At 41.6% G+C, this 1,139,647-nt stretch overlaps 7 protein-coding genes and 1 long non-coding RNA gene across 22 annotated transcripts; 5 read left to right on the top strand and 3 right to left on the bottom strand.

The window, feature by feature from the left end:
* The first annotated feature begins 40,901 nt into the window (after positions 1 to 40,901).
* Positions 40,902 to 88,016, top strand: FZD6 (frizzled class receptor 6). 5 transcript variants are annotated; one of them, XM_054017873.1, is made up of 7 exons: positions 40,907 to 41,043; positions 43,582 to 43,971; positions 73,404 to 73,600; positions 78,102 to 79,119; positions 81,665 to 81,813; positions 83,146 to 83,586; positions 84,893 to 88,016. In XM_054017873.1, the coding sequence occupies exons 2-7, from the start codon at positions 43,792 to 43,794 to the stop codon at positions 85,059 to 85,061; spliced, it is 2,154 nt and encodes a 717-aa protein (XP_053873848.1). In that variant the 5' UTR covers positions 40,907 to 41,043; positions 43,582 to 43,791; the 3' UTR covers positions 85,062 to 88,016. The 5 variants fall into 5 exon arrangements, with proteins under 5 accessions (XP_053873852.1, XP_053873848.1, XP_053873850.1 ...); XM_054017875.1 differs by lacking the exon at positions 40,907 to 41,043 and adding an exon at positions 41,070 to 41,137; XM_054017876.1 differs by lacking the exon at positions 40,907 to 41,043 and adding an exon at positions 41,245 to 41,429.
* A 24,130-nt stretch (positions 88,017 to 112,146) lies between these two features.
* CTHRC1 (collagen triple helix repeat containing 1) lies at positions 112,147 to 129,019 on the top strand. The gene is made up of 4 exons (XM_054018392.1): positions 112,147 to 112,427; positions 118,660 to 118,881; positions 123,453 to 123,669; positions 125,175 to 129,019. Exons 1-4 carry the CDS (start codon positions 112,290 to 112,292, stop codon positions 125,315 to 125,317), a joined length of 720 nt encoding a protein of 239 aa, XP_053874367.1. The 5' UTR covers positions 112,147 to 112,289; the 3' UTR covers positions 125,318 to 129,019.
* Positions 129,020 to 129,035: 16 nt separating this feature from the next.
* On the bottom strand, positions 129,036 to 148,227 carry SLC25A32 (solute carrier family 25 member 32). Of its 2 annotated transcripts, none has more exons than XM_054018391.1 (7): positions 147,906 to 148,227; positions 143,684 to 143,834; positions 139,141 to 139,184; positions 137,849 to 138,009; positions 131,983 to 132,096; positions 131,021 to 131,166; positions 129,036 to 130,329 (listed from the first exon to the last, which is right to left on the bottom strand). In XM_054018391.1, the coding sequence occupies exons 1-7, from the start codon at positions 148,081 to 148,083 to the stop codon at positions 130,194 to 130,196; spliced, it is 930 nt and encodes a 309-aa protein (XP_053874366.1). In that variant the 5' UTR covers positions 148,084 to 148,227; the 3' UTR covers positions 129,036 to 130,193. The 2 variants fall into 2 exon arrangements, with proteins under 2 accessions (XP_053874366.1, XP_053874365.1); XM_054018390.1 differs by lacking the exon at positions 139,141 to 139,184 and adding an exon at positions 139,276 to 139,361 and having other exon boundaries at positions 129,039 to 130,329; positions 147,906 to 148,225.
* Positions 148,228 to 148,365: 138 nt separating this feature from the next.
* Positions 148,366 to 191,890, top strand: DCAF13 (DDB1 and CUL4 associated factor 13). Of its 2 annotated transcripts, none has more exons than XM_054019348.1 (11): positions 148,366 to 148,461; positions 153,515 to 153,714; positions 156,929 to 157,036; positions 157,782 to 157,871; positions 159,887 to 160,042; positions 160,761 to 160,838; positions 166,810 to 166,892; positions 173,519 to 173,683; positions 181,463 to 181,598; positions 190,498 to 190,661; positions 191,788 to 191,890. In XM_054019348.1, the coding sequence occupies exons 1-11, from the start codon at positions 148,392 to 148,394 to the stop codon at positions 191,873 to 191,875; spliced, it is 1,338 nt and encodes a 445-aa protein (XP_053875323.1). In that variant the 5' UTR covers positions 148,366 to 148,391; the 3' UTR covers positions 191,876 to 191,890. The 2 variants fall into 2 exon arrangements, with proteins under 2 accessions (XP_053875323.1, XP_053875324.1); XM_054019349.1 differs by lacking the exon at positions 148,366 to 148,461 and adding an exon at positions 148,589 to 148,733.
* A 14,797-nt stretch (positions 191,891 to 206,687) lies between these two features.
* LOC128832055 (uncharacterized) lies at positions 206,688 to 217,964 on the bottom strand. 3 transcript variants are annotated; one of them, XR_008443882.1, is made up of 5 exons: positions 217,398 to 217,964; positions 216,163 to 216,243; positions 215,036 to 215,090; positions 207,716 to 207,798; positions 206,688 to 207,605 (listed from the first exon to the last, which is right to left on the bottom strand). It is a non-coding gene; the product is annotated as an uncharacterized LOC128832055 (long non-coding RNA). The 3 variants fall into 3 exon arrangements; XR_008443880.1 differs by lacking the exon at positions 217,398 to 217,964 and adding an exon at positions 216,505 to 217,046; XR_008443881.1 differs by lacking the exons at positions 215,036 to 215,090; positions 217,398 to 217,964 and adding an exon at positions 216,505 to 217,046.
* Positions 217,965 to 218,087: 123 nt separating this feature from the next.
* On the top strand, positions 218,088 to 1,006,638 carry RIMS2 (regulating synaptic membrane exocytosis 2). 2 transcript variants are annotated; one of them, XM_054018206.1, is made up of 31 exons: positions 218,088 to 218,463; positions 404,203 to 404,413; positions 415,562 to 415,573; positions 463,666 to 463,976; positions 585,015 to 585,940; positions 658,814 to 659,022; positions 670,245 to 670,364; positions 672,699 to 672,798; positions 673,311 to 673,434; positions 679,946 to 679,992; positions 681,240 to 681,352; positions 688,939 to 688,986; positions 700,201 to 700,331; positions 702,889 to 703,060; positions 703,686 to 703,839; positions 714,569 to 714,595; positions 718,263 to 718,331; positions 751,116 to 751,272; positions 755,280 to 755,396; positions 793,969 to 794,148; positions 795,250 to 795,359; positions 796,314 to 796,346; positions 858,972 to 859,007; positions 865,393 to 865,493; positions 890,143 to 890,315; positions 923,971 to 924,212; positions 992,182 to 992,323; positions 993,765 to 993,877; positions 994,901 to 995,002; positions 1,002,252 to 1,002,391; positions 1,003,730 to 1,006,638. In XM_054018206.1, exons 1-31 carry the CDS (start codon positions 218,288 to 218,290, stop codon positions 1,003,946 to 1,003,948), a joined length of 4,815 nt encoding a protein of 1,604 aa, XP_053874181.1. In that variant the 5' UTR covers positions 218,088 to 218,287; the 3' UTR covers positions 1,003,949 to 1,006,638. The 2 variants fall into 2 exon arrangements, with proteins under 2 accessions (XP_053874181.1, XP_053874180.1); XM_054018205.1 differs by lacking the exons at positions 218,088 to 218,463; positions 404,203 to 404,413; positions 415,562 to 415,573; ... (21 more) ...; positions 890,143 to 890,315; positions 923,971 to 924,212 and adding an exon at positions 975,927 to 976,504.
* Positions 1,006,639 to 1,057,340: 50,702 nt separating this feature from the next.
* DCSTAMP (dendrocyte expressed seven transmembrane protein) lies at positions 1,057,341 to 1,084,893 on the top strand. 3 transcript variants are annotated; one of them, XM_054019684.1, is made up of 6 exons: positions 1,057,341 to 1,058,065; positions 1,060,451 to 1,060,562; positions 1,067,271 to 1,067,448; positions 1,071,534 to 1,072,596; positions 1,077,455 to 1,077,784; positions 1,078,520 to 1,084,893. In XM_054019684.1, exons 4-6 carry the CDS (start codon positions 1,071,535 to 1,071,537, stop codon positions 1,078,601 to 1,078,603), a joined length of 1,476 nt encoding a protein of 491 aa, XP_053875659.1. In that variant the 5' UTR covers positions 1,057,341 to 1,058,065; positions 1,060,451 to 1,060,562; positions 1,067,271 to 1,067,448; position 1,071,534; the 3' UTR covers positions 1,078,604 to 1,084,893. The 3 variants fall into 3 exon arrangements, with proteins under 3 accessions (XP_053875659.1, XP_053875661.1, XP_053875660.1); XM_054019686.1 differs by having other exon boundaries at positions 1,067,271 to 1,067,467; XM_054019685.1 differs by lacking the exon at positions 1,057,341 to 1,058,065 and having other exon boundaries at positions 1,060,437 to 1,060,562.
* Positions 1,078,342 to 1,138,510, bottom strand: DPYS (dihydropyrimidinase). Of its 4 annotated transcripts, XR_008443975.1 has the most exons (11): positions 1,137,938 to 1,138,510; positions 1,125,077 to 1,125,235; positions 1,122,028 to 1,122,207; positions 1,120,338 to 1,120,527; positions 1,113,130 to 1,113,286; positions 1,110,034 to 1,110,175; positions 1,107,706 to 1,107,848; positions 1,100,789 to 1,100,996; positions 1,097,158 to 1,097,263; positions 1,085,041 to 1,085,212; positions 1,078,342 to 1,078,527 (listed from the first exon to the last, which is right to left on the bottom strand). XR_008443975.1 is itself a non-coding variant. In XM_054019680.1 (10 exons), exons 1-9 carry the CDS (start codon positions 1,138,196 to 1,138,198, stop codon positions 1,097,186 to 1,097,188), a joined length of 1,518 nt encoding a protein of 505 aa, XP_053875655.1. In that variant the 5' UTR covers positions 1,138,199 to 1,138,510; the 3' UTR covers positions 1,078,342 to 1,078,527; positions 1,097,158 to 1,097,185. The 4 variants fall into 4 exon arrangements, 3 of the variants coding, with proteins under 3 accessions (XP_053875655.1, XP_053875656.1, XP_053875657.1); XM_054019680.1 differs by lacking the exon at positions 1,085,041 to 1,085,212; XM_054019681.1 differs by lacking the exons at positions 1,078,342 to 1,078,527; positions 1,085,041 to 1,085,212; positions 1,137,938 to 1,138,510 and adding an exon at positions 1,137,660 to 1,137,880.
* Positions 1,138,511 to 1,139,647: the final 1,137 nt, after the last annotated feature.

Raw genomic sequence — 1,139,647 nt, 5'->3', positions numbered from 1 at the left:
ATGGTTATTACTTAGAAAGACAACTACTATAAACGCTCAAATGGGGGGGTCTCAGAAATCTTCATTCAGTCCATGTGTGACTTTCAAAGGATATAAGGTAGTAGATTACAGCCCCTAACTGTCCATTCACTTTCTGACAATGTAAGATGAGCTGAACTCTGTGAGATACTTTGTTTTTAACGGCTTTATTTTACACCATCAACATAATATGATAGGATTTTTGTTGACAGGAGGAGAAGAAAAAGCATTCTACTAGATACACTGTTCCTGGTAGGGAAGTTTAAAGTTTCAGATGGAGGAGTTTTGCCTCTGTTCTGAATGCCCAGGATTGGATCCATCTGCCTATATTCTATCATGCAAAAGCAGGATGCATATTTTCTATAGATGAAAGAGTGTGAAAGTCAAACCATTTTACCAACGGTTCATTCAGCAGATTATTCAGCCTATCAAGAAGCTGTGAAAGAAAATAATTTATATCTCGTCTATTAGTCCAGAAGCAGTTTATTTTTGTTTTGGGCATGTATGTAGAAAGCTTTGATAAAGGTAAACTTTCTGCCAGGGTACCAGCACTGGGATGTGCTATTATTAATGTACTTGTAGGTACTGGTAAACTCATGAAAATATTACACATTAGATATAAAATTATTCAAGGTGGGGAGTGCTAGGTTCTGGCCAAAGCTCATTGAAAATTATATCTAGCTTTTTTGTCTTTTTTGTCAGAGGCACATTGGGTTAGTCTGTGTCTAAGGAATTGTGTCTATGTGGTTGTCCCCTTGAATTTTTCATTGCTGTTCTTTAGAAGAGGTACAAAAGCATATTCAGTCAAACGTGTGACAGCAACAGTGGCCAAACTCAGCATGGTTCTGTCACAAGAGAATTGCAGTCCCAGAGCTCATAAAATATGTTTACATATATTACTGCTTAGAAACTGTATCGGGAAGAGAATCCAAATTTGCCCAATCTGTAATTAAAACCACCTTAATGGTTAAAGTGCAACTAGATGCAATGCAAAATTAGGTGTCATTCATAAAGTGCATGGTTCTATATCATTTGAAGGAATTTCAGCAGGTGCATATTGAGAAACCCACTTGAGATGAAGTTGGTGAAAGGCATCAGAATCCTAGTCACTGGAAATAATTGGTTACTGATGACTTCTCAGGAAATGATGGATGCAATGAAGTTTTTGATCTTTGCAAACCTTTAACATTATGGTAAAATTACAGCCAGTCATGTCAGTTTTGACCTCTGAGTGAGCAATTCTCTACATTAGGATAAAAGCTTCTCTTGATTTTGAAGAACTGGTGGTTCTGAGTCCGCTCCAGAAGCTATTCATTTATGAATGGGTCTATTTCTCTGGACCGGGGAGTGACTGGCATATTGTCTATGCATGGGTATAGACCAGGGTAGTGAATAGGCGGACCATGGGCCAAATCCAAACTACCAGATGCTTTTGAATGGACCCTGAAATCTTTGTATTCAATTATCATTATTTGTTTTTTTAAATGATTTTCTCTGGAGTCTGGACCTTGACTATACCTTGACCAAGAAATTTGTACCTTGACAAAAAATAATTGACTATCTCTGGTACAGACAATGTAACATGTGACCTGAGTCTTGCTGTGACTAACACAATCCATATTAGACTCTGGGTGCAGAGGGTGAGGAAGGAAGAGTTGCTATGCTGGCTTCAACAGTGAGGGTTGCAATCCCAGTAATTTCTCCAATGTTTCCCCCACAGGCTCCTCGTCAGCAAATTTTCACACAGACAAGATAATCATTTAGGGTTAGCAATGGCTATCCATGGGTGTAACATGGCTTCCTTGTAGCCACCAAGTTGGAATCCATTGCTCACAAATCACATCAAGGTTTTCACTAGCACAGAACCCAAGACATCTCTCTCCAAACAAGGACCATACCTCTAGACAATGAGCCACTTGTTTGCCACAAAGTAGGCTTTCCTTATTTAATATATGAAGAACCTTTGGTCTGAAAGGCTATAGCTGAGGCTTTGGAATTGCTGTGCCGTGTGTCATCGTGTCTACGATTTTGGAAGGAATTTCCCTTCTGAAGGTGAGACGATGTCTTTGACTGGTGGAGCTACCGTGGCACCAACCTTAGGCCCCCCCAATTCATGAAAGTTCTTTATTTTATATAAACATTTTAGATTAACTGATGTCTTTATTGTGATCTTACGATGCCCTCAAAGGAGGCACGTTTGTATCTAATAATGCTGGAAGAGAAAGATATTTTATTAATATTAATGAGTTCCTTGCAAGCCATTGACTGACATCCTGTCCTGAAAAAGTCCTGTAGGTTGTTTTTGTTTCTTGTGATGTATGTGTGGTACTTCTTCTCCTAGCTGTTTACAAGGGGGAGATAGTAAACTACTCACCTGGCATGGGGACCACACGATAGAGGTAGGGTCCTGCTACACATAACTTGATTGTGGGAGTAGCTTGTTAAAAGCCCCTGAAAGGCTGACTGTCTGCTCCCCAAGGCTGGCTAGCACCCAAGTAAATAGGTAAATAGTAAACTAGTACCATCCAGGGTTTTACTCAATAAATCAGGATAATTTTGAATTTTGAACCTAGGAAGGGATTTCTCACTTACCTCTCTGTAATCCCATGATGGCGCACCTTCATGGGGAATGGAATCCTCATGTGCCTCTGTTCTTGTCACAGACTTCCTGAAGCGCTCCTAAGACTTTAACGTGGAGCCAGCCTGTGGAGTGGGGGAGGGGTGGAGAGAGACGCATTTCCTGCCTTTCAGAGCCTGAGCCCCTTTCCCTGGCCGAGCAGTGGTTTATGGCTGATGATCAGAAGGCACATATCCTATGCTGCTGCTGCCTCAGATCCGGCTAAGCAAGGGTCCTTGGGCTGAAAGGCTATAGCTGAGGCTTTGGAATTGCTGTGCAGTGTGTCATCGTGTCTATGGGGTATTTTGGAAGGAATTTCCCTTCTGAAGGTGAGACGATGTCTTTGACTGGTGGAGGCTCAATTTCTAGTAGGCTGTAGCCTAGGGTGACCCGATTTTATAGGGACAGTCTCGATTTTTGGGTCTTTTTCTTATATAGGCTTCTATTACCCCCCACCCCATCCCGATTTTTCACATTTGCTGTCTGGTCACCCTACTGTAGCCTGAGGCAGGGCTGCACAAGAGGAACAGGTGTCTAAGCAGGCCCAGACATGCTGCAGGGTGGGGGTGGGGCAGTAATCATGATACAGAGCAGAGAGAGAGAGAGTCTGCATAAGAGAAAAGCCTTGATTTTCACCCATGAGTAATGAATGAGGAGAAAATCTGTGCAACAGAAAAGCATATTCAGTCAAACAGCAACGGTGGTTAAACTCAGCTTAGTTCTGTCACATGAGAATTGCAGTCAAAATAACTTTACAAACATTATTGCTTAGAAACTGCTTCGGGAAGAGAATCCAGATTTGACCAGTCTGTAATCGGGACAACCTCAATGGCTAAATTGCAATTACAATTTGAAAAATGATCATGTGACGATGTCACTGGATTTCTGCATTGTGTTTCAATGATTCCACATCAAATTTAAACAGTTTACAGGTAAAAATCTGTTTTCCCTTATTTGTCAATCTATCACACTCAGACCTGGGATTTGAAAGTCAGGCTGAATTTTTCCTAGCACATATATCACTATCAATTATAAAATTTTGCAACCAGAGCTTAGTTAACAATTTTGTTGATAATGTACGAGCTAGAATGTAACTCAGCTCACTCTTCTTGAATGATATTGGTTCTGCAGTGTTAATATGAGTGTAAAATAATAAAAGCTCATTTTTTCAAAAAATAAGCAGATATGCCACTGAATTGGCATAGGAAACAGATATGTTGAGTGGAGAAGACAATGTAGCTGTGTTGGTTGCTTCCCTCAAATGTAGGAGGGCTTCTACTCCAAACTTAAATCTAATAGTCTTCATCCCTTAGTGTGCAAGTCCTGGGACAGAGCTAAAATGGGACTTTTGTTAGTTTATTGCTATTCCTACAGTATCCTGGAGTCCCTGTTAAGCTGACCAAGTTCTTCACTGTGGTGGTGGTAGTGGAGGAGTCATCAAGGCTGATTGTTTTGAGTGACTTCAGCATCCCTACTGATGATGACTTGTTTGGGTTAGTTCAAGATCTCATGAACCAAATCCAACCCCGAATCTCAACTTTAGCAGGTTAGAAGATTGTGGTGGTCTGAATCCGTGTCTAATTACAAGCAACTTGTAAAATCTCTTATGTAGCATATTACAATTCTCATGAATGTAATGGGCAACTTGAAAAGAACCTACAGTATGTGTTTGCTTTCCTAAGCTAGCCGCATTAATTTTAGTGAAATTTGATGCAAAAGTTTTGTTCTTTAATGACTTAGGGTATGTCTACACTACGAGAGTAGTTCGATTTTACTTAAAGCGAATTTGTGGAACCGATATTACAAAGTCGAACGTGTGTATCCACACTAAGGACAGTAATTCGACTTTGTGAGTCCACACTAACGGGGCAAGTGTCGACATTGGAAGTGGTGCACTGTGGGCAGCTATCCCACAGTTCCTGCAGTCCCCGCTGCCCATTGGAATTCTGGGTCAAGCCCCCGATGCCTGCTGGGGCAAAAAATGTGTTGAGGGTGGTTTTGGGTAACTGTCGTCATTCAACCCTCACTCCCGCCCTCCCTCCATGAAAGCGCCGGCGGGCAATCAGTTCGCGCACTTTTCTGGTGATTGACAGCACGGACGCCACAGCACTGCGAGCATGGAGCCCACTGCGATCATCGCTGCAGTTATGGCCATTGTCAACACCTTGCACCTTATCATCCACCTTTTTCAGAGACAGATGCTGAGAAATTGGGCGAGGAGGCTACAGCAGCGTGGTGAGGACATTAAGTCTGAGAGAGGCACAGACCTCTCACAAAGCACGGGACCCCGCGCCGTGAACATCATGGTGGCAATGGGTCATGTTGATGCTGTGGAACGGTGATTCTGGGCCCGGGAAACAAGTACGGACTGGTGGGACCGAATAGTGCTGCAGGTCTGGGATGAATCACAGTGGCTGCGAAACTTTTGCATGCGTAAGGAAACTTTCCTGGAACTTTGTGAGTTGCTGTCCCCTGCCCTGAAGTGCAAGGACACCCGGATGCGAGCAGCCCTGACTGTCCAGAAGCGAGTGGCCATAGCCCTCTGGAAGCTTGCAACGCCAGACAGCTACCGGTCAGTTGCGAACCAATTTGGAGTGGGCAAATCTACCGTGGGGGTTGCTGTGATGCAAGTAGCCAACGCAATCGTTGAGCTACTGCTCTCAAAGGTAGTGACCCTGGGAAACGTGCAGGTGATCATAGATGGCTTCGCTGCAATGGGATTCCCAAACTGCAGTGAGGCTATAGATGGAACTCACATCCCTATCCTGGGACCGGACCACCAGGCCAGCCAGTACATTAACCGAAAGGGCTACTTTTCAATGGTGCTGCAAGCACTGGTAGACCATAGGGGATGTTTTACCAACATCAACGTCGGATGGCCGGGCAAGGTTCATGATGCTCACGTTTTCAGGAACTCTGGTCTGTTTAGACGGCTGCAGGAAGGTATTTACTTCCCAGACCACAAAATAACTGTTGGGGATGCCTATAGTGATCCTCGGAGACCCAGCCTACCCACTAATGCCCTGGCTCATGAAGCCCTATACAGGCGCACTGGACAGTGAAAAAGAACTCTTCAACTACCGGCTGAGCAAGTGCAGAATGGTGGTGTAGTGTGCTTTTGGACATCTGAAGGGGAGATGGAGAAGCTTACTGACTCGCTCTGATCTCAGCGAAACCAATATCCCCATTGTTATTGCAGCTTGCTGTGTGCTCCACAATCTCTGTGAGAGCAAGGGGGAGACGTTTATGGCAGGGTGGGAGGTTGAGGCAAATCGCCTGGTTGCTGATTACGCCCAGCCAGACAGCCGGGTGATTAGAAGAGCCCAGAGGGACGCGCTGTGCATCCGGGAAGCTTTGAAAGCTAGGTTCCAGAGTGAGCAGGGTAACCTGTGACTATTATGTTTGTTTAAACAGAAGCTGAACCTGCCCCCATTTCTTTACCCAGTTAATGTTGACTATCCTCTCCAATTACCAACCCCCTTCCCCCCCCCCCCTTTAAACACACTCTCCTCTAACAGAACATGACGGAAACAGTAATTAACAGAAACATATTTTTTATTAACAACTACACAGTTAGGGGATGAAACTGGGACGGGGGCTTGGGTGAGGTGCTTTTGGAGTGAAGGAAAGGACTTATCAAATCTTTGGGAATGAGAACCTTCTGCTACTTGAGCAGTCTGCAGGGATGGAGTGACTGTTTTCACGGCCCCTGCTGCCCCTCCTTCTTGGGACTTTGGATGGGGGGGGGATGGGACTTTGTGGCGGGGGAGGGCGGTTAGAGATAGAATGCAGCGGAGCTCTGTCCTTCTGCCTCCGGTCCTGCAGAACATCTACAAGGCGCCAGAGCGTGTCCGTTTGCTCCCTCATTAGTCCAAGCAGTGTTTGAGTCGCCTGCTGGTCTTCCTGCCGCCACCTGTCCTCCCGTTCGCTGTGTGATCGCTGGTATTGCGACATGTTCTCCCTCCACTGGGTCTGCTGGGCCGCCTTGGCTTGGGAGCAGCCCATAAGTTCTGAGAACATCTTGTCCCGTGTCCTTTTCTTTCGTCACCTGATCTGCGCCAGCCTCTGGGAGGAGGATGCCGGGGTAGCTCGGGAGACACTCGCAGCTGTGGGATGGGAAAAAGGGAGTGAATTCCTCACAAAGATACAGTTTTGTGAACAATGAATATAGTCTTTCTCTGTGAACAAGACCATGCACAATACCTATCACATGCGCACTCAGTACAAGGTCGAATTTTCGGCCTTCCCATTGAGTGCCTGGGGTCTTGCTGTACAGATCACGCAAGTGGGGCCGGACAACGGAATTCGGCTAGCAGGTGGACATGGTAAGCCGTAGACTTTTGGCTGCTTAAAGCTTAATTTATAGCAGTGCCCTCCTTTCACGTTCCAAGCAATGCTCCTAGCATTGGCCAGTTCCTGCTGCCGGCAATCCGGCCAGCATGAACTCTGCCCCTGTCCCACCCCCCTCGCGGCTGTCCCCGGGAAAGATCCCTGCATGCTGCCCCTGTCCCGCCTCCACCGCGTGGCTGTCAACCGCCGGTTACAGTTATGTAAAGGAACAGGCAATCAGTCCCAATACTAACATTCCCCTAATTCAAAGCAGGTCACCATGAGTGATATCACTCTGATGAGGATTCTGGAGACAGAGAAAGACCGCATGCTGCGTGAATGCCAGCAAACACCAGGGTCGTATGCCGCCCCACACAGCGATCAGATCCAAGACTTCCCGATCAGTCCATGCTGGGGCCCTCTTTCTATTCTGCGATTACATGGTCACCTCTGCTGGAGAGCTCTGCATCGTTGCCAGTGCTGCTGAGCTCGCCACGATGTCCAAACAGGAAATGAGATTCAAACTAGCCAGACAGGAAAAGGAATTCAAATTTTCCCAGGGCTTTTCCTGTGTGGCTGGTGGCTGGTCAGAGCATCCGAGCTCGGACTGCTGTCCAGATTGCAGTGAGCATGCTCAGAAAGACATCCTGACATCCTTACTCAAAGGTATCATTTCGATGAATGAACATTCTCACCAAATCTGTTAATCAAAGGAGGTCTTTTAAATGTTAACTGGGTCAAATTTATAAAAGAAAATGATTGCAGTACAGGGCATTATCCTCTAAGATAAAAGAACTTCCCTTATCTTGCCACAAATACTTCTGGTTTCTCCTGTGATAGGAAGCTTCAAATTTAATTCTCCCAACACCTCTCTTTCACTCTAAGTGCAAGGAATCATGCCACTTAGTTTATTCCCCAATCTGCAGCTATACAGGAGAATCAAATCACATTGGAAAAACATCCCTTCTGAAGAAATTACTTTCCCGTCTTTGGGGTGGGTTTTTATTACTTGCATTAATTCAGGTTTAATTTCCCCTGGAAATTAGCTCAAGTTGGTCTGTGAGTTATAGAACTGCATGATCCAGAGAAAACACGCAGATAGGATTTTCTTCTGCGATTTTACCCAAGCTGCAGATTTACATTTTTCTGAACAGTGAAATAGAGTTGCTCAGAGAAAATTTCAAAACTATAATTTGCAGTAGAATTTGCATCCAGATAATGCAGAAAGAGAGATCTCACAGCTACCAGTATCAAAATTCAGCCCTGCTGTCAGTGGGGTTATGCTCAGTTACATCATTGCTCCATTTAGGCATATGCTTTCTCAACATACTTAGTAATTTCATCACCATTAACACTGCTGATTGGAAGGCACACACCCTTACAGTACTACAAGGCTGAACATTCATAGAAAAGGGAGGAAAGTATGATTGTTTTGTAAGCAATATACAGGTACTAGGGTTAACTTGCATTTTTTAAATTGTTTGACTAAGGTCGCATATAAAATAAGATATGTTGCTATTCCTAGTAACTTTATTTATATATATATATGTTGTGCATGTAGATGTAATGACTTTAATGTGCAGCTACTTTCTGCAGAACATACATGTTTTTGTGACCCTTTTAGTTGTGAGTTCTTAAATCTGAGACACCAGTCTAATACGTTTTAGCTGAAATCTGTTTAACATGCCATATGAAAAGAATGAGATGTATAATTTGTGCACATAAATATTGTTTGAAGAAGGCGGCTTTGTTTTATTTGTAAATAATGAAAAATCTAGTTAAACAGCAATATAAACTAGAATAAAAGGAGCATTTTTGTACTTGCATTTTATTTGCAAATGATTGAGGTTTGAAATTGAATTGGAAAACAAAAATAGACTAATGTATCTTTATATATATATATAAAGATTAGTCTATTTTTGTTTTCAAATTCAATATAAATATTTAATACACATTTGTATACAAATTATATATATAAATATATATAAAATGTGTACAGTAATATTGTTTCTGGCAGATAGATACTCCAGAAGTAGAAGTAATGACTGGGGAGGTACAAATAGTCCCTCCACTCTTATAAAATTGGAATACTCTATTTCAGAGGTTCTCAACTGTGATCCATGGACCACTCACATTAAAATCAGCTAAAATAAATTAAATGTTTTCCTAATAATACTTTTCCACGTAGGCAGTTGCTGTAGTTGCCACAGAGATGCTATGCAGTTGCCAGTGAGAGGGGAAGTGGCTCACAGCATTGGTAGATGGAGGGTGGGAGTCCCTGCGATGGCAAGGAGACCCTTGAGAAAATTGTTATCCATGATATGGCAAAGCTTGAGAAACCCTCTGTGGGTGGGTTCCCCCCGGGGTGCCACCTGGAACTGAGGTACCACTGAGCCCCCTGACGTACCAGCCTGGGCTCTCTTTAACTTGTACTGCTGTGACAAGCTACAGAGCCTTCCAGCCTGCACTTTCCCCAGCATACATACAGGTAGGGACACACCCAGCTGCAGCTACATGCAGGTGCTCTGACCAGCCCCTGCATGGGAAGGCTCCAGCTAGGGTACCTCCCAGCTCCTCAGGCATGCACCCCCTCTGGAATATAAACCCAAAATTATACCATCTTGCACTGCACAGGGTATATATACAACGTTGTATATATACAGGTTGTATATATACAACGTAAACTCATAAAATTCACCCCCTTCCTCAATGTGGAGAAGGATGGGCAACAGTCTTCTGACCCTGAGTTTTGATTCCCACACACTGGTTTAGATGAAGCAAAAACAAGTTTATTAACTATAAAAAATAGAATGTAAATGATTATAAATAATAGCAAATAGATCAAAGCAAATTACCAAACATAAATATAAATATATATATATAGAGAGAGCAAATATAAACAAAAAAATGCAAACTAAACTTAATACACTGAATAGATTGGATATGAATAGCAGATTCTCACCCTAACGGATAATACAAGCAGGCTGCAGATTCTTAAGGGGCAAGCTGCACTTGCTTACAGCTTAGAATCCCCAGATGTTCTATTCACAGGCTAAAATCCCTTTAGCCTGGCTCCAGCACTTCCCCCCATTCAGTCTTTGTTCCTCAGGTGTTTTCAGGAGTCTCTCTGTGTGGAGAGCGAAGAACACCAGATTATGTCCCTCCCCGCCTTATATAGCTTTAGCATATGGTGGGAAGACTTTGTTTCAAAGCTTGGTTTCTAGTTCCCAGACCATCTGTGGAAAATTACTGACATCCCAAGATGGAGTCTAGAGACTTGTGGTCTCATCACATGTCTTTGCAGAGTCCTAGTAGCCATTACTCAGAAGCTTTCTGTAGGCTCCCCAGGCAGGAGATAAGCTTCTTCTAAGGCCTATTGTATTCCTAATGGCCCATTCCCCACCCACTGTCTAGAATGAAAACTTCTCTAGTGGGCATTACCCAAATGTAACTACATTTGAAATACAGATACATAGTCAATATTCATAACTTGAGATAAAAAAGTGATACATGCATACAAATAGGATAATCTTATTCAGCAAATCATAACCTTTCCAATGACATCTCACATGACTTATCTTGCATAAAATACATCATAACTATGTCATAATCATATCATAATAATATCACTATGAAGAATATGGGGTGCAGTGTCACACCCTGTTCTATTTAATTTTCTAGGGAGTTGAAGAATTTTCTAATTACAGAAAAGGTTATTTTATTGCCATATTCTGAATGGCTCTTCCCTGAAATAACAAGTGAATGACTTCATTCCTTTGTGAATGAAAGACTATATTTGACATTAGATTTCCATAACTTTAGTTCTGTGCTATTGATATCTCTTTTGCAGTAGCCTCAATCAGGATCAGGGATCCACTATGCTAGGTGCTGCATAAACACACAGGAAGACACTGTCCTTGTCTCAAAGAGTATATAATTTACTTTGAAACACGATACAACAAGTGAGTGTAGCAAACAGTAGCAGGAAAGTGGGGAAGGAAGAGGATGAGGATAAGATAACGTAGTTGCATAAATTAGCCATCTGTACAATATGATGGTTTCTTGTGCAAGTACCATCACTGAAATCTCAGAGAAAGCCTGTGCAAAAGTTGCTGTGAACAAAGGAACTATAGGCCTCATTAGAAAATGGAAAGAATGTGAGTTCCACTACAGAAAAACAAAATTTACCTTTGTTTGCCGTGTTGGTGCCAAGATATTAGACAGTCAAAGTAAGGTAATATCTGTTATTGGACCAACTTCTGTTCATGGAAGGGACAAGATCTGAGCTACAGAGCTCTTCCTCAAGTCTGGGGAAGGTAACCAGAGTGTGTGAGCTAAATACAAGGTGAAATAGATTGTTAAGCATAAGAGGTTACACATGCGATAGTCGATAGAAGACCACTTAAAATAAAGTGTGTTCTGGGCAATTAAGGTTTAGTAGGCAGCAGGGTGTGTCACAAATTGTTGTAATGAGCCATAAAACCAGTGTCTCTGTTAAGTCCATGATTTTTAGTGTCCAGCAAAGTTATGAATTTAAGTTCCTAGATTTGTCTTTTGAAGATGTTACGCAGGTTTCCTTTGAGGATGAGGACCGAAAGCTCAGATATAGAGTTATCACGTTGTGAAACGTATTTACCTATAGGTGATATGATGGTTTTGTCTTTTACAATTTTTTGTGCACATTTCATCTGAAAGCATAGTGATTGTTTGGTTTCACCCACATAGTTATTATTGGGGCATTTGATGCACAAGACAAGGTACACCACATGTTGTAATACGCATGGATCTTGAAAGGTGTGTTGTGGAGGGGTATTGATCATCATAGCAGCGGAGATAGGTTTTTCATCTGTTGTTCTGGCAGGGTCTGGGGCTGCCTTGAGTTAGCGTGTCCAGGTCTGTGGGGAACTTGCTTTTGATAATGAGTTTGGTGAGGTTGGGGGAAGGGGGGGAGAGGTTTGAAGGTCCAAAATAGGGAGTTCAGGAAAGATTTATTTCAGGATGTGGTCCTCATCAAGCATAAGTTGTAATTGTTTTATGATACCCAAAATGAGTTCCAGTGTGGGATGGTTGGTGACAATTACGGGTATGCAGTCAGGGTTGGCGGGGAGGGGGATGTGTTCTGTATTGAAGCAGGTTCTCCCAGTGGTTAGCCTGATCCATGATATGATCTATTTCTCTGGTGGACTGTCCTTATTTAGTGATGGTGGTTTTAAGTATGTTTAGGTGTGTATCCTGGACTTTCTTTTTGGAGCAAATACTGTGGTATCTAAGTGCCTGGGGTGTAGTTAACCAATTTCTTGTTGTGTCTGGGATGGTTGTTGGATCTGTGGATGTAAGTGTGGTGATCCAGGGGTTTCTTTTATATAGTGGTTTTAGAAGTTTGAGATTGGGGTTGAAGCTGGTCATGGTATCCAGGAAGTTGATGCTGGTGTGAGAGTGTTTTAGAGAGAGTTTGACTGATGGTTGGTTGTTGAATCTGTGGTGAAAATCTCTGAGGGAGCTTTGGTCATCTCTCCAGAGGATGAAAATGTCATTAATGTATCTCAGGTATATCATTGGTTTTGTGGTGTATTTTTCCAAAAAAGTTTCCTCAAGGTGGCCCATGAGGAGGTTGGCATACTGAGAAGCCATCCTAATACCCATGTAGGGTGACCAGATGTCCCAATTTTATAGGGACAGTCCCAATTTTGGGGTCTTTATCTTATATAGATGCCTATTACCCCCCACTCCTGTACCGTTTTTTCACATTTGCTGTCTGGTCACCCTATACCCATGGCTGTTCTGATGGTTTGGGCAACATTTTTGTTATCTGATATGATGCTGTTGTGATTGAGAATGAAATGGATGAGTTTGGCAATGTGTTTGGGATGGATTTCTTAGCATTGCATATTATCCTGTAGGTATTTGAGACAGGCAGCTATGCAGTCATTTTGAGGGATGTTGATGCATAGGGTGGTAACATCCATGGTGACAAAGATGGTGTTCTAGGGGAGTGTTGCGGGGTGACGACTCACCGGCATGGCACCTCCTGCTGGTTGTCCGGAAATTAGCTCTTTTCCAGCTCTGGAGAGCCCTCTGCCGGCTGATGTCCCGCCTGCTGCGGGACCTGTGTCCCTCCCAGACCCCGGTGCCCTTTTCCCAGGGGTTCTGCCCACTGCAATACCCCCTCTGTCTGGGTCTCCCTTCCCAGGGGAACCCCCAACCCCCTATCCCCACCTTGCCTCAGTGGCTACTGCCAGTCACCATCTAGCCCCCGCTCCCTGGGGCAGACTGCAGTCTGTAACCCACTCATCATTAGCAACGGGGGTTGCCAATGAAATACAGAATCAATTCAGCCCGAGGAAATAGTACTGCTGCCGTAGATTTGATGAGAACGTGGTATTGAATTGTTTAACCCTTGCTATAGAAATTACCCCAGAACTCTTGGTGGTGACTCCTACTTTTGTCTCCTTTTAATTAAACTGTGAGTTGTTGAGATTTTTTTCCCCTACTGCCTAAAAGAGTTTCTGTGGCTAAAATATCATCCTCACCTAATTGTCTATGCCTAATGTGTACTTCAACAAGTAGCTTTTTCCTTTTTGATTCATAGCCAAGATGCTGACACAGCAACTGGTTTGTTTCCTGTTGAAAAGAAATAACAGTAGAAATAAATGGCTTTCAGATGTGCCAAAAAATAAAGAATTTGGGGGGCACAGTGAAACCAGCGTTCAGCAGTTGGACACATAGCAGCACATGGGATTTTGAGAACAGAATGTTCTCAATATCTGGGGTTACACTGTGCCCTAAGAGCAGAGGCCTGTGGTGTGGTGGGGAGCAACAGAGGGGGACCCACAGTAGTGGGAGTCCCAGAGGAAGTCTGGTTGAACAGATTCTGTTTGGAATTCCTCTGATGTCTCCCGGGGAGAGCATGGAGCATTGGCAGCTCTGCGCACACTTTAAATGAGCGCAACGTAGAATCATAGAAATGTAGGGCCAGAAGGGAACCTGGTGCCCCTCCACCCCTCTTTGCCCCCTTTAGGGGAGGAAAGCATGGAACATAGGGTTGTCAATTTTGGTTGGAAGTATTCCTGGAGATTTAATCACATGACATAATCTTTAATTAAAGATTAATCTTTAATTCCTGGAAACTCCAGGCCAATCCTGGAGAGTTGGCAACCCTAACGGAACAGCATGTCCGCTCCTCAGATACATTGTAGCTAGCCCCTGCACAAAGGCATAAGAGGGAACATGCTGTGATGGGTTGGATCACAGAAACCCCCTGAGAGCTGCCACCCGATGTGCCAAGACTACCTCTGCTCCTGCTTTCCCTGCCAGCTCAGGACTCCAGCACTCTGTCTTGCTGAGCCAGACACGCCCGTCTGCTCCAACACAGACTCAGGGTCTGAATTACTTGCCCCAGACCTGCAGGTTTACCTGAAGGCAGCTAACAGAAGTGGTCCTGTCTTTAACACTCAGATGCCCAACTGCCAATGGGGTCTAAACCCAAATAAATCTGTTTTACCCTGTATAAAACTTATGCAGGGTAAACTCATAAATTGTTTGCCGTCTATAAGACTGATAGAGAGATATGCACAGTTGTTTGCTCCCCCAGGTATTAAGACATACTCTGAGTTAATTAATAAGTAAAAAGTGATTTTATTAAATACAGAAAGTAGAATTTAAGTGGTTCCAATAGTAACAGACAGAACAAAGTAAGTCACCAAGCAAAATAAAATAAAATGCGCAAATCTATGTCTAATCAAACTGAATACAGATAAGATCCTCACCAGTTCCAGAATGCTCCCTTTTACAGATTAATCTCCTTTTAGCCTGGGTCCAGCAATCACTCACACCCCTTGCACACTGTCCTTTGTTCCAGTTTCTTTCAAGTATCCTGGAGTGTGGAGAGGCTCTCTCTTTAGCCAGCTGGAGACAAAATGGAGGGGTCTCCCAGGGGTTTAAATAGACTTTCTCTTGTGGGTGGAGACCCCTCTCCTCACTCCTATGCAAATTCCAGCTCCAAGATGGAGTTTAGGAGTCACCTGGGCAACTCACATGTCCATGCATGACTCACAGTTTTACAGGTAGCATCGATTATTTACATGCTACCTTGAACGTCTTCAAGTAGACTTCTTATGTGGATTACACAGCCAACATTCATAACATTCATAACTTCGAATACAAAAATGATACATTCATACAAATAGGATTAATACATTCAGTAGATCATAACCTTCACAGAGATATGTTACATGGCATATGTAGCATAAAACACATTCTAAGCATATTTCCATAAAGTCTTATGGGAGGTACCGTCACATATGCCTTCTCCCACACCTTGTGCCCCCATGCAGGCCTATGTGCAGTCTGGCCCGTCCAAAACACTGGAACATAAAAGAACACTCTGTCTTTGGAGACAGTGAATTTAATAATTCACATAATTCAAAATTCCAGTGAGAGGGACTGGCCACTGCAGAAAGACATCTCTGAGGACCTCAGGAGCTAGGGTTCACTGAATGTTACCTGCAAGACATGGTTAAGACTGGCAGAGTCTCAAGGAATTTGCTGGTGAGGTCGATAGACTGGTGTGGCAGGGAGCTGACACATGGTTCAAACCCCAGCAAAATTCACTCTTGCTGAGGCAGAGGGGTAACACAGTGGCTTATGATTCTGGGTGCCCTAGGACTATGTCACAGAAGTGTGGCCACAGCTTTCTATTTTGTACCAATTTCACAGCTTTGTTCACCTCTAAACTTTTTTGTTCAGTGTCATTCTTCACTGTGTCTGTCCAACGCATCCTCAGTCTTCCTCTATTTCTAGTTTCGCTCACTCTGGTATATATTCCAACGTATGGTATTTCTGTTCAGCTGTTTGCTAGCAGTGTAAACAGTTTTTCTTAAGAATGTTACTGACACTTTCTCCGGTTCAATAAAAGCCCATACTACTGAATTCTTGGAAGTTCTTTTATAAATCTAGTGTTGTGATTTTATCCACTGTGCTTCAAATAATATCATCAGTATGCTTGCATGCCTTCAAGAACATGCTCTGGAGTTCTATGAAATATTTAATCTGCAGAACTGATACCAAATGGTAATCTTTATAATCAAACCCTAAATCTCTGACTGCTAGAATCTGGGACTGGATGACAGGGGATGGATCACTCAATAAATTGCCCTGTTCTGTTCACTTTCTCTGAAGCACCTGAACTGCTGGCCACTGTTGGAAGACAGGATAACTGGGCCAAGTGGGCCATTGGTCTGACCCAGTATGGCCATTCTCATGTTCTTAAACTATGTAATAGGTATACATATCTTTGCACTTTCATATCAGACTTTAACTGCCAGAGCTTACAAAAGTAACAAGCACCTGCCACTATTTTTCTATCTAATTATCCCTTTTTAATATGTTAAAGGTATTAATAATAATACTAATAATTAGTAATAAATTAATTAACACCTAACTATTATATAGAGCTTTTCCTCCATAGATATCAAAGTGCGTTACAAAGGTCAGTATCAATTTGAACCTCATCTATAAAGTGACGAAGCAAATTAATCATTTACTTCATCACATCATAAATGACATTCAGGCTGGGTTAAGATGCACGAGCAGAAATCAGTGTAAATTGAGAGCTGACACTAGGACTTTTCCTCAGGCAGCTAAAACAATAATAAAAATCCAGTGTGAATTAGATCTCAGAGCCATTTTTCTCCCTTCCCCCACCCTTTAGCAGCACCAAGCGAGAGCTGAGAATTCATCTCTGTGACCCTGATTCTCATTTACACTACACCACACTGGCAGTGTAAAATGACCTTGAAGTTTTCATAAATTACATTTACTCTAAGGGTCTATGTATTTATTCCTGGTTTTTAGGGCAGATTGGTTTATATAATTTTAGACCATTTAAAAATAAATTACTTTTCTGAGTATTGACAAGTGAAAATAGTCATTTTCTTTACAGGGGCAACATGAATTATTCTCCTGCTGTCCTTATGCAAGTCAATAATCCACAGTCAATCACGCTATTCTAGAATGAATGACGTTATGGTGATCGTCATCCCCACTAAAACAGATTACTGTCTTTTTGCTTTCAAGTTCAGTAACAAATTAAAAATGGCCCTTGGAGTGACACAGCCAGAATGAGGGTAGACATAGATTCTTCTAAATTGGTTTAGATTTGAGAACTCTTTTATGGCACTTGACAATTTCACTCACATAATTCACGTGGAGCAGGAACAAAAGCTTAGCTGAATTATTTTCTGAGCTCCCAGGAGTGTAGAGACCTACTGGATCTGCAAGTGGTCAAAAAAACCAACGACAAAAAAAAAACAGAAAAAATGCAATTGGCAGAGATGCTCAAAGAGGTACTTCTTGCCAAAAGAGGCACAAAGGAGGAGAATGGAAACAGAAAAACAGATATGAATTATGGAAACATTAGTCCTTTGGGCCAAACTCTGTTGTCAGTTATACACAAGTAAATCAATGAAGTCAGTGACGTTACTCCAGATGTACATTATGCTAGTATAAATAAGAGAAGAACTTGGTCTTATTTTTTTAAAAAGCATGCACTGTCTTTTGAAGAATCAGTACAGTAGCATTGTATCAATACAGGCTGTTCAGTGGCTGCTGCACTATGGATAAATTAGTCTAGAACAAAGTGACTATAAAAACATGTAGTACATGTAACATGCCGAAGACAAATTGGTACCACTCTAGTTAAAACCATTCCCTGGTAATCCAGTGTATTCTGCACCCGAACTGTTTTGTCTATCAGAATTTAAGCTTTGTGAGACAGGTAATGTTTCTTCCTCCTATGTTTATACAAGGCTGAGTAATCTGTCAGTGATCTTTATGGACTAACAATCTATTTTCTAACAGTCTGATAGGATATGGCCTCTACCTTTCACAAAACAACTCTGTATGGTCTATTCTTGCTATTGTGATCACTTCACTGGCTTGTCATTGTGGTGTTCGTTGTGGGTTTTTTTCTTAGGGGAATCCTTGTTGTAACCATTGTAACACTGAAAAAAAATCCTCCCTGAGGAGCCCATGCTTCCCCAACTAAACAAGGCAAACACTTTTTCAAAACCAGGCACTGTGTAGCGAGAAAAGGGTTGCTGGGAGTGGCTTGCGCGTCTCAAAATCCAGCTGTCTTCCATACAGTTGGCAGCAGTTCTGCAGCTTATTGAGATTTCCCCTAAAACTGTCTGAATAATAATTACAGTTCTGGAGTCAAGACTAGAGAACTTTTGCAAGAGGGCCTACCAGTGGTGTATTATCACGTAGGCTGACAAGGCCTAGGCCTAGGTCAGCAAATTTGCAGAGGCGGCAAATTTATAATAGCAGCATTTTTGTAATCGCAGCATCAGTGACGCTGCAATTCTACCAATCATAGCGCGTACCGAAACCACCAATGACAGCGCGATGCCATTTAGTAAACATACTTGCAAGAATCCTAAATGTTAATAATATGACTGGAAGGAAGAAATTAAGTGGTTCTCAGTTAAAAAATACTATACAAAAGCAAGAAAGGGAAAATGAAATGATACCAAAAATGTGCAAAATATATTCCTTTGTTGTATCAGTTAGTGCCGACAGTGAGACAGAAAAAATAGTTGAAAGTAGTAGTGAAGTAAAAAGTGAAAATATTGGTGTTGATATTGAAAATATTGATGTTTAATAAGTTCACATGGGGTCGGGGGTGGCAATTATTTCAGGGACTGGGGGCGGCAAAATCATTAATCAGCCACTGGGGCCTACAAACTCTAAGTACTCAAAAAACTTTTCAAGCTGTTAATTGAATGAACTAGTGTGGTTATTCCCTTACTGGTTAAGGAAAAGGTTATTTGTTCAGAAAATTGGAGACTTTGGAAAATAATCCGGGGCTTGTGATAGTGTATACAAACCCCGCACTGGGCCTGAAGGCGTTAAAAGGCAATACTAGGACCAGGTAGCCCAACCCCTCCAGACCTGCTGATTATGCTCCAACTGGAGGAGCAGGTTAAAAACAGCTCAGAAGCCCAGGCAAAGAGTATGGACTGGATGCAGCAGAGTGGCATTCTTCTTCAGGAAGCCAGACAGAAGAGCGAGCCTGAGGGTGTGTTTACACTTAAACTGCTACAGTGATGCAGCTGCAGAACTTCAGTGTAGACACTCACTACAGCGATGGGAGGGGTTCTCCTGCCACTGTAGTCAATCCAACTCCCCGAGAGGTGGTATCTAGGTTGACAGAAGAATTCTTCTGTCAAACTAGCACTGTCTACATTGAGGGCTAGGTCGGCATAGCTCCATCTCATAGAAGTGTGGATTTTTCACACCCCCTGAGAGACAGCTATGTCTATGTAAATTTTCTGTGTAGACCAGCTCTGAGAAGAGGCCCCAGAGTGGGTAAGGCCCTCAGGCAGAGCTTTCTCTGAACACCACCCCTTTGAGAACTTGCAAGTCCGGCAGAACCCTGCTGCGATGGACACATTTGTTGTAAGGTGATTGACTGTTTGGACTATAGAGCCCATGCCCCAAACTGAAGGGATCTATAGGTAGAAAGTAGCCCAGGGAAGCAACTTAGACTCACTGCGGGGAGGAACCTGCTGGGGTCAATTCCCATAGGGTGCTGGGCTGGGACCTGGTGGAGAGGGAGGGCCCAGGTCTCCCTACCACACCATCTTAAAGATCTAAAGCCAGATATGGAAAGCCAAAGATCCCCATCTTAAGCTCAGGAACAAGTACTTCTACTGCTCTGAGAGGCACAGGGCTGGAAGTTGGATGCACTAACCACTAGACCACTGGGTTCTCCAAGCTCCCTATCACAGCAAACTAGATATGTTCACTTTTGGGTATGCAAGTCACAGAAGGTCCTGTATAGCTCCTTGTGGCATTAGTTGACTTACTCAAGCTCCCACTCCGAGCAGGAAGCAGCCTCCAGGCCTGTATAGCTCAGGAGACTATGTGCAGAATTTTCTTCTGCTTTGCACCTTGTGTAGTCATTTACTCTAGTGCAAAGTAGGTGTCAAACACTAATATTCTTATTTGGTATTTACACCTATTTTGCACTTACTTAGCACAGACATAAATAATTGCACAAGGTGCAAAGCAGTGGAGAATTAGACCTTAATCTATTTATTTTAGGCTCTTAGGCCTGGGCTACACTCAAAAGTTAGGTTAATATAAGTCTCCTTGAGTTGACCTAGTTGTCATGTATCTACACTCAAATGTGCCTCTGGCAGCCATAAGCGCCCCATTACAGTGACAGTAACACCACCTCCCCGAATGGCATTGAGCTGAGGTTGACACAGTGCAAGCATAGAACCTGCATGGTCTATGTGCCACAATGCCCAATACTGACTGCTCTGGTCACAATTGTGAACTCCACTGCACAGGGTACACAGAGACCAGAAGTTACTCCTACCTTTGAAAAGCTCACATATTTTTGATTCCCCAGCTTGGTGAGCACACCTAGCTTTCCCTTGTTGTGTGCAACTGCGAAGCGAACCATGCTGATTACACACTCTAGACTCGCTCCTGGCTGGAGTGGACAGGGGATATTGGGTCTCCTGCGCCTGTGAGGAGAAGAGGCTGTGCAAGCACAGCTACAGACCAGCCATAGACATGTGAACAAGTATGAAAAGATTGCACAAGGAATGCAGGTGAAGGGGTATGACAGGGATCAGCAGCAGTGCTGCATGAAAGTGAAAGAACTGTGCCAGGCATACCATAAGGTCAGGGAGGTCAACAATAGATCTGGTGCTGAGCACAGACCCGCCGCTTTTACAACAAGCTGCATATCGTACTTGGCAGAGACCCCATCAGCATACTGCAGAGCACCAAAGATACCTTAAAGGAGCCCGAGACAGGGACTCCTGCCAGGAGCAATGAGGAAGAAGAGGACAGGGGACATATAATGGGAGAGGTCCAACTATACCATGAGTGAAGACTTTTTGAGACTTCACTGCAGTCTAGCCAATCCTGTCAGCCTAGCATGGAGGAGCCCGATGCGGGGGGAGGGGGACCTTGGGTAAGTGTATGAATGGATTTTCCATTACAATGTTTAAATGTACAGATGGTGCCTGACCCCAACTTAGCAGGACACAGGTATCAACTTTTCATTGTTATACTTGTACTAGAAGAGGTAGTGGTACAACAAACAGAGGTAGAGTCGTTATCTGCTTTTCATTCTCCTGTAGAGTGAGGTGAGGAATGGTAGGAGGCAAAGCAGTTTGTTTATGTACAAACATAGGGATGTCCCTTGAAGAGATCTTGAGAGATCTTGATGAATCTTCCATGCAGATACTTGCAATCCTCTCCTGGCAGTTTCTAGGGGTGGCAGCCTTATTACTTCCTCTGTGATAGGCCCCTTTCCTATTCCACTCTGTGATGACCTAGGCAGGCACCATTGCTGTAAACAGCCTAGCAGCATACTGGCTCGAACAGCTTTGCGACACCACCAGCAGCTGTGCTGTGCCTTTGTTACCCTCAGGAGCGAGATATAAGCTAAAATCACCACTTCATATGGAAAATAGTGCCAGTGCTCAGTGCCGTTGCCCTGCACCCGTACCCATGGAAATTAGGAGCTGAAATGTTATTGTTTCATGCAGCGGAACAATTCGCTCCTTATTCCCCCTCCTCCCACTCCCACAGTCCAGTGGTAGCAAACTAGACCAGTCCAGTGTTCATGAAAAGGGAACACAAAGGGAATGAGAAGGGGGGAAAGCGAATCCATTAAAAATATTGAAAAAATATTTGTGGAAAATAATTTTATTATTCACTCAGTTCTAAAAGTTACATTTGGCTGATAAATAATAGCAGATACCCTGAGGGTTTAACTATAGGGTTACCATCTGTCCGTATTTCACCGGACATGTCCGGCTTTTGCGTCTCTAAATAGACGTCCGGGAGGAATTGGTAACAAGGTTAAAATGTCTGGGGTTTTTTTTCTCCCTCGCCTCTCTCCCTCCCTTCCATGCACAGTGCAGCTGCTGATTGGGCGGCTGTGCCGAGTGACCCATTCCCACTGGCCTCCAGCAGCCAGAGCCTTCCCCTGCTCCCCCCTCCCTCTGTCTGCAGCCCTGTGTAACACACAAACCGACCCACTGGGCAGTGTGTTTTGCAAACACGTGGAGCCAGAATGGTAAGGGGAGTCCGGGGGGGGGGGCAGTCAGGGAGTGGGGAATGTTGGATGGGTCCCAGTCCTCCACCTGCCACCCCCCCTTCGCGCTCCCCCCCCCGTGGGCCCCCTCTCCCTGCCTGCCTCTCCCTTGTCTGCTTGTACTGCCAGAGCCAGCAGCAACTGCTGTCTGCTTCCCCCGGGTCCTAGGGCCCCATCCACTAATGGGAAGACAGGCTGCCCTTACCCTGTCCTTCCACCCTAGCCCTGAACCTCTCCAATGCCCCAAACCCTAGGGTTACCATATTTCAGCAAGCAAAAAAGAGGACGGGAGGAGCCCCGCCCTAGCCCCGCCCCTGCCCCTCCCACTTCCCGCCCCCCCAGAACCCCCAACCCTCCCCCCGTTCCTTGTCCCCTGACTGCCCCCTCCTGGGACCCCTGCCCCTAACTGCCCCCCAGGACTCCACTCCCTAGCTAAGCCTCCCTGCCTCTTGTCCCCTGACTGCCCCAACCCTTATCCACACCCCCACCCCCAGACAGACCCCTGGGACTCCCACACCCCATCCAACCACTCCCCACCCCCTGACAGCCCCCCCCAGAACTCCCAACCCATCTAAACCCCTCTGCTCCCTGTCCCCTGACTGCTCCGATCCCTCTCCCCACTCCTGCCCCCTGACAGCCCCCCCAGAACTCCCAGCCCCCCCACCCCCCCGCTCCTTCTCCCCTGACTGCCCCCTCCTGGGACCCCTGCTCCTAACTGCCCTCCAGAACCCCACCCCCTACCTAAGACTCCCTGTTCCTTGTCCCCTAACTGCCCCCTCCTAAGACCCCCCCAACTGCCCCCCAGGACCCTACCCCCTACCTGTACCCTGACTGCCCAAAACTTTCTCCACTCCCCCCAAAAAGCCCTCCCCCCCCCGTTTCTTGACTGCCACCTCCAGAACCTTCCTGCCCCCTGGCCCCCTTACCCTGCTGCTCAGAACAGGGTGTTGGGCTCTGTGCGAGCCGGACACGTGGCTGAGCTCCCCAGCACAACAAAACCCGGTCCCTGGCCCTGCACAACAAAACCCAGTCCCTGGCCCGGACCGGGCTGCAGGGGAGAGCTGCCCTTGTATCAGCACAAAGTGCTCTCGCTCCCGTTTTGCTACGCTGCATGGCAGAAACCGCTCCCAGTTGCAAAAGGGGAGGGCTGCACTTTGTGCTGATACACTTGCTCAGAATGCAGGGCGGATCCGGCTCCTCTACAGCTGCTCCGGAGTCCAGCCCGGGACTTTCCTGCAGCCCTCCCAGCCGCTCGGTCTGCTCTGCCGGGGGAGGGGGGAAATCCCGGACATTGTGAGTGCTTTACAAATTCCCCCCGGATGCTATTTTTAGTACAAAAAGGAGGACATGTCTGGGTAAATCCGGACGAATGGTAACCCTACCAAACCCCTCAGCCCCAGCCCTCATCCCCCCACACCCTAATCCTCTGCTCCTTCCCTGAGCCCTCTCCTGCATCATGAACCCCTCATCCTCAGACCCACAGCCCTCACCCCTTCATCCCCTCCTATCCCCAAACTCCCTCCCAAACCCCCTCCCCCTCCCACACACCCCCTCCTGTCCTCAAACTCCCTCCCAAAGCCTGCACCCCCTCCCTTTGCACCGCCTCCGACCCCCAAACTCCATCCCAGAGCCTGCAACCCTCATCCCCTCCTGCACACCCACCCCCTGCCCCAGCCTGGAGCCTGTACCCAGCACCCAAACTCTATCCCAGAACCTGCACCCTGCACCCCTCCTGCACCCTAATCCCCAGCCCAGAACCTGCACCCCAGACCTCCTCCCCCCACCCAACCCCCCTCCAGAGCCTTAGGCAGGCTGGGGGGATGAGTCCTGGGCACCACCAAAATTTCTACAACCCTGCCACCCATGCGAGTGGATAAGGGTCGGGGCAGTCAGGGACAGGTGGGGTTCTGGGGGGGGCAGTTAGAGTGGGGGGTTCTCAGCTGGGGGCAGTCAGGGGACAAGAAGCAGGGCTGGTTGGAGTTCTAAGGGGGGCAGTCAGGGGGTGGGAAGTGGGAGGGAGTGGATGGGGGTGGGGCGGGAGGGGGCTAGGGCGGGGCTTCCCTCCAGTGTCCTCTTTTTTGATTGTGAAAATATGGTAACCCTACTCAACTACGACTTTTTATTTATCTCACTTGGTCAATAGAAGCACCCTGAGACCATTACTTGATAACTTGTTGGGTATTCTGTGTAGGGTTGAATTATTTGATTAGATCAGTGATATGCTTCAGCTGGTTCAGAAAACATGAACCTTGAATGTACATGCTTTTAAGACCTAATCTAAAATATTTAAAATATTTGGCCCTTCTTGTTTTGATGCAATTCCTTGCTAGTGAAATACCCTTTTTCTGTTCAAAAGCTTCTGAAAACACTCCTGACATAACCTACAGCCTTTTCTTTCACACTTATTATTCATTCTCTTTCATTGGCTTCTGTCTAATAATGCTTCACTTTTTTTTCCTCTGACCCGATTTCTATTCTGAAACTGTTTCTCACCGCACAGATGATTTGGGCTCAACATTATGAACAACTTTTTCTAGAAATTCTTAATCGCAAGTGTTTCTTCTCTATTGTTTTTTTTCCCATAGATTATAAAATAGGAAAACAGTGGAACAATGGTTGATTCTAATCACCAAGGATGAAGAGAGAGAGAGACTTAGAACTGTTAACAGTGATCTGCACTCTCTCCTAGGCAACAGCATACATGGTCAGTAAACACATTTTCCAGATTCTAGCCTGAAGCAGTAAAGTTGATATAAATCTTGGTAGTGCAGCAAAATGTCATCAGCCCAGCAGGTCAGCTGTTATGTGATTGCAGTTACCCTAGGGGTGTCTACTGTGTCTCATTTTTGTATTCTATAACGATCTCCAGAAGAACTGCACCGAAATCCCTACCCGAAAACATGGTTAGTATTCTGTTTGCTGTTTCACGCTTGTCAAGGTCAGGGGTACCCTTCAAATGGTTCAGAAAAAGCAAATGCATTTTTTCAGTTTGTTGCTTGTTGGATATTAAAATCGTAAGAATCAGAGAACTTACGTTGTCATCACCATAAACAGGAAACATAGCTGGAAAAACCACAATGGTAGAAAGTGACTTGCTGCTTGTACCCCCTAGGGTACATTTACACAGTGTTTTGGAGCCTGTAGGAGTGAGCCTTCCAGCCCAGATTGACAGATTTGGCTTAGCATGCTCTAAAAGTAGCTGTGTAGACAGCGCTTTGAACTTGCGGCTGGGCCTCAAGCTCTGAAGGCTGGATAGGGGGTGGGCTTCAGCCAGGGATCAGGATCCAGCCCAAGCTGCAACTTCAAAGCACTGTCTATGCAGCTATTTTAGAGTGCTACTGTGAGCCACGCTAGTCCAAGTCTGTCTGCCCCCCATTTGGGAGACTCATTGCTGCAGGCTCCAAAACACTGTGTAGACATATCTTTAAGGGCTAAAGGCCCGCGCCCAGACAACCCTAGTTACTAAGGATGCATATCGGAATAGGGATCACCTGATTCCCCTATAAAGGGCAGCAAGATTCTGTGGAGGGTAGGAAAGGTTGCATTGCTCAAGTCAACAAAGCAAGCTGTAGAGAGACTGCCAGGAGTAAGAAAGGCTCCTGCTTGAAGCCCTGAGACCAGGGGAGCTTGGGCCTGTGCCCAGCTTAAGGCTGGTGGGAAGCCTTTTGTGTTTATTATTGAACTTCAGGTTCATACACCAGACCCTAAGGAGGGCTACTGGCACTGGACTCATGAAAGCCTGCGTGGAGTTTATTTTTGAATAAGGACTGGGAATGGCTGAGCCATTACAAACATTGAATCTATCTCCCCTTGTAAGTATTCTCACACTTCTTATCAAACTGTCTGTACTGGGCTAGCTTGATTATCACTTCAAAAGTTTTTTTTCTCTTAATGAATTGGCCTCTCAGAGTTGGAAAGACAACTCCCACCTGCTTATGCTCTCTGTATGTGTGTATATATATCTCCTCAATATATGTTCCATTCTATATGCATCCGAAGAAGTGGGCTATAGTCCACGAAAGCTTATGCTCTAATAAATTTGTTAGTCTCTAAGGTGCCACAAGTACTCCTGTTCTTCTTTATTTTAGAAGCATCTTGAAGTGGGAGACTGAGGCAGGCCACTTGCAGAGTGACCTCAGGCCACAAGGGGGCATGCAAGTGATGGCCTGCCTGCTTATATTGATCTATAGGTCCAACCAGATGGATATCATGATCTTTTTTTGCTGAGTTCTGAGAGTCATTGTTAGCACAGCAAATATCTTAACTATGCATAACTTACAATGTTTTTTTTCAAACAAGATGAGACTATTATGCAATGCAAACCAAAAATCCTGTACTTCGATGTTGTATCCTTCCTTTTACTTCCCTGCTTGCAGTATAGTGAATTAATGTTATTCTATTGGGACAGAGAGAGTGGAGAGATGCAAGATACCGATAGAGCTGCCTTTTGTATGTCAGGTACTCTGCTTTGTTCTTTGTTAAGTTCCCTGAACTTGAGAGATCACTGCTGTATTGTTATATCTGATGTAACTTGAGAGATCACTGCAGGGCTGTATTGTTATATCTGATGTAAAAACAAATTATTATTATTTGTATTACCGTCGCACCTAGGAGCCCTGGTCATTAACCAAGACCTCATTGTGCACAGATGTTGTACAAACACAGAACAAAGAGCTGGTCCCTATCCATTAATTCTGTCTGCGTTCAATGTTATCAATATCCTGGAGCTTTGCTGTGGATACTGATTTAGTCTGATTAGTTTAAAATGCTGATTAGTTACTTTAGAAATTCCTTAAGGTCTGCCAAGCTGCAAAACAGAACCAAGACGCTCTGTCAGTTCCTGAGCTTTGAAATGTTGTATCCCTGGTATTTTGATGTTTTGACAAACATACTATTTAAGAAAAGTGTCAGCTTAAAAAAATGGTGAGTGAAATCTGCACAAAGACAGTCTTGCTCAGCAATAAGGGACTAAAAAATAAATATGGGAAAGTGGAATCACCTGTTCACACATAATGCTGGGAGATACAATTTATCCCAAAGTTAATGGATCAACATGGCAAAGAGAACTGTGTACAGATGTACTCCATTAACTCCAGATTTGTTCTCTCTTTTCTTGCCCTTCATCTGTATCCTGTACTGCTCATAATATAATGTTAATGATTGTTTGGTTTGTGTACCTTAGGCACTGTCCATTGGGAATGCACTCATCATACTATATGGGGTAGGTTGGGCTTTAGACTCCATGTTGCAGCCTGGGCTGCAATGTACACTCTGTTATTTTTAGCACGCTAACTCAATTCCCTTTAGTGCAAGGGTTGGCAACCTCTGGCACACAGCTCACCAGGGTAAGCACCCTGGCGGGCCAGGCCAGTTTGTTTATCTGCCGCATCTGCAGGTTCGGCCAATCGTGGCTCCCACTGGCCGCAGCTCGCCGCTCCAGGCCAATGGGGGCGGCGGGAAGCCGCGGCCAGCAAATCCTTCGGCCCGCGCCGCTTCCCACAGTTAAGTGCTCTCCTCTCATCTGACTCTCAGTCTCTTTCTTTCTTCATCCTACCTGATCTCTGTGCTGCTTTTGATACTGTCAACCATTACATTGTTCCCAATCATCTGGGACCATGTGCTGGAGTCTGAGAACTGGGCTTCTTGGTTTTGCTCCCATCCATTAGAGGCCTCTTTTTTGCAGCATGCAGCAGAGAGAAAGGCTAGCCCTCTGGATAGGGAGCTAGCCTTGAGAGACCCGGGTTCTACTCTTCCCCCTTCCCCCCCCCCCCCCATGGACTTCCTGTGTGTCCCTGAGGTCAGAGTTTCAAAGGTTTTTAGGCATCCAAAGATGTAGCTAGGCATCTAGTGGGGTTTACAAAGCACCTAACCTTCTAGGTGCTTTTGAAAATCCCACTAGGTGCCTAAATGCCTTTGAAAGCCTTAGGCCTGGTGTACACTGGGGAGGGGTGTCAATGTAAGATACACAACTTCAGCTATGGGAATACCGTAGCTGAAGTCGACGTATCTTATTCCAACTTACTTCCCGTCCTCACGGCGTGGGATCGACGGCTGCGGCTCCCCCGTCGACTCAACTACCACCGCTCGCTCCGGTGGAGTTCCGGAGTCGACAGGGAGCGTGTTCAGGGATCAATATATCGCATCTCAATGAGACACGATATATCGATCCCCGATAAATCAATCGCTACCCGTCGATACGGCGGGTAGTCTGGACGTACCCTTAGTTCCTCTGTGCCTCGGTGCCCCATCTGTACAGTAAGGATAACAGCACTGCTCTACCTCACCAAGGGGCTGTGTTGTGAGGCGCTCAAATACTACAGTGATGAGGCCACATAAGTACCAGAGGTAGAGTGGGAACTTCTCTATACCATGAAAACAACAAGGAGTCCTGTGGCACCTTAAAGACTAACAGATTTATTTGGGCATAAGCTTTCGTGGGTAAAAAAACCTCACTTCTTCAGATGCATGGAGTGAAAATTACAGATGCAGGCTACCCCCTGATACTCTCTATACCATGCTATCCCTTCCCTGGGTTTTGGCCCCTTCTTTTCACTTATGCCCCTCACATCTTCCTCTTTTCTGAACGTTTTGTTGGCTCAGAAGGCTTAGCTGTATTTCTTCTGAGTCCCCTGCGTTCTCTCTTCAACTGCACCCCGGCAGAGGAATTCCTATTTTAAAGGTTCATCTAAGGACTTCCAGATCCTTAATTTAATTACCAGCCTTTTCTTATTTTAATCACCCTGCCTCTGTTTGTAAACAAAACACTGACTCCCTGCCCCAGGGACATAAGCTGAGAGAAGCACTTCTCTATAGAACTCACATTCCACACTAACGGTGAGCAGTAAAGAGCTCCGCTTGGGAGAACACCTCCTGTATGAAACTCAGGTGGGGGGTGGGTGGGGGTGTGTGCACCTTGCCTAATTCCCCTTATGATGGTTGGACTTGGCAAAGGTGCGGAGTGCCTCCCACCCGCCAGCGGCGCCCTCCCCATCAACTCCTCCTCCCTCCAAGCGCCTCCCGCCTGCTGCACATCAGCTGTTCAGCAGCGTGCAGGAGGCGCTTGGAGGGGGAGGAGTGTGGGCGGGAAGAGGTGAGGCTATGGCGGAAAGAGGCAGGAGGTGGGGCTTTGGGAGAAGGGGTGGAATGGGGTGAGGCCTGGGGCAAAGCAGGGGTTGAGCATTCCTGGGGAAAGGAGGAAGCTGGTGCCTGTGCAGTAGGTAAATTGAGGTGCAGGGAAATGGGGGGCATAATAGAGATTATGTAATATTGCCTTAGCATCCCCCTAGTCAATTTCAGAAGCACAGGGATAAAAATCAGTCAAACCCTATATCCAATGATCAGTAACATATGTATGTATGTTAGATTTTCTCTCTTGCTAAATGCTGTGGCAGACATTACAGCTCTACTACTGCCCAGGAGAATCACACAATCCTGCAGATATTAATCAACATATGAAATATTTGTTAATAGAACACAAAATACTAAGGCATTCTTTTAGGACTACATAACTGTCTTGGGTTTTGCTTTGCTTGTTTCAAATATGTTTCAAGATTTCTCTATGCAATTGACACAAATTCCCAGCAGCTGGATTAAAGTAGTAGAGCTTCTACTCACTATCAGGTCTTGGGAGGGAAATGTTTTATTTATAAACTGAAATGTTTTTGTGGACTATTTTTGTATCCTAGTTAAAGTAAATGGTCTTAACACTGTACTTTCTTCTTGTATTTTCAAAAATGTATTTGGAAAAAAAAAGACAAGCATGATTATATTTTTTTTAGTTTGAAGTCTCACATCAGGATTTACTGGTGACACCTACTGGTTATTTTATAATGCTTGCTGTTTTTAAATGAATAAAATTACGAACAGTGTCTCAACAGTATAACAAAAACATTATGACACATAAATGAATTAGCCAACAATAAAATGTATTTAATTGGTAAATCTGTAATAGCCAAAGTAAATTATTCCAGGTTTTAGTACAGTACATCAGTGGAAAAATACAGTTATGCAATTTTTACTACTGCCTAGGATGAAATTTGATATTATGTAGAAGGCAAACACAAGGTCTATACACCCACTTAAAGCTCACTTAAGTCCTATCTTGAGAACTTTGTGCTGGTCCTTGGAACTAGTGTGACTATTACAGCTCCTCCCCAGTGCATAATAATATATGGAGACATACCTATCTCAAAGAACTGGAATGGACCTTGAAAGGTTTATTGAGTCCAGTCCCCTGCCTTCATTAGCAGGACTAAGTACCAATTTTGCCCCAGATCCCTAAATAGCCCCCTCAATCATTGAACTCACAACCCTGGGTTTAGCAGGCCAATGCTCAAACCCCTGAGCTATCCCTCCCTCCATGTAATGCCCTCTGTTTCACTTAAACTCTCTGTAGCATAAATTGTTTTAGTATAAGTGTGTGAGGCAATGTACAACAATATTACACTGGCTGAAACATTACACTAATTTAAAACAACAACAACAAGGAGTCCTTGTGGCACCTTAGAGACTAACAAATTTATTTGGGCATAAGCTTTCGTGGGCTAGAATCCACTTCATCAGATGGATGAAGTAAAAAATACAGGAGCAGGTATAAATACATGAAAGGATGGGGGTTGCTTTACCAAGTGTGAGGTCAGTCTAATGAGATAAATCAATTAACAGCAGGATACCAAAGATGGAAAAATAACTTTTGAAGTGGTAAGAGGGTGGCCCATTACAGACAGTTGACAAGAAGGTGTGAGTAACAGTAGGGAGAAATTAGTATTGGGGAAATTAAGTTTAGGTTTTGTAATGACCCAACCACTCCCAGTCTTTATTCAGGCCTAATCTGATGGTATCCCATTTGCAAATTAATTCCAGTTCTGCAGTTTCACGTTGGAGTCTGTTTTTGAAGATTTTTTTGTTGAAGAATTGCCACTTTGAGGTCTGTTATTGAGTGACCAGAGAGATCGAAATGTTCTTCTACTGGTTTTTGAATGTTATGATTCCTGATGTCAGATTTGTGTCCATATATTCTTTTGCGTAAAGACTGTCCGGTTTGGCCAATGTACATGGCAGAGAGGCATTGCTGGCATATGATGGCATATATCACATTGGTAGATGTGCAGGTGAATGAGCCCCAGATGGTGTGGCTGATGTAGTTAGGTCCTATTCAGCAAAGCACTTAAGCACATTAAATTTCAGTACATACTTAAAGTCACTACAGAAAGAAGATGAGATTACTCACATGCTTAGCTTAGCCTAAAATAGCTAGAACCCAAACCTCTTAGATCATGATTCTGAGAATCTTGACTCCTTTGTTAATAGTTTTCTAAATTATTAGGTTTTGGTGAAATTAAATATAATAACCTGACAGAACAATGGTTTATGGTCTGATCTTTCTGGTAGACGATTATGCTATATGAAACACAAGAATCCTGGTTAAAAAAAACTACATGTTCTTGCCTTAGACCATAAAAAGAGTTAATTATATATAAAAATTCACCTGAGAAGGTAATGAGGGAAGCCATTACAAGTATGTACAAGTACAGTATGTGTATAGGCAAAAATAACGAGTAGTACCTGTGGCACCTTAGAGACAAGTACTCCTCGTTGTTTTTGCTGATACAGACTAACACGGCTACCATTGTGATATGTGTATAAGTACACTAAAAAAGAGGATTTTAAATTACTCTGACAATTGCCATTGAAAACATTACTAAGGACTAGATCCTGCAACTGGATCTTCACAAGTGAACCACTGTGTCCACCTGGAGCCCCATTGATTTCAGTGGGGCTCTGCATGGGTTTAATGAATTTCAGGATCAGGGCCTAAATTGGGGTGCTTCACTACAATATTGAGAGGATGGGGGTGTTAAATGATTGAAACAATTGGCCAGTTAAATATTGAAGACACTATAAATAATGGAAATAGTGATGACATGAGCACAAAAAGAGGGCATGACACTGCAGAAAGTAGGTGTGATGTTGCACTCCATATGATTTTATAAAAATATGCTAATGAGTGTGAATATAATGTAACTGGAATATACTTCATGCAAAAGGTCACTTGTAAGGTATCATTACAAAGCTTATAATCTACTGAGTGTGGTCATCCTATTTGTACAAATGTATCATTCTTGAATCTAAAGCTAGAAATATGAAATATAACTCTGAGGTCCTATGGTAATTATGCAAAATGTGGGCCATTAATGGTGGTTTGGAATCTTGATGGCTCCTATCAACTAGGACAATTGACTGTAAATGGCTCTGTTTACTTGCAAGCCTTCCTGTGAGTCAGGTCAGGAAGAATGAAGGCTTGGCAGGTCTCGCAGGACATGTGAACATGTCACGTGGTACTGGAATCCATCTTAAATCTGGTGCTTTTCCATATAGAAGGAAGGGTGGGAACCCAGAGAGACAAAAGGTTCCTGCCTTGTGCCAAAGCTATACAAGGGTGTGGAACAGAACAAAGGAGGCTGCAGTCATGAGAAATCACCTAGCTACCACCTGAGCTGGAACAAGGACTGTACCAGGGGAAAGGATTGGGCCCAGACTAGAAAGGAGTCTAGTCTGTGAAAAAAGCTTATTGGAACATCTCTGAGGGTGAGATTTACCTGTATTCAGTCTCTTAAATGTATTAGGCTTAGACTTGCGTGTTCTGTTTTATTTTGCTGGTAACTTACTTTGTTCTGTCTGTTATTACTTGGAACTACTTAAATCCTACTTTTTATACTTAATAAAATCACTTTTGCTTATTAATTAACACAGAGTAAGCAATTAATACCAGGGGGAGCAAAAAGCTGTGCATATACAGAGCGGACAATTCATGAGTTTACCCTGTATAAGCTTTATACAGAGTAAAACAGATTTATTTGGGGTTTGGATCCCATTGGGAATTGGGTGTTTGCGTGCTAGAGACAGGAGCACTTTTTAAGCTGTTTTCAGTTAAGCCTGCAGCTTTGGGGGACGTGGTTCTGACCTGGGTCTGTGTTTGCAGCAGGCAAGCGTGTCTGGCTCAACAAGACAGGATTCTGAAGTCCCAACCTGGCAGGGAAAACAGGCTCAGAGGTAGTCTCAGCACATCAGATTGCAGTTCCAAGGGGGTTTCTGTAATCGAACCTGTCACAGTAGGGTTATAGCAACTTTACAACATCTAAATGTAGCAGTGCCAACTCACTGCCACAGTGCCTCCTGCTGGTCGTGCTGGGAATTAGCTCTCTTGGACCACCAGGGCGCCTTTTACTAGCAGTGTCTCACTCACCCTTATTTTCACTTCCTCCATCGTCTTGACCATCTGGACCCTTGTCATTCCCAGACTACGGTGTCCTCTTCAGGACATGGCCCTCTGGCTCTGCCCCAGCCCACTGTCTCCCTGCTTTTGAGAGACAAGCGGTCCTCAGTCCTTCCACTTGCCTGAGCAGCCAACTGCAGTCTCTAGTCTAGCCTCTGGCTTTAGGGCCAAACTGCAGTCTGGATTTAGGCCACTCTCCTCACTGCCAAGTAGGGATAAAGGGGGGAGGCAGGCCTGCCCGCTACCCTGGGTCCTGGCCCAGGGACCCTATAACTGGCAGTCACTTACTACCCATCCTCCTATTCCTGCTGCCTACTTTCCCTGGGCCACTTCCCCTGTAGCTCTAGCACCTTCCCTGCCCTTGCTTCAGGGCCTCAGTCTGGCCATGGTCAGCCAAGAGCTCCCCGATTGCTCCACTACCCTTCCTTCCCCCTTTCCCTCCAGGGAAAGACTGCCTTTTGCTCTGCCGAGCAGTCCTTTATATATGGGCTACTCCAGCAAGCCTTCTCCTGATTGACTCTCCCAATGAGCCCTTTCCTGACTGGCGGGGTTCTGTGCAGCCTCTCCAAGGCTGCCTTACCCTTCTGCTTGTGTGGGGCAGTCGCCCCACCTCACTAACTCATTCACACATTCCCAAGAAGCAACACTAGGACATCAGTCATAATATAAAAAAGTACTATAAATATTAGTCTGAAATAATTTATTAAAAATTATATAGACATTTCAAGATAATATACTCGTGATATAGTGACGTGAAGAATATGCTTCCTTATTCATACTGACAATAGCAACTAAGTTATGTATCACTACATATAAATACTATAGTATAGCCAGTGATGGCAGAGATGCTTAATGATGATGAACAACTTGCCTAACATTTTCCAATATAAGACCCTGTTTTCAGTTGTTTAGAACTTTACCAAACATTTTGGCTGAATTTTTCCATGCCTCAGGCTGATATTTTTTTTTTTAATTTTTAGCCAAAAAAAAAAAAAAGATCAGGTGTTTAGAGAATGAAAGTATGGGAAAATATGTCATTTTATCCATGTTAAAAAATATGTACATCTGTTTCATTGGGAAGCTCTAGCACCTCCATTCTTTGGAGAAGATACTTGACATTTGGCAAGGGGACGCTGTACTGTCAGGGATGTGCCTGCATTGGTTCCCATGAAAATCTACCCACATTCAGTCAAGGTATAAGCATCTGAAAACTGGAGTTTGCATATTCTTAGAAGAGGCCAGTTAGAGTTTTGCAGCTAAATTCTCCTAAGATTCCAATGACACTGAGTATGCTTCATCCCCACACAGGTTCTGTGTGCTGGCCAGACTAAGCATGTGCTATGCCCATAAAATGATTGAGCATCCTCCATCATGGGGTGACAGGGGCTGAGCAAGACCTGCAATTGTTTCTCCTGGCAGCCAGGCATCAGAAAAGAGAGCAGGGAGACTCTCTCTCACTGACCCCACTACTGGAGCCTAGGCAGCAGGAGGCTGTTGGAATCCAGGAGGAGAAGGATGCACCCTTCCTGGAATGCAAAGGGGTAAGGATCTTGGGGGGGCAGGGAAGAGAAGATTGGGATAAGAGCTGGTAGGGGAGAAGAACTGGGACAGAGACAAGGCAAAGAGGACAGGAGTAGAAGAGCACAGAGGTGGATGGGTCCGCAAACATTAGGCACACTCCTTGCTAGAACCTGGAATTGAACGCAGGATTGTTCAGTCTTTACATTTGTGACCGGAGGCCCAGGGGTAGGGTGACCAGACAGCAAGTGTCAAAAATCGGAATGGGGGTGGGGGGTAACAGGAGCCTATATTAGAAAAAGACCCCAAAATCGGGACTGTCCCTATAAAATCGGGACATCTGGTCACCCTACCCAGGGGGAGCCAGCTGACATCACTCAATTAGGGTGAACTGCAAAGAATAGAGCAGACAATCCCCAAAGCTGGTGGATATTTCAATACTTAGATTTACCAAGCCAGCACTAAACAGCTTCTATTATACCTTACTGGTTATTCAGAAGTCCAAAACACAGTTCCCTTAAAGTAACCCAGCCTCAGCCTTCACCCAGATACCCAAGTCAAGAATGATGAAGATTACTGAAAATCTTTTTCATCATATAAAAGAAAAGGTTCTCCCAGGTTAATTAATATTTCAGATCTTACCCAAATATATGCTTACAGTCAGTCATTAACTAAACCAAAATGTATTAAAAAAAAAAAAAGAGAGAGAGTATGGTTAAAAGATCAATATACATACAGACATGAGTCAATCTTAGGATTCAGATTCATAGCAGAGATAGTAAGCTTTGTAGTTGCAAAGAGTTCTTTTAGAATTTAGTCCATAGGTTATAGTCCAGTGTTTATCTTCAGGGCGGTCTGGTCAGAACTGGGATCTCAGTCCTGATGCCTTAGGTTTCCCCTGCATGAAACCTCAAGCAGATCTGAGATGACAGGATCAGGACCCAAGGATCTTTTATACAATTTCAAACCTTCTTTGACAAGTTGGAGTCCCTTGGCTTACAATAGGTTATCAAGTCGACTTTGAAGTAGGTCCATCACCGGTACTTAGCTACACGAATTAACATAAGGCAATTGTCTGTTTTTCCACCATTCATAGATATACATTTTGAAGAAAGATGAATACAGCCACATCCTTGTTTATAGTTCATTTAAATGTTATGATGTTCTTTTGATCTCTGAATTAACAGAATACAGCATAGACAGGGACTGTTGATTACATTGTAAACTACTACAAATATATATGTAAATATATAAAATCACAAACATTATCTCCCCATATGTCTTTAAGGGTTGAATCTGAGTCATTTATCCTGCAGGATGTTTAATCCTTTCTGGCCAGGCGTCACAACATTCCTCTGTTGTCATCTATAGAATCCACTATCAAACTTGAATCTCGGATATCTCTAGTGGCTGGTCCACTGAGGATAACAAACTATTACTGCTGTCAGTTATTTTGTTAGCTCAAATGGCAAAGGTGTGTGCTGTTAAACCTAAATATTCCAACCCTGCTAATGGATATCAATATGGCTGCACATGATGGAATTTGTTCTAGTTTGATTTAAAAAAACAAACACCGTAGGATATTACACACAGAAAAGTTACATTAAAAGAATGTTACAGTTACAAATCCCAGCACTAAAAGTTAGGCCAGGTCTACACTATCAACGTATATCGGTATAAATACGTCACTTAGGAGTGTGAAAAATCCACATTCCTGAGTGACACAGTTATACCAACCTAACCCCACTGTAGACAGTGCTGTCTTCTCTCGTCGACATAGCTACTGCCTCTCATGGAGGTGGATTATCTATGTCAATGGGAGAAATGTCTTCAAGGAAGTGCTCCAGCAGTGCAGCTGCATCGCTCCAGCATTTTAAGTGTACACCTGCCTTCAGGAAATGCCAAAATTAAGGTTGCCTGTACAACCTTAATTTGGTCCCTTTGCGTATATGTATTATGATAATCATTAATTTCATGATTACATACTCTTTTTTCTACAGGAGCCCTGCCTCTTTCAGTGTACAGAATGGACAGTGCTCAGGAAATGAGTCAGGGTTGTATAGGGAATGAGGCTGTTGTTTGTAGGGCCCTAGCCTCATTTGTTTCAGAACCTGAAAGGTGTGTAGTGGTGAAGCAGGAGACTGCAGGAAGGTAAGAAATGGTCTCATGCTTTAGACACTTGAAAGTAAATCTTGAGAACTGGATTCTGTCCCTGCCCTTGCCAGAGTTCCTCTGTGATACTGGGAAAATCACTTAACTCACTGAACTTTTCATGGGTGGCCACTGACTGTGTTACACATTTCTGTGTTCAACTTGGCACACCTGGGCTTGGTTTGCAGAAGTGTTGTATGCTCACAACTGCAACTTAATTCAATGGGATAAGAACATAAGAACAGCCATACTGGATCAGACCAAAGGTCTATTTAGCCCAGTATCCTTTCTTCTGAGAGTGGCCAATGCCAGGTGCCCCAGAGGGAATGAACAGAACAGGTAATCATTGGATTACAGAACAGAGGTTAGGGACACCATCTCATAGGAAACCCACCTGGGACCTGCTGTGGCCAGGGGAGGGGCACCCGGCCCCAACCTAGCCCGGCCTCCAACGGCCAGGGCAGCCCCCTGGCCTCAACTATGCTCCGGCCCAGACCTGCCACAACCAGGGCACCCCTACGTGGTGCGGGCCGGACCCGGCCAGGGCAGTGCGGTGTAGCCCAGACCCAGATGCGGCTGGAGCAGCGAAGCCTGGACCCAGCCAGGAAGCACAGTGTGGCCTGGGCAGTCCTGCCTGAACCCAGCTGTGGTGGCCCACCTGAACCTGTCGCAGGGTACCCCTCCCTGAACCCAGCCCGTCCCAAAGCTGCTGCAGCCAGGGGAGAGGCGCCTATCCCCCCCAAGCCCAGGTGCTGCTGTGGGGAGAGAGAGCTGCAGGGAATCCTCTCTTCCCACTGTAGCCCCAGAGCACCCTCCTGCACCCCAAGTCCCTCATCCCTGGGCCCACACCTCCAGCTGGAGTACTCATACCCCTGCACTCCAACCCTCTGCCCAAGCCCTGAGCCCCCTCCCACACTCCAAACCACTCAGCCCGACCCCCACATTAATTAATTAATGGAGATATCCTATCTCCTAGAACTGGAAGGGACCATGAAAGGTCATTGAGTCAAGTCAAGTCCAGCCCCCTGCCTTCACTAGCAGGACCAAGTACTGATTTTGCCCCAGATCCCTAAGTGGCCCCCTCAAGGATTGAACTCACAACCCTGGGTTTAGCAGACCAATGCTCAAACCACTGAGCTATCTCCCCCCCGGTGTGTCACACATCACCTCCATATTGGTGCACATAACAAAATTCATTCTGCACATGGGTGCGAAAAATTAGAAGGAACACTGCCCTCCACCTGCATTTAGGCACCTAAATCCCAGAGAGGGGTAGGGTTTAGGACACACACCTGTCATCACCATCTGCTATTAGTTAGCTTAGGTAGCTCATTGCCTAGCATGCTGGCTTTTGTGAATCTTGTTCTCAGGTGCCTATCTCTTGCCATGTATTGGGAGCCTAGGTGCCTAACTCAGGCTTTGTTCATTTCAGTGATTTTCTGGATGTCTAAGTCCCTTTGTGGATCCAGGCTAATATCTAAGGCTCTGATCCTGCAAAGACTTATGCACATACTTAATTTTACGTGCTGAGAGTAAACTCATGCACTGGAATGGGACTACTCATGGTGCATAAAGTTAAACGTGTGCATAAGACTTTGCAGGACTGGAGTCTAATTCAGCTTTAAAATTGTATACATGGTCTTTCATATTGTAAGTTGTTTGGGGCAGGGACACACTTCTCTAACATTTCATTGCATATACCAGGGGTAGGCAACCTATGGCACATGTGCCAAAGGTGACACACAAGCTGATTTTCAGTGGCACTCACACTGCCTGGATCCTGGCTACTGGTCCGGGGGCTCTGCACTTTAATTTTAAATGAAGCTTCTTAAACATTTTAAAAACCGTATTTACTTTACATACAACAATAGTTTAGTTATGTTGCCGGCACAGAATGCCCGAGGACAGCAACAGCGGGGTTCGTTGCCTGGTGTGCTTCGCGCCAATAAACACACCAGGGGTGGAGAAACAAAGTTCATTTGGGATCCCAAAGCAGTGCAAGGAGACTGGCAAGTCTCAAATCAAGCACACTAACACGAACAGTTTTTCTTCTTTTATACATTTTGCAGTTAAGCCTCACTCCCCCCCTTCTACCCCTCCCTTCCCCCCCTTCTACCCCTCCCTTCCCTGGTAACAGTTATCAAGCAAATAATGATTACATTTAAGCAGTTAAGTCATTCTTGGCAGCTATAAGCCTAGCTTGTTAGTAACTTCTTTAAACCGTTATCTTGTCCTTTTTCCTTTCAGCCAGAAACATGCAGGCCTCATTATTACCGCTTGATACCGGTGTGAGCAGGGGGTTGCACACAGATAACTGGTTGCTTACATATTCCAATTGCACCTGGCTTTTGAGGTTGATTAGAGTTTAAACATGGAAGAAGTTTGGTTCATATAGGCCTAGTGCAGGAAGGCTTCATTGACACTTAGTGGCCTTCCACCCTCCCGAGTTACCTAGTATGCCTAGTGACACCAACAGTTATATATCATAGATTTATAGAAAGAGACCTTCTAAAAACATTAAAATGTATTACTGGCACGCGAAACCTTAAATCAGATTTCAGAGTAACAGCCGTGTTAGTCTGTATCCGCAAAAAGAAGAACAGGAGTACTTGTGGCACCTTAGAGACTAACAAATTTATTAGAGCATAAGCTTTCGTGGACTACAGCCCACTTCTTCGGATGCATATGCATCTATATGCATCCGAAGAAGTGGGCTGTAGTCCACGAAAGCTTATGCTCTAATAAATTTGTTAGTCTCTAAGGTGCCACAAGTACTTAAATCAGAGTGAATAAATGAAGACTTGGCACAGCACTTTTGAAAGGTTGCTGACCCCTGGCATATACTGTTCCAGGACACAGAGTTGCACATGCAGTATATGGGCAAATAATTCTTTTTTCCATTTTCATATAGGCATGAAAAACCTTCTGAGGGAGAGAACACTTTGCAGTTAGGAAATTTCCTGTACTCATGTGACACTTAAAAATTATTTTACATGTGTTCAGTGCAGTATCCTGAACTGACTCACAAAAGACTGACATGACATGAGCACCTAGGGTGACCAGACAGCAAGTGTGAAAATCAGGACGGGGATGGGGGGGTAATAGGTGCCTATATAAAACAAAACCCCAAATATCGGAACTGTCCCTATAAAATCGGGACATTTGGTCACCCTATGAGCACCTTTTCTTTTTCTCAGTTAGCAGCATCACACTCCACTTGGTAATGATCTTCTTTCAAGCCCCTTTATTTGATGTCTTAATGCAATTTCGGTATGCAAACGAAGCAAGCTTCACAAAACATTTGTAAGGTATTTTTATCCCCATTTTACAAATGCAACAAGTGGTTATGTGATTTGCCCAAAGCCATGCAAAGGATCAGTGTCACGCGAGGAAATGGAACCCAGGATCCTGATTTCCAATATTAGGGTTTATTGCCCCGAAAAAGTTGCACTGGTATAATTTAGTGGGCAATTAAACCAGTACAAAAGATTGTTGCCATGCTTAGTTCAGTTAAAGCGTGGCTCATTTCTGGGTAGCCTAGGGGCAGGTTTAACTGAACTACAGGGCAGTAAGCCATCCTCACACCCGATTGCAGTGTTCACATGGGAGCCTGCACCAGTTCAACAATTATAGGTTTAAACCATCCCTGTGCATCGCTGGTTCCCAGGTATCCAGGCCCAGTACGGGCCCCCTCCTTCCCAATGCCCCGCCTTGGGGATGAGGTGGGCCTGCCTGGCGCTGACGGGCAGCGGCTCGCGACAGGCCCTATCGCAAACAACTGGGAGGTGGGCGGGGCGGGCCGCCTCGCGGCTGGCTGTGCGTGCCGCGTGCCGGTGCGGGCACCGCCCCCTCACTCTCCTGCCCGCCGGCTTTCAAATATCGCGCGATTCGGCAGCCAGGTGTTGAGACGCCACGTCCTGTTGGTGCTTCGCAGGAATCGCAGCCGGAGCGGAGCGGCCATTGGAGCGGGAAGGAGGAGCCGTCGCCGCCTTTCTCCCGCCCCGCGTGGCTGAGGTGAAGAACGGGCGTCTGCACCCTTAAGGGCTGAGCCGCCCAGCCGCGCCGCTTGTTTCCCGGGGCGGGGGCAGCAGGGAGGGTGCGAGGACGGGTATGTATCGGGGAGGGTGGCCCCTCCCCCGCAACGCTGCGTCACGCCTCCCGAGCGCGAGCGGTGGTGACGGGGTGGGGCCCGGGGGAGGCCGCCTGAGGGGCCTGGGATCCCCGAACCGCTTGGGGGGGTTGTGCCGTGTCTCCGGGCGGAGCCGTGTCCATGCCGGCCGGGGCAGCCTGAAGCGGGGACATGGAGCAAGTTCCTTGGCCCCGCCCCAGGCGCCGCTTCCCAGGGAGGGGCTGGAAACCAAGTGCCGGCGCCGGGCGGAGGCCGCGGCTGTAGCTCCGGGGTAAGGCGGGAGCTGAGCTGTGCCGCGCCGCAGCGAGCCGATCGCGGGGGGGTTACACTCGGCTAGTCCCGGCGGCCAGGCCCGGGAGAAGCGCGGAGCGGTGAGAGTGGAGAGCCCGCGCCGGGACGCCTGTCTGCTGAACCTATTCCCCGCTGTAACCTAAGCGGCTGCGTGAGGTGGGGGACATTCATTCCTCGCCTGGGAAGCCCCCTGGCCTGCTTAGCCATTGGACAGGTACCGGGTGTGAGTGAAGCTTCATCTGCCGCCTGACCTCCCCACTCAGCTAACATTGATGGCTGTCGACCTCCGATTTAGCAAACCTGACCCATTGTGAAAGATTAAAAAAACCTCATAGTGTTGACAAAAGAAAGGGAGACAAACACTTTTTGTCAGGGATGATTTAGCAGCTTGATTTAGTCCTGCCACAGCATTGGGGCTGGACTTGATGACTTCTTGAGGTCCATCTTCCAGCCAGGGGTGGCAGGATTGTAGAAATTTTGGTGGTGCCCAGAACCTGCTCCCCTCCCTCCCCCCAACTCTGCCCTCCACCTGCCTAAGGCTCTGGGAGGGAGTTTGGGTGGGAGAAGGAGGTCTCGGGTATGGGCCCTAGGCTGGGGAGGGGTGCAGGCTATGGGTGGGAGTTTGGATGCAGAAGGGGTGAGAGGTTAGGCTTGGGGAGGGTGTTTGGGTGGGGGAGGGGTCTGGGGTTCAGGCTCTGGGATGGAGTTTGGGTGCAGGCTCTGGGAGGTTGTGCACAGGACTGGGGTGCAGGCTCTGGGAAGGAGTTTGGGGGCAGAAGAGGTGTGTGGGAAGGGGTGGGGGTGCAGCCTCTGAGACTGAGTTTGGGTGCAGACTCTGAGGAGGGGGTATAGGAGGGGGTGATGGGTGCAGGCTCTGGGAGGGAGTTTGGGGATGGGAGGGGGTGCAGGGGTGAGGGCTGGGGATGAGGGGTTTGGGGTGTGGGAGGGGCTAGGGCAGAGGGTAAGGGTGCAGGGGGTTGAAGGCTCTGTCTGGGGATGAGGGGTTTGGGGTATTGGTGAGGCTCTGGACTAGGGCAGAGGGTTGGGGTGCAGGGAGGTAAGGGGGTGTGGGCTCTGGGGTGGGGCATGGCTGGGGATGAGTTTGGGGTGCAGGCAGGCTGCCCTGGGGCTGGGGCAGGAGAGGACTCCCCCCAGCCTTCTCCCTGCCGGCAGCAGCGAGCTCTGGGGGAGGGGCCCCCTCTCCTCTGCCCATAGCACACTCACCCTGCACCATCGTCACTGCACGTGCTCCTAGGGCCCCTCTCAGGTCCAGGAAGCCCCCTCGCCTCCCCTGTGGTGGATGCCGGGGGGGGGGGGGGGGGGGGGGAGGAGGCTTCCATCACATGTGCGCCTCCTCCCCTGCTGCTGCCCCTCACTGTAGTCTCACTGGGGGTGGGGGATGGGGCTGCCCCTTGCCCAGCGTGGGGCAGAGCGGTGACTGTGGGTGGGGGGTGTGCTGTGCTGGTGTAGGTAGGGTGACCAGACAGCAAGTGTGAAAAATCGGGATGGGGTGGGGGGGGGTAATAGGAGCCTATATAAGGAAAAGACCCAAAAATCGGGATTGTCCCTATAAAATCGGGACATCTGGTCACTTTAGGTGTAGGGATCTGCCAGAAAAGGGAAGGGTCCAAGGCAGAAGGGCAGGGTAAGGGCAGTCTGCCCTGCCAGTAGTGGATGGGGGGCACTAGGACCCTGTGGGAACAGTTGATGCCCAGAGCTGGCTGAGGCAGAGCAGAGTGGGGGGGGGGGGGTGAGAAAGGGGGGTAGCAAGTGGGGGCTGGGGGACACTTGGGGGAGGTTGGGGGGCGGGTGGCAGGCAGAGGAGAGACTCGGCCCCAATATTGGTGGAGCTGGGCCCCTGGACCCTGAATATTGTTGGATCCTGGGCACCACAGGCCCATACAACTCGCTGCCCCTGCTTCTAGCCCTACATTTCTGTGATTTGGTGGCGTTACTCCTCATTTACACCAGTATCAAGTGAGAGGAGAGTGAGGCCTGGGAAAAGTTGTCTTTTCATTTTACAGATTTATAGAAACCTGTTTTCTCCGCTGGAAAGTCTGCTGTTTAATGTCATTTACTGGCCTTTGTACAGATAGTTACAGCTGAGGTGCTATGTCTTTTTGTTTTTACAGTTCACAAATAAGGAGAGAGATTTTTCAAGGAATCAGGATTGTACAGAATGGGAAAGTCCCATGAGAAGCAAGGAGCTTGATCAGTTTTTCAGTGCTCTTCATCTTTTCTTCTTCCAGAAGAAGATGGACAAAGATTGATTTCCTTATGAAAAAACAATCTCTGTAACCACTGACCAAAACTATGTGCTAAAATCAGAAATCTTGACAAAAATGGGAATATTTGTGTTTTTTGTGATTTACAGTTTAATCTTAACCCTGATACAAGGGCACAGTCTGTTCACCTGTGAACCAATTACTGTTTCCAGGTGTACAGGAATGACATACAATATGACATTTTTTCCAAATATGATGGGACATTATGACCAGAACACTGCTGCTGGCCAAATGAAGGTAAGTTGCCCCTCCCTGTTTTGTAATATTTGTTGCATTCGAGTAATATAACTGGGAGCAATTGGAAAGGAATGATTTGTAAACAGATAAATCTTTCTGCCATCCTGTAATGCTTGGAAGGGAAGGTAGGTAATGTAAAACAACTAACTGCCCATTTGAACACCTAGGAAGTGCTTCTCCACCCTCTTGCAGACTCCTGGATGTGCAGATAGGGTGTATGACAGCTGTAGGCTGTCTCTTGCAGACCATTGCAAGCCTCTATGTAGAAGGTGTGCAAGGAAGGGTGCCTGAGGAAGGCATGGGCATGCCAGTAGGAGACAATAGCACATATTACTGTGGCTGTTCTGGGCCTCTCTGGGTTGCACAGCCAGGGTTGTCAGAACTTAGAGCAACTCGCTGAAATACCTAAATCATGTCCAGTGGCAAGTAGAACCTTGATCAGCCCAGAATCCAAAGGGTATAAAAGTGGCTTGAAGTTGCTTTTCCCACCCCTCCCAAGAAGCTGCTCTATGTGCTCTGCATCAAGGAAACTGAGCACATAGTCTCATCCTACTTCCCATTGTTTGTTTCCTGATGTGTCCTGACTGAACTTTATATTAAAAAAACAAAACAAAACAAAAAACTTGCATCTGTTTTGAGAGTTGATGAAAAGAAGCACTTCGTATACCCAAATAAATTTTCTGAAAACTTATAACACACTTAGTTTTTCTGGGAGCTTGCCATCTGCAGAAAAACAGTTGATAGTAGCAGGAAAGTTCTTGTTGAGAGACTTGTAAAACAAGTTTCAAACCTGTTTTAATAATGGCTTAACGGGAGGGAAAAACCCTCCTAATACAGGGCTTGAAATACTTACCAGACATGTACTTGCCAGAGGCTAATGCAAAAGATGAAGGTGGCAGAGGGGGCACAAGGAAAAACTCAAGCACTTTTATCAGGGGCTGAGGACCCGATAATGGATGCTACCAGCAGGCAGGCTGAGGGATTGAGTAACTGAAGCAATAAGGTGGGAAGAAAAAGCTCCTTTGTTTTTTCCAGTAAATTTGAGACCATGACCATCCTCCAGCTTCTGGTCAGTTTCACTGCTAGGTTGAGCCTTTTGTCAGTTCCACTGCTGCCCAATCATGTCAATTCCTTACTGGTGCTAGGCTCTGGAGCTTTTCTCTGATGAAGACGCTATAATGGATGCTGGAAGAAGGATAGAGCAGCAGAGTCCCAGTTCCTCAACAGCTGCCAATAGTTCTGCATGGCAGCAGTGAAACTGACCAGAGTTGTTTAAGGTTAATTCTGCTGCTGCTTGGGGGCAGTTCTGTATAGTGGCAGAGGCCTTGGAGTTGTGCATAAGTTAATGCTTGAATGGTTATCTTTGCAACCATAAGAGGTAGAAACCAATTATTTTTAAATTAAAGCTTGAATTCTGCAGGAACTTGTCTTTGTCCCCACCACCACCACCACTTCCATGAAAACGATCCTGTTTGCACCATTTTGTTTTCTCTCATTGCTTTTGGCCTTGTGGAGGCCTCCACGCAGGGTCCTGCTTCGGAATAATGAATGGGGACTTGGCAGGCCAGTGGGGAGAAATGGGGTGGTCCAAGGGTGCATATCTTTCTCTTTCTGGCTTTGTGAAAAATCTGTGGTACAGATGATAGAGCCACAGGCTATATTACCTTATCTATATAGCCCCCCTTGACCTTTTCCATGGCCATCTAGAGGGGGAGAGGAAGTTTCTTGTATAGTTTCACTGGAGCTGGGGAGGTGTGCGGGGGGCAGGGGGGGGCAAAGCTAGTGCTGAGGCACAGGGCCTTTGCACAGGTGGCTCTACCTTCCCCTTTGTCTTATCCACTCCTTTGACAGGGTGGTGTGGGGTATATTCCATGGTGGTATTCTTTCTTTCTTCAGACCTTTCTCCCAAAAGAGAAGATGTGAAGGTGCTCTGCCTTAGTTCACCATCTGTGAATGGGCATGCCACTTCCCTACTTTGCAACAGAGTTGTATGGCTAAGTTCATTAATATATGTGAGGAGTTTGTATACTGTGACGGGTGACATAGCAAAGCCTAGTAATAAACTGATACAGAATTGGGCCCTAAAGATTTCCCCTCCCCCTTCTTAAATCACTATGAAAACAGACTAAACTGTTCTTTCAAAAGTTTACAACTGAACATTGACTTAATACAGCTTTGAAACTTCACTATGCAGAAGAAAATGCTGTTTTCCCTTTATTTTTTTAGTAGTTTGTTTAACACTGTACTGCACTGTATTTGTGTGTGGGTGGGTGGGGGGGGGCGTGTTTGTGACTGTGCTGCTGCTTGATTGTGTACTTTGGTTCCAAATGAGGTGTGTGATTGACTGGTCAGTTCATAACACTGGTGTTCATAATTCTGAGGGGCTACTGTAAAGCTCATAATCCAAAAACAAATGCACAGTATTCTGTGGTTAGCGTCACAAGTGATACCACTTTTCAGGTGGCCACCAGCAATAGGAACAATCTAGGAAAAAAGAATGAAGGCCGCACTTAGAGGATAGGGTACTCTATCCTGAGAAGCAGTGACTCTGAAAAGAATGTAGCGGTCATGGTGGATAATCAGCTGAATGTGAGCTCCCAATGCTAATGGGTTTCTTGGGATGTATAAACAGGATAAGATCAGGGCGGTTATCTCTGTCTGGTGCTTGTGCAACTGCTATTGGAATACTGTGATTACATCTGGTGCCCACTATTCAAGAGAGATGTTGAAAAATTGTAGAGGGTTTAGAGGAGAGCCTCAAGAATGGTTACAGGATTGGAAAACATGCCAGATAGAATTCCTTGAATTTTTCACTGTGTGGCTTATATTAACAAAGGGAAGGTTAAGGGGTGACTTGATCACAAGTTATAAATGCCTTTGTGAGGATCAGAAATTTTGATAATGGGTCTTCTATCTAGCAGACAAAGGTATAACAAGATCCAGTGGTTGAAGGCTGAAAGTTGAAGCTAGACAAATTCAGACTAGAAATAAGGTAAATTTTAAACAGTGAGAATAACCAGTGGAACAGCTTACCTAGGATTGTGGTAGATTCTCAATCACTGGTAATTTTAAAATCAAGATTGGGTGCTTTTCTGAAAGAGATGCTCTAGTTCAAACACAAATTAATTCAGGGAAGTCCTCTGGCCTGTGTTATGCAGGAGGTCAGGCTAGCTCATAATAGCCTTACAGTCTAAGAATAGGAAGCCCAGAAATATCAATTGTAATTATTTTTCAAAAAACATGGATTTTATTTTTCATTTTTCCTTACAAATTTTTGGATTATTGGACTTCTCTCAGGCTATTTTGGTCTTATTTCTTAATTTAGGTTTGTTGAAACAACTGAAGTTGTTTCAGCTCAGACTCAGAGAAAACAATAAGTCACCATCTGACAAAAATGTTTTATGCTGTGTGGTATTATAGCTATGTTGTTCCCAGGATATTAGAGAAGCAAGGCAGGTGAGGTAATGGAGCAACTTCTGTTGGTGAGAGAGATAAGCTTTCTAGCTTACACAGAGCTCCTTTTCACGTCTGGGAATTGTATTTAGCTGTGACTGAGTACAGCATGGAACAAAAAAGGCTCCAGAAGCGATCCCAGCAATTATAGGCTAGTAAGACTAATGTCAGTACTGAACAAACTAGTTGAAACTATAATAAAGAACAAAATTGTCAGACACATAGATGAACGTGATTTTTGGGGAGGAGTCAGTGTGGCTTTTGCAAAGGGAAATCATGCCTCACCCATCTAATAGAATTCTTTGAGGGGGGTCAACAAGAATGTCCACATGGATGATCCAGATTTTCAGAAAGCCTTTGACAAGGTCCCTCACCAAAGGCTCTTAAGCAAAGTAAGCAGTCAAGGAATAAGAGGGAAGGGAAGGTCCTCTCCTGGATCAGTAACTGGTTAAGACCCAGGAAACAAAGAAGTAAATGGTCACTTTTAGAATGGAGAGAGGTAAATAGTTGTGGCCCGCAGGGGTCTGTGCTGGGACCAGTACTGTTCAACGTACTCATAAATGATCTGGAAAAAGGGATAAACAGGCGGCAAAATCTGCAGATGACACAAAACTACTCACGATAGTTACGTCCACTGCAGACCACGAAGAGTTAAAAAAAGGATCTCACAAAACCGGGCGAGTGGGTAACAAAGTGGCAGATGAAATTCAATGTTGATGAATGCAAAGTAATGCATATATAAAATTATGGGGGTCTAAATTAGCTGTTACCACTCAAGAAAGATCTTGGAGTCAATGTGGATAGTTCTCTGAAAACCTCCACTCAATGTGCAGCGGCAGTCAAAGAAGCTAACAGTGTTGGGAATCATTAAGAAAAGGGGTAGATAATAAGTAAGGCTAGGATTTAGTCACTGGTATTTTTAGTAAGTCATGGACAGGTGATGGGCAATAAACAAAAATTTACATCCCATGGCCTGTCCACGACATTTACTAAAAATATCGGTGATTAAATCTTGGGGGGGAGAGGGGGGCAGATCTGGTCACCCCCTCTCAAAAAAGATATATTGGAATTATAAAAGGGCAACAAAAATGATTAGGGGGTACGGAACAGCTTCCATATGAGGAAAGATTAATAAGACTGGGACTTTTCAGAGTGGAAAAGAGATGACTAAAGGGGGATATGATAGAGGTCTATAAAATCAAGAGTGGTGTGGAGAAAGTAAATAAGGAAGTGTTTGTTATTCCTCATAACACAAGAACCGGGGTCACCCAATGAAATAAATAAGCAGCAGGTTTAAAACAAACAAAAGGAAGAACTTCTTCACACAATGTACAATCAACCTGTGGAACTCTTTGCCATAGGATGTTGTGAAGGCCAAGCCACTTACAGGGTTCAAAAAGAACTAGATAAATGCTTGGAGGATAGGTTCATCAGTAGCTATTAGCCAGGATGGGCAGTAATGATGTCCCTAGTTTGTTTGTGAGAAGCCAGGAATGGGTGACAGGGATTGGATCACTTGATTACTTGTTCTGTTCATTCCTTCTGATGTATCTGGCATTGGCTACTGTTGGAAGACAGGATACTGGGCTAGACGAATCTTTGGTCTGACTAGGTATGGCTGTTCTGATGACTTGTCAACAGGGAAAGTGTCCATAATAGCTATAGCAGAATACATTATACAGCCAGAATAAACTATTATGAAGATGGAATAAACTACTTTACTACAGCTATGATGGTCAATTTCCCTGTGTAGACAAGCCCTAAATCTTTAGTTTTCCCAGGTCACCTGATTACTGGCAATAGCCTGCACAATTTTTCAGCCTTCATAGTATATGCATCCTTAAGATATCTATAAATTTTATTTCTAGTCTTTACTTGTTAAGTTGAGATATATGTAAATCAATCCTTCCTGCTAATCCATCACTTTTGTTTTTCTTTTTTGAACTCCCTTCACTTTGTCAGTGTCTATGTGCTGATAGTCTGAAATTGTGAACATTACTTTTAGAGAGACAAAGTAGGTGAGGTAATATCTTTTGTTGGACTAACTTCTGTTGGTGGGAGAGACAAGCTTTCCATCTTAAACAGAGCTGTTCTTCAGGTGTGGGCAATGTACTCAGTGCCACAGCTAAATAAAAGATGGAACAGATTGTTTAGAACAAGTAAACACATTTCAAAGGACCATTCAGGGTGAAGTGGTCTGCTTCCCCCCCCTATGATTTGAAAGGATTAAGGGGGGGAGGGAGCTAGGAAGGAGGGTTAAGTGGGTCATAAATTGTTGTAATAAGCAATAAATCCAGTGTCTCTATTCAGTCCATGATTTTTAGTATATATTGCAAAGTTATAAATTTAAGCTCTTAGGCTCATCTTTCAAAAGTGTTGTGCAGGTTTTCTTTGAGGAGGAGAACAGAGGTCAGCTATAGAGTGGTGGCTTTGTGAAAAATGTTCACCCACAGGTGATTTGGTGTCTTAACAAAAGAGAAGCTTAAATTTAATAACTGCTAGATACTGAAAATCATGGACAATAGATGCACTGGATTTATTGCTTACTATAGCAATCTGTATAACCCACTTCTTTTTCCACCCCGCCCCTTCCCCTTCTCCTTGAATGGTCCATTGAAATGTGTTAATTACTTATGCTAAAACAGCAACTTAAGAACGGCCATACTGGGTCAGACAAGTCCATCCAGCCCAGTATTCTATCTTCTGACAGTGGCCAATGCCAGGTGCATCAGAGGGAATGAACAGAATAGGTGATCATTGTGATCCATCCCCTGTTGCCCATTCCCAGCTTCTGGAAAACAGAGGCTAGGAACACCATCATGTGTGTTGGCTAGTAGCCATTGATGGGTCTATCCTCCACGAATTCATCTAATTCCTTTTTGAACCCTGTTATAGTCTTCTCTGGCAAAGAGTTCCACAAGTTGACTGTGTGTGTGAAGAAGTCGTTCCTTTTGTTGGTTTTAAACCTGCTGCTTATTCATTTCATTGGGTGACCCCTGGTTCTTGTGTTATGAGGAGTAACTAACACTTACTTACTTACTTTCTCCCCACCAGTCATGATTTTATAGACCTCTATCATATTCCCCCCCCCTTAGTCATCTTTTTTCTAAGCTGAAAAGTCCCAATCTTATTAATCTCCTCATATGGAAGCTGTTCCATACCCTTAATCATTTGTGTTGCCCTTTTCTGTACCTTTTATCAATTCCAATATAGTCCTTAGGCTCAATATCAGGAAAACTTCCCGGCTGTAAGATTCATTAGATTTTAATAGTTTTATAGAAGGAAATGATGTAAGGCCATTTCCAAAGTATTTTAAAATTAGACTATAGGATATTTTCTACTGTTTTGTATAGAGACCAGTCCTGCTTAGGAATGGAAAAAATGATCTAATCTTGTATTTTCCATTTCTAAATTCTGAGGCAGGTGTTCATGTGTCTGTTATCTATGCTTACAGTGGAGAACTAAATGAATCTAGCTACAGCAGCAGGAAAAAATAAGTTAACAGGCACTTTAATTCTTCTAGGATGTACCAAAAATAATATCACTTAAATTATTGAAGCCCAGGTAGAAAATAAAATAAGCACAACACTTCTGTACCAAAAAACACTTCTGTATTTTTCCCCTTCTGTAAAGAGAAATTAAATTGATTCAGTATTGACATAATAGATTATAAAATGAAGAAAACAGTGGAGTTGGGAGAAATAAATCTTTCATGATTAGTTCAACATTAAACAACAAACCCATGCAACTGGTAAACATTGACATCTGTTTTTAAATTACCGTATATCTTCAGCACATGGAAGGGGTTGGTAGGAGAAAGGAAATGCAGTGGCTACAAATAGGGAGTGTCAGGAAATCTGTAAGATGTGTGTTTCAGAATATTAACACACTGAAATGTGGATAGATATTCTTTAAAATTTTAAGTGAAAAATTATCTGGAAGAAGACAAAGGAGATCATGGACTAAAATAGAAATTTTGAAGATTATCTTAAAGAACAATATAGCATAGTGCTCACAAATAATAGTGGCACACCGCTGATGTAAGATGCTTATATAAATTCTTTCATGTACTTGTAATTTAAGACATTAATGTAATAAGGTGAAGCTTCACCAGAAGGTGAGAAAAAAAATTGAATTATAAATATAAAACTGACACATACTATCCAAATTATCCTACATGCGTCTAATAAGGCTAGCTTCAAGACTGGACTGCTTGCTATTTGAATGGCAAAGTGGTTTACTTTCTCCAGGGAGAAGTTGTTGGCTGTATCTCCTTAGAATCACTCTGAAAGTTCAGGAGATGAGCAAATATCTGTACAAGCACTAGCATGAAAGGTAGTTAGTTTATTTTTCTCTTTAGTGTAGAGTTTTATAATGTATTTTTCATTTAACAGCAGTGCAGGTAGAAGATGGGAAATTGTTAGGAAGCATTTATTTGCATGATGTGATAGGTCTGCTGACTTTTGCTGGCCCTTTAGATGGTGGTTTCAGGTGTATTTGTTTTAACCATTATGCAGAAGTGCATAAGGGATAACTTCATTTGTGTACAGTACATAGTGAAGATTAATCCACCAGTTTTGGTGTTAGTAGTGGTAAGCATGTCAGTAGGAAAAGTACTATGCCTTTATTTAACCTCAGGTCAGTATGGCTATTCATGTACTTGAAGTTAAGCATGTATGGAGCAGAAGGAAACGATCCCATAGTTGAGACCCTCCTTCCAGATGATGTCATGGTATCCTTTTGTAATGAGGATACCTCTGTGAGGGAGGGATCTCCAGTTATTAGGAAGAGACAGGTAATAGTAGTGGGGGATTCAATTATTAGGAACTTAAATAGCTAGGTTTGCAATGAACGGGAGAACCGCATGGTGTCTTGCCTGATGGGTGCAAAGGTTGCAGATCTCTTGAGACATCTAGACAGACTTATGTGTAGTACTGAGGAGGAGCCAGTGGTCATGGTACATGAAGGTACCAATGGCATAGGGAAGGATAGGAGAGGTGTCCTGAAGGTCAAATTTAGGCCGCTAGGTAAGAGATTGAAGTCCAGGACCTCCATGGTAGCATTCTCTGAAATGCTTCCAGTTCCATGTACAGGGCCAGTAAGACAGGCAAAACTGCAGGGTCTGAATGCGTGGATGAGCTGATGTAGGGAGGAGGGGTTTAGATGTATTAGGAACTAGGAATCTTTTGGGAAAGGGGGAGCCTATACAGAAAAGATGGGCTCCACCTAAACCAAAATGCAACCAGATTGCTGGCATCTAAAAACAGTTTTTAAAGTAAGGGCTGTGGGAAAGCTGACCGGTGCGGAGTAATATGTGTTTTGGACCGAGACATCCCTTTTGGGGTGGGAGGGAGATCTATTCATGGAGATTCTATATGTCCTAGTAAGAAGATGATAAAATATGGATAGGATCTGATGAGAAACAGTTAAATGAAAAAAAGTCTCAATTACATCGCATAATGGCAGATGGCTAAAAAGTGATTTTTTTAAGTGCTTAGATACAAATGCTAGAAGTCTAAACACTAAGATGGGTGAACTTGAGTGCCTCATATTAAATGAGACTATTGATATAATAGGCATCACAGAAAATTGGTAGAATGAGGATAATGGGACACAGTAATACCACAGTTCAAAATATATCTGAAGGAGAGAATAGGTCATACTGGTGAGGGAGTGGCACTAATGTGAAAGGAAAGCATAGAGTCAAATGAAGTAAAAATCTTAAATGAACAAAACTGTACCATAGAATCTCCAGGGATAGTAATTCCGTGCTTCAATAATAATATAGCAGTAGCGATATACTACTGACCACCTGACCAGGATGGTGATAGTGACTGTGAAATGCTTAGGGAAATTAGAGAGGCTATAAAAATAAACTCCAATAATAATGGGGGATTTCAACTATCCCCATATTAACTGGGTACATGTTGCTGCGGGACGGGATGTGAAGATAAAGTTTCTTGACATCTTAAATGACTGCTTCTTGGACCAGCTAGTCCTGGAACACACAAAAGGAGAAGCAAATCTAGATGTAGTCCAAGTAGAGCTTGGGATCTGGTCCATGAGGTGAATATAGCTGAACCACTAACATAGTAAAATTTAACATCCGTGTGCGGGGGTGGAAAACATGAAAGTAGCCCACCATGTAGTATTTAATTTCAGAACGGGGAACTAAACAAAAATGAGGACGTTAGTTAAACAGAAATTAAAAGATACAGTGCCAAAAGGGAAATCCCTACAAACTGCATGGAAACTTTTTAAAGACACCATATTAGAGGGAGTGTTCCCGCAGCAGTGCTTTGAAGTTTCCAGTGTAGACATACCCTATATGAATTCTTTGCATTGGTCTTCACTGCTGAGGATATGAGGGAGATTCCTAAAACTGAGCCATTCTTTCTAAGTCACAAATCTGAGGAACTGTCCCAGATTGAGGTGTCCTTAGAGGGGGTTTAGGAATAAATTGATAAATAAAACAGCAATGAATCACCATGACCAGATGTTATTCAACCAAGAGTTCTGAAGGAACTCAAATGTGAATTGCAGAACTACTAACTGTGGTATGTAACCTGTTATTTAAATATCCGCTTCTGTACCAGATGACTGAAGGAGAGCTAATGTGACACCAATTCTTAAAAAGGGCTCCAGAGGTGATCCCGGCAATTGCAACCTAATTAAGCCTAATTTCATTATCAGGCAAGTCGATTGAAACTATAGTAAAGAACAAAATTATCAGACCCATAGATAAACACTATTTGTTGGCAAAAGTCAACATAGTTTTTGTAAAAGGAAATCATGCCTCACCCATCCAATAGAATTCTTTGAGGGGGTCAGCAAGCATGTGGACAAAGGGAATCCAGTGCATATAGTATACTTAGATTTTTCAGAAAGCTTTGACAAGGTCCCTCACGAAAGGCTCTTAAGCAAAGTAAGCTGTCATGGGATAAGTGGGAAGGTCCTCTTCTGGATCAGTAGCTGGCTAAAAGATACACAAACAAAGGGTAGGAATAAATGGTCAGTTTTCAGAATGGTGACCCCCCAGAGGTCTGTACTTGGACCAGTACTGTTCAATATACTCATAAATGATCTGGGAAAAGGGGTAAACAGCAAGGTGGTGAAACTTGCAGATGATACAAAACTACTCACAATAGTTAAATCCACTGCAGACCACAAAGAGTTAAAAAGGGATCTCACAAAACTGGGTGACTGGGGAACAGAATGGCAGATGAAATTCAGTGTTGATAAATGCAAAGTAATGCATGTTGGAAAACATCCCAATTATGCATATAAAATGATGGGGTCTGAATTGGGTGTTACCACTCAAGAAAGAGATCTTGGAGTCGTGTATAGTTCTCTGAAAACATCCACTCAATGTACAGTGGCAGTCAAAAAAGCAAACAGAATGTTGGGTATCATTAGGAAAAGGATAGATAACAGAGAAAATATATTGCCTCTATAAAAAGTCATGGTATGCCCACATCTTGAAAATTGCATGCAGATCTAGTGGGGCCCGCTCAAAAAAGATATCAGAATTGGAAAAGGGCAACAAATTATTAGGGGTATGGAATAGCTTCCATACGAGGAGAGATTAATAAGACTGGGACTTCTCAGCTTAGAAAAGAGATGACTAAGGGGGGATATGATAGAGGTCTATAAAATCATGACTGGTGTGCAGAAGGTAAATAAGGAAGTGGTGTTTACTCCTTCTCATAACAAGAACTAAGGGTCACCAAATGAAATTCATAGGCAGCAGGTTTCAAACAAACAAAAAGGACGACTTTTCCACAGGTTGACTATGTGCTGTGACATTCTTTGTTACAGATCTTGTGAAAGCCAAGACTATAACAGGGTTAAAAAAAGAACTAGGTATGTACATGGAAGATGTGTCCATCAATGGCTATTAGCCAGGATTGGCAGGGAAGCAAAACCATGCTCTGAAATGTCCTTAGCCTCTGTGTACCAGAAGCTGGGAATGGATGACAGGAGATAGATCACTTGATTACCTGTTCTGTTCATTCCCTCTGGGGCACCTGGCCTTGGCTGCTGGCGGAAGACAGGATACTGGGCTAGATGGACCATTGGTTTGACCCAGTATGACCATTCTTATGTAAGCCTTTGCAGGATCAGGACCTAATACAATATGAAAGTTTAATATATAATTGCAAACATTAAATCACAATCCTAAGCATCTTAAATATGATAAAGAAATAGTAATAAAGCCTACAAGTGACATATGACAACTTCAGGCAGAGGAAATAGCTCAGTATTTATGTATGAGGCAGGAGACTTTCAAAGTTGTAAGTCAAATTCAATCTCAAGATTTTTTTGTGTGGGGTTAATTTAGCATAATTACTGTTTGTTTTCTTAATTTCTTACAACAGCTTTTTGAAAGATTCTTTTTTTTCCAGCATTTGAATGCTGAGCTACATTGCTTATATCTGATTACATTATCCAACTCTTCTTTCCAGAAGAACTAGTAAAATGGTAGCTCTTGAGACACAGAATACCGTTCACGTTTTTAGATGTTGAAACAGTTGGATGTTTCTAAAACTTGATAAGAATCAATTTTAATATATATTTTCACACTGTCTGGAGTGACTCACAACTGTGAGTGCCTACCTCTGGGCAGACTGAAATGTTTTTATTCACACACTGGCCACTTGCTTTGCGATTAGCATTCTCAGTTACAGTCCTTTTAAGCATTTCACAAGATTTCTTTGAGTAATTTATTTACCGGGTTATATACATATGCAAATGCTTGTAATAACAAACAATGTATTTCACTAGTTTTTTATTAATTGAACACCTCAATACAGTCTCTTACTAGCACACACTTTAATCTAGGATTATCTAATTACAGGAGTATACATAATATCAATGTAGTTATAGGGGTATGTAATGTAATAGACAGCTGGTTACAGATAAGTACAATAATATTAGCATCTCTTTTGATCTCTATTAGCATACGAGTGAATTAATTTGAATATATACTAATACGCTTAACACGTCTTCGATATTCACAAATAAGTGAATTGGCCTATGGCTCTGGCCTGAGCTAGCCTGTCAGTGTCACACACATAGTTATCAAATAACTGAAACTAAACAATACAGTTTTCCTTAACTAATGGATGATCTAATGGGCCAAATTCATCCCTGCATTTAGGTAATTGGTTTTACTTCTGAGATAATTTGGTTTATTGTGTTTTCCAAGCACGTAGAATCATAGGACCAGAAGGGACCTTGAAAGGTTATCTAGTCCAGTCCCCTGCACTCATGGCAGGATTAAATATTACCATCCCTGACAGGCATTTGTCTAATCTGCTCATAAAAAATCTCTGATGGAGATTCAACAACCTCCATAGGCAATTTATTCCAGTGCTTAAACTTCCTAACAGTCAGGTGGTTTTCTTAATGTCCAACCTAAACTGCTCTTGCTGTAATTTACGCCCACTGCTCCTTATCCTATCCTCCGAGGTTAAGGAGAACAATTTTTTTCCCTCCTTTGTGTATCAACCTTTTATGTACATCTCTACCCCAATATAATGCTGTCCTTGGGAGCCAAAAAATCTTACCGCGTTATAGGTGAAACCGCGTTATATTGAACTTGCTTTGATCCACCGGAGTGTGCAGCACTGCTTTACCCTTTTATGTCCGAATTTGTGTTATATCGGGTTGCGTTATATTGGAGTAGAGGTGTACTTGAAAACTATCATAATGTCCCCTCTCAGTCATCTCTTCTCCCAACTTGTGAGTAACTTCACTAACATCTAACCGGTGAAGTGAAAGTTATTCTTTAAACAAATGTAGTAGAATTAAAAAACATAAAGTGAATAATAAATTGCACTCCTCTGGTTAGTCTCTTGAACTATGCTGGCACTGTACTTATGGTGTTTTTTGGAGTAATCTTTCTAGTGGTTTGTAAAGTCTGCCTAGCTCCTCTCATCCTCTTCCCCCAAACCCCAGCCACTCCTGTTTGTTTGAAATGTTGATCTTTAATGTGGGGTGGGGGGAGACAGAGGAGGTCTGTGTATTAGGAACATATCCAAATCTAGATAAGGCTTGCATTCCTTTAGAAACTGATGTGTCTTGGTGGTCTTATTCAGCTTTTTTTAATGGAAGTCAAAAGTATAAATTCAGATTAGTTTATACTAATTCTGATTTTAAAAATGTAAACCATTTTGTATATGAGGGTCGTGAGAGATTGTAAAATCAAGACTTCTAGCTCCATAGTTCACTTTAGGTATAGCACTGAAATATTATAAGAGTTGTTGGAAAGGAAAGTACAGCACCAGAAAACAGAAGCTTTTAAATTAATATTCATTAATACAACTGAAAATGAGCCACATTAAACAGAAGAATGGTAGACTGAGAGCACTTGTACATTGGAAACACACATATACGCATCCCATCTTTAAAAGACCAACTAAAGTTTTATTTCTCTGAAACAGGTTGTGATTTTTTGCAACATATCTGTTAGTTACTAAAAGTGTTTAGTTCCTGCTTGACTGTAGAGGTAAATACTTTTATCCTTCAACACTGAACATTTAGGCTAAATCTGCAGATCTCAAACTTTTCAGAGTTTCTGAGTTTGAGCAGCTGCCCTCTGGCAGGGTGTTTGGATAGAAGAAAGATGGGACTGTCAGAAAATAACAGCTGTTGTAAAGTTCTGAGGAAAGGACTTGGTTTCCTGCCTCAGTCCCCTTCATCTTTTTAAGGTTTAATTATTGTGATAGAATATAGATTAAATATAACTATTAAATTATTTTAGAAATCTTGGTATACTTAACTGTGCTTGTATTTTAAAATGAGGATTGGAATCAGTAAGGTGTTTCCTTGCCTTTCTGTTTCTTAGGATTGGGGTGTGTCTAGAATCATAGAAGTTTAATTACTATGTGTGTGTGTCTATATAGCAAAAATTCCCAGCCAGTCATGTTAAAATGCAATTTTAGACATATCTTGTGTGGGGAAAATTCTGATCTCACAAACTATTTAAAAATACCCATGTGAAAGATCTGAACAGTTTTTTCCTATAATTTAATTGACATAAGTAGCACTATCTTTCTTTCAAGCAAAAACTTTTACATAATTTTTGTCAAAACGTAAGGACACACACAGATTCACAAGGGGGCTTAAACACTTAACTGTCACGTTAGATACTGAAGTTTAACATTTAGGTGCTATTGGCATGCACAAAATCACTGGTGAGATGCTGCCTACCCTTTTAGGTGCCTACGTTTCCACTGTTAAAGTCCCCCAGTTGCCTATATTTCTGTCCTGGGACATGCACACAGCCTAAGTCCTGACAGCACCAAGCAGCTCAGGGCCTAGCTCTCACCTAAGCCCCAGTGAAAGTTCCCTTACCTATCTTGCCTGCAGGGTCTGAGCTGGTGGCTGTGCTAAAAGTCTGCCTAAGAGCATGGCCACCAAATTAGGCCCCTTTTACTCAATAACCCAGTGGCTAGAGCAGTCACCTAGGCTTTGGTGTTCAAATCCCCAATTTGCCTGTTTTGGAGCAGGGACTTGAACTCAGGTCTCCCCACTCCCCATAGGTGAGTGGCCTAACCAATGAGTGTCTCAGTGAAGCCATTCTGCTTTATATAAATAAGTATTCATTGGGCCAGAGAGAGTGAGAATGACTCTCTAGCCTCTGTGGTTAGTACACTCTCCTGGGAGACCCAGGTTCCAGTCCCTGCTCCCATGGATATTTAAGTATTTTATACAAAGTGGAACAGCTTCAACAGGAGAGACACAACTCTTCCCTCCCCACCCACAACTACCCTATAGCCCAGGGCACTCACTTGGGAGTAGGGGAGACCTGACTTCAGTTCCCTGCTCCAAATCAGGTAGACTGGGGAATTGAACGGGGGTCTCCCACATCTTGAGTGAGTGCTCTAACTACTCGGCTGTTGGGGGCAGGCCTCTTTCTCCTCACTCCCCCCCCCCCCCCCCCCTTGAGAAAGGGCTGACCTGGCTTTGGCACCTAACTCCAGGAATGGGTTTATGTCTGGAATCCTGAATGGAGATAGGCACTAACTCCAGGCCAAAGGCAAGTGCATAATTGCCTTTGAGGGATGGGACTTAGGCCACACTCATCTCATTGGCATTTCCTACTGGCTTGTTTAGATGGTTCTCAATTCAGCTTGCTGATGTCTGTGAATTTCTTTTTTGGCACCTAGCTTTCCCCATGCATTGTGAGGGGAGCCCGAGCCCCTAACTTGCTGCTGTGAATTCCTCTATGTGCATAACTCTCAGCATTGCAGCGTCCAAGTACCCTTTTTGAATCTAGCCCCAAATGTGGTTTTTGTAATTCAGTGGTGCACTCTGATGTAATAACAGGACTTAACGCATGTATTTTAAGTTTTCAAAATCTTACACAAACAATTAGAGAAAATATACTTAACACAAGAACAGGTCTTCTGCTTTTTCTGCTATCACTATAATGTAAACTCTCATCCCAGAAGCACTGGTATTATAGAATTACCTTGGATTCAAATGTACAACAGTTGGTGGATCCTATATATATGTAAAGACAGCAGTCATCATACAGTCAGTCTCCCAAATAAAACCAAACCAAAAATGTTTTCTGTTTTTTCCATTGTTCTTTCCACTTGTACCTCTAGTTGTGTAACTTATATATACAGATTAATCATCTAACAGGGGCATTCTGTATAGTTTTACTCTGGTCAGTGCACTTGCGAAACTAAGAATTCAGTTTTAGGCCCCAAACTTGCAAACTGGTCCTTATTGATGCAGAGATCCTCTTGCAGGGTAGGGGTCTACGTTTGTCTATGGAAGGTAGCTAAACTGCATTAAAATGGTTTAAACATAAGTTCAGTGAGTTGCAAAAAATTTTGTTTGAAGGAGCCATGTGTGCAATGTACATTTGCATCTTGAAATCCAGAAATTGTGAATTTTAAGTTGTCAAACAAAAGGAACTGTGTACCAAAGCTTCTCAAAACAGATAATGGTTTTGCTTTCTCAAACCTCCAAATTTATTTTCTGTCATTCCTTGTCAAATCATAAACAATTCACTTAGGGCAGGATGTTTGCTGCTTTGAGATCCTTCTATTGCCATTTCAAAAGTAGGTGTCAGTCTTAATGCTTGAGGTACAGGATCTGAAGTAAGTAGGCCTCTACTCCATAGGTGAACAGTCTATAGTCAGGTCTCTGTGGATAGGTCTACACAGCATTTTGGAGTGAGTCTCCCAGTCCTGGTTGACAGATGTGGGTTAGCGGGATTTGCACTAGCACTCTAAAAAATAGTTGTATAGATAGCACTTTGAAGTTGCAGCTTGGACTGGATCTCCGGCTCTGAAGCTTGGGGCGGGCTTCAGAGCCCAAACTCCAGCCTAAGCCACAACTTCAAAGCACTATCTGTTTAGCTATTTTTTAGAGTGCTAGTGTGACCCCACTAGCCTGAATCTGTTGACCCATGCTGGGAGGCTTGCTTCAAAATATTGTGTAACCTACCCTGTAAGATCTGTAAATATTTTGCTAATTAGTGGACACCAAGTTTCCTTATTATTAAGTAGGCAGTCATGCTGGGGTGTTACATCTTCCAAATAGGTTGGTCTCAGTTAGTGCTTCATTTTTTTTTTTTTTTTTTTTTTTTTTAAACTTGATTGTTAAGTAAGGGTAGCTAGAAAGGTCTTATTCAGTGCTTCTGAGTTAGAAAAATGTACTTTTAGGTTAGATAATATTTTCATTTAAGGGGACGGAGTATGAGAAATTTTTAATTAGCAGAATGATAAAGTAGCCATTTATTTTGATAATCTAAATTGTTAACTCTGAAACCTAACATTGAAAACTTCTGTGCCAACTTTATTTTTTCTAAAAGTCATGAAATAATTAACATAGTCCCTCATCTCTCTGATCAGCAATGGGAGTTGTCTGCAGCGTAACTTGATTTCCAGCTCTCTAATTGGATTCTTTTAAAGTTACTTCGTAGTTTGGGTAAAATTCACTATATATCTCCAGAAAATAGGCTATTAAATTCCTATACTTTTATCAATACCAGTTAGGTTATTCTCTTTGTATGAACCAAAATAAGAGTCAAATAATCTTTGTTATGCAAATTGCATTGTGGCTGTGATATGCTTTGTGTGTAGTCTTTCTAGATTGATCAGAGTTTCTGGAGACTTGTAGCTAACCTAGCCAATTTTACTTTGACATGACAGACTCTTAATTAACCTAAGGTCCATGTTCTCTCATGAGGTGTGTGTGTTTTTTGTTTTTTTTCTAGAGTGGGTCGGAAATTCCTTGAATTTCAACTCTTGTGATTTCTGGGCTTCATTTTGTTGGGTGGGTCAAAGACCGGCTTCAGCGTTTTTATCTCTGTACTTGATCGGTGATGGGATTCAGCCTCCTAAACCAGAGGATCTTCTAGTTATATATATATGGGGTTCAGTACTTCCCACCAATGCCTGATTTCTCCCCCTCGCCGCCCCCCCCCAACACACACCTCTTCATACCCTTTCCTCATTTGGGCAGCAGTGAAGGTGAGGGTATAAGTGTTAGGGTGTGTATGTGACAAGTAGGCCCCTTGGGAACGGGTCGCATGTTCTTTGCAAACAACTCTTGTCTCAGACCTGACAAACTCACTATGCTACACACCTCTTGTAGGGTATTTAGCTGTAAGGGGTAACATGTACGGTATCTATTGAAAGCTCATAACTTATCAAGACTCATAATCATTACAAGATGTATGAATGAGTAATATTTAAGAAATAATGTAACTATATTAAAGGTATGCTTTATGGACTTGGAGTAAAAGTTAGTCACCTGGGGATAATGTCTTGGTGATGGCCCATTCAAGCAGGACCAAGTTGTCATCCCTCGGTTAGCTTCCCCTCCGTTTTCTAGCTTTGCTCCATCCCACGACTATCAATGGAAAACCATCAGACACAACTGCAAATAACTGAAACCACTTCCAGGCAAAAAAGGAACATTGATTGCCAGCTCTCTAACTGGATTCTTGCTCTATCTATGAATAAAGACAAAAGACTGTTTTAGTAAACAAGGTGGGTTGAGGCACTCTGTATCCATTCACTGAGGAAATATCTTATGGGGCAGGGGTATTTTCATAATAGTTTGGATCTTGGTTCCTGTGAAGCCAGCAAGCTCTATAACAGACTGAACTTTGGGGGAAAACCTACTTTATTAGATAGAAAAGGAAACTATTAATAAGTGTAGGTCCTAGTTTGTATTTTATTTTTGTTTTGTATTATCATTTTGTTTCTATCAGTGTCTTGTTGAATCTCTATTCTTAAATAAACCTTCATTAATTTTATTACAAGCACTGTGTTATGTAGGAGTGGTGATTTAAGGTAAAACTAGTAAAATGGGGTACACTGCTCCTTTGGAGACAGAGGATCTGGAATTTATGTGAATAACCAGGGTCATGGGCTGGATATCACAGGGAAATGCTTCAAAGGAACTGAGGGCTGGGGTGCATCTATTGTTGGGCACCTACGCAAAGATAGGGCTGGCATAGCCAGAGGAGAGTGCTTGAGTGGCTAACAGGCTGATGGTGTTAGGGAGCTGACAGCCACCATGGGCAAGGCTACCTCTTGCTAGAGTCAGGAGGTAATAAGGCGACTCACAGTTCTGGGTACCCCAAAGATCGTGACAGGTGGAGTAGAGTTTATCATTGGGTGCAGCTGTTCCTCTACTTGCTGCCTCAGAATTCCTGGGAAGGACTATCCGCACACAGCTCTGTTGGATAAGCTTTCATTGAATACTAATGAACATGTCTGTGTGTGGTGGGGGGCAGAAGGGAAGCATGCTGGTGAAGCCAGAGCTCCTCTTTTCCCCCAAGCCTCATCCTGTGCCATCCCACCAGGATACACCTGTATACTCCGAGGCAGATGGAAGATTAATGGCTCTTCAGTGTATTAGGACGGTAAGGTTAACTACTACTACTTCTGTAAGAGCCCACAAGTGATGAGATTTCTTTGGATAACAGCAGTATTGATATTTTCAAAATGTGTGTGCTCCATAGCAAAAGAAATTCAGTAATTCAATTATTAGAGTCCTGTGAAATTCTTTTTATTTATTTCTCTGGAATTTTGTGTTCGAATATAAGAATGGCCACACTGGGTCAGACCACTGGTCCATCTAGCCCAGTATCCTGTCATCTGACAGTGCCCAGTGCCAAATGCTTCAGGGGGAATGAAGAGAACAAGGTAACTTTTTGAGTTATCCAATCTCTATTGTCCAGTCTTAGCTTCTGCGAGTTGGCGGTTTAGGGACACCCAGAACATGGGGTTGCTACTAACCATTTTGGCTAATAGCCATTGGTGGACCAATCTTCCATGAACTTACCTAATTCTTTTTTGAGACCCATTATAAGTCTGGCCTTCAAAACATCCATGGCAGTGAGTTCACACACTGCCGTCAAGCTGTGGAAGATGTACTTCTTCTTGTTTTGTTTTAAACCTGATGCCTGTTAATTTCACTGGGTGACCCCTGGTTCTTGTATGCAAAGGGGTCAATGACACTTTCACTTTCTTCACACCAATTTGAGGACTTCAGTGACTCAGTCAGAGGTTATGGGTCTATTGCAGGAGTGGGTGGGTGAGGTTCTGTGGCATGCAATGTGTAGAAGGTAAGGCAAATCAGTGGTTTTCAGACTTTGTTTTGGTGACCCTTTTCACACAGCAAGCCTCAGAATGTGACCCCTCCACCTTATAAATTAAAAACAGGAGGGGGAGGGTTAAGTTAATTTAATGGAGGCTCGGGGCTGTCAACCCCTTGGAGCTGACCGCTCGTGACCCACATATAACCACCTTATGACCCCCTGAGAGTCATGACTCCCAGTTTGAGAACCCTGGACTAGATCATGATAGTCCCGTCTGGCCTTATAGTCTGAGTCTGAGACTGGATCATCTCTGTCCGCATGCTTGTTGAATTCCAATAGAATAGTGAGGCTTGATTTCCCTTTACAAAAGCGGTGTTGATTCTTCCTCAACATATCATGTTCAGCTATGTCTGATTCTGTTCTTTACTATATTTTTCAACCAATTTGCCTGGTGTTGAAGTTAGGCTTACCAGTCTGTAATTGCCAGGATTGACTCTGGAGCCTCTTTTTTTTTTTTTTTTTAAATTGGTGTTATATTAGCTACTCTCCAGTCATTTGATACAGAGGGTGATTTAAGCAATAGGTTAATACCACAGTTAATAGTTCTGCAATTTCATATTTGAGTATTATTTTGTCCCCTGGGCAGGGGCAGGTGAGGTTGGGTCCTGTCTCAAGGGGGTGGGAGGCTCGGCTGGAGAGCTAGCTTACTCTCTAGAGCAAGCCCATTCCATGCTCATCCCACATGGCTCCTGTTTGGTGGAACTGGGTCTGGCACCCCACTCTGGGCATTGTGACCTGGCGCATGGGGCTGCAGTACTACACAGGTTTGGCCTGGCCACCCCTCCGTCATGATAAGCCTGGGGCAGCTAGGCCAAATTTGAATGAGTTGTGCTACAACCCTTTGCATCAGGTCGCAATGCCAGTCACTGAGATTTGGCCTGGTCAGACGTAAGTGGCACTCTGACCTGGTGTTCCAGAGTGGTTTTGTTTTGTTGTTTTATACATTGTTGTTTTATGTTGTTTGCTATTTGCAAAAAGCATAGAGCTCTACCAGCTATATCCATTTATTATAGTATGGATATAAATATATGAAGGACATAGCACCTGAACCCTGAGTTAGCTTTATCATCAGCTAGTTGAGGTTTGCCCTCCCACTGGAACAATTTATAAGGTTGTGATGGGTCACTGGAAATTTTTGAATGGCGATTGGATGTTTTTCTAAAAGATGATGTGCTCTAATACAACTGTAGCCATTGGACTTGAAGCAGGAATTAATTCAGGGAAGTTCTATGGGCTGTGTTATGTAGGAGGTCAGATTAGATGATCATAGTAGTCCCGTCGAGCCTTAAAATCTGTATCTGGGGTATATAATATTATTTGAAGGTCTACAGTGTATTTTTATTTTTGTCTCACATTTATGCTCTGTATAATCTACATGGAGAGAGCTATATATAACTGAAAGTTTTGCACAAAGATTTCAGATCTGTAGTGCTTAGAATAGAAGCATTTTGTTATGATGGTTTTGAATTGTAAGTGACATCTATAATTTAGGTTCAGACCTCAAAATGCAGTGTGGTGTGTTTTTGTTGTTGTTTGTAAGCCATTTGGGAAAGCTGAGATTTTAAATCACTGTACTTAAGTTTTTCACAGCAGCTACTTTTATTAAGATTTAAATGATGATTTCATATTTATTTATACTGTTTCTAAACTTTGTGACCATTTATAAAAAAATATATATATATTTTTAACTTGGAAGAAGTATAATAGGGAGGGCATCTTTACAACAATTAAATTATTTTAAAACTCCTACTCTTACTACTCTGTGAAAAATAACTGTAACAGGCTAAAGCATAGAGGAAATATAAAGAAAAACGTGTGTGTGTGTGTGTGTGTGTGTGTGTGTGTGTGATCAGAGGCACAAGGCAGTTAAATGGCCAGCTCCTGTTGGCCTTCAATAGGAGTTAAGCAGCTAACTGCCCTTTTGTGGCTTTGAAAATATTTTCCCAGGTGCTTTTGCTCCCTTCTGGTTGGAATTCTGAGTAATGAAAGAGATGGGGATTCGAATGGAATTGTTAAGTCATAGCTACAGTAATGGTAGTCATAGGTAGGGTTGCCAGACGTCCGGTTTTCGACTGGAACGCCTGGTCGAAAAGGAACCCAGGAGGCAGCATGCAGAGTCTCCCTGGCCACCCATGTGCCATGGGGCTGAAGGAATCTAGCAGCCGCTTCCTGGGAGCCGCAGAAAGCATGGCTGGGACCTTGATCCCCGTCCCGCACCCCAATCCCCTGCCCCAGCTGGAGTCCTCTCCCGCACTCAAACTTCGTCCCAGAACCCATACCCCCTCAACACCCAGACCTAGCCCTGAGCCCTATCCTGCACCCCAAATCCCTCATTCCTAGCCCTACCCCAGAGCCTGTAGCCCCAGCCAGAGTCCTCACCCCCCCTGCACTCAACCCCCAGCCCAGAACCCCTCATTTCTTGCCCCACCTGGAGCCCACACCCAGAGCCCATACCTGCACCCCAAACCACTCATCCATGGCCCCACCCCAGAGCCTGCACCTCCAGCCAGAGCCCTCACCCCCCTCCTTCACCCCAACCCCCTGCCACAGCCCGGTAAAAGTGAATGAGGGTGGGGGAGAGCGAGCAACGGAGGGAGGGGGGGATGGAGCGAAAAGGGGCGGGACCTTGGGGAAGGGGCAGGAAAGGAGTGTTCGGTTTTGTGCAGTTAGAAAGTTGGCAACCCTAGTCATAGGTTACAGGACCAAAAGGGACCGCTATAATAATGCTGTCTGACCTCCTATTTAACACAAGCCAGAGCACTTCCCTGCATTAACTCTTGTTTGAACTAGAGCATATATTTTACATTTTGAGACCTGTCAGACAGTTTTTAATCCATTTAATTTCATGATAATTTGTATCATTCTAATTTTTAATCAAAAAGTTGTGCTGTACCCATTCAAATACCTTACAGACCCATTGTGCTAGGCGCTGTACAGACAGCGAACAAAAAGACAGTCCTTGCCCCCAAAGAACTTACAATCTCAGTATAAGACCCAGAGACAACAGGGATACAGCCAGCTCAACAGGAAAATACAAGGAAACAATGGGTATATCTACACTTCGATCTGGGGGTGTGATTCCCAGCTCAGCTGCTACCCAGGGTTTTTCAGAACCCACAGCAGTGGTAACTGTTTCACTCCAGGCAGTGTCAGGAATAAATCAATGGGAACACAGCAATTCCGTCTGATAAAAGATTAATGCAAGTAAGCGTGCTCTATCTAATACTGCAATTTATTAGATTTAAACACAGACAAAAAAAATAGGTTTAGAACATCCCAAATATTTACCTAAAATCTGGAACAGTATTGAGTAATTAATAGCAGGCTCACAGGGACCAGTTGCTCACCTGCTAGGGAGAAAAGGCGCCAGGAAAAAAAATCTCTTAAGATGGCTTCAGAGAACTGCTCCAAAGTACACTGCATTAGCTTGTCTTGTATAACTAACTTGTACAAAATTCATAGGTCATAGTGACCCCTACTCAGTCAGCACTTTTCCTAACTTTCAATAAACTACTTATTAACAAACATTCCTAACATCATAAACTTCTATATCAAAGGTGCCCAAATCCAAGATTTTCATCCACCAAGGTTTTCAGTCTCAGTTGTTGACTTTTCTTTCCCCTCCTCCCATTCTAATTAGCAGAAACTGCCAGTTAGTTTTGACCTTGCTTCTAAAAGCCTGCTTTCAATTTAACCCTTAACTATGTGGTGTTCTATTTATTAATTCATGGTGGCTGAATGCCCATATTATGATTGCAGTTAGCTTGATAAAATCTTGGGGTACAAATACCCCTCAAATCCTGGGCAACACAAGTAAACATACTCATGCTAGCTCTCATTGAGCGAGTGCATTAAAAATGGAATGTAGCCACAGCTGCATGAGCTGCAGGATGAGCTAGTCAACTCGAGTACATGCCCATTTGAGACCCTAGGCATGTACTCAGGATGGCTAGCCTGTGCCACTGCTGATACTGCCACAGCTAGCTTCATGCTATTTTTAGCATGCTAGCTTCTCCAGGCATGAGAGACATCATGGGAGGTGCTTGTTTGAAAATTTATCAAGTGGGCAAAGGAGGCTAACATGATGGACTGATGGAAGACAAGAGTCAACCTTTCTGTACTGAATGAGAGATGAAGGCAGGGTGGGAATAGGCTGTGAAGGACTTTGAAGATTAACAAAAATAGTTTGTTTGATACGATAGAGAAGAGGGAGCCAGTGGACTGATGTAAAGAGAGGGTTCAAGACACGGTCAAAGCTATGCATAGGAAAATGATTTTTGCAATAGTATTCTGAATGGATCTCAGCAGGGCCAGATTGCATTTGTCAGGACCAGAGAAAATACTGTGGTGGTCAAGATGTGAGATGATGGCTGGGCAAGAGCTTTAGCTGTGTGGGTGGATAGGGGAAATTTTATGTTAGAGATATTACATCAACACTGTTACCTTTATCAACCAAACTTGTAACCTCATGGAAAAAAAGATACTGGGTTAGTTTGACAGGATCTGTTTTCCATAAACCCATATTCCATGACTTTCTGGGACGTCCATGACTTCTGCAGTTGCAGCAGCGGTCCTAGGGGTGGCCCTGGAGCAGCTGTCCCGAAGCAGTGGTATTCTAAGGCTCCCTTTCCCCCCACAAGCAGCTAAGACTTAGTCAAGGGTATTTATAGTAAAAGTCATGGAGGGGTCACAGGCCATGAATTTTTGTTTATTGCCTGTGACCTGTTCATGACTTCTACTAAAAATATCCATGACTAAATCTTAACCTTCGTAATTCTCAATAGATCAAAGAACTGGTTGAAATAAGAATACAAGGAGAGAATGAGGACTCATACAGAACCCCTGGGATGGCAGGGAAGAAATAATGGACCCTGAAATGGGGGCCCACACAAAACCCCTACTTATGGGGTGGGGGGAATGAGGGGCCCAGGCATGGGTGGGAAGGGGGAGATACAGAGCCTTGGCATGGGAGGGGGCTATAGTGACACCCTGGCGTGTAGCATAGGAGCAAATGGGGGACTGTCATATGCCATAGGTCTCAAGCCCAGGCCTGTGGGTGTACCGAGCCAGGAATCATATTCTCTGCACCACCAAGCTACAAGGGCAGGTAAGCAAACTGTAGCTGATAACCTGCAAACGGGCTGCACTGGTTGATTCAGTGGGATCAACTGACTAGCAGCAGACTGCTGATTGGACACCTCTTAGCGTAAAGATCCTTATTCCTGCTATGCTTGTTGTCAGAGCAAGTAGTTGCTAGGCCTACTGCTGCCCAGATCCCTGACACCAAGTTCCTTTCTCCTTGCCTGGTTCCTGTTTGTTTCCTGTTTCCTTTCCCTAACTCCAGTTACTGACTTCAGTTTGACCCTTGGCATGACTCCTGACCACGACCCTGACTCTCCTTGAGGCTCTGACCACTGGATCAGACTGCTCACATTACAAGCCCTGACAGGGACATGCAAACAGCCTCTGGCATGTTGCAGGGGGTGGAATGGGAGGGCACTTAGAGCCCCTGACAAGGTGGAGAATGGTACTTACTAAGGTAAGTACTGCCCTTCCAGAGCCCACACCCCGCATCCTGCCGTAAGTGCAGGGGATTGGACTAGATGACCTCTCAAAGTCCCTTCAAGTCCTATGATTCTATGTTTCTATCCTTTCCTGCACTCCAACCCCCTGCCCCAGGTCGGAACCTCCCTCCAGGAGCTTGCACTCCAATCCCTCAGTCTGAGTCTGGAACCCCCTCCTGCACTCCAAACCCCTCATCCCTGACCACACCCCCAGCTGGAGCCCTCACTCCCTCCCGACTCCAACCCCGTGCCCCTGTTGGGAACCTCCTCCCGCATCCTGAACCTCCTTTCTGGCTCCACCCCGGAGCCCACACCCCAGCTGGAGCTGGATGGGAAATGATTTTTCTCTGTCCCTTGTAGTGGGACAAAATTGAGACCTTTTGAAGTTTTTGACAAAATTAAGAGAAACTCCAGAAAATCCATTAGCCTGGTGGTTAGGGTACTCCCTAGGACGTGGGAGAAACTGATCTGGAGCAGGGACTTGAACCTGGGTCTCCAGCATTCCACCAGGCTATTGGATATTCTGGGGTTTTTGCTTGCTGCACATTATACAAGAGTTGTGCCTGCCTCCTCAGCAGAAAGTGCTCAAGTCTTAGGGTTCCAACAGAAGACAATTGCAAAGACAGGTGGTCAAGTGCACATACTTTCATAAAGCATTACTTTCTGTAATGGAATCCGCAGATGAAGCGCACAGCCAGACTGTTCCATGGCATAGTGCCAACTTAACATTTTTTATTTTTAATGAGGGGCTTTTCTGTTTTTATCTTCCCCATCCCAAACACACCTCTAAATTTTATTACTTATGTATCATGAAGATTGTTGGACATGTAGTTTTGTGAGGAAAAAAATGTATTTATTTTCTCTTAAATAGCATGTCCACCAATCCCATTCTTCCTCAGGGGATCTTTACTGTTGAACGTTAAAGCATCTTGGTTTGAAAAACAGCTTGTTAATGTTCGTTTCCATTGCAGAATCAAAAATTGACTTCTCCCTCTCCCAATCACTGACTGACAGCTTTAGAATTGTTTCTAGCTGCCAGAAGGTATAATAAGGATTGGGAGACATATCCATTAATTGGAAAGAAACAGCTGGGTAACAGTTTTTCCTTTCTGTCCCATTTGCTTATACCATACATTCTGCGCCACTGTGAGAACTCCTCATATTCATCCGATTTATCTACAGATTTTCATATGGGTCATATATTATTTCAACTTTCCTGCTATACATATTTGACTACTAGTTGGAGCCATAACTTAGTACAAATATTACCTGCATCTTGGAGGGTGTTTTGTTTTGTTTTTTTACGGTAACAAAAAAAGAGACCCATTTAATCAAGTTTCAGAGTAGCAGCCGTGTTAGTCTGTATCCGCAAAAAGAACAGGAGTACTTGTGGCACCTTAGAGACTAACAAATTTATTAGAGCATAAGCTTTCCGAAGAAGCATAAGCATATGCATCCGAAGAAGTGGGCTGTAGTCCACGAAAGCTTATGCTCTAATAAATTTGTTAGTCTCTAAGGTGCCACAAGTACTCCTGTTCCATTTAATCAAGTAGCTGTCCTAGTTTAGGAATATTACTTGGTATATATTGTCAATATAATGGCAAATAGACCCTCAAAATTAGCAGTAACTAGTGGATGGGACTGCAGTCTAAGTTAAACCATGTTTTTACCTAGTAATCAATTTGGTATAACATAAATAACAAGTTATTTTTTCCTCTAGTAGGCCCGCCTGCCTGAAAACAGTGCATTAAGCTATTACTAAAGTTGTATTTAATTTTACGCTAGTAGTTGCTAGGTAAAAGTGGTTACCAGTAATTCAATGTCTTACTTTATGTAGTGAAGATATAAACTCGGAACCTTTGACAGAGGAATGCTGGCCTGTTTTTGAGTTTTGGAATATATTTATATAGAAAATCAATGTTACTTAATTACATTAATCATAACAAATCTCAGACATTCAGATCCCATGGTGATGAATGTGATATATCTTTGCCAAGATTTTTAAGTAAATGGGAGCTGCGAGGTTGTCAGCAGTTCTTAAAACCAGGCCACTTATTTAGGTGCCTAACTATGAAATTAGGATCCTAACTTTAGGCACCCATTTTTGAAAATCTTAGGGTACGTCTTCACTTACCGGAGGGTCCGGCAGCAGGCAATCGATGTTCTGGGATCGATTTATCGCGTCTGGTTAAGACGCGATAAATCGATCCCAGATCAATCCCGGAAATGCTCGCCGTCGACGCCGGTACTCCAGCTCGCTGAGAGGAGTACGCAGCATTGACGGGGGAGCCTTCCTGCCGCGTCTGGACCCGCGGTAAGTTCGGACTAAGGTACTTCGAATTCAGCTACGTTTTTAACGTAGCTGAATTTGCGTACCTTAGTCTGAAGTGGGGGCTTAGTGGGGACCAGGCCTTAGTCTTAGAAAACACTTGTAGGTGTATAGTACTATCCTCATTTCACAGATAGGGAAATTGAATTAGAGAGGTTGCCACTGGACTAAGATATCAGAGTAGAGTTACGGTTAGCGATGTTAACAGAATTCAGAAGTCCTTTGTTCCAGTCATTCAGATCACTAGTTACAATCCTTTTTTATAACTGTCAAACAAGTAGTCTTTTTTCATAATATCTTTTCAAATCCACATGAAAGTCAAATGAGACCCATAGTGATTAAAATTATTTGCAGTATTGTTGTAGCCATGTTGGTTCCAGGATATGAGAGACACCAAGTAGGTGAGGTAATATATTTTATTAGGCCAACTTCTGTTGGTGGAAGGGATAAGCTTTCAAGCTACACATACCTTTTCCATACCTGAAGAAGAGCTAACGAGAGTGTCTGAGCTAAAATACAAGGTTGGACAGATTGTTAAACACAAGAGGCTCACACATTCTGTAGGAGACCACTTAAAACGAAATGGACAATTAAGGGTTAGCAGGCTGTAGGGCAGGAGTAGTCAATAGGTGGACTGTGGGCCAAATCCAGACTGCCAAAGGCTTTTAACTGGACTGTGCAACTCTGGGGGGGGGGCCATGGGCAGTTAGTGCAGGGGAGAGGGGTTAGTGTGGGTAGAGAAGTGACTGGCAGTGTTCTTGAGCTTGGGAGAGCTGGGGCTGCAGGGTAAGGTGGAGGAGCCTGCACCAACACTCACCCTGCTGCTGCCACCTCCACCACCCTTTGGCCACCACCGCCTGCGACTGAGGAGCAGGAGTGAAGGCGCTTGACTACCTGCCCCACAGGGGCCACAGCGTGCTCAAGTGGCCAGAAGGCACAACTGCAGCTCAGTCCTGCCTGCAGTTTAGCCCAACTGTGGCAACCGTGCTTTGTGTGCCCCTGGTCAAAGAGGGTGCCATTTAGGGAGGGCAGGGGGTGCACCTGCCCCCCCCCCCCGTTTCATGTCACCCCCTGGGTGGTCGGGACTCCCACTGCCCCAGAAGGTGCCTGGGACAGACATGTAATTCCCTAAATGGAGCCCAGGGCTGACAGCGGGAGCCCCGGCAGGCAGCCAGGGCTGACACATATCTCTGGGTGTGGGGGGGTGCCCCCCATCCACCTTCCCTAAAGGGAGCGCTGCCAGGCTGGAGCTCTTCCCACTGGAGTCCGGACCTTGACTATACCTTGAGCAAGAAATTTGGACCTTCACAAAAAATATTTGACTACCCCTGCTGTAAGGTGTGTTACAAATCCATAAAACCAGTGTCTCTGTTAAGTCCATGGTTTTTAAATTTGCTGATCTGTTTCTTTTAAAAATTACTAATCAAAATCATTCTTTTTTTTTGTAAAGCCTTTTCTTCCTCTTGTGAATCTCCACTGTTCTCCAGATGTCCACACATTTCTGTGTAAAGCATTTGTGCCTGCCTGCGTGAAGCAAATTCATGTGATTCACCCTTGTCGAAGACTTTGTGAGAGAGTGTACTCCGACTGTAAACAGTTGATAGACACTTTTGGGATCACCTGGCCGGAGGAACTGGAATGTAACAGGTGTAGTATCTTTTAATCTGACAGGCAATGAAGGTGACATTTTCAAACACTCCAGATTTGACCCACAGCTGAACTTGAAAGTCTGAGACCGAGAATGTGTTAATATCTGCTTCAGAGTAGTCCCCACACCAGTGGGGATCCTGAGAGGTTACATGAGCAAGAGAGAAATTTCTCTTCAAGACACTTTATTAAACTGATCTCCTGGATTTTCTGTTAGTAATTTTGTCTCAGTACAAAATGCTTAAAACATATTTGTCTGCTTCCTTATCTGTAAAATGGGATAATAGTACTTACCTACTTCACAGAGGTTTTATGAAGAATTATAGAGTTTAAGGTCAGAAGGGACCACCATATCATCTAATGTGACCTCCTTACTCCTGAGGGAATTCTGCACCAAAAAAAAATTAAAAATTCTGCACACTATTCTAAAATTCAGTAAAATTCTGCAAATTGTATTTGTCAATAAATGTGGAGGCTGCAACATGGCAGTGGGGAGCACAGGCCACTGGCTACATGGAGGTGGAAGATCACCCTGCAGCTCCTCCCCCAGGACACCGACTCAGCAGTGAGGCAGCACCTGACCCTGACACAACGCAAGGGCCAGTTCTGTCCCAGAAACACCACAGGGCCATGCCTCTCCACCCAGACTCACCAGGTGTGGGGCAGGCAGGTTCAGCCTGGCCAATCCAAATGTGGAGGGGCTTAGTGTGGGGGGGATCCAGGTGTGGGTTGAGAGAGTTCTGTGTGGGGCAGTTTGTGTGCGGTCAGCTCTGGGGGAGTCCAAGTTTGGGGGGATTGGATGCACAGGGGCTTGTTGGGGAGCGGGGGGTGGGGTTCCAAGTTCAGAAGTAATGGAACTCTGCAGAGGGGTCCAGGTGAAGGTAGTTGAAGTTCAGCGGGGGGGAGGGGGTGTCTGGATGTGGGGGGATGGGGCTCAGCGGGGGGGGTCAGGTGTAGGGGGCTCAGTGGGGGGGGGGTCTGGGTGCTGGGGGAGTGGGGCTTGGTGGGATGGGAGTTTGAGTGTGAGGGGTGGTCCAGGTGCAGGAGGATGGTGGTTTTGAGTGCAGGGGACTCAGCGAGGGGTGGTCTGGGAGCAGGGGTGGGGATCTGGATGCAGGGGGTGAGGCTTGGAAGGGTGGGAATTCGGATGTGTGGGGGGTGAGGCTCGACAGGGGTCTGTGTATGGGGGGATCCAGATGCACAGGTTGTGGGCAGTGGGAGTAGCTCCCCATACCGTGACCTCTACTCACACAGCTGAGGAGCAACGTGGCAGGAAACAGGGTGTGTGTAAGGAGTTTCCTGCAGCTGGGGGAGGTTTTTGGAGGTGAGTTTGACCCGGCTCTGGCTGCTCCTTGCAGGGGAAGAAGTGGTCCCATCCTCTCCCAGCCCAGCTGGGACTAGCAACTGGACCCAGCACAGGGTAGGAGTCACCAGCTGGGGCATACCCAGCCCCACCCCCTGCAGTGATTTACCTTTTCGCCAGCTGCTCTGGGTGCCTGAAATGACGCACCCACTCTGCTGGAGAGGGGCATGTGACCACTCTTGCAGTTTCCCTTTGCTTCCCTGTTATAAAGTAATTTTTCTGCAGGGAAGCAAATCTATTGGGGACATGAATTCTGCGCACACGCAGTGGTGCGGAATTCCCCAGGCTTAACCTCCTGTATATCCCAGGAGACAGACACACAAACCCCGACAACCGAAATTAGACCGAAGTATTACAGCCCCCAAAGTACTATGAAATATAAATCACTCTGTCTATACATCCTTAAGTACCGAAGGCTTTTATTTTAATCTTAACCACTTAGCTGAACAAATTAAACCTCCCATTACTTTATCTATGCTGCATGCCAATATTCAGTATTTCACAAAAATCTTATCTTTGTTTCTTTTAGCCCCCAGAGGGATAATCATAAATTCATAGATTTTGAGGGCCTGAAGGGATCATTATTATAATTTAGTCTGAACTCCTGCATGATACAGGAAATTGAACCTCACCCAGTAATTTCTGTTGGCAACTATAGCATTTGTTTTTGAAAGGTATCTAGTTTTGATTTAAGACTTCAAGTGATTGAGAATGCACCACATCCTTAGGTAAGATGTTCCAATGGTTAATTACTCTTACTGTTAGAAATAAAATATGCACCTAATTTAAGTCTGAATTATCTAGATTCAGTTTCCAGTCATTGGATCGTTATGCCTTTTTCTACTAGATTAAAGGGCCATCTACTATCAGAAATCTCTTCCCCATTTAGGCACTTGTAGATCATAAGTCATCTCTTTACTGTGCATAGCCACAGGGAAGAGAGTCTGTGATAGTAGGGACCCAAGGGCAGGGGACAGGTTGAGCAGTAGCATGGAAAAACGGTATGGAGGCCCATGGGATATTCAGGCTCTGCAGCATTTCAGACTCTCACCCCTGCCCCTCTGCAGAGCTATAAACCTCTCTCAGAATTGTTCTGTAGAATTCGCCATCTTAGAATCTTATTCAGAGATTCAGTATATTTTCTAAATTATATTTTAAAATCAAATACTCAGTTTTTTCCAGGAACCATTGCATCTCTAAATTATTCTACTACTGACAATAGTAACTTAAAGTTAATACTTTCTACTGCTCATATGCGAAGTGAGATGGTTCTTAACCCATTCTGTCCAGCTCTTAACACAGAGTCCAAAGCACAAAAAAGACCCTTGGAGTCAGCAGTAACTGGCACTCTTGTTGTCAGCCTCAGAAAGGCCAAAGACTGAATGAGCCTAGAGAGACAGGCACTAATGAGAACCCTAAGATAGACACTCCTGACTCCTTAGAGATGACTCCTGCAGAAAAAGGATAAAGCAAATTGGTATGTTGGCGAGATAAGCTTGTACTGGTGCAGTGCATGATGTTCCTGCTGTATGGTTAAAAAGGACTTCAGTCTCTAGAATTCTCAGACCAATCTAATTTGTCCAAAAGAACCTTTATTAATGGTGGTGATGAAACAAAGAGTCCAAGCTGAGTTTGTCCATCTGGCATTTAGGGGGGAAAAAACCTTTCTACTTTTAAACTGAGCACATTTCTTATGGAAATCACTGAGAAATCATGATCATGGAACTCCACCATGCCATTTTTACAGAGGCACTCTTAATCTAATCTCACTCTCATGGATAAATTGTGGAACTCAGACTCATTGGTGAGTAGTTGCACACATGAGTAGACCCATTCTGAATAAGTGTGTTCCTACTCGAGTAAAGATTGCATAATCTAGCCATAAAATAAGTCCCTCACCTGCTAATGCAGAAATGGTCATTATAAAACAGATTATTTTGTCCAATCAAATTCTAAATGTCACAAGCTATATTTAAATTAACTTTAAAAAAAGTTAGAGGAAAAATTAATTACAATTGTGTTCAACTTTTATACTAGCTCTCCTTTTATTTTTCCTGTTTCTTTCAGTTAGGTAATTTCCAGTAGTGTATTATGAATATCAAAGTCCTTATCAGTTCTATGATACAGTCCTCACCATTTGACTGCTTCTGTAAATATTTTCCCCCTGAGGTAAAGTGTTATCAGCTGATATAAAACCAAGCAGATCCATTAGTGAAGGCAGAGTTAATGTTAAAAAGGTCATCTCTCCATTTCTAATAATGAGTCTTTCCCTTTTTGAATGGATTTACTCTGCTATTATGAGACTTCTACAGAATGTTCTAAATTCCCACTAGCCTGAATTGTTTATCCCTTCTTTGATCTCATAGTCTTGATCTCTTGATTTCAAATTAATTGGCACAGGAAGGGGCCTTACAGAGCTGAGAACAAGAGCAGGAAGAAGTGTGGAGCCACTGGGTACCATGGGAAGAAAGCTTTCTGAGAGTAGGTGATTTGAAACACAATCAAACCACTATTGTCAGCAGTTAAACATTGGGCTGGTCCAATAAAAGCAATGATATTTCCATCTCTATATCCCAGATGTTCAACATTCCACTCCTATATTCGGATTGGAACTTGTGAATCTCAAACAACAATTTGTCAACCAGATATAAAAATCTATGATGGGTGTTTTTCACGCATTTACATATATATAATTTTGATGTGGAATAAGACCAGTAAAGAAACAACTGCAAAATGTCTTTTTTTTTTTTTTTTTTTAATTTAATTTAAGAATCTGAAGTGTTTCATAACCAGGACCGGCTCTAGGCACCAGCAAACCAAGCACGTGCTTGGGGTGGCACAATTCCAGGGGCAGCCCTGTTCATAACCAACTGAATACAAAACCAAGGTTTTGTAAAGAATAGTTAGCTTGTGTTCAACTGTTCTTCTAAACTTAACATTAAAGATTTTATTTAACTCTGCTAAAAGTTTTTTCTAAATGCCACCTGATTTTGTTCTCATAAGCTAAGTTTTGGATCATGTATAAAAATATATTACTCAAACAGTTTTTTTCACCCTTAAGAAGAATAGCAGTAAAATAAGGGAACGCCTGATAATGGAAGAGTATTAATGTACATGCACTTTTCTTAATCTGTGTAGACTGGAGGATTGTGATGAAACTGCTCCTGTCACTGCTGCTGTAACCACAAAGGTCCATGGAACACAGAAGACCCCAGGGCAGGCTCGAAGGGACTATGGATTTTGGTGTCCACGGCATCTGCAGACTTCCAATGGACAAGGCTACAAGTTTTTGGGAATTGATCAGTGTGCACCGCCATGTCCCAATATGTACTTCAAAAATTATGAGCTGGATGTTGCCAAAAGCTTCATTGGAATAGTTTCAATTTTTTGCCTTTGTGCTACTCTGTTCACATTCTTGACTTTTCTGATTGATGTTAAAAGGTTCAGATACCCAGAGAGGCCAATCATATATTATTCAGTCTGTTACAGTATAGTGTCTCTGATGTACTTCATTGGCTTTTTGCTGGGAAATAGAACTGCTTGTAACAAGGCAGATGAAAAGTTAGAAATTGGTGAAACAGTTGTTCTTGGCTCTCAAAACAAAGCCTGCACTGTCCTTTTTATGGTTTTGTATTTTTTCACTGTGGCAGGAACGATATGGTGGGTGATTCTTACGATCACTTGGTTCCTAGCAGCAGGAAGAAAATGGAGCTGTGAAGCTATTGAACAAAAGGCAATGTGGTTCCATGCAGTTGCATGGGGCATACCTGGTTTTCTCACCATTATGCTTCTTGCAATGAACAAAGTTGAAGGGGACAATATCAGTGGAGTTTGCTTTGTTGGTCTCTATGACCTGGATGCATCTCGATACTTTGTCCTTTTGCCTTTGAGCTTTTGTGTTTTTGTTGGTCTCTCTCTCCTTTTAGCTGGAATTATTTCTTTAAATCATGTGCGGCAAGTCATACAGCATGATGGCAGAAACCAAGAGAAGCTAAAGAAATTTATGATTCGAATTGGAGTCTTTAGTGGCTTATACCTGGTACCACTGGTGGCACTTCTTGGATGTTATGTTTATGAGCAGATGTATAGGAGAATCTGGGAGACCACTTGGGTCTTTGACCATTGTGATCAGTACCATATTCCCTGTCCTTACCAGGTAAGGAGTTATGTTTCATTCATATTGTAATGTTAACATAAAAAAGGCACTGAAATGCATTATGATATTTGTAACAACATTTAGTGGGTAGACTGTAGGTAAAGAGAGCCAATGAAATGCACGCAATATAAAATTCATAGACCAGTTAAATATTTTCAACATAAATATTGGTTCAGTCAATTTATTTAATCTCTAGCTAATCAGGTTGATGGCACTTAGCACTTTAAACTCATTACTCTAAAAAGATTTTAATTTTTAAGTTATTTGAACTTAATCATAAAAAATTGTTCATGGTTCAAACTTTCTACATAATAGGCAGCTATTCCTAAAACTACTGCCCCAAATTTTCTAATTTAGGTGCCTAAAGTTACTCCTCATTTCTGAAAATGAGGCTGCCTTGAAATATGTATCTAAATATGGATTTAAGCAACTAATTTTAGCCATTCAAATTAGAACATTTTGGTCAGAGCCACATTTGATTAAAATCAGTTTTGTCTTTTCTTAAGTTGTACAAGTACAAAATACTGAGCTTTTCACTCTTTATTTCTCACAACTATGACTACATATGTCCAAGTTGATTTTTGGTAATGTGGACTTAAGTTTTAGAAATGTTAAAAATATATATCTTAAATTGCTGAGATGTTCAAGTTTAAAATTTGACTTTTGATTTAAAAATTGTCTTCAGAAAGACTTTAATATGCATACCAACTGCACATGTGAAGTACTCTCTATGGATTACATTCTGTTTCTAATGCATAAAATTCTGTCATGTCAAGTAATTTTGGGTTTATGCCTCTATTTATGAGCTGGTGTTTAAGAAGGAAATATCAGTAAGAGAATTGTTAGTTTTTCATGTCACGTTACAAACTTCAGTTGCCTTGCATCTCACCATTAATGTTTATACTGCAATGAGCTACCATAAAAACAAGGAAAATAAACACAATTCTTAGAACGTTAGGGCTTGGTCCTGCAAGTTTCTGAGTACCCTCTACTCTTCTTGAAGTCAATGAGAGTTGAGTACAGCCCCGCATAGGACTGGGTCTTTAATACTTATTCTTGCTCCCATTTAAAGTCAGTGACAAAATATCCACTGTCTTCAGTGGATAAAGCATTGAGCCCCTTGTCAACTTAAATCCTCTAAAGTAAGGAAGTTCAGAGCTGAGGTATCTATTCCTTCTTTAACAAGTTTGCCTTGCAATGCTTAAATATAGCAGCACAGTAATAAGAAATTAATGACATAATTATATCAAGGATTATTTAGCTTATTGGAGAGAGTAAATAGCAACAGAACAAACATATGCAATCAAATATTATACCAAGAAATATACAATTGGATCTGTTCCTTTGTGTTGTACTTGTTGTTTTCCAGTGACAAAAACCTATTAACTACAGAATGGCTTCTCTTTTTACCCTGATTAGTTCAAAATAAAACCAAAAGCTTCAGCTTCAACAATTACGGGTACCTAACTAACAAAAAGAGTGACTAGTGCTTTGAAGGCTAGGATACAGAGACAAGTGGATTAATCAAGAAAACAAATTACATTTGGGGCCTGGGAGAGGAAGTTAAATAACCACTTAATGAGTTAAATGTCTCAACTGTGACCCTGTTCTGCACATAGGTGGATTAATGTTGCAATAAACAGCAGAAAACGCTGGTATACTGTCAGGGGTAAAAGTAACTTAAGGGACTTACCAGTACACACGGCAAGGGTCCTGAGCAAGGGTGGGGGGCCTCAACCGGAAAGGGCGGGGCCTCCAGTGGAAGGGGCGGGGGCCTTTAAATCACTGGCCCTTTTAAATCGCCACCACTACCCCGGTGCTCTGGCAGCAATTTAAAGGGCCCGGGGCTCCGGCTGTGGTAGCAGCGACCGGGAGCCCCGGGCCCTTTAAATCACTGCCGGAGCCCCATTGTAGTGGTAGCTGCGACGGCTGGGAGCCCCAGGGCTCCAGCGGTGATTTAAAGGGCCAGGGGCTCCAGACGTGGCCAGGAGCCCAGGGCCCTTTTAGATTGCTGGCCTGGGGAAGCTGCTCCCTGCTGGTACAGTTGGCTGTGTACCTTCTCTTGCCGGTATGCCGGACTGAACTGGACTGGCTTACTTTCACCTCTGTATACCGTCCTGAGGCTCTCTGAAGATCCTGCTTCATGTAATTAACTCTAACTCATCCACTCCATCATCTCTTCTGTATCCAGAGGAAGCTCCCAAATATGCAGTGTGTCGCTGGAGAAACTGCTTAATAATACAGTTCCCCCCCTCCAAATAATCTTTTCTTCCAGTTTTTAAAAAATTCTCCCCTTATGCCTCACCTCCTGTCCACATCTTCAACTACATCTCCATATGCAAAGATTAACCAGATCTGACTCGACTGTGCATGTTTTAGTTCAGTCCATAGTGTGTCTGAATGCAGTATAGCATAGCTGGTGTAAAATAGAAAGTACTTCAGTATGCTCTTGTACGTGGTTTCTGTTCATTTTCTGCACTTTGTCAAGAGTCCAAGTGTCTGTGTCTGTGTGTGCATTTGTTTATTAAACTTTGTTATCTTCCAGGCAAAGGCATTAGCTAGACCAGAAATATTTTTGTTTCTGATGAAGTACCTGATGACGTTAATTGTTGGCATCTCTCCAGTATTCTGGGTGGGAAGTAAAAAGACCTGTTCTGAATGGGCCAGTTTCTTCAACAGAAATCGCAAGAGAGAGTAAGAGCAACTCTTTGTATGTGGTACTGATACATTTATTTTAAGCTTATTTGTAACATGTGTCCCTTTAAATATATGTCTGGTGATATAGAAAAAATATTGTTGTTTACTCTCTCAGGGCCCAATCCTGCAGTTGGACATAGGTAAAATTCCCACTGGAATCAATTCAAGTTTTATCTGTGCAATTACTACATGATTGGGCCCTAATAAGGTAGAAAATATACTTCCCTACTGATTTGGTCCTTTAAATTGAGCAAAAGGGATTTTGCTGCTTTTAACACTGACTAACATGGCTGTAACTTTCAGTTAAGTCAGGGAAGACCGCATGGCCTATCAACTCTGACTCCTTTCATTTTCCAGGTCTGCTGCTTACATCATTTGCACTAATGCTTTAACCGTATCTTGCAGTCATAGTCCCTCCACCATTTTTCTTAGTAGCCTACTCTGTTGCCCTAATTCTCTTACTATTTCTAATGTCCTATCTTAATTTTTTCTTCTATTGTTTCAGACCACTGTGTCGTCTTCTACCCCCTTTTGCACAAGAGTAATTCCATTCCTTTATTTAAACTTACCTAGAGTTCTCTTTTGTAGGAGGTGCATGGGCCATATCTTTTTCAATATAAGCAGACTATAAGTTCAGGTCTCATCCCTTGTAATTATTGTATCCTTTTCTTTTCCCCTGATTTATTTTTCTTTAGATTTCCTATATTCTTCCTAAACTGTGGATGTATTTTTATAACTCTTTATTTCCTTGGACTTGCCCAGCCCACATTACTTTGGTTTTCTTTAGCTCCTTTTATTTGAAGTCTGCATTCCTGGATGGTGAGCTTATAGCTTCCTTTCCATCTCCCTACTTTTCCATTTCCTGTATAAGTCTTTCTTATGTTTCAGCTGTAAACGACTTTCAGCTAAGTGATTAAAAAAATGTTGCCCATTTTATACTATTTACCTTTTTACACTTTTAACAAAGTTTGCTTAAGGAAAACTTAATTTGGTGACGTAGCTACCTATGAGCTAATCATGCTCTCCTTTTTCATATGGTTAATCTCATTCAAGTTATTGGAACTATTTGCAAGAATGAGGCATGTAGGATTTTGCTCTATTTCTGTAAATTTAATTGCTCCACATATATAATTACTTAATAGCCACAGCCCCCAGATTTCTTCCCAATCGTCAGAGGTTATCATTTCCTCGGTATTGGTTAACATTAGAGCCAGGTTTGTTACATTAGAGACACCCCCTTTGTTACTTCCGTCACATTTTGGAAAAAGAAGCAATCTTCCGCTGAGTCTAAATGATTTTTGAACTAGTCATATGCTTTTTGTTTTTCAGTCCAATCAGTGAGAGTCGAAGAGTGTTGCAAGAATCATGTGAATTTTTCTTGAAGCACAATTCTAAAGTTAAACATAAAAAGAAGCACTACAAATCCAGGTCACACAAACTGAAGGTTATTTCTAAGTCTATGGGAACTAGTACAGGTGCTACAACAAATCATGAAACTTCTGCAGTGGCTATTACTAACCCTGATTACTTAAGCCAAGAGAACTTCACAGAAATTAAAACCCCTCGAGAAACAGCTGAGAAAGAGATGGAGGCAGATGGAACATCCACCCAGAAAGTGGAGGAGGGGGAGAATACTGGTGGTGAACATGTCCTACAAATATTATCTACTTCTAAACTGGCTATGGAACAGGTGGAAAAGAGCAGCAAGGCAGACAACACAGTTGATATGATTAGCTTATCTGAGAGTATGAAAAGAATGTGTGAAGGAAGGTAAGATTGTTATTTTTTATCTAATTTTGGACTTCAGTTTTCTGGTTTATGTTCGTACTACCAATACTGTGGTATATTTTTGTGTCCTTTTCCTAAGACAGATTGTCCAATAACTAACAATACCTGCAAGGAAAAAGTAATTCTTATAAACTACTTTCCACATGACCATGCAGATGATGTGTTTCTATATGAGGATATATGACTTGGGGATTTTTTCTAGCAGAGCTTTGAAATACTAGAGCTATTATCTTGGGATAGGATGTGCCTTATATTTAGGGCCCCACCAATTTCACGGCCATGAAAAACATGTCACAGACCGTGAACTAAGCCCTTCCCCTTGAAATCTGATCTCCCCCGTGCTGCTGGAAGCACCCCAGCCAGGGGCTCCAAGCTGCGAGTTCCAGCAGGGCTGGGGAGGAACAAGACTTGTCCTTCCCCTGCACAGCCGCTCTCGGGGGGGTGATCAGACCGACCGGCAGCAAGGGGAGGCACTCGGAGGAAGCTCTCGGACTGGGTAGTAGCCCCGGAGGTTCCTGCAGCCAGAGGAGACTTGTGGAGGTTGGTCTGATCCCCCACTGAGAGCGACTATGCAGGGGAAGGACAAGTCCTGTCCCTTTTCAGCCTGGCCGGGACTCACAGCTAGGAGTCTCTCTGGCTGGGACACTCCCAGCAGCAAGGGGGAGATTGGACCCACCTCCACCTTTTGGAAGACTCCTGTGGCTGCAGGAAGCTCTGTGGCTGCTGAAGGCAGCGCAGAAGTGAGGGTGGCAATCCTATGACCCCCCCCTACAACAGCTTTGTGACCTCCCACAATCCCCTTTTGGGTCGGGACCCTCATGGTTTCAACACTGTGAAATTTAAACATCTGAAAATGTGAAATTTACCAAATTTCAAATCCTATCGCCATGAAATTGACCAGAATGGACCATGAATTTGGTAGAGCCCTACTTATATTGCTGAATAGTGACCTCTAAGACAAAGAAAGGAACAGCACTGAAAGGCTTTGAAAAGCGTTCCCTATCCAGTGCTTGCCAAGATGTCTGTGCAAGCTGTGCCATACAGCTTCTTTGGATGGGTGGCTGGTATAAAAAACATTAGTGATGACCATCTGGACTCAGGAACACAAAGGCCTATTAAATGGCTAAGGAAAGAGTATTCAGAACTGTATTAATGTCTTTTAAAAGGAGTGTTGTAAGTCCAATGTATATTACCATTTTGTTGCTAAATGTGTTTGTGTTTCAGTCTAAAACATTATAAGCTTAAAATTGTTTCAGTGTGTTTTGTTTTTGTTTTTAATTACATACAGGGTATCTCCTAAAAGTGATTTTACTGAAACTCATCCACTACAAGTCAGTCATTCACAGCTACCCAGTGTTTCACAACCAGGCAGTACCAGCGGCTCCATATCAATGCTTGTCCACTCGGCTTCAGACACTAGAAAAGATCAGGATTCTGGAAACAGTTCAAATCCTTGAAAGATTAGAATTTCCATATGAATGATTTCAGTTTATGAAACTGTTATGGGTTTGTATTACACTGGAGATTACTGATGCTTTGTGCCTTGTAAAAATACCACATACATATCCCTTGTTTTGCACTTAAAAGTTACACTACATAATGGGGAGGTCTAGCAATAACCACTGTATTTAACCTCATAAGAGAGTACTGGAAACTGAAGTTCTAATAGCACTCAACTGGGCAGGTCAGCAGTAATTTAAGAGAAAAAGAAATGAGAGAAATAAATCTTTTTCTTTTTCAATACATGAACATGCTGTTAAATGACAGCAAAAATAATTGATGGAAGACAGTTGCGTTATTTTGAAGCATAAACATTTAATTTGCTTCACTGGTGTCTTTCAGTCTTCCTATTAACATTTCTTTTTCTTTTTAAAGTAACTGCATCTTAAACAGCTGTGTCATTTAAAATAATTAGAAGTTACACAAATCTATGGATATCTTTAATGTGTAAATGTCTCATGATGTACTAATCTTAGCACTGTATTATGGTTGTTTCTACACTGAATCTGAAAAGGATTCTGGAATTATAGTGATTTATTTTGTAGTTAAAAATGAATCTTGTAAATAACTTATTTTTATAAACTCAACATTAAGAACTACTGTTTTGTTTGTTGCACAACTCTGATAACTAAGGTGCTTCCTTCTAGTACCAATAAGATCAACAATATTGTGCTAAGATGACCTGATTTCCTTCTGAGCAATAGTCACTACAGGATAATATAACCTCCACATCTAGAGCAAGATTGTGTCTGATCCTTCCACAGATGAGAAAGGAGAGACACCTTTACTTTTGCACACCTACTGTTACCCCAAAAACAGACCCAGGGTACCCACTGAATAGCTCATCTATTCTCCCATTCCCGGGTTTACCAGAGGTTCCTTTCAAGGTAACCTACTTACCTATTAATCTATTTCTGCAAGGTAAAAAGTGGGCCTGCCCTAGAGGAGCTACTTGGGTTCACCAGGTTCTCTTCAAGAGACTCCCCTGAATAGGTTAGACCTGTTATTTCTGGGAGGACATGGATACAGCCTTCCATTATAACTGATTGACACACAGGCAATACTTTTTCTAAAACAAAGTATTTTTTATTTATCCTAAATTATATTCCCTGATTCAATCATTACTCTTGGGGGAATTCTGCGCCACTCTGCATGTGCAGAATTTATGTCCTCTGCAGATTTCTTTGTTTCCCCTCAGAAAAATGACTTTCTGACTGGTAAGCAAAGGGAAGCCACAAAAGCAGTCATGCAGCCCTCCCAGCAGTATGTTTCTGGTGCCCTGGGCAGCTGGCAGAGAGGTAAATCACTGTGGGGTGGGGGCAGGACTGGGGAAGACACGGTCATGGCTCCTACCCTGCTAGGCCTGGCTGGGCTGGGGAGGACAGGACTTCCTCTTCCCCTGCAAGGCATCCAGTGCTGGATCAGACTGACCCCCAGATTTCAGTTTGCATGAGCACATTCCAATTGTCAGTTTATTAACCTCAATATTGTGGTCTGCTGTTGCCACTCTATTTCCCTGCCAATTTAGTTAATCATACCTAATCTCGCCGCCGCCGCCCTATTTTCAGCTAATCGTGGCAAAATGATGCCCACCCAGGGCTGTGCTGAGAAAACAGAATAGAGTAGTTCAAAAATCTCTTATCACTACACAAGGGCTGAGCTAAGGGATAGTAGGAGTGGGAGAGATTTGTGTCAGTATCAGTGCAAAGAGATGGGGCAGAGAAGCGGCAGAGATATAACCCTGCCTAACATTTTCACTGACTGTTCTCCTCAAAAAGATGCAGCCTTTGTGCATTCCATACAGGAATGGTGCATGAGGTGTGCAGCTCCACTTCAGAAAGGATACTTCCCAGATCTTCTGCTAGAGTGGTGTTTCACTCACCCCCAGTGAGGAGGCACAACAAAGCTCTAAGTATACAAGGACGTCATGTTCTGAAGCTCATTTTTCTAAAAATCCAATGTTAAAGATTCTCTGTAGAGAAGTATGATCTTGCAGAAAAAGCAACTTTTGAATATTAACATGCAAATTCATCAGATGAGGTTTTCACTTAAAACCGGACAATAATGCATTTTCCACGTGCCATAATTTTTTTCCCCATGCTTTAATGGTCTGTTTGTGTGTGTGTGTATATGTATATGTGTATATGTATATGTGTATATAAATACCACATTTTCTTTAGATTTTTTTTGGTATTAGGGCCCAATTCCCCCACTCCGAGTAGTCCTTACTACCGGAGGTAGTCCCGTTGTTTTCAATGGGACAATGCACATGAGTAAGATGACTGGTGTGGATAAGGGTTGCAGGACAGGGCCCTTTGGGTGAAATTCTGTCTCCAATGAAGTCAATGGGAGTTTTGCTGTTTCAGTGGAGCCAGGATTTCACTTTCCATCTGTAACACTAATGTTGATACATTCTATAGGGCTCTTCTGCATTTTGCCTTATTGGTAACAGGAGGGCTCTTAGTGTGACATATCCACTCTGATAATGTACAGTGAGGCTGTTACATTCCACTTTGAACAGCTTTTTGGGGGGTGGTTTGAACATTCAAGCAAAATCACATAATACTCATTGAATAAGAAATTGTAGTTCTGATAAACCAAAGTTACTTGTTTTATCCAACGTATATTGAAATTTGAATGTGTTTGTTGTCTTCTGCATTTTATAATTTGTAATTTATTGCCTTAAATAAGGGATGTTCTTTTTTAGTGTTCCCTTTTTATTTTTAGCGCACAATATTCTTGCTGCTGAGATAGAGAATGAGAAAAATATGAAATATCCTCTGTGAAGAAACACACTAAATATTCTTTATTCTCTTGTTCTCCTGTTTGTAAACTGAAAACTTGATATATATTTTTAATAGTTTTGTTTTTACTATCTTTGTTAGTAATAAAATATTATATTGTTCAATAAGGGCTTCTGAGTTGATTTTATTGTTAATACTTAGTTCTCATAAATTGGCTTTATTTCCCCTATTGTCATAGTATCTGAGCACCTCACAGTCCCTAATGTTTGTCCTTACAACTCTTCTGTGAGATAGAGAAGTACTATTATCCCCATTTTGTAGGTGGGGAAATGAGGCATAGAGAAACAAAGTGACTTGCCCAAGTTAACTGTAAATGTGTGGCGGAGCAGAGTTTATCCTAACCACTGGACCATTCTTCCTCTCTCTGGTCCAAATCAAAGGCTTCCTTTAGAGTACAGTAAATATGTCCTTACATAGGGTCATTTCGGTGTAGTGTTCTCTCCGTGCACAAGTACATGTCAGTAGTTTGACTTGAGGAGATTTTTTCTTTTAATACTCATTTAAAAAATTAGAAAAAGGAGTACAAGAGCACTAAAAAGTTGAGTACAATAAGTACTTTGGATTTGTATTACACTGCATTTTCAAAGCACTGTACAAATGTTAACGAATTAATAGTCACACCCTTTTGAGGTATTGTATGTATTCTTACTTTCTGTGTCTGATTCTCCATCTGTAAAATAAGTGACTTGCTCAAGATAGAATCTCAGCAAGTCAATAGTAGAGCCATATTTTAGGTTCCCCCTCCCCCCCATGACACAACCAATTGAACATGAGCTCCTAGTGCAATGCTGTAGCTAAGGTGACGAACATGATCCTTGGATATATAATCAGGAGAATATCAAATAGCGGTAAGGAGGTAGTATTACGGCATCAGTGAGACTATTACTGGAATACTGTGTCCATGTCTGGTGTCCACGCCTCAAAAAGGATGTTGAAAAATTGGAAAGGCTTCAGAAAAAAGCTACAAGAATGATTCAAGGTCCGGAAAACCTACCTCACTGTGAAAGGTTCCCTCCCAGCACACAGCCCCTAGCTATTCCCCTGCCTGTACCCCGAGCTCCTCCCCTGCTTACACACAGCTCCTAGCTACCCCTTCCCTGCACCCTGAGCAGTTTTCAAACTTGGAGCTGAGCACCCCCTACTTTAATTTATAATTTTTGGTTGTGCCCGCACCCCCCCCTCCCCCCCGCAACCCAGACAAGCTGGGTGGACTGCTGAGGTTAGTCAGGGGGTAGAGGTGGTGGTCCCTCGCCAGGGCCCACCATGCAGATTTGACCCCGCAAAATAAAAGTCAAACTACACCTATGGAGCCACCCTTCCCCATCTGGCAACCTCCAGGGCTAAAACCCCAAGCACCCCCGCCCCACACACACACTGGGTCCTGGAGTTTTTCTAGCACATTGTGGGTGGGGTGATGGGGCTCAGAAAGAAAAAGGTTGAGAACCCTTTGCCTATATTAGGTAGGTCACACTAGATTGGGGTGGGCAAACTATGGCCCCTGGGACACATCTGGCCCTCGAGCTCCCACTGGGAGCGGGTCTGGGGCTTGCCCTGTTCCCGCACTCCAGCCGGGGAGCAGGATTGGGGGTCACTCCGCATGAGCCGCAGCTACCAGAAGCAGCGGCATGTCCCCCTCCAATTCCTACATTTAGGGGCAGCCAGGGGGCTCCATGCGCTGCCTCCGCAGCTCCCATTGGCTGGGTTCTGGGGCTAATGGGAGCTGCAAGGGCGGCACCTGTGGATGGGGCAGCATGCAGAACCGCCTGGCCATGCCTCTGCGTAGGAGCCAGAGGAGCGACATGCCGCTGCTTCCGGGAGCTGCTTGAGGTAAGCGCTGCCCGGAGCCTGCACCCCGACCCCTCCCATGCCCCAACCCCCTACCCCAGCCCTGATTTCCCCTCTCATCCTCTGAACCCCTCAGTCCCTGCCCAAAGCACCCTCCTGCACCCGAAATCCCTCATCCCCAGAGACCACACCTCCAACCAGAGCCCTCACCCCCTCTTGCACCCCAACCCCAATTTCAGGAGCATTCATGGCCTGCCATACAATTTCCAGACCCACATATGGCCCTCAGGCCAAAAAGTTTGCCCACCCCTGGACTAGATGATGATAATCCATCTGGTTTTATAATCTGCAAGCCCCCTGCAATACATCATGATGCCACTCTCTATTTTTTTAAATTTATGCAAAGTGAATCTCCATGATAGAGCACTTTAAAAGTGCATTACAATTAGCTCCCAGGTCACATATGAAATAAATAAGGCCAAGACTTAAAAAACAGAATAGTGTAATAAATCTTGTGTGATATAACCTGTCTGCTAAATTAGCAGTCCTTCAATTAGTTTTGCAACAATGTATTTTCCATATAATCTATTTTACTTTCCTTTTTTATTTATCTTTTTAGAGAGTTTTGGGATGCAGTTTACCAAAAAGTTGCAATACAAAATAATGCTGTAGGATATATAAACTAACTGGAAATCATCTAGTTTTGGAGCTAACTTAGTGGTGAAATGTAAAAAGTAAACCAACAAATGGCAAAAAATAAATTAAATAGTTTAATTCTCCACTTTGTAATACTTTTAAGGTGATATTAGTAAATTTGGTAAAAAAAACAATTGCATATGATTTGTAGTTTTATACTATCCTTTTAAATTTACAAGGAGCTTGACCATTTGGAAAGCACTCCTGGGCTGAGTGGGAAGAGACAGTTGAGACATCATTGCGTGTTTTTAGTTTGAAATTTGGTCAGTTGCTTCACAGGGAAATGCAGGTCCTTCCTCTTTCATAGCCACCGAACTCACCAGTGCTTCATAGGCAGCCAGGCCACCTTTTAGTAGAGTAAGAAACTAAATCAGGAATTGTTTAAATGTTCCCAATTCAACTTCTTAAGTAAAACTAAAAAAGCAAACCTAGCTTTCTACAAAGCACTGAAGACTTCAGGAGCTGAATGGAATGAGGAATCATATTTCTCTTTGAAGTTTGACCACCCACTCTCACCAGACCATTTCATAAAGCCACACATCTGTTGACCGGCACTAGTTGCTGTGCTCAATAGTGCTTTGAAGGTGTCAAGCTGCTTTTTGTTTGGCTGTGTTTATTAGTAAAAATCTTTGCCAATATTAGCCTCTGGTATTAGCAAAAACTTAGAGGACTGGCACCAAAGGTGATTCATGGTTTAGAATCTCACAGGATAAAATATTCCTTTCTGCTGTAGCTGTTTTTGCATTTATGCTTGCTTTCTTGTTTCCCCTTCATCACATTCACCCTCTTTCTTATTTTTTCAGATAGAATAAAAGACTCATTATACAAGCCTTGAACTTTTTTAGTCTAAACATAACTGTATTTAAAAATCAAAGAAGTTCTGCTACCTACACCTCCCCTTAATGTGCTGCCTGCTTTGTATGTCTGGAAGCTGTATTAGGAGTTACTTTTTGATTCAAAACTATAGAAAAATGAAACCTAAATCACATTAGTAAATGTAGGAGCAATTTTCTGCACACCACAAATGCTTCAGTGTATTGACAGAGTTTATTCTCTATGAGTAACTGGAGCATTAATCATGTTTAAAATATTATAAATTGGAATATTGAATTTTTTGGCAATGACAATTGAATCAGAATACTTCACTACATTTTCTCTCTGCAGTTCAACTTTGTTCAAGAAACAAACCTAAAAACCAGCATGCCTATAAAAAAGGAATGCATGTAATAAGAGGGCAACAGTTTTGATTTGCCCGGTGTACCCCAAGTTTCACCTTACTTAAAAACTACTTGCTTACAAAATCAGACATAAAAATACAAAAGTGTCACAGCACACTATTGCTGAAAAAATGCTTACTTTCTCATTTTTACCATACAATTATAAAAAAATAAATTAGAATATAACTATTGTACTTACACTTCAGTGTGATACTTGAGCCTGTTGTTTACTTGTGAGCCTTGTCTGAAGCAAGAGCCCCAGGCGGCAGGGCTGAAGCCCCACTGCCCAGAGCTGAAGCATGAAATTAGCTTCTCAGGGCCCCCTGTGGCATGGGGCCCCTGGCAGTTTCCCTGCTTGCCATCCCCTAATGCGGCCTTGCACTTGTGACCCCCTAAACCCGTCCTGTGACTCCCCTGCGGTCACAACACCCAGGTTGAGAAAAACTGATCTAGATGAGTTGAGTACCCGCTGGAGGCCCTGTGTGTAATCCCAGGGGTACATGTGTCCCTGGTCGAGAACTATTGCCGTAGATAACCAATTTCTTGGTGTGTTTGGGGTGATTACTGGCTCTGAAGATAGGTGTGGAGTAAATCACCTTGCAAGGGCTATTTGTACTTGCAAAGCATTTGCGGAATATTCCTGGGAACCACTGAAAGGGAACCTGAGGTGAGCATGCCTGTTGCTGGGGAGCCACCCTGTCACAGCATCCTCTACTGGACCTCAGGTGACTAAACAAGTTCATTCATTGGTTCTGGTTCACAATGGGTACACTTGCTTCTATAATCCCCTCCCTGGGTCCCATGGATTGGTTTGCAACTCTTGATTTTCAGGATGTGTACTTCCATATTTCCATCCTTCTGTCCAAGGAAAAACCTAAGATTCATAGTGAAAAGCACTCGTTAGCCATTCAGACTGTTACCCTTTGGCCTTTCTACAGTTCCAAGAGAATTCACCAAGTCATAGACAACTTGTGCCTCCCCGTACTGGGGGGCACAATCTAAAGGGGAGGACACGTGACTGCCCAATGTGTCTCCTCCCCCATCCTGCGCTCAGCCCAGGGCCTCTGCACTCTCCCCGCTCTACATTATTTGCAAGGGGGGGGCCCTCTGTCCTCCTCCCACTGCTCTCCCCCCCTCTCAGCTTGTTTGGCCGCTGCCCCTGGCAGCCGGGCCTGGGCGGGGAGCAGGATGGAACTGAAGCTGGCCGCTCTCAGTCCTTACTTCCACTCAATCAATAGAGTTCTCTGGAGCACTTTGAGATGCGAGGTCAGCAAGTGCACACCTTCCTTGCAACAGATTTGACACCATGAGTTATATTGGCGCTATAGACTCATCCAATTACATCAGTGAAGGTCTCTCTGTCTCAGTGTGTTGGGTCATATGGGCTCTTGCACTTATGTGATGCCACGTGCCAGATTGCATCTTCTTCCTTCCCAAGGCTGGCTGAAGTCAGTCAATGAGCCAAACAAAGCATGGATTTGCCAGTAATTGTTCCCAGGAATGTCCTTTCATCACTACTCTGGTGGAATGATCCTCAGAATGTCTGTTGGGGGTGATGTTTGCCTCTGCAATTCCCACAAACATCCTGGTGACAGATGCCTACAGAGGGCTGGGGAGCACATCTGGCTCACCTGCAGACCCAGGTCCCTGATGGAATCCCAACTACATATAGACATACCAGAAGTCAGAAACATTAATCTAGCTCGCAGGGCATTTTAACCTCTGATTCAGGGCACCACTGTCCAAGTTTTGACAGACAAAACTTAGATAATTTTTTCACATCTTTGCTCATAGAGCTGAGAAGCGATGCACTACATAAACAGACAAGGAGAAACAAGATCATCCCCTTTCAGAAGTGGGCCCCGCCGCATCATAGACCTCTTTGCAACCAATGTAAACAACAAATGTCACATTTTTTGCTCCATGGAAGGAATGAGTCTGAGTTTTTTTCAGATGCATTTCTGATTTGTTGAGACAGGAATCTGCTCTTCTTGTTTCTCCTAATCCCTAGAGTACTCAGGAAAATAAGACTGGCATGGTGTGACGGGGTGCGACTCACTACTCTGGCACCTCCTTCTGGTCATCCCAGGCATCAGCACTTCTAGCCAATGCACCCTCTTCAGTTGGTGCCTCACCCGCTGTCACTTCTGCTCCTGGACCGGTGTCACTCCAAGAGCCACGGCGTCCTCTTCAGGACACAGCTCTCCGGCTGTGCAACACACTGTGCTCCCCGCTTCCGGGGGACAGTACTGCAGTCCAACTGTCCAGTCACTTCCTCAGTGGTGACTCGGGGGGGGACGATGACCCAGTCCTGCCCACTACTCCAAGTCCCGGCCCAGGGACCCATGGCAGCCATGCACTGTGTCCCCTCCAACCTCTCAATCTACTTCTTTGGGCCACTTCCCCGCAGCTCCAGCATCATCTCTGCCCTTATCTCAGGGCCTCAGCATGCCAGCAGTCAGCCAGGAGCTCGCTGTCACTCCCCTGATCCTGCCCAGCACTGCTCTGTCCAAGGTGCTAACTTTCTTCCTCCTGCAAGGCAGCTAGTTCTACCTCCTCAAGCTCCAGGGAGCAACCTGCTCTGCCCTGCAGCTCTTCTTATATGGGCTTCCCTGGCCCTGATTGGCTGCTTCTCACAGCCCTTCTCCTATTGGCTGCTTTCCGTGAAGCTTCCCCAGGGCTCCAGTGTGGGGCGGACACCCCATCACACATGGACACAACAACCTTGGTATTCAGACATGGTACAGCTATCAGGTCAATCACAATTCAAGCTACTGGTTACTCCAGACATCACATCACAGGACCAAGGTCTAATTCTACACCCTGGGTCCAGTGTTTCTACATCTCACAGCTTGGACACTAGCGGGTTGAGCCTGGAGGATAGCTGTTGCTCTGAAGAGGTGCAGAACATTCTCATTGAGAGCTGAAACAATCAACAAGGTTTATTTACAAAGCCACATGGAAACAATTTTCAATACGGACTTCTGTGATCTTAACAGTATTCCAGTGCTAGAGGGCAAGGGGCTCCCTGTTATCTAGGAGTGAAATTCAGCTGACCAAACCAGTCCAGTGTACCCCAACTCACTAATGTCATAATCTATATCCAATAGGTGTTATGTAAGGTATCACTGGAAAACTAATAACACGTGGATCATTTATATTCTTACATGGTGTATGCACAGTAAAACCCATAGGACTGTACAGTTGTGCTGGAAATATGGGACTAAGGCTATGTCTACACTGCGCACTTTACAATGGCACAGCTGTGCCGCTGCAGCTGCGCCATTGTAAGGCGCTCTGTGTAACCACTCTTTATCACTGGGAGAGAGCTCTCCTAGTGACAAAATAAAACCACCTCCAATGACGGGTGGTAGCTTCATCGCTAGAATTGTTGTCCACACTGGCATTTTTCATTGTTAAAACTTGTGTTGTTCAGGGTTATTTTTTCACACCCCTGAGCAACAGAAGTTTTAAGATGAAAGTGCCAGTGTAGACATGGCCTGAAATGTGTTTGAACCAGACAAGTCTGGTAAACAGGCTTTTCCCAGACAAAGGAAAGACTGACACCTCCATCCAGGTGAAATCAAAGTCAATTTGTTATTCATTTGCATATCAGAGGTTGCAGGAACAGATCAATTTGCACTGTAGCAGTCATCAGGGTGGAGGAAGCAGCACAGAGCCTTATTCTCCAGACCTCCTGGCTCCTTTACTCAGCATTTCAAAGGTGCACTGACCTATGAAAGAGAGGGGCAAAGAACCTCTGGATTATCCTTCATTTTAGGAGACAAAAGAGTCAGGCAATTTGATCACTGTGATGGATCCTGGCCAGTAAGAGCTGGAAAGGCAACTGTGGGTGAAAGAAATCCTCTTGAACAAAGACTCTTTTAGATGTGTGTTTTTACGTTTTTGCTTGTAGCCATTTTTACTTTTTTCCCTTTTACTTGGTATCACTAGCTCCAAGTTCTTTTGTAATAAACTCATTTTGCTTTCATTATAAATCATCAGTGCTGTGTAATCTTGGGCAGCTGGTGACCCAGCCATTGGGGGAGGCTAGCTCCTGGCCCCTCCTCTTGTGCCAGAGGCCCCACCCATCTCCCTCTGTTCCCCCCCGCCCCGCAGGAGCCCAGAGCACCCCTAGTGCAGCACCTGGTCCCAGCACAGCACTCCCAGCCCCAGTGTGCTGGGTGACCAGCCCCAGAGTGCCGGGCAGCGCCGTCCCCAACCCTGGAGCACTAGGTGGCATGGCACCAGCACCAGCTGCCTTGAGTCCCTGTGGGAGGCAGGACAGCCAGCCTGGGCCAGGGCAGACTCAGCACAGGAAACTGCTGGGACACTGTTGGGGTCAGAGCTCTGGCCTAAAACATCACAGCCACAAGACACCCAGGGTTACAAAGCACATGGTGACCTAACCCCTTACTGGCCTACGTGAACCCCAAAACATCACAGCTTCTCACCCTGTGGACACATCTATTTCTATCATCCCATCCTACAGTAACCAAAATTTTGAAGGGGCTAATGCCTTATTTTCTGCCATATAAGAATTTTTATCCTTCTTGGGACTTAAGCATAGTCTTATCTCTGATGGAACCTCTGTTTGAATCCATGCCCTCATGTTCTGTGTATCATTTGTCTATTAAGACAGCATTTTTTATCTATTCAGCTACTACCTCTACTCTCAGAATGAGAAAAATCCAAGCACTGATGGCAGGACTATTTATGCAACCTTCCATAAGTAGTTACTTTTCACCCTCATCTTAAACTTCTGCCTGAAGTGGTCTCAGACTTTCACTTAAATCAGTGTATTCACTTACCTGTGTTCTTTCCAAGACCTCACTCGTCCTCTGCAGAGGCTAAACTCCACACTTTGGATGATTGAATAGCAATCTTGTAGTGCCTCAATAGGACAAAAACATTTTATAAATCACCAAAACTATTTGTATCTTTTGCTAATAAATCCAACACAAAAACTCTCAAAATGGGTGTCAGACTGCCTTAGCGTATCATCTGCCAGCATCTGGCCAACCTCTCCCCAGACATCTATTGATGAATTGGGGGGAAAGACCTCAGGACCAGACTGTATTTGTGTAACCCATGCCTGCTTGGTATGGCACTCTGTCCTTCTCTAGTGGCACCTAGCCCAGATAGGGATTGTTGAGTCTGCTACAGCATTGGCTAAATACCATGTGACTTTTAGCTCATGCAATAGAGGCTTATGCACTAAGCTTCAGAAGTCCCAGGTTCAATCCCGCCTGCTGACAACTGGGGTCTATTGGTATTAGATTTGCATGAACACACCTACTCTGCTTAGATGATCAGCAGACAGGCCTGCTTTTTGGAAGTGATCAATTTCAGCTGTTTTGGGTTAAAATCTACTTTAGGTTGAATGCAGGGGTAGTGAAATGTTGTTATCCTTATTGTATAACTAACGGGTAGCAGAATTATACTTAATATGCCCTATTGTGGAGGGAGTCACTTGCTTGGGGGGAGTAGTGATGTCAACTCCAAAAGTGGGGACTGACTGAGATGCCTTGTTTCTGCTCAGTGAACATAAGCTGAAATCACTGATGAGCAGGTCTAAGGGTACGTCTACACTTACCTCCGGGTCCGGCGGCAGGCAATCGATGTTCTGGGATCGATTTATCGCGTCTGGTCTAGATGCGATAAATCGATCCCGGATCGATCCCAGAAGTGCTCACTGTCGACGCCGGTACTCCAGCTCGGCGAGAGGAGTACGCGGCATCGATGGGGGAGCCTCCCTGCCGCGTCTTGACCCGCGATAAGTTCGGACTAAGGTACTTCGAATTCAGCTACGTTATTAATGTAGCTGAATTTGCGTACCTTAGTCCGAAGTGGGGGGTTAGTGTGGACCAGGCCTAAGGGGCTGAACCTTAGCTGTTGGTGTGGGGACAGTGCTGCAGTGAAGGAGAATGGAACAGCAGTGATGTTCCCCATTCCTTGGTAAAATCACTAAGAACTGAAGTCATTGAAAACTAGGCTAAGTGGGGGAACCTCAGCATACAGCATTGCATCAAGAGGAAGAGACAACAGGGAGTAGCAGCAGTAAAAGCCACAGTGTCAGCAGCAAGCAGTGGCAGAGATAACAGCTAGGGCAGTAAACAGCAAAGACGGTAGCAACAAACAGCAGCAGTGGTGAGCAGCAGCAACTGGCAGTAGAGACGGCTGTGGCAGTGGTGAGCAGCAGCAGCTGCATTGCACAAGTCCTTGTGCTGATTCTTAGGGTACCCAGGCCTGTTAGTCATCTTGTTACCTCCTGCCTCCAGCAAGTGGTAGCCAGGTATCAGCTCCCTCACACCACCAGCCTTTTGGCCATTCAAGCACTCTCCTCTGGGCTCTGACAGTCCTAAATGTACCTTGCAGGTCCCTGAGTCCCTTAGAACCATTGCCCTGTGATATCCAGCCCCTGACACTGGCTATTCCTAGCAATTTTCTGCTCACAAAGGTACAGTGTACCCCAGTTTACCAGATTTATCTTAAATCACTGCTCCTTTAAACCACACAGCACTTGTGAGCATTTATAATAAAATAAAAATAGGTTTATTTAAGAAAGAATAAAGATTTAATAAAAAATGAGAGATGGGCGAAACAAATGGTTCCAATACAAAACAAAGTCATAAAATGTGCACATGGGTCTAGATGTATTAATACGTTTCCTTTCCTATCTAATAAAGTAGACACACACCCCACCCCCAGTCAGTGGCGGATTAATAATTTTGCCGCCCCTACGCCGGGAAATAATTGCCGCCCTGGCCCCGCCCCAACACCGCCCTTTTTCCGCCCCAACTCCGCTCCCATTCCAACCCCCTCCCCAAAGTCCCCGCCCCAACTCCGCCCCCTCCCTTCCCCTATTGGATCCCTTCCCCAAATCCCCGCCCCCTGCCTCTTCCCCCAGTGTGCGGCGTTCCCCCTCCTCCCCCCTCCCTCCCAGCTGTTTCGCGGGCAAGCGCTGGGAGGGGAGAGAAACAGGACGCGGCGACGTGCTTGCAGAGGAGGCAAAGGTGAGCTGGTGCAGGGGGGGTGGGGCGCGGAGGGGAGCTTCCACCCCTGCAAATTTGCCACCCTAGGCCTAGGCCTTGTCGGCCTAGGCAATAATACAGCACTGCCCCCAGTCCCAAATTCAGTCTATTGCAGAGTTTGCTGGTTTCACAAAAATCAGGATCCAAATGTTCCTGAAAATATGTCACTCCACCAGGGGTTTCCTTATTAAAAGGGTGCAAAGTGCTTCTCCTTCCTCTTTGTTGTGCTGAAAACAGCCTTTTGTGTCTACTCACACACAAGACAAACTCCTGCCTTGTTGTAAAGTTCCTTTTTTACCTTTACAGAGGTTTCAATCATTAAACTGGGAAACCATCAGAGGCAACTGCAAAGTCTTACTACTTAGCAAGGCTAAACAATTGAGCCTTGCATTGCATCACTGGCCAAACAGGGCAGGCTGACAAATCCCCCTTGCCCGAACGGGTCATCACCCAGACACATTGTCACCTGGCAACTAATTTCTACTCCCCATCCCTAAAGTGTATTTCAGTATAAATACATTATTTCATAAATATTATCTATACATACATCTTGCAATGATTATGAATTTTAACAAGCTATGAGCTTTCTGTAGATACCTTACATGTTACTCCTTATGGATAAATACCCTGCAAGACATGTGCTTGGATTAGTGAGTTTGTCAGGTCTGAAGCAAGAGATGTTCTCAAAAGCCAGGCGCCCCTTTGCCAGGAGCCCGCTGTGTCAGATTCTCCCTTCAGGGATTTGAGGTGAACCCACATAAACGCACCCTGAATTCTGTGACTTTGCTGTCTTTGAACAACCGAGTACAGTGCAGTGGAGGGCAACATGAACTGACACATTTTGTAAAACCATTACATCTGCCTTCAGAACTAGTTTTAGAGTCAAGTCTTAAAAGATTACATGTCTTACAAAGAACTACTATACATACTACACCCCTAAATGGCGAGCTGTGCCAGGAATCAACCTCTTTCAGTCAACAAACATCTAACACAGTTTAACCCTGCCAGTAGAAGTAATCAACAGAGAAACAGTTTTCTAGTGTCCTTTAAAATACTATTACATGTGTTTTATTCAAATCAAGTGCACACATGAAATGTATTTAATTAAAATTTCAAATATAGCTATTGAAAAGAAAGTTTTTATCAATGAAGAGCACAGTCATTTTCTTATATTGTTCTGAGGCTCTTTGTAAGAAAATTAAATATATTTCCTAGCCTGTGGTAAGTTTTAGTTCCTAGAAAACTCATATTTTGGCTTTCTACTACTGAAGTACAGACTGTTCTTTCTTTCTTGAATCAGACACACAGGCTGCACAGTACTATTTGAAATACCCAACTGTCTTCTCTGATCGCAACCTTTAAAAAAAACCAAACTAACTTTTAGGGTCGGAAGAGACCTCAGGGAGATCTAGTCAAACCCCCTGCTCAAAGCAGGACCACCCCCAACTAAATCATCCCAGCCAGGACTTTGTCAAGCCAGGCCTTAAAAACCTCTAAGGATGGAGATTCCACCACTCGCCTAAGTAACTCATTCCAGTGCTTCACCACCCTCCTAGTGAAATAGATTTCCCTAATATTCAACCTAGACCTCCCTCACTGCAACTTGAGACCATTGCTCCTTGCTCTGTCATCTGCCACCACTGAGAACAGTCTAGCTCCATCCTCTTTGGAACCCCCCTTCAGATAGTTGAAGGCTGCTATCAAATTCCCCCCATTCTTCTCTTCTGCAGACTAAATAAGCCCAATTCCCTCAGCCTCTCCTCATAAGTCACATGCCCCAGCCTCCTAATCATTTTCGTTGCCCTCCACTGGACTCTCTCCAATTTGTGCACATCCTTTCTGTAGTGGGGGGCCCAAAACTGGACGCAATACTCCAGATATGGCCTCACCAATGCCGAATAGAGGGGAATAATCACTTCCTTCGATCTGCTGGCAATGCTCCTACTAATACAGCCCAAAATGCTGTTAGCCTTCTTGGCAACCTGGGCACATTGTGACTCATATCCAGCTTCTCGTCCACTGTAATTGCCAGGTCCTTTTCTGCAGAACTGCCGCTTAGTCAGTCAGTCCCCAGCCTGTAACAGTGAATGGGATTCTTCTGTCCTAAGTGCAGGACTCTGCACTTGTCCTTGTTGAACCTCATCAGATTTCTTTTGGCCCGATCCTCCAATTTGTCTAGGTCACTCTGGACCCTATCCCTACCCTCCAGTGTATTTACCGCTCCCCCCAACTTAGTGTCATCTGCAAACTTGCTGAGGGTGTGTCAGGACTGAGATCCCTACTTTGAACTTTAGGGTACAAATGTAGGGGCCTGCATAAAAACTTCTAAGCTTAATTACCAGCTTAGCTCTGGTTCGGCTGCCACCATTTTCAATGGATTCCCTCCCTGGGAAACCGTGAAAAACCTTCACCAAATCCCTGGTGAAAACAAATCCAACCCCTTGGATTTAAAACAAGGGGAAATTAACCATTCCCCTCCTTCCTCCCACCAACTCCTGGTGAATCAAGATCCAAAACCCCTTTGGATCTAAAACAAGGAAAAAATCAATCAGGTTCTTAAAAAGAAGGTTTTTAATTAAAGAAAAAGGTAAAAATCATCTCTGTAAAATCAGTATGGAAATCAACCTTACAGGGTAATCAAACTTAAAGAGCTCAGAGGACTCCCCTCTAGTCTCAGGTTCAAAGTACAGCAAACAAAGAGAAACACTCTAGTAAAAGGTACATTTACAAGTTGAGAAAACAAAGGAAAACTAACACGCCTTGCCTGGCTATTTACTTACAAGTTTGAAATAGGAGAGGCTTGTTTAGAAAGATGTGGAGAACCTGGATTGATGTCTGGTCCCTCTCATTCCCGGAGAACGAACACACTCCCAAACAAAGAACACAAACAAAAGCCTTCCCCCCCCAAGATTTGAAAGTATCTTGTCCCCTTATTGGTCCTTTAGGTCAGATGCCAGCCAGGTTACCTGAGCTTCTTAACCCTTTACAGGGAAAAGGATTTTGGAGTCTCTGGCCAGGAGGGATTTATAGTACTGTACACAGGACAGCTATTACCCTTCCCTTTATAGTTATGACACGCCCCCCAAATCACAGATAGTGTTGGATGTTCGGTTCCACACTGGCTGTGATTTCTTCCTGGAGTTCTAGGAGAAAACAGAGTTAATAAGACACATGTACCTTTAGACATACTACTGATTATATAAAAACTAACAATATGTTTCATTCCAAGAACAATTGTTAATCAGTTAACTCTGGGAAACTTTCCCGGGAGAGTGCATCAGCCACTTTGTTAGAAGCTCCCGAAATGTGTTGTATTTCAAAATCAAAATCTTGGAGAGCTAAACTCCACCGAAGAAGTTTTTTGTTATTTCCCTTGGCGGTATGAAGCCACTGTAGCGCAGCATGGTCTGTTTGTAGTTGGAAACGCCGTCCCCAAACATATGGGCGTAGCTTTTCCAGCGCGTACACAATGGCATAGCATTCCTTTTCGCTGATTGACCAATGGCTTTCCCTCTCAGACAGTTTCTTACTGAGAAATACGACAGGATGGAATTCTTGATCCGGTCCTTCCTGCATTAAAACTGCTCCCACGCCTCGCTCGGACGCATCTGTGGTTACTTGGAACGGTTTGTCAAAGTCTGGGGCCCTTAGCACAGGGTCAGACATGAGTGTTGCCTTAAGCTGGTTAAAGGCCTTTTGACACTCATCAGTCCACTGAACTGCATTTGGCTGTTTCTTTCTGGTTAGGTCTGTCAGCGGGGCGGCGATTTGGCTGTAGTGGGGTACAAATCGCCTATAATATCCAGCCAAGCCTAAGAAGGATTGGACCTGTTTCTTAGACTTTGGAACCGGCCACTTTTGGATAGCATCCACTTTGGCCTGTATGGGATTTATAGTTCCTTGACCCACCTGGTGCCCCAGGTAAGTCTCTCTGTTTTGGCCTATTTGACACTTTTTAGCCTTAACAGTTAGCCCTGCCTGCTGGATGCGCTCGAAAACTTTTTCCAGGTGCTCCATGTGCTCTGCCCATGAATCAGAAAAAATGGCCACATCGTCGAGGTAGGCAACTGCAGATTCTCCCAATCCTGCTAGGAGACCATCTACAAGTCTTTGGAAGGTGGCGGGTGCATTTCGCAACCCGAAAGGGAGTACATTGAATTCATACATCCCTGCCTGGGTGACGAAGGCTGACCTTTCCTTAGCGGGTTCATCTAGTGGTACTTGCCAGTACCCCTTGGTTAAGTCCAAAGTAGAGATGAATTGGGCATGTCCCAATTTCTCCAATAGCTCATCTGTGCGTGGCATTGGATAGTTGTCAGGACGAGTTACAGCATTTAGCTTACGGTAGTCCACGCAAAAGCGTATTTCCCCATCTGGTTTGGGAACTAGAACCACTGGAGATGCCCATGCACTCTTAGAGGGGCGGATTATACCCATCTGTAGCATGTCCTGGATCTCCCTTTGTATAGCAGCTTTGGCATGAGGTGACTCCCGGTAGGGTGGGGTTCTAATAGGGTGAGCATTACCTGTGTCAATGGAGTGGTATGCCCGTTCGGTCCATCCTGGAGTGGCTGAGAAAATTGGTGCAAAGCTTGTGCACAGCTCCTTGATCTGCTGTCGCTGCAGACGTCCAAGGGTCATGGAGAGGTTCACCTCTTCCACGCCACCATCCTTTTTTCCTTCGTAGTAGACACCTTCAGGCCACTCCGCGTCATCTGTTTCCTGGGCAGTAAACTGGCAAACGTTTAATTCTCTGGAATAAAAGGGCTTAAGAGAATTAACATGGTATACCTTAGGCTTTATGTTGGAGGTGGGGGAGGCTATGAGATAGTTAACAGCTCCTAGGCGCTCCTGGACCGTGAATGGTCCTTCCCACGATGCTTCCATTTTATGGGCCTGGATTGCCTTTAAGACCATGACTTGGTCTCCTACTTTGAAGGACCGTTCTCTGGAATGCTTATCATACCAGGCCTTTTGCTCTTCCTGAGCATCCTTTAGGTTTTCTTTAGCAAGGGCCAAAGAATGTCGGAGGGTGTTTTGTAGGTTGCTTACAAAGTCTAGAATGTTTGTTCCTGGAGAAGGCGTAAACCCCTCCCATTGCTGCTTCACCAACTGTAATGGCCCCTTAACCTCACGGCCATACACAAGTTCAAATGGTGAAAACCCTAAACTGGGATGTGGTACAGCCCTGTAGGCAAAAAGCAACTGCTGCAACACGAGGTCCCAATCATTGGAGTGTTCATTTACAAATTTACGTATCATGGCCCCCAAAGTTCCATTAAACCTCTCCACCAGGCCATTCGTTTCATGGTGGTAAGGGGTGGCAACCAAGTGATTCACCCCATGAGCTTCCCACAGGTTTTCCATGGTTCCTGCCAGGAAGTTAGTTCCCGAATCTGTAAGGATGTCGGAGGGCCAACCTACCCTGGCAAAAATGTCTGTTAATGCCTGGCACACACTTTTAGCCCTGGTGTTGCTTAAGGGTACTGCTTCCGGCCATCGGGTAGCAAAATCCATGAAAGTCAGTACGTACTGCTTTCCTCTGGGTGTCTTCTTTGGGAAAGGACCCAGAATATCCACAGCTACGCGCTGAAATGGGACCTCAATTATGGGTAGTGGCTGGAGAGGGGCTTTAACCTGGTCTTGGGGTTTTCCCACTCGTTGGCACACCTCACAAGACCGGACATAATTAGCAACGTCCTTGCCCATTCCCTCCCAGTGGAAGGACTTCCCCAACCGGTCCTTGGTTCTGTTCACCCCAGAATGGCCACTGGGATGATCATGGGCTAAGCTCAAGAGCTTTACCCGATACTTAGTGGGAACTACCAACTGTCTTTGAGGATGCCAGTCTTCCTGGTGCCCACCAGAAAGAGTCTCCTTGTATAAAAGTCCTTGTTCTACAACAAACCGGGATCGGTTAGAAGAGCTGAGAGGCGGTGGGGTGCTCCGCGCCGCCGCCCAAGCTTTCTGAAGGCTGTCATCTGCTTCCTGCTCGGCCTGGAACTGTTCCCTTGATGCTGGAGACATCAGTTCCTCCTTGGACTGTGGACTGGGGCTTGGTCCCTCTGGAAGCGATGCAGGTGCTGGGGCTGTTTCCATTGACTGTGAACCGCTGTCCGCTGGTGCACTATGTGGTATCTCAGGCTCTGGCTGAGCCTCTTGGGTAGGCTTATCTGCTGCTTCTGCCAGTTCAGGCTCGCTGGTGCCCTCTGGCGTTGGAGTTGTAGACGGGTTTGCAAGCGCTGGACTCAGGGCTGGCAATGGTTCTGGTGCTGGTTGCGTTGCCAGTTCCGGTTCTGGGACTGGCTTTGGCTGGGTCTCTGGGATTGGATCCACTACGGCTGTTGCAGTCGTTGGCAGAGGATCCAGTTCCACCACCTTTGTCTGGGTCTCCGGTAACACAGACGGGGCCCTGGTGGACGGCTCAGGAACAGGGATGGGGGTGAAAGCTTGCTTAGCCTGGCTGCGGGTGACTATTCCCACCCTCTTGGCTACCTTCACATGGTTGGCCAAATCTTCCCCCAGCAGCATGGGAATGGGATAATTGTCATAGACTGCAAAAGTCCACATTCCTGACCAGCCCTTGTACTGGACATGCAACGTGGCTGTAGGCAAGGTTACAGATTGTGACACGAAGGGTTGAATTGTCACTGTAGCCTCTGGGTTGATGAGTTTGGGGTCCACTAGGGATTGGTGGATAGTTGATACTTGAGCCCCAGTGTCCCTCCAGGCGGTAACCTTCTTTCCGCCCACTCTCAAGGTTTCCCTTCGCTCCGAGGGTATGAGAGAGGCATCTGGGTTTGGGGATCTTTGGTGTGATTGGGGTGTAATGAACTGTAATCGGTTAGGGTTCTTGGGGCAGTGAGCCTTTATATGTCCCAGTTCATTACATTTAAAACATCGCCCTGCTAAGGTATCACCGGGGCGATGTTGGTTGGTGGAGACTGGTGTGGTGGGGTGAGAAGGCGTCTGGGGTTTCCCTTGAGATGTGGGTGGGGCCTTGGGTTGTCCCCGGTGGTAAGGTTTTGTTTCGGCTTGCCCCTTCTGATATTCGCTCCAACTGCTACTAGTTTTTTTCTTTTCTGCCACCTCCACCCATTGGGCTCCAATCTCCCCCGCCTCAGTTACAGTTTTGGGCTTCCTATCTAGGATGTACCTTTCTATTTCCTCAGGAACACCCTCTAAAAACTGCTCCATTTTTACTAGGGAAAGCAGATCTTCCAGAGATTTAACATTTGCTCCTGATACCCAGGCATCACAATTTTTGTCAATGTGGTAGGCATGACGGGTAAATGACACATCCGGTTTCCACTTTAGGGCTCTGAACCGCCGACGGGCATGCTCGGGTGTTAGCCCCATTCTGAGTCTGGCCTTGTTTTTAAAAAGTTCATAACTGTTCATGTGTTCCTTAGGCATTTCAGCCGCCACCTCTGCTAAGGGTCCACTGAGCTGCGGCCTCAGCTCTACCATGTACTGGTCTATAGCGATGCTGTATCCAAGGCAGGCCCTTTCAAAATTTTCTAAGAAGGCCTCAGTATCATCGCCTGCCTTGTAGGTGGGGAATCTTCTGGGATGGGAAGTGGTACCTGGAGGGGGGTTGTTAGCATTGGCTGGTGCATCCTGCTTAGCCTTTGCTACTTCCAGTTCATGCTTCCTTTCTTTTTCTCTCTCCTCCATCTCTTTTTCTTTCATCTTCATCTCTTTTTCTTTCAGCTCCATCTCTCTCTTGTGGGCCTCCTCTTTGGCTTTTTCTTCTCTTTCTCTCTGCTCTGTCTCGAGTTTTGTTAATTGAAGCAGTCTCTGATGTTTTCTTTCATTTTCTTCTGCTTCTAGTTTGGCCAGTTCTATTTTGTTAGCTACTTCTTTGGTAGTCATTTTCCTGTTTTCTTGTGCTGGGTCACCCCCTTTGCAGTTGACAAACTGGGAAGCTCTCAGCTCTGGCTGCTGCAGAGTTAACAGTAACTTTCTAACTAGCTACTCCGGAGGATGTAAAAAGAAAAAAAAACAATTCAGCTTGTAAATACCTTTTACCAGTCATTTGCTAATTGAACCCTTCTCTTAACAAAGGACCTGTAAAAAAAACTTAACACCTCTGCCTTCAGGCAAGGAGAGATAAGATATGCATCTATCTACTTCTAGCTCGGCTTTCCAAGCAGCTAGAAGGAAAAAAAATCTCACTGGCTTTTTGGGTATAAAATGATCCCACCGCTATTCACCATGTCAGGACTGAGATCCCTACTTTGAACTTTAGGGTACAAATGTAGGGGCCTGCATAAAAACTTCTAAGCTTAATTACCAGCTTAGCTCTGGTTCGGCTGCCACCATTTTCAATGGATTCCCTCCCTGGGAAACCGTGAAAAACCTTCACCAAATCCCTGGTGAAAACAAATCCAACCCCTTGGATTTAAAACAAGGGGAAATTAACCATTCCCCTCCTTCCTCCCACCAACTCCTGGTGAATCAAGATCCAAAACCCCTTTGGATCTAAAACAAGGAAAAAATCAATCAGGTTCTTAAAAAGAAGGTTTTTAATTAAAGAAAAAGGTAAAAATCATCTCTGTAAAATCAGTATGGAAATCAACCTTACAGGGTAATCAAACTTAAAGAGCTCAGAGGACTCCCCTCTAGTCTCAGGTTCAAAGTACAGCAAACAAAGAGAAACACTCTAGTAAAAGGTACATTTACAAGTTGAGAAAACAAAGGAAAACTAACACGCCTTGCCTGGCTATTTACTTACAAGTTTGAAATAGGAGAGGCTTGTTTAGAAAGATGTGGAGAACCTGGATTGATGTCTGGTCCCTCTCATTCCCGGAGAACGAACACACTCCCAAACAAAGAACACAAACAAAAGCCTCCCCCCCCCCAAGATTTGAAAGTATCTTGTCCCCTTATTGGTCCTTTAGGTCAGATGCCAGCCAGGTTACCTGAGCTTCTTAACCCTTTACAGGGAAAAGGATTTTGGAGTCTCTGGCCAGGAGGGATTTATAGTACTGTACACAGGACAGCTATTACCCTTCCCTTTATAGTTATGACAGGGTGCAATCCATCCCATCATCCAGATCATTAATGAAGATGTTGAACAAAACCAGCCCCTACCTTCTGCCTCAACCAGAAATTATGGGCTTGATGCAGAAATCACTTGGTGAAATTCTGTGGGTTGTGATATGAAAGAGGTCATCCTAGAATGATGATAGAATAGTTCTCTTTGGCCTTAAAATCTATCTATATTACTTGATTGAATTTCATGCCATCTAACTATTACAGCTAAACCTGCATAATGATGACTGTCCTCAGATATGCAAATAGAGAGCATAGACTGTCAGAGAATAGGGTTCAGACTGGATTAGGTTTGGGACTATGTCTACCTTAATTTCTTCCAGATGGCAACCCAGAATGGCAGACAAAAGAGTACTGGGGATTTTACAACAGGCATACTTATTGGAACTTGCAGCATCTCCTACACTATTCCTCGCTGACTCACTTTTCTCGCTCAATGCTCAAAAACATCCAATGTTCATTAAATAAATAGAGTGCATGCTATAACTAGTGGAAACAGTCAATTCCTTCATTATAAAAAAGTTCTCGGGGGTGTCCTCATAGTAAGGAAAATTTTCTGTAAGAGTTAGTGGTTTTAGATCTCAAGGGTCTCAAAAATAGATGAGGATAACACAGTTCACAATGGAAACATTTACTTCAACCATGGATGCAAATATTATTAAGCATTATTTAATGCCATAAATGTACATAACTGGTCCAAGTAAGTAGTAGTCTCAAGTCATTACTATCTGTTAGCTGTTGTTTGGCCATTGTGAGGTGAGTTGGAAGTTTCAGTCCACTTCCCAGTGGACCCTACATCACAAAATCACCACCCCATTTGGCACTGATTGCACGTGGACTGCCATATGAGGTCTAGCTTTGTTTCTTCACCGGAGCCTCTGACAAGTTGATGCTTCCTGGAGACATTTCAGCCAGCAAGGAGCCTGGGAGAATGTCTGAGTCTCTCTCTCTCTCTCTCTCTGTGTGATGGTTGTTCTTGCATGAAAATAAAGCACACAGACTCCCAGAAGCAATGTCCAAACACAGCCGGCACTGAGTATCTAAATGAATTTCAACTGGTAGGATAAACCAGGTAGAGGGTAGCCATGAGGGGAAATGCCTACCCCCAACATACTAAATCCATTTTGGCAGACTGGGTGGAGGAGACTTATTGATCCAATTGTTGGAAAGGCACTGCAACAACATATTGTTGAGTACGTAAGGCTTGACAAGGCACAAAACATGTCAATGGCTATCTACTGCAGCTAATGAAATTCCCAGTCTTTGCGACCTTTTGTGCCACTAGTCTTTGACTTCAGCAGCTGAGAGAGCGAGATGCAATGGTCTTTTCACTTAAAAAGCCTTGCACACAGGCATTCACACATATGAATACAAAATAGTAATGTGAAATATTCAAGAATATTTCATCCTTGTGGAAACTTTACCTCTATAATCCTACTCAGGCTGATGTCTGCATGGGTTATCTCTCAAGTAACTGTCTGACTCTTCCAGTCCTAATCAGTGGCAACAAATAACATAATTTATTTTGGATTGATTTTATTTCTAATATGACTTCATAATAAACTATTATTTTAATTAATGCAGTGTGAGATGAATTATATTGGTTGTAGTTCTTAGTATTGTGGCATTTCCTTGAGTACAAGATCAAAAGTACTCAGTGAGAGGTAATATAATGTTATTTCATAAAGGTCTAATTTTCTTCTGCTGGGAAAAAAGATTTTGTGTCCTCTATGCTCCACACCTGTTAAAATGAAATAGATCCTGTCATCTAAACATTTATATTTAGATAGTATTTTCAAAAGTAATGATACTCATGCCACATTATGCCTCTGCTGGGAATCTTTGCTGTAGCTAAAATAGCATCATTCTGCCTTCTGTAGAATTGTTCTGAGAGTTCCTGGATAAACAGCTCCTTAACCAGAAAGATACTAACTGTAAAACAGGGCCACAAAGGTTTAAAAGGAGGGTTATAATAGTGGGATCTCTAGGGTTGTCAGACAAATGATAGAATAATGAATGAGATATGAAACGTATAAAGCATCTTCCAAATATAGGCCTACGTGGCAATTTTCTGGATTAATCTATTTTCTGCATGGCAGCCATATTGATTCACAGGACAGTAACAATTCCATAAATCTATTTTTAAAATGGTGTCTAAATATGAATTTGCATAAGATTGTTGACAGTAGCTTTGGTAGATCATTCCTATTTTCAGAATTAGTTCATGAATACCATTGTATGTTTTAATTGAGTGGCACAAACAAGGGTGGCAGAGCCTTAGCAAATATGGGAGGGCCAGGGGCCTCCACCCCCACCCCTCCTCTTCTGCCCCTGGGTTTTCAGAACAGTGGTAACTTAACTATTTCACTCCAGACGGTATCAGGAATAAATCAATAGGAACACAGCAATTCTGTCTGATTAAGGATTAAATTCAAGTAAGCGTGCTTTGTCTAATACTGCAGTTTCTTAGATTTAAGCCCACACAGACATAAGCAATAGGTTTAGAACATCCCAGATAATAATCTAACATCTGGAACGGTACTGAGTAATTAACAGCAGGTTTGCAGTGGCCAGTTGCTCACCCGCCGGGGAACAAAGGTGCCAGGAAAAATGTCTTTCAAAATGGCTTCAGAAGACTGCTTCAAAGCAGCCCAGTCATGGCGAGTGGCGGGGGAGGGCAGGGGGACCCTGCTGCAGCCCAGCTGAGGGGGGCGGCAGGAGCCACTGCAGCTGCCCAGTCACCAGGGCAGGGATTGGACCTTGCAGCAGCCCAGCCGCCCCGCTTCCCATTTCATCAGGGATATTTTTAATAAAAATCATGGACAGGTCACGGGCTTCAGTGAATTTTTGTTTATTGCCTGTGACCTGTCCATGATTTTTACTGAAAATATCTGTGACAAGATCTAAGCCTTAGTTACAATGACCAGTACTGAATTATTACTTTTCCTAACTTTCAATAAACTTCTAGTATCAGAGGAGCCCAGACTCAAGGTTTTCCAACCACCAAGGTTTTTAGTTTCACTTGTTTATTCGTCTGTCCCCTCCTCCCATTCTGATTAGCAGAAGCTATTAACTAGTTTTGACCTTGCTTCTGAAAGCCTGTCTTTAAATTAACCCTCAACTATGTGGTGTTTTATTTCATTACTACATGGTGGCTGAATGCACATAATATGGCTGCAATTCACTTAATTACATTCTGAAATATACACACCCCTTACATCCAGGGCAACACCCCCCGGCCAAGCCAGAAGCCAGAGCAGGCCAGGAGCTGCGGACCTTCCATCTGCCTGGTGTGGGGAGGGTCAAGAGCAGTGCCTGACCCATGTCCCTGCCCCACCGGCCCCCTGCCCAGGGCAGGTGGAGGGTCCACAGTGCAGCCCCACACCTGCCCGTGTGGCTCTCACCATGGCCGCACTATGGCCCCCCAGCCGGAGTTGGGTCCAGGTAAGAGCTCTGCATGGGTAGCTGTGGGGAGCTGCAGACCCTCCTGCCCTAGGCGGGAGAAGGGAAGCCCATGGGGTGTGGACACGGGCTGGGGGGCTGATCTCAACCACAGCCTGTCAGTGGCACAGGCAGTACAGTTATATGTTGCCAGTGCTATGGGTCAGGGGCACAGGCGGTACAGTTGACTCTAGGAAGTGGGGCTGCATGGCACAGTTGTATGCTGCCAGTGCTAAGGGTCAGGGGCACAGGCGGTACAGTTGACTCCAGCGAGGGGGGCTGCATGGCACAGGCGGTACAGTTGTATGTTGCCAGTGCTATGGGTCAGTGGCACAGGCGGTACAGTTGTATGTTGCCAGTGCTATGGGTCAGGGGCACAGGCAGTACAGTTGACTCCAGGAAGTGGGGCTGCATGGCACAGTTGTATGTTGCCAGCGCTAAGGGTCAGGGGCACAGGCGGTACAGATGTATGTTGCCAGCGCTAAGGGTCAGGGGCACAGGCGGTACAGTTGTATGTTGCCAGTGCTACGGGTCAGGGGCACAGGCGGTACAGTTGTATGTTGCCAGTGCTACGGGTCAGGGGCACAGGCGGTACAGTTGTATGTTGCCAGCGCTACGGGTCAGGGGCACAGGCGGCACAGTTGTATGTTGCCAGTGCTACGGGTCAGGGGCACAGGCGGCACAGTTGTATGTTGCCAGTGCTACGGGTCAGGGGCACAGGCGGTACAGTTGTATGTTGCCAGCGCTAAGGGTCAGGGGCACAGGCGGCACAGTTGTATGTTGCCAGTGCTACGGGTCAGGGGCACAGGCGGCACAGTTGTATGTTGCCAGTGCTACGGGTCAGGGGCACACAGCCCCAGCACACTTACCCAGTGAGTGCCGGCTGCGGGGTGCCTGAGGCTGGCGTGGGAGTGTCGGGCAATGCGGGGGCGGGAAGCCCCGGCGGGCCTGTGGCTGTGGCCGGACGGCTCAGGCTGGGAGTTGCTGCCGTGTTACAGGATGGAAATTCCTGGCGTCCCCAGGGAGGGAGCTCAGGCTCGGGGCTGTGAAAGGCTCATTTATCCAGCGCGCTGCAGACACTGACTCATCCCCCCCTCTCGCTAGCTCCGCTCCCAGCCAGCCCGGCCCCGCGCCCCCGGCTGCCCCGCACCATGAGCTCTCCGCCCGCCGCTGCCGCCGCCGCCTCGCTGCTCCTGGTCGCGCTGCTGCTGGTTGCCCCGCCGCTCGGGGAGTCCGAGAGCCCGAAGGGGAAGCACAAGGCGCTGCGCCAGAGGGAGGTGGTGGATGTGGTGAGTCTGCCCGCGCCGCACGCGGCTCGGAAATAGGGGATGGGAATGGAGGGGTCTGGAGCAGCGGGAGACTCTGGAGCAAGGGGTCGGGAGAGAGGGACAGAGCAGAGGGGGCTGGGGAGGGGCTGTAGTGGGGCTAGGAGTAGATGATGGGGCAAAGCGGGCCTGGAGAGGGGTTAGGAGGGCTGGAGTGGGGGCCTGGGGACAGAGGGGTCTGATGTGGGGGGAGCTGGTGGACAAGGTTGGGAGTGATGTTGTGGATTTGAGGTGACAGTAACAAGTGAGGAACTGCTGGGGAATCTTCCCTGCTCCTTTTTCGTTCAAAGAGTTGGAACCACCCAATCCTCTCCTTTGCTTTATCCCAGGAAGAGGCTAGTGCAGCTCTAGGGGCCAGTCTCTGCAACGTGTCTATTGTTGGGAGAACAGCTCCTTTCTGCCAGCCAGGACAGTTCCCCTTTCCCAAAACCAGTTGTAACTTGAAGATCTGACCATAGTCCCAGTTATGCTGGGTCATTTTTGCAGGAAGGATGAGTAATTTGATTTAGCTTCTTTTCTACATTTTATTGCTCACTAATTGTGATGATTCAGGGAAATGTTTAGAATGGATTTGTCTTCATGGAAGCTATTTTTTTCCAGATGCAGATTGTGTTCCTCAGATTTTTACATAGCAGAGTCGGGAGTCTGTGGTTAAAGTAATACATACCCTTCTCTCCAGTCATGTCCGCATGAGGAAGCAAGGCCAAGTTAATGTGGCTGGATTGTTTCAATAAAAAAGAGTGGACTGTGAACTGCTATCCTTCCTTATTAAGACATCACCTATGCAAAACGGAAATTTTTAAGCCCTGATTAACTAAATTACAATAGTAAATAAAGGACAAGATAAAGAAAAAAGGTTACATTTAAACTAAAGAGCCACAAGCACTGAACAACTCTCATTTTATTAAATCCCACTTTCCCATGTGTAAACAAATTCACGCTGGTGCTTATACATGGCACATTTCTGGATGCTGTTTCATTGCAACTACAAATGCACTGAAGGCTTTATAGAGCCATAGAAAACAAATGGCATGGGTTTTTCTTCCCTCCAGACAAAGGTAAGTCTTTGCAGGGATCCCACACTTGTATTCACTAACAACTATATTTTTTTAGGATGGAGAGGATGCTGCTGTTTTTGGTATGTAGATGGCATTGTCAGCAGATGTACCTAGATCATACCCTTCAAATGTACTTCAGTTTGAGGGCTATCACTAGTTTCAGTCCTAAACCCACCTGTGTTACACACTGCTTTGGTGCCATCTCACTTTCATTGTTGGACATTTTTTATATAAAAAATAAGGACTAATGAATCTGAGATTATGGGAAATTAAAGGAGTGAATCCCACATCTTAAGTTTTCTGTATGAACAAATATTTTTGTGTTCCTCATCTTGAGTATTTGCCTGGCACTGCATCCTGCTTTTCAGCCTTGGCTGGCTGAGATCTATAACTCAGATAAATTGGTGGAAGCTAAGGAAACATACTTAAGTAGATGTATACTAACTGTGTCAGATAAAATAACTTTGACACAGACTCCTTCAAAAATAGAACCAAAAACATGACAAGGGGCCACCTTGCTTCAACAGACACAACATTGTCATTTTACAACAATATGCTCATTCCACTTCAAAAGCAGTATACCATATGTGAAAATAATTGATCTGGTGAGTACAGATCGGTTTGGCTGAAGAGGAGACCAAAGCCCATGTAATTATTTTGCATATGTGAGTTTCTAGGTCTGCAAAAGTTTAAAGCACCCTCTCTGGAAATATTCAAAATTTCTTTAATGTTAGATCAGTTTGGAGCACCTTCTTTTTGGCTAGCTCTGCCCCCTGGTGGAATCTAAAACCAAAATGTCCAAGTCAGGCATGCGTCTGACGAAGTGGGTATTCATCCACGAAAGCTTATGCTCCAATACATCTGTTAGTTTTAAAGGTGCCACAGGACTCTCTGTTGCTTTTTACAGGTCAGTTAAAGTGGTGGTTCTCAACCAGGGGTACATATACCCCTGTGGGTAAGCAGAGGTCTTCCAGGGGGTACATCAACTCATCTAGATATTTGCCTAGATTTACAACAGGCTACATAAAAAGCACTAGCGAAGTCAGCATAAACTAAAATTTCATACAGACAATGACTTGTTTATACTGCTCTATATCATTGGTTTTCAAACTTTTTTTCTGGCGACCCAGGAGCGGGGGATGAGGGGTTTGAGGTGTGGGAGGGGCTCAGGGCTGGGGCAGAGAGTTGGGGTGCGGGGGTGAGGGGTGCGGGGGTGAGGGCTGTGGGGTGAGGCCAGGAATGAGGGGTTTAGCATGTAGGAGGGGGCTCAGGGCTGGGGCAGGGGGTTGGAGTGCGGGAGGGGGTTAGGGCTCGGCTGGGGATGCAGGCTCTGGGGTGGGGCCGGGGATGAGGGGTTTGGGGTTTGGAAGGGGGCTCCGGGTTGGGGCAGGGGATTGGGGCATGGGGTTGGGGCATGGGTTTACCTCCAGTGGCTCCAAGTTAATGATGCAGCCAGGGTGCAGAGGCAGGCTTCCCGCCTGTCCTGGCACCATGGACCGCGCTGTGCCCCGGAAGCGGCCAGCAGCACGTCTGGTTCCTAGGCAGAGGCAAAATGTATCAAATGAATTGGTACAAGCAGTACTGTAAGAAATTAAGATGTCTTCACATAACTGTGTCTTGCTTATTAGTTTTGTAGGGGCCTCTGAGACCAGACTAATATTCAATGGGCCTTTTAAAAGATCTGTTCCTTGATCAAATGTTTCACTGGCATGTTCTTATTACTGCATTTGCCAACAGTGCATCTTTTTGAATATTGAAGGAAATGTCAAAAGTTCATTATTCTGGATCTCAATTTACTTCCTTTGCAGGACTTTCCATTTTATGTATTTATTATTTGGTCTCCACTGCCCATTGGAATTCTGGTTTAAGCTCCAGGTGCCTGATGGGGCAAAAACATTGTTGGTTTTTGGGTGGTTTTGGGTACATGTCGTCTGTTGCCCCTCCCTCTGTGAAAGCAATGGCAGACAATCGTTTTGCGCCTTTTTTCCTGGGTTACCCATGCAGATGCCATACCACAGCAAGCCTGGAGTCCACTGCAGTTGTGGGCAAGTCTACTGTGGGGGCTGCTGTGATCCAAGTAGCCAATGCAATCACTGATGTTCTGTTATCAAAGGTAGTGACTGGGAAATGTGCGGGCCTTTTTAGATTTTAGGTGCATATTCCTGTCCTTTGTCACTGGTGAAGAAGTCTTGCAGTTGTACATTCCAGTCTGGTCGGTGCTGTAATACCCCATAGCACTTCTGTGGTTGACATATGTAACAGCTCCAGGGCTCTTGTTCTTTTGCCTTGGCCAAGGTACGTTGCCCTACCAGGATCTCAAGCATTCGATGCAGAAGCACCTGCAGCAGTTGGCATCGCTACACAGCAGCAACTGCTTGCCTTCACAGCAGACGGTGCAATAGGACTGTACCCGTCCTCGTCGGACATGTAGCTTGGTTGGGGGTTCTGAGAACGTCTTCCCTGCCCAGCTCCTAGCAACCTCCAGGGTATGGTGTATGGTTCCACCACTTCCCCTGCAACTCTGCTCTCCTGCAATTCTGCTCTCCTGCTCCCCAGCAATGAGCTCGGGGGATCCGTTCTGGTCCTCTGGGTGCCTTCGCAGCAGACGGTGCAGTAGGACTGGTACCCGTCCTCGTCAGACATGTAGCTTGGCAGGGGTTCTGGGAATGTCTTCCCTGCCTAGCTCCTAGCAAACTCCAAGGCATGGTGTACGGCTCCACCATTTCCCATGGCTCCCATAACTCATGAAGCCTGGACAGTAGTAAAGAGCAGTTCAACTATAGGCTGAGTAAGTGCAGAATGGTGGTAGAATGTGCCTTTGGATGTTGTCAGAGAAAAACAGAGTTCTCACTCTCAGGTTGGGTGCAACAAGTCAGATATTTTATTTTCTCTAGCAATTGCATGGAGGGAAAGAGCAAAACAGATCTCTTTCCAGGTAAACAATTACAACAAGCATTTATACCTTTTGTTACACACAATAATGGATGACAGCTGCATTTTGTTTATACATATGTCCTCCTGATATCTTATTTTCCTCAACAATTTAGACTATAGTCTACATTCTATACTTATCTAGCAGAAGGTCACAACAACTTCTCATACAGTTCTTTCCCACTCGCCTCACACAATCCTTGCTTCTACAGATCTCGCATTATTAGGGTTACAGCTAGCCTGATTCTTGCTCACACAAGGGGACTGTTTGAATATGAAATCCCCTTCAAATCGCTGTCAGTTCTTTCTCTACTTCCACAATGTTTAAAAGCTCACTGGTGCTGTTTGTCAGACTTCAGCGCAATCAACATTCCCATTGTTATTGCTGCTTGCTGTGTGCTCCATAATATCTGTGAGAGTAAGGGGGAGACGTTTATGGCGGGGTGGGAGGTTGAGGCAAATCGCCTGGCATCCGATTTTGAGCAGCCAGACACCAGGTCGATTAGAAGAGCACAGCAAGAGAGTTGTACATCAGCGAGGCTTTGAAAACCAGTTTCATAAGTGGCCAGGCTTCGGTGTGGCAGTTGTGTGTTTCTCCTTGATGCAAACCCGCCTTCTTTGTTGATTTTAATTCCCTGTAAGCCAACCACCCTCCCCCGCTTCAAAATAAAGTAACTATTGTTTTGAAACCATGCATTCTTTCTTTATTAATTAAAAAAAAATGCGATAATGGACAAGGTAGCCTGGGTGGAGTGGGGGAGGAGGGAAGGACAAGGCCACATTGCTTAGTGTAGCCACACTAAAAATCAAACTGTTTGAATGACAGCCTTCTGTTGCTTGGGCATCCTCTGGAGTGGAGTGGCTGGGTGCCTGGAGCCTTCCTGCCCTGCCCCGCCCCTCCCCTCCCCCACATTCTTGGGCATCTGGGTGAGGAGGATATGGAACATGGGGAGGAGGGTATGCGGTTATACAGTGGAGGCAGCAGGGATTTGTGCTCTTGTTGGCTTTCCTGCAGCTCCAACAGATGTTTCATCATGTCTGTTTGCTCCCCCAGCAGACACTTCATCATGTCTGTTTGCTCCCCCATTAGCCTCAGCATCGCGTCCTGCCTCCGCTCTTCACGCTCACTTAATTCTTTCCTGGCCTCTGCCACTGAATGCCTCCATGCATTAAGCTGTGCCCTATCAATGCAGGAGGACTGCATGAGCTCTGAAAACATGTAATCACAAATGCGTTGGTTTTGCCTTCTAATCTGTGATAACCTCAGGGACGGAGATGATAGGGAGAGCATAGAAACATTCTACACTCTACGATTCTGGGGGGACTGCATGGTCACCTGACCAAACAGGAAATTAAATTCAAAAGTTCCCGGGGCTTTTCCTGTGTACCTAGCTAGTGCATTGGAGTTCAAAGTGCTGTCCAGAGCGGTCACAATGGAGCACTCTGGGATAGCTTCTTCTAGGTCTTCTTCTCCTGGCTTTGTCTGCACCCCCCAAATTGTCTCCTCCCTGGAGCTTACGTGGGTGAGGGACAGGTGGAACTGCCTGGGGTCCAGCCTACACAGCTCTGGGTCCAAAGAATAGTTTGGGGATTGAAGGCAGAGAAGAGATAGCCCCATCTGAGTTTCATCTTCCTCTCTCCCAAATGTTATGTTTACACTATTAAATATCATAGTCTAGTTGTTTAAAATGTAGTGAGACCAGATGTCCCAATTTTATAGACAGTCCTGATTTTTGTGTCTTTTTTTTAATATAGGTTCCTATTACCCCCCACCCCTTGTCCCGATTTTTCACACTTGCTGTCTAGTCACCCTATTCAAATGTGAAAGCAAAATGTACCATCATGGTCTGAGGCCAACAATTGACCATATTAATATTGGAATCTGGGGAAACTTTTTTTGGAAGGTAGGGGATATTGTACACTTTTCCATGCAGTTTTGTAGTTAACATAAATGAATATTTTCTTAATGAAACTACTGTCCTGCATCTTTCTTTGATACCCCAATAACAGCAAACTCAGCTGCCAGTTTTAACATATTCATTTAATTTTCAGTATTTGAGAGAATGTGATTTCTTGCCATTCTTTCCTCACTAATAGAGGAATTTTCATGGCCTTCTATAACAGACTCCTATCTTGTACAAAGTAAGCAAAACTATTTTTAAGCCTTAGAATCAATAAGCAAAGTGAAAAAAGTTTGTGTTTTTCAGTACAATGGAATGTGTTTACAAGGACCTGGTGGTGTTCCTGGACGAGATGGAAACCCTGGCATCAATGGAATTCCTGGGACACCTGGAATCCCTGGTCGGGATGGGTTGAAAGGAGAAAAAGGAGAATGTATGCGAGAAAGTATTGAGGAGTCTTGGACACCCAACTTCAAACAGTGTTCATGGAGTGCGCTGAATTATGGCATAGATCTTGGGAAAATTGCAGTAAGTAAGCACCTGTGATGTTGCAGTCTGATGTTAAAGCAACACCACAGCAGACATTGATGGAAACATTCTTCAACATTCAAGGTTGATCCCATCTAGAGTTTTAGTTCAGGCTCATTTCTAGTATGTGTAATAACTGACTGGACATTCCAGGTGGCTTATTTCAGTAATAAAGCTGCAGGTGAGAGCTGGGTTGTTCTAGGTACATACAGCAGACCTGTATTCAGTTTTCCCTTTTGAAGCAGTAGAACTGGAAGCCAAGGTATTTGCTGAATGGATTACAGAGGTAACTGGCTAACCTACTGGTGAGACTTGTGCAGCATTGACAAGTCCTAACCAGTTCAACAAAAATACTGTGATCCTTAGTGCAGGCCTCTGAGTATGAGATTTTAAAATAAGAAAAAAAAAAAAAACAAGACATTAATAGGTATGGAAGATGACCAGAAAGAAGAAAAAAAATTCCCAACTCCATAGTAACTATACAATCAAGCCTGAGATTGGTAGGCCTACTTTGTTTTAGTAGTACAGTTGCAGTCACAGTGTGAGAACTAATTCAATAGATACAATAAATATCTAATTTCTATTTACTTTGGAACTGCCCCTTAGTGGGCCCAATCAGCAAGTTATTCAGCATTGGGTAGGTGGAGGGGCACACTTAAAAATTCAGCTGAAAATGTTTTCTACTAAATTGTATACACTGTCAATATTGAATCTTTCAGTTTTCACAAAAACAGTGTCTTGTGACTGCTAAATCCAGGGAGCCTAAATGATGAAGAGAGAAATCATAAAATTATATTATGTAGGCTTTCAGGTTTCAAACACATCCCTTGTTTCCTTGCATCAGAGTATTGCAATAGGATGGACTGATTTTAAGTCACCAGTTTTAATCATGATTTTAACCAGCATGCAGAAAACCTTGATTTCAATAATTGATTTGAATCTTGATTTGCATTTATACTTTTGAGTTATTTTTCTAAAGAAAAGTTATTTCTCATTAGTGGGTAACCGTTCAAACATGTTGATTGACAACTAAAGGTAGCATTTACATGAAATTTGACACTTCTTTATGCTAACCTCATCTATCTATATTTATTTAAGAAATTATACTGCATAATTTACATTTATTAAAATTTTTAATTTTTTTATGTCAGAAAATAATGAAGTGTGTATTTATTTACTAGGTGATTGTGGGTTTGTTTTACTTGTGATTTATTTTAAGCTTGACTTGAATGGAAATGGGACTTCAAGTCAAAATACATACACACAGCTTTTTAATTTTATTAGTTAAATAAAACTAAAATGTGGAGGATACATAAGGAAAAAAATTTATCAAAACATGATTTGCATTTAAAACTGAGTTATTAAACAAAAGAAATAGCTGTAGTTGTTGAAAGGAAAGGAAGCAGTGAGAGCAAAAAGGCATCCTTTAAAAAGAGAAATCCTAATGAGGAAAATAGAAAAGAGCATAAACTCTGGCAAATGAAGTATAAAAATATAATTAGAAAGACCAAAAAAGAATTTGAAGAACAGCTAGCCAAAGACTTCAAAAGTAATAGCAATTTTTTTTTAACATCAGAAGCAGAAAGTCTGCTAAACAACCAGTGGGGCCACTGGACGATCAAGATGCTAAAGGAACACTCAAAGACAATAAGGCCATTGCGGATAAACTAAATGAATTCTTTGCATCGGTCTTCACTGTTGAGGATGTGAGGGAGATTCCAAAACCTGAGACATTCTTTTTGGGTGACAGATCTGAGGAACTGTCCCAAATTGAGGTGTCATTAGAGAAGGTTTTTGAACAAATTGATAAATTAAACAGTAATAAGTCTCCAGGACCTGATGGTATTCAACCAAGAGTTCTAAAGGAATTCAAATGTGAAATTGCAGGACTACTAAGTATTATCTGTAACCTATCATTTAAATCAGCTTCTGTACCAAATGAGTGGAGAATAATTAATGTGACACCAATTTTTAAAAAGGGCTCCAGAGGTGACCCTGGCAACTATAGATCAGTAAGCCTCACTTCAGTACCGGGCAAATTGGTTGAAACTATTGTAAAGAACAAAATTGTCAGACACATAGATGAACATAATTTGTTGGGAAAATAGTCAACATGGTTTTTGTACAGGGAAACCATGCCTACCAATCTACTAGAATTTTTTGAGGGGGGTCAACAAGCATGCGGACAAAGGACAGCCAGTGGATATAGTGTATTTAGATTTTCAAAAAGATTTTGACAAGGTCCCTCACCAAAGGCTCTTAAGCAAAATAAGCAGTCATGGGATAAGAGGGAAGGTTCTTGCATGGATTGGTAACTGGTTAAAAGATAGAAAACAAAGGGTAGGAATAAATGGTCAGTTTTCAGAATGGAGAGAGGTAAATAGTGATGTCTCCCAGGGATCTGTACGAGGCCCAGTCCTATTTAACATACGGACGCTCCCCAACTTACGCAAGCGTTCCGGAATGCCTTGCATAACTCGAATTTTGCGTAAGTCGGGAACGTATACCCAACCATTACGCAAAAAAACCAACCCCCCCCCCCCAACTTTCTAGCTTATGGAACTTTTTCTGCAAGTGCAGATTTGCATAAATCGGGTTTGCGTAACCCGCAGAGCGTCTCTTTTCATAAACAATCTGGAAAAAGAGGTAAACAGTGAGGTGGCAAAATTTGCAGATGATACAAAACTACTCAAGATAGTTAAGTCCCAGTCAGACTGCAAACAGCTACAAAAGGATCTCACAAAACTGGGTGACTGGGCAACAAAATGGTAGATGAAATTTAATGTTGATAAATGCAAAGTAATGCACATTGGAAAACATAATCCTAACTATACATACACAGTGATGGGGTCTAAATTGGCTGTTACCACTCAAGAAAGAGATCTTGGGAGTAATTGTGGATAGTTCTCTGAAATCATCCACTCAATGTGCAGCGGCAGTCAAAAAAGTGAACAAAATGTTGGGAATCATCAAGAAAGGGATAGATAATAAGACAGAAAATATCATATTGCCTCTATATAAATCCATGGTACGCCCACACCTTGAATACTGTGTACAGATGTGGTCACCCCATCTCAAAAAAGATATATTGGAATTGGAAAAGGTTCAGAAAAGGGCAACAAAAATTATTAGGGGTATAGAACAGCTTCTGTATGAGGAGAGATTAATAAGACGGGGACTTTTCAGCTTGGAAAAGAGGCAACTAAGGGGGGATATGATAGAGGTCTATACAATCATGAGTGGTATAGAGAAAGTAAATAATGAAGTGTTATTTACTCCTTCTCATTATACAAGAACAAGGGGCCACCAAATGAAATTAATAGGTAGCAGGTTTAAAACAAGCACAAGAAAGTATTTTTTCATGCAACGCACTGTCAGCCTCTGGAACTCCTTGCCAGAGGATGTTGTGAAGGCCAATACTATAACAAGATTCAAAAGGGAGCTAGATAGATTCATGGAAGATAGGTCCATCAATGGCTATTAGCCAGGATGGGCAGGAATAGTGTCCCTAGCCTCTGTTTGCCACAAGCTGGGATGGGTGACAGGGCATGGATCACTTGATGATAACCTGTTCATTCACTTTGGGGCACCTGGCATTGGCCACTGTCAGAGGACAGGATCCTGGGCTTCATAGACTTTTGGTCTGACCCAGTATGGCTGTTCTTATGTAAATGAAGTGATTGTTTCTGGTCACCTCCTTCAAGATTTTAGAACTAGGAGATCTCATCCTCTCACACCTAGATTTTATTCCTAGATTGGAAAAGGAAAACAGGTTCCTGCTTTTTCAACTTCCAATCAGTTTCTTAACTTTGAATGAACAAGTCATTGAACTAGTTGAATAAACTGTAATGAAGAAAAAATTCTCTCTGCACCTGCAGAAGAGGCTACTGTTGTCACAGGCTGGTTTAACACCTCAGCAAACTAATGTCCATGTGCAGAGGCAGTGGTTTGATGTTCTTTAAAACTTAGGTAGCAAATATGTAGAACTTAATATTAAAATCACTTTAAAATATTTAATAAATAGTTAATGAAGGCTTTAACATAACTTGTCAGAATTTTAAATAATTATTTTAAAAAGCAAATATTTAAATTTTGGAAAATCTAGTTTAAAGAACTAATCCCTATTAAAACTTTTTTTAAAAACTAATTTATCCGCCTTGTACAGCATCAAGATAATCCTGTATCTTTTCATCAACCTTTTCTGGCTAACATTTTGTGTTGAGTATGGACTGGTTTGAGAGAGCTGGTAACACTATCCTTACCTGCAAGGAAGGAGAATGTGGGGAAAGAAAGAAGAAAGGAAAACTCCAAAGATATTTAGATACCTAACTTGACTGCATACATGGTCTCATATTAAAATATAGGAGCTCAACATTCCCCTATCCTCTGGGGGTGTTTGAAACACAGATCAGTGTTTTGGGGCATTGACTTACTTGTCAGGTGCTGTTTTTTTAATAAAAGGAGCAGGGAAATGAAGGGGGAGAACAGAGAAGGTGATTAATGTATTCTCAAAAGAATTAGTGAAGTGCGTTCAAAAGCCACAGCCAACAATTCATTCTTATTTTCCTTAGGAATGTACATTCACAAAGATGCGCTCTAACAGTGCTCTAAGGGTTCTCTTCAGTGGATCACTTCGACTCAAATGCAAAAATGCATGCTGCCAGCGGTGGTATTTTACATTTAATGGAGCCGAATGCTCTGGGCCACTTCCTATTGAAGCCATAATTTATTTAGACCAAGGAAGCCCAGAGCTGAATTCAACTATTAATATACATCGCACTTCTTCAGGTATGTATGTCAAAGCCATGTGCTTAGGAATGGAGTTCAAGATAAGGATGCAGTTAATAAGTAACACGGGGCACCTCATAAGGACCTCCATTTAGAAGTCTAGGGTCCATAAAGGGGAGGCAAAGAAGGACAGTTGATGATTTTTCCCACCTTTGTCAGAATTCAGTATCAGTATTAAAAATACAGTAACTGCAGTTTTTCTTGTGGATTTGGGTTTACTGCCATTCCATTTTTACGGGTTTTACTAGCTTTAGTCATACTTTACATAAATTCAAGAAGTTAGAGATGAAGAGACTTACCTTATCCAGTCCAACCCACTGAGCTTCAATAGGATTCTATTAAACAACTACTGCTCCTTCAAATTAGGATAAAAATGGCATGTGTGACACTCTGCCCAACTGCAGTATAACTAAATAGCTCTAGTGCTTTGGTGAAACTGGAATACCACCTTTTAAGTTGGCAATGTATGTATTGGACCTGTATTGTCTTTTGTGCAGTTACGTGCATCAGGTATGGAATTGCATGCTATATTCTTGGGAAGACAGACTAATTTCTGCTGGAGCTTCCAACACAAACCCATCTTTACCAGTGAGGCCTATCACGTTAAAAGCTAAAACCAAATCATATTCAGGAATAGTTAGTTATCCACATCTTATATGATGTCCTCTTCTAAGAAAGGGGAAAATCACAACAGTTCTTGTTCAGTATCAAAGATGATGATATGGGGAAAATGGGAGTAACAACTAAAATATACCTACGCCATATGTCCCCTTAATACCTTGAATTATAAACATATACTGAGAGAAATTTTATATAAAACAAAAGGCTTGCAACATCTAACTTACCAGATGTTGTAGCATAGAGAATATTCACCACAGCACAGCAGAATAGGCTAGAAGATTTCACAGGAGAACAACTGCTGCTTGTAAGAGGCCCAAAGTTATGGGAAGTTAGCAGCTCAGCTTTTTGTCTATGACAGAAGGTCTCTGACTCTCTCTCTCTCCTCCCCGAGGTAATATTTCGCTACAGTAACAAGAAAATCCATAAAAACCTCACTGTGTGGTCATAGTAGGCCTTTCCATGAAGTATCAGAATGGGTTTGTTACCACTGTATTCATGTCTCCCATTAGCATTGCCACTACAATGGAGACCGTTGAAAAAGTGAACAGAAATAAGGAACTGTGTATGGTTAAAAACTAGCTCTATAGATCATAACATTACTTTAAAAACTTTGTATAATGGTTTAAAAAACATTTGGCTGCAGATAGTTCCTACCGAGGCTATGGTACTCTGGAAGACAATGTTCCCCCCCCAGCCCCCCCAAAGATTTAAACAGTAGCAACATAGTAACCCTAACTAATGGCATTTCTATACAGAGTTGTACTGAACTGCTGTTCTTTGGCATGTTAACTATACAAGTCAGGATATGTGGGGGGGGGGGGGGGAAAATCAGTGAAATAAGTGATACTGATTATTTGAAATAAGATATGTTTGTCTTTAAACAGTGGAAGGACTGTGTGAAGGAATCAGCGCTGGGTTGGTGGATGTTGCTATCTGGGTTGGTACTTGTGCAGATTACCCAAGAGGTGATGCTTCTACAGGATGGAATTCAGTCTCTCGGATCATCATCGAAGAGCTGCCGAAATAGAAGTTTTTTCTAAACCTCCTTATAACCCATCGTTCCCAAGCCCCCTATCAATTTTTTATACACATTTTGTACAATTAACTTTGAAATTGAATATTTCTGTAGAGCTTTGTAAGCATTTGGCCAGAATACACAAACTTGCTTACAAGCACCCTAGTTGAATTTTTCCAGCTGAACTGTTTAACATGTAGGCACATCACTGTTGAGCACACCTGGCAAGTTCTACAATATAATTTTAGAACAAATATTAGAAACAAGTTTGTCCAGTTGTTTTATTATAATTTGGACCGAATATTTATCACCTTTGTAAAAACTATACATTAAATCTTTTTATATTGGTAAAATAAATAAGACCTTTTACAAAAAGCGGCAAAAATCCAGGCTATTTTATTGTCAGCAAAATGCAAAGGGTTTTACTTTTTACATGACTATTATGAAACAGGTGGATTAGAGTAGCTTGACAGACATGAAAGTAATATCTGTGGAGAAAATACTATACTTTATTCTTCATTTTAGATTCCAAGAGCATTACTTAAAAGTATCAAGTCATATTATACAAACCTGATTGTACTACTGTAGCACCGAATTATTCAATTTTACTATAGTTCTGATTCAACTCCCATTGATGTGCGTGAGAGTTGGATCCATGCCAATAAGAAGCAGAAAATATCTCATTTTAAAAGATTAAGTTTTCAGCATACCATTTTGGCTTTTCCCCCACTAAGTTAAATAACTCATTAAGAGGTTCTCCACACCCAATTTATGGTTAGTATGAAAGTCAGTTAATACTGAAGAAGACTAATAAGCGTGAATATATTGGACAATTTTACTACAACAAATGTTGATTTACTTTAATAATTAAGGTATTTCATTTTCCCAACAAACTAGTTTATTTCATAGTCTTCTTAGCCAGTCACCACTTATCACTTTGGTGCTAAGATAATTATAAATCAGCAACACAAAAGCATTAAGTGTGTTACATTAATAGGAATGGAAAAAATAAATATTTAAGGGTAGGCTCAAATGCCTCATGCTGTATGGCCTTCAGAATAGTTTGCAAGTCTTAGAAGCAATCACAGTATGAAGGTAATGTGTTCAGTCTCCTAAGACTAGATAAAGAAAATGATTATGTTGATCATTCAGCATTTCTCATAGCTAACTGTAGCATTCTAAGTATTCACTCCAAAATGCAGCTGTCAAGTGACAGTACCCACAAAAGTGGGACCCTTTTAAATTTTTACAACTTAAAAAAAATGTTAAGTGGTTAGGAAGAATTCAAATTTTGCACTGAAGACACAATCCAAAGGAAAAGTCACAAAAGCATGTATAACATGTGAAAGTGTAATGACTAGTTTTCCCTAGAATTAAAAAGAAAAAAACCTGTACAGCTTAGATTCAGGTTTTAATCTTTTTTTTTATTAATTATTATTATTATTATTAAAGAAATACTTTGGTCAGCCAGGTTCTGAAGAGAAGATGCAATACATATTCTTTAAGATTGTCACTGCATTTCCCTCTCAAATTTCTACCTCCATTTTGCAGTGAATTGGTACACCTCTACCTTGACAGAACGCTGTCCTTGGGAGCCAAAAAAATCTTACCGCGTTATATCGAACTTGCTTTGATCCACCGGAGTGTGCAGCCCCGCTCCCCCGGAGCACTGCTTTACCGCATTATATCCAAATTAGTGTTATATCAGGGTAGAGGTGTACCATATAAACTAACCTGAAACTAGGAGGCTGTCAGGCTCTTCTACCTGGAAATAATATCAGATCAGTGTTGCTGCTGAGGTCCAGCAAGCTATACAGCGGATATATCTCCCTAGAACTTCATTCATTGCCACTGTTTTCATGGGCTTTCAGAGAATATTCTCCTCTTCGAGTGGTTAGCAATGCCCCATTGAATTAGTCCTACATATTATGTACTTGGTTTTTTTTTTTGTTAAATAAAAACCTCAAAAGGCACATGAAGTTAACAACTGCATTATACAGAGATGTTAAGCTTCGTAATTCACATGATGGCCTTTGAGTAAGTTCAGTTATCATTCAAGTACAAATGAAATGTAAATATAAAAAATGCCTATATAATAAAGAAGGCCAGCTAACAGAACCCTAACAGTATCCCATTTCTGCTGAATGCCAGCAATTTCATAATTTAGACATTTATGTTCTCAGGTCTGTGTGTGTGAGTGGGAGTAGGAATGGATTATCTATTATTTGTATTACTGTAGCACATGGGAGCTCTAGTCACAGACCTGGACCACACAATGCTGTGAAAACATAGAACAAAGATAGTCCCTGCCCCAAGAAGCTTAGTTAGTAAAGACTTAAACATGCAGTAAAGATTACCCAAGAAGGCAGTAAGATCAATCAATTGAAAAACATTCCTCTCAATATCAAGCTACTCTTCAGATGGTTGAATTAAGAATGCTCAACATTTTAACTTTTGCAATGTCCTAAATTCCAGAATCATAAAATTACTCACTCCAGGCTCACTCCAAATTACTTCTTATGTACAAAGAACTTGCCATAGGTTAGGTTAGCATGCTATGAAAGGATGAGCTTTTGGAATAATCAATTTCCTAAGCAATAAAGAAGGTAAACCAGTTGCCGGGCTCCAAGTTATTTAACTTACAGGTTGAATAATTCTTGTATTTACATTTATTAACTCCTGCCTCTCATTCGATACTTTATACAAAACAATTGAATGCTGTTACAAACATGGATATTTGCAAAGAACGCATTTTCCTGATGCAGAATTAAGAATAACTAAAGTCTGCTAACTCTGAAAAACATGTACCCTGGATCCTGACCCCTGGGATGCCACTGCTGTTTCAAATGTTCTTCTCCCATGCACAGTGCTTATGGTGGAAGACTACATATGTGGTGTCAAGTAATACTCTGAATAAAAAGAACAAGGAGCACTTGTGGCACCTTAGAGACTAACAAATGTATTTAGGCATAAGTTTTGTAAGCAAAAACTCACTTCACCAAATGCATGGAGTGGAAAATACGGTAGGTGTACACACACACACACACACACACACACTTTCTCTCACTCCCCGCCCCCCCCAGGAACAAAGCCCGTTGCCAACTCAGTCCATATCTATTCAAGGGACACCATCATAGGACCTAATCACATCAGCCACACCATCAGGGGCTTGTTCACCTGCACATCTACCAATGTGATATATGCCATCATGTGCCAGCAATGCCCCTCTGCCATGTACATTGGCCAAATCGGACAGTCTCTACACAAAAGAATAAATGGACACAAATCAGACATCAAGAATTATAACATTCAAAAACCAGTTGGAGAACACTTCAGCCTCTCTGGACACTCAATTACAGACCTAAAAGTCGCAATTCTTCAACAAAAAAACTTCAAAACCAGACTCCAACGAGAAACTGCAGAACTGGAATTAATTTGCAAACTGGACATCATTAAATTAGGCTTGAATAAAGACTGGGAGTGGATGGGTCATTACACAAACTAAAAACTATTTCCCCATACTAATTTTTCTCCCCTACTGTTACTCACACCTTCTTGTCAACTGTTTGAAATGGGCCATCCGGATTATCACTACAAAAGTTTTTTTCTCCTGCTGATAATAGCCCACCTTCATTGATTTGTCTCGTTCGAGTTGGTATGGCAACTCCCATCTTTTCATGTCCTCTGTATGTATGTGTACACACACACACACACACACACACACACACACGCTGTATTTTCCACTCTATGCATCTGATGAAGTGGGTTTTTACCCACGAAAGCTTATGCCCAAATAAATTAGTCTCTACGGTTCCACAAGTATTCCTCATTCTTTTTGCTGATCTAGACTAATACGGCTACCACTCTGAAACTCTAAATAAATAAGACCAACATTTTGAAATAGCCATCTTTAAAATAAGACTTTGAAAACTGCTGTTATTTACAAAAACTAGTGCAAAAGCACCAAGCTATTTGTTAAACATGTCTATGTGTCTGAACATGTCCTTTTACTTCAATGTAAACTCAACCTGGTGTTTACATGTAATCTCTGTAACTAAGTGAGAGAATTTGTCTTTCCCTTTAAGAGGAAAAAAGCGGAGAAGTGGCCAGTGACACATTAACTGCTGATTTAGGTCTGATGCTGCAAAAATTTTGCAAGATGCCTTGGACATTATACTAAAACTGGAGGTTTATCAGATTTTAATATAATGGGCTGGGTGAAAGCCCTTCTTCTCACTGTCTCCAGCCACACTGTACCTTAAAGGTACTCTAAATGTTTGTGCTGTCCCCGCCCCAGCAGTCTCCTCCAGTGAGTCAGGGATTTCACTGCACACACACTGCAATCAGGACATTTGTAATTCTGAAACCTGACAAATTACACATGGATGGGATTTAGAAAACTCCAGACCACCATGAGGACAAACGTGTACACAGTTCTGTGGGGAGACCGCCAAAGAGAGGCCCTGTGTTTGATAGATCTGGAACCTATCACAACTTTTGATGTCCTCACAACCCCACTCAATTAACCCTGGACATCATCAGGTTCTTGCTCTTGTATAGGAAAAGATGATTTAGAGAGATCAGTTAATCGGACAAAGCTGTTGCAAGTCTGCCTTTATTCAGTCACTGTGCTGTTTTAAGTTTGGGATGGGAACAGCTGTTTCAGGCAGAGGCTGCTGATTCACAGAAAAGAGGGGGAAAAGAGGGGTCAGGAGAGCTCCAATAGAAGAGAAGGCAGTTTAGGTTTTCTGATCCCCAAATCCTTGCATTGATTACTGGAGCAGTTCACAATCTCAAGCTAGACAGTTGTACAATATTTTTCTCAGATTACAAATTTCAAAAAATAAAGGACAGTAAACTCCTTTGGATGCAAACTCCTAGCTTTAATTTAATGATTCTCTTTTCTAAAATTAAGCAAAAAATTAGATACATTTTCATACACTACAAAGGTGATACAGCAGGCAGGAGTCACTCTGATCACATTGGGGATGATTCCTTTGTAAAATCCATGAACTCCTTCTTTCCTTTGGGGAGGAAAAAAGGGCATTTTTAAGCACATTTGAATGAAAAAAAAATCACTGAGACAAACAAACGTGGAAGCCCACAATGTCTCTCCCCACCCCCAATATACAGTGTTACACCTCTCCCATGTCTTCAAATTCTAGCACCTGTGCAACCGCACTGACTACAAAGAGTTTGTACAGATTTAAGTAAGTTCAGGTCTACACTACAGATCTACAGCAGTATAATTACGTCACCCAAGGATTCGAAAGTGCCACACCCCTGAGCAATGTAGTTATACTGATCTAACCCTCTGTGTAGAAACCGCTATGTCAATGGGAGACCTTCTCCCATAGACATAGGTACCGCCTCTCGGGGAGGTGGATTAACTACACTGAGAGGAGAAGCCCTCCCAATAGCGTGTTAACGTCTTCACTCAAGTGCTGCAATGGCACACCAGTGCAGCTGTGCCAATGTAGTGCTGTACGTGAAGATAAGCTCTAAGTAAATAACTGTTGAGCAGGTGATGCACAAGGAGGAACAGAATCCAATTCACATTTGGCCCTGCAGAACCAACACAGCCAACAGAAAAAAACAGTAATAAAAATGTGTCACTGAAGTTAACAGCCACAACACTGACTACACACCAGGAGCAGATCTGTTGATTAAGGTGATGTCATTTTCAGAATTGCATTTTTACTTCTCTATGCCTACCTCCACGTCCTGCGAATAACATCAACCATTCCAGAGTACCTATTGTGTTGATCCTGAAGACGAGCTCGCACTACTTGATATGGGTATGTTGCTGACACAGCAAATATTTTGGATAGTGCTGCCATGGTAATGTATTCTAAAGCAGTCTAAAATTATAAGAAAGTTACCAATGTTAGTTTAAGTCAAATTACAAATAACTAAATAAAATGCTGGGAACTATCAAACTGCTTTTTAAAGCACGAACAGAGCAGTACTCTAGATTTTTTTCCTATAAGAAGGGAATACAAGTTTCAGTAAGTGCTGATGTTCATTACACATTAATACTGGCATTAGAGGTACTTATTTTGGTGTAAAAACTGATTATACTGATGTTCTCATTTATACCACAAGTTCAATAGCATACTGAAGTAATATCCTAAAAAGTATATTATAAATTATTTTTTTGGTACAGTTACTTTTTTATTTGTTTATATTTGTAGAACTACAAACATTCTCCCAAAATATCAGAGGGGTAGCCGTGTTAGTCTGGATCTGTAAAAAGCGAGAAAGAGTTCTGTGGCACCTTATAGACTAACAGACATATTGGAGCATAAGTTTTCGTGGATGAATACCCACTTCGTCAGACGCAACAAAAGTTAATTTAAAAACAAAACAAACAAGATTTCCCAAGTTCTCAAATGAAAAGTGGATTTCCCCAACATGTAAAAACAGTGCTAATTGGCTGGTGATGAGGTAATTTGTACTAAAAGTTGAAAGTGAAAAAACTGAGTATTTTCCTTATTTTTCCTGTGTGATCTGTCAAAAGTGAATATAACATTAACAGCTAATAAAACTGGTAGTTTGTGGCAATTGCACAACAGTACAGTCTCATCTGATCTGTGTTCTAGACATTTCTAGACAGATCTGGTTTCCAAATACTCACATACTATAAAAGATAAATGTTTCCATTTAAGGCAAATTACCAATTTTGTATCCAATAGTCTGTTTCTATGTTTATTGTATCTCAATTTCAGATCTTCATATGCCATGAACTGAAGTGCTCCATGTGAAGTTCCAAACAGACCAGGCACAAATCCCTAAAACATTTTTATAAAAAAAAAAAAAAAAAGGTTAATCTGTAATCCTTGAACGCTAGACAACCTGCTTGCATCTTCTTATTCCAACATACGCTCTGCACTGCCCTCCCAATACACACAACTCAGACATTTATACTGTTGTAAAACCTAAAGGCTACAACCAGGTTCAGCCCTGTTGTGCTACACACCGTAAAAACACATCTATCTAAACGTCAGCCCCTGCCACAAAGAGTTTACAGCAGTAAACACCCCCCGCCCTCCTTGCCATAAGGGGGTGAAACTTATCTGGGCCAGCCAGGGCCAAAGATTGTTTCCCAGAAGTGTTGCTGCCCTGTTGTCAGGCAACCCTCTCTTAAGCAGAGAGGAGGCTGGAGGGAGGGAACTAAACCAGCAGCCCCAGATGTCCTGACAGAGAGGACCTTTGATTGGTTCTCTACCCTAGGGGTCTGGGAGAGAGAAAATGGTTCTGTATCCCTCAGGGGTGACAGTTTAGATAGAAAAGGTGGGTGAGGCAATATCTTTTATTGCACCAACCTGTGTTGGGGGGAGGGGAGGGGGAGAGAAACAAGCTTTCCAGCTATATAGAGTTTTTCTAAATAAAATTAAATTAAAAATATTACCTCACCCACCTTGTGTCTCTAACATCCTGGGACCAGCACGGCTAAAACCACTGCAAATAGCTGAGAAAGATACAAAGAGGAGGTAGCCCCTCCTTTGAGGTGACAGAGGAAAGGGTCGAGAGAGATGGTGGCAAAAAGAGCACCAGAGAGGAAGGGCGCAGCCAGCTCCCCTCACAGATTGACTTTTATTCAATTTTCCCAATCCTCAGTTGGGAAACTCCATCAAACTGGGTTCCCACAGGGCCTGCTATGCCACTGTGAGGGCAGTGACTGCCTGACAGACAGTTCAGCTGGCTGCCACAGCCAACAACCTGATCACTAACAGTTACCTCACCCAGGAGGAAAAGCAGAAAGCTCATATCTAAGATTGTTACCCCAGGAGAGAAGGATTCAAATCATCCTTTGGAGCTGAAAAGCTATTTCCAAGATTCAAATTGCTGTGTGGATCATTGGACCCCTCAGACAAGACACCAGGCCACAGTGCCTGCAATATCTACAAGTGCACCACTGACAGGTACCTGGACGTGGGACTGACACTTTAGAGCAGTGGTTCTCAAACTTTTGTACTGGTGATCCCTTTCACATAGCAAGCCCCTGAGTGCGACCCCTGCCCTTATAAATTAAAAACACTTCTTAGTATATTTAACACCATTATAAATGCTGGAGGCAAAGTGAGGTTTGGGGTGGAGGCTGACAGCTCGCGACCCTCCATGTAATAACCTCGTGTCCCCCTGAGGGGTCCGGACCCCCAGTTTGAGAACCCCTGTGTTAGAGGGCTGACATAACTAGAGTCAGGGAGACTTTGTGGGTGATTGTGTTAAGTGACCAAAAGAGAAATAAAAAGAGGTTTATGGCATCTTCTACAGATGGCTGTGTGTATACTTTAAAAATCTATCCATGTTCATATATATTTATTTATGGTATCTTGTTCTTGACTTTTTTTGTGTTTATAATTTCTATTGTTTATATAAAGTTTATTGGAGCTGTTTGGTAATTTGAGAATTATGTATTTATTTATGAATGGAGTATGGTATCCAGTTAGGATGGATTACCCATTATTTCCCCAGGAGGCACCGCCGATGGAGTAGCAGTTTGAATAATCCAGATCTCCAGTGCAGGGAGTCATGAGTTCAACACGGAGACCCACAATGGGAGAATGATTCTGGATCTCAAGAGGTCAAGCACACCCCACCCCTCCTGAGTGTGTACCCTCTGAGGTGCTTGGGGGGTGCAGAGCAGGGAGAAGTCATGTCTTTTAAACTATGCTACAAGTGGACAAGACAAATAATTGGCCAGGGGAGACAAGGTAACAAATCCAACAGAATGGGTTCAAGTTCTTAGCCAGTTAGTAGCAGTGATCACTACTTGCCAGTCACCTACCTGCTATTAGGTTGCGTTCTTGTGAATACAGCACAGAACGGCTGGCCCTTTAAGGGAAGCTGGGCCCAGCAATTCTTCAAGTTTTATCAGTAGTGATTTTATATTATTTATATGTTGCTGATGAAAATGCTGAATAACTTCGGGCCTACCACCAATCCCTGTGGAACCCCATTAGAAATACCCCTATATTCAACAATTCCTCATGGACTACTTTTTGAGAGCCATCAGTTATCCACTTCTTAATCCATTTAATGTGAATTCTATAGAGACTATATAATGCTATTTTTTTTTCAATGAGAATGTTGTGTGGTACTACGTATATTATATCTAAGCAGTTACCTTTAATCAACCAAACTTGTAATCTCAAAGATGAAGAATATCAGGCTTGACAGGACCTATTTTCCCTAAAAACATGTTGACTAGCATTAATTATATTCCCATTTTTTACTACTTTATCAGCTGAATCCAATATCAGCTTTTCCATTATTCTGCCAGATATTGATGTCAGGCTAACCAGTCTATTATTACCCAGGTTATCCTATTTGCCCTTTTTTGAATATTGGCACAATATTAGCACTCTTCCAGTCCTCTGGAATTTCCCTGATATTCAAGGTTTACTGAAAAAAGAACATCAGTGGGCCAGATTTCCTTAGCCAATTCTCTTAGGACTCTTACATCAACAGGCCTGGATAACTTGCACTCAAACATATTTATCACTAGCAGATGTTGTTTAACATCCTTCTTCATTACTAATGGACTGGAAAGTATTATCATTGTCATGTGATATGAGATCATCATCCTGCTTCTTTCCAAATACAGAACAGAAATATTTATTGAACACTTCTTCCTTTTCTCCATCATCATTAACAATTATACCATTTCAAGTGTCTATACCATTGCTAGGATTTTGTTCCTAATATAATTAAAAATGTCTTCTTATTGTCCCTAGCCCTGCCAACCATGGATTTTTCCTTTGTATTCTTTGGAATCAATGAATTACAAATTATGAAGTGCAGAAAATTGAGAAGGGAAGCTATCTATTCCCTCCTTCTCCAATTGTTACATTTTGCTTTTTTATTTCTAATTGCTGCTGTCACTTCACCACTGAACGGGGATGAACTTGAAGGATGCAGGTTTGAAGGCACCAAGGCCACAGGAGGAGACTGCAGTAGCCAAGGCATGAAACTTAAAAAAAATCTCTGCTATAGTCCCTTTCAAGATATGTTTACATATCCTCTTGACAAAGGATTTATTGTTAATCAGCAGCTTTAATCTAAGGAAAAAACCAAAATGGGCTATACAGCTGACATGCTAACTCAAGTGATTTTATCGTGAGTTTCACAATATTTGGTGTTTTTCTTAAAATCCCAGCGCCTGAGGTCTTGTGATTATGAGAGACTCTGTTTTTATTTTTTAATTTAAGTTTTTATCCCTAATGGTTATGGAGAAAAGCTAGAGAACATAAACCTTGAAGTCTCAGAGTCAAATAAAGAGAACCCAAAAATTAGTATATTTTAAATCTCATTATTTTTAAGCCAATCTCATGATATTTTTTGGGCCTAAATCATGATTTGGCATGCTTAGGCCTGGGGTTACTGTGCTGGCTCTTTTAAGACCTGGCAAGACCAGCCTACTGTTTACTGGGCCTCAACCCTTTCAAATAAGGGAATTCTGGCAGATGAAGTCTCCAGGAGGCAATGATGGGCAGGGCATATTATGTGACAGCTAGGCTATAAACAGAGAGCTGTTCTTGCCTCAGTTTGGCAGAGCCTCTCTCTCTGATCTCTTCACCAAAGGAACAACCTAGTGGATGGACTAGAGAAACAGGAAGGTGAATGGAACAGAACTCTAGAGTCAAGCATCTGAAGGAAAAGGCCTGAGGTAATACAGTAAGGGTGCAGGCTTGAGTACTGGGCACTTGTGTTTATTTTGGGACAGAAAGCTGGGTTGAATTAAGCCTCTTTTACCCTGTATCAACAGAGTGACAATGGACTGGGCCTGGGGAGGATCAAGAAAAAAAAAACTGCTTAGTTCAGGGAAGGCAAGTTATTGAGGAACCCTGTATCAACAGGACAAATGAATGACCAACCCCAGGCAGGTCTGAAAATTGTGGCTGCAAGGTCATCCGTACAAGAGGCTAAAGAGAAAGCTGTTTCAGGGAGTGCAAAAGAAACTGTTCAGTTCAGGGAGGGCAACCCTGCATCAGTGGGCTGTGAAAGAGATGCATTTTGCTTTTGGGATAACTAGAGTCCAGACAGGAGAACTCTTTACTGTGGTTTGGCTGGAGGGCTAGATTCCAAGTCACTCATCCACCATTCCCAAAGCTTCAAACATGGCACACAGAGGGGGAAGCAGCAGGGAAAGTCACTCTGTGCTTTTTTTTTTTTAAGAAATTAAAGCCTGAAGTACTCTATAGTAGAATATAACAGGCTGAGACAGTCCTAATCTCAAGCAAAAAGTTGCTTGATGTGGATAGTTATGTGGGTAACCTTCTTTAGATAACAGCTATTATAGGCTCTTTCAAAGGAAGAGCTTCGCTTGGATCCCTACTCTTGCAGGTAAGGTTAGCACTAGAGAGAAGCATCGAGGGCCAAAACACATACCAAACACATGGAAAATCTGAAAAGCACCCCAATGGAACAGAATTTAAGAAGTCCTAACAGATGCAAGAAATTAGAAATGATCTACATGGAACAGAACAAATATTTATCCAGGCACACCAAGGAATCCCAGAAACTTCAGGTTAAGGAGTAAGAGAAATATTTTGTTTCAGAGTTTTCAGAACTTGGCATTCATTGGTACCTGCTATAACAATCTCAGAGTACTGGGATCAGGTTTCCCTCAGCAAATAAGGGAGATGAACATTCAGTAACCTATCCTTAATTGCTAAGAGACAGCAAGCCTGTTCCTCCACATTAGTTGGATCAGAAGAACCAGAGTTCTTCACGTCTCCAAGGTATTGATGACTGTCCTAATGTCATGGCCTGAAGGAAGGGAGGCAGAATGAAGTTCAAATCAAGCTGTTATTTTGTTTCCCTAAATAAATTCTCACATGGAAAGAATAAAAGCCACATTTGCAGTTGTAGCTAGTTGTTGTAGCCAAATTTAAAATCCTACAAAATGTGTGGATCCAGAGCTGAAGATGACACATTACAGGCCTAAATGCCTGGAAATGGGATGTGGGAGGTGACTGCAGCATTGTCCATAGTAATGGAGGGAAGATTAATAACTCTGTTTCAGGCATACTGCATTTAAGACGATGGTTGGACATCATGAAATGTCAGAAAGACAGGCAGAGAGATGGGACTGGATGAAGGAACAGTTTGATCAATATCAGGATCAATTTGCCCTAGAAATTATGCCCTGTTGCTGCCACCTCTCTCCTCCAACAACTAGAAGAGAATACTACAGAGGACAAATTCATGATTATTAAACAAAAGCAGTTCTTGATTCAACTTTTCTATTTTAGCCATAGTATTCCTCTCAGAGTTTCAGCCTACAATGCTTTTGTCCATGTACCTCATAGTCTCCCCTCTTCCAGTTTCACTACTGTTTATCCTTCTGCAACCTTTACTTACCATTATAAGCCTTTTTTGCTGCAATCCTCTAGTGTGGTAGAAATAGGCTTATGAGACGATGAAAGGTAGCTTTTATAGTAACATGTAACAACTTTCCAATTCCACAAGAGCCACAGTGCTATTACACCCACGATAAATTCCAGAATTCTTATCCATTATGTCAAATTATATTACCTTGTATAAGCCACGTATACCCTCCAGCTTGTATATCTTTATAAGAGCATCAAACATTCCTTTGTACTGGCGCTTTGATGAATCAATGCCAGCATCATACTGTAACACAAGCCGCGTCTTCGTTACCCATATTGGGTTTGTGATACAGAGGGTCATAACTCCTAAGAACAGATGGAAGTTAGGGTAATATTATCAATGCCACGCTGAAAGTTTGTACCATTTTGTTCAATTCAGTACAACAAACAAACACACACCCATCCTACAAGAATACTAAACAAGAAAAATGTGGGCATTCCATTCTTTTCCTCTTAACTTTGAGACCGAATCCTACTGCAACAGTTCTGCTGAACAGAGGGTGGGAGGGGAAACTGGTATAATTTGGGGAGTCTGTGCAGAAGTGCATGCTGCAGACCACAGGACTCCCTGTGTATCCTTATCCACTGGCCCCAATGTAATCTCCTCCTTTACTCCACCATGGTCCAAATGGTGGAATCTGGACATAAGAAGCTAGTTTTATTTTATATGTGCTTTAATAATCTCAATTTAGCCTTATGGTATACAAAATTTCAAAATTAAACAAGAGTAAACAGAAATAAAGTGTCCATGTAATGAACGACCTAACTCTGTCAGAATGATTAACCTGATGTAGCTTTACAGATTACTTTAAGTCATAGGACTGTGAAGTAATGACAAACTGATACAATTTAATGTGTAGTACTGCAACAAGAAATCCTCCAAAACTCCAAGATTACCATCTATATCAGAGAAATGTATACAAGAACACAAGAACATTAGAAATTATTTAGATTAAAAATTGCAGAGATCAGATATTTGTATTTTGTAGGTAAGATATTTTGAGCATTGGATTGGACCTGTAGTGTCAATCAGATCTGGAATTCAGATCCATTTAATATTTCTGGAATTCAGATCCATTTAATTCTTTAAGTATTAAATGGATCTGAATTCCAGATCTGATTGACACTACAGGTCCAATCCAATGCTCATTAAAGCCAATCAAGTCATTGCACTGACTCAATGGGTGCCTGATTGGGTCCTATATCTGCTTTTGTGTGTCTTGTAAGTACTCAAAATTAACATTAATACATTATATTACAAGGATGTGTTTAATAAATTTTGGCCTTTTATTGCACAGCTGCATATAGGTTATGCACTAGAATTTGTATAAAATATTAAGAAAAGAGGGTAATGCAGCCATAAAACATTTTAGTGGCTGCTATTTGTGAATAAAAATGTAAAACACAGCTGTCCAACCAAACAATATTAATTATTACTTTGTCCATGAATGCAGCTGGACTGAAACACTTGCACTTGCCATCTGGAAGAAAAAGAAACATTGACAGACAAAGGCAAAAACAGCATATGGACAGGCTGAAGGTAAACATTAATCTCGTTAGCATTTTCCTCACCGGCCTCAGCAGCTGACACTAGGTGCTCCGTTGCACCAAGACTTTCTAGCTTTCTTTCCTCCTTATAGGCTTTGATGGCATTATAGCTGGAAGAGGTAAAACATTTAGATAGAAGAAATACAGATCATTTAGGAAAAGGTTTTTAAAGATTAGATATTACTTTATGCACCATTGCCCTTAGAGAGCACATAGAGTCAGAGATTAACCTGTCTCAGTCAAATGCAATACAAGTTGCTGAATTGTAGCTTTAGGCTATTTAAATATCTTTTACAACAGAACCCTTTAAAGTGCCAGACTATTCCTAGATGACAACAATGGGACTGCACCCTGTAACTTTTATCTGAACTGAAAAATTAGTGTGTGTGAGATGTTTGTAAGACAAAAGACTGCCTCTTCATAAAACCTAGGCAGTAGGTATTTATTTTCTAGCACTACATTATATCAGTCTTTATCTACTGGATTGACCTCATGTACGCTGGTCTGCATTCTGGATTTTGAATGAACTTTCACTGGGAGGTGAACAAGTGGAAGTCAAAAGAGAATAAGCTCTAGATAATCAGTAGAATAGTCAAAAGAGAATAAGCTCTAGATAATCAGTAGAATAGTTTTGCACAAATAACTGTCCTCTACTTTGTTTGAATCAACAGGAAATCAGTTTGCCATTTGATAGTTAATGAACAAATTTAAGACACTTTACATTGAAGAAAAGGCCCCAAAGAGCAAAAAACCATCAGCTCACAAAAAATTCTAAGAAGCTGACTTGTACACATTGATTTCTTTATGCATGTCTTAAATGCTTTCAGCTTCAGCAGACTAAATAATTTAAAGTGCCTATTTAATTCCTAATATCTGTCCAAGTTTAGGTTCTTATTTTCTATTTAGCATAAATTATTTCAGGTTCTAGAAAAAAGATTCATGATACTTGACAATAAGAACTGCCATTCTGGGTCAGACCATGGTCCATCTTTCCTAGTATCCTGTCCCCAGTGGTGGCCTGTACCAGAGCTTCAGGGGGAAAAGTACAGAATAGGGCAATTACAGAGTGATCCACTCCATCCTCAAAAAGAATAGGAGTACTTGTGGCACCTTAGAGACTAACAAATTTATTTGAGCATAAGCTTTTGTGGGCTACAGCCCACTTCTTCGGATGCATAGAATGGAACATATATATTGAGGAGATAAATATATACACATACAGAGAGCATGAAAAGGTGGGAGTTGTCTTACCAACTCTGAGAGGCCAATTAAGTAAGAGGGGGAAAAAAAACTTTTGAAGTAATAATCAAGATAGCCCAGTACAGACAGTTTGATAAGAAGTGTGAGAATACTTACATGGGGAGATAGATTCAATGTTTGTAATGGCTCAGCCATTCCCAGTCTCTATTCAAGCCTAAGTTGATTGTATCTAGTTTGCATATCAATTCAAGCTCAGCAGATTCCTGATGTCAGATACATTGGCCAAACCGGACAGTCTCTACGCAAAAGAATTAATGGACACAAATCTGACATCAGGAATCATAACATTCAAAAACCAGTAGGAGAACACTTTAACCTGTCTGGTCATTTAATGACAGACCTGCGGGTGGCAATTTTGCAACAGAAAAGCTTCAAAAACAGACTCCAACAAGAAACTGCTGAGCTTGAATTGATATGCAAACTAGATACAATCAACTTAGGCTTGAACAGAGACTGGGAATGGCTGAGCCATTACAAACATTGAATCTATCTCCCCATGTAAGTATTCTCACACTTCTTATCAAACTGTCTATACTGGGCTATCTTGATTATTACTTCAAAAGTTTTTTTTCCCCCTCTTACTTAATTGGCCTCTCAGAGTTGGTAAGACAACTCCCACCTTTTCATGCTCTCTGTATGTGAATATATAATATTGTGGATATATATATACACATATACATATATATATATATACACTCAATATATGTTCCATTCTATGCATCCGAAGAAGTGGGTTGTAACCCACGAAAGCTTATACTCAAATAAATTTGTTAGTCTCTAAAGTGCCACAAGTACTCCTGTTCTTTTTGCGGATACAGACTAACACGGCTGCTACTCTGAAACCACTCCATCCTGTTCTCCACTCTCGGTTTCTGATGGTCACAGGTTAAGGGTTACCCCGAGCATGGGGTTTCATCCCTGACCATCTTGGTTAACAGTCACTGATGGACCAATTCTCCATGAACCAATCCAGTTCTTTTTTGAACCTAGTTATACTTTTGGCTATCACAACATCCCATGGCAATAAATTCCACAGATTAATAGCACATTGTGTGAAAAGTACTTCCTCATTTGTATTAAACCTGTTGTTTTTCAATTTCATAGGTGACCCCTGGTTTTTGGATAGTGTGAAAGGGTTTCATTTTTCTATTTACTTTCTCCACACCATTCATGATTTTATAGACCTCTCTCATATCCCTCCTTAGACGTCTCCTTTCCAAGCTGGACAGCCCCAATCTGTTTGGTCTCTCCTCATATGGAAGCCATTCCATACCCCTGATTATCTTTGTTGTTCTTCTCTGAACCTTTTCCAGTTCCACTATAACCTTTTTGAGAGGAGGCAAACAGAACTGGACACAGTATCCCAGGTGTGGGCACATCATGGATTTATAAAGTGGTATTATATCTTTTGCCTTATTTTCTATCCCCTTCCTAAGAGTTCCTAACATACGGAGAGACTTTTAGATTGCTACTGCGCATAGAGTGGAAGTTTTCAGAGAACTATCCATGGTTACTCCAAGATCTTACTTAATTTGCCATTTTGTTACCCAGTTTTGTGAGATTCCTCTGTAACTCCTCAAAGTCTGCTTTAGACTGAACTATCTTGAATAATTTTGTATCATCAGCAAACTTTGCCGCTTCACGGTTCACTCCTGTAGCGGGGTGGTCACCTGGCTCCCGCCTTAAAGGGCACGATACAGTAACAGTTTTCAAATAATGTTAAGCGCCATTATAAAGAGAACAGTGATCAATTGTTCTCCATATTCACTGACGGTAGGACAAGTAGTAATCAGCTTAAGCTATAGCAAGGGAGATTTAGGTTAGATGTTAGGAATTAAGAAAAACTTTCTAACTATAAGGAAATTAAATATTAGAATAGGTTACTACGGGAATTTATGGAATCCCTGTCATGGAAAGATTTTAAGAACAGGTTAGACAAACAACTATTAGGCATAGTCTAGATATACTTGCTCCTGCCTCAGTGTGGAGGGATGGACTACATGATCTTGAGGACCCTTCTAGACCTACACGATTATGTTTTCTATGTTTGCTGACAAAATTTTAAAGAAAGTCGAACCAATGATCTGGTCAAAGTCACTGGCTAAGTACCTGGAACCAGAGTTTGCTGCAGTGATAAACCAGATATTGACAGCAGTACCCTCTTCTGCAGGTGCAGAGACAATATTTTTCATTTTAGTCTATTCAAATAGTTCAATGACTAGTTCAGTCAAAGTTAAGAATCTGATTGGAAGTTGGAAAAACAAAAAACAAAAAACCCCAGGAAAACTTGTTTCCCCTCTTCCAATCCATGAATAAAAATGGGGTGTGAGGATAAGATCTACTAGTTCTAAAATCTTGAAGGACACGGTGACCAGAAATAATCGTGTCATTTCCTTAATAAAGCAATAAGTTTTAAAACATGTTTTGATCATCTTTTTCTTGTGTATCCAGTACATTTAAGGTAGTTTTATTTAACTAATAAAAACTATTTTAAAATGCTGTTTTTGTGTACTTTTACTTGAATTTCAATTTCCATTCAAATACTTAGAAAAGATGCATATAAAAATTAATAATCTAATAAAGAAAATGTATAATTCACAATTTTCTAATAAAAAAATCTAAGAAACCCAGGACTCTGAATGTGTTTTACAGTAAATAATTGCTTAAGTAAGTGTATAGACATAGTGCTTCTCCTGGTTAGCAAAAACTACCCCATTTCATGTCAAGGTTTATCTAGTTGCAAATCAACATTTTTGAATGGTTATATATCAACCAATGAGAATGAACCTTTCTTTAGGAAAATAACTAAAGTACAAACGCAAGACAACATTAAAAATGATTACATTAAATCCGAGTCTCCTGCTTGTAAAATAAATCGTGAATACAGTTGGTTAAAGGATGATTAAAACTGATTTAAATCAATCCACCCTGGTTCCAATCCAGTACTCTATTTACTAGGCCACGCTACCCTCCTAGGTATGCACTATATTTTACAAAAGTTACAGGTCCCTGTCCTAAACTGCTTACAGTCTAAATAACACTTAAAATAGCAAGTGATGACAAAGGGAAACATTTATATTTATGAACCCTCACCATCTCCCCCAAATCAAAGTGCAACCTACATTCAAGGATCACTTTGCATAGAATATTAATATTCTACAGATCCACTTACAAGAAAAAGTAGAGTCCCCAGGAGGCACCTGCACCCCAAATGTTTGGAGTTACCCCTTTGTACAGGCCACGTAGTCCTTCATGCTTCCAGACAGTGGTCAAACAGTGTAGAATACCATTGTATTTTGGTCTCAATTCCAACCCGTCACTCACTATTTAAAAAAGAGATTACATTGAAAAAAAAAAAATCATTCCATAAAGAGTGAAAGCGAGCTGTATAAAAACTACAAAGCAAATAACTTTTTCTCTAGGCTGAACAGGGAAATGTGCAGTATTAAAGAAAGTTGTAGTGAACCTGCTGGTATAGCTTTGCAAAAAGTTTATGAATGGAGGTTTTGTTCGTAACTCTGAAATGTTCATAATTGTGAACAAAACATTATGGTGGTTCTTTCAAAGGTCTACAACTGAACATTGACTTAATACAGCTTTGCAACTTAGTATGCAGAAGAAAAATGCTGCTTTTGACTATCTGAATTTAAATGAAACAAGCACAGAAACAGTTTCCTTATCTTGTCAAATCTTTTTTTAAACTTTCCCTTTATATTTTTAGCATGTAATAAACTACTGCACTGTATTTACTTTCTCTCTCCCCCTCCCCCCGCCCGCTGCTGCCTGATTGCATACCTCTGGTTCCAAATGAGGTGTGTGGTTGACTGATCAGTTCGTAACTCTGGTGTTTGTAACTCTGAGGTTCTACTGTAGCTGTATTCCAAAGGTGAATGTGAGTTAGGGTTAGGGGAACTTTACAATGGATTGATGCAGTTGTCCTGCAGACCTCCTATAGTCAACAGGATGGAAGCGCCTCTCACTTAGAAGGTAACTCTGCTGCAGTGTACCTTAGATGAGTAGCATCCTTGACTTAAAGCATTTTGTCAGTTTTACAGAGGATGGTGTTTGTCTTCTTTTCTTAATGGCCCTAAGAGTTTTATGCTACATCTAACCTATAATCTGAGATTTTTGTGGTCCTCTACGAATACTATTTCCACCCCCCAGAAGATTTTGGTTCCTTGGAATTTTTATTATGACTTTAGTAAGAAATCCCCCATTTAAAATGTATCATCCATGTTTGAAGTATGATTTTCAACAGGTCATGATCCGGTGAATTCAAAATCAGTTTTTACCAGAACAATCAAAGGCTATTTCTATGCTAAATTCTAATTTTTTCTCTGCCACTCCTCACTAGCTGGGCTGCATTGCATTTTTTTTTTAATTGGAAAAGTGTATCCTTGGCCCTTTTCTATTCATCAGCTGAACTGTTTTTGCCCAAACTTTCAAAGATATTCACCTTCAGAAAAGATAGAAGTATGGAGAGTTTTAGCCTGATAGATTTCAGATGGAACAGAAATGTTTGTGTAGCCTTGACTATAGCCACTATAGCAGTTGCTACTGCTCTTACTATAATGTGACTATACAATTGATGGCTACAGTATTTGCGACACCAGTAATTTACCCCAAAAGTAGGAACCAGAGGTGGGTTTTAGAATGACCTAAACTTCAAACTAAAGCAAACTTTCCCAAGACTGTGTCACAACTAGAAAATCATCTCAAAGTTTTGCAACCAGAGTGGCTTCCTGGCCTGCTTATGCAGAGGAATTATGCCCCCCATCAGAAATGGTAGTTTGGTAACTAAAACACAGACAGCATTTTCTGTTTCCATCCTCTGACTCGCCTCATGTACATAATATGTTCTGACAAAGACCAAGTTTGAAAAAAGAAATGGCTCAGCAGGACCTCAAAACAACAGGGAAGTCATAGCCTGGAACATACATTAGGATGGTCAGTGAAGTTGTTGTTTACCCAGATAACCTTAATCTCAGGTTATCAGTTTAATTTCACTTTAATGTCTTCTGAACCACCCTAATTAAACCTAGTTAGATCTTTGGGGTGTAGGAGCTCCTACCCTAAACCTGTTTTTAAACTTTCACTTTAATTAATAGTTTAGGTTTTTTTAATCACTATCCTAATTTCTCAGTCCCTAATTCCACTTCCTGGTTGAAGGCAGAGGCTGGAGACTCTTCTGGGTTCAACCCTGGCTCAGGGAGAAGGAAGAGATAGCTCAGTGGTTTGAGCATTGGCCTGCTAAACCCAGGGTTGTGAGTTCAATCCTTGAGGGGGCCATTGAGGGGGAGGGAAAATCTGTCAGGGACAGTACTTGGTCCTGCCTAGTGAAGGCAGAGGACTGGACTCAATGATCTTTCAAGGTCCCTTCCAGTTGTATGAGATAGGTATATCTCCATATATATATATATTTTTTTTTTTATTAGGTAAATGAAAACTTAGTTCCATTCCATCTACACTGTTTCAGTGAGAATCCATCTTGGTGGGGTGGACACATATATAGCATCAGAGTTCCAACCAATAATTCAGGGGGACAGCTCAAAACCCACTGGTTGACTGGTGATGTTGTGGGTCTTAAACCCACCATCTGTGGCCACAAGCAGCAGGAATCACATGGAGCACTGGAGTTTTTATCATTGGATGAGGCCTTGGTGCAGAAAAAAACCTGAGACATCAGCATGCTCCCACCACCTATTATTTCTGGGAATCAGAAAAGAGCATGTGAAGAGCCCATTCCGGTGAGGGAAGGAGTCCAAGTCTCAGTGGTTTGGGATACAGACTTTTGTCCAGTCACACCATAAAGCTCTTGAGAAACAGACAGCATCCAAAGCTTGAGAAATCACAAATACAATCTAAAATGGAACGATCAAAGCCCAAGAACAAAGATGGAATGCAAAAAACTTACAGGGGTCTGTGGCAGTTAGGAATAACAGCTGGGCTGAGGTATAGAGAAGTTTAGCTAACTATCACTGCCAAACGAAGGCAAAAATGTGATATTAGATGTCAGGGAAAGTAAGACTTAGAACGGTGGAAGGAGACAAGATTTAGAGGAAGTGACACTGTCCTGTTAAAAAAATATCTTGTGTTACCAGCCCTTTAAGGCTACTGAAACTAGTTTATTTTTCACCACCTATGCTATCTAGTTCTAATGTATCAATGAGATATTCATAATAAAAAGAAATCTAGTCAATTTTGCTTCTACTTAATCAGTTGCATTTTCCAGTGTCCATATGCTAGGCACAATGCTCCTTCTGTAACTGTAAGAAAAAGTATTTAAATACACACCAAAAAAGTACAATTCCACTTGAATCTTTAAATGTTACAGAAAACATATTTTGTAAAACTCTTCAAAAATTCACATTTAATTTTGGAGGCTAAATTACCCACAAATCCATTTAAAATAAATGTAAAGAAATGAGTCAGTTATTTAACCTATATATAAACTGATGTGATAAAACAGAGGCTTCAAAAGAACAACTCATCAGCGACATCAACAGTAGCTCATCTGGAAGAGGATGACACCCTTCTCTGCAGAAAATCTGCAATTCCAACTTCATTCTTTGCTGACCAGCACCACAGCCTATAACAATGGGGCTAAATTAAATACTCTTTTGCCTCAACTATTTAATTGATTGGATCTAAAGACAATAAAACTGCCCAGTTATGTATCATGGGAAAGTCAATGTAACGCATATGGAATTTAATATTGGATATCAAATCCAAACAAGATAACCGAATACTTGTTATAATGGTGTATTAAGGTTAAGTGTATTTTGATGGGTGCTTAGATCCAGTCAGTGTAACAAGATAGCAGTGGTTCTTAAACTTTTGTACTGGTGAACCATTTCACATAGCAAGCCTCTGACTGCAACCCCTTTTATAAATTAAAAACACTTTTTAATATATTTAACACCATTATAAATACTAGAATCAAAGCAAGGTTTGGGGAGGGGGCTGACAGCTCGCGACCCTCCATGTAATAACGCAGTGACCCCCAGAGAATCCCTGAGTTAAAGTTTAGTGTCATTTAGTATTGTGCTGAATCGTGCTTATAATAGATTCTCAATCCCAAGCTTTGCTGTCATTGCAGCCCTCTCCCCCATCCCCTCAATCTTGTCTTGAGATGTGGCTGGTTTTCGACACCCGCAGGCGCCGGTGAAGGAGAGCGGGCACGCACTATGCCCCTTCGCAGCTAGCTAAAACACTCCAGCAGTATGGCTAATCTATGCTCTGAAGCAAAGGTGGGAAGAAGCAGATCGGAAGCCAGGCTGCGCTACAAATTGTGCCTCAGTTTCCCCAGTGGGAGTGGCTCCCGCAGGCGTGGGGTCCGCCCAGGGAGGGTGCCCCCTCTACAGGGAACGGAGGGAGAAGGGGGCCCGCCTCACCTGCGAAGCGGATCTTCACCAGGTCCAGCGGATGCAGCACCAGGGTAGAGACAACACCGCCGCTCAGACCCGCCACGAGGTTCTCGTACCGCACGTGTCTGAACAGGGGCCGCAAGGGCGGGGCCGGCGGGGACTCCACCGCGCACACCGGCCCCCGCGCGCCCGGAGCCGCACTCATCCGCACTCGGCCACCGCGCCGGCAGCCCCGCGACAGAAACACAGGGCGTGGGCGGGCGAGCCCGCGGCGCTGGCCAAGCTCCCTCAATGGTGGGTGGAGCCGGGCCACACACGTGGGCAAGGGCGAGACACGAAGACCTTTGCCCCAGGTCCTACGTAGGGATTGGGGAGGGTGTCACGTGAGCCCCACGTTAGCTCTTCCGGTCGTTGGTGTAGCTAATGATCGCTGACTTGACCCGGAAGTGTGCCGGGCTGGTTCCGGTCTGTGCAGCAGTGAGGAGCGGAGCGCGGCGGGGCGGCGGCGGCAGGATGCGGGTGAAGGTGCTGATCCGGAACCCGGATGATTACATCCGCGAGACCAAGCAGGATCTCCAGCGCGGTGAGCGCGCGGGCAGGCGGTTGGTTGGTTGGTTGGGGGTGAATCTTCGGTCCGCGCGATGGACCGGTGCTTGAGGTGATCCTGGCGCTGAGCCCCGTTCCCTGGGGCCCGCCTTGTGCTGGGCCACCCGCCAGTGAAGGGGGAGCATGGGTCTGGCAGGCTGGGCTAGGAGAGGGTCTGACCTGCCAGCCCCTTGGACTGGGCCGCGTGTGTGTACAGCGCCTAGCATAACAGCGTCCGGGTCCCGGACATGGCGCCGTCCCAGGCTACAAGTAAGTAACGATAACACTAGGGGGTGTAGCGCCAAACCGACCTCCCTTCCCCCCTCCTATGCCACGACCCCCTGCTGGTTTCGGCAGCAGCCCGGCCTCCATTCAGTGCCCGGCTGGACTGTGCTTTGGCATCGGGGGTCATGTTCTAGTACAGGGATTGGCAACCTTTCAGAAGTGGTGTGCTGAGTCTTTATTCACTCTAATTTAAGGTTTCGCGTGCCAGTAATACATTTTAACTTTTTTAGAAGGTCTCTGTCTATAATATATAACTAAACTATTATTGAATGTAAAGTAAATAAGGTTTTAAAAATGTTTAAGAAGCCTCATTTAAAATTAAATTAAAATGCAGAGCCCCCCGGACCAGTGGCCAGGATCTGGGCAGTGTGAGTGCCACTGCAAATCAGCTCGCGTGCCGCCTTTGGCATGCATGCCATAGGTTGCCTACCCCTGGGCTAGTGTAAGTGATGGTGCCATGTTCATTGTGCACTTCCAAGTGCCTCAATGCCTGAGGATGTTTGTGCGCTTCTGTGGTTCTCCTTGTTGTCCTGTGTGAGCATTTCACACACTAATGAATTTACCATCTCAACCCCTGAGTGAGACAGGGAGATATTATTATGCAGGCTTTACAGATTATTAAATGACACTCAGGCTTTGGCTACACTAGCGCTGTACAGCGCTGCAACTTGCTGTGCTCAGAGGTGTGAAAAAACACCCCCCTGAGTACAGCGCTGTAAAGCGCTAGTGTAATCAGTGCCTGCAGCACTGCACACTCGCTCGCAGCGCTGCAAGCTAGTCCCTTCTGAGAGGTGGAATACGTACCGCGCTGTGAGAGCTCTCTTGCAGTGCTGGCGGCGCGACTACACTCGCGCTTCACAGCGCTGATGCGGCAGCACTGTGAAGTCCCGAATGTAGCCAAGCCCCCAGGGAGATTAAAGCCAACACCTACAGAAGTGTCTGCTGATTTTGGATATCTCAGTAACTTGATGCCCGAGGCACCTATGGCCTGATATACTGAAATGCTTAGCACCTGCCGTTCCTATTGACTTCAGTCAGAGTTGAGAATGAACATCAGATTCTTGATGTTTCAGATTGGATACTTAGAAATTGAGGAACATAAAATTAGTGTTCTCCTCTGCGAAGTCTGGTTTAAGTAATTTCCTTACCATGGCATAGAAAGTCTGTGTCAAAGCCTGGATTAGAAACTAGTTCTACTGGGTCCTGCCCAAGTGCTTTCACCAGAACACACTACATTCCCTTTCTGCAGTCTGTGCCACTATCCGTCATTCAACTTACTCCCAACAAGAACTCATTCACCACTGAAACTGTGCTCTGAATGAGTCAGGGGTCTTATGGAAAAAATAGTTGTGATCATGGTATCATAATGCTAGTGAATAAGGTATCAGAATTAAGAATATGTATGCTAGCTTAACTTTGACATTTCTGAACAGCTGAATGCTTCACTTTGCAGCCTCAATATTCTTTTAGTGTAGGGATATATTTTTCTATGAAATTTCTTAGGCTGAGTTTCCATCTTGTGCATTTATTTTTTTAGACAGGTGTATTATGGTCTGCATTACACAATAAGAAAAGGACTGCCTCTTTCTATATAAGGACATACCCCAATAATGTATTGGGAATGCAGGGTTCTGTTTCGGACTCTGGATATGGATCATGATCTCGATGAGGTATTCAATAGGCGGACCACAGGCCGAATCTGGACCACCAGATGTTTTGAATGGACCCTGAAATCTTTTCACTTACTTATTATTATTTATTATTATTTTTCTCTGGAGTCTGGACCTTGACTATACCTTGACCAAGAAATTTGGACCTTGACAAAAAATAATTGGCTACCCTGAGGTTAGAGGAAGGGTCTGGGAGTTATAACTCCAGCCTGCTACTTATTTTTCAGTGATGTTTTGCCCTTATGCAGCGCTTGTTCGTCTGTGGATCCAATGGCATCTAGTAAAGATGGGTGTGTCAGAATATTACCATATTACAGACAGTCGTGTCCTGGTCAGATTTGACACATTCTTTTTGAGAGATGCTGTGAACATGGTCTAATGTAGGGGTTCTAAACCTTTTTATTTCTGAGGCCCTGCCAACATGCTATAAAAACTCCATGGCCCACCTGTGCCCCCACAACTGGTTTTCTGCATGTAATACTCCTGGGGGAATTCTTCACCACTGTGCATACGCAAAATTTGTCCCCCCCCCCCCCTGGTTTTTTTTTGCTTCCCTGCAGAAAAATGACTTTCTGATGAGGAAGCAAAGGCAAGCTACAAGAGCGGTCATGCAACCCTCCCCAGCAGTATTATTTCAGGTGCCCAGGGCAGCTGACAGAGAGGTAAATCACGGTGGGGCAGCGGGCAGGACTGGGGAAGAACCAGCTGGTGGCTCCTACCCAGCACCAGGCTCAGTTGCTAGTTCCAGCTGGGCTGAGGAGGATCGGACTTCCTTTTCCCCTGCATGGCACACGGGGCTGTGTCAGACCTACCCCCAATTTCTCCCCCGGCTGTAGGAAGCTCTGCAAATTCCCCCCACCCCCACGCTTCCTGCACCCATCGCTCCTCAGCTGCAGGGGGAGGGATCACTGTACAAGGAGCTGCTCCTCTATCCGCCCAACCCCCATGCATCCAGACCCTCCTGCCAAGCCTAACCCCCCCCCCCCACACACACACCCAGAGCCCCCCTGATGAGCCCCACTTCCACTGCACCTGGACCACCCTGACAAGCCACCTGTACCTGGATCCACACCCTACTGATCCCTGACCAGCTGCACCTGGACCCCCTGCAGAGTCCCATTATTGTTGCACCCAGAAGCCCCCAACAAACCCCTGTGCATTCAGATCCCCCTCCCCTGACCTAGCTCCCCCACTGAGTTGCCCACACACAGATTGCCCCCACACAGAACCCTCTCAACCCATACCTAGATTTCCCCCCACACTAAGCCCTTTCACACTTGGATCCTGCCTTGCTGAGCCTGCCTGCCCGCACCTGGCACAGAGGGGCAGGAACCTGAGGTGTTTCTGGGGCAGGTCCGGTTCTTATACTGTGTCGGGGTTAGGTGTAGCCTCACTGTTGAGTCAGTGTCCCAGGGGAAGCTGCACAGTGATCTCCCACCTCTGTGCAGCCAGTGACCTGTGCTCCCTAATTCCATGTTGGAGCCTCTGCATTTATTTGACAAAATTTGCAGAATTTTAAAATATGGTGTGCAGAATTCTTATTTTTTTGGCACAGAATGCCCTCAGGAGTAATATAAAAGCCAGGGCTCACATTAAGGGGTAGCAAGGAGGGCAGTTGCCCAGAACCCCACACCACAGGATGCCATGTGAAGCTAAGTTGCTCAGGCTTCTGCTTCAGCCCTGGGTGGCGGGGCTCAGGGCCCCAGGGCTTTTTGCCCTGGGCCCCAGTGAGTCTAATACTGGTCCTGCTTGGCAGCCCCCAGAAATCTGCTCGTGGACCCCCCAAGGGTCCCTGGATCCCTGGTTGAAAACTGCTGGTCTAGTGGATGAGATTTGGGTCTTCCACTTTGTATTCTATTTGTATGCTTTCCCCAGCTTTGTCAGATATGAATGTATGCAAACTCTTTGCCCTCAGTTATCTCATTTGTATAATAGGGTAAAGGAGAAACGGTAGGTCTCATAATGTAGGGATATGGTACCTTGCTTAGTAATAAGTGTTACGAAATGCAGGGAAATATTGCTCTTCATTGGAAGAGGTGGGGGTAGAACTCATGATCTCCTACCTCCATTAGACCAGAGGCTATTTTGGTTGTGCTGAAGAAGAGGTCTCATAGGCTATGTCTACACTACCGCTGTAAGTCGACCTATGCTACGCACCTCCAGCTATACGTTAAGTCAAGTTACCATGGGGTCTACACTGCGGGGGGTTGATGGGAGAAACCCTGCCATCGACTTACCTTACTCTTCTTTTTGGGGGTAGAGTACAGGGGTCAACTGGAAAGCGATCTCCTGTTGATCTGGCAGGTCTTCACTAGACCCACTAAATTGACCGCCCATGGATCAATCTCAAAGTGTCGATCCCGGCTGTAGTGTAGCCATAGCCATAGATATTTAGAACCACAACTCTAGCCCTTTAAAGGGCTAGAGTTATGGTGGTGTGTGTGTGTGTGTGTGTATATAGCTACACATTATATGTGTGTATATTAACAACACATAACATTTAGTTCTTGCTGCTGATAGCATGAAAATTATTAATCCCTTATTCTTGTGGTTTTCAGTCCTTTCCTTCCCTTCCCACCCACAACAGCCTGGAAGAAACAAAATAATTACAAAATATCCTTGTCCATTGACATTCTCAATACTGGCTTTGTTTTTGGTTCTTTGAGCAGGTAATGTCTCTTGACAGGCAAGAGCCTTTTAACTTTCAGTTCCTAGCGTGCTCACATGACTAGCATAAATCCAATGTTTAGTTAAATTATGGGCATTTTAATTTCAGCTCTTTTTGAAATATAAGACAAATGTTGATAGCTAAAGTCTAATCTAAAAGTAAAATTTTTTAAAAAGTACTTGACACTGTCCTTTTAACGTCTTAATTTAAAAAAAGCTAGAAGGACTAACTCTGAACTTAAACATTTCAGTAGCAGGTGATCCCACAGATCACTTTGCAGTTATCAACGTGACAGAAATTCCAGTGTTGCAGGAAAATGTATTGTTTCCAGAATGGTAGGGAAACCCAAAGGAGAATTTATCTTAATTCAACCTAACTTGCACCACAGAGGATGTCATGGGTTCTTACGATTATCCATCTTATTCCAGTTCCAAGAAACTATGATCCTGCATTGCATCCATTTGAGGTTCCACGAGAGTATATGCGAGCCCTGAATGCAACAAAATTAGAACGCGTGTTTGCAAAACCTTTTCTTGCTTCGCTGGATGGTCACAGGGATGGAGTTAATTGTATGGCTAAGCATCCACAGAGTTTATCTACAGTACTTTCTGGGGCTTGTGATGGAGAGGTAAGTGAATTTGCAAAAAAAAAAAAAAAAAAAAATTTTTTTTTTTTTGTATTTTGTACATAAGAATGGCCATACTGTGTCAGACCAGTGGTCCATCTAGCCCAGTATCCTGACTTCCAACCATGGCCTGTGCCAGATGCTTCAGAAGAATGTACAGAACAGGGCATTAAAGAATGATCCATCCCCTGTTGTTTAGTCCCAGCTTCGGTCAGTCAGAAGTTTAGGGATACCCAGAGCATGGGGTTTCCTCCCTGACCATTCTGGCTAATACCCATTGATGGACCTGGCATGAACTTATCTAATTCTTTTTTGAACCTACTTATATCTTTGGCCCTCACAACATCTTCTGGCAACAAGTCCCACATGTTGACTGTGTGTTGTATGAAGAAGTACTTTTGTTTGTTTTAAACCTGTTTAATTGAGTGACCCCTGGTTCTTGTGTTATGTGAAAGAGTGAATAACACTTCCTTACTCACTTACTCCACACCAGATGTGATTTTGTAGACTTCTACCATATCCTGCCTAAGTCGTCTCTTTTCTAAACTGAACAGTCCCAGTCTTTTTAATCTCTCCTCATTTGGAAGCTGTTCCATACCCCTAATCGTTTTTGTGCCCCTTTCTCTACCTTTTCTATTTCTAATATATTTCTTTTGAGATGGGGCAACCAGAACTGCACATCATGTTCCAGGTGTGGGCATACCATGAATTTATATAAGGCATTATGATATTTACTGTCTTATCTGTCCCTTTCCTACTGGTTCCTAACATTCTGTTAACTTTTTTCACTGTCTCTGCACATTGAGTGGATGTTTAGAGAACAGTCAACAATGACTGCAAGATCTTTTTTTGAGCGGTAACTGCTAATTTAGACCCCATCATTTTGTATGAATAGCTGGAATTATATTTTCCAATGTGTATTACTTTGCATTTATCAACATTGAATTTCATTTGCCGTTTTGTTGCCCAGTCACCCAGTTTTGTGAGATCCTTTTATAGCTCTTCGCAGTCTACTTGGGACTTAACTATCTTGAGTAGTTTTGTATCATCTGCAAATTTTGCCACCTCACAGTTTACCCCTTTTTCCAGATCATTTATGAATATATTGAACAATACTGGTCCCAGTCCAGATCCTTGGGGGACCCTGCTTTTTACCTCTCTCCACTGTGAAAACTGACCATTTATTCCCACCCTTTGTTCCCAATCTTTTAAACAATTATTGATCCATGAGAGGATCTTCCCGCATATCTCATGACTGCTTTCTTTGCTTCAGAGCCTTTGGCGAGGGACCTTGTCAAAATCTTTTTGAAAGTCCAAGTACACTGTATCGATTGGATCATCCTTGTCCACATGTTAGTTGACCTCCTTGGAAAATTCTAATTGATTGAGACATGATTTCCCTTTACAAAAGCTGTTGACTCTTCCCCAACATATTGTTTGTCTGTGAGTCTGATTATTCTGTTCTTTACTATAGATTCAGTCACTTTGCCTGGTAATGAAGTTAGGTTTACTGGCCTGTAATTGCTAGGGTAGCCTCTGGAGCCTTGTTTAAAAAATTGACATTACATTCGCTATCCTCCCGTCAACTGGTACAGAGGCTGATTTAAGTGATAGGTTATATGCCACAGTTAGCTCTGCAATTTCATATTTGAGTTCCTTCAGAACTCTTGGCTGAATTCAAAAAGGCCTCTATTTTCAAATCTGTGGAATTGTCCCACACCTGAGCCATTCTTTTTAGGGGAGTCCTCTGCAGTGAAGAACAATATAAATAATTCATTTTGCTTCTCCATAATGCCCTTGTCTTCCTTGAGTGCTCCTTTAGCACCTTTTTTGTCCAGCTGCCCCCACTGATTGTGCGGCAGACTTCCTGCTGCTGATCTACTTAACATTTTTTTGCTGTTAGCGTTTGTGTCATTTGCTAGTTGCTCTTCAATTTCTTTTTTGGCCTGCCTAATTATACTTTTACACTTGACTTGCCAGAGTTTCTTTCAGTTTTCCCTGGTAGAATTTGACTTCTGTATTTTTGTCCTTTGCCTTTGTTCACAGCTGTCATTTTTAAGCTTCTGCATAGAGCAGGCAATCTATCCATTACTGTTAGTGTAGCACAAATCTTAAATATGACTGTCTACTCTTATTTGCTACCTTTAACAATACAAAAATATTGTGATAATTAGAAACAATTATAGAATAAACACCTCATTTTCTCCCCCACTTTGTGCACAGTGTTGTAATTGTTTCCTTTGACAGTCATTCATTTCCCACTATTTGTGGGTTTTAGAATTTTAGAAAAAAGGGAGGGAAATGAATTGGAACCATGGGAATAAATGTATAGGAAACATTTTGGAACTCAACATTGTAGAATGGAAGAGGTCTTGGGCATTAACACAAAATAAAATATATAAAACCCAAGTACATTTTTATTATTCATTTTAGTTGGATTCTGAAAAAGCCTGAAACAGAAATATTTATTAGAGATAAATAGATATTGGAGATGTAATCAGAAAATGCTGACTTAATATGTTCACTATGAAACTGTACAAGTGCAAAAGAATTGTTTCCCAATAAGCCTTGAAAGAACATTGAAATGAAATGAAATTTTTGCATTGGATCCAAAGATTATTCTCTTGGATTTCTCTTTTTATAAGATGTCTCTACTTTTTCTCAGAAACCGAAATTTTCTGCATATTCTCTTCTTTTGTATAATTTTATGTATCTGAAGGCAGTGGAAACAGTACCTGAATTCCAGAAGTTACAATTACTATGATGAAGTGTGGCTATATAAGGAGCTAGATCATGGGTGGCTCACAGTGAAACTTCTAGAAACTTGTTTGTGGACTGTGAGATATAATTACATGAACTCTTGGATAGGAACAATGCTATACAATAATTCCTTTCACTGCACTTTCTATGGTCCCTATCCTGCAAGGAGGTCTACTCATGTGGAGCAGCTTCCAGTATTGGGTTTGTAAAATCAAATTTGTGCTAGTGGTGACACTCACTTCAATAAATAATTTTTTAAAAAATATTAAGGAAATGTGTAAACCCACAAAAAATAGACACGGATATTCAGGGTAAGGTTTGTTTCGAACTCATTGGAATGCATTTTCTAAAACTAGCTAGATTTCAGACTGCTGGTGTCCATTTGACATGACTTTTTATGACATCTTACAGCTAGAAAACTACTAAATGGAAAAATGTTTTGGTATGCTTTTAACAGGTTAAAATTTGGAACTTGACCAAGCGAGAATGCATCCGTACTTTACAAGCGCATGAGGGCTTTGTACGAGGGATATGTACTCGCTTTTGTGGTACCTCTTTCTTCACCGTAAGTATAATATTGGTATGAAGTATAGAGTGTACTTCCACCATTGGTTTTCTAATTGGAAACTTATTGTAATCATTTGGTGAGCTTCTCTATGGTAGAATGTTTAAAATGTCAGTAGTATTTAGGAATAATGTCCAGTGAACTCCATTTATATTGCACACCTAGCCTTTTCTGTTTCTGAACAAAAATGTTTGGTGCTACAATGCATTTGTTAACCAAGACTAGCAATTTTCTGGTGTTCTCCATTAAAGGCAACTCAATTAATATGAGTGTGTTATTTTACCTACTGGTTTTGATGGTAAACTGTAACTGAAAGATGCCAATAGTTACTATGATTCAAGATGGCTTCAGTTGAGTAACTAAAGTCAAAGTTCTGTCAGTAAAATATCCTTTCGTTGTCCCTTTATATCAAGTATAATGGGTTCAAGTGCACATAAACTGTGATAAAATATCAGTGTTTGGTGTTCAAATGAAAACAGGACTAACATCTAACAGTGAAAAGAATGAAGTATGGAGAACAGAATGAGTTGATGGGTCCTCTTGTTAACAAAAATCTTGCACGTCCATCTACTGACAATGGAACGTGTATCCACTGCTTTGAAGTAGACACTAGATAAGTGTCATGAGGAGGGGAAAAATGGTTCGGGTAGTTGCATAACATAGGAGCTTGAATTGTGTAAATAGAATAAATGTGTGTTTAAATACTGAAAGAGCTAGCTGTATACATTTTCTCCAATACTTCTAGGTTGGTGATGATAAAACTGTAAAGCACTGGAAAATGGATGGCCCGGGATATGGGGGAGAAGAAGAACCACTGCATACAATTCTTGGAAAGGTATAAAAACTTAGTTTTGGTTTCACACTTCTATTTTTCTGTTACTACTTAGATTACTTAAGCATCGACTAGTGGGGTGGAAGCTGATTGATTGTGGGTCTGAGATTTACATTTCTGCATTTTCTCCTGGGAATGTTTTGTGTTTTTCAAAGACTCAAAAAGGAATAGCAATTTTTTTAAAGTACATCAGAAGCAGGAAGCCTGCTAAACAACCAGTGGGGCCATTGGATGATCGAGGTGCTAAAGTAGCACTCAAGGACGATAATGCCATTATGGAGAAACTAAATGAATTCTTTGTATCAGTCTTCATGGCTGAACATGTAAGGGAGATTCCCAAACCTGAGCCATTTTTTTTAGGTGATAGATCTGAGGAACTGTCCCAGATTGAGGTATCATTAGAGGAGGTTTTGGGACAAATTAATAAATTAAACAGCAATTAGGGGTATGGAACGGCTTCCATATGAGGAGAGATTAATAAAACTGGGACTTTTCAGCTTGGAAAAGAGACGGCTAAGGGGAGACATGATTGAGGTCTATAAAGTCATGACTGGTGTAGAGAAAGTAGATAAGGAAGTGTTATTTACTACTTCTCACAAGAACTAGGGGTCACCAAATGAAATTAATAGGCAACAGGTTTAAAACAAATAAAAGGAGTATTTCTTCACCCAACACACAGTCAACCTGTGGAACTCCTTGCCAGAGGATGTTGTGAAGGTCAAGACCATAACAGAGTTCAAAAAAGAACTAGATAAACTCATGGAGGATAGGTCCATTCTGTTTCCCAGAAGCTGGGAATGAGCGATGGGATGGATCACTTGATGATTACATGTTCTCTTCATTCCCTATGGGGTACCTGGAACTGGCCACTGTCGGAAGACAGGATACTGGGCTAGGTGGACCTTTGGTCTGACCAAGTAGGGCTGTTCTTATGTATGTGTGAACGGGAGTTAGGTTGGAGGCGACTCTTGAGTTATACCTCTAGGTAATATTGCTGTGAAGACCAGCCCTTAAAGTGCTCCATCTGTTTGGCTTATCAAAAAGATTGAGAGATTACCTGAATACAGTGTACCTTCATGGGGAGAAAATACTGGTACTAAAGGGCTCTTTATTCCAACAGAGAAAGGCATAGCAAGAACCAGTGGGTGTAAACTGAAGCCAGAGAAATTCAAATTAGGACAGATTTTTAACTGTGAAGGTGGTTAACCATTAGAACAAACTATCTATGCAAGTGGTGGATTCTCCATCTCTTGATGTCATCTTATTGACTGGATGCCTTTCTGGAAGATAGTCTTAGTCAAATACAAGTTATTCTTTAGTTAGATGGAAGTTATTGGGCTCAATATTGGGTTAACTGGGTGAAATTATCATAGGTCATTATACAAGAGATCAGACTACATGATGACGGTTGCTTCTGGCCTGCGAGATGTGATAGTGGTTTTGTTTTAAGTAACTTTAAAAAAAAAAAAAAAAAAAAAAAAAGGCTGTTTTTTATGGCATCCTCCACCACAGTGCACATGTTTTGGTGGGTTTTCTTTGTATGTGAGCTAGAGAGAGATTTTTAAAATGAATTATGGGTACAGCCATAAGGAAAATTGCTAACAAGATTCAGCTATACACTTTTGTGTAACATATGGGACCTATTTGACTGCCTCTGGAAATACATTAAACTTTTTAAAGTTGGTTTTGTGTGTTTGTGTAGGTTATATTACCACACTTTTTAATATGTTGTATTTCAAATTAAAATGTTCAGTCAAACTGGTTTCAAACTGTCTGAGTGACCATTTAATACAGGTTTCACTATAAATATAATCAATGAAAGTTTACAAAGAAGAACTTGCAAATAGAAAATGAAAGGCTACAATATTCTTAAAATAGCTAAATGTGAAAGACTACAACATGTTAACTGTTCAGCAGGGGTTGACGATTTGGTCATCAGTAATTTAAATAATAAAATTAACAACTTGAAAAACTTGTTGAGTTGATCATTCCTGTAACTAATTTTTTTGCCTTTAAAGACAGTGTACACAGGAATTGATCACCACTGGAAGGAAGCTGTATTTGCAACTTGTGGGCATCAAGTAGACATCTGGGATGAACAAAGGACCAGTCCCATATGCTCTTTGACATGGGGTGTTGATAGCATCAGCAGTGTTAAATTTAATCCAATTGAGGTAATGTTTTCATTATACATACTATATATCAATATTTTATTTGGTCAGTACGAGGACTAAATCATATTAACATTCAGAGATTCATATTCAACTGTTTGTTGCAACTATAAATTTCCAAAACAGTACTTTTAACACCTGTTATATAGCCACTTTTTTTTTTTTTTAATTTTTTAATTTTAAGTGGTGATGTTGCTTCAGTAGGTAATACTAAAGATAGTCTTCTGTATACATACTAAATCAATGATCAACATCGTGTTGAGGGGAATTTTGGATGTACTGTCCTTTAGATTAGCTGGTGAATATGTGAGAGAATTACCATTTCACAAGTGGGGAAAAATGGATTGGTTCTGATTTCTGTTTGGCGAAAACAAAACTGTTTCTGAGAAAAGCCCTCACATTGACTGTTCGGCTGTACATAAAGAACAGCGAACCCATTTACTAATGGTTAAAGCAAACAGAACACATTTAACACCAAAATTTTGTTTTGTCAAAGGAGATTCAAGATCATGTTCCTGTTCTGTGATTGCTTTTCTTCAAACGGTTTTCTTAAAATTTTAAGAGTCAGATATTAGAAAAAAGTGGCTCTGTCTGTACTTAAATTAGCAAAATAGCAGTTGCTTAAATATTTAGTGTAAAATATATACTCAGTGTCCTATCTTTTTTGTTTTCATAACTTTAGAAGGTGATACCTGATATAATGGCATGATTATTTTTTTAGACGTATCTTTTAGGAAGCTGTGCTTCAGACAGAAATATTGTGCTGTATGACATGAGGCAATCAACTCCATTAAAGAAGGTAACTTTTTGTTTTCTTGCTGTTTTAATGATTTGTACATAAAATGTTGATCTCAGTTTGTGTAATACAGCAACACTTAAGTAGCTTGTTCGCATGGAGAGGCCCCAGACAGTTTAAAGTTAGTCCCTGACATAGTAAGCGTTGGGGATTTTGGACCAAGTGGGAGTTCTGTGAATGTCACCTCTTTAATTTAACCTAATCTGGGGTGTAAATTTTTGTGATTTAAGCCATGCAAAGGGGTTAAAAAGGGCCCTCTTTCCATTTCAAATTGGCTGTCATACTCTCTCTGTCTGTCAGACTGGACGTCAGAGTCTTAAAGCTTGTCTACAGTACCTACCGGATTGGCGGGCAGCAATCAATCCAGCGGGGGTCAATTTGTCGCGTCTAGTACAAATGCGATAAATTGACCACTGAATGCTCTCCCGTCGACTCCAGTACTCCACCAGAATGAGAAGAGCAAGCAGAGTCAATGGGAGAGCATCAGCTGCCGACTTACTGCAGTGAAGACACCGCAGTAAGTAGATCTAAGTACGTCGACTTCAGCTATGCTATTGCATAGCTGAAGTTCTGTATCTTAGATTGACCCCGCCCGGTATGGTAGACAAGCCCTTAGTTGTGTTCATTTAATGTAGTGCTCCAACACATGTGATGTTTTTTTCTTGCCAGAGGGGGAGGCAAAGTAATTTTTTTAACTCTTAAAAGATTTTCACTCAAAAAAGGAGATCTGTGCTGAAAAATTGAGCTTACACGTATTTACAAATGGAAATGACAAGTTTTTTCTTGAGCTTGCTTGAGTTAAATGGTGTGATCGATACATTTCTAGTTAAAACTGAATAAATACTTTGTCAAATAACATTTATATTTATATAAATTATTTTATACACAACAGGTGAGTTGTCACTTGCCTTTACAAAAACATTTTAGGCTAGGGGTCGGCAACCTTTCAGAAGTGGTGTGCTGAGTCTTCATTTATTCACTCTAATTTAAGGTTTCGTGTGCCAGTAATACATTTTAACGTTTTTAGAGGCTCTCTTTCTATAAGTCTATAATATATAACTAAACTATTGTTGTATGTAAAATAAATAAGGTTTTTAAAATGTTTAAGAAGTTTCATTTAAAATTAAATTAAAATGCAGAGCCCCCCCGGATCGGTGGCCAGGACCCCGGCAGTGTCAGTGTCACTGAAAATCAGCTCGCGTGCCAGAGGTTGCCTACCCCTGTTTTAGGCAAACCATTAAATGTAAGATAATTCACAGTTGAGTATTTATGAACAGATAATGTGGTTATTGGGTTCAAGGACTGACTCAGCTTGATGACATTTTTGCTTCTATGGGAGCGCAGTGTTCCGGCTCTTTGTTATGCACTGAGTGTCCCTATGGTATATTATGCAGTCTGTCCCCACAAAAAAAAAATTTGTCGTTGATGTGAGTGGGAGCCTTGTGTGGGGAAACAAGGACAGAATGGTCAGTAGATCCTCAGTGATAATCCAAAATAATGTGCCTAGAAAGTCCTAACAGAACTGTATATCTGCTCTTTGATTTAAAATAAATTAATCAATTTAAAAAAATCCTGACAGCAACATAGGTCTCTTGTAAGAGAATGGAACTACTTCAAGATTTTTAGTATGTAAGAAAGTGCTTTCAGTAGGAGGCAATTATAGCTCTACATTCACTCTATTCCAAGCCATCATTATTGTTTATTTTTCATACTTAAAATAAGTTTAGTCCTGGTAGTATTACTAAGTATTACTCATGTAACTGAGTGAGTGAGCTGGATTCTTCTCTGTTTCACGTATCAACAGAACTGTTGTTAAAGCTCCAGTTCCACAACCAAATTCTGGCCTCCTCTTTTTCTGAAGACAATGGAGTTGCACTTCTATCTAGTTGAGGGCAGAATTTGGCCCACAAAATCTCTCATTGGTGATGATGTGCTAGCCATAACATACAGATAAATATGATAATTGACAGGCTCCCTTTAAACCGCATGGAAGTCTAAGTTAGGAATGTAGGCTGTGTGGAGATGTAGAAATTCCCATTCAATAACTTTCTTGCTGTTGTATGCCCTTCTCCTATACTGGTGATCTGTTGTTCGTTGGGTTACTGCCGTGCAGTCTTGTGAAGAGGCCCAAGGGGACCTTTGTTTAATTAAACATTAATATATAGATAGTCTAACCTCCAGTGGAAACAGAGAGCTATGCTATGAATTGCCACAGTCCATCTTGGGGGTGGGGGGAGAGAGACAGATAGCTCAGTGGTTTGAGCATTGGCCTGCTAAACCCAGGCTTGTGAGTTCAATCCTTGAGGGGGCCATTTAGGGAGCTGGGGCAAACATCTGTCTGGGGATTGATTGGTCCTGCTTTGAGCAGCAGATTGGACTAGATGACCTCCTGAGGTCCCTTCCAACCCTGATATTCTATGATAAGAGCTCTGTGTGGCTTAACTATTTTAGCAATAGTAAGTGTAAAACTATGATCGGAGGTAAAATTAAAAAAAACTCCACCACAAAACCCTGACTTGCAGATGAGAAGCTTTAAAGCAATTATGATGAGGTGCTGTTTTCTTATAGAAAAGCAGTTTTTTAAAAAAAGGAATTAAAAACTAGAAGCACTGCTGCTGAAGAAAGATAAATGGTACACTGATGATTCAATGCAAGAATATCTGGAAGTCTTTGAAAATGATTTATTTTTAAGAGAAATAATCAGTAGAAAAATCTGTGCTATGTTTAAAACAAAGTGGCTGTGAATGGGTGAACTCCTGGCCTGATTATCAGATAAAGATGCCAGATTTATCACTTAATTAGAACTGAACTGTCAATCACACCGTTATTAAATAACGTTTCTGCGATATTTATAAAAGCCTATGTGCAATCACCCTAATCTCAGACCTTCACATAGCTAATGACTTCCTAAAAAAGAGCAGAGATCTTTTTCCTTACAGATGTACTAGCTTTAATTTAGGGGATGAGATACCATGGCAGTGTTCAGGAGGGAACGGCAGCTGTACAAAATAAAGCCCTTTGTTTTTTTTCTATCTAGTGCAAAATGTCCTATTTAAGTGTGTACATTAATTTTGACAATTCTTGATATATACATTACCATTACTTTCTCCACTTGCCTTCCATTCCACAACTGTTATCTGTGGCACATATTTTAATGCAAACCTTTATAAATATAAAAAAATAATTCTATAAACTCCATAGATTCTGTACCAAAGATAAACATAAAAATATTTAGCCAACAGAATTGAAAAGATATTTATTATGGGCAAACCGTTAGATGGCAAAACTTGCAGATGACCCCATTATTTAGGATAGTCAAGGCCCTTAAAGACTGAAAAACTTCATAGGGATTTAACAAATTTGGATAAATGGGCAGCATTATGGCAGATGCAATTCCAAGTTGACTAATGCAAGGTAATGTATACTGGAAAGTATTACTTGAACTACACATGAATATTGCTGGGCTCTAAATGAACTGTGACCACTTGCGGGGGAATAGCCCTAAGGGTCATTACAGACAGCTTGAGGAAAACATTTGCTCAATATGTGATCGTTAATTTAATGAAAAAAAAATGCAAACAGTGTTATGGGATAGAAAACAACACTGAAAGTATTAATGCTATTATATAAATCAGTGGAACACCTATTTGGAATACTCTGATCAGTTCTGGTCCCCCGCATCTGAAAACATATATGGCACAAGCAGAACGTATTCAAAGATGGTGATGAAAAAGACTACAGGCATGGAAACTTCCATGTGAAAAGATTGGGACCATTTTAAATGTGTAAAAAATGAGTGGTGTAGAGAAGGTAGAAAGGGTAAATGGGAGCACCCATAATTCAAGAACAGGAAGACATTCAGTGAAATTAAAAAGTAACCAACTTAAAACTGTAAAAAGGCAATCATTCTTCTAGAATCTGTGGGATTCACTGCCATAAGAAATCATTGAAGCAAAGAGTTTAGGATTAAAAATTCCCCTATATTTGAACTGCCCAGAGGAGCAAAATGGTGTTACCCACTGTTTGCTATACTAATAAAAGCCTTAGCTGATCATATAGGCCAAAATCTCCATACATACTAAAGTGGGAGAGATTAGTAAAATCTCACTATATATGGACAATGTGTGTTTGTGTTGCTTTTAATCTACAGGTCTCCTTATTGACTCTTCACACAGGAAACCTCTAGCAAGTGTTCATGGTTTAAAAATAAACAAACAAAGCCAGTGTTAAACTTGTCCCAGTAAAGAGTTTTCCTCATTAAATGTCTGGACATTTCTATAATTAAAAATAGAGATCATGAGATGGTCTCTGTTAAAAATTTAAAAGTTGCTGTAGTGGCTGTGTAAAAAATCACATCCACAGTAACTCAAATCTCTTCAAGCCCCAGACTGATTTTTACAACTGCTGTCAGGCATAATATTAGATATGGTAACATTATTTGTTCAGTTGGTGTTTTTACTTGAAAAATGTAGAATGATGCCATGTATGAAACAGTGGACTCAAGATATACTACACATTCAGTTGGAAAAGAACTATTATGAAACCAGAGGCAAAGGCATAGACTTTGAGCAAATCTGGCTTCTTTTGAAAGGGAGTTATCCATACTAAGACCTAAATCAAAACCAACAAATGCTTAGCCACTTCTGATTTACCAATAATACCAAATAATTACTTTTTTACTAACATTTAGGATATTGATCATATATGTAATAAAATGTTGGCTATAAATTTATTTTTGTGGCTTTGGTGTAAGCCATGCAGTATTCACTTACTGTTAACTAGTTAAAAAGACCCTGAAATTTTCATCTGCCTATAATAAGCTGAGAGAGAGTTGAGTAGAATAAAGATTAAATACAAAAGTGTGGCTAGGATTAGAGTTGACCCACTGAGTTGTGGACATTCTGTTTGAATTGCTCACTTATTAATAACTTCTGTGTAGTTATCCATCTAATATGTGGCAGGAAGAATGTGTGCAAATAACTCTCTTGATATGGTGGTTGGAAGCTCCTCCAAGCCGCATTAGAGACCAGAGCTAACTCTGTTACTAGATCACTTTTTTTTCTCCTCCCCCAACAATTACCCAGCTGTCTTTACACTTGCAGGACTCCACTTCAGGGTGGGAGAATAGAACATATGGCTTCCCAATACTTTTCTTCTAACTGGCTATCAGCAAAATGTGTGGGTTGTCTTACGAGGGTAGTTGTCAGCTCCATCTCTACTATTTTAAGACGAAGCTGGTCTCTTCTGTGGTCATCTGGTTTTCACAAGCTCAGGATGCAAAATTTCTGACTCATGAATCAACTTACTGCCAGTGGTATAGGTCCCATTTCTACTTAGTATATCTATGGTATTATACTAACTGCACCCACCAAAAACTACTAGGCCCTTCTCAAAGCAGACAAGATATCATCTTGGCCTGAGGAATTAATGAACAATAATTTCTGATATAGTAAGAAGATAACAGCTGGGGTGGGGAGTAGTTGCAGAAAGGAGGGGCAGTATTAATTTTATGTGATTACTTAGCAAAGACTAATCCATTTCATCATCCATCAAAGATGTCTTTTAAAGAAATAAATATATTGAATAGATAATAGATTTGAAAGGTTCCTGTTGGTATTATGGAAGAAGTGGGCCTACAGAGGAAATTTAAAAGTAGCTTGGTGGACCAGCTCAGGAATGGTATTGACATAAAGCCCCTGTTACATGACATGTCTCTACAGAGAACTTAATTGCAGCATAATCTGAAGGAAAGACCTCATAATTTGGGACAGGAAGTCCTGAGTCCTAATCCTTGCACTGCTACTGAAATGCTCTGTGGCCTTGGGTATGTCACTTCACCCTTCTGCCTCAGTTTCTGCATCTGTAGAATGGAGTTGTTTACCTGCTTCCCAGAGGTGTTGGGAGATTTAGTGTGTGTGGAGAATGGCCACTATTTATTACTTATAACAATGTAGTAACATGTAACTTTCTTCAGGTTATCTTGGACATGAGGACAAATACACTCTGTTGGAACCCCATGGAAGCTTTTATTTTCACTTCAGCAAATGAGGACCACAAGTAAGCATGATCTCACTTTTTGGTGATCCCTGTTGGTTTATTTACCTAAATCTTATTTTTATAAAATCTCTTCACATTTTATGTTTGAGTCACTTAAGTAAATGACTAATTAGAGAATCATAGGTTTGTTGGATATAAAACTTGTATTAAGTAGCATACCACTCTTTCCACATGAATCAATAGCTGGAATTAATACATTGTCTTTTACTAAAAATTAGCCACCATTTTGTTCTCTAAGGGCCTGGTGAAGCAGTCCTTATTTGGCCCTAAAGTCAATGAGTGTTGAAAGACTGCACGATTTGTCCCCTACCTTTGCAAGACCAAAAGATAGTGCTACTAAGGAGGGCTGTAGTACTACGTACCCACCAGCTATGGTTGTACTCCCAACTTGCTTTCTCAAACTAAATCCGCTGTCATATATTTACAAGGTCCGTCTGTCCTTGATATGCCTGTGTAACTTATCTGCACTGAAAGTTATGCATGATCATCAAAATCAGAGTAACTATTTCTGTAGGAGGAGGAAATGGGAATATAAGATGACAGCTCTTCGGTCACCATTTTAGCACAGAATAAGAAAAAGTGAATTGATATAAGTGTAACCTACAGTGGCACTTGGAAATTAAACACCATTGATCCAGCCACCAGTGCAACGAAAGTGCTTATTTACTTGCCAGCTATCATGAGTCCTGGCATAGTGTGCTAATCAGCTATTTTGGCATGAACATTTCTATTTAAAAAAAAAAAAAAAAAAGCCTCTTGCTTTCTCTCCCCCCCCCCCCCCCCAAAAAAAAAAAGGTTTTAATACTTATCCTTTGCTAGCTCTTCCTGTCTCCTAAAGCACTTTCTTTTTTTTTTCTTTTTTTTTTGGATGGCATTGGCCACTTGAACAATCAACCTAATGTTGGAAAAAAGCCTTCTCTCTCTCTAATGGTGTTTAAACCCAGAAGCACTCAAGATGCACTTCATACCTTTCTTTTCAAGGAGCCAGTGGTCCAAAAACAGAGATCACCGCTTTCTTCTAGAATACATTAATATAGTGACTCTTCTTGAGGATACTCTTCCAAAGAACTGGTAACTGGCTGTGTTCTTGAAAAGGGGCATACATTGGATGCTCTGTTTAATCCTTATTGGCGTGATGGGAAAAGTAAGGCCTCCTAAGCAGTTTAGTACAACTCATAGCTTGTAGCACCACTGAAGTTGGCAACCACTATTAATTCCTCTAATTTGTGTTTAAAAAAAATACAGTGGGTAACAGTACTTGCGTACTGTTGTATATCTTCAACACATTGTACAAGCATTAGTTAATTAAATGGTGGAGTAGCAGATGCAAGTGGAAGAATTCAGAAGGAAAAAGTATGTAGGAAAAAAGACTATGCATCAAATTAATTCCAGCTATCTATCCATCTATGGTGAAGAGGGTGAAGATCATAGCTTAATATTAGCCACAATAAATGTTCTGTATCAGTGTCTATAAAGCACCCTTGAATGCTGGCACTATGCACATTAATAATCCAGTTAGTTGTTACAGATTGATATGTCAGTGTCAGATTCTCTCTCAGTGAAGAGTTCTGTCTTTTTTATATTTGAAAGAGCATTTTTAGGGCATGGGTACAAAGTTAATTTAGATTAAGGTAGGGTGTGAATTTAAAATACAGTAGCTATTCCAGAATAACTGTATGTGTAGACAAGCCCTTACTAATTTCTCAAAACCCATTTAGATAGGACTTGAAAAAATCTACTTGCCCACTCTTTTGGGGAGCTTTCCCTGGTGACTGGGGAGGCATAAGCCAACTTCTGTATCAGTGAAGATGCCTTTTTAAAGTTCCACTCCTGCTATCTTTTTCAAGCAGCAACAGGATGAAATTAACAAAACTTCATTTTTAGTGATACTATTCAGATCCTTGCAGTGCAGCAATTTACTGCTGTTTGTTTGTATTAAAGTAGTATTCGGAGTGAGCAAAATGATGGACACAAATTTAGGAAGACAGTCCCTGCTGCACTCTACTTACAATCAAGAAAAGCTCTGTATAAACGTTATGTGTGGGGAGGAGAGGCCAGGTGGTGTGGTGTTCCAGGATCCATCTTTTTTTATTTTTTAAACCACATACTAATTATCCTTTCCTCAGCTCTAGCAAGTCATTACTGTCTGATGTCTTGTAGATGACATGGTTGAAAGTGGTCTTGAGTAGGGGTATTTGAATTGGGAGTCTGGGCCTTGTGAGCCCACTCAAGGGCATTCCATATGTAAAGGGTGAAGTGGAAGAAAGCAGAAGACAGTTGTGGTGAGGCACATAAATGAGGGATGATTATGGAGGGATCATTGGCAGAGCAAAAGATGTGTGTAGCAGGCGGAAGTGATCAAAGAAGGGGAAGGCTTTAAAGATGGATTTGAACTTGATGCAGTTACAAAGGGGGAGCCAGTGAATGTATTAAAAGGGAAGAGTGGCAACATTGACAGAGTAATGGGTAAGGCGGGTGACCTCAGTAGCAGCTGCATTTTGTGTGGACTGGAGGAGGTGTCATGTGGGTATTGAGTTGGCTAGAATAGTCCAGATGGGAAGTATTGCAGGCTTAGATGAGAAGTTTAGCTATATGGGCAGAAAGGAAAAACTGGATCTAAAAAAGGTTAGGTAGGAAGAAACATCAAGATGTGGCCACAACCTGTATACATGAGGCAAGGACAAGGGAAAGGCCTGATGGCCCTAGAGTCTTTCCCCTCTGGTATGTCACTGCATGATTGGGAATGGAAGTAAAGATAACCTAACATGGACGCAAGTGAACTTAACATCTAGACATCCAGGAAGGATGCTGGAGAGGCAGACTGAGGTGAGGCACTGGCTGGAGGAAGATTAGTGAATCCTTGGCAAAAAGAAGATATTTGAAACTGTGAATTTGATGAGATCACTTGAAGAAAGAGTGCAGAGAGAAAAGGAGCTAAGGACAGAGCCCTAAGATCCCTTCACAGAGCTGGGGAGCAGGATGCACCAAATAAAAACTAAATAAATAAAAATTAAAAAATTTAAGACTTCACCAAAGGAGATGCTGAAGGAAATGTATAGAGGTAGGAGAAGACTATGGAGAAGATGATACTATGGAAGCCAGTGTAGGACTAGATTTTGAGGAGGAGAACATATGATTGACAGTATCAAAAGTAGAGGTGAGGGGGGAGAATAGGCACAGAGGTTTGTGGTGAAAAGGTCATTTGAGTCCTTGTTTGCAGTGATGATGTAGCCGTGTTGGTCCCAAGATACAAGAGAGACAAAGTGGATGAGATAATCTGTTATTGAACCAACTTCTGTTGGTGAAAGAGACAAGCTTTCAAGCTACACAGAGCTCTTCAGATCTGGGAAAGGTACTCACAATGTCACAGCTAATACAAGGTGAAACAGATTGTTTAGTATAAGTATCAGAGGGGTAGCCATGTTAGTCTGGATCTGTAAAAAGTGACAGTCCTGTGGCACCTTATAGACTAACAGACGTATTGGAGCGTATTCACCCTCGAAAGCTTATGCGCCAATTGTCTGTTAGTCTATAAAGTGCCACAGGACTCTGTCGCTTTTTAGTATAAGTAGTTAACAGGTATTCTAAGGGATCATTCAAAGTGAAGTGGCCCATTAACACTCCTGCAGTAATAGGACAAAGAAGGGTGGTTATAGGGTTACAGATTTTAGTAATAAGCCATAATTCTAGTGTCTTTATTAATGGGCCACTTCACTTTGAATTGGCCCTTAGAATATGTGGTAACTACTTCAGCTAAACAGTCTGTTCCACCTTGTATTTAGCTGTGACACTCTGAGGCCTCATTTACACTACAGAGTTAGACTGACACAAGGCAATATATGCTGACCTAACTATGAAAGTGTCTACACTAAAATTTTTCTCCTTCCGATGTAACTCAACGCCGACTTAATAACTTCACCTCCACAAGAGCTGCAGAGTCAATACCGATGCAGTTTCAGTGCATACACTGCATTGCTTACGTCGACTGTTACTGGCTTTCAGAAGACATCCCATAGTGCTACACGCTGACAGTACAATTGGTACAAGTGCTCCTGGTGAGGACTGTCACCACTGACGCAAGGAACATAGTGTGGATACGAAAAAGCAACTTAATTACTGTGGTGGCTGTATGCCTATGTAACTTACGTCAACGTAATTTTGTAGTGTAGACATAGCCTGAGTATCTTTCCCAGACCTGAAGAAGAGCTCTATAGAAGCTGGAAAGCTTATCTCTCTCACCAATGGAAGTTGGTCCAATAAAAGATATTGCCTCGGCCGCTTTGTCTGACTAATTAGAGACCTTGTCAGACCTGCCAGCATTGCAAAAACAAAAATAATAGGAGGCAAATTTATGTAAATCTGCATGTTCATACGTTTGCATAGATATACTTTAGATCAGGGGTCTCAAACTCAAATGACCACAAGGGCCACATGAGGACTAGTGCATCGGCCTGAGGGCCACCTCACTAACACCCTCCCTCGCTGGCCCCAGCCCCGGCCCCACTCCACCCCTTTCATGAAGTCCCCCCCTGCCCCATCTCTTCTCCCCCTCCCCCGAGCGTGCTCCTCCCCCCTCCCTCCTGGAAAGTGCTAAGCATTATACAGAACATACAGATCACTGCTGCTCCTACAAGAAGTCATTTCCAAGCGGTTTTAATAAAATATATACACTCAGTAATGCACCTCACTCAAAGGACAAAACATGCACTTAGTTAGATTTACTTCTGTTAAAGCTCCCCCCACTGCACTGGGCTGCACCACCACTCCACCAGTGCTCTGCCTCTTCCAGGGGTGGCAGGTTTGTAGAAATTTTGGTGGTGCCCAGAACCTGCCCCCTCCCCCCCCCCCAACTCCACCCCCACCTGCCTAAGGCTCTGGGAGGGAGTTTGGGTGGGGGTCTGGGGTGCAGGCTCTGGGATGGAGTTTGGGTGCTGGGTGCAGGCTCCGGGCTGGGGCAGGGGTGGAGTTTGGGGTTAGGAGGGGGTGCAGAGGTGAGGCCGGGGGACACTCGGGGGAGGTGTGTGGGGGTGGCAGGCGGGGCCGGGGGAGAGACCTGGCCCCAAACATTGGGGAGCAGGGAGCTTAGCTGCCACATAAAATAACTCGGGGGGGGGGGGAGCAGTTTGGCTGTGACCGGAAGTAACTTGGGGGGCACGGGGAGCTTGGCGGGCCGCAGGGAAGAGCTCTGCGGGCCGCGTGTTTGAGACCCCTGCTTTAGATACAGGGAAGGAAAGAGACAGGTTGCCCCAGGGAGAAACCCCAGTGCTTTTCCTTTTTCTCTTTGCCAAAGCACATCATTCTTCTTTTCCCTCAAAGACCATTTCATTCTTCAAATACACTCCTCACTGTCACTAATAATGAACTTACGTTTGAAAAATTCTTCTCCCATAAATAATTTTATTCTTTATGAAAAGATAATCTCAATCCAATTTTATTTTTAACTAACAGGCCCAAAAGCCAGGGATTTTATTTTAAAAAACAATCCACACTCCCCCTCTGTTAAATTTTTATTTTATAATTTATATTTTTAAAGACACTTTACGACATGCACATCCCCAATCAGTGCAATACTAAATGGCTTTCCCTCATATTTTTGTAAGCCTATGGTGGCCGCACAGAAAATTTTTTCCCACCACCCTGCTTTGAGGGCAGGGGGACCAGCACTAGGAACCAGAATAAAAGCTGCAAAGTCAGTATCTGCTCCACATGCTGGGGTCCCAGGCTGTCCCTTAGCATCTGCAGCCATTCTAATCTTCCTGCATTCTGCAGGAGATTGGTTCCTTTCCCCATTCTCCAAGCAGGCAAGGATTTCCCTGTAGGCTCCTACTGGGAAAACCTGTGGAGTTGGCTGGCCTGCCTTCAGTGAAGCTGCTACTACGTTGATGGGACAACTTCTACTGTTGGCATAGTTAATCCATCTCTGCTAGAGGCGGTAACTATGTTGATGGGAGAAGCCCTCCTATTGACACAGCGCTGTCTACACCAGGAGTTAGGTTCAGGGATTTGGATTTTTCACACCCCTGAGTGACTTAGTTATACTGATGTAAGTTTATAGTGTAGACCTGACTTTAATGAGGGCAGTGTAGCAGAAAAGAAAGGGTGGCAGGCAGGGCACAGGGTGTGCCAAATGGAGTGTGAGAAACACTCAACAGTTGTAGATGGTACATTTGAGTCTGGAGGTGGGCGGAGTGAAGGAGGATGATGTGGTAGTTTATGAAGCAGGTTGAGCCAGAGATCCAAAAACAGGCTTAGGGAGAAGTAGAGTAATGGAGACCCACTTTTCCTGTAGGAACAGGAAGGAGTCCTAATTCCAGCAATACAGCTAAACCTACCAGCTAGTATGTGTTCTGTGCCTTTTTTCAAGTACTACGTTTCTTTTCATGCTTTATTAGCAGTTGTCTGACTTGAAATAAACAGTTGTAGGGCCTAGGATCTAAAAGCTGAGCTTTGTGGGTGCATATAATCACGTACTTCAAAGAAATGTATGGCGATATGACATGCATTTGATAATTCAGTTCATTTGAAAATTGGTATCTGAAAAGCACTAATCTTTTTCACATAAGTGTTTATATGAGATGGTATTTAAAGCATGGTGCCTTCTTTTAAATAGCACATTTCTTTTACAGCTTGTATACGTTTGACATGCGCTTTCTTGAGTCGCCTGTAATGATTCACATAGATCATGTGTCTGCAGTTCTTGATGTGGATTACTCCCCCACTGGGAAAGAATTTGTATCTGCCAGCTTTGATAAATCTATTCGCATTTTTCCTGTAGACAAAGGTCGCAGCAGGTCAGTGATTTTTTTTTTTTTTTTTTTCAAATCTATTTCTTGGGTCTTTTCCCCCAAAAAGATGCTTAGCTCTCTCATTAACCTATATAATCAATAGATTTCTATTGCATGCCTATAGGGTCTCATCATATGAATGAATGTAAATACTAAATCACTGTCTAAATTTTTATTAAATATATTAGAGTGAAACTCCTATTTAATTAGCAATGAATTTTGTGTTTAGTTTTGAGTGAAAATTATAAGTGGAATCCATGGATGAAATTTCTCTAGCCTGTTAAATCATTTGTTTTTCTCCTCTTACTGATATTTCTGGTACTAAGATGCCAAGGACAGAAGTAGTCTAAGTGACCGTTTCATATAGAACAGGGGATAGATACACTTTGTTTCATGATGTGATGTCCTTTGAGAAGGCAGGCGAATGTTACTTCTGTGTCAAGCAATATATCTTGTTGCAAACACACCTTTGATTTCTCCTGTCACCTCAGACCACTCTTGACACTATTGCTTTCCAAATATGTCTTACATTGAATATCAGTTCTGAATGATTATTCCTAGATGTATTAGATTGCATTTGTTCAGGCAGAATCTCATTTTATTTTCTGCCTTTATTTCTGATCTGTGTAGGTCCCTTTGTATATCTTTGTCATCACTGATGTGTGCAACACCTACAGTTTTGTAGCATTTGCCTTTTTATTGGCTGCCTTTTTTCTCCTCCTTTGAATGATTACATACAACAGAATGGAAAAGGTTCCTGTGGAAGCATTCTGGACACTTCTCCCATCTAATTAATTTCCACTGATTATCTTTTTGTTCATGCTTCTCTAACTGGGTTTTTATCCATGTAACAGTGTTTATATCCAACATAGTTTGAATTATTTTTTTCATGCAAGATTTCATAAGCATATTAAGTACTACACTATAGTTTAGATCTCATTGACTGTGCACTCCCTTAATTATTTGTTTTCAATTTGATCAAAATCAAAAAAAGTTATCAGGTTTGTCTGACATTATTTGTTCTCCATAAACCTGTACTGTTTGTGTCTGGTTCCATTATTCTCTACTGTTTTATGTTCTTCCAGTTTTTTATTCTTGCTGCTTTATTTTACTTAGAGAAGACTTGCCAAATAGCATTTGCAAGAATTGCTCTTTCCTTTTCTCAAAAATAGTTGCCAGCGGTTTAAGTTTATTAATAATTTCCTCTACGATGTTGGAATGCATATTAACCAGACCGGCTGATTCTGTGGGGTCAATTTTATTATTGACAGCTTCCTTAGCGTACTCTCCAAACTGTTCATGTGCCCCTTTGTCTTATTAAAGGCCAACTTTTTTTTCCTCAGAGTCCTTGATAATTGATCTACAAAACTTTAGTTTTCCTTCTGTCCTGGAATTGTGTTGCAGATACCCACTATAGTTCCTTGACTATTTTTTATTTTTGTATTGCTAAACAAAGTGGTAGCTGTTTCTCTTATGTCGATCAGATAACTATTTTAATTGTGTTCTTTTGTAAATATTTTTGATCCATAGAAAGGGAAAAGAGGTAGAATTGTGTAGCACTGAAGGGGGGAGAGGGAAAGTATAAGTGCAAACTACCAAGAAGCTTGCCAAAAGAAGTCTGAGCTGATGGTATCCACTTGTGTATCCAAAAGTATTTGTGTTGTGTGTGTGTGTCCCTGGTGCACTAGTAGCTCTGAGAACTGAACAACTTGACTTAAGTACATCTTTAAACCAGGACCACAAGCTTGTCACAATTAATTCAGAAGACTTCATTCACAGGCAGGTGGGTTAGGAACTTTTTCTTTCAAATTTAAGCTTTCCTTAAAAACAAAGTTGAAACTGTAGGGAAGACCTAAACCTGATTATTCCTACTTCGGGTATGAAGGGAACTTGCCTTTTTGGGTATGTCTATAGTGCAAGTGAAGGTGTGGTTGTAGCATGAGCAGGCATACCTGTGCTGGCTTTAATTTAGTGAGCACAGGTAACAGTGACAGGGTAGATGTGGTGGTACGGGCTTCAGCACAGCTAGATGCCTCAGTACAAGCCCGCCAGGGCGCCTGTGTACATACTCTCGTTGCTAGCCCATGCTGAAGCCTGTGCCTCCACATCTACGCTATACCGGTAGTTACCTGTGCTAGCTAAATTAAAACTAGCAATAGATTGTCTACCCATCACACTTTCACTTGTAGTGTAGACATATCTTAAGTGGGGAGGGGGAGCCTTTGTGGAAGACCTTACATGTTATGAGGAAGCAGTAAACACTCTTGCTGGTTTTCCAAAGTTCAGCCTTGAAGACATATGCCTTCAAAGGTACACACACCTCCCATTGTACACAGATATGAAAAGGCAGAATTTATGGCCAGATTCTAAGGACATGGTTACACTTGCAGATGTAGAGCGCTGCGAGTTAAACTAGCCCTCGGAGACCGCAGCAGGGCAAGCGCTGCAGTGTGTTCACACTGTCACCTGCAAGCGCAGTGGTGTGGCCACATTTGCGGCCCTTGCAGCGGCATTGGGAGCGGTGCATTATGAGCAGCTATCCCACAGAGCACCTTTTCCCATTCTGGCGCTGTGACTTGTGGGAAGGGGGTGGGGGGTGTAGGGTATTCTGTGTCCTGTCCCAATGCCCCATGATGCATCACTTCGCATCCCAGTAATCCCTGTGCTTTCGTCCACATTTGGTGCTATCTTTCAACATTTTTTGTACTGCGCGCTCTGTCTTCCCTTTCAGTCTGTGGGAATGGAACCTGAACTTGTGAGGAATATGCTGATGGGTCTCGTCAGCATGTCATGAATTGCAGTTGAGTTACTCCTTAAGCTACAAAGTGACAGTGAGGAGTCCGATGATGATGTCTACTTGCGAAATGCATACAAAACGAGATTGCTTGTGGCATTCATGGACATGCTCACCACAGTGAAACGTTGCTTTTGGGCTCGGGAAACAAGCACTGAGTGGTGGGATCATATTGTCATACAAGTCTGGGATGACGGGCAGTGGCTGCAGAACTTTCGGATGAGGAAAGCTTCTTTCAATTGAGAGCTGCCCTGCTGGTGGAGAAGAAGGTGGCTATTGTAATCTGGAAGCTGGCAACTCCAGACAGCTACCGATCAGTCGCTAACCAGTTTGGAGTGGGAAAGTTGACCTTTGGAATCGTCTTGATGCAAGTTTGCAGGGCCATTAATTGCATCCTGCTCAGAAGAACCGTGACTCTGGACAACGTGCATGACATTGTGGCTGGCTTTGCACAAATGGGTTTCCCTAACTGCAGAAGGGTGATAGATGGGACACGCATTCCAATTCTGGCACCAGACCACCTAGCCTCCGAGTACGTAAATCGGAAGGGGTATTTCTCTATGGTTCTTCAGGCGCTTGTGGATCACCGTGGGCATTTCATTGACATTAATGCAGGCTGGTCTGGAAAGGTGCATGACGCATGCATCTTTCGGAACACAGGCCTGCTCAGGAAGCTGCAAGCAAGGACTTTCCTCCAGACCAGAAGATCACCGTAGGGGAAGTCGAAATGCCCATTGTGATCTTTGGAGACCCCGCTTACCCTTTAATGCTGTGGCTCATAAAACCCTACACAGGGAGCCTTGACAGCAGCAAGGAGCGGTTCAACAATAGGCTGAGTCGGTGCAGAATTACTGTTGAGTGTGCTTTTGGCCATCTAAGGGCTGCTGGAGCTGTTTGTATGGGAAGCTGGACCTGGCCGATGACAACATCCCCACGGTTATAGCCACATGCTGTACCCTCCATAACATTTGTGCAAGGAAGGGTGAAAGCTTCATTCAGGCATGGACCTCAGAGGTTCAACACCTTGAAGCTGAATTTGAACAGCCAGAGACCAGGGCTATTAGAGGGGCCCAGCGCAGGGCTGCAAGGATTAGGGATGCCTTGAGGGAGCAATTTGATGCTGAAAGCCACCAGTAATGTTTGGTGCCCTGCACAGGAGTGAAGTGCAGTGGTTCCAGTGCTAGTAGGCATCTGTGTTTGCTACGTATGATGCAGTGACTTGTGGTGCCTGTTGCTTTCCTGGGCTATGGTATCTTTTACTTAATGCAATGAAGAATGTTTTCAAAGTCAAAAAATTCATTTATTGAAAAGAAACACAGCTGCATGGGAAACAGAAAAGGCATGAGACATCTGTGCTGTGTAGGAGGAGGGAAAGGGGCGGGGTAGGGAACTGGACAATCAGAGTTTTGTGTATGTCCTGTTATCATATTCAGCCTTCCTGTCTGGAGAGCCGTGCAATGAGTGCTGCACTTCAGGCTGGCTAAAATGCTTAGTGATGGGGGTTCCATGCAGTGGGTAAGGGTCATAGTTTGCAGGGCTCGGTGGTGAAGCTACAGGTGTTGGAGGCAGCTGGTGGCAATAAGAACCTGGATGTTGGGGAAAGTAGGTTGGTGGTGACATGAGGGCACAAGGGAAAAAGTTTTGGGAAAAAGCTCGCAGTGGGGGGTGGGCACAGATCTGCTCCGTCTGCATTGCTACGAGCGCCTGTATTGAGTCCGCTTGGTGCTCCATGATTCTTAGCAGCCGCTCCGTGCTTTGGTGCTGGTGATCCACATTCTGCTGTTGGAGCCTCCTTTCAGTCTCCCACCACTGCTGCACTTTTTGATTTTTCAGTAAGGGACTGCTGCATAACTTCGTGCAGCCGGTCCTCTTTGGTTCTTCACAGATGTTTCCTGATTCTTTGGAGTCTTTCGGCCGTTGATAACAAGGACGGCTGGGATCTCAAGGTTGCATCTGTAAAGCCAAAATGCAACGCTTAACAGAGGCAGCGTTGTTCACACCAGATAGAGCAATGATTTGGCTATACTTGAAGACAAGTATGGTGTACACAATAGCAGAAATTGCCCATCCCAAAGCGCACATGACCCACAGGAGCCCCAAAATGGTGAGTAAGCACAGGGACAAGGGGGGGCTGATTGTTTCATTGCCGTACTGTCCTCCGGGGTTCTGTGCCTTGGGGAGAGCCAACAGCTGCAGGGGGCCCCTATACTGAACACTGTCCCCACATTTTCCGCAGGATGAGTTCATCCTGGAAGATATCTCACTGCTGAGGGTGACCTGGGAAGCAAGGGAGGGTCATCTACTACAATGCGGCATGCAGCTTGCCTGTGTGCAGCAATGGTCCCCCCACCCCTCGCGGCACAGTGGCACGGACACATTAGCCTGGCTGGGACAAGGACCACGGTGGCTCTCCCAATAAACCTGCGCAAGCGCGTTGCACACGTTCTGGATGAGGTATTCGAGGAGATTACCGAGGCCGATTACCACAATGTGATAAACCACATCAATGCACTATTCTGCATCTAGGCATGCATGCCTAACCCTCTTCTCCCAAAGAGCCCGCACTGAAAAAATTCCTTCCCGGAAAAAAAAAACCGCTTACCGGGAACCTGCTCTTCTGTTTGTCCTCCACCAAGTACTGGCCGCTGCGACTGGCTACCTTCCTCCTGGCTCAAGAAGAGCTCCTGGCTGCATGGCTCCAGGGATTCCGGGGTGTCTCCATCAGGCCCACCACCATCACTCCCGTTTTCCTCCTCCTCTTTCTCCCCCTCCCCCCCACCCACATCGGCTCTGAAGTGTCCATGGTGGTGCTCGGAGTGGAGGTGGGGTTAACCCCAAGTATTGCATCCAGCTCTTTTTAGAATTGGCAGGTGGCGGGGGGAGCACCCGAGCGGCCGTTTGCGTTGTGGGCTTTGCGGTAGGCACTCCGCAGCTCCTTCACTTTAATCCTGCACTGCCCGGCGTCCCGGTCATGGCCCCTTTCCATCATGTCCTTTGATACCTTCCCGAAGGTATCGTAATTCCTACGGCTGGAGCGCAGCTGGGACTGTACAGCTTCCTCCCCCAAACACTGATGAGGTCCAGCAACTGGCCATTGCTCCATGCTGGGGCTCGCTTGGCACGTGGAGGCATGGTCACCTGGAAAGATTCACTGATCGCACTCCACACCACGCCGGGCCGAGCAAACAGGAAGGGGATTTTTAAAATTCCTGGGGAATGTAAAGGATCGGTCACATGGTTGGTTACCTGCGGCCAGGGCAGTAGAGTTTGAACTGATGACCAGAGTGGCTAGAACAGGCATTGTGGGATACTGCTGAATAATTCTGGAGGCCATTCACAGCGCATTGGGCGGCCACACTAGCGCCGCAGCGCTGCAGTGGCAGTGCTGCACTCACTATTCCTCTCAGAGAGGTGGAGTACATGCAGCGCTGCAACCACGGAGATACAGTGCTGCAAATGCCTTGCCAGTGTGGACGGGGAGTGAGTTACAGCGCTGGGGGTGGCTTTACAGCGCTGCAACTCGCAAGTGTAGCCAAGGCCTTGGTCTTATTTAGTTTAGCCCAGTGGATTAAGCTAAACAGGAGGGGGAAAAAAGGCACTTTTCCTTTGGAATAAGAGTGTGCACAAATGGAATTGGTCAGGAATAGCTATTGTGCTTTTAAATCATACCCTAACTTAGTCTGAATTAATTTTCAAGTGTACATAAGCCTTTATTTTGCCAACTCTAAAATAGCAATAATGATACTTGGCCACCACTGTAATGTATTTTGGGCCTGATCTAAAGTCCACTGAGGTCATTCGGCCCTCCCATGTTTGTGTAAAAGGCACTATACATGCTGATTATCTGTTAAAACTATTTTCTATCTGGTTTATTGATCTAATATAGATTTAAATAATACAAAAATTAAAGTTTAAAGGTTAAAACATGAAGTTTGATTAAACTAAAAATGTTCTAAACTTTAGAACATTGGTAAATATGTAAGACATGGTAAATGTTTGTTTAATTATTTATGTAGCTGAAACCAAGTTATTGCTTTATGTGAATGTTATTGATCCACTTGTTCGCTTGGTAAATATTGAATGAAATCCAAATAGGAGTTTGTTTTAAATAGTGATTTAAATATAACATTTAGAAGCATTCACTCATAATTTAGCTGAAAAAATCTATAGTTTGTTGAATACAAAAATGAAGCATTTCTGAAGGTCAGTGCAAATTTATTTTTCAAATATTGTTAGCATTGTTGAACAAAAGGTTGATCTGTTATCTGTCTACAGAAAGTATTAGTTATTGGTTTAAAAGCAACATTACAGTTCTAAATCCTTCACCTGTTTGTCACTCCCCAGTGTGTGCTGAAACAATTTTATTTTAAGCTGTTTTCTCATATGGTTTGCAAATTCCTCATTGACTGACAAAGGAGGAGGCTATTTTTCTGGGGGTAAAGGAGGAAAATTGCAGTGAATAGTAACTGACACATCTCCAAATTAATATTAATACTCTTAGGTTTCAAACATCTTCTCACTCATTCACAGTATTGGTGCCAGACAGACTAAGTTTAGCTCTACAATTCCCATATCTGTAATGCTTACTCAGGACATTATTACTAATAAATATTGTGAGTGAAATTTATAAAGAAATAGCTGTCTAGGATTTGTAGTTTAGTGTATGTCTGTATGACTGACTTTGGTAATCTGAGAGCAATTCTTCTGCTAGTTAGATGCTATGGAAAAGATGAGGGTTTTTTTTGTTTTTGTTTTAAGTCTTATCTAGACAATGTTTTGTCAGTATATTCTAGGCAGAATTTAATTGGAGAACTTGCCATGTATCAGTTTGGAGACTATTCCCTTGTAAACAAAACCATTTTAATCAGTTATGGTTATTGCAGAACAAATATTCAGACTTTAAGGTGAGAACGTCCTGATATTTGAAAGGTAGCAATGATCAGGAAGGTAACTATAACACATTTTCTAATGTTTCTTTTGGCTTCTTTTAGAGAGGTATATCATACAAAGCGAATGCAGCATGTCATCACTGTCAAGTGGACCTCTGACAACAAGTATATTCTGTGTGGCTCAGATGAGATGAACATTCGTCTGTGGAAAGCTAATGCTTCTGAAAAACTGGGCGTGGTAAGATTTTGTGCTAGCTTCACCAGTTATCTCAAGACAGATTAAGAAATGAAACAGTATTTTTTCAAAATTAAAAATAAACTTCTAAAAATTCAGAACTTTCTAAAAGGAAAGCTTAATTGAATTTTTCTTTTGAAAAATGAGATAATATGCAAATCGGCATACTCGGTATGGGCACATATTTCACTCATTGCAACCTTTACTGCTCCCTCCATTGTTTATATTATTAGAATCATGCATTTTTGCCCTGTAAAGTATTTTTGTCGTATTTTATTGAAGTATACTATTCAGCTTGTACCAGTCTGAACAGGATTTGAGCCTTTCACATCTATGATGCAGGTATGAATTCAGCCCTGAGCAGTAGTGACAAAAGACCAAATTCTGTGTGTCTCTCTCCAACAGAAGTTGGTCCAATAAAAGATATTACCTGACCCACCTTGTCTCGTTAATATCATGGAGCCAGCATGGCTACAACAACACTGCATACACGTTCTGACATGACCTATGTCCATTAGAGTGCAGTGTCATTATTTGCCAAAAACTGGTCTGTGATCTGTGTGAAATAAGTTGGTGCTATTTTTTATAGTTTATAGTGGGATAGATCCTTATATACTGAACAACTTACTCTGGTGTAACTGAATATCTGTCTAGTTAGTCTATGCAAAACCTTAATAAAGATGTATGTAATTCTGTTCAGTGTAATAAACTAATCTGTTTTAAGTGTGACTTAAAACTGATTTAAGCATGTCTGTTAGGGGTTTATACCAGCATAACTAGACAGACTTTTTATTTACCTCAGTGCAAGTTGTATAATACAGTAAAGGGCAAAATCTGATATCACGGTCGATGCTAATTTGTACATTCCTGAGTAGACTTAGTAAGAAGATCAAGGTTTGAATGGGCATGGAGAGTGAAATTGCCCTCTCCCTCTCTTGGGAATGGTCTACACTGTGGGGGGGGGATCGATCTAAGATACGCAACTTCAGCTACATGAATAGCATAGCTGAAGTTGAAATATCTTAGATCGATTTACCTCGGGTCCTCACGGCGCGGGATTGACGGCCGCGGCTCCCCCGTTGACTCCGCTACCGCCTCGCGCTCTGGTGGAGTTCCGGAGTCAACAGGGAGCGCGTTCGGGGAATCGATTTATCGCGTCTCGTCTAGATGCGATAAATCGATCCCCGATAGATTGATTACTACCTGCCAATCCAGCGGGTAGTGAAGATGTACCCTTGGAATAGTCCCTTCAGGTCCTGGTGGAGGCATATTACTACTGTAGTTGGGAGATTCTTGCACTGCTACTGCTTATTCTATATCAGTCTGCAGAGCTGTCAGTCTGATATTTTTCACAGTAATGCATTTTTCATTTGTAAAAGCCAGGAAGGGAGGAATCTTAAACTATAATCTGACCGGCAAAATATATGTAGCCTATAAACATTTATATAGTAACAAATTATCATTGAAATTAAATTTCTGTAAAATGTTGATTGGCCACTTTCTTTATTCAGGCTGCTGCAGTAGTCACTTTGGTCTGCGTTTTGGCTGTATTTATAGGGATTTTTATATGTAGAAGTCCACATAAGCATCTTTTGTAAGTATCAGACAAAAACACCTCTAGTTGTAGAGACTATGTGACATCCACCGTGTACTTCTCTGTTGCTGCTGATTTAGTGTGGAAGGGGCTCAGCTACTGCAGTGATGGACAGCAGTATAACACGCTAAAAATAATTTGTTTATCCCACTGGTTGCTCATCATATACAATACAGATGCACCCTCTCATATCTGGCATCACAGTATGAGCCAGAACTCCATCTGCTTAATTCATCGTCTGTATACTGACTGAGAAAAGCACTATATCTACCTTCTCCATTCCCACATATGGCTCTAAAACAGGTGCCGCCCAGAAACAGGTTTGATGTGCACCTTTACTCTGCACACTCTCACACAGTGGACACAGATGAGTTGCTAAAGCAGTGATACTCAACCCTTCCAGACTACTGTACCCCTTTCAGGAGTCTGCTTTGTCTTGCATACCCCAAGTTTCACCTAACTTAAAAATTTGGGCTTTGGCTTCAGCCCCGTGTCACTGGGCTTGGGCTTTCTGCCCTGGGCCCCAGTGGGTCTAACGCTGGACCTGGCGACCCCATTAAAACGAACTTTCCCACAGTTTGAGAACAGTTTATAGAATAGTATAGGCAAATCATAGTCTGTATGAAATATTAGTTTGTACTGAATTCACTAATGCTTTTTATGTAGCCTGTAGTAAAACCAGGCAAATATCTAGATGGGTTACTGTACCCCCGGAACACATCTGCATAGCCCTGGGGGTACACGTACCCCTGGTTGAGAACTACTGATCTAGAGCCTACTGATATACATATAGAATGACTAACATTTGATAGGAATGATGATGTGGTATTTTTGTTGCAGAATGTAGAATATTCCATTATCCCTGTTAGGTGGACAGAGGCAGAATACATGATCTGGAGTTAGGTTGTTTTGCAGAATCTTTAGGTTCAGCTTCCTGGAGTTTCATTTTATTAACTACTGGTGGGAATGGATTACATTCTAAGAACTGCTGCTTTGAGTTTAGTAGGATGGGTACTTGGTTTTTGGAAATTATGGACAAAGGCAGCATACCTTTTGCATGTAATGAACACTGCTACTTAACGCTAAGTACAGTAAAAGCTGTGTTATCCAGCACTTTACCAACTGGAAAGCTTTATAAACCGGCATTTCTAATTTTCATTGGAAGTCCGGTTGGTGCGGGGCCATCAGGCTCCCTACTTGGCTCCGTGTGGCTCCCCGGAAGCAGAGACATGTCCCTGCTGCTTCTAGAGGGAAGAACGGCCATGAGGGGTTCGGAGTGTGGGAGGGGGTGCAGGGCATGGGCTCTGAGGGAGTTTGGGTGTGGGAGGAGGTAGGGGGTTGGGCATGGGAGGGGGCTCGGTGTGCCAAATCCGGGCAGTGCTCACCTCAGGCGGCTCCCCGCAAGTGGCGACGTGTCTCTGCTGTCTCCTAGGCGGAGGTGCTGCCCCTGCCCCAAGCGCTGGCTCCACAGCTCTTATTGGCCAGGAACCGGAACACCGCACTCCCTCCCATGCCCCAGCCCTCTCCCACATCCCAGCCCTGGGCCCCCCTCCACACCCAAACTCCCTCCCTCTTAGTTAACTGAAAAATTTAACTTACCGGCACCCTCCATTCCCCCAACATGCCGGTTAGCAAAGCTTTTACTGTATTCTGAACTATTTGAAAATAGTTAAGTTGTAAGCTTGGTATACAGTCTGCCATTTTCTATACCATTTGTATTATTTAATTTGAGGATGCTACATTGATTACTATTTTATAATTTGTATCACTGTAGTGTTCAACAGATCTAATTATGGTCTAGCTACTTTGTGCTGGGTGCTGTACAAACATGTAGTATGAATGCCTGGTTGAATTAATATATCCCAATAACAGGATATGTGGGGTTTGAAACCCCTGCTAGAAGTTGATATGTCTGAATAATTCAAAAGTGAATGACAGAATATAAAGATATGCATATCTTTATATAATAACTAGGGTCCTACCAAATTCACGGCCATGAAAAACACATCGCGGACTGTGAAATCTGGTGTTTTGTGTGCTTTTACCCTATACTATACAGATTTCACAGGGGAGACCAGTGTTTCTCAAATTGGGGTCCTGACCCAAAAGGGAGTTGCAGGGGGTCACAACGTTATTTTAGAGGGCTCGTAGTATTGCCACCCTTACTTCTGCACTCCCTTCAGAGCTCAGCGGCCAGAGAGCAGCTGCTGTTGGCCGAGCGCCCAGCTCTGAAGGCAGTGCCCTGCCAGCAGCAGCACAGAAGTAAGGGTGGCAATACCATACCATGTCATCCCTACTTCTGCCCTGCTGCCTTCAGAGCTGGGCGGCCGGAGAGTGTCAGCAGCTGACGGGGTGCCCAGTCCTGCAGGCAGCAGTGCAGAAGGGTGGCAATACAATACCATCCCATCCCATCCTTACTTTTGCAGTGCCGCTGGCAGCGGCACTGCCTTCAGAGCTGAATTAAGGTTAGCTGTACCACAACCTCCCCTACAATAATCTTGTGACCCCCAACTCCTTTTTGGGTCAGGACCCCTACAATTACAACACTGTGAAATTTCAGATTTAAATAGCTGAAATCATGAAATTTATTATTTTAAAAATCTTATGACCCTGAAATTGACCAAAATGGAGGATGAATTTGGTAGGGCCCTAATAATACCATAAAGTGGACACACAACTAATTGGAAACACAGTACTCAAAGAGCAATTATCAATGGTTCACTGTCAAACTGGGAGGATGTATCTCGTGCCACATTCCCCCCCACCTTCCCCCAAGGGTCTGTCCTGGGTGTAGTATGCTTCAATATTTGCATTAATGACTTCTATAATGGACTGGAGAGTATGCTTATAAAATTTGTAAATGACACCAAGCTGGGAAGGTTTGCAAGCACTCTGGAAGATGGGATTAGAATTTCAAAACAACCTTGAAAAATTGGAGAATTAGCCTGAAATCAACAAGATGACATTAATTAAAGACAAGCTAAAGTACTACACTTAGGAGGGGAAATCAAATGCTCGTGTACAAAATGAGGAATAAGTGGCTAAGCAATAGTATTGCAGAAAAGGATCTAGCAGTTATAGTGTATCAAAAATTGAATAAGTCATCAGTGTGATGCAGTAGCAAAAAGGGCTAGTATTCTGTGGTATATTAACAGAGTCATATGCAAGACACGGGAGATAATTGTTCCGCCCTACTTGGCAGTGGTGAGACCTCAGCTGGAGTAGTGTGTCCAGTTCTGGGCACCATACTTTAAGAAAGATGTGGACAAACTGGAGTCCAGAGGAAAGCAACAAAAATGATAAAAGGTTTAAAAAAAACCCACCTATGAGGAAAAATTTAAAAAGGGGCATATTTAATCTTGAGATAAAAAGATTGAGGGGGAACCTGCTATTCCTTTTCAGATATGTTAAGGGCTTTTATAAAGAGGTCACTGATTGTTCTCCATTGTTCACTGAAAATAGGACAAGAAGTAATGGGCTTAATCTGAAGCCAGAGAGATATAAGTTAGATATTAGGGGAAAACTTTCTAACTATAAAGATAATTAAGTACTGGAATAATTACAGTACCAAGTAATGATGGAATCCCCATCATTGGAGGTTAGACACCTGCCAGGGATGGTCTAGGTTTACTTGGTCCTGCCTCAGTGCAGGAGGCTAGACTGGATGACCTGTCAAAGTCTCTTCCAGCTCTATGTTTCTATGATTGTATAAGAGCATACTTCTGGCGGAAATTTTCAAAAGTGCCTAAATGTCTTAAAAAGTATAAATCCCATTGACTTTCAGTGGGACTTAGGAATCTGAGTCACTTAAACACTTTTGAAAATGTTTCCCCCTTTATCCTAGTGTATTATGTGTATACAAGTCAGAGAGATGAAGTTAAATTCTGAAATGGAATGTGGAGTGTGGATCAGGCCTGAGAATGACTAGAGGCATGAAAAAACTCTCATATAAAGAAAAATGGGAAAGGTTGGGATTGTTTACCTTAGAAAGGAGAAAAATAAGAGGGGATATAAGGAATGGTACAGAGAAGTTAGATTGGGAGCTCCTCTTCTTGTCTCGTAACACAAGCACAATGGGATCCTCAGTGAAACGGAAAGGAGGTCAGTTTATAACCAGTAAAAGGAAATAGTCTTTCACACAACATGCAGTTAGGCTGTGGAACTCAATTCTGTAAAAAATGTCAGAGTATTTGTAATAAATACTGGGGGTGTTTGGGCGGCACTATTTTCTTAGGTGGAGGGTTTGATTGAATGATGCATACAAATAGTATTGCATTTCTAATAGATCAGCACCTTGTAAAATGAGGTAATTTGTTGAATTAAGATTTACTTATGCTGGGGAGGCCTGGGTCATCATGATGTTTTATTATTGCTAATAGCAATTTAAGTTTATTTTTTTTTGTAATTAGAGAATTCTTCTTTGGCTTGTGCATAGTCTTTTACTTTCCATTCAGGCGCAGTAGAAATTAGACTAAAAGTGCGCTGCTTATTTTGTATCTTGTGACTGATGAATGTTTGTCTGACTGGAAAGTTGTACTTGCAGCACTGTGGCTGCCAAGTATTCATCAGTTCTGACATGCATGTTTCCTTTGTTTTGTTAATGCATTTGGCATTGCTCTCATTATGCAAAATCAGTGAAACATCAAAGTCTCTGCAGGAGCCAGAGGCATACCATGTCTACACTCCACTGACAATTAAATCTACATGATTCTGTGTAAGGATTGGAGTTAAACTAAAACTAGTTGTTGAGCCACAGGAGAGATTGGCCTTTTAAATACAATTTTAGCACTTTGACACATCAAAATAGAAGTTAAACTCTCTTCAGTAACTACATAAAAATACATTTTAAAATAGGACTTTGTAGCATAAAAAAACATTCACCGTGGGCACCATAAAAACTACAACTTACAATTCAGGTACTTTAGAGTCCTATTAACGTATAATCTGGAGTACCTCAAGTGACTTTTAATGCATACATACCTTAGTCTTGTAGAGGTCTAGGAATTTAAAAGGGGACTGCCTTTAGTTTGATTTGGAGGAAACGAGCATTTAAAGTGAAAAGTGGAAAAGGCAGCATTGATGGACTAAAACAAGTAAGTCTCCTCTAAATATATCTTGGAAAAGGTCTGGTTTTTTTGAATTGTAGAAAACAGGATACACTGAACCTACACTGAGGCTTTGAAGATCTTTGCTAAACTTGGAATTGTTAAGACATTTGGTAACTTCTGATTCAGCAACCCATACATGATGAATCCTTAATAGGATTACTCACGGAAGTAAAAGCTGCAGAACTCTCCGATAGCTGGTGCTGTTCCCTTTCCTATAAAAGTAAGGAATAGACAGAAAACGGAGCAGGAGACTGACCAATTAAAATGTTTTTTAGTAAGGAGTGGTTTGTATTCCTGTAAGTTTAAAAGTAAAACATTAGTGTGAGGAGAAACTCTAAGCCTGATGGCACTTACGGTTGCTGTTTACTGTTGCTATCCTATAAGAGATATGGAAAAAGCAAAAGCTTTTGATTTAAGGATTGCGTGAGAGTTAAAGGAAAGTGCATTTACAGCCTCTTGTATCTTGATCTAGCAAACCACATTAGCAAGAGAACATTGAGATTTTTCTAAATAGATGTGTGCTCTCAATCTACAGTATCATAAATTTCCATTCTGTGACATAAGGCGAACACATAGGCAGTTCTGGGTAATATGTGTGACATGGCATTGGTTTAGGAGTGATTTCTAGAGCTTGTGATGAAATGCGAATGTGACTTATCCTCTTAGCAGCTAAAACTTTGTATTGCTGTTTAACAACTCTGTGTGAATTTACTCTGTTATTGAATTGTCCTCTGACAGAAGGAAAACATGTTGCTAAATTGTAAATAAGCTTTACATAGAAGCATTATCCATATGCATGTTTACTCCCTTAGACCCCTCTTCCTGCAGGGCAGAAATCCCTGGTCCCACCACCCCACCGCAGGGCAAAAGCTCCGAGCTTCAGTCTTGTAGGTGAAGAATGGGGTGGTGTATGGGGGGGCTCCAGGAGCGGCACTTAACCATAAAAGAGCCACTAAAGAACTAGTGAAATGAGTCAAATTGAAAGCTGAGCAATAGAAGCTATCTACACTATCCTTATTTTTCTAAAATTTCCCACTGGTGTAGCAGCAGTTGAAATATTTAGGGAGGAAAAAGTACTTCCTAAAAATGAGAAGGGTTTTTAGTCAAACTGTTTTTTGGAGGGAGGGCAGAGAACACGGAAGGCACAACATGTGGGAGAACAGAGGACATAAAACTTTTATTTACTTCCAGCAAAACCAGAGAAGGCCAAATGCTTGAGTTCTAAATAAGCTGTGTGTTTAAAAGCATACACACAGAACAACCACTTACCAACCTTCCTTGTACAACATAAGCAATAAAAGGGCACAAACCCCATTTAACAAACACCCTTTTTGCAGGTCATCTGTAAGGTGATGGGATAGTCCATTTCTAATAAGTGCCAAAAAAAAAAAAAAAGCTGTTAACAGCATTTTGGTTATATTTTTAAAATAGACACAATGCAAAAAATTAAAGTGCTCATAGTAATTTTAATGCACTTGTATTACCTTAGCATCATAGAGAGTACAGGCATCAATTCAACTGCTTAATGAGAAATAAAAATTACTCCATATGTGCAATATGGGCAAGTTTAAACCTACAGTTCTCATGTGCACATTGCAGTTCCCAATGGACTAATTCCATTAAAGTGGATGAAGATGTTGGGTAAGGTTGGAGCATGCCCCCAACCCAGTGAAGATAACATTCCTGCTGTAAGGAGAGGCTATAGTTAGACACTTAACAGCATCTCTAGTTACATTAGATAAGTACTGAAAAGGCTGTGAATTTTTTGTTTCATAGGAAAAGCTCATCACTAGCTGGGAGTTAGGAATATTTTTTCCCTGTTTGCTGTTATATGCTCCACATTCTCCCCTATGTTGAAGGCAATTCCTTTGCTCTGCAAGATACTGGCAGGTCACCAGTTTCCATTCCCTCTCCCTTCTCTGTGACATAATAAAGTCTGCTCTTAGAAAAATGAACGTGCGTTGTAACTTTTGTGAAACTTAAAATTATGGTACTATATTCTGCATTTGAGCAGTGGGGTGACAAAATGTAATACTTTAAAAAAATGTTTACTAGTCTTAAAGTCTCTGCTTTTAGGTTTATAACGCATAGAGAGAAATGGCCAGAAGAAACCACTGAAGCTGTCTAAACTTGTTTGCTTTTAGAGAAGTTCATGTAGTTGCAACCAATGCTGTTTATAACATGCTTGTGTCTTCTGTAGCTTGTACCACGAGAGAGAGCAGCTATGAATTACAACCAAAAGTTGAAGGAGAAGTTCCAACACCACCCTCAGATCAAACGCATAGCTCGTCACCGTCACCTGCCCAAAGCCATCTACAGCCAGGCCAAGGAACTGCGCATCATGCAAGAAGCTCGTCGGCGGAAGTACGACTCTTTATTTGTTTTCATTTTGTCCTAGTAAAACATATTCTGTCCCATTGCTGTGGCACCAATGCATGAGGCCTCTAACAAGGAAACAGCTCTTATGAATGACTGGTATAGTCATTGGTCAAGTGAATAAATCAATTATTAGACTGGTTGTTTTGGACTCTGTGGAGTGGTAAGTGCAGACCAAGCTGCCAGGAGTAGCAAGAACTAGTTTCCTTCCCAGGTCCTCTGAAAGGGTGGGAAAGGACATAAGGTTATAAGGAGAGGCAACACCCCCTCTCAGCCTTATGTGTAGTCATATCAGAGGGATTAGTCTTGGTGTGGATGGATGAAAGTCTTCTGGCTCCTTGTTGGTGCTAGGCCTCAAGATCAGTGAGAGTTTTTCAGTTCCCTGGGACATCTCTACAGGTCCCTGGGAGCAGAAAGGGATGGGGAGCTGAAAGCATCTGTGCATGGCTGGTGCCATGGTATTGAAAGAGGAGAAGTTGGCTGGCACATGCATGGAGAGGAAATGGGAAGTGGTGGGGCTGAATGTGTTTGTTACACTCTGGCTTGGCCACGCTTCTCAGCTGATAGACCCCTATAAATATCTGCTCCCTGCAGATAATCCTATTTACAATTAAAAATAAATAAATAAAGCTGTGCATGCTCTAGAAAGAAGATTCTTAAAAATGTGAAAAGAAGAATAGGAGTACTTGTGGCACCTTAGAGACTAACAAATTTATTAGAGCATAAGCTTTCGTGGACTACAGCCCACTTTGGGCTGTAGTCCACGAAAGCTTATGCTCTAATAAATTTGTTAGTCTCTAAGGTGCCACAAGTACTCCTATTCTTCTTTTTGCGGATACAGACTAACACGGCTGTTACTCTGAAACTTAAAAATGTGAACTTTTCTAAATTTGCAGTTTAAAGGATTTTCAGATGGCCAGTATTCCTTTTTAAAGGGAAAAATTTCATAAATTTCAGCCACCTAAATTGATTTGGACTCTGAAGACATTAATTTTTAGGAGCAGTGGAACACTTGCTGTAGTACTCTAAGCAAGAAGCTAGTATTTCTGAACTTGAACACACCTACTGCTGACATTCTCAATCTCACTTTTCTCTTTCTTCTGTCTGTTTCCAGGGAACTGAATCGCCGTAAACACAGCAAGCCGGGATCCTCACCATTTGTGTCAGAAAAGAAGAAGCATATTGTGGCTGTAGTAAAATAACTTTTTGCTGGCTTATAGCATTGTTTGTAATCTTTTATTTAAATAATTAGCTACACTGTACAAAAGTTAGAGGATCTGCTGCAGACCCTGCCACAAGTGGTGCGGCTCACTTTTCTTCTTTGTATATCCCCCTTCATTTCTCAGGTCATCATCCAGTTTGGGAGGTCAGAAAAATTGGCGCCTTTAAAGTCCTATAATCAAACTTGCAGCTGGTGTAAACTGATCTACCCCATATATCCCAGTGGAACTTCATTTGTAATACAAGCAGAACATTTGACTGTGGGGGTGGTACATCAGTGTATCAGCCCTTTCCCCTGCCACCTTCCCTACCAGAAAAAGGGTGAACTTGCTGTGAATTCCCGAGTGTAGCCAAGGCCTTCGATTAGAAGGGATTCAACAGCATTCTTTGACCAACGTAAATAACAGGACTTTATTGGTTTTTCCTGTGTACCCAGTCAAAACCTTCAAGGCCTGTTGTATCCTGATAATATTAAGAGTTGTTGAATAAATGTCTTTACTTCTCAACTTAATTAAAACCTCTTACACTGAATAATTTTATCTCTCTCATCTAGGTCTTAGAAAACCTTGAAATTTCCCTTCATGTGAGATATGTTGTAAACCTTTTGTTTAAGATTGCATAAAATCCCCCCACTCTGATAACATACCTTTTATCCCAAAGTTCTTTAATTTGTATGCGGGTATCACTTCACCCCCAGCAGTGAAATGGAAGTGGCTTCCTATTGAAATGACAGAGTAATTTAGTTGGGCAGATTGTAATTATCCACGCTGGAATTCAACAAGGCTACTTGGTCTAATACCTCTGTCCTTGCAGAAATTTTGAGATATTTAATGACCATAAATATTCAGAGCTTTAGTCTCGTGTCTTCGTTAAAAACATGGTGTTAAGGAGCACTGTGCTGCTGGAGATGCTTCCTTTTGGGTGAGTATTAACTGAGGCCCTAATCACTTTTGACTATTAAAAATTCTGGGTAAAATTTTCAAAAGCACACAAGTCCCATTTTCAGCTGTGACTTAAACTCTTAAATATCATTGACTTTCAATGAGGCTTAGGCGCCTAAGTGCCTCATGGTCAGATTTTTACAGATAGTGAGGTGTCTAAAGATACAGAAAGGTGTCTAGAGCAGTGGTGCCCAAACTTCTCCTCTTGCATTCCCCCCTTACCAGTAATTGAACGTTTGCGCCCCCTCTCCCCCATTACTGCCTTCTTGGCTCAGCAGAGAAGCTTGGGCTGAAGGCAGAAATGGGGGCTGAACTGGGGTGGGGGCAGAGCTAGGGATAGAGCGGGGGCTGGGAGCAGAACGTGGAGTGGGGCTGGGGGCGGAAAAGGGGGTGGAGTGTGGCTGGGGCCAGAGCTGGGTTGGGGGAAGAGCAGGGGGGAAAGTGAAGCTGTGGCTGGGGCTGAAGCTAGACTGGGGGCTGGGTGGCACTCCCTCCCCACCCCACATGGGAGCTGGGTGGCATTCCTTCCCCATCTCCTCATGGGGACTGGCCTGGGTTCTGCCATGTACCCCCCTGTGTGTTCCTCTGTGCCCCCCAGTTTGGGGACCACTGGTCCAGAGGGATTTTCAAAAGCAGATAGCTATCAAATGCCCATTAATTTCAATAGAAGTTAGGAGCTAAGCGCTTTTGAAAATTCCACAAAATGCCTGTCACTTTTTAAAATGGGACTGTAGGCACTTTTGAAAACTCTATGCCTTCATGACACTTTTTACTGAAAGTCAGAGGAGTTAGCCTTCAGATCCTGCTCAAACCCCAGTTTGCATGGTAATATTTTGTTCTCCTTATACTTCCCCTTTACTTACTTTACTACTGCTTTGCCCATATAGTTATTGGTCATATGAAGATAAAAAGCAGTTGTTAAGAAATGTCTGACTGGATGATACAGAGATTACTGTTTTTATTCTCAGGACAAAGTAAAGATAGTCTTTCAAAGCAAGGCTGCAATCTCTATAGAGTAACTTCCACATCATGACTTCTACAAACATCAAATTAAGGGGGAGCTGGTAGCAACCCCCATATTGGGCTGCTGAACACTTTCCATTATAAAAGTTTTTGCAGCCTTTTCTGAGAAGGTCTAACCTGCCTGTTCATTATGACAGTCTTTAATTATACAATCACATACTGTTTTGCCCCTTGCAGAACTTCTACCTTATTTGTTGCATAGGTTGGATACTGAAGGTAACAGAATCAAGGTTGTATGGGCAACTTAAAAGCTAGGAAATGCCAGATTTGGAGGGCTGTACTTTGAAACTTAAATAGCATTGTTAAAGTTTTTAAATGTACTATACATACAGTCACTGCACTACCAGTATCTGTCATTTGGTGGCTACTTCTGGGGATAAAAATCCTATGTGAATGTGTTGTTACATGAACATTGTATATGGGACTTCTAGTCTTGAGTCCATTCAGAAGAATGTCACAGAATTAGTCTATTAATCGATTTGAGTTAAATTGCAGACGTTAGCCTTTTGGAAACAACCAGGACAAATTCTTTTTGTTTCTGTATGATTTGGGGAAATATCAATCAGGGCATTTATATTACTGTAGTTCATGCTAGCTGTCTAATATATCTGATAAAACTAATATCCACGTACATATCTAGTAGCCTTGTCAATTTGCACTTTGTGACAGTCTCAAGCTGCAGTTGTTGGTTGTGTATGCCAGACCATGAGTCCACTGGCTTGCTCTTTTTTCCTTTGGGGAGAGTATGCGTTACCTTATCCTGGGCAGAGGTCCCCAATTCTCACTAAGGGCCAAATTGCAGATCAGCAAACATGGCAGTGTGGGGGTATAAGAGGTCACATGCTCTGCTGGCTACCCACATCACAGGGTTCAGGGCAGCAAGGAAGCAGGCTCTGCAGAGTGATGGACAGGTGGGTGGGAGTGACAGGATACAGTTTGGGCTATCCTGGCCTGTGTGCCTGGGAGTATACTCTGTGGTGTAAACCCAATGCAATTTACTCCTTCTCCAGAGCCATGGGGGAACGGTAAGGGAGGTTGTGACTCAGTAACAATAGGCTGGCATTGCATAAGGCAAAGCCATGGTTGATCCAAGAGCAACTTGTCTACACAGCCAGTATATATAAACCTGTTTTTGCAAGAGGTATCAACCGTCTTGATTTCTGTTTCACTTGTAACTTCAAAGCATCCCATGGCCCTTTGATGCAAGGGCAATTTAGGGTACTTCTGAATCTACACAGCCCATGAGCCTGTGTAGAGGCAGTGAGCCTCCCAATTCAGGTCATCAGACTTGGGATTGTTCAGCTTGCACTAGTGCTCTAAAAATAGCTGTATAGACAGTGCTTTGAAGTTGCAGCTCAGGTTGGAGCTCGGCCTCTGAAGCCGAGGCAGGAGGGGGCGTTTCAGAGCCCGAGCTCTAGCCTGAGTCAAAGCACCATCTATCAAGCTATTTTTAGAGTGCTAGTGCAAGCCCTGCAACCCCAAATCTGACGACTGGGGCTGGGAGGCTCGCTGCAACAGGTTGTGAAGACATATCCATAGACTTATGGTATGATGGGGGAGTTGTATTTTGGCTGGTTGTAACTTAGGCTATTTAGAGGTCCTCTTACAGCTACTAACTATAACAGGTTTTTATTCAGCTCCGTGGTGGAGGCTTGTGTGTTTAGATCTCTGTCCAGGCTTCTAGTCCAACTGTTCAGTTGTGTGGTTCATTATGGAGCTATCACTAACCATTTTTTTTATCAGGTGTGGTAATACAGGTCCTCTTCTAGATTAAAAGTTAAAATAACTCCTCTGAAATTCCGGCAAAGTTACTATAGACCCCATTGTGCTAGGCACTGTACAAACAGAACAAAAAGGCAGTTCCTGCCCAAAGAGTTTATAACAGAAGTGTCGAATAGTTTCTCTCCACCAAAACCACAACTTATAACAGAGGTAGATTTTGTCATTGGCTCATGCATGATGTCGTTTTTAAAAGACGAGAAAAATAAAATATTTATGGAACTGTTTGAAAACAACATGAGATTCTCTATCATGGAAGCTGATAGAAGAAAAAAGCCAGTATATTCTATTGCTGCCTGTCAACTAATTATTTCAGAGTTTGATCCTATGCTCATTGAAGTCAGTGGCAAAGCTTTCATTGATTTTAATGGAGCAGGATCAGGGTCTCAATGACTCAAGCAGAGGGACTGGGATGGTGTTTTGTTCAGTGCATTTTTACTTAGTTGGATTCTTCCTACACAATTTTCAAACTAGAGGAATAAGGATGTTGGGTTTTGGCTATTTATTAACTTGGCCAGTTCACCTCACTCCTTTAACAATCTGATGACCCTTTCTTCCTACATATCAAAACTTTAAAAACTATATCTACCCCCAAGAGCAAAGGCTTAAAAAAATGGTACTTCTAAGAAGTGTTCTTAAAATCCAGTTTGTCACCAGACACCTGAAATGTGGTCTGTTTTTACAAGTGGAAAAATTGTGGCAAAGATTGTGTTTTGGAGTCTTGAACTCTAGTTTAATTCAGTTAAATCCAGGATGCATATCTAGTATTTTATCTTGAGCACCACTGACATCATCCTTTTTAGAAAGCTCCAGGGCTGCAACTTTTTATATCATCACAGCTATTCTGATAGAATGTTATCTGGCAGCTTATTTTCAGTACCTTGCTCAGTGGTACAAAGGTCATCTTACGCTAATGTTCCGATAGAAATGGAGAATATTAAACTAGTGGCTGTTTATTCTGAGAAGGACTTGGCTTTGTTCACCAATTATTCTTTTATGCATAATTCCTTTAGAAGATATTCCAGAAATTAAAAAATGACTTTTTTCCAGTCATGGCCACTTATATGAAAATTTACACTAGCTAAAGGAGATATGTAGGAATTTATAGAATTTACAACTTAAGAAAATAGAAACTGTGTGCATGCATATAAACTCTCTCTATATATAGTATGTATACATATGAGCTTAAATATTTTTGTATTTTATTTGAACTAAAAGAAAATGCTGATATCCTGTTTCCAGGATTTTGCTTACATGATATTATAATGCTTATAAATAGGCAGAATGGCAGAAGATGTGGTGAAGGGGAAGTAGACAAATATTGGCTATGGCAAACATAGATCTTGGCTGAATCCTACTTAGAAAGGGCAATCTTCCCTACACTGTTTCAACAGGGAAATGAATGTAAATAGTTCTTTATTAAAGGAACTGTGATGAGGGCTTTGCAAACAAGTTAGATCCACATCATCATGCACACACTTCCAGCTGTCTTCAAATTTTATACCTATCTTATCCTAGTCAGATTAAATAAACCTTACACATTTAAAATATGCTGATTTTTGAAATATTTTTTAAAATTTAAACCAAATAAGAGATTTTTTCACTGGATGCATGTGTTATGATGATCTGCATTTCCGGAACCAAATAAATTGCTACAGAAGACTCTGAAAATATCATAAATCAGTGGAAGTCAAGATAAAGTAAACCACATTCCTAGAGTTTTTGCCAGTGTCCCGATGTGAATGGTTATTTATTTATTTTATTTGAAGATATTTCATTTGCACACTTAAAACAATATTAAATCAGAGAGGCAAATCCACTGGATCAGAGCTCAGGAACTAATATTCAAATATTCAATTTTAAAATTATTTTTGTAGAGCTATTGCTTAATATGATGAAGGCTTGGATGTGAGTTTCTGTCGAATTGGCTTATGATGAAAGTCTGTTTAATTTAGATTGCTGAATAATTAGTATCAGTTATGCTGCTTAGAAGTGGTTCGAGCTTGAATTGGATGATACAGTAATTACGTAAGAAAGATAGGTGGAGTTATCTAAACTAGATGTATTTTGTGTGGTGAAATGATCTCTAGATTTTGTACAATACACATACATCATGCATGTATATGCATCCCTTTTGATAGTGTGTGTAGTATGTGTAATAAAAGGGAAGGGATGAAAGAACTGATTGATGGAAGTGGAAGTGGAACAATTCAATTATTCTTTAGCAAATGCCCACACTGGGACTACAGAGCATCTTCACAACCTGATTACTTTGTCATTTCACATATTTGATTGATTTACAAAACATTAATATGTATGAACACAATGTAAAATTAATGATCGTGTATTTATATTTTTAATTGAAAGCATTAGCCAGAAAGACTAAGCATATTCTACCCATATAATGCATCCTATTTAGGTTGTATAGGAACTTAATAACACAAGAATATTGATTGACTTCATACAGACCAACATAGCCTGGATCCAGTGGTAGAATTAATCCTTGACATGGAGGAAGTGATTCACAGGGTAAATTTAAAATATTTTATCCTCAACATAGATCTGGGTTTGGAAATAACATATCTGTTTAGAGAAGCCTTTAAATATACTTGTAGCCTCATGTGGGGACACAATTTTAAAGGCTTTTTCATTACATAACTATCTAGAGATATCTATTATTTAATTTGGCTGTACAGCCAAACACAGTTGTTTTGGGAAGTATTAATAATAATAATAATATCAAGGGAATAAAAGTTGAGTGAGAAGGAATGTAAAGATTTGATGAGTGGCTAATACTGGGATAGGGAGGTTCAAAAGACAGTAAATGCCATTCTATATCTAATAAGATTAATGAAACCCCACCTGAAGTTTGACATATTTTAAAAGGCTGTTTCCAGGCACATTGTGTAGACTGAGATTTAGAAATTCCTCTCCCGGCCTTTCTGTATCCCGGGAGGAAGCTTCTAGAGGAAAAAGGACTCAGCGTCTTTTGTGAGAAGGACAGGAGTGAGACAGGGCATATAGAATAATAGGGCAAAAAGCAGAGGCCATGCTGGTGATGGGGAAAGGAAAAGAAAGGCATAGATGAAGTGACCCAGGTTAGAATGGCCCAATGGAGCGGGTAAATTGCCTGAGACAATTCAAAGCCTGTACTAGCTACAAAGTCAGAGTGTGTGTTTGACATCTTTGTAAATAATTATTGGGGTCACCACAGCCAACAACTTGTATTGGAGGTTCTGAAATTGTGCTCCGTGGACTAATTGCTGAGAAGGTGCAAAAAGCTGGTTACATGATGTTGGCATCTCCACTTGTTTCCAGCTGCTAAATTGTATTGAAGACTGTTAAAAGTACATTTTCCTAGAATTATTTTTCCATGTAAGCAGTTGTTAGCTGTGTTTGCCCCAGTTATCTTATGTAATTGTGAATGGAAAGAGGGTGGTCAGTGTAATTGTGAGTGGGAGAGGAATTGATTCTTTATAAAGATGTGATCTACACTTTTTTTATTATTTATTATTATTATTTAAAGTGTAGGAAACCCTGAGCATAGTGGATTCTGATAAATTTCACTCTGCCCTGACAGTGTCAAGCCAACAACTTTTATAATTCCATTTGGAAGCTATTGCTTTTGTCCATCATTACAAACTCCCCAAAAATTTTCCAAAAGGAAATAAATTAGGTTTTGTAAGGAGGGAGTGGAAGTTTTCAGTGATGACAGTTTGTGGGAAGTCTGAAGACAAGCACAATATAAGGTTAAAACAAGTTGTCAAGGCAATTGAGGCTGCTGGACTGAAATTAATAGACATGTATGCAAGAACAAACTCAGCTATGGATCTTGGCCATAAGGCTGTACAGAGGAAATACACAGAAATCTAGAAAAAGTCAAAGCCATAGTTCAAGTGCTACCCACTAAAAATATATCTGAACTGATGTTCAGCAGTATGATAAAAATTTTGGTGGAAATTCATACTTACCCTGTCTTCACCGTGCCAGCTCTTTATGAACAATTTAAAACAGAAGATGTTGAGCACTCACACAAGCTCTCATTGACTTAACAAAAGCTACAGGTTCTCAGCACCTTAGAAATTCAGGCTGCCTGTGTGGATCTGGGATAGGGCACAGAAATACATTTTGTAGCTATAAACAATCTGTTATAGATCCGCATCAGACTCTGGTTTAAATGCCAGAGATTGTTCACAGCGCGTAGGGGCAGTACAGAACTTACGGCCCAAGGGGAAGGAGGGTTAAAGTGGCTTCATGATAACTTATGTTCCCCCAACCCTGGGTTGCTCTGAGGGCTGGAGAAACCCCCCTCCAGCATAACTATACACCAAAATAGCTTTACCTATATAGAGATACTAACAAACCCTCCTAGTGTAGACAAAGTTTATACCAACAAAAGCACTTTTTTGGTGGTATCCCTCAATCTACACTAGGGCTTTTCCCAATATAAAAATGTTGGTTAAAAACAAAAATCACACCCCTAACTGAGATTATTATACCAGCAAACGTTTTAAGTGTTGACCTGGCCAGGACAGCCTTGGGCAGCCCTATAGGCTGTAGTGCTGCACAGAGTCCCCTCAGCACTGTATACTGTGCTCTACCCATGGCACACCCTTCAAACCCCCAGTTCTGTCCCTGGCATGCACCCTACTCCAGGGCTTGTGAGGGGGTGTTTGGCATGTAATCATACACGTCTTCCATGTAATAATAATGTCTTCCACATTGCCTGCTCCTTTTAAGAAAACTAAAGAGACCAGTGAAGATCTCATCTTATATTTACAGGTTTCAGAGTAGCAGCCGTGTTAGTCTGTATCCGCAAAAAGAACAGGAGTACTTGTGGCACCTTAGAGACTAACAAATTTATTAGAGCATAAGCTTTCGTGGACTACAGCCCACTTCATCCGAAGAAGTGGGCTGTAGTCCACGAAAGCTTATGCTCTAATAAATTTGTTAGTCTCTAAGGTGCCACCAAGTACTCCTGTTCTTTTTATCTTATATTTAGGAATCCTGTTGGTTACCCAGATTCTCCAGAAGTTTAAGATGATATCAAAACACAGATGGGTGCCATTTGAAATGGCCTCCCAGCCTCATTAAGAAAACTGATTTTAAAAAGTCATTATTGCTGATGGACAACTACGGGCTCTGTCAGGGTTTATATGACATGGTTGACCCATATATTTATTAGGGGTGTCTCATCCTTCTGACCTCTGATTTCTTTTGAAGGAGCAGGGGACTCTGAAGGTGAAAGTCTCATTACATATGGCAATCCTACTGTAGTTAATACTACAGTTCTTGTACGGTGACATATTGAAAGGACACGTAAGATGTCAGGAACTTACAAAATCCTGGTGGTGAGCATAAACGTTGATGTGGTGTCACAGTGTGAGGCAGAATGACAAGAAGAACATAACTGAAAGAAAAAAGTATGTACTAGCTTTGCTGAGGGTAACCACCTCAGTAGTCACTAGAGTAAGACCAGTTCACCTTCTTATGGGTTGACAGAGCAAAATGTCAATGTAAGTGGTAAATATTCATCCTAAGTAGTTCTACTTAAAGAATGCGAAGTTTAAAGATGCCAGATCTAAGAGCTTTCTTATTCAATTGTCGTAATGCTGCCTAAAGCTTACACCAGGAGATCCAATCTGGTAAAAGCTGGTATATTTTGACATGTGATGTTGACGGTTTGTGTTTTAATGGTTATAAAGCTTTAACTTTTTGAATTTCAACATCTACTGTTATTAAATAATTATTGGCTGTCCCCATAATTTCCTGCAGCTCTGAAAATTTAGATTAAAATATATAAAAAATAAAATCCATTTTATTTTGCAACTCTGAAAATTTATGGAGATAAAAATAAAAAATGCTTAAAAATAACCAGGGATATTATCGATGGAAATTATAACAAAAATAAAGCCCAGATTCTGCCAAGCCCTATTTATATAGATGAAGGGTGGGAGAAAATGTATGGTTTGGGGTACTTTTTAGTTAAATCTTTAGCAAGAAGTCAGGCAACAGGAGGGGTTTGGGTAGGTTCTAGACAGCTCTGTAGTAAAACACACAGAGACAAAGAGAGAGAATAGTTTAAGGGATAATATAGTGTTTTTTTTTTTATTCTGGCAAAGTTCCTTGTTCCGTGCCTGCAGAGGAGACTGGAATCCAAAGTGGCAGATACACTTCTTTGAAATGCATAAGAAGAAGTGGGGTTTTTTTACCCACGAAAGCTTATGCCCAAATAAATCTGTTAGTCTTTAAGGTGCCCCTGGACTCCTTGTTTTTGTGGATACAGACTAACACGGCTACTCCACTGATTCTTTGAAATGATGTATTGTCAGGTAGGCCAAAATTGTTACCAAGCAATCCCATGACCTGCCCTCTTCATTATTTACTGCTCCCACAATTTTTATCATCAGCAAACTTTAACAGTGATGACTTTGTTTTCTTCCAAGTCATTGATAAAAATGTAGACTAGTATAGGACTAAGAATTGACCTCTGCAGGATCCCACTTGAAACACACCTGTTTAATGATGATTTCCCATTTACAATTACATTTTGAGACATCTTAGCCAGTTTTTAATCCATGTAATGTGTGGAATGTTGATTTTGTATCTTTCCAGTTTCTTAATCAAAATGTCATGTGGTACCAAGTCAAAGGCTTTACAGAAATCTAAGTATATTACATCAATGCTATTAACTTTATCAACGAAACAGCTCATCTCATTTTTTTTTAAGTTGAGTTATGTTGATGAGGCCTGTTTTCCATTAAATCTATGTTGACTGGCATTAATTGTTTCCTTCTTTTAATTCATTATTTAATTGAGTCCTGTATCAGCCATTCCATTTGGCCAGGATTAATGTTAGGGGGAGGGATAGCTCAGTGGTTTGAGCATTGGCCTGCTAAACCCAGGGTTGAGAGTTCAATCCTTAAGGGGGTCATTTAGGGATTTGGGGCAAAAATCTATCTAGGGATTTGTCTTGCTTTGAGCAGGGGGTTGGACTAGATGACCTCCTGAGGTTCCTTCCAACCCTGCCATTCTATGATAGGTCTATAATTACCTGGGTAATCCTATTTATTTTTAATTTAAATATTGGCAAAACATTAGCTTTCTTCCAGTCTTCTGTGTTCCAAGACTTATTGAAAATCAACATTATTGCTCCTTGGCCAACTCTTAAAACTCCTGGATGAAAGTTATCTGGATCTGCTGATTTAAAAATGTCTAACTTTAGCAACTGCTGTTTAACATCCTCTTGACTGTTGGAAAGGAAAGTGTTTTGTCGTCATCATCATCATATGATATGACTACATTATCAGGCTTTTTCCCAATAGGACAGAAATATTTATAGAACATTTCTGCTTTTTCAGCATTATTACTGACAATTCTGCCATAAAATATTCTCTGGTGGAACATTCCCCTAAGAAATGATGATCTTTGAGCTCTGAAATGAATGATTCCTGCATATTCTACCATGTGTTTGGTTTGTCTATACACTTTCAGCTCCTTCTGGGTAATTATTTCTAATTGAGACTGGGGTTACTGGTCTGCAAGTCTACACCAAAGGGAGTCTGGTATCTGTAGTGCCTGGGAAAGGCATCATGGGAAACAATATCTGGCATCTAAAATGCTGGAGGATCAGAGGAGAGGAGAGCCTTATAGGTGGAGGGGTGATTACCAGAGTGCAGCAGGGGTTTTGTAGGCGGGCACTGAGGTGGCCAAAAGGCAGAGGTTTGGTATTGTAGGGAGATGGGAGTATCAAGTCACAGAGGAGGAGGGAAGGAGCATACCAGCAGTTTTCCTCCCTAATTTTGAGCAGTGATGACAGGAAAAATCAGTACAAATTTTCCTATTGCCATCTAAGGTAAAATAATTGGGGGGGGGGAAAATCTGTTTGTTTATTTCGAAAGGGGTATGATCCAGCATTTAAGGCTGATGGTGAAAAGATTCAGTGGTTCAGCTGGAAAACTAAAGGTGTCGTATTTATAGACCAGCTATTTCAGGAATAGAGCCTGTGTTCTTTTGCATCACTTAAGGCAAAATGTAACCTTGGCAAAGAAAACCACTGACAATATTTGCAGTTGCGTCATTCTCAATAGAGAATTTTAAATCGGGAAATATGAGAACATTCCTGATAAGCCAGTGCTTTTAAATAATCCTAGTTGTTATGGCTGTCCATAAGAATCCAGCTGCTTCAATACAAATATCCTGAGCAGTAAATGTTCACTATCCAAAATTAAAGAAGCATGGAGTAGGTAATTGGATTAGGATATTTATGTCAAATTGTGGAATAAATTTAATACAATTGTTGGGGAAAGTCTAAGTGTGACTTCAAACTAAGGTTTAGTCAAGATTGTTTTTCTTTCAGGAATGAAAAGAGTAAAAAGCAGAACTCTGGCCCAATGACAATTTTTAGAATTATGAAGCAGCATATGCTAATTTGCTGCATCAAGCATATGACTTTTTTTTGTTTTTGCAGCTTTATTTTATCCCCTTTATGCAAACTGTATGTTAGACATGCAATTTTACTGAGCTCCATGTGCAGCAGACATATCCTCATAATGAAGATGGGGCTGGGTCAAAATGTAATGGGATAGAGATACCAACAAACTCAGATATCATGGTAATAGGCATGGCATAAAACCCAGACAGAATAGATTAGAAATAGTCTTCACTAAATGCAGTATAAGAGAGTTTTTGAAAAAAGGTTTCTGCTAAAATTTTACTTAATAACCAAGAAATTGATACCCAATTTGGAAAGCGTTAACGTCCTACTAGAATGCTAAAATAACTAGTTAAATCTTTTATTGAGAGAGCACCACTAGAAAGAAATTGCAAATCATTCAAGCTCTCATTTTTTACTATATACAAAACCCCAGAACTAAGTTGGTTATTTTAGCTCCTCCTATTATTTGCTCAGATATCTAATATAAAAAGGGGTTCTAAACTCCTAGTCTGTCTTCATTTGGTTTAATTCATATAGGAAGCAACTTTTGTCGCTTGCCGTGTAGACTTTTTAAATGTTGTTTTACTTTGCAAACTTTTTTTTAATACATTCTCTGTACTCTATTGAAGTAAAAGAAAATTCTGACTATGAAATAAATCTCTACAATTCTTACAGCTGCAGGATGTGTGATTACTAATTTTGTAAATTGGAACTTTTTGGTATCCCAACTGGTCCTTCAAGAAGTTCCTAAAGATTTTCAGTTACAACAATAAAGTCAACCACAAACACATGAAACAGAATAAATATCAGGCTATTATGCATAATGTGGCTATAACAAGAAGTTGCAGTGATGTCAAAAACCACAGGAGTAAAATTCAAATGGTTTATTTGTACAGTTACTAGAAACTCTCAATGGAAGTCTAGGCCCATAAACCAAATTTGCCTGTTTGCTTATTTTCTATATATGGATTTGAGTCACGGATTTATGCCCTGTACAGTTTTCCATTGCTTCTCCAGTCATGTCGCTTTCTCCAGCCTCTCCATGTTCTTTTTCATTGTCTAACACCCTTCTCTCCTGTACACCATACCCTTTCCATTCTATTGTTACTCTTGTCCTCCACTGCCTTCCTTTTGTATTGCTGCCCTGGCCAGGCCATTGCCTTCCCCTTTCTGCTTTTTGCTGGTGTTGTAACTGTCTACTTACTACTGGCCCTAAAGCAAACTCAATGTCTTGGGTGCAGCCCTTTTAATCAGGAGATTGATTCCAACATGGGAGAGGGCCAGATAGGGAATGGCAATTGTGGGACGGGCTAAGTTAGGAGAGGGTAGCTAGGGAGAGAGGTTGACATGAATATTATTATTATTCATTATTACTGAAGAAAGCATAGTAACAACTGCTGAACCCCCTTGAGGAGGCAACAAACACAGAAAATTAAGGCAGAAATGTAATAGGAAGCCTAAATAAATGCTTGAAAGAGCAGTATGAGTGCAGTGAAGACAAGAAAGGGGTAGGGAGAACAAAAGAGGAAACCAACCCAAAGAGGGAGAAAGTGAAAGCAAACAAAGAAGCCATGTGAAAATGTGAGTCCTTGGTTATGCCCTCTCACTGCATAGGAGTTTGACTCCCTCATTGATCTGTGTTTAATTTAAACACAAAAATATAAACTATTTCTTTTTCTCCAGTGGATGGTTTATCTTTAAGTAATCTGTTCTCATGAGTTAACTGATTCTGGGGATGACAATACATTTACTAAGGAATTTAAGATTATGGTTTGGGATTTTGGGGTCACAGCCATGATTAACATATGGTACTCCAGGTCATCCAGTCTTAGTTTTAAGTGGCTTAACATTTTGTTTGAGACATTACAGATTGGGCAGGAAAAAGCTAATGGAATGTAGATTCTTCTTTGAGTGATTGTCCACCCTTGGGGGCTCAGCACATGAGATTGGATTATTTTTGAATAGCAGTATCCATTGTGGTTGCAGCTGCACCCCTCAAGTCCTCCAAGCCACCGAAGCTGAGGGCATAAAGGGCAAAATGGCCTCAGCTGCCACTTAATTTCTTCTCACCACCCATGGGAAAAGATGGAACACCAGCAGTATTTGTGTTCTTTTGTGACACAGCTACTACTTCTAGTTCATTTTGTTTTGGGATCTTTGGTCCTAGTTTATTTTTATTTTTAGTATTAGTTATTGTTTTTTTTGCCTGTTGGCTTAAAATAAATTGTAATGTTGCTGCCTCGGGTGGGACACAACTGAGAGTATCAATTCAGGACAAATTGCTTAGAGCAGGGCAGTTACAGCCCAAGACTGGTTTTCCTTTACCATTAAGGCACACCAAACCAGCTAAACAGAGAGGTCTTTGGTTTCACCCCACTAGCTAACCATAAGTTGTACAAGCAATTCTCTTAGACACTCCAGTTTCCCAGTATCACCTCCAGTACCACTCATTATGGGGACGAATGGTTATGAAAACCAATATCCCAGTAAAAGAAAAAAGGATCTCTCGATCCCAAAGGACCAAGCCCCAGACCCAGCTCAATATACAACTCAGATCTTACCCACAAATCATGCTGTTGCCAATCCTTTAGAATCTAAAATTTAAAGGTTTATTCATAAAAGAAAGAAATATAGATGTGAGCTAAAATTAGTTAAATGGAATCAATTACACACAGTAATGGCAAAGTTCTTGGTTCAGGCTTGTAACGGTGATGGAATAAACTACAGGTTCAAATGTACTCCAGAGACTTGGCGTACATCCACAGCTGGGATGGGTCATTCAGTCCTTTATTCAGAGCTTCAGTTTGTAGTAAAGTTCCTCCACGGGTCAGAAGCAAGATTGAAGACAAGATGGAGGAGATGCAGCAGTCTTTTATAGTCTCTTGCCATGTGGCCTCTGTTTTCTTTGTTCTAAAGACAAGCTATCTAGTACATGGCATGGAAAAACCTTAGAGTTCTGGCCATAGGCATGTCCCTACATTCCTTGCTGAGTCACAAGATATATCTGCCTTCTCTCAATGGGTCAGTTGTATAGCTAATGGTCCTTAATGGGTCATCAAGCAAGCTAGGCAGTGCTGATGCCAAATTGTGTGCGGTGTCACCCAGAAACATAGCACAAGTTTGAAATACAGACAGTATAAAGCCAATACTTATAACTTTAAATACAAAAATGATACATGCATACAGATAGTATAATCATAACCAGCAAACCATAACCTTGTCATAGACACCCCACTTGACCTCCCCTGTACAAGATTTGGTGCCACTATATGACCTTGGTTGCAACAATGGTCTATATGGTCACAGTTCGTGTCAATAATGTCACATAAACACAAACCTTTTAAGGGGTATGTGTAGTGAGACACTCCTTCACCCCCATCCAGGGGGTACTCCTCCATCATGGTGCACTCTATCCGGCTTTAAGAACTGCTCATTTGATTGTGCCATGCCTGTTAATGATGGCCACTCCCAATGTCTCATCTGCCTAGGAGTAGGACACATAGCAGAGTGTTGCTTTCCATGTTGCTCATTCTGCAAAAGAACCATCAAGAACAGAGAGCTAAAATTATTCCTGCTGTAAAGAACCATAAAGCTCCAGTTCCCGCCCCCTAGAAACCTGGAAAGGATCAGCCTCATCTCACCTCAACACCAGCCAGCTGCGTTTCCTCCTCTACCTCTCCAGTGGTCTCTTCCTATAGACCACATTCCTCAACGGTTTCTGTGCCTTCAGAAAGGGGGAGAAAAGAGTGGTGTTCCAATCAAGAATCCAGGTGCAGAGCACTTACTGTTACCCAAACCCTGAGTAAAAAAACTCAAGACTTCTCCTCACACTACAACAACTAAGACCTCTGGCTCTGAATCACTTCCCGGTACCTTGGCACTGAAGAGCAAATTGACTGACTCTTTCTTTGTCCCACAGAGGTCATTCTGCCCTTGGGTACTAACTGTTACAAAGCACTCCAGCACCATCTGTGGCACCAAGACCCTTGGTTCCCAATGTTATGCTCACAGCATACTCACAGAGAAGTTAGATTAAAAACCTTAATACTCTTTCTGGAAGGTGACACTGGGCTAAATAGCAGTGGCCATCAATGAGGGTCTCCTCCAGCCTGCTAAGGTGTTCTGCCACACTCCTGTTTCTATTTCAACCACTACAAAGAGAGGGGATAGAAAGTACCAGATCCCAAGGAGGGGCTTGAATATTTCTATCAGCACCTGACTGTGAGAAGATTCCAAAGAGGCTAGTTCTTTTCAGCCATAACCATAAGGTCTATGCCAACTACCAAGCCTTGCCCCTGGAGTATGATTTTTTTTATTTTGGCATAGAATATCCAGCATGATGGATAAATGACTGAAAAAAACACTAAGGAATAAAAGACATTTATGGCAGAGAGCCCTTGACAGCTCTGACGTGGAGGCACAGACTATGGCATGTACTATTGCCATAAGATGTTTTTCCTGGTACCAGGCATCTGGGAGCCCACACGAGGTCAAAACAATCATAGAAAACCAGTTTGGAGAAAACCAAGCTATTCAACACCACCACCACCACCACTTCACGGTCTCCAGGACATTAAAGCCACTCTTCTATCCCTGGATCTGTACATCCCCACAATGCAGAGAAACTAATAGTCATACTATAAGCACAAGCTTCAACCTCAGTACTACCTCCAAACAGTGCTCTTCTAAGCCTCCAAGAAAAAAAACGCTGAGGTACCACAGACATTGACCATCTGCTCCCTCCTTGCCTGCCCCATAGTATGGACTGTCTTCCAAGAACCAGTTTTGACATGCGTTTCAAGAGCCTGGGAGAACCTCCTATGGATCCTCTTTCTTTTACACCCCCTCCTTTGGAATCACCTTTGGGAATCACCTTTGAATAATCTCAGACTAGTGGATCTTTGAGATAGTAAGCAAGGGGTGTATCCCCTGTGGTTTCAGTCTTCATCTACTGCCTCCCTCCTTTTCCTGTCCCTTTCTATGGAACCCTTTCATAAGAGACCATTTTGGAACAAATGAACTTCCTAATACAACATGGAGCTGTGGTAAAAGTACCCTTGAAGTTTAGAGGAAGGGGCTTCTTTTTCCTGCCACTTTCTAGTTCCAATGAATAAAGGGGCTGGAGACCCATCCTTGATCTTTGACATCTCGATGTGTCCCTCTGTCTTTTCAAATTTGGTTTGCTCAGCCTAGCCTCCTTCTGCTTCCCAGGATCTTTTATACTGGTTCACAGCTCCCAACCTTCAAGATGTGTACTTGCATATTTCCATTCACAGGGTATGTCTACACAGCGACTAGACACCTGCGGCTGGCCAGTGCTAGTCAACTCGGGCTTGTGCAGCTCAGGCTGTGGGGCTGTTTCATTGCTGTGTAGACTTACGGGCTCAGCCTAGAGCCTGGGCTCTAGGACCCTGCGGGGTATCAAGGTCCCAGAACTTGGGATTCAGCCTGAGCCCAGAAGTCTACACAGCAATGAAACAGCCCCACAGCCTGAGTAGGCTGGCATGGCCAGCTGCAGATTTTACTTTGCTGTGTATATGAACCCACAAAGAGTCCTCAGAGTCATACTTTTCAGTCTTTTGACGGTTCCTTGAGTCTTCCAAAGATTCTAGCCTTAGTGGATGCCCATCCATGCAGGATGGAATACAAGTATACCCTGTCCAGATGATTGACTCGTTTGGAGGAAACCCCACAGAAAGCCACTGACTCAATTCACAAATTCTTAATCTCTTCACTTTCCTGGGACTCGGGGTCAACAGTGACATTATTGCTTTAGATCATTAATGTTTCCTTAGCAAGAGGTTGCCAGTTTCACTGAAACAAGGTGGTGTTAGGAGAAACCATTTTTGTTGGTGTGATCTTGCTAATTTTCAACCTGTCCCAACCTTTCATTGTTGGGCACAGTGATTGTAAAACTTGTAGCAAAGCAGCACTGTTACCTATAATCTTCAAATTTCCTTTATCTTTTTAGTCAATTTTTAGGCCTGGCTGTTGTGCAGAGACGATGTTGGTCTGTGTGGACGAATATCTAAAGATAGACAAAAATCAGATTTCTTTTATATCTGTCATGGGCCTGTAATACCATTGACAACAGAAGTCTGTGAAGGATGGGTCCTGGTGAAATCCACAACTGTCACTGTTAAAATGCCAACAATTATAATTGCTAGTTTATTAGTTGTTAACCACCAACAACATGCTGATCACTGTTTGAAACAGTAAAAAAGACAGTCCCTACTTAAAAGAGCATATAGTCTAAAAGACAAAGAGAAGATAATGCACACTGGCAGAACCAGAGAAAGGAGGTAGAGAGAAATTTCTTTCTTTCTTCATCTCTAATGTAATATTAGGTCAGAAAGAGCGATTGATGTGGGCGAGTATTAAGGCATCTGAGATACTACAGTAATTTTGCAGACACTAAGGGTCAGGGGAATCTTATCCCCATTGTACCTGTGAGCATCTGAATCACATCACTACAGCAGCCTATGGGGGCCTACGGTTTACAAACGGATGGAACCAACTACACACACAACGTGTTTTGTGGGCCAGTAGGTTTTGGCCCACAACAGGTTTTGTGGGCCAGAATAGATCTGCTGGCCATGCCCCAGACTTCAAAGCCTATGTACATTCCACTTTTTTCTTGTGGTAAACCATGAAACTTGCAATGAATATCTTCTCTGTTGTACACAGGGAGCTGTAGATTCTGACTGCAATGTGTCCTATTTAGGCCCCCTACCACATCAGACTTTTAACCTCCTTTGTAAGATTCTGCTTAAAGAATTGTGGGCCTTATAGCTATTCCAATATACTTATGTGGGTTTTATAAGTATTAGTACAGTTACTCATTTTCTTTCCATCTCAAGGAAAACTGATTTTGAAAGCATGACCCCTATTTTATGTAAGATGCAAAAAGTACAAGGCAGGCTTTGAAAGTACAAGGCAGGCTGGCATTCTGTCTAATGTAATCTCTCAATGATAGATACTTCAGTCTCATTAAAACTGAAGGAACTCTCTTCACCTCTAATGAAACGAAGTTCACTTAAACTTTTTTTTAAGGTGCAAGTTGCAATCACAAAGCTGGAAACTGATATTTTATCATCCCTTTCCCCAACTTCCCAAAACAACCATGTGTATAGGACTTCACTTCTTGCACAGATATAAATAATGTATTCAAGTTACTTTTTATTCAACCCCTGTACAATCAGAAAAAGCTGGAAGAAAAGGCAAACTCTTAAATCTTTCAACTATCAAAATGAATAATTAGATATTAATTTTTTAACAATCCACAAATTTCTCCCATTATCTTTTATGAGAATCTAATTAACAGCATACAGTAAAAATGTTTTGACATCTCATCTGTACTTATTAACTTTCTTATAATGAATGCAGATGTTTCAATGGAAATAGTATTAAAATATAACCATACAGTGAGATCTTGTGTGAGTCTTTCCATTACTATCTGGCAGGACACTCTTCTGGAGAGAAGTGACTGTAGTATTACCATGCATTTGCTGACTCTAATTTCATCTAATGCAATTTTCCCCTTAGCATAGTAAAATGCCAGATTTGATTAATGCTGGTCTTTATAAACTTTCACGCTGCACTTGTATATTTGATTTTAATCTGAGGTATGTCAGTGAGCACCACAGGGACCATCTTCAGTAAAAGGTACCAGAAAGTGTCAGATGAGTGCTAATGATCTCAGTGCACAAGGAAAAAAATGTTGTCCAATTAGATATTAGCCTTTATAATTCTAGTGGCTCTGCATTTGGAATATAAAATGAACTTGTATAAGATACTGGCTCCTTTCCTCATGGTACACCATGGTAAAATTGTAATGCAGAATTTTATTTGTTTAAATACAATGGAGTTGATTGTTCTCTTCACAGATCTGCTTGTGGTAGCAGTTTAGCAGTGTTTCCATCTCTCACTCTACCTATCATCTGAATTAAATGAGGTTCATGAAAGATTTTTGTGGCTACTTGGCAGATGTGGAGCCCAGGCAGAAATGAAATTTCTATCTAGAAATTTACTTACAAAAAGCTTTTATGACTATCTCTCTCAGGCATATTTTCATTCCAAAGGAAACCATATGCCAGTTCCAAGAGAGCTAACCTTACTTGAAAACCTTAGATGCTTTAATCAGAATTGGTTGTGGGGTTTGAAAAATGTCTACTCTCACTCACCCACAGGTAAATACTTTAACACTTGGATACATAAATTAGGCACCAACACAACCCCCATATTAGGTGCCTAAATAACTGATTTTCACAGATGCTGAGGTTCCATAGTTCCCACTGACTTCATTGGTAGCTGTGGATACTGAACACCTTACCAACTCTGCCCTGGAGTGATACCAGGATAAAGGAAAACATCTAATATGTCTTTCAAAATCAGTTTAATCTAATCTGGGACTACAAACATTAAATTACCTTAATCATAATCCACAAATATAATATGGCTATTACATGCTGCCACTACAGGGCAGAGATAAGGTTGTTTGGGTGCCCTAACTGTGCATTCATTGATTTGGGTACAATTATAACATGCATTTGATGTATATTATCCTAGTTTACTGATGTGTATTCTCATCCTTAATGTCATTTTTGTCTAGAAATTCACTAATGATCTGGAAATAGGGTTGAACAGTTAAATAGCAAAAATTTTTGATGATGCAAAATTACTTAGGTTAGTAAAGTCTAGGGATGACTGCAGGAAACTTTAGAAAGACCTACCAAAGCTTGATAAGTGGGCAATGCAATGGCAGATGAAATATAGGGCTTGTCTACATGGTGAATTAGTGTGTGGCAAGCCAGCGTGTGAATCTATAGCACACCAGCTTGCTGCATGCTATCTCACTGTGTACCCTGCTAAAGCACAGTGAAAGTCCCAGATTGCAGCTTAGCTCACTGCACTTTTTAAGCAGGTGCACTGTAGACTTATACCCTCGTTGCCAAGCACTAATTTGCCATGTAAAATACAAAAGATTTTGTGGTTTATGTAAAAGAGAAATTTAGTTTCCATACCTGTAATTTTTATGTCTTGTAATGGATGGCACTCGATACCAACTTTTGCCCACTAAACTTGATATTGGTAAGACTTTCTCATTCTATTACAACAAAGGCTGTTTTAAATTATTAGTTTTTAATTCTCCATTGAGTTCAGACTGACTCTGCTGACGTACTGCAGCAACACACTCTGACTCAAGGAAATGAGTTCCATAAGCTAAAGGTAGAAAATATGAGTAAGTCTCTGATTCTGCAAAAACTTACACACTTTCTTAACTTTAAGCATATGAGCAGTCACATTGAGTTCAAGGGGACTATTTGTACTTAAACTTAAGCATGTGCATAAATCTTGCAGGATTGGGGCATGATACTGTTGATAGAATTAACAACATTTAAAGTACAACATACATCATTTAATTATTCCAGACCTCTATTAAAGGAGGTTTGTGAGAGTTTTCAAAATTAAGTGCTGCTATTTCACTGGGAGCTCCTCTTGTGCAGCAATCTTGAAGAAACTGGAGAAAGCAACTTGACATTGTAGGAGAAGGATGAGACCAGAAAACTTGGATTAATAACCCCAAGAGTATATAAGAGTATACCTTTAGGCAACTGGGATTTATGGAGGTCACCCAAAAGAAACTGGAGGATGTATCTGACAACAGTCAGTTGGAGTGAAATTAGGCTGAGGGCTCTGCAGCAGGAGAACAAGTCTAACAGAACATTGGAAGAGAAGGATTAAAAACGGGGAATCTGATTTTCAGAAGTGCTGAGCACCCACAAATCCAGCTGAAGTAAATAGGAGCTGCAGGTGCTCCGGACCTCTGGAAATCATGCTCAGCATTTTTGAAACGTCACTAGTGAGAGAATTACTAATTAATGTTTCTTGAAAATGAGTTCCATAGCTGATAAGACCCAGTATTGATATTTTGTTTGTTTGTTTAATTATGGATTGCTATTGCTGGAGTTACTCTAGACTATGTGGTAAGAAGTTTGCTTCAAGTACATTTTCAACAGTAAGTCATCCATCTAATGTAGATATCAATAACAGCACTAGAGAAAATTATATGCAAGATGACATGGACATAAATAGGTAATGTTTCCCTTTAATTGCAGGAAAATTAGCATAATGATGGCTAGATCTGTTGAGAGAAAGAGAAGGTAGATTTTTTGAGATCTATGGAGCATAGAAAAGTCAAGTGGAACCATTTCTTCAATGAGTCATAGAATATTTTCTGCTCTGGATCTTGCTTTTCACTTACAAATTAAATACCTGGATAAGGCTCTGAAGGTGTGTGTGATTTTGGCTCCTATTCTCAGATTTATTTATAATTATAACTTTATTGACAGAGGATATGGAAGGAAGAGGGGAAATCTGATATTTTAAACTAAGGTTGAGAATACATATTAGTAATTTAAGAGTAAAAAAATCATAGGCATATTGACATTTTCAAAACCAATCATAAATTTAGAAAATTCAGAGTTAAGATTACACTTAAAATAAAATTAAACATGTTAATGTATGTAATGCACACAAACAACCTTAACTCTGCCCTATAGTGATGTCATCCTCTAATAACAGCTATGATTAAGGCAATTTTAGTGTTTGTGGTCCCAGATTAGATTAAATTGATTTTTATAAACTTTTTTTTCCATATCCCTTCCACCTTGTGATATTAGCAGTTACTGACACAGCTTCATGACCTGGCAGAGTGGAGAGAGTTGTCATAGAATGGGGTTCTGCTAATTTTTCTGATTGTTTTTAGAGAGTGATGAGTGATTACTTCTCCTTCCCGAATGCTAACTTGGGGAATCCCACAGGGACCAGTCCTGTTGATTCTTCTGTTCAACATCTGTTATCCCATAAGTAGAGATCATGAGATGATATGGGCTATAACATATTCCCTATGCTCATGACACCTAGCTCTACATTTTCTCTCTTTTGACCCAGAAACTTACCCAGTGTCTGGCAAAAACTGGACACTGCATGAAAGCCATTTGGTTGGAGTCCAATCTGGCAAGACAAAGGTAATGTTCATTGGCAGATGAAAGTGCTTTGAGGACCTGGTGAAAGCTATAGTTGTTCTATCATTTGACTGCATCTGCTCAACTGGTGTCAAAATGGTTCACAGTCAAGCGGGGTCTTACCAGACTCCTCACTATTCCTATATATACAAGTCACATCAGGTAACAGAATATCCTTCTTTCACCTACAGCTGACAAATAGACTTACTAGGTGAAATTCAAGGCACTGGTTATCTTTTATACAGTTATACTTGAATGGTTTAGGCATATGGTACTGAAAGGACTGCTCCACCATATCTAGCCTACCATTGGTCTGTGTTCCTCCAGCACACTAGAAATTATTGTCCCAAAGACTTGACACTTTCGAGTGCTGGTGGCAGAGTGGTTTTGATATTGAGGCTGTTCCTTAGAATTCATGTCTTTTGGAAACACAATTAAGGATAAATCTGGCCACTTTTAGAAAGAGGCATCACTTTGCTTAGGCTTTTCAATATGGTTAAATCTTTGTTTCCTAGCCCAGTTGAAAGGGTGCTGGCAGCAGTAGAGTATGCTATTTGGTCTCTTACTGGGAATTTGAATCTCTCAGTTTAAGTTTCCTAATATGTTGATGGACACCAAATAAAGTGTGTAGTAATAATAAAGCTGACTAGAAATATCTTCTATTACACATCATGTAAAAGAATGTCAGGTGACTATCTTAATGTATTTTTAATAAATGTATTGAAAACCAATAGATTTGGTCTAAATGTGGTTCTCTAAATCTGCATCCAGATATGTTGTTTGTCGTTTATTTTTGCTAAATGGCATTTTTTGGCACCCATTGGTTCTTTTCCCAGGTGTGATTGCTTCCTATAGAAATTGGGGGTGGGGGATGAGTATGTGAGCTTTGAGAGGCTTTCTCCAGTGCAACCTGGTCCCTATTGTAGAAGAAAGATTCAGTTGTGCATGAAAACTTCCTCCTCCTTTCCCTTTCTTTTCCATTGTAATGCGCCATTGAGTTTCTGCTTTGGAGGCTCAAAAGAACCCCAACCCCAACACATACACTTCCGGGCAAATCTTACCCTGTGCAGCTGGGGAATGATGCTCCAGTTAAGAGTCTGTGACGGGTAATAGTAGTTTAGGTAAACGGAGATAAAGAGCCGCTGATGGAGAAAGCAAAGTAATTAAAAGGAACAAGGGAAAGAAATAAACTGAAAAGTAGTCAGAATAAAAGTACTATATTAAAGAAAGTGAAGCAAGAAAGACAGGAAATTCATTAGAGTAAATTAGGTAAGAGACAGAAAATAGACGTTAGATATATTAATTGAAGGAGAGTATTAAGATAATAGAGTAGAAAAGAAAACTCAGAGGAATTACATTATTCAAAGAGTATATGTTTATTGTTTCGTTTCTTTAGGACTCACCGTTGCTGTTGTCTTTTCAGTAGGTTAATCCGCTTCCAGACAAACATCGGTAAGGTACATGGCTATGTGCAAATTTGACTTTTCTTTCTCTGTGACCCGAGTTTGGATTGTGGTTGGGTGGTATTTTATTCGCTGTCTCCTACACTTTGTGTTGGATCTAAGTGGTGGGGCCCTGTACTGTCATCAGCTTCCAAAGGAGAAAAGTTGAGTCAAGAAGAACCTGAGCCCTCTCCCCAAGGCCTGAGCTCTCCAGCCGTTAGCAGCTGGGATGCTGCACCGGCCGTTCCAGAACCCCTCACTCAGGTCAGGGCAGAGCTCAGCTCAGATGCTTTTAATAATTGTACTGCTGTGACTCTTTTCCGGTTATGGGTTATGTGCCTGGGTGTGAATAAAGATAGGGGCGTGCACCGCTTTCCCCTGCTTACATCCAGCGGTGCACTGTACCCGGTTAGCTCCCACCCCCTTTGTACCTTTGCTCCATCGCGCTTTCTGCTCCAGTTCGCCTCCACGCACATCCCCATCTCCTCCTTCCCCAGGGGCTGCTGTATCTCACGCCACCTCCTTTCCCAGCCACTTCGCCCTCTCGTAACCCCCTTCTCCCTAATCCGATTTCTCTGGCTGCCTTTTCCACTCTCACTCTCTGCTCTCCTCTCCCCCTGCCCCTAGCTCCTCTCCACCCCCGCCTCTCGGGAGAGCCCCGGCAGCGGCTGCTGGGCCCAGTCTCTCTCCGCCCCCTCTCTCGGTGCGTCCGCCCCTTGAGCAGCTGGGCTCGGTCCTCCCAGCGCGTCCGCGGCGCTTGGCTCCTCCTTGTCCTTCCTCGCGTGATTTTTATCGCATCCATTTTTGTGCATTTATAAATAAATAACAATAATAATAATAAACCTTCTCCCCACCTCCTCGCTGGGCGTCGGTCGCCCGCGGGAAGCGGAGCCCCGTAACCCCGTGGCAGGAAGAAGCGTCGCTCCGGGCCAGGCGGGGGGCAGGTGTACGGGAGCGAGAGCACTTTGTGCTGATACACCGGCAGGAGGACGCGGAGCTCCCTCCTGTGACTCCGGCTCTCAGCGCGGCGATGGGTTAGGCGGGTTGTATCCAGCAGCCGAGCGCGGCGGCGGCGAGGCCCGCGCAGGAGCACCTGCAGCAGGAGGCGGCGGCGGCCGCCAGCGGCGCCCCACACACAGCCCCCGCCATGGACCTCGGCGTGGAGTTATGAGCCGGCTACAGCTGCCGGCGGCTGGGGCTCGCGTGCACCCTGAGGAGTTTGCCCGCGCTCTGCGCTTTTGGGCGGCAGGGCTCCTGTCACACACACCCCGCTTCGTCCCCTGCAACCGGCCTCCTGCCCCTGGCGTCCCTGCGGCCCCTGGTTTCCGGGCTCGGACTCTCCCTCTGGCGCCGGGGTTAGCGTAATCTGGCCTCGCTCCTTCTCCTGGGGTCAGTCCCGTTCCCCCGCTCTCTGTCTGGCCACCCCCTCGCTGCCCAACCCCTCAGGTCTCCGCCCGTTCCGCTGCCCCCCTCCCAAAGTCCCTGTTCATTCCGCTTCGGCCCCCTTCCCGCGCGTCACTCCCCCCCCCCCCCCGCGGCTCCCCTCACGAGTGGGCAGAGTGTGTGTGAGGCCGGGCTTCCCCGGTCAGCCCCCTCCCCGGGGCGCTGTTGATTCATCAGGCTGCCCATTGATCCGCGTGCATTGACTTGTATGTCTCGCTCCCCGCGCCGGCGGCTGCTGCTCCTGCCGCTGCCGCCCGAGCGAGCCCCGTGTCTCCCGTCGCGTGGCTGAGCTCCACCAAACATGTCGGCTCCTGTCGGGCCGCGGGGCGGCCCTGCTCCTCCTCAGCCTCCTCCACCTCAGGCCCCGCAGTCGGAGATGCCCGACCTCAGCCACCTCACGGAGGAAGAGCGGAAGATCATCCTGGCCGTCATGGAGCGGCAGAAGAAGGAGGAAGAGAAGGAGCAGTCCGTGCTCAAGTAAGGGCAGCCCCCTCCTTTCCTACCCGCTCAGGGCCGCAGAGAGGGCCGGGGTGGCGGTCTCGACCCCAGCCCCGGAGGTGTTACGGGGACTGGGCGCTTCATTCTGTCGGGGCTCTAGCTGCTGTGGGGAGGGGGGATGCTGATGGGGGTGTGGAGGTGAAGCCGCTCGGCTGTGGTATTTGCTCCATGTCCCCGGTGCTTTGCCCTCTCCCCCCCCCCGCTCTCTGGGGACAGGGGGAGGCGGCTGGCATCGGGCAGAGACTGGGGCTAGGCGCCCAACATGGCCGCACAGGTGCTGCTGTTCTAACCCGGCGTGTGCAAGGAAAAGGGTCTAGGCAGCGGGGGAGCTGCCGGAGCGCGGGTGGGAGGCCGCGGGCTCGTTCCTGGCTGCGAGCCGGGCTGTGAGCGTGTGGCGGGGCCCTGGTGCCGCTCGCCCCCACACCCTGGGCCGGAGATGTGTGGCCGGGGCCTAGGCTCTAACTGTGTCCAAGTGGGTTTGCAAGAGCCGCCATCTTCCTCCACCAGCGTCGCCCGCCCCCGCTCCGCGCCTCTTTCCTAGCTGAGAAAACGTCTCCGTGGGGTGGGGACTAAGCCCCTGGCACCTATGGTTCCCTAGCACCCTGTCCCGCTAACCACACGCCGGGCGGGGCCTGCCCGCTGCCAGCGGCCGGGACGCTGAGGAGGGTAGCACGTTTCCACAGCGGCTCTGTAACTTCAGCACCAGGGAGCTGTCCAGACTGGGTGGGCGTTTATGGCCCTGTTGTCGTTCCCTGTCTCTCCATCGCCTCCCTTCCGTCTGCAGACGGGTCCAGCTCTCAGCGGTTGTCAGGGATGGGGGGAGACTTGTCTCGGAAGGCTCTACATTTTAATGCATTTCTGTTTCTTAGAAGTGCAGCGGGAAGTGAAGGGTGCTAAGGGAATGCAAACTTTTTCTTGTGATCTTCGGTTATTTTTACCTATTTAAAGCACCTGGGGAGGCATTCAGATCTATTGCTTGCAGGTTAATGTGAAGATACTGGGTTTGTAATCTGAATCCGTACGGTTGTCCCATATGTCTACTTACCAAACACATGTAAACACTCATGAAAACTGCTTCCCTATCTGGTGAAAACACTAAATTCACCTCTAATGATTTAGAAGTATAAAATCACACTACTCTATACAATATTATGTGTGGAAATATGAAAAAGCCAGAAAAGAGGTGACATAATATTTTTCACAGTATCAGTGGTTAATGCAAAAAAGAGAGAACTGGATGATTTAGCACTGTCTCTTGATCATTGTGGTTTTCAACTGTTCCTTCAAAATTTAGCTAAAAGCTATCTCTGGGCCTTGATGCTTGGTTGGAAGTGTGTGTGTTCCAGTCATTGTTTCATTAGCAATATGTTAGTGGAAATTTAAACTATGGTTATTCTTTAAATAACAGTTATTGAAGGCAAAAGAGTGCTCCACTTCTTAAATCCTTTTCAATGTGTCTCTGCTTTAAAAATGCTTTAACATGTCAACATTTTGAAGAACACCAGTGTGAATTATACACTGGAAATCAAATTACATATCTAATTTGTCATTCTAATTCTAAATAATAAAATTTATTCAGAGTATTAAATAGCTGACATTTTAATATTATAAATTATTATAATACTATTGTGGCACCCACATTTTAAAGTACTTAAACTATTTGTTACATTTCTGAATAATATGGAGAATTAAAATAAAAAGTGTACATTTTTAACTCAAAAGTTTTGTGTGTTTAAAAACATTAACAAGAGATGAAATTACAAGTTATTAATCAGAGATATAGCTTCAATATATGAGAGTAGCATTAAAGATTAACAAATATTGCTGGCAACTTTGTTTTGGATTCTATAATATTTGTGATTTTAAAAATTACATTTACTGTAAGAAAGTAAGACTATCACTGATTTTTATAGTGAAAAATCATGTATAATTTTAAAATCTAAACATATGCTATGTGTGTTTTAAATGTGCTTGTGACCTATATGCATGAGGAGTCATATAATTTTTTATATTATAGGCAGGGTAATTTCCCAGTAATTTAAGAAAGGGAGAGGCTCCAACTAACATCAGTTTTTTTAAGTGTAAGGATTATAAGTGTAAACTGATTTTCTATTTTTTGTAAATTTGAGTTTGCTCTGTTATTAACTGAGAACATACTCAGAACAGAAGGAAGTTTGTGGGGGAAAGGAATGCATGCAGTTGCAAAATAAAGTAAGGTGATACCACACCCTCCATTAGAACATTGAGAGAAGCTATATGCATTCTATGAGGCTTAGTTTATCATTGATTTCACACTCAAACCTCCTATTGATGGAGCTATGTCAATTTATAACAGCTTAAGAGCTGACCCACTGTCTTCTCATTAAGGAGTGTCATTGCTGTAATTTCAGCTTTTCACTTGACACAGTGTGTGGATGGTGTGGTGGAGGCTGAGAATTGTGTGTAAGGTGTTGGAAAGACTATATGCCAAAATATGTATGTACAGGATGGACTGAAACAACTATCTTATAGAAGTATTGTTGTCAATGGGAGTTAATAATAATTTACAAGACCTTGAGAAGTGATATGGTTTCAGGTAAACAACTTATCAGTGTTATTTTCTAAAGACATTTTATTTACTTTATTTAATGTGAAATATGCACTTGATAGTTTCAAAGCACTGTTTGTTCTAAAAATGTTCTCTTTTTCTATATTTACTAGAAAAAATACCATACAAAAACTTGTTCTGCTCTCTTAAGTAAATATTTTGCAATTTAACCTTCTTGACAGGTATGTTCCCCAATTTCTAAAAGAAAACAAGAACATTAATACAACATATACATTTAATTATTCTTATTGTTATGATGCAGATAGAGCTAAATTCTGCACTCCTTATTCAAGCAAAATTTCCATTGAAGGCAAACTTCTTTTAAAGTGAAATGGACTTTTGTCTGAGTAAGAATCACAGGCTGTATCATTCCATTTCATGAAAACATGGGTGGATAAAATTATGCTGGAAAGTCTGAGCTGACACTTGGAGAGGTCTTGTGATAACATTCTTATTAGAGAATCTAGGGGGTAAGGATGGATTTCCTGTAAACTTTGGGGACACTTATGATGACTGAATGTCAGTATGAGGGGCTAGCCCCTCCCTCCACACTCCTGCTTTCTTCTGTTCCATTTTAAGTTATTGCATGGTGCCCATCACTGTGATATTTTAGAACTTTCCAGACATTTCATTAAATAATGTGACTAGTATCTGTCATGTGGACTATTTATTTTTATTCCTCCCTTTTCTATCTCCGGGGGAAATGTGTATGTCTATTAAAATATATCTATATATCTATATCTATATAAATTCCTTCTCTCTACATGCACTAATCTTTTTGGGGGAGTGGAGGTAGATGCTATAGTGTTTGAATCTGCAGGAGTTAATTTTGATAAGGTCAGCATGAACTCCTGCTGAGATTTGTTGGGAGAAGATGACATGTAAAGTGGCTGTTTACCAGATCTGCTCCCTTCTCTGTCTCCTAAATGCACACAGCTGTAGCCATGCAGTGTTTCCCATGGAGGAGGAGGGGTCAGGATACTGTGCTGATTCTATTCTGAGCCTCTCCTCTGGAAGTTTTGGTACTACTGGAATGGGGTTTCTGTTTCTTTCATCCCTGCTTTGTTGAATGTTGATTTGGTTCAGTGTAAGAGTTGCTGCAGCTGGTCCTTAGTTAAGGCTATCATTCTATAGTTGTTTGTTTTTTCCTAAATCAATTAAAGGCCTAAATTTGAGATTCCTCGCTTTTGCTGATTTGTGTTTCAACCTAAAGCTATTTAAACATATATTATTGTAATTTATTTGTGAGGCAATTTATCTTTACTAGAAACTAGAGTAATGTTTTGATATTGGACTGTTATTTTTAATCTGGAAAACTGCACATTTTAAAAATGTTCCTTCCATAGAATTTTTTTTTCTGAGATTTAACAAAAGTATTTGAATTAACAGGCAAAGTAAATGTAGTGTGGTAAAAAGATACAAAGTTATTTAATTTACGTAACAGGACAGAAAAAGATTTTTGAGCAATATTTAATATACATGATATATGTACTCCAGATGCAGTAAATTTTACCTCTACAATTTATACAAGTTCATCCCAATAACTACAAAAATGCAAATGTTTTGAACCTCTGTTGTTGTAGGGACTTTGTGTAGAATTTGCATGATGAGTTTTCGTTTACAATATGTATGTTCTGCATCTTTTTTCTAGTTTTATCCGTGTAAGCTTCCTAACAGTTTTTCAGGTCATGTTGTCTCTATATAAATGAATTTATGATCCCAGTCTTGTGAGGTCCTGAGTGCCCTCCAACTTCCAATGATTTGATTGGCATTGAGGGCACTTTGCAGGATTGGGCCCTATGTTAGAAAAAATGCAAATTAACTTAAGTCTATGTATGAATCTGACTTTTGTGTGGGAGGGCTGGCTTGAGGGGAGTGCTAACTGGGAGGTCTCACAAAGGGTAGTAAGGTGGCAACATTATTGCATAACAGACTTGGGAGTGGTCTTTGAGGTGGATATGTGCTTGTCCAGTTTACCTTCAATGTCACCAGAGGTTGGCAGCTATTTCAGGTGACCAGTCTGTTATGGTCTATAAAAACTAAGATAAAATGCTGTTCTCTGTAAAACCAACAGGAACAGGCTCTGAAAACATGTACATTTCATTGTTTCAGAGACATATTGTAATCCTATTTTATAAATAAACTGAAATTAGGTGTTCATTCACATGGTGCTGAGGGGTGTGGGCATGATTAAGGGTTTGGAGGAGGAAGTAGGTATGGATAGCACAGTGGACAAAGAAGATGATTTTCACAGCTGTGTTTTTTTGATGCAGTGAAGTGACAGCTAGGGATTTCAGAGAAGCGGAGTTCTCAGTAGTCATGAGGAAAGATGATCAAGTGTTTAATGGCAGGAATGAAGTGACTTTGGAGAAGTAAAGGAAAAAATACTTAGGATTTAGCAGTAGTGCTGATGTGGGAGGAGATTGTTGCCTGAGAGTTCTAATCCTGATCTGTCTGTTTGTGGTCTTCAAAGTTACATGAACTATTTGTATGTGTTACTGCTTTATAAAATATGATTAAAGCTTCTCTACCTCACAGGGATGTTATGCAAATTGATTAGTTAGGATTTATACTATTTTTTAAAGATAGAAAACATGAAATGCTCAGTGTTTTGATTTTTGTTGGGGTGTATGCGTATAAAGTGATCATTCTTTGTATGTTTTTTCTGAAGTGCAAATATGGGTATGAGGGATTCAAAATTTGTAAGATTTTGTAAATTTTGAGGGCCCACTGGTCTGAGTAATGCCAGCCCAAAATTCTTGAAAATAAAACAGCTGGTTGCCAAAGGAGCGGAGTGGGGAGACGGATAGAACAAAGATCCTTTGGTCCAAGCATGCATCAAACTTCCTGCCTATTCAAAACCTCAGACTGTGGGGCAGCCAAGGAGGAGGCAGAGGGTTGCCTTTGGAGGAATCTCTGCCTCTTTCTCAGTGGCTCTAAAGATCTTGAGTTGAATGTAACTGAGCACTGCCTAAAATATGGGTGCTGGGATACAGAGCCCTGGAAGGACAGAGTTGCTTTTTCATCCTTTAAAATATGGAGAGCTTTGTCTGTCCCACTGCTGAAGAGGCTTTCCCTCAAATGGGAGGTCCTCAATTATTGCCTGAACCTCCGTTGAAGTTCCAGAAGCCTGAAACCAGGACAACTTTGTCCTGCTTATTTCAGTAGCCATGGTGTGCCCTGCTGTATCATGTGTCCAGTGCAGTCTGCCGAGAAGTTTGAGCAACCAGTTGGCCATAAGCTATTTCAGCAACTCTTGGTGTTCCCTGAGTAACTGATCAACAAAATTAGACAGTTTGTCCCAAATTAAAAACATATATTGAGCAGCACTTGATAATTTGCTGCTTTCATTTGAAAGCTTGCTGAAAAGATCACGTTTTTTGGGACCTTTTTTCCTTGGGGTGACTTTAGTGGACTTTGCTATTTTGTTCTCTCCTGTACTACTTGCACAGCAAGAGAGCCAGATGCAGGATGAGAGTAAGTGTTCAAATCCTTTGCAGGGACTTGACCTGCTGTCTTAGAGGTAGTTGAGATGGAAGCAGGCTCATGCCAGATGAATTTGGCAGGTTCCAGCGTGCCATTGTTTATTGGCATGGCTAATTTCCCGGGTGTTAGTTAATGCAATATGTTTAAGAGCTTGTGGTGGTTTTCTTGAATAGTCTCCAGGGGAATGTCTAAGATTTCTACATGCACTTTAAGTACTTGAAAACGTTATTCATCTGCAAAGATGGATGTAGGTGGATTTGCTGCCTCACCAAAAAAAGATGAGGATATTGCAGATGGGACAGGGTACTCTTTCTCTGGAATATTCTTGTCTACTTTTTTTCTAAAAGATATGCTCTAGAAATTATTTTGGAGAAGTTCTATGGCCTGTCTTATATAGAAGATCAGACTAGATGATCAGAAAGGTCCCTTCTGGCCTTGGAATCTATTAGTGTATTTTTTTGAGGTAGATAATAACCTAGGACTGTAGTCAACATTTCTTATTCAAGCAGTATTCCCATGATTTTATTATGTGTTTTGCTGAATACAGAGTGAAGGATGGAGCGTACAGTTTTGTTTTTGTTTACTTATGCTGTACAACATGTGAATATGGTGAAGATGAATTTAAATGTAGTCTTGAAATAGTGGAAAATAGAAAGTATAGGAAGATATAGGAAGAAGAAACTTGAGTGATGAAGGACATGACACTCTTTTTCTCCTGTCTTTGTTTCTTTTCCTCTCCCCTTGTTTTCTGTTTGATTATTCCACTTGCCTGTGACACCTCTTCCTCCTTTCTGTAAAGTTTCTAGCACCCTTTTGGATGCTGGATAAATAATAATAGTTGTAGGGTTACTTCTTGTCAGTGACTAAGCAGAATGTGTTTGTAGATGAGGGCAGACTCCAAATGGGTAGTAGTGAATAGGAATAGGGAGTTGATTTTATCTCTCTATACAGTGTTGGTGAGACCAGCACTGGAATAATGTGTTCTAATGTTCTAATGTCCACATTTTTAAGCTGAAAAATTGGAGAGGGTACAGAAAAGAACCACAACAATTATTTGGGGGCTGTAGAAAATGCCTTACAGTGAGAGACTTTGAGTTAAATCTGTTCAGTTTATCAAAGAGAAGATTGAGAGGTGCTTGATTAGTGAGTATGTACCTTCACAGGGAGAAAATACCAGGTAGTAAAGGGCTCTTTATTCCAACAGAGAAAGGCATAACAAGAACAAGTGGCTTGAAGCTGGAGCCAGACAAATTCAAATGAGAAATAAGGTACAAATTTGTAATAGTGAGGATGATTAACCATGGAAACAAACTACCAAGGGAAGTGATGGATTCTCCACCCTGTGATATCTTCAGATTAAGACAAGATGTCTTTCTGCAAGTTATGCTTTAGTCAAACACAAGTTATTGGGTTCAATGCAGGGAGAACTGAGTGAAATTTAATGGCCTGTGGTATACAGGAGGTCAGACTACTTGATCTCATGGCCCCTTCTGGCCTTAAACTCTATGAATCTATGAGTAAGATAATTTAAAACCTATGAAAACATTGAAAGCTTGATTTTTGTATTGAAATTAAAGCTTAGTTACAGTATATATTGTAAGTTCTAAATTATACAGAACAAAATTGTCAGTCTAACCTGATTTAAAAAGTGTATTTTCTCCCAAACCACTTTTAAAATATTTGCAGTGAGCATATCCATTTTCTCTTTCCATAATGAGAAGAAAAAAGTAATAAAAGGGTTCTAACTTTGAATTTAAGACAGTGGGATTACTTATGTGTAAAGAAATTCATGTGCATAAACCTTCATTCTGCACTTCAAAGGTAGGCACAAGAGCTCAGTGGCAGTTTTTTTTTTTCAAGCTGGGTGCCAGCATCCTCTTCTGGCATGCTTGAAGTATTACAAAATATTGAGAGCCGAGTCACATAAAGATGGATGTTCCTTGGTGCACTCTTTGTTAGCTCTCCTTTTCTGGAAGGCTGTTTGCCTTTGTCTGTTTTTAGTGTTTTCTTTTGCTTCCAGCTGTTGAAGTGGGGCCCAGGGTTCAAATAAAATGAGCCTTTGCACTAGCTCTGCTCAACATGTGTGCAGCCACTCCCTCATTCATCAGTAGTACTGGTAAAGGCTATTTGAGGAGATTAGAGGTTAATTTTTAAAGCAGAAGCTAGCTTTACACATATATGCTTTTTTCATAGAATCATAGAACATCAGGGTTGGAAGGGACCTTAGGAGATCATCTAGTCCAACCCCCTGCTCAAAGCAGGACTGATCCCCAGACAGATTTTTATCCCAGTTCCCTAAATGGCCCCCTCAAGGATTGAACTCACAACCCTGGGTTTAGTAGACCAATGCTCAAACCACTGAGCTATCCCTCCCCCCAAAAATTAATGGAGATACCCTATCTCCTAGAGCTGGAAGGATCATTGAGTCCAGCTCCCTGCCTTCACTAGCAGGACCAAGTACTGATTTTGCCCCAGATCCCGAAGTGGCCCCCTCAAGGATTGAACTCACAACCCTGGGTTTAGCAGGCCAATGCTCAAACCACTGAGCTATCCCTCCCCCTGATTAAGTTAATCTTAACTTCAAATTAAATCTCACTATTTATCTCTGTTTACCAAGGTTAGCTTATGTCTCCTTTCCAGCATTTAAACAGTCTCATGTTTAACAAGAAAACCTGTTAGCATCTTACATTACAATAGCATTTCAATATTCCATTAAAACTATTACAACAATTTAAATCTAATCTATTGGCAGTGCTTTTGCAAACTCCATCTCTTCTCACCAATGATACACTGAAGTCTTGGTGATGTCATCCTGTTGCAGCAACTGTGCTATACTGGAAGGTTGCTTCTTCTTGATGTTGTGTTGTGGCTTCTTTGTTTGTCTTAGTTGTACTTCTTGCTGCCCTGGCTATTTGTTTGCTTGGAGAGGCGCTGTTTTGAAGATTTGATTAGATGAACAGGCTGAAATGTGAGGGTAAGAGTTAGTGTAAAAGCATAAGATAGCATATAAGCATGATAGTACGTAAGGGTTTAGTAATATGAGAGTATAAGAGTTCAGAGCAATTTATACTATTCTCTTCCCATCGTTTCATTGAAGGTGGAAGACACTTCTCTCAGGGGCTTGGTTGGATTTAAATATCAGCTGCTGTCACCTTACATTGGCTCAACACATTATCTTGGTGGCATCTTCAGCTCATGAACATGCAAACTGCTAATGTCTATGTAACAGGGTTGCAATTATTCTTGAACTTCATGGTTATGTATTGCTTTTGTTTTTGTGGTTGGAAACTCTCAAAACATCATTGTTAGAGTTTTAACTGTTTCTTCTATTCAATCTGTTTGCTGAGATATCCCTTTAATTCCATTAGGGATATCATAGGAGTTGAAATTTTGTTTCAGATGAGTCCAGATACTTACATTGTTATATATACATCTTTCAGCTCTTAAATGAGTTTTTTAGTCTTTAAACTTAAATAGTCATCAAAGAAGTTATTGTCCTTTCTTCTTACCGCCCTCAGAGAGTTTGCTATTGAATTGTTCAAGCGTTGCCAGATAACTAATTCCCTAATTAACATGAATATTTTTATACTCAAATGATTCTTATCTTAGTAATCAGTTACATCATCAAATAATCTGCTATATTTGTACATACAACGTTACATGAATAGTGAGATGTTTTATCAGGGTGGTTATTATATGAAGGCTTGCTTTTAGATACAAAATATTTGCAAATATACATCTCAAAAGAAGCTTATATCATTTTAAGCATTTGAGGGACAACAAAGGTTTTCACCTTTAAGTGGAAACATGAGTTGGAAGTAACTAGTATCTTTTGTAAAACATTTTTCTACCATAAATGTTGTCCTTAACATTTGAAGAATTAAGACTTTAGAGTCTTTATAAAAATAAATCAGTCTCAATTAGAATATTTGTAGAATTCTTTGTGTGGGTGTAAAAATTAAGGTTTTTCTTTGCAAAGAGGAGGGGTGAAGAGGCCCACTTTTATGACTTAGTTTAAAGCTCTGATAACACAGCCTAAGCATCACTTCTTTTTGGAATGTCCTGAATAAAGAGCATCCTCACATTGTTTTACACAACCAGATGTCTTTCTAAATCATCAATATCTTTAGAAGTTTGCATTCTTGAGATAAAGATAATGTCTATATCAAACTGGTGTCTTGTATGAGGGGAAGGTGACCTCTTCTTTGAGAAGACAATCTTGTTTGTTGTTGGCCTTTTGATCAAATGGTTCCTAAACTTGCAACCTACTATTTGTAGTACATTTATAGTTAAAGAATCCTATCAAATATTCTATACAAGGAACAAATCACAATAGCTAACATTTATTTGCATCTTCCAAACATACTTTATTTTAAACTAATATAGACTGATAAAGCAAAATAGAAGTTATAAAGTTGCATCCCAGAGTCTGTAAATACATACGGAGGTAATAAATATGCTTTTATGGTTAAGGAAGTGTAATCTCTGACACTTTTGGAGCCTGTCACTGGTTGACAGGAAGCAGAGATTGTCTAGAAATTCCTTTAATTAACTTGAACATTTTGGGAGGGCGGGCTAGTTCAGTGGTTTGAGCATTGGCCTGCTAAACCTAGGGTTGTGAGTTCAATCCTTAAGGGGGCCATTTCGGGGTCAGGACAAAAATCTATCTGGGGATTGGTCCTGCTTTGAGCAGCAGGTTAGACTAGATGACCTCCTGAGGTCCCTTCTAAACCTGATATTCTATGATTTAATTAAATAAGCAACCAAAAATATAAGCATGTGAACTACCATATTCTCCAAGCATCATGTATATGAAAATAATTGTATATCTTAAAATTCAGTAAAGACAAAGTCAAAATTATAATGACCTAAAATTATAAGAATACGGTAACTCCTCATTTAATGTTGTAGTTCTGTTCCTGAAAAATGCAACTTTAAGTGAAACGATGTTAAATGAATCCAATTTTCCCATAAGATTTAATGTGAATGCGGGGTGGTTAGGTTCCAAGGAAATTTTTTTGGGGCAGACAAAAGGCATTATATACTGTACAGTACTGTACTGTAGTGTGGTTGGGAAGTGCCCCGGCTTACCCCACACAGGCACAGCCTGCTGCAGGCAAGGACACTAGGAAGCACCTTCGCAGTGGCAGCTTCCCTGGAGAAGAACAGGCACCGACTTTGCCGGGAATGCTCCAGGCCTGCCTCTCCCTGTCACTGCTCCACTCCAGGTCCACTTCTTCCCACCCCCACTCCACCTTCTCTCCGGAGCACGCCACATCCCCGCTCCTCCCCCCCCGAAAGTCCTAAGTGCCGCCAAACAGCAGTGGGGGAAGCGCTGGGAGGGAGGAGGAGGAGGCAGAGAAGAGGAACTTGTGCAATCCTCCCTTGTAAAGTTGCTGCTCTTCCACAGAATCTTACAAGCAGTGGACAGCCAAATGATGTTATAAGGAAGCATTGCACAACTTTAAATGAGCATGTTCCCTAATTGAGCAGTGACATAACTTTGAAACAATGTTAAGTGGGAGGATGTTAAGTGAGGAGTTACTGTAAATAATAATTTTAATAACAATTGTGCATCCATACTGATGTTTACCCCCTACATTACTCCTTGGTAGCAGCTGCAGTCAGGGCCCAGAGTTGAGCTCAAAGAGTTTTTGAAAAGTTACAGATTTTCTGTTGCAAGTGGACCTGTTCACTACTTGATACAATATGAAAATAACAAAGTTTTGTTTACAACAATGGAATCCTCAGGCCTAGAGAGCAAACACATTGTCATCACCCAAGGTTGGTCTTTTGCTTTTATATATTCCCATTGATAATCAGGGTGACAAGGAAGATATACCAGGACTGAGCAAAAGTAATAATGGTCTCCCTCCATACTGGCCCTGATTCCCATGGTTCCCCAGATTTCTTCTGATTCCTGTTCACCAACCCTCGTTCCTGCCAATCTTTCAAGACTTGATTCATCAGGGTACTTTCAGAGAATAACAGAGTTCTCGCTTTTTGTTTGGGTACAGCAAGTCGGATACTTTATTTTCTCTCTATCAATTGCATAGAGGGAGAGAGCTAAACAGGTCTCTCAACAGGTAAACAATTACAGCAAGCATTTATACCTTTTGTTACAGACAATAATGAGCAACAGCTGCATTTTGTTTATACATAGGTCATTCTGATATCTTGTTTTGCTCACTAATGTAGACTCTTAGTCTACATTCCATATTATCTACACAAGGTCGCAACAACTTCTCACACAGTTCTTTCTCACTCGCCTCACACATTCCTCGCTTCTACAAATCTCGCGTTATTAGGGTTACAGTTAGCCTGACTCTTGCTAACAAACTGTCATGCATTGCAATCCCCTTCCTGTCAGTTCTTTCTCTGCTTCCACAGTACTTTCACTCACCCAGACCTCCAGCATCTGAGACACACTGCCTAGAACCTGAATGTTCTCCCTTTCTAGACCAGGTCTGTTCCTAATACTAGTATATTTCTTGCTCAAATTCTAAAAACCTTCAATGAATCATGCTTGTAAGGAGATTTGGAGAGTGTGATCCTTCTGATGTGTATAACTATGTCTCTCTACCAGAGAGAACTTGGAATTTCTCCTAGATGACTTCAGTTTGGGTTTGAGTGTGAAGCTTGAGTTGTAAGATCTGAGATCTCCAGTTCCATCTGGATCACCCTGAATATGGACGTTGGATTATAACTAATTCTGAAAGAACTCTTTGCAACTACAGAGCTCACTATCTCTACTATGAATCTGATCTCATAACTGTACTCATGTCTGTATGTATACTGATCTTTTAACCAATACTCTCTCTCTTTTCTTTTTTAATAAATTTTAGTTTAATTAATAAGGACTGACTGGAATCGTGTATTTGGGTAAGATCTGGAATATTCATTAACCTGGGAGGTAATGTGTCCAATCCTTTGGGATTGGTAGAACTTTTTTAGATGATGAATAAGATTTTCAGTAATCCTCATCATATTTAACTTGGGTGTGTGGGTGGATGCCTAAGGCTGGATTGATTTAAGGGAACTGGATAACCAGTAAGGTATTATAAAAGCTGTTTTGTGTTGGCTTGGTGAATCAAAGTATTGGAATATCCACCAGCTTTGGGGATTGTCTACCCCGTTCTTTGCAGTTTGCCCTAATTGAGTAACCTCAGAGTGGCTTCCTGGGACCCCGGTCACAGTTCTGTCTTGCTAAGGAAAGCCTTCTACTCACCATTAGAGAGTGGTGAGTGAATATTTCAAGCCATAGGCTAAAATAATCTGGATGAAGCTAGTTCCATCTCTAGGTTAAATGTTATAAATACAGGAGATAATTTTTCATTTAGATTCCTCCTCCAATAACATTAAGGAAACAGTTTATTGTTAAGATTGTGACACAAGTTTACAATAACCAGCAGTTCAATTAAGACTGTAATTTCTCTCTTTAGCTCACATATTGTCATTCTCTCACCCCTCTCCCATACAATGTGTTAAAGAGATTTCAACTTTGGATGTGAATTTCTTGCTTTTTGTAAGTTGGTCATTGCCTTCACACTACCTTAACATTATTTATGTAGCTATTCTGTATCTATATCACCTATACAAAATCTTTTGACAGTAGTCTGTTTCTGTAAATTTAACATGAATATTGATGAATTGATTCTAATATCTGCAACATCTGAAGGCTGAATTCAGCACTATGAACATTTAGAAAAACTGGTATCTGCAGTCTTGTATGGCACGGAAATCAAATGAATTGTTGCCAAATCAGGCCCTCAGACAGCTTTTTTTTTTTTTAATTCAGTGTGCTTTCATTAATTTGGTTAGTCATTGTGATTATGATTCACTTCATTCTGTGTAACCAACTGCTGCACAGTAAGTGACAGTTGAACTATACATTACCTAACAGTTAGAAAAATAGCATCCTGTCATATTAAGAAAGATGAGAATTACATTCTACTGAACGGTTTCAGAGTAGCAGCCGTGTTAGTCTGTATCCACAAAAAGAACAGGAGTACTTGTGGCACCTTAGAGACTAACAAATTTATTTGAGCATAAGCTTTCGTGGGCTACAGCCCACTTCATTGGATGCATGTTCCAATGAAGTGGGCTGTAGTCCATGAAAGCTTATGCTCAAATAAATTTGTTAGTCTATAAGGTACCACAAGTACTCCTGTTCATTCTACTGAACACTGATATCTTGAACCAACATAAAAATAGTTAATGAACATCCTTATTTTTCTCACGAGTGATGATATAATAGATATGAAAGATAGCTACAAAGAGTCTAAGCTATTCAAGAGTAAAAATTCCCTTTTATTTTTGTGCAGAGAATGATATTTCTTGATTTTGCTTTTGAATATTTTTGTTGCTTTTTTCAATCTTTCATTAGTTGACTTGTAAAATTATGTCGATATCTGCAGGGGCATTGCTAATAATTTGTTTCACATATAATACAAGCTGCAGATTCACAGATCTAAATATACCAGAATAGGAGACATTCTCTCAGCAGTCATATTTTCTAAAGTCTGTCTATCTGGCATTGGAAGAGCATTGTCAGAGAGTAATTCTGTTACTTATCACCTTAAATAGATGTGTCTGAAAATATTAATTGTAAATACATATTAAGGAATGTATGGGGAATCAATGGTTAAGAAGCTTTAAAATAAACCAACCCTCCTCCAGTGTATTTGAAAAAAGCTATATTTTCTGCTAGTATCTATGTATTGCAGATCCCTGTGGAAAGGGATCTGGGGGTCATAGTTGATCACAAGCTAAATATGAGTCAACAGTGCAAAAGAAGCAAACATTATTCTGGGATGTATTAGCAGGAGTATTGTAAGCAAGACACAAAAAGTAATTCTTCGGCTCTACTCCAAACTGATTAGGCCTCAGGTGGAATATTGTGTCCGGTTCTGGGTGCCACATTTCAGGAAAGTTGTGGACAAATTGGAGAAAGTGACAAAAATGATTAAAAGTCTAGAAAACATCTCTGATGAGGGAAGATTGAAAAAATTGGGTTTGCTTAGCCTGGAGAAGAGAAGACTGACAGGGGACATGATAACAATTTTCAAGTACATAAAAGGTTACAAGGAGGAGGGAGAAAAAATATCCCCTCTGAGGATGGGACAAGAAGCAATGGTCTTAAATTGCAGCAAGGGCGGTTTAGGTTGTCCATTAGGAAGAACTTCCTAACTGACAGGTAGTTAAGCACTGGAATAAATTGCCCAGGGAGCTCATAGATATCCATCACTGGAGATTTTTAAGAGCCGGTTAGACAAACACCTGTCAGGAATGGTCTAGATTATATTTAGTCCTGCCTTGAGTGCAGGGGACCAGACTAGAAGACCTGTTGATATCCCTTCCAGGTCTGTGATTCTGTGGTTCTATGATTTTGGCAAAATTATGTCTTCCAGAGTCAAATAAGTGCATGACAGAAAACCTGAGAGGAAAGGGCTGGAAGTTTTATGCCCTGGTACTGGCTTTTCCAACACAAATTTATAGAGAGTGTGCTCTGCAGGCATTCAGCCAAGAAGGGGTATTTCAGGGCAGAGTTCAGAAACAATGATCTAATATGCAGGGCACTACATCCTCTGACACAGCAGTGGCAGTGAGGCCTCTCCTCTGTGCTGATTATTCATGTTACAGACAAAAATAATCAGTATTTATAGATGGGCCTGTGCAGGTGATCATAGCTGAATGGATTATAGAGGAACAATGATAGTTCTTTGGCAGCATATGTTTGTGCCTATTCAGATCTATTTAGACAGGGTGGTGGAATTTGGCTCTTAACTCCATATTGTACTTCTGCATTTATGTTATCCACATAGTTTACTGTAATATGTCTAGGGGTTCTTGTCTAAAACATGCTGTTACTTATATGTCTGAAAAATATTCACAAACACAGATATTCCCTTGTATGAAACAGATCCTAAATTCATACGCATGTTTGCCCAGGAAAAAAATAAAATAAACCCTTTGTCAGATAATTCAATTAATGATTAATAACATTAGGTAAGAGCACTTTCTGTTTAAGAGCTTACATTTGTTCTATATAAACTGGATTTATTATAATTATCACAATTGGAAATGCATTTTTGATTGGTCAGATAAAAATAAATTAATTTAAATACTTAGGCCCTGACCCTGCAAACACTTATGTACATGCTTAACTTTGTGCATATGATTAGTCCTATTGAGTTAAATGGAATCACATGTGTGAAGTTAAGTGCACAAGTGTTTACAGTATCATGGTTGTAGTAATTTATAAACTTCTGTTTATTATTTATATGTAGTCTAAAAGTGTGGTACGCATTTTACAACTCAAAACTGAAGAAAAGAAATGCCATCACTCGTGTTCCAAAGAGCTTTCAATCTTATTATGGAAGTAACAGTCACAGTTTGATAGTTAATGATGAGTAGAGGTTTGCATTTAAAACAGGAATTCAACCTCTTAGTTACAAATGAAGAATACAGTGTATCCTCCTCAAAATTCTTTGCATACAGAATGCATTTAATTAATACAGAATACAGGTTAATTAGTTTGAGTTAAAATTAATTAAACAATGTCTCTTTTAATAAATTGAGTATTGTTAGAACTTTTTTTGTCCCAAATTATCTTAAAAACAGAACACAGACTTGCACACTTCCCATAAAATTACAACACATTGAAAACTTATGCATTAGCTACATTAGAAGAAGTTTTCATAGGATTGTTCATTTTTTTGCCATTCTTTATAACTGAGAGTTTCTCTTTGAACAGAGGCTGAAGAATAATATTCTGTTATAGAGAAATCCATGAAGAACTCCTCTTTCAGAATGGCTGTCTTCTCATATTGCTCTGAATTGGGAATGAGGCTAGTAGATCCTTGGTAAATATGCCAGCTTTTAATACGGTGACCACCTCCGATTGTTCCCATTGGGAGGGCAGCCAAGATTCCCTCATGGAAGATGGTGACACCTGACATTATGAGGGAGAAAAAAATTGAAAATATAAAAGTGCCTTTAAAAATCAGTTTAAACTAAACTGGGATATTTATGCAGTAGTCATAAATGTAAGGTTATTGCATAGTGTCATTATTGTATGGAATTAAGTTTAAGTGGGTGCTTTACTTGTGCATTTCTATACTTTAACATGTTTGGACCTCCTTTAAGTTTAAACTTAATTGTGAACTTCCTGGGTTTGTAATGCTCATTTTGGTGATAATTACAACATCCATTCAGTGTTTTTACCCTTAAGTTATTGATATATATTTCAACCTTAGCTCCAGTCTAATATAGTTTTTATCTGGGAATCTGAGGTGATAATGTAACAAACAAGACGGGTGAAGGCGTTTCAACACTTTGACTCTTTGGATAAAAAAAACTGTATCGGTTAGCATTTATTATTGAACTCTTGCCTATCAGCCTGAGTGTACTTTGCCTTTTAATCCATAATTAACATATTAAGACAATGAAAAGTTAAAAATAAAACAAAAATATTCAAGAGAGAACTTCTATTAAATGTATAATACATGAGATTCATTTTTAAAATTTGCATTGCTTTCTTTTGTTATGGAATAATATTACTTTGCACTTCTAGTGCCTTTATTAGAAAATCTTAAAATGCATCACACACATTAACTAAATCTGATAATTTTTTGTGCTAATAAGTATTACATTCATTTCACAGATGAGGAAACTGAAATACAGAGAGGTAAAGTAATTTGTATTAAAATTGTCTCAGAAGTACAATATGGATAATATAATTTTAGGTTCACTTTTTCAAAACTGGCCTCTAATTTTGAAGGAAGTTTACACAGACAGAGTAGCAGAACCACCAGATTACTTTAGTTACATTATTTTGGATAGACTATATCTATATGGGTAGAGTAAGATGTATGGCATGAGAGAAACCTTTTAATTTCCATTTTCATTTCCTCGTTCTTTTGGCTGATACAGACAAACACGGCTACCACTCTGAAACTTTTCATTTCCCTATCAGGTGTCTGTGTCCTATCTTGCCAGCAAGTTAAAGAAGTATGAATTGGATGAATGGACTATAAGGTGGATAGAAAGCTGGCTAGATTGTTGGACTCAACTGGTAGTGATCAACGGCTCGATGTCTAGTTGGCAGCCAGTATCAAGCAGAGTGCCCCAGGGGTTGATCCTAGGGCTGGTTTTGTTCAACATCTTTATTAATGATCTGGATGATGGGATTAATTGCACCCTCAGCAAGTTTACAGATGACACTAAACTTGGGGGAGAGGTAGATATGCTGGAGGGTAGGGATAGGGTCCAGAATGACCTAGGCAACTTGGAGAATTGGGCCAAAAGAAATCTGATGAGGTTCAACAAGGACAAGTGCAGAGTCCTGCATTTAGGAAGGAAAAATCCCATGCACCACTACAGGTTGGGGACTAACTGGCTAAGCAGCAGTTCTGCAGAAAAGGACCTGGGGATTACAGTGGATGAGAAGCTGGATATGAGTCAGCAGTGTGCCCTTGTTGCTAAGAAGGCCAACGGCGTATTGGGCTGTATTAATAGGAGCATTCCAGCAGCTCGAGGGAAGTGATTATTGCCCTCTATTCGGCACTGGGGAGGCCACACCTGGAGTATTGCGTCCAGTTTTGGTCTCCCCACTTCAAAAGGGTTGTGGACAAATTGGAGAGAGTCCAGCGGAGGGCAATGAAAATGATTGGGGGCAAGGGCACATGACTTACAAGGAGAGGCAGAGGGAACTGGAGTTATTTAGTCTGCAGAAGAGAAGACTGAGGTGGAATTTGATAGCAGCCTTCAGCTACCTGAAGGGGGGTTCCAAAGAGGATGGAGCTCGGCTGTTCTCAGTGGTGACAGATGACAGAACAAGAAGCAATGGACTCAAGTTGCAGTGAGAGGTGTCTAGGTTGGATATTAGGAAACACTGTTTCACTAGGAGGATGGTGAAGTACTGGAATGGGTTACCTAGGGAGGTGGTGGAATGTCCATCCTTAGAGGTTTTTAAGGCCCAGCTTAACAAAGCCGTGGCTGGGATGATTTAGTTGGCGTTGGTCCTGATTTGAGCAGGGGGTTGGACTAAATGACCTCCTGAGGTCCCTTCCAACCCTGATATTCTATGATTCTATGACCTGCCCGTCAACCTGTTTCTCCACTGCCTTGGATCTTGCATAGGCATTTAATATTCTATGATCAACCGCACAGATGCTGTATCCATGCTGCAGATTATTTAGCACAGTGGTTTTGAAACTTTTAGAAGCCATGACCCCTATTGGACCACTAATATTTTCATGATTCCCCCTCCCCCAAGATACAATCACTGATAATAATTAGTCACGCTAGCCTGACTGAGAAAAGCTGAGTCCAGCATTTTCATAGTTGCTTCCAATTTTCAGTGCTCAATTTGAGATACTTGTGGCCTGATTTACAGAGATGCTAAGTAAAGTTGGTAAAAAATTTCATTCAAAATTTGTACAAAATAGCTATTTTAAAACTAAACTTTCACAATTTTTTTTTCAAAATTTCCTGGGTTTTCATCAAAATTTTGAAATTTCTGTTCCCTTCCCCAGCCCCTCTCTCTCATGTCCCCCCCACTACAATAGAGTGAACTGTGTCTAGGGCTTCCCCTCCCCCCACATACTTTTTCTTTATAGTTTTTCCTTTTCCTCTTTTTCTTTTTGCCACTCTATAACTTTTCAAAAGTTTCTCAATTTTGGAAAAGTTACAGAATGACAAAAAGGAAAAAGGAAGCTCTGTTACTTTTCAAAAGTTGGAGTAATTTTGAAAAGTTAGAGTGGCAAAAGTAAAAATGGAAACCTCCCGCCCCCAATAAACAAACCAAACAATCCCAACAAAACCACAAACCCAGGGAAAACGTGTGAGAGGGAAAAAGCTTTGGGCATAATTAATTTTATTGACTCAATGGCAAAATGGGAAAGATAGGGGGAAAATGAAAAGTCTAAAATTTAAAACTTTTCATAGAAATGATGTGAAAAATTAAAAGAAAATTGTTTTGTTTTGAGTCCTGTGAAACAGAAACAACTTATTTTTTCCATATTTTGACCATATCTAGAGCTGAGGACTTGCATCTCCCATTGACTTAAGTCTGGACGTGTGGGTGCTTAGCACCTCTGAAAAATCAAACCCAGGGCATTTAAACTTGGTCACCCCAAATTAGAAGCAACTTGAAAAATTTTGGTCTGGGTGCAGCATGGTGTAGGGTTCTGTGAAGCTTTTAGGGCAATTGAATGGTCTCTTTCATGCCGTGCCTCCTATGTAATGTCATGTATTTTCACCTTTTTCCTTACTCATAGTTTATCCAACATGCTGCTGCTAAAGTTGTTGTCATTCCTAAAGTTCAAATTGTGTTGCCATCCTCTCCACCTTTGAATCTGACTTTTTTTCTTCTTACTTCAAAAATTCAGGCTTCTCTAATATCTGTCTGTAGGATTCTCATTCCTGGGTATTGGCTTCCACGTTGGGGTAGGTGGAACTTCCCAAGGTTTTTTGTTCCATTGGGCAGTGATACCAGATTAGAATATGTTGACTTGCCACTCTCTAAGCTTAACCATTGCTCTTGGAATCTTTCAATCAGTTTCTTCTTGACTATGGTCCGTAAATGAAGTGTCTTCAGGAGCTGCACTTCCCCAGTTGGTGTTCTGGTTCTTCTCATCCATCTAGCCATATAGTCCAAAAGTATGGAGTTTAACCCCTCCCCCCCTCCAGTCAACTTCCCCTCCAAAGCAATAAACTTTTTCGACAAACAAATTACATTTATGCTACCATCCTGATTTGGAAATCACTGCCCTTTCAAAAAGATCATCATAAGATTTTGTTTTTTAGAGGCATTGATAATTTAGCATCTTCTTTTCTGTAAACTCATTTTAATTTAAAATATCTCATTCTTTTTCATAATGTCAAAATAGGAATATTAACTTCCAGTTCATCACCTAATTCCTTTAACTGAGGTAAAAACAAACAAACCCAAAACAAACAAAAACACACGTACAATGACTTTTTTTAGAAATATGAAATCCAAATCCTTATTGAAGAATTGACTGTTTTTGAAAATTGTAGTATAACAGGTATGTTTCTATAATTAACTATAACAGTCATTTCTTGGGGAACAGCATCTCTCCGCTTTATACATGTGACACCCTGTTCTCATTCTATGTTATGTGTTAATAATTAGTGTGGTGTATATATGCACCTAAATGTTATGTTTATAGTAATGTTACATTTTCTTACATAAAACTCCTAGATTTGTGTGCCTAAATTCTGTAGAAGTCAACAAAATGTAGGGGTTAATTTCTCCCATTTAAAATATGTAGAGGTATTGATGTTCAAATCCCTATGTGTATTTCAGTTGTTAGGAAGAGAAAAAAGTAAGTGTCTTGCTTTGATATGCATCTAGAATGGTGTTTCCTCCTTATCTGTCCTCATGTATGAATACTGTAATCACCTTTGCTTTTGTTTGGCCTTCATACTGACTTCTTTTCCACCACCTGCCTATCTCAAGTCTTTCCAAACTTGTGCTACTGAAATCTTCTTCTACCTCTTTCCCCATTCTTTGAATTCCTCGGTAGACTTGCTGTGCCTTATAACATCTGATTCAATCAACTTGTCTTCACCTACAAATCCAATAATCTTGCCCCAAACCCTGTCTCTGCTCTCACTTCCCTCTACTCCCATCTTGTTCCTCTACATTCATCCATATCTGTTCATCTTACTGTTTCCTCTACATTCTTTTCTCACACTGCTTTGTTCCTCTATTGTGGTGTTTCCTTGTTGTCTTCCGTCAGGTCTCCTATTCCTTCAAATCTCCCCTTAAAACCAACCTATTAAAACAATCCTTTCATCCTTCCTTTTCAAAAATCCCCACAACCTTCCTATCTTGGATTGTTGTTTTATGTTTTGTTTCAATTAGATTGTAATTGTTTGAGCCCATGAAATGTCTTGCTAAAGTTCATAAACACATATTGCACTTTACAGTACTATAATAATGCTTTATAATTATCTCCTACAAAATGAATGGCTCTTTACTGAACAAGTTTTCCTCATGGCAGTGTGAGTAAAATTTTCAAGAATGGCTGACTGTCTTAAGCATTTCTGAAAATTTGATCTTACATGGCATAATAAAATGAGGGTGGGATCTAAACTCCTATTCTATAAGAAAACAGGTTTGCTCAGATGACAGAATATGTGGAGAGGGAGAGTTGCCTGTGAAGCAGATTAAATGCACTGCACTGGAGATTTCCATCTCATTTGCTATGGATTCAAGTACCTGTGATGAGATCTGAGGCATGGGGAATAAAATACATATATCTACGAAAGGTCCAGTGTACAATAGCAATGCATAGAAGTTCTAGTATTTTTTCACAGGTTATGTAAGGATTGAGGGATATGTTTATTGATTGAAATAATGAGGGATCTGGTTTTCTCATAGTAATTCAATTGCTGGTGGATGAAATGACCTTCCAGTTGTTCCTAATTATTAAATGATTTTTATATTAATGTTTTGTAGTGTCCCTTTAATATATACCTATATATTTTAAATAATAGTACATATGAACTTTTTGTTGTAATTTAACCTGCTCTGAATAAAATATTTTAAATGGCTAATTCTGTAAATTACAAACCTTACAGATGGAATTAAAATACCATTTAAAGGTCTTAGGCTGCAAAAATTTAGTATGAATTAATTAAAAAGTATTTTATTATTTAGTATTTGCCTAAGAATCCCAGGCAAGAACCAGGACCTCACTGTAATAGGCACTGTGCAAACATACAATAAAAGGATGTTCCTGCTCCAAAAATTTTACAAAGAAATGGCAATAAATATAATTGGTTTGCTAAAATTATGGACCGTTTTCTTAAGATTCCAATTTTGCAAAGTGATCTGCAGGAGGTGAGGTGGGCACCAAGTATAATTAATAGAAATATTAAAAAAAAAACTATTTACAAAGTATAAGCAATTTAAAAAATATTACCATAAAGCACTAATACATGATGTGTAACAGCATATCATATCATAACAGCTGTATACCTTTTTATTTTTAAACGTTTCTCTAATTTAGTGTGACTTTTCCTTTTCCACTGAGAAACTAGGAGTTGTTTAGCAGCTACTTACAGATGTGAGATTAGTTCTTCAGTTCCTTAAGTGAACATTTTCACTAGGAAGCCTCAATAAGATTACTAAAGATTCAATAATTTTAAATAAATATTCAACAATTTGTAATATTTGGTTAAAAATAGTACCCCAATATTCTTTTATAACTGGATATAACCTCTCTCTATTTATAAAATGATTTCCCCCTACAATTTCTCTAATATCTATCCCCATATAATGTCTAGTTTAAAGATACTGGTACCATGGGAGAATGGGCCAATTAAAATTTGGTTTTGATTTTATTTTTTAAGTTAGAAAAGTTCTTTTAGTAAACAACTTATCAATCCTATGTATTCCATGGCTCTTTAGTCTTCAGAACTCTCTGGGTTAAAGTCTGAATTGTTTGCAGTTGGTTTAATTGATGATAGAAAATACAGTAGAACCCTGTTTTTCTGTGCCTCCATTATCTGGCTCTCTGTATTAACTGAACTGGGTGGGCCTGTGCCTGATGCGCAAGAACTAGGGGTTTGTGTATTCTGTTAAGTAGATAAGAAGGGGGGTATGTTTTCATGCTTTTCCAGGGGGTAGGTGGGGCGTCAGCTAGTTTAAAAGCAACTCTGCATCTTAAAATAAGGGATAGAAAGCTCTTTGCCCATTCTCCTGATTATCCAAATTTTCTTAGTCCTTATACATTTTAACATCATTCTCTGTATTCCTACTGGAGTTTTATCTGAAATGAATAATTTGCCATTTAAATTGTACAGATATTCTAGGTTATTTGAGATGTGAATTCCCAGTTTCCTTTACAGAATTTGCTATCCATTTATATCCAAAGGTTTTCTGGACAGGTGATTTCTCTAAATCTAGCAGATTTATGGGTAGCATTTTAGATTTAACACAACTTATTTTAAAACCAAACATTTTGTCAAAATCCTGAATTTCTTTAGATAATACTTGTAGGGAAATCTTTGGGTTAGATAAAAAATAAATGATATCGTTGGCAAATAAAGCTATTTGATTATGTGTTCCTGCAATTTATTCGCATAATAAATTTCTTGAGCCTGATTCTGATCTAGCTTGACCCTGCCAGCAGGTAGGGGCTCTTGTCGGACAACTACTGCACTGGTGGGGTGCAAAATAAACTTTATTAAGAAAATGCAAAAACAGGGAAAATTCAATAGTGAGGAGTACGGGGTTTGTTAAGGTAGACAATTGGGGAGGGGTTTCTTTTAGTAAATAGGATAGGGGGTTTCAATAGTGGGGTACAATACAGTGGGGTCCAATACAGTTGGTAACCAATTAACACTGAAGCATAAAAGTAACAGGTAGCTAACAGTTCCTATGTAAAGGGTGTGTCACAGCAGCATATAACCAACTAACAGTTATGGGTAAAATGTGTTAAATAACCAACAATTCTAGGTAAAAATATGTCACAGTGGTGTAAATGTAAAACGTGAGGTGTGTTAGAGAGTAAAAGGGTAACCAATGGGGTTTTATGCTAGACTTCAGTAATACAATTGAGGTTTGGCAGCAGCAGGAGTAGGGTGAGCATGTGGGGGAAGGGATTAAAAGAGAGAGAGAGAGAGAGAGAGAAAGGCAGTGGTAGAGGAGTGAGGTTGGGGGGATGGGGGAAGAGGAGCACGTGGTGGAGCAGAGACCAAAGGAAGAGGCGCTGCGGAGGGAGATTTAAACTCAGGGAGACACAGAGAGCAGACAGGCTGCAAGTTTAAACAGCAGAGAGACTGCAACGAGTGACTGGGGAGCTCGGGGGGAGACACGGGCAAGCTCGGGGGGGGCGGTTAGGGCAGCGGGAAGACAGACTTAACCACAATTATACAGAACACAGTAAAATCTTATCTATGATCTAACTTAACCAAGACTACACAAATTAGCAAGTAACAGAACAGAATGCAACAATTTTTTTTAAACCTAACTTACAGAGCACAATACAAACAATTTTTTAAACCTAACTTAACCACAGCTATGCAAAATGAAATTACAACTTATCTAGACTAAGAACCTGACTCTAATAGGTGCACCTTACACTATGCCGCTTCTTTGATCGGGAGGGGGAGCAGTTCCGGGAGTGTCCCGGCACCGGAGATAAGTTGTGAGGCCAAGGCCCCAAAACCCCGGCACCAGAGAGAGTCGGCGCATAAGAAATCATCTTCTACAAGACACTGCTCTCTATCGCCGGTGCCGGTTAAAAAGAACAGGCCGCTGAGGGAACAATCTCCCCACCGGGACTCTACAGGTCGGGCACCGTCCACGAGTGTTACGGGACAACCCGCGCCGCAGACCCATCTGGCCATCCCGTTGACTCCCGCCCCGGAGAGGGCAAGGTCGAGTCCAGAACGGCACAGATCCCCGGATATGATGGAGGAGGTCCGCCTCCCATCGACGCCGGAGGCATTCGAGGCCACATCAGACCTCTTGAGCCTCCCGGTGCCGGCATCGCCGCACCGGTGCAGAGAACCCCCGGCTACTGCCGGGCCCCAGTATCACTTTAAGGGAAAACCGGCGATGCACTCACCGCACTCCCCATGCGGCGCCCCGTTAGTGGCACCGGCGTGAGCACTCCCGCCGGCGACAGTGGGTACCGCTCCTCCGATGTCCTCATATTCAGAGAATTCTGACTCAGAGGCGGACTCCTACCGCTCTAACAGATCAAGGAGCAGACGATCATCCTCGCATAGGAGTGCCCAACCGTACCCACCACAGTGGCATCAACAGCAGGAGTGGCAACCGCCTCCACAGTGGCCGTTTTGGACGCCGTGGGCCTACCATCAGTCAGTGGGTCAGGCGTATGGGCCCTGCTCACGGACCGCTTCCGGTTCCTCAACGTCGGCGGTACCGCCGTTAATGCCACCGCCACCGGCACTGCCGTCTGACAGGAGTGTGCCACAATGCGATACGGCACCCCTTGGTCAAACAACGGCACCGACGGGGACTTTGCTCCCTTCAGCGCAGGCACCGTCTAGCACTCCTCCTGCGTTCGGTGGCGACCCCGGTACCGGCCGCGGTGCCGCATCTTGAGCCCGCACCGGCCCCGCAGCCTGAGTACCGTTTGCCGCAGGCCCTCACAGAGGGAGACGTGGTAGATGAAGGGCAGCTGCATGGGACATCTTCCTCTTCATCTCCAGATGAGGCAGTAGTGGGAACTTCTGCAGCACTGGCTCTAGAGGATAATAGAATCCTCCAACAGCTCCTTACTCGAGCAGCCCAGAGCCTCTCGATACAGACAGAACAGATTGAGGTGGACGTTGATCCCGTAATTGATACCCTGACCCCGTCTGGACCATGTAGGGTAGCCCTACCCCTCATAAAGACCATTGCGGACACAACCCGCACCTTGTGGCAAACCCCAGCCTCATTGGCTCCTACAGCCAAAAAGACAGAGAGGTGGTATTTTGTCCCAACCAAGGGCTATGAATATCTTTATACGCACCCCCCGCTGGACTCCCTAGAGGTGGATGCGGCCAACCAGAGGGAACGACAGGGTTTTCAGGGGGCTACACCGAAAAATAGAGAGGCGAAAAAGTTGGACCTCTTTGGCCGCAAGGTCTATTCAACGGGGGGCCTACAGTTGCATATTGCCAATCAGCAGGCCATAGTGAGCCGGTATGGACACAACACGTGCTCGGCTTTGTCTAGGTTCACGGACCTCCTCCCGCAGGACTCACAAACCGAGTTCTCGGCCCTTGTTGAGGAGGGCAGACTGATTACCCGAGCTTCCCTCCAGGCAGCCTTGGACGCAGTTGATTGGGCCTCACGCACGGTGGCTACTGGTCTGGTCATGAGGCGCGGAGCCTGGCTTCAAGTTTCCGGTCTACCTCACGAAGTCCAACAGACTATCCAGGACTTACCCTTTGAAGGGCCCACACTTTTCTCGGAAAAGACGGATAAACGACTCCATAGCCTAAAGGATTCGCGGACCACCCTCCATTCTTTAGGCCTACACACCCCTGTTACTCAACGTAGGCAGTATAGGCCGCCGCAGGCCCCACGACCGTACCAACCTCAGAATAGAGAGGATGCCTTGTGCAGAAGGCCAAGGATGGGCAGGAGGAGGCAACAACAGCAGCCCTTCAGCCAGTCTTCTACCCAACCAAGGCCTACACAGGGGCCTAGACCACCATTTTGAGGGCTCGGTCGAGGACGACCTACTGGTCAGAACTCTGGATCCTCCCAACCTTACCTTTTCGTCACGTCTGTCCCCCTTCTATCATGCGTGGGCCTGATCACGTCTGATGCTTGGGTGCTTCGCACAGTAAAGGAGGGATATTCTATCCAGTTTTCCTCCCTCCCGCCCCACCAGCCCCCCCCATCCCTCTTCAGGGACCCTTCTCATGAGCAACTTCTATTTCAAGAAGTTCAGTCCCTCCTCACAGCAGAGGCAGTGGAGGAGGTGCCTCGGGAACTACAGGACAAGGGCTTCTATTCTCTATATTTCCTAATACCGAAAGTGAAAGGGTCCTCAGACCTATTCTGGACTTGCGGCGTTTCAACAAGTTTGTCAAGAAGCTCAAGTTCCACATGGTCTCCCTGTCCTCCATCATTCCTTCCATAGATCCAGGAGACTGGTATGCCGCCCTCGACTTAAAGGATGCATACTTCCATATCGCGATAATCCCTCGACACAGGCGTTACCTCAGGTTTCTCAGCGGCAACGTTCATCTACAGTTTACGGTTCTACCCTTCGGTCTGTCAGCAGCCCCAAGGGTCTTCACGAAGTGCATGGCAGTCGTGGCAGCCTTCCTGAGCAGGCAAGGGATCCAGGTATTTCCCTACCTGGACGATTGGCTCATCAAGGGCAGGAACAAGGCACTGGTGGAGGCTCAGGTGGTCTTCATCAGGTACACCTTCCGCTCACTCGGCCTCTTACTCAATGAGGCCAAGTCTATTCTTTCTCCAACACAAAGAATCGAATTCTTAGGAGCAGTTCTGGACTCAACACACGCCAGAGCATATCTCCCAGAGGCCAGATTCCGAACTATATCCAACATCATTCTCGGCCTCCAAAGTTACCCTACCACCACAGTAAGAAGCTGCCTCAAATTACTAGGGCATATGGCAGCATGTACCTACGTCGTGAGACACGCCAGACTCAGACTGCGCCCTCTCCAGTCTTGGTTGGTAGGGGTTTATCGTCCAGTCAGGGACTCCCTAGAATCAGTGGTGACGTTACCTTGGCCGGTGTTGGACTCCCTTCAATGATGGCTCTACTCGCGGGTGGTCTGCGCAGGGGTCCCTTTCCTCGAATCCGAGCCCTCCCTGACCCTGGTAACGGATGCGTCGGATCAGGGATGGGGTGCACATCTGGGCCACCTCAGGACCCAAGGTCTTTGGTCGAGGGAGGATCTTTCACTGCACATCAATGTCAGGGAGTTACGAGCGGTACGCCTCGCATGCATAGCATTCAAGTCCCAGCTGGCAGACAGGTGCGTTTCTGTCCTCACAGACAATACTCCAATGATGTTTTATATCAACAAACAGGGTGGTGCTCACTTCTCTCCCCTTTGCCAGGAGGCCCAGGCATTATGGGACTTCTGCGTACAGAACGTAATTCACCTGATAGCATCCTACCTCCCGGGCACACACAACATGCTCACGGACACCCTCAGCTGCTCGTTCCAGGACCACGAGTGGTCTATCCGCTGGGATGTAGTTCTCTCAATTTTCCGACTCTGGGGTCATCCCCAGGTGGACTTGTTTGCATCCAACGAGAACAGGAAGTGTCATCAATTCTGCTCCCTCATGGGATGCAGTCAGGGGTCCCTATCAGACACTTTTCTCCTCTCTTGGGCAGACGGGCTTCTTTACGCCTTTCCCCCAATTCCCTTGATTCACAAGGTGATCCTCAAGGCCCGCAGAGATCACGCTTGACTCATCCTGATAGCTCCTGCGTGGCCGCGCCAGCATTGGTACGCGTCTCTCCTACTCATGTCTACGAGGGTTCCACTCAGGTTGCCCCTGCTACCGGACTTGATCACGCAGGATCACAGTCGCCTCCTTCACCCGAACCTGGAGTCACTCCACCTTACAGCTTGGATGCTCCATGGCTAAACCCACTGGAGTTACGATGCTCCCATCAGGTCAGACAGGTCCTGTTGGGCAGCAGGAAGCCCTCGACAAGGTCTACGTACTTGGCCAAGTGGAAGTGCTTCTCTCTGTGGGCTACACAACGCGGTCAGGCCCCCTTGCTCGCCCTGGTCCCTCTCATCTTGGACTATTTGCTACATCTGAGACACCTGGGACTAACTCTCTCGTCAGTTCGAGTACACCTTGCTGCAATCTCCGCGTTCCACCCTGGAGAAGCGGGGACCTCAGTGTTTGTGAACCCACTCGTTGGACAATTCCTTAAGGGTCTTGACAGATTGTTCCCGCACATCCGTCAACCTGTCCCTGCTTGGGACCTCAATTTGGTCCTGTCTGTCCTCATGGGACCCCCATTCGAGCCGCTGGCTTCTTGCTCGCTGTTATACCTCTCATATAAGGTCACGTTCTTGGTGGCTATCACATCAGCACGGAAAGTATCGGAACTCAGAGCTCTAACTTCTGAGCCTCCATACACCGTCTTCCACAAGGACAAGGTCCAACTCAGGCTGCACCCTGCGTTCCTGCCTAAGGTGGTTTCCCCATTTCACATGGGTCAAGACATTTTTCTCCCTGTGTTTTATCCCAAACTGCACTCCTCGGCTAAGGAGCGCAGGTTGCATTCTCTGGATGTTCGCAAGGACGAGACCCTTCAGGAAGTCGACCCAACTTTTCGTCGCTGTGGCCGACAGTAGGAAGGGGCTCCCGGTCATGTCACAGAGGATCTTGGCTTGGATCAGAACCTGCATCCAGGAGTGCTACAGTCGGGCCAATGTACCAGCCCCACCTATCACGGCCCACTCCACAAGAGTGCAGGCTTCTTCAGCTGCATTCGTGGCCCACATCCCGACACAGGAGATTTGTAGAGCGGCCACCTGGTCCTCAATCCACACCTTTACGGCACACTATGCCATTACGCACCAAGCCAGGGAGGATGCTGCATTTGGCCGCGCAGTCCTCCAGTCTGCAGTGACCTCCGACCCCACCACCTAGACTTGGGCTTGTGAGTCACCTGCTTGGAATGGACATGAACAATCACTCGAAGAAGAAGAAACGGTTACTCACCTTCTCGTAACGGTTGTTCTCGTAACGGTTGTTCTTCGAGATGTGTTGTTCATGTCCATTCCAATACCCACCCTCCTACCCCTCTGTCGGAGTATCGGCAAGAAGGAACTGAGGGGGTGGGGGGGCCAGCTGGCCCCTATATACAGCGCCATGAAGGCGCCATTCCAGGGGGCGCCGGAGCCGACCCTACGGATGCTGCTATGGTAAAATCTTCCGGCTGCTGTGCGTGCAGCGCGCACACACCTGCTTGGAATGGACATGAACAACACATCTCGAAGAACAACCGTTATGAGAAGGTGAGTAACCGTTTCATCCTTTTCCACCGAACTATTGCCCAACTAGTTATTCCCTATTTTGTATTCATGCATTTGATTTTTCCTTTCTAAGTGTAGTACTCTGCACTTTATTGAATTTCATCTTCTTGATTTCAGATCAATTCTCAAATTTATAAGGGTCCTTTTGAATTCTAATCCTGTCCTCCAAAATGCTTGCAAATTCTTGTAGCTTGCAATCTTCTGTAAATTTTATAAGCATACTCTTCATTCCAATATCCAAGTCTTTAATGACAGTATTGAATAGTACTGGATCCAGGACAGATCCCTGTGGCACTCTACTAGATACATCCTCCCAGTTTGACAGTGAGCCATTGATAACTACTCTTTGAATACGGTTCAGTACTGTGTACACAGAACGAAAAAGAAAAGAAACAGTTCCCAACAACTCTCTCATTCTGGTTCTCAACATGTATTGTGCCTAGAATGCCAAAGGAAAAAAGGGAAGAAATAGAATGTTGATATTATTTATTATTATCATCTATTAGTATTATTGTAACGCCTAGATATCCTCGTTATGGACCAGGACCCCATTGTGCAAGGTGCTGTACATACACAATACAAAAAGATGGTCCTTGCCCCAAAGAGCTTACAAAATAAATATAAGCCAAGAGATGGAGACAGGTGGCGATAGACAGAGGAGGAAATACAAGGAAAAAATTAGACAATGTTGGTCAGCATGATAGGTGGTTGTGTCAGCATACCGTTTGTTGTCAAGCAACCTACTGTTGTCAAGTTTTCTGTAGGCATAATGGAAAAGGAGGGTTTGAAGGAGAAAAATGTATTAGTTTTGCGAATGTTCATGGGGAGCTCTTCTCAAGTATGAGGGGAAGCATGGCAGAAAGCATGAAGGTTCTTGTCTGAAAGTTTGACAGGTGGACTGTTCGGAGATAGAAGCCAACATCTTGATAATGAATGAGAGATGACAGGTAGAATGGGGATAGCTCATGAAGGGTGTTGAAAATGAAGAAAAATAGCTTATAGTATCGTAGGACTAGAAGGGATCTCAATAGGTTTTCTAGTCCAGTCCCCTGTACTCAAAGCATGTAACTATTATCTAGACCATCCCTGACAGGTGATTGTTTAACCTACTCTTAAAAACCTTCAGTGCTGGACATTCCACAACCTCCCTAGACAGTTTATTCCAGTGCTTAACTACCCTGACAATCCAACCTAAACCTCCCCTTGCTGCAATTTAAGCCCATTGTTCTTGCCTAGTTAAAAAGAACAATTTTTCTTCCTCCTCCTTGTAACAACCTTTTATGTACTTGAAAACAGTTAAGTCCCCCTCCTTAGTCTTCTCTTCTCCAGGATAAACAAACCCATTTTTTTTTCAATCTTCCCTCATACATCATGTTTTCTAAACCTTTAATCATCTTTGTTGTGCTCCTCTGGACTTTCTCAAATTTGTCCACATCTTTCCTGAAATATGGCACCCAGAACTTGACACAATACTCCAGTTGAGGCCATATTAGTGTGGAGTAAAGCGGAAGAATTACTTCTCATGTCTTGCTTACAACACTCCTGCTACTACACCCCAGAATGATGTTTGCTTTTTTTGCAACAGTGTTACACTATTGACTCATTTAGCTTGTGATCCACTATGACCCCCAGATCTCTTTCCGCAGTACTCCTTTTTTGGCAGACATTTCCCATTTTGTATGTGTGCAATTGAATGTTCCTTCCTAAGTGGAGTACTTTGCATTTTTCCTTATTGAATTTCATCCCATTTACTTCAGACTATTTCTCCAGTTTGTCCAGATCATTTTGAATTTTAACCCTATCCTGCAAAGTACTTTCAACCCCTCCCAGCTTGGTATTGTGTGCAAATTGTATAAGTGTACTTTCTGCCATTATCCAAATAATGGATGAAGATAGTGAACAGAACTGGACACAAGACTGATCCCCGTGGGATCCTACTCAATATCCCTTCCAGCTTGACTGTGAACCACTAATAATTACTCTCTGAGGATGGTTTTCCAACCAGTTAGGCACCCACCTTATAGTAGCTCCATCTAGGTTGTATTTCTCTAGTTTGTTTGTGAGAAGGTCATGTAAGACAGTATCAAAAGCCTTACTAAAGTCAAGATATACCACATCTATTGCTTCCTCTCTATCCACAAGACTTATTACCCTGTCAAAGAAAGCTATTAGGTTGATTTGACAAATTTTGTTCTTGACAAATCCAGGCTGTTACTTATCACCTTATTATCTTCTAGGTATTTGCAAATTGATTGCTTAATTATTTGCTCCATTATCTTTCCGGGCACTGAAGTTAAGCTGACTTGTCTGTAATTCCCCAGTTTGTCCTTATTTCTATTTTTATAGATGGGCACTATATTTGCCCTTTTCCAGTCCTCTGGAATCTCTCCTGTCTTCTATAGCTTTTTGAAGATAATCACTTATGTTTCAGATATCTCCTCAGTTTCTTGAGTATTCTAGAATGTATTTCATCAGGCCTTGTTAACCTGAAGACATCTAACTTGTCTAAATAACTTTGTTTGATGCTAGAGAAGGAGGAGCCAATGGAGAGATGCAAGGAGAGTGATGACATGGTCAATGCAAAATGATATTTGGAGCAGCATTCTGAATGAACATGAGAGGGCAAGATTGCATTTGTTCAGGCCAGAGAGAAGAATATTGCATAACTGAAACATATGATGAGAGTCTGGACAGGAGTTTTTGGTGTGTGGATGGATAGGAACTGTCATATCTTTTGAATCATCCAGATTTAGATGTAGCCTGGATATAAGTACCTAGAAGAGGTCCACATCAAAGATGAAGTCCAGTTTATGGGCCTGAGTTACAGGCAGGTTGCTGGTGTTGCACACGACTGAGAAAGGAAGTAGTAGGGAAAGCTTGAGGATAAGATTAAGAACGCTGCTTTACCCATGTTGAGCTTGAACTAATGGCTAGAAATCCATGAGGAGATGGCAGAGAGGCAGGCTGAGATTTTAATTTGGATAGAAGGAAACAGGTCTGGAATAGAGAAAAACAAAACTGCCAAAAGGCTTAAGTAATATAAAATGTAGTATTACAAAATATTTTTAAATTGCAATCCCCCCAGATTGCACTGCAATAACTGTACGCACACTGCAAAATAAATAAAAATGAAACATCAGTTTCAACAATATCTGCAGTCAAATATATTGTAGGCACAATCTTTTGTGTATTACCTACACTTTTCAGGGGTGGATTTGAAAACTTACTTTTACTTTTCTGTACTTGTATTTCATTGCAAAACATTTCAGTTATTTTAAAAGTTTCTGAAGAGTTAATGCCAGTAATTGGGCTCATCCTTTCCAACAAGAAATTCCTTAGAAATCTGCAGTTTCCACTCCGATTTATATATTGACTTAGAAACCTAATTCTTCCCCACAGTTACATTTCTGATGTGAAAATTACTTAACTGAATTTTCTCATCTCAAAGCAGTTTCAAAAGGAAACATATTCTTCCTTTGGTGTTGCAGGCACATGCCTTCTCCAAACAATTAAGTGTATGTGCCCAAAGAATAAAAAATGGAGACTTCTGGGAACTGTAGTTATAGTTCATGTTTACATAAAAACAAAAGAAACAAAAATCCCCCAAAACAATTCAGTGTGGTAAAGTGTACGTAACAGAGTACAATTTATCCCACTGTATGTATAATCTGACACGTCCATTGGTTTAATAAAACAATTAAATCCAATCAGTCTATCCAGTGACAGATTATTATTCATTCTGTCCCAGGTGTATTGTCTGACAATGGGGTTAGAAAACCTCCAGCCATCTACTAAATCGTACATGTGTAAAAGAGATAAAAGCTTCCATCCAGACTGAACATATGGTTTCAAATGATTTCTGTCCATTCTATCTATCTAGCTATCATCTCTGCAGCTAAAATCACTTGCTGAAATCAACACTTTGTCAGCATGTGAAAATGACAAGTGATTGGACCAGATCCTCAGGTACAGAATCTGATTCATTATCTAAAACCTACAATATTTAAATATTCTTTTCCATTTCTAGTCACACAAGCATTTAATAATGTAGAAATTTCTAGTGGTTGTTTGTACCCGTAACAAATAACCCCCAAGCATCTCATTTGGAATAAGAATCCTATTTTAAACCCTCAGAAAACTAATTAGTTATTCCCAGGCTCACACAAGAATGAAGAGATCAAATTAAACTGGCACCCCCTTCTGCCTCTCCACCTGATTTAAGTTAGATTGTGAGCTCTTTGGGGCAAGGACAGAATCTTTTTATGTCTTCTGTGGGTACTATTCTAGTAGTTGTTTACCTTTCTGATGGTTTAAAATGTAACACTAACTTCCTTTTGTGATTAAAAACTTAGAGGGAACTGCTCTCGTGTGTGTCTGCTCCCATGAATTTTTAAACCACTCAGAGTGAACCGATTCATTGAGAACATAAGAAAAAGCATCAGTAAACGTTACAATTGAATAAAGGAACAGTAAATAAATGTATTCTTAGCACTAACAGCCATTTAAGACTAATATTCTTTCATAGAACAGCAAGTTTTGTAAATCAATGTCTTTAAATAGAATTAGTGCTGATTACCAAGCCAAGACTCATTTGTTTTTTCATGTATCACTGACTAGAATTCAAACAGATTAAGATGAGGAAATATTTTTTCTTTGTTTTTATTTTCAAATGAAAATACTTTTGTCACTGTAGCATAGTTACCAATACTTGAAAATTTTAACCTGGGACAGTTTTCCAAACAAAATTGGTCAGCGGGCCATTTCCTTCTGTCCCCTCTCTTACAGCTTCCTCTTCCCCTCTGGACTGACCTTGATGCTAATTCCTCTCTCCTATTAATAGCAGCTGCTCAGTGGCCCATCCCACAGTCCCTACTGGATGTCCCCTCACTATCAGTAGCATCAGTTCTAGTTCTGCCTCTTCTCTTCTGTTATGAACACCGAGAAGTGGCTGCAGGGGGAGGGAATGGAGTTGGCAGCTGTGTGTGTGTGTGTGTGTGTGTGTGTGTGAGAGAGAGAGAGAGAGATAACCAGGGGCACGAAGGAGATGGCTGCTTAGCTATTGGGAGATAGATAACTTGGCAAAGAAGAAACTTTCTACTATACAGTCCTGGGACATTGGCTGAAACAGCATTGCCCTGGGTTACATATTGAAAACTTGAGCCTGTCCTGGCCAAAAAGGGTCTGTTGGAAGATGCTGACTTACTACACCTGCTGAAGATCTGGTCCTGTGCCCTTATGAGGAAACTGTTCAAGCTCTGGGAAAAGCCTACACTCTGTTTCCCCTTTCCATACTGGTACTGAGGAGATTGTCAAGGTGTCCTGAGAAAAGCCAAATGCTTGTATTTTCTGTAGGCTGTTTTTAAAACAGTTACCTAAGAGATGCTGCAAGATCTAAGGGATGCATCCTACATATAATGAAGCAGTCACTTTGTTGAAAAAGTCAGCTGGTTTCACTGAAAGTTCCTTCTGGTAGAAGCTCAGGAGGAATTGTGTGGTGTTTCAGAAAGCATTTTTGTGGGTGGGGGTTGGGTTTGAGTCATGGCCTTATACTCTATGGTATTAACCATTTGAGTCAAGCCTCTGTATCTGGTCTCTCTGGCAAATCACAAATAGATGAAAGCCGTCAGGGCTAACTTTTGTTTGATTTCCAACTTCTTGTCTGATACCTATCTGTAACCCTGGCCTCCCTCTACTAATGAGTAAATTCACAAAGAGATGGACCCTGGTCAAGGCCCTAGTGCCAAATGTTCCTAACCAAGAAGAAATCATCATTGCTCCTTTTAAAGATGGGAAGCTTATCAAGGAGGTCTTAGATCAAACTTTTTAGGGCTTCTGTATGTAGAAGAATATCATGCTAGAACCCAGGAAGTTTTCTTTGCTGTTCTTTTTTCTCCTGGTTTGTTCAAGTCCACAGAGATACATCTTTAACTTTTTCTACAAGACAGGGTTGCAGAGGGTCTATTATGCAAGTCTGAAGGAACGGATGCAAGCTGGAATAGTCTATTAGACTGGCTCAGGAGATTTGATGCTAGGGAAGGAAGCTATTCCCAGCCCCCTCACTTTGAAGAGCAGACTCTGTTTCTTCTAGCAGCAATGGAAAAGATCACCAGGGACAATTGGGTGCTCTCTGATTTCTCCAGGATACTTTGTGTTCTAGTTTCTTTCTAGTTCCTGCAGATTTGTTCCAATTCTTATTTTCTATAAGCAGGACTTAATGGAGTGTCATCTCCTGGACCTCAACTTTGTCTCAAGTGCCAGAACTGGAGAACTTTTTTGGGGTGTATTTTGTGGTGTCAGAGATGAGGAATTCTCCATCTCTCCTTAGTCTTGGTGTGGCTCATTCATAGATTCCAAGGCCAGAAGGGTCCACTGTGATCATGTAGTCTGACCACCTGTATTGCATAGGCCGTAGAATTTATCCTAAATAATTCCTAGAATTTATCTTTAGAAAAAACATCCAATCTTCATTTAAAAATTGCTAATAATGGAGAATCTACCACAACCATTGGTAAATTGTTACAATGGCTAGGTACCCTCACTTAAAAAGTTGTGCCTTATTTCCAGTCTGAATTCGTCTAGCTTTAACTTTCAGCTATTGGATTGTATTATGTTTTTGTTTGCTAGATTGAAGAGCCCATTTTTAAATATTTGTTCCCCTTGTAAGTACTTATAGACTGTAATCAAGTGACCCATTAACTGTCTCTTTGTTAAACTAACAAGATTGACCTCTTTGAGTCTATTGCTATAAGGAATTTTTCCTAATTCTGTAATCATTCTTGTGGCTCTTCTCTGAACCTCTCCAATTTATCAACATCCTTCTTGAATTGCAGGCACCAGAACTGGACACAGTAATCCAGCAGTGGTTGCACTAGTACCAAATATAGAGAGGTTGTTTTACCTCTATTTCTACTTGAGATTCCCCTATTTATGTATCCCAAATTTGTATTAATTCTTTTGGCCACAGCGGTAGAGTGGGAGATCATGGTCAGCTTGTTACCCATGGTTCTTTCAACCCAAAGCTCTTGGTAACTTTACTCTGTGCGAAGTGGTGTCAGGAAATAAATCAATGGAGACACGGGTGTCTGACTGATAGGCTGGTACAAACAGTACAACACAAGGTTGCTCTCACTTAAAGCAATACTTTTTTAGTCTCAAGCACTTACACATGTCTGCAACTGGTTAGTAAAACACCCCAACCCTCAATAATTACTGAAGTTCGGTGTGGCTCTCAAGTGGTACAGTGGCAGCCTTGCAATTGGCCCATCTTTCAGCTGCCATTGGGGAACCCAAACTGCGTCTATGGAAAAAAATCCCAAAGAGTCCAAACCTCTCCCCTGCTTATTTATCCCTGTTACTAGACAATGACATGTCAGTCAAAAAAATTTGTTAGGCAAGTAGTTTCAAAGCCAGGGTCTGCATGCCTTGAGGCCCTGAAAGACGCATCTCAGAAGGTAAATATAGATAAGCTTGCTTTTCTTTTCTCCTAAAACACAGACCTCAGCACATCCAACAGAGACTTCATCAGGGAGGGACGCAGGGGCCAGCAAAGGTTAAACAAGAGGCTCCCTTCCTGTGGTTACCCAAATCCCCTCGCCTTCTGGCTTAGTCATGCTAAGCTGCACAGGCCTGCTAGTTTCGGCTGCTGTTAGCAACAAGTATGATAATCAATATTAGACTATTGGTAGTGATCCCTGGCCTTTTACTGGTCTGTCAAAATCTCCCCATACAAGCTGATTGTCTACCATGACTCCTAAATCTTTTTCAGAGTCACTGCTTCCCAGGATAGAGCCTCCCTTCCTGTTAGTATGGTCTACATTCTTTGTTCATAGATGTATACTGTGATGGGTTCGGTCACAGAGACCCCATTGGGACTGCCACCTGATGTGCTGGAATTACCTCTGAGCCCATTTTCCCTGATGGCTTGGGACTTCAGAACCCTGCCTTGTTGAGCCAGACATGTTAGCCTGCTGCTACACAGACCCAGGTCTGGTCCATGCCCCCAAAGCTGCAGACTTTAACCAAAAACTGCTCAGCAAGTCACCTATCTCCAGCACCCAGACTCCCAGCTCCCAGTGGATCCAAACCCCAAATAAATCCATTTTACTCTGTATAAAGCTTATACAGGGTAAACTCATAAATTGTCCGCCCTCTATAATACTGATAGCAAGATATGCACAGCTGTTTGCTCCCCCAGGTATTAATAACTTATTCTGGGTTTTCTAATAAACAAAAGTGATTTTATTAAGTATAAAAAGTAGGATTTAAGTGGTTTCAAGTAATATCAGGCAGTAAGTTACCAAGCAAAATAAAACAAAACATGCAAGTCTAAGCCTAAATCATTAAGAAACTGAATACAGGTAAATCTCATCCTCAGAGATGGTCCAATAAGCTTCTTTCACAGACTAGACTCCTTCTTAGTCTGGGCCCATTCCTTTCCCCTGGTACAGTTCTTGTTAGTTCCAGCTTCTCATGATTGGCAGCCCCCTTTGTTCTGTTCCACCCACTTTTCTAGCTTTGGCACAAGGCGTGAATCCTTTGTCTCTCTCTGGGTTCCCACCCTCCTTATAAATGGAAAAGCACCAGGTTTAAGATGGATTCCAGTATCATGTGACATGTTCACATGTCCTGTGAGACTTCATTGCCCACTGGCTGGCACCCACATATACAGGAAGGCTTACAAGTAAACAGCCGTTAACCACCAATTGTCCTAGTTAATGGAAGCCATCAAGATTCCAAGCCACCATTAACGGCCCACGTTTTGCATAATTACAATAGGACTTCAGAATAATACTTCATATTTCTAGCTTCAAATAGAAGAATGATACATTCATACTAATAAAATGACCACACTCAGTAGATTATAAGATTTGTAATGGTACCTTACAAGAGACCTTTTGCAGAAAGCATATTCCAGTTACATTATATTTACACTCATAAGCATATTTCCATAAACATACGGAGTGCAATGTCACAGATACATTTACATTTAGCCATATTAAAATGTATATTGTTTACTTGTGCCCAGTTTACCAAGCAATCTAGATCGCTTTAAATCAGCAACCTGTTATCTTCATTATTTACCATTCTCCAATTTTTGTGTTGTCTGCAAATTTTATCAGTAATGATTTCAAGTTTTCTTCCAGGCCCTTGATAAAGATGTTAAATAGTGTAGGGCCAAGAACCGATCCCTGTGGGGCCCCAATGGAAACAGACCCGCTCAATGACAATTCCCCAATTAGTTAAATTTTGAGACCTATCAGTGAGTCAGTTTTTAATCCATTTAATGTATGCCATGTTAATTTTATATCATTGTAGTTTTTAAATCAAAATATGCGGTACCAAATCAAACACCTTATATTAATTTAAGTATATTACATCAACTCTATTACCTTTATCAATCAAACTTGTAATCTCATCAAAAAAGAAGATATCAAGTTAGTTTGACAAGTTTCATTCTCTCCATGGTCTACTGAAAAATCAAGATAAAGGCACCCTGAATTATTATAGAACCTGGAGCTTGCATATACCCAACAGGAATATTTGTATTATACATCAAATCAAGCACATTTTCAGTCATTTGGCTTGCACTGGATACCTGAGATGCACAGCCTTCCTTGTCTCAACAACTGGCTTGTGAAGGCCCATTAGCTCTAGAGGATGGTTTAGTCATATGTGAAACTGCTTAATCTCCTAGCTTTTGCTATTGTGAGGAGAGAACAAGCTCTCTAAAGAAACTGTCCCCTTTTGGAGCAGCTTTCAGCACTTCCCAGAGGCTTGCCTAGCCTCTCCAGGAGAAGATTAACAAAGCAGTGTTTTTAGTAGCTTAGTTTGGGAAAACTGATGTCCATGTGGCCAGTGAATCCTCCAGATACATGGCATCACATTATCTTTCATAGATCTGGTCCTATGGTTTGGGCAGTATGTTCTGTTCTTGCTCCACTACCTTCTGGTTCAGTGAACTCTGTATATGAGAGACCTACAGACCAAGATAATCCTAACTCTGGCAGTCCATGCCCTGCTATGGTGGAAAGACCTTCATAAATCTCTCCAGAAAGATGACACTTTTCTGGGATCCTCAGAAACCAATAATTACCATAGACTCTAGTCTTTATGGGTTGGGAATTCCATGGGACCTCTCTCAGACCAAGGATCCTGATTTATAAGGGAATCATCCCATTACATTCAACTTCTCAAACTGTGAGAAGTGAGATTGTTAATTCATAACACTAACTCAGTGTTTTCAGCTGAAATTGCCACCTGCAACTTGAAACCTTGGAGGGGACAATCAGGTGAGCACCAAGAACAAGAGGCTAGTGTACAAAAATCTGTGTTCCTGAGGGACTGAACACAATGCAGTCTGGTACAGTACTGGTTTGGTATGCTCAATGTTCTATCTCCTCCACTTGGTTCAATTCCCATTTGGGGGTTTCTGCAAATGTTGGGGAAACTATCACTTGATCTGTTTTTGACAACCAAGAGGGCCAAGCTTCCTCCATTTTGCAGTTGCTACAAAAAGGAAGTGGCCTGGGTGACCTATGCATTTCCTGGCACTTAGCATTTGCCAGATGAATGCCTTTATTCCCCTTCCCTCCTGAGGAAAATGCAGGATAGACAAAGTAGTTCTGATTCCTCAAGATTGGCCCTACTGGTAGTGATTTTTCAGACACTAGGTAGTGACCCTAGTGGTGAGAGATTTCTGTCCCTATCCCAGTATCCTAGGTCAAGGTCCAGTGTGTCTTAGGTCCTCAGAAAAGTTATATTTAAAAGCCTGCCTCCTTAAAGATAATCCCCAGATTTCTAGGTGCTGTTAAACAGGGTACTCTACTTGCTGAAATCCAGAAAGACTCTGCAAATGGAATCTAACCTTAACAAAAATTCACTGGCTGGTGTGCCAGTAAAGGGTTGAGAGTGCTTTCTGGCTCTCTTCCCCATTACTGATGTGTATAAACCAGGAATGTTTGCAGAGCACATGGTATTGGTCTGCAGAGCGCTAGCCTGCCACATGGTGTTAGCCCTCCTCTTGGTTTCTACCTTCTAAATAGCATTCCAAGATAGTTAAGATTCTGAAATATGTTGCCAGTTTATTTTTTCCCATTTATGCAATTGCTGTATTTGTGTCAGGGATGTTATTTAATTGTGAATGAGAGGGGAAGTGATCCATAAAACACTCTTTCTGTTAAGATGTAATCTACACTATCAAAAGCTTTGAAAACTCCTGTTGTAAAGTGTGAGAAAAAACAGACTAGATATAGAATTAAACACTTATTGGTTAAGTATAGGGCTGTCAAATGATTAATCGCGATTAATCGCGATTAATCACACGATTAAAAAAATTAATTGCACGATTAATCGCACTGTTAAACAATAATAGAATACCATGTATTTAAATAGTTTTGGATATTTTCTACATTTTCAAATATATTGATTTCAATTTCAACCCAGAATACAAAATGTACAGTGCTCTATTTATATTTATTTTTATTACAAATATTTGTCCTGTAAAAAACAAAAGAAATAATATTTTTCAATTCTCCCAATACAAGTACTGTAGTGAAATATCTTCATCATGAAAGTTGAACTCACAAATGTAGAATTATGTACAAAAATAACTGCATTCAAAAATAAAACAATGTAAAACTTAAGAGCCTACAAGTCCACTCAGTCCTACTTCTTGTTCAGCCAATCGCTCAGACAAACAAGTTTGTTTACATTTGCAGGAGATAATGCTGCCTGCTTGTTTACAACATCACCTGAAAGTGAGAACAGGTGTTCTCATGGCACTGTTGTAGCCGGCATTGCAAGATATTTATGTGCCAGATGCAGTAAAGATTCATATGTCCTTTCATGCTTCAATCACCATTCCAGAGGACATGTGTCCATGCTGATAATGGGTTCTGCTCGATAACCGTCCAGAGCAGTGTGGACCAACACATGTTCATGTTCATTGTCTGAATCAGATGCCATCAGCAGAAGGTTGATTTTCTTTTTTGGTGGTTCGGGTTCTGTAGTTTTCTCATGGGAGTGTTGCTCTTTTAAGATTTCTGAAAGCATGCTCTACACCTCGTCCCTTTCAGGTTTTGGAAGGCACTTGAGATTCTTAAACCTTGGGTCGAGTCATTCATATCAGCATGTGCAGGATATTGAAATGTTCAGGAACCCTGCCCTTCTACAGGGTCGAGTGCTGTAGCTATCTTTAGAAATCTCACATTGGTACCTAATTCTTCTTCAAGGAGTTCAGCCACAAATTTAATTAATGCATTATTTAACAAGCATCCTCAGCATTGAAGCATGTCCTCTGGAATGGTGGCCGAAGCATGAAGGGGCATACAAATCTAAATACCTTGCAATGCCAGCTACAAAAGTGCCATGCGAACACTTATTCTCACTTTCAGATGACATTGTAAATAAGAAGAGGGCAGCATTATATCCCGTAAATGTAAATAAACTTTTTTGTCATAGTGATTAGCTGAACAACAAGTAGGACTGAGTGGACTTGTAGGCTCTTACGTTTTACATGGTTTTGTTTTTGAGTGCAGTTATGTAATAGAAAGAAAAAAATCTACATTTGTAAGTTGCACTTTCATGACAAAGAGATTGCACTACAGTACTTGTATGAGGTGAATTGAAAAATACTATTTCTTTTGTTTGCCATTTTTACAGTGTGGAAATATTTGTAATAAAAAATAACAATATAAAGTGAGCACTGTCTACTTTGTATACTGTGTTGTAATTGAAATCAATATATTTGAAAATGTAGAAAACATCCAAATATATTTAATACATTTAGATTAGTTTTCTATTGTTTAACAGTGTGATTAAAACTGCGATTAATCACGATTAATTTTTTAAATTGCGATTACTTTTTTTGAGTTATTGTGTGAGTTAACTGCGATTAATCGACAGCCCTAGTTAAGTAATTTTAATTAACCAATTAAATTACCCTTATTATAGTTCTCCGAGTTCTGTAGATATAGGGTTTAGCTAAAATTCAGATTAAGAATCTTATACATTTTTATTAAACAAAATATTATAATTTCAGAATGGAAAATAAACACATCTCTTTGAAATAATAATTGTTACTCATAATACTCTAGTATTTGAATACTTTATTTAGAATCAAATACAGTAACTCCTCACTTAACATTGTAGTTATATTTGTGCAAAAATGCGACTTTAAGCGAAACAATGTTAAGCAAATCCAATTTTCCCATAAGAATTAATGTAAATGAGGGGGTTAGGTTCCAGGGAAATTTTTTTCACCAGACAAAAGACTATATTTTACACACACACACACACACACACACACACACACACACACACACACACACACAGTATAAGTTTTAAACAAACAATTTAATACTGGTACACAGTGATGATGATTGTGAAGCTTGGTTGAGGTGGAGGAGTCAGAGGGTGGGATATTTCCCAGGGAATGCCTTACTGCTAAATGATGAACTAGCAATTGGCTGAGCCCTCAAGGGTTAACTCTCACACTCTATAAGGCAGCAGGAATGGAGGGAGGGGAGACAGCATCGCAGACAGAGACAGACACACACACCGTGTGTGTGTGTGTGTGAGAGAGAGATGCGCATTTCCCCTTTAAGTATGCTGACCCTACTCTTAAGTACACTGCCTTGTTAATTTGATCAGTTTCCTGAGACCGCAGCTGCTGCCAGCAAGCTCCCTCCATCCTGAGCCCCTCCTCTATGGAAGATTGGGTAAGCGGGGTGCAGGAGCAGGGGGAGGGGGAAACCCTGACATTAGCCGCCCTCTTTCTCCTCCCCCCCCCCATGGCCAGACATGACCCCATGTTCAGACAATGATCTTAGTGTATTTATATTCTGATATATATTTGGGGCTTATTCCAATAAATATTTAGTTAATATATAGCCATGATAACTCTACCAAAATAGTTTTAGAAGGGAAACAGCAGTTTCACTTCCTATTGCAAATGACAGCTTGTTCTTCCCTAATCTGCATCTTCACTGCCCAAAATTGAGTAGAAAGTTATACATTTAAACTTGATAGTACATAGAGGCTTTAAACCTTCAATACATAAACATATTTAAACACATATTTGATTTGTGTCATAAATAGTCAAAATATTTGGTGATTCTCACAAAAGTATGCAAATTGTCCTCACAAAATATGTGCAATATAAGATCACTCAGTTCTGTTAAACATCTTGTTTGTGATTTTGACTGACAGAAACAAAGTATTGTTGTTTAGCCTTCAAACCAAGAATAAGTGTTTTCATATTACTTTTTGGATATATCTACCTCTGGTGAATCTGGTCTAATTTGGAAGATTTAGCTTTGTTATAAAACCACCTTTTTGGTTAGGATTTTGGTAAAGATTTTACTGTCTGCATTAAAAGGAGTAATATGGATGACCATTAGAATACAGAGTGTTTATATACAATTACAGCTTACTTCACTGCGAATCTTGTTAAAATGGTGTATGTGCCTGTAATTCAGATAACAGAACAGAAGGAGTGCTGTTTTTGCCATGTGTTTGGTGTTTTGTTTTAATTTTTAATAACCATTTCCATTTTTTTATTGTAAATTTGGGGAAATTTGGCATTGTTATATTTTCTGTTACCATAGAGAAGCTTATAAATCTTTGAAAAGGCTGATACATACTGTACTAATTTGCAGGGAATTCTAATTATAAATAAGGGCAGAGCTTGAAGATACCTGCTAGCCAGATGATTCAATCTAGTAGTCAGACGTCAATGTGAAAGACTAGGGTGTTGTCCTAAGAGTGAGTTCCAGGATCAACCACCTTTTCAAAAGCTGAGGATCCCCACTGTTAATTCTTTGCTGCTGGGAAGGTATGTGTGTATGCGCACATGCATGCATGTACAGTGCTGGATTTCTACCAAAGGAATGCTCCTTGGACCTGCTTTGGCGGGGGGTGGGTACATATTTTTTACCGGCTGTAGGCTAATAATTATAAATGGAAGCTCCATGCCCATATTGCTTCCAGAAGGGAGAATGAACTTTGAGTCTTCTCTCCCTTCCAAATTCTCTGGATGCTGGTGGATGGAGTGTGTATCCCTAGTACTCTGTTCTCCCCCAACCTGTTAATGGCATCCTCTTCTGAATGAAGCATACCACTACTTGTCTCTGCTCACAACTTTCCCAATCAGCAGTATTATAAAATTGAGGTTTCACTGCTATCCACAGCTTGCCATATATAGCTGTGAAACTGACCAGAGTCTTGTTAATTTTACACTATAGCAGCTAGGCAAAGTTCTGAGTAGCAACTGAACCTGTCTGCCTTCATACTCCTGAAAACAAAATTTATTGAGTTAGCTTTGTAACATGAAGACAGGGGGTAACATTTTCAAAAGTGCCCAAGTCACTTTCAAAATGGGATTCAGGCTCCTAAATCACTCAGGCACTTTTGAAAATTTTACCCTTCATCTTTGTTACTTCTTGTGTGAGTCACCTAGAATATTGCATTCATTCTTAAGCACTGCATTACCAGAAATATATTAACAAATTGGAAGCAGTTAAGAGAGCTACAGATTAGGAAAAGACTGAGGAAGAGAACTACAGATATTAGGGAAAGACTGAGGAAGGATTAAGGATAAGGATTAGGGATGACTGTCCTAGTCCTGTCTTTCCTCCACCTTAGATTTCTCTTCCCAATCCCATTATCTTCACCCAGCCAATCCCAGTCTCCCAGCCCAGTCCCAGCCACCTTGCCAAGCAAGTCTTAATCTCACCCTTTCCGAGTCCCTTGCCCAGTCCTAGGGTACGTCTTCACTTACCGGAGGGTCCGGCGGCAAGCAATCGATGTTCTGGGATCGATTTATCGCGTCTAGTTAAGACGCGATAAATCGATCCCGGATCGATCCCGGAAGTGCTCGCCGTCGACGCCGGTACTCCACCTCGCCGAGAGGAGTACACGGCATCGACGGGGGAGCCTTCCTGCCGCGTCTGGACCCGCGGTAAGTTCGGACTAAGGTACTTCGAATTTAGCTACGTTATTAACGTAGCTGAATTTGCGTACCTTAGTCCGAAGTGGGGGCTTAGTGGGGACCAGGCCTTAGTCTCTCACTTACTCCGTCTCCTTGCCTAGCCATTACCAGTGCCACATGCCCCCAAACTTTGTCCAACCAATCCCAAACTCCCACGACACTTCCAGTTCTTCTTCGAGTGCTTGCTCATATCCATTCCATTAGGGTGTGCGCGCGCCGCGTGCACGATCGTCGGAAGATTTTTACCCTAGCAACACCGGCGGGTCGGCTGTGGAGCCCCCTAGAGTGGCGCCTTCATGGCGCTGAATATATACCCCAGCCGACCCGGCGCCCCCTCAGTTCCTTCTTACCGCCCCTGACGGTCGTTGGAACTGTGGAGCGCGGCATAGCTGTCCTCCACTCTCCCTAGCTTACTTAGTCATTCAAAGTTATAGTTATAGTTGTAGTTCTAGTGTTTATAGTTAAATAGTTTTAAAGTTGTTATAGTTGTTATTGTAGTTCAGGGGGTTAAGGGGGTCGTCTCCCCCTTTCTCCCCCGGCCGCGGGCCCGGGCTCATGCCCAACGCTCCCGGCTTCAAGCAGTGCGCCTCCTGCGCTAAGCCTATGCCAACGAGCGACCCGCACGACTCCTGTTTGAAGTGCCTGGGAGAGTCCCACCAAACAGACAAATGCAAGATCTGTAAGGCCTTCAAACCAAGAACCAAGAAGGAGCGGGACTTTCGGCTCAGGCAACTCCTAATGGAGGCGGCACTTAGCCCGGACACTCCTTCCACGGGCCAGACTCCGACGCCTAGCACTTCGGTGCGCAGTGCCCCGGCGGCACCGGCTATGACGACCACGCGAGTGGCGTCAGACAAGCCTCCCCGGCACCGGATCTCGTCGGCACCGCAAACACAGCAAGTGCCGCGGCGCCGGTCATTATCCCCAGAGCATAAAAAAGCCCATAAGACGGGGACGTCCGTGCCGAAGACGCCGGCTCCCCCAGTGCCGGGGGTAGAGCCGCGTCCGCCGGTGGAGCAACGGAAACAGGCGCCTCCAGCACCGTCGACTCCGGCGCCGAGGCCGTCGAGTCTGGTACAAATAGCGTCTCCACCGAGGCCGGCGGTGATACAGTGTCTCCCGTCGACTCCAGAGACCTTCGCGGCGGCGAGAGACTTGATAGCTCTCACGGAGCCGGCACCGCCTCAACCACCGGCACCGACTGTACTGTTGACTCGCCCGGTACAGTCAAGAGGGAAACCTGCCTTGATGCGCCCTCCATCACAAGGGCTGGAACCTCGGCGCCGATCCAGGTCCCGAAGCAGGTCCCCACGCCGCTCGCAGTCCCGGCACCGAATATCGTCTCGGCACCGGTCGTACTCGCGGCCAAGATCTTCGTCGCGGCACCGGTCTACGTCTCGGCACCGCTATGATCGTCGGCACCGATCAACGTCGAGACGTAGTTCTCGGCACCGCCACGCTCGACGCTCGACGTCGAGAGGCCGCTCCCGGCACCGGGCATACTCTAGGTCCTCGTCGAGGTCCAGATCTGACTCCCGGCACCGACGAGGTCATCGGCACCGGTCGCGGTCCCGGCACCGATCGCCGGCACCGCACAGAGATAGATCATCTCCGGACCGGCACCGTGCGGCACCGCAGACCACGGGGATCATTTCATCTTTCGCGGCACCGCCATGGCCGTCAAGATCGGCGTCTCGCTCCTCGGAGGACCTGTCGAGATCGGCATACCCCCCTCAGGGGCAGGCCGAGGAACGAGACTTGGGCCATTGGCAGGAGAGGGCAGAGGACCACTCTCATGGACCATCTCACTGGTCGTTTTGGACCCCGTGGGCGTATCACCAGGAGCAAGGGGCTTCATTACCATCGACCTCTCGCTCGGGTCACTCGGTCAGAAGGGCCCCAGAATCCACCATCTCTCGGCCTCCGCCTGGAGGCATGGAGGCTTCTGTGTCCACACCACCCGACACCGTGGACCCAAGTGCAGGTGACGCTCCGACCCAAGACCAGGGGGACCGGGACCCCCCCTTGGATCCACTACCACCGGAGGCGTCCTCCTCCTCCTCTCCGGATGAGGCAGTGGCGGGCACTTCATGCACGGGTCCCCCTCCGATAGATCTTCGGGCTCACCAGGATCTCCTGCGCAGGATGGCCCGTAATATGGACCTGCAGACGGAGGAGATAGTGGAGGTGCACGACCCGATCGTGAATATCCTTGGATCGGATGCCCCATCGAGGGTGGCGTTACCCTTGATCCGCACGATCCAAACGAACGCGGATACGATATGGCAGACTCCTGCCTCCATTCCACCTACAGCGAGAGGGGTGGAAAGGAAATACTTTGTCCCATCTAAGGACTATGGGTACTTGTACACACACCCCCAACCGTGTTCACTGGTGGTGGAATCAGTGAATGCACGAGAGCGCCACGGCCAGCAGGCTGCAGCGCCAAAATCAAAAGAGGCTAAGTGGCTTGATCTGTTTGGCCGTAAGGTTTACTCAGCCGGAGGGCTACAACTTAGAGCGGCGAATCAACAGGCGCTACTGAGCCGCTACAATTTCAACTCCTGGAACTCTATGGGGAAGTTTAAGGAGTTGATTCCCCAAGAGTCCAGGGAAGAGTTTGGAGCCATGGTTGAGGAGGCAGGTGGCTCGGACCTCCTTACAGGCCTCCCTGGACATAGCGGACTCGGCCGCAAGGACCCTGGCCGCAGGTATCGCTATGCGCAGGACCTCCTGGCTCCAAGTTTCGGGTTTGCCCCCTGAATTACAGCAGACCCTACAGGATTTGCCCTTTGAAGGACAGGGGCTGTTCTCGGAGAAGACGGACTCTCGATTGCAGAGCCTCAAAGACTCCAGGACAATCATGCGCTCCTTGGGGATGCATGTTGCGGGTCCCCAGCGCAGACCATTTAGGCCGCAGCCTCAATGTTTTTACCCCCCTCCACCTCGTCAGAGACAGGACCCTGCCAGAAGGCGAGGGCGAGGTGGTAGGAGAAGATGGGCTGGCCCTCAACCCGGTCAGAACCAAGGGCCACCAAGACCACCTTCAGGTCCTAGACAGAACTTTTGAAGGTGCGGTCGAGGACGGCGCCCCAGTCATCCCCCAGGATCCAGCTCCCTCCTTTCGGGATCGCCTCTCCCACTTCCACCGTGCTTGGTCCCTTATAACTTCGGACCGTTGGGTCCTCCGCACGGTGGAGAGGGGATACGCTATCCAGTTTTCTTCTATCCCCCCCTCCCACCCCCTTTCCCCGTCCCTCTTCAGGGACCCTTCTCACGAGCAACTTCTTATACAGGAGGTTTCTACGCTCCTGGCCATGGGGGCCATAGAGGAGGTTCCGATAGACTTAAGGGGCAGGGGATTTTATTCCCGTTACTTCCTGATCCCCAAGTCCAAAGGAGGTCTGCGGCCCATCTTGGACTTGCGCGGACTCAACAAATTCGTAGTAAAGTTGAAGTTCCGCATGGTCTCTTTGGGGGCCATTATCCCTTCCCTCGATCCTGGAGACTGGTTCGCCGCCCTCGACATGAAAGACGCATACTTTCACATCTCAATTTACCCACCTCACAGACGCTTCCTGCGATTCGTGGTAAACACGGTGCACTACCAATTTACAGTCCTTCCCTTCGGCCTATCCTCGGCCCCAAGGGTGTTCACGAAATGTATGGCTGTCGTGGCAGCGTACCTTCGTCGGCAAGGGATACAGGTGTTCCCGTACCTAGACGACTGGCTGGTGCGCGGTCGCACCAAGGAGCAAGTTCACGCTCACGTCCACAGAATAGTGCACACATTCAACAAGTTGGGCATCCTACTCAACAAGGACAAATCCACTCTAGAACCTACCCAGAGAATAGAATTCATCGGCGCAGTTCTAGACTCCAGACGTGCACAAGCCATCCTGCCAGACAACCGATTTGGCACCATCACGAACCTCATTCAAGGGCTCAAGGCCTTCCCAACTACCACGGTGAGGTCGTGCCTTACCCTGCTGGGTCACATGGCTTCCTGCACGTACGTAACCAGGCATGCCAGACTTCGACTTCGCCCGCTTCAAACCTGGGTGTCATCAATATACCGTCCACATCGGGACAGCCTGAACATGGTGGTCACGGTCCCGGACTCGGTCCTGGCCTCCCTCACCTGGTGGCTAGATCACACTGTAGTCTGCGAGGGGATGCCATTTCACGCCCCACAACCCTCCCTGCACCTGGTCACAGACGCGTCATCTCTGGGGTGGGGCGCCCATCTCAACGAACACCATACCCAGGGCCTGTGGACTGCATCCCAGTTAGCCCTACACATCAATGTTCGGGAACTGATGGCGGTACGCCTGGCGTGCCAGGCATTTCTCAATCTCCTACGTGGCCGCTGTGTGTTAGTTCTCATCGACAACACCACGGCCATGTTCTACATCAACAAGCAAGGAGGAGCACGTTCGTCAATTCTATGCCAAGAGGCCATTCGCCTGTGGGACTTCTGCATCGCCCACTCAATCCATCTCATGGCATCGTTCCTCCCTGGAGTCCAGAACACTCTAGCGGACCGACTCAGCAGGTCCTTCCAAACGCACGAGTGGTCTATCCGTCCGGACATTATACATTCCATCTTCCAGAGGTGGGGGTTTCCCCAGATAGACCTGTTTGCATCTCGAGACAACAGGAAGTGCCACGTGTTCTGCTCCCTACAAGGTCGAGCTCCGGGCTCCCTCTCGGACGCCTTTCTGCTTCCCTGGAAAGACCACCTGTTTTATGCCTTCCCTCCGTTTCCTCTGGTCCACAAGGTACTGCTCAAACTGCGCAGAGACCAGGCACAGGTAATTCTGATCGCTCCTGCGTGGCCAAGACAACATTGGTACACCACACTGTTGGAGCTCTCGGTTCAGACACCGATCCCGCTTCCGTTGGATCCGGATCTCATCTCTCAGGACCACGGCCGGTTGCGTCACCCCGACCTCCAATCACTCCACCTCACGGCGTGGCTGCTCCATGGTTCACCCAGGCAGAGCAGAAATGCTCGCACTCTGTACAACAGATTCTACTGAGCAGTAGGAAGCCCTCAACACGGACCACGTACCTGGCCAAATGGAAGCGGTTCTCCTGTTGGTGCGAACAAAGAGCCACATCCCCGTTGCAGGCACCCATTCCCCTTATTTTGGAATATCTCCTCTCCCTAAAACAGCAGGGGTTGGCGATATCTTCAATTAGAGTTCACCTGGCCGCTATATCGGCCTTTCACCCAGGGGAACTCGCGTCCTCGGTATTCTCTAACCCGATGGTCGTTAGATTCCTCAAGGGCTTAGACCGGATGTACCCACAACAACGTCAGCCCGTTCAGACGTGGGACCTCAACCTGGTTCTCTCCAAGCTCACAGGTCCTCCATTCGAGCCACTGGCCACCTGTTCTCTTTTGTACCTATCCTGGAAGACAGCCTTCCTTGTAGCCATCACCTCAGCAAGGCGCGTTTCTGAACTCAGGGCGCTTACATCCGAGCCCCCTTATACAGTTTTCCATAAGGATAAAGTGCAGCTTCGTCCACATCCTGCCTTTCTCCCTAAGGTGGTTTCTCCTTTTCATATCAACCAGGACATCTTTCTCCCGGTCTTTCATCCCAAACCACATGCCACTCGCCAGGATCAACGTTTGCATTCCCTGGACGTACGAAGGGCCCTGGCCTTCTATATTGACCGCACAAAGCACTTTAGAAAGACGACGCAACTCTTCGTTGCAGTGGCCGACCGAATGAAAGGCTCACCGGTCTCCTCACAACGCCTATCCTCCTGGATTACGTCTTGCATCCGGACTTGCTATGACCTGGCAGGTGTCTCAGCACCGCACCTCACCGCTCACTCCACGAGGGCCCAGGCTTCCTCGACGGCTTTCCTGGCACAAGTTCCGATTCAGGACATTTGTAGAGCAGCGGTTTGGTCATCAGTCCACACATTTACAGCTCACTATGCACTAGTGCAGCAGTCCAGAGACGATGCTGCTTTCGGATCAGCGGTTTTGCACACAGCAATGTCTCACTCCGACCCCACCACCTAAGTTGGGCTTGGGAGTCACCTAATGGAATGGATATGAGCAAGCACTCGAAGAAGAAAAGACGGTTACTCACCGTTGTAACTGTTGTTCTTCGAGATGTGTTGCTCATATCCATTCCAAACCCGCCCCCCGTCCCCACTGTCGGAGTAGCCGACAAGAAGGAACTGAGGGGGCGCCGGGTCGGCTGGGGTATATATTCAGCGCCATGAAGGCGCCACTCTAGGGGGCTCCACAGCCGACCCGCCGGTGTTGCTAGGGTAAAAATCTTCCGACGATCGTGCACGCGGCGCGCGCACACCCTAATGGAATGGATATGAGCAACACATCTCGAAGAACAACAGTTACAACGGTGAGTAACCGTCTTATCTCTCTCCCCTTCCCACTCACTTCCTTCTCCCTACCCCATTTGTTCAGGACCAATCTGTTTGCCCAGCAGGTCACAGTTTCATCTCCCCAGCTACCAGTTCTAGTTTCCTGGCTCAGCCAGTGCCAATATCCTACCCCACCTCAACTCCTAGTTTACCCCCTTCCTTCTCTCCCCCCATGGCTGTCTCTTTCCCTTGTGTACTGAAATTAGGGGGCTGCTCCTCCACATTGCCTGGGCACTGTGGTGGAACCATTATGTCTCCTGTGCTCTCAGTCTCCCTACATTCAAGTCAGGTGCCAAGACTTTGACCTGGCACAGCCCACAGCAGCCCAGAGCTGCAATTGTATGGAAAGTCTACTCTGCTCCAGGTTGGAGCATGCCTAGTGCAGATGGAATCTTTGAAGAATTTAGTTATTATAATCTAAGTCTCTGCAGAGCAGGTGCAAACTGCATTTTTTCCAGAGGCTTATAACTTGGCTAAATTTGGGCAGATTTTCACAGGGAGAGAAAAAGATACATCGCTGATACAAAGCATGCCACCACCCTTGCACATTTTAAGTCACCAGAATTTTTTAATGTGGGCAGAACAACAAACCAAACAACTTCCCCCTAGTCTTGTTCTTGGAAATGGCTGAATCATTTTGGCTGAAATATATAAATAAAAAAAGCCAGTCTAAGGCAGACACCCAGCATAGAAAATATCTGCCCAAATGGATGAAGTTTAGCAAAGATATAAGCAACTGAAAACTGTCTTGTAACCTTAATAATATGCTGCTACTGATCTCTCCTATAATTATATATACACAAAAAATGTGTGTTTTACTGGTATGCAGTTTGGAGTTCGAAATCTGTTATTTTTCTAAAATTTTCTGTGATAGATCTCAAAGGTGCTCATCCTATAATACTGGAATTATTCTATGGAGTCAGGTAGTATTTTTACATGAAGCTGATATGAAGTATTTAAATGATAATCTCTTTAAAATCTGCTATATAGATGTAATTGGATTGTAGAGACTAAGCATGTATATAATCTTTACTGCAATGAACTATATATATCTACATTTGGTAAAAAATCTCTTTAAAACAATATTAACTGGTGATTTTAAGTAAACCGAGTTTTTACTTATGTTACAAATGGCTTTATTTCAAAGCTATTTATGATTTTGAAGAAACTGATGGTGGTAACTGACCCAAACTAAATATGCAACTTTTAAACAAGCACACGTTTCAGTACAGATCAAGAAATGTAATTAGATTACAGCACTTGAGAGCTTAGACCCTTGATTTTGTTTTTCCTTCCAGCACCAGTATTATAGTGGTCCTGCTTACAGATGTCTTATGTTTGGTTGGTATTTGGCTATTGTAGTTGTGCAGTATTATAGTCTCCTCTCATAAAAACAATCAGTACCAAGAATACTGTTTCAGTAAAGTTATTAAATCCTTACTTATTCATTTGGTTTGCCATGAAAAGCAGATCATTTTGGGGAAATATAGCAAGCACAAATATTAAGTTTGTGTGTGCTATACTGCCACAAAGAAGATTTGGAGTCACAAAAATAAGCTGGTTCATTTGATATTTGTCAAAATCACATACAGTCTAGCTCTCTGCAATCTGAAATAGCATGCCTCTAGTACAGTATGTGAGATCAAAAGATGGAAAAGACCATGTAGATTGTGATTATACTATGAAAAGTGAGTATGTGAAAATGGCAACATGGGGTTCCATGTTTGTTGCATCTCATTGATTCCATATAAAATTTGCTTAGTTTACAAGTAAACTACTAGAGCTTTAATATTGAACTGTAAAAAATAAAAATAAAATTTTATTCTTCCTGGCTTACCCATCACCACTAATAATAATGATATTGCAAATAGGAACTTAGCTAACGATTCTGTTGAAAGTGCAAAAACCAGGGTAGAATTCAGTTCATTCTCACACAGCTCTGTTGGCTTTTTAGCAAAAATATAGTCACTAAAGTAACAAATATGACTTGGAATACACAAAAGGAGCAGATTGTGTTAAATAAGAATGTATCTATTTTAGATAGTTCTTTTTCTGATCATAATCACTCTTTAAACTAAGTTTTTGTATCATATTTCATGGATTACAATAGTACAGAACACCAGAATGTTTGAAGAACAGGAGTACTTGTGGCACCTTAGGCCTGGTCTACACTAGGCGTTTATGTCGAAGTTAGCGCCGTTACATCGAATTAACCCTGCACCCGTCCACACCGCGAAGGTATTTAGTTCGATATAGAGGTCTCTTTAATTCGACTTCTGTACTCCTCCCCGACGAGGGGAGTAGCGCTAAATTCGACATGGCCATGTCGAATTAGGCTAGGTGTGGATGGAAATCGACGCTAATAGCTCCGGGAGCTATCCCACAGTGCACCACTCTGTTGACGCTCTGGACAGCAGTACGAGCTCGGATGCTCTGAACAGCCACACAGGAAAAGCCCCGGGAAAATTTGAATTTGAATTCCTTTTCCTGTCTGGCCAGTTTGAATCTCATTTCCTGTCTGGACATTGTGGCGAGCTCAGCAGCACTGGCAATGATGCAGAGCTCTCCAGCAGTGATGGCCGTGCAATCTCAGAATAGAAAGAGGGCCCCAGCATGGACTGATCGGGAAGTCTTGGATCTCATTGCTGTGTGGGGTGATGAGTCCGTGCTTTCCGAGCTGCGCTCCAAGAAACGGAATGCAAAGATCTACGAGAAGATCTCTAAAGACATGTCAGAGAGAGGATACAGCCGGGATGCAACGCAGTGCCGCGTGAAAATCAAGGAGCTGAGACAAGGCTACCAGAAGACCAAAGAGGCAAACGGACGCTCCGGATCCCATCCCCAGACATCCCGTTTCTACGAGGCACTGCATTCCATCCTAGGTGCGGCCGCCACCACTACCCCACCAGTGACCGTGGACTCTGAGGATGGGATATTGTCCACGGCCGGATCCTCGGACATGTTAGCGGACGGGGAAGATGAGGAAGGAGAAGAGGTGGACGAGGCAGTCGACAGCACTCACAACGCTGGTTTCCCCGACAGCCAGGATCTCTTCATCACCCTTACAGAGATCCCCTACCAACCGTCCCCAGCCGTTACCCCGGACACAGAATCTGGGGAAGGATCAGCCAGTAAGTGTTGTAAACATCTAAACATTTATTTTTAACAGAACAGGAATATTAACAATTAAAAAAATGGGTTTCTCATGATTAGTTTGCCCTAGGCGCTTAACGGTTCAGTCATGGGCAGTGCAACTATTGAAAAAAAAATCTAGCAATGTCCAGTTTTGCATGATTGTCCTGCCCAAGCCGCTCTACTGTTTAGTCACTGCTACAGCAGCTAGAGTAAAATGCGGTCTATATGTCCGGGGATGGAGCAGAAATCCTCCTGTGACATCTCAAGGAAGCTCTCCTGGAGGTAATTGGAAATCCGTTGCATTAGGTTCCTGGGGAGAGCGGCCTTATTGGGTCCTCCGTAATACGACACGTTGCCGCGCCACGAGACAAGCAAGTACTCGGGAATCATTGCTCTGCACAGCAGGGCGGCATACGGCCCTGGTCTTTGGAGGCTTTCCCGGAGCATTCTCTCTTTCTCGCTGTCAGAGATCCTCATGAGGGTGATGTCGCTCATGGTGACCTGCTTTGAATGAGGTAGGGGAATGTTAGTGTTGGGACTGCTTTACCGTTCCTTTACAGAACTGTAACCGCTGGTTTGCAGCCACGCGGTGGAGGCGGGAGAGGGGCAGCCGAAAGGGATCGTTCCCGGGGACAGCCGCGAGGGTGTGGGACAGGAGCAGAGTTCCTGCTTGCCGGATTGCTGGCAGCAGGGACCGACATTGATTTCAATGTGAAATGAGGCCATTGCTAATATTAAAGTTTTAAGCTGCCACGAGTCTACGGCTTACCATGTCTGCCTGCAACAGAAATTCCGTTGTCCTGACACGGTTCTCAAATGTGCTGTGCAAGACCCCAGGCACTGAATGCGAAGGCCGAGAATTCGACCTTGTGCTGAGTGCGCATGTGATAGGTGCTGTGCATGGTCTTGTTCACAGAGAAAGACTATGTTCTTTGTTCACAACTACATTTATCTTTCTGAGGAATTCACTCCCTTTTTCCCATTCCCACAGCCCCATCTGCGACTGTCTCACAACCTAGCCTGGCATCACACTCCCAGAGGCTAGCAAGGATTAGGCATAGGAAGAAGAGGATACGGGAGGACATGTTCTCAGAGCTTATGGCCTGCTCCAGAGCCCAGGCAGCACAGCAGACCCAGTGGCGGGAGAACTTGTCCCAAATGCAGCAAGCAAACATGGATCGGGAGGAGAGGTGGCGGCAGGAAGACCAGCAGGCGACTCAAACCCTGCTTGGACTACTGAGGGAGCAAACGGACACGCTCCGGCGCCTTGTGGATGTTCTGCAGGAGGACAGAGCCCCACTGCAGTCCATCTCTAACCGCCCTCCCCCGCCACCAAGTCCCATACCCCCCTCACCCAAAGTGCACAGAAGGAGAGGCGGCAGAGTCCACGCCAACTCTCACTCCACCCCTGCAGAGAGCTCTAGTAGCAGAAGGCTCTCATTCCCCAAAATTTGACAAGTTCTTTCCTTCCCGCCTGACACAAGCCCCCGTCCAAGTTTCACCTCCCAGTTCCATGTGTAGTTGATAATAAAAAATATGTTTCTGTTAACTAATGTTTCCATCATGTTCTTTTGGAGGAGGGGGGGAAAGGGGGATGGTAATTGGACAGGACAGTCACCTTTGGCAGGGTACATAGGCGGGGGCAGGTACAGCAGCAGGGCACATACACAGTGCAGTGACTAGTTGCCCTGGTCAGTCTGGGAGGTGGTTTTCATGTTCTGTAGTGGGGGGTGGGTTGCTCTGTGACTTTGTGGCGGGGGAGGGCAGTTACAGATCTTAAGCGGCGGTCCTTATGCAGGATCACAGAGCCACACAGCAGGAGATCTGTAACCGTCCTCCCCCTGCCACAAAGTCACATAGCCCCCCCATACACACAGTCCCGATCAGGAGGGGTGACAGGCTCCGTTGAAAGAACCAGCCCACCACAGCGGAGCCTGTCAATCCTTGAGTTTAGAAGCTTTCTTTGCGTCACTACACTACACCCGCTCCGCACCACAATCCGCGTCCCAGTTTTAAAAAATTCCCGCGAAAACAGTAGTAAAGAAAACGGTGTTCATTAACAAAGTAGAACTGATTTTATTTCGAAACGTGTGTTGGAAGGGGGGGAGAAGGGGGTATGTAACTGGAGAGGATAGTCAACATTAACTGGGTAAAGAAACGGGGGCAGGTTCGGCTTCTCTGTACACAAACTTTACAGTCACAGGTTACCCTGCTCACTCAGGAACTTAGCTTTCAAAGCCTCCCGGATGCACAGCGCGTCCCGCTGGTCTCTTCTAATCGCCCGGCTGTCTGGCTGTGCGTAATCAGAAGCCAGGCTATTTTCCTCAACCTCCCACCCCGCCATAAAGGTCTCCCCCTTGCTCTCACAGAGATTGTGGAGCACACAGCAAGCTGCTATAACAATGGGGATATTGGTTTCGCTGAGATCACAGCGAGTCAGCAAGCTTCTCCATCTCCCCTTGAGACGGCCAAAAGCACACTCCACCACCATTCTGCACTTGCTCAGCCGGTAGTTGAAGAGTTCTTTTTCACTGTCCAGGGCGCCAGTATAGGGCTTCATGAGCCAGGGCATTAGCGGGTAGGCTGGGTCCCCGAGGATGACTATAGGCATCTCCACATCCCCAACAGTTATTTTGTGGTCCGGGAAGTAAATACCTTGCTGCAGCCGTCTAAACAGACCAGAGTTCCTGAAAACACGAGCGTCATGAACCTTGCCCGGCCATCCGACGTAGATGTTTGTAAAACGTCCCCTGTGGTCCACCAGTGCTTGCAGCACCATGGAAAAGTAGCCCTTTCTGTTAATGTACTGGCTGGCCTGGTGGTCCGGTGCCAGGATAGGGATGTGAGTTCCATCTATGGCCCCACTGCAGTTTGGGAATCCCATCGCTGCGAAGCCATCTATGATCGCCTCCACGTTTCCCAGGGTCACTACCTTTGGCAGCAGTACATCAACGATTGCCTTGGCTACTTGCATCACAACAACCCCCACAGTAGATTTGCCCACCCCAAACTGGTTCGCGACTGACCGGTAGCTGTCTGGCGTTGCAAGCTTCCAGAGGGCTATGGTCACTTGCTTCTGGACAGTCAGGGCTACTCGCATCCGGGTGTCATTGCGCTTCAGGGCAGGGGACAGCAACTCACAAAGTTCCAGGAAAGTTCCCTTCCGCATGCGAAAGTTTCGCAGCCACTGGGATTCATCCCAGACCTGCAGCACTATGCGGTCCCACCACTCAGTGCTTGTTTCCCGTGCCCAGAATCGCCGTTCCACGGCATCAACATGACCCATTGCGACCGTGATGTCCTCGGCGCTGGGTCCCCTGCTTTCTGAGAGGTCTGTGCTACTCTCAGACTTCAGGCCATCACCGCGGTGACGTAGCCTCCTCGCCTGACTTATCTGCATCTGCCTCAGGGAAAGGTGTATGATAAGCTGCGAGGCGTTGAGAGCGGCCACAACTGCAGCGATGGTCGCAGTGTGCTCCATGCTCGCAGTGCTGTGGCGTCCGCGCTGTCACTGACTAGAAAAGTGTGCGAACTGATTTCCCGCCGGCGCTTTCAGGGAGGGAGGGCGGGAGTGATGGACGGATGACGACAGTTACCCAAAAGCACCCTGGACACATTTTTTTTACCCAGAAGGCATTTGCGGCTCCACCCAGAATTCCAATGGGCAGCGGGGACTCCGGGAACTGTGGGATAGCTGCCCACAGTGCACAGCTTCCAATGTCGACGCTTTCCCCGTTAGTGTGGACTCACAAAGTCGAATTACTGTCCTTAGTGTGGACACACACGTTCGACTTTGCAATATCGATTCCAAAAATTCGATTTAAGTAAAATCGAACTACTCTCGTAGTGTAGACAAGGCCTTAGAGACTAACAAATTTATTAGAGCATAAGCTTTCGTGGACTACAGCCCACTTCTTCGGATGCATATAGAGTGGAATAAATATTGAGGATATATATATACACACATACAGAGAGCATAAACAGGTGGGAGTTCTCTTACCAACTCTGAGAGGCCAATTAAGTAAGAGGAAAAAAAACTTTTGAAGTGATAATTATACAGACTAACACAGCTGCTACTCTGAAACCTGTCAGAATGTTTGAAGACAGGCATGGAGGAGTCTTTTTTTTTAAATGTTATAAAATATGTTTGCAGTTAAATCATACATAGAACAATATCTAGTAGTCTGTATAGGTGCATTAATAGGATATTACATAACACATATACACTAAATATTTCTCTTCATATGTAGATGGTTTCATTTTCCTTTTAATTTTGCTTTGGTGTTATATTTTTTCCACATACTGAAGGGATTTTTCTCTGAGAGTGAGTAGTTTGCTATTACTTCTGTATCTAAAACATTATTTGTACATCTAAAACTGATGTTTGGTGTAACAGATGGTGCAGTACATAGTTTCATATTATTTAGGAATATAAAGGAATGAAGGATTTTTGGACCTGGCTAATAGAACTGGGCAGTATTTAATTTTACAAAAACACTAGACAAGTTAGGAGTAAATCTACTGATCTCACATTGAAGATCTGCTAGCTCTGTTGAAATAACATAATGGGATAAAGTAATTCAGTTGTTAATGACCTATCTGTTGTAAATTGATTGCATAAAAACAAATGGATCTCATACACACTTTTCCAACATGTATCAATGTCATTCTCATCACACATTCTATGTGACTATACAATTTCTGTGTTACTTAGAAATTCTACAAATAATGTGCAATAGAATAAGTGTTCAGTATAACCATTTACTAGGTTGTATGCTGTTGGGATGGTACAGTATTTATCTGCATTTTAGTTATGAAATGACAAAGTATCAATGCTACTAACACATTCTAACATTTGATGCAGATAAAGTTGTGGTGTTCTGAAATGCTGAAAGTCTTATGTTTGAGAACAAAAGTGTTTGTATAGCATAGTTTAAATTTGTTTAAAGCAAGTTGTGTAAATTGTGATCAACTGGCTTCTATGAATGCACTGAGAAAGTAACTGCAGTTTGAAAAACCACATACTTTGGTGGTTTGTGGAACCAGAGTTTCCCACTCCCTCATTTTTATTGAAATTAAAAAAAAAAAAAAAAAAGACATTTCACATGATCACTTCAGTTTTCTTAAATACCTGTGCACTAAATATTCCTATGGGAATTCTGTGCTAAAAATTAAATTCTGCATATTATTTTTATCAAATATATAATACAATATACAATTATACAATATAATCATACCAGTTTCAATTATTTTGGTAATTTATTTAAAAATACCTGTCAGCAAGTATGTCTGTAACAATACAGACAACATAAAATTTCCCCCCAGGAGTAGTGAATTAAAGAAACCCCTATGACAACCCAGTTCCTGTTTCTCTGTTATGTTTTTGTTGTGTGCCTCAGTCTGGGTGTGTCACACCCAGCTGGGCACATCTTGGGGAAAAACTCGATCCCTCTGGTCTCAGACACCCACACCATCTACCCCCCAGAGCCCAGCTGGAGAACGCCACCCAGCCCAGACACCCACACCCTGTACCCCACAGAGCCCAGCCACCCCCACTCCACCTCTCCTCAGAGTCCAGCTGTGGGACACCTCCCAGCCCAGATACCCGACCCTCCAGAGCCCAGCTGCAGGGTACCCCCCAACTCAGACACCCACTCCCATCCCCTAGAGCCTAGCCACTAGGCACCCCCCTGCCCAGACACCTGCACCTCCTACCTCCCCAGGTCCAAGGGATCCAGAGAGAAACAGCCTGATGCTGTCCCAGGTGTTCACTGCACGCTATCTCCTTCCTTCAGCACGTGCTGGGAACAGCTGTTGCCCAGAACTGTCCAGCTCCCTCTACCTCTCAGCAGTGGCCTGTATTTGCAAGCTGGAGAGCTAGGTTCTGGAGGGTCCAGCATCCTATAATGGTGGCCAGCCTCTCTGCAGCACCAATTCTGCGGGGAAAAATGAAATCCCACGCAGAACATTAATTGTGCACAAATTATCTGAATTGCGCAGTGGTGCAAAATTCCCCCAGCAGTAACTAAATAAAAACAGTCACCATCTCAGATTACTTTAATGGGACTGAAGCCACAGACTGCTTCTCAGACAAGATAGCTGCTGTTTTCCTACAGTCATTGCATGTTGAAGTGTGACAGCCCTTATTATAGATGGACACTATCTCCCATCATTTTCAGTACATCTGAAACCAGAATGCTGTCAGAACAGGTTGTTACCTCCTGGACTCTATAGTTAGGAAAACAAATAGTTTTCCTCTATGGGTGCTGGAAAAGGGAAAAAAGGGGCTATACAAAGGAATATAGGATGCATGTAAGAAACCGAGGGACGTAGGCATAGGAGGTGCACGAGAGAGACAGAGAGTGCAAGGGAATAGGGATACAAAGGGAGAATGTTGAAGGTAGAAGACTGATTAGAAAAGGAGGGAAGTATGGGGTTAGGTGAATATAGGTGGCTGATATGGGTAGGAGACTTTAGTAGTGCTTGGAGGGAGCATATGAGTGGAGCAAGAGATTTGGTAAGGCTGGGAGGGAGACTGAATACTAAAGAAGAGATTCCTGGATGCACCAGAGACTTGAAGGTGGTACTTGTAATAGCTCTTCCAAAAGCTTCCTGTATTGCAAAAATGATCTTGGGCATCTTCTAGTTTAAGAAATGCCATACCAATGGTGTCTTCTTTGAAGTGTTGCAGTGCCCTGTAAAAAGGATATAAGGGCATTTTAGAGCCTTGTAGATGCTGGTTGCTGTGGCTTAGCAGGAAATTTGGTTAACTTACACGTAAGGACAATTTTTGCAAAAACAAAACAAAAACAACAGCAACCCCAAACCAAAGCAAAACAACCCCCCCCCCCACAAACCTGCACCTTTTTCAACTCAAGGAGCAGTAGTTTGCTTTAGCCCACTATACCTTATATGTATAAGCATAATCAAACACTTTATATCTAGCACCAAATGCCTTTTACTCTGTGACTTTAGATCTGTTTTAAAGGTGATTTTTTGAAATGTAGTTTCAGCATTATAGTAGCTGGTAAAATGAGAAATTAAATAATTTGTTCATGTTTTTTTTTTCTTTTGAGATGGATCCAGATCAAAAATGTATCCTACTTAAGATATATGATTTTGTTTTTAATTTTTATCTATTGAAATAGATGCATTTCCCCACACTAGTACTGTGAAAATAAGAACCTTAGAAGAACCTGAAGCTAACAAATTGTGTGCTGAACCTCACTTTGATTATCTAGCTAGCATATTGTATTTCTTACCCCTGCCCTTCAATCTGTTTTGTGGCTTTGCAGATTCTGAACTCTGGGGTAGAGAGTGTCTTAGTTTTGCACAGCACGTAATACGCTGGCGGCTCTATTACAATACAAATAACTAAAAATAATCATAAAATAACCAAAGTGTGACCAGGAGGTTGTCTATACACTATAGTGCTGTTACTGTTGTCAGAGTACTGACTCAGTTCTCGTGACCAGGAAGGGTATTGAAATCAAATATACAAGAATGTTGTTCCTGTAGAAGGGCAGGGTTCCTGAACATTTCAATATCCTGCACATGCTGATATGAATGAATCAGATGGGCAAAGCTAAGGGACACTGTAAAATGCACACTTTCTAAAAGAAAAGAAAAACAGAAGGTACTGTAGGTCTATTTTAGGCCATTTAACCTTAAGAATGTCTGTCTATTGTACACTACAGCAGTGGTACTCATACTTTCCAGACTACTATACCCCTTTCAGGAGTCTGATTTGTCTTGTGTACCCCAAGTTTCACCTCATTTTAAAACTATTTACTTACAAAATCAGACATAAAAATACAAAAGTGTCACAGCACACTTACTGAAAAATTGCTTACCTTTTCATTTTACCATACAATTATACAATAATTTTCCAGGGCTGGAGCACCCATGGAAAAAAATGGTGGATGTTTAGTACCCCCCGGCAGCCCCCCTATCAGTGCCTCCCCTTCCCCCCAGCACCTCCCACCTGCCATGATCAGCTGTTCAGCGGGGTGCAGGAGGTGCTGGGGGGGGGGGAGGAGGGAGGGTGGTGCATGATCAGGGGAGGAGGCGGGATGGGGTGGGATCTTGGGGGAAGGGGTGGAGTGGGGGTGCGGGCTGGGGTGGAGCCAGGGCAAGCACCCCTGGCACATCAGAAATTTGGCTCCTATGCTTAAAATTCAATGTATAGTATATAGAGCAGTATAAACAAGTCATTGTCTGTATGACATTTTAGTTTGTACTGACTTCACTAGTGCTTTTTATGTAGCCTGTTGTAAAACTAGGCAAATATCTAGATGAGTTGATGTTCCCCCTGGAAGACCTCTGCGTATCCCCACTGGTACACATACCCCTGGTTAAGAACCCCTGAACTATAGTGTTCAGCATTGAAGAGCCATCTTTTTACCCATAGTTATCACACTGGCATATAAGACACCATAGTAACCTACTATTCTGGGCACAGAGAAAATCCATGGTATCTTGAATAGTGCTTCTAATTGGCAATCATTAACATTTTACTACAATTTCTCCTCCACCCACCTCTCTTTTGTATATGTATTCTTAGATCCTAAGGCCAGGAAGGGCAGGACTATTTAAATTTTGGGCTTGATTCTGATCTCGCACTAGTATAAATTGGGAGTAACTTTGCTGAAGTCAGTGGGGCTAATAAAGGGTAAATGAGATCAGTTGGGCCCTCTATGCTTTTAATAATTAAGGAAAGTGTGTAGGTGCTCCTAGAGACAGTATTGTATATGATTGTTAACTATGAGGTAAACAATTACAGTCAATAAAGCAAAAACATGGTCCTTCACAGTTACATCTATCATGTTACAAAGACATTTTTCATAATTTTTACTGACACATTTGATGATTAAAGATACTGTACCTTGGTTTAAAGAAAGATTTGCTCCTTCCCAGTCCATTTTCACATTGTACTCAATACTGTATTGAAATCAGTCAAGGTAATTGGAAAAGACTGATGCAACAACTACAGAATTATGGTTTCACTTTTGGTTAAGCAGAAGAAGCTGAATTATGAGGAAATAAATGCATCTCTCAAATAAAATGAAGTAAATACAGAAACTGAATTAGCCATTTATTGTTAAAAGTGTCATTGAAAACGCAGCAAAGGTATGCATGTACATATTCTCCACCTCCCTCCCCAAATTTCCCCACCTAGCAAATTTAAGTTCATCAGGCTAGCACAGTAGCTGTATAATAATATCAAATACAAAGCCATACAGTTTTTTTTTAAAGTGATTGTTCTTTCCCATTTATTTTAAAAATGATCTGAATTCTGTGTTGCTCTTGGTAAGATTTGCTCCATAATGATGTTTACAGCTTGAGCTATAGGTCTTGAGGTGTGGTCCTGCTGGATTCCTCCAAAACATCAGGATTGCTTTCTTTGGCCAGCATTAACACTAGTAAAAGAGCCTTTATATATGATTAATGATTTTTTAGCATGTCAATGGCAAGAAAATGCAATTGTAGTATTTTGAGAACAACAATTTCCAACATGACCTTTATTGTTTATATTACTTCTACCCAAAGAATTTGTGTTAGTTGACATGATCAGTTTACATGAAAGGAGGAGTCTTCTTGAAATTTTCATTCACTGCAAATGTTGTTGGTATTTTTTGCATATTATCTCATTTAATTCTGGAGAAATAAAGCTCTATAAAAATCTATGTTTGTATAAATGTTATTTCTGGAAATGTGAAGCTATAAAGCAGGAGTCGGCAACCTTTCAGAAGTGCTGTGCCGAGTCTTCACTTATTCACTCTAATTTAAGGTTTCGCGTGCCAGTAATATATTTTAACATTTTTAGGTCTCTTTCTATAAGTCTATAATATATAATTAAACTATTGTTGTATGTAAAGTAAATAAGGTTTTTAAAATGTTTAAGAAACTTAATTTAAAATTAAATTAAAATGCAGAGCCTCCCGGACCAGCAGCCAGGACCCGGGCAGTGTGAGTGCCACTGAAAATCAGCTTGCGTGCCGCTTTCGGCACGCATGCCATAGGTTGCCTACCCCTGCTATAAAGTATTATACCATCACTTTCTACTAATATCTTTTGTTTAAAATACTTAAAATCTAAAGTCTGAGATTGCGTACAAAGTTACTGTGTGTAACAGGGCCGGCTTTAGGAAGTGCGGGGCCCGATTCGAACAGTTTCGACGGGGCCCCAACAGGGATGACTAAAAAAAAAAAAAAAAAAAAAAAAAAACAGGTAAACAAAACACATGGGACTTGTACTCACCGGGCTGCGCTCCTAGTCTTTGGCGGCGGGTCCTTCACTCGCTCCGGGTTTTCGGCGGCACTGAAGGACCCGCCGCCAAAGTGCCGCCAAAGACCCGGAGCGAGTGAAGGACCTGCTGCCAAAGACCTGGAGCGCCGCCGGGTGAGTAAAAATTAAAAAGGTGCCTCTAGCCAGGGAAGGGATTCCCTGCCACTTGCCCCCCACTCTGGGCAGCCCTGCCACTGTACGCGGGGCCCTCTTAAGCGCGGGGCCCGATTTGGGGGAATTGGTGGAATTGGCCTAAAGCCGGCCCTGGTGTGTAAGGTTTGTTTGTACCTCATAGCCTTAGTAGATCATCATCAACTTTTCAGTGGGATGTAGTTCCCACAGACCTTTGATGGTACTGAAGTGTTTAAAAATTTAGTTTCTGAGCTGGAGGAAGTGCTGCCTGTATTTGTCTGAAACTCTTTTTTGCTGACTTCAGCAAAGTTACTCCCTGTTTATACTAGTGCAAGATCAGAATCAAGCCCAAAATTTAAATAGTTCTGCCCTTCATTAAAAGCTGCTATTTGGGGTTTTCTTTTGTATATTGAAATTTTAGACTCAAGCATGGTATGACTGGAATATGGGATCTACTCCTTGGGAAAAACTCAGATCTCCTGTTACTGACTACACATGAAGTTTTGTGTTTTATTGTGTTTTCCAATTTTCTGCCAGGTCTTTGTTGTACCTTTTTATAAGGAGATGGCCCATAGGTGGACCATGGAAATAATCACTTATTCTTAAGAAATACATTGCCTTTGTCACTTAAACAAAAAAATTGTTTTAATAATTTCCAGCCAAATGCTATCCATCGACTCCTGGGCCCAGTGTGAAATGTATTTTAGTTTAATGGCCCAAAGTACATTTTTGAAGACAGACAGCCCAGTATCTCCCTCCTTTTTGGGCATCTGAGTCTACATAAATCAATGTGTGATGTATTCCCCATTTCTTCCTCCCATAACAAAGGAAAGACAATTTCATTTAGGCTAAAGGAAAGTATTTACATTAAAGTGAGGCATCTAGATAGGATATAGTATTCTGGGCAGAGTATTCTTTTATTGCAGTCCTTTACCTAACTAAAGAGGGCTTTTTCTATCTAAGAAGTTATTTCTTAACTGGTACCATTATAGTTGTATGTTTATACATATCCTTTAATTTCATGAAGGTTCATATTCCCTAATGTCTAGTTTTCTCCTTTGCTTTTTTTAAAATGCTAACTGAATGGGATGGGAATATATGTCTAGCATGAGAGCTATTAAGATTCAGACTACTTAATTTTATATCTGAAGTACGATGCAAAAATGTTTGATTTCCATTAATTCTGAGACAAGTGCTCTGGTTGCATAGTGAAAACTAACAACTCATCAGCACTGAGTAACAGTTTGCATCCTTCCATATTTATATTGATATCTGACTTTTTAGGAAGATATGGCTAATACTTCTCTTACTAACTAGAAAGGGTTATAGTGGCTGGTCATGTGTTGTGAATGGGGTTATCTGCAGAAGGGATGATATGAATTCCATTATTTAATAAAAATGCTTGGGAGGAATGATACAGAGTTTGAGAGTCTTCTACATTAAATTTCTACAGTACAGTCATCATAAAAGTCCATTCCTCTATGTCAAAACCCTTTTCAGCATCCATAGGTATAATTAGAAATTGCTTAGCATAGCATTTCACATGGTGAGATATATTCAATAACCCTTTTAATTTACTAGCAGGCTCTCCCCTTGTGACAAATCCTGCTTGATCAATATCTACAAGAGATGTTAAAAATCTTCCCAGGTAATGTCATTTCTTTAACTAGAATCTTTGCAGCCACATGTATTAATGATACAGGCCTATGTGATGCACATTGATTAGGATCTCTGCCTGGCTTTGGTATTAGTGTTATACATGCTTATATGGAAGCTTAAAGTTATTAACAGAGCTGATTGAAATGTTTTCAGCAGAGCAGTTTTTCATTGTAAAAGGCAGCTTAGTCAAAATCTAAACATTTCACAGGAACATGTTGAATTTGACAGATTTTAGATGGAATAAACTCGATAACAAATTATTAAAATTTCCAGATTGTGGCTGCGGTTCCTATAACCAGTTAAAATTGGTCAGATAATGCCACTTTTCCCAATTTTGATATTAAAGTTTTTGTCTATTAAAGTTTTGATGACAAAAAAAATAGACTATTTAGGTGTTAGTGTTTTGCATTGTGAAAAACCATCACTTGGGTTTGTCCCCTTATACAGACCCTTGCAGCACACATCACTGAGAAATGACACCTTTTTCTGGGACCCTTTTGATTGAGAACAATGTCAGATTCAGCTCCAGAAACTCCATTTGTCTTCTTTATTGCCTCTTACCAGTTGAAGAACTTTGCTGTCTGTAGAGTCAATATGTGTGAAACACCCACACAACAATATTCTTAGAAAATAAGACTTCTTAAAATAGAAAATCAGATCAGAATAAAATAAATGGTTTGTGTAACATTCCTCATTAGAATATTCACTTATCTGATACATTGGGGAGTTTCTTGAAGAAGCTCAATGTTCCTGCCAACATGGCAAAGGTGTGTGTGTGTAGCATGTTTTTAAATAAAAACTTCATCGTAGCTGAATAAATCAATGCAACTTGAATCTATTTGGCATGGAGTTGTTGCTTCCCCAGGTTATGTTTCTCCGTATGACTCTATATTGTAGCTGAAAAATACTGGAATACTTGGCTCCCAGATTTCATGATTTCTCCTACATGTTTGGATGCTAGGAGGACCCTCTGATCTTGGTGTTTGGAATCTGACAATAGTTTTGAGTCTGATGTTGCTTTTCACCCCTGTAGTTCTGTGTGCTCTTTCAGTTAGCAGAATACTAATTTTTAATGTATTGGAGAACCATTTTTCAAAATACTCCACAGAATCATGACTATCCTGGCCTTCCAGGTAACTTATTGTACATTTATTTTTACATCTATCTGTTATCAAGGTCTTTTATTTTATGTTCCAGAATTTGATAGTTCTTTCATAATGATCACACTTTGTTGTACAACCCCCCGGGTTATTTTCTGTAGCTGAGAGTTATTTTTTATATTCCTCTTCCATGACTTTAGGTCTGTAGTAATTTTGCTATCCACTGTTTCCATTTTACTTTCCATTACCCTCCAGGACAAAAGTTAAGTTCGCAGTATAATTTGTTGTTTCCTCCCTGGGTAAGTCTGTTCTGGTGCTGCAGCAGCTTTAGTATTAGCTGGTGCTTTGCCCACTGCTTGCTTGCTTTCTTTACTTTGAAGCAGTTTTCTGTAAGGAATATTTATTCCACCCCTTCCCCATAAATCAGATAGGACTATCTTCTCCTGAATTTTAGATTTTTTTTTTCTAGGGGCAGGAGTGAGGAGGTGGTACATCAGAATTTTTAGCAGGATTTTATTATAAAAACTAGAAGGAAAGAGGGTATTCACAGGACCCTCTGCTACTGAAATCAGCACATCACATGATCCCTTCCCCCCCTACCGAGCCCTCACAAAAATACTGTGTTGCATAAATTTAGTTGTTGAAATTTTTGATCCAGTGGAAAAATCCCTCCTTATAAAACCTGTTCTGGGCTAAGAATAGCACAGGTATCTTGCTGTCTACTGTGCAGAATGTTAATTAATCTGGAATCATTATTATTTTGTATCAAGAAACTAAGTACTGAAGTCCATTTGAGTTATTTTATTTGAATCCTATGAAATAGCTCTAGTGATGTAGCACTGAATGCGTTGCTGTTCATAATACTAGGCCTTTTCATAAATAGGGAAATTATTGATTAAGCTGCAGTGATCTAGAACACACTTATGAAATTTTAACCGATTGGCCACCAGCCAAACACCCCCACAGGGCCACAGGTCATTCTTTCCCTCTAGGCCTCAAGCTAAATTCAGTGTCTCTCTTCTGATTAATCCAAAATTACACAAAACAATAACTCACACAGTCTTCATCCCAGCTGACCTTTTAAGTCTCTCTACTGCTTGGACAGGGTCTCTTACAGGTCTCCCTGCCTGGAGAACTTTCTCCACTCTCTCCTGCTTCTTAAGCTTTTCCCTTGCTGATTCAGAGCCCTATGGGAGCCTTCTTGCTCTCTACAGTATCCTCAGATATAACTGAAGCCTTCCCAGCTTCCACCCTTTCATGTAACTTCCTGCCCTTTTTATTCTGGGATCACCTGATTCAACCCAGGCGTGGCTCATCCTGTAATCATGGCTGGTTTAGTCCTCAGCTTTCCAGCCCATGGAGCAAGCCACTGTTACATTAAGCAATTTGCCAATATTTCTTCCAAGAAGAGTCTAGAAATATATTTAATTATTTGGCTCTTTAGGATCATCACATTTATATTTATATGTACCTCTCTAAAAACTATTACTTTGTATACAAACAAGTAAAATAGTTAGAGTTCTGTAATATAGCGTTGTTGGAAGAATCATTGAGCAGCTCAGATATCCAAGGCAATAGATTAAAAGATTCAAACAAAATTAAAGAGATGTTGAGTCTGAAATAGTCATGCTTACGTCTTACATCATGGAGAAGCTAGCAGTTTTTACAATATGCATGATGATACAAATTTTGTTAAATAATCAATAAACTGTGGTTTTCTTAGTGCCACCTTTTGAGTTTACCTTTTTTGTGTCTGAATTGTTGCCGACCAATTAGTGGACTCTGCAAAATCTGGATTTCTGTGTGGAGCTGGGTCGAGGAGTTCTTCATGATATTAAGCATGATACTTAAAGCAATTTTTTAAACACATACAAAATATGTAGAATTGTAGATCTTTAGTTTTTGCTATAATTTTTCCTACTGTGACAAACACATTTTACAATCTACTTTTTATGAGTTGTTCAATTGGATGTTGGATGAAAAGTGTGATTAGTTGTTCAGATGTAAAACTTATCAAATAACTTTATGTAAAGTTACATTTCTCATTTCTTGTGTAAAAGTTTGAGAAGCAAGAACTATTTAACTTTAGTTAAAAATAAGCACACTTGTTTGACACCTTTTTGCTTTTTGTGCTACATTTTTCACATACAACTCACTGTTTGAGTTCCCAAACAGTACGATAAAGATTAGTTTATAAAATACTGATATTTCTCACCTGAGCTCTTTTTTTTCTATAATAAGAGAATGCTGCTGTTTCAGAAGGCTAAATTTTAATGTGTATTTATTGTGACAGTATGAAAATCTCAGATCAAATCTTTATATTACTTAAGAAAGTGTTAGTTAAACAGACTTGTTATAATAAACCATTGCTCATGTGACTATTGTTCAAATACACAAGAGTTACACCAGGAATGTATGTACACTGTAGGGAAAGAAGTAGACTCCTCTCCTTGCCTCCAAACTACTAGCCAAAATAGATGAAACTTTCTCTCTCCTGCTTTAACCCAAGTAAATTCTAGTGTTGCATAATGATCTTACTGCTTAACTCCTGGTGCTGCTGATTGTGGTAGTAGTAGTCTTAGAGTAATGCCTGGGGACCAATGAAGAATGGGCTTCCAGGAGCATTGGCATCAACTTCGGCTAACTACCCGAATATGTATCCCTGGGGTCCTGACAGGTTTGTACTAAAGGAATCTAGTCCCTCCCGCTGCTCATTGCTGCCCATGCTACTGTGACTAACTACCATTTTTAGCATGCTAGCTTGATAAAAGGTGGTGTGAGTATGTCTCCTCTATCTGGGAATCATACCCTCCGCTCTATGTGTAGACATACCCATAAATTAATAGACTGTCCCTGTCCCAAAGATCTTATAAGACAAGACAAAATAAGGACAGAGTATACTGATACAATATACAAGCAATGTGATCCATGTTATGGCCTGCAAATGTCATATTAGTGCCATAATTTTTTTCCTGCCCCTTTTAGGAGTAGTGGTGGTGGTTTTTGTTTTTATTCTTTGCGGGTTTTGTTAGAAGGGGAATCACTAGACTAAAAACAAAGGAAGTCAGAGGGAACATAGAAGGGATAGAAGAAAGAAGAAGGGTATGAAGAGCAGGTGGAGTGAGGCTGAGGTGAAAAGAAAGTGAGAGAGAAGGCAGAAGGAGTTTGGCGGAAATAGCCAATCAGTACAGGCAGAGAATATCTGGAGTTAAAAAGTGTACAAGTAGGATCAGGCCTATGGAGATGAACTATCCCTCTGTGTTGTGATGGCTCTACTTATGCGACCCAAAATCACATTAGTGTGTTTGCTGCCATATTGCACCATAAATTGATATTTAATTTACTGTTTGCAGTGTTGGTCGCAGGGTATGAGAGAGACAAGGTAAGATGAGGTAATATCTTTTATTGGACCAACTTCTTTTGGTAGAAGCTACAAGCTTTCAAGTGTCACAAAGCTCTTCTTCAGGTCTGGGTAAGGAAACCAGAGTGTCTGAGCTAAATACAAGCTGGGATAGATTGTTAAGCATAAGTGGCTTAACATATGCTAGAGGAGACCACTTAAAATGAAGTAGGCAATTAAGGATTAACAGGCAGTGGGGTGTGTTACAAATTGTTGTAATGAGCCATAAAACCAGTGTCTCTGTGGAGTCCATGATTTTTAGTGTCTAGCAGAGTTATGAATTTAAGTTCCCAGGCTCACCTTTTGAAAGTGTGCAGGTTTCCTTTCATTACTAGTATTTAATTAGCTCTCCATTATCAACTCCCAGTTTCTTTTAGAAACACTGTTTTCCAGGTGCCTTCCTCCTTGTATGTGTGTATGTGGTGGCCACTGTAGGTTTTCTTTTATTTTTCATTCATAGTGTAATTACTCAAAGTACTTTGCACTCATCTGATTCATTGCCATATTGTATCTCAAAGACTTTGAAAATACTTTTGACACCTAGTGCCAGACTTCCACCTCTTCTTTTTTTTCTATTTCTTCTGTATAAATTGTACCATATTTATATTCCACTTATAATTACGTCATCAGAATTGTTATGCCTCCTAAATTATAATCTCTGCCTATAACACTTCAAATTTTTTAGATATTTCTTATATAATTTGTATAGAAATGTTTCAGTATGTTGGTTTTCCTTTTTTTAATTTTCTATTGAAGACCAAAGAAGTGCCATATTAATTGAGTTAAACAAAAGTTCTTCTTCGAGTGTTTGTTCATGTCCATTCCAATCAGGTGTGTATGCGCGTGTGTGCACGGCAGCTGGAAGATTTTCCCCTAGCAGTATCTGTTGGGTCGGTCCGGGCGCCCCTTGGAGTAGCGCCCAACATAGGGCCCCACTGACCCACCACCATCTCAGTTCCTTCTTACTGCCGGTGACGGCTAGCTGGAACTACCCATCGCTCTTGCCTTTGAAAGCGTGTGCTTCACAGTGTCCTGTTTTTGTGTGTATATAGTTAGTTGTATATAGTAGTAGAGTACTTAGTTAGTGTAGATAGTTTTGTAAGTTTTCTTTGGCGCCAGGGATGTTGATACTGACGTCGACAATCCCAGCACCAATCGAGGCATTGATGATGGTGGCACCGGCCCCGACTGCGGCACTGGCTCCATTGGCGGCACCAGTACCTAGTGTGCCACCAACACCAGTGCGGCACCAACTGTGACACTGGAGATCCTCGCTCCTCAGGACCCCAGGGGAGCTGAGGGCAGAGAGCAGGCTCCGGTACCAGCCACCCTATCATCCTCCTCATCTCCAGACGAGGTGGTGGCCGGCTTGGCAACTGCTCCAGTGTTTGAGGACAGCAGGGTCTTACAGCAGCTGCTGAGATGGGAGGCCCAGAACCTGAACATAAAACCAGAGCAGGTGGTGGAGGGGGCTGACCCAATGGTCAATATCCTTTCCCCTCCTGGGCCATCCCGTATCGCGCTGCCACTGATTAAAACAATCAACGACACCACTAAGACCCTGTGGCAGACCCCATCCTCACTGCCTCCTACTGCCAAAAGGTATGAGTGGTGGTATTTCGTGCCCTCAAAGGGGTATGAACATGTGTACATGCACCCCCCGCTGGACTCACTGGTAGTGGACGCAGCTAACCACCATGAGTGTCGGCTACCAGGGGCCCTCCCCGAAGAATTGAGAGGCCAAAAAATTGGACCTCTTCGGGAAGAAGATATTTTCGATGGACTGTGTGGGGGGGGGCTTCAACTCTGTACCACTAACCATCAGGCGGTGGTTGTCAGGTATAATTTTAACACCTGTGGGGCTATGACAAAGTTTGCCGAACTCCTGCCCCTGGACTCTCGAGCGGAGTTTTCCGCTCCAGTAGAGGAGGGCAAACTGATTTCTCGGGCATCCCTGCAGGCAGCCTTGGACGCAGCAGACACTGTGTCCTACACCATGGTGACTGGAGTGGTCATGAGAAGGAGTTCCTGTCTGCAGGTCTCTGGCCTTCCATACAAGGTCCAGCAGACAATCCAGGACCTCCCCTTCGAGGTCTCGACTTTATTCTCAGAGAAGACTGACTCTCACTTACACAGCCTCAAGGACTCTAGGGCCACCCTGAGATCCCTTGGCCTCCATGCCCCAGCCAACCAATGGAGGCATTTTAGACCTCAGCCTCCACCAAGGAATTATCAGCCTCAGAGTATGCAGGAGGGGTCTCATACGAGGAACAGGAACTCTAGAAAGAGACCTCATCCCTCCACTGGCCAAGCCTCTTCCAATGGTGGGGCTTTCCCCAAATAGACTCCTTCACCACACGACACAACAGGAAGTGCCAGCAGTTTTGCTCCTTCCCAAATCATAGTCCAGTTCCATCGCGGACGCGTTCCTCCTCCCATGGGGAGACCATCTCCTGTACGCGTTTCTGCCCTTTCCTCTCATTCACAAGGTGCTCTTTAAGATACAGAGGGAAGAAACTTCGGTGATATTGATAGCTCCAGCCTAGCCCCGCCAGCAGTGATACACATCCCTCCTCGAGATGTCTGTGTAAGCTCCAGTCACTTTGCCGCTCTTCCCAGACTTAACAACTCAGGATCACGGCTGTCTCCAACACCCGAACCTCGAGTTGCTGCACCTGACAGCATGGAAGCTCCATGGCTGAACCTGATGGAACTCTCCTGCTCGGTGAGTTAAACAAGTCCCCGTTGGCAGTAGGAAACTTTCCACCAGGGCCAAATGGAAGAGATTTTCAATCTGGTCAGCGCAACACTGTCCATCTCCGATGCTTGCCTCCATACCACTTATATTGGACTATCTTTTCCATCTTAAGCAGCAGGGGCTGTCCATGTCGTCAGTAAAGGTTCACTTGGCCGCCATTTTGGCCTTCCATCCAGGCGCAGAGGGCCAGTCGATCTTTGCCAGCCCTATGGTCGGCCGTTTCCTGAAAAGTCTCGACAGGCTATACCCAAATGTCCAACAACCGGTCCCGACCTGGGACCTCAATCTGGTCCTTTCCAAATTGATTGGTCTGCCCTTCGAACTGCTGGTGACTTGCTCCCTGCTCTTCCTGTCGTACAAGGTGGTGTTTCTGGTAGTGATAACCTCAGCCAGGAGGGTGTCTGAGCTCAAGGCCCTAACAGCAAAGTGTCCTTACACAGTGTTCTATAAGGACAAGGATCAGCTCAGGCCACATCCTGCATTCCTCCCAAAGGTTGTCTCCCAATTTCATATCAACCAGGACATCTTCCTCCCAGTGTTCTATCCTATACCCACCCATTGATTGGAGTAGCCGGCAAGAAGGAACTGAGGGGGTGGCGGGTTGATAGGACCCTATATTGGGCACCATGAAGGCGCCACTCCAGGGGGTGCCTGGACCAACCCAATGGATACTGCTAGGGGAAAATCTTCTGGCTGCTGTGCACACGCATGCACACACACCTAATTAGAATGGACATGAACAACACATTTCTAAGAACAACAGTTACGAGAAGTTGAGTAACTGTTTCCCCCCCATGCTACCCTTCATGTCTAGCCATATTTACCCTGCCATTTTTGAAACCATGAGGTCAGTGTCCCTCAAATTGAGGAGCAATAGTCCTTTCTCCTATGCTTTGGGGGAAGGGTTAATCTCTTGCTGTGTGTATGTACAGTGCCATGCACAATGGGGCCTCAATCTTGCCTGGGATCTCCAGGTGTTACTCTAATACTAATAATCAGCAAGTGAAAGTGTTGAAATAGATATTTTACTGGGAAAGGTCACACATAATATTTAAACTTGAAACTAATAAAAATCTAACACTATGAGATACTAACACTTAAAAAACTAACAGCAATTTTAACGAGCGCTCTAACTAAATAATTTACTAAATAAAAATAACTGCTATGACAGCTATAACAACTTGCTAAGGCATAACCATTACTTAGAGGGGTTTTTTTAGAGTTAGCTCCTAGCAGAGTGAATTAGATCATTGTTAGTTTACTGAAGCTCTAGCAGGATCTGTTTTTCTGTAGTCTTTGAGCCAGATCCAATGCAGCATCAGAAGGGAGATGAATTATCCCTCCCCTGTTAAGGGGCTGCTGGGAAGTGGTGCAGGCTAACCTGCTTCAGAGGCCTCAGTGGACTAATTCTGAGATGCAGGTTCATCCCAGCCATGCTGTCGTCTGGTCCCAATCGATCGTCACATGACATCTATTCCTACTTGTTAATGATCAGGTGAAAGAGAGAATATTTTACAACTGTGTTCTATAACTGCTATTGGAAGAAATAATTTCAGAATTAGGTCAGCCTGCACACTAGTTGCCATTTTCAGTAAATTTTGTGAACAGCAAATGTTGGGAATGTTTTGTTCACTGTGTTACTCAGTAACAGCTTGTTCCATATTAAACAAAGAAAGATCAATGGCATCTGTCACAGACCACCTGTCAGGTTGCTTGGTATTGCTGATTGTTTAGATGTGTTTTGCTGTAGGTAAGAACACATTTACCAGCAGTATGTTGCAAGTTTTAGTACAAATATTTATTGTCCTCTTTGAATAAATTTCCACAGCCAGTACATTTATGATGTGTTCAATCACAAAAAATGATGACATTAACTTTTCAAATATAATTTTAATGTTTTCCACATTTATAATTCCAAAAGTAACTGCATACTACAACTCCTTTTTGAAAGCAAGAATTGTTAATTTGCAAATCCCTTTAATTCTCACAGAAAACTGCCTAGCATCTTAATTTAATTTCTCAGAAAAGATCCATTAACAGAGTGTTAAAATGCTAACATTTGATTATCTGTACAAAATACACTACAGTATATTTACTGCTACTATATACTGTGTGAAGCATTGTAATTGCACAGAGAATATAATTAATGTGACATGAACAAAATGGAATATTAAAAAGAAATGAGTACTAGTCTGGGAGAAGCAGCTATTTCCCATTGAAATAAGCTTGGAGGAGCACTAGTGATGGTTCTTCAAAGGAAAACCACTGCTTCCTAGTTGAGTCTTGGTGCACAGAAGTACTTCAAAGGGAGATTTTAAGTTAAAGTTTACTGTAAGAAGTGGAATTGGGGGATAGTTTAAGGGTCCAGTTTCATTTGGTCTTGTTGAATTCAGCCTTATTCTTTCTGCATATACAGTGGTGGTGCTTAGAACTTTTTAGTTATCTTAGATGACAAAATATTATTTCAGTATTTGCATATTCCTACAGGAAGAATAGAATAGTATAGGAATCATTGAGGTAAAGTTATTAAAGGCAAAACTGAAAGCATCAAGCACTATAATGCTTCTATGATTTACAATACTGTGTGTAGGTAAAGCATAAAACAAAATGGACACTTGGAAAAAAAACCCAAGTGTATCTTTTTTAGTCAGTAAAACTGCTCAATACTGAATATCTATTGACTATTTACTGTCTCAAAATATAGTGTAGCCTTGAAGTAACTCTTCAGACTGGAGGGAAAAGTAATTAAACTTGTGGAGGAGTAGCATATTAATTGTTGCTTTAGAATATACATTGTGAGAGCGTTGATGTTAATAGAATATTTAGTTTTTTAATGTCTATTCAAATATTTGATTCTGATTTAACATGCTTATATAACTTACAAAGATGTCCTAATAAACTGATTATATGTCAAAATATCTAATTTTTAAGCTAGATACTTGTCAGATGATTGCTAATTTCTGAGATCTAATTTTATGAATTAATTACATTTTGCATAAACTCAATTTTAAGAGGGGGGAAAAAAGAAAAATTGCATTCAGCTCTTGTTCATTCACAAAAAGAAAACGTAGGGAAGTACAGTGAATCCCATGAAATAATTTCCTAACAATGGAGGAAACTGCATCATGAGCTGGTTTACTTTTGGTCAAAACACATCAAGAATTCACAGACATCCAGCTTGTAAGTGAACTAACTTTAGTGTGCATAGCTTAATGGTTGCCTTTAAAAAGCCAGCATTTTCCAGTATTTTCATTGTGCATGAAGTAACATGATTGAAGTCACATATATGAAATTCCTTGAGAGAAGATTTGCAGAGAACTATGGACCATTATCAATGATTAAGGGTGATAACCAAATCTTGGAAAGATATTTTTCAACTTAATTATAATAGCACCACTGAGGTAGGAACTCCAGTTGGAGAAAGCTGAAAAATTTCAATTCAATATTAATAATAACCATTACTGTTTTCATATGTCTTGCACAAATATGCTGCTGGTCTTTATCAAGGCAGAGCTGGTAGCTTGTGTGTCATGAGATTCTCTCCACTGTCTTGGTTTGTTCACAGCTTAAAACTGACACTGTAAAATGTTTTACTGATGTTAGTTCATCATTTGTTTCTAGTGTCTTTGGTGAACTGTCTACTTGTTCTTCTCTGAAGACTTTTGGGAATTATTTTCCTGCTTCTGTGAGTTAGGAAACCTTATATTTTCTAGCCATACTCTTTACCTGGAGCAGAGGTAGAAGGGATCATGTGCAGTGCGTTCCATACCTGCTTCTAATGGGCCTAATCTGAATTAGGCTCTTAGAGGCATGTGTTGTGCTAGTTCCCTCAACTGCCTGTAGCCCAACTACTGCAGAAAGTCTTCTGGCCCCACTAGGAGATCCCCAAGCCACTTGAGTCTCCATTACTATAAAGAATAGGAAACTCTTTCAGAAGACTATCCTTGCAGTGGTAGAGTGAGAAAAGGGAATGCATTTAAAGTGGGGTAGAGTATAGGAGAAAAATAGTGATGTGAACTAATTCTGATCTCTGAATAAAAAAGAAAACATAGCCAGATAACAGTATTAATAATAAGTTACAATCAATCTTGTTCATGTTTCATTTCAACATCACATAAATGAAGCTGATATTAATCTTTTAGTTTGCCAGGGGCATATTTACTAGTGTATTGAAATACTGCATTAAATGCAGTAATGGATTTCTTCATAGATTTTAAGGCTAGAGGGAACCATTATTATCGTCTAAGCTGACTTCCTGAATAACTCAGGCCTTGTAACTTCACCTATTAACTCCTGCATTAAGCCCTATCATTTGTGGCTGAACTAGAGCATATTTTTTAGAAAGACATCCAAACATGATTAAAAGATTTCAAGTGGTCGAGAATCCACCACAGCCCTGGAAAATTATTGCAGTGGTTAATTACCCTCTCTGTTAAAATTTTGCATCTTATTTCTAGTCTGAATTTGTTTTCCAGCTCCAACTTTGAGTAATTGGATCTTATGACACTGTTTGCTAGGTTATCTTCTTTTCAATAAGCTAAATAGATTGAGCTCCTTAAGTCTCACTGTGACAAAGTGACGCATCAGCCAGTGTACTGCTTTATGCCTGGGTGGGGAGTTGTTAGGTTTTCCTTCTTTATAGCCTCACTGACTAGCCATTCAGGTCCACTGGTGGTTCCTGTTGGCTTGTGACTTCGCCTTTCAGCCAGGTCACTTTTAAGCTCACGCCTTTCAGAGTAAGTCAAAGACCAGTCCATTAACAGTCTGGAAGTCTTTTGCCAGGGCACCAGCCTGACTCTAGGCTCACTAGGTCTTATTGTTATCCAGGATCCTAAACCCAAAACAATGGTAACTTAACTGTTTCACTCCAGGCAGTGTCAGGAATAAATCAATGGGAACGCAGCTCTTCCAACTGATGAAAGATTGATACAAATAAGCGTGCTCTTCTCTAAAACTACTATTTATTAAATTTGATCACACACAGATAAGCAATAGGTTTAGGACATCCCAAATAATTACCTAAAATATGAGATATTGACTAATTAGCAGTTTCCCTGCCAGGGAGTAGAGTGTCAGGGAAAAAAGTCTCTCAGGATAGCTCCAAGTACCCTCTACTATCTAGTCTTTTATAACTAACTTTTACAAAACACATAGCTCAAAATGACCCCTACTGGGTCATCACTTCATCTAACTTCAATAAACTATTTATCAATAATACATTCCTAACAATCTTAGCTATAATAAGCTTCTATACTACAAGCACCCAAACTCAAGGTCCGATCCACTTATTTTCTTTCAGTCTCATAATTTGTTGACTCTTTTCCCCCCTCCTCCCATTCTGACTAGCAGAAACTGCAGCTAGTGTTTGACCTTGCCCCCAAAAGCCCTGCTTGTTCAAATTAACCCTTAACTATGTGGTGTTCTATTTTATTAATTAAGGGTGGCTGAATGCACACAATATGTCTGCGATTAGCTTGCTCAAGTTCTGGGGTAACACTCCCCTCCTTAAAGGTCATATATCTTTATTATTAAGACCTTTATATATGTATAACAGGTTCAGTGGGTTACTCGTGAAGGCCCGGCATTAGGCTCAAGGCTCTCAACTGAGAGCAAGCAAGAATCTTCTTGCTGGCACTCTCAGGTTTCACCCCTGATTTTGCCTTGTTAAAGACCAGACCTCATGTACTTATATTCAGGGAGTACCCATGGTTTATAGAACCACTGGCTTTGCAGCCTATCAATCTTCCTCTTTATCCAGCATGTCAGTGCTAGGAATACAACCTGTAGTAAAACATAATGTTGCACAAAAAAATACAGAAACATTTGCTACAAAATTCACAGAAATGTAGTGATAAAAATATGTTTGCTAAACTGAATGTAACTGTAAAATAGAGGGAGAAAACTAGTTGCCAAAAATTGAATGTAAATATACCAGGAAGAGGTGGATCTCAGATAAAACAATCTACACATACTACAAGGCTCAGTTCCACTAGCATTACTTTAGTTTTGCCTGGGTTTAGATTTAGTCAGTTGCTCATTGTGCTGCTGATTTTAGCTAGGATTTGAGGAAGCTGGGAGATGGTACTGTTTGACCTAAGGGAGATGCAGAGTTGAGCAACATCAGTGCCACTTCATCCTATATTGTATCAGCTGAATAATGTGGAAGAGAAGATTGAGGTTTGTGAGATGCCAGAGGTTAGTGTTTTAGTTAGGAAGGAGCAGTTGCCAATTGAGTTCAGTTTCATGAGAAGAACCTGAGCCATTTAAGAGTGTTACCATCCACCTCTCCAGCCTCTTGGCTGCAGGAGTATTTTGTTCTGATAATTTCATGGGTAGTTTGTTTATAAAAGGTACGTTAGACTATTAGGGATAGTCTGCAAGGTCTTTAGTAGTGTCAGATTATTGCATATTTTCAGGTGTATGAGTGGCAGACTTGTATAGTCAAGGATGTACTGAGAATCTATTATCAGGGATCCCAGCTATTCTCTATCTCCGTCTATTCAGGAAGGACATGGTCAGACTTGCGGATGGCAGCCACCACTGCCATCAGTACTTCCCTGACCATTGCTTGTGTGAATGGACCAAATTCTTCGAAGGAGTTTCTGGTTCTGGTTCTGAGCTTGACTTGTTCTTGAAACTTGAAACTTTCATCTATCTTGTGAGATTAGGATTTGGCCCTAAAATTGTAAATGTAAACATATGCATGACTAAGGAAATAAAAATGTTAAGCTTCTTATTGCAATAGTAACTTGAGCATATGACATATTTGAAGTATTTTAATGACAAGGTAAGCTGCTTGATATACTGTATGTCCAACATGAGCAAGTTAAGGATGTAATGGAAATTATAACTTTCTCATTTACCTGATTATGTGGTTGTATGTGTGTTTAATTTATAATCTTAGGGTGGAGTTTTCAAAAGCATGTAAATGACTTAAGAGCACAAGTAGTACTGAAAGGAAATGAAACTTGTCCTTATAAATCATTTAGATACTTTTGAAAACTCCACCTTTAATGTTGAATTAATGTAGGTTTTTACATGTACTTAATATTTCTATTTCTCAAAGCAGAAATGCATTTTTCCTTGCTGGTAGGAAAGAACACAACAAATGGTGTTATTCATTATATGCCAACAGCATGCGCAGCAGTTTGCAGAACAAAGAGGAGCTCTTTTCTCCAGGAATTTGCAATCCGCACTATCTCTGTTTGAATGTGGAGTTGGCATTTTTAATAGAGTCAATCCAGACAAGTTTTTTACATTTGTTTTTTAGAAAGGTGATTTTTAAGATTATAAAAAAGTAAGTTCTCATCCAATCTCTTATATTTTTCATTTATACTAGTGGTGCGTGTTAAAAAAAACACTGAAGTGTAAACTTTAATTTTCTCCTGATGTGCATTTATTTGAAATGAGCATTGGAAGTAATTATAATCATGTTTGTGACTCTGTAAAATAGTGTTTATTACCAGTGATTTTAGTAAGACACTGCTGATGTCCAAATTCTTACAGCTGCATTGAACTATTTGTCTAGCCTGCTGTTGATGTCATTTTGTATTTACTGCCTTTCATTTGCATATTGTTTCTTCATGAATGATAGTCCGATTCATTTTAAATGCACACCAACTGCAAATAGACATGAATGAATGCTTCTAATTAGCTAGTAACAAGAACAGTGAGTCCCTGCTTTACAATAATGATTTATGGATTAAATTGTCTGAAGCTGTGACTCAGGACTCCGTTATTAAACATTCAGCATTTCTCTTTAAAGAACAGTTTGAATAACGAACCCATCTTTATACAGAGTGACACACACAAAGGTAAATATTGCATAGATGGCATTACATTTATATTCTGATTGTGGAATGGAGGTAAACACTAGAGGTAAAGCTGATTTATTAGACAAGGAACATGCAGTAGATCTAATCTATCTGGACTTTACTAAAGCATTTGACACCGAATCATATGAGAAATTATTAGTTAAATTAGAGAAGATGGGGGATTAGTACAGAAATTGTAGGGTGATTAAGGAACTGGCTAATAAGACAACAATGAGTTATGTTGAAAGGAGAACTGTCGGGCTGGAGGGAGGGTACTAGTGGAGTTCCTCAAGGATCGGTCTTGGGAATTTAATATTTTCATTAATGACCTTGGCATAAAAAGTAGGAATGTGCTAATAAAATTTGCTGATGGCACAAAGTTGAGAGATATTGGATGTCAGTATAGAGGACTGGAATATTAAGCAGGAAGAAATGGATGACCTACAGGACTGTAGTAGTAGAAATGGGGCAACGTTCAAGGTCCATGAATTTAGGAACTAATATCAAGAATTTCTGCTATAAGCTGGGAGCTTATCAGTTGGAAACAACATAGACGGAGAGAGACCTGGGTGTATTAATCAATCACAGAATGTCTACGATACAGCAGTATAGTGTGTCCATAAAAAAGGCAAAAGCAATTGTAAGCTGTATCAAGTGTGGTATTTCCAGTAGATATAGGGAGGTATTAATGCTGATGTACAAGGCACTAATAAGACCTCATCTGGAATAATGTGTATAGTTCTGGTCATCCATCTTCAGGAAAGATTAATTCAAACTTGGAGGTGGCTAAAGGAGCTTTGCTTGTTTAGTCTAGCAAAATGAAGGCTGAGAGGGGATACGATTGCTCTCTATAAATACATCAGGAGGGCAAACACCAGGGAGGGAGAAGAGCTATGTAAGCTAAAGGACAATGTTGGCACAAGATCAGATGGATATAAACTGGCCATGAATAAATGTAGGGTAGAAATTAGAAGAGGATTCTTAACCCATCAGTGGAGTGAGCAGCAGAGGGGCAAACAACTTAATTAATTTTATGATAAAATCTGATATATGTATGGATGGGTTTACATGTTGATGTTCCCTATGAAATCAAGGGATGGGACTTGATGATCAAGGACGTACTTACAGTCCTATGTTCCTATTAGTAGAGGCCACAGAGGGCTACAAATTCTTCCAGAAAAGGATGATGCTGATTGGGGCAAGCCTCTGGCACTACCTCCTCTTCCTCCTCTGCAGCAGGATTTACTAGGGAAGCAACCCTGCAGCCCAAATAGGTATAATAGAGTTAGCCATTAACAGGCTGATTTTTATAATTATATTCTTTAGCAGTTTTTTGCAGTTAGATAGTAAACAATCAAAAGAGTATTCATTTTTATTTAAATTTTGTGGCTGAGTTTAGTGTTTGAAGAAAAAAGTGATAGATTAATAGTACAAGGCAGGTGTTGTACAAGTTTCTAAACACAGCTCCAGAAATGAACCTGAGTTCTGAGTGATAACAGCCTCTGCTATTTTAATTTTTGGCCTTATCATATGGATAATGATCTAGATGATGCTATCTTGGAAACAACCAACATTAAAAAAAAGGCACATCCATAAATTTTCAGTGCAATCCTGTAGAGAGTTTATCTATCACTTTTGTAAGAAAAAGTGATAGTAAATATAAAAATTTTTCAAAGCTCCACAGAAAGTAAGAGAATAAAACAAAATAAAAACTAAAAATATAATTAGTTTTTAAAGCTATATTTTTCCCTCTAAATGATGTATTGATTTTCATGTCTCACAGAATCCCTCCTTTTCCCATTTTTTCCTAAACTTGGAATGGATTCTTATAGGAGGACAGCTGTATTTACAGAAGACAACCTCCACTATTTTCAAGGGCCTGGCCTCCTGATTATGTCTTTCTCAAGTAGAGATGTTTGAAAACCTTTCCCTTTCTTTGAGACTAATTTACATACATATAGGAGGTCTTAGAGGAACCAGGAAAAGACATCTATGAGGTCAAAAACTGTGATGGTATATGCCCAGGCAAATCCATTGGATAGGGTGTAAATTAACACAGAATTTGGTGCCTGGTTGTTAAGTCTCTGCTTTACAGCAGTCAGTGCTGTCCAATTTGGTCATTTGACCCTTTGCCTGAAACCTGTCTATGGATTGTGTGTTTTATCCTGGTGTTAGGTCAGAGGTGCTAGTAATCCAGGTCAACTCCTTTTCCTGTATTGTGTGTCTATGGTGTAGATTCAAATGAGTTAATTTGCTTCTGTGACTACTTCATCAATTTATTGACTATCTCTAAGTATCCATAGACATTGAAGAAAATGAAAATTCAAACAGGAGAGAAATGCATGAATGGCAGTCCACCCTTTCAAACTCAGCAGTGCTTAATTCAGGCAAATGAAACATGTTCCAGAACATCAGATCAATTAGAACCAAAATACTCTTCTTTGCCAGCTTTGGTACTACAAGGTTATAGCAGAATGAACAAGAAACATGGCTCACTGGAGCTGCAAATACATCTCAATTAGATACAACCATTGACATTATAGAGACTCATATTCCAGTAGAACTAGTGAGAATATTATATGTAGGTTTTACACTTAAAATTATGACTTCCCTTGCCAAAAACCTTTGTAATAATTATATAGAGGCCAAAGAATTATGTTTATGGACACAAGGTTGTTCAACAGATCAAAAGGATAATTTTAAATGTAGGTACTTTACAATGTGCACACCATTACGGTATTTAAGTGCATTTTATTTCAGTCTTATGTAACATTATTCACAATCTTTTTTTTTTAGAGCTCAATACAGAAATAGTAAAGCTTCCTTAAAGAGCAGTTAAACTTCAATAAGCTCACTTTGTCTATTGCAAGAACATATCTTGCATAGTTTATTCTGAATAATGAGCTATCAATGTTGGTTTTTTTGCCTTTGGATTGGATTTAGATGTTAAAGGTGACTTGAAAATGTTTTGTAAAAAAGCAACGGGCACTTATAAGATTCCAAAAGTTAAAGGTGTTTTAACATGCATTTGGCATGGTATTTTAACTATCTAAGAACAACTGGAAAGGAAGAGATTGGGAAATTAGGCAGAAGGGCACATCCCGACAGAGAAGGACACATAAGAAATGTCAGCAAAAGTGCCAATAACATATAGTGAGAGGCCTGGCTGAAGAGAGAGGAAATCTAGCAGAAAGAGCAGAAATGCCATTGGATAGTAAATTGTTATTTTCTTATCAAGTAGTGGAGATTCTGCTTTAGTTTAACTGGCATGTGCCATTGTTTTTGGGGAACCAGGATTTAAGTTCTTTCCTCATTGTCATGAAGTCATGAGGCCAGTGCTAAGTACTTAGGTGGCTGTGGATTTATTACAATATTTTAAAACTAAAATCAAGTCAAAAGTAATCTGAATGGCAAATAAACAAATAAAATACAAATATAGAAGATTAGTATTTTTGGAAGATTTAGTATGAAAAATAACAGCTGCTGACTCAGCTCTCTCTGTTTCACTGATACAGCAATGTTTGGAATGGCAGTGAAGACCATTGTGATTTCACCATGCCTGAAGAGCAGCAGAGATGAAAAGCAGAGGAACTAAAATGATAGCAGAAGTGAAAATATGGAAGGGGGATGGTGATAGGGGAATCTGAAACAAAATGATGAGATTTTAGTCATTTAAGTAATCATTTAATTAAGTAGTCTTATAATTGTTTTATTTTTGATCCAAAATGTATCTTTTTCTTCAGCTTTTGGGTGGTTTTCACCTTTTTTAGCATAGTTAATATTAGCAATAAAATGCTTTGAAATGAAATGTCATAACATTTCATTCTGAAATTTTTGAAAAAAAAAGTCATTTTTTTCTGGCCAAAACTATAAAAATTGGACCCAAATTTGTGAACAACTTTGATGTCCCCCAAAATGAATTTTTCGGTGCTTGTACCATTCTTCTTCGAATAGTGTCCCTGTGGGGGCTCCAGTTCAGGTGTGACTGTGCCTCTCAGGCCTTTGATCTGTGATTTCTAGCTAGCAGTGCCTGTTTGGCCCAGACATGTGCCCTGTGCCTTCTTATGGCAGACACTGAGGTTATATAGGGGTACACTGTGAACCACTCCCAGTGCCTGCCCCCCACCTCTGCTCCTCTTTTTGGGAATCTAAGAAGTCGAAAACTTCCCTCTAAGAAGCCGGCTCCAAAAAAGACCAGGTCCCTTTGAGGTACTCAGTCTCTGAGGATACCGTTGAGACCAAGGACTATTCCTCCAGTACTGGTAGGCCTGCAAAGCCCCTGAGCTGCAAGGAGAAGAAGCACAGCTCTATAGGGTACCTGTACTCTCTGCTAATAAGGAGAGAAAGCACAGGATATCATTGAGTTGGCCCCATCATTGGCACTGAAGCATCCTGCTCAGCCACTGGTGCTGTCACACGCATTAACCCAGCCATTGGTACTGATGCAAGTAGCTCAGCCGTGGGTGCCTGTACAAGTGGTACCCTCGGTACTGAGCAAGCATTGACATCCGACAAAGTGTACAGTATGATCATTGTTACTGGTACTGTCGGCCCCAGCCACGGTGACTTTGGCTATGGTGTTGGTACTGGTGTCCTTTCCAGTACTGCAGAGATCACTCAGTAATTGAGGGATCACTCAGTTTCACGTACATGAGAGTCCCCATTGCTGTCGGGTATCGAGAGTCTCGTGGTATCAAGACCTTGATCTTTGAGTGGCCACTTCGTGGCACTGGACTGTCCTCTGTCCTCACTAGCTGCCCCCATGGGAGCACATGGCGGAAGAAGAAGAGGACTCCCAGTGGGTCTCCTTGATTTCTGTTAGGGGTTTTCCTACATACCCCTTTGGGAATCTACCCGTGCACAGGGAGGACTTTGTGGTTTTTCAAGGATGGGTGGAACCAGCCTGTATGCCACCCTGCTCCCTTATGGACCTCTGCACTGGGGCCTGTGGGCTGCCTATTGGCAACAATTCAATAAACCACTGGTACCATCCCTTAGGGAAACTGGGATTTCACATCCTCCCCCTACCCTTCCAAGACAGGAGGAGACTTTGAGGAGTTGGAGACTAGGGCAGATAAGGAAGTCACCCCTGACACTTCCATTTTGTTGTCGCTGGATAAGGCAATTATGTCTCCTCCTTCCATTGCTGATGACTTCATGACCTCATTAGAAGGGTTGATGACACTGCAGATCCCTCTGGAGGAGGTCAAAGACCAACAGCACAGGCTGCTAGATATTTTGCAGTCAGCAACACCTCCCAGAGTAGCATTACCTATTAATCAACAAAGAGTCCTGTGGCAGCTTATAGACTAACAGACGTATTGGAGCAGAAGCTTTCGTGGGTGAATACCCACTTCATCAAACGTGGGTGAAAGCTTATGCTCCAATATGTCTGTTAGTCTACAAGGTGCCACAGGACTCTTTGTTGCTTTTTACAGATCCAGACTAACACGGCTACCCCTCTGATACTTGATTATTTATTAATGAGGCTCTCCTGGATCTAGCTAAGATGGTATGGCTGATGCCAGCCACTAGTCCACCAACATGTAAAAGGGAGGGCAAGACATACTAAGTGCCACCTAAGGACTCTGAATTTTTATTTTTCCATTCTCCACCTAACTCCCTCATGGTGCATGATGTGAATGAACGGGGTAGGCAGCACTTTTTGAGAACTACCCCCTATGACAAGGATTAAAAACAATTTTTTTGGACAAAAGTCTTATTCGTCCACAACCTTGCAGTTCCAGATTGTGAACTATCAAGTGGTCAGGGCCAAATATAATTTTACTAATTACAACAAGCTCACAGCCTTTATTGAACAACTACTACATGATTGCAGGGAACAATTTCAGTCTGTTGTTGAAGAGGGTCAGCTTGTGGCCAGAATGGCTCTCCGAGTGGCCCTAGATCAGGGGTTCTCGCAACAAATTTTTTGGTGGCCTCAGAGTGTGACCAATAATTCTTGCTGGTGGCCACACTGACACTTTTCCCTAAAATACTAGATGAACTTTAGGAAAAAAAAATAAATAGCACATATATACATCCACATCATTGTAATTTATTGATGTAGAGGTTTTTTTTTTGCAGACTCAATAGTAAAAATATTACTGTGAAAAGTGATATTTGTACATTTGTTAATATCAATCACTTTTCACAGTACACTTAGTAGCTATCTGGAAGGCTGTGAACAGTGATACTTACATGTTTGTTAATATCACTTTTCTCAGCAAGTCCCAGGACAAATTAAGCTCTGGGAGGGTAAGGGAGATGGAGGTGGAAGTAGTGGGGGACATGGTGGGATAGATGTGGGCTGGGGGAGGCAGTGGGGCCCTAGGGCAATGGAGGGGTGGATACGGGGCCAGGAAAGCAGTGGGGTCCAGGGGTGATGGGGAGGGGGACGTGGATGCAGGGCCAAGAGAGAGGAGGGTGGGTGGTGAGCCCTGCAGCTGTGTGACTGGAGCCGGGGGTTGGCTGCTGTGCAGCTGGGGATCAGTTCCCGTGGCCAGAGCAGGAGCTGCATGGCCAGGGCAGGGAGTTGGAGCCCAGGGCCAGTGCCCCCGGTCATGCAGCCAGAGCCTGGAGCTGGGTGCTGGAACCCACATGGTTAGATCCGGGGGTCAATGCCCGCTGCCATGAGGCCAAAGCCAGCATCTGCTGCTGCACACCTGGGGCTGGGGATCGGTGCCTGGGGCCAGCACTTGCTGCCATGCACCCATGGCCGGGGATCAGTGCCCGGTGCTGGTGCCCGCTGCCGTGCAGCTGGGACTACATGTTGGTGCCTGGGGTCAGAGGCCAGGACTGGAGGTCGGAGCATGCAGCTGGGGGTGGTGCCCAGGGTCAGCAGCTGCCACCAGGGTAGGGGCCTGGGGCGGGTTCCATATGGCCAGAGACGGGGATTGGAGCCTGCCGCCGCGTGGCCAGGGGTTGGAGCCTGAACTGAAGCCCCATGGCTGAAGTCTGGGGCCGTGTGGCCAGAGCTGGGATCAGCACCCAAAACCTTGAAGCTGGAGGTGGGTGTTGGTGCATGAAGCCCCATGACTAGAGCTCTGCTCTGCGCAGACAGGCTCCCTAAGTCCCACCACTGGAGCCCACCTCCCAACCACCCCAGGGCTGAAGCCCGAGCCTCATTGCCCCCCCTTTACCCAGGTAGAGAACTCACCGTGCTCCTGCAGCATTGTGCCCCACCTGTTTCCAGGAGTCATGCAGGGCTGTGTATCCAGGAGGAACTGGGAGGGAGGTGGGAGAGGCTGATGCTTTGCCTCCCTCCCCCCCCATCACCACTCAGGAAGCTGTTGTGGCTGTAGGGCTGGCGCAACCCATTAGGCGACCTAGGTGGTCGCCTAGGGTGCTACAATTTGAGGGGCGGCGACCGTGGTGGTATTTCAGCGGCGGGACCTTCCGCTGCCTCTGTGGGGGGCGGCATTTCTGGGCGAGACCTTCTACACCTAGGGCAGCAGAAAAGCTGGCGGCGCTCCTGCGTGGCCACAGGGAAACCCTCTGATGTCTGCATGCAGCCATGGTGGCCGCATTTGAGAAACACTGCGCCTAGATGCTGTGGATACTGCTGCCAGATTCATCTCCATGGCGGTAGTTATGTGCAGGGTGTCCTGGCTCCAGTTTTCGGGACATCCGAGAGCGGTTGAAAATACTGTAGAGGACCTGCCCTTTCATGGTCACAGACTTTTGTCAGTGACCACAAATGATTCCCTGCACATATTCAAGGACTTCAGGGCTATCCTATGTTCCTTTGACATTTATACACCTATGAGCAAGAAGCATTTCAGTAGGTCATAGACTGCCCAGAGTTCATGCCCTACTCAGTTCTTGGGGTGGGGTGGGGTGGGAAGGGGCAGGGTGGGAGTGGGGCATTGCGGGAAGGGGTGGAGTGGGGGCGGGACGTAGGGCAGAGCCGGGGTCGAGCACCCCCTGGCACTTTGGAAAGTCGGTGACTGTGGTTGTATCTGTTTCCCCTCTGCTTGAGTTGTTCCTTAAGGGATGACTGAGTAGAGAAAGAACTGGGGGGTGGTTCACCCGTGCACCCCTATATAGCCTCTTAAATGAGTTTTTTAGTCTTTAAACTTAAATAGTCATCAAAGAAGTTATTGTCCTTTCTTCTTACCGCCCTCAGAGAGTTTGCTATTGAATTGTTCAAGCGTTGCCAGATAACTAATTCCCTAATTAACATGAATATTTTTATACTCAAATGATTCTTATCTTAGTAATCAGTTACATCATCAAATAATCTGCTATATTTGTACATACAACGTTACATGAATAGTGAGATGTTTTATCAGGGTGGTTATTATATGAAGGCTTGCTTTTAGATACAAAATATTTGCAAATATACATCTCAAAAGAAGCTTATATCATTTTAAGCATTTGAGGGACAACAAAGGTTTTCACCTTTAAGTGGAAACATGAGTTGGAAGTAACTAGTATCTTTTGTAAAACATTTTTCTACCATAAATGTTGTCCTTAACATTTGAAGAATTAAGACTTTAGAGTCTTTATAAAAATAAATCAGTCTCAATTAGAATATTTATATATACAGAAGATTTCTCTGAAATTATACATTTTTACATGTGCTATTTTCTTAACTAGTATTTTGGAGTCTCCAAGTTATTCCTTGCAAAAGTCTTTTAAATAGACCTACCAATAATATACTATTTTTTACACTTGTCCACACACAAGTGGACAGCTGTAGTAAATCAGTCATCAAAAAGAGACTGGTATTTAATGTAAAGAGATATCAAACTCTGTCTAATTATGCACAAAAAACAAAAGGACATGGACTTTGATTTCAGGCATCTGAACCAGCCCTCAGAGACCATCTGTTTAGTCCAGTTCTCTTCACAATGATAATTGTACTTAACTTGCACTAAAATGTACATTAAGTAAAATGTGCATATGATCAGTTAACATACAACTATATTTTAATGTTCTTTCAGAAATGAAAAACTAGCATTATCCTCCTCTCAACCAAGTGGGTCATTTAAAGGTGAGTTAGTATTGATCCTCCACAGGGGAGGTACTTGATAGTGCAGCTGTTGAAGAGATTATGCTGCCAGCAAGATCCAGGAGTCAATGGGAGGAGAACAAGACCTCTGTATCATTGGTCATGGGCTTCTATGAGTTTCCAAAGATCTATTGGTTTAAGGTGCTCCATTTTCTTTTCATGACAAAGTGCAAACCCCACTCTAAGGATATGTTTACACTATAAATGAAGGTGTGATTGCTGGCATGGATTATAGTGGTAGTGAAGAGATAGTGGCACGGGTTTCAGCACAGGCTAACCATCCCCGTGCAAGCCTTTCAAGGCCTTTTGGCACATAGTTGGGTTGCTGGCCCACTTGAGGGCCCATGCTATTGGGTCTTAACTGCCATTGTTACCTGTGCTAGCTAAATTAAAGCTAGCACAGTATAACTACCTGTGCTGCAATCACACCTTCATTTGCAGTGTAGACACACCATTAGGAAAAGATACCATGGAAACTTCCAAAGAGGAATTGTCATGGAGCTTCTATTTCAATACACAGGTAAATTCCATAGGAATTTAGAAATAGGCCCATAGATTTCACTCTCTGAAGTGACAGAGTCCTTTTTAGTGCCTTGCATACTCAGTTAAAGTGGAGTGGGGAGAAGAGAATATAGGAATTTAATAATGTTGTATCTATACTAGAGAAACAACCATTTTAAAAACCATTTCAGCTAACATATTACCATCAGTGTGGAAGGTGCATAACTTTGTTAAATTTTGTTTTTTTAAAAACCTTAGGACTAAAATCAATTTTGATAAAGTCGTACTTTGCTTGAACTGAGGGAAAAACTGTTCTAGCGGAAATAGTTTTTAAGCATGACATTTTCTGTAGCATAGACAGATTCTAATACCATGAACCAGCAAAGCACTTAAGCATGTGCTTTAACTTTTTGTTCCCAGTGGGACTACTCACTTGCTTAAAGTGCTTTGCTGGATTGGGACCTGCAAGAGCACGAATCATACCTAGCTCTTATACAGCACTTTTCAGCTACTGATATCAAAGTATTTTACAAAGGAGGTAAGTATTATTCTTATTTTACAGATGGGGAAACTGAGTCACAGAGGTGAAGTGACTTGCCCAAGGCATCCAGCAGGCCAATGGCAGTGATGAGGATAGAACCCTTGTCCTCTAAATTACAGTCCAGTACTTTTCCATTGGCCCACACTAACATCTATATAATATCGGTCCTGTATTCTCTGAGCAGAGTTCAAATAAACTACATAAGAACGGACATACTGGATCAGATCAAAGGTTCATCTAGCCCAGTATCCGGTGTTCCAACAGTGACCAATGCCAGGTGCCCCAGAGGGAATGAACAGAACAGGTAATCATCAAGTGATCCATTCCTGTTCGCCCATTCCCAGCTCTGGCAAACAGGCTCGGGACACCATCCCTGCCCATCCTGGCTAATAACCATTGATTGACCTATCCTCCATGAATTGATCTAGTTCTTTTTTGAACCCTGTTATGGTCTCGGCCTTCACAACATCCTCCGGCAAGGAGTTCCACAGGTTGACTGTGCATTGTGTGAAAAAATACTTCCTTTTGTTTGTCCTGCTGCCTGTTAATTTCATTTGGTGACCCCTAGTTCTTGTGTTATGAGGAGTAAATAACACTTCCTTATCTACTTTCTCCACACCAGTCATGATTTTATAGAACTCTATCATATCCTCCTTTAGTTGTCTCTTTTCCAAGCTGAAAAGTCCCAGTCTTATTAATCTCTCCTCATATGGCAGCCATTCTATATCCCTAATAATTTTTGTTGCCCTTTTCTGAACCTTTTCCAATTCCAATATATATTTTTTGAGATGGGGTGACCACATCTGCATGCAGTATTCCAGATGTGGGCGTACCATGGATTTATATAGAGGCAATATGATATTTTCTGTCTTATTATCTATCCCTTTCTTAATAATTCCCAACATTCCGTTCGCTTTTTTGATTGCTGCTGCACATTCAGTGGATGTTTTCAGAGAACTATCCACAATGACTCCAAGATCTCTTTCTTGAGTGGTAACAGCTAATTTAGACCCCCATCATTTTATATGCATAGTTGGGATTATGTTTTCCAGTGTGCATTACTTTGCATTTATCAACACTGTAAATATGTAAAAAGAAACTTTAACAGTTATATGCTAAATAACATAGCTTTTGCTGCAGTATCTTCATCCTTGGTTATATGCACAAATGCAGAAATTACATCACTTTGAGTGGCAGGAAAAGATACTTTACTAATCAGAGCCATCATTAGAAAGACATATGACATTCTCTCTATTTTATCACTCTTCCTGGCATGTTTGCTCTTTTTGTCCCTGTGATGCTTAGTTTTCAAACTCATTACGCTGTTGCTTTATGCCTGTCTGTATCCAGAATACTTTTACAATAGTCAGGGATCAAGAAACAGTGGAACTAGTATCAAACTTGTGGATGTTTGCTGTTCATGAGAGAGTCAGCCTTGAATGTGGTGGTTAAACTGTGGCTTAACCAAAGACTTGATTAACCAGTTTAGTTCAAAATGCAAGCTTTTTTTTTTTTTTAAAGTAATAGACAGAAGTTATAAAAAAGAAAGTAGCATCATCATCACGGAGTTGAGCTTAACAATATTCAGTTAACACAGAGTTAAGAGGAAACATTCCTAAATTAGTATTATCTGACATTCTAAATTAAATATTTAAATTTTAAATAAAAAATAATTTAAAAGAAACAAATTGGCCTCTCTCCTGCCCTTGCCTAATATTTCTTCTTTTCTTCTTTCTTTTCTTGTCTCCTTTTCTTACCCTACAAGTTTATATATCAATTCAAGACTGAATTTGGAGGAATAGGCTTGAGTTATTCTAATATAAACAATGTAAACACAAGTATTTGAAAGTGTCTGGGGGGACAAGCCCTGATGATATGTAGGAAGGGAAAGTGGGCATTGTGGAGCACTGACAAAACTCCTTCTGGAGTTAAATGGGAGTAGGATTGAGCCTGATGAATGCAGTTGATGGACTTTTAAATATTTTTTAAAAGTTAATTTTATGTCACGTTAGGATTTTTCAAATTCAGACGGAAATGATGCAACCTCTTTGTTGTTGGCAAAAAATTTGAAAATGCTGAGTAGGACAAAAGACTAGAAGGAGTTTTGTATTCAGAATACAATTACTGAAAAAATAGCTATACAGTGAGTATGTAAAGTCATGCAGTTATTAGCTAGAGCTGGTTTAAAATACCTCCCCCCAAATGTTCAAACATTTTGTTTGTTTTTTAATAAAAACCAATTTTTGATTACAATATTTACTCAAATTTTAAATTTATAAAAATTTTGAAGAGCTTTATTATTGGCTAAATCAACACAGGGATTTGCATATGGACATAGAAATAACCACATACTTAGATATTAACAATAAGAGTTGAGAAAAGTACATAATTGGGAAAAACTGAAAATGTTGTTTCAGTAACTGTATAGTATCCCTGAACCATGACTTAAAAAGCAAAAGTCCAAAAATGTAATTAAATTTATTTCACAAATTGTATATAGATCAGCTGAGTCACTTCTTGATCTTATTTTTGTAACACAATGCAGCCACATCCCGTTTCTCCCTTCTCATCTGTTTTCCCCCTCACTTTATCATTTCATGTCTAAATTCTAGATTGTAATCTTACTTTCAGGGCAAAGACTGTCTATTTGTTCTCAATGCAGTATAATTATTGGGCTTTCCTTAATTATTGTATAACAATATTGGCAATACTACCATTTCTTGTAACGCATTCTCAGTGGAGAAAATTATCAAACAGCGGTGTCATTGCTCCTATAACCCTGAGGCAGCAGAAACAGAGCTGTTGTTGGGACATATGACAACATGCTCACTGCAACTTATGTGGTGGGCCTTTCTCCGGCTGGCCAGAAGAAAAGGGGTTGTTACCCCATTAAGGGCTCCCTCTGCAGCTGGTAGCAGAGGAGGAAGAAGGGGAAACTACCAGACAGAGCTGGGAGGCCTCAGATGGAAGATGGTTAGACCATGCTCAGGCAGTTCAACCTTGCTGTTTGAGAAATATTGACTTAATGTCTATTTATAACTGTTGTAATATTACAATTAGCATGTATAATTCCAAACTGCTGAATACTATGATTTAGCAAGTAACTTATGGTAAATTGATCTATTTTCAAACTTATTTTAATAGGATACTGCAAAAAATCCTATAATATTAACAGAATACCTAGCATATGAAGACTTATAAAAATTACAAAGTTTAAATCAATTATATAGTTTGACAATTAATGTTAATAATTGAATTCAGGGTTAATTTGATGCCCTGAAGCAACCAGTGACATTACCAAGCACATAGGAAAGTATTTCCCGCAGTATATGGTTGGGATGCCATCTGCTGTTGAAGGAGAGGCACAGAACACTGAACTCAGATCCTGACAGCTACATAGCAAGAATTGCTTTTTAAATATTTTGTTAAGAAATGACTTGTAATGTCTAAGCCTAAACAGATAGTCCTTGAGAGATCATTTAAAAATCAACTTTGTAGTACATTTTTAATAGTTATTGTACATTTCACTACAGGTAATATTCTGAGGTTTTAACTATTAATTTCAATATATTAGTTTTGGTATGATTTTAAAAAAATGATTGTTTTAATTTTTTTATACGGAGTTTATTAAGAATTTCAGCCAGTCTAAAAAAGACCTAGACAGAAACAGGAAAAAAAAAAAAACTGAAATACCTTCCATGTATTTTTCATGTTGAAAGTTACATTTGGAAAAAGTAGTCTAGACATTACAATAAATATTCAGACATACCTCTTAAAGCGGTACTTGTAAACTGAAATATAGATCAACTCAAATAAATGCTATTTATTTACAATGTTTGTGCTTCAGTGTGTATGCCTATGTAACTCACTGGTCCCCACAGACACACACTGAAAGGGAAGCCCCCTGAGTTGAACTGCACTGTGCATACTCTATAATGTTTCATTTAAATGTAATAATTTTTTTGCAAAACAATTCTGTCTTGTGATAAACTAATTTAAAATTGCACACTTTTTGATGTATGACAACCACACTGGTATTTTGTTGTGAAATTATCATCATCAGTGAAATTTGTTTTGGTGAAATTGCGCATGGAGGCCTTTTGTAGATGTACAGGGGTAAATCTGTGTTACGATTCATAGGGATTGAGCCGTTCATGACTGACTAACATTAATGGTTCTGGTAAATCTGTACATGTTGTGCTGAAAAAGCTTAAATCAGCCCCTTTGATGTCTGTGCATGCAGAATTTCATGTTTATTGCCTTGTTTAAAACTTCATTTTTATTGACTAACTCTTTAAGCCTACTACTCCAAAAGAAATTGAGGGATCAGTATGTTTCACCACCACAATACTACAGCAATCCTAATTTCCAACAATAAAGTAGGATTCATCCTACTGCAGGCAGTGTTATACACTGCAAACACTCTAGAAATGATATCAAAACTTTTTCTTCTATTATACAAATTCCAAGAGATAATAACTGCAGAACTAAATAAATTTAACATCCCGTACTCTCTAGTACTTTTATGATGCAGCTTAGTTTCTTGAAATAACACATTACAATTGTAAGAGTGATTGTCTGAAGGATCACTTCTCTAGGACATCTTTTCTTTTTAAATTGCCATGTCCTATCAGGCATAAGAATGAAATCTTAAAAAACAAAAAAGAACCAAATCCCACCTTCTGGAATAAATTCCATTTTTATCCACTTTGGTTTGTTTAAACAGAAGATTCATCTATTTGAAGCAAAAATAAAGGTTTTAGAGGCAATAACTGTTAAATATAAATTGGATGCTTAGAATTCTGTTTTGAAAAATTAATCTTTTCAGGTGTGGTGAAAAATGTAGTAATGCAAATGTAACCCCAACACGCTTTGACCCAAATGTCCTCCATGGTCTTTTTGGGGTTTTTGCAGATGTTTGCCTCCTGGAATATTCTGCAACACTCCTCACTGGGAGAGGAAAATTCTATCCATGCCCTTCATCTGAAACTAAGTGGGTAGTTGATGTTCTATATGTTCTTACCCTTTAGCACCTCTCCAGAGAGGTTGCATGATTCTTTTCTCCTTGGAATACCTAGGCATCATTAGGATTTCTTAAAACAAAATTTATTAAAAACAGAGAGACAATTAATTTAAATCAACAAAACTGTTTACTTAACGTATCTAGATATATGCTTTCTCATAAGCTAAACTAGATAAAGCATTTTTAACTTAGATGCAGACAAAAAAAACCCCAAGAAAGTTACATAGCTAGAAAGCAATCCTCATTTCTCAGCTCCCTGGTCAGCATTGCTTGCTATACAGTTTTAAAACAAGACCAAAATCTACTCTTGCTGTATCCAGAGGTCTTTCTTATCAAGCCCATGTTGGCTGTATTAGTTTGAATGCCCAGACATGTCTCCCTTTGATTTAGGGCAGGTATCACCTGCTTTCCAAATCAGTTTTCTCCAATTATCCACACACCATAATAGTATTTGGAGTTGGTGGTTTCCCTAAGAGGATGGCCCACTAGAGATACAAAAACCTTTAATACCTGCTTTCAAAGATTTAACCAACCATCTCCGAGATGACCTTTCACAGACTAGTCTGCATGTTAGCTTCTTCTGAGTACCAGCCTCCCACTACATTTCCTATTACTATGAATTATTTATTTGACAGACCATATTCTGTCACAGTATAGTACAGTAAAAGTAGTCATGCTACCTAGTATGAGAATTAAAATATGCAAAAATTGAGCAAATAAAATTTCTTGAAAACTTCAGACTGTAAAGAAATTTGCAGAACTGCAAGAGATAGCAACAATGCTTCCGGATTTTCCTTGAAGCAAGTGACGTTGCACAGAAACCAAAGAGGTAAATCCTCCACATTGCTACATATGGCAGGTCCAGAGGCACTGCAGATCTAAATAATTTTCTGGTGAGGTCATGAAGACTGCAGACAAGAAGAGGTAATTCAAAAGTTTCATGACTAATTTCATCCACCCAAGAATGTCATTTGGTAGAGGCAGATTTTCTTTAAAATAAATGACTGGGTGAAGTGATTAAATACTATGTTGCAGACTTGTATAATAAAGCTCAGACATACAAAATTGGTCTGTTAAAATGGGGAGATTACTAATATGGTGTATATTTGGTATACTCTCAAGTCTATGTATAATGAGGGATCTGGGTGTATGGTGTCTGAGCCAATGGGTGATGTGTCAACTTGTGCCTGCTGAGTTAGTCATGCCTGAGACATGACATAGAGCAGCAGCTCCTATTTGGGTGCCTGGGATCCCTGTTGGGGCTTTTGAATATCCCAAAGAAACAGCTATGCTCTTAGCCACAATCATATCCCTTGTTTCCAATTCCCACCTGGTTGCTCAGAGCCCATTTGAGGCACCTACTCCATTTTTTGGAAATGCTATATGCACCCAGGGAATCCCCAAACCTTTTAGCCATCCATACTGCCCCAGTAAATCTTGGAATTATGCTATGAATCTCTTGAAAAGACAGGAGGTCAGGGTGTCTATAAAAAGAGTGAAAAGAAAAGTGGGAAAAAGAAACACTGCACAACATTCAAATTAATTCATTCTAAGTGAATAAAACTTCTAATCAGTTCCGTTTTGCTTCCATGCAGGCAAAGAAGTCCTCTATGTTCTCAGTCTATTACGTTAAAATGTTAGCTGAATCATGGTCTGAGGTGTACATGTTTACTATTGGAGATATATAAAGTAGCCTCCTAGGTTACATTCTTCCCTGCTTACATTCTCTAAACACTATAGGTTAATATGCATTTATTAGCTAATGCATCATTTAGTGAGAGAATGAGGTGGGTGAGTGTGAGGCATTAATCCTTTCTGACTGCACGGTACTGCATTGTTTTGGGAAGTTCCAAGCCTCAAGACTGGCATAGAAAATTGAAAGTGCGGGTTGGGATTTTCCTGATCTGTTTAATTTAGTGTATTTGAGGTCTTCTAGTCAGTCCACACCTCTTCCTTTGGAGACTAGCACTCTTTTACAAAGTTTCAGAGTTTTATGTTACAAGTCCAAAGGCTCAAAATCTGAGATATATATTGCTTTGAAAATAACATGAACTGCTTTTGAAGATTCAGCTGAGTTCTGGGAGCTAGCAAGCCCCTTATTACTACCCTCCAAAGTCTATCAGGCTATGTCTACTACACTGGCAATTGAACAACAAAACTTTTCTCTTTCAGAGGTGTTAAACCCTCCTCTCCCCGAAAGACAAAAGTTTTGCCGATGACAAGCGCCAGTGTGAGCAGCACTTTGTTGGCAGGAGCACTCCTGCTGACAATGCAAAAGCCACTCATTGGGGGTGGAAGTTTTTTGTCGGCAGGAGAGCTGACGAACAGCGGCTACATGGTGTGACTTTTAGCGGCATGGCTGTAGTGACACGGCCGTATAGTGTAGACAGAGCCTCAGTGTCTCCATCTTCTGTCGGGAGGAACAATAGTTAAGTGTGTAGACTGACATGAACAATTTCAAAGAAAGAAAGGTAATTAACATGAAGAAAAATGTCTCATAGTGCTTTCTCTCTTTCCCCACCTCCAGAAAAAGAAAAGGGCTAAGTTCTGTTAATCAAAATAAAATTATATTAGCTGAGATTTTTCAATTCATGTCGGAGAAACAATAGTGCAGTATAACACCACGCACAACAGGAGAGATAGGAGTATTAAGCCATACAGAATCTCTATTCTAATTTCTCTCACATGGCTCCTTAAGGAGAAGAAAATTGATATTTACTGAAACATTTTAATGTATTTAAAAGTTTGTATCCCTTCTGCGTAGAAAAGATTCCACTAAAACAACATACTGATTGAAATGGAAGAGGTTTTGATTGGCTCTCCTGCTCTCAAAATTGGACTGGTTCTAGTAAGGTTTCCCTAATAGCAACAGTATTTAAATGAATTAGTAGGAGTTAAATTTGTACAACCTTTTTTTAAATGATATTGAGTCCCGGTTCAGGGACTGTTAAGAGCTTGCTTGTACTTTTCTAAATACCCATCTGACACCCATCAAATATTTCTGATTAGATCTCTCCTTTGTTCCTAGTGGGCATTCCACTGGCATTCTACAACAAGCTAATTCCTCCTTTTGCCTTTTAAAACATAACTGATGTTGATTATTGTTTCTTTTTGTTTCATGATTCCCTCAGCAGACAAAAGATGCCCAAGTGTGAAGCAGCTGGCATATTCCACATGGTGACCAATTACGATACTGTAATTCTGGCATCTGAAATACCATTGTTATTTGCTAAATATAGGGAAAAGCTGCAGTATCTCATACTGAATAATGTGGTAATTTTTTTTGGCAAAAGATAGATTTTTTTTTTAATGGTGACCTCGGTGTCTCACTTCCCTGAATGAGTCTTCTTTCTCTCAGTTTTGGATCATCATCAAAACAGAGGATTGATGTTAGTCCTCAATTTAAATGTACATATTGCTTTATAAACATAGAATAAAAAGCATTTCTTGTCCCAAAGAATTTACATTCTAAGACAGACAAATTTTGAGTTGATATCTTTTAATGGACTAATTCACCAACCTTTTCTTTGCTGTATTCTGGGACCAACATGGCTACAAAAGCATTGCAAACAAATTTTGAATTGTTAATCTGGTATGGAAATAATGAAGGCTCCTGGTCAGTCTCCATAGTCTTAGAATTTTAAAAAGTATATATGGGGCTGCTTGCTTTCTGGCAATATCTTTATTTTATTATGTCTTAAGATAAAATTACCCCCCCTTTTTGTATATACTTGCTAAAAATATTGGTGTGAAAATTTCACCTTGTGAATTGATTGGCCTAAATTGAATTTTGTCTGAAGAACAGTAAGTCTTTGGTAAGGTTATCCAATTTTTATCACTTACATATCAGAACAGCCTTGATCTCAGAGATTTTGTTGAAATAGTTGTCTTCCTACATTTCTTATAGTTATTATCATGAGATGATTGTTCTTTGAGGGTCCATTTGGAACTCATTCAACCAGCTGTACTGTACAGCATCAATGATGAGAACCATCCTTAGGTCAACTGTCTCTTGAATGCTGTGTGGTGTTCACTTGGTGTTCTTTATGTGTTTCATAAATATTCCTGCCTTAGTTTATGCTCTGAAGCATTTTAAATTCATTATGAATATGTTATGGATACTATTCCAAGACTGAGAACTTAACTTTATCCTCCTTCTTGTTTACTAGCATCATAGATCTAAGGCCAGAAAGGACCATTGTGATCTAGTCTGACCTCCTGTATAACACAGGCCGTAGAACTTCACTAAAATAATTCCTAGAGCATATCTTTTAGAAAAACATCCAATCTAGAGTTAAACATTTTCAGTGATGGAGAATCCACCCAACACTTGGTAAATGGTTCCAATGGTTACTTATTCTCATCATTCAAAATTTATGCCTTATTTTCTGTCTGAATTTGTTTAGATTCAACTTCCAGACATTGAATTGTATTATACCTTTCTCTGTTAGATTGAAGAGTCCATTATTAAATATTTGTTTCCGATGTAGGTACTTGTAGACTGTAATCAAGTCACCCTTAACCTTCTCTTTATTAAGCTAACACAATTGAGCTCCTTGAGTTTATCACCATAAAGCATGTTTTCTAATCCTTTAATCATTCATGTGCCTCTTCTCTGAACCCTCTCCAGTTTATCAACATTCTTCTTGAACTATGGGCACCAGAACTGGACATAGTAGTCCAACAGCAGTAGCACCAGTGTCAAATACTGAAGTAAAATAACCTCTCTATTCCTACTCAAGATTCCCTTATTTATGCATCCCTGAATCGCATTAGCTCTTTTGGCCACAGCAAATCAGATTTTAGAACTCATGTTCAGATGATTATCCACCATGACCCCCAAATCTTTTTCAGAGTCATTACTTCCCAGGATATAGTTTTCCTTTCAGTAAGTATGGCCTATGTTCTTTGTGGCCAGATGTATACATTTACATTTAGGCTCAATAAAACACATATTGTTTGATTGTGCCCAGTTTATCAAGTGATCTAGATCACTCTGAATCAGTGACCTGTCCTCTTCATTATTTACCACTCTCTCAATTTGTCATCTGCAAACTTTATCAGAGGTCATTGATAAAAATATTAAATAGCGTAGGACCAAGAACTGATCCTTGAGGGACCCCACTGGAAACAGACCCATTTACAATTACATTTTGAGACCTATCAGCCTGTTTTTAATTCATTTAATGTGTGCCAAGTTAATTTGATATAATTCTAGTTTTTTTTATCAAAATGTCATTCAACACCAAGTCAAACTCCTTACAGAAATCTATTATGTCAACACTATTACCTTTATCAACCAAACTTGTAATCTCATAAAAAAGATGTCAGATTACTTTGATAGGATCTATTTTCTATAAACCCATGTTGATTGGCCTTAAGTATACTACCATCCTTTAATTCTTAATAAATCAAGTCCCATATCAACCACTCCATTATCTTACCTGGGATCGATGTCAGACTGACAATCCTATAATTAGGTCTTCCCGTTTACCCATTTAAATATTGGCACAACATTAGATTTCTTCCAGTCTTCAGGAACTTCCCCAAATATCCATGGATATCTTTTTTTCCTTATCTAAGATGTGGTTTTACTGTGGTTCCTTTTTTTGTATTTATATTGGTTTTTGTGAAAATCACTCCACTCTGAAGAAGCTTTTTGTGAATAAGACCTTCTCTTTAAAGTAGTCACTAACAGGGTGTCCAAATATAAGATTCTTGGACTGTATTCCAACTTCTCATGCCCACTTATCTATCAAACAATAGAAGCAACAATTGTGTAATATAAAGATTCTGACTTGATTAAAATATAATTTAGAGTTGAGCATAATCATAAAAAATGAACAAAAATCAATTAGCAAATTAATTAAAGTTATATGATGACCTCAATTGATCTCTCTAACATAATTAGGATAATCAGTTCAGTTTGCCTTTAAGATTTAAATATCCAATTAGTGTGCCAATTACACTTAATCTACTTCACTCTATAGTCTAGGAATCAAACATAGTTTATTAAATACTTTTAATTACAACTTCTTACCCAGGGCAATACTCAAGTGCTCCTTTGATATTTTGTATCTTTTTCTGGCTACCTTTCAGCTGAAGAAGTCTCTTCTGTCCAGCATCATTTACACAGGTTTGACTGTTGTTTTCTGTTACTTAAGTAAAAATAGTCATGCCAGTCTGTTAGATTCTAGTACAAACTGTGCAGTGTCTGCATTTTGCTTGTTAATTTCTGAAGACAACTTTTGGACATAAAAAACAAATAAGCAAAGTTACCTAGAGGAGGTACTAACTGCCATTTGAAAAAACTTCTATGTTGTTCAAGCCCTGTGTGTATGAAGAGTTATATACAGTATGCACAACATACGTTTAATCTTCAGACTTCTAAGCAGCTAGTCGCTATGGCTTAATCCTCAGACAAAACTGTAATCCTCTGTTTCCCAGTCATTGGGTGAATGTCAGTAGAGTGATATTATGCAAATATGGAAGAAAAAAAAAAGTTCAGGAGTGAACAGGTGGGAAAAGGACATAATATTCCTACTTGGGCTGGCAAATTCCTTGATTTAGTACACACTCTGCTATGAGGAATGCTGTGTTTTCATAATCTTCTTGTAGAGACCATAGAGGAAAGGAGACTTAAAAGGGGCCATAATCAGTGGGGTACCATTAACTATTCCCATAGACCTTTCCAGACGTCTTGAATAATTGATTTGTAGTAGTTATAGTCCATTTTGGAATAATACATTTATAATTTCTCCCCACAAAGGTAAAGTATGATTGAGTGGTTGGGATGTAAGCCTGTGATTCAGAAGACCTGGATTCAAGTCCTTGTTGTACCAGAGACTTCCTGTGTGACCTTGGGCATATCATTTTCTCTGTGTTTCAATATCCCATATGTTAAATGGGAATAAGTACTTCCCTACTTCACAAGTGTGTTGTGAAGGTAAATACTTCTAAAAGATTGTAAGGTACCCAGATACTATGGTGCTGGGGGCCCTATAAGTACCCAAAATAAGAGTATTAAATTTTTTTTTTAAAAAAATGCCAGATTATTTGTAAAATGATTTCTTTGCTCTGATGTTCTTTGTTCATCTCCATCTGGTGCAATCTGCAATCTTTCTTTCCATGACTAAATAGACACCAGATGAAATCCATTTCTTTGGTTGCTGATCTGCCTGACTGACAAGATGAGAGAGAGATTACCCATCACTATGCACTAATGGCATAGTTCCACTCATCTCTTTTCTGCAATTTGATAGTCCTGCATTGATAAAGTCAGGCTAATAGAGGTGTCCTCCTTTAAGGTTTTCATCGTTTTAAAAAAATCTACATGATCTTTCCAAGAAGAAAAAAAATGCAATGAGTATGACATTTAAATTACTACAACAATCATTCTTTTTCAAGTAGTGTCCCTGTGGGTGCTCCACTTTAAACGTGTATGCCCCCCTGCGCCTTTGATTGGAGATTTTTGGTAGCAGTGCCCGTTCTGCCCACACAGGCTTCCCACATATCCCCATGCCCTGTACCGAGGCTCTATAGGGCTGTACAGTCTAACTGTCCTCAGTTCCTTTTTAACCACCTTCCTCCAGAGATGGAGTCTAGTGTGTGCCTGTTTCCTGCATACCTGTTTTCCCCTTTTATTAGTGTTTTAGCTTTATAGTTAGTTCTTAGTAGTAGTAGTAGGTTTAGTGCCATATAGTTGGAATGTTTGTTCCCCTTTTTTTCCCTACACACACATATGTGTTTCCCCCCCTCCTATTAGGGTTACCAGATGTCCTGATTTTATAGGGACAGTCCTGATTTTTGAGTCTTTTTTTTATATAGGCTCCTATTACCCTCCACCCCCTGTCCTGATTTTTCACACTTGCTGTCTGGTCACCCTACCTCCTATTGAGGGTCTTGAACAACTTTTTCTTCTGTTGGGGATGCGGGGCTTCCTGTGATTTAAAGGATGCATCTTTTGTCATGCAGCAATCCCTGTTAGTGACGGGCACTCCCACTGCATTCATTGCTTAAAATGTTTGTACACCAATGTGAGGAGCCTAGGTAACAAAATGAAGGAACTAAAGCTATTGGTGCAGGAAGTGAAACCAGATATTATAGGGATAACAGAAACATGGTGGATTAGTAGTCATGACTGGAGTACAGTTACTGAAGGATATGTGCTGTTTAGGAAAGATAGAAACAAAGGCAAAAGTGGTGGAGTAGCATTGTATATCAATGATGAGGTAGACTGTAAAGAAATAAAAAGTGACGGAATGGAAAAGACAGAGTCTGTTTGGGCAAAAATTAAATTTGGGAAGAAAGCTACTAGAGCCTCCACTGGGATATTACTTGGGGTGTGCTATAGACCACTGGGATCTGATTTGGATATGGATAGACCTCTTTAATGTTTTTAATGAAGTAAATACTAATGGGAATTGTGTGATCATGGGAGACTTTAACTTCCCAGATATAGACTGGAGGACAAGTGCTAGTAATAATAATAGGGCTCAGATTTTCCTGGATGCGATAGCTGATGGATTCCTTCACCAAGTAGTTGCTGAACCAACAAGAGGGGATGCCATTTTAGATTTGGTTTCGGTGAGGACCTCATAGAAGAAATGGTTTTAGGGGACAACCTTGGTTCGAGCGATCATGAGTTAATTCAATGGAAGGATAAACAAAAATAGATCTGTGACTATTGTTTTTGATTTCAAAAGGGCTAACTTAAAAAAATTAAGGAAATTAGTTAGGGAAGTGGATTGGACTGAAGAACATGTGGATTTAAACGTGGAGGAGGCCTGGATTTTTTTCAAGTCAAGGTTGCAGAAACTATCAGAAGCCTGCATCCAGAGGGTATGTCTATACTACGGGATTACTCGATTTTACAGAATTCGATTTTTGGCAACAGATTGTTTAAAGTCGAGTGCATGCGGCCACACTAAGCACATTAATTCGGCGGTGTGCATCCATAGTACTGAGGCTAGCGTCGACTTCTGGAGTGTTGCACTGTGGGTAGCTATCCCATATCTATCCCATAGTTCCTGCAGTCTCCACTGCCCATTGGAATTCTGGGTTGAGATCCCAATGCCTGATGGGGCAAAAAACATTGTTGCTGGTGGTTCTGGGTACAGCCTCCCCCCTCCCTCTGTGAAAACAATGGCAGACAACCGTTTTGCACCTTTTTTCCTGGGTGAACTGTGCAGACACCATACCACGGCAAGCATGGAGCCCGCTCAGCTCAAGACAGCAGTCATGAACATTGTAAACATCTTGCGCATTATCGTGCAGTTTATGCTGAACCAGAACCTGAAAAACCAGGCCAGGAAGAGGCGGCGACGGCAGCGGGGGGACGACGAGAGTGATGAGGACATGGACACAGAATTCTCTCAAACCGCGGGCCCCGGCGCTTTGGAGATCATGGTGTTAATGGGGCAGGCTCTAGCTGTGGAATGCAGATTCTGGGCCAGGGAAACAAGCACAGACTGGTGGGACTGCATAGTGTTGCAGGTCTGGGACGATTCCCAGTGGCTGCGTAACTTTTGCATGCGTAAGGACACTTTCATGGAACTTTATGACTTGCTTTCCCCTGCCCTGAAGCACCAGAATACCAAGATGAGAGCAGCCCTCACAATTGAGAAGCGAGTGGCGATAGCCCTGTGGAAGCTTGCAATGCCAGACAGCTACCAGTCAGTTGGGAATCAATTTGGAGTGGGCAAATCTACCGTGGGGGCTGCTGTGATGCAAGTAGCCAAAGCAATCACTGAGCTGCTGCTATCAAAGATAGTGACTCTGGGAAATGTGTAGGTCATAGTGGATGGCTTTGCTGCAATGGGATTCCCTAACTGTGTCGGGGCGATAGATGGAACCCATATCCCTATCTTGGCACCGGAGCACCAGGGCAGCCAGTACATAAACCGCAAGGGGTACTTTTCAGTGGTGCTGCAAGCCCTGGTGTATCACAAGGGATGTTTCACCAACATCAACGTGCGATGGCCGGGAAGGGTTCATGACACTCGCGTCTTCACAAACACTAATCTTTTTAAATGGCTGCAGCAAGGGATATACTTCCCAGACCAGAAAATAACCGTTGGGGATGTTGACATGCCTATAGTTATCCTTGGGAACCCAGCCTACCCCTTAATGCCATGGCTCATGAAGCCATACACAGGCAGCCTGGACAGTAGTCAGGAGCTGTTCAACTATAGGCTGAGCAAGTGCAGAATGGTGGTAGAATGTGCATTTGGACGTTTAAAGGGTCGCTGGCACACGTTACTGACTCACTCAGACCTCAGCCAAACCAATATTCCCATTGTTATTGCTGCTTGCTGTGTGCTCCACAATCTCTGTGAGAGTAAGGGCAAGACGTTTATGGCGGGGTGGGAGGTTGAGGCAAATCGCCTGGCCGCTGCTTACGCGCAGCCAGACACCAGGGCAATTAGAAGAGCACACCAGGAAGTGCTGCGCATCAGAGATGCTTTGCAAACCAGTTTCATGACTGGCCAGGCTATGGTGTGATAGTTCTCTTTGTTTCTCCTTGATGAAAACCCACCCCCTTGATTGACTCATTCCCTGTAAGCAACCCACCCTCCCCCCTTTGATCACAGCTTGCTTTCAAAGGAAATAAAGTCACTATTGTTTAAAAATCATGTATTCTTTATTAATTGATTATAAACATAGGGAGAGAACTGACAAGGTAGCCCGGGAGGGGTTGGGAGGAGGGAAGGAAAAGGCCACTTCAAAAGTTCAAAATAATGACAGCCTTTTGCTTGGGTTGTCCACTGGGGTGGAGTGGGAGGGTGCACAGAGCTTCCCCCCCCCGCGTTCTTGGGCGTCTGGGTGAGGAGGCTATGGAACTTGGGGAGGGGGGAGGGCAGTTATGCAGGGACTGCAGCGGCACTCTGTGATCCTGCTGCCATTTGTGAAGCTCCACCAGACGCCGGACCATGTCTGTTTGATCACGCAGCAGCCCCAGCGTTGCATCCTGCCTCCTCTGATCTTCCTGCCACCACCTCTCATCTCGAGCGTCCTCTCCTCCCCTTCTCTGCTCTTCTTTTAAGGGATGATCCTATAAAAAGTGGGAAATTAAGTATAGGCTATTAATGATGGAGCAAGCCTTAAAACTGGGTTTGGACCTGGATACAGAGAACCTCCGTGTACAGAGATGTTCCATGTGTGTCAGTGGTCTGTCATCATTGAGACCATGGTCACTGGGGAAGGGGAAGATGGCACTGAAACCCTGATGTCCAATGTTCTCCTGGGCTGAGGTACCAATAACCACATTACCACTACCAAGAATTTCCCACTCCAAGTATAAGGAAGGGGACAAAGGGAAAAAAACAACAGAGTTCCTCATCAAAGAAGATCCAGTCACTGGAGACCTCAGACCCCAAGAAGAGTGGTAGAGAGTCTCCGAGTACCCTGAAGCATGTTAAGACTTCAACAAAGTCCCATACCTCAGTAGTAAAAGGCCTGATACCAAAGATTACTACTACCAAGAGATCGGCTTCAATGGAATGCTTGAGCCCTTTGGTACCGACCTCAGTGCCTCATACAACGCCATTGGTGCCAGTACTGAGTTCTATTGTGTTTCCAATACTGCAGGAATGCCAGTACCCAAAAAACATTATGGTACCATATAAGCCTCAGTCTCTGCTCCTTGCAAGCTCTGGACACCACTCCGTACCAAGATTGGGTGGGTCATGACTGCTCAGGTTTCTGGGAGACCTACCTCTTCTCCATCTTCAACAATCCATGAGTGCAGGTTGTCCCTCCGATACAATATGTGGAGGAGCATTCTGACACAGACTCTGAACTTTCTGTACAAGGAGCTCGAATTTATTGCAGGAGAAGTTATTTCCCATCAGAGATGCAACAGACACCAGATTGCTGCCTTCCAACACTTGGAATGACCAGCGTTGGATTCATCCCCCTTTGCCTTATGGTCTCCCTCACTGGCCTTTCTGGGATCCATGGGCAAAGTACCACCAGCAATTTCAAGGGTCCACAACTCCATCCCACAGGGAACACAGAAGACCTTGTTCCGTGGTACCGTCCATCCCGCCTCCCCATTCTAAGCCTGAGAAGACCTTGAGGTATAAGAGGCAAGGGATGACAAGAAGTTTAACATCCCCTCACAAACATCTTGCTATTGTCACTGGATGAAGCAATTATGACATCACTGACATTATTATCTGATGAGTTTAGACAGTTCCATGACCTGAGGAAGCGAGTTGCTGACACCCTGCAAATTCCTTTGGAAGAACACACTTGCACATCAGTCTGTTGTCATAAATGCTTGCCTCCACATTCTTCCCCTATTCAAAAACAAGTCCATCAAGATCATGACTGATAACATAGTTTGGATGTGTTACATCAATTGTCAGGGTGAACCATGTTCCCCTTCATTCTGCATGGAAGTGATAAAGTGTTGGAACTGGTGCATAGCCAATCAGATAGTCATATCAGCTTCTTACTTCCCAGATACACAAAACACTGTGGTGGATGACCTGAGCAGACATTTCTCCCTAAATTACGAATTGGAGTTGGACTCTTGAATCATCAACAAAATATTCCTAGGTTGGGGATTTCCAGAAGTTGACCTTTTTGCCATGGCAGCCAACACAAAGTGTAGGAAATTCTGCTCTTGAGGGGCGATGGGGAACTTGATCCCCAATCTCGAGGAGATACTTTCCTCATTACATGGACAAAGGGTCTTTTCAATGCATATCCACTAACTCCATTGCTCCTAAAGGTCTTTATCAAGATCAGTCAGGACCAAGCCAGAGTCATAGTCATTGCACCAACTTGGCCAAGACAAGTTTGGTTTCCTTACCTCATCAATCTCACCTCTTACCCTCCGGAGTGGCTCCCGATTTGCACCTCAACTGTTGTCTCATGATATGGGTCAGACTCTTCACCCTGATCTGACTGTCCTGCAACTACAAGCTTGGTTCTTCAATGGCTCTTCGGATTAGAGACCACATGTTCATCAGAAGTACAAAAGATACTGTTAAATAGGAGAAAGGAATCTACTAGAGATACTTACCTTCAGAAATAGAGAAGATATAACCTTTGGTACAACTGGTGCCATCTTTCTCTTCTCCAGTCATCTCTTTTCTCAGTCTTGGATTACTTATAGGAATTGAAAAATTTAGGCCTTTTTATTAGTTCCATTAATGTTCATTTAATGGTAATAACAGCTTTCCATGTGTTGGTAGAAGGTTTCTTGGTATTCTCTCATCCAATGACCGTGAGATTCCTATAATCTTTTTCCACAGATTATAGCCGCTACACCACTTTTGGATCTCAGCCTGGTTCTTAACTGTCTCATAAAACAACCCTTTGAGCCATTAGCTACGTGCTCTCAGCTACATCTGTGTATGAAGATGGCGTCTTGGTGGCCATCGCTTCTGCTCGAAAGGTTGGGGATATGGGGGACCCTCCTTTTACTAATAGCAGATCCTCCTTTTACTTTGATCTCCAAGGAGAAGTTATCTTTACAACTTAATTCAAAGTTCTTACCTAAAGTGTCCCCTGAATTTCTTATCAACCAAACTAGTCACCTTCTGTTTTTTTCCCTAATCCAGATCAGTCTACACAAGAGTTAGTTTTTCATACACTAGATTTTAACAGGATGTTAGTCTTTTACTTTGACAGGCCGAGGCCATTAAGAATGACCCCTAGACTCTTTGTTTCCTTTATAGATAGGTCTAAGGGAGTATCTATCACCACTCAGAGACTTTCTAAATGGACCTCTGGATCTATTATTGCCTATATGGTTTCGCTGAGGTTACACCTCCCCTAAGAGTGACTATTAAATCAAGTCTATGTCTGTAGTTCAACTCAAAGACATTCCAGTTGCTAACATCTTCAGGGCTGCAACGTGGTCCCCAGTGCACATGCTTTCCGATCACTATGCCCCAATTCATGCTGCAACATCAGATGCAGCAGTAGGTAACACAGTTCTTTCTTCAGTGATGGATTCTGTTCCAAAACTCCCACCTCCTTCAAGGGTTATTGCTAGGGAGTCATCTAAAGTGGAGCACCCACAGGGGCACTACTTGAAGAAGAGGAGAGGTTACTCACCCTGTGCAATAACTGGAGTTCTTTGAGATGTGTGTCCTGTGGCTGTGTAATTCAACAGATACTGACTCTCTGGCAAATTATCACCCCATATTTAATCTTCCCTATTTGGTTAAGTTTATTAAAAAGGCTGTGGTGTAAGCATTCTTGAATGTTTTGTTGCCACAGATCTCCTTGAACCTTGTCAATTTTGCTTTTACACAGACTATTCTAGTTGCATTGGCAGTAGATATCCTGTTGGTGATAAAGATTATTTGTCCATGTTATTGTTAAGCTACCAGCTGGTCCTGAGGTCATGTTGACTTGCTTGCAAGCCTCAGCATGTGTGAACAAGACTGCTTTTGGGTGTCACCCTTCTTTTATTGAACAGTAGTGTATTATAAAAGAATATTTACAAAGTTCTCTTGCTATGAGCATTTTACAAATACATTCTTCAGTCTGCACTGACTACCTCTTGGTTTCAGTGTAGATCTTAAAGAATTGGTTTTGACCTAGATGGGTAAGATAATCTGGGATCCAACTACCTGAGAGACAGTCTCTCTCCCCATGCCATGTTGATATGGTTATAGTAAAGGTGCTTGAGCTGGAGTCCCCTGGATAAAAGAAGAATCTCTTGGCAAGGCATTCTCTGTGTGGCCCTCTCCACTTTATTTAGTTTTCTCTGCACTGAAGTAGCTTGAAACTGATTACCTTGAGGTCCATCTCTCTTCCTGGCTTTGGGAGAGTTGGGAGACTAGTGAGGTCAGGGAGTGGTAATGTCAGAATGTGGCAGGAGGGGTAGTCTTAAAAATATTTCTAACTGCCAGGACATTTGTTAGGTGTAGAGCTACTATAGGAGTTGTCTATTTTATGATGTTTTTTTTTTTAAGAAAAAAAATTGAGCAAGGGGATGTGCTCTTTTTCACTGTTTATAAATCTAAATAAATAGTAATACTTAGCCCTTGTGTAGCTCTTTATTTTCAAAGTCTCCTACAAATGCCTGATAGTGTTCCTGTGAATTAGTTAAGTATTACCCACATTTTATAGATGGAAACCAGAGGCAGAGAGTAAGTGACACTCAAGCTTATTTAGGAGATAGCAGCACCAAGTTTAAAACTCCAGAGTTGTGCTTAGACCATGCTTCTCATTATCTTTATATAGACATTACAACCCTGATTTTCAAAAGGTCTTGGAATAGTTGAAAATGCCTGATAATTATGGACTTGGTTAATTAGGAGAGCCAGAAAGACATTTTCCCTCAGAGCTTTCATGCTGGCATCCCTCCTCTTCAGCTACCTGCTGGTTCTTCATTACATCTGGGTTTGGGGAACCTGGAGTGCGATGCAGTGCAAATTACAAATCCTGAGGAGTGTGCTGAGTTTAATCAGCTTTGTAATGCATATGTATGTCAAATAATTGGAATACATGCAGTTATGTTTATTACAAGGGAAGCACTTCTGCAGACACACTTTTACAAGTTTTTTAAATGGAAATCAACATTTGGGACAAAATCCTTCTTTCTGATCTGCATTATTTGGCTCTCATCAAAAAAAATCTCCAGTCCTTTTTTGTGAATACTGTTTGTGGTCAGAGTCGGTATTGTGCCTGTAGAGAAAGCAGAATATCAAGATTCTTCTTATATTGATCTAAGAATTTCCCCTCATTGTTCTATGCTTCTTTCTGTAGAGGCAATAAACAGTACTGTATGCAATATGTAATCTCTTTATTTCTCAACCAAATTATTTAAACTTTAGCAAAACATGCATTTCTCATTAAGGACTACTATATATAAATGCCACATTAAAGTTTTTGGGCCATGAAGCTAACAAACTCCCCAAACTTGCAGTTTCATCCAAATTTTTTCACAAGGGCAGGAGAGGCAGAGTTTTCCACTTTTTTCTAATTCATAGGGGTTTTTTCCCTTAGAAAGATGGGTGTTCAGAGGTTCTTGAGACATATTTGAGGGCAGTAGCAACTGAATATAGATCAAGGTTCTTTTCTTATATCTTGACACCACTGTTCCATAGCAGCGGCACTCAACCTCTGCTCCACACAATGGGTGAAAGGTTTGTAGTTGTGTTTGTGATGTTTTTCAATTAGAAACACAGAAGGATTTGAAGGGAGCATGCTGTCAAGTCTGGACTTTTTATCACATGGGGGAAGGACCTCCAAAGTATTTGGGAATTACTTTTTTAAGGTGAAAAAAGTTCTACTTTGTAAAATACTCATTTTCATTTTATCAAATTTCAAAATAAAATTACTTTTCAAGAAAATCTGTCAAATAATTTTAGTTTTCAGATGAATTGATATTTGGGCAGAGCATAAGCATGAAAAACTTCAGCCTCAAAGTTAATTTTTTGAGTGTTGTATTAATGACTCCCTAAACTAGTGTTGCTACTGTGGTGATGTAAGAAGCTAACATTGCATTTTCATCAAATAATTTAAAATTTGCATTGTGGCATGCTGAAACTTACTGTACAATTTTTTATTTTCAGTATATTACTAGTTCTTCTGGCACTATGAACTTCAACTCATTTGCCTCAGTGGCCATATTACATTATGCTCTTAAGGGCAGTTTTATTGTTTCGGGAATACTTGCAGCATTGCAGGCTGATTGTAACCAATGATTAAATGTGTGTCTTCATTTATTGACAACTCTAGAATCATAAAATCATAGAACCATAAGGTTACAAGGGACTGCAGAGGTCATCTAGTCTAACCCTCTGTCAAGATGTAGGATTTGTTGTGTCTAAACCATCCAGGACAGATGGCTATCCAGCCTCCTTTTGAACATCTCTAGTGAAGGAGCTTCTACAACCTCCCTAGGCAGTCTGCTCCATTGTCTTACAGTTCTTACAGTTAGGAAGTTTTTCCTGAGTTTTAATCTAAATCTGCTATTCCGTAGTTTGAATCCACTGCCTTTTGTCCTGCTCTCTGTGGCAAGAGAGAACATATTTTCTCCATCTTTTTTATGGCAGCCTTTCAACTATTTGAAGACCGCTATCATGTCCCCCCTTAATCTCCTCTTTTCCAAACTAAACATACCCAGTTCTTTCAGCCTTTGCTTATATGGCTTGCATTCCATCCCTTTGATCATCTTTGTCATGTGCCCCTGGATCCTTTCCAGTTTCTCTACATTCTTTCTATACATTGGTGACCAAAATTGGACACAGTACTCCAGCGGAGGCCTAACCAGCGCTGAATAGAGTAGTACTATCACCTCTTGTGACTTGCATGCTATGCCTCAGTTAATGCAACCTAAAATTGCATTTGTTTTTTTTTGCAACACCTTCACCTTTTTTGCAACAATGTTGAGGTTGTGATCCCCGACAACTCCCAGATCCTTCTCAGCAGTGCTGTTGCCAAGCCAGTTGTCCCCCATTCTATATTTGTGCATTTGGGTTTTCTTTCCTAAGTGTAGCACCTTACATTTGTCTTGGTTGAATTTCATTTTGTTGTCTGTCGCCCAGTTCTCCAATTTATCAAGATCCCTTTGAATTTTAGCTCTATCCTCCGAAGTGTTCACAACTCTCATCCCCCACACATTGTGTCATCTGCAGATTTGATCAGTATGCTCTCTATTCCAACATCCAGGTCATTAATAAAGGTGTTAAATAACACCAGATCCAGAACGGATCCCTGTGGAACCCCACTTGAGACCGCCTTTCAATCTGACATCATTCCATTAATAGCTACTTTTTGTTTGTGGTTATTTAACCAATTATGTATCCACTTAATGGTAGTTTCACCAAGCCTGAATTTCTCCACCTTACTTATCAGAATGTCATGTGGGACTGTGTCAAAAGCCTTGCTAAAATCCAGGTATATTATGTCCATCACATTCCCCATATCCACCAAACCAATTACCCTATCAAAGAAAGAAATCAAACTGGTTTGGCATGATTTGTTCTTAGTAAATCCATGTTGGCTGCTAGTGATTACAGCTTCATCCTCCAGGTATTGGTATCCCAAACAAAAATATGACTTAGTTGCCTAACAGGACTAGGGAATACTAACTGGTGCCCCACCCCTTCTTACAGAATGTGTCTGTTTCTGCTCCTTCATGAGAAGTGAACATGTTTAAGTTCCTCAAAATGCCTCTGAATCATATGTATTGATCTTTGAAATAAGTGCTATAGTAGCCAGTATAGAGGATTCTGAGGAGCATTTGGGAAATGAAAGATATTTTCTGACAAAAGTTGAACAGAAAAAGAGACTCCATGTAGGGAAGGGCACGGACCAAGACACACAGGAACCTTCCAGAAAGAGAAGAACAATTCAGGCCTGACCTTTAAGATTGTGATTCCAGTCCAGTTCCAGGGACCCTTAGAGGGGATGCCCTAGGAAGCTGACAATTAGTCTCTGCCTAAGGCTATTTCTGAACTGACTGGTGTGAACGTGGCTAATTCACTTTTTATCCTCATCCCCTACAAAGTACAGGTGCTTCAAAGGGATACAATTGAATCTGTACTTTGAGGGGTGGGGGTGGGAGGTGGGGGGAGGGAGAAGGGGAAGGTCTAATTTTATATGCTGACACCAAATTGAGGAAAAACAATCACTTCTCCCCACAGAGATTTGTTGTGTGGTTGAGGTTGGGATTGTGAAGCCAATCAAAAAAAGGAAAAAATGTCAGTTATAGTTGATAAATCATTTGCTATTAGTTCACCTGATTGAACAATAAAACAAACCATGACATGAATAATAAAGCATATTAATAACAGCATCTTTCACCATGAAGGAGTTCAGAAAGTTTACAGGTTTTATATACAGTGATCAGGTAACTATTATGTAACCCTTCTGCCCATCTAAGTTGGCAGCAAAAAGGGCCGGGTTCTGTATCTAGGGGTTCTGTTTCAATAACGCAATGCAAAACCGGCTCGAGACCCCACCCAGTGACCTGGGACAATTACATACCACCCCCTGGGTGCCTCTAAGAGGCAATACTTCCCCTCTCGCAAGCACGGAGTCTAAGTGTAGCAGAAAATGTTTAATAACATGAGGTAAACGACATCAGCATTAAATTGGAAAAACACCACAAACAGGATTCATGACACAAACCATGAGCAAAAAACCCACCCCAGCAAATTGGGCTGTGTCCTTTCCCTTTGGTTCTTGAATCCAGCAACCCAAAAATCACCCAGAGTCCCCAAAGTCCAACACCCCCAAAGTCTCTTGGGTCCAGCAACCACCCAAAGTCCCAAAAGTCCAACAAACCCCAAATTCTCTGTCCCTGGTCAGTGCAGCCCCAGAGTAAAAAGGAGGGGCACACGGTGTTAAGGGGCACCTTACGTGATCCGAGGCCGGCCGGCCGTCTCTCCGTGGGGTTCCGCCGCAGCCTTCACCACGAGCCAGTCCACTTCCTGCCATCCCACGAACTGCTCCGCTCTACAAGCTGCTCCACTCCACTCCGCTCCGCTCACTGACCTGTGAGCCGCTCCAGCCGTCCCTGCAAACAGCTCTGCTTACTGTTCCTTGGACCACACGAACCAGCCCCACAAGGCTCTGCACTGCTCCTCCACTCGTCCCCACAAATTGCTCCACCAGCTGCTTAGCAATATAGCTTCAGGCTCCCCCACTAGTTAACACAGCACTCAGTGATCTCAGCTCTTAATAACTTTAGCTCTTTAGTGATTTCAGCTCTTAGCAATTTCAACTCATAGTAGGGGAGCCCAAGTGCTGGTGCACCATTAGCCCAAAGTGAATTCAGCTTAGCAGCCTGTAACTAGACTCCTAATGGAATCAAAGTTAGCTCTGACATTCAACAGTAGAGAGAAGTTAGTGCAATTGGTGTTTCAAACCCTCAGAAGGACACATACCATCAAATGCAAATACCTGTCCCTATCCTCTCTCAATTCACTGGGTTTTGTAACCCATGCCCCTTGTCAAGCAAGTGCTACTTAGGTAATGGTGAAGGACTCACTCAGTCCTTCTGTCATACAACAGTTCCACTGGCCTTGATTCACAGAATCAGGGTAACAAAACTTTATTCTTCCTGCCCCAATAACAGAGAAACTGGGGATCCCACACCAGCCAAAGTAACCACTTTCAGCTGCTGTTATTTCATGCCAGGCGAGTGGGTTCGCCTATGCAAACAAGATTAGCCCCTGGATTTCTTTTCCACACTCGCCATAATTCACCACCAGATGTCAGGGTAGAGCTCATCCTGACTCTGCTTATAACTAAAATGCAAACTTTAGTGTGTAGCGTTATAACCTTTCTGCACTAATACTTAACATTTAATTTCTAACAAACACTGTAATTTTTTATGAGACTAGGTAGTGGCATGGCTGGAGTAGCGCCCCACTTGTGGACCTACCAGGTGCTCCAAGTTGCCCAGAGATCTCCCCAGGGGGAAGAAGTCTCTATCTCGGATGTCCACAAAGGCAGACTCTGGCCTACCAGCTAATTGTCCCTTTGTGTCCTCTCCCCTTTGGGGATAGGGTGTTGGAGAGGCGTACCCCTGAAATGTTCTAAACAAAAAGCAAGCACAATTCAATACTGGGCCACCCACTAGTATTCCCAGGTGTTGTCTCTGCCTATTTCTTTGGGCCTGGTTCCCAAACAGTTTCTTACTCATACAACTTGCTGCTTGGAGTCTAACTGCTGCTGCCCACTGGTTAGGAGACCCATCTCTCTGCAACTCTGCAGACAAAGCTCCTTTCAGGCAGAGCTCCATTCTCCTTCCTGGCCAGTCAGCCCTGGATGGAGCCAGACTCTTTTGTTTTATTTCCCCTGCAGGTTTGGTATTGGCTACAGGTATCGTGGGGCAAAGTTAGCTGGGCCCATAGGCTTGCCTGAACCCCTTCTCATGGTGTGGGGCCTCTCTGGACTGTCACAGATTACAAGTATGGTTAATCAAGGTAACTGCTGATAAAATACTCTGAGACTTCTGTAAGGCATTTAACTTAGGACCACATGATATTTTGATTAAAAATAGCATATATAAATGAATTAAAACCAGACTAAATTATAGATTTCAATAAGTAACTGTAAATGGGTGTTCATCAACCAGCAGAGGCATTTCTAATAGGGTCCCCATCGGGATATGTTCTTGGCCCAGTGCTATTCAATATCCTTGTTAATGATCTGGAAGAAAATATAAAATCAATGCTGGTAATGTCTGCAGATGACACAAAAATTGGTGGTAGAATGATAAGTAATAATAAGGACAAGTCAGTTACATAGAGTGATCTAGATTGCATGGTAAACTGGGCTCACTTGAATAACATGCATCTTTATTAGAGTTGGATAGAGAAAAGTAATTCTGTTTCATGCAGGATTTTGAAATTAGATTTCATTATGATTTGGAACAAAACCCAAATATTTCAAAATGTTCCACAAAAGGGAATGGGGGCAGTGTACCAGTGTACCCCGAGCCTCAGATCCTGGGATCTCTGGGGTCCCCAGCTCAGCAGCAATCCATCTGGTAGGCTGCCCTGAAGTCATGGACCCGTGGAAGCCCTGGGGTCCGTGATTCCAAGACAGTCCATTTGGTGGACTGCCTTGGAATCACAGAGCCTGGAAGCCCTGGGGTTCCTCACTCTAGGTTGATCTGCCTGGTGGGCTGTCCCAGTGCAGGGGACCCTTGGAGTGTGGCTGCTGAGAAACTAGAAGCCTGGAAGCTTGGGCTCCCGAGCAGGCTGCTGCAGAGCTAAGAGGGTGAGCTGACAGGAAACCAGGCAGGGTATGTCTGAACTTTTTGGAAATGGTGCTGTTTCCACTAAAAGGCAAAATATGTTTCATTGACTTTTTTTTCTGGTGAACTCTAACTGTAAAACAGCTGGATGCAAGATCACACATCTAGAAACCAAGGACATGGGTCATACTTACATGTACGGACCTGTATATGGAAAGCAGTGACTCCAAAAAGAACTTAAGGATTGTGGTGGACAACTGGTTGTACATGATCTTGCAGTGCAGTAGCTAAGAGAGCAAACGTAATCCATGGATGTGTAAGCAGGAGAATATTCAGTGGAAGCAGGGAGGTGGTTTTATTACTGTATATGGCATTAGTGAGACCACTACTGGAATATTGGGTCTAGTACTGTGCCCACTTTCACACGGCTGTTGATAAATCAGAAAGAGTCAGAAGAGCTACAAGTGTGACTTAAAGACGCTCAACCTATGTAGTTTCTTCAAGATAAGTACATGCATGGGGAGATTTCTTATGGTAGTCAAGTGCTCTTTAATCTAGCAGACAAAAGCTTTAAAAGATCCAATAGTTGGAAACTGAAAAACCTACCTAGGGTTGTGGTTGATTCTCTGTCATTTGAAGTTTTTAAATCAAGATTAGATGTCTTTCTAGAAGATATTACTACATCTGAACCAGAAGTTATGGGCTTGATGCATGGATCACTTGGTGAAAATGTGTTACGCAGGAAGTCAGACTAGAGGATTATAATGGTCTCTTCTTGTATAAAAATATTTGTATGTGTATCTGGCGCATGGACTAGGCACACAATGGGTTAGGCACACTTCTAAAAGTCTAAATAAACAATTGAACTGCTTTCCCAGTGTTCATGTTCCTTTCACATATGTTCTGTAAAACCACTTTGAGTAAGGCATGAGGAACTGAAGAAGAGAGGTAAGGAACTGAAAAGAAAAACATATTTATTAGAAAAAACACTGACTCATAATACTTATAATTCTATGTTAGCTTCTGTAGTTTTTTATATCAGATATTTGTGCAGCAGGGTAGGTGTTCTGGGCAGTACAGGTTGTTTTCCCTATGTTCTTTTTTTGTTTCTAGGTTCTTTTTTGTTTCTGTTTTTGTTTATTTCCTTCTTTTTTTTTCTTTTCTTTCTGCCTCTGCCTTTTCATTCTCTGGAGGGTGAATGGGGAATGTGGTCTCTCACTGCATGCAAATCTGACTTTTTATCACTGGAGGAAAATGTTTCGCCATCCCAACTTATCTATTTAAAACTACAGAGAAAATTTAAGTAGGCAGAATGAATCCAAGCTAGATTTATTCAGTACACCAGGGAACAGTATTGTCAAGGGATTAATCTCAGACGCTTGGGAGTTGAGACTAATAGGTTCTATTCTTTCCTTTCAGTAACTTGTCATGTAATCTTGCTCATGAGTAGTCTTACTGAAGTTAATGGGACCTTTCATGAAGTACGATTCTACATTACATTAGGCCTATCTGGCCTTCTTTCCTCAGCTTACTTCTCTGTAATGGCTGTAAAAAATACATAACTAAAAGTACCTCAGAAAAGAGTTTGGAGGCTTAATTAATGTTTGTAAAGTGATTTGAGACACGTGAATAAAAGATGCAGAATACATGCAAAATAGTATTACCACACCTGCAAAAATTCCATGGGAGTACTAAAGGCCTAAGTTTCTTCTTTTAATATTTTACAGTGAATCTTGGGCTTGTGAAAGGAGCTAGGTAGACATTGTGGAGACTGAAATCCTCTGACAAATGGTCCCGATCCTACAAACACTGATATGAGTAGCCAGAGCCTTTTCAGTGGAATCACTCACATATTCAAATTTAAACACATGGGTAAACATTTGCAGGATCAGGGTCTAATTGAGAAAATGGAAATGTGAGGCTGATATTCCAGCTGTTATTTTGGATGAGATCTAAAACTTGCCATAAGTGGAACTGGATGTCTCATGAGACTGGAAATGGGATGCAAAATCTTTCACCTTTTAGATTGCTGGGATGAACTGAGTCCTAGTCTTCGATAATCAAAATTTTTACTATCATGTGCCATCTGTTCACTGGCCTAAGTTAAATGAGTTGGTGATCTCAGTCCAATTTCAGTGCACCAGTTTCCTCATTACAACTAGCAATGTCCCTAGAGAGGATAAGATTGAATAGACATGGAAACTAACTATTCTGTCAGAGCAAAGTCATGTTGGCAGAGATTGCACTACCATACTGCCCAGGCTGTACTTGTTCTTTGGGTAAACAGAATATATCTCTTTCCAAAGTGGTCAATCCAACCCCTTTCATGAACAGTTAATTAACTAATTTTTAAACAGGAAAAATACCTATACCCCCACATACAATAATAATACTATTGAATAAAAGTAATGCATGAGAATCAGGACAGTCTATAGGAATTAGCACTGGAATAGCAGTCTTGATTGCTAGTTCCAGCTATGCTATTGATTTGCTTTGTGACCCTGGTCAAATCACTTGACTCCCGTGTGTCTCAATTTTTCTCTTCTGTAAAATAAGGATAATGATAAGTCCTAGTGGTATTTTGAAAACTGGTTGATATTTGTGCATCACTTTGAAGATTACAACTATGTAAAGCTAAATATTGTTATGAACATTTTAAGACTGACGGAAGCTGTGCAGCTCATCTACTTACCTATCTATTTATCGTCCCAGATTATTAACTTTTGTAATATAATTTTGTATGTAAGTGCTTGATATAGCCGATTTTTTTCAGGCTGTGCAAGTTGCAAAATGCAGTGGATGCCGATTACACAATGGTTTACTTGTTTAGGGGAAGTTCTAATGAACTAATAATGGGATGGTAAGTCAGGAACCACTGACTTTCTAAAACATTTTAAAAACTTTTAAAATAATTTTTAAAAGAGCAGGTCCAGATAACTTGCATGCAAGAAGTTTAAAAGAGCTGACTGAGGAGCTCACTATTTTGGTACTGTTGATTTTGAATAACTCTTGGAACACTGGGGAAGTTCTAGAAGACTGCAATAAAGCAAATGTTGTGCCAATATTTAAATGGATAAATGGGATGACCCGGCTAATGATAGGCCTGTCAGCCTGACATCAATACCAGGCAAGATAAAGGAGAAATGGGTAGAAATGTGTAGAAATGGGACTTTATTAAGAATTAAAGGAGGTTAGTATAATTTATGCCAATCAACTTGGGTTTATAAAAAATAGATCCCGTCAAAGTAACTTGATTTTTTATGAGATTACAAGTTTGGTTGATAAAGTAGTAGCATTGATATAATATACTAGGGCTTCTGTAAAGCATTTGACTTGGTACTGCCCAACAATTGGACTAAAAAACTAGACTGATACAAAATTAACATGGCACACATTAAAAACTGGCCAACTGATATGTCTCACAAAATGTAATTGTAATTGAGAAATCATTATCAAGTGGGTGTGTTTCTACTGTGGTCCCACAGGGATTGGTTCTTGCCCCTACACTATTTAACCTTTTTATCAATTACCTGGAAGAAAACATAAAATCAATACTGATAAAATTTACGGTTGACACAAAAATTGGGGGAGTAGCAAATAATGAAGAGAATAGGTCACTTATACAAAGCATTTGAATTGATTCATAGGTGAGTGCAAGCAAACAATATGCGTTTTAATACGGCTAAATGTAAATGTATTAATCTAGGAACAAAGAATGCAGGTCAGACTTACAGGATGGGGGAGGGGACTCTATCCTGGGAAGCAATGACACTGGGGGATTGTGGTGGATAAATCAACTGAAGATGAGTTCTCAATGTGATGCTGTGGCCAAAAGGGACAATGGAATCCTTGGATGCATAAACTGAGGAATCTCAACTAGGAGTAATGAGGTTATTTTACCTCTGTATTTGGCACTGGTGTTACCACTGCTGGAATATTGTATCCAGTTCTGGTGTCCACAATTCAAGAAGGATGTTGATAAATTAGAGAGGGTTCAGAGAAGAAGCATGAGGATGATTAAAAGATTAGATAACATGCTTTATAATGATAGATATAAGGAGTTCAATCTAGTCGGTTAACAAAGAGAAAATTAAGGGGCGACTTGATGACAGTCTGTAAATACCTACATGGGAAACAAATATTTAATAATGGGCTCTTCAGCCTCGCAGAGAAAGGTATACATGATCCAATGTCTGGAAGTTGAAGCTAGACAAATTGAGATGGAAAATAAACTGTAAATTTTGAACAGTGAGAGCAATTAACCATTGGAACAATTTACCCAGGGTTGTAGTGGATTCTTCATCATTGGCAATTTTGAACTCTATGCTCTAGTTCAAAGAGGGATTATTTTGGGAAGTTCTGTGTCCTGTGTTATACAGGAGGTCAGATTAGATGATCACAATGGTCCCTTCTGGCCTTGTGTGACAGGATGCTATCAGCAGCACCTTGGTCACTGACATTGCTGCAGCCTGGAGGAGGCTGCAGGCCCAACTGAAGGCAATGACACACCTTCTGGTGGGGGATTGTGAGCACCTGGGTGATAATGACTGGGTTAACAAGATAATTGGGGAGAATATAAGAACAGGAAACAGAGGCAGTCAAACAGGAGCTTAGGAGGAGCTCTTGGGAGGTAACTCTGAGAGTGAGCTTGGGCTGGGGAGTGAGGGCTGCAGGGAAGTTTGTCCTTGCTATAAGCCTGTGTTTCGTGTTATGGGGAGATAAGAGGGAAATAAATGCACACCTTTGTGAAGGATAAACAGCCTGGCATGTGTTTATGACTGTGGAATCACCTGCACTAATCAGGCAGTGAGGTTCACTGGGTAGTGACAGAGGCGCCTTGTGACACTTTGGAATCTATCAGTTACTGTGTTGATTATTCCACTGACTTGATTCTGGCCTTTGTCAGGTCACCTAATCTTTGTGTATCAGATATCAAGTGTATCTTACTTCACTACAGTATCTCAAAGGGCGCAATGAAGATTAATAGTTTATGTTTGTCCAATGCTTGGAAAAGTTAAGTCTTTAGAAGTGCTAAGTAGTAGTATTTTCTGTGTTATTAATGCCCATGCCAAATGCCAGAAACAAAACTGTGGTGCAAGTTCCAGCCTTGGGAGAATCATCGATGTAATCAATAATCTTAATGTACAGTTTTATATGAATAGAAGAATAGTGTAACATTTAGATTTCATAAGGATACTATGATTTCTAAATACAGAGATATTCAGATTTCCTAATCTGACTGTTACATTGTTTTCTCTCCTCTTTCCTTCACACATACTTTTCTCAAAGACAAATCCCTACCCACTTTACCTCAGGTGTTTTCATGGAGTAGGGGGAGGAATTGGTGTCCTGCAACTGTTTGCCAGTCCAGAGCCTCCTTCTCCTGGATTGTCCAAGATCTACTCCCCTTGAAGAAATTGCTAATGGATCTGGTTAGTCAGCACATGCTGAAGATTAAAGGAGAAGGAACCCCAAAAGACAGTGGACAAAATTGGTGGCCTAGAAAATCTATTTTAGAAAGCTAAAAACAACAGACCCTGTGTTGAGGATAATAGAGTATTGTATTCCTTTACATGTTCCTGCAAGTGGAGTAGCACTAGCCATTTTTTATCTCTGCTGTCTGAGCCCCCTCCATTTGTAAATAATCTCTCAGTAGTGGGTAATCATTGTTACTGTAGGTTGTAGGCAGGATCACTATTCTTAAGGCTGCCTAATACTTTCCATTATAAAAACCTGTTTTCAACTGATTATAATTTTGCCATTTCTCAGAATGGGGTTAGGAAAAAATACTTTGTTTTGCCTATGTTAAATTTTTACAATAATTAAATAAAATATGGAATATGGGCTTCAAATTTGGCAGGTGGACCATGAAAATCTGCCCAAATTTCAACAAGTACTTGGCGTCTGAAAAATCACAATTCACACATACTCAACTGAGCCTTGATGGAATTTGGCAGCTAAATTCTCAGATTACAGCTGCACTGAGAATGTCTCTTGGTTGGGGGGCAGAAACAGGCTGCAAGGTGAGGAAAGAGAAGGGGGAAGAGAGGCAATGTGTGAATATTGGTTTGTAATCACAAAAGCACGTTCTCTTCAAGAATATGAGTTGAACCTAGGAACCTTGAATCTCTTGTCTTAATTTAGATGGAATACATGGGTCCAAAGAGTTAAGTATTAACATGACCCTGTCACTGTTCAGCATTGAACAGTGTTAAACAAGCTTTAGAGAGTTTGATATAGAGACCACAGCCTGCTTAGTACCATGGAAAACACACCATTAACATGTTTCTTCTATTTAAGATACAGAAAAGCAGGAAAAACAGTTAAGGCATTTCAAATGTAAAATTTTAAGAAAGGCTTTCATTTTAACGACATTCGTTGTTCCCTGTCCTTTTCCCCGTCAAGAGTCTTCAGAAGGAATCCACCCGCACCCCTGTTGGACAGTCTCTTAGATGGTAATAAGTGTCTTTTTGGGGGAAAAGATAAGTTAGCGGAGATGGGCTGGAGCTATCATTGTTGCTGTTATTGTTAAAGTCCTGTCCTATTTCCTAGAAGACAAAACAAAACAAAAATACATAGAAAGGTAAAGAAAAGATAGTAAAGATGGAAAATATTGCTTCTGTCTCTGATGTCGACTTTTACTACATTTTTACTGCTGGAAAAACATAGGCACAGCAAATGTTCTTATCAGCCACTCAGAGACCTGGCAAATTTGTACCAACATTGGGCTGTTCTAGGGCATTACTTTTAGTTGTCTCTCTTACAGCAGTGTTGCAAAATATGCAGTGTTGCCTGGCTAAGTCAGACTTTTATTGAACAGAAGTCAAAAGAGAGGGATAGTAAAGAGAAGAAGTATGGTGGGACAGGAAAACACAGGTGGGAGAGGAGTGTGACAAAATCTCACATTCTAGGTGGTCTTTGGGATTTTGCTGGAGCAAGTGAAGAGGGCGATATCATATAGGTCCCTCTCTCTCTGGCCCAGTCTGGTCAGGACATATCTTTGGCTAAACAACCAGTGGGGCCTGTGGACGATCGAGATACAAAAGGAGCACTTAAAGATGATAAAGTCATTGCGGAGAAACTAAATTAATTCTTTGCTTCAGTCTTCACAGATGAGGATCTTAGGGAGATTCCCAAACCTGAGCTGTCCTTTGTAGGTGACAAATCTGAGGAATTGTCACAGAGTGAAGTGTCACTAGAGGAGGTTTTGGAATTAATTGATAAACTTAACAGTAACAAGTCACTGGGACCAGATGGCATTTACCCAAGAGTTCTGAAAGAACTCAAATGTGAAATTGCGAAACTATTAACTATGGTTTGTAACCTGTCCTTTAAATCAGCTTCTGTACCCAATGACTGGAAGATAGCTAATGTAACGCCAATATTTAAAAAGGGCTGTAGAGGTGAGCTCTGCAATTACAGACTATAACGTTGTTTGGCTGCCTGCTTTATCCACAGCTAGCAGCCCCCCTATCAGCTCCCCTACGCCCTCCCCACAGCTACTCCCGCCCGCTGGCAGACCCCGCGGATCAGCGCCTTCCCCTCCTCCCCCTGCCTCCTGCCTGCAGCAATCAGCTGGCTTGCGGCATTCAGGAGGGAGTGGGGAGGCGCAAGGATTCGGCGTGCAGACTCCCCCTCCCTCCCCTGTCTCTCAAACACTACAAACCAGCTGATTGCTGTGGACAGGAGGCAAGGGGAGGGAGGGGGGAGGCTGCGCGCCAAGTCCTTACTTCTCCCCCCTCCCTCCTACCCCCTGAATGTCACAAGCCAGCTGATTGCCATGGGCAGGAGGGAGGGGGGAGGAGGGAGGATGTGGCGCGCCTCCCCCCTCCCTCCCCTGCCTCCTGCCTGTGGCAATCAGCTGGCTTGCGGTGTTCAGGAGGCAGGAGAGGGAGGGAGATCCTGCATGCCATGTCTTCGCTCCTGCCCCCTCCTTCCTGCCTCCCGAATGCCGCAAGCCAGCTGATTGCCCCATGCAAGAAGCAGGGGAGGGACGGGGAGGAGCGAGGACACGGCGTGTGGAGTAAAGGGGGAGGGGGGAAGAAGAGGCAGGTTAAGGGTGGGGGCTCGGGGGAAGGGGTGGAGTGCGTGGGCTGAGGCTTGAGCCCCCTGCCCCTGGTGTTTGCAGAGTAGGGGAAGCTGCCGCTGCTGCTGAGCAACATGCTTCTCCTAGCCTATAGCACCTTCAGCCTCCTTGCCTGCCTCATTGTCTCCAGTGCCAGTGGGCTGTGCCTGTGTGGGGTAAGGTAGGGGCACCTCCCAACTATAGTACTGTACTGTATGGCAAAAAAATTTTTCCCTGGAACCTAACCCCCCCCATTTACATTCATTCTTATGGGGAAATTGGATTCGCTTAACATTGTTTCACTTAAAGTCGCATTTTTCAGGAACATAACTACAACGTTAAGTGAGGAATTACTGTATTGAATAGCTACCCATTCAGTGGGCACTGTCCATTATGGGCACTGAATGAGGCAGAGGTCCTATGGAAAAAATAGTATTTGATGATGTGATTAAAGACTTAATTATAATGCATAGGTACAATTCACTACAAATATATGAGCTGAATTAAGGTTGCATAGGGAAACTTAATTCAGACATTTCCTAACTTCTGTGTGCTTGATTTTTCAATTGTAACATTCTTTTAACATAGTAGTGTGTGTGTGTGTGTGTGTGTGAGAGAGAGAGAGAGAGAGAGAGATATTGTAATACACTAAAGAGGCAAAGCAGTGATAGGAAGTTATTGAGTCTGTGCTGTATGTTTTGTCTCTGATGTAGTAAATTATGAAATATTTTCAGGATATGCTCTACTCTTATGTGTCACTGACTCTTTTCACAGACCACTCTCCTAGTTTCCTTTGTGTGGATGTTCATTGAACATTTTCACAGTAGTAATTCACTATGGCATCATAGAAAGCAGGAAATTGTCAGCTACTGCTTGAATTTTTGGCACAGGTTATAGTAAACTTCTATGACTTTCTGTACTTCACAGCACGGGGCCCTATGTGTATATGTGGCCCTTGCTGTGTGAGATAGGAACGTAATTAGGTGTTGATAGAGCACTGGATAGCATGCTCAAAGCTAAGCATGTACTTCAGCTGAAATGTTTTCTTAAAGACATTTGACCTTACTAGACTTGTTCAATAGCTATTGTGGGCAATAAATAGCTGTCAGCCTTTTTCAAGTCTTAGTAAGGTTTATTCAAATAAAGCTGACTTGTTTAATTTTCATAGCTGTACTGTACACCGATGCTCGTGAAATAGAAATGTAATTTAGCAAGTGAAATCAAGGTTTATCTTCTAAGTTAATCTACTGGTTCTGGAAACTAGATTTTAAATAATTGGTTAAGAGTTTAAATTCACTGTGAATTACAATCGGTGAGAATTTAACTATACATGTAGACCCTGAACATTTTTCTCCATCAGAAATATAAAAGCATAAAATATTAATATATTAACTTATGATTAAGACACCACCTTTTTCCATTTTGTAGGTTAATATATTTCTAAAAATATTCTAATATGCTAAACTATTCTGTCTAAAGATTAGGAATCAATCACAGTACATCACTCTACTCATTTCAACAGAATTTTAGATATTAATGTTACATTACCTCATTTTTTAGTCATAGTGGAAGTTAAAGAATACAGTTCACTACAAATATATGGACAAGTAAATCTAGTTTAATACAAAATTAAACTATTTTTGCCCATTGGATGTAGATTATAGAACTGCAGATAGAAACTGTTTTCCAGTACATTGCACTCAGTTGTGCAAACTTATTTTTTTAGGGTCAAAGAAGAACAAAAACCACAACCGACACAGTAAGTAAAATATCTTAAAAGTGCAGTAGGCTTGACTTTTCTACCTTTGCCATGTTCTGCTTTCTGCACCTTTGATGGTATTAGCTTTCACTAATACCTGATAGGCTGCAGCTAGTTTGTCATCTGCTTCCTGATTGGCTTGTAAGAGAGCTGCCTGCAGCTTCTTACTTCATCCACATGTTAGCTGGATGTAGTTTCTTGCTGACTGCTTGTGGCCTGGTTAAGTGTAAAACTTTATTTCCCTTACATCCTTAGTGGCTGACTTATTATTGCAGCTAACATTCCCATTGGCTGTAGCTTTTCCACCTGTATATTTCTATTATTATTGGTTAAGAAAACATTTAAACTAGTATGATTTATTTGGTTATTCAGTCACATTATTTGCTTATTTAAACAGGTGGTTTCCCTTTAGTGGGATCACTGAGCTGGTAAATAACGTTCTTCAGCCACAGCAAAAACAACAAAATGAAAAGGAGCCCCAGACGTAAGTAAGCTGCTCTCTGTAGACTGATTAATGTCTCTATAGCATTAAAACATACTGGAGAGTATGTGTAAAATACTTTCCCATTCATAACATCCTTAAAAGAGCATTTTACAAGCTGACACTGCCTTTGCTTTCAGAGTTTTGATTGGCAAAGAGAAATATGCAAATGAAGTGAGGGCCCACTTTTACCAGACAGTTGAGTTGATTAGATCAGAAAAAAAAAATCTTAGGAACTCTCACTACTCCATTTAATGCCTTTCCCTGCAAGTACTCTTTTTGAAAAACGTTCAGTGAAGTTAACATGAGTTCTATGCATGGGAAGCTTGAATTATCAGACATGTAGTATAATATGTAGCATGTCTATGTAGATACACAGTATTTATGATATGGGTCATTCATAGAATGCTATAAAAGATACATAATACATTTGAAGAGCTGGGAATTTTCCATTTCATTTTTTTCATGACGTTGAAATATCTGTAAAGTTTCTGAGCTTTGACAGATATGAGGTGAAATCCTGGTCCTATTGTAGTCAATGGGAGTCTTGCCGTTGACATCACTGCGGCCAGGATTTCACTGATGGTCTTTTTACAGTACCATGCCACGATGGATTTCCTTTAAGGAGAACCATATGAGAAATTAACAGTTCTTGCCATTTGAAAATGTTAAGGTTGAACAGAACCTGGCAAAGCTAGGAGATTCAGACTTACGGTTGAACTTAAATCATGCAGCTGAAAATAAAAAGAGAAGAAAGTTAAGAATAACTTTAATTTCAAATTTCCTAGATAAGTGTTACAGCTTTAAAGTTAACCAAGTATCGCTTTTTAATTTATGAAGTTTTATTTTATTTACTTATTTTGTGGGAAAAAGTCTTGTTGGTTTATATAATTAATTTTTAAAATCTTTTTGGGCACATGCTTAGGTGGTTTTAAAATATGCATTTTTATTATTTCTTTTTATATATTTTTCAAACACATGTCCGGTCACTTTGTTAAATATATATTTAACTGAGTTTCTTTTAGTTATTATAGGCAATGGCAGTTTTAGTTTATTGTGAAAATATATACACCTCTACCCCGATATAACGCGACTCGATATAACAAGAATTTGGATATAAAGCAGCGCTCCAGGGGGGCAGGGCTGTGTGCTCCGGCGGATCAAAGCAAATTCGATATAACACAGTTTCACCTATAACGCTGTAAGATTTTTTTGGCTCCCGAGGACAGCGTTATATCAGGGTAGAGGTGTATTGAGAAACATAAGAATCTTCAAAAAATTGCACAGGAGAACAATTTGTGGGATTGGATATACTTAGCCCTGAATTTTGCAATCCTTGCAAACATTCTTTAGAAAGGGCTGTATGATTTGGCTCATACATATATATATATATATATGTATATACACACACACACACATAGGGAGAGAGAGAGCACACACACACACAAAATTACAGTATAGATTTTATCAAATTTATCTTTTAGCCTGTAAGTGTATAAAAAAACTACTTGAATGCAAAATTTCATGTGAAACTTTTAAACCTTTCAGCTAGATTTTTTTTTAAAGGAAAGCAATAACCTCCTGAAAAGAGTTAATAATGGAAATGTTGACAACCTAACCTACAGCAGCAGAAATGTTTAACTATAAAGTTATATATTTGTTTTACTTATATTTTTCCACACACACACATTATTTCAGTTTTATTCATACTTTCTTATGATACCTGAAGTATCTAATTTCACTCAATTATACTGTAGGCTGTATTACTTTCCAGTGATCTACTATGAGGAATATTCACTTTTAACATTATAATAGCTGTCTAATAATTAGCATGATTTATTATGTGGCAATTAGAATCAGAAAAGGAAGGGGAAAAATAGAAGAGTAGTCATCATCATCCAACTATGATTTCATCCTTTAAAAATTTTTTACAGGATAGTGTATAATTTGTAATCCGAAAATCATAGATTTCTGGTAAAATTATAGAAGATGCATTTTCTTTTCGTCATGGAATATAACTGTGTTAGTTACTGCTTACGTTCAGCTCACTATGCTATGAGATTACTTAAAACACCAAGATATTTGTCATAGTGAACATTGAGCCGAATTCTGCTCTGGGGTATGTGCAATTCCCACTGAAGTCATGACAGCAGGGCTCCTAGAACTGGGGATAGAACTGGTCAAAAGGTGGGAAAACAATTTCTGCAAAAATTTTGAAATTTCCAAGTTGTTTCTTGCAGGGTTCAAAATTTTTTCCTTTTAAAATTGCTTTTTGGCCAAAATATATTTTGAAAAATTTCAAAAATTTTATTTTTTTCTCCTTTCTCCTCTATTTTTCTTTTTTTGTCAATGAGTACAATAAAATGATGTCCAGATTGTGTGTGTGTTTTCTCCACTCTGCAACTTTTCAAAGATAAGGAAATTCTGAAAAGTTACAAAATGGCTAACGGAGGCGGAGAAGAATGAAAAAGTGTGTGTGAAAACAAAACATCATTCATTCTGTTGTATTCAGTAATGAAAAGGAAGGAGGATAAATGTGTGAAAAACAAATGCAAAATTTTGCAATTTTCAATTTAAATGAAAAAGTACAAACTTTTAAAAACAAACATGCATAACTTTTCATGAAAGTTTTATGTTTTGGAAAAAAGGCCATTTTTCAGCAAAAAAAGTTTAGTGAAAAACTTTATCCACCTTTAATTGAGAGTAAAATTTGGTGACAATCTGTGAACAAAGTGGTAAAATATTTAATATTAATTTTTTTCATTATTTAAAAAATGTTCTTTTGATATTGATAAGTATCTTCAGACAAAAATAAGCTTACAAAATCTAATAGAGAATAAACTTCTATAAAATTCAGTTACTGGAAGAAAACTAATTTATGTGGTTTCTTCAGACATTCAGTTACAAGTATTTAGAAGTCATCGAAGGGTCTGATCCTTCAACCTTTATTCATCTGAGGTTAATGGGACTACTTGGATGAATTAGGGTTACCAGTTCGATTGTAATGCTTTTTTACTATTAACAGGCAATATGAAAAAAACTTCAAACAAAAAGTCTAGTGTGATATTTTTCAAGACATAAAATACTGTGTACTGTATTATTTCAGATACATCACCTCAGTACCTATAATGTCTAAAACCTGTATATAAAGATACTACAATTGATCTGTTGTCTTTGGCAAATAGGGGTATGTGCAGATGAGAAGAGAGAGAGTAAGGTGGCTAGATTTGTTTCTAAAGTTCCCAAGATGAAATCAGTGGGGGAAGGGAGGAAGGTGTGGCGGGGTGCTGAAGGAATTGAGGATGGGAATTTTGTTATTGATTTCAGTAGGGTCAGAATTCCACCTGCATGTCTACTGTAAACATACAGAGGGGACTCTGTGTGTTGGAGAAATGCACACTAGGTGAAGAAGGCAGTAAGGCATTCCCTATTGGTCCATAACCATAATGTTAGGTGTCTATTACAAGCAACAATAAAAACAAGAAATCTACACACTTGTAAAATACTCTATAACTGACCATTAATTTAGCAGTGCTATACATTCACATCTCTAGTATACAGATTTGAAGAGCTGCTGCATACTGTTCTTCTAGAGCATATGGGAAATAACATACAAGAACTTCTAGATAGACCAGTACATGAACATGATATTTTGTTATGCTGCTGTATATGAACTAGAAGTACCATGGCCTACAAACAAACTTTCTAATTTGAATAAGAATTAGTGGATAAACTTGGAGAAGGACAATCCAGTTGAAATTTTACTTTTCTCATTCATTATTGGTAACATAAGTAAGTTAAAGTGTTTGTTTTTTGTTTTTAAACTGATTTTTGAGTTGACAGGTTTCTTGGGGCAATATGTCTTCTCTGTGAGGGCTGGCTCAAGAAAATACTCAGACCCCCCCCTTCAAAACAATTGACTTGGGCCATCCAGAATGCTATTTTCTCCCTAAGACTTGTCTGAAACTGCACTGTCATGCCAGCAGGAAGAGGTGGAGGAGGAGAAATAGGTGATGTGTTCAGAATTGGTACATTTGTGAAGAAGTTAATGTAATCCTGTATAGAAATGTCTTGTTAAACAGGAGGAGACAGAAACCTGCAGTTAGGACTTTGATAAAAGGAGACATCCTGATTCCTGAGGGGACTCTAATTATTAACACTACAGAATTCTCATCATGAAGCAGCTTTCATTCCACTTTCAGTTCTGAAGCCTAAGTAGTAATGCTAGTGTTTCAATTCATTTTGGTTCTGCCACTGGTATAATTTATCTGGGTTCCCTAACTTTTTTCTGCTTATTTATGCTCTGTAGATGGCTGTTGCAGCTGGGGATTGCTGGGGGAAACTGGGAAATAGCATGGAGCTGGCTACACTCACTCAGTCTGTCTAGAGTTTTATACTAATGCTTGCCACTATAGTATCCAAGCATCTTCCACATAAAATCAATAGCAGTAATGGAGTCTGTAGTGGGCTACATGTCGCTTGCTCTCTTCCCTTTTAGGGGTAAAAAAACAGCGAGTGGAACTATTTTTGGGGGGGAATATATAGTGGTGTTAATCCTGTGAATGTCATTCTTGTTATGTTGGAAAGGCTTTTTCTAAGAGGAAGGTTTCATAGCATTTTCCAAACATAGACTATGAATTTGCCTGCTTTCCCCTCAGAGTTTATTGCATAGCCTCTTGACTTAGAATGTTTTGTCCCCCAGCTCTCACATGCTTCATCTTCATCCTCATCACTGTCCCGGATGTTTGTATGTCAGCCAGGGATTCCTCACACTGAAGACATCCTCAGCTGCCCAGCTTATGCAGCTTTATGGCCCCTTTTCACCATCAGCCTCTGGCCCATCATTTTTGATTAATGCAAATAGGTTTAATATATTTTCTGTAAAAAGTAGATTCATATTATTTGACTTCACTGGGAGTTGCAGGTGCTCAGTATGCCTCAGGATTTGGACCTGAGTTTATAATATTTTGTCTGGTAAGCAAGTTGAAAAGTTGTGCAATTGTATTCTATAGTAAGCTCCCTTCAAAAGAACAAGGTTTATAAAATGTGCTTCTTAAAGAAATGTTCAGAATATAAATATTTTATTTCTGCATGTGGACATGTTGGTTTATTTTTTGAAGTGTTGCATAATATATGCATTATTACTATAGTAATGCAACTTGATCTGTTAAAGATAATTTAAGAATATAGTAATACCATATTTTAAACATATCAAGGTGCCCTAAATAACATCTAAAGTTAAAGAAATACATAAAAATTATTTTAGCCAGTTGCAAAATTATTTTTTGAAATATATAAACATATTTTTCTTTTGGTGCACGTGTGTAACGCCCACTATTACTAAAGACTGTTATGTGTTTACAGCAGAGAGAATATACATAATTCACTTCATCAATGGCTGGCAGAGTTTTTAAAGTCACCTTAGAACTGCTCCTGATGATGATCCTAGTAGAACTCTCATTGCCTACAATGAGAACAGGAGCAAACCTTCTCCTCCTGGCTTTTGATAATTTATCAGGAGGATGGCACTCTTAATTTAATAGGATTCCAGAGTGTGTCACTCTGTAGCCTAGAAAGTCTGTTGTGTCAGTGTGAAGTGATAGAAATTGCTACAAGCATAGTTGGGAGGTCTTTTTGTTCAGAATATTACCAGGTTCTGTTATCCCTGGGATTTGTGGTTCTCCCGTGCAACAGCAAGGCATGTTTCTATACCATGCCATAAATCCTAGACCACTGAGATATATATCACAAGTAACTCAACCAATCGCCACCCTTACTTTACAGCTAATTTTCATACTACTATTTTATTGGTTCTGTTAGGGAGACTGCACAGACGGTGGTTTATTTGGCCCAACTGCCTCAGTTCTTCAGAACTACCTATATAATAGCACACACAATAATCCGAAGCGCACCTCACTACAGCACACAACCCTGATTCACCAGCTGCACAAATACGCACAACTCTCCCAGCACTTCACAACCCCCACACAAATCAACACAACCACCCACACAACAGCACAACCAGCACAAATAGTAACCCCAAATATCACTCTGAATCCTAGAATGCATGATGAGTCAGTGTGAAGTGATGAAAAGAGCTATAAGCAAAGTTGAGAGTTCTTTTTGCTTAGAATATCACTGGGATTCCTGGTGTGTTGCTGTCCAGTTTTTAAAGTTCTCAGCCATTTTGGGCTTTTTACACACATGATTTCATGAATTATATTTGTGACAGCACAGACTTTCAGCTACTAGTTACAAATGCATCCTGTGTCAGAGGGCATTATTGATTATTTGTTTATTATCGAAATAATTTGAATGAAGAAAGTATTTTCTTGTATTTGTAAGATTAGTTTTGAGTGGGGGAGGGGAGCCAGATATAATAAAAGTACACTACTTATCACAACTTAGTGACCACACATGGAAAAAGATTTCTCAAATCAAGCATGTTAAATTCAGTGTTTTCTCTCTGCTTATAACAATAGTATGTTAATAGACAGATATCTTGTGTTTTTTATGAGGCTATTGTTACTTTTGTAGGAGAGATGATGGATGAAATTTGTTACAAAATGAGATGTTACAGAATCTTAATTTTTCTACAAGATAATTTTCCACAAACCAAGGTAACTTTTCTATTATTAGCCAAACCTGATATATTATAAAACAAACATTTTCAGAAAAATGCTCATTTATTAAGCATCTCTTTTCATTCTGGCCAAGAACCTCAAATAAACCGCTAGCAGATTGTTTATTAATTTTAATTTATTTCTAGAGGCAGACCTTGAAATAAGCTGATGTTCAATCACTCAAGAATGATATAAAATTTTTGCTATGCAAATTTTTGAGTAATATTTGATTTCTACCATATATACTCATTCACTGTAATCTCCTGCTCACATTCCTACATTTTTGTCATATGTGTCCTACCCCACTGGAATAGAGTGTCCTCTGGTTACACTGGGCAAAATTTGGAATTATAAAAGTTTCTGTCATAACAATCATGCACTGTATCTATACAGCAAACAATGTCATTGTTCAGCTCATCTCCCTCAAGGCACTTGTCAGGGTTCCCTCACCACTCTGAATTCTGGGGTATAGATGTGGGGACCTGCATGAAAGACCCCAGCTTAGGTTAAAAACTTCTCCAAGGCACAAATCCTTCCTTGTCCTTGGATGGGTACTGCTGCTACCACCAAGTGAGTTAGACAAAGATTCAGGAAAAGGACCACTTGGAGTTCCTGTTTCCCTAAAATATTTCCCCAAGCCCCTTCACCCCCCTTCCTGGGGAGGCTTGAGAATAATATACCAACCAAATAGATAATCTAACGCATTTCCTTCCTATTACTTACAATTTGTAATCTTGGATGCTTAGTTCAGGTATGGCTTTGGGAGATGTATTTTCCCTGCCCTGATTCCTCACTGACTCGGAGAGAACACACAGAGAGAGACAAAACAAAAACCTTCCCCCACAGATTTGAAAGTATCTTCTCCCCTTATTGGTCCTTTTGGTCAGGTGCCAACCAGGTTATTTGAGATTCTTAACCCTTTACAGGTAAAGGGGGGATTTTATGCTACCCTTAGCTGTAGGTTCATGACAGCACTGTTGCCTAAAATAGAACAAAGTCGTGAAATCAACTGTAAAACAGTGTCAGGATATAACATTGCTTCAGTTTATGACCGCCGTGCCATCTCATTAACCCCGTAGGAGAACACTTGACAGGTAGAGGTTTTTGATATGATACACATTATTTTCTACATAAAATTACAAAATGGTCATTAAAGGAAATGATAGTGGATATGTTTATCAGTGCCTGAATAAAAATTCTTTAAAATAGATTGCCACATTGATAGGTAAATAAAATATATTAAGAAAAATAAATTGAAATGTCTCAAACAATTATTAATAGAAATAAATGGTTGATTATTGTTTGAATTTTGGACATGATGCATAAACATTGTCATGACTTTCAGATAATTGGGAAGTCCACCAGTAGATTATTTACTTCAAGCACAGAAATAAATGAACACAGATAAATGATTAATAAGTTATTTCAGTCTTTTATTTACAATATGTTTAGTTCCTGGAAAAAATGGTTCTTCTTCGAGGAGTGTCCCTGTGGGTGCTCCACTTTAGGTACTTTAGCGCCCCGCGCTTGTAATTGGAGATTTGTAGTAGCAGTGCCCCAGTTGGCCATGCACGTGCAGCAACCGTCTCGCACCACTCCAAGCGGCTACCTAGGATGCACAGTCAACCGACCCCCAGTTCCTTCTCTGCCACCCTTGGCTTGAGTCAGAGCGCCAGCAGCGCCTCTTCAACGTCATAGAAAGTTCATATTCCTTCCTTTTTCTTTTATCCCCTCTATTCTAGTTAACTTTGGTTAACATTACTTTTAATTTCTTCCATATTTTAAAAAAAAATGTTTTAGGGTAGTTTTTCCCCCTCCTCCCCCTGGCGGGCCTTCTCCAACAATGACTGCTTAAACACGGGCTACCCCATTTTTCTCCAGAGCTGGACCTTCCTCAGGCATGCCTGGTTCCCCTGGATTTAAATGCTGCCTGACCTGCAGGCTATCAATACCTGTTTCAGATGGCCATGCTCAGTGCGTCCGCTGTCTCGGAGAGACCCATATTCCTCAAAAGTGTCCTCACTGTAAAAAACTGACTGTCAGGCACTACAAGCCAGGGACCTCCAACTTAAATTACTCACAATGGAGAAATCCCTCAGCCAACCTCCAACCCAGAGTCCAGGATGCCTCCTGGCCAATGTTTGCCAGCAGCAGCCTCAGACAAGGGCTCCGCTACCAAGACTGCTTCCAAAGACCCTGCCCCTAAAAAGGCGACCAAACTCCAGTGTCAGTCATTTCCATAGCGAGATCCACCAAAAAAGAAACAGTCTCCTGGCGAAAAATCTGCCCCAGTACTGACAGTACCGAGAGCCTCAGACCAAGAGGCACCAGGAATGTTCAGTACCAAGACTTCCCAAGGAGCCAAGGACCCAGTACGGGCAGGCTCTCAGTCAGGTGCATGATCTAAAGCCAAGCTCCCTAGCTCGGCACAGACCATGCCGAAGAACGTCCCAGCACTGACCACTGTAATGGCGCCACCTGCTGCACAGACACAGCTCAGCAAGACCTTGACACCGACAGTTCTGACTCTTTCCTCTCAGACTGTGCTGCCATCCCCAGCACTGAGCTTGGTAGTGCAACTTTTCACTAGACAGGCAGACCTGGCAGTTTCTTCTACGCCAGGGACCCCCACTATTCAGTACCGATGGTACCCCAGCGAGGCCCAGACCAAGCCAGATCATCACCCCCGGGGCTTCAGCACGACCTCTCTCCAGTGATGATGATGAGGAGGACAACCCAGGACTGTACAACCTCACCACTCCTCTCCTAAAGCTGGTCCCTCAGATCACCATCCACTAGTAGACACGCAAGCTTGGAAGCTGCAATCCTGGCTGCCACCTACTATGGCCCTTCCACCCAACTGGCCATATTGGGACCCATGGGCCATTAATAGGGCCCAGAACATTAGACTGTCTAACCCACTGGTCTCCAGAGCACCCTGCTCTCCCTCACCAATGGACCTGGCACCTTCAGAGGCCCAAGATGAGGAGACTGAAGAACAGGAGGATGCACCTGAAGGAGACACCTTGCTATCTATGCATATCTCATCTTCATCTTCATATGAAATGATCATGCCACCACCCCCCCACCACATCGGGGGATGACTTCAAGTTATTTCAGGATCTTTTCAAGAGGGTGGCAGACTCCCTCGACATCACCTTGTCTGAGCTCCCTGAGACCCAACATAAGCTCACTGACATCCTCCAGGCATCCCCATCGGCAAAAATAGCACTGCTGATTAATGCTGCCATAATAGACCCTGCCAAAATCATCAGGCAGACATCAGCCAAGGCCCCTCCTTCCTGTAAAAGGTCAGACAAAAAATACTACGTGCCGGCAACAGGGGCTGAATTTCTCTTTACCCACCCCACTCTTAATTCACTGGTTGTGGAGGCAGTAAATCAGAGGGGCAAACAGCAACAGTCTAGATCCAACCCTTATGACAAGGACTGGAAGAGGCTAGACCTTTTTGGGCGCAAAGCCTATTCTTCCGCTACCTTCCAATTCCACATCGCAAATTACTCTGCACTACTCACAAAATACGCACCTGTTTTCTACAATGTAATCTTTTATTGAACATCTCCCAGAGGACAAGAGAGAAGTATAAGCCCAACATCTCTGAAGTTCTCTCGTCGCAAGGATGGCCCTTCAAGCCTCTCTCGACTCCATGGACACAGCAGCACGCTTCATTGTGACCCTCATAGTCATGCATCAGGCATCTTGGCTCCACCTATCAGGATTTCCAAGGAAGGTACAGGCTACAGTTGAGGACCTGCCTTTTGAGGGTCAGAAACTGTTTTCAGAATCCACCAATGTGTCCTTGTATACTCCAAAGGACTCCTGTGCCACCTTAAAGACTCTTGGCATCGATGTCCTTGTAAACAAGAAAAGGCAGGGCAGGTTTTATATCCAAAAATTCTGGGTTGCACCATACTCCCTGCCTCAGAGACACTATACCCAGCACTGCAAAGAGAGGCAGACAGGATGAAGGCAGAATCAAAACCAGCCTTCCACGTCCCAGCCTTCCACTTTTAGGCAATCATTTTGAAGGTCTGGTCGAGGGCCTGATACCTCTACATTCTCTAATTCCAGATCTCAACCCCACTTTAACACCTTTTTGGGCACTGCCTGTCACCATATTACCCAGTCTAGAACAGTATCACCAAAGACAGATGGGTCCTGAAAATTATCCAGCAGGGTTACTCCATCCCATTTATTTCTATCCCACCTACCCTTCTCCGTCCCTCTTCGGGAACCCCTCTCATGAGCCCCTATTACAACAGGAAATAAACCACCTCCTGTAGTTAGGGGCTGTGGAACCAGTACCACCTCAACACAGAGGAAGAGGATTTTATTCCCATTATTTCCTCTCTCAGAAAAAGAATGGTGGATGGAGACCCATTCTGGATTTACACAAACTCAACAAGTTTGGGAAAACACAGCAATTCAAAATGGTGACCTTATCGACAATAAGTCCGGCATGAGAGAAAGGAGATTGGCTCTCGTCCCTCGACCTACAAGACGCTTATTTTCATGTCACCCAGCACACAGAAGATTCTTGCGCTTCACCCTAGGACAGGGGTCGACAACCTTTCAGAAGCGGTCTGACGAGTCTTCATTTATTCACTCTGATTTAAGGTTTCGTGTGCCAGTAATACATTTTAACATTTTTAGATGGTCTCTTTCTATAAGTCTATAATATATAACTAAACTATTGTTGTATGTAAAGTAAATAAGGTTTTTAAAATGTTTAAGAAGCTTCATTTAAAATTAAATTATAATGCAGAGCCCCCCGGACCGGTGGCCAGGACCCGGGCAGTGTGAGTGCCACTGAAAATCAGCTTGTGTGCCACCTTCGGCACACATGCCATAGGTTGCCTACCCCTGCCCTAGGACATCAACATTACCAATACAAAGTGCTACCCTTCGGACTCCCCCAAGAGGCTTTTCCAAAGTCCTCACTGTTGCTGCAGCTCATCTTCGCAGATTAGGGGTCATGATTTTTCCATACCTAGACGACAGCCTGTTAAGAGCACCAACACAGCGGGTAGCATTAGAGGTCACACAGACCATAGGCGCCGACTTCTAATGGCGCTGGTGGGTGCTCGACCCCCCTCTGTCCCCGGCTCCACCCCGACGCCACCCCTGCCCCGCGCCCGTTCCAACCCCTTCCCCAAAGTCCACGCCCCAACTCTGCCCCCTCCCTGCCCCTATTCGACTCCTTCCCCAAATCCGAGCCCTGACCCCACCTCTTCCCCACCTCCTCCCCCGAGCATGCCACATTCCCGCTCCTTCCTCCTCCCTCCTGGAGCTTGCTACAGCTGTTTGCCGGCGGCAAGCACTGGGAGGTAGGCGGAGGAGCTGGGACATATATATATATACACCACACAACCATTCCCTCAACAGGCAGCTCACCATGCCCCACAAGGTAAAGGATTCCCTCAAGCGGTGGACACAGCCATAAAAGTCTGCTCAGGTATCCCTTTTCAAAAGAAAGCTCCTACAATAACGATCACCACGGATGCCTTCCCCATGGGATGGGGAGCTCAGCTGGGTGACAACACGATCCAGGGTTGATGGTCTGCAACGGAAACCACCTTGCATATAAACATACTAGAACTAAGCGCAGTCAGAAATGCATGCGAGCATTTCCTACCTCTAATCCACAACACAACTATCAAAGTCCTTACGGACAACACAGCATACATGTTCTACATAAACTGCCAAGGGGGAGCCCGATCATACCCTCTATGCATGGAGGCTATACACCTCTGGAATTGGTGCATCTCCCACAATGTAGACATCTCAGCATCCTACCTTCCAGGTCACAAGAACACCACGGTGGATCAATTGAGCAAAGACTTCTTACAAACCCACGAGTGGGAGACGGACTATGCAACCCATACCACCATATTCAACCTATGGGGGTTCCCAGCTATAGATGTATTTGCCACAGCTCACAACGCAAAGTGCCCTCAATACTGCTCCCGAGCAGGGCTGGGACACCACTCCCTGGGCGACGCCCTCCTCGTGAAATGGGATGAGCCACTAATGTATGCGTTCCCTCCGATTCCACTTCTGAGTCGGGTTATACACAAGATCAGGCAAGGCAAGACAAGGCCAGGATCCCTTGTGTGGCCCTGAAAAACACGGTTCCCATTTCTGAGACAGGTGGCAGTGAAACCACCTCAAACCCTTCTTTTAATACCTAACCTCCTGACACAGGACACGTCAATCACCCCAACCTAGCTCTTCTCCATCTCAAGGCCTGGCTTATCCATGGCTGACAGGTATTGACAAAGACTATTCTGACGAAGGTAAGGACATACCTTGAACAGCTGCAGACTAAGCACACGGAAAACATATACACAGAAGTATACTCACGTATTACCCAGGGTGAGTAACCTTCTCTTTTCAATAGCAATGAATTTTAAATAATTCTTTTAAATAAACTTAATAAAAGCAGCACTTCATAAGCCTATGTACTCACACTGCAGCGACACTTTTCTTAAGACAAAAATATGTACTTTCAACTGACACATGGTACTACAAACATGAGCTCTTGTTCAAATCCAATGTTTGTACTTGCAAACAAAAACTATATTAATATTAAGGTAAAGTCGAGAGTAAATATGAGTAATTCATAGTAAAGCAAACATTGCTGGGATGTTGTAATTATCCCCAAAATAAAAATTATATGTGTGGAATTGGAGAAAGGGATAAAGGGAATTTGAACATAGAGATCTTAGTCTCTAGGAATAGAGCAAGAGTCAGGCTAACAAGCCAGGCTGACACTGACTCTAATAACACGAGATTTGAAGACCTAGGCAGGTAGAAAGAGAGAAAGCGAATGGGAACAGACAGTAAGAGATACTGTTTTGGCCTTGTGTTAGATAAGAATGGAATGTAGATTGTGGCAGAAATTAATGAGAAAAGTGAGATATCAGGAAGAAATATGTATAACAAAATGCAGCTGTTGCTCATTATTGTACATGATAAAAGGTATAAAAGCTTTCCTTAATTGTTTATCTAACGGAGACCTGCCCCTGTGTACTCTCCTGTGCATTTGCAATTGCTCGAAAATAAAGCTGCCTCTGGCTTGTTGCTTCAGACTCAGGCCTTGTCTACACTACGAGAGTAGTTCGATTTTACTTAAATCGAATTTTTGGAATCGATATTGCAAAGTCGAACGTGTGTGTCCACACTAAGGACAGTAATTCGACTTTGTGAGTCCACACTAACGGGGAAAGCGTCGACATTGGAAGCTGTGCACTGTGGGCAGCTATCCCACAGTTCCCGGAGTCCCCGCTGCCCATTGGAATTCTGGGTGGAGCCGCAAATGCCTTCTGGGTAAAAAAAATGTGTCCAGGGTGCTTTTGGGTAACTGTCGTCATCCGTCCATCACTCCCGCCCTCCCTCCCTGAAAGCGCCGGCGGGAAATCAGTTCGCGCACTTTTCTAGTCAGTGACAGCGCGGACGCCACAGCACTGCGAGCATGGAGCACACTGTGACCATCGCTGCAGTTGTGGCCGCTCTCAACGCCTCGCAGCTTATCATACACCTTTCCCTGAGGCAGATGCAGATAAGTCAGGCGAGGAGGCTACGTCACCGTGAGAGCAGCACAGACCTCTCAGAAAGCAGGGGACCCAGCGCCGAGGACATCACGGTCGCAATGGGTCATGTTGATGCCGTGGAACGGCGATTCTGGGCACGGGAAACAAGCACTGAGTGGTGGGACCGCATAGTGCTGCAGGTCTGGGATGAATCCCAGTGGCTGCGAAACTTTCGCATGCGGAAGGGAACTTTCCTGGAACTTTGTGAGTTGCTGTCCCCTGCCCTGAAGCGCAATGACACCCGGATGCGAGTAGCCCTGACTGTCCAGAAGCGAGTGGCCATAGCCCTCTGGAAGCTTGCAACGCCAGACAGCTACCGGTCAGTCGCGAACCAGTTTGGGGTGGGCAAATCTACTGTGGGGGTTGTTGTGATGCAAGTAGCCAAGGCAATCGTTGATGTACTGCTGCCAAAGGTAGTGACCCTGGGAAACGTGGAGGCGATCATAGATGGCTTCGCAGCGATGGGATTCCCAAACTGCGGTGGGGCCATAGATGGAACTCACATCCCTATCCTGGCACCGGACCACCAGGCCAGCCAGTACATTAACAGAAAGGGCTACTTTTCCATGGTGCTGCAAGCACTGGTGGACCACAGGGGACGTTTTACAAACATCTACGTCGGATGGCCGGGCAAGGTTCATGACGCTCGTGTTTTCAGGAACTCTGGTCTGTTTAGACGGCTGCAGCAAGGTATTTACTTCCCGGACCACAAAATAACTGTTGGGGATGTGGAGATGCCTATAGTCATCCTCGGGGACCCAGCCTACCCGCTAATGCCCTGGCTCATGAAGCCCTATACTGGCGCCCTGGACAGTGAAAAAGAACTCTTCAACTACCGGCTGAGCAAGTGCAGAATGGTGGTGGAGTGTGCTTTTGGCCGTCTCAAGGGGAGATGGAGAAGCTTGCTGACTCGCTGTGATCTCAGCGAAACCAATATCCCCATTGTTATAGCAGCTTGCTGTGTGCTCCACAATCTCTGTGAGAGCAAGGGGGAGACCTTTATGGCGGGGTGGGAGGTTGAGGAAAATAGCCTGGCTTCTGATTACGCACAGCCAGACAGCCGGGCGATTAGAAGAGACCAGCGGGACGCGCTGTGCATCCGGGAGGCTTTGAAAGCTAGGTTCCTGAGTGAGCAGGGTAACCTGTGACTGTAAAGTTTGTGTACAGAGAAGCCGAACCTGCCCCCGTTTCTTTACCCAGTTAATGTTGACTATCCTCTCCAGTTACATACCCCCTTCTCCCCCCCTTCCAACACACGTTTCGAAATAAAATCAGTTCTACTTTGTTAATGAACACCGTTTTCTTTACTACTGTTTTCGCGGGAATTTTTTAAAACTGGGACGCGGATTGTGGTGCGGAGCGGGTGTAGTGTAGTGACGCAAAGAAAGCTTCTAAACTCAAGGATTGACAGGCTCCGCTGTGGTGGGCTGGTTCTTTCAACGGAGCCTGTCACCCCTCCTGATCGGGACTGTGTGTATGGGGGGGCTATGTGACTTTGTGGCAGGGGGAGGACGGTTACAGATCTCCTGCTGTGTGGCTCTGTGATCCTGCATAAGGACCGCCGCTTAAGATCTGTAACTGCCCTCCCCCGCCACAAAGTCACAGAGCAACCCACCCCCCACTACAGAACATGAAAACCACCTCCCAGACTGACCAGGGCAACTAGTCACTGCACTGTGTATGTGCCCTGCTGCTGTACCTGCCCCCGCCTATGTACCCTGCCAAAGGTGACTGTCCTGTCCAATTACCATCCCCCTTTCCCCCCCTCCTCCAAAAGAACATGATGGAAACATTAGTTAACAGAAACATATTTTTTATTATCAACTACACATGGAACTGGGAGGTGAAACTTGGACGGGGGCTTGTGTCAGGCGGGAAGGAAAGAACTTGTCAAATTTTGGGGAATGAGAGCCTTCTGCTACTAGAGCTCTCTGCAGGGGTGGAGTGAGAGTTGGCGTGGACTCTGCCGCCTCTCCTTCTGTGCACTTTGGGTGAGGGGGGTATGGGACTTGGTGGCGGGGGAGGGCGGTTAGAGATGGACTGCAGTGGGGCTCTGTCCTCCTGCAGAACATCCACAAGGCGCCGGAGCGTGTCCGTTTGCTCCCTCAGTAGTCCAAGCAGGGTTTGAGTCGCCTGCTGGTCTTCCTGCCGCCACCTCTCCTCCCGATCCATGTTTGCTTGCTGCATTTGGGACAAGTTCTCCCGCCACTGGGTCTGCTGTGCTGCCTGGGCTCGGGAGCAGGCCATAAGCTCTGAGAACATGTCCTCCCGTGTCCTCTTCTTCCTATGCCTAATCCTCGCTAGCCTCTGGGAGTGTGATGCCAGGCTAGGTTGTGAGACAGTCGCAGATGGGGCTGTGGGAATGGGAAAAAGGGAGTGAATTCCTCAGAAAGATAAATGTAGTTGTGAACAAAGAACATAGTCTTTCTCTGTGAACAAGACCATGCACAGCACCTATCACATGCGCACTCAGCACAAGGTCGAATTCTCGGCCTTCGCATTCAGTGCCTGGGGTCTTGCACAGCACATTTGAGAACCGTGTCAGGACAACGGAATTTCTGTTGCAGGCAGACATGGTAAGCCGTAGACTCGTGGCAGCTTAAAACTTTAATATTAGCAATGGCCTCATTTCACATTGAAATCAATGTCGGTCCCTGCTGCCAGCAATCCGGCAAGCAGGAACTCTGCTCCTGTCCCACACCCTCGCGGCTGTCCCCGGGAACGATCCCTTTCGGCTGCCCCTCTCCCGCCTCCACCGCGTGGCTGCAAACCAGCGGTTACAGTTCTGTAAAGGAACGGTAAAGCAGTCCCAACACTAACATTCCCCTACCTCATTCAAAGCAGGTCACCATGAGCGACATCACCCTCATGAGGATCTCTGACAGCGAGAAAGAGAGAATGCTCCGGGAAAGCCTCCAAAGACCAGGGCCGTATGCCGCCCTGCTGTGCAGAGCAATGATTCCCGAGTACTTGCTTGTCTCGTGGCGCGGCAACGTGTCGTACTACGGAGGACCCAATAAGGCCGCTCTCCCCAGGAACCTAATGCAACGGATTTCCAATTACCTCCAGGAGAGCTTCCTTGAGATGTCACAGGAGGATTTCTGCTCCATCCCCGGACATATAGACCGCATTTTACTCTAGCTGCTGTAGCAGTGACTAAACAGTAGAGCGGCTTGGGCAGGACAATCATGCAAAACTGGACATTGCTAGATTTTTTTTTCAATAGTTGCACTGCCCATGACTGAACCGTTAAGCGCCTAGGGCAAACTAATCATGAGAAACCCATTTTTTTAATTGTTAATATTCCTGTTCTGTTAAAAATAAATGTTTAGATGTTTACAACACTTACTGGCTGATCCTTCCCCAGATTCTGTGTCCGGGGTAACGGCTGGGGACGGTTGGTAGGGGATCTCTGTAAGGGTGATGAAGAGATCCTGGCTGTCGGGGAAACCAGCGTTGTGAGTGCTGTCGACTGCCTCGTCCACCTCTTCTCCTTCCTCATCTTCCCCGTCCGCTAACATGTCCGAGGATCCGGCCGTGGACAATATCCCATCCTCAGAGTCCACGGTCACTGGTGGGGTAGTGGTGGCGGCCGCACCTAGGATGGAATGCAGTGCCTCGTAGAAACGGGATGTCTGGGGATGGGATCCGGAGCGTCCGTTTGCCTCTTTGGTCTTCTGGTAGCCTTGTCTCAGCTCCTTGATTTTCACGCGGCACTGCGTTGCATCCCGGCTGTATCCTCTCTCTGACATGTCTTTAGAGATCTTCTCGTAGATCTTTGCATTCCGTTTCTTGGAGCGCAGCTCGGAAAGCACGGACTCATCACCCCACACAGCAATGAGATCCAAGACTTCCCGATCAGTCCATGCTGGGGCCCTCTTTCTATTCTGAGATTGCACGGCCATCACTGCTGGAGAGCTCTGCATCATTGCCAGTGCTGCTGAGCTCGCCACAATGTCCAGACAGGAAATGAGATTCAAACTGGCCAGACAGGAAAAGGAATTCAAATTCAAATTTTCCCGGGGCTTTTCCTGTGTGGCTGTTCAGAGCATCCGAGCTCGTACTGCTGTCCAGAGCGTCAACAGAGTGGTGCACTGTGGGATAGCTCCCGGAGCTATTAGCGTCGATTTCCATCCACACCTAGCCTAATTCGACATGGCCATGTCGAATTTAGCGCTACTCCCCTCGTCGGGGAGGAGTACAGAAGTCGAATTAAAGAGACCTCTATATCGAACTAAATACCTTCGCGGTGTGGACGGGTGCAGGGTTAATTCGATGTAACGGCACTAACTTCGACATAAACGCCTAGTGTAGACCAGGCCTCAGAGTGAGGACTCGTTTTTCTCCCACAATTGACATACAGAATTAATCTTAACTTTAAAAGAAATCTAAACATAAAGTATGGAAATGCACAGATAAAGCACCCAGACAATGACCACACCACATCTTTAAGCGGGAGTGGCATTGTCCCGCTTGCCGTGGTGATGCTGACACATCCCCAGTTGAAAAGGGGCAAGCCTGGCAGGAGAAGCCCCTTTTTCCCAGACTAGGTGGAGCAGCATCCACCCTCCTTTCCCGTAGAGATGGCAAAAATTCCAAGTTTAGTCAGGACCTGCTTTGGGCATCATGCTAGTTGCTCCTTCCTAGGGAGGCTGGGAAGGAGTTTTCCATCACCACCAGATTGGCCAAGGTGGAGTGGGGTTTTTTTCACCTTCCCACAGCAGGTTTGGAGGGGTTTTGTTATGGTGAGTTGGAAAGGGAGTTAAGCTATGCTGTTGCAGCTAGGGTTGTTAAGCAATTAAATAAAACTAATTGCAATTAATTGCGGGATTAAAATGATTAATTGTGATTAATCACAGTGTGATTAATAGCATGCTGTTAAAAATAGAATACCATTTATTTAAATATTTTTGGATGTTTTCTACATTTTCAAATATATTGATTTTAATTACAACACAAATACACAGTGTATAGTGCTCACTTTATATTTATTTTTGATTACAAATATTTGCACTGTTAAAAACAAAATAAATAGTATTTTTCAATTAATCTAATACAAGGACTGTAGTGCAATCTATTTATCATGAAAGTTGAACTTATCAATGTAGAATTATGTACAAAAAATACTGCATACAAAAATAAAACAATGTAAAACTTCAGAGCCTACAAGTCCACTCAGTCCTACTTCTTGTTCAGCCAATTGCTCAGACAAACAAGTTTGGTTACAATTTTCAGGAGATAATGCTGCTCACTTCTTGTTTACAGTGTCACCTGAAAGTGAGAACAGGCATTCTCATGGCATTGTCGTATCAGGAGTCACACAATATTTATGTGCCAGATGCGTTAAAGATTCATATGTCCGTTCATGCGTCAATCACCGTGTCAGAGGACATGTGTCCATGCTGATGACGGGTTCTGCTCAGAATGATCCAAAGCAGCACGGACTGATGCATGTTCATTTTCATCATCTGAGTCAGATGCCACCAGCAGAAGTTTATTTTCTTTTTTGGTGGTTCAGGTGGTGTAGTTTCTGCATTGGAGTGTTGCTCTATACCTGGTCCCTCTCAGATTTAGGAAGGCACTTCAGATTCTTAAACCTTGGGTCGAATGCTATAGCTATCTTTAGAAATTTCACATTGGTTCCTTCTTTGCATTTAGTCAAATCTGCAGTGAAAGTGTTCTTAAAACGAACATGTGCTAGGTCATCATCCAAGACTGCTATAACATGAAATATATGGCAGAATGCGGGTAAAACAGAGCAGGAGACATACAATTCTCCCCCAAGGAGTTCAGTGACAAATTTAATTAACACATTATTTTTTTAATGAGTGTCATCAACATGGAAGCATGTCCTTCGGAATGGTGTCTGAAGCATGAAGGGAAATACGAATGTTTAGCATATCTGGCACATAAATACCTTGCAATGACAGGTACAAAAGTGCCATGCAAACGCCTGTTCTCATTTTCAGGTAACACTGTACATAAGAAGCAGGCAGCAGCATCTCCTGTAAATGTAAACAAGATTGTTTCGCTTAGCGATTGGCTGAACAAGAAATAGGATTGAGTGGGCTTGTAGGCTTTAAAGTTTTACACTGTTTTGTTTTTGAGAGCAGTTGTGTAACCAAAAAAAATCTATATTTGTAAGTTGCACTTTCACAATAAAGAGATTGCACTATAGTACTTGTATGAGATTAATTGAAAAATACTATTCCTTTTGTTTATCATTTTTACAGTGCAAGTATTGGTAATAAAAATAATAATATAAAGTGAACTCTGTACACTTTGTATTCTGTGTTGTAGTTGAAATCAATATATTTGAAACTGTAGAAAAACATCTAAAATATTTAATAAATTTCAATTGGTAAACATCATGGTTTATGGATAATTACTTAGACGCCATTACTTAATGTACCCCATGATTAATGCTAAATGCAGGATTCCTTTCATGGATTAAATCTTAGATTTACATTGTGTGTGACTATTGGAAAATTATTTTATTAATTGAAGCATGCAGAAAAACTTGCAAGCTATAAAACCTGTTCTTATGATTTACTCTTTTTATTGTGGAAATATTACAACCAAAATGTCCTAACAAATTGTTAGTTTTTTAAATTAAATTTCTCCAATCACAAGGAGACAAACTCAGATTAATGAAAACTGGGGAATGGGAAAGGATTCTTTGTATGGGTTGGTGGTATGTGGTGATTGTTGTCAGCTTCAAGCTATCTTGGCTTTTTCCTCAGGCTGGGAGAGCTCCATATCTATCTGAGGTCTAGTTGGAAAGCTGGATCCAGAGGTGCAAGGTTCAGTTGTCTGTAGGAACCAATAAAGGTGGTATCAGACACAGGCAAAGACCAAATTCAGGACTGTCTAGGGTACATTGTATGACCTAAGAAACACCATGGCCTGAATTCCAGTAGGCTTTACATTGACTAGAGATGTAAATTAGAGAAGATTTTAAAAAGAGACATAAAGGAATAAAAAGTGAAGAGTAAGTTCCTCATTTGGGGTTATTCACTCTGATTCACACACTTTATACTTCACTAGTCTACGAAAAGTACACGGGCTGTGCATAGCAGCTCTTTTCAGAGTTCTTCTGTATTTTTAACCCAATTTGTATACACAGTGTCCTTGATCACAGTCTCAAAGTATATTTTTAACAAGTTCAGTTTTCAAAACAAAGTTCCCAACATTCATAGGATTTTCCTTAGTCTGAATAGGATAAATGACTTTAGTGATATGTATTTTGTATTATATGTTGTGCATACTTATTTTTCCAGTTCTGAGAAAACTACACTTATTTACTTAATTCTTACTCTTAACTCCTTTTCCATTTTGAGACAATAAGGTCAGGTTGGAGAGCATGAACAGATGACAAGGAGTTGATATTAAAGCAGGAAATAAATGCAGATATTTCAGGGGTTTAAACAAAAGTACGTTACTTTTTCTCCATATATTTAGACACTGGATACCATATTGTGAAGTATGTTTTCTAGTCATTCCTCAGAGCTTACCTATTACTTCTAGAATAAAGCAGTGTGAATTTTTTTCATGGCTGTTCCTGTTGTGGCCTTTCAGTATGATGGTATATTAAAATGTTCCCAGTGATTAGTTTCACATTTATTGGCACAATCTTCTGTATGCTGTGTGAAGTAGTTATGGATATGTGATTGAGGGATAAATTTGGAAATATTGATTAAAATTGTTTGTAATGTAAGTTAAATTGTGGTTTTTACATAGTCAAAGGGATTAACTTTAGTCACATCTAGCAACTGTTAATAGTATTTTATACCTCTTCATCTCATTCTTTGATTTCTCTTATCTCTGAATATATTTTCTGGAAGATTTTTATTTTAACAGTATTTAAAAGGTTTTGCCATGTGCATGATAGGACTTATTAGCACACCATTCTAGAAAATATGAGTCTGAAATTCCTATATAATTGTACAAGAAAATTCCCAACTAAGGTAATGAAGCAATTCTGTTATTTTAAAATAACAGTTCCAACTTGGCAGTTGGAAGCTATATGGAAATTCCAAGCAAAATCCTAGTGTATTCAGATGGTTGCATGAAGCCATCTTCTGTGGTTATAGTACAGATGCAGTAAACTTTTTCTTTTAAACTGGTTGTTAAAAGGTGTTTCCAGTGTAATATAAATATACTATTACCAGGATAGTCACTGCTTTGTATCCATTCCATTTATTTATTCTTGGTTTCACAATCTAAGAGATTAATCTGGACTGTACCATTCCCTGCTACCTGACTGCAGGTTCAGCCAATGCTGTCAAGCGCCACAGGTGTTTTGATAAGATGATAAGTTTTTTGTTTTTGTTTTGTTTTATTTTATGTAATGAACCCTGTCTGTATTCTGAGAATTAACGGCACGTGTGAGAACCTGACTTTCTACTTCTTGTGAGCTGGATTCAAATCCTGTATGGAATTGCAAGTTCAAATGACTTTGAATGGTTCTCAGCCTAATCGCTGTTAAATTACACTGCTCTACAGCCAAAATGCTTCTGAAATAAATGTAGTCAAACTTTACTAATTCTGGGTCACTGAGAACGAAAATGATGCTTAAAATTGTTGATTGACTCTAGTTTTCAAGATATGCTATTGGGTCAGTATATACGACCCTTGACTTGGGAATGGCGGAGGAGAAGTGAGTTTTAAAGGGAAGGGATCTCAATTTAAACCAGAAATGACTAAAATACATCTTTGACTGGATCTGTGAATAAATCTATGACTGGGTTTGGACAGTACTTGCTTTTTAGGCAAAACAATGAATGATGCAATCTGAAGCTGGTATTGCGTCATACATGATATGAATTGCATCATGTTATTCCTAGAAGTCATGGATGATGCAATCATAACAAAGCTTACATCACTCTGCTGAACAAATTGCCCTATATCAGCTCTAGAAATCATACAGTGTCGTGCTCTCTTATTTGTCAGTGTTTGATTTTGCAAAGGGACACATTTCTGTTTAGCCAAAGTGAGCAGAGATGCCTCGTACTTGTGTGAACAGTGCAGATAACTTCTGCTATGTTTGTGGTGAAGTGAATTTTGCATCACAAAACACAGTATAACCACTATGGTTAAGAAAGCCTCTCACCTTTATTTTGGCTGCAAAATTGGAGATCTGGACAAGAGGTGGGCCCCACACATATGCTGCAACACTTGTGCAATAAATCTTCGCAAGTGGTTGAACAGGAAAAGGAAATCTATGCCTTTTGCAGTGCCAATGATTTGGAGAGAGCCAACAGATCATACCAGCAATTGTTACTTCTGCATGGTGCCTCCAGTTGTGAAAGGTGTGTCAAAGAAGAAAAAGTGGACTGTGCATTATCCAAACATTCCATCAGCTATACGCCCAGTACCCCACGGAGAAGGACTGCCAGTTCCTGATGCACCAGAATCATTCTCACTTGAGTCAGACGAGGAAGAGGAAGAGGATGAAACTTCTGGTCCTGAACCATCAATGTCACAGGACCCACATTTTCTCCCATCCTCCTCCTCTGAACCACACATCATAACACAAGGTGAACTGAATGACCTTGTCGGGGATTTGGAACTACCCAAGAGTAAGGCAGAGCTGTTGGGCTCCAGACTACAGCAGTGGAATCTCCTGGCAGGTGATCTTAGGGTTTCCATGTTCTGTGACCGTCAAAAGGATCTTGTCCCATTCTTCTTCATGGAAGGTGATCTTGTAACCTGCAACAACATCGATGGTGTGATGGCAGCCCTCAACATTGTTCACGATCCAGATGAGTGGAGACTGTTCATTGATTCACCGAAGACGAGTCTTAAAGCTGTTTTACTGCATAATGGCAATGTTTTGCCATCAATTCCAGTTGGTCATGCAGTCCATATGAAGGAAACCTATGACAACATGAAACAACTTTTGAGGTGCATAAACTATGACCAATATCAGTGGCAGCTTTGTGGCGATTTGAAGGTTGTGGCTCTCTTGCTTGGTCTGCAGACTGGATACACAAAGTACTGCTGTTTTCTCTGCCAATGGGATAGTCGTGCAAGAGATTCCCACTACATCAAGAAAGATTGGCCACTCTGACAGTCATTGGAGCCTGGGAGGAAAAGTGTCCAGCATCCACCACTTGTTGAATCAGGGAAGATTTTGTTACCACCCTGTAGCGGGGTGGTTACCCCGCTCCTGCCTGGAAGGGATTAAAACAGCCCTAGCAGAGGGCTGGGGCAAAGGGAAAAGCTACTGGGCTGATTGGGGAAGTAGCCACAGCTGGGCCATGCCCCAATCAGGCCCCAGCTGGCCTGTATAAGAAGTCTGGGAGCCAAGAGCTCTCTCTGCCTTCAGAGGGAGAAGGACCTGGCTGCAGCAAGCTCAAGAGACAGGGTACCTGCAGTGGAGCAGGGCTGGGGAAAGACTGAGGAGCTGGGGAGCTCCAGCCTGGATAGCCCCAGGCTGCGGCCTAGTAGGAGGCCAAGGGGTACTGGGGGTTGCAGAGGGCAGACCAGAGCTAGACTAAGGCAGCAGGTCCAAACCCAACCTTGCTGATGATGAGTGGCCTATACTGCAGTCTGCCCCAGAGAGTGGGGGCTAGTTGGTGACTGGCAGTGGCCTTATCCTGAGGTGAGGTGGGGTTAGTGGGTGGGGGTTCCCCTGGGAGGAGAGACCTAGCGTGGGTGGGTATTGCCAGGAGGCAGCACACGGAGCAAAGGGCACCGGGGTCCTGGGAGGGACGCGGGAGCCGAGAAGGAGAGAACGAGTCGGATCACCGGCCTGCAGAGGGCGCTCCAGAGGATGGTGAGCTAATGCCCTGGATGACCAGTAGGAGGTGCTGCAGGGGTGAGTCCGGACCTCTTACACACCCTTACACATCAAGCTGGGTCTGATGAAGAACTTTGTCAAGGCCATTGACAAAACACAAGCAGCTTTCAAGTACCTCCGTGGAAAATTTCCAAGGTTAAGTGAAGCTAAGATAAAGGAAGGTGTCTTTGTTGGGCCTCAGATTCGTGAATTTCTTCGAGATGATAAATTTGACCATGCACTGCGTGGCAAGGAAAAGACGGCATGGAAAGCCTTCCAGTTAGTGGCAATAAATTTTCTCGGAAACAACAAGGCAGACAACTACAGGTTGTTGGTGGAAAACCTCCTCAAGGCATACAAAAGCCTTGGTTGCAACATGTCACTAAAGATACATTTTTTGCATTCTCATCTAGATTTTTTTCCACCGAACTGCGGAGCACGGCGAGCGATTTCACCAGGACATTGCAACAATGGAGAAACGCTATCAGGGCAAATGGAGCCCATCAATGCTTGCAGACTATTGCTGGACAGTGACAAGAGATGCTCCATTTAATGAATACAAGAGACAAGCCAAGAAGCGCCGAGTAGACACTGAATAGGACTAAACTATGTACATAATAGTTTTTTGCCTTTTGTTTCATAATAAATTTTATTTATATAACCGTTTTGCTGATTTTTAAAGTGTTACATAAACAGGACAGGTGAAAAATTATCATGTAAAGCAACCATAAACACATGAAAAGACCTAGGTTTACAATTTATGATTAAAACTCTACTATCTACACAATATACATAGACATAAAACGTAAAAATGTAAAAACTTAAATATCTTAGAAACAGTAGCCAATCAGTTGTTTTAATTGTCCTATTTGAATTCAGAACATCAAAATATATAATAAATAGCACATTTTATCTCTGAAGCAGACGACTTCTCAAAAATTGTAGACCAGTGTTATTATTATTATAATGTATTATTTGTATTAGTGGTGCTTTGGAGCCCCAATCATGGACCAGGGCCCGGTTGTGCTAGATGCAGTACCCAAACAACAAAGAGATGGTCCTTGCCGTGAAGAGCTTACAGTCTAATATTGATCTACATTACAAAATTGCAAAGGAGCTTATTACAGTTTAACTTAACCAAGTCTAGTTTCAGATATGGTAGAAGACCCTGTCAGCAAGGATTGTGTAAGTCATTGAGGTCTATTGGCTGAGCTGTCTGGGTGTAACTCACACACCTCCTGGGTGTGGTGTTCTGTCCCCTCTAGTGGCACCAAGACCACTTAGAGATGAATGATTCTGCTACAGCCTTAGCTAAGTGCATGTGGCTTTTAGATCATGCAGTAGAGGCTCATGCATTAAGCTTCAGAGGTCCTAGGTTTGATCCTGCCCACTGACGACTGGGGTCTGTCAGTGTTACAAGTGGGGGCTTGTCCGGGATTTCAACTGGGAAGTCTCTGAAGCTCAGGACGTGCTTCCTCAGCTAGGTGAAGTATGTAACCCATGCGCCTCCTGGGTGTGGTGTTCTGTCCCCTCTAGTGGCACCGAGACCACTTAGAGTTTAATGAGTCTGCTACAGGCTGAGCTAAGCACCACGTGGCTTTTAGCTCATTCAGTAGAGCAGCATTTCTCAATTTGAGGTCTGCGGACCCCTGGGGGTTCCTGGGGGACTCCAGGGAGTCTGTGAGCCCCGCTGAGAAACTCCTCCCCCTCCCTCCCTCCCTCAGCTCGTCCCTCTCCCTCCCAGGCGCACCTCCAACATACTGGGGAACAGACTTACTTGTCCTGGCTCCCCACCGCCTCTGGAAGCAGCAGGCACGTACACTGGGGTGGGGAGGCCAGGGAGTCTCCACGCACTGCCCCAGGCCCAAGTGCCGACTCCAGAGCTCCCATTGTCCAGGAACTGGAGCCAATGAGAGCTGCTAGGGCAGTACCTGAGGGCAGGAGCAGTGCAGCCAGAGGGATGTGCCGGATGCTTTCGGGAGCATCCCATGGTAAGCACTGCCCCACTCACACCCCCCCACACACCCTAACCCCTTGCCCCAGCCTAGAGCCCGCACCCCTGCCACACCCAAACTCCCTCCCAGAGCCTGCACCCCTTCCTGCACCCAAACTCTCTCCCTGAGCCTGCACCCCACAATCCCTGCCACACCCCAACTCCCTGCCCCAGCCTGTGAAAATGAAAGTGAGTGAGGGTCGGGGGGGGGAGCAAGCGACGGAGGGAGGGGGGAATGGAGTGAAGGGAAGGGGCAGGAAAGGGGGCAGGGCAAGGGCTGAATGGGTGTCTTGGGGGTCCCCCAAACTTTTTAAATAAAAATGGGGGTCATCGGGTTGCTAAAGTTTGAGAACCACTGCAGTAGAGGCTCATGCACCAAGCTTTAGAGGTCCTAGGTTCGATCCCACCCGCCGATGACCGAAGTTTGTCGGTGTTATTTGGGGAGTGCAGAACAGGACAAAAAATGAGTGGTGAGTGAGAAATGTTCTCCCAGTCCCTACTGAACTATGAATGACTCTAGCTAGTTCTCCTTCTCTAATCATCTCAATTCTTGAAATTAACCAACATCAACAGAATGAGTGTAGGGGCAGGTGTACTGGTATCTTCGTGCTAGACCTGGATTTGATGTCTGATTCTGGTCTTTTGCTCTTTGAGCCAGGAACACTGCAGAAACAGCAAAAACTGAGGGAAGTGGTAAAAAAAGGATCAGGATAGGTCACTGATACAGAACAATCTGGATTGTTTGATAAGCTGGGAACAAGGAAACAATATACATTTTAATATGGCTAGATGTAAATGTATACATCTAGGAACAAAGAATAAAGGCCATGCTTACAGGATGGGGGGACAATATCCTGGGAAGCAGTGATGGGGGGGGGAGTTTGCTCAAGAGTAGAGGCTGCTAGGGACTGCTAGGGAGCCCTGCCAGAGGCAGTGAATAGCCTTCCCTCCCCACACCTCTTGTTTAGGGAAGACAGACACTGCAGCCCTGCAATGGACTCTGGGTGTCTGCTCTCCATAAGTGTTCTGTAGCTGGACTGGAGGAGCTGCTCCAGGGACTGGAGGTAATTAGACTGAGAAAGAACCCCAGGAGTGCGATCAACCCCTGCAGGAACAGTGAGCTTGCCCAGAAGTGGGGGCTCCTGTAGGGGATCATGGGGAAGAGACTGGAAGAGACTATGGCCAAACCCAGTGAGGGTCGGGGGGGGGGAGCAAGCAACGGAGGGAGGGGGGAATGGAGTGAAGGGAAGGGGCAGGAAAGGGGGCAGGGCAAGGGCTGAATGGGTGTCTTGGGGGTCCCCCAAACTGAGGGTCAGCAAATTACATGGATAATCAGTGGAACATGAGCTGTCAGTGTGATGCTGTAGCCAAAAGGGCTAATTGCGATCTTTGGATGCATGAACAGAGGAATATCAAGTAGGATGGCTGTAATTAATAGGACTAAGTCCTCAGTAGAGGTCCGAGCATATCAGTTTGTATTTTTTTGCGGTCAGCATTTTTGGTGTATTTGGTTGATAAATACAGATGGAAGTGCCCTTTCATATTTCATGTTTAACTTTTATTCATTGATCAAGATACATGTAACTGTTCTAGCAATTCAGGCTGCCTTCCCTTTTCTGGCTTAATTCTGTCATTTCTAATCATTCTTGTAGATATCAACCTGCAAAAATCTTGAAAGATTAGCTTCTTCTTCTTTTTTGTAAGCCATGCACTTGGTGCTTTAAGAGGCAGTCTGTACAGTTGAACAATTTTATATATTTGCAAATGTGCCTGAAGATCCATATCAGTACAACTTTTAAAGGCCATATATTGTTCTCATGTGTGCATCAGTTGCTTCCATCAGTGTCAGTAGGAACCTTGTGTCCATTTAAAGGCAATATGTATGTCCTTAGCAGTTTTAACCAGCTTTCCAATTTAATTCCATTTTAGAGCTGAAATGAAATCCAAACTGCATAACCACACTGTCTAATAACGAAATAAATCATTGTCTTATGCTACGTTTCCACCTTTGGATGCATGAACAGAGGAATATCAAGTAGGAGTAGAGAGGTAATTTTGTGTCTTTATTTGGCACTGCTATATTGTGTTCGCTTCTAGAGTCCACTATTTAAGAAAGATGTTGATAAATTGGAGATGGGTCAGAGAAGAGTCATGAGAATGATTAAAGGATTAGAAAGGACTTGCCTTATTGTGATAGATTCAAGGAGCTCAATTTATGTATGTTAACAAAGAGAAGATTAAAAAATGACTTGATTACAGTCTATAAGTACCTGCGTGGGGAACAAATATTTAATAATGAACTCTTCAGTCTAACAGAGAAAGATATAACGAAATCCACTGGCTAGAAATTGACGCTAGACACATTCAGATGGGAAATAAGGTGTAAAGGGTCATGGTGGATTTTCCATCACTGGCCTTTTCTAAATCAAGATTGGATGTTCTCTAGGAATTATTTTGTGGGAGTTCTATGGCCTGTGTTACACAGGAGGTCAGATGAGATGATAACAATGGCCCTTCTGGCCCTTAAACCTATGAACCTAGAATCTCTGAAGACAAATAAGTGGATCTGAAATTGTGAGTAAATAATATTTTACCAGGAAAAAATGTTGATTATTATGTACTGTGCATTGTTGCTATTCCTTTGTGCTAATTACTTCAAGAGTTTTGTATTTTAAGAAAGAATTGTTGGTGTGCAAAGAAAGATTTAGAATAAAGATAGAATTACCAGCTCTTAAGGCATGGGAAAGTCTTAAAAGCTGCTTGGTTCTAACGTATTATAGAACTTAAAATAAAAATCCTCGATCCAGCGAAACTGTGCTTGATGCAGACTGGAAGTGTGGACAAAAGTTGCCGTTTTCATAATGTAATAAAAATACTATAATGATAAATAATAATTAATAATAAACAGCGTGTAATAAGTATGTCATAAAAACAAATTTTATATTTCCAAGATCACTGCTCTTATAATTTATACTCAGGTAAAGGAAAAAATCCCTGGAAATATTCATTTTTAGGCGGCGTTCATGAGACTTGACATTTTAGTGAAAGGGGTTCATAGGTTGTTAAAGTTTGGGAACCACTAGATTAGACAAACGCCTGTTGGGAATGGCTTATGTGTACTTGGTCCTGGCTCAGTATAGGGGGCTGGAGTAGATGACCTCTCAAAGTTCATTCGATTCTATATATAGATATATAGTAACTAACTCTGTGTGTTTGTGTGTGAGAGAGAGAGAGAGAGAGAGATCAGTTGTAGTCTTCCTCAGGCGCAAGAAATAGCATTCAAAGAGGAGCAGTTTGAAAGGATCAGGGATATCTGGGGTTAACTCTGTGTGAGAGAGAGAGAGCACACGCATGCACAGAACATGAACCAACTGTTTATTGTGTTTATTTTATGGAGCTCTGTCAACTGAATCTACAGTGAAGAGACTTACGTATTGTACAGAAAATATGTAAATCAAACCCTCTCAGCTATGCAGGAAGCAGGGATTGGTAGTTATATAGTTGCAGGTCAGTAAAAGTATAGCATCACTGTGCTCTGATTAGTTGAGGCAATTCATTCAGTGTAGTACAAAAATATTCTCATAAGCCACATTTTTCTGGCTTAGCTTTCTCTCTTTCTAGTTCAGACTCCTATGGCCTCTCCTACAGTGGCTCTTTTTTTGGCTCTTAGGCCTGAGATACCCATTTTCTGTTTTAAACCCCGAGGACACCATTGCTCACCATATTTTTCCCTGATGTTGTCCATAGTACCTGTGGCATATTCATGTAGAGATGCCATTCACAGGGGGGAATACTATCTGTAGCACTCAATTCAAAACAAGTTATGTCTTTCCGTAGTGCCAGTGGCTTATTTACATCATATTGGAACATGGACCCTGACTGAAATGTAAATGGAATTGTACTGAAATAACATACAGTCTTTCAAAAAATTTGGTTTCCTGAGGAAAATATTAAATCCACAAAGATTAGGCTAAAACTCTAAGATGCTCAGTGATTCCTATTATGTGCTAAGCATCTTCAACTCCCATTAATGTCAGCAGGAGTTGAGGACTTTCAGCATATTTTAGGCACGACAAGCACTTTACAAGTTCAGACCCTGTAGATTGAGTTTAAAAATAAATCTAAACATGATCTCTTTAAAATAATCTTTTTGGTTGGGGTTTGGAGGAGGGACTAATAAACAAGTGTCTAACAGACCCACAAATTTAAGGATGTTTGACCTAGTGATTTTTGTAGAATTGATTAATAGAATTCCTCCTTCAAGTCCCTCTTCAAAACATGCTTTTCTGTGACCTCTATAAACCCTAGTCCTACTTTGCAAACATAAAAGGTGTATATGTAGCAATCACTCACTCAAGAAAATAGAGACACTGTATAATGAATGTAGTGGTGTTTTCAACCTTGGCTACCTGGCTCATTTGGGGCTATAGTTAAAGCCTGTGGGCTGCTCTCATGCAAGCTGGTACTCATTCCACTTTGCAATGAGGATGCAGGCTAAAGCACTCAAGTGCTGATAGTCCTCTATTGCCTTCCCACAATTCCACCGAGGTGCCCAGAAAGACAGACAATTTCTTTTCCAATTAATTGGGAAATAATTAGACTGCAGCACAAAGTACCATGGGATATGCCCCCAGAAGTCCTAGAGACATTCATAGGTGAGTGCAGCGCCAGTGAGGACACAGTAACTTGAGCATGGCTTTGCATTGTGGCAGTTCACACCTGGCTGAAACTCATAGCTTTGTTCCATCCTGTTTTTGTTATCCACTTGTTTATAATATAACAAGAAAAAACACACAAAAAATGTAGGTGTATTCCTTTGTTGTATTAGTTAATGATGCAGTGAAATTCGATTGTCATATCTTCTATCTTTTAAAAAAAATAAAGTCTCTGAAAATTTGTAGATTAATAGGAATTATGTTTTAAATGAAATCAGATTATTTTGGAAGGACACTGACAAAGGGTTTGAGTAGTTGAACATAAAGAAGATGTTATGTTCATGAAATGGGAAGAGTTATAAATATTAATAGTTAATATTGCAGTCACCTTTCCTGAAATAATCTGTATTGTTTTAAGAAAAACAGTGATAGGGAAACAATTTTTAGATTGAAAATTAAAGATTTGGGATCAGGTTTATATAATCTATGTATATGTAATATATTAATCCTCTGAAAACCAAGAGTTATTTTTTTACACATAATAAAGGGTCTTTTAAACATCAGTTTTATTGAAGCGTAATTTTTGGTAACAAGTATTCTAAATTATCATCTTTAAAAAAAAGTTGTTTAGTTTTAAAGTGAAGAACTTTAAATATTGTGTGTGATTTGACTTTTCCCGAGAATAATTTTTAAAAACTGAAAAGAGCATAATCAGCATCTCAAAATAAAAGTTTTGGGGGAAGGCTTTAGCTATCATTGTCAGATAGCAATAGCTAAGGCTGCGAGTTTGTCACGGAGGTCATGGAAGTCTCGGATTCTGTGACTTTCCGGGACCTCCATGACTTCTGCAGTGGTCGGTGCAGCTGGCCCGGGGGCCGCCTGAGGAGCTCGTGCAGCCTCTGAGCCAGCTGCATCGGCCACTGCTGGGGCAGTCTTGGGCCACTGCAGCAGGAGTTTGGGTGTGTGTGGGGAGGGGTCAGGGCTTGGGCTTCCCGGCTAGTGAGAGCTGTGGAGCCAGCACCTGGGGCAGGGGCAGCACGCAGAGCTAGGAGTTGAGGGAGGGATACGTCGCCGCTTCCGGGGAGCCGCGAGGAGCCAGACAGGGAGGTGGCCAGCTCTGCCAACCCCTGCCCCCAGCACCACACACCGCCACCTGCTTCCCCCAGCACCAGCAGGGTCCTGGCCTGCTCCCCCTCCTGAGCACCTGTGGTGCCCCCCCGGGCCATCCCCCCACAAGATTTAGTCTGGGGTATATAGCACAAGTCACGGACAGGTCATGGGCTGTGAATTTTTGTTTAGTATCCATAACCTGTCCATGACTTTTACTAAAAATACCCGTGACTAAAACATAGCCTTAGCTATAGACAATTCAAACTTCACAAGTCTCCTAGGCCTAGATTTGTAAAGGTATCAGTGTAACAATGCATATCTCATTTAAGAGACAAAGTCTCATTTTCAAAAGCACAACACCACCTAAATAGCAGCACCAGATTTTTAAAGGTAACTATCTATTCACAACTTTGGTAAATTTGATGAAATTCTATAAATAAAATTCTGGTGTTTAAACTAGCAAACACTTTTACAACTTGTAGGCCATAACTTTAGAGTATTTAAAAGTGATACCTACTAAGGGATAAATCCTCTTTGGAGTCCAGAGAGAAACTGCTGAGCTCCAGTTCATTTGCAAATTTGACACCATCAGATCAGGATTAAACAAAGACTGTGAATGGCTATCCAACTACAGAAACAGTTTCTCCTCCCTTGGTGTTCACACCTCAACTGCTAGCAGAGCACCTCACCCTCCCTGATTGAACTAACCTCGTTATCTCCACACTGATATATACCTGCCTCTGGAGATTTCCATTACTTGCATCTGAAGAAGTGAGGTTCTTACCCACGAAAGCTTATGCTCCCAGTACTTCTGTTAGTCTCAAAGGTGCCACAGGACCCTCTGTTGTGATGAGTTAAGCATCCTCAACTATTAATTACTCCAGTGGAAATAGAAGGCATCAGTCTTTGTTCTAAGGTCCACAGTCCTGTTAGAGTGGGTACTGTGGCCTACTTGCAGGTTGGGGGCAGATACAGACCTGTCACTCACTCCTCCCCCCCCCCACTTCCTCACCATTTTCTCTGCTTCCCATTAGCCAGCTGCTCAGCCAGCCCTCCCTGCTGCAGAGTTTTCAGAGGGAAATTCCAAACTTTAGTTAAAATTTCTGACTTACAGTTCAGCTCAACGACATGTCTGTCCAATTCCCAGCTGTGTCCCAGAGCTTCGTTTGCCCTTTGGGGAGAATGCCTCCTTAGCTTCACTTCCCTTCGGAGGAGTTTGCAGTGGCTGGTGTCCTACAGGCTTCAGGGATTTAACTGGGATGAGAAAAAACAGAGGCAAAAAGAAAGGGCTATATCTCCTGCTCCCCCGCCTTATCAGGTGTCTTGCTGGGGAGCTCAACCAGCTTCCCTCACAGCCCAGCTGGCTGGGGTCACCTCAGGTTCCTCTTCCACCAGCTGGAAAGGAGCCAGGCAGGAGTGGAATTGCGTGCTCTGGGAAAGGCATCCCCCATTCCCCATCTCCATGAAGTCACTGAAGCCAGGAGGGCATCGCACCAGATGAATACCTGAGCTTCCATAGCCTGCACCAGCAGTCACTCCTGACTGCAGAGCTCAGCCATCTCCTCCCTCCTCCTTCACTTCCCCAGGGATAGTGGATGGAGGACACAGCACAGACACTGCTAGTGCCAAAGTGTATGGTAAGGGCCTAGCTCTCTCTCCCTACTACCATCTCCGTAACAGGTACCTACATCTCAGGGGATCCCTACTGATAGGAGACCTCTAGGAGAAACACACATTCATCTGGCCCATGTAGCTCCCACACAGTGAAGAGGGGTAGAGCTTCTGGGTAGCCCATCTTGAACCTTAGGCCAATATTTTCCCTGAGAGACCCAGAAGGGGTCCATGAGGGGGAAGGGAGACAATAAGTCTAGCCTCTTTGAGTGGAGGGGGAGTGCTAGCCACTTGAAATATTTTTGGAGTAATCTCTGAACCCGGTTTTGCTCCCCCCTCTGAAGCAGAATTACGGGAACAAACTCCCAAATGGGAAGTAAATGAATAATTAACCAATGGTGTTTTCTCTTTCTCGCCTTCACAAAGTGCACTAGGGCAGATAATCCCCAGTGTCTGTTTCCCATGCTTTACCTCAGATGTGCTGCATGGCAGATCAGTGCAAAAATGCGACAAGGCCATAGACACATGCTAATTCCTCTAGGTGTGCACACCCTTCCTCCCCAACATCCATACACATACAGAGGGAATTTTTCCTCCTTAGGGAAGGAAGGCATCCTCATCAGGCATCTCTTGGGGGGCATATACCTGAATGATCATTATATCTTTTTGATGTGCTTTTATCACTATTATCATTACACATGCAGATGATAGATTCACTTGTTTAATCCTTTCAGCGAGTTCAGTCTACTATAGTTACCACTACTTTCCTACTTTGACATCCACTTACACTGATAACTTTGTATTCTTTGCCACTCTAAAGGCTTTTGACAAAGTCATCTTGACCTGCCTATAATGGCTCACTCAGTCCCACCATTGCAATATCTAGTCTCTCCATTTCTCTGCATATATTGGCTAGCTTCCTGGGTTGATTCAGTCCCCTTACATTCCATGTGACAATCCTTGTAGTTGCCAGTTTCAGTCTTCCAGCCATGCAGGGCACTGGTTCGCGCAGAAGCCCAGTCAGATTTCACAGCAGTTGAGGAATACTAGGTTGAGTTATCATGACATAACTTTGGGGCTAATGCCATACAAGGGCCCCAAGAATCAAGTGCAGCAAGTGTTTTGGGTTGGAAACCCTAGCCTTTAGCCAGAAGGCTTAAACCACAAGGCAGCAGGGATTTTGGCAGCCGGCTTACTGAATGGTGGCCTACACTTGTCATATCACAGTACCAACTTTGGACATTTGTGGCATTTTATAGGTGCAACAGCACCATCTGCTGTTGCACCACATCCCGTTAGTACTCTCATCAAATTGTCCACAACTGCTTATTCAGACAGATTTCCCTGCTTATATTGTGGCTAACCTCCATATTTAAAAACTGTTCCACTATCCATAACCTACGGATTAGAAGACACTGCCAGGGATTATTCAAATATATGCCACAACAACTTCAGATTCTGATGAAGATGTCAAAAAATTCTATGAAAACATTGAAGTACTGGAAATCAGTGTTGGAAAAAAAGACAGAGGTAATTCCTATGGGAGATTGGAACATAAAAGTAGGAAGAGAACATCTATGGCAGTGGGCCCATTTGGCCGTGGGGAAAGAAACAGCAGAGGAGAAAGATTAATAGAATTTTGCAAGAAACATGACCTCATTATCTGCAATACTTATTTTGAATGAAAAGGAAGCTCAAAGCATACATGGGAATCACCAGTTTATATGTATAAAAACCAAATAAATTTTATACCAGTCAGCTGTGGGTACAGAACTAGTGTTAACAAGGTTAAGATTATGCCAAATGGAGATTATGGATCAGATCACAGACTGGTGTTGATGAGATTGAATTTCAAATTGAAAAAGTTACAGAAAACCAAATGCTATCTAGGATTGAACCTTGAAGAAGAAGTGTTATCAAAGAAGCTGCAGATAAACATGTACGGAAGAAGTTACTAACTAATAAAAACTCATTGAAATCATTGTTCTGATGGACAAAAGAAAGAAAGTAAAAGCACAAAGACTGACAAGAGAAAAGGAGTATTACTGAAGTAAAAATAAAATGATAGAGAATAAATGCAGATTAATAAAGACTAAATGGCTGAATGAGAAATGCAAAGGAATTGAATAACTGGATAAAGAGAACAAACCAAGTGAGATTATAAAAATATAAGAGCCTTCAATTACAGAAGGAAGGTGATCAACATGACCCTTACACACAAAAATGGAAAATATATGTCAGATTCTAAAGACAAAAATAAGAGATGGTGAGAATATATCAATGAACCATATGATGATGATAGGCGTGAAAAATCTTAACTAGAGATTAATCAGGTAAGCCTGCCAATAACTGATGAAGAAATCATGGCAGCAGCAAGAAGTGTTCAGAATGGAAAAGCTGTAGGCTGTGATAGAATATGAGCAGAATTGTTAAAAAATATAGAGGATGAAAGCTTAAAAGCCCTGTCAGAGGTAATAAAGAATATGTCTGAGATAGGAGAATCGCCAGAAGACTTTATAACTTCACTGTGTATCCAAATCCTGCAAAAGAATAATGCTATGGATTTTTAAGACTACAGAACAATCAGCCCGGTATCACATGCCTCTAAGATACTTTTGCACAGGGCTGCCCAGAGGGGGAGGGCAAGTGGGGCAATTTACCCCAGGCCCCTGACCTTGGAGGGCCGCAATGAGAATATAGTTTTCTATAGTATTGCAACTTTTTTTTATGGAAGGGGCCCCCAAAATTGTTTTGTCCCAGGCCCCCTGAATCCTCTGGGTGGCCCTGCTTTTGCAATTTGTTCAAGACCAAAAACAAGGAAAGATTGTTAAGGAAATAAGCAAATGACAATAGGCCTTCAAACATGATTAGGGCATGATAAATGCTATTAGGAACTTGTAGCTCATATTAGAAAGATCAGTTGAAATGGGGAAAACAGCATACTTGTGTTTCACCGACTTTCAAAAAGCATTTGACAAAACCTGCCACTACAAGTTGCTCAACCTATTAAGATCAGTAGGGATTGATGGATACGAATACTGAGTAATGAAACATTTGTACTGGAATCAGAAGGCAATTATAATGGGAGATGAAAATGAAAATTTAATAGAGATCAAGAGAGGAGTGAGACAAGGTAATGTAATGTCACCTACTTTATTCAACATTTATAGTGAGTGTTTGATTAAATTAAAGAAAGAGAAGAAGGTATTAAGAAAAATGGAAAAAGGGTGAAACCACTGATAGATCCAAAGAGCTACCAACCAGTTTATTTGCTGAGTGTCATCTACAAGCTGATGGAGAGATTAATCTTGATGAGCTAGTCGATCCTCAGCTGCCTCACATTCAGGCTGGATTCAGGAGGGGATGATGCACCCAAAATCAGGCATTCTTCTCCAAGACAAGATATAGAAAACTCATTTGAATCAGGAAAGAAAGTTGGTGCAGTTCCTATGGATCTGATGACAAACTACAACAACTGTGTGGCCTGTCAGGCTGACTGCCAACTGCTGCAAGTTATTCCTTGTAGGTCGATGGTGAAATTCACTCAAGACATGATTAGCAGCTGAGGCTATATCCTGCAAGTTGGGGAGAAAAATCAGTCACCTAAAATGTCTCCTTATGGCCTTGCACAAGGGTCAGTTCTGGCTTCTCTTTTGTTCGATATATAGAGTACATATACAATCTTCCTGAAATGCAGGCTGACAAGTAGGTGTATGCTGAAGGCATCTGTATTGCTGATACTGGAAACTACTTCCACAGAATTGAAGGGAATCTTAGACAAGACATGGATACCTTCACCACTTACTTCCAGCAGTGGAGACTAATGCTCACTGACACCAAGACCATGGTAACTACTTTCCATCTAAACAATTGCTTGTCAATCAACCCATCTTGATCCATGTCCAAGGATGGCTACTGACATTTCATCCAGTTGTCACATACTTCATATTAATATGCAACCGTAGCCTGACACATCAGTTTTACTTGGAGCACCCGAAAATGAAGATTTCTTCCTATTCTACTTTGGTTTGAAAACTGGGGAGAATAAGGAGCAGACCCTTTCCCCCTTTGTACATTTGTATTTGCCCTGGTGTTTGCTCCAGCTGAATATTGCTTTGACATCTGGGATTGCAATCACCACACTCAGCTTGTCAACACAGTGTTGAATTTGGCTACTCAGATTATTAGTGACTGCTTGAATTATACACCAAGTTCCAGTCTGTATGTGCTAGCACACAGAGCTCCACGAGACCTTTAATGAGAGGCCATTACTGTTGTCTGTCTGGAGAGCTGTGACAAATGAAACAAACCTATTATATCTCTGGTTGACTGATTCCCCAGTCTCAGACAGGAAACACAGTGCCAAGTCAAAAGTCTGTTCATACTCAGGGGAGGAATCCCACTCCTGTGGACTAGCGTGTGACACAACAGCTGATCTTGACATCTCTGCTACAGGCTCTTTACTATGCATGGATGATCAGCACCACAAAGGAGCTGAAAACTATTACCTTACAGAGTGGAGGGATCAGTGGGAAAGAGAAAGACAGTCTAACCCACTAAGTAATCAGGATTCCGTCACTGCACCTGACTCCTTGTCCACTTGATTGCAGATATTGGAACAGGCACTACAGGTATGCACTAACTTGGCCTGGTTTCGTCCCTACTCTGTGACTATGGGTCAGGATCGAAGACAACAACTTCCATCTTGGAAGAGTGCCCAACTCAACATCTGGAGGACAGTTTACAATGTTTAGCCTCCCCGTGTACAGAGGCTCTCCTCTGGTTATGGAACCTGAACATCAAGCTCTGACATCTGCATGGGAGAGAAGAACTTTTGGGCTGTCATTACCAGCTAATGTAATGTCCAAATTATTGCCTCAAGCTTCTGTCAAAGGTTGCATGCCTCCACGTCCTCCTCCTCCCCCCACAAGATGGCTATGGAGTTATGGTAAGGACAGCAGACCAGATATTGAAGAACTAGCATGTCCTCTGACCCAACATTTCTTTATTTCTATCTCACCATCTGCTTGACCTCCATTGCAGGTTTAAAGACTTTCTGGGATAGATGGTTCCTCAGTGTGTAGCAGTCAAAATTTAATCTAGTATCTCTATCAAAGATACATGTGGCTACTTTCCCTGGTGGTCATGGACTCAGTGTTTCTTGCTAGAGGAAATTTGTACCTGAAAGAGTGGTATCCTCAATATATGGACCCATCATAGGCAGTCAAGTCAGGGCAGGCATCATCTCAGTCCCTTTCTTTGGGCACGAAAACTCATGTAGAGTCAGGCCAACAAAAATAAATAAATAAAAATCAACTGTCATCTGACACCCAAAGTTCCCCCACATGCTTTCATAAGCAAGGCTAACATGGGTGGACAATATTGCAAGAATGGTTCCTCTCAATGTAACAAATTGTTTGGCCTAACAGTTCCTTCTTGGGGAGGTAGGATTCAAATCTGTTTCATGACGCTACAAGGGGCTTTGGTCCTTGGGATCAGATGCTCAGACAAGTCAGTTACCAGCTATCTTACTGATACAATGGGAAATATCACTGAGAGCTGATGCTGTTCAGGGTCATCAGAAAAGTTGGGTCCTGCCAGATAATATAGAAAGTAATACAGGTCATATGGCAAGATGAAGTAGCGTGTGAAGTACAACAGGAGAAAATACCTCTTTGCAAGTGGCAGCTAGAACAAGTGCAGAATCAGTAACTACCGTCTATTGCAGGGGTGGGCAAACTTTTTGACCTGAGTGCCACATCGGGGAATAGAAATTGTATGGTGGGCCATGAATGCTCACAAAATTGGGGTTGGGGTGTAGGAGGGGGTGAGGGCTCTGGTTTGGGGTGCGGGTTCTGGGGTGGGGCTGGGGATTAGGAGTTTGGGGTGTAGGAGGGTGCTCTGGGCTGGGACTGAGGGGTTCGGAGAGGGATTAGGGCTGGGGCAGAGGTGCGGGAAGGGATGCAGGTTCCGGCTGGGGGTGTGGGCTCTGGGGTGGGGCTAAGGATGAGGGTTTGGGGTGCAGAAGGGTGATCTGTGCTGAGATTGAGGGGTTTGGAGGGTAGGAGGGGGATCAGGGTTGGGGCAGGGGGTGGGGCATGGGGAGAGGCTCAGGGGTGCAGGCTTCGAGCGGTGCTTACCTCAAGCGGCTCCCAGAAGCAGTGGCATGTCCCTTCTCCGGCTCTTATGCATGGAGCAGCCCCCGACCTGTATCCCCAGCAGGAGCTCACGGGCCGGCCCACGGGCCGTAGTTTGCCCACCCCTGGTCTATTGCCTCAGAGCTACCTGCAGATTTCCCAGGAGGCATATCTGGCATTAGAACTCTGAGTGGGGCCAGGTTCTTTCAATTTGAGAGCAAAAGAGCTGCCTATAGCTTTGATTAAATGTTGTGACAGACCCAGACCAGTGGGGTACAGGAGTCTGGTAGAGGGCAAATATACTGGTCACTGGATGAGTAGTTTTCTTTTCCCTGAGTGACCAGAGCAGGGGCTGCACTAGAGTAATCAGGAACCTGCTAGAACCAGTTAAGGCAGGCAGGCTAATTAGGACACCTGGAGCCAATTAAGAAGAAGCTTCTAGAATCAATTAAGGCAGGCTAATCAGGGCACCAGGGTTTTAAAAAGGAGCTCATCCCAGTTTGTGGTTGGAGTGTGAGGAGCTGAGAGTGAGAGGGTGTGTGTGTGCTGCTGGAAGACTGAGGAGCACAAGCATTATTAGACACCAGGAGGAAGGTTCTGTGGTGAGAATAAGGAAGGTGTTTGGAGGAGGCCATGAGGAAGTAGCCTAGGGAGTCGTAGCTGTCATGCAGCTGTTACAGGAGGCACTATAGACAGCTGCAGTCCACAGGGCCCTGGGCTGGAACCCGGAATAGAGGGTGGGCCCGGATTCCACCCAAACCTCCCAATTGACCTGGACTTTGGGTTCTCCCAGAGGGGAAGGTCTCTGGGCCGTTCCCCAACCCACATGGTGAATCTCTGAGGCAAGAAAATCTGCCAATAAGAGCAGGACCCACCAAGATAGAGGAGGAACTTTGTCACAATGTGGTCACTGGACATTGTCCAGAGTTAAGCAAGAATTTCAGGAATAGCTTTGTTCCATTCCCAATCTCAGCAACCTATCGAAAGGCCGTAAAATCATCCATTATCTGTTTCAGATTAGAGCATCACAATCCCCTCCCCATCCTATTTCTCATCGCAGAGAACTGGGGACAAGCAGAGAGGGATGCTGTCTGAGTCACCTGAATAACTCCCTAAAGGAGGCTTGTCTTCAAAGTATTCACATTTTACCATCCTCAGACAATTCTTACATTTTGCAGATGAATGGATAGCTATTTCTTTTCCCAGTTTTGAGCATTACCATTTGATCTTGCAGGGTCATGTTTTAGGATCATAGTAGCAATTATATTGGCTTTAGGGAAGAATGAAATCTCTTCCTAGACAATTTGTCTGATCAGGGTTCTGTGCAGAGATAAAGCTGATATAAACACATGGTGGCATGGTTCCTGGAATATTTTGAATTCAGGACAAATACAGACACACTATGTCAGGGAAGCCAATCATAGACCTTGGCTGAGGATAAATACCATCAGATACAAGGTAAATCTCAGAAAAATAGTAACAGAAAATAAAGATGGCCATAATGGAGAACAAATGGCATCACAAAATAAAAGTCCAAGTCTTTTTTGGAACCTATTGGCAATTCTCATCTCATACACAGCTATATTTCAGTGACCTAGATTTCATATGATACCTATCCTATAATTCTGGATATCCCTTTCATACCTCTTCCATCTCATCCTTTGGCAGAGATCTAGCTCCAAATGTATATTCTCCATTCCAACAACTGGTGAACACAGTTTTCTTTTTAACTTTTAACTTTTAAAAGCATCTTCCTAATTCAGTTCAGGGAAAGGGGTACCAGAAAAAGATCACAGCATCCACCCATGATTCATTGAGGTCTCAGCGCACTGCTCCTTTAATGGATAACTGGCCTGTTCTGGTTATGACCGCCAACATGTCTGACAGGATTTTCATAATAACTGGGAAGACCACAATCAGCCCTACCCCAGAGAGAAATGTTCCTGTTCTGGGTGGAATATGGTTTCCCATCTCTATGTGCACTAGCCATCAAGAGAGAGATGAATAGCAAGACTTATGTAGCAGATGTTGGATTCAAAGAGTGGCTCCAATACCCAAAAATATCTCACTCACAATAAGTCAATATGGTAGGCTAGTGGTCAACCTCTTGACATCTCGAGACACTAAATAAAGTGCCCTGTAGCCTCTCTATATGTCAGGACCCAGGATATGAAGTGATGAATGACATCTTACAAAGCTGGTCAAGGTCCTTGATATATGTCTTCCCACCTTTTCTAGGACAATACAAAAGATAGGGCTATGAAAGTGGCAGTGATAATGTTTAAACCTTTCTGGATGCAGAGGCTATGACTTTCAGGCCTGATTTACCTAGCACTGGATCTTCAGATGTAGTTATATTGCAGAAGAGGACTGCTATTGTAAAGCAAATCCTCCATTTGGGATCAGAGAGGTATAAAATTAATACTTGGATGAAGTGATTATCATTGTCCTGGGTCGGACCACCAAAGAAATCAACAAATAGAACTTATTTTATTGGCTGAGACAAAGTCCACAGTTTATAGATTCATAGATTCATAGATTCTAGGACTGGAAGGGACCTCGAGAGGTCATCGAGTCCAGTCCCCTGCCCGCATGGCAGGACCAAATACTGTCTAGACCATCCCTGGTAGACATTTATCTAACCTACTCTTAAATATCTCCAGAGATGGAGATTCCACAACCTCCCTAGGCAATTTATTCCAGTGTTTAACCACCCTGACAGTTAGGAACTTTTTCCTAATGTCCAACCTAGACCTCCCTTGCTGCCCATTACTTCTGGTTCTATCCTTAGAGGCTAAGGTGAACAAGTTTTCTCCCTCCTCCTTATGACACCCTTTTAAATACCTGAAAACTGCTATCATGTCCCCTCTCAGTCTTCTCTTTTCCAAACTAAACAAACCCAATTCTTTCAGCCTTCCTTCATAGGTCATGTTCTCAAGACCTTTAATCATTCTTGTTGCTCTTCTCTGGACCCGCTCCAATTTCTCCACATCTTTTTTAAAATGCGGTGCCCAGAACTGGACACAATACTCCAGCTGAGGCCTAACCAGAGCAGAGTAGAGCGGAAGAATGACTTCTCATGTCTTGCTCACAACACACCTGTTAATACATCCCAGAATCATGTTTGCTTTTTTGCAACAGCATCACACTGTTGACTCATATTTAGCTTGTGGTCCACTATAACCCCTAGATCCCTTTCTGCCGTACTCCTTCCTAGACAGTCTCTTCCCATTCTGTATGTGTGAAACTGATTTTTCCTTCCTAGGTGGAGCACTTTGCATTTGTCTTTGTTAAACTTCATCCTGTTTACCTCAGCCCATTTCTCCAATTTGTCCAGATCATTTTGAATTATGACCCTGTCCTCCAAAGCAGTTGCAATCCCTCCCAGTTTGGTATCATCCGCAAACTTAATAAGCGTACTTTCTATGCCAATATCTAAGTCGTTTAACAACCAATGAAACATAGGTTCCTCTAGGAGGATTTTATTGTGGGTGTATACTAGTGTTCAAACAAAAAAGTCAAGTCTCTGTACTATAATGTGCTCAGCCTGTTCAAGAAAAGGAATTTTTGTACAGTTCCTAACAATAAATGTTTCCTTAGGGCATCGACCTTATTCCAACTCTGCAAGGTCATAGTACACTACCTTGGAACTTCATTCTGTTACTTACAGTGCTACCCAGATTGAACCTCTATTGGAGATGTCATAATTCTTCCTATCCAATACAGTAGGACTCCTGATGGCCACTATCCCCACTCAGGTGAGCTCTTTTTTGAAGATGGGAGCTTTCTGTAATGAGAGCCTGTCATCCTGGGGAGCACTGACGATCCCATGACAGAGTAGTCATATCTCCTGTGTTGATATCAGTAGAGAGCCACATGGCAATCAATTCCTAAATTCATCATGTTCTACATATTGGGTATCCAGCCTTAGCCAATGCCAGTTCCTTTCTTTTGGCAGAATTCTTCACCGTATGTTAGTGCTCAGAGGAAGATGGAAGATTATATTTATATATAATCTACTTCATTTTTGGATGTCCACATTTAAAGGATGGTCCTGCTTCCTATTCTAGAGTCATACTTTTATGAATATCTCATTGTAATGGACCGGTGGAGCTTAGCATGAAGAAGAATAGCAAAATATATCTGTGCTTATCTGAAAATTTGCTTTATTTGAGGAATAGTATCCATAGATCTTGCCAGTGGTGCTGGAACAATTTGTATAGTGGGGGTTATGAGAGCCATTGAATCAAACTGTAAACCCTATATATGATGGAAACCACTTCAAGCCAGGGGGTGCAGTGGCATCCCCTGCACTCCTACTTCCAGCACCTGTGGATCTGGTCCACCCTGGAGACAAATGGATCATCCAAAACAGATGGAAATTGACATCCGAGGATTTGTTGTCAGGTGTAATTTACAATGCTCTGTGGCAGGAGAAATTGCTGTGCTTTTTCCTCATAGTATATTTAACACAATCTGTAATTTAGGAGCATAGATTTGAATTATCCTGGGTATAGACGTTATTTTAACTGGAGGGAACTTTAGAAGGGGAGGGGGGCATTTTCCTGCTGCCGGTGACTGACAGGTCTAGTTCTGACCCCCAAGCTGCAAGCAGGTGGAAGTACCCATTGTTATGGGTCTGTGGGCCTTATTACTTGAAGGAATAATTTTTCAGGTAAGCACAGGTACATTTTCCTATTCAGCATGTTGCAGGATTGTGTATATAGTACAGAGAAATATGAAAGCTGCTTGACTATGTGAGCAAATTTCTATACCATACTGAAACGAGAACTGTAAAGCAAGAAGGAAAATGGTTATGATATCAGGTAAAGATAGGATAGGGTCTTACTGATAGTGTTTAAATGCAGTCGATCCAATACAAGCTTTTATGAGTAGCTTCTCTTTTTAGAATGTTCAGTTATCTGATTCCAAATAAAAGTAGCTCACTAGAGGGTTCTTTAAGAGAGGCATTTAGAATAAACTGATATTGAGATCAGCTCTTAACATAGAAAAATGTCCAAGGGTTGTGGGAAAACAGAATTTCTCACAGTCATCTATTCAGTGTCTCATAGCATATACTCGGCACAGTGTTCTTGATTCCTGTATTTGAAAAACAGAGATGATACTTCTCAGAAATATTGTGAGATTAGTTAGTGTTTATATGGTGCTATGAAGTTTTAAAGCAGTAACTACTATTTGTATCTATTCAATTATTACATATTTTGATTTAGATAAAATAGGGAAACTGTCACATATCTTCAATTTATATTAACGGGTTCATTGTACTGAGTAAAGTTGTGAGTGAGGGATCATTTTTTGGGTAAAAGGAAGATGTAAGAAGGACCAGCCTTAGAAATTAATAACATAGGACCAATTGTTCTAAACTTAGTCATGCAAATAGTCCCACTGAATTTGAATAATGAGAGTAGTATTTTCCCCATAGTTAGTAGCGAATCCCTTGCTAATACAAAAATGTAATTCCTTTAATTGTAATGGCAAAATAAATGGTTTGAATTGCATTTTCACTTTATTTCTAAAGGTCTATTCCTTTTGATTTTCTGGAAGATCTTATGTTATAAAAACAAACGTTGTGTTTATGTGCATACTTCCTATTTTAAAAGTATGAAAACTGACAATCTACCTGGGCACTTTAAAGCCTTGTCTGTTTCAGGAGATCTCCCACTATTTCACAACCACCAGCTCCACTGGTGATAGTGCAACAGTAGGAGTTCTGGTGTAGACAAAGCTCAAACCTTTTTTAATTTGGAGTCATCACAACCTGCTCTGGGCAGGGTTAAACAACAAAGTGGTAAATACTCCTGAGCCGTGTCTACACTAGGACTCCTAACATTGCCCACACCTATCTCCTGTTCATTAAAAGGAAAACCATCGAGATAAGAACAATGCTGTCACAGTAGTAAAAGGATAGGGGTTACTTAATAATTGAAAACTCTCATGAATGTTGTAAATGAAGTGGAATGAACTCATTCTAATCATGATACTGTAATGTCAACGAGTGTTAAATTTCAGAGCTAAAATAGAGTGACCTAGTATTTTGTACACATTTATTTTAGTCGTGGCAAATAAAGTGTTACAGAAAGTTAATTTTGCATCCAATAATAAAGGCAAAATATCTTTAACGCAGCAACTTTGTAGTATTTTTGTTCTTCTAATAACATGGTCATAAAGGTTATAACTAGCTAATGTACAGCTACTGATGATGCAAATAAAGTAACTTGAGTGACTTGTCAGAAATATTATCTCTGGTAGAGAGACTCTTCATAAATGTAATAATGTTTCAATGTACTTAACAGCCGGTGACTGAGTTAGTTATTCTTAAAAGTTCATTTTGTAAATATTGTATGCCTCTTAAAAGTAACTGTTACTTTAACCATTGTGCAAAGTAAATAAAAAATATAACTTACTAAAACAAGTAAAACGTAAAACTGTGGCCCTTTTATATGGGGAAGCTTACAGATCTCTGATAATAAAGCAGTAAACCATATAGTTGTAAGTAGTGAGGCTAAAGTTTTAAAAAGGAAGGTCTAGTCCAGGGTCGGCAACGTTTGGCACGTGGCTCGCCAGGGTAAGCACCCTGGTGGGCCGGGCCAGTTTATTTACCTGCTGACGCAGCAGGTTCGGCCGATCGCGGCCCCGACTGGCCGCGGTTCGCCGTCCCGGGCCAATGGGGGCAGCGGGAAGCTGCGGCCAGCACATCCCTCTCCCGCGCTGCTTCCCGCTATCCCCATTGGCCCAGGACGGCGAACCGCGGCCAGTGGGGGCCGCGATCGGCTGAACCTGCCGCGTCAGCAGGTAAATAAATTGGCCCGGCCCGCTAGGGTACTTACCCTGGCGAGCCGCATGCCAAGCGTTGCCGACCCCTGGTCTAGTCACTTAAACTGCCAAGAGAGAAATTGCTGCATTTATCTGAAATAAAGTTTGATTGTTTAAAGATGAGGTCAGTGTAAAATTCACCAACACAGGCTAAGACCTTCTAAAGCCTGTCTAGTTAAGACCCTGCTTTCTTGATTGCCAATATTCATGTGATTACTGAATTCAATACGGTGAATAAAATATAAAAGGATCAAAAAGATGTAAAATTATACATTTACAACTTTTACAACTGCATAATGTTTTTATTATAAAACACTTAAATGTGACCAGTAAAGTGTGTGTGTGTGTGTGTGTGCAGGGGACAGGGAGGACATACAGTAGTGGTCATAGAAGTAATCAAAATTAGGATTTATAAAAATAGGTAGGAAGCAATACTGAAAATATATTGATGCCATAAGTATGTCCTCATCTGTGTTCAGTTCTGGAGACCCCATCTCAAAAAAGACATAGAAAATAGAAAGCACCTAAGGAAGGGCCTTTTACCTTGTTATTCCAGAAGGATCCATTCACCACATGAGAGGTGGTGAGATGTTGCACACACCAATGGTCACACTACATGGATGATACCCAGCTGTATGTCTCATTTTGCACAGACAAACCAATAACATCATAAAGCTGTAAGAATGACTACAAGGCATCAGCTCTTGGATTAAGAATAGCTGGCTCAAATAAATCCATGCAAAACTGAGGTGAGGCTGTTTAGAAGGAGAAAATGCTTTGAATAGTTGGATGGGATTCTGTACTGCACTTCAATTGAAGGCATCAGCCCTCCCTTCCCAAGTAATCAAAGTGGTGTTAAGCCTTGGGATTCTATCCAACTTTATCCCTAAATCTAGATTATTAGGGTGATAGACTGACAATATCCTGGACAAACCTTATGGAATTAAGATAAACTTTATTTAATTTAGTTAAACCTTACAGAATTAGGTTTAATACATTTAGGGTACGTTGTGCTAAAAATGCAATTATGTACCTATTATTGTGGAATTGTCTGTAACTCCTCCAGGAGGAGGGGGGTGCACATGTAATTTCTTGAATGATCAGCCCTTTGAGAGGTTGGTATATACTAGTTCAAACTCCAGGGACCAACAGACAAAGAAATGATTTTTAAATAGTTTGGTTTTAATCAGTCTCAGGACCTTGTTTCTGATCCAGCGAATGGACAGGACCTCTTGTCCATAGAGGGCCCCAGCCCTTAGGGATGGGTTGGAACAACTTGGTCTACAGAAGCCCCATAAGGCTCTGTGCTTGCTCTGAGCTAAAGCCATGATGAACTTGATATCACAAAGAAACCCCTTGGGTGATGTGTTGAAGGACTGCTCCTGTCAGAGCCAATGTTAGGGTTGGGTTGATCTCTGGTAAGCGTAGTAGCTTCCATGTGGGTTCTTTTATTGTTTTTAATACATTTTCTCTGTAGTGCATTTACTTTAACAATAAAATAGGCTTTTTAAAAAAGAGCAGTGTGGTAACTGTAACTATGGGCAGTCACACTGTTAACAATCTCTGAAGAGAAAGCAAGCAAGCCTTCTTTGGCAGCCTATCTCTGCTGGGAATAACACAGTGAAGGCAGGGAACTGTTCAGCACGAGATACCCTCATCTGGAGGGAGTGAGATGTTTGTCTCCACCTAAGAGAGGTGATGGCCAGGGGAGCCAGAAGCCTGAGTGTGGGTGCCCTTACTGTACCATAGAGGGTGAGTACAGATGCAGTTGACCTGAATTGTGACCATCGCTTAGCTTTCAGTTGTATATAAGCCATTAAGACTTTTTCCACTTGCAGTTTGTTAGGAAACTCTAATCCTCCTTCCTAGAGAAGGATCTGGCCAAAGTGATCCATGTGCTTTGTCACCTCAAGTCTGCACTACTGTAGCTCAGGGCTTGTCTCCACAAACACTGCATTCAAAACAAGCTAGAGTGTGAATCTACCATGCACTGACTGACCATGTGGAACCTGCTGATTCACACTAAGAGTTCCTTAGTATGCTTTGATGTACCCCGCTTTCAGTAGTGTAGTAGTAACAAAAGGAAATGGGTAAACAAATTTATACTAATCTCCGTATTCCCCAAATGAGAAGTGGATAAACTTTGTTTACCTACATTTACCCTCTACTACATTACTGCCCACTTTGAAACAGGAGTAGATCAAAGGTCACTAAGGAACTGTTAGTGTGAGTCAGCACGGTTCACACAGAGAGTGTGCGGCAGGCTAATGTGGGGTAGAGTCACACCCTAGCTTGCCGTGATCTAAATGTTTATGTAGATAAGCCCTCACTGTATCTGGAACTGAATGTAAATGTAATGAAAGTACAGCTGCCCACCTCTTCAGTGAAACAGATTGCCGTGAGCACATTGCTTCTGAGCTGTGATTACTCCACTTTCCTCCAATCTACTTTCATTGCTTTTTTAAAGTTTTGGTCCTGATCGTCTTCAGAGGCAAGAATAGTTCAGTACTGTTACATCAGCAACCCACCAAGACAATTCCTTTGGGACAATGCAGCTTACAAACATCAGGATGAAGCATATGAATCTGGAAATAATGTATTTTCAGTCAAGAGAATTGGGCTATGAAACGAGCTTGCAGAGTGTCCTGAAACTGGCCAGATACTGGAAGATTTTCTATTTAGATGAAGCATTTTAATCATAACTAGTATGATGATTATTATCTAAAGAGAACAAAAATTCTCCAGGAAGAGCCTGTCTTATCCAGGGAGAGAAGAGCAGAAAACTTCTTGAAGTCTATTAGGGACCACATATTACATTTGCATGGTCAATGCTTAGATAATAAAGTAAGAAGTGCTATTGAGATCTCTAAGACAGATACTAAAGGGCTAGAGGTGGATGGCAAAATACCTATTGTCTTGAAAACGCATCACACTTAAATGCTGCCGGGGAGGGGGCAGGGTTTCCATTAGCTCTGCCACTGCTTCAACCCAGTCCCTAAGCTTTTCAATATTGCTCCTCCATTTAAAATTAGATTTCAGTGTTGCTCAACTCCCATAGTTCAGGAATCTAAAAAATATCCCCATGTAATTTCAAAAATTTTCCTCAGTGAGAGAAAGCCATTACTTCCACGTTTCCCACTCAGGGCCCTACTAAGCTCTGCTCATGAAACAACTCATTCAGAAAAAGAGAAGATTTCATCATTATATCTTAAGCTGAAGAATTCAGAGCCTAATTCCTACAGCCAACTTGTTAGGGAAGACTTATTCTATTTTCAGGCAAAATCCTGTGTAGTATTTGTCTTAACTTCCAAAGTGCAGTAGTCCAACCAATAATACAGAGGCCATCACCTGACACTTCTAACCTTGCCAGTTACTGTCTGGTGTATAACCTCCCTGTTCTAAACAATTAACTCTAAAAGCTAGTAAAAATAGTCCTAAAACCACCAGTTAGCTCTCAGCATCTTGGATGTCTCCCAGTCAGGCTTCCTGCCAAGGCCTGGGATTGATATAGCACCTACTGGTCTTCATCAAATAAATCTGAATTCATTCCACTGGATCTCTTTATGGCATTTGATACTGCTGATCGCTGAATTCTCCTCTCCCCAAGAGGCTACAGAGTCTCTGAAAACATGCAGAAGTGGCTCAAGTCCTTTTCTCAGACGAAACTGAGGGTCTCAATAGGTAACTGTTCCTCTGCCTTCGGAGCCTTCACCTTCTGGAATCCCGAAATAATCAGTCTGTCCTGTCTTCCATCTTTCAAAGTCTCTCTCCAGATATTCAAAAGCCCGCTGTGGGCATGAAACAACCTACCTAAGATAGCATCTCTCTTCACAGCCACAACCCTGACCTTTTGTAGTTACATTCCACTGAAGCCAAAAAGCTGTTGACCAGTCAGATGGAGCTCATGAACTTTACAGGAGCTGGATCTAAACCATGAAACACAAGAGAGAAGAATGGCCACAACTTAATGCAAATCTCACCTCTTGAACTTAGCTTTCACACAATTGATTCTTCACGCAGATACATGACAATCCCTCTTCTTCCTTACAAAAATTCTATTATTTATTCACATTTACTCTTATGTGTGTTGAAAACATGGGGGGTGGGAGAGTGAGAAAGTTTTTGGTACTACTCAATACTTGGGCAGTGGTCAGACACTAGGTACTTATACAGTCCCATCATCATAGATGCGTAATGATCTGTTTTGGGGAAGACTTCTATTCATTTTTATTGGGCCCTTTCTGGGAATATGCTTTCCACTCTACCCTTCTCCCTTTGTTTTTTTACTCAAAGCTTATCTAAAAATGGTACATAAGCACTTTCAGATTCAGAATTCAATGAACTTCTCCTTGAACTGATAAAAGCACTAAAGTCAGTTGCTGATGAAATTTTAGATACTACAGTGATGTGATCATATAATTCAAGACTATCATAATACATATGCACAAAGAGGCCAAATTAAGTTTGCCTGTGCAACCTTAATTCTGACATCTACTAACTTTTGAACATTTGACTTGCAATTGTAATGTTCTTGTAACATGATCTTTTTGGATGTAATACAGGTCTGTCGCATCTTATGCGCATTTAACATGCGCGAATTCAGCTTTACGCGGTCGGCAAAAACAAAAAAAAGAGAAAAATAACAATTTAAATACTGTACCTGTAGTGCGGGCGATTCCGCCCGCCATTACACTCTATGTAATTTTGACTATACGCGGTTTGCGCTTTACGCGCTGACTGCGGAATGTAACCCCAGCGTACGTACGATGAGACAGACCTGTATTCTATTTTTATAAAAACCTGAAAAATACCAACAGCAATTCTATCATTGAACCATATTTCACCCCACATGAGTCATCAAGAGGATCTGGACCTTTTATGCACAGCACAGACTTCTTCCATTTGAATTATCAGAGTAACTGATAGCAGGAGTAGGCTGGCATCCTCTATGTGTACCAACCACTACATAATGATGAAACACCACTTTGTCAGTTCCTGCCTCCATCCCCCATTCTACCTATCCACTACTCCCACCCCCAGCTCCTGCCTCCTTCTTCCTCTACATCTATGCAGTGACCCAGCCCTCAGCTAGGTTATGCCTACTGTGAGGAGAGGCAGAGGCAAGCAAACATAATGGCTATAGCCTTACATTTTAAATTGTAAAAAGGAAAAGGCCAGAAATTAGACAGGAACAATAATATAAATAATAGAGTAATCATATAATATAAATAATATAAGGTAACATTAAATACTTACAAACATCATAAACTATAAATTACCATCACAATAAAAGCAGGTTTTTCAACAATATGTTGGTTTTCCTTTGTATAGCTGGGAAGGCTGAGAAGCAGTAGAGAGCTACTCCTGTAGAATTCCAGAGGATTTTTTTTTCTTCTTTTAATAAGCATCTAACTTCTTAACTAAAATCCCTTGTAGCTGTTGGATATCAACTGAGATATATGCAAATTCCAGTCTACAATATGCAGCCTCAGCAGGTATGTCAGATACCTAGTCATAAAGTCACTAGCCAATCAAATCAAAATCTTGTTTCATAATGGCCATTTGTATGAGACTGTGTACAATACATTATATATACTATAATATTATGTAGTAAAACTATCCAGTATTTATGCATTGGGTATGACACTCACACAATTGCCCCTCCCCTTACACTGCCCATATATAAAATGTACATAAATGTATAGCAATGTCATTGCAGTGTTGTGAGTTACAGGAGGGGAGTAGATCTGAATAAGCTGGCACCTCCTCGCGGTGCTTCCACTATCCATGTCTTTTAAATCCCATTTAAAAAAAATTAAAATATTCATTTTTAACAGTTTTTGGTAGGGTATTGATTTACTTGCTGACTCAGCAAGATTGTGTATCAATCATCATCGTCACCTCCTTTTTTCCCACATCAGGGTTGGGTAAGGCTGAGGTAATGAGCAAATTCCATCCATTGAGCTGCCATTTGAGCCTGTTGGAGGGTTGCCTAGATGGTTTTATATACTGTGTTATACCACTGTATTATACCTCTTTGGACATCCACAGCCTCTCTCGCTGTGGACTCTTCCATAGAGAACCATTTTAGGTAGTCAATATGGGGTCATACTAGCAACATGGCCAAACTATTATAGTTGGCACCTTTTTAAAGATTGTAGTCACACTCTGCACATTCGGTCTTTAACAGGTGTCATCGTTTCTTAGTCTGGTTAGCCTTGTCAAGCCTAGGATATGATGGAGGCACCCCACATTTCAAATGTTTGTGGCTTTTGCTTCAGATGCTAGCAAATCTGCCATGTTTTCATTGGAAATTCCAGTGGGAGTTGTTGATGACGGCCTAAGCATTATCTCCTGCTATGTGCTTCCTATGCCTACATCAGAGAGTTCTTGAGCAAACGTATTGCCAGGGAGCAGGAAGCAGTGAAGTGGAGCAGGTCATTCTTACTCATGCCTAGAGAGCCACGGGATTTCTGTGGGATTTCTCAGTGTATCTTGTGATATATACTTTTTATAGTAGTATGCTTCCTTTTACCTTCTCAGAAGCATGATCAACATGACCCCAAAGAGGATGTTCTGGGAATTCCATGTCATTGACTCCATAGCATTTTCATAATAACTTTTCCATTGCTGCAGATTTTCCAAAGAAGGGGATGATATAAGCTATTGTCTGATATTTGCTCCTCCCAGCCAGGTTCAGAGAATGAATAAGAATTTTCCTGTAATTACTGCTTGTATCTGTTGGAGGTGGTTGTGGTGCTGGGTACCAGCACTGAGAGCAGTGCACTCTTCTGTAGTCTTTCCTGTACTCTCAGTGCAGCTTTTGCTGGTCCCCAGGGAGTGAAGACGCAATGAAGGAAACAGCCTGGCACGAATGCAGGGGGATGAGGAGCAGAGTGGGGACAGCAACCTGACTCTCTTTAGCTTCTAGTAACGTCTCCATATTCCCCAGTCACCCCTGTCTATTTCCAAGCTCCATTTCTGCAAGGTATAAGGGATAGTCTCATGTCTCTCTCTGTGCCCTTCCCACTGTTACAGGGCACCCTAAAGGGGAAATAAGTGACAATTTTGCTAACATTCAAAAATTATGAGTCAGGCCCCTTAAAATGATGAGATTTAATAATAAGAAAATGTGCAATTATTTTTATTTGCCATCTAATTTCTGAGCCCATAGGTACGCGCAGGTCAGGTTTTCAGCTTTCTTCAGGAACTCTGAGGGCTAGAGACTTAATTTTTTTTAACATTAAAACTGAGAATCTCCTGTAATCATTTGACTCCAGGAGCTGAGGCTTTAAGAAAAAACAGCCATCACAAAACTCAAAATAAAATAGTGAGAGTTGGCAATACTGAGATGATAACTCCTCACTGGTAAGAAATGTTATGTATGGAGCTGCACAGTACTTGGATGCTATGTTTGCAAGGCATGTGTTTGTTAAAACATTTGAGAATAATTCATCTGTATAGCAGTAGTGGGAAAAGCAAGGTAAATAATGTAGGCATATTAAGTTATGAATGGTGAAAATAGGGAAAAGGGCACCTCGAAGAATCAAACCAGACTTTCTTTTACATAGTAATTACTAGTTTGTTAACAGCTAGCCCTGTCTTTCTGATTTCACTGTGAGGATGTTCCACTGCTGTTATGTCTGCCAATAGTTGGTTACACACTATAGGAGCATTAACTAATCAGTGAAGTCTCCTTTACAGTATCTGGACTTACTGTGTATGTGTTTTGCACATGATCACAGATGAGACTCAAAGTAAGCCCCTTATGTTTAGTCCTGTTAAAATGGATGATAAAAGGTAGAACTTCATGTAACGTATGAAGTAAGTGCATTATGTATGCAATCAATTAATTTTTTTCAGCTTTCTCTATACTGTGGTGGTACTTATTTAAATTTGTTTTGAAAATTGATGACCACATTTATGCATGAACCTTGTCTATATAAAACAACTTTTCATTGATCTGTTTTCTCCTGCAGGAAATTGCATCAACAATTTGAAATGTATAAGGAGCAGGTGAAGAAGATGGGTGAAGAATCACAGCAGCAGCAGGAGCAGAAGAGTGATGCCCCCACATGTGGTATCTGCCACAAAACAAAATTTGCTGATGGCTGTGGCCATAACTGTTCATATTGCCAAACTAAATTCTGTGCTCGTTGCGGAGGAAGAGTGTCTTTACGCTCAAATAAGGTATGGAATTTGTTTAAAATAAGTATCACTGAATTTTCATATTGATGTTGCTTAATGTAACGTGTGATGTAATTTGGTAGAGAAGTTCTTTGAAGATTATTATTGTAATTTGTCCACAGTTAGTTACTTTAGTTATTGGAAATATATCTGCTGAAAAAATGGCTCCCGAGGACATAACTGTGCCTGTCCACAAGTTCGGTATCTGTTGTTCAGAATCATTAGTAATGCCTTATGGTTATTGCTCAAACAATTTTTCCTTCAAGGAGGAAACTGTTTTAGGATTTATTTAGGTCGTTGTCCCTTTGACAAAGAATCTTCATTAGAACTCTGGTCCACCTGTGGACCAGTGAATATTGCTTTTAATTTAACACATACCACAGTTCTGCTGCAGGATCCGTGTACATGGATCCTTGTGCCTCTGTGGATCCAATTACAAGATCAGCGCCTATGTATGGAAGGAAAGGAATTTATTTAGTGACAATCGTGTTGGGGTATTTAGAGTTAGAGGTTAGAGCAAGGAATTGTTCCTGGCTTTGCCTGTCCCAGACTCACTTGGACACTTAGCTTTATTTTACCTCAGTTTAGTAATGGGTATTATAATGTTTACCTACCTCCATAGTGTCATTTGAGGGAGCTAATTAAACAATGTTTGTAAACTGCTTTTTTCTCGTACAAAGCACCACAAAATGCAAAGTATGTACAGGGAAAAGTTATCACATTTTTTTTTGCTTTTGAGAAAGTATGTTTCATTTTAAAAAGATCAGTGTGCTAAGAAATAATACCCAGAGCTATCATAATGATTTGTATTATGAGAAATCAAGTGGACTACCAGGTTGAATTAAAAAATATTTAATTAAAACCAGTACAGCAGAACTGAAGTAATTACCAAAGTATTTTAGTTTAGTAGAGAAATTAGTTTACTAAAAATTTTAAATAACGGTACGAACACCTCCTTATCTCTACTGAAAATACCTCACCTGATGAATTCCAAAACCGCGTTAGCTTTTTTCGGTGTCGCGGGGTAGTTACCTGCTCCTGCCCTGAGGGGTTTAAAACAGCCCTGGAGGAGGGCTGTGGAAGGGCAAGACGCTTGGGCTGATTCGGAGGAAGCAGGCTCAGCTGGGGACACACCCCAATAAGGGCCCAGCTGGCCCTATAAAGGCTTGAGCCAGAAGCTCAAGTAGACAGTCTCTCTCTGAGCATAGAGAGAGAAGGGCCTGGCTGCAGGGAGCTCAGCCAAGGGCCTAGAGTGGAGCAGGGCTGGGGAAAGGCCAAAGGAGCCGGGGAGCTCTGGCCTAGGAAAGCCCCAGGCTGCAGGCCTGGTAAGGCCTATTAGGTACTGGGTTGCAGGAGGTAGCCCATGGGTAGGCAGAGGCAGCAGGTCTGAACCCCTTTGCCTGTGATGAGTGGCTGATACTGCAGTCTGCTCCAGTGAACGGGGGCTAGATGGAGACTGGGCAGTAGCCAAGACTGAGGTGAAGTGGGGATAGTGGATGGGGGTTCCCCTGGGAGGGGGAGACCCAGAGCTGTGAGGGGTTACTGCCAGGGGGCAGCACCCCAGACAACAGGGCACCGGGTCCGGGAGGGACACGGGGGCCAAGCAGCAGCAGGACACTGGCCTGCAGAGGGTGCTCCAAGGCTGGAAATGAGCTAATTCCCAAGACGACCAGCAGGAGGCGCTGCAGGGGTGAGTCTGCGCACTGCTACACACGGCCGTATCACGTTGGCGGCTCATAGTCATCCTGTGATCAACCAAAACTCCGAGGTCCTTCTCCTCCTTCAGCATAGAAGTCTGTCTCAGATTCAGTCAGATTCAAATATTCAGGGCACTGTTCTGAACTCTTCTTTTTTTATGTGAGTCTTTATGGGAACATGCATGATTACTTTGAGTAGAGTATGCACATAGTATGCAGAGTAAGAGAAATTGGTATGTATTTTACAGGAAGTTGCTTTCTTTATCATATCTTAGGCTGAAAAATAAAACAAAACGAGGAGTCCTTGTGGCACCTAACAAATGTATTTGGGCATAAGCTTTCGTGGGCTAGAACCCATTTCATCAGATGTATGAAGTAAAAAATACAGGAGCAGGTATAAATACATGAGGTTTAATATAAATACATAAGGTTTAATATGTATGTCAGTAATGCAAGTTATAAATCAGAGTGCACAGAAATCTTCTGCTCACTGATGGCTAAAAGTAGCTGAGGGTGTATACATCTCTCAGGCTATGTTGAACATAATGTAAGTTAGTTTAAAATATATTTTTAAAGTTTTTGTAGAGCCTTTTATCCTGAAGGATCTGACATACAATTATTACTTTCGATAATTAAATAAGGTTACAACAATATTTTGGTATAGGGAATACAATCAATACTGTGATAATTTTATCTCATTATCAAAGGCAAAATTGGATAGTCTTTATTGCTGTACACTCAGACATCATGAGAAGACACCTCTGTGTTGGGAAGGTGTCACCAATTGGCACCCAGAAAAAGGCTCCGAAATGTGGGGATGCTATGTGCACATTTTGTCAATTACTCTGTCGAAATAAATCAATTTTACTGGCAGAAAGTGAAATTGACAAGAGCCTGCCAGGTGGTTGGGAAAGTCAAAATTGTACAGAAGAACTGAAATTTCCCCACTGAAAATTTCAGTTGTGCAAAAAAGGAGTTTTTTATCAGAAAAAAAGTCTGATTAAAATTTTTTGATCAACTCTAATAGTTGCCTCTTTTTTACCTGTATCCTCAAAGTCCATCAGATTGATCATTTAAGATAGAAGAAGAGAGAAGCTGTAGTTACAACCATGGAGTAAATGACAAATGATTGGAACACAGCCATGTGATAGTTCATTCTAAGACTGGGTTATTTTTATTTCCTGTATCTAAAATAAGATCATTGATGGACATGTCTGATCTCTTTCCATAATTCCACATTCATCTGGGTTTATGCCAGCTTTTGCTGCTATACACATCAGTGCAGGTCATGTAGAGGCAGCAAACATCGGAAAAGGAAGTTGCTGAAGTGCAAAGCAGCCACAATTGTCCTTCTCTTAGGCTATGTTCACACTACAGCCTCGTTTGGTATAACTTATGTCACTCAGGGGTGTGAAAAAACCACCCCCCCTCAGCAACATAAGTTACACTGACATAAGCACTCACGTGCACACCACTATGTTGGCGGGAAAGCTTCACCCGCCGACATACTTACCGCCTCTCTCAGAGGTGGTTTTATTATGCTGATGAGAGAGCTCTCTCCTTACGGCATAGAGTATCTTCACCAGACATGCTGCAGTGGCACAGCTGTATCCTCAGGCCTGGGAAAGGTACTCAGAGTGTCCCAGCTAAATACAAGATCAAACATATAGTTCAGCATAAGTAGTTAACACACATTCTAAGGGACCATTAAGGGTGATGTGGCGCTTTAATACAATGGTAGTCAGAGGACAAAAAAGGGGGTTAGTGGGTTACAAATCGTTTTAATAAGCCATAAATCCAGTGTCTTTATTAAGACCATGATTTTTAGTGTCTAGCAAAGTTATGAATTTCATCTCCCAGGCTCCTCTCTTGAAGGTGTTGGGCAGATTTCCTTTGAGGATGAGGACTGAGAGGTCAGATACGGTGTGGTAATTTTGTGAAAAGTGTTCACCCACAGGTATCTGGTGATATGGTGTTTTTGTCTTTAATCATTTTCCTGTGTATGTTCATTCTAGAGCATAGTGATTGTCTGGTTTCTCCCACATAGTTGCTATGGGACATTTAGTGCACTGGATGAGGTACAACACATGTGATATCACTGGGTCCTATACATGCCTCTTGAAAGGTGTGTTGTGGGGGGTATTGACCACTGAAGCAGTGGAGATATGTCATCAGGTTTTGCATCTGTTGTTCTGGCAGGGTCTGGTGCTGCTTTGAGCAAGCTGTGGGCAGCTTGCTTCTGATGATGAGCTTGGAGAGGTTGGGGGGTTGTTTGAAGACCAGAAGAGGGGGATCAGGAAAGATTTCTTTCAGGGTGGGGTCCCCATCAAGTACAGGTTATAGTTGTTGATGATACCCTGTAGGGGTTCCAGGGAGGGTGGTAGGTGACAACTAAAGGAATGCAGTCGGAGAGAGGTTTATTTTTATATTGAAGCAAAACCCGCTCTAACCACACACCCCTAGTTGTCACAGGAAAATGATATAAGACAAAAGTACCATATCACTAGTGGATGAACACTTTTCACAAAACCAACCCTCTATATCTGACCTCTAAGTCCTCATCCTCAAAGGAAACGTTCATAACACCTTCAAAAGAGGAGCCCAGGAGCTTAAATTCATAACTTTGCTTGACACTAAAATCATGGTCTTAATAAAGAAACTGGATTTATGGCTTATTACAACAACTGGTAATCCACTAACCCCCCCTTTTTTTCCTGTGACTACAGGGGTGTTAAAGGCCACGTCACCTCAACTGGTCCCTTAAAATATGTGCTAACTACTTATGCTAAATTATATGTTTGATCTTGTATTTAGCTGAGACACTCTGAGTACATAATAACATGACTTAAAATCATTAAGTTATGCATATTGTTAGTCTTTGTATCTGTGTAATTTTATTACTGTTGCCTTCATTCTTCTAGTCATTGTTATGCTTCCTGGTTGTCTTAATATAGATTGTAAGCTCTTCAGGGAAGGGATTGTCTTCCTATGTGTGCATACAACACCATGTACAAAGAGACTCCTATTCTAATTGTGGCCTCTTGGGCACGACCACAGTACAAATACTTAGTAACAATAAAAATATTTTTAAAGGCAGATTCAGATTCCAAGGCCAGAAGGGACCACTGTGATCGTATAGTCGGCTCTCCTGTACAACACAGACATCAGGAGGAAGGTCCTGTGGTGAGAATAAGGAAGGTGTTTGGAGGAGGCCATGGGGAAGTTGCCCAGGGAGTTGTAGCTGTCATGCAGCTGTTACGGGAGGCAGTATAGACAGCTGCAGTCCACAGGGCCCTGGGCTGGAACCCGGAGTAGAGGGCGGGCCTGGTTTCCCCCCAAACCTCCCAATTGACCTGGACTGTGGGTTCTTCCAGAGGGGAAGGTCTCTGGGCTGTTCCCCAACCCACATGGTGAATCTCTGAGGCAAGAAAATCCGCCAATAAGTGCAGGACCCACCAAGATAGAGGAGGAACTTTGTCACACTGGTGTTAGAAGTGGGATCTTGGGGTGCACAGCACAGTGGAAGAAGGAGGGTGTTTAAAAAACAACAACAACAAAAAAGGGAGAGGGTTTTTTTTTTTTCACCACAATGGATGACGTAGTGCGGGCACTGATACAAGCTACGGCGGCCCAGCAGGAGGCTACCCGTGTCCAGGCAGCCGCCCAACAGGAGGCAGTGCGGCTGCAGCAAGAGACTAATCGCCTGCTGATGGACCAGGCTGCTCAAGAGCGAGCTATGTTGTGGGACCTGGTAAACGAGGTAAAGTCCCTTACAGAGCTGAATCGCAGCCATGATGGGACGCGGCTCATACGGGCCAGCCATTGGCTGCAGAAAATGACACGGGAAGATGATGTAGAGGCATACCTTCTGGCCTTTGAGAGGACAGCCCTACGGGAGGCCTGGCCTCGAGATCAGTGGTCTGGCATCCTTGCCCCATTCCTGTGTGGGGAGGCCCAGAAGGCCTACCATGATCTCCCTGAAGAGGCTGTGGCAGACTACCCCTAGCTGAAAGCAGAGATCCTGGCCAGATCTGGGGTAACAACAGCAGTGCGGGCCCAGCAGTATCATGGTTGGAGGTACCAGGAAGACAAAACCCTGTGGTCCCAATTGTATGACCTCATCCGTCTCGCATGAAAGTGGTTGCAAGCAGAGTCCCGGAGTCCGGAAGAGATACTAGTGGTTCTGGTCATCGACCGGTACATGAGGGGACTACCACCAGACCTTCGTGCCTGGGTAAGCTGGAACGAACCCTTCACCTATGACGAGGTTGTCGCACTGGTAGAGAGGTGAAGGACAGCGAGGGAGCTGACCTGACCAGTTAAGGAAGAGGCATCCCGGGTTAAACTAGCAGCACCAAGCCCTAAAGTTCGGGTGACTGGGCCACCAGGAGGCCCCAGGTGGAAAAAGAGAGTCTGAAGGCCCATTAGAGGCTACAAAGAGTCGGAGCACTGAGGGAGAAGAGGATCGTGATGTTAAACTGCCCAAACCAAGAGACCGGGGAACGCCTAGGGCTCCATACAGATGTTATGCCTGCGGGGAGTGGGGACACATAGCTGCACAATGTCCCAATGCTGAGGAGCCTATCCAGTGTAACCTGGGGAACTGGGCAGATCCATGCTCCCTAATCCACCTTGTGAGGGTCTCACTAACCCCACATATGTATACCAGACCAGTGAAACTAAATGGAGTAAGGACCATGGCACTGGTTGATTCGGGGAGTGCTATCACGCTTATCTCAGGGAATCTTGTAAAGCGTAGTCAGCTGCTGCAGGCTAAACGTACGGGGATAACATGTGTCCATGGGACAGTTAGTTACTACCCCACCATTCCAGTAAAAATCGAGATCCAAGGGAACACTACTGAGGTAGCAGCAGGTGTAGTCCCTAAACTCCCATACCCGGTGCTCATAGGGAGGGACTTCCCAGGGTTTGGAAACTTACTCCCAGTAGGGGGATTGGAGAAAGATGGGGACAGCAGACTACCAACTCCCAATCTTCTCTGAAATATCCCCAGATTTGTTCTCCACTCCCAGACAGGGTAGAAAGGCAAAAAGGGAAAGAAGGGCAGCTAAGGCCAAAAAGACCTAACCCAAGAAAACAAGCCTTCCAAACAGGTGAGAGTGTCTCCCGATTTAACACTAGACCAGAAGAATGAGGTGTCTGAGATGATCTTCTGGAACCAAGATGTGTTCTCGACAAAACCGGGTCGAACAACCGAGACATATCGCCACATTGTCACGAATCCTGGGGCCAGAGAAACAATGAGGCCCTATCGGGTGCCAGCGGCAAAAGAGGAAATAAAAGCAGAAGTAAAAAAAATGCTGGAGTTGGGGATCATCCCAGAATCCCACAGTCAGTGGTCCAGCCCAATCGTGCTGGTGCCCAAACCTGATGGCACCACAAGATTTTGCAACGACTTCCGGCGACTAAACGAAGTATCCCAGTTCGACACGTACCCCATACCTCGCATAGATGAGCTAGTGGACCGTCTGGGTAATGCCCGGTACTTGACTACCCTAGACTTGACAAAGGGATACTGGCAGATTCCCGTTGCAGAAGGCACAAAGGAAAAGACTGCGTTCTCTATACCAGAGGGTCTTTTTCAATATACTGTCCTCCCTTTTGGACTACATGGGGCCCCAGCTACCTTCCAGCGCCTCATGGACAAGCTATTACGCCCACATAACAGTTATGCTGCTGCCTACTTGGACGATGTGGTCATTCATACCCCAGACAGGGAAACCCACCTGGAGAAGGTGGAGGCAGTCCTCGATACCTTCAGGTGAGCTGGCCTTACAGCAAACCCTGCCAAGTGCGCTGTAGGGTTTACAGAGGCTAAATATCTTGGCTACATTGTGGAAAAAGGTCTGGTAAAACTTCAAGTGAACAAGTTAGAGGCCATCCAAAATTGGCCCCGACCAAGTCGCAAGAAACAAGTCCGAGCGTTCCTAGGTGTGGTGGGATATTACCAATGATTTATCCCCCACTTTGCCACAAGGGCAAGCCCCCTGACAGACCTAGTGAAAGCCCGTGGACCTGATCTGGTGAGATGGTTTGACGCAGCAGAGGACTCGTTCACAGACCTACGGACTGTCCTCTGCAATAACCCCGTACTGATAGCCCCTGATTTCACCAAGGAGTTTATCCTGCAGATGGATGCATCGGAAGTAGGGTTGGGGGCCGTTCTGTCACAGATGGTCGGGGAGGAGGAACACCCAATTCTATACATCAGTCGGAAACTCCTTCCAAGGGAAAAAAATGTGCAGTGGTGGAGAGAGAATGCCTCGCTGTAAAATGGGCCATGGAAACATTGTGCTACTACCTGCTTGGGCGCAGATATGTCCTCGTGACCGACCATGCCCCTCTTCAATGGATGCAGCGGAACAAGGAGAAGAACACAAGGGTGACCAGATGGTTCTTATCCCTCCAACCTTTCCAGTTCTGTGTGCAACACAGAGCACGGAGCCGTCATGGCAACGCCGATAGCTTGTCACATGTGCACTGTCTGGCGTCCCAAGCTGCCCAACCCCTTGGCGTTGAGCGGGGGGAATGATATGTGACAGACCCGGACCAGTGGGGTACAGGAGTCTGGTAGAGGGCAAATACACTGGTCACTGGATGAGTAGTTTTCTGTTCCCTGAATGACCAGAGCAGGGGCTGCACTAGAGTAATCAGGAGTATCAAACTGCTAGAACCAGTTAAGGCAGGCAGGCTAATTAGGACACCTGGAGCCAATTAAGAAGAAGCTTCTAGAATCAATTAAGGCAGGCTAATCAGGGCACCTGGGTTTTGAAAAGGAGCTCACTTCAGTTTGTGGTGCGAGTGTGAGGAGCTGGGAGCAAGAGGCGCAAGGAGCTGAGAGTGAGAGCGTGTGCTGCTGGAGGACTGAGGAGCACAAGCATTATCAGACATCAGGAGGAAGGTCCTGTGGTGAGAATAAGGAAGGTGTTTGGAGGAGGCCATGGGGAAGTTGCCCAGGGAGTTGCAGCTGTTACAGGAGGCACTATAGACACCTGCAGTCCACAGGGCCCTGGGCTGGATCCTGGAGTAGAGGGCGGGCCTGGGTTCCCCCAAACCTCCCAATTGACCTGGACTGTGGGTTCTTCCAGAGGGGCTGTTCCCCAACCCACATGGTGAATCTCTGAGGCAAGAAAATCCACCAATAAGCGCAGGACCCACCAAGATAGAGGAGGAACTTTGTCTCACAGCTCCTATTACCCCTCCACCCCCTGTCCTGATTTTTCACACTTGCTATCTGGTCACCCTATGCAAAACTGTTAAACAGCATAATTTCCAGTCAGTTTCTGGAAATATTTTTATTATTATAATAGCAACACATTCTCCTGAATCTCAGGAATAGAGTTCATATAGTGGAAAAGAGAAGAGTTCTTTGTAGTAGCAAATATGGAAAGATAAATGTACAAAACCAGATATTAAAAATGATTTATTTTTAAGTAGCAATAAATATTTACTAGGAATAAACAGTTTTACCTCAAAGTGTTAACCGTCTGAACAGATAGAACAGACAGTAGTAGATGGAAAACAAGCAGGTATATGTGAGTAAACATGACCATAAGCATCTTGTTTCTTAACCTTAAGCCTCTTGATTAATTTTACTTAATTTTAAATCTTGTCTATTTATTTTTTATTGCCTAGCCCGTCTTTATTTTATGTTAAGTTTTAAAACCATTGTCTGTCTTCTTTTTTTAAACATTACTAATATCTATTTTACATTTTTGTATATTATCTTTTGTCCTTCCTTTTTTCTGGTTTTGTACATAATTTATCTTTAACCCTTCCTTATGTTCTGTATTTTTAAAATTAACTTTTTAGGTAATTATTTAGTCTTGTCAGGTTTCTATTATTTTAAAATTAAACCCATCTCCCTCACGCCTGTCTATTTGCAACCATTTGGGGGATTTGATCTATTCCCACCCTATTATTCTCCTTCACTGTCATTTGTCTACCCAGAACATCTCACTTGTGGCTGAGAGGCAGTCACAGAGAAAGTAGCCAAACAGGTAGGCACTTCAAGGTTCAATGTGTCCGAAGGTATGCATGTTTTCTCCTACCCACTCTGAATCTCTTTGCTAGAAGCTCTTGGCATTGCTCATGCTACTATAAGGTGGGGATTCAGGGTCATAGGACATCCACATGGCTCCTCCATTCCCAATCTAAATCTCTCCACTCTTGCTCCTGTGGGCAAGGGAGCCTTGCTATGAGTACAGGTCAAGGGGCAAAGATGGCCTGGTATAGTACGGTTAAAAATGATACTTGCATGTACAGTGGTCACACTTCAAAAATTCTGTGATTTAAAAGACTTCATGATTTTCAGCAATACTCCCTATCTATATAATGGGGAATACCACTGGAAATGGTAACCTCTTTCAAAAAGCTTAAAACTTAACCCACTGTATGTTGATATTTTCAATAGCTAGTGTGTAAGAGCACAAAACTGTTTGTATACAGATACCTGAATGAGAGCTGTAAAACAAATGGAAAGTGCTCACCTACTTAAGTGTGCAATTAAGTGCTTAATAGCATACCTAAGTTTAGTCAGTGTATTGGCAAGTGTAAGTAACTGAGTTATCAAAAATCTTTTCATTTGTAAAGCTTTGTTCTCCATTCATACCAAATTGATTGACTGAGGGATAGTTTTGATTGAAATAATTTTGAATATTTTTTGTTTTCTAAAATGTGCTTCCTGTTACTACTTAGGCAGCTAAAAAGACAACCTTCTCACCAAGAAAAATAATATGGCAATATTAATACAGCCATATATTTTCATAAATATGCAAAGGAAAAAAGCACAAGACAAATACAGAGTAACATGTATCCTACATAACATATAATAAACAGCTGGGGCAAATTTGTCTTAATTTACATCTATGATTCAAACTCTGATATTTTGTATGAGCTATTGAGTAATTTGTATGCAGTTATGTCACTATCAGTCTCTTATTTCCAATTGCATTAGTCTATAATCCTTCAAAGAGATTTGCCCACCCAGAATCAAGCCAGTGGGCTTCTATGCAAGTGTGCAAGGGTTCCATCCATGCTGATCATTTGCAGGATTAGGACCTATCACACTTGGGCCAAATCCTGCATTCTTTATTCACGTTAGCTCCACTATTTGTTTTAATAAGGTAGGTGGGATTTGACTGTTAAATTGTTTTTATTAAAATAATTTTCTTTGTGCATGTATTTGTACTTTGACTTCCTTTGAAAATTTAATCAATAAACAACTAGAAGAAAACCAATACAATAACATCCTTTTCACCATATACTTTTCATAATTAGAAGAAACAAAAAGCTGTATGTGAATCAATTTCCTTGAAATTTGTTTATTTTTACTAACAAATACTAGTGCTTGGTTTCAGTATGGAAATAACTGTCTTTCCTTCTTTGTCTTTTTCTGTCCTTTCTTTCTTGCTTTCGTGGATATGAACTCCAGGAGGATAAAGTGGTTAGAGCCTTTTTCTGTCTAACATTATTTATTTTTATGAGTAGTCTTAATACTAAAGGCTAGATTTTGCCCTCACTTATACAGATACAATTCCCACTGAAAGAAAAAGGAGTTGCTCTTGTTTAAGTGAGAGCAGGAATGGGCCTTATGTGTTTAATAATTATTCATCTTAAAAACCATAAAATTTAAAGTGTTGTAGATATTATGCATGAAAATTCTTTTGTTGAAAAACAAGTGCATGCTCACAAGTTTCTTCTACTTTAATTTTGCAATATTCTATATGTGCAGTTTAAAAAAGAAAAGAAAATGGATAATTGATGCAATACTACTGATTTTTTTTCTTCCAAAAGAATTTGACAATAATTTTACAACTTAAATGGCACAAATTTGGTAATATTAGCTTTGTTCAGTGATAGCTCTGATTGTATTATGAACAACCACATGGTTAAAATTTAGTTTTTTTTTATTATATTTTATCCTTCTGATTTTGATGGAATGACAGCTCAGTAGTTTGAGTTTTTTTCACAGTAATTCAAAACATTAATAATCAAATATCATCAAGAAAACATGTCTATCCTAAACTTTTAATTTACTAGATACCATTTAATCCCTATAATATTGTGGAGTTAAGAATTAGCGTTTAACTTATTTTTGTTCTTTAAACTAAATTATAAGCATAAGTTTGTTATCCACAAGTCCTACTGCACATATTATATTGAGCATAATGTTGAAAGAATGTTAAGTTATGCATGCCACTAATATTTTGCTAGTTTGTTTTGTGAATACTAAACCTAAAGTATTCTCTTAAAATACTGATTTTATTCTAGCTATGTTTAGGAGAGGATGTGTAAGAGAATATGAATATGCCTGGACAGCTTTAAACATTTATTGAAAGGAATTAAATTTCATTTAAAAAAAATACAAACAGCAAAATATCCTGGCTGAACTAAATCTACTTTTCCATGAAAGTGACTGTAAACATTCTAAAAGCAACTGCAAATATAAAAGCTCTTGTCCTCTAGTGCTTAGCAATTACATCTGTCACTTGCAGACTAAAAAGTTTTTTACAGTTTGCATATGTCCAAATAGGTACACATAGAACAAACTCTCCCATTTAAATAAATGGGAGCTTGTTACCACTTTTTAGTGGGAGCTGTTTCAGGCCTCACAGATTGTCTACACTGCAATGAAAAATCCCTCACTGTCCCATGTCCACTCACTCAGGATGATGGGGCTTGGGCTACGGGGCAGCTTAATTGCAGTGTAGATGTTCGGGCTCAGGCTGGAGCCCAGGTTCTGGGAACTTCTCCCCTCGCAAGGTCTCAGATTTTGCGCTCCAGCCTGGGCCCAAACATCCACACAGCAATTTTAGAGCCAGTCACTCACTGCCTCTGTCTGTGGGTCACAGCTGAGAATACCAGATTTAGGACAAACTGCTAATAAATGAGGCAGATCCACCACAAAACAGGTGGTTATTCTTTCATAAGATACCAAGCCAGTAACAAAAGTAAACTTCTGTCTCACCACACCAGGTAACAAGAAGTCCAAACTGTAGTCTTCTTTGGCATCCCAGCCCTCGTTTCACCACCCAGACATTAGACGTGATGAGTGGTTATTTAATACCAATTTAATCAAGCAAAGGTTATTCTAATCCCAAGAGATCAGCCACACAGGCAAGCCAATATATAACTCAGATCTTACCTAATAATAACACTGTTGCCAATCCTTTAGTATCTAATATCTAAAGGTTTATTTATATGTAACCCTTCTGCCAGGTGGAGCTGGCAGCAACCAGGGTCAGGTTCAATATCTAGGGGTTCCTTTTCAACAATATAACACAAAACTGGTGCAAGCCCCCACCCAGTAACCTGGGAAAATTACACACCACCCCTGGGTGCCTCTGAGAGCCAATTCTGCCCCATTCCAAGCACAGAGTCTGAGTGTAGAAAATAAACTTTTAATGAAAGGAGAAAAGTCACCTGACATTAATTAGGGAAAATGCCACAAGCAGGATTCATAAACATAAAACTGTGAGCAGAATGCATGGAGCACAGTCTTCTGTCTCATGTTCTTGAATTCTACAACCAAAAATGTCTTTTCTGTGCCCCCCTCTGCCCCCTCACCATACCCCATTCACAGTGGTTGTCTTTGATCAGTGAGGACCCAGGGTTCAGAAGTGCATGTGCGTGAGTTGACCTCTCACCCAGGGAAGAAAGCTCTTGGCTTGCTCCGTCATCTGAGCAGTTTTTCTGGCTGGCCACACCACCAGCCCTGTTCCTTGCCACCTGACTGCCCTACGAGCCACTGTTCCTCACCGTCTCCCGCTGGCTGTTCCCGCCAGATGACTGCTCGCCACTTTTGACAGCCGTGCCTGCCGGTCACCTTCTGCTGCCACCTGCCCCTATGTTGTGACCTCTGTAGGTCAGTCCCTTAGTGTTTGTCAGTTCTTAGTGATTTTTAGCTCTCATCAGGCTGGGCAGAAACACTGTCCCACCACAAGTGATCTCAGCACTTAAAATAACAAAAGGCTCCTAATGAAGTCTATTTAGCTCTATGTTTGAACAGTGGGGACGAACAGGTTAAACCAGACTGGGGACCCCTAGGGAGAGTCCACACCACCTGTCTGGAACACCTGTCTCCACCCCTCTCTGCTTTCACAGCCGTCTGGCATAAAACTCCTTAGCTTAACTAGGTTCTTTCAGCTGAGGGGGACCTCCTCATTTGGGGCAGGTTAAGCACAGTTTTGCCCCCCTTTATTCAGACAATAAAGACAACATTGAAAACATTTCACTACCCGTGCATTCAGTACTAAAGTGATTTGTAACCCAACACCAGCCAAAGTTGATCACTTGGGGCTACACAGCTCCTGTCTGCTAGATACCTGTGCAGAGTAGGTGTGTTCATGTGAATACAGTTTGCTCCTAAAGTCTCTCCCCCTCCCCAACTAGCTGTCAGGAGAGAGTTCATTCAGACTCTGCTTACATCTAAGAGAAAAGATGGTCAAGGAAAACAAATACATACTCATTGCAAAGTTCTTGGATCAGACTTGTAGTCATGATGGAATAAACTGCTGGTTTGTAAAGTCTCTCATAACTTCCAAAAGATTGGAAGGTCCTCAGTCCATTGGTTGGAATGCTCCTTTTAGTGTAAGTCCAGAGATCAGATCAGGAAAGATTTCAGAGTAACAGCCGTGTTAGTCTGTATCCGCAAAAAGAAGAACAGGAGTACTTGTGGCACCTTAGAGACTAACAAATTTATTAGAGCATAAGCTTTCGTGGACTACAGCCCACTTCTTCGGATGCATATAGAATGGAACATATATTGAGGAGATATATATACACACATACAGAGAGCATAAACAGGTGGGAGTTGTCTTACCAACTCTGAGAGGCCAATTAATTAAGAGAAAAAAACTTTTGAAGTGATAATCAAGCTAGCCGAGTACAGACAGTTTGATAAGAAGTGTGAGAGTACTTACAAGGGGAGATAGAGTCAATGTTTGTAATGGCTCAGCCATTCCCAGTCCTTATTCAAACCGGAGTTGATTGTGTCTAGTTTGCATATCAATTCTAGCTCTGCAGTCTCTCTTTGGAGTCTGTTTTTGAAGTTTTTCTGTTGTAATATAGCCACCCGCAGGTCTGTCACTGAATGACCAGACAGGTTAAAGTGTTCTCCCACTGGTTTTTGAGTATTTTGATTCCTGATGTCAGATATGTGTCCATTAATTCTTTTGCGTAGAGACTGTCCGGTTTGGCCAATGTACATGGCAGAGGGGCATTGCTGGCACATGATGGCATATATCACATTGGTAGATGTGCAGGTGAACGAGCCCCTGATGGTATGGCTGATGTGATTAGGTCCTATGATGATGTCACTTGAATAGATATGTGGACGGAGTTGGCATCGGGGTTTGTTACAAGGATAGGTTCCTGGGTTAGTGGTTTTGTTCAGTGATGTGTGGTTGCTGGTGAGTATTTGCTTTAGGTTGGGGGGTTGTCTGTAAGCGAGGACAGGTCTGTCTCCCAAGATCTGTGAGAGTAAAGGATCATCTTTCAGGATAGGTTGTAGATCTCTGATGATGCGCTGGAGAGGTTTTAGTTGGGGGCTGAAGGTGACAGCTAGTGGTGTTCTGTTATTTTGTTTGTTGGGCCTGTCTTGTAGGAGGTGACTTCTGGGTACTCGTCTGGCTCTGTCAATCTGTTTTTTCACTTCAGCAGGTGGGTATTGTAGTTTTAAGAATGCTTGATAGAGATCTTGTAGGTGCTTGTCTCTATCCGAGGGATTGGAGCAAATGCGGTTATATTTTAGAGCTTGGCTGTAGACAATGGATCGTGTGATGTGTGTCCTGGATGGAAGCTGGAGGCATGTAGGTAAGTGTAGCGGTCAGTAGGTTTCCGGTATAGGGAAAGAGGAGACGCTTCCAGGGCTTTTTATACTTTCTCCCATGTGTAGGGAATTCTCTGTCTTAGTTTGTGGAAAATTACAGGCACAAGGTGGAGTCCAGGCTCACATGAGCAAGTCACATGCCCTTGCATGCTTTTATGAGTCATAGGAGCTGCATATTTTGGCTAATACTTCCATCGGGCAGGGACAGGTTCTTCTATGGTCTATTGTGTGAGCTAAGTGTCCTTTAATGGGCCATCAACTTGAATAGTCCATTCACAATGTGCTGGCCAGACTGGATGTAAATTACCTTGTGGGCATTACCCCAGAAGCAAACACATTTGAATTACTAATACATAGTCAATATTCATAACTTTAGATACAAAGATGATACATGCATACAAACAGGATAATCATATTTGATAGATTGTAACTTTTCCATTGACACCTTATATGATATACTTTGTACAAGATTTGTTGCAATTTACTAACAGTGGCAATATTGATATGATGGCTCATGTTTCAATCATACAGCATCCCACAGCCCAAGCCCCGTGAGCCCGTCACCTGATTCAGGCCAGCCACAGGTTTTTAATTGCTGTGACAGACTGTATTTTAGTGTGGTTGAGAAATACATTTCTTCAAACATAATCCATGTGGCACATGATCACTTATTATTATTTATGTAGCACCCAAGGTGTGCTAGGTATGTAACAGATCAATAAAAGAAACTCTCCCCCACCCCAAAGAGCTTAGAATCTAAGAGTGGTCTTGAACACAAGTAGTATCATTGTGGTCAACTCAACCACTCGTATCTATAAAGGTATTTTTGTCTATATGTTTAGAGTATCAAGCTCTAAATTTAGTAAGATAGTAAGCCCTCAGTTAAACAATGCAGTGAAGAGGATACACAAATACCTGGATTTATGATGTATGTATCATGATGGTTACATTTTGGGGGCGGGGGGAGGAGGGGTATGCGAATCTTGGGAGCTGTTAGTATTTAGATTACCTTTTAATGGTTAATGATTGCGTCTCAGATTGCTTTAGGTAGTGCCCAGTTCTACTGATTTAGAATTGTATGTTTAGAAATAATGAAGATAGAGAGCCAAATGCATATTTTGAGCCAGATTCTTTCTTCCCCAGTGCAGTGCGAGTGTAAGAGAAGGGTAAAAGAAGCTCTCCTATGTGCATCTGTGAAGGGAACAGCAAAAATCCTGATTTTGCACCCTATGGTGTCAAGAGAGCTTCTATATTCCTCAGCACCTTGCACTCAGACATTCGCAGAATGGATATCCTGTACAATGTTTGGCTTTTATGTGATATAAGATATGGATTATGGTAGTGTTTTACCAACATAGAAAAGTTATAATTGTTTGTTGTCCCTCATTTTCCAGTACTAACACAAATGTGGCATAACAATTTTATGTCCAGTATCTTAAGGGTCATGTTCTATTTTTGGTAACTGTAATACGTTCTTAAATATAGCTATAGATACTGGGGGTGGCTAATGGTTGAACACTGACCATATGACTGAGCAATGTGGATCAGGAAACTCCTCCCATAGCTTAATCTGCAGCACTCAGATCCATGCAGAGATGAGAAGCAGAGAAACAGTCTACCATGCCTTATGCCATAGGGATCCTGTCCACGAGGACAGGATTTCAGGAGAAGGGCTGGGGCACTGCTCAGCATGCAATGTGTGTAGAAGTTAGCTGCCAGTCAATGTATGCTGTTGATGGGAGTATATGCAGCAGTTTAGATGGGAGCTGCACATAGCCTCTGACTGTCAGAATATGGTGCCCATTCTGTTATTGAACATGTATGGTTGGGATTTAGTTAGATGCACCTAGTAAGTCACTCACATACATTAAAGAGGATTCCTGCTTTGCTGTTCATATGGCGGGAAGAGGCTTTCTATGCATGCCTATTTCCTTATCTTACAGCACTCCTCCTGCTTTAAATCATTGTTTCCACATATTGTACTTCATGTGCACACTTCTGCTGCTGCTGCTGATGGTATAGTGAGAACAAGTTAAAAAACAAAAACAAATCCCAGCCATTCCTCAGTCTTGCATAATTGGATATAGCAAAATATGTTTGCCAAATGGAGGACCAAATCTGTAAGGAAAGAAATGATCTAATCTTTGAGTGATGGCCCTATATGGATTCCAACATAGGTGCACATGCACAGGAGCTGGAAGGTTTTAATAGCTCTGTCTGTTGACCCACATGTGAGCCATATGTCCCCTCATGTTTGCAGCTCAGGTTATAAAAGGTTGTGTGGGTCAATGCCTCTCCAGTTCCTTCTTACCACTGCATGGCTTGAGTTGGAACCCATGTTCCTTCACGCTGTTAGCTTAACTAGGTGACGGTCCATTCTTCCTTTCTTGTATATAGTTTTTGCAGCCTGTTTTTAGAGTTGTAGTTAGTTAGGTTCTTCTTCAAGTAGTGTCCCTATGGGTGCACCATTGTAGGTACGGTAGTGCCCCTGCACCTGGGATTGGGGATCTTTGGTAGAAGTGCCTGTTGGGCTGCACATGTGCTCCTCCCTGTCTCACGATGTGAGCGCTATATAGCGCTGTGTGGTCCAATCATCCTCAGTTCCTTCTCAAGCACTCTTGGTCGGGGACGGAATCCCTAGCAGAGGCCTTCATACATCTGTAATGATATTAGTGTTTCTGTTGCAAGTTCTTAATAAGTATGTGTTTCCTTTATTTTTTTCTTCCCTGTATCCCTTCTCTCTCAATTTTTTTTCTTTTGCTGTTTTCTCCCTGTTACTCTTTAGATTAGCATAGGTTTCCTTTTCTATGCCCTTTCCTACTGAGAAGTTCTCTCTACTTGGGGTTATGCCTGGATCCGCCGGGATTAAAAGGTGCCTCTCCTGTTATGAGGCCATCCAAATGAGCGACGGCTACTCATGGTGCATCCACTGTTTGGGTGAGGGGCACGTATCTCAGAAATGCACTCACTGCCTCAAATTGAAGGCATGGTCCAGGAAGGACCATGAATTGAAAATAAAACTTTTACAGCTGGAGGGCTCATTGCGACCAGCCTCAGAATCTGGCCCCGATAACTTTCCTCCACCATCAGCACTGTCATCTGCTGACCCCCACTACAAAAAAAATTTACACTCTCTTGCTACCTCAAAGAAAGGCATCCCCTGTGAGTTTGGTAGCCTTGACATCTTCTGGGATGAGACCTAGTTCCTTTGACTGTCTAGGTATCTCTGGTATTGTTGAGAGGCTCCAGGACCCTAAGAGGGCAGGACCACAAACAGGTCACAGTCATTCAGGACCAATAAGGACAAATCAAAGATCTCAAAATTGGTACCAACTGCCTCATCGAAACACATGACGGATGCATCCTCCAACACCAACGCAGTCCGTGGAGCAATCTACTGGTCATTTGACAGAATGCACTCTAATTTTGGCACTGTTAACATCCAAAACATCTGCACCATTACCTAGACCTTCCATGGGACTTCCCCCTCCCTCCCCCCAAACACAGAACCACCAGTACCTATGATGCTCATGCCAGTACTGCAAGAGTTCCACTTCTCAATAGACTTGATTGTTTCTGACAACCCAGAGTCTCCGCTCCTCTGTACTGAGCTCCCAATGGTTCATGCCTCTCTCCTCCGGAACTGCAACTTATACCACGCCACTCTTCTTCACTATCCAGGACCGCACTGCCCTTCCCCAGTGAGGAGGTGTACTCAATTGTGCCTCTCATCCTCCACATCATATCAAGGGGCTCCACACAGAGAATCATACTCACACCGTTGATATCCAGAGACCAGAAGTGAACCAGGTCTTTGGTGCAGGAACCCATGGATGCAACCCCATGTGCTTATTCCCCCACATTGGCCCTGTTGGGACCCTTGGGCCACACTTTCCCAAACCGCCACCGATCACAGACAGACACATATACTCTTCATCCTCACTGGTATTTAGGCCTCCTGAACCAGAGCCAGAATTGTTAGAAGAGCAGGAGAAAGACATGGAGGAAGAGGTTACACTGCCAGCCAAAATCTCCTCATCCTCCCCTGAAAGGTCATATCCCACTATCTCCAACATCAGCTGATGATTTTAAACCGTTTCAAGAACTGTTCCAAAGGATTGCTGACTCTCTCCAGATCCCAATGCGGGAAGGTAGAGAGCAACATCACAAGTCACTTGGCATATTGCAGGTCTCCACATTGGAAGTGCCATCTTTGCCAATCAGTGAGGCCTTGTTGGATCCATGCAAGCTGATCTGGCAAACCCCAGCATCAATACCAGCTACCTGCAAGCAAGCAGACAAGAAGTATTGTGTCCCTGCCAAGGACATAATGGAATTCTTATTCTCACATCTTGTTCCAAACTCCCTCATGCTCAATGCAGTGCATGAGAAAGTGTGTGCTGCTGTTGTCCTAAAACAACCCCATATGACAAGGACTGGAAGAGACTAGACCACTTTAGTCACAAGTCATATTCTTCAGCCATGCTCCAGTTTCAAATTGCTAATTATGAGGCACTTCTAGCCAAGTATAATCATGTGAACTATTCGAAATTCCATGAGTTTAGTCAACATCTCCAAGAGGACAAAGAAGAGCAGTTCCAGGCACCAGTGATAGAAGGACAACTTCTGGTATGTATCGCACTACAAGCCTGGTCCATTGTGACATCTGTTGTAGTGAGACGGGCTTCATGGCTTCACCTCTCGGGGTTCCCCAGGGAGATCTCCTCTTTGAAGGATCCAAACTCTTTGCCAAGCATACTGAGTCCCTTCATTCACTAACGAATTCCAGAGCAACACTGCGCTCACTTGGCATCTATATACCAGCATCAAAGAGAAGACAGGGTAGATATCAACCTACTCCGAGATCTCGACCTTCCCCTTCCTCCCCTCAAAGGCATTATGATCCACAATGCAGGTGACAGAGACCTCCTCTCAAACCTCCCCATCCCACTTCACAGATCCTTCTTATGAGCAAATTTTATGAGAAGAAATAAACCACCTTCTGCATCTAGGAGCTGTAGAACTGGTCCCATTCTAACACATAGGGAAAGGCTTTTATTCCCACTATTTTGTAATCCAAAAAAAAAAAAAAAATCTGGCAGGTGGAGACCTATCCTAGACTTGAGGAACTGCTGGGGATTCCGGAACATAGATCTATTCGCCACACCCAAAAACGTCAAATACCCACCAATATCTGGGGACTCTTTCCTTGTTACATGGGATGCACCCCTCTTCTACACCTTTCCACCCTTTCCTTTACTATTCAAAATGATTCACAAGATACAAGTGGAACAAGCCAGAGTAATTCTCATAGCCTCAACATGGCCATGACAGATATGGCATCCTTACCTCTTGTGCATGACGGTCTGTCCACTGATCACCCTGCAGTTGACTCCACACCTCCTCTTGCTGGATGCAGGCCAAGTTCTCCATCCTTTACCCTGATATTAGACCCAATCCCACCTTGGGATCTCACCCTAATTTTACACTGTCTCACCAGCCCCCTGTTTGAACCTATGGCAACCTCCTGCTAACGCATCTATAATTGAAAATGGCCTCTTGTAGCCATCGCATCTATTCAGAGGGTAGGAGAAATAGGTGTCCTCATGGTGTATCCCCCATTCGCAATTTTCCACAAAGATAAGGTCGTGTTACAACTGTCAAATGATTAAAATGATTAAAAAAATAATTGCGATTAATTTCAGTTTTAATCGCACTGTTAAACAATAGAATACAGTATATTTAAATATTTTTGGATGTTTTCTATATTTTCAAATATATTGATTTCGATTACAACACAAATACAATACAAAGTATACAGTGCTCACTTTATATTTTTGATTACAAATATTTACAGTGTAAATGAAAGTGCATCCTACAAATGTAGAATTTTGTTTTACATATTTGCACTCAAAAATAGGACTTGCTGATGACGCTTGTTAAAAAAATGAGTTAATTAAATTTGTGACTGAACTCTTGGGGGAGAATTGTTTGTCTCCTGCTTTATGGTTTTACCTGCATACTGCCATATATTTTGTGTGATGGCAGTCTCAGATGACAACCCAGCACATGTTGTTCATTTTAAACACCCTTTCACTACAGATTTGACAAAACACAGAAGGTACCAATGTGAGATTTCTAAAGATAGCTACAGCACTCAACTCAAAGTTTAAGAATCTGAAGTGCTTTCCAGAATCTAAGAATGAGGTGTGGAATATTCTGTCAGTCTTAAAAGAGCAACACTCTCTGATGCAGAAAATACAGAACCCAAACCACCAAAAAAGAAAATCAACTTTCTGTTAGTGGCATCTGACTCCACCCGGCTTTGGATTGTTATTGAGCAGAACCCGTCATCAGCATGGATGCATGTCCTCTGGAATGGTGGCCGAAGCATGAAGGGGCATATGAATGTTTAGCATATCTGGCACATAAATACGTTGCAATGTTGGATGCAAAAGTGTCATGTGAATGCCTGCTCCCACTTTCAGGTGACATGTAAATAAGAAGCGGGCAGCATTATCCCCCATAAATGTAAACAAACTTGTTTGTCTTAGGGATTGACTGAAGAAGAAGTAGGACTGAGTGGACTTGTAGGCTCTAAAGCAGGGGTCTCAAACACACAGCCCGTGGGGTTATTTCCTGCAGCCCGCCATAGGCGCCGACTCCACCGGCAGCCAAGGTCTTCTGCCCCCCCAAACGTGCTGCATCCCCGCTCCTCCGCCTACTTCCTAATGCTTCCCGCTGCCAAACAGTGGTTTGACAGCACTTAGGACTTTCCAGGAGGGAGGGGGGATGCAGCATGCTCAGGGGAGGAGGTGGAGAAGAGGTGGGGCTGGGATTTGGGGAAGGGGTTGGAATAGGGGCAGGGGGCAGAGTTGGGGGGAACTTTGGGGAAGGGGTTGGAATGGGGGCGGGGAAGGGGTGGGAAGAGGCAGGGCAGGGGCAGGGCCTCATGGACTAGATAAGCAGTATGAGGTATGAAGTTCAGCATGTATGATTCTTTGCTGTGAGTAGTTAGGAAGAATGTTCGTTAAAAGTGGTAACGTATTTTGTATGAATAGTTACTTAAAAAAGTTCCTGCCATTACAGCTATGTTGATAGACTGTTAGTGTAGATCATCATCAGTGTTACTGACCACATAAGGAATAGATACAGGTGTTTATATTTTATTAAAACCCTTCTTCTCATTACAGTTTTTAAAAAGATAATACATTGACTTTAAATAGCATACTATATTACTGTTCATTTTTTTTCATTTTTGATTATACTTTTGTATCGTTGTATGAAAAGGTTTCAGTGATGTGGCCCTTGGGCCAATGTACTAGTCTTCATGTGGCCCTCATGGTGATTAGAGCAGAGATCTCAAACTCAAAAGTTTTACATTGTTTTGTTTTTGAATGCAGTTATGTTAAAAATTCTATATTTGTAAATTGCACTTTCACAATGGAGATTGTACTCCAATATTCGTATGAGGTGAGTTGAAAAATACTATTTCTTTTGTTTCTTTTTTAGTGCAAATATTTGTAATAAAAATAATATAAAGTGAGCAATGTGCCCTTTGTATTCCATGTTGTAATTGAAATCAATATATTTGAAAATGTACAAAAACGTCCAAAAATATTTATAAATTTAAATTGGTATTCTATTATTGTTTAACAGTGCAATTAAAACTGCAAGTAATCATGATTAATTTTTTTTAATCGAGTTAATTCGTTTTGAGTTACCATATATACTCGTTCATAAGCCGAATATAAGTGGCACCACTTCCCGCAGCTCCCATTGGCTGGGAACAGCGAACTGCGGCCACAGGGAGCTGAGGGGTTCCATGCCTGCAAATGCTCCAAGTAAACAAAACGTCTCGACCCGCCAGTGGCCGGGAACTAAAGTTTTCCAACCCCTGAAATATAGGGTTGGCTTTTGAAAGTTTTTGCTAATTTTACCTATCCATTTTGGGGGTTTGGCTTATAAACGAACGGGCTAATGAACAAGTATATACGGTAATCGCTTGAGTTAACTGTGATTGACAGCCCTAGTTACGTACACACCCGAATTTCTTACTCGCAGTACTGTCCTCTTTCCATCTAAAGCAACATACTCACAATGCTTATTCCTCTCTGTTGCCAAAAGATCAAAGGGATCAACTGTATCCAAACAACATCTTTCTAAATGAATCTGAGTGCATCCACCTTTGCTACTGATGACACAAATTTCAGCCCTCACCTGGAATTCGGAGGCGTTCCATTTGAACACTGTCCACCCTGATAGCTTTTCCGAATAACGTACTTATTATTACAAACAACAAGGAGTCTGGTGGCACCTTAAAGACTAACAGATTTATTTGGGCATAAGCTTTCGTGAGTAAAAACCTCACTTCTTCGGATGCATAGAGTGAAAGTTACAGATGCAGGCATTATATACTGACACATGGAGAGCAGGGAGTTACTTCACAAGTGGAGAACCAGTGTTGACAGGGCCAATTCAATCAGGGTGGATGTAGTCCACTCCCAATAATAGATGAGGAGGTGTCAATTCCAGGAGAGGAAAAGCTGCTTCTGTAGTGAGCCAGCCACTCCCAGTCCCTTTTCAAGCCCAGATTAATGGTGTTGAATTTGCAAATGAATTTTAGTTCTGCTGTTTCTCTTTGAAGTCTGTTTCTGAAGTTTGTAGAAGCACTTTACACCAATATTCCACATGAGGATGGACTACAAGCTGTCAGGAACAGTATCCCTGATGAGGCCACAGCAAGCCTGGTGGCTGAACTTTGTGACTTTGTCCTCACCCACAACCACTTCAGATTTGGGGACAACTTATACCTTCAAGTCAGTGGCACTGCTATGGGTACTCGCATGGCCCCACAGTATGCCAACATTTTTATGGCTGACTTAGAACAACGCTTCCTCAGCTCTCGTCCCCTAATGCCCCTCCTCTACTTGCGCTATATTGAGGACATCTTCATCATATGGACTCACGGAAAGGAGGCCCTTGAAGAATTCCACCTGGACTTCAACAATTTCCACCCCACCATCAACCTCAGCCTGGACCAGTCCACACAAGAGATCCACTTCCTGGACACTACAGTACAAATAATTGATGGTCACATAAACACCACCCTATACCGGAAACCTACTGACCGCTATACGTACCTACATGCCTCCAGCTTCCATCCAAGACACATCACACGATCCATTGTCTACAGCCAAGCCCTAAGATACAACCGAATTTGCTCCAACCCCTCAGACAGAGACAAACACCTACAAGATCTTTATCAAGCATTCGTAAAACTACAATACCCACCTGGGAAAGTGAGGAAACAGATTGACAGAGCAAGACGGGTACCCAGAAATCACCTACTGCAGGACAGGCCCAACAAGGACAATAACAGAACACCACTGGCCATCACATACAGCCCCCAGCTAAAACCTCTCCAGCGCATTATCCACGATCTACAACCTATCCTGGAAAATGATCCCTCACTCTCACAGACCTTGGGAGGCAGGCCAGTCCTCGCTTACAGACAACCCCCCAACCTGAAGCAAATACTCACCAGCAACTACACACCACACCACAGAAACACCAACCCAGGAACCTATCCCTGTAGCAAACCTCGTTGCCTACTCTGTCCCCACATCCACTCTGGCAACAGCATCAGAGGACCCAACCACATCAGCCACACCATCAGGGGCTCATTCACCTGCACATCCACTAATGTCATATATGCCATCATGTGCCAGCAATGCCCCTCTGCCATGTACATTGGCCAAACCGGACAGTCCCTCCGCAAAAGAATAAATGGACACAAATCGGACATCAGGAATGGTAACATACATAAGCCAGTAAGTGAACACTTCAATCTCCCTGGTCATTCTATTACAGATTTAAAAGTCACTATCATTGAACAAAAAAACTTCAGAAACAGACTTCAAAGAGAAACAGCAGAACTAAAATTCATTTGCAAATTCAACACCATTAATCTGGGCTTGAATAGGGACTGGGAGTGGCTGGCTCACTACAGAAGCAGCTTTTCCTCTCCTGGAATTGACACCTCCTCATCTATTATTGGGAGTGGACTACATCCACCCTGATTGAATTGGCCCTGTCAACACTGGTTCTCCAATTGTGAAGTAACTCCCTGCTCTCCATGTGTCAGTATATAATGCCTGCATCTGTAACTTTCACTCTATGCATCCGAAGAAGTGAGGTTTTTACTCACGAAAGCTTATGCCCAAATAAATCTGTTAGTCTTTAAGGTGCCACCAGACTCCTTGTTGTTTGTGTAGATACAGACTAACACGGCTACCCCCTGGTACTTATTATTAATTATTATTATTATTATGGACATATGTAAGACAGCTACCTAGACATCCATGGACACCTTCAGCCAAGATTACACGATCACCCATGACAGGGCCTCAGACCTTCTATGAGGACACAGTTTCTTATCCTCCTTAGTAGATGTCACTCTGAAGCCCCAGCCTTCCAAATAGGGGCACTGCTCTAGAGTCACCTACAGTGGAGCACTCAGAGGTACACTACTCGAAAAAGAAGAGAAGGTTACTCACCCTGTGCAGTAACTGAGGTTCTTTGAGATGTGTGTCCCTATGTGTGCTTTACTACCTGCCCTCCTCACCTCTACTTTGTTGTTCAAATGTAAACTCTGCGGTACAGAAGAAACTCAGGGCAGTTGAACCACACAGAGCTATATAGCTGTGGGTCACAGCATGAGACTGGGAGTAGAGCATGTGCAGCCCAGCAGGCACTGCTACTGAAGATTTCAGAACTCAGGTGCAGGGACACTACCGCACCTACAGGGGAGCACCCATAGGGACACACATCTTGAAGAGCCTCAGTTACTGCACAGAGTGAGTAACCCTCTCTTAGCTCAGTCTGAGTTCTTCCCTCATTGGGGACACCTGCCCTCCTGGGAAGTATGCCTTGGAAGCCAGATTTAAAAACTGTGCTTTGTGCCTGCACTCCTTCTCTGTGTGCGATGAGTTTGTACTGCCTCGGTGAAACTCACATTGCCCCCTGCTGTTCCATCTGCCTCTTGTTCCCACCCCAGATGTGGAAGTCCAGGGAATTTAGTTTGCTCCATGAGGAACTTTGAGACTATGTGTCCATGTCTGCAGTCGGATCCAGGACTGGCAGAATCACTGGTGTGGCAATCTTTGCTAGCAGCGTGTGCCATTCTGGCTACCTTCCAGGTGGCAGATCCATCAGTGCTGATGAAATCCCACCCTGAGCCAGTGGCGGATTAATAATTTTGCCGCCCCTAGGCTGGGAAATAATTGCCGCCCTGGCCTCGCCCCGACTCCGGCCTTTTCCCACCCCCATTCCAACCCCGTCCCCAAAGTCCCCGCCCCAACTCTGCCCCCTCCCTTCCCCTATTGGATCCCTTCCCCAAATCCCCGCTCCTGGCCCCACCTCTTTCCCCAGCGCACGGTGTTCCTCCTCCTCCCCCTTCCCGCTCTGCCCCGCGAAACAGCTGTTTCGCAGCGCAAGCGCTGGGAGGGGAGATAAACAGGACGCAGCGGCGTGCTTGCAGAGGAGGCGGAGGTGAGCTGAAGCAGGGGGGCGGGAAATGGAGGGGAGCTTCCACCCCTGCAAATTTGCCGCCTTAGGCCTAGGCCTTGTTGGCCTAGGCAATAATACGGCACTGCCCTGAGCACAAGAAGCATGACTATGGGTATAAGGGCAGATCCCCATCCAGGACTCAGCACAAATGCAGCGTTGTCTCCCTGAGCCATGGCCAGTCAAGAGTGAAGTTTTGTGTTGACCTTGCTGCTCCAGCTCCTAAGGTGCCCCAGACAGAGCATAAAGATACTGCTGCAGTAACTTATAGCAACAAACAGGGCAGCACCAGGTCCCCCCAATTCTGTGTGGAGTCCATCCGCCTCTGTAACCGGTGCATCAAACATCAGATTACGCTTCAGCCCACATAACTCCTGGGCACCCAGAACTCACTGGACACTCTGCCTGAGCCATGAGCAGGACCTGCATGACACTACACTCTGGTGCCTCTTCCGCAAGTGAGGTATGCTGCGGTGGGACCTCTTTGCCACTCACAAGAACCACAGACATCCACTGTACTGCTCCTGGAGGGCAGTAGGGTGGGACTTGCTGGGTGATGCCCCTCTTCTCCCCTGGTCAGACTTTCTCCATGACACCTTTCCTCCCATCCTCTTTCTGCTGCAAATTCTCTGCAAGATTTGCCAGGATCATCCAACAGTAATCCTCATAGTCCCATTTTGGTCCTGCCAGTTTTGGTTTAGAGACCTTCTGACCTTCTCTGTCCTTTGTACCACTCTGCCTCTGCACCCTACTGGATCTCCGCACACAAGACCAGGGCCTCCTCTGTCATCCCAACCTCACTTCACCTCACAATGTAGTTTTTGGATGGAGCTCAGAGATAGGGTGTGCTCCACCCCTGTACGACGTATCCTTAACCAAAGCAGACAGGCCTCCACCAGGGCGTGCTACCAAGCGAAATGTAAGTGCTTCACCTCCTGGACTCTCAGCCACCAATACCTGCTATCTATGATATCCATACTTACTGTCCTCACCTGTCTGCTCAAACTCAAAATGTTTGACTTAGCCCTTAGCTCCATTCAAGTCCACCTTGCAGCACTTTCAGTACCTTTCTTCCCCTGGTGGATGGCACTTCTGTCTTCACACACCTTCCTAAAATGGTTAATCAATATCTTCCCACCTATACTCAAACCAACTCCATCCTGAGACGTCAGTCTTGAAACCTCCATTCATGCCCATGGCAACGTCCTCCCTTTCTCATCTCATTTTTCCATGAAAGTGATCTTCTTAGTAGCCATCACCTCGGCTAGACAAGTCAGCGAACTGATGGCCATGATGGCTGATCCCCACTACCTGATCTTCAACAGAGATGAAAGTTTTCCTGCATCTCCACCCTAAATTCCCCCCTAAGGTGGTGTTAGAGTTCTACTTGAATCAGTGTATTCTCCTCCCAGTCTTCTACCCCAAACATCACAGCTCCAACCATGGACAGAGTCCTTGACATCCGCCATTTCCTGGAGTTCTATCTCCTTCCATGACTTGCTATGACTCTTCATCTCCATTGCTGACTGTTGTAAGGGGCACACCCTATCCTCCCAGTTCATTTCCGAATGGGTCTCTAGGTGCATTCATGAATGCTACACCCTCTCCAACGTAATGCCAACTGACATCATCACGTCGCACTACACCCAGGCTCAAGGGACCACGTCCTCATCCCTAGCTGCGCTCCCGAGCACATGCTCACACCCACCTCCACTCGCAGATCAGTGCTCGCTACTCACCCACATTGGAATCCATATAGGGACCAACCCTCAAAGAAGAGGAGGTTACTTACCTGTAACTGGAGGTTCTTCAATATGTGTGATCCCTATTTCGATTCCAATATCCATCCTCCATCCCTCTTTGCTGCGGCTTCCACTGCTTAGCAGTAAGAGGGATCTGGAGGGGCGTTGACCTGCAAGGCCTATTATACCCTCAGCTGCAAGCACGAGGGGAGGACACATGGACAAACCTTCTGGCTCTGGCACATGGCATGCATGCACACCCACGCTGGAATCCAATTAGGGACCACACATTTCAAAGAACCTCTAGTTACAGCCTCTTCCAGGTTTTAAAAGTGCAAGACAACCATTGACAGCCAATTAAAAGTAGTTGTCAAAGTTATTTAATTAAAAATAGTTTATTTAGTTAAAGGTTTTCAAACTGCTTAGGTTTTTTTAAGTGATAAAAGTACTTTACCAAATTTTTGAATTTTCTGGATTTCTGTTAGTATTATCATACTTTGATCATTAGAATGATAACTAAGTGAATTGAGAAACCAAAGTCCAACTTTTAAGTGTAAATTGAACTGAAATTATTTAAATAGATTAAGATTCAAGACATTGCTTTCTCTTGCTTGGATTTTCAGTGTTATCGCTCTGCTTAAATTACTCTGCTAAAAACAGCCCACGTACAAATAATATTGAAAATATGTGCTTAACTGTTTGAAAATACATGAGACCTAATTAAGATTAGGGATTAAGCAAAAATATTTGCAGTTAAATTTGTGGAAGATGTAATTTTATTGCAAATACTAGTAAAAATCTGCTTTAATTGTGGACCCCCCCAGTCTTTTGACTGAAAATCAACTTAATTTGAATTGATATGCATATTTCTTCTTAATATCAATGGCTTCAAAGTAGCCATCAACACTTCAGGTAAAAGGCAAGTGAGCAAGCAGCCTCACAAAATCTGTGAAAACAAATGGAGGGATGTGAAAAATGTGGTCACGCTGGGCAGAAATGAGATTTTTCTGTTTACGATATGACATTTAGCTACCGTGATAATGGCCACAATAAATACATAGTTTTGGATATTCCAGGTCTGGCTATGTCAGTCCATGCCTTTCAAGGGTTGGTTTTCCTTTTTTCTTTCATAGATAGATCTCTTAAGAGCAACCATTGGAGAACTTAGAGCCTGATCAAAACTCCATCAAAGTAAATGGAAAGACTCTCATTGACTTCAACCAGGTTTAGGGTCAGTCCCTTAGATTCTAACCTACAACTGTAATTAAAAAAGGAAGAATTATTTTGCTTTTGCTACCTGGATCTCTTCCTAATCAGTTAATTAAAAAGCGTGACAAAAATGGGCACTTCAGTTGCTGCCATAAGAGAGGCTGCTATTTTCTTTGCTCTTTAATCTCTTTTAGTAGGGTTCAGGAAGTTGCTTTTTCTGAATTGTTTTTAAACTGCTCCAGGTAAATCAAAGCTTTCAATAGAACAATTTAGAATTCTATACAGAATAAACCCATGCAGAGCCAAGTCAGGAAACTTCCTCTCCTTTCTTCCTTTATCCCCTATGAAAAGTTGATAAAACATTCAACACTTTCTTTGAAGTAGATCCTCTGTCTCAGTAATGTTATGCATTCTGAAATATTTAAGAAAAAGGCAAATAACATGTCTGCCAAAGTTCAGTCTTTAACCTTTGCTATGTTCAGGAATCCTAGGATTCTTTACTAGAAAACTCCTTTCAAACATTCCTCTAAACAAATTATGAATAGAAGGTATCACTTGAGTAGTTTCTCAGGTCAATCCTCATAATAACTTGGTTGACTCCTGAGTTCTGTATGAACACTGAATTCTTTTTGATTCCAAGACAAAGATGGCTAAAAAATATCTTTCATTATATAAGCAAATTCTTCTAATAAAAGTAGTCTAGAAACTACAAATAAAAATGAAAGAGCACATGAAGACAGAGCCTGATCTTCTTTCCCTCCCTCCCATTTCCCCCTGCCATACCATTTGGGAACATTTACAGGAGGTACTAGGAAGGAGGAAATGTTCACAAGGTTTTTCTGGTGGAGATTTTGCCTGAATTGTTAAAGGGGTAGGGTTTACCCTACCTTTTCCATTATCAAAACAATTCATGGAGCCTGCTCACATATCCTGCAAACGCTAAACCATCTGGGTGGCGTCTTTCTAATTCTGTATTGGCTCTGTATCCCCAGAGTGCTGTACTGGAGCTACCTGCCATGGCTTCCTCATCCTGTGGCTGCCTGTAGAACCCCTCTTCAATAAGGATCACCATCTTGAAGTGGGGATTAGTCAGTCATTACAGCTTGAATCTGTATTGATTTCTGTGGGGTTGCCAGGAGGGAGATTTGAGGAGAATATTCTAGTTTTCTAGTAAAGAATATTCTTCCCCACATTCAATACTTTTTTGGCATATCCCCTCTCCACTCACGGATTGCTGGACTCATGGAGTGCCCTCCCACATATGATGCTAATTTTTGGTTGAAAACTGACATGTGGTTAAGTAGTATGCAGATGTGAATATCCTTTCGCATCTAGACACAGATACTGGCATTATGCATTTGTGATAGCAAAGAAATCAGTAATACTTTGCCTGATCATGTAGGAAACTGAAACAAACACGTAAATAAAGGATTAATGCAAAGCCTCCTATAAACAAAATTATAGCTTAGTTATTAATATTAAAGGCCATTATACTGATGGAAAAAGAAATTCTAGGCACTGAGATTTTTTTCTTTAATTACCAAGTAACAACAAATAAATATGCTTGTCTCTTCCATAGTTCTTCAAGTTGTTTTAAAATGTTGCCTTGTTAATTAAAAATAATGTATTATCAGAAGAACATATACAGTAAAGTTGCACTTCATTTTTTCAATATAGAGATCTTTGCAATTACAGAGCCAGAAGACTAAACAGTTCTTGAGCATTAAGTTATATTTGCAACCTGTTACAGTATTCAGAAACCATATCAAGTGCTATTAAGTTCCAGGTGTAGACCTTTATCAAAGTTAGTTCAGCAAATCCCTTGTTTCAGTCACAGGTGTGTAACTGCACACCTAGGATTCTTTGAGCACCGTTGGGCATTATGGCACAGCAGGAGACTCTATGAATATTTAATCAGCTAAATTTGGCTTCAGCGGCTGGAAACCAGCACCTATATATATAAATAATGAAGTCATTACTAGTAATAGAGTAAAGTAGAAAACATAGTCAGGTTTTCTCTTTTTCCTGAGCTCTTTGCTTAGAGCTTTATTTGGATAATGTCTACAAGGGCTACTTTAATGATAGCCTGAGGAATTAAGTGAAAAAGGCCTGACTTACACCTGCAATAAGGTTCCTAATTTAATACTGAGTTAATGTGTTTGCCTGCTGTTTCTATCTGCTGTGTGAAAATAGGAATTTATATGTCAAGCACATCGTATAATGGAGATGCAAGCCTGACAGTTGTTACCAAGCTAATACAAGTGGCTTTATGAAGACAGTTTTTGCAGACCTTGGACTTTAATGAGTTTATGGCGAGAGATTATGTAAACTGGGAAAATACTGTGTTTTAACAAGGTTTCACCAAAGTTTAAAAAATAAGGATTTGAAACCTACAAATTCTTTGGCTTTCATAATTCTAAAGATGCCTTCATTCAAGATAAAGGAGCTCAACGGAGAAGCCTGGATTTCAGGTAGTTAATTGAATTTTGGTCAATTGATATGTTCTGATGTTTGTGGATTCTTGTAAACATAGTTTCAGCATAGTTAAGATCTTTTTGTCACCGTAGGTCTTTAATAAATTAATTACATAATTTTTTAAAACAATATGCATAAGATTAATACAAATCTTGAATCAGGCTGGGAGTAATACAAAGCACCTTAACTATAAAAATTGCTGAACATTTTGTAATTATGAGAGAGTCCTAAATATCATCTTGTTAACTGAAATTAAAATATTAACTATGAATGTGATGAATTTGCCATCAATATGTAGACATATCTACTACATATCTTTACATGTTTTGAACATCTTGGGCACCATTCATCAACATCCTTCTTTTATCTGCTTATCTTTCAACTTCACCTCAATAGACACATACCTTTAGAGTCGTGACTGGTTAATTAAGGCATTCCTGATCCAAACATTTCCATCATGTGAGTATCAAAGACAATATTGAATGTTGTTACCAAATTTTTGCAAATTTTTGCATAGCTTTCATAGTTTTTAGATGGGGAAAGTATAAATTATCCATAGTGTCTTTCCCAAAGATCATATCAGCTCCTACAGTGTTTCTGAGGCTCGGGTTTAAATAACTTTTTCAAGGTTTGTACAATAGTTTATTGATGAGTTTTAGTTCATCTTTATAACTGTAAACCATATGGGGAAACCTATGTATTCACTAATAACTTATTTTTATATTCTTATATGAATAGGAAAATTGTATTCCATCCAAAGTGTTTTTTTTTCTTTTCTCTTTTTTTTTTTTTTTTGTAATATGTAATCCTACATTACTTGGCAGACAGAACTGGGAAAGGTAGAAAAAACATTTGCATATCAGATATCCTTAATTGTTTCAATAAAGGAACATTGCTACTGAATGGGTATTGCAAACATACATGCTTTTAAGGGAACAAATAAAATCAGCTTGCCATTTATCATATAGGTCCATCAACCACACCATTCTATAGTACATCTTAAAGAGAACTGCAAAGCAGAAAGAGTTTACTTTTCCTCCACAGGACAGAGTTGTACTGTTGTTATTGAACAAAGGCACACAAGATTTATTTTTTGTGATAATCCAATCTTGCAGTTTTTTTCTAAATTAACATGATGGTTACCATGGTCTTCTAGTTCCTTAACTTATTTACCTTAATTGCATGTGTAGTTGTTTAATCATAGGAGACTCTATCATTAAACAATCATTTTAATAATCTATTTTACAACAAATAATTACAATTTTAAAAAGATGGCTTTATTCCTGTAATTGATTTAATGGGCAAAATTCATCCCTGGTATAACTTAACTGAAGTAAGTGGTATTACACCAGCAGTGAGTTTGGCCTGGGTGTGTTAAGGTATGGCTAAATGGATACATAATAAAATATAACCTCTATTTGATATTGTACAAGAGCAGGAAAATCCATCTTGCAGTAAGTGTTGAGGTAATTTTTTAAATAAAGAATATTAAATCATGTACATTTATTCTGTTTTAAAACAGAAGCAATAAAATCATTTGATATTGAATGTAACCTAAATTTTTTAAAGTAAAACTAAAAATTTAAGTATAATACTCACTGTGGGGAAATTCTGTACTCAGTTACAATAGTGTAAATCCAAAATAATTCTATTGACTTCAAAATCAACAGAACAATTAGCTGGGATTTATACTAGTGTAACAGAGCTGCATCTAGTTGTCGACAGTTCTTATTTGAACATTGTCTGTGCACACTTTAGAAGAAAATATGTTCTCTACCACATAGAGTTTACCTTCTAATAGGCAGTATAGTTCACACACACATACACACACACAGCACTGGATGAGAATCCAATCTCCAGCTGGTGCAGAACATATTTTTTGTGGTTTTCCTTATCTTACTTTGGTGGCTCACCATTGAAGAGCTTGACAGAATACATTTTTTAAAGAAGAAATTTGACAGAGATAGTGGAAACCCTATGGACTTTTCAGGCCCAGGTTACCATCTTGCAGGCACTGAATGTGGTCAAGCTGCACCACCTTCAGCTCTGACCCCCGCTCCTTGCCAGCCCCTTCTTCTACCAGACCAGGACAATGGTGATTATGACAAATTTTGTGGGGTCATAAATCAGTGTTGGCTCCTATTTCTGCTATACCCACAGCTCGACCAAGCTGTGACCAACTGCACCCTGGCCTTTTGAGGTATCATTTGAAAACTAATAACTTGCTGGTCGATAATATCATGGTAAAATGTGTGTAGAAACATTAAATGTAAAGTTATGAACATAAACAGAAATTATGACTGAAATGTGTTTACCAGAGAAGTCTGGAGAGGGGGATAAACCTTTTACTCAAAGACAAAAGACAAGCTGATGCATCTAGCCAGGTGTCCTCAAAGCTGATTGGCCATTTGACTGGTGACTGCCATTCTTTGGCAGCAAAGTGGGGCAAGAACAGATTGATTTGGATTTTAACAAACAACAACATGGAACCTCTTTCACCATGAGACTCCATGTCTCCATCCTCACAGCTGGAAGGAACTTTATCTCGGGTAACTCTCAGGAAAATGCATCTCAAAGGGTGACTGAACTAGAACAGTGAGGGGCAAAAACACTCCAGGTATTCTTTCTTTCTCTTTCACTCTTGTTCTTTCAACTAAGCAGACAAAGGAACCAGCCCTTAGTACTTCAAGGGCAGATCCTGACTTGAGAATTTGGTCAGCAATGTTGTTGGGAATCTGGGGTAAGAGATTTTACCTTGAACTAAGTCTAGTTTAATTTTTAGCATTAGAAAGCATTTTATCTTTATTTCTCTTATAACCATTTCTGACTTTAATGCCACATACTTGTACTCACTGAAAATCTTTGTAGTTAAATAAACTTATTTTATCCTTTAATCAAAACTAATCCAGTGTTCTGTTTAAACTGAATTGTTTGGCAACGCCAATTAAAGTAACAAACACTTGTACATTGATCCCTTACAGAGGCAACAGATCTCTGATATTCAAACTGTCCAGGGGAGGGCTGGACAGTTCAGAACACACGTTTTGGGGAAAATTCAGGATTGGGAGTGTGTTGGGGTCATGCTGCAAGCAGTAACCAAGGCTTCTGGAAGCCAGAGTGTAGCTAATGTACAGCTGGCAGGTGACAGCTACTCAGGGTCTGACCTGCATGGTGTTTGGCTGTTCACGAGGGGCCAAGGTTGGGAGCTAGAGCAGTAAAGCACTGTGAGGCACCCAAGGTTGCAGGGCAGGTGGTGGCACAACCCCTCACTAGTCTGGATTGCATCCCAGAATGAGATGCAAGTCTAAGTGGGATTGATTATTAACCTGTTTACTCGGGTGGTCTTGTCTTGGGTGTCTTTGCTCCTGGAACAACTTGAGGTGGAATCCCCATCTGGATTGTATGCCTTAATCAACCTGTGCGTCAAGATCAACTGCCTGACCAAATGGCCCCAAGAAAAATGGTGGCCTTCCCGGATCCTGCCAGCTCTGACCCAGTTCTCCCTCCATTGCCCAAACCCATGCAAGCTGATCAGGTCCAACTCAACCTCTGTAATGTGGAAAAAAATGATGCTGGGCATTGGGACTATGCATATACTGCATGGAGCCAGAACACTGCGTAAAGCTGCCCTGCCAAGGTCCAATCTGTGCTCTGGTCAGGAAATACCATACCTGAGCCTTGATTGGGGGTTGGGGGGGAGGGATCGGTTTGAGTGGTGCTCTTCCTTTCTCCCCAGCAACCCACACCAACTCTTGTCTGCGGGTACCTTGGTGATGGCCAATCAGCATCCTACATATCTCCAACTCCCTCTCTAGCTCTGGCATCCTGCGATGCCTGACATCAGCATAGAGCTGCTGGTGAACTCAGGTGCCTCCAAGTAGTTTCATGGACCTGGAGTGTGCCTGAGCACACAATATCTCCACCAAGCACAAGGACTCGCTGAGTTAGTAGAGCCAATATATGGGTCACTCCTTTCATCAGGACTAGCCATCCACCAGGAAGCTCTCCTAGAGGCAACTATCCTTTGAGACTACCGAGAAGTTCTCCAGGTTGAACTAATTTGTGCACCACATTCATCAGTTGCCCTTGGCATCCCCTGGCACATCACTCAAGATCTCTGCAGACAATCCTATTTCCCAAAAGCTGGCCTGAGACCAGAAACCATTTGCAGTGTATAGTAGAACCACAGAGTGATGAACTGACTGGCAACCACACACCCCATTTGGAACTGGAAGTACACAATCAGGCAGCATCAGAGACCAAAAATAAAATAAAATAAAAAGCGAATACAGTACAGTGCTGTGTTAAATGTAAACTATTAAAAACAAACGGAAAGATTTTAAAAATAGATTTGACAAGGTAAGGAAACTTTCTGTGCTTGTTTCGCTTAAATTAAGATGTTTAAAATTAGCTTTTTTTCTTCTGCATAGTAAAGTTTCAAAGTTGTATTAAGCTAGTGTTCAGCTATAAGCTTTTGAAAGAACAGATATATTTATTCAGAGTTATGAACAACCTCCATTCCCAAGGTGTTCATAACCCTGAGGTTCTACAGTATTTGATCTTCTAAAGAATTCAGAGACATGAATGGAGCATCCAAAAGTAAACCCAGCAACCCCTGGGACATTCCAATGGTTCCAGGATTCCTGTTAAAATATCAATGCTATGTCAATGTGTTCAACAAAAAGAAAGCCAACACCCTACCAACCCATTGCAGTTATGACTGTCCCATCAACATCCAGCCAGGAGCAGAGGTTCCCTTTGGGCTCACTTACTCTGTCTCTTAACCTGAACGACAGGCACTCCAAAGCTATCTCAGGGAAAACCTACAGAAGGGGTTCATTTGCCCCTCCGCATCCCAGCTGTTTGAATGACTCCGCTCTGCCGAAGTCTTCACAAAGTTGGACCTCCACCAAGTTTATAACCTGGTGAGGATCTGGGAAGGAGACAAATGGGAGACCACCTTCCATACCAGGTATAGCCATTTAGAATATATGGTCATACCAATTGGGTTGTGCAATATCCCTGCAAACTTCCAGCATTCCAGAAACGACATCTTTAGGTACGTGCTGGATCAATGAGGACATCCTCATTTTCTCAGAAAGTCAGGACTGCCACAATCATCCACGTGTCTTGGAGAGAGACTGCCAAACCCACCTTTGTGTGAAGTTTGAGAAATGAGTTCTATAAGAACACAGTGGAATTCTTGGGATATATCATCTTGCCCAAGGGCCTCTCAGTGGACCTGTGAAAGGGGGTGGCAATATCTGACCAGGCCACGTAAGCTGGCAGCAATATCTGACAATGACATACATGGGGGTGCAGTGATTCCTGGGATTAACCAATTTCTAAAGGCAATTTATTAAAGGGTTCTCTAGCTTACTAGCACCTGTAACAATATTCTTGTAAAAGACAGCCTGGTTCGCCTGGTCCACGGAGGCTCAGTCAGCCTTCAATCAACTGAAGAGAGCATTCACCTTAGCATGCATCCTGATTCATTCAGATACCGTAAAACCATTAACAATTGAGGTCAATGCCTAAAAATTTGCCATTGGTGTAGTATTATCTCAACATGTGGGCTCCCACAACCTACTCCACCACTGTGCCTTTTACTCTTGGAAGATAACTCCAGTAGAAAAATATTATGATATTTGGGACAAGGAGATACTGGCTATCAACATGGTTTTCGAGGATTGGAACCACCTCCTAGAATGAGCCCGGTTTCCCAATCCAAGTCCTGACAGATGACAAGAACCTGGAGTACCTATGAACTGCTAAGTATCAGAGGGGTAGCCGTATTAGTCTGAATCTGTAAAAAGCAACAGAGGGTCCTGTGGCACCTTTTAAGACTAGATGCCTTAAACAACAGGTCCCTTTTCTTGACTTGATTCGACTTCATTGCCCAGGAGTGAGAAACAGGAAGGTGAATGTCCTATCCCACATGGAGGAATATTTTGAGCCTGGCGAAGAACCCTCTGCCACAGTACTCAATGTATCCACCTTTTGTCAACAGCATGATTAACAGCAGTCTGATGTGCTCCATCTTCTATCTGCTCCCCTTCAGAAGCCAGATCCACCAGACTCTCAATGATGATGGTATATAGTCCAACTTTGTGTTCTGACTACAGAATGGCCTCCTTTATTCCAAGAGTTGTTTATATTCTGGAGGGACAGCTTAGGCTTCAGGTATTGAAATTATGCCACAGTTTGCCACTTGTGGGCCATTTGGCCAATTCAAGACTGGAATCCAGTCTCAAGAAGCTTCTGGTGGCCAGACCTTAGAGTTTACATCAAGGATTATATAATGTCCTTCAACCTCTGCACCCATACCAAGAACCCATGAACAAAACCCCTAGGTCTCCTCCAATCTCTGCCCATGCCTCCACATCCTTGGTCTACTATATCAATAGACTTCATCATAGAACTTCCATGCTTCTAGGGACACTTGGTAATCCTGGTTGTCATTGACCTCCTAACAAAGATGGTGCACTTCATTCCATTTTGTACTGTTCCTACTGCATGGGAGACATCTCGGCTTTTCCTGGAAAATGTCTTCCGGTACCACAGGTTACCAATGGGCATTGTATTGGTCCAGGATCTCTAATTCATCTCCTGATTCTGGTAGGAATTTTTCAGACTCCTTGACATTGAGCCCCGCACCTCATCTGCCTATCACCTGCTGATTAAGGGAAAACAGAGAAGGTCAATGAAATCTTGGAGCAGTATCTTCGCTTCTTTTTGAATTACCACCAGGACAATTGGCTTCTCTGCTGAGCTATGCTGAATTCACATATAACAATACAATCCACACCACAAACCAATGTAGCCTGTTCATTGCAAGCTATGACTTTCACCCCTGCTTCCACCCAGACTTACCTGTGAGTTCCACAGTACTGGCCGAGGCAGATTTAGCTCCCACCTACACCAGGTGCACTGGGAGCTCAAGGAACTCTTGCACTTTGCCAAAGAAGCCTATAAACTCCATGCAGATCAGGATTGTCAGGCTGCCCCCAATCTGGCCAAAGGGGACAAGATGTGGGTCTCTTCCCAGAACCTGAAATTGAGCTGCGCATCCGCCACAGTAGACTACCAATACCTGGGCCCCTTCAAGATTATAGAATGGGTAAACCCTTTCAACTTTCAAGTTACAGCTGTCTGAGTCCTTGAAGTTCCACCCCGTCTTTCAAATCTCACTTTTAAAGCCCTGCATTGAGAACCCATAACCAAACTGCTCCAACCTGCTACTGCTACCTGTCATGCAGACAGGAGGAGTACTTGGTTCCCTACATCTTCAACTCTTAGCAAGTAAGGGAAGGCTCCAGTATCTGGTCAACTGGAAAAGCTACAGTCCAGATGAATGGTCTTGGGAACCGTAGAGAACATCTAAGCCCTGGGCATGTTTTGAGAGTTCCATCAGAAGTAACCCAAGATACCAGGCTCCAAGGCCTCTAGGAGGTGCTCTCAAGGGTGTGGGTACTGTCTGGAAGCAGGGCCTGCAGCAGAGCCAGTCTCCAGGCAACCAACTGGGCACAGCTGGCCCTGTAGTAGGCTGCCTGGTTGGCTGTACCACCTGATTGATTGGAAGAGTCAGCAAACTGGATCTTAAGCCCAGCAGCAGCAACGGGTTAGTGGGTGTTCAAAGTATTGGCCCATGGATGTGATCACGCATGTGCTTGCTTCTTCCCATCCTTGTTTCAGCCCTGCTCCTGCCTTGGTCTCAGTCCTGCCCCTGCATTGCCTCACTTCAGGTAACCCGGTTCTGACCCTTGGCTCTGATTCCTGACTTCAGCTCTGACACTTAGCTTTGGCATCTGGCCTCTGATTCTAGCTCTGACCCTGAGGTCCTATTCCTGATTATTGATTCCTGCTCTAATCACAAGGCCTGGCTCCCGTTCTAATCACTGGGCACAACCACCCATATCACAGTCACTGACCGTACCTTTCCCAGTGAGCTCTCTCACTAGCTCCCCTGAGAAGTCCCTCTCTTCAGAAGCTATCTGTCTTCTGTAGGCCTCCTGACTGAGCACTCCTAAACCTCTATTATGCCCAATTGTTCCTTAGTTAATTAACTGCTGCCCAGACTCCTAGATAATTCTTCTTCTTTCATATGGCATTTGAAAAGTAACAGGCTGGGATTATAATTGAATCTTAATATTTGAAAGCCATTCTAATGCTTCTGGGGTACTTAGGTGCCCCCGTGCCACCGCTGTAAGCATGAATGGGGCAGTTGTCCATGATGTCACATAGAGTTTGTACCTCACTACAGTTGCAATTTGATGATTCCTTGATTTTCCATTTGTGGAGGAGATAACCACACCTTTCGTGCATTGTCCAAATGTGGTTGAGTGCAGTCCACTGCTTATGTGGAAGGCAGAATCCTGGGATTTTTTTTTTGTTGGATCTTCAATCAGGTCTTTGTTTAGGATTTCACAAGAAGCCCATGATTCAAGCCAGGAAGTGCTGGTGTCCTTTCTGTTGGCCTGCAGCACTGACACATGGATTCAGAAAGGCTTCCTTGATTTGAGATGCGGGAGTGGCAGTGAATTGAGTCTCGGTGTATTGGCAGGTCTGGAGCAGCCAGAATCTTGCACTCCCGGAACATCTTGTCTGATGTTGGCTGGTGCGATGGAAGCCATAGTATTGGGATTGATTTGAGAGAGCCACTAGTAATACTGAGCATGATATTGATTTCGGTATCAACGAGACTGGTGTGGGAGCTGTTGCACCAAAGTGGCATGCAATACGCCACTGTTGGCAAGACCAAGGCTTGTATTGGTGTTTGAAGCATGCATGTATTACATCCCCAGGATATTCCAGTAAGCTTCTGGATGATGTTAACTCTTGTCTTTATCTTCCTTTTTGTGTTGTCAAGGTGTTGGCAATAGTTCAGCGTCTGACTGAGGGTAACTCCAAAGTACTGGGGACTGTGGTCATGCCAAAGAGGCAGACCACAAAAGTTCACTTTTAGCTGCACTTTGGCCTCACAGTTTTTCAAGTGGAAGGCAGAGATGAGTGTTTTCAAAGCACTGGGTTTCAGTCCCCAAACTTTGAAATACGTCTAACGTGTCCAGAGGTGGTTGTTCATGAACTTTTCTGTGGCCTCCAGAGAGAATGCTTAGGGTTAGCACAATGTCAATTGCTAGCACAATGTCATCTGCATAGATGAATTTACAGGATGATGTGACCGGAATATTGCTGGTATAATGCAGCCACTAAAACGGATCCCTCTGAGAGGCCATGTTCAATCTCCATAATTTGCACGTAGGTGTATGGTGAATTTTCTGTTACTCAGCATCTTGAATCTGATGGTTGATGGCATGGAAAAGCTAATGCTAACTTCAGCTGTAGACCTTTACACCATATGTATCATATGCAGAAGAAAGATAAATGAACGCCGCTGCTGTTTTTAATTCTTGCTGGTAGCCAGATTCTATGTGTTTGGCTAAGGCCAACACCTGGTCACAGCAATTATGACAAGTTCTAAATCTGGCCTGCTCTTTAGGAACTGGTTAATCTAGGATTGGCTGTAACCTTAGAAATAGGAGGCGTTACAACAATTTATAGCAACTGCTAAGGAGGGAGATGGGCCTGGTAGCTTTTTGGGTCAGTGGGTTCTTTTCCAGGCTTCAAAATGGCTATGATCTTGGCTACCTTCCACTCTTTTGGTATTATGCCTGAAGAGTTGATGTTGCTGAAGAAGTCTGGCAGCCACCTTCTTGCCTTCAGACCAAAGTTCTTCAGGAATTTGGGATACATTCAATCCATTCCTGCTGCTTTCCTAGACTTAGTGTTGGAGAGAACCTTGTCCACTTCATAAGAACATAAGAATGGTCCTACTGGGTCAGACCAAAGGTCCATCTAGCCCAGTATCCTGTCTTCTGACAGTGGCCAGTGCCAGGTGCCCCAGAGGGACTGAACAGAGCAGGTAATCATCAAGTGATCTATCCCCTGTCACTCACTTCCAGCTTCTGGCAAACAGAGGCTAGGGACACCATTCCTGTCCATCCTGGCTAATAGCCATTGATGGACCTATTCTCCATGAATTTATCAAGTTCTTTTTTGAACCCTGTTATGGTCTTGGCCTTTACAACATCCTCTGGCAAGGAGTTCCACAGGTTGACTGTGCGTGGTGTGAAGAAATACTTCCTCTTATTTGTTTTAAACCTGCTGCCTATTAATTTCATTTGGTGACCTATAATTCTTGTGTTATGAGAAGTAGTAAAAAATACTTCCTTATCTACTTTCTCTACATGAGGGGTTAGCAACCTATGGCATGCGTACAAAAGGCAGCAAGTGAGATGATTTTGAGTGGACTCACACTGCCTGGCTCCCGGCCACTGGGGTTCCCGGGGGCTCAGCTGCTGGCCTGGGGTCCTACTGCTGGTCTCCTGCCCCCTGGTCAGCCCACTACCAGCCCCAGGTTCCGGCCACCGGTCCCGGGGGCTCTGCTGCCTGCCTGGGGTCCCGTCTGCCAGCCCTGCTCAGCCCACTGCCAGTCCTGGCTTCTGGCCACCGGTTCTTGGGGCTCCGCTGCCGGCCTGAGGTCCTGCTGCCGGCCCCCTGCCACCCAGCCAGGGTCCCATCCGCTGGCCCCGCTCAGCCCGCTGCCGGCCTCGGGTCCCGGCCACCAGTTCCGAGGGCTTTGCTGCCATCCTGGGGTCCCGGCCTCAGCCCAGGGGTCTGCAGCTGCCCCCAGCTGTGGCCCACTGGCCCCAGCCTGGGGCAGTGAGGGGTGCAGATGGAGGTAAAAGGGGGCACAGCTCAGCATCCCCACCTTAAAAATTGTTCCAGTGCCATTGTACTGGGATATTTTTAAGTCCTGATTTGCTGCTTACATCACTATCACGTCGTGTGGAACAGCGCATTGCGTTTGACGTTGTGCGTGCTGTCTGTCGTGTTTTTTTTTCCCCACTGTAAGTTGAGGGGTACATTTGACAAAATGTCAGCTCCTAAGAAAGCAAAGTTAGATGTCCGTTCATTTCAGCCTTCTTGGACAGACATTTGGATTTATTCAGAAGAACGACTGTGCTGTTTGTGCTTTCTGTTGTGAAAGTGTTGTTTGTTGCACATCAAGTGTTCGATGTTTTCAAATGAAACACGAGAAAACCTTTCTTGACAAAGCAGACAAGATTGCATCGATCAAAAAGGGAGTAGCAGGATATGAGAAGCAAAGCAGTGTTTTTAAATGCTTAAGTGTAAGTAAAAATCAAGCCACAGAAGGAAGTTACAGGACTGCACAGTGCACTGCAAAACACGGAAAGCCGTTTACAGATGTGCAATATATAAAAAGTTTTTCTCAGCAGTTCGGAGGTTTTGTTCAATGATTTGTCAAATAAAGATGCGTATCTAGAATAAAAGAACTGCCTGTCTCTGCCAGAACAGTTGAGAGACGTGTAAGCGAAATGGCAGAAAACATTAATGAAAAGCAGGACGACTGCATTAAAAGACACCGCAGTGTTTAGCAGTTGAGGAGAGCGTGGATATAAATGACATTCCACATTTGGCAGTTGTTGCAAGATATTGTGCTTCTGATGAAATCCAAGAGGAACTTTGTTGCCTAAAACCCCTGCATGGCACAACAAAGGGGGAAGATATAGTGGAAACTTTTGTAAACCATTTTGAAGAACAAGGAGTTGACATCAGAAAAATATTTTGTGTGCCAACAGATGGTGCTCCTGCCATGGTCCAAAAACAGAAGGGATTTGTAAAGTTAGTTGAAGATCAAACTGGCTGCCCGACAGTCATATTTCACTGTATCATCCATCAAGAAAACCTGTGTGCTAAAATTTCTAATTCAGAGCTTAATAATGTGATGAATACAGTGGTGCAAATTGTGAATGTTCTTATTGCTCGATATGCTTTGACTCACAGACAGTTTCAAGCACTGCTAGAAGAGATGGACAGTGCCTATGATGACATTCCACTTCACAGCAACATTGGTGGCTAAGTCGTGGCAAGGTTTTGGTGTGCTTCCTGTTTTGATGCAATCAAGGCCTTTTTATCGGAAAAAGGACAAAACTACCCTGAACTGGATGATGACAAATGGCTGTGTAAGCTCGTGTTTCTAACTGACATCATCGCTCACCTAAATGAACTCAACCTCTGTCTCCAGGGTGCAGGGCAAATGGTTCTGGATCTTTATGAAACCTGGAAGGCATTTGTTGTAAAACTAGCAGTTTTTCCTCTGGATAGTGGAACTTTGACTTTCCACTTCTTCCAACACATAAAAGAACTATCGACACATTACACTGTCAGTGTCAATGAGATTGGAATGTACATGCGAGAACTGGAATCAGAATTTTCTGACAGATTTCAAGATTTCCAGCGATTTGGCCCAATGCTTTCTTTTCTAATTAAACCTGAAAAGTTCAACGAAAGCAACTTGGATTTGTCTGTATTTCAGAGGATGGGTGTTGAAGATTTCAAAATGCAGCTCATTCAGTTAAAAAGCTCAGAATTGTGGGCATCAAAGTTTGAAGATCTGCAGAGTGCACTTAAAGCTACTGAGAGAGATCATGGGGCCTCTATTCTGACCTGCTGGACATCTCTGCCAGTGAAATGTATCTGTTTGAAGAAAATTGCATTTGCAATGCTTTCAGCATTTGGATCCACATACCTGTGTGAACATGTATTTTCACATATAAAATCTGTCCTCTGTCCCTCTCGGAGCCAGTTAACAGCTGATCACTCAGAAGCCCGTGTGCAGCTTAAAGTATCCAAATATGTGCCAGACATTGGAAAACTCAGCAAGGAAAAGCAAGGGCAAGGATTACACTAAACTGATAAGATCTGCATTTGAATTTAATTTTAAATGAAGCTTCTTAAACATTTTAAAAACCTTATTTACTTTACATACAACAATAATTTAATTATATATTCTAGAAAGAGACCTTCTAAAAACGTTAAAATGTATTACTGGCATGCGAAACCTTAAATTAGAGTGAATAACTTGGCACACCACTTCTGAAAGGTTGCCGACCTCTGCTCTACACCAATCATAATTCATCTGCTGTGCAAGGGGCAGAAAGGGATGAAGACAACTGGCACTGATTCGGTATGAGGTAAAGTCAGTTGTGGACTTGCCGCCTGATGTTTTTATCCATTGGCACATGGGAATTGGTAATTAACTGTGCAGAGATGGCACCTGCACTTACTGATGTGGTTTGTAGGCTGCTCGAGCTGCACTGCCTAAAAGACTGAGGAACTTCCAGGCTTTGCGGCTTGAAGTCAAGCAACATCATGGTTTTGCACAAAGTTTTTCTTCTAGCTGAGTTCAAAAACTCAGGCAATACCATTGGGGTTTTGGGGCTTTTGTTGGCTTGATATTGTGAGACGAGTAGCTCACTCTCTTCTGTCGAGCAAGGAGTGAATGCTTTTCTAAAGCTCCTTGCAATGTTTGATTTCACTGCTGATACTAGTAGGCCTACAAAGTGGTGGTAATTGAGCTGTATATGGTGAGATCCGGTTTACTGAATCCTCACCACATAGAAGGACCAATCAACAGATTGTAGATTCCAGCACGGTTTCAGGAAGGATTGAATGAGTGGCACTTGTAGGCCTATACAAATCACAATGGGTAGGCTGTTGGCTGTTGGTAAAGTCATTGAGAACTGACCTTTTGGATGGCATGGGGTGGCTGCTGATGTCACATGACACAAAACAAGGGTCAGAAGTGTAGCATTATCTCCATTGGGCCGACTTGAATGTGCCACAGTCTTTGGTATTGTAGAGGAGGGCCGGTCTTCAGTGAAAGCTCAGGATGTCAGCTGTTCTCCTACACAGTTGTTCTTGTTATAGCCCCATAGGCTGTTGTGGCTATTGAAATCGCTGACATGGATGGTAGGATGGCTTGGCATTGGTAACGCTAGACATGGCCATTCCATTGACAGTGGCTTGTACACATTTATAACTGTCAGATGGCTGATCTTAATGGCAACTGAGCAGGGGTTGTGATAGGCATGACCTGGATGGAATCTTTAAGGTCATGTTTTATGTACATCATGAGACCATATTTGGGATGATGCCTTGCAGATATAAGGACATATCTGTTGATCTTTGATTGGTGGCCTTCACTCTTCAGGTGTGTCGTCAGGGACGGTCCACAACATTTTGGCACCTGAGGCGGGGAGCTCAAATGACGCCCCCATGTCCCCTCGCTTGGGCCAAAACTTTGAAAGGTCTCAATTCTGCCTTCTTCCTTTTCTACTCCTCTCATGGTACTGCTCTGCTACCTACCCCAATAAAGTAGAACTAACAACTTAAAATGCCTTGTTCAGAAATTTTAAGTAATACTTAACTTTTAAATGCCTGAACAGCAAATGTAACTTTTCTTGATTGCATAGTAAACACTGGCATTTTTATCTGTTTGAATAATCAAAGCGGTGCTTTCCATGCCTTCTTGGTTGCAAAGATTTGAACTGCTTCCTGAAGGTCCACAGTCTGGGCCTGCTCATGCTCTATTGAGATGGTTGCAAGGCCGACCAGCCTCTCCTGTGTCATTGTGGAGCGTAGATGTGTTTTTATTAACTTCAGCTTGGAGAAGCTGCGTTTTCCACTGGCAACTGTTACAGGAAGTGTTAGAAGTATGCGCAGAGCAACAAAAGCATTTGGAAAGAGGGTGGTCATCTTATTTGTGCTCATATGTTGCAGAACAGCCTTTGGAATTGATCCTACTGAAATGTATCTTGAAAGGACTTTCAGTTCATCACCTAAATCACTTGCATCAATATTGCGCCTGTCATCATGTGTCAACACTGTCTCTAGTGCCCTGCATTGCTCGTGTAGGTCTTCTTCAGGTATAGTGAGGAATTTTGGAATATCATACAACATCCCAAATATACTGCTGTGTTCCTTGAGCTGCATGAAACGTTCTTCAACTGACTGTATTGCACAATCTAGCACCTGGTTAAAGCATTCAACTTTGAATTGTTGTTTGGGGTCTCTTATGGGATTATCCCGTGCCTCGTAATCAAAATGACTTCTTCGGTGACTCTTTGTATTCTTCAATGGGTGGGAAAATTGCTTCAGTGTGAAGTTCCTCTGCCAACTTCTGTGCACTCTTTAGAACATTTTGCAATCCCTCATCTGACTGGTAAGACTGTAGGTACATTGCTCCAGATATATCAGTGACTCTCAAACTTTTTTACTGGTGACCCCTTTCACATAGCTAGCGACTGCGACCCTCCTTATAAATTAAAAACACTTTTTATATATTTAACACCATTATAAATGCTGAAGGCAAAGCGGGGTTTGGAGTGGAGGTTGACAGCTCGCCATTCCCCATGTATTAACCTCATGACCCCCTGATTGTCCTGACCCCCAGTTTGAGAATTCCTGAGATATATCAAGTCAAAATCTTGGACTCTCTTGCTTACAACATTTATTTCAAACAGTATGTCATGCCACAACGCTAAGCCACACAGAAATTTGAAATTATATATGTTTCTGGTGATTCCATTTCCCTCTGCCATTGTTCACTCACAAACAGTTCCTGTCATAGCATTATCCTCCATAATGGCAACTATGGCATCATCTATCTTCCCAATTTGGTGTTTGATAGGCTTTATCGCCTCCACTTGACTTTCCCATCATGTGGCACTCAGTGATTTCAGTGTCAGAGAGGATGTTCCCCGATGTTGCTTCAAAATTTGCCATCGATGAGTTGATGCAGAGAAAAATACATAGATGCTTTGAATTACATAAAAAAATTCAGCAGCCTCACTCAAAGCTGATGCTGCATCACTGACCACCAAGCTCAATGAATGAAAACTGCATGGGACAAAAAAAGCTTGAGGGTTTAACTCTTGGATCCATGTCTGCATTCCTCTGTTCTTTCCTCTCATGTTGGCACCATTATCATAGCCATGACCTCTCATGTCAGCTATTGCAATTCCTGTATCTTCCAGCTTTTTAAGAAGTACATTTGTCATACCAGCTTCAGTAGTATCATCAATGTCAATAAATTCTAGAAAATGCTCTCTGACAGTCACCATTGCAGGGACATTTTCACTAGGTTCTGTTGTTGTTACAAAATGCACCATTAAAGTCATTTGTTCCATATGGCTGATGTCAGGTGTGCAGTCCAGAATAACAGAGTAATATCTTGCTGACTTCAGATCTGCCACAATCTTCTGTTTGACTTTTGTGGCCAGTAACTATACAATCTCATTTTGAATTGTTTTTCCAAGGTAGTGGTGTGTGTACATTTCTTGGGTGGTGACTCTTCTTAGATGCTCCTGGAGTACAGCGTCAAACTCAGTCATCAGCTCCACAATTTTAAGGAAGTTTCCATTGTTTGGCACATACAGCTGATCTGAAGTGCCACGCAGTGCTAGGTTTTGGGTAGCAAGCATTCTCACAATGGCAATGAGCCTTTTCAGAACATTTTTCCAGTAAAGAGACTCTGATGCAATCTTTTCTTGATGCTGATCATCTATGGTGGCCTTTAACCTTAGTCTCATCTCAAGCTCTTTCCACCTATGGAAGGCTCTCTGGTGATTTGCTGCCTTCTCAGGGCATGCCAGATTTCTAGCCAGATTTTTCCAGTCCTTTGTTCCTGTAGAACCCAATGTGGCTAGAATGTTAGACAGGAAGAGTTTGCAACAAAAACAGTATGTAGCATTCTGGGTTTTTGAGTACATAAGCCATGGCCTCTCCACTTTGTCACCATTGGGGTTTTCACGCCAGTAATGTGTTGGATGGAAACTTCTATTTTCATTGTCTTTGGGGTACATGAAGTTTTTCACTTGCTGTGGCCCATGCAGTACAAGGAAGTCCCTCAGGCTACTGCTCAAGTGGGTCCACAGTCCTGGATTATCTAGACTTAAGGAGCTAAACTCAGCAGCAGCTGTTTCTTGCGCCTCCACCACACTCTTCTCTGATCTACACTTTTCTTCAGGAATGTGCATGGTTACATCTATTTGAGATGGAGATATGGATGCTGCAGTAGCTGCCAGGTCACCTGCACTCTGACTAACTGGAAGATCAGGCATCTGCTCACCACTCACGTCCTCACTGGGGCCAGAAGGCTCACCATGAACATTTGTGTCTATGTATCTCAGGAGAGCTCCTTCCTGCTTAGATAGAAAAGCTTCCTTTGCTTTTTCTTTTTCTGAATGCTGCCCCAGAGGGGCGTTTTCTTCTTTCACTCATGACTGCTGTTCTGTGCCAGCTATAGTGGCTCTCAACACTCAATTGAAGGCTGGTAGCAGGGCCTGAGTGAGGGAAGATATCAGCATCTTAAGAGCCTAACTGGCTCCTACTACTTCAGTTGACTGCCTGTTCTTCTCAAGTGGGTTCAGGGAAGCAGCAGGAAACAGGAAGCTACCTGAGAAGCTGGTGTTAATCAGTTCAGGCTCCTGGGGGTGCTAGAGAGGTACATACGAGGCTCCTCCTCTCTCTCCCTGCAGCTCCAGCTGCTTTCTGTTATTCCCTCTCACCTTTTCTCTTGCCTGCCTGTTATGTCTCTTGTGCCCTCCTTCCTCCAGCACACCACTCCACCATCTCTGTGCATCTAGAGCAGAGAGAATACAAATGCACCAGCAGCAGACACAATTTTCTAGTCTCTGGGTTCTAGTGGTGCCCCCCCACAGTCTGGCACCTGAGGCAGCTGCCTCAGTTCGCCTCATGGTAAGGCCAACCCTGTGTGTTGTAGCACAAGCACACTGATATCTTGAGTCTGCAGGATCATTGTGATATAATCACACTTTGCACTGGATGGCCCTTGAGGTTGAACTCCATAATGTGCAGTGATGAGCCGATTTGAAGGAAGGTTTGGCGCTGACATGGGCCATTATTGCCATTGCTTTTCTGACCAGGAGGTTCTCTAAGGATATTTGGTTACACATAACAGGGAAGACATTGTGAAGGTTGTTGTCTCCTCCTAAGTAAATTAACTACTCAGAGGTGGATCTGGGTTGGGTTGTTCTCTTTATCAGCTGCCCTGTGAAACATGGATAGTGACCTTTGACATGGTTCAGTATGATGCTTTAGCAATCATAAGCCATTGGTTGGCATTAATCAGAGTGTGGCCAATAAAAAGTAATGTTTGTTTCCCCAATAATCCAAGTTTTTAATTTTTTTTCAGCACGCTGTGTACAGTAAATTCTGGAATTAGTTGCCTCAACCACTAGAGTATTCAAACTTGATGGCAAGAAAAATATGAAATTTCTTGTTTAGAAAACTGATGAAAGACTGTATTTTAACCTTTTATGCAACCAAGTAGGATGGAAATAAATACTTTTGGCTAGTCCCAAAGAATATTCTTTTGATTCCAAGGGCTTCTTAAGGTATACGCTTGTGTGAAACAGGAAGAATACTGAATAATTTATGACCTCTGCCTTGCACCACTAATATTAGAATGTCCAGAGCTACTGGTATGCTTCTGAAAAGCTCTTGGAAGCTTCAGTGTCTTAGAAAGAAACCGATGACTAGGCAAAATAACCTTCTCAAGAAAGGTAGATCAGTCTCTCATTTTCTGAGTTAGAATGTGTCCAGAAGTGACTCCTGCCAAGAGAAACAGAGGTTAAACTAATAGCTCACTGAAATCCCGTATTGCAATTTTGCAAAATGAGGAAGGCCCAGCACAGTTTGGAACCAGAGTGTAGGATGATATGATCAAATACATGATCTGTGGTTTTGGTTATGCCCCTCTATTGATAATCTCAAGTATTTTGAAATTATTATAAGACCTGTATTTTTCATATAATGTAATGTGATACATCCTGTATTTTTAATATTATCTAGAAGTACAGCAAATGGTAATTTTTTGCAAGATATAAGTCTTACTTTTCATATAATTTATTGTAAAGGTTTAAAATAAAAATGACTTGGAATTTCAATCCATTTGATTAAATTTAAGATGTATTTTTACTTTACAAGAAATCTGCAGGCAAAGATTATTTATAAATAAGCAATACTTTATACATTGCAATTACAAATGGATTTAAAATAGTGGATAAGTTTTGTTCTATTGTTAAGAAGAATTACTATTACATACTGTCAAGTAGTAAATTGGCGTGTAAGAAAGTACACAGATCATACTTCTTAGTCTAGCTAAGACTGCTACAGATGTGTCGCTTTTATCCTCTATGTAAATGTTCATTGCCCTTCTCCAGACATTGGTTGATTAGACTGACATTTCTGTCTTTGAGGAGTTTGCTTATTTTTCCAACTATATTAAGATAGTAGCTGTGAAAGTAGGGGATATAATTATTTATTCAAAAAGCTTGCTTCAAATGTAGGGGTACTAGCCACCAGTGCTCTTTGGAGGTGATGGTAGTAGTCAGAAGCTTATCATATTATGTCCATTAAGAGCTGATGGAGTAAAGGAAAGCCCATGCTAAAACATTTGGAACTTCTCTGTTTCTTGTACAGATTAGGATTGTGTAGAATCAAAATAAGGTGGAGATTTGAGGTAAATCTGTATCTTAATTTCAATTTGGGTCAGTACTTGGCTAAAAACAGAGAGCTACGTAAAAAAAGAGGAAAATGTGTTTTGAAAAATAAACTAAATTCAGAGTTAATATTGAAATGTCATCTTTGATATATTTTGTGTAGTTATTGTGACATATTAGTAAAGAATGTTTAATTTTTTTCAGAGTAGCAGCCGTGTTAATCTGTATCCGCAAAAAGAACTGTCTAAAATGGGCCATCTTGATTATCACTACAAAAGTTTTTTTTCTCCTGTTGATAATACCTCATCTTAGTTAATTAGCCTCTTACAGTTGGTATGTCTACTTCCACCTTTTCATGTTCTCTGTATGCTGTGATAGACCCAGCCAGTTGGGTACAGCAGAATAGCAGAAGGCAGATATACTGGCCACTGGATTAACAGTTTTCTGTTCCCTGACTGACCAAAGCAGGGGCTGCTCCAGGCTAATGAGAACACCTGACTCCAATTAACCTGCAAAGAGTCAGGTGAGGGCATTAAGCTAATGTGACCACCTGACTCTAATTAAGGCCCCGCTGATACTATAAAAAGGGCTCACTCCAGTCAGGCAGAGGAGAGCCAGGGAGCCAGAGGAGAGGAAGTGCGGCTGAAGGGCTGGTTAATGAAGACACCCTCAAGTTATTGATAAGGGAGCCCTAAGGTAAGGGTGAAGAAGGGAGAAGCAGGAGAGCTGTGGGGAAGTGGTCCAGGGAAATGTAGCAACTCTGGCAGTGAAAGGTTGGCTGCCAACAGCTGCTACCATTAGGGTCCCTGGGCCAGAACCCGGAGTAGAGGGTGGGCCTGGGTTCCTCCCCAACCCACCACTACAGGAACACCTCCTGGGAGGGGAAGTCAGGCCCCTGTCAGGACAGGAGGCTAAACTGTTCTACAACAAACCCTAGGGACAACAGAGACTGTGGGAGTTCTCTCACCAACCTCCTTGCTGGCTTATGATGAAAAGGGCTCAGTAGACTATAACCCTGGCCCTAGAGAGAGAAGGGCTACATGGAGGGTCACAGAGAGCCACTGAGGCTAGCATATACCGCCTAGAAGCGCAGGACCCGCGGAGACAAGGTCAGAGCTCTGCCACAGTGTATATACATTTCGTACTATATGTTCCATTCTATGCATCTGATGAAGTGGGCTGTAGACCACGAAAGCTTATGCTCAAATAAATTTGTTAGTCTCTAAGGCAACGTCCTTACTACGGGGGTGGGGTGGGGGTCGATTTAAGAGACGCAAATTCAGCTACGCGAATAGCGTAGCTGAATTCGACGTACTGGAGCCGACTTACCCCACTGTGAGGACGGCCGCAAATCGACTTCCATGGCTCCCCCATCGACAGCGCTTACTCCTACCTCCGCTGGTGGAGTAGAAGCGTCGATTCGGGGATCGATTGTCACGTCCCGACGAGACGCGATAATTCGATCCGCGAGTGATGGATTTCTACCTACCGATTCAGGCAGGTAGTGTAGACCTGCCCTGTGGTATCACAAGTACTCCTGTTTAATTTTTTGAAAAAATTAGCAATACCTACTATAGGCACTAGATGGTGTTTCAGCCTTTGCTGTGAATTAATGTACATTTGTGTGTTTCAAAAGATACTGGCAACCTTTTAGGATGCAAGTTTTTTAGTAACTTCAGAAAATGAAAATTATTAGAGGTGTTAGAGAGCAGGATTTTGCGTTTTTTTTTCTCCATTTAAGATGGACACTGTACTAGTTTTTAAAATAATTCACATCCAGAGTCTTCCATGTTGGTATAGGCACACATTATTTTCTTGTATATATTTTTTTCCAGGTTGCTGTTAAACAATGGATAGAGGAGTTAAAATGCAAATGCAGTTTGCAAATTGTCTTTAGATTATGATTTTGTCAGAGCATGAATCAGTCCTTCTCAGTTTTAAAACAAAATATAACCTTAGCATATTGTGTATGCTACTGGAACTAAATATTTTTATAACAAAAATGCTACTAGAGACTGAGGAATAAGATGTAGAAATCAACTCTGACCTCTAATAAATCAGAGCCTGAATATCTTTGTGTACATTAATTAATTTGCCTACATATGTGACAGTGGCATTTTGTTAGTTCTTTAATGTTACTTTAAAAGAAAACCGTAACTGCTTATCTCAACAATCTGAACATCTAAATGTAAGAAGCAGTTTTCGTCATGAATAAATTATGCAATGTATTTGAAAATAAGTGTTAGTTATAGCTGGTATTAGCAAACAGGTAAAATGATGAAAAATATATGAAAAGCAAAGGGCTATATATTTTTGGCATGCTATATTTAAAAGCTTAGTCTAGCATAGAACACTTTAATATAGCTTTTTGTTTTCAATTTCCTTTATTTTCATGTTTTGTAGGGTTGTTTTTTTAACATTTATAGTATAATTTCATTCAGATCTGATCCATTTTGCTGTGAAAGTCTATAAGAAACATAATTAAATATCTTTGGAGCCAATCTGATTTTGCTGGAAGTCGGTTGGATATGCTATGATTACTTCTCTGGAGTGTGATCAGAAAAAAAGGAGTTGATCCAATCTCAGTGGCAGTCTATGAGAAACAGATTCCAAACTTTAGAGTGGAAATGAAATGACAAACCAGGATACCACAGATTCCTATCACTTTAAGATTGGGTAGTGCCTTTAAACAAAGGGACAGATGTTGATCCAACTTTTTTCATAAACATTTCTGTTTCCTCAGCTGTCTAGTGGCATTGGCAACTGTGCTGCCATGTGCTGAGCTAGGTTTTTAGCTACACAGCCCAGCAGAGGCTTGTATTACTGCAGAAGTAGCTCATTAAATCACACACATGGCTATAAGGGAAGGAAATGGCTATATTTCTCTCTGACAGCCCACTGTGGCTAACCCAGCAGCAAGTTCATGACCCCGGGAGAGGGAAACCTCCAACCATCTTCTGTTGGAAGGACTGATCACTGTACCACATTGCTTTGTGGCCAGGGTAAAAATGCTAGGCATCCTGAAGTGCCCCTCTTCGAGGGAAAAATGTAGCCAGGGACTAAGGAGTTATATACTGAGTGGTTCAGCTTGTGCTGTTTGGTTTCAGTGAATCATTTTAAATCTCTAACAAGACCAGGAAAATACTGTAAGAAGACTTTTAAGGATCTGATACTGCAGTGGGTTACGCGTTCAAAATTGCCACTGATTTCTGTGCCTGAGTAATGACTGCAGGATTTGGGTCTTTAATTACAGTGTCATGTACACCTCTACCCCTATATAACGCTGTCCTTGGGAGCCAAAAAATCTTACCTCAGATGCGGTAGGTGAAACCGCATTATATCGAACTTGCTTTGCTCCGCTGGAGTGTGCAGCCCCACCCCCCTGGAGCGCTGCTTTACCGCGTTATATCCGATTTCGAGTTATATCAGGTCACGTTATATTGGGGTAGAGGTGTATGTGAAAAGTTTAGCGCTTTATTCAGTGGAAACTCTGTCTGTGGAGAAGGCAGCTAGAGACATTACATCTATTGCTGGGTGGAAAATGGTTTCCCATCCCAGGAAAATGTTCAATTCCCCCCTCCACCTCCCCCGTTTCACATTGTAACAAAATGGCGAACTTTCTAAGTTTTTCAAGAAAAAAACAGAGCGAGAACAAGAAAGATCCCATAATAACCAAATAGTTAGTGTACTCAACTGGGTTGTGTAAGACCTAGCTTCAAGTCTCTGCTCTTTCTTATTCTGTAACTATTTAGCTATTCTAGGGCAGTGACTCTCAATCTTTCCACACAATTGTACCCTTTTCAGGCGTCTCATTTGTCTAAAACCTAGTTGCTTACAAAATCAGACATACAAATAAAAGTGTCACAGCATGCTATTACTGAAAGATTGCTTACTTTCTCATTTTACCATATAATTATAAAACCAATTGGAATATAAATATTGCACTTACATTTCAGTGTACAGTATATAGAGCAGTATAAACAACTCATATGAAATTTTAGTTTGTACTGACTTTGTTTGTGCTTTTTATGTAGCCTGTTGTAAAACTAGGCAAATATCTAGATGAGTTGATGTACCCACTCAAAGACCTCTGAGTACCCCCAGGGGTACATATACCCCTGGCTGAGAATCACTGTTCTAGGGGGTCTCTTGCTATCTCGCTTATTTTGACTATAAATTCTGTCTTGGACTTGAGAAGCCTTCTGGACAAAAGTTTCATCAACATTTTCCCACAAAAAGTTTTGTTTTTTGATTAATTGGGTTTTTTCTGATTTTTTTTTAAAATCATTGAAAAATTCCTGACCAACTCTAATTACAAGTTCCAGTGGTCACCCATTACAAAACCTAATCCTGTTTCAGAAGGCAAACCAGTCTCCCTGCTTTGGTTCTAAAATTTCATCTTGGAGCTTTGGTTTATACTCTGACTTATCTGTGGGATGCATAGGAGACCTGTCTTCAGGATATTTATATATAGAAGATAGCAAGTCCGACACGTCAAGTGGTTCATTGATGTTCATTGTGGGGAGATCATGCTACCTCATACAGATACCTGAGGAGGTCCGTCTCTTTTTGACACTTTGAGCTTTATATAGTTTGTCAATAAAATCTCACTGAATTGAACTGAAATGAGTTCTGAAAGCTTGAATATTAATGATGGGAATAGTGTCACAGTCAAAATGAAAAGGACACGCCCTCATAACATCAGAGAAACCGGCATCATTCGGCAGTTTTCAAACGAGAAAGCCACTCAGTCCAGCGTTAGCAGGACCTCTCTCTTTTAAGTCGCCTTCCAAATGAAGCTTCCATAGAAATATTTTTGGTCAGGATTGATTAGGCAGCCTGGCCCAAGTTTTCAACTGGGTAACTCATTGGAGATTAAAAGAACCGTACAGTTTGTAGCTTCTTCATACTGGATATTTTCTGGTGGTTTGAGTTGTTGTGTTAAGAGGCAGGTACTACATTTTCAGTGTGATGTCTTTTCTCTCTTTTTGACAAAGACACTGAGTGTTATACCTCCATAGCCTGATCATCTAGTTAGTTACATTTACTAAAAACCTGGTCTGGAGCATTATGCAATTTCTGGTTAAATATTTTATTGTGCAAAATAAAAAATTAATGGCTGATCAAGCTGTGGTTAGTGGGGATGATTAGCCATACCTTCGGCTGGGTGTGGTTCTCCTAAAAATATGTACATAAGATGTATAAAAATGTCAGCACATAGACCACAAAATAGTAGAAGGAAGAATACAAAAGGAGACAAGCTGAGATTTGTGAAAAGAGGAAGGAATTAAAAGACTAGATTAGTGAATGAGTACTATATAAATTAATTGTTTTAAAACAAACTGAAACAGATGTATTGTTTTATTATAATGAGTTTATAAAGTTAATACTTTTGTTTTTACTCTTTGGACATGTTCTGGCATATAGACATATATATTTGCTTTGTACTACATAATCAAGTTCCAAATTACCTAGTGCTGGAAATGACCTGCACTAATGTAATCAATTACAATCTCAAGACCCTGTAGGCAAGCACATTTTATTATAATATAAATAACTAAGTACAACATATGCAATAGTTACATAATTGGGAAGTTTCAATAAATTTTTGAATAATCAGTTATTAACACAAAACCAGAGTTAAATAATTTCTCCACTTCATTGTTAAAAATCATTCCCATAAATAATCTCCACTTCATTGTTAAAAATCATTCTCATAAATATTGAATTTTTACCTTTGTATTTATTAAATCAATGTAATTTAATTTACAGCAGTTTAATTTAATTTGCAGCAGTTTAAAAAATCAAGTCACATGTCCCCATTTAGCCCTACAATTAAATATAGAGATCCAGATAGTAAACTGGTGAAATTGGCATATCAAAGTTGAAGTCAGTAGAATTATGTTTTCTGCACCAGCTAAAGATCTGATCCAAAGTTCCTAACCCTGATTTTTCTTTAATTTAATCCATTTTCTTATATTTTACCCCCTCTTATTGCTTCTAGCATGTTACCCTTATCTCTTAATAATAATCTTTTTCCCTCTATTTCCACATCTTGCAAATCCATCTACTATTAATGATCTATCTGATCATTAAATGTCCGATTTACTTGAGTCTACTGTAGAATAAAAATCTATGGTCTTGAATTTCATGTTGGGACCTTTTAAAATATATTAGTTTTGGATTTGAACTTGACAAAAGCCATATTTATAACCTGAACCCCAGTAATTGCCTTATTAAAAAAATTTAAAACATCTACGCTATTACATTCTGATGTACTTTGATACCATTAGCTTATTAAATTCAAAGAAATAAAATTTAACACTTTAAAAAATACAAACATAGCTTCCAACTTGATGATAAAAATCTATGAAAATGGAATGTCCTAGCACTCAGAAATCTGTATTTGATTAATTGGGCTTAGTGACTGATTAATTTTGCATTACAGGGTTTGTTAGAACGTATTGTTGGCCAGAATCCTTTTAACAATAAATGTTGTTGTGTGGAATGTTTGTTTGGGCTGTATGCATGATAGGGAGTGGGGGAGCATTCACAAATGAAAGACTTATAATACTGCTCTGTATTTTTCAAGGCTGTTGTTAAATGGTGATGTGATGTAACAGGTATTAAGTAGAGTCCATTAATGATTTAGCAACCAATTCATTTAAAAAGCCAATGGTTATTTTAAAAAGATCCTAAAACAAAAGTCAAAGAGGACCAAAATTAGGGAGTGTATTAGTGTTTTAGCTGAAGGGAAAATATTTAGAAAGAACCCTCGTATCTATCATTTAAAATACTTTCAATTTAAAAACAGTTGAAAAGTTAATCTTTATTAATCCTATTTCAAAACTGAATCTCTTTTAAAAATTAGTATGTCCAACATTGCCAGAAGCTGGGAATGGGCGACAGGGGATGGATCACTTGATGATTACCTGTTCTGTTCATTTCCTCTGAAGCACCTGGCATTGGCTACTGTTGGGAGACAGGATACTGGGCTAGATGAACCTTTGGTCTGACCCAGTATAGATGTTCTTATGATTTACCATCTTTCCAATTACTGTAAATGCAAAAGCAAGAACGGAATCAAAAATACTTTCTTGCATTATATTTTATTAAAGAAACTTTTCTTTCCATATTTTCTAGACATATTTTGTTATGCTTATTAATACCTTGTCTCTAACTTTATTTTAAAGAAGTGAAGTTATACTCTTGTTTGTACCTCCAGAACTAGCTGCCCAACTGACACATGCTTAACTAAAACTTTTTTATTTTTGAATTCTTTGACAAAACTAATTTGTTTTTCATTTAAATCAATGCACAGGTAATGTGGGTATGTAACTTGTGCCGAAAACAACAAGAAATCCTCACAAAATCAGGAGCCTGGTTCTACAACAGTGGATCAAATACACCACAGCAGCTGGATCAAGAACGTATTAGAGGGTTGCGGAACGAGGAAGCACCTCAGGAGAAAAAAGCAAAGCTGCAGGAACAGTCCCAGTACCAAGGACCCTCAGGTGACACATCCACACCAGCTTTGGACAAAAATAGACCTCAAGTGCTCACAAGACAAGACTCAATTAAAAATGGTTCAGGAGTGAAGCACCAGGTTGCAAGTGACACAACTTCAGACAGGTAAGGAACTGTTTCATCTTCATACTGATAAGAGAGTTTGTTGAAGTTGACTTTATTCTAAAAATCCTATGTGACATCTTGCATCTCCTAATTATATATATTTTAGGTTGTTTTTTTTTAAACAGTTCTAATTGGTAAGCAGGTGAGGAGCCTTTCATTGTGTTCAGAAAGTTGCAGACAGCATGCTCTCTTCTTCTTCCTCTCCTTCTCAAAAAAGGTATTGGCCAGCCAAAAAATGATAATGTTATGACACACCTGAAAATGTGATGCTGAAAGTCTACATTGCGCTTAGGTCATTTCCCTCTTACAAAACGCTCTTTGTATACTCTTTATAAAATATGTAGTCCGCAGTTTTGTGTGATCACTAACTTTCTGGAATAATTATTGTGATTACTGCCAATACTTAAAAAACAAGACATGACAAGGTGTGTTGTTGGAAGTTAGTAGTCACTCGGATTGTCAGAATGTTACTTTGCATAATACCTGCTGTATTTTGAATGCAAGATTGTAATATCTTTGAGTGATGACATCAGCACTGCATCTTCCTCAGAGTTTCCAACCTCAGGTTTAAACCTCAGTCCTCCCCATCAATAAAAAAATAAAATAACTCTTAACCCTTTCATCTTAGTGTCACCTATCACAGGCTGAAACTACAACTATTTTTTAAATTAATATAATTGTAACGTTCCTTCCACCCGCCTCCCCAAATTCTAATCCCCATTTCCTGCCCTGGTTGGAAAAAAGTTGAATGTAATTAACCAGACCTTTTTGCTTCACCTATTCTGCCTTCTGCCCTTTGCTCTGATTTCAGTTGACAGGTTCAGTGCTGAGCGGATCCAAGTGCTTCTTAATTATATTCACTGTCTCTGAGCTGCACAATACTGAAGTTGGCAGTTGAACTCATTGCTAAAGAGCAGCAGGCACAATGGGAGAAAAAAAGACTTATTCTATTTCTCATTTTTTCTTAATTATGCCTAGAAAATGGAATCATGCATCCCCTATAGTATTATAATGATAATGCCCCATCTCCTCAGCAGTATTTCAATTCCTGTATAAAGACTAGATAGATTTTTAAAATGCTATTGTCTAAAACTCTAACTACAGGTATAATATACATATACACAGTTCAAAATAAAATAGACCAACAGGAAAAAATACTCTGTCCTTGAATTCCATCCATTCCCATTAAGATCATCAATATCCAACTTGTTGATAAACTGTATGGTCAATTGCTTGACTACACTTGGTTCATTATGAAAGATATTCAACAGACCAAATAATCAATCAGTCATGTTTATTGCTAAAAGCCATTAATAATATAGTGTAGGGAAAAGGTTCAATACTATAGTGTCTCTGGGAAGCTGTCTCACTCAGGGTTGTTATATTCCTCTTATACAGGAGATGTGCTCCCAAAGTTATCCATTTCAGTTAGGAGTGTTTATGAAATCCAGCTCATCTGTTTCTCCTAATCCCTTAACTTTTATGTACCTTTCCTATTCTTGTTTTGGATACTAGCATTCCAGGTCCTGATCCATGAAGGTACTTCCTCAGCTTGTACCAAGATATAGAACAAATGTAGCTTGATTTTGGACAAGTTTCCTCTCTCTTATGCCAAATACTGAGCTATACTATTGCAGGGTATTGTGGGATGTAGCTTAGCAAAGTGAACAGAACTCTCGGAAAAACCTAGGCCTATTCAGCTCTTACTACTGGCAGGCAGTCACATAATTTGGTATATATTAACCTAATGTATGTGTCTTGGTTAACAAACAAACACTGGCTCCTTTGGACCCAGTCTCCTCTTTCAGTTTTATTTGTATACTTACTCATCCTATTGTCTCTTAACTAACATAAATACAATCTTGTGTAACAACCACACCTAAAATTGTACCTATAGTAAGTGCTGCACATCTTTGAGGTTTAGAGGGGCCTCTAGTACTGAGAAAATCTCTTAATTTTTCTATGGTTATAATACCCCGTCTTAATTTTCATGGAGCCAATCTTCCTTCCATTGAAGGAGAGCTTGAAATAGGATACCTCCTGATGCATGGCCATCTCTTTCCTAAGCTGGCCAGAGTGTCTATTAGAGAAGGATGCCAGACTCTCCCTATATCAGGGTCTCTAAGAGGTGCTGGGCTAAAATCCAGGGACTGAGCTAAGTCTCAAACATGAATCATTATATGACAGTGTGTGCATTACCAATGTGGTAGTCTTAACAGTATCAATATTTTTAAAAGGAATTATAATTTTATTTAAAACAAAATTTTAAAAGTGAAGGCTTTCATTTTATTACCCTTTTATTAAAATAGTACATAGTATTTTATTAATAATAAAATGTTTTCTTTTTTAAATTATAAAGTATTTTGTGTTATTCTCTTAGGCTAATGGAGCACTACCGATTAGCCTAAAATATTATTTTTTTCTTTTTGATTGCTGATCATACTCTAAGAACCTCTTTCCATCTTCTAATCCCTCCAGCTTTGGTCAAGCTAGCATATCCAAAGTATCTTAAAGAGTGTGAGGCTTGATTTTGTATTTTCTATTTAAAAATATAAATTAGAATGTCTAATAATATAGATGTATCTCTTCAGGTGCAACTGAAGGATTAAAATGACTAGCCACTAGATGAGCATGTTGGATGTGATATCACCTTGATAGAATTTTATTATAAAAGAGCTCAATCAAGGGAGTGAGTTTTTCCTGACTAGTATGGGAGGGCATTTTTGTTCCTCACACTTTTCTGTATAAGATAAATCCAAAAGAGAAATAAGACAAATCAAAATGACCCCACTGACAGAGAAGTAGCAATAGTGGGGCTAATGTTTTGAGAAGGGGACTTGTATCCAGAGCACAGTAAGTAGTCAGAAAGTGAATAAGAATATAAAAAATAGCATGATATAATTACCTGTTTCCAGATTTTTTCAGTGTCCCCAGGTTTATTAATGTGTTTACACCAGACTTAGTTTTGGAAAATTAAAACTGTAAAATAAAATCATTTATTCTCATGTGTGAGAGAGCTCATTCATTATCCCAAAGAATCTCCAAGACTGTGGTGTATGTCCAGGAATATGTCCCCAGGACATAGTGTGCTGAACTATTTTCAAAATACTGCATGAGAGTTATAGGTCCCTTTCAAAATTTACCTGACAATATACATCCAAAAGGCTATATAAATAAGACTACCTGTATATTGTTTTTATTTTCTTAAAATATATTAATTTACTTACATTAGCATATATATATAGTGTATAATACTGATGTATTGAATGTAATTTTGCTATAATTTTGAAGTCTCAAGTACTGATTTGAGTTTGTGTGGGTTATTTGGTTCATTATTTTTGTTGTATCTACAGTAAGTGGTTTGTACAGTATGGCTGAGGATATGAATTGCAGACTGTCTGCTTTTTTCATAGCATATAAGAAAGAATAAGTATGCTTACAGATGAATAGATTTTTCCAGTTAAATTTGAAAATTGGTGTCTTTACTTTGTTTTGAGCTTTTGCTTACTGAGCACCCACAGCTTCCATTAACCTTAATTGCAGTAGTCAGCACTTAGCAGTTCGGAATATCAGGCTCCAGATGTCTCAGTTTGGGCACCTAGAAAATGAGGAACACACAGTTAGTGTCCTCCAGAGAAAATATTGGTGTAAGTCACTTGCCCGGCATCATACGGGAAATCTGTAGCTGAGTTAAAAATAGAACTGAGCTCTTGTGGGTAGCATTCATCTCCTTAACCATGAAACCATACTTGCTGTCCCTGCCTTATTCTCTATCACTGTCCTATTTATCCCTTTTCTCCCACCTTTCATCTCTTTGTCTGTCTCCTTTGATTGTAAGTTCTTTGGAGCAGGCACCATATCTTCTTGAATATCTGTGTATCATCTAACATGTTTTGGGTGCTACTGCAATAGTAATAATCTTGATTAACAGAATATTCAATATTAACAGTGTCTTGACTAATAGTCTGTTCCTGCTACATGTACAGAACTCCCGTTTGATATCAGTGTGAACACTGTGGCTGTAGGAAGAGCAAGGTATTGGAGTGGAGATCCTATTTTATTGATCTAAGAGCAGAAGTTTGCCTTAAAACTCTTGAGATGGATTTGAACTGGAAAATTTAGATCTCACCTTCCTCAAGGCTGTTTGGAAAAGAGGTTTCAGTTTGGGCCCATGTCTACTAAAAACAGAAGTCAAAATCAACTTAACAGAAAGTTGCACTTGTCACCACCAGATCAGTCTTCCATTACTAAATATGTTTCTAGTATATATATGGTAGTTAGAATATGCCTTAAAGTATTTTTATATTGCTGTTTGTGAAATAAATCTATGGAGAAGTCAGAGCCAGAAGGTTTATGATTGGACCCAGTGTGACATTGGTTTGAGTTAGTGACCTACCTATATCTGACATTGATAGATGCTACACTGGCATTGTTTGTATCATGCAGAGATTTTATCCTACAGATGGACAGGAAATATATAGTATTGTTAAAAGATTTAATCAGTTTTTGAACAAAGTATAGGTGTTGATGGGGACACAGGGCCAGGGCCTCTAAAAACTGGTGAGCAATGTGAATCCAAGAAAAGTAATCCAAAACATTTAATACAATCTAAACAGTAGATGCAGAAGGTCCATTTTTAGATCTGCTGTGCACAGATGGGTTATTTATGCTGCTGCGCATTGCAGTTCTTTGATTTGTACAATCCAATCTATTTTTTTCCTGGATTACTCAAAAGAGTCCTTTTTATTTTACTGTTATTAACAGCACCATACAGTCTGTCATTGTCTTCAAAACCATCTCTGTAGACGTTTTTTAATACATTACATTTCCATCCCAGCAACAACTGTGTCTTAATATCATCTGGATAGAAATATTGTCTTTTCTGAAGCCACCTGTAATATCCCTTCATTAATCATTATGTAGAGGATTCGCATTCTTCCCTCTCCTCATCCAAATCCAAGACAAATCAAGATAATACTCTGCAATTAAAGAGAAGGGAAGGGGATCCTTATGATTGCTCCCAAACTCAAGCTGTTTGCATGGCACCACACTGTTTGTCTGGAGTGCAGCCATGGAGTTATTCACATGGAGTGAATAACAGATGTTACCATGTTTGAATACTGCCATGAGCATGGAATAAGAAGTCATTCCTCCCTCTATGCCAATATAGAAAGTATGACGCTCAGTGATGACATAACAGGGACTCAGCTAGGCAGTAGGAATGGGTTATTCAATTCAGACAAATAAGAGTTGGGTACATTCTTGTTCATCCATTGTTCATCCCATACAAACCCCAAACCCTTTCAGAGATTTGAATAAGTTTGCTTACCTTTTTAAATAAATATTTTTCATACATCTGTACTTTCTGTATTTGGCCAATATACTATAGGGAAGGCTATTCTCAGAGTATATCCTACCAGGTCCAGTGCAGGAAGTAGTGAAAATCTTGCAAGAAATCTTGTTTTCATGAAATTGCCAGTGCTGAGTTTAGTTTGCTTTTGCTGCATCTGTTTAACAGTCTGCCGTGTTAGAGAGAGGGGGAAGGGTACTTATTCTCTGGATGAAGTGGGGAGTTGTCAGCATCATGGTGAATTCGTTTGGACCAAGACTAGTAGATTGGGCTCTCTGTCGCTTTTCAAACTAACAGAAGGGAAACAAAATTAAATCAGTAAGTCAAAACTAAAAAGTTTTCTTGAGTGATCAAGCATCATCATAACAGTAGTATCTGCTTTCCAGGCAGCAGACATAGCATAAAACTTGTACTCTTTCCCCTCCACATACAAAAGATACAGATGTATTCTCAGGGTATTCTCTCCTCCTTTTGTTTTTCTGCAATAAAAATGGATTGCTCATATTGGCTTCCTTTATTAGGAGCCAAAGGACAAAAATCTGAAGGCAGTGCAGCTGTGGAGCTTCCTGGAGCCGGGGGTATCCAGAGGTGGGTCTGATCTGCCCCCCAAGCGTGGCTGTGCAGGGGAAGAGGAAATCCTATCCCTCCCCAGCCCGGCGGATTAGCATCTGGAGCTCAGTGAATGGTAGAAGCCCCCAGCTGTGTACCTCCCTCTTCTCTCCAATAGCTAGATTTCATGGGGGATGGTCCATGATGTGTTTTTCACGGTTGTGAATTTGGTAGGGCCCTAGAGATGATCCTTTTTCACCTCATAAGGTATCCTAGAAAAAAAATTGTGGAAGAGAATTTGTGCTTCTGTGTTTCTCAAATGTCACCAAGAGGAGCAGAAGAAACTGACAAGGACAGCACAATTCTCATAGTTATGCTGTTCCTGCTGGTGCCATAGGGAAGTGCTGTACTATATCTAGGATACAGGAACAATCCTCTGCTGCTGCATGAGTGCTCTGTGAGGATGATATGAAAACAGGAGGGAATAGAGATTGTCTCTTTCCCCGCCACTCTATTCCTCTCCACAGTCCAAGGAGCATATTGGCAATAATGCAGATGTTTTTTCCATGAAAAAATGTCCAAAGAGATGGGTTCTGAGGAAGAAATGGAAAATGTCCTCCTTCTTTACTCACTGCAGGGGCTGAGGTGTGCAGTCAGTCAGCTGAGGTCTGTTTGACTGCTCTCTGTTGCCTATCTAGCTGGTCCAATGCTCCAGCAGAGAGCAGAGTAGCTGAGTCATGGAGAGGGGAAGTGGAGACAGATAAGAACTCCTGCTAGCTCTCCATAATCCAACATTTGTTTCCTTCCATACAAGTGGCCTGGGACTTTGATGTGATATGTGTTTAAAACATCTACTACTGGATTGATAAACCTGGGGAATTTCTAGCCAAAATGGGATATTTGGTCAGTATATACATGTGCTTCCTATACGTTTCCCGCCCCCCCCCATAACACCAGCACAGATAGCAGAGTGAAACTGATACTTGTCACTTTCATTCAGTGCTTCTGAAGAAGCAGCAGTAACGTGCAGGCAATTTAGGTACAGTCTTTTGGGATTGCAACTGGAGTTGTCGGAGAGGGAGTAAAGAAACCGAAAAGCCAGGAAGGAGGAAAAGAGGCCAGAAATAAGGAGGTAGAGAAAGGGTGCAAGAGGAGGCTGAGACAGCAGGGAGCAGCATGAATTAAATTGATGAGAATGGCACTGTCCTCATCTGTTTTGTACTGTATCATTCTCAAGTGATCTTCCCCTAGCCACTAAATGATGAGCAACGATAGACTCTAAGAACACCATTGGTAGATGAGATGGCTTCTCAGTCTCATGAAAAGCCTTAGTCAGAAGCAGACGTAAGAACAACTCCATGAGTGATTTGAATTTAAAGACAAATATAGATATTTCTTCTCCTAAATGGAATTTTTGGACTCTGATTCATAGTGGTCACAATGTGCTGTGTCAGTCTGCTTCTGTGGCTGAAAGTCAGCTGACCTACCTTTCTTGTATGCCCATAACTTTTAACATATCCAATATGCTTAGGGGTGACTCTTCTAGGACTTGGCAAACCAGTTCAGGAAAAACAACAACTGATTAAACTGTAAACTGATAAAAACCTTTAAAGAGGTTTTCTGTCTATATTTTAAATGCAGTCTTGTTTGAATACGTAGGGTATACCTATCCTGCACAATAAATCCGGGTCTGTGGGACTTGGGCTTGTGGACTTGGTGTTTCCAAGCCCTTGCTTGAGTGTCCACATTGCATCATAAACCTGGGTTTGTAATTGCTGGACTTGGGTCTCACAACTGTGCTAATGCATCCATACTGCATTATGTAGCCCTTCTGACTCGGATCTGCAGTTTGACCTTCATCCACATTGCAAAAGGACAGGGCTTGGACTTGGACTCTGACCCACCCCCCTACCAGGGTCCTAGGACCTGGATCCTGAGTATTTGCTGACGTGAGTCATATTGATTTTGTGTGGATGTAAATTGGGCTCAGGTTCAAACCTGACTTAAAGCCCAGGCTTCATGTGCAGTGTAAACATACCCTTTGAGTGCTCTGATAAGCACATTCTGTAACTTAAACAAGACAAAACATACAAACCCCTCCTCCTCCCAAAAACCAACCTCCACCCAAAATCCAAGTTTTTTCTTTTTCCATTCCTGGGTGTCAGCAGGTATGCCAGACTCTGCTGAGCTAACTGCTGTTTTAAAATCTTGTTCCCTGTGATTTCTCTAGAGGCAGATAGATACAATACAATACAATACAATACATCACCTTTGACCTAGGAGAGATATGAAGAATGCAAGATTTGAAGACTGCAGACTCCCATAGCCCAACAGTTACTATGTGATCTGATGAACTTAAACAGTGGTCATATTGGCAGAGAGAGAGAGATAAGGGGAGAGAAAAGGGAATATGAAAGAAGAAAGGGATCATGGGAGCAACAGAATAGAGAGTGACAGTAAATCTGTTTGTGGTGAAAGAGAGTGTATGTGTGTGTATGGGGGAGGGTTAAGAATCAGAATTCAAAATGTATTTTGAAGAACTGATAAGGGTACTGGATCGGGTCAGGGAACTTGGGTGAAGGATCTGGCTGATCTGAAAGAAGAAAGGGAAAAATAACAGTAATTATAGAGAATGCTGGAGGAGGAAGCTCTAGAATAATAATTAGCATCCTAAATTTGGGGCAATCTGATCTTAATTTTCACATGTCAGTATTATAATATTTGCAGACTTTTGTTGCCTGTTCTCAAGAAGGATCTAATCAGTCACAAGTATTCATGAGTTCAATGTTTTTCCTTCTTTCACTGTTCAGGTATTCTATTTTAGGCACATACTGTATATATGAACAGATGTTAGCAAGTGTAAGCAAATGTGCTGCCAATTCTTCAGTGTTGGCACAGAGGAAGGACTTCCTGCTGACGAGATGCCATTTTCAGTATTATGCAGGATGCTCATGCAAAGTCATTGTTGCCTGGCACTTATGCCTTTAAGCAAGATCTCATAATGATTAAGCAGGCAAAGGTCCATCATAACAGATGGACATGAACACTGGGAGCCCAGAGTCCATGTATGTGCAAGGAATATGGTCTTGTGGGCAGAATCTCCACATGAGCATGTTGAAATGGTTGTTTGTTCTTAGAATTAGTTGACTATAAGGTGATATGCCATTGATAATTCAGTTTTGATCTGTATTGACCTGAACAACCAACTAAACAAAAACCCAGCCCCCCTCCCCCCAAATAATCCTAATTTATAAATAGCTCCAGTGAAAGAAAAGTCAGTGGGACCGAAAGAGGAATTCCAATGTAGTTCTGTTTCTAGTTTGTCATTCAGTGGGAATTGTCTTTGAGTGGGCCAAAACAAATGTCTTCACCTAGGTGACTTCAGATTCAAAATTGACAAGGTCAAAAATGTGTTCCATAGGTGTAAGGAATGTGTAACATCAAGTCTAAGTAAAGCTATTGATATGAAAAGCAATCCAGTAAGAAAGAGCATCTGCTGCAGAAAAATCAGGAACAGTAGTTAAGGTTAAAAAATACGGATGAACTGAAATGTACCTGTACAGGATAATGAGTTGTGTGAAAAGAAAACCTGCCAAAATCAAGCTGCCAAAACAAACTACATGAAAATACAAACTGTCAAATGCAAGCTGCTGAGTTTTTTACAGTAAATTAATGAAGATTTTGGAGTAATATTATTCAGGGTGGCTTCCAAGCAGTAGTTGAGTTAAGGGAGTATCAAAATTTCATCAGTATGTATGCTGCAATAAACCACCCTTCTATTATTTATTATGCACTATCGGTGTGCTTAATGCTATACAAACATTTGTATACACAAATACATACAACATGACATTGCATCACTATTTGTTTTTATGCCTTTGAGTTTACAAAAAGTAATTTGGAATGGCAGGCAATGAGGTGATTCTCCAAATACTCCACACAGTTGTTATAGTATAAGATTTAAGGAAATTCACTAAATATTATGATTTCAATTTATTGTACCTTAAACCATGAAATCCTAACAAGAGTTGATCAGTTAAATTTTTTTTTTTTAATGAAAGCTGATTACCTACCAAAATTATCCATATTTTCGTATTTCACCTAAACATTTGGGCCAAAATACTGAAACGTGGCCTTTGATTTTGGTTACCTGACATGAGAGATCTTTGGCCTGAATTTCCAACATACTGAACCAAAGCCTGCATTTATTTCATTTGGAGTTGTGGTTCTAAGCACATTTGACAATGAGGACCAAGGGGTCTCAAGTTGAGCAAAACAGAGGCACTCATTCTCAGAGGCTACATTTTAACATTTTTGCCTTAACTTTTCTTGAAGTAGCAGTGAAATATTTTCAATTTTTTGGTTCAGATGACTATAGAAATATTATTCAAGAATCTAACTGACAATGCATCATGTATATTTCTCATATTTATAGTTCATGACATTGGCTATCATGTAAAGAAAGTGGTACTCAAATACAGTTTCTGCAATCTGTAGATCTGTTAGTTTGCATATGTAAGAGTGTCTTCTTGTTATGGACATTGTTGACCATAATAAATAAAAAATCAATTGTCAGGTAAACAGAAAAACTGTATTCTGAATGCTGAATTTTCATGAAATTAGCACAAGTATTTAGGCAATTTGTACAGGTAAGTTTGAAATTAAGTCTTAGGGCTGAATTCTGTCCTTGGATAGGGGCACAGAGCTCCCATTAATAATAATAAAGCCTACTTTTATAGCACTTTTCATCAGTAGATTTCAAAGAGCTTCACAATCTTTTAATATATTTATCCTCACAACACCCTGGTGAGGCGGGAAAGCATTATTGTCCCCATTTTATAGATGGGGGACCTGAGGCACAGAGAGGCTAAATAACTGGTTACACAGGAAGTCTAGGGCAGAGCAGGAGGTTGAACCCAGACCTTCCACATCCTAGGCCCATGCCGAGCCACTGGACAGTCTTTCCCCTCCTATTGACTTAAGTGCTAGAACAAGAGGAAAAAATGCACAATATCAGAGGAACACTACCAATGGTCTCAACATCGAGTTTAAGACTGAATTTGGTGCGACTCTCAAACCTGTTTCTGAGGATTAAATTTGGCCCTGTCTCCCTGCTTCTACTCCCTTGCTATCTACCTCGCTGCTTTAGCCCTACAATTAGCTCAAAAGGAATCCACTTTTAAGAATTCTGAAATAAAAATCTGTATCTATATGCAGATTGCTGTTTCAGTACTTCTCTGTCTGCATCTTGTGCTGTCTGTGTCTCAACTCTAGGGTGCCATATGTCTCTAGAGATAATGATGTCAGAACAGCTCTAATAGAATCTCAACCCCACTTTTAGACATTTCAAGTATATAATAGTGTGTATCTGTTTCCCTATCATCCTTATGGCTACTCCCACAGTTTTTTAATACTGTCAGTGCTCTTCTTCCCTCATGCAAGCTGGGTTTATTAGCTGTCTGAAGCTGGGAGTGGAATGAAAGTAAGTTCAGTTCTGGTCTTGGCTACAGGAAGCAGCAGAAACATGAAGGAAGGAGGAAGACAGAGAAAATCCAATACTTAGAGGCAGTGGGAGAAACAGTAGCTGGATATTGGTGAAAAAAAGAAAAATCTTTCACCATGTCATGGCAACACACAGAGAAATTTTTAAAAAACTGACCAGACACCTACTAGTCAATGAACTAAATCTATTAGCAAGAGGTAGATATGAAAGATGTCGAGGGAGATGGGGTCTGTCTGCAAGCTCTAAGTGCAGAGCCCTTGTGAGAAATCCAGCCACCCTTGCTGCTGGTGAGGAATTGTCATTGCTACCACCAATCCTGTCCTTTGACCTTGCTCTGATACCTAATTTTTTATATCTCTGGCTAGTTTCTTCCTAGTAGTTTATAAATTGCACCGCCACCTCAATCTAACTTCTGGAATGGAGAAGGAGCTCTCCATCTCTTCTACCCACTGTAGAGCGTGTGTGCTGTGGGGCCTTGATGCTTTCTGCTACTCTATCCATCTCATAGCCTCAGTTTTAAGGATCTCCTCCTCAGTGAATAACTGTAGTAACCATTTCTGCTGCTACTCATAGTATTCAAGATAGGATCATCAGTAACTGTGACTTTGACATAATTCTGGACAATTTCATTGCTGCCCACCTGTTCTATATATCTGCAGTGAAACTAGTCAGTCTTGTTAATTTCATGCTGCTGCTGCTTGGCAAAGGTATGAGCAGTAGCAGATACCTTGAGCAGTCAGGAAGACAACTTGCATCAGTTTACATTAGATTAACATATTGTTATCTTCGCAGCAAAAGGGGGGAGATTTTTTTTAAATTAAAACTTAAATTCTGCAGAAATTTATACCATAGGCCCCAGACTGTAAGCAGGGAAAGCTTTCTGTATGCCACTGACTAGTAGGTAAGTGGAATTTTTTAAGCTCTTTCATCAGTAAACTAATATTTTTCCCCCAAAGTAGAAACCCACTATTGTCACAATATGAAAAAGTAGGCCTAAGAATATTGTTGGGTTTTAAAAAAATTTAAAAAGTGTTTTGAAATGAATTTCAGTAACAAAGAAGTTGAATCTCTACATTAAATGCAAATCTAAACTTAGCCTTAACTATGGAGCCATGACCATCACCTCCATAATGAGCAGATCTGTGTTTATGGTTATGTTATTTAAGGGAATTTAATTTTTTTATTATTTAGTGTGATGGTAATTTTTTCTGATTACTTAACTGTAACTTAATATCTGGCTTATACTGATTGCCTGAACTTCTTTTTTTTTTGCTTTATATCTTTTTGGATGGAATATTTTTTTCTAATTATGCATATTGTTTAAACTAAAAATAGACTAACAACTAGTGTCTGTCTACTATCTCTCAGTGGCTGAAGAATAAAACAGAAGTAAATATAATATAAGATCTCTATTCTTGTGATGTGTAGTTATCAGGAAGACCACAAATATTCCTGCAAAAAGGCTTTCACTTATAACATGAATGTCTAGAGTAAACACGGTGTTTTTATTCTTAGCATTGAGCAGAATCAACACCATTTGTAGGATTATTATTGTCCTATGGGAGCACAACTCCAGGAGATTTATGCTGAATCATGGTTTTGACTGTGCTATGACAGAGCTAGTTTTGGGTATTATCTTGATGGCAGGCTTTATGCTGAGTCAACTTCTTGAATCAAAGTGCACATTGTTATCAGTGGGAAAAATGTGGCATGGTAATTTATTATGTATTCTAAGTGAAAAAAAAAAACATGGGGATAGAGCAAGACATTAGTTTGCAGGTACCAATGCAAAGTAATATAGTTGAGGCAAAATTTGCAGGTGATACAAAATTACGGTCAGGATCCTGACAAGGGCAATCAGGACCACCGGGTCAAACCTGAGGCTAAGAGTAGCAGAGGAGTTTGTAGTCAAGTTCCAGGCTGGAGTCAATACCAAGGATCAGAGTCTGAGTCAGCTTTTAGAGCCCAAGTCAGGAGGCAAGGTCCAAATCAAGTTGAGGGTGAAGCCAGGAGTTCGGGAGCAGGAATGGTCATGGCAGCTACAGGAGATCCACACTGATGCCCAGACACTTCCTGGAATTCCCTTTGGTTTATATAGGATGGGGAGCCAATCAGGAGCTATGAGTCTGCTGTCTATCAGACCCCTTGAGGTGTGAATGCCTCTGGTCTGTGTCCACAACGGGTCATGGGTAGTGAAGCATGAACTAGTTATAGCTGCTTCTGGGTGGCAGAATGGAGGCATCCACTACCTGGTAGCTCTGTAGGTTCAAGTCTGAGACCTGCTAGGCCTTGCATTTACACAAGTTAGTGAAAGCCAAAGCTGACTGCAAAGAGTTACAAAGGGATATCATTAAGGATGACTGGGCAGCAAAATGGCAGAAATTAAACAATAATAAATGCAAGGTAAAGCACATTGGAAAATATAGTCCCAACTATGCATACAAAATGATGGGGTCTAAATGAGCTGTTATCACTCAAGAAACAGATCTTGGAGTCATTGTGGATAGTTCTCTGAAAACATACTGAGGATGTTTCTCAGTGTGCAGTGGCAGTCAAAAAAGCTACCAGAATATTAGAAACTACTGTATTAGGAAAGAGATAGATAATAAGACAGAAAATATCATAATGCTACTATATAATCCATGGTACTCCCACACGTTGAATGCTGCATACAGTTCTGGTTGCCCCATTTCAGAAGTATATGTTAGAACTGGAAAAGGTACAGAGAAGGGAAACAAAAATTATTAGGGGTATGGAACAGCTTCCAGATGAGGAGAAATTAAAAAGACTGTTCAACTTGGTAAAGGGTTATGACAGAGATATAAAATCATGAATGGTGTGGAGAAAATGAATAGGGAAGTGTTATTTACCCCTTCACATAACACAAGAACCAGGGATCACCCACTGAAATTCATAAGCAGCAGATTTAAAAGAAACATGGAAGTACTTCTTCACACAATGCACAATCAACCTGTGAAATTTGGTTCCAGGAGAAGTTGTGAAGGCCAAAAGTATAAATGGGTTCAAAAAAGAATTAGATAAATTAACGGAGAATAGGTCCATTAATGGCTATTAGCCAAGATGGTAAGGGACACAACACCATGCTCTGACTGCTAGAAGTTGGGACTGGATGATATGGGATAGATTACTGAACAATTGCTCTGTTTTGTTAATTCCTTCTGAAGCATCTGGGACTGGCTACTGTTGGAAGATGGATACTGGGCTAGATGGACCCATTATGGCCATTATAATGTTCTCACAGGCTCCTTTCCACTGCCTCTTCACTTGCAGCAGGAGTGCAGTCTCTACCTCTTTCTGCCCACAGCAGTTCACTCACGTACCTCCCATTTGCCTGTAACCACCATCACCAAAGCTGTGACAGCACTTCTCCTTGGTCTCTTTGTGAAACTGTGCATTTTTTGCTAATTAACTGAGAAAAACTTAATTGGATGATGAAAGGCAAATCTGCTGAGATATCCGTTGAACAGTGAGTTTTACCTGCCAAACTTTTTGTTTTGGAATAATTTTGAGGAAACCATTAATTGTATTTTGAAGTGTGGGGCTCCTTGATGTCCAATAAAAATTTAAAATTGGCCACTAAGGCATAAGAGCCTAAGCAAAATAAATAAATAAATAAATAAATCCAATTTTCTTTGTAGTTTCAAAGAAACTGGGGGACCAGAGAGAGGCCTTGGATCTGAAAGTACTAACCAAGAGCATAAAGCACCTTTCTTTGCAGACACATTAAATTCCCTTAACCCTGTCAGTCATGCTCTCAGGTGATTTTCTGACCTTAATTAACTTTGCTGAATCATACCTTTATACTCCAATCAGCCAGAATCATAGAAACTATTTTAGATTACTATAGGAATAATTACTAATTCAACACCTTTCCATTTAGCCTTTCCACAGCATTGAGGAATTTGCTCTTCAACAAATTTCTGATAATCTTATCTGTCTGAAAAAGAACCCAGGGTATATAACAGTTTCTGTTCTTAGATAATATCCTCATCAGGGAATAGTCCAAACAGAACCATTACAGCTAACTGTACAGACAACCCGTAACCTACGTCAGCATGGTTTGTGATACATTTCTAGAGAGACAGCCTTAGCCTTTCCTGGTGCCTTCCACATATAGGAGTCCAAATATATTCCACATTTGGGAGTATATTGGTGTTGGTTTGTTTGTCTTGGAAGAGATTTACCAAGATCCAAACCACAATTCATCAAGTAAAGGGAACATAAGCCCAATCTATTTGATTTAACTGCTAGGGAGGATGGTCCCTTGCACAGAGATTTTTCACTCGGAAAGTATTCTACATGTGAAAACTTGAGAGATTGAACAATCTGACTCTCCTTATGGGGGAAAATGTATCATACCAGGAGAAGAATAGAGGGGAGAGAAATATAGAATCCCTTGGCTCATTTAATTAACTTGTACAATGCTCAGAATACATGTTGAAGATGGTGTAAATACAGAAAAGGAAAAGAAAACTGAAAGAGAGAACCTGGACAGAAAATTATTCCCCCCTCTTCCTAACTCAAGTGCTTTCATCCATGCTGTTTCAGAGACTGTATTAATGCAGGAGATTGTACTCTAGAGTCAATCACAAGATCATCATGATAGATGCTATTCATCAAAGGATAGAGAATTAGTTTAAACATCAGAACCCTTGGTTAGCATGTGAGAAGTAGCAGGATCTATGCCCACATTATCTAGGTGCTTACATTTGGAGATGGACAGGCTACAAGAAACTATACAGAATAAAAAAAAACTATAAGAGAAACATTTCGTCCAAGGAGTATTCTCTAGACAGTAATCTTTCAAAGCATAAATGGTGTGGCATTCAGTATACTGAAACTAGCACTAGTAGCATTTCAACCCTATTCAACAAAGATGCTCTGGACAATATAGAACCACAATGTTGTAGTGATTGATGCACTGTCACAGAATCAGCCTTACTAACACTCTCAGGCCTGGTCTACACTACGAGTTTAGGTCGACTTTAGCAGCGTTAAATCGAATTAAGCCTGGACACGTTCACACGACGAAGCCCTTTCTTTCGACTTAAAGGGCCCTTTAAACCGGTTTCTTTACTCCACCTCCGACGAGGGGATTAGCGATAAAATCGGCCTTAGCGGGTCGGAATTGGGGTAGTGTGGACGGAATTCGACGTTATTAGCCTCCAGGAGCTATCCCACAGTGCTTCATTGTGACCACTCTGGACAGCACTCTCAACTCAGATGCACTGACCAGGTAGACAGGAAAAGCCCCGTGAACATTTGAATTGCATTTCCTGTTTGCCCAGCGTGGAGAGCACAGGTGACCAAGCAGAGCTCATCAGCACAGGTAACCGTGATGGAGTCCCAGGATCGCAAAAGAGCTCCATCATGGACCGAACGGGAGGTACGGGATCTACTCGCCATATGGGGAGATGAATCAGTGCTAGCTGAACTCCGGAGCAGTAAACGAAATGGCAAAATATTAGAAAAGGTCTCTAAGGCCATGAAGGACAGAGGCCATAACAGGGACGCACAGCGGTGCCCCATGAAAATTAAGGAGCTAAGGCAAGCCTACCACAAAGCCAGAGAGGCAAACGGAAGGTCTGGGGCAGAGCCGCAAACATGCTCTTCTACGCGGAGCTGCATACCATGCTAGGGGGTGCAGCCACCACTACCCCAACCATGTGCTATGACTCCTTTACTGGAGAAACACACAGGGAAGCGGGTTCGGGGTACGAGGAAGATGAGGATGAAGATAATGTAGATAGCTCACAGCAGCAAGGAAGTGGAGAAACCGGTTTCCCCAACAGCCAGGATATGTTTATCATCCTGGACCTGGAGACAGTAACCCCCGAACTCACCCAAGGCGTGCTCCCAGTCCCTGAGGGCACACAGGGGACCTCTGGTGAGTGTACCTTTGTAAATATTACACATGGTTTAAAAGCAAGTGTGTTTAATGATTAATGATTAATTTGCCCTGGCAATCGCGGCCAGTACAGCTACTGGAAAAGTCTGTTAACGTGTATGGGGATGGAGCGGAAATCCTCCAGGGACATCTCCAGAAAGCTCTCCTTCATGTACTCCCAAAGTCTTTGCAAAAGGTTTCTGGGGTGGGCTGCCTTATCCCGTCCGCCATGGTAGGACACTTTACCACGCCAGGCCAGTAGCACGTAGTCTGGAATCATTGCATAACAAAGCATGGCAGCGTATGGTCCCAGTGTTTGCTGGCATGCAGACAACATGCATTCCTTATCACTCTTTATCCTCAGGAGAGTGATATCATTCACGGTCACCTGGTTGAAATGGGGTGATTTTATGAAGGGGACATTCAGAGGTGCCCCTTCCTGCTCTGCTGAACGGAAATGTTCCCCGCTGTTAGCCATGCAGTGGGGGGGAGGGGTGAAGTGATCATCCCCAATAATTGGGTGTGTGGGGGGGAGGGGGGTTAGTTGGGTTTGTGCTGCATGTTAACCTGGAAACTGCAGCCCCTCCTTTTACATTGCAAACCCATTTTAAATGGCCAACCCAACGGGTGCTTGGTATGGGAAATGAGGATGCTACTGTTTGAAACCATTCCCACATGTTAAGAAGGTTAAAAAAGCCAAAAGACTGTTGCTTACTATGGCTGCCTGTAAGCCGAAATCTGTTGCCTGGCACTGCATGAGTGATCTCTCACACCAAACCGGCAGGCCCTCAATATAAGAGGAAAAATGCGACCTTGTAGCGAAAGCACATGTGCTGTGTAATGTGAACAGCAAAATTTAACGTGAAAGAGTGTACCCATTGTTCTCTAAAATGTGTCATTTTTAACCACCTCTCCCCTCTCCTACACCAGCTGCAAATCTTTCTCCTTCACAGAGGCTAGTGAAGATTAGAAGGAGAGAACGGTGGACTCGGGATGATATGTTCACGGAGCTCCAGATGTCCTCCCACGCTGAAAGAGCACAGCAGAATGCGTGGAGGGAGTCAATGTCAGACTACTGAAAAGCACAGTATGAACGAGAGGAGAGGTGGCGGGCTGAATCGCGGGATGAACAGAGCAAGTGGCGGGCTGAAGATGATAGGTGGTGTCAGCTTGCAGACAGAAGGCAAGAGTCGATGCTCCGGCTGCTGGAGCATCAAACTGATATGCTCCAGCGTCTGGTTGAGCTGCAGGAAAGGCAGCAGGAGCAGAGACCGCCGCTACAGCCCCTGTGTAACCAACAGCCCTCCTCCCCAAGTTCCATAGCCTCCTCACCCAGACGCCCAAGAACACGGTGGGGGGGCCTCCTGCCACCCAGTCACTCCACCCCAGATGATTGCCCGAGCATCAGAAGGCTGGCCTTCAATAAGAGTTAGTTTTAAACGGCAGTGTGTCCTTCCCCCACCCATCCTGGGCTACCTTGGCAATTATCCCCCTAGTTGTTTGATGAATTAATAAAGAATGCATGAATGTGAAGTAACAATGACTTTATTGCCTCTGCAAGCGGTGCTCGAAGTGGGGAGGGGAGGGTGGGGAGGTTGGTTTACAGGGAAGTAGAGTGAACTGGGGGGTGGGGGGGCAGAGGGTTCATCAAGGAGAAACAAACAGAAGTTTCACACCGTATTCTGGCCAGTCACAAAACTCGTTTTCAAAGCTTCTCTGATGCGCACCGCGCCCTGCTGTGCTCTTCTAACCGCCCTGGTGTCTGGCTGCACGTAATCAGTGGCCAGGCGATTTGCCTCAACCTCCCACCCCGCCATAAATGTCTCCCCCTTACTCTCACAGATATTGTGGAGCGCACAGCAAGCAGCAATAACAATGGGGATATTCTTTTCGCTGAGGTCTGAGCAAGTCAGTAAGCTGCGCCAGCACGCTTTTAAACGTCCAAATGCACATTCCACCACCATTCGGCACTTGCTCAGCCTGTAGTTGAACAGGTCCTGACTACTGTCCAGGCTGCCTGTGTATGGCTTCATGAGCCATGGCATTAAGGGGTAGGCTGGGTCCCCAAGGATCACGATAGGCATTTCAACATCCCCAACGGTTATTTTCTGGTCCAAGAAGAAAAGTCCCTTCCTCCAGCTTTCAAAACAGACCAGAGTGCCTGAAGACGCGAGCATCATGTACCTTTCCCGGTCATCCCACGTTGATGTTGGTGAAACGTCCCTTGTGATCCACCAGGGCTTGCAGCAGCATTGAAAAGTACCCCTTGCGGTTTATGTACTCGGTGGCTTGGTGCTCCGGTGCCAAGATAGGGATATGGGTTCCATCTATCACCCCACCACAGTTTGGGAATCCCATTGCAGCAAAGCCATCCACTGTGGCCTGCACGTTTCCCAGAGTCACTACCCTTGATATCACCAGGTCTTTGATTGCCCTGGCAACTTGGATCACAGCAGCCCCCACAGTAGATTTGCCCACTCCAAATTGATTCCCGACTGACCGGTAGCTGTCCGGCGTTGCAAGCTTCCACAGGGCTATCGCCACTCGCTTCTCAACTGTGAGGGCTGCTCTCATCCTGGTATTCTGGCGCTTCAGGGCAGGGGAAAGCAAGTCACAAAGTTCCATGAAAGTGCCCTTACGCATGCGAAAGTTTTGCAGCCACTGGGAATCGTCCTACACCTGCAGCACGATGCGGTCCCACCAGTCTGTGCTTGTTTCCCGGGCCCAGAATCGGCGTTCCACGGCATGAACCTGTCCCAGTAACACCATGATTTGCACATTGCTGGGGCCTGTGCCTTGTGAGAGGTCTATGTCCATGTCAATTTCCTCATCACTCTCATCGCCGCGCTGCAATCGCCTCCTCGGCTGATCCTGGTTTTGCTTTGGCATGTCCTGGCTCTTCATATACTCCAGGACAATGCGCGTGGTGTTCATAGTGCTCATAATTGCCGCGGTGATCTGAGCGGGCTCCATGATCCCAGTGCTATGGCGTCTGGTCTGAAAAAAGGCACGAAACTAGTATCTGACAGACGGAGGGAGGGAGGGAGGAGCGAATGACGACATGGCGTACAGGTACAGGGAATTAAAATCAACAAAGGTGGCTGTGCATCGGGGAGAAACACAAACAACTGTCACAGAGAATGCCCCCCTCCAAAGATTGAACTCAAAACCCTGGGTTTAGCAGGCCGTTGATTTCACGGAGGGAGGGGGAAGCAAATGAATACAGAACAAATCTATTTTTTACATCTTAAGCTGGCAGACGACGGTGCAGCATGACTGATAGCCCTCGGCATCTTCTGGGTGCTTGGCAGAAAATACTGGGCGCTTGGCAGAAAATAGCATACTACGAGTGATAGCCATCATCGTCGAGACAGTTCGATAAGACTGAGCATGTCTGCCCAGGTGCCCATGATTGACAGCCACTGCAGTACGATGACAACAGATATAATATACCATCTTCTACCAAAAGGCAAGGGGCTGCTGCTGTGTGCAGTGCAGCCCCACGTCTGCCAGCCCTACGTCTGCCAGCACCCAGATCGCCGATGAAGGCTACCAGTCATACTTCACCGTCTACTGCCAAAAGGTAATTAGCTGCTGCTGTGTAGCAATGCAGTACCACCTCTGCCGGCACCCAGAGGACATATGGTGATGGGGAGCTGAGCTGAGCGGGCTCCATGCTTGGCGTGGTATGTTGTCTGCACAGGTAACCCAGGTAAAAAGGCGCGAATTGATTGTCTGCTGTTGCTCTGACGGAGGGGGAGGTGCCTGATGACATGTACCCAGAACCCCCCGCGACACTGTTTTGCATCATTCAGGCATTGGGATCTCAACCCAGAATTCCAATGGGTGGCGGAGACTGCGGGAACTGTGGGATAGCTACCCACAGTGCAACGCTCCGTAAGTTGACGCTAGCCTCGGTACTGTGGACGCGGTCTGCTGACTTAATGCACTTAGAGCATTTTATGTGGGGACACACACAATTGGCTGTATACAACCGATTTCTATAAAACCGGCTTCTATAAATTCGACCTAATTTCGTAGTGTAGACATACCCTCATGCTTATCTTCTGACTTTTATAGTCCCTCAAATAATTTAAAAATATCAGAAGAAAAGAGGCCTCAGTTTTATTAGTAGTTGTTCAGTGGTCCAGAAGGCCGTGATTCTCAGAAAGAATCATGCTGAAAGTGACAAAACTTCTGAAATTTCCCTCAAGTGCAAGCTTGTAGAAATAAGGCTCTATGTGGCACGTGCATACATTTTCCCTGAGCATTTTTCCCTGAAAGGAAGATTATTTATTTGGAAATTAATATTGTTGAGCATCACCAAGCAACTTGGTGCCTTACATTTATAAAAAATCAATTATAAAATAACACAATCTGCACCTTTCAGCTTAATAGCCAGCAATGAAACTACCACCACTTCTACTCCGCTGAAATAGAAATCCCTAGTATTAGAGGAAAAAAATCTTGCAAAAAGAGAACACTTGCACCATGCTTTAATGCGTGTTAAACTCACGCTCTGGGGGATCTCCATAGGGAGTGAGTTCCAGAGAGTGTGCTTTTCAGGAAAGTGCTGCTCCTATCTGTGAATTGTTTTAACCCCTGCAACTGAAGGCAAGAGCAACCCTTTCCTATCTCTACTGGAAATATCACGCCTGATGCATTCTAGGATTGTATTACGTTTGTTCAAGGCCACACCCTATTGGAAGCTTATAGTCATCCAGTGATCAACCAGTGAATCCAGGTCTTTCTCCTCCTCTGTCTCTTCCAACTAAGTCTCCGTCTTATAGCAAAAATTCTTGTTGTTAGTCCCTAAGCATGACTTTGCACTATAAAATTTCATCACATTCCTATTACTCCAGTTTTCAAGTTCATCCAGATCTTCTTGCATGATATTCTGGGCCTCCTCCATATTGGCAATACCTCCAAACTTTGTGTCATCCACAAATTTTATTAGTACACTCCCACTTTGTGCCAAGTTTATCAATAAAAATGTTAAATAAGATTGGTCCCAAGACTCATCCCTGAGGAATTCCAATAGTAACCTCCGTCCAGCCTGACAGTTCACCTTTCAGTATGACCCATTGTAGTCTCCCCTTTAATCAGTTCCTTATTCACCTTTCATTCTTATATTATTCCCCATCTTCTCCAATTTAACTAATAATTTCCCATGTATCAAATGCTATACTGAAATCCAGGTATATTAGATCTACTGTATTTCCTTTGCCTAAAAAATCAGTTTCCTTCTTAAAGAAGGAGATCAGGTTGGTCAGGCATGAGCTGCTCTTTGTAAAATCATGTTGTATTTTATCTCAATTACCATTTACCTCTATGTCCTTAACTTCTTTCTCTTTCATAATTTGTTCCAAGATCTTGCATACAACTGAGATCAAACTAACAACCTGTAGTTTCCTGGTTCACTTTCCCCCCCTTTCTTAAAAATAGGAACTATATTAACAATTCTTCAGTCATAGGGTATGATCCCCTAGTTTACAGATTCATTAAAAATCCTAGCTATTGGGCTTGCAATTTCACGTGCCAGTTCCTTTAATATTCTTGGTCAGAGATTATTCAGGGCCCAGATTTAGTCCCATTAAGATGTTTGAGTTTGACTTCCACCTTGGATGTGGTAATTTCTACTTCTTCGAGTGACATCCCTGTGGGTGCTCCACTCTACTCTAGGTGTTCGTGCGTCCCTGTGTTCATAATTGGAGATTTATGGTAGCAGTGCCCGGTTGAGTCTCTCATCCGTGGTCCCCATCTCGCACCATTTCAGCTGGCTAACTAACGCTGGGTGACCAACCCCCCTGTCCGTTCCTTCTCTACTGTCTTTGGCTATGAGTCAGAGCATTCAGCAGCACTTCAGAGCTTAGTTAGCATAGTATACCCCAGTTAGTTCTAATTTAGTTATAGATAGTTAACTCGTTTTCGTTTTTGTCCCTGTTTATTTTTAAAAAAAATTGTTTTTCTGACTAGAAATAGGTTTTCATTGAACCGTTATACTTGGTTCTTCCTTCGGGGGAGGACGAAACTCTCCCCTCAGGGGTATGTCCAGTTCTCCAGGCTTTAAATGTTGCTTCACCTGTAGGCTATTGATCCCAGGGTCTGATGGGCACACTCAGTGTGTCTGCATCCTTGGTGAAACAAACGTTCCTCAAAAATGTCCGCACTGCCATAAGCTAACAGCTAAGACCAGGAAAGCCAGAGACTTGCAGCAAAGCTGCTCCTAATGGAGAAGTCCCTCAGGCCAGCATCTGAGCCAGAAGCCAGGACTTCCCCTGGACAGAAGTCCCCTATGGCAGCCTCTGACAGAGGCTCTGCTTCTAAGGCTCAGACAGCAGACCACCCTACCATGAAGGTTGCTAAAAAGTTGCCTCCAGCTTCACCAATTCGAGAAATGGCCAAGAAAAGGCATTCCCTACACCAGCACACTCAGTCAGTACTGACCATACTGTCAGTCTCTCCAACTGAGGTAGCGGCTCTCTTCAGTACCGTGGGTACCATGAGAGCTAAGGACTCTAAACGAGCCAGCTCTGACACAGGCAGTAAGGGGAAAGTGAAATCCCATGCCTCAGCACCACTGGAGCCAACCAGATGGACTGCACCCAGCAGCTCAGTGCAATTGAAAGCCAGGCTGCCTTCTATAGGTGATATGCTGCAACTGCACGCATGTCCATACCAACACAACCTGCGGCACCAACTGCTATGACCTCAACGGCACCGCCACTGTCAGTATCAAGTCAATTCTTACTACAAAAGGATTTGGCAGTCCCCTCAATGCCTGATTCGCCTATCCTCAGCACTGATGTTATCCTAACTTGCTCGATACCGAGTCACCCTTCCACTCCACCTAGTTCAGCCTCCCCTCTTTCAAGCGACAAGGAAGATGTCAATGATGGAGAGATTTATTCCCGCCACTCTTCTCCCACCTGCAGTATGGCAGCACATGTCTCATCACACAGAGGCCATTATACTGCACACAAAGAACTCCAACGGTATGAGTACCCATTGACGACATGGTTGGCACATCCTGCTTATCATCACAAACCTCCCAGCCCTCCCATGAGAGCCCACATCCATCACCTGCACCATCAGTAGTGGGACTGTCTCAGTCCCCTGAGGATGTGCCAGCAGAACAGGATGAATACTCGGACCAGGACATTGAACATACCCTTCACTTTTTGTCATCTTCTCCTGATGACACCATCATGCCCCTCGACTCCATAGACATGGCAACACAGTCTATAGCTACTGCGATTGTCATGAGGAGAACTGCTTGGTTGCATCTCTCTGGCTTTTCCAGAGAGGTTCAATCAATGGTTGAAGATTTTCTGTTCGACAATCCCAAACTCTTCATGGCCAAGACTGATGAGTCTTTACACACACTGAAAGACTGAAGAGCAACTCTGAAATCCCTGGGTATTTATACCCTTAGGAATAAGAGAAGACAGAGTAAATATTATATCCCACAATGGTTCCGATCCACCCAGCCCAACAGACAATACAAACCTCAGGGACGTAAACAGAAGCCTTCAAGGAGACGACAGCTTCCACCACAAGCTGCCACATCCCACCATCTATCTTGATGTGTTGGTCGAGAGCGCGAGAACTCCATGTCTTTCAATGCTGGAATCGACTCCAATCTCTCTGATCTTCTCTGACCATCTTATCCCCTACTACCTAGTCTGGCAGTCCATTACAACAGACAGATGGGTATTGGAGATAATCAAGGTTGATACTCCATCCCATTTACTTCTATCCCTCCTAATCCCCCTCCCTCTCTCTCCCTTTTCAGGGACCTGTCTCACAAACATCTACTGCAAGAGGTAGACCACCTTATATATCTAGGTGTAACAGAACTGGTACCACCAAAATACAGAAGGAAGGGCATCTACTCACATTATTTTCTCACACAGAAAACAACAGGGATGAAGACTCATTCTCAATCTCCAACTTCTCAACAAGTTCGTGAAAACCAAACACTTCAAGATGGTCATGCTAGCCACCATAATGCCAGCATTAGAAAGAGGGGACTGCTTCTCTGCCCTTGATCTTCAGGATGTGTATTTTCATATAACCATCAATCCCTCATACCGGCGTTTTCTCCGATTTGTAATAGGCCCACATAATTTCCAATACAAGGTCCTTCCTTTTGGCCTATCCACTGTCCCTCAAGTTTCTTTTTTAAGACGCATCTATGCAGAAAATGAATTATGATATTCCTGTATTTGGAAGATTGCCTGCTCAAAGTACCAATGCAGCAAGCGGCGATAGATGCCACAGAACAGACACTCGCTCTATTTATGGGGTTAGGCCTCCAAGTAAATGCACAAAATTTCACACTAGCACATGTGCAAGAAATACAGTTCATTGGCGCCTCCCTCAACTCTCTCGAGGCGACGGCCTCTCTACCACAACAGCAATTCCTCATATTGACCAACCTGATTGCTACAGTACAAATCAGCCCACAGTTCATTGCCAGAACATGCCTACAACTACTAGGCCACATGGCTTCTACGACATACATTGTCAGACATGCACGACTCCATATGAGGTGCCTTTAAGCCTGAGTCTGCTCAGTTATGTCCCACACAGGCACAATATAAACAAGCACATCACGGTACCAAACAAGGTAAAAGAGTCTCTTCTCTGGGGGACTCAACCAAACAACATCTGCGTAGAAGTGCCTTTCACGCAAACTCCCCCAATGATGACCATAATGACAGGTATCAGAGGGGTAGCCGTGTTAGTCTGAATCTGTAAAAAGCAACAGAGGGTCCTGTGGCACCTTTGAGACTAACAGAAGTACTGGGAGCATAAGTGTTCGTGGGTCAGAACCTCACTTCTTGCACCACGAACGCTTATGCTCCCAGTACTTCTGTTAGTCTCAAAGGTGCCATAATGACAGATGCATCACTTCTGGGTTGGGGAGCACATCTACACCCACACTCTATCCAAGGATGCTGGTTCCCAGTGGAAACTCTTCTGCACATAAATCTCTTAGAACTAAGAGCCGTTCGCAGCGCTTGCTCCCACTTCCTACCGATCTTCAAAGGCAAGACCATACAGATCCTCCCGGACAATGTGGCTTGCATATTTTATATAAACAGACAAGGGGGAGCACGATCACACTCTATGTGGAGAAGCCATGAGACTCTGGCAAAAGTGCATCAGACACCATATCCACATTACAACACAATACCTACCTGGTTGCCAGAACACTATGGCAGATAAATTAAGCAGGAATTTTTCCCCGGACCATGAGTGGGAATTCGACACACACATGCTCTGGAACATTTTCAAACATTGGGCATTCCCGACAATAGACCTGTTCACAACCACACAAAACACCAAATGCCAACAGTTCTGCTCCAGGGTGGGACTTGGTCGCCACTCTCTGGGTGATGCCTTCCTTGCAAAGTGGAACGCTCCTCTCCTTTATGCATTTCCCGAGTCTTCACTGGCCCTCCATTTGAACCCATGGCGACATGCTCTTTGTTATATCTTTCTATGACAATAGCATTCCTTGGGGCGAATACATCTGCCAGATGGGTGGGAGAACTGGGTGCTCTCATGGCAGACCCTCCAAACACAATCTTTTTCAAAGATAGTTTCTTTGAGACCACATCCTAAGTTTTTGCCCGGGATCGTCTCATCATTTCACCTCAATCAACCTATCTACCTTCCGAAGAAGTGGGCTGTAGTCCACGAAAGCTTATGCTCTAATAAATTTGTTAGTCTCTAAGGTGCCACAAGTACTCCTGTTCTTCTTTTTGCGGATACAGACTAACACGGCTGTTACTCTGAAACTTATCTACCTTCTGACATTCTACTCTAAGCCCCACCAGGATAGACAACAATCCAGACTACGTACCCTGGATGTACGCAGGACAATCATCTTTTACATAGAACAAAAGCATTCCATAAGTCTCCAATCACTGAACGATCCATAGGGAATGCCATATCTACACAGAGGCTCTCTAAATAGATTTCAGATTGCATAAAACTATGTTACTCCCAACATGGTCAACATCCCCCTAAGGGGATTCACACGCATTCCACCAGGGCTTTATTGACCTCTATAGTGTTCCTTAACAATGTCCCCATTGCGGAAATCTGTAAGACTGCAACCTGGGCTTCAATTCATACATTACGCTTTAAAACATCAGGCAACCTCCGATGCCCTGTTTGGACTCATTGTACACTCATCTGCTATGACTTCAACTCTGAAGCTCCTTCCTTCTACCGGAGGGCACTGCTCTGAAGTCACCTAGAGTGGAGCACTCACAGGGACATCATTCAAAGAAGAAGGGAAAGCTACTTACCTTGTGCAGTAACATAGGTTCTTCGAGATATGTCCCCCCGTGGGTGCTCCACTACCCTCTCTCCTCTCCTCTACTTCAGAGTTATTGCTAGGCTCTCAGTAGAGAAGGAACTGAGGGGGGTTGGTCGCACAGCGCTAGTTAACTGCCTGAAGTGACTGTGCATGTGTGACCCAACCGGGCACTGCTACCATAAATCTCCGATTATGAGCACAGGGGAGCACAAACACCTAGAGTGGAGTGGAGCACCCACAGAGAACCTACATCTCAAAGAACCTACATTACTGGATAAGGTGAGTAACCTTTTCTTCCATATTCTCTTTCCCATTAGCCATCCTGCCACTAAACTCTTCATTAGCCATATTAAAAACTGAGGCAAAGTATTTGTTTAGGTGTTGGGCCATGTCTAGATTATCTTTAATCTCCATCCCATCCTCCGTGTTTAGCAGTCCCACTTCTTTCCTTCTTTTCTTTTTATTTAAATATCTATAGAACCTTTTTACTGTTGGTTTTAATTCCTTGCAAGGTCCAACTCTGCTTGGCTTTTGGCAGTTTTTACTTTATTCCTAATTAAGGATGCATATAATACAGTATAAGTGTAGGCCCTCTGGAGTACATATTATGTCATTAATATTAATATTAATCTATAATCACTCAAGGAGTCTTTATGGTGTATTAGGTTACATGATTTTAAAATACATATCTACTGTGCATGATAAACCATAGCAGCAACTATAACAATAACATTAAAGAAGAAAGAAAAAATAATGATTTTTAAAACTGTCTGTTATTCACTTCCACAAGAGATTTGTTCTTCCTTTTCTGTCTACCATTCCTGAGCCATATACTCCTTTGGGAAGGGAAAGTGAATTCTGGTCCAATTAGAGTTCTGAGTGAAATTCTGCTGATTTGGGGGTTTATGGGGAGCATGCCACAAAGACCTGCTGATTTCCAACCCCAACCTCTGCCTGTAGCTCTCTAACTGTGAGCCATCGATAATCTCTCAGGTGCAAGGAATTACTACAGAGCTACCATGCCTTCACTATGTCTTTAGCCTCCTTTTCATGTTTCTGCTCTGTTCCACCAATGTAAATCAGAAGTAACTTTATTTAACACAGTGGAGTTATATCAGTGTATGACTAGTGTAAGTAAGAGCAGAATCTGGCCCTTTATGGTTCTTTGCTCTCTTTTGAATTGTGTACCTCAACCACTAAATACAGCAGCAGTTTTCTGCTCCAATTCTGCAAGTTAGAAGCCAGGAATCATGTAATTCTTATGAGGGTTAGAGAGAGATGAAAAATAAAGGAGGGAAAGATTATCCATTGTTTTTAATCATAAGTGTTGCGTGATGGTTTGCATTGCTTTTTATTTTATTTGAAAAAGTTTGCCCATGCCTTCCTTCAATTTATATATTAAAGTACTTGAAAATTCTATTGAAACATTGATCTAAGGAAGTTTATCTATACCTAAAGTTTTTTGTTAAGATATCTTTGAAATAATTATAGTTGCAGGCCTGTTTGGTCTAAGGCAACTCATATATTTCGCAATGAAACACCAGCAGATAAAAATTAATACATACCCCATTTGTATAATTGACATTAATATTGAAATATTTTTTAAAGTATATGTTAAATTTGTGGTGTTTTTTAATTTTTCTTGTATCTCACTCATCTTGGAAAGTGAAACTAGACTGGTAAGGTCAGTTTCTGTTTCTCATGCAGGGCCAGATTAATATCAATAAGAGGACTTCCCATTTGAGTTGAGGCATATTTCCCATTGACTTCTAGTGGGAGCAACATCAGACCCACAATTCTGTTGTTTGGGTTTCCAGCAGTGCAGAGAAATGTTAAATAAAATCTGAATTAATTCACATTAAAACAAAACTAATTTAAACATTTCTATTCATATTAAGTTTTGTAATTCGCTCCTTTTTTTCCCCTTAAAGAAAACCTAAATTTGGCCATAAACAATGGGTCAGTGAACCTTTGATGACAGCAAAGTCATGAAGATAATCTCATCTCATAATTATGTCCAATTTAGAGGGTATTCCCTTCCAAATTGTAACAATTAGGTAAAATCTTGTGCTTAAATTGCTTGTTGTCACCTCTATCAACTTAAAAAAGCCAGAATAGTTAGTAGTTAAGCCCCTACTCTTTACCTCTGAGACTGGGACTAGTCATTTGGAAATGAATTATTCAATCTCATCACAAAACTGCAGCACATAATTAGGTATGGTTGGCATTCTCTGCTAAGGAAAACTCCAAGACTGAACTGGAATCTGTTATCCAAAGCTGGCCTCTGGGACTTGTGAAGTCTACATTCATCGACTTTTTGGGGGAAATGTCAAGGTTAATTTCGGCTTTCATTTAAAAAAAAAAAAAGACATTTGCTTTTCCTTTTTTGCTGTGAAGATTACATTCCTTGGGCTCAAATACCTCAATGATGGGCATGTTAAAAAGATCTCAATTAATTTAAACGTACAAAATGTAAACTGATCACTAGGTTAAAAGTTTATCCTTGTATTTTTCCTAAATATAAATGGAATTTTCCAGGTTTCCCTATAGTCATCCAGAACTAGTTTTGCAGCCTGTGAAACTCAAGACCTTGAGTTCTTTTGGTGTAACCACCAGGCCAGTTCATGTATGGGGAGTGCTGCCCAAGCTGCCTTCATTGGCACTAGGCCCTAGTGACTAGGGGAATCACAATACCCTCCCTGAAGCCTGCTGACAGCCTTCAGATGAGCTGTGTTATAGGGCCTGATCCAAAGAATTAAATTAATCGGAGCAATCCTAGATTCAACCTAGTCCATAGCCTGCTGCAGGACACATTCCAAAACTTATCTACTCTGATCTTACAACTAGCGCCAAATCCAGACACCGTGGTGAGAATGTACCTTGCCTTTCTCAGACACATAGTCTTCATGATGTCTGATTCATGCAAGGCTGGCTGAGATCACTGTATGCCCCAGTTAGACATCATGTAGATATGGCCCTCTGTGTGCCTCCAGTAGTTCTATTATCCCTGAAGTAATAGAAGAACCCCACAAATGCCTGTAGAGGAGTTCCCTTCACATATCCCTTCCCATCCAAAACTATAGGGAGGGAAGTCTTGTTCCTGGGATGGGAAGCACATATGGATGATCTACATATGCAGAGAAGTGTGAATGTATATCAACCTCTTGGAACTCAGAGCAATCTGCAAATCCTCTACTTCAGAGATCAGTCTGTCCAGATAATGACAAACAATACAATGACCATGTTCTACATTCACAAGCAGGTAGGGGGCGACATTCTCTCCACTATACCAAGAAGCAATTTGGCCAAGGATTCTCACAACAAATTTTTTGGTGGCCTCAGAGTGTGGCCACCAATTCGCTGGTGGCTCCAACAAACTCATCTCTCTTTCCCTGCCTCCCGCGTCCCTTCAGTGAGAGCCTATCTTGGGGAAAGTGGGTCAGGAAGTCACTGTCTGCCTGCAGAGACCCTAGTTCCATGTGCCCCAGCCTGGTGGGAGTGGGGGAGCTGTCCAGGGGAGCACCCTGGTGACCAAGCACCACAGCTGCCTCCACTGACAATAGCTGTCTCTGGCAGCACATACTCCAACCCCATGCATCTCCAGAGGCACTGCCCAGAGCTCTTGAGGAGGCTGCGTGGTGCAGGGTGCTGATCCCTGCTGGCGCCATGAACACAAACATCAGGGTGGCATATCTCACTGCTCTTGGTAACAGCTATTCAGGACCAACAGCTTAGTGCTGCAGGGAGGGGTTGCTGCTTTGTCCCTCCCCCAATCATCCGCCCAGGCTTTGGAGACTGTCGTGCCATAAAAAAATCCACTGGTGGCTGCATATGAGAAATGCTGAATTAAGCTGTGGAACTGGTGCATCAGGCACCAGCTCTCCCTCTCTCGCTCTCTACACTTACCTGGGTCTGCAGAACAGGGTAGCAGATAATTTGAGTAGGCACTTCTCTTCAAACCATGAGTGGAAAATCAAAGACTCAGTCCTCTAAAACATATTTTTGGATGGGGTTATCCTCAAGTGGACCTGTTTGTGACACAAAACAGCAAGTGCCAGTGGGAACTTGAGCCCAGCCTTCCTGTATATTGCTTTTCTAATTTCATGGACAGGATGTATACTGAACACCTACCTGATAGTCCCATTATTTCCCAGAATTCTGCACAAGATCAGAGCTCTAAAGAAGAGCTCTGTGTAAGCTTGAAAGCTTGTCTCTTTCACCAACAGAAGTTGTTCCAATAAAAGATATCACCTCACCCACCTTGTCTCTTTAATATCAGACAAGATTCAAACAAGCTGATTTTGATAGCTCCAGAGTGGCCAAGGCAGTTTTGGTTCCTAGATATCCTGAGCCTCTTAACCTCCCAGCCCAAGACTTTACTTCTACTTCCAGTCCTGCTATCACAGAGCAAATGGAAGATCCCACATCCAGATCTGAAGTCCCTCTATCTCACAGTATAGCAGTTGGGTGGATGTCAGCTATAGAGCAAGTTTGCTCTTCTCCAGTCTGGGACATTCTGGTCAACAGCAGGAAATACTTTACAAGCAAAACCTGCCTAGTGAAATAGACACAATTTGCCTGTTGTTGCAGATGGAAGTCTATACCAATAATTCTAGATTATTTGCTGGAAAACTTATCACTGAGCTCAGTCAAAGTATATCTGGTGGCTATGTCAGCACATCACCCATCGGCAGAAGGTGAAATCGTTTTTTCTCACCAGACTGTGATAATATTCTTGAAAGATCTGATCAAGGTATTCCCACCTGTTAAGGAATCAGTCACACCATGGGACCTTAACTTGGTACTCTCAGCTCTTATGGGACCTCCATTCAAACTAATGGCAATATGTTTCTTATTGCTTTTGGGATGGGATGTAAGGTTCACACTGGCACTAAAAGGGTTAACTGGAACATTAAGGCACCAGGTTGCCCCTGAAGGGTTAATAAGGGCCAACTGAAGATGAAGCCCAGCTGGGGAAGGAACTGTATGGTAAATATAAAGAGGAGGAACCTGGGTGAGAAGGGGTCTGCAGGAAGAGGGAGGAAGAAAGCTGGATGAAAAGGGCACTGCAGGGAGAGAGAGGAAGAACTCTGCAGTCCCTTTCTGTTTGCTAGAAACTGAAGGAAGGGCCTATAGAGAGGAGTATATAAAGTAAGCCCAGGAAGGAGTTGTGGGAAAGGACCTGAAAGAAGGCCAAGTTAGGAAGAAATCTAGGCGGGCAGTGAGGATTCTAAGGGAACTGTAGCTGCTCGCCACACAGTCCCAGGACGAGAACTCAAAGGGAGGGCCTGGTTTCCCTTACTGGGCACTGGGAAAGGTGGTGTGGAAACACCTTGATTCTAGGGCTGTCTATTAATCGCAGTTAACTCACATGATTAACTAAAAAAATTAATTAAGATTAAAAAAATTAATCACGATTAATCGTAGTTTTAGTCACACTGTTAAACAATAGAATCCCAATTGAAATTTATTAAATATTTTTGGATGTTTTTCTACATTTTCAAATATATTGACTTCAGTTACAACACAGAATACAAAGTGTACAGTGCTTTATATTATTACAAATATTTGCACTGTAAAAATTATAAACAAAACAAATAGTATTTTTCAATTCACCTCATAGAAGTACCATAGTGCAATCTCTTTGTCATGAAAGTGTCGATTTCAAATGTAGATTTTTTTGTTACATAACTGCACTCAAAAACAAAACTGTGTAAAACTTTAGAGCCTACAAGTCCACTCAGTCCTTATTCCTGTTCAACCAACCGCTAAGACAAACGCATTTGTTTACATTTACGTGAGATAATGCTGCTCGCTTCTTTTTACAGTGTCACCTTAAAGTGAGAACAGGTGTTCACGTTGCACTTTTGTAGCCGGCATTGCAAGATATTTACGTGCCAGATATGCTAACCATTCAAATGCCCCTTCATGCTTCAGCCATCAGAGGACATGCTTCCATGCTGATGACGCTCGTTAAAAAAATTCATTAATTAAATTTATGACTGAACTCCTTGGGGGAGAATTGTATGCCTCCTGCTCTATTTTACCCACATTCTGGCATATATTTCATGTTATAGCAGTCTCGGATGATGACCAAGCACATGTTGTTCATTTTAAGAACACTTTCACTGCAGATTTGACAAAACGCAAAGAAGGTACCAATGTGAGATTTGTAAGGATAGATACTGCACTCGACCCAAGGGTTTAAGAATCTGAAATGCCTTCCAAAATCTGAGAGGGACAAGGTGTGGAACATGCTTTCAGAAGTCTTAAAAGAGCAACACTCCAATGAGGAAACTACAGAACCCGAACACCAAAAAAGAAAATCAGTCTTTTGCTGGTGGCATCTGACTCAGATAATGAAAATGAACATGCGTCGGTCCGCTCTGCTTTGGATCGCTATCGAGCAGAACCAGTCATCAGCATGGACACATATATTCTGGAATGGTGGTTGATGCATGAAGGGACATATGAATCTTTAGCGGATCTGGCACGTAAATATCTTGCGATGCCGGATAAACAGTGCCATGCGAACGCCTGTTCTCACTTTCAGGTGACATTGTAAAAAAGCCGTGGGCAGCATTAACTCCTGAAAATTGTAACCAAACTTGTTTGTCTGAGCAATTGGCTGAACAAGAAGTAGGACTGAGTGGACTTGTAGGCTCTAAAGTTTTACACTGTTTTATTTTTGAATGCAGTTATTATTTGTACATAATTCTACATTTTTAAATTCAACTTTCATGATAAAGACTTACAATACTTGTAATGAGGTAATTGAAAAATACTATTTCTTTTGGTTTTTTACAATGCAAATATTTGTAATAAAAATAAATATTAAGTGAGCACTGTACATTTTGTATTCTGTGTTGTAATTAAAATCAATATATTTGAAAATGTAGAACATCTAAAAATATTTAAATAAATGGTATTCTATTACTGTGTAACAGCATGGTTAATCGCACGATTAATCGCGATTAATTTTTTTAATCGCTTGACAGCCCTACTTGATGCAAATGGGAGAAGGACTATTGAATTTGGAGCCAGGCCTCCAGGGAGAAAGCCCTGAGAAGTGTTGCTCTTCAAAAGAGTGGGAGGCTAACCTGCAGAGCCCAGGAAAGAGTGAAGAGTCTGCAGATGAGTAAGCCTTGGTGAACAATTATGTTTATTTGAGTTTAATTTATTGGGCTCTTTGTTTACCCCAGAAGGGATGGGATTAAAATGTGACCTGGATGGAGGGCTGAGTTATGACAAGAGGTGACTAACCACAAAAGGACACCCCAGCAGGGAGTCAAGCCTTCCAACACATTGAAGACATCATTCTTGGTGCCTATCACTTCAGCCAGAGAGAAGAGAGATTCAAGCCCTAATGGATGACCCTCCTAATATGGTATATCCTGACAAGGTGTCTCTAAGAACTCATCCATAGTTTCTACATGAGGTGGTCACAGAATTCCATCTGAATCAACAAATTCACCTGTGCATTTTCTTTCCCAAGGCGCACACTTCCAAGATAGAAGTAACGGTCCACATCTTAGACATCAGACATGCTCTGGCATTCCATCTTCAAATACAAAGCAGTTCATGTCTTTATCAAGACTCTTTGTTGCTATAATGGAAAGACTGAAAAACAAGGCAATCTCAGTTCAGAGACTATCAAAATGGATTTCTGGCAGTGTAAGAACCAACTAGAACCACCTTCTACTCTGAGGGCTAACTCTACCAGAGCTCAAGCAGTGTCATTGAAGAATGAGGCTATCTCGGACATTTGTGTGCCAGACATCCTGGAAGGTCTATTCATACACTTACCAAGCATTACTCTGTTATTGAAGTCTCCAGGTCCAACGCTGTGTTGCAATCCTTATTCTCCTAAGACTCCAAGTGGCTACCTCCATTGCACTGGTCTTCTGCTTGGGCATGACGAGAATGATTACATGATTATAAAACATGCCTTTATAGACTCAAGAAGCTCAATTTATTTAGTTTAACAAAGAGAAGGTTAAAAGGGTGACTTGCTTACAGTCTATAAGTAAATACATGGGAAACAAATATTTAATAGTAGGCTCTTCAGTATAGTGGTGGAAGGTGTATAACACAATCCAACGGCTGAAAGTTGATGCTAGACAAATTCAGACTGGAAATAACATTATTAACAGTTAGGGTAATTAACCATTGGAACAGTTTACAGAGGGGTTCTGATGGATTCTCTATCACTGACAATTTTTATATCCAGTTTGGACATTTTTCTAATGATATGCTCTAGGAATTATTGTGGGGAAGTTGTATGGCCTGTGTTATATAGGAGGTCAGACTAGATGATCACCATGGCCTTGAACTCTATGAATCAGCTTTGTTGGAGTCTTTAGATCCACCACACAGACCTTTACTACTTGAGCTAATGAAATAACTGATAGCAGTACTAGGCTCATGCTTTATGTGGACCAACATTAGAGAAGAAATAAACACATTTTACCAGGGGGTTTCATAGATATTTGTTGTCATGTTTTACTGACAACAGAGGAATTGTGAGATTCAAGAGTCTTGGGATCCATTTCAGGCTGTGAAGGGGAGTGTTATCTAGCAGGCACAGACATTTCTGCCCATTTGTTACAAGTTTTGACCCCTTATGCCCCATCCTCTCCAACTTGTCCCTTTCCCAGTACTGTGTCTTCCCCATCTCTGGCTTCTTGTCCCAGTCCTATTCTCCTCACCTTCTCAGCCCCAGTCTCAGCCCCTTAGACTTCTAATTCCAGTCCCAGTCTCCTTGCACAGCCAAGTCCTAGCCACCCTTTCTGGGCTTGGTGTCTGAGTCCCAATCTCCCCACCCACTCCAAGTCTTTTAGTCTTCCCACACTTAGTCTCCTTGCCCAGCCAGTCCCAGTTCCTCCCTCATAGCTCTTCTTCTGATCTGTTTCTCCCTGTCTCTTGTCAGATCTGTTCCCCTTTCCCCTGCCTTCCTTTCCCCCATACTGATTCTTAGTCACAGTCTCCTTGTCCAACCAGTCACAATCTCCCCCATTGTCCCAGCTCCTCATCCGATCTCAGTGTTCACCCCCATCCAGCTGGCTCCCAGTATCCTCATGTATCCCTCACTGGCTCCCAGCCTTCCTGTCCAATTAGTCTCATCCTCCCCTCTGCTACCAGTCCCAGTCTCCTTGCGCCACCTGTCTCAGCTCCATTTTCTCTTCTCTCCCATCTCGGTCTCACCTGCCTCTTTGTCCCAATATACTTCCCCACCCCACAATAGTGTGTGTGCTGGTTGTGGTGTTATGTGGGTGGCTGGGTTGATTTATGTATGGGTTGTGTTCTATTGGAGGAATTGTGTGGATTTGTGTGGGTAAAGAATGAGGGATGTGTGCTGTGCTGAGGGCCTATGTGCATTTGGGGTTATTGTGTATGCTGGTTGTGGTATTATATGGGTGGGGGGTTGAGCTGGGAGATGTGTGTTGATTTGTGTAGGTGGCAGTTGGGTGCCTGAGTGTAGCAGTTGGGCCAACTAATCTACCATCTGTGCAGTCTCCCTCATACAACCAATGAACTTGTTGCATGCAAATTCACTGTCGAGTAAGGGTGGTGATGGGTTGAGTTACCTCTGATCTCACAATGTTCTCTTGGCATGGTATAGTACAGGGGTCGGCAACCTTTCAGAAGTGATGTTCCGAGTCTTCATTTATTCACTCTGATTTAAGGTTTCGTGTGCTAGTAATACATTTTAACATTTTTAGAAGGTCTCTTTCTATAAGTCTTTAATATAGAACTAAACTCTTGTTGTATGTAAAGTAAATAAGGTTTTTAAAATGTTGAAGAAGCTTCATTTAAAATTAAATTAAAATGCAGAGCCCCCCAGACCAGTGGCCAGGACCTGGGCAATACGAGTGTTCATATTTGGGTGCCAACTGTGAGCATTTTGGCTTTGGTGATGTGAGCAAGGTCACCCAGCAGTGTAGTTATGTAGCTGGAATTGGGAATAAAACAGAGGTCTCCAGACTACCAGTCTTGTACCTTATCACTGGACCCCATTGCCTCAGTACTATTAACAGACTGTCACAAACCTAGTAATTGCATGAGGCTTGGGACCACATTTAGCAGGAAGCAGTTATACATATTGACTGATGCAATGGAATCTTTAGCTGTATATCTTTGTGATGGAATGTAGACAGACTAATTTCAATGCATTATATAAAAATGCCATTTCCCCCCTCATCCGGATTAGCTAGTTTCAGGAGTCAAGTTCTTATTCTTTCTCTTACAGTAAAATATGCATAAAGAATGTGCTCTGTAGGAATGAGTTACTACATTTGCCCTACATAGTTGTGCTTCAAGCTTGCTTCCTGCATATGTTTCTCAGATATAAACATATTTCAGTGATGCATGGTATCTTGCTATTACCTGAATTAAAGAAGCTAAAGACTGCTTCTCCCAGTATTCTCTAATATAGACTGTGATAATATTTGTCTTGATTTAATTCATAATTCTTCTCCATTATGTTTTTAGAAAGATTATTTAACACAGGTGTCAGTGGGGAATCCTCTGTATCCCTTTCACAAACTTGGAAATGTTTCCCACTTCCCATCCCCCCTATCCACCTTCTCCTGTGAAAGCTCTGTGTTGTGGCTGCCATCCTTCTGGCCTGGGAAGACTGGATAGGGACTCCCTTTGGAGCCCATCAATGCAGCTTTTTAATTAGTTGGAAGGTTGCTTATTTCCTTTTCCTTGAGGGTTAAAATCACTTTTTGTGCTCAGGCTTTAATAATAGCCCTCATTTTATGATCGTTTATTTGGGGATTTTGTAATTAGTTGGTGAGATGTTTAAAGCAGTACATCGACAATAAGAGATTCTAAAGAAAATCTTATTAATTGATATTTTTCAATTTGACAGTAATTGGATATATTGTAATGTTATGCTATAATTTGGCCTAACTGAGTATTGAAAGAAAAAGGAAAAAAATAATTTGCATTCATGGACAGTTATTTGTCAGATTTTAAACAGTGTTCACTGAGCACATTACACTGCAAAATCTAACTGTATGCCATCAAATGAACAGTTCTGTCTCCTGCTCATTGACTTACTGTACTGCACATGCACCAAAGCAATAGGTTTCCAAGACTATAGCTTTCCTTGGGGTTAGACAGGTATGGAATACTTGATGCAATGATTGTCTTGATCACTACTAACATGGTTGATTATGTGCAATAAACTTTGAAAAGGTGCTGAAGGCTTCTTATTTTGGAGTATATTGTATAGATGAGTGACAATTCATTTTGGATTATTTTGTACATATCTGTGACAAATCAGTGCCTCGATGTTATATGTATAGTATGTAACCGAACAGTATTACAGAATAGAACTCAGAATAAATTAAAATAGTTAAGAGATGAATATCCTATTATCTCATGCAAGGTACAGCATAGCTTTTCAAATACAAGAGACAAAAGGCCCATTGTTACAGTCTCATCACTACATATTATCGTATGAAGAATACAATAGCTATTTTTAGCATGGTCTGTCTGTCCTGTACAGCGGCCTCCACATTTTAAAAAAAGACCTACATACTTGGTCACAGGGGTTGGTCATTTTTACAGGGGAGGGAAAGAGGAGGGGAAGATGCAGAAATCTTCCTCCTCTTAGACAGTAGTAATACTGTGAGGATGCCTTGTCCTCATTTTTATTACTTCTGAGATTTTATTGCTGGCAGCCAGATGTGCTGAAACTCCTGACGACAGCATCTATTCACTGCGTGTTTTTAATAGGCTTAGAGAAATATGAGTAGAGTACATGAAAGCAGCTCAGCTTCACACTTCAGCTGGGAATGCCCAAAAAGCTTACTGCTGTTTAGAATTCTTGCTACAGTCAGGAGAAAGCGGCACGGGGACTAAATCTTCTACGACTGAATTAGAAGAATAATGACTGTACAATTAACTATCAACCCCTGCTCATTTAGACACAGTTTTTACAGAGATCAGGAGAAATATGGAACTTGACTGGCATGTTTGTGTTTGATGGTGTCTGCAAAATAGATGACTTTTAAGATAGGTGGGGAGGAAAAATAAAAGGGAAGGAAAGAAAGAAAATGCAATTTGAGACATTGCGCCAGGTCTGCAATTCTGTTTTATCTCATTTTCATGGGGTTTTCTCATCCCCTCCAAATGTTTTACAAAATGATCTTTTTGGACAAACATTGAACAACATTAGGTAAGTAGAAATAAAGCATTTTTCCTTTAGCATTTCTATGCTCGTGACAACAGTATATCTATTGTATGTTTTCTGGTACCTCTATAATTAGACTTTGAAATATTAATATTTTATTGTAGCAGAGAGTCCCCTCCATTGGTAATTTCATGCTTTATATCAGGATTTAAATGAAACTTGTTCTTCAGGAATAAAAACAGCATAACTAAAATAAAATATTTAAGATGTATATGTCTCTTTCAAACCTATTAGCTACCAATACCAGGCAGCATTATTAGGTGAAATCCTAAAAACATATTCAATATTCACAGACAAATATACCTGAGAAAACAATTTTATGTGGATACGGTAGTGAAAAAATTAAAGCTACAAGGATGTAGCTATTTAATCATAAATAATTTGTTGGAAGATGTAAATTAGCAGTCCTGCATACAATTTGCAAAATATGCAGAAAATACTTTATTGTTTTCAGACGACTTATATATGTGTATAGTGCTTTTCAATAATCTTTTAACTAGCCATATTACAGAAGATCAGTAGATGCTTTGCAGTAGGTCAGTCAGTTCTGAAGGCTATTTTGTTATGAACAGCTATTGTTTTGTGGGAAGTGGAGATGGCAAAGAGTGGTGTTGCTTATAGTTGTGATGGGGTAGTTGAATCCTAAAAAGGTATTTTAGCTTCATTTTTTCGTGGTGAACTCTATTAAATATTACTTATTACTTTTATTCAGTAAACACATGCTGTATAAGTGATGTCTAGAACTTTTTTCATATGATTATTAAATATTAAAGGTGAAAGAAATACAGAGTTTTATCTAAAAGAATGAGTGAAGGCAGAGGAAGGAGAGAGAATTCTGTAGTTTTGTATAATGATAATGCATTAATGGAAACATTCTGGAAAACGGGGGAAGTAATAGTGTACAGAACGTATAAATAACATTTTAATCTTCCCCTCTCTATCTGTAAGAAAGGCCATTGTTAAAGGGGATTTTCTTTCTCTTAAATACCACCACATTTCCACTTTAAAAAATCAGAAAACTATTATCTGTTTATTTCACAGATTATTATTCTAAGGATTTCCATTACTGCTGCTATTTCTTTTACATACAATCATTATATTTATTTAATGTAGTTCTTCACAAGTTTTACTATCTTAGAGATAATTTTCTAATTAGTCATGCAAATTTATGAAGCTGCTGTTTGTAACCATGTTTAATTTAGTTTGTGACCATCTTTAATAGCAAAGTAAAGTTAATCCATTTAAGGAATTTAGGTATCCTTTCAAACATAAATGAAAATCTGTAGTCAAAGGTAAGATTTTCTCCTAACATGGCTTTTTTCCCATGCTTTAACATCTTTGAAGATCTACAAAATGGAGCAATAATTTGTATATTATGAACTGTGCTTGTAAAACAGTGCATGCACATCTCCAAGTGCATAGCTTAGGCCTGCAGCTATCAACATTGCCTAAGCAACTGTTCTCAGCATTCATGATGAACCTATTCCTGATTTGCTCATTTTTGCTTTTGCAGTAATCAGACTGCATGCTCCTTTTAAAAAGAAAAATTCAACGCTTTTGGGGTGTGTGTGTGTGTGTGTCTGTAAGAGAGAAGCTGCAAATGATAACAGTTTCAAATCATAAAGACATTCAGAGAAATATTTTATCGCATTTAATATGGTTGAGATTTTAAATTGTTTATTCCAGGGGACTGGTTAATGAAAGAGGATTACCAGGAAACTCAATCTCAAACTCAATATTGTTTATAATTTTAGGCTGAGGATATTTCTACCTCTTTAGACACTAATTTGGTGTTTTTTCAAGCTAGTGATTTTGTGCTCCAGAAAGCCTTCTTGTTGTGCTGTTTTTAACAGCATAGAGAGACTAAGTCATGTTTGCTGTGGTAATTAAATTTAAACTATCTATCTGATTAATTGAAAGTTTTTTAAGGCTATTGTGTAAGTAGTTTTATTTTCTGTCTTCTGGATAGGTATCAGTATTTTAAATTTGCACCTTGATGGTAGGGCTCTATAGAAGTCATTTATTTAATGGTCACCGAAAGCAATAGGTCTTCCCTAAATTTGTTTTGGAGGTTACTTACCTATGTTATTTATTTTATGATTTTTAAAAAGCAATTTAAATTTTCTAATTAAACAATTATAATGGGCATCTTTCTCTTCTTTATGGAGATTTTTCACTGAAAACTTTGATTAGTTGTGTAAAACTATTGCTCTAAACTAATTGCACAAACATCGATTTAATTTTTCAGAATTATGGATAGGCAAGCACATAAATATCTTTAAAAATAACAACTTGTGCTTTTGTGATGTACAAATGTGATCTGTGTCCCAAGACCTGAAGTTAATTGTCAATTCAGAAATAGTTCTCGTGCTTTTTCAATTTTTTTTTCATTCGGTTTTCATGTTTGAAAAAATCAGACTATAGAAAGATAACTACTGACATATTAAGTATAAAATTAATGTGTTAATACATAAACTAGCACAGTGCAGCAAGCATACTAATATAGTATAAAATACAATATAAAATGCAAACTAAGGATCAGAGGGTGAGAAAGTAGGCACATATAACCATAGTAAGAGACACATCACTATTAATTTGCTAACATGATCTAGGTTCTTAATCTAAGGGACTTTCGTCTTTTTTGGAGGGCATAAGGAGAGCTGGTGTTTTGTTCCGAGACACACTGAATATCCTAGCATTGGCTTCCCAAACCCACCAACACCTACTAGCAAGGATGTATATCAAGCTGGCTTTTTTCTCCCCAAGTTAGGAACTCTACTTGGACTGTCTGTCTTTTTAGTAGTTATTTATATTATAGTAGCACCTAGAAGTCTCAACTGAAATTGGACTCCTGTTGTGGTAGAATGATGCTATCATTTAGATAGGAGTTTAGTTAGCCTCTGCTAAATAAACTGAAACACTGTTCCATAAGCTGCTGTGGTGGTGTGCAAACATGCAATGTTCTGTATGATGTGCCCTCCCCGAGACGCTAAGTGTCACTTCCCTGACATTCCCAACTCCAGCTAGCTGAAGCAGCAAGAGCCATGAGTTTACTTCAGAAACTCTGGTCTTCTGAATTGTGGATCATAGTGATACGTACTTGTGCATTGGGTTAAATGGGATCTTTCTATCTAACTGTGATTATTATTGTGAAAGCAGAATTTTTCTGCACAGAGTATGTGTTTGCTCTCCACCTGGTTACAAGCTAGTGTATGGAATAAACTCCCCTTGTTTATGATTTTTATCTTGCAGTTGAAATAAAAGGTGCAGAAACAGAAATCAGTACATCTTTTATCCTTTTTTTTTTTTTTTTAAATCATTTGATGTCTTTATAATTAAATGCTTGCATTTGCCCCAGTCCAATTTTAAAGGCCCTTTGATTTTTGGCCGCTAAATATTTTTGATGACTAAACTCCTTTATTTTTAAATTTAAAGTATGAAGAACATCAAATTAAAGTGGTATTTATTTCTACTAAAAGCCCTTAATTATTGGCTATATTTACTGGATTTTCAGGTTGTGATTCTGCATTTAGAGCTGAATGCACAAATGTTGTACTGTCAGATGCTCTATTTGTAGCAGCATACTTTGTACTGCATTGGAGTTCACAGCTGCTTTGGGCAATATTCAAATTAACACACCACCGCATAATGATGAGTATCTTTTCTGACCAAAATGGATATAAACTGCACAACACAATATCAGTCCAATTTACCATTTGCAGTGTATATTAATAGCTTTTTTTGAGGAATGGAAATGGAGAACTAATACTCCCCTTTCTATTTTATTGCTTCTTTCTTACTAGCAATGTGAAGGCAAATTTGTTGTGCAGGTTGGCCACACAGGGGCATAAGACATCTAACAATTTCCCAGAATGGATAGTAGAAAGGTTTCTCTTATCACATAGGCACAGTAGTGGTCTGTATTTTAATTCCATAAAATTAGAAGGACTTTACCAAAAAGTAAAATATATATATATTTTTAACTAAAAACAAACTGGCTTGGAGATTCTTAAGATCATGTGCTTTTTGAAAGAGGAACTGGATGATAAGCATGTTTGGATATGATATTAATTCTTATTTACATATTTTTTTCAGAAGAGGATTACTATCAGCTCTAAAATATTAGCCAGCAAATGAAATCAGATTTTACACTGAAAATACAGTAATTCTGGCAGTAAAGTGTTTTTTTTTTTTTTTTTTTTTTTTACAAAAGAGTATTTTGGCCCATACCTTATGTCTTCTAACTATAATTTACTATCCCTTTGTGTTATAATGAAGCCACCATGTGATGTCCAGGATTATTGGCACAGACATTTGTTATTCATCATGGTGCACTAACGATTACTTTGACATTGAAGGAACCAGAGTGCTTGCTTTCTTTTCTTTTATTTATTTGGAAACAGTTGTGTAGTTCTATGTGCACAATATACACAATTTGTGTGATTTGGACTCTCTGTATCATTGCAGCATAGCTATGTGTGTGATATAACTTGTGTGATATAACTCTAAGGATATATTGTCTTGATATAATCTATGATTCCAAGAGACAAAGACAAAAACCTGCTGCTAGCATTAGACCTCAGAGCCTATTCTGACTATACTGATATACAGTAATGAGCAGCAAGTAGATCTGCCTCTCCTTACTTTAGAAATCTAGCATGCCTAACCTCCTTAAAGATTTTATTGCTGAGATTTTCATACCTTCCTCATATTTTTTGTTTGTTTTTTGTTTTTTTACTGGATCAACCATTTCCTGACAGTTGTGAATGATCAGCTTAATCATATATAAAAACCTTCAGTGTTGGACGAAACATTTATTTGGATTGTCTCTGTCTTAAAATGTAGATAATTTTTAATGATTGACAGCATTAGTGTGTATAAAATTTTATTATGTTTTTCATTCTTTTGTCAGGTTGTGTCTTACGTGGTAAACAGGGCTCTAAAGTTAAGACCAGTAACATCTTCTCCGTTTTGCTTCAGTACAACATTTGCAAAGCAGCAGCCTGCGCGCATGTTATGCACCAGATTATTGGTTATTCTTATTGTTGTGACTGGTTCTGGAGCAGCATGCAGCTGCGTACTTTGCGTATGGGTAGGGACGGCCCTGGCTGCAAGCAGCGGCCATCTACAGGGTCCCTGGGCCGGGACCCGGAGTAGTGGGTGGGCCCGGGTCCCCCTCACTCTCACTCTCCACTGAAGAAGTGGCTGTACTAAAGGACTGTGACATTCTCCCACAAGAGGGGAGCATAGAGTGTGGCACAGCTGGAGGGCAGTGTCATAAAGAGTGACATGGGTCCCTGGAGCAGAAGTGACGGCGGCAAGACACCACCAGAGGAGGGCGCACTGGCATACAGCGCTAATCCCCAGGACAGCCAGAAGGAGGTGCCACAGTGTTGAGTTGAACCCCATTACAGGCCCCTTTAAGGTGTTTCAAGTTGGGCTTCCAGAAACTGAGGCATTCAAAATTACTAATCACTTCTGAAAATCTTGGTCAGAGAGCTTAAAGGACACTTGCTGTGACCAGGGTCACACAAAAAGTCAGTGGCAGAGTTGGTATTAAAACTCATGTTGTCTTTCACCATTTCATTCTTACCCCTTCTTTAGCCTTTCATCTCCTTTTCAGGATCATGACTGATTCTATGTCAGCAGAGCTCTGTTAAAATTTATGGCACTATATAGATGATAATAATTATTTCCCCCCTCAATAATAATAGTTGTAATGCATCATAGAAACATGATCGTTCAAGAAGTAAAATTTTCCTTAGCTGAACTGTAAAATAGAGGAACACTTAAGTGTTTTGTGGCTGTTCCTTTCTGTCCTAAGAGTTCTAAAACTGCTTCTTTTCTCCTTTTTTCCGGTTATGTCATCCCAAACAGGTAAAAATGTGTCCTTAAAATAGTTTGGTACTATTTTCTGTTAAGCACTGAAACAATTTGCATAGTGGGGGTGCTGAGAGCCACTGAATCAAACTCTCAGCACCCCTAATTCCAGCACTTATGGTAGTTCCCAAAAGCAGGCACTGGATCGTTAAACATGCTCATACTGACAGTGCTTTAAAAGAACAAGATGTTCAATGCACACAAGTAAGCATACATACATCTTATTAATATAAAAGTGTTACAAAACAAGTGCTACCTGTTTTTTCAAACAGAAGCTAAACAAAATATTGTCCTCAAAACTATTCTAGGGTATGCAACCTGCGTGGAGAAAGCTGCACAATTGATCCTGCTTCCATTACTGGCTTGTTGAAGCAGTTAGCGTGATGAAGAAGGGATACTTCCTACAGTGTGGGCTCTCCTGGTATTGATTTCTTGATTTACAGGCTTTTTTCACTTTTGATCTACTTGGGCAGTGATGATACTGCATAAGAAGATAAAACTGCACAGGAAACACTGCAAAAGCAAAACAGAGCAAAAGCTCCTCAGCCACTACTTGAGCTCAGAAAGAGGCTATACAAATAAATAAGGCAATTTGGATGCCCTTGCTTTGAAAAAGTTGAAAATTCAGAAGCTTTCCTAAACAAAATACAAATGATGAGCAAAGATCAAAGAAATTGATGTCACTTCCTCACGTTAAAGCCTTAATGTGACTTCCAAGGCTTTAATAAAAGGAATACAAAGAAAGGTGTAAATATTGCAGAATAAGATCAGGGTCCAAAAATCTATAGATATTTGGTTAACCAGAGTAATCAGAGAATGGTGACACTATTAACAGTGTCTTGATACCCTTTGAAGAAATATTAGATCTGAAGTTTGATGCAGAAGTCACAACAGTGTTTCAATTTTTTGGCCTCCCCTCAGGATGTGCTTTGTAACTGGTGCAAAAGATCACTGTCTGACCTCTGCTAAAGGCTCTTTGTTTCCTTTCTTTAGCTGAGAAGTGAAGAGACATATTTTGAGAATGATAAGGAAATAAATATTCTCTGGTTTTAGAGTATTGTGTTCATATGTCCTGCATATGTGACTCAACTCACGGATTTTACTTGTTGAAACCAGAATTTTCAAGTTTTGGGGTGAGGGCTCTGTGGAGTTTTGTCTTGCAGAATTCAAAGTTATTTTGGATGTGAACAGGTACGGTATCCTTATTTGTGAGAACACTAAAAGATATCTTGATGTAAACACTTTCTCTTCCTGGCAACAGGAGGCCAAAGAAAAACTTTTGACTGATCTTTCTGAGGAGGCTGTAACCCAACCTCCTCTCTTCTGGAATTCCAAACAGGTTTGTTCCTGTGTAGCTCAATCAGTATTTTCAGTAAAACACTTTTAGTTTGTGTCTTTTGGATATTAATAGTTTATTAATAATGTATGAGAATAAATGACTTTACTAGTTAAAATGGTTACAAATGGAAATGGATCAGCAACTAAATGGAAAAATAGTTATTGAATTAAAAATTGGTTTAAAAATGGTTTAAAATACTCCTGTAACCAAAACAATAAAAAAATTAACAAAATAATCTAAAATAAAGAAGTTGAAGTTATGAATATACACCAAAGTCAAGGTCTTGTGACATGTACCTTTATTTGAAAGGAAAATAGTATCTCCCTCTGTAATGGACAAAAAAAATGAAGTAAAAAAGTATAAGAATCAGAACGTTTTTCCCCATTAAAATATATTGAAATTATTAGCATAAAGAGATTGTAAGAAGATGAAGAAAATCACAATCCCAAAAATATGGAACTCCAGAACTTCATGGTAACTATGTAATTGCTTGATGACGTTGAAGACATTGCAGGGGAGTCCTCCAAAAAAGGATGTAAATTTGCTCTTCAAATTGTGAACTTCTTAGAGTACAATTAATTATAATTAATATAATTATATCCAATTAACATTTTAGCTAGCATAACAGGGTCAGAACCTCTACTCTTACAAGAAGTACCACAGGATCTTTAATGATGAGCAAGTGTGTATCCACATGAGAGGTTTTTCCTTTCAATTTCTAACTGTTGCTATTATTGATGAGAATGCCTGAGTAGACCTGCCATGGGTGTTTTTACTTCCATGTTTTCAAAATCCTTCTCCGAGCAGTTGTAGGTGATTAAAAAGATGATGGCCAACAATGCTTTATCTACACAATAGCCTCCACTGTTACTGCTAGTGGTGTAAAATTTTAAGAAATGTATGTTGTGTTGACAAAGCCCAAGTAATCAGGACCAGTGTTTCATAAGTCCTCTGAAAGATAGTATCTCCAACAGCATTGTGCCCCTGAAACTATGCTGGATCATAGGTTTCAGATCTGACTTACAGTATATGGCTCTAATTACTCTGTCACCAAAACTACTTCCTATAGAACCTGGATTTCCCTGAACATTTTTCTTTTTGGGTATTGGCCAGGCCTAGCCCTTCATACTTTGAGATCTGTGATAATGTCAAGAAGGACAGACAGGGTTTTGAACATCACTGGAGAGAGGAGTTTATTTTAAAATCTAATTATTTGTTTACACACAAACTGATGTTTTCAACGTATGTTTTGATTGGAAAGTAAGTCCATTCATAGAGTAAGGCAAAACAATTGTATACATGGATTATCTGTAGTTGGTAACCCAAATCTATATTTTTAAATAATTCAACGGAGGAAAGAGTATGTTGTTGTTGTTGAGGCACAGGGCTGGGGGCCAGGAGTTCCTGCCACTGCCAGTACTTCTTGTATAATGTTGGACAAGTGACTTTCCTTCAGTTTACCCATTGCTTCTTGTCCTATCCTCCAAGGCTAAGGAGAAATTTTTCACCCTCCTCCTTGTAACAACCTTTTATGTACCTGAAAATTGTTATCATGTCCCTCCCCCTACCAGTCTTCTCTTCTCCAGACTAAATAAATCTAATTTTTTCAATCTTTCCTCACAGGTCATGTTTTCTAGACCTTTACTAATTTTTGTTGCTCTCCTCTGGACTTTTTCCAATTTGTCCACATCTTTCCTGAAATGTGGCACCCAGGACTGGTCACAATATTCCCCCTGAGGCCTTATCAGCACAGAGTAGAGCAGAAGAATTAATTCTTGTCTTGCTTACAACACTCCTGCTAATACATCCCAGAATGATGTTTGCGTTTTGTGCAACAATGTTACACTGTTGATACACTCAGTGGGTGATCATAAGGCAGATCTAGGCCAATCGAGGATGATCAAGGGGACAAAAGGAACAAACACATAATCCCAATTGACACTGTAACATTAGGGAAGCTGAAAGATAAAGAAAAAACACAAACAGCCAAAAACCAAACAGCCAAACAAGTTCACTCACCTCAAGATTAGTACTCAGAGCCTCACTGCTAAATGCAATGTGGAACAGATTTGTTTAACATAAGTAGCTATCACATATGCTAAGGAACCATTCAAGGTACAGTGGCCCGTTGACACTCTGCAGTCATTGGACAGATTGTTGTAACTCACTAACTCCCTCTTTTTTGTTCTATGACTGAGGAGACGTTAACAGGCCACACTATTTTGAATGGACCCTTGAATGAGCTAACTATTTATGCTTGCATTTAGTTGTGACAGTAGGAGAGCCTTTCCCAGAATTGAAGAAGAGTTCTGTGTGGCTCAAAAGCTTGTATTTCTTGCTAACAGAAGTTGGTCCAACAAAAGATATTACCTCACCCGCTTTCTCTCTCTAATATCCTGGGACAGCTACAACTACACTGCTGCATATTAGTGCTTGACATCTATGTGTAGATTAGCTAGTACAATGTAACAAACAAAAAATAGTATCGGGGGTAGCCATGTTAGTCTGTATGCACAAAAACAACAAGGAGTCCGGTGGCACCTTAAAGACTAACAGATTTATTTGGGCATAAGCTTTTGTGGGTTTTTGTAGAGAGGTTAGCTGGGGCTCATCTCACTCTGGGGTGGCAGGGAACCACACCGCCTCACCAAATTGGGGAATAGGTCATGGGGGGAATTAGTCCGGCCACAGGAGTCGTCCTCTGCGATGTTTGTGAAAGTAGAAATAACACAGTAAGCCCAGGCCCTAGGTCAGGGCAGGGCAATGGTGAGTCAGGCACTAAGGCCCTTAGGCAGGGGCTGAGCAACAACGGTATATAATGGCAAGCCCAGGCCCTAGGTTCTAAAGTGTCTGGGAGAGGGGGAGACTGCCACCCGTGAGTTGGGTGGCAGGGGGGATGCAGGCCCTCCCACTCCACTGTGTCCCAGCCCGGGGCCCTAGCAGCAGCAGAAAGACCCACTGCTGCGTCAGTGGGGATCCTGGTGGCAACACGCTGACATGGGAACCAAAGGAGCTTTGGGCACCCATGGGGGAGCTGCTAACTGGCACTCCGGGCAGGAGCTACAATAGTTCCTCACCTCCTGGTGGGCCAGAAGAACTGCATCAAAATCCGGGCGAGGGTTTTTTCATGGCCCAAGTACCTGGCAGAAGGGATGTCATGTGCGAGCTTAATTACTGCTCGTCAGTGGCACCGAGGCACCAGCAGCTGCGTCTGTGGTTCTTCTGTGCGTGGATCCCATTCCACCTGGTAAAGACGGTCACAGCGTAGCTCGAAACGGGGCCACTGGTTTGCGCAATGCGGGTTAATCATGGCCCTATCGACAGCGGCTAGTTGTTCATAGGCCCAACTAACAGTGAGGTCTGCTCTTTGATTGCGGCAAAAGTCAGTGTTAAGTCAGGGCTCAACAGTCGGCCCAGGCGGGGGGGTCCTTGGTTTCCTCGGTCCCTCCCTCCAATCTCCTTCCAGTGCAGGGGTCGAGTGGAGGATCTTGAATGCTGGCCAGTCCCGCTCCAGAATCACCAGGTAGGCTAGTCGAGGAGCCAGGCTGACTACAATCCGTCATGTGACCCCGGCCACTGTTAGCAGATCCAGGCACTGGGGGAGGGCCGCACGTCGCCGTGGATGCATTGCAGCCAAATCGTCCCCAGGTGGGGTCGGCCGGGGCCCCAAGGTCTGACGGATTAGAGTCTGGTCACAGCCAGAATTGATCAGGGCCACGGTTGGGTGGTCCCCGACAACTACCAGAACTGTGTAGACTACCGGAACCGTGTAGACAACTACCGGAACAGACATGGCCGAAGCTGCAGTCCATCTCAGTGCAGTCACGCTGCAAGTGTCCATATTTCCTGCATAAAAAAGAGGGCCTGAGTTCCGGGTGACCACCCCTGGTGGGGGCTCCCGTCGGGCCCCTGGGTAGACACCAATTGGTCCTCGGGACACTCGATATCCTTGGCGATATGGAAGTTTGGGGCATCTGGCCCAAAGTCCCGAGTGAGTCTCTTGCCCGGGGGGAGACTCCGCATTTCGGTCTGAATGCCCCCTTTCTTTTCGGGGTTAGGGCACTCTGGCCCAGGGGGGTGGGCTCTGGTAGATGGCCCCACCGGCGCTTTGGCCGCAAGAAGTCTTCCATCAATGCGATGCCGATGGCTAGCGTCGCCAGCCGATGGCGAAGCACTCGGGCCCTTCCTTGCACCGAGAGGATGTGTACGAACTGTTCTAAAACTATTTGTTCTGCAGTCCTCCTCTTTGGCTGTAGCCACTGCTTGCATGCTTCCTTCAGCATTTGGGCTAGCAGCCGGGATCTGGTGCCCGTGGGGTAGGTCTGGCTCCTGAACCGCTGCTGAAAGGTTTCCAGACTAACATCCAAGACGTCCAGGATCGCTGCCTTTACCTGGCTATAGTCCCTTGCATCCTCCGTAGACAGCCCTCAGTATGCTGTTTGGGCTGTCCCGGTCAAGTACGGGGCCAAGAGAGTGGCCCATTGGTCGGGGGCCCACCCTGCGACCAGCGCCACCCTTTCAAAAGTTACCAAAAAGGATTCGGGGGGTGGAGCCAGGGAGCTCTGGGGGGGTAGGCTCAGAGCTCCCTGGCTCCACCCACTCTGGTGTCCTGAGGGACTCGTCTCTCTCCAGGGTGGTGGGGAACCACACCGCCTTACTACACCTTTACATAGAATTTTTGATATAAAGGAGATTATGCTCCTCCATTTTCACTTTTAGGAACTTAATCTGCAACCTTTCAATTAGCTTGGAATTATTATTGTCAGTTCTCAGAAAGGAGAGAGGTAAATAGTGGTGTCCCCCAGCGTTCTGTACTGTGACTAGTACTGTTCAACACATTCATAAATGATCTGGAAAAAGAGGTAAACAGTGAGGTGGCAAAATTTGCAGTTGATACAAAACTACTCAAGATAGTTAAGTCCAAAGCAGACTGTGAAGAGTTAAAGGGATCTCAAAAAACTGGGTGACTGGGCAACAAAATGGCAGATGAAATTCAATGTTGATAAATGCAAAGTAATGCACATTGTGGGTAGTTCTCTGAAAACATCCACTCAATGTGCAGCATCAGTCAAAAAAGCTAACAATATTGGGAATCATTAAGAAAGGGATAGATAATAAGACAGAAAATATCATATTGCCTCTATATAAACTCATGGTATGCCCACATCTTGAATTCTGCATCCAAATCTGGTCGCCCCATCTCAAAAAAGATATATTGGAATTGGAAAAGGTTCAGAAAAAGGCAACAGAAATGATTAGGGCTATGTAACAGCTTCCCTATGAGGAGAGATTAAAAAATAATTAGGGGGGAGGGATAGCTCAGTGGTTTGAGCATTGGCCTGCTAAACCCAGGGTTGTGAATTCAATCCTTGAGGGGGCCACTTGGGGATCTAAGGCAAAATCAGTACTTGGTCCTGCTAGTGAAGGCAGGGGGTGAGACTCAATGACCTTTCAAGGTCCGTTCTAGGAGATGGGATATCTCCATTAATTATTATTATTTATTAGATTAATAAGACTGGGACTTTTCAGCTTGAAAAAGAGATGACTAAGGGGGAATATGATAGAGGTCTATAAAATCATGAGTGGTGTGGAGAAAGTAGATAAGAAGTGTTATTTACTCCTCCTCCTCCTAACACAAGAACTAGGGGTCACGCAATGAAATTAATAGGCAGCACGTTTAAAACAAACAAAAGGAAGTATTTTTTTCATACAACACACAGTCAACCTGTGGAACTCTTTGCCAGAGGATGTTGTGAAGGCCAAGACTACAACAGGGTTAAAAAAAGAACTAGATAAATTCATGGAGTATAAGTCAATCAATGGCTAGGATGGGCAGGGATGGTGTCCCTAGCCTCTGTTTGCCAGAAGCTGGGAATGGGCAACAGGGGATGGATCACTTGATGATTACCTGTTCAGTTCATTCCCCCTGAAGCACCTTGCATATGGCCACTGTCAGAAGACAGGATACTGGGCTAGATGGACCTTTGGTCAAACCCCATATGGCCATTCTTATGTTCTTATATCTAAGCCCCTCAGTGCATTAGAGCTGAATACAAGCAAAGTGAGAATTTTATATGAAAATATGATTTTAAAAATTACTTAGTGCTGTACGTATCCAAAGTAAAAGTTAATTTTAATGTTACTTTTTTAAAGAACTAGATTGTTATTTTATTAAGCATTTAGAGCACAATTATGCCATGACTTACATCCTATTCAGTCCTAACAACGTGAATGTAGTTGCACGGGTTTAAACATAGACAAGAATCCAATTATTATAAGGCATTAAAAATACACACATCATTCTGAAAACATAGTGGAGATAGGTAGCCCTATCTTAAAACTTATTGCATACAAAATAAAACCTTGCCCCAACAATTCAGGTAAAGAGATGCTGAAAAAGTAATCCAGGGGTCATATTGGATTAGTTCACAGTGAGGTGGCAAACCAGTACTTCTTTTTCTTCTTCGAGTGCTTGTCCATGTCAATTCCAATCAGGTGTGCGTGTGCCACGTGCATAGTTGTCGGAAAGTTTTTCCCTGAGCAGCTCCCATCAGGTTGGCTGTGGAGCCCCCTGGAGTGGTACCTTCATAGTGCTCAATATATGACCCTGCCGACCCGACCCGCCTTCAGTTCCTTCTTACCACCCACAATGGCTGGTGGAACTGTGTTCGCTTGCCTAGCAGGTGCTTCCCTTAGCTTTCTTCTCTAGTTTGTAGTTTTACTCTAGATTTCAGTTAGTGTAGTTTTAGTGTACAAAGTGTATATAGTGGTTAAGGTTAGGGAGGGGGTCTTCCCCTATCACTTACCTTCCCCTTGGCTCCAGGGCATGCCTCGGGGCCAAGGGTTTAAACCTTGCGGGACCTGCAGTAAGCCCATGCCAACTGGCGACCCCCACGATGTGTGTCTGAAGTATCTGGGGGAAGAGCACCAAACAGACAGGTGCAAAATCTGCAGGTCTTTCCGCCCTAGGATGAAGAAAGAGTGGGATTTCCATCTGAAACAACTTCTGATGGAGTCCGCTCTCCATCTCCAGTCCACCATGGAACACCAGGATCAGGCACTGTTGGTGCAGAGTGCTCTGGCCTTTGTGCGCGACATGGTGCCGAGGAAAGACTCTGTTCCAAGAGAGCCTCGGCACCGACGCTCCTGGCACCATAAGCAGTGCACATGCGGCACTGCTCTCATTCACCAGTGCCACACAAGGGGCACAAGAAAACTGATAGGGGTCGTTCCCCGGTGTTGAAGGCAGCCAGCCACCAGGCACAACAGCAGTGCGTCCCTTGAAGGAGCACTCAGTGCCCAAGGAGCAGGAGTTGGCGCCGTTGACTTCAGTTCTCCAGAGGGGGCCGTTGAGTCCAGAGCCCAGCGACTCCCTGGACAGGCAGTGCCAGGTGGAGGAATTGGAGTTCCCTTACAGCCTGGACACTTTTGAAGCCGCCAGGGATTTAATAAAGATGATGGCCCTTCAACCTCTGGCTATCAGAGACAAGCCTTTGGTGTCGCCGCGTCTGGCACCATCTAGAGGCAAACCGGTTATGATGCGGTGATCATCTTTTCTGGTCCAGCACTGCTCACCTCAGCACCGTTCAGGTTCGACATCACCAAGGCACCAATCTCCGGCTCCGGACCCCATGTGCAGTTCCCCAGCACCAATGGGACAACAATCTTGATCTCCAGCACTGGCGGAGTGGCACCGGTCTCCGGCACCAGTGGAGTGGCACCAGTCTCTAGCATTGGCGGAGCAGCACCAGTCTCCAGTATCGGTTCCCAACATCGGAGTCCCAGCACCAATCCCTGGCATCAGCACTGGTCTGCAGCACAGCACTGGTCAATGCCGCCATGGTCGTCATGTTCCAGATCAGTGTCATCTGACTTGGACGGGGACTTATTTTATTCCCACTGTAGCAGGCGAAGATCAGATATGCGCAGAAGTGAGGCACCGGCAGCATGGCCTCCACATTGGCAACCGCAACCTCATTGTCCCTTTTGGACTCCCTGGGTTTATCACCAGCCCAGGGCTCATTTTGTAGGAGCTCTCGTTCAGTGGTCTCTGAAACCCAAGCACCCCAGACACCTAAAGATTGCCTGGTGCTTCAGGGATAGTAAATGATGACAGCACAGGGTTCATAGCCCATCCAGGTCACCGCTAAAACAACTGCGGTGACAACTCCAACAACTGGCCAGACCACTGCTGCCACAACAACAATCAGCACTGAGGCCCCAGGCACAGACCAGGAGGACACTGGAGAGCTGGAAGGTCAGGAGGACTCTGTACCGCCTTTAGCCTCCTCATCCTTGTCCCCAGACAAGGTGTTGCAGGGACTTTGGCCTCGGGTCCTCCTCCGATAGATCACCGTGCACACAAGGACCCCCTGCATAGAATCTCCCGTAACATGGGATTAAAGGTGGAAGAGGTAATCGAGCCAAAGGACCCTATCCTGGTCGATATCCTAATGCCGGAGGGTCCCTCCAGAGTAGCTCTGCTCCTGATAAAAACTATACAGAGCAACATCAAACCACTGTGGCAGACCCCGGCATCGATCCCGCCTACAGCAAGGGGCGTAGAGCACAAGTACTTTGTCCCATCTAAAGGGTATGAGTACTTGTTTTCGCACCCGCAGCCCTGCTCCCTCGTAGTGACAGTGATCAATCAAAAGGAGAGACAGGGACAGCAGGGACCGGCTCCAAAGTCCAAGGAGTCTAAAAGATTAGACCTTTTCGGTAGAAAGGGCTACTCAATGGGGAGGCCTACAGCTGAGGATAGCTCACTAACAAGCTATCCTCAGTAGATACAACTTCAACTCATGGACCTCCACATTGAAGTTTAAGGAGCTAATCCCATCAGACTTCAGGGCTGAATTCATGGCCTTTATTGATGAAGGGAAGGCAGTGGTGGGAACCTCCCTCCAAGCCTTCCTAGATGCGATGGACTCTGCTGCCCACATCCTTTCATCGGGGTTAGCCATGAGAAGGGGTTCATGGCTCCAGGCATCCGGGATGCCCCCTAAAGTGCAGCAAACCCTGAAAGACCTGCCATTTGAAGGCGCAGGGTTATTCTTAGAGCAGACAGACTCCAAGCTGCACAGCCTGAAGGACTCCCGGGGGACCATAAAGTCATTGGGTATGCATACCCCAGCAACCCAACGAAAACATTTTAAACTGCAGCCTCAACAGCAGCGCTCCTGCCCTCCTTGATCCAGACAGGACTTACACAGATGGAGGGGTAGGAATGGCAGGCACAAGCCTTCCCATTCCCCGTCAGGTCAAGGGCCCGACCAAACCATCGCTGGTTCAAAGCAGGCCTTTTGAAGGTGCGCCTGAGGACGGCGTACCCTCCATGACACCAGATCCTTCCCTTTACTTCATGGATCGCCTCTTCCACTTCTACCGTACATGGTCCCAAGTAACATCCAACCACTGGGTTCTTCGCACGGTAGAAGTGGGATATTCTCTCCAATTCTGCTCCTCCCTACCCTCCCACCCCTCTTCCCCATCCCTTTTCAGGGATCCTTCTCACAAGCAGCTCCTTATCCAGGAGGTGCAGTTGCTCCTCGACATAGGAGCAGTGGAGGAGGTTCTTCAAGAGCTAGGGGGCAAGAGATTCTACTCCTGTTATTTCCTAATCCCCAAGTCAAAGGGAGGTCTCAGACCTATTTTAGACCTGTGAGGGGTCAACCAATTCATGCTGAAGTTCAAGTTCCGCAAGCTCTCCCTGAGCATGATCATCCCTCTCCTGGATCCAGGAGACTGGTACGCTGCCCTCGACAGGAAAGACGTGTACTTTCACATAGCCATTCGGCCTGCGCACAGATGATTTCTATGGTTTGTGGTCAACCACAAACATTATCAATTCATGGTCCTCCCATTCGGGCTATCAACGGCCCCCCAAGTGTTCACCAAGTGCATGTTGGTGGTAGCAGCCTTCCTCCGGAGGAAGCAGGTGCAAGTATGTCCCTACTTCAGTGACTGGCTACAACAGGGGCGCTCCAGGTAGCAGGTAGAGTCTCAAGTCCGATTAGTCAGATCCCCTTTCGAGAGACTAGGACTCCTCCTCAACATGAATAAGTCAACCTTGTCACCGACCCAAAGAATAGAATTCAACAGGGCGGTGCTGGACTCGGTACAGGCAAGGACGTTCCTGTCAGAGACCCGATTCCTAGCCATAACAGACATTATTCAAAACCTCAGGTGGTACCCGACCACATGGCAGCCTGCACTTACATGGTCCGGTATGCCAGACTGAGGCTCAGACCACTCCGAGCGTGGCTTGCTTCAGCTTATCACCCGAGCTGTGACAGCCTGGACTCAGTGGTGACAGTGCCAAAGCAAGAATTCGAGTTCCTCCATTGGTGGCTCGACCCTTGGGTAGTGTGCGTAGGAGTCCCCTTCAACAGCCCACAGCCTGCCTTGTCCCTGGTAACGGATGCATCAGCGTTAGGTTGGGGGGCACATATGGGAGATCTCTGAATAGAGGGCCTATGGTCACAATATGAGCTCTCACTTCATATCAATATCTGGGAGCTCAGAGCGGTGCGACTGGCATGCCGAACTTACCAGTCCCTACTGCAAGGCCAGTGCTTGGGAGTGATGACGGACAACACCACTGCCATGTTTTACATCAAGCAGGGTGGAGCCCGTTCCTCCCCATCTATGTTGGGAAGCCATCCAGCTATAGGAGTTCTGCATAGGACACCTCCAAGTGAATGGAGTGGGCTATCTCCCAGGCGTGCAGAACGAACTAGCGGACCATCTCAGCAGATCATTCCACAATCATGAGTGGTCCATCCGTCTGGATGTCATACATTTCATCTTCCAAAGGTGGGAGTTTCCCCAGGTCAATTTGTTTGTCACCGGGAGCTACAGAAAGTGCCCAACATTCTGCTCCTTCCAGAAACACAGCCTGGGTTCAATCTCAGACACATTCCTTCTACCCCGGGGAGACTCCATTTGTGCACAAGGTGCTGCTCAAGACCCACAGAGACAAGGTGAATGTAATCCTGCTGGCCCCAGCGTGGCCCCGCAAACATTGGTATACCACACTTCTGGAGCTGTCAGTGGACACCCCGATCATGTTACCACTCTACCCCAATCTGATCACACAGGGCCATGGTTGCCTTCACCACCCAGACCTCCAGTCCCTCCATCTCACGGGCTGGAGGCTTCATGGTTAAACCCAATGGCTCTCTTGTGCTCGGGACTGGTAAGGGAGGTCCAACTCAGCAGCAGGAAACCATCCACCAGGGTCACTTATCTAGCTAAGAGGAAGAGGTTCACTTGCTGGTGCACCCAGCATCATACACCTTCACCCCAGGCATCCATACCACTCATCCTAGAGTACCTCCTGTACCTGAAACAACAAGGCCTCGCAGCATCCATTAAAGTACACCTCGCTGCTATCTTGGCCTTCCATCCGGGAGCATCTGGACGTTGCGTATTTGCCAACCGCATGGTAGGGCATTTCCTCAAGGGCCTGGAAAGGTTATATCCACAGATTTGACAACCTGTGCCAGCATGGGACCTCAACCTGGTCCTCTCCAGACTCAGAGGGCCCCCTTTCAAGCCTTTGGCGACTTGCTCCCTTCTCTATTTGTGGCCTTCCTGGTTGCCATCACATCAGCTAGGAGGGTGTCCGAGTTAAAGGCACTAACCTCAGACCCGCCCTACATGGTCTTCCACAAGGACAAGGTGCAACTCAGACCTCACCCAGCCTTCTTTCCCAAAGTAGTGTCTCAATTCCACTCTAGCCAAGACATTTTTCTGCCTATCTTCTATCCTAAGTCTCGTACCAGTACCCAAGGACAGAAGCTGAAGTCCCAAGCCCCAGTGCCCCACAGGGCTGAAGCCCCGAAACCTCCTTCCCCAATGGACAGAAGCCCCTATCCCATCATCCTGCTGCAAGACAGAGGTCTAAAGTTCCCCTGCTCAAGTCTGGTAGGTGGAGAATGGGAGGGCGTGGTGAGGCTTTGCGAGCTGCACTTTAACTGTAAAAGAGCCACCTTCAGCTCTCGAGCCACAGTTTGGTCATTCCTTGTATATAGCATTAGTAGGACAATTACCAGTATACTGCATCCAGTTGTGGTGCATCCACATTCCAGAGGATACTGACAAATTGGAAAGGCTTCAGATAAGGTTTACAAGAATTATTCAAGGTCTGGAAAACTTGCCTTATTATGACAGCCTAAAGAAGCCTGTTCTATTTAGAGGTGACTTGATTACCATCTATAAATAAACTATATATGGAGTAGATTTCTGATAGTAGAAGGTTCTTTAAGTTAGTAAGCAAAAAAATAATCCAGTGGTTGGAAACTAAAGCTAGACAAATTCATACTAGAAAGATGGCACACACTTTTAATAGTCCTGATAACCAACCATTGAAACAACTTACGTAGAGATGTGGTGAATTCTCCATCACTTGAAGTCTTTATATCAAAATTGGATGTTTTTCTGGAATATATGTTTTAGCTCAACTAGAAATTATGGCTGTGGTGTAGCAACCCTTGGTGAAATTCTACAGTCTGTGTTATGCAGGAGGCCAGACTAGATTATCAAAACGGTCCTTTTTGGTCTTAAAATCTATGTATTTATGAAGTGGACATAAACCAGAATGGAAGAGTCAGAAATGGAAATCAATGTGGGTGGAATAGACAGAACCTGCAAAGATTTGAGAGAAAGGGGAGACAGGATTGTAATTAGAGAAACAGGGATAGTTGGTGAAGAATTTTTTCAGAATAGTAGATACAAGAGTGTGCTTATAGTCAAATGGAAAGGACACAGAGGGAAAAAGAACTACAAAAGATAACAGATGAGAGAAGTGAGGGAAGATTGGATGTGAGAGAGGATGAGAAAGACGGGATTAGTTAGATGTTAGCCAATTTACAATGTAGCAATAAGATCTGTCATATTTAGGAACAGAAGAGTATGACACAGGATTTGTCATGCTGGATATATGGCATAGGATTGGGATACATGACATGACATAGGATTTTTCTATTCTAGAAAGACTACTGGTGAATCAGGTCCAATATCCTCTCTCCAGCCATGGCCAACATTTGGAGTTTCAGTGTAAGACAACTGTCCCCTCCCAAAATGCAGCTTGCCAATTGTACCATAATATTGTGAGGAAAGAAAAGGAAGGGAATTTTCATAGGAAATAATTTCCATCGCAGCAAGTCACATTACAGGTAACTTTTCTTAATGCAGTGGCTGATATTAGTAATCTTCAAGTTTTGAGATTCTATATTATGGTAGGATCCAGAAGATCCAACTGATCACACACAGAGTTTCCTGCCTGAAAGATCTTCCTATCTAAACAGACAAAACAAACAAAGCGTAGGAATGGAAACAGAAGTACACAGCAGTGAAGTGAATTGCTTACAGTCACACAGCCAGTCAGCAGCAAAGCTGACAATTGAATTACATGATCTTTGAGCTTTTTGTGATGATATCTTTGATATTCTTTGGCATACTCTATTGTGAAAGAATCTTTCTGATTAGCTGTTGTGAACTTGGTCATCCAGCAAAAAAAATATATATATATATATACTTCAAGTAATATTAATTCCAGTGAGAATAATACATATTTAAATTGTCAATCAGGTGAAAAATAATATATTTTAAAGACAGATAACTTAATCAGTGTTACTAATAACACATTAAGTTAATAAACTTGGAAGAGTTTTAAAAATTGTAATCATTTATGAGGTTTGTTTCCTTTTTGCACCACTTTCAGTTTTTACAATAAAAATAAACTAGTCAGTTTCAGACACTTTCATATTCTGTTTGTCATGCTCTTAAACAATAATGTGATGTTTGGGGATGCAGATATTTGTTTGGATTTGACCATTTCCCCTTCAAACTGTTTTCACTGTAATTATTAAAAATAACAAAAACATTTTTATTAGGTTTAGCTTAAAAAACAAATTTCAAATGCCTACCTTTTTAATCTACTGCAATATCTGGGATTGTGTGATGCGGTTTACAGACTCCAGACAGAGACTAAGGGAATGAAGGAGCAGTACTGGCAAAGAAAGCACCTTTCCTCAGCAGCCATTGAGCATGCTCCAAATGGAGAATCTGCTCAAAAGGATTCTGACAGTCAAGCAAGGGAAGAGAGTGAAGGAGAGGCAGTCTGAAGGGAGGAAGCCAGTTTGCAGCTTCTAGGGAAAAATCCAGAAGGTTCTGGATTGTTGGTAAGACTCCAACCAGGAGGGCAAGGGCCTGACCCTTTTCCCTTCCCCACTCCCTGCTCAGGGGAGTATAACTGAACATTGGGAAGAGAGCTGGGGAATACTTATTTGACAAATGGAGTTGCAGAAGCTGATTGGGAGCTCCTCGGTGGAGGGGAAATGGTGTCTGCAACCACACTCCAAGCTGAAGAGAGAGGGGGGACATAAAAAGTGACCCACAGAAGGCTGGTCAGATGCACCTGGAAAAGACAAATGAGACACTCCTTGCCTCCCTCGCTTAGGCCCTGGGCAGCGACCTGGTGGAGTGGGACAGCCTGGGTCCTCCCACCTCCCCAACTTCCCTGATCTGTCTGGGGAATGACAGATTGCAGTTTGACTACTGGGTCTGCTGATTCCAGGCACGCCCATCCCAGGACTTTGGGGGTGAAAAGAGTGTTGAGCCATGGCCTGCCCATTATGCCTGTTGGCCTTGAGTGGAATCCGCTACAACCTGGTGGGAAGGACTGCTGAGCCACTGCCAGCCCCTAGGCCTGACAGCCTCCGAGTGAAACCGGCTACAGACTGGTTATGACCTAAAAATGAACTAGTGTATGTTTTTTGGAATAATACAGATTTTGAAACCCTTCGCACGGTGATATTTCTGCTGCATCTTACATGGGAATTACGGGGAATTCATATGCAGATATTAATACACGGAGACAATTAGGAAATGTTAATCTCCTTGACAACAGAATTTTGCTTTAAAAAATATTCATGATCAAACCAAAAGCTAGCAAAGCCAGTTCTGCACTGGAGGGGACTTTTCGAAACCTGTAGTTAAAGTTATGCAACCAAAGTGAAGGGAGGCTGGGAGTGATTTCTTTGGCTTTTGAAGAAGCTCATCCTATCTCTGTATACTGCTAAATCATCTCAGACAGAGATATCTTTTATATATGGGGCTCATCATATTACTTTTGAAAAGCAACTACCATTGTGATCATCTAGTCTGACCTCTTGCATAACACATGCATAGGTGTTGCCTGAATTAATTCCTGCTTCAAGTCCAATAGCTGTTGTTGAACAAAGAGCATATCTTTTAGAAAAACATTCAGTCTTGATTTAAAAATTGCAAGTGATGGAGAATCTACCTCTTCTCTGTATCAGCGAGCTGTACCCTTTTGTTATTTACCACTTCCCCAATCTTTAGTCACCTTAGTAAGTTGTTTCAATGGCTAATTTCTCTTGCTGTTAAAACAAATTGCCTCTTCTTTCTAATCAGAATTTGTCTAGTGTAAATTTCTAGCTATTGGATCTTGTTATACCTTTGTCTACTAGACTGAAGATCCCTCATCAATTTTATGTTCCCCATGTAATTATTTATAGATTGTGATAAAAGTTACCATTTAACCGTCTCTTTGGTAAGCTAAATAGACTGAGCTCTTTGATTGTATGGTGTATTTTCCAATCCTTTAATCATTCTTATTGCTCTTCTCTGAATTCTCTCCAAGTTCTCAAAATCCTTCTTGAAGCATGGTCACCAGAAGTGGATACATTATTCAGCAAGGGTCACATAAGTGCCACATACAGAGGTAATGAGTATCAGAGGGGTAGTCGTGTTAGTCTGAATCTGTAAAAAGCAACAGAGGGTCCTGTGGCACCTTTAAGACTAACAGAAGTATTGGGAGCATAAGCTTCCGTGGGTAAGAACCTCACTTCTTCAGATGCATCTGTTGCTTTATACAGAGGTAATATAACTTCTCTCTTCCTACTCACTGTTCCCCGGTTTATGTATACATGGATCCCATCAGCTCTTTTGTCTACTGGGAGCTCATGTTCAGCCTATTGTTCACCATGACCAGGGACACCTCTATGATTTTTGCCGCCCCAAGCACGGCAGTCAGGCGGCCTTCGGCGGGTCCGCTGGTCACACAGATTCGGCGGCGTTTCTGCGGGTGATCTGCTGGTCCCACGGCTTCAGCGTACCCGCTGCCAAATTGCCACCGAAGCCACGGCATCGGCAGACCTCCGGCAGGCATGCCGCCGAAGACTGCCTGTCTGCCGCCCTCACAGCGACCGTCAGGCCGCCCCCAGCGGCTTCCTGCCCCAGGCACATGCTTGCTGCGCTGGTGCCTGGAGCCACCCTGACCAGGACCCCCAGATCTTTTCAGTGTCACTGCTTCCCAGGACAGAGTCCATTATCTTGTCCTCTTTATCTGTCAACATGAGGTCTAATATAGAATCCCCCTGTACTGGATGCAATACTTTTTGAGTTAAGAAATTAACATTTATATGATTGAAAAATTCCAAGTGATGTGTTAGTATTGGCCCCCTGAGGCCTCCAGCATATTTTAGTAAGATTGAAATCTCTTGTGATAATGCAGCCGTTTCCCAATATAATGTAGATAGGTGCTTAAGGGGTTGGTGGTCCTTTTCTCTCATGTGACTTACTGGTCTTTAGCATACACCAACTAGTAATCCATCTTCTGCTTTATGTATTAGAATTTTCATCCATAAGCATTCAATATCATTTGCTTCTGAGTTGTCAGTGACTTGGAATAGATAATGCCATTTTTGACAGTGATGCTTCCCTTTACCCTTTTACCCACTCGATCCTTCCTTAATTGGTTATAACTAGTGATTTTAGCATTCCAGTCATGTGTATCTTCCCACAAGGTATCAGTGAATCCAACTAGGTCAAATTCTTGCTCATAAATGAGAAATTTTAACTTCTCTTGTTTATTACCCAGGCTCCTAGCATTGGTACATAGGCAATTAAGGAATTTATTCTCCTAACATTCCTTGGTGCCTTGGTTAATTTCATTCTCAACATCTTGATTTTTGTGTTAAATGAATGTTCATTGATTCCCCCTTTTCGCTCTCCCCCTTTGTTATTAGCTGGATGCCTTCCTAAATAATTTAGCTAGCCTGTCTTCTAGATGATTGATTCCCCTTCTACTGAGATAGAGGCCACACAAAATCAAACCTTTCTACATTACACCACGTACCTAACCAGTGGTTCACTTCCAAAATCTTAAGCTTTCTCTCTTCCTTCACATGCAAGACAGGAAGGATCTCAGAGAATATCACTTGGACATTCTTTTCCTTCAACGCCCTTCTGATTTCCCTGAAGTCATATATAATCTGTGAGGTGTCATGTGAAGCAGTGTCATTAGTGCTAATATGCACCATCAATAGTGGGTCCTTGTTCACTGACTTCAGAAGCCTCTCCAATGTTAGTTACATCTCATATCTTGGCTCTGGAAAGACAGCATCCTGTTATCCCTCTGCCCATTGCACAATGTTCTTTTAATTCTGCTTAGCATAGAATGCTCAACAAGGATCTTTTGTCTTCCTTGGACAGTTGAAGATATTTGTGGTCATGCTTGATTGTCTTTAGGATTGGGCTGAGCAGTCACCCACAGGTATGTCCTGTAGAGCTGACCAGTTGGATCTTCAGAGATATTTTCTGGAGTTTCCATTATCAGCATGCTCAAGAAACAACAGTGTTCACTCAAACTGCAGTTTCCAGATTTCTGAAAAGGCCTTTCCTATGCCTTTCCACTTGTGAGAGAAGCAGTCTCCTCTTAGGATTTAATTTTGATGCTGAAAAAGCAGATGGAACCAGCATTTGGATCCCCAGACATTTGGTTCCATTGCACATTTATCATGTATAACTACCTTTCTCAGAGCATTTGGTGACCTCTCACAGCTGGATTACTGAATTGCAAGCATTGATGACTAGTCTACCATACACCAGTGCACACAAAGACAAAGTAGCTCTTGGGTCACATCCTAACTTAATTCCCAAATATTTACACACTTCTACATGAACCAGTGTATTTTCCCCCTTGTCTCTTTCCCTAATGCCCAGGCCCACACAGAAGAAGCTCATTTGCATATCCTTGACTTGAAAAGGACTCTATGTTTCTACATTGGACACTTGTAGAGCCCTCAAATTCTACATCCATTGCATGCCCTGAGAGATTGCACCTGGGAGATCTTATGCACCATATGATGAGATCTGCAGGGCAGCAACTGGTCACCCATTTATATCTTCTTAAAATGGATAAGATCGACATTCAGGAATCAGTCAGATTATGGGTATGACAAAGTGTTTTTGTTTAAATAGGAAGACACATTAATGGATTCCCAATTCTATATCCCCCACTCAATGTAAGCACATGCACTCCTAATAAGTGGGGTTTATAATAAGCTTAAGGAAGACATTTTTGTAAGAGTTCTTTGTTTAAAATATTGGCAGCACATCACTGTGTCATACTTTTTGCTAAGCAGGCACCTAAGAGCTACATGCCATCTACCTCCAAAAGTTGGGGGGAGAGAATGGGAGAAGTAAAAGAAGGGAGAGAGACAGATTAGAATAAAGAGAACACTGGAAAACACAAACTGTGTTGAACTGTGATGATTCAAAACTGTTTATTCTTTCTTTGGGAACAAATGTGTGTATCCCACAAAATATATGTACCTGATGTAAATGGATGCAGCTCCATTTATTTCAGTGGAGTTCCCCCCACAGACATGGAATCTCAATTTGGCCCAGCTGTCTGTATGCTATTTTCTTTACAATCTTTTTTTCCTTTCTGTGCTTTTCACTTTTCTTTCTCCTTGTTCTTCCTTTATATGCTCAATGCATTGTCTTCTAACTACATAAGACAGCAGAACAAGACTATATGACTCAAAGGCACTAGTAAAAAGAACAGGAGTACTTGTGGCACCTTAGAGACTAACAAATTTATTAGAGCATAAGCTTTCGTGGACTGTAGTCCACGAAAGCTTATGCTCTAATAAATTTGTTAGTCTACCGTCCACGAAAATAAATTTGTTAGACTACAGTCCACGAAAGCTTATGCTCTAATAAATTTGTTAGTCTCTAAGGTGCCACAAGTACTCCTGTTCTTTTTGCGGATACAGACTAACACGGCTGCTACTCTGAAAAAAGGCACTAGTGTATCTTTTCCAGTGCTTGCAATTTTCTCCTTTTGTATTTATCTGGAGCCCGTCACCATAGTAACTGAGTGCCTCCCAAATCAAACAAAACCAAGGAAGATGTCAACTAGAGAAATAGGTGGACTAAAGCACTTTCTAATATGGTTTTGTTGTACTGTAGCTGTTAGTATCCATTGGCTCAAAGTGCACAAGGTGAGTTTGATCCAGTGTAATTTAGCTAGCCATCATATAAATTCTACACAAAATAGAATTGAGTAATAACAATCTGAACCCAGTAGGTTTTTCCTGGTCCTGTTGTCTTGTGAGTAACATCTTTAAAAATAGAGACTAATTTATTTTTTCAGAGTACTTGATTCTGTGAGTGTCTGTTGCCTTTGAAATCCCCTTTCTTTCCTTCAGATTTTCCATCATTTTTTTGTGCTAAAATAAATTCCTTCTGACACTGGGGATCATATGAACCAAGTAATTTCAATTTTTAATTGGGAAGAAAAGCAAATATATTTTCTTGCTCTTTAAGTTCTTCCCTAACCCAATTCCTTAAATATAAACACTCTGTTTGAGGTCCATTACCTTTGCTATTCAACTTAACTACCTCCGCTGACTTGAATAACAAGGTTCAGTTTCCATTGAAATCAATAGGAAGACTCTAATTGACTTCATTGGAAGCTGGGTCAGGCCCCATAATCCTATCCTCCAGGTCCATTTCCTCTCTCCCATCTTCATAGTTACTCTAATGTATTTCTGACAATTTCAGATCTCCAGAAAGAGTTCCAGAGAAACAATCTCTCAATTTTACTCAGCCAGTTGCTTTTATGTGAGTCTTTATAAATTTAAAAAGTCACAGAGAACTTGTGGTGAAGTGGGAAAGGACATGTGATATGAATCTTCAAACTAAAAGGTGTCAACCTGTCACTTGCTGTCTGTTAAATCCAATTTCAGTTCCTAGCAAAATAATAGAACAAATATTGAGAGAATATTGTAAGCATCTAGAGGTTAATGGAACAAAGACAAATAACCAGCCTGAATTTATAGAGAGTAAATCTCCCCAGACAAGCTCTATTGCTATTTTGATAAAATTACATTAATGAATGAAGAGAATGCAGTAGTGCTCTAAAAATTGTTTGGTACTTTAAAAATTACCGTAATTCAAATTCATTTGGATATGAGCTCTATTACATATATTGAAAAGTGACTGAAGGACTGTTAACTATAGGTAAGGATATATGGCAGTGTGTGGAATGGGAATGACACAGGGATTAGCATACGGCTTGATCTAAATCAACATCTTTATCAACATCTTTATTAACGAACAACAAAGAGGGGTAAATATATTAATTAAATTCACAGATTATACTAACTGGGATTGTTGCCAACAGCAGAGAGAAAAGAAATAATTAATAGAATGAAACCTAGAAAAGTTAGATGTATAGCTAGATATAACCTGGAAAAATGGAGGTTAAGACCCCAGTTAAGCAAGGTACTTGAGCATGTGCCTTGCTTTAAACATGGGAGTAGTCCCATTGAAGTCAGTGAAACTACTACAATGGAGATGGAGCATCTGATGATTGCCTGTTCTGTTCATTCCCTCTGAAGCACCTGGCATTGTCACCGGCCACTGTCAGAAGACAGGGTTCTGGGCTAGATGGACCACTGGTCTGACCCACTATGACTGTTCTTATGTTCTAATGGGTCTAGACATGTATAAAATAGACAGGTAATGAAATAGCTTGTTGAATCAGAGCCTAAGGCCGGTGGGGGGAAAAACTGGGAACACAGCAATTCAGTGGTAGAGTCAGATTTGGTGCTAGATGGTGCCCAGCTCCTATGCGAGTATGCAAATGAGGGATTGAAGCTTTTCCTCTCTCCCCCTCCACACACACACCTGTGGCTGGGCATGGGGGGGTTTATTGTTTTCAACAAATCCAAGGATTTGGCTAAGCAATACTAGTTTCTGGAAAGGTCTCTAGGAAGAGGTAGGCCAATGACTTCACTCCTTTCAGCGTCCCCGTCTGTACTGCATGGGGGAGTATATGCTCTGCTTTTTAAGTGTGGTAGAGTAGTTTTAGTCCCTAGGTTCTTTAGGAGGCATGACTCTTTGAGCTTATATTGGGTTCATGAATCTCTGCAAGGCTATGGGTCTTGTCCATAATTTATCCTTTGTAAAGCAGTAATACCAAAAGAGAGCTAGGGTATGGATTATGACCTTGTAATGTTACATGGCAGCAAAACAGGCAATCCAGTATTGGGTTGCATATGAAGATGGTTGAAGGATGGGTTGTCCTGTATATGTCAATGTTTCTCCAGAAATGCTGGATACAGCTCCACTGAGTACTAGAAAAAATGTCATATTTGAAGGGATTTTAGATAATACCAACAAAAATGAGTATGGGACTAAAGGATTGACTTTTATGAGGAGAAATTAAAAATGCTAAGCCTACTTTTTCATTCAGTGGTATACTTTCAACAAGTATTTGTTCAAGGTTGTCCAACAGATTAAAACTAAGGGAAATGGGATGAAACGGAAAATATTTGGCTGAATAGCCAACCCTCCCCCCAAAACAAACAAAAAAACCCACAACAACAAATAGCGCCCCTCCTCCTGAAAAATCCTAAATGGGCTGGGATTTGGCTATCTGAAATCATCTCTTCCTCTACATCTGCTTGGGACAGTTAGAATTGGTTGGGGCATGCTTGTTGTCTGTTGTGGTTAGAAATGTTTAGTACCAAAAGGAAAACACAGTTAACAATAGATATTGAAGTCTTAACTTACAAAATTTATTTCCTCTGATACCCTGTGGGAACCCATGAACTTCAGAGCCTGGTGTACGGATTATCTGTTAAATCAGGCTTTAAAGTGACAACCACCATGTCAGGGTAAGTGTATAGGGTATTTTACATGGCCGATACATGATAGTAATTTTATTGACCCATGTGTAGGCTGATTTTTGTGGCAGGAGAGTGTGTGTGTGTGTGTGGGGAAGTTGTTTAGTTTATTGGCTACTATGGTGATGGATGTTGAAGGATGCATGAGTAAGTATGTGCAATACATACTTCAGTTTAAAACTAGACTACATAAAACAATGGCAAATATTGTAAATGACAATCCTGCTTTGGCAGGGAAATACACCAGATGACTAGCTAGATTTTTCCCACCTCTTACATGTGTTATTTTTTTTTATGCTCTGTGATGGAGCATACTTTCAGAGTCAACGGGTGATCTTTTCTAAGAGAGGGACATGCTACTTCTTTTTATATTTAAAACAAGATTTTTAAAAATAGATAGTGATTTGGGGAGTATCAGTTTTTGGTTGCCCAACTGATTTTCAAAAGTGCTCAGCACCTGTTCTCTGAAAATCAGGCAACTTAAAGATGTCTCAAGTTGGGCATTCAAAAGCTGGGGCACACAAAATCACTAGCCAGTTTTGAAAATCTTGTCCTTTCATGCTAGACAAAGTTTCCATTGTTAGTGTGTAAGGTGCTGGAATACACAATGGCATCCAATGATGGTATGACTGGTACTGGGAACTTGGAAAGTGCTTCCAAACCCTCATAATCCTATCTAGATTTTGCAGATACCTATCTTGGATGTAGTTGCAGAAAGACAGCTCAGCCTTGTTAACAAATCTGCAAGGCAATGCTTATTAAAAAGAGGTGTTTGAAAGACAGCTATGCTGGAAAGTAGAAAGGAGACAAAGCAGCAAGCCTGGTGGTAGGAGCTGTAACATAAGTAACACAATTACAAAGGTTCAGTAGTACCATATACTACAATAAGGCTACTACATGTAAACTGTGATAATATTGGGTATTGTGATTTGTCTGTTCTATTGTTCTTTACTGACCCTGGTTCTTCCACATACTGCTGATCAGGAGTATACCTGGCCACTTTAGCTCCTAGTTAATTGCTTTTTCTACATCTGAAATCATCTGTCCATGAACAGGAAGCACTCCAAACAAGATCACTTTTTTCCTCACCAACGGTTTGGTTTAACTGTTTCTCATAAGGTACTCCTCAACTCCAAAAGTGACTGACCTCCCAAATGCCCACACACTGAACTACTTGTACCTACGATTTTTGTATCCTCAAAACAGAAGTGGAAAAAGACTGCTCACAGAAAAGAGATTTCTACTGTGTCTGGACACTAGTTCTTACTCCAGTTCTGTGTCGAGTTTGGTCACAGAGACCCCCTTGGGACTGTCACCTGATGTGCTGAGACTACCTCTGAGCCCATTTTCCCTGCCATTTTTAGCCTCCAGAACCCTGCCTTGTTGATCCAGACATGCAAGTCTGCCGCAACACAGAACCAGGGTCTGAACCCCCACCCCAAAAACTGCAGACTTAACTGAAAACAGCTTAGCAAGTGCTCCTGTCTCCAGCACCCAGACACCCAGCTCCCAATGGGATCCAAACACCAAATAAATCTGTTTTAATCTGTATAAAGCTTATACAGGGTAAACTCATAAATTGTCCGCCCTCTATAACACTGATAGAGAGATATGCACAACTGTTTGTGCCCCCAGGTATTAGTCACTTACTTTGGGTTAATTAATAAACAAATTTTATTAAGTATAAAAAGTAGGATTTAAGTGGTTCCAAGTAATAACAGACAGAACAAGGTAAGTTACCAAGCAAAATAAAATAAAATACGCAAGGCTAACTTAATACACTAAGGATCTAGTTACAAATACTAACTTCTCACCCTAGATGTTATCTCAGGTACAGTCCTTTTCAGACCAAGGTTGTAGTTTATGGCCTGGGTCCAGCAATCACTCACACCCCCGTAGTTACAGTCCCTTGTTCCAGTTTCTTTGAGGCATCTCTTTGGGGTGGAGAGGCCATCTCTTGAGCCAACTGAAGACAAAATGGAAAGGCTTCCAGGGCCTTTTATATTCTTTCTCTTGTGAGTGGAATCACAGCTACAAGATGGAGTTTGTAGCCACCTGGGCAAGTCACATGTCCATGAATGATTCAGCTTTTTGCAGGCCGACGTCATTGTTTACATATTAGTTTGAATGTTCCCAGGAAAGCTCAGATGTGAATCGGCGTCTCCCAAAGTCCATTGTTAATTTATTATACTAACAGTTTATTACTCCCCATTACTTGAATAGTTCTTTCACAATATGTTGGCCAAACCTTCCTTATGTGTTTCCTACAGCAAACACTTCAAATACAAGCATAGAGCCAACGCTCTTAACTTCTGATATAAAAATGATACATGCATACAAATAGGATGAATATATTCAGTAGATCATAACCTTTGCAAAGATATATTCCATGGCATATCTAGCATAAATCATATTCCAGTTATGTTATATTTATACTTATAAGCATATTTTCATAAACGTATAGAGTGCAACGTCACAAGTACTAACTGGGCCTTTAAAATGGAAACCTAAAAGAGATTTTGTTAGTAAAAGGCTAACAGAGTAGTACAGAAAATAACTTTTATCTTACATTCAAGTTATTATTTCTTCATGCAGTATTTGTGTGTGTGTGTGTAGATGACACATAGCCAATTTATATTTCTAAATAAATTTAAGAGGAAGTGTCTCCTGGCTGGCTGCATGAGCTGCAAGGGCCAAGGCAGGTAGTTGCTGTCAGGGACTGGGGGAGCAAGAAAGGTGCTCCTGGCTGGCTGCTAGGACTCGACAAAGATAAGGGCTGCAGGAAGTGGCCCAGGGAAATGCAGTTAGTTAAAGGGACATGGCACACGGCTGCTACTGGGAGAGTCCCTGGGTTGGGACCTGGAGTTGTGGGAGGGCTCGGGTCCCTCCCAACAGCCACTGGTGAAATGGCTATGCCCTGAGAGAAGGGAATTTAGGCCCAGGGAAGGAACTGTACCTGGAACTGTTACTGCTCCCCCTTCTCCCCAGAAGAGGGCTGAACTGAGACTGACTGAGCTTGAGAGCTGGGGTCAGAGGACTAAATGTCAGATGAAGAGTCTTCAGGGAGGAAGTCCCGGGGGCGTTGCTCCACCCCAGAGCAAGAACCTTTGCACGTAAACTGGCCATACTGAGATAGGCCATGTTGGTCAGATTAAGGACTGAGCCCAGGGAGGGCTGCAGGGATACACCAACTGAAGGCATCGTGATGGGCCCTGTTGGACTCTGAAGGGACTGAGCCCAGTAAGAGCTGCAGGACATTACTGAGGCCTTTGAGATAGGCTTGGTTGGACAATATACCCTGGAAGGGGTTTGTTTCACACATGGACAGAGTGTGATTCAGGCAGAGGGCTGAGTCACTGAAGGCCTGCCTGATGAGTACAGCAGCCGACAGGAGGCACCGTGAGCAGAGGAAATCAAGAAAAACTGCAGGCATGCACATACTTGACCAGGGGGCACATGCAATAGGGTGCATGCCACCCCATTACAAGGAGCTGCTGTACTGAGCACATTCAAAAATCTGTCCAGTTCAATGTGGCCCACTTGTGGGTGCTGAGCTCTTGAAATGTTGGGCCATCATGTGAAGATGCCAGTACATCAATAAGATAAATTAGAGCAATTTTCTCAGAGCTACAGAGTTGGGGATTATCACCCTTCAGCCCTGCCTTAAAGTTAAATAATATTGAAAATGAGGGGCAAATGGTGTGAATGAATGTAACATATACCTACTCTAATGCTCCTTGCCAGGGCCGGCTCTAGGTTTTTTGCTGCCCCAAGCAAAAAAAATTTTGGCTGCCCCCCGTTCTAGCCCTGGGCTTTTCGCCGGACCCCCTGCTGCCCCAGCCCTGGGCTCTTCCCCCCCCCGCCGTCCCAGCTCTGGGCTCCCTCATTCCCCCTCCCCCCCATTGTCCCCCCCACCTCCTGCCACCCCAGCCCTGGGCTCTCCCCCACCACCACCACCTGCACCCTCCTTCCGCTGCAGCCCTGGGTCACTGGTAACTCGCTCCCACAGCAGGTCATTCAGTAGGAATTTTAGATGTGCACAGAACACAGGATTGGTTCCCATATGGTTACAGAACTGCAGTAAAGTGGAACAATTTTCAGCTTGTGTGACTGGAGGATATCTGGATGCATATTATAAGACTGTCCTACATAAATGAAGAAAAGTTGACAGGTAGGGGGTGGAGTACTAGGGGGGAAGATGGGGGGGTCTCAGGAGGGGGCAGTTGGGGACAAGGAGAAGGGAGGCTTAGAAAGGGGGTGGGATCCTAGGGGGCAGTTAGGGGCAGGGGTCCCGGGAGGGGGTGATCAGGGGACAGGGAGCAGGAGGGGTTGGATGGGTTGGTGTTTGAATGTTCAGAACACAATCACTGTTAATGAAATTCAAAAGTTAAAAAGCCTCATTTTCCACTATGCTACTTCACTTTTATATCACTGCAAGTTCATTGGCTCCAATGAAGTTTCCTTAGTGTAAAAGAGTAGAGAATCAGGCCTAATATTGTTACTTCTGGTGCACGTGACCTACTATATATTTACTTAAAAATTGAGTACTAATTATGGACGTTAACAATTTTCTTTTTTTAAAAAAACTGTAGTCATTTTCTTACAGGTAGATAATGCTTTTGTCCTATAAGAAAAGAAGTTCAATTAGAGCTGCAACCAGCTTATAAACTGGATTTTTGTGACTTGTTCAGAAATGTATTTTTATTCTAAATGCCCTTAAACATGTACATGAACTGTCTTTGTTGGCCACATAATTAGCTCCGATAGGCAGCTTGAGCTCTGGCGTGTTCATTTTTGAAAGAAATTCACTGTTGTGGCATTGTACACTTTACTTCAAGTACTGGGCTGAATTGTGACATGTCTTGCATATATGATGTCATACGCAGGTATAGGATGTACATAATATCTTCCACTGTCTTTTTGTTGTTGTTGTTTGTTTGTGAAATTACTCAAAGGCACGTGGTTCTAATAGATGAATCTAATGGATCAATTTCTGTGGATTAATTTTATAAATGAGATCACACTGTACATTAATTAGTTCATCATGTTTTCTGCTTGGTAAGGTATTCATTTGGCCTCTGGTTTTAACATGAGTATTTCTATACATGAAAACGCTGTTTACAGAGACAAAAATCAGTCAAGTATAATTTTAATTTTATCTTTTAGCATTTACATTTGTATATCACAAAGGAAAATTGTTCACTTGACAAACCATGGTATGAAGGACAAAAAAGATTAAATGTCTTCATGCAGTACATTTAACCTTAAACCCTTACACTATTCTTGAATGGTTGAGTAGAATTTTCAACCAGCAGCAGAGGTATGCTAAACTAAAACAGTTATATAGTACTCAGTTTCAGTCTGCTAAAGAACAAAGTGCCTTTTTCTAATTAGAGAACAAGGACGTTATTCAGGTTTGACTGTGTTTTAAGTGCTCTATTAGTTATTTATAAGCTGCTACAAGAAGCATTATTCTCCTGCTAATTTCAAAAGATGTTTTGAAGACTCCATAAAAATGTCAGCCAAAACTGATGGTGTTTTGAGGTGGAAAAGCTGATCTTAAAATTAAGAGCGTACTAAGTAGTCATAGTATGATAAGATGAGAAAGCACAATGATATTCAGGTAATGAGAATAATCAGAACTTGAAATATTTCATCTCTATTTATATTTCAGTTAACAGTCTCCAAATCATTCAACCAGCCCTAATTAGATCAACTAATCTGGATTATCACATTTAAATAGGTTTGTATTTTCTTAATAGATGCATTCTTTCCACATGGACTTTGTTCAGTTGTGATCACCAAAATAGTCACTTAACCATTTGGAAGTCTAACTATCATTGAATCAGATGATCATTTCTAGAAAATGATTTATTGATATAGTGTACATACTACATTGTTGATTATATTAACATTGCAGTGTTGAGCCTTGGTTTGTCTTTAAATAAATAAATTAATAACAAAGCATTTATTTGAATCAGTCAGTCATTTTGTAAAATCATTTCCTTATTTTTTTTTACCATTTTTCTGTAAATAGCTGCAGTTTCCATAGATTTACATGAGAAATTATTTAAAATGTCATTCTGTATTCTGTTTTCCTTCTAATATATTACACACTAAAATGAAATGACATTATGTATGCATATTCTTTGCAGCTTTTCATTGTATATGTGCCAATGGCCTTCACAGCATCAGATTCTTTGTTCACTGTAATAATCCAAATGAAATAATAAGATTTTGATAGGGGGAAAAGGAAAGGTTAAGAAGGGCATTGCCCAAATATCTGAGAGGGCTCTTCCAACACTGCCTTTGGAAGTTCAGTAAAGGTAGGGTCCTTTTAATATCTCCTGCACCTCATATTCTGAGCCCAAATATTTCAATCTGGAGTTCAAGAGATCTATAAAAGAAAGCAGGAACCAAGTTCCGATATCATTATTCTTAGAAAACTGAGTATTTCCATACTTCCCTAATATCAGTTTTTTCATTTCATAGGATCTATTAATATTAGTGAAGAGAGGGCTGGAGTCCAGATGTGCAGATGCACAAAATCCTTTTGTGACATTGGTCTGTTTCTGCCAGTGGAGAAAAGGGAAAAATATAGTAAGCTCATTAGTATTCTGTTCTTGCTGCAATCCGAGGAATGTCTCTTGTGATTCATTTAAGGTGTATTGCCTTGCTCCAAATAATATTTCAGATAGAAAAAACAGACAAATATGGAAAAGCTGCAGTGAAACTAGAAAACTTCAACCCATTGTGAAGCGATTGAAGTTATTTTATAACACAACTACTGATAATACTTCTACCTTATTTACTATGCTCCTTTTTAAGAGAAGACCAAAACACACTTTATAGTGAGCAAGTGTTGTTATTCCCATGTTGCAGCTGAGTTAACTGAGTTACAAAGAGCTTATGGTCAAGACATTCAAAAGTGACTTAATTTTTGAGTGCTTCAGATTTTTGTTTCTCAGCTTTGGGACACCTAGGGCCTGACTCTCATAAGTGCTGAGCATCCACAGCTCTAACTGGGGATTGGTCCTGCTTTGAGGAGGGGGTTGGACTAGATGACCTCCTGAGGTCCCTTCCAACCCTGATATTCTATGATTAAACTGAAGTGAATGGTTAATGAAGAAGACCTCTTAACAAGAGTTCATCCTTTCTATTTAGGGAATGTGGGGGACCAGGGATTTGAAACATCCCTCTTGAATCATGAGCTGTGACACTGAGTTGGCAGGCTAAGAGTTTCACAGTGCAATTCAATTCTCAGTTACAGACTCTCAGAACAATATAAATTCTATGGCAATTAAAAAGCTACACAAGAAAAACCATTGGAGTTAAGCCATGACTAGCTGACACAATCCTAACATGTCTGTCTTGTACTTGCTTACACCCACCAGCCAGTCACTTAGCTAACTCAATCCCTTCCAGTCATGCTTAAACACAATAAGATTTCCTAGTGAAGTCACATGACAGCTAGAATGCCTGACCCTGTTAGAGGATGGGACCTTCAAGACTGGTTGACTGCAAAAGATAATCTTTTAAGTAAGTTGATGACAGCTGTTATCTGGCTGTCTTTTGGAGGATGAAGTAGTTCATATTTCACAAGTAGTTTCTTAGTCAAATAAAATTGTTACACTCCATACCATTTAATATTATTCCAGTGGATTGATTGAAATATCTCTCAGGTTCTGGAGAGGCTGCCATTACTTGAAACTACAATATAGTACAATATCTGTACAATACAAGATTTGAAAATGCATATCAAGGGAAAAATAAACTCTGCCATTATCTAAAAACTTTACTTTTTATATAGTTTTGCTGGTTTATGCCTTGAGAAACACACTGGGTACCAGTGGACTGTGCATAAACTCTTAATAGCATGGATTCCTTTCTATTTAACACTTTAAAATTTACCTTCACCAGAATAATTGGGTAACAGGAAATTTCCAGGGTCTGCTGGGCTATTTCACAGACCAAAGAGCCTTCCTGGAAATCTCTGTTTTGTTAGTATCCATTTTGTAATAGTCATGGTAAGTCTCTAACACATGTGTAAGGTTCTTAAAACAAATTTCTGAGCAATTTAAATAGAATTATTCTAATAGCTTTTTATCAAAACTCTTGCAGTGTTCCTGTTTCAACGGTATTGAAACAAGGTTAATATATATCCAAAGCATTTTATTAATAAAAAGTTACAAACAGAAAAAACAAAATAGACCAGGGACATTTGCCAATGCCCTCTTCTCTCCCTTGTTCTTTTTTTTTTTTCTTTTTTCTTTCTAGTTTACTGAATATTCAAGTTTAGGCAAGCTTTATGAATACTGGCTAAAAAAATAAAAGGGGAACAATTTACTTGGGTACTATGAAGTCTTAAAGCTTGACTTATATGGAATGTGAAGCCATTGTCAAGTTTTGAAAACCATAAATTAATCCTACAATGACTTTTTGTCAAGATCTATGGTTCAGTTTCACAGTTAAATTATTCTGCAGATGACAGTGATTCTAAAACCATAAGAGAATTTGTAAAATATCTTCTGTTGAGGAATCTATCCAGTTACCAGTAGAGGAGACTCTTTAATAATGTGGTGTATCACAAACTGCAATGTCTGAGCCAGTCATCTTTCTTTTTGGAAGTTCAAGGTAGGCATTTGGAAGGCAGTGAAATCTTCCTATTTGTCACTCACCATAGACTGAGCAAAGACATTCATGCCACATGGCTTCATTCTCTTCATCCGATATGTACCGGTGATAGGCAGTATCTGAATTAGCAGGCAAGCAGGGGAGTGTGATGAAGGAGGAAAGAAACTAAGATAGATGTCAAACAGCTACAATAGTCAGCTTTTCTGCAGAATAGTGGATTAGGTGCCACTGTAGTGAGAAAGGATCTCTCATTCCTTAGAGGAAGCAGTTTACATGTGTAAAATCTTCCAGTGCAAAAAGGCCTACTACCAGGTTAATAGTTAATCAGAAATGTAATCTATTCTATCAAATCAGGTTTCTTTTCTACAATAGAGTCTTATACATTCTCCTAAAATTATATAATATATCAGGTCATACAGGAAAGAGCATCTTTTAGTTCCAGGTTTCAGGGTAGCAGCCGTGTTAGTCTGTATCCTCAAAAAGAACAGGAGTACTTGTGGCACCTTAGAGACTAACAAATTTATTAGAGCATAAGCTTTCCTGGGCTACAACCCACTTCTTCGCATCTGAAGAAGTGGGTTGTAGCCCAGGAAAGCTTATGCTCTAATAAATTTGTTAGTCTCTAAGGTGCCACAAGTACTCCTGTTCTTTTTTAGTTCCAGGGCTTCTTAAAAGAAATCAGTTCTGTGGGAAGATGTACAGACTTCACATAAACATGAACCACATAGTGCTTTCATGTTACCAGGATGCTCATCCTAAACTAGTTTTCATATGACAGCCTACAGATGTCATTGTTTTGGAACATCAGTTACTATGGATAAAATATTATGAATGTGATTTAGATTACAAAATGCACTGCCCTCAAAATGGTTTAAAAATAATTGGTTGCTTTAACAAAATAATTTGTTCTTTGATCCTTTGCTGTGTTGCCATATAACTCTTCATTCTTTTATCTCAATTATCAAAGATGGCTATTCCAACATTTACATGGGAGTTGGTGAGATTGGGAAAATTTGCTAGACTTTTTGAAAGCCACTTTTATTGTCCTCTCCTGGAGCATGGTCAGACTGTTAAATACTCATGTGTGGATTGCTCTGATCTGATGACTCCACTTGCCTTGCTTCAGTGATAAGCACACAGTCTGTGAAATCCTTCACTGTCAAGGCCAAGTAAGAGACAACTGAACTTGTTGGTGGCAGAAATGATTTCACCAGATTGAGGAAAGCAAGTTGGGGTTATCAACCTTCTTGTATAATGGAAAGGATGCCAAAGTAGCGGGGAAACTGCATATGTCTTCGGTTGACACTCTCGGGCTGGGAGTCAGTAGCTCCATTTTATAGATTGTATTGGTGTCAGTTCAGACCAATAAAAGAAGAGAAGAGTGAGGGGGGATTTGATAGAAGCCTTCAACTACCTGAAGGGGGGTTCCAAAGAGGATGGAGCTAGGCTGTTCTCAATGGAGGCAGATGACAGAACAAGGAGCAATGGTCTCAAGTTGCAGTGGGGGAAGTCTTGGTTGGATATTAGGAAACACTGTTTCACTAGGAGGGTGGTGAAGCACTGGAATGGGTTTCCTAGGGAGGTGGTGGAATCTCCGTCCTTAGAGGTTTTTAAGGCCCAGCTTGACAAAGCCCTGGCTGGGATAATCTTCTATGATTCTAAAACCGTTATGCCATGAGAACCCATACAAGTGTTGCCAAACTGTAAGCAAGAGACAGATCCCAAAGTATAGCGGCTACCCAGGATAGGGCTACACAGTGTCTGTGAAGTTCAACCCGCTGTGTCCATTTATTATTACTGTCCAGTGGCAAACTGTTACACAGTGCGTAATCCACTTAGTCATCGCAGTCCCAGGGTTAAGCACAGTTTTTTCTCATCACCTTTTCCTAAGAAGTGTTTTATGATTCTCTCACATTTCACAAATTGCAGAAGAAAGAGCCACTCAAACTCAATCTGCCCTCTGTCACGTTGGTTGTAGTTGCGCTTCTTTGCATTTGGAATATATTTTCTTTGTGTCTCCCAGTTTTCACCTCTATTTTCTGTTCCCTGCATCTATATTTGGTGAGTTTGTCTTAGTTTTGTATATTAAGTGAATAAGATTGTTAGCATATTTTGCACCATTGGTGTCAATGAAGGCAATCTCAAAACTGAGATGATGATGTCTTCATACTAATATTGTTTTCAAGGCTGTCAGTTGAAGCTCAAAGGATCATTTGATTGGTTGTAATAATAGTAGCTAGTTGTAATAATGGTAGCTAGTTTGAGTGTTTTGCCATGTAAAATTTCAAGGTTAGATACATGAAGTTTGGAATCCTTAGAGGTTGGCTGGGACCCTGTTTTCATGAATTCAAACACACTGTCCATTTACTTCCTAGGTGCAGGGTACCAGGATGTCATCTTTGCCTCCTAGAAATATCCCCAAGTTCATTGTCTTTATTTATAGACAGAATAACCCCCTGTGGCTTGCTTTTCTGGAGTGCTCCTTTCCTGTTGCCTTCATTAACATTTGACTGCATAGTGACAGAAAAAGCTGCTGATGCTGGCAGGGGTGGCTCTATGTATTTTGCCGCCCCAAGCATGGCAGTCAGGCGGCTTTCAGCGGCGCGCCTGCGGGAGGTCTGCTGGTCCCGCGGCTTCGGCGTACCCGCCGCCGAATTGCCGCCAAAACCGGGGGACCGGCGGACCTCCCGAAGGCATGCCGCTGAAGGCAGCCTGACTGCTGCCCCCTCAGTGACCGGCAGGCCCCACCCCCATGGCTTGCCGCCCCAGGCACGAGCTTGGTGCGCTGGTGCCTGGAGCCGCCCCTGGCTGCTGGATAGGAGGCTGGTAGCAAGGATGGCCTGTATGGCTGGCTTAGCTCCTATACTGTTTCTCTCCATGCTCTCAGATTTTCCAAGCCTGGAGGAGTATAGCTTAGGGAGGGAGCTGAGTCACTGGGGGACAGTCACACTGCACCCTCTTGCCTGCCCAGTGGTGGGAAGCTGCAGTAAGTAAGAGTGCTGCTGAGCCAAGCGACAGAAAAGGCCAGGTGAAGGAGGGGGAGACTCGGGTAAGTTGCTGTTCAAAATAGCAGCCTCATCCTGCTCTCTGCCTCTGTCTGCTGCCTTAGGCAGCTAAAACATTGGAGTCAAAAATGGATTGTCTTCCCCAAGCTGAAATTTGGAGTGGAGCTGTCAGCTATAATAATGCTGATGTACAGAGTCTGTGCAGAGGGATCTGGCCTCCCAGAAACTGCCAGGGGATTCTGATCTGGTCCCCTATTGTTGTTCTGCAGTGGGTAAAATGGTGGAACTTTGCAATGTAGTGGAATGAAAGAGGAGAAACTCTAGGAAGGAATCCTAACAAATATTTCATCCCCCTAAGCTGCTTCCCTGGGGTGATCTAGGCCCCAATTAGTGGAATTCTGGTTTATTTTGTACACTAAAGTGGGCACAGTTAAAAAACTGTCAATTACTTTTTTTATTACAGTACTTTTGATACTACCAGTAATCTCCATTCTGCATATAGGGAATACTGTAAATACCTCACCTAACTGTAAAAAATGTAAACGGCAATTTTTATCATACCTAGTGGGAGCTGATGAGCACAGCACACATCATCAGAGCCAGGGCAAATGTGCATTCAAGTGGTTGCAATTAACAAAAGTAGCTGTCATTAAAGGCTATTCTAGCACTCCTGCTGCCAACCAGGAACAGTGGTTCCACTGATGGCATTTAGGAGCTGTGTTTGTAAGAAATTGTTTTCAGTGGTCCTGGTTTAAAACTATTGACACAATGTGTCCAAGGAGTCAATAACCACTCCCCACACTCTTTATTTCAGTTCTCTGTTGTGCCCACCAAACTTCAGGACCAATTCCTGTTATGGAAGCCATAAGCTTAACCTTGAAATAATTTGTAAACATTTGAAAGTCAACCCCCATAGTGAAATTCAGCTCTCCCTGATATATCCTAATAATAATCTATTCTTCATTCCCTTTAATAATCTCAATAATCTTTTGTAAAAAAAAAAAGGAATCATTTGTGGAAAATAGAATGCATCAGAAATACTCTCTAAGGTGATATACCAAACAGGTGGGTGTTAAGCCCCTGTGAAAAAAGTGTGAGTGCTTCTGTCGGTAGCATTTTGCCCTCTGAATGAGTACTGAATAAATACACCAGAATGGTGTTAGGGGGCATTATGTGCTGCTAGCACTGCTCTCTTTTGGATGACATGTAAAATTAAGGTCCTGGCCACTTGTCATTATTAAAAACACTGACACTTTTCATAAGAGTCAGGTTATTAATCTGCATGTCCTGTCCAAATTCCATCTTTGTAATTACACCTGACTCTTTAAATATCCCTAATAGTTTCAATTATTAACCTAAATTGTGGGGCAGTCATATGTACTAGTAAACATCTGTTCTGTATCTCCTGGTGACTGCCCTTCCTTCCACTGCATTTTGGGTGGTAGGTAAATTAATTCCCATAAATCCTTTAAAGTCTTCAGTGGGTTAATTAATGATTGTAAAGCACTTTTTAGATGTCCTTTTTGGAGGGAACAATAGACATGCAAATATTTATTATTCTCTTTCATTTCTTTGTACTGTTCTCTCTCTCCCGACACAATTCCTTGTTCCCTGAACAGGCCTTCGCTCCCTTTTCTGGATGTTGAGGTGTTTCTTGAGGTAGGGAGCCCTTCTTGAGTTTGCCCTGTGTTGTTGTTTGCAGTGTTGTTGTAGCCATGTTGGTCCCAGGATATTAGAGAGACAAGGTGGGTGAGTTAATATCTTTTATTGGACCAACTTTCTGTTCGTGAGAAAGACAAGCTTTTGAGCTACACAGTCTTTTTTCAGTTCTGTGTAGCTCGAAAGCTCATCTCCTGTACTCTGTATGACAGTCTGATAGAGCAGCCTGGTATCTTCCTGGGGCAGTTTTGGGGTGGCCTGGCAAGCTCCCTCTCTGACTTTGCTTCTTCACCATTTGATTGGCAGGAGGAGAAGCAGGAAAAAACCCTGCATTCTAATTCAGTGCATCTGAACTTTGAAACCCAGTTCACAGACAAAAGAAAACATCGCCATTGTGTGTGTTTATACAGATACATCAATATAATGAATTTTATTTAATTGAGTGGGGAAAAAGAAATTAAAGAAGAGCCTGAGTTCAATAGAAAAATATTATTCTTGTAAAGAATGTCCTGGAGGAAGGACACGTTTAATATGTATATGAATACTGTATTTTTGACTGTCTTCCTGAAAATATGAAAACACAATTTTTTGTGTGTGGCGGGTTGGTGGTGGATGGAAGGAAAAATCTTTTAAAATAATACAGGGGCACCGTCAACTTGAAATCTAGCCAGTTTTTAAAAAGAGCTTGTTATATAGACCTGGCCGAATCACCCTAGTGGATACTCACCGGTCTAACTGGACACTAGCTTTGGATCCTGCATGTTTCCAAGCCAGCTGGGTGTGGGCAGTGTCCAGTTATTGTTTCTAACTCTGGGTCCCTAAAGCACACTCTTGAATGCAAACTTCCTCTCTGGACCCTTCCTTGGGATGTGGGGCTCTGCAGGCCAATTCCTCTAGGCTCTGAAACCAATGCTGAGACCTCCCAATCCTCCCCAGTGGCTTATGCTTTCTCCTCCAGAGTCCCACCTCCATGAGCACTCTGGCTTACAGTTTAACTCCTGGGGGACTATGTGGCAGGGAAAGTAAGGAATTCAAGATTTGCCCAGGAGCTTGCAAAATCACAGTAACTTTTACTCTCAAAGCATACAAGAGTTACATATCTTACAGAACAAGAGTTAGAAGAGTGTCATAGAAGAATTACAGAACAACACAAGCCTGTACCCACTCTCCCCCTGAGTCTATGCTCACACCACCTTCTGAATCCTTAGGCCCAGTCTGCATGTTAGGCAGGTAGTCCCTCCTGCAGTCCTTCTCTTGTCTGGAGATGTTTGGTTGGTGAGAGAGAAGGAGAGCTTGGACAGCTTCTACTATTAAATCAAGTTTGTCCCCTCTGTCATTTGACTGACCAGCTTCAGTGTCTCAGGCAGATGGCTAGCCAGGAAGAGATGGCACCTCCCGCAAGTCAAACTGGGAAAGTCAGTTTACTTTAACTTGGCTACTCTGTCTATACCAAAACCATTGTTAAGGCAAATGGTGATGGCTCTTGTGTTAATCACTTGAGAGAAGAGTCAGGCATTAGAACGAGATCCTTAGTCTGTCCTTGACCTCTTTAGGCAGTTATAGTTTCATACTCAAAATGTAAACCACATCTTATTCAAAATGATGGCTATAATGTCAAGTGAAGGTCACAGTCTGATACAGAGCTACCAGTCACTCACAGAGCTAATAATAGTTTCAGGCATTTATTGATAATAAATTATGTATTGTTCATACCAGTCACATTAGGGCTTATTGTACTAAGAGCTGTAAAAATACATAGTAAGATGCAGCCTGTGTCCTGAAGAGTTTATGACCACAAGCCTTCAAACTCCTCTATGAAGGCACACCTTTGTACCAATGCAGAACCAGTGGAGTAAGTGGGATCTATGGAGGCAGAAAAATCTGCCCTTCCAGATCCAATTGCAGAATCAGGGCCTAAATTAAGATGATGCAACAATTTGGTGTAAGAAACAAGCAAGGTTTGGAAGAGAGGGAAAATGCGGGTAACAGTGTCAGTAGTCATAGTTACATAGACTATGCACAATTTGCAGGCTTAATGTTGTTTTTTTTAAATAAGATATAAATAAACAATGACATTATTAGCCCTTGTCCAGGCATTGTCTCCCAACAGCAAATTCAGCTGCCAATGCTGATGGCTTTACTATCTTATTTTCTTCTTTGAGTGACTGTGTGTATATATTTTACTCTTGTCATACATGTACCCCATGTGCTTGAGATCAGAATATTTTTGGCCAGTTGTGGCCTTGCCTGTGCCTGGAGTGCCCTCCCAAGGGCATAAAGGGCAGAGTAGGGCCAACTCTCTCTCAGTTCCTCCTTACCATCCATAGCTGTGAGATAGAAATGTGAGTAGGGCCAACTCTTACACTTGGCTAGTTGTATTGGTATATAGTTTTTATATCTTAATGTACATAGTAGTTAGTTTATAGATTTTTTTCAATAGATTTTTGTTCAGATGTTTCTTTTATGCTCAGTACCAGACTACAGCCCCTATGGCTGAACTCAGATCCCCCAGTTTAAATAAAAGAGCATTCTTCACCAAATAGATCTGTTAAGATCTGAGTCTACTGTTAACTCCTGAATACCTTCTTCTAAAAACATGTTTTCTGCCGTTCCTGCCCTCAAGTCTTCCTCACTGACTACTGAGAGGGGATATAACAGAGCATCTCTTTACAAAAAAGCACAAGCATAGTCACCTTCCAAAACGAAGTAAAACGAAGAGGCAAAAATCAGCTCATTTCATGTCCTCAAAGGGCAGCATATGTCGTGAGATAGGTCCTTCTGGCACCCTGAAGGACTCCAGTCACCCAACTATGATACCCACTAAGATCTGTGACTAGGGTTTTTGATTTCAAAAGGGCTAACTTAAAAAAATTAAGGAAATTAGTTAGGGAAGTGGATTGGACTGAAGAACTTGAGGATCTAAAGGTGGAGGAGGCCTGGAATTACTTCAAGTCAAAGTTTCAGAAACTATCAGAAGCCTGCATCCCAAGAAATGGGAAAAAATTCATAGGCAGGAGTTGTAGACCAAGCTGGATGAGCAAGCATCTCAGAGAGATGGTAAAGAAAAAGCAGAAAGCCTACAAGGAATGGAAGATGGGAGTGATCAGCAAGGAAAGCTACCTTATTGAAAGCAGAACATATAGGGATAAAATGAGAAAGGCCAAAAGCTATGTAGAGTTGGACCTTGCAAAGGGAATTAAAACCAATAGTTAAAGGTTCTATAGGCATATACATAAGAAGAAAACAAAGAAAGAAGAAGTGGGACCGCTAAACACTGAGGATGGAGTGGAGGTTAAGGATAATCTAGGCATGGCCCAATATCTAAACAAATACTTTGCCTCAGTCTTTAATGAGGCTAATGAGGAGCTTAGGGATAATGCCAGGATGACAAATGGGAATGAGGATATGGAGGTAGATATTACCACATCCGAGGTGGTAGCCAAACTCGAGCACCTTAATGGGACTAAATCGGGGGGCCCAGATAATCTTCATCCAAGAATATTAAAGGAACTGGAACATGAAATTGCAAGCCCATTAGCAAGAATTTTTAATGAATCTGTAAACTCAGGGGTTGTACCGTATGACTAGAGCATTGTTAACATAGTTCCTATCTTTAAGAAAGGGAAAAAAACTGATCCAGGCAATTACAGGCCTGTTAGTTTGACATCTGTAGTATGCAAGGTCTTGGAAAAATTTTGAAAGAGAGAGTAGTTAAAGACATTGAGGTCAATGGTAATTGGGACAAAATACAACATGGTTTTACAAAAGATAACCTGATCTCCTTCTTTGAGAAGGTAAAAGATCTTTTAGACAAAGGAAACGCAGTGGATCTAATTTACCTCGATTTCAGTAAGGCATTTGATATGGTTCCACATGGGGAATTATTAGCTAAATTGGAAAAGATGGGGATTAATATGAAAATTGAAAGGTGGATAAAGAACTGGTTAAAGGGGAGACTACAACGGGTCATACTGAAAGGTGAACTGTCAGGCTGGAGGGAGGTTACTAGTGGAGTTCCTCAGGGATCGGTTTTGGGACCAATCTTATTTAATCTTTTTACTACTGACCGTGGCACAAAAAGTGGGAATGTGCTAATAAAGTTTGCAGATGACACAAAGCTGGGAGGCATTGCCAATACTGAGAAGGACCGGGATATCATACAGGAAGATCTGGATGACCTCGTAAACTGGAGTAATAGTAATAGGATGAAATTTAATAGTGAAAAGTGCAAGGTCATGCATTTAGGGATTAATAACAAGAATTATTAATAAACAAGCTGGGGATGCATCAGTTGGAAGAACAGAGAGGGAGAAGGACCTCGGAGTATTGGTTGATCACAGGATGACTATGAGCCACCAATGTGATATGGCCGTGAAAAAAGCTAATGTGGTCTTGGGATGCATCAGGCGAGGTATTTCCAGTAGAGATAAGGAAGTGTTAGTACCGTTATACAAGGCACTGCTGAGACCTCATCTGGAATACTGTGTGCAGTTCTGGGCTTCCATGTTTAAGAAGGATGAATTCAAACTGGAACAGGTACAGAGAAGGGCTACTAGGATGATCCGAGGAATGGAAAACCTGTCTTATGAAAGGAGACTCAAAGAGCTTGGCTTGTTTAGCCTAACCAAAAGAAGGCTGAGGGGAGGTATGATTGCTATCTATAAATATATCAGAGGGATAAATACTAGGGAGGGAGAGGAATTATTTAAGCTCAGTATCAATGTGAACACAAGAACAAATGGATATAAACTGGCCATCAGGAAGTTTAGACTTGAAATTAGACGAAGGTTTGTAACCATCAGAGGAGTGAAGTTCTGGAACAGCCTTCTAAGGGGAGTAGTGGGGGCAAAAGACATATCTGGCTTCAAGACTAAGCTTGATAAGTTTATGGAGGGGATGGCATAATGGGATAGCCTAATTTTGGCAATTAATTGGTCTTTGACTATTAGTGGTAAATATGCCCAAGGGCTTGTGATGGGATGTTGGATGGGATGGGATCTGAGTTACTACAGAGAATTCTTTCCTGGGTGTCAGGCTGGTAAGTCTTGCCCACATGCTCACGGTTTAGGTGATCGCCATATTTGGGGTCGGGAAGAAATTTTCCTCCAGGGCAGATTGGCAGAGGCCCTGGGGGTTTTTCGCCTTCCTCTGCAGCGTGGGGCACGGGCCACTTGCTGGAAGATTCTCTGCACGTTGAAGTCTTTAAACCATGATTTGAGGACTTCAATGGCTCAGACACAGGTTTGATACAGGAGTGGGTGGGTGAGTTTCCGTGGCCTGCGTTGTGCAGGAGGTCAGACTAGATGATCATAATGGTCCCTTCTGACCTTAAAGTCTATGATTCTATGATAAAGAGTGGAATACATATGGACAACCACTTGAAGAAAAAATGTTACATATCTTACAGGAACTGATTCTACCAGATGTGTTGTACTTATGTATTTATGATCCGCCCTCCTTCCCTGCTACTATGGATTGTAACATGTGGATTCCATATCGGTGAAGGAGCTGAGAGATCCTTTGCCATACTCCACCATTGTGTGTGTTTGTGTGAGTGAGAGAACGAGAGAGAGGTGATGGTGTGGAGCATTCAGCCCAGGGACAATGTTGGCCAAAAGATTCGGATCTCAAGTGCATGGGGTGCATGTGCACAAGAATGGAATACATGTGGACAACATATCTTGACAAACCACTGTTACTGTAAAGTAAGTAACGGTTCTTTCCTGTTTCTTACATTTCCCACTGCCTTGTCCCTGTTGCAGTGTGAAAGACCCCAATAAACAAGGAAACTCACTAATGGTCCATACAGGGGAAACTGTGAAACTGACTGTACATGAAGTACTGACAAATGTAAAAATTAACTAAATGAAGGAAGAGAAAATAATTCTCTCTTTAATCCCTTTCATTCATAGTAATTTTAGGCCTTACTTGTAACTGTAACAGGTAAAAACGTCAAACAGAAGTGTGATTAAGATGTGTCCTTTTTAAAACTTTTGTCCTGCTGTAATAGAATATATGGAAGACTATCAGTGTTGATCGCTCTGCCAAGAAATACATTCCTGTCTATTTATTAAAATATCAAAATAGAACCAGTTTGTGATGGCTCCATGTTCAGGTCAACTGATATGTTCTGAAGTGCATTACTTGTGGCATGACAGTAAGTTCTTCTGTGTTGTGTATTGCACACAGCACATTTCAACTCAGTAATAACTTTTTAAAAAAGCTTTTAAGTTGTAGCAAAAATCAGATTCTTTTGGTTTAAAATAAACACTCATTTTCTCATTAGCGTATTTTCTTTTTCTTAAAAACAAACCAAAAAAATCTGTTTGGCTTTCTCTTAGATTTTTCTACATCTCCCATATCTGTAGTATCTAAGTATTGAATAAGTATATTATTAATTATTAGTATTATTTTATTTTATTATTTATTAGACACAGGTAGAAGAGTCCCCAGTGCTGTTGTAAAATATTTGGAGGCTGACAGAAATGGTAAAAAGCAACAACTGTCAAAAGCTCTCAAACTTATTTTTAAGCTTTTAATTTCAAATTAAACACATGAAAAAATTTTCCTTGCTTCCTGTAGTCAATACTTCTGTTTCGCTGCCTGCAATTTGGAAAATAAGACCAAAACAGACTGCTTATATTCTACAATATTTTTCTCTCTGATGTTTTTATTTTCATTGGATCACTGTGAGGCCTCCACTAAAAAAACACTGTTTTGTTCTACAATACATAGAACACTCCCAAACAATCTAGCCATGACTGGATTGATCTTTTTCTTGGCCAATTGCTTACATTAAAAAAAAAGAGAGACACAAATATGGACTGAGGCATATCATTTTATGTTCTTTGATTGAAGTAGCATATTCAGTACAACGCATTACATATTTTCATTGGGTTAGCTGCTTCCTATTTTTAAAAAAATTGCTAAAAAAGCATGCCTTTGTAACAGTACACATGCCATTACATTTTGTGCATTCAGTGACCCAATATTTTGTTATATTTATATGTGTGGTAAGAAAAAATCAACAAAGACTAAATGCATGGGTTATTTGCTGGAAGGATATTTATGTTCACATTTTTATTGTATCCCTTAGAGTGAACATTTTTAAATACATGGGTTTTTTCATAGGTTTTTAAGGTGGTTTTTTAAAAGTGAAAATCAGAGTAAATCTGCAGTTCTTTTTGTTGTTGTTCTTTGAACCGTTAAAGTACAATGCAGTCCCAGCATGTACTCTGTAGTTTTGATAATGACATGAAAAGTATGGAGAATCAGAGACAACTGACTAAATGCAGTCTTATTTGAAAAACTTTATCACTTCCCCAATAAACAAGTCTTTGAACTTTTCCAAAAATATGTGCAATAATAGACTATACAAATACTCTGATACTGAAACTACCACATGCGGTTTTCTTTGAGGGTGTGCTGATATTTAAGAAAAATTAGTTTAGGTAAAATGGGTTAAATAATCCATGCCAAGGATATTAATATCATAATAATATTGCTACAGCTATTTTAACAACCAACCTCCAGAAACAATTTGTTTCTAAATATTAGAAAACTTTATTTTTTTTAACTAGATTGTTCCTTCAACAATGTGTTATTTGTTCTTACCTGATAATAGGAGAAAGGTTGCCTCATATCACTTCCCTTGATGAGATGGATGCAATGGGTAGATAGCTCCTAGATAACTACCATGACCCCAACAACTCCCCTTTTGAACATATTTAAACATTATTTTCAACTGGAATTTAAATTGAGGGGCATATTGAGTTATGGTAATTAATAGATTTTCATATGAATTAAATTAAAAGTACTACTCAAGCAATTCTATCTGATTCTTGTGTTTCACTATTGTACAGAGAGTAACCTCCACAGAGACAAAGAAGATTTGATTTGCTACACTAAAAAAAAATTAACCTGAGATGCAATAGAAGACATTTGGGATCTAAAGGTCATTTAAATTCATATGTCCTGCCTTATATACCCATTTAAAGCACATAACAGAAGTCTCTACTTTGCAGATGTTAGTCGTCGTCGTCGTCTTCTTCTTCTTCTTCTTCTTCACATGACCTTGTCACAAAAACTAGTTTTTCCAGAACTGTGCACAAGTGATGGCTCTTTCTGTCACTGCAGGGAGGTCCTCCTTAGTACAGGTCTCCCCAAGGAGTCAGCAAATGAGCAGGTGCTCCATGGTCTGCACTTCACTGCACTCATGTGCATATGTGTCTTTATAATAGACCCATTTGATCATGTTAGTCTTTCATCTGTCAGTTTGCATGCACAGACGGTTCAGGCATCACCATGTTGACCAGTCTGTATCGGCCCCACTGGGAAGGTCCTCCTGGGGTTCCAGATTTATTTAAGTGTGTCCAACTTTGTGTGTGGTCTTTCATTCCATAAATTCAGTCATGCCTTGCCAGCTGTTATAACCAGTGTTGTGCCTTTGGATACAAAACTCTTTTGCGATTTAAGGCATTTGGTTACTCCTGTGACTATATAGTGGATGCCTTGGGTTTTCCATTTGCCATGTTCTTTCCCTTTGGCCTGCTACCTTCCTCCTGATATCAGGTGGTGCAATGCTAGCCAGTAAGTACAGGCTATCCTTTGGTGTTGGCTTTAAACATCCCGTTATTCCATAACATTGTCATTTAGAACAGAGTCTAGTTTCTTGGCATGGATGAATTGTTCCCAAAGCGGGTATGCATATTCTGCTATGAAGTAGCACAAGGCAGTAGCAGTGGTTTGCAGAGTAGCTGAGTTGGCTCTCCAGTTTGAGGTGACTAACTTTAGGAGGATGTTGTTGCGGGCACTAACTTTCCCATTCATCTTCTGTATATGTGCTTTGAAGGAAAGTATTCCGTCCAATGTCATCCCCAGATAGACAGGGTTCGGGTGATTAGCCAGCGGGATTCCATCCCAGGTGATATTTAGTTTCTGCGTAGCTTCTGGATGGCGTAGTTGAAAGACCGTCACCTGCGGGTTGGGTTAGAGTTAAGGTAGTTCTTATTGTAATAAGCTGAGAGGTTGCTCAATGCACATGGCAGTCTAGTCTCGACAGTGGTGAAGTCCTTCTCTTGTGACATGATGCATAGGTTATCGGTGTATATGAAGCTCTTTGGATTGCTCTGTATGGGCTGGTCATTGGTATATATGTTGAAGAGGAGTGGTGCTAGCACACTGCCCTGTGGGAGGCCATTTCATTGTTGTCTCTAGTGGCTCTGATGCATCTGAAGAAGTGAGGTTTTTACCCACAAAAGCTTATGCCCAAATAAATCTGTTAGTCTTTAAGGTGCCACCGGACTCCTTGTTGTTTTTGTGGCTACAGATTAACATGGCTACCCCCTGATACTCTAGTGGCTCTGTTTCTTGCACAGTTCTACATAAAAAAGTTTGTTGTTCAGAAGAGATCGGATGAATTGAACTAGGTGGAAGGCGTGCATCATATCATAGGCTTTGGGAAGCAGGTTTTGGTAGCTGACTGTGTCATATGCCACTGATAGGTCTACAAACACAGTGCCTGTTATCATCCGTCTCTCGAATCCATCTTCTGTGTGCTGGGTGATAGTTGGTATTTGGCCAGTACAAGACTTTGCTGGTCTAAATCCATCTTTTTCCTGTATTATATGCTGTTAGATATATGGTGAGAGGTGATTGAGAATGAGGCATTCATAAAATTTATAGTGGTGGCATAGGATTGATATTGTCCTAAAATTCTTTGGGTCAGAGAATCCTTCCCTGGCTTCAATAGGGCTATTACACAGGCTTGTTGACATAATTTAGGTATTCTAAGGGTTGATGAGCAATTGTTAAAAAGGTATCATATCCATAACTTGGTTGCAGGACCAAAGTGCTTAATCTGCTCCATTCATATGTGTTTGAGTCCAGCTGCTTTACTGTTCTTCAAGTGACTTATTCTGGCATTGAGTTCATTTGATATATGGTGTGCTGAAATGATTTTCTTCCAGGTCAGTTTGCTGTCTGATTAGTATTTTAGGCTGCTTATTCAGAGCTTTTCCATTGAGCAGAAGCTGGTGTGCCACTTGATTGGCTGTGATGTTGTGGTGTTGCTCTCCTGTCTTCAGGTCGTTATTCAACTTACAAATTGTCAACCATGCTTTCCTACTAGTGTGACTCATGTCTATTCCTTCGATCAACTCTTTCCATCTTTGTTGCCATTCTTCTTGGAGCTTGTTAGTTAGGACTGTCCCTGCTGCAATAGTGTCTTCTGAGAAAGGAAGTGGTTAGTAGTAGAATGGTAAGAACATAAGACCACCATACTGGGTCAGACTAAAGGTCTATCTACAGTATCCTGGCTTCTGACAGTGGCCAATGCCATGTGCTCCAGAGGGAATAAACAGAACAGGTAATCATCAAGTGATCCTCCCCCATCGCTCATTCCCAGCATCTGGCAAACAGAGGCTAAAGATCCCTGTCCATCCTGGCTAATAGCCATTGATGGACCTATCCTCCATGAACTTATATGGTTCTTTTTTGAACCCTGTTATAGTCTTGGTCTTCACAACATCCTCTGGCAAGGAGTTCCAGAGGTTGACTGTACATTGTATGAAAAAATACTTCCTTTTGTTGGTTTTAAACCTGCTGCCTATTAATTTCATTTGGTGACCCCTAGTTCTTGTGTTATGAGAAGGAGTAAACAACACTTCCTTATTTACTTTCTCCTCACCAGTCATGATTTTATAGACCTCTATCATATCCCTCTTAGTTGTCTCTTTTCCAAGATGAAAAGTCCCAGTATTATTAATTTCTCCTTATATGGCAGCTGTTCCATACCCCTAATCATTTTTGTTGCCCTTTTGTGAACCTTTTCCAATTCCAATATATCTTCAAGATGTGGGCGTACCATGGATTTATATAGCGGCAATATGATATTTTCTGTCTTCTTATCCATCCCTTTTTTAATGATTCCCAAGATATCTAATGGTATATTTTTTACTGTATATAAAAATTTAGGTCTCAATCCTTCAACGAGATCTATTCTTGTGAATCATTATATTGACATGGAGTTCCACTAATTACGGATGGGAACTTTTGTGGGCATAAGGTTCCACCCATACTGATGGCATTGCCAGTTTGGGATCTTAGATATTTAACAACTGAAAACTATCTTAAAATTCTACTACCTAGCTGAATTGCCAACAGTCTACCAGTTAAAAGGTTTGTAATTTTCATTTCATTTACAGTAGAACCTCAAAGTTATGAACACCTGGGGAATGGAGGTTGTTTGATTGTAACTCTGAAATGATCATAACTCAGAACAAAACATTGGTTGTTCTTTCAAAAGTTTACAGCTGAATATTGACTGTTAAGCTTTGAAACTACTATGCAGAAGAAAAATGCTGCTTTTAACCATCTGAATTTAAATGAAACAAGCACAGAAATAGTTTTCTTTCCTTGTCAAATATTTTTTTAAACTTTCCCTTTATTGTTTTAGTAGTTAATCTTTAACACAGTATCATAGAATCATAGAAGATTGGGGTTGGAAGATCCCTCAGGAGTTCATCTAGTCCAACCTCCTGCTCAAAGCAGGACCAACACCAACTAAATCATCCCAGCCAGGGCTTTATCAAGTTGGGCCATAAAAAACCTCTAAGGATGGAGATTCCACTACCTCACTAGGTAACCTATTCCAGTGCTTCACCACCCTCCTAGTGAAATAGTTTTTCCTAATATCCAAACTAGACCCCCCCCACTGAAACTTGAGATCATTGCTCCTTGTTCTGTGGTCTGCCACCACTGATAACAGCCTAGTTCCATCCTTCTTGGAACCCCCCTTCAGGTAGTTGAAGGCTGCTATCAAATCCCCCCTCACTCTTCTCTTCTGCAGACTAAATAAGCCCAGTTCCCTCAGCCTCTTCGCATAAGTCATGTGCCCCAACCCCCTAATCATTTTCGTTACCCTCTGCTGGACTATCTCCAATTTGTCCACATCCTTTCTGTAGTGGAGAGACCAAAACTGGATGCAGTACTCCAGATGTGGCCTCACCAGTTCCAAATAAAGGGGAATAATCACTTCCCTTGATCTGCTGGCAATGCTCCTACTAATGCAACCTGTAGTGGGGCAGTTGCCCCACTTTGGCAGACAAAGGGTTAATAGCAGCCCTTGGAGCGGCTGCGCAGAACCCAGCCAATCAGAGAAGGCTTTTAAAGGCAGCCATTCAGGGCTAGGCTGGGCCCTATATAAAGGCTGCAAAGCAGAAAAGACAGGAGTCTCTCCCTGACCAGCAAGGGAGGAGGACTGGCTCCCAGGGATAGCACCTTAAATAGAGCAGCACTGGGCAGGCTCAGGGGAGCAGAGGGAAAGCTCCAGCCTGATACCTGCCAGGCTGAGGCCCCTGAAAGAAAGGGCCAAGAAGGTGCAAGGGCCAAAGGGAAGTGGCCCAGTAGAGGGGAGAGAAGGATGGTAGGACATAGCTGCTGCCAGAGGGTCCCTGGGCCAGGACCCAGAGTAGTGGGTGGGCCTGGGTCCCCTCCTCCCCCCTTACACTGCATCTGGCCATGGAGGAGCGTGGCCCAATACAGACTGTGGCTTGCCCCTGAGGCGGGGGGGCTAGACTTTGGGGCTACACTTGGCCACGAGGGCAGATGCAGACTGAGGACTGCGGATACCCCTGGAAGGGAAGAGAACCGAGGGGCACAGCCGGAGGGCTGTGTCCAGAAGACGAAGTCACAAGCCAGGGAGCCACGCGGGTCCCAGACAAACAGCAGAGCAGACAACGGGGGTGAGACACCACACCTGCAGAGGGTGCTCCACAGCTGGACAGAGCTAATTCCCGGAGCAGCCAACAGGAGGCACAGTGGTAGTGAGTCTGCAACCTGTTACGCAGCCCAATATGCCGTTAGCCTTCTTGGCAACAAGGGCATGCTGTTGACTCATATCCAGCTTCTCGTCCACTGTAATCCCCAGGTCCTTTTCTGCAGAACTGTCACTTAGCCAGTTGGTCCCCAGTCTGTAGCAGTGCATGGGATTCTTCCATCCTAAGTGCAGGACTCTGAACTTGTCCTTGTTGAACCTCATCAGATTTCTTATGGCCCAATCCTCCAATTTGTTTAGGTCACTCTGGACCCTATCCCTACCCTCCAGCGTATCTACCTTTCCCCCCAGCTTAGTGTCATCCGCGAACTTGCTGAGGGTGCAATCCATCCCATCATCCAGATCATTAATGAAAATGTTGAACAAAATCGGCTCTGGGACCGATCCCTGGGGCACTCTGCTTGATACTGGCTGCCAACTAGACATCGAGCCATTGATCACTAACCGTTGAGCCCGATGATCTAGCAAGCTTTCTATCCATCTTATAGTCCATTCATCCAATCCATAATTTTTTAACTTGCTGACAAGAATACTGTGGGAAACTGTATCAGAAGCTTTGCTAAAATCAAGGTATATCATATCCACCGCTTTCTGCATATCAAGAGCCAATTATATCATCACAGAAGGCAATCAGATTGGTCAGGCATGACTTGCCCTTGGTGAATCCATATTGACAGTTCCTGATCCACTTCCTCTCCTCCAAGTGCTTCAAAATGGATTCCTTGAGGACCTGCTCCCTGATTTTTCCAGGGACTGAGGTGAGGCTGTAGTTCCCCGGACTCTCCGTCTTCCCTTTTTTAAAGATGGGCACTATATTTGCCCTTTTCCAGTCATCTGGGACCTCCCCTGATTGCCACAAATTTTCAAAGATAATGGCCAATGGCTTTGCAATTACATCAACCAACTCTCTCAGCACCCTCAGATGCATAGGTCCGGCCCCATGGACTTGTGCATGTCCAGCTTTTCTAATTAGTCCTTAACCTATTATTTCACCACTAAGGGCTGCTCACCTCCTCCCCATACTGTGCTGTCCAGTGCAGCAGTCTGGGAGCTGATGTTGACATTGAGTACTTCAGCTTTTTCCACATCATTTGTCACTAGGTTGCCTCCTGCATTCAGTAAGGGTCCCACGCTTTCCCTGACCTTCTTCTTATTGCTGACATACCTGTAGAAACACTTGTTGATACCCTTCACATCCCTTGCAAGCTGCAACTCAAATTGTACTATGGTCTTCCTGATTTCACCCCTGCATGCTCGAGTAATTTTTTTTCCTCTAGTCATCTGTCCGAGTTTCCACTTCTTGTGAACTTCCTTTTTGTGTTTAAGCTCACCAAAGATTTCTCTGTTAAGCTAAGCTGGTTGCCTGCCATATTTGCTATTTTTTCTGCATGCAGTTTGTTCCTGCGGCCTCAATAAGGCTTCTTTAAAATACAGCCAGCTCTTCTGGATTCCTTTCCCCCTCATATTGGCCTCCCAAAGGATCCTGCCCTTCAGTTTCCTGAGGGAGTCAGAGTCGGATTTTCTGAAGTCCAAGGTCTGTATTCTGCTGCTCTCCTTTCTTCCTTTTGTCAGGATCCTGAACTCGACCATCTCATGTCACCGTTGCCCAGGTTGCCACCCACTTCTACTTCCCCTACCAATTCTTCCCTGTTTGTGAGCAGCAGATCAAGAGGAACATGGCCCCTAGTTGGTTCCTCCAGCAATCCAGGAAGTTGTCCCCAACACTCTCCAAAAACTTCCTGTCTGTGCACTGCTGTATTGGTCTCTGAGCAGTCCGTGTGATTGAAATCCCCCATGAGAACCAGGGCCTGTGATCTGGAAACTTCTGTTAGTTGTCCAAAGAAAGCCTTGTTTACCTCATCCTCCTAGTCTGGTGGTCTATGGCAGATGCCTACCATGACATCACCCTTGTTGCTCTCACCTCTAAACGTAACCCAAAGACTCTCAACAGGCTTTTCTCCAGTTTCATACTGGAGTTCTGAGCAATCATACTGCTCTCTTACATACAATGCAATTCCTCCACCTTTTCTCCCCTGCCTGTCCTTCCTGAACAGTTTATACCCATCCATGACAGTTCTCCAGTCATGTGAGTTACCCCACCAAGTCTCTGTTATTCCAATCACATCACACTTCCTTGACTGTGCCAGGACTTCCAATTCTTCCTGCTTGTTTCCCAGGCTTCTTGTGTTCATGTACAGGCACCTCAGATAACTAGCCAATTGCCCCACTTTCTCAGTATGAATCAGGAGGCCTCCCCTGTTGCACCCAACTCCTTGTGTTTCGTCCCGGTATCCCACTTCCCCACTTATCTCAGGGCTCAGGTCTCCATCCTGTACTATACTGTATGTGTTGTTGGGTTTTTTTTGTCTCTGCTGCTCCCTGATTGTGTATTTCCCATTCCAAATGAGATGTGTGGTTGACCAGTCAGTTTGTAACTCTGGTGTTCGTAACTCTGAGGTTCTGCTGTATAGGGATAATTACCCATTGCTCTCAGCCTGTTTTCATCTCCCTGTCATACCTCTTGTGATATACTGAAAATTTGGCAGTATCTTTGATTGTTTCTGGAGTTACAAAAAGGGTTATGCCTACTTGGACATCTAAACACTTCTAAAAATCTGGCTCCCCACATAAGCTAAATTTAAGCCTTGTTGAAAAAAGGGACAAAGGAAAGGCAGGGCCTTTACACATGGATATTTTTCTTGGCTCTGTGATTCTCTGCAGGAAACTTAGTATAGCAAAGGATTCAGCAAAAGATAAGCCTTACTCATTTTTTAAAAAAATATCATGATAATTGCATAGAAAAGCATTAGATATCTAGGAAGCTGAATATCTTTAACAATTGTCACTGTAGCAGTGATCCTAGAGAAGGTGTTCAGAGATAAAGTGGGTCAAATTAAGCTGTGGTGTTACTCCACTATATTGTTTTGAATTGAATTATACCTATGGTGACCAGATGTCCCGATTTTATAGGGACAGTCCCAATATTTAGGCTCCCCATCTCTTGTCCCGATTTTTCACACTGGCTATTTGGTCATTCTAATTATACCAGAGTTATATTTGCCCCAGTATCTTTAATTTTCAGTCTGCTTTTACTTCCAGCAACAAAATCAACTAAATTGGAAGCTCTAGTAAGGAGGGCAAAGAATCCAGTGATCCATGGAATAATTATTTCCAATTCACTCAGTTTTTGCTGTTGAAAAAATAATCCGTTTCTTTAAAATGTAAAGAGATTATGTCTCCTGGATGTTTTCTGTTTGGTTCTATGAACAAGTCTTAATAGGTCCCTTGAAGGTATTTGGTTAGCTCTTGTGTCAGCATGTTTTGCATTACCAAATACCGGAATGTGGGATATTTTCTCTCAAGAGAACTGTGTGACACCTTCAAGGTTGTGTTCAGGGTAGAGCTATTTTGTAATCCAGGCACGTGATACAAGAACAGATATCACTCTCTATATTAATAAAGGAGAAAATCTTTAACAATATATCGAGACATTAATCATATTAACCATATACTTAGCAGTGTAAGTTCAACTGTATTACATTTCTCCCCTGCCCCCTAGTTTTTATATTACCTAACATTGAGTGTTTCACCAGAGAATGATAATTCAGGCAATTTTAATAGTATTTGACCATGTGAGGACTTTTGCAGGAAGAAAATTAATTATACCATAGCTAATTTTTTTTAAGAGACGTTTTATTAAAAGCAATAATTTCAGTTAGATTTCAGAGCTCCTGACAGTGATTTGCCTTGGTTTGCTAGGCAGGATCTCAATTGGTTTTTGAAAGGCCCCAACAAGAACAGCATCCTGCCCCCAGAGATACAAATAATGAATTTAAAATACCTTACTGTTGAAAGTAATCTTTTAAAAATAATAGCTTTTCCGACCTGTAGGAGGAAATGGTTGTTAAATATATATTTTTCTTTTTCGAATGTTTTCTACATTTTTTATATGAATATTGTGAATACACTATATTTGCTTCTTTAGAGGGTTTTCCTAGTAGAAGCTCAATAATTCTTATTATTTAATAAATAATAATTATCATAATTTGCTACAAGACACACCTAAAAATGGTCACAAACAATAGCAAAAGAAAACAAATGAAAAAACACCTACTTCTTAGCAAAGTTTTAAGCAGAATGTTGTAGTTAAATTTTATATTAACAGGGCAATATTGGTAGGCTCAAGAAATCTAGAAAAGTAATTTGAACAGTCTAAAAATATATAAAAGTGCCTTCCTGTGTGGAGTCCTATACCGGAAGGCACTGTATAGAAACTATTTTCTTCCCTTTGTTTCTAACAATGAAGATAAGAACTGTTTCATGGGAGAATCATCTTTAAAACACCTATCCTCATGTATTAATCTTTAAACAAATGTGGTAGAATGAATCAGTAGAAAAAACTGTCTTGTCATTTTCTTAAGAAATAATTTTCGTAGTTAGAAATAAGTTGACACACTGTAAGCATAACAGAGAAAACAAACTCTCCAGTCTGAGGTTCAGCTCTGGGGGTGGAGCCCCACCTGCTCAGACGTACTCCTTTCCTTCGGTCTCCGATGCAGCAACTGGAAAAGTTCTTTAGCTGAGTACCAGTACAAGATGAAGGGAAACCGAGTTGGAGTTAACCACTTGCTCACTAAGGTCCATGTAGTGCCCCTGCTCCTTGTCACACCAACTTTCTGACACCCTTAAAAAAAAACACCAGTGTTTTCAAAATGATCTAAACTTTTGTATAAAGAATAACAGAATTTATTTTAAAAAAATATAATAATGAACAAAAGAAAAAAAATCAAACTTACTTTGTGGAGGCTGCCACTTCCAGTTTAAATGACAGGAAATATCTGAAGTTAGGACAGCAAGAAACTCATTCTACAATGGGAAAAGCCATGAAATTCGGACACCGATTTTAGGCAGCTTTTGAAGTGCTCACCTTGATCACCAGGATGCAGCTTTGATGGGGTCAGGAGCAGTGGAGATATTTTCAGGGCCAGAGGTGGGGGAGAGACCTCAACTGGGAGCAAGTGAGTAGTGCTCCTTTCTTTTCTCTCCCCCCACGCGTTGGCTTCAGTGTCTGGGGGCTGCTTTTCTCTTTCCCCAACCCCCCATTTTAGTCATGCTCAGGGTACAGGAAGGAGTGTATGGGTGGTGCCATATGATGCACATAGGGCCCAGGCTCTGGGACTTGTGCTGCCCACTGCTGCCACCACTGGGTGGTGAGGTAATGATGGTGGCTGGTCTGCTCCTTTTTTGGGGAGTGGAGCAGGAGGTGGGTTGATACAGTTTGCCACCTAGCCATTGTGGGTTCCCTGTTTCAGCCCTTTATCACCCTTAATCTAGTTCCTGGGTCTCTGCTGTTGCTGGGGCTAGGCTGATCACCAGTTTTGGGGTTTGGAAAGGATTTCTCATGTGGCAGAACTGGCAACCTTCTGGTCTGGCCTGGGGGTTAATGATTAAGGCGGATTAACATTTTACATCCCTAGTTCCTGTGTGGTTGGTGGGTTGGAAAGTGTCCAACTGAGGTCCCTGTAACTCAATGGGCTGCCTGGGGGTTGGTCCTGAGCACAGCTTTGTATGGTGAGGGGGTGTGCTTCTATGTTGCGCACCTTGTCGTTCCCCTCATTTTATCACTTCTATCTCTGGTGTCGAAGAGGGGAGATGGTTGGAGCACTGGGTTCAAGTCAAGGTCTGGCAGCAGACCTGGGGGTGGGAAGGAGGCATGATCTTCATGCTCACCATCAGCTTATAGTCCACCCAGGGGACTTTATGCTCATTGAGAACCACAATAGAACAACCCTGCCAAATAATTTGGGAGTGATTATCCCTGTTAGGTAATAGTTTTAAATAAAGTTTTGGCCTTTGCATTTAACCATGTTACTGTGTCTTTGTCTCATTGTTTCTGGGTCCACATCTAATTTCAGCTTGAATGCTTAAAATGGACTGCCCAAGAGAAAACTACTGCTTTTATTAATTGTATTCTCTTCTCAGAGAAATATGTAGAATATCAGTTATGGTTGAATGACATGACTTACTTGGGGAAGTTTTATTTTCCCTAGGGTAAACAGGTGTCTGGTTTTCAACCGGAACACCCGGTCAAAAAGGGATCCTGGTGGCTCCGGTCAGCACCGCTGACGGGCCGTTGACTGTTCAGTTGGCAGTGCCGCACAGCGGGATTGGCAGGCTCCCTGCTAGCCTCCACGCAGCCCCCGGGAAGCAGCCGGCATGTCCCCCCTCCAGCTCCTATGCATGGGAGTAGCCAGGGGGCTCCACACACTGCCCCCTGCCCAAGTGCCACCCCTGCAGCTCCTATTGGCTGGGAACCATGGCCAATGGGAGCTGTGGGGAAGGAGCCTGTGGACAGGGCAGCGCACAGAGCCGTATGGCCATGCCTCTGCGTAGGAGCCAGAGGGAGGATATGCCGCTGCTTCCAGGAGCTGACTGAGGTAAGTGCCGCCCAGAGCCTGCACCCCTGACCCCCTCCCGGGCCCCAGCCCTGATCCCCCTCCCACCCTCTGAACCCCTCAATCCCAGCCCGGAGCCCCCTCCTGCATTCCAAATCCCTCATGCCCGGCCCCACATCAAAGCCTGCACCCCCAGCTGGAGCCCGCACCCCAACCCCCTACCCCAGGCTGGAGCCCCCTACCACCACTCTGAACCCTTCATTTCTGGCCTCACCCTGGAACCCGCACCCCCAGCCCAGAGCCCATGCCTCCTTCCACACCTCAACCCCCTGCCTCAGCCCAGAGCCCCCTCCCATACTCCAAACCCCTTGACTCTACCCCCCAGCCTGGAGCCCCCTGCTGCACCCCAAACCCCGAGGAGGGGTGGGACAGGGGCGGGCAAGGTGTTTGGTTTTGTGAGAGTGGAAAGTTGGCAACCCTACTTTTCCCGCCTTTGCATTATGCAATTAAATCTAAAATAAAGATTTTATCCTTCACCAAGGAGCCACTCCCTCTTTCTCCATTCCAATACTCAAGGGAAATTAAAGGTGACACAAATGGCATTGTAAATTACATTGGTGAGTCAGTAGAAGTGTAAATTGGTATAACTTACTACTAAGGCCTTGTCTAATTTACAGAATGTAGGCATTCTGGGGCATAATTGAAACGTCCTCATATGTCTCTAATACACTATGCTTCTACATGCTAAGTTAATACCAGTGGTACATAAGTGTTCACATAACTGTTGGGATTTCACTTGTGGTACAAGGCTAACTACCCTGTCGTTCAATTTGCACTAGTGTAATGATAGCTTGTATAGCAAACTGACATAGTAGCTGTTTCAGTTTAATGGGTCTCTCAGTGCACCAGTCTCTCCTGCAGTGGCCTCATTGGTTGATTTTCTGTACTCTACTGACCATCATCTGCAATCAAGTATTCTGGGAGCCTCCACCTGTACAAACTGTGCCTCTTAAATCTCACTGTGTGCATTGTCTCCGCTTCTGAGCGATCCCTGTGTTTCAGTGCTAGCCTGCCACGTTGGTTTTGGATCGTAACTCAGGAGAAGCCTCCATACACCTGGCTTGGTGAGGAGATACAATCCCATATATACCGCTTCATAATTGACTATCGTAAAAGCTGGCCCCTCCCAGGGTATCATGGCCACTGTGAAAGAGTCCCAGGAGAAGATAAAGGCTTTCAAGCTGTGTTTTACTGCAAAGATGCTCTGATGAAAGGAGGAAAGCTTTCTCTTTTTCTGAAAATTTAAAACTGATTCATGGCACACAGGAGCTGGATTTAATTGTGGACAGCACTACAGCACCCTACACTATGTTGTTGAGAGATCAGGAGGGAGGAAGATGTCACAGCTGGTACTAGGAGCAAAATTGAGTATGTGACTGAGATTATGCCACGATCACAAGACCTTCTCAGGTAGATGGCACAGAAATGGGATGTGAGAAGTTCAGAAAGAGGAGGACTAAGGAGATGTGCTGTCCCTCTACATAAGGTATGTTGCTTTTTATTGTTTTTGCAGATTTCGGCTTTTTCTGCATATTTGCTACAGTGGTGAAGTCAGTAGAGTATATGTATATATTGCTCTGTATTGTCACCACTTTTGTTGTTTTGTTAAATAGGCAGGTGCATCCTTACAAGAAGGTGGAGATGCTATCCACTTCCTCTACTGACTTCACCACTGTAGCATACATGGCAGCATTTCCACACACATATTCATAGCTTGCTTTGTAAGATTGATCGATGAGTTGTGCTACATGACCAGCCTCAATATGGTGACAAAAAGGGTAAATGTAAGTGTGTGTAAAAGTGAGAACAACACAGAAGCATTTAAAATGGCAAGATATATATTTATTTCAATAAGGTTGGTTTGTAGATTATGTTGTTTGAGACAGTCCATAGGGTGCTGTCAGCAACCAGACCAGGACACCTGTCTAGTGCAATCACCTTTCATTCTGCTTTCTGTTAATCTCATGAAACATGTGTAATAGCCACCTATTTAGCAACAAGCAGAGGAAACAGGGACAGAGGCGGTGGGAACCATGGATCTATCCAAGCTCCCTTCTGTCAGCCTGCAAGCCGAGGACAGCAATGTCATGGACTAATGTGCCCTCAGTGTTTGGAGGTAATCTCTGGTTAAATTAGAGCTCCCATTTGCCAATTAAATTGGGTGATCAAATTTACCTTCTCCATGTCCCCACTGAAATTCACTTGTGACTCTTCACCTCCTGAGGTTGTTTCATGTTAAAAGCAGCTATAAAGCAAACGTATTGGTCTTTCCCTCATTCAGTCTAAGGCCTGGTCTACATTGCAGGGGAGGCGGGGGAGGGAGGAGAGGGAATCGATCTGAGTTATGGAACTTAAGCTATGTGAATAACGTAGCTGAAGCCAATGTACTTAGATCTACTTACCGCGGTGTCTTCACTGCGGTAAGTCGACAGCTGACTCTCTCCCATTGACTCCGCCTGTGCCTCTCGCCCTGGTGGAGTACCAGAGTTGAGAGGAGAGCACTTGGCGGTCGATTTATTGCGTCTAGACTAGACAAGACGCGATAAATTGACCCCCACTGGATCGATCTCTGCCTGTCGATCCAGCAGGTAATGTAGACAAGCCCTAAGAGGATCATTCCTTCCTTACTCATCTGAGAAAAGCTGTTTTGGCCTGCAGTAAGTAAACATGGTACTACCACATCTCCAAACTCTTAACACTTCACATCTTCCCAATCACCAAACTCCATAAGGGGAATTAATGACAATGAAATAGAGAAAGGAGGTGATAATGCCCTTGTCATCTTGAATCCTCCATCACACCACCTTCCTAAAAGTAGTTGGAATTCAAAAGTGAACATAAAATAAGTTTTACTATATTATTTGCTATTCCAAGTGTGGGTAGTGCATTCATACCTCTTCCTAACCCTGTTCTTCTTTCTCAGTTCACAGCCCATTGCTCCACCAATGCCAGAGTCAAGAAATGCCAGCCTATCTCAGACCAGGCAATTAAATGGGCATTCAGGAGCTCAAGTGGCAGAATGTTTGACCAATATCCATGCCAAGAAGAGGAGAACAAGGGCAAAATCATTCTTGAGTTTAAGAAGAATACAAAAGGGGTTAGTGACAGCCTATCAGAAGGGGAGCAAGATACATAAGTTTGAGGAGAAACAAAAGGCTTCATTTGAACACCAGAAGAAATTCAGGTTTGAGGACAGCAATGGATGGAGCAAGTCGTCATGAGAGGGAAATGTGTTTTTTGTAGCAGAAGTTCTACAGTGAGCTCTTCAGAGAATATATACAGACATCAAGATGAACTAGAGGATCCCAGCCTGTCCCTGCACAAGTCCATTCACATATGCAGCATGTATCAGCTTCTGAATTCAGTACCATGGCACAGGCCAATAGCAGTGCATATTACACCCTCTGATTTTCACCTGTTTCCTCCCAAGGGGCATAATCATGGAACTCCAGCCCAGACTTACAGAGAATGGAAATCAGGAATCCATACAGCATTTCTTTCCCATGGTGCCTAGCCCTAGTGGCAGACCATGTTTTGTTTTTGTGTGTGATTTTCTTGCATTGTTTTGTTCTGATCACTTTATTGAAGATATTCTGCATACTTTATATTAAAGAAAGTTGATTCTCAGCCTTTGTCTTTATCAAGATGTCAATAAGCAGATTTTATTAACCCCCCCAAGCATCTCCTCATTAAATTATATTCAGCACCTGATTACTTTACTCTTCACTACTCATAAGCTTCCTTATGCAATTGTTATATAATAAAATTATTAGTGAATATCCATGTTTAATCCTGCCACCTTCAAATAAAACAATCCTAAATAACAATAACCAATGAATATATTATAGTCTGGTACATTTATAGGTGCTCCTCTTTGTCTCCTCACATTCCCCTGCATTTACAAATATAAACTGCATAGTATTTCTGAATAGGTCTACACACCTGGTGCTAGCGGCATTTAAAGTATCAGGCTCCTCTGCTTGTCTCTCTGGCTGTGCATAATTTGTATCAAGTTCCGTGGCTTCCACAGTCTTTTAAACACCTTACCCTTGCTTTCATTAATGTTGTGTCGACTATAACCAGGAGATATTATGATAACCTTATATGGATTGCACTGTCGTGTGTCAGCAGGTGCTGCCACATTTCTACAATTGTCTTGCCACTTCCTTTTCCCTTGTGAGTGGAGCTCACATCCCTGTTAGTCTGGCACTGAAACTTCAGGCCCAGCTCCCTATATAGATAAAGGTTTCCTTCCTCATCCAGAACTTCTGCAGCCACTGCTACTTTTCCAAGGCCTTGAGAACAATAAAGGCCCACGAGTGTGGGGTTGAAGTCTTGACTAAAAATGGCATTGCACCAAGCAAATGTCCTTTTCAGGTAATTCATGGAGGCAACAGAGCTCCTCACTGGAGTTGCAGCACAAATTCCGTTTACTGATGATCTTTGTCTCTGGCTTTCCAGCTGCATACCTGAAACAGCCTCTATTGCCCATGATCCTGGGGCTTTAATGGCACTAGGTAAAGAATTTTCAGCAGCTGCAGCAAAAAATTGGGTCTCTGAGCTATGAGCAACCTGATTGTTTTGGTTGGTTGCCATTATGTTACAAAACTGTGTATATCTTAGTGACCTATGGGAGTTTGACCTCTTTTCTCACATTTCCCTAGAATTGCTTTCAAAATTCCCACAAGTCACTGCTGCAAGGAAGTGTACTTTGAGCTTGATGATAAGTATACAGAAAGTAGTACAACTCTGATGCTTGACAAGAGTGCTATGTGTGGACATGAGACAGTACTGCACCCAAAACAGGATGGTTAGTCTGGAGGCACTGTACTGCTATTATTTATACTGGTGCAGTCTGACTAATTCACTTACTAATGGTACCATCTCTAGCGTAGATGCTCCCTAACAGGGCAGAAGGGTAAGATTGTACTAGAAAAAGCAACCAGCAAGAAAATATAAGATAAAGCAGAGGCCCATTCAATTACTTCAATGTAACAGTCTAAATGAGTGAGAAAGAAGGGAAGGTAACTATTCTCCAACAGAGAGTCTGTATTCTCTTCTTATATTTCCTATCACAGAAGCCTTGTTACAAAGAGATAATTACTGGTTCTCTTTGCTGTCAAACAGATCTGTTTCCTATTCTTCCCATACCTCTACCAGTTTCTGGAAAATATCTAGATTCAGACCTATGGTTTTGCACATATAGCTATTGTTAACATAATTGTTAACATAATCTGCCAGGTCTGCATGGATGAGAAATCTATCAGTGCAAATATCTAAAGAATTATGATCAAGAATCTGTATTTGCAAGCAGATTCTTTCTCCCTTGGACATGCCCTGCTTGCAAATACAGATTCTTGATCATAATTCTTTAGATATTTGCACTGATAGATTTCTCATCCATGCAGACCTGGATTTTTCTTTCTTGTTCAGATAAGGTCTTTATACTCTATTAGAACCTTTCAGAAGCCACATATGAATCATCTGTAGAATGTTGAAAGCTGCTAATGGCTTCCAAATTATTAATGCTGATTAGTTTATACTCTATTTCTCTCCACTGCAGACCAATAACCTTACTTGAATTGTCCATTTAGAGATGCTCTCCAACACATCCTTGGAAAGCTATGACCAAAAAAATGGGTGTTGAAAGTGGGAGAAAAGAATGAAGCTGAAGAAGTATCATTAATGACCTCCAGAACAGTAGATATTCTCCAGTTCACTTCTGTTAGACTAACCTTGTGATCCCAATTTTTCTGTTTATTTCTCTCCTGGAGCAGACACGCTTGCAGTCCAAGTAATAAAAGTTGTCATCCAAAATATAGGTAGTTATGATAGCCCCTCTCCTAAGATTTTATCTAACTTTCATTACGTATCTGTTTCTGTGGTCATGATTTTTTGACAAAGCTATAGTTTTTCCTCTCTTTCCTGAGGGAAATTCTGTTCCTGTGTAAACCAAATTGATAGTTAATCTTCAAAATTCCAACTCTCTAAGCAGCATTGATTTTTCTTGATTTACCACAAGCCCTAAAGCTGTAAGGAAGTAGCCAACTACTTTGTAATGGAAAGATAAGCGTTCTTGAGACTATGCTATTAATAGCATATCAGCTAAATAAACCAGTAATCTAATTCCATTGCTTGGGGAGACATCACCCTCATGATTAAAGTAAACAACCTCGGTGCCACTGATAGGCCACATATAATTAATTTAATTTGATACTTCTTCCCCTCCCAGCAAAGTCTCAGCTATATCTTGTACCTGTCCTGCATTGGTACACTTGGCTATGCATTTAAAAAAAATTGTGTAATCATTAATTATTCTTTGCAGGCTACAACCTTCAAATCTTTCAAGCTGTCCATTCTGAATGTTTTGATTCTTTACAACGCATTTAAATTATTAAAAATCAACATGGCTGCACACTCCCCTGAGGCTTTCTTTACTGTAAAGAGGATGTTTCAACAGATTCCGGTTCCCCACTTTCTGCTTCTTCTGTCAACTCAAACATCCCAGACGTCACATGGTCTTTTATCTCCTGTCTCAAAGTTGACCTGGACTCCTTGTCTAATGAAACACCGAGAGGCTCTCATACTTGAAAAGTGCTTCCATGAAATATACATTTAGCACTTCTTGTTGCCTAGGGTAACAATGTATATAGTGACTCTAACTTCTTCTAAATGATCATACCTTCCAGAAATACGCCAGTAGTTGTGCTGATGTAGTACTGCTAGTATTTTAAAAGCTGTTATCAGCATCTTCACAAAGTGTTTTAACACGTCTCTTTCCTTATCAGAATGCATCATTTTCTGTTAACTGATGGCTCACTTTCTACTGGGAGACTGAATCATGGCCAATGGTTCTACTCATTCTACTCCACTTTCATTTGGTAATTTGGTGCTGTGTACGGCACCCAGCTGTCACACCATTGAACACTTGCAACCCATGTTTTTCCATCAGCTGGCATTTGGGCTTCTGGATGGCCTCGGTTGTCTTCTTTGATTAGTTCTGAGAACATTTCTAGAGGTTAAATAAATACTCAAGTGTCCCACTCTTTGTCCCCTAACAGTTCCTACACAATCACCAGCTGAATGGGCCAACTCGCATCCTTCAGATAGGTACAAATCACGCAGTGGTGATGCCTCAAATTCCCCCAGTATTTTTCATCCAAAACATGACATTAGAATTAGAATATCAAATTCAAATAGCTGGGAATCTGGATTGAAAATGTACTGTCTACTTCCTCCTCCTCTTACTGTGCATCTCTCAGTATCCACAGTTCAACTTGTCTTCTACTTTCCTTCTTTAGTATTGTTCATCCTGCTAGTACTCCTGTCAATTTACTGAATAGCAGATGTAAATCTTGCACCATAACAAATTATAATAATAAAAACTACTTTTTATTTCCATAATGCCTTTCATCCAAGACTGAAAGCCCCTACAAATATTAATAAATTATGCCTAAGAACAGCTCTGAGAGAGGTAGATCAAGCATTAACTCTACTTTACAGATGGAGAAATTGAGACACAGAGGGCTTTCAGTAATTCGTCTTAGTTCATAGAAGAAATGACTGAGAACAAAGAATAGATCCCAGATATTTTAATACCCATTCTTGGGCTTTTAGCCACAAGCTCATCCTACATATCCTGACTTTGGTTGATTCTGAAAAATCCAGTCTGTCAGATAATATATGTTTGTGACAGGGTTGTAAAGATGGAATTAATTTTTATGTATTATGCATGCTATTTATAATTACTCATATATACAAACAAGTTTACAAAATGTGTATTCTATACTCCCGCTGTATGAGAAGATCCAGGTCAGTCCCTTTTTCTTTAGGCTGGGTTGAGGAATGTTGAACCTCCCCTCTGCCCCAGCAGAACACCAAAACATCATATTACACATTCTCCTTCGCTCATGGTTTTATACATGCAATAATTCAGCTCCCTTTATGCTCTGAATAGCGTGCTTGTGGCTTTACTCATTCTTTCATTCTTAACTGCCGTCTGTTCCTATTATAAATACATACCCACTTCAACTTTTCTTAGTTGTGTTCACATCATACTGTCATATGTAGCTGCACCTTTTGGTTACGTGTGTTATCTTGTGAAAAGTCTGGGTTTAGAGTACTGTGAAGCAAAGTTGATCAGTTCTTGCGACTATGGTTCAAGAGAGAGGAGAATCATATCCTAATAAGAGGTATCTTAGCTTATTATACATCATTTGATTTATGATTGTGGAAATAGTTCTTCGCATTTTTGTTGTGGCTTGTCAGTTTTTTAACTGTGAAAACTTCCTTGCAACAATGGATTATTTCTTTAGAGGGACAGTTACCCTCTTCACCACAATACAAATGCTTCAAAATGTTGAGAAAAATCTACATGCTAAATGGTTCTGATGGTAAGCTAACTAAACACTTTTTACCTTTCAGGTTGAAAATTAGCTGCAATATGTATGATGATATACTTCCCCTTATATCTGAGAACCGAACTGAGCCATGAGAATGTCATCTCTTCATGCTCCTTGTCCTCACCACTTTCCCATCCAAGGTGGGGAGAGTCTAAGTCGTTTCTGAATCTGAGTTTTCCCATGAGATACCACATTGTCATGGCTAGTATATTTTCTAAATCACATTTAAACTTAGAGGTGGTGCTTTCAATCCACAAATTCTGTTAAAGATTGAGTCTGTTTTTAGTAGACAGAGGGAGCCTTAATTATGAAATAATAAGAAGAAATTGATATGGGTCAGAGTACTTGTTCAGAAAGTACGGCAGAACTCTTTATTTTAATGCAAATGAGGGTAGCCATGTGTTTGCTTTGTATTCTTGTCACATTCTCATCCACTTCTGAAGTTATGTTCTGATGCTTGCCAGTTGCTAGAAATAAATACTATACATTCATTTTCACTGATTTTTCAAATGGGTGAATATAGCAAAAATAATTTAAAGTGAATATTTTCAGTTCTATAATACGAAACTATTATAGAACTGGGGTTCTCTGCCAATTGAAGTTACTAAAACACAGGATTTGGGGACTTCATTAGCAGAGTCAAGGAAAGGGTAGGGACGGTTTTGTGGCCTGCAGCATGCAGGGGGTCAGACCAGATGATCATAATGGTCCCTTCTGACCTTAAAGTCTATGAGTCTATGAGTCTATGAAACTGAAGTAGATCCTGTAGCTGGTTTTAACCTACGTTTTCAAAAAGTATATCAAAATTTGTCCAACAAATATTTTAAAATAATAAATATTATCTATTTAGTATCTGAGAAATATCATAACACAATAAGAGAGGTTGAACAGATGTACCATTAAATAAAATACTAGAATTAGGCACTTGTAAGAATAGTTTTTTAAAAATGCCTGGGCCCGGAGTGTACATTTTGCAGGCAGTTCTACTGTAGCAAGGCACTAATCAGCTAAGTACCATAATCCTCCTTATAGGGTAAATTCTTACTTGACCTCCAGCTATATACAGCACATGGTAACGGTATTAAACTATAGCCCTCCTCTCATACTCTCAACAGCTTCCCCATTGGGTCAACTCTCTGTCTTGAATTATTAGTATTAGTTTTGTTTTATGCACTGTACCTTTTTCTAGATGACTTATGTCTTGTAATTGTATTTTGGGGGGAAAAGGATTGTAAAGAAATATCCAGCAAGTTGTATCTACTAATTAAGAGACTGTTCATATGATTACACTGAAGCTAGAAGGATTAAATGAAAGTGCTAGTCAGCACAGAAATTGATGTATTCTCATGATCATGATGCTTCCTACTTCCCAGATGTGCAGTGGCTGATCAGAAGGTAATGCCAGGAAGAAAGGTGCTGAATGTGCTTTGTGAAAACAATGTATTATGCTCAGTATTTGTTGTCCTTTTGGGGGAAATTAGGAAAATATTTCTTATTTTAGACAAAAGATTTATTTCAGGGATTGGAAGATAATGTACTGAGCATTAGGCACAGGAGTGTAGCTGTTGTGTCTTTAGCAAGGTCTCATACCCTTGCTGATTTTTTAATTCAGTATTTTAACTTGAACGACATTATCTGTAGCTTATAGAATTTCCTTGTAATACTGCATTTGTTTTAATTGTAGTTTATGCAAACTTTTTAAATTCTGCTATTAATATTAGTGTTTTTCTGTATCTCGAATGCCATTTCTTAATAGTTCAGTACATAGTTTGTGGACATCTTTCCTTTTTATTCATGTGATCTCCTTTACATTGTGCACTCAATTATTATTTAGCTCACTCTCCATTTTTTATTTTACTACTGTATTATAATTGGTAGAGGGCCTCATTCTTCTCCCACTGATTGCAATCAGAGCAGGATTGAACCTAATAATTTCAATGTGCATGGTGACTAGTAAATTTAGTAAAGGAATTTAGCATTTTACTATTATATTCAATACATTAAATAAATTGTTTTCTGGAAAAAGTAGGTCAACTACAGTTCATATAGCTATAAAACATAGAAATCAGTAACTTTGAAAATGTTTACAAATAACTAAAAACCAAAGAAAAGTTCTGGAATATTTTACCTATCTTATGAGGGGTAAGTGTTCATCTGTGAAGCTGACTAAAAAGACTATGAGATCGAAGTATCTAAACTATTAATTTGTCTGTTATTATTTTCATAGTTATTTGCTACAGTGAATTCTCAAGTGTGTGTGTGTGTGTGTGTTGTTTCCAGTTACTTTCTAAATCATGATAAATTAGTGAACTTTCAAATAAAACTATAGTATATACTTTGGGGCTACAGTTCAAAATTATTACATGATCTTCATAGAGGACATTTTATAAACTTCATGTTTCATAACTATAAAAGTAATTCTGCTCATTTGTTGAGGCTAATTCTGTTTATATTTTTCTAAGTTAAATAGTTAAACATTAATCATATTTGTTGTAAATATCAGTCATAATAAAATGATTAGAGCATCTTTCATTATCAGTATCATTTTCCCACATGCAATGTTCTTGATGCAATAAAGAAAAATATTATTTTTGTACTTAAAAATTGTCATTTTTAAACAAAGGAATCATAGATTAGAAGCTTTGCAGACAAACAAAGGAGTGTCTAAAATCATTTTGGTTCTTTAACTTAAAATGTCAGAATATTTTATTATTTTGGTTGCAGGAAGCAGCTTCTCTTTCTCAGTTTAGCCAGTTTCCTACACAAGTTAAATTATCCTAGAATCAGTGGTATTGTGGAATAAACATGTATTGGATGTATTGGATGCTATGTATTTCACAATGAAAGTCCAGGTTGTTTTGTATATCTCTGCAATCCCATCCTGTTCAAAATGAGGTTATCAGTGATAAATGTCATTATGTTAATGATTTTGTTACCACATATGTCCTTTCACTCTGTTGATACCAGATTGAGCCCATAGTGAGTGTTTTTCTCTATTCCAGTTAAAGCTATCACAGATCAGCAACTGCAGTGTGATTTTTTTCATGCTTCAGTAAATTTTATAACCTTCATTGCAGATTTAACTCAGTCTTGCCTCGAAATTCTTAGATAGAAAGCATTACATCGGTGCAAGGTATTATTATGAAATGTGGTTTGTAAGGAGATTGTTGAATTGAGAAATTAAGTGATATTTCAGATAAATTTTATTTAATGATATGCTTACACAATTCAATGCTGGACCAACTGCAGCACTGTCTGTTCAAAGGACTATTAGTTAAAGTAGCCTGTAAAATGAATATATTTGTTGTGTATCACACTGTAGGCTGCTGAATTGACTCAGCACAAAAACACAGGGTCAGCTGTATGTGTCCCATTTCCCAGTGGAGTGAGAAACCAAATAAAAAGCACAGATATAGGAAAGATTCCATGCAATATAGCATTGTACAGTATGTGAGAATTGGAAAAAGGGTGGTCTGGGGTGAAAGTACCGGTAGTTTAAAGCATTTTTACAGGAAGAGGTTAATATTCTCAATAAGCTGGAGCAATATCTGTTTTTGAAATGTTTGCAAATGGTTGCTTATGAGAATATGATTCAGCAATACTGTGTCAGGAACATTATATACGCAGAATGAGAAAATTACTGAAATTAATACAGATACAGCATTTGTAACGCTTACAAAACAGCTAAAATTTGGCTGGATTCATTACTGTGGAAAAGAAAATATAAGGAAATATTTTAATAAAAGAATCTCTTTGTAGAAGCACAGAAAAGACCCTGGATATTTCAGCCTGATCTCCTGCACTCTGCAGGATTCTCTCTCTTTAGGTCCAAAATCTGTGGTGTTTTGAGCATTCAGCTTCTACTCTCATTTGCACTTGAGGATTCCGTACCCTACCCTTGCATCTGATGAAGTGGGCATCCACCCACGAAAGCTTATGCTCCAATACTTCTGTTAGTCTTAAAGGTGCCACAGGACCCTCTGTTGCTTTTTACCCAAGAATAGATCATCAATTTCTGTGGAGTCATTCCTGCTGCAGCCAGTGGCCCCAGTGCCTCACCTGCCAAGTCCATGCAATGCTCAGCCCCTGCCTTCCAGCTCACCCTCCTCATCTAGGTGACACAGGCTGCTGGAAGTGGGGCGAGTTTGGCCAGATGCCCTGGGGGTAGCCCTGGTGCAAGAGCTGTCCTACAGTTAACCCACTGACCACTCAGGTTAGGCCCCATCAGCTCTCCATCAAGATGGGTGGGGGGCACTGTGGGGCCAAAACTTAATGGCATTGCAACCTGGTTCACAGGGGTTGCAGCACTGCTCAGGTTTGCCCCCACGGCCACTCTGACATGATGCAAAGCCAAATCTGAGCAGTGCTGCAACCCCATGTGTACCACGTTGCAATACCACTCACTCAGTTTTGATCCTGCCACCCCCCATGTTGACAGAGGGCCAGCCGGGCTAAACATGAGTGGGCAGTAGGATGGCCTACCCTGCTTCTCTTTCCTGATATGGATGTACTGCACATACAGGTGCAAGTGCCACTGATTAGCACTTCGTCACTTGGGCCCAAATGTCTTATGCATCCTTTTAGGATCCAAACATGCAAGGTCCCGAATCTCTCCAGCTCAGGTCCAGGCACTTTTTTTTTTGCACATCTCTAAAGGATGGTTTCTCAACTATTTCCTTACAACTTACTGGAGGTTAGGAACCTAAGCATTTTTGAAAATCCCACTAGGTGCCTGTCTTTATCTTTAAGCACCTAGATACCTTTAAAATATGGTCCTCAAAACCTATATGCATTGGAACCATTCTTAAGCAATCTCTCAAAGGAACCAAAATATTGGTAACCAAATAAAAGTGATCATCTCATAAAGGAGGAGCAAAATTTGCTCCATATATTTGGAGATTTTCTGGGGTGGTCTCTTACAAGTAGTTGCAAAATACCCTGTGTCTTGTACAGCTTTCTTTGTAGATTTCAAGGGGAAACTGGAGGGAACTAGATGCATGCATTGCTTCTTAAGTGTCTAGTTTGTCACTCTGAGGATTACAATAGTGCCAACTTTTGTGATTTTTGTCACGATTCTAGTGAAAAAATGTCCCTTATTCATGGCCACCATCTCCTATGATGTCCATGGGGCTGAAGCCTGCAAGATGGCCACCATTTCCCTACAGCCTACAATAAAACCTGCCAAGAGTGACCACTCATGGGAGTTAGCAAAAGCAGTCACTTGTAGGAGGTTGTCTCTCTTCAAAGGTATAGTATTGTCACCCTTACTTCCGAGCTGCTGCTGCTGGTGGTGCTGCCTTCAGAGCTGGGTGGCTGGAGAGCGGCAGCTGCTGGCTCTGTCCAGCTCTGAAGAGAGTAAGAAAATGTGGTCTCTGGTCGCAGATGACAGGTGGTCACTCTTCACAATTTCTTCACAGTTAAATTATAGGGGGAAAGTTCTACGGCCTCTGCAAGTAGTCATTTGGGACAGGTAGTTTCTCTTCAGAGGTTGTTGCTAAGGCAGGTTTTACTGTATCTGCATGTGGAAGTGAGGCTGCCCTTAATAAATTTGGCTGCTGCCTCCTGTTTTCAGTGAGATTGAAGGATGTCCATAAGCAAAATGGTGCCATTCTATGGTTCAGGAGGCTGCAGAGGACACAGGGACTGTGTTAGGGTTGCCAACCCTCCAGGACTGTCCTGGAATCTCCAGGAATTAAAGATTAATCTTTAATTAAAGATTATGTCATGTGATTAAACTTCCAGGAATACATCCAACCAAAATTGGCAACCCTAGCAGGGAGCAGCGGGTAGTGGGACATTGTGAAAGGCGGATGAGGATTTTGAGGAGGAGCAGGAGGAAGATTTAGGAGTTGCAGGGGAATGGGGTGCAGAGGAATGTGGGGGCAGGAGGGAAGCTGAGAGGGTGCAATGATGGTGCTGGGAGATGGAGGGCACAGAATGGCAGTTCCCTCAGCCTGATGGTAGTGGTGGGTAAGGAGAGTCCCTCTGAGCAGCCAGTAGAAGGCAATGTTGCCAGTTCTCACAAACTGATTGTGAGTCATGGAATTTTATTGGCTGAAGGAGAAACTTTTGCAATCCCACAGTTTCCAGGGCTGAGCACAAGGCCAGAAATCTGTATGAGCCTCGTGACTAAGGACACAGACCTGTTCTGCCACTGATCCCTGCCTTCATGTATGGTCTTATAACACAGAGAGGCAGTAGAAGGCATGAGAAGGGGTGACCAAAGAAGTGGTATTCCTTGGCCCCAGCTAGAGAAGTCCTTGGACAGCAGGAAGCAGAGAAGATTGCTGCTGGGTCAAAACAGTAATAGGGAAACTGTCATCCATTTCCTATCTTAGGGATGAGGATAAGGTAAATGACATCACCATCTGGGCAGCCAAGGAGAGGTGTACATTTTTGTGTACATTAAAGGCTGACTTTTCTACCTGAAATTATCACACATGTTGGTAGAAGAATAGAGGGGAGTTAAAAAGTAAAAAAGGCCAACTAAAAACCACAATTTAAAAAAAAATCTTACAGTTTTTGAGGAGCTGACATAATTTTTGATCTCTTGAGGTTGGCAATGCTGATGTTAAAATAGTACTGAGCAAGTACTGTTTTCATATCACTTCGAAATAACTCATTTGTGTATGGAAAATATATTTTGAAAACATTTAAGTAAATGGTTTCTTGTACATATTGCATATTCGTCAGTGCTCATTATTATAAATGCCCTCCCCTGCTTGCACGATCATTTATGACAGTGTTGAAATGGCTTTTTCTCTTTACCAAAACAATGGCACCTGCGATTAAAAAGTGAACCTAGTTTTTCTAATGCTGGGAACAGAAATAATCTTTCCCAAGAAATTCCTTTTAATTCTTTATAGATACTAAGGATAATTTGTCAGATCTATAACACTGAAATATTTATATCTTTGAAAATCCAGAAAAATTAATCTTTTTCACAACAATAAACATACACAGAAAACCCCTAACAAGGTAAATCCATCATCTTTCTAATTCTGTTACATTATATATGATGCAAACTTTTTAAATTGATTATTAAAATTTGTTTCTCAGTAATTTGGTTTGTAGGAAATGAAGAGCAAACTTTTTGGTAAATCATAACTAGACTATGCAACTAGGCAACCAATTATTGTATTTGTAAATAGATGACTATGGTCCAGGCTAAACCAAGTATTTCTTTTTACGTTTATCTATTCAATAACATCTCACCTGTGTGAAAACTATAAGCCTGTGTAGATAAATGTAGTGCCCACACTGTTATTTTTACATGGGGTATAAGCATAACTTTTTCAAAACTTCCTGTAGTGTATGTAGTACAAAATAAGATGATAAACAATTAATTGAGCTGTATGATAGTGGGCTGAACACAGAACTGGGAGCCAGGGAGTGCTGAGAACAATTTCTGAATGTGATATAGATACCCTTTATACTGCAGCATTCGTGAATTGCATGGGATTTTTGAGTGTAGTCACTTTTTTAAATTTAATGGAAACTTACCTCAGCCTATTTTGTTTCTTCACAAAACTCTTGAACTGATTTAAAAACAAAATACAACTGTGGATTTTCCTTTCAGCGAAAAGTCCAAGTGAATGAGAGTCTCATCAGGCTTAGGCTCCACCCACTGAAATCATTGCCATCAAAGAAGGCCGGGGGGGAAGGGGGGAGGATTTATTTCTTCTCTACTTTGCTTTAAGTACTTATCCTCCAACTTTTCCAGCATGGTGTGGGGAAGGGAATCAAGTAAATTGACTGTTTGAGCAGAAGGAGGTCAGATTACAGCTGAGCTATTTGAATTTCTATGGTACTAGTGATGTCACTACCACACTGTAAACAAGATTTCCCCTGATATGAAGATAAGGATGAGACACACAGCTAAATGTCATAGATCTGGGGGCATGGGGAGGGGGAGGAAAGCTTTAAAAAACATGTTAGTGTGAATTAATAGCAAACATATGTGAAGGTTGCTAGGATTTTTTTCTTTACAGTTCATCTTTAATCTGTTTCAGCTTTCACATCTGAAAAATTGGGATAATATTTATGTAATGTGCCTCACATATATGTTTAAATATAATATTTATGAAGTACTTGGAAGTTGAAAAATACTATATATATTTTTATTAATTAAAAGGAGCAGAAATCAAGCTGCCTGTGCTCATTTTACAATCAAATGGTGACCTTTTAAAAAAATGTGTTAATTTTCAGAAAAATTACCACAAAGATTGCCTTTTTGACCTGATAGTTGGATTTTCCACATCAGAATAATTGACACATTCTCAAGGCCATATTAGCTTTGAATGTGCCAGTGTACTTCTGTAAACACAGCAGTATGATTTCCGTTAGTTCATCTAGTTGGGGGAGCAAAATTAAGGGTTTTTATAAGACACCTTAAAAGTAGTTAACGACAAAGAATGGATTAGATGGAAGCTCATAATGATCAGTGGGAATTAGCTTGTAATCTAAAAATAACAACAGATATATAAGGTGGTGTTGTAGCCGTATTGGTCCCAGGATATTAGAGAGATAAGGTGAGATTCCACCCTGAGAGAGGTGAAGTCGCAGGGCTAGGCACCTGTGTGGGTTCACTGTGAGACCAGGAAGGGGTCAAAGTTTATGAATGGTAGGAGGGAAAACAGCAAAATAAAGACAATGGACTTCAAGAAAGCAGGCTTTAGCAAATTCAAAGACTTGGTAGGAAAGATCCCATGGGAAGCAAGTCTAAGGGAAAAAAAGAGTTCAGGAGAGTTGACAATTTTTTTAGAGCGACATTATTAAGGGCACGAGTGAATAGGAAAGATAGGAAGTATGGTAAGAGGCCACCCTGGCTTAATCAAGAGATCCTCAATGACCTGAAACTCAGAAAAAAATCATACAAGAAATGGAAACTAGTTCAAATTACAAAGAATGAATATAAAAAAATAACACCATGCATGTAGGGATAAAATTTAAAAGCACAAAATGAGATTAAATTAGTTAGGGATATAAAGAATAACAAGAAAGCATTTTACAAATACATCGGAAGCAAGAGGAAGACCAGGAACAGGGTAGGCCCATTACTAAATGAGGATGGAAAGACAGTAACAGAAAACACAGTGATAACCAAAGTTTTAAATGCCTTTTTTGTTTCATTTTCACCTAAAAAATTAGCATTGATCGGATGACTAACATAGAGAACATCAGTGTAAATGGGGTAGGATCTGAAGCTAAAATAGGGAAGGAACAAGTTAAGAATTTCTAAGACAAGTTAAATGTCTTCAAGTTGGCAGGGCTTGATGAAATACATCCCAGAATACTTAAGGAACTTGCTGAAGAGATCCCTAAGCATTAGCAGTTATCTTTGAGAACTCATGGAGGATGGGAGACATAACTGAGGACTGGAAAAGGGCAAATATAGTACCTATCTTTAAAAGGTGGAATAAGGACAACCAAGGGAATTATGGACCAGTCAGCTTAATTTTAGTACCTGGAAAGATAATGGAGCGAATAATCAAACAATCAATTTGTAAGCACCTCGAAGAAAATAAGGTAATAAGTAAGAGTCAACATGGATTTGTCAAGAACAAATCATGTCAAGCCAACCTAATATCCCTCTTTGACAGTGTAACAAACCTTGTGGATAGGGGAGAAGTGGTAGATATGGTATATCTTGACTTTAGTAAGGCTTTTGATACTGCCTCTCATAACCTTCTCATAAACTAGATAAATATAGCCTAGATGAACCTACTATAAAGTGGGTGCACAACTGGCTGGAAAACCACACTCAGAGAGTAGTTATCAATAGATCACAATCAAGCTGGAAGGGCATATTGAGTGGATCCCACAGGGATCAGTTCTGGGTCTGATTCTATTCAATATCTTCATAAATTATTTGGATAATGGCCTAGCACTTTGAAAGACAGAATTAAAATTCAAAATGATCCTGACAAACTGGAGAAATGGTCTGAAATAAATAGGATGAAGTTGAATAAGGAAAAATAAAAAATACTGTAGTAGGAAAGGAATAATTATGAAACAGGAAATAACTGTGTAGGAAGGACTATTGCAGAAAAGGATGTGGGAATTAGAGTGGATCACAAACTAAGTATGGGTCAACAACATAATACTGTTGCAAAAAAAGCAAACATAATTCTGGGATGTATTAGCAGGAGTGGCATAAGTAATTCTTCCATGCTAGTCAGAGTCAGCATTAATAAGGCCTCGGCTGGAATATTGTATCCAGTTATGGGTACCTCTCTTCAGTAAAGTTGTGGATAAATTGGAGAAACTTCAGAAGAGAGCAACAAAAATTATTAAAGGTCTAGAAAACATGGCCTACAAGGAAAGATTGGAAAAAAATGAATTTCTTTAGACTGGAGAAGAGAGGACTGAGTGGGGACAAAACAGTCTTCAGGTATGTAAAAGGTTGCTATACAGAGGAGGGTGATAAATTGTTCTTCTTTACCCCTGAGGACAGAACAAGAAGTAATGAGCTTAAATTTCAGAAAGGGAGATTTAGGTTAACTATTAGAAGAAACTTCCTAACTGTAAGAATAGTTGAACACTAGAACAAATTACTGAGGCAGGTGTGAAATCTCATTGGCTTGAAATTTACACCAGGAAATACAGAAGCTCGTAAGATGGTTGTCATGCTGTAGAAGTGGTGTAAGTACTTATATTCTATTTTTAAAATGTTTAATTATTATGACATTAATATTTTTCTTTGTAACGTTTTTGGCTTCAATGAATTATGAACTGTCAATAAATACACAACATGGCATGCTCTCATTAAGTTTCTTCAAAAAAATAAAAACAAAAAAAAGAGGTTCAAGCATACTTGCAATCAGAAAAGAAGTCAGTGGAATGTTTGTGTTTGAATCTGCAGACCACAGTACCTTCTTAATCCATTTAAAGTAACAGATATATTTATGCTATTGGAATTATCGACAGAATTTTCTTACCTGTTGTTTGTCTTTGTTTACTTAGGAAAAGAAGCCCATCAGTATCAAGAGATCAGAACAGAAGATACGACCAAAGGGACGAGAGAGACGAATATTCACAGCATGCTACATCAGACAGTGCAATGCCAAGGTCACCATCAGATTATACAGATAGGCGATCACAGCGAGGGTCTCAGCTGTATGAAGAACCTGAACTTGGTGACTACAGAGATTCTAACAGAAGAAGTCGCAGACATTCCAAAGAGTATTCTGTAGAGGAAGATGAGGTGCAGAACAGAGAGGAATATGAGAGGCAGAGGCGAGAAGAGGAGTACCAGGCACGATACCGAAGTGATCCTAATTTGGCTCGTTATCCTGTCAAACCACAACCATATGAGGAACAAATGCGTATCCATGCTGAAGTATCCCGAGCACGCCATGAACGAAGACACAGTGATGTCTCGTTGGCAAACACTGAACTGGAGGAGTCCCGGATATCTATGCTGAGGATGGAACGACCATCAAGGCAAAGATCTATATCTGAGCGCAGAGCTGCCATGGAAAACCAACGTTCATATTCTGTGGAAAGAACTCGAGAGGCTCAGGGACCAAGTCCCAATCGTCAGAGGACAACAAATCATAGCCCTCCAACACCTAGGAGGAGTCCAATTCCTCTCGATAGGCCAGACATGAGGCGCACTGATTCATTAAGGAAACAGCACCATTTGGATCCCAGTTCTGCCGTACGGAAAACTAAACGTGAAAAAATGGAAACCATGTTAAGGAATGATTCACTCAGCTCAGATCAATCTGAGTCAGTCAGGCCTCCACCACCAAAGCCACACAAAACAAAAAAGGGAGGTAAAATGCGTCAGGTTTCATTGAGCAGCTCAGAAGAAGAATTGGCTTCTACTCCCGAATATACGAGCTGTGATGATGTAGAGATTGAAAGTGAAAGTGTTAGTGAAAAAGGTAAGACTTATTTTCTTTTTTACTATTTCAATATTCATTATGGGTCATTGTTTATTCCATTGTATTTTATCTTATTTAATATACTTGATTGAATCATGTGATCTATAGCTGTTCCCATGTGGTTTTCAGTTTCACATGGTGGGTTGTTTTATTTGCTTTGTTTTTTATTTTGAAATATGTTTAATGACAAATTGCAGTAAGGGCAACATGGAGAAGAACATTAGAGTTAATACATTCATTTGGATATGCTACTCATTTTTGACAGGGACAACTGTGCCTGTTGAAAACTTTCAATTAATTCTTTCAAGTATCTGGGTTGTGTTGTCACATAAGATTTTCTTGGTCAAATGATTGGATGAAATCACAAACCTATCAAAAGGCTACATTTTTAATGATGTTGGCTGAAACAGTAAAACATTTAGGACCAAATTCTTCCTTCAGTTATGCTTGTGAAAGCTGAGTGATATCAGTGGGTGTGGTTGCGTAGATGAAAGAAAGGGAAGAATATGACCCCTGTTTGTTAAATAAGTGAATCTATCTAGCTGAGAGGCGAGGAGGTGAAGGCTAGTGGTTGGTATGGATTGTGCTTCAGAGAAGACATATACACAAATTTTATGTTCCTGTAGCAGAAATGCTTATCTTACCTGTGTATCAGGAAGTCAATTTGTCTGTTTGTTAGGTACATGCAAAAATGACTCTATTTATCTAATGTTACAAAAATAACATTTCTTCCCCATTACAGACTAGAATGGTTTGAATATGCTGATGTAAAACGCAGATGAAAAATCAGAACAGCAAAACTGGACTGGGAGTCTCAGTAGTGCTTACGGTTGCCAACTTTCTGATTGCAGAAAACTGAACACCCCTGCCCCATCCCTTTCCCGAGGCTCCATGCCTGCCCTGCCCCTTCTCAAAGGCCCTGCCCCATGCTCACTCCATCCCCCCTCCCTCCATCACTAGCTCTCCCCCACCCTTGCTCACTCGCTCATTTTCACTGGGGTGTGGGGGTTGGGGTGCAGGAGAGGGTGAGGGCTCCGGCTGGGAGTGCAAGCTCCTGAATGGGGCCGGGGATGAAGGGTTAGGGGCTCAGAAGGGGGCTCCATGCTGGGGGATGGGGCCAATGGTTTTGGAGTGTGGGAGGGGGCTCTGGGCTGGGGCTAGGGGGATGGGGTACAGGAGGGGGATCTGGGCTGGGGCAAGGGGTTGAGGTACAGAGGGGTGAGGGCTCCAGCTGGGGGTGTGGGCTCGGGGCTGGGGCCGAGGGGGATGGGGTACAGGAGGGGGATCTGGGCTGGGGCAAGGGGTTGAGGTACAGAGGGGTGAGGGCTCCAGCTGGGGGTGTGGGCTCGGGGCTGGGGCCGAGGGGTTCAGAGTGTGGGAGGGGGCTCAGGGCTCGGGCAAGGGGTTGGGGTGTGGGAGAGGTGAGGGCTCCAGATGGGGGTGTGGGCTCAGGGCTGGGGCTGAGGGGGATGGGGTACAGGAGGGGGATCTGGGCTGGGGCAAGGGGTTGAGGTACAGAGGGGTGAGGGCTCCAGCTGGGGGTGTGGGCTCGGGGCTGGGGCCGAGGGGTTCAGAGTGTGGGAGGGGGCTCAGGGCTCGGGCAAGGGGTTGGGGTGTGGGAGAGGTGAGGGCTCCAGATGGGGGTGTGGGCTCAGGGCTGGGGCTGAGGGGGATGGGGTACAGGAGGGGGATCTGGGCTGGGGCAAGGGGTTGAGGTACAGAGGGGTGAGGGCTCCAGCTGGGGGTGTGGGCTCGGGGCTGGGGCCGAGGGGTTCAGAGTGTGGGAGGGGGCTCAGGGCTCAGGCAAGGGGTTGGGGTGTGGGAGAAGGTATGGGGTGTGGGCTCTGGGAGGGATTTTGGGTGTGGGAGGGGGCTCAGGGCTGGGACAGGGGGTTGGGGTGTGTGAGTGGGTGCGGGCCCCGGGCGGCGCTTATCTCAGGAAGAGGAGTGATTTGTGTTGTTCAGGAGCAACATTTATGGAAAATTAAGGAGCAGTTTTGATATTTTAAAGGATCCAGCCGTCCGTCAGAGGTATGATGACCATAATGTGGAGTCTTGAGAATAGGGTTTATGAAGGAGTTTATGAAGGAAGAAAAAGGGAACCTGCAGGGCTCTTGGAGGAAAGACCTCAAAATAGACAAGTATTTTTAATTAAATATTTAGCTGGCTGTATGAAGAATTATATATACAGACCTACATTTTCAAAATTGTGTGAATATTTTTTCATGAACCCAACAGACACTTCATCCATACTGGATGCATGTGCAAAAGTTGTTAGGATACTAATGGTTGCAAAAATCTCTAGAGAGACAGTTAGATACATTGCACAAGATTTACACATGAACATCAGATGTTCCACACGCACAAGTCACACAGGCACTTTTGAATACTTAGGCCAGAATTCCTGTTATTAAGTTGCATATCCAACTTTTGGATCATAGTGCTAAATATTGTCCAGCATAAAAAATTACCATTTTTCTTTCCACAGATTGTTTTTTCTATCCCCACCAAAACTAGCAGATGTTTTGTCTTTGGTAGAAAGAGGGTCTGATGATCCTCTCACTTACATTGGTGTAAACAGGAGGCACTCCACAGAAACCAATATAATACACAAATATAAAACTAGTGTAAGAGAAGAATCAAGCTAATATTTATATCACTTAACTTCATACATTTTCTGTGTTGGTATAAAGTATAATGGTTGTATTAACTTTGTAACTTACTTTTTATGAATATTATTTCAAAGAGTTGTAATTTTATCTTCACCTAACTGCTCATAAATATTTTGGGTTCTTTTATAGTAGGGTACAAAATATTAACTGCTAGGAATAGGAAACCACAACATTCATTCCAGTTTGCCTTTTATAGAGTAGCAACATCTAGCCAGTTTTGTGAGTTGAGATCAGGAAACTTATTGCTATTATTATTATTATCCAGAAGCTGAAAGCCCATGCTGTCGCACAGTTGTGGCAATTGGGCCAAGTAATTCCCCCATCTGTGCAGTCTCCTTCATACAACCAATGCAATTGTTGCCTGTAAATTAGTTGTAGAGTAAGCAGGGCCGGCTCCAGGCACCAGCTTGTCAAGCAGGAGCTTGGGGCAGCCGCTCCGGAGGGGGCGGCACATCCAGGTATTTGACGGCAATTCGGCGGACGGTCCCTCACTCCGCCTCGGAGCGAAGGACCTCCTGCCAAATTGCCACCGCAGATCGCGATCGCGGCTTTTTTTTTTTTTTTTTGGCTGCTTGGGGCGGCCAAAACCCTGGAGCCGGCCCTGAGAGTAATGGTGGTGGTTGGTTGAGTTACCTGTGATGTCACAATAGTCTAGGACTCGGCATGATAGATGCATGCTTACTGAAGCTGTACACTGCACAGGTGTAATTTTGAAGCCAAAATGGCTGAGAACTTAAAAACTGGACAGTAACAGACCACAGAGCCCAGTGATGACTGAACTCGGTGATATTTTGAACAAAAAGATCTCTAAACCATGCTTGCAGCTTCACTCTGACTCAATAGACATTCTAGACTTCAGAGTTGACACACAGAGTGACAATTATACAATCTTATGATACAAATAGCATTACAGATATTGAGACCTAAATCTTATCTCAGTTATGACAGTAAAGATCTGAATAACTCAGCTGAACTTACCCAATGAAGTCAATGACATTTATACATGTAGACCCTCTGACAGATGTTGATGGCGGCAACCAGGGCTAGGTTACAGCGGGAAACAGAGAGTTCCATCCCTCTAAGTCTAGCTCTGGGGCTTACACAAATTCTGGTTCCAAGAATCAAATTATTCAGTTAGGTACAGTAGGGTTTACATTTAAATTCGTAGAGTGAACGCATGGCCCCCTTTAAATCAATAGCAACACTCCCATTGTCTTCAGTGGAGTCAAGATTTCATCCCTAATGTTTATGACTTAATCTAGCAGGGAGATGACCAAATCTAGTGTCTAGAATGAAAATATTAATGAAATGTGCACTTAGTGCATCTTGGGAAATATGATATAATACTAGATAATACTAGAATTCTCTGGAATCAAAAGGTCTTGGCTATCAAAGAAACTTAATTCCTACAAAAATGCCATGAGAAAAAAAAATGTTTTATGAGTTGACCTTGAGTGAGTTAATTCACGTACTGTATAGCACATACTACTTGAGTAATTATTTTCATGAACAGCAAGCATTCTCGTTGGACTTAAAGCCTTCACTCAGAATCCTATGCAAGCATCTGTCATAGAGAATTCTCCATAAAAACCTAGCTAAAACCCAAGAACGTGTATACATATCCCTTCTATTGCAATATTTTTAAAATAGCAAGTTTTTCAAATGTCTTGGCTGCTCAAACAAAATACACTTGCTTTATGCTCTCTGAGGATCCCCCACACCAGGGGAATCCTCAGCCATTCCATTAGGACGGATTTTACGTCCCTTTGTTCAAGGATCATCAGACCTTAAGGCAGAACATGTAAATGAATTGATTGAGGCCACAGAGGCAGGTGGTGTCAGAACTAGGATTAGAATGCAGTCTCAGAGTTGTATGGTTGGTCCACTGCACAAGGCCATCACTTGGGTTGCTGAGCTTTCCTGTCTTTTCAACCCAGGCAATATTGGCAACTAAACAGAAGAACCTGCTCAGATGTCAGAATCTTGCTATGACAGAGCTTGCTGTAGCAGCCTCTTACAGCTATGAATTGTTCCAGTGTCCTCTCAGATTGAGTGATCTGTGGTTGAGAGTTTTTGCAGGCCCCAAACACCTGCCAGTGAATTCTATGAATAACTTACAAACCTTAGGAAAAGTTGCACTGACAAACTTCCAGCTCTTTCAGTCATTTTACATTTTCAGGGCAGTCCTTATATACGAAGGGGCTAGAAACTGACTTTTTAATTTTTTTGAGAAAATTAGCATTGCCATTGTAGGCCCAAAAGCAGTTATGACCTGCAGCCATAGGCCTGAAAGGCTGGCTCTGTGTGCACGTAATGGCTGCAGGATGAGTGCTTAAAGGAGTATTGAATGTCTTTGGTTTTCAGTATTGGGTTTAATCTCAGTCAATGGAGGGAAAGGAATATACAAATACAAAACATATTTTATGGAGCTTAATCTATGTTAATATTCTGGCAATGAAGTAAGTATAGTGTCTATGTATACTACTAGAGTATGTGTTAGATTTATCAATATGCTTCACTTTCTAACAAGATGTCAAATTATATAAATAATGGTAAATTGTATGACTTAAACCAGGCATTGCATTTGTGTGTCGTGCCCCCCGCCCTGAGCTTTTAAACTTAAAGCTGATCAAGCTTCATGGTATAAATTAAGGCGAGGACATCAGCCTTTCCTTTAGAATTCCATTCTACTTCCTTTTTCATAAAAGTAATTACAAAAATGGTAAAATAAGAAAATTTAAAATCTTTCATGAACCAAGGTCTCTGCTGCGTTGTCTGGTATCTGTCTCTATAGTTACTAGGATGGTCAAGGCTCCCCTGCTGGGTCTGGGCCACTCTCCCAACCTGGCTGTGGCCGTGCCTCAGCCTGCTCCCTAGATCAGTCCCCAGCCCCAGGTCTGGGGTGCCTTTGGGCTTGCTTCTCCCAGAAGATGCAGCACCACATATGCACTGTCTCTCTAAGCCTGCTCCTGCACAGCTGTTTGGTCCAGAGTAGGTAGGCTGAAATCAATTCTGGACCAGGGCTGAGGGTTTGGGGGATAGGAGGGGGCTCCGGGCTGCTACTGAGGAGTTCAGAGTGTGGAAGGGGGCTCAGGGCTGGGGTGAGGGGCTTGGAGTGTGGGATGGGGGTGTGGGCTCCAGGAGGGAGTTTGGGTGTGGGAGAGAGTTCTGTCCTGGGGCAAGGGGTAGGAGTGGGGATGGGGTTGGGGTTGGGGTGTGGGGTCTGGGAGGGAGTTAGGGTGTGGTAGGCAGTTCCAGACTGGGGCAGGGGGTCATAACTGTAACCTAAATATATAGAGGAAGGTGAGAAGTTAGAGAATATGTGCAGGAAAAAGGTGGTAGTATTCTCCACCAGTGCGCCACTGCCTCTAGCCACTATCTATACATTACTGCCAGGTGGGATATGGCTAATTCAACTAGAGTAGGGTAGATTTGTGGGGAACACAAAGTTGCTGAATACAGTAACTTCCCTGTCAGGGCATTAGAGCTTTCAGTGCAATTTGCCTTTTAAGTTACTGTCAGCACAAGAAGCTGCAACTTCCATGCTGCGGCTTTAGCAAATCATAGAGTGAATATGGGAACTAGTCAGGTGCTGCCATTAATTGGGAGGACAGGTCAGGAGCAGTGGGATCCAACTGAGGACAGGGTCTGAGATTCATGAAGTCTTCCCTCTCATTTTCTGCACATCTCAGGTCCGTGAGATTGCTAGGTCATGCCTGCCTTTTCAACACTGCTGCCTGTCCTGAGGGGATGATGTAGCAGACTGTCTGCTGCCAAAAGGCCATATCTGGAGGGCAGACTTCCCTTCTGTGCAGTTCTAAATGGGAATTTTAAATAGGAAATACATATGCCATTTCAGATAAAAAAGATTTAAAATATGTACAGCAGCAATATGTATTTGGAACCTAAATATTACACACATTTATATTTTCCCTAAATTTCAGGAGCAAAAGCTATTAGCTAGTTAGATAAAAACAATTCCTCAGATGTCAGTGTTCTTATCAAATCATATGTGAGTTGTAAAAAACAAAATCCTAAACCTTCAACTATTTTTTTAATTGCATGGTTTTACAACAAGGTGAATGCAGGGTAGCTGTAGCCATGTTAGTCCCAGGATATTAGAGAGACAAGGTGGATGTCAGAGGGTTATAGATAGTAAGACCTCAGGGGATGATATTTTGTTCCTTGAATTTGTTCAGAAAGTAGATGTTGCTTTTAAGTTTTGCTTCCTTTTTTCACAACATGAAGAAATGAAGAACTCTGTGTGGCTAGAAAGCTTGTCTCTCTCACCAACAGAAGTTGGTCCAATAAAAGATATTACCTCATCCACTTTCTCTCTCTCTAACAAGGTGAATGTTTAGATGTGCTTTACGTTGGTTTTAAAAAGCAAGAAACCCAAAGAAAGCTCTCAAGATTACACCAATTTTTAGAGCCTAGTTACAAGCCCCTGAGAGACAATGTTCATAAAATTAAAAGTTGTCACAGTATTAACTGTGGCAAAGTAAACAATGAGACTCTCACTACTTCCCCAGTGTTCAGTCCTAAAAAGAATATAACGGTAGTACTATTTATTTGTAACATTTGTAAAAAAATAATATAGGCCCTAATAGTAGCTTTTGGGACAAATTGACCATTCTGCTTGCATTAGGGTGACCAGACATCCCGATTTTATCGGGACTGTCCCGATATTTGCTTGTTTGTCCCGCGTCCCGACCAATGTGCGGTCGGGACACTGGACAAACAAGCAATTTTGCCCTCCCGGAAGGGCTCTTGCCCCCCCCCCCTGATTCCGCCCCTTCCATCCCCCATTGGCTCCCTCCCCAAATCCCCGCCCTGGCCCCGCCTCTTCCCCATGCATGTGGCACTCCTCCTCCCTCCCAGGCTTGCAGCTGTAATGGCGGGGCAAGCCTGGAGGGAGAGGGTGGTGGCCGGCTTCCAGTTCCTGGAGCTGGTGAGTAGGGGCACTGGGCAGGCAAGAGGTGCTGGCAAGGGGGCTGCTCCCCCAGGAGGTAGACGGGGGGGGCTCCGGACCCCAGCAACGGCAGGAGAGAGTGGCTCGGGGCCGCACGAGTGGCCATGTAAAGTTTATTGGCTTGGACGGGACCCCGGCCGGCTCCCCGCCCCATGCCAGCATGTTGCGCTGGCCGCCACAGGCCAGATAAGGAGCCGAGTCGCCTTCTCCCCCCTCGTCCTGGCTCCTCAGCTGAGCCCCCCGTCACCCTCCCAGGGGAGCAGCCCCCTTGCCAGCCCCCCTTGCCCACCCGGTGCCCGTACTCACAAGCCGCAGGAACTGGAAGCCGGCCACCACCCCCTCCCTCCAGGCTTGCGCAGGCATTCCAGCGGCAAGCCTGGGGAGGAGGAATGCTGCTCAGCTGAGGAGCCAGGGGGAGGGGGGACTCGGTTCCTTACCTGGCCTGCGGCGGCCGGCGAGTCATTCTGACACGAGGCGGGGATGCTACCCCCCTACAGGGCAGCGCGAGGAGCCGGCCGGGGTCCCCCCCCCAGCCGATAAATTTTATGTGCCCACTCGTGTGGCCCTGAGCCGCTCTCCCCCGCTGCTGCCGGGGTCCGGAGCCCCGCGCCTCTCGCTCCAGCGGCTCCTTCCCCATGGGGCGGCGGGACGTGCCGCATGTGCCCTGGGGGGGGAGGGGCAGCAGCCACGGCGCGGCCGGCACCTGCAAAACAGCTTTTTTTTTTTTTTTTTACTTTTTTTTTGCTCCGCCCCCCCCCTCCCCGCGCGTCCCGATATCCCTCCTTCTTCCCTCCCCCGCCCCGCGTCCCGATATTTCCCGTCAGTGATCTGGTCACCCTAGCTTGCATTCTGTGGAATGGGAACTGCCACTATTGCTGCAGATATGATTCCCATAATCGTCCCAAGTGAGGACCTCAGCATCTGTGCCTGGAAGGAGTTAGAGCTGGGCCAAGATATGGACAGTCTCTGCGACAGTCTCCATTTCAACCTTTCTCAAAGTTATTCCCAGGCTAAGTTATGTTGACTATCTATGTCAGCATTAACTTAAGTGGATTCCATCTTAGAATGTTAAAACCCTTCGAGGGTGGGGAGACACATTCTTAGGGCAGTGACTACTCTCGGAAATTGGGCCATGCTGTTAAAGAGGCTTGAGGGGCTGGGAGTCATTGCAGTGGTACAGGGCTTCTGTGTATTTGGTGCTAGCCTCTGTTAGATCCCCCAAGATTCACAGGGATCTAGGAAGATCTGTGGGTTCCATATACCAAATACTTTGCCATTTGTTCAAGGAGGCATAGGGTTGCCAACTTTCTAATCGCACAAAACCTGTGGCTCCTCACCATCTAGGAGCTGGACCTGCTGGATGCTTCCGGGGTGCAGTGCGGCCAGGACAGGGACTAGCCTGCCTTGGACCCGCAGCACCGCCAACCGCATAGGCGCCGATTTCCACTGTTCCTGGTTAGTGCTCGACCCCACCCCCACCCCTGCCCCTAACCCCGCCCCTGCATCGCCCTCGCCCCGCCCACATTCCACCCCTTCCCCAAAGTCCCAGTCCCCGTCCCTTACCACCCCCATTCCAGCCCCTTCCCCCAAGTCCCCGCCCCTGCCCTGCCTCTTCTGCACCTCCTCACCTGAGCACGCTGCATCCCCGCTCCCTCCCTTCCCTCCTGGAAAGTCCTAAGTGCCACCAAACAGCTGTTTGGTGGAGGGAAGAGCTGGGAGGTAGGCGGAGGAGCGGGAATGCGGCACGCTCAAGGGGAGGGAGGAGATGGGGTGGGGGGGTGAGGGGAGCTTGGCTGACAGTGGGTGTGGAGTACCCACTAATTTTGCCCCATGAGTGCTCCAGCCCTCGAGCACCCACGGAGTCGGGGCCTATGGTCAATCGGACTTTTAACGGCCCATCGGCAGTGCTGACTGGAGCCGCCAGGGTCCCTTATCACTACATAACCCCTTCTAGTGAAATAATGTAATGGGAACTCCATATATGAGAACTCACTCAGTTTCCTATCGCATACACATAGTGATCCCACAGAAGAGCAAGGTGGTCGTTAAGAAAGTGAGTATTCATCTGCTTCTTGCACTCTGTGATATGAATAGTTATCTTGTTAAAATGAGCAAGATAACACATTATTTTAATAAAATCATTTTATTAATTTTGATGTTCATAATAATTGTAAAATAACACACAAACAGCCACATAATAGCAAAGCATGTACAAATACATTGTTAGTTATGTTTTGATGCATGAAAGCAAATAAAGGATGTATTGTAGTTCCAAGTATTCTATTTTGAATTAAAAAAATTCATATAGTGAAATCAAACTAACATTTAAATGCTATAGTAACATTGCATATAAGCTCTAGTGTGGTAGTGTGTGAGGTGTTTTACAGCTGCCAGATGATGAGGATACAGAGGGTTGGGGTGGCAGTGGGGATAAGGGTCCTTCTATCCCCGTGGTAGTGGATCAGAGAAGACAGGTGGAAAGGAAAGGTGCCATTGGCAGAAGCCAGAATCAAGATTTTTAATCTCAATACCACCCATTTCACCTGCAGTCAGCTCCCATAAAGTCAGGGAATTGGTTAACCAACAATCCAGTCTTAGGGTCATGCTGTTTAATGTAAAATTGTTGGCCAATAAAGTATCCACTATCCATAGTATACCGTAATTCAGAACAAGGGACCAGACCTTTCATAGGCTGGTCTGATTGTTGATGCATCTGTTGCCAGTTATGACTCTGCTGTTTGCATCCAGCTGAAATGCAGGAGGTGCCCAATCCAATTTTGGATGGGATACAGTGTGTTTGTCGTGTGTGTGTGTGTGTGTGTTCCAGGATGGAATTGAAATTTTGGCATACTAATCACTCTGCTCCACTAAATCCTAAGTGAGCTGATTGTGTTCATTACCATGGTGTCATTGAAGGGACAGAGCTACGGTTGCCAACTTTCTAATTGTAGAACACTGAACACCTTGCCCCGCCACTGCCCTGCCCCTTCCCCGAGGCCCCACCCCATCCCTTTTCCGAAGCCCTGCTCCCACTCACTGTGCCCCCGTCCCTCTGTCACTCACTCTTCCCCACTCTCGCTGACTTGCTCATTTTCACTGGGCTGGGGCAGGTGGTTGGGGTGCGGGAGGGTGTGAGGGCTCTGGCTGGGGTTATGGGCTCTGGCGTGGGGCCAGGGATGAGGGGTTTGAAGTGCAGGAGGAGGCTCTGGGCTGGGGCAGGAGGTTGGGGTGTGAGAGGGGATACAGGTTCTGGGTTGGGGGTGCGAGCTCTGAGGTGGGGCCAGAAATGAGGGGTTTAGGGTGTGGGAGGGGGCTCAGAGCTGGGGGAAAGGGTGAGGGCACTGGTTGGGGGTGGGGCTAGGGATGTGGGGTTTGGGTGTAGGAGGGGGTTCCGGGCTGGGGCCGAAGGGTTTGGAATGTGGGAGGGGTTTCAGGGCTGGGACAGGGGGTTGGGGTGCTGGAGGAGGTTCGGGGTGCGGTTCCTGGCCAATGGGAGCTGTGGAGCCAGCGCTGCAGATGGTGTCTGCAGGCGGGGGCAGCACGCTGAGCTCCCATGGCTGCCCCTCCACCTAGGAGCTGGAAGGACATGCTGGCTGCTTCCCAGGAGCCTGGGCACGGAGCTTGCCTGTCCCACTGCTGAGAAACGGATTTTTAGTAGCATGGTCAGCTGTGCTGACCGGAACTGCCAGGGTCCCTTTTCGACCAGGAGTTCTGGTCGAAAACTGTACGCCTGGCAACCCTAGATTGAGGCTGATAGTGCTTAATGACTTCAACAGCCACATGGATGAAGAATCCTTAGAATTGGCTAAGGATTTCATGGCCACCATCATGTTGACCATGAGCTATCCTACTTCGGTACTGGCTCAACTCACGTAGCTGGCCATGCTTTGGATCTAGTGTTTGGGATGTGATAGGACTGGAAGTGAGACAATTAAAAACGAGGACTTTGACATGGACTGACTATTATCTCTTGCATCTTTAGGTTGGGGTACACTTCTTAGGTTGGGGTGAGGCACCTGTTGCAATGGTCCATGTCTTTTTTTGTTTGAAATTATTACCTCAGGGCATAATGGAGGCTGCATCTATTTGCATAGGTTGCTGTGGGGGTGTCACAGAGGTGAGGTTTGTGTTTTATAGTTTGTAGGGGGTTGACTGCTGTTTAATTTAAGTTTTGTTTTTAAACTGTTTGGGGGTCTCATAGAGCTCTGGATACGTGCCCTTTTTATTATTGTAGAAATCCAAATAAAAAAAATGCACACAAGTATACTTCTGTGCTATGAAGTCTCTATATTGTTATATCATACTATTTTGAAAACATTTTAATTATTAAAAGAAAATTGGTTGAAGTCTACAGAACACAGGTGGTCGTGTGTGTGTTTTGGGGGGGGGGTGTACACATGTGGAAAAAACCCAGGACTCAGTTCTTTTCCTAGCTTTGCCAGTGAATTGCACTGTGACCTTGGACAAGTCACTTAACCTACTAGTGCCTCACTGCGCCCATTTCCAAAATTTGACTAACAGTGCTTACCTCACTAAAGGTTATGAGGTGAATTGCATTACATTGGTGTCAATGGGGTTCTGTGGATATGCAAAGGTGCACAAATGCACAGAACTGACTGCAGAATTAGGGCCAGGGCCGGCTCCAGGCACCAGTGAAGGAAGCAGGTGCTTGGGGCGGCCAACAGTAAAGGGCAGCACATCTGTGTCTTCGGCAGCAATTCAGTGGCGGGTCCCTCAGTCCCTTTCGGAGAGAAGGACCCGCCACCAACTTGCCGCCGAAGAATGAAGCAGCGCAGTAGAGCTGCCGCCGAAGTGCCACCGATCACAGCTTTATCTTTTTTTTTTTTTCCCCACTTCGCCGCTTGGGACGGCAAAAAAGCTGGAGCTGGCCCTGATTAGGGCCTAATTTTCTATTGCAGTTATCTACATTTGCAAAATTAAAACAAATCAACTAGTGAAGTGCAGGCAATATTTAGTTTTCAGTAGACTAATATCCACTTGGAAACAATTTATTTTTGTAATTTTAAAACTGATAGTGTTGCTCATTGCTTCAGGAGAAAAAATATTACTTTATATTGCTGAGTGCTACTACAAGAGCAGTGAATGTTTTCCTTGTTTGAACACTGGGAAGCAAAAATGGAATATTATTTCTCGGTGGCAATGTACTTGCCAGTGATCTCACTTCAAAATTTTAAGTGACAATGGGCCTGATTTTGATAGCACTTATGCCAGATAAATCTTATGCTGTGTAGCACCTGCTTCAAAGGAGTTATTCTTTATTTACACTGATTTAAATTAGATTCAGAATCAGGCCTACTGTTTCAGTTGTTTGCGACAAGGTTAACATCCATGTAACAGCTATGAATTGCAACAGAAGGGAAAATTGCAAGACAGTGTCTTGAGCACCTGTGGTTTTGAAAATTTTATAGCGTCTCAAGTGCCTCAGTACGGGGACATTTAAGTGCTAAAAATATTAATTATGAAGGAATGTGAGGCAGTATAATTGTTTTACCCATCCAAAGCCCTCAGAAATCTTGAAGGTATATTTTCATTTTAATTAACTAATTTAAAAGAGGCTGACTAACAATTAATTTCAATCTTTGCTTAATCTTGCAATGATCCAAAATGCAGAGTGCTTTGCATCTGCGAAGGGACGCTCCTTTGCATGCTGTGTACCCTGACACTGCAGTACATGAAAATATGGTGTAGTGGTTAAAATCTAGGACTGGAAGTGTGGAGATCTGGATTCTATTTCTGTCTTTGCCACAGATTATTTGTATGACCTTGGGGAAATCTCTTAACCATGACTCAGTTTCAACTACTGTAAAGTAATAAAATAATATTTTCCCAAAGTGCTGAGTATCCAGCAGTCAATGGGAGCTGCAGGATGTTCAGTAATTTTGAAAATCAGGCAATACATTTTAGGTGTCTTAATAAGGCACCTATTTATGAAAATCTTGTCCTATATTGTAACCAGCAGTAGTATTTTCTTCAGAAGAAAACAAAATGTACATGTTTTGAAGTTTTGTTTTTCTTTTACAAATTTGTTTTCAACTGAGAGAAATACTCATAGTAATTTCTTGTGCTTCTTGATTTCAGTTTTATGTTTTTTGGGGGGAAGGGGTTGGTGATTTTTTTGTGGGAGGATAATATATTTCATATGATCAATACACTTTTTTTCTCCACTCCGGTTCAGTATTTTCATTTGATAGAAAAACTCCAATTTTGGAGGGTAAAGTACAAGAGTCTTACAGTAATTGCAATGTTTTTTCAATAAAAGGGAAAAAATATTACATAAAGGAATTACCAAATCTGTGTGGATAAAATTGAGATGTTGCAGTTTGTCAAACTGGTAGTTAGCAGTTATGTTGTAAACTTCCATGGAGAAATATATTTTGACATGTATTAGACACCAACTACATCAGAACAGACGTTTCCCCTGAGTGTGAAATTTTAAATGTGATATGCTAACCTTTTCCTGATATGCTATTGAACTAATCCTATTTGTCACAGAAAGGTTAAGGGCAGGGTAGTGTACTGTTGCAGAGAGCAAATGAAGACACCTTCAAGAATGAGAGGAATCTGTTTGGTATTACATTGTCTTTTTGTTTAACTTCTTTTGTGTTTTTGTTTGCTTAAATGGTGTCTTCATATGAGATTTTATGGTGGAATAAGATGTAAATCCAGTCATCATCTCAGTTGCAGCGCTCTTCTTCAAATCGATTTGAAATTGAAAAGGTGAATGCACTTGACAGCTATAATTTGTTTTATTTCTGGAAGTGTTTGTGATAGAATTTATCAGCTTCTGATGTAAAATGGTCATATTACAGTAAATCCAGAAGTATGGAGTATAAAGTGCAGGTGCTGTGTTTGTCATAAAAATTAGGTGATTATGTTTGGCCATTGTATTTGAAGCTATCACAAGATTAAAGAGAGAGGAAAGAAGAAATTGTTTGAGGTCCCTAAAGAGAGATTTGCATTACTTGCATAGCAGTGTGCTTCCACTTAGTATTACTTATTCAGATCTTGGCACTGTTCAGTATTTCATTTTCCTCTACAGAATTTGTGTTTGCTCTCTCTTGTTGCTCTCCTTCTTAGTCCCATTATAAAGACATTTAGTTCAGGCAATAATGTGACTGGTGCAACTTCAAGGATTGTACATTTTAAGAGAATATTAAGAAAATACTTTACACACTTCAGATTAACCTGATGAATTGTCATGTGTGCTGGAATCTGCTGTTATATTGGTAATCAGTTATTCTATCAACTGTATCTGACTCCATCGCTTTACATTTTGTATTTAATAGTTCATTGCCAAGTACATGGTGAGCACCACTTGCCAGCACAGAGATTTACAGGTTATTCTAGAGCACATTGTGGCGCAGTTCCTGGATTACCTTTTTAATCTGGTGTCAATGGAAAACTTCATCCAACAACCTGTATTAATGCAGTGTTCTGTGTGTGAAGATGCAGTGACTGACTGTTGTAGATTTATAAAGATATATGAAATTAGTGGGCATGTGGGTAGGAAAATAACTTGAATTCCACATTGAAACTTTGTCCAGACTGGAGTTGCATAGTGATTCTTAATGAACATTTATAGTTCAATAATATTTATAAGGAAAAAGTCATTAAAAATAGTTCCACTGGCACATTAAATGCCGTAATGAACATTTAGATTATGATTCTCTTTGAGGGCTTTAGTTATATAATCTGTTTACTTGGAAACGAGAATATGTGGACATCAGTTATATAATATGAATTAGAGTCAAACTGCAGTTTCATCACAATGCTCCATGACTATTTTCTACTGCATGTTCCTTGACCATATTTATGTACATCAGGGTGTTTCTATAACAACAAGGAAGGCCCCTTTACATCCAACTCTCTAAAAGTAATTGTGTGGCATTGGGCCATCTATGTGTGCTGACCAGATGATAGATGATACACTAGCAATAACAGAAATGCTTTGATGCTACAGATTCCAGGAGTTCTAGAATTACTTGGGATTTTAGCATTTCAGTACATTTAGGGGCAAATTTTCAAATGTTCTCATCATGTTGAATGCTAAACCTTTTTGCAAATCTGGACCTTGAGGCTTTACCCTGCCAGTCTGACATACTTGAAAAAAGCAAACTACAGCAAGATGTATAATTTAATTTTTCAAATATATTGTTGAATTGTGAGTGTTGAAATTTGTTTCTTGAATGTTTATGACTTAAGATATACAACTAAATCTCAGACTGATGAACTAAATCTATATTAATAGGATATAAAACCACACTCCTTACAGTATGGAACGTATATTTTGAGATTCTGAAAAGTGCTTATTTTTGGATAATTATCTAATCAGTTGCCTCAGATCAAATATGCCTATTTGCATAGAACCAAGGTTGGTCAATAATAAAGATCCTCACAAATTTATTCACAATAACTAATGCTGAATAAAACAGATCTTCTGTGGAGACTTCTCTATTGCAGCAGATACAATAATCCTTCTCTCTAATTTCTGCTACGTTTCCTTAAGGGCTACACTGCATTTTACTGATGTGGTGGTCCTGGTTTGCAGTTATAAACAGCCTTCAAAACTTCTTTGTAAAAGTTTTTATGATGTAGGTAAATGTTATCAATTTTACAGAGGAGCAAAGTGAGGCATAGAGAAGCTAAAGGGAGACCATCAGCATAAAAATAAAACTTCTGTCTGAAAATATTTTACAACCTATTGTTGCAAGAATAATCTAAGATTACTATACCTAAATGAGATTAGAGAAAAATAAGATTTTTCTCTGTTTTTCCATTTGTTTACTTTGTGCACTTTATATATAGTCAGTTTCAGTTTCCCTTTATAATTAGCCAGGTTTTTTTCCTGTTATTTGTGTGGGCCTTTAACACAGCAACAGAGAAGTGAAACACATTTTATAAACAGGAATTTTGCTTGTAAATCCACCAAAATTGTCGGGAAATCAAGCCAGGTGGAGTGCCTGAAACGGCTTTTTAACTCCTTTTTTTTTTTTTTTTAATGAGTAGATGTCAATTTGATGGTGTCCTTTTTAAGTGACTTGCCAGAGGAGGCAGATCAAGTAATAGAACCCATCAGGATCTATTCAGAGTTCTCTGCGCTAACTAGTAGATAATGCTACTGTAGCCCACACACCTCCTGGATGTGGTGCTCTGGCCCATAGAGTGGCACTGAGCTCACTTAGAGAGAGAGATTAATGAGTCTGCTCTACAACATTAGCTAAAAGCTCATGCAGTAGAGGCTCATGAATTTAGCTTCAGAGGTCCCGGGCTCAAGCCTGCCCGCCAATGACCAGTGTCTGTTGGTGTTACACTACCACTTACAAGCAATATGGGCAAAAATATAAATGTACAAAGACAATGGAGCCACAGGTCTCGGAGTGGATGTGTGGAAGATTATTGCCACTCTGAAACAAAGTTTTTGTAAAATCAAAATAAATAACAACTGAAAGAAGCATCTTTTGGCCATGGCATAAGGAGAATGATGAGCCTTCCATAAGCTGTGTGTTTGAGCAAATCTGAACACATTAGGACAAACTGCAACTTTCAGTAACCTCACTGGTGGTGAAATTGGAAACACTGGCTATAGAATTAATAAAGCAAAATGGTTGGCATGGAGTGAATCAAACTAATTCTGAGGATTTTTTCACTCCTAACCTCGGTAACTCTCATAAAACAAAATTTTTGTTAAGAACTGTATGACTGTTCCTTGAGAACCAGGTCTGCTACTGAAATGAAACTATCAGGAAATAATCTTTTGATATAATTGCTTTTACAGAATACTTCTTTCCTAATTTATTGGATATAAATGTTAGGGGTAGTCTACTCTGGATAAATGGCTCATGGAAGCCCAGTTACATTTTTGTTCAAATATCTTGAAGAAGTTAAAGCAAACTTTACACTGTAGAAGCAAACTGTGGAAACTGAAGAAAAGGACCTAGGGGTTACAGTGGACGAGAATCTGGATATGAGTCAACAGTGTGCCCTTGTTGCCAAGAAGGCTAATGGCATTTTGGGCTGTTTAAGTAGGGGCATTGCCAGCGGATCGAGGGACATGATCATTCCCCTCTATTCGACATTGGTGAGGCCTGTGTCCAGTTTTGGGCCCCACACTACAAGAAGGATGTGGAAAAATTGGAAAGAGTCCAGCGGGATTAGGGGTCTGGAGCACATGACTTATGAGGAGAGGCTGAGGGAACTGGGATTGTTTAGTCTGCAGAAGAGAAGAATGGGGGGAGGATTTGATAGCTGCTTTCAACTACCTGAAAGGGGGTTCCAAAGAGGATGGATCTAGACTGTTCTCAGTGGTACCAGATGACAGAACAAGGAGTAATAGTCTCATGTTGCAGTGGGGGAGGTTTAGATTGGATATTAGGAAAAACTTTTTCACTAGGAAGGTGGTGAAGCACTGGAATGGGTTACCTAGGGAGATGGTGGAATCTCCTTCCTTAGAGGTTTTTAAGGTCAGGCTTGACAAAGCCCTGGTTGGGATGATTTAGTTGGGAACTGGTCCTGCTTTGAGCAGGGGGTTGGACTAGATGAACTCCTGAGGTCCCTTCCAACCCTGATATTCTATGATTCTATGACCCAATTCTCCATCCTCTTGCCTTCTGCATAGTCTTTCACACTTGTGCAATGTGAGTGTGAAATGCCACCGGCCTGATATGGTAGTGTTTTACATTCACTTTCCACAGGTATAAATCACTGAATTAGCAACATGGCTGTGGTGAATCAAGCGTGATTTGCTTCTGTTTATTCACAGTTATAAAAATAAAAGTACTTTGAAATAATATGTTAGTTACTACTTATAGGTAAACACAATTGTCAACAGTATTTTTTGCTCATGTTAAAAAATTGTTTGGAACCGTTTCTTTGAAATGCTCTAGCACCCTCATGCTTTGGAGCAGGGACTTGAAATTTGGCAGGGGGTGGCCTTTGGGTCAGCTATGTGTGTTTTTCTTTCCTGGTGAAAATCCACCCAAATTTGGCCAAAATATAAACTTTCTTCCATATCATTCTCCAGCCTCTCACAGCTCCGATGTGCGACTGCACTGCACATTTGCCATCACCACAGACCAACTGAGCATTCTCTAGCACAACGCTACAGGGACTCCCAAGGACTTTCTTTGTAATTGATGCTCCCAGCTTCTCTGGGCCATTATAGATCTGAGCACTGAAACTGAGATCAGGGAGCCTATCTGTCTTGTGCTCTCTATGGCCTTCTCTACACTTGCAGTGGCATGTAGGGTATATCTAGCTACAAACCACAGTGAAAAGCAGGCTTGTGCCAGCATTGCAGTGTGTAGCTACATGCGCAGTGAAGTATATCACTGTATTGTCCCACTGCCTCACTGGTGTCAGAGCTTTTCCCAATCACACGGAAAGGCTCCAGTAGTGGGGAAAGGCTCTGGCAGGAGGGAGGCAGTAACTGGCAGAGAGAGGCTCTGGCAGCCCCTTGTGGTGGAGAATGACTCCTGCAGCAAGGAGGCAGTGGGACACTACACTTCTAAAAATAGCAGTGCAGACATAGGAGGCACTGCTTGGGGGTTAGAGCGCCTTGTAGAGTATATACCCTATGGATCTGGTGTGTCTTTACTCACCATCTACACTTGGTTTACCCATGCTAGGGGTATGTGCAGTGTCTGTACTCTACATGCCTCCATAAGTGTAGACATAGCCTGTGACACCTCTGCTGGCACCCCTGCACCATAGAAGAGGAAGCCATCTGATTTGAATGCAGAGGGGACAAAAGCCAGACCAGGTGAGGAAAGGGAGTAGATTGAGACAAGGAGTCTGGTGAGATTGGGACTGGAGAGTGGGGGAGAGAAACTGGAACTGGGAGATGAAGATAGGGAACCTGGGATTGGCTGGACAAGGAGACTGGGACTCAGAGCTGGGGCAAAGTGGCTAGGACTGATTGGGCAGGGAGGCTGGACCTAGTTGAGTGGGTGAGAGGGACTGGGAAATGGGGGAAAGGAGAGACTGGGCCTGGGAAGCTTTGGGAGGAGACTGGGAATGGGAGCTGGTGAGTGAAATGTGGGGACTGGGAACTGGTTGACTGGGTAGAACACTGAAATGAGATTAGGAGATTGGACTGGCTGGACAAGGAGGTTGGGAAAAGGAACCAGCAGAGGGAATGGGGATGAGGGTGGAGGGTAGACAGAACTGGCAAGGAGCTGGGGGGAAAGTACAGAACTGGGAGTGGCTGGGCAAACAGACTGAGATGAGGAGCCAGGGATGGGATTGGGGGAGACTAAAGAGCCTGGGGAGGGTGACTGAGACTGGGAGCCAGTGGAGGCAGGGAGAAGAGAGAAAGAGGGTGAGCAGATAGGAGGAGGGAAACTGAGATTGGCTGGACAAGGAGATCGGGGACTGGGTTCGGGGAGGGGTCAACTGGGATTGGACAGCAAGGCCTGATAAGAAGACTGAGGAAGGAGATGGGGACTGGGATGAGAAGTCTGAGGAATGGAAACTGGGACAGGGCAGACAAAGAAAATAGGACTGGGACAAGTAGCCAGGAGTGGGGAAGAGTCAGAACTGGGACAGAGACAGATTGCAGGGGACAGAACAGAAGGGTCAAGCTTGAGGGAAATGGGGAAAAGAGTCTGTGCCCACTAGAGCACAATCCCCTTCAGAGCATGGAATGGAACCCCAGATTCTGATGTCTCACCATTCCTCTGCTGTTAGCAAATATCTGTGAAATCCACTGGCAAAGTGTGTGTCTTATCCTCCTCTCCTGTTGGTCCACAGAGGATGACAACATAATACTACTATTACTTAGTGCTTTAGCTCAAGTGGCAGTGGTCTGTGTGGTAGATCTAAATGTTCCACGTTTGCTGCTTGAGCCATGTAGGTATCAGTATGATGCCCCATAATGGAATATCTGTTGTTTGTCTGCTTTTTTACAAATATAAGAAATTATACACCAGATTTTTGTTTTGTTAAAAGAATGGTATTAAGGTTGCAAAGTCAAGCATGTAAAAGTAGGGAAATGCCAGAATTAAGGTAGCCTACGAATCCTTAAATCAATGTCCTTGTATGTATGAATTATGATTTAGTTTTTAATTACATGATCACATAAAAATTTTTTCCATAGGACCCCTGCTTCATCCAGTGCATTATATGGAAATACTCTGGGGATGAATCAGGGTTGTGTAGTGAAGGCGGCTATTGTTTGTAGGACCCAGGCCTCATTTAACTGATGTCCTGGAGAATTGGATTTTATCTCTGCCTCTGCCACAGAGTTCCTGTATGATGCTAAGTAAGTCATTCAAACCAAACTTTTTACAGGTAGTCACTAATTGTGTGTTCCTCATTTTCTGGGTATCCAGTGTCACACGCTGGGCTCTGATTTACAGAAGTGCTGAGCACTCACATCTGGAACGTAAGTCTGTGGTAGCTGTGAATGAATATTTAAAGTGCTATATAATGCTAAGTACTTTGAAAGATGAGGTCATAAGTATTTCAAATTGGGAACCCACCAAAAATTAGTGGATACGTCTTGTGCCTCAGTTTCCCATCTGTTACGTGGGGGTACTATCATGCCCTCATATCATGGGTGTTATGAAAATAAATTAACTAATGTTTGTGAAGCACTCAGTGATGAGTGCCATAGAAAAAGCCATGAAAAAATTAATAATTCTTTCTTTGTAGCAGGGTTTGAATAGTTTGTAGTAAATAAAGCCTAGGGCCATACATTGATAAATAAGGAGAAAACAAAATATTGACTAGCTTCTAATTAATAAAGCACTCTCCATCCTGTGCACTGAATGAGGCAGAGATCCCAAGGAAAAAATACCATGTAATCATGTAATTAAAGACTATCATAATACACATGCACCAGAGAGCTGAGTTTAGGTTGCACAAGCAACATGAATTCTGGCATTTCCTAACTTTTCATTGCTTGAGTTTTCAACCTTACTAATGTTCTTTTAATGTATTTTTTGTGTGTGTATTTTTTATAAGCAGTAGTAAAGAATGCATCAGTATATAAACCAGTCATTTTTATATGAATCACTATATAATCAGTCATTTGTTTTATTCTCAGTTCATGTCACTTTGCTTCATTTTTTTCTCAAATAGTTCAGTTGTTAACTAGTACTAGGGTTGCCAAGTGTCTGGTTTTTGACCGGAACACCTGGTCGAAAATGGACCCTGGTGACTCTGGTCAGCACCGCTGACCGGGCCGTTAAAAGTCCAGTTGGTGGCACTGCTGGTACAGCGGGGCTGGCAGGCTCCCTATCTGGCTCCGCGCAGCTCCTGGAAGCAGTCAGCATGTCCGGCTCGTAGGTGGAGGGACAGCCATGGGGGCTCTGCATGTTGCCCCCGCCCCAGTGCCGGCTCTGCAGCTCCCATTGGCCAAGAACTGCGGGGACTCAGGGAAGGGGCAGGGAAGGAGGTGGGGCAAGGGTGTTTGGTTTTCTGCAATTAGAAAGTTGGCAACCCTAACTAGTACAGACAATCATTCTTTCTGTTTCTCTTAAATCTTTCATTCTGATGAGGAAGATGCAAAATCTTCATTTTATTTAAATCTTTCAATGGAGCTATGCTGGCTTAAACTACCTGAGGATATGGGCCAACATTTCTGTAGTGAGCATTTGTTTTGCACCCACTATTCCCTATCCCCCTTATTTTAAACCCTGATTTCAGTTCCTATTGTATGTTTGTTCATATAATAAATCATTACAAAATTCAGTGTGATTTTACCCATTTTTGCTCAAGAGAAGCCCAAGGTTGAGGAAAATAGAATGCTGCAGAACCAAATTGATATTCATTCACCAACAAAATTAAAAAAAAAATTCTGCCTGTGCAGGTAGTTTGTCCTCTCTAACAAACAGAAATATGCCCATACTAACATAATTTAAACCGTTAAATTAAACAATTAAAGTTCATTGAACAAGAGATCTGAATTAAATATTCGTTTCTGATCTAGAAAATTAACATTCATTAATTTTCAAATTAGCATTTTGGCCAGCAAAAATTGTAATTGTGAAATGCTTTTTTGGAAAGTGTTTTTTTAACTACCTAAAATATTATTATTATTTATTATCCCTTTTGATCCACATTAATCCTGTTACCTGAGGGGTTCGAATTTCTCCTACCAGTGATTTCAGGCTCCTGGTGCTAATGCACTAGCAATTAGTGTTAGGAAATAGACATTCCAGCACCAAGGGGAAAAGATGGAACATGGATGGAGGAGACAATCTTTCTTACCCTTTGTACACAATCCTCATCAAACTATTGCAGTGGGATCAGCAAGCTAACAAACATTTGTGCTACAAATGCTGACTACAGTGAAACAGGTTTCTAAACATTTTGTTCTCTTCTGCAGACATATAGGGTTTTCTAGTAGTTCCCAGACCTTTACATACTTCTGGATGTGGGATCTTTCTTTCCTCCAACTTCCCTTAGAAAAATCTTTTGCTGGGAGTTGATTAAGATTTATCCTTATAATGAGAACATCTAGTGCTGTTGGCAAAAAACTTTTCTCTTTGTATCTGTCAAGTCAGTTTGCAAAGAATTTGAAATGAGATGTCTAATAATGAGTGAGACAGGAGAATTAAACTCAGTTGCAGAAGTTAAAGAGAGAAGTTGACACTACTGCCTCTATTTGCAGGCGTTGACTCCACGATCAGCTACAGTTGATATCGTCTTTCTTAATATGTTTATATAATATATGTTCAGTAAAGTAATAAAAAAAAATCTTGCGGAAAAGGAGAGCCAATGCAATGTTGAATTGTAGCTCAATTATTTTTGTTAAGATTATTCCAGCTCTTAGTCAATCATGACAAACACAACAGAGGAAGAGAAAAGATAGAGGAGAAAAGGAAACTTCTCTCTTGCTGGTGCTTGCTTTGGCATATGCTGTAGACTCAATACATACATAGACAGGTCATTCATGTATAGGTGTATGTTAGCCGCTGGACTTCAGCCTTCTTCCTAGTCTGGGATAACACCTGGCTGGCATTCTCTTTTCTCCGCCCTCCCCCACCCCAGTCTGTTCCCTACATGCTGGGACAAGACTGCTTTTTATGTTTTAACTTGTCCTGATGGTTATGGTAGTTGTATCATAAAATTAAGTTCATTCCAAAGCTGGTCAACCTTGGAACTAGTTAGAAAGGAAAAAAGACAGAAAATAGAATCTGATAAAGAGGTACATAGAGAAGTGGGTAATGGTTATCATCAATCTAACATCCTAAAGATTGGTTTCAGAGTAGCAGCCGTGTTAGTCTGTATCTGCAAAAAGAACAGGAGTACTTGTGGCACCTTAGAGACTAACAATTTTATTAGAGCATAAGCTTTCATGGGCTACAGCCCACTTCTTCGGATGCATATAGAGTGGAACATATATTGAGGAGATATATATACACACATACAGAGAGTATGAACAGGTGGGAGTTGTCTTACTTAATTGGCCTCTCAGAGTTGGTAAGAGAAAAAAACTTTTGAAGTGATAATCAAGCTAGCCCAGTACAGACAGTTTGATAAGAAGTGTGAGAATACAAAGTGTGATATGCAAACTAGATACAATCAACTCAGGATTGAATAAGGACTGGGTATGGCTGAGCCATTACAAACATTGAATCTATCTCCCCTTGTAAGTATTCTCATCTGAAGAAGTGGGCTGTAGCCCACGAAAGCTTATGCTGTAATAAATTTGTTAGTCTCTAAGGTGCCACAAGTACTCCTATCCTAAAGATTGTTTAGGATTCAATCAAGTTGACATCCTCACTGGTTTCTTTTCTGGTCTTTGTAGTTGTACAGCAATGCATTTGTGGCCTGAACATATGGGAGGTGAAAACTGCTGTATGCCTCTCGTTGTAATATAAGGCATCCCCCCGATAATAAGACCTCCCCAATAATAAGGCATCCACCGATAATAAGGCATTTTTCATTTCTGAAAAATAAGACATCCCCTGAAAATAAGACCTAGCGCATCTTTGGGAGCAAAAATTAATATAAGACACTGTCTTATTTTCGGGGAAACAGGGTATAATGGAAGAAATTTGACTGTACTAGATTGTCTTTTCTTAAAGATGTGCAGATGTGGCTAAGTGAGGCACTTGCAGCTCTCTACATGTAAAACATCTCTGTATCATTGTTAATTGCTTCTATAGCTAAATTGAAACTTTTCTTGTGTGTAAATTCAGAGTTCTCCTTTCTGGCTTCAACATGGAATGATATCCATAATCATTGTTATATGAAAGTACATTGATATTCTTCATAACTGATAATCCCTGAAGCACATTTATGTTTGTGCTGCAAGATCAGGGTTCTAATGGGTATTCGTAATGATTGTTAGAGTATTACTGGCAGAATTTAGCAAAAATGACATCACAAAAATCAGCTAAAAACATGTAATTGGAAGTCTGTCTATAACAGTGTAATATGAAGGACAGGAAAATGCACATTGAATGATGGAGCCCAGCAGTACAATATATGGTACCTATCTGATAAGAAGTTGTAAGATTTGCAAAGTTTTGTGGCATATTCTGTATGTCTGTGAAGTTAGAGGTCTGTCACACATAGTCTTTTAGCTATAGTAGGCTATGGCATAACACTGCTGGTTTATGGCATGATCCAACTTAGGTGTAATTCATACTATAGTTAAAAGGGTGTGTGGACAACATGCCTCCGACTTCCTTGACATGCATTCCACATAGGACAAAATGTTCCTGTACCACCTCAGAATTTGGATAAGTGTTAGAGGGGAAGAAAGGCAAACGATCTGTTTTACTTTTTATATAACTAGCTAGAAGTCATTGAATAAAAATAATTGTTTTACATCAACAAATTGAGTAAGAGAAATAAAACCAGCATTAAATGTTTTTTTAGATTTTAAATGTCATGCTCAATCAAAAATATAATGAAAACACTGCATTGTAGTAGAAATCTGTTTCATTTCATTTTCTGCCCTAAAATAGATTGCAATTTTAGATACTTATGTCTATGAGGGAACTTTATTGCCCTTAACCAGTATTTTAATTCATCTAATTAATACACTTACTATGTATTATTATCCTTTGCTTAATATTATTCATTTTCACATTAGCAGATTTTTTTGAATAGGTTGTCAAGTTAAGTCACTGAGGCAAATAGCATGAGACAGTTAGACCTTTTAGGGAGAGCAATGAGGATTGAAGGATATACAATGAAAAGCAGGGAGCAGACATCAAGATGAACTTAGAGGACAGGCTTGTTAGGTCTGATGACCTTTTTTCTGTCCTATTCTTCTTTGGTTCCTTATGTTTCTTGTTATCAATGCAAACCACAAAGAATTGCTGTAGACCACAATTACACTAAAATACTGATATAATATAAATGTACTTTGGGTAGATAAACAAAGTTGATAAATAAATAGGGCCCCCATTGTACTCTCACACTTACATTTACTAAGCACACTGCAATTTTGAAGTACAGTATCTTCATTTTTTACTAGCAATTGGGAGATTTCTAATTTGTAGTCCCTACAGAGCTATGCACTTTCCTCTCTGTTTGCTTTGCATGCTGTGTGGCATGAATAACAAACTACCTGTCCTATGCAATCCCCATGATGCTATATAGCCTACTGTTTGGAATTAACCACATTTCATCTGAACAACTTCCTGAATCTAATTTTTAGTCATTACTATGCTTTCCTCTCTCTCTTTCTCCTTCTATTTTTAGTGTCAATATTGCCATAAAGATCTGCAAGAAGACAGTCTTTTTAATATAACAGCCATCTTGCAGGATTTATGTATTAATGTCAAAAAGGTTCTATTCTGACCTTCTTCAAATATTTAAATTGCAAAGGGAGATGGAGAAACTGGAGTTTGCTGTCCCTGTAAAATAAGTGATGTGATTGTAACCTGATTGAACTTTTAAAGTTGATAAAAGTATTGCATAAGATTGACTGAAGCAAACTCTTCCCATTTGCAAAGAAGGTAAATTACCAGCATACAATCTGCAACCTATAGGAGTTGAAAACAAGGAGCCATAGCTGTGGCAGTTATCCTAGGCCATGGCTTGAAGTGTGTGTGTGGGGGGAGGGAGGGTGTTATGGCTGTCAGCGTTCCCGTCAGCTGGTCTGGGTTGCTGTGCTGAACAGCACAATGGATGTCAGTTCAGTAGCAGCAGTAGTAAGAGGTCTGACATGATTTTTATTTGAAAAGGAGCCAGTGTGGGCCAATCCTGTCCACAGCTCTGGCTAATGAAATCATCATACAGTGCCTCTGCCAGCATGAGTAGACATGATTGATGCGTCGAGGAGGCCTTTAGCCACCCTGACATCCTATTAGAAGAAAAGGGCAAAAACAGGTGAAATGGAGAGCAGAAGGGAAAAAAGAGGCACCAGGGGTCCGGGAAAACAACATGAGTGTGGAGCAAGGGGAAAGAGCAGATGTGGGGGCGGGAAATGGTATAATGACAAGGCCAGGGGGGTAATATGAGTGGGGCTTCTGCATATTAAGAAAGAAGGCCAGTAAATCCTGTGTGTAACCCAGGTTTTGCCATAAAGGTTATAGAATTAACGTGAGGCGAATGGATAGGTGATGCTGAGGCATTGCCACTGATCTTAGTGGAAGCAGGCTTGGGCCCTTAAACTGAACAAAACCAGTCCTAACGCTAATCTTCCCATACTCACAGCTGCTGACTTCATAGACATTTTTCTCTGTGAGAATGTATTAATTTTTTAACAGCCAGTAAATTTTATGCACAAATTCCTTTTTACTTCTCCAAAAAAGTTTATGATCACCACACCGACTGTAAACATTGTCCAAATATTAATCTTCAAACAGTTTCCATATTCTCCTTTTCACCATTGCTTTATCCTAATACATTTCTGGCTAATGTCCTGAATTATTTAAAAAAATTGTGCTACACTTCATCATCTTTATTTTTCCCTCATGGTATCACTTAATGGGATTATGTCAAGTTGAATTTTGAAATTATATATTGATTTTTTTGAACTTTGCTCTATCCCAATATATATCAGAGCTTGCTTGAACTTGTTGAATTCTAGGCTATTTTCCTGGACATTTGGTGAGAGTTAGATTAAGATATGTGATGCTAGATGGGACAAATTGTCATTTATAAGGCGATTTAGTGGAAGGGGCTTGATATAAAAAGGCATGTCTGTCTATTCTGAACTTTTATCCTCCTGTTTGTATGCATTTTAATTATATAAAAAACAAAACAATCTCCCTCTAAAAATAACAAGATATATAATGATGCACAGATGCATGAAGAGAAATAAATACATTCTTTACCGCTTTACCTCTCCCCACTTTTCTTCTTGTTCAAAGGGTTAAAAAGATTTAAAGAAATTTGTGAGGAAAACAGATGATGCTTTTTTAACAAGCTGAATGTGGAGTTTCTGCACAGAGCAGCTTGTCCTATGCTGTGATTTTAAAAGAATTTTCCTATGATATAAATAGGCTTTTATAGTTTTGATTTTTTTATTGGTAAATGTCAATTTCACCATACTCATACAAACCAGTGAAAATATATTTCTATTAGGATTGCCAGGTGTGTGGTTTTTGACCGGAATGTCCAATCAAAAAGGGACTCTGACAGCTCTAGTCAGCACTGCTGACCGGGCCGCTAACGGACCAGTCGGCAATGCAGCGGGGCTAAGGCATACTCCTTGCCTGACCTGACTGCATGTGGTTCCTGGAAGCGGCTGGCATGTCCAGCTCCTAGATGCAGGAGCGGCCATGGGGGTTCCACGTGCCACTCCTGCCCCAAACGCCAGCTCCACAGCCCCCATTGGCTTGGAACCTCGGCAATGGGAGCTGCGGAGGCAGTGCCTGTGGGCGTGGGCAGTGTGCAGAGCCCCCTGGCCCCTCTGCCTAGGAGCCAGCCATTTCTTCGAGCCACCTGAGGTAAGTGCCACCTGGCCAGAGCCCGCACCCCTCACCCCCTCCCACACCCAAACTCCCAGCCCTGAGCTCCCTCCCGCACACAAACTCCCTCCCATAGCCCGCACCGCACACTCCCTCCTGCACGCCGAACCTCTCAGCCCCATCCCAGAGCCTCCTCCTGCACTCCAAACTCCCCTGCCCCAGCCCTGAGCTCCCTCCCACACTCCAAACCTCATCCTCGGCCCCACCCCAGAGCCTGCAACTCCCAGCTGGAGTCCTCACACCCTCCCGCACCCCAAGCCCATGCCCCAACCTGGAGCAAGTACCCTGAACCCCTCATTTCTGGCCCCACCCCAGAGCCCTCACCCCCTCCCGCACCCCAACCCCCAGCCCGGTGAAAGTGAGTGAGGGTGGCGAAGAGCAAGTGATGCGGGGGAGGAGAGGGGGATGGAATGGGCGGGGGGGCGAGACCTTGGAGAAGGGGCGGGTCCTCAGGGAAGGGGCAGGGGGCAGGGCAAGGGTATTTGGTTTTGTGCAATTAGAAAGTTGGCAACTCTAATTTCCATTGATGATACTCAAAATTTACAGATAGGCAAAGTAAGAAAATGCTGCGTAAGAACTTCTTAAATCAAACTAAGGGTATTTATTTTGTATATTTTGGCATGTAATGTTGATACTTTGTGTTTTAACGGTTATAAAGCTTTAACTTTTTAAATCTCAATCTTTACTATCATTCTGGCCTCCTCTATTGTCTGATCCTGTTTAATTTTCTCCACTGTGAACATTTAAATCTGCAAAAATAAAGAAAAATGCTTAAAATGCATAATTTTATGCAACTATGAAAATTTAAATAAATAAAAAAAAATAAAATAATTCTTAAAAATAAGCATTGATATTATCCATTAAATTATAAAAAAAGACAAAAAAAATCGAATTATGTGAAGCCTAGATATAAACCACTTGAACATATGGCTTTAAAATAGAAGGAAGGAAAAACAAACAGATATTCACTATACAAATCTGTCATCGTGTGCTTCTGTAACATACACATGGTTCAGAAAAGTACACTGCAAAACAAACTGGGGGGAAATCAAAATGAATGTGTGTGTATATATATATATATGTATGGAGAGAGAGAGAGAGAGAGAGAGATGTGAGGTTTTTATTATTGTTACTGTGGTGTACAATTTTTCAACCATTTTTTGGCTGATCTAAAAAGTATGAGGCTTCTTTGAATTTTTTTATTTTTATTTTTATTTTTTTTAATCTAGCTTTAATATTACATCTGGTTCAGAAACCAAGTCTTACAAAGTCAGGAAATAAAGAAATATGATTGGATGGTCCTGATTTATATACATTTATAATCTTTGATAAGATAAGATGAAGAAAATTGTCAGACAGATAGTAACAGTACTGATGAATCCATAACTATTTATTAAATATAAAAACTACAATTTAACTATATTTTCAACTATGCAAACTAAAATAATGAAGATGACTTGAAAAGAAAACAAAGAGGAAATCAGCAGCCATTTGAAATAAAGAAAGATAAATGTGACAAGTGACTTTAATGCTTCACAAAATTTGAGTACTTAAAAGGAGTATAATTTGAAAGCAAATGTTGCAAAAATGCACTGAAAAGTGTTTTAGTGCTTTCCATTCAACATTTCAGACTGTGTATTGTACTTTGAGAAATAATGAAAAAAGGTAACGTGTTATTCCCCATTGATTTTGGTAAATGAGCACAGTATATTTAGTGGTGGAAATACTGTGCTAATCATTTCTAAGCTGTGTTTTTATGTATTGTGAAAATGGGGAGATGAAAGCACTGTCAGTTAACGGTCTCTAATGTATGATGTGAACAGTGAAGTTTTAATATATGTAATTATTCTATTAGATAAGCTATTTGAAATGTTGGGCCCTCAATAAAAATACAGTTCTCTTTGTTTCAAAAGAGAAGGTGATGAAACACTGAAAGTCGTAACACAATACTAGGACCAAATTTACATTTTACTAGTTTACAGAAATTGTATTTCTGATCTGCTATCAGGCAAGATTCAATCCCTCCCCCCCCCCCCCCACACACACAGTAGGAAAGTAGTGTTCAGTACTGTTGTGTAAAATTCACTGTTTGCACTACATAGTCTGTTATTTGACGATACACATGGAGTGCATATTTTAAGGAACATGCACAAAGAGACTGAGGTGAGATTGAGCATTCAACACTATATTTTCTGGTTTTTGATTAACTAGTTTCTCAACCATAACGGTGCCTTAGCACTATTTTTTCAAATAATTAATATGTCTACAGGCCTTTGATTATTTAATATGTTACAGTAAGCCATTTATTTTTAGAATTATTATGGTATCTTGGGTGATCCAGAACAATGAGCAAAGCCAAACTCAGAAGTTCTTCCTTCCCAATTCAGTGTAGCAATTTCAATAAAAAAAACAGTGTTCATAAAGCTCATGTGTGTGTTTCATCAACACAGTCTGTTGTAATATTTTCAAAAGTCACATGATCTTCTCTGTATGCAGCTCAAAATGTGATTCTCCTCTAAAAAAAATGTCTGTGTAAAGCAGAAACCTTCTTACTCAAGAGACCTGCTGATCATCTCAGTGTGCTGACTAAAATACAAATTTACTACACTTCTTGTAGCACTGCATAGCTACCAGAGTTTTGGAAGAATGAGCTGGATTCTTTTCTGGCTCACACATCATTATTAACAATTCTGTTAAAGTTCTACTTACAGAATAATTTATTGTTGGACATGCGAGAGCCAGAAAGTGAGACAGATTTATGTTACCAATCTGGCTGGGGCTTCAGATGATCAGGCTGAAGCCACAGGATCTTTAGGGGAGGAGATGAAGGAGCACACCAAGTGATTAAGTTAAAGCTTTATTAACCAAATAACAGTGGTGAGTGCTGGATGCGCCCCATGTCACTCAAAAAAGGAAGAAAGCGTTGGTGCCTGAGCCCTAACCCGCTTTCATACTTACACATGCACAACCCAAGGCAGGCCAAGCCTGGCTGTAACATAAGAAGAGGGGGAAGGGTAGACCATAGTTCTGCCCTGTGCACAGGTCATCCAGGGTCCGCTGTAAATCTCCGACTTGCTTCAGCTCTTGGGAGGGTTTTATGCCCTGGGTTCTTCCAGGGTGTTTTCGTCTAGGGACCCTTGTCCCCCGTGCTCTCGGTACCAGTCCGAACCGGCCTTCCACGGCTCCCTTAGTTTCCCCAAAACACACTGGTCTCAGGGTTATAAGACTGTTGTTTTTCAACTCACTGACCTTCGCAGTCTTACAAGTTTTGTACCCCTTCAGTTCTGTCTGGCTTAGTTCTCCTTTCTCACGGATGGCCAGGGTTGAGACACAGGCTTCTGGCTGTTTGGCAGCAGAGAGCTTGTTTGTGTGCACTGGCCTTGGGCTGCAGTTTCGTTCCTTATCTTCAGGCCTAGCTGGATTGTTGAGTTAACCTGTTCCTTTCTCCCCCTTTGGCCTCTTGTAACCTGCAATGGAATCTTCCACTCCACACTCACACCTTCAACCCTTCCCCAGATACTTTCCAATGCATATAAAGGTGTTAGCAATATACAACACTGTTGCTTACCATGAGGATTCCAAGGGGCTGGGGGGCATTTTATTGTGACAAAAGGACTCTGCTTGACTTTCAGATTGCAGACTGAGTTTGCAATGTAAGTACTTAGAAAATTTTTTTTTTATAAACTGAGCAGATTTGACTCATTGATTTGCAAACCAATAAATGTGGAGCCCCACAATGCTGTTCTTATGCAGTTGCTGTTCAAATGAGAACTGCACTTGAAAATTGACTCCTTGGTGTGTCATAGTTGCCAGCATTCCTTTTTTGGCTGGGACAGTCACTTTCCCTCCATTTCAAGGGTCCTGGTTAGTTGCTGTTCTGGCCTGGAGAGCAGGAACTGTGTAATGTTTTCACTATAATTCTTCCAACCAGATTCTAGGAGATTAAATGCCTGATTCTCTGTTGCCCTATACTGGTGCAAAGTGGCTGTAAATCAATGTGCTTCCAAATCAAAAATGGAAATCCATATTTTAATTAATATGTTCTTGTGGAAAATGTTGTTAAAAATGCGGAGCCCACTTTTGAGAAATTTTAGCAAGTGTCTACAGTGACAAGTTTTGCCTGTATTGCAAAATATCACTAGCAGAAGGGAATATGAAAATTTGAGTTCACCTTTCAGTTGCAAATGCTAGTGTGAATTAGAGTTCATTAATATGAGTCATGAATAAAGAACATAACATACCAAAGGGCACAATGTGTAAATCATATATTTAGATCTTAACTAGAAGTTTCTCTGTGTTCTTTGGAGAAATTTAACATGAATATTTCTCAGTAAGTACAGTATTGATGTGCCATAAAATCCTGAAGTTTGAGATTAACAGATTTGTACCCATAATTTACCCCAGACACCCTTCTCCCCCTACAAACATGTACATCATAATATAAATATATGCCCACAAAGAGAGGGTGAGATAGAAGGGAGAATGTCTAAGTGCTGAATATTGGTATTGTTGTGAAGATTAGATATAATATCAGTCATTTATTTATCAGTTTCATTAAATTCTGAAGAAGCTACACAATACAGTATGGATAGGTCTTAAATTAATAAATAAAGTCCAGATTTGAGGAGCACTGCACATTATATGGAATAATTAAAAGTTAAGGAATGTTAATTTTGGGTGTATTAAAAATAGTGTAAATCAACACTTACTAGTAGATGTTTATCACTCGATAAACTAGAGGATGTATAATGTTTGTTGTTTTTCTTATGTGTTGACAAATCCAGATCTTGCAATAGTTTGTGAATTTATCTGTCCTGCCCTTAGTTCAGCTGTTGCCCTTAGGAGCACATGAATGCATACTAATGAAATAAACATCTGAAGAAAAAAAAAAGAAAAACAGAAATAGAATGCATTTGCAATCTGAGAGGAGAATAATATTAATTTGAACTGCAAATAAAGTTGTATTCTTTTTTGTAAAATAGATAAGCAAAGTCCAGGTTTAAAGTTAAAAGCCTGAGAGAAATAGAGAATCAATTTTAGCATCCATGAAATAACATGCAGTACTGTATGCTGTGTAACAAGATAAGAGGATTGTTAATATGAACATAGTTTTTTGTAATTATATCATTTTACATTTTTCATAACCATAGCATTGTTTTCCTGCAGCATAATTTTTCAAACCCTAACAATAATTAACCCGACAGCTGAAAGTATAGTAGATTAATTTATGTAGTTATTTTTTCTTAAATTCTACCTTTACACTTTCTTTGGCAGTATGATGAAATAGCTTGACAATAATAATAGAAGTGTATCTGGAGTGGCTCACGGATAAGGCTGCCAACTTTCTAGTCTCACAAAACTGAACACCCTGGTCCTGCCCCTTCCCCAAGGCTCCATCCCCTGTGCACTACATTCCCCCTCCCTTGGTGGCTTGCTCTGCCCCACCCTCACTCACTTTCACTGGGCTGGGGCACGGGGTTGGGGTGCGTGCTCCAGAGTGAGTCTGGAAATTAGGGGTTCAGGGTGCAGGAGGGGACTCTGGGCTGGGACAGGAAGTTGGGGTGTGGGAAGGAGTGAAGACTCCAGCTGGGGGTGTGTGCTCTGGGGTGGGGCTGGGGATGAGGGGTTTGGAGTGCGGGAGGGGGCTGCAGGTTGAGGCAGGGGGTTGGGGTGCAGAGCTCTGGGGAGGGGCCAGGAATGAGGGGTTTGGGGTCCAGAAGGGTGCTCCGGGGGGGCTCAGGGCTGGGGGCTTGAGGTGTGGGCTTACCTCAGGCAGCTCCTGGTCAGTTGTGCAGTGGGGGAGGGGTGTTAAGGCAGGCTGACAATGTCCTGGCACCTTGCTGCATGTGCCCTGGAAGCAACTAACTGTTCTGGGTCCTAGGTGGGGGGGTTGGGGTGTCAGGAGGCTCCAAACGCCAATCTCGCCCATAGGCACTGCTTCCCCAGCTCCCATTGGCTGGGAACCAACTGGTTCCCAGCCAATGGGAGTGCAGAGCCGGTGCTCCGGGCAGGGGCAGCGCACGGAGCCCTGTGGCCCCCCCACCTAGGAGCCGGACCTGCTGCCACTTCCGGGGTGCAATGTGGAGCCAGGACAGGCAGGGACTAACCTGCCTTACTGCTGCGGCACCTCTGACTGGACTTTTAACGGCCCAGTCGGTAGTGCTTACCGGAGCTGCCAGGGTCCCTTTTCGACCAGGTGTTCTGGTCAAAAAACAGACACCTGGTCACCCTATTCATGAATGTGAGTGGCAACCTCAGGGCAGACACCAGGTCACAAACCCGAAAGAGGCTGTGAATTCTATACTTCATCAACCAAGTTTCAAATGTGAACTCCTCAAGCACGGTAACAGCCTAACCTGGAGTCACAGACAGTCCCCTTGTGTACTCGGGCTATCTTGCCACCCAAGCAAACTTGCCTTTGTGATAGATGGTCCCTTACACAAAAAAAGCACAATAATATCTCAGATCTCACACCAAAGACAATGGTTGTAGCCAATCCTATAGTAAACTAAAGGTTTATTAACTAGGAGAAAAATGAGCTATTTACAAGGTTAAAGCAGGTAAACATACACACACAAATGAGATAGTCTTAGGTTTAAAAAAATAGAAACTGCTATAGCGTGCAAGCTCTGTGTATCCTTTTAGGGCTAACCCAACCTAAACAGGCAGGAATCCCTTGCTTATGCTTAGAAGTTTAGCCCTTTTGCTAAAGTCCAAGCAGCATAAAGATAATTTCTTCTGGACATGGATTTTTATTCCCTTCCTCTAGCACTTGAGCTGATGGGAAGAGTGTTCGTACACATCTCTTCTTCATGGGTGTCAGGGGAAGAATCAAAATATTTTGTTCTCTGATGTTCCTTGATGAAGCATAAGCAGATTTGAGATGAAAGGATCAGGTCCAAAAGCCCTTTATACATTTTCTGGACAGCCTTTTGACAGGACCAGTCCTTGGGTGAACAATGGTGTCTTTGAAGTAACCTACTATTTCCTAAACATCACTGGTAATTAGCTACATGGATTAACATAGGGCAATTGCCTATTTCCCACCATTTGCAGGTTGTTTGCTATAGACTTGCAAGAGAAAGTAAGGCAGTGATATTACTACATATACAGTTCATTTAAATGTTAACCTCTTCTTTTGATCTCTGAATTAAAAGAATACAGCAATAGGCAGGAAATGTTTGGTTACATTGTTAACCTCTAACAATATATATGTAAACACAAAAACACACACATTGTCTAGTAATATGTCTCTAAAGGTTAAATCCGGGTCAATTAGCCTGCTAGTTGTGTAACCCTTTCTGGCCCTGTGTCACAATTACCTTACAACCTGGGATACAGATATCATAAGTGAGATGAATGCATGCAGCAACTTGCAAGCATTTCATAAGGTCTAAATGGTACACATTTTTATAAATCTCCAATACCTGGTCTGCCAGAGAGACAGTTATCACACCAAAAAACTGTTTAAATATTCCATGGCTTTAACCAGTTAGAATACGAATCTTTTGTTTTTATGATTTGGAGTCTTTGATTTTTTGTAATATATAATATGATATATATTTAGGGACAGATGATATATATTGATGGCATACATATATGATATATATTTATGATTCAGTCTTCCATTTTTTGTAATTGTTTGTATATAAACAATACAACTATCAAAAAAAGCTATCAGCAATGGAAAATAAGCAATATTTGTATCTTTGTATATGAGAAAAATGTATATTTATACAAAGCATGATCAGGAATATTCCTTAGACAAATGTTGAGAAATGAATATGTTGAGAAATGCTAATGAAATTTCAGCTCATGTTAACGTTTGCAATGCCAGCTGAGCATGTTCTGGCTGATGTCCAACATATATGGAAAACAGTTTTTTGTTGTTCAATAAAATGTGACATCTTCTTGGGCCTAATGACAATTTCTTAATATTGGAGCAAATAATGCCACAATACCTAATTATCTAACTCAAATTGGGACAAGATGGCTGATGTCAGTATGGTGCAGAGGTGGGCAAACTACAGCCCACCAGCCACATCTGACCCACAGGACTGTCCTGCCCGGCCCCCGAGCTCCTGGCCCGGGAGGCTAGCCCCCGGCTGTCCCCTCTCCCCCGCAGCCTCAGCTCATTCCATTGCCAGCGCAATGCTCTGGGGAGCGGGGTTGTGAGCTCCTGGGGCAGCGCAGCTGTAGAGCTCAGCCTGACACAGTGCTCTGTGCTGTGCGGTGGCAGCGGCGTGGCCTGGCTCCAGCGCCGGCAGCGCAGTAAGGGTGCCGGGGGTGGGGGGGGGGTGGAGAGAAGAGTTGGATAGAGGGCAGGGGAGTTCAGGGGTGGTCAGGAGGCAGGGGTGTGGATAGGGGTCAGGGAGAGAACAGGGGGTTGAATGGGGGCAGGGGTCCCAGGGGGGCAGTCAGGAAGGAGCAAGGGTTGGATGGGACAGCAGGGGGCAGGGATTCCAGGGGCAGTCAAGGGACAGGGAGAAGGGGTGGTTGGATGGGGCAGAGGTCCCAGTGGGGGCCATCAGGGAGAGTTGGATGGGGCAGGAGTCCCCAGGGAGGGCAGATAGGAGGTGGGGGTCCAGGCCACAACCCCCTCCCCTAGTCAGCCCTCCATACAGTTTACAAAACACAATGCAGCTCTCAGGCCAAAAAGTTTGCCCACCCCTGGTATGGTGGGTCCTGCACTTTTCTTGGTGGTGGGGGGAGGGCTAAGACACTACCTCTTGCCCTGCTCTTGGGGCACTAAGGTCCCCGCTAGTGGCCCAGGAAGGTGGTAGAGGAAGGAAGCAGGGGAGGGGTATGGGTTTGCTCCTCACTCTGAGCCCCAGCCCCTCTCAACCCCTGCAGGTTCTTACCCTCTTCCCCCTTGGGTGGGGTACCTTTGGTCTTTAGACACTGGGGGAGGGCCTCCCTTTTTTCATTTCTCTGGTTTTTCAAATCTCACAGCTCCAGTCCTTGTCGTTGTTGTTGTTGTTGTTGTTGTTGTTCTTGTTCTTCTTCTTCTTCTTCTTCTTCTTCTTCTTCTTCTTCTTCTTCTCCTGACTGCTTGTGGGGGAGTTGGGGAATGTTATTAGGTTCCTGACAGGGCCTTAATTGACTACAGGTGCTTCAATTAACCTGTAGCAACCCTCCGTAGTCTACAGGGAACCACACCTTAATTAGCCTAGGGCTTATATATTTTCCCTTAACCACTCTCCCACTGCTCCTCCTGTATCACAGTATGCATAAACTTCAGCGCTCTCAACTGTAAATACTTCTAGATACCACATATGTTTGTATATAAATAATAATACATGGCTAATTTTTGTAGCAAATTTGAAAGACATGGTGGCAACAGTTGAGCTGGGATATTATTTGCAAGTTGTGCCTTTCATCACTGCTATAAGTTATCCGTTTGGAGTGTGGTTTGATTCAGAAATCAGACCCTGAATGTGAATTTAATTTTGTGAAAAGAGCTGCTGTGACAAACCTGCCTACTAGTCTTCTCTTTTTTGCATTTACCAGATTAAGCACTGGTAATGGCAAAGTAGGCTTCACCAAGCTGCCCCAATGTGTCTCAACCGTAAGCATCTGCCTCTAGGAGTGAGACTGTAGTTCTGTTTCCCATTCCCATTCAATCTTTGCTCTCTACTCAGATCATTAGTGAGAGTGCTTATTGAAATAGTCTTCTAGAAACTAAACTGAGGCCACTGACTAATTTTACACAGGTCAGAAAACAGCCATCAGAGGATAAAAGTTTTCAGGAACCTATAATGGTTATGAGCTGGTGCCTTAGAAGCGAAAAGCTCAGTGTCCTAATTCCTGGAGTTATCCAGTCCCATAATTACAGTACCTGTGATATTGATCAGATACAGTATCTCAAATCACAGTATATTATAATAATACACAAAAAATACATTAAAAGGATATTATTTAGGTTTCAGGATCAAGCATTCTAAAGTAAGGAAATGGCAGAATTTTGGTTGCACATGCAATCTTAATTCTGCCTCCTTGTGCATATGTGTTATGATACTCTCTTTAATTACATGATCATATAGTACTTTTTTTAGCAGGGCTCCTACCTGAGTCAGTGCATAGGATAGGTAGTGCTCATAAAATGAGGTAGCTATTCAATTTTTTCATCCTCATCATTCAATTATTGCCTTATTTACTGCAGACATCCAAACCCTACACTGAATACAGAACTATTAATTTCTTCAAGTTCTTTTCTAGGATGTGCTTCACTGTAGTCCGAGTGCCTCACAAACATCAATTAATCTCCATGGTGAGATGAGAGCATTATCTCAATTTTACAGTTAGGAAAACGTAGACATTTGCCTGGGGTCACATAGTGAATCAGTGGTAGAGTTAAGCTTAGCGCTCAGGTCTTCCTGACTTCCAACCCTTCTGCTCATTCCTCCAGACCACGCTGCCCAATGAGCTGAGCAACCACAGCTTCTTCAATTTCAGTTGCAGATGTTAGTGCTCAGCACTTCTCCATATCAAGGCCTGGATGACTCAAGTTGGGCATGCAGAAAATGAGCAACACACAATTTGTGGCCACCTGCTAAATTTTTGTCTTGTTTCTTTCTCAGCATCCCACTGGAAGACTGTGAAAAGAGGCAGTAACAAAACTGAGTTCTGCTGTGTGACTTTCACTTGCTTTCTCTAGAAGACAATCCAACCAACTTTTCTCTTCCTGCAGGACCTGCGCTTTATGTACCTTTCAATTGCTAGAGCAAATGAGACAAAGATCCTAGAAACTCATTCACTACACAGCCCTGATTCATTCCCTGAGCACCATTGATCCTGTGCACAGAATGAGACAGGGGTCCTGTGAAAAAAATCTAATATGTGATCGTGTAATTAAACACTGTGTCATAATATATATATGCACGGGGGACCAATTAAGGTTGCACATGCAACCTTAATTCTGGAATTCTCTAATTTTTGAGTACTTGACTTTGCAACTTAAATAATGTTATTTTAAAGTACTGCCCAAGTTGTTGTTTTTTAAGTAAAATCAAATTCTATTATGTGCTACTGTGATAACTTTAGTATCATGCATCATTGGCAGAGTTTGAATGCTGAACCTTCAGTGCTGCAGTGCTGCTTGAATTACAGGACTTGCTACATTTAGCTGGCAGCAAGACAAGACTATTATTTCTGGTGCGAATAGGCCATTGGGATCCTGTGCTGCATCCAGGGGTGAGGGTTGTCAGAGTGAGACTGGCGCAGCCTTTCTGTCTCTCCAGAAGGGGTGGATGGGCAACTGAGACCTTGTTCTAGTGTTGAGGGAGGGTAGGTTTTTGGGGAAACCCAGCTCAGCTCTCTCTCCCCAATCCTAAATAGTCTGTCTGCTCCTAGGGACTCCAGTGCAGTGCGTTTGCTGCTGCTGTTTTGGTAGTGGTGTTCCCCGGGCTCATTAGAATACTTGTCTTCAGTTAATGTAGTAGCATGCTGCCAAGTTTTGATGACAATGCAAGTGTATCTCTTAGTCAGATCTGAATGGAATATCATAGATCAAAAAAAAAAAAAGTCATTTTGCTTGTCCCAAAACTTTCACTGTGCCAAATTTCAAAGATCTGCTGCAAACAATGGAAGTGTTAGAGTTTCTGACAAAGAAGTTGCAAGAATAATTTGTAACTGAAAGTGTCTAGCAATCTAAAGATAGGGTGTGCTACATAGTACCCCCTCTTAGAAGTCATACACACAGTCTATAGTGTACAGTGTTGTCAATACAATTTTTGTCCCTGCTCCAGGCAGTCTTGTGATAATGTGAAGAGCTCCAGCCCTCATGTTCAACCCTGAGAACAGGTAAATGCTGTCTGATTGTCTGCCTTCTCTGCTTCCTGGAGACAAATTGTAAATCACAGCTGCTCCAGGAGACAGGCAAAGTCCCTCAGAGACCATCAGACATTTTTGGAGAGGAGGCAGCTAATGCCATTTTTGCAAGAGGGGGAGTGGCAGGAGGAAACAGAAAGAGCTCTGAAACTCAGTGTGGCCCTGTGCTTGCTCCCTCCTTTCTCCCTCTCCTCTTATGGAAATTAGGTTCTTCCAGTGCTTGGACACGTTCATTCCACTTCAGCTGTGTGCATCCCAGTGCACCATCAGAGTACTTCTCCCATAGTAGTAGTACTCATCAGGGTGGTGCATGTGTCCTCTGTATGGTTGTGCTGCTAGCCGAGAGCATAAAGGGGCGGAGCTGCACTGACCGCTCCCTCTCAGTTCCTTCTCATCACCTAGAGTCGGTAGTCGGAACTTGTGTGTGCTTGTCACACTCTGTCCCTTTCTTCTCTTTAGAGAAAGTTGTTCTACTCTTTTAGTGGGATTGGTTAGTTGATTATGGTGTTAATTAGATATACTTGTTTTAGTAATTTGTTTTATATATATATTTTGAGCTTTAAACTCAGGTACTGTGGCCTGCGTAAATCCCTGGGAATTAGGCACTACTCCATCTTGGAACGCACACCAGAATTGGCAGTTCCCCTCATCAGAGGAAACCCAAGAGAAGATGCCATTCTCCTTCTTCCAGTATCACATAAACACCAGAAGAAATCAGGCACTTTAAATTCTTCTAGCCAGAACAGGCCCTTTTCCTCCTTGAAAGATAGGTCCCTGACAGAGACTCACAAAAAGAAGTCTGGTGCTGATGTCAGAGCTAAGCTAGGCCCAGCTAAGAGCTCCCTAGTACTCCATTCATCATCTAGCGATGTAGAGTCATGGACTGCAGCTCCACTTGTGATACCATTGAGACCAATTCCATTGCTGTGGCTTTTTATAGCTTAGTTTTGGTCTGTGATGTACCCTATACTCTTGGTACCAACAATGCCTGTGACCGGGGACCACTTTTATCTCTCAGTTCCAGATTCACCATTGATGCAGGATGAGTTTCAGGCAACTGTTCCTGCCACACAACCTCTGGTACCATCATTTCAGCACCCCCACTTTCAGTGCCTTTGGGGTCTTTTGGGGTCTGGGCGCTTGCTGGTACATCAGAATCCAGAGGCCATGCAACAAGACAGGCATACAGTACCTTCAGTAGGATAGCTGCCAATCCTTCCTCCGTGTGTTTTTTCATGTTAAGAACACTCTTCCACTTCTTATGAGCCCACTGAATAACTTGTCTTTATATAAATCCCTCATAAAATACAAATAATCATTGAACTGATAAACTATCAAATAAATACGGTTTACATTTTAGAAAAAATTCTAAATATTAAAATGTAACTAAAAAGAAGTGGGGGGGGGGAGGAGAGAGGGGAGGGGAGCACATAGGCCCAGATCCTCAATGGTACTTAAACACCTAACATTTATTTAAATGGGAGTTAAGTGCCTAAATACCTTTGTGGATCTGGGCCATAGTGTATAATCTACTTTATACTAAACTCTGCTCTTGAAAGAGCAGTATCCCTTCTTATTTACTTTTGTTTCTCTACTTGGCATGGCCTGTTATTCTTTGTCTTGTTTTCCATCTAATTTAGCTTGTAAACTCCATGGAGCAGGGATCTTGAAGTTTTATTAACCTGTAAAGCACCATGAACACTGCTGGTGGTATATAAATTTAACCTTGAGGTTGTGTTGGTTGTGTTGCTTATAGTTCCTTGCTAGCAAGATAAAACTATTTTTAAAATAGTTTGAACACAGACAGACTGGCAAGGTCCAAGCCAGGATGCTATGCTACAATCACCACTGGATGTGTTGCCTCCAAGGAAAACTGACAACTACCAGATCTGCCAAGTGTGACACAGCACATATGAGATGCATTTGTCAGATCTGTCTCACTTTCCTGCATCTCAGATAAAAATGTCACACAATTTCAGAGTGACTCCCACACAAAATCCTCTGTAGTTTAGGGAAAGGTATTGAGCTGCAAGCTAGGAAACTATGAGTTTTAGTCCCTGCTCTTCCCCTGATTGATATTAATATTTCCATGCATTTCACAACCCTTATTATTAAGCAAGGACTAATACCCCTGTCCTAGAAGAGGCAACTATTCACCACGTATTTTACAGATAAGATAACTGAAAAGTTGCACAAGGTCTCTTCAGTCAGAGCTGGAAATCAAACCTAGTCTCCAGTATGACAGAGCTAAATCACTCCACTCTGCCTTTCAGAAGAAATGCACCAAATTAGGTACTGGGGTGTGCTGTCTCTAACCATTTGATACACTAGTCTCATAACCAGGATTAGAACTCAGGAATCCTGATACCCAACATTTCAGTGTTGTCTTACAAATAGTTATCTAATGCACTGGCAAAGTGTGTCTCCTTTTATGGGCTGCTCTGTGTAGAGGCTTCTCTCTTCTCCAGTTACTTATAGCTACTGTGTTTTTGTGCCCTGGCAAGTCTGATAATATTGGAGCAAAAGTGTGTCTGCCACTTACTTTACTTTTTTTTCAGTATGTATGTTTACATTTCTGACAATTATGTAAGACTTTGGCGATCTTTACACTCGAAGTGCTGTACTGGTATAGGATTATAGGAATGCCAGAATATTGTACTGACCTTCTGCACAACACAGGCCGCAGAATCTCACCCACACACTCCCGCAACAAATCCCTAACCTATGTCTGAGCCATTGAAGTCCTCAAATCATGGCTTAAAGACTTTAAGGTGCAGAGAATCCTCCAGCACGTGACCCGTGCCCCACACTGCAGAGGAAGGCGAAACCCCTTTGAGGCCTCTGCCAATCTGCCTTGGAGGAAAATTCCTTCTTCTTCGAGTGCTTGCTCATATCCATTCCATTAGGTGTGCGCGCGCCGCGTGCACGATCGTCGGAAGATTTTTACCCTAGCAACACCGGCGGGTCGGCTGTGGAGCCCCCTAGAGTGGCGCCTTCATGGCGCTGAATATATACCCCAGCCGACCCGGCGCCCCCTCAGTTCCTTCTTACCGCCCCTGACGGTCGTTGGAACTGTGGAGCGCGGCATAGCTGTCCTCCACTCTCCCTAGCTTACTTAGTCATTCAAAGTTATAGTTATAGTTGTAGTTCTAGTGTTTATAGTTAAATAGTTTTAAAGTTGTTATAGTTGTTATTGTAGTTCAGGGGGTTAAGGGGGTCGTCTCCCCCTTTCTCCCCCGGCCGCGGGCCCGGGCTCATGCCCAACGCTCCCGGCTTCAAGCAGTGCGCCTCCTGCGCTAAGCCTATGCCAACGAGCGACCCGCACGACTCCTGTTTGAAGTGCCTGGGAGAGTCCCACCAAACAGACAAATGCAAGATCTGTAAGGCCTTCAAACCAAGAACCAAGAAGGAGCGGGACTTTCGGCTCAGGCAACTCCTAATGGAGGCGGCACTTAGCCCGGACACTCCTTCCACGGGCCAGACTCCGACGCCTAGCACTTCGGTGCGCAGTGCCCCGGCGGCACCGGCTATGACGACCAAGCGAGTGGCGTCAGACAAGCCTCCCCGGCACCGGACCTCGTCGGCACCGCAAACACAGCAAGTGCCGCGGCGCCGGTCATTATCCCCAGGGCATAAAAAAGCCCATAAGACGGGGACGTCCGTGCCGAAGACGCCGGCTCCCCCAGTGCCGGGGGTAGAGCCGCGTCCGCCGGTGGAGCAACGGAAACAGGCGCCTCCAGCACCGTCGACTCCGGCGCCGAGGCCGTCGAGTCCGGTACAAATAGCGTCTCCACCGAGGCCGGCGGTGATACAGTGTCTCCCGTCGACTCCAGAGACCTTCGCGGCGGCGAGAGACTTGATAGCTCTCACGGAGCCGGCACCGCCTCAACCACCGGCACCGACCGTACCGTTGACTCGCCCGGTACAGTCAAGAGGGAAACCTGCCTTGATGCGCCCTCCATCACAAGGGCTGGAACCTCGGCGCCGATCCAGGTCCCGAAGCAGGTCCCCACGCCGCTCGCAGTCCCGGCACCGAATATCGTCTCGGCACCGGTCATACTCGCGGCCAAGATCTTCGTCGCGGCACCGGTCTACGTCTCGGCACCGCTATGATCGTCGGCACCGATCAACGTCGAGACGTAGTTCTCGGCACCGCCATGCTCGACGCTCGACGTCGAGAGGCCGCTCCCGGCACCGGGCATACTCTAGGTCCTCGTCGAGGTCCAGATCTGACTCCCGGCACCGACGAGGTCATCGGCACCGGTCGCGGTCCCGGCACCGATCGCCGGCACCGCACAGAGATAGATCATCTCCGGACCGGCACCGTGCGGCACCGCAGACCACGGGGATCGTTTCATCTTTCGCGGCACCGCCATGGCCGTCAAGATCGGCGTCTCGCTCCTCGGAGGACCTGTCGAGATCGGCATACCCCCCTCAGGGGCAGGCCGAGGAACGAGACTTGGGCCATTGGCAGGAGAGGGCAGAGGACCACTCTCATGGACCATCTCACTGGTCGTTTTGGACCCCGTGGGCGTATCACCAGGAGCAAGGGGCTTCATTACCATCGACCTCTCGCTCGGGTCACTCGGTCAGAAGAGCCCCAGAATCCACCATCTCTCGGCCTCCGCCTGGAGGCATGGAGGCTTCTGTGTCCACACCACCCGACACCGTGGACCCAAGTGCAGGTGACGCTCCGACCCAAGACCAGGGGGACCGGGACCCCCCCTTGGATCCACTACCACCGGAGGCGTCCTCCTCCTCCTCTCCGGATGAGGCAGTGGCGGGCACTTCATGCACGGGTCCCCCTCCGATAGATCTTCGGGCTCACCAGGATCTCCTGCGCAGGATGGCCCGTAATATGGACCTGCAGACGGAGGAGATAGTGGAGGTGCACGACCCGATCGTGAATATCCTTGGATCGGATGCCCCATCGAGGGTGGCGTTACCCTTGATCCGCACGATCCAAACGAACGCGGATACGATATGGCAGACTCCTGCCTCCATTCCACCTACAGCGAGAGGGGTGGAAAGGAAATACTTTGTCCCATCTAAGGACTATGGGTACTTGTACACACACCCCCAACCGTGTTCACTGGTGGTGGAATCAGTGAATGCACGAGAGCGCCACGGCCAGCAGGCTGCAGCGCCAAAATCAAAAGAGGCTAAGCGGCTTGATCTGTTTGGCCGTAAGGTTTACTCAGCCGGAGGGCTACAACTTAGAGCGGCGAATCAACAGGCGCTACTGAGCCGCTACAATTTCAACTCCTGGAACTCTATGGGGAAGTTTAAGGAGTTGATTCCCCAAGAGTCCAGGGAAGAGTTTGGAGCCATGGTTGAGGAGGGTAAGAAGGTGGCTCGGACCTCCTTACAGGCCTCCCTGGACATAGCGGACTCGGCCGCAAGGACCCTGGCCGCAGGTATCGCTATGCGCAGGACCTCCTGGCTCCAAGTTTCGGGTTTGCCCCCTGAATTACAGCAGACCCTACAGGATTTGCCCTTTGAAGGACAGGGGTTGTTCTCGGAGAAGACGGACTCTCGATTGCAGAGCCTCAAGGACTCCAGGACAATTATGCGCTCTTTGGGGATGCATGTTGCGGGTCCCCAGCGCAGACCATTTAGGCCGCAGCCTCAACGTTTTTACCCCCCTCCACCTCGTCAGAGACAGGACCCTGCCAGAAGGCGAGGGCGAGGTGGTAGGAGAAGATGGGCTGGCCCTCAACCCGGTCAGAACCAAGGGCCACCAAGACCACCTTCAGGTCCTAGACAGAACTTTTGAAGGTGCGGTCGAGGACGGCGCCCCAGTCATCCCCCAGGATCCAGCTCCCTCCTTTCGGGATCGCCTCTCCCACTTCCACCGTGCTTGGTCCCTTATAACTTCGGACCGTTGGGTCCTCCGCACGGTGGAGAGGGGATACGCTATCCAGTTTTCTTCTATCCCCCCCTCCCACTCCCTTTCCCCGTCCCTCTTCAGGGACCCTTCTCACGAGCAACTTCTTATACAGGAGGTTTCTACGCTCCTGGCCATGGGGGCCATAGAGGAGGTTCCGATAGACTTAAGGGGCAGGGGATTTTATTCCCGTTACTTCCTGATCCCCAAGTCCAAAGGAGGTCTGCGGCCCATCTTGGACTTGCGCGGACTCAACAAATTCGTAGTAAAGTTGAAGTTCCGCATGGTCTCTTTGGGGGCCATTATCCCTTCCCTCGATCCTGGAGACTGGTTCGCCGCCCTCGACATGAAAGACGCATACTTTCACATCTCAATTTACCCACCTCACAGACGCTTCCTGCGATTCGTGGTAAACACGGTGCACTACCAATTTACAGTCCTTCCCTTCGGCCTATCCTCGGCCCCAAGGGTGTTCACGAAATGTATGGCTGTCGTGGCAGCGTACCTTCGTCGGCAAGGGATACAGGTGTTCCCGTACCTAGACGACTGGCTGGTGCGCGGTCGCACCAAGGAGCAAGTTCACGCTCACGTCCACAGAATAGTGCACACATTCAACAAGTTGGGCATCCTACTCAACAAGGACAAATCCACTCTAGAACCTACCCAGAGAATAGAATTCATCGGCGCAGTTCTAGACTCCAGACGTGCACAAGCCATCCTGCCAGACAACCGATTTGGCACCATCACGAACCTCATTCAAGGGCTCAAGGCCTTCCCAACTACCACGGTGAGGTCGTGCCTTACCCTGCTGGGTCACATGGCTTCCTGCACGTACGTAACCAGGCATGCCAGACTTCGACTTCGCCCGCTTCAAACCTGGGTGTCATCAATATACCGTCCACATCGGGACAGCCTGAACATGGTGGTCACGGTCCCGGACTCGGTCCTGGCCTCCCTCACCTGGTGGCTAGATCACACTGTAGTCTGCGAGGGGATGCCATTTCACGCCCCACAACCCTCCCTGCACCTGGTCACAGACGCGTCATCTCTGGGGTGGGGCGCCCATCTCAACGAACACCATACCCAGGGCCTGTGGACTGCATCCCAGTTAGCCCTACACATCAATGTTCGGGAACTGATGGCGGTACGCCTGGCGTGCCAGGCATTCCTCAATCTCCTACGTGGCCGCTGTGTGTTAGTTCTCATCGACAACACCACGGCCATGTTCTACATCAACAAGCAAGGAGGAGCACGTTCGTCAATTCTATGCCAAGAGGCCATTCGCCTGTGGGACTTCTGCATCGCCCACTCAATCCATCTCACGGCATCGTTCCTCCCTGGAGTCCAGAACACTCTAGCGGACCGACTCAGCAGGTCCTTCCAAACGCACGAGTGGTCTATCCGTCCGGACATTATACATTCCATCTTCCAGAGGTGGGGGTTTCCCCAGATAGACCTGTTTGCATCTCGAGACAACAGGAAGTGCCACGTGTTCTGCTCCCTACAAGGTCGAGCTCCGGGCTCCCTCTCGGACGCCTTTCTGCTTCCCTGGAAAGACCACCTGTTTTATGCCTTCCCTCCGTTTCCTCTGGTCCACAAGGTACTGCTCAAACTGCGCAGAGACCAGGCACAGGTAATTCTGATCGCTCCTGCATGGCCAAGACAACATTGGTACACCACACTGTTGGAGCTCTCGGTTCAGACACCGATCCCGCTTCCGTTGGATCCGGATCTCATCTCTCAGGACCACGGCCGGTTGCGTCACCCCGACCTCCAATCACTCCACCTCACGGCGTGGCTGCTCCATGGTTCACCCAGGCAGAGCAGCAATGCTCGCACTCTGTCCAACAGATTCTGCTGAGCAGTAGGAAGCCCTCAACACGCACCACGTACCTGGCCAAGTGGAAGCGGTTCTCCTGTTGGTGCGAACAACGAGCCATGTCCCCGTTGCAGGCACCCATTCCTCTCATTTTGGAATATCTCCTCTCCCTAAAACAGCAGGGGTTGGCGATATCTTCAATTAGAGTTCACCTGGCCGCTATATCGGCCTTTCACCCAGGGGAACTCGCGTCCTCGGTATTCTCTAACCCGATGGTCGTTAGATTCCTCAAGGGCTTAGACCGGATGTACCCACAACAACGTCAGCCCGTTCAGACGTGGGACCTCAACCTGGTTCTCTCCAAGCTCACAGGTCCTCCATTCGAGCCACTGGCCACCTGTTCTCTTTTGTACCTATCCTGGAAGACAGCCTTCCTTGTAGCCATCACCTCAGCAAGGCGCGTTTCTGAACTCAGGGCGCTTACATCCGAGCCCCCTTATACAGTTTTCCATAAGGATAAAGTGCAGCTTCGTCCACATCCTGCCTTTCTCCCTAAGGTGGTTTCTCCTTTTCATATCAACCAGGACATCTTTCTCCCGGTCTTTCATCCCAAACCACATGCCACTCGCCAGGATCAACGTTTGCATTCCCTGGACGTACGAAGGGCCCTGGCCTTCTATATTGACCGCACAAAGCACTTTAGAAAGACGACGCAACTCTTCGTTGCAGTGGCCGACCGAATGAAAGGCTCACCGGTCTCCTCACAACGCCTATCCTCCTGGATTACGTCTTGCATCCGGACTTGCTATGACCTGGCAGGTGTCTCAGCACCGCACCTCACCGCTCACTCCACGAGGGCCCAGGCTTCCTCGACGGCTTTCCTGGCACAAGTTCCGATTCAGGACATTTGTAGAGCAGCGGTTTGGTCATCAGTCCACACATTTACAGCTCACTATGCACTAGTGCAGCAGTCCAGAGACGATGCTGCTTTCGGATCAGCGGTTTTGCACACAGCAATGTCTCACTCCGACCCCACCACCTAAGTTGGGCTTGGGAGTCACCTAATGGAATGGATATGAGCAAGCACTCGAAGAAGAAAAGACGGTTACTCACCGTTGTAACTGTTGTTCTTCGAGATGTGTTGCTCATATCCATTCCAAACCCGCCCCCCGTCCCCACTGTCGGAGTAGCCGGCAAGAAGGAACTGAGGGGGCGCCGGGTCGGCTGGGGTATATATTCAGCGCCATGAAGGCGCCACTCTAGGGGGCTCCACAGCCGACCCGCCGGTGTTGCTAGGGTAAAAATCTTCCGACGATCGTGCACGCGGCGCGCGCACACCTAATGGAATGGATATGAGCAACACATCTCGAAGAACAACAGTTACAACGGTGAGTAACCGTCTTTTCCCAATCCCAAATATGGCAATCAGCTAAACCCTGAGCGTGTGGTCAAGACTCACCAGCCAGACACCCAGGAAAGGATTCTCTGTAGTAACTCAGATCCCACCCCTTCTAACATCCCATCACAGGTCATTGGGCATATTTACTCCAATAGTCAAAGATCAATTACTTGCCAAAATTAGGCTATCCCATCATACCATCCTCTCCATAAACATATCAAGCTTAGTCTTGAAGCCAGATATGTCTTTTGCCCCCACTGCTCCCCTTGGAAGGCTGTTCCAGAACTTCACTCCTCTGATGGTTGGAAACCTACGTCTAATTTTAAGTCTAAACTTCCTGATGGCCAGTTTATATCCATTTGTTCTTGTGTCCACATTGGTACTGAGCTTAAATAATTCCTCTCCCTCCCTGGTATTTATCCCTCTGATATATTTATAGAGAGCAATCATATCTCCCCTCAGCCTTCTTTTGGTTAGGCTAAACAAGCTGAGCTCTTTGAGTCCCTTTCATAAGACAGGTTTTCCATTCCTCGGATCATCCTAGTAGCCCTTCTCTGTACCTGTTCCAGTTTGAATTCATCCTTCTTAAACATGGGAGCCCAGAACTGCACACAGTATTCCAGATATGGTCTCACCAGTGCCTTGTATAACGATACTAACACCTCATTATCTCTACTGGAAATACTTCGCCTAATGCATCCCAAGACCCATTAGCTTTTTTCACGGCCATATCACATTGGCGGCTCATAGTCATCCTGTGATCAACCAATACTCCGAGGTCCTTCTCCTCCTCTGTTACTTCCAACTGATGCATCCCCAGCTTATAACAAAAATTCTTGTTATTAATCCCTAAATGCATGATCTTGCACTTTTCACTATTAAATTTAATCCTATTGCTATTACTCCAGTTTACAAGGTCATCCAGATCTTCCTGTATGATATCCCGGTCCTTTTCTGTATTGGCAATACCTCCCAGCTTTGTGTCATCTGCAAACTTTACTAGCACACTCCCACTTTTTGTGCCAAGGTCAGTAATAAAAAGATTAAATAAGATTGGTCCCAAAACCGATCCCCGAGGAATTCCACGAGTAACCTCCCTCCAGCATGACAGTTCACCTTTCAGTATAACCTGTTGTAGTCTCCCCTTTAACCAGTTCCTTCTCCACCTTTCAATTTTCATATTGATCCCCATCTTTTCCAATTTAACTAATAATTCCCCATGTGGAACCATATCAAATGCCTTACTGAAATCAAGGTAAATTAGATCCACTGTGTTTTCTTTATCTAAAAAATCGGTTACCTTCTCAAAGAAGGAGATCAGGTTGGTTTGGCATGATCTACCTTTTGTAAAACCATGTTGTATTTTGTCCCAATTACCATTGACCTCAATGTCCTTAACTACTTTCTCCTTCAAATTTTTTCCCAAGACCTTGCATACTACAGATGTCAAACTAACAGGCCTGTAGTTACCCGGATCACATTTTTTCCCCTTTCTTAAAGATAGGAACTATGTTAGCAATTCTACAGTCATACGGTACAACCCTTGAGTTTACAGATTCATTAAAAATTCTTGCTAATGGGTTTACAATTTCATGTGCCAGTTCCTTTAATATTCTTGGATGAAGATTATCTGGGCCCCCTGATTTAGTCCCATTAAGCTGATCGAGTTTGGCTTCTACCTCGGATGTGGTAATATCTATCTCCATATCCTCATTCCTATTTGTCATCCTGCCATTATCCCTAAGCTCCTCATTAGCCTCATTAAAGACTGAGGCAAAGTATTTGTTTAGATCTTGGGCCATGCCTAGATTATCCTTATCCTCCACTCCATCCTCAGTGTTTAGCGGTCCCACTTCTTCTTTCTTTGTTTTCTTCTCATTTATATGGCTATAAAACCTTTTACTATTGGTTTTAATTCCCGTTGCAAGGTCCAACTCTACATGGCTTTTGGCCTTTCTCACTTTATCCCTTCATGTTCTGACCTCAATAAGGTAGCTTTCCTTGCTGATCACTCCCATCTTCCACTCCTTGTAGGCTTTCTTTTGCCAGCACAGTGATGCTGGGATCACATCTCTTCACTCTGACCAACACAGGTATGCTGGCAGAGAAATCTGTAGTGTAGACATAACCTTCAATAATTTTAACATTTGTCCTTTCTATTTTCCATCTACGTCTGAAAGTCATGTTGCAGCTGGTGTCATAAGCATTCCTGTTTCCACATTCCAAAATCACTGTTATTATCTCATCTAATTAAGTGGAGAAATTTTTAGACTTTGGAGGAAAAAATGTAAAGTTTGATATTTTCTTAATTTCATTTAATTGCCATTGTAGTTCCCATTAATGTGGAAACAGGAACTGCCTGTGACAGCAACAGTGAGCTAGCATTCAAATGGATTCTCAGAGTTTACTGGGAGAAAATCACAGCCCAAGTACAAATATTTACTTTTTGTCAAGTTTAGTAAAGATACAGAGATATGTTACATAGTTAATATTTAGTAAGTACAACAATATTGAAAATAATATAATAAACTAGACAACATCCACTCTTTGGGCCAGATCTTCACCTTGCATAAATCGTCGTAGCTCAGTTGAAGTCAATGTACTTATCCCATATACTAGATGATGCTCTGACCCTTTAAACTCATAGTTTGGATATATCCTCTTGCTTTCTTAACACCAATAGAAGTATGTCTTTAACAATATTTTCATAAACTTCTAGGCTTACAGATTAACATTTTATACCACTTGAAAGGTGGGATACTAAGCCTTTTCAGATGATATTCTGTTCCTCATTAATTTCAGCTCAAACAGTTTTCAGTATGGAAATAGTTAAAATTAGGTCAAAACTGAAGTGGGGGAAAACCAAGATGGTTATTTTAAAGTCTGACACCTTGTAAACCATGAGGCTAGGAAAAATACTATACCTTTTTGGAAAGTATGACAGGCCCAGGGGCTGCAGCTGGGGCAATTTGCAGGAGAGAAATTGTAATTTTCTAATTGAAACATGCAAAGAAAGGTACACACATTAAGGCCTCATCTTTATTACAAATATAACAATAATAGGGACCAAAGATAAAATTTCCCAAAGCGTCCACTCAACACAGAAACCTAAGTGCCATTTTCAAAAGTGGCAAGCACTAAATAGCCTAAGCTTTCTAACAGGTGATCTCACCTGTTTTTTAATAAAACTTCCATGAAAAAAAATGATCCTTAATTGAGCGTACCAAATTTCAGCTGAGAAGGAAAAACGTTGAGAAAATTATAGTCAAGTGCAAGTGATTACTACTGTTGGAAATGCTTAGGAAACCTTAACTATATATTGCTATCCATGCATGGCTATGGATGCTGCCTTTTGATTATATTTATAACAACTTGAGATATAAATAGGCGGTGCAGCTATTGAAACACACCTTCCAATCAGGGCCAGCTCCAGGCACCAGCCTACCAAGTATGTGCTTGGGGCAGCACCTGGAGGGGGACGGCGCTCACCTGGGGAGAGCAGAGCCGCAGCGGGCTAGCCGCCCTCCCCCGGCGCTCCGGCCGGTCAGGGAGAGCGGGGCCCCGGCCGGGCTCTCCGCCCTCCTCCCGGCGCTCCGGCCGATCGGGGAGAGCCGGGCTCGCCACCCTCCCCCCGGTGCTCCGGCCGGCCGGGAAGAGCGGGGCCGCCCTCCTCCCGGCGCTCCGGCCGGTCGGGGTGAGCGGGGCCCCGGCCGGGCTCTCCGCCCTCCTCCCGGCGCTCCGGCCGGTCGGGGTGAATAGGGCCCCGGCCGGGCTCGGCGCCCTCCCCTGCCGCGCTCCCCGCCGGGGGGTGGCAAAATAGCCAGAGCCGGCCATGCTTCCATGTTGCATTAAACAACATGACTAAAATATGTCATATGTTGTTTGTTCTCTCCTCCTTTCCCAGGAGAAACATGTGCAATAGGGTGTTTCAGTTCAGTAGCATTTAGGGTTATTTTGGTTGTTTGCTTGTTTTTTTGTTTTTTAAATATGCATGTTGCTAAATACTTATGTTAGAGAAGGCAATGTCAAAGAAGGCAAGGTCAGTTATTTATAAAATTTAACCAGTCAGGCTAAAATTTCTCATATTAGGTATCTGTCTCAGGCTGAATTGTTTTGGGAAGTTTAAGCTAAAATGGTTCAACAGTTTTCAAGAATGAGATTAGGGAAAACATATCTTTTTGACCCATGTTAAAAAATTTCATGCTACCATTTTGCTGAAGTTCTAGTGCTTCTGTGCTTTAGAAAAGAGAATTGAAATTTGTCGGGGATGGGGAGGGGATGTCCTCCTCAGTTCACCCTTTTGCTTTCCCTATGAAAATTCACCTGAATTTGTCCAAGTTACAAGCTTCTGAAAAATTGCAGTTCACACATGCTCAGAAGAGACTTGTTTAGTGTTTGGCACCTAACTTATCAAAAAATCCTATCTGTGAGTCTGCTCCTTCCCCTTTCAACTGCTGGTGCTGACCAGATTGTGTGTGCATCATGCACACAGAGTGATTGAACATGTTCCATACTAAGGTTGCAGAGGCTGATGGGCAATTTCCTTTCAATTGCTTTTCCCAATAGTCAGAGGCCACTCTGGTATCAAGCGTAGGGATTGAATAATTTAAGAACATCTTACTATATGCCCCAAAAGCCACAATCTCATAATTGAGGAAGAAGGCTGTGCTGGTTTAAAAAAAAACTGACCATGGTTTAAAGAAGTGAAGGTAGATATATATAAAACAAACGGAAGAAAGGGGAAGTTAATAGTAATGAATATAAATCAGAAGGTAGGAATTTTGGACACAAAGAGAAATCTATGGCCGGCAGTTAAGGACCATAAGAAGGAGTTTTTTTAAATATATTGGAATAAAAAGAATCTTCAAAATGCTATTGTTCCATTACAAGATAGAAATGATAGAATTATCAATAATAATGCAGAAAAGGCAGAAGTTCAATAAATATTTATGTTCTGTATATGGGGGAAAACAGATGATATAGTCTTATTATATGGTGATGATAACACTCTTTTCATTCCACTAGTATCTATTGGGGATGTTAAACAGAAGCTACTAAAGGTAGACATTTTAAAATCAGCAGGTCCAGATAATTTGCATCCGAGAGTTTTAAAAGAGCTGGACGAGGAGCTCACTATGTTGATTTTAAATAAGTCTTGGAGCACTGGGAAGTTCCAGAAAACTGGAAAAAAATGAATGTTATACAATTTTTAAAAAAGGGAACTGGGATGGTCTGGGTAATTATAGGCCTCTCAGCATGACATAGTGCCTAGGCAAGATAATGGAACAGTTGATACAGGGCTCGATCAATAAAAAAATTAAAGGAGGATAATGTAATTAATGCAAATCAACATGGATTTGTGGAAAATAGATCCTTTGGCTTTAACCTCTGCTTGTCAGTTCCCAATATATAAAATGGAGATAATTATATCACCTCGCAAGAGTGTTGGGTAGATAAATTCATTAGTGTTTATAAAGAATTGAGATACTATACTGAGAGTACCACAGAAAAGCGCATGAGGAAATAAATTCTATATTCAGTGCGGATTTTAGACAGTGTGCAGTAAATAATGTGTGGGTTCACATTGATATGGAAAAAGAACCATACTTAATTTAATGTAAGAACATAAGAACGGCCATATGGGGTCAGACCAAAGGGCCATCTGGCTCAGTATCCTGACTTCCCACAGTGGCCAATGCCAGGTGCCCCAGAGGGAATGAACAGAACAGATAATCATCAAATGATCCATCCCCTGTCGTCCATTCCCAGCTTCTGGCAAACAGAGGCTAGAGACTCCATCCCTGCCCATCCTGGCTAATAGCCATTGATGGGCTTATCCTCCATGTAGCAATTAAATACCAATTTAATGAGCACTGTCTATCCTGTGTATTGAGTGAGTCAGCAGTCCTTTGAAAAAATAGTATGTGAACATGTAATTAAAGACTGTATCAAAATGCAGGGGCCAAATTAGGATTGTAAATCTCATATTTTTCATAGCTTCTGAGTGCTTAAATTTGCATCCTTAACATTTTTATAATGTGTGTGTTTGTACACATACATGCATGCACACATGCACATACTTTTCATATATAAAATAAGCTTGAGCTCTTAAAAAAAATCCCTGAAATGTTGCTACTTTCCAGTTTTTGGTTAAACTGTAAACAAGACATCACAAATCATTGTGGCTACGTGGTTAGGGCTCCGTGTTTGTCATGGAGATTGCTAAAGTCATGGATTCCGTGACTTCCTGTGACCACCGTGACTTCTGCAGCGGTCAGTGTGGCTGATCCCAGGAATGTCAATGCAGCTGGCTTCAGGTGGTCCGGGGCCAGCCACAGTGTTCACTGCTGGAGCAGCCCCGCAGCGCAGCCAGCAGCTCGGCAGCCAGCTGCACTGGCTTCTGCTAGAAGCAGCCCTGGGGCCAGCCGCACCAGCCGCTGCTCGGGCAGCCCTGGGCAGCTGGCATCCTGCCTCTCCAAGCAGCGGCCCTCTGCTTCCCTCCCTCGCCCCACAGCAGTGGCTCCCACGGGTGCCTCCCCCACAGCAGATTTAGTCAGGGCTATTTATAGCATAAGTCGTGAATAAGTCACTGGCCATGAATTTTTGTTTATTGTTTGTGACCTGTCCATGACTTTTACTAAAAATAGCCGTGACTAAATCGTAGCCTTAATCATGGCCCATGTTAATTAATTTGCTTTGGTAGTAATATTTTTTTCCTAAGATGATCAGAAACAACAAGGGTAAAGCTAAATTTGAAAATGTACAATGATTATTATTGGAATTCGTGGTAACTTCATTTTCAATGTTGCTGCTTCTGCCATTAGTCTCCAAGGAAATAATTACCTTCAAATGAACTGGTTAGGCAAAAATAACATGTGACCAAAGTCAAAAGAAGAACTGTTGTTTAAATATATCAGATTGCTCCTGTTACTGCAACTAGCAAAAGGGACATCAGTAATTAATGATCCAATTACTAGGTTACAGAAGTTTATATTGAGGTGTCAAAGTGATGAACTTTGGCACTGAACCTTTCTGCTGCCACTCCAGTTTACTGAAACAGCAGATGCATTGCAGAGTGTGTGGTATGTGTGCTGCCAGGGATTAATATTGCTTTGGAGTTACTGCTGTGATGTGTTTTCTGCCTCTCAAACCACACCATTTCAACAGTGAGCCTAGTTTGTGAAAACTGCCATTATAACCACATTTTGATAATCAGGCAGCTCATGTTAATTAAACATTATATTTGTTTAGGCCGCTAGGAAGGCTATTGTTAATATTCTGTATGTGTAATGTTAAACAGCCTTACAGAGAAAAGAATAGCTGTGATTTATAGTTGAATGATGTATTTTTCCTGTAATTAATCACTTCCCCTTAGACAGATGATTATACCATTGTGTCTGTATTTCCATCCTACTTCTTAGGTAGAACTTTAAACTTGCCCCTGGCTTTCTGTATAATGCAGATCACAAATTATAGACAGGAAAATAATAAGTCAACTTAGATCCTAGGCAGTACATTGCTATTCAGTATACTTAGTAGTCAAAACATGCACAATGTTTTATTTCTAAGTTTATTTTATATTTCTATAATAATAATATTTGTGTTTTCTAATCAATAATTAAGACATTCGGAGCAAATTTAGGGTCCTATTATGTGGCCACTCTCAGCACGAGGAACTCTCCCTGAGTTCATTGGGAATACTATGCCCAAAGCTGTAGAACTGGGCCCTTTGCCAGTTTGTTGAGATCTCCATCCAGTAACTGGCCTCACACCATTATCACTACATCCAAGGCTAAAAGTATAGGCCCTTTCTAATCCCTAAGCAGCAAACAACGGAGCCAGCAATGACTGAGATGAGCTGGTAGCCTCATGTTGGTTCTAGTATTTTATATGAGAAATTGTGCAAAGAGATTGTTTCACTTTTGAAATTTATTAACATTCATATTGATTATTTGTAAAAGTATATTTTACCATAGTTCTTTAGTGCATTAATCTGCTAGAAATGCGAATACCTTTTAATTTGTTAGTTGGTTACCTCATGCTGGCAACCAAGCCAGGAGATCAATGTTATGTTCTCAATTCCAGTTTTGGGGTGCAAAATATCACTGAGCTTGACTAGAACAAGGGTAGAGGGGGAAACCAGGTTTGATCAATAAAACAACTAGCTGATCTTCTATCACATTGTATAGGCAGGCTGTTATGTTCAGATGGGAATTGATTCTAGATGACGGTGTTCTTACAGTAGCAGACATCTTCATGTTAGCAGTGTCACCTTTCATGAGAATTGTTTCTACAGGACTTCAGGAATATATATATACAATGCCCTTATGAATTAATACTTTTTAAAGTAGGTCAACATTTTATTTTCACTGCTGATAGTAAGTCTGATCTTTACCATTTCACCTCTGTTCATGATTGATTCATTCTGTGGGTTGAAAAGGAATATTTGAACATCAAGTAATTTTATCTAAAAATTATGTAAGGAAAACAAATCAAATTATCAGAATTGATAACCGGGATAACAACAGCTAAATAAATGGAATTGTTAACGAACTGTTTCTCATATGGCTAGTTCAGGGGAAACCAAAATAAAAAGATGGAATGATTGATACAGGCTGGTCATGAGACTATATCAATGGATGTGACTCCCACTATTTTAGACATAGTGGTTCTTTTAATGCACGACATGATGCCTCAAAATCAATAATTGAATTCGACTTTGAAATAAAGAAAATGTTTATTCAAGTAACTACAATAACGAGAAAAAACGAATACACAAAATAATCAATAATGAGTATGCAAATGAATACAATGAAAGGTAAATAAATGAGTAATTCCCTACAGTAACTTAGCAGTAAATACTGACTTTTAAAACTTCCTATGCTTTAAAGCAAAGTGGGATTTATCTCACCCTTCCTTTCCTTGTTCAGGGAGTTTTCTGGTGTTGTGATGGTATCTGCTTGGTATCTATGATCTTCAGAAAGGCACTTTCTTTCCTAAGGCTGCTTACATTTTCTACTTTGGACCTTTACATTTCCAATATCTAGATTCTTCTCTGTAAATGAGATTTAGATAAAATAATCTCTGTCTTGGAAGAACAAAGTCACTGAAAATGGCTTATATGAATAGAACACCTTTTCTTGGGTCAGGACTGGGACGCCTCAGAGTTTGGAACCTTAGGACCTGAAATGAAGTTTTGATTTTTTAGGTGTAGGAAATCTGATATCTTATTGGAGAGAGAATAGTGAGTTGTGATTTTGCAACACTTTTATGGGTTGTCTCTTCATTCAGTTGTATTGAGGGACTAGACTGACTCCAAAAAAGGAAGTTTTGATGCCTCTAACATCTTCCTGTTGGGCAGTCCAAGTTTTTGGTATGGATGCAGATGTTGTTGCAAGATGTAAATTTACCAACTGCACAGGTCAAAGTGTCATTGCACATTTCCTATCCATCCAATAGGTGGCATCCAAGCTTTAAAAAGTTCACCATTCCAAGGGTTTTCAAACTTCTTGGAATTCCTTCTTTCTTCTTAGCTTTGGTAATTAAAATATACACTAACAGAGCTGTTTAAAAGTCTTTTAGCTCAATTTTCTGTTGCTAGTTCCTGAGCTATTTAACAACAGGATAAAAGTTTTCACATGCTTTATTATAAGTAGGTAATTATCTTCTGAGAGTTTTACTTAATTTCAAGGTTTAAAACTTTATTCTTCTTTCTTCTTACACTTAATTTGTGGAGAGATCCTCTCTTCTTTCTCTTAAGAGGAACTTAAGAGTTTTCCCTTATTTGATTCAAATTTTAAACAACTTCCAGTTTAATTATAAAATCAATCTCTTAATTCCAAATAGTTGGAATATTCTATTTTATGTTAAAAGAAGAACAGGAGTACTTGTGGCACCTTAGAGACTAACAAATTTATTAGAGCATAAGCTTTCGTGGACTACAGCCCACTTCTTCGGATGCATCCGAAGAAGTGGGCTGTAGTCCACGAAAGCTTATGCTCTAATAAATTTGTTAGTCTCTAAGGTGCCACAAGTACTCCTGTTCTTCTTTTTGCGGATACAGACTAACACGGCTGTTACTCTGAAACTTATTTTATGTTAAGCATTGTCCTAGATATTTCAAAACAGTAGTGACACAAGAGTGCTAATTCTTACTAATACCATATCCTAATATAACTTCACACTTGCTACTCTTGATCTTTATACAACATTTCTAGATTTACTAATATATGAGCATACACAATAATTTTATACACCAACATCTTTAAGTGTTTTTAGTAAAAACATCTTCTCATATGTAAATGAATTTATCCAGCTATATATTCCCATGAATACCTACTCTATTACAAAAAGCCTTTGTTTGAACACTTTGATTTTTAACAGAAATGTTATAAAATGTGTTTTGGCATTAAGGTTTTATTTGTTCTCTGGATGACTAAAACGTCAATTGTGCAATTTTCTGAATGTTATGAATTAGGAACTGTTGTGAGATTACTTCTTAAATTAATGCATTCCTCTGCACGTTGCGAAGATGTGCATTAATGGTTGTGATGAAACCATAGTGCCAAATTTGTTCAAAGATAAGAAATTTTCCACAAACAATTTCGAAGATGTTTATTTTGGATACACTCAGGTTTATGGTCTCACTTTCCTGGCTAAGCTTTAATTGTACAGCTTCTTTATGTGGGACCCTGATCCTTTTAGCAAGGATGTATTGCTTGCAATGACACAGAGAAAACAAATTGCAGCATCATTTGTGTAGGCTTCTGTGTCACTACTAGGAAATTAATTGAAACATCTGTTTTAATATTAACTATATTTTGAGACCTTTTGGTGTATTATGTCTTATTTCTGACTTTATTAAGATTTTAGCAAATGTGGGCTTATTCAAAGTGTTAAATAGAAATCTAAATGAAGAAAAGGAGGAAGAAGGGATAGAAGGAATGTGTGGGGAAGCTGAGAGGCCTTTGTTTATTTCTTCCCTTATAGCCATATATTTCCTCTTGAAGGTAACAAGATAACAGTCATATAGTTAGAAAGGACAGTTAGCTCAGAATGCACGAAAAAGAAAATGAAACCGTTTAAAGCATCTCAGGGTTCAATTGAAGGTACCGTGGTCTGCAATCAGGCCTTTGTGAGAGTTTAATACAAGTATATATGATTCTAGTGCGAACTATTTCATTGTATCATTACCATATAACTTCTAAGTAAAAATATCAAAATTTCATATTCAGGGGCCAAAAATCAGACCTGTTAGGCACCACAGCTGCAGTAGTAGAATTAGTCCAACTATGTTATTAGTATAATTCACAACCTGGCCTTAAAATGTTCTGGTTTTGCATCTGATGTCATATGTTATAAAGGAGACACAGTCCATTCCCTCACTCATTTTGCTGATCCTCTACTATATGGGGCTTTTGACTTTAAGTTTCATTTACATTTGGGATGCACTGGTTCAGTGTGGTTTAGGATTTTTTTAACTAATTAGCATTCATTTTAACACAGTAAAAACTTGGAACTAGACAAATAGCCAATGGGAGGCTACTGTACATTTGATGTGTATACTCAAGGCCTATTAATATTAATATGAGATGTGTGTGTGTGTGTGTTATAGGAAAGTAGGTCCCATGTTTATTTGCATTGGTTCTGACTATTGTAATAGCTTATAATTCATTAATAGGAGAAAAGATTGGTATAGTTTAGCTACAAATGTGCAAGTCAGTTTCAAACTAGGTGAATTTCACTTGCATCCGACTTCAATAGGCACAAATGACTAAAAGAACAACAGAAGCATAGTAGTACTAAGTATTGAGTGCTGGAAAAGGTAGTCTCGAGGTTTCCATTAGCTTCTCCAATTACACCGAGCATCTCAGAGCAAACAGTACAAATGGCTAGCTCAACTGTTGCTATCCAGAATTTTCCTAAAGCTAATTGTTTCTTCCTCAGTTTAATCAGGACTCCACTGTGGGCACAGAAAATTGCTAATAAATATGAGACATCAAAGAGGAAAATAAGTGATATGCAACACACACGATCCATTCTCAGCCTCTCAGACCAAATCTAACAGCTCTACAACCCTGCCTCACCCTCTACCATAATTAATGATGAATATATCTCTGTAGTCAAAGAGTCTATGATGCAAGTATGCCCTTAGGGTCCAAAACAGCACTCTTCAATGGGTGCATTATTCTCCATCCTTTCCTGATGCCAATATCTTTGTTGGTAGCCAAGGAGTTCATGCTGGCTAGAGTACAGCTGGTGAATCCCTTCTTTGTCAATTCCAAGTCTATAAAGACCCATAATTAACATTTTATTTTTCAATTTTCAGATATGCCCATCACAATTTTCTGGGTACATATAGGGATCCAAATGACGCAAAAATTAAAGCTGCACAAAACATTCACTACATTATCTAACATATAAACTTACCCTTCTCAGTCTTTCAGACAAATATCTGAACAAACAGATTAACTTTGCATCATGTCTTGTTTGTTAATATACTTCCTTACCTTTGATCTTAGTTCCTCCAGTGCTACTAACACATCTGGCTATCCACTTCTTCCACTGATTACAGTCGTTCGCTAATTGTGGTACTTCTTTCCAGGTGTTGCCAACACATTCAGTGTCCTCTGTCACTATCTTCTGCTGGTTCTTCCTTGGCCTTCCTTGCTTCCTCTTTCCTCCTTTCGGTACTCAATGTAATGCTTGCTTAGCATGTTTTCAATCTTCCATACAGTGTACATGTCCCAAACACCTAAGGCTTCTTTCTTTTATGACATTTTCCAACATGTCCTGCTCTATCTGTTCCTTTCCTCTCACATTTACTGTTTTCTTTCCATGAAATGTGTAATATCTTCCTCAGCCATTTTTGATGGGCAGCCTCTAATCTTTTTTTGTTAGCCACTATCATCAGCCACTGTCATAGTTCAGTATTATCAAGTAGGGGTGATAATCCCAAAGCAGAGAACCTCTCACTGAAAATGCTAGTGGCCATCATCTGTGCAAGAGCAGATCAACCAGTCCCAGTTGTCATGACTGTGACTAGGGAGAACCCAAACACACATGTAGAATTGCATGTGAAAGCAAACAGGAAGCCAGTGCAATCCACTGAACATTGGTGTAATGGGCTTCCTTTACCAACCCCAATAATTTCGGCTTCCACATTCTGCACCAACTGAAACCTCTAGGTGTCTGGGGTAGCCTCATGAAGAACACTCTATGCATATAAAACTGCAGGAAAGTTTGCATCTGATTGAAATGGTTAATAGCTTTTGGCTGCCAAACCCACCAGGGAGTCAGAACAATCCATTTGAATTTCTCTGTGGACTTTATAAAGATTAGTTAGTTAATTTAGCCTTGCATCACCCCAGGGAGATTGGTAGGTGGGGTATACCTAGTAATTTAACATTAATCATATATTCCCATTTCTCAAACATTTCAGATGTTTCTCACAAATTTATATGAAAATCCAGTTATGAAGTTTCTTTTCAGCCCTCAAGAAACTAGCTAATTCCAAGTAGATGACATCAGAGAGTGTTAACTTTTTGGGGGGTGGGGGGGCACTGTGATGTGTAGAAAGTAGCTGCTGAGATAAAGGCTGGATATGGGACAGGGTCTTTGGTGGTTTTCCTTTCTACCAGAAATATTCTTTCACTGCACTCCCAATATTACTTGTTTCACACAGCTTGCAATTCCTGGTCCTTTCCTAGGCCAGGCAGTATTAAGAGGAGGCTGGAATTGCATTAGGTGAAGCTAAGGGCTTGGAAGAACTAGCATGGAAGCCAACCATGAGGAAACTGGGATGGTAGTATAGGTGGCAGGAAAGATGTGTGAGGCTGTGAGCCCAAATATGTGCGTGAGTTCCAAGTGCTAGATGGGGGCAGAAGAGAAAAAGAGTGTGCTCAAGAGAGGAAGAAAAAAAGGAGAAGGAGAAGGCTGGGCCTCCTACATGGGTTGGAGAAGAGAGAAAGAAAGGAAGTACTAAAGACAAATTGTTTTCCATAACTTAGTACCGAACACTTAAATGTGTAGTTCCTGAGGAGCTAGCGAACAGGAGCAGCAAACAGAGGAGTTTTGCGAGGAAGTTATCCATGTGAAGGAGGAGTGACTATGTGACTCCTTGAGATGGGTTTATTGTTTGTTACTTTGTTTGTTTGTTGTGTGCTTGCTGCTTGCTGTATGCCAGCTTTACTGAAGTTTATAGTGTGGTCTGTTTGGGGGGGCTGTGCGCTGAAAACATCTGCTCAATGTGCAGCGGCAGTCAAAAAAGCTATCAGAATGTTAGGAACCATTAGGAAAGGGATAGATAATAGGACGGAAAATATCATAATGCCACTATATAAATTCATGGTATGCCCACACCTTGAACACTGTGTGCAGTTCTGGTCGCTTCATGTTAAAAAGATATATTAGAATTGGAAAAGATACAGAGAAGGACAACAAAAATGTTAGGGGTATGAAACAGCTTCTGTAGGAGAGATTAAAAAGACTGGGATTGTTCAGCTTGGAAGAGAGACGACTAAGGGGAGATATGATAGAGGTCTATAAAATCACGAGTGGAGAAAGTGAATAATGAACTGTTATTTACCCCTTCACAAAACAAGAACCAATGAAGTTCATAGACAGCAGGTTTAAAACAAACAAACGGACATAGTTCTTCACATCATGCACAGTCAACCTGTGGAACTCATTGCCAGGGGATGTTGTGAAGGGCAAAAGTATAACTGGGTTAAAAAAGAATTAGATAAGTTCATGGAGGATAGGTTCATCAATGCGTTTTAGCCCAGATGTTCAGGGATACACCCCATGCTGTGCTGTGAGTGTCCCTAAGCCTCTGACTGCCAGATGCTGGGACTGGACTGCAGGGGATGGATCACTTGATAATTGTCCTGTTCTGTTAATTTCCTTTGAAGCATCTGGCATTGACAACTGTCAGAAGACAGGATACTGGGGTAGGTGGACCATTGGCCTGATCGAGCATGGGCATTTTTATGTTCTCCTACTGTGCCTAAAGTTTCAGCAGATTTCCATTTAATCTTTTAATCTAGACAAGTCATTTGAAAATATGTATAAATCAATCACAAAAAACTTGCAGTTGAACCAAATATAAAATGTACAAGGTAACTTGGTTACCTCATACAAAATGCCTGATTGCCTCCTGTGCCTTCCTGACAATAACTGCTTTTTCTCTTAAAATGAAAAACAAACAGACATAAAACCATACAACCATCTTTCTGTAAAGATACTCCCTTATTGTCCTTACTTTGAAGAAGCCCTCCTCTTTTGAACTCCAGCCCATTGGCTCAAATAACTATCAACATTCAATTGTGAGTGGACATCCAGTCACACAAAATGTGGTTGCCATATTGATGTGCTTTCCCTCCTTCCCTTTCTCTAATAAAGGCTTTTATCAAAATGTACAAGATTGATGGCTTGAGCTTGGTTGTGGGAATGTGTATGTAAATGTAATTTTTACAAATGTATTTCCTACTGTTTTAACCCTCCTGGGGAAGCACACTTAAGAAAGCAGTTTTATTAGGTCATGTTTGAACTCTGAACAATGATGCTGAGAATCCCTAATTGAAAGAGAGAGCATGGCTAATGTGAACATTCAGGATAAAACCCTTTTACTGTACTGGAGGGTCATCCTTTAAGGTTGAGCTGAATTAGTAGAGTAGTGTGTGGAAACATTTGGCTTGAGGATAAACTAAGGATCTCATTTACTTATATTTTTCTTCCTCAAGCAACCACCTATTCTTTTTAAATTCATAAAGATTATCACATGTAAATCAAGACTTTTTAAAATTCTTACCATGACATGAAAAATCCATCAGAAAACAAAACTCAGACATCATAGGTACTGTTGGGTAACCTTTTCATAAACATTTAAACCATCAGTTAACTTCTCTACCCTAGCTCAGAGTTTGCCTGTGTTTTCATTATAAACCTTGTTTTCCAGGGGTTTCTAACAACCATAAAATATTCTTCTTGACAGAAACTTGGCAGTAAATTTTGAGCTTGAGAGAAAATCCATAATTTGTTTGTCTTTTGCTATATTTGATTTAACTTGGTTTGATCATTTTTGATTTGTAGAAGGGCAAACAAGAAAAAGAAGAAGAAAAAAGCGTTGCCAGGTCAGATAGACCTCAATCCTATTTCCCAGAAGTCACTGCAAGTTTTGTCACTGGCTTCAGTGAAAGCAGCTATTGACCCTATTTTTATTTGCACTCCTATAGTTTAAAAACAGCCTCATGTGAAAAGGTAACAATAGGTAAAGTATTTTTTCATTATGGCCGAGATTTTCATAGGAGCCTACTTAAAAGGGAGTTGAGTGCCTAACTTCCTCAGTCTCCTTTGACATCCCACCCTTAAGATTTTAGCAGGAATATACTCTATACTATGCTTATAGTATAGTATTCGTGCATTTCGGTTAAGCATAGAACATGGTGTGTGTAGACATTAAAGATTACAGCTTTTCACCATTATGGAGGAATGGATACTCTGCAGCCTTTCAACTTTAATTGCTTGAGGATTTTGGGGTATCTTCAGGATTTGGAGACCATACCCCACTACTCTTCATAGCCTACTTATGCTCTCCTCCCCTTAGAGAGAAGCACACATTGAAAATGTATGAGGTGAACTTGTAGAGAAACACTTGTGGAATGACAGTGAGAAAAATCAAGAGACAGTGCTTTTGGGTAGAGTGCTGATTGGAAAGAGACTTGGAACTGTGAGCAGAAAAACTGTCTCCTGCTGTTTGATTCCTACTCTGTTCAGGAAAGCAAGACTTCATGTACATTCTTTGTATGTAAATAGGATTGCTTCAAATAAATACCTGATTCCATTCTAATCAATTTCTTCTTCTAATGGAAACAACCCACAAGTACTCCAGAGTTGGCTAACCAGTCGGGCCAAAAGAGTAACAGTATATCACAGTCATTACTTAATGCCTCACTTGAAGGTCTTCAGATACCACAGTCTGGGTGATATACACATCTCAATAGAATTTAATATATTGTGGAAATAGCTAATAATTATAATACCTCAATGTCATTTTGATACAAATCTGCTCTTATAAAAGACTATTAAAATGTATAGCATTCTGTATGAGGAAATTAAACAAGAGTTTTCACCCAGTGAAATATTTTTTTCTCAATGGTAGTTTGTTAATGGGCAAACCAAAAAAGATTGGAGTGTGGTTTGGATAAGAATATTCTGAAAATGAGATGTATCTCCTAGGAGACTATTTCAATGGGCAAACATTGTAGAATCAAACTTTAAAATAAAAAAAATTGGAAGCTTATCTGAATCACATCTGAAAATCTTTCCAGAGGATGCTTTCTTTTGAGACTTTCACTACTTTTAGCTTCCTGTTGTGGTGGAAATTTATTTATTTTTTTCTTTTGCTATTCTAGAAGCTCTAGTTCTGGCCAAAACTCAGAGGGGAAAAATATAACATGGGGAATAATACACTGAAACAATTTATAACCTCCAAAATGATTTGGTTTGGTTTCCACTGAAAAGAACGTTGGATAAATCATAGATTTGCTTATTTTTTCCAAACTGATTTCTTCTACTCTTCATGTACATATGTAGCTCATGCTGGCATTATTAGGAACTGGATTTGCATATCAATGAGATGATTAACCTCCTCCCCCATTCCCAATCCTGAATTTATTTACTTTAAAGTTTGAGTATTACGATAATGATACTAACTAACATTGTATTGTACTTAATAATATACTAGTTGATTTGGGGAATTAGTGTGAAAGCTTGCTATACAGTTTTACATAACAAAAAGTTTGGTACAGAAGCATATAATTTATCTAATAGTCTGACATTTTTCCCTGACTCATTTCTGCTGGGTACTGAACTTAGCTATGAAATGCACTTAGTCTCAGTAATAAGAGCCTGCTATTAGGGCAGAGAAGTTTCTAAGCAAAGACCAGTAATGGTACTCTCCACTAGTCAGAATTGACAATTGAACATATTTTGTCTTAATATACAAAGATTTGTGATATACAAGTCTTTTCTGTAGGAAGCAAAGAATTATGTATTTTCATGCATTATTCTTAATTTCAAGATTTCACACATCATAAATGCACTCAATATTTTAATTTTAATATGCAAAATATATATGCTTAGTCATTTCACTGATGTTATTCATTGCATCTCAAAATACTATAAGTGTACAAGGCAATAAATGTCTCCCATGACAATGGGCAATTATTCTCTTTGTAGGCAGGCGATTTGTCCACTTGTAAGCCAGACAGTCCTGTTTTGGTAAGATTTTTCCTTGTCCAGTACCAGACTTGGTTTTGTCCGGTATCAGAGCACTCTGCTTTGCCCCCACTGCCCTCATCTCACATACATGGTGTGTGTGCGAGGTCATGGCAGCAGGGGGAGGCATACTCTGCAAAATGGCGTCCTCTATGCAGCATGACCTCACATGTACTGTGCATGCAAGGCCATGCCAGAGGGGCGGGATTGAGGTTGGGGTCGTGCTGTTCTGGCAGTACCTGCCATGTCTGGTATTCTTGGGATGCATTAACAACCACCCAATTGCTATGTAGTCTCCCTGACACTACTAGTGGGGATATTATTAGTTTATTATTAGGACCATTCTGTGCAATGGCAGGACTAGGTAGACCTAAAACATCCCTGACAGGTGTTTGGCCATCCTATTTTTCAAAACCTCCAATGATGGGGATTACACAATCTTTCTTAGAAGCCTATTCCAGATCTTAACTACCTTTATAGTTGGAAAGTTTTTTCTAATATCTAACCTGGCTGCAGATTGAGCCCATTATTTCTTGTCCTACCATCACTGGACACAGAGAACAATTAATCACCGTCCTCTTTATAACAACTTTTTACATATTTGAAGACTGTTATCAGGTCACCTACTGAGTCTTCTTTTCTCATGACTTACTGTGTTCTGTTTACTTACCCTTTCCTCTTAAGTCAGATTTTCTAAACCTTTTATCATTTTTTATTACTCTCCTCTGGACTCTCTCCAATTTGTCTACATCTTTCCTAAAATGCGGCACCCAGAATTGGACACAGTACTTCAGCTGAGATCTCACTAGTGCCAAATGAAGGAGGACTGTTACCTCCTGCATCTTATATACAAAACCCCTGTTAAGATACCCCAAAATGACATTAGCCTTTTTTTCAGCTGTATCACATTGTTTCAGCAGTACTATCACCTCAGTAGTTTTTCCCCATTTTGTAGCTGTGTGTTTGATTTTTCCTTCCTAAGTGAAATGCTTTGCACTTATCTTTATTGAATTTCATCTTGTTGAATTCAGACCAATTCTCTACTTTGTGAAGGTCATTTTGAATTCTAATCCTGCCCTCCGAGGTGCTTGCAATTCCCCTCCTCCCCCAGCGTGGTGTCATCTGCAAATTTCATAAGCATACTCTCCACTCCATTATCCAATTCATTAATTAAAATATTGAACAGTACTGGACCCAGAGCTGACCCCTGTGGGACCTCACTAGATCATCCTCCCAGTTTGTCAGCAAACCACTGAAACTATTCTTTGAATATGGTCTTTCAACCAGTTGTGTACCCACTTTATAGTAATTTAATCTAGACCACATTTCCCTAGTTTGTTTATAAGAATGTCACTGGGGACTGTGTCAAAAAATCTTACTAAAATCAAGGTATATCACGTCTACTGCTTCCCCCCATCCACTAGACTAGTAACCCTAGCAAAGAAGGAAATTAGGTTCATTTGGCATGATTGTTCTTGACAAATCCATGTTGGTTATTCCTTATAATCCTATTATCCTCCAGATTCTCTACAAATTGTTTAATAATTTGTTTCAGTATCTTTCCAGGTATTGAAGTCAGGCTAACTGTTCTATGATTCCCCAGGTTGTCTTTGTTCCCCCTTTTAAAGATAGGTACTATGGTTGCTTTTCTCCAGTCTTTTGGGACATCACCCATCCTCCAGGAATTCTCAAAGATAGTTGATAAAGGTTGTGGGAATGCTTCAACTAGTTCCTTAATGCAGTGTTCCTTAAGTACCCTAGGATGAATTTCATTGGGTCCCACTGACTTGAATACATCTAACTTATCTAAATCTTCTTTAACTTGTTCTTTCACTATTTTGTCTTGCTTTCCTTCCCTCTTGTTGTTTACAATAATTGTGTTGAGTATCTGGTCACCATTGACCTTTTTAGTGAAGACTGAAGCAAAATAGGCATTAAACACCTCAGCTTTATTGATGTCATCATTTATTAGCTCTCCTTCCTCACTAAGTAGAGGACCTACATCTACATCTTTCTCTGTTAAAAGAAACTCTTCTTATTGCCTTTTGTGTGCCTTGCTAACTGTAACTCATTTTATGCCGTTGCCTCTCTGATTTTATTCCTATGTGCTTGAGCTGCTATTTTGTACTCCATAGCAATTTGTCCATGTTTCCACTTTTTGGTGGCTTTCTTTTTGATTTTCAGGTCATTAAAGAGCTCCTGCTGGAGCCATATTGGTCTTTTACTATTCTTCCTATGATCGATGACCATGGCTTTGAAGAAGTCCTTTCATAGTAGGGTCTAATCCTGTTTTCAGTGAAATCAAGCAAAACTCCTATTGATTTGAATAGGCTCAGCAGGCTCAGACCTTTAAATAATAATTATTTAGAATATGTAAACTTCTAGATACTTTCATGAGATTTGTTTTCAACATTAGTTAAATGTTATGAAATCAAAGGAAACTTCATATGCTAAAATATGTCAACCTAACATCAAGGGTCAAGCTTAATGTGCAACTCACCTCTGAATAGTGACTTTAAAAATAGCACCCACATATTCAGTAGTCCTGTTGCTTTAAGTGCAGTTTAACTCTGACCTTAGCCATGGGTCCATCATTAGTATCTCCGTAATTTATGTGTTAAACGGAGCTTAGCTGGACTTTCAAATTCCAGGTTAAGTCTGTGAGGTTGGCAGTTATATCAGAACCCTCCCCTGCAATCTTTCTTATTTGTAATCTGAGCAGATATGATTGGGAATCATTGAGGATCTTAAACATGACCAGAAATACAAGTAGAACTGATTAAGACTTTTTTCCAGAGAACCTCAGAATAATGGGGGATCTTATACACTATATGGACTAAATAATGTATAGACAGAGTTAAGGAGAGATTTTCATATTTTCCCCCTGAATTTTGTCCCATTGGGATCTTAAAACCAACCCTTAACATTATTTCAGTGCCATTTTTATGTATACATAAAGAGGTTTTTTTTTTAATTTGAAGACGTTTGCAGGGCTAAGGTATTGATACTGAAGAGTGTAGATACATTTCAAGTTTCTGTTTTTCATGCAGTGTTTATTGTATATTAGGGAGTTGCACATTGCATTGCTTGTGCAGGCTGAGCTTGTTGCACATGCCAGATGCTCCTTGCATTCCTCCATTCCACTATATGAGCTCCCTGTGTGCCAGCTTCCCATCCCCTCCTTTTCAGGGTCTCCCTGCCAGGCTTCCCAATCTTTTATCTGCCAGATTCTCTGTGTACTCCCCAACTCCCATAACAGGTTCCCCCATTCTTTCCCTAAACCAGCTGCATTTTATGCACCTCCTTTCCCATTTCTTCCCATGTCCTCTATTCCCCTCCATGACAAGAACTCTGTCTTCCCCATTCCTTCCTCTTGCCAAACCATGAATAAGCTTTGTGTAGGGTAGTTAGTTCTGTGGGGTCTGTATCTGTGCATCCCATATGCAAGATGTGTTGGTCAGCGGATCAGAGTGATATCAGACTCACTACTCATACTCTTTCCTGTCACCTGATGTGAACTATCCCAAACTTCTCTGAGCTGTTTCAATAGCACACATTGAGCCCCCACAGAGCAATGGTCTGAGGTATAAGGCAGATACAGGTGAGGAGTCTTAGGGACCTGTACCATGGATTCCAGAACCACATGGGTTCTGTTGCCTATTGGACCCTACACTTGCAGTTAGATGCAGGAGGCAGGAGTTAGCCTTGAATAAGAAAATAAATATAAAATAAAAATTCTCACATATAGTAACATGATATTTATGGTTCTAAAGTATAAGGAAAATGTTATAAGGCCAAAAGACTTAGGTATATTCTACAATTTACAAAACCTAGATAAATGGGAAAATATTTATATAGCACATAGTCATGTATTATCACTCATTTTTATTGACATTAGCATTAATCCTTTGGAACAACTGTTCAAAAGTATGAGTCTCTCTCAGTTTATCTAAGAAATCAACTTTCTGGGGGGAGGGATAGCTCATTGGCCTGCTAAACCCAGGCTTGTGAGTTCAAACCTTGAGGGGGCCACTTAGGGATCTGGGGCAAAATCAGTACTTGGTCCTGCTAGTGAAGGCCGGGGGCTGGACTCAATGACCTTTCAAGTTCCCTTCCAGTTCTAGGATATAGGATATTTCCATTTATTAAAAAAAAATTAATTACATTTATATTGTATGAAAATATTTTAAAAGTTTGTTATGTATCAAAATACAGTCCATTGAGTCCATGTTTTGAGATAACAATACAATAGCAATAATTTTGCCTGCATTAATTCATGAATGTTACATTTTTCTATAAATTTTATGCAAAGTTAATATCAATCAATTCTGAGTATTTCGTACCTTTTATTTTTCTTAATGATCTATCATCTCTTGACAGGTGTTTCAACATTCTGAAGCTTATTACAATAAAGTGAGATATAGAATTTCACTGTTTTGATGTTTTGTTATAGCTGTGTAGAGATAAATCATTTTGATCTGAAAAAGGCAAGAAGGCCCTTCCAACAAGACAAACCCATTATTAGGTCAATACTGACAAAGATGATGCAAGTTACACTTAGTGTTGTCAATGTCCAGAAAGTTTTGAATGTGTACACAATAAGTTGTTGAATCTTTTTGTGATATTTATAGGTATTTTCATAAGAATTTCAAAGAACTGTTAATGGTATAGTCTTTATATGTTACATATATTGAATATGTACACACACACACACACACACACACACACACATGCACAGTTTTCCACATTCTGTGTATTCCATTGTTTTAGAGTCTCAACTTTCTCTTGAAAACATTATAGCAAGTGTTACAGACAAAGGTTATGAATCAGGCAGGATAACCACAATTTTTTTAAAGTTTATTATATCTGTGTCTGTCCTTTCTTTCGCTTTTCCTTTACTTGCACTATCTTGTCTGTCTGATTCTCACAGGAGACATGGATTACAACTGGGTGGACCATACGTCTTGGCATAGCAGTGAGGCATCCCCAATGTCTTTGGTGAGACATGTGGAGCCTTACCATTCAGTTTACTTTATCATTTCACTTTTCCTTTGTTTTATTTATACCTTTGCACGTTTTCTTTTTTGTATCCCTTTTTTTTATCCCACACTTGTAGGGGACAGTCAAAGGGGAAAAAGAAAAACTAGTGAGCAGGCAGTTTTGTCGGATTCTAACACCTTATCTGAGAGACAAAAGAAAATGGTGTGCTTTGGCGGCCACTCTTTGGAAGAGGACTTGGAATGGTCTGAGCCTCAAGTTAAAGACTCTGGGGTAGATACGTGTAGTAGCACAACTCTAAATGAGGAGCATAGCCATAGCGAGAAGGTACTGAGATTGTGGAGCCTGCATTTTAAACTTCTCATTTGGTCTTCGTTTGCTCTGTGTCGTTCATTAAAACAGTGCATTTAATAAAAAGACAGGGGAGGGGGGGTTAGAGACAATGTAGCATTTCTTAAGGTGCAGAAAAGAAAAACAAAACCAAAAATTCCTGCTTGCTTTGTCACTTTTACTATTTAGTAGCATAAGAAAAAAATGTTCAGGCACAAAGGAATGTTTGGTCTTATGGTCGCATGATAGTACTTGATGATGTTACCTTCAACTATAAAGTAATTAACAATGAGGATTCTGTTGGATTGGCTTAATATGATTTCCTGCATATGTGCTCCTGGGGCTAAAATTAAATTAATAGTTTAAATCCCAGGTAAAAAAAAGGGAGAAAAATTGGTCCATTTGCACAGAAAAGTTGTTTTTCTTTTTTCCCTTTCACTGTCATGTTTGTTCTTTTGTTTTGTTGTCATGCCATTTTTGTGGAGTATTGTGTAGTATTAGAGTCTTTGCCATCTGCTTTGATATTTGTTAGTATTGCCTTTCGTTTGGTGGGGATTGTGATAAATCTTTTTAAAGTTATTAGGTTTAATGGGAGGGGAAATGTCCTGTGCCAGTTAATTTTGCATGGAGAGGAGCATGAAACCAGTGGATAGTTGTGAAAAAGTGCTATGATTACACCAAATAAATGATAAGTTTATTTAGAGTTTTATTCAGCATGTTATAATAATATACAATAATAATATGTATTTGTGTGTGTATATACACATATGTGTGTGTGTGTGTGTGTGTATACACACACAGTCACACACACACTGTAGTGGGATGATGGAATATTCAAACGTAGCTGTGCTGAATATGTTTAATATGTATGAACTATTAGAAATGATAATGTTATTTCAATAAATACTATATCAGAAAGGGGAGTTACTACTTTATACCTTTACATTCAATTTATCCTTTTGATAATTTTGGAGCACTGAGAATGTAAAGGTGTCTGAAAGGCCTTAAATACTCAGAGAGAGGAAAACTGAGATGGTTAGAATGGTGGAAAAGAGAATAAGTCTGAATCTCAGTATATCAGGTTTCAGTTTTGAGTTCTACAGTAGAAACTCAGAGTTACAAACACCAGAGTTAGGAACTGTGGTCAACCACACACCTAATTTGGAACTGGAAGTATGCAATCAAGCAGAAGCAGAGACAAAAAAAAAAAAAAAAATCAAATACAGTACAGTACTGTTAAACATAAATTACTAAAAAAATAAAGGGAAAGTTTAAAAATAAATTGACAAGGCAAGGAAACTGTTTCTGTGCTTGTTTCATTTAAATTAAGATGGTTAAAAGCAGAATTTTCTTCTTCATTGTAAAGTTGCAAAGCTGTATTAAATTAAATCATCTGTAAACTTTTGAAAGAACAACGTTTCATTCAGAGTTACGAAAATTTCAGAGTTATGAACAACCTCCATTCCCAAGGAGTTCGTAACTCTGTGGTTCTACTGTACTTCCTATTCAGTATCAGAGTTATTGTGTTAGACTTCAACATCCATTTTTGTTACAACTCAAATATAATGATCACATATATCATATAATCTAAATATCTATACCTTTCAATCTAGTGTATACAAAAGAGACAAGATGGGTCAGGTAATATCTTCCACTTCTGTTGATGGAAGGGACAAACTTCACACAACTCTTCTTCAGGTCTGGAGAATGAAACTAGAGTTTCCATGCTAAATACAAGGTGGGACAGATTGTTAAGCATAAGGGTTCAGACAAGTTGTAGGAGACCATTTAAAATGAAATGGGCAATTAGCATCTCTGCACTTGTAGGACAAGGGAAGGTTAGTAGGCATCAGGGTGTGTTGCAAGTTGTTGTAATGGGCCATAAAACCAGTGTCTTTGTTAAGTCCATGGTTTTTAGTGTCCAGCAGAGTTATGAATTTAAGTTTCCAGGCTTGCCTTTTGAAGGTGTTACGCAGGTTTACGTGGGATGAGGACTGACAGGTCATATATGGAATGATTGCTTTGTGAAAAGTGTTGACCCACTGGTGATAGGGTGTTTTTCTCTTTTATCATTTTCCTGTTTGAGTTCGTTTGATAGTGTAGTAATTGTCTGGTTTTGTTACCCAGAGTTTTCAGAACCCAAAACAGTGGTAACTTTACTGTTTCTCTCCAGAGGATGTCAGGAATAAATCAATGGGTGCACAGCTCATCCATCTGATAAATAATTGGCACGACAGAGTGCTTTCACCTAATCTTTTATAGTTAAATTCAAACAAAGCACATAACCTACAGTAACTACTAGTGGGTCACCTATTTTCCTAATTTCAGCAAAACTACTTATTATCTCTTATCATCAAAACATTTCACATAACAATGTGTCGAGACACTTAAAACCGATGTTGCTATTCACTCACTCTCTTCCATACTTATAATCCGTTAACTTTCTGTCCCATCCTTCCATTGTGATAGCAAAGCTGCAAACATGCAGCTGCATGGCCTTGCCTCTCAGGGCCTAAGATTTTCCTAGCTATGTGATGTTTGGTTTTCAGCTTTCAGTAGATGAACATACAGAATTGCTCATTACACTACTGTCCCATCTGGGGTACATGCAGGAATGACAAATTCTTTGATAACACTCCCCTCCTTGCAGATTGTATATCTTTAATATTAAGATCTGCACACACATACACAATGAGTTCAATGGGTTACTATAGACGCCTAGCATAGGCTCAAAGCTCTCAACCGAGACCGAGCAATAATCTTCTTGCTGGCACTCTCAGTTTTCATCCCTGATTCTGCCTCATTATAGACCAGACCTCATGTAGGTTCCCTTGGGGAGTACCCAGGGTTTGCAAAAGCACGGGCTTTGTAACCGATTTATCTTCCTTTGAATCCAGCATATCAGCACCAGGAACAAAACAACCAACACTATTTGAAACACCAAAATCACAATTGGTTGTAAAGCCAGATTAAAAATTCCTGTTGCCATGGGAGACCATCCCAACAATGTCTCCCACCATTTGTGTTCTGAATTTTTGCTAACCTCAATTACATGTTTAATTTCACTGGTAGAATGATGGACTGTTACCATAATCCTACTTGCCTCTTGTTTAGCAGCATGTAAGTAATTCCTCAAAAGGGGATGCTGAAGCAATATCTGTAAAAGAAGTTCATTCCAATGGGTGCAGTTATTATATTTGAATACAATGTGTATTTCACTTTTAATTGGCTATATTTCAACTCAGACACTTGAAATTTAAAATCATATCCTTCAATAGCTACAATATGGCAAAATCATCTATTTTCATGGGGATCATGAGATACATGATACACATAATTAATTACAAGAACTGGGCACTAACTTCTAAGACATATGGAATTACCACCCATATACAAAAGCACAGATTCATTTACAAACGGATTAACAGCATAATGACATTTTCCCTCTATTATTTCTAAACATAATTTCTGTGGCTGTAGGTATTTGTGGTGAATTCAAATCCAATCCCAGATTCTTCTAAGCAGACTCCCAATTGTACTTTCTTCCACCCAGGGCCTCTTTTGTACCCATACCCTATGATCCATGGGCTCTATCACTCTCTGATTAGCATTAAGGCCAGAGACTACAGTGGGGGAAACCTTATCTCTCCTTCTGACACTAGTAAAATAAATACAGTAATCTCTCAAGAACTTTTATCATATGCAAAATTTACCATTTTCCACTGGGATTATAAATCCCTCTCAGTCTGGATGGAATTTTTCCAAAGAATGCTCCTAATTTCCAATGGGAGTATCCCTCACATACCACCTCAAATCATGTCCTTTACCACATCACTAATTCACATCTGCATTTGCATGCATGCCAGGGCTAAGGAAACATTACTCTGGACGGCACCAGCAGCCTGCAAGAGACGCAGATGATCTTTTTCTTGGGATTGCTCCCATTCCTCTAATAACTGTGCCACCCCATCCTGTGTGGAGCTTAACTGATCTAAGGATTCCCTCAGGGATGTTGCTAAATCCTTTAGGTGTTGCCCCACTGAATTCATTTTATTCACAGCCATTTCCTCCTTTATACTATTAAGAAGCCTTACCCTTGTTCCAAATGCTTCCAGTATGTCCCTTTTTACTCAGTCTTTGAATGGTCTGGGGACATCAAGAAGATTCATCCAATTTTTCCAGCCCTCATATAATGGCTGGAAAAACTTTCCAAAATGGGGTTCTATTACTGAGATATTTGCTAAGATGAGGTCCATAATAACTTTATTCAGCGTGTGGGTTGGATTAATCACCAATTGTTTCTTTACATTGGTTTGAACCACATATGTGCTGATCAAATTAATTATAGGTGGTTCCAGAATTCACATTTCTATACATTTTACTCCATGGGGTCCCTGAACGAGCCATTTTCCTGTCATATTGGGCTTCAAATTAATAACCATTTTATCAAGGCATGATTTAACTTTATTATCCAAACATCCTTTCTTCTTCGGGTGATTGCTCATGTCAATTCCAATTAGGTGTGAGCGCGCCACATGCATGACAGCTGGAAAGATTTTCCCTTAGCAGCACCCGTTGGGTCGATCCAGGTACCCCCAGAGTCATGCCTTCATGGCACGGAATATAGGGCCCTGCCAACCCGCCAACACCTCAGTTCCTTCTTGTTATCTCTAGCTTCAGCAAGCCTTCTCTGTCTCTTAGCAGATTTTTCCTGTAAATAGTTTGATATAGTTAGTTTTAGTAAGTGTTAGTTAGTTAGCTCTCTCTAGAAGTTCATCTGGGGGTACTCCCCATCCCCTCCCCATCTCCTCCATTACTGGGTCATGCCTTGGTCCCCGGGGTTTAAACCCTGCACAGCGTGTGGCAAGTCTATGCCCAGAAGTGACCTCCACACTTCCTGCTTGAAGTGTTTGGGGGAAGCCCACCAAAAGCAAAGCTGCAAATCTGCAGTGGATTTCGCCCTAGGACTCAGAAGGAGATTGACCAGCGCCTCAAGATTCTTCTGATGGAAGCTGCCCTCCATCCCCACTTGGACCCAGGTGCAGCTGAGCCGATGCCGAGCACTTTGAGGAAGGCATGAGTTGGCACCGAGGAAGGAGTTGGCACCGGCAAAATTTCCCACATAGGGTCTCTATGCAGGGCAGTGAATGGCACAGTTCACAATCCCTGGTGCCCCACAAGAAGAGGAGACCCGAAAGGGGCCGCTTACCCATGCCCAGACTAATGCAGAAGGAGTCCACTGTTGTGAGGCCCATGTCGGGCCACGTAAGCTTGTCACTGCCGCCTAGGGTTCCGTTAACTCCTGCCCCACCATGGGACCAGTCAAGTCTGAGCCCCCAGCACTCCCCTCACCGGGAAAGTTGCGACCACCTGCAATTGTCTTACATGCCAGAGACATTCGAGGCTGCCAGGGACCTCATCACCTTCATGGCACCGCCTTCCCCTCCTAGGTGCAACAGGACACCGAGCTCCGTCTCACAGGCACCCGTGAGACCGTCGGTGCCGTCTGGAGGCAAGTCGGCAATGATACCATGCTGATCACCATCCCCTCGGCACCGGTCACCAGTACCTTCCACCAGCGGATGGATAGGGGAGCCACACCAGTCCCCAAGTTCCTGGCACTGCTCCCTGGCACCAGTGGGCACTGCCCCTCTGTGGTCATCCTACAGTGAGTCCTCCCAGTTGGAGATGGAATCCTATAGGTTGAGGCGAAGCAGGCTTTCCAGGTCCAGTAGACACAGGCAACAGTTCCATCCAGCACAGTGGCCTCGACAATGGCAGGCTCCAGCCTAGTGGCCTTTCTGGATCCCCTGGGTGTTCCACCAGGGTCAGGGCCAAAGCCAAGGGTCCCATTTGCGGAGATCAGCATCGGTGGCCTCGGCATCGTATGTGCCTTTGGCACCTCACCTGGATCAATACCAACCAAATCACAACCCTGACACTGACCACACCGGTACCGACTGCACCGGCACCAACTGCACTGGCCACATTGGCACTGGCCATGCCAGAAGACCAGGCACTGGTGCCAAGGGCAGAGAGCAGGACCAGCTCCCCACTAGGGCCTTGTCCTCATCTTCACCTGATGAGGTAGTGGCGGGAACTTCGAATGCCTTGCCCTGGAGGTCAGCAAGGTGCTCCAACAGCTGCTGAGAAGAGTGGCACAGAACCTGGGGATCCATGTTGAGGAGGTCACTGAAACATCGGATCTAATGTGGACATCCTTGCCCTCGCTGGACCCTCCTGTATTGCCCTGCCACTTATAAAAACTATTCAGGACACCACTAAGACAATGTGGCAGACCCTTGCCTCCTTATCACCGATGGCAAAGAGGATTGAATGAAAGTACTTTGTTCCCTCTAAGGGGTTTGAGCATTTTTATACTCATCTCCCTAGTGGTAGCAGTGGCAAATGAGCAGGAGCACCAAGGGTGCCAGGGCCCATCCCCTAAAAACCGGGAGGATTTTCCTCTTTGGGAGGAAAATTTATTCCACTGGGTGGGGGCTCCGGCTCTGAATTTCTAATCACAAGGCTGTCCTCAGCAAGTACAACTACAACTCATGCGGAGATATGGCAAAGTTCATGGAGCTTCTGCCAGAGGACTCCAGGGCACCGTTCTCCTCCTTGGTAGAGGAGGGTAAGCTAATTGCCAGGGCTTCGCTCCAGGAAGCCCTTAATGTGGCTGATTCGGCCACCCACACCATGGCCTCTGGGGTAGCCATGAGGAGGATCTCCTGGCTGCAAGTATCAGGGCTCCCATATGAGTTCCAGCAGACCATACAGGACCTCCCTTTTGAGGACTCGGCCCTCTTTTCAGAGAAAACGGTCTCACAGCTTCATAGCCTCAAGGATTCGAGGGCCACCCTCAAGTCCCTTGGCCTGCACACTCCGGCTATGCAATGGAGGCACTTTAAGCCTCAACCCCCCGCTCGTTTCTACCACCCACAAAACAGGCAGGATTTTTCTAAGAGGTGTAACAGGAACAATAGAAAGAGGCCTCCCCCCTCGTCAACCCAGGTCTCTGGGCAGGCGAAACAGTCCTCAGGCCAGAAACAGAACTTTTGAAGGTGTGCCCAGGGGCGACGCACCAGTCCAGACTCTGGATCCATCCCCCCTTACCTTCTCGTGCCGACTGTCCCATTTTTACCCTGCATGGGCCCGAATTACATCAGATCGCTGGGCACTCCACATGGTAGAAAGGGGATATTCTCTCCAGTTATCCTCCCTCCCCCCCTTCCACCCTCTTTCCCGGTCCCTCTTCAGGGACTCTTCTCATGCAGGAAGTCACATGCTCCTAATGGTGGGAGCAGTGGAAGAGGTTCCTTGGGAGCTGAAGGGCAAGGGTTCTATTCACAGTATTTCCTAATACCGAAAGCCAAAGGTGGCCTCAGGCCCATCCTAGACCTGTGAGACCTCAACAAGTTCATAAAGAAACTGAAGTTCCGCGTGGTCTCTTTGGCATCCATTATCCCTTCCTTTGGATCTGGTATGCCACCCTCAACTTGGAGGACGCTTACTTTCATATTTCAGTAATGCCATCCCACAGAAGGTACCGCAGGTTCCTGGTGAACCACAATCATCAGTTCAAAGTCCTTCTGTTTGGCCTGTCAGTGGCTCCTCGGTGTTTACCAAGTGCATGGCAGTTGTGGCTGCATTGTTGCGTAAGCGTCAGGTGCAGGTGTTTCTGTACCTCGACAACTAACTAATCAAGGGCTGCTCCAGGGTGCAAGTAGAGGTGCAAGTGAACTTCATAAGGGCTACTTTCAATGACCTAGGCCTTCTATTGAACATACAGAAGTCAATCCTATCTCCCGTTCAGTGGATAGAGTTCAGAGGGGCGGTATTGGACTCTACAGAGGCAAGAGGGTACCTCCTGGAGTCACGTTTCCGGTCCCTGTGCAACATCATACAAAGTCTCACCAGTTCCCTACCACCACAGCAAGGAATTGCCTAAAGCTTCTGGCCCACATGGCCGCTTGTACCTATGTAGTACAGCATGCCAGACTGAGACTCCAACCTCTTCCGGGTGTGGCTGGTGTATCGGCCTATTTGGGATAGTCTAGACAAAACTGTCACTCTGCCTCGACCAGTTCTCAAGTCCCTCCTATGGTGGCTCGACCCTCAAGTGGTGTGTGCAGGTGTCTCCTTCGCCAGGCCACAGCCATCCCTTTTGCTGGTGATGGATGTGTCAGCGATGGGTTGGAGTGACCTCAGGACTCAGGGCCTCTGGTCCCAAGCGGAACTCTCACTTCACATCAGTGTCAGAGAGCTGAGAGCAGTCCATTTAGCGTGCCAGACATTCCAAGCCTATTTGGAAGGGAAATGTGTATTGCTCATGATGGACAGTACAACAGCAATGTTTTATATAGACAGACGGGTGTGCATGCTCCTCTCCCCTGTGCCAAGAAGCCCTCAAACTGTGGGAATTTTGCATAGCTCATTCAATACACCTGGAGGCGTTGTACCTTCCCAGAATCCAGAATGAGTTGGCGGAATATCTCAACAGGTCCTTTCACAACCACGAATGGTCCATCTGTCTGGATATCGCAAATACCATTTTCCAAGATTGGGGATTTCCCCAGCTAGACTTTTCACCACGCGACACAACAGGAAGTGCCTGCAGTTCTGCTCCTTTCTGAATCACAGCCTGGGCTCCATCATGGATGTGTTCCTCCTTCCCTGGAAGGGACACCTCTTGTATGCGTTTCCACCCATACCCCTCGTCCACAAGGTGCTGCTCAAGGTTTGAAGGGACAAGGCCTCGGTGATAATGATAGCTCCGCCAGCACTGGTACACGTCTCTCCTGGAAATGTCTATGGAAAACCCAATCACCTTACTGCTGCTTCCGGATCTGATAACCCAGGACATCTAATGGAGCCATCTTTTGAACCGCTTGCAACATGTTCTCTGCTGTACCTCTCATATAAGGTGGCATTCCTGGTAGCCAGGAAGGTGTCCGAGATCAAGGTTCTAACATCTGAGCCTCCTTACACTGTGTTCTATAAGGACAAGGTTCAGCTTAGACCACATCTGACCTTTCTCCCTAAAGTTGTCCCCCAGTTTCATGTTAACCAGGATATCTTTCTTCCAGTTTTCTACTCCAAGACACACACAAGCAGTAGGAAGCAAAAACTTCATTCGTTGGATGTTCGCCAGGCGTTAGTCTTCTATATTGAGTGGATGAAACTGTTTCGGAAGTCTTTCAGATGTTTGTCACAGTAACAGACAGTCTCCTCCCAAAGAATTTCATCATGGATCACGTCTGTGTCCGGGCATGCTACGATCTGGCATAGATACCTGCCCCTCCACTTACAGCACACTCTACTAGAGCACAGGCATCATCAGCGGCGTTCCTGGCCCAGGTTTCGACCCAAGAAATCTGCAGAGCTGCGACGTGGTCCTCAATCACACTTTTACCTCTCATTACGCCATTACTCAGCAGGCTAGAGATGACGCAGCCTTTGCCAGAGTGGTGCTACAGTCAATAAACTTTTGAGCTCTGACCCCTCCTCCAAAATTTAGGCGTGGTAATCACATAATTGGAATTGACATGAGCAATCACTCAAAGAAGAAAAAAACGTTACCTACCTTTCGTAACAGTTGTTCTTCGAGATGTGTTGCTCATGTCCATTCCAATACCCTCCCACTTACCCCGCTGTCAGAGCAAACTGGCAAGAAGGAACTGAGGGGGCAGTGGGTCGACAGTGCCCTATATTCCGCGCCATGAGGGTGTGACTCCAGGGGGCGCCTGGATTGACCCAACGGCTACTAATAAGGGAAAATCCAAAGTAGTGGTAATTTGACTGTTTCTCTCCAGGCAGCATCAGAAGTAAATCAATGGGGGCATAGTTCATCTGGCACAATAATTGGCACAAACAGAGTGTTTTCACCTAATTTTTTATAACTAAACTCAAACAAAGCACATAACCTATAGTAACTCCTAGCGGTCATCGTAGTAACACCTAGTGGGTCACCAATTTTTCTAATTTCAGCAAAACTACTCATTATCTCTTATCATCAAAACATTTCTAATCATAACAACGTGTTGGGGCACTTAAAATCAAGGTCACTATTCACTCACTCTCTTCCATATTTATAATCTGTTAACTTTCTGTCCCATCCTCCCATTCTGAAAGCAAAGCTGCAGACATGCAGCTGCGTGGCCTTGCTGCTCAGGGCCTAAGATTTTCCTAGCTATGTGATGTTTGTTTTTCAGCTGGCAGTGGCTGAACATACAAAATTACTGACTGCAGTACTGTCCCATCTGGGCTACATGCAGGAATGTCAAATTCTGGGGTACTGTTTCATTCACATAGGTGTTGGTGGGGCATTTGATGCACAGAATGAGGTACATCACATATGATAGGCATGTGTAGGACCCATGGATCTTGAAAAGTATTTTGTGGGGGAGGTGTTGATCATTGTAGGGGTGGAGATACGTCTATGGGTTTTTATATTTTGTTTTGGGAGGGTTTGGTGCCCTTGAGTTGGTGTGTCCTGTTCTGTGGGGAGCTTGCTTCTTCTGATGAGGTTGGTGAGGTTAGGATTTTGTTTGAAGGATAGAAGAGGTTTGGAAAAGATTTCATTCAGGATGGGTCCTCATCAAGTCTGACACTGATTGTATCATCCATTACAACAACTTTGTGACACACCCTGCTACATACTAACCCCCCATTGTCTGTGATTGAAGAGGTCTTAATTGCCCACTTCATTTAATGTATTTTCCAATAACATCTGTGAACTGTTGTGCTTAACAATCTGTCCCACCTTCTGTTTAGCTTAAACATTTTAGTTTCCTTCTCCAGACCTGAAGAAGAGCTGTGTGAAGCTGAAAATCTTGTCACTTTCAACAACAGAAGTTAGTCCAGTAAAAGATATTACCTCACCCTCCTTGCATCTCTCATGTCCTCGGACTAATACAGCTAAAACAACACTGTAAACAAACATGTTATGCATAAAGATAGTTGTAGATATTCCACAAATTGGGTGTAGGAATACATTTGTGAGGTAGAGATTTTATTCATTCTTTAAATGACTTAGGGATAGAATTAATGACTTAATATGTCTTTTCCAGGGCTTATTTCTATGTTTCTATTAAACTAATAATGGTGTAATCATACTGCTTTTAAAAATTGTAAACTTATCTGGAAATGAAAAATAATATTGAGATTTTTTCTGAGAAAGTATGTTCACTATGTTTTCCATTAACACTTTATCATAGCATCCTGTGACCTGGCAACCTTCCAAAGATGGAGACCGTCTAATTGGACGGATTTTATTAAATAAACGACTAAAAGATGGAAGCGTGCCTAGAGACTCGGGAGCACTGCTTGGACTGAAGGTTAGTAATGGACAATTTTGAAAATATGTATTACTTTGTTAGCTAAATGTTAAGTAATTACATTTAAAGTTCAGTAAACTAGGTTAATATGTAAGAAAGACATTATTTTAAATGTTGCCATTACATTCAGAAAAACAGTATAATGACATTTTATCTTCAGTTATCAAAATGATTACTTTTTAAGGTCTTAGATGTGCTTAATAAAATGTATACTAGAAGGGTGTTGGAACGTTGTTCATATTAACGCTATATTGTTTTTAATTGCATATATGGACTTTTAGGTTTTAAATAAACCAAGTTGTGATTTAGTTTGTATTTATTTATTCTATATGATTGTTAAGCAATACGTTTTCAGCTTTATTATGTTTTGTTGTCTAGTACATATCTGCCAGCTTATAACTTACATATCTGTATCTCATGTTCTAACTCATTTCATGTGTATCTTGTGGACTTTGGGATAATAGTTTGTAATCCTAACAGAATACTAGCACAAGAATAAGAATGAATTACATTTTGTAAAAAAGAATGCAAAGAAACCTGTAAATGTGGTTTGAACTTCTTTATTTATGGCAAATTGTCAACAAGTTCGATTAATCTAATATTCTTCATTTAACATAGTACTGGCTTCAGTTCAAGTGCACAGCTTAGTTTGTAGTATGGGATACTATAAATAGGGATTATGTCAACATAATTCACTATGAGCTATATTAATCTGCTTTAGAATTTTTTTGGAATTTTTATCTAATTGAGAAATGTTTACATTGTGAGAGGACAAGATCAGTGAAAATGCAAGCTTGAATCATTGCTTTGGTATGTATTGCACTGTTTAAGGATCAGAAAACTTAAGACAAGGGAATAATAGTATCACTCTGTCAATAATTATTAAATACTTTGCATTCTGTTATATTGATGTACTTTTTGTTTTGTGGAATACGTCAGCACTTTGAGCTCAAGAATTACTATTGTGTTAACCGCAGTAAATTGTTCTGAAAAATTAATTTTGCCTGTCACGAATTCTAATTTTATCAGGTTGTTTCTTTAAGCTGTAAAACTAACCATAAAACAGATTTGATATTATTATTTTATTGCTGCATACAGACTGCTAAGAAATCTAAGGTATAGAATTAGAAGATTATACTGTATAATACATTCTTCCCTGATTCTCAGAGATACATAGTACATTCAATGTGCCTCATCTCCATATAGAGAGCTATCCTTAATTCAACAAGTATTTTTAATAAACGTAATGAACCAAATTAGATTTGATTGAGTAATTAATTAATTAATTTACCCCTTTGAATAAACTCCTCTGCTTAGTAATATCATTTTGCAAATTACTTGCTATTAAAAGTTCACATCACTTTCAAATAGATGTAACAGACATTTTTCTTCATCAAGAAAATGCTCCACCTTAGAGCCAAAGAAAATCAAACAAAGAAAAAGGGTCAACATTACAGAATATTATATTTTTCACAAAATGAGGCACTAAAAGATTGGTGGGTGTTTTTTTTGTAAACTGTGTGAGGTAAAAACAGTCATTTACCGATTAAATATATTTGTACTGAGTGCGGGGGAAAGAGAAGAAGCAGAAAACGTGGGGAAGAGGGTGTATGTGTGAAAAACGACTAATGAAGAAAGGAAAGTTTCATACAAATATTAAATATTTGGAGACTTATTTACTTTTAGTGATAGTCAACATTTATGATATTTCCCGTGGAAGAGAAACATAATGTAAAGTAGAGCTTTCAAAAATGCTTCTTTTTGTAACTAAATGATTTCAAATGAAGATTACATCGTCAGTTAATAGCAATGAATTTTGTGCCTTCCAGCTACAAATTAAGAAGTATAGTCTCTCTGAATACCTGCATCCAAAACCCTGTAATACCAATCTGAGCTGTATGCATTCAGTTAGAATAGCATACTTTAGGATTTACCCCCCTAAAAATTACAGTTGTGAGGGTATATTTTTTATTGATGTAAACAGTTTAGCCACTGGTACATTAAATGTTGTGTTTTTTTTAGCAGTTTCTAGTGCTGTGAGACTGTAAGCTTATTCTGTTTACATGAACCATACAGTTTATAAACTTTAAAATTCTATATTTGCATTGCATTATCTTTAAACCACTTAAATATCCAGAGTAGATGTCAACTGAGCCAGTCAGCCAATATTCTGAGGGGTTTGGTTTTTCTTACATGTATACCAGAATCTACCTCACCTAGGCTGCATTTAAAAAAAATAAATCAACTACCGGTAATTATTTTGTTTATATTGCCATAAAGTCTGAATCATTACAAATAATTCTATTTATGTGAAAACCCTTCTCTTCCAAACAGGTTGTAGGAGGAAAGATGACTGAAACTGGTCGGCTGTGTGCATTTATCACCAAAGTAAAAAAAGGAAGTTTAGCTGATACAGTGGGACATCTTAGACCAGGTATGTGTCTGTTTTAGAAATGAGCTACTGTACAGGAGACAATAACCAAGAGAATAAGTGCTTATAAGTTTAGTTTGACGTGATCATGCATACTAAATGTGATGAGCGACAGTAGTGCAGCTGATAAATTTGAAAGTTCAAACCAAGCCCTACGTTCAGTCACTAGATTATCCATTTTGCCTCTTTTACAGGCTCTATCAACTCTCACATTTTTTCAAAAAAGCAACTTTTAAAAAACAACCCAGAATAACAATGCCATAATAACTCTGTTAGTTTTACTAGGCAGTAGTTGTCTTAGTTAACGTTAATATTTTGCTGGTATTTATCCAAAGATGTCATATGGGAAGCTTTTAGTTCTCCTGATCTCTCCTATATTTAAGACACTAGACTTGTTCTACAGTACAGATTGCACTATTCAGAAAGCTTGTAGTAGAATAGGGAGGTTGTCACTACCAGTGCAGTTCATAGAATTAGCTTTTTTCCTAAGAAAATAATTATTACTGCAATTGCAGGTGATGAAGTGTTGGAATGGAATGGAAGGCTATTGCAAGGAGCCACCTTTGAGGAGGTATATAACATCATTTTAGAATCTAAGCCTGAGCCACAAGTGGAGCTTGTCGTTTCAAGGCCGATTGGGTGAGTTGTTTTCTAAATTTTCCTACTGATTAAAATAAAATGCTGTTACATTTCATTTTAGAACCAACATATATTGTGCAGATTTTATACAGATTATAAAATAGTACCCAATATTCTATAATCAAAAAGCATGAGTGTAGAGCCAAATTGTCCCCGTTAGGCCTGGGTTCAAATGGGTGGTGGTCGAGAGAGCTCCAGGAGGCATTCTGGAGCTTCTTGATGCACAGATTGGACATGCCTGCTACATCACCTCTTGAGAGGATCCAGAATATGCTCTTCTCAATGGATGGCAAATCCCTGCCCAGAGCAGTAAAGGCACTGCAATTATTGTTGGCTCCTGCTTAGGGGAAGCAACTTGTTCCTTGTCTCTGCTCCACACTTTTGTATCCACATGTGGATCAGTCAAAGTGTGACCCATAATGAATCCGGACACATTTCCTGATATGCTGCAATGTAGAGTTTTTGCCAGAATGTGTACAATGGTAATATAATTTATAGGGAGTATTCTCTCATGTAGTGAAACCAGATTTTCTTCTTGCTCAGCTGTGAATAGACAGTCTAATAAATGATTGGTTAGCATCTAGCACATGATATACCTCAGTGAAGCATTAGCACAACTCAGTACATAATTAACACTAATGTCTTATCTAAACTGTTCTCCCACCTCCTATTTAGTGTATTGCATTGCCCAATTGCTCTTACCTTTGAGACTTATTTCCTAATATCTAGTCTAAACATTTTCTTTCTTAGCTTCAGGCCATTTCTCTCATTTAGAGACTGTGAATAAATCCCTTCCTTCATTTATACAATTCCTTAAAAGTATTTACAGATGGTGGCCATGTCCTCCTTTTCCTAGCTCCCTCATTTTCTCCTTATATGTTTTCTTCTTCCATGCTTATATCATTTTCTTTGCCCTTTTTATTTTCTCTATTATGTTTATATTTTTCCTAGCCTGTGGGTCCCAGTAGTATATGAATTATTCCACACGGCTGTGAAGAGGAGCATTAGTACCTCCCTAATTTATTTCCTCTCCCTAGGTATATGACCTTGCGTAATTTGTATTGAATTTAATATTGTTGCATATAGCCCTGTGTATCTGATGATATCTCTTTGGTTTTGAATTTATAATTACAAAATTCCTCTAGCTTCAAACTACAGATTAGTGATCTCTGAATGTCATGGTGATGAATAACCATAATTCCAAAGAAAAAATGTAATATGGTTTGATATTTCAGTTGGGATATTTCCATGTGGGTTCAGTTTCATGTTACAGTATTTGTATGGGTTTAATTTGAGGATATTTTGTGTTAAAGCTTCATTTAATAATGATAAAAAAAATTAATGTCTGTCTTGTCTGTAGGGTGGGAGAATGTCTCTTACATATATGTTAGATTGCAAAAGGCAAGGACTAGATCTTTTTGTTTGTTCCGTAAAAAAACTAACACTTTGGGAAGCTGTAAAAATGATCATTAATACTAATAAGGCACACACTAACATGCACACTTTTTCAAATGGGGAGGATTCAAATTTTTTTCAGATAGGAGTAAGTTTTATATCTCAGTTTCTTTCAGCTAGCATTATAGTTCATGGTGGCAACCTAAAGAAGCTAAAATACAATCCCCATCCCAAACTTAAGTCATTCATTTCATTTTTTTCTTTTTGTGCTCTCCCATCATTGTGTGTCCTCTTTCTCCTCTCTCCCCAGTGCTCCATCTCCTCTCTGCTGTTGTTCCCCCTCCCAGGGCCAGCTCTGGCTTTTTGGCTGCCCCAAGCAAAAAAAAAAATGCAGTGCGGCCAGAGCCAGGGTGCAGGGGGACTCCCTGCACTGCAGATGTGCCCCGGCTAGCAGGGGGAGGAGGAGGGAGTGGGGGGGAGAGAGAGAAAAGGGAGGCGGCCAGGGCTTCAGCGGGGCACTGCCCCCGGCCCCACCGCCTGCTGGGAGGGCTCTGCGCTGCTCCGGTCAGCTGGGAGGGAAGGATGCGGGCTGCCCTGCCGGGCTTGCTGCAGGGCGCTCCCATCCTCTGCGCTGCCGCCCCCTACAGGGTGGCCAGAGCGGAACACCACCACCACCAAAAAAAAAAAAAAAAAAAGAATTTCTGTGCTGCCCTAGGATTGGGCGGAATGCCGCCTCCTACAAGCTACTACCCCAAGCACCAGCTTGCTCAGGTGGTGCCTGGAGCCGGCCCTGCCCCCTCCCCATGATGTCCCCTTATTGACCCTGACACCACATATGCTGTCACCAGAACAGTTTTTCTGTAATTGCATTAGGAAGGTGATGTAGGTTCTCAAGACACTCTCATTCTCCATGTCAACAACAGTGTGCTGCATTGGCTGAAGAACTGAGCAGGGGCAGAGCTGAGGTGCCTGTTCTGCATGCGAAACTTCTATTCGCTTTCCCCTGGCAGGGTGTGTTGCTGCAGGCCTGTCGGAGGAGATGGGGTATTTCATCCCCAGTACTCCAGTGGCTAATCTGAGTGGGTTTATAGGTGAGGTCCTAATTCAGAATGAGTGGTTTCCCTTTTCAGGTACTTACTTGGCCCTCATATGATTAATTCTCTGTCACATCTACAGGTAGGCCAAGGAGGCTGTGTTGAGTTCTAGATCCAGATTAGATTTAGGTATTGTTTGGAATTTGAGACTAAAACTGTATTATAATTCAGTTTTGGTTGTACTTAAATCTGACAAACTTTTCTTACTAGATTCCAGCTAATGTGTTGGAAATATCATACTGTCAGGTGGTATTGGAAGACTTCCAGTCACAGCCAGACTGTGACTGGACAACATACGTCTTACTGGGTTGGATCCAAGCAGACACAAATCTATAAGGTTAGGTTCTGCTGATGGGAGTCAAATCATAATCAATGCAGAATTAGAAAGGATTCAGAGTTGAGGTTCCAGACCTAAGTCTTTTAAAAGGCCATTAATTCAGTTAAAAATCACCAATATCTCACATTGTACCTGCCAGACCTTTCTAACTACACTGACACCAAGGTCCATCTCTCAGTTTATTTATTAAGATAGCCTGTGGGGCTTCTTTTGGCATTCTCATGGCAGTGCATTGTGCAGCCATGTGATAAATTCAAGTTCAGACCTTGCTTTTTGCCAGAGCTATCCAGACTGGCAGAGCCTGGGAATTAGCTTGTGTAAGAAAGAGAGCATTTTGTGGAATTCTTAAGTGGCCCACTCTGACATTTGAAGTGTATTGACATATTCCAGTGAGAGCTATATTCAGTTCTCCTTCATTGCACAATGGGTTACCTAATATGAAGGCTGAAGATAATAGGTTAGGGTAGTAAAGGAGCGGGAAATGGTAGATACTGGAAGATCTCCCACAAATGAATTAATAATTTCTGCGTGATAATTGGCTATTGCTCAAGTACAGTAGCCTTTTCAGTTTTTTAAAATGTTAATATATATATATATGGTATTAACACGGTTGAGAGCTCTAAACCAAGGGTTCTCAGACTGTGGGTCGGGACCTCTAAGTGGGTTGCAAGGTTATTACATGGGGGGTCACGAGCTGTCAGTCTCCACCTGAAACCACGCTTTGCCTCCAGCATTTATAATGGTGTTAAATATATAAAAAGTGTTTTTAATTAATAAGGGGGGTCGCACTCAGAGGCTTGTTATGTGAAAGGAGTCACCAGTACAAAAGTTTGAGAACTACTGTCTAAACCAAGGCCTAACATGATATATTTTATTAAGTATCCCATCAAATGTGCATACAGTGAAACGCACCTTAAATGAAAAATCAGGAGCTGAATAAAAAAGGAAAATTGATTGCCTACTAAAGATAGTGTACTAATAAAGATAGAGCTGAATTGTAATGGAGATACTCTAGGGTGGTCTCCTAGAATGGAGGTTTCTACTTAGGTCCCTAGAGTCTGTGGCATCCTGGTAGGTGGTACAGTAGAGTAGTAATTATACACCAGCTTCATTTAAATTAACAAAAGACTGTTTAGCTAAATATGAAACTGAAAGAACAATCAGTACAGTACCGTATTGTTTTTATATTAAATTCAATTTATTTTAAACTGGTCCTTCATTTTCAATTTGCAATATGCAATATGCCACAAACTTTTGAATTCACAACACATAACTGTATTGTAGAAGTTGTCAGACGAAGGTTTTGGAAAGTTGGTAGGGGAGAGTTGAAGCTTTTGGAATCTGAGGAGGCATAGGAGACAGTATGGGATAAGCACATTGGCTTCATGTTTCTACTGAAATTGTGAGCAATGCAGCAGTTAATAATGTTCATAATTTAAATTGGCCACTTTTGGTTCCTAGGGCTGCCAGATGTGACATATCTTACATGTTACATCAGGCAGGCCTGTGATGCATTCTTGCAGCCTAGCTGGATTCTCATATAACCAGCTGGGCTTCCGGGATATCTCCACAGTTGCTTTTTCCAGCTGTAGGGGGCTGTTGTGCTGCCTGCTCTACATGCAGCAAATTATCCTTTTAGCTTCTCCACTCATCGCTGTCCCTGCTGGATCCAAATAGGAAAGGAATGGCTGGTGAGGACAAATGTTTAAGGGCCCATTATTGACCTCAGCTAACCTCTTCTCAACTTCCCTAATCCTCAACAGACTCCTAACATCTCAGATATCCCCCAACACTTGCTAACCGCATTGCCCTCATTACCCCCACCCCAGGTATACCCTTCCAGACAATACCTACTTACCCCAACAACTTTCAGACCCACCCTTTCACCAACCCAGAAATACACAAACAACCATACAACTACATTGTGATACCTAGACACTCTTCAACAACATATACTTACCCCAGTCACAGCTGCCAACTTTTTTGCAGCTCTGTGTCCTAACCACACCACTGGTGGGCAGGATGAGTGAGGAACCTCAGTGACTCTAATCCATAAGGAATGTCACATATGTAGCTGGGCAGAACTTGGAAGCTATAGGTTTCGGGGGGCTGAATGGAAGACTCATATTTTTCAGATTTCTTGTTTCAGCTATCTGCAGACTCAGGAAGACACTACTTAATCTGTTCACGCTGGTTCATATTTTCAAGGTTTTATTCACAACCCTGTGTGCTAAAAATACATTTTTTGAATGACAGGTTAGATTTTGTACCACAAGTCAGAGCCAAGGGGCAAGGAGCAGATTACACTGTAATTTTTTTGGCTGTGGAATATGTGAAAGCCTGAATATGTTTTTATACAATAGCCTTAATAAGTACCTTACATGCATTTACTTACTAACATGATAGACTGCAACATTTCCTTAGACATAATTTACTGTGCCAGCTGCATCTCTTGTGATGCATTTGGATTATAGGATACTGCAACACCACTGAACTTAGAAAGATCCCTGAATCATTAAATAAGGGTATCTTTCTAATTATCTGTAATACTTCAAGAAGCATTTGGTAAGGCTGTAAAAATTTTTTTACTAGATTAGGTGTTTGATAATCGTACTATAGTCTTGTTTTACTATGTCAGATATCAGATGTTTCCAGAAAGATTTGTTTTATGCTGCACTTTCCCTTTTATATACACAAAACCAAACACATTTAAACACAAATAATTATTTTTAATGTTGTTTTTAGTCTGACTCACAACTGAAGCTCTTTATTTGACCCTGTTTTGTCCAAATAGCCATACAGTGCTTTTGAAAGTATTTGTTCTTATCAGCATATAATGCAAGTTATATATGCACATCTTGGGGAAAACAGGCATCTGTGTGCTGTAGGCATAATGAGGTACTTAATCATTGGAACATCAGTGCTTCAAAGTGACATGCTTGGTACATGCAGCTGCATCTGACATGACATTTTGCCTCATATAGTAGTAGGTACATGCTACAGTATTAAGTAGTTATGTCTGTTGTGTTAGCCTGCACAATGAAGATCCTGGTTTGGGGATTCAAGTCAAATCCTTACCCTTACTTGGGCATAAATTTATTTGTGATCTGTATGTTTTTTATCACCTGTGTTCACACCCAGACTGATTGCCAATAGTTATCACATATTAGAAGATAATATATTCAGGCTATTCCTGTTTATTTGTCCTGTTGTCAAACAAAATTACGGACTTTTACCGAAAGAGTAAGATTTTATCAATGCCATTACCACTGCTAATAATGGACACACTGAGACAACCAGTGTTAAGGATCCAACTTGTTTAAGGTGGTTTATATCATCACAACAAACTCACAGTTCTAGTTTGTGCTTATCTTTGGAATGATTGTATTTTTTCTTTCATTTTATTTACTCAGCCTCGGTATCTGTGACTTTATGGGTTCTCAGCTACATTCATTAAACAGTCATTACATAGACCTTTACTTGTTTTTGAACTATATATAGATAGATATAGACATAGCTAAGTAAAAATGCGGGGAGGTAAATATTCCCTGTGGCTGACGATAGTCAGTAGATGTATGGTTTTCTCAAAGTACTGTGTGGTGATTTGAAATGTGTTATAGTTGACGGAAGTTTTAATACTATTGTTAGATAAAGGATCCAACTCTCTTGCTTTTCATACTTACAGGGATATTCCCAGAATACCTGACAGTACACATGCACAACTGGAGTCCAGTAAGTTTCATATACTGAGTAGGAAAAACTTAAATCTCCCTTATGTGAGCACAAATTGAAAAGATGTCATCTATTTTCAGTGTAACTCTTGTCTCTGTGTCTGTCTACATATCTGTCTCATCTACCTTTTTTATCTATCTATCTATCTATACCTCTTTGTTTAATAATGAACTGTCAAAAGTCAGGAAATTTAAAGTTAAGGTTGACATTCTCTTATAAACTCATGCTGCTCTCTAATAAAAAGAAAAGAAAAACATAGTGGTAAATAGTGTGCATAAAGGGTTGAATGTCAATTCTAATGTTTAATTTCCTGTACTTTGTTGTTTTGCATTTCAACTGTAACCTTATTAAACAAAACAATTTTGATTACATTTTTGTTACCTTGGGCCTAGGAGATGGATATTTTGAAATCAGCACACTTCTGTTTTATTTAGACCATTCAGTATAACTGATCAAAGCAGTATTTCGGGAAAAAAGAAATTGTGGCTTGGCTTAGACCTTGTGTGTCAGATTTCAGCTGGAGTTATTTTTTTATGGCTGCTTTACTGTGCTGTTATAATAAACACCACCAATTAAAGTGGTGGCACAAATTTAATTGTAGTAATGTGAACAAGCATCTACAATAACCCTTCACTGGTGAGCTAAGCCTTACAATAAAATCCATTATGTTTTTTGGCAAGATGTGGGATACAGTGTTCTGTATTGTATAATAACTTGATATCTTCCTTTTACTCTACTTGTAATATCACAAACATGTCATCTCCCACTTTGCAGAAGTCGTTGCAGCCTCCAGATTAAAATCCCCAAACTCTAGCATCTTCATTCTGCTATTTTTATAAAATTTGCAACAACATTTAGAGTCTGATTCTAATTCTACTAGGAGCCAAGCATTTGTGCAATGTGCTGAGTACCCTGTGAAGTCAATGGGATTTGAGGATGCTCAGTAGATAAGCATAATACACAGTCTTAAGGAGTGGATTTTTCTGTGTATGCTATGTGCTTGACATGAATGTTGACAGCTTAGTTTTTATTAAATTTTGCTCTTTTTCTTGCAAGCTATTTGGTCATCCTGAAAAACATTAAAATAAGGTTCCAGTTTTCACCACCACGTTTATTATATGTGTGGCTATAATTGTGTTCTGTAATATGTCAGAAATAATGTTTTTAAAGACCACTGAAAATATAAAGCACAATACAAGTGCTAATTGTTATTATTTTTTATGAATTATATTTATTTGTAATTTCAGGTTCTAGTTCATTTGAATCTCAAAAAATGGACCGACCATCTATTTCAGTGACTTCTCCCATGAGTCCTGGCATGTTGAGGGATGTTCCACAGTTCTTGTCTGGACAACTTTCAGTATGTAACCATTTGTTTAATCCTCTCAAATTGCTTTTTATAACATACACAATTTTTATGCAAAATGACAGCTGTAAAATAAAGTTCTTGTAAGAACCTAATTCTCTTATTTAGTGCCATGTTTCTCAGTATAGGCAGGGCATACCTTTTAAAGTGCAGCCTTTTCATCATCTATTGGGAATTTATATGTATCCATTAAGCTATTAGAGTGATATTCTGAGACGTATAGGGCCAAATTTTCAAATGTGCCTGAATCTTGCCTCCAGCTGTATTTGTGCAATTGAGTGCACACACGTTTTGAGCAATAATGCCTACCCATGCATTTGACAATTTTTTTCACCGCATGCATGGATGTTAATACTTGAAAAATCCACACATAGGTGCTTATGCATATAAAGTTGCAGATACTCAGCTATCCACTCTGTGAAAAAATTGGCCGATGTTTTCAACAATTTAAAGAGTACTGTTCTCTCCACTGATTCCTCATGGTGCTCACTTTCATTCTTCCCATCCTCACTGTGACCAAAGCTCATCCAAAGAATCCACAAATACATCATCTGAAATGATGATTTTTGGACTAAGCTAAAGGTTTGGGGGCTTTTTATGCTCTCAAATGATATTTAGAACTCTAGGAAGGGATTTTCAAAAGTGCTCAGAGTTGACCTAACTCTATACCCATTGAAGTCAATGGTGAAGCTACTGGTGATTTCAGTGGGAGCAGAGTTAGGCGCTGTTGAAGATATTTGAAAAATCTCACCTTTATATTTTAAAAAAATATATAAAGGTAGATGATCAGTGTGATATAAAAATACATAGAGAATCTAGAGAAAGTGTTCATAAAATTCTCACATCTGATGCAATGGTATGTAGAGATGAGGGGAGTGAATATTTTTTTTCAGTGTAGTCAGTAGTCTTTTCTGCTACTTTTTAGCTATGGATGAGACATTATTTGTTTTGCTTATCAGCACAGCCACCTGTAACTATTTTTCTTTAATTTCCTGTACTGTTCTGCTGTTGAACTACTTTGCAAGGCTGTATTATTTGGAAAAGTGAGATTTAGATATCCTCAATATAGAGAGACTAGTAGGTGTGGAGACTGCAAAAATCTTTGCGCTAGTTTAAAATACAAGAACAAGGGGACACAAACTTGGGCTATCAAAGATACAAACATTAAAGTTTCTTTATTTAAGGATTAATATATAGAATAACTTTTCAAGTACAGCAAAACCTAATGAAAACATAAATAAAAAAGGACTTAGCCAATCAAACGTAGAAAAGAAAAAATATTATGGGCATGGCTACAGCCTCAAAGCAGGGGACAAGACAAGAGTGACTTCCTGGCTTTCCTGACTCCAGAAACACCCCCCTCTGTATCTAAATAAAAAATTTGCATAGGCTTAAGGTGATATTTTTGAGATGAGGGGGAGTAATACTGTTGTATTACAAGACTCCAGATTGTTGTGATGTCACATTTCGAGATAATGAAAACCCAGGATGCTTATGAGCTAATATTAGGGGATCTGGAGGAATGGTCTGATTTAGTCACTGCAATTGCAGAAATCACCAAAAGAAAAATAAATGTCAAAAAGACGTATTACTCAGGGTTGATGTTTACCTATTTTTAATGAATTTTATTTTCAGTCTCTACATTTAAATGTCTTTTAAATATTTTCTTTTTAAAATGCCTTCCCCTCAAAGAAAACCAAATGGCATTAGGAGGAATTCAAAGAAATCTTCACCATCTTTGGCCTCTTGGGACTGACTTATGTACTATCATGCATCAAGCAAAAACGAGTTCTCTTTCACAAATATTTTTCACAGAACCTTTTCTGGAACCACTTAATTCTTCCTTTTTTGGGATAGACAAACCCCCTGAGTCATACAAAGTCTTCTTTCCTGTCTTTTGTTTTCATCCATAAGTTTAGTTCACTTTTTCTTTGTCTACTAATGAGCTGTTTCCCTGTTTTAATCAATAAAGTAGCTGATTTTCAGAGTATTGACCATCCAGAGCTCCAGTTGACTGAAATGGAAGCTGCAGGTGTTTAGTATCTCTACAAATCAAGCTCTAGCTCTCTTAAGTTGGGCACCTAAAATTAGTGGACACTTCTGAAAAGCAGATATCTTTTACTACCAGCAGAAAGAAAGTTAAGGTAGGGAGATGATTAGTATGAAATTTATTATTTCTTCAAATTCCCTTGATCACTCTCTATCTGAAAATACTTACAGCCCTTAGTGTACTTTCCTTCAAAAAGATGTAAGTAGAGTATGTCTATTCATAAAGTATTCTGGGGTTGTATTAGGCAGCCACAACTCCTATCGTCATGGATTGGCAGAGCATACTTCCTGCTATCTGCGCAGCCCACTTTTTGCTGCAGCTGCCACAGGGGCCCTATAGTTCAGAAATGGATGTAGTGGGGTATGGGTTGTGATAGTCCCTGCTTCCTGGAACATAGGGATATCTGCTGTCACCCTAGAAGATTCATTGTATGGGAAGAGGTGTGGCACTTACCAGGCAGCTGTCCTATTCTGAAATAGAGCTGGTCAAAATTTTTCAATTGAAAAATGTTCCCAGAAAAAAGAAAGGGTTTCATTAGAAATGAAATATTTTATGGGCAATTTTCATTTTTGAGAGTAAAAAACTTTATGGAAATATGGTTAATTTTATTTTGAATTGAAATTGTAATTTAGTTTTGTTTTTTTGAAAACTAAAATTATTGAAATGTCTACATTTTGGATTTTTTTTTCCCTTTCAGCCTCCTTTGTCCCTTTTTCCCCTTTTGACACTGAAAGCAGTGCTATCAATTGGATTCCCCTTTACACACACTTTTTCTTTTCTTTTTTCATCTTTCCCACTGTAGCTTTCCAAAACTTACTCAATTTTGGAAATGTGACAGAGTGGCAAAAGAGAAATGAGACACTCTAACTTGGCTTGTCAGAAGTTGAGGAAATTTTGATCAGTTACAGAGTTGGTGTCTGTCTTTCATTCGTTCTTTCTTTCTCTGTTGTAAGCAGTGTTGTTTTAGCTGTATCGGTCCCAAGATACTAGAGAAACAAGTGCATGAAGTAATATCTTTTATTGGACCAACTTCTCTCACCAGCCTAAGTTGATCCAATAAAAGATATTACCTCACTCACCTTGTCTTTCTTTATTTTTTTTCTGTACTTTTCCCAAAGTTGGAGCAAATGGCAACAAAATTCAAATTTTTGAAATTTTGAAAATTCTGATAAAATATTTACCATTTTTTGACAAAAAATGAAAAATTGTTCCATTTTGAGAAATGGAAGCAACTTCAACATTTTTTGTGAAATTATTTTTTCCATTTTTTTGATCAGCTGTGCTCTGAAGATCTAGACGTTGGTGAGCAGCTATCTGACTCCTCTCAGGAGAGACTGAGATGTTTGAGAGGGAGGGAAAGATTAATATTTCAGACCCACTTGGAATGAGTTTGGCATGGTGTCTGGTTGGGAAGGAAAATACTGCAGAATCCTGGGTCTAGATGGGAAGGAGGATACATGAAGATGCTGTTGGAGGTGTGATCATTGTGAGAAGAGTGTGGGTGTGGATAAGTGCAAGGGATAGTGCTGGTCTGGGTAGGAGAGGTCAAAGGAAAAGGGGTGATGGCCTCCTGTCTGCTCTCGGAAAATTTTTGGAGGATATAGAAGGCTGCCTGGCCTCTCATACCAGTAGACACTATCAGGTGTTGTCAGGGTAGTTAGTATGTTGTAGGATGTGCTGTAACAGAGGGCTGCTGGATTGATGGAGGCCTCCGTAGTTCTGTTAGAGGTGTGCATAGTTTGGATACATGTTTGCATTTGTGTGTGTTTATCCAAACTCTACTATCTATTTTTTAAAGTTTTTATTGGTAGTATTTTGGGACTACAGCATATATTTTTGCTATCTTCAGGCTGGTTAACTGCCTGCTCTTCCAGCAAAAAATGTTCATAACACCACACATTAAACCAGCCCCAACACAGCAAAAGTAATGATATGGGGTTGATTTCCTGCATGCTACTAGTTGTATTTTGGCAGTGCTATGGCCAGGATTTCATCTACCTCATACATACTTTGGCTATGCCTGATGCTGGCTTCCTGCATGCTTCTATGTGTACAATGTTTTTAAAATGCTGAGGGTGAAATCTTGTGTGCTCTCACATGTATTTTGGCATCAGTGTGGACAGGATTTTGTGTATATGTTTGTGTAGCAGGGCAATGCCAAGAGTCTGGAGGTTTATTTCGGCCTTAGAAACATAAAACCAAAGAAGGTTGCCTGAGCCCATAACTTGCTATATTCCTTGGCCAAAATGTTCAGACTTAGGGACCTAAAAGTAGGTATCCAAGATTTTCAAAAAGGCTGAGCATCCACAACTCCCATTAAAGTTAATAAAAGCCCTGACTACTTGGCACCTTAGAAAAAGGGGCCAATTATTTAGGTGTCTAAATGTGGAGTTAGATTCCTAATGTTATGTATTTCAGTTTGCCCCAATGCCCCAAACAAAAGTAAGAAAATCTTTAGTGTGTGTTTTTGGAGGGCAGTATTTACTGAGTTGATTCTCATCTCTCAAAGGCTGTGATATAAGTGTTATTTAGACACTGTGAGTGTGATGCAGTCACCCTAAATTTTGCATTCCCTTTCCCTGTTTATTCTTGCTCGTCACTCATTTTCTCTTCATTGCAGTTAATGTCTCTATACTTATTCTGTAACGGGAAAGACAGGCTATATCCTCTGAGGTTATACTGTAAATCTAGAATTGACCATTAGGGAGTAATGGAATTTGTTACCAGCCTCACTTTTCCACCAAGAGGCTGAAAGAATCAGCAGGAGATCATCTTGCCTAATAAAAAACTTCCATCTCCATTAATATTTACCTTGTTCAAGTGCATATTTCATTTAAGCTAATTCTGTGTAGTTACACAAAAATTGTGTATGTTATCATTTGCTAATTTATTTGAATAATTTATTGTCCATATTTTGCAGAGGTTTGGCCTCTTTGCACGGAGTAACATGTGTTGTAGTTATTTTTTTCATTATTATTTGCTTTACTTGCTGCCTTTCACTTTACATTTCACTTACTTATTTTTCTTTAAATTTATTTGCTTTCATTTGCTCCAAAAAGCAGCATTTGAGCCTTGGTGCTGTTTGTTTCATTACTACATTCTGGCTATTTCTTCGGTGCTGCATGAATAGAATAACTTGGAGATAGTGCTGCAGTGGTTAGAATTAAAGATTGAAAAAATGCTCTTTAGAACTAAAAAATGAGTAGATATGTAAAATCACAGTTACTCACTTTTGCACCAGATGGAGAAGCCCTGCAGAGAAGAGAGATCTGTCATGTATAAAGTATATGATTATTTGCCTATACAATTGAACCCCATTATATCTCTATGCACCTCATTTTATCTACCATGTATATTCAGCAGTTAAAAACATTATAACAAAAGTATATTTCATCACAAATTAATTTTTGTGGAAAGGGAATTGATAGATGCACTAGTCATAATGATGTGCATAGATTGTATGTTTGTTGAGGGAGATGAGATTTGATTGGTTCAGTAAAAGAAAGGAAAAAAACTGGAACAAGTTGGTATTTATTATTGGTTGGTTTATTTTTGGAGGCTGCATTACTTTAAAAAACAAAACCTGTTTTAACAAAGGCTGTCTCTGTGTTTTAGAATTGTTCTTTAATGGCATATGGTAATGTCTAAGATTGTTTTAGGAAAATCAGTGATGGATTACCATTGTTAACCTAGAGCCCAACCAAACCTGTGATAAGCACCCCTGCTCTCAGTTCCCACTGCAGTGAATGAGAGTTGAGGATGTTCAGTTCATTGTAGGGGCAATTTAATCTCTTACGATTGTGACCTGTCTGTGAAGCTAAAGACATTGGAGCAGACCTGTAATAGAGGAACTCTGTATTTTTTTTTAAGGTGTTACAGTATAGGACTATCATGTAGACCTTGAAATCCTATTTTTTCCTTTGGAGCCAGGTTATGACACATTCACTCACATTGGGCTAGATAGTAACTTTACAGTCTATCTTGGGTGAGGGACAGTCTGCAGCTGTGCCACTGCAGGAGCAGACCATGGGACAAACTGTGACAGAGGGTATGTCTGCACTGGAGCTGGAGGTGTAATTTCCGGCTCAGATAGATGTACGTGCACTAGCTTTGATTGAACTAGTGTGCTAAAAATACAAGTGGCATGGGTGGCAGTATGGGCTAGCCTCCCGAGTAAATACCTAGTGTCCCGGCTGGGTTTGTACATGCGGATTAAAAACCTACTATCCCACCACTCATGTTGCCACTTCTATTTTTAGCACGGCAGCTCAACCAAAGCTAGTGTGTGTGCGTCTACCCATGTTGGAAATTACACCTCCAGCTCCAGTGTAGATGTACCCTGAGAGAGTCACAAACTCCTCTTAGACTCCCCCTTGCTTTGGTGTGAGTTTCTTCTCCCCTTTTCATGGAGCAGCGTATTCCAGCAAGAAAAGCCACCTCACACTCCCTGCCCCTCTCCACACCTTCTCAGCCCTTACAGGAGGGCGTGCTGGGCAAGTAGTCCCTTCTTTCTTCACCCTGTGGTAGAGCAACAGTCTTAACTGGGCCAACCGATGAACCGTGGTGCTGAAACAATTTTTATAGAGGGGATGCTGAGAGCCATTGAACCAAACTGTAAACCCTGTATATGATGGAAACCACTTCAAGCCAGAGGGTGCAGCAGCACCCCTACTTCCAGCACCTATGCCGGTGGAGTGAATGGGACTTTCTTACTTCCCCGCACAGCTGTATCTAGCCCATTGGATAATACCTTACTCTGTGAATAGTCACACTGAAATCCTTGGGATTACCTGTAGAGGAAGGTGTGAATAAGGTGACAGAATGGTCAAATTGTACAGTGTGTGATTTCTAACTATTGCTAAATTTTTCAGGACTCATTTCATGCAAAAGTTTTCTGAATACACCATATGTCATTCCTGTCATGACTGGTAGGGAATGGAAATACATTATCACACCTTTTCCCCACTGCTAATCTTCAACTGCTCCACCTTCAGTTTAAGGGTTGCTACAGCGTGTATGAGGGCTGCCAGTACAAATGCTACTTTAAACTGTGGAAAAGGAGACTGAAACCTGGTATTGCTGTATTAGTTTCTAGCCTCTCAGTGCACACTTTAAGCTTTCTGACAGAGATATTCAGGCTGAATTAATATTTTCTATTCCACTTCTAATTCCCATTGTACTCATTTTTTGCTTTTAGTTAAGATTATTTCTTAATCTGTTGAAAGTGTAATCAGTAGACAGACATACAGGATGAAATCCTGGCTTTGTTGAAGTCAGTGTCAAAATTTCCATTGACTTCAATGGGGCCAGAATTTCACCACAGAGTTTTGACATGCTTCAGTAACAGATGTGCAGATTTAATTTATGCACTGCATTAAAATAGTTTGTTCTGGATAACTATGTCTTTGGTGTAAAGCTGTGTTTAAAGTAATAGTTGCGTGTCTCTGTTTTTACTTTTGGTCTTTTAGTTTCCAGCGTGTTGTCTTTTTTGGTTTTGTTTTATTGCTTTTTCTTTAATTTTGCTTACCAGAGCCAAAGCCTTAGTAGAAGAACAACGCCTTTTGTTCCTAGGGTTCAGGTAAAGGCCTCGTCTGCCTGACAGAAACTAAAGTTGTGTTTTTTTCTTTTGTTTATTTTGGAAAATGCATAGTAGGAAAACGTTACATTTTGGTCCGTTTTCCCATTGTTTTAATGTGTTGCTTCAAACCATATTAACAAGTTTCATATCATCTTGTGAGCAACTTGTAAAATTCTGCATGGGGGTTAAATATTAAATTAAAATTTAAAGAGACAATTAGCTTTAGTTTTGCTACTTTTGTGATATATATTTAAACTCACACAGGTTTCAGCAGTGATAATAGCGATGTGTTCTGCATACATACATACATACATGCATACATACATACATATGTATATTGTACAAGTAGTAAATAATTTTGTGCTGTGGATATTTGATCTCATTATACCAAGATTGATGTCTCTTTAAATCATTCATTATCATTACTTAACACATCCTTTTTTGCATTTTCCAATTAATAGTAGTTCCTTCAGTGGAAGATCGGCAAATAAATTTGTACCTTGTCTAAAGAAATGAATTTTGTGTATATTATACTCAGTGCTTGCATTTTGAAAAGTAGGTTGATTTAATCAAAACCTGATTTAATTAAAAATATTTTCTGTCTGCCTCTTATCATTGAGTTTATTGAGTTTTATGGTCCTATTTGGGTACAAGTTGTTTGCCTTTTTTCATTAGGAAACCCTTAAGGTACTGTAGATTAACGCAAATGTAGGTTGTACTAATATGTTACAACGCTTCTGTTGTTTTGCTGCATGGTTTTTTCAGTTTTTTGTATGTAGAATATTACCTGCGTTTGTTACAAAATATTTTTATGGAAATGTTCATATTGTTTGAGAATTGTATATTTTTTTCTTATATTGCTCAATCTCTGCCCAAGGAAAGGTGAAAATGAAAGGTTCCAAATGATGAGAGTGAGATTTTTAATTTTCATAGTGAAATGGAAAAGTGATCATAGTGTTAACTTGAAGGGAAACGTTAGATGAGATAGGTTAGACAGCAGAAAATGGTTTGGCTGGGATTAAGGTTTAATAAGCAAAGCATACTGACTAATTTTTTTCCCCACACTTTATGATTTCCCTAAAGTGGTATATACAAATGCATAATTATAAGTTCAGAATAAAAGCGTGAGAAAAATTCAGAGCAAAAGGTTAAAAGCTTGGTAATATTGTTTAAAATAATTATTCTTACTATGTGCTACTGATATGTACTGGGTATCTAGTAAGAACTTCAGTGCAGGTCCTTTAATATGTGACTGATAATGCTGATTTATGAAGGTGGTAATCAAAATGGAAAACAAAAGTTATATACAAATTCAGACACAAATTGTTAAAAGCCCAGGAAGGCCAAGTACTGGTCACGACCTTATGTATAATTTAAATAATTCATTTATGTTTCTCTTCTGCTTAGATATTTTCAAAAGAAACTATAAATTAGCAATTTCATCTGACAAGCAAGTGCTCCACTGAAAAGCAAACATCAGCCTAAATTCCATGATTTTATGAAGTATTATAATTTAGAAGGGACATGTGGTAGCCCATCATTTTTAATTACATTAAATAACAAAAATCCTGATATAAATCCCATTTAAAATAATTTATTTCATTGAAGAATGAAAGGTATCTTCATTTGATCAAATGATCGTGTTACTCATGATTAAGAGAGTAAAAATAACAATAATTCTGTATACAGCATACACAGCAAATGACATGTGTGTGTAAGGAATAAGCATCTCCAACACTGATTATTTATTACAGTTCTATTAATTAAGGACTCTATTCAGATGAAATTTTATTTTTGCACATTGTCCACGGGGTCTTTACAGACCTCTTTGTGTAGTCTTCTACAGAGTATAATTCTGGTCAAAGAGTCAAATGTTGCTTGGCATGGTTCTCAGGAAGCTCATACTCATGGCTTTGACAACATTATCCTAACTAGCATGAGAGACAAAGTCATGCCTCCCAATACGTCTATATTCAGTAGGAAGGTAGATGGATTAATCTGGATTAGTGTACAGACCTCAGGGATGTTCACACTTCACTGTCAGTACCTATTCATTTAATCACTCTGAAAGATGGTGTGTGCCCCTGATTCCACTGTCAACTTCCCCACTGTTCACCCATACCCTCCCACCTCTCACCATCACCACCACACTCCCTCTCTATCCCCTGAATCCCTGGGTATTTTTTTGAGCTTCACTACTACTTCGATGTATTCCACACATGGGTATGTATGTATGCACACCATGCACCTGGGTCTGGACATTTTTGGTAAGCAGTTTCCATTGGTCTGCACATGCACAGTTATTTTCCAAAATAAGAATATAAAGGGCAGTGTGGCTAGACACCTCTCCAGTTCCTTCTTATCGCCGCATGGCCTGAGTTGGAACCCTCCATGTCTACTTCAATCTTTCTTTACTGTGAACCTATGAATACAATTTGTAAATAGTTTTTGACAGTTTGGTATTTTCTTGTGTTTAGCACACTAGCATAGTTAGTTTTATTCGTCCTGCTCCAGGGAGCTTCTCCCTTCGAAGAGGGACTTTGACAAGAGTTCAGGGGTTCAAGAACTGTGTCTCTTCCTCCTATTCCTTCTGTGTCAACGACAATCTCCAGCACTGCCTCTATTGCCTTACGGAGGCTAATATCACCTCCAGTTTGCAGTATCTGCAGCTCCTTCCCTCCTTGAACTTGTGAGGGACCAGAGTTTGGTCTGCAGAAGTATTCATGGAGCAGCCCATGAGACCCCATTCAGATTCAGGCTGGGAAGACCTGCCTGAACAACAGTAAGAAACCATGATGGGATGATCATGCCTAGTGGTCAGAGCCATGGCAGTTGGGTCTAGTGGTCAGAGCCAGGGTCAGAACTAGAATTATGAATCCAGAGTAGGGTTGGAGTGAGGCTGGAGTGAGAGCAGAGCTGGAGCAGGACTAGGAATAGGGCTGGAACCAGAGCAAGGCTGGAACAACTCAGGCTTTGGGAGTCTGTTACCACCAACAGGAAGGAGTGAGTTCCAAGACCTGGAGTGATGTTGAGCAGACTGAGCTGCTCTTACTCCTGTGGGGCTTAGATATCTACTCTGGAAGTTACCAGATCAGTCTCTGTCTTGTGGATTGGCTGGAGCCCAGCACAGAAGTGACTTATCACCTTACACCAACAGCCTGAGCTAGTGAGCAGAGCCCCTCTAAGCATGAGCTCCAGAATTGAGGTAAAACTCTTAAGCCTAAGAAACCCTCTCCTAAGAATAGGGACATGAACATAAGCATAAGGTCATAACTTTACCTAGATATGCCTCTAGTAGAAAGGATCCTCCCTGTCTTGGTCAAAATTGGGCGAGTCCTCACGTGCAGGTCCTAAAGAATTAGGTCCTCAGAAAACTTCTGTCCAAGAAGTAAAGATCAGAGGAAGAAGATCTGATGGTATTGGCTCTGTTGCCACCCCACAAACCTAATGAGCAGTACCCAGCGGTTCTGTCTGGGAGTTCAATGCTGGAACCCTATCCAACGACACCAACTGTGTGGGATCCTCTAAACACTAGATCTTCAGATGGCTTAGATCCGCTGGTACCCTCCTCAGGAGCCCTTAAAACACCACAAAGGACCAAAGCCTTTGTGAGGTTCATGTCTATTTAAGAGCTAATCTGCTACTCAGCTCAATCTCTGGTTTCATTTTTGACTTTTAGCAGCTCCCCTTCCTAGTTAGACATGCTGGACCAGCATGGATGTTTACTTCAATAAAAAATCATCTCTCTCATGCATGGGCTTCTGACTCCTTCATGAGAATCCTAAACAACATTGTAGCAGAAGTGATTGGACATACATGTTGGATCATGTGATGTGAACACTGATGAAAAGAAAATGGAGCAACTAAGGGTTCCAGTGAAGCAGAAACTCTCCAGGCATGCAATGGGCAACTGAAGGAGTTTTGAGCAGCAGCTCAGCCTTTACATGAAGGTGAGTGGAGTCACTGAGAAACCATGTAAGCAAAAGGTACTGTTTCTAAATATAGTGGGGCCTGAGGAGTTAGATGTCTATAATAGTCTGCACTTGAACCAAGCAGAGCAGGCTGATTATTATCCTCTGAAAGTTTGAGGAGTGCTGCATTCTAAGAAAAATGAGACTTTTGAGAGATATCAATTTCATATGTGGTCACAAAAAGAGGGAGAATCGTTTGAGGAATTTGTAAAGGATCTCAGACTGTTGAGTCAATTGTGTAATTTCAGAGGACTCACAGATTCCCTAATTAGAGCCCAGATAATGATGGGCATCAGAGACCTGCAGCTCAGAAAAAGATTGCTGGAGGATCCTGATCTCAAGATAGAAAAAGCAATCAGCATCTGCCAAGCAACAGACCAGGCTGAAGCTTTCGGAGGGAAAGTAAGGCACTGAAATAGTGGAAAGGATAACATATCCTCAGAGAAAGGAGCAGAGACAGAACAGAAATTCCAGGGAGACATCTATGAAACACAATCAGAAAAAGTGTGCAGAAGACAGCATAAAGAGCTGTACATGCTGTGGTCACAGACATAGTCCGCAGCAGTGTCCCACCTTTGGGGAAAGTTGCAACAGATGTAAGAGGTGAAAAGTGTTATGCAAGAATTTGCAAACAAGAGGAGTGTGGGTCCAGAAAGAAACATAGTGTACATTTGTTGCACAGAAAGGAGGATCACTACAGTGCAAGCAACAATGAAGAAGAACTTTTCATAGGAATTTTGCAAGAACTAACGGCATCAAATGACTGGACTATTATGCTGGAAACAAATGGAACCTCTGTGACTTTTGAATTGGACACTGGTGCACAAGCCAATGTTGTAGCAGACTCTATTATAAAAGATCTGAAGAAAAAAACAAATGTTCACAGCAAGCAGATAATGCTTACAGTGGAGTGATGATTCCTACTGTTGGTGAATGTGATCTTGAGGTAAAGGTAAAAAATAAAAATGAAAAGATTAAGTTTGTGATAGTTCCAGGGAAATATGTACCTATATTAGGGTTAAAGATGTGTACGGCGTAGGATAGGTATTGAAAAATGCAAAAGAAGGGCTAGAAATATTCTATACTGGCCACAAATGAATACAGATAGAGTAAAATCCATTAAGGCTTGTGAAACATGCCAGCAATACAGAGATAACCAAATAAAATGGCCTATGACGGTAAATGAAGACATTTTGTCACCCTGGTCCAAAGTAGGCATGGGTCTGTTTACTTATGCTGACAAGAATTATATATTATATATTGGTTCTGGATTATTATTCTCATTTTCCAGAAATAAGAGGATTTGAGAACACTAGAGCAAAACATATTATTGTGAGTATCAAATCTATCTTTTCTAGACGTGGCATACCAAAGTGGTCATGTCAGCCAATGGACCACAATTTGATGGTTATGAGTTCTCATATTTTGCAAGAAAATCCAAGTTTAAGCAAATTACATCTAATCCAAGATGTCCACAGTCTAATGGATTTATGGAAAATGGTATTAAGATAATAAAAAGACTATTAAAGACAGCAGAGGAGTCTTATACAGACCCTTATCTGGCATTACTAAATTATAGGGCAGCTCCTTTGAAACATCGATTTTCACCAGCAGAGCTTTTATTGATCTCTCCCATCAATTCTTACTGGGATCCATGTGATCATATAGAGGCACCCTGGATCCATGCAAGAATCACACTGGCCCTCCTCTCCCTTCCTTCTGACTCTTCATGTCAGGATCTGTGGGGGAGGAGTTTGAGCCATATCCAATGTTTCCAATGGGTATGCCATGCTCCTCACTGTTGAGGCAGTTGTTCCATCATCTCCCTCTCCACCCAATGACCATAAGCAGCACCAGGAGTTGTTGCAGAGGATGGCTACTGAAGTCCAGATACCTCTTGAAGAGGTCCAGGACACACAGCAGAGATTACTAAACACCCTCCAGCCTTTTAGCCCTTCAAGGGTGGCCTTTCCAGTTAAACAAGCCACTGACATTTCGGTGTGGCACACCCCTGCCTCTTGTGCCCCAAACCTGAAGAAAGCTGAGAAACAATATTTCATGCCAGCTAAAGGGGGCGGCATTTTTATTCACTCATCCAGCGCTCAACTCCATAGTGGTGCAAGTGGCTACAGAAAGGTCCAGAAGCAGTTCTCCAAGACTACCCCTACTGATAATGGTGTTAAATGCTTTTTTGGAAAAGTATAAGCTTGTATTTTGAACTCTGATGTATTCACATCTTTGAGTATCAGTTTAACTCCTAGTAAAGTTTTTTAATGCATACCGAGTGCTGTTAGGCAATATTTTCCTGGGAAATTATATAGTCTTAAACATATTTCCCATTCACCATCTTTAATTAGCCTGACAGCCAGAATTGGCTGTGAACTCCTGTTCTTCCTTACCTTGCAGTTTCAATTTGCCACACAAATATCAACAAGTTTAATCAAGTATAATAATGTATGCACTGCCAATATATCAGTGCTGGCAAACAGGATGAGCCTGGTAGAGAAAACATTTATGTGTAGGTAGGCACCTTGAATAGCTATGATTTCCTGGCAGTTATGCCTTTAAACTCGGATCAATGTAAGGGCTTGTCTACACTACTGGCTGGATCAACGGGCAGCGATCAATCCAGTGGGGGTCGATTTATCGTGTCTAGTATAGACACGATAAATCAACCACTGATCGCTCTAGCAGTATTCCACCTCAATGAGAAGCGCAAGGGGAATCGATGGGAGAGCGTCTCCCATCCACACACTGCAGTGAAGACACTGCAGTAAATAGATCTAAGTACGTCGACTTCAGCTACGTTATTCATGTAGCTGAAGTTGTGTAACTTAGATCAATCCCTCTGTAGTGTAGACCAGCCCTAATTTATGAGTGCTTGGGCATTATCTTAAGTTATTCATGTGTGTAGTTTGCCAGAAATCTCCATAGAGAGACTTGGTTTTTCTTGTTCACAAGTGTTACTAGGCACAGTAACATTTCCAAATAAATACATTTCCATAGCAGATCAATCCATGACATTCCATCGTGCATGTAGACAGGAAATATAGGTGAAGTTGGTTCTCCTAGCTCAGCCCTACAATACTGTTTCCCACCCTCAGTAACAGCTGCACCCACTGTTACCTGTTGGCACTCCTCCCGTACTTGTTCCCAGCAGGCCAGAGAGCAGCCAAGACAGTATTAATCTGGTTTTGGCTATGCTCAGGAGCCACTCTTTATTTTGGGAAGGTACTCAAAAGCTCATGTCAGCTACACCACAAACTTTCCCACCTGAGGAGTAACATCTGCATTTATAGAAGCTTAATCTAAATAAAAATGTAAACAAAATCATCCCCCTGAGGTATCATTTGCTCGAAAATGACACAAAATAGAAAAGAACTTACTATTTCAGCTACAAAACATTATAATTATAAAAATAATTATAATGCATAAAATAATTATGCACATTATATATAAAAGGAGAAAAAAAGCAAAGCTCAATACCACCTAAGGTTGGTGGTGCTAACCATAGTCATCTCAGAGCAGAGTTTGTATGGCAGAGTTTGTATGCCAGTAAAGCTTGTGGTCACCTTCAACTGTGACCTTTGCATGCAGTTATGTGAGAGTGCATCTCCCCACCTCAAGACATGTGCAGCAATGATTGGAACAAATCAGTAAAGAAGTCAAAGATACCATAATGTTAACAGGTGTAAATACATTCTGTTTTTACATCTGTAAGATACAACTGTCTATGTAAACTATATCATATATTATACACACAACATGTGCCCCTACCCAACATTAAAAGAACATTATTCAGGTTGCAAAGTCAAGCACTCAAAAATTTCAAAATGCGAGAATTAAGGTTGCCTGTGCAATCTTAATCCAGTCCCTTTATGCCTATGCATTATACTATAGTCTTCATTACATTATCACATACTATATTTTCAATTGAACCCCGGCCTCATTCAGTGCATATGATAGACAGTTCTTTATCAATGATCAGTTATTCAATAGTTATTTTCACTCCACTGTTTAATGCGTGGCTCTAGGCCTTAATTACTGCACACTATTCAAGTCCTGCTCTGAAGACAGAATTATCATGGAAATTTCTGTGGTGCTCATCACAATAATATCTGAGTACTTCACAAACAATAATGAATTTATTTTCACACCAGCCCTATGAGATGGAGGTGTGTGGGGGGGTGGCATTATCCCCATTTCACAGATGAGGAACTGAGGCACAAAGAGATTAAGGTCAAAATAATCCACTAGTTTGGGTGTCCACTTTGAGATGCCTAGTATGCCTGATTTTTCATACTACTTAGCATTATATAACAATTAATATGTTCAAAGCACAGCTCACATTGACTTCAATTCCAGCTGTGAGTGCTCAGCCTTTCTACAAATAAGACGACGGGGTCTCAAGTTGGGCACCCATAGAACACAGAATTAGTGACCACCTATAAGAAGTTTGGTTTAAGTGACTTGCCCAGCATTGCATAGAATCTCGTTGACAAAGCAGGGATAGAATCTAGTTCCTGAGGGGAGTATTCAACTGCCTTAAAAATGAGACCCTCCTTTTTCTTCCTGTAATTCCCTGCCTCATTCACTATAGACCTTCCAACTTCTGCAACAACAGAAGCAGGGATCATGCACACAATAGCTACCTTTATTACGCTTATGGCTACTCGTAAAATCTGTCTCCCCTTTCCCCCCACCTCTCCCAACTGCCCCAGCAGTTACCAGTCTCCTTCTCTTCCAGACCCTGCCTCCCCCTCTGCTCCTCATATAATTACAGTCTTCTTTCCCTCACCACCTACTGGACCCTGTCTTGTTGAGTTTCTCTCCTGGGCTCCCACTATCAGTCTGCTTTCCCAGCCAGTCCCACTCTCCCCACCTCAACCTCAACTCCTAGTCCCACTTTCCCTCTTCCCCATTCCAGCCTCCCTGTCCCAATCTGTTCCTGTAACCTGCCCCTCTCAGTCCTTCTCTTCTCCCTCAGCATTCCAATCAGGCAGCTTCATGCTGCCTGGGCCCAGCAGAGGGGGCTTTGAGAACACATGCGAAACCAGCTCCTTGCTCTCAGTTCTGGTGGCTAGTCTGGCCTGCAGCAACCCAGAGCAGGGAAAATCCTGCTCAGGTGTGTTGGTGGTAGCAGCAGGGGCAACCCATATAGTACTCTTTGGTTAGGCAGGGGTGATATTGACAGTGCCCCCACCCACAGAGCTGCTTGGGAGTGATGTGGTGAGGCAGAACCTCCCTAGTGACCTGTCTGTGAGTGGGTGGGGGTTTCCAAGACATCTTTTCAGTCAGGGACAGCCCCTCTCAGAGCCCTTTGCTGAAGGAGGCACAGTGATTCCTCTAGTTGAATGATGAGAAGTGGGCACTTCCCAACAGAGCCTACTGCATGTAGGATAGAGTAACACCTTTCCCAGGACTGTCTGTTGAAGGGTGGGTGGTAAAGGTGGCACCCCACAGACTAAGGCCGCCTTTGCTGTGATGTGGTCAGTGCAGCCCTCCCCACCCAACTGTCCAACTTGAATGAACATCAATCCTCAGTTTGGGGGAAGGTTGCTAGAGCCCTCTGAATTGAGTGGTTGGGGGAACAGCCCTCTAGAGCTCTCTGTGTGAGTTGAAGATGTTGAGGGTAGCACTGCTCCCTCCGTCTTCTGTTTGGAGTAGTCATAGAGCCACCTAACTGGGAGTACAGAGGTGTCTCCACGAAGCTTGTTAGTGAGCTGGAGGCCCCCTCTTCCCCTGAAGAGAAATTTTAGAGAAAGTGGTAGTGGGGAACAGAGGCCTTCTCCTTCCTTTGAATATCACTGGCTGATGTTAGGCACTATAGTGATGGACTGGGGAGGAATGAGGCCCTGGCCTACCAGAAAATAAGTTGTGTGTTTGTGGTCATGTTCTATCAAACTCACTGAAGTACTGGGAACTACAGAAGCCTGAGCCAGTCTTTTGTGTTTTTGTCATATGACCTGAGAAGTGTGCCAGCTGCCAAGGCCTATCTCTGGTTGCCTGAAGACTAGGAGCTGTGGTGCCAGCTGAGGTGCCCCTTCACCTGGCCTAACCAAAGAGTGTGAGCTGGGATCAGGAGAGGTAGTGTCAGCCCTCAATTTCCTGCCCATCAAAAGTGTGGTGGTGGCACCTCCCATCACAAGATTTACCTCCGCTGGGATGTGTCTGTTCCTGGAGATGGGCTGCTATGGTGGGTGTGGTGTGACAGGACTGAGCACTCCCCTCCCTGGCTTTAGTAGGTGCCACTGGTAGCTGCTGCTTCCTCTAAAACCTCTAGATCTTCTTCTGTCTGTAGCAGACTTTCTTGTACTTATAATCAGCTCTGTCAGCCTGTCTGTAATGATGTCACAGTGATGGTATCACACTATCATGTGATACCCTGATTATTTTTAATACTTAATCCTGCTATGGCTACACCATTTACCCCTGAAAGAGAGCAATGGTCTAATGTAGATATGCCCTGTATGTGAGCAATATATATTTGGAAGCATAATGTTTAGGCTGGAATGTGTAAATAGCAGTTTGTTATGAGCTTCTAATACCTGAAGTTAAAAGGATACTCCATGGCTAATCTAATCTAGCTCTGAGATTAATTAATTAATTATAAAAACAACTTGTACAGCTAAATAAAATAATTTTTTGGCCTGTTGGTTTGGTTATTATGCTGAGTTGGATTGAGGAGGGAATCATCATAATGAAAAATTCACCCACCCTTTCATCTGTTTGTGGAAGCTCCTGAGAATTGAACATAAACATGCCTCCAAAATTATTCTGAATATCATTTGAACAGATCCATAATGCCTATGGCTTCATTCCATAGTCTTTCCTTCCCAACAGGATATGAAACATTCATTCATTGTGAATAGAGCCCTTAGAAATGGCAAAATATTTAAAGACCCCATGTAGCTAAATACTATACAGCAGAACCCAAAACTACAAAAGGAACATAATTTTAAACAGTTCACTACTTGGAAATCAATGAGAAAGATATAAGATGCATATATGTGTGTTTTTTTAATGAAATAACTTTTGATACACATTGAAGTTATTACAGTGTATCCTTTCATTTTTCTGCCTCACTACAATATACAAAATGGAATACAAATGATCTGTGTTGTAATAATCAATAAAACCATCACAGTTGAGGGGTTGAAGAGTAAAATGCATCTTGGGAGGGGGAATAGTGTACTAGATTGTTAAAGAAATGAGCTGACTAATGCATATTTTCTCATTACAGATAAAGCTGTGGTATGACAAGGTTGGTCATCAGTTGATAGTCACAATATTGGGAGCAAAGGATCTTCCTTCAAGGGAAGATGGGAGGCCAAGGAATCCTTATGTTAAAATTTACTTTCTTCCAGACAGAAGGTAGGGTCAAGGGAAAAGTAAGGGATATTTTAGTAGAAGTTAAAATAGATATTCCGATGACATGCAGAGTTGAAAACAGATTGCTAGCTAATACTGGTCATACATGAGATTTTATAGAATAGTCTTAAAGAATGGAATTTAGTGATTGAACATGTTATATAACAGTGTAGAACAGGTTTTACATTTCTTTGAATACTATTTTCTGTTAATCAAATTAACTTCAGTTAAATTATTTTATCAACTATTGGATGGCAAACTAAAGATAAACCTGTCTGCACTGCATGAGGAGCTGTTGTTTGCAAATACTGTTGTTAATATTTTAAGGCCATATTATCTGCTAGGTTGTTCTTGTGTAGGGGACAGGAAATTCCACAGATATAGATTAATTGAGTTTCTGACTGATAATTTCTTCAAGGCATTCATTGTCCCCCCCATCCCCGTCCCCACAGCAAAAGAGGAAGAGGGCTTGGCATCCAAAAACCATGAGTCTCAAATTGTGGTACTGACAATTTAATGCTGATGAGGACCCGAACCTGTGACATGCTGAGAACCCTCAGCTCTAATTGTAGGCCTTTCTCACTACACAGTATTGATATTAATTTACACTAGTAATTCCCATGGCATTTAGGAGAAGATGATGGTGTGATGGGGCCTTTACCTCTCCTACCCCCTTTTATCTCAGTACTTGATTCTGTGAATGTAGTTGTTTCCATTGGGTCAGAGGGAAGGGGAACAGTTAGAGGAGTCCTTCTAACTGGAACTCTCATCTGTGTTTCCTCTGCTCTTGTTGACAGAGGGGAACATTTGGCTTTATTTTGTGGTATGTTGTGAAATGTAGCAGAGGTTTGCTGTAAATTGTGGAATCAGAATATGAAAAACTGATTGATGGAGCGATAGAATAATATGCATCTTTAAAATAAGCATTTTTACTGCATGTGTTTGTTATACTGTACATAAATGTTTCCCAGCCTGGAGATTCTGCCTTCCTATCCATTTCTCCTCAGCCCTGTCTGGGGTAGAGCCAGTTAACCTTAAATATTTAATTAGAAAGAATTGTCTAATCATGAAAGGTGCTAAGTACCTTAATTTCCATTGATTTCACTAGGAATTGAGGGTGCTCAACTCCTTGCAAGATTGTCCTTTTCATCTTCACCATATTCAGTATGGTAAAGTAACCTGATATAGGATAAAATGGTGAAGTTAGCCAAACAAAAATGGTTTATCTATTTTATGTCAACTTGGATACTGTGATATCTTTTATGCCATCATCATATGCATTGCTGTATTTCAAAAGCTTTTTTACAAAAAGGTCCTGGTTAGGCCTCTTTGCCTTAAAAGTTTTTAAACCATTGGCCTAATAAAATATAGTCGTCTAGATCCTCAGCTCATGCAAATTGGCATAGTATCATTGAAGACAATGGAGTAGGTGAAGATCTGCACTAACTGGGGTTCAGATTCATTGTTTTATTATATTTATCTTGTCCACTTTTTTGAAGATCAATATTCCCACCAATAATTTCTGTTTTCATATTGTTAGATAATTAGAGCTTTTATCATGCAATGGGATATGGGCAGAAAGACCCCTATACCTAGGTTGGAAATGGATGGTCAGGTGATGAAAAGAAGAAAAAATCCCCAAATATAATATAAAATAAATAGAAATATATTATTAAAATAAAATAATGTATAAAATACCAATAATGATATATTTTGGAATTTTACCATGATTTAGTAATGTTTTACAAGAAATACTTTGTGTTGTTCTTTTTATTTTCTTTTATGTGAGGAGTGTAGAATTTTTCCTTTAATTATTCCTGGTATTTCCTCCTCATATATAAAAGAAACAGCAGTTTGTCTTATTGAATTAGTTTTCTTCTGACAGCCAAACTGCTTTTTCTCTTCTCTGAAGAATAAACCTAGTAGTCTAAAATAAATCTGTTATGCATGGAAAAGTAACCTGCTAGAGGAAAAGTGCAGTTAAACAACTCAAGCATTTAATTAGGTGAGCATGTGAAGCTCTGACTAAACAAATTTCACTGGAAAAACATGTCCAATGTAACTATGGTGAACAAATCTTGAGTGTTGAAATACGCAATTAGAGTTATTTATTTTAACAATATGGATAAAATGCAACTACATAGTTAACATGTTGTTCCAACATCTAGCTACCAGAAGTTTACAAATAATGCAATTGTTATTCATATAATTAGAATGTTATACACTTAGAATATTTACAAATGTGCCAGTATCTTCATTATATTGTTAAAAATATATAAATTAGTACCGCAGTTGAATGACGCAAAAAACCCAGCAAGTTTTAAACAAATGAATTTTGTAAACACACTTCATGAATACAAAACTGTAAATTATAACCAGTCCCAGGTCCTAATCTTTTTTCCATCAGAAACTCCTAATTTTGATGTCCTTCTGGTTTATTGTTAGTCTTTCAAACTACACACAAATTACCACTGTTCTAAGAGATCATGCATTTAACAAAATGCTTAGTACAATGTAGTAGGTTTTTGGAAGTCTTTAATGTTTAAATTGCTCTTTGCAGTGATAAAAACAAAAGAAGAACAAAAACAGTAAAGAAAACATTGGAACCCAAATGGAACCAAACATTCATTTATTCTCCAGTTCATCGGAGAGAATTTCGAGAACGAATGTTGGAGATTACACTTTGGGACCAAGCACGAGTTCGTGAGGAAGAAAGTGAATTTTTAGGAGAGGTATTTGGTACTGTTTTAACTCTTCATAATCAGTCAGTAGTTTGGGGACTTTGTCAATAGTACATGGATGAGTGATGATTTCTTTGGCTCTTGTGAATAAAATATTTTTATCAGATGTAAAAAAAAAAAAGCTGACAGTGTTGGACGTATTTGACTGCTTAATAGTAACTCTTCCTAAAAGTTACCTGAAATTTATGATGTAATGTTGTTATCCGATACATTCTTTAGTTGTTCTGTCTTAATAACAGCATGCACATAGTTTCAAAAAGTCATATTCTTTGAGGATTGTTGATAATGGTCCAAATTTGTCCCTGGCGTAACTTTACTGAAGATGTTGAAATATGTTTATTAATTTGTCCCAAGATGTTTAGATGCTGTTCAGATTGTCATTAAGTTGCTAAGGTTGCTATTAAAGCTAGAAGTGTTTGTCTTATTCGGTGTCAAATTTTGTTACAAGTACTATATTCATAAGTGTCTTGATGGCTCATTTTTGAGTGAATGCAAGAACTCTTTTTAATTTCAAATGTGTATGTTAACATTAAAAGAATGATTAGAATAAACTGTATAGAAATACCTATTTTAAAATAGTGTTCCACTGTAGCACCTGTGCTTGTTTCTTTTGTAGATTCTTATTGAGCTAGAGACAGCACTATTAGACGATGAACCTCACTGGTACAAACTTCAGACACATGATGTTTCCTCATTGCCACTTCCCCATCCCTCGCCATATTTGCCACGCAGACAGCTACATGGTGAAAGCCCTACACGGAGGTTACAAAGTAGGTTATTAATATTACTAATGCTGTGTATATTTCATCTAAATTAGTGTGTACAGTATGTTACATTCTAAGCTAAAGATTTGTAAAAGGAGAAGTCGACATTGTGTGTTTGTTTTTCATTGCCATTAATCAGTGCCTTTTGATTGTCAATGAGCATCTGAAGTACTCAAAATGCTAATGCCGAATAGTGCATGACAATGCATTCTTTCTTAAAATATATGGCCAGATCCTCAGCTGAAGGAAATTAATTTAGTCAATGAAATTATGCCAGTTTTCACCAGCTGAGGACCTTCTAATCTGATTGTACACCCAAAGTGAAACACAGTAACTGTCTTCTAAACTTTTTTTTTAAAATGAAGTACAATGACTTGTATGTAACTTTGCATGTATTGAATTTAATACAATTGTTTGTTACTGCCTTTTGATACTATCACTACAGTAAAAAGAGCATGTTCAACATTTTGTTAAATTCTGACAATTCTGAATTGTCAGACCATTTGCCATGCAAAAGTTTTTGTTTGATTTTGCAAGTAACAGTGTGCTTCATAACTCTATTCTGTATGGTACAATATTAGAGGTCAATGGTAGGTTGCAGTAAATAGCAGAAGTGTTAACAAAAGAACTTACACTGAGTTGGTAGAGGAAAATGTAATTGGGTACTTAAGGCAGAAAATAAGTGGTATGACCGAATCTTGTTTAATCACCTTCTTTTTTTTTTACCATTTAAATTTCTTTATTGAGTCAGTGTTTCAAAGTTGTGCTTTGTGATTTACTGTTACAAAATTTCTGTAGGCATTGTAAAGTATCCTTTGCAAATCCTACAGATATTTTTGTAAAAAAAAAATTGTAATTTACAAGATTTATAAGATTTTTTTTGTTCACTCTCTCTCTCTCTCTCTCTCTCTCTCCCCCCCCCCCTCCATGCACATATATGCATACCTTGACAAGATATTTATTTTTTAAATTTTGTTTTTGACAGTGGAGCCCAAACAATGTTCAGTATATTATAAACTCCACATGGATTCTCCAGTAATTAAGCTCATAAACATAAGTATTTGTAATAGTTGTCTACTTTGAGGTTGTGCAGCTGATTATGAGAGGGATTGGAATGCTCCATATCATAATATTCTGAAATTGATAAACTACTGCATCAAGTTGTGATGCATAACTTTCTACCATTGAGATTATCATTATACTTAGTCAGATTTTCTTTTTCTGACTGACAGGTGAGGATCTCCTTTTCAATCCAGTATCCTTCTCAGTAGCTATGTTGTTGTTTTTGACAAATTCTTATGGTTTTTAACTATTTTGTTCCTTCTTCATTTCCTGCAGTTAATTTTTCTGTAAATTAAAAAAAAAATTAAATTCAACATTTCTGGTGTGCTAGAGTAGTTTTCTATTTGGCATTTAGTTAATTTTTTCCCTAGCTTTCAGAAAATATTTAAACCCTGAGTAGCAAGCCCCTTTATTTTTAGCATTTGACATATGACCATTCAAATGTTGGCCATTGTGGATAACCATAACCGCTAATTGCTTTGTTTTGGAGGTGTAACCATGCCTCCGTGGGTCACAACTGAGAATACAAAATTCAGAACAAACTGCTGAGAAATAGGGCAAATACACTCCAAAACTGGCTGTTATTCTCCCTTAAGATATACCAAACCAGCAACAAAAGTAAACTTCTGTTTCACCACTCTGGTTAACAAGAAGTCAGAACAGCAGTTTCCTTAGACATTCCAGTCCTTGTATCACCACCAGACTTTAAGATGAGTGGTTCTTTACAACCAATTTCATCAAATGAAAGGTTCTTCTTGTCCCAAAGGATCAGCCACACACCCAGCTCAATATATAACTCAGATCGTACCTAATAATCACGCTGTTGCCAATCCTTTGGTATCTAAAGTCTAAAGGTTTATTTATAAAAACAAAGAAAGAGGTGAGAGTTAAAATTGGTTAAAGGAATCAAATACATACAATAATTGCAAAGTTTTGATTCAGGCTTGTAGCAGTGATGGAATAAACTGCTGGCTTAAATCAAGTCTCTTTTTGCTTCCAAATCATTGGAAGGACCTCAGTCCCTTGCTTAGAATGCTCCCATTAGTATAAGTCCATAGTCCAGAGTTTTGAGCAGGAAAGAGGCAAAATGGAGATGTTTCCAGGACCTTTTATAGCTTCTGCCATGTTGAGGGAAATCCATTGTTTCTAACAAAGCCTTCAGCACAACTAGTGGAAAATTACAGGTAAAAGGTGGTATTTGGAGTCACACGGGCAGCTCACATGTCCATCATGCATGATTTCGCTTAGTCATAGCAGGAAAGTCCATTAGGTGTAGATAGGTGTCTCCCATGGTCCATTGTGAGTTAAGTGTTTCTTGATGGGCCACTTAATTTGAATATTTCCTTCAAGATGTGCAGGCTAAATACCTTGTGGGCATTACCCGAGGAGCAAACATTTGAAATCCAGGCATAGAGCCAATATTTATAACTTCAAATACAAAGATGATACATGCATACAAATAGCATAATCATATTCAGCAAATCATAGCCTTTCCATAGACACCTTACTTGACAACCTTTGTAGAAGATTTGTTGCAATTATGTAACAGTGGTAGCAACAATGATCTACATGATCATATTTTAATCAGATAACGTCACAGGGGAAAGCTCATAATGATACTAGCTTCAAGATCTGATCAAATATATTGCCTCATACCTTCAGATCTAAGGAGTATATTCTGTCTTCCTGGCCTCACCTGAACAATCTTGTAAGCCTGTATGAAAGCAAATATAGAAAGCCTTATCAAAGGTTTCATGGTGCCAAATATTTGCTCTGGTTGGAGGTCAGGACTTAGTGCAGAAATCCTTCTCCATTTCAATGTAGCTTTGACTCAAAAAAGAAGTTTAAAGCCAAAGAAGAAGTTAAAGTGCTCATTATAATTGTTGGAACCTTCATACATTTCTCTATATGACACAAGGCTGTCTAAATTTCAGTAATAATATATGTGTCCAAATTGAGATGAGAAGCCCACTCAGAAAGATTTCAGAATCATGATCCTTCTCGTAGCCCAAACTTCTCCTCACTTTCCTAGACTGTAGGTACTTCAAGATTTTGAAACCTAGTGTCCCATAAATTATTCTCAATTCAAATTGACATAGTTTTGCAAGCACAGAAATACAGAACAATGACTTTTGGAACTGAAATTCTCCGGATTTGGGACTGGGAAAATGTCCACACTGAAATTTAGTATTCACTAGGAATTCTTATAGGAAAAGGACTATGTGATAACTAAGCAATTCCATTGAGCAGTAGTAAATCTCATGAGTTATCCCTGCATCAGGAATTGCAAAATTATATATTTCTTGAACTGGAGTATGCCTGAATTAAACTTATTTGCCGCAGCTCCGAGTTTAAAATTATCAGTATCAGTTTCTTGCAGAAGAAAGTGGGAGAGCCATAAGAATGCTTGGGGAACAGACTTGCATATCTTTCTGACTTCACCAAGAAGAGAGTGTTTATATTCTACTAATAGCACCATAATGGTGAAGGAATAAGTGGTTCCTGTTCTTTTTGTTGGAGGTTTCAAGAGAAGATTCAGCTAACCTGAAGGCCTTACCATGTCTTTTGACTTATGAAGGTCTTACTGAATGCTGTGATAAAAAGTCTTCTGTATAATGGAATATGAATGTGGTTCTCAGATTATAAAACTTAATTTTGTGCAAAGAGATACTTGTAAAATCAAGTTTCTTAGACAGAAAATGTTATGTCTGGTGTCAGTTAATTAAACCTATAGGGCAACTGAGTTCCAAACTTTAGTGACTGTGATTTTATGAAGAGACAATGATGTTGTGTTAGATATGCAGATACCTTCCAAGCTGGTCTCAGAGTTCCACCACAATCAGTCATCCTGTTTATATTTTTTCTATTTCCTAAGCTCTGTCCTGGTGTACTTCTACATGTGCAGACTTTTAAAAGTCTCCAGTGTTTGTTTTGGAGCAGACAAAATCCCTTAGAAAGTCAGTCCAGCTATTTTCCTTCATTTGGCACTTATTGCTTCAACTGTGTATTGCATAGTGAATCTTGCTTTCAGCTACTGGCGTTACAAAAGCTGTCTCCAGGTTGAGACAAAAGTAGTTCAACCCTCCCACTTTCTATTTGTATTTTGGAATGACACTAAGTATATTATTGTTAGTTTGTAAAATAAGAGCTACCTTAATTCATGTATACAAAAGTTGTTGCTGTTAGAAATATTTCATTCCTCGTTTTAAAAATATAGGTATTTTCACTGTATTAGAGGTACTGTATCTCTCTCAAAAAAGAGATTTTGAATTACAAGGATATTTGTTTTTCTTTTCATATGTAGACATATCTGGGCTTTATAGTCTCCAAATTAGTGTAGCTCTACCTTTAAAGGAGATAAAATTATTTAATTTTTGTTCTCTGAAGGTAGTATAAAAGAATCACCTACACTCACCCACTTTCTTTTCTTGCTAGAGTCGGGGATGTGGTGTTGTGCTTGTAGCACTTTCAATTCTCTTTTTAGCTTCAGTGAATTTTAGTGATCATGAAAACTGCCAGATTGACAGCCCTGAAGAATGCATTTCTGTACTTATGCACAGCCAGTGATGTATAGCAAACTTTCCACGGTACCCCATATGCTGGTTTGCAGTGGCCAACTCTAGCAGAGAGTAGTTCAGTTTCCATACCCATTTATTCCTCGATTATCTCTGAATAGACAGATTTTGTGATACAGACATGTCCACTAAGAATTAGTCTATCATTGATTTTCACTTATGTCACTGAACCTACAACAGATGGTAACAAGTTTCAGTCATCTCCAGCCTGTGCTGGATTTGAATTGGTGCAGATGAAGGACTTTGTATCCTTAACCAATCCTCCCACACTATCCAATTCCTGGACTTTCTATTGAGAAGTGCAGTGCAGTGTATCTGGGGGTATCTCATATATACAAGTAAAGATTACAGCTACTGCAAAACACTCAAATATACAACATTTAAAACATAAAAATATATCTTCTTACGGCCTTTCAGCCAAGGTATTTCATGGTGCCATACTACGCAAATGACACTGTTTGGCTGTTATACAATGACTATGTTTTAAGCTTTTTCATATAGCATATAAGGTCTATGGTAACATAAAATGTAAATAGTCCCACAGGTGGTGAGTTATATGGGCCTGGGGTGCCCGTGCTCCACCAATATTTAAGAACGTGGGCCCAGCTCCACCAATGTTTGGGCTTATCGCTTCAGGGGGATGCGGGGTCCAGGGCAGCTTGGGGGGCTAGCAGGGGGCCTGGTGCCAACAGCAGCGAGCGACCTGGCTCCAGCCCGCCCCGGTCCGCCTCACTGGCTCCCAGCGTCGCTCGGGGGAGGGGCGGAAGCCAGAAAGAGGTGGGGTGGAGATGGAGGCTTGGGGGAGGGGATGGAGCAGGGGCGGGCTCAGTTGTTTGCTGCTGCCGGCGCCAAGCCTCCCGCTAACTTCCCAGGCTGCCCTGGATCCCGCCTTCCCCTGAAGCACGGGGTCCCCTGAAGTGTGGTTGCCCCATTCCAACCTATGGATGGGATGGCTCTGGGTCCGGGGCGGCCTAGAGGGTTAGCAGGGTGCCTGGCACTGGCAGCAGTGAGCGACTCCGCCCCTGCTCCACCCCCTCTCTTCCCCCATTCCACCCCTTCCCCCGAGTGACGCTGGGAGCCGGCGGGGCAGAGTGGGGCAGGCTGGGGCCGGGTCACTTACTGCTGCCGGCACCAGGCCCTCCGCTACCCCCACAGGCCACCCTGGACCCTGCATCCCCCTGAAGTGCGGGGCCCGGGGTGGTTACCCTGGTCCATCCTATGGACGGAACAGCTCCCTTTTGGGCACCACCAAAAATTATATAAACCTGCCACGCATGAATAGTCCCTCTCACTGATCATAAGTGGACTTTTGGGATACATTTTTACTACAGCCTCAACCCAGCTTCCAATTATGCACCCAAAATCAGCTGTGCATAAAAAAAATCCAGGCAATTCTATAGTGTAACTGGGGAGTTATTTGCATTATTTTCCTTCTGACAACTGATTGTAGACACAACATTATAGGTAATTTAAAAAATATTGGCATTTACCCCCTGTAGTTGATCATTATACTGTGGTATTCGTGACATTTCTCATACAATATGTAGAAAATACCACAAATTCCATGGAAAAGTTATTAAGTAAAGTAAGGTAAAGTAAATATTGTGGTATGGTATCACATTTATGTATTACAGCAGTTCAGATCAATGGGACTGAGGCAACCAGTAGTTCTACAATTTAAACTCAAGAGGTTGGGAGGCAAATCTTCTGTATTGTGGGCCTGCAAATCTGGAAGGCTTTTCCCTCTTTGTGTTTCCTAGGGTACATATGTAGTATTCTTCACATTGAAAAGCAAGATATATTTGTTTCACATTTTACAATTATTTGCAGCTGTAGGTATGAGGAGTGGACAGTGTTTTATATTTGAGTCATGTGGGCTGATATTGAGTGGTGGGTGAAGGTGTAAGACTATTGAATATTTTGAGGCACTAATTCTGTACTAATTCTGCTTTGTTTATAGAGACATATGCCCTTTGTTTATTAAAACTTGTTTTAGATATTTTTAAAATAATTGAATTATTGTTGTTTATTTTTACTTAGTGTTAAAAAACCAACAGATTCATGTTTTCAAAGTCAATTCTTTAGAACCACACTCTTCCCTGAATTATTGATCCGTTAACCACAAAGTGTGGGTTGACAGCATTGATAATGGTGAGATGCCAAAAAAGAAAAATATGTACAAAACAGAATTTTTCAGTCCCTCTGGAACACAGCTTCTCTAGCACTTTCACAGGCTTGGAAACCTGCAGACATAAGGATACATAATATGGCTGAGATCCTGAAGGAGAAAAGTTTTAGATTCTGAGCACTTTCATTAGAGGGGAAAATGAATTAATGTCAAACTGTGACCTTCAAAGAAAAACGTAGCAGTTTTCAGAAATAACAGTATTTCGAATTAACTGTGAGAACCAACAAATAATGGACAAACTGCATTATCCTGAAAAGATGAAAGTGAATGTAACTGCCAAAAAAATTAAAAATCAGTGTCTAGAAAATCAAATTAGAGACCTCAAATTATCTGAAAATAAGAAAATTCTTAACTGGTTTTATTACATGAAGAATCTTATATTGTTTGTTCTTAGAATTAATGTCAATGAGGACCTCATTTGCCAACCTACATAATTCCAAAGTGAGATACTGAAAAGAACTCTGGTAAGGGAGAAATTCTGGTCGTCAGCATTTCGGGACAAAGATTGAATGCAGCATATGCAACAAAAGAAATCTGCATATAGTATAGGAAAACAAAACATTCCTTTTCCAAATTTAGTCTGATTAATTTGGATGAGAAGAAAAAAAATGATATCCCTAAAAAAGGTCTAGATGGGGATATACATTCTGCAGTCCTCTTCATGGCTAAGTGTTGGGCAATTTACCAGGAGACAGGCTATCTTTTCTGGAGCTAAGCTTCAAATTTTAAATTACTAGAATCCTTCAGGTCCAACCAGAAACATGGGGAATTTAACAAACTAGAAGACTCAGTTCACAGGTAACTAACTCAAAGACGTTTCCTCTGTTAGTTAATTTCACTGACTGGATTTGAGATCCTGGATTCAGTTCCTTGGAGTGTAGAGGCAATGCTTTTCCTCTATCTTCAGCAAAGTGTGGGGATGAATGGAATTTTATAGTGAAGATTCGAGCCATCCCTCCTATTGCACTGTAATGTTAAAGTTTGCAAATCAGTAGTGTTGCAACTTGTGAAAAACAGGAGACTTTTTATTGGTATTGCTGAAATTTGAAAAGTTTAATAATAACTGAGATAAGTATTAAAATATGTTTGCGATTTTATCCTGTGAAAACAGGGCTATTGTACATGTAGGCCCTCATCCTGCAATGAGATCCATGCTGGCAGAAACCCCATTGACTTCACTGGGATTCTGTATAGGCAGAGGTCTGCTCACGTACATCTTACTGCTGGATCAGGATCTTATATATCATGTTTCCTTTCACTGTACTGTGAATATGGAAAGCCAATAAAATAATTTTAAGTTAATGCCACCACCATCAAATTTAAGTTGAGGTAATTATAACCATTCTATCTCACCAGTCAATAGGCATGGGGCACTTAATGGAGAGGCATATGGTTTTTTAATATTATAATATGGAGCATTTTACGTGCATTTTACATGCAGTAGCACAGACCCACAAGTGGAGAATATATTACAGATATTTAACTCTAGTGAGCAAGAATAACTTTTTTCTTTCATGCTTTTTACATAATTTCCCCCTTTCTTTTGTGGAACACAGGCCTTGGGCATGTTATCATGGTTTGCATGTATGAGTGTTTTGTTCATAGGATATGAATATCAATACCAGTATTATATTCTTATTATACATGGATGAGTTATTAAATCCTTTAACAAAAAGGTATTTAACATGATACAGGGGTGTCTGAAAGCCTTTAAACTACCAATATTTTTCCTTCTGAAAGGACAACTGTTTAGGCTATGAATTTTCTGCTGTTTTGGATAATTAAAAAGAGGCTACAGTAAAGTGTGATTGAACCACAAAAACATTGGAAGGCCCAGCAAAAATTTCCAAAAGCAGTGAAAGGGAATTGGGGTATTTTTATAGTTCTCTAGGTCTGGCTACTTTATATAATCAAGTTAGTAAACTATTCTCCTCCCATAGTAATACCATTCTGATTCAAGAGGACCAAAAATGGAAATCACAAGAGAAAAAAAATGTTTTCATAGCAAATTAAACCATTTGGAGGCAAGCTTTACTTTGCTAAAAACCATATAAATAGCAGATTAGGTTGTCTTTCTGGTTCCACAAGGGGGCATTCTGTTCTGACTGAGGGTAACAGACTCTTGATATAATGATTATGCATAATAAACTATCATATATAATTTTATAACAATTTCTGGAAAAATGTTTAAAATTATTCTAATGTTACATCTTGTAACTATGTAACGGCAAAAGTGGCTGCTCAATAGTCATAGGCTGCAATATTGCAATGATCTCCACATGGGCATAGGCCTGTGCCTTCCAGTACCTCTGCCTCTGTACAGCTCTTTGCAGAACTAAAGCCTTAGAAAGTCCATTCCTCTGTAATTACATCAAGGAACTTTGGTCCAGATTCACAAAAGTATTTAGGTGCCTAATTCCCTGCTGAAGGAATCAGCGAATATAGTGATTATGGGTCCCTGGAAACTATATTGTCTAGTGGAAAAAGAAGAGAGCTCTTTTAATTTTAATTGTATTTACCAACAAAAACAATTCGATAATATACAGAATTGCCATTTGTAGGTAGGTTAGTAGCATCATATACACGTTACACAGTGGGAAACTGAAGCTCACAGAGATTAAGTGACTTGCCTTCGAGGGCACACTGATCTAGCAGATTACTGCTAAAACTAGTTGTCTGGAGACTAGGGTTCCAATTCTAGATTCTGACACTGACATGCTGTGTGACCTTGGACAGATCACAGCCTCACTGAATTTCAGTTTCCTCATCTTTAAAAAGGGGGCAAATATATTTAACAACATTATAAAGTTGTTGCAAAGTCTAAACAATATTAGTAAGCTGTTACTCATGCAAAATATTATTAGAGCCTCTTAATGGCCTAATATAACTCGGGACTTCCTGGCTTCCAACCATGTTCTCATTGCATTGTGGAGACAGTAGCATCAGCTCCTTCGGTGGTAGCTTTACAAATTTGCAAATGCAAAAGTGACTTTTCACTTTTTCACAAATGATCAAATAATGAATTTAGTCCCAAAAAATTGAAGTTTTGGAAAATTTGTCCAATTGTATGAGTTAGAAACCTGTAAAAGAGACAAACTTTAGTTAAAAAAGTCCACCAAACAAAATAAATGTTTTGGTCTGCTGAGCTGTTAGGTGAGGAAGCATAGGAGGAATACAAATACTAAACTAAATCCTGCAAGCTGGTACCCACATGAATAACTTTGTTCATGTCAGTAATCTCAAACTCAGTAGGGCTATTGGGAGGACTGGAGTTATTCATATATGTAAATGCTTGCATAATTGGGGGCAGTGAGTTGGTGGAAGGAGAGGAAGATTGACAGAGACTTTATTTTTTGGTGTGGTAAATTAGGAACAGGACTTTTAGGTGCCAGCCCATAATATCATGCAGAATTGCCACAAGTGAATGCTGCTGATAATATTCTGCTGGAGACTTCTTCAATTCGAAAGCATTGCACAATCACTTAAGGATAGTAATTTATTGTTTTATTATATTAAAATTCACATAATTGAATATTATTTGAACAGACTGGTTGCCATTAAAAAGTAAACATTTATTCACAGTTATAGTTCAGAATAGGTAACAACTGGAGTATCTTTGGCAACATTGTTCAGTTACTGGGAATAAAAGTTGACTTTCTACTGGTGACCAAAGTGTCATTGTTGTGGTTTAATTTCTGCTAATTACTGTGGTTTTCCTCTTTTATATTTAATTTGCTTTGAATTAAATACCTTTATGGAAATCTTTAAGCATTAATATGGCCAGCCATAACTCCTCCACTTCTAAACAGAAAAGTGATTGCAAATTCACAGGTTCTAAGCATCCCTGTTACATGTATAGATTTCATGTATTTTTTCTTGACATCACTTCATTTTAATATTTGTTTTGCAGATAAAGGCTTATATTCATATAATTCAGGTAAATTTTCAGCATGCCTGAAGTGTTTATTGCTTGCATATATATGCACAGTTTAAGTTGACATTTTATTGATGTGCTTATGCTACATACTGTGCATATTTTAAATTGCTAAAGAGTTCCTTGGCTTTCCTGTGTGCTTTTCAGTCATGTCCTTTGTACTGGCTTTATTTTTTCAACATCTTAGTATTGGGAACACCTTGCTGAAATTCCAGTGACTTTGAAAGTATAATATTTGTTTTGCCTGTCTCTATTTGAGGGTAGATAGAGATTTGATAGATAAGTTGTAGTATGCTTTACTAATTATACTGGGGAAATATTAAGTTATTTTGGTCAGAGATTTATTAAAATTGAAAACTTGTACTGAAGCTGCTTTGTGAACTGTTTTAAATAGTTAAAGAATGCAGAAATGTGGTAAGTAAGATACTGTTAATATCAGCAGAAGTGTCTTTGTATATAGCTATATTATACTGTCCCAGTTGTAAATCATTTTGCTATATCTGAGAAAGAAAAGTGATGCTCTTAGCTTTCCTTAATTAAATATAAGTAACTCAATAATGTAAAGCCTTCCTAATATAAACTTTAATTCTATCACACATTTCATGTGGGACTTTTCCAGGTCAAACAGTTTTAATTACATGAACTTCACTGAGATTTGGTTCACCTAATTATATTTTAATTATGTTTAATAAATGTAATACTAAGAAATTAAAGCTAATACTATGCCCACAAAAATCTCTTCAGCCACGGATACTCAGGGCCTGAATGAAACTGAGAGAGTGAGCTGCATGGTAGTCAGTTGTGGCTTCCTAAGTCCAAGGCTGTTTCTGTTTCAAGCCTGGCATAAATTAGAATAATTTAGGGGCTGCACTAAACTAGACCAAAGGGGTTGTAGCGCGACAAGGACTCCCCGCTGTGGCGCCTCCTGCTGGTCGTCCAGGGAATTAGCTCACCAACCTCCGAAGCACCCTCTGCAGGCTGGTGTCTCGCCTTGCCGCTGGCCCCCGTGTCCTTCCCAGACCCCAGTGCCGCTCTATGTCAGGGTTTGTGCCCCTGCAGTACCCTGCAGTCTCTTGGGGTCTCCACTCCCCAGGGAACCCCCAACCGCCTATCCCCAACTTGCCTCAGTCTTTGGCTACTGCCAGTCACCGTCTAGCCCCCGCTCACTGGGGCGGATTGCAGTATAATTGCCACTCATCATCGGCAAGGAGGATTTGAACCGGCTGCCTCCGCCTACCCTTGAGATGCCCCTCTGCAATCCCAGTATCCTTCTTCTCCTTTAGCAAGGCCTGCAGCCTGGGGGTTTTCCAGGCCGGAGCTCCCCAGCTCTTCTGGCCTTTCCCCAGCCCTGCTCCACTTTAGGTCCCCTGCTCAGCTCCCAGCAACCAGGCCCATCCCTCTCAACATCCAGAGAGAGACTCTCTAGCTCCAGCCTAGCAGCCCCTTTATAGGGCCATCTGTGGCCTGATTGGGGTGTGGCCCAGCTGCGGCTGCTTCCCAAATCAGCCCAGGCTTACTGGTTCCCCGCTACAGCCCTCTCACAGGGCTGTTTTAAGCGGTTCAGGGCAGGAGCAGGGTTACGGCCCCGCTACTGGGCTACATTCACTTCTCCTCCTCATCATCATGTGTAAGATTGCCTATAAGGGCCCAATCTGGTAGGCGAGCTCTGAGTCCACTTACCAGATCATGCTCCGCAGGCAAGTTAGGCAGAGGAACACGTCTTCCCCTGGTTCTTGCATTGTTCTGGAGCTTACATGTTGGGACACCTGGTGTGGAGCTGCTCTGCACATGATCAGAGACAGAAACATAGATGCCTTTGGAACTTTATTGCAAAAATTTAGGTGCCAAATGAGCTTAGGCACCTCCAGGGTTTTGTGGAAGCCAAGGGGGCGGGGGAGGTCTGGTGATTCCCAGTGGGGCCTGATTCTTGGATTTAGGTGCCTAAAGTGGCAGTTAGCCACCTAAGTCCTTTTGTGACTCCAGCCCCAACTGACTAAGCCACCGAAAGGCCATCTATCATCTTGAGATAACTCTAACCACTGGACAATATGTTATTCTGATGTCTGTCTTAGACTGTCCTGTTGAATTTGTTCCACTTTGTATATGTAATTAAAAATACATTGGGCCTGAGATAGAGTGAGAAATGAGTCCATAGTCCAGTGGTTATGGCACTCACCCGAGAGGTGGTAAACCTGGGAGATGTCTGTGTTACCTTGCATGTAAAAGCAATATCTCTCTGGGATATTGATGACAGAACTATGCACAGGTCTCTACATCACTGTCTAATATCTGGTCCAATGTGGAAAGTAGTTTCAGGAGGTCTTCCAGAATTCTCTGCCTGCTAAAGCTGTCTGTCTTCAAAACATTTATAAATACAGAGTGTTTCATTCATGATTTGGAAGAGGCTGGATAGCCATCTGTCTTGGATGGTTTAGACACAACAAACCCTGCATCTTGGCATGGGGGGTTAGACTAGATGACCCTTGTGATCCCTTCTAACCCTATGATTCATGTAAAATGGCATGCACTATGCGCCAAGGGGACACATCCTCTTCATTGGATCCCCAATCTGGCTATACACCCCTGATTCTATTACAACAGGGTTCTTCCCTATTATGGAGGAAGGGGCTAGGATCCACCCTAAGAGATATGCAAATAATCTCCATTCCCCTGAGTAGTGATTCTTCTTAGTCTCTGTGTCCCTTTCCTACCCATCAGAAACCTTGCACACATGCCAAAGACTGATGGCAAATAGGTTAAGTCTCATAGCTAGTGACCTATTGGATGATTGCAAACAGCCTGAGCTGACACACACTTGTGAGCATGTAATCATTTGTTAATATGTATTACTACAGAATGCTAAAAAAATACAGAGTGCCTTGTCCTCATTTCAAAAAGTACATTCTCTTTTATGAATGGGTGAGTATCACCCACATGTTAGTATACAGATTTTAATATTCCAATATCAGCAGTAAAACAGGTTGGGCGTAGCATGCACCCCTCCTGTACTTACAAGATGCCAAAGAAGAAAGAGATTAATGTGTGTAAGTAAAATTAAGCCAAACAGAGGCTAACACATTTATTTGTCATACATGACCTACATTTTAGGTCTAATTGTGGATTTAGAATCTGCTTTTGCCAACTAAGCTCTAGCTATTTTAACAAGTGTTGTGCTTGCTGTGGTAGCATTAAAATACCTCTTTTCCTCTGAATTTTCACATTGTCTTGCAGGATGCAAACTATGCATATGAAGCTGCTAAGCCCTAATAATGATCATAACCTTTTAGAAAATGTAGCATTCATTTAACATAATAGCTATAATTCCTCTTCCAATTGTTTATGTACGAGTTTAGCCATATTGCAAACAAGCACAAACAAATGCAAACATAGCATAACTTCAGTATTTTGCAGCTGGATTTCATTCTTTCACTTTTGAACTATTATTTATCGATTTAGAGGAAAATAGTTAATGTGCCACTTAATAACCATTACAATAATGTACATATCTTTCTGTTCCAAGGATCCTGTATTGATTCTCCTTGTATATATCTATATATTTTTGCCAAGTTATGTAGTCTGAAATACATTTCATTTGGTTATTATTATTGCCTGAGCAGTTCTGACTTACAATAATAACACTGATATGTTTGTGACGATTCTTTTTCTGCAGGGTCCAAAAGAATCAGTGATAGTGAAGTCTCTGACTATGACTGTGATGATGGAATTGGTGTAGTTTCAGGTATGAATTTCTAAAGGCATTCTTCTAGTTTCAGTAAAGAGCTTTTTTATTTATCATGTACTAATTTATTGTTGCTTTTCTCCTGGTAAAAAATAAATCAGCACTCAATACACATTTTTCTAACAAACACCCAGGATGCTGTGAGCTAGCTTTTCTTAACGCATTAACTACAAAGATGACTCGTAAAGGGGAAAAGCAATGATCCCTTTTCTTTTTTGGCTTCTTTATAATGTATTTTGTCCAAAAAAATGAAAAAAGAGTTTTATTTTGTTGTGCTTTCTTTTTAACTTGGAATTCAGGTCTTATGTTATCTGGAAGACTCTATGGTGAAATCATAGTGAAATAGTGAGAACACTGGAGTCAAGGATTCAGAAAGCTGAGCATTTGAGTGGGGAAGGGAATTTTAGCCATACGTTTTTAAAAGTCTATTTGTTTTTGTTAACAGATATTTAATTTCAGTGCTTCATGAGTATTTAAGATGAAAAATTTTATTGGCAAAGATCCAACACCCTGCCTCTTCTAATAAGATGCAAAGAGCTCACAATAAACAACTCTGAGTTCTCCAAGACATCCATCAGTAAAACCAGAAGAGACTACATTTTGCATTTCTGGATATTTCTAAGTTAATAAATAGAAAAAAACAACAATTGTTTTTATAAAGAAAAAATAACAGTAATAAAACGCATACACTATCCTTTTGGGTCTTTAAACTTTCCACAGAGAAAAAAAAAGGGACATCCTGTGACAGGAAAAAGTCCTTATGCCAGTCATGTTTAATTCTTTCTTTTACAAGAGGCACCATTCTGGACTGGGGTGTGCTTCATAGCTCAGTCCCCAACATTTCTAGTTTTTTCACACCTAGTTCTCCCTTTTTGTTGTAGCCCACCTTTGGCCCCATATCTATCACTACCTTATGGCCGTAGGCCTTGTCTACAGTGGAGAAAGCAATTATGTTAGAAACCATTATTAACTAACACATCTAACTAACAGAATGTAAAACACAACTTAGTACCTAGGGTACTAATGTGCTAATGTGTTCACTAATTATGAGTAACTTGAGGGTCCTCACTACCATAACCAGGGAATACATTTTAAAACTTGTCCTTGTCAACACTAGTTGCTACACATCATATTAGTTAACACATTTCTAACATGATGCATCTTCCTGGTCTAGACAAGCCCAAAGAGGGAATTCTGCTGCATAGTAGACACAACCAGCTGGCAGTTGTGCCTTTGAAGAAGCAGGTTTGATTGTTTGATGGATTGCAGCTGAGATATGGTTCCATATGGCTGGCGGCTTTTGTATCTTTTGTCTCCTGGCTCCAATTCTGTTTCCTCAGAGGAGGTTTCATTCTGGTTCCTTTGCCTTCATGGGCAGACATCAAACAGACAGCCCAACCTTCAAAGTGAGCACCAGGCCTGACCCAAGGTTCCCTTGACAAGGTTCACAAAACTGTATACAAGGAGGGTGATCTGAAAACCCTTGGTATCATCCCAGTTTAACTATGCCATAATTAATTTAAATTCAGCTTTCCAGGATGCAGCCAGTCATTGTTTCCCACTCCCCATAAGCTTCTGTATGCTTGAGTGTACAGGAATGATAGTTGTAGGGTACTCCTCACCCTGCAAGGTGTTCTTTAGGAGTTCCTTCACCCTTCTCCTTGCCTGGCACCATTCTCAGTGGCCAAAGAGGGCATAGGTTTCCCCTGCCCTAGGCATGTTTCCCGGACCACAAGGAAACTGTGGAGCAATCCTGGGAGAAACATGACTTGAAGCTAGCTTTTCTTGATGCCTCCTTGGACCTGGTAACTTTTCCCTCTTTTCTGCTTACCAATAATCTTATGGCAGAAGAATTTTATGAAAAGCAAAATTCCAAGCTGAACAGTGCCTTATAGCCAGCTCCTTATAGGAGAGATGCTATTTAGGGAAGAGCAAACCCTGTAGACTGTCCAGGATGAGAAAAATATCATACTCCTCCTTCTAGCATAAAGAACACTCAGGTTGTTGTTAGTTTCCCTTCAAGTCTCACTAAAGACCAAGGTTCCAAATATCTCACCATGAAATAGTTCTCAGTGTAAGCAGAGTCAGAATGATCTCTACCCTGACATCTGGTGGTGAGTTGTGGAAAAGGACTTCAGGAGCTGATCTTGTTTGCCTGATGGGACTGCTTGCCCAAATAGTCACTTTGGCAGCTGTGGGATCCCTAGTCTCTTTGTTATTGGGGCAGCAGTAATAAGGTGTTGTTATCCTGGTTATGTGAATCAAGGACAATAGAACTGTACTTGGCATTTTATGATGAAGGGACTCGCCCTCAACTAAGTAGCACTCACTAGGCAAGGGACATGGGTTCCAAAGCCCAGTGAACTGAGAGAGGCTGGTGGCAGGTATGTGTACCTGGTAGTGTGGGCCCCTTCTGAGGGCCCTAAACACCACTTTGGCCCCTCCTCTCTCCACTGTATAATAACAGAGCTAATTTTGAATCCGTTAGGAGTCTTATTACATGCTGCAGCGCTGATACCTAGGTCTAAGCATTAGACCTACTTTGGGCTAGTGGTTCTGAGTGTGCCAGCACTGGGGCTCCCTACTAACTGAGAGCTGAAATCACTAAAGAGCTGAAGTTACTAAGAGCTGAAATCACTGAGAGCTGTGTTAAGTGTGTGTGTGTGGGGGATCTGGGCAGTGTTAAGTGGGGCGGGGCTGGGAGGTAAACTCTGCAAATGAACTTCTGAACTCTGGGGGCTGCACTGACCAAAGACAGAAACTGTGGGTGGGGTGACTGTTGGATTGCTGGATTTAAGACCCTGAGGGGAAAAGGACACTGCCAAACTAACTTGGGGGTGGGTCTTTTGCTCATGGTTTGTGTTATGAATCCTGTTTGTGGTGTTTCCCCAATATAATGCCGCATTGTTTCCCTCCTTTATTATAAGGCCTTTGCTACACTCAAACTCTGTGCTTGCGAGAGGAGAAGTATTGCCTCTTAGAGGTACCCAGGGGAGCGGTATGTAATTGTCCCAGGTCACTGGGTGGGGGCTCGAGCCGGTTTTGCATTGTGTTATTGAAACGGAACCCCTAGATACTGAACCCAGGCCTTGTTGCTGCCAATTCTGATGGGCAGAAGGGTTACATCAGGAACAAATCAAAACTGCAAGAGTTTGCAAACCAAGCCATGGAGAGCTTTGGATCCCAGGGCTCTGAAACTTCCTCCTTTCCTTTCAAGAGAAGTTTTCCACTTCACTTCTTCAGACAGCACTTGGTACGGATCTCAGAAGACCATAAGGTTCATTTGGTGAGTTCTTTAGATTAGTTTGTGGATTTAGTGAATATCCAGGTCTCTGTCTGCCCCCCTCATCTCTCTATCCAGAAAACAGTGATGATGCTGGAGGAGAGGATGCTTCTGGCATATTCAAGCCATAACAGAGAGACAGTGTTTCTTAGAGATCTGATTGCTCCTAACTGCTGTGCCAAAGATTTCAATGGGAGTTTATCTTAATTTAGATCTGAAGTGGCTCAGCTTCTAGTGTATGCTCAGTCATCATCATAGTAAGGCCTGGGGGATTGCTCTTGCCTCTGTAGACTCTAAAGATGAATGCTTTCATATTCCCATTGCTCAGTCACCTCAGAAAGACCCCATTTAACTTTTGGGGAAAATCAGTCCACCTGGCCTAATGTCAGCACCCAGGAATGTTTATTGTAGCAATAATGACTGTGCTTTGCCAATGGCTTTCATATCCTCATCTATAGATCTGGATGACTGGTGAAAGCCCCAGTGCTCACAGAGTCTCTCATTACTGTGTGACAATTGACGGACTTGCTGTGAAACACTTGGCGTTTATAATACAATGACAGAACCTAGACAATTCTTTATTAGCTGCTAAAGCATGTGTTGGCATGGCTTTAGGGGTAAGTTAATGCTTTCAGAAAAGAATCTTCAAAGCTGATAGCCCATGCCAGGAGATGACTGAATAATTCATCCAAATACATACTAGAAATGTCATCCATAGATCTAGTTTCAGAGTAGCAGCCGTGTTAGTCTGTATCCGCAAAAAGAACAGGAGTACTTGTGGCACCTTAGAGAGTAACAAATTTATTTGAGCATAAGCTTTCGTGGGCTACTCTAAGCTGCCACCAGTACTCCTGTTCTTTTATCCATAGATCTGGTAATTTGGGACACAAAAATCTGCTAATATGCCTCATGGTACCCCGTAGGAGCAATGGAACCCAAAGAATGATCTGCCAGCCACAACCTTACTCCCACCAGTGGTCAGGCAATCCTTGTTATTGGAAAGTCATACTGCTGCAGGATTTTCAGGCAGGCCTAACAACATCTGATGCAAGCCTGCAGAGATGTGTAGCTGTCCAGTCCTAGTTATGTGAAGACACTTGGTCCCATCAGGAGAAGTGTCTCCAAATCAGCTTGCTGGAACACAAGGCAGTGGCGTTTACCCTTCAAACTTTCAGAAATGAAATCCTGAATCTCTTAGCCCTGTTGTGTGTGGACAACACCCACTTTAGTTACTTATATTAATAAGCAAGGAGGCATCAGGAGTAGAACACTGATACAGGAAGCATTGACCCTAGTTCAGTGTGCAGAGGATTACCTGCTGTTCAACATGGCAATGCAATGGGCAGGCTTTCTCGAGTTGCAGGTTGACTGGCTGAGCCAACAGGTACTGGGCATTGAATCTGCAGGACTTCCAATCAGTAAGCAATCAATGGGTCACCCCAGCAGTGGACCTCTTGTGACCACAGACACCAAGATCCCTAGATTCTTTGATCAGTACATGAAATCTCAAGCCTGGTCAAAGCAAACCTTCTCTCTCAACTAAAGAGGCCTGCTGATGTATGCTGTTTCTCCTTTCCCCATGAAGGAAAAGGAGTCCTGCGAAGGACAAGATGGACAAAGGAGTACTCATTCTAATAAATCCCAAACGGCCAAAGGATTCAAGGCTACTTATGCTCTCACCCACAGATCTGATTTTTCTCCAGAAAAGTAGAAACTCAGGTCTACTTTTGCATGAACTAAAGTCGTACAGTGCACTGGGTAAACTGCATGTAAATGTCTGGCTTATGAAAGGAAACACTTGAAGCTATAGGAGCTTCAGACAGGTTACTATAGTCCAGATAAATATCCCACTCTAGAATTTACTACAAAAGTTGGGATACTTTTTATTGGTGTGTAGGAAAGGATTGGAGAATGAATCTGAAATCCTGCTCCATTTCCTGTGCTGTTTCCATTTTCCAGAGGTTTATACTCTTTAGTGAACAGACGTCTGAGGACAGTGAAATTATTTCAGCAAAGTCTCATTCCATAGAACCGGTGCTTAACTTAGTTTTTCATCAGCTGTTTTCCTCTTTTCAAGCCATTAGTAGTGTCAGTTCCCTTCTTTTGGTTTTCTGTTAAGATGGCTGTTACTTCTATTCTTGGTGGCCATTACTTCAATTATGAATATATAGGGCTAGCTGCTTTCCTGGTCATGCATAATGACAAGGTATGCCTCAGATAGTTACAAATTTTACTCCTGAAATTAGGTCTAGATTCCTCTGAAATCAAGCCATTAATCTCCCTTCCTTTTGCTTTCAGCCAGCAACCCCAAATGAGCCCTTATGGTATACACTAAGCCAGAGGTTCTCAAACTGTGGTCCTCGAGCTCCATTCAGGTGGTCTGCAGATAGTTCCCTCTAAGGTGCACCTGGGTGGCCACCCACCTAATTAGTGGAGCTGTGCAGACGTGGCTCCACGAATTAGGTGCCTGGACCCTGGAGAAGATGAACATGTAAGGTGAGGTGTTAGCCTTGGGGTAATATGGGGTAGGTGGGAGAGGGCAGTGGCGTGAGAAGAGGGGGTAGGGGGAATTTGGGATGTGCAGGGCTGTGGTAGCTAGATTTTCCCCAGCTCCAGGGCTGCAGCTGCTGGGGAGAGAAGGAGAGACCCCCCCTCCTTCCCAGCCCCAGCTCGGGGGCTGCTGCGGCAAGGGAGACCCCCCCTTCTTCCCAGCTCAGGGGTTGCTGCAGTGAGAGAGACCCCCCTCCTTCCCAGCCCCAGCTCGGAGGCTGCCGCAGCAAGGGAGAGAGGGCACATCCATCGCATTAGAAAGGTAAGACTACTGATATTAAAATATGAGTTGTGTGCTTTTATTTGTAGAACAAAAAAAGTTAATTATTAAGGTTTTTTTTATATAATGCTTTTATCCAAAGTGCTTTACAATAGTTAGCTAATGGTACAAACAACATTTGGACAGATCATTAAGTGGTCCGCTCACACCCTCAGCAATTTTCAAGTGGTCCGCGGAAAAAAAAGTTTGAGAACCACTGCACTAGGTATAGTTATAGCTGTTACATTCTGTTCAAACAGAACGCCAAACCTTTGGAAATATTTGTACTCTTCAAGGGCCAAAGGTGGGAAATGCTATATTTCAGTCATAACTAGAATGGTTAGTCTGTTGTATCAGGTAATTAGACATAAGTTTGTCCTTATGGAGTCAAAAGTCAGTCAGAGGGATGAGTGCGTCCTGGCCAGAAAAAATCTGCTTTTGTGGATGAGATTTGCCAGGCAGCACTTCCATGCTTCGTTGAGAGAAGATGTTTGTGTGCCTACAGACTTAGCTGCTAGACTAAAGGCTAGATTTTCAAAGGTATGTAAGTGGCTAAAAATGGGTGTTAGACCCTAAGCTGCTTAGATATTTTTGAATATCATACAAGATGCCCGTCTCCATCTTATGGCACCTAAATACATTTGAAAATTTGGCCCTGAGAATTTTAGAACCTATAGTGCAGAGCAGCATAGCCTTGGTAATCTCTTTAGTTAGTCCCTCCTGATGTTGGTTAGATGTATTGCTATGCATACACCTGTCCAAATTAGTGGGACTTCATTACAGAAAAGGACATTTTGGACCTGGTTTTCAATTGTCTAAGCTCTGTTTGCATTCAATTGTCTAAGCTCTGTTGTTATGTCAGGGGCAGGGGGAGCCAGCTGTAAGATCCTGAGCCCCAGTTACCTGGCTCCAGTGCAAGTTAGAGCTTCAAGGAAACAGTCTGCCTCGTTCTGGCCATGACCGTATCCTCCCTCTCTATTTACCAAGAGCCGGAGAGGAAGCTGGTGCAGGAAGCAGAGGAGCCACCTCTGTGATCTTTCATCTACAAAAGGAGGGATTTTCCACTGGACATCTCTGACCAGTTTAAATCCATTATGTGGCACATAACAACCCTTTATTATTACTTTGTAATTTATGTTTTGAGCACACCAGTTAATTTTATCCAAGCTGTGATTTTTTTCAGAGTTCATTCAGTTCAATTACAGTAGTAGTGGAAGGTGCTAAAAAAATTATCGATATGGGCTGAAAGATGGAGCAAAGAAGGATAGCTGGGTGTGAAAAATGTAGCTAAATAGGGGATAGAAATACTTATATTTATATAGTCCAGTCCTAAATGGTGACACCTCCCCACACTACAAGAATTTCAGTTTGCAAGAAAGACCAAAGTCTCCTTTATTGAGCTTGTTTTCTTAATCCTTTTGTGTTAGTTAAGAAGAGTACCATGACTGCATACTGTATGTGATGAAAAGAGCATAATTTAATTTTGAAATCCTTCAACATAGTAGCAGTCCATTTTGTAGTATTTAGAGTTTGGGTGGCAAAGTTGGAACCATACTTTTTTCTCACATAAATGAGTGCAACTCCCTTTTTTCTAGGTGAGTGGATAACATTTGTGATTTCCCCCCTTCTTTTGTACATTATTTGAAAACAAGTTAACTCTTTCAAAATGCTAAACCATCCCATTGTTCATTTTGAGTGTTGATTCTTAAATAAAGCTGATAATGACCATACATCTACTTCATCTGAATTTGTTCTGATCAGTCACTTATCATATGCACTTTTTCCTGACAAAGAGTAGCAGACAGTATATTGAGCAATCATGTTCCCTACAAGATTAATGAGATTTTTTTTTAAATTTCTTTCAATTGTATGAGTTTCCTATTTAAGATACTGGGTTAAGAATTGATTGGCATTTTCTGTCCATTCTCGAAGACCTAATAGATTGTATCAAGTTTACTTATACAGTCACAAGAATCTCCCCTAAATTAAACATCCTTACACAGTAAATAGATTCCTTTATTTGACTTCTGTTTTGATATATGCCTGTACAATTGGAGAGTCTGCACAATTCTGTGGATGAGTTTCCTGCTCTTAACAGAGTTTGCAGTATGCCTCAGCACATTTCTTTTGGGGCTTTTTAGCTTTGATTTTTCTACTGCCTTGGTTGCATTGTAATTGGGGCTGGTTGTGTGGGTGGGAAAGGTATAATGTTCCTGTGGTCTTGAAAAAATCTATTTAATTGCCTCTCTTTTTCAGTACTGCTGTCACTCTGTGTACTTTTTTTAAAATGTATTCCTTGTTGTCTTGTCTCATCATCCACATACATCTCTCATTTAAGGTTCTTATACTCAGTTTGCAAACTCATCACAATGTCATCTTGATTTAAATATTTACCTTCATTTCATCAAGTGTTACCTCTCAATTTTTTCTTCTTTTCCTCCTTATCCCAATGTTTTCATTTTGTGTTCTTGGTTTTTATTTAACAGCAGGTTTTATTTAACATGACAGCTCACTTTGCTCTTTGTTCCTTCTGTCATATAAATACTATATTACCTCAAATAAGTTTGCTAATATCTGTCAAGTATTTGTCTTGACCCTTTCCATGGCAATTCTTGCTTATTTAAAGTATTGCATATGCAACCTAAGCCTCCCGGTAACCTTTAGGCTTTGACTCATCATGTTTCCATACTGATGCTTAAGAAACAGTTATACTTGTCTGTCCTCCACATAGATGATTTTCTTGGCCTACTGTACAATCCAATTTCCATTTGGCAAGACATTCTTCCACCTGTTAAAGACAAGAGCCTCCCATGGGTTGCTCTATATTTCATTTTTATTCAGATACCATATGTGAACATGAGAAAATGCATGAGGCACCTTGTCGAGTCCATTATGCATCTACTTATTTTCTACCAAATGACAGTTGGTCTTTCATCTACTGTTGTTACTCCTTATTTCATTTTAGATTCACTTCTTTAGCCATACCCACCTTTTAATATTTGTGTACCCTGCTACTGGTCTCATAAAATCATGGGACCTTGTGAGTTACTTCTATCAGTCTGGCTAAACTGCTTGTGACTAGAAATCAGATATTGGCATGGGAGGCTCGTAAAGCAATTTTTAGTGCACATATGTAAGCAAAATTATATCCATTCATATCTGCTTGAAAATGAAATGGCAGGAACCTTGCAAATGATAATTCCTTGAAGTGCCTTTTTAACTCCTTTTTCAAAATGTTCACAAATGCTGATTTTGCCGCTGCCTATGGTAATTTGATCCATATATTTAATTACACACTCTGTAAAGAAATGACTCTTAAAGTCCCTTTATATCTGATCCTTTCTTAGTTTCCTGCCCTTTCTAGCTTTTGAGCATTACAAAGTTCAAAGATATCTGGTGACAGCTGTTTACAAAGCTGTCTCTTTTGATGGCTTGCACCTGTAGTCATATTTAGACAAATATGTATTCTTCAGTTTATTAAGGAAAGTGTTGCTTTATCCTGTACCTCAAGAAGACAAGCATATCTTTCATAATAATCAAAGAAAATAATTATAAATCAGACTAGGAAAAATTACTGCACTTCAGAAATCTTTTTCAAGTTACCTTTTCTGCCAATTTATCTATTCTGGGCTACCTACCCCAGAGAGGGCTACAGCAATTAAAATAACAAATGTTGTTATAGTGCTTTTTGATAATTTTTTCCCTTCATATGCAATACATACAATATAGAGTTCATGCTTGGGAAAATAGAAACACTGGGCCAGATTCTCTGTTGGGAGTAGCTACCGAGAAGCCACTTGCAGCTCCCTGATTTTCAGATTAGCTGTACATTGGCCCCGGTGTAGTTCAGAGCAATCCTAAACTACACCAATTGATATTGGCCCTCAAGGAGCTGACTGGCATCAGACAATAGCTAGCGCATATGAGCATCTTGCCAGGCCCCTCCTGTCTCTAGAAAAATTCCTATGCAAGGCAGAGATGGCAGAGAGGGTGATAAAGAAGCCCTCTGTGCCTAGTGTACATCAGCCAGAGTCCCTCCAACAAGGAGCAGGAAATTCTTGAGTTGAGGAGATTTGTCTAGTTTCTGGATCTTTTGTGACATCAGAGTGCGGCAAAGAAGCCAGATTGCAAAAGGGAATCTGGACCATTTATGTGTGTTTCTCTCTCCACATCTGTATAATGTTTTTATTGGATATCAATACAATGTCTTACATTGTGTTCTTCCTAAAAGAATCTGAGAGTGCTTTATAATAAGATACTATTTAAATTATCCTAATATGAAAAGTGATTGAATTAAAAGCTCATACATTTTTCTTTAGCCCTATTTTAAATGTCAAATCTGACTGGCATTGCAATTAGAAATATTAAGTAAGTTCAAAAAAATGTGGCACATAGTTGCTAAAGACCATCCCCCCATGGTATTTTACAGTAGGTTATATTTTGGATTAGATAAGTAACCTGCTTAGGAGGTCAGAATCAAGAAACAGGGACAAAATATGAGTTACGTTTAATGGCTCTCAGCTATTAAGTGGCTTATAAATGTTTTAAACTCTATAATCAATACTACAGAATTTTATGGGGTGCAAGTGAAAGACAAGATACATTTTGAACATCTGTGTTCTGGACACTTTATATTCAGGAATTCCTGCAAGTAAAGGATTGTGTTAGTCCAGTTCTGAGAAGACAGCAGCATTTATCAGTGACTGCACTAAGTATTTCTCACTGTGTAAAAGGTAATGAAATACTTGAGGAGCAAAATGAGAATTCACATGAGGTATTACTCAGCAGGTGTTCAGAACCATCTAGATTAGAAAAAGTAACAACAAGTAAAACTCTTCTCTAGCTCACAAAACTACTCTGTTTCCAAAAGAAAATGAAAACCACTGTTTTCTCTTTTCCTCACCTATGTTGTCCTTTTGTTCAAAAAATTGGCTTTCTTTCTTTTTGACATTGCAGCTGTTGGGATTTTGTGGTTCCCAGTAATAACCAAATGAATCAGATGCTGGGCAGAATCAAGGGTCTTCAATACTTCATTCAATTCAGTTCAACAAGACTTTATTCAATGTGCACAAAGGGAGAGCCCCTGGTACAAAAATCAGCCAGAGTCCCTCCAACAAGGAGCCCCTCCCGTTGCTATTTTATAGCACATGGCAGTTACATAACAAGTTTCATAACACAAACCTCTAGCCAATCATACTTAACCTTTCCATATATGGATTTGTTCATCAAATGCTTATACTTCTCCACGCCACATGTTGAGCTCACCCTCCTCCCCTTGGCCTTTTCTAGAATGTTCCTAGGGTGGTGAGCCACAACATGCTTCTTTATGCATAGGTACCTTCTAAATCACATGTTGTTTAAAATGAAACCCAAGCATACCTTTCACATCCTTCTCTGTAATTGAGAAGGCTTGTTTTCTAGAAGCGTCTGATTTTCAGTAGTTGTATTAGACATTTTAAATTGCTAACAATGAGGTCTGAGTTTTCATATGTGGGTTCTATAGGGAAATTACTTTGCAGATATAAAACACTAGAGTACTTTGGTCACTGCTTGAAACCAAGTGCAGTTTGAAAGTTATTTTAAAGCAAAATATAAATGTACAGAATGGGTGCACTCAGAAAGCCCAGTAATTACCAATACAAACATTCTCCTAATTCCTAAAGTCCATGTCCATAATCTAATACTGTTCTATGTGAATTCTTGGGCTGGTCTCGATGGAGGTAACTCACCTCTGTGTAAAGGGCCAGTCCAAGGCCTATATCCCACTTAAACCACCCAAAATACTTCTGAAGTGAAACGTAAATGGTGCAGAGGTCATACGCTGGCCTTTCATATTGGGGTGAGTTTCATTTTATATTCTTCATATGAAACAAGAGTGACTTTTAAATGTCTTTAATTCACAGGTCTGAAAATGCAGTTATTAACACAGTGTATGTTGGTGTAATGATTAATATTTATTTAATTCTTTCTCAACAGTTATTGGATACACAGTTAATATTTATCGCTTAGAAATACTTGTTTAGTACTTATCAGTTACGGAATAAATCTTATCAGCATATTTAAACATCACATACTTCATGGGTATATAATTATGCTAAGATTTTGATTCAAAATGTGCTTTATGTTTTCCATAAGAGGACCACCTTTTTTATGTGTTTGCCTCTTTGAAGCAAAAGGCTTAGAGAGTCCAGAAAGGGAAATTACTTAAGTATCAATACACTAAAGTCTTTATAACTTACAAGTCCCATAAAAATTGTCTTAGAAATCGGTCTATGGCCAGAGTAACTTATCAACTATAATCAATACCTTTTCTTGTCTCTAAGTCAGAATAACTGGTTTTCCAGATTCATGTGTCTAACTATTATTAAGAGAGGCAGAAACAATTTAACTAACTTTCTTTGTGATGTTTCAGCAAGCTTAAATTATCATCCACAAACTGTCAGCTAATCTTCTTGGCTAATGAAGCTGCAATGCTTCTTCAAGAGAGTTCTTGCTTCTTTCTTGAATAGTTTGTCCTTGATGGGTTCTCCCTGGAGATGGTTTACCTCAACAGTTCCCCAGAAACATTTAATTTCAGGTTGTCTTGGCTGCAGATTCTGCAGCCAGAGTTCTTTCTATCCCTTCTCCTCTTGTGATTGTCATTTTCATGCCAAACCACTAACATTTTGGGGCCTTCTTTTTTAATGCTTTTGGGGGGGGGGGTCATTGATTTTACCTGCTTTAGACGGTATTATCTTGAAGGCATTAGCTCAGTAATCTTATTTACATTATTTCTTATGCATGTATGTTGATAAGGCTTGAACACCAACGATACTTCTCTTCTTAATGTTAAAACAATCCAAAGGTGCTTTACAGTCCTATCATCATCCATAGATGCCACTGCTGTAGATTTTTAGCATTCTTTATTGTAAAATTTACATAATTTCAATTTTATAAACATTCACACTTTTTTCATCAATGTTTAGGGTATGTGTTCTAAGATCTCTGCCAGCTGTATTCATCTCTTTATTCAAGGGAGCTTTAATTGTGTTTGCTTGTTTTCAAGTCTGCACAGCAGTTTTTTTCAAAAAAGAATTTCTCTTACTTCAAACCTCAAGTAATATCTTTAACTTGAATATATTAAGTTATTATATATCTTAAAACAACCTTTAATTTGATAAATATAAAATGTACAAAACCAAAACACAAATAAAATTTCACTTTAATTTATACTCTCAAAAACTTACTTCATTAAACTTGTTACTTTCCAAAATTATCAAGAGCATTCTCTTCTTTTTTCTATAAAGCATAAGAAAAGTAAAAGGGAAAATTAGACTCTCTCTTTCTGTTAGTGGCAATTGTTCAATTGACCTTTCAACAAAACATAGTCAATTACATACAATTTATCTTTAAAAGAGAAATTCATATTGTATGTAAAACATTTACGATCAGTAGTTCCTCACCACTAAAAATCATTTCTGCTTTTTTCCTTATTTATTCTTTTTTTTTCTATGTCTACTATATTTAAGCACAATAAATAAAACATATAATGTACCTACATTTAAAGTTCTGTTATGCTTGATTAGTATCTGTGTGTTGTTGTAGCTGTGTTGGTCCTAGGTCAGATATTAGAAAGACAAGATGGGTGAAGTAATACCTGAAGCAGAGTTCTGTGTAAGCTTGTGAGCTTCTCACCAACAGAAGTGGTCAAATAAAAGATATTACCTCACCCATCTTGTCTGTCTGATTAGTGTCTATCACAGTCCTTTAATAGGACATCCAAAGCCTGCATTTGGATGCACAAGTCAGTATGTAAGCAGGGGCATGCATGTGGATGCAAGTACCTACATGGATGTCCAAATATGGGATTTGATTTTCCATGACATGCTCAGGTATGAAATTTTGGTATGTTAAATATTTTTGGCAACTTGATTATATTATTGCTTTTAATTAATACTTGCTCTACTAATTTTAAAGTGAAGTATTAAAAATTAAATAGCATATAAAGATAATACTGGAAGCTTCAGACAGTACAGATGTTAAAGAAGGAAATGACATTTAGCATCACAATCTGAAACAAGTCAATTATGGTATTTTTGATATGCAGAAGTATAGTACAGTTAATGATGTTTTTACATGGTTGAAAGCTATTTTTTTCCTATAGACAAGCAAGCAAAAAGACATTTTGTAACTCACTTTAAAGGTTCATAAAGGCTCTGCCACTGGTGTTTGCTGGTTTATTCTAGAGATATTGATGTATACTTCACACATTTTAAGGTTTGCGAATTACAGTTGTATGCTGGCTCAAACATAAAATATATGAAACAGTTAATAATAATACTAATGGGTGAACACTGACACTGTATTTGGTGCTGTTCAAGAACAAGTATGAGAAAAAACCCTCCTGTGTTCCTGTGTGAATTAATTTCCCTTCATTAAGCCACTTAGTAATCTAAAAGGGAAAGAGAGACAGACAGAGAGAGCAGGAGAGAGTATTATTTAAAACACTAGGAAGCTGTTTCCATGGCTAGAAATACAAATTTCAATATTCTGTGCAAAGGTTAAAGAAAAAGGTAATAAAACTTTTAAGTTCAAAGATAGGGAACTCACTTCTTAACATATGGCCAAAGACAGCAGTGCTCTTTTTTCTGCATGTGCAACAATATCCTATGGGGCATGTAGGCTTTTGATTTATTTTCTTCATTTCAAGGTGATTGCTGTTATTATTTAATATTGTGTATTATTGATATGAATTTTGATAATGCCCAAACACCCCAAGTATGACTGGGCTTCATTATGCTAGGCATTCTGTAAATACATCAGAAGTCATGTTTCCTGCCCCAAAGAGTTTACAATGTAATTTAAGGCAAAGTGTAACCAGTGAGAGTAACAAACATTGCTCAGGACACAGAGGATTTTTAAAAGGAAGTCTGCAATGTTATTAACTTCTAACATCAATAAGGAAAGGGGCTAACATCCCCTCCCCCCGCCCCCCGCAAAATACCAACTATTTACTTACGTCCAGTACATATTAAATTACCTTCATGCCAAATAACCAGTATTTGGGGGTGTCCCTCTTCAGCCTAACCCATAAGATCCAGGCTACCTCTGAATCCTCTCATCCTCCTCCTGTTTACTTCTAGGTGCTGGCCCCTTTGAGCCTTTCACCCTCACTGGACACTGACTGCAAGTTGTAACAAACTTTCAAACTCCCTCATAAATTAACAACTTTAAAATCCTATCAAGCTCTCTTTATCTAAAACCAGGAAGATTCAAAGAAGAAGAAAGACCCACCAGATAGTTTGTCAGTGTTGCTCTAATGGAAAACTTTCTTCTTTATCCAAAAAACTGGTGATTGGTCAGACCTATAGCATCTTGGAAACAGTTCAAACTATACTTCCATTTTAGGGCAAAGTGGGTGGGACAACAACCTCAGCAGAACTACTGCTGCATGGCCCAGGGTTTCATATGTAGGAAGGGGAGGGGAAAGAGCACAAAAGACAATCAAGTCTCCCTCCCCCACCCCCCAACACATGCAGCCTAGCCAATGGAAGCAGAGAGAGATGGAGCATTCTTTCCTCCCTCAGGACCCTCTCCCTGCCCATGTTCCAATCTTTACCTGCATTCTGGGTGGGGGAGAAGGAGAAAGGCTCCATAGCAGCAAAGACAAATCTGCCTTTTCCTTCCTCATCCTCTTAGAACCCCAGGTGTTGTCTTTCTTGTGCTGGTCAACCAAGCATCTCTTCCCTTTAATGATTCCCACCAGGTAATATTTTTATTTTGTTTTAATAATTATCTAGGTCTCCAGTCCAATCACGGTTAAGTATCCTGACATGACATTCCTCTTAGCTTTACCCAAACCTTTACGTAATGGAACTTATTTGTGGTTTAGACAATACCAGGAACTGGAATATAGAATATCTGTGGGGAAATGAATTCTGGCCTGCGGAATGGTAAAATAAAATGCCCTTTTCACAAACTTTGGGTTAGATATGATGGATATCTTCTAAATCCCCAAATCATTCTCCCCAGTCATGTTTTTCACTTGCTCCCCTTCACACAGACTAATGAGAAAAAAGGAGATACTGGTAATTGTCAGAACTATGCAATTGGATGTTATTGATTTCTCCCTTTTTTGTCTAGTAAGTCTGCACTCACATATGTTATGAATACTACTCCTGGGGAAATTCTGCACCAAAATTTAAAAATTCTGCACCAAAAAATGAAAATTCTGCACATGATATTTTACAATTCTGCAGAATTCTGCATACTTTCTTTGTCAAAATAAAACAGTATAATCACGTTAGTTTCAATTATTTTGGTAATTTATTTAAACTACAATACAATGGATGGAGAATGGGAGTGGGGAGCATAGGAGGAAATCCCCAAACCCCCTCTGTCTAATAGTAATGTAGCTAGTTTTGACCCTTTACTTCTAGTTATCAGTTAACAAATATATGCAGTCATATGCTCAGTGTTACATCATAGGCAACTGAAGAGCAAGTGAGGGCTGGGGACTCAAACTTACAATTTATATTCGCTACTGACCATCTCCAGAAAGGTCAGTTGCAAACAATTCATGGAGCACATTTTGATAGAAAATTTTTCAGTCCAAAAATTTAGCCCAGTTCTAATCCCTAAAGTACCATAAGCATGTATAAGGTCACACGGTCCTTTAAAATAAAGCTCCTTTTTACCACTCTGGCAATGTAAAGGAGCCTTAACATTTTTACACCTGTTTTATACTCCTGGGGGAATTCACTGAGAACAATGGGAACAATTTACTAAGCAGGCTGACTGCTACATTCTTCTCTGCCTGAGGGGACAGAGCCTGCTCCATGCCTACCTCCTCAGAAACACTGGAAAACCCTGCCCCTCCACAAGTGTGCTACAATAGTTGAGCGAGAGGGACAGAGTGTCTCTCTCTATCACTTGCACAATTGCCCAGACCCACCCCCGACATTTATTTACGCCTCTACCAGCTGCTCCGGGTGCCCAAATCGACCTGCCTGAACTTGCAGAGAGGGGCGCGTGATTGCTCTTGCTTCCCTTTGCTTCCCCGTCAGAAGTCATTTTTCCATGGGGAGGTAAAAAAATCTATGGGGGCCATGAATTCTGCGCACATGCAGTGATGCAGAATTCCCCCAGGAGAAGAATATGAAATCCAGAACACATATTTAAAATACTTTTATTTTATTGTAATCATCAAGAAGACTCCCGTACCTATACGCGCGCGCACACACACACACACATTTCTGTTATAAACAAACATTTATATAAGAATTGATATAGTACTCTTGTGCCTGTATTGAATTTGGAGTTCCACCAGGGATAATTAAATATTAATAAAGTCATTTCCATGAAATTATGTAGCTAGGAAAGTCATTTTTGCATGTGCTTCTGAAAGACAAATTAAAAAGGTGACTCACTTTAAATTGCATTATGGTTCCTGGGGAGTACAAATTAGATTATAAAGCACTTCAGGACAAATAATTACAGGAGTCATGGCAAATATGATCAGACTGTTCAATGGCAGTATGCATATGTGAAGGAAAATTAAACTGTACATTAAGTATCAGGGGTAGCCGTGTTAGTCTGTATCTACAAAAACAACAAAGAGTCTGGTGGCACCTTAAAGATTAACAGATTTATTTGGGCATAAGCTTTCGTGGGTAAAACCTCACTTCTTTGGATGTACATTACTTTCTAATGCAATATAAAATATTGGTAGCTAGTAATATTTTTTGATTTTAAAACAAGTTTCTTGGGAAAATGTTACTGATTCTGTTAGCAATTTAGTGATTTTCAGGAATCCTGCAAGGTGCTGATTACCCTCAACCATTGAAGTTTGTTTCAATGAGAGTTGTGGACATTCAGCACCTTACAGGAACTATTCACCACCTCATGCATTTGGACCCTAAGTATATTTTTGAAACTATGCTTTAATTTGATCTCCGCTGTATTTTAAAATTAATGTTAGTTAATGAAACCAAACAGTGAAGAAAAGTTGCAGACATGCTTTTCCTGTGTCCCTTCTAAGGACTGGCCTACACTTGAAAGTTAATGCAGATTATCCTGGAACAAGAGTGCCTTTCAAAGGGTATGTCTACACTCAGGGTCGGCTCTGGCTTTTTTGCCACCCAAGGCAAAAAAGCCTCCCGCTGCCCCCCCGCCCTGCCCCAGCGCGGCAGGGGAGGGTGGCGAGCCTGGCTGGGGCTCCGCTCTCCCCGGCGGCCAGAGTGCCGGGGGGAGGCGGAGAGCCCGGCCGGGGCTCCGCTCTTCCCAGTGGTCAGAGCGCCGGGGGGAGGGTGGCGAGCTGGCTGGGGCTCTGCTCTCCCCGGCGGCCAGCGCGCAGGGGGAGGTGGGGGCAGCGGTGAGCCCAGCCGGGGCTCCGCTCTCCCCGGCGGCCAGAGCCGGAGCGCCGCGCCACCCCCCTACAAGTGCCGCCCCAAGCACAAGCTTGGTGGGCTGGTGCCTGGAGCCGGCCCTGTCTACACTGCAATTAGACATCCACGGCTGGCCCGTGCCAGCTGACTTCTGCTTGCAGGGCTTGAGCTGCAGGGCTGTGTAATTGCTGGGTAGACATTTGAGCTCGGGCAACAGCTGGAACTCTGGGATCCTCCCACATCTCAGGGTCCTAGAGCCTGGGGTCCAGCTTGAGCCCAAATGTCTACACAATAACTGAAGAGCCCGTGAGCCCAAGCCCTGCGAGCCTAAGTCAGCTGTCACAGGCCAGCCACCAGTTTTTAATTGAAGTGTAGACTTACCCAAAGTGGCTTAAGCTAAATGGGAACTAGGAACTTTTGTTTCAGAATGAGAGCATCCACACATACAGTTGATCAGGAAAAATTATGTGTGTAGGCAAGCAGTGAGTGCCCTCAATAGCTATTTGTTTATCTAGGCTAATTATTTAATAACAAGTGTGTATTAAAAAGGATCAAACATTGTCACAGCTAGTTTGGCTCTTTGAGAATAATATGTAAATAGGATACCAGAAATGTATAGAGAATTTAAAAATAGGTAGGAATGAAAAATGAAAAGAGTAAAGCCCTCATCCAGCAAAGCACTTAAACATGAGCATGACTTCAAGCATGCCAATATTCCCATTGACTTCCAAGAGTTCAAAGATTTTTTCAATTGATTTAATTGGAAATGCTCAGAGGTGTAAAGTTATGCAGGTTATTGTTACCCTTTTTCACCTGAGCAGCAAGTCAAAGAAGCTGAGATGGAGTCAGGCATCTTTGATGCAATCATATTTACAATGTACAAAGACCTGTTTCCTTGGACACAGGACAAATCAAACAACAACAGCTCCAAGCCCCTTTCAGTCAGCACTCAGTCCAAAAGTTCTCCCTAGGCTTTTCTCAGGGCCATGCTTATTCACTCTGTGTCTGGAGCTTCCTTGTTGCTTTCTGTCTTCTTGTCTGGTGTTTCTCCCGTTCTCTCTCACACACAGACATCCACCCACATATCAAACAATATTCAGCAAAAACCCTCTTCCCCACAAAGTGCTAATCCTTGAGCAGACTCACATGTGCTTTTGTTCTGGGCAGAGACATATCCCAGTGTTCTTGTTTGAGGCCCTATTTTTTCTTACATTCACCCTCAATGATAGGTACACTCACCAACTTAAAACAACGTTTTCACCCAGCCCACAACACTGAGGCCCCACTCCTGCAAACACTTATGCATACACTTTACTTAGGGTTACCATACGTCTGGTTTTTCCCGGACATGTCCAGCTTTTCGGCAATCAAACCCCCGTCCGGGGGGAATTGCCAAAAAGCCGAACATGTCCGGGAAAATGCCGGCCAGGCACTTCCCCTCCTGCGGCGGCTCTGCTCCTCCCCTGACTCTTCGGCTCTGTTTAAAAGCCGGGCTGCCCGAGCGCTACCGGCTTCGGGCAGCCCCCATGCCTCCGGACCCTGCGCCGCCGGAGCCCGGGAGGGGAAGTGCCCGGCTAGGGGCGCAGGGTCCGGAGGTAAGGGGGCTGCCCGAAGCCCAAGCGCTACCGGCTTCACGGTTTGCCGGGCAGCATCCAGATCCTGCGCCCCCGGCTGGGCGCTTCCCCTCCCGGGCTCCAGCTGCGCTGGGGAAGCGCCGGCCGGAGGCGCAGAGTCTGGGGGCTGCCCAGCAAACCGTGAAGCCGGTAGCGCTCGGGCAGCCCTTTCCGCGTGGCTGGGAGTGGGAGGGAGGAGGGGGCCGGGAAGGGGCGGAGTTGGGGCGGGGCTGGGGGGGTGGGGAAATGGGTGGGGCCAGGACCCCGTGGGGGGTCCTCTTTTTTTATTTGTTAAGTATGGTAACCCTAACTTTACTTTAAGCATGTGAGCAACCCCACTGAAATCAGTTACTTTGCTCAGGTTGTTCAGGTGGTTAATATTAAACATGTGTAAATGTATGCAGGATTTGAGAGTTGGTGCATTCCTGGGTCAGGGCCTATGTTCTCTCTGTTGTTTTAGGGTGCTTACGTTTTAAGCCTTATTTTCAGTGCCCTTATAATTTTGGATCTCCTGTTTCTCCCCCCCCCCTTTATTTTCAGTGTACACTACAATATTTTTTTTATCTTTGAAGACAATTAGCATATTTTTAAATTGACAGGCTTAAAATAACACATTTTAGGAATGTCACTTCTATTGGCATAGAGGATTGACTGTTGTGCCTCCTGGACAATGCTGGAATGCAGCTGCATTCTGAAGGGGATTCATTCCCCCAGAGAAGGTAGGCAGGCAGTGTTTGCACCTCCTTCCTCCATGAACACTTCTGTCAGGGAGGGATTTCTTGAAGTACAATTGGGACATTGTAGGAGTCCCCGATGGCTGCGGCTACCAAACTGTGCTGAATCTAATTATTTCTTGGGCACCTGGGCCAGCACTGCCCACTTTTGAAGCTACTCTGGTAACTCCAAGCCCCCTACCAAACTTCCCAGCAAATCAGAGGGATGGGATGCCTTGTGCTATTGTAACTGCCCCCAGACTTGAAGTCCACAGGGGAGCCAGAGACATCCTAACTTCTCCCTCTGCAGTTTCAAGGGAATCAGTGAAAAATGAACATTTCCTACATGCAAAAGTATTTTACCTGTTAGATGTTAACTGTAGCAATTGCCAATGGAACCAGCTAATAGTGGATTGAAACTATAAGCAGAATGAAAGATGACTGAATAAATTAAAAACGTTCATACTATTCCATTATTACATTATCAGCAGAATTTTGCTACATTGGAGTTCACTCTAAGTGGGTTCCATTGCAGTTTGTAAACAGTTTACTTGGTAATATTTATAGTGCTGCCACTTACAGTGCTTCAAATGCCGCTGCCTCTACATCTTCCAATGCTATAATTTTGGGATGAAAGCCTGGCCCCATTGAAGTCAATGGCAGTTTCACTATTGACTTCAATGACGCCAAACGTTCACCCTAAGATAACAAGACAAATGGCACATGCTGAATTTTCATATGCTAAAGTGGGTGGACTTAATTTAAATCACACCTCTCCCTTGCCCGGACCTAGAACTCTAAATGCAGAAGATGCATTGAGCATTACTATTGTAATGAGATCTGAAAGAAGATGTGTACATAAAACAAATGCTGAATAACAATACTGTTATTTCAAATTTTAAAATGAATGTTTTATTTTTTTACATATCTTTACTATCTCAAATAAGACCTGTGTTAAAATGTAGTGTAAAGGAATAGTCTTTACATAAACTTTTATGCAAACATTTTTGCATAACTATAAAGGGAAGGGTAACAGCTGTCCTGTGTACAGTACTATAAAATCCCTCCTGGCCAGAGACTCCAAAATCCTTTTCCCTGTAAAGGGTTAAGAAGTTCAGGTAACCTGGCTGGCATCTGACCCAAAGGACCAATAAGGGGACAAGATACTTTCAAATCTTGTGGGGGGGAAGGCTTTTGTTTGTGCTCTTTGTTTGGGAGTAGTTCGCTCTTGGGACTGAGAGGACCAGACATCAATCCAGGTTCTCCACATCTTTCTAAACAAGTCTCTCCTATTTCACACTTGTAAGTAAATAGCCAGGCAAGGCGTGTTAGTTTTCCTTTGTTTTCTCAACTTGTAAATGTACCTTTTACTAGAGTGTTTATCTTTGTTTGCTATACTTTGAACCTGAGGCTAGAGGGAGGTCCTCTGAGCTCTTTAACTTTGATTACCCTGTAAAGTTATTTTCCATACTGATTTTACAGAGATGATTTTTACCTTTTTCTTTAATTAAAAGCCTTCTTTTTAAGAACCTGATTGATTTTTCCTTGTTTTTAGATCCAAGGGGGTTGGATCTGTATTCACCAGGAGTTGGTGAAAGGAAGGAGGGGGGATGATTAATTTCTCCTTGTTTTAAGATCCCAAGGGGGTTGGAACTGTATTCACCAGGAGTTGGTGGGAGAAGGAGGGGGAATGGTTCATTTCTCCCTGCTTTAAGATCCAAGGGGTTTGGATCTGTATTCACCAGGGAATTGGTGAAGAGTTTCTCAAGGCTTCCCAGGGAAGGGAATCCATTTGGGAATGGTGGCAGCGGACCAGATCTAAGCTGGTAGTTAAGCTTAGAAGTCTTCATGCAGGCCCCCACATTTGTACCCTAAAGTTCAAAGTGGGGAAGCAGCCTTGACAATTTTATTTAAGGGAAGCCAGTATTGTTAAGTCTTTATTAGCTATTTCTTGCTCTCTTGTTTTTTGGATACATTTTTTTGAGAGATTTAAGAAACATCTTTGAGTCATAAAATACATGCGCATGAAACATGGTTTTTCATACCGTTAACATGTTGTGATAGTCTAATAATCATAAGAAAATTCTTCCAAGGATGTAGAGTAGGAATTGCCTTACAATTACCATAAAAACTCTATAAAATTATTTAAGAAAAGAAAGGAAGGGGCTGTAATGAGGAAACATAGAGAACCAGAAAAACTTGTGTCAGATATTTGATGTTGGGGACCAGTGTTTCTGTGCTTGATACAGTAAATGTATTTGTAAGGACTAATTCATTCTCTCAGAAGGATTATCCATGTAATGCTGTGTAAAAGAGAATGATCTTGAGTTATATGATAGACAAGTGCCAATCACACGTACTAAGGATGTGGGGAGCCAGTTTAAATTGTTAAGCAGTAAATGTTTATTTAAGAATCAGTGTTCTGTATTATTTTGAAATAGATTATTATTTCGTTCCTCATCCTTAACCCCCTTTTAGACTCTTTCACCTTATTATACAATGTGAGACTGCACTAATATACAATGAAGAATCCATGTGAAAATACAGATTTTTTAAAATAAATTTGAGTTGACTTCTCTCACTTTAAAACCAAAAGTTACATGGAAATCAGATTTCAGTGATGTCCTAAATGCCCACAAAATAGATGATATTTTAAAAAATAAATGTTTTCCCAACAAATACAACATTCAGCTAAATGATAGCTATGTACAGTCATCCCTCTCCAACTATATCATAAATCCAGTTATTAGCTAATCTCTGAGCCCTGTATCTCCACATTAAAATTCAAATACATTTTAATGTGCTGTGTTTTTGCAACATACAGAATACCCATTTTAATGAATAATAAAAATTTTACCTGCTAGAAATGCTGGCAGAAAAATAACTGTACATACAGTTGAAGCCAACCACATGTTTTTTTCCAGTATGACATGGCATACGATTTTGCATGCCATGTTGTAGGCACAGGATTTGTAAGCACAGGTATTTTTTATAGGAAATAATAGCAGATAGATGCATTAATTCCTACATAATTGAGGGACTACTTTGGTACTAGTTTATGTTAATATAAAATGTAACAGGTATTGCTACTGTGTAAAATGTCACAATTTTGCTAATTATTAAATTATTAGGGGTTTACACATACAGTCATTATTCCTTTGAGTGAATTAATTACAAATTTGCTAAGATTATTTTCTGGCAACAAGGCATAGAGCATATTAATCCAGCTCTAGAACACTATCCGATATCTATTAGTTATTTGTATTGATACTAAATTGAATGAAGTGATGTACTTGAAGTGGTTGCTTTTTAAATTATTATACAGGAATTTTATTAAGAAGCATTACAAAGTCTACTTATATTTGAATGTACAACATTCCAGATCCATCTTTTCTTCTTTAGGGGGTTGCAAATGTATATTCCACGCAGGTGTGCATGGGCTCAGAGCATTGAAGCCAGAGAATTTTGCTTAGTGGTATCTGTAGGGGTGATACTTGCACCCTCTGGCCCTCATAACCCATCCCATGGCTCTATAAGGATGGAATCACCCTCAGTTCCTTCTCACCACACACGGCCCAAGTCAAAGCGTTCCATGCAGATTTTACCTCACAGTTTTTGAGAACACAGAGATCTTTGTCGGCTTTTGTACATAGTTATTCCCTGACCAGATTTCAAACACTGACCATTGTGTGGGGTAATTATGCTGAGTAATGAAGCCCACACCCAGTGTTTATTGTGTTTAGGCAAGGGGCACATTAGGGAAAAGTGCTCTATTTGTCGCTCCTTTAAGAAAAGGACACAGCCTCTTGGCATGCCACTGGTTTCACACTCTTCTCCCTGGAAAGAAAGGGACCATTCTCCTTCCTTTGGTCGTCCTAAGAAAAGACCTCAGAAGACTAATTGGAGCCCATTCCAGGGCTCAGAGAGACTCGTCCTCCTGTTGTAGGGAGACTTGGGGACATCACCATGGCTCTCCAAGTGCCCAAGATAGAGCAGGGATGCTCTTCATTACCAAAGCAGGATCAGAGTGGCATTGTACTGTTTACTCCAGCAATATCCATCAGGTGAGTCTAATAACAACCTTGGTTTCGGCACTGACGGTCTCAACCCTGCTTGTTTATTAGACAGCAACTGATTTACTCTGCCTTTTTGTTCCCAACTGCGGCAGGGTGTACTAGGCCCGAAAGCCCCCTGCTGGAGGTCTCATGATTCTACCACACCCCGGCCCAGGAAAAGAGCAGAAGAATGGAGTCCTCCAAGCTTCCTAGAGAGGCTGTGTGGGAAGCAGCCAATCAGAGAGAGAGCAGGGAGCAGCCAATCAGAGCCCAGCAGGCTCCTATAAAAAGGATCTGCTGGACAGAGAAGTTCAGCCTGCTGGCCTGGACCAGGAGAGCAAGGAAGGTGCTCCTGGCTGGCTGCCGGGACTCAAATATGGGAGAAGGTGCAGGGTCTATGGGGAAGTGGCCAAGAGGAATGTAGTGAGTAGTTAAAGGGATGCAGAAAGCTGATTCTCATAGGGTTCCTGGGTCAGGACCCGGAATAGTGGGTGGGCCTGGGTACCCCCCCAACAGCCACTGGGGAAGTGGCTTAAAAGCCCAGAGCACAGGGAGTTTAATCAGGCCGCATTTGGGAACTTTATATACTCTACAAGGAAATCAAATTGAAAGACAAATTCAGCTGATGTGCTGGACCAGGTGGCAAAGAATCTCCAGGTAGGAAGACGTGGGGGCGCTGCTCCATAACAGAGAAGGGACCCTTGCAAGCCAGCCCAGGGAGAGCTGCAGATCAACCAACTGAGGGTACCATGACGGGGCCTGTTGTACAGTTTAAGGACTGAGTCCAGGGAGAGCCACAGATCAACCAACCGAGGGTACCATGATGGGCCCTGTTGGATTGATTAAGGACTTGAGCTGAGGGATGGGGCTGCAGGCTGATTCCAACTGACGGTCCTGATATAGGCCCTGTTGGATGGAACAAGGACAGAGTCCAGGGAGGACTACAGATGAAAAGGCTAACCAGGATACTGTGATAGCCTCGGTTGGTTAGATTGAGAACTGAGCCTGGGGAAGGCTACAGGGAGTTCCAACTGAGGGTATTGCTATAGCTCCTGTTGGACTTTTTACCCCAGAAGGGATCTATTTATTTATGTTCACATGGACTGAGTGTCACTTGGCCAGAGGGCTGAGTCTCCAAAGATCCACCTAAAGACAGCAGTAGTGGACATGAACTTAGCCGAGGGATGGGGCTGCAGGCTGATTCCAACTGAGGGTCCTGATATAGGTCCTGTTGGATGAACTTAGAAAAAAGTGCAGGCACGCACCTGACCATGACGAAGCGCTCACAAGAGACAAGTTGGCCCCCATCACACCAACTCTGCACTGTTTCAGGAGTCCTCTTCTATAGGGTACTCTCACTGGTACCAGCGCAATCTGGATTTGTTGCTTTGCCATATGGCCTTGTGCCTTCTTCTGTACCAGTTAGTAGGCCTGCTAGAGACGTGATACACATCTTGTCATTGGTACCAGGACATTCTTCCTATGAACCAACCCCAGTTTTGGGAAGCAGCGTGGGCTGAGGGATGTGCTGGCCGCTGCTTCCCGCAGCCCCCATTGGCCTGGAACGATGAACTGTGGCCAGTGAGAGCTGCGATTGGCCAAACCTGCGGACACTGCAGGTAAACAAACTGTCCTGGCCCGTCAGCGGATTTCCCTGATGGGCCACAATCCAAAGTTTGCCGATCCCTGCTCTAGATTGACAGTTCACCTTCTGCACGACCCATTGAAGTCTCCACTTTAACCAGTTCCTTACCCACCTTTTGATTCTCATATTAAACACCATCTTCTCTAATTTAATAATTTCCCATGTAGAACTGTGTCAAATACTTTATTGAAATCCGGGTAGATTAAATCTACTGCCTTTCCTTTGTCTAGAAAATCAGTTAACTTCTCAAAGAAAGAGATCAGGTTGATATAAAATGATTGCGTTAGTAATATTTCTGGCCAGCCTTCAAATATTCAGCTTTTTAAATCTTTCATTGTAAATAAATACGTTGTGCTTTTACTCATTTTTATTGCCCTTCTTTGTATTCCCCAAATTTTAAATACTGACCATAGTTGTACGCAGTGTCTTAACTGCCATCTCTTCAATGCTGTATAAAAGGGAATTGTCATATTTATGATACATAACACTCTACCTGTGCATATGCAGAGAAAAGCTTATGGATATTTTTGATACCACATTGCATTGTAAGCTTGTATCTAATTTGCTGTTCACAATCATTGCTAGGCCTCTCTCGGAGTTAAGACTTCCTAGCTTTCTGCCGTCCACTGAATATGTCTCTGACATTATTCTTTCCCATATGTATTAACTTGTGTTTTTCCAGGTTGAACCTAATGCTGTCCATATTTGTAGCCTCTCCTCAGACAAACTATATTATTTTTCTGTCCTCCCTAGTGCCTGCACTAAACTCCCAATTTAATATAATCAGCAAATTGAATTAGCATACTGTTTACTTCTTCTTACGATTTTTAATGAAGATGTTAAATATTACTAGAGCTAACAGGATCCCCTGTGGAACTAAAGAAAGTGCATAGTGAGCATACTGGCTATAATGCACAAATTAATATTTTTAAGATACAGTGCATTTCTAATTATTTCTATTTCTGTAGATCAGTCTTGCATTTCTATTATAAACCTGATTTACAGGTATCATTTTATTTCAAATGTGGCATGATGACATTAAGCACTTTTTAAAATTCCTAGACCTTTAAAACGTATTTTGAGTTATGTTCACAATGCCATTTTATCGATTTGTTGAGCAACATAGCTTAATTTCCTAATTTTATATAACAATTTAAAATATAAAAAAAATTTATGAGAGCATCTGCCATAACGTCTAAACTATCCAAGATACAATCTGCATGGAATTCTTAATCTTGTATCTTATGTTCCCAACATGGTCATAGTTTTTTTGGCCCTCTGAGGTAGCAGATGGTAGCCTGCAAAACCTCTTACTGGTCAGTCATATGCCACGAGTTGGCCCTATATCACCTATAGAACTTTCCACTCTTCTTTATCCCAGTCATATGAAGACCTTTGCTCAATACCTGACCATTTGTCTGGCTAGTTTATCTTATCTGCCTATCAATGCTCAGTTGTATGCTTTCTGGTTTTGCTGACTTCCAGAAAGCTCCAATAAAAGCCTCACGTACATGGCATCTCTCATATATCAACCTTCCCTTTTTCCTTCATTCTGTACAATACCAATTTCATCAATAAGAAATTAGTCTCTGAACATTATTTCTTTGTACAGAAGAATCTTTCCTTGTTTTGTAAAGCAACATGTATTTCTATGGCACTACTTAAGTAATAAATTATAGTTTGTTTTTGTTGATGCTTTGAGTTATGTCATCACTCAATATAACTTCCTTGAGGTCTGTGCCACAAACTGCCTTAAGGTACCTTTTCCACTAATCTTTTAATCTGAGCATTAGTGTGTCTTCTATTTTGACTTCAGATTGTTTCTGAATGTAGGACATATAGGCCTATAGGAATGAAGACATTAAGCAGAAACTTGATAGAGTGAAATAACCTATCACACAGTTCTGCAATTTCTTATTGGGCTCATGAAGCCTCATAGACCTTGAGAAAGTATATGCATGAAACATATGAATGGGTAAGGAAGAATTTTTCTAAGTCAAAGGATAGTGGATCATAAATTAGGACCAACAAAGTGGCCAGGACCTAATGGTCAAGAAGCTGTTTAGGAGCTCTGACTGTTGACCCAGATAAAGGGAGCTGAGATCATTTTGGTGGAGTCATCACCTCCTATTGTTCCCCTAACAATGCTTGCTTGGGAAAAACACCAATATTTGTGCATGTGACAAAGAACCGGTACCCTAGGAAGTAGGGCCCCAAAAGGGGACCAAAGGTCAGACTGACCTCACTTGACCAGGATTGGACAATGCAGTTGGAGTCCAAAGTCTGTGATCCTCTGATCAGAAGATTGCTGAGGAGATCATTTGGAACAACACCAGGCTGGGTTTCTCCCTTAAAAGACCTGGTAAATGAGAAAGAGAGTGTGTTCCTCCTGAGGTCACCACGATGACAACCAGATGGCTGATATCCTACTTTCCCTCCAAAGGAAAGTAGAGACCAAGACGTTGTAGAACGGCCAGTTGACCAGAGGATGATGCCTGCTAGCTTGACAATACCTGAGCTACAAGACATCTCCTAATTCCCCAAACTGCTGTTTCTGACTGACTGTAAAGCTCCACAGACCAAGCAAGGTGAAGAGCAAATCCTTTATCTTTTTCTAAGTAACTTGCTTTTTTTGTGTGTGTGTTTCCTTAACAGGATACTTGAATACCTGTGCAGAGACGCCTGCCAGGAAAAGACTTCTTATCCTAGCCTTTGTAGGGGTGCATGCATACGTGTGTAAAGCCAGTAATAGTGCATGCATATAAGCCCATAATGCAAATTACTATTGGGCATTGATTAACCTAGGTTGAAAGAAAACCTTACCACAGATCACTAGAGATCACCTATGGTATTTAACACATTAAAACTTAACCCATTGTTTCAACAAGGGAAAGTATAAGCTGCTAAGTAAACTGCATAGAGAAAGAAAGACCACATAATCCATTTAATCTCTGGTATTTTGTTAACTATGTGATTTGATTAATGATTGTGCTCATGCAATGATTTGACCAGTTGTTGATCTCAAGTTGTTCTCTCCAATTCTGATTTGTATTATTGTTAATTCTTGATTTAGCTAACTTGATTTACACTGTAAGATCAATCAAATTTTCATTTTTTTTAGTATTTTATAGAAGTATAATAAATTGGTTAACCTTCTAATTGTCTATGCTCTTGAATAAAAGCCGTAAAAACACACCAGATTGGTTTTCTCTAATTAAATGGTGATGAGGAAAACACAACCTTAATTAAAGGGATGTGAATTAAACATTTGACTCAAGTTCTGCAAACCCTATTGTTGTTATAAGGAGTTGTATCAGCATATTGGTATCAAGGCTTTGACGTGTCAAGACTTTGCTCCAGGAGTCTTCCACACATAGATATGTCTGTCAATTCTCAACATTTTAAAGCTTGTATATCTTGACCCATTCAGTGAGCATTCTGTTGGACATCTGCTACACTGAGTGTTTTTGTGTTTTTTGTGTTGATACATCTTCGTCGATAAATGCAGCTAGTATTTATACTGTTATCTTTTACAGGATGGCATCTCTCCCCCTTGATCCACACAAAGGAGGAAAGAAGGAATTTTAAGAATTGAAGATGTGTGTATGTTGCAGGAAGAAGTTGCTTGCAGATTAACATGACTGCTGCATCCTTTGTCTTGGAGCATGATATATATGGGTACTAGATTTGCTTGATGAGGTCATGCTTCATGGGAACCATGACTCTAAGTCAGTTGGGTTTGGTTTAGTTTGTTACCAATGGCCAAGACTGATAAGTACCTGGACTAGGAGCACATTGGAATAATATGGTAGTATCCTATTTCTGATGAGTTAATGAAGTCATGACAGAGACCTGCTGTGGCTAAGAGAAAACCACCTGAATCCGTGAAACTGGACCCCAGGACAGAGTTTCAATGCTGCAGTCCTTTTGGAAGTGGATTTACTGTTTTGTGGTTGCTCTCTTATGGACTGCAGTCTATAAGTCCAGAGAGCAAATTGGGGTGTGGATGAATGCTCATGCTTTAGTTGAATTTATTCTCCAGGCAGGGAATGCCAGGATAGATTATCAATTTTGTGCATGAGGTTATGGACCTGCCCAGTATGAGGTGTGGGCAGCCTTTGATGTATATGATATATTGCCAAGAATTATTGGCTGAAGAGTGGATACCTGAAGATCTGCTTGCTGTAGGCATCTGAATTCCACATGGGATTCCACAAAGCTTCAAGATCTTCCATTCACCAGAAAGGGTAACTTCAGAATTAGGTGGAACATCTCTACAGAATGCAAAGGAATGTGAGGACACCCTGCTGTCTCTGGGATCACCCCATTTTCCTCCCCATGAGAGGTGAAGGCAGAAGCAAAAGGCACACTACCTTGCATGCCACTGTACACACCGACTGGATTCAAGTGTGCCTAGAGACATGCAGCAAGGCATTCAGGGACAACAGCTGTGAATCTCTTTCCCTTTTATCTAAACAAGAAACTACGACTCTTCTGCTCATGACACCAGGAAGAGACCAGTCTATTAAAGGACATCACTGATGATGGTGGTGCATGCATGCCTCTCTATTGGTACCTTTCTGTTAGCAAAGGTTCTGACAAGCTTAGATGTAAGGGTTTAATTATCATAGTAGTCCAATATAGGCTCAAACTTGTATGATTCTCAGCTTTGTTGCAGATAGCAGTGACTGTTCCCACAGATAATTGCTCAGAACCAGACTGTCTTGCTCTCTCCCATGCTGAGAACCCTAACTTTGAAAAGTTTGGTTCTTGTCAGGGTAGAGTTCCATAGGTGTTCTATCACAAGTTCTCCTGTTATCTCAGATGTCTGCCAGAAGGATTTATAACTTTAAGTGGCAACATTTTTCAGTGTGGTGCAATCAGGCCATTTGTGGATCCCTTTAAGTACCCCTCGCCAAACTGCTTGACTGCCTTCTTCTGGATGAAAAACCAATTCCATGCATGTTTATTGGGTAACTCTAAAAGTTGTCATAAGCTCTTTGAAGACCAGTGTCTCTGCAGCCCCTTGTCATCAGGATTAGTTTTAAAATTCTTCTATCTCTTGTGACACAGCTCCCTGTATCTTTGGATATTAGTGTGGTCCTGACAAATGTCATGAAAGCTCCTTTAGAGCTGCTCAGTATCTGTGATCCCATATTTATTACCTAGAAGATAATGTTCCTGGGGCAGTGACTTCAGTTTCAGGAACTGGCAGATTTAAGTAGGACAATATGATGGTATTTACTTATCTGCAATTCCTTCCAAGGCTGGAGATATATTTCCACCTTAATGAGTCTATCATCCTGCCACAATTTATCTCATATTCACATGCTCATCCTGCTGAGTCTCTTCTCCATAAACTTGATATTAAATGAGTTTCTTCTTTGTGTATATGAAATACCTTAGAAAGTCTGTCCATCTCTTTTTCCCCTTTTGATTCCATTTCTTTCTGTTGATGTCTATAGAATGGGTACAGCTGTCATAAAAAGGACCATTTGTTTGCATTTTGCCATCTGATTGCATTTTGTACTTGGTAGGTTTTCTGTTAGGACTTCTCATGACTCATACTATCTAAACATCAAGGATGTTAACTTCAGGACATCCACATTTTCCTTCTTACATACATTTACAAAGCAATCACTATTGCTTAAATTTGATCCCAAGAGTCATGCAGCCGACGAAGTGGGCTTTCACCCACGAAAGCTTATGCTCCAATACATCTGTTAGTCTTAAAGATGCCACAGGACTCTCTGTTGCTTATCCCAAGAGTGGAATCCCATTTCAGTATGTCAGTGCTGCTCAACCTATTTCTGAAGTAGGAGTTCCCACACCTTCCCCCCGCACCCTCACCTGCCCCCTAGAGTTTTACTTTTCTTTTAGGATCACCAATTTTTGAAGGATTTTGAATGATGAAAAGTGATGGATCATGACATTACACCATTTGTTAGAAATTGCAGTAACTAATTTTGTAATATTTGTTCTAATAAAAAATTCTATTTTAAATTAATGTATCATACTCTTCACTGATCTTTTTACTCTAAATTACTGTTTGGATATATGGCAATTTAAGTGCTAGTCATTTAAAGGGAAATTCCATCATAAATGTAGGAAACATATCTATACACATATTTTATGTTACATGCATTTTAAAACAGACATATGTCTGTCAACAGTCAAAACAACATTGCCCTTTTCTTCATGTTTTATGGCATCTTTAACACGTGCTACATATTTAATAAAATAGAAAATAAACAAACCCAAATGTGATTTTAGTTTTGCTCATCTTTTGTATTTTCTTTAGATTACCGACATAATGGAAGAGATCTTCAGAGTTCAACGTTATCAGTGCCAGAACAAGTGATGTCATCCAATCACTGCTCTCGGTCAGGGTCCCCTCACCGTACAGATAGTATAGGACGGACTAGATCTTGGTCTCCCAGTGTCCCTCCTCCACAAAGGTAAATCACTATATAGATTCAATGCCTGTGAGGGTATGAAATTAAGTGCTACTGAAATCTATGAGGATGTCTGAAATAACTGTAACCCCCAAGAAAAATAGTGAATGACAGAAACACAGAGTAATTGGTTTGCTCTTTATGAAATAATGAAAAATGAGTTTTCAATAATATAGCCATGTGTAAATTATTCCTTCACTTTTTTTACATCAGTCTGACACAAAATACATTCCAATCTAAAGCAATAGAAATTTTTATCCCCATTCTTTTAAAGAGAGATTTACAAGGTTAAAGGTTTTATGATCTGAGGTGTTCTTGTTTTTGTTTTTAATCAGTCAATGGCTATTTTCTACCACTATGGTAAATGACCAAGCCTTGGGAAATCCAAAGATGCTGTATCTCAGTATTTTTTTGCACATTTTGGAAGCAACAAAAATAGATTAACACTTCTACAACCACTTTTTATATAGAAAAGAATATACATTTTTTTTTCTCAAACAGCCTCTGATCCTGTGAAACAAAGATCAGGACATTTTTCTTATACCCCAACTACATAAGGTAATGACTACTACAAGACTGAAAATACTATTTAAAAACAGTCTTGTTAAACATGGACAAACATTGCTCTCGTGGAAATGGTTTCCTTCAAGAGGATGCAAAAATAGAGATATAGCATAGAATGGGTTTCCTCCTGGAGTTTAGTGTCACTTTCGAGGGCCAGTTCCTCAGCTACTGTAATTCAGTATAGCTACATTGAAATCAGTGGAGTTGCACTGATTTAATACCAGCTGATGATCTGGCCATAATGTTAATATTGCCTATTAAACATTGATTGCACAGTGTCAAATATTCTGAATCAAGTACATGTTGGCATGATCTTTCATAGCAATTCTACTTCTATCTCTCTTTTTTGTTTTCCCTTTTCTCCTTTTCTCCTTTGTTCTTTTTTTAGATTAAACTGTTAACGTACTGGTCCTTTTATTTATTTATTTATTTATTTACTTACTTACTTACTGACAAAGTATTTTCTCACTAACAACATATTATTATTAATTTTTATTACTTATGCACAGGTAAAATCACACACATTATCATAATTAATCACATACAGGTAACTGATGATATTTTCCTACCTAAAAATCCAGTAAAATAAATAAATACAACCCTACTATAAATAAAAACCGAATTAGGAAGTAGCTAAATAGAACACACAGAGCATCTTATTCTGATCTCATTTACTTAAATCAAGATTGGATATTTTTCTAAAAGATATGCTCTAGCATAGCTATTGAACTTGAAGCAGGGATTAATACAGGGAAGTCATATGGCCTGTGTTATGTCAGAAGTCAGATAAGATGATCACAATGGCCTTAAGATCTATGAACATATGACATGATTAGAAAATAATTTAGCAAGTCTTCTGGGTATGGATCTAACGTACTTGGGTTCCAACGCTGCTGATGACCTTTGGGGAGGATCAATATGATTCCACTAGATAGGATTTTTTTTTTCAGTTTGCCTTTAGTATACCTAGGAAATACCATTTTTTAAACATTAAAATAACATTAAGGCGACAGTCTCAAGTACTCAAAACTTAGGAAATGCCAGAATTAAGTTTACCTATACAACCTTCTTCAGTCCCCTTGCATGGCATTAGTATTCTGTCTTTAATTATGTGCTCACATACTATTTATGCCTCATTCAGTGCACAGGATGAACAGTTAAGGAGAAAGAAGACTGCAAGAAGAGAAAGGATGTTTTCTTGTGTTTGCGGCCCTGGACTGAGACACAGGAGAGAACTGGGTTCTATTCCTGGCTCTGCCACAGACTTTGTATATGAGTTAGGTTATCATAATTCATACATACCATACCCCCGGGGGAATTCTGCACCACTGTGTGTGCGCAGAATTTATGGCCCCACAGATTTCTTTGCTTCCCCGCAGAAAAATTACTTCTGATGGGGAAGCAAAGAGAAGCTGCAAGAGCAGTCAGGTGCCCCTCCCCGGCAGTGCAGGCAGGTCAATTTGGGTGCCCGGAGCAGCTGGTAGATATGTAAATATGGGTGGGGCTGGGCAGTTGTGCAAGTAAGAGAGAGACACTCTGTCCCTCTCACTTGCTATTGCAGCACGCTCAGCATGGAAGGGAAGGGCTTTGGGGTGTTTCTGAGGAGGTAGCCGTGGAGCAGTCTCTGTCCCCTCAGGCAGAGCAGAATCTAGCAGCCTACCTGCTTAGTAAATTGTTCCCATTGTTCTTAGTGAATTCCCCCAGGAATATAAAACAGGTGTAAAAAATTTAAGGATCCTTTACATTGACAGAGTGGTGAAAAGGAGCTTCATTGTACAGGACAGTGTGACCTTATAAATGCTTATGGTACTTTAAGGATTAGAACTGGTCTACATTTTTGGACTGGATGTGCTCCATGAACTGTTTGCGACTGACCTTTCTGGAGATGGTCAGTAGCAAATATAAATTGTGAGTTTGAGTCCCCAGCCCTCACTTGCTCTTCAGTTGCCTATAATGTAACACTGAGCATATGACTTCATATATTTGTTAACTAATTACTAGAAGTAAAGGGCCAATACTAGCTATATTACTATTAGACAAAGAGGTTTTGGGGATCTCCTCCAATGCTCCCCACTCCCATTCTCCATCCTTTGTATTGTAGTATAAATAAATTACCAAAATAATTGAAAATAACATGATTATATTGTGTTATTTTGACAAAGAAAATATGCAGAATTCTGCAGAATTATAAAATATTGTGTGCAGAATTTTTATTTGTTTGGTGCAAAATTTTTAATTTTTTGGCACAGAATTTCTCCAGGAGTAATACAAGAAAGCCTTAACTCTGGCACTTCTTATCATTTGAGTGTTTCACTTTACAACCTTATCATTTTGTTAACATAACTTTGTATGCACATATGTATTTATGTGTGCATGAATGCACACGTGTATGTAACAAAAATATACTTGAATAAATGTTTAAGGTATATACAACTTCTATGAAGATTTCTGTCACTGCATACTTCATGATTTCATACTACGGACCAAAAATGCCAAGAATATGGAAATACCTTATTATTCTGATTAATCTTGTTTGCATCATTAAAATTATAATACTATTGTAATAAATATATGCATTTCCTGCATTGCATGATAGCCTTTAAACATCTTTCCTAATAAACTCTGTGAACATACAAATGAAAATATCCTATTGCATTTACCTGATAAACTTTGCAGTTGATAGTACTATCTTCCTTTCTTCCTACTACTGGTTGATTTGTTCTGCGGTGCTTCAGGAGGAAAGGGGTCATTGGATACCACTGGTTATCAGAGTTTATGTTGAATAAAATATGGGTGAAAGTTTGGCCCCACTGAAGTCAGTGGTAAAACTTCAGTGTAGCCAGGATTTCACCCACTATAATAATTACTTGTTGCTACTAGAATATAGAAAATGTTTAATTTAAATACATCTTCCTTTAAACTCCTAGATTATGCAAATTAAATCATTGTGCTACTTCTTCATTGCAAAACTAATATCTAGTGATTTGTACAGGTGATAATTTGCTTGGCAGGCTGAATTTTCCCTTAGTAGTCCTCATGTCACTCCATAGTAGATTGCCTCTGCCTAATATGGCAAAACACCAGCCCTGTATTGGATGGACCCTGGAACATTCTAATTCTCTACAATAAATCTCTCAGTTAGAAAGCAGACTTCTGCTACAATGCATCACTCTATAAGTACAATGGCTCAAATCCTCTCCTGTGCTAAAGTCGCAGTATCTGTGGCACGAAGGTAGTGCCTTTTTTCTTTGAAATAATGATAGCCATTTCATCAAAACAATTCACCATGAGACTTATAATTATGTAACAGTACAAGTATGTGAAAGATAGACCTTTTAAAGCTCTTTTATAGCTGGCATTTTCATTAACAGAACTAATTTTACAAATCAGTATAAGGACATGGTGCACTACTCACCCTAAGACTATGATGGCTTTTATGTCCTCAGTAGGAATGTGGAACAGGGACCTCGAGGGACTCGATCTACTGCTGCACATTATAATACCATGAACCGAATGGATAGACATCGTGCAATAGATGACCACTACTCCCCAGACAGAGAGAGGTAAAAATCATATAGGAATTAGAAACATCTTTAGTCTATAGTCATCACAAGTTAATTATATCAGTGTGATGTATTAACCCTAAATTCAATAAAAAAGTAAACAAAAAACCCACAGAAACCTACATAGCCTCAGAGTTCCATAAAGATGATATATCTGCTGTTCTTTTTAGTGGTTTAATATTTAAAATTCACAGTGTGTACAGGGCTGCCTGAACTGCCATCTTGTATCCTCTTCGAAAGAAAGAATACAGAAAAATCTTTGAGGTGTATCTGTTACACAAGCAGCAAGACTGATTCTCTGTGAATTTGATTTTATTTTGACTATTTTCAATTCTTTAAACCATGTTTGTTGTTTACTGTGTTTGTAAGGTTTCCAGACTGGTGAATATGTTGAAAAATATGTAGCAGGATTCTTAGTTGATAATTTTCACTGCTGTATAAAAATTACATAAAAGTCCATATTTTGTATTCAGTGTTTGTGAAAAACTCCCACTGGGTATAGTGGAAGTAGCATACATATAGCAAAAGTAGAATATGGCACTGTTCTTATCTGTTCTTAACTTTATGAGCCATTTACTCTTAAAATAAGCTGCTTTGCCATTCTCTGAGATCAGAATTGGGCCTTGTGTGTTGAGTGCACATCTCACCATGACAGAAAGATTTCTGCTGAACAGGGCTTCATCAATCATGAGCAGAGACATGTCAACCTATCTGAATATTAATGAATTAGAAGTAAGATACAGTTAATAGTCAGATAGTGTAGCTCATTTTGCTATATTACCTGAGGTATCTTCTGACTTTAGTTAAAAAAAAGGCCTGTATGCTTGCCACTACAACTTTGGGTCATAAAACAAAAAGAGAAAGCATTTGTCTCCCTTAGTTTTAAAATATTTCTGCACTTGAGTACGTTTTGTGCATCAAGATGGCAATATACCCATCACAGTTATGCAGGCAAGATTGCTAAATAATGTAGCATTTGTTTTTTACAGATACCAATGAGCAATAAAGATATATTTTCACTTATCATATGTTGTGGGAACTTATGTAGTTGCTGTATACCAAATTAATATTTTTGCAGATTATTAGTAAAGACGGATTATCTAATAAGTGACATCAAAATTACATAACTGAAGTTGTTGACTATAATCCAATTAAGAATTTAGGAAACCGAGTTAAGTATATTGAACAGAAAAGACCATTGTGTTTTAAAAGGGCATTAATGCTAAGGTCCATAAATGTGAGGCACACAATCCCCAGGCAAATCTCAAATCGTAGTTATTTTATATATAATCAGAGGTGACAGTAAGCCGATCTGGTTCCGGTATAGTATACCGGCAAGAGCCGGTACGCAGTCGAACATACCAGCAGGAGGCAGCTTCCCCAGGCGGGCAATTTAAAAGGGCCCTGGCCTCCCGGCAGCGGCCAGAGCCCCTGGCCCTTTAAATCGCTGCCAGAGTCCCGCTGCCAGAGCCCCAGGGAGCAGCAGTGGCCGGGAGCCCTGGGGCTTCAGCGGTGATTTAAAGGTCCCAGGGCTCCCAGATACTGCTACTGCAGCCGGAGCCTCGGACCCTTTAAATCACCGCCAGAGCCCCGCTGCCAGAGCCCTAGGGTAGCGGCAGCAGCTGGAGCCCCTGGCCCTTTAAATCGCCACCAGAGCCCCATGGCCCCTGGCCACCGCCACAGCTACCGCTACCATGAGGCTCTAGCAGTGATTTAAAGGGCCTGGAGCTCCCGGCCTCTGCTACTGAAGCCGGAGCCCCGGGTCCTTTAAATCGCCGCCAGAGCCCCGGGGTAGTGGCAGCGGTTTAAAGGCCCCGGGGATTTAAAGGCCCTGCCCCTTCTGCCCAAGGCCCCACCCCTTCCACCCAAGGGGACCCCCACACACACCTGGTCAGGACCCCGGCCCTGTGTAGCATTAAGTCCCTTAAGTTACTTTCACCCCTGTATATAATCCATGTAAAAATATTAGGAAAAAATCAGTATCAGAACATTTTTGACAAAACAGAGCAAATGCATAAAAGTGAAATACTGAAAAGCAAACAGTTTTTTTGTTCTAGATTTCTAACTGTATTTGTTAGAAATATATATAGATTGTGTATTTATCTTTACTGATTTCTTGTATTTGAATCTTTGCCCTGGTTTTGTAATTATGCCATCACTAGGAGAAACATTACTTAGCTGGGTGTTGAGGCCAGTTTATTTAATTTTGATGTCCTAAAGCAATTAACTCAGGATTGTAACTGATGAATGTCTTTTTTTGAAATAGGGGGAAAAAACCCAGAGTGCTCTTGGGTATTATTATATAGTCAATAGTCATGAAGCTCTGGCTCTTTGAAGCACCACATATAGGTCTTGCAGAAACTGTTTTCATGCTTGAGTTTGGTCTCAGGCAGACTGTTCTCCTTGTTACCGTACAAACACACACACAACAGTGCAGGGAGTGCTGAATAGAACCACTAGAATCCCTCCTCCTCACTTCAAGCAAATACATCCTGCTCCAGTCAACTTTGGGTGGGGGAGCATTAATTAGATAATGGACATTTTGTTAACAGGTGTGTCAGAAAAAATATACAAGAGTTGTGACACTATGTTTTGGCATTGCACTGGGATGTTTGCAGCAGTAGCATAGTGTTGTACTCCGTACTGTGATCATGCAATATCATGATGCAAACAAGGCAGTAGATACTCAGGATGATGTTTTTTCGTTTATGGCAGTCTGGAACTTCATTAGCTGACAGAGGAGCTCACCAGATCTGTAAGGTTGAAGATTAATGATTTTTTGGTTTTATGCTTATTTTTATGATTTTCTTGAACTTCCATATGTGGCAACACTTGAAGAATTATTTTTCTTGTTTTTTCCCTCTCCAAACAAATACTTTATCTACTGTTCTGTATTAAAAAACAAACCAACCAACCATACATGTATCCTGTCTATCATGTGTTATTAGCAGTATAACCCAAACTTTCAACGATTGAAGTTTCTGTTGTGAAATACATTCTCTAAAGTATTATTGGCTGTGAGCTATTATATAGAGGAAGAAAAAGAATAGTCCAAAACCTTTCACAATGTATATTCTTTTGCATACCTAGCAGCAGGAATGTGAATGGGAAGGTAATTAGAGAATCAAAACAATAGTATTGAACATATTTCAGATGTTCTCCTTGTCTTCTGTAGTCTTTATCTGTTCACACTAAATTCCTGGGTGAAATCTTGGTTCCACTGAAGTCAATGGGAAAACTCCCACTGACTTCAGTGGAGCCAGGATTTCATTCCTGGATCTGATTTCTTACTTTGTTGGTATTGCACTATTCCTGCTGGAAATGCTTAATTACTGTTGAATAATATACAGCTTTGCCAGATATAGCAGGGAAGTGTCTGTTTCAAAGTCCCTCGTAGAACTCGTGACTGTGATCAGCTCCTGACCCTGCTGAGTAGCAGGGTAAATTTCAGAGGAAGGAAAATTGCTATATTTTTGTACAGTGATAACCTTTCTTCTTGCTGCCAAAATTATCCTGAGTTTGTCTCACACTTAACTGTAAATAGCTAAACGCATACTTTGCACTACTATTGTTTTGAAAAATATGAATCCACAGGGCTGCATTTACCTGCACAGCTCTGTGGGGATTATGGTCTGTTTAGGACTGCTTGGGAAACGGGACTCATCTGCATAAATTTGTCACCCCACCTCAGACTACTCTTCATTACCTTGCTAAACTGCAGGTGTGAACATTCTTTCCTCCATGTGGCTTGCTCATTGTCTGGTTCAGCTTAGAATTCAGCTAGCCTAATGGGCTACCCTACTACTGTCATAGAATCATAGACTATCAGGGTTGGAAGAGACCTCAGGAGGTCATCTAGTCCAACCCCCTGCTCAACGCAGGACCAACCCCACTAAATCATCCCAGCCAGGGCTTTGTCAAGCCGGCCCTTAAAAACCTCTAAGGATGAAGATTCCACCACCTCCCTAGGTAACCCATTCCAGTGCTTCACCACCCTCCTAGTGAAATAGTTTTTTCTAATATCCAACCTAGACCGCCCCCACTGCAACTTGAGACCACTGCTCCTTGTTCTGTCATCTACCACCACTGAGAACAGCCGAGCTCCATCCTCTTTAGAACCCCCCTTCAGGTAGTTGAAGGCTGCTATCAAATCCCCCCTCACTCTTCTTTTTGCAAACTAAATAAGCCCAGTTTCCTCAGCCTCTCCGCATAAGTCATGTGCCCCTAAACATTTTCGTTGCCCTCTGCTGGACTCTCTCCAGTTTGTCCACATCCTTTCTGTCGCTGTATAAGACAAGCTGACTTACTGTTTGGAAGGAAAACATGAATTGGAATGCTATTTAGCCCAGGCTGAGTAGTTAACAAAAATCATATGAAAAACAATGTATTAAAAACATAAGAACGTCCATACTGTGTCAAACCAATGGTCCATCTAGCCCAGTATGCTCTCATCCAACAGTGGCTGGTACCAGATGCTTCAGAGGGAGTGAAAAGAACAGGGAAATTTATTGAGTGATCCATCCCCTGTCATGCAGTCCAGCTTCTAGCAGTCAGAGGTTTAAAGACACCCAGAGCATGAGGTTGTGTCCCTGACCATCTTTGCTAATAGCCATTGATGGAACTATCCTCTATGAACTTATCTAATTCTTTTTTGAGCTCAGTTACACTTTTGGCCTTCACAACATCTCCTGGCAATGAGTTCCACAGGTTGACTGTGCGTTGTGTGAAGAAGTACTTCCTTATATTTGTTTTGAACTTGCTACTTATTAAGTCCATTGGGTGACCCTTTGTTTGTGTACTGCATGAAGGGGTAAATAACATTTCCTTATTCACTTTCTCCACATCATTCATGATTTTATTTTATACCTCTATAATATCCCCCCTCAGTCATCTTCTTTCCTAACTGAAAAGTCACATTCTTTTTAATATCTCCTCATATGGAAGCTGTTACATACCCCTAATCTTTTTTTTTTGCCCTTCTGTGTACTTTTTCCAATTCCAATATATCTTTTTTGAGATGGGGTGACCAGATCTGCATGCAGTATTCAAGATGTGGGCATACCATGGATTTATATAGTGGCATTATGATATTTTTTGTCTTATTGTCTATCCGTTTCCTAATGATTCCTGACATTCTGTTAGCTTTTTTGAGTGCTGCTGCGTATTGTGGAGATGTTTTCAGAGAACTATCCATGATAATGCCACGATCTTCCTTGAGTGGAACAGCTAATTTAGACTCCATCGTTTTGTATGTATAGTTGGAATTATGTTTTCAAATGTGCATTATTTGCAGTTATCTACATTTTAATTTCATCTGTCATTTTCTTGCCCAGCCCCCAGTTTTGTGAGATCCCTTCTCAGTCAGCTTTGGACTTAACTATCTGGAGTAATTTTTTTATCATGTGAAAACTTTGCCACCTCACCACTTACCCCTTTTTCCAAATCAGGTATGAATATGTTGAATGGCACTGGGCGAACTCATGGTGCCCTGGGTCAGGCAGGAAATGTTTGAGTGGATTTATTAAAGCCCAGAGTGGGGAAAAATCAGAACAAACAAACAACACACACCCTGAAATATCCCAGAAAACCGACTATTTATATCACAAGAGCTGCTAAATGATGTTCCTGAGAGTGGGGATGAGCTGCTCAGCAGTACACAAGGGCATACAGACACTAGCGATATTTACTTTTAGCAAATTCCACATTTCTGTATTGAAGCCACCTCACACTGCAGATATTGCTATCCAGAACCCTGTAGCATATGCTCTCACCTTTCCATTGAGAATCCCATTGCAACTGGCAGGACCAGTGCACTCTTGTCCCCTATCTCCTCAGGGATCCTGCAAGCAATTAGGGATGGTAACAAAGAAATAAAAGAAGAAATCTAAGTAAAAATGGATGACATTGAGACTAAACTAACCTCAGTAAAGACAGACCCAAGCAGTTAGAATCATCCAACAAAAAGAAGTGTTTGTTGTTTTATTTTTTTAAAGAGAGAATTGAGAGGATCTGAAAAACAGATCCAGAATGAGACATGGAAGAGTTGTTTTCTTCTTAGAAGAAGCAAAACACACCAATGTAAGAAACTTTGTGGGAAACCTGCTAAAATATGTCTTTTCCATAGATTCCAAGGCCAGTAGGGACCATTCTGATCATCTAGTCTGACCTCCTGTATAACAAAGGCCATAGAACTTCACCAAAATAATTTCTAGAGCAGTGGTTTTCAAACTTATTTCATTGGGTCCCCCTTCTTTGTGTCTGTAGTTGATGTCGTCCTCTCCTAAGTACATATACTGCCACCCAGCTCTGAAGGCAGAAAAGAGAGCAGTGGCTCCTGGCTGGGCGCTCAGCTCTGAAGGCAGTGAAGGCCAGCTCCGAAGACCATCAGCAGCACAGAAGTAAGGGTGGCAATGTGAAAGTGATATTTGTCAATATCACTTTTCACAACAGGCTTAGTGCCCCATTGCCACCCTTACTTCTGTGCTGCTGCTGCCACCCCGGAGCTGACAGCCAGAGCCCTGCCGCCTCCAGGTGAGGGATTTGGCCCTGGCTGTCTCCCAGTGAGGGATTGAGGGGCAGGGAAGGAGCACTTGAGCCTGGGCGGCAGGGCTTGAGCTGTCAGCCCCAGGGGTGGGATTGGGATTTTGGCAGTCAGCCCCAGGATGGCAGGGCTCAGGTTGCTCCCTTTATCTCCTCTCCCCCAGCCACCCAGGTATGCACCGGGCTGACCGGAAGACCTATTAATGATAAAAAAAAGCACACAGCTCATGCCTCACTTGACACATTTCCACGTCTCTTTTGGGAGGCCTGCCCCATAGTTTGAGAATTGATGTTCTAGAGCATATCTTTTAGAAAAACATCCAAATTTAAAATTTAAAATGGTCAGTGATGGAGAATCCCCCTCAACCTTTGGTAAATTGTTCCAGTGGTCAATTACTCTCACTATTAATAACTTAAGCCTTATTTCCGGTCTGAATTTTCTAGTTTCCACCTCCAGCCATTGGGTCATGTTGTACCTATCTCTGCCAGACTGAAGAGCTGATTATTGGTTTCCCATGTAGATACTTATAAGATTGTAATCAAGTCACCTCTTTACCTTCTCTTTGTTAAGCTAAATTGATTGAGCTCTTTGAGTCTACTCGAGATTCCTCTGTTTATATATCCCAAGATTGCATTAGCTCTTTTGGCTACATTATCACACTGGGATCACATGTTCAGCCGATTATCCAGCATGACCCCCAAATCTTATTCAGAGTAACTGCTTTCCAGGATAGAGTCCCCAATCCTGTAAGTATGGCCTACATTCTTTGTTCCTAGATATATAGTTTTACATTTAGCCTTATTAAAATACATATTTAAAGAATTCACCCAAAATCTACAAAACACTTCTCAAGACCACTTCCCCAGAACTGTCATTTTTCACTTCCTGAATCAGAGATAAAGAAAATATACTTAAGTATACTTAAGTATGCCTGAATAGAATCTATCACCTTCTAAAACACTTCCCACATCTCCTTCAACCCAGATTGTAAGTGATGTAAATGAGAGTTCTGAGGACAGAAGACTTCCTAAGAGAATGTAAAATGATATACTCTTTGCTATATTCCATGAAGCTGAGACAAGAACAACATAGTACTGTGGTTTTCTCCCTGGACCTACTGGCAGTCCTAAGAAATATAAGAATGCGTGTGTCATGGAGTCACACTGAAAGCTTACCTATGGCTTTTATACATACTCTCAAGGTAGTAATTGATCTATCGGGGATCGATTTACCGCGTCTTGTCTAGACACGATAAATCGATCCCCGAACGCGCTCCCCGTTGACTCTGGAACTCCACCAGAGTGAGAGGTGGAAGCGGAGTTGGGGGGGAGCCATGGCCGTCGATCCCGCGCCGTGAGGACCCGAGGTAAATCGATCTAAGATACGTCAACTTCAGCTACGCTATTCTCATAGCTGAAGTTGTGTATCTTAGATCGATTCCCCTCCCCCCCCAGTGTAGACCAGCCCTCAGAGAGTATACCTCTTTAGAGGAAGGCCTAAGGCCTCCACTTTTTGTAGTGGCTGCACTACACCCATAGTGGCAGAACTACCTGCCACTCTGGCTCAAAATGTCCAGGATGCCATCTCTCTCTCTGCACTGGGAAACAAAGTTCTTACAACAGTTTTCTGACACCTTAGTTATTTGTTTCAAGTTCTAGTTGTACTATTTTCACATATTCTGCCTCCCTCAGCTGCCAGGTGTTACAAGTTAATGTCTGGTCCCTGATCTTCCATTGTATGTCTGAGGGTAACTCCATTCATATGTTGACAGTTCTTGGTAGTTCATTCATACCTACCCAGACATGCCTACGTGACCAACATCCATCTCTTATTCCCCTGCCCCAAAGAAAAAATTAACCCCATCAGTCCTAGTAGAACACAATACAAAAGTGAGTAGGGAACCAAGTCATATATATTTTTCATAAAATGTAGTAATTTTGACCTTCTTCACTGTTAGTGATGCAGAAGGAACATCTTCCTAGCTGACACCACAGACAAGACTCTCTTACTACTTTCAAGTCTAATGGCAGTGTAAATGTTCACTGAAAAGCAAAATACCAACAAAGCAGCAAAGAAGACATAAACTTTTTTCTGCCTGGATGTAGTCTAAATCCTTAGCACTCAACCACTGAAATGTGATTTATTTTATTATTTATTTTATTACAAATTGAACATGAGTCAACAATGTGATGCTGGTGCAAAAAAAGCAAATGCCATTTTGGGTTGCACTAACAGAGGAATAGCATGCAACTCACGGGAGGTAATAGTACTGCTCTACTTGGGGCTGGTTAGGCCTTAGCTGGAGTGCCGTGTCCAATTTTGGTCACCGCTATATAGAAAAGATGTAAAGAGACTGGAAAGGATCCAGAGGTGATCAACGAAAATGATCAAAGGGATGGAATGGAAGCCATATGAGCATAGGCTGAAGAAACTGAGTATGTTTAGTTTGGAAAAGAGGAAATTAAGGGGGGAATATGATAATGATCTTCAAATACTTGAAAGGCTGCCATAAGAAAGATGGAGAAAAATTGTTCTGTCTTGTCACAGAAGGCAAGATGAGGCAATGGGTTCAAACTACAGCATAGCAGATATAAATTAAATCTCGGGAAAAGCTTCCTAACTGTAAGAACGGTAGAACAATGAAACAGACTGCCTAGGGAGGTTGTGGAAGCTCTTTCACTGGAGGTTTTCAAAAGGAGGCTGGCTAGCCATCTCACACAACAAGTCCTGTATCTTGGCAGAGGAATAGACTAGATGATGCTTGCGATCCCTCCTAACCCTATGGTTCTATGATTCTATGATTAATCCTTTAAAACATTAATTATTGTAAAAGGCATGTTTATATATCTTAATTAAAGGCCAATATTCCTTCTTTGATTTACTGAATTTTAATAGACACACAGGAATGTAGTCTTGATGACAGAGTTAAACTATAATTAAAATTGATGACCACCCAGTCTAATCATTTGATATATGTCAGAAATTTAGTGAGTGTATTCATAGCTCCAAAACTTAATTGTTTAAACTATTTTGTTAACTATGGAATTTATATATGTGTATTGTTTCATTTTGGTCAAACGTCTATGGAGTTTTTTAAAGCACTTTTATAATTGCTATAATTATATAATTTGAATTTGAATTAAACAAGCAATCTTGTTAAGAAATATAAAATCTTGCTTTATTATTATATTCTAAATCACTATTTTGATGTTTTAAATAAATATATCAAAATGGGCAATTATGTTAGTTGCATCTCATGGAGTGTCCATACCTTAAACACTTTAGTCAAAGTCCTTTTGCAATCCAATTTTGCACCAATCTTACCTCCTGCAAACTAATATCAGTAATATGAAAAAGATGTGGTTGGGAAAGGTATATAAACTGCTGTCACACCACCAGCTTTGATGGTATTATTTTATCTAGCCATAAAAATTTCTCCTTACAACTATCTAGATCATATGTTCTGAGCCAGATGGCTTTTTTGTTTGTTTTTTAATATATGCTGGTGCTCAAGTGATTGTACTACTGAGCTCCTCAGCAAGAACTTCAACCTCTCAATAAATGAAAGCTCAAGTCGTTTCTCTTCAGCACCATCTTAATGGAGAAGATTCGGGGTCTGCTTGGTTTAGTTCCTGGGTGACTCAGATATAAGGCAAACCCTGAAACCACAAACTTGGTAGTACTGTTGTTATTCATGTGTTCCTGAGTCTCTTTCTTGCAATGACTGTTTGTTTTTTAAGCCCCAGTACACAATTACTTCTGTTGAATAAGTAACATGGAGTTGCTCTGATCACTTTCTGACCAGAATGAAAATTGCTTCTAACATGGCCTTTCTTTATCAGATTGTATCTGATTCTTCAACCCATGTATCCTTAAGAATCTCTATTGCAATAATTGCCTATTTTTATAAATGGAACTATTTTGATGTTTTAAAAAATATAATCAGTAGCAAAGATATACTTTCAAAAATACGGACAGGAAACTTTCCCTGATACTAGATGGGAAGCCTCCTGTGTTTCCATCATTTCCTACATGTTATTTCTTAATAAACACTTGAATATAGACCAAAAATCTCAGAAGGATCTAGCTTTAGAAAAGGAACGAAACTACTCAGTTTCTCAAACCACAGGAAAATGCTAGAAACAGACAGTCTGGAATCCAGTCTTCCTGAAATAAATCTCAGGGACACTTCATATGAAAGGCACAAAGATACGGATATGACTGGGGAGACAAGAATGGGAGACTCTTAGTCTGGTTCCAAAGACAAAAAGAAACTGCTAACACTATAGCCACCTTCATCCTTAGTGCCTGATAAAAACGGAGGTTACTAATGTAATTCGTGCACCAACTGAAGGAAAAATGATTGGGCAAGACATTGGAAAAGATAGATGAACAACCTGAGTAAACAATATGCAGATTGTACTGACAGACGCTGCTTGGTGAAAGCTCAAAGGGGGCAGACAAAATTGGCTTTACGCCACAATTAAGTCCCACACCCATTCCTGGGCCTGTTTATTGTGGTTTCTAGTGGTTGAGGATCCTCAGAATGCAGCAGTGCTCCAGCCATGCTCCCTTGCCCACAGCCATGCCCCTGAATCACCACCTCTGCCAGGATGGGGGCAGAACATTAGGCAATGGCATAAGGCCTGGTCAGAGGGGAATGGAAACTGAAAAGAGGATAATTATTTTATAAGGGCTCAGTTCTGTTGTTAAAACAACAACAACACAGAAGTCAAAAACATTTAACTCTTTGTACTATAAGAAGAGCAGAAAGAAGGATAAGACAGTGTACATACAACCTTTTAATGTTAATGTGTATGTGTTTACTGTGTGTGTTTTCAGACCTGGACTTTGGTGTGTTGTGTGATTGGTCACCTGAAGCACATAGTATGGTTTCTGTTCCTTTATTGGCTACCTGAACCTTTATAAAGAAGCAGAGTGCCCAAAGAACTATTTGGACCATTTAAAGATGTAGGGAGCATTGTAAGGAGCTTATGCACAGCAGGAGATAAGTGAGACCTTGAAATTTTAAAGAGACAAGGTGGGTGAGGTAATATCTCTTATTGGCCCAACTTCTGTTGGTGAGAGAGAAAAGTTTTCAAGCCAATCAAGACAATGTAGAGTAGCTCCAGGATTATTATAAAATTTTATATTGGCTTCCAACATCTCCTTTGAAGCAGCTAAGTCAATGGGGATAACCAGAGCTTGGTGTTTTTCGGCCATGGCCCCTCCCTTCTTATAGCAGTTCTGAGCCCCCTTCTCACTACCAGCACAGAGCAAAGAGGACTTAACTAGGTCTAGTCCTGTTTATTCTCCAATTTTCTATAAACTAAAACATAGAAATACAAATATGTAAATGCATTAGAGCAGGGACAACATATTATTCTGTGTTTTATACATCAACATGTGAATTTCCAGGACTTTATGCCAACAAAAGAATAACAAGAACAATAATAATCAGCACCCTCTGGGTGTCCAGTATGATATCTCTACTATTTGTTTGTATTTTAGCTTAAGAACATTTCTTTACATATAAAATTATAAATTAAGTATTTAAACAGGAATGTCTGTCATCTCTCTTTATAATACATTTATACAAGGGAATGTAGTAAATTTTTGAAAACTATTTTAATGGCAAAATCTGACCTGTGATCTAATCCAGGTTAATAGCCGTTTTTTTTGCTTTTCCACAAACGTTTTAATGACTAATTATTGTCTAAACTAGAATTATGGGGATGGATTTTTATTCATGCAAATATAAGTCTATGTGTATGAACAAGTGGAATCACATTTACTTATGCATCTTTGCACCTGAAATATAAGGATTTAATGCTGCTTTAAATCCTAATGTACAATGCCGCCATAGCTATAAACACACACACATGCACAAACATACCAGTATTACATTTTTGTTTGAGCAAAACAATGCTTTTTTATGCACACCCAGATTTTGTGGGTTTGTTAGTAAAGATGGTGGAGGAACATAAAGACTAGGAACATGTTTTACAATCAGATACAGAAACCGCCTCTGCAGAAGAACTACATACCCTTTTCACCACACCAGTCTCACATGTGTTCTGTATATACTACATAACAATGATTGTGGTCAATAACTGGTGAAAGTAGGTCAAATTGACAGGCTAGTTTGACAAAAATAGAGACTAGCAGATTCAGTCCATATTCTTATCAGGTATATGGAAGAATATGCATTGTGACTAATTAATGTCAACATTATGGGACAGATAGTACAGAGTCCTATATGAGTGCTGAAGAGGGGGAGAAGGCACGAAAAGCCAATAATGATGCTAAAAATGTCCTGGGGCAGGATAAGGGTGAGCTATAGCCGTGTCGTCTCTCCACATGGGCAAGCACTGGGGGGGGTGGGGGAACGTATACTACTCCTGTAAAAGAATGTAGCAAATACCATTGCTTCAAGCATTCCCCCAGGGTTTTTGAAGTCTACGTGCTCCCCGTGAACAACCCCTCCTTACTCTCCATCACCAAGGCAGGCTGTATCTGAAAGACATTTAAGTAGTACAGGCGAGTCGCATCATACGCGCATTTAACTAACCCAAATTCAACTATACGCGCTCGGCAAAAAAAAGAAAATCAACAAGATACCTGTAAATAGTGCGGGCGATTCCACCCAATGAGCATATGCCCCGGAGTGAGCATGAGATGGGAGATGTGAATCTACTGTTCCCTCAGTTGGTCTCAGTTCCCGCATGCCTCTCATAGTGTGAGCATCTCGCTGCACTGAGTGTGATTCTAGTGTTTAAAGATACATATTTTTCATACAACATGGCCCCTAAATGCAATCCAACTACTTCATCTGGTGCTCAACCAAAGAAAAAGCGTTCTGTTCCAATGCTGGAGGAAAAACTGGCTGTGTTGGACTTATTGAGAGACGGTATGTTGGTCTCCAATATGGCGCATAAATATGGCCGCAACAAATCTAGCATCCGTGCCATCCATCAAGATTCAAGAGAGAGAAATTTGTCAAGCCGTGGCATCAAGTGCTCCAATAACTGCTAAGGTGACAAGCCAGGTGCATGATAAGACTTTAGTGAAGACTGAAAAGGCATTAAACTTATGGCTGGAAGACATGAACTGTAAACGTGTGTCTATGGATGGCAACACATTGCGAGAAAAGGCTCTTAGTCTCTACGCGCTGTTCAGACCTCCCGCCGAAGAGGGACAGCCTTCTGATGAGAAGGAATTCAAAGCCAGCCAAGGTTGGCTTAACAGTTTTAGGAACCACTTCAACCTCAAAAACGTGCAGACTACTGGTGAAGCTGCATCTGCCAATGAAGAGGCAGCAAAAGCCTACCCCGAACAATTAAAGAAAATCATAGAAGAAAAGGGCTATCTTCTGGAACAAGTTTTTAATGCTGACGAGACTGGGCTCTTCTGGAAAAAAATGCCCAACTGCACTTACATTTCGAAATCAGAAAGACAAGCCCCTGGCTTCAGAGCAGCTAAAGACTGTGTGACTGTGTTGTTTTGTGGCAATGCAGTTGGGCATTTAATAAATCAGGGCTTGCTCTGCAGGGCTGCAAATCCCCGTGCCCTAAAAGGCAAGAACAAAAATCTCCTGCCTGTGTTCTGGCAATCAAATAAAAAGGCTTGGGTGACGGCAGCATTATTTCTGGATTGGTTCCACAAGTGTTTCATTCCGGAGGTCAAGCGGTACCTCGAAGAGAAAGGACTTGACTTTAAAGTATTGCTGATCGTAGACAATGCTCCTGGCCACCCTGCGGCACTCCGGTTTGCACATAACGACGTTGAAGTCATCTTTCTCCCCCCCAATACCACCTCCATCCTCCAACCTCTTGACCAAGGCATAATTCGCTGTTTCAAGGCCACGAACACTAGGATTATGTTCTCATGGATACGTAGCGCTATGGATGCTGATCCCAATCTTAATGAGATGGAGTGTTGGAAGTCTTTCAACATTGCTGATTGCATCACTTATATTAAACAGGCGATGGATGCAATCAAGCCTGAAACAGTCAATGCATGTTGGCGAAACCTATGGAAAGAATGTGTGAATGATTTTAAGGGTTTCCCAACCATTGACAAAGAAGTGAAACGCATTGTTCAGGTGGCTGGGCAAGTGGGTGGTGATGGCTTCGTCGACATCCTTGAGGAAGAAATTAAAGAATTGAGAGCCATAGAGAAACATTGACTAACGAAGAGTTAGAGGAACTGATAAAATCATCTGCAGAAGATGAAGATGATGACGACGAACAGGAAGAGCCAGCAAGTTGGAATCTTCATAATTTTGCTGAAGTGTTCCAAGCAGCGAAACACTTGAATGATTTCATTTATGAATATGATCCCTCTATGGAACGAAGCCTCAAAAATCACACATAGTATTACGGACGATTTGAGACCGTATCAAGAAATGTTTGAGCAGCTCAAGAGACAACAGCGACAGTTGCCGATCACCATGTTTTTCAAGGAAAAACAACCAGCAGCAGTGAACCTACACAATCAACTTCTCGAGCTGAACCAGAGCCAACCACTTCGTCTATGACTCGCTCTCCATCACCCAAGTTTTCCGTCACCTCCGTCTCCTGGATCGACATCAAGCCCTGACAACCCCCTGTAATTACTCCCTGTAATTAAAAATACAGTACGGTAAAATTATATTTTGCATATGTACTCTTTATTATATATTGTACATTACTGTATACATTATACATTTATACATATTACTGTACAGCGTTGTATACACAAAACCATTTAAGTGATTTTCAAGGGTAATTTTGATTTTTGCCTTACACGCTGACTTTAGAACCTAACCCCCGCGTAAGATGCGACTCCACTGAATATGTACTACTTAGGTATCATGGTATGGGAGCAGTATAAGAAAATAGATCGGTGGGTAGACAGATACTTTAAAATAAAAATAATTTATATAATGCCTTGTGTCTAAAACCATAATAGAAAATGAAATAACCTGTTACAGGGTCTTAAATATCAATTTATGTTTAAATATTCCAAAAGATATTTTAGGAACATTATGGATAATTAATTTTTCATGTCCTGGTCTTTTTCAGCATCTTGCCATTTTCTGACTTAGCTAATTCTAGCATCACCAGGGCTGGTTGTGTACGATGAATTAAGCCTACACTCCTATGGGAGAAATGTCCTCAGTTAGGAAAAGGGGGTTTTGTTTTTTGGTGGTGAAAAAGCTTTTGAATGAGACATTCTTAATAAGAACTTGATTAAGACATAATTTTTCATATTTAAAATTCTGTAAAGAGGTGGAGATTGGTTCTTTCTTTCTGGCTGCTGCAAAAATTGTAGGGCTAGGGAGTGAGCATTTCAAAACCCTCTCTGAAGAGCAGATTCTCTATGAGTACTAGTCCTCACTTCAGGTTCCCAAGGGGTAATAGGTACATCATCTGGACTTCAGATTATGAAAACAGTCACTTTAAAGGAACAGTGTAAATAACTAGTACTTATGTATTTACAAAATACTTTAAATATTGTATTATCCTATTTATTGTATTTAATATCATATTTTAATAGTATAAAGCACTACCATCTAATAAATGAACAATGCACAGTGAATTTCATTATCCTTCCAAGTTACAATGTATCGGTATATTTTATTGATAATATGTTAGCAGCAGTTTATTATATGGGTTGGAGAAAGCCAGTAATCTGCTTGACTTCCTCAGAAGGAGGACTATCAAGCTGACGACTGTGATGTAGCATATTGTATCCCTGTACTTTATCAGAATGGGAATCTGGCAAATAGTTGTGTAAAATATGCTATGGTACTGCAATGGCCTTCTTCAATGGATGTGTCTGTCTGATTAATGCCCAATCACTTATTAGAAACATAACAAGTGAGAAACACACAGATTTAGACAGAAAAAACAGTTCCAAAGGTATTTCTTTTTCTGTATTTCTGATCAAATTGGCCTGCATGTCTAGGGTAGGCTTTTACAATGTCAGTGTGCACTATGTTTTTACTGATATGGGAACATGATTTTGAAAATCTGCAAAATCTATTTCATGTCACTTTCTAATGGAATAGTAGCTTGCAGTATACTCCATCTTGATAAAAATAAGATATAATGGTGTGGCATTCTCCTGGCAGATAAACAAAGCCTTGTGAGGTGAAAGACAGTTTAGTTTTTAGGCAGGCTTTAGTCATGAGTCTCTCCTGAGACTTGCAAATCATGCTGCATTGCACTATATTATATGTAGTTAGTTTCTGATGAGGGCCTGTTACAGAGTAAGGTGAAACTGCCAAAATGAGATTCCTGAAATGAAAGACTAGTGCCTGATCTATGACTTTGTCCATGCTTCTGAACAGTGTTACTGGAAAAAAAAAGTCACCTTGATAAGACTGGTACTGAACTGGAAAAATCTAGTTTTATCCACTCTGGCCTTCAGAAATGGAAATAGACATCTGAACAGTTAGTGCTCTGATCTGAGTGAAAACATAGTCACTCACTAGAAAGATCGTGTAGCAAGAAAGTATATTGTCTCATATTTGTATTTTTGTTTCTGCCATGCTTTCAGTCATTGTCTCACACTACCTCGCTCTCGATATACTCAGTCCTTTGACCACCACCACAGAGATGCCAGGTATATATTTTCCTCTGTGTGAATAAATGCATGTACCTGTGTGTACCTACATTGTATAGTGGTAGAAGATAAAATTCCGAAGAACTGTGCTTAGTATCCATATAAATAACATATTTTTAGAAAAAATTGATGTCTGGATTATTAGTTGGCAGACAATTGGATAGGATAATGTTTTTATAAGATGTATTTTTTAAATTTTCAGCCCCCAAAGTCTATAATTGATACCACATAAAAATGAAACTACATTTTTACAGTTGCAGTGGTCTCTCTTCAATAAAGTTATTAAAGACAACTATTTAAATCAATCAACATAAACACTCAATGGAAATATATCTGCCACATACAGTATTTAAACTGTATAACCCTTTTCACTCTAGGGTTACAACAGACAAATCCTACGTGTGATAATTATACTTTTATATTCTCACTTGCATGTTAATTTATCTTACATATTTTTATTTCCAGTAATTTTTCTAAGTTGACCAATGCTTTGTTTCTCATTTCAATTTGTATAAGCTGAGTTCCATTTCCGATGATTACCTCATTTGCTGAAAGTTCCTGCTTTTCATGTTTGTTTGTCATTCATCTTTGTGTTGCTTTTCATTGTGTCACCCTTTGTTTTGGCAGCAAGGATCACAAAATGTATCCTCTCTTTTGTGAAGATGCAATCAGATTACTCCGTTCCCATAAGATGTGTCGTACTTATTCTGAGGGTGCTTACTATGATCTTGAGAGGTATAATTGTTGTGGAGTATATATTTATTCTCTCATTTATACTTAGGTAGACAGTAATCCATTCAGGTTCAGAACTAAACAATGTATGTCTTTCAGCAGTACATTTATACAATAAAGATACTGTACAATATACTGTTATTATTTGGCAAATATGTTAATCTAAGATTTATTACATAGAAGTATATTTATATCTTTAAATACTAAGAAAAACTGAATGGTTTGCTAAAAGAAACAGCCATATTTACAAAACAGCGTGTATTAATAAATATAAGGGGGTTTTAATAGCTCATAATTTTTTGTTGGGATTTTTAAAAGTGTTTATTGCTGTCCTAACTCTGCTCCCATTGTAGACAAAGGTTAAATTCTTGAAAATCCTTTGTTTGTTTGAAAAATTCTGGCAGAGATTCTTTTTAATATTTGTAAAGTATGTATTTATTATCTATTCATTTTAATTATAGGTATTTCTAAAGTTCTCATTCAATAGTTTCTGAGTACCTCACATGCATTAATTAATTTAGTTTCATAACACCCATCTGTAGCAGGGACCATTATTCATTCTGTTTTATGGATGGCAAAGATGGCAGAAAGAAGTTTAGCCCATAGTAGCTAATTTATTATTTAGCCAATATCAGTGAATATAAAATATTACATGTGGAATATAGTTGCCTCTAAGGCTTGTCTACATGGGGAAATAGCTCGACATAGCTAGTGCATTTGGAAGTGGATTAAGCTAAACTGCAAAAAAAAAAAAAGGGCACTCTTTGTGCAGAATAAGAGTTGACACGGGGATTTTATGCAGAATAGCTATTACACTTTAAATTCACATAGCATATTTTGCACTACCTTGTAGTAAGTAACAAGAAGTGCTAGTATGGTGCTGCATTTGGAACGGATTGTTAGTGTACAGTTCTTTCTACAAAACACTGAATGTAAGAAAAATGTCTGAATGGTTTTGTGGGAATGCTACACTATGAAGATATCACTCCAACATGCTTTGAAATTATTAAGGCCAGATTCTAATCTCATTTAGTATACTTAATGGTAGATATTGCCATTTCTTTAAAGGAGGAGCTGAAAGGTAGCTCTTCTGCACTTGTCCATTGCAGGAACTGAAAAATTTCTCCTACACTCGCTCATGGTTGCCATCTTGGTCTCACTCAATCAGAAGGACAAATCCTCATAGCATTTGTAAAACTTTGTTTTGTATTAAAACAGTATAAAATCCCTTTATTAGCTGTAGAACTGGCTTCACAGATAAAAACAAAAATAAAATGGTAACCAGAATTTTTACAGTCCCACAGAACTCTTCAAATCCCAAAGGTACCTTGTTCAAATATTCCTTCTCATACATTTCCTTGGCATGACAATTCCTCTCAGGACTCTTCCATGTCAGGACAGCTTGACAAGCTCTGCCTGCCTGCCTGCCTGATGATGTAAAGTTTAATTGGCTAGTGATGGGACAATAGATGGGGAGAACTCTGAGTTACTGCAGAGAATTCTTTCCAAGGTGTTGGCTGGTGGGTCTTGCCCACATGCTCAGGATCTAACTGATCACTATATTTGGGGTTGGGAAGGAATTTCCCCCAGATCAGATTGCAGAGACCCTGGCGGGGGGGGGGGGGGGGAGGTTGCCTTCCTCTGCAGCATGGGGCACGGGTATCTTGCAGGTTTAAACTAGTGGAAAAGGTGGATTATCTGTAACTTTATGTCTTTAAATCATGATTTGAGGAGTTCAGTAACTCATCCAGAGGTTATGGCTCTATTACAGGAGTGGGTGGGAGTGGTTCTGTGGCCTAAAATGTGCAGGAGGTGAGACTAGATGATCATGATGGTCCCTTCTGGCTTTAAAGTCTATGAGTTATGAGACTGAACACCCTGAAATGCTGTTACCTAGGAAGCTACCTACAGTAGAGTTTGGCTATTCTAAACTGAATGATTAATAAATCATCACCATAGATTTTGTTGTTTTTGTGGCTTGTGCCACCTTCCCCAAGTGAATTAACAGTAGGTTAATTCTGCCATAACTGCGCAGACAGACTTCTCAAGGCAATGCTGCATGCGTTCACGTCACACTCCCCGTCAGTGCCCGGCCCTGACTGGGGAAGCTAATGATCCAACCAGTGGACCAAATTCAGTGATGAATCCTGGTCACCTGCCATCTGAGGCACGTTGCACACATGCTAAGAAGAAACTTTCCTAACACTTTCTATTACAAGATTCTGTTTTCAGGTGGTTATAACTTTGCCAAACCTCAATCATTTGGGCTAAAACTTTCCATGATGATTGTTAGCCTCAGGCAGATTATATTATTAATATATATGATACAATGGTTCATTTGTCTCCAAAAACACTGCATCAAGTATGGTCCTGCCAGGGCTGCAAGCCTACTCCTCCTGGCTACCACCAGCCATTGTGGCATGGACAACTGGAACTCAGAGCAGAGGAGACTGTCCCTCTCTGTCATCACAACAATGCACCACAGTATGAACTCTGTCCCCACTTTAACTGGATCACTTTACCATTTTACCAACCTATGGTATCCAAACCAAACCAATTACTACAGCAGGCATTCACAACTCCTTGTGTAAGTGCAGGGTGGAGGAGGTAATCTGGTGAAGGGGTGTGTGCAGAAGCATGAAAGGGGGACAGAGTTTAAGTTATGGTGTCTTGTCTGTGGTGTACAGTACTTGTGATAATGATAAGACTTGCACTTGTAGGTGCAAGAGCAAAAGATATGTATTGTTAAGTTGCTTAAATTTTCAGTTAGGTTGGTATATTAGCTGTTATTGGTGGGTCTACGAGTCAAAGCAAGTAGAGCAGTCATTCTTTGCACAGAAATGTTCTTGGGGATCATTGTCCTGACAGAAAAAAGTCCTGTATTCTGTTTCTAGGGAGCGTGACACTAATAAATCAATTTCACTGTGCAACTAAATATCTGCTCTTGCTCAGGAACAAAACAGAATATGTATTAATATAAATGGCAATATGCCCTGTACATCTGAGATTAGAATCTGACTCCTCCATGAAAATTTTGAACGATCATGAATTTTTAATATAGCTACTTTATTTCCTTTATAATGTTTTCTTCCTTTAATAGTGTTTGTGTGTGTGTGTATAAAAATAGCTATTACTTACAGATTATTTTGCCTAATATGAGGACTATGGTTCCTTTTTTAAAAAAATTTTGGATTTATATGCATATTTTTATCAGGGAATTTTGGTAAAGCTCCTAGAGAACATAAAGTGGGTTAATCAGAGTTTAGAGAGATTTATACAGCAGAGTATGTAAGCTGTTACAAGTAGGGTTTTTTTAACCTCAGAGCATTGAGCAGTCCTTCTTGAAACTAAATTAGCCACATTTTGTACTTTGGATTCTTCATAGGAATTGTGGGTTATTGTGCCCTGTTATATCTTGATAAAGTCTTTTAGTATTCTTCCCCATTGTTGCATTTTACGTCCTCCCATTGCAATTTACTCACTAGATTTCTTAATTTCTCAAATCTGCTGTGCTGATTATCTAATTAGGTGTTGTACTTCTGTAGCCTTTGAACTCGTTGATTATTATGGTGTATGCACATAATTAACGGCCAATGGTACTAAGCTTCCTCATTATTCCCACATTCCCTATTAGTTCCCCCTTAATCATAAACAGATGATCCAGATGCATTCTTCCCTGCTTGAATCTTCTATTTTACTTGTTAGCCTAAAGCAATCTTGTTCATTAAATCCTCCACAGCTATATTTTAAAGGGCTCCCTTACAGCCTTTCAGACTCAGGTGAAACTTTTGCATTGAAGTTATGTTGCTTTATAGGTATGATTCTGGCATTTAATATGAAGAAATAGTGCTTTTTGTAGTTTAGATCAACATGTAAACAAGTTAAGCCATTAAAGCCACTGGAGCTACGGTGATGTATAACAGATGAGGATCTGGCTCCAGATCTTCTGAATCACAGACTTGTGATTCAAGAAGACAGAGACAATTCAACCAAATCGTTGCATATGTAAAGCATTTCTTGAAATCATGAAAAGAAATTAGCCAATTAAAATAGCTATCTTAATTCATCAGTTAATTTTAACATAATAAAAAAACAGTTACCCTGGTTCGTCTGAGTCTGGTTTCAAACTGTGGGCCAGATCTTCAGATGGTATAAATCAACATAACTGAAGAATGGAGCTATACCAATTTATACTAGCTCAGGATCTCACTCTGAGAGTTCTCATTTTAGCACCTGTGCTAGTCACCTAAATGAGAAAAATTTTGAACAGTAATGACAGAACATGAAAGTGTGTATATGTATAACTGAAAACCCATATGTGAATTGTGGGATAGTTTGAAACTTTGCTCAAAGCCCTGAGTAGTTGTAACAAACTTCAGCTGGAGTCAGAAAAGAAATCTAGTAAAGCAAAAATAGCCCTGTGCAGGCTTAATTCAACTATCAAAATGGCCTATTGAGGTTCAGAGTGCCTTCAGATTTAAGGAATGTTTCGATCTCTTCAATCCAAGTGGCATGTATCTATCTATGTTGACATTCCAGTTATGAGAATCATCTCACCAAGTTTTAGTTAAATCTAATAGATTATAGTCTCCATAATTTCTCCTATTTTTTCTTGTTTTTCTTCCATATTCTGACAGGATATCAAGCATTATTTTATAACATATTTTGTACTGACATACAGGAAAAGGCAGGCAATCCTGTTTTTTTCTGGTCCAAAGATATCTTGTAGCATATTTCTCACTATGGACTCATTAATCAGGATTACTTGCTGCTTCTCTCTGTTTGATGGTTGCCTGCAGTGCTTGCTGTTAATCATTCAGGGCCAGCTACTTACCTCCCATGGGCTATCCTCATTGGAATCTTCTTCTTTCTTGTCAATTAGACTAGTCGTTGATGATATCAGTTTGAGATGGCTGCCTGCGTGTTCCTCTTTTGCTCTTCCTTTAGCTTCTAGTCTTTCTAGATGTTGTATTCTTCAGCCTTCCTTTATATCATGTCTCCATTCCATACAGGTTTTCAGCTTTTCACAACTCTTCTGATAATCATTTCATTTGATCTCTAACCATTTCAGCTTTCTTTATGTCTTTCAGTGACTTAGCTGCCATTTGAGTCCACCTGTGTCTCCAGAGTAAAAATCTACTTGTACTTCATGCATAGCTCTCATGATCTTTGTTCACAAACCAAAAAGGAACCTATGCCGCATCAAACTGTCTTAGATCTTTCAATAGCCATTCTTTATGGCAGTTTGCTATTACTACAGGTTGTCTTTTGTTTGGAACCCATTAATACCAGGATACTCATGTATGCCCAAAGTGGGCATTCACCCATGAAAGCTTATGCTCCAATACATCGGTTAGTCTTTAAGGTGCTTCAGGACTCTTTGTTGTTTTTTACAGATCCAGACTAACACGGCTACCCCTCTGATGTCTGTTAATTCATGAACTCCTGGTTTCCAACTTGTAGTTGACCTCTTTTAATGTAATAGCCCAGATGGTTGCACTAGTTGGTACCCAGCCCAGTTTACCACACAGTACCTAATTTCTACTCAGATCAAAGTCAGCTGGCCTTTCAGAGCTTTACTTGCCCTTTTATAAACACTTGGGAAATCATTCAGCTGCTTTCCTCCTCCATTTCTTTCCTTATTCACAAACTCAGTACAATGATTTTGGTTCAGATCACAGTTCACACTTCCACAGTCACTCCGTTTAAATAGACTCAGAAGAACTCAAAAGTATAGCATAATGGTCTCAACATTTTTATTACAAATTCATTTTAAAAGGAAAACATTTTGTGTATCTAGTCTAGCTGTGCCAATATTCACTAGTCACACTCATATCAAACTTGAGTTTTGGGTGGACTCTTTTGAATGCTTCCCTTCTCATCTGGCATCTCAAAGCCCAGCTTCATCACTTAAGAGACCATATTTTTTATTCTTTTAATATTCCTTCATGACCCTTTTATTTTCATCCTTTTTGTTTACATTGAAGGGATTGTGCTTGGAGAACAATGGAAGCTGATTTATGCATTTAGGTGCAGGAGATGTATTTCTCATCCATTCAGCTATTTTATTGCCCCACTTTACAGTAAGGAAATGAACTTTTGATTTCTGTTAGCAATCATGGAATTTCACAACATCCATATCTTATTTTTGCTGAAATACTCACCTGCTTAAACCCCACTTACATGCTGACATGACTGAGCTGATAGGAAAAATCTTTGTATAGCTCACAAGGCCTGAATACATTATTAATCATGGCTGAATACTAATTGAATGTGAAAAAAATTAAATTAATTTGCCTTGAATATTTATGTTTTTAGTAGCTATTGCTGTCCAGGAAGTGGACTAGCGTACTGTATGTACATCATCTCTATGATACAAGGAAAAACACTCAATTATAAGGCACTATTAAAATGTCTAAAATATCTGTGCTATTTATTTCATATTCAGGAGGACTAGGCAGGAGAGAAGAGTGCCTAATACATATTATGACGACACTACCCATACTCCTGAAAGGTATTTTCATTTATATAGTAGAAATAGATAAGTTTTAGTAATATAACATTTTGTGAGCAGTGTACTGTAGAATTATGAATTGGCCAAGAATCATGATACTGAGATTTGCAATGCATTTCATGGAGTATTTGTTTACATTTGGAGCAATCAGGCTTCATGGTTTGAAAAGTTAAATGTTATTTTAGCACTACATGAACTACTTTCTGTATTTTAAGTACAAATGTTACCTGGAAACATGTTTATTGGTAGGGAGAAGTGGGGGAAAATACCAACAATGTAGGTGAGTTAGGTGGTTACCCCCTTAATTTCAATATGCCTCACATAGCTAGGATTTTCAAGTAATTTTATTGTTAAAAGGGCAGTGTAGTTTTCTCAGTTGTATTATTTTAAGGCTCTGATCTAGCAAAGTGCTTAAGCATATGCTTAACTTTAAGCATGCAAGTAGTTGCATTGATTTCAGTGTGATTAAGCACATGCTTGAGTTCTTTGCTGAACTGAAGACTAAGTCACTATTGTCCCTCCAAAATTTAGGAGGGACATCTGAAAATTTGCACAATTCTGAGACTACATCTAGTCAGCTCAAAAGTGGGAGAAGAGTTGAGAGAATTGGTAACTCATTAACAACAAGCTATTTATTTAGTCTACATTCAAACATCATACACAAATACAATCATATTTATATCCCTTTTGTAAAATTTAGATTCGCATTTATAGATTACAATTGTCTATAGTAAAAGACCTCTATACTATTTTTAAATAGAGGTTTGATGTTTTATTGATATAGTTATTACAATATAATTAATCCAAACAATTAATTTTCTAAAATCAAGATGGTCTTGATCATTTCATAAACAGCCACTATGACAACTTTATAATTAATACAGCACTGATTTAGTTTTAATTGCTGTTATTAATAAAAATAAAGACACAAAAAGACACTTCTCTTCCTAAAATTATTATATCATAAATAATTAAAAATAAATGTAAGCATAATCATCATAATAATGTAAATTACCTATTAGGCAAGGTCATTGAGTTAGAATGGAATATGAACCATTCCAAGGCCAATGAGTCATAATGCAGAAAACAGGAGTTGACTGTATTTTATGTATGTATTGCAATTTTTAACAAATGGTCTTATCCACTGCTCTGGATGCATCTACATCCAGTCCAAAACACCCGAGATAGAACAAATAAAACAACTAAAAATCAAACCAACTCAGTTGCACCAAACCCCTGAGATCAAGCCACAATTAGAACTTTACCACACTCTAACCCATCAGCTTACTCCTATCCCTAAGGAAAAGGCTGAGGGACTTTTCAGTATGACCTCCCGGAAGTAAACAAATTCTCAGTTTAGCAAACTGATATGAGAATCAGATTTCACAGTTGAGGACCCCTAACTGAAAATGCACCTCTCCCCCACCCCTAGCATTCTGCCAATTTAACTAAGATATTGAGTGCCTAAGATGATCTCAATTGTCATGTTAAAATATGAAAAGAGATGGAATCTCAAAGGTAACCAAAGATCCAACCCAGTTAAGACTTTACAGATTAAAACCAGAAATGGATTGAAAAATCAGTGAAGATCATCAAGGATAACACACTTCCTCTAAGGGTACGTCTACACTTACCGGAGGGTCCGGCGGCAGGCAATCGATGTTCTGGGATCGATTTATCGCGTCTGGGTTAAACACGATAAATCGATCCCGGATTGATCCCAGAAGTGCTCGCCGTCGACGCCGGTACTCCAGCTCGGCGAGAGGAGTACGCGGTATCGACGGGGGAGCCTCCCTGCCGCGTCTGGACCCGCGGTAAGTTCGGACTAAGGTACTTCGAATTTGCATACCTTAGTCCAAAGTGGGGTGTTAGTGGGGACCAGGCCTAAGAAACACCCTTTAATGAACGGATCATCATGTTCTATAGTTTCAGTAATCCAAACCTGAGTTGACAAAACAAGATCACTGATACAAATTTTGAACCTGAAACAAAAGTTTGCAACATGTTGGTCTAGCACACATGTTCAGGAGCACTCTTGCTTTCTGCTATTGTCTGATAATCCAGAACAGGGATTGGCAACCTTTGGCATGCGGCATATCAGGGAAATCTGCTGGCGGGCCAGGACGGTTTGTTTATCTGCAGCGTCCGCAGATTCAGCCAATTGCAGCTCCCCCTGGCCGCGGTTCGCCGTTCCAGGCCAACGGGGACTGCGGGAAGTGGCGACCAGCACATCCCTCGGCCCCACCACTTCCTGCAGCCCCCATTATCCTGGACCGGCAAATTGCCACTGGATTTCCCTGATGGGCTGCATGCCAAAGGTTGCCGATCCCTGATCCAGAAGCTGGTGGGTCCTGTGTAAGTTGCCTCATCCAAGTCTTCGTCCTGGCCAGATACTACATAACCCCATCAACTGCTCCAGCCGAGTTTGATATGAAAGGGAGATGAGCTGCTGAATGACATCCACATAGTAAAGACGCAAGTAAAGCCTATATCACTTCATTGTCTTCCCTCAACTACCTAATATACACATTGATCAGGAAGGGTGACAGCAGAATTGTGTGATACTCCACATGAGATTGCTCCAATTCTACACCCTGAGACCTCAGAGGAAAAAACTGTGTTACTCAAGAACTACTCCATCCATTCTTGCCATGTTTTGCAATAGTTTCAGCAAATACCTTGTGTTCAGAAGTATCAAAATCACTAAGAAGTTCAGCATAGACACCTGGTCTGGGATTTTCAATGGAATCCAGAGAAATTAGGCATCCAACTCCCTTTGATTTTCAAGGATCCCATAGACTTCTTTGAAAATCCTGGTCCTGGTTCTTGTTCACCATCTTCAGAAGATCATTGATCCATGAAACCACTGTAGTCTCAATGCTACATACCCAGGCCACTTGCAGGAGATCTGAGGATTCCATGTAGTACCAAGGTTGATTTGCATCACCGTCTCTCTAACCCAGAGCTATATGAATTGCACGTTTCCAGAGTTTTAGGGTAATGAATGGTAAGAAGATTATCATGTGGTTTCTGGAAGAAGGACAGGTATTTAACTTAGAGGTTGTGACTCCATCTCCCCAGAGTCTCTTTTTCCAATTCTGCTTCCATTCAAACATAACTGTAGCGATGCGCAGCTCGCCCCTATGGCGCTTCCTGCTGGTCCGGTATGGAAATTAGCTTTCCAGCCTTGGAGTGCTCTCTGGAGGCCAATGTCCCACTGTCGCTGGCCCCATCTCCTTCCTAGACCCCGGTGCCCCTCTCCCTTGGGTGCTGCCCCCTGGCAGTACCCCACTCTCTGGGCTCCCCTCCCAGGGGAATCCTCACCCTCTATCCCCACCTTGCCTCAGTGTTCACTGCCAGTCCTCATCTACCCCCCGCACTCTGGGGTACACTGCAGTCCATATCGCTCATTATTGGCAAGGCGGGGGTTGAACCTGTTGCTTCCACCTACCCCCAGGCTGCACCCCTGCAACCACAGTACCTTTTCAGGCCTTTGGCTAGGTCTGCAGCCTGGGGTTTTCAAGGCGGGAGCTCCCCGGCTCCCTTGCCCCATTCCCCACTCCGGTACCTTACTCAAGTCCCAGGCAGCCAGGCCCTTCTCTCTCTGCGCCCACAGAGAGACTGCCTGTGCTCCCGGCCCACAACCTCTTTATAGGGCCAGCTGTGGCCTGATTGGGGTGTGGACCAGCTGTGGCTACTTCCCCAATCAGCCCAGGTTTTCCCTACCACAGCCCTCTCCCAGGGCTGTTTTAAGCCCTTCAGGGCAGGAGCGGGTGGACAGCCTGCTACAATAACCTTTCTACAAACCGCTTGATGTTGTTTTTGACTGATGTTGCTGATGTCATGTTACACATGTTTAAATCGTTTAGCTCATCTAGAGCAATGCAGAGTAATGATTGTCATTTCATTGATTTTTCATTGTGGGGCCTGAATGAAATGCAACACCCCCCTCCGCCTCCCTCCAAAACAAATAAAAAATCACACCAAAAAAAAATCTTCAATAGATAACAGTAAACAGAATTTTTAAAAATGCTTCACTATTTAGAGGTGTTTTTAGGACATAGGTAAAGAAAATGGTTTGGCTTACAGTATATGGCTTTTAAGTTTGACACTATCCCTCTATGGTCTAATCTTAAAAGTATTCCACACAGACTCAAAGGCAATGGAAATATTGCATGTGAAAGCATTGAAGGATCAAACCTTAAAGAAAGAAGTTAATAGGCAAACTTGCTGAAAATGATAAAATTCACTTACTGAAATATGTTGGGAATTAGATCTGGAAAAAATATACATAACTGTTGCCAGAAAGCACTTGTTTTTCCTGATACCTCTTAGCAAAGAAGAGGAAATGCAGAAAACGTATTGGAAGCAATTGAAAAAAATCTCCAGATTAGTGAGAAGCAAATATGACACGTGAATTATAGTGTTTTTAATATTACCTATATTTATTTATAACACCTCTTTATTTTAACTGCATTGTAAAGGTGGTACAATGGTGCAAGTTCATGGGCAGATCATGTAGTCAATGGTTCAGCTGAAAACTATGGGTAAGTAAAGAGTGTAGTGTTACCAAATATGTGTTCCTAATCTGCTTGTAGAGTTGACTAATTGTAGTAACAAATTTTATTTCTGACATCATGTAAATCATCCTCCATTTCTTTCTCCACTGATCCCAGAAAAGGCATATTTGTTGGCTTGTCTCTTTCCAAGGTTTCTATTATGAGGATAGAAAGAACAGTGATAATGCTTGAACTACTTTATGTGAATGTTTTTTAATATGTTGGATTGTTCTTGAGAAAAAGGATTATGGTGGACAAAGGACACATACAGTTTGGAACAAGATAAGTTAAAGTCCAGTACTGAATTTAGCTTAAAGAAATTGGACCTGATCCTACCAGCCCTTACTGCAGTGAGCAGCCCTATTGGGTACTTGTTGAATGGGATCTTGGGGGATCAAGCACATAGTGCGATGCATATAGTGGTCAGTTCTGAAGTCCTTACTCCCATTGATTTACTGGGAATTTTTCTGTAGTGAGAGCTGGTTAAGGTCTTCGTCAGTGGACCTGCAGTGTTCTTTTCTTTTCTTTTCTTTTCTTTTCTTTTCTTTTCTTTTCTTTTACAATCATTTTATGTAAAAACGCCTTATATTTATATTAGGATAAATATGAATTCATTATATAAAAATAATAACCACTTATCTGTCTCTGTCCTATAATATTTTAAATCTCAAAAATATGTTTTAAATTACACAAAATGAAGCCTGTAAATATAAATGGATATTTGAAATGCTACATGTATTGTGTTAATTTTTCAAATATAAAGTAGCATAGAAAAAATTCTATAACCATTGAAAGAGTAGAAAGTTGTATTTTCATTTTGTTTTGTTAGTAACATTATTTGTGTCTCTAGTATAGAAATGGTGTATTTATTCATTTTTCTATAGCAGCACAAAGTAGACATTTAACTTTGCAGAAATATTTAGTCAAATGTATGTTTGCCTGTATAAAACAGATGAACAAGTCTCAAGCCGTGCTGATCTGAATATTATAGACTGTACAAGTGTGAATGATTGACCATGTATATTGAAAGAAATTGTAGATATGTGACCACTTATTTTAATATCTTTAGGACTAAAGATTTAACTAAAATAGTGATTTGTATTTGCTCTGTGTGTTCCAGTGTTAATGAGAATTTTTTTGTTAGCCATCTAGTCTGGCATCCTTGTATATCAGAGGCCACCAACACCACCCATCCAGAGAATTATGACCAAAGTAAAAAAAATTAATCAGTGTTCCTGCTCCGCAGCTATGTTTGTAACAGACTTTTGGATGGGCCCCAGAGCAACATCACCATCCTGTCCCTTTTCTTTTTGTGCACTCACCTGCCTCCTGTCCCTTTTCTTTCTGTGCACTCACCTGCCTGCTGACTTTTTAGTTTCAGTTTAACTGGTAATGGGGAACATCCTCTTGCAGAGCCTGGGGTAGAGCATGCATGTGAGCTCCCCCTGCAACAGTGCAGGAGCAGCATGCAAATGAGAGAAAAAAATGAATGTTTTTTATTATCTTTTTCTGTTCTAGATATATAAGATATTCCTTGCGACAGTATTAGGTACAAAATGTTCCACTGATTATTTGTTTTCCAATTTGACAGTTTCCCTTCAATACAAGATTCTATCAGCACATCTGCAATTAAATGATCTATCAGCAGTTGTAATATAAAAATATATTTGTATTGAAAATTGACATACCAGGTCCTAGCTCCGTCTTGTTGTTTTTCTTAACTCCAAATTAGAAAAAATATTAATTTGGTCCATTTAAACTAATGCTATGGAGTGCAAAAAAAAAGATGCAAGTCTAAGCCATTTTGTTGCACTAGAAACTTAGAATACCTTTATTATTTATCGATATTTCCTAGGCTCAGCTCATAATACATGTTAATATGGTAAGGTATCAGAAGAAAAAATATCCAAAGTTTGTAATTCAAGAAACAATTTGTGCTGATACTCTGTGTACCAATTTTAATTAAGATCAGCACAGCTGTTACAAAAAAAGCAAAAGTTGGTTTGGGGAAGCTATGGTTCAATTTGACATTTAACCAGACTATTAAGAATATTTTGAATATTTTAAAAATCCTTAATAATTATGCAAACTTTTCAAATAATGAAATTAATTACATTATTATGAGAGGAATTAAACATAGGATTAATTCCATGGACTTTGGGCCAAATCCTGACCTTTTTTAAAGTCAATGGCAAAACTCCCATTGACTTCAGTGGGGTCAGATTTACACCCTGCAGGTGGTCCCATTGACATATGGCACTACGGCCTGGTGCAGAAAGTTAAGCAGATACATAAATCTTTCCAGAATCAAAGCCTTTCTGTGGACTCTTACAATTATAATTAAAGATCTGCCAGGGTATCAGTCTTTTAAAGCAAATTACTAGTGAAAAATAAAGGAAAATTACATCAGAAATTGTGTTATTAGTAGCATCTAAGATTTGGAACAAAACCCCAGAAGCAAGGAAATTCAGAGCAGAGGATGAACCTTTGTGTCTAACTATTGTAGGCTGAATTATATGTCATGTATTTCATTCAAATGTAGTGTTCAACCCTGAAAGGTTCTGTGAACTCAAACCCAGTCCAGCAAAACACGCAAGTTTAATTCTGAGCCTGAGAACAGTCCTGCTGACATCAGTGGGAATACTCATGTAGTTAAGTGTTTTTCTGGATTGGACTAGAGTGTTCAGCACCTTTAAGGAATTGAGCCCTTATTGGGCATTGTTTCTGTTTGTATTGCCTGATATAGCCCTTACTTCTCATTCATTAAATTACATGTTCAGTTGGGAATTTTGAAAATTGCTACCGTGCATATACATCTTTCCATTTTAAGGTACCATTTTAATTAAATATTTAAGAGTTTTCCAGTGAGTGGGTGAATTTATGTATACACTGAATTACCTAGGGGAAAATAGCATTTTAAACATATAATGTAAGACTTAATTCTGGATTTTCATGTTTGAATAATTTTAGTATTTCTATTAACATTGATATGATTATTTTTAAGAGGTTTAGTGTACTCAGTTGTAGGGAATGGGCTGTGGGAGAGGAGAAGGCAGCAGAAGAGAAGCGAGATTAGAGGGAGAGAGTCAAAAGTGGTTGTTGAGATACAAAGCACCGCTGAAAGGCAGTTGTGTTCCTATAGGTGGTGGGAGGAGGGAGAAGAGGTCCCATGAGTACAAGAAACCTGGGGTGATTTTTTTTAATTAATATATTCAAAATGAAAGCAAAAGGGTGTTTACATTTGTTCACATTCACATAGTAAAAGGATACTTTGCATAAATGTCCAACCACTCAAACTGGTTTTTCAAAGATTTTTTGTATTAAAATTTAAAATTAAGGAGCCATACTGAAATAAAAATAAGTCAAGCCATGCCATTGTATGCATGCAGAGGTCCCTGTACCATGTGGGATTGGTATGCTTATTTTTTGAGAAATAATCTTAGGTCTTGTCCACACATAGACATAGTGCATGTAGTGCACTCTGACCTTCTGCTGTTTGACACAGCAGTAGGTCAAAGTGCACTACAGAACCGTTAGGGCTTGTCTTCACTGCAACAGTTAGCTTGAGTTAGTACACTCAGGTTACTGCACTCAAGATATGGTAGCTTGAATGAGAGGGACCACACTTCAAAACAGCACTGGAATTACACATTGATTTGATTAGCGGCACAGTGATTGGATTAGCGGAGTGATTGGATTGGCTGCTGCTGAGTTGTTGTAACTTGAGCTGTTGCATCCTCGCTGCATTAATAGCTGGGGCATCAGCATCATCAGGCTTCAACCTACCCACTCCTGACAGGTCAGCTAGCTCAAGGCCAAAGCACCACTTAACTCAAGCTAGAGATTTTTGTGTGGATAGGAGTCAAATTAGGGGTAAAATTCCAGTTATAACTCAAGCTAACTGTGCTGTGAAGACATATCCTTAGTGCACTGGGTATCAGGGTCCACATGGCCAGTTAGTTCACAGCCTGTTCTACACTGGGGGGGGGAGGGGAATTGATCTAAGTTATGCAACTTCAGCTATGAAGTCAATGTACTTAGATCTACTCACTGCGGTGTCTTCACTGCGGTGAGTCGACTGCTGCCACTCTCCCATCGACTCTGCCTGCACCTCTTGCGGCAGAGGGGTACAGGAGTCGACGGGAGAGCGCTTGGGGGTCGATTTATTGCGTCTAGACTAGATGCAATAAATTGACCCTTGCCAGATTGATTGCTGTCCGCCGATCCGGCGGGTAGTGTAGACATACCCTAAAAGTGGAAAGTGGGATCCTTTAAATTAAGCTAACAATGTCATCACCTCATGGTGCTGTGTCTGCTTTCATTTGAAGTAGTATTAAATATGATCTGTGACAACTGAAGATTTATTAGAAAGATTTATTAATAATTAGAAAGTCCTGAATCCCCTTTCTGAACAGTACACACTCTACTTGTACCAAGTCTTGGATGTTAGTGAGATTTTTTTTTTTTTTTTTTTTAATATTTAAACTGAAATATAATGTAAAGAAAAGCTATTCAGGTAACATTTAGAAGTATTTAAAAAATGTATTAGTTATTTTTTCTCTTTTCTTCCAAGGCCTATGTTGTTGAACTCATGGTATTATTATGAGCTGGGTAAAATCTTGCAATGGGTTAAAACTTCATTCAAACTGATGTGTGAATGCGCCCTTCATTTAAGATAGTTGTAAGAGATATTTAAGGGGCCACACCTAAAACAAGGCTAAATAGAGTGTGCCTGGAAACTACCACCAGGTTGGCGGGAGATTCCACTTGGTATTACGATCAAGTAGGTGGATGTGGATGTGTGTGAGGGAAAGTAGAACACACACACACTGAGAACAGATGAGAACAGAGAAAGAGAAAGAGTCAAGCAAGTCAAGCAGGAGCCTGTGAGCACAGGGTGACCATGGGAAAAGTTAGAGAGAGAGATTCTTGGCATGTTGGCTAAAGAGGCTTCGGCTGTAAACTAAAAAACTGCTTCTCTTTCTTTTGGTTCCTAATTCATTTGTTGAAGCAGGACTTTGTATAGTTCTTGTAAATAAACAAGATTGCATCAAAGAATACTAGGGTGACCAGATGTCCTGATTTTATAGGGACAGTCCTGATTTTGGGGTCTTCTTCTTATATAGGTTCCTATTACCCCCACCCCCTGTCCCAATTTTTCAAACTTGCTGTATGGTCACTCTAAAGAATACCAGTCTCCATCAATTTCTGCTTCCAAGTAGAATGTCCCCAGGGCCCTGAAGTTTGACTATCCGCTCAGGTCAAAGATAGGCAACAGAATTAAGCGAATTGGCTTTGTAGGAAGAAAAGATAGGAAAAAAATGGACCAAATCAGTTTTTTTAAAACTTGCTAAAATATTTCTGTAATAGTTGTTCTAACATTAACAGATGACGTGAGACCATGGTGTGGCATAAAGGTTTTATTGGCACTTGCTTGGAATGACTAGTGTAATTCACTCATGGCATTGTCCATATGTAATGCAACCATCCCAAACTGATGTCAATGAAGAGTCAGATAATGAGTGTAGTTCCACTGAAAATCTTTATACTATATCATCACTTTTCTCTATATAGTTATAACACACACACAATAGTATATGCCATATAATATATGATTGACTATTCACATACATTACTTTATTTATATTTTATTTACTAGAGTAGATGCAAGCATTGAACTCTTTTCTGCACTAAATACTATACCAGAACAAACTTTTTATATTATGTTAAGCTTCTTTATACGTATTTGATTATGATCCTCATAAAAATGAAATTAACCTGCTGCTGCTAACTAGTTACAGTATTTCTCTATCTCTGTGCTGTTACAATGAACTACTCCTTCACATCTTCGCACACTTCCTGTTACAATATTCATGACTCAATGGTTATTACTAGAAATCTCACTTTTTGCAGACATGCTTATTTATGTTATGCTAACAGAGGATCTTGTGTCTGTGACTAAACAGCAAAGTTCCTATAGCTAGTAGAAGAACAGCATGTCCGAGGATTGAAATCCAGCAACCTTCCACGGACACTGACAGGTATCCCATTGGATAATAGCTGGCCTATTCTTGAAGTAATGATTATTAGATATTGTACCTTTTGTATTTCTCTTGTTATTTGCTAAGTGTTTCTAGAAGTAGTGAAAGCCTGATATGATCACAAAAGTTGCATTAAAAACCCTTCCATAGTGTACATTTACTTCTAGTGTACTTCTGTTTCTTCAGTTCTTTGTTACAAGGACATATTAACTACTTTCAAAATTTTAACAAACTGTGATTCTAACTGGCCTGCTGCTATAACCTACTTTTTATGTATTGTGCACAGTAAAATGAATATTGCACATGGGATGGCAGCTAAACTATGTGAAGAACGTCCAATTGTTTTGGGAAATAGTGAGATGTCTGTGTGCATGCACTGGCAGCTTTTATGATTATTCACTGTTGTTTGCCTCCTAAAAGTCTTTCTGTACAAATGCATTTGGATAAATTACTATTTATTCATTTGATGAAGATTCTCCTGTTTACTTGTTAAGAAAAGTAACATTCATTTTTGAATAATTAAAAATTAGAAATGCTAACTTGGTGTATCGAAAAAACTATTAACTTTGGACATTCCCAGAATATGAGCATGAACCAATGCACATAAATTAGTAGTTAACTCAAGGCATTGTAACCTTTCGAGTTAGATGCTAGTGATCAGAATTTACAATTATTACTGTATACTAGGGGAGACTTTCCTTATAACATCTTGGTAATTCTAAATTTTGGCCTTTTAAAGTGTTTATTTTAAACTTAGAATAGCCAGAGTGCTGTTCTACATGGTGGCTTACAGAAAGCTGAAACTTTGTCAATGTGATAGATATACTTGGTTAAGATGTAAACACCTACTGATCCATTCTTCCGTCAGTGCGTGGGAGAATTATATGCACAAATCTCCCACACGCTGATAAGAGAATAGACCACCTAAAGTGAATGTTCTTTGCCAGTAGAGATAGAAGGATGGTGAAGTAGGTAGTACTAAAGGAGAAGTGGGAGGCCATACTGACATTTCATTCGATTTAAAAATGAAAACCTTTGCACAAAGTCTATTGTTAATGCAAAGGAGTTTCAAAACACTTTAAGTAATGCTGTGGGTGTTGGATAGCTTTAACTTTGACTATCTATTTTTCCCCTTTAAAATGCTTTCAGTAGTTCATATGAATAAATTATATTCATATTGGATAGGATTTTCAAAAGCACCTTAGTTACTCAGGCACTCAGGTCCCACTGAAAGTCATTTGACAGTAGGACTTATGCCCCTAAGTTGCTTAGGGGTTTTAAAAAATTTCATCCATCCACTGTTATGGCCAGATTGTGACCAATACAGCCATATATTATAGGTGAGGTGGAGCCGTATTTCTGCAGCTGGTTCTTTGGTTGGCATTGTATCTCTTCTGCAGATTACAGCATGTGCATCCCTTCTGAAGAGGATGCAAGGACCAGGCACTGCTTGACCCCAGACAGCAAATCCAACTCCTATAGTGGGCAGAGACTTCCTCTTTTACAGAGATGAGCACGGAAGCAGCACTAGTTCTACAAGGGTTTTCTCACTCCCTTAGTATAAGAACTCCTGTTGTGCTTGGCCCCTCTGTTGAAGGCAGAAGGAAGAGAGAGAGATGTTCCTTGTGCCAACTCCTTCTCTTTCCCACCTGCACAAGGACTAGGCACAGTCTGGCTTCAGTCATGCACTGTTTTTATAATTCAGGTCTAGGGGGTAATTGCTTTCTTCAGAATTTATTTCTGTAACCAGAGAAAGCTTATTTTTTCACCACCATGTGGATGCTTGACTCCCTTACTCATCATTTGTAGCACTGAAACCCTTCTTTAAATGGTTATCTAAGCTAAGCAACATCTATTACAAAGCTAAGGTTACACTTCTTTGTTTATCCACAATGTTAAAGAAGCGAGACAGTGGATGTTTTGGCTGATCAAGCTTCCCATTCAGAAACAGAATTGATAGAGCCAGAAGAAGACTTGAGGTAATCTTTGTGCTTTTGTGCCAGGCTAGTTTTACTTCTCCCCTGATTGTCAGTGCCTTCAGTTTATAATTACCATGATGTGTCTCATTGTGGTGTGTTTTGTTTGTTGGGAGCTTTAGAAGTAGGGTAATGGTGGCTGGCATTATTCTGGACCTGCCTGGGAGAATTTCATTTTGTTTTCTAGGAATCCAATTATACCTCATGGAAGGTGCGAACAGACATTCATTTTAATGACTCTTTTATCAAAGCACTCAGCAAAGTTAGCAGCCCTAGAGAAAACTTTGCTCTGCTTCAGTACAGTCTTTTATAAAAATAATGCTGTTAATAACGTAAGACTCTTCATAATGAGGCTGCCTACAGTCTCTCTCTCTATTTAAAATAATAATTAAAACTTGACTTTTTCTTACATTTAATCACCATCCAGTCACTCTTCTTATTAACCAACTTTATTGTAAAATACAGGTCTTAGCTGTAGGAAGAGCCTTAAAAGGTACTATTAGGTTAAGAGTTTGTAAATCTGTCGAGATTCCATCAACTCCATTGGAGGTGTGTGAGGTACAAATGATAACAGATTCAGTCCAACTAATATGTACAACTTAGTTTTAAAATTTAAAATAGATGTGTATATTTAAGGAAGTTGCTAGCCAACTTTTTCCCCTTTGTATTTCTCTTCGCAAGCAAAAGGATCAGACTATAACCTGAGATAGAAAAGTATTACAGAAATCCAATAATTATTTCAGTACAAATGAAGATGAACCCCACAAATTATTTTGTACTATATCTTAATTTAGTCAGGTGTTTTGGAACCTCTTATTTTCTTTTGCGCATGTTTTCCTTTCCCATCTCAATTTTTTCCTCTTTCTGGCATTACACTGGCACCATAGATCAAGAAAACAGGAAGATAACTTTTACCAGAGACAAATCTTATGTTACCCTGTGGAACATCTGAATGTGTACTGTGATAGTGGTACTAGAGGTCTCTATTAACCATAACATTGAGTACTCTAACTTTATGAAACCATCCTTAATGCATGGCGTATATATTAATAGATGTCCTTTGTTTCTGAAATTAAATCTTACAGCTGACATCAACATACTGTAATTAGATCAGCTATAGCTTGTAACTATTTACTGTGGGCCTTATCCTGTGAACACTTGTTCATATGAGTAGTGCTAATGAAATTAATGTAATTGGTAAGAACTACTTATATGAGCGAGAATGCAGAACCAGGCAACTTATTAACATCAACTAGGTTTAATATTCTCTAATCAAATCGATTTTTCCTTCAATGTTTGGTGTACTGATGTAGTTGGTTAACAAAATAATAGTGTTTACTGAGAAATTGCCTGGAAACAGGTTATAGCATGGAAAGTCATTATTGAGACACAGAAAACATTTTAGCCCATTTATCCAGAGTTTTGGATAAGAGACTGCATACATCTATAAATACTGTATGTTATCAAGAAGCGAACTCAGAAAAGTTACCAAAATGTATTTAACAATGATTTTTCTCCAAATCAATACCAAGCAGCATGTTTTATAACTAACAGAACAGTTAAAGGTCAACTGAGCTGCTTTTTGACTAACATTACAGGAATTGTGAAGCACCAGATAGACAGCCATATCAAAGATCCAGATCAACAGAACAGCGTCCTGTGCTAGAGCGGACCAACTCCCGCTCCCGATCCACAGAGCGTCCTGACTCAAACCTCATGAGGTCGATGCCTTCATTAATGACTGGAAGATCTGCCCCTCCTTCACCTGCCTTATCGAGGTGAAACAGACAAATCAAATCAATCAGACTAATTCCCTTTGCCCCACCAACTCACATTTTATTTTCCCAGTAGTTAATTGGTATCGCCTTCCATCTTTGGCTGATCACTAGTAGCTGTAGATACTAACCCTGTCAGTGCCAACACACTATTTATATTCTATTGTGGATATAATGGTGTGGCTGCCATTGTAATTTGTTTACTAATGTATTTAACTACATTTGTTTTGTGATTTCTCATTTATCAGGAATCCCGGGTGATTTCTCACATAAAGCACCTCATAAATATCATGTTCTTCTCTTTCAGAATGAGAAATTGTTTGTGTTCATCAGACATCGCTTATGGAACAGCCATCATAACAACATCAAATGAAACTATTTTTTTTTTAAAAAGTTTCTTTAAATGGATTGTACTAACGTTGTGTATTAACCACTGTTTTCTCTGAGTACATTTTGCTGTGCCATAGTCTGTTTTGTTCCTGTTTAAGTACATTATTTTACTACTGATGAAGAATTTTGCCAATTTATGTAAACTCTCTTTAGTGCAACTACAGTAAAGAAAGTATGACTATATGTGGAGCCAATTTGGTCGAGTAGGAAGTTGAATGAAACAGCACCTCAGTTTAGGATTATAAAATATATTTCTTAGCTTTCTGATAGTGAAAGCTAATTATATCAAGAATCAATTCCTGATGTCATTTCTCACTGTTTTACTTCATTTTTACTTAGTCCAACCCAAAGCTTAACTGAATATAATGGAATAAGGATCTTAGCATGTGGCCCCTAGATGGTTTTGTATGTATGCGTGTATATAATAAAAGCACACATGCACATACATGAATACATACACACAGAAAATATGCAGTCATCTACACAAACATATTACATTCAATATTTAGCCTTATTTGGCTTTTTTCTTCAGCTAGAGTTTTCTCTGTTTAATTGTCAGCTAGTCCTTCTATGAAAAAAGACAGCAGTACCATTACAGTACCTCAAAGGTCCTAAGTTCACCAAAATTTTCTTAGTCATTGTATTACCTCTGTAGGTATCTAAGGATGAATGTGACTTTTAAAGGGCATGTTTTGTTTGATGTGTGTTCTGTAGGTCACATCCTCGAACTGGGTCAGTCCAAACAAGCCCATCAAGTACTCCAGTAGCAGGAAGAAGGGGCAGGCAGTTACCACAGCTCCCACCAAAGGGGACATTGGAAAGAAGTAAGTGATATTTTTTTGTGACTTCAGAATTGTTTGTGGATTGCTAAAATGAAGCAGGGATTGGTTATTATTTACTACCTTTCTTTTGGAATTAGAACCTAAAGGTCTTGAGTTTTTCCTGTGTAGAACCAGTATTTGCCAATAGTTTTGTGTTTTGTATCATCCGCCATTTCTTTCAAAGTCAGTCTAACATCTACTGCTACTTGAATTAAACTAATCTATATCATCAAAACAATTCAGTAAACAGAGACCAAAGTGGACTATGCATTGATTCAATTCTGTTCCCATTGAAGTCGATGGACATTTTGTACTGACTTCAACAGGAGCAGAAGGTCCTATATCAGTTGCTTTGCATTTTGTTGATAAAACTCTGCTGTAATGAATGTGTTTCATAAAATGTCTAATCCTGAAAGGTTCTGAGTGCCCGCTGTCTTCCCTGGTTTTGAGAATGTAGCATCCTTTCTAGGATCAGGATCAGTGTGTGGTAGAATAGTAGTACAAAGCTCCTAGCAACAGTCAAGGAAAAATCTCATAAGTACAAAGGATGATTAGCTCATGCATAAATATAGATATCACTCTTGACACAGAAGGAACAGGAAAAAGGTCATCATCTTTAACAACAAAAATAAATACCAGCAAGATGCTTGGCGATGCATATTTTATGGATACTGTCAATACTGTTCCTTTGAATGCATCATGAAAACATTGTTCAGTAGACAAAACATTTTCAGGAATCTTCAAAATCATAGGAATAAAACTACATTTTTGGCATCAAATATATTTTCAGCTTTTCTATTGATAGTATATAGACGTGCTTTGCAAAATCAGTCTAAATGCCCATGCACTCTTTTTTTCCTCCTTATGAAGATGTATGTTATACCTTTTGTAAAAGTGCTATTGTTTTTAACCCCTATTCTTTGGTTCCCCTTTTTGTTTTATTTTTATTCTCCCTAGACAATGGAGACAAGGAGATAGAACCTTATGAAGGTCTGTACATAAAGGAGGGTTTGTTTTCTGCTTGCAAGGCTTTTTGGGAGGCTGTATAAGCAAAAATAAACCCAACTGCAATTGATGTTGCTTGATTGCATAGACTTTTATTAGGTCAGTGGAAGAATTTGTGTGATAATTATTCACTCATGTATTTTTCCCCATTTGTAGTTCATAAATTGTACAGTGGTCAGCCCTAAAAATGTAGAATTTTGCTTTAGATAACTACCTAAATATGGCCGCAGTTGAGCAAAGTAATTAAGCATGTGCTTAACTTTAAGCACAGAAGTAGTCATATTGCATTAAATGAGACCACTTCATGTGCTTAAAGTTAGACACATGCTAAAGTACCTTACAGAATCAGACTGTATGTGATTCCTTAGATAGTATAGGAAATATTTAGGCCCTGATCCTGCACAAACTTACCTGAGTTGTCCTACTGAAGTCAGTTAGACTACTCATGTGCATGAAGTTAAATACATGTATTACTGTTTGCAGTGTCAAGATCTTAGGCGTGTATTTAAATTTAAGGACTACAGTAGTCCTATTAATTTCAATTGGGCTTCTCAGTGTGCTTAATGTTAAGCCTGTACATACATCTTTATGGGATTGCGGCATTAGTGTTCACTCCAAGTACACATGTAACATTATTTTGTTGTCTAAAGCAATTGCTGAATTTTAAGTCACACCTATTGGACCGAGAAATAAAAATTCCCTGAATCAAGGTAGTCTTAAAAAAAAAGCAATAAGAATGTTGCTAAAAATTAATCTCCCCATAGAAGTGAAAAATATTTCATAGAATTAATGCCAGCTTTGATACTCAATTTTCTTCATGACAAACCAGAAGATATCAATTGCAGTCCTTTTTTATGTCACTGAGGGTCTATACATATCTGTCTCAACTGATTTTTTATTTAGTGTTTATGGTGTTTGTTTCAATTTTGGAATCAGACTCTCCAGATCATTACCCTAGTGTGTACTTTTCTGCAGTGTCTTTTGTGTTATGAAAATGCTTATATCACAGTTAAATGTAGTCTAGTTATGCCAGGAGATAATATACTAACATGACATCTGTGCCATTGTTCACTATATTTGTATGTTCTATCCTTTCCCCCAACCCTTTGTCTGTGTTATCTATTTAGATTGTAAGCTTTTGCGGCTGAGACTGGCTATTACTCTGAGTTTGTACAGGGCTTACTACAATGGGGCCCTGTACTCAGTCAGCTCCTAGGCACTACCATGATAAATACATTTTTAAAGATTATAATATTCGTTTATGAGAAATTTAGAGTTGTTGGCTGTACTGATATATGAGACACTACACTGATGGTTTCAAAGGATGAAATGGTATTTTGTTATTACCGAATATCAATCTAAAAAGTAGATTTTTCTGAAGATTTGGGTTACAGAGAACTGTAAAGTACATAGCTATTGGAGTTAATATACAATCGAAGTATGATCATACGTTCAGGCCATAATGGCTAGACCTATGGCATTTTAAATTTTGTATATATATATATATATTTTTCTATAATATGTGAAGAAAAAGTATAAATGTAATTAAAGGGAATATGTAGAATAAATATAAATATTTTACTTTTATATACCCTAGCTTATCTGCCATAACCTTCAGCTATCAATCTTTGTCTCAATAGTCTATATAGTTTTTTTCATGTGGTAATTCAGGAGCCAGGTAACTCCATTTTGTGACTCGTTTTATGCAGTTACTGGTAAGTAACCTCTGACTGCGATTCAATGAAATTATGATTACTATGCTGTCATTCTGTGTGGCTTATTGCAAAGGAAGATTGCATTTTACAAAAAAAAAATAGATACAATTTTAAGTATGTGGATCATGTCCCAAAATATTGCTGTTGTTACAACAACAACAAAAGCATGCAAGATTCTGATGATGCTCAGACTGAAAACCAGTGGAACCCGGAACATTGACCACAATGGAAGAGTTATTTAATTAATAAATAATTAACAAAACTGAGTAGAACACTGAGGCAAAAAGAACAGCATTAAAGGCAATAGCAAGTAAAACTGAAAGTTGTCAGGAATTCTGCAGATTATTATTTATCATTATAAGTAGCGCGATAGTACGCAGAGACCACAGGCAGGCTCAGATGCTCATGCTAGGCATTGTACTAACACATGCGAAGAATTGGTCTGTAAAAGTGATGTAAATGTGGCTAGAAAGAGGGCAAACTTTCCCATGGTTTAAAGAAAATGACTGTAAAATATAGGATTGAGTACTGTATGTGGAATATGCTGTATTATATAACTTCCTTGCATTTTAAAATCCAACATTTTAGCTTTGACCAGTTGAAGTTCAGATGTTCATGTAACAAAAGAGATAATTAAAAATGTATCAAAGGGTAACAAACAGGAGTTAGTCCATGTCATCTCTGTATTGTACTAGAAGGAAAAAGGTTTAAAAAAGAGCATGATCTGTACTCATTTCAAGGTCAGACACTTATTACACATGTCTGAAGAAAAATAGTAAAAGTCCTGTGATTCTAACTGGGAACAAATGAGCTATTCACAGCTCCCCAATCTAGGTCCCCTTTTGTTGTAGCTGAGAACTCAGCTTTTAGTGTGGAACAGCCTGAAAGCTTGCTTTAAACTATGGTGACTGCGTGTGGCAGCCAGGGGCTGGTCCATTCTCAAGAGCATAGTAGGGAATCCACAGTTGGCTAGATCTGCCACATTTATGACCTCTTTGTATTGATAAACCAATACAAAAGTGTTGTACTGCAGTGAAGTGTCTGGATCTAGAAGGTGGTTTGTTTGTTTGTGTGCTTTTTAAGTATATAATATTTCAAGGGTATTTTTCAGACTAGAAAACACTTATTTTTTATGTTGGATCCTTTCTTTATAATTTTTAGGAATATTCTCAATATTTTGTTCTGGGCTTTAGCTACACAACTCCTTTTAGTATTAAGTGGAGCTACACAGCTAAAACTGTGTGTACTGAGCTGAACATACACCTCCTACAATTTTATAATGGGTTGGAGACATCAAAAGCTTATTAATAGTGAATGTTTACAACTATTGCTAATCTAACAGGAGGAAACTAAGAGGTTTTACTTTATACGTTGCTGAAATGCAAGTCTTGGTTCTACTTGGCTTTGGAACAAGGCTAAATTCAGTAACTGCCTGCAGTCTATATTTTAAATATAAACCCCATGAAATTACTCTTAAAACTATTTCAAATATCGGACTTCTTGACTTCCCATATTTTAGCCCTATCTACTACATTCAATTATAGCAATAAGACTTTCCACTTCAAAAGATTTTGAAACGCTTTGAAGTGATCGATGCTTCACTCATTATTCTCCAAAGAAGTCATAAATTATTGATAATCTTCTGTGTTTTAATTTGTAAATAATTGTTTATTAAGATCTATACTACATTGAAATTATAATAGAACCGGTAGCAACATCTATAGTTAAAGTTGCATAATACTTTCTGTTGTAAGATCCCATTTTCAATTGCTAATAACTTAACCAAACTTTAAGTGTTGGGGCTGAAATTTTCCATGTATGCTCTCCATCTCAGGCTGATTTGCAAAAACTACTGTCCAACTGTTTCTTTGAAGAGCTCTAATACCTCCATGCTATAGAGCAGGGACTTGAAATTTAGCAGAGGGATAGTGTGAGGGCCAATTCCTTTTTCTGTCCTTATGAAAACCCACTCAGATTTATCCAAGTTCTAAGTCTGTGAGCATCATCCTTTACGTATGTTCAGTATAGCCTTTAGAGCAGGGGTACTAAAATGTCTGAATGTTCCATGTGCCTTAAACTTTTTTCAGCCCAACATGAGCTCATTACATGCCCTGAGTATACGCCCATCCTCTACTGAACGTGCTATGGGAGATGCAACAGCTTTAGGCCAGGGATCAGCAACTTTGGCACGCGGCCCATCAGGGAAATCCGCTGGCAGGCTGGGACAGTTTGTTTACCCGCAGTGTCCACACGTTCGGCTGATCGCAGCTCCCAATGGCCGTGGTTTGCCATTCCAGGCCAATGGGGGCTGCGGGAAGTGGTGGCCAGCACATTCCTTGGTCTGTGCCGCTTCCCGCAGCCCCCTTTGGCCTGGAACAGCAAACTGCTGAAATCTGATGAGGTTCAACAAGGACAAGTGCAGAGTCCTGCACTTAGGACAGAAGAATCCCATATACCGCTGCAGGCTGGGGTAAGCAGCAGTTCTGCAGAAAATGACCTGGGGATTACAGTGAATGAGAAGCTGGATATAAGTTAGCAGTGTGCCCTTGTTGCCAAGAAAGCTAACGGCATATTGGACTGTATTAGTAGGAGCATTGCCAGCAGATCGAGGGAAGTGATTATTCCCTTCTATTGGGCAGTGGTGAGGCCACACCTGGAGTATTGCATCCAGTTTTGGTCCCCTCACTACAGAAAGGATGTGGACAAATTGGAGGGAGTCCAGAGGAGGGCAACAAAAATGATGAGGGGGTTGGGACACATGACTTACAAGGAGAGGCTGAGGGAACTGGGATTGTTTAGTCTGCAGAAGAGAAGAGTGGGGGGGGATTTGATAGCAGCCTTCAACTACCTGAAAGGGGGTTCCAAAGAAGATGGAGCTAGGCTGTTCTCAGTGGTAGCAGATGACAGAACAAGGAGCAATGGACTCAAGTTGCAGTGGGGGAGATCTAGGTTGGATATTAGGAAACACTATTTCACTAGGAGGGTGGTGAAGCACTAGAATCGGTTACCTAGGGAGGTGGTGGAATCTCCATCCTTAGAGGTTTTTAAGGCCAGGCTTGACAAAGCTCTGGCTGGGATGATGTAGTTGGTGTTGGTTCTGCTTTGAACAGGGGGTTGGACTAGATCTCCTCCTGAGGTCTCTTCTAACCCTAATCTTCTATGATTCTATGATCCTCTAGAGTAGAGGTCTGCTTGGGCCTAAGTTTTAGGTCTGACCTGGACCCAACTTAGACCCAAGCCCACCCAACCTAAGAGAGTCAGGTTGTTTTCTGACCCAATCCTGAGCCTTCCTTCTGAACCTGAATCAGATCTACTGCTGCCATCTCCTGCCTATGGGATCAGCTCTCCTCCTCCTACCCATGAGATGGGTGAGACAGTGGCTGTGTGCCCTGTCTGCCACATCCTGCTGCACTGTGCCTGCTGTAGAGGGAGAGATGCTCTGACTCACCAGCACACTGTCTCCAGAGCACACACAGGATAGCAAGGTGACGATGGCCTGCAGGGACGGGGCACGCAGCTGATATGGTGACAACCCCAAAGGCAGAAGGAGGGAAGCCAACCCAAGCCTGAGACAGTCCATTTGTTTTCCCACCTAACCCAACCCAACCACTTGTTCTTTTGGGTTTAGGGTGGGTTACAGGTTCTACTCCAGGCTGGGAATTAAACTCTGAATTCCTGATTCCCAGTATTTCTCTGCTATCAATTAGTTGTATAAACTACTGGCAAAGAGTGTGTTGCATTCCCCTGTAGTGTTGTTTACTACTTTAATTCAGTCTATAGAGGTCTGTGCTATGAACTTAAAGGTGCTGTGTACTCTACTGATGACCAATGATAATCAATATGGGTCCATATGATGGAATTTCTGGTTTTTCAGTTGCTCTTAAAAATAAGGGTGGGGAAAAGAGGGAAATTACCTATGAGGTTGAAAAATAATTTTAAAAGAACATTATGGTTGCAAAGTCAAGTACTCAGAAGTTAGGAAAAAGACATGTTAAGGTTGTTCATGTAACTTTAATTTGTCTTCCTTGCATATATGAACTGTGATACAGCCTTTAATTACCTACCATTCTGCCACCCTTCTCTCCTTGGACAAGTCACTTAGGGCTTGTCTACATATGTAGTTATTTCTGATTAACCATTCTTAATTAACTCCATGTGTGGACATTCTCATTCCACATAGAGTTAATCTGGGATAATGTGCACATAACTGTGGCCCAGTTTACACCACCTTATTTCCTTGCACTGGCTACCTTGATTATTGCCAGAAGCTCAGAGAGGAGAGTAGCTCAGTTATAATATGCTTCCAGTCTGCTCCTGTGGTAGTGCAACAATGCAATGCCCCTTGCTTGGAGCTTGTGACAGCCCACAGTTGAGTCCTGTATAGTATCCCTGGGTACCAATAACATTCTAGATCAGTTTTGCAAACTTTTGGTGGAACCGATCTTGTATTTCCATTAACACAGCCATAGCAGACCTAATCCTGCTCCCATTTAAATCAGTTTTTCTGCTGACTACAATGTGCTATTAATAATCTGAAATATCATAACTTTATCGTAGAATTCTAGAGAAAAATCTAAGCACCCATCTATTTCCATTATACTGACACTACTTATTGTCTAAATATTAATATTAATGCCTTGGTATCGGTAATTTTAAGTTGTGAGTACAAACTAGAAAATCCCAATATCTAGGGATTCAGTATACTGGTTAGTTGCACAATACGTTTACAAGTAAAATTATAATAAACCTATGTAGTAGTGCAATCATTAACAAAGAATTAGAAAAGGAACATCACAGTCAGTGAGGAAGCAAAATACAAATATTTCTTTTAAAATTTTGCGAGAAACTGTCAATAAGTAACAGAAAAAATGTAATGTTAAAAATAATTTAAAACAAACCAAATAAACTAATTGCATTCAAAAATTTGGGTTTGTGAAAGGATAAGTGTCCAACTGAACATGCTTTTTCTCTGTCTACTGTAGTTACTATGGTCACAGATATTTTGTATAGGAAGAGTTCTGGTTCTTTTTTATATGTATTCACTGGTACATTAAATAGATCAAATAAGATTTATATTTTATGTTGTTTATCTTATTATAATATACTATCTGATGTTGTCTTTACTGACTGTTTTGCACTTTTTCAGATGGCAGTAAAATCTACATATACTTATGCTAGCACTTTCATTTTAATTGTAGTTCCTAAAGAAAAGTCAATTGAGTTAATGTTTTTGTTGAATTCTAGGTTTTCTGAAATTCAGCTAACTTGCTGTTTAGTTACAAATTGAGCATCATCTTCCTTTTTTTTCCCTTTGCAAATAGCTGAACTTGGGGGAGGGGGCATTATTTCACATTGCTCTTTGGGGGCATATGCAGGTAACTTTCAAATTCTTACTGATGATTTGCCCACATATTTAAATCAGCTGTTCACTGATTGGAGGATTGTTGCAAGAAAAAACAAAACAAAACTAGAGTGGATGCTTTTACTTTAGATCTTTAAAGCTTATGCTGTGTCTGCTTTTCTCTGCTTCAATAATTATTGTCTGCTTTTCTATGCATCACTAATTAATTCAGAGACTGCCAGGTCAGGAATATTAAGGGCCTCATCCTACCTTCTTTCCTTGCACAAAAATGTCATTGAACTAAATGAAAGTCATGCATAAAAAAGCAAAACAGGATTTGGTGCTACTAGAATTAGGTGCGTCCACATACACAGGATTTATTTCACCCTTGATTCACTCAAAAAAAAAAAATTTGTGCCAAATAGTGAGGAATTGTATATTATTTATTTGACATTTATTGTTTATTTGATCAGCTTGTAACAACGTATACATGTTTTTGTCTCACTTTTTTTTCTGTTTTGCTTATATGAATGCAGAAGGAGATGAAGAAAACAAGCATATTGGAGAGCAGGGGTCAGAGGTTGAGGCAGGTCTGTCTGACCACATCTGCATATCCCCTTTAGATATGTTTTCCTATGAGCACATATGCAAACTTCTCTAGCTAGCTTGGAAATATATTAAGATGCAAAAGCCAGACAGTAATAATTTCATTTTATTTAAGACCAAAGCAAACAAAAACAGTGCATCATGGATTATATTAAATGCTTACAGGAACACTGTCAAGCATTTCCCAACCAAATGTTCAACCTACAAAATTGTTATAATCTTGTCATCTGGATTCTAGAGATCCATTTTCATAAAAATCCTCTGTTCTGTCACCAAGAACAAATCTCACCATTTATTAAATGCATAGTTTTGCAATATTTTTCTTGTGTTGCTGCAGAGATAGCTATCCAATCATCAGAATAAGCCCAGGTTAATTAACAAGAACTGTGCTAACATTAGTCATAGTGCTTTTGACAAGCACGGAAGTAAAGACGTTGTCATATTGCTTTGTTGTCCATAAAAAATACAGATCAGTAGAGAAGTGATTGCGAAGAACAAAATTAGCACAGAAGATTATGTTATTTTAAAGCTCCTAAGTATGTATTTCAAGCAATGGCCCTGATCCTGCTTGCAAGAAATTTCAGTTGATACAAATGGGAGGTCAAGTATGAAGAGGGCTAGGGGAAATCAGGCCCGCTTGGAGGCTAAAAAAAACAAAATTTGAAACTTTTATAATTGATGCTGTCCCTTGTAAATCAAATAGACATGCAAATGGTAAAGAATTTTTTTAAAAATTGTCCCAAATACCTGTGTCCTCAAAATGTTTAGGATAGCTTATTCTAATAACAGAAAACATGCTTCCTACAGTTATAATAACACACAGAGCTCAAAAGGATTTATTCAGCTGTCTACACTTTTGCAGCCTGGCTCTCAAAATTCTTCCTTAAAGGAAGAATGTTAAAAAGATGTAAATGTATAATTACACACATTACAATTTAAGTAGGTCAAAGACAGTTTATCTGTTACAATTTTCAGGTTAAAGCTCATCTCACAAATAATTTGTTCTGTGGATGTAGTCTTTGACCTATAGCATTTATTTATTTTCAGAGTGGAATTATTAGAGCAATGTAGTTGTGCCTTTGTGATCATAAACACCTGCTATTTTTATTAAGTTGCACATTTTACATTATTGTTTTTTGTTGTTGTGTCTGTGTATATGTATTGTGCAGTCATGTGATAGTTCAAACATAGTGCATGGATTTGTGTTTTCATAGTTTGCACTTTCCCCTTGTGTGCTATGCTTAAATAGTTCATGTTATCATTAGTCTTAATTATTAATCATCATTGTCTGTTTTTAATGTCATAAAGATTATGAGGAAAAACATCAAAATCCACCAATTAATGGGAGAAAAGGCAAGTTTATAACATAGTGGATTTTTGGGTATCTGGAGATTTATCAGTTGTATTTTGTATTGCATGTGTCTGTGTTTCTTAGTTATATTGATTTAAAATAAGTAACTCCATTCATGTTTAGCTTTTATGTTCTGTCTTACTTTCTTGAACCTCTTTTAAAATTATTTTTATCTGTGTGATTTTTAATCTTTCTTGGAACTAGTAGTTCCAACATTTTTGACCCTTATTCATGATACGATACTGAAGTTAGAATTTACACCTTCTTAATGTGTAGTTAACTATTTACTGCAGGGGGTCAAGTTTTTCCATCTTGGTGCTTTCCATTAGTCCAGATGCAGAAGCTCCCAATCTGCTAAGTCCAAAGGGACTGAGTAAACTTTATAATAATTTACAGAGTAGACTGCATTGTCATCCAGTTTTTACGTCATTTACCTAATCAGGCTATATATTTTGCAAGTTTGGCACATTTTTACTAATCACATTACAGTGGAATCCCCTTAATTGGTACATCCTGGTGGAAATAGGCTCATGCCATTAGACAATCTTCCCAATTATCTGGGCCTTATAGGAATAAATTTTTCTTGTAAATATTCACTTCTGTTTCGTGAAAATAAGCACAGTATAAAGCACTCAGACTCTCAAACATATAGGTTGACTTATCAGTCATAACTGGAACAGGAAAGCAGCATGAAGCACCCACAGGGTTTAACAACAAGATTTTTATACTAGAAAATACCAATTCATGTTTGTAAATTACTGTGATAGCTTTGAAGACATCCTGTGTGCCATTTATCCAGCTTTTAGAGATGCTGAAAAATGCATTACACTGACCCTATTCCATCAATTAAGAAAGCTTTCTTTTATCAGCGGGCTGATTACAGACTAGATAATAGTGCCCTATCTTTATGCAGTGGCACAGAAACAAGAGTAAATATTCCCCTTACCCTCCCTCTCTCCCTACAGCCCAAGAAAGGGCTAGCCACAATGTCAAGCCCACCACTTTGGGGAGCCCACAGGCTCCTCCCAAGAACAAATTGGCAGGGAGGACTAAAGTAGGCATTAGGGAAAGCCATGGCTCTACCTTCCCCTAGGCTGGCTCATCGTGTGCCTGTTGTGTGGTCTTTTTAGAGGTGTGTAATCAATTATTTCTCTCTCCCCACACCCAGTGCAGCCAGGTTGTCATATTACACACAATGGGGCAGTGTACCTTGCACTAATCTGTTACTGTATACTCCATGCTAAAGCATAATCTAGCCCTGACTGAACTCTACTGTGTAAACATTATTGATCAGATTCTGTGCTTCAGTGGTAATTACCAGATAGTTCATGGATTATATTGCATTGTAGGGCCAAATCCTGGTCCTATTGAAGTCCTGGGGGTTTTGCCATTGGCTTCAGTAAGACTAGAAATGGGTTCTCATTGATTAAGTTTATAATGTATACAGTTTGCTTTCAAGCACAATTTGTCTTCATTAATTGAATTACAAACCTGTCCTTTGCATATTTATATAGATCAAAAGACTTACTCTATACAATGAACTGTATATTACTAAACTGTATTCAGAATAGTTCACTTTCATGTATTTAGTCATTTGTCTAATGGGACCAGTTTACATTTTGTTTCTTTCAAAAGCTTCTGTTGCACCTCAGAGCTCCTTGCCTCCAAAGCAGCAGAGTTTGTGTCCGATTCTTGGGCCCAAACAGCCTATTTCCAAAAACATTAAGTCCCCCTTGACTCTGCTCCATTCCTGTGTAATTGTTCTCTTTTCATTTCTGTTATGTGACACTGTTGGATAATGGTTTGGGCTTCTGAGAGAAAGCTGCTGGTATTGTTCTCCTTCTTTTGTATGTGTTAATTAGGGCTCATAATAGATGATATACTTAGAGCTGAAAACCTTTCTGTTTTCTCTTCCCTTGTTCTTTATAAAGTTTTACTTAATTTGGATTTGAATATTTGTGTCAACTTCTACTGTGATACTTGAGCCTTGGGATGGAGTAATATGGTATCAATTGGGAAGTATGGTGAGATCTGATATAAATTAAGAGGAATTCACAGAGTAGATTTTGCAAAAAATTCTGTATTGCATCAGGAAGAGTATCACGAAGTAACCCTCAAAAAAATCACATGATATCTCATATAGCCATTAAAATTTTAAAGGTATGAGAGTGCAGATACCCACTAGGAAGAGGCTCAACGTAGAGGTCTGAAATGTTGCTCGCTGCCTCTATGAAATATCTTATACTAGTGGAAATCGTTTTATGCCTGTATATGTTTCTTTGGAGCAAGAACAAGTTTCAGCTCACAGAGTTCCCTACTAATCAATTTATAAGGAAAAAGGGTTTGCTCTATCCCAGAGTGGTCATAGAATTTGTCCACTCAAACCAGCAAATGTCCCAAGGTCCATGTGGATGTTAGAATATGTGTAGATACCAGAGGAGGGATTCACAAGGGGGACTTAGGTGCTGATTGCCACTTTAGGTCCTCAGTCCAACATTTAGGTGTCACTGGCATTCACAAAACTACCACTCAGCTGCTTCCTAACCCTATAGTTGACTAAAGTCCCATGGCACCTGAGCTTCTATTTTTAAAGTCCCCCAGGAACCTACATTTCAGTATCTGGGCATTCACACAGCTATCTCAGTCCTGATAGTACCCCAACAGCTTGGTGCCCCACAGCCACAGTGGGGTTCATAAACTAGGCATTCCCCCACCTATCTTGTCTTTGGGACCCAAACCGGTAGGTGTACTCAGAGCATGCCTAAACCCCCACAGAAGACACTAGAGAAAGGCGGGTGCTTGCCTGATTATCTTTAGCATAGTGGTTAAAGCAGCCACGCAGGATGTGGGAGACCTGGATTCAAATCCTCCTTTGTCTGATGTAGGGCAGGGAATTGAGTCTTTCACCTTTCAGGAGAGTGCCTAGCCACTGGGCTATGGGTTATGCCTCTCTCAGTGTTTTCTGTTAAAGCTGTTCCACAGTCTATAAATAATTAAATGTTCAGTGGAGCAAGAGAACTGGAACTAAAGTCTTCCCCTTTCCCAGGTGAGTTACTGAATTGCAGGGCTATAGAGTCATTCTCTCTCTCTCTCTCGCTCTCTTACCCAATGGATATTTAATTTGGCAGAGGAGAAAATAAATCCCAAGTCCCTCACAACCCACATTAGGAAACCTGAGCACTAAGCATTGTGGCTCCCAAGTTCACCTTTTGAATCCCACCCTGACTGCCTCTGTAAAGCTACACAGGCCACACCATAGTGTGCCATTGGCTGCCTCTTCCTCTGGCTGAATACTAGTAGTCAAAGAGGGGACCCAGCAGGAGTTAATGATGTGTGGGGTCTGGAATGGAGCATGTTGTAGAGTGCAGCTGCTTCCCAGTTCCATCCCCTTTGCTGGCTCTGCACCCAATTACCCACAGAGCCCCAACCCCCCAAAAATTTGCAGGGTTTCAGGATTAGAGAGTAAGAATGCTACAAAGGCAGCATTTTTATGCCTCCTGTTCTACTTTTTGTTTTCTCTCCACTGGCATAATCATAATCTGGCCCTGTGTGTTATGCTTTTATAATGCATGCCTCTCTGTACATGCCCTGTCCTTATCAGTTTATAAGTGATATGTTTATGTAAAGTTTTTACTGTATTCCTACCTGGTACATTTGTCATGTTGTAACTGTGCTTCATTTATTTTTCAAAATATAAGATGAATGTAATACTGATCTATTTGTAAGGATTAAAGCTTTTTCTGGAAATAAAGTTAAGCCCAATGTGACCTTGCCTGCCCACTAACCCACCCAAATGTAACCTACAGTTGACTGACTTATCTGAAGTATATCAGATATCTGAGTCAGTGTTACATGAGAGTGGCCATACTGGGTCATGGTCACAGTGGCTCATCTAGCCCTGTATCCTGTCTTCTGCCAGTGTCCAGTGCCAAGTGCTTTAGGAGGAATGAATACATCCCTTGTCATCCACTTCCAGTTTCTGGCAAACAGAGGCTAGGGACACTCAAAGCATGGTTTTCCATCCCTGCCTATCTTGGCTAATAACCACTGATGGACCTATACTCCATGAACTTATCTAGTTCTTTTTTGAACCCTGTTATAGCATTGGTTTTCACAACGTCACCTGGCAAAGAGTTACACAGGTTGACTGTGCGTGTGTTAAGAATTCCTTCCTTTTGTTTGTTTTAAACCTGCAGCCTATTAATTTCATTGGGTGACCCCTACTTGTGTTATGTGAAGGAGTAAATAACATTTCCTTATTCACTTTCTCCACCTCAGTCATGATTTTATAGACCTCTATCATCAGGGGCGACTCTAGGCACCAGCAAAGCAAGCAGGTCCTTGGGGCAGCCGATTTGCAGGGGCGGCAGCTGGCAGGGAGCCAGCATGGGAGCTGAGAACCAACAAGGGGCCCTGGGAGCTGTAGTTCCTTGGTTAGCTCCCTGCCTATAGAGCCAGCCCTGGAGCAGGGAAAAAACTACATTTCCCAGCATTCCCTTGGCTGCTATCAACAGGAAAGGGAGAGGGAAGGAGTATGGTAGCTGAAACCTCATGCTGCAGCTTGCTGTGAATAGAGAGCTCACTGCTAGAGCCGAGTGGCAGTGTGAATGGGGAACAAGTATGCCCAAGGAGTAGAAGGCTTTGCCCCAGAGATCCCCTTCAGAAGACATCCCCAGCCTAGATTAGGGATACTTGTGTGACCTCACCTTGCACCCCCCAAAGAAAGAATTGGGTGGACTAAAGGGAGGTACGTGGATCCCACTAGAATTTAAAATGAAAAGTAAGGGAGGGGAGGCTCACTAGACCTGGGCAGCTTTAGATACAGTACCAGGGTAGGAGGATTTACACTTCTGAGCCATGGAAGCAGAAATTGACTTTTCCTTTCCAGATTTAGCTAATATTCAGAAAGGGAATCTAGCATCTGCCTTCCAGATTTGAACACCTCAAAATTCAGGAGTGCGCAAGCTCAATTTGGGCAGCTGTTACTCCATTCCTCCCAAATCAAATATACGGATCCACTGTAACTTGCTGTAGAAAAAGTAGGATAAAATTGAGCAAGAAATGCTTCCCAGTGGTTATTAGGATTGGAATTGCTATTTTCAACAGCCATTGCCTTTTTTTTTTTTTTTTTTTTTTTTAGTTTTATTTGTTTAAAAGGAAGACAGTGATATTGCATTGGCAAATTCCCCATAGAAACAAAGAATGGAACAAAAGAATAATAAAGGCATCTCAACTTTTCCTCATTTATGGAGGACAGTCTTATAATATGCATCCAGATAGCCTTCAATCACACAAGCTGAAAATTGTTCCACTTTACTGCAGTTCTGTAACCATATGGGAACCAATCCTGTCTGTGTTCTGTGCACATCCAAAATTCCTGCTGAATGACCCGCCCTGGGAGCAAGTTACCAGTGACCCAGGGCTGGGGTGGAAGGAGGGTGCAGGCGGGGTGGGGAGAGCCCAGGGGTGGGGCAGCAAGGGGATGCGGGGGGGAGCCCAGGGCTGGGGGATGGGGGCAGCCAAATTTTTTTTTGCTTGGGGCGGCAAAAAACCTAGAGCCGGCCCTGTCTATCATATCTCCCTAAAGACTTCCAGTCTTTTTAATCTCTCTTCATATGGAAGCTGTTCCATCCCCCTAATCATTTTTGTTGCCTTCTCTGTACCTTTTCCATTTCCAATATGTCTTTTTTGAGGTGGGCCATCCACAGCTGCATGCAGTGTTCAAGATGCTGGTGTACCATGGATTTATATAGAGGCAATATAATATTTTCTGTCTTATTATCTATCACTTTCCTACTGGTTCCTAACATTCTGTTAACTTTTTAGAGTAGATGTTTTCAGAAAACTATCCACCATGACTCCAAGATCTCTTTCTTGAGTTGTAACAGCTAATTTAGACCCTATCATTTTGTATGTATAGTTGGGATTATGTTTTCCAATGTGCATTACTTTGCATTTATCACCACTGAATTTCAACTGCCTTTTTGTTGCTCAGTCACCCAGTTTTGTGAGATCCCTTTGTGACTCTTCATAGTCTGCTTTGGGTTTAACTGTCTTGAGTAATTTTGTATCATCTGCAAATTTTGCCACCTCACTGTTAAGCCCTTTTCCAGATCATTTATGAATATATTGAACAGTACTGCTTCCAGTAAGGATCCCGGGGGGACACCACTATTTACCTCTCTCCATTCTGAAAACTGACCATTTATTCCTACCTTGTGTTTCCTATCTTTTAACCAGTTACTGATCCATAAGAGGACCTTCCCTCTTATCCCATGACTGCTTACTTTGCTTAAGAGCCTTTGGTGAGGACCTTGTCAAAGGCTTTCTGAAAGTCTAAGTGCACTATATCCTCTGGATCCCCCACCCCATCCACGTGTTTGTTGACATGCTCGAAGAATTCTAATAGATTGGTGAGACATGATTTCCCTTTACAAAAGCCATGTTTACTCTTCCCCAACAAATGATGTTCATCTATGTGTCTGATAATTCTATCCTTTACTATAGTTTCAACCAATTTGCCTGGTACTGAAGTTAGGTTTACAGGCCTGTAATTGCTGGGATTGCCTCTGGAGCCTTTTTTAAAAATTGGCATTACATTAGCTATCTTCCCGTCATCTGGTACAGAGGCTGATTTAAGTGATAGGTTACATGCCACAGTTAGTAGCTCTGCAATGTCATATTTGGGTTCCTTCAGAACTCTTGGGTGAATACCATCTGGTCCTGGTGACTTATTACTGTTTAATTTATCCACTTATTCCAAAACCTCTTCTAATGACACCTCAATAGGGGACATTTCCTCTGATTTGTCACTTAAAAAGAATGGCTCAGGTGTGGGCATCTCCCTCCAATCCAGGTTTTTCCAGGTTGTGTCACAGTTGGTAGTGGCACCTTTAAAAGTGGCACATTCAGAAGCGATGGCACCTTATCGCTAATCAAACATAATTAGCTTGGATTTGTCTCTCCCAAAAGTATGATTTAGAAAGCAATGGCTTAGGGTTTTTTTTGCTGAAGACAGGGATTGGATGAAATCTGATTAATAAAACTATCCTTTGTGTCAGTTAGTAGATACGTAGGTACCATGATATTGAGAAGTACACAAGGCTTTCTGCGTAACAAATCTATACATTTATCATCTTTGTATAAGCAATTTGAGTTTTTTCTGTTAATTGGTATCTGTTCTTCAAACCAGTTGCTGGTTTTCGTGAGCATTCATGCTGCATTGTCATGTAATGATTAATTTTAATTGTCCTTCTGCTTAAGAAATTCTTAAGTGATTTGCTAAACTTGACTGCTTTATTAAGAACACACCTTTTTCAGTAAAGCAGGAACAGCTTACTGTATGAAAGTATTATTCGGCTAGGAAAGTATGCACTATAGATGGCAAGATTTTTCTTGCTTAATGTAGCTTTAAATGAGATCTTGTAATCATTACCATATATTATATGATAGCTATATAAAGTCTTAATAACCTTGTAAATATAATAACATGTATAAACTATTGTATTTTAAATAGTTTGAACAAAATCTATAGTTTTCTGGTTGTAGATGAACCTATGCAAAAACTTCATGAAGAAACGGATTAATCATAAACACTAAAGATGCAAAATTGTGTTGTGTAGCAGAAATAGTTCCTCAAATGTGCCAAGAAATATAGATAGATGAATAACAATGTTATATTTTCAGAATTTGTAAGAGAAGGTCTTTTATACAGATTCCACTTATGTATTCCATTGTTTAACAACTATCCGCACCAAGTAGAAACTTAACCTCTGCATTCTGCAGTGTGGGTCTTTATTGCATATTCTGATTTCAGTCCATGCATGGAACTTTCACTGACATTTGTGAGAATGCTGAATGCAAAATGAATATAGCAACAGAGATCTGAAGTAGTGCAGAGCAGAAGGGAAAATTTTGTTCCACATTTGTGTTGTCCATAATCCTCTAAATTTCTTTATTACAATGTTTGCAAAATTCCTTGACTACTAACCGTCAGATGTTTTATTAAAGTCCACTCTGATGGAGACTGTTGGCCCAGTCCTTCTGTCGAGATTCAGGCAATCCTCTCTGTGAATTCAGTAGGAGTTGGGGCTGCAGTGTTAGACTCTGAAGATGTTTGGTTTTTTCCCTCCCTCTTCCTCCATTCCCCCTGCCCTCCAACCCCCCCCCCACACACAAAACAAAACAAAACAAAACCAAAAGCCATTAAACAGTAATTTTGATTTGGGGCCCGATCCTGCAGCACTCACCTACCAAAGTGACTCATGTTACCTTAACGGGACTTAGGGTGACCAGATGTCCCGATTTTATAGGGACAGTCCCGATTTTTGGGTCTTTTTCTTATATAGGCTCCTATTACCCCCCATCCCGGTCCTGATTTTTCACACTTGCTATCTGGTCACCCTAACGGGACTACTCATTTAAGTAAGGCCTACAGGATTAGGCCATTAGGCCTGCTGCATCATACTTGCTTCTAATGTGTTATGTGCATGTAACCAGAAGAGGGAGCAAAACTTCTATCTTTTAAAAACAGAGTCAGAATATTTAAAAACATAAAAAACCTACCCAGCTGAAAGGAAAAATCTCAGTGTTGGCTTAAAAACAACGCATTTGCTCATTTGCAGTGTCTCTTTGACCAACAGAACTTGGTTGAATAAAATATATTACTACACCCAACTTGTCTCTCTAATATTTGCTCATTGTTATTTAAATATATTCATATAATTTGAAAGTTCCATTTACCTGTTAAATTACTACTTCAAATCTATTGATTTTATACTTTTATGAAATGTATCTAGTGTTTCTTAATATTTGGCAAAATCAATAATATTTATACTAACAATAGCAATTCCCTTTGGTTTTGGGAAGAGGTGATGTCAATTAAGCAGTGATGCAAGTAGTGTTCAGCTAAGTATTTTGTTTGAGTAATGGTACATAAGTAATTTCTTTTAAATTCTTGAGGAATGAGAGTCTATATCAGGGGTAGGAAACCTATGGCACACGTGCCAAAGGCAACACGCGAGCTGATTTTCAGTGGCACTCATACTGCCTGGGTCCGGGCCACCAGTCCGGGGGGCTCTGCATTTTAATTTAATTTTAAATGAAGTTTCTTAAACATTTTAAAAACCTTATTTACTTTACATACAACAATAGTTTAGTTATATATTATAGACTTATAGAAAGAGACCTTCTAAAACATTAAAATGTATTACTGGCACACGAAACCTTAAATTAGAGTGAATAAATGAAGACTCGGCACACCACTTCTGAAAGGTTGCCGACCCCTGGTCTATATACACTTTCCCCCCCTCAAAAATGGAAGAAACCACCAGTACAGTACATTATTTTTTTAAAAAAATAACCAGACATGGATGGTATTTGCATTAAGAGAGTACTGTGATAAGGATTCCCATTCCATTCCCAAAGTTACCAGGCGATTTGCTACTACAAATAATTGAATTATCCAAAGTCTGTCAAAGAAAATATAACTGGAGGAAAAAAATAAACTAAAGTGTATTAGAATACTAGCTATAGTAATAATATAAAATATAGACAGGTGGCTCTACTTTTATTAGTGCCCAAAGGATTTACACTAAAACTCTTCATGAGCCTTTGTAAGTGTTTTCATATACATTTCCACTGCAGTCACAGGGAGGTACAAAGTACAAGTTGTTTTCAGACCATATAGACTCAACAAGGAAGTTCAAGCCAGAACAATAAACAATTGGGAGAGCATGTATTGTATATGTTTTTCTAGAACATTAAAGATAGTTAAAACTAATATGCCAGAAAAGATTTAAAAATGAACACAGAATTATTTACACACATAAAGAGAGTAGGAAGAAGGGCTCTTAATATCTGAACCTTATGGATTGATTTCTTTTAATGAAAAATTATTTGACACTCAAAGTCACATTTTGTCAAAACAATGAACTCCTGCAAAAGGCACTAGTTGATAAGACACAATCTATGATGAGTCTTTAATAAGAAAGAAAAACAGTTCCTTGAGGTGGTATCAAATTGCAGCCTTACACAGGCTATGCCATTCTGGAATTAATTCTAGGAATCTGGCTTACTAAGATAAAAATAGTTACATAAATGAGTTATGATAAGTTTTGTAATATCAGATTTGTAATCATCTCTAAACAAAGAACACGGTAATAAATTGATTGCAAAATGAAACGTATAGCAAATGAATGTATACAGTATGTGTGATTTATATTACCTAGGATAGACATTGAAGAGTTATTGAATAATCCATAAAAACTTGTAACCAAATTATCAACTGTTGATGGGCACTGTAAGACATAAAAATATTTGAGTATTGCTGGGTGAATGTATTGCATGGGTGAAATGCTCTGTTTAAAAATGTGATAGGATTTCCATTATAAAATCCTATTTTCAGAGTTTATAACATGACTGAATACAAGCTGGTGTATGACACGACCCAGAGAAATTGTGTTATCTTCACTAAATTTTGATATAATTAGATTTTAATAAGAAACAGTGTAGAAATATTATTTATATAACATATTGAGTACAAAGGGTCTGGAAAGCTGTTCTGATGGGGCAGCTGCAGATTCTTCTGGTGTGAGGGAGTCCTAAACTGGCATAAAGCCAACACAGCTGGGTCTACGCCATTCCTTCCTGGCCTTCTTGGCATGAACAGCATGTTAAGATGGAAGGTGGGATTGGAGTTGTTCCAGATAGTATAATAGGTTCTGGCTGGCTCAGATATGAGGGAAGCACAAAGGTGTCTTAAAGCCACCTTTGCCCTCCTCCCACTCCTATGCCAAGTGGTGCTCTGGCACAGTTGAGAATCTGGCCTAAAGTGTGCATATGTATTGACAACACTGGCTTTTTTTCATTCTCGTAACATAACGTCCTTGTAAAAGAGGACTTTTCATCGTAAAGTAAAAATTTGTATAATGTGGACCAGGTCTTTCTGATGGCCTAATAAATCTATCTCTACTTTACATCATTCACATTTCTTACTCTATTAGTGCATGAGCATTTGACGTTACATGTAATTTCTCTGCCTTTGACAATTTATGTAATAGAGTTAACAGTATTTCAGTGTGCTGCTTTGTATTTCATAAGTCACTAGTCAGAGCCACCCTTGATTAATTTTTACAGTAGTTGTTTCCATACATTAGTAAGATTATAATTCCTTTTTCGGGGATTCATCTTATAGTGTGAGGAATAGAAAGAAGTTCTCAGGGTTTTCATTTGTAAGGAAAGGTCACTACATTAAGTTTGTTCTAATTAGAAAATCGAAGACTTTCTGGTGATCTAATTGAAATTTTAGAAATTTGGAACTGAATTGATAAAAACAGATTCAGAGAGAGTGGATTTAATCTAAAATATTGGAAATTTGGATAAAATGGAAAGTGCATGAAAAATAGCGTATGCACAGGGTAAATAACGTATAATTTTAGCTTACCGAGGGACATTTTCTCCCCTACTGCTGAAAAACACATGGAAAGGGGAGAACTTACATAGGAAAGATCCAGAGCTTCAGTAACCCTGCAATTTTGCTCCATCATCACTAGCACTGCAGTCTTGCATCATCCCAACTCATGTGCAAGACTGGTGGGTGCTAAGAAGTAACCAAGGACATGGACAAGGGCAGTCACAAAGTCCAAGGATCTACATGTTGTTATCATTTATTATTTTGATATGGCCAAGAGAGTGTTATACACTGCATATTGAGTAAAGACATGGGAAACCCAGTGAATACTAAGGGTCAATGATTGCATCCCCCATGGCTAATAGTAAGCATCCTGGATCTCTCCAGCTGTCAAATCATCCTAGCCCCAGAGTTGCTTTTGAAGGCTATAGAACTCTGAATGAAGATTTTATCTTCTACTTGATGCAGAACCCCACAAAATCTAAGTTGGCTCTGTTGTGTGTTTTTTCATTGATTTTAGATCTTCTGTAAACATAAATCAAACACTTGATACAGGAGAGACTAAATGGTCAAATTGTTATATACTGTCTGTACTTCATGTGCACTCATTGGAGAAGAGAGGAGGAGAACAGTTAAGGAACCATTGCCTAGTTAGCTGAATAGTTATAAAATAGTTCAGTTTATCATTAGTTGTGGCATGTCTAATGATAGCACTAGAAGCTTTTAGAATTTCGTTGACATGTTTTGTAGAGCTTCACAGGAGTCCAGGAAATGGTTCAGTGAGAACCTACTTATACCTTTTTTTCAAACAAGAAATGGCTAAAATGGACTCTTTCTTAGTGGTAGTAGTAATGCCACTACCAACCAACATTTTACTCACCTGAGGCAAAAATTCTGCTACTGTGTGCATAGAGGATCATATGGTAGCAGAACTGGCATTACTCTGTTCCATAAGAGGTGGGTATAATTCTGGAGAAATGTGCAGGGGTCCAACACTGTTTATATAGCACATAGCTCAGCTCCACACGAAGAAGAGGACAGGTGATCTGCTGCTATGTGCATCCTTCAGAGCCTACGTTTGCAGGGGGGGACATGTTGGGTGCATCACTACATTATTGTTTTGAAATAGCTGAATAGAGTGACTGAATAGTAGCTCTGTAGCCATTCCAGACTTAGGGGAAGATGCCTCCCATATTTTCCTTAGCCCTCTGCCCAATGCTAAGTTCAATTAGCTGGTGTGGGAACTTGATTCTGGATTTGGTCCTAAATGGAGAGACCTCCATAATGCAGTGTTAAGAGCCAGATGCTGGGGTGCATCTGAGCTGCATTTGGTGCAGGTCAAGGTGGGATCAAAGGTCGCTGTATGCCATCTTTATGCCAACTGACTATCTACCAGTCCTGTCCTTAGCATGAACAAGAGAAGCCTCTAGGTTGGTCTACTTTACATGAGCTGCCATCAGGCCCCCAAAACCATTCAGGTCAGGGATATCTTACCCATGCCCCCTTAATGACAACATCCTCTAGCCCAGTGGCATGGGAGTTGCTATGAATTCCACTAAGCAAAGACAATCCTTCATTGGCTGGATCCATCATTGTTACACTCCCTTTGGCATGGTGGATTGCAGTGCCTCAGAAGATTTGGGTTGAACTTAACAAAGTTACAAATTTAAAATGAAAGAAAATGGAAACACTAAAGTTCTCCCATCCAAGTTAACTTGGCCATGTGGTACTTTCTTCTTTTTTATTTTGTCTGGTTAAATATCCAACATTATTGCACTTCATATACACAGTAGCGTGGGATTTTAGTGGTCCCCTGTGGGAACTGTAATGTGCTAGCCAAGTCCACAGGGACTGTAGGCTTCTGATAACATTTTCAGACTTGGGTGCATAAAGTTAGGTACTTTGATAAATGACCTGATGTTCATAGATGCTGAGTGCCTACAGCTCCTAATGAGGGCGATGAGTCCAACTGGTGCTGCTGTAGATGCTCAGCACTATTGGAAAAAAAATCTATTTTAATGCCTCTGAGAATGTCTGCATATCTGATCTTAGAGAATCATTTCAGACTTACTTGTCCTTGAAACAATTGATCATAAATGCAATGCAATAGCTTTAAAATTGAAATGCCAGTCATTATGGAACATGGAATTTTACATTTTGCATCATCTTCTATATAAGCGATATCTACACTAAGAAAGTAGGCTCCCTCCTGAGGTTGACCATGACCAGCTAATACATATTTAAACGTGACTTGTCTTGTTTATAGTAGGTACAGAGTACTGTTTAAAATCTTGTTAATTACAGCATGTTGGCTAATACATTTTAGAAAGCAACCTGCTTTGCTAGTCTAGGTATGGCCTTAGTGTCAATTTGTAAGTTGTTACCTATACTGATTTTTTTTACACCAAAATAGCATAAATTAAGAACATAAGAACTGCCATACTGGGTCAGACCAATGGTCCATCTAGCCCAATATCCTGTGTTCTGACAGTGGCCAATGCCAGGTGCTTCAGAGGGAATGAACAGAACAGGTAATCATCAAGTGATCCATCCCGTTGCCCATTCCTAGCTTCTAGCAAACAGAGGCTAGGATACTTCAGAGCATACTTTTGCATCCCTGCCTATCCTGGCTAATAGCTATTGATGGATCTATCCTCAATGAGCTTATCTAGTTCTTTCTTTGAACCCTGTTATAGTCTTGGCCTTCAAAACATCCTCAGTGTTATGTGTATAACATCAAAATATGTGTTGTGATGTGACTTCCATAGTGACCACTCTTTTTGATAATGTCAGATTACATGACACTTTATTCTTCATTCCATGATGTGTCCAACGATCAGCATAGATGCCAGCGGTATTAGTTTTTATCAGCATTGCATTGATAGTTCAAATGGCACTACAGATGTTGTACATATACTCTGGTGAGATTAAGTCACTGTTTGTTTATAGGAGAGAAATAGATAGAACTGGGGAAGATCATTTCATTAAATTAATACTTCCAGAATTTTCAGAAGTTAAATTTAGGTATTATTTCATCAGAGAATTACAGAATCTGTTTAGTAATATAGTCATCATAATGGGTTTGGGTTGCTTTTCTGATATTGAAAAGTGAAATGGAGCAGCATCAGATCAGAAGGCTTGAAGGATGTGTGCAGGTGCTTTTCTACATTTTGACAGAAAGGTGTATTCGTCCTCCTTTATAATAACAATGGAAGTGTGGAATAATATCCCTTTATGGCAAATTGATTTTGTGATTACACAGTGGGAAATGTGCTTCACTACTCTCATGAGTTTTCCCCATTGGTGATTGTGGGTGTGATCCTGTAAACATGCCCATGAATAACATCTGTGAGTAGTCCAAATGATTTCCTGGGTCAGCAAAGCAAATGCCCAAATAGTCCAAAATTAAGACAAAGATTTATCAGAGGCATAATGCTATCCAACTCTTTAGGCCGATATTAAAGGAACTAGCACATGAAATTGCAAGTCAAATAGCAAGGATTTTTAATGAATCTGTAAATTTAGGGGTTGTACCTGTTTAAGAAAGGGGGAAAAAGTGATCCAGGAAATGAGAGGTCCATTAGTTTGATTTCAATTGTATGCAAGGCCTTGGAACAAATTTTGAAACAGAAAGTAGTTAAGGATATAGAGATAAACGGTAATTGAGATAAAATAAACATGATTTTACAAAAGGTAAATTGTGCCAGAGCAACCTGATCTCTTTCTTTGCAAAGATAACTGATTTTTTAGACAAAGGAAATGAAATAGAGCTAATCTACATGGATTCTAGTAAGGCATTTGATACAGTTCCACATGGGAAATTATTAGTTAAATTGGAGAAGATGGGTATTAATATTAGAATTGAAAGGTGGGTAAGGAACTTGTTAGAGGGGAGATTACAACAGGTCATACTGAATGGTGGACTATCAGGTTGGAGGGAAGTTACTAGTGGAGTTTCTCGGGGATCAGTCTTGGGACTAATCTTATTGAACATTTGCATCAATGACCTTTGCACAAAAAGTGGGATTGTGCTAATAAAATTTGCAGATGACACAAAGTTGGGAGTATTCCCTAAATACTGAGGAGGACCGGAATAACATACAAGAAAATCTAGATGGCCTTGAAAACTAGAATAATAGAAGTGGGATGACATTTAATAGTGCAAAGTGCAAGTTCATGCACTTAGGGACTAACAACAAGAAATTTGCTATAAGATGGGGGTGTATTAGTTGGAAGTGGCAGAGGAGGAGAAACACCTTGGTGTATTGGTCAGTCACAGGATGACTGAGCCACCAATGTGATGCAGCCATGAAAAAGGATAACATAGTCTTAGGATGCATCAGGTGAGGAATTTCCAGAAGAGGTGGGGAAGTGTTGTTACCATTATACAAAGCATTGGTGAGCCCTCATCTGGAATCCTGTGTGCAATTCGGGTCTCCCATGTTTAAGAAAGATGAATTCAAACTGGAACAGGTGCAGAGAAGGGCTACTAGGATAAACAGAGAACTGAAAAACATACTTTATGAGAGAAGTCTCAAGGAGCTTTACTTGTTTAACCTAAACAAAGGCTGAGGGGAGATATGATTGCTCTCGGTAAATACATCAGGGGGATAAATACCAGGGAAGAAGAAGCGCCAGTGCTGACACAAAAACAAATAGATATAAATGGCCATCTGTTTAGGCTTGAAATTAGACAAAGATATCTAATCATCAGAGGAGTGAAGTTCTGCAACAGTATTCCAAGGGGAGTAATGGGGGCAGAAAAATGAACTGGTTTCAAGACTGAGCTTTATGGAGGGGATGGTGTGGTGAGATTGCTTACAATAGTTGGTGGCTGATCTGCGACTACTAGTAGCAAATATCCCCAACGGCTGGTGATGGGACACTAGATGGGCAGGGCTCTGAGTTACTACAGTTAAGTCCTTCTCAGGTGTCTAGGTGGTGGATCTTACCAATGTGCTCAGGGTTTAACTGATTGTCATATTTGGAGTTGGGAAGGAAATTTCCCCCATGTCAGATTCGCAGAGACCCTGTGGTTTTTTCATGTTACTCTGTGGCATGAGTCACTTGCTGGTTTAAACTAGAGTGGATTCTCTGTAACTTGAGACTTAAACAAGATTTGTGGACTTTAGTAACTCAACCAGAAGTTATGGGTCTATTACAGAAGTGAGTGGGTGAGGTTCTGTGGTCTTGATGTGCAGGAGATGAGACTAGATGATCAGGATGGTCCCTTCTGGCCTTAAAGTCTATGAGTCTAAATTCCCCTTTAGTAAGTAATTAGGTTAAAAAATCGTTAAAACCTAAAAAGGAGATTGTTGAGGCTAGTTTAACTCTAGCAAAAAATGGAGAGTAAACTTTTAGTCCCAGAATATTATAACAGCCAAAGAAAGAAATTTCAGAATCCTTCTAAATCAAGAGAATGGTGTCCTGGATGGCAGAGGGTACATAAGCGTCTGTTGACAACTTACCTTGGTGTTGAGGTCAGATATGCTCATTTACACAGTATAGGAGTCTGGAGGCTATTTACACATTATGCGAGTGCTAATTGAGTGATATATTACCCTTAATATACCAAATGAAAAAAAAACAAACCCAAAACTTTATCATGAACTGTAAGTTAAAACACTAAATATTTATGATTTTGTTAAAATGGCAACCTCAACTATAGTTGGCATAAATATTTTAATGGATACTGCAGGTAACTCAAATAATGTATTTGTTAAAAATACGCTGTTGATTTGAAAAGAAACATACATAGTTGATAGTTTCATTTTTTTCTTTGTTTGTTTGAATTATAGATTTGCAAAGCCTTTTTTACCAAAATAATTTTGGTAAAGGTCTTTTTAACTTACAGAAATATAAAAATATCCTAAAACTCTGTAGATTATAAACATACTAATCTTTAAAAACTGAACAATCACTGTGCACTATAACAGGGGTTCTCAACCTTTTTCTTTCTGAGGCCCGCCCAACATGCTATAAAAACTCTACGACCACCTGTGCCACAACTACTGTTTTTCTGCATATAAAAGCCAGGCTTGGTGTTAGGGGGTAACAAGTAGGGCAATTGCTCATGGCCCCACAACACAGGGGACCCCGGGCTTCAGTCCTATACAGTAAGGCTTCGGCTTTCTGCCCTGGGCCCCATTAAGTCTAATACCACCCTGCTTGGCGGACCCCCTGAATCCTGATTGCGGACCCCTGACCCCTGGTTGAGAACCACTGCACGATAATATACATTTTTTCCTATTCAAAATGTTAAATATAGCAGAGAGAGCAACCAAAATAGTTGGTAGATTGTATGGGGATTAATATACATTGTATGTCCTATTCTGTATTTTAAGACATTTGATAAAGAAAAGTAATTAAAGAACTCAAGTTTTGGCCTGCCAATTCCAGTTTACCTGTTTAGATTAAGCTGTTCCAAATGATGTTAGGTGTCTTATAATGGAAGTTACATAATGTTTCTGACAAGCTCTGATTTCTTTTGGTTTATGCTAGAAGTTACATGGGAGGACCAGCAGAAAAAGGTGAATGGTACAATAACTGATGACAAACCATTGCCGAAAAAGAAACACCATTCTGAGCCAGGTTTGTCAGGGTTTGGAAAACCACATGAAAGCATGAGACTATAGAAGCATTGCATTACATTTCATGCTTTTGTAATGAGTGTGTGCTTGATGTACCTTATTTTTTCACTTTGGTGTGAAATTTTTAGTATGTAGAGACCATTTAGTTTAGTGTTGTACACAGTTCTGTTTTAGATTAGCAAAAGTAGATCCACTTGTGTAAGCAATTGTGTTAGACTGCACATGCATTAGAAAAAGAAATAATTTGGCTTAATATTAGCATTAGCTTGCTTTTCAGTTTCAATTCTATTTTGATTTATATATGTGTGTGAGTCCCAGGAATCCAAGTCTGAGTTCTGCCAATCCTTATCTTGGTTAATCCCAACCAAGGTATATACTGCACATAAGGAGGTGGGACACTCACCTCCCCAAGATCTGAAACAGAATCCTTCCTGCTATGTCAGATGTTGCTTAAAGCATAAACAAGGCTCAACCATCCCTGTCTTTCCAGTGCCACTCTTTGCATGTATCCAAGATAGGAAATCTTAAATCTGGGTTTGGAAATGTAGCCCCTATCCTACAGTGCATAGCATTGAGCTCAATGGGTCTACTCACATACTCAGAGTTTAGAATGTACTTAGGTCTATGTACCATAACCTGCAATATGGATAAAGCTCCTCTGTGCAAAAGACAGAACTTTTTCAGGAGCTAGTCTAAGACTGTGGAATGAATTACCCCAGGAACTAATGACTATTGCAAACCTCACTGGCACATTTCTAAACACAAACACCGTACCCAAACAAGACACTACACAGCACACACTTCTCCCTTGGGGAGAGCATAAGAGAATAAACAACATGTGGCAGGTGTCAGTCACATCACTACTCATGCAAATAAAGATTTGTAGGATTGGCCTTTGTGCAACAGAGTTGTTAGTGTCTGTTGGGTGACTGCTATGAGCCACCTGGGAGAGTTTTACTCCATCTTTATTTAGTCCTTACTTTTCAGTTGGGGATTTGTCGTTGTAAGGACTTACTAAGACCCATCAAAATGAGTCCTATGCATTTTCTAACTGAGTTCTGTTCCCAAATATAAAATATACATTCTAAAATAAATTAGCTGGGTAAAAACATACACATTTTTGGGAAAATAATCCTAATTTTTTTAACAATTTTGAATATATGAGCCTGCTAAATATTCTGAACATGATATATACTTTATATATCTTCTGGTAAAGGTTTTAAATTAATAAATGAAATGGATGTTTAACCATTTAGTTCTGCAATCAAGAGAGCATTTTGAGAGACAGTATCTTAAAAAAGATGCTATATGAGAAAATACTGGGTTACCTTATTAATATAATCCAATATATGACATCACATACCATCTTTTGAACATACTGTAGCTCAAAATTCTCTGCACTTGCAAAATTAAATTTTAATTAATAGCATCAGATGTTAGACATTAAGAGAAATCAATAGCAGGGAGAAAATATAGATGTCCATATTTGAAACAAGCCAAGAAAGTGAAAGGTGAAGAAATAGTAGAGGATGTTCCAAATGGTAGGAGCTGCAGAGGAGAAGGGTCTCACATCAGTGATGGTGAGACTGTATGGAATGACAGATAAGAAATAAATGCTAGACAAGTGTAAAGAATGGTTAGGAGTGAAATACAGACCAAGGTTTGTGAAGCTGCATGTAGGAAGCCCGTCAATGGTTCTAAAAATGTAAGACCAGATTCTGGGCTGCATTTGAGCAGCTTTACACTACTCTCTTATTGCACTGCTCTAAAGCTAGCTTAGCCAATCACTGGGGGATTCCCCCGTGAATAACAAAGCACTTACATTAGACACTGTTACTCAACCAAACACTCAGCAGATCGTTTCAGTCCTCTAACTTGGGTGGTCACGTGACCAAGATGGAGGACTACAATAATCTGCGGAATGTTTGGTTGAATTAAATAGTATTGCAAGTAACTGTGTTGCTATTGACTGTTGACTGAGATTGACTCTGAGATTTTGGTGATAAAAAAATTGTTGAGAGAGGGTCCCAATCTTCTGATTTCGTGAGGAGGAATGCAACAAATTTTAGATATGGAGGGGAGATGTTGAGTGAGAAACTCATGATGTAAGAGAATTGGTATTCAGGGAGTTTGCTGAAGGGAAAGCCAGTTAGCCATGCATATTCCTTGCTCATATAATCTTTTGATCATAGATCAACTCCCAGTAAATTGAAAACCAGGGAGATTTAGTTAAATATTAAAATTAATAATTCAGTCAGTATGTTATTCCTTGTATGATTTGGTTGATATGAAAATCAGTACAATTATGGAATTACTGAATGTTTTCCAGTTTTTAATTGCCTCCAATTTTCATTTCAGTATGACACAGAATTTTTATTGATTACACATAATTGCATTGTAGTATTTGTCAGGGGGAAGCAGGAGGATTTCGCAGCTGTATAAAGAGTAGTTTCATTAAGGGACATAGATTAAGAATGGTGGGATGCAGTTTGGGTTTTTGAATCCATGAAATGATTGAGGCTTTTGGTACTGGGGAAGAGATACTTTTTCTCTCCTTCCCCTTGTGGATCAGGGAACTTCTTCACTTGGATTTTTGGGGAGCCTTAAATTGTTAATTCCCCATCTTAGTAATTAACAATAATAACTTTCCCCGATTCCCCATTCAACACCCATTTCTGCATCCAGAAATTTTGGATAAGCACATGAGCTGAATGTTTTTGTTGATCAGCACTGAAAAATTACTACATTGCCAAAACTTAGATTTCAGAATCAACAATTTGTTCTGATGAATGAGACACTTCACACTTCTCTGAAAGATATTTTTTCAAGTTGTCGTTTTGTAGACTCATTAACACTGCACTGCATTAGTTTATACTTGGTTCACATTCCGATTATTTTCTGCACAAATAAATAAATGCTAGAAACTTTTTTAAAATAAAAGATTTGATATAGTAGCAAGAAGTAATCAGAAAATAAGATAAAATCTACAGAAATAACCAGGACAAGAATATGATCTCTAATGTGTTTGTTAAGTAGAAATATTTGTAATTAAATTTAAAAATGATAGCATCTGCATGTTGTTCACAGAAAATATCTGCATGTGTATATAAAAATGTTTGAAAAAAATAGATAACTATTTCAGGTAACTGGAATGAATAACAATCAGGATGATCTGCACCTTATATAGCACATCACATTTGAGAAATAGAGATTTTGGCAGAAAATCAGTCAGAAATCTAAACAAACTTTACCAAAGATGATAAAATACAGTAATGGAGATAAGCAACAGAGGGTCCTGTGGCACCTTTAAGACTAACAGAAGTACTGGGAGCATAAGCTTTCGTGGGTAAGAACCTCACTTCTTCAGATGCAAGTAATGGAGATGGAAATGATGTAGAGTAGCCTGTGCTGTATCACTGAAATGGCCTTATTTCTAGGATAATGAAAGAAAATATAACTTGTGGAACATAACCATTAAATGACACAGACTGATTTCCTGATCTCAGCCAGGTCTTTGTCATAGCCAAGATGTAAGTATCAATTCTGAAAGTATCATTAATGAAAAGGGACTAATTTTGTAATGACCTAAACTTAAACACTTTCATTATTTTCCATAGATTTTTGTAAGATGAGCTGATAGAATTAAACTGAATGATATTGTTCTGTATGAAGAGATTAAACAACACTCACTAAATTAATCTGGATAAGATCCCCTATGTATTATTTCCCAATGAGTGGCTATCTATTTTATCTTATATATTCTATCTAATCTATTTAGGGTCTGATTCTACACATATCACCATGATATTACAGAATCTTTAAACCCCTGATTTAAATTAATTATTATACAAAATCTTATATTGTGTCAGAACCTTAAAGAGGTGTCTACAGGAATATGACTTAAAAATAATAGTCTGGAAAGATAGTTCAAGCCAAGGCTTAAAAGGTGGTTTTGTTCTGAAAAGTGGCTTTTAAAAAGACACATTGTGGGGTTTTATATTTATTGTGTGTCAGTGATTTCCATTTCAGTTCTGCTCTTTTACAGATAAAAATGATATTATTTTTCTAACTGTTAGTCTGGTAAACTTAACCTGAGCTGTGAGAATCAAGCTAGATTAATTCCTTCTCAGGCATCATTACCAGTGACAAAGTTTGGTAAGTCAAATTCTGCTGTCAGTGACACATTTTACTCTTTCCTTCAAAGGGTTTGCACAGTATTGGCCTTTGATGGGGTGAAGAGCCCACTTAGTCACTTCCATTTCACCTGGTTAGAAATTAGATAGTTACTTGTCAGCTGGAGAGGGTGGGACTAAGAACTAAAGGGTCACATGATTACTCAACAGGCATGTGGGGCTTATAAATAGACTGAGAGAGTTCATACAAGCTCCTGTGAAGCTCCTGTCCCACTGCCTTTCCCCAGTGCCAAAGATATTTGGAGGTTAGAGGCCTCAGGAAGACGTAGGCTGGGCAGGAAAGTGATCAATACAGATTCTGGGGAAAGGCAGTGGGACCCCAGGAAAGAGTTTAGCTTAGCTCAGGGACCAGAGGACAGATTGAGTCTTTAGGACTTTGTTACCCCAGAAGGGGTCTGCACTAAACACTTCTCAGCTGGAGGGCTGAGTAGCACTCAAAGGCAGATGGCCTACTGGAGGCGCTAGTGAGGAAAGACCCTGCAATGCTGTGCCCAGGCACGAGGGGGCACTCTCAAGGTGAGGGCACACTATAACGTGGTCCTGTACTTGGAGCTTAATAAGTATTTTTGTTAATACATGAATAGAATAGAATGTAGCTCACATTCCGTATTGTCTATATTGTCTCTTTACTATTAGTAGGAGTAAAAACTAGGAAAATCTTACTTTTGTCATGAAAGGAAACAGGCAACACTCAGAATACACCCAGGGAGCAGATCTGAGGAGTAAGAAGATGTCATTTTTACATAGCATTTTTTTGAAATAGAGTTATACTTTCCAATATCTGTCAGTTGGTCTCAGGAATATTTTTACCAGATCTGAAGAATGTCCCAGAAAGTGCACATGGTCTGTTCAGACATCCACGGTCACAACTGCCAAAGATCTAGCTAAACTGCATAGGAACAAAGGTGGCATAAAATTCATGTTTTGCACACCCGCAATCCTTTGGCCTCTGTGTGCAAGGCCGATGCCTGACAAGATAAAATAACCTAAATATTGTTCTAATTTACATTACTGCTAATGGCTACAATGGACCAAAGCTATAGCCCAGTATCAGCACAGGGACAGCATAGGAGCACTGTGACTGCCCCCTTTTTCAGCCCACCCTCTGTCCACTACAGCTGAGAGGAGAGGTGGTGTAGAAGCCCCTGTAGAGGCTGTATGCCATTAGAAAATAACCAACCCTGCCATATATACATACAATGGAGTAATCTTGCCAGGAACCCCTGTACTCCAGATTTCCTGAAACTTTCCAAGATGGGATTCAGCCTCTAGGTAGGAGTGGCTTTAATTTTTACCAAGAACACTTTAGGAACTGAGGCTGCACAGGCTGCAGCAGGGAGCCACTAATTCAGCACAGTCCCTGGCCAGGCCATCCGCTTTTGAGGCTACATATCTGCAGGACTGCTGGCTTTGGGGAGATTGTGGGCACCTTGAATTGCTGCAGCCCCCTCCTGATGGACTTTCCACTGCTAAGGACCCTGTGCCATAGCCAGCTCTGGCATAATGAATCTAGTCCAATTTGTGCAAGGTGCAGTTGACAATATAACCTACATGGAACATGGTATTGTTGTTTATAAAGCATTTTTTTTTAAACTAGAAATCCCAGTTGAATTATATATATATAGTGAATCATGAATTGGGTCAGGTAAGGGCAAATTGTAAGTAAAAAGGTAAAGAGATGAAAATAAAAGCATTAGAAAGCCTATAAAAGCATTAGAAGCCAGATGCATGTTTGACTAGAAATGCTTTAGAGTCTAGGAAGGGTATTTGTGGACAAGTGAAGATTATAATAAAAATGTGGAGAAATGAAAGGAATTAAATGGATCAGTCTCTACCATAGAAGAAGATGGGGAAATTCCTATACCTAAGGTATTCCTAATGGTAAATCAATGGCATTTTTAACATAAATTGAAATCTCTAAGTTATGGGGTAATTTGGTGGCTATTGTTCAGTAAATCACCAAGGGTAGATAGTATTTATCTAGGGGTTTTGAAAGAAATTAAGTGCAGAATGGCAGAAATATTGATATAGGTAAGCAATATATCCTTAAGAACCATAACAACTCAAGGCTAGTGTGGTGCCTTATTTTAAATGGTTTCATGGCTCTGTGAGAGAATGTTCCACAGTCAGTGCACCACTGAGTCAACAACCTGATGCAATACAGTAGTCATCTTTTGTCCTTAGCTATTGATATAGTGGCTTCTGCTGTAAACCTTGCTTCCTTCTGAGCTATGATGGATGAAGCATGAAGGCAGGTGGGCTAGAGTTTCAGTGTCAGGAATCACATTCTTAGGCCTTGAATCCTCTATTTTCTTATGCAGTGCAAGGAAAGGGACAGAGCCTCAGTCTTTTGCTCTCTACATTAAGTTTGAGTGGAGGTCATGTTTGGTAGCAGTGTTAACCACTGGCTATAGTCCTCTGCATTGAGAGGTAGTAACTTATTCCTGGTTTATCTTTCTCAAGAGTGTGAGGTAAAAGTTAGTGGTATGTGGGCAGAGAATAGGTATACCCTATGTTGATGGAAATAAAGTAGGGCAAGATGCCCAGATTGGTCTATCTTGATGCTGGTAATCTTGCCAGTATCGCCCTATCTCTACTGTTCCATTTTTTGAGAAGGTAATTGGTAAAGTTGTGCTGAAGAAGCTCTTGGTTCTCAGATTTCCTGGATCCCCTGGTTTTAAAACTAATAATGATACAGACACAGAACTGATCTATCGATGATCATCTGTCAATGCTGTCTTGACAATGGACAAAAACTAAGTGGCCAGTTGTTTACTTTAGATCTGTTAGTTGCCTTTAATACTATATCTCATGATGTATTGTTGATATTGTTGTACTCTCTGGCAAGGATAGATGAAGAGTTGTGAAAGGGTGATGGGGTCTATACTCTGCGAAAGAGACTAAAGGATAGTATCATCTGATCCCAACAGCTCCCTTGGGCTGATACTGCAGGTCCCCATTATTTTATCTTTTTTGTTCAATGTGTATGTGAAGCAACTGGAGGAGAGATTGAAGTGTTTAGATTACTAAGCCAGTAATATGTCAGTGATATGAGTAACATGTGACACAGAAATGATTATATGGATTGTGCAGTCTTTCAGATTTCACAGTGTCCAGACAAAATTGGGGATTTAATGAGGTCTAGCTAGTTAAAGCTGAATCCAGACATGATAAAAGTGATTCAGAAAATATCCAGGTGAGATGACAAAGCTGATATTTGGGTTTTTCCCTGTTTTTATTAGTAAATTGGGCAATCAGGGTCCTGTTGTATTTCTACCTGCTGTTATATGGTAAAGTACAACAATAACCAGGACTGGTTTCCTTCATCTTTCTCTGTCAAAGAAATTGCAGCATTTAATCAAAGATGTAGACCTTGCCACAAGCACTCATAGTTTACAAGCCACAATTAAGGAACATGAATAATCCCCGGGTGGGATGGAAAGTCTTAGCATTTATTAAAAAGCAATTAAGCACTTGAAGACAAACAGTAATTGAGGTGGATTTCTGCCTTTCAGCGTACAAAGAAGTTAAAAGTTGGGAGTCCCAATTGTCATTTTTGGGGAGCAATATTGTTTAATGTATTTTTAATGATTTAGAAAATGTAGCACAATGGTAGACTGAATTTAGCTAGAATAAGAGAAAGATAATGAACATTCACAAAAATAGTCTAAATTTGTATATGTTAAATGTCTGAACTTAGAGGATCATGAGGGACAGAAATCTTAGGAGTCATGGATAGCTCAAAAAGAAGAGGAGTACGTGTGGCACCTTAGAGACTAACAAATTTATTTGAGCATAAGCTTCCGTGAGCCACAGCTGTAGCTGTAGCTGTGGCCCACGGAAGCTTATGCTCAAATAAATTTGTTAGTCTCTAAGGTGCCACACGTACTCCTTTTCTTTTTGTGGATACAGACTAACATGGCTGCTACTCTGAAACCTGTCATTATGGATAGCTCAGTACATTTAGTGATTGCATTTAAATGGTTTCATCTGGTTTGGATGTATTTCCCAATTGTGTATAGAAAATATCGCGCACAAGGATTTTAAAATGAGACTACTGTTTATCTGTCCATTGTGTAGCAACAATTAAAATGGAAAATAGGATGCTTGCATTTGCAAAAACAAGATAGAAAATAATACAATAGGTATCATCCTAACATTTTATCAGATATCTGAAATATAGTGTCCAAATTTTAATTCTTTGAATTAAGAAAGTTTATTATTTTTATTTGACTAAATCCTGATGTCCTTAGTCATCCCCATGATCCAGGCATGTGGAAGTTCTTCACATATAGAAGGAGAAGGTCTGTGCCTCTGTGGCACCATCTCCCCTTCTTGGGCTCTCACAGAAAGCCCTCTGTGGAGTACCAGAGCCATATGTGGGAGCAGGCCCTGATCCAGAGGGGGACATACATGTTTCCCCACAGACTGCACAGAGAATCCATGTAAGAATACAACTCTAAGTGGAGATTGGTGTCATGGAAGTCCATCAGAGAGATGACATCAATTTGTTTAGAATGGAGGAAATTGAAATTGAGAGAAGAGAGAAGGAAGTCAGTGTAGTCAGGCGCAGAGAGCTCATGTGGAGGTAATGAATGATGGGGAAAAGTCCAGGTTAGGGATCAAAACAATTGGAAGATTGCTGTCAGAGGAGAGTGAAGAGCACAGAGTTGAAAGTAGAAACAGTGGCATCAGTAGCAGTGAGTGGGACAAGGACACAGCGGCAGAAAAGTTGGAAAGTTTGATAGACCGAAGAATACAAATGGTGGATGTGATTGGAAGTGAGAAGTGAGCAATATTGAAAAAGAGCAAATGGTGATCAGAAGAAATTTATACATAGGAGAGCAGTGTTTGGGGGAAAAATCCCATCCAAAATTGGTGATTAAACATGGAGGTTAGTGGAAGAAAGTGGAGAGGCAGGAGAATCAAAAGGGTAACCGATACTGAAACTGAAATTACCTAGTACTAAAATAGCAGCTTAGAGTAATGAGAAGAAAGGGCACCAGCCATTAAAGCTTGACAGGAAAGAAGGTGGAGAGCAGATAATGTCCACTTAGAGAGGATATAGGAAAACACAATGGTTTGGGATTCAAAGGAAATGGATGGGAAAGAGAAGAGGTAGGGATCAGAAATTGTAAGGGAAAAAGAGTTCATTGCTAACACCATGCCCATTGGATCATGACAGGGGAAAGAGAGGAGAAGTTATGGATAGAGGAAGCTATGAAGGTACAGCAAAGATTGAAAAGGTCATGAGAGAAAGTGAACGTGATTAAAATTTATAGCAGGATTTACCTTAGGAGCAATTTTTAAAACTTGGATTATTTAACATGGGAAGAGTAAGAGCTGGCTCTACTAAAGTACTCAGAATTACAGCTGGCGACTTTTTTTGGCAAATAGTAAATTCACCAAAAATGCATTTTTCCAGACACCAAACCTATTCCCAAATTTGACATGCTGAATAATTTTGGCCTATATATATTTCAGGACTGAGGAACCATTCACAAAACAGCCAGAGGAGGTGGTGGCAGCAGCCCCTTGATTAGTGTCAGCCCATTAATTAGGGCATCCACCTAGAATGTGGGAGTCAGATTCAGTTCCCCTGTCTGTCTGATGTGGAGAAGGATTTTGACTATGGGTCTGCCATATTACAGGAAAGGTCCCTAGCCACTGGGATATGGGATATTCTGATATGGGTCTCTCTTAATCTTTCCCATTGAACTGTTCCACTTTGTATAAATAATTAGTCACTGGGCCAGAGAGAGAAAGAGTCTGAGAATGACTCTATAGCCTGCTGGTTAAGGCACCTGACTTGGGAAGTGAGAGACCTAACTTCATGTCCCTGTTCCAGTCAGGGCCGGCTCCAGGCACCAGCCCAGCAAGCAGGTGCTTGGGGCGGCCAACAGAGAGGGGCAGCATATCTGGCTCTTCGGCGGCGGGTCCCTCACTCCCTCTCAGAGCGAAGCACCAGCCGCAGAATTGCAGCCGAAGACTGAAGCGGCGATGGTAGAGATCGGGATCACGGCTTTTTTTATTTTTATTTTTTTGCTGCTTGGGGCAGCAAAAACCCTGGAGCCGGCCCTGGTTCCAATGGCTATTTAAGTTTATTTATAAATAGTGGAACAGCTTCCACAGGAGAGATTGAGTACTTTCCCGCAACATGGGAGATCCCTGTTCAAATCCTTTTCCACATTAGGCAGACTGGAGGAATTGAACCTGGATCTGCCCCATCCCTGGTGAGGGCTAAAGCGCATAAGGGCAGTAGCAATGCCACCTACTACTCCAGTCAGTTTGTGAATTAAGTCCTTTAAAAATGCTTAGAAATGAAATGTTTTGTGTCAACCTGAAATTTACTTATTATTTTCACCAACACTTATTTTTTCAATGTTTCAGAACTGCCAATAAACTAAAAAAATCTAAACTAAAAAAAACAATCATTTGCCCCGTTCTGCTCAGAATGAGAAAGGGCATTATCAAAAACCACTCAGTGGTTCCTTGCTGCTCCAGGGCAGCAAACTTAAAACAAACACTCCATTAATTTATTGGTTTTTATATTTATTTAGATTTCTTAATAACCCACAGCTCTAAGTTATAGTACTTCAAATAAGCAGCAGCAACAATCAAATATGAAATGCAAATGAACTGCCCAGCCCAAATCATTCAGAGTAGAATAACAATTGAGTAAAATCAATATAAGACCCCCTCCTATATCTAACCACCTGCAGCCCTTAATACACATCCTTGTCAAAAGTCCACATGAAAAGATTTACTTTTCATGGCCTCTATGAATGGAAACACATCCAGGCTCTAGGAGACTTGACAGGGAAGTGTGTTTCAGGGTATAAGGACTTCTCATAGGAAAAAGTCCTGCCATCTACGTGTCTCCTTTTAAATCAGGGGTCTGTATGCTGTTTGCTGCTGTGGTGCTATTGCCTAGGAGACAGTTATAATGAAATCTTGGGCTTCTGAGTTTAAATGGAACTTATACAGAGGTCAGGAAGGAATTTTACAGCATAACACACATATGGCTTGTTGGACTCTATAAGCATGACAGACCAACTGTCTGATGTCACATTCTATTTCATACTACTTTTGTGTATAGTTATTCCTAACTCCATTTCTGACTGCTGCTTTGGACAGAATTCTTGTGAACTCTCTTATCATAGGCCTATGGAAGGCCTGATTCTATCCCAAGTTGAGTCCACTGACATCTCTGGGAGTAGGATTAGACCAGAAAGATCAACTTTCTGACAGCAATTACTTCTATTCAAAATAGCTAATATACCCTATACTACAAGTAGATTGTATATAAATGTGGTAACATACCCTGAAAAATGTATTTTCTGAGGCAGAATTAGAATTTTAATAACTTAAATTAGATGACTGTTGGTGGGAGTTATCTACCATCTTGTCAGCCCAGTTCAATGACATACTTTTTATTAACTGGATTTCAAAAACCCCTCAGTGTGTAATGGCAATAGACTGTTTGAAAATTCTTTCTGTTTTTTTATATAAACATATAATCTGAACTTGGTTTAAAGGAACAAAATCATAACTGCAGTCTTTGTGCATTTCTCATTTGTATTTCTTATATTCTGTGATCAGTTATATCTCTTGAGATTTGTAAAGCAGTAAGTTTGATGCACACTGGATATTTTTCATGCAATACAGAGACAATGCTACCCAAATTATTTAAAGGTTGTTCTTTTATGTGTTTCTCAACCTCCTTTCTATCTATTGCCCTTATCTATGTAAAGGAGTGTCTGTAGGTTCTCCATATTCCTATTCTGTTTTTATCTAGTCATATATTTACTTTGAAAGGTCAAACTACAAAATACAGTATTCCAATTCTTTGTTCTCTGTGGGGATTTTTAAATCATAGTACTTTGATTATTGTTTTGTGCAAAAAATCTCTGTCGCTGTCCAGTCTGCTGTAATGATTGTCGGTGGATGATCCTGAACTTTAAAGAACTAGCCTTTAGTAGTAAGGATCTTATGTAATTGGGAAAAGAACTGGAAGTCTGAGTCTTGGATTTAGTATACCCTACAAGGAGGGGCTAAAATAATTATTATCTGGTTTTGTCTCTGTATGACAGGGAGATTATACTGAAACCTGATTTTTATTACCACTTCATTATAATTGACTGCTATTCTCCAAACTCCTCCTCTAATAATTATCTCCCTGCTCTTACCTATTCCCAGATCACCTACACTATCCCCACCTTTTCACAGTTCACATGGCCTCAGGGACCAGCTGCCTTTCTTGAGTCCTGGAGGTGGGGTACCACTTGCCTCTATTCTCCTCATCCAGTTATATGTGTGCTAGTCAAATGCATGTATGAGACATACAAAATCCTGAATCATAGCTTTCCTAGAATTTTCTCCATGTTCTGGGATTTTGAACAGGACACTGTGCTTCTACACACAATTAATTATATTATGAGGACAGCATCAGGCAATAAAGCACTGCAGAGCTGGGATCCATAGAGGCTGCTGAGCCTCAAGATACAATGGAAGATCAGTGAATGTGAGGAGCAAAGAATATTGGAATCAAAATCTGCCCAGAGGGGAAGATATTTGCCCTTTACTTCTGTGCCCTGTATTAACATTAGTGTTTAATATGGGCATATCTGATTAGTGTAATTATCCTGCCTTGTAGCAGGTTAAAGCAAAGTTCAACCTCAGTAATATGCAAAGTTTCAGATAGAGTTGTTTGTGAAATGAGATTGATACCTTTAATTAAATACTTTTCTATAGTAATTCACATTTTATTTGTCATGAAAAACATTACAGAATTTTGTGTCAGAACAAGATAAAAGAATAATCAATTAACTTTTTTGTTTTATTCAAATTTATGGTACAATAATGGGCATTACTTTTCTTTATAAATGTATTCAATAGAAGACACTCACTTGTTTCCTAATTTCTGTGCAATAAGCATTTATACTTAGTATTGTTCCACATCAGAACAAACAATAGATGCAAATAAATGCTAGTTCCTTACCAAAGCAATGACTACGTAAATGAACCGACTGCTATTATTACCATGCAAATTTAACAGCCTTTCACCCCATAATTTTGCTCTCAGATGCTAATAAATTGTATCAACAAAGATTTAATTCATTAGATTAAAAGAAATATAGAGAGAGAGTTTTAAAACTCTACTTTTTGGGATGTATGGCATAGCTTCTCAAAAGGAAACTGCTATAAATATTCATATATTACTCACTAAAAGTTATGGCATGGCAACACACCAACCCCTTTCAGTTAACCATCAGTAGAAGGAAGTCCTAATAGCACTATTAATTTATCTGCTACAGAACTTTTACAAATCAGCCATTATCAAAAAGTAAAACATTACCAATGGCAAAATCTTCTGAGTTCTTGAGACACCAGCTGACAGATGTAAACAAGTAACTTTTTATTTTCCTGCCTGGCTTGTGTTAATATTGAGCTTCTAATACATTCTGTCTTGTAACAGAAGCAGAAGAATAACAATACATTTGTACTGTTAAAAATTGTTTCACTTAATTGATGATGACACTGTTGGATTGTTAAAATTTACCGTATATACTCGTTCATAAGCCGAATATTTTTGGTAAAAAAGTGACGCATCGAAGAGCAGGGGTCGGCTTAGAAACAGGTCTACACCAAAATTTGATGATTTTAAACTCTATGGAATCATTGAATTGAATATCTAATATATTGTCGTTTTGTTTACTTGGAGCATCTGCAGTCATGGAGCCCCTCAGCTCCCTGTGGCCGCGGTTCGCCGTTCCCAGCCAATGGGAACTGCGGGAAGTGGCGCCACTTCCCACAGCTCCCATTGGCTGGGAACGGTGAACCGCGGCCACAGGGAGCTGAGGGGCTCCATGCCTGCCGACGCTCCAAGTAAACAAAATGTCCAAACCTGCCAGCAGCTTACCCTGACAGCCAGGAGCCAACCCCTGAAATATAGGGTCATACAGTTTTTGCTATTTTTACCTAACCATCTTGGGGGGTCGGCTTATAAACGAATGGGCTAATGAACGAGTACATACGGTAAATAAAATACACACAAATTTTCATGACAAGTGTTGTCCGAGAATTGGCGGCAAATATTGTGACATGTTATTAATATTATTGAAGCTAGATATTGATCATTTGGGCCTAAATCATATACCTGATCCTGCAGACAAGCTTCCCTTATGGAATCTTATGCCCACACAGAGTCCTGTTTGCTGGAAGTTCTCGTAGGTAGATCCCATCGCAAAACTGGGGCTTTATTCCTTACTCAGGCCAAACTCCCCTTCACTACCTCTTAAAGAGAGATTTGGCCAACTGCAAGTTTCTTTTTCTAAGATAAGCAAACGGCTGGATATTAAAAATAACCAATGAAAAATGTGAGGTCGAGAGAGAGAGATTATATTTTTCCATATTCGTTTTACACTTTCTAATAATACTTTTAGTTGAGTTAATAGTGTGGGTTTCAGGGACATGTGAATACAACATAAAACATGTTCAAAGAGCTTAACAAAGTTGGACTTTTTTATATGGTTGTGGCAATCATGTTTGCATATTGCCAATACAGGATATCTAGTACCTAGGAAAAGCTGATCTTTTGTATTCACTTGTTCATATCTTGATTTATGACATATATGTCTTGCCTATCTAGAAAGATACATACTCATCCTAACATTTTACCTTTTCAAAATGTAGGTACATAACAGTCCTTATCAAAGCTTTCAGCTGCTCTGGTGTTTTTTTTGTTTAACTTTTTACTGCTTTCATATATGCTCATGGATTAGTACCCAATTGTAAACAAATTCCTATTCAATTATCAAAATAAATATCAGATGTGTCTTTTACAAGTTGATTTATTACAGAAGATTTACAGAATCTTGGCTTTGTCAGTATGTAATAGGTTACAGTATGCCAGCTCTAGTTTAACATGAAATAAAGTTAGAAATGTCATTCAGAGCACTTAGAACACACAACATTAAATTGGCAACAGGTAACATTAAGTTTTGTCTTTAGCATCATTTTCAATTTATTGACTTATGCAGATGTGTTCCAATTTATATAATTTTTTTTGGAATGACAACACTGTTTGCAAAACAACTGCCCAAGCTTTTCTGGGCTTCTTTTTATAGTGCCTGCAGATGAATTCTGATTGGGGGATGAATATATGAGGAAAGTCTCAGGATCAGTATGGATTTCAAGTTAAAGCTAGGCCAGGATATTTTGGCTCTACTTACGTTTTGGAAGACAAGAATGCATTTATGTTGCTGATGTTGGCAGGTCACCAACATTTGTGTAATTTCCACTACCTTTGAAGATTACTTCCCTCCACCCTCTAACTGGAAATAGAAACTGAGTGAAACTCTCCCCAAAATATACTCATGTCTTAGATGGCAGTGAATGGTTTTGAATGCTACATTTTAATGTAAGGTACAGGACACAGTTGCTTCATGCACTTGACTTATATAAATATCCTGTACTGTAAGTCATCTATAATTGGTTTACAATTGAGGGCACTAGAATGTTATCTACTCATTTGAATGTGAGAGAAAATAATTATATATTCTGTTTTTATTGTCCTTGTTCTACAGTTTGGGCTGGATAATATTGCAGTAGCACAATGTTATGATAACACAGATTATTTGCAGGGTGTGTTATGTGAATTCTGGAAAATATTGGGCTTTTTTATCCTTTTCCAGTTATTAATCTGTAATTTTGGATAAACTGAAGTTTGGTTCAGCATAAATAAGAAAGGAAATTAAATAATTAAAATACTTTAATAATACAGTTCCCAATGTTGGCAATTTAAGAATGAAATCAAGGTTTGTTATTTTTAAGGTTCATTTAAAGAAAGAAAAAAGTTACTTGCTTTTAAATAGATATTGTTTCAAGAAGCTTAATCCATGTCATGAACAAAGTGGTAACTGCTAATTAGCCTATCTTTTGCTAACCAAGTCTTTCCTCAGCTTCGCCGCCAGGACTGGCATTGCAGTCAACTGTAACATTTGTTATTTCCTCATCTCTTATACTAACTCTGTCTTTCTGGTTCTTTTTCTCCAATAGTAGTTTAATCAGCTCTTTCTCAGCTTTCTTTTTCCTTTTGGTGTCTGTTGTGTTATTTTACCCCCATATACTAACTCTGCACGACAAGCTTCTCTTTAAAACAATTTTTAACCCTTTCCCTCAGTGTCAGTTTTTACCTTCTGAGTACATCCACTCACGCCCATCTCCTTTGTCTATGTCTGTCCATTATATGATGTGATCACAGAAGAAGCGGAATCATCAAGAAGAAGAAACTCAGGTCTGTCTCTTCTACTGTTTTTCTCTCTGTTATTTTTTCATTTTACGTGTCCTGTATATTTTATCATATCCCATCTCACATACTTTCCCCCTTTTTGTCCCCTCAATATATTTAAACACTTCATGATTGTAAAAATTTAATTTTAGATGTTTACCATCTGTATATAGATAATTATTTTACCAGTGCATGTAAACTATGTACTGCACAAAAAATACTAAGTGTTGAAGTAAATGGAATGGTGCCATACACATAAAAAAATACCTTATCTTACTCATTTCAAACTACCTATTATAGTTTCCCCAAATTACTGTTTATTCCCCATATCCATTTTCTTTCTATGTTAGCTTCTAAGATCCCTGTCAACTCACATTGCCTACTGGTGAGGTGTGGTTTATCACTGCATTCAAAAACTGTTCCAGAAGTTACAGAAACTAAAATATTTTAGCATTCTTTTTCTTTCTTGTGGAAAAGGTAGTTTCAAAATTGAAGGTTTTCATTAGCTTGCATTCGATGCTCTGAGATCCTGATCTTTAACTTAATCAAATGCAGCATTGATTTTAAAAGATAAACTTGTTAGAGTTCAAGCACTGTTCTCCCATACCAAAAAGGGTGTGATAAGAAAATAAGGATGTAATGACTAAACATTGGAGAGCTGTTTATGTAGTGATTAATATCTATGTTGTTCAGTACTTTTCTCAAGGCTGTGTACCTCTTATTTCTTCTGGAGATTTCATCTTTCATATCACTGCTGCTGTTTTTAATAGTAGGTGATGAGGGAGGATAACTACTGAGCAGCCCTTCACTCACCTCATTTTTCAGGAGGGGAATGTAGGGCAGGAAGCAGAGTTCTTTTACAGGACCTATAACAGCTGAATTGCTACTTATCCTTTAAAAGGAGTGGGGAAGGAGTGACTAGAGCCATTGCTGCTCTCCTTAGTGAGGATGGAGAATAGACAGCAGAGGAGTTAGGTGGAGAGGAAGACTTAGGAAAGTGAGAGCCCACTATAAGCAGCAGTATTGTCAACGCTGAGGATTCAAAAATCGTGAGTCAGGCTCTGAAATCACAACACTGAATAAAAATTCTGATACTTTAAAGACAATAGATGTTCCATTCTAGTTTTTTGAGCCTTTAGGGTTCAAATTTTCCAGTTTTTCTTTGCAGCTATGATGGCTAAAACCAGAGGTTTTTATGTAATAAGATCATAGAATTATAGAATATCAGGGTTGGAAGGGACCTCAGGAGGTCATCTAGTCCAACCTCCTGCTCAAAACAGGACCAGTCCCCAACTAAATCATCCCAGCCAGGGCTTTGTCAGGCCTGACCTTAAAAATCTCTAAGAAAGGAGATTCTGCCACCTCCCTAGGTAACCCATTCCAGTGCTTCACCACCCTTCTAGTGAAAAGGTTTTTCCTACTATCCAACCTAAACCTCCCCCACTGCAACTTGAGACCATTACTCCTTGTCATCTGGTACCACTGAGAACAGTCTAGATCCATCCTCTTTGGAACCCCCTTTCAGGTAGATGAAAGCAGCTATCAAATCCCACCTCATTCTCCCTTGTGCAGACGAAACAATCCCAGTTCCCACGGCCTCTCCTCATAAGTCATGAGCTCCAACCCCCTAATCATTTTTGTAGCCCTCGGCTGGATTCTTTCCAATTTCTCCACATCCTTCATGTAGTGTGGGGCCCAAAACTGGACACAGTACTCCAGATGAGGCCTCACCAATGTCAAATAGAGGGGAATGATCACGTCCCTCGATCTGCTGGCAGTGCCCCTACTTATACAGCCCAAAATGCTGTTAGCCTTCTTGGCAACAAGGGCACACTGTTGACTCATATCCAGCTTCTCGTCCACTATAACCCCTAGGTTCTTTTCTGCAGAATGGCTGCCGAGTAACTCAGTCCCTAGTCTGTAGCAGTACATGGGATTCTTCCACCCTAAGTGCAGGACTCTGCACTTGTCCTTGTTGAACCTCATCAGATTTCTTTTGGCCCAATCCTCTAATTTGTATAGGTCCCTCTGTATCCTATCCCTACCCTCCAGCATATCTACCATTCCTCCCAGTTTAGTGCCATCTGCAAACTTGCTGAGGGTGCAGTCCACGCCATCCTCCAGATCATTAATGAAGATATTGAACAAAACCGGCCCCAGGACCAACCCTTGGGGCACTCCGCTTCATACCAGCTGCCAACTAGACATGGAGCCATTGATCACTACCCATTGAGCCCGATGATCTAGCCAGCTTTCTATCCACCTTATAGTCCATTCATTCAGCCCATACTTCTTTAACTTGCCGGAAAGAATACTGTGGGAGGCGATATCAAAAGCTTTGCTAAAGTCAAGGAATAACACGTTCACTGCTTTCCCCTCATCCACAGAGCCAGTTATCTCGTCATAGAAGGCAATTAGGTTAGTCAGGCATGACTTGCCCTTGGTGAATCCATGCTGACTGTTCCTGATCACTTTCCTCTCCTCTAAGTACTTCAGAATTGATTCGTTGAGGACCTGCTCCAAGATTTTTCCAGGGACTGAGGTGAGGCTGACTGGCCTGTAGTTCCCCAGATCCTCCTCCTTCCCTTTTTTAAAGATGGGCACTACATTAGCCTTTTTCCAGTCATCCGGGACCTCCCCCGTGAGTTTTCAAAGATAATGGCCAATGGCTCTGCAATCACATCCGCCAACTCCTTTAGCACCCTCGGATGCAGTGCATCTGACCCCATGGACTTGTGCTCGTCCAGCTTTTCTAAATAGTCCTGAACCACTTCTTTCTCCACAGAGGGCTGGTCACCTCCTCCCTATGCTGTGCTGCCCGATGCAGTAGTCTGGGAGCTGACCTCGTTCGTGAAGACAGAGTCAAAAAAAGCATTGAGTACATTAGCTTTTTCCACATCCTCTGTCACTAGGTTGCCTCCCTCATTCAGTAAGGGGCCCACACTTTCCTTGACTTTCTTCTTGTTGCTAACATACCTGAAGAAATTCTTCTTGTTATTCTTAACATCTCTTACTAGCTGCAACTCCAAGTGTGATTTGGCCTTCCTGATTTCACTCCTGCATGCCTGAGCAATATTTTTATACTCCTTCCTGGTCATTTGTGCAATCTTCCACTTCTTGTAAGCTTCTTTTTGCGTTTAAGATCAGCAAGGATTTCACTGTTAAGCCAAGCTGGTCGCCTGCCATATTTACTATTCTTTCTACACATCGGGATGGTTTGTTCCTCCAACCTCAATAAGGATTCTTTAAAATACAGCCAACTCTCCTGGACTCCTTTCCCCCTCATGTTATTCTCCCAGGGGATCCTGTCCATCAGTTCCCTGAGGGAGTCAGAGTCTGATTTTCTGAAGTCCAGGGTCTGTATTCTGCTGCTCTCCTTTCTTCCTTGTGTCAGGATCCTGAACTCGACCATCTCGTGGTCATTGCCTCCCAGATTCCCATCCACTTTTGCTTCCGCTACTAATTCTTCCCTGTTTGTGAGCAGCAGGTCAAGAAGAGCTCTGCCCCTAGTTGGTTCCTCCAGCACTTGCATCAGGAAATTGCCCTCTACACTTTCCAAAAACTTCCTGGATTGTCTGTGCACCACTGTATTGCTCTCCCAGCAGATATCAGGGTGATTGAAGTCTCCCATGAGAACCAGGGCCTGTGATCTAGTAACTTCTGTTAGTTGCCGGAAGAAAGCCTCATCCACCTGGTCTGGTGGTCTATAGCAGACTCCCACCATGACATCCCCCTTGTTGCTTACACTTCTAAACTTAATCCAGAGACTCTCAGGTTTTTCTGCAGTTTCATACCGGAGCTCTGAGCAGTCATACTGCTCTCTTACATACAATGCAACTCCCCCACCTTTTCTGCCCTGCCTGTCCTTCCTGAACAGTTTGTATCCACCCATGACAGTACTCCAGTCATGTAAGTTATCCCACCAAGTCTCTGTTATTCCAATCACACCATAATTCCTTGACTTCCAGTTCTCCCTGCTTGTTTCCCAGGCTTCTTGCATTTGTGTAAAGGCACTTAAGATAACTCTCTGATCATCCTGCTTTCTCAGTATGAGGCAGGAGACCTCCCTCTTGTGCTGTCCTGCTCATGCTTCCTCCCAGTATCCCACTTCCCCACTTACCTCAGGGCTTTGGTCTCCTTTCCCCCGTGAACCTAGTTTAAAGCCCTCCTCACTAGGTTAGCCAGCCTGTTTGCGTAGCTGCTCTTCCCTCTCTTTGTTAGGTGGACCCCGTCTCTGCCTAGCACTCCTCCTTCTTGGAACAGCATCCCATGGTCGAAGAATCCAAAGCCTTCTCTCCGACACCACCTGCGTAGCCATTCGTTGACTTCCACAATTTGACAGTCTCTACCCAGGCCTTTTCCTTCCACAGGGAGGATGGATGAGAACACCACTTGCGCCTCAAACTCCTTTATCCTTCTTTCCAGAGCCACATAGTCTGCAGTGATCCACTCAAGGTCTTTCTTGGCAGTATCATTGGTGCCCACATGGAGAAGCAGGAAGGGGTAGCGATCCGAAGGCTTGATGAGTCTCGGCAGTCTCTCCATCACATCGTGAATCCTAGCTCCTGGCAAGCAGCAGACTTCTCAGTTTTCCCGGTCAGGACGGCCGATAGATGACTCAGTCCCCCTGAGGAGGGAGTCCCTGACCACCACCACCTGCCTCCTTCTCTTGCGAGCAGTGGTCATGGAACCCCTATCTCTAGGACAGTGCATCTCATGCCTTCCTATCGATGGAGTCTCCTTCTGCTCCCTTCCCTCAGATGTATCATCTAGTACACTCTCCACATTAATACCTGTGGAGAGAACATGAAAACGGTTGCTCATCTGTATCTGCATTGCTGGTACATGGACGCTCCTCTTTCTTCTTCTGGAGGTCACATGCTACCAAATTACTTCACCATCCTTCTGTCCCCGCTGTGCAGCCTGATCTGATTCTTCAGAATGTTGTGCCCGTAGAAGCATATCCTGACGTCTGTCCAGGAGATCTTCATTTTCTCTTATGCAACACAGGGTTGATACTTGTTTCTCCAGACCTTGAACCTTCTCTTCCAATATGGAGACCAGCTTGCACTCTGTACAGACAAAGTCGCTTCTGTCCTGTGGAAGAAAGACAAACATGGCACATCCTGTGCAGGTCACAACAGCCGATTGCTCACCATCCATATTACCTTCCTTCTAAGAGCTTCCTCAGCTATTGCAGGAACTACTCAGAGAAGCCTGCAAGATGATAGCCTCATTAGTGGGCTCTCCCCACTCGAACTTCCAGTCAGACTCCCTCTGTTAGCCTCTCCACTGTTTGCCGCTCAGCTGGTTCGCAGCTGACTGACCATTGGGGTTGGGGCTTAAAAAAACCAAAACAAATATTGAGACTTGTGATCAAATTTGGAAGTGTCGGTAACACTGACTGCAATAGAGGAGCTTGCAAAGAAATGTGGGGAGGAGGGAAGTGCACAGAATTAATTTAATAGTGGGGAGAAATAGAAGAGCCCATAGTTCATTGGTTGGGAGAGAGGGTAACAGGAGAACCAAGGACTCAATCATTCAGAGTAAAAAGAGGGAAGCCCAAATTATACTTGTCAAAGGAGGGGAGCAGAGAGACCTGGATTTATTTAAGATGTTCTCTTCTGTTTCTGTAATAACACATTGGGTCCACTATATATAATGCTACATATAATGCTAACTTATTTTAATATTAATATGAACATATCTAATTGAGCATAGAGTTCAAACCAGGGAATGTTTAAATATGCTAATAATGTCTGTGTAAGGAATGAATGAATAAAACATTTAGGAATGTGCAACCAATAAACAGCATCTCTTATTTTTTTGTACAATAGAGCCACAATGCCTGCTGCAGTGTATGTGCCCAGAGAGGTCACAATCCTACAAACAAGCCCATTTAAGCAATGGGCTTGTAATGCAGCAAGGGATGTTTAGGTTGGACATTAGGAAAAACTTCCTAGCTATCAGGGTAGTTAACCACTGGAACAAATTGCCTAGAGAAGTTGTGGAATTTCCATCATTGGATGTTTTTAGGAGGAGGTTAGATAAACACCTTAGATAATACTTAGTTCTGCCTTGAGTGCAGGGGACTAGACTAGAAGACCTCTCGAGGTCCCTTTCAGTCCTATGATTCTGTGAAACATGCATGATTGTCGTTTTCCTCAATTACTCATTTATACCAAGGTAAACACATTAATTTTTGCAGGAACAAGGTCAGATACAGTACATGGGCATATATTGTAATTCTGTGGTATCTTCTTAATTGACAACACTATTTTCACATACTCAGATGTGGATGTACCACCCATAATGCATGAGTAATTGACTTAGCACCTCCCTATCGCAACATTCATCTAAGTCAGAGACAAGGCCTGGAAAATTTTATTTTTCAGAAAAGTATGAATGGAAATGATCTAGGATAGAAATTCTTAGCCAGTTTTAACTATATCTAGCACTCCAGCTGTGCAGTATATTGCTGACAGTAAAGCTATATTGAAATACTTTTATGAAGGTTGCAAAATTAAGCTCTCAAAACTTAGGAAAAGCCAGAATTGAGGTAGGTCATGCAACCTTCATTCTGCCCCATGGTGTGTATGCATTATGATACAGTCTTTATTTACATGATCACATACTACTTTTTCCAAAGGACCCAGCATTATTCAGTGCACAGAATGCACTGAGCTCACTAAATGAATTAGGGCTGTGTGGTGAATGAGGCAGAAATATGTAGCAATGTGTCATATTTACTGTAGAAGGTGTAGGAGGAGTGTAAAAAATAAGGCAGAGAAAGGATGATTTTGTGGTTAAAGCAGGTGAATGCCACCTAGGAGAGCTTGATTCTCTCTTTGCCTCTGCCACATATTTTCTAAGTGAGTTACTGAAACCAGATTTTTGCTGTGTGTTCCTCATGTTTTGGGAACCCAACATGAGAAGGGCCCAATTTTCACAAGTGCTGAGCACTCACAATTGCAGCAAAAGTAAGTGTCAGCTGTGGAACCTCTGGCCAGAGTTGGGAGCCAGGAGGCCCCTCTGTCTAATGCTAACTCTGATGGTGACTCCCGGTGTAGCTTTAAGCAGATCACTGTGCCGCTCTATCTCAGTTCCCCATCTGCAGTAGTTACCCAGCTACCTCTCAGGCAGGAGTGTTGTGAAGATTCATTTATTATTCATTTAAAACTATAAAATGCTAAGTATTTGAAAAATTATGCCACATAATTGGTCAACACATGCAAATGTTGTTCTTATGCTCTTTGTACTCATCTGTGAAATAGTGACGATAATAGTTTTGTATCTCAAAGGAGAGTTGTGGATATAAATTAACATTTGTGAGGCACTCAGATACTTCAGTGATGAGTACCATAGAAAACCCTATGAGGAAATTAATAATTCCATATTCAGTGCAGAGTTTGGATGATGAGTACTACATAAGGTGTGAGACCACAACTGAATGATGAGAATAAAGAAGAAATACTGAACAGTTGCCTGAGCACTGTCCATCCTGTGGACAAAATAGTATGTGATCATGTAATTAAAGACTGTACCATAATGAATATGCACAAAGAGACAGAACTTAGGTTGCATGGGCAACCATACTTCTGGCATGTCATAACTTTTGAGAGCTTGATTTTGAAACGTTAATAACATTCTACGAAATTAGATTCTGCATGTAATTTCCTAGTGTTGTTTGGCTTGTTGGATTGTTTAAAAAAACAAATTAAGCAATATGCAGTTGTATTACTTCCTTCAGGGTCATCAGAAAGAAGTGAACCCTAGCCCTTCAGCAATACAGCTTAAACCTCTACCACTTAAACTAAAGGAGTAATTGCAATGGCTAGCAGCCAGGGTAGGCTGTTACCCTCTTTGCACAAGCCACTACAGGAGGAAGTATAACATTTTGAAATAGTTACATAAACAGAAGTTGCTCCATTTTTCAGACATCATGGCCAACCACAGGGATTTTACAGGTCCTTTCGAAGAGGCAGTCCATCCAGGTGGATGAGAATTGGATCTGCTGTATTCAGGGATGTAGATTCTATTCCCAACTCTGCCAAAAATGATTTTATATAACATCTCAAAGGATGGCTGACACAGGGGCAAACAGGAATAGGAGGAAGGAAGACCTGAGTTGGTTCTCTGCCTCCACAAAGTACTCAGAGCTGCCCAAGCCTATGCATTAGGCTGCACTGATTCCTGCCATCCCTGAAATGGGGAGCAGTATGATCTGCCACTACTGGCACTTGCCCTGATGCAAGGATGAACCTTCCAGAGTGTCTGCTACCACTCGTCCCCTATCGCATCCTAATCTCTCTCACACACAATGACTATTTGTTTTGTTTAAGAACATAACATTTAAATAATTCTGAATCATCCAGTCTTGCATATTACAAGCCTCTATAACTGCACACTCCTAGTAGTTATCTTTGTCTTTCCTCTCCTACTTCACCCTAATGTTTGTTACACTCCTTTGGGTCTTGTATTAAATTAGTTTGTAAGCTCTTCTGAACAAGGATTGTGCCTTCCTACTGTACTTAGCTCAGTCAGGACCTCATTTTTAAGGCCTCCTCCAAAAGACATATGCAATTTACCAACTCAGTGTATCTAGCTCAGAAGAATATTGAACTGAGTTTACCCTATCATTTTTTGAACCTGTGGTTCTAGTGAGTCTTGGTCTTTCTGTCCTAAGGCTTAGATCACCAAGTCATTTCCTTCAGTGGTTTTACTAAGCAGTGTTATTTATTTAGCAAATTACAGTCAATTTAAAGTAATATCATTAATATGTTTTAGGCACTGTAATAGAAATTGGTGTAATTGATGAGAAATATCCTCGGAGTCTCTTTTTTTAATGTATCAGTCTGAGGCCAAGAATAGACATGATGTCTAGTTCTCAAATAGAAAACAGTAAAGACATACTCCTTCTTGAGGGACTCCACTGACTTAAGAGTTTTCATCCCACCCTTCCCCTGTGAGTACTGTGGTTGACTCTTCAATCTCCTTTAAATTTCCCTTTAAAATAATAAAGATCTTTTCTGAAAAAAAAAAATATTTTGTTTCTTCTACAGAAACATTTAACTTCTTTCCACATCAGCTATTCAAGTTCTCTGCACTCAGGCTGTGTGTGGGTCATAGCTAGATGATAATAATATAACCCCCCTGGAAAGAATTGCTGCATACAGTGTCTTTCCAGAGGTCAGTGGTCAGATATCTGCAGGTCTTGCAGGTGGCACTGAAGGTGGCTTTTACACACTTGCCTACTTTGGCTATACAGCTCCGGACTGTAGTACAACACTCATGAAAAACAGCCACCACCAGCAGTTTCTTTGGAACTGTGGACAGCAAGAATAAAGAGCATCAGGATAGACTCATAATGCAAGGTAGAGTATGAATGAGGCTTGCCAGTGTTCTTACCCCAGCATCCTCCTCATTCAGGTAGCATGTACAGTTTAGCCAATATGCTTGTTCCAGGAATAGCCGTGCTGGTTTCCTTGGAGGCTGTCCTTAAAGGCCTCAAATGCAACCTGTATTAGCTGATCCTGTGGAAACAGGTGGTAAACATAGGCATTTTCCTCCATTACACCACAGCTTGGCTTACTCTTAGGAAGAGTTTTACTGTTGTTAAATATATGCTATTCATGGGATATGAATAAAAGTAGTGGCAAATACCCAGCCAGTCTCTTTCTTAAATCAGGAAGTAAGGCATACAGTAAAATATTTTTTTTGGAATACAGGGGAAGTGATAGGGGTTTTTGGGGGGCGGGGGAAGGGGTAGAAATAGAAGTGGAAATTGAATTAGTTAGAATGCTTTGAAGAATTCAAGGAATCCTAACTCTTTGTTATTGCATGTAAGAGGAGTACAGAGCTGTTGATGTGTCCTAGTTTTGCTATTTGAAACCAAACATTTTTAAAAAATGAGTCCAAAAAAACTCTTGTAAAATGTTTGTTTTGAGAAGATTATTATTTTAGTGAGTGTTAACACAAAGTTGCTATTATACTCTTTATAAAGCAAATTATAAAAAGGTTACCTCCTTTTCTACCTTGTATGGAAATAAGTGTGGTAACTTACAGTAGTTTTGGCTAATATTTTATAAAGTGGGTACCTAAACCCATATTGAGGCATCTCAATGAAATGGAAGTTGTGGGTACTCAGCACCTCAGAAAATCAGCCTCCTATCCTTTTATAAAAAAAAATAGGCACCTAAATATGGATTTAGGGTCTAAGTTGACCACTGTTACTATAGTTATACCATTTATTTTAGCCTAAGGGTTTAGAAAAAATATGTTATATGATGTAAACAATATATTTTTTTTATCTTTTGGGGTTGGAAAATGACCTAAGTGTTTCTTATCACAAAGAATGTTGGGGCATCTGTTGAGGAGGTTGATGCTATTGGTTGGCCATAATTCATAATGCTGAAGTGCTTCTAGTTTATTTTTATGTTTTAATCATTTTTTACATTTTAATCAATGTCATTTCCTTTAGAATTAAAAGTTCATATTTTCTGCTGATCAGCATGATATTTATTAAAATGATTCAACAACATTCATAAAGAAAAGTTGCACTCACCTATCTAATGTTGTATGTTAGTATAAGTTTGAGGGGAAAAAACATTTAAATTGTAGAAGCTAGTGATGGGTGAATGATTGATTCCAAGGCCAGAAAGGACCATTGTGATCTTCTAGTCCTCCTGTATAACACAGGCCAGAGAATTTTCCTCAAAATGATCCCTAGGGCATATCTTTTAGAAAACGTCCAATCTTGATTTAACAAGTGCCAGTGATTGAGAATCCAGCACAACCCATGGAAAACATGGAGTACTGTATACTGGCATAGGGTGACCAGACGTCCCGATAAAATCCCCGATTTCGGGGTGTGCCCTGCATAATTGTCCCGATATCCGCTGGCAGCGTTTTTTTTGTTTTTTTTTTTGCTATTGCCCCATGTGTCCCGATTTTTTCTTTCTCTCATCTGGTCACCCTAGTACTGGCACGAGTTTGGGATAATCATAGTCAGTGTTTTAGTAATATGTGTTTTATTTGCTATTGGTAAATGATCTGACTTTCCCAGAGTGTTTTTAATTGATATATTAATATAAAATCAAACTAAAAAAGAAATAAAACACAGCATTTCAACGATTCATTCATATTCACTAAGTACAATATATACACACAACTCTGACATTTTAACCAGCTTCTCATTCTTTTCTTTGACAGTTGCACTCATTGCTATAATCTAAATCTACCCATTTATAGAAAACCAAAACTTCATTAATATCAAAGAAGGCAATTTTCCAAATACTAGTTTTTTATAGCAATATATATTCATTAACTCATCAACATTTAAAAAGCAACAAAATAGTTAAAAATTTGAATGCCATTTGTTTTTTACTAAATGAAAATAAATGTATTAGTTTTTTTATTATTTGAGCCCATTATGTCTGATACTATCCCTTTAAACAAAAATCTCACATAAAACTCTTTCCATAAAATATAATACTAATTTTGACAGAATTTTTCTCTCCTTCTATTTTTATTTTTATTTTGTTACAGAAAACATAGAATGCAAGTGAGGAGCTCTGGGATTCTAGCCCTGTGCACATTTCTTTAAATCATGTTGCCCCTGAATTGAGCACTGCTGCCATAATGTTTTATATTAATAGCCCTCAACAATTCGTATTATTTTTGTTGCAATTTTTGCTGCACTGTGCACATTCATACTAATAAATTTTGTCAAAAACACTTGAGATGAATATTTCATTGAGCTTTAAAATCAGCTAGGAATTTAATTAGCATTCTGTACTCTTCATTCCATCTCCTAAATAGACATATAGAATCAAAAAGGGCCCTACAAGATCTGTGAATCATAGAATCATAGACTTTAAGGTCAGAAGGGACCACTATGATCGTCCAGTCCGACCTCCTGCAGGCCACAGAATCCCACCCCCCCACTCCTATATCAAACCCCTAACCCATGTCTGAGCTATTGAAGTCCTCAAGTCGTTTAAAGACTTCAAGGTTCAGAGAATCCTTCAATAAGTGACCTTTGCCCCACGCTGCAGAGGAAGGCAAAAAACCACCAGGGCCTCTGCCAATCTGTCCTGGAGGAAAATTCCTTCCCGACCCCAAATATGGTGATCAGCTAAACCCTGAGCACGTGGGCAAGACTCACCAGCCAGACACCCAGGAAAGAATTCTCTGTAGTAACTCAGATCCTACCCCATCTAACATCCCATCACAGGTCATTGGGCATATTTACCGCTAATAGTCAAAGATCAATTAATTGCCAGAATTAGGCTATCCCATCATACCATCCCCTCCATAAACTTATCAAGCTTAGTCTTGAAGCCAGATATGTCTTTTGCCCCCACTGCTCCCCTTGCAAGGCTGTTCCAGAATTTCACTCCTCTGATGGTTAGAAACCTTCATCTAATTTCAAACTTCCTGATGAGCAGTTTATATCCATTTGTTTTTGTGTCCACATTGGTACTGAGCTTAAATAATTCCTCTCCCTCCCTGGTGTTTATCCCTCTGATATATTTATAGAGAGCAATCATATCTCCCCTCCGCCTTCTTTTGGTTAGACTAAACAAGCCAAGCTCTTTGAGTCTCCTTTCATAAGACAGGTTTTCCATTCCTCGGATCATCCTAATAGCCCTTCTCTGTACCTGTTCCAGTTTGAATTCATCCTTCTTAAACATGGGAGACCAGAACTGCACACAGTATTCCAGATGAGGTCTCACCAGTGCCTTGTATATTGGTACTAACACCTCCTTATCTCTACTGGAAATACCTCGCCTGATGCATCCCAAGACCGCATTAGCTTTTTTCAGGGCCATATCACATTGGCGGCTCATAGTCATCCTGTGATCAACCAATACTTCGAGGTCCTTCTCCTCCTCTGTTACTTCCAACTGATGCGTCCCCAGTTTATAACAAAAAATCTTGTTATTGATCCCTCAATGCATGATCTTGCATTTTTCGCTATTAAATTTCATCCTATTACTATTATTCCAGTTTACAAGATCATCCAGATCTTCCTGTATGATATCCCGGTCCTTCTCTGTATTGGCAATACCTCCCAGCTTTGTGTCATCCATAAAATTTATTAGCACATTCCCACTTTTTGTGCCAAGGTCAGTAATAAAAAGTTTAAATAAGATTGGTCCCAAAACCGATCCTTGAGGAACTCCACCAGTAACCTCCCTCCAGCCTGACAGTTCACCTTTCAGTATGACCCATTGTAGTCTCCCCTTTAACCAGTTCCTTATCCACCTTTCAATTTCCATATTGATCCCCATCTTTTCCAATTTAGCTAATAATTCCCCATGTGGAACCGTATCAAATGCCTTACTGAAATCAAGGTCAATTAGATCCACTGCGTTTCCTTTGTCTAAAAGATCTGTTACCTTCTCAAAGAAGGAGATCAGGTTGGTTTGGCATGATCTACCTTTTGTAAAACCATGTTGTATGTTGTCCCAATTACCATTGACCTCAATGTCCTAAACTACTTTCTCCTTCAAAATTTTTTCCAAGACCTTGCATACTACAGATGTCAAACTAACAACCCTGTAGTTATCCGGATCACTTTTTCCCCCCTTTCTTAAAAATAGGAACTATGTTAGCAATTTTCCAGTCACACGGTACAACTCCTGAGTTGACAGATTCATTAAAAATTCTTGCTAATGGGCTTGCAATTTCATGTGCCAGTTCCTTTAATATTCTTGGATGAAGATTATCTGGGCCCCCTGATTTAGTCCCATTAAGCTGTTTGAGTTTGGCTTCGGCCGTGGATGTGGTAATATCTACCTCCATATTCTCATTCCCACTTGTCATCCTACCATTATCCCTAAGCTCCTCATTAAAGACTGAGGCAAAGTATTTGTTTAGATATTGGGCCATGCCTAGATTATCCTTAACCTCCACTCCATCCTCAGTGTTTAGCGGTCCCACTTCTTCTTTCTTTGTTTTCTTCTTATTTATATGGCTATAGAACCTTTTACTATTGGTTTTAATTCCCTTTGCAAGGTCCAACTCTACATGGCATTTGACCTTTCTCACTTTATCCCTACATGTTCTGACCTCAATAAGGTAGCTGATCCCTCCCATCTTCCACTCCTTGTGGGCTTTCGGCTTTTTCTTAATCACCTCTCTGAGATGCTTGCCTATGAATTTTTCCCCCTTTCTTGGGATGCAGGCTTCTGATAGTTTCTGCAACTTTGACTTGAAGTAATTCCAGCCCTCATCTGCCTTTAGATCCACAAGTTCTTAAATCCAATCCACTTCCCTAACTAATTTCCTTATTTTTTTAAGTTAGCCCTTTTGAAATCAAAAACCCTAGTCACAGATCTATTTTTGTTTATCCTTCGATTTAGTTTGAACAGAATTAGCTCATGATCGCTCAAACCAAGGTTGTCCCCTACAACCATTTCTTCTATGAGGTCCTCACTACTCACCAAAACCAAATCCCCTCTTGTTGGTTCAGCAACTACTTGGTGAAGGAATCCATCAGCTATCACATCCAGGAAAATCTGAGCCCTATTATTATTACTAGCATTTGTCCTCCAGTCTATATTTGGGAAGTTAAAGTCTCCCATGATCACAAAATTCCCATTAGTATTTACTTCATTAAAAACATTAAAGAGGTCTCTATCCATATCCAAATCGGATCCCGGTGATCTATAGCGTACCACAAGTATCCCAAGGGAGGCTCTAGTAGCTTTCTTCCCCAGTGTGATTTTTGCCCAGACAGATTCTGTCTTATCCATTCCATCACTTCTTATTTCTTTACAGTCTACCTCATAATTGATATACAATGCTACTCTACCACCTTTGCCTTTATTTCTGTCTTTCCTAAACAGCACATACCCTTCAATACCTGTATTCCAGTCATGACTACTATTCCACCATGTTTCTGTTATCCCTATAATATCTGGTTGCACTTCCAGCACCAGTAACTCTAGTTCCTCCATTTTGTTACCTAGGCTCCTCGCATTGGTGTACAAACATCTTAATTTTTGCTGTTTGGCTTTGCTCACATTCTTTACCCGATTAGGCCCAGACATTCTACTGCCAGTATCACCTATTAGACTGATATCTTCACTACCCTTCCTCCTTATGTCCATTCTCTTACCCACAGCTGTATCCTTTCCTCCTTCGTTTTCTTCCCTCTCAATGTTAAAATCCAGCGTGGAGACATCTCCCAATTATCTCCCCCAAATTCCTAGTTTAAAGCTCTCTTAATCAGTTGTGCCAGCCTCCATCCTAGAAGTCTATTTCCCTCCCTACTCAGGTGAAGTCCATCCCGAGAGAACAGTCCTCTGTCCATGAATGCCTCCCAATGGCCATACATCCCAAAGCCTTCCTTATAGCACCACTGCCTGAGCCATCTGTTGATCGTCATAATCTTGTCACACCTTTATTGCCCTTCTCTAGGAACTGGCAGAATCCCACTGAAGATCACCTGAGCCTTGATTTCCTTAAGCGTCTTCCCAAGCCTGGCATAGTCTCCCTTGATACGTTCCAGCGAGAATCTAGCCATATCATTTGTTCCCACATGAAGGACAATCAGTGGCTTCTTTCCCGCTCCCATTAGGATCGTCTTCAGCCTCAGGTTCACATCCCATATCTTAGCACCCGGCAGACAGTACACCCTTCTGTCCTCTGGATCAGATCTGGTTACAGGCCTGTCTATTCTTCTCAGTAAGGAGTCCCCAATCACGTAGACCTGCCTTTTCCTGGTGATGGTGCGATTCTCGGGTCTATCCCCTGTTCTCTCTGGCTGCAAGTCCTCTCGATTCCTATTCTCCCTTGCAATCCTCTGCAACCCATCCCGTATCCTCCTAGGGCTCATATTTGATGTTGTTATCTCCATTGACTCTTCCCCTCTTCCTATAGGACTAATTGTGGGGAACATAGGCAGTGGTTAACTATTGTATGCAGGCTTAGGGATCGTTGTTAAACAAGGGTCAAATACAGGGGCTATTCCGTTTTGTAGCAAAGTGAGGAATATGTGAATCTTGAAAGAAACACAGATATACACACCTATAGTCTAATCTAGCTGCGGCCCAACACAGATCATTTCTGCAATGTACAGAAATCCACTTACGTGAAGTGTATTGTTTCTTTCCCAGACAAATTGGATAACTTTGATACAGTTAGAGTTCAATACTTTATTCAGTTCATCTGGTCATACACAGGATACAATATCAGGATTTCAGTCTATATATCAAGGTTAATTCAAGACACAGAAAAGTAAAAAAGGAATAATATTGGTTAATATGAAGGATATAGAAAGGAAAGAAAAGCCTAATTAAGTAATCATAAAGACTGAAATACACAAGCTTATTTAATTGTTTCTCTTGCAGCATTGCTGTAAATATGTAAACTGTGCTTATAGGCTCAGCTAGTCTTATTTTCTTACCAAATATACACATAGAATAAGTCACTCCATTTTCAAAACACTTAATTGATCTTCAAGGAATTTTCTTGAGCTTATTAAAAATGGGGGTCAGATTCCCAGCTAAAATAAACTGGTGTAGTTTACTGAAGTAATTGAGACCAGCCCCTGACCAGCCTCACACACTGAAGGGCAGAAAGATAATGCAACCAGAAGAGCTGTGAGCCAGAATTTTCAGAAGTGACTAATGATTTGTCATTAGTAAGGTGTCCAATTTGAGACCATTTAAAATGGCTGATTGTCACTGGACTGGTGTTGAACACTTTCTAAATATCAGGTTCCTTTCAAGCTCCCTTCTTTTTAGCAACCACATACTCATATAAAGATGTGCTGCAGAAAAATCTTGTAATTTAGGCAGTTGGAAAAATATGTCCTTCAAAGCATCTCAGCATATGAGGAAAATAATAAGTTTATCCTACATCATATCAGAAATAAATTTCTACATTTTTAGATGCTGTTGCAGACTGAACAGAGATTTCTTCTCAATATTTATATGAAAATAATTTAGAACATCTTTAATCATAATCTGTGCCCCAAATCAAGGGTATTATCATGATGGATGCCACTTAACTCTCACAAACTTTAGATTGAACCAATTACAATAATTCCTTGTATACAATTATTTTTAGATAGCAAAAAGGATAGCTATACTTTTGAGAAAGTAATGAGAGAAAGTATTGTATTCCTAGCCATCATATTGGTGAGTCCAAGCGGCGTAAAAGAAAACATAGATGTATGAAAACTCAAAAGGTTTAGCAATTTGTTTAATTAAGAAGATGAAATGAGTTTGCCAGGGCCAACATACCATAACAGAAGGCAAGAGAATACAAATAAATGTAACTGCAAATAATAAAATACTTGAAAGAGCAAAAATAATCTGTTTCTAAATATCTAATTACCATTACTTACTACCAAATGACATTGCATGCAGTGTTGTTGTAGCTGTGTCAGACCCAGGATATTAGAGAGACAAGGTGAGTGAGGTCATATCTTTTATTGGACGTACTTCTAAAAAGAACACTGTGTAGCTTGAAAGCTTGTCTCTCCCACAAACAGAAGTTCGTCCAATAAAAAATATTACCTCACCCACCTTGTCTCTCTAATACTATTCATGTTGTAGGTTATATGAAGACCTACTGTATATGAGAGCACAAGGCTGGATAGGAGGTGTATAGGATAAGGTATAGGATAGGAGGTGTATAGCACAAGGCTGGATAGGAGGCCTGCACCTATACACAGGGACCAAGCATATTAATATACCTTATAGAATAGTGACTTCCCCAGGTGAGCAGAGAGGGGGTAGAATGATGGCTTCCCATGTTCCCCTCCACATTGACCAGGAGAGCTGATTCCCCACAGGAAGGTGAATGAAAGCTGTGCTGCATCAAAGGATGATGTACTATCCATGCCTTCCCTGCATTCCAAGAGCCTATATTTGTATGATGCACATATACCCTGACACTGCTTTGAGTTGTTCCTTAGGCACGATTTGGCCCTTTCCTTTGGTAGCTAACTACAAATTGTAGATTAAGTCAGATTTGTGATATTTATTTAAGATTTATCTTTTGTATTATTCCACTAGGACAGAGGTGTCTGTGCACTATAAATAATAATAATGTGGAAACGCTCCCCTAATAAGTGGCAATTCTGAAATAAAAGATTTAATAATTTGAATGATACCATGAATTTTGGATTTGTGACCTGCTGGAGTTTTTTGTTCCATCAACATTTCAGTGATTTTTGTTTGGTTGGTTTTGGTTTAGTTTTGTTTTTAATTAATCTTATTTTGGCTTATGATGAGAAAGAGAGAAACTGAGTTGAAAAATAAATATACTTCTAATTCTAATTAAAAGTAAATTTCCTTTTGACATTGAATGCTTATACATTAATTGCCAAACTTAGATTTCAAAGTATAGTGTATGTGCTGGCAAACTTTTTGGATAGGGATTCAGTTCATTTTCATTTCCTGTTTCCAGAGAAACACTTAGGTCCATATACAGCCCTTGATCTACATTCAAAATGTCTGTTGACATAAGTCAGTAGGAATAATGTGCAAAAACTGAGGGCTGTGTACTGCCTTTATTATCTTCTGTTTTATTTTTCATCATACCCCAGCTTGAAGACAAAACTACAGTAACATTGTCATTAAATCTGGTGACCTGTGGGAGTTACCAGAATTGGTTATCTAAAGAAAGGTTTAAAATAGTTCCTGGGGGGGGGGGGGGGGGGTAAAATGAGACATTTAATATTCCTGCTTGACTGAATGCTGTATATGCTTCATAAAACATATAGCACAAGTATGTTTTGGGTTTTTCTTTATATGACACCGTATTCATGAGAACCATAGGCTAACTGTGTTTGACACCTGCCTTGCTGTCTTTTGTATGGACTGTTTTAATGAGACTGGAAGTGCATACATACCACTGGGTTCCCTCCAGTAACTCTCTAATAAGGGTGCAAAAATGTACATGCTAATACGCAGTGAATAACCTTCTGAGTGTAGCACACTTTACTTGTTTGGTTGACAAATTCACGAATTCAAATGAATTTGATGGATTTTACTCCTTTAATGCATGATTTCTTTTACTTTTATTATTATTTTCTGCATTCTTTCTCTCCTTTTGTTTTTGGTTTACACATTGCTTTCATTTGTTTATAGAAGAAAAGAAAGCAGATCCAGAGAATGGGAATGCAGGTAGGGCAGCTTATTAAAAATCTTTTAGTGTGTTTGCCTTAGACGATGTACAACTACAATATTTAGCCAGAATGTGTATTATACAGCTGGTATACAGTATTGTATTTCCTTTGATGCAAAATTAGGAGTAGAAAACATAACCTAAGAAATACATTTTGGGCTTTCCCTAGAGAATGACACCTCTATTTGAGCTTAATAGGCAATCACATTCACACTGTCTCACTCCAAATATAGTTGAATGAGCTTTTTATCTCCTTGCATGCAAAAATCTGATGCTGTAAACAGTTGGGTTTGGAATAAATTAGGTATTAATCACATCACTAATTAGAGCCTCTTTTTTAAAACTGTTAACATAAGGCCAACATTTAATGTCCCCAAGTCATGATAACAATAAATCAGGAACCCAATATTGAAATAGTTAAATCTTTAATTCAAGATAAAAACAGAAATGTGGATTGTAAACTGTGCTGGAGCAGTGCATCGGTGCCCACTCTGAGCCAGTTCACCCCTCCCACCCCGCCCCCAGCATGTTCTCAGGGCTGCTCTAAATTGTGGCCATGTTCAAGCACCTCCAAGCAGCCATTCTGCAGCCTGGCATGCTGAATTTTAGCAGCACTACAGCCATGCCCGCTTCCCCTGGACACACATTCACTGCCAGGGTTCGGAAGGAGGTACACAGTGCCCGCTATTCTGGCTCCTCACCAATCATTTTGGATCTGTTACTTATAGAATATTATCTATTAGTAAAATTCTGAGACGAGGTTCAAAGCATAAGCAAATTGTTGGAGCTATGAACTCCACCTGTTTGGGACCTTAGCCTATATAATAGCTTGCATGGAGACAACATTAAGACAACTTTGGCTTTTTTTTTTTTTTTGACACGAGGGCAATTCAGCCATCCTGCATTCCCTTCCTGTTCCCAACCAGGATATGTATCAAAATGGCTGTCAATTCTCACCATCTTCCCTCCAGCTGTGATTTGGAAATAGGGGCAGTGGAAATAGGAGTTGTAGAGTTTTCATTGATTTACTAGTAGGGTTGAAGATTTCTTGGAGGAAGGAATTCAAAAATTCAATAATAATGCTAAAACTTAAGGGAGGATCTATAAACAATGTAGGTCTGCAAAGTTCTCTCTGCAATAAACAGAAAGTATCCCAGCATAATTAAATCAACTGTGAGTCTATAAATTGGGCTAAATATGAATATAAAATAAAACAAAAACCTTTTACATATGTTTATATTGATAATCTTATTTGGATAATTTAGGAATGACATTCACCCCAGAGATTCTGTAGAAGGTGCTATATATGGACATGTCTACACTAGAAACACTATAGCCATGGAGTTGCATCTACATTACTGCAGTATAGATATGTACTGCAGCAACAGAAGAGGTTCTTCCGTCACTGTAGTAAAGGGCTTAAATAGTGTACTGGGCCTTGAGGAAGGCCTCTGCACATGGCTGATATTTGCTGTAAGTTCAAGACCTGTATCACGGTAGAGAGGGGTAGAATTGGAGCTGTGCAAAGTATCAGCTTTCACTTTGCCATGTGTTCATATATAAAAACAGACATTCTGTTTTGTGAGATATTTCTCAATATTTGTGAGATTTTCTATATACAAGAGGTAATATTTCTCCATTTCTTACAATTTCCTCAGCTTTTCATGGCAAGAATGACAGAATGCAAACTCTTCCAAGTTTAACAAAAATGATGATTTCATAATAGGGCAAAACCAAAATGCTAATATTTTACCCTTAACCCCTTTCTCTTTTCATTAAAAACACCAAAAAAGTATGGATTAATCTGCAAAATATTCTGTTTTCATGGAAATATATTTTTTTAAACTAGGGGTTGGAGTATTTTCATTCATCTTTAGTAACACTGGTGTGGTATTTCTGTCATTGAAAAGAAGAAAAATATTCCAAGTGAGGATGCATTTAGCTGTGCTTTTTAGAAGCTATCAAGAAATTCAACCGTCTTTCAATCTATTAATCAAAGCGCTTGCATCTCCCTTTTCAAAGTAGGAAATAAAATAATTATTGAAAAATAAAGTTAATCACTATCAAAAGCACTTTAATTAAATAGAAAATTACCGAAGAGTCAGTGTGGTCCCTTGATGCTTTCCAACTATTGGTTCAGGTTTATATAGTAGCTGATTTAAACATTGTGGGATACATTAGATTTATCTTCTTTTAGGGTTTTTCACTGTATGCTTTATTATTAGCTGCCTCTATCCCTGCATTTTCTTCTTGTTCATTCATTTCCCCCATTGATTTTCATTCCAAGAATTAGTATTTGGGATGGGCTGTTTTTGTTTAGGTCATTTTAGATTTTTTTAAGGAAAAGCAGAGACCATAAGGGCATGCTGCTGATAGGACATTACATTTATTTTTTATTTTCCACACCCTTCCTCACCCACAATTTCCTGTTGCAGGTTTTGTAGTCAACAGGCCTCTCTTGTACCAAGCAGTGGCATCAGTAGAACTATCGCTAGAGGATATTCAAAGTATAGTTCAGAGGGCCTGCACATGGACCTGTTTTGCCACTTAGATTTCTCCTTAAGACCCATGTTTAGGGTTTGTGTGTGACTTCAGTGGGACGGGGGAAATAAAGTTAGGTTCCCCCCAATCCTGTATTTAGGTGCCTAAATAAATGGGCAGATTTTCAACAATGCTGAATACACAGCAGATTCCATTCACAAATTAAATTTTCCTTTGCAAATCTTCATCTTCCTCGGAAAAATGTATAGTATGTGAAGTTTGTCAGTCAAATCTAATGTGACTTAGTCACAATAATGTATGAAAAGTAATGCTGTTAGTTACATTGCTTCAGCTAGAAACTTTGGGCCTGATTCTCCACTCCCTTCTTTTTGTTTACATTGGTGTAACTCCATTGACTGCAATGGAGTTATTCCTGATTTACGTCAGAATAAGTGGGAGGAGAATCAGACCATTTATATACACAGTACATACCGTATTTTCCGGCGTATAAGACGACTGGGGGTATAAGACGACCCCCAACTTTTCCAGTTAAAATATAGAGTTTGGGATATACTCGCCGTATAAGACTACCCCTCTTCCAACGCACACCAAAAAAAATTAAAAAAACAGATTTGATTTCAATATGGTAATTTTAATTCAAATGCTTATGACATGCAGGTACTTAGCAGGAAAACTGTCACTTATAAACATAAGGCTGTTTGTCATCAAACATGTAAACATAAAACAGTGCAAGTGGATTAAACTTTTCCTAATTCACTCTAAAGCTGAAAGGAAGGATAAGACAATAAACCCATGGGAGCTGCCATGCTGTTTGTTTTCTAAGCTGTCAACCAAACTGGAACTGATGATGATAGGAGGAAGATAACAAACAAGAGAGAGAGAGCAAGTGCCGGGCAAGTCCCTGGCGAGTTAGCAACGCCCATCATAACTGCAAGCTACGGTATTTTTACAGGTTTTGCTGGCGTGACAGTTTCCCTTTAAAAGCCTTCAAAATCCTCCTGTTCGTCATCTGATATCATAAGTACATCAATGACATCTTGTGATACATTTGTAAGGCAGTCATCGTATGGATAGAATTCCGTATCAGATGGTGTGGTCTCAGCTTCGGCTTCCTCTTCATCTTGCCACAAGTAGTCGTCCTCCATACCATCTAATGAATTTGATATGCCACACTTCTTGAAAGACTTGATTACTGTTTCTGCATCAATATCATTCCAGGCTTTTATGACAAACTTGCACAAAACATCCAACTGTGGAGCACGCATGTTTCCTCCTTTTGTGAATGACTTTTCACCGATAACCATCCATTCATTCCACTGTTCTTGAATGCGATCTTTAAATGGCTTGTTTAGGCACACATCCAGTGGCTGTACCAACGATGTCAATCCTGCAGGAATAACTGCCGCATCTGTGTTTAGTCTTGCAAGCATTTGCTTGGTGCTGGGAGTTAAATGAGCACTGAACATATCCCACACCAGTAGACTACATTTTTGAATAAGTCCACCTGGTCGCCTGCTCCATACATTATCAAGCCATAGCTTTACCCCTTCTTCATCCATCCAGCCTTTTTCATTCACATGTACAAAACAACCAACAGGGAACTTGAATTTCGGCATTGTTTTTCTTTTAAAAATAATCATTGGTCTCAGTTTGGCGCCATCAGCTGTGCATCCTAGTACCACTGTAAAACTGGACTTCTCATGTCCTGTTGTTTTAATTAAAATTGTTTTTTCACCTTTTTGATGGACAGTTTTATTTCCAACCATATCAAAATTCATTGGAGTTTCATCCATATTTCCAATTTTGGGGCAATTTTCATCTTTTGCCTCAGTACCATATTATGCCTTCCCATGAATCTAGTACACCAGGATACAGTGGCCTTAAATCTGTTGCTGTGATCTGGGTTAGATTTGGCCCACTGAAGTGCAAACAAATGTATTTTATTTCGTGTCACTACATAACCGTTTTGGCGATGCTCATTCACCATGTCTGCTACATGTTTTTCGAGTTCTGGCCAATGTGGAGTGCCTCTTCTTAATGCACACTTACCCATTGGCATACTCTTTAATGCTTTTTCATTTGCTTTCCAGTCCCGAACCATCTTTTCTGTTACTCCATATTGTCTTGCAGCAGCGCAGTTATTATGTTCCATGGCAAAGTTTACAACTTTAAGTTTGAAACTGGCTTCATATTTCTTTCTTCTTGCTGGTGGAGCCATGATGGGGTTTTGACTGTTGGACATTTGTATACTGTACTGTATGTACTGGTGCTATACTGTATGAACAGGTACAGATACTGGTGCTGTACTGTATGTGGTACCCAGTATACAACAACCAGCCAATCACGGCAAGCGATTGGCTGGTTGTTGTATACAAAGCCTGCTTGGATTGGTCAGCTCTCCCTGCCTGCCCAGCCCTCCCTGTCTCCAAGACTATCAGAGCGGTAGCGCAAACACGCCTCTTTCACCCGTCTGGCCCGCCCTTGTATCCTATTACCTCCTTCTCTGCCTCTCAGATCTCGCACATGCGCGCCTGCGCCGCTTCACTGCAGTCCTCAGGAGCGAGATCTGAGAGGCAGAGAAGGAGGTACGGTAATAGGATACAAGGGCGGGCCAGACGGGTGAAAGAGGCGTGTTTTTCTGGGCACAGCGCCGCTCTAGCTCTTTTTTCCATACCCCGGGCGTCCCGGACGCCTGCAGCTTGCTCCGCCCTTCACTTACACCTTCCCGGTGAGGCGCCCCCTCACCTCGTCATCGGGCGGGGATGCGGCCGCGGCCGTTTTTGAGCTCCCCCCACCATATGCGGCGACCGCAGATTTTCCAGTCTGGCTCGGAAGTTTCAGCACCCGCCCTATAAGACGACACCCGGCGTATAAGACGACCCCCGACTTTTGAGAAGATTTTCCTGGGTTAAAAAGTAGTCTTATACGCCAGAAAATACAGTATCTATATTTTGCTTGATTGGAGAGATGGCGTTTTTGCTTGGACATTTGCCCACCATTTTCTTTGAGGGTTGCTACCTTCCACCTCCCGTGTTCTCTCTCATGCATTTGTTTTGGTACTTTCTTTTGGCACTATTCATACTTTCAGCCACTGCAGATTGGCTGAAAAGGGCTGCTGCCTGAGTGACATAGCAAGCATCCTTTTCCCAGACTGAGGCTAACTATGTGCTTAGTCTCCTGTAGTCCTGTAGAATGAAATCCTGAAATCACTCTTGAAGCTGGATGTCATTATAGAGTGATACAGCAACAACGATACAGCATTACACAGTGATACAGCAGCTTGTTAGCATTTCTTTCCAAAATTATTTTTAAAAAATTGTTACAGACATATTAAATTATGGTAAATCAAAGTAATGCCAATCAATCAGATTATTTCCAGTGATCCTTATTTACTGATAGAAACTAAAATCAGTCATTTCATATAAAAGAGCTAAAATCACCATAATAGAACATATCACAAGATCAATATCTCCTTTGGAAATAAACATGTTGCCTTTGCATTACTGCTTATTTTCTTTAAATAAAAGTCTTGATTTCTCCTGTAGCAGCAATAAATTCTTCAGTGAGACATTCTATTCCATTTACAATCTCTCCTAATTTGAAAGTTTTCTTAATATTAACTGTGGAGAATAAAATATTTGCCAAGGTACTGTTAAAATACTTTATTCTTTATTACTATTTCTTGCAATTATGGCTTTTCTCCCAGGTTTTCCACAAAAGGATAATTTTGAAATGTTTTTAATTTACCTGGAAATACAGATACAGTAATTTAAGCAAAAGTCAGATTGTATCCCTTCTGTTAGAAATTGTATGAGCACCACTTTAAACTCAGGATCGAAAATTAATTGATTATTTATTTATTTATTTATTTTTATTTGACAGGTGGTATGGATGTAGAAGAAAGAAATCGTCAAATGAAAATAAGCAAGTACAAACAGGCAGCAGGATCAGACTCCAGGCTGGAGCAAGATTATCATTCTAAGGCAAGGGAGTTTTGTTTTGAAAAGCAGCAAAATATGCTAATCTAAAACATTTGATATCCTTTTAGGGTGATGTAGACAAATGAACCTTGCATAGGGTGGGCTTTTTTGTTTCACTAAGGGGTTCTTGCATGTCTGTTGCAAAGTAATTGAAATAAGTGCAGCAACCATTCAAACCTCTCTAATATAGAACATTCTTGATTACTAAAATTTAAGATATAGGAGTTAATAGATCAAACGTAGCGTTCATCTACTTCAAAAAGTGAGAAATGAGCATTTAGTTGTCCAGTGGAATGAGCAATTAAGATCCAAGTTTAGAAAAGATAAAAAGGGAACAATAGACTCAGTGCTTGTCTACACTTACCAGGGGATCAACGAGCGGCGATCGATGCATCAGCAGTCAATTTAGCGGGTCTTCCCGCTAAATCGACCACAGATCACTCTCCTGTCGACTCCTGTACTCCACCAGATCGAGAAGAGTAGGGGGAGTCGACAGGAGAGCGTCTCCTGTCGACATCGCGTAGTGTGGACCCCATGGTAAGTAGATCCATGCTATTCATGTAACTCAAATTGCATAGCTCAGATCTAATTTCCCCTGTAGTGTAGACAAGGCATCAGGAAGTACCTAGAGTCCTAATTCAGAATGAGATCCACTAAAACGTGTGCCAGGATTCCATGCTGTGGAGCGAATAGTCATATAACCATCCAAACTGTTTTTTTTATTTTTTTCTTGGCTTTCTAAAGACTTCTACAGCACAGACATAATAATTTTTATTTATTCTGGTAGTGAAAGTTTAGCCATTGGATAGATAACCTTCCTAGTCAAATCAGTACACAAGATTCCAACTTAATTATCGCAATTTGCAAGTAATCAGGTTGGCCATGTAGCAATGCAGTTCTAAATTTATGATCCAAATTTCCTATTATCTGAAACTGGGTCATGTCATCTATTATATGTTAACTGAATTGAAAATATCTTGATTATTTTAAAATTCCATTATATAATTCCACAAAATAATTAAGTGACCTCTCTGAGACCTGAAAAATCGATTTGAGACTGTAAATGGTAAACATAAGACTTCTTAGACATAAAATCTTGCTGAGGAGAAGAACTCTGTTGCAGACATTTTATGTTAATTGTGTAGTTCATTGCTCAATGGGGAAGATAAGGTAAAACTACATTATTTAATATATGAAAATAAAGAAGCCATTAATTGTATTAAGTGCTATTAGTTTTGTAGAAAATTCAGGTTAATTTATTGAATTGCTTTCTAATAACGTAATTCCTCATAGTAAAAAATGTACATGATATTGTGGGAGTATTACATGAAGGCCCCATGAGAAGTCCTAGATAAAATGGAAAAGTCTATTACTGAAAAGATTTAGAATTCATTGGAACAAAGGGCACACTATATTGTTATGCTCTGAACATTTAGACGAGTAGATGTATTGTATGACTGAAAGGATGTGTTCACTCATAGTACTTAATATGTAATGTAATAACATTTATAAGGGGGGTTGGGTCAGGAAATGTTTTCATGTTTATTTTATATGGAACCATCACTCTTACATTGATCAGTTATATCCTTTCTTGAAGGGCATTATCTTTTCTTGTACAGGAATGGACTTGGTGCTGTAACCAGATTTCCCCATAAATAACTGCTATGATTCTATGTACCATATAAGGATTGTGAATATATAAATAGATCTTCAGTTATTCAGCCAATTCAGTTGCTCCCTCACTGTTTGATTCTGTCCCCTTTAGTCACACTGAGTAGTTCCTGACTCCATAAGACAGCATTGGGACTACATGTGCAGAAGGGTGCATCATTAGGCTCTCAAAAGTGTTTTTCAAAGGAAACCATATAGAACACAGTAGTTCAAAGAAACACTTCCTCCCCTTGACCCTGCTCTCTCTCTGTGCCTCATCATTTCTGCTGTCTCCCCCTGTATATGAGTTTTATCTTCACCGTTATCCTCCTGCATTGAGGATGGGAAGTCTGATATAGGATTGATTTTTGAAAATAATCACTTCTTAATTATGCAAACTGTCTCTAGAAGTATACTGTCAGATTTATCTCCCTGCCAGGCTCCACTTTTTACCATTGGAAAGGGAATGATTTGCCTTACCAGTTAGCCCAGGAAGACAGGCAGTAGCACATTCACAAACTTCACTGAGTGTGCATCAATAGAATCTCATAGAATCCCTAAGATCTCATAAAGTCATACCAAAAGAGTTCAGTCTTCACTTTCTCACCATTTCCCTGTTGGTTCAGTATTTCTTAATTAAATATTAATATTACATAGAGAGAGGAAAATTAATAAATACATATAATATACCTGGGTTTTACCAAGTATCTTTTATATTAATGAACTGATCTGGGTATGTCAGATACTAACTGAAAACTCCTGGTCTATAGCTATTGCAAATGGCTTTGATTTTCTAAATTTGTCAGCTACCATAAAGTCAAGTGTGCCATTTTCTGGGAAGACAATTTGTTTATTGCAGCCTCTCACCTGAGAACAAGTTTCTTTAACTAAGCTGGAGACGGCATGCAAGTGGAGTTTAGCAGGTGGAATATTCTGTTGTATCTCCATTCTATTTTTTTCTTTTGGTGGAAGTAAACATAATTACTATTTGCTGGGGGAAAATAACCCTCCAATTATCATTGCTAAGGAAGTGGAAAGGTGTACCGACAACAACAGGACTAGCCATATTGAATTAGACCAATGGTCTATCTAGTATTGTTCCATCTCTGACAGCTGCCAGTACCAGATGCTTCAGAGGAAGCTACAACCCCGCCCCCCCAAATAGATAATTATGCAATATTAAGTCTGTGGAAGAAGATTTTTCCTAACCCCAGGTTCTTAGCTGTTGGCTTAAGTATGAAGTTGACTTTTTGACTTTTCTTTATAAAATTTTCTTTTAGCTGGTGTTAGTGCAGACTCTATCTATCTATCTATCTATCTATCTATCTATCTATCTATCTATCTATCTATCTATCTATCTATCTATCTATCTATCTTCAGTATTGTTGGAGCCTTATGTTAGAGTAAAGGGTGACCTCTGGCATGCTTTTTAGCAGGCATGCAGGGTCTTTTATTATTTTATATGCTTTCTCTCTAACGCTTTTTTCCTTAAGAATAAATGTGCTTGCTGAGAAGGAGCTCCTGTGGTAACTGCTGGCAATATATTGGTCATAGCCCTGAGAAAGAAACCAAAGCACAGGAGCTAACTTTCTAGGCAGACCAGCTGGCTGGGGATGTGACAGTGTAAAAGGGAGTGAGACGTGGGGCTCTGCCCAGGAGAAGTGATGGCTGGGAGCTGGAAACCTTTAAGTGGTTGCCCTTGAGGGACCACGGAGGAGGAAATACAAGTGTAGTTATCCTGAAATTGTGAAACTTACTACCACAAGATAGTATTGAAGTAAAATGCTTAGTAGAATTCCAAAAAGGATTAGACATATGAGTAACCATGCTCTGTACTGCCTCTGGTCCCCTGTTCAGGGTAGGCAGAGAGCTTATTTCCCTGGCCTGTGCTACAGGACTCATAGAATTTCCCTTCAAATCATTAGGTTTCCTCACTCCCCTGGAGTAGGATGCTGTCTGTCATACACACACCACATACACACCCTCCTCAGATACTGGTTTGCATATACTGGGAAGGTAACTTGATTTCTCTTGGATACTGGCAGGGGGGATACACCTCCCACTGCTTCCTGTGAGCTACTCTATTTGAATTTTGGCTAACACAGTCTCTTGTAGATCTGGAGCTAACTGAGAAGGTCTGATTCACCCTTTCTGCCTTTAAAGCCATAAAATCATTCCTCAAATGCAAAGACTGTGGAATATCTGACAATACACCTACAACCAGCAGCCCTGACTGTTCTTGGGTCTAATGAAATCTGTGCTGTAGGTAGAGCAAATGCTTTTACACTAGTCTAATGAAATCTGTGCTGTAGGTAGAGCAAATGCTTTTACACTAGCAACTTTAACCTGGATTTCACATGCTGGGAGTATTTGATGGGGTTTAATGGAGCTTAACTATAGTCTTAGCAGTCCCAGTATTTCTCCATCAAATGGATGTCTCCCCACTAACTACCACGTTCTACTTCCACTGGTAATCTGATGGATCTGCACCAAGGTGGTTGATGGTGGTTTTGATCTTAGTGGCTCAGTAAGAACGTTGGTATTGTGGAAGAGTACCACAGTTCCACACAAGTATTCCAACAATTATCTTCCAAGATAACAGCCAGTGGCTATACCAGATCTCTGCAATGCGTATGTGGTTTAAGGTATTTTCCCTTAGAGTATTCCTAGGTCCAGTATACTCTATCACAAGGACTTGTTACCTAGAAAGAGGACTATAGTGTTTTGAAGCAGTAGAAGAGAAGGTAAATGGAGAAGAGGGAAAGGTCAAGATGGGGCCATTGAGGCATTCTATAACAAAAGAGAATAAACTTTTGTTATTATTGAGAAAGAAGAGGCTGGATTCAAAATAGGAGGAAAGAAAGGAGGAAAAATTCTTCGTGTTCATGGAACTCAAATTCATAGTATAGAGAACAATCTTTTATTAAATTGATGATATAACTGATGTATATATTTTTGTATGATACTGTAATTCCATTTAATCCGTAATGACAATCCGAGTATCACAGTTGCCAAATATTGGGTGCAAAATACATGTATAACCAGGAATTTGCTGTATTTGATTTGGGAGAAAGGTAGTAAAAAAGCTAAGGCCATATTTACTTTGTGTTCCCATTAGAATTTATAAGGTAACTGGGTCAAGCCAAGTTAAATTGTGGACAAAATACTTCCTTGGAACGCCTAAGTGTTCAAGAGGTGGAGTTAGTCCTTCGGCAGGAGATACTTTCCTTTGAGTGAACATTCAGTGAGGGACAGAGTTACGGGGTGTGTGGGTGTGTGAGCGCGCATGCACATTACTGGTTCTCTTTAGCTGCCACTCTGGCCACAATTTATTCTTTCATCCCACTCCCTGGAAATGTTGTTCTTATCTATGCTTATGCTTCAATGATGCTTTTGTCTGTGCTGCCCTTCTGATTTGTACCCTTTACAATCTATTAAAACATTTGATTAACTGCTGTACTAGAGAAGAGTTTGTCACCTCTCTTTGTTGTTCAATATTTTGCATATCTTACAAATGGCAGCCATAAGAACCACAGAAACTACCATTAGAGTATTGAAAACATTCTTTGCCTTTAAGCCCTCAGAACTGGAGGGGAGAGGGAGTACTTGTGGCACCTTAGAGACTAATAAATTTATTTGGACATAAGCTTTCGTGGGCTAAGACCCACTTCATTATCTTAGACCACTAAAGCTTATGCCCAAATAAATTTGTTAGTCTCTAAGGTGCCACAATTACTCCTCATTGTTTTTGCTGATACAGACTAACACGGCTACTACTCTGAAACCTGTCAATCAAAGGAGTAGTTTAAGACCCTTGCTCCCATCACCACATACCAAAAATTGGTGATTTGTGGCCTGTGTTCCAGGGATTGGTAGCACCTTCTGCAGATGTGTGGGCTCAGTCCTCCAGGCTGTCAGGAATTCTGGGGCAGATCCTCAGCTGGTCTTCCTTGGAGCAATGAAAATTTACACGAGCTGAGGTTCTGCCTCTTTGCATCTATAATTGTCTCTCACAGCTCCTGACTAACTGTTAGATCCAGTTATAAATATCCAAAACAGAACCTAAAATGTTAGGCTGGGATTTTCAAGGGCACGTAGGGTGATCAGATAGCAAGTGTGAAAAATCGGGATGGGGGTGGGGGGTAATAGGAGCCCATATAAAAAAAAAGCCCCAAATATTGGGACTGTCCCTATAAAATTGGGACAGTTGGTCACCCTAAGGGCTCCTAAGGGAGTTAGGCACCAAATTCCAATGATTTCAATGCAATTTGGAAATGTATCTCCCTTAGGGGCTTGTCTACACACTGTGCTAGACCACACTAGTGAGGTTTAAATATTAGTCTACGCCAGCATGTCGCACACTAACTTGCCCTTATGGACCCTGCTGACGTGCACTAATGTTCCCTAGTGCCTATTAATGTATTCCCATTTCAAACACACACTAGGGAACTTTTAATATACTCCAGCAGGATAACAAGGGCCAGTTAATGCCCCGGATGTTAATGCAGACTACGGCACCATGTAAACATGTAAGTCCTTAGACTCCTTTTAAAATTCCAGACTTAAGGAGTAAACGTCTAAGTATACGGCCTGAGATTGAAAGGGCTAAATGATTAAAATGGAGCCACACAGTGGTACATTGAAGAATAATTGAGAGGAAAAAATTGACACTGATAACACAACACTTAATTATCCTGTGGAACTCATAGCTACAGGGAAGCTACATTTCTAGTAGGATTCATAATAAGATTAGACATTTAGATGAACGAGAACATCCACAGTTACATTGTATGGAGTATGTTTAGAAGGGATATAATAAACCCCTATGCTTCAGAACATAAGCCAACCACTAATTAGGATTAGGAAGGAACTTTCCCCAAGAGTAGGCTATTTGGTAAATGTCCATTACAAGGTTTCTTGTAACTTCCTGTGAAGTATCTGGTGCTACCCACTGTCAGGCATGGTACTGGACTAGTGTGGCACCATGGCTCTGATCCAGTGTGGCAATTCCTATGTCCCCATCAACTCTGTGAGCACTAAAGGTACCCAACACAACTGTTTTGATTCTTGATATATATTAGGACTTTTAATTGGTTGATGATAAATGGCATGTGATAACATCAATAAAGCAAAAAATTATACTTCTAGAAATGGATTCATCCCTTTTCTGGTGTCGTTTATGGCATGCAAACTTCCAGTCAAGAATACTTATTATAAACAATAAAGGGCGCTGATATTGCAGATCTGTTTCCTGCTAAATCTTGTTTAATGTGGAAGGACCCAAACATGTAATTTTCAAGATTTACATGATGTGAAGCATTTTTCAGAATTCTAGATTTGAGTTTCAAGGGCAAGATGATGATGATGAAGATGGTTTGGGAAATTTATCTCCTTCCATTGATGTATTATATCCAAGGCCATCATCAGTTTTTACAATATTAATCAAATGTGTTTGGATAAAAATGCAATCTAATATGATTGTTTATTTTCCATCAATAACTTTAGTTTTTCTTCTGGGATTGTTGAAATCCAAATTATGAGATAAGCATTTATGTTGTATCTGTGGCACTTATCTGATTAGCTATAGTTTCTTCTTCACTGCTGAAGTTCAAATTCTGGTATTGTGCTGTTTATTTATTTTGCTTCCACTCCTTTTTATTTTGTGTTTCCTGTATTATAGGCTTAGTGAGGATACTGTTAAATATTATGCAGATGTTTTCCATGGAAAATGTTGTTTAGTCAAAAACCCAATTTCCCATCGAAAGCCAGTTTTAGTTGAAAATTTCAATCAGCCCTACTAATGATCAGAAAAGATAAGGGTGTTAATGCTATTGGCCTAGCCAAGTTCCAACAAGGGCAATCATACTCTGCCTACCTGATTTCTTCTCACAATTTTCATTAAATATAATACCTTCATTTTGTGTCCAAAGCTATTCTGTTGTTATGAACTGATTGACTATTAGTGTATTTTAGATCAGAGCTGGCTATATTGTCATGGTGAAGTAAATGATCTCTCTATATAGTTTATATGTTAGTTTAATCTGTAAAATTCTTTGCGATATCAAGTGTTATATACAAATAATTTGCTATCATTACATAAAATAGCACTGTTGAAGTAACTTGTTTCACTTGTCTAAGGCACAGAAAAACCACAGTTATGTTTCTTATTGTTAATAAAATGGTGCCCTATATGTATTAATAAAACCTGGGAAAAGCCAGGAATAGAATTAGCTGGGTATAATTTAGATAAATATCTGAGTGCTGAAGTGAAACACTCATAAAACAGTTAGTAAATTAACAGTTTAATGAGTTAATTTAATTGATGGAGGGGTGAACATGTCAAGAAAGGGAACATGAATGTTGGGTATCCAGTCCAGAGACTTTTAGTACTAATTAGTTTCTGTGACAGCCAGAACAGACGGAGAAAGAAAATTATGGACATCTGATGAAGGTCAGCAATGGCAAAGCTATTGCTGAGTGTATTCCCAAACTACTAGATAAACCAGAAACATATTTGCCTGAATCCAGTCGTTTTTTTCCATTTGAAAATGTCAAATCAGGCATTAATCCATGTGAGCAAAAGTATAAAATGTAGGGTGTGAAGTCATTGTTCAGTGATTACATGGAATATGCCAAAGTGTGTGGGATTGAAAGTGAAGGACCAGGATGTTTGGCCCCTGCCAGGTGGTTCAAAAAGGACTCTACAGCTGTCCAAATAAGGTAGCAGAGGATGTGGGGGGAATCCTCATCTGGTGCAAAGCTGGTATAGCTGGTTCTGTGCCAGCTTCTTACTCCCTTCCCCTTGCCCTGGGATGTCAGAGCCAGAGTACACAGTACTCTGCAGTGCTTACTGGCATAATAGCCACTCGGGAGCTTGGGGCAAGCTGGGGCAAGTTAGAGCAGCTCTTAGGTGCAGCTGAGATTTTAGCCCCAAATCTAGATATGTTATGCCAAGAAAGTGTTGTGAGGCATATTTTACTTATACATGTGTATAGAATTATGCATACAGTTACATTAACAACAAGTAATACCGTGGTCTTTTTCTTCTCATATACATCAGTTTTACCGCTGTGTAACTACACTGACTTCAGTAGAGTTACTCCTGATTTAAGAAAGGGCAGAATTGGGCCACCAGCATGCTGGTTCACAAAAGACAGTTTGACTACAATAGTGGATCATATGTAATAGTTTTATCATGGGTGATTGATTAATTTTATAAAAAACAGGCCTCATTTAAGGTAAAAATAACATAAAATACAATGAAGTTGATTTTCTGTGCAGAAATTCTGCTTCCATTGAAATCAGTGGGAGTCTGGCCATTTCTAGGCTCTTTCCAAAGAGCAGATTTTATAGTTTTCTACAAATCTTTGCCATCTGTTATACAAGAATTTAAGCTGTGGAATTGCATCAGATTTTCCAAAGCCCTCCACGTTTATCTCACATGTTGGACTATCCTATATATGTATATTTATTACAGTTAATCCTAGTGACTATTATTCTGACTTTTAGCATGTTTATTGAAACCAATGCATGTGTAGAATTAACTTGACCATGTAACAGAGCTAACCAATAATGAAAATAGTCATATATTGCTTTTGTTCCATTGGATCCAGATGCTGCATTACTGAAGTCAATGGAAGCAGGATCAGGCCTAGGAGCCCTGTTCCACATAGCTCTTTCCTTCAAAAAAAAAAAAAAAAAACTTTTCTCCCCCTAACAGCACTTGTATTGAGAACACCATTAAAACATGAGATGTGAAATACAGCACTTCTTGCCTGCCTGCATTATCGGCCTGGGGGAAAGAAAGTTTCACTTTTTAAAAAACTGTATTAATTTATTGCTAGATAATAGTACATCAGAAAGAGCACCATCCTGCTCCTATTGAAGTGAAACATAGTTTTTCCATTGACTTTAGTGGGAGCAGATTTGGCCCAATGAGGAGAACCAGAAGAATAAGAATACTTCACAAGTCATGCTGAAAGTCCCCAGTTGTAGAGGGAGGTAATAATTATCACACACAAAAAATTCCCAGAGAGATCTTCTTTTTCTCATCCCCAAGCATATTTACAGATGTACAGAGCTGTTACAGTATCATCATTAATGCCTATTCATGAGATATAAATCTTTTTATAAATTAGATTTTGAAATGGTTAGATTATTGAAACAAACTTAATTCCATTAGCAGAATTCCAAGTGTGTAAAGTGAAATTTACTTTGGAGTCAATCTTCCCTCATAATTAAGTAATAATTAATCAATATAGATTATAAGTAATACTCAAAATTAAAATTAAAACTCTGGCAAAAAAGAAATTTCCCACATCTTAGTCAGAAGAATCTTCTCCCCTTTTTTCCTTATCTTGGAGTATATATGATTTTTCATCTAAAATCTTTTTGAAACATACATTGAAAACAAAGAACTTGTCCCCATGTAAACCATGTTAGGAAAAAACATCTATCAAATAGTCATATCTACATTACCTTTGTTCTGTAGTTCAACAGAGATTCACTCATAAGCAAAAAATTAAAATTATATTTTTCTACTTAAAACTCTGTTAAATGTTGAAAACAAATTATATTAATGTTCTTTGTGTTCAGTATTTTAGACATTTTTTGGAATTAGGAGTTTTGTTTGTCATCCTGAAATCTTTTTTGTTTGGAATGGTAAATCACATTTATTATTTAAAGACCAAATCTATCAATTTTTGGATTCCTACAACAGAACCCTCTTATTAATGTTTAATTTCTACATATTTTTTACTCTGAACAGATTTTCCAAAAACAAACAAACAAACAAACAAACAGAAAACTCCCACATTTTCTTGATTTACAGTTACCTAAAGCTCAGGAGAGACAACTTTAATTGATTACTTAAAAATCTGCAGAATCAAAGTTTTTTCAAGAATAGTAAAAAGTTGGTAATGTATAGGAAGTGGTGTTGGTGGCATTCTTCTTTCTTTCTCTGTACTAAACCGATACCCTAGAATGGTGTTATGTAATGTTGTGCTAAGGGAGATGCTATATTTTAAATGAGATGTAAAACAAGGTTCTCTCCCCTTTTAGTCTCAAAACATTTTCACAAGTGTAAAGGCATCAACCCCAATACCTAGTCAAATTCTAATGTGGGTAAACTATTTTCTGAAATGGCTTAAATTCCTTCTGTAATTTCAACTGGTTGGGTAGTCTTCATTTCTTGTCCTAAAATGTTACATATTTTTGGTCTGTATTGTCATATTGGTTTGTGTAATCTGGAGGAGAGGTTGTAAGTAATACTCATTCCTCTAGCTGAGAGACAAGGTGGGTGATGTAATGTCTTTTATTGGATTTCCTTCTGTTGATGAGAGAGAAAGCTTTTGAGGCACACAGAGCTCTTCTTTCCCAGAATTGGGTCCAATAAAAGATATTACCTTATCCATCTTGTCTCTCTAATATCCTGGGACTGACATGGTTACAACTACACTGCATTCCTCCAGTTGGTTAGTTACAACATGTGCTGCTTGTTTAGGTTAATTAAAAAGTGACTACAGTTTCAGCTTGAGAGTGAGTAAAACAATCAAATTAGAATATTTAGAAAGTGCTAGGTGGCTTTCACCAGCCTAAGAGTAAACAATCTCTCTCTCTCTCTAGCTTCTCTCTCCAGAGGTGGAATTCAAGGTATGGAGAGAGTGATGTGTTTTTTCCAATCCCTAGATAAGAGAGATTGCAATCAAAAGATCTATCCCTGTAGACCCTCCCCCCCCCCAAGTTCTCAAGGTAAATGGGGTAATGATGCTAAGAAAATCTACCTGCAGGGAGCAACGTTTATTTTAGGAAACTACATTTTACGCATTGAGGGGTCCCAAATTAGCAGATTTCCTCCTGCTGATTTCATTCCCTTGCTTAGACATATGAGTCATCAGAAAACTTGTAGCCAAAGAGCAATCTTGACCTGGTACATACTATTTTGTTCAGGACTTTTTCAAGGTTGGTCCTGAGTGTCAATAAAAACAAGCACTCAGGAAAAAAAATCTGTAATCCTACCCATTTTGGAAGCCCTGCTTGATAGAATATCTGTGGTGTGGCCATTTGAGGACCCTTGGGGTGGAGTCATGTAAACATGAATGTATATCTTGTTCTTGAGCAATTATGCCACACATTTCACAGAGGTATTTTTGCTTAGGGGAGTAAAAACTCACCAGATGGTGTCTGTGTTGGTCCAGCTGTTCTCTTAGGCAGGAATGCCATTGGAGTTGCTGACAAGTCCAGGTACACATTTTACGAAAAGCATGATTAAACTTTTATATAAAGAATTGAGGATTAAGGTGATTAAAACCTTACCCTGCTGTCTCAGCCAACTGGCTTGTTGGAAGTTTTACTGGGCCTCAAGGGAAATGTGTTTTTTTAAAAGGAAAGTGTTGATGTGACAAGGAAAGATGACTTTCCTGCCTTCCTTTTGCTTCACTGACAGGCCTTGAAAGGTTTTTCACATTTTGTGACAGGTGAAAGGGCCAACAGATGTAATCATGGAAACCACTGGTCAAAAACAAGCCTCTGGAGAGTGTGGCTTCATACATCCTGAAGATGTTCAACTTGTGTGACTGTTTGACTCTGATAAGGGAACTTACCCAGAAATATCTGAAAGAAATCCACTCCATCCAGAAAATCATAGCCAGAAGAGGGACTTTAAAGCAGAGCAGAAGATAATAGAGTGAACTGCTAGCAAAGTGGCAAGCTTTATAAAGTCCAGAAGAAGGTGAGAACCATCATCTATTAAAGGTTTATGCCAGACAGATTTAAGAGGCAACAAATATGGCATGTGAACTTTCGGAGAGATGGAAAGGAGAGAATGCAAGAGCTGCATTTGAAGATATTTATCCCAAACCTACTTGTGGGAGGTGAAAGGCCAAAAGGAACCAGAAATGGAACTGCTGACCATCAACAAGAATTAACCCAGTTAACTAGTGGGTTTACTACAGATTGTGCCAGAAAATATCTGAGAGGTGGGCTTGACAGTAAACCCTAATGTGTATGCTTGGGTTCACCAGGAGGTGAATTACTTGGGATTCATAATGGGAAAGTTAAGCCACAAATGTAAAATCTTAACCCATCCATTGAACAACAGACCAAAGGATGCTAATGAAGGTCAGAGATTTCCAGGGATTTTTAAGTTGAATTAAACAGTTTAGCCCACATTTTCCACCTGTGCAATTCCCCTAAGAGACCTGTTCTGGAAGCAAAATCTAATAAAGTGAAGTAGATTGTGGACTGTGAAGTGACTTTCAAGTCTAGGAGAACAGCTTGTGTGAGATTGTCCTGGCTTGACCAACTGAGATTTTCAGCAGCTTATACTGTGTTCAGGATGATACATTTCCAGTAGAATTTGGGACAGTGTTGTTCCAGAAGAATAAAAAACTGCTTATCTCCTCCTTTAAACAAAAGCAATTTCCTCCAGAGACCAGTTATGTTTGAGTCAAAAAGTTAATATGTGTCAAAAGGATTCTGGATGGGTTGAAGAATTATCTTCTAGGTGGAGAGTTCATCAGGCAATCTGATAGCTTCACTTGATGAATAAACAGAATGCCATACTTACTTGGTGGTATATTTACCTGTTATTTTTAATCAATCTTGTCAGTGAAATTAGATGGCAGACTAGCCAATGTCTCTTAAATGACAGTTGACAAGCCAGGAAATGAGCCTGTAGTGTGAAGGGGGAAAATTGATGTGCCACCTGTTCCAAATAGCTCCAAGAACGAGTTTTGTTTATTTTCCTTTTCTCATGCCTTTCCTCATTGTTTTTTAATTTGGGAAAGGGTGGGTTGGATAGAGAGGGTACAGTCTTCTACCTAATGCTACTCCATAAAGGATTCTTCTTCTGAAGCTCCTGTCCATTCCTGTCTTGGCAACCATACTCTAACTTCTCAAATCTCAAGATGAAATTCTCAGTGACCTCTTCCTCTCGAAACTCATAAGATCTGGATTTATCTAAGTCATAGTGATGTCAAAAGGAGTAATTCCACTGAGGTCTGTGAAATTACACTGGTGAAAAACTGGTGTGAATGAGATCTATATTAGGACCTCAGAATTTAGATTTCTTCTGAGCAACTACAGGTGCTTGTACAGCTGGAATTAGGGATTGTCTATTATTTTTGTTCATCTCTTTTGGAAATGAACAGTAGAGCAGGGGAAAAAATTTTGATCAAATTGTTTATCCGCCAAAAAATGCATTGTAAAGTCCACCAGAACTATTTGCAAATTTATGTCGAGTTCACTGAATACTTTTGGCCAAACTGAAAAAGTAGAAATATTTCACTGATATTGAAACAAAATTTTTTTTGTTTTGCTTTGTTTTGACCCCAAAAAATTAGTTTTGACTGTCAGGCTTCACAAAATGGCAAGAGAAGGAGGTGGCAATGGTGCCATCATCCCTTCCCATGTAAGCTTTAGCCCAGTGGTTTTGGAACTCCCTGGGCTGTGGGAGTCCCCTTTCTGCCTGTTGTTGAGAAGGAATTTAAACTCAGTCATTCCCCTTTGTAGGAGAGTGTCCTGATTGTTAGATGTCCTTGTACAGGGCTTTCTCAATCTCTCCACCTGAGTCTGTTTCACTTTTTATCAACAATTAAATAGTTACTGGAGCACAGACCTGAACTTGGATCTCACTCATTCTAGATGAGCACCTAACTACCAGTCTATAGAGTCATTCTCCCTCTCTTTCCCTGGTCCACTAACTATTCATGCACATTGAAAAATGCACATTGGAAAACAGAATCCCAACTATACATATAAAATGATAGGGTCTAAATTAGCTGTTACCACTCAAGAAAGAGATCTTTGCGTTATTGTTGATAGTTCTCTGAAAACATCCACTTAATGTGCGGTGGCAGTCAAAAAAGCTAACAGAATGTTGGGAATCATTAAGAAAGGGATAGATAATAAGACAGAAGATATCATATTGCCTCTATATAAATCCATGGTATGCGCACATCTTGAATACTGCATGCAGATGTGGTCGCCCCATTTCAAAAAAGATATCTTGGACTTGGAAAAGGTTCAGAGAAGGGCAACAAAAATGATTAGGGGAATGGAACGGCTTCCATGTGAGGAGAGATTAATAAAACTGGGATTTTTCACCTTGGAAAAGAGATGACTGGGGGGGGATATGATAGAGGTCTACAAAATCATGACTGATGTGGATAAAGTGAATAAGGAAGTGTTATTTACTCCTTCTCATAACACAAGAACTAGGGGTCACCAAATGAAATTAATAGGTAGCAGGATTAAAACAAACAAAAGGAAGTATTTCTTCACACAATGCACAGTCAACCTCTGGAACTCTTTGCCAGAGGATGTTGTGAAGGTCAAGACTATAATGGAGTTCAAAGAAGAACTAGATAAATTCATGGAGGGTAGGTCCATCGATGGCTATAAGCCAGGATGGGCAGGGATGGTGTCGCTAGCCTCTGTTTGCCAGAAGCTGGGAATGAGTGACAGGGAATGTATCACTTGATAATTACACGTTCGGTTCATTCCCTCTGGGGCACCTGGCATTGGCCACTGTCAGAAGACAAGATACTGGGCTAGATGGATCTTTGGTCTGACCCAGTATGGCCATTCTTATGTTCATTGTTATGTCGAATGACTATGAACTGCCACTATGAATGACTGAGCTAAAGTCTGTAGAGGGAGGCGGTAGTGGTGGTGCCATCACCTCCTCCTGCTCCTGATGTATGTGAATCCTTTATTTGCTTTTATTAAAATGCTTGAAAGTCAAAAAAATTTAACTCAAAAGTTTTCATGTCAGTAATGTTGAAACATGTCAATTAGTTCTGACTTGACTTTTTTTTTTCAACTTTTTTATTTGCTGATAGATTTTTAAAAATGTCATTTTTGGTTTGACCCAAAATGAATTTTTGTTTTCAAGTTTTTTGAAACTGCCAGTGAACTGAAAAATCCATTATTTGCCTCCCTCTAATGAACAGCTAGGGCAAGAGACTACTCAGTGTCCTGAAACTGAACGTGAGCAGCCAGATTTGGGTGTTAACAAGTTAATTCTCAAACTCACTGAATAGCCTCTTGAGTCTTCCTACTCCTCTCCCATTTTAGGATCTATCTTCAGGCTCTGGATCTTCTGCTTAGTGTGATATGAGAGTCCTTTATAGTGCGGTATTATCTTTGTTTCAAATTGCCATTTGTATCCAGGAAGTCCTTAAAGAACTGCACCATCTGCTTGCATATCGCAAGCAGATGGTGCTTTTCTGGCTCACCTCCAGACTATTTCCCTCTAGGTTTTTTCTTCCCAGACAATGTACCGGGGTGGCTTCAATATCAGCTGCTGAGCTTGTAGCTTCTCCTTCGGCTTCCAGAATTTCCTGACTCACTTGCTATTTTTCAGTGCTCAGCTTTCAGTTCCTCCCAAACCTGGTACTAGGATGCTCTCCACAAGATAGCCTAGATCACATAATGGAGGCATGTTCCTTAGACCTCCCCCTTGATTTAGGACCTCTCATACAAGGCAATCCTACACATAATACTTATTTGCCTCTCTGATTCATGAGAGGGAGCAGAACTGAAAAGTCTTAGGCTCCAAACCCCAAGTGAGAATGAACAAGGGTCCTTGAAAATGAATAGTATTTTTTCCAAGTGGTTGGGTGTTATATACACACAGGATTTGTTCAGTTGGGAAGCTTCTTTTGGCATCTAAATTAGTTGCCTTATTTTCAGAGTGGCTTTGCACGTGGTGTTACCATTAGTGTTAATAGTATCTGGGGGCGCTCAAAACCTCTGAAAATCAGATCACGTATTTAGATGTCTAAATATGGATTTAGGTGCTTATTTAGGTATCCCCATTTGAAATTTTTAGCCTAAGGTTCCAATTAAAATTACAACTAAGCCACATTAAACATCTTTATTATTTTTATTTCCATATCCCTTCTTAAATGTGTAGCTGAAAATATTTTATATTAAAATAGATAACATAAGATATACCTGCAGTGTGCAACCTTATCACATCATTTATGTAGCTTTTTGCATGTATTTTGTGAGTATATAGTATACATACGAACATGTATCTTATATATGTATCCCTTATCTGTATATATTAGTAAAGTGGTTTGGAATCTTTTGTTGTCAATAGTGCAATATAAAAGTAATATTATTAGTAGTATTGCTATTTATCATTATTGTCATTTGTATTTATTTTATTGGGTTGGTGTGTGGTGCAGCCATTATCAAGGTATTAAATAAAACACGACAATCTGATGAGAGTAAGTACAGTGCGGTATGGCAGCTGAGAGTTGCACAACCCTTTGAGGCTGTGAACTGCTCCAGAAGTTTCCCTTCACATCAAGAAGCAGCCTCTGCAATTGTTGAGCCCTGGCTGCTCATGGAGATTCGGTAGATTCTGCAGTCACAGACAGATTTAGCAAGCATAAAGCCTAAAAAGGTTGAGACAGTTCCTTAATCTTGGTATGGTGGAGCGAAGTACTATAGTTTGCAACAACCCCACAACAATCTGATCCATTAGTAAGAAAGTAGAAGAATTGACCAGATCAATATGTTCCAATATAAATGCTAACAAATGAAAACTGATGACAAACACATGAGAAAGAAACCATACTAATCGAATAGGAAGGGAGTTGGAAATCCCTGCAAATTTCAATTGTCTGGGAGTTGCGTGATTATCTGGGTGCCGAATTATCTAGTTCAACCTGGAAGGTCAGTAACTCTATATTAAAACTGAGCAATAGCAATTTCTTTAACTGTGTATGGGGTGCTCCAGGGTAGTTAACTTCAAGAAATGAGTGTAAGAAGATTTCAGATGCACACACAATCAATTGCTCATGTAATGGCAGTTTGCAGATCAATCAGAAATTGTGCTTGCGTTTAAAAGCCCATTGTAATAGAAAACAGAATAACTATTCCTTTTTCAGATTTAATACTCTTGTAAGATTTGTCACCACAGAAAAATATTCCCTTGCCAATGCAAGAAATCAGAAATCACAAAAGTACTTCAATATCAGTTTGTTAGAACCTTTTATGAATACTTTCTCTATCACAGAGGATAGGATTTTAAGAGTCCACAAAAGCTTGTTGTTAGATACAGTACTTGTTACTAGTATAACCATGAAGTGTTAACCTGATGGCTGATAGGCATATCAGGAGTGATTCTTGTCAGCCCTCCTATTTGCAATAATGTTGCAATAGCTGAAACTGAAACAACAGCAGATCTTGGTTCCTTTCAGCAGCCTGCGTGTACCTGACGAAGGGTAAACTTTTCAAATGCACCCAAGTGTCTGAGCAGCCTAAGTCTCATTGAAAGTCAGTGGGACTTAGGCTCCTAATTCACCTAAGTATTTTTGAAAATTTTACCCTAAATAATAATTTTTTTAAAAGATATCTACTTCCAAATGAAGGAAAGTAAAGCACTGCTTCTTTCAGTACAGTGGTTGTGATTAAAAAGGCAATATTTGATTATCATTTTGTCTCTGATATTTACATGGCACTGATTTGTAAACCTGTTAAAATGTCCTAGATAAATAAAGAGATAAGTCAGTACTTAACAGCAGTTCCCACAACATGTCTGAGATACCATAATCCCGCCCTCTGATTGAGATGAGAAATAACTTACATCTCTCAGATATCAAGACATGATAGCTGCTGGTAAATCATAGAAATGTGGGGCTGGAGGTCATCTAGTTCAGCCCCCCTGCACTGACATTAGCTCAAGTAAACCATCCCTGACAGGTGTTTGTGGAAGCCCCATGACTGGAAGATTTTCATCCTCCCTTGGAAGCCTATTTCAGTGCTTACTTATCCTTATAGTTGGAATTTTTTTCCAAATATCTAGCTTAATTCTCCCTTGCTGAAGATTAAGCCCATTGCTTCTTGTCCTACCTCAGCGAACATGGATAACAATTGATCACTGTCCTCTTTAATATATTTGAAGACTACTACCAGGTCCCCTCTCAGCCTTCTTTACTCAAGAATAAACATGGCCAGATTTTCTAAAACCTTTCGTCATTTTTGCTGCTTTCCTCTAGACTCTGTCCAATTTGTCCACAACTTTCATAAAGCATGTCACCCAAAACTGGACACTGCTCCTTCTAAAGGCCACTACAGTACTTATAATCCATAAAGTAAAAACGATTTAAAAAAAATGTGAGAAGATTCTGAACAAGTTGAAATGGGAAGGGAATGTTTTCATTTGGCATCTTCAGGCTAAAACTTCACAAAAATTGAATTATGCAAATATATACATTTAAAATAAGGCTTCACCACAAGAGGAAAAATGTTGCCTATCTCCTTTTTAACCATTACTCATAAAATTGAAGGACTAATTTAATGTCTAAGTATAATACAGAGGGACACTTTGGAAGCTTCCCTGTATTGGAATCATAGTGCACTTAGGGCCCAATACTGCTCCTTTCAAGTCAATGGCAAGACTCCTATTGACTTCAGTAGTGCAAATCAGCCCTTTAAACCCTGACATGCAACACTTAGTACTGTGATACTTGCCCTAGTCAAGGGGTCAGATACAAGAGGAGAAATAGATTTCTGAAGGATGGAAGTTATCAGGAGAGCATAATTTTTGAGAGCTGTACTATGAGAAAACAAAGTCTGAACATAATTCAGAGCAGAGTTGTGCATGCCTTGATTGAGGCATTTGAACGTAGTCCATGGAGGCAGCAAAGTTGCAGAGTCTAGATATTACTATGGAACGCAATTTTGAGATGCTGATATCATAGAGTCAAGAGGACATGTGTGACTATGTAGTGGAACCTGTTACTGATACTTTGACTTTTTTAATGAAAGAGGTATTGTATATTAAAACTTTCATAGAGAGTACAAAATGTTATTTCTGCTAAAAACATCCTTCATCCCAAACTCACATTATCCTAAAATGATAAAGAGTTATCCTCTTTACATCTATGTATGTTCTAACTCAATCATAAAATATTGTATTGGGGTTAACACATAAAGTGCAAGATCAGAGAGTTATTTTAACATAATTTGAACAAAAATATGATTAAGAGAAGAAAGATCAGGTGATGGTTTCCTTCAATGCTCTTATATTTAAAGTATGGCTGTTTAAAACTGAAATTATTGCTGTTCTTGATCCACATTGTGCATGAGTGATTTAGATATTTTGGAAAGATAGAAACTGAATTAGGCAAAAAACAAACAAACAAACAAAAAAAACAATTGGGGAATTATAAATTCACTGGAAAATGTACTTTTGAGGTACCTAAACAATTCACAAATTCAGTGAATAGTTTCAGCAGAAATATAAAAAAACTGGAAAAAATATTTAGGAAATCCAAAATGTTTCATTTTGTTTAACAATTTAGCTATGGATGGTAAGGGATGGAAAACACCTCAAAACCAACACAAAATGAAACAAAAACTTGGAAAAACATTTCATTCAACCCAAAACCATTCCCCCCCACAGTTTTTAATTTTATCAAGAAAAAACATTTTAGCCAAACTGAAATATTTTTTGATTTTTCAGTTCAGCCCCCAAATCGAAAAATCCGTGATTTGCTCAGCTCTAGATAGAAGCACTAAAGTTTAGGAAAATGTCTAATTAGGTATATGCACTAGATTCCTCCCAAAACATTTCTAAGGCCTTCTCAGACAAAACCTTAGTTTACATAACCAGCAGTGGCAGAAAAAATAAAAGCTATGGGATATATTCTCCTTTCAGTAGGTAAGCCCCATTTTGTAAGGTAAGCATGTAGGTAAGCCCCATTTTGTCCCGTGTTTGTATGTACCTACCACAGGGGTGTCCTGATCCATGACTAGGGTTCCAAGGTGCTGCAATACAAATAATAAATAATAGTAATAATAATAACAATGGGTATTCCTTGTCACCAATGCTGGTCATGATAGCAATGCTGCTGCTGACATGGATGCTCCATGAGAAGAATTGTGGTGATTGTATCGGCAAAGAGCAACAACCAGTTAGCTATTTTTTTTTATATGTGGATGATTTGAAATTATATGGATGGTCACAAAGGAGATAGAAATTGATGACGACTGTAGACAAGTTTGGTAAGATATAAAACTGTGAAGTGGCTTGGCTAAATGTGTGTCAGCATCTGTAAAGAGGAGCAAACTGGTACAATGAGATGGCATACAATTAACAACGGTACTAGCAAAGATATTTCTCAACATGACACCCACAAATACCTGGTAATCAGGAATTGTCAGAGTTACAATATAAGGAAGTCAAAGAAGAAGTGAGGAAGAATATCACAACTGAATAAGAACTTCTGTAAGTCCAGAACTCAAAGAATTTGATCCCAGCCATTAATATGTGAACAATTTGTGATAGTGTGGTACACTGCTGGAGTGACCAAGTGGAATCAAGAAAAGAAGAACAAAATTTGACATCCAAACAAAAAAGCTCCTGGGAATGCAAAGAGTAATGAATATCAATAAAGATGTCAACAGGATGTACATCCGACTATGTGATGGAGGAAAAGGTCTGCTATCTGTGGAGAAAACAATTGACAAAGAAGTCTATAACATCAAACTATATAAGGAGTCAGGCAGAATAAAAGATCATCTGGTCATGATAACAAGTGATGACCAAACATGCATCCCAGAAGCATAAAAGAAAGGAAAAAGCAAACTGCTAAAGAAAGACTTGACAGATTTACACAGAAATCAGTGCACAGACACTGTTGGAGAGAGATCAAACCCATTATATCGAAGATTAACAATCTCATGGCTTGTAGAAGGATTCCTCAACAGAGTGACAGAAAACTTCATTATGAGTACACAAGAGCAGTCCTTAAGGCTTCATTACATTTAAAACAAAACTGACCGATAGAACTGCTTCCCAAACTGCAGAATGTGTTCCAGAAAGAAAGAGAGGGGGGAGAATGTATTGAGCACCTGCAGGACCTGGCTGGGAGGGAACATATGAACAGACACAATGAGGTTGCCAAGTATCTGCATTGAAGCCTCTGTGGTAAGTACAGATTTAAACGAACCATGCTGTATTACAACCACCAAATTGAAAATGCTCTCGAGAACGAAAAGTGTAAAAGTTTATTTGATCTGGCAATTGTCAAGACTGAATGGTGCAGGCAAAAAGGCTGGCCATTGTTGTTGCAGAAAAGAGGAGAAACAATACTGTGTTAATTGATATTGAAATACCAGCAGACAGAAACATAAAAAAGAAACAAGAGAAGTATGAAGAACTCTGTCATGAAGTGGAAAGATTATGGAAAACTAAAACAAAGATGATCTCAATGATTACTGGAGAACTTGGCGCAATCGCTAAGGATATGATTGAGCAATCCAAGAACGTGTTAGGAATGCAAGACATCTCAATCAGTGACCTCCAGAAGTCAGCACTCTTAGGCACTGCAAGAATTTTAATGAAAGTCAGAGAAGAACAAATGCATTTGAGCACCTAAAATGCAGAAATTCTGCAGAGAGTTTAATGAAATTCCTGACTCCCCTAAACCTGTGGAGTCAGTTCGTGGACAGGATTTATTGGTGACTCATGCAGATAAATTTTAAACAGTAGCTCTCTCCTTTCTATGCTTAAAGATCTTTTATGCTGTGAAGGCTGTTTTTAAAAAATAATTCCCATGATGTAATACTGACGGATTATAATAATAATAATATTTTTGCAAAGATGCCTAAAGTATCTTTTAGTATATATTATTATAAATAAAAATAAAATAAACACTAGTGGGACTTACATGCTTGCATCAATTATAAATTTATACCTAAATGCATTATAGGAGCAGTTATTAGCTGTCAGAATAACAAATGATAAAAGATAATCGAGGATTTAGAATCATTTTGAAAAAGGGAGGTGAACATTCGGGGCATATTTAATATCTGTCCACCCGTTTCTCCTTCTGTGCACGCACATTGTGTGTGTGTATATATACGTGCACTACAGAACTGGGTATCTCATAAACTTTGTAAGGGATTTTATAAAAAAAATAAGAATAAACAGTAAAAAAATACTAGGGCTGAATTGTGGCATTTAGGCACAGCTCTGTGCTGGGTGCACTGCAGAGCCTCACCACCAGGGTAGAGTATCAGAGAACATTCTGTTTCAGAAAAGTACAGTACTTCCCAGAGCAGATATCTAGGAGGTATGGGGGCTGCAGTTCAGGGCAGCCCTTAGATTGGCTGCACAGGGTTGAGGTGAATGTCCTCACTCCTTTCTCTCCCATTGCCAGATACTTAGGGCTTGACATGGTTTAGACCTTCATAAGCACCCTGATAAATTGGGCTGATAGCCAGGAAACAGAACCAGGGCAACTCTTTTTGATGCCTCTGAGCAGTGGAATGAAGGCACCAAATTATATAAATGCATTTGAATGGTTTGCTGGATGTTGTCTTCAACCCTGTTAACTGAGAGTCCCATTGTTCACTTTATGGTTCTTTCTGGCTTGATTATGGCTGCCACAAAAAATCACATGACCTTAATACAGTTTTTTAAAAACATTTTTGAAGTGCAGTTATACTCTGTAAAGTGACTTTCTCAGAATTCTGGAACTGCTTTAAACTTAATGCTATTCTCATTTGTTCATTTTATACTTTTTTTTTCCCTGCTGGTGGTGCAAGCTTGATATGGGACCTGCTAGTCAAGTTGTGTCAATGCATTCATTACCACAAGTAATTAAATATCCTATCATTGGAATTTAGTTAACAACTGTTGATGATTTAAATTCCAAAATATAATCCAATTTACTTCACCATAGTATAGCTGCATTGGGTCTAGAATGCTAAGATAAATCAAATGGAGTAGACATGTAGATATGACTAAGTATACACAGAGAGGAGATCTTCTTAGTAAGAATGTAAAGATGAATTTATTTTATTCTATCAATCAAAAAAGTTTGACTATGTGGCTACAACACAAGTCAATAAATGCTGTGACATTCAAATGTATGGTGTACTCCCAAACTTATGGCTAAATACATATAACCTCCCCCTATAAGGTCTAAGGGGACAGAGCTGTCAAAGTCTGGAATCTATGTGGGTAGAAATTACACTGTTCCTATTTTTGGTTCTGCATCCTAAATTTCACAAAACATCTTAACTGTTATCTGAACTAGTTTGGTTATATTTAAGAATCATACAGATTATACCTAATGTAGATTTGGGGCTTGCCATGGCCTTTATGCCACAGCCTAGCATAGCTAGCTGTGTGGAAAGGCTGATGTAGCAGATTGTGCACTGGCCTGGAACTCAGGAAACCCAGGTTCAATTTCTGGGTCTGTCACAAACTTTCTGCATGACCTTGAATATCAATGTGAGCTAAATGTGTAGGCCCAGATTTTTAAAGGTGTGATGTTTATCTACATCTTTATGTGCTTACTGACTTTAAAAGTATCTGGCTACTAGCTCCCTTAAGATCTTTTAAAATTCCCAATCTAAATCATTTTGCAGGTTAAATTTGCGGTTACAACATTAAAATATTGTTCCCAGTTTTAGTTTAATAATCTCATTTTTCCATTTCTTTTAAGTAAACAAGAGTTAATATTAGAAATTATTTTGAAGGTAAACAGTGTAGTTCCCTAGAATACCAATGTTATTTAACAGTTAGAATGTGAGTTCTATCCCTAGCTGTGCTTTTTGCTAGCTGAACAAGCTTGGGCAAGTCACTTATCTTCTCTATGACTCTACTTACCCTTCTGTAAAATAGGTATAATAATTAAATCCTTCACAGTGATGTTGGGAGTCTTCACTAAAATTTGCAGAACCCTTGAAAATGCTCAGAAGAAAGGTGTTGTACAAGTTACTGAACATATGGCTCATGGTAAGGACCTTAACATAATATCTTGTGTTGGGTAGTGCAGCAAGGTTATAACTGAGATATACAAAAACAAGATTTGTATTCCAGACAGTATGACCAATTAAGAACTTCATTGTAAGAATGCAGGCAGAATTTGGTGATGGAGTCAATTAACATACTGTTATGGGAAAGCCCCAACAGCTGATTTATGATGGTTTCACTGACTACGTCTGTGACTTTTTCATTCTGTTTTTATAGTATCGGTCAGGACGGGATCCTCAGCGAGGCTCAGACAATATTTCCAATAAGTCTTCAGACAGTGATGTCAGTGATGTGTCAGCTGTATCAAGGACAAGCAGCGCTTCTCGTTTCAGCAGCACAAGCTACATGTCTGTCCAATCAGAACGACTGAGAGGGAACAAGAAAATAAGGTGAGTAACAGAACTAGGAAGTTGGTCACTTATATCCTTATAGAATACTTTTCAGGTGAGTGCATGTGAAAATTTTGCTAAACTTTAACAGATATAATATTAATAAAACTTACAGGGCTTTCCAAAATACAGGTTTTAGTTTATTGTTGTGTTTCTACTGCTCTTTTGATTCCTTATGCTAGGTATTTTTTGTAAGTCAATAAAGGGATTTTCTTGCATGCAAACTTTAGCATCTTGAGATGAGGCCTGCTATCAGAAGGCATTTGTTACACTTAGACTTGCATCTTTTGAAAAAAGACTCTCGAAAAATATTAAACAGTTTAAAGGATAATTTTATTTGCAAAATACTTGCCAGCAGTCTCAGAGTCATTACAACATAATTTACAAACTGGAGCAGAGACTATCCTGCTGCATCTCCACAATTTCTATGCTTGAAGTTAGGGCTGTCAATTAATCGCAGTTAACTCATGCTACTAACTCAAAAAAATTAATTGTGATAAAAAAAATTAATCGCGATTATTCACAGCTTTAATCGCACTGTTAAACAATAATAGAATACCAATTGAAATTTATTAAATATTTTGGATGTTTTTCTATATTTTCTAATATATTGATATCAGTTACAACAGAGAATACAAAGTGTACATCGCTCACTTTATATTATTATTTTTATTACAAATGTTTGCACTATAAAATGATAAAGGAAATAGTATTTTTCAGTTCACCCATACAAGTGCTATAGTGCAATCTCTGTATCATGAAAGTGCAATTTACAAATGTAGCTTTTTTTATTACATAATTGTACTCAAAAACAAAACAAGGTAAAATTTTAAAGCCTACAAGTCCACTCAGTCCTACTTCTTGTTCAGCCAATCTCTAAGACAAACACATTTATTTACATTTACGGGAGATAATGCTGCCCGCTTCTTATTTACAATGCCACCTGAAAGTGAGAACAGGTGTTCACGTGGCATTTTTATAGCCAGCATTGCAAGGTATTTATGTGCCAGATGTGGTAAATATTTGTATGCTCCTTCATACTTCGGCCACCATTCCAGAAGAAATGCTTCATTTTTTTTAATGATGTGTTAATTAAATTTGTGACTGAACTCCTCGGAGGAGAATTATATGTCTCTTGCTCCGTTTTACCCGCATTCTGCCATATATTTCATGTTATAGCGGTCTTGGATGATGACCCAGCACATGTTGTTCGTTTTAAGAACACATTCACGCAGATTTGACAAAATGGAAAGAAGGTACCTTTGTGAGATTTCTAAAGATCAATACAGCACTCATCCCAAGGTTTAAGAATGTGAAGTGCCTTCCAAAATCTGAGAGAGACGAGGTGTGGAACATGCTTTCAGAAGTCTTAAAAGAGCAACACTCTGATGTGGAAACTACAGAACCTGAACCACCAAAAAAAGAAAATCAACCGTCTGCTGATGGTATATGACTCAGATGATGAAAATGAACATGCGTCCATCCGTACTGCTTTGGATTGGTATAAAACAGAACTCATCAGCAGTATGGACACATGTCCTCTAGAATGATGGTTGAAGCATGAAGGGACATATGAATCTTTAGCGCATCTGCCACATAAATATCTTGCGATGCCGGCTTCAACAGTGCTATGCGAATGCCTTTTCTGACTTTCACGTGACATTGTAAACAAGAAGTGGGCAGCACTATCTCCTGTAAATTCAACTTTCATGATAAAGCGATTGGACTACAGTACTTGTAATGGGAGAATTGAAAAATACTATTTCTTTTGTTTTTTACAGTGCAAATATTTGTAATCAACTAAATATAAAGTGAGCACTGTTGTAAATGAAATCAATATATTTGAAAATGTAGAAAACATCCAAAAATATTTCAATAAATGGTAATCTAATATTGTTTAACAATGCAAATAATTGTGTGATTAATTGAGATTAATTTTTTTAATCGCTTGACAGCCCTACTTGAATTGCCAGACTTTTAAAACCTCTTGTAAAGTGCTTCAATAGATACTGGACCCAGTAATAATAATAAATATATTGCTGTGCAACTCTCATTGTCTAGTCTTTAATAAGAGGAATGTAAGATTGGGCCTTAAATATTTTGGCACTAATATTCCTAATTCTGGGACATTTCCCCTCCCAAGAGAAATTATGTTTTTTAAAAAAGGTAGGTTTAAGTATCTCTCATTTTGCATAATTGATATTGTCTGGAACACAGAACTGTGCATTCCATGTGTTTATGCACCCTTTTGTGTGATTTATCAGAATGTAACTTTGTATACAAAATATGTACGTGCATTACAGACTGTCCAAAAACAATGGTTGCATCTTAATCTTTGTCTAGCCTGTGCTGGAAGTTGGCCAGCATGCTTTTACCTATCACTACATTTTCCCTTCTAATTTATTTCTTTTCTTTTAAATTTCTTTGTGTGTACTGCATGCATGCTTCTTCTCTACAACCTAACTTTACTTTGTCTTCTTTTTTGTTTGCATGCCTTCCTCAATTTGTGTTGACTTCAGAAGGTCAAGGGATATAGAGGGGGGGAAAGAGGGAGGACAGGAAGGGGGTGAGCATGAGGAGATATTTCCTGAGGAGGAGGAGCAGGAGCTTGAGGAAAAAGTGAAGCAAGAACAAGTTAATGAAAAGGGGGAAGAGCAAGAGGTGACAGAAAACTGTGATAAGGAGGAAAGCAAAGAATCAGGAGATGATGAAAAGATCCATGATGATCAAACTGAGGAAGGTAAAGAGAAAAAACAGAGAAAAAAAGAGGATTTACAAAGGCGATTCTCACAAGATGATGTCAGGTAAAATATATTTCTGTTTGTAGATACAGTAGTTCCCTGTGGTCCCATAGCTCTTTTTCAAATGCCTGGATCCTATTTGTTTTCCCATTTTTATTTTATTTGCCATAGTTTGTTGTTTATGTTCCCTGCAGCCCCCTTCACCGTCAACCATAATTCTTTAATAGTGAACAAATTTCTCTCTTGATTTTAATGGAATGGTTCTGCAAACCGAATAATTAAACACCTTAAGGATGCAGGCAGCCACAGCCTTTTGTTCCTGTTGAACTGGTTTATAGTTTGCGTTTGACTGTATGACATAGTGGTGGGGAGCTAGCAGGTGAGCACCAGGGCCGGCTCCAGGCACCAGCTTAACAAGCAGGTGCTTGGGGTGGCCAAGGGAGAGGGGCAGCTGAAATGCTGGAGCTGGTCCTGGTGAGCACTACAGTAGAACCACAGAGTTACGAACACCAAAGTTATGAACTGACCAGTCAACCACACACCTCATTTGGAATTGGAAGTACACAATCAGATAGCAGCAGAGACAAAATGTACAGTGCAGTACTGAGTTAAATGTAAACTACTAAACAAATAAAGGGAAAGTTTAAAATTTTTTTTGACAAGGTAAGGAAACTGTTTCTGAGCTTGTTTCATTTAAATTAAGATGGTTAAAAGCAACATTTTTCTTCTGCATAGTAAAGTTTCAAAGCTCTATTAAATCAATGTTCAGTTGTAACTTCTGAAAAACCAATCATAACGCTTTGTTCAGAGTTATGAACATTTCAGAGTTACGAGCAACCTCCATTCCCGAGGTGTTCATAACTCTGAGGTTCTACTGTATTTAGGTCCCCTACAGATGTCTGATTGGATATTGGGATGTAATTTTATCTAACCAGGCTGGCAGTCTGGGGGTGTTAGAGGGCTAATTAACCCATTAACTGAGGACTGATACAAAGGCACAAGAAGGCAGTGATGGTTGGGAGGAATAGGACTAGCTAAGCCCAAATTCAGAGAGAATGTCAAGACTTATCTGTACTGAAATTACATTTCAGTGTAAATTTTGTGTAGGCTGATAAATGTGTGTGTGGATCAGTTGTGGACATGGATAATGAAAAATGGTTCTTTCACCCATTTGCATTAATGGTTTGATGTGCTGTGTGGTGGTAGCATGTTGTGTAGGTCTGCAGCTGTAGTAAGCCTAAAATATGTTTAGGTGCCTGTGACTGGGTGTCCTATGCATTTGCTGCCCCCTACTGGAGACCCTGCTATCTTGGTGTGCCATGCCCTAGGAAACAGCCTTTTAAGAAAAGAAGGGCAGAAGATTTTGGACTTTCACGAGTTCTCTAGAAAGGCCTCCCAGGGTCAGCTGCTGGTGGAACCAGTGAGACTTTGTACTCCAGCATGCTGGAAGGACTGGGAGCAGGCAGAAGCCACTAATGCCTCTGCAGGCCAGATAAAAAGGATTGGCTGCTTCAATCTTGTGGCAGTTCTGGGTGAAACCAGGAGAGGAGAGGGAGGAAGAATCCTCCCTCTGCCTTAGCCCAAGAAGCCAGTCCTGGTCAGCACCTAATTCTGAGTGCACTTTGCATTTAGGTCAGTGAGAGACTGAGGGCTGGTCTACACTGGGGGGTGGGGGTCGATGTAAGATACGCAACTTCAACTATGGGAATAGCATAGTTGAAGTCGACCTACCTCCTATCCTCATGGCGCAGGATTGACGGCCGCGGCTCCCCTGTCGACTCCGCTATCTTTTCATGTGCTGTGTATTTATACCTGCCTCTGTATTTTCCACTCCATTCATCTGATGAAGTGGGTTTTAGCCCACAAAAGCTTATGCCCAAATAAATTTGTTAGTCTCTAAGATGCCACAAGGACTCCTCGGTGCTTTTGCACATACAGGATGTTGCCTCTGCTTCTGAAACTGCCAGCCCCAGCCAGGGAAAGAGGGAGAGGGGACCCTGTTGCAGTCCCCAGGGCTGGGAAAGGGGAATGAAGAACCCTAGCAGGAGCAGAGGTGAAGTAGGTGGGGATTGATGAGCAGATGTTCATGGATTCAGGAAAAGGGAGAACCCCTGGAGGCTCTAGGAGGGAAGAATAATTAAAACAAAAATGAATTATTTGCATCTATTTGGACAACTAATTATATATTTATGTAGTTATCAAAATTATAGACAGAAGAGTGAGTTACATTTTTTTCAAATAATTTGAATGTGACTGAATTGATTATTTTACAAAATAATATTTAGGGATTATCAAAATATAATTACTGCCCTGAAATATAGAAAGCTCTAACAGGTGGTTGATGTAAAGATGTTCTTGCATGTAAAGATCTTTGCAGCTCACCAAAGTCTTCATTGAAAAATAGAATTGGAAAGCTTGATACATAAAGTGCTTTGTGATCCTTGGCTGTTCATAGTTCATTTTCCAGCTACAATTTATAGGCTTTGTACAGTATATTTCTAAATATGCACAAATTCGGTTTTTCTCTCATATTTTATCACACTTTTGTATACTTATCTATCCTAACATTGAGATACCATTTACAGAAGCATTACAATTACATTGAAATTTGAGTCTCTTGCTACTTAGGACTAGCCCAAATAAAGCAATGACTTAACTATTTTACATCTTTCCCATTCTAATTCTCTTAAATATGTCTGCGTACTTCCACCATACACCGACTCTCCATTTCAGAAGCCAGGGAGAGGCATGTGTATGTTAAAGATCAACTTTTCAACCTGAAATTTATTACAGACACATTGCCAGAGAGAGTAAAGGGGAGTTAAAAAGTCAAGAGACACACTACAAAACATGGTTTGATTATGTTTTTTTTAAATCTCAGGGTTTGTGGGGCCAGTCTTGTGATTTTTTTTGGATCTCTTGAGGTTCACTATACTGTTGTAACCTCTGTGGCAGCCAGCTGATCCAGCATTCTTCCTTTTGCTCTTGATTTTCTCTCGGTAGAGATTACAGAGATCCAGCACAGCATGGTTGGGGTGAATGCAAGACTGATCTATTCCCTGTTTATACAGGCGCTTACTTCCTACCTCTATGCCCCTTAGTGACTGCTCTAAATGTAGCACCACATTCCTTTCTGAAAAGTGAAGGGTGATACAACTTTTATCCAAACTTTACATTAAACAACAGTTAACAGGAATAAAATATCAAAGCAAAACAAGAATAAACTGCCCTATAACGGACAGAGTAGGCTGTCTGAACTTGTATCAGGGATTTATTCTTCCCTTTTAAGACATTCTGTACAAGTCCTCTGACTTTTTTGAATTCTCAAGGTCCTGTGTAATTATCCATGTTACAGGAGGCTGTCTTTTTCTTGCTGGCTATCTCCTTGCAGGGAGAGGAGCTGGAGGAACCACTAGCAGTTCTATGTAGGCAGGTGGGGTCTTCACAGGTTCAGTCTCGGGGTAGTGATCAGTGTGTATCGGAAGTCTACCTGGTGAGGCGACAAGATGACACCGGTTCTGAAAGATGATTCCTACTAGCACTCTAAAAAGTAGAATCAAAGTGTCCTGGTACATCCCTGCATTGTCCCCTTTTCTTGAAAATCTTTCACCCAAACCTGATCTCCTGGATTCAGTACTATCAAGAATTTGACTCCATAGAGCCTGCCAAAGTCTCTGATGGATTTTATACTGATCTTCCTTCTTCTATAGTCTTGTGAAGTCAGGCAGGCAAGAGTCTAGTTGGTTTGGGACGGTTGGGATAGTGGACCTCAACTTTTTTCATATCAGCAGTTCCATAGGGCATAGTCAATTTGCTAGAGGAGTTTTATTATCTTTACTGCACATTCTATTTCACCATTATTTTGAGGTAACTGTGGTCTGGATGTGACATGAATGAAACAATAGGTATCTTCAAACCTCTTAAATCTCTCAAAGAAAACTGAGGACCAGGATCAGAGATGACCTGCCCTGGAATCCTAAAATGAGCAAAGAAGTGTTCTATCCTCTCCATGGCACTTGATGTCATTTTGAGAAACCTGGCAGCTTCAGTTAATCTTCAGAAATAATCAGTCATCAAAAGATAGAAAAGATCACTCCTAACTTTCTGTCATGGCCTGTCTGGAAGAGCAGATAATAACAAGGGTTCTGATGGGTTGGTTCTCATGCAAGCACAAATATTGTATTTCTCAAAACTCTGATGTAGTTGTTTGCTGAGCTCAGTTCCAGCAGGTAGACTTTTAAGCTCTCTCCCTGACTTTGGTAATGCCTTGGTGCCACTCATGCAGTCTGTCAAGGATTTCCTGTTGCATTGATGTAGGTATAACTTACCTGGCTTCCTTCAACAACAGATTTTCGTTTATGGTAAGATTCCCAGAAACCACCCAATATGGTTTCATAGAGGTTTCTGACCTGGTCTTTTTTGTCACAAAATCAAAGGGTTAGAAGGGACTGCAAGGGTCATCTAGTGTAACCCCTGGCCAAGATGCAGTATTTTTTGTATCTAAACCATCCAAGATAGATGGCCATCCAGCCTGCTTTTAAAAACTCCAGTGAAAGAGCTTCCGCAACCTCCCTAGGCAGTCTGTTCTTACAGTTAGGAAGGTTTTTTTCCTGAGATTTATTCTAAATCTGCTATTCTGTAATTTGAACCCATTGCCTCTTATCTTGCCCTGTGTGGCAAGAGAGAAAAACATTTCTCCATTTCTTATGGAAGCCTTTCAAGAATTTAAAAACTGCTATCATGTCTCCCCTTAATCTCCTCTTTTCGAAACTAAACATACCCAGTTCCTTCAGCCTTTGATCACCTTTGTCGCTCACCTCTGGATCCTTTCCAGTTTCTCTACATCCTTTCTATACATTGGTGTCCAAAATTGAACACAGGACTCCAGCTGAGGTCTAGCCAGCGCCAAGTAAAGCAATACTATCACCTCCCATGACTTGCATGCTATGCCTCTATTAACGCAACCTAAAATTGCATTTGCTTTTTTTGCAACAGCATTGCATTATTGACTCACGTTGATATTGTGATTCGCCGCAACTCCCAGTTCCTTCTCAGCAGTGCTGCTGCCAAGCCAGTTATCCCCCATTCCGTATTTGTGCATTTGGTTTTCCTTCTGTAAGTGAAACACCTTACATTTGTCTTTGTTGAATTTCATTTTGTTGTCTAAAGCCCAGTTCTCCAATTCATCAAGATCCCTTTGAATTTTAGCTGTATTGGCAAGCAACTCCCCCAGCTTTGTGTCATCTGCATTTCTCCAGCCTTCTTTGAAGTAAGTCATGATTTGAGTCAGTAATTCATCTTCCTCTTGCATTTTTTTTCAGTTCCTCTAGATTTTCTGTGATTGGTAGGTAATAAGTACTGCATCTACACAACTTCTGTGAGACGCTCCTCCTGTTTACACTCTGACTATGGTATGCTTGGTAATGGGGCCTTGGAGAGAGTCTCAGATGTGGCGAGATTCTTCCCGGGTACATGAGGTACAATTGAAAACTGAAACCTCATGAGTCTCATTCAAAAACATTTGTATCTAAACCATCCAAGATAGATGGCCATCCAGCCTGCTTTTAAAAACTCCAGTGAAAGAGCTAGGTGATAATTCATCTAGGTTTTTAGAACCTAGAAGTGTGACTAGCAGTTTGTGATCAGTTCCGTATGACATTTTATTCCACTGGAAAATCTCTAAAATGTTCACAAATCTATGCAGTGGCTAGAACTTCTTTTTCTATTTGTTTGTAACACTGCTCTGTACTGGTGAGTGCTTGTGAGACATATGCTACTGGGCACTACAGTGAAGATGGACTTCCCTTATTTCATAGGATGAGGCATCAGCTGAAACGGTGGTGGTTTATTAGGCTTATATATGGCCAAAATTGGTGGAGTGCTCATATCTTGATATATTTCTCTGAATGACTGGCTATGTGTAGTTATCCAATACCAGGAATTTTCTGGACAAAAGAGATCTCATTATGGCTTTGACTTTGACTCTGCCAGGTGAGGTAGGAATTTTCCCTCATGTATCACAGTGCCCATGAACTGATGTATTTCACTGCCACTCTGTGGCTCCTTCATCTAGGTAATCACTTGTACTTTCTTTGGATCTGGTCTGCCCCTTGGTCCATCAATGATTTGGCCTAGAAACTTGATTCTGTCTTTGAGAATTCACACTTGTTAAATTTAGGCTTGCTTTCTCCAGTTTTTCCAGGACTGCAATGAGATGTTGGTCGTGTTGGGTTTGTGTTGATCCATAGCTGAGGATACCATTTGTTTGGCTGAGAACCCCTTCCAGGCTCTTCGGGAGTTGTGACATTTTCCTCTTGAAGTGTTCGGGGGCAGAAGCATGCCAAATGGTAGCCTATTGAAACAAAACTTTCCAGAATTGAGCAAAATGGATGTTAGGATAGATCCTTGAGAGACACTACAAATCAAATCCCTCATTGTAGATATTTTCTGGTGACATGTTGAGGTGCTTGTATTTCTTAGATAGGAACCTTTTTTATTTTTATAAATTTAAATCCCTCAATAAATAAGGCCGCAATTCTATAAACACTTGCATATGTGCTTACCTTTGTGCACAAAAATAGTCTCACTGAAGTGTTTGCAGGATTGGGGTTTTAATATCAACACTTTATCATCATTGCATGGTAACTTGAACCACCCAAGAGATGTTTCTGACACACCAGCAATATTTGCTAGTCCCAAAGCAACACTCCATGTTAAGTCATATCAAAAGCTGCTTGAGAGGTCTAACATAACCAAACTAGCCAATTGGCTCTAATTCAAAAACAGCAGGAAATCATTTGAGACTCTGGCTATTATCGTCTCAGCCCTTAAGAAAGGTTGGACCATAGACTGGAGTCTACCAAAGATGTTATTGGTACACAAGTGCACCTTTGATTCAATAGCCACCACCTTCTCAATCACCTTTCCAAAAAAGGGAATTTGGAGACCAAGTGACTGTTAGCAAACATATCATCATTAAGGCTATGATTTAGTCATGGGTAATTTTAGTAAAAATCATGAACAGGTCACAGGCAATAAAAATTCACAGCGTGACCTGTCCATGACTTATACTATAAATACCCATAACTAAATCTGGGGGCGAGGTGCTGCTGCAGGGGGATGTTTTTTGGGGGGGGGGCAACCCCGGGGAGCATTTCTCGGGGGAGGTGATGCTGAGGGAAACCAGAGGGCCACTGCTCAGGAGGAAGGGGACCACCTGAGCAGCGGCCAGTATGGCTGTCCCCAGGGCCACCTGAACGCTGGCCCTGGAGCCAGCTACTTGGGTGGCCCTGGAGTCACCCACACTGGCTGCTGCAGAAGTCACAATGGTTACGGAAAGTCACGGAGCCCTAGTCATCATCAAAAATTGGTTTCTTGAGAAGCTGTCACACCTCCAGATTTTAGAATGTTAGAGACCCCTTCCCCCACACCTAAGCAAAGCGCTCATAATACTCATGAATAATGGCAACACAGACTACTTGCTATAAGCAACTAAGACGTACAAAATTGAGAACTGCAGGAGGTGGGCCTCAGAAGTCAAAATCTTATGTGGACCCTGATCGGACACAAACTGAGACTGCTATGGAGAAAGGTGGGAGTATAGGATGGCTAATCATGGTCCATGCCTGCTAAAGAGAGCAGGTTTCTCCCAGAGAACTGCAGTTAGCCCCCGCAGCTTTACAGAAGTGAAAGTCAATTAATCTTCCTGGGAGAAATAGTTCTGGGAGAAATAGTCAATTTTTGCCTGGATTAAGCCTTATAAAACTAAAAATTGGCATCTGCTTGATGTATAGCAAAATCACAGCATATATCAAACTTTTAAAATAATTTTTCTAGGATTCCCTTATTTGACGGTATTCTATATCCATGCTGCTGTGTCCTTTTGTTTTTATCAAAAACATATTGTTTCTAATTCTAACTCATTTTAAAGTCCCTTATAAATAATACTCTGAGAATAAAGTAACTGGAAGAATCCTTGTGTAAGGCCAACAGACCCCAGTCATTGGTGGGTGGGATCAAACCTGGGATCTCTGGAGATTAGCGCATGAGTCTCCACTGCATGAGCTAAAAGCCAACTGCCTGTTAGCTAAGGCTGTAGAGTAGACTCACTAATTGTACGCTCTCTCTCTCTCTCTAAGTGGTTTCAGTGCCACTAGCTGGGACAGAACACCACACCCAGGAGGTGTGTGGGTGACATTTAGACAATGATTAACTACTTGTGAGAGTTCATGGCCACCACTGCAGTAAATCTGCATCAAACTGTCCTTAACCTAAATCCTTTATTGGAACCACATTAAACATCAGTCCAAAATGTTTTTAAGGTTTGTATTGATTCAGATAATCACCCACCCTTTTTGTGTCTTCCCTTTGCCCGCTGTGGCCTCTCCTTTATAGGGAACTCCAAGTATGTTCCCCTCCCTCCTAATTTTGCTCCCACTTACACCAGTCCAACCACAAATTCACTGGATTGCCCAGCAGTAATTGAGAATAGAATTTGACCAGAATTTCAGAATAGTACACAGATTTCCTTAAGATTTCCTTTGCATAATAACTTTAGCATTTCAGTTTTTCTAGTGAGGCTTTCACCTTGGCTACTGCTATTGTTTGATAGAGACAGTGTTTGTAGGGCTGTATGAATAGGTGTATGTTAGCTTTCAGTCATTTTGGCATTCTGCTTTCACTCCTGGCCAGAACTATAAACCATAGTTACCCAAGAATAACAATAATAAAAATATATTCCTTAGGTTTAAAAAGTTATCTATTTTTTAAAAAACTTCAAGAGACTTCATTGTGAGTTCAAAGTGAAGCTGTGAATTGGTCCTTACTACGTGTTTGCCTGAGGTTAGTTTTAATTCTAATTCTGAAGTGAACTCTTGAAACATTTACCTTCAAACATCTCTTTATTCAATAACTTCTAGTTTAAAACTTTATTTGGACTTCATAGTTAATTAAACAATTCAGTCCTCATGTTATGAAAGGATAATACTTTTTGTGTCTGATTAGAAGTTTAGTGTATTGTTTGTTGAACTGTTTGTAGTGTTGCTCCAGTGAATCATAGTTCAGTTTGTCATGCCAGCCTTGTCATGCATAACACTAGCTCTAGTAGAGAATGCTCCCTCCTACACTAATTATTTTTGTCTCAAAGCAATGACATTTCTCTGAAAAATGAGCAACTTAGATCCACCGTCATCTCTTGTAGAACCACATTCTTCAGTTCCTTTACTGAACTGCTGTATGTTCTTTTAAGGTTTGTGCATTTGATTCAAATTCTGCAAATATATCCTGCCTGGCAATGTACAATATGACTGTGAAAGAACTTGGCAAGATTTCATAGGCCCAAATCCAAAGAAAGTAAGAAACTATATTAATAAAATTGTTGTTAGTGTGAAGGGTGCACATAATTATTTATGGTTTGTATTATGGTAGATCCTATCAGGGTCAATACTTCCTGCTAGGTGCTGTCCAAATACACAGTAAAATGTCAAGGTCTGTTGTATACTTTAAGACTCTCTTCCTAATGGACTGTTTTGGTGCTTCATAGCATGCTATCCACCAGTGATCAGGTACAAATTGCTAAACTGGGACCATGGGAATTTTGGCTGTGAGATCTCTTGCACATGTCCATTTGTGTCCCCACCCCATCCATCTCCTAATCTGCCACAACATTGTCTACCAGAACCGCAGAGAGATATTACGTCCAGACCTGCAGTCGTGACATCTTACAGTGTGGATGTTGGCTCGTTGAGCACCATTGGCCTACTGTTTTTGGAAGGCTCCAGAAATTCTCATCCAATACAGGAAGTTGTCTAATAGGAAGACTACTCCTCCAAATAGAAACAGTTCTCTATACGGCTAGCTCAGCATAATCTGGGCCCAGTTGAGGCTCCAATACCATAGATCCTCAACTTCATGCTGCACTTAAAACAGGCTGGATTGGTTGTGTATTTTGCTCAAAGTCCATCTTACAGCAATAATGGTATGTCATGCTCTGATATGGTCATACTCATCCTTTCAACGTCTAATGATATCAAAATTCCTCAAGGACTTCCTGAATACTTACACACCTGTTAGAGACCTGACTTCTGTATGGGATCGCAACATCCTCCTTCTCAAAGCTCATGGAGCCTCTGTTCAAGATGCTATTGGATTGTTTGATACATCACTTTACTCTTAATACAGTCTGTCTGTCTGGTGCAAATTTCCAAGCCCCCATGGCCAGACCTCCATATTCACGCTTTCACAAGGACAAGGTGGTTCTGAAACTGCACCTTAAGTTCATCGCTAAGTTAGTCCAGTGTTTCACCTGAATCAGTTGATTAATCTTTCAGTATTCTTTCCAAAACCACATTCAACACTAGTAGGGGAGAGGTTGGATGTTTCCAGAGCCTAGCTCTATTACCTGGATAGGACCAAATCCTTCAAATTGTCTCCTCATTTCTTTGTGGCTGTATCCAGCTCATTGAAAATCCAACTTGTCTGATCATAGAGACTTTCTAAATGGATCAAGTAATGTATTAGTTCAGCTGGTGAGCCACTCCCTCCAAACATCACAGCACACTCCCCCAAAGTACATACAGCAAGTTTAGTCTGCTTCAGAAATGTGCCAGTATCTGAGCTCTCTAAAGCAGCAATGTGGAACAACCCTCTGTACTATGCCCCTCAAGTATTACGCCCTTGACGTGGTGGCTAGATCTGATGCCAAGTTTGAGAGAGTAGTATTCCAATCATTATTGGACTGATGTAGCTGGTACTGCTCATTCCCTCTGTCCAGAGGGAATACTGTTTGTCAGTCACCTACAGTGGGCTCCACACTGAGGCATGAAGAAAAGAGAATGGTTACCCTAGAGTAGCTGTGTATTTCTTCAGATGTTGCCGTCAATGTGGATCCCATGACCTGCCCTCCATCCCCACTTTTCAGAGTCCTCAGCAACTCAGGCTGTGTCTACACTGCCACTTTCAGTGCTAAAATTTTAATCATTCAGGTGTGTGAAAAAACACACACCCTGACCAACAAAAGTTTTAGCGCTGAAAAGCGCCACTATAGACGGCGCTTTATCGCCAGGAGTCGCACTCCCAGCGATAAAGCTACCACCGCTCGTTTGGGGTGGTTATTTTTTATTGCCAGGAGAGCCCTCCCCCGGCGATAAAGCTTGTCTACTCAACCCACATCACAGCGCTGCCACATGGACAGTGTAGACATACCCTCACTCTTTGAATTGCAAAGCAATTGAAGTAGGGAGGTGACCACCCCACCTTTTATGCCCTCGTATGGGTGCACAGAAAGGCATGAAGCACCTGTGTAGCCTTGATGGACATAGCTATTCAAAGGACTCCAATCCTACATCTATGATTCAAATGCAAACCTATAGTGGGATCCACCCTGACTACAACATCTTGAAGAACCACAGTTACTGTAGGGCAAGTATCTGTTCTTTAGAGTGTATATCAGATATTAAATAATCTAATTCCAGTAGCCATTGCCATCTGATTCTTGCATAATTTAATTAACAAATTGTTTAGCTTCTGGTGTGTTTGCTAATTAGGAGACCGTTTCCTTATAGCTAATGTGTTTACTCAAGTAAAGATGATAAATTGTGGCTTCTCTTACCCTGAGGCTGTACATGATTTTTCTGATAGACTCATAGAAGTATTGGACTGGAAGGGACCTCAGATAGGTCATCTAGTTCAGTCCCCTGCACTGAGACAGGACTAAATATTATCTAGACCATCTCTGACAGGTGTTTGTCTAAACTTTTCTTAAAAACCTCCAGTGATGGAGATTCCACGACCTCCCTAGGTAATTTGTTCCAGTGCTTAATTACCTCGACAGAAATTTTTTCCTAATTGCTATCCTAGATGTCCTTTGAAGCAATAAAAGCTTCCCATTACTTCCTGTCCTGTCCTCAATAGCTAAGGAGAACAATTTATCACCCTCATCTTTATAACAACTTTTTACATACTTGAAGACTGTTGTCATATCCCCCCTCACTTTTCTCTTCTCCGGATTAAACAAACCCATTTTTTTCAATCTTTCCTCATAGGTCATGTTTTCTAGAACTTTGATCAATTTTGTTGCTCTCCTCTGGACTTTCTCCAGTTTGTCCACATCTTTTCCAAAGTCTGATGCCCAAAAGTGCTACAGTAGATGCCTTAACAGTGCTGAGTAGAGTGGAAGAATTACTTCTTGTGTCTTGTGTACAACACTCCTGCTAATACATCACGGAATGATGTTCACATTTTGTGCAACATTATTACATTTTTGACTCATATTTAGTGTGATCCACTATAACCCCCAGATTCTTTTCTGCAGAACTCCTTCCTAGGCAGTCATTTTCCATTTTGTATTTGCGCAATTGGTTATTCCCAAGTGAGGTATTTTGCATTTGTTCTTACTGAATTTCGTCCTATTCATTTCCAGCCATCTCTCCAGTTTGTCAAGGTAAATTTGAATTCTAATCCTGTCCTCCAAAGCGCTTTCAACCCATCTCAGCTTGGTATCATCCTTAGACTTTACAAGTGTACTCTCTATACCATTATCCAAATTATTTATGAAGATATTGAAGAGAAGCATACCCAGGACAGGTCCCTGCAGCACCCTACTCGGTATGCCCTTCCAGCTTGATTGTGAACCATTGATACAGTTTTCCAACCAGTTGTGCACCCACCTTATAGTAGGTTAGTCTAGGCTATTTTTCTGCAGTTTGTTTATGAGAAGGTCATGGGAGACAGTAACTTTTTTTCTACAAGATTTCTCTCACTTTTCTGGCTTGATTTAAAGTTCTGTCTCTGGCAGTTTTAGCTCTGGGACACAAGGTAGATTCAGGACGTGATTGATCAGCTCACTACATTCTCTTCATTTCAAAATTAACTTTCCAATTATTCCACAAATAAACCTATCAAGTCCTAAGCAACCTTGCAGCTTAGCTGTGTTCTGTGATTTAATAAGCATTGTAAGAATTGAAAACAAAAAGCATTCCTCTCTGACTTTCCACTGTCAATAAAGTAGACTCCAATTCATCCTGGATATTCTTGCTAGTCTACAACGACAATATCGGGGGGTCTTCAGGACTTGATGTCGATCCAGGAGACGATGGGCCAGCCTTCTGATGAGAAGGAATTCAAAGCCAGCCCAGGTTGGCTTAGCAGTTTTAGGAACCACTTCAACCTCAAAAAACATGCAGACTACAGGTGAAGCTGCAGCTGCCGATGAAAAGGCAGCAAAAGCCTACCCCGAACAATTAAAGAAAATCATAAAAGAAAAGGGCTATCTTCTGGAACAAGTTTTTAATGCTGACGAGACTGGGCTTTTTCTGGAAAAAAATGCCCAACCGCACTTACATTTTGAAATCAGAAAGACAAGCCCCTGGCTTCAAAGCAGCTAAAGACTGTGTGATTGTGTTGTTTTGTGGCAATGTGGCTGGGCATTTAATAAAGCCGGGCTAGCTCTACAGGGCTGCAAATCCCCGTACCCCAAAAGGCATTTAAACATGTGCTTAACTTTCACTTCAAATTTAAACCTGTGCCTAAGTGCATTTTTAATAGGGATGCTTTCAGGGCCTTAATGTGCAGGCTTGTAGAAGGCCCATTGTCCTTTTTAAAGGTGGAAACTTCATTGTTAACACACTACAGTAGAGTTGTGGGGATTAGGTTCTAAAGTCAGCGTGTAAGGCGAAAATGGCATATAGTCAAAAATCTCCTGCCTGTGTTCTGGCAATCAAATAAAAAGGTTTGGGTGATGGCAGTATTATTTCTGGATTGGTTCCACAAGTGTTTCATTCCGGAGGTCAAGCGGTACCTCGAAGAGAAAGGACTTGACTTTAAAGTGTTGCTGATCATAGACAATGCTCCTGGCCACCCTGAGGCACTCTGGTTTGCACATAACAATGATGAAGTCGTCTTTCTCCCCCCCAATACCACCTCCATTCTCCACCCTCTCGACCAAGGCATGATTCGCTGTTTCAAGGCCACGTACACGAGGTTTACATTCTCGCAGATACGTAGCGCTATGGATGCTGATCCCAATCTTAATGTGATGAAGTGTTGGAAGTCCTTCAACATTGCCGATTGCATCACTTATATTCAACAGGCAATGGATGCAATCAAGTGATGCAATTGGCAATGTTGAAGGACTTCCAACACTCCATCACATTAAGATTGGGATCAGCACAGATACATATGTGATAACACTGTAATGAGATTTCTCATGGGGCCTGACTACATGGAACTTTACTGCCCAGCAAGCCAGGGTATGAATCTACAGCGCAGTAGCTTGCCATGCAGTAACATCACTACACACCCAGCTAGCACGGGTATAAATAGGAGTGAGGCATTGGCTAGGCGAGTTGGGTAAAGAGCCCTACACCCCTGAACCCTAGGGTATATACATAGCCAGCTCTTTAAATGCTCAAGCAATGCCTCTGGCAGCAGAGAGCTGCTACAGACTTTCCTTGCAGCCTCCTCCCTGCCAGAGCCTTTCCTCGCTGCAGTGAGAGGCTCTGGCAGTAGGGAGCTGCAGGAGCATATCGCTGCTGCCTGTCCCCCACTGGAGCCTTTCACTGTTGCATGGAGCTACCCACCACAGTGAGTTTGGACCCAGTCTGCCTTTCACTGTGGCATGTAGATACATGTACCTTCCAGGCCACCACAGGTGTAGGCAAGTATAGATGAAGTCTAAAAGTCCCAGAGTGCACTTTGTGTGTTGCCTATTGTTTCTATTTTTATACACACATGCTTTGTTTGAATAATACTAAGAGAGTAAATTGAAGTCACCTATTTATTCACTGATGAATTTCTCTTTAAAGAAAGAGAAAAATATTGCGTGTTGAGAGCATTCTTTTAAACAAACATACTAATTAAGTGCTCAGTTGTTTTCAATCAACCTACTAATTATAAGTTCAATTAAATAAATCTAATAATTATGGTTACAAGGGTATCTGTTAGAAGTTTACATCCATTGTATAAATAGTTAAGAATGAGTCAATACAGTATTTTTTGGCCAAATGAGGACTCTATACTTTCACATTGTAATGTCTCTCTCTGATGTGAATTGACAGATGAATACATGTATTAGCCTGAAGCATAGTTTCCATGGAAATATTACTTTCTACCTCATAGTTGTCCCAAAAATGCTGTTATTGTTCAATTTCTTCAGCAAATCAATGTAATGAAAGCATCTTTGAATATAAAATATCTATTAAGATTTAAATTCCATTCTCAGTTGTAAAAAGCTGTGTAAGAAAATCTTGAGGGGTCTGCTGACCTCAGAAGAGACAACTATGATGAAATATCTTTCTGCATCAATTCAGAAATCATTTCCCCCCTAAAACATCATAGTATATTAGTTCATTACAATATCCATTCTATGGCAAAATGAAATGTTAGCGTTATAAATAAGGCTACGTTTTAGTCATGGCTATTTTTAGTAAAAGTCATGGACAGGTCACAGGGCTGCCCGGGGGCCCTGCGGGTGCTGAGGGAGGGCAGCCCAGGTGATTGAGGGGGGCCGGGCAGCGGCGCGCGACCTGGGACCCCCCCCTGGTGCTGGTGGGGGTGTGGCCTGGGACCCCGGCTGGTGCTGGGGGCAGGAGGCTGGTGGAGCCAGTAGGCTCCTCCCCAGCAGCCGAGTTTGGGTGTGGGAGGGGGCAGGAGACGGGGGCATGGAACGGGGTGGTGCTTACTGGGGGGGCTCCCCAGAAGTGGCAACATCCCCCTCGCTCAGCTGCTACATGGAGCCGTGGCCAGCAGCTCTGCGCGCTGCCTCTGCCTCCAGGCACTGCCCCTGCAGCTCCTGTTGGCCTCCTCCCAGTCAATGGGAGTTGCGGGGGTGGTGCCCTGGGCGGAAGCAGTGTGCAGAGCTGCCTGGCCTCACCTCTACCTATCAGCTGAGTGAGGGGGAGGTCACCACTTCCAGAGAGCCCCCCAGGTAAGCACCACCCAGAGCCCTCACCCCATCCCATGCCCCAACCCCTTACCCCCTCCAACACCCAAACTCTTCTGCTGGGTGGGCGAGACTGCCCCAGCAGCGGCCGGTGCGCCTGGCGCAGGGGCTACCTGAGCTGCCCCTGAGCCAGACCCACCAGCTGCTGCAAAAGTCACAGAGGTCACAGAAAGTGACGGAATCTATGACTTCCGTGACCTCCATGACAAACTCGCAGCCTTAGTTATAAATGCTTCATTTCAATAAAGAATCATTCATTAAAGAAGTGAGAAAAAACACAAGGAGGTATTAATATTGGCATTTTTACTGGAGAAAAGCAAATGACTTCAATGTAAATCAGATTCTAATATTTACATCTTTAGTATAAAGATAAGAAAATATTGCTGGCCCAAATTTATTTTGCAAATTAATCGCAATTCAGGCTTTAAAAAATAAAAATAAACAGTAACAAAATTCTACAAGATATCCAATAAGTGAGATACAATTATTTAGATTATATCACTAGATAAAGAATTATAATCTAGATCTAACTTTTGATTCTCTAAAAACTATTTATATTAACAATATTGTAAATATAAAAAAGAAGCAATGTTTGGTCATAAAGTTTTTATTAAAGCGTATTTCACAAGTAAGTTATAAACAGTAAAATATTTGATTTACACACATCAATTGTTGGCTTTCAGTTATACCGTGGAACACAAGTGATAACATTTTTTTACTTTTACTTAGTAAAAGAAAATTAAATTAGATACTTATGTAAGTAACTTGCCACTGATTATGCAGTTACTGAACTTCAAAATTCCATTTTCTCAGTTATGGCTCTGTAACCTATGTGGAGTCCACTATGTTGTTTCCTGCAACAGATATTCTTGATTCAGGACCAGATTCTGATAAATACTTTTAGTCACATTTAGTAGCACTGTACTCCAAAAGTAGTCACAATGACCTCAGAAGAACTACTCAAGGGGCAAGGTGCTATTTCACATGAGTCAGGTGTCCACAATCTGTCTCCAACCATTAAGTCGGCAATATTCAGAATCTGGACTTTAGCGACGTCATCATGAATTACACAGAGAAAGAAATCACATAACTAACACATACCCTTATATGTAGACTTGGCAGAATTAAATTTTTATTTTTTATAATTTTGACAGACAATATCAATATTTATTTGTAAGCATTTTTATTATTATTATTTTAAATGTTCACAGTTGCTCAAAATTATGGGGTTTAAGCATTTTTATTGTACTTTATTTACATTTTCATAGTTGTTATTGGGGGTCTGACAATGGGGAAGAGTCAGACAATTATTTACTGACAGCAGACATTGAGATTCAAAAAGTTAAAGCTTTATAACCATTAAAACAGAAATTGTCAACCTCACATGTCAAAATATACAAAGTAAATATCCTTTAATTAAATTTTAATAAATCCTCACACAGCATTTTTCTCACTTTACCTATCTGTAAATTTCTGTTATCATCAATGGAAATATTTTTTCATTGGTTTATCTGTGCATGGTGAAATTGATGCTTACGACACTTACCAATTAATCTCGAATCCTTCCAACCTTACTTATATGGGAGGTCGCTTGTGACATAAGACTGACCCATACTGTTAGGGAATGCATATTCTAACACATGAGAAGGGACATGCAGGTAGTGATTGACTAAAACCAGTATTTCAGCAGATTAAAAGGACATCTATATATATTTGGTTTATTTCAAAAAGAGTTTAGCAAAAAGGCATTTGTAGGCTTTGGAATATGATATTTGCAAATCATTGTATTGATCTGTCACAGGATGGGTTACCCATTTAAGGGAATTGGGCTCAGCTTCATGTGTGCCTTTTTAGCTGCTTCCACCAATTGATGGGCTTTGAAGAGGTTCGCTCGGCTCATTTTTGGGGTACGAGAGACCTCTGAGGAGGGAGAGCATGGTGTCATGATTGCAGGAGCTGGAGAATCAGAGAGGACTGGGGAAGGGGCTCTCTATACCAGCTAGACACAAAGGCCTGACTTGAGCTACCAACCGCGATGAGCCTAATGATGAAGAGGCTTGAAGAAAGGCCAGGCAGCAGGACCTGGGTTATAGGAAATAATTGTTCAGTCTAGCAAGTGTATGAATGAACTGTAGAGCTGGAGAAAGACTTGTTTTGATTTAAGTTGATATTGGAAATGTAATGTTATTTGAATAAACCAGATGTGGAAGAAGGGGTATTGTTCGACTAGCAAGAATCTGGGTGCAGTTTTTGAGAACCCTGAGATGGGAAAGAGAGTGGTAGGGTATGATGCTGGATCAGGTACAATCCTAATACAATCTGTATTTATGGAAGGATTAGTTTCAGAGTAACAGCCGTGTTAGTCTGTATCCGCAAAAAGAAGAACAGGAGTACTTGTGGCACCTTAGAGACTAACAAATTTATTAGAGCATAAGCTTTCGTGGACTACAGCCGAAGTGGGCTGTAGTCCACGAAAGCTTATGCTCTAATAAATTTGTTAGTCTCTAAGGTGCCACAAGTACTCCTGTTCTTCTTTTTATGGAAGGATTGTGGTACAGCAAGTGATGATTTCTTTAACAAGATGTACACATGCCCCACGCAGTCAGAGACATTTGTCTGGAAAATAAATACATAGAATGTTTCTGATTTGTTTTTGTCCCACATCAAAAGGCATCATTCACTTTGATGTTCAGTTGTATTTATGCATTTTTGTCTTGTTCATTCCTTGCCAATTAAGCTTGTTGTTTTGGAAGCTTGATGATTTAGTGCTTTTTCTTAGTTTGCCCTTTAGTCCACTGGCTACTGGATTGTATGCATACAGAGTGAGTGGGCAGTACTTCCCTGTTCTACAACGTATGATGCCCACGGAAATCTCAATGAGCTTGTCATGTAGTTGGGACTATATAACTAATTTGTATAGCAGCAAAATGTTTCTGTGGACTTAACACATTCCATTCCTTCAATACAATTCTGGTTGGTTTGTCACATATTGAAAGTTTCAAGTGGCATTATCAAGCATAAGGAGACATATAATCTCAATGTTTCACTGGCATAAAAGAAAGATTTTCACCATAAATTTGGCATTTGAAGTACTATCCAGCCTGCATATGTACAACAATTTCTGCCCAGAACCTATTTCCTAAGGCAAGAATCTGGCTAGCTAGTGAGGACACCATTTGATCTTAAGAAATGGGCAGAAAAGTAGCAGTCAGAAGGCAAAGTATGTTCTTCAAATATGGGTGAAGAGGAAATATTTCCCAGTTGAGAACATTGAAACAGATGAGGATTCTGAGCTTTGGTGACTGTGCTAAAGGACAGTGTGCCATCATCCTTCAGTGAGTTTGAATAACTCTAAAATAAGTAACTTCTGCAGGCACACAAGGTGCCTGTGAGGCACTAATGAATCAGTCAGAGACAGGGAGAGTCAGAATGATGAAGTTTCTGCCTGATTTCTCTGTTTAAGGAACAAAAAAAATGAGCTAAAATAAATTTCCGCAAGGAACCCACCAGCAGTTCCCCATTGCTACATTTCTGTGGTAGCTCCAACTCTCCACAGCCCCCAGAAATTGCTATGCTTTTGACTCCCAATGGAGCCCCTCTTACATGGTACAATAGCTCCTAGGACCATTGCAGCACACTAAAGTGCTTCTGCAACTATGTAGCAGGCATGATGTCCTCTGTATCTGGTCCCTTTTGCCCTATGAAACCTTCACTCTCCCCCGAGGAGGAGAGACCAGGTTGACTGATTGATTGTATTAGATGCTTTTTTGCTTTCTGACACGAGACAACCCAGTCTCTCCACCTCCGTCTGGCTACTGCCAAGTTTCTTGCTATGACATAGCCTGTTACCATGACAGCAGCATCTTTCTCAGAGCTTTTCTTATATGTCATCTGTTATCCTCCTCTCTTCTGTCTTCAACCTCTGGTAGTATCCAATCAAAGGATTGTCTAGGAATTCAGTTTTTTGACATCATACCACTTTTGATATCCAAACCACTTCAGCCTTCTTTCTCCAATAATTGTCTCTACAGATTGCTGGACAGTCCTTTGTAACGTATCAGCATTGGTTACTTTATCCTATCACCAAGTATTCTTCTTAAGCATCTCTGATGGAATGCATTAAATTTCGTATGTGGATTTCTAGCACTTGCCAAGTTTCAGAACAATGTAACAATGTGGGGATCACAATGGCATTGTATAACTATATCCTGCTTCTTGGGTGAATCTCCTTATTTTTCCAGATATTTGCCAGTTTTGAAAAGGAACTACTTGTCTTCCCAATTTTTGCTTCCATCTCCTTATGGAGTTAGCCATCAGCACTAAATTCTGCTTCCACAATATACAAACTAGTTAACCATGCTGTATTCTTCATTATCGATCACATATGCATTGTCATTGCTGACTCCTCTTTCAGTGTTTGTGATTTTTGCTGTCTTTCACATTTGACATTGATTAATGGCCTTTTTCCTAACGTCATCATCTGTGTCCAACAGAACAATGTCATCTGCAAAGTAGAGATCTTGAAGTTTTCATCTACTCCACATAGTTCCTGTATCTTCCTTTGATGTTGATTTTTGCATTATGTAATCTATAACAATGCAGAAGAGGAGAGGTGATAAGATGCATCACTGTCTTATTCCAGAGACAATATCAAGCCAGTTGGTCTCTGCACTTTCTGTCTTTATACAGCATTTTGAACCTTCATACAGCATCTTAGCCACTGCCACTATCTTTCTAAGAAGTCCATGTTGTCACAAGATCTTCCCTAGCAATTCTCTATGAATACAGTTGAAAGCTTTGGTGAAATCTAGATGGTTCAAGACTGTTCTTCTTTGGTAAGCAAACCCTTTCTCAATCAGTCATTCCAGGTGTTGTGATTCCCTCTGAGACCATTTCCACTCAGCTTATCCAGAACATCTTGTCCAGTTCCGGAAAACACTTTATCCAGTTTTGTGAGATAAAAAAATTCAGTTCTACTCCTGCTCACAAGCAAGTTATTTTATTATACAGCTCTATGCCCATGTTATACAGGCTTAGACGCAGGGGGGTTAAGTACAAAGTGAAACCATAATTCCAAATCATGTCACACAATATACAGTTTATATATATTTTTCCTAGCTACTAACATGTATACATCTTATATCTAATTGGTTTGAATATTGTATGGATCATGTAAGGCCCAATCACTTATGTCCTCACCTTACCTACATTTCAAGCTTATCAGTTCAGGGTGTTCCTACCAGGGGCGGCTCTTCCGGCTGAATTGCCGCCGAAGAATGAAGTGGTGGCAGTAGAAGTGCCGATCGCAGCTTTTTTTTTTTTTTTTCCCCCACTGCTTGGGGCGGCAAAAACGCTGGAGCCAGCCCTGGTTCCTACTTATCTCAACTAGCTCAAAAACACTGTCTCCATCACACAATCTGTCACACCCTTGTTTACAGTTTAATTTAGCACTCAAATCAAGTCATATGCAAGTTTACTCATGCCCAGCAAAATCTGTGCCTACATCAGTGTAAAGATGTGATCTATACACAGTCTTTTTTTATCTAAAGCCTGCTTGCTCAGTACACAGTTTTTCATCTATGAACAGTTTGATTGTGTTCAATAGTACACTACAGAACACTGAATTTCCTTCTTGGGCAGATACGAGGCAGTGACCTGTCTAAAATGGAAAACACCATGACTGAAGCAGAAAAACGAAGCAGAGCTTAGTCCTGCCTTCCGGCCCTAATGGGGCATCTACTTGTCTTCCACCTCCCTAAGAGGATCGCCTTTAGGCAGGTGAGAACTCTTGGGGTCAGTCAAAGCAGAAAGGGACCACCCTAGACATTATGTTCTGGGAGTGTTCCTCTGTCTCATTTCCCCAGTCCTTCCTATATTCAACCCAAATCAGAGAGTGGTGGGGAAGGCAGTTTCTTGCCATTTGATGTCTCAAATTTCTGGGCAGCTCTGAAGAGGTAGGAAACCTCTTCCCAGAGACGGATAACACTCCCTGCTTTGAGATCAAGTTAGATCTTGGACAAAGAGAACTTTGAGCCCCATGCATTTAAAGGTGATGCATTCAGAAACATAATTTCATCTCTCCACAAATAAGGACTCAAAGTACAAGCTTACCGACTCTGAATTTTGTACCTTCCACATTTTAGGAAATGCGTCAATACTAGATTTTGCCTGACTATGCATGGAGAGAGTGCACAAGGAGCTTAGAGAGAGCAAGGATTCCAGAGCCTAAAGTAGCGCCAAGGACAGCACAAGATTTGTCTAAGTAGATATGGCCATGCTTCCTACCTTCTATAACTGTCCAGCAAAGCCTGTTCTACCTATGGGTGAAGTATATTTTGCATACATTTGGAGTATGGACTTGATGCTATGCTCCTGCATGCTGGTGCTGTACATCTACGCTCCACCTCCTACATGGTCCATGTCTTTAAAAGCCATGGTCTAGTACTAATTATATAAGTACAGTCCAAGTGCAATAATTCCTTTTTAAATTCATTGCCTTCTCTCATTTGTTTTGTTGAAAAAATATATTCTGCTTCAGCTTTGGGAATTTGTTCCTTCAAATTTCTCTGTGTTGTATGTAATTACCATATTAGTTTTATGAAAGTTAGGAAAAAACATTGTAAGGTCCAAGGGAAAACTTGGCTATAACACATGATTATTCCATGAGAAAATATGAATGGTCCAATTATCTATTTTTTAATTTATTTGGAACAAGTTGTTATACTCAATTGCATATATGTAAAGTTCTAGTCATATATATGCTATGGATCTATGTATTTCTTTTTAATTTACCTGGTATTAGTAATTTCACTTGTCCTTTGTACAGTAAGTACCACCAAACAATAGTTGTATTTCATGCTGCACTTTGGGAAAAGTGCATAAGACTCACAATTGAGTGAATAGAGCTAGAAAATAAATTTAGCAATGTTGAAGACCAGCTGGAGAAATCATTCGCTTCTGCCATTCAGTTGTATTCAGTACAGTATTAAGGACCTGATTCAACAGATCACTTAAGCATATTTCTACAATTAAACATATACTTAAATCCTGTTTATTTACACACATGCCTACAGTTCATATTCAAGTACTTTGCTGATTTGAGGCCTAAGTTAGGAGGCAATTTTTGAACCTGCTGGGTTGGACTTGTTGGTCTGTCAATGAACCCAGGCTTTGTAAGTGCAAGTTAGTCACTTGTCTATGTAATAAGTACATTTCATCTTCTGGACCACTTTGTTGTTATTGTGGACTGCCAGACAATTATCATTTGCCTAAAGATTTAGTTCTCCCTGGGTTTTTAAGAGTATTTATTACACATAACATTGCTCTGACTTGATTGGAAATGGCATACTTTAATTCTTTAATATTTTATTTATTGTGTTTTTTTCCCAGCTGCTCACTATTCGTGGTAATGTAATTATGAACCACATGTGGGGAAAGCTGTATTTTTGGCTCCCTTCTATCATTCTGTGAATCATATTTCCTCAATAATTACATCTGTACAGTGACTATCTAAAATACTGTATTATCTTTTACACTGGATATTCTAAGTATGCACAGTGTACCTGACATGCAAGTATTATGAAAATGCCAGTTAAAATGAAAGAAGCAAGGTGGACGAGATAATATCTTTTATTGGACCAGCTTCTCTTGGTGGAAGGTACAAGCTTTTGAGCTACACAAAGCTCTTCTTTGGGTCTTTGTAGCCCAAACGCTTGTATATTCCACAAACAGAAGTTAGTCCAGTAAAAGATATTCCCTCACCTACTTTGTCTCACTCATATCTTCAGACCAACACAGCTACAACACCACAGTTAAAATGAAGTATAACAAGCCTGCGTTTGTATTTGCATTCCAAGGCTCAGACATGTGGCATATTGGTGTATCTAGACTACTTGTGATTCAAGTACTATATATGAGAATTTCTTAAACTTAAAACTAAATGTATTTTTATTACCATGTACCTACCAGATATTTACATAATCAGACCCATTTAGATCTGTGAATCAGAGAAAAATAATAGTTTTGTAGTCTTTAGAAAAAAAATCTATAAAAGAAGTCCCATCTTTTTTCTATAAAAGAAAAGATTGTGGGGCTGTCTCTCTTCTACCCTAAGATCTCTTTACATTTCTCTGACAGAAAATGCCCCCTTAGAATACCAGGTAGTTATTTAGGTTTAGACAGGGATCATCTTTTTGTTCTGTGTTTGTACAGCACCTAGCAAAATGGGGTCCTTGTCCAGAACTAGGGTTCCTAGGCACTGTGGTAATACAAATCAATAATGGTGCTGTAAAACTATCCAATTTAACCAAGAGTGAGAGGAAATGACAACACAGCCTAACCCCCAATACTTTTTCCCTTGTGTGAGGGATGAGGGTGCCCATGAGAATGACTTGGTCTGTGCAAGACTTAAAACATCCTTTGTCCCAAGCCAATCCAGGCTGAGGACAGTAGCCCAGGTGAACCCAATCCAATATGGTCCAATCTGATCCATTGGGGATAATCCCTTCCTGATATCCTAAAAGGCAATCTGACTAGGCCCACAGCATACCTGGAAATCCAGCCAAGCAGCTACAGGCACCAAGGATGGGATGGGTGATTACAACTCTGTGAGGGCTGAATGGCCATGCAGTCCTGAAAGAGACCTTTTATCCCTAGAGGGAGCTGATGCAGGAGCCAAACTACTCCTGCGACCTCCACTCAGACTGGCCAGTCACGGCCTTACTTGGAGGCATAGTTCCCCTGCTCCCAGTGCCCCCTCAAGCCCACAATGTACACATTTCTCATGCCTATGGAGAAGTGGGGAGCTGAACACACTGCTAACTGGGGGACAGTAAAAGGTACAGGTGCCTTCCACTCTTCCTGCCCATCAAGACTCAAATGGCTGTTTGCTCCCTGCCATTCTGACAAAATAAAATCTCTCCTGTGGGGGGTGGGCAGGCATTTTATGCAGATTTGAAAGCATGTACTGATTCTCAGATAAAGCCATGTTAACATGGATTTACAGTGTGTACATATCAATATCTTAAGGGTAAAAACATTACACTGGTGTTGCAATTATCCCCAAACAAGTATTACCAATCCAGAAAAATCAGAGATAAGGTTAAATTCAAAAGAAATCCAAACATGTTAAGGTATGGAAATGTATATACAAAGCACCCAACCAATCTTAACCCTGACCTAAACAATGCCATGCAATAACCACACATTTATGATTAGTGCACAGCAGTATTTGTAGTTCCAGATAGATTAAACTGATATTTAAAGACACTATATTTTTCCATTTCCTACCCCGCCCTCACCCCCACACATATAGACAAGGTTGGGTTCTCAGAACAGTTGACAGGACAGTTTTTAAGAGAATATGCTGCCATCGGAGAAAGACCCTGGTAATAGACAACCACTTCTTTTTCTCCCTATCCCATCCCATTCCAACTCCTGTTAGGTTTCTGTTGAGTTCTTGGAGAACACTTTACACATGTGCTGAACCTTGAATGGCCTTTTGAGACCACAGTCCTGTTTCCTCTCAGGGCAAGTCACACTTGGCACCAACAATAGAATTCTGAGTAGGATACTGAAAGTTAACACTCATAGTTTCTTAAGCCTTCCATGGGATTTTCCTGTGTAGGATATGGCTTGGCCCTGAGCTTTTAGCTCAGGGATGGGCAAACTTTTGGCCCTAGGGCTGCATTGGATACAGAAATTGTATGGTGGGCCGGGTAGCGAAGGCTGGGGGAGGCTATGCCTCCCCAAACAGCAAGGCATGGCCTGGCTCCCACCCCCATCCAGCCCCCCAGAACCCCTATCCCCATCCAACCCGTCTGTTCCCCACTCCTGACTGCCCCCCAGGACTCCCGCATCCTATCCAAACACCCCTGCTGTTTGACCCCTGACCATCCCCCTAGGATGCCTGTCCCCTATCCAATCTCACTTGCTCCCCATCCCCGACCGCCTCCTTGGGGCCCCCCGCCCCCTATCCAACCCTCCCTGCTCTCCCTGCCCTACGTTACCTGTGGGGTGGGCGAAAGGGTGGCTCAGTCCTTTCCCTGTGCGTTTCCCCTGCTCTTTTGGCTGCTCTCCCTGGCAGTCGAGCAGGGCTCACTCCCTCTCTGGTCTTGGCTGCTGGGAACAGGGGTGGAGGTGGGCCCTGGCTTGCTCTGCCCCTGTCCTCGGCAGCAGGGCCCAGGCCCCTTGACCGCCCCCCTGCAACCTCCCCTGCTCCTCACCCCTTCCCAGAATGCCCCCTGTTCCCCACCCCCTGACCGCACCACCCTGGAGTACCAGGTCTGGCGGTGCTATAGCCGTGCTGCCTGGCCAGAGCTGCAGCCATGCTGCCCAGGCGCCGGGGGAACTGTGACTGTGAGGGAGGCAGGAAGGGAGGGGAGCAGAAGGGCTAGCCTCCGCCCCACTCACCGCGCTGCCGGGGAGTTGGGCTGGCTCCTCCACAAGCCTGTCCTGACCCCGCTCCCTGGCAGGAGCTTGGGGGCCAGAGGGAAGGGTCCTGTGGGCCAGATGTGGCCCGCGAGCCGTAGTTTGCCCCCCTCTGTTTTAGCTGCTCCTTCCTACTTAATCTCCATTTCTTATGTAATATAGAGAGGCAGCAGCTTCTCCATAGCTAAGGTTGCAGCCAAGTCTTACTTGAAGGCTGATTATGGAGGCCTTTTACAGTTAAAAAATAAAATACTCTCATTGCTTCATAATCTCCTGGTGTAAATCTCATTGGAAATTAAAAGCCTCAAAGATGGCTCTTTGTTCTCCCAAATTGCCTAACATTTCTATGGCTCCTTTTTTGTACCTACTTATTTGACAATCTGGACTAATGGGTTTCCCTCCTGTTTTACAGACTTGCTAAACTGAGTGACCAGTCACTGGCCTCCAAAAAAATTGTTCTCACCCCACAGTTATATTTCCTCTACAGACTAGTGCCTGCACTTTCCTCTGCTTAAGCACTGCCTCTGCTTAAGACCTTTACCTCCTCATGTAGCAATCAGCCAAATAACAGAAAGTTATAGGCCCCCAAATTTCTTCAGTGGAAGGTTCTTGGTGCGAAATTTTATGCCTCCTCTCATTTTCCCTTGAGACCATGTGGAAGAAGCCCAGTCTTCGTCTCCGTTCACTCTTGTAACAAAGACCATAGCAGTGTTGACATACCAGCAGGCTCATCTCAGGCCCTAGGTTTTGTGTCCACCCTCCTATGCTCACCTCATCAGGCAGCAAATGTTGGGACCTCAGGCTCCTGCTTGTCCTCCCACTTCAGGGCAGACAATCTGTTTCACAAGTTTTCCAAACTGTTCTGGTCCTCAGCAATCTTGCTCCCTCTTCAGGGTGAGTGGTGCATTAAAGGGGCCTTACTATTTATTTGCTGAGCAGCCTGACAGGTTTCAGTACACTAACCTTTCTCTTTCTGCAGGGACAGAGCACCTCTGCTGCACCTTAGGGACAGTCACCCATAAGAAAGTTTCTCTCAGGCTTGGGTCATGTGAGCACTCCAGTTCTACCTCCCCTCGGTGGAGCAACAGGGAACATTGTCTGAGGCTCTTACTCCTAAAGCATGGGCCTTCAGCTGAGAGAGAGTGAATTTCAAGCAATAAGAATTTTTTTTTTCTGGAGGAGTTTTACTCTGAGATCTTATCCTTAATGGGTCAAGCTGTCTGAGTGTCTAGGCTTCTCTCACTAATGAGGCTACCCTGTCTCCATACAGTTAACTCTTTTAATTGTCTGATTCTTCTTCTGTTCCTCAATCAGACACTGTAAATGTAAGTCAGAATCAAAAAGAAAAAAACTCTGTAATTTGCAAATTCTGTCTCTCCTCACATCCTGTATCCCTTCACTTCCCCCAAAAGAAAAAGGAAATATCTTCTTCATCTTCTATCATCTTGCTCCTCAAAAGAGCCCGACCTTGTTGGATTCTTCAATTCTGATTTGTGTTCATTAATCAAATCATATTGATTCTCCAATAAGCTTCCCAGTCCTTGAAAAGGACTGAAGGGTTCACAGAAGGATGAGAAGTAGCATTTCATTGATACTGAAGGGGAATATGTTTACTCTTCCCCCAAAACTTGGCCAAGATGATCACAGAGATTTGCAGTGATCCAGATTCCCAACCTCTTAATTGTCATATATTTCCTATGTTCCTTTTGCTAATAAACCCACTTAATTACATGATCCTGGGCCACTCATGACTTATCCTTGGAATCTTTGGGATGGAGATGTCTGATGTTCATTCTCCCTTTCCCTGTAGTTATCATGTTGAAGTTAGCCCATCTCCTTATTCAAGGATCAATGAAGGGGGCACTCTCTAAAACTGTCAAGAGACTGGTTATTGTCCTTCCTCTGCCCAGTCCGGCTGGCACCCTGAGGTAGATGAAATTTGATTCTCTTTTTATAGGCATCATCATTGAGGGAAGAGTTTTCCTAAAATGGGGAACGCTGCCCATTAGGGGATTGGGTTTCCCTGACCTCAGGCCCACTAACAGCCCCCACTATCTCTGTGGTATCTCTAGGCATAGAAGAGGCAGATCTGCTCTGAAAGTCAGCATAATTGTTTTTTTTTTTTCACAATTAAACATATTCAAGTATGCAGTATTTTTCCAGATGTTTGCACTTTACTATTTATAGATAGTGCCCAGGGTTGCCTAGTCAGGCCACTACTGCAGATTAGCTTGTAAAGTAGGTACCCAAACATAATAGCAGACTTCCAGTAATGTGAACTGACGTACCAATTGCTTTGATCATGCTGGATTTTTTCCTTCTCCAGGGAGGGGGAACAAACTCAGTCACTCGGTACAGTGGAAACTATATTTGTGTGAGTGTATAATAATGGAAGAATGTGTGTGCTCTGGAGGGCACCGCATAGACTCAATGAATATGTTTATAACAGCATAACATCTACTGTGGAAATTGCAAGAAGCAAAGATACCATCCCTGCTTTTTCAAATGGATGTGGAACAAAATAACTATGGGCCTGAGGGCTGCTGTTGCCTGTGCAGAGGCACAAGTGAGAGAATCACAGCATTACCCTGTGTAGGGGTGAGGACATTTGCAGCCCCAGTGTTCACCCCAAAGGCAGTAAGAGGGAGGGTTATGGCCCCAGTCTTCCTCTGCACTAACCAACAGAGCTGGCTGGCTCTATAGGGAGCACATGCTGCATCCCCACGAAGTGGATCCACTCTCCTTGAGTAGCGGGAGCTCCAGGAGGATTGACTACATAGGACTATGGCTAAAAGCAACACAGGAGCCCTCTGCTGTCGGAAATCACTCACTCCCTATCTTAGTTCTGTGTTCAAAACAAACAAACAAAAAGCCTTTGTTAATCTTCGTGGCGTCACTACTTGTAAGCAAAATTGTGTTAATTATTTTCCTTGCCTCACTAAAATATTCCACTTTGTTCTATTGTTACTACCCAGCACTGTGTCTAAAACAGAGTTTCCAAGAGTAGGTGCCATACCAAATCAAACTAATAAAGGGCCGAATCCTGTGCAAGGAGTTCCCATGGAAGTCAACATGGAGACCTTGTAGCAGCAGGCTCAAAGTAACACAAAAGTGCAGTACTGTAAAGTGTTGCATATATTTCTGTCTTTCTGAAGTGAGGACTTCAACTTTTTCCCAAACCGTCCATATCATACGTCTCAGACAGTCCTTTTTCACCAAATGGTATAACACTGATCTATGTAGCGCTCACATCATGATTCATGGAACACTTATAGGTGAGCCTGGAGCTGCTTCTGTCACACTGCTTTGTCATTTACCAATTTTCAAGTTGTGATACTTCATGTTAGTTGTCCCCCAGTCACAGATTATTAGGGTTTCCAGAGGATTTTTTGACCAAGTAAACTAAACAAACAAAAATAAACACCCACCTGTGACTCCAGCAAAAAGAAGTACCCATCTGCACCCTGCTGTGCAGCCACTTTGTGTCTTTCTGAGCGTTTCTTTAGCATAAATAATAAATTTGTGGATGACAACTATGTTGTAGTGGCAGCAAACATACATAAGGAGATAATCAAATTGCAGTGTCACCTAAGCAGTATAGTGGGAGATGCAGACAGCAATAGGAAGGTGGTTCTAATAAATGTATGGCACAGCACAGATACAAAATGCAGGGGAGGAAAATAAGCAATTAGCCCTGCCCACCATGTTGAAACAAGCTCATTTTTATTTAGTCTCTCTAATCCTGCCCTCATATTGCTTTTTCATGTAATCGTGCACCATAGTTCTTGCAGGGAAGGTGAGGGATCAAGACTGGGAGGCTGGGAAATAACTTGTTCATGATCATTGGAAAGTGACTATGAGCAAGTCTTTCTTACCAAGGTGTCTGCACTGTGAAATGGTTTGGGAATCACTGATCTATATGAGAGGCTGATCACTTGCAATTATAAGATAATATAAACAAATGTCAATATAGTGCAAATAAGTTTTAGAATCAAGAAAGAGCCTACTCAGGAAAGAGAATCTAGTGCAAAAAAACTACTCATCTACTCAGGGATTCTGCAGAACTAGATTCTGAAAAATGACATTACAGATGACTCTTTTGATGCTTTATTTGCTTTGCCTCTTTTGCCTGGCCTAGGCAATCTTTGCTTAACTGATTTGCAGAATCTGCCTAGTGGCAGACCGGAGGAACAGATGTGTGTAATTTGATGTTTTCCCTACATTTACAAATGGTAATTATCATTATGCTATATATAGATAATGTACTTTTAAGAACTTTCATAAATAGAAGGAAAGTCTTTTAATTAAAAAAAAAAGTTTAACAAGTGAAGTATATGGTTAAAGAGAGAAAACCAATAAAGTGCTAGCAGGAATTTGACAATTAAAGTTGTTCCTCTCTACCACTAACAAAAGCAAAACCCCACCTGTGTGAATTAGCTGCTTTGCCCCTACAATCTCCCAAAACTTTTCATCTGAAACCTCTCCTTTTCTGTCTTCCCCTTTTTACTCTTCTGTTGTCTACATTGTTTGTCCATCCATCGGCTGACAGTGTCTTTACATCCAAAATGCAAAGCAGACAGATGGGCACCTCAGGAAAGAACATGACTAAGAGCACCAGCATCGGCGGGGACATGTACACGCTAGAGAAGAATGATGGCAGCCAGTCTGACACAGCAGTGGGCACTGTGGGCACCAGTGGCAAAAAACGACGCTCCAGCATCGGCGCAAAGATGGTAGCGATTGTGGGTCTGTCACGAAAAAGCCGCAGCACTTCTCAACTCAGCCAAACTGGTAGGAATCAGATTTTTTTCCCTTCAATACTTTGTGATTTAAATATGCATAATATGTATATATTACAATTTAGTCATTTGAATGTAATGCTGAAGTTGCCTAATTAACAATATTCTAGGGGGGAAGAGGAGAGTGGGAACTTTTTACCTGGCTGAACATTTACCAAACTGATTTGTTTCTTTAGCAAATATCCTCCTACAGATTGGACTGTGGCTTGTGTTTTTATGCTTATTAGAGCACACCTAATGCAATAATCCTTTCCGAACAGAAACCAATGTGAGCTGTTATGCTTATGTTTGGGGGATTGTTATTAATGATTTGTGAAGGACCACTGAAATTCAGTTGCAGAATTGTTTGTCATTTGTTATAAACATTCTTTGTATATTTCAGTCCTCTTTTTCTCACATTTGAACATGCAAAATTTATTTGATGTGAAACAATTTTAATTACCAAGATGGTATCTTATATTTTATTGGATTAGTATAACTATTTTATTGCTCAGTACTTCCCTTCTTTTCAATTTGCAAACATATTTGTCATTGGTAGAAATCTTCCTCATTGCTTTTTACATTTACTCGTTAAAATTCAATATGTTGAATGTTCTACATAAACAGGGATAGAGTTATTTTCTGACTTAATACCAGGACATCCAGAATCAGTGTTAGGTACTTTGTTTATTTCATGCCTTACATCTGGAAACAAATCACTTATGTATAATTCACTCTGAAAAGCTGTCATTAGCAATTAAGGAAATTGAGTAAAACTAATGTTTCTTATAAAGGAAATTGGATATTTTATATTTAAACGTGTCTCTGTGTATAGTATGCAGTGTATATTGTATGCTCATTAATATTCATACAAAAGTAGCATGTTATGTTGGTATGTGGTTTATACTAAATACGATAAAAAACAGCTCACTCTCTTCTGTTCATATGTGCCTGGAGAAATTATTATTATTTGTATTATGGTAGCACCTAGGATTCCCAACTGAGATCAAGCCCCCATTGTACTAAGCACTGTTTAGACATGAATTAGAGACAGTCCCTGCCCTGAAGAGTTCATAATCTAAACAGAAATTACAGACAAAGGGAAGGAGAGGAGAAATATAACATACAAACAGAGTGAACAATGGAATGATTTCCAGGTGTCACAATTTTTTATTGTTTTGTTTGTAAACTTTTTTGAGTAGTGTTTTGTTAGGAGGGGATTCGTTGAACTGAGAAAGGGAGAACAAAGGAATTGAGAGGGGACAATGAAGGGAGGGGATAGGAAAAAAACAGAATGGGGGGGAGGAGAGGAGCATGGAGTGAGGTTTAATGAAGAGACTGTGTGGGTTGGGAGGCTGTTGTACCAAACAGCCCAATCATCAGAGGGAAAAAATATTCAGAGTGAAAGCTGTAAAAACAGTCAGACACTGGTGACATCATCAGCATCCTAAGGTCCCTGCTGCAGTTAGTTGTCTCGGCTCCTGCCAGCTTAGTTTCTGGCTGCAGAAACTGCAGAGCTTTCAGCTCTTTCTCTCTTCCCCAAGCTCACATGCCTGAGTGGGAAAGGATGGGGTTACAAAGGGCTTGATGCCACCTTATGGAAGCTCTCCCTTGCACAATTCTGGGAAACCTCTAACTGGGTGTGCAGTTTGCCCATGGCTAGATGCATGTCCACCTAGACATGGTGTGCAAGCAAATCAAGGATTTGCACATGCAGTAATGTTCTTGTAATGTAAATGTGCAGATGTGTGTGGATTTCAGAGCTGAAAATAAGGTGCTATATGATTAGGGATAGTCTGTCAGGATACCCTTACTAGGAGAGGCATCAAATGATTTCAGGGTGGACATTCAGTTCATAATACATTGTTCTCTTAGAAGAGTCAGAAGTAAGACGGGATCAGACTAAATATCATGTTGAGATATTTATGTGGCATAATATTTTTAATATGCAGTATCTCCATCACTACTTTTTAAAATCAGTTTGTCGCTATTTTGTATCCTGTAGTTCTAAACAAAAACTAGGGGTACAATTTTCAGAGTTGCCTCATTGAAGTAGGAGCCTAACTGCCATTGATTTTCCTGGACTGAGAGGCAGGTGGTATTTTAAATAATTCACAGATATAAACAAATTCATTTCACTATTAGAGTTGTGAGAAAAACCAATTAAAGTCAGTACAGTAGTGGCAGACAGGCAGACTTTTCCTCAGCTCTTCCCCTTATGGAGTGAGGGCCTAAGTTAAGAACAGAGTGTTAAGCTTTTCAAATTTAATTTACATACAGGTACTTGTAAGTTCCATCTATTTTATCCACTGGGTCATTTTCCAGTCTTTAGACTACACGCTCCTTGAGACTGGGGCCATGTCATTTAGTGTAGTTGTACAATGGCTATAAGACCTATAGACAAAACACTGAACGTGCTGTAAAGTACTTGTAAGTAGATTTTAGTATAACAAGGAAGTAATAGATACAATTAAAATAGCAAAGCACTATCATGATATAGAAACTGCCTGAAATAAAGGGAGTAGGAAATTAATTTCCACCAATACCAACATAGTTCAACGGGTATCATGCTTAAGCTGTCAACTAAGTGTCTCTTAAATTGGTATGCCAAGGCTGAAACAACAATTATGAAATAACAACACAGCATTTGTTGAAATTACCATCACACTTACAAGTACTTAACTTTTACTGTCCGAAACATGTTGGCAAATTTAAGTCGTTACATAGCGGTATGTTAGTGTCACTATAAAATTGCCTTCTGATGCCTCCCAGTTATATGTTGTAGTTGTCTTTGTTTATATTTAATGGCTAAAAACTGTGACAGAACGTGGCTTTGTTTAAAAAGCTGAGTTAATCTCATGACTGTTTTTGTGGCTATGAGTCAAACAGCCTGTATATTCATCATAAAATCCCATAAAAGAGCTAATTTCTATTGTCATTTGAATTTAACTTCATGCTACAGGCAAATTGAATGCATTCTTTGTTGTTAGTAGATGTGGAATTGGGAAATTTCGACTCTAGGGATAAATAATTTAATGTACTCTGTATTCTAATCTTTAACATTTGTTTAATGCATTCAAATGTTTTTGTTATTGTTTATTTTTGAGCCCCAAAATTGTGTTAAATACACATGAAAACAGTCCCTGCCCTGAAAAGATTAATTCACCAAGACATAACAAGTGAGTGAACAGATCAACAAGAGAGGAGAAACGGGGGCAAGGAAACAATAACAATATCATATTGCTACTCGATAAAGCATGTACACATCATAATCTTTATGGTTCTGGGGTATGTGTGTATGTGTGTGTGTTTGTGCGCGTGCTAATAAGCTTTGTAGCAGATGTGAGTACTCAGGAAGGATTTGAATCTGGCAAGACAGGTGGCTTCATGAATAGGTTGGAGAAGGGCATTCCAAGCATGGAAGAAGGCACAGAGATGTCTGAGGTTGTCAAAACTACATCGTAGGTTGAGTGGAGAGGGCAGGGGGCAACATTAAAATAGATCAGGTCTAGGATGTACAGCCATGAAGGCAAAGCAAGCAGAGAGGACTGAATTTGATTTTAAACATTTTGTTATTTTTAGTTTTAAAGTGATTTTTCAGTACTCTGAAGGGTGCTATCTTGATAGTTTGACAGCACTGGAAACCAAGATCCTATCTCCACAGAACAAATACAACACAGGGACTATGCTTCTTCATACTCCCCTACTTCAGACATATTCTAAAGATCCACCTTCAGTCATAAAAGGACATATTTGTCAACAGGCAGCTTTGTTCCTTGACCTTTTCACTGAGATTGTCAACCTACATCAGAGGACACCACAAAGCGTAGTGATCCTGTAGTAGATTTACAATGATTTTGTAATAGCGATGTTGCACTAAGTTTACAATAGGACGATTCAGTTTTTTCTTGGTCTCCAATTTATCTATTTTGAATAAATGAATTGTTTCTATCTAATCAAAGTGTGATGTCATCTACGTCTTTATACCACATCCATCCCCATAGTATCTGAGTGCTTCATAACAATGAAATTAATTCCCTCATGTGGAGTACCACTTCCCAAAATCTGAAGTTGGATTTAGCCCACATTTTAACCACTGATTGGCATGGCTACATTGGTGCTCGATGCCATCCCAAAGTGTAGACAAAGCAAGCTGAAATGTACATTAGTGGAATTCACACTGGTGTCAAGCCACGGTAAGTTGTCTACATTAGGCATTTGCATTAATGTAGCTCCTCCATTAGCTGATAACAGGGCCAATTCCCCATGTGGACAAGGTTTATGAGTTTTTCAGGAAATATCTAATCTTTCTTTTTCACTGTCATTTTTCGGTGGGAAATGCCTATAACAGACAACTAAATTTTCCACATAGTGAAAAGGCCTAATTCACTTATGCACCATTTTCAGGCCCTCCCATTCAACAGAAGGGGCATTGATTAGTGTTGCCAGACGTCCGGTTTTCAACTAGAACGCCCGGTCGAAAGGGCACCTAGCTGCTTCGGTCAGCACTACTGACTGGGCCGTTAAAAGTCCAGTCGGCAGCGCAGCAGGCTCCCTGCCTTCCCTAGCTCCGCATGGATCATGGAATTAGCTGTCAGGTGTCTGCGGCCCCTATGCGCTGGGTGGGCAGGAACCGGGAGGCTCCATGCACTGCCCCCGTCCCGGTGCCGGTTCCGCAACTCCCATTGGCCTCGAACTGCAACCAAAGGGAGCTGCAGCAGGCGGGACCTGCGGGCACGAAGGCAGCGCACACCATGCAGAGCCGCCTGGCACCCATGTACCTAGAGGCTGCAGGGACCTGGTGGTTGCTTCCTCAGAGCCGCAGGAAGCACTGCCAGGACTCCGCACCCCCTTCCGCACCTTGCCCCAGCCCAGAGTCCCCTTCTGCACCCCAAACCTTTTATCCCTGGCCGGAGCCCTCACTCCCACCGCACCCCAACCCCTAACCCAGCCCACAGCCCCCTCCTATACCCCAAACCCCTCATTCCTGACTCTACCTCAAGCCAGAGCCCTCACCCCCCTGTTCCCCAATTCCCTGTCCCAGTCCGGAGCTCCCTCCTGCACCCCAAACCTCTCATCCCCGGCCCCAGCCCAGAGCCCATACCCTCTCCCTCATTCCAACCCCCTGCCCCAGCCTAATGAAAGTGAGTGAGGGTAGGGAAGAGTGAGCGATGGAGGGAGGGGGGGATGGAGTGAGTGGGGGCAGGGCCTTGCAGAAGGGGCAGGGCATGGGCAGGGCCTCAGAGAAGGGGCGGGGCAGGGGGCTGGGCAAATGTGTTTGATTTTGTGTGATAAAAAGTTGGCAACCCTAGCGTTGGTCATGATGATAACAAAAACTTTCCCACCCCCTGGGATGGTAAATCTAGATTGGATTTGGGTTTGTGCAGAACTATTCCTATTGCCTTCTCCTTTCCTCGACTGATTGTCCAGTTGGAGGATGGGAGATGTGGGGAAGGAGGAGGAAGAAATAATGGGGAGAGAATAGTTATCTAACAAGGCACCATACGTTTTCCCGATAGGTCATATGAAAGTGTGCTAGACCTAAACAATTCCTCTTCCCCGTGGTACTTACACCCTTCAAATACTTGTGATCATTATTTAGCTATGCTGTACAGTTTGAGTTCTTCATTGAGTCTTTCATTCTAAATCAGTCCCTTCCTATGCCCTTAGTAACTATTTGTAAGCTTATTGTTGATGTTTTTCTGATGTTGAATTGGCCTAGAACTGTCTGTATATATTGTATTACGTTTAAGCCAACCTTTGTACTTTGAATAATATAAGCACTATACCCAAATGTACAGACCCTCTTTCCTTAACCTGTGTATTATATAATTTTAACATTAGCTTTATTAAAAGACTCACTACTATATAAAAGAACTATTCCTAACAAGTCCTTGACACAATGCCTCTGTGTATACAGTCCAAACTCAGACTGAATTTTTGCCAACATATCATATTGCAAGCTCATATCCAATTTGCTATCTTCTGCTTTACTGCTTTCCAAATATCAGCCTCCCACTGAACCTCTGTTAGATTACTTTCCCTAGGATGAATGTTTGCATCTCACGAGTAGTTCTGTTATCTTCTGTCTTTATATCTCATCTCTCTAGGTCCCCTTATTATTATGTCCTCATTTGTACTTGCAGTACCTCCCAAGTTCGTGTGTTCTGAGTGTTCAATGTGCTAGTTACCTCTTTTGCAATATCATTAATACATAGTTTAAATAAAACAAAGCCAAAAATGTATTCCAGTGGATATCTCCTCTTCACCCAACTGACACGGTACCTTTTGTGTATGGTCTTTTGACCAGTTTGTCCTTTATCATCTAATGCTGTTTGTTTACAGTTTTGTTATTCTCTAGGTGCTTGCTCCTACTGAAGCTGAATGCCTTCAGATAGGTGCTGAGAGTACTCAGTTGCCAATAAGGGCTCTCAAACTGGTCTTCTAGCTACCTTCATCACTACTGATCATTGCTGATATTTTATGACCTACCTGGTATGGACAGATTGTTACAGAATGATTCTTCACATTTCTTTCAGATTGTTCCTTGAAAGTGATGGTGGGTAACTGCTAGTTCCTCCACACAAGGGTTTTCATCTGTGAGGTCCTGCACAGATCAGTCCTATCACCTCTACAACATCCATCAAAGGAGACTGAGAAAATATGGGTTGCAGCGTCATCTGTATGCTGATAACACCCAATTCTGTTTCTTCTATTCTGACCTAGGCACTGTTATTTCTAGGCTTTCTCAATGCCTGGCAGAAGTTAGAAGTTGAAAGAAAGCCAGCTGGCTATAGCTTGGCATGGGAAAGTTGGAGGTGTTGCTGATGGGCAGGGAAAATTGCTTTGAGGGCCTGGCAAAATCTATAGCTTCTCCATCAGTTGCAAGTATCTGCTTGGCCTTTCTCCATGTGGTCCACAATCTTGGGCCTTTCAAGAATCCTATCTACTCCTAGACTGTGTTACTTTCAGTCATATGAGGCTCTTTCGTTGATCATCCACTCTTTGTAACTACTTGGCTGGACTCATGCTCTCTCCTCAGAAGTTGTGGGTAGGTGAGAATGCAGTGCCCACCTAGATGCTAGAAACAGGACATTTTTGTTATTAGGCCTGGCCCTCTAAAACTTGCATCATCCATAAATACAATTAAGCATGAACCCTGGTCATATTTAGAAAGAGCTGTCATCTTTTTCCATAGGCCTTCCCACTGATCAAACAATGACATCTTGAGTTCATAGATTCTAAAGGCAGAAAGGACCATTAGATCATTTAGTCTCAGCTCCTGTATATCACAGGCCACTTTTTTTCACCAAATTAGCCCAGTATTGACCCCAATATCTTCTGTTTGACTAAGGTAAATCTAGTTCCTACTTGACTTAGTTAGATTAAAAGATATGGGATTGTTGGCATCAGGCAACATGGAACCTAATTTTCCAGGATGGTAGCGCACACAACTCTCATTGAAGCACCCCTTAAAATCAGGACCATGGTGTTTTGTTGCTCCTATTTGGATTTTTGATTATTTAGTTGAAGCATTGTAAAAACTCACAGATACCGTGGTGATATATACTCTTTACATGCTGGCAGTACACTTATCAGCTATTGGGGTTCAATAGTAAGTGAGTCAAGATGTCAGATAACCAGGCTCACTGGATTTATTTAGCAAAAGTAAAATCAGCATAATACAGAAGGGTCAATATGTTACCAATCTGGAGAGCAGTCTTAGTCCTGGTCCCCACTAAGTCCCCACTTCGGACTAAGGTACGCAAATTCAGCTACGTTAATAACGTAGCTGAATTCGAAGTACCTTAGTCCGAACTTACCGCGGGTCCAGACGCGGCACGGAGGCTCCCCCGTCGATGCCGTGTACTCCTCTCGCCAAGCTGGAGTACCGGTGTCGACGGCGAGCACTTCCGGGATCGATCGGGATCGATTTATCGCGTCTTAACCAGACGCGATAAATCGATCCCAGAACATCGATTGCCTGCCGCCGGACCCTCCGGTAAGTGAAGACGTACCCTTATAGTGGTTACATCTTCACTCAGTTCCAAGTTATGAGCTCAATTTTGCTCATATTTACACTCCCCTTGTTTGTGATAGCTAGAACATTCCACAGAATCAATAGACCTTACACACCTTTTCTTATCTAGGTTTTGTATACAACATTCCAGAGGTCAGTAAACCATAGAGCAGAGGTCCCCAAACTATCGGGTGCACCCCACTAGAGGGGCACAGAGGAACATTTGGAGGGCGCGGTGTGGGTCTGGGCAGCAAGGGAGCACTACCTAGCCTCGCTCAGCTTCCAGCTCTGCTGTGGCCCCAGCTGTGGCCCCAGGGCCTGGCCCTGCCCCTAGCGTTGGCCCCGGGCCATGGCTCTGTTCCTGGCCCCAGCCCTGCTCCCAGCCCCTTACCTGCCCCCAGCTGCAGCCACAGCTTCCGCCCACTTACCTTTGTCTATGTTCCCCTCCCCCGCTCCGAGCTGTGGCCCCACTCCCAGCCCCGTCTCGGGGAGGGGGTGGTGGTGTGGACATGAGTAAGGAGGGGATGCGACCCTGAAAAGTTTGGAGACCACAGCCAGAGAGACATCTACACTAACTGTACCAAGCATACAATTGATATTTGGCAAACCTCAACAGAATGTACTTCTTGCTTAAGACAAATTCTGCATATACAAAGAACAAAGGTTACAACAATTTATCTCGTAGTAAGTTTCGACAAACTTAGCATAAATACAAAGTATTATGGGAGATTTTAACAAGCTCAGTACACTGACAAACTTCAGAGTTGAGGCTCTCAGAATTAAACCTGGTTGCAAACAGAACTTTTCTATGGAAAATTTCTACCTTTTGTCCCCACCAAAAAAACATAAAACCAGATTTTTTTTCTGAAAACTGCCAAAAAATGAAGAAAACAAATAATCAAATATTTTCAAAGAAATCAAACCCTTTACATGCAAATTTTCATTTAGTGAAAAACCCAATTTTATGTCAAAAATATTGATGGATAATTTTCAACCAGCCATACTCAGAATCCAACAGTCCCTTTGTCCTTGAAGATTACTTCTCTGAATATTTGTAATTGTTTAACTAGAGATTCAAGTAAGACTTATCAGTTAGTATCTTTTTAAAGATTGGTCCAACATTAATTTTTTTTCAGTCCTCTAGTATCACCTTGACTCTCTGTAAGTTTTCAAAGACATTTGCCAATGGTTTAGTAAGTTCATTAGCGAATATCTTAAAACTCTGGATTCATAATGTCTGGGCCTGCTGCTTTGTGAGTGTGTGTGTGTGTATTCAGTTTTTTCCAAGTATTACTGTACCTACTTTTCATTACCAACTCCTGTCTACAGGCAATATTTTCATTCATTCCTAATTTCAATACCCCCTTTTTTAATTTTCTTGTTAAAGACAGATTTAACAGTGTTGCCTTTTAACATTATTGCTACTGTTCCGCCATGTGCACTGCTTCTCCGTTATAGTAGTGTTCTCACAGGGTCTTCCTTGTCCCACCTTGTGATCTCTTCAAGAGGACCAGAGTTAGCTGTGCTGGGGTAGTACAGTTGTGCACATTATAGAGAAGTGGAGAATTATATCTCCGTTTCAGATAACTTGTAGGTCTTGTTTTAGTTTAATAAGAAAGGAGTTCTCTGAATCTCTTACCTAGCATGGTATATGAAATACTATAAGTTCCTAGACAGAGCAATAGTCAACATACTGTTACAGGGCTTGATTTTCCCAAAGGGTCTTCTAGTGTGAGTCCTTACTCCTGAGTGGAATCCCATTCACTTTAATTAGACTTTTGTGCAAGAAAGTGTCTGTTCAGGACTGTAGTTTCCAGCACTGAAACCCCTGCTCATGTCCAAAAATTCAGCTAGACAATACAAATAAATATTTTAGGCTACAGCTTGTTTAAAATGAGTTAAAGTTAAAAATTTAATTTAAAAACTACAAATAGTCATCCAGCTGACTATCCACAGCTGAAAATTTTGAAGGCCAGGGGCATATATGCTCTGCATATAGTCATGATGAACTTCATGAACAGATAAATTAGTAGCAGACAAGATGTGGTACCACAGTAAAGCATGGTAAATTCTTTAAAAGCAGATTAATTGAGTTAATGTAATATCTTAAATACGCTCACAAACATTTAAAAATTAATGAAGTATTTAACTAGAAGCTACTGCACATTTATCAATACTAGTAAAGCGTGAGAAGTTATTTAGTCAAATCCTGGCATAGGCAGTTTGAATCAGTTCAGTTGTAGCTAGTGTATATTTTGGGCTGGAAGGACTCCAAAGAGAGTGTGGCGCTAATCCATCTGAAATGTAACAAAAGCCTAGATAAGCAATGCTGTGGTATCCTGGGAGCAGTAATAACACAAACTTGCAATGCTTAGGAGATGATAAATTGCCAACCTACTTAACCCTGCTGACCAAGCTCATAAAAAGTAACTTACCATTGCAGCATTAGGACTCAGGCAGTTCTAAGAGATCTGGGAGCTAACCTGACTGAAACAACTAGTAAGCACTGACCTTCTTTTCACTTGATCATAGGACACAGCACTGTATGTGCAGGAAATATGAGTGACATTTGAGCACATATACATAAGACCTGAAACCATGCTAGACTATCCCGTGTGTAAAAGGAAATAGAACAATAGCCAAAGGGAAGTGGATGACAGTACAGAAAATACAAAGACAAACAGAGGAGGATACTTCTTTGTATACTTAACTGGTTTCAATATGTGCTTAAAGAATAACTGCCATTTATTTTTAGAAAGTTTGTTACTTTGTTTACTTGTACAAATGTGCAAATTCGCAGTGTGTTATTTCATGACTGTTAATAGATTTAACAAAAATTTAATATTACTGAATATACAGGGAACATCCAGTTTCCTGATGTGATTTGTGACCAAGCAATGCAAAACAGAGACTGCAAAGTTTTGCAGTTCCTTTAACCCTTAGGAACTGAGCTAATGGTTGGATGACACTTGGGAACTAGCTAATTTTGATGGGTTGTGAGAAGGCTGCTAATGTGTGCAGGCCAAGGTATGAAACAGGATATCTTACAGTGGAGAAACAAGGTGAGTGGGGACTGGCTTTAACCTTGAGTCCCATACTACCTCACTGCTACAAGAAACAGCCCACCCTGTGTTTGATTTATCTCACTTTCTCTGGAAGTGACCTTAAAATCTGTCCATAGGGTAGAAACAGATTATTTTGGGAATTTGAGGCAATGAGCCAGAGAGGAACAATATGGAGGCCAGCAATCTAGAAGTGGGGCTGGTGACAGTGAATTGGCGCCCAAGTGTAGCAAGTAGGTCGGACACATACCCAAGGAGGTCAGAGGTAGAAGGTGTGCCATGTTGTGGCTGAGATGCAACTGAGAAGGGGCAGCAGCTGTAGAAGGTGGTGAGAGTCCAGTTGGAGAAAGAGGATCTGTTTTTCTGATGCCATCTACCCTGTGTAATCATTTACACCAGTGAAAGAGGTGTGTAAAGTACTACCGTTCTGACATAACATTTCAAAACAGGTGTTACTTTTTATAAATATTCTTGTTAAATTATGAAAGTCTTAATGATACTTATGAAATTATACCAATGAAATACTGGTTTGTATAAAGGAAAATAAGATCAATCCATTGCAAATGAAAAAGGCTGACTTACTTTTGTGTCCTACGTAGTGCATGCAAAGAAGCACTTCAATTATAGTCGGTTACTTTTACAGAGCTTTTTTTGGAGACCCAGCATGCAAACTTAGCAAAACTAGACAGAAGCCTTTTGCAATTTTAATTTGTCAAACATGTAAATGTATTTTATCTTATTTACAGCACTTGGGCATGAGGGAAGTGGGAATGGTTATTTAGATGAAGAGGATGTAGAGTGTGGGATGAGGGACCCAGAGAGAGGAACCCTAGGAACAATGAAGCATTGGGAGAAGGTTTGAGCTGAATTTTATCTTACTGTAACGTTCCATGCTAATAATGCCAAACTTCAGGAAACTGGAGCATTTGGACTCTGCATAGTAGTTGTTGCTCTGATATTTTTAGTTATGATGATATCTGTCCTGAATAAAATGTACAGTATATCTGGATCCTGTTTCACAATCATTGAAATAATTGAAGGGAATCCGTCAAATACTGGCCACAGTCATGTCTGGGATCTTAAATTTCTCATCTCAAATTTATATCAAACTTTAGATTTTGTAAAATCAAGCTTTTACCAAATGCACATCAGAAATGTTTCTTTGTTTTTTCCTTCCCCAATTCCAGCTGACATGGTTGTTTTTAAACAAATGTTTGCTTACTCGCCTGCAAGGTTAGCAATCCTAACATTGAAACTGACAGTGAGTCTGATTTCAATTGACTGTCATTGTCCAAAATGAGGGAAATTAAAAAAAAAAACCAACTCAGAGTTTAGATAGGGAAAAGCAAATTGGATTTTATAATCTAAACTGTTGTTGGTAACATTGGTACAATAATATAAGGCTGAGGATTTACCCATGATTTTTTAACTGTGTACCTTTTACATTCTTAAAGAAATCTTTAAAGGAATTTGTACAAAGTTATTTTTTCCCGAAGAAAGATAGGTAAGATTAGTAAATTATTTTTGCTTATAATATTGCACTTTTATAAGTATTTCTAAAGTTTATTCTGAGTTAATTTCAAAATAAACCACACATGTTGAGAATAAGAAATATCAATTTAACTACGGATAAGAGATTAGGGCCTAAATTTCCAATTTTTACTTGTGAAATGTGACCTGGATCCTTTATCAGGTAGAAAGTATTATTATAATAAATAATGTTACCAAAAAGAGTAATCAGCTTTTACTAAACATGGAGGGAGTGCCATCATAAAAGCATATACTTGTTTAATAGCAAAGTTCAAAGGCTAGTAAGACAGGATTTTTGCCTGTATATTTTCAGATATGTGATTGTAGGAACTGTGCCAGCCTCTTTCCAGTGGGGAGCTGAGGTGAGCTAGACAGAAAATTGGGGGGATCTGTACTATACATATAACACACACACACTCACACACAGATACACACATACCATACCGTGCCACCCTTACTTCTGAGCTGCTGCTGGCAGCGGCACTGCCTTCAGAGCTGGGTGTCTGGCCAGAGACCGGCAGCTGCTGGCCGGGTACCCAGCTCTGAAGGTAACGCTGCCACCAGCAGCAGAGCAGAAGCACACCACCCTCACTTCTACGTAACATTTGACCTTTTTGCTGAGAGGGGTGGCTATAGAGCGATTAAGGCAAATTTGGGGGCAGCTAGAGCCCCCAGCGCTGCCGCGTGTTGTTGATTTTTATTTCATTTAATTTTTTTAACCTGTGAGTAGAAAAAGTTACAAGTAAGATGTGTCTCTCTGGAGTAGAAAAAGAGGAAATAAAGTAGGAAATTAATGGATTCATGCCTACCAGTAATTTTGAACAGGACATAGGTGCATATTTGTCTCTCAGTGGTTGCACTATAAGGGATGCCTACATTGAAAGGAAATACATGGCTCAGAGCTCAATGCTTAACTCTATACTTATACAAAACTCACGTTGACTTTAAAAAAGACCAACTATTGTTGTACAACAGTGGTTTTGAGGCCAATCAGCCATAGGAGGCCCTTCCCTCATGTAAAATATAGGACATTCCATATGCCATACATGGGTTGAAGATGCAGGTATACCAGAAGAATGTTTTCTGAAGGGAGTGGGAAGAAAATAAAAGGATTTATCTTTGAACAAGGTGTGTGTATATATATAATATATCAAACTAAGCATTTACATAATTGGCAATCTGGAAAATATTGGTATTCTTAGAGTTCATTTTGTGTTCTGTGTAGCTTGATGCTTTCTTCCAAACAGAGGTGCCAAATCAAAGAGTTCCATGGACATAGTTCAACTTGGTACCTGCTGGACCAATATTTTTTTCTTAAAAGTGCAATAGTTTTTATTATTTATTTATTTTCTTTTATTATAAAAGTTAGCTATAGAAAAGATTTGTTCTATTAGCTAACTTCTAATCCTGCATCTTGACTGGGGGCTAGACTAGATGACCCTTGCAGTCCCTTCTAGACCTATGATTCTAGTCTCACTAAAGGCCAGTTCCAAAGTACAATGATGTCAGTAGGAGTGTTTCCAATTACTTCAGCCAGCTTTGGATTAGGCTCTAATTCATTTTAAAATGTGCCCTGTAATAGTTAGGGCCCAATCCACTTAGGCACATGCTTAATGTATGCATATGAATCTTCTCTTTGACTTCAATGTTAGTAAAGTTAACCCAGGCATAAGTGTTTGCAGGATCAGGATGGTATCAACTAATAAACCTGAGCAATATTTTCTGCAAATGATTTTCAATGTTGTCAGCCTCTTCCTTAAAAAAACAAATACAATCTATATTCTTACACCAGGTCATCTATTTTATTATCAAGACAAAACTGAAACATGGAAAAAGCTGTGAGTAAAATATAAACTCTAGCTTGACCTTCTTCTATAAGTCTTCTTTTTGTTTTGTAATTAGCAGTATGAACGGTGAGATAAATGTAGTGTGATATTTGTTGGTAAGAGTATTGCTAAATTAGCTTGTTTTTATTCAGTGTATCTGAATTCTCAAGAGATCTGTGCTTAAAAAATATACACACCTTATCATAATAAGTCTTCAGACTTTTTGATATCTGTTTTCACAATAAAACAGTTTTTTTTTAAATGTGTTACATAAGAAAAGTCTGTGACAATTCCTTATAATCTAATTCAGCTGGGACCACAGCCTAAATCCTCAGAGGTTGATTTATATCAACTGAGGATATGGCCCCATTTTTTTTGTTTTGTTTATGTCAGCTGAGTTCTATTCTATAAAAACAGTTTTGGCTTCCTGTACAGAAGCTGCATTTTGAACTGAAAGGGACTGGGCAGGCCACCCCACTGCTGATTTTCTAAGCCTCTTGCTAACTTGATTTAGTACATATGAATTTCTTGACAGATGTTCTGCAGAAGGGAATTCTAAAAAAGCTTGAGAGCATAATAAATGTTTATAAGCTACTTTCATATTTTTCTTCCAGTAATTATTCACTTCTGCAATCTGCTAATATTCCCAAGATACTTGAATTCCAGATCACTACACTGTGTATATATTCAATACATAGTTTATACTTTAGTGCAGTGGTCGACAAAAATGGTAGCGCCAGCGCGGCAGGGGGTGCGTGCTCAAAAATTTTTTACTGATAGGGGTGCGCGATCAAAAAAGTTTGGAGACCACTGCACTACAGAATCACAGTAAATGTAAGGGTTAAGGGGTGATTGCTTTAAAAGAATGATATTAAAGTAACTAAATTTTAATGTTTCTTGGATAATGCAAAGCCATTGCCAAACTAAATCTGTTGAATTATGTTCTTACATCGTTACAATCAAGCCCCCAACTAATGTGATAATACTGATATTTGAATGTACTGTGTGATGTCAACCCTGACATGTCATCTGTTTTTTCCCACACACTGTGTTATATGTTCTTGAATGACCTTTTCTTGCTGTCTGATAGGCATAGGGCTTAGAAACAGCTGAAACACACCCATGTGCCATACTGGCATGTTTCTGAAGCTATCATCTTATTCTCCAGAAGAAAACCTAAAAAATGTGAAGCAAGTGTATGCAGATATGAGTCTGTAGACACCCTGGAACAACAGCTCTGAGAAGAGAGGTGCAAACTGACCCATTCATCTCAGGGAGGTGATAACTCAGGGGCCGAGTGATGATAATTTAAATGTCAACATTGTTAACTATTTCATTCCTCCTGTAAGAGAGGAAAGGAACAATCACCAATCTGTACAATTTACTGGGAGCGAGTCTCATTTTGGTGCCCCAAGTGGGTGGCATTTGGGAGATACCACCATTATTCTTTCCCCAATTAAGAGAGAGCCAAAGCCAAGGAGTCTAGCAGCACCTATGAGTATATTCAAGCCACACTGAGTGTTTGTCTATACTGCAATAACACACCTGTGGCTGGCTCATGTCAGCTGACTCAGGCTCATCGGGCTCGGGCTGCTATACAATTGCAGTGTAGACATCCAGGCTTGGCCTAGAACCTGGGCTCTGGGGCCACAGAAGTAGGGAGGGTCCCACATCCTGGGTTGCATCCCGAGCCTGGACATCTACACTGCAATTTTATAGCCCCACAGGTCGAGCCTTGCAAGCCCAAGTCAGCTGACATGGGCCAGTCATGGGTGTTTTATTGCAGTGTAAGCATACTATGAGAGGGGGAATCTCAGTGTAGTCAGTGAGCACACACAATCCTATTTTGAATATCTGCGCAAACTACAGTGAGCAGTGTGTCATGGATACAGCTTTGGAAGGTGGAGCTTGGAAGAGTAATATTAATACTTTTTGCCCTCAAATCTGGATGAGGGGGGCCTCAATGTAAAATCCCATTTATTACAGTGGTTTATTATAAGCAGACAGAAGGCCTGCTCAAAGCTGCAATATTTTACTTGCTACGCTAGCAAAAAGGTAACAGAAACGTTTTTATTCTGCAACCATTGTATAGTGTACAAGGTTGAGTCTGCAGCATTGTCTTGAATTATTCTGCAAAGGATGTTTGTTAACATGAGCTTTACTTTTTTGGATTACCCTTATTATTGTCTGTTGAGACCAATTAGTTTACAAATTACTTTTTGTACTTCGACACAAATCCCCATTTACCATAAGAGCATTATTGTATTGCTGATTGCATGGATGATGGTTAAATGTAATGTCACTAGTAAGATTTCACTTGCTAAAGAGCACTGCACATCTCCTTCTTTGAAAGTACAACAACTTCTACGGTAATAGAAAATTTACTGAATTAAAAATATACAGCCCTATAAAACTCTAGTGTTTCAATTATCACAATAACTCCATAAAATAGTATCACACAGAATGTAATATATAGAATTTAACTCAAATTTTGAGCACCGTTCAAAATATGAATTGAATCAAAGTTCAAATGCTGTAAATTTTTTGTAGTTAGAACAAGTTTCTGATTATTCACACACACAAATAGACCCAGTAGCCTTCCTTTTGGCCAATCCTAATAGCCCTCTCCTCATCAGCCTATTTGGAGCTAGAGCAGTGTCTCCCTCCACAACACACAGCCAGCTGGTGTCCCTCCAACCCCCTCTGGTGTCCTATACCAGCATTTCTGCGGTGCAGAAGGCTTTGTGCAGGCACTCTGAGGATGAATAAACGTCACCCTTTATGGATAACTGAGGTTATTTTATACAAGCCTTGACTTTGGGGAATAGCCATGTAAACCATGGCAATACTAAAAATATTGCTCCATCTGGAAACAAGAAAAACTAAAAGCTCATTCATTAAAGCAGTGGTCTCCAAACTTTTTTGATCACGCACTCCTATCAGTAAAAAATTTTTGAGCATGCACCCCCTGCCGCGCTGGCTCTACCATTTTTGCCGAAGCAAAAAAAAAAAAGCCGCTCGGACTCCCGCCCGAACTGATGAAGCAACAACAACAACAAAAAGCACTATTCCTGCTGCACACCCCCAAGGATCTGCTTGCGCACCCTTTAAGGTGCACGCACCCCACTTTGGAGACCACTGCTGTAGTGTAAGAGCACTGGATTGAGCTTCCATAAACCAAGGTTCTGTTCCCATCTCTGTCATACTTGCTGAGTGACCTGGGGAAAGCCACTTAACCTTTCTATCCCTCATTTCCCTGTTTGTAAAATGTAAACAATGTTACTTCATAAAGTAGATTTAAATCTACTGAGGAAGAATGGAATATAAGTAGCATTCCTGCTGAAATTGGAATGTCATATTACAGCTTAGGTCAGACCTTAGCAGGATTTATTTCCTTTGTAGCTACACCAAGCCTGGTTTCCCAGCCTGATTTTGCTGTCCTGGCCTTACCTGTCCACTGGTTGTTCAAGGCCATGGATATCCCCTGTTCTTTACTCTCAGATCTTGCAATGGTGTTTTTTTAATGGCCTTTTGCCAATTTTTAATGATGTATAAAGGAATCCTGAAAGCTTTTTAAAACTTTTTTTCTGCCTTTTTTTAATCTTAGAAATATCAGGAATATAGGCCTTCTCTACACTACACAGTTTTGTCTGCAAAAGACAGCTTTTGTTGACAAAACCGTGGACGTGTACACTCTACAATGCTCCTCCCATTTTTTGTTAAACTCTCCTGGTTTGCCAACAAAATAAATGACCTCAACAAGAGGTGTAGAGATTTTGAGGCAAAGTTAGATCAACAAAGCATCAGTATAGACACTGTGTTTGTTATGTCACCGTAACTGGCCTCCAGAAGGTATCTTGCAATGTCCACTGTATCCGCTCTGCTCACCATTTTTAACTCCGCTGTCCTGCATCCAGCTATACAGGCATGTGCCTCTCCTCTTTCAACACCCCAGGAAGTTTTTGAAATTGCTCAGCGTGGAGAGCTTACCTAGCTACTGCCCAGTTGAGCATGCCGGCTCCTCGCAGCAAACACACTCCTGCCTGGACTATAAGGGAGGGGGTGGATCTCCTTGGTTTGTGGGGAGAGGAAGCTGTGGGAGAACTCTGAGGGAATCATGGAATCAAAACATTAATGCAGAATTCGGCTCTCCCTGGTACTAGGATCACAGTGGCAGGCAGGCAGGTTGGACTGCTGCCAGAAGGTGGGGGGTAGGAGAGACTCGTGCTCTGCAGAGCCAGGGAGGGAGGTGGGGCTGATGTCAGGGTGTCCCCTCCCCCTGCTAGTGAACTGGTGTGGGGAGACCAGGGGACACCAGCGATCTGTGCACTACCTTCTTCCTCAGGATTGGTTGCTTCCAGCTGCTGTCCGAACTTAGAGACTGCATGCTGACACACTCACTCTCCCCCAACTCACACATTCTCCCAACACTCGCTCTCTCTCTCTCTCTCTCACACACACACACACACACACACACACACACACACACACACAGAGTCTCTCCCCTTCCACCCTTCTATGGGCTTCTTATGTTAGTGTTCACCAATGTCAGTTTGGTCATATTACTGAGTGCGACTTTAAATAGTGATTTAAAATATGTTATTTTTCGGGCACATACCGCAACCATTACAAGCCTCATAGCATGGTGCAAACAAGCAATGCCAGGCTCAGCACACTACAGCATCATCACATCACTGTGGCTCAGTGTTAATATGCTCCTTCAAGGCATTCCCCAGCCATATAGCCCCCCATTGAGCTCCTATGATAGCCTTGTGTTCATAACACACAGCACAGTACTGAAGAGCAGATCCTATCCATGCTTTCTGACAGAGATGGCTGGGTTGCAGGTAACCAGGGCAGTTGAAAAGCAGCTGACACTCTAGTAAGATGCCCATGGAATGATGGGACTGAGAAATCTTCATCATGTGATGCTGTATCTGGCCCCAGGAGGCATTGCAAACCCTTCCCTACCCTGTGGCCAGTTGCACAGTGGGATAGCTACCCACAGTGCACTGCTCTCTCTGTTGATGCAAGAGCTGCTGTTGTGGATGCGCTCCACCAACACAAGGAAAATTGTGTGGACATGCAACAGCGGTTTAATTACAGCAGTGGCTTTACATTGGCGTAACTTGTATCGACAAAACTCTGTAGTGTAGATACGGCCTTAGTCTAGTCTTTTCTGGTTTTGCTGAAGGATGTAATTGAAGACTCAGGACATGTTTATAGTGAGCTCTAACACTTTAATTGTTAAACCAGAGGAATTGTGGCATCTTTAATCAAGATGTTTTATCCAGAATGTTAATTGGTTATTAAAGTTCAATAGCTGATAACAAAAATAAACAAAACCAGAGTTTTAAACAATCTAACTGACCCCCCTCTTGCCTCTTAATTGCTCAACTTTCATGACTATCTTGAATATATTACTAAATTTAAAACTCATGCAGTATTTTTGTGAAACCTAATATTGTTTAGAAAATGACATCTAAATAATTGAGTTAATTAGATGACATTTGCACATCATTATTAGAGTTATGATTTTTTCAGATACTCTTTATTGTATAGATTTTTAAGTAGCATTAAAATATTTTTTGTTTTAACAAGCTGATTGTCTCTCTGTGTTCTTATATAGCATCAATCTGTGCTATGGTACATAAGGATTAGAATTACTTTCTGGAGATTTGTTTTATATTGCATGTATTTATCCATTGATATATTCAGTATATTAGTCATGATAATAAGCTCTCTTGTAATAAGCATACTTACAATACAGTACCCTCTTGATTTAAATGTCAACATTTTATAATTTGAAATCAATTAATAGTCTTTTAATTTTTTTAGTAACGTCAAGAGTGAGCAAGATTAGTTAGTGTTTTTCAAGCTCCGTATACAGTAATTGGAATAATTTATCTTGTTAAAATGTATATGCTCTGAAAAGGTCTTTAAAGCTAAAGTAAAACCACTATTGAAGTTCTAGTTAATAGCATTGCCTGTAATTTAACAAAAAATATATGTGGCTTCTACACTGAGACAAGGAAACTGATTTTGTAGAGACTCTGCTTTCCTGATGCCAGTTGCATTTCTTTGTTGCATCAGACTCCTCCAGGCTGCATCCACTCAGACACAGTCAGGTATTTCTCAACATTAGGAAATTTCTGTCTGTTTCTCAGATAAGATAGATCTGATCAAGACTCAGTTTTCACTGTTCTGGGTGCAAATCTGCAGTAGTATCTTTGAAGGAATTTCAGCATTTTGCTTGTTGAGGTTTGAGATGCTTGAGGCACTGTGATCTGCATACTGGATTATTGTACTTTACCTGACCTAGAATGGATCCACTACCCTTTCTCCCGGTTTAATAGCTTTTATGAATAAGTAGCATTGTTGAAAATGAAGGAAGTTTAGGGGATTTAGAACTGAACTATGTTATTATGGAGGTGTGACAGAAGCACTCTGGTATTATTTATGAGCTGCTCAGTCCTGAAAGGTGCTGAACACTCTGGCCCTGATCCAGCAAAGCATTTGAGCACATGCTTAGCTTCAAGCCCTGAACAGTTGCATTGAAGTCAATGGTACTTGCTGCACAGCAGGGAGATGCAGAGATACTCAAGAAGTGGGGAACTAATGTAAATTCATGCCCTACTCAAAAGCAGCCCTAGTCCCTATTGTCAACTCCCTTTCTCTCTCTGCTAGGGCCACATAGGGATCGAGAGTGACTACAGCCTTTGAGCTTCACTACTTCTTTGTGCAGCCTCAAAATACTCCATTACAGCAATTACTGTGACTTGTAGTTTAACTCTTCCCATCATATTTTATATGATAGATCAGTTCTTTATTGGTGAAGAGATTCAGCTACCCAAGCATAAGAGGTATAGAAAATACTCCTGTGTTCAGTTACTGGCAGTATCCAGACGGGTCATATCTCATCAGTTACTTACACAAACAGTAATGCACATCACTTTGAAACACACAGAAAACAATAGAAATACAAAGAAAAAGGACAGGAACAGAGATACTCCTTTTCTTCTAACTTCTGATTCTTATCTCACTGTCTGGCTGCTTGGTTACATGCAGGTCTCTTTTTCTCCTAGGGAAATGACCATAGAAAATCTGTTTCTTAAGGTTGTTTTGCACCTGTTATTTTAGGGATGTTTGGCTGTTTCTGGCTAAGTTCCCACAAGATCATACCAAGTACACCCAGACTCAACAGGCATAAGCAGATGTTCATGCTTGATCTGGTTCATTGCTGATTATGAGACATAGAAACGAAGTGGTATAGGAAAAATAACTGAGGCAACGGTAATAATTGCCCTACCCATGCTAGACCTTTTACACAAGGGCTTTTCTGAGGTGAAATGCCCCATATTTCAAATGTCAGATGTCTGAAGATGCCTCTGTACATTTCCAGTAACTCAGGCAAGTCAAGATTATTCAGGTTTGGTTGATATTTCTTTCCATTATCATTGGCTTTTTCTCCCCTTAACAAGAGATGCACAAAAATGTAGTTGCTTATAAAAGTCCATACATAATATAGTCTGGTGTATTTATTCCAGTATTGTACATTGAAACCCAAGAGTAAAAATGGTGGCATTAGTTGCTCGGTGCCTTGGTTTCCCCATCTGTAAAGTGTGTGTTGTTAGACTTAATTCATTAATGTTTATAAAGCGACCAGTTATCCTTGATAGAAGGCACTATAGAAGTGCAAAGTAGTATTAAAGTATTATAAAGTAAATATTAACTCAGTCCTACTAACAATTACCATTAGTTAGTGGAACAAAAAAATCTTAAGTTTTTTTTTTTAAATAGGAGTCTTCTATTTCTAAGCATCTTCCAAAAATGATTGAAGTAAAAAGAGATGTTCTGTGGAGAAAAGGGATCAATTCTCATTAATCTACAAGGACAGAACAAAAAGTAATGGATTTAAGATGTAGCAAAGAGACTTCAGGTTTAATATTAGAAAACATGAATAATTATAACACCACCTGGGCAGTAGGAGACTTCCAGTGGAGACTGCTGAAGCATTTTCAAGGCTATTCAAAGTTAGGCAACCATCTATTAAAAGTGACATAAATAATTAAAGCAATCATTCCATAACATGGGGTGATTGACTATTTATTGATAAACCTTTAGAAATTCCTACCCAACTGAATTATTCTATGAGTGATTTTTTAATAAAATATTAGTTTATAATTATAATTTTTATAAAATATTAGTTATTATTTTGAATAAGGCTATTCTGTACACTTGTCAAAATAATAAGAAATATGTTTTCCCATAAAATGGTCTTCCATAGTCTTTATAAGTAAATTTTGTATCTTAAAGTGTGATCTACTGAACCTGTTATTATGACAAACATACATTTCAGTCTGCATGCTTGTCAGTAATCAGACAGAAACTTCTCGGTAAATGCTGCATGTAGTTCCATAACCTTTTCTAAATGCCAGATAACAGTTGATCATTTGGAAGGGAGGGAATTCCAGATGTGATGAGGAAAATCCAGACTCTGACGATCTTGAGAATATGCTGCAAAACCTCTTTTTGGAAAATCCTTTCCGTCATAGCAGGAATGCCAATCACAACACTGACAACCCCTTCTTCCCAAATGCTCTTGCCTCCCCAAAAAACCTGAAATAAACATATCAGCTAACCAAAAAACAAGGTTAAACTCCAGCACGTATGCCAAGCAGATTTGTTGTCCCCAAGGGAGAAGAGCCAGAAAGTCTGTGAAGTCTACTAGGGATTTCGTTATTGCTATTGATTTTACATGAAAGGCATTCAGATACTAAGGTGATGGGTGGCAGTAGAAAGGGATGGGATTTTCTTTACATCAGTAGGAGTTCTGGAGATCTCTTAGTGTACACAACACACTGGTAATAGGTGATAGGCGTGATTTATCTTAGAGGATTGCAATTTTAGCCAATTATAATTGTCTTTATAATTACTGTAGCATACTCACCCATATTTAGTTTCAAAAACAACAAAGAGTCTGGTGGCACCTTAAAGACTAACAGATTTATTTGGGCATAAGCTTTCGTGAGTATAAACCTCACTTCTTCGGATGCATAGAGTGAAAGCTACAGATGCAGGCATTATATACAGACACATGGAGAGCAGGGAGTTACTTCACAAGTGGTTAACCAGTGTTGACAAGGCCAATTCAATCAGGGTGGATGTAGTCCACTCCCAATAATAGATGAGGAGGTGTCAATTCCAGGAGAGGAAAAGCTGCTTCTGTAGTGAGCCAGCCACTCCCAATCCCTATTCAAGCCCAGATTAATGGTGTTGAATTTGCAAATGAATTTTAGTTCTGCTGTTTCTCTTTGAAGTCTGTTTCTGAAGTTTTTTTGTTCAATGACAGTGACTTTTAAATCTGTGATAGAATGACCAGGGAGATTGAAGTGTTCACTTACTGGCTTGTGTATGTCACCATTCCTGATGTCCGATTTGTGTCCATTTATTCTTTTGCGGAGGGACTGTCCGGTTTGGCCAAGTTTCAGCAACTTGAAAATAAAACAAATATATGTTTCACAAATATACCATAAATTTCAGTGGGTTGTACTCACCTCCACGTGGGTTCTCAACCTGAGAGTCATTTACCTCATGGTGGACATTAACAGGTCTAAAGCCACAACCATCCTCTTTTTCTCTATAGTCAGATGGGAGGGTGGTCCTAAAACTGTAGGAGAGGGATTCTGAAGCCTTTTACTTGTATAATACGGGGTCACACCATGGAAAAAACACTGTTCTAATGCACATCACAAAAGTACCAAAGGATTTCTGAGTTGTGGTTCATGTCACACAAATTTTGCTGTAAGCTATATACAATAATACTTTATGGGAATCTGTCTGTTTACTTCTCCTCACTAGCTCCTTTACTGCAACTGAGTAATGTTTTCTTGGCTATTCAGAGGAAAAGGCCTCTCCTGGTAATGTGACCTCAAAAGTAAAAATGTGAGAACGGTTTCCCAGTCATTCGTCTTGTTTCTCGAAGAAATCAGATGGGAATTTTGGCTCCTTCTATTATCCGATCTCTCGTCTACAATTTCCTTCTTCAATTTAATTAAAAATTAATTTAATGGAAAAAATCTGTGGTGACACTGTCTAGTTTTTCTTCACATAATTAAAATATATTAAATAATGTTCTGCACAGTGTAAAGTTATACATCTTTAATTAAATACATTATGTCATCTGACAGAGATTCCTCATGTCTACCCAGCTGAGGATCACCTCATTTTTTTAATCTGTATAAGCACTCAGGTACTCTGGTGTTGAGCACCATAAAAACATCTATTAAATTAATAAATAGAATAAAACACAAAGTTAGGGCTAAGATACATTTTGTTTCAGACTATAAAGTGTCTAATTCTTTACCTAAGACTTATGTCATTACAACCAGTGTATTTGCATCTTCCACCCTCCCTACATAAGGAAGAAACTAGATTTTCAACCATGTATTGAAGACCATACTTCAAGGCCCTGATTAGGGAAAGCACTTAAGCATGTGCTTAACCTAACACTTCAAAGCGACTTAAGCAGGTACTTAAATGCTTTCATGAAGAGGAAGGCTTTCCTGAACTGGGACCTAACTTTGATTTTAAAATGATCCTTTCTTTTCTGTTCAGGGAAGCTTTACTGTTTGAATCAGAATATTTTTTTAATATTCCATCCTATCCTTGCAGGAAGAGAGGGGCAAAGCTACTGCTAGCAGCGAGGGTGTTCAAATTCAATGGTTTTAGTTAGAGGAGTTGGTTTTCATTCAGCTGAACAACAATCTTTGATGGTTCTTTTTCTGCTTGCAAACTGAATGTGTATATTGGCAACATACTCAGCATTTAGATCAGAGGTCCCCAATCTATGGGGCGTGCCTCGCTCGGGGGGCATGGGGGAACATTTGGGGAGGCATCTCTGGGGCCCAAGCTAGCCGCTACAGGGCACATGGAGGGAGCGCCATCCAGCTCCGCTCCTGGTCCTGGCTCCCACTGTCAGCCCTAGTTGCTGGCCCCAAGCCTGGGGATCCGGCTGTGAACTGTGGCTGCCTGCCCCACACCCGGGTCGACTTTTGGCCGCAGCTGCCAGCCCTGTGCCCAGGGCACTGGCTGCCAGTCTTGGCCCCCAGTGGAGACTCTATTCCCACCCTCACCCCCAGCTGTGGCCCCAGCCTCGGGCCCTCTTATCCCGTCCGCATTCCCCACTCCCAGAGCCATGGTGCCACTTCTGAATTTGAGTTTGGAATGTGACATGACATCAGGAAGGTCCAGTGCAATTTGGGGCTGCATAGTTAGAGGTGTCATGAAGATGGAAACCAATATTTTCCCTTTCCATTCATCTCTGTTGTGACCATACTTGGGAAATAGTTTTTGATTCTGGATACTATGTTAAGAGAAACATTTTAACAAATTGAAAAGTTAGAGAAGAGTAAAAAATAATTAGGGGCTGAAGATTCTGACTTATCGGGAAAGATGAAAAAAGCTAAAATAACTGATGTTCACTTGGAATAGGTTGACTGTGTTTAGCAGATGTTTATACAGCTCATCTGGTATGTATAACGTGTCTAAGAGACCACTAAGGGGGACATACCAGTTACAAATATTTGAAAGATGTAAACACTAAGGAATCATGTTTGCCAGTCTTGCTTCAGCTGATCTTGAATTCTGAAAAAAGTATGGTAGGGCTGACTGAAATAGGATTTTTTCTGAAGATCTGCTGACAAAGCAATTATGAATATTATATATACAATGCAGTTTTCCCAGGCCTAGTACCTACGTAAAGCAGTGGTTGTTTATTTTTGTTTTGTTGCTGTTGTTGTTGTTGTTTCGTTAGTTGGCTGGGTTTTTTTGTTTGTTTGTTTTTGCTACTAGCACTTTTAGAAACAGATTGATATCAAAATGATAGTGGCTAAAGAGCAAGACCTCATTGAAAACCAGACACTGTGATTAAGCTCTGGTTTTCTGAATAAATAAATTAGTTATAAAAATAGTCATGCTACAGCTCTCATTGCTTCAGGAGCAGTTTCAGTCAGCTTTGTAAATTAATATGCCATGTCTCAATCTCATCTTTAGAATAAAATATTTTTAACATCCAGGAGGAACAAAGTAAGCAGTGAGGGGAAGTTAAGGGAACAAAGTTAGGCCAATTGGAAATAAAGCAGTACAGGAGTGGTTAGGAACTGAAGTAAGTGCCAGGCATTGATCTTGTGTAATCAACAGGTTAAGCACAACACTGGTTGGCTATTTGGTTAGTAGATTTACCACAAATACTCGCTCAAGAATTACTCTGTTTTGAACTTTCCATTTTTATGGAAAATAATTGAGAAAGTCAGTTCTGACTGCACCTGAATTCCTCTGTTTTATTTCTTCCCTATACATCCGAGTTAAATATGGAACTGAGACTATTGATAGTGTTCATGATGTTTCTTCAAAATATTTTGGCAACTTTGGATATAATTTCCCACAAAGGTGGCTTAATACTTTATAAATAATAGCTTGAAGCAGCAACTGAGGATGTACCATCCTCCATGAAAAGACAGAGTTTTCATCAAGCGGAGAACTTCACACCAATACATGTTTCTCCACAAGAATTAAAAAGAGATGGTGAAATTAAGAGGGAGATGATGTAGCTGAATCTATTCCATATCTGGACCAAGGGCAGAGGGAGAGTCCAAGAAACATGAATAACATATTGGTAGTATTCCCCCTCCCCCCATGAATACGGAAAGGAAAACTTTTTCATAACCAAGGTGATATATGCCCCCCTCCCCGAAATTATGGAACCCCCAAAATGGTGTAAATGTTGAGAAGATTGTATCTTTCAGAGCAGCTATTCAATGAGCATCTTCCTGTGTTAGATAAGTATTCATAGAATGTCATTGTATAGTTCTTAAGGCATGCAAAACCAACAGTTGTAAAAAAAAAAAAAACTAGAAAGTTACAGGCAAAGTTACTCAATCCTCAATTATTCTAATAAGGGGAAACCATGGACCAAACTTCCATTCACTTCATGGAAGCAGTAATTAGTAAGGAGTTTAAGGCTGGGCCAGTGTTGGTTAATAATAACATTTGCTTTTGAGTTATGTAGGATGGAAGATGTTCTCTTGTATTTGATAGTGGGCAATAATGTATAAGTTGATGGTGAATGGCAGACCCACCATTGGGTACCAATGGTGGAGGATATCTATTCTCTTGCTAGTCCTTTAAATGATCAGCCAAGGCTCACTGTTGGAAGGACCAAACTGTGAAGTCTTTAATTTTTTATTCAATCTTCATTTAGGCTGTTTACTTTGTTAGGAGTTTTGCCTGAACCCATGCATCTGGACTTGGCCCATAAAGAATAATTAAGAGATAGTTTAAACTGAAGTTTTGCACATTGAGTAAACGTTGTCCAAGGAACTAATAAAACTCTCATGGGCAAAACTAGTTAGACAAATTCAGATTGTCAAAGGAGACCATCCTGCCTAGGTAACAGCAACAGTTCACCATGTCATCACTGTACGTACCTGCTGGCTGAATGCAAACATCAGCTCAGGAGTCACTCTTGAAGACAATACTACTCAGGTAGTATTCAAGCCAAGATATTTTGCTGCTTCAATGAACACACTCAGAATAGCCAGATGACAGCAAAAGCAGCAAAACAAAGGTCAGTTTCAGTAATGATTATGATGAGCAATGAACAGTCTGCAGAACGCAATAAGTAGGTAACTGCCTTTCTTAGGGAAAACATCTGTATACAGTGGAGTACACTGTGCAAGTCATTAGTTTTCATGCTTTCTACTATTCCATTTACTAGCTGCTTGAATGCTGTGTATTGTGAGATTCTGCAACACGTTGGACATTACCATATCAGGAAGTTGCTTCTTAGCAGCTATTTAAAATAAGGGTTTGCTGTCTCTGTTCAATGGGGAGATGAGCATAAACATCTACCAACAGGTTCATCAGTGTAATCTAAAGAATGTTAAATTCAGGAGAACAAGTCTCTGGTGAGTGACAAGTAAAAGCTGCATTGTGCCTGGGCTCTGGTTACACTCCCTACAGAGCACCCCAGAGTCCTTCTTAGAGAGCCTGCTGGCAAACTGCTCCCAAACTCACTTAGCTCATGTGGGTATGTACCTGGGAAACCAAACCTCTCTAAAAGCAGTTAAGCTGCAGCAACATGGTCTTCAGCATGGGCTGCTTAAGCTTACTCCTGGGGGAAATCTGCGTCACTGTGTGTGCGCAGAATTCATGGCCTCCACAGATTTCTTTGCTTCCCTGCAGAAAAACGACTTCTCACAGGGAAGCAAAGGGAAGCCACAAGAGCAGTCATGCACCCTAATTAAATAAATTACCAAAATAATTGAAACCAGCTTGATTATATTGCATTATTTTGACAAAAAATATGCAGAATTTTGCAGAATTTTAAAATATTGTGTGCAGAATTTTTAATTTTTTGGTGTAGAATTTTTAATTTTTTGGCACAGAATTCCCCCAGGAGTATTAAGCTGTGCTGTCCTCCGGGGATGTACTCATGTTGCTAGCCCACTCTCACTCATTGTACAGGGTTCCAGAAAAAGAAAAGCTTGGTTGTCCATGTCCTGAATGTTGAGTCCACTCAGAGCCTGTGAACTAGCTAATTAAATAACAAAGAAAATACAGCTTAGGGTACACTACACTACTCTGGAATCAGAGGTGTGATTGGATAGGCATTATCTGCCCTGTCTTTTTAATGTAGCTAGCACAGTTTCAAAAAGCAGTAAAGTTGCGGCAGCATGGGCTTCAGCATGTGCTAGCAGCACGAGTGCATACCCAAAGGGATAGATCTCGCTCATTCATAAGCCCTTTGGAAAGGAATCAAATGCAGCTGTCTTAAGTAACTCAAGCTGTGATGGGATTTTGCTGCCCTCTTTCTCCTTTCCCGGGTTGAGGAAAAAACTTCCTTTGCTCTGACCCCTGCTGGTGCCCTCCTGTACCCATGTTTGGTTTTCATGATGCTTCTTCTAAATGCAAAAATGAACTAAAAAGTGTCATGACTGTGGAAGTCCCATTTTGATGGCCCTAAAGATCTCAACTAGCCACCACATGCCAGTATTCAGTGGTAATATAGATCATGTCACAACTGGAGCAGTCTGAATTTGGTTTAAGGGCTATTCTAAAATCAGATGTCTGTAACATATATGCAGCCAAGTGCAGCACTGAAACAAACACTATAGTCATCAACCAGATGCTCCTCTGACAAAAGGATGATCCTTCTTTGTACTCTACTTTTTGAATACTATGTAAATCAATGCTGGGCAGGGAGAGTTCTGCATGAAGCTAAGTATTCTAGAAAAAAAAACTAAGGTGGCATTGGATAAAGGTGTATATGTCTCTCCCCAAGGTTCCCAAAATATTTTGGAAACTTTGATGGGCCTTGTCATTTGTACCACTGAAGCTTAAAATATGAGAGCATATAGGTGTCCATGGACCACATGGTGCCTCAGTAGTGTTTTATTGTGGCTTCCACATTGAAGAAGTATCTCATATGCAGGACCCCATGTATTCTGTAGAACACACTGAACTTAAATTCTGCAGTAACTCCTTTCCCTCCCCACTCCCCATTTTTTCTGTAGTGCTTCCTACATAAATATAGTTGATTGTGAGCGTGATTTTACAGGGTTTTTTTTTTCTTTTAATTTCAATATGTATAAAAGAGGAGAAGTGATAGCACTGACTGAAGACTGAGATAATGCAGGTAAAACTCATGCAGCACTCTACATTAATTCTAATTACATCTTTGGCACATCACCAAGAGTCCTGTGGTAAACTGAAAGTACTTCATCTAGCTGTTAAGTGTTCAGCATTTTTAATTTTGACATTACAAATAAATTTAAGGCATTCCATGATGATTCTAAGCTTGGCTACATAGGATGGGGCCACTGGGGCAAGTGGTAGTTTAAAGGGTGGGAGCTAATGAGAAACTGCTGTGTTTATGACAAGGGAGGAGAAGAAGAGAGTTATAGCAGGGGAAGGAAAGGTGTCGCAAGGGGAAGGGGAAAGTCATGCCATATTTTGTCAGTTTTCTCTTGGAACAAACTAGCAAGATCCTATGTGGTGAGAGAAGTGGAGGCAGAAATGGGGCGGGGGTTCAGGAGTGAGTCAACTGTAGCAAAAAGGGAGCTAGGCTTAAGGACATGGGGTTCAGTTGAGTTGGAGTAGAGTTGTTTAGCTAGAACAAATTTGTAGTAGAGGAAGTTAGCCTGGTCATGGGATTTCCATAGAGAGGCACTGCTGTGCAAGAGCAGGAGCAAAGGAAACAGATGTTGGGGGTGAGGCAGGAGTTGGCAGGATAGTAGGTCCATGTTTCTTTCTGACTTATCACATTAATGTACATTAACTTCCCTTAATTTCATATTGACACTAATATTTGGCATTTAGTTTCACTGCATCATTTGTGTGATGACTGTGGGTTTTTAATATGCAGTACTTACAAGAGTGTCTATTAGTAATTAGTTGGAATAGCAGCTAAGGCATCACTACTTGTTGGCATAAGAATCATAGTATATTACGACAGGCTCATCCTCCAAACTGCAGTAAATAAAAAGGAAGCAACTATGTTAAATATTCTTCTTATTTATACATAAAAGATTTCTCTCCATTTTTATATACAATATTCAGACAGTAATGCATAGCATTTGTATTTAAACAAGCCCACGCATCTGGGGTGGAGTAATCCCAGTTAAATCAACATCAAACAGTAACTCATCTGCTCTGCTGGATGGTCCAAACCCCAGTTCTGTAATATCAGCTGAGTGATGACAGTGTTGTTCTAAGGTACTTCAGAGCAGAGAATCAGCCCTCATTTTATATCTTTTACTGTATATTTTAACAGCCCTTTTCATTTAACTTTGTTCCCTCTTAAAGCATTCCTAGATAGATAGATCTTAGGGTTTTACACTGCTGTCCATCACCCTATTATCTGAGCACTTGAGATGTCAAGATGAAAGGTACTTTACAGAGTAAATACCTAAGATAGAGTTCAATGTTTATAAAAATGGGGACTGATAGCACTAATTAAAGACCTCATGCAGGCTTCTTCACGTACTTAGTTAAACTGTGTGCTTTTCGGAGGAAAACCCATATTTTTGTTATATGTTTGCACAGTGCCTAACACAATAGGGCTGGAGCATCTGTGCACTACTGCAATACAAGTAATAAATAATATATTCATGCTGTTATTATGCTCTTTGATATATTTCTGTCCTGACTTGGGAGTCTCCTGTTGTTCCACTTCTGAGCCTTTGCTGAGCAGAGAATGCCAACTGGGGATTTGCTGGTCACTGTGTTTATTATTTTTTCTTAGGGATTAAATTGAGAACACTGAATTCACTTCACTTGTGCTCTAAACCATATTTAAACCCAGCTCTCCAGAGGGGAAAAACCTAGTCTATTAACCACTTTACTTCCTAGGCCCCTTTTAACAATCACTGCTGCATTGTAGTCAAGTTGAATTATTTAAGAAAATACAATTCATGTGATGTATAGCATCATCTGCAGCACTATGCCCTGGGACTGTCACTGCATTGTGAGTATTCTCTGTTCTGAACTGCAAAGACGTTACGTCCTGTAGTAAACAGTCTTGCATCAGATGTGGGATAGACTAACTAACCTAATAGGCTTTTTTCTATTCCTAATTTTTATAATTCTGCCTTCTGAAATATTGTATTATACATATTTATGGGTTCATACTATTCTGCTTTAATTTTCCATCCTCATCTATTTTCTCTGAACTGAAGCGTTCACAACAGAAAAGACACCACTTTGTCAAATCTGAGTGTCTAGGCTAACAGATTCTGCTATCCAAGAGCCCGGCAGCAGTGCGATTTGTATAATAATTTTGGCTGATATTTTCTTATATACTGTGTTGATTATGCAGTCTGGTTTGTAATACATTTTCACTAAGCAGGAAATAGGGTTATGCTTCTTTGGCCTGTTTACAGGGGACTTCAGCTGATCCCTCTCCCACACGCAGATCACTGAATCCACATGCAAACCTCAGTAGCTCCAGGGACATAGCTGCTGTGGATGCTGCTGACTCATTCCACGCAGGAACGATGAGATCCATGTGCAGACATGATCTTGTGAGAATACATTCTCAGGGAATGATCTCCCACCTACTTATTATAGGGTTGGAAATACACAGTGGTCCCCATTTGTTAAGCTGTGAGCCCTAGGAATAAGGAAGGAAAAAATGAGAGCGTGAGCAAGTCATTATTAATTATTATCTGAGCTGTATTTGCTTGTACTCTATTTGGATCTTTATAATTGAATGTTTTGAGGCAAAGGGTTCTACTAATGATTCCTGTCTGGGATATATTTTTGGTAGATGGATGGGGGTCCAGTTGTTAGGATAGAAGCCAGGCAGTCAGGAGACCTCCTTTTCTCCAATTCTTAATCTGTAAATTAGGGGATTGATAGGTTTCATCAATTAGAACCAAATTATAGCTTGCTCTCATGGGTGCAACACAGTAGATAAAGGATGCAGTGAGCCCCTTCCTCACATACACATACAACCTGTTCAGAAGGCAGCCATAATTTGACTGACTATGCTCGGGAGCACAGAGGGTGGAGGCTGGATAGCGCTGCTGGCAGAGTGTATCAACCTAGTAGGTGTGGAGCCATAGACCCACCTGAGAACAGACAATGCGGGCAGTGGAATTCAGGGAGAAATTCAGGCTACAGCTTTTTAAATATCTAAAAAGACATGCCCGTTATTGTATTAGCCCTCGCGTCCCAGAATGCCCCTTTGCTACTGCTAGAGCTGCTGCCCGCACCAGAGTGCTCTAGATGCTCAGCAAATCAGACTTTGGTCCTCGCCGTTTGTAAAACTCTTTGAGCCCCTTTCAAAAGAGGTACTGTATACTGACGAAGGAGGAGGAGGAATGGTATTAAAAATGTTTTAAAGTCAATATGAGTAATGGTGCTGAGCACCCACAATTCCCCTCCTTTGTCAAGTGCTTTGAGATCTGAGGAAAAGCACTATGTAAGTGCTAGGTATTATTACCATAATAATAATACAAGTGAAATATATCAGGGCAGGAGCGAGTGAAGCAAAGGCAGTGATGTGGTTAAAAATTTACTTGTTTTGTCAAATGACTTAATTCATCCATGAAAATCACTTCAGCCCTTTAATTCCAGTCACCATTTAATAGGTATAGGAAAGAAACATCATGTGTAAAGCAGGTGCAATTGCTGTGGACACCGGTTCAGATTCTTCTTAGTTACATCAGTTCAGATGTAACTCCAAAGAAGTCAGTGATGCTACTTAGATAAATATAACTGAGAGCAGACTGAGAGAGGGGTTTTTGAGCAGAAAATAATAATTCTAAGGGAAAAACAGGAAAAAAGGCAAAAATAAGAGTCTTTCTTACTGTATAATTCTACATGGCACACTTCAGTTTCCCATTTTGTTTCGTTCACTCCACTACTTTATTTTGCTGTATAATGTGACTGCTAAAATCACCTTCCTGAACTACTGATCTGACTATATCACCTTTCTGGCTCCGTGTTTCCCAGTGCATCAAATTCAAGCTGCTTGTCCTCATCTTCAATGCTCTTCAGCATCCAACTCCATGGATGCTGGAAATCAGAAGTTTATATATGGTTTATTCATTAAAGATTATTCTAGTTTCTAAAGAACCTTTTCTGTTTTCTTATTCTAAACTTTGCATTGGCACATGCTGGGTTTTATTTGATTCTTTATAGAAGTTTAACCACCTTATCTTAAGCTGATTTTTCATCACTCCAGTTAGACAGGCTTAAGGTTTCATTCAATTATTTCTCTTCTTAACAATTCTTATCCCCACAAGCTGTATTCTGACCTTGGTTATACCAATGTAAGGTTGATTTTCAAAGCAACCTGAGGGCATTGGGCATCCAACTCCTACTGAAATTCAATGTAATTGGGCAACTAATTACATTAGGCTCCTTTGAAAATTATCATCCTAGTACGGAGAGACAAGGTGGATGAGATAGTATCTTTTATTGGACAAACTTCTGTTGGTGAGAGAGACAAGCTTTTGAGCTTACACAGAGCTCTTCTGCAGTCCACTGAAGTCCATGGAGTGACTCCTAGCTTAAATATATGTAACCCTGTCACAACCCTCACATCTGCAGCATTTCCATAGCGTGGGCCGACTGGCTGGGTAGCTTTTGTATAAAACTGAATTTCTCCCTTTCATTCAGTTGAGTTTCAAGCTAAATCATTTGATTAGTTTTTGTCTGTATTATTGGGGGATTGTATATTGGAGGGGAAACTACATATCTTGTTGCCTCAAGATCTGGAACTGGAGCTTTGAAAACTATCATGAGAGTACGTTTACTTCAGGATACTATGCGTTATTGTCACATTGCAGGGACTAAAATAATGTTAAAGTTCATTTGTCACATTCAGAGGTAGAGAACATCTTTCCTCTATTTTCATACATACAATATTAAATTAATCCATGTGTTATATGACCCAAAGACTGGCGGCATATCCCAAGTTGTTCAATAGCACATGGCAGTTAATAATTATGGTCAGACTGGGTTTGAACCATATGTAGTGAAAGTTAAGTGATCTTTTTTTGTAATTCACTAAGCTATAGTAGAAACGTTAGCTTAGAATCCAGATTTGTAAATTTAAGGCAATGAGATGAGAGTTGAGAACTCTCTTTGATGCACTTCATAACCAGCAGATGCAGGAAAGTTATATTCAAATAATCAATTTGCATTAGTGAGCTGTATCTATTCTAATTGGATTTTGTAGAGGTTTCTCAGCATTATTAGACGGCTATACATGAATGCAGGCTCAGAATGCTGATAAGTATCTGGCATTTGTTAAATCTGCAAAATACTTTTTTAGAAAGTAACAGTTGCCAGAGAGTTCATTCAGCAAAAAAGGCATTTTAATTTACAAAATGCTTGTCTTCTTTTGTTCCCAAAATGGATGTATTTTGAGAATTTAACAGTAATATAGTTTTATTAAAATATTATTTTCATTTATGATTTTATTTTTTTTAACATATTGTTTTGCTTGCTGGTGTTGGAAGGTACCTCCAAAAATATACATCACCATGAGATATCACAAAGATAAGAGCTATAATCCTAAATGCTGTTTTCAGTCTGTTCTATCTACTATTGGTATAGTCTTGGGTCCTCTTTCATTGTCTGGGTTTGGTTCTTATTTATGTGACTGCATGTAGTCCCATAATGGAGTCTAGATAAAATTATGGCTTTCCATTTTCCAGTTTTCAGAGTGGTAGTTAGTCTGTATCAGCAAAAACAATGAGGAGTCCTTTTGGGACCTTAGAGACTAACAAATTTATTTGGGCATAAGCTTTTGTGGGCTAAAACCCACTTCATCAAATGCATGGAGTGGAAAATACAGTAGCAGGTATATATACACAGTACATGAAAAGATGGGAGTTGCCTTACCAAGTGGGGGGGTCAGTGCTAACGAGACAATTCAATTAAAGTGGAAGTAGGCTATTCTCAACAGTAGAATACCAAGGGAGGAAAAATCACTTTTGTAGTTGTAATGAGGGTGGCCCATTTCAAACAGTTGACAAGAAGGTGTGAATAACAGTAGGGGGAAATTAGTATGGGGAAATTAGTTTTTGTAATGACCCATCCACTCCCAGTCTTTATTCAGGCCTAATTTGATGGTGTCCAGTTTGCAAATTAATTCCAGTTGATACCAGCGGTTAACTGAAATTTCTTTCATTTACCTTAACCAATGCTCCAACACTAGAGTTCATTTCCAGCACAATGATATTGTGGGCAGGGCCGGCTCCAGGCACCAGCGAAGGAAGTAGGTGCCTGGGGCAGCCAATAGAAAGGGGCGGCAGTCCATCCATTGTTGGGGTGGCATGTCCAGGTCTGCGGCGGCAATTCAGTGGCGTGTCCTTCAGTCCCTAGATTCCTCTTCAGCGGCACTTCGGCGGCAGCTCAATCATGTTTCTCTTTTTTTTCTTTTTCTTTTTTCTTCGCCACTTGGGGCAGCAAAAAAACTGAAGCCGGCCCTGATTGTGGGTAACAATTTCAAAAACATTACTTGATTCAGGAGCCTAAGTCCCATGGAAATCAGTGGGACTTTGGCTCCTAGGTCACTTAGGCACTTAAAAAAAAAGTTTCCATGTGTGCCGTACAGGATATACCACATACGAAATAAGACCTTTTTTCTGCTTTGATCTCTAACCCGGGGACAGTACTGTAGTACTTAGTCTGATCCTTTTACCAGTAACCATATGCGTCGCTATGACCACATTCTTCCAAAATTCTTGAATTAATGGCTGTCCTCAGCAGGTGTTGCTATAAATCCAGCCCCCTCAGTAACACTTGGCAGGGTGCTATTCTTTATTTTTAATTAAAAAAAAAAGGAGCAAATTTTGATTTCCATTTTACTGGGGGAAATCTGAAGTAATTCTACTGACTTCAGTGGCGCTATTCCAGATTGACACTGGTGACATTTAGATCAATATAATCTGGCTCATAAAATATTAAATATTAAAAAATGACAAGAATTTTGCTACACCAATGTTACTGCTAATGCACACAGAAAACTGCAACCTGATAGTGGCTAGGCAGATGGCAGGTAGTGATCACTGCTAACTAGCAAATGGCTTGTCTGTACGGAGATCAGCAAGCTAGGGTGTAAATCTCCAGCACTCTAACCTGCCACACACTAACCTGTCTCCTTGGTACAGCAAACTTCTAGTTCCACAGTATGTTTTGACTTGCAGCTGATTGGAACAGCAGTAGGTCATAGAGCATTGCGGAACTTCTAGTGCGTGGTAGAAAGGTCCACATGGAAACTAAGGCTACGTCCTCACTATGGGGGGTGGGGGGGAGAGTCGATTTAAGATATGCAAATTCAGCTACGCGAATAGCGTAGCTGAATTCGACGTATCCGAGCCGACTTACCCCGGTGTGAGGACGGTGGCAAATTGACCTCCGCGGCTCCCCCGTTGACGGCGCTTACTCCTACCTGCACTGGTGGAGTACAAGCGTCGATTCGGGGATTGATTGTCGCATCCCGACGAGACGCGATAATTTGATCCCCGAGAGATCGATTTCTACCCGCCGATTCAGGCGGGTAGTGTAGACGTAGCCTTAGGGCATGGCAGACTGGTGTCCTGTAGATTTACACTCCAGCTTGCCGAGAACTAACCCTCTATATAGATGAGCCCTAAGAATTGAGCACATCCTGTTAAATTTGTTACCCTGTCTCTGTGACCCACTTGTTTGTCTTGTCCACCTGTTATGTCTTGTCATTTAGACTGTATGCTATTGGGGGCAGAACTGGACTTTATTATGTCTTTGTAGAGTGTCTAGCACAATGGGGCCAGGCCTTGGTGTGGCCTTTAGGCTTTATCACAATATAAATATTGAATAATGACAATAAATGCATTCCTAACCCAGCTGAAGCTCATGGGGCATTGTGCAACCCTTTAAAATACAATCAATTTACAATATAATACAATAATATGAAAACTAATTAAAATGCAAATAACATGGCAAATAATGCATTTGTGCAAGTGTTAAAATTGTTCAGCGGCATACACAGATAGATGCATATGTACAAGTGGAGGCTGGAGGTTGAAAATGTATCTATACCTGAAGTGCATCAGTGACACGTCTCTCTTTTTTTCCTGTCACCTCCTTTTGATTGCACTGCAGGGAACAACCTAAATTATATTTGAAAGATTTTGTACAAACTATCAGTGCTTTTGAAATTCACCTTGCATGTCAATTTGGGGTTTAGACACTTAATGTAAACTATGTGTTGGTGCATTGTATGAGGGCTTGGGAGCGAGGAGACAAGCAAATAAACCCAATTAAAGAATATCTTCTAACATTAAGTATTTAGGTAGCTAAAATAGGGCAATTTATAGACATTCTCTTCCATTCTGACAGTCTCTTTTAGAAAAAACACAGATTTGGAGCTAGGTAGCTGGTGGGTCTTGCTTTAGTGATGTCAGCAGACAGCACAGTGCAGTTCTGAAAAACACTTTATAAGTATTTTACCATTTTGTAGTTTAGCCTAATATCAAATGTATTACGGTAGCATTTTTTAAAAGGATAAATATCTGTGGGAGGATAATTTAGTGCCAGAAGCATGAAGTTTGAACACCTCAGCTCTTTTGAACCAAAGGATCAATCCTCAGCAAGGTCGATTCAGTGCATTATCCTTTTGAATCAGCTAAAAGGAGTGTCATGCAATTTACTGTATGGAGGTCTTTGAAAGAAACCTTAATAAACTGAGTACCTGTCTGCTGTGTAGAGATATTTGCAATTCCATGGCACTTTTCACAAGAGTAGAGGTTTTCCCAACTGTACATGGCCAAATTTTCCCATGTCCCCATTGTTGTGTTGTAGAACAGTTGGTTCCATTATTTCTTGGATATCTATAACTGACCTGTCAAAAACAACGAGGAGTCCTTGTGGCACCTTAGAGACTAACAAATTTATTTGGGCATAAGCTTTTGTGGGCTAGAACCCACTTCATTAGATGCATGGAGTGGAAGATACAGGAGCAGGTATAAATACTTGAAAAGATGTTATTTGCCTTACCAAGTGTGAGGTCAGTCTAACAAGACAATTCAATTGACAGCAGGATACCAAAGGAGGAAAAATAATTTTTGAAGTGGCTGGGTCGTTACAAAACCTAAACCTAATTTCCCCAGTTCTAATTCCCCCCTACTGTTATGCACACCTTCTTGTCAACTGTCTGAAATGGGCCACTCTCATTACCACTTCAAAAGTTATTTTTCCTCCCTTGGTATCCTGGACTCCTCGTTGTTTTTGCTCATACAGACTAACATGACTGAGCTGTCAAAGTTCACTGCATTGGCTGAATATCATGGAAATATAGTCAGTCTATTTTTATTCTCTGTGTGATAATCAGATCCCTACATTTAGTTCAAAATGACAGTCAAAAATGTCTGATTTCTGCTTGAGGAGTTATATTAATCGTTGCCTGGCTTGATTTTGTTTCTACATGAATGACCTCAGAAAGAGTAAATGCAGCTGTCATATGTGTTATGTGCTGAATTTTTAGACCTGAAATTGACCTCTTTGAGAAGAGCACCTATACCTTATACAAGAATTTATGTATAACAAGATATAGAACATTATAATTTATACATGGTTTACATAGTATAGAACATTTAATAAACCATTCAGTACATTATATAAAAACTCTAAAGCACTTACCTCAACATTTCAATCGTAAATGCTTAAAGCATTTTGTATGATGTTTCCAGCTACAAATTCCACTTCTATTAAATTATTCTAAACTATTAATACATTTTTCAGGTACTTTGTGTCTGAGATCTTTTCAGACCACTCTGTCATATACAGCATGCTATACTGAAAGACATTATTAGAGACAAGGTAGGTAAGGTAACATCTTTTATTGGACCAACTACCTCACCCACAAGGCTACAATGACACTATATACATTATTAGATATAGACATACATTTCCTTAGCTATAGGCCTGATTCTGTAGGGTGCCTTCAGTGGGGGCTGAGAGTGCTGAGCATATTGCACAGGATTGAGCCCAGATATGTGAACACAAAGGGCCAGATACACACCAGCTGGTCTATCACTAGGGCTCCTAGATGCTATGGTAATACAAATAATAATAACTGTTAGTGTTTACACGTATCAATTTTTCTCATCCCAGAATTCTGAAATGCCAAAATTAGGCATCTTACATATTCCGGAGATTATTTATGCAGCAAAGTGCATTGTATCTTTATAAACTATAGTGCTGATCTAAGAAAAAGGGGTAGTTTCCCTTTAACTTACTTGTAATCTAGTGTGGCAAATTTAATCTTAAAACTGCCAGGGTTTGTTTAAATGAAACTGAAATTCTTTGGGAAGCATTTTAAATCTACATAATGTTTGTGTGATAATGATTGTGTGATGTAACCTTTAAATTAACAGATATATGTGTGAAGATATGTACCTGCCATCTGCTTAGTGGCTTCACATTTGAAGATGCGACAGTGTATTAATTATTCCACCTAAAGGCTATAATGTTTGGATGGAACAACTTATTTTCATGATGTCTGATGATTCTGAAAATGCCCCCTTTTGCCCAAACCATATACCCTGTGGTGACCACTCAGTTCCAAGCAGTAGCCGTGTGGATTTGATGCACAATTCTATTTAGAGTGGGAAGGGTTTCTATAGATTCCAAGTTATACATTTCAGTAAAAAAAGTACTTCATTTTGGTGGGAATCTAATGGTAGAATTTGGCTGCAAACTATTATACCTTTAAACACAGAGCTCTTTAGCTATATTGTGCTCCTATTAATCTTGCTGTAAATGCAGAGTAACTCCATTGACTTCAATAGGGCTACTCTGGATTACACCACAGTAACTGAGAGCATACCTTTGTCCTTGACTATATTAAATATACAGAAATACTTTAAAAATAATTGTCAGTGATCTTACAGCAGCACCGAATCAACAAACTTCAGAGTTAAACTTTCAAATCATCTTTAAGTTCAGGAACACAATGAGATATGATACTACACCTAGCCTTCATAATGCTTAACTCAGTTCAGAAGTTATTTGTGGTGTACTGCATATAGGAGTTTTGAAACAAAAAATAATGGTGCTTGCCGTATGCTACTTTTACATTTCAGTACCCATAATCCTTTTCTAGCTCAGCAGTTTCAAACCTGTGATAGTGTCTGACTTCTGAGAGCAAACTGATTGCCAGAATAGTGTAAGACTTTCCCCACATGCCATATAGCCTCATTCTTTACACTTCTGTTTTTTGTTAATGCTGTTTAAAAGCAGATTTTTAATGGAAATGGACCTTTAATTTTAGAGGATCTGATCCAAAGTCCATTCAAGTTAATGAGATTCCTCCCACTGACTTCAGTGGTCATTGTCCTTTGATAGATACCCTGCCTTAGGATACTATACTGCTGCACATTACTATCGTATCTGAGACTTTCCATGTAAAATCTGTGCAATTGTGAAGTCCGTAATGGACTTAATGGAGTTTCTGGCACTTCAACCTTTTCAGGGTTAAAACTCTACTTAGGGGAGGGCTTGTGATTTTTTATTTGATTAATTAATATTTACTGGGGGTTTATTTAGGTTGATTTGTATCAGGATTTTTTTGTTTGTTTTGGGTGGGAAGGGTTGTTCGTGTATTGGTTGGTTGGAGATCTTGAGCAGAAGAAGGGGGTGTCAGTATTGTGAGTGCCACTCTTAAGGTGAAAAGTCATTTTGGGAACCAGGCTGCAAGATGCTTCCAGGACTCAGCTCCTATAGTGATGAGTGCAGCATAAGTACCTAAATAGAACAGAACAACAATTGTAAAATCTATAAAATAAAACTAAAATTTGGGATTCTGTCAGTTAAAAATTAAGTTGGTAGGAAAAACTGATGAATATTGGATGGGTCCTGATCTACACTGGCAGCTTTATAAACTCCAGTTCTTGTAGTCAGTGAGTTAATGGATGCCTTTTTATATTAAGGTGACCCTTTAGAGAACTGAACTCTGGAGGTGAAATCCACCCCCCATGTGCAGACAGTCCTATGTGCCATACAAGGCCCTTCGTGCTTTCAGCCCCACATTAACGCCCCAGTCCTGCATCTGATTCCACACTCTGGATTTCTGCACCCACATGGAGTCCCAATGAAGTCAGTGGGCAAAAAGTTAAGGGCTAATAGTGTGAAACACTCCTATGAGGTCCTGAATGCCCTCAATACCCACTGAAGTCAATGCAGACACTTTACAAGATTGAGCCCTAAGTGAAATTTGCAGTAGCGCTGAGGAGCTGTGCAAGGTCCTATACACCAAAAGAAATCTCAGGGCCATTTGATGGCTAGTCAGTAAAGCAATGCACTCTATAGTATAACATATCCAACACACATTATTTGTCATATAAAGAAAAACAGACCATTTCATTATGCATAAAGGTGCCTGAAATAGAGTTGCTTCCATGATTAGCATTTAGAGGACTTTTAAGTTTCTAAAGGTGATGTCAAAATTAGGGTATAGACTTTCACATTCAAATGTCTCATTTAAGTGCTGACAACCAGATTCTCCAAAAGCTTTCAATGCTTTATGACAGTGCATTTTTCTTAACTTGGAAAATGGCTGCGATGGCTGACTGAACATGAACTCCAGCAACAAAATTATCAGCAAACCTTGTATGTTTTTTCTTGATAGACATTACAGCACTTATCTTAGTCAGAAGCAGGGTGTGGTACCTACTGTACATTATTTTGTTTTATGTGTCTTCTTTTTCTTGCCATATTGTTTCTATTTGTTATTTTCTTATGCAACTTTAATAGCATTATACTGGAATCTGTTTCTGTGGCCAACTACTGTCAGAAATACCAGCATATAGATCAGAAAGAGCTTTTCCACAGTATAATTAAATAATGCCAGCAGACTGCTGCATTAACACAGCCTCAATAACTCTATGCAGCATGCATCACAGGCTACTATCAAGTCAACATTTTTAGACAGCTTCTGCCATTTATGAAGTGAAGTCTGAATTATGGGTGGAGACAAGTCATGTCTCATAAAGACATGGTTTCAGGAACCAAATTAAATTATACTGTAGTAATCTAATATGTGTTGGAGCCCTACAGTGTGGAATACATGCAGTTATAAAGAAATAAATAGGAATTTTTATTTTGTGAATTCCGACAGTTTATTTTATATTTGAGGGCTCTGAGAGGTTATAGAATACTTTAGACTATCTGGATTCATGTGCTAAGTAAGAAGGGCGGACAAGGGTAGAATGAAGTGAATGGATAGGCTGTGTGAATTTTCAGTTCTTTAAAATCACTAAATATTAACTATATATTTATTTATATAGTTTAGTGTACATTTTTTCTCAAATATATTTCTTTTTAAAAAGGTATGTGCTTTGATTTCTATGCACCTTCTTTTCTCATCCTTACTGAAAACATTATGAATTAACATATTTTGTTGATCTCCTCCCCAGTTTGCAAATTGTCCTGTGATCTTCAAGGTGCAATATTATTTTAATCAAGACAGCATTACTTTAACTGACTTAAATTAAGTATTCTGATCTGGTTCATAAGCCTTAATTAATTACTGTTGAACTATATAGAGTGTGCCAATGCATGGATAGACCATTCACATGGTCTAATTATACAAAGTGTGACTTACCCTACTTTGTAGTTTCATTATAAACACCAGAAGGAAATGGTGAGGATATTTTATTTAAATAAGACAAAAAGCCTTCAAGTTTTGCAAATGTTAAAATAATCCATAGGGATTTTTTTTCAAAGCTCCTTGATGGTCATTAAGGTATAATAAAGGAGGGAGGGTCATGTGCAGAGCTAGTAATTCTCCTATGTTGTTTTTTTAAAATCTGAACATCTAGCACGTACTTGGATCTTAAAATGTCTAATTTAGAGTGTTCTTTTTGTTGTTGCCCTTTTTTTTTTTCATAAAGAAAAATCAAACTATTTTAATTATTTTTCCATCTTAGGTTTTTGAATTTTTTTTTTTTTACATCTCTCAAAAGTTCACCTTTAGAGGTTGAGACTTATGTGTTCAAAAGAGAAGCAGGGAAGATCATTTTGAGATCTTCAAATAATTGCTGGTTCAATCATTCATTAATCAGGATTTTCAGATTATAATTATCAGGGCTAAAGTAATCCATTAACTGCAGTAGACTAACACTTGCGATGAAGTTGATCCTCAAAGTAGGAAATGTATGAGAATCACGAGAATGGAAATCAACTATTGTCAGTTGTATAATAGCAAAAATATTTAAGGGTTGATATCAAATTACTAAACACTGGATGCTCAGAAAATATCAAAAAATATTGAAAAAAGAATGGAGCTAGAAAAAATGACATCAAACTAATTGTTATGCAATTACTCAAGGAATACTAAGGGAGAAGTCCTTGTATTGGGAAAGTATATAGAGACAGGAGGATAGTAGCTAACCAGTGAAGGCTAATCCTGTACCTAATGTACCTTTAATTTGTAATTTTTAAATTTATTTATTTACTAATTCAAGATTAGTCTATTAAATGTATATAATTTTCTAAACAGCATTTTTAAGTCAATAAACAGTTTATATCTCAGTAAAAACAAAACTTTGTAGCTTACTGTGACATACTTTAAAACATCAAACATGTATGGATCCATACAGAAAAAAAGTCAAAACTAAATGTGTTTGAGGGATAAAAATCACAGTTGTTTAAAGTAGGAATCATCTTAGGTTCACAGCGAACAGAGAGCTATATCCATTACTCTTTCTACTACATACATAAACCAGTATATAATTATTACACTTTAGGTCTCAGAGGTGCCAGGCATCTCCAATTCCCACTGGTCATCTCTGAAAATCAGATCATCAATGCATAGTAGTGACAGCTGTGGGTGCTCAGAACTTCTAAAAATTAGACCATATACATCTCATATTCGACATTTCCTTTACCGAATGTAAATTTGAGGACTAAAATAAGTGCACAGTATAGTCCATATGATATGGCGTGTGGAATGCCTTTTATAAAGTTTTTGCTATTCCAGGTTTTTGAGATCCTGGTCTGGAAAATGTTGTAATGGCTTCAGCACAACATTCTCCTCTGGGATATGAAAAACTTCTTTTCTGGAGCTCTTTGAGATTCAGAATAGTCCTTTGACTGTGTTTCCAAAATACCTTTATTCCATGCAAATTCCAATGGCAGTGTAGTGCAGGGTCTTAAGGAATCTAGTCTTGGGTGGTCCACTGTTTTATTCTCTTGGTCTAGCTGTGCTTAAAAGTCACATTTAGGAAGATAACAGTTTTATTCTGAAATTATCAATTGATTTGATATGATATTATGAAAAGCAATGTGAGTCATAGGATATTCAGAACCACACAATCTTTCATTTGACCAGTTAGAAAAAAACACTTAGTCTGTCACTCCAAATACAAATGAAACATACTATCAAATAGCACACACACGAACTCTGACTTCACAAAATCCTTTGCGGCGTTCCAACGTAAAGTTATCAAAGAAAGCTTTTACATTTTGACCCGTGATAATCAGTATTCATATATTGGAAGAATTTGGTCTGTGTTTTTGACTTCTATTATGAATGTTCTGCCATTCATTGCTTTCAGTGGTATGACCGGCACTATTTTCCTCAGACTAAAATCTGAAGGAAAGTCTTCAGTGGTGTGAGTCACTATGGATGCTGTTAGATTCAGTTCACATCAAACATATTCCACACAATGTGGGCAACATTTTATGGACTCTTTGTGTGAGAGACTGTTTTTTCTCTTTCAAATGTAAGAATTTGTTTACATCTCAGTAATCATGATATTGAATGTAAATAGGCTACAGGCAAAATCTAGCTGTTCCTACATTTAGCTGTGTTTATAATTAAAACAGTATTACCACAGATAATGTATTTTTCCAGTGAATATTTTTTAGTCCTTTGTTCTAACATTCAAGAATAAGGCTTCCCATATTCTCTTTTTGTTTTCCTATTAGCTTATTATATCAGTCTGTGAACCCCCTTCCAGACCTTTATCAAATGGTTTCTTTATGGCAAGAAACAAATGCTTTTCTCCTTCTGTAACTGCATTGGCAGTCTGAAGACACTCAAGATAATCTGCTGAGGTCTGGGCCTACTGCAGCATATTTGGCCTGGCTGCCCCTCTGTCCCAAATTTTAGTGAATGGCACTGTGACCAGGCACATAAATCCACTCAAATTTGGCCTAGCTGCCTCTCTGTCATGGAGGGAACTGAGCCAACTCTGCTGCTCTGGGCAGCTTCCCAGAAATCTGATGCCCTAGGCAATTGCCTAGTTTGCCTATAGTCAGACCAGCCCCTGCTGCTTAGTGAAGGCTGAGGCTGGAATGACAAACAGGTTACAGGGCAAAACTCAGTTAAAACATATAAAATATATAATGAGGCCTCGACTATGTCTATAAGATCCATGCATAGTTGAGACCCTCCTACATGTGGAAAGAGGCCCATTACATATGGAAGGGGACTTGGCCTCTTCTATAATACTACAACATCTCCTCCTGACAAACCCTGTGGAGGGTGTTCCATGAGTGTTGGGTCCTATGTCATGGAAAATGTATGGAGGTGGGGCAGGCCAGGGGTGGAGTTACATTGAACTTTCGCAAGCCCCAGAGGGCTTAGGCATAATTTTCTTTCTCATATAACAGTATTATCTAGGCAGCTATATCTTCTATGTAGATGAAACTGGAGGCAACCATGGTCAAGAGAAATCTTTTATATTGTAGCTCCAATGGAACCCCACTGCCAGGGAGACAGGTAGGGAAATGTTGAGGGATATAGACAGTGAGGGGGAAGCACAGATGGTTTCCTAAAATCTGCAAAGTGTGTGGAGTAGGCTCCCACAGGAGACAAAAGGTTTTGCAGTGGCTTCCCTAATGGGATAATTTGGAAGGATTTTAGAGGCAGGTGGAGGAAGCTTCCTTGCAGAGATTTCCTCTACCAGACCTCCTCCCAGTGGTTTTAAGTATGGGAAGGGTGGATGTGGTCCAAAGTAAGGAAGTTTAATAGTTTGTCCTAGAACTACATGGGATCTGTCCTGAGTCTGGTTCTATTCAATAGCTTCATAAATGATTTGGGTAATGGCATAGAGAGTACTCTTATAAAGCTTACAGACAATACCAAGTTGGGAGCAGGTGGCAAGCACTTTGGAGGACAGGATTAAAATTCAAAAGGATCTTGAGAAACGGTCTGAAATAAATAGGATGAAATTAAATATGGACAATACAAAGTACTACAGAAATAGTCAATAGCAATAGCAGAGGATGGATCATTTGATGATTGCCTCTATTCTGTTCATTCCCTCTGAAGCACCTGGCATTGGATGCTGTCGGAAGATAGGATACTGGGCTAGATGGACCTTTGGTCCGACCCAGTATGGCCATTCTTATGTTCCTGAGCACAAATACAAAACGGGAAATTACTGCCTAGGAAGGAGATCTGGGGTTATCGTGAATCACAAACTAAATATGAGTCAACAATGTAATACTGTTGCAAAAAAACCCAATCATTCCGGGATATATTAACAGGAGTGTTGTAGGCAAGACACTAGAAGTAATTCTTCTACTCTGTTGAGCACTCGTAGGGCCTCAACTGGAGTATTGTGTCCAGTTCTGGGCATCACGTTTTGGGAAAGATGTGGACAAATTGCCAAAAGTCCAGCAGAGAGCAGCAAAAATTATTAAAGGTGTAGAAAACTTGACGTACAAGGAAAGCTTGAAAATATTTTCAGTTCAATACAAGCACTAGTTATAATCTTTCCAACTCCATCTCTTCTGGATGGAGATAATAATTACTGGTAAATTTTAATAATATACCCATTTCACAGAAGAGGAAATTTGTTCATAGAGAAGACACAAAATTTGTCCATGGCACACAGTAAGGGCTTGGCTACATTTGCGAGTTAGAGCACAATAAAGGAACCCCATGCACACTAGCTCACTCCCCGTCCACACTGGCAAGACACGTAGAGCGCTCTGACTCCGCGGCTACAGCGCTGTTGGTACTCCACCTCGGCAAGAGGAATAACGTTTGCTGTGCCTTGGCTACAATGCCCAGGCATCAGTGTGAACGAGGTGTTGCATTATTGCTCTCTGATCGACTTCCGGAAACGTCCTATAATCCCCTTCAGTCAAGTGGCCACTCTTGTCATTGTTTTGAACTCCTGTAGGAATGCAGAAATGCCCTTTCAAAGCTCCGTTTCTGACAGCCGGTATGCAAGCCGTTACCGTGGAATGCTGTGTGTGAGCGAGAGAGGCGGGAGGGGAGGGCGAGGTCTGCTGCTGTCTGAACTTACAAGACAGCATGCTGACATGTTCTCAGCCCCCCAAAAACCCACTCTCTCTCCCCCAACATACACACAACACACTCACTGCCACACTCCACCCCTCCTCCCTCATTTGAAAAGCACGTTGCAGCCACTTGTATGCTGGGATAGCTGCCCATAATGCACCACTCCCAATGCTGCTGCAAGTGCTGCAATGTGGCCACGCCAGTGTGCTTGAAGCTGTCAATGTAGACAGATTGCAGTGCTTTCCCTACTGCGCTCTACAAAGGCTGGTTTAACTCAAAGCGCTCTACATCTGCAAGTGTAGCCATGCCCTACGTCAGGGCTAGAACCAGTATTAGAACTCTGAAATTCTTATCTCACAACTCCATACTCTGTCCAGTAGCTTATATTGTCTTTTTTTTTTTTTTTTTGTAATACAAAAGGTGTGCTACAAATTTCCTGAAAATGCTTTAGGGAAAATGGCAGAAATTGATTAAAAAATGGTGTAAATCTTGTGGCATGCTTGAAAGCAGATTCTATTGTTTGTCCTGGCTTCTGTACAAGTCACAGTTGTAGTTGCTCAACCAGTGTTTTATTTTTCCTCTGTGTCCCTGTCATATTTCTTTTCATTTTTATGCAACAGTTTTTATGGAAATCAGTGATAGTTCAACTGAAGTGTAACTAAGATTTACTGTTTTTACATTCTATATCCCAAAAGGACTCTTTAGTGAAAACTAAAATAAATCAAACCATGGGCAATTCTGTTCAGAATTTTGCAGTACTTGCACATATCAAATATTTTATTTTTAGTGCACTTTAGTTTATATTAATAGGCAGAATGATCTGCAAACACAAAGGCCATTTTACATCTCTGCTTCAACCATTTATTTGAAGACCGGTGTAAAGGTGTAGAAAACTTGACCCACAAGCCTTTTAGCCATTGATTTCAATACTGTATTTTAGAGTTTATTTTTGTATTTTAGGACAGATTTAAATTTTAGAGTGAGCTGCAAACAAAAAATGTTGACTTGCATTCCATCCTTAGCTTGAAACAAAGTTTATCTGCAGTTTGCAAGTAACTGAATATAATGCAGAATAGTCCAAGGTGGAGAGGATTAACTAGAGAGAATTCTGTCGCTGTTAGCTCTGACGAATCCATTATTTGGGTAAATTAGACATGTTATCCCAATTATATAGAAAGAACCAATAATGTGCACAATCTGTTACTTTGCTGTTCCCCTCCCGTCCCCCTCCCCCCCTCCCCCCGTGGAATTTAGCCCTTAAATGTTATTGATGATTTTATAATAGAAACTAATATATATGGCTCCATTACACAGCTCTGGAAGTGAAAAGGGGCTTTGAAGTGGCATAAATTACATTTACACCCACTTTAAAGCCCCTTTATGCTGCCCCAGCGGTGTACAGGGGGTGGGAGAAGGAGGTGTCTAAGCATAAATGACAAACAGGCTCAAGTAGGTTTATCATTGACAAGGAATATGCATAATTTAAAATGTACTGCATGGAATATCTGGGGTAGGTTTTTTTTGATCTAATAAAAATATAGTGATACACAGCCTTGTGAAATATAAGGAAAATGATATAATATGAGTGGCTGAATATCAATGCAGCATGTGATATTACAGACAAAATTTGCCACAGGGTATGTCTTCACTGCAATGTAAGCACAGGGTTAGTAAAATTCAAGTTAGCAGACCCTGGGTTTGTTAACTTAGGGCTTGAGGATCTACACTCATTTGTAACCCCAGGTTAGGAATTGCTGAACCCTGGGTCCCAACCTGGGGCTCCAACATTGCATTATGCGGGCCTGAGTCCAACCACTCATACAGGCAAGTCACATCTTAGGCACATTTAACATGCGCAAATTCAGCTTTGCACGGTCGGCAAAAACGGGGGGAAAAAAAGAAAAACAACAATATAAAAACTGCATCTGTAGTGTGGGCGATTCTGCCCGCCATTGAACTCAATGAGTGTTTCACTATACGCGGTTTTCCCTTTACGCGCTAACCGCGGAACGGAACCCCCGCGTAAGATGAGACTTGCCTGTATTCCAGGCTTCCTAGTGCTCTCCCAAAATGCGGCTGCTCTAGACCTTTGTTCATGGCACAGCGTGGAAAAACTTGGCTGTCCAGAGGACAAAGAAAGTCAGCCTGTGGGACTGTGGAATACTTTTGGCAGACTTCCAAAGCGTGAGTGCAGTGGGGCTGCGTCTACATTGCAAAGCAACAGGGCTTGAACCCTGGGCTTCGGCTTGAGTCAGGTGCAGATCCTCTACCTCTGTGGGATCCTGGGACCAAGCCCTGGGTTAGTGCGATTTGCGTGTGTAGACAGAAGTTAGGCTTGAGCCTGATTTCAAACCCTGGGCTTATATTGCAGGGTAGGCATACCCATAGCCTCATTTTAACATTCAATTGTGTATGCTCTTGTGGACATTTTAATGTCGTTTTTTTCTTGTTTAGTTGCTCACGGAAGAAGACCAAGGTTTTCTCCATTTATTTGGCTCTTTCTCTTTTTTTATTTGGTCATATCTAACATATAGCTTAATAGGAATACTAGATTATAATGATTTGGAAATAAAAAAATGTGATGCACACTGTAAAAATAGCTAGTGGCACATGATTACAAATACACAAGAATCACTTTTTATGAGTAAAGAGGGATCATATGTTCCATCTAAAAGTGATTCTTTACCATAGTGGAAGAATAATAATATTGACCGTTTATAACTTCTTATTATCTAGGCATGAATATTCCTTTCAAGAGACCAACTCAATCAAAATTTGCTCCAATGACCTGATCCTATAAGCATCTTGCATGAACATCAGTTAGGCATTTTGCATTCAGACCCTACATAATAATAATTTATTATTGAGGAGTTAATACATAAGCTTAAAAACAGTTAATGTTTCATTTACTGGGCATTATATATATGGATATAAAATAGCCAGTCAGAAAGCTCCACTTGTATGAGTTCTAAAGCAGTTTTGTTGACTTGATGCCTCTTTTGCATTGTCGCAGATTGTTGTAGAATAATTCATTAAATACAGTGAAAGTTTTACAATACTGTAGTAAATAGCCCTTTTTTACCATAGCCAGTGCTTTGGGTTGTTTTGTGCTTAATATCCAAGTACTACATATTCTATTAATAAAACTAACAGATTGCACCACCAAGGAGACATTCTATATGTTCTGATACCACTTAACAAAGTTGGGGTGATAGAAAAGTGTAGACTAACAACCAACTATGAAGTCCACGCCATGAACGCTGAGGACCCATGAGCAGAGGCAGTAGTGCTGCTCCTTAGGAGCCCCCTATCGAAAAAGTAAAGTAGACGGAGAAATGTGATAAAAGAAAACCTTGACACCAGCTGCTCTCTCTAGCACTGTCTCCTCTCTGAGCCTGCGGCCCTTTTCCCGCTGCTTCAACTTCTGGATTTGGGGGACTCACTCGCTAGCTCACCTATTAACAGAGACTCGACAGAGAGTTTGCTGAGCGCTTTGCGCGCGCCAGCAGAGCCGGGGCTGGCTGTTCTCCTGCCTTCACGCCGAGCAGTCGGTATTGACTCCCAGCTGCGAGCTGCACATGACATGGCTTTGGCTCCGACCCTCAGCAGCAGTCCCGGAGGCAGGGCTCGCTGACGGCTAGTTCCCGGGCTCGGCTGGACGCCGCCGCTCGCTCTCCCCCGAGCCAGCAGCAGAGCCGCTGAGGGCAGAGAAGAGCTGGGTCTAGCGCCAAGCCCGGGAGCGCGGTCGCCTGCTGGCTGGCGGGGCCGGCCGCTCCCTGTGCGCCCGCCGAGCCCCGTAGCCCGGGGAAAGGGGCCGCCTGCCCCCTCCCCGCTGCCGAGGCTCCGGCGGCACCTGCTGCCAGGCTGCGCAAGCCGCCAAGACGCCTCGCTTCTTGTACCGCGCCAAAGGCAGGATGGGCCGGCAGGGGCCGCGCGCGGGGCGCAGCGTGCAGAGGTCCCCGAGCCGGAGCAGCCTCTCCGCCTCCTTCGAGGCGCTCGCCGTCTACTTCCCCTGCATGAGCTCCCTGGAGGAGGAGGAGGACGATGGCGGTGAGGAGCCGGGCGCGGGGCAGGCTGGCGGCGGGGTGGGGATGCCCCGGGCGGTTTAGCCAACTCCCAGGAGCTGTACGTGGGACTCGCCGGGGCGGGGGGTGCCTTGAACCCTGGCGTGGCAGCCAGAGCGGGCAGGAGCGAGCTCAGACAGCGCGCAGCCCCCCGAGGGCCGGGAGCTCCGCTCTGGGCTGCCGGGTGGGGAGCGCGGTGCCATGCCCCGTGCTGGCCGGGGAGCGCTGCGCCCATGGTGGGGCTTGTCCCTGTCACCCTCAAGCAAAGCAAGGGGGGGAAAGTGTCACGTTTGCTGTTTAAAGCGGTGGTTGGATTCTTATAGGATGATGTGGCGACTAACGTGCAAAACCAGCTCAGTGCTTAACTGTCGAGCTTCGTTTTTCCCCATTTAGATGAGGATAGTGCTGAGGTCCTCGACGGTAGATTGTTTCCCCTTTTTAAATGGCTTCCTGTTTACATTTTGAACGCCCCAAGTATATATAATTGAATCTGTTGCGTGTATTACAAATAATAATACGCTCGGAATTCTTTGTGTTAAGAGTGTAATTAGTGACACGCTGCTTTGTAAATCAGAACTGAGCTGTAATTTAGAAGAAGCCTTTTACATGGGCAATGAAACCATTAAGAGTAATTTTGACATTAGATCATTTGCTAAGTATTATTTATACAGGAAAGTGTTCCTGGGTTTTTCGGTTTTATTTTCTTTAGTAAACTGTCTGGAGAGCAGTAAATACACTCTTCTAAGACTTTGTTGGCAAGATTGAGCTGGCCAACAGTTCTTACTCTGTAGTTAACACACCAATTCCAAAACAGTTACAGTCCGTTTTGAATAATTAAATACTGTCCCTATTTAACATTCCTTAGTCATTCATTTTATGGATGTAGGCAAAAGACCTAATTTTAGAGCCAGATCCTGTAAATCCTGGCTCATGTAAATAATCTCCGTTCATGAAAGTAGCCCCACTCAATTCAGTAGGGCTATTAGCATAAATATGATTTACTTATGTGAGTTACAGGATCAGACCCTTATGTGAAAAATACTGGAAATATATTTTCCCAAATAACAGTAGTAAATTAATGCAACTCAGATTTGACTGTAGTTAAAATAGATAATTCTAATGGAAAATTAGGAAAACTGAGCTACCTAATTAACACAGAACCTGAAAAACCAAATTTTATCTTTTTATCAGTACCATTTGGAGTGTACTCATAGAAAATATATGTACTTACGCATAATACCAAATTCTTGCTAGGCTACAAATGATTTTTCTTGAGCTCATGTTTTGAAAATTGAAAAAGAAAACAGAAAAAAATAAATGGGCATTTTCATAATTTTACAGGTAGAACTATTTTAAATTTAATTGGCATTTATCACAAGGAATTTAAGGTTTATGTCTTCAGAAATAGTAATTAAAATATGCTCCAAAAATTTCTTGTTAAAAACATGCTGTTTTTAAAGCAATTGAATTACCATCAATTATGCTGAATGTATTTAGATTTTCTTTTAAAAGAACATCTCTGTACATGTCAAAACAGTTGTTCTTCCATTTTCTAGCATGGGTTACAATTATTATATGTATCCTGTCTCATCAAGATGGTATTGGTGCACCTAGTTATTTTATTTTGGCCTACTTACTTTGTTTCTCTAGATAAATAATTACTATTCAGTAGGTGCCTTTGTATGTTAAAAACTGATGATTGGTATTTTAATGAAATTTCAACCACCTTAAAGAACTTTTCCAGTGAATGGATAGTAAGTCGGTAGAGGAACAACTAGAATATCTAATTAAAAATGAATTGGCATATATACAATCCTTCCTTTACTTACTTTGTAATATCAGTTTGTATATTTTCCCATCCTGGTTGTTTTTGACTCTCTATCAGAACAAACAAACAAAAAAAGATGTATGTACACTTTTCAGTGTTTTGTTAACCTCTAATAACTGACTATATTCTGAGTTCAACTATATATGACAATGATTCTCATGTAATTTAAATGAAAACATTGAAATATGTTTCCCACATAATTTGTGTGAATTTGGGTTTCTGCTGCCTGATATTTTGGATACACATGAGGTTATAAAGGGAATGAAAAGGCATGGAAGTCAAATTCATCTCTCAAACACACTCAGTGAATCTGTGAAAATAAACATTAGATGTATTTGATGGGCTCTAAGTAGCCTCCGCACACAGATCAGGATCTGCCATATTCTGAAACATTTTATATCATTACTTTCATATGTTGTCAGATCCCATAAGTAGGTGTGGTTTGATCCAAAGTGAGCAGTATACACAAACAACTTCTCCCCTCCATGATCTTTGTATGCAGTCATCTGAAAAGGCAGATCCCAAACTCATTTCATGAGTAAACTGTTCCAGCCCTGAGGTGGAATAACTGCTGCATGTGGTGCGTAGGCAAAAGATAGATGTCTCACCATATGAGCTTTTACAAAAAATTTCAGCTAAATCAGACATACTAGTACAAATGGAAAATCTGTCTTTCGGGACATTTATGTGGATTTGTAAAACTGACTGGAGGACCTTTGGTCCATAAACCATTGAATTGAATACACATATATGTATTTTTACATCTGGAAAGATACAATGTGGATAATAATCTTCATTTTAGAAGTGATCAAAGTGTAAGTCAATCAAATTTATTAATAAGAGTTAAGCTACAATTTTAATACCATGTTTGAGAGAACATAGCCCAATGGAAATTGATTTAGGTCCTGACTCCCCATTAATCCAAGTTATGCTCAAATATAGTGGAGAAGGATGGACACAGGGAGCTCCCTGATTCAGAATCACCTGACCTTCAGTGCAAGTTAGGTCCTGCCCATAGGCAGCCTTAGCTTATGTCACAGAGAATTTATGACAGTGGACAATTGGGTGTAACAAAGCTTGCTCTACTTCACCACATCTCCCCCTCAGCCTGTCTGCAAGAATGCCCCCAAGAAGTGGCAGTTGGGCATAGAAGGCAGAGGTAACTCAGAGTTCCCCTGCATAGGAAGAATTCTCCACTGGCAATCTTCAGCCACTTTAAGACTACTGTGAGCCACTTAGCAGACTGGAAAAGCTAGCCCTTAGTCAATTTATGACATAAATTGTATTGCTGAGATATAATGATTGTAACAATCATGAATAAGAGATAAGAAATTGAGCAACTTTTCCAGTATACAGAGTGCTTTATGTTTCCTAGTTGCCTCTATGTTGAAGCATCTGTGTGGACATTGAAGTTTCAGCCAGTTATTTATTCTGAATAACATTTTATTTCATTATTATTTTTATCTATGGTATGTATAGTAAAAAACATTATTAAGAAGCTAATTCTAAATTAGACAGCCAGAGAGAACTGTATGGTGGACACACACACATCAATAGCCATCTATATGGTATTACAGCAAAGCCTGAGTCACATATAGATGCTATCAAAGGATTTTTTTTAGCATTACTGTGTCATATTAACTGACAGTTAAAGTTTAGCCCCTACTGAAAGAAGTGTTTGATATTTGGAACAAAATTAAATCAAATTTAGCATGGGGAAAGGTTTGTGTGACAATCTCCACCTGTCTAATCCAGCCACTTTTAAATATGAAATCCTGGCCCCATTGAAATGAATGGGAATTTTGACACTGACTTCATAGAACTAAGGAATTCACCCTGTGACTTGAGTTTGTGACTTTTTAGATGGCCACACTGCCACAGTGTGAGATTGTTCCATGATGTAAAAATGGTGAGTTTGAGTTTGCTAAGCTTTTTCTGGGCTCTGGCAGAAGGAATGCCTGATTTTCACTACCACAAGTAGCTACACACCACAGTGTGGACACAGCCTAATTTTCACTGCAGTGTGTAACTTCACATATCTTACATGCCAGCAATGCCGCCATCAGTCTAAACAAGGCCTAAGTCAGGCACTGATAGTATGTGTGCTTCCATATCATAGAAATGTTACCTGACCTAGATAGAAAGCCAGCCCTCACCAACAACTGAAACATCTTCTAAATACCACTGAGATACACACAATGTTTGGGTAGGATTTGATCCTTCCCCATATAGGGACATGTTCATTGGTATACTCCAGCTACGTTTTGCTATTTCATTAACCCAGGCCTGGTCTACACCGAACACTTAGATTGATCTAATTACGTTGCTAAGGGCTGTGAACTAGTTAAGCCGACCTAAGCCCCGGTAGAGATACTGCTAGCTCAAAGGAAGAATTCATTCATGGGGTGGATTAACTACAGCAACAGAAAAACACCTTCTACCACTGTAGCATGTCTATGCTATTGCGCTCCAGCAGAACAGCTGCAGCACCATAAATGTGCTGCAGTAGTGTCTGTAGTGTAGACAAGCCCCCACTTTAACTGGCTGATCAGACCAGGTTTCGATTGTCAAAATGTGGCATAGGAGCTGGAGTGCACCAGTGAATCTAGCCTGGTTAGGAAAAAAGCATTCTAACATAGCGAAAAGAGATTATTCTGATTAGGGGCTGCTCCCCATTTGCCCCCCAGAAGCCCTCCCCTGGCCTTTTCATCCTACACCCCTTTGGACTGGGGACCTCCTCCCTTGTAAACTTTCCCAGAGGACCCAGGCATCTCCCTGCCTCCCCCCGCCCCCGCATGCCAGACTCCCAGTCACAGTATAAGGGATTCAGCTTGGGGTTTGTTTTTTCATAAAAACACCCCACCCAGCCCCTTCCACTCTGAACTCCCAGCTTTTTGCTGTTTGGCTTTTTTCATACAAACCTTTACTTCCTCTTCTAAATGGTATTGTGATATTGGTGTATGATGTTAAACAGCAGCTTGGCAAAGCTGCCTAGAAGATGCACTGAATCAGCAAAGCTCTCGGTTGCCCTGGAATTAGCCCCTCCATGGTCAGCGTCACCTGCTTTTACAGCTGTTCTGGCAGAGCTGGAGGTGATTTCAGGCAGCTTGTACGTCTGTCCTCACCCCCAAGAGGACTTAACAAACTACACTCAGATACCGTGGTGATGAGTGCGACATAGATGTCTAGATCATCTTTAAAAAAATGCTGAAACAACTTGAGCAAAATTAAAAATGTGACTGAAACATAACTTGCATATTCTGGGACCCAAGTCTACCAGGAAATCCAAGGGAGAAAATTAGAAAAGATCTGCTGGCAGGCTGACATTTATTAGACCTATTAGAGTCAGAGCCTAACGCAACCTGAATATTTGACTGAAGTGACTGGATAGAGCTTTAAAACTGTATTCCTCTTTTGACTTCGTTGGATGTTTCCCATATAGTCAGAATAGTAAAACTCCATGGCACCATTGCTTCAGCTGGAGTTACAAATGTGTAGCCGGAACTGTTTGAAAACACCTGCAGTCCCCACTATATTGTGAAACTTGCACTATATCTAGGAGAGTGTTTGGGACTAAACCTTGGCAGCAGGGGTCTGTTTAAATAATGTTCTTTGTGCTGCCTGGGGTCGTATAGATATTCATCTGTTATATCTCACCTGCAAAAATAGGCTTTAGGCCTGTGTCTAATTTGTGTAATGTCATCCAACTATTTGGCAAGATTTTTCTCATTAAGTCCTAACAGAGGGTGGTGAGTTATTTAAACACTCTCTACATTGCTCAAAAATGTTACACAGATCCTGGTGATAATGTGTATAATGGTCCTTTGCAACTCTAACAATAAACAAAAGTTGAGTAGAGATTGGTTTTACTATGATTATTGCATGTTTCAAATGTATACTTTTCTAATATAAGTAATAGTAATAAAACTACAATAAAAACAATTTTTAAAAAGGCAGGATTTCTCCTAAATATGTACAACATTTACAATTTACAGAAGTGTATTCTACCCAGGACACTACAGAATTCCTGATAACATTAATGAGCACATGAAGAGAGTATACCACCTAAAATTATATGAATGCATTTAATAGCATATCCCAGAAATGCAATGATCTTAGTAGTTTTAACATAGACTATCTCTGAAGATGATCAGCTTTTTACCTCTCTAACTAGCAAAATTAAAGTCTGGGAGTTGAATGGTTTGAGTGATGGGGATATATATCTACTTCTCTAATCCTCATATAGACTATATAAAATAAGAGTTTTATTCAACAAAATTACTTGCTCTATTTTTTTTAGGGATTTTAATAGTTTGGGGTGGGCTTGATTCACCACTGCTTTGTACTTTGTGTAGTCTGTGTAGACACAGTTCAAGGTGGGTGTAAAATGGTGCCATTCTAATATGGCAGCATTTTATGCTCACTCTGCAGAGGTGTAGATGACTATGCAAAGTCCAAGGCAGTTGTGAATCAGGCCCATGGTGCATGAGGTTTGAGAACATTACTCTGATTCTGGAAAATAGCCAGGGAGAGTTGCTGTGAGGAGTTGTGCTGTCTGTTCATATCCTATTATCAGGAATTGTACATTTGTAAAGAAAAGTAGATTAGGATAATTTAATAAGCCTACATTTGCCATCTACTTATTTTTCTGTCCTAACAGAAATAACCCACTTATTGGGTTCCAGTGCATGTACCACTCAGTGCTGTAACAATATCAATAAAGTTAGCTATAGCTAGGTTAAAGTGTTTAGGAGTTAGTTAAAGACAAAAGATCAGAAGTTGTGATTATATTTAGTGTGTTTTGTATATTCCCAAATCAGCAGCTGTACTGCAGTTTACTTTGCAGAGTGATGAATTAAGGTTTACTCCTTGTAGCTTTGGGCAAAAATTTCTGAAAGTGTTCCATCATAAGTATTGTGGGTCTATCCTGGTTACATTTTGGCCAAACAAGCAACTAAAGATTTAGCACAAATTACTTTTTTTGGATAGTAGTATATATTTGTTCCTTAATGTCAAATACTTTTTCTGTACAACTATAAAACTTCATTCTTGGTTTATTCACTGTTCCACTTAGATTTTCTTAGATAAATGATGATCACGTGAAATATGAATTGCAACTATTATGGGTTTTATATTTGTTGTATCTTACAATGAGTCACTTAACAACAATAACAGTTTAATGGTGAAAATAGTAAGGTTTGAATTATCAAAGTAACAAGGGGCAAGACAGAGAGATATATTCTTCTTATGGGTGCACAGACATAACTGTCACTAATATCAATGCAAATACAAGTGAGTACAGAGAGGAAAAGAGAAAAGGAAGCTGCTCAGAAATACCCAGAAAAAATAAAGGTGTGGTGTTGTGCAGTTAAGAAGACAGACAGTCTCTTTTGAGACCATAAGACAACTCTAAATTGACTTCTGTTGAGCGATTATTAATGATTCCTCATACAACTTTATTTCAACCCCAATCAACGGCTGGGGATGATGAGGGTGTTTAAAGTTATTCCAGATTAGAAACCTATACACACACATAAAGGTTTAGGTTAGTTTTGGACTGGTTACTTCCATGCTACAGCAATGTTCCTCCTTCCACTCAGCCATCCCTCTGACCTCTCATCTGAACTGAGTCACTTGTTTCAGATAAAATGGAAATGGGAAAAGAAGAATATTTTAAAATGAGAAACCACAATAGCCACACTCAGAACAGCTGCTGAAATAGGTGCACATGTGCTGAGCTTTGAGCAGCTGTTGCTCTGATGATTCTTTTGCCTCTTCCATAATTTCACAGTAAATCAAGTTGCAACATATGTGTTCATTCTTAACGTAAGTTTTGTTGAAGAGTGAAAGCAAATAGATTTAGAATTGTCACTCTTCCTTACATGATTTGTGGTGACGACGCAGGAAAGGAAACAGAACGCCAGGTTTGTTGGTAGCCAGAGAGCTTTACAAGCCTCTTGCAAAAAGCCTCCCAGGAAAACTTTTCCTGGGGTTTTTATTTCTCTCCTTACTTTGTTTACAACTCTTCTTAGTGGTTACATTCTTGCGCATAGAAGAGCCAGGCAGTATACATGCACATAAGATAACGAACCCATCTCTTGAGCGCGTGAACACCAGCTGCGAGGGTACAATCAAATCAGCCAAATAAGTTTCCCAAACACAAACGCTGGATTGAAGGTCACTCCTGCCTCGTAGCCATGGGAGCAGTTTGCCGCGCCTGTGGACTGGCGATTCGGGAGCTATGCATCCCTACATCTCCCCCTGTTTTATTTTATAAATGCGGTGTTTAAACAAAACACTCTCGCAGGGTAGCATACACAATGCCACTAGATTGGGTATACATTAAACAAAGCAGCAAAGTAAAACGTCAAACATCAAAACTAGGACCCCATACTATAAAAGGGTCTTCATCCACTCTAAGGGTGGCTATAACTAAATATAATCCTACCAAGGAAGAAAAACGTCTTGGCGGATGACTTAAGCATAGCATTTCAGCATATCAATTTGCTATTGCATACAAAACTATTATCAGCAAGCTTAAAACAGCACATTTCTTTCACTGTCTCACACCCCAGATGTTGCTGGGTGGTTTACAGACAGGAACAAGGCAGGTACTTAACAGACCTTGCATTTCCGGGGCAACGGCCAGGCAGAAATCAGATTGATTTAATACTTCTGCCAGGTGGACCCAGGTGTTAAACTGCAGCCGCTGCTCCATCTGGGGTTCGCCTTGGCAGCTAGGGGCCAACAGGAAACTCCCCAATACACACAAAATAAGGAGTGAATTAACATTAAGGCAAGCTAACAATGTCACAAGGTAATTTTCTGCGGTAGGTTCTAGCTGCTGCTGCACTCGCAGCTGCTCGGCCTGCAATGAAAGGGCTTTAACCTGTCCCCAGGTTATGCGCTGCGGGGGCCCCCGCGGGGGGCGCTGGCGAGGACGCTCGGGATCCTGCAGATGTAGGTTGAACTGTGGAATGGGGTTCGATAGTCCCTGGTGCCAGGCCATCGCCGTGCCACGGGCGGACGTTACGCGCCGGGACCCACAACGGACCTGTAGGAAGAGAAACGGCAGCATGCCCTCGTCCCCACGTTATAAGGGGCACTGGGCCATGCCACTGAGGGTCTGGGGCCTTGCGATATTTAACAAAGGGGCGGGGCAAGGCCTGGTAGCTGCGAAAATGACATTCTGCTGCAGAGTAGTTGTCAGTCAAATTCAAATGATTCAGGGTAAAAAGCACTGCAGCCAGCCATTCCTGGCGGGGAGGAAGGCCTACGGGAATCCCCCCTTTCTGTTTTTGGCGGACCAGGGCTTGTTTGAGCGCACGATTGGCTCGTTCCACAATGGCCTGGCCTGTGGGGTTATACGGGATACCAAACGTGTGGACAATGTCCCACGTGGTACAGAAGGAGGCAAAGGCCGAGCTACAGTAGGCGGGGCCGTTGTCGGTCTTAAGATGGGATGGGTGACCCATGATTGCCATAGCGCGAATCATGTGATTAATAACATGACGAGAGGCCTCACCCTTCTGGGGGGTGACCCACACATAATGGGAAAAGGTATCTACACACACGTGAAGATACTGCCAGGGGGCAAAGGGAGGGAAATGTGTAACATCCATTTGCCAGAGCTGGTTGGCCGAGGTTCCACGAGGGTTAACCCCTACCTCCGGGCTATTGGAGAGAGAAGCGCAAAGGTCACACTGGCGAACAATGGCCTGCGCCTGATACAATGGGAGAGTGAACTGCTTGGCAAGGGCCTTGGCGGATTGATGAAAAAAGGCGTGGCTTTCGATTGGGGAGGAAAAAATTGAGGCCACCGATTTGACCGCCTGGTCGGCCACCGTGTTGCCTTCTGTTAATAGGCCCGGTAGTGTGGTGTGACTGCGAATGTGTGCCACAAACAGTGGGCTAGAGCGGGAGGAAAGGAGCTGTTGCAGGGTAAGAAAAAGGGCCAACAAATTGTCATCACAGGAGGGCGACACATAGGAACCTGGAAGAGACTTAAGAACATTAGTAACATAAAGACTGTCAGTAATCAAATTAAAAGGGTCATCCTGGAAGCATCGGCAGGCCAGGATGACAGCAGCCAACTCTGCGCGCTGTGGGGAGCGCTGAGGCAGGGTAAAGCGGACTTGCCAAGTGCCTTGCACCTGCCAGCTGACCGCACCTCGTGTTGGGCCGCCGTCCGTAAAAAGGGTAAGTGCATCCTTAATGGGGACGGTTGACAAGGACGGCCGGAGGTGAAGGCAACGTTGTTGTAGGAATGAAAGACGGGGGTCAGGGGGAATGTGATATTTAACTTCCCCAACATAGTCAGCAAGAGACAATTGGAGGGTGGCACTGCAAGAGACAGTGCGTTCCCAGTCTTTAGCCGGGATGGGGACAATAATGGCAACGGGGTCCCAACCCAAGAGGGTACGGGACCGTTCTCGCACTTTAAAAATCAGCTCTGCGGCCTGTTGAGGGAGTGTCTGAATAGTATGCGGAGGGGAGTGGGTCAAATAAATCCATTCAATTAAACGAAGACGCGCTGCCGCCCCCTCCTGGGCGAGGACAGCTGTCGGTTGTGAGAGTGTGGGAAGCAAAATGGCAAAAAGGGGCTGTTCCCTTTCTCGGCGGTCGACCCACACCTGGGCCAGGGTCTGGTTAATGAGGGTGACCGCTTGGCGCTGTTCCTGGGAAACGGGAATGATATCTCCGGGGAGACGGCCCTGCCGAAGGCCAGAAAAAAGAGGGGACAGCATGGAGGTAGTCAGAGGGCAAAAAGGACGAATCCAATTAAGGGACCCCAATAACTGTTGAAGCTGTACAAACGTAAGAGGGTTGGGCAATACCAACTCGGGACAAACTGGACGGGCATATGACTGGAGCATGCGGTGACCAAGATACAAAAAGGGTGGCTGACGCTGGATCTTGTCCGGTGCCACAACCAGGCCACACGCCGCAAGCTGGTGGCGCAGTTCGTCCAGCCAGTCATCAGGGAGGACGGGGTGAGCCACCAGGATGTCATCCATGTAGTGGTAAATTAAGGCATCTGGGTGTGCTGCGCGGAAGGGCCGTAGGGCCTGCGCAACAAAATGCTGACACAAGGTGGGGCTATTCAACATGCCTTGAGGGAGCACATTCCACTGATAGCGTGGAGTGGGCTGGGAGTGATTCAAAACCGGAACAGTGAAGGCAAAGTGCACCCGGTCCTCAGGGTGCAAGGGGATGGTAAAAAAACAATCCTTTAAATCTATTACAAATAACCGGTAATCACAGGGAATAAGGTTGGGATTAGGGGTACCACACTGCAGGGGACCCATAGGCTGTATAATTTTGTTAATGGCGCGAAGGTCCTGCAGGAGGCGCCACTTGCCAGATTTCTTTTTAATCACAAACACGGGGGTATTAAAGGGGCTAGTGGACTCCTCCAAACGTCCTGCCTTCAGCTGGTCATTAACCAAGTGCTGGAGGGCCTCCAGCTTTTCTAAAGGAAGCGGCCACTGCGCAACCCATACGGGTTCGTCAGTGAGCCAACGGAGGGGGAGGGCCGTATGCCTAATCATTGATATGGATGGTGGCAGTGAACTGTGTCAATAAATCACGGCCCCACAGGTTGAGGTGGACGGGGAGAATGATAGGCCGGATACGGGCGCGGCGGATGCCTTGGGGCGCCCTAACCTCCAACCATCGGGCACTTCGTTGTGAGTCCTGTGCCCCGCCCACACCCCAAACTGCCGGAGCCTGCTCTGTGGGCCAATGGGCGGGCCACTGCGCAGCGGCAATGACGGTAATGTCTGCCCCAGAGTCGATAACACCCTCGAACGGCTGATCGTTGAGGCAGTAAATGCGTTTGGGTTGGGGTGCTCCAATGTCTTTAACAACTGCTGCCACTTGTGGGTGAATAGTGCGCTGGTCGGTGGACCCGAAGCCTCCGGTTCGGGGAACGTTTCTTCCCCCTGCCGGAAGGGAGTAGGGCACAAGTATGAGTTGCGCCCAGGCATCTCCCTGAAACAGCCGTTTCGGGAGATGACTCCACAGTTGAACATGGATAATTCCACCATAGTCCGAATCCACCACCCCAGGCACCACAAACAGGCCCTGCTTGCTGGCGGACGAGCGGGGTAGGACAAGGCCCACCATGCCCTCCGGCAGCGGGCCCTGAATCTGGGACGGCATGAGGAGGACCTCCCCGGGGAGAGTGATATCCATATTTTCCTGATTAACAAGGTCAATCCCCGCACTGCCCCTTGTGGCGGCGGGGGCGTCGTGCACGGAGAGGGGCGCGGCCTTGGGTCTCGGGCTGGTCGCAGGCCCGCCTACTAGTTTCCCGGGGGGTTGTCTCGGTTAGCAGCCAAGACCCGGCTGTCACCCCCGGCCAAGCGACACTGCGCAGCCCAATGGTAGCCCTTTTTGCATTTCGGACACAGCGTGCGGGGCCTCTGGTCTGTCCGGGGCTTGGGTTTGTTTTTACACATGCCCCCCGCAGGGGCCCGACACTCCCGCCAAAAATGTCCGGGCTTCTGGCAGTTAAAGCAGTTCCCCTGAGGCTTCTGCCCCTTGTGCAGGGCAGCTGCCAGCAGGGCCATCTGATGGGTCTGAGTGCCTACGTCAGCACACGCCTGCAGCAATTCTGCCAGGGTATACCCGGGGCGCCCGACCACTGCCTGCATGGCACGGCGGCAGTCTGCATTGGCATTTTCGTAAGCCAATTTTATCATTAGTTCAGTCTGGGCTTGCGGGTTATCAATCTGCCTCTGGACTGCCTCTTGGAGGCGGTCAATAAACTGGTGGAATGGTTCGGTGGCACCCTGCCGAGTAACCGCAAAGGACTTAGAGGACTCGCCTGCAGCGGGGACCCTGCGGAACGCGCGACGGACACACTGGCCAATGATGGGAAAAGCTACCCGGGGCGTGCCCGCCGCCTGCTCGGGGATGCTCGAAAACTGCCCTGTGCCATATAACTGCTCAGCAAGATAAGCCCCCCCACCTTGCGCTGCTGCTGCAAGCGCCTCTCGCTGGTACTCGCTATCCCACACAACGTATTGCGCGGGAGACAGCACCATGCGACACATGTCTTTCCAATCTTGGGGGAGCAAGAAGTAACCGTTTGACACACCTTCCAAGATCCCCAGGGTGAAAGTGGACCGCACCCCGGTCTCACGAACTGCCTTGCGGAGCTCGCGCAGAACTGAGTAGGGGAGAGCCTCCCAGTCCACTATCTGCCCCCCATTTCCATTATCCCGCCAAGAGACGGGAAACGCCTCGAACCCACACTTGGATTCCTCATCGGTCAAGAGACCGGCCTCACGCGCTTGCCGCACCGCCGCGGCGACAGCGCCCCCCTGCCCGACCGGTAGGCAGGGGGGCGCCGCCACGGGCGGCGGCGCAGGGAGGGTCAGCTGTGGGCAGGAGGGGGGTGGCCCATCACCTGGGGGCAAAAGGGGGACCGGCTTGGGGCTGTTGGGGCCGATCCCCTCCAGTGCCTCCTTACAACGCTGCCAGAGCAGCAGGCACTGAACTGGGGCACGGGGTTTACTATACAAGGTGATCCCAATCTGTATCCAATCAAAAAGCTGCAATGACCCGCAGTCTGGATACCAGGGGCACTGGCGATCTATTTCCCTTAGGAGGTCCTCAATATGAGCGACCGGGACAGCGACACATGATCGCTGTCGTATAATCTCTTGTAACTCTCTTGCGTGCTCCTTCTGGGCACTGGAAAGTTTCCCCCCCATACTCACGAATAAGGGGCGGCAAACAGCCGCGGGCGCGCTCGGCGTATCCAGCCGGTGAGTAGAGGGGTATCACGTCGGGGTCACCAGCTGTGGTGACGACGCAGGAAAGGAAACAGAACGCCAGGTTTGTTGGTAGCCAGAGAGCTTTACAAGCCTCTTGCAAAAAGCCTCCCAGGAAAACTTTTCCTGGGGTTTTTATTTCTCTCCTTACTTTGTTTACAACTCTTCTTAGTGGTTACATTCTTGCGCATAGAAGAGCCAGGCAGTATACATGCACATAAGATAACGAACCCATCTCTTGAGCGCGTGAACACCAGCTGCGAGGGTACAATCAAATCAGCCAAATAAGTTTCCCAAACACAAACGCTGGATTGAAGGTCACTCCTGCCTCGTAGCCATGGGAGCAGTTTGCCGCGCCTGTGGACTGGCGATTCGGGAGCTATGCATCCCTACAATGATTAACAACAGTTAACGACAAGACCAAAAGACCATTCTGAAGGTGTATTATAGTGACCTTGTAGAATCATGCACAGTGGAAGTGTTCTATCATGTTTGCATTAGAGAGTATAACAACACTGAATTGGGAATGATCAGTACTTGAATATAAACTGAACAAAAACTAACACTGAATGGGGCTAAGAACGCATGTCTCTTAATGTGAAGAGTATGGGGTTTCCGATATTGTGAATCTTTTATGTGGCCTCCATTTTAATGCAGTGTACAGTAGATAGATGCCTGTTTGGCCATGTAGCTGTGTAAGAATATTCTTTTGTTCCTGACATAGTAACTGGATTTTAGATCAATTCTGGACCAATGTTGGAAGTTGGCTGTCAACTTCCATTAGTTTAATCTAAATAATAAAACCAGTAGACACTTGGAACAGTACAAGCAGATATAAATGAAATTGTCACCCTTTGCCCTTCATTTTTCAGATCTAATACAAAGCTCTTAGTTCTTGTATTTATGTTTATTGATATTGATGGATGTAATTAGTTTTGATGTAGCAAAAACTGATTTTGCTTTATTGGATGCTAAATTCATGAGTGGCCAAAATTTTGCAGCAAAGTTAATCGTCCTATTATTCATCATATCACTGTAGTAATTAAAAGTAAAAGCCTTGGGCAGTATACAGGCTGAAGTCAGCTATTTATGCATAGAACAGGGCCAAGCAACTGGAATTCAAGCTTCCCTACACCATTCGCTGGAATTAGAGATCCCATAGCAGCTCAGACATGACTTGGAATGACCACCTCTAGTCATGAAAGAGGGAAGTTTAGTCTCTATGCCGCTTCAGTACTTAGCTTTTTTGTCAAGGCTATCAACAAGTGTGGCACCTGGAGAAAAGATCATAATCCCTAATGTCAAATCACTACACCCAAATTCTACTTTATTCATTTTTTCTTCTTTGTCTGTCTCAGTATCTAAAATTAAAATAGAACATATGTAAGCACTGATGTCTCCATTTAGGTATAGAGATAGAATTTCCATATTATTGTGCATAAAACTAAGCACAAGCTGAATTTCTTCTGCAATACATAGATAAAGCTAACTAACTAAAAATAACAGGAAAGGAAAAGGAAAGATCTGAAATAGGGATTGTATTTTGTTGTTCACCTTCCTCAATAATAGATATCTATAACTTCATTTAGCAAATGATGACCAAATGTTTTTTAACCTGAATCAGACCATTTCTGAAATAGTGTAGGTTTTAGTTTAATAGTGACATTTCAACAGAATCGCTGGAGAAGAGTGCATTTATCAAAGGACAAAATATTTTTAACTACACTCAATTGTGTATGTAATAAATCTAATTACCTTTGTGAGTTGAATATATTTCAAGGGTTTTTGTGTTCTCGTTCTCTGAATGCTGTCATAAAAAAAACAGCAACTCATAGAACCAATATATTTTAAAAGATCTACAATATCACAGTCTGCTGATTGTTGTGTCAAAGTGTCTGTTGCTCAAATATATGTGCACAGTATTTTTAATACATATTTGTATATTCCTACTTTGGCATCCTTCTATAATGTGTATTGTCTATATTATTGCCCTCAAAGTAAATCTATTTATTATAGTGAGATACCACTAAGTGTTCTGGTCTGTTTTTACAGAAGCCGGTGGTAAGAAGCTGCGGAGCACTGTCCAAAGAAGCACAGAGACTGGGCTGGCTGTGGAAATGAGAAACTGGATGACACGTCAGGCCAGCCGGGAATCTACAGATGGCAGCATGAACAGCTACAGTTCTGAGGGAAAGTGAGTAAGATTGACTGGTTATGATATTCTTGTCTTAGGTTTCTCCACTAAACTAGTCCTATAAAAAAACAGGAGCTGAATCCTAAAGTCCATACTCAGGGCAGAACTCCCATTTAAATCAATTTGCTTGAGGGAAGTTTTCTGAGTAAAAACAATGTCTAAAATGTTCTTCTATGATCTGTATATGGAGGGATCGCCTACTGCCTATGTTGCAGTTGTTAGTGTCACTTTGCAGCACCATCACTAAGACCTGCAGAGAGTTCTCAGTGGGTCTAGGATCTGAGTGTATAGGTTGGGAGGAATACAGATGTGTGTACTAAGTGCATCGTACCTCTTGTAACCTGGTGGAGAATCTGCCATCAGGAGTCTTTCTACTCTGTGAAACCTACTTCAGGCAGAGGACCTCTAGCACATCTTCCATGATCCACAAATTCTATAATCAGAACCTACTTCTTTTTCCAAATACCCCTGCCTATACTGACACAACCTGTTAGAAAGTCGTCAAGGTGACCCTTTGTGTGTTTTTGCATGGGCAAGAGTAAAGATTTGGCCCTATGTTTTTAACTTCCTACACTTTGCTTTTTCAAGAGGGCCCAAGTTAAATAATTCTTTAAATAAAATCTGCACAAATAGTTTACACAAATGTCTCACAAAGTATGGTTTATACAAATGTGGTATACTCTGCCCGGCAATATACTCTACAGAGCTTGGTGTATCAAAGTACATAATTTTTATGTGGCTAGAGCCGTGAAAATAATTTGTAATGAATAATTAATTTGACCTGTTTTTCCTCTGTTTTCTGTTCATAAATCATCCACAGGAAAGATTGTGTCAAAAGTATTCGTTATTAACTAGATAATTTCTGTGACTAATTTTTGGTCTGTAGTTGTTCACAGGCAAATTTTAGTATATGAAATTTGAGTTCTTTTGTTTAATTATATAAGCCTTATGGTGCATTTCTCTTTCCTGATTAGATAAGAAGAGTTTTCAGGTGCAAATACACATGCATGTGATTCTGAAAATTGTTTCCATGAATATTTGTACGCTCAATTAAAGTTCACTATTTCACCAAACATTTCTGCCATTACTGGCATTCATTTGCTTGAGTATTTGTAGAAAGCAAATACAGTCAAAGTGAGTTCACTTAAAAATGTAAACAAATATTTGCCAAAAACTTTACTTCAATGCGACTGCTCATGTGCTTCAGGTTAAATATGTGCTTAAGTACCTTGTGGAATCCAGGCCCTTATTAATAGCGCAGGAATTAACAATATCTTTGATGTAACAAAAAAGGAGCAAGATGGAGAAATGTCATAATGGAGGAGAGAACATGAGAATTAGATCATCCTAATCAACTGTGTACTGGAGCCTGAGTTGCCATTGGTTGAGGTTGTTAAAAAGAGCTTGCAAATGGTAATTTAAACTGTTCTGTTTCCTTTAGTCTGATTTTCCCAGGTGTGCGGTTGGCCTCTGACAGCCAGTTCAGTGATTTTCTAGATGGACTTGGCCCTGCCCAGCTAGTAGGACGCCAAACGCTGGCAACACCATCTATGGGTAAGAATTCATATCTTGCAGTTTCAGCATAATCTTTGGTTTCAGAGCAGCAGCCGTGTTAGTCTGTATCCGCAAAAAGAACAGGAGTACTTGTGGCACCTTAGAGACTAACAAATTTATTAGAGCATAAGCTTTCGGATAATATATGCATCCGAAGAAGTGGGCTGTAGCCCATGAAAGCTTATGCTCTAATAAATTTGTTAGTCTCTAAGGTGCCACAAGTACTCCTGTTCTTTTAGCATAATCTTTGTGATCTAGTAATTAAAAACCGTAATAGGAATCATGAGAGCTGAGTTCTAGTTCTGGCCATGCCATGGACTTGTTGTGTGATCTTGAACAAGTCACCAAGGGCCAAATTTTCAAAAGTGTCTTCTAACTATCACGACCTCATCTTCAGATGAAATTGGTTATTGTTGTTGATGCTCAACAGCTCTGAAATCAGGACCTAGGTGACTAAAGTTGCTTATTGAAATATTCAGACACTCAAAACTAGAGTAATCTCTCTGTACCTAAGTTTCCCATCTGTAAAATGGGGATAATATTACTTACCCACTGGTATGAGCAGCTGGAGATTGTCAAGTGAAAAGTGCTGTTTAAATACAAAAATTTGTAGTTATTGTTCATATAATCTTTAAATGTACAAACATCTTTTGATGCATATTTTTTTAAACTAGAAGCATGATGGAAATAGTTTGCAACAGCTTTATAAATATATTTTAATGGCTCTTTTAGTGACGCTTAGCTCACTGAAGTGTATGTAAAGGGGAAAAGAAATTTAATTTAGATTAGGGGAGAGAAACCAAGATGAGAATATTATCTGTAGTGGGTTTTGTACTGTACAGGACCTCAAATAGCAGTGGGGAAAAATCTTTAAAAAGTATCTATTATAGTTAATTCCTTATTGACTTTGTTGGTGTTATGTGAAAGAAAGATGATGTCATACATTAATTCCATAACATGTCACTAGTTTATATATGATTGGATGTTCTTGAATTGCAATGTCTCAAAATTTTTCTCTCACAGGTGATATCCAGGTTGGAATGATGGACAAAAAAGGACAGTTGGAGGTAGAAATAATACGAGCCCGTGGCCTTGTTGTAAAACCAGGTTCAAAGACACTGCCAGGTAAGAAAAGAAGAACCTATTTATGTGAATAGGAATACCTTGCTAACACACTAAGTTCTGTCTACAGAAAAATTTCTGAGGCTTCACTGTTCAAGTTGAGTGAAATCTATTAACAAATAGCTAATAGCAGTGGGTTCTTCTTCGAGTGCTTGCTCATATCCATTCCATTAGGTGTGTGCGCGCCGCGTGCACGATCGTCGGAAGATTTTCTACCCTAGCAACACCGGCGGGTCGGCTGTGGAGCCCCCTAGAGTGGCGCCTTCATGGCGCTGAATATACACCCCAGCCGACCCGGCGCCCCCTCAGTTCCTTCTTACTGCCCCTGACGGTCGTTGGAACTGTGGAGCGCGGCATAGCTGTTCTCCACTCTCCCTAGCTTAGTTAGTTATTCGCAGTTATAGTTATAGTTATAGTTCTGGTGTTTATAGTTAAATAGTTGAATAGTTTTTAAAAGTTGTTCTAGTTGTTCTAGTAGTTCAGGGGATTAAGGGGGTCGTCTCCCCCTTTCTCCCCCGGCCGCGGGGCCGGGCTCATGCCCAACGCTCCCGGCTTCAAGCAGTGCGCCTCCTGCGCTAAGCCTATGCCCACGAGCGACCCACACGACTCCTGTCTGAAGTGCCTGGGAGAGTCCCATCAAACAGATAAGTCCAAGATCTGTAAGGCCTTCAGACCAAGGACCAAGAAGGAGCGGGACTTTCGGCTCCGGCAACTCCTGATGGAGGCGGCACTTAGTCCGGACGCTCCCCCTACAAGTCAGGCCCCGGCACCTAGCGCCTCGGTGCGCAGTGCCCCGGCGGCACCGGCCATGCCGACCACGCGAATGGCGTCGGACAAGCCTCCCCGGCACCGGACCTCGTCGGCACCGCAAGCACAGCAAGTGCCTCGACGCCGGTCATTATCCCCGGGGCATAAAAAAGCCCATAAGACGGGGACCTCCGTGCCGAAGACGCCGGCTCCCCCAGTGCCGGGGATAGAGCCGAGTCCGCCGGTGGAGCACCGAAAACAGGTGCCTCCAGCACTGTCGACTCCGGCGCCGAGGCCGTTGAGTCCGGTGCAGATAGCGTCTCCACCGAGACCGGTGGTGATACAGTGCCTCCCGTCGACTCCAGAGACCTTCGCGGCGGCGAGAGACTTAATAGCTCTCACGGAGCCGGCACCGCCTCAACCACCGGCACCGACGGCACCGTTGACTCGCCCGGTCCAGTCGAGGGGGAAACCTGCCTTGATGCGCCCTCCATCGCAAGGGCTGGACCCTCGGCACTGGTCCAGGTCCCGAAGCAGGTCCCCACGCCGCTCGCAGTCCCGGCGCCGAATATCACCTCGGCACCGGTCGTACTCGCGGCCAAGATCTTCGTCGCGGCACCGCTCTACGTCTCGGCACCGCTATGATCGTCGGCACCGATCAACGTCGAGACGTAGTTCTCGGCACCGCTACGGTCGACGCTCGACGTCGAGAGGCCGCTCCCGGCACCGGGCATACTCCAGGTCCTCGTCGAGGTCCAGATCCGGCTCCCGGCACCGACGAGGTCATCGGCACCGATCGCGGTCCCGGCACCGTTCGCCGGCACCGCGTAGAGATAGATCATCTCCGGACCGGCACCGTGCGGCACCGCAGCCCACGGGAATCGTTTCGACTCTCTCAGCACCGCCATGGCCATCGAGATCGGTGTCTCGCTCCTCGGAGGACCTATCGAGATCGGCATACCCCCCTCAAGGGCAAGCCGAGGAACAGGACTTGGGCCATTGGCAGGAGATAACAGAGGACCATTCTCATGGCCCATCTCACTGGTCGTTTTGGACCCCGTGGGCGTACCATCAGGAGCAAGGGGCTCCAATACCTTCGACCTCTCGCTCGGGTCACTCTGTTAGAAGGGCCCCGGAGTCCACCATCTCTCGGCCTCCGCCAGGGGGCATGGAGGCTTCCATGTCCGCACCACCTGACGCCCTGGACCCAAGCGCAGGTGATGCTCCGGCCCAGGAGCAGGTAGACCAGGACCTTCCCTTGGATCCTGTACCACCGGAGGCATCTTCCTCTTCCTCTCCGGATGAGGCAGTGGCGGGCACATCATGCACAGGTCCACCTCCAATAGATCTTCGGGCTCACCAGGATCTCCTGCGTAGGATGGCCCGTAATATGGACCTGCAGACGGAGGAGATAGTGGAGGTGCAGGACCCTATCGTGAATATCCTCGGAGCGGATGCCCCATCGAGGGTGGCGTTACCCCTGATCCACACGATACAAGCCAATGCAGCTACGATATGGCAAACTCCTGCCTCTATCCCACCCACAGCGAGAGGGGTGGAAAGGAAATACTTTGTTCCATCCAAAGACTACGGGTACTTGTATACCCACCCCCAACCGTGTTCACTGGTGGTGGCATCAGTGAACGCAAGGGAGCGCCACGGTCAGCAGGCTGCAGCGCCTAAATCGAAGGAGGCGAAGCGCCTCGATTTGTTTGGCCGTAAAGTTTACTCAGCCGGAGGACTGCAACTTAGAGCGGCGAACCAGCAGGGGCTCCTGAGCCGCTACAACTTTAACTCCTGGAACTCTATGGGGAAGTTCAAGGAGTTGGTTCCCCAAGAGTCCAGGGAGGAGTTTGGAGCCATGGTAGAGGAGGGTAAGAAGGTAGCTCGGACCTCCTTACAGGCCTCCTTAGACATAGCGGACTCTGCTGCGAGAACCCTGGCATCAGGTATCGCTATGCGGAGGATCTCCTGGCTCCAAGTTTCGGGTCTACCTCAGGAACTGCAGCAAACCCTGCAGGATCTGCCCTTCGAAGGACAAGGGTTGTTTTCAGAAAAGACGGACTCTCGCCTGCAGAGCCTCAAGGACTCCAGGACAATCATGCGTTCCCTGGGGATGCATGTTGCGGGCCCTCAGCGCAGGCCATTTAGGCCGCAGCCTCAGCGCTTCTACCCCCCCCGCCTCGTCAGAGACAGGACTCGGCCCGGAGGCGAGGGCGAGGTGGTAGAAGAAGGTGGACCGGCCCTCAACCCGGCCAGAACCAGGGGCCACCTAGACCACCTTCAGGCCCCAGGCAGAACTTTTGAAGGTGCGGTCGAGGACGGCGCCCCAGTCATCCCCCAGGATCCAGCCCCCTCCTTTCGAGATCGCCTTTCCCATTTCCACCGTGCTTGGTCCCTTATAACTTCGGACCGTTGGGTCCTTCGCACGGTGGACAGGGGATACGCTATCCAGTTTTCTTCAATCCCCCCCTCCTCCCCCCCTTCCCTGTCCCTCTTCAGGGACCCTTCTCACGAGCAACTTCTTATACAGGAAGTTTCTACGCTCCTTGCTATGGGGGCCATAGAGGAGGTTCCAGTGGAGTTAAAGGGCAGGGGATTTTATTCCCGGTACTTCCTCATTCCCAAGTCCAAAGGAGGTCTGCGACCCATCTTGGACTTGCGCGGACTCAACAAATTCATAGTAAAGTTGAAGTTCCGCATGGTCTCTTTGGGGGCCATTATCCCTTCCCTCGATCCTGGAGACTGGTTCGCCGCCCTCGACATGAAAGACGCATACTTTCACGTCGCAATTTACCCACCTCACAGACGCTTCCTGCGATTCGTGGTGAACGCGGTGCACTACCAATTTGCAGTCCTTCCCTTCGGCCTATCCTCGGCCCCAAGAGTGTTCACGAAATGTATGGCTGTCGTGGCAGCGTACCTTCGTCGGCAAGGGATACAGGTGTTCCCGTACCTAGACGACTGGCTGGTACGCGGTCGCACCAAAGAGCAAGTTCAAGCTCACGTCCACATAATAGTGCACACATTCAACGAGTTGGGCATCCTACTCAACAAGGACAAATCCACTCTAGAACCTACCCAGAGAATAGAATTCATCGGCGCAGTTCTAGACTCCAGACGTGCACAAGCCATCCTGCCAGACAACCGCTTTGGCACCATCACGAGCCTCATTCAAGGGCTCCAGGCCTTCCCAACTACCACGGTGAGGTCGTGCCTTACCCTGCTGGGTCACATGGCTTCCTGCACGTACGTAACCAGGCATGCCAGACTTCGGCTTCGCCCACTCCAGACCTGGGTGTCATCAATATACCGCCCACATCGGGACAGCCTGAACATGGTGGTCACGGTCCCGAACTCGGTCCTGACCTCCCTCACCTGGTGGCTAGATCACAATGTGGTCTGCGAGGGGATGCCATTTCACGCCCCACAACCCTCTCTGCACCTGGTCACAGACGCTTCATCTCTGGGTTGGGGCGCCCATCTCAACGAACACCATACCCAGGGCCTGTGGACTGCACCCCAGCTAGCCCTGCACATCAATGTTCGGGAACTGATGGCGGTGCGCCTGGCGTGCCAGGCATTTCTCAATCTCCTACGTGGCCGCTGTGTGTTAGTTCTCATCGACAACACCACGGCCATGTTTTACATCAACAAGCAAGGAGGAGCACGTTCGTCAATTCTGTGCCAAGAGGCCATTCGCCTGTGGGACTTCTGCATCGCTCACTCAATCCATCTCACGGCATCGTTCCTCCCTGGAGTCCAGAACACTTTAGCGGACCGACTCAGCAGGTCCTTCCAAACGCACGAGTGGTCTATCCGTCCGGACATCATACATTCCGTCTTCCAGAAGTGGGGGTTTCCCCAGATAGACCTGTTTGCATCTCGAGACAACAGGAAGTGCCACGTGTTCTGCTCCCTGCAAGGTCGAGCTCCGGGCTCCCTCTCGGATGCGTTTCTCCTTCCCTGGAAAGATCACCTGTTTTATGCCTTTCCTCCGTTTCCTCTGGTCCACAAGGTACTGCTCAAATTGCGCAGAGACCAGGCACGGGTAATTCTGGTCGCTCCAGCGTGGCTGAGACAACATTGGTACACCACACTGTTGGAACTCTCGGTTCAGACACCGATCCCGCTTCCATTATGTCCGGATCTCATCTCTCAGGACCACGGCCGGCTGCGTCACCCCGACCTACAATCACTCCACCTCACGGCGTGGCTGCTCCATGGTTCACCCAGGCAGAGCAGCAGTGCTCGCACTCTGTCCAACAGATTCTGCTGAGCAGTAGGAAGCCCTCAACACGGACCACGTACCTGGCCAAGTGGAAGCGGTTCTCCTGTTGGTGCGAACCACGAGCCACGCCCCCGTTGCAGGCACCTATTCCTCTCATTCTGGAATATCTCCTCGCCCTAAAACAGCAAGGGTTGGCGATATCTTCAGTTAGAGTCCACCTGGCCGCTATATCGGCCTTTCACCCAGGGGAACTCGCGTCCTCGGTATTCTCTAACCCGATGGTCATTAGATTCCTCAAGGGCTTAGACCGGATGTACCCACAACAACGTCAGCCCGTTCCGACGTGGGACCTCAACCTGGTTCTCTCCAAGCTCACAGGTCCCCCATTCGAGCCACTGGCCACCTGTTCACTTCTGTACCTATCCTGGAAGACAGCCTTCCTCGTAGCCATCACCTCAGCAAGGCGCGTTTCTGAACTCAGGGCGCTTACATCTGAGCCCCCTTACACAGTTTTTCATAAGGATAAAGTGCAGCTTCGTCCACATCCTGCCTTTCTCCCTAAGGTGGTTTCTCCTTTTCATATCAACCAGGATATATTTCTCCCGGTTTTTCATCCTAAACCACATGCCACTCGCCAGGATCAACGTTTGCATTCCCTGGACGTACGCAGGGCCCTGGCCTTCTATATTGACCGCACAAAGCACTTTAGAAAGACGACGCAGCTCTTCGTTGCAGTGGCCGACCGAATGAAAGGCTCACCGGTCTCCTCACAACGCTTATCCTCCTGGATTACGTCTTGCATCCGGACTTGCTATGACCTGGCAGGTGTCTCAGCACCGCACCTCACCGCTCACTCCACGAGGGCCCAAGCTTCCTCGACTGCTTTCCTGGCACATGTTCCGATCCAGGACATTTGTAGAGCGGCGGTTTGGTCATCAGTCCACACATTTACAGCTCACTATGCACTAGTGCAGCAGTCCAGAGACGATGCTGCTTTCGGATCAGCGGTTTTGCACACAGCAATGTCTCACTCCGACCCCTCCACCTAAGTTGGGCTTGGGAGTCACCTAATGGAATGGATATGAGCAAGCACTCGAAGAAGAAAAGACGGTTACTCACCGTTGTAACTGTTGTTCTTCGAGATGTGTTGCTCATATCCATTCCAAAGCCGCCCCCCGTCCCCACTGTCGGAGTAGCCGGCAAGAAGGAACTGAGGGGGCGCCGGGTCGGCTGGGGTATATATTCAGCGCCATGAAGGCGCCACTCTAGGGGGCTCCACAGCCGACCCGCCGGTGTTGCTAGTGTAGAAAATCTTCCGACGATCGTGCACGCGGCGCGCACACACCTAATGGAATGGATATGAGCAACACATCTCGAAGAACAACAGTTACAACGGTGAGTAACCGTCTTTTATAGCATTCGTTGTACATTGCAAAGTAAAAATGTACTGACCTGATATGAAAACATACATGTACGTATAAAGATTTCATTTCAACCCCAACATCAGGAGAAAATGTTAACAGCAAATGTCTTTGGTGATGCTGTGCTCTGGGCTCCCATTAAAAGACTACAGCTATTTTAATAACAGCAAATGCCTCCTTGGCTGTAGGGAAGGGAAAGGAAGCATGTGTTGAAGATGTGACTTAAGTAAATTTAAGGGAGAGGAGGAAGTTAACAAAATGCTTGGAATAGATACATAACTTAGAAAGCAGACAGATACCTGATGTTTCTTTTCTTTTCTTTTTACAATATATTGTCCTACTATGTTAGTATACAGTGAGGAATAAGGGGACAATACAGTGACATGTTTAGCATGTTTTCTTCTGTCAAAATAGAAATCAGTTTAGAATCTTTCTCTCCACAGCTTTTTGTCTTGCAGATTATTTGAAAGCATAAACTACTTGAGGCTTGATCCAAAGCCCATTGAAGTCTGTGTCCTTTACTTACTTAATGGGCTTTGGATCAGTTTTGTGGCACATACTGTTCATTGAAGAAATGTTTGATTTTTTTCAGTTAAAAAACTGAATTGATTCATAAAGTAGACAGTACCAAAAGAGAGAGACATATAGAGAAGGTTTGAATTCTGATAGACATGAATATGTTACATAAGGATAAAGGTTCATAGTTACTGAATACTGTATTCAAGCACTTGTTTAATTAAGGTATTTATCTACTAAATGACAGGACTCAGCGAATGGCGATAGAACATTGCAGCTAGTTTGCAAAATCTGGATTAGCCTTTCACTTACTCTTCTTCATTTCTTCCCCTCTAAGCACCATATGTAAAGGTGTATCTATTAGAAAATGGAGCCTGCATAGCCAAAAAGAAAACAAAGGTAGCAAGAAAAACGCTTGAACCTCTTTATCAGCAACTTTTGTCATTTGAAGACAGTCCCCAAGGAAAAGTTTTACAGGTAATTTACATCAATATTCTTGTCTATCTGAAAATGTTTCATTTGTACAATTCTCACTGAATGAGCCCAAGACTTCCTTCCACGCCTCGTTCTACAAGTCCTGTTATTTCAAAGCCTTGCTGAGCAGATGGCTACCATAGCAATGACTTTTGCTCTATTGATGATTAGCCAGTAAGAGGTGCTGCATGAACATTGATCAGGACACACAGGCAAATGAGAACAGGCATAGGGATGGATTTAATTGTAAGGCCACAACTTTATTAAACTTTAATACCCAGGTGGGGTGTTATCTGCCCCATCTCCCTGTACTAGGCCTTTAACTGGGTCCAGTGTGGGGTTTACAGGGCTCCTATCAGATATTCCTTAACACAGGGTAGACTTTGCACCGCTTACCCCAATGATTCAGCTCACTTTGCTGAATCATCTCACCCTCCCCTCTTGTAAAGGGGACAGAAGGTACCAAAAAGGGACCTTGGTCTGTAAAGTCTTCCGGTCTCCCCTTTTCCCGTAGGTCTGAGATCCACCAACGAAATCCTCGTTCTCTGATTTCTGGTCATTGGCCCTTTTGGCCTTTTATCTGCACTGTACAGTGGTTGCAAGTTGTGATGAACTAAACATTCATGCAAATTTCTAACTCCTGTTCCTGTGTAACCTGTGTCTCCATGATGCTACGAGGAAAGTGAAAAAACCTAATAAGCCTCAGCCAGTTTGACACAGACAGGGGAAAAAATCCTTCCTGACCTCTGAAACAGTTCCATGGCATCCTAGAAACACACTTCCTATATTATATAACTACTGGGAGGGCAGGTGGGCTCAGCTAAAATGGAGCAAGAGGCTCAAGAAACCCTGGACCCTTGTTGAGATTAATGATTGTAGGGAGCAAGGAGCCAGTCTACTCCCATCTCCCTCTGGCTGGGCAGTAGGTGGTGGAGTGCTCAGGGAGAGGAGGGGTCTAGCTCTCGGTATATTCCCCCTTCCATTCCAAAGCTGTCCAGCACTTTGTGGATTCAGCCACCCATTAAACTGTGTGTGTGGCATTAGTACAAGCATATTTTGGATGTATTTGGATGATAAACGGTCTCCATTTCACACTGGGTCTCAATCTTTTAGTTCTTATTTAACATGATTACATAAGTTTACAGCCCAGAGCACTTCTATGGCTGCACCACTATAGCAGAACCAGGGCTAGACCATGCCAAAAGTCCAACAGACCATCTTTCTTTAGGGTTGTTGTTTGTGAATAGGTAACTGGTTACATCTGAAGAATTGGTTGCATCAGATCACAGCTTTCATATTTGTTGCTGAAACATCTCTATGTTTTGTTTCCTTTACCAACAGATAATTGTTTGGGGAGACTATGGACGTATGGATCACAAATCTTTTATGGGAGTGGCACAGATACTTTTAGATGAACTGGACTTGTCAAATATGGTGATTGGATGGTTCAAACTTTTCCCCCCTTCCTCCTTAGTAGATCCAACTTTGGCTCCTCTGACTAGAAGAGCTTCCCAGTCATCTCTTGAAAGTTCAACAGGACCTTCTTATGCTCGCTCATAGCAGCTGTGAAACTGTTGTCATAGCAACCAGCGTTACAAAAAAAAATTACAGGTCGCAAACCCTGGTAACACTGCATGCTTAATGTTGTGTCTTCTGAGCCTGTTTCTAGGGCTACCAAGCGATCCTGTGTTCTCAGAGGAAGTTGCACACATTGTGCACTAAGGAAGGCCCTCAGGTGAAAGAGTGGAGCTGTAAAGAACTAACAGGTTTGGAGTTCAGTGACACTTAAATTTTGGTCCAATCTGAAGCCATGGATTAAACTAAAAGAATCAATGTGTTTCATGCAACAAAAGTCCTTTTCAATGGCATATCTATTTTGTTGCTCCCTTTTAACTGCCCCCCCCCAAGCCTGGTTATGCCACAGAAATGGAGCTACACCCCTTCCCCATGAAGCCATGTTACAAGTGAGTGGAATAGTAGATGTCAGAAGAACAACAGAAGAATGTAAGACCATCGAAAAAGAAAAGTCAGCTGTCATATGGAACAAAGACCAGAGAAAACTCTTCGTACTAGAATGTTTTAAAAGTTATAGTGGCAGGCTTCATAACTCCAGCCATCGCTACAGTGAAACCCCAGATATGATGGACTCTCTGAAAAATAAAATTCTTTGGATATACTGTACTGTATGAAATTAAAGAAACTTTTTTGCATGGACACAGATTTAGCTGAACACTTAAATTATTTTCTTGGGGCTGCAACTTGCAAAAAAAGAATAAATCAGCCATTTTCAACAATTTATATTATTTTTAAAAGTAAATTTCACTAGTGCATGGTTTTAAAGGGGAGAGAATGCAACAGGGTGATACAACGACACCATGTTTATCATTCTTTAAACCAATCATGATCTGTGTTTTTGCAGACATATATTAAAAATAAAAGATGATAATTTCTAGCTAATATTTAAAATTCTGTTTATGTGACAAGAAATAAGTGTAATATATTAAATTTATTTAAATGTAAAAGGTACAAGCCTTGTAAAGTTCAACATTATGTGCAAATTGTACACTTCTTCCTCCTTTCTCTCTCTTCTGAATCTTCCTTTGACTCTTTTTCCCCCTCTTATTTTCCAGGATGATCCATTATATCCTAAAACTGCTACCTTTTGACTTATTACTTTCTTATGCCCCATATTTGGTTCAGGGTTGCAGATTGTTTTGCATTTCTGAATTCTTGGACAAAAATATTGTTTAAGAGCTTACTTTTTTCAAGCATGTTGAAAAGGATTTTGCAACATGGCTTGGGAGTTCGTTAAAGTAATTCAGCATGTATTTGATAAAGAAGATATTTGAACTTTTTGCAATTAATTGTACAGTGCATGGTAACTTATTTTCATTTTTTTCTCACCTTCAAATTAAATTCTGCAGCAAAATACTGGAATCATGTGGCCATTGTAAGATGTCTTCAATAAATTTGTTTTCAGCACCAGCATCATTCATTCAAGGGTTGAACTATAATTTCTTGAAGGTTTTGGAGAGAGAAAAAAAATGAACCAAATGTTTGATTTTTAGGAACTAAATTTCAGCGGTTTCATTTGCACTGAGCCAAACAAATTGCTACATATTTGGAGTCATGATAACCAACAAAGGTTATTAATTCTTCATAATTCTTCTGCTGTAAAGTTCAGTTTTTCATGTTCTATATTTGTGATGGCAACAATGTAATTAGTGAACATCGGTCTGCCATAAAAATGTCACTTTGATTTGTAATTGCCTTAAAGAAAGTAGAACAGTTATTTGACACCATCACCACAAGCCTAATGCAAAGTCAACAGATTATAAAATACCTGTCTCCATGTAGTAGGCATTTACTACCATTGGGTGGTGCTGCAAGTCTAGATTGCTCATTCATTTCTCATATTTAAAGGGAAGGTAACTGGCTAATATTTAATGATAAACTTTCTCTCTCTTTCTGGGTCTTTATATGCCTTTAATACATAATTATTGTTTAATGGTGAAAACTTGCAATAATTTTAGAAATACACATTGCATTTAACTTTAAATTAAGGCCATGCACACAGAATTATTCTGATTTTCTTTGAAAAGCTATTAATGGTGCCCATCAGAAAACTGTCCATGTTTCATAAAAGTAACAGTATCACTTTATATGCCTTTTCCTTTATGTGGTGCAATATGATACACATCAAGACTATGTCTTGTCATTCTGAGATTATATGATGGAGGAATGTTAAGTTAATGAACAGACCGGTAAAACTATGTTTATTGAAATAATTTAGACACCTGTGTATCAGCAACAAATAAATGCTAAAGACATACAGTCTACAATATCCCCCAGAATTAAAAAAAAGTACAAAACTGTTTTCCTAATACTATCAGATGCAGTCACACATTCTTTTATGCATATTCCTCTATAAATTATTTCTAATTTTGAAAAGGAGGACATGACCATATGGAAGGATTGTACATACTTGCATTATGCAGTATTTATTTTAAAATTTAATGTAATTTTTTTTAATTTTCACACATCTGCAACTCTACTTATGATTTAGTCATGTAAATAGCACTATTCCAGTGATCACTGCTGTCTTGTACATAGTACGTTTTAAAAGTTAAAGGGAATTATAGTTGGGAAAAAGGGGCAGATTAGGCCTGTAATGAACACCAACTAATGTAAATCAAATTCATTCTGGTGATGGTATTTAACACTTTAAATAAAACATTTTCTTTACAGAATTGGTACGTGATGCTTTGTTTCTTTCCTAAGTGGAATGACTTGCACCGTTCTTTAAAAGAAGTTGTGATCTTCATACAGCATCACACAGGAAAACAAAAGAATAATGTAGCTTTTATTTTCAGAACAACAATGATGTAAATGAAATACTATTCTTAATACTGCAGCAATATGGCAGCGCTCTTATTGCCAGAAATAGAGGTTTTCTTCAGTCATTGTACTGTAATATTACACTGTCAAAAATTAAACTTCTAAGGACAACATTCTGCTCCACTCCTAAATGCAGGAGAAAACCAGCCCTGTTTTGCAGTATGGGATGAGGCAACACAGCCCCCACACACCCTCTGTGCCACATCACAGGCTCTGAGGGCATGGCTACACTTGCAGATGTAGAGCGCTGTAAGTTAAATCAGCCCTAGGAGAGTGCAGTAGGGAAAACCGTGTGTCCACACTGTCAGATTCAAGCGCACTGGCGTGGCCACATTAGCAGCTCTTGCAACGCCAAAGAGAGCAGTGCATTGTGATAGCTATCCCAGCATGCAAGTGGCTGCAATGTGCTTTTCAAATGGGGTGGGGTGGAGTGTGACAGGGAGTGTTTTCTGTGTATGTGGAGGGAGAGAGAGTGGGTTTTGGGAGGCTGAGAGCATGTCAGCATGCTGTCTTGTAAGTTTAGACAGCAGCAGACCCCCTCTCCCGCCCCCACCTCTCTCTCATATACACTCACAGCAGCAACATTCCACACTAATGGTTGCTTTGTCCCGGAGCAGATAAGCATGCCGGCTGTCAGAAACGGAGCTTTGAAAGGGGATATCCACATTCCTACAGCCGAGTTCAAAACAATGACAAGAGTGGCCACGTCACTTAAGGGGATTATGGGACATTTCTGGAGGCCAATCAAAGCGCAGTAATGCAACACCTCGTTCACACTGACGCTGGGGCGTTTCAGCCGAGGCGCAGCAAGCGCTATGTTTCTCGTGGAGGTGTTACCAGAAGCGCTCCAGCTGTAGAGTCCAGGCACTCTAAGTGCCTTGCCAGTGTGGACAGGTCAGGAGTTAGGGCGCCTGGAGCTGCTTTAATGCACTCTAACTTGCAATTAGCCCAACCCTGAGTGGCAGTGTGCAGCAGTTTGAGAAATGGGAGGAGAGTGTTGCCAGTGCTTCCTTAGCTATTTAGAGCTATTGGCCAAAATCCTCTGAAAAGGGGAAGCATAGAGTTGAGCTGGACAGTACTGCAGTCCTGAGCCTGCAGAAGCAACACTGGAGCAGCGCTGAGTGTGGTCTGGCTGGGGAGGGGAAGTCTCTTCCTGGATCCCTTTACAGAACCACAGTACAAAGGCTGTTTGTTCAGGCTTTGGCCAAAATCTGCTACTTTTCACTAATGAATGACTAAAGGGAGTCATTTTAGACTCAACATAGCAGTAAAGCATCTATCCAGCTTTCAGGTCATGAATGCCTAGCAAAGATTGTTTAGTAGGAACTGAATGATGTTGCACTTTACTGGGCACTACACTATGTAGGTATAAATACCAATGAAAGCTTTATGAATTTACACATTAGTTTCCAGGCTACATCTCTTGAAGTGTGAGCAATACATTCAGAATATATGTTGTTATCCCGGAGGGTGCTGGAAGCTGCCAGCAAGTGTGTGTGATTTATGGGCAATCACAGACCTTGCTGAAGCTGATGCGTGTGCTTGCCGCCCTTCATTCTGGCTAAAGGGAAAAAAAGCAATTAAGCTCCTTTATTAAGTAAGAAGGCTGAAATAATAGACGCCCAAATCAGAGGCTACATGGAAGGCCTGAGCAAGGACTAACTCGTGCATAAGAGGGGTTTCCCTGGGGACTGATTGCAATGCAGGGGGTTACGGCAGTCCTTGGCTCGCAGCTGTGTGTGTCTGTATCAGAAGCAGAATGCTAGGAAAAAGCAAGAGAAACACTGGTGAACGTGGCCCGGAGAGGAAGCCAGGAGAGAGTGCTTTTGGGCAGAGTGCTGGTGGGAAAGTCAGGCTTGGATTTGTGAGCGAATAAACTGCCTCCTGTTGTTTGTGCCTACGTTTTCGGGGAAACAGGAACTTATATGCATTCTTTTTAAATAAGCAGGACTGCACCATAGAACCACTTGACTGGCTTCAATTTCTCCACCTAACAGAAACAATTGCAAGGCCCTGAATATCGCCTAACCACTCAGACCAAAAGAGGCAACAATATGGAGCCACTTGTCTACATGCTGCATGGTCACAGGATTTGATTTTTTTGGGGGGTGTCTATTGGCTTGCTCTTTTCCTCAGTGGCCTTTCCCCTTCCCCTTCCCCTCCTCCATCTTACCATTAATTTCAAACAAAACAAAACCATATATCACCATCCTAATCCTAATAATCTAGCTAATGGGGTTGGCATGTGACGCTCTCTTACAAATACTGGGCCACCTGCCATGTGCGCTGCATAGTTAGGTTGTGTGCAAAGCACTTCGCAAATGGACAGTGCAATGTAAATGCTATGTCACATTAGTTATTCTATTACAAGTATGTGTACTACAGGTTTTCAAAGAATTTAAAAATTAAATCAGAGAAGCATGCTTTAAATGCATTCTTATAACAATCAGGACAATTAACTAGCATGAAAATGCTAAAGAATAGTACATCCCCCTGTGGACCAATGGAGCCCTACCATCGTCACCAAATCAGTCACAGAGTTGTTCACAATTGTATACTTTAAAATTAAGTTAAAATGCATTTTACAGAAGATAAATCATGTAACAGTGAAAGAGAATGAAGTTTAAATTGGCATAAAAGTAAGGAAAGCTTTAGATTTCCTAGCTTCCTTGGGAATTTCTGCAAATTCAGTTAACCACATAACTAGATACCAAGCACACACAAAAATCTCAGCGTGCTCATCCAATTGTGACCATCTTCCATGGCGTTTCCTTAGTGAGGATTTATAAACAGGCCTTCTTTAGGGGGAGATGGCTAAGGAAGGAAGAAGGTGCATATATTTTGCCATGCAAGAGATATCCCGCATTTAGTAACTATTAATAGAGTAAAGGAGCCATGATCCTGTCAGCAATTGCCTACATAGTTTAAACATCCTTCAGCTGAAGAAGGCCTATCTGAACTGCCTGCATCATTATTAACTTTGGCAACAACCAACTAGAAACCGATTGACTGAGGAGATAAGGGCCGGTGGCAATGCTACCATTGGGAATCACTGAACCACTGCCCCTCTCCCTGAGTCCAGCCACACACAGAAAAGGAAAGTAAAGCATGATAAAGTAAATGTACCTTCACTCAGCTCCATTAATTTACCCATGTAGAGTTTGCCGATGAAAGCTCTGTGCAAGTCAGTTGTGTCCTTATATGTATTTGGCATTTTACTAAGTTACAAAGACTTAGTAAACCATTGGACTTTAGGGAGGGCACCTGCAGCACTGTAAAAAGCCCTGTAACTGTAACAGAGGACTAAGGAGGGACAGTCAGAAGTGCCTGTCCTTAATAACAGCATCTGCAACTAAAGTTGGGTTATAGTGTTTGACTTAAAATTTCCTTAGCACTGCTACTGGTGATGTGCTGAGGATGAAATGGGTAGATGAAGGAGCCAGTGATACTAGGTTCAGCGTTACCCATTAGGATGACTCGCCAAGGAGGGTTAAACTTGGGGATGGCAGAAGCAGATTCATCTAAACGTCTTTTGGCAAATGCACAGGCACTTGCATGGCCTGGAAGAAATGATTCATTCAAATGCTTCTTCTTCTTCTTCAACACTTAGCCAGCCAGTTGGCTGTAGCGATCGTTCACCATTTGTTGCATTCCTGAGCAACAGCAAAGGTTTGCCGGCCTGAGAGTCCAACACTGGAACAAACTTGACGAACCCATGTAATGGGGGGGAGGGGGGGAGGTCTCCTCTGGGTCGCCTCCACCCCTCAGTTGGTGGAATTTTATCCTGGATGTTACAAGCCACCCGGATAACAGCGTTTGCTGGAACATCTTGTGGCATCCTTGCGACATGTCTGAAAAGTGTAAGGCACCGCCTGTGGACAATGGCCCCAGTAGTCTGCAAACCCGAATGACCATAAACATCTGCATTACAGATGAAGTCATTCCACTTTATGCCCAATAGATGACATTGCCATTTTGTGTGGAAAGCCTTCCAGCTTTGTCCAGTCTGCGCGGCATAGTGTCCCTGTTTTGTAGCCGTACAAAAGTATGGGAAGGACACAGCTTGAATAAATCCTGAACTTGGTTGTCATACTAAGATGATGTTGATTCCATATCCATTGTAAATGGCCCGTGGCAGATGCTGCGATGCCAATCTGATGGAGATTCTCCGTGTGAGAATTGGAGGAGCTGCTAAGTAGAGAACCCAGATAGCAAAAGCTGTAAACTGATTTGGCGGTTTCATTGTTAAAAGAGATTGGAGTCGCAGGTGGGCCTGGTCCTAGATTTTCCATTTTTGTCTTTGACCATGAAACATGGAGACCAATCTTAGCTGACTCCTTCTCCATATGCTGGAGTGCCTCAAGATACCTGTCGGGGCTCCGTACTAAAAGAACAACATCATCAGCATAGTCAAGGTCTGTGCATGAGAGATCACCAGTCTCAATGCCTATAGACCTGATGGAATGCTGCATTATGAAATCCATTGCCTGATAAAAGAGCTCAGGGGCCAAAACACAACTCTGTCTAATACCAGATAATGATTTAAAAGGCACTGCCATCCGGTTCCCCAGATGAACATGGGCAGTGTCACCTTAGTATAAATAATATTATTACTGATAATTGCTGTCTGCCTGCAATTTTTGTTGGGCAATTATCAGTAGTAGTATTATTTATACTAAGGTCACACCCAAATGGGCCACATACTGTACAAACACAGCCCTTGCCCCACCCTGAAGAGTTTATATTCTAACAGGCAGATTAAACTGTGGTGGGAAAATGCAAAATCATCAGGTTGACCACAGAGACACTCTTATTCATCCCTTATTTTGTTTCCAGATAATTAGGAATTTAGCTGCAAGATTCCTGTCACGAGGAAGAAAGGAGTCTTGCTGGTGAGTAAGGGTAGTTGCCATGAGAGAGTGCTTGCTCTTGCATGGCCCAGGCCACTAAGGGTACGTCTACACTGCAAAAAAAACTGCCACAGCAAGTCTCAAAGCCCAGGTCAACTGACTTGGGCTCGCAGAGCTTGCAAAATAACAGCAAAAACAGACCCACTCAGGCTGGAACTTGGGCTCTGAAACCCGGAGAGGTGGGATGGAGCTCAGAGCCCAATCTTCAGCCTGAGCTGTTTTATACTGCTATTTTTAGTGCCATGACATGAACCTGAAGCCTTGTCTACACTACTGGGGTAAGTCGATCTAAGTTACACTATTCCAGCTACGTGATTAATGTAGCTGGAGTCAACATAGCTTAGGTAGACTTATTTCTCCCATTGACTTACCTTACTCCTCTCATTCCAGTGGAGTACCGGAGTTGACAGGAGAATGCTCTGCGGTTGATTTAGCAGGTCTTCACTAGACTCGCTAAATTGACCCTCACTGCATCAATTGCAGCAGTGTCGATCCCTGGTAAGTGTAGACATACACTGAGTGTGTAGGTTAAGCCTTGCTGCTGATGGGGCTTTTTTGTTTGTTTTTTACAGAGCAAACATACCCCAAGGGTGCATGTTTGGAAGCAGATAGATTAAGAATCCTGGTGTTATTTTCAAGCAGGCTCTTTGTATGGCCAGCTATATGTTGGAAATTATTTTCTCTGCTGTACAGTTTGTGCAGGCTGTGCTCTTATTTCATATTGCCTTTACAATCACATTGTGAGCCCCCATGACCTCAAGGCTTGATCACTGTAATTTATTCTTGCTAGAACAAAGGCAAACTAAAAAGGTGGACAGAAAAGTTTCAGGCTGTTTTAAATAGACCAAGCCTAAGCAAATTACATAAAGAAGACTTACCACTAGAGCTTGACATTGAATTAGGAGATATTACAATCGAAGAGGTTGTCAAAGCCATTAGTAACCTCAAAAATGGGGAACTGGCTAGAGTGGAGAATATTGCTGGAGAGAGGCTTAAAGCAAGTGACACAATAGCCCTCCAGACTTTCCTTGTGTTTTTTAATAGAATATGTAATGAAGAATAGAACCCAATCCAGTGGAAGAAAGGCCTTATAGTAAAATTGCTGAAGAAGGCTGATCTTACCAACTGCAATAACTGGAGGGGAATCACATTACCCTCAGCATCTGGGACAATCATGTGTAAGTTTATCCTGGAACATAAGAAACAACTATAGCTCCCGCTTAGAGAGGAACAAGCAAGTTTTAAAAACCACCAGGCTCATATGTAGACCAAAGCTGAGTTCAGCACATTGCCTAATGAAAGAAAAGACCCTTGTTCAATAACAAAGGAAAGACAAAATATTATCCGTGTTCCAAAAGCAACCATCAAAGTAGACTAAGAAACACTAGACGACGTAAGTCATTTTACTTAGCTGGGGAATGAGCAGTGCAGTGACGGTGACTCCATGCTAGGTGTCAAGGAACGAATATCAAAAGCAGCGAACAATGTTCATAAACTTGAGAAAAGCATAATCAGCACTGCTACAAAAATGCAACACTGGTATCATGTCTGTCCTATGGAGCAGAGTCAGGGAAATCCAAAGCAGCAAGTGATAAGAAGACCAACTCTTTCCAAGGTAAATTCCTGTAGAAGATTTTCACAGTCCATTGGAAAGAGTTTGACAACATCAGAGATTCTATGTACGGCCCACCAACTTATAGCATCAAAAATAGTAAGAAAGCGACAATGGACCTATTTAGGACATGCTTTGAGGATGCCACCAACACAACTTCCATGTTAAGTGGTATCATGGACACCAAAAAGAGGGTGACCTACAGAAACACTATGTAGCACCATAGAGCAAGCAGCTAAATCCATCAACATGACACACCAAAGCATGAATAGACCTGCATAAGACCAAAATAAATGGTGGGAACTGATGGACCCCCCCTCTGTACCTGAGGGTGTGGGAGAATAAAGAGCAAAGAGAAGACGTTAAGCGGACTTCTTAATTGTTTGCATCATGTGCAGAAAGTAGCAACACTGGAATGAGCAGTTGTGATCATGTTCTGCCCACACTGTGGGCTAGTCACAAAGGGTTTTAAGTGTCTAACGCCCACTGTAGGTGCCCAAATCAAAAATTTAAATTCTCACCCCCCACACACATTCAGCTGCTGCCTAACCCTGTAAGCAGCTCAGTTTTTGCTCCTAAAGTCCCACAGGTGCCTACATTTCTGCTAGTGGTCATGCGCAAAGCTGCCTAAGTCCTGACCGTGCCAAGAAGCTTGTTGCCTAGACTCCGATGGGATCCTCAAACTAGTGCCGCCCCCACCCCACCCCCGACCTATCACACCTGCAGGGCCCAATCTAGTAGGCAGTCTCAGAGGCCACCTACTGGATCAAGTTGCACACAAAACACAGGAGGAGTTGGTCAGGGCCGGATTAACTCTCCTGTAGGGCCCAGGGCTATTAGATTGTGTGGAGCCTCTGTATACAAGTCTTTTTCCTAATTTAAAACAAAATTATCACAGTTATAGCATCGAGGCTATTAACGCTATACTAAACTTTCCTTTTAATTAACATAAAGCCTTTCTGTGGTTACATTTCAGTTTTAAAACATGTAGAATATAGTTAAGTTAATTCAAAACAGCCTACTTCTTATCTTAGAGCAGCTGTTATATTAGTTTCTTTCTGGGAGGGCGTTTGGGTGCAAGAGGGGCCCCCTCGGCCTCAGCCTGCAGCCCCCTCCTGCACTCCAAACCCATAATCCCTGGCCCCACCCGAGAGCCCAAACCCCCAGCCGGAGCCCTTAACCGCCCCTCCCCTTGCACCCCAACCCTCTTCCCCAGTCTGGAACCCTGCCCACTCCCTGAACCCCTCATTTATGGCCACATCCAGAGCCCACCCCTATCCCAGCCCAGAGCTCATACCCCCCCACACACACCCCAAACCCCTCATCCCTGAGCCCGCACCCCAGCCGGAGCCCTCACGACCCTCCCACACCCCAATCCCCTGCCCCAGCCTGGTGAAAGTGAGTAAGGGTGTGGGAAAGCAAGGGATGGGGGAAGGAAGCGAACAGGGGGGTGGGGCCTCAGAGAAGGGGCACGGCAGGGGCAGGGCTTCAAGGCAGGAGCGGGGCAGGTTTTGTGCGATTAGAAAGTTGGCAACCTTAGGTGCAATGGACAAACTCTTGGTTAGCAAGATGAAGGGGAGGAAAGGCCTTGGGAAGAAAGGCAGCTGTAAATCTTAGCGGGCTTAAGACGGGAACTAAGGGTCAACTGTCTCAAATTGGTTTGTGGCTGAAGGCAGTAATTGGCAACAACATCACTTGTTTGTTAAAGGGACTAAAACATGAGTTATGTATTTGAAGGTGTTGTCAAACCTATCTGGTGCACACCAGAATGAGACTGTTTACCGTAAGTATACTCATCACATGCTTATGAATACTTTGTTAGTGTATTGGGTGCAGTAGCTGCTTATTTTTAGGCTGTTTAGAACAATTTAATAAACTAGTCATTTGGCCTTTGGGTTTAATAAAGAAATGTATGTTTAAATTGGTGTCTGGTGGTTTCCCATATTAATAATTGCCAATATTAATAACAGTTCCAACAAGCATCTATCAAATGGGCCATTTATTTGAGTGTCTAACTTTGGCCACCCAGCTTTGATGATCAAAAGAACTGGTAAGTCGGGGTCCCGTGATTCTTGGGCCTATAATGTGCATGGTTGACCTACTATTTTGAACCTTTTTTAAAAAAAATGTGCTGTCCTTGTCTAACCCTCACATTCCATCCCCAGCAGTGAGGTGACAGTTACTATTCAGGTTGATCGTTCACAGAGTGGCATAATTAAGGACGGAGTTTTGTTTATGATATTAAAAAAAAAAAAAAAACTGTGTAGACAACAATGTCCCTCACATTATTTTGTCCAGTGGTGATCCCCAGGCTGGCAGAAGTAGTGAGCTGCCTGCCACAAGATACTGCAACACTACTCTGTGTCTGATTAACAAAACTTCATACTGATACTGGTGTGTCAGTGCAGTTGACTGTGACTCTTCTGTAGTTTATACATTGACCACCCCACCACACCATCCCATCCCATCCCATCCCATCCCCTCCCCATCCCAAAGAGCTCCTGTGACATTCTCAGGGTACTCAGGTCCGTGAATCATCTTATTCTCCCCCCCACCTCCAACACAAGGGAGTCTTGCTTGAGCTTAACTGATATCAGCTCCATGCCACCTGGAGCCTGTTAGCCTCCAAAAAGCTTAAACATAAAACAAAATCATAACACACTTTCTAGCACCTAAACTTAATTAACAGGCTAATCTCCTGTCTAAAGTAGTTTATCTCACCCAATGTCTTCTACGGCTTTTCAACCAAGGTTAGCTGATATCCCATTTTCATGAAAGTAAACATACTGCCCATTTACTTCCTAGGTGCAGGATTAGGTGTCTTCTTTGCCTTCTACTTATATCTGCAAAATTCATTTTCTGTACTCAGAGACAGCATAAACCACCCCCAGCTTCTTTTTCCTGTCTGCTTCTTCCCTGTTGACTTCACATCTCTTCAATAATCTCATTTTTAAATGTGCATCCATTGTGTTAGCTTACAATGCTGTATTTACATCAGACAGCGAGAAAGAGAGAAGTGACTAAACTGCTCTTGTCTGACAGAAAATCTGTTTCTTCACCTCTGCTTTTGACTCATGCCTGGAAACAGAATCTAGGAACATATTCTCAGTGTATATATACATAACTCCTTACATAGTATCTCCACATACATTTCACAACAATACTAATGACCAGTATGACCCCAGCTTTCATTTAGGACTTCAAATGACATTCCCTGGTGAACAAGCATGTACATAACAGATTCAGGACATTCCTGTAACCCCCTTGCCACATGGCGTTAAGGGGTTCTTGGGTCATATATCCATTGTGTTGATTCCCTCTTGACACCATAACATTGGTATTGTACTTGGAATATCAGCTTTCTCATACAGTTACGTCCTGAGCCTGCATTTAGGATGCCAGCAGTGGGATACTTATTTCATGGGTCTTTTAGCTCTAAGCACTGTCTCAGTGAATCCCAATGCAACATGTTGATTTATTTTACTTTTATAAGAGGCCTGCTCTGTAAAGCTTACATAGATAATCCAATAAACACACATGCATCTGACGAAGTGGGTATTCACCCACGAAAGCTTATGCTCCAATACAGTTGTTAGTCTTTAACGTGCCACAGGACTCTTTGTTGCCAATAAACACAATGTAATTCCAACTCAACATCTTGGAGGGCAGCCAAAAATTTCCTTGGCCATGCACTTCCTCCCCTCGTGCCTGGAAAAAAAATGATGGTCTGTGTACTGAACCCTAAAGGAGAGCAAATTTGAGTTTTGTCAGCGCAGGATGGGAAAGCACATTCAAGTGTCAAAGCCCCTCACATTTTAATATTAGCACTGTCAGCTCCAGTGCCTCAGCTCTGTCCAACCTCTGTGACAACTCATGGGGTGCGAGCTTGCGCTCAGATATCCAGGGCATATAGACCAAAACCAACACCTTGAATTTCCCTGGGGCACAAAAGAGAAGCTGGTACAATTGCAGAAGAATTGCTGTTGTATGTTCCCTGGTGGCTAACTGTAGTCCAGCTGTAGTGTCTGAGTGGTCTTTCAGTCTAGCCAGCATTTAAAGTTTATGACAATAATCCAGTTTCAAGGTGACAAAGGTATGGGTAACTGTGATAGTCTTGAGATGAAAGGAGAATCAAAAGCACCTACGCAGGTGTAAATTTAAAAAAAGAAGAACAGGAGTACTTGTGGCACCTTAGAGACTAACAAATTTATTAGAGCATAAGCTTTCGTGGACTACAGCCCACTTCTGCTGTAGTCCACGAAAGCTTATGCTCTAATAAATTTGTTAGTCTCTAAGGTGCCACAAGTACTCCTGTTCTTCTTTTTCCGGATACAGACTAACACGGCTGTTACTCTGAAACTTAAATTTAAAAAGGCACTCTTGGATGCAGTGCTAGCCCAAAAGAAATGTGGTCAAAGGAATGATAACCCTCACCCCCAAAGAAAAGGGACCAGGAACCATCTATACTGTCAAGATCAGTCTGCCACCCCTCCTCCATCTAATATAAACTCCTTTATTCCCAGCATTAAACTAGTAAGGGAGAAGGTCAGCATTCAAAGAAAATTGAGGAATGGGAAGTACTGTGATAGGGATTGTTTGTAAAAGGAGCAGAGGGTTCCTGCCCTATTAATCTCTGTTAATTAGGATGACTCCTACATGCATTTCCTTAAAGGTTATGTCCTGTGCATGTGCATTTTTAATATTTTGGTAATAGATCAACTCTAACAAATACAGCAGGCTTTTGCATCCTCAAAAATGCCTCCTACAACTAAAACACAATTGGAATCACCTTTTCTCTGATCCTCACTTGGTTTAAAAAAAAAACAGTTTTGGCAGGCGTCAGGATTTTGATCTCCTCTTGTCCACAACCAGTGAAACATCCACCAGATGACAACTAGGGCTCCTTCATGGCATCAGCTGTCAAACAAAAATGTTTTTAAGCAGCCATAGGACAGAGGGAAGAGGACTTGGGGACCCCTGTAGGAAGGATGGTTATGGTGGGTGGAGAAGTCAAGCACCTCTGGTCTAAAAGTGCAAATGTTATAATAGAGGCAGGGCTTATTTCTAAATAGAGGTTGGAGGCTCTGCTCCTGTGCTCACAGATTTACATATATTTAAAAGATATCCATAGTGGTCTGCTATTGGCCTTGACCCTTAACTTGTATCTAAAGATTCCAGACTGGACTGGCAAATAAGGCTTGAGACTAAGCCATGTCTTACATCAAACATAACCAAAAAAAGCACCCCCTGAGTGACATAAGTTTTGCTGGCATAAGTGGTAGTGTGCACAGTGCTATGTCAGTGGGTGAGCTTCTCCTGCCCACATAGTACTGCTGCTTATTGAGGTGGTTTTATTATGAGCAGCTACACAAGCGATCTTACAGTGGCGCAGCTGCATCGGTACAGCCATGGCCTAAAATACTACCACTTCCCCCACACCCAGCTGCCTCAAAAACTGCAAGAGAGCTAGTTTACTTTCTAAAGACTAGCAAGCAGACCCTGTCAAAACAGCCACACACAAATATAGGCGGGCTAGTAACAAGCATAACATTGCTATTTAACATACAGTACATATGCCTGGTTTTACTCCTCATGCTCAACTCGAGGAGTGCTCAAGCTCTGAGGCTGGGTCTACACTACCCGCCTGAATCGGCGGGTAGAAATTGACCTCTCGGGGATCGATTTATCGCGTCCCGTTGGGACGCGACAATCGATCCCCGAATCGACACTCTTACTCCACCAGCGGAGGTGGGAGTAAACGCCGTCAACGGGAAGCCGTGGAGGTCGATTTTGCTGCCGTCCTCACAGCGGGGTAAGTCGGCTGCGATACGTCGAATTCAGCTACGTTATTCACGTAGCTGAATTTGTGTATCTTAAATCGACTCCCCCCTGTACTGTAGATGTAGCCTGAGTGATGCTGGCAGAATCATCTTCCCCCATGCCTGTGTACAAACCCAGTGCTGGACTCACTGATGCCCAGGAAAGTTCTGCTAGAGTAAGGAATGCAGGATGAGCCCCATTGTGTCCCTGAGGCACAGAGCTTTCTGAGTTACAGTAGGTGCTGCAGTTTACACACCATCCCCTGCTCAGGATTGTGCCCGAAGGCACAGTCTAGAAACCATCGTTATTTACAGACAATGGTCAGCACTAAAATGTCAACATTTCCCTACAGCTTCTGCAGTTTCCTTCTATACCATACAGGGCTTAAATTCTCAAAGATTATTTCCCAGATTCCTGCCCCCGATGAGGGCTCAGGGCTTTAGCCCTGAGGGGGAAGGGCAAAGAGGGGACCGGGGAGGGAAAGGAGCACCGAGGCTTAGGGCTTTAGCCCCACAGGGATGGGGAGACTCCAGGGCTTGGAGCTTTAGCCAGGCTTCCACAGCTTTGAAAATATTTACCAGAGCTCCACTCTGGTGCGGGCTGGTTGAATTTAAGCCCTGTACATTACCAATAGTTCCACAGGTTCCCTCCCAAGTTTTAAGAGGTGATGAACACAGTCTATAAATACTTACACTGGGGAGGAAATTTCTGATAGCAGATGGCTCTTTAACCGAGCAGGAAAAAAAGACATCACAAGATCCAATGTCTGGAAGCTGAAGCTAGACAAATTCAGACTTGAAATGAGGCACACATTTTTAACAGTGAGGGTAATTAGCCATTGGAACACTTTACCTAGGGACATGTTGGATTTTCCATTGCCTGAAGTCTTTAAATCAGGATGAGCTGTCTATCTAAAGACATAAGAACAGATATAACTTAGAGAATTTTTTTCACTTCAAGGTCCCAGAAGCAAAGACAAGGTTTTCATCTCGAGGCCAAAAGACCAAAAACATCAAGACATTTGATCATGGCCTTGGATAGACCAAGAGACTACCTACACTTGACCAGAGCTCATAGTTCAAACAGAAGCCATGAGCTTGGTGCAGGAAGGGGAGGGGGGAGTTATGGCCTGTGTTATACTTGAGGTAAGACTAGATGATTTTAGTGGTCCCTTCTCACCTTTGAATCTATTAATCCATACTGAAAAGTGAAAAAGTACAGGAAATAACCACAGTATTCCAAACACCTTTGTGCATAGATATTGGTAAACAATGACTTTTTAATAGTAATTGCTGTGTGTGTGTGTGTGTAAATATACACTATCTATAAAGTGGATTAGTTTGAAATGTCAGTTCCCATATCTCTTCCTATATTTTCTGTCTCACCACCTTCCAAAATCAGCTCAAAACACCTCTCTCTTTTGCTCTTCCTCTGCTGTTAGCTTTCTTTTGAGCTGGTGAAATGTATTATTTAACTCTGCCCCTTATTTTGAGTTACAGCTTGTTTGAAAGACACCGTGTATAAGAAGGGGGTGAATCCTTCAAACAGTCCCTTTGATTTCAATACAAGCTATGAATAAAGAGAGCTAGCATATGCAGGCGCCGAAGTTGTGTTGTATTATTGAAATCAATTTAACATATGTACCTGAGGAGTCAAGTTTGAAAATATCTGGGTGAAACCCTGGCCCCACTGACGTCAATGGCAAAACTCCTATTGATTACAGGACTTCACGCTCTGGGTTTTGTACACTGAATTTTGAGGGTTATTAGGCCAGAGTAATCATGTATACATTTGGAAAGGGCAAAAATGAACAAGGATTTTTGTCATTTTATTAATTGTTTATTATTAATTATTTATTATTATTGTGATCCACAAAAGAGGGCTTTGCCTGCTCAGCTTTCACGTGCAAACCCTTCCCCCCACCCCCCAACTTCAGGGGAGTTTTGTGAACGGAAGAATTGCAGCAGTGGGCCCCAAACCATACACGTGGATGTCAAACACAATGGTCACAAAGCCACCCATGGTGTCACAGCAGCGAGTGGGATTTGGCCCAGTGCACTGTAAGCAGCATTTAAATCATTTCTGTTGGCTTAAGGCAGCGCAGTGTAAAGTGTTTCCATAAAAGTTTTATACTCTGCTTTTAAATCACTCTTGACAACCACTGCTGAATGCAATGTATTTTCTATACTAAAGCCTATTGGACTATTTCAGAATTTAGGAAAGGTAAATAAAAACATTTCCCTTGGCGATACCAGCGATTCCCAGACTGGATGAGCAGTATCAGCAGAGTAGTAGGCCTCCTGGAGAAGCTTTTACCCTGCAGCAGGCTGACAGTGATTGAAATGGTGGGATATTTGCATTGAGTGTGTGAACTGTGCTGCCTGAGTTTGCAGGGGCCCAACAGAGCTTAAGAGAAAGGGAGAGTTATTACAGGCTTAAAGTGTGTCTGGGTTATGCACTATACAGTGGCAGGAAATCAAAACATGGTTTTGAGATAGCCTCCCATTTCCTATTGACTCCTCACAATACATTTTTATTTTAATGGTGCGCTGGGTCTTCTTCCTTTTCACTCGCACAAGAAAGGGAAAATTACAACTTATCTCTATTTTTTGTTTCTTGCGAATTAGTTCTGAGTGCACTGCACTGCTTGTGGAAAAGGAGCTTAAGCTCTCCGCTTGTCCTTGCAGAGGACAGAGTTTTGCACAAGAGGATTAGTTCATACCACTGCAGATCTCAGCATGATTAAAAGAAAAAACAAAACCCCACTCCAATAGATGCTTATTCTAAAGGTCATTAACTCACAATAGTACCTACAAAGACCACAGCCAGCCTGCAGCCTCTCTCCTAACATGTGTACCCTTGTAGCCTCCTTTCCCTGTCCCTATGTGGCAATACACAGCAGTCACACTCCCAGGCACATGATGAGCAGCTCAGCATTGAGCTTCAGGTTTGATTATTGCTTTCGTCAAGTGCAACACTCCATAAAAAGTGGTGGAGAGTCCACATGCTCAGCCATTACAGTGCTTCACTGCAAAGACTTCCACTGAGTTGTGTTTCAACCACTGTCTTTCACCGCTAACTGAAAGCATTTTACTGTATAATAGGGTTACCATACGTCCGGATTTTTCCGGACATGTCCGGCTTTTTGGTCCTTAAATCCCCGTCCGGGAGGAAATTCCAAAAAGCCGGACATGTCCGGGAAAATAGGGAGGGGTCTTGGGGCTTGGGTCCGGGCTGGAGCCGCTGGGGCTGGAGCCGGAGCCGCTGGGGCCGGCGGTGCTCAGCCGCCGGCCGGTGGTGCTTGGCCCAGGCCAGGGCCGGGGCCGGGGCCGGGGCCAGGGCCGGGGCCGGAGCCGCTTGACCGGAACCAGGGCCCAAGCCGAGCCAGGGCAGAGCTGCTAGGACTGGGGCTGGGGGTGCTCAGCTGCCGGCTGGCGCCGCTCGGCCAGGCTGGGGCCGGGGCCAGGGCCGGGCCAGAGCCGCTTGGCCGGAACCGGGGCTTGAGCCGAGCCAGGCCGGAGCCGCTGGGACCAGGGCTGGAGGTGCTCGGCTGCTGGCTGGTGCCGCTCGGCCAGGGCCGGGGCCGGAGCCACTTGGCCGGTGCCCCGGGGCCCGAGCTGAGCTGGAGTCGCTAGGGCCGGGGCTGGAGCCGTCAGGGCGGGGTCGGGCTGGAGCCACTTGGCTGGGGCCGGCATGCTCGGCTGGAACCGGGGCCGGCACCCCAGGGCCCGAGCCGAGCCGGGTCGGAGATGCCAGGGCCACAGCCTCTTGGCCGGGGCCGGCCGCCGGAGGGAGCCGCTCGGCGGGGGGGCCGGACTGGGCCGCGCCTCCTCGCGCCCCTCCCCCGCAGCCCCAGCCCCAGCTTACCTGCTGCCTGCCTGCCTGTTTCAGGCTTCCCGCGAACATTTGATTCGCAGGAAGCAGAGGAGGGGGAGGAGCAGTGGGCCGGAGCGTTCAGGGGAGGAGGCAGAGTTGGGGCGAGGACTTTGGGGAAGGGGCGGAGTTGGGATGGGGCCAGGGTGGGGAAGGGGCAGAGTTGGGGCGGGGCCGGGCCCCCGTGGAGTGTTCTCTTTTTGTTGTTTTAAAATATGGTAACCCTACTGTACAATATAGTAAGAAAATCTGGCTGTGCTCAAGGTATGGAACACAAAAGGTTATGGATAACAAGAAAAATAGAAACTACGTGCATCTAAACTGCTAATGTTGGCTTTGGGCCCACAGGGCACAAGCTCATAATGTCAAGGAGAATCTGTTTCCTTTTTTATGAGTAATACATATCCAGCCACGTTGAGATAACCTTGAAAGTGGAAACCACTATAAACCAATCGGTAGGATGGAAAAAAAAAGCAGGTGAGCTACACTGATGCAGAAGGAGCTTGAGGAACCTAAATCTGCTCTCACTTTCCCACATTTTATGTAAAATGGGTCTAACCCAACAAATTATTTCACCAACCTTCCCCAAACTCCCTAGGCTGCCTTGTTCTTTGTGCTGTGATGGTGATGAACAGTAGTTTGCTATCATGTACAGCAGCTGCTATTGTGTAGGGAGGTAGGAAATGACTGAAGAGATCAAAGGTCACCCTGTCTGTGTTGGCTGGTGGAGCTCAGTGGCAGCTGAGAAGAACAAAGAGCTATAGGCTTCAGTTAAAGGGCAAGCAGTTGTTCCTGTGTGTTTATACGTTTACATACCAAGACTAAAATAATGTAACTGTTGAATACAAACTCTACTAGTTTTAATGGGAAAATCAACACCGCTAAAAACAAACATTTTGCAGATGGACCCAAAAATGGTAAGAATAACTACAAACCATTCGTGGTATTGCTAAGTAATCCGACAAAGATTTGCAAAACCCAAACCATCCCAACTTTTTTTTCTTTCCCTTACTGTGTCTTTCAGATTGACACAGGAGACTGCACTATACATCTGGAACCTGATCCTGTTCCCACTGAAATCACTTGGGTCTTCCTCTGAATCACTGAGTGGGAAGTGGATTAGGCCCCTAGAGAGGTAGTGTATCTCCTTCCCAGGATGAGGCTCAAATGAACAAGATACATATTCTCTTCTGCAAATTATGGGATGGAAGGGAAGCTCTGAGCAATGGTACAGGAAAGCGGCACTGGTGATGTAGTACGTGGCATGCTCTCCACCGCATCAGTATTGAACCACTGCCCCAGTATGGAGATAGGCATACTATTCAGCTGAAGGAGCTGGGGTTTTTTGTTGTGGCTGTTCTTGTTTGTTTCTAGACATGACACCATACTGAAGTCCTGGCCATTTTTGGTCATTAAACAGTCTACATCGGTCTGTACGAGTGCTAGTGTTAACTCTGGTGGTGTCCCGGACAAACTTCAACTTACATAACTACATACTCTCTTCTGAGAGTCCCCATGAAGTTTTAGTTGAGAATGTAATTATTCATTATCTATCCTGAACTGGTGTTTAATGTTGCAAGGTACTATAGAACCATCACCCTGATTCATGCCTCTGTGCCTGCCATTTTCTAGCAGACATTTGTAAGAGTTAAGCACGTCCATAGGCACTATTAGAAAAAAACATCAATGTGTCATGTGACTTGCCAAATTACTGCCATTGTTCCCTATACTTAAGCCTGGGCCAAAGCCCACTGACTTCAATGGGCTTTGCGTCAGGCTCTTAGAACATGAAATCCGGCAGTATTTAACAACACTGCAGGAGTGAAAGATTGCCTTTTAGTGGAATCCACCTTAATACAACACAATATGGCCCTTCACTAGTGATCAAAAAAAGAATCCCCATGGCTATTTGTGGTCCCTGGAATAGACATTTTAGAACTATGTTCACATTGTTGGTATTCAGTAACAATTTCAATATTTGTTTATCATTGTATATATTTTTGTTAATGGGGATATAAATTATATAATAAGAGAACTGGGAGATGCCCCTTAAGAATAGAGTGGGGGCAGGCTGACTGAGTTACTGCAGAGGCTGGAGTGCTCAGACAATGTGCTGCTGTGGCAGCAAGAGGCGGCTGATCTATTGCTGGGAAGGTCTCTGTCTGCAAGAAGCACCTAAAGCAAAAGGCTTCAATTCCCAGAATAAGCAATGTTCTCTCTGAAAAAACTGAATCCTGTCATTAAGGGTGTAACAAATTTGAACATCCTACTAATGTTATTTGTTCTGGGCCCTTTTGAAGGAGTGCTATTGAGCAGGCCACAAAATGGCAGTGACTGAAAACTTGTTGCTTGAGTCTGTAAGCTGCCTGTGTCTCCTGGCTAAGTAGGAGCTCCTAACTGCAAATAGCAGGGGATGATCAAACAAATGTAAGGGGCAAAAGCCACAGAGGTTTGTTCCTGTGTAATCTGCAACCTTTAGAGGGTGAATCTGTCAGCTCAATGGACGATGAGGGAATGTCTATATTACTTCATCAGAATGATCACAGGATCTGATTCAGAAAGAGAAGGGCAGACCAGATCCAGAAAAGGCTAAACAGGAAAACCCCACTCAGGAGTGGAAACCAGAACTTGGAACAGGCAGAGCTGCAGCATCAAAAAACAATAGAGCAATTTGGAGCTAAACTGATGAAAACTGAATCAGTGCAACCTATTGAAAATTGAGGTAATATGGGAACCCAGCCTCGGATCCAGCAAAATCTGCAATCAGTATTTAGGAAAGATTTCAGAATTACAGGACAGATTGGTGATTCCACACAAAAGGACAGGTTCAGTTTTAGTAAGTCTGGAATACCAAATTGAAAATGTATTAAAGAAGGGTTATTGAGAGCCAGACATTATAGAAGATGTACAGTCATCCCAGGATTAAAACTCCCAAGTCACCTGGAGGGCAAGTGTGATCTCACATTGCCCAAGCACAGGCAGATTATATGAACATATTATTGTAAAAAAAAAGCCACCAATCTCTATCTGAAATCAATTAAGGCTGTTCAAGAACCCAAAAAGACTCTATTGGATTTCTTGGCACATGCAATGGATCTTCATCACAAAATTATCTTAACATCAAGAAGATGAACTCCAACTAAAATAACCCGAATTGGTTCAAAGTCAGTTTCTATCTTCTATTGGGACTGGTATGCACAATGAGAATATGACAGCAAAAAAATAAGTGCATCAGAGCAACTGAGGCCATTATAGGTAAATGCTATGCAATCTCTTTTGAGTAAAGGAGAAATGGAAAATGTCACCTCTGTCAAAGAACATAAATTGCCAAAGCCGAAGTCATTAGTTACTCAAGTGGAACAGAACAATGAAGCAATCCAACATCTAGCAATTGAAATAGTTGTGTTCACAAAGACCATGATCTCAGGAAAGACCTATAGTAATTCCAAGAATTATGCTAACCAGAGAGGACAAATGCAAAAGAATTTTCAGAAATACTGTCAAAACTACCAGTTGGGGAAACTCAACTGAAAGATGCAATTGCTGCTACAAGTGTTATAGCAGTGCACTGGCCAAGAAGATGGCAAGGGTAAGGTCAATAGTAGCAATCAGGAAATGAAAGAGGGTCACAACCAGTGGGAGAGGGAGTGATCAATCCAAAATGGAAGCTCCAGTATACTTGCTCCTTTAGCCAACAAAAAGGGAATGAAAGACAGTCCAAAGTGTCTTCAGGAAATGTATTGTTCAAGAGACTGAAGAAAACATAAAATAACCTGCCAAACCCAGCAAGGGTTCCACAGAGAACAGTAATAAGTTACCCAGCCCTGAGGCTCATCAAAGCTTTAATGTAGGTGCTCCTAGAGAGCCAGGAAAACTTGCCAAGTTAGTTTGAAAAAAGTATTTAGTGTGGTGTTATCTCAATGACAAGAAAGTAACAGCATTATGAGACACAGGTGCCCAGGTATCAATGACTGATTAAAAAAATGGAAAGAGGACCATCTCCCAGGACTAGACATAAGACCCATTGAAGAATTGTTAGATACTGAAGGGAGACTAAATATAAAAGCAGTGAATGACACCAAAGTTCCTTTTGAAGAATGATTAGAAATAGAATTCTGCTTATCACGATCTACTACCAATCATACAACTAAGAAAAATATCCCTATGCTGGTGACCTGGGAAGATGGAACAACTTGCAATAGGTTTCCTTGTCACTGAAGAGATTATAAAGGCAAATGTCCCTTTCTCAACTTGTGTGCAGCTCTTAACCTCAGCACTTCAGACAGAGTTAAATCAAGCAAAAACTATAGTTAATGTCATACAGCAGAAAGACAAAAGGACAGCGGATATTTGCACTTGAAGAAAGGAATAGGAGATACTACTATTCCGAGAGGACAAGATGCTGAAGTGAAGTGTATAGCAAGAACCAATTGCACAAAGGGAGACTATTTATTCCAAAGGAAACAGCTCCCTGGCCTAAAGGACTAGATATTACAGAACACTTAATATGTCGCCCAAAAGGAAACTCTCATCAGATTGGAGTGAATGTCACTAAATGTGGTATCAATTTAAACAGGAGAACCATAATAGGACGATTACAGATGGTCATTGCTATCTGTCCTATGTAATTACCACAGGAGCCAGGAAGTGGGCCCCCATTGAAAGGAAATGAATATTGGAATAACCAATCAACAATGCTGGCCAAGCATAAAAATACATCACAAACCTCTAGTGAAGTATGGGTCGTGTCAATTTGCAACACCTCACAGAGGAAGATCAGGAAGTGATCAGAGAAATGCTGCTTGAAGAATGCACACCTTTGCAAAGGAAAATTCAGATGTAGGGTGTACTGAAACTTTAACAATGGATATTAAACTGGCTAACAAGACTCCTGTCTAGAAAACATGCTAATGCCATTATTCATTGTATAATGAAGGGAAGAGCTACATAAAATATCTTTTTGCGAGAGAGTGGATAAAAAGGTCTAAGTCAACATATTATTATCTGTGATTTGTGTCAGAAAAAAGGATGGCACATTACAACTATGTCTAGACTATACAAAGTTAAACAAGACATCCTATACCCAGAATTCAAGAGATCCTTGATTGCTTAGGTGGAAAACTCACGGGTCTCTGTCCTTGATAAAAATAAAACTTACTCTCAGGTGAACAAAGTGCACACATTCATCACACCCTGGGGATTATAGGAACGGGTTTTCATTCCTTCTGGATTTACTAATGTCCCTGCAGCATCCCAGCACTACATTGAAGAATGCCTGGGAGACTTGAGGGTGAAATGTACAGACCCTACCTTGGTAATATACTCATCAACAGCAAAGATTTCAGGGACCATGTGGAGGATGTTAGGAAAATTCTCAAAAGTCAGCAGAAACATGGTATCAAATTGCAATCAAGTAAATGTGATTATTTCAAGACGACAGTGTGCTATTGTGGATAGATGGTGTCAGCTCAGGGGTATAAAATGGACCAAAAGACATTGCTGATGCACAGGCTTTGAAAGAAAGTACTCCTTCCATGGGGAGGGCAGTTAGTAAATTGCCTGGGATAAGGGATTTATAAAGGAATTTTGGAGGATGTCAAAAGCACTGTACGGTCTTCTTTCCAATCCCAAATACCATGGCTTCAAAAAGAAAGACAAGAACTCTCAAGGGAACAGGACAATTACCTGCCAACTAAGTGACATGGACAGAACTACAGCAATATAATAGTTGATTGATGTTCTCTCCAATCCTCCAATCATGGTCTACCCAGATATCCAGAAACCATTCACCTAGCATGCTGTCGCCTCAAATGAGGCCATGGGGTCAGTCATGTATCAACATCAAGAGGGAACATTTTGAATGATGCCCTAACACCTGCAGAGAAGAACTACTACTTACATTCTGGAAAGCTAGAGTTTCTAGTTCTGAAGTGGGTTATAACAAAAAGTTTGAGAGATTACCTCTTCTATGCACCTTCATTTATAGTCTAGAGTGATAATAATCCACTAATGTACATCATGACATTGGCTAACTGCTTCTAGTCATATATGGGTCCTAAAACAAGACACCCATACACTGTAGATTTCATGTTCTCAAATATTTGTTTTTGCTTTAGCAGCTACTGAAGATGCTCACTTAAAGGTCCATTTGGATCAGTCTACAGTGGGTGCTCTTCCAAACTGGATACCTCATTACATTTACCTCAGTATGTATGGAACGTCCATTCTAATTATAGGGAATACCAGTATAAAGTGTACAGGGGAAAACTACTAAATCTTAATTCCAAAAATAGGAAGTTTTCTTTAACTCTTGTCCTCCGTTCAGTAAGTTTTTAATCACCCATATTTCCATTCTTAGTAAGCAAACATTTTATTACCACAAACAGTCAGGATATTTTGAAAACAATTAATGATTACAGAAATCAAATATCTATTAGGATGGCACATCTTTATTCAGAAAAAAAACCTCTATGTTTGTAATACACTTGTTTATGGATATACTCAACAAAAATCGGAAGTGACATTTATACTTACTGAATTTTTCCAGACATAAAACTACATTTAATATTAAGGAAGTTAAAGAAGAGTGCGCATCAATTTTTCAAAGGTACAAAACATTACAATTACCAAAAAATGTGTTATTCGCACATTTCTTCAATCTCCCTCATGCCACAAGCAACAGAATTGTTGCAGGCAAATTAGCTATAGGGGAAGTTTGGTGATGGGTTGAGCTAACTGTGGTGTCACAATGGCCACATTTAAGATTTACCTCAACTATGGACCTGAGCAGTATGACTGCTCAAAGCTCCGGTATGAAACTGCAGAAAAACCTGAGAGTCTCTGGATAAAGTTGAGAAGTGTGAGCAACAAGGGTGATGTCGTGGTTGGAGTCTGCTATAGACCACAAGACCAGGGGGATGAGGTGGACGAGGCTTTCTTCTGGCAACTAGCAGAAGTTGCTAGATCGCAGGCCCTGGTTCTCATGGGTGACTTTAATCACCCTGATATCTGCTGGGAGAGCAATACAGCGGTGCCCAGACAATCCAGGAAGTTTTTGGAACGTGTAGGGGATAATTTCCTGGTGCAAGTGCTGGAGGAACCAACTAGGGGCAGAGCTTTTCTTGACCTGCTGCTCACAAACAGGGAAGAATTAGTAGGGGAAGCAAAAGTGGATGGGAACCTGGGAGGCAGTGACCATGAGATGGTCGAGTTCAGGATCCTGACACAAGGAAGAAAGGAGAGCAGCAGAATACGGACCCTGGACTTCAGAAAAGCAGACTTTGACTCCCTCAGGGAACAGATGGGCAGGATCCCCTGGGAGAATAACATGAAGGGCAAAGGGGTCCAGGAGAGCTGGCTGTATTTTAAAGAATCCTTATTGCGGTTGCAGGAACAAACCATCCCGATGTGTAGAAAGAATAGTAAATATGGCAGGCGACCAGCTTGGCTAAACAGTGAAATCCTTGCTGATCTTAAACGCAAAAAAGAAGCTTACAAGAAGTGAAAGATTGGACAAATGACCAGGGAGGAGTATAAAAATATTGCTCAGGCATGCAGGAGTGAAATCAGGAAGGCCAAATCACACTTGGAGTTGCAGTTAGCAAGAGATGTTAAGAGTAACAAGAAGGGTTTCTTCAGGTATGTTAGCAACAAGAAGAAAATCAAGGAAAGTGTGGGCCCCTTACTGAATGAGGGAGGCAACCTAGTGACCGAGGATGTGGAAAAAGCTAATGTACTCAATGATTTTTTTGCCTCTGTCTTCACGAACAAGGTCAGCTCCCAGATTGCTGCACTGAGTACAGTATGGGGAGAAGGTGGCCATCCCTCTGTGGAGAAAGAAGTGGTTCGGGACTATTTAGAAAAAAAGGATGTGCACAAGTCCATGGGGCCGGATGCGCTGCATCCGAGGGTGCTAAAGGAGTTGGCGGGTGAGATTGCAGAGCCATTAGCCATAATTTTTGAAAACTCATGGCGATCGGGGGAGGTCCCAGATGACTGGAAAAAGGCTAATGTAGTGCCCATCTTTAAAAAAGGGAAGAAGGAGGATCCGGGGAACTACAGGCCAGTCAGCCTCACATCAGTCCCTGGAAAAATCATGGAGCAGGTCCTCAAGGAATCAATTATGAAACATTTAGAGGAGAGGAAAGTGATCAGGAACAGTCAGCATGGATTCACGAAGGGGAAGTCGTGCCTGACTAACCTAATTGCCTTCTATGATGAGATAACTGGCTCTGTGGATGAGGGGAAAGCAGTGGATGTGTTATTCCTTGACTTTAGCAAAGCTTTTGATACGGTCTCCCACAGTATTCTTGCCGCTAAGTTAAAGAAGTATGGGCTGGATGAATGGACTGTAAGGTGGATAGAAAGCTGGCTAGATCGTCGGGCTCAACGGGTAGTGATCAATGGCTCCATGTCTAGTTGGCAGCCAGTTTCAAGCGGAGTGCCCCAAGGGTCGGTCCTGGGGCCGGTTTTCTTTAATATCTTTATTAATGATCTGGAGGATGGTGTGGACTGCACTCTCAGCAAGTTTGCAGATGACACTAAACTAGGAGGCGTGGTAGATACACTAGAGGGTAGGGATCGGATACAGAGGGACCTAGACAAATTAGAGGATTGGGCCAAAAAAAAAACTGATGAGGTTCAACAAGGACAAGTGCAGAGTCCTGCACTTAGGACGGAAGAATCCCATGCACTGCTACAGACTAGGGACCGAATGGCTAGGTAGCAGTTCTGCAGAAAAGGACCTAGGGGTCACAGTGGACGAGAAGCTGGATATGAGTCAACAGTGTGCTCTTGTTGCCAAGAAGGCGAACGGCATTTTGGGCTGTATAAGTAGGGGCATTGCCAGCAGATCGAGGAACGTGATCATTCCCCTTTATTCGACATTGGTGAGGCCTCATCTAGAATACTGTGTCCAGTTTTGGGCCCCAAACTACAAGAAGGATGTGGAAAAATTGGAAAGAGTCCAACGGAGGGCAACAAAAATGATTAGGGGTCTGGAGCACATGACTTATGAGGAGAGGCTGAGGGAACTGGGATTGTTTAGTCTCCAGAAGAGAAGAATGAGGGGGGATTTGATAGCAGCCTTCAACTACCTGAAGGGGGGTTCCAAAGAGGATGGAGCTCGGCTGTTCTCAGTGGTGGCAGATGACAGAACAAGGAGCAATGGTCTCAAGTTGCAGTGGGGGAGGTCCAGGTTGGATATTAGGAAAAACTATTTCACTAGGAGGGTGGTGAAACACTGGAATGCGTTACCTAAGGAGGTGGTGGAATCTCCTTCCTTGGAGGTTTTTAAGGCCCGGCTTGACAAAGCCCTGGCTGGGATGATTTAGTTGGGAATTGGTCCTGCTTTGAGCAGGAGGTTGGACTAGATGACCTCTTGAGGTCCCTTCCAACCCTGATATTCTATGATTCTATGATTCTATGTCCTTGTCTGTACTCTTTGTAGTCATAACAATTAGATACAATCAATAATAACTTGGGTTAATTATAAACTAATGCCTTCAAATATAGCTAATGCATAAGATTTCAATGATTTTTAACTATATCTAACATTTGAAGAGTCTGGATCATTCCAGACAAAGAAAAGACTGACACATATGCTACATTTCTTAAAGTTAATTAGAAGCTGAGTCCTTTAACTCATAAACTAATTAATAGATTTATTTGTTAATTCTTAAAATTCTTTAAAAAAATCATTCTGTACTGAAAGAATAAGTATTATAATTTAGGCTCAGATATGCTGTACTTTCATATACAATATAGAGTTTGAATCCTTGCTATAAGTCGAGAACAAGACTCAGCCTTAACTAGGAAGACACAACTGGTGTATCCATAATATATTTACCTCTGGTACACTTGTTGCCGGTGGTCAGGACCTTGCAGAAATGTGTGTATATGGCTATTTATATGTGTGTGTTTATGTTATATGGTTAGTGGGAGGCATGGTGGAGTAGTTCTATCTCCTATGTTTTCTTTTGGGCATTCTTAGGAAATCCCTCACACCATTAAGGAGAATCGTGAGGGGGAGCATAACCAATGCTGAATTCTTAATACATAAGAAGAATGAGACTGGTACAAGGATGTTGGGGTGAATGCATTCCTTCCATCTCGCCTCCACCCCCACCACTGATGACAGAAGTATTTAGAGACTGAGCTTCTGAAAAGCTGTTTGTATGTCTCTGCTTTAAACAAATTCTGGTGTTGTATATTGTAATTTTTATACCCTACAGGGGGCTGGATTTAACATCATGGTGTTTGCAGTGGTATTTTTTCCCCTGAAGCTGAGAAGCTTTTAGAGAAGCTGTTTTGGAGGAAACATGTCTCCATGTACAGAATTCCCTTTCTCTGAATTCTAATAGCATGCAGGTCCAAAGTAGCAACATTAACTCTGAAGTAGATGACTTTTTATACAACCTTATTTTAGTAGTTCATTAAGTCTTCCACCCTGCTCCCATTGAAGTCAATGATAATTGTGATTTCACTGATTTCAAGAGCAACAGGATTGAAAGCTCTTTAAACTTTGAAGCTTCTGATCTTGGCTGTCAGTGATTCATAAACCCATCCCCATTTGTACTGACTACTTCCACATAATAGTAAAAAAAGACACTTCAGACAAAACATTTCTATGCAATTATTACTTCCTCAGCAGGTTACATTATAATCACCAAGAAATACTATGTCTCTTTTATTGCTTAATTCTGCACTGTCTGGGTTAACAAATGATTACAGCTGTCACCAGTGACTAAACCAATGCAGGGCTGGTGACATACATTTCCTGACTTAGTAGCAGGACCAAAGAGCCACAAAAGAGTGAATTAATGTGAATTATCTACATTAAGAAGCAACTTTTTTGCGATACAAAATTGGGAAGTATTATCACAAACTCAAAAGATGCTGCAAAAGAGATTTATTTTTTAAAATAATTGTGAGGTGGGAAACAGCAATAAATATCACTTTATTATATGCTCCCCAGGCTAAGAAGTGGCATTAAACATGATGGCTGTGTTTCTCTAGGCTCTTCCAAAACCTTTAGTAGAAGCTACAGTCAAATCTTTTGCCATTGAATATGGGGGTGGGGGGGAGAGAGACCAGTTTCTAGCCACACAATTGCACTACAAAGCACATCTTGCATCAAATACAGTCATTAGCAGGTTAGTCAGTGGTTCCTATTATGTAAGAGTGAGGTGAAGAGGTGCTTTGCTCTCTGTATTCTCACACCACTTTAACAACTGGCAATATGAGCTTTTAGTCAGACCTTGAAGCTGTTTCACACACACAGCTTGTCAAGCTGACAAATGTTAATAGTTAAACTCTAGGATGCCTTTGCAGCAGATGGGTGTGCGGGGCATCTTCACAGGAGGTGCCCAAAGGTTATTACATATTTCATTGCCATCACATATACGCTAACACCAGCTGACAAAAAGCCCAGTAGAATTCAAATTTGCATACATTCATATATAACCGGCGGACCTCCCCCAGGCATGCCGAAGGCCGCCTGACTGCTGCCCTCACAGCGACCAGCAGGCCGCCCCCCACAGCTTGCTGCCCCAGGCACGCGCTTGCTACCTGGAGCCACCCCTGTATATAACCAAATTAAAGACTTTGCTAATGATTGACGAATCCAGCTCTTCTCCTTTAATGTGGGTGGAGCTCTCAATGGTATGGGGTGTATGTCTCTTCCTTTCCCAGGGGGTTGAGGGCAGGAAGTGGATATGGTTGGTCCTGGTGCCACAGCAGCTCTTCCCACCCTGGATGAGAGTAGGATATGTGCTTTTCCTCTAGACCCCTTGCACCATGTCAATCTTTTTCTCCTTATGTTAGAAGAAGAGGGATAAAAAGTAGGGACCTGTAGCCTGGGAAAGGGGAGAGGGAGTGGATGTGGGGGAGATTAGTGATTGTAGTTTACATGGGAAAGTGGGGGAGGGATAGCTCAGTGGTTTGAGCATTGGCCTGCTAACCCCAGGGTTATGAGTTCAATCGTTGCGGGGGCCACCTAGGGATCTGGGGCAAAATCAGTACTTGGTCCTGCTAGGAAAGGCAGGGGGGCTGGACTCAACAACCTTTCAGGGTCCCTTCCAGTTATGAGATAGGTATATCTCCATATATTATATTATTAAGTGGGAGGGAAGAAGGGAGATTTTTCTTCATTCTAAATGTTTCCTTCTTTCCTCCCCACCCACCACTATCTCATTCTTCCCTGTCCCAAACTGTCTAATCTGCCCCCCACAACACAGGCCATTTAATTTCACCTCCTTACAACTCTCCCACCAACATTTATTCTGCCAACAATACAGACAAATTGATTCTGGCGCTCCTTCCCCTGCAACCACACATTTTTATAGTGGAGACTTCCCATGAACTTGATACTGGCATTCTCCAAGCCCCCAGTTAATTCTGGGGCCCTCCACACTGTTAATTTTGATTCTCAACACTTCCATATGCCCTATAATTGATTCTGCCCCTCAGACATTCTTCATACACACAGCAGCCTGAAGGGAGGAGACCAGCAGGGGAGCAGGAGTTGCTGCAGAGATGACAGGGAGCAGCTGTTCCTTAGCCAGCTACACGCACACAGGGCTCAGTGCTGCAGGTATGCTGCAGCTCTGTGTTTCCTGAAAGGGAGGTGGGGAGAGCAATCCCTGCTACATATGCTGAGGCTGGGCTTCAGCACATGCAGCAGCTCTGATTGGCTGCCATTCCCCAAGGGCAAGGACACTGGGAAAAGTAGCCAATCACCTGGAATTTCCCGAGAGGCTGGGGCTTTCCCTACAGGCCCAAACTCCCTGCAGACCACACTGTACAGAGAAACCTTGCAGAGTTGACAGGTCTGCATCATCTTCCACACTAGAAACTGCAACCAGGTCCATTTTCAACAGGCTATTTAGCATTTCCATATCTGGGCTGTACTGTGCAGCTGCATGATATGTATGGTCTACAGCCATAGCACTTCAGGCTGTGATCTCATCAGATCTCATGAACTAAGCGAAGTCAATATTTAGATGAGAATACTTGGAAGAAAATCCAGGGTAATTCATTAATTGGCGCTCTTTCTTGTGAGTCACTAATACGCCAATGTCCCAGACTGGGGTTAGACTATCTTATGCTTTTAGAGGTGCATCTTTCAGATGGAATTGAGGGCCGATCCAGCATTCTTGAAGTCCATAGGAGTCATTCCATTGAATCAATGAAGTTGGATTTGGTCCACCAAAAAAATGAGGATGTGATTCACCTTAACAGAATGCATGCTCAATGAGTTAAGGGAAGCAAAGAGTTAATACATAATGGAGCTGCTTATCTACAAAGTCCATTATATGAGAGGAAGATTAAACTCTCTGGGGCATAGGGTATGCTAAACAAACAGCAGAGAATCAATTTGACTGAAAGTATTGCAAGGGTCTTTTCTTCGCTGATCTAAGTCTGTGCTCTCCGTCTGTTAGTTAAGTGACTAAGATATAAATCTTCTTATGAAACTTCAGTGAAATAGGGCCTGGGGCTCTACTATCTCTGCTTCTAAAGGGATTGACTGATATTTCACCTTACAGATATGGCACCAATCAATGCTTATATAATCTCCACCCGACAGAAACAGAATGGTTGATCTTGTTGAAAGCTTTTAATATAATTATGATGGGGGGGGGAAACTCCATCAGGAATATTTAGACCACACGATGACAGGAACCAGATCACGAAAGGAAAAGTGATTGCAATGCCTTGAGTTTTTTTCCCTCCTGCTCACAGATATAAATATTTACAGCCCACCAGAAGCAAAAGAAAACCATAACCCTGCATTGCTGGTGAGACTTCTGAGAATTCTTTGAAATGTACACAAAAGCCCACACTGCAACTTGAATCAACATATGCATCAGGAATTAGTGGTTTAATTTGCTTTTGCTGGAACCTTACTACCCAACCTATCCGGAACATTATGAGCCAGAGCCTTGGCTTTGCTAACTCCCGTTTGCTCTGTTTCAATGCTGGAAAGGATTCTATAGTGTCTTCCAGTGTGGGAGAATCCTCATCTTGTGAAGAACCAGTGTAACCAGTTCTATACCTCTTCCCTCTAGACTCCCCACCTCCATCATATGGAGCATGCTGGAGATATAAAGGGGCCTGGCCTCAAGCACGCTCCATTCAGGCAATCCCCACTGCTCTAATCAATATTAGGTTACTGTTTCCTACCAAAGAAACTTAGAGCAGCCCTGAGGCCTCTAAGTTTCATCCAGGGCAAAACCAGTCAATTCCTGCCTACTGGATCAGTGCAGGGGAGGAGCATAAAGATGTCAAAACACCTTTGCTGTCCTCTTAGATGTACCAAGTGCTGCACCTGAGGTGTCAGCCTGTTTTACCATAATTTTAATTATCTCTGTAAGAATTTACCCATTACAAATATTCCTTGTATGTTTTAAAATGGCTAATAATAGACTTTAAAAAATAACTGTGTATAAAAAAATCCTCCCCCCCCCCAAAAGTCTTTAACTTTAACTGCTAAGTTATTCCCTTTTACAAATGCAGCTGTGAAAGGCCATTCTCATTACAAATCTTAAAACACAGAAGTTTGGAAAATCTCATTTAAGTTTGTCAATGAATATTAGTGCTCATGAACCGGTAATTCATGTGTAAATGTAATTATAGCAAACTAACTTTAAGGAGGGAAATTAAACTAGGTCTGTAAAAAGGCTACATATTTGAGAGATTATTTCACAATCTAGTCAGAAACAAATGAGACACACTGTAACGGTGTCTTGGAGGGCTGGGCAGCCTAGTGTTTGGAGGCAGGAGCAGTCTTTAAGGCACGGGACTAGGGGGACCTGGGCTCTCCCACTCCGTGAGATCCCAGCCCAGGGCCCTGGGTGAATCAACCCCTAAGTAGGGGACCTAGAGTGACCTTTTCAACGTGCAAAATACAGGACACCTGCCATTTTAAAAAAATTGTGGAGTGTTGTGGTATTGTAGGTGTACACATTTTATATTCTATATTTAATAATGGTAATTAAAAATTAAATATCAATTTACCAATGTGTCTTGTTTTTCACTCGACTTTAATCCATCAGATTGTTTTTCAGAAGTTCGTGTTTTTTGCAGTAAAAATTTTACAGTTCTCCGACCAATGTAAAAAATAAAAGAAAATAAAAAATAAAACTAGCAGTGTTCATTTCGATTTTAAATATATATTTCCTATCTGAACTTGCAGAATTCAAGAGTTAGGTATTTGATCTGACAAATCAATCAAACTCAAAGCAAGTAACCCGGTAGTTTAGTTTTACTTGCAGTTCAGCTTTTACCAGATCCACAGAACATCTGTTTCTTTGATCCAGACATATCATGTTCATCAAGTTGAATACTCCCTGAATGTAGGCATTAGAGCAAAGTGTGCGGAGTACAAATGAAACAATTTTTAAAAGAGGTTTCAAATTCTGTTCAAACTTGTCAAAGATATTCTTCCATTTTTGGTCACTGGTCATACTGGTCTCTGTAACACAGCTAAGTATTGGAGCAATACCTGAAATTTCTTCTTAAAGTTCATCCAAATCAATCTTTAAGGAATCTGTCAAATTCAGGGTCTTTGCAACTTTGCACAATCCTCCCTAGGTCAACAGGCAGTCTTTTTCCAGTGACAGTACTTCAAAAAATTTTAAGAGAGTGGCATCTGAGAAGTCAAACCACTTTTCAAGATATCTTAGCACTCTGCCATAAAAACCGAGCAGATCATATTTCATCTTTTTTGCATCATTGTCTGCCAATTTTTTCAGACCTGTATTCACCAAATAGCTGAAGAATTTGTCCTCTTTCCTTCTCTGTAGTTTGTTTCTTAATGACAGTACAAACTAGTGATGGGCGTACCCTATTTTTCAAGTTTAAGAATGGTTTCTTGGAAAATTTGTTACACATTCTGCAGAAACAGCATCTAGAGCTCTGGAATGGATGTAGCAATTTGCTCACCAATTTCATCTGCTATGTACTTCCAGATAGTGTTGGAGCACTCTTCCTTTCCCAGTGACTGGAAATAAGATCTGATCGCTGGCCAGGACTTTAAAATCTTGTCTACTGCTGATATGAGGGAAAGCCATCGCGTTGGCACGTGTCTTACTAACTCTACCCACTCTATTTCAAGAAATTCAAAGTCTCCCATAAATAGTCTGCTCTCTTTGCTGAAACTGAAGAGTGGTTGAAAGTTTTAATGATCACAGTCTCCACATCATATTCCAATTGATCAACAGCAAATTTTGCACAGTTACGGGTTATTTGTGCTGGGCAGTTGGCAGCTATGAGCCTGCTGTTTTCTTTTTTAAGCAACTGATATACTGAATGGTGTTTTCCATAATTCACGCTGGCATTGTCAGCACATTGGCATTGTCAGACATGAGGGATAAGTCAAGCCCGCTAGAATCTAGCGCGTGTTTTATTATCTATGAAATCAACTGCTGCTCATCGTGGGCACTGTAAAAATCCTACAGATCTGTCTGAATACCCTGTGTTGGCAGAAAATACCTCAGAGCAATGGAGAAGAGCTTAGTGTTTCCTTTATTTGATGCATCAGATGATACCCTGTAAAACATGTAGGGCTTCTTTAATTCATTTGGCATAAGCTCTACTCTGTATGGAGCAAGTACATTTTTGGTTATGGCCACAGCTTTTGTGTCCACATAATGTTTTTGTTGCTACATCTGAATCATGAAACATATTGCAAACCAGCTTGTGCAGTCTAGAGCTCTGTAAGAATGGTGATGTTGGTTTGTGTGCTAAACCATGGTTATCTCCACTGCTGTATATTCCTTTATCTGATCTATATCATTTGTTTTCACAGCAAATGGAGTCATCAGCGTCTGCCTGGTATCAGAAATATCATTCACTTTGTGTCCATCTGATTTTAAATGCTTTTTCATATCATTTTCACCTCCATGTTCAATTCCAGCATCTTTTCTACATAAAGCACAAAAATCTGTAGTTGAATCTTTTGGATTTTTCTGAATCCACGTGTATGACCTATCTCACTCCTCTCTGAATTTACACAGGCGCTTACCTTTTTTTCTTTGGTGGAGTTGTAGAGGTCGAAGGTCCTTCTTCTGATTCATCAAGTTCCTTCTGATCAGAACTGTTCTGAAATGTAACTTCCCCTTAGAAAACAAATATGCTGCCTCTTTCTTTCTTTCTTTCTTTCTTTCTTTCTTTCTTTCTTTCTTTCTTTCTTTCTTTCTTTCTTTCAGAAGTTAACTCCATTCAGGCCAGTCACATACACAACCAACCCTAGTTACAGATTCATAGCTAGGGTGACCAGGTGCCTGGTTTTCAACTGGAATACCTGGTCAAAAAGGGACCGTGGCAGGCCGTTGACTGTCTGGTTGGCAGCGCCATGAAGTGGGACTGGCAGGCTCCCTGCTAGCCTCTGCACCGTGCGGCTCCCGGGATGCAGCCGGCATGTCCCCCCTCCGCCAGAGGCAGATGGGGGGCCCCACACGCTGCCCTCACCCCTAGCACCGCCCACGCAGCTCTGACTGGCTGGGAACCACAGCATGCAGAGCTGCCTGGCCACGGCTCCATGTAGGCGCTAGAGCGGGGACATGCCACTGCTTCTGGGAGCTGCTTGAAGTAAGCTGCTGGAGCCTGCACCCCTGACCTCCCACATGCCCCAATCCCCTGACCCAGACCAAAGCCGCCTCCTGCATTCGGAACCCCTCAGCCCCATCCTGGACCCCCTCCTGCACCGCAGATCTCTCATCCCGGTCACCACATCAGAGCTCGCACCCCCAGCCGGAGCCCTCATCCCCCCACACACCCTAACCCCCTGCCCCAGCCCGGAGCCCCCTCCTGCATCCTGATCCCCTCAGCTCCACCCCCCAGACTGGAGCCACACTCCTTCATCCCTGACCCCACCCCAGAGCCCACACCTCCTGTCGGAGCCCTCACCTCCTCCCGCACCCCAGCCCCCTGAGCCAGCCTGGTGAAAATGAGTGAGTGAGTGAGTGAGTGAGTGAGGGTGGGGAGACCAAGCGACAGAGGGAGGGCGGAATGGAGTGTGGGGTGGGGCCTTGGAGAAGGGGTGGGGCATGGACGGGGCCTCGGATGACAGGTGGGGCAAGGGTGTTAGGGTTTGTGCAAGTAGAAAGTTGCCAACCCTATTCATAGCAGACTGTTGCAGAGTTTCTCCATAAGGAATAAAGCTGACTGCCTCATTTTATTATAGTTGTTTCCTCTAATAATCTGCTTTATACATGCCCCAAACCCTTATAGGTCTGCTCCTTCTTGTTTTCCCTCAGGGTTCTCTAGGGTCCGGTATGTCAGAGTCCTGACAGAAATACTAAATACTTTCTTAACAACTTTTACTATTTACTTTATCGTTCTCTGCTAATGACTCTTGAAGTATCATTACTGCAGGCTACACATCTGCTTCAAGAATAAAAGTATTTCACATCATGCTGTTCCCTTTTGGGAAAGCTGAAAGAATCTTGGGATAACCATATGGGTACAATATGCGGTATTGTTTACATACTCCTTCCTGCTTTCTTTCTCTTCTTCCTGCATCTTATAAAGCTGGATTTCCTAAACCTTCCCACACCTATTCTGCATCAGCCATTTCTCTAACTGAGTAGAGACATAGTTGGCTAAAAACACATTTCATGTTAACACAGCACATGGTTAATAATTGTTTAATAGATAGAAAATCTTTACCATTTACCACTGCTGCTGGTTGATGCCTAGTCTGATACAAGGTGTGGTTGCTATAAGAGTCTAGGCATAGTTATTTTACAGAACAGCCAAGTGTCATTGTAACTGGCAAATCAGACCCTACAGAATTCTAACACCCTGCGATATCAAACATTCCACAGTGACTTTTCCCATGTGTTGAGGGCATCACTCTCTGTGCCTGACTTCTTGCTTTACTGGAGCAATTCTGCCTATCTGTAGCAAATCCCAAGTATATATATAGCATCAAAAAGATGCTGTACACAAGCACTGTGTCATCTACTTGCCTTTTCTGAGGTCAGTCTCTACCTCTTCACCTGAGCACCTGGAGTCTAGTCTCTCTGCTAACATTACAGTCAGTTCACACTGCTGCATCCAATTCCCTTTTAACCATCTATAAATACAAGTTCTAACAGCGCTACACACCCAAAAGCCCAACAGTCCCGTGTGTGCAACGCTCCCACCCATTTTAGGGTAAGCTCCATTCCGTCTGTTTCTGACGCCTTTGATGGCCACTAATAGGTAATGAGAAACAAACTTCCACAACTGGAAAACAATATTTTAATTTAATAATGAATAGAATCAGCAAAGTTATAAAATTCTTAAAAAACAGATGAGAAATAATGATGGAAATGCTGACAGAAACAGAACTACTGAACAGCAGCATTGCCAGACACTGTGAAATATCCATTATACATTTTACTGATAATATTCTAAGCAAAAATTACTGACCACTTCTTGGTCATTGGATAATTTTTTCTTTCCTTATCTTATTGATCCTTTGAATAGCATACAGTAGGCAATGTATTAGTAATTTATCAGATCTCCTGGTACATCTCCAGACATGCTCCATCAAAAGCTATGATTAATTTTCTCTATTTTTTAATAAAAAAAATTTCTGAATCACTTTGGCATTCTGAACTGTATGTGCCTCTCCACTGAGTTTAGTTATCCAAAATTGCATACATTATGGGAGAATTAGATTGGAATCTTCTGATCAATCACTTAAGCTTAATTGACTGGGGAAAAATCTTATTGCAACTGCATTATATTTGATTTGCTTTTATTTTAGATCCATTCAGAATAATCACTTCCTTGGCCTACTGCCCATTGTATTGGTGGAAAAGATAATAGCATAAAAGAAAGAGAATGAGAAATTAACACGATAATAAAAATATTAACAACTTATAACTAGTGGGGGTGGGGGCATTTTTAGGCTGCTGATGAGAGTTTGGGTGTCCTGTGAGTTGTTGAGTTTCTTCTGGCACTCCTGATATATGCTAAGTGCCCCCAATTCTCATTGAACTCAATGGAAGTTGAAGGCACTCTACATATTGCAGTAGGTGCATAGCACCTTGCAGGAACAGTCTCTTTGAATGCAGGACAGGAAGGATATTCTTGAGATTAAGACAGTGGACTGAGACTCGCAATCCTGCATTTAAGCCACAATCCAGCAAAGCACTGAAGTATGTGCATGGGACCAGAATTTGGAGATTTCAGGGCTGTACAACATACCACCACCTTTTGAGCTGCCATTTTTACACTGCAGACTCTCCACTTTAATTAAAACAAAAAAGTGTCTAGCCCCTAAGGTTCTGAAGATCAAGGTAAACTGTAACCAAGACAGACATCTTAGCACCACATACAAGTCAATACAGTGCTAGACAACAGCTCAACTGTTATTTCACAGCATGACTGCTCTCACTTGGCTTGCATCTGAAGAAGTGAGGTTCTTACCCACGAAAGTTTATGCTCCCAATACTTCTGTTAGTCTTAAAGGTGCCACAGGACCCTCTGTTGCTTTTTACAGATTCAGACTAACACGGCTACCCCTCTGATACTTGATACTTGAGCTCGGTTAACTCAAGAGGAGTAACTTGAGTGTGGATAACTTGAGTTAACTCTGCAGTGAAGACATACACTGCATCTGCAGGTACTCTGAAAGAATAGCTTTAGGGCATGTGAACTGCCCTATTTATTTGAGTTAAGTCCAATATGCAATTATAATAGTTAACAGTGTTGATACTTAACTTATTTCACTGCTGATTAAAGCATGGAAGAAAGGAGAGGGAGAATTATGTTATGACCAACTGCATAATCTACTGGGAGTGACCGCTCATTATGGCACCATGAATAGTGCTCGGCAGACAGGCCACATGCTTTCTTCCCTATTCAAGGAGCCACATCCAAGGACAGCAGCTGATTCCCACTAAGGGGAAGCCAAACTCAGACAGTTCAGCAAAGCCCATTGGTGTATTAGAGCATAACTGGATAGAGTTACGGTCATTGTAAGCTAGTGGTCAGACACACCAGTTGGGGAACTAAAGCAAAGTCCAGATTCTGCTGCAGTTCTTAAAACAAATTCCAAAATAGAATCAAAATAACACAAAAGACTTGATAAGCAAGGAGCAGCTTTTCCAGATTTCAGCAAGCAGGATCAGACACTTTCTTCCCCTTATGTAATAGTTCCTGGATATCATTTATGCTTCCTGCCAGGACTCCATGTATAGACTTCCCTCAGGGTCTTACCTCAATCCTCATTTTCCCATGACTGAGCCAGTAACATTCCTTTATATATGTAAGTGGGGGAATGGTTCCGCTATTGTGGGGAACTTTCCTGGCTTATACATTACCTGGTGAAGTGGGCTAACAAAGGATCTGAGTCCTTGCTCCCACTTCCTTTACCCAGAAGCCTGCCTGACCTTGACGGCTCCCCTTCCACTCTCCTGTGTGTCAAAGTCCTTGTAACCCCAACAAGGCTGGGCCCAGGATTCCTGGGGGGCTTGACCCCCCAACCTTGTCGTAGTTACTTAGGGCAGGGGCGAGTGTGTCCCCACTCTGGGGTGCTTTCTCTGCACTGGATGCTTCCCTGACCCACTGAGCATTACATACAGTTCAATGTAAATACAATTTATTAAACAGCAACCAATTTTAAAAAATAAGGAAAAAATGGGAAAGGTTAAACAAAAACACATCACCCCTCTCTGTGGCACGGGGACGTCACAACCAGCTGTCTCTGGAATGTCAGAGCAGTTCCGTCTGTTCCTCACAAGTCCCAGGCCCCTTCTCAGGCCCTGGCAGTGCTGCAGGGATGCCGCAGGTCGGACACTTGCTCTGGCGGTGGCCACACGCTCTCAGGCTTCAGTGGCAGGACCCATCTTCCCAGCATCGCCCCTGCCCCGTCAGGGTTACGATCCCCCTCCAAGTCTGGCCTGCAAGGCTGGGGGCATCTCCCTGCGCTGGGCCTTCAGCCCAGGGTCCCCCTCGCTCTCCCCAGCTGCTCACCGCACTCGGCTCTGGACTGCTCAAGCCCCAGCTCCAGCTTCACCACTCTGCCTCAGCTCCAGCCCCAGCTCCACTCTGCCTCAGCACAGCTACTGCTGCTGCTCTGCCTCCCTGAGCTGCTTTTCTGGCCCCTCTGGATCTGGCACAGCTCTGCTCCCCAGCTCAGCTTGCGCCCCTGCTCTCTCCTTAGCTCGGCCCCACTCTGTCTGACCCGCTCACATGGAGGACGGGAGCCCCCTGGCCTCCTGACTCCCGGATTAGCCTGCCCACCCTGTCAATCAGGCTGACCTGGAGCATTGGCCTCTCCTCATTGTCCCTGGGGACTGTCCGTCTCAGGGTCCTGATTTCCCATCGACCCTTCCCCTTTCTTTGGTACTGGGAGCTAGCCAACCAAAACACGCCCCTGAGTTTTAGTAAGGAGACAACAGTCCTCTTACATATAGTCCCCAGCAGGCAGTCATACGGATGTTTCATCAGATGACCACTTTGTTCCCTGTCTGGAGATTACAACACCCAGCAACTCCTGGGACTATGTCCACATAACAGATGTGTTAGCCACATCTGCACCTAACTGCTCTGTTACAATCATATGTTATGTTCCTCAGGGCTTTGACCCTGAATGTCTCATCATGATGTTAGCCTTCACCTCATTCACAGCTCAAACAATATTTGCTTGGAAAGTACAAAGATCAGCTCTAGCCATAACTTCCTCAAATTTCAGCAATGTTTGCATTCAAAGGTATGTCTACACTACAGCTGCTGCATAGCTACATTGGCGGAACGGGTTTTTCCATCAATGTAGTTAATCCACCTCTCCTGGAGGCATTAGCTAACCTAACCGTGGCTCACAGTGCACCAAATGTTTCACGTAGGTCAATCTAATTTTTAAATGTACACCAGGCCGAAGATTTTCATTTGGGTCCTGTCTGTAATATAATAGGCCAGATCCTGCAACTTCTACTCACACTGAGTAGCACTTATTCATTGGAGTAGTTTCATTGCTCCTGTAAGTTAACTCATGCAAGTAACTGCTGTTCAGTTTAAACCGTTATTTAATTTCCTTTAATATTTTTAAACAACATTTAATTTTCTCCTTTTATCTTTAACTGAAATATATAATGTAACAGCAAAGCAGACCCATGTATGAAAACAATGACTCAGAGAACAAACATTTACAAAAGCTGATCTTCGCTTCTGCCTGCCCTGGAATTTAAATGCTGGAAAGGACAATATAAGCTGACCTTGCTTAGACAGATCCAGGTTGATCAGAAGAGTTAATGATCAAAATGTAATGCAGTGTTGACTGGTATTAACTACTGTTTGTTCCTGCAGCACATTGTGTCTCAAAATGAAATATTCTTCACCATCATGAGGACAAAATGAACACCAGTAAATGTATGAATACTGCATCTTATAACAGCTAAAATACTGCCTTCTGTCAGTTATATTAATTGCAGTACCGCATAAATCCAAAGAGACCAGCAGGAAATATGCCAGAACTATATTACCTACAGCTGGAGACAGTTTCTAAGATACTCTGTTCTATTTTGGAGAAGAACTTTGCTTACACTCTACAGGGATTAAATAGTTAAGAGGAAAAGAGGTCAAAATGAAGTGGCAACAGCATCTGTCCTCATTGAGTACCAATTCTGAGGAGCAGATAGATCTGCAGTGCTCAACCAGGCAGAGGTGAAAAGAAAAAGAACAGCAGTTATGAGCATTGTTAATCAAATCAGTAAGTTGGGAGTTCCTATCACTTTGCAAGGGTCACTCCTGAACAGGTTTTATACACCAGTTCAGACATCAGGCAGCCTTAGTGGTTACTGTCCAGAAGAGGGGTGGCCAACCTGAGCCTGAGAAGGAGCCAGAATTTACCAATGAACATTGCCAAAGAGCCACAATAATATGTGAGTAGCCCCCCATCTGTTACCCCCCTGCACCTCCCTCCCATTGGCAGCCCCGCCAATCAGCGCCTTCCCCTCTCTCTCCACGCCTCCCACCTGCCGCAATCAGCTGTTTTGCAGTGCAGGAGGCTCTGGTGTGGAGAGGGGAGGAACGAGGGCATGGCAGGCTCGGGGGAAGGGGCAGGGGCCTTGGGGGAAGGGGTGGAGTGGTGGCAAGACCTGGGGCAGAGCAGGGGGTTGAGCAGTGAGCACCCCACAGCACACTGGAAAGTTAGCAAGGAGCCACATATTAACCTCTGAAGAGCCGCATGCGGCTCCGGAGGCATAGGTTGGCCACCCCTGGTCCAGAACCTAATTATCCAAGGATAACAATCTGGCATTAGAAGGATAAAACACACATAGGTAACTGGACTCTTGATTCTCCAGTTGTTAAGAATTTTCTGGGCTACAGGTTTTGTTTTTGCCACATGGATTTTGCAGGTTTACTCAGATCTGAAGAAAGAATGAGCAGACAGTAGGAGAATTTGTTCTTCATGACACTGCTTCTGCAAATCCCCACTATGTGATCACATGCCCTGACGTTCAGTGATGGAACCCATTTCAACAGTCAGCCACTGGGGACAGACCACACGCCTCTATGTTCCAGCAATCTGGAACTGAAAGTGTATAAAATCCCCCACCAGCCAACTGACACCCATCTCTCTTTCCAGTAGTCTGTCTGGATGCAGAACCTTCCTGCCCTTACAACCACACTCCCATTCATGCAGGAGTCCAGCACACTTACAAGCCCAGTGCTTTCCTTTGTGTAGAGCAGGGATCTCAAACTCAATTTACCTTAGGGCCAGTGCCAGTCCTCAAATCCTCCCAGCGGGCCAATAATGTCACTCATGCCGCCCAGAACCCGCCCCCCAAAACTCTGCCTCCCAAAAAACTCCACCCCCCCCCCACCTGCCTAAGGCCCTGGGAGGGAGTTTGGATGGGGGAGGAGGTCTGGGGTAGGGGATTGGGGTGCAGGCTCTGGGAGGGAGTTTGGGTGGGGGTAGGGTTACCATATTTAACAAATAAAAAAAGAGGACCCTCCACGGGACCCTGGCCCCACCCATTTCCCACCCCCCAGCCCCGCCCCAACTCCGTCCCCTCCTCCCTCCCACTCCCAGCCACACGAAAAGGGCTGCCCGAGCGCTACCGGCTTCACAGTTTGCCGGGCAGCCCCCAGACCCTGCGCCCCCGGCGGGCGCTTCCCCAGCACAGCTGGAGCCCGGGAGGGGAAGCGCCCAGCCGGGGGCGCAGGGTCTGGAGGCTGCCCAGCAAACCATGAAGCCGGTAGCACTTGGGCTTCGGGCAGCCCCTATGCGTCCGGACCCTGCGCCCCCGGCCGGGCACTTCCCCTCCCGGGCTCCAGCGGCGCAGGGTCCAGAGGCATGGGGGCTGCCTGAAGCCCATAGCGCTTGGGCAGCTCGGCTCTTAAACAGAGCCGAAGAGTCAGGGGAGGAGCAGAGCAGCCGCGGAAGGGGAAGTGCCCGGCCGGCATTTTCCTGGACATGTTCAGCTTTTTGGCAATTCCCCCCGGATGGGGGTTGATTGCCAAAAAGCCGGACATGTCCGGGAAAAACCGGTCGTATGGTAACCCTAGGTGGGGGGTCTGGGGTACAGGCTCTGGGATGGAGTTTGGGTGCTGGGTGCAGGTTCTGGGCTGGGGCAGGGGGTGGAGCTGCAGGAGGAGGGGGTGGGGTTGCAGGCTCTGGGAGGGAGTTTGGGGGCTGGAGAGGGTGTGTGGGAAAGGGGAGGGTGCAGGCTCTGGGAGGGAGTAAGGGGTGCAGCGCTTACCTGGGGCTCCAAGGCAGGGCAGGATGGGGGGGCCTCCAAATGCTGCTGCCCCCAGGCACCGCCCCTGCAGCTTCCCATTGGCTGCAATGGTGCTCGGGGCGAGGGCAGTGCGGAGGCACAGGGGAGGGGCCAGCAGACAAATGGAGTAAACAGGCAGACACCGCTCACCTCTACTGTGCCGTCGGGGCCCTGGGCCATTGTAAGTCACCTGGGGAGGGGGAGCGCCTGGGGGCGGAAGGTGGGGCCAAGGGAGAGACCCGGCCCCAAAACTGCTGGAGCCTCATGGGCCACACTGGGGAGGTTCGCAAGCCGCAGATGGGCCGGGAGTTTGAGACCCCTGATGTAGAGACTGCACTTTGCTAGCATCCCTAGGACACTAGGACCCCCAAAGGCAGCAGGGAGGAAACAAGTCTATGCCTGTGCTCTCCCACCATATCAGCTAGCACAGGTGGTTGGCCATGGAAGGGAATGCATGCTGCACCCTCTTAAGGGGTAGTACACTGAACACACTCTCTCTGCTTGCTAGGGAGCTGTGAGAGCCATTGTGTATCCTGGGGATGTACGGTTCTGTATCACCCCGAATGAAGGCCAGTGCCTACTTGGTAAATCCAGTTTCTATAATAGACATTGCTATATGATACTCATAGAATGACTCAGATGGAAACAGTATTACAATGGAGGCAAATATTGCATTTTGCAGGTTTTATGCAATAGTTTGTATTCTATTCTGCACAGCTCTACATAAAAAATTTAACATGTACCCTCACTTTAATGTTATGCAGAATATGCACTGTTGAAATATCTAATGATGAAGAGAGTCATCAAATATAAAGGATCCTTTTCTTGCATCATATTTAATTATACTCTCATTTTGCATAATTTAGAGACCATACTTGCTAATCTTGCTGCCTGCCTTGTTCCATAGAGACTATTGAAACAGCAGGGGCATGGCCACACTGTGGATGTAAAGCCTGTTCCAGTGGTGAGCTAGTGTGACCTCCTGCATCAATGTTATCAGCACCTGCTAGAGAACCAGCTGTCCAAGAATTACACTCAGAACCAGGTCCCTGAAGCAATCACAAACCAGTTAATTTTCATGTCAGCAGTTCTGTATTTGCTGACTGAATTGTTCTCTATGTAAGGGGACTGTTGCCCCCTTACTAACACTCAGTGGGGGTGTTTTGGTTGGCTAGCTCCCAGCACTAAAAGGGGAAGGGTCGATGGCAAATCAGGAGCCTGAGACTGACTGTCCCCAGCAACAATGGGGAGAGGCCAATGCTCCAGATCAGCCTGATTGACAGGGCGGGCAAGCTAATCAGAGAGTCAGGAGGCCGGGGGGGTCCCGTCCTCCGTGTGAACTGGAATGGCCTGAGTCAGACAGAGTGGGGCCGAGCTAAGGAGAGAGCAGGGGCCCGAGCTGAGCTGCTGGGAGCAGAGCTGCAGCCCCAAAGCCAGAGCACAGCCCAGAGATAGCAGAGCTGCAGCAGCCAGAGCCAGAGGGGCCAGACAAGCAGCCAGGAAGCAGGTCAGAGCTGGGAGCAGAGTCACAGAAGCAGCCTGCAGAGCAGAGCTGTGCTGGGGGCAGAGCTGCAGCAACCAGAGCCAGAGAGGCCAGAGAAGCAGCCCAGGGAGCTGAAGGCAGAGCAGCAGCAGCAGCCGTGCTGAGGCAGAGTGGAGCTGGAGCAGTCCGGAGCTGGGGCTGGGGCAGTCTGGAGCCGTGTGCAGTCCGAGTGTGGTGAGCAGCTGGGGAGAGTGAGGGGGACCCTGGGCAGTGGGCCCAGCGCAGGGAGACGCCTCAGCCAAGAGGCCTTGCAGGCCAAACTTACAGGGGGATCATAACCCCGACTGGGCGGGGGCGACGCTGGGAAGAAGGGTCCTGCCACCTAGAGCCTGAGAGCGTGTGGCCACCACCAGAGCAAGTGTCCAACCCACAGCGTCCCTGCAGCACAGACAGGGCCTGAGAAGGAGCCTGGGACCTACAAGGAACAGACTGAACTGCCCTGACGTTCCAGAGACACTGTTTGTAATGTTCCCTGCCACAGAGCGGGGTGATGTGTTTTCCTTTAACCTTTCCCATTTTTCCTTATTCTTTTTTAAAATTAATTGTTAATTAAACAACTTGTATTTGCTTCAAATTGTATGGAATAATCAGTGGGTCAGGGAGGTGCCCAGTGCAGAGAGAGTACCCCGGAGTGGGGACACCCTAGCCCCTGTCCTAGGTGACCACAGCAGGATTGGGGGTCGAGCCCCCCAGGAATCCTGGGCCCAGCCTTGTTGGGGTTACGAGGACTCACCCAGACAGGAGAGTGGAAGGGGAGCCCTCAAGGGCAGGGAGGCCTCTGGGTAAAGGAAGTGGGAGCGGGGACTCAGATCCTTTCGCTAGTCCACTTCACCGGGGTAGTGCAGAAGCCAGGAAAGTTCCCCACAATAGCGGGACCATTCCTCCGCTTACATCTATACTCAATAACTGGGTTTAACACAGATGGGCGTGAACACAAACCCCGAGTCTTTGTGTGGTGAGTCCAAATCTAGTCCTGAGTTTTGTAACTATGGCAGGTCATGTCAAAGCACCATAGGCCCAGATCTAAACACCTGAATCTTTCTGGGGGAGAGGAATGGATATTTCTACCTCCAAATGTGGATCTGAATTTTGTGGCTAGTCCATATCTAATACATTCATTAAAACCGCACTCTTAAATATGTTCTGAAGGGAACATTAATTATCAGTATATACTGGCTATCAGAAGGATGGTATACTGACCAAAGGACTTCGGGGGGTTGTTGAGCCCCTTGTTAATAGAATTACTCTTTGGTGCTTGTAAAAAGACTCTCAGCTTTCATTTTTTTAAAGTAAATCTCTATTATTTTTCCTTATTAAGATGGCTCTAAAAATGTGCTTGGGACCTAAATGTCTCTCTCTCTCTCTCACACACACACACACCACCACCACCCCAAGAGTGTCAAACCTAAATGTTTGAAAGTTTAAAGAATTGAACTCATTTGGTTAGCTCTGTTGATTTCCCAGCGAGATGTAAGATATGTGAAGCTATTTGTCAGCTACAGCATGAATTAGTAGTTAATAAAGGGCTCTGCTGTGCATTCTGTCCCCTTCGCACTGCCAGATTTTAAACTCTCTCCTCATGTTTGGATACAAATTATCACTGCTCACCGTTTTGTTTTTGGTGTCATGAACAAGGAACACATTCAATTAACACCTCAAATTAACTCATCATTCCTCTATGGTGGAGCTATTTTCTCTTTCAAAATAACAGCCTGTATCCCAATTTATTCATGTTACAAAGGATTTAGGACATTTAAGACACCATGGCCAAGTCCCAAAGTCCCTGCTCATTATGAGGGCAAACTCCTGGAGGATGGACATATCTCAACTTGCCTTTAGAATGTTAAGCTACTGAAAATAACAGGGCTGAATATCTGTGCCAGGTTCTGCTTTTTTTAGATTTGGTTTGGGATGCTGCTTATGCAAATTGAACATGACACAAGAACATCACATACACGTGTGAAAGCGTACATGAAATGAAGTAAATCAGAAGAGGATTTTGAATGATTCGGTATCTGCTTAGTCAATCAGCCCTGAGGTATTTTGTTGTAAATCATTGCTCATGTTTATTATGCGACTAACATGATTTATGAGAATGCCTTTGACAGTGTCATTTCTGCAACTTATAATTAGTATTTATTAAGTGCTTCCATGTGCTGAGTCCTGTACCAGGAGAAAATACACATTCTGCTCCAAATTGTTGACATTCTACAATCAAATAACAAACATTATTTGTAAGGCTAGGGCCTGAGCAAAACTCTCACTTAGGTCACTGGAGGTTTGTGATGCATTATGAATAAAGGATCGGGCCCATATGTAACAAACAAATTGAGAAGTCAATTTCTTGAGGGCTGTGATCCAAACTTGGGAGTGGAAGCCAGGAACACCTAAGTTCTAAACCTACCATTGACACTGGGGTTAAGTAGGTTCTGCTGATTCCCTGAGGCAGGTGACTTGTCATTCCACTTTGATATATGGGATGTGGGAGTGGCTTTCTAGTGAGGGAGGAGTTTTTTTGAGTAGCCAGGCTTCATGAGAATATTTGAGTGAACTTGTGTTGTACTCTTCATTGTAGGGCTACCTTGGCTGACATGAGTAGGCCCAAGTTAAGACAAGACAAGCCTGAACAAGTAATTGGTGAAACAGTTAATTATTGTGAATGTTTATAGTAAGCGAGGCAGAAATTAACTGAACTATTGTGGATACGTTTATAGTAAACAAAGTAGACAGGTACACCCTGAATTGATTAACTTGCCTTATTCAATCTGCAAAGCGATTGGTCCTTATTAGGGTTGCTGACTTTCTGCTCATACAAAACCGAACACCCTTGCCCCACCCTCTGCCCAACCTCTTGTCTGAGGTCCCACCCCTTCTCCAAAGTCCTGCCCCCCGCTCACTCCATCCCCCTCTCTCTCTTTCGCTTGCTCTCTCCACCCTCACTCACTTGCTCATTTTCACAGTGCTGGCTCAGGGGGTTGGGGTTGGGGTGTGGGAGGGGATGAGGACTCCAGCTGGGGGTGCAGGCTCTGGGTGGGGCCATAAAAAATGAGAAGTTCAGGGTGCGGAGGGGGCTCTGGGCGGAGGCAGGAGGTTGGAGTGTGGGAAGGAGTACGGGCTCTGGGCTGGGGGTGCGGGTTCCGGTGTGCAGAAATGAGGGGTTCAGGAGGGGTCTCTGGGCTGAGGCAGAGGGTTGGGGTGTGGGGGAGTGAGGACTCCAGCTGAGAGTGTGGACTCTGGGGTGGGACTGGGGATGAGGGATTTGGGGTGCAGGAGGGGGCTCCAGGCTGGGACTGAGTGGTTCGGAGGATGGGAGGGGGATCAGGGCTGGGGCAGGGGGTTGGGACACAGGTGGGGGTCAGGAGTACAGGCTCTGGGCACCGCTTACCTCAAGCACCTCCCAGTAGCAACGGCATGTCCCCCCTACAGCTCCTACATGGAGGCATGGCCAGGCAGCTCTGTGTGCTTCCCTGTCTGCAGGCGCCGCACCTGGAGTTCCCATTGCCTGCAGTTCCCGGACAATGGGAGCTGCAGAACTGGCTTTTGGGGTGGGGACAGCGTGCGGAGCCTCCTGGCTGCCCCTACGTGTAGGAGCCAGAGGGGGGACATGTTGCTGCTTCCGGGAGCTGTGCAGAGCCACGGCAGGCAGGGAGCCTGCTTTAACCTTGTTGCACCACCAACTGTACTTTGTGCTAACCAGAGCCGCCAGAGTCCCTTTTCGACCGGGCATTCCAGTCAAAAACCAGACACCTGGCAAACCTTGTCCTTATGTGCAAGAAGTATAGATGTTAGTAGCTAGGGAAGATGTATATAAACTGCGTAGTGTGTGACATGAATTGGAATTGTACCTAAACCCCTGCGTCTGGGCATGCATAATAAAGTAACCAGAGTGATAAGCTGGAGTCAAACTGATTTTTTTTGGATCCCAGGAGGAAGTGCTCTTCCAAAACTGGATGAGGTGTTCTGGATAAGCCGTGTGGAAAGGTCGTGGAGGAATCCCAATATTAGTTAATAAACTTTTATAGATTCCAAAGCCAGAAGGGACCACTGTGATCATCGATTCTGACCTCCTGTATAACACAGGCCATAGAATTTACCCACAATAATTCCTAGAGCAGATCTTTTCGAAAAACATCCAATCTCGATTTAAAAATTGCCAGTGCTGAAGAACTGGTAAATTGTTCCAATAGTTAATTACCCTAATTTATGCCTTTTTTCCAGCCTGAATTTGTCTATCTTTAATTTCCAGCCATTAGATCTCGTTATACCTTTTTCTGCTGGATTGAAGAGCCCATTATCAAATATTAGTTTCCCATGTAGGTACTTACAGACTGTGATCAAGTCACCCCTTCAACTTCTCTTTCTTAAGCTACACAGCTTGTTCTCCTTGAGTCTATCACTCATGTATGTTTATTAGTCCTTTAATCATTCTTGTCATGCTTCTCTGAATCCTCTCCAATTTATCAACATCCTTCTTGAATTGAGGACACCAGAACTAGACACAGTGTTACAGCAGCAGTCTCACCAGTGCCAAAAACAGAAATAAAATAACCTCTCTGTTCCTACTTAAGAGTCCCCTGTTTATGCATCCAAGGATTGCATTAGCTCTTTTGGCTACAGCACCGCATTGAGAGTTCATATTCAGCTGATTATCTACCATAACCCTCATATCTTTTTCAGTGTCACTGCTTCTGAGGATTCAGTCCCCCATCCTGTAAGTATGGCCTACATTCACAGGGGCTGACTTTCCAGTGTGCCAGGGGCTGCTCAACCCCTGGCTCTGCCCCAGGCCCAACCCCACTCCACCCCTTCCCCCAAAGCCCCCACCTCCGCCCTGCCCCCACCCCATGCTCCACCCCTTCCCCCTGGGCCCCCACCTCCACCCTGCCCCCACCCCATGCTCCACCCCCACCCCTCCTCTTCCTGCCCCATTCCAGCCTCTCTCCTGAGCACACCACATCTTCGCTCTCCCCCATCCCCCAGAGCCTCCTGCATGATGCAAAACAGCTGATCGCGGTGGGCAGGAGGTGCGGGGAGGGAGGGGGAGGTGCAGATGGGCAGGATGCACTGGGGGGAGGGGGAGGTGCTGATAGAGGGACTGCCAGTGGGTGCTCAGCACCCGCCATTTTTTCCCCATGGGTGCTCCAGCCCCGGAGCACCCATGGAGTCAGCGCCTATGCCTACATTCTTTGTTCCTAGATGTATACATTTATATTAAGCCATAGTAAATAAATATTGTTTGCTTTTGCCCAGCTTACCAGGTGAACCAGATCACCTGATCAGTGACCTGTCCTCTTCATTATTTAACACCCCCCCCACACACACACACACACACACAACTTTTGCGTCATCTGCAAACTTTATGTACTCTCCCAGGGCATTGATAAAAATGTTCCATAGCATAGGGCCAAAGAGTGAGTTGATTTATTTATTTAGATTTCAGTCTAAAAGAAACTCCACCCCAAAAGATCCCCATCTAAAGTGTTAGGATATATGTAACATGGGTGATACAAAACATAAAACCATCCAAAACGGCAGCACTTCTTCTTCTCCCTCCCATGTATAACTGAATCATGTCACCATGTGACCCATACAGCTTACCTGCCCTTCCCCGGCACTTTCTCATTAGGCAGAGCACCAGGCAGTTTCCACTCTATCTAGTGTGTGGTCTGTAGGCCAGATTCCAGTCCTCACTCTGTCAGCTTTGTGCTGGTTTGGCAGAACAAAACTGTTAAGACCAGTAGATCTGGCCTCTGGTGAACTCCCATTGTTATAATCTGGTGCAAGGGCATGTCTGGGAGAAAGAGGTGTGTGACTGAGCATCCTTATGTCTTGGTTAACCCTTCTGCCAGCACAGCCCCTTGGGGCCATAAGCAACCCTGAGCAGCTCTAATTTGTACCAAGAATCAAGTTGTGTGTAAGGGTCAGAGGTGAAAGTAAGCCGGTACGCCCCAGTACAGCTTCCCCAGGCAGCAATTTAAAGGGCCGGGGCTCCCAGCAGCTGCTGGAGCCCCAGACCCTTTAAATTGCCGTCAGAGCCCCACTGCTGGAGCCCTGGGGTAGTGCCAGGGTGGCTCCGGGAGTTATTTAAAGGGCAGGGGCTCCCGCTGCCTCTACTGCCCTGGGCCCTTTAAATAGCTGCCAGAACCCTGCCCCCACTACCCCAGGGCTCCATGGGCTATTTAAAGGGCCAGGGCAGTAGAAGCAGGGGAGTCCTGGGCCCTTTAAATAGCCCCCAGAGCCCTGGAGTAGCGGCGGGGCTCCGGGGGCTATTTAAAGGTCCTGGGGCTCCCGCTGCCTCTACTACCCCAGCCCTTTAAATAGCCACCGGAGCCCCTACGGCAGGTTCCGGGGTGGTAGAGGCAGGGGAGCCCCGGGCCCTTTAAATAGCCCCTGGAGCCCTGATGTCAGAGACCTGGGGTAGCAGTGGCAGCCGGGGGCTTCGGCAGCAATTTAAAGGGCCCAGGGTGGTAGCGGCGGCCGAGCCCTGGGCCCTTTAAACTGCTGCCAGAGTCCCCGGCTGCCACTGCTACCCCAGCGGGGGAGGGGAGGACACTTACCAATACAAAGTGGGCCAGGACTGGCTCTGACCCCCCCCCCCCATCCCTGCCCCTTCCGCCTGAGACCCCGCCTCTTCCAGGGGCCAGACCCAGCCCCAATCCAGCCCGGTACCGGTAAATCCCTATTTCTACTTTCACCCCTGGTAAGGGTCGGTTACGGCTACCATTGCTGATGAGTATTGTCTCCTTGTGCTACCCGTATCTGTTTGTTGTATCCACCTGTTGTCTCTGGTCATACTTAGATTGTGGCAGGGACCATCTCTTTGTTGTATGTTTGTACGGTGCCTACCATACTGGAGCCCTGATTCAAGACCAAGAGCCCCAGGTGCTACTTTAATACAAATAATAAATGTTAATAATGATAGCATGAGACCATATATTTATGCAGGCTGTGAAAAGTGCCTCTTCACATACTTAATTAGCTCAGAGGTGTCATGAGAATTAGTTAGTTCATTACAGAAGAGAACTTTGAAAATATAAAACACTTATGTAGTGTTGGGTATTATTCTGTCTCGTTAAGACATTTTTTACAGTTAAAAGTGCAGACAAAAGCCCTGTTTTAAGCTTTAAGCTTTTACATTTTACATAATTTAAGAATTGTCTTAGGGTGTATGACCTTGGTAGAATTCCTTATGTATTTCGTAAGAGCTACATTCCAAAACCCTTACTCACGGTGAGCAGCACCTTATTCCACAAGTGCTTATATAGATTTCAGTGGGAGCACTTGTGGAGTAAAGCACTATTCAACCTAAGTTAAAGGTATCCAAGGGGGAGGGATAGTTCAGTGGTTTGAGCATTGGCCTGCTAAACCCAGGGTTGTGAGTTCAATCTTTGAGGGGGCCATTTAGGGATCTGGGGCAAAAATCTGTCTGGGGATTGGTTCCCCCTTTGAGCAGGGGGTTAGACTAGATAACCTCCTGAGTCCCTTCCAACCTTGATAGTCTATGATTCTAAGTCTGACCCTAAATCTCATTTGCTGATCTCTGTTATTCTGACAGGAGGAAAGTTTTAGGAAAAAATGGCACTTGCAAATTATACATTATTTCAGTTTTGTGCATGAGTTACATCCTCATTTATCTTTGTCAAAACCAAAATAATTCTACAACTGTGGTGTGCCTGACTCAGCAGGGGAGTAGGGGAACAAGTGACTCATGTGAAACTTTTTATTAGCTCCAGTCCCTGCTTCTCACCACAATCAAGAAGTACAGCAACCCAAAGAATCTTCATGTGTTTTACGGAAGAACATGTAAGTAAATCTTTAGGGTTCTATTCTAAAAGGGCTTGAAGTGGAAAATCAGTTAACTGTTTGTAACTATTAAGTACTGATTTTACACTGTTAAAAAATTGAATTAATATTCCAGGACTGGGCATTCACTTTAAGGACCAGATCCTCAGCCGGTGTAAATCATGCTAGCTCCGGTAAAGTTAGTGAAGCGACAGCAAATCACAACAGCTGAAGATCTGATCCTAAATGATGGCACCACAGCTCAGCTCTAGGCTCTTTCCAGAACATAGGTGGTTCGACTGTGCATTCATACAAATATTTGGGGAACTAATCTAAATGCAAGTTACATTTGGGATTTCCCACACAATTAACTATGTCTGCAAACATACAAAAAAATTACATTTGTGCTTGAAGTTAAGCATGTTTTTAAAGGTCTGCAGCTTCGGGGCCTGTGTCCATAACATTGTGGGGTGTTGATAGCAATGTTTCTACTAGAAACATTTATTCCTTCCTCCATTTTCTTTTAGTAGCTGTAAGACTTACTATTGCTGCCCCGTGGCATAATCACTATGTGTCTTCTGGGAGCATCTGGCTCAGGATTGGATGTGTTTACAATGGGGAAATTTTACTAACCTAAAGAATAAAATCAATCCATTCCGCCTTGCACTATCTTTATGGAGTCATATACCTCAAAAGTGGTCTATTGTCCTTTGGTCCTTATTAAGAATGTGTGGTGTTTAGATACATCTTTGTTTTTGTCTGTATATGGATAGTTATTGTATCTCATTTTCTTTGTATTGCTGTATGTTTGTATTTTAGTTACACATTCATGTATATATCATTATGTATTGTAATTGACATGTGTTTGTTGCCATCGCTGCCCTCTCTAAATACAATTTAAATATATGAACCTTCTATTAAACACCAAGGGCCTCACTGAAGTCAGGAAGAGTATGTCTACATCGCAATGAACACCAATGGCTGGCCTGTATCAGCTGACTTGGGCTTGTGGGGCTGCAGGGCTATAAAATTGCAGTGTTGACATTCAGGCTCAGGCTGGAGTCCGGGATCAGGGAACCTCTGGGACCAGCCTGAGCCCAAACGTCGACACAGCAATTTTATAGTCCCACAGCCCAAGTCAGCCAACATGGGCCAGCTGTGTGTATTTTATTGCTGTGCAAACATACCCTAAGAGCCTTTCCACTGACTTCAGTGGGCTTCTGGCCCAGGCTCTAATTTCTGTGCTGAATGCCCCACACTTACCAAGCAAACATGTTTTAAGCAACTTTTCTACATTTATCTTTTCTCTTCATAAAACCCTTGTAGCATTTCCTGGTACTTCTAAAAAGGTGAAATAACTACTCTAAGTCCCCTGAGGGAGGGATAGCTCAGTGGTTTGAGCATTGGCCTACTAAACCCAGGAGTGTGAGTTCAATCCTTGAGGGGGCACTTAGAGATCTGGGGCAAAATCAGTACTTGGTCCTGCTAGTAAAAGTAGGGGGCTGGACTTATTGACCTTTCAAGGTCCCTTCCAGTTCTAGGAGATAAGATATCTCAATTTTTTTTTTTTAAAACCCTGACAGCTGAAACAGGGTGGGGGAGGTGGGAGGGGAATATTTTGAAACTCAGATGTGATTTTCTTTTTCCTACTTTTATGTATTCTGTGGATTTTAAAAAACAAATTAGACAGCATGCAAAGCACAAGTATAATGCATGAGATAAAATCACAATGTAAAATGCAGCCATTAATACAACTTTTGCTTTGTATAAAAATACTGTGTATAGTATAGGGAATGATTTCATAATGCCACCCTTTTCCTTATGTGTAATCCTTTCCCTTCAAGTAGCTGTTGAAATAAGGGGCCAATTGTGGTCAAACTATACTTGACTTTTATATAGGCATGAAGCACACTGTGATTATGCAAGTACCCCCACCCGACAACTTGTGTACGGACTAGGCAACATTGCAGTCCTTGGGCTTTTCCCAAGCAAAGACTGTGTCAAAATGGAGTAAGGACTTCAGTATTTGGCTGCATGCCTTTACGATATTCAATCATGGCTTTCAAATAAGCCATGTTTATATTGTCTAGTGGTTTGATTTAGAATTTGCACTGACAAGTCAAAATATTTTGTGGAAGCTAGTTTATATTAGCTGGCAAATTCCATTAATTCTCTTATTTTTATGAGACAGAATTTTGCATGCTCCTTCCAAGGTGACAGTCATTTAAAAAATGGCAATAAAGAATTTGGACAAGGGTAGTGAAGCTGTATATCAGTAATATAGCTCTCATTACATTATATATGTAACAGACTACAGCATATAGAGATGTTTTCAGAAATGTTCCCATGTTGGTCTCCTTTCCCTTCGGCACCGCTGATACTTCTTGTCTTTGATTTTTGTTCTAGAATATGAATGTGAAATATAAAGGAATGGCTAGATTATCAGTGAACAAGAGATTGGGAGAGGGTACAAGAAGCAACCTCCCCCACCACTGATCCCGTGGAGGCGACAACTACGGTGAGCTGAGGAGCACAGGCTGGTGTAATGCTAGACTCCCCCAAAAGAGAATGCTTATTGCCCAAGTTCTTCCATACCTGGCAGTGGAGGGCTGGAACAGGGTGTGTAGAGAGCAGGTGACAGAACTTCTGTTCTAGCAGAGGGATTGTGGCTGAGTGAGATGACGTTCTCCAGGAACTTCTGGTACTATGCAGTTGTTCTTCGTCCCACTTCAACAACAGTGAACAGTGTCTGAAGACTACAATCTGACCTAAAAGGCCTTTCCCAATATTCTTGTCTTTCATTTAAAAATGAGATTAAATAATTGTTTTTAGCTCTTACAGTCTGTAATCCTTACATCATCAAAACACATGACAAACATTAAATTCCACTGGCATCACTCCCATAATTAATCCTCACAGTACCCAGCAAAGTAGATGATTATGAGGATTCCTATTTTAAATAGCTAAATTACAGGTGGGGAAACCGAGGCACAGATTGACTGAGTGACTTGCCTGAGGACACAGGACAGGAAGAATCAGGCCAGCACCAGGAGTAGAACTCAGCAGTCTCTGGCTCCCATCTTTTGCTCAGATCACTAGGATCCACCTTCCCTCAATAATATAATATATAGATGCCGACAGAAAATAGGAATCTAGGGGGGGAAATTGCTTTCCCAGACTGGTTTCTCTTTTTGTTATGTATAATGGTAATGATCCCAAAAATCTGTGTATGCTGGGGAATACAAGGATAACCATGTTGCATTCTTAAAAGAAAGACACAGGACTTGTCAAAATGAAAGTGCAAGGTCTCTGGAGGGCAAAATGCTCCAAAACTAGGCAACAGACACAAAAGGATGAGGCTCTTTGGTGGAGGGCACTTTGCCTCAATATTACAGTAGATATAGAGGGGTTGTTCTTTTTCCCTCCTACTAAAATGCAGCGTGGCCATACTTCAGCATGGCTTCACTGATTTACTTTTTCCATATTAGAAGTTCCAGAAAGCTCTCAGAATTTACCACTTGTTTTAAGGACTGACTCATGATTTTTAGCTGAACCATTTCACACAGATCTGTTTCTAATTCTGAACCAGGGTGTTAATTTCTAGCCCCAAGGATGATCAGCTGTTTTAGAGAGAGAGTAGCTGATGCAACTCCAAAGAATTTTTGGCTTTCAAAGCTTTTTTTTAAGAAAGTCCCCAGTGTTCACCTTTTATAGTGATCCTGTTATACTCAGGTGATGACATTTTATATTTAAGAATTGGGTGGTGGGGGAATAAAACAAACAGCTGCTGAGCAGGTGGGTTGCAATCAGTGATCTAGATGGTGTGATTGTGGCACTATTCTGAGTAGGCCGTGAGGTGGAGCTAGGGGGGACTGGGGACAGGATTGTGCTCAATTGCTTTCTGAGCACTCCCAAACACAGGTACTGTACTGACTGCCCTGGGTGACTACGGAAGGAAAATGGGGCTGTCCAGGCTGAATCCCCACTCTGTCACTTTGAATACAGAAGATGGGGGCCTGCAAGGATTTTAAAAACTAATACTTGCCACTCCAGGCTTGTATTAAACTCCCAAGGTTACAGCTTTTCTCTGACCTTGGCTTGGCTGCCACCACCCAAATGCAACACCCCCCACGCCTCCTGGACCCAGGAAGGCGCACTTGGGAATTCCTCCCTGTGGGGTACCCTCAAGCCCTTTCACACACACCCCTCCCTCCCACAGGGAAGAGCTGAGAAAGAAACAAAGGAAATTAGCGTTACTACCAGCTAATCAAATAACATGCACAAACCTCTTAGGACACCAAAATTCCAATCCTGTTCCTTAAAAAGGTAAATTTTAATAAAAACAAAAGGAAGAAAATACATCTGGAACTTAGGCTTTGCTAGATTTTAAATCCAAAAATTAAGCACCCAAAATAGCTTTGTTGGGGGTTAGCTTAAAGGTTACAAGCAAACAAAAGCATCTGGAGTTAGCACAGAGGAGATCCATGAGCCAAAACAAACAAATAAACCTAATCACATCTATTTAAACATGCCCTGTCCAATGATTTCTTCTAGGTATGGAAGATGAATTTTTATACCTGGTTCAAGCCTTACACAGCATTCCTGCTTATAGCTTTGCTTCTCCAGAGAACAACAGACAAAGAGAAAGTTTCTTTCCCAATTTGAAAAGTTCTAGCCTTCCCATTGGCTCTTTTGGTCAGGTGCCCACTCCTTTTCTTTTACCTGTGGACTTGTTAACTCTTTACAGGTAAAGCAAGCAGAGAACAGACACCAAGAGGGATTTTACAGCTAACCGGCTGGCTGGGTGTTCATAAAAGGGAGCTCCCCCCCATGCACACACACTTCATTTATCACAGGGGCCAGGAGACTCCGACCACTAATAGGCCCTTGTGAACTCCACACTGTGTATCAGCACAAAGACTAGGGACAATCTGGCCCTGTATGTGCTAAACTGTAGCGAAGTGATATGCAAACACATGCCAATTTTTGTAACTCATAACAACAGCCCATTCTTCCTGGAATTAGACATTCAAGTTTGTTTTCAGGGTTTATGCATATTTCATGGGTGTCAAATATCAACCATCCTGGCTCTGATGCTTTTCTTGTGTCCAAAGTCTTGCTTTGGTATTTCTCTCTCTCTTCATCTCCCTAATTTCAAAAGCTATCTTAGATCCGGGCTAGCTTTTCTGTGTTGTATGCTGAGCTCCCCAGACATGTATCGCAGCCTACATATTTTTATGGGAGTATAATCATTAACAAACAATAATGCACTGAAGTATCTATATAACAAGGAGAAGAGGAATAGAAAATATGCTTGTGTAAAAGGGATGATGCAAGAGAAATCAACCTTATAATTTGTGATTATCTCACATTTGAGTGCTTGTCTTAATGTAATATTAATGCTAAAAAAATTTGCTTTTGATTTATATAATTATTCATTAAAGAACAGAAATCCAGATCTTTTCAATAGCCTGGGTCAGACCCCCAGTCATATCTCCATTGCAGCCCTCCAGTTCTGTGCTTGATTCCATTGCGGAGCTATGACAGTTTTCACCAACTGAGGATCTGACCCATAGAACCAGGGCCGGCTCTGGCTTTTTTGCCGCCCCAGGCAAAAAAGCGTCTGGCCGCTTCCCCCTCCCCCCAGCGCGGCAGGGGAGGGCGACCGGAGCACCGGGGGAGGGCGGCGAGCCCGGCCGTGGCCCCGCTCTCCCCGGCGGCCGGAGCTGGAGCGCCACACCGCGCCGCCCCCCTCCAGGTGCCACCCCAAGCACAAGGTTGGTGGGCTGGTGCCTGGAGCCGGCCCTGCATAGAACTTAACAAAGCTTCACCATCGGAGTTTGCAGTCTCCTTGACCTTGTTTGCAGAAATTTGGTTTTCAGAGCTTATAAGATTTGCTTGCTTCCTCAGCAGAGCTTAAAAATTCCTTGTACCACCACAGGGCTACAGTCCAAAGTATTTTATGAGTTTCATAGAAGTTCTCTGAGACTGAAAAAAATTGAACACCAGATCTATTTAACCTAACTCATTTGGGGACTGGAGTATTGTAATAGGGGCATGAAGGGCAGGAATCCTCCCACACAAACTGTGGGGTGAAATCTGTGCTGCTCTTTAGATGCAACACCAGCCTAATAGGTGGAGTAGCTTCCACAGTCCTGGACCCACTCCCTTTGCTGAGGCGAAAGACTAAAGTACCTGCAGAGCTGCAAATTCTCTGGTCCCTGGCCCTCTGCTGATCCACCTCTGGCTACTATTAAAACGTAAATATGTGTATTTGTTTTCTAATATGTAGATTAAAGGTTTCCCTATTAGGTGAAACTGTAATGATCCATTTACAAAATCCTGCTACAATAATAATACATAAGTAATCTCTTACCTGTGCTAACTACCAGGGGTTCTCAGGACAAAATTTTTGGTGGCCTCAGAATATGGCCACCAACACTTGCTGGTGGCCACACTCACACTTGTTCATAAAATAGTTAATTAGCTTTAGGAAAACCAAATAAATATGCACAAATTACAATGATTTGGACATGTATTTATTTATTGCTAGCAAGTAAGTCTGTTGTGAAAAGTGATACTTGTATGTTTGTTAATATCACTTTTCACAACAGTCTTACTCAGCCCTGGCAAGCCTGGGGACAAATTAAGCCTTGAATGGAGGGTCGGGGGAGGCAGTGGGGGCCAGGGGAAATGGGAGTTGGGGGCTGGGGGAGGTAGCAGCGGGCTGGAGCCTGAGGCCCTGCTGCCAGAGACTGAAGCCTCGCAGCTGGAGGACAGGGCCCAGGAATGGAGCCTGAAGCTATGTGGCTGGCGTCTGGGGCCTGCTGTCGCGCAGCCAGAGCCCAGGGCTGGAGCCTGAAGCCCCATGTCCAGAGCCTGCCACCCTGCCATCCCAGGGCTGAAGCTCAAAGCCTGAGCCCCACCGCCCCTGGGAAGGCAGGAAACCCACTGGCTGCCTGGTTCTCTGACGTTGTGGCACAGGTGACTCCAAAGGGGTCAGGATCCAATCCCTGCTGGTAGCCCCAGCAACCAACATCAAAGCAGTGCATCCAGGTGCAAAAGGGAGCCCTCTCTCCCCATCACAGTCCAGGGGGCTGTGGCCACACAAAAAGCCCCTGGTGGACACATCTGAGAAATGCTGAACTAGACTACATCCTGTAACAGAGTTACTGTGCTGGCTGGGTCTATGCATGAGTGTCACATCCATAGACAGCCCCTAAAGGCTGTGGCTCCTCCCATCTGATTCATAGAATATCAGGGTTGAAAGGGACCTCAGGAGGTCATCTAGTCCAACCCCCTGCTCAAAGGCAGAACTAATCCCCAGACAGATTTTTACCCCAGTTCCCTAACTGGCCCCCTCAAGGATTGAACTCACAACCCTGGTTTAGCAGGCCAATGCTCAAACCACTTAGCTATCCCTCCTGGGTTCTGGAAAGAACCCTGACTCATGGAGTAACATTGAGAGGAATTTTGCAGGACCAGGGTGTGATTCTGTCCCCTTTTCCAATAATAAATACATGTTCTGCTGTGGCTGAGCTCATGTCATCATTCCAGGGACTCTGTCCATGTGTACTAACCCACCAGAAAGGAGATCATGAGCTCACACAGCCATACAGATAATACGTAAGGAGATGAGAATGCTCACGATAGATTAGATAGATTAAATAGGAAGAAGCATATTTTCTAATGGCTAGGGTAAGAATTTGGTTTCTCCCATGTTCCTTTCCCAATTCTACCCCTGAGTCACTTATCTAAAGCCTGACATGACACCTTCCACCTGAAGGTCCCAGAATACTTTACAAACATTAATTATAACATTCCTCTGATGTGTCAAGCATTAGAACTACCAGCTGCTACTGCACTCATTTTACAGGCAGTAAGATCACTTAACCCACACAGTAAAATAGCTCAGTGGTTTGAGGATTGGCCTGCTAAACCCAGGGTTGTGAGTTCAATCCTTGAGGGGGCCAGTTAGGGATCTGGGGCAACAACAAACTGTCAGGGACAGTACTTGGTCCTGCTAGTGAAGGCAGAGGACTGGACTTGATGACTCTGCAAGGTCCCTTTCAGCTCTATGAGATAGGTATATCTCCAATATAAATTATATACATCTGAGTAAACTCAGGAACTGGTAGGGGTTCCACATTTCCAAAGAGCTGTTGTGCACCCTAAATGCCCATTGAAAGTCAATGAGCACAGAGCAGCAATTTGGTTATGCTCCACACCTGGATGGCCAAGCTATAATGACAGAGTGGAGAATAAAACAAAGATGTCTCAGAGTAGAACATAGCTGGAATCAGGCCTGTGCTCTAACCACTACACAACTTGCTCCTCTCTTACTTTAAACTTGTATCATATGCAAACCTGGTACTGCTAAAACCAAATAAGTAACAACAAGGAGAGGTATCAAAAGGGTAGCCGTGTTAGTCTGAATCTGTAAAAGCAGCAAAGAGTCCTGTGGCACCTTATAGACTAACAGATGTATTGGAGAATACCCACTTCTTAAGCTCATCCTCCAATATGTCTGTTAGCCTATAAGGTGCCACAGGACTCTTTGCTGCTTTAACAAGGAGAGGAAGAGACATGCAATACAGTGAACACTTCAGTGAATTCATAAACTCAAGTGCAAGTAAAATACTGTATTTGTATGAACTACTAGCCTAATTACTGGTAACCTGCTGTGTTCAGGCGAAAGAAAACCCAGTGTAATATCTTCAAATGGTATTTGTAAAGACAACAGCTTCCTATTACAGGACAAAATTGCAATAGTTTATCTTATTTAATTGGTATCTGACATCATAATATGTTAAAACTTTAATATGCATATAAATTTGTCCTGCATCTTTGGAGAAATCTCACTATAAAGAACATATTGTAAAAAATGAAGGGAAAAAAAGATGTGGTTGCAGGAAATATATTATTACCTAGCAAATGTTGAATTGTGATTTAATTTCACAAGAATGCTCTAATTTAAACACATACATATATACACACACAGTGGCACATAGGAAATAAGGTTATAGAGGGCAAGAGTGAGTCTTTAAGGTTATAGGGTTACCATATGTCCAGTTTTTCCTTGACACTCCCTCTTTTCCCTTTCTCTGTCTGGGAGGATTTCTCAAATAACATGCAATGTGTAAGTTTTTGCAAAGCAGGCAAGCTGCAGCTCAGAAAATGCTCCAATTGGTTTGCTTCCCAATTGATCTCTTCCCTGCATCCACAGCTGATTGGTTCATTCCTCTGCAAGCCACAACTGCCAGATCCCTCCCACACAGGCCCCAGCTTCCAGCCCTGGGGCAGGAGTCCAGCAGGGAAGTGTTGACTGACAGCTGTCGCTGCATCCTGGGCTTGTGCCAGCCATCCTGCCACCTCGACAGGAAGCAACACTGCCCCCACCTCCAGTGAGTACCCCCTCCACAGGTACCCCATCCAGCTCCCCCTCCCCTCTTTCTCCCCCCAAATACCCCCACCCCTTTCCCCACAGCTCTTCCCCCTCTGGCAGTGTCCTCTTTTGGGGAACCTGAAATGTTAGCCCTCGCTGTATATATTAAGGGCAATATGTAGTTGCGCTGCCCTGGGAGGAGGTATAGTTCTTCTTCCAGGACAGGGGGAAGGAGTATTTTGCTACATCCCATTTCAGAGCACAGCACACTCCCTCACCCCCACCCAGACAGCTCCATTGGCTGGTGCACTGGGGAAGGAGATGAACCCACTCAGTTGCTCACAATGCAGTGTTTTCCCCAGGAATTGAAATGCGGGGGGGGGATTTGAATTTACAGGGGGGGGGTCAGGGCTGATGAGGGGTGAGACCGTGAGGGTGAAGGTGGGTTGTATGACACCATAGTAAAAACTGAAAAATGTTTCATGACCATTTTATTAGATTTAACTCATGTTTTAAAATCATCACACAAATTCAAGTTGGCTACTCAAGCTGTCTGTGAAGCACGACATCTACATTCTTCTTGGTTTCTTGTTATAATTTTGCACAACTCTGTTAATGAACTTCTTGAATGCAATGTGTTCGTCTTTGGTGGCTTCTCGTGTGTCCGGAACTTCCATTCCTTCAATTGATATGCTCATTAGTTCATTCACATGATCAGGCAGAAAGCGACTTCTTTCAGAACACAAAATTCTATTCAATGATGAAAAAGAACACTTAACTGTAGCTGTTGTGACTGGGAGTAGCAAGAGATGAATTCCTACTTCTTTCATCCCAGGAAACATAGCATAAAGATCCAGTTGAGCCACTAGTGATGATAAAATAGAAGTTGAAGTCAAATCTTCATTCATTCGTTGTATGATATTCCACTCTGTGTTCAAATTCTCTATTCTGTCCTGAGCACAGGGCAGCCCCATTGCTGGTAGTGCTGCACTCCATGCAACTGTCAGAGGTTGAGTAGAATCTAGAAGTCGTTGTTGTAGATTTTTAAGAATCAAGTCTGTGTGCTTTTTCAGTTGCCTTAACAAACACTTCTTGTCCTCTTCACTTAAGGATTCAATATAAATGCGTTCATTAGTCAACTTCTGGACTGAAGTCTTTGCTTCTTCCAGTACTTTTTCAATGGATAGCTCTCTGATTGATCCAAATTTAGCTTCTATCACTGGCCAAAGATCTACTACTGTTGTAGCAGATGCCTGGATGGCATTGTTTAATGACCCAAGTGGTTTCAACAGTAGACTTACAAGAGAGAGAATGGCAATAGTCTCTTCTGAATGTAGTAGCAAAAGTAATCCACCAGACTCACTACTTAGAGCCATCCCATCTTGGTAGATACTTTCCAAAGCTAGTAATAACAGCTGGAGTAATTTTAAGACAACAGCCAAGGATTGATCATAAGAAAGCCAGAGGGTTTTCCCAGGTTGGACTAATTTTAACTTCAGTCCCAGTGTATCTTCTATATTTTCCAAGATATTCAGTCTTTTTGGACAGTTGCTGAAAAAAGAATATAATGAAGACATTAAATTTATAGATTTTTAATGTCTTTTGAAGAGTCTACAGCTCGTACTAGTGCTAGTTGGAATAGATGGCCTCTGCAGTGTGTATAGGAGAGATTTTGGTTACACTTTTCTCTGAGCAAAGCTTGTACTCCACCATGTCTTCCAGAGAAGTTTGCAGCTCCATCAAATGCACAAGCAGCCATCTGTTTGGGGTCCAATTGACAAGCATTTAACTCTTCTAAGATGTGGGTTGTCACAGATGCAGCCGACGTGTCTTCTATAACTTGAACATCTAGAAATGCATCTACTGGCCTATCCCTGACATCAAGATAATGTACACAATGACTTAATACTTGATGCCCATTTGTATCGGTGCATTCATCAGCCATGTATGCAAATTTTTTGAATGTGATGAGAGAGTTCACTTTTTCAACTGTTGAGTCTTTCACTGTTGCACCACATGCTTCTAGCCAGTCAGTTGAGTTTCTTGCAGAAAGATAGTGAGCATTTGCTGGTCTTGTTCGGAACCAGTGTTCAACTTCAGGATGAACAAGTGACAATGCACTTAACATTGGTCTACAGTTTGTAGTGTGTGGTATCTCTTGTTTAAATAGAAAGTATGATGCAACAGCCATGTTTGTTCATATGAACTATGTTTAAGAGTAGCAGCCGTGTTAGTCTGTATCCGCAAAAAGAAGAACAGGAGTACTTGTGGCACCTTAGAGACTAACAAATTTATTAGAGCATAAGCTTTCGTGGACTACAGCCCACTTCTTCGGATGCATATAGAATGGAACATATATTGAGGAGATATATATACACACATACAGAGAGCATAAACAGGTGGGAGTTGTCTTACCAACTCTGAGAGGCCAATTAATTAAGAGAAAAAAAACTTTTGAAGTGATAATCAAGATAGCCCAGTACAGACAGTTTGATATCAAATTATCACTTCAAAAGTTTGATATCAAACTGTCTGTACTGGGCTATCTTGATTATCACTTCAAAAGTTTTTTTTCTCTTAATTAATTGGCCTCTCACAGTTGGTAAGACAACTCCCACCTGTTTATGCTCTCTGTATGTGTGTATATATATCTCCTCAATATATGTTCCATTCTATATGCATCCGAAGAAGTGGGCTGTAGTCCACGAAAGCTTATGAACTATGTTGTTTCTCCAGCATTCTTAACAGCCTCATTAACACTCACTGGTGTTGTCTTTGGTCAGTGGAGACTCAGAGTTCAGAGGTGCTTTCACATGAGTTCACCTCCCAGGTGGGGGGCAAGAAGGCACCTTGCTCATTCCTCCAGCTGCTCACTGTTCGCTCTGACCACTGTTGTTCATTGTGCCACCGTTCACTCCATTGCTCTGTTGTCAATGGCCCTGCACCATCACCTTCTGCTGAACCTGCCACTGTGACCTCTGCGAGTTGGTCTCTTGAGGTTCCACCCAGCTCTCAGTGGGAGAACCTCTCTGCTAGAGCAGACTAGGCCGTCTCTTCCACAGAAATACTGTCTCCACAGCAGGACTAAGCACTTAGACCTAATGATTTCAGCTGTAGTGGTCACTTAACAAAACAAGAGACTAAAATGGAGCCTAATCAGCTCTGTCTTTAAACAGTGGAGAGGGGCAGGTCAAATAGTACTTTTGACTCAGGCAGACCATCAAGCAAAACACCTGTCCCCACACTCTCTCTTGATTCCCTCAATCAGCACAGGCTAAGTACAGTTCTACTGCCCTTTACTCATACAATAAGAATAATAACTTTTCATTCTCCCTCCACCCCGCATTCAAGTGATTTGTAACCCAACCCCAGCTAAAATCTATCACTTGGGCAACACAGATCTGTTTGCTGGATACCTAGGTAGGAGTGGGAGGGATACCTCAGTGGTTTGAGCCTTGGTCTGCTAAACCCAGGGTTATGAGTTCAATCCATGAGGGGGGCCATTTAGGGATCTGGGGCAAAAATTGGGGATTGGTCCTGTTTTGAGCAGGGGGTTGGATTAGATGACCCCTTGAGGTCCCTTCCAACCCTGATATTAAAAAAAAAAAAAAAAACTATCACAATGGGAAGTACTGAGCATGCAGCTTCTGGCAAAGCTAACATAACTATGCAGGGGAGTAGGTGTGTGCTTGAGGGGAAGGGTAGCTCTTACTCCCATGCACCACCCTGTAGCATGAGGACCCCATCTATCCCAAAATGAATATATATAAAGTCAAACACTAAATCTATATATATACAATTTAAGAAAAAGGATGCAAATATTTTGAAAAATGCTAAAGTATCTTTTGGATCAGCCACTTTGCCAAAACAATTGGTAAGAGGTGAAGGACTGAATGGGCATACAGATGGAGCTATCCTTTTGCACCATAGAGATGGTCCTTCTGGTTCGGAGTCCTCTCTGGGTGCCTCATTCTCTTCCCCATCCCCCATCCCCCTGCAGATTTTGTAATGCAAAGAGTTGTTTGTCAGTCAGTTGAAAGCATATTACTAATAGACTGCAGCTAACTGTGACTAATGACACATTTTGTTTTCCTTTATTTCTAGTATGAGCCATCAGTGGATTACCAACCTTCAGAAGAAAATGAGAATTTTTGCCTCAATAACTCGACACATTTGGGGACTTTTTGTATCAGAGAGGAAGCCTGGCTGGAAGAATCTGTTGCAGCTTTTTGCAGTTTGCTCTACTGTTAGCTTCATCATAAGCAGCCTCTTATTTCTTGGCTTGCATTCCTTTCTAGCACACTATCCTTTGGTTTCCTTAGCAATTTCTGGGTCCACCTGGATTGGCCTGTCTACTGGGTTGTGTTCCTCCAAGCACATGCGCTGCTTTGGCACACTGTTTGTTCTTTCTTGCAGCTTGCGTGAAGGTAGAAATGCGCTTATTGCTGCTGGGACTGGTGTCGTGGTAGCTGGCAACATCCAAAATATTTTTCACAACCTAAAGATATTGGCAGACAGTATAGCTTGCAATCTAGAGATTGAGCAATTTTCCTTTATAAAAGACTATATTAAAATAATTCAGTGGATTTATAATGAGACTAAACGTTTAAGTAACCCAGTGGAAGAAGTAGTATCACTGAGTGACAAATTCAATGTATCTTACTTAATTTCAGATGAAAATTTGAAAATGAAGTTGAACAACACAAAACAACAAATCCAGAGTGTTACTAACCATATATCTTCTATACTGGCTATACAGCCCTATATAAACCAGGGGTTGTTGCCTATAATAGGAATTCTTCTAGTTCCTCTTGGCACATACCTTTTCTTCAGAAAATTCTTGGGCACTCATAGTGTGAAGTTTAAGAATATTTACATTACAAAACAGTTCATTAAATTTGATGAGCACCAAAGGCAGCAACAAAAGCCCTGTGTTCTTCCACTCAGTAAAAAAGAGAGCAAAAAGTATGTGATCGTCCCATCCCTCTGCCTAACACACAAGGAAAGGAAAAGCATAGGACGTGTTCTAATCCCTGTATTTACTAATCTTTGCATCTGGGTTCTGTTTGCAGCAGTAGATTATTTGCTTTACTGGCTAATTTTTTCAGTGAGCAAGCATCTCCACGCATTACCAGCGCTAGAGGTTAATTTGAAAGTCAGGTACCAAGTAAGTACCTTACCTATAATACACTATATTGCTCCTGATAAGTTTTAGTATAGAAAAATTCCTCTTGACTTCAGTGGATGCTCGATCAAGCCCATAGATACTTCCCTGGACTCTTTCATTCCAGAGAAGTCACCATTACCCATCTATTCATGTATTTCTAGTAGGGTCATTACCATGGTGTCTGTGCACCAAATATAATGCTTCAAGTAATTTTGCTGTATGGGACCAGACAATTCTCTGCTCTTTCTTTGGTTTCATATTTCTAGGGGAAGATATGTAGGAGAAGGGACAGTTTCACCAGCCAGTCTGTATGTTGATGTATTGTGGGGAAGGTCCACCCAAAGAGAGAAGTTTTGCATTGCATTCTAACAAGATGCTCTCTGGTGGTATGGAGTTCCACAGAGAGGTCCTTCTGCTTGAAACTCTCTGTCCTTTGCTCTCAAGAGCATAATCCTGGAAGCCTATTAGTGATAAGGTCTCTGTAGGTCACCACTTTTATAGTAAATGATATAAGTGACAGAAGAGATGTCTCTGGGTGCAGCTGAGTTGGTTAAAGATTTCACCATTTAACATAATATTGAATCACCCAGGAGCAAATGTTAAAACTATTTTAGCAACCCCACTGTGTTCCTCAAGTATATTGCGCAGTGACACTTACGCATGTATTCCATGCAGTCTCCATCTTGGATCTGCTCCTGAGTGAGGAAGAAGATCTCTGTGGCCACATTTTATTTAAAGAATTCCCTTGAGCATTTATACCATAGAAATGGCTCCCATCTAAAAGAACCGCCCTGCAACTTGCAGTAGGCCAAATTAGGGTGCCCCAAACAAAATCAGTCAGGTAAACAGGTGGGGTGGCAACTTCATTCTAGTTAGACTCTTACACGAAGGGTCATGTCTTCCATAAGAAACTTCCAGCCTCCCTGTGATTTTTGTTCACAACAGCTTCCCCTTCATAAATTTGTGCCACTTGAGCCCAATCACCATAAACTTTCTGGCAACAAGTTACCCTGAAGCTTCACAGAGTGTTTAAATATGAACTCTTGGGAGTGTGACATTACTGAAAGATTTCTTAGGGGAGGATTGAAATCACAGAATATTTTAAACAGGAACCAGTACTCTGACACAAAATGGTAACGCCCTTGGTTTATTACAGAGGAAGGCAACAGATGGAAACTATGTCTCAGAAGAAAGCTCTAGTGTTTAATTCCTCTTTATGAATAGCTTCATTTCCTTTTAAGCACACAAGGATTCCTGCTTTCTGTATACAGTACTTTTTGTACTGGAGGCCATTTTAACAATTTATACTCTTTATTCTGGGCTGTTTTACCCATAACAACAGCATCATCAGCCACCCAAACTGACTAACAGGCATTGAAAGCTTGTGTGCTAGGAAGAGGATTCCACCTAAATGTTCTATGAATTCTCTAGTAATTTTCATTCTAAATACCTATAGTGGATCTCACAATGGAATGCCACAGGGAGGGAACAATCAACATTTTACCCTCAAAGTCTTATACTTGCAAACAAAGTTGGTGATCCTGCAAGCTGCTCCATGGGTGGAGCCACATAGACATCAGTAGGGCCTGCAAAGGCACAGGAGGTCTGCCCACCCAGGGTGGCTTGCAGGATTAGGGCCTAAACACCTTACATAAAGTAAACAACTTCTTGATACCTGGGGGATCAAGAAATTTCAAAGGGATTTCAAGATGTTTAACTACGTACATCTATGTACAGTGTAGCACATGTTCATTCCTCTACTGTTAATTTCTTGCTGCTCAGCCACTACATTTCTTATTACTTCTTCTTGGGGTTAATTGTGCTAACACTGATCCCCCCCCTTCCCCAAAAAGAGTTCATTTATACAAGAAGCAATTATAAAAATCTCAGGTGTTCTGAAGAGGAGGGTTCTTAAAATGAGGAAAATAATTAGGTATTTGCTTCAAGTTACAACCAAACAGAAAGGGATTTAAAATTATTTAATATTTGATCTGCCAGGACAATTTTTTTCTTTCTCTCATGTGTGTCAGATATTTTACCCATTTCAATAAATAAAATTAAATTGATGGCCCATCTTCAAAAGGGAAGTATAGAAGACACTCACCTTAAAAACCCAGAGAATACTAAATTCAAATCCACTGCCTCTCATATTTCTGGGGGTGTTCTACAATGCTATGGAGAAAACCTGAGTTCAGGTTTCACTCCCAGTTACTGCTCTTTTATTCCCTAGCCAGTGAGCACTGTGAAGGATTCTCATATATCGTCCTTGAAATTAATTTGCAAAGCTTCTGAAAGTATGTTAGCATAAACAGTATAATGGAACGAACTATGGCAGCTCTACTGCACATCATGGCCATTCTGATCTTCACAGCAATCATGGGGTACAACCTCAGATCCCCCTTCTTCAAAGGGACAGACTTCCTGCCTCTACAAATTTTAAGCAATAAGCATGGTAGGCCTGGGGAGGAGGGCTCTGGTCTACACTTGCTGTTCTTTGGGACCCAGAGCTGCTCAGAGGGCCGCTCGTGGGAGAGACCCTGACAACGCCAATCAGATGACTGGGGATCTCCTCCCTCCATTCTGCATCTGAGCAGAGGGTTTTAATGCTCTGGCTTTCTCCCAAACCACATAAATAAAGATCCATGTGGGGATTTTCATTGTGTCACTCAGACAAGAACAGTGGCGTCGCTGAGGGATGCTCTCGGCTCTGAGCAGAGGGCTTTACAGGGAAGTGTCCACACCCAAATCCCTTTGTAGGTGGCAGCCCCCACTCACACAGAGGACTGTTGGGAAACATCCCCCAGCACAGCAATAGGTTCTGTAGGAAGGGTGAGAGGAATTCCCAACGCAGTGGGTTCCATGAAGATGCTGATCCACTGTGGGCTTTCTGTGGATAATGGTCCCTCAGCCTTCCCAAACAGTGCGCTTTATGGCAGTCTCACACCCTTCCTACTTTCCCAAGCAGTGGCATCTGTGAGTGTGTTTCTCTCCACCTCCACCCTACTATAAGCAGCAGGCTCTGTGCTTCTTTCTTTCCCCCCACCCTGCTACAGGAGTGGATGTGGATGGGGTTGCAGCAAGAGAATGAGGCTACTAAGAGTCAATTGCCTTAACCAACCGTGGCTCCTTCCTCTCCAAAGACAGAGAACTGTTCGCTTTACAACTTGTAACTGCAGCTGGTCAAGAATTTTCAAACAAAATGTTTTTTCCTATGGAAAACGTGGTTTCTGCACAATCAAAGATTTCTGTGGGAAAATTGAAACAAAATGTTTTGGATTGGGTTTTTCCCCAATTGAAACATTTTAGTTTGTCTAATCAAATCTACTTGTATTACTGCAGTGTCTCATGGAATTTGTAGTTTGCGGGCTTCGTGCCCTCATTTTCCCCTATTGGGGGCTCCCTGTCCAGATAACATACAAGATACATTGCAGTTTACCCTCTGGGTGGACCACTGTGGGATATAATGGAAATCCCATGATCCCAATGCATCATGGGGGATGTAATCTGGCTGCGGGGCCTGACCCAAAGTTGAGAATGGGGATTTGAGGCACCAGAGTTGCAACTCCTTTGAGGCAGTAGGGCAGCTCAGGTGAAGGAATGCAGTTCACTGAGTGGAAGCAAAATGTTTCTACATTTCATTCAGGACTTTTCATTTCCCAAAAATACTCAGTATTTGAGCTTGAACATCAGCGATTGTCAAAATACCAGAATTTCATGGGATGGAGATTCTGACTTTTGATCAGTTCTACCTGCACTGGACAAATGAGCAGGACTGAGTCTCTGTAACAGAGGGCAGTAGTACACAAACAGGATAATCTATGGCTAATCCAAACTGTGTTCTGCAGAGAGCTGTCTGATCATGTAGAGATGGATTTGACTGAACAATGTAGCCTTCTGATTACTGTTCAGTTTTCTGCTGTGTGGGAAATGAGTACATTTCTAGTAGATTAGATCCCAGGCTGCAAAGTTCAAACCTTTATTTCAACTTCCTTGAAGTCTATGGAATTTGGATCCTATGGAGCGGTTCTAATACCCTGTAGGCAGGTATCCACATAAAAAAACCACCCTATCGTTGTCACAATTGGCCCCATAGTGGTCAGTCTCAGAGATAGAGGCCAAAGACTAGTCAAGCAGAATGAAGCCTGCAACCTCTTGAGCATTTTACTCCTGATAAAGACAGGCACAATCTGGCTCCATTTTTTGTATCTGTGTTTCATATTGAATGTCTACTGTGGTCTTTCTTCTCTTATCCACTGGCTCATTTACACAGTACCTTTGTGAATAAATTTCCCTCACCCCCTCTTTAGCTGTTAATCATCAGACATACCAAGAGATCAGAGAAAAGCAACAAAAGTTACTGGGTGGGGGATGGGGGCAGAGAGAGTAAATTATGAGGAAAGATTAAACAGCAAAATACCACTTTCATTTACACCCCTGTAAAGCTGGACTAAAGAAGAGTAATTAGCTCTTGCCTAATTGAAAAGTAAGCAGAGACGTGTCTACAAATATCTGAAGGGTGTAAACACCAGAGAGGAATAATTGACATGGTTTACAGTAGGAAAAGGATAAAATTAAGGAAAGGGACAATATCATCAAGAAAAAGATCCTGACAGTTTGATCCCTTAGCTTGAGGGACAGACTCCAAAGAGACGTGGTGCAAATCCAATCATTTGGCACATTTCACACACAACTGGGGAGTTCACGAGTAAACATACTGTTATGAACAATCCTTCATTGACAGGAGATGGGTTAGATCATCATGTCTAATACAGATCACTCTGCATAGCTGAGTATGAAATGCAATAACTATTTTAAAAGAAAGTAATTAGTACTAAAACCAGCTTTTTCCCCCATACAGAAAAATGAAAACACGTTTATTTTCAACAATGGAGAGCGCAAGACAACGAATGTTTCCTTTAACTCTTCTCTGTTTAAGCATGAATGCCTCCCTAAACCAGAGTTTTTGCTCTCCTCAACATGGCTCCAGCTTGGATGCATCATCTTTTGTCTAATAATATTTGCATTATTCTCCACCACCCTGACGCAACTTAAAATACTTGTGTCAACTTCATTTTATCCCAACATAGAGATGAAACGGATACATTATCTGCATGAAAAACTACTGAGAAAAAGATCAAAGATTCCACAGAAAAATGTAAAAAGGAAATTGAACTCATTTGCTACAAAGGTAAGCCATGAACACTATGGAAAAAAATCTCTCTCTCTCTCTCTCTCAGAATAACTGCACAGTTCAGATTCAGAGGCAGATCAGAACTTTTCCAAAGTCCAGGTATAGCTGAATCCAGGGTTTTGGTCTGCTTGATCATAAAGGCCCCAGTTCAGGAAAGTATTTAAACATTAGCTTAACTTTAAGCACATGCTAATATACTTTCCTGAATAGAAATGGATTTTAGTACATGCTTAAGTGTTTTCCTGAATTGGGGCGAGAGGTAAATTGCAGTTCTATCAGCATGTTGTCCTATCCACACAACACATGAACTATATTAGAACACACAGGCACACCTAAACAGGCCAGATAATCATGCACTGGCCCTGTGTCTTCATATATGTGTGGAAAGTGCCTACTTTATAAATGGGGTTCTCATGATCCAAACATATAATAATTGGTATTAATAATCAGCTTCTTACTGTTAACAATGTTCAGTTTCTAGCAAATCAAGATGCACTATGGTTAATGCAGTTCTGTTTGTAAAACACAATTGAATGGATACTGCAAATAGCATATAGCGAGAAGAACTTTTTATTTTCATATGCAAAAAACAATGAACTACCCAAATATATATTTTAATGGATTTCTATGCAAAAAAAAGTTCTTGGCATTTAAGATGCTGGATGGCAGGGTCTGTGAAGGACTGGTACTCAGTGGTAACATGTCACTAACACACCTTTTCTGTCTTCTCAGTTCCACTTCTGGTTCCCAATATTCAAGGCAATGGGAATGGTCAGGAAGAAAGAAAAAGACATGATAAACATCAACAATGTTTGAAAAAGGCCAGTTAACCTTTTAGATAAGCTCACAGTTCTTCGGTTCAAAAGGTCCCTGTATATTGCACCTGTATTGCTCCTGCTTTGTTAAAATATTTCCATAAAGTGCTGCCAGTTAATTTGCATATTATATATAAATTTTAAATAAGTAAAAATAAATGTCAAAAGATAGCAGCCTGCAGTATTTTGGTAAAATTTGGGAAACTGTAATAATATTTAATCCTATTATTTAATCTGTTTTCAATTCTGATTCTGCGCTGCCTTGCACCTGTGCAGACATTTAGGGCCTGACTCCCATTCCTGGTAAGGCCACCATACATTGTTGTGGCAGTATTATTCTGTAATTTACATTTGCTCCTACCTTGAATACCCTGTATTCTGCCACAGTGTGTAAAGCGGCTCTACTGTAAAATAGGAATCAGGCTCTTAGTCTCCAATCCAACTTTAAGCATGAGCTGTCCCATTGAAATCACTGAGCCTAACATATTCTTAAGTATCCTGCTGAACTGGTGGCCTTACACATATGTGAAGTGAGAGCAAGATGCTGCTATTCTGAACTGGTAGCAGCTGACAACCACTCTGGACTTATTTTACACATACATAAATGCCACAAAGTGCAAGGCACTGGAAAATCAGGCCTTCTGTGTCCTTGTTTTCTCTTGGACTAATTTATTCTCCCCAAACAATTTCAGGGAACTACACTGGTCATATATAAGGTTACGGTAATATAAGGTTGCTTGAGCAACCTTGATTCTGGCATTTCCTAACTTTCTTCTTGCAATATTAAGAATGTTCTGTGAACATAGGGTTGTTTGTTTGTTTGTTTTTTGTAATTTGTAATTTCCTAGATTTTTAGAAAAGCAAACTGTAAAAACATAAATTCCATCATGTGGCAGCTTGTCGATACCCACATTATTCATCTGCAAGATGAGAATCTTTAGATCTATCACACAGACCTCTGACACTTGAACTAATAGAGTAACTGACAGAAGAAGTAGGTTGTTATCCTCTATGTGGACCAGCACTGGAGGGGAATGAGACATACACTTTGCCACTTCCACTGACAGTAGAAGAGTGCTGAGACTCAAAGAATCTTGAGTTCCATTCCAGGTCCTGGAGTAGAATGTGCTCAAATGGGCACAGAGAATCTCTGCTCATTTGCCTCAAGATTGACCTCTCCTGTCCCATCCCCTCCAACCTGTCCTTTTTCCCAGTTCTGTCTCTGACCTGCTCTTGGCTCCTTGTCCCAGTCCCATTCTCTTTGCCTACTCAGTGCCAATCTCCATTCCCAGGTTTCTCATCCCATGCCCAGTTTCCTTGTTCAGCCAGTCCCAGTGCCCCCTTACAAGTTCCTTGTCTGATCTGTCTCCCTCTACCCCATTGGCTCCCAATCTTAATCTCACTCCCTGGCCCCCTCATCCAATCTCAGTCTCCCTCCTACACCCTTTCTGGTGCTTTGCCCCAGTGTCTTTGCCCAGACAATTGCATTTCTCCCCTGCACCTCAGTTCCTTCTGAGATCTGCCCTCATTCCCCCTATCCACAGATTCATAGTCTCTTTTTCCAGCCAGTCTCAATCTCCCATCTCCCCCCAGCTCCTTGCCTGATCCGAGTGTCATACCCCAGCCAATTGGTTCCCAGCCCCTCCCCAATGTCCTTCACCAGCTCCAAATCCAGCCTCCCCTCCCTTCCTCCTGGCTCCCAGTCCACAACCTCGATTCCCCCACAGTCCCCAGTCCCAGTATCTTTTCCCAGCCTGTCCCGGTCACAGTTTCTCTCTTCCTCACTCCAGTTCCATTCTCACCAAATTTCTGGTTACAATTTACTCCTTTTCCTCCCCCCGGTCCAGCTTTTGTATCTTCTGCATTCAACTCCTCCATGCTGTCTGGGTCTCAGCAGGGATGTCATTAATCACATAGGAGAGTCAGGCCCCTTGCTCTCAATTCCAGTGCGCAGCCCGACCCTGGCCCAGAGCAGCCATTCTGAGCAAAGTCCAGCTTCACCCCTGTAGCCCTGGGCTAGAAGAAGCATGTTCAGTCACTCTGCGCTGTGACGGGATGGAGTACGCTCAGCTGCTCTGTGAGGATGGCACACTCCAGTTCCACATGGTAGCCGTAAGGGGATGGAGATGCTCAGGTGCTCTGTAGGGATGGTGCTTGCATGGTCTAACGAGGCTATGTTTACGCTACAGAGCTTATAGTGGCACAGCTATACTGCTCCAGCTATGCCATGTAAGGTCTCCCATGTAGCCGCTCTTTGCCAACAGAAGAGAGATCTCCTGCCAGCATAATTATACCACCCCCCAATGAGTGTCATTTGCTATGTCAGCCAGAAAGCCTCTCCTGCCAACATAGCGCTATCCACACCGGCACTTTTGTAAGTGAAACTTACGTTGGCCAGAGGTGTGGGTTTTTTTCACACTCCTAACCAACAAAAGTTTTACCAACAAAAGTGGTAATGTAGACAAACGCCTAAGTACTAGTTGCTGTGAAAAGCTCAAGCATAGTCAGTGAGGATGAAATCTTTGGAAATTTTAGCTGCTAAAGTAAAACAAGTCTCTATTGAGAATGTTCAAACTGTGATTTTTTTAAAGGCTTATAACTTGGCCAAATGTGGGTGGGTTTTCATGGGGATGGCAAAAGGCCAATCCCTGACACAATATTACCTGCTTGCTAACTTTCAAGTCCCTGCTTCACAGCATGGGGGCTCTAGAGCTGCTCACAGAAAAGGTTGCCAGAATTTTTAATATGGGCCAAACAATATATTTCTCCTTTGCCTCCTTCTCATGAATGGCTAAACTATTTTGGCTGATATTTTTCCAAAAAAAGGTTCAGTCTGAGGAAGCCACTTGGCATGTAATATTTCAGCCTAAATAGTTAAAGTTTGGCAAAGTGTTTTATAATGTAAAGTGTCAGGCAACCTTAATATTAGCCTCTCCTTTAATATAATATGTGAATTATACTTGGTGGATTTTCACTTAATGGCCATAGGGAAGAAGCATATTTTCAAGTGCAGTTATGGTAGGAAAAGTGACCATATTAAAATGGCTCCTTCCCACTCAATAGATCACTGTGTGTATATAGAGAGAGCCAAATATGCTGACTTTGGAGACAAACACATTTACTACATTTGACTTCTGCAAAGATTATTTTCTGGTTCATGTCTCACCAACACAATTGTTGGTGAAGTTCCATTGACAGTATTTGTATTAGTGGGGATGAGGCATGGGCTGGAAGGAGGGCAGTTTGACACTCAGATTCCAGGTTGAGTTTATAGTTCTTTAATTGTAAACTGAGCAAATTTGCTATGAACTCATTAACAGGCATGATAAGCATGTTAATTTTACAGTCACTTTTCAGCATAGAAATGCACTTTGAAGGTGATTGTGACAGACGGGCAGCTGCTATGTTATAATCTCAGAATTCTGAGTTGTAATAAAGTTATGAATACTATATCTAACCTAGCTATCAAGAGAGCCTGCATGCTTACACTAGAGTAATGGACTGTTTATTCCATTCTTCCGATATTGCTTTAATTCAATGGGGATGGAGGGAAGAACAAATAGGAAGGTAACTCGATGATTCTCAAGATCAGAACTTCTCAGCACACACTTGAAAGACTTAAGCTATTAGCCTTGAGCATCCTATATCCTGTCTGCAGCCCAAAGCAACACAGCTGTTTTGGCAATTCTGGGAACTATTAGACCAAAGGGCTATAAACATTTTAAAAGTGACTTAGTCTCTGGGAAGGAGAGTGATCAAAAAGACTAAACAGCTTTGAAAGTAGATTCTCCTTGCAGCCACGGAGAAGAGTAAGAGGGGGAGGGGGAGGGGGAGGAGAAATGGTTTGGGAATGAAGGGAACAGACTATGCCAATCAGATCCTAGAGGTCTCAAGGGAGTGGGGCTACAGGAATCTTAGGCCTACCAGGTGCCCATGTGGAAGATGGATAGACACCTGGTAAACCAGATATGTGTATAGGACTGGTGTATTATTTTAATACAGGTTTTCTCTGAAATACTTTGGTGCTAAATCATGAATACTCTGCTTTAAGAAGGCTGTTTCATTACTGGATACCACTGCCATAGCTCCCAGATGGAGATGAACTGCTGGTAGTGAACCCAGGTCAGGCCTGCTGAGGTAATCATGGTTGATCAAAGGGGACTTCAGCCCAGAGCCCGATCTGAGAGTGGGAGAGTTGCCTGATTCCACCCCAAGGCAGGTGATGGCTAGAAGCCTGATGCCTGAGAGGGGGCATGCTCAAAAAGACTAGGTGGGGTCAGAGTTGCAGCTAGCCCAGTAACTGTGACAATGGGGAGAGAGGGAACATGGCACACAAAGAAAGGAGAGTGTTCCCAACGTGAGGGTAATGGAGGTGAGCACAGAGGGAGATGATTCTTGAAGAAGGTTTAGGAGGAGTGTATGTAGCAAGGGTAGGGGAAGAATTGTGCAGTACTTTGAAATCTTCAATCTGAGGATCTCAAATGGATTTAGCAGATGGGATTTTCAAAAGTACTTAGCATTGACCTAATTTTATTTCCATAGGAGTCAGTGATAAAGTGCCATTAACCTCAATGGGAACAGAGGTAGGCCACTGTTGAGTGCTTTTAAAAATCCACTTATTAACATTAATAAATTAAGCCTTAAAAGATCTATGTTACTGGAGGCGAAACTGAGGCACAGACTGATTATACATGACTTGACCAAGATCACACAGGAAGTCTATTGCAGAGCTAAGACTAGACCCCAAAACATCTGAAATCCAGTCCTGTGCTTTTAGCCATAAGACCATCTTCCCGCTCTATGCAACCTCAAAATAGCAATTACACACCATTACTCTGTAATGTGCGCACAAACCGCAGTCAGTCATTAACACAAGGCTCTCCAACCTACAGTAATAAAGCCAGATTTAAAGTTTTCCAGCACTGATGTATGACTGTGTGGTTCCTCTCTGCAAATGGCTGTCTTATGAAGCTAATAAAACCCTATAGGCAAGTAACAACTGTCGCAGAGAGATATTGCTTTTCTACCCTGCTTCTGAATAGGTCAATCCCGCACAGACTGGTATTAATAAATGCATACCGGCTACCCCAAACCATTCAGTTCTCTCCCCCCACCCCGATGAAGGAATTTATGATGAGTCAGCATGAATGTGCATTGTGCAACACAAAGCAGTGTAGAGAAGTAAATCTGCACAGGATTGGTCATCATCAGTTACTTGGGAACACTCTGATGCTAAACTGAACTTCCTTTCCAAGGCAAGTCAAAAATAGAGAACTAGTTTTAATTTTGATGTCTACTTTAAGCAGGAGTTACTGACTGCTGTCGCCTGTTAGATCTCACATCTTTACCAAAGTCTAGAGCTAAGCATCAAAGTCCATTTGGTCTATATATACTACTACTCATTCTAAAATGACACTTACTCCTGTGTGGATATTGGTGTTGCAGTGACTAGTGCATCAGCTTTTTGACTGTAGACACTTGAGCGCTAGAATATAAACATAGGCTTCCTAGCGGATGTGCTGAATCAGTGTGGTCCTGGTCATGACCCCGTCCTGGCTAACACTGCCTGATATTGGCCAGCTACAGAAATCCATGTAGTCACCAAGTACTGCTGAGCTGCCCCTAGTTGGGCTAACAGCAAATTTCACTTTGAAGTGCAACTGGAGAGCAAGATAAAAAAACTGAGTGGGAAGAGGCCAGAGGCAACAGAGAGGGAGGGAAACAGTCAGCAGAAGAGTTACTGCTGTTCTCTTCCCCTTCAATGACTTCTGTCATCAGTATTCCCCACTCTGCTTGACACACAAGCCACAATCATTGCAGGGGCTTTTTTTAAACATCTCTGCTTGGCTCCCACACTCTGACCATGTGTGCCAGGCAGATCATGGAGGGGGGGGGGAAAGAATGGACCAATGGTAAGAAGTACTGCCATAGTACTGGTGAGGATGGAGAGAATGGAGCAGAATTAGAAGGGGGAAAGTATAGGAGGAAAACTCCAAATTTCCCTCCACTCCTGCAGCCTTGGGAGGCGTCCATCCTACCCTCCATATATGAATGACACAAAGCCAGCGGGCTACTCTGGCACCATTGATAGTCTTGACTAAAATGGAATAAAAAGGGGTGTGGAGGGGTCACATTCCTCTACCCTAGTTATTACATGGAAAGTGATAGAGGATGGCAAAAAGGCATTAATTCTCAAGAAGAATTGATTAGCAAGTTGACTGAGTACTGACAAACTCAGTGCTGGTGTGATTCTTTGTGATCCCTGAAAGAAGAGTTTTTAGAGCAGATGGATGCGGGGGGTGGCTCCATCGTCCTCCTTGTATTTCCTTCCCTGGTGCTGATTAGGATACCAAAGAGAAGCAGTTATTTTGGCAGACATACTAGTGTGGATGTGAAGGATTGTGGTGTACTTGGTAGCAGGAATACAAAACTACTTACCTGGTATGACTAGTGTGTGTGTGTCTCTCTCTCTGTGTTTTGTGAGTGGCTGTTTATCTGGCTCTTCTTTCTAGTTTTTCTTTCTTCTCTGTAAGATGGTAGGACAGCCTCACGGTGCAATGGTAAAGTTGTCCCACAACAGCCAGAAGGGGGTTATACTTGGGATAGACACCTACAATGAGGGGTGTGGGGATTTTAAGATTATGAGTTTACGACTAGATTAATACTGCATTCATGTTAGTGTTTCTTTAATGAAACTAGGCCTGCTGGGATAGCTGGTTGAGAAATAACAGCTTGTTGGTCCTTACCAGCTCAGCTGGGCTAGAAATGTTTACAAAGTGTAGCATCAGCTGGAAATGCTGCTGTTGCTGCTAGCGTGAAGTGCTTTTCATTGGTTATTTGCTGTTTGGTTGGCCAATTATTATTTACTTAGCCTGACAATATGGTTGATATTTTACAAGAGAGAAGGTAAAGACAAATCTCTGCTCTGAACAGCTAACAATAAAATTGTAATAACTATATACTCACTTTTATCCAGATGCTTGACCCCTCTCACAAAGAGGTTTCCATAAATGTAAATGGCTAAAAATGTACTACCAAAGGTTGGGTTAGTTTGTGAATTTAATGCGCAAACTCTAGGGTGCTTTCTCCTAAACTCTATCATTGTTACACCCAGTTCTCTGAGGAATATTTTAATTAACTGACATGTCACTTGCTAGTCTGCCCTCTTGCCTACCTCAAATCACCGGTGATGAATGAACGAGTAGCAGCTAAAGAATGATGCGGAAAGCTATGCTGCTCTTCTAGGGCACTGCCAGACGCACAGCTGTGTCTTCCATATTCATTTTCTGGTGAGCAGTCTGCCAGGTTACCAACATTTAAAGAAAAACAATTTCTAGGGAACATTCTAACAAAAGCTTGGCTATCCCAGGGGGAAAGGGAGAATTCTATGCTTCCTGGTGACTTCTGTGTTCTAAATATAACTATGTTCAGGGCCTCAAAGTGACAGGGGCTTAGAGCAGCACCGAGAAATTTGGACACCGAACTGAACCTATGCAGGCTCCTTGATCATCTGTTCCCTAACTACCCCCTTTATCTCAATTGCCTTCTGGGGGGAAGGGAAGCCCAGTGGCCTGAAACCCTTCCTCTAGAACCTTCGGAGAGGAAAGACAGGTTTGTGTTCCCTCTGTAGTCTTCAGGGGACAGGTGGGTCTCTTGGCCTCCTGGTCTTTCTCCTGTTTGTCTCTGTCCTGTGAGTTGGGGAGGTTTGCGGTTTTCTTAATCTCCCAGTATCCCCTCAGTGTGTTGTCTGCATATCCCCCTTCAGTGTTCCTCATCCCCTGGTGTACATATCCAAGTGTGTTTGCTGCCCGTGTTCCTCTTATGTTCTCTTGTGAGTGTCCTACAAAACATTCTGTTCCTCTCCCATGTGCTCCACATCCTCCAATAGCCACCACTGGGTCTTCTTTTCTACATCTCCGTGAATTGGGAAGGGGTGGGAAAACTGAACTACCATCTCCCTCATCACTCACAACAGGGCCCAGGAAACTGTTGTATCTATTCCTGGCTCCCCACTGTGGCCCCTAGTCACTGGAATTCCACTTTTTGTTATCTAATGAGCTAAACCAGCTGTCCTGGGCTTCACCTGGGATTGAGACCACCCAAGTTAGTCCCAGGAAAACCAGCAGAGTTGGCAGGTGTGGGCCTGCCTCTTTTGTACATTAACAATGGTATCATTCTGTGGTAAATGTTCCCATATGGGTTCTCGGCGAGGAATTTTCTTTTCTTTTTGGAGTTAGTTTGTTTTGCAAAAGGCTGTACAAATCAGGTAGTGGAGATATTGAGGGCTCATCAAAAAATAATCAATTGCAATGCATGGCAAAAACACACACGGTTACACAGAAGAAAGGCTGACATGAAGAGTGAAGATGAGAATAAATTATGAGGCCTGCATGTGAAAAATGAAGTCTGTGGCACTTTTGATTTTATCAGACTGCAAGCTCCTTAGGGAAGCACTCTTGTGTCATACCTGCAAACTGTCATACATACATATGGTGCTATCTGAATAATCTTCAGTTTTGATACATAACTCATATTTAATTACAAAGGGTCTGTGCTGTGAAATCTGTTACCAGATGCCTCTGTAAACTCTGTTTAACCTCTCACAGCTGCAGACAAAGTCTAAGTTCTAGTAGGAGGGTTCGTCTTCCATCCTGGTAATGCTTTTGGTGAGGAGGGTAACCCACTGTCTATATGAGCTGAGGTCAAGTCCCCAGTGTACAGTGCAAAGTGTGGTAGCTCAAACCCCAGACTATACGGCCCTTCCGTGGGGGAAACATATCTACCTCTGACAAGGGGTAGGTCTCCCTAATACTTTGCTGACACTTGCATAATTTGTCATGCCAATAAAGTTTCATTGAATTTAAATGAAAAATGTATGACTGGCCCCTGTGTCTGCAGGACCAGTAACACCTGAGCTCCTCTGACCATTTGTTTGATTCTGTGCTTAGGGCACTTGTGCACAGATTTGACTTGGAGGAGGTAGAAAACTAGAAAGCTCAAGATATAAGCTATCAGGGTGAATCATGATCGTGGTGGGCACATGAGATCTAGCTCTCCAAGAGTCAGATTTTGTTATCCATACTCACACTGGGTTGTACCTTACTTCATGGTTAATCCCATTCATTTCCAATTGATTACCCAAGGAAGAAGGTCCTATTCCATGTGAGTAATGGTGACAGAATCTGGCCCTATGTTTTTATGTTTCCCACCACAGTACTGTTCTGGGGCTGTCCTGCTTCCAGAGGCTGTTTCTCTCTCACCTTTTGCTCTTTCTCTCCCTTACATTTCCAAACAACACAGAATAGTATATGTTCTCCCCCATCCCTTGGCTCCTCCCTGACTGTTTTCCTGTTTGTTTTGGTGGATTTTACCTCTCCTTTTACAGATTGCTCAAGTTGCATTGGTCCTCCCCAGCCACCAACCTTTTTCTTTTAGATTTTCCAGATGCAAGAAATTATTTTTTTCTTTCAATTCAACACTGATTCACTCAGTGCAAATGTGAATTTAAGGGATTTATTTATTTGCAGCCAATTGTTAATGGATTTACTTCCTAACATTTCTCTCACTGCTGCTTGTGGCCACCCACTCCAACCTCTCTCTCCGAGTGAGTCCCAGAAGTACAGCTCACACAGCCAAGACTCAGACCGAAACAATGAACGAGATGGCTGGATTTTCCCTTTGATTCATCTTTCCTTTCTCTTCCACCTGATGCTCCAGTGCTCAGCTTCCCTTTTTAGACACACTTTGTCAGTAAGGAAGGTGCTTAGTTTACTGTGAAAAATCCCCAAATCAAATCAATTACTGTTTGCAAAATTAATGAAAAGCTGACCTGATTGTTTATTGACTATTGAGATTGGCATGATCCAAGTGAGGGGAACAGGGATTCAGAAGGGCATTAACCATCAATGGTCTGAGTCTCTGTACCTCTCCCCTCACTACTAAATATGCCACACTTCAGCTTTGACTTCCTTCAAGGCCAGGCTAAAGTCTTTGTTTCTCAGTTAGTGTTGTTGCTGAATTGTGTGTGGGTGGGTTAGGTCTTGTAGATGCAAGGATACAGGGCTTACAACAGGCTCTACTCTGCTCCTGCCTTGCAAAGATTGGGACATGCTGACTCACTTTGTTTCCAGGACAGTCTAAATTGCCCAGAGGCAGTTACCTGCTAAGACATTAAACATTATAAAAAGCCTCCAGTTTTGTTTTACATTATAAACATCCAGTGGCTAGACATTGAAGCTAGACAGATTCAGACTGGAAATAAGGCATATTTTGTTAACGGTGAGAGTATTTGACCATTGGAATAACGTACTAAGGGTCATGGTGGATTCTCTATCATCACTGACAATTTTTACATCAAGTTTGGATGTTTTTTCTAAAAGATATGCTGCTCTAGGAATTATTGGGGGGAAGTTCTATAGCCTGTGTTATACAGGAGGTTAGATTAGATGATCACAACGGTCTCTTATGGTCTTGGACTCTATGAATTTTGCAAAGTTCTAAAAGTCAGGGTAAACAAATTAATTTGCGGTTATTAAAATAAGCCTGCGAGTCACGGTGTTACCTTATAGAGGGTGATCATAATGAGCTATAAAGCAGTAGAACATATGTAATGTACTCCCTAATGTCCTTGTGACCAACTTCCCTCCACTGGCTATGTAATATCACAACTGCCCTGGCCCAGAAAAGATATACACCATAATACGACAATTGCCAGTTGAGATTCTCCTTTAGTTCAAGTCACGGAGGCATCTACTTTAGGAGCAGGAGGCCCGGAATTCTCTCACTGCTGATGCCTATGAAATCTAGGCATCTGGAGTAGAGCCTGGTGAAAGTTTTCATCCAAAGATTTTTCTTCATCCAAAAAAAGGGCAGATTTGGATTGACTTTTTTGCAGATTCATGTAGAATTTACCAAATTGTTTAAAATAAAAAAAATCTGAAAATTGTAATGTTTCATTTTGTCATTTTTAAAATGAAACAGCTTGATTTTTTTATTCAAAACTTCAAAATTTACTTCAGTTTTATTAAAAATAAAAATTGCAAATGTCAGCCAAAACATTTTTTGTCTGAACCAAATCTAAATTTGTTTTGATTTACCAAACATTTTGAAAAAATTTCATTTCAGGTTGACACAAAACAATTTTTTTTATTATATGGCCAGGGAATCAATCAGTTATTCACACAGCTTTAATCTAGGATGGGTGGATCTCTAATGAACTTGAAGTCTGATTGGCTAGGAGAACTAGTATAAGAACTTGTGACTATAAATGTGCAGTTGAAGACTCCTCTTCATGGACAATACTGGAAAGGAAGGGTAGGACTCAAAATCAGAGTTGTTTCTTTTCACGCTGATGAAGTGCTAACCATTGTTAATAGTGAAAGGGTGTGTTGCGCTGGTCTTTCCTCTCACCAACAATGTAAAAAATCACTTCCATTTAGGCTGCTGAAATCTGTTGTTTATAGCATAAGTCCACTGCTTGTCAGGGAAGGAGAGCTAAGAAAGGACAACACCAAGAAGGCTGAGCTTTTTAATGCCTTTTACACTTCAATCTTCACTAACTGGGACCAGATGCTTAATACAAGCTACAATAGGGAAAGGACTGGTTAAAGAATATTTTAACAAGGTAGATGTAGGCAAATCAGCAGAACCTGATGAAATTCACTCCTGGGGTATTTAAGAAACTAGCTGAAGCAATCTCAGAACCATTAGTGATTATCTTTGAGAACTCCTGGAGGATGGATGAGGTCCCAGAAGACTGGAGAAGGGCAAACATAGTACTGATCTTTAAAAAGGGTAACAAAGAGGACCTGGGAATTATAGACCAGTCAGCCTAACTTTGATTCCTGGAAAGATACTGGAACAAATTATTAAATGATCAATTTGTAAGCATCTAGAGGATAATAGGATTGGAAGGAGTAGCCAGCATGGATTTATTGAGAACAAATCATGTCAAACCAACCTATTTTCCTTCTTTGAAAGAGCTACTGGCCTCATGGATAGAAGGGAAGAAGTAGTGATGGATTTTAATAAGGCTTTTGACACAGCCCCACATGACATTCTCATAAGCCAACTAGGGAAATGGAGTCTAGATAAAATTACTATAAGATGGGCGCCTAACTGGTTGAAAACTCACACTCCGAGAGTAGTTATCAATGGTTTGCTGTCAAATGGCAAGGACGTATTTAGTGGGGTCCCACAGGAGATTGTCCTGGTTCCAATACTAGTCAATATTTTTATTAATGACTTGGATAATAGAGTGGAAAATAGGCTTATAAAATTTGTGGATGACACCAAGCTGGGAGAGGCTGCAAGCACTTTGGAGGACAGGATTAGAATTAACGATGACTTTGAAGAATTGATCTTAAATCATCAAGATTAAATTCAGTAAAGACATACAAAGTACTACACTTATGAAGGAAAAATCAAATGAACAACTACAAAATGGGGAAATAACTGACTAGGCTGTAATATCGCTGAAAAAGTTCAGGGAGTTATAGTGGATCACAAATTGAGTGTGAGCCAACAATGTGATGCAGCTGCCAAAAAGGCTAATATTCTAGGGTATATTAACCAGAGTGTTGTATGTAAACCTGGGGGGTAATTGTCCTGCTCTACTTGGCACTGGTGAGGCCTCAGCTGGAGTAATGTGTCCTTTAAGGAAGATGTGGACAAATGGAAAAGAGAGTCCAAAGAAGAGCAACAGAAATGACCTATGAGGAAAGTAAAAAAAACTGGGCATGTTTAGTCTTGGGGAAAAAAAAAAAAAAAAAGACTGAAAAGTAACCTGATAACAAATATGTTATGGTCTGATATAAAGGAGACAGTCATTGATTGTTCTTCATGGCCACTGAAGGTAGGACAAGAAGTAATGTGATTAATCTGCAGCAAGGGAGATTTAGGTTTGATAAAAAGCTTTTCCCAATAGCTCTAAGGTTAGTTAAACACTGGAATAGGCTTCTAAGGGAGGTTGTGGCATCCCAGTCATTGGAGGTTTTTAAGAACAGATTAGATAAACACCTGTCAGGGACGGTCTAGGTTTACTTGGTCATTCCTCAATGCAGGGGGCTGAACTAGATGACCTCTCGAGGTCCCTTCCAGCCCTAATTTCTAAAATTCTATTATTAGGGCCCTAGTGTCTGTATTTGCAATGGGAAAATGACCATTTAGCATAGCAAATGAGATGACCTAACTATCTGTTGTAGTAAATCATAAATTTTCTTGTAGCTAAAATCATACATGGGGCAAAACCCAGTTACAGTCTGTGAATAAAATCAGTTTGGTATTCATGAAATCTATACATTAGTTAAAAAGCTAATTACATTTAAAACATATATCAATTAGTAGAAATATCATCCCTTCATTAATGACCAATAACCCAAGGACTCCTCCTGTAAGGAGTACAAACTCTGGCATAAAGCTGAAGAAATCCAAATAGAAATGGCAAGTTTTGTGGTAAAGATATGAAATGTAGGTTCCTTATTTTTTCTGCCATAAAAATATGTGCAGGGAGCCTACAAAGAATATATATTTTTCACTGATAATATACTTTCATGGTCTAGAAAGCTCAGTTTACATACATTTTTTATATAACTCATAAAGCTACTGTCTGTATCACACTGTGAAAACATCTGCTTTTGGAAAAATCACTAACAATTCCTGTAATAATTTGCAGCCTTCTGAACTCAGCAGGGCCGCCCTCAGACAACTCTTGAGCCCAAAGGATGTTTGAAAATTCTGGGCATACTTATGCTATCCAGCTGATTGACAGTTTTGACTCCCAGGTTCTAGTTTTAATTTTCACAAAGTCACTGTTTGACTTGTCACCTTGGGCAAGTCACTGAGGCCAACACTTTCAAACTTGAGATCAACATCTTTATTTAATTAGCTAAGACAGTGGCCTGATGTGCAGAGGTGTTGAACATTCACAGATCCCAGAACCATACAATCAGTGTAATGAGATCTACCTGCCTCACAGATATGTGGTATGAGGCTTTTAGACCCTTGGATGAAAGGCAGCCTATCAATGCAGATTACTATTTTTACATGCAAACATTTATCTTCTGCTATCCCCGACCCTCTTTCCACACTTCTGTCCCCCCCCCCCACACACACACAAATAGCAAAAAATGTTAAGAAAATGCAGAGGCTCTGTGACTGACAGCAGGAGCCACACAGTGGGACAGATTGCAAGAATCTGCAGGTTCCACGCATGCTTGAAGTTTCCACTCATCAGAAACGAGGAGAGTTATAACAAACATTTCAGCAATACTGTATGAATAAATTGCCCTGCTGCCTCTGCCATCTCAAAACTAATCTGAGTAGTGGGAATCCATCTTAGTTCCTCCTGAATGTCCCTATTGACCACCCTGCTGAGAGATCTCTACATTGCTATCCACAGGCATAGGACTTGATTGGCCTAGCAGGAGCTTATTTTCATACTAAGTGACTCTGGGACTGTTTTTATAGCAGAAGCCATGATTCTTAGCTGTCAGATCTAGCACCACAGCCCCTACCATGCCTCTTCTGTACCTCTATTAAAGCTGCAGTATTCATAGATGGGTGGCAAATCACCTCTGAGCTGACTTCCTCTCCTGTTTGGTCCATACATGGAAGCAGGATGGGGAGAAAAATCTTCCCGCACCTCATGAAAGCTTCTATTGGTCCCACGCATAGGACTAAGAGCTCCCTAACCCTTCAAAGTCGGGACCCAATGGCTCCATGCATGACAGAAGGTTTGCTGGGTTCAGCACTCTCCCCAGCTTTCTGCAGCACATGCTTTCCCAGCAGCTGCTGTCAAATAAGGGACAATACAGGGGAACATTCTGTTAAAAAAAAAAATCACACAAAACAGGGTTGATGTGTAGCAAAGGCCCTGCTTTTGGCTGCTTACATAGGAACAGAATACACACCCAGTGATAGAACCATGATATTAGCAGTAACATAGTCCTTCTAGGAACATAGTTACCTCCCAAAGAAAAAAACAGGTTGAAATTTAACAAATGAGAAGTTTTTCATCTTTTTTTTTATTATTAAAGAAACAGACTCCAGGAAACACTGACTTTTGTTAACATTTCCTTTGTCAAAAACCCAGTTTTTGGTCCATAAGAAAATTCAACAATGATTTTGAATAAAAAAAAACATTGAAAAATAGGTCTGTTTCAAACCTGCAAAATTGAAAGTATTGCAAAAAAATTAAACTTTGAAGCTTTTTTAAAAATCAGCTCTAGTTATTGCTAATATACTCTGGGCCAAGTTGCCCTGTTAAACTTTTATTGCATCCTGTATCCATGCTTCTCTATGCGTAGTGTGCGTCATTGTGCAGAGCTAGTGCAGCTGGGTAATGCGTAGAATCACCACCAGTTTTCTCACCGCCTAGATTAGCCTGGGAGAGGGGATAAAAGAAGCACCTGACCAGACTGGTTGGAATAGAGCTCCTGGAGGGCCACCATCCACTTTTGGCACAGTGGTAGCACTACCAGATCAGAATGATCTCTGGCAGCATTTAATTTCTTCCAGGAAGGAGGAACCAAGTACAGCACTTGATAGCAAGACTGGGTGTCTTTCCAAAAGATATGCTGTAATTCAACCACAAGCCGTTGAACTAGATTCAGGAGCTACTGGGCTAAATTTGTGGCTTGTGTTGTGCTGAAGGTCAGACCGGACAATTATAATGGTCCCTTGCTGGCTTTAATCTGTGAATTCATGAACACAGAACTCCTCTCTACCATGTGAAGCAAGAGAATTAGACTTAATCTATGGTGGCTTTATGGGGCAAGAATAAAGAAAACTTGTGTTTAAGCCCTAGAAAGAAATGTATTGCCTTATTATTTTGCTAGACTACGTGATGTTTTTAAAAAGTAAAATGTGAAGAAATACCATCCCAGCAATCAGAGTAAGACTTTGCAGAGTAGCCGTCGTGTTAACATAGCTTTGCTTTTTTGTGTTACTCTGCTGTTATATATGTTTGGCTCAATTAACTAAAGTCCTTTAAAGCAATTACTAGAATGACAACATTCACTCATTAAAGCATATTAAGATCTGTAGTGCCTATTTTTGCAGCTGGTAAATTTTGGCTCTTCAAAAGTTGATGCTGGACTTGCTCACGGCAGACACCAGAATGCATTGCTTAGATGGGGCAAGCAGGATAATTTTCATCTGGCTTTATCTACAGAGTAACAAGGAACACAATATGATGTAATCTTTCAAAAGACAGACTCGCTACTTTGCCATTTGTCTCCCAAAGTGGTAATAACAGAGGGAGAGCACTAAGAACTGGAAAGAACGATTACAGCTCCCTTGCTCTGTTGCAGCTTTAGCCTTTGTTGCTCTCTGTTACAAGAGTTCTCTCCCTTATGACAGAGGAAAACAAATAACATGCTGTTCATTGTTGCTCTGGATGAAGCTTCACACTGCTGGAGACGTTCACAGAACCATAGAAATTAAAGATAGAAAAGATAAGTCCATAATCCTGCCATTGCAGGTTTGTTCCCAGCAGTATATTTATTCATTAGTGCCTTCTATAGCTGCGTTTTACGTGAGGCAAGTAATGGAGCTTGTTCCCTGTCCCTTGGGATACTGTTCCACAGGCTAACAGACCTCACTATTAGCAAATTTCTCCCCCAGTCTTCAGCCTAAGTTTTCCTTTGCTTACTTTCATCTGATGACTCCTATGTGCCTGGCCCATCTTCAATTATTCCCCTGCCACGGGGCATACACCTTTCACATACTTGTTGTTTGCGGTCATTTTGCCCCCCGTTACTGTTTAGCAAAACTATAACTTTTAAAAATTTTCTGAGTTAATCCCTTCTGCTTCTTAAACAATTAATGCCATTTTTCTGTAGGAAAGAAAATATGTGACCAATACCCTTCTAGTGGAGCCCATCTTCCTTGAGGCAAAGGTGCTGAAGTAGTGCTGTAGTAGTCACCACCAAAAAACTAACATTTACCAACAGTTGCCACAAGCGGTATCTGAAATAAACCTGCATTTCTCTGTTTAGAATAGGGAATAACAAAAAGAATTGTAATTTAGGGTACGTCTGTACTTACCTCCGGGTTCGGCAGTAAGCAATCCATCTTCTGGGATCGATTTATCGCGTCTTGTCTAGACGCGATAAATTGATCCGGGAAGTGCTCGCCGTCGACACCGGTACTTCTGCTCCGTGAGAGGAGTACGCGGAGTCGATGGGGGAGCCTGCCTGCCATGTGTGGACCCACAGTAAGTACCTTGTAGTTCGAACTAAGATACTTCGACTTCAACTACGTTATTCACGTAGCTGAAGTTGCGTATCTTAGTTCGAACTGGGGGGGTTAGTGTGGACCAGCCCTCAGATACTAAGGTGTGGTAAGTTGGTTAATGCAACTCACTTTACTAATGCACATTGTACAAATGTGTCTACTTAGCATGCTTACTAAAAAGTATGAAATGTATATCACCATAATTAATACTGGGCAATTACACAGTGTCTTCACTCACCAAAGCATTTTATACACAAACATACCCAGTAGGTAGGTAGGTAGGGCCTTCTTATGCCTTTTGAATATATGGGGAAACTGAAACAGACAAGTTAAATGACTTGCACTAAGTCACACCGTGAGTAAGAAGCAGAACTAGGGATAGAGAAATTCCTGCTCTGTCACTAGGGCTGCACTGCCTTATTATCATAGTCAGTCAGCCAATATTAACTCCTTTCTTCCGTCTTGTATCTTCTCAGTCAACTAAAATGTCTCTGACATGGTGCTCATCTGTCTCTTCTGACAGAGGTTTATGTGCTTGCCAGAAACATTATAGCCCTTGGCGAGTGTATTGACTATGAAACAGGGGGACTGGTAACATCTTTTTTTTTTTTTTTTTTTTTTTTTTTAAAGCTCATTTCACTAAAAAAACATTGGGTTATTTCAAAAGTTTCTGTAAAATTCTGAGTTGGATTTTAAGCCATTCTGTGTTCAGATTTTGTTACTGCTCCTTTTGCTATCTCAGACTTTTTCTACACTACCGGGGTAAGTCGACCTAAGTTATACTACTTGAATAACATCGCTGGAATTGACGTAACTTAGGTCAACTTACTGCAGTGCCTACACTGCGCAGCATCAATGGGAGACGCTCTCGTTCTGGTGGAATACCGGAGTCGACCGGAGAGCGCTCTGCGGAGATCCACTAAATTGACCCTGCTGCATCAATCGCAGCAGCGTCAATCCCCGTTAAGTGTAGACATGGCCTCAGACATAACTCCTTAAAAAGGGGTGTGTTATCTCAGCAATGGACTTAGCTCAACTTTTTCATTGTTCCTCAGATTCAAGTTTCATTCAAGCACTTAATTCATCCAGGCTCCAGCTCAGTTATCCCATAGGATTTCCTCTGTTTGAAGCTTTCATCAGCAAAGGTCTCCCAAGCATGGACTATAGAACTGCCATATGTTTTCATCAAAATTAAAGATACAGGGCACCCACTCTCCAGGAGTGTTCAGCCCACATGAACCTGTCACATACAAGAAGGGTTGCAATATTTGTTCTGCATATTTTCAGAAAGGTGCAGAAAGGAAAGTAGGAAAGGGTTACCTGGGAGAGCCACGCTTTAGGGATACGTCTATTTTCCTCCCCTGCTGGACTGGACTGAGCCCACTTCTCCATATGGTGCTCGCTCAACAGGGACAGGCTGGCAAACCTATAAGAGAACAGTTCAGTTCTTTCTTATTTGTTTCCCTCTGCATTTGCAAATTGCACACAACCAAAATAGAAGCCTGTTATTTCCTAGCTCCGTATTTTATGCCTCACAACATTTTCATCATCTCTCTTGAAAATCCCAACCTACAGTATTTCAAAGTGCCCAAGAGAGTCTGACACTCAACTCCTATCAACCTTTAATTGGGGTTGGTTGGCTAACTCCCTTAAATGCTGTTGAAGCCATTTTTAGGAACAACTGGCCTTCTCCCATCTCATTTTACTGTCACTCCCCTACCACTCCCAGCCCATAATCTAAACAGAGCCTAGAGTGTTGGGGGATCTCTCAGTAATTAGTCAATGTTGCTCTGACTACAGGCAAGACAAGTGGGTGCATAACAGTGATACAAGATGTCCCCTCCCCTGCAGATCTGCACACCACCCCTCCAGCATTTCTAGCTCTTGTCGAAAAGAGATCAAGTTTGGTTGAAGTCACTTGTAAAGACATTTGCTCTTCATGTTTTGTTTAGGGAAAATTCTCCCTAGTTCTTTCTGATGGGAAATGTAAACTGGCATAGTTACTGTAGTCTCAGAAATCCTGTGACTGCCAAGTCTGTCCTTAGCTCAATTGTGAATTTGCCTCTGAAAAGATACATACAGTCCAGTTTTGTTCTTTTGTTTTTCCAATCCCATGTGCGGGTTGCTGCTTTAGCCAGAAACTGGACGTAATGATGTTCTGATACCAAGGCTCAGCACTGCTGTGGAGACCTGCTAAATGAGCCTCTCATTACATATTAAATAAATCCTGGACCTTTCCCAGACGTGTAGATGAACATCCTGGGTATTTGCTGGTGTAATATGGCTCCAGAAATGGTTTCAGTAGTAAACTAGCATTAGCATTAAATGTCATTTATTTTGCATTAGAAACCCACAGAGCCAAAGATAAACAATGAAGACAGAGTACTAGTAATAAAGTGGCCCGGCTTGCAAAGTGCTGAATATTTCTAGCTTCCAATGAAATCAGTGGAATTCAGGGCACACAGCACTTTGCAGGTGATGCTCAACACCTCGCAGGATTAGGCCAAAGGTGACAGTTGTTAAGCAGAGCTGTGGAAAAAGCTTGACTACTTTAGGAATGTTTGAGAAAGTACAATATATAGATGCATTATGTAAAGCAGAGGTTCCCAAACACAAAATTCTTATAAACATTGAAAGGGGAACATAATGTATACAAGAACCTGGGGAGATGTTTAAATGAAGGGCCTGATTTCAAGGCAAATAACAGGCAAAGAATCAAGAATACTCTGGGTCAGATCCTCATTTGGTGTAGATCGACATCGCTCCATTTTACCCAATTTACACCAATCTATTCCATCTATATAAGAACGGTATAGGATCCAGGCCTTCTTTTTCATTTGTGAAGCTAAATAAACAGTAATCTCCTTTTAATTCTCAGCAAAAAGAATATATGTTTTTAGGAGGTTGGCAGAGAGAAAAAAGCATTTTGTAACCCTGTTTGTATTATGTATGTTAATTAGCAGGCAGGATACCAATTCCTACAGGAAATGCATTTACAGAGAGGAAGTCAGTTGGAAGAGAGAGAGAGAGAGAGAGAGAGAGAGAGAGAGAGAGAGAGAGAGACCGACCCCCACTTAACCTTTGGCACATATATTTCATCAGGCCAGCAAGGGGGAAGTACTGGAGCAAACAATATGCCCAATTAATTGGTTTGGAAACATTTCAAACAGCAAAAAGCTCACACGTATGTTGATCTGTTTCAGCGCTAAGAAAGTGTTATGAATAGTATTAATTCGGGGCAGGATTTTCAAAAGCACCTAAGTGCTTTAGAAGTACAAGTCATTTAAGTGTTTTTGAAATCTCCCCCCAACCCCCAGAGTCAGCAGTGCTAAGGCAGAAAAAATATTTCTCATGGCCAGTACATGACCAGTGAACAGGCATAAAATAGTCAATCTAAGTGTTTCACAGATTTCCTCCTTTAGTAATTTTGACACTGAGAACTTGATCATGGAAAATGCTGAGCATCAGTTTGATCCAGCAAAGCATTAAGCACATGCTTAACTTTAAGCATATGTGTAGTCCCACTACTGGAACTGCATTACTGGATCATAGAATCATAGATATGTAAAACTGCTAAGGACCTCGATAGGTCATCTAGTACAGTCCCTTGCACCAAGGCAGGACTAAGGATTATCTAGACCATCCCTGACAAGCATTCATCTAACCTGTTCTTAAAAATCTCCAATGACAGAGTCCACAATGTCCCTAGGTAATTTGTCCCATTGCTTAATCTGGTCCTTCAACAAGCTTTCAACCCCTCCCAGCTTGGTATTGTCTGCAAACTTTATCAGTGTACTCTCTATGCCATTATTCAAATAATTTATGAAGATATGGAATAGACCCAGACCCAGGATAGATCCCTGTGAGACCCCATTTGATATGCCCTTCCTGCTTGATTGTGAACCAAGATAACTGCTCTAAGTAAACTTTTCCAACCAAATGCGCACTCACCTTATAGTAAATTTAACTAGACTATATTTCCCTAATTTGTTTATGAGACGGTCATGTGAGACAGAATCAAAAGCCTTACTAAAGTTGAGATATATCACATCTACTGCTTTCACCTTATTCACAAAGTTGTTACCTGTCAAAGAAGGATTTTAAGTTGGTTTGACATGATTTGTTCTTAATACATGCTGACTGTTTCTTATTTTCTTCTACATGCCTACAAATTGATTGTTTGCTCCATTATCTTTCCAGATACCGAAGTTAAGCTGACTGGTCTATAATTCCCTGGGTTGTCCTTATTCCCTTTTTTATAGATAGGTGCTATATTTGCCCCTTTCCAGTCCTCTAGGATCTCTCCTGTCCTTCATAAATTCTCAAAGATAATCACTAATGACTCAGAGATCTCTTCAGTCAGTTCCTTAAGTATTCTGGGAGGTATTTCATCAGGCCCTGCCAACCTGAAGACATCTCGCTTGTTTAAATTATTCTTAACTTGTTCTTTACCTATTTGAGCCTCAAATCCTACAGTCTTCAGCACTTTGCAAGATTGATCCCCAAATATCTAACTATGAAAGAGCTAGAAAATTGCTGATATTTTTTCACAATTTAGGATCTCATTCTGTGAGATGCTGAACATCTATAACTTCTGTTAAGTCAATGGTGATTACAGGTGCTCAGAGCTTTTCATGATTAGATCAGTGTGACCACCTGTACAATAAATGGGACCAAGATTTCAAAGGCACATGATCCCAACCTCCAACTTACACTGATATACCTGAGAACTGGAGTTAGCCCCGGGTGTTTGTGTGTGAAAAGAGGAAGAGCAATAAAACTCCAACCTACAGGTTCACTTTCTCCAGTCTGGGCACATTTTGATCTCAAAGGCAAGTGAAATAACCACAGAAACCCAGACCTCCCCTCCCCCCCCCCCCAAAAAAAAGCTAGTTTTCCTCATATTGCACAAAGATTGCAAGCACTACCGCAATGTATTGTTTTAATTAACCTCATCCCGCTGCTTGAGTCTTTTGTAGACATATTCAGGGAATGGTTTACGTGTAATGTATTTTCCGTCTCCTGCTGTGACATTGAAAACTCCATCTTCATACACCACTTTGCCTCTTGAAATTGTCACAACTGGGAGTCCATGGCAGATCATTCCTTCAAATATATTGAAATTGTTGGCATGGTGATGTGTCTTTGCAGATATAGTCCTGTGTTTTCAAAACAAACAGAAACCCAAAAAAGTTACTATTATCCTTACATTCTACTCCAACATAAAGCACCAAGAAATGGAGGGGGAGAGCATTTAGCAGCATTATTAAACTGCAGCTTTGCACTATACATCATGGAAGCAGCTGTAAAAATAGAATACAGCATTAACATTTCATTGAAAAGTAATTGCATTTCAAAAGAATAAAAAGGGGTTTCAAATGGAAGGGACTTTGCAGTCTTAAATGCATAATTTTCCACTGTAAAGAGGTTAGTGTAAAAAAACAGATCAGATCCTTATTTTTGGACTGATCTCATAATTTAACAAATATGTCTACGTTCAAAATTACAGCCTGGAAAAAATGTGTCCTTTCAATCAAAGTGAGCTTGCAACCTCTGGTTTGAAAAGTTTGGCTCTGGCAAGTAAGAGATTGAGAAGTATTAACAAGACAAGACCTTGGAGAGTCAGAAGTTGGTAATGAATATTAGTCACTGCTAGACAGGCCTGGATTTGACCTGGTGACCTAGAGCTCAACACCATGTCCCTTTGCTATGTTACTTTACTATACTGGGGCTATGATAATACTACTTTGCACTTTTGTAGTACCATTCCTCCAAGGATATAAAGCAATTTATGTTAATTAATCATCATAATACTTCTTCGAGGTAGATGAGCATTATTATCTTCAGTTTATAAATGGGTAGACTAAGACACAGAACTAAGGGTACGTCTACCCAGTGAGCAGTTGCAAATCTCAGAGGCCAGACCAACAGACCTGCGCTCATGCTATGGCACTAAAAATAGCTGCGTAAATGTTTGGGCTGGAGCTTGGGGTCTGAAGCTTAAGGAAGGGAAGGGGCTTCAAAGCCCGAACTCCAGCCCAAGCCACAATGCCTACACAACTATTTTTAGTGCCATAGCCCAAGCCGGAGTCTGTCAACCTGGCCTGTGAGACTCGCTGTATAGATGAACCCTAAGAGATGAAAGGATTGTCTAAATGAGGAAATAGACCAGAATAACTCTTCTGTAATAGCTCCCTGTGTGAACATTCTATTCTGGAATAAAAATCACCATCTTCTAGAATAATTAGCGTGATTTATGTATAGCTTATTCTGCAATAGCTCTTTCCGTACTGACAAGCCCTAAGTTGCTACAGAGTCAGCAGCAGAGCTGAGATTAGAACTCAAATGTTCTGGCTCTTTTCCCCTGGGCCAGACACATGGCCTCCCATTAAGTGTATGATGGGGAGTGTGATTTTTATTTACTTATTTTTCATTTCCTCTCTGAGTTTTATCTTTACTTGGGCATTTTTCCTTTTTAGTGCTTACATTTACATTTTCACTTACTGAACATCGTTTGGAAGTAGCCAGAGATCTTCAGCCTTGGCCACTCATGTTGTACAAAAAAGCATTATGTATGTGAAAACACAGCCCTTAACATTATTTCAGAGGCCTTGTTTTGTGAAAGAGTTTTCAAAGAGAAAGCTAAGATGGTATTCCCTATGTTCATCAGTTTCCGGAAGAGCAATTATAAGCAATTATATTTTTAATAAGAGCAATACTAAAAATCTTAATACCTGACTGACTTTGAATAAGTATTTTCTTGAGAGTTTACCATTTTCAATAGTGTTCATGGATCAAGTACTTTAAAGGATTAATTAGGCAAACAGATGCAGGAAAATCTTAGTGACTGCATTACCACACTTTTCCGATTATTTTGGAAGAACGTGTAGTTGTCCTTTCATATTGATCTGTAAATCATGAAGACTTAGTGGATGTGATTGCTTTTAAGTGTGATAGCGAATCTCAGTGGCAGCTGACTTTTCATTAAATACCTCACATGTGCTGTATTCTTAATGGCTGCTTTGCCCAGGGAAAAGATGCTCTTTATTAGCATGCTTTAAGTAGAAAACAGACAAATACACATGCTTCAGTGTCAATATCATCTTCTTGGTTATACGTATCTCCAAGATTGAAGAAATGGAAGGAAAAGCTCAAGAACATTCTCTCAATATTGATCAATCCCACCAAAAACTTTGAACCAATACACCCACAGGCGTTAATAACTATAGAAAGAGTGCGTCTCTGTGAGCAGCTTTCTGCTGTACCTTTATGGTTACAACTGCCACAGTGGTGAGTAACAGTGCCCATGATGGAATTATCTTTAGGGATCATATCCTATCATACATTAGCACTGAGCCACTAAACTTTGGAAAGGTGTCAAAAAGAGGTGGAAGCTAGCTAAAATCCTTACACTCATCATGGAGGCTACTTCAGCATACTATAGCAGAGGCACACTAGGTGGGCATATCGCTAAACAAAAAGAGACACACGAAATTCATGGGAGATGGCACAAGAAAGAAAGAAATCCAATGGCAGTGTTAAAATGTACTAGATGGATTTTCTGAAGGCTGCCTTCCACAAAGCTCCTTTACAGCAGTGTAATACAAGTATTAATCTTCAGAAAGTACAGCAGGATCTAAATACAGTCTCCTTAATAGCCCTTGATAAAATAAATTAATTGATTTTAAAAGACCCTTTGGGGGAGGGATAGCTCAGTGGTTTGAGCATTGGCCTGATAAAGGCCATGGTTGAGAGTTCAATCTTTGAGGGGGCCACTTAGGGATCTGGGGCAAAAATCAGTACTTGGTCCTGCTAGTGAAGGCAGGGGGCTGGACTTGATAACCTTTCAAGGTCCCTTCCAGTTCTAGGAGATAGGATATCTTCATTAATTTAACCTGCCACAGTTACGTGTGACCCTTTGGAATCCCTGGTAATAGCCACAACAGTTGAAGTGTCCCAGGACATGCAGAAGTAGAAAGAATGAATGAACACCTGATTAAACAGAAGCCAGAGAAGCACTGATTGACCCGGAGAGCATGACAATACAATTTTGCATCGAAGTGTTTTCTGTTATCATTGACAAGATCAGCACTGAGCAGCATTACCAGGAAGCTTCTGAAAGTTCCTGTATTTTCTTTGAATGTTATTGACTGCTCAGCTAATGGAACTTAGATTGAAAATTGGCAGCAGCAGTTCAAATGCAAGGGCCCAAATCTGCCATCTTTATTGGGGCTGAAATTGGTCCCATTTTGACAATGGGATTTCTGGTGGATTAAGGAATTACTCAATGTAAGGAAGGTATAATCTGACTGCAAGCATCAAAGACCTGAACAAGAGAGTACATTGATGAATTTAAGTACTCCAACTTTGGTTACTAATTACATAGGTTCTTGTCCCAGGCTAGACATTATCAAATGCAGACTGAGACCAACCATAGTGGGACAGAATGAACACAGCCATTTGGTTTAGTAGGGTTATTAAAGTAATCAGGCCTGGTTCTTCTCTTGCTCACATCACTGGAACTATACTGACTTCAGTAAAGCTACTTTGGATTTTGAGTGAGTGAGTGAGCGTGCGTATATAGAGAAGAAGATGATCTTCTGAAAATATCATTGCACATGTGTTACACACACACGCAATTGTATGTTTCCTAGTTTTTTAATGACACCTTTCACCATGGTATCTAATTGCTGGTATTTAATGTATGAAGTGTTCAAAATTATGCTCACACTTCAAAGGGGTTAAGAGCACCGTGACAGCACAAGTTGCTCTGCTAATGTGTTGTGTTTCTCTTTCTTATGAATAACAACAAGCAGTCTCTTGGCAAAAAGTCGTTACCCCCATGTGCAGCTGGGGCTGAAGATTGACAAAAAACGTGACAGATACAGGCTGCAGATTTTTTTTTTAAATGAGTGCAGATTTGTCCACCAACATTAGATAAATGCATAAGCATTTAGTGCCTGATCATGAGCCTATTGAAGTCAACATAAAGGCTCCAATTGATTTCAGTGAGCTTTAGATTAAGCCCGTTAAAGCCTGACCCTTCAAACAGCTCTGCTTCCATTATCTTTGCAGGGCCAGATCACTACTTGTCCATGTCTCTCAGGCATTAAAAGGTGTCAGCGAAACAACAGCTGACAGTGTGTGTGTTCGGATGCACACATTGCTGTGTGCTTCCCCACTTTCCCTCCCATTTGGAATGTAGCACTTAACTGCTTTTGTTTCACTGGGGTTTGAGTTGTCAGAATGCACACACACAATACAGCAGTCAATGAGAGCAATTGGGAGTGAGGGGGAAGTTTCAATCAACATGTATTGCACGCTCATGGGCAAAGCCTGAATTAAAAATAATAAAGGTCAGTGAGTACAACACTGCACGTCTGCTACCCACACACATTTTCCCTAAGACTCTTCACTCAACACTTAAGTACAAGATGTACTGGGGTGCTGTGTGTGTTGGGGTCTGTAAGAAGAAATCATGTAGCATAAATACTATAACATTACAGTTCTTTTCCTATCCAAGTGCTGTTTAATGAATACTTAAGTATAGGAGCTTAAAATAATCCTAAATTGGTAGAAAATAAGTTACTGCTGCCTTGGACTTCCAAGTAATTTTTATTACATATTTTCTAGTATTTTTAATTAGTTTGTACATTTGACATGTCTCTGCTCAGACTGCTTGCTGCTATGCAGAAAGCATTACAACTAGGAGACTGAGGTTTTTAAATACATACACTGAGAATCATGCACCACACTTTTTCCTGCAAAAATAATTAGTGAATCCTGCAGAAATAGGCCAAAGATTTCAATGTGAAATGGACCCTTAAAATGAAAGTCTTGGCCAGACTGGTGGAGTGTTGGAAATGGAACCTGTGTGTGTCAACTGCAATAGCTACTGGCTCACTGAGCTGTCACTCTGAATCCACTAGTTTCTTATAACCTGAGGAAGAAAAGCAAAGGAAAGCAAAACACTCAGCATGCAGCAAACACACCAACTTGCTGTTACTGTGCAATGACACAGAAGGGCTAATGCAGCTGATTTTGTAGGGTTTTTTTTTTTTTTTTTTTTTTTTTTAAAACTGCCTCACATCACCATTGGTAATCTTTCAGAGAGATGTCAGAATCTCCCCTACGGGCCTCCTCTGCCACGCTCCACTCCCAATTCTCCACAGTTATGAATCAGCACTTGTCCAGTTCTTTCCGCTGGTAACATCCAGTGCTTTAAAACTGCAACCCCATTGCATCCTACCAGGGGCACTGGACTGAGGCATGTTAGTGACGCTAATGATTTTGTTTCAAATGAGCCAGCATCTAACATTTATTACTAAATAAATATGCAGCTATTATGAAATTTCAAATCATTGTCAAAATGCAACAAAGCTTACGAGGTTGGCTGTGCGTAATATTTCAAATGGTTGAAGGCTGTCAGCTAGCTTCATTTTTCCAGTAGGTTGTGTGCGCCCTCTTCAGGATTTTTGGTGAAACATATAAAGATGCTACTAGTGAGAATTAGCATCATCTGTATACTTAGACGATGCCTACACTACAGACCTTACAGCAGCACAGCTATACCGCTGCAGCTGCTCCATTATAAGGTCTCCTATGTAGCCGCTCTATACCAAGGGGTGAGCTCTCCCGTCAGCATAATTAAACCAACCATCAAAGAGCATCAGTAGCCATGTTGGTGGGAGAGCGTCTCCTGCTGACACAGCACTGTCCACATCAGCGTGTCTGTCGATGAAACTTATGTCAGTCAGGGTGTGTGTGTGTGCGTGCATTTATTTCACATTCCTGACTGACAGAAGTTTTACCGACAAAAGTGCTAGTGTAGACATAGCTTTAGTAATGTACTTGTCTCACAACCACTGTATGGGTTCAATCCTGCTCCTGTTACACTCAAAGGCAAAGCTCCCATCCCATGCAACAGGAGCAGGATCAGATCCTAAACAAAAAATGCATTTTCTGAACTTAAAATTCATCTGTCCAAATAAGGAAGCAGAGCCTTGCTGACTGAAAAGATACCCATAGGAAAACGGCACCTTTGTAGTTGGAGGTGAAACCTGTTGTGGCAAAGAACTTATAACATACACTCACCAGTGGGTGACACTAACTTAACTGGTTGGGGCAGGGGCAGAATGAGGCCTGGGCTCCACCCTCTTAGACTAGGCACTAGCCCAGAGCAGCCCTCGCACTTTCCTTGCGTTCAAGGACTAGGATTGTGCTAGGGCCCTTCGCAGGGAAGCCAAGGATGCTTGTTTCCCGTTCCCGCCTTCTTGCAATGGTGGGAGGCTGAACTTAGCTAGCATGGATCATAGTTACAGGGAGGTCTCAGTGTGGTTAGTGTCATGTACTTCTTGTATAGAGTTGGTTGCCTGGCTGCTGCTAGCAGGTCAGGCTTCTGTATCAGATATACGTGGGTTACAAAGCTTCCTTCTCAGAGATACACTCCAGATGTGTTCACTGTAAGATTTTTTAATGCTCTGCCAGGTATGACTAAAGTTAGCTTAAATACGGCATTTGACACCCAGCGCCACCTTGTGACTGAACTGTATAATTGAGTTTAGCACTCCATTAGTTAGTTTTACTCTTCACACACAGGAGTATTTAGTATAAATGTACAAACCTTGCTGTTTTTCTATAAGGTCAGCAGTCCAGAAAAACATTTACAGTCTGTCTAGACATCAAAGACGTCTGATTAGATACACTACTGTAAGTGCCAAATAACCTGTAAATAATTTATGTGCAGTGCTGTTAAAATAAGACCTGCCCTCACCCCACCCTGGGGACTTATTGCAATACAAAATGTTTTCATATTTCTTTTCCCACATAAAAGGCTGGATGAACGGGATTTAATTACTCAGACCATACCTTGTAGCTTTTGGGTCCCAAATAACGATGTCAGCATCAGAACCCACAGCAATTCTTCCCTTCCTCGGGTAAAGGTTAAAGATTCTAGCTGCATTTGTGCTGGTAACAGCTACAAATCTGTTTTCATCCATTTTACCACTGTGCTGCAAAACAGTACATGGAAGCAAAAACACTCATTTTGTCCGGAAGGAAATAAATAAATTCCTGTAATCAAAAACACATGGCTGAGTGGTGTAGAGGTCTCACATATCATAACACTGACACACACATTGTAATGTACATTAGCTGAGTTTGATGCAATAATTTTCTTTTAACTTTCCAAAAGTGGCACTTCAAAGAGTAGCTGCCTATGGATCTGATCCCAAAGCCAACTGAAATCAATGGAAAGACCCCATTCATATCAGGTGACTTTAGATTAGGCTCTATAATCCTTCTAAATTTCACCAGTAGATGCCACATGTTCCAGATAGCTCTGGTAAGTATTAAGATGCAAGAGAAGAATCATTCTAACAAGGTGGACATTCAGATGATCTGTGAATGGGTAACAAGGAGGCAAGGGAGGCAATACTGAATTGTACAAAACAGAAAGGTGGTCTGCAAATCTCTTCCCTACCAGTATTACTCAGTAAACATTCTGGATTAAATGGTATAGAACAGGGGTGGGCAAACTACGGCCTGCGGGCCGGATCTGGCCCACCAGCCATTTTAATCCGGCCCTCGAGCTCCTACTGGGGAGCGGGGTCTGGAGTTTGCCCCACTCCAGCCGGGGAGCAGGGTCAGGGGCCACTCCTAGCAGCTCCTGGAAGCAGCTGCATGTTCCCACTCTGGCTCCAGTCCACACACTGCCCCGGCCCCAAGCGCCACCCCCACAGCCCCCATTGGCCGGGAACCACAGGGTGGTTCAGGGGTGGCGCCTGTGATGGGGCAGCGTGCAGCAGAGCCACCTGTCCGCGCCTGCATATAGGAGCCAGAGGGGAGACATGCCACTGCTTCCAGGAGCTGCTTGAGGTAAGCGCCACCCAGAGCCTGCACCCCTGAACACCCCCAGCCCTGATCCCCCTTCCACCCTCCAAATCCTTCAGTCCCCACCCGGAACACCCTACTATACCCCAAACCCCTCATCCCCAGCCCCACCCCAGAGCCTGCACCCCCAGCCAGAGCCCTAACCCACCACCACCCCCCACCTTCCCTGCCCCAGCCCGGACCCCTCTCCCACACCCTGAACTCCTCATTTATAGCCCCACCATGGAATCCACAGCCCCAGCCAGAGCCCTCACCCCCTCCCGCAACCCAACCCCAATTCTGTGAGCATTCATGGCCTGCCATACAATTTCTATACCCAAATATGGCCCTCAGGCCAAAATGTTTGCTCACCCCTGGTCTATAATAAAGATTTATGGTGGGGAGAGAAATGAAAGGAAATAAATGGTGACAGCCTTAATTGCACTGGTGCTCTGGAAGGAGAAAGTTTTAGCTATTAAAAAAAAATCACCATACAATTCTACAAGTATGAAAAGAGAGAGATTTAATGACTAAGTCCCATTTGGTGATCTTTCCTGAAAAGTTACTTTGACCAAGGTGTTTCACTTTCAAAAGCAGCAAATGGTATGTGTGTTTAATGACTCACTTGCATATTCTGTCCTGATTTACATCCTTGGGAATCCCCCTGACATTACACAGAGTGTAAATCAGGGCAGAATACCACCCAGAGTGTGTAACATGCATATTTGCTTTGCATCCCAAGTACAGGTTTACAAAATAGATCACAATCAATAGAGAGAGATGGGTGGGCATTTCTTAAGTGATAAATTAATATATTTTGAATATACATTACCAGCAAGAAATTCAGATTCACCAGGTAAAAGGAGTTCAATTCAAAATTCAATTAAACCAATGTTCTCTAGAGCTTTTAATAGTACTGAATTGGTCAGAGTGTTCTACATTCCAGTGTCAACTCACCCAGCATGTGATAGATAATCAACACCTCTGAAAGCCAGGTCACTTATTTAGATTTCTAGCTTTAGTCATAAACGTTTGAAAAATGTGACTGCTAGCTTTCAGCTTTTGTTTCTAGTTCAAAGGGCCTGACCCTGAGAGGTAAAGAGCACCTCCTTTGAGGGCACTGGATTCTGGAGTCAATGGGAATTGAAAATGTGTTACCAAAAATTGCATTTGGGTCCTTGCCGCTTCATCTAACCAGATGCCATAATAGCCAATCTAAGGGGTCTGGGAAGCTAGTATTTTTAAGAAGTTACATTAGCTTTTGTTGGGGATATAGATGGATTTTTCTGCTCCGACATCAGCTTAATCATGAGAAAAAATACTCACCACTCCTTTTTCCCATATGACAGACATCCTGTCCTCTACACCGTTCACCCCGTTAGGGATCTTGGTGAAATCATCCTTCCCCAGAGCTTTCTGGCAGATGTCGAAGGTGCAGTTGTCAGTCCCTGTCACAGTTAGGTCATCACTATAAAGAAATGAGATATGCCATGAAGTGGAGTATGCCATCACATTCCTATGGACATGAGAGCTTGTGGGAAGGCTGGCCATGCCCAGCTATCCCTCCTGAAAAAAGCAGCTAGCCCTGCCAATCTGAGTTCAGTTCCTTGCCCCCATGAAGAGTAACTGCTTCCAAGTAGAGACATCCACTCCTCCTCTGCAATGCAGTTCTCTCCTACTACACCCGAGGGGCGACATCCAACTTTTCTATGCTTTGTTTTAGATATTTCAAAGGCCTTCTGTGTGCAGGTAGCATCCCCACTTTGCCTCAACCAAAGGGACTGGTTCTGGTCTCATGCTAATTTTACACCAGTATTATTGGAGTTCAACGGTGTTATTCCTAATATGCACCAGTGTCCATGAGAAGAGAATCAGGCCCCACATCTCAGACAGATGACAAGGAAGGAATATAAAAATATTGCTAGAGCATGCAGAAGCATAATCAGGAAGGCCAAAGCACAATTGGAGTTGCAGCTAGCAAAGGATAGGAAGGGTAACAAGAAGGGTTTCTACAGGTATGTTAGCAACAAGAAGGTGGTCAGGGAAAGTGTGGGAGCCTTACTGAATGGGGGAGGAAACCGAGCAACAGATGATGTGGAAAAAGCTGAAGCACTCAATGCTTTTTTTGGACTCTGTCTTCACAGACCAGGTCAGCTCCCAGACTGGTGCATTGGGCAGCACAGTATGGGGAGGAGGTGGGCAGCCCTCAGTGGTGAAAGAACAGGTTAAGGACTATTTAGAAAAGCTGGACATACACAAGTCCATGGGGCCGGATGCAATGCATCCAAGGGTGCTGAGGGAGTTGGCTGATGGGATTGTAGAGCCATTGGCCATTATCTTTGAAAACTCATGGCAATCAGGGGAGGTCCTGGATGATTAGGAAAAGGCAAATATAGTGCCCATATTTAAAAAAAAGGAAGGAGAATCCAGGAAACTACAGACCAGTCAGCCTCACCTCACTTCCTGGAAAAAGCATGCAACAGGTCCTCAAGGAATCCATTTTGAAGCACTTGTTGGAGAGGAAGGTGATCAGGAACAGTCAACAATCAACATTCACCAAGGACAAGTCATGCCTGACCAACCTGATTGCCTTCTGAGATAACTGGCTCTGTGGATATGGGGAAAGCAGGGGAAGTGATATACCTTGATTTTAGCAAAGCTTTTGATATGGTCTCCCACAGTATTCTTGCCAGCAAGTTAAAGAAGTATGGATTGGATGAATGGACTATAAAGTGGATAGAAAACTGGCTAGATCATCGGGCTCAATGGGTAATGATCAATGGCTCGTCGTCTAGTTGGCAGCCAGTATCAAGCGGAGTGCCCCAAGAGTCAGTCCTGGGGCCTGTTTTGTTCAATGTCTTCATTAATTATCTGGATGATGGGATGGATTGCACCCTGAACAAGTTTGCAGATGACACTAAGCTGTGGGGAGAGGTAGATATGCTGGAGAATAGGGATAAGGTCCAGAGTGACCTAGACAAATTGGAAGATTGGGCCGAAAGAAATCTGATGAGGTTCAGCAAGGACAAGTACAGAGTCCTGCACTTAGGACGGAAGAATCCCATGCACTGCTACAGGCTGGGGACCAAGTGGCTAAGCAGCAGTTCTGCAGAAAAGGACCAGGGGATTACAGTAGATGAAAAGCGGGATATGAGTCAACAGTGTGCCCTTGTTGCCAAGAAGGCGAATGGCATATTGGGCTGCATTAGCAGGAGCGTTGCCAGCAGATCAAGGAAAGTAATTATTCCCCTCTATTCGGCGCTAATGAGGCCACATCTGGAGTACTGTGTCCAGTTTTATGCCCCCCACAACAGAAATGATGTGGACAAATTGGAGAGAGGGCAATAAAAATGATTAGGGGGCTGGGACACAACTTACGATAGGCTGCGGGAACTGGGGTTATTTAGTCTGCAGAAGAGAAGAATGAGGGCGAATTTGATAGCAGCCTTCAACTACCTGAAGGGGGGGTTCCAAAGAGGATGGAGCTCGGCTGTTCTCAGTGGTAGCAGATGACAGAACAAGGAGCAATGGTCTCAAGTTGCAGTGGGGAAGGTCTAGATTGGATATTAGGAAACACTATTTCACTAGGAGGGTGGTGAAGCACTGGAATGGGTTACCTAGGGAGGTGGTGGAATCTCCATCCATAGAGGTTTTTAAGGCCTGGCTTGACAAAGCCCTGGCTAGGATGATTTAGTTGGGGTTGGTTCTTCTTTGAGCAGGGGGTTGGACTAGATGACCTCCTGAGGTCTCGTCCAATCCTAATCTTCTATGATCTGCAAATGCTGCAAAATGACAAATGTATCCCCTTCTTGAGGTTTTACTTACTTTGTTGTTTCAGGTTTCAGAGTGTTAGCTGTGTTAGTCTGTATCAGCAAAAACAACAAGGAGTCCTTGTAACACCTTAGAGACTAACAAATTTATTTGGGCATAAACTTTCGTGGGCTAAAATTTGTTAGTCTCTAAGGTGCCACAAGGACTCCTCATTGTTTTTGTTGTTTCAGTCACCAATAAAGTCTCAGCTTAAGCATTCTCCTCATGGCTGGTTTCCTAAGGATTCCTGCGGGACCCCCCAGTCTCTGCCCCTCCTTCCTTCTGAGTAGAGGGTCATGCTGCTGGAGGGAACAAGCCCTAACTGGCACCATGAGTCAGCAGAATTTACTCAGCAGTTTGATGCAGGGTTCAAACTCCTGCTAACCAAAAGGGTCAGCCAAGGAGCCGGGCATCCCAAAGTGTGGCTACAGATCCTGCCATCTGATTACACCTTTTCTGCCAACATGCAGCCTTGCTGCCCCATTACTCCTTTGCTAGCAACTTTATTTATTTGAATACAGAAAGTGCTGTAGCTGTGACCCATTAATAAATCATCTAATGGGTCTCATACACAATACAGCTGGACTTATCACTGCTTTTTAGTCTGCTTACTTGGCTAGTAAGTTCATGAGGAAATCAGGGGTTGAAGGGTCTGGCCTCAGTGGAGGCCCCATGACATGTCCTGCGGCGTGATGCCATTCTTTATGCCAGTAGTGAGTGCCATCTGTACCAAGACTAGCAGCAATAGGTTCCCCATATACTACCTTCCCTGAAAAACAAACATGAGGAGTTAATATAATCATTAAAAAGTATTTAAGCAACAAATACTGTAAAATGCTGGTTTTGTAGTTTCTCTTCCCTGCTCTTCCTAAAGATGGTGGATTTAAATTTGAAAAAACATGTATAGTCTCTGTCATCTTAAACTAGATACTAATGTACAGTAGAATACAACACGTAAACTAATACAGCATCTCCATTATGAATAGGTTATTGATCATCCTCTGTTATGTTTTCTTATGTTGCTTGGGAAAGCTTTTTCGATTATATTTCTGTCAGACATACTATTATTGATTTTTTATATTGTTTGCTTAGTGTGCAGAAGACATTTCAAAAGGAACATAGTCCCAGGTTACATTAAATTATATCAGAGGTCTGGAAGTTTCTTCATAATGGGATAAATATATTTGGAATGATTGTTCTTCTTGGCATTATAAAATGTGTCAATTATGTGGTGGTACCGAGAGAGAGACCTTCCAAGTTTACATTTTTAAACTGTCTGAACTACAATTGTGTAACAGGTAATCAAGAGAACAAAACTCACTTGGAGTCATTTTGGAGAGATGTTGAGCTAAAAAAAGCTAATAAAACTTCTGGTCAACCACAGAGACATTTTTAATCACTGTAACTTTAAAAGTCTTGGGGGAAAAAAAAAAAAAAACCCACAAGCCTCACAGGAAAATTCTACCCAGATGTATCATATGAAATTTCAGGGGGAATGTTTCTCTCTGGGGAAGGTGGTAGTGCTGGAGTTTGAAAATAAAATGATTACTAAAAGTACCAACCTTAATTACAGAGTGGCTACTTCACCACACAATCAATGGAAAAATAAAATTTTAACAAGCATTATCAAAAACATAGATGATATCAGATAATTTTAAATGACTTTCACTGGTATTATCACTGCACATTCACTAAGAAGGCCCTAGTTCTGGTGAACCTCTATAACAGAATATTGAAATCAAAGATGCAATATATCTGGAGTCTGTAACATTACAGCTGGTTAACTGAAATCAGTGTGCCCAAAATATCATAACGGTTCCAGGTGTGACTGGCTATGTTCCCTGGTGGGTGAGAATTTTATTCTGCTCTGCAGCTGTCCTACAGCCTGTTTAAAGGAATAAACAGTAATACTATTTATGTATCTATATACAGCACTATACAAGCATAAACTAATTAATCCTTACCATACCCTTATGAAGGAGATAAATATATTTTACTATCCCTATTTTACAAATGGGGTAAATAAGGCAAAAATGGCTAAGCAACTCTCCCAAGATCACTGAAGGTTTCAGCGTCAGAGCTAGGATTGAACTCACTAGTTGCTGGCACAATACTATACTTGCCCTTTTCGTGGGGTGACTGGTATCCCGCTACTGTGGAATTAATGCACCTTCATGGGTGCACCAACAAAGCTTAATGGAAATGTAATGAACTATAAATGTTTCTGTAGTGGAGAGCTATCTGCATGCTTTGATATGAGCCACAGTAAAACGTGACTGCAAGGTTGAACACGTGAGGTTCCTAAACACTGGTCCTCTGTTTGGTTCAATGCTTTATTTGTACATGGGAATGCCACAACACATCTACAGCCAGACTGAAGGATCTAGGATTTGTTTATTAGCAGGCTTGTGTGCAGTGACACATTGCAGGATTATCATGATTTTTAAACATCACATTTGGCATGAAAAGTACAGGGAAGGAAGGAAGGATGGTCCAGTGATTAGGGCACTAGGCTTGGGCTCAGGAGACTCTTGTCTCGTTCTCTACTTTACAACAGATTTTCTGTGTTATCTCAGGAAAAGCACTCAATCGCTCTGTGCCTCGATTCCCATCTGCAAAATGGGGATAATAGCACTGTCCTGTCTCAGAGAGGGAGTGGGGGGAGAAATACAATAAAGGTTGTGAGGTGCTCAGATACTGCCTACCATAAAGAAAGCGGGTCAGGAATTTTTTTTTTTTTTTTAAGTTAAGAATGATTACATCCAAAAATATCACCATGTGTCAAAACCAAAACTCTTGTGGGGAAAGGTTTTTCAGGTGCAGGATGGAAATTCTGTTCAAAGCCACAGAGATACAAAGCCCAGGGGTTTGGGCACAGACCTGGGATTTGGGGACTTGGGTTCAGAACAGGGAACTTGAACTCCAGACTCCCATGTCCGTGAGTGTCCTAACCACCAGCCTATGGCTTTCTTTTCTCTCTTCCCACTTCTCCTCCTGCCATGATGCAGAATGGGGGGAAATTGTGGGGCAGAAAAGCCCAGCTCTAATCATAAACATATGTACTATACAAGTATATGTACTATCATACAAGTATGATAGATACATAGATTCATACTGTGATGACTGTCAAAGACCTTGGACCCATATTGGTGAAGCTATGCCATAGAGTAAATTGATACATTACTACGAACAGGTTACAGAATCCACACAGAGAATTGCATGGCTCAATTTCTATCATTTTTCTCTGGGCCACAAGATTGTTGGGAAAGTTCCCAATTCAAGGGGTGAGTTATTATCCAGTGCTAACAACACTGTGCAGTATGAGGGAAGGATGTTGCACTGTGACAAGTGCTACCCCAATTTAAGGTCTCCTCTGAAGGGCAACTTCTGTTTGTGGCTCTCCCTGTGGAAATTAAGGGTACATCTATACTTACCTCGAAGTCCGGAGGTAAGCAATCGATCTTCTGGGATCAATTTATCGTGTCGATCCCGGAAGCGCTCGCCGTCGATGCCGGTACTCCTGCTCCGCGAGAGGAGTATGCGGAGTAGACGTGGGAGCCTGCCTGCCACATGTGGACCTGCGGTAAGTTCGAACTAAGATACTTCGACTTCAGCTATTTTATTCACATAGCTGAAGTTGCATATCTTAGTTTGAAGTAGGGGATTAGTTTGGACCAGCCCTAAATGTCCCCTCACACCTTCTGAAAGGGATAAGGCATAGCCTCACCAAAAAGCTAGATCTCAATAAACCAGATCCTGATGTCTGTGTGACTGTTTTATTTGCACACAGACAGCCACTGCATTACCGGTATGTAATTCATTTATTTGTGAACGTCTGTAAGATGACAAAAAAAACATCTCATTCATTCAATGTCAAGATAATCTAGTGCCACCAGTTCACAGGGGCTGAAGTTTTCAGACATGCAAGCAGTGCCTTTCTTTGGTGATTGGCATTCTTTTTAAGTTATATTCTCAGCAGGGTGTTGTACCATTCCTCAATTGCGTTGTGACGATTAGGTATACAAAAATGCTGTAGGACCATTTTTAAGCTTCGATCAATCCTGATAAGCCTGCAGCTATTGGTGTAGGGCTTCTAGTACTGATCTAATTTTGTTCTCCAGCTACATCAGTTACCAGATGGTTTCAGCATCTCTCAGGACACAGATATTAGTAATCTTCTCCCATTGGCTCAGTTTGCTTTGTCACATACTGGTGAATGTTATTTTTCTCATTATTACTTGGTCTTTGGCTTGCAGAGTTTTAAGCTTCCAGTCCCATTTATCTAATTGTATTATGGAGTTAGGCAAAGAGAGGAGGAGGAGAACGATACAAAGAAAAGAAGATGGGAACCCCAGGACTCTCTTCCAAGACCTAAGCAGTAGATCCTTTGTATTATATCCATTTATTTTCAAATTTTAAAAGGACGGGGTTCTGCACTGCCTTCTAAGAGGCACAACACAAAATTCACAGCCACGGTTTGGGGTGCGGGGGATTTGAGTTTAGGCCACATGTGCTCTCCCAATTCTGGGCTGCCATAGGGGCCTGAGAGACCTCCGATGGAACAGACATTTCTGAGGGTTTGCTTAGGTTACAGCAGCCTGTCTTTAGCTGCCTGTATGGGGCAGCTCCACCTACACCTTCAGCCTGCAACACTCCTCTCCCACACTCACCATGCCTCCTACCCTGGGTCTTGTGGCAGCAGTGCTTATGCAAAGCCTGTGCTGGGCGGAATTCTCCCCTGCTGGGGCTGGCTCAGCAGCAGAGGAGAGAATTCCTCTCAAAGTGAATTTCACTGTGAACTACTGTGAAAAAAGCCTGCAAAAATGGCACTGTGGGGTTCCGTGATTGTCTGCCAATAGTTCCATGTCGGAGTTTCAGCGTTTACAAGTGCATAGATGTTTTCAGTTCTCAGCCCAGCACACTCTGGAATAAATGAGTCAAGCTGGTTCTTTCTGGCTCATGTATCATCACTCATGATGAAGTTTCTGCAATCAGAACATAACCCGAGGTGCTCCCATGAGTGGGAAGGAGCATAAACCTGCAAATTCATTTTCAGTAATGGCCTTGAGTCTAGCGTGCTGCAGCTTTACCAGGTTAAATTTGGACATTTTTGCTGATTTTACTATTTCTTGCATTTCATTCTGACCATGACTCACTGAATTTAGAGGTAAAATAATATTATAACCTACCTTAAACCAACAAGCCAGGACATTCTGAGAGAAGGCTCTATTAGCTCAACCTGCTTGTGCCTATAGACACTATACTGGGGTAATGCAGTGACAGATCAGACCCATAATACCTTTGCATTTGTCACATTTTCTTGTATTTAATAAAAATACTAAGCAGAAAGCAAGCCCCTTCCGGTCATTTTGACTGCTTTTGCTGTACTTTAAAGTCGGTTCTGTTTGAAACTAGTTGTGGTTCTTAGGTTGTCTCTTCATTAAACATTTAGCTGGGCTGGCACTGCTGCTTCCACATGAATTGGTCTATCACTAAGTGCACTGCCTGCTTCAGATTTATTGTCAAACCTCTCTGCAGTTCAAGGAGAGGTATAATCTTGAGACCCATCAACTGAAATCATGTCACACTTGAAGATTTGATCCTTGCATGTTATTTATCGGGATAAAATTTTCAGAAGCATGTAAGTGATTTAAGAGCCTAAATCCCATTTTCAGAAGTGAGATTTACACATCTGCAATTCAGAGCCTAATCTGACCTGTCAGCTGAACCTTAGCTGAAATGGTCTTCAAGGGCTTTGTTCTGTAGGTTTAGTCCAGCAATCTTCTTACTCTACAGGGACATTCTGTTTATAATTTGGCCAATTTTGGTATGTTGTTTTTGCATCAATCTTTTAAAAATCCAAGGGGCTGGATTTTTTAATTGGTCAAAATCCACTCTCAGGCCCTATGTACATTAGAAAGTTTTGTGCTTTAACTATAGTGGTACTCCCCCCCCCCCCCCCCCATAAAACATGGACAGTTATACCAGAAACAAAGTGCTTACTGTATATTGGTATAGCTATTCTGTAGGGGAAGTGGAATAAGCTATACAAGTAACCTTTATACCAGTACCCACACTGGGGCTTTTACAGGTATAAACTATTTCAGTCAAAAAACCCACACGCCCAACTGAAGTAAAAGTTTTTCCGGTAAAACTTTTAAGTGTAGGCCAGACCTCATTTCCCTCATGTAAACCTGGAGCAACTCAATGAAGTAATTCCAGATTTCTCCAGGGTAGCAGGAAGCAGAATGCAATCAGTTTGTTCTTTGTGCCTAGTCACCAGTAATCCTACATGGACTCCAGGACATACATATAACATGAAGGAGACCTTATAAGTGTTACAGGTTTTGCCAGCATTACAGAATTCTGTATTGACACAGCGTAGTGCAAAACACCTTTTCCTGTCATCTGGCCTTTACATTTGCTTGTCAAAATTTCTGCTTTCACCTGGATATTTTGACTGAGTTTGCAGTTTCTTATATTTGATTGACACCACTTCACTGAATGAATTTACAAAGGCATACAGCGAGTTGGATTCCACATTACTACCAAGAGTGTCACCTAGTGGACAAATCTAGTTTAGCACAGTATTGATAATCTGCTGCTAAATAGGATACAGGTAAAAGATTCCTTTACATATTTGAATCAATAAGACAGAATCTTATTAGAATACATAATACATTGGCTATCTCCAGTATGTCTATACTTCAAAACAGGATGTGGGTAAACATTACTTTAATCTTATATGTAACAATATTACTGTGCACTTCTATGGAACCTTCCATCCATTATCTCAAAACACTTCAAAGAATTTAACCAAGCCTACAAGGCAGGCCGATATCCAAAATGTATAGACAGGGAAACTGAGGCATACATGGATCAAGTTGGATCAAGAGGGAAGCCAAGTGGGATCTGAAAAGGCTAGTAATCCATCATGGTTAGAGCTGTGTGAATAGCTGATTTTTCAGTTTGCTGGCAGGTCAGAAAATATGGAAAAATAATTTCATTCAGATCAAACTAAAACCAAAATCCTTCAAAATTTTTGGTGAATCCAAAAGGTTAGAAAAGTTTCACATCCTGTTGACTCTCATGTTTTGGTTTGAGGCATTTTTTGGATGTTGTTTAAATGTGAAGAAAATGACAGGGGAGACAGTGCCCCGCCCCTCCCCCCCACTTTATCCCAGTGGGGAGAGGATGCACCTGGGATGTGGGGCCTCAAGCTGGGCACCCAAAATTAGTGAGCACTTTATCAAATACTGGTGTTATCCAGCCTGTTTGTGACATCCCACGACTTGATTAAAAACCAAGTGCACTAATAATTCAGAACATCAGTGCAAGTGCCAGACTAAAGCTTTTGTACACAAGGGCAGCATGAAGTTAATGTCTACCCTCAAATGCTCCTGTTTCCTGCTATCGGAATTCCTCATATACCAAGTAGATAGTGAAAGTTGGAGAGAGATTTTCCTCTTGCAATTAAGCAAACTGTTTTATTTTTATTAAAGTAGCAGCTGACTCAGAAATTCACTGTAGTTTTATATCTCTGTGCCATGACATAGTGAGCAACCGTGTATGACTAACACACAGAGGACAAGTACACTCAACCTCCATATACTGCTCGGAGCTACTGTATTTCTCTCCCCTCCAGCAGCAGCTTAAAATGCCCCTACCCATCTCCCAACTATTATCCCCACCCTCAGCCCCCTGACAGGAACCCCAACCTGAGGAGCCAGCTAAGACACCTTCCTGAAACCATCCTTCAACAAGCATGACCATTACTCTCATGCCCTGGACCAAGCATGAATGTGCAGTAGGGCAGTTACCTTCTCTTCGTGCATTAGCTATCACCTTCGCTGCAGATTTGCTCATTACATGAGCTACATAAAGAGGGCAGTTCACTAAGTTTGCTATGGTGATTGCTCTCTGTGTGGCTTCTGCTTCCACCTCTTCAGGACGACACAGTGCATGTCCCTCAGGGCCAGTTATCCCCAGTGCTAACATCTTCTTTGCACCCTACAGACCACACAAGAATACATATATGTTAGCATTGCTTTAATTAGCAGTGTCAATTATATAAGTGCAGCAGTGGTTTGGCCAACTGAGCTGTCAGCTGATCTGGGTTCTAATCCAGACACTGCAACCGATTTGCTGTGTGACACTGGGTAATTCACTTAGAATGGGATTTTCAAGAGCACTCAGCACTGGCCTACTTCTGCTCCCATTGAAGTCAAAGGTCAGACTCCAATATTTAGAGGGATGATTTCAAAAATGCTTAAGTGACTTAGAAGCACAAGTGCCACTGGCTTTCAAAGATGCTTAGGTGCTTTTGAAAAGCTCACCCTGAACATCTGCGTGCTCGAGTGGACCAATCAGTAGCACAAATACTTACCCACATTATAAAGATACTTAACCACCTGTGTAAAGTACTTTGGGGTCTAGGGATGAAAAGGGGCTAGATGAGCATGTAGTATTATAATTGTCATTGTGTTACAAATGTTTAAACACTCACTGGTTTGTAGTTTAGTGACAAATGCATTCCTTATTGAGGGACTCTGGAGACTATTGAAGTATCTTTGGCTAGAATAGTTGAAGAAACTCTGAAAACACTAGCCAGCATGGGCAGGACTCTAAGTCATAGCGTGGTGCTTAGGTGAAGACACAGAAGTTACACACCAGCACTAGAGTAAGCAGAAGCTACATATAGATACAAGGACCTTGAGACTTGTGCTCACCCCGTGGACTCTGGAGCCTCTGTGTGCCTGGCTCCATTACTCATAAATGCACTGGGTAAAACACGCACGGGGAATGGCCATGTCTGAGGAGACCTGGAGTTAAGTACTATCCTCATCATGCCACTGAGGCACTTAGCCAAGTGTTCCTCCCACTGACCTCACTCCTGCTCTTCTGTGCTCACTCTTCTTGGCAGCTGTGCAGTAATGCTTTCATTATAGAAGGATCATTTCCCACCCCACCACATACTCCTGGGCCTACTCAGTACTTTTCACTTTATGCAGATAAGCACAACCCACTAACTACTTAAGGGAGCTAAACTACGTATACAATAAATAAACACAACATTTGTCTTCACGTTCATGCACAGTTGTTTATTTGACATGCCTAAAAGAAATTCAGAAACATTAAGGGCCTGGTTTAAAGCTCACCAAAGTCAACAGAAGGACTCCTGTTGATTTCAAAGGTGTCTGGGTCAGGCCCTAAAAAGAATTTGATGATTTACTTTGCACTACGTAGGCTACTTGGCATCATCCAGCACCTATCCAAAATCAAATGGATCCAGTGGTTAGAACACTAGCGTAGCATTCGGGACATGTGGATTTAATTCCCTGCTCCAGCACAGAGACTTTGGGCAAGTCACTTAACCTCAATTCCCCATAAGTAAAATGGGGATAACAGCACTTCCCTACATTACAGTAAAGACAGTAAGACAGTAAGGGAATGGGAGACACGTCAGTACCTTTGACTTCCAAATTTTAAATCATTGCATCCAACACCTACCTCTGCAATCAAATCCCCATTCTCTGCATGGACCTGAGCAATCGCTCCTATTTGCTTACACTGGGAAAAAGCTGCATATAGTTCACTATCTTTAACCATATACAGATCTTTATAGGCCATAAACATCTTGAAGGAGTTGACCCCTTTGTCTTCAGCAAGAATTCTCATTTCTTCCTTGACCTGAAAGAAAAACAATGTCAACAGTTCCCACAATGCAGCTGTGAAAAATATAATGGTTATCTTTTCCACTTCTATCAGCCTTGCTAAACTGCCATGAGGAGATGAGGATAATGAACAAACCGATGATATTTTACTTGCCCATCAAGAAAAAATGTACTCAGTCCAAGCAAGCATGGAAAGTAAAATGTTTCAGGGCAATTTATATAGCTCCTTTTATATCAAAGTGTTTCGCAAACTACATACACACACATATAGATGTCCAACACACAAAGGATTTTCAAAGACTGGACATTTTTACCAAAGAAATTGGTGCAAAGAGCCTGGAATTTGTGGAAAGATCCCTGCACCATATGCTGATTAATATTCAATTTCTCTCTCTCAAAAGGTTAGAGAGTAGAGTAGGTCTGGGCAAGTTTTGATCCAGGAGTTTAGATCTTTCAGACCAGATGCTAAACCAACTGTGTCCCTTCTGGGAATTAACCTCTGGCATACTCAAAGAGTAAGGACAAATCTGGAATGACTGATAAGGAAAAGGTTTCTGCTGTTTAGGGCTCTGACCTGGGGGCTACGTAATATTCAGTCATTTGGGATATTTTGTTCCAGTTCTCAAAAGCAAATCTAATCATCATCTACATGGAAACCTCCTTTGTCTCTTGCATGGATCCCAAGCCATGGGATCTCTGGGCTCGATAGTCTCAAAGGCCCAGATCACTAACAGTATATCCCGGAGCTGGAAGGGATTCATATTTCATAGCCTTGTGTTTCCCACCCTGAGTACTAACTGGACCCAGAGGCATCTTCTAAACCCCCAAACCTCTCCGTGGTAACCAAAGGGTTCTCACAGGCTGGTGCCTTAAAACCTTCAGCTTACTTTTTTAATTTGTATTTGTTTTGCGGGCAGGTTGAATTTTACTGTTGGGATTTAAAGGCAACTTCTTCCCAGGCATGTTAGGAAGTTAGCAGATTCTGGACTGACAAGATGGAAGCAAATGGGAAGAAAGACCCCCATGTAGTGTGCTCTGTTAAATGTATTGGTTTAAAGGCATAAGCCTGTAATAGCTGCTAGGCCACCAGGGAACTTGGGAGTGTGAGGGCAACCAGGTGAAGATTTCCGGGCCCAGCCAGTGTGTTTTGTGGATGGCCAAAATTTATATTTAGATTAAAAGAAGCCAAATTACAGAATTTGGAAGAGACCCTGGAACTGGAGGGTAGGGAAGGAGTGTATATGCCCAATCTAGGGAGCCTCTCTCTCCAATATCGGAATACCTGCCCATCTGGGAAGCCCCTCTTGCCACCCCCCCCCCATTATTCCAGCGCATATGCCAGTCTGAGAAGCCTTTCCTTTGCCATTCTAGGGCATACTCCTATTTGGGCCTGAATATGCCTGATAAATTGCAGTCTGTGTCATTAGTAGGAGACACATCACAGTATCACTTTGCTGGGTCTTGGTCACCCACTAAAATTGTTTCTATATAGTGATGTAAGGCAGTGTCATGGATAAGGAACAGTGCTGAAAATTCAGAGGCCTGGGTTTTATCATCAGAACTGACACAGACTTCCTGGGACCTTGAACAAGTCATTTAGACCCTGAGCCTGCAATTGACTCTGCTTGGGTGGAACCATAGGGTTCTGCATAGGTGCAGGAATTTGCCCACATTTATCCAGTTGCAGGTTTGGAGCGTTAACTGCTCAATAAAATGAAGATGATAATACAATACTTCTGATTGTTACTTTGAAATCCTCTGAGGATTATTATTAAATGATCATTAATGATGATCTCTAACATCTGGGTGGGTCTACTCCAGGGAACCTATGAGATCCATTAGACCCAAGAGAGACTTCTGAACTGGATATTAGAACATTTACTCTAGGATCAAAGATGTCAAACATTTAACACACTTGCTATATTCATTTAGGTATGGCGGGGCGGGGTGTTGGTGGAGATGAAACTAATAGGTCTGTTTTGTCTTTAAACTCCAGGATTTGGTAAAGGAATTCTAAAGAATTTAAGTTTTCTGTTGCATTACATTAGAATTAGATGCAGTAGCTGCTAGAGCTTGAGGAGCTGGTGGCGTACCAAAAGGGCATGACATATGTACATGTCTTCATCTGGTTTGCCCAGCTTTCCCTTTCTGTCTGAAAAATGTAGGGACTTCCATTTTTCTTGATAAATTAAATGCATTTATGCAGCCCAAGACTACAGAACAAAATGAATGGAATTATAAATATAAAACCAGGGCATGTCACTAACTTACACTTAGCCAGCATTAATGGTATTTTCTACTGTCCTAAAGCTCATGCATTAAGCTTTACTGGCTAATTTATTTGATACCATTACAAAGTTGTGACCAATGCATGAAGTGCTCAGTGCACAGAATCCCATGCCCTGGGTGTTACAGGACTACTGTCTTAGTGTGTAATTTTGGGAGTTAAAAATAAGAACTGGAAAGAACCATATATTAGTATCATACCATTATTAATAGAGCACCTCACATTCTATATGATCCCAAAGAATGGGTCTCGTTCTGAGAAATGCAAAATTCCTGAAAGTCCCATTGAAATCAATGGAAATTTTAGGTGATCATCAGGGTCTTAGTACTTCTTTTGGTCAGGCCCAGTATACACAAGAATGAATGGGGTTTTCCTGGAGATCTCTCAGTTAAGAAATTGACAGCCCCAGTTGTGTTCAGTTTGTGAGATCTAACAAAATCACAGACTAAGGCAATACTACCGCAGGCCTTTGCAAATACAGGTAAGTATTAATACATTTTACTTACGTTAGCATGTTACACTTTACATCTGAAATCTAGTCATGAATAATTCAACTTAACATTAAGAAATCAATATAGCGTCACACTATTGTATCTACCTTGCTGCTCCAGTATGTAACTGCCACATGCAGTGCATAATCACAGCAGACTTTAGGATCTGCCCAGCTCCTCCATGTGTCATAGGCTTCAACAAGGGAACAGCCTTTCTGAGGTATTGCAAAGTCGATGATCATAGTGGTGCCTCCTGCTAGAGCAGCCTGAAATCACAGGAGTTGCAGTTATTTAGCCATCGGTGATGAAAGGTTCCTCTCACTTCAGGTATGTCTACACTACGGAATTACTCCAATTTTACAGAAGTCGATTTTGGGGAACAGATTATAAATTACAAATTGTATAAAGTCAAGTGCATGTGTCCACACTAAGCACATTAATTTGGTGGTGTGCATCCATAGAACCGTGGTAAGCGTTGACTTTCGGAGTGGTGCACTGTGGTAGCTATCGCACAGTTCCCGCAGTCTCCGCTGCCTATTGGAATTCTGGGTTGAGCTCCCAATGCTTGATGGGGACAAAAATTTGTCACAGGCGGTTATGGGTAAATGTTGTCAGTCAAGCCCCCCTCCGTGAAAGCAACGGCAGATAATCATTTTGTGCCCTTTTCCCTGGATTGCCGAGCAGACACTGTAGCACAGCAAGCATGGAGCCCGTTCAGCCTTTTTTCCACTGTCACCGTACGTCTACTGGATGCTGCTGACAGACGCGGTACTACAGTGCTACACAGCAGCAGCTGCAGCTCCTTGCCTTTGCAAGATAGCAAAGACGATTACCAGTCATACAGTACCGTCTGCTGCTGTCATGGGTGCTCCTGGCTGGCCTCTGTGAGGTCGGTCGGGGGCACCTAGACAAAAATGGGAATGACTCCCCAGGTCATTCTCTTCTTTAAGTTTTGTCTAATAGAGATTCAGTGCTGCCTAGAATATCAGGCAAGCCTACTAAAGAACCACGGATGCAAGCGGCCGCTCCAGGTCAGAGCCCCAGACATCCCGCAGAAATGATGAGCTGCATGCCATTCTAGGGGGTGCCCGTACAACAACCCCACCCATTGCTTCCCTCTTCCCCAACCCCTCCTGGGCTACCTTAGCAGTTATCCCCCCATTTGTGTGATGAAGTAATAAAGAATGCATGAATTTGAAACAACACTGACTTTATTGCCTCTGCAAGGAGAGATCAAAGCGGGGAGGGGAGGGCGGTTGGCTTACAGGGAAGTAGAGTGAACCACCATTCTGCACTTGCTCAGCCTATAGTCTGTCCATCATGGCCTTGGAGATTTTTTTTAAAATGTTTTGGGATTCCGTCTTTTGGAACGGAGTTCCGATAGCATGGATTCATCTCCCCATACAGCGATTCTGGGACCGCATGGTCACCTGTGCTGATGAGCTCTGCATGGTTACCTGTGCTGATCAGCTCTCCACGCTGGGGAAACAGGAAATGAAATTCAAAAGTTCGGGGGCTTTTCCTGTCTACCTGGCCAATGCATCCGAGTTCAGATTGCTGTCCAGAGCGGTCACAATGGTGCACTGTGGGATAGCTCCTGGAGGCCAATACCATCGAATTGCATCCACACTAACCCTAATTCGAACCGGCAATGTCGATTTCAGTGCTACTCCCCTCATCGGGAAGGAGTACAGAAATTGATTTTAAGAGCCCTTTATGTCGACAAAAATGGCTTCGTTATGTGGACGGGTGCAGGGTTAATTCAATTTAATGCTGCTAAATTCGACCTAAACTCGTAATGTAGACCAGGTCTTCTCTTCCTTCTCCTTGATGTTGCTACATCTTGTATGTCTTCAAAAAACAATATTTCCTCTCTATGCCCACCTTTGTCCGTGCATTGAAAATCTATATGCAATTTAAGACTCATCTTGTATGAAATCGGAGTATAGAGTGCGATGGTGCAGAGACCTACCTGATTTCCATCAAGTAGGACTTTAACTTTCTGCTTAGGTGTGTCACAGATGTAAAGGGCCAAGTAATGAAGCAGGGCTGAGGACTGAGGTCCCAACCAGGCATTCAGAAGGAACACAGGAAACTAAGACTAAACAAACTAGATAGTTACACAGGCCCCAAACTGCACTAAAGATTTGAGAGTCTGCAGCATTCCTGCATCATTGAACGTCTCTAACCAGCTGGTACATGAAACAGGGAGAAAAGTGCCAGAACCACCGTAGGCACACAAATCAAAGTGGATATGCTTTTCTAGGGTCTGATGAGTTGGCAAAATAAATCCAAATATCAGCAGTATAACAATGGAGGCAGAAAGGATGCCTTTGAATTATGGTACCTCCAATATAAAACAGCATCAGTTAAAAAACCTGAGCTTTGTGGGACACCAAAATTACTTTAAAAAGTATTTTTTGAATGTATTTATCAATTGAAAGAAGGGATAACCCAGGCAAGTGGCAAAAAACTCACAGATGACGCACAGTTAGCTAGGTAAGTCATTACTAGAGAGGACTGTGAGGGACCTCAGAAAGACCTAATAAAAGGTAGGTGATGGGCTTCACAATGGCAAACGAAATTCAATGTTGAGGAATGTAGAGTAATGCAGACTGGAAGAAACACATTGCTGGGTTCTTCCGTAACTGTAACCAGTCAGTAAAAGACTTCCATCTCAATGTGGGCAATTCAATGGAAACCTCTGTTCAAAACAGCAATTATAATGCTTTTTATATAAATCAGTGGTACAGCCCCACCTGGAATACTAGGTTCAGTTTTGGTCACCCTATCTAAAAAAGACAGCAGAAATAGAAGGGATTCAGAGAGGGGCAACAAAAATAATTAGGAAAGGCTCCTGTGTACAAAAAGATTGAAAAGACTGGGACCATTTATTTTAGATAGGGAAAGACTAAGATGGACATGAGGTGCTGGGAAAACAAATCAGGTGTTCTTATTTATCCTCTAATACATAGTGCACAAATAAGGAAACATTCACTCACAACAAATTTAGGATTGATACAGGAAACATATTTTTCAACAGTCCACATTTAACCTCTGGAACTCATTGCCACAAGATATCAACTGCAAAAGCATGGTTGTATTCCAGAAAGGATTAGATAGTTACATGGAAATATCTTTTTACATGAAAAAAAAAAAAAAAACTTTTTTTGGTGGGGACACAAACACTCACACTTCAGACATAAATCAACCACTATCTGCATGGAGTTAGGAAGGAACTTGCCTTCTAAGGAGTATTATTCATTAATTGTCCACTGTGGGGTTTTCTTTGAAGCATCTTGTAGTAGGTCACTGTGAGAAATAGGATACTGGACTAATAAAGCACTAATCTGCTCCAGCCTGTCAATGCTCTTATTATTTAGTTTGATCAGCCAGAAGCTCTCCTCCTCTGAATAGTATCCCTTTGCACAGCTGTTAAGCCGAGGTCAGATCAAAATTCACTGGGGTTCACATTAACATTGCAATACCCTTTTCCTACTTCCATCTCACTCAGCCTGTTACTGAGTCTTCTCCTTTCCTAAACCTGTTTGCTGAAGCCACCAGAATTTACCATGAGCTATTTCTTCTTTAAACCTCACAGTCCCTTCTTTGTTTCCCAAAACAATTTAATATTCTACCTACCACTATCTGGATGCCAGAATTGGAAATTTTTTTTGCCATAACCAGGGCTGGCTCCAGGCACCAGCCGACCAAGCAGATGCTTGGGGCAGCACCTGGAGGGGGGCGGTGCTCCGGCCGGTTGGGGAGAGCGGGGCTGCGACTGGGCTCGGCGCCCTCTCCTGCTGCGCTCCCCGCTGGGAGCCGGAGGCAGCGGGAGGCTTTTTTGCCTGGGGCGGCAAAAAAGCAGAGCCGGCCCTGGCCACAACAGTTTTTCTGTTTCTCTTTGTGGATTTCAAAGCAATGCTCTTAAAAGAGCAGTCAGGAGACTTTTGAACATTTATAGTGAGATTTTATTTTGAAACAAAAACAGCCCATCTCATAACACAAAATACAATAAAACCTTGTTGTTAAGCATTTTTTAAAAATAGGTATTTCCACCTCCTTACCCTGTCTGCCTATCTTTTTTTCCTTGACATCTGCAACTACAGATATGCAGTGCTTTTATTTATTAAACTAGGATGACTAAATTCAATCCCCTAGCTAATCATTTACACTACATTTCACAATGATTTTGATACAAATGTGGCCCTGTGATCCTTCTTGCTAAAGTATGTGCTTAATGATGCCTTAGGGCAACAGTTTTTTGTATTTTCCTTACTGGAATCCCATGTTACAACAGAAGCAAAAAAAAAAAAAAAAAGGTCCATCTTGCCAAGTATCCTGTCTCCAACAGTGGCCCGTACCAGAGCTTTGGGTGAGGGCAATTATGGAGTGATCCACCTGTCTTCCACTCCCAGGTTATGATAGAGGTTTTGGGTCACCCCAAGCATAGGGTTCCATCCCTGACCATCTTGGTGTAGCCCTGACAAATTAAGACACTGTATATTCACACTGCTATACTGTTTATTGATGATCCCTCTTATATTTTATCCATTAAAACAGGTTCTTCCCCAAATTGGGCTACACAGCAGTTTCTCTTACAAAGTTTTCTATGCCTCCTTTTCTATAGGACCTACATCACATATTTCTTAATTCTATGTGTAAATATGATCTAACTGTCTAGTTACTAGGGGTCCATGGTGGGGAGCAGGAACTGTGGCCAATGGGAACTGCGGGGGCTGTGCCTGCAGGCAGGGGCACCAGGCAGAGCCCCCCCCTTGGACTGCATGGACATGCTGGCCGTTTCTGGGAGCGGTGCTTCTGGCCCTGCTTACCTTGGGCAGCAGCAGGATTACAGCAGGCTCCACTCTCACAGCTCCTATTGGCTGCAGTTCCCAGCCAATGGGAGCTCTGGAGTCAGTGCTTGGGGTGCGGGCAGCACGTGGAGACCCCTGCCCCTCCCAGGGGCCACAGGGACATGCTGGCCACTTCCGGGAGTGGCGCGGGCGGGCAGGCAGGGAGCCTGCCTTAGCCCTGCTGACCCAAAGTAAGCATCGCCCAGCAAGAGCCCGCACCCTTCACCTTCTCCCATATGCCAGCCTCCTGCCCCAGCCCTGAGCCCCCTCCTGCATCCAAACACCCTCCCAGAGCCCACAACCGCTCCCTCACCCCAATCCACTGCCCTAGCTCTGAGCGCCCTCCTGGAGACTGCATCCTCCACCCCCTCCAGCACCCAAACTGCTTCCCAGTGCTTGCACCCCAACCTCCTGCCCAGGCTCAGCCCTTAGCATAACCACTCTTACAAGTCCTCAAACTAATACAGCAGGCCCTTAAGCTTACTAACCCAGTTACTTACATTCACCTTATGCGTGTTCCAAACTAGCAAGCAATGCATACCTGTTAATATTATACCCTTATATCATCTTCTATTACAGCAAGCTTTGAAACAAGAAAAACAGGAAACAAGGTCAGAGGTCAACATTGGCTAACCGCTATTGAGGGAGGTATCATCCATGAACTTATCCAGATCTTTTTTGAACCCAGTTATATCTTTGGCCATCACATCATTCCATAGCACTGAGTCCCACAGGTTAATTGTGCAGTGTAAAAAAGTACTTCCCCTTGTTTTTATTAAACCTGTTGCCTATTATTTTCATGATCTGGTTTTTGTATTGTGTAAAAGGGAAAATAATACTCCACTGTTTACTTTTACGACACCATTTGTGATTTGATAAACCTCTATCATACATGTGGGATCTTTCCATTCCATCTAAACATAAAGAAAGGGAAAATAATCATGGACTAGAGCTGTGCAAATAACAGATTTTTCAGTTTCCTGACAGTTCCAAAAAATCTAAAATAAATTTGGGTTGACCAGGACCGAAGTCACAGTTGTTTGAAATTTTCAGTCTCAAAAAAGTTGGAAAAAATTCATTTTGGGTAAACAAAGAAAAACATTTTGTTTGACCTGAAATGTTTTGTTTAATTTTTGAGCAAAGGAAATGAAGGACTAGATTCCAAAAGAATCCCCTTATGACCTTTAGCAGTGGTGAGGAACTCACCTGTGATGTGAAAGACATTAATTTAAATCCCTGCTCTGGAACAGGGACTTAAACCGAAGTGTCCGCACTCCTAGGTGAGTGCCCTAACCACCAGTCAATAGCATATTCTAGGGTGTGTTGCTCAATCTCTCCTGTTGGAACTATAGCACTTTGAATAAAATACTTTGGGCCAGAGAGAAAGAAAATGACTCTATGGGTGGTTACTGCTGGGCTAAAAATGTTATGTAGGGTGGCACCACCACCACCAATCTAACCACTCTGCCCCACAATTATTTAAAATGAACAATTGCAATTTATCCTTCTATAACGCTGAACAATGTACCACAATATTTAAATGTTGTTGTACAATCAAACATTTATTCTTGCTGTATTTGATCCTGGAGTGAAGCAGTGGTTCAGGGTCAAGAAACTTGGTTCTGTTTCCATCTCTGCTACATACTTACTGTGTGGGGAAGATTGGCAAGTCACTCTCGCTCTCTGGGCCCCAGCTTTCCTGTCTCTAAAATGAGCATAGCAATACTGCTCTAGCATGCAGAGAGGCTAGGAAAATTAATATTTAAGTGCTGTTGAGAGCCTCTTATAAAAAGACATGCAAAATAAGGTATGTAAAATGATATATTCTATTCAAAACCAATGTCAAAAGTATCTTATGGTTGCAATGTGAGGCATTCAGGAAATGCCAAAATTGTTGCATGAGCATTCTCCACTCTGCCTGCTTGTGCACATGCTTTAAACATGGCCTGCAATTCCATGATCACATGGGTACTTCTGCAGGACCCTGCCTTGTTCTAAGTTTTGAAGCCTATCTAAGCATATTATCTTATTCTTGCAATTCAGTAACTTTTACACATTTCATTAAAAGAAAAGTCATGAATCCTTAAAAAACAGAAGTAAAGTAATAGTATATCTCACTATATAACAAAAGTACCACTGACAGCTAGTGAAAAAATTTGTATGCAAGTTGCATGGGGCAAGGACAATCTTTTTGTTATGTGTTTTTACAGCACCTACCATATTATTAATTATTGTTATTATTATGCAACAGAGGGTCCTGTGGCACCTTTGAGACTAACAGAAGTATTGGGAGCATAAGCTTTCGTGGGTAAGAACCTCACTTCTTCAGATGCAAGTAATGGAAATCTCCAGAGGCAGGTATAAATCAGTGTGGAGATAACGAGGTTAGTTCAATCAGGGAGGGTGAGGTGCTCTGCTAGCAGTTGAGGTGTGAACACCAAGGGAGGAGAAACTGCTTCTGTAGTTGGATAGCCATTCACAGTCTTTGTTTAATCCTGATCTGATGGTGTCAAATTTGCAAATGAACTGGAGCTCAGCAGTTTCTCTTTGGAGTCTGGTCCTGAAGTTTTTTTGCTGTAAGATGGCTACCTTTACATCTGCTATTGTGTGGCTAGGGAGGTTGAAGTGTTCTCCTACAGGTTTTTGTGTATTGCCATTCCTGATATCTGACTTGTGTCCATTTATCCTCTTGCGTAGTGACTGTCCAGTTTGGCCAATGTACATATCAGAGGGGCATTGCTGGCATATGATGGCATATATAACATTGGTGGACGTGCAGGTGAATGAGCCGGTGATGTTGTAGCTGATCTGGTTAGGTCCTGTGATGGTGTTACTGGTGTAGATATGTGGGCAGAGTTGGCATCGAGGTTTGTTGCATGGGTTGGTTCCTGAGTTAGAGTTGTTATGGTGCGGTGCGTGGTTGCTGGTGAGAATATGCTTAAGGTTGGCAGGTTGTCTGTGGGCGAGGACTGGCCTGCCTCCCAAGGTCTGTGAAAGTGAGGGATCATTGTCCAGGATGGGTTGTAGATCACTGATGCATCTGAAGAAGTGAGGTTCTTACTCACGAAAGCTTATGCTCCCAATACTTCTGTTAGACTCAAAGGTGCCACAGGACCCTCTGTTGCTTTTTACAGATTCAGACTAACACAGCTACCCCTCTGATACTTGTTATTATTATGTGGCTTTCAGAGCATTACTGTATATTTCACAGCTGTTAGATTATGAAATACAACATATTACAGTAGGGGATAATTTTACAGCATTAGAACAAATAGAAATGTGGCATGCAAATGACGTAAAGCCAGTTGGACGATGGCTGAGTTATTGCTGATGTCACAGTCTTATGTCCTGATCTGGTAAACACTTACAATTAGGTGTAGAGGCTACTCAAAGAAGAGAGCATTTTGTCCAGTAGTATGTGATTGTGCCTCTAGTACCTAACAAAGCTTTCCATATTGATTTTGAAATCAAGCCAAGTTTAAAAAAACCCTAAAACATAGTGTGCAATCAGAGTTAACTGTGTAGCACCTTTTATATGTCTATGTCCAGAGAAGTTGCTAGACTTTATACATCTAGAGAGTTTTCATGTTTCTTAGCAACACAGGTTTGTTCTACTGAAATAATGTCTTGTGCCTATTGTAGTACATTTAAATAGACATTTAGAGCCAAGTTTTATTTTTCATTTTTTATGTGAAATAGTTATACTTACAAAATAAATAATTTATTTGGTTTATTCCAGAGACAGCATCTTTTACTATTGATTATAATCTGAATAAATACCACTGCATGAATCAGTTATAGACATGGAGTAGGACTCATTCTTTCAACACTTGTTCACATGAATAATAGAGGAAAGTTCAGGCCCAAAGTAAACTTCCTAGAAAAATTAGGTAACATGCATTAACCTTTCCAAGTTACCTAGCACAAACAGTGCAATACCAATCCCACTGCCAAAGTTTCCATAATGATCAATTATAACAGTTTCATAACAGAGCTTCCCAAGTTAACTCACTCAGGAAATCATGATTTCTCTGATTTAAGATTTAGGTTTAAGATTAAGATTTAGGAATTCAAGGCTGCTCTGTCAGTTGATAAAATGGGGGAAACTACAGAGTGATATTTGCTAAATGGCTAGCACTGAACCTACACTGGATTAGATGGGTATAAAGTCTAATCCAGACTGGCAATTCCCATGTTCCTAATGCGATCAAGGCAGAAGTAAACAGGATCACCATTATAAAGATTTCTGTGTCCATTTTAAAAGGAGGCTCTCTTAAGAACATGAGTGCTCTTTTAGAGTACTCTCTGGTCACAGATAATCATGTCAAACAGACAGACAAAGGTTCAACCCTTTTCTGGGTAGTCAACCAAGCAGTCCTGTTTCCTGCAGCTAATACAGATCCATGGGTTCCACCATCCCATTTCTAAGAGTAGCCTATTCAAGATGTTTAAAAGGAAGTAAAACCAAATGAAATGTATTATGCAGTTGGCAAACTGCGCATATTCTAGCATAGGGGGAAATTTTTCTTGATCCAGCTAGTGATCAGATTATGCTAAGGCAGAAGGACTGACTGTTCTTTTTATCCGATGTACTGTGTATGGGCATAAGCAACTAACACAAGAATTTTAATGCGCTTCTCAGCTGCTTCCAGGTCCTCTCAGAGCACCTGATCTCTCTCTCTCTCTCTCTCTCTCTCTCTCTCAGTTGACTGCTTGTCTGGCCTTTATAGCCTTAAATGTGCTTCAGCCCTCTTGGCTGCCTGAGCCTGTGCACTTCATCTGTTCACATGCTGTCAGTATTTCAATCACTATGTAACTATATGACGTGGATGTGTGACTGAACAGGTCATTTGTATCATCAGTGGAACATTTGTGTGGTGTATTTTTGTTATTATCACTATCCAATGTCAATAAATTGTTAAATGGATTAAGAACCATCTAACTGACAGATCTCAAAAAGTAATGGTCTATGGGGAATCATCATCGAATGGGGGTATTTCTAATGGGTTCTTCAGGGACTGACTTTAGGCACAATGATATTCAATATTTTTGGCAATGATCTAGAGGTAAATATAAAATCAGGGCTGATAAAGCTTGGGAGAGTTGTGAATAATGAGGAGGACAGGACAGTTATATAGAACAATCTGGTTCTCTTGATAAGCTGGGCTCATTAAAAAAAAAGTCACATCTAGCAACAAAGAATGCAGGCCATGACTGCAGAGTGGGGGACTAGCTCTTGGAAAACCACTTACTCTGGAAAGGATTTAGGAGACATATTGGACAAAAAACGGAACCAGGAGCTCTTACTGCGATATTGTGGCAAAAAAGGGGCTAATGTGATGCTAGAATGTATAGAGAGAAGTGATTTTACCTCTGCATAGGGCAGAGACTGATACTAGAATGCTGCATACAGTTCTGGTGTCCACATTTTAAAAAGGATGTTGAAAAATTGGAGGGTGTGCAGTGAGGAGCCAAAAAAGATTCTGAGGCTGGAGAGAATGTCTAACAGCGAGAGACTTAAGGGGCTCAATCTATTTAATTTATCAAAAGGATCAAGATATGATTTGATTACAGTGCATAAACACAGGGAAAAAATACCAGGTATTAAAGAGCTCTTTAATCTAACGGAGAAAGGCACAAGAAGATTCACTGACTTGGAAGTTAAACCTGGACAAATTCATATGAGAAATAAGGCACAAATTTATTTATTTTAACGGTGAGGGTGATTAACAATTGGAACAAACTTGCAAGACAAGTGGTGGATTCTCCATCCCTTGAAGTCTTAAAATAAAGATTTTTTGGAAGGGAGTCAAATGCAGGTTTATTGGGCTCAATAAAGGGATAATGGGATGAAGTTGTACGCTATTCAGGAGCTCAGACTAGATGATCTCATGGTCCCTTCTGGACTTAAAACCTAGAAATGTATGGCTTGCTTCATTAGCAAGTGAACAGCTGCATAAAATAACCATTGAACTTCAAGGGCAGCCTCAGGTATAGCCCTCTACTCTGGAGAGGAAGAAGAGCATAAATCCCCATAACCCGATCCTCATTTGACAGGAAAAGGCATAATCACTTAGCCATCCATAGATTGGTAAAGGTGGTTTTGGTTCTAGTTGTTATCCATAAGTTGAGCTGAATCTACCAAGTACCAAAGTTTGGGTGACTCATTGATGAATAAAAGACAGATGCCCTCAACTGGAACAAGGTCATAGTCTTTGCTAGCTCTTCAAAGTGTTTCCTTCTGCCAGCCAGCATGATCTAGGTTTCCCACAGATGAAGCCTGAACCACAACCCTGAGCTTTTTATTCACACCTAAAATTTCACCCATTCAGAGTATATTGTGGTGAACAAATTTATGGGCAGGAACATTTGTGGTAACAGCAAGCCATAAGTTTTGGAGAATATTCACAGAGAGCGAATGTTGTATATATTAACATGAATATTTAGAGCATAAACCTGATTTGAAGAGTTTTTCTTGTCCAATCAGTTAACAGAAACATGCCATGAGATTCATATGTCCCAGGAAAACTAACAACTTGAATTTTCAATTTCTAATACCCAGTACACCCAAAAAGCTGCTCATTGAACAATTTACAAACCAAGAGTTATTTCTGGAAATTATTTGTATAATGATGGTTTTGAGAAAAATGTAATCAGCTCCTAGACAGTTTACAAATATATAGTCTGAAATTCATATAATAGATTCACTGCTAATTATTCTCTCATATCTACCAGCTACCCACCACAGAGCTTGGATTTTGAAAAACGCCCATGATTTAAGTTTAAAATGCTCTTTCAGTTGTCATCCTTAATAAATATTAATGAATATGGAGATCAAATATTTTAGTGTCTTTTAAAACTATGTTCTAAATCTACCTTAAAACAGGAAACATGACATGTTTGACATACAAGTTACTTTACTATGCTAGAAAATCGCTTTGCAAAAATCATTCTTTATTGAGCGCTTTGCAATACATTTAAAATCCATCTATTTTAACAATTGGCAATGGCCTTGGTGCATGTTAAGAAAAAGCACTCTAATAATGATGAAACATGCAATGTAAGGATCCCTATACAATATGCTGTCCTCTCAATATTAACTCCAGTGTATATTGATAACTTAATAGTAACACTCATTACAAGACTGTTGTAATTATCCCAAAAAACAAACATTACAAACTCAAATTCAGAGTTAAGGTTAAACATAAAAGAAATCCAAATAGGTTAAAGTATGGAAATGCATAGTTAAGACACCCAAAGAACTTTAACTCTGCTCTGTGATGAAAACATGGGGTCGGCAGGAAATGAATATCTGATCTATGTTTAAAAATCAGGTAAATCTAATCTGTGATCACAGATAATAAAATGCCTTAAATCATAATTGTATGGTTATTGCATGACATCACTACATAACAGAACTAAAGTTTAATTTAACTTATTTCAATTACTGGATATATTTTACAATGAATTTAACCTAGACTTAATTTAACCCAGTCCTTCTTATGAGGGTACACAAATGTGTTCTCTTTTCTACAAACAGCAATTCTGCCTTTAGAGGACTGGATGGTTCAGGGGACTGGTAATGGGATACAGACTCAGTTCTGGGACATCAGTTTGACTCCAGTGGAGGCTGGTGATGGGCCAAATTTACTCACAGGGCAGAGTGAGGAATGGTGAGCAGCTTCAGTGCTGTAGCTGCTCTGGGGACAGAGAACTTCAGTCTCCAGGGCATGATAGCAGCAAGTTACATAAGGAATTAAATTGATTCACTAATTTCAATAAATTCTAACATGTACAAATACTTCACAACACTAGAGCTGCTCATGTAATTTACCTGGCTTGCAAAGGTGAAGCGAACAGAACCCAAGCACAGAACTAAGGAAAATGAGGACATCGCAGGCAGCTATAAACTGGATCCAAACTGGACCTTCCTCGGTAGAGAGAGACAGAGGTAGTAAAACATGGAAGAGAAAACCCTCCTCCTTCCTGTGCTAACCCTCTAAAAAGGGAGACAAGGTGTTCAGGAGATGACTTCTCTCCTAGAGCAAGAGAGCTGAATAGGTGGTAATGAATTTTCCTCCTGGTAAAGACAAGACAGACAGATTGATTTACCTTTGTTCCCTGGTAGAAGTCATCTTTGGATTGGGTGCCCATGAAGGGGAACTGCATGTGTGTGTGGGGATCAATCCCCCCAGGCAGCACCAGCCTGTTGCAAGCATCTATAACTCGGAGCCCAGCAGGTGCCCCAAGCTGCAGGTGTGGTCCCACTGCACACACTATTCCATCCTCCATGTACACATCAGCCAGCTGCGAGTAGTCATCATTCACCACTCTCCCCCCTTTGATCAAAATCCTCTGCTGTAGGGGAGCCATGGCTTTTGCTGCAGGCTCCTCGCAAATCTGCCCAGCAGTGGAGCCTGAGTTCTGAGAACAGCAGGAGAAGCTGTGGCACTATTAGGCACCAGGCTCAGGCTTCTCTTCTGTAGGAATAGAGCCCCAGCAGGAATACAGACTGGGAGAACGAGAACACTAGGCATACATTCCTTTGGAATGCAGCAGAGAGATTCCTGGTGGTTCCTCTAAAACTGATCCCAGCAGTTCCTCCTGAAAGGTGCTTTGCTGCCCACTCTCCCTCACCAGTCTGCTTCCCTCAGCATGTCAAGTGATTTACATGTGGCTCCCAAATATAAGTGACATACTGGTATTTATATCTCTATCAGAGGACTCTCCTCCTGCACCACTAACTCCTCCCACTGCCCCCAGTTCAGCATGTAATATCTGGTGATCACTACTCTGAACGGTCAGAGAAAGCAGGGGTTTCACCAATTTCTTTTAAAATATTTAAATAGTGACTGTGGGGCCACAGTTTCAGAATAGCTCAGCTCGTGGTTAGGCAACTAATAAGGGGCACATTTTCAAGAGTGCTGAGCCCTGATGCTCCATCTATGATGCTTATAGCCAGATTTTCAGAAGTGAGCAGTGTACAACATGCTGAGCTATTTTACAAACCTGGCCACTTACTTTGCTGTCTAAATGGGAGCTGAGCTCTTTAAAAAGCTAGTGTTTAGTGCTGGGGTGATGGCTCTGGAGTCTGTCTTTACTCAGATCAGGGACAGCACAAGCAGCAGCAGTGCAGGCTTCACTCCCACCCACATGGTAGGCTTTGGCTGGATTAAGGCAAACCTGGGCCCCAGGCAAAGTAACAATTAGGATCACCTCACCACTGCACAGGGCTCCCTTCCAAACCTAACTTGCTCTTGTTGCTCCTCTTTACGAAGGGACCTCCTCATTCCCTATAGGGTCACGGGGGACTGGCAGTCCCACAGAGCCCATTTCTTGGCGGGCATGGGGGAAGGCCTTCAACCTCACAAATCCCTATGCTCTGGGAAAACTCTTTCACCCCCATACAAGGACTACTGCTTGGATGGTGGAGTAGCTATCTAAAGGTTTTCTGCTTGACTGAGGAAAGCCCCCACAGAGCTGTCTGGATGGTGGAGGGCCCCTCTCCCAATATTGCCTGAAGGAGGCCTGCTTCCCCACCTCCCCACTCCAAACCCATCTTTCTTGTCCCGCAAAAAGATCAGGAAGTGGCAAAGTGGTACCAAGCTGCCCCCTTGCCATTCTTCCCCCAAGGTACTTGCCACGTGTGGGAGACTTTCACTGGGGGCAGGGCAGTCAGGAGTCCTCCTCTTCTCCCCTTTTGGAATGGCAGCTTCCAATGGAGGACATCACTTAAACGGAAGGAGTTCCATTCTCCTGGATTCAAAATGTGAACGGCTTGTTAGAAAGGCATAAAACTAGGGAGGAAAGGAGAAAGTTACA

Source organism: Malaclemys terrapin, chromosome 2 (genome assembly GCF_027887155.1).
Source record: "Malaclemys terrapin pileata isolate rMalTer1 chromosome 2, rMalTer1.hap1, whole genome shotgun sequence".
NCBI lineage: Eukaryota > Metazoa > Chordata > Testudines > Emydidae > Malaclemys > Malaclemys terrapin.
This window is presented reverse-complemented; position numbering and strand designations above follow the sequence as displayed.

What these genes read in the sequence shown, in the direction of transcription:
- DCAF13 (XM_054019348.1), top strand. Translation starts at nt 148,392, where the DNA reads ATGCGGGTGAAGGTGCTGATCCGGAACCCGGATGATTACATCCGCGAG. An exon ending in CTGGGGCTTGTGATGGAGAG is followed by an intron (nt 153,715 to 156,928) that starts GTAAGTGAATTT and finishes TGCTTTTAACAG; the next exon opens with GTTAAAATTTGGAACTTGAC. An exon ending in CAAGAAGCTCGTCGGCGGAA is followed by an intron (nt 190,662 to 191,787) that starts GTACGACTCTTT and finishes GTCTGTTTCCAG; the next exon opens with GGAACTGAATCGCCGTAAAC.
- FZD6 (XM_054017873.1), top strand. Translation starts at nt 43,792, where the DNA reads ATGGGAATATTTGTGTTTTTTGTGATTTACAGTTTAATCTTAACCCTG. An exon ending in ATATTCCCTGTCCTTACCAG is followed by an intron (nt 79,120 to 81,664) that starts GTAAGGAGTTAT and finishes GTTATCTTCCAG; the next exon opens with GCAAAGGCATTAGCTAGACC. An exon ending in AACAGAAATCGCAAGAGAGA is followed by an intron (nt 81,814 to 83,145) that starts GTAAGAGCAACT and finishes TTTGTTTTTCAG; the next exon opens with TCCAATCAGTGAGAGTCGAA.
- CTHRC1 (XM_054018392.1), top strand. Translation starts at nt 112,290, where the DNA reads ATGAGCTCTCCGCCCGCCGCTGCCGCCGCCGCCTCGCTGCTCCTGGTC. An exon ending in AGAGGGAGGTGGTGGATGTG is followed by an intron (nt 112,428 to 118,659) that starts GTGAGTCTGCCC and finishes TGTGTTTTTCAG; the next exon opens with TACAATGGAATGTGTTTACA. An exon ending in TAGATCTTGGGAAAATTGCA is followed by an intron (nt 118,882 to 123,452) that starts GTAAGTAAGCAC and finishes TATTTTCCTTAG; the next exon opens with GAATGTACATTCACAAAGAT.
- DCSTAMP (XM_054019684.1), top strand. Translation starts at nt 1,071,535, where the DNA reads ATGAGCCATCAGTGGATTACCAACCTTCAGAAGAAAATGAGAATTTTT. An exon ending in ATTTGAAAGTCAGGTACCAA is followed by an intron (nt 1,072,597 to 1,077,454) that starts GTAAGTACCTTA and finishes TCCCCCATACAG; the next exon opens with AAAAATGAAAACACGTTTAT. An exon ending in TGAACTCATTTGCTACAAAG is followed by an intron (nt 1,077,785 to 1,078,519) that starts GTAAGCCATGAA and finishes CTGTCTTCTCAG; the next exon opens with TTCCACTTCTGGTTCCCAAT.
- RIMS2 (XM_054018206.1), top strand. Translation starts at nt 218,288, where the DNA reads ATGTCGGCTCCTGTCGGGCCGCGGGGCGGCCCTGCTCCTCCTCAGCCT. An exon ending in CCCTACACGGAGGTTACAAA is followed by an intron (nt 703,840 to 714,568) that starts GTAGGTTATTAA and finishes TTTGTTTTGCAG; the next exon opens with ATAAAGGCTTATATTCATAT. An exon ending in TACTCCCCAGACAGAGAGAG is followed by an intron (nt 755,397 to 793,968) that starts GTAAAAATCATA and finishes CTAACATTACAG; the next exon opens with GAATTGTGAAGCACCAGATA.
- DPYS (XM_054019680.1), bottom strand. Translation starts at nt 1,138,198, where the DNA reads ATGGCTCCCCTACAGCAGAGGATTTTGATCAAAGGGGGGAGAGTGGTG. An exon ending in TTACATACTGGAGCAGCAAG is followed by an intron (nt 1,122,208 to 1,125,076) that starts GTAGATACAATA and finishes TTTTTCTTTCAG; the next exon opens with GTCAAGGAAGAAATGAGAAT. An exon ending in AGCTAATGCACGAAGAGAAG is followed by an intron (nt 1,113,287 to 1,120,337) that starts GTAACTGCCCTA and finishes TTTGTTTTTCAG; the next exon opens with GGAAGGTAGTATATGGGGAA.
- SLC25A32 (XM_054018390.1), bottom strand. Translation starts at nt 148,083, where the DNA reads ATGAGTGCGGCTCCGGGCGCGCGGGGGCCGGTGTGCGCGGTGGAGTCC. An exon ending in AGTGTCAGCTGCTGAGGCCG is followed by an intron (nt 138,010 to 139,275) that starts GTGAGGAAAATG and finishes ATCTGTTCTTAG; the next exon opens with GAGTTATGACCCTCTGTATC. An exon ending in GACTATTGGATACAAAATTG is followed by an intron (nt 131,167 to 131,982) that starts GTAATTTGCCTT and finishes TTATAATTTTAG; the next exon opens with ACTGCTTTAGAATACATTAC.